General features: G+C 47.9%; 11 protein-coding genes across 28 annotated transcripts; 4 read left to right on the forward strand and 7 right to left on the reverse strand.

Annotated features, from left to right (window-relative positions):
* Positions 1–11764: 11764 nt before the first annotated feature.
* slc29a3 (solute carrier family 29 member 3) lies at positions 11765–39062 on the forward strand. Of its 2 annotated transcripts, none has more exons than XM_072491425.1 (6): positions 11765–11878; positions 24480–24820; positions 26506–26588; positions 27588–27814; positions 28703–28865; positions 37462–39062. In XM_072491425.1, exons 2-6 carry the CDS (start codon positions 24515–24517, stop codon positions 38120–38122), a joined length of 1440 nt encoding a protein of 479 aa, XP_072347526.1. In that variant the 5' UTR covers positions 11765–11878; positions 24480–24514; the 3' UTR covers positions 38123–39062. The 2 variants fall into 2 exon arrangements, with proteins under 2 accessions (XP_072347526.1, XP_072347525.1); XM_072491424.1 differs by lacking the exon at positions 11765–11878 and adding an exon at positions 23445–23763.
* Positions 39063–105611: 66549 nt separating this feature from the next.
* On the forward strand, positions 105612–921220 carry cdh23 (cadherin-related 23). Of its 8 annotated transcripts, XM_072491433.1 has the most exons (68): positions 105612–105783; positions 123581–123667; positions 129872–129952; positions 280844–280986; positions 292362–292409; positions 300354–300446; positions 327204–327398; positions 332088–332216; positions 353523–353601; positions 411899–412011; positions 434427–434615; positions 439592–439741; positions 461649–461807; positions 538313–538377; positions 551547–551784; positions 568174–568279; positions 572528–572655; positions 583762–583834; positions 587427–587543; positions 587792–587904; positions 594451–594558; positions 599819–600008; positions 603972–604117; positions 607051–607270; positions 609390–609542; positions 613183–613296; positions 628300–628448; positions 678271–678331; positions 681979–682124; positions 683945–684080; positions 687130–687518; positions 688706–688807; positions 700551–700700; positions 701189–701317; positions 702296–702424; positions 717611–717838; positions 810964–811185; positions 811771–811890; positions 823716–823896; positions 825904–826037; positions 831906–832115; positions 834432–834539; positions 836246–836348; positions 838912–839037; positions 841194–841397; positions 847740–848201; positions 848864–848980; positions 856118–856342; positions 856835–857004; positions 862197–862334; positions 863542–863661; positions 870263–870440; positions 871759–871970; positions 873258–873449; positions 876221–876334; positions 881489–881615; positions 883475–883726; positions 885697–885858; positions 887303–887559; positions 888774–888871; positions 891135–891255; positions 893372–893451; positions 899542–899582; positions 901793–901853; positions 912651–912780; positions 913635–913757; positions 914143–914253; positions 919020–921220. In XM_072491433.1, exons 2-68 carry the CDS (start codon positions 123604–123606, stop codon positions 919341–919343), a joined length of 10056 nt encoding a protein of 3351 aa, XP_072347534.1. In that variant the 5' UTR covers positions 105612–105783; positions 123581–123603; the 3' UTR covers positions 919344–921220. The 8 variants fall into 8 exon arrangements, with proteins under 8 accessions (XP_072347534.1, XP_072347527.1, XP_072347528.1 ...); XM_072491426.1 differs by lacking the exon at positions 914143–914253 and having other exon boundaries at positions 823716–823911; positions 919017–921220; XM_072491427.1 differs by lacking the exon at positions 914143–914253 and having other exon boundaries at positions 823716–823911.
* LOC140403503 (uncharacterized protein C10orf105-like) lies at positions 638969–661996 on the reverse strand. Its single transcript, XM_072491436.1, has 2 exons — positions 661362–661996; positions 638969–643416 (listed from the first exon to the last, which is right to left on the reverse strand). The coding sequence occupies exon 2, from the start codon at positions 643412–643414 to the stop codon at positions 642992–642994; it is 423 nt and encodes a 140-aa protein (XP_072347537.1). The 5' UTR covers positions 643415–643416; positions 661362–661996; the 3' UTR covers positions 638969–642991.
* vsir (V-set immunoregulatory receptor) lies at positions 754105–789477 on the reverse strand. The gene is made up of 7 exons (XM_072491435.1): positions 789224–789477; positions 768451–768858; positions 765622–765690; positions 763156–763263; positions 760218–760245; positions 759022–759191; positions 754105–755375 (listed from the first exon to the last, which is right to left on the reverse strand). Exons 1-7 carry the CDS (start codon positions 789321–789323, stop codon positions 755350–755352), a joined length of 909 nt encoding a protein of 302 aa, XP_072347536.1. The 5' UTR covers positions 789324–789477; the 3' UTR covers positions 754105–755349.
* A 4764-nt stretch (positions 921221–925984) lies between the features above and the next one.
* Positions 925985–947652, reverse strand: LOC140403504 (mitochondrial adenyl nucleotide antiporter SLC25A24-A-like). Of its 2 annotated transcripts, XM_072491437.1 has the most exons (11): positions 947565–947652; positions 946147–946316; positions 943586–943712; positions 939763–939850; positions 937038–937149; positions 935543–935698; positions 934066–934218; positions 932969–933076; positions 930341–930508; positions 928426–928576; positions 925985–926275 (listed from the first exon to the last, which is right to left on the reverse strand). In XM_072491437.1, exons 1-11 carry the CDS (start codon positions 947611–947613, stop codon positions 926091–926093), a joined length of 1467 nt encoding a protein of 488 aa, XP_072347538.1. In that variant the 5' UTR covers positions 947614–947652; the 3' UTR covers positions 925985–926090. The 2 variants fall into 2 exon arrangements, with proteins under 2 accessions (XP_072347538.1, XP_072347539.1); XM_072491438.1 differs by lacking the exon at positions 930341–930508.
* Positions 947653–956428: 8776 nt separating this feature from the next.
* On the reverse strand, positions 956429–966756 carry bloc1s2 (biogenesis of lysosomal organelles complex-1, subunit 2). Of its 2 annotated transcripts, none has more exons than XM_072491439.1 (5): positions 966642–966756; positions 965816–965935; positions 964464–964583; positions 961062–961166; positions 956429–959638 (listed from the first exon to the last, which is right to left on the reverse strand). In XM_072491439.1, the coding sequence occupies exons 1-5, from the start codon at positions 966739–966741 to the stop codon at positions 959607–959609; spliced, it is 477 nt and encodes a 158-aa protein (XP_072347540.1). In that variant the 5' UTR covers positions 966742–966756; the 3' UTR covers positions 956429–959606. The 2 variants fall into 2 exon arrangements, with proteins under 2 accessions (XP_072347540.1, XP_072347542.1); XM_072491441.1 differs by having other exon boundaries at positions 965816–965932; positions 966642–966753.
* Positions 966757–971179: 4423 nt separating this feature from the next.
* LOC140403506 (heterogeneous nuclear ribonucleoprotein D-like) lies at positions 971180–1006381 on the reverse strand. 3 transcript variants are annotated; one of them, XR_011938342.1, is made up of 9 exons: positions 1006078–1006381; positions 989994–990162; positions 979722–979880; positions 978761–978892; positions 978470–978563; positions 976384–976551; positions 973737–973849; positions 972196–972281; positions 971180–971560 (listed from the first exon to the last, which is right to left on the reverse strand). XR_011938342.1 is itself a non-coding variant. In XM_072491443.1 (8 exons), the coding sequence occupies exons 1-7, from the start codon at positions 1006356–1006358 to the stop codon at positions 973773–973775; spliced, it is 1071 nt and encodes a 356-aa protein (XP_072347544.1). In that variant the 5' UTR covers positions 1006359–1006380; the 3' UTR covers positions 971180–971560; positions 973737–973772. The 3 variants fall into 3 exon arrangements, 2 of the variants coding, with proteins under 2 accessions (XP_072347544.1, XP_072347543.1); XM_072491443.1 differs by lacking the exon at positions 972196–972281 and having other exon boundaries at positions 978479–978563; positions 1006078–1006380; XM_072491442.1 differs by lacking the exon at positions 972196–972281 and having other exon boundaries at positions 1006078–1006380.
* Positions 1006382–1009497: 3116 nt separating this feature from the next.
* Positions 1009498–1072148, reverse strand: LOC140403507 (protein transport protein Sec24B-like). Of its 4 annotated transcripts, XM_072491444.1 has the most exons (21): positions 1071996–1072145; positions 1069584–1069705; positions 1059075–1059187; positions 1058312–1058484; positions 1051069–1051171; positions 1047826–1047952; positions 1045324–1045433; positions 1044019–1044131; positions 1043122–1043240; positions 1035755–1035810; positions 1029990–1030190; positions 1028816–1028939; positions 1026914–1027072; positions 1024127–1024300; positions 1020932–1021042; positions 1018432–1018607; positions 1016518–1016670; positions 1016258–1016362; positions 1014108–1014200; positions 1011544–1011647; positions 1009498–1009765 (listed from the first exon to the last, which is right to left on the reverse strand). In XM_072491444.1, exons 2-21 carry the CDS (start codon positions 1069642–1069644, stop codon positions 1009651–1009653), a joined length of 2490 nt encoding a protein of 829 aa, XP_072347545.1. In that variant the 5' UTR covers positions 1069645–1069705; positions 1071996–1072145; the 3' UTR covers positions 1009498–1009650. The 4 variants fall into 4 exon arrangements, with proteins under 4 accessions (XP_072347545.1, XP_072347547.1, XP_072347548.1 ...); XM_072491446.1 differs by lacking the exon at positions 1014108–1014200 and having other exon boundaries at positions 1071996–1072148; XM_072491447.1 differs by lacking the exon at positions 1020932–1021042 and having other exon boundaries at positions 1071996–1072146.
* An 8307-nt stretch (positions 1072149–1080455) lies between these two features.
* Positions 1080456–1106954, forward strand: LOC140403508 (small COPII coat GTPase SAR1A). 2 transcript variants are annotated; one of them, XM_072491450.1, is made up of 7 exons: positions 1080456–1080539; positions 1087807–1087880; positions 1089490–1089609; positions 1097744–1097809; positions 1099281–1099384; positions 1100228–1100359; positions 1104430–1106954. In XM_072491450.1, exons 2-7 carry the CDS (start codon positions 1087823–1087825, stop codon positions 1104544–1104546), a joined length of 597 nt encoding a protein of 198 aa, XP_072347551.1. In that variant the 5' UTR covers positions 1080456–1080539; positions 1087807–1087822; the 3' UTR covers positions 1104547–1106954. The 2 variants fall into 2 exon arrangements, with proteins under 2 accessions (XP_072347551.1, XP_072347549.1); XM_072491448.1 differs by lacking the exon at positions 1080456–1080539 and adding an exon at positions 1080719–1080741.
* A 7118-nt stretch (positions 1106955–1114072) lies between these two features.
* tysnd1 (trypsin like peroxisomal matrix peptidase 1) lies at positions 1114073–1129070 on the forward strand. Of its 2 annotated transcripts, XM_072491451.1 has the most exons (4): positions 1114078–1115249; positions 1117195–1117325; positions 1126437–1126622; positions 1128347–1129070. In XM_072491451.1, the coding sequence occupies exons 1-4, from the start codon at positions 1114084–1114086 to the stop codon at positions 1128562–1128564; spliced, it is 1701 nt and encodes a 566-aa protein (XP_072347552.1). In that variant the 5' UTR covers positions 1114078–1114083; the 3' UTR covers positions 1128565–1129070. The 2 variants fall into 2 exon arrangements, with proteins under 2 accessions (XP_072347553.1, XP_072347552.1); XM_072491452.1 differs by lacking the exon at positions 1126437–1126622 and having other exon boundaries at positions 1114073–1115249.
* A 2351-nt stretch (positions 1129071–1131421) lies between these two features.
* LOC140403510 (DNA damage-inducible transcript 4 protein-like) lies at positions 1131422–1133648 on the reverse strand. Its single transcript, XM_072491453.1, has 2 exons — positions 1133372–1133648; positions 1131422–1132306 (listed from the first exon to the last, which is right to left on the reverse strand). The coding sequence occupies exons 1-2, from the start codon at positions 1133541–1133543 to the stop codon at positions 1131825–1131827; spliced, it is 654 nt and encodes a 217-aa protein (XP_072347554.1). The 5' UTR covers positions 1133544–1133648; the 3' UTR covers positions 1131422–1131824.
* Positions 1133649–1153433: the final 19785 nt, after the last annotated feature.

Here is a 1153433-nt window from a genome sequence, read left to right on the forward strand (position 1 = left end):
GCTCCCAAAATGCTTTACAGCCAATGAATCACTTCTGAAGTGCAGTCACTCAACCCTCAGTAACCAATTTGCGCACAGCAAGTTCCCACAAACACAATGTGGTAATGGCTAGATCAACTGCTTTGCGATGTTAGCTGAGGGATAAGTTTGCCCAGATCACCCTTACTCTTCTTTGAAATAGTGACACGGGGGGGCGGGATTCTCCGTTTCTGAGGCTAAGTGTTGATGGCAACTCCGAATCCGTGCGCTTTCACGACAGAAAAACTGGTGCCACACCTACCGCTGAGGGGCTAGCACCGGTGCGGTATCAATTCCAATGGAAAACGGTGCCGATTCGCCGGGTCCGAGATTGACACTCGGGAGGCTGACAATTTGTAGCCGCACATACACATTACACTCCCCACAGACACTCAACCCAGCCAACAAGGTGGCACTGGTTGTGCTGGAGCCCATCCTGCTGATGGGTCGGCTCGGGCCAGAGGGCACCCAGAGGGGTGCCCTGGGGGACACCACACGAACCGTTGCACTAAGTTCAAAGTGGGCTGTTGGAGGTGTGCGCAGCTGCATGGCTGCCTTGTCGGCTGCAGCAATGGTGTTCTGTGCCCGTCCACCCCGACCCCACAGCCCACCTCCTGGCCGCCGCCCATTACTCCCCCCCCCGGCCTTGGCAGAAGCCCCCCCCCCCCCCGGCCAGCGGCACAACTGTCAGCACATTATGGCGATGTTGGACACTTTCCGTGCCCCCTCTCTGCCCCTCAGCAGCCAACATGCCGCTTTCATGATTTTTGAAAGCGCACGTGAACTCCGGCATCGCCGGGAACTCGGCCCATCAGAGGCGGAAAATCGCAGAGACCCCGGAGAATAGGGGGCGGGATTCTCCCAACGGGCGGCTAATTGCCGACGCCAGAGTAAAAAGGGGAGTGTTTTACTCCGGCATCGACGCCCGTTCCGGGACCCCATTCTGCGACCCACATGGGGCTAGGAAGGATCAGCCTGAATTGTGCATTCAAATTTCTAGAGTGAGGATTGAACCCACGATCCTCGGATTCTGAGGTGATTGTGCGACCCATGTGTCACAGTTGACAGCGCTGTCTTGTCTAAGTAGGGCAGTGGTATCATATAAAGCAAAGATTGTAAAAAAAAAAAAAAGGTATTGGTGATGTTCGAACAGATATCTGGTGGTGAAGATCTCCTAGTGCTTATATGTGGAAGTGTTGTGGGGTGAGTAGACTTTGAGTTTCTGTCAAGGTTTGAGTTTCTGTCTGTGGTGAAATTTTTCTCATCACCATTTCCTGTGGGTTTTTTTTTGCTGTGTTGTCTCAGCATCTGTCACGAGGATTTTCTGATTTGTTGCTAAAATCTTTTACAAATGTTATCAATATTACGCATCAGACAAAGAACCTATTTCCACATCACAAGTGGGCTGGAGGTTTTTGGCTTCTTGCATTTTCGCATTGGTTTGGTTTATTGCAAGGCTGCTATTTACAATTTAATTGAGCGGTTTGCATTTCTATCGTTAAGAGGAAGAGAGAGTTTGTTGAGTTTCACAAGCCTGCAATTGCCTCGAGAACAGGGGCAATGGCTATTTGTGATGCTTGTTAACAGGACTCCTGATTGGCCGGTATTTACAATCACTGCAAAACCGATTTGCTTTTCTGGAGCACCTTTCACAATCCCAGGACACCCTCACGTACTTTACAAACAATGAAGCAGTCCATGTCCAGATGCAGCAAGACCTGGACATTATCTAGGCTTGGGCTAGTAACAAGTGGGAAGTTACATTCGCGCCACACAAGCACTAGGCAATGACCATGTCCTACTAGAGAAGATCAACCATCGCCCCTTGGCATTCAATGCAATTATCATCTCTGAGTCATAGAATCATAGAATTTACAATGCAGAAGGAGGCCATTCGGCCCATCGATTTTGCACCGGCCCTTGGAAAGAGCATCCTACTTAAGCCCACACCTCCACCCTATTCCCGTCACCTAACCTTTTTTTGGACACTTAGGGCAATTTAGAATGGCCAATCCACCTAACCTTTGGACTGTGGGAGGAAACCGGAGCACCCGGAGGAAACCCACGCAGACACGGGGAGAATGTGCAGACTCCACACAGACAGTGACCCAAGCCGGGATTTGAACCTGGGACCCTGGAGCTGTGAAGAAACTGTGCTAACCATTATGCTACCGGGCTGCCCTCCCAGTATCAACATCCTGGGGGTTACCATTGATCAGAAACTGAATTGGACGAGCCAAATGAATACTGTGGCTACAAGAGCAAGTCAGAGGCTAGGAATCCTGTGGTGTTTAACTCACCACCTGACCCTCCCAAAGCCTGTCCACCATCTACAAGGCACAAGTCAGGAGTGTAATCGAATACTCTCCACTTGCCTGGATGAGTGAGGCTCCAACAACTTAAGAGGTTCAACACCATCCAGGACAAAGCAGCCCCGCTTGATTGCTCCCCCTTCCACAAACATTCAAACCCTCCACCACCGACCAACAGTGGCGCCGTGTGTACCATCTACAAGATGCACTGCAGTAACTCACCAAGGTTCCTTAGGCAGCACCTTCCAAACCCATGGCCACTACCATCTAGAAGGACAAAAACAGCAGATACCTGGGAGCCCCACCACCTGGAGGTTCCCCTCCATGTCACTCACCACCCTGACTTGAGAATATTTCACCGCACCTTCACTGTCGCTGGGTCAAAATCCTGGAACTCCCTCCCTAACAGCACAGTGGGCGTATCTACACCTCAGGGACTGCAGCGGGCTCAAGAAGGCAGCTCACCACCACCTTCTGAAGGGCAACTAGAAATGGGCAATAAATGCTGGTGTAACCAGTGACACCCACATCCCGTAAATGAATTTTTAAAATGACTTTTGATGAACAGTATCTGTTACAAAGTAGGAAAGACAGCAACCAATTTGTGCACAGCAAACTCCCTCAAACAACAAGGTGATTAAATGACCAGATAGTCTCTTTTCATGTGAAGTTGACTGAAGCGATTATTGCCAAGAGGTCAAGGAAATATCCCTGATTATTTTCAACTTCTTTTAACGTCCACCCAAGGGAGCTGATGTCACCTGTGTCGAGCATCTCACTTAAAATTCGGCACTACTGACAGTGCCGCACTCCCCCAGTATTGGACTGAGGGTAGTATCAGCCTGGATTCCGTGCTCTGGAGTGGGGATTCGACCCCTTCCCCGACCCCCTCACCGCAGAGACGGGAAATACTCCAATTGAGCTTGTCAAAGTATTAAACCGAGACCGTGCATCGTGTGGTTGGAGTCGGGCAGAGACAGGAAAGGACTGGTGGGATCCCTTTCCTGAGACACATTAGGGAACCAGCTGGGATTTTCATACATAACAATGAGAGCAATTCCTGGGAAGATTTCCTCCGTGTGTCAGTGACATTGTAAACATAGTGGGCAGCACGGTAGTACAGTGGTTAGCACTGTTGCTCCACAGCTCAAGGGTCCCAGGTTCGATTCCCGGCTTGGTTCAATGTCTGTGTGGAGTCTGTACGTTCTCCACGTGTCTGCGTGGGTTTCCTCCGGGTGCTCCGGTTTCCTCCCACAAGTCCTGAAAGATGTGCTGTTGGATGAATTGGACATTCTGAATTCTCCCTCCGTGTACCCGAACAGGGGCCGGAATCTGGTGACTGGGGGCTTTTCACAGTAGTGTCCTTGCAGTGTTAATGTGAGCCTACTTGTGACAATAAAGATTACTTGACTTTACTTTTAAATCTTTGCTGTTGACTATTCCCAATGATAATTCAAATAAATTTAAAGATTTATTCCCCCTGCCTCCATTAAATTCTGTTGACATAGGTCTGCCTTAATATAATTGTCAACAAGATTATATACCGTTAGAGTGTAAAATGTTGAGGATGAGGAGTCAATCTGTTTTGACAATATTCTGTTTGATGCCTGAATATTGTTGATATTGGATTATTGACCTATACACTAGCGGGTACAGATTCATGTACTACCTCAAGTTTATACTGAAGGAGACAAGGATAGTCTTGTCCTCATGTATTATTGAAGATATATTGAATGTTGTTGCATTATGGAAGTCCTGGCAGATTTGTTGACTAGAAAGCAATGCTTCCAGTTGAATAATTCTCTGCCCTTAACAGCAGCAGTTATTAAATGTATAGGCATGAAGACTTTCCTGACAGTTCAATAGCGAGAAAGACCTCAATTTTACGGGTGGAAGAGTTGCTGTTAGCACCAAACTCCTTAATATCCTGTGTACTCACATAAAAGGTAGCCTCTGTTTCCCTCAGTTAGGTAAATGTCTTTATTATATCATGTTAAAATGGGAAAAGGCTTGTGTGGAGCATGCTGACATACAGTAATTGGGCTGAATGGCTTGTTTTCTGCACTGTAAATTCGATGCAATTTAGATGTGAATTTAAATTGACTTCAGTTCACTGTAGCGAAGAGTTATTTTACCTTGAGGCTCGTCATTGGGCGGGATATTTCATCCTTGCTAGCTGTGGGCAGCATCGTGGGAATGAAGGGTAAATTTATAAGAAGATGGCTATGTTTTAAACTGTCTCTTTTAATTCAAGGTAAGAAAGGAACATGTGACGTCCTACTAGTTCTGTCCAGCTTAAGCCAATGTGAACTGGTTACCATAGGGTCTGGAGCCAAAAGGTAAAGTGCTGTTGAAATGTGGGTATCAATGTTCACACCTTAACTGGCCTAGTTTGGAGAAAACTTTAGACAGAGAAAGAGAAAGACAGCGAGAGAAGGATCCTGAGAGAGGGTCGACAGAGGGGAAATTATGTGGTCAGCAAAGGGGAAAGGACTGTTTCTTGGTTCGGTACTAAACACAATCAGAATGGAAAAGTCATTCTTTGGACAGAATCTGGGGAAATTTAAGGAATGCTGGAAGGTCTTTTGTTGCCAATCAGCACTGGAGACTGCAATAATGTTGCTCTTTTAACTGGATACTGATATGACAGTTATTAATGATGATATTGCTTTCCAGGTATCAAATGATACCACCACAAGGTTTTACCGGATATCGATCAAAGACCGAACAACCAGTTAGTTAGTCCAAGTTCAATGATAGTTTATTTACTTCAACATGCAACATAAAACACTACAAGCTAAATTACACCTCACACTACAACAACCTGTACTTAACTTCAGGCACCCGGCTATATGCAGAGGAACAAGGCCTTTGTTCGGATCGTACGTGGCTGGGTCTGGAGAAGTGACTTTGTTTCTGCTGGGCTCATCCGTCTGGTAGCGATCGTTGGTCTTGAACTTGCCTTTTGGTCGTGATGCTACATTTGGTTTTAGGTGTAGGTCGGGGCCAAGAGAGACCGAGCGCCGGGGCTAAGAGAGACTGAACAATTGGCCGTGTCTCTCTTCATCCTTCTGGGGTTTCGCGCTCTTTTGGGCGGTCCTTAGCTTTGGACCCAATAATTCGGCAGGCTTCGATCACTGCCTTCGATTTTGCCCAATAAAGGGGCGGGTGCCATAATGGCAGGGTGTGGTCTGAGCAGTCATTGACCTTGGCTTTTTGGGCTCCCTGAGCAAAGGGAGTGGCGCCGATGAGTCTCTTTCTGTATCTGATACCTGACTACAGGTCTTTTGTTCTGGGGAAATGGGCAATTAGAATGCAAAATAGCTGGGAGTTTCGATAGCGTCGAGCTATCTGAGTTGCAAATATACAGCTCTGAGCGCCTGAGTCCTGTGTTGACTATATTTCCCATGATCCTTTGCAGGTGGTCATATTTCCCAGGATCCTTTGTAAGTGGCAATCCCAGCTGGCTACGCTTTCTTGGTGTGGCCAGGGTAAGGAACCACCAGAGAGGGCAGTGCTGCTGGAGGTCAGTTTGGGATTTCTCAGACGACTGAAGGAAAGGCCCTTCGCCAGTCCCTGGCAATTACGATTCAGTAAAGCAAGGGGAAATTAGCTTGTTGAAAGACAGGAGTAACTTTGGACAGGTTCTTTTCGAGATTGCAATCCTGCAAAGAGTGTCTCGTAATGTATAAATCAGCGTGGGGTTTTCTATTTGGTTAAAATGCTAATAAGCATTGTCTTTTCTGTAGGTTAGTGCTCTCTAATGTTTAGCCGATGATGATCTCAGTTTGCTACAGCAAAGATGTTAAAATGTGAAATCCTGTCATGTGATCCTTTGAGCCGGTCGTCACAGAATTGTTACAGTGCAGTAGGAGGTCATCGGACTGATTGAACCTGCACTGGTTTTCCAAGTGAACAATTCGCCTAGTGTCACTCCCCCACCTTTTCCCCATAACAGACACATTCTTCCTTTGCAGATAACAGTCTCCTTCCCTTTTTAAAAATAAATTTAGAGTATCCAATTCATTTTTTCCAATTAAGGGGCAATTTTTAGCGTGGCCAATCCACCTACCTGGCACATCTTTTGGGTTCTGGGGGCGAAACCCCCGCAAACACGGGGAGAATGGACAGTGATCCAGAGCCGGGATCGAACCTTTGACCTCGGCACCGTGAGGCAACCACGCTAATACTTGCGCCACCGTGCCGCCCCTCCTTCCCTTGTGAATATTTTGATTGAAGCTACCTCCACTACATTCTCAGGCAGTGCATTCCAAAACTGGACACAATACTCCAGATGTGGTCTCGCCAACACCCTATACAATTGCGACAACATCTCTCTACTTTTATACTCCAGTCATTTTGCAATAAACGCAAACATTCCATTTGCCTTTGTTATTACATTTTGTGCCTCCATACCAACTTTCTGCGATTCATGAACAAAGCCACCCAGATCCCACTGCCCAGGCGCATTTTGAATCTGATTCCCATTTGGATAACAATTTGCCTTTCTATTTGTTCGGCCAAAATGGGTGACCTCGCACTTATCCACATTAAACTCCATCTGCCAAATTTTGGCCCATTCTCCTAGCCTATCCATATATAAATGAACTCTGTATCCCTTCACTACTTGCTTTCCCACCTATTTTAGTATCCACAAATTTTGCTATTTCCCTGTTTGCAGAGCATTTAAAAAAATAAATTTAGAATACCCAATTATTTTTTCCAATTAAGGGGCAATTTAGCCTGGCCAATCCACCTACCCTGCACATCTTTGGGATGTGGGGGTGAAACCCACGCAGACACGGGGAGAATGAGCAAACTCCACACGGACAGTGATCCGGGGCTGGGATTCGAACCCGGGTCCTCAGCGCCGTAATCCAGTGCTAACTACTGCGTCACCGTGCTGCCCTGCAGATCATTTATATAGATTGTAAACAGGTGAGGTTCCAGAGGTCCGTGCGGCACCCCGCTAGGTACAGTTCGCCATTCGGAGATGGACCATTTATCCTGATGCTCTGCCTTCTGTCAGTCAGTCAATGCTCAATCCAATCTACTACTCAAGCCCCAATCCCCTGCGATCTCACCTTCTGGATCAGTTTTTATGCGTGAACTTGCCTACAGGACAGGAGTACTTCATAGTATCATGGAATCCCTCGAGTACAGAAGGAGGCCTTTTGGCCCATCGAGTCTGCACCGACGCTCTGCAAGAGCACCCTACCTAGGCCCACGCCCCCAACCCATTCCCATTATCCTACCTAATCCTTTGGACACTAAGGGGCAATTTTAGAATGGTCAACTCACCTAACTTGCACATCTTTGGACCGTGGGAGGAAACTGGAGCACCCGGAGGAAACGCAGACAGAGGGAGAATGTGCAGACTCCGCACAGTCACCCGAGGCTGAGAATTGAACCAGGGACCCTGGCGCTGTGAGACAGCAGTGCTAACCACTGTGCCATCGTGCCACCTTAGAGAGCAAAGGTGATAATAGCGCTACAACAACAATAGCTTGCATTTTCATAGCACCTTAACAGAATAAATTACCACAAGGCGCATCACAGGAATGCTAATCAAACAGAAATTTGACACCCAGCGGGATATTAAGACAGATACATCAAACATTTGGTTAAATAGGTGGGTTTTAACGCTTGGCCTTAAAGGAGAAAAGCGAGGCAGGGAGGTTTCAGGTGGAATTCCAGAGGTTAGGGCCCAGGCAGCTGAAGGCACAGTTGCCAACGGCGGAGGAAAGAAAATTGCGGAGACACACAAGGCCAAATCGGAGGAGCTCAGAGGGCTTGGCCACGATCAAAAGACAAAAAACTGGGTCCAGAGGAACTGTAAAGCTTAGAGCGGAATAGCAGAGGGGGGGTGAAGCAGGGAATATCTGGTACAGTGGAGAACGCTCAAAACAGAGCCACACTGTATTTTGTCAATGAGCAGTGAGGGTGTACCAACTCCCACCTGCACCAATAATTTGTTGAATCAATCCATCAAATAAATTATCTAATTATCTTACTGCAGCTGCCAAGTGGTAGCAGGCACATTTGTTCAGTGAGAACATGCAAATTGTGCTGCAGCAATGCAAAGCAGAACAAATGTGCATTAATTATTCTGTCAGTGCTCCCCATCCCCATGAGCTTGCTGACTGTGGTTTGTGCTTTATACTCTGAATTCTGAATTCATGGTCTGGAGCTTGTGCAGTGCGGTGAGTTACGTCTGATAGTTTGTTTTAATTTAAAGTGCCCAATTCGTTTTCCCCCAATTAAGGGACAACTTTAACGTGGCCAATTCACCTAACCTGCACATCGTTTTGGGCTGTGGGGGTGAGACCCGTGCAGACACGGGGAGAATGTGCAAACTCCAGACGGGCAGTGACCCGGGGCCGGGATCGAACCCGGGTCCTTCGCACTGAGGTAGCAATGCAAACCACTGCGCCACCCTTCGATTAGTGTGATAGTGCCCAAACAGAATGCCTTAAGTGTGGTAGGCACCCCAAGGCACATTCCAGGAATTTAATGAATAATAATTAAAACCAATTGCTTTGAGGAAATTAGAAACTGCCGACGCATTTCACTGTTGAAGGTGGGTTATAAAATTCTGTCCAAGGTCATCGCCAATCGGGTCAGGTGTGCCCTGGAGTCGGTGCGTGGGTTTCCTCCGGGTGCTCCGGTTTCTTCCCACAGTCCAAAGATGTGCGGTTAGGTGGATTGGCCATGATAAATTGCCCTCAGTGTCCAAAAAGATTGGTTGGGGTTCCTGGGTTACCGGGATAGAATGGTGGTGTGGGCTTAAGTGGGGTGCTCTTTCCAAGGGCTGGTGCAGACTTGATGGGCCGAATGGCCTCCTTCTGCACTGTAAATTCTATGATCTATGAGGTTACAGATTGCGGTTGAGTACAATTCTGCTGCTGATGATGTCACACTGGATGGCCAGTTGTGAGTTGCTAGATCATTTCTGAATCTATCACAATCAGTGTGATTGTAGTGCCATAACACGATGGAGGATATCTTTTGTCTCCGCAAGCACTGTGCGGTGATCACTTCTACCGATACTGTCATGGACAGATGCATCTGTAGCAGACTGGTTGGTGAGGATGAGGCCAAGTATGTTTTTGCCTCTTGTTGATTCCCTCACCATCTGTCGCAGACCCAGTCCAGCAACAATGGGCGGGATTCTCTCCTACCCGGCGGGGCGGGGGGTCCCGGCGGGATGGAGTGGCGTGAACCACTCCGGCGTCGGGCCGCCCCAAAGGTATGAATTTCTCCGCACCTTCAGGGGCTAAGCCCTCACCTTTAGGGGCTAGGCCCGCGCTGGAATGGTTGCCGGAGCTGGCATGGAAGGCCTTTGGCGCCATGCCAGCCGGGGCCGAAGAGACTCCGCCAGCAGGCGAAAGTCCGTGCATGAGCGGGAGCGTCAGCTGACGTCATCCCCGCGCGCGGGGGGGGGTTACCTCCACGTCGGCCATCGCGGAGACCTACACTGCTGACACGTAGTAAAAGAGTGCCCCCACGGCACATGCCACCCCGTGGATCGGTGGTCCCCGATTGCGGGCCAGGCCACCGTGGGGGCACACCCCGGGTCCAGATCGCCCTGCACCCCCCCCCCAGGACCCCGGAGCCCGCTCGCGCCGCCTGGTCCCGCCGGTAAAGGAGGTGGTTTAATTAACGCTGGCGGGACTTCGGCACATCGCGGGCCGGAGAATCGCCGGGGGGGTTGGCCCGCCGACCGCCGCAATTCCTGCCCCTGCCGAATCTCCGGTGCCGGAGAATTCGGCGGCCGGCGGGGGCGGGATTCACGCCACCCCCCGGCGATTCTCCAACCCTGCGGGGTGGTGGAGAATCCCGCCCTATGTCTAATAGGACTGAAAAATCTTTTGCTGGAGTTTTCTTTGCACTTCAGCCCCACACTCCTGTTCCTCAGGCACCTGGTGCAGAGAGGGACAGAGAAGGCGGAGGAGCTCCTTGTGAACCTGCTCCTGGCAAAGCTTGCCATTTATAGTTCCAGGCAGGGATCGACCAAGGAAGTCATCCAACCAGACTGTCTTCCCCTCTTCCACGAATATATTCGCGGCCGGGTGTCCCTAGAAAAGGTGCATACGGTGTCCATGGGCACCATTGAGGCCTTCCATGCCCCGTGGGCACCCGTGGGGTTGGAGTGCTTTATTGACCCCTTAGTTGCACTCTGTTTATAAGTTTCCATCGATCTTTGTGACGCTCGGGCAGTGCCCCTATCAGGAGCGGCCCTCATTGCTTTATCCCTAAGTTTATTTCCTTCCTGATATTTGGTCGACGTAAAAAGAGTTCGCCAATCCCCGAACCTTATCTTAATCTCCGCAAGGGAAATCTTAAATAACAGAGAAACGGGGTTAAAGTTTCGGGTCTGCCGACCTTTCATTCTAATTTCTGAAGTATTGGCAGCATCTTTTTGTTGTGATTTCACGAACAGAGACAGCAGTGCAATACTGACTGTGTAATAGGGAAGTGTGGGGATACGGGGGGGGAACCCCCCCCCCCCCGGGACCCACAGCCAGGGGGATCCCCCAGGCACCCCCAGCCAGGGGGAAGACCCCCAGCCAGGGGGAAGGCCCCCAGTCCCCAGCCAGCGGGACCAGGGACCCCCAGCCAGGGGGAAGACCCCAGCCAGGGGGAACCTCCCAGGGACCTTGGGGCAGCACGGTAGCATTGTGGATAGCACAATTGCTTCACAGCTCCAGGGTCCCAGGTTCGATTCCGGCTTGGGTCACTGTCTGTGGCGGAGTCTGCACATCCTCCTCGTGTGTGCGTGGGTTTCCTCCGGGTGCTCCGGTTTCCTCCCACAGTCCAAAGATGTGCAGGTTAGGTGGATTGGCCATGCTAAATTTCCCTTAGTGTCCAAAATTGCCCTTAGTGTTGCGTGGGGTTGCTGGGTTATGGGGATAGGGTGGAGGTGTTGACCTTGGGTAGGGTGCTCTTTCCAAGAGCTGGTGCAGACTCGATGGGCCGAATGGCCTCCTTCTGCACTGTAAATTCTATGACCTCCAGCCAGGGGGAACCTCCACAGAGACCCTCACCCCACAGAGACCCCCCACCCCACAGAGACCCCCCCACCCCACAGAGACCCCCCCACCCCACAGAGACCCCCCACCCCACAGAGACCCCCCACCCCACAGAGACCCCCCACCCCACAGAGACCCCCCACCCCACAGAGACCCCCCACCCCACAGAGACCCCCACCCCACAAAGACCCCCACCCCACAAAGACCCCCACCCCACAGAGACCCCCACCCCACAGAGACCCCCCACCCCACAGAGACCCCCCACCCCACAGAGACCCCCCACCCCACAGAGACCCTCACCCCCAGCTCAGCTCTGAGACAAGTTTCAAATTGTGCTGGGAGGGGACCGCCCAGGTCCGGGGTGAAGGCCGCTGATTGGCTGTTTGCTGCTGGGGGCGGGGCGAAGGGCGTGGACGGGCCGAGTGGTACCGGAGACCGGTAGCTGGAGCTCGGTACCGGCCCCGGAGGCAGCGCTCGGCCAGGAGCCCCAGGGCGGAGCTCCGTCACGGCACCGGGGTAAGTGACGGAGCTCCGCCTCAGGGCGGCTCCCAGAGTCTGAGCCGGTCCCTCAGCCCTGAGCTCCCTGTCCCTCAGCCTTCTCGCCCTCAGCCCCCTATCCCTCAGCTCCCTATCCCTCAGCCCCCTGCCCGTGTCTGGGAAGCTTCAAACTGGAAACGGGGGGAGGGGGGTCTGTCTCACTGGGGTGGGGTGTGGGTCTGTGTATCACTGGGGTGGGGTGTGGGTCTGTGTATCACGGGGTGGGGTGTGGTGTGGGTCTGTGTATCACGGGGGTGGGGTGTGGGTCTGTGTATCACGGGGGTGGGGTGTGGGTCTGTGTATCACTGGGGTGGGGCGTGGGTCTGTGTATCACTGGGGTGGGGCGTGGGTCTGTGTATCACTGGGGTGGGGCGTGGTGTGGGTCTGTGTATCACGGGTGGTGTGGGTCTGTGTATCACTGGGGTAGGATGTGGGTCTGTGTATCACTGGGGTGGGGTGTGGGTCTGTGTATCACTGGGGTGGGGCATGGGTCTGTGTATCACTGGGGTGGGGTGTGGGTCTGTGTATCACGGGGTGGGGTGTGGTGTGGGTCTGTGTATCACGGGTGGTGTGGGTCTGTGTATCACTGGGGTAGGATGTGGGCAGTGGGTCTGTGTATCACTGGGGTGGGGTGTGGGTCTGTGTATCACTGGGAGATGTATATTACTACAATATATAATTGTTACATATATTATGTAACTTAACTGGATACATGGACTTGTTACTGTATTAATCAGACACTGTTCCTCATTGAGTTATTGAGTGTGTGGCATTGACTGCACCCACACTCTGACCTGAGGTACTGGTGACACATTTTCTGTCTTTTTCTTCTCCATGTTCTAAACTCGCCTTGTACAGTCTGACTACAGTTTTCATTGGGGCTACTAAATCAGAATGAGTTTTGTTTTAATCAAAATGTAAGTGTAACAGATTTTTGGATATTTTTAATTAGCATTTGTTATACGTCAAAAAAAATTGTTCTTGAAGAGGGCAAATGAGTGGGACAGGATGTAGGGGAAAGGATTTGAGGATGGGCACAGGTTTGATGGGCTGAATGGCCTACTTCTGCACTGTAAAATTCTGAGAATGTAACCATTATCTGGGCACTTGTTTTTGTGTTGCACCCCAGCAGCATTGTGGTTCATATCAGTACAGTGTGTTTGTGTGCCGAGGATCCGGGTTCAATCCCGGCCCTGGGTCACTGTCCGTGTGGAGTTTGCACATTCTCCCCTTGTCTGTGTAGGTTTCGCTCCCACAACCCAAAGATTGGCAGGGTAGGTGGATTGGCCACGCTAAATTGCCCCTTAATTGGAAAAAAATGAATTGGATACTTTTGTAAGGGCCCCGAAGAATCCAGCACGAGTTTTAAGGATACAAAATAATAAAGTTTATTTACTATAACAACATATACATAACAGTAGCAGTAACCTCCCTTGCTACCTTCTCCTTCCTCCTGGTTCCTGGACTGGCCAGCTTATTTATAGTAGGAGTTTCTCCGCCCCTCTCATTGGGGAAGTTCATACTCCCATAGGATTGTGGGATAATCATTAGTCCCCAGCCAATCGTCAGTAGGCAGGTTATAACATCCCTCCCCCCCAAAGTCCAAGGAATCCACCGTAGGCCCTGGCGAAGGGAGGCGTCGAACCCGTTTGGCCGCAGGCCGGACGCCATTTGCACGCGGCGCTGGATCAGGCGGCGTATAACGAGACGGAGACCGGCGCTTCCGTGATGAACGGCGCGGTTGTACATCCACGGCCTGTGGACCCGAGGATTCCCCCTCTGATTCATCCTGTGTCTCCATCTCGGAGTCAGAGTCTGCTGCCTCCGTCATGTCAGCGTCTCTGTCCCCATTCGGTCCCGTCATGACCTGCGCAGGTTTTGAGTGAGGCACCAGTGGAAGATTTGGAGGACTACCTTCCCTTGTTTCTGGTCTTTGCCGCTGTTGAACTGAGCTCCGGGGGCGGGGAATCTTTTGCGGGGATGATCTTCTGGACCGGACGTGGTCTACATGTTTTCGCTGGAGACGACCCTGGGCTTGCACTTGGTACGATATAGGGCCCGTTTGGCGAAAGATTACCCCAGGAACCCATTGGGCACCACCAGCAAAATTCCGCACGAATACTGGATCACCGGGCGCAAACTGCCGAATCGGACGATGCCGAGACAATCCCGGTCCCTGCCGTTCTTGTGTGCGGCGTACTTTTGCGCCAATGTCCGGGAAGACCATACTAAGGCGGGTGCGAAGTCTCCGGCCCATTAGGAGTTCTGCGGGAGCTACCCCAGTCACTGTATGGGGGGTGGTCCTGTACGTAAACAAAAACCGAGCCAGTCTCGTGTCCATTGATCCAGAAGACTGCTTCTTTAGGCCTCTTTTGAATGTTTGCACTGCACGCTCTGCCAACCCATTTGAAGCCGGGTGGTAAGGGGCAGTGCGGATATGGCGGATGCCGTTCATCTTTGTAAACCTAGCAAACTCCTCACTCGTGAATGGAGTGCCATTATCCGTGACCAGCACCTCGGGGAGGCCATGCGTGCTAAATGATAAACGCATTTTTTCCAATTGTTGCGCAGGACGTTGTCCCCTGCATCTTATGCACCTCCAGCCATTTGGACTGGGCGTCAATTAGTAGAAGGAACATGGATCCCTGAAAAGGGCCTGCAAAATCTGCATGTAAGCGTGCCCAAGGCCGCCCAGGCCATTCCTAGTGATGTAGGGGCGCGGCCGGCGGAAGCTTCTGATGCTCCTGGCAAATGGAGCAGTTTTGGGCCACCTTCTCAATGTCGGTGTCGAGGCCTGGCCACCAGACATAACTCCGGGCCAACATTTTCATCTTGGTCACGCCCGGATGCCCATTGTGCAAGTCTGATAATATCAGCTCCTGGCCTTTTTCCGGGACAACCACACGCGTCCCCCACAAGAGGATGCAGTCTTCCACGCTGAACTCTGGGACAGCTTGGAGGAAAATGCCCGTAACTCGCCTGGGAGCGGTCTATGCTGCCCACCATACAGGACTATGTGCCAAACCTTTGACAGGACTGGCTCCGTCTGGGTCCACTCACGGATCTGTGATGCCGTGACAGGCAAGGTGTCCATAAAATTTAGGGTTGCGACCACCTCACCGGTCGTGGGGGTCGACATGGGGCTGGTCGATAAAGGCAATCGGCTCAGTGCGTCGGCATTTGCTATCTGCGTACCTGGTTTGTGCTCCAGAGAATACTCATATGCAGCAAGCAACAAAGCCCAGCGCTGGATCCGTGCAGAAGCAATGGGCGGTATCGGCTTATCCTCTCTGAAGAGTCCCAGCAGGGGCTTATGATCGGTCATGATAGTGAAATGGCGGCCGTACACATACTGGTGGAAGCGTTTCACCGCGAAAACCACTGCCAGGCCCTCCTTCTCGATCTGCGCGTACTTCTTCTCCGCTGCAGTCAATGTGCGGGAGGCGAAAGCTATCGGTCGCTCGGCCCCGTTCTCCATCTTGTGGGACAGGACAGCCCCAATACCATACGGGGATGCATCACATGTGACGAGCAAAGGCTTTCCCGGATCATAGTGGGTTAGTAACCCAGACGACGACAATTGTTGCTTTACCCGCCGGAAAGCGGTTTCTTGCGGCTGACCCCAAACCCAGGTGTGATTTTTCTTTAGCAGCAGGTGTAAGGGGGCCAGCGTAGTTGCCAGATTGGGGAGGAACTTCCCGTAATAGTTTACGAGACCGAGAAAAGAACGAAGATGCGAAGTGTCAGTCGGGGTGGGGGCATGTTGAATCGCACGCACCTTCTCTGCGACGGGGTGCAGACCCTCGCGGTCCACCCGATAACCTAGGTAGACTACTTCTTTTGCCTGAAATACGCACTTTGTGTGACGTAAACGGACTCCAGCCTCCGAAAGGCGTTTAAGGACAGCCTCCAGATTTTCCAAATGCTCTTGCTCCGACGTCCCTGTAATCAACACGTCATCTAGGTAGACAGCCACACGTGGTAAACCTCTCAAAATGCCCTCCATAACACGTTGAAAAATTGCGCAGGCAGAGGATACTCCAAAGGGCAACCGTGTATATTCATACAGGCCCCGGTGTGTTTTAATTGTTACATATGGTCGGGAGGCAGGGTCCAGCTCCAACTGCAGGTAGGCGTGACTCATATCTAATTTTGTGAATGAGAGTCCGCCTGTAAGTTTCGCGTAGAGATCCTCTATGCGAGGCATTGGGTATCGGTCGAGTCGGGAAACTGTATTCACTGTAAGTTTATAGTCGCCACACAAGCGAACTGTGGCATCTGGCTTCATTACTGGCACAATTGGTGCTGCCCAGTCAGCAAAACGGACAGGCCTGATAATACCCAAACTCTCCAAACGAGTGAGCTCCCCTTCTACCTTCGAGCAAAGCGTAAGGCACTGGGCGCGCCCGGAAATAGCGCGGTGTGGCTCCTGGTTCAACTTGGATACGGGCTACGGCCCCTTTTATTTTCCCCAGACCAGGCTGGAATACCTCTGGGTATCGTCCTAGCACCTCAGTCAACCCTCCAGAAACTGTTTGGAGGATGTGCTGCCATTGCAACCGCAAATGGCGCAACCAGTCCCGACCCAACAGGCTGGGCCCATGGCCACGCACTACGATAAGTGGGAAACGCCCCTCCTGGCGTCCATAGACAACAGGGGTCATTGTAGTTCCTGCAATGTCCAGTGGTTCCCCCGTGTAGGTGGCCAACCTGGCCTGTGAGTCAGTTAGTGTAAGGGTCTGTATACCCTGCTTGATGCGGTCGAATGTCCTCTGGGCGATCACGGAGACCGCTGCGCCAGTATCCAACTCCATCTCCAGCGGGTGGCCATTGACCCGTACTGTCACCTTAATGGGGGCCACACGGGGAGCTGCCACACAATGCAGCTGCAGGCAGTCGTCCTCCGTCTCCACGTCCTCAGGAGTGGTCGCCGCAGGTTCATCCACATGGAAGGTACGGCCTCTGGGCTGGTCCCAGTTACGGCCCCTGGGCTGGTCCCAGTTTCGGTCGGAACGACGGCGCCTCTGGCGTCCCCAGGACCGCCGTTCGCGACGGGGTCGGCGCCTACAAGTCTGACACGGACATGGCTCCTCATCCATTGGCTCTGGAGAAGGCTCCCTTCGGGGAGGAATGTCCGATGGCCACTGGCGTCGGTCTGGTCGTTGCCTCGCCCAAGGTACCGCAGGAGTGCGGGGGGACGTTTTTGGGCGGAAAGGGTTTCGCCCCAAGGCATGCACTTCCATTCCCTGTAGCTCCTGTACTCCTCGCTCTGCGCTCTCTCGGGACAAGACTATTTGTATTGCCTGTTGAAAAGTCAATGTTGGCTCCGCTAACAACTTTCTCTGGGTGGCCGCATTGTTAATACCGCAAACCAAACGGTCGCGTAACATTTCTGACAAGGTCTCACCATAGTCACAGTATTCCGCAATCCCGCGTAGCCTGGATAAAAAAAAAAATCGGCAAGGGATTCTCCAGGGGTCCTCTCAGCGGTATTAAACCGGTAACGCTGGACTATCGTGGACGGGGTTGGGTTAAAGTGTTGCCCCACTATATTCACAAGTTCGTCAAACGTTTTGGTGTCCGGCGCAGCTGGGTACGTAAGGCTCCTAATCACCCCAAACGTATGCGGTCTGCAGGCGGTGAGCAATATGACCACCTGGCGCTCGTTTTCAGTGATATTGTTTGCCCGGAAATAGTAAAGCATCCGTTGCGTGTACTGGTTCCAGCTTTCCAGCGCAGCATCAAAAACATCCAAACGTCCGTACAGAGGCATGGTATAATAGAAAACAACTTCCAACCTGTATCCAACAAAATCCAGGGAGGTGGCTTCAGCAGTGTAGACAGCTATTCTCTTTTACCTTCGTCGCCAGTTTTGTAAGGGCCCCAAAGAATCCAGCACGAGTTTTAAGGATACAAAATAATAAAGTTTATTTACTATAACAACATATACATAACAGTAGCAGTAACTTCCCTTGCTACCTTCTCCTTCCTCCTGGTTCCTGGACTGGCCAGCTTATTTATAGTAGGAGTTTCTCCGCCCCCCTCATTGGGGAAGTTCATACTCCCATAGGATTGTGGGATAATCATTAGTCCCCAGCCAATCGTCAGTAGGCAGGTTATAACAGATACTTTAAATTAAACAAAAAGATTTTTTAAAATCAGGATTGAGATCTAGCAAAGAACTCTGTATTTGCAAAGCAATTTTGAAAACATGCCAGAAACAGACAATTATATTTTAATATCTGGAATTGGAGCAGGAGAGAGAGAAGAAATTCTTCTCTCGCATACTTACAAGATAATGAATGGCTTAGATAGGGTGGACGTAGGGAAGTTGTTTCCATTAGCAGGGGAGACTAGGACCCGGGGGCACAGCCTTAGAATAAAAGGGAGTCACTTTAGAACAGAGATGAGGAGACATTTCTTCAGCCAGAGAGTGGTGGGTCTGTGGAATTCATTGCCACAGAGGGCGGTGGAGGCCGGGACGTTGAGTGTCTTTAAGACAGAAGTTGATAGATTCTTGATTTCTTGAGGAATTAAGGGCTATGGAGAGAGAGCGGGTAAATGGAGTTGAAATCAGCCATGATTGAATGGTGGAGTGGACTCGATGGGCCGAATGGCCTTACTTCCGCTCCCACGTCTTATGGTCTTATACTGGGGCTGAAATGTTTTAAAAATTGCAGTTCAAGGTGGTCCTGCAGAGAGGGCAGCAGGCGAGGGGAGGGAGGAGGAGGAGGAGGAGGGGGGGGGGGGGCTAGGCCTCCTGAATTTACTGTACTATTATTGGGCAACAAATGCAGCAAAGGTGAGGAGTTGGGTCGTGGAGAGGGAGTTCCGGTGGGTTAGGATGGAGGAGGGTTTGTGAAGGGGGTCGGGGCTGAGGGCGCTGGTAACGACGCCTCTTCCGATGGCCCCAGAGGAAGGGTTTAGGCACCTGCAGCTCTGAGACTTTGCAAGGAAGGAGGTTCCGAGCTTCCTGATGGCGCCGGCCCCCTTGTTGTTGGACGAGGTATTGAGGGCAGGGGCATTGGTGGCTGTGAGAGGTTTGGAGGGAGTTTGGTGTACTGTGCTCAGCGTGGCGGGGGAACCTACTTGAATTTCTGACTCTGGAGAAGGTGAAATTTGAGCTGAGGGGGATGAAGGGATGGAGGGGTTCTACAATTCACAGGGACTGTTTATTCTGCGCCTTCGGGAACTGGTTGCCATTAAACATTGGGTGGGGGAAGGTGGTTGTGATTATTCTTTTACTGTTTTTGTTGTTAAACTCTTACTTGGAACGCACAATGGATGTATTGGAATGTATATTGAGGGGGATGTTGTTTCTTGGGGATTGTTATTGTGTTTGTTTTCTGTTTGTTTTTCTTTTGTTGTAGCAATTGTTGTAGCAAAGGGTATCAATTCGAAATGTGTTCAGTAAAGTCAAGTGTTACTCGAGAGATTCTCAATTAGGTTATCTTGTTCCCCAATATGTCCCTGACTTTATTTGTGTTATGTTTAGATTTATTGTGAGAAACCACTTTGCACAAATACGAGTAGCAGGTACTGCCTGGCACTTTCTTTGCTCTTTCTTACCTTCTGTAAGTTTTCAAGTTTGCTGAGACATGGCTGAATAAACATTGTCCATACCCCAGATTATCCACGTAATCTGACCACGTTTTCCACCATTCTGTGCACTTTCCAATCTGTTCTACTCGAAACTTGAGTGAGACAGCTGTCATACCGTGCATTCTAGAATCCTCTTCCTGAACTTTCTACCTACCTTGTAAAACTTTCCTGAAAACCTCGCTCTTCACCTTGACGTCTGTTTTCAATTCTTTCATGGAATACGAGTGTGACAAGGCCAACATTTGTTGCCCATCGCTAATTAAGCAGTTAAAAGTTGGCTACATTGCTGTGGGTCTGGAGTCACATGTAGACCAGACTGGGTAAGGACAGCAGATAGAGTGTCATGGTCACCACTGATGAGACCAGGGTTTATTAACTGAACCGGCTTCTTCCCCCCCCCCCCCCCCCCCCCCCCTCCCCAAAGATAATACTGGGCCTCTGGATAACTAGTTCCATGGCATTACCACTATGGGACAGTCTCCCCATCAGTTTTCATTGTATACTCTCTCAAACAAGAGTGTTTCTGTCCTCTGATCCCTCCTGAAATATTTTGGGGTATTGGATGGCTCATCTTCTTGTTACATTTACCTTGGCAATGCAGATCTTTCACTTCACCCTTGTTACTACACAAGTGTGATCATTTCACTGAATTGTGCCTTCAAAAGTGATATGAAAATGTTACTTGTTTCGGTGTTGAGATTAAAGCAAGAACTTGCCTTTTCTTTAGCGCCTTTCTTGACTTCAGGAAGTTTTCAAAGAGTTTCAGATCGGGGAAGGGCTTTTATGGTGATGGTGGAACTGTAAATAAGCGAGCAGGACATCAGGAGAACTTCTCGATGAGCCCAGGAATACTGCCATGGGATGATTGACATCCACCCGAGAGGGCAGTCGGGACTATTAACACATTGCACAAAAGGTGACACCCCCGACAGTGCAGCACTCCCTCAGTAACACCCTGGGCGTGTCTGTGACAAAATCTCTGGAGTGGCTGTTGAGCCCAGAACCTTCTGAATCCGAGGCAGGAGTGCCAGGACAGAGCTCAACAGAGGCATGACTGCCTCATTATTGCTATTTTACAGGAAGAAACTACTGCATTCAAATTAGAGATCAGTTTTATTCCTGTATTGCTTTAGCTCTCACCTGTGTCACCAATAAGTTTGGCAAAGAAAATGATCGCAGTGAGCATTGTGACTCTGACTGTTGTGTACATGTTCCAACCTGACCGTCCACAGCAAGGAGACATTTTGACAGGTTACTCATCTTCATGTAGAGCATAAACATCAGAGCAGTTGGGGCATTGAGTACGAGAGTTGGCAGGTCATGTTACAGTTGTATAAAACTTTAGTTGGGCCACATTTGGAATATCGGGTGCAGTTCTGGTCGCCACACTATCAGAAGGAAGTGGAAGCTTTGGAGAGAGCGCAAAGAAGGTTTACCAAGGCGTTGTTGCCTGGTCTGGAGGGTGTTAGCTATGAGGAGAGGTTGAATAAACTCATTGTTTTCATTGGAAAGACGGAGGCTGAGGGGAGACCTGTTTGAGGTCCACAAAATTACAAGCGTTATAGACAGGGTAAATCGTCAGAAGCTGTTTCCCAGGGTGGAAGACTCCATTTACAAGGGGACACATGTTCAAGGTGAGAGGGGGAAAGTTTACGAGGGATCACAGAATCACAAGAATTTACAGTGCAGAAGGAGGCCATTCGGCCCATCGAGTCTGCACCAGCCCTTACAAAGAGCACCCTTCTGAAGCCGAGTATCTACCCTATCCCCGTAACCCAGTAACTCCACTTAACATTTTTTCGATTCTAAGGGCAATTTAGCACGGCCAATCCACCTGATGTGTGGGGAAAGTTTTTCAAGCAGAGGGTGGTGGGTTTCTGGAGCGCGTTGCCAGTGCTGGTGGTGGAGGCAGGCACGATAGCAACGGTTAAGGTGTATATTGATAGAGTAAGAAGTCTTACAACACCAGGTTAAAGTCCAACAGGTTTGTTTCAAACACTAGTTTTCGGAGCACTTCCACAGGTGAGGAAGGAGCAGCGCTCCGAAAGCTAGTGATTTGAAACAGACCTGTTGGACTTTAACCTGATGTTGTAAGACGTCTTACTGTGCTCACCCCAGTCCAACGCCGGAATTTCCACATCATATCTTGATAGATACATGGATGGGTGGGGAATGGAGGGATTCAAATCATTTGGGCAATAAGTAGTAGGTCTAAGTAAGGAATCTGGATTGGCGCAGGCTTGGTGGGCCGAAGGGCCTGTTCCTGTGCTGTAATATTCTTTGTTCTATTAGCCTGATATTGCTGTAAATTCTATGCAATGATTTATGGTTCTATTTTACGAATTAAGCCTGAGCCATTTCTGTCTTTCAATGTATGGTGAGTTTGTGAAATTAATTCTGCTTTAGCAGTGTGATTTCCTTATGAAATGACTGCACCAGCAGAAACTTAGACACTACCTCCCAACAGTTAGTGCACTGGATTTTAAAGTTCTGGAGTGGGGCGTGTTACGATCCCGGATGAGAACCCAACTATTTGCAATTTGAGAACTGAAATGAACTTATTGTCACAATTAGGCTTCAAATGAAGTTACTGTGAAAAGCCCCCAGTCGCCACATTCCGGCACCTGTTCGGGGAGGCTGGTACGGGAATTGAACCGTGCTGCTGGCCTGCCTTGGTCTGCTTTAAAAGCCAGCTCTTTCGCCCTGTGCTAAAGCAGCCCCTATACTGTAAAACTGAGGGAATGTTACTGCACCACAGTAGAGATTTAGGGGTGGAATTCCAGAGCTTAGGGCTCCGGAATCTGAATTTTCTGCTGCCAGTGAGGAGGTGAAGCAAGTAGAGGATGCACAAGAGGCTAGGTTTGGAGGAGCACAGACCGGGGAAGGTTGTGGGTTAGAGGAGGTTCCAGAGACGGGCAAGGGTTGGGGCTACTAAGATAATTGTAAACGAGGATGTAAATTTTAAAACTGAAACATAGCAGGACCAGGGAACCGATGAAGGTTCATGATCACAGGAATGACTGGTAAATGGAAATTGGTGCAATATATGACCTGGGCAGTAGAGCTTTGGATGGGCTTTAGTTTAAGCAGGATGGGAGGCTGGTGAATAGTCTAGGCTGTTGGGTTTCAGTGAGCTGAGACAGGTGATGTTAGTAAGGTGGAAGTGAACAGTAGGAAAGAATGAAAACCGTTTCACGTGCTTCGTAACGAGCGACTAGTTGCATAGCAGCAAGTTTCAAGACCCTTTGAAGAGGCTCTGCTACTCTCTCGGGACAGGTTCGGAGCATGAAACAGGTGAATAAGCATTGGTCAAACAGAAGACTATTGTAGCAACTGTAAATAAGAAATGGGAGGCCATTTAGCCCCTCTAACCTGCTAGTGTTGGAAGTTTCAGAATGCAGTTTTCATTAACTAATGTTCTTCATAAATTCAATCAGACCTTTCGCATTATCTTTGAAAGCATCTGTGGAGAGAGACGGGAGCTAACATTTCGAGTCTGGATGACTCTTTTTATCAAAGCTAGAGAGAACTGGAAATAGGATCAGATTTATTCTGTTGTGTGTGTGGGTGGGGGAGGTCGTAGAGTAGTGGGACACCTAGTCTGCGTTTAGTCTCTCCAGTGTAGAGTATACCACATTGGGAGCAGCGAATGCAACAGATCAGTTTGAAGGAGGTCCACGTGAAGCGCTGCCTCACCTGAAAAGAGTGGTTTTTATTTTTAAATTTAGAGTAACCAATTATGTTTTTCCAATTAAGGGGCAATTTAGCGTGGCCAATCCACCTACCTTGCACATCTTTTTGGGTTGTAGGGGTGAGACCCACGCTGACGGGGGGAGAATGTGCAAACTCCACATGGACAGTGACCTGGAGCCGGGATCGAACCCGGGTCCTCGGCGCCGTGAGACAGCAGTGCTAACCCCTGTGCTGCCCTCCTGAAAGGAGTGTTTAGCCCCTTGGATGGTGAGCAGGGAGCAGGCAGTGCTTCACATGTACCTCTGTCTACTCTACATTGGAGAGACTAAACGCAGACTGGGTGACCGCTTTGCAGGACACTTTCGATCCGTCCACAAACAGGACCCACACCTTCCTGTCGCTGCCATTTCAACTCCCCGTCCTGCTCTCACGTCCACATGTCCGTCCTTGGCCTGCTGCAACGTTCCAGTGAAGCCCAACGCAAGCTGGAGGAACAGCACCTCAACTTCCGATTAGGCACGCGACAGCCTTCCGGACTTAACATTGGGTTGAACAATTTCCCATGAACCGTAAGCTCTCTCTTCCACCTTCACCCCATTTTTATTTCTAGCATTTTCTGTTTTCGTTTCAGATTCCAGCACCCGCAGTAATTTGCTTTCACTTTCTCGTTATTGACTTTGCCGCGACTTCTCAGTGCTTCACAACTCTTCCATTTTAAATCTTATTTTTAACCAAACCTTTTTTTTTTTTTACCTCTGCAATGATGGATTTGCTTCTTTCCAAAGTTGATTAATTTCCTTGGAGAAGTGTAAATTCCCAGACAGCCACGGCACAATTGAAAAATGAAATGAAAATCACTTATTGTCACAAGTAGGCTTCAAATGAAGTTACTGTGAAAAGCCCCTAGTCGCCACATTCCGGCGCCTGTTCGGGGAGGCTGGTACGGGAATTGAACCGTGCTGCTGGCCTGCCTTGGTCTGCTTTCAAAGCCAGCGATTTAGCCCTGTGCTAAACCAGCCATCTTAAAACTACCCATCAGACACCTGGTGCCAAGAAAATGGCTATGGGGGGGGAAAGGGTGTTAGAAATATGGTTTGATTCACTCAGGGTCCTCAAACTAGTGATGGAGTTGTGGGAGGTGAATCTCAAAGAGCCAGTACAGGTAATGAAGTTTGGTGTTTAAAAGGCGGCATTTGATGCAGAGCCATTGTCTCCTGGTAGATAACTAACTGTTGTATTCACATTGTCTTCTGAACAGTTTATTGACACCCCCCCCTTTCTTTAGTTTCTCCTGTTGCACTCCAGCCTTGGGAGATCCGAATGGAAGTTGTCGCGGTGAGTTCCCCTGGCGAATCCCAGAGCCAAGAGGAGATGGAAACCCCAGACTCTTTGCACAGGGCCCCGAGCTCCCAGACAGAAGAGGAAGAACCTCTGATCTTCCAGACGTTAGTTAAAAGCCGCTTCCGCCAGGCGCCTCCCGACAGGTTCAACGCTGTGTATATGATTTTCTTCTTCCTTGGGATTGGCTCCCTGTTGCCATGGAACTTCTTCTGCACGGCAAAACAGTATTGGCTGTACAAACTGAGCAACGGGACAGATCGGTCTCCCCAGCAGAATGACCTTGGCGTGAGTATCAGTGTATTGCATCATGGCATATGCAGTGATTTCCTTCTGGACAATAATAAGTAGTGTGGAAGCTAAAGTACTGGATTGGCTCCCTACCTTGCCTGAGTTCAAATCGCATATCTTGGTTGTTGACCCAGGGAGAAATCTCCCCCCCCCCCCCCCCCCCCCCCCCAATTGCCTCAGGTCACACACCATCCCGGACTTGCAAATATATCGCCTGTTCCACAATACTCGGTCGGAATCCTGGACCTCCCTTCCTAATGGCATTGTGAGTGTATCTAGGCTACACGCGTTACAACAGCTCAAGAAGATGACTCACACCATCTTCTAAAGGGCAATTACAGTTTGTCGGTAAATCCTGGCCAGCGACGCCCATATCTCGTGAATGTTTAAAGAGAAAAGTCCCACTACGGCATATTAAGGAACTGAATCTGACACATCTGCTTTGGCAGATACTAGATTGCTCTAAACCTTTTCATTGATTTCAAGAGAAGTTGCCATACCCTGTCTGCGTAGGTCAGGTGGTTGCGTCTGACAATGGCCACAAACATGCACCAATTTCTCAGTTACCGTCCGTGGGTAATCCGTACCGTCCCCCGGTAAAAACAAAACCTCACATTGAAGGAAATCCCACCAAATTCAACTCAAAATCTTACCAAATAACTGGCGAGGTGAGGATCATCGTCAGCAAGCTACTGTGCAACAATATCCTCTCTTCCTCCTGGTCTCGATGAATATTTCCACCAGTTTGGTCTTACCAGTAGTTTCATAGAATTTTACCGCGCAGAAATCAGCCATCGAGGAACGATATGACCGCCTTAACTCCATCTGAGCTTCCTCTTCGCCTCCCACTTCATCTTAGCATAATCATCTATTCGTATGAGGAGCAGTTGAGGACTCTGGGTCTGTACTCATTGCCATTTAGAAGGATGAGGGGGGGAGCTTATTGAAACTTACAGGATACTGAGAGGACTGGAGAGAGTAGACGTGGAGAGGATGTTTCCACTTGGAGGAAAATCTAAAACCCAAGGCTACAGCCTCAGACTGAAGGGACGATCCTTCAAAACTGAGGTGAGGAGGAATTTCTTCAGCCAGAGGGTGGTGAATCTGTGGAACTGTTTGCCGCAGAAGGCTGTGGAGGCCAAATCACTGAGTGTCTTAAGACAGAGAAAGATAGGTTCTTGATTAATAAGGGAATCAGGGGTTATGGGGAGAAGGCAGGAGAATGGGGATGAGAAAAATATCAGCCAGGATTGAATGGCGGAGCAGACTCGATGGGGCGAGTGGCCTAATTCTGCTTCTATGTCTTATGGTCTTTTCTCGTTCATGTACTTATCTAGTTTTTCTTTAAATGTACGTATATATTCACCTCAGCCACTTGTGGCAGCGTGTTCCACTTTCTGAACTTTCTCCTTATTAGATTTACTGGTCACGATCTTCTATTTATGGAAGTCTTACCGTGCAGTGGGTATTGTCCCTACCTCTGAGCTAGAAGCTCCAGATTTAAGTCTCTCTCCAGGACTTGCATTTGTTATGCATTCATAACGCAACCAAACAGGTTGACCTGCAAGTTCTTCCAACACACACCAATATCCTTTTTGTAATATAGAGACCAGTATGCTCCAGCACACAGCGCACTAAAGCAAACCGGATGAAAGTTACGATTGTTTTGATTCATTTTCTAGAATTATTTCGAGAGTTACCTTTCGCTGGCATCAACTGTGCCCTCTGTCCTGTGCCTGGTGGTTAACTATCTCCTGGTGAACAAGTAAGTATTGGTGTCAGGATTTGACCTCTCCTGGTTCCACTTTAACTGGTTTTGACAAAATGTTGTAGAGCAGGGCGGCACGGTGGCGCAGTGGTTAGCGCTGCTGCCTCATGGTGCCGAGGACCCGGGTTCGATCCCGGCCCCGGGTCACTGTCTGTGTGGAGTTTGCACATTCTCCCGGTGACTGCGTGGATCTCACCCCCCACAACCCAAAGATGTGCAGGGTAGGGGGATTTGCCACGCTAAATTGCCCCTTAATTGAAAAAAATTAAAATAAATAAAATGTTACAGAGTAGGAAAGATTGAAATTCACCACTGCTGTCGCTTTCGTGATCCTGTTTCGGGTGACGTTTTGGGAGAGTCACGGGCAGCCATTGACATTTCAATTTCATCCCCTCTCCCAGCCCTGGCTCAAAAGAGCTCCCTCATTCTGTATTTCACAGGTTTTCAGATGTTTTTCTCATTCCCATAAATATCTGATTGGCATCAATCCCCATTTGTGTTGATGCATTCCACCTTCCAATAAACCTTTGCAGTGAAAGAAAATTCTTTCATTTCCTTTTTCGCTGTAGAAATATTTCATGATTGTTCCCTCAACAACTCATTGTTGTCGCCACAATTATTATCCTCCCCGTAACAAGGGGCGCAACCTCTGCAGTTTCAATCCCTCCACATTATTGGGGCCCCGCATCCCTTGTACTTTTCCTGTAAATCTCCTCCGTCCCCCCCCCCTCTCTCAGGCTACCTCCTCCTTCAAGTGTGGTGCCCAGGATGTAACAGTGCGGCTGAGGATAACTAGCTTTGGTATAGCCTCCCTGCTTTTGTACCCCGTTCATTTCCGAATAGAAATTAGGATTCTCTTTGACAGTCTCCTCAGCGTCTGGCCGTCTTCAGAGACTTGAGTAACGAGACCCCCTTTAAGATCCTCCTGCGAACGTTCATTTACCTACATTGGAATGTTTCAGTATTGTCTCTGCACATTTCCTCTTTCTCTTTTAGGATCTCGGCGAAAGTCCGCGTGCTCTCTTCCTTGTCTGTCATGCTCATTATATTTTGCGCGACCACCATTCTGGTGAAAGTGGACACAGCTTCATGGACGTATGGATTCTTTGGTCTGACCATGGTCTGTGTGGTCATCGTTAGCGGAGCATCCAATATGCTTTTGGGCAGTGTTTTTGGAGAGGTCGGACGGTTTCCCATGCGGAATTCACAAGCTTTAATTTCAGGTAAGCTGCAGCACCAGGAACAGGACATTCAGCCCAACTCCCATTCCTCTTCATTAAACTCCATCAAGACCTCTTTCTGTTCTTGGTCATGCCTTTGTCCAGCGCCTCCTTTAAATGTGACATTGTTATTGGCCTCACTGCCCCGTGCGGTAGCAAGTTCCACATTCTCTGATTGAAGAAATTTCTCCAGAATTCTTCATTGGGTTTATTAGTGGCTGCCTTCTTTGTAAGGACCCTAGATTGCCCTGGAATTGTGGACCAGTGCAACAGGCCATTCAGCACATTGAGTCAGTGCCGGCTCTTTCAAAGAGCAATCCAGTTGGTCCCACACACTCACTCTTTCCCCATATCTCTGCAATTTCTTTTTCCCCTTCAGATACTTATTCAAATCCCTTTTGAAGGCTAACATTGAATCTGTACCCACCACTTTCAGATGGTGCATTCCAAATCTCAACCACTCTTTGCATATAAAGTTTCCCTCGAGTCGCTGCTGGTCGCCTTTGCCCATTGCCTGAAATCTTTGTCCTGTGGCTATCGACTCGTCAACCACTGGAAGCTGCTTCTCTCTATTTGTTCCATCTGAATGCTCACTACTTTGAACACTTCCTTCAAATCTCATCTTGCCGTTCTCTACCCTTTAAGGAGAGCAAGACCAGCTTCTCCAATCTAGTCAAGTAATTATAATCCTCCCTCCTGGAATTGCACTTCATGCTTCTCTGCCTCGATGTAGTGTTTGAACTTTGATAAACCCCACGGTTTGCGAACTCGCCGTATCTCAGCGGAGGAGCAAAGTTGCAGATTTGCATCTACATTTGGAAAGATATAAAACGCCCCGTTCTCCATGACTGATCACACTGCGGATGAGTCTTCACTTTTCTTCTTTTACAGGACAAGCCATGGGAGGAACATTTAGTGCTGTGGCTTCAGTGGTGGACCTTGCTACTGCGTGTTCCATTTCAGACAGTGCACTGGCCTATTTTCTCACTGCTGATATTTTCCTCGTGGTCTGTGTTGTTCTCTACTTGATTTTGCCCTCGATCCCGTATTCCAGGTAAGCATGTATCTTCATCCTCTCTCATCTGGGGTGGCACGGTAGCACAGTGATTAGCACTCTTGCGTCACAACCTCAGGATCCCAGCTTCGATTCTCGGCTTGGGTCTGTGCGGGCAAATCATTTTTCACACATTTGTCAGCCTGCCATGTTATTCAGCCCAGAATGGCTTAATGTGACTCTTGGGATTGAATCTGACCAGGTCTGTCCCTTTGTGGGGACAGGAGAATTCCTAACAGGAATGAATTAGGGTGTGGAAATTGGAGGGGGGGGGGGGGGGGGTGGTGAGGGGAGTTGGTAAGATGGTGCAATGGTAACTCAGTTTCAAGTGGGTCACTATCTGTGCGGAGTCTGCACGTTCTCCCCGTGTGTGCGTGGGTTTCCTCCGGGTGCTCCGGTTTTCTCCCACAGCCCAAAGATGTGCAGGTTAGGTGGATTTGCCGTGCTAAATTGCCCCTTAGTGTCCAAAAAGGTTAAGTGGGGTTACTGGGTTATGAGGGTGGAGGTGTGGGCTTAAGTCGGGTGCTCTTTCCAAGGGCCGGTGCAGACTCGATGGGCCGGATGGCCTTCCTCTGTACTGTAAATTCTATGATCTGGCAATTGGAATCTCTCCGTCATTTCTTTGGCGTTTGATATTGCAATAATTCCAATGTGAATTCATGGAAACACCACCACTTTCAAGGTCCCCTCCAAGTCACACACCATCCTGACTTGGAAATATAACGCCGTCCCTTCACGGTCGCTGGGTCAAAATCCTGGAACTCCCTCCCTAACAGCACTGTGGGTGTATCCACACCTCGGGGACTGCAGCGGTTCAAGAAGGCAGCTCCCCACCACCTTCTGAAGGGGCAACTAGGGGCGGGTAGTAAATGCTGGCTTAACTAGCGACGCCCGCATCCCAGGGAAGAATAAAGAAGCGAATTACTAATATCACTTGAATACAAATCATTTAAAAAAATATATATATACTTTATTCAAGCTTTTTGGCCAAACATAACAATACGTAGTGTTTATTTTACACAACAATAAAGCAATATAAATAACCGTGGCCAGTTTTAAACAAATAAATAAATAATATATAAACAAAAACAAAAACAAAACTACATGGCAACTGCTTTGTCCAAAATAAATACTCTCCAAAGATACAATCCAGCAATCCAATATACAATTACATATACCAAATACCTACACATATACAATAACATCCCTGAGAGTCCATCCGATTCCTCCCCCCCCCCCCCCCCCCCCCCCCCCGGGTTGCTGCTGTTGTCTATTTCTTTTCCATTCCCTCTATCTTTCTGTGAGGTAGTCGACGAACGGTTGCCACCGCCTGGTGAACCCATGAGCCGAACCCCTTAACACGAACTTAATCCGTTCCAACCTTATGAACCCTGCCATATTGTTTATCCAGGTCTCCACCCCCGGGGGTTTGGCTTCCTTCCACATTAACAATATCCTGCGCCGGGCTACGAGGGACGCAAAGGCCAACACGTCAGCCTCTCTCGCTTCCTGCACTCCCGACTCTTCTGCAACCCCAAATATAGCCAACCCCCAGCTTGGTTCGACCCGGACCCCCACCACCTTCGAAAGCACCTTTGTCACCCCCACCCAGAACCCCTGTAGTACCGGGCATGACCAGAACATGTGGGTGTGATTCGCTGGGCCACTCGAGCATCTCGCACACCTATCCTCTACCCCCAAAAATTTACTAAGCCGTGCTCCAGTCATATGCGCCCTGTGTAACACCTTAAATTGTATCAGGCTTAGCCTGGCACATGAGGACGATGAGTTTACCCTACGTAGGGCATCAGCCCACAACCCCTCCTCAATCTCCTCCCCCAGTTCTTCTTCCCATTTCCCTTTCAGCTCATCTACCATGATCTCCCCCTCACCCCTCATCTCCCTGTATATGTCCGCCACCTTACCGTCCCCCACCCATGTCTCTTGATATCCCTCTATTCTGCACTTCCTGCGTCGGGAGCTGCGGGAATTCCCTCACCTGTTGCCTTGCAAAAGCCCTCAATTGCATATACCGAAATGCATTCCCTTGGGGCAGCCCATATTTCTCCGTCAGCGCTCCCAGACTCGCAAATGTCCCATCTACAAACGGATCTCTCAATTGTGCTACCCCAGCTCTTTGCCATGCTCCAAATCCCCCATCCATTCTCCCCGGAACTAACCTATGATTGTTTCTTATCGGGGACCACGCCGAAGCTCCCATCCCTCCCCTATGCCGCCTCCACTGCCCCAAATTTTCAATGTAGCCACCACCACCGGGCTTGTGGTGTATTTCTTTGGTGAGAACGGCAACGGCGCCGTCACCATTGCTTGCAGGCTAGTCCCCCTGCAGGACGCCCTCTCCAATCTCTTCCACGCCGCTCCCTCCCCTTCTCCCATCCACTTACACACCATTGAAACATTGGCGGCCCAGTAGTACTCGCTGAGGCTCGGTAGTGCCAGCCCCCCCCTGTCCCTACTACGCTGCAAGAATCCCCGCCTCACTCTCGGGGTCTTCCCAGCCCCCACAAAACTCATAATGCTCTTCTCAATTCTTTTGAAAAAAGCCTTCGTGATCACCACCGGGAGGCACTGGAACACAAAAAGGAATCTCGGGAGAACCACCATTTTAACCGCCTGCACCCTACCTGCCAATGACAGGGACACCATGTCCCATCTCTTGAAATCCTCCTCCATCTGTTCCACCAACCGTGTTAAATTAAGCCTATGTAATGTACCCCAATTCTTGGCTATCTGGATCCCCAGGTACCGGAAGTCCCTTGTTACCTTCCTCAACGGTAAATCCTCTATCTCTCTGCTCTGCTCCCCCGGATGCACCACAAATAGCTCACTTTTCCCCATGTTCAGTTTATACCCTGAAAAATCCCCAAACTCCCCAAGTATCCGCATTATCTCTGGCATCCCCTCCGCCGGGTCCGCCACATATAGCAACAAATCATCCGCATACAGAGATACCCGGTGTTCTTCTCCCCCCCTAAGTACTCCCCTCCACTTCCTGGAACCCCTCAGTGCTATGGCCAGGGGTTCAATCGCCAATGCAAACAATAACGGGGACAGAGGACATCCCTGCCTCGTCCCTCTATGGAGCCGAAAATAGTCAGACCCATCCATTCGTGACCACGCCCGCCATCGGGGCCCTATACAGCAACTGTACCCACCTGATATACCCGTCCCCAAAGCCAAATCTCCTCAGCACCTCCCACAAATAATCCCACTCCACTCTATCAAATGCTTTCTCGGCATCCATCGCCACCACTATCTCCGCTTCCCCCTCTGGTGGGGGCATCATCATTACCCCTAGCAGTCTCCGTATATTTGCATTCAGCTGTCTCCCCTTCACAAACCCAGTTTGGTCCTCATGAACCACCCCCGGGACACAATCCTCTATCCTCTTTGCCATTACCTTGGCCAAAATCTTAGCGTCTACATTCAGGAGGGAAATAGGCCTATCGGACCCGCATTGCAGCGGGTCTTTTTCCTTCTTTAGGAGGAGCGATATCGTTGCCTCTGACATAGTCGGGGGCAGCTGCCCCCTTTCCCTCGCCTCATTAAAGGTTCTCATCAGTAGCGGGGCCAGCAAGTCCATATATTTCCTATAGAATTCAACTGGGAATCCGTCTGGTCCCAGGGCCTTCCCCGCCTGCATGCTCCCAATCCCTTTCACTACTTCCTCCGTCTCAATCTGTGCTCCCAGTCCCGCCCTCTCCTGCTCCCCCACCTCAGGAAATTCCAACTGATCCAGAAAGCACATCATTCTCTCCTTCCCATCCGGGGGCTGAGCTTCATATAATCTTTCATAAAATGCCTTGAACACTCCATTCACTGTCTCCGCTCCCCGCTCCATCTCTCCCTCCTCATCTCTCACCCCCGCTATCTCCCTCGCTGCTCCCCTCTTCCTCAGTTGGTGGGCCAGCAACCTGCTCGCCTTCTCCCCATATTCGTACTGTACACCCTGTGCCTTCCTCCATTGTGCCTCTGCGCTACCCGTAGTCAACAAGTCAAATTCTACATGTAGCCTTTGCCTTTCCCTGTACAGTCCCTCCTCCGGAGCCTCCGCATATTGTCTGTCCACCCTCAGAAGTTCTTACAACAACCGCTCCCTTTCCCTACCTTCCTGCTTTCCTTTATGTGCCCTAATAGATATCAGCTCCCCTCTAACCACTGCCTTCAGCGCCTCCCAGACCACTCCCACCTGAACCTCCCCATTATCATTGAGTTCCAAGTACCTTTCAATACACCCCCTCACCCTTAAACACCCCCCCTCATCTGCCAATAATCCCATGTCCATTCTCCAGGGTGGACGCTGTTCTTTTTCCTCCCCTATCTCCAGGTCCACCCAATGTGGAGCGTGATCCGAAATAGCTATAGTCGTGTACTCCGTCCCCGTCACCTTCGGGATCAGTGCCCTTCCCAAAACAAAAAAGTCTATCCGTGAATAAACTTTGTGGACATAGGAGAAAAACGAAAACTCCTTACTCCTAGGTCTACTAAATCTCCAGGGGTCTACTCCTCCCATCTGCTCCATAAAGTCCTTAAGCACCCTAGCTGCAGCCGGCCTCCTTCCGGTCCTGGACCTCGATCTGTCCAGCCCTGGGTCCAGCACCGTATTAAAATCTCCACCCATTACCAACTTCCCCACCTCTAGGTCCGGGATACGTCCTAACATACGCCTCATAAAGTTGGCATCATCCCAGTTCGGGGCATATACGTTCACTAAGATCACCGCCTCCCCTTGCAATTTGCCACTCACCATCACGTATCTGCCCCCACTATCCGCCACTATGGTCTTTGCCTCAAACATTACCCGCTTCCCCACTCGTATAGCCACCCCCCTGTTTTTTGCGTCTAGCCCCGAATGAAACACCTGCCCCACCCATCCTTTGCGTAGTCTGACCTGGTCTATCAGTTTCAGATGCGTCTCCTGCAGCATAACCACATCTGCCTTAAGTTTTTCTTTAGGTCTGTGAGTACCCGTGCCCTCTTTATCGGCCCGTTCAGCCCTCTCACATTCCACGTGATCAGCCGAGTTGGGGGGCTCTTCTCCCCCCCCCCCTCCCCCCCCTCCCTTGTCGACTAGCCATCTCCTTTTTCAATCCAGCTCCTCACCCGGTACCCACGTAGCCGCATCTCCCCCCAACGCCGCCCTCCCGCCCCGACCACCCCACCCCATACCAGCTCCCCCTTCTCCCCAGCAGCAGCAACCCAGTTAACCCCCCCCCGCTAGATCCCTCACTAGCGTAATTGCACCCCCCATGTTGCTCCCAGAAGTCAGCAAACTCTGGCCGACCTCGGCTTCCCCCCGTGACCTCGGCTCCCACTGTGCGAGGCCCCCTCCTTCCTGCTTCCCTGTTCCCGCCATGATTACCATAGCGCGGGAACAAAGCCCGCGCTTCCCATTTGGCCCCGCCCCCAATGGCCGGCACCCCCAGCTCCTCATCCTCCCTCTCCCCCCCCCCTCCCCCACGACATGGGGAAGAGAGAAAAGTTACAGGGTCGCAGGATTGACAACTTGGGAAATCATCTCTTCCCCCTCTTCACCCCACATATTCGCCCCACCACTTTGTCCCAAACGTTCTTTTTCTAGCCCGCTTATTCCAGTTTCTCCTCGACAATAAATGTCCACGCCTCTTCTGCCGTTTCAAAGTAGTGGTGTTTCCCTTGATGTGTGACCCACAGTCTTGCCGGCTGCAGCATTCCAAATTTAACCTTCCTTTTGTGCAGCACCGCCTTGGCCCGATTAAAGCTTGCCCTCCTTCTCGCCACCTCCGCACTCCAATCTTGATATACGCGGATCACCGTGTTCTCCCACCTACTGCTCCGAGTTTTCTTTGCCCATCTGAGGACCATCTCTCTGTCCTTATATCGGTGAAATCTCACCACTATGGCTCGAGGAATTTCTCCAGCCTTCGGTCTTCGCGCCATAACTCGATAGGCTCCCTCCACCTCCAACGGGCCCGTCGGAGCCTCCGATCCCATTAACGAGTGCAGCATCGTGCTCACATATGCCCCGACGTCCGCCCCTTCTGCACCTTCAGTAAGACCAAGAATCCTTAAATTCTTCCTCCTCGCATTATTCTCCAGCACCTCCAGCCTTTCCACACACCTTTTGTGTTGTGCCTCATGCATCTCTGTCTTCTCCACCAGGCCCTGTATGTCGTCCTCATTCTCAGCAGCCTTTGCCTTCACGACCCGAAGCTCCAGCTCCTGGGTCTTTTGCTCCTCCTTTAGCCCTTCAATCGCCTGTAATATCGGGGCCAACAGCTCCTTCTTCATCTCCTTTTTAAGTTCTTCCACGCAACGCCGCAGGAACTCTTGTTGGTCAGGGCCCCATATTAAACTGCCTCCTTCCGACACCATCTTGCTTTGTGCCTGCCTTCCTGGCCGCTGCTCTAGAGGATCCACCGCAATCCGGCCACTTTCCTCTCCTTTTTCCATCCGTGTCCAGGGGGGGAATTCCCTTCTGGTTTATCGCACAGTGTTTTTAGCCGTTAAAATTGCCGTTGGGGCTCCTATTAGGAGCCCAAAAGTCCTTTCCACCGGGAGCTGCCGAAACGTGCGACTTAGCTGGTCATCGCCGCACCCGTAAGTCAATACAGATCATTTTAACGTATTGTCAGCCTGCCATGTTATTAGATGGTAACCCAATTTGAAGTGTGTCCAGATCTGTGGCACAAAGGTGACCAGAATATATTGGCAAGGGAAGCTCTCTTGAAGTGATTGGGAAATATCACATTGGCGCAGTGAGAGTGAAGAGGAGAGACATTCCAATTATCTGCAGCAACATTCCTCACACGGATTGCCTATTGCTCCTAGGGCATAATTAAAATTTTGGCAGTGCCTGTAAATGGCTAATCAGCGTTCGTTAGAATCCTATCAGCTGTTGGATTGTTTCATAAGAGATGAATGAGACTAATAGGAAAGAAAACATTGCAAGTCTGGTGTTTCTTACTTGTTGATCGATTTGGACACTTCCTATTCATGTGAGTGACTGGGCTAATTGTAAATGTTACTTGGCCGGATGATTTTGTTCTGGCTCAAGTGAGGGTAATGGCAAATGTGTCAAATGGAAATACTTTCCTACTTCTGTGCCACGCAAGTTTGTTATCGTGAGGCGCAGAGTAGATCTTCCACAGCTCAATAACAAACCTTCGTCAGAATCCGAGTTAAATACCCCTGACTGCACATTCCCGTTTCCCACAAGTCCAAGGTGGGTTTCCGTAATGGATCAATGCAAATTGGGGCTTTCCAAAGTCGGCCCGTGGAGGCATGCAGTCCGTCGGAATAGGTTGTGATCCACTGTGTAGCCCACCCTCCCTATTGTACTCTTGCCAACTGGTGAAAACATACGGACAGGCCCTTCGAGCCTGCTCCACCATTCAATACGATCCTGGCTGACCATTCCCTTGCTTCCCCCCCCCCCCATTCTATCCCCTTATCCCTTTATGCCGCTGGTGTTTAGACATCTCTCAATTTCTGTCTGGAACATACTCAATGACTGAGGGCAGCACGGTGGCGCAGTGGGTTAGCCCTGCAACCTCACGGCGCTGAGGTCCCAGGTTCGATCCCGGCTCTGGGTCACTGTCCGTGTGGAGTTTTCACATTCTCCCCATGTTTGCGTGGGTTTCGCCCCCACCACCCAAAGATGTGCCGTGTAGGTGGATTGGCCATGCTAAATTGCCCCTTAATTGGAAAAAATGAATTGGGTACTCTTAATTTAAGGAAAAAAAAGAACATACTCAATGACTGAGCTTGAACTGCGGCTCTGGTGTAGAGAATTCCAAAGATGCACAACTCTGATTTAAAATATTCTCATCTGGGTCCCAAGTGCAAATTCCCTTGTTTTGAAATTGTGCCCCCTGGTTCTAGACACCCCAACCAGGGGCAGCAACTTATCCTGACTATGACCCTTTCACTATTTTGTAGGTATCAATGAGACCACATCTCATTCTTCGAAACTCTAGACTAGAGAATACAGTCCCCATTTCCCCAATCTCTCTTCATAGAACAGATGATCCCCGGAACGAGATGTTATATTGTCCGATCTGATACGGAATAAAACATTCCAGAAGGCCGGTTTAGCTCGGTGGGCTGGACAGCTGGGTGGTGATGCAGAGCAAGGCCAGCAGCGCGGGTTCAATTCCCGCACCGGCTGTGGTTATTCTCAACCTCGCCTGAGGTGTGGTGACCCTCGGGTTAAACCACCACCAGTCAGCTCCCCCCCTCGAAGGGGAAAGCAGCCTATGGTCATCTGGGACTATGGTGATGTTAGTTACAGTTACACTGACTTTAGCAACTTGGATTGCTGAAGACCTGGGGCGGGGGTGGTGGTAATCTGAACCCACAAATCTCAGTGGCAACACACCCCTCAAACCGACACCCCACTGGCTGCCAGGTTGGAAGTTGTGCGACATCAAGTCGAGGGCACTTTGCAGAGAGAGAGAGAGTGAGTTCCCAGATTGGTCCATGTTGGTATTGACTGTTTTCAGTCATTTTAATGAAACGGGATAAGAATCTATGTATTTGGCAATTGTGTCCCACCTTAATTTTGACTATAAACACTTCTGTTCTTTATCTTTAGCTACTACCTGAAGAGTATGAGTGAGAGAATACAATATTCTGGTTCGCTCAACAATGACACTGGCTCCGTGAATGGCTCAGTCGAGAATGCTTCCTTGTCCAGCAACACAGGCACTATTCCTCCACTGAAACCCATCCTGAGCAAGACCAAGTGGGTGGGCTTCAGTGTCTTTTACACCTTCTTCATCTCCATCGTCATCTTCCCTTCCATCTCCTCCAGCATCAAGTCTGTCTCAAAGGACACAGCCAGTGATTGGACCAGTAAGTACTTTGTACCTCTCTCCTGCTTCCTCCTGTACAACTTTGCCGATTGGACTGGCAGACAGATAACTGTCTGGATCCAAATTCCTGGGCCGAGGAGTAAAGCCCTTCCCGTCTTGGTGCTTCTGCGGACCTTGTTCTTGCCTTTGTTCATATTCTGCAATTACCAACCGCGAGAACATTTACGCATAGTTGTCTTCAACCAGGATTTTTACCCTGCCATCTTCACCTCCGCTCTGGGCCTTACCAATGGATACCTGGGGACTCTGCCTATGATCTACGGCCCTAAGATCGTGCCAAAAGAATTATCCGAGCCGGCTGGGGTTGTGATGTCGTTCTACCTCACTCTCGGTCTCGCTGTTGGCTCTGCTGCATCTGTCCTCCTTGTCCACCTGATATAGAAAAGAGTATTTGTGAAATGTTAAATTAATTGAGAATTGCAGTGGACCAGGATTAGACTTTCAGCTGCCTTGTGGGGAATATCGTTGAGCTACTAGCCAGCCATACCATAAAATGGACCATTAGGTGAGGACACACACTGACTATTCGAGTAGTGTGATGACAAAGTGGTGTCTACGTTCAGCAATCCCACATCAACTCTGATGAAGGTTTCCTTCTCTACAGCAGGAAGATTACCTTGATGTTCTATGTGTAACTGTTGGATTATTGCTCCCGAAGGAATGGTTTACGGTTTTCTTAAATTGAAGTGCATTTTCCCTGTGTCTTCCTGAGCCCTCATCGCAGGTCATCGGCCCTCTGTTGAGTGGGATTTCTCAATGCCAGATGGAAGAAGGAGGAGAACAATAGTCAAAAGTGCATACAGGCCACCTTTGTAATAACAGCGAAGAGACACGATCTCCAGCCCAACCAGGATTGTAAGGACTTCAAGCAGAGTGTTTTTAAACCTTTAGTCATTCCGGCGCTCACCAGTTTTCACCAGCAATGTATTCCTACGGGTAATTCAAAGGAACAATAGTATAGGATTAGGTTTATGGGCTTTTATACCTTTCTATGCTCTCAAAAGCGATTTTTAGAGTCAAGTGGCTTCCATTTTTAAAAGGTCAGTTTGCAATTGGACAATGTTTGGTGTTTTTGAGGAGTTTGGGAAAATGACTTTACTTTCATTAGTGCTGAAGCTGGGACCAAGTTCATTTCTCTCCAGCACATAGTGGGATGAAGATTGAGCTAGCTGACCAGTTTATAGAAGCTGGTCAGGAGCAATCATGAACTTTATTTGTTTACCATCTGCCAAATGTGTGTCCACATGAGCATTATGGAAATTTCACATGGGAGACCACTGTGTAGAAAGCTACCAAGTAAAATAAATATTTTTTAAATGGACCTATTTTTAATATTTTAACTGAAGTTGGAGAACGGTTTATTTTCCTTTGCCACACCAACAGGGCTGCCATTCTGAATGTGGTTGAGTACTTCAAGTTAAACCAAAATGGTTGGGTAAGGGGGCATGGATTCCAACTGATGACAGGAATATTACCACCAGGAAAACAATGAAATATGTTCCTAATAGATGTTCAGGGTGCGTAATGGTGAAAACCCTACATCAGTATCAGTCAAGGGTTTATCTCATAGTATTGGGACACTACTTTCTCAATGGATGGGATCAGATGGGCGTGAATGCCTTCCTTTATCTATGTATCTCTTATGATGAGAGATCACTGCTGTGTTTTATGCTCACTTTAACCGTGCACAGATGCCAGCATCTATGGTGAAGTAAGTTGGCGAGGATGGTTAGAATGGATGCATCAACCAAACTATGATATTTGTGTTTTATTTTGGAGGGTGGGAAGGAAGGCTGAATGTTTGCTGGTCCTCCCTCCTCTTGTTAATTGAAGATGCGGGTCAGAACGTTTTCAGACCTTTTCTCCATGGCCAAGCTTAGGAACTCAACAAATGGTGAAGAGCAGATACCAGCATGGCGCTGTACATTGACACTAGTGCATGGTTCAAATCTTCTCAATTACAACCTCTGGTTTTCATGGGAAAATTTATATTTAAAATCCCTTCATGTGGGTGTCACTGACAAAGGCCAGCATCTGTTGCCCATTCCAAACTCCATGTAAGCTCAGTGGCTTGCTAGGCCATTTCAAAGGACAGTTCAGAGTCAACCACATTAGGGTCTGGCATCATATATGGGCCGAACCAGGCAAGGATGACAGATTAGATTTAGTTTATTGTCACATGTACCGAAGTATGGTGAGAAGTATTGTTCTGCGTGCAGTCCAGGCAGATCACTCCATACATGAAAAACACAAGACATACGATATACACACACAATGTAAATACATAGACATCGGGTGAAGCACACGGAGTGTAGTGCTACAACTGTAGAGAAAATGCGTAGAAATCAGTTCAGTCCATAAGAGCGTACTTCAGGAGTCTGGTAACAGCGGGGAAGAAGCTGTTTTTAAATCTATTAGTGCATGAGGGACCTTGTCAAAGGCCTTACTGAAGTCCATGTAGACAACATCCACTGCCCTACCTGCATCAATCATCTTAGTGACCTCCTCGAAAAACTCTATCAAGTTAGTGAGACACGACCTCCCCTTCACAAAACCGTGCTGCCTCTCACTAATACGTCCATTTGCTTCCAAATGGGAGTAGATCCTGTCTCGAAGAATTCTCTCCAGTAATTTCCCTACCACTGAAGTAAGGCTCACCGGCCTGTAGTTCCCGGGATTATCCTTGCTACCCTTCTTAAACAGAGGAACAAGGTGGATTCAGAACTGGCTAGGCCATAGAAGGCAGAGGGTAGCAATGGAGGGATGCTTTTCTAATTGGAGGGCTGTGACCAGTGGTGTTCCACAGGGATCAGTGCTGGGACCTTTGCTGTTTGTAGTATATATAAATGATTTGGAGGAAAATGTAACTGGTCTGATTAGTAAGTTTGCAGACGACACAAAGGTTGGTGGAATTGCGGATAGCGATGAGGACTGTCTGAGGATACAGCAGGATTTAGATTGTCTGGAGACTTGGGCGGAGAGATGGCAGATGGAGTTTAATCCGGACAAATGTGAGGTAATGCATTTTGGAAGGGCTAATGCAGGTAGGGAATATACAGTAAATGGTAGAACCCTCAAGAGTATTGAAAGTCAAAGAGATCTAGGAGTACAGGTCCACAGGTCATTGAAAGGGGCAACACAGGTGGAGAAGGTAGTCAAGAAGGCATACGGCTTGCTTGCCTTCATTGGACGGGGCATTGAGTATAAGAATTGGCAAGTCATGTTGCAGCTGTATAGGACCTTAGTTAGGCCACACTTGGAGTATAGTGTTCAATTCTGGTCGCCACACTACCAGAAGGATGTGGAGGCTTTAGAGAGGGTGCAGAAGAGATTTACCAGAATGTTGCCTGGTATGGAGGGCATAAGCTATGAGGAGCGATTGAATAAACTCGGTTTGTTCTCTCTGGAACGAAGGAGGTTGAGGGGCGACCTGATAGAGGTCTACAAAATTATGAGGGGCATAGACAGAGTGGATAGTCAGAGGCTTTTCCCCAGGGTAGAGGGGTCAATTACTAGGGGGCATAGGTTTAAGGTGAGAGGGGCAAGGTTTAGAGTAGATGTACGAGGCACGTTTTTTACGCAGAGGGTAGTGGGTGCCTGGAACTCGCTACCGGAGGAGGTAGTGGAAGCAGGGACGATAGGGACATTTAAGGGGCATCTTGACAAATATATGAATAGGATGGGAATAGAAGGATACGGACCCAGGAAGTGTAGAAGATTGTAGTTTAGTCGGGCAGTATGGTCGGCGCGGGCTTGGAGGGCCGAAGGGCCTGTTCCTGTGCTGTACATTTCTTTGTTCTTTGTTCTTTGTTCTTTGCATGTTCTCAGACTTTTGTATCTTCTGTCCGATGGAAGAGGTTGGAAGAGTGAATACCCCGGGTGAGAGGGGCCTTCGATTACGCTGCCCGCTTTCCCGAGGCAGTGGGAGGTGTAGACCGAGTCAATGGATGGGAGGCAGGTTCGTGAGATGGACTGGGCGGTGTTCACGACTCTCTGTAGTTTCTTACGGTTTTGGGCCGAGCAGTTGTCATACCAGGGGCAGCACGGTAGCACAAGTGGATAGCACTGTGGCTTCACAGCGCCAGGTTCGATTCCCCGCCGGGTCACTGTCTGTGCGGAGTCTGCACGTTCTCCTGTGTGCGTGGGTTTCCTCCGGGTGCTCCGGTTTCCTCCCACAGTCCAAAGATGTGCAGGTTATGGTGGATTGCCCATGATAAATTGCCCTTCGTGACCAAAAAAGTTAGGATGGGTTATTGGGTTTCGGGGATAGGGTGGAAGTGAGGGCTTAAGTGGGTCGGTGCAGACTTGATGGGCCAAATGGCCTCCTTCTGCACTGTATGTTCTATGTACTATGTATGTACCAGGCTGTGATTGTTTTCTATCTTTCTCTAATGGGCCTCAGCAAACCAGGTGGGTTTTTAAATAACAATCTATGATTGTTGTCACGGTCACCATTACCGAGACTAACTTTCAATTCCAGATTTATTAATTGAATTTGGATTCCACCAGTTGCTACAGTGAGATTTGAACTCCTGTCCCCAGGATACCAGTCCAGTCACATTAGGAATTTAAGCCTTACGTTAGCACTGATTATTTGTTTACCTTGAAAGGTAGGTGAGATGATGATTCCCTCGGTGTGGGAGAATCTGTTCCACATCCCTTTCCTCCATTCGACTTGTGCTCGATTGTCTCTCTCAATTGTCAAATCGCAAAAGCCCATGGTTCACCATCCCTAAATCTCTTGGAAGTAAAATGACGTAAAGGGCGGGCCAGTACTCGGGTGGTGATGGCACTGGATGAGTGATCCCGAGACTCGGGGCAGTGTTCCGGTTCCGATCCCACCACAGCCGACGGTGAAATTTAAATTCAATAAAAATCTGGAATTCAAAACTGACCGTGGAACCATCGCCGATTTGTCGTCAAAACCCATCTGGTTCACTAATGTCCTTCAGGGAAGGAAATCTGCCGTCCTTGCCTGATCTGGCCTACATGGGAGAGCAATGTCGTTGAATCTTAAAAAAATAGCCTCTGAAGTGACCTAGCAAGCGGTTCAAAGCCAATTAGCGATGGGCAATTTTTTTGCTGGCCCACATCTCATGAATGAATAGAAAAAAAAAACCATCTGTTAGCTTCACAAATATCCGTTTGAAATACTCCCTGTGGGAGCTGAAAATCCCCTTTAATTAATTTGAGCAGTTCAGCTTGCGTGAATAAATGTCACCTCCTTTCGTAAATTTTCCCTGATATTCTAAGGAGACATCCAAATTTATTTATACATTTCACACGTTTCGATTGGTAATTGAACTGTAAGAAAGTCAGCATTTTTCGAGGGCTTGTCCTAACAGGATTTAGTGTTTTTTGTATCTTTCCCTGTGCCTCCGGCCGGTTGCTTCGCATTGTCCTGTAGATTTTTAGTATTTAAAATTGCTGGAGTGCTTTTTATGTCTCCATGTAACAGGTGCTCGAGCAGAACATTTGGAATCCTGGTGTAAGTTATCTGAAGAGCTGTTTCAATAACGAGAATCTTGAGTGCTGAATAAGAAAGGGAGAGAGATTGCCTTTCTGAAACTTATGTCCCAGACTGAAATCTATTTGGACTTTGGTTGCGAAACTTGAAATCTTTGTTGGATGTTCTGAATCCTGTAACTGCACAAGAAGCAGCCCCTCTCTGGCGGGACACATACATAGCAAATAATATTCTTTATTGTCACAAGTAGGCTTACATTAACACTGCAATGAAGTTACTGCAAAAAGCCCCGCGTCGCCACAATGCGGCGCCTGTTCGGGTACACAGAGGGAGAATTCAGAATGTCCAATTCACCTAACAGCACGTCTTTCGGGACTTGTGGGGGGAAACCAGAGCACCCGGAGGAAGCCCACGCAGACACGGGGACAACGTGCAGACTCCGCACAGACAGTGACCCAAGCCAGAAATCGAACTTGGGACCCTGGAGCTATGAAGCAATAGTGATAACCACTGTGCTACCGTGCTGCCTTATACGATGCGGAAAATGTTGACACTTACCACACCGAGGGAGCACAGATTCCAGCATGAATCGGGTAATAACAACTGAGGCCAGGCTTCCCGGTCTCGTTATTCTCTCTCTAATCTCCTCTGTCTTTGGGGCAGCACGGTAGCATTGTGGATAGCACAATTGCTTCATAGCTCCAGGGTCCCAGGTTCAATTCCGGCTTGGGTCACTGTCTGTGCGGAGTCTGCACATCCTCCCCGTGTGTGCATGGGTTTCCTCCGGGTGCTCCGGTTTCCTCCCACAGTCCAAAGATATGCAGGTTAGGTGGATTGGCCATGATAAATTGCCCTTAGTGTCCAAAATTGCCCTTGGTGTTGGATTGGGTTATGGGGATAGGGTGGAGGTGTTGACCTTGGGTAGGGTGCTCTTTTCAAGAGCCGGTGCAGACTCGATGGGCCAAATGGCCTCCTGCACTGTAAATTCTATGATAATCTATGACAAGCTGAGGAGGTACTGTATTGTATTTATTTATCCAAATATATCTGACTCCAATGCCACCACATCCTTCTGCATTTGTTCAGCAACAATACTTAGGGAATATGACCACTATTCACGGTGGATGTTCTGGAATTCTGAGGAAACCTGGCATGATTCAAAACACGATCTTGACCAGGTTGCCCAACCTCGATCTGCTCTCTGATATTTGGGTCATTTATCGAAACAATTTCATGGAGATTCCCAGTAAATGACGGGGGTGCACCAGTTGAAGATGTAGAATCATCCACTGGAATTTCTACAGTTTTTGAAAAATGTTTAATAAAAGGTAAAATTTACCAATGAGAAAAAAGGAATTTCTACAGCCTTTTCCAAGAAATCAATTTTGTCATCCTGGATGCTACTGCCTTGAAATATTTCTTCAATTCTGAACTTGCATGGGACTCCTGATGGCAACCGGGGGTTGGATTCTCCGTTTGGGAGACTTAAGTCCCCACGTCGGCATGAAAACGGTGGTGTTTTCCACCAGGAAAATTGGTGCAAAACGGCCACCGATTCCCTGCTACTGGGGGGGTGGGGGGGGCTGCTCGCAGCAAGGCAGAGTAGAGCTCCCAGCTCTACCTGCCGATACAACCTGGAGCATCGCCGGGACCATGGCTGTGCATGTGCTACAGCAGCGGCCGCTCCGTGCTTCATGGCAGACGCAGCCCGCGGACCCGGACCGCAAAAAAATTAGTGTCCCCCTTCGGCTGCCCGGGCCCTCCAGACCGTGCCCCCAATGCCGAATAGAGCCCCCCTGCCCGCGGGCGGCCCTCCCCCGACTGTGGTGGCGCCCGACTGAGTCTGCAGCTGCCACATTGAGCTTACGACGGGTGAGACCATGAGACCCACACCGTCGTGAACTTGACTGGTCGGGGACGGAGCACAAGGGATCTATTGAGTGTTTAGTACAAACTATAGTGCAAGCTAGGAATTAACAGTTTGGTGCCACTACCCAGAGAACATGGGCTGGATTCTGCATTTCGGAGTCTTGAGAGCTGACGCCAGTGGAGGATCCGTGGAGTTCCACATCAGAACAATCAGCACCGTGCTCGCACTAGTTCCGCTACCGGTGAGGGGCTAGCACCGGCTGTTATTGAAAAATGGAAAGATGTATCATTTGAAACATGGAAGCCTGGCAATATCTGGTCTGAGCGAAACATGAGAGGATGCAGGGCAAGATCCCACAAAGGGTTAACAGCAGCTGCCAGGGAAGGATTGTAAAATGTAGATATCCTTGGTCAAGCAGGCTTAGCAAACAAGATTTTGAATGAAGCCAAAAACAATGGCTCACACCTTCGTTGAAAGTAACTATCTTAGTAAACATCTGGAAAGGAAAGGATGAGGTTCAGTTGAATTTGGTGATAATTCTAGGTGTGAAAATTTGCTAATGAGCTGAGGACACAATTGGAAAATAAAACTATAGAAATGACAGGAATTAAAAGGAACACCTCTTGAAGTCAAAGCATTTTTGAATATCACAAAGGAAACAATGTAATCAGATCTATGTTGTATTAGAATGTTTAGATCAAAGATACTTTTTACAATCAAAGAAAATAAGAGTTACTTTACAATAAACTCATAAAAACTAGATAACTGTTAGAAAAATATATAAACCCGAAGAAAGGGAACAGCAGCCAGAACCAGAACTCCGAGAGAGAGAGGGGAGAAGCAGAGAAGGAACAAGCAGCTCAGAGTCAGATTACAGTCAGCTCGTCCATGGGAAAGAGACAGGGCAAAGCAACCGAGCTAGAACAGCTAATACATCTAAGGAAGACTAGAATTTAAAGAGTAGGCAGAGTCAGCTCAGAGATAGCCAGCAGAGTCAGCTCTCACAGCTCGGTACATGGGAAAGATAGGACACAGCAGCCAAGCTCACCAACAAATACATCTAAAGAAGACCAGATTTTAAAAAGAAGATTGGTTGTCAAGTTGGGCCTGAAGGTCCCTTCAACCAATCAGAAGCAAGATCTTTTTACCTTTCTGTAAAGACAGTAATTGCAGCTTTTAAAAGAAAAAATATAATAAAATAACTTAATTTAACCTGAAATAGTGGTTATTCCAAAGTCTACTTTACTTACTTAGCAATGCGGGACCCAGGATCGATGCTACTAAGTGGTAAGCAGATGAAATCTTCTGTGAAGGTATGGGTTATACCGGGGGATAACTTGAAAACATAGTTTGCCCTGAATAGCACCCACTGAAGCTTGCATCGGAGTCAGGGAGTGAGAATCCCTGTTCACCATTTAGAATGTCGGCCCTTTTTGCTACAGGGGGACTTCTAGGAATAGTGGTGAGTTTTCAACAACAGGCGGCGCGTGGAACACCCGCGGAGCACCCAAAAAACGGATCGGGAATTGCCGGGTCCGTGATGGACACTTGCAGGGCTGACGAGCTGCAGCATAGATGACCCCCCCGCCTTCTCACACACACACACACTGGTCACCCCCGAAAAAATGGTGCCGGTTGTGCTGGACCGCGTACCCGTCCACCCCCACAGCCCACCTCCTGGCCACCCCAACTACTACCTCCAGCCCTGTCAGAAGCCCCCCCCCCCCCCGGCCAGCGGCACGACTATCGGCAAAGTATGGCGGAGCTGAACACTGTCCGTACGCCCTCTCAGCAGCCACCACGCCAGGTTCATGACTGTTGAGATCACACGTGGGTCGCGCTGTCGGGAACTCGTCCCATCGGAGGCGGAGCATCGCGGGTGGGCCCGATAACGATATGCAAACAGGGTTGCAACTGCGTGCGGTGCAATGATGCCGTTCTGGAGGGGACGGAGCATCGCGACTTGGCGTCAAACCGACGCCTGCTGTGATTTCGGCATCGGGAGCTATACTCCGCCTGATTGCCGATTTCACCCCGTATGTGCAGGTTTGGGGGTGCCTGTTTGCTTTAGGCCCATAAGACCATAAGACATAGGAGCAGAATTAGGCCACTCAGCCCATCGAGTCTGCTCCGCCATTCAATCATGGCTGATATTTTCTCATCCCCATTCTCCAGCCTTCTTCCCATAACCCCTGATCCCGTTATTAATCAAGGCTCCTTGTGGTCGGGTACCCAACCTCTCTGTTCTACTATATATGTGTGGCTGCCTGGTATTGAAACATACCACGGGGCATGCTTGTGTTCCCTGAGGTGTGCCCTGCCTGTTGCTGTACTGGGCACTCTTTCCTGATCCTCTCGCGCTCTTTCCGACTTCTCTGCTTCTCTTGCGCTCCCTTTGCAAACATAAGCCCATTAGGAGTTCAGGCACGATCCTGGCCCTGGCTGTTTGGTCAGTTAGCCCGTGATTCATGGGAACAAGACCTGTATATCAGTTGTGCTTTCGTTCAATAAACCACCTTACTGTTTCAACACTGCCTTTGCTTTGTTTTGTGAGGGCCACGAAGAATCCAGCACGAGTTTTAAGGATACAAAGTAATAACATTTATTTACAATAACATATATATATATATATATATATATATATATATAACAGCAGCAGCAACTTCCCTTGCTGCACACTCCTCCCTGCTGTTTCCAAACTGGCCAGCTTTATTTATACTTGGAGTTTACTCGTGGTTTCTGCGCCCCCGTCATTGGGGAAGCTCATACTCCCACAGGATTGTGGGATTGTCATTAGTCCCCAGCCAATGGTAAGCAGGCAGGTTATAACATCACTCCCCCCCCAAAGTCCAAGGAATCCACCGAAGACCCTGGCGAAGGAGGGCGTGGGACTCATTTTGCCGCAGGCCGGACACCATTTGCACGCGGCGCTGGATCAGGTGGCGTGTAACGAGACGGAGACCGATGCTTCCGTGATGAACGGCGCGGTTGTACATCCACGGCCCTTGGACCCGAGGATTCCCCCTCTGATACATCCTGTGTCTCCATCTCGGAGTCAGAGTCTGCTGCCTCCGTCACGTCAGCGTCTCTATCTCCATTTGGTTCTGTAACGACCTACGCAGGCTTCGAGTGAGGCACCAGTGGAAGATTGTGAGGACTACCTTCCCTTGTCTCGGGTCTCTGCGGCTGTAGAAATGAGCTCCGGGGGCGGGGAATCTTTTGAGGGGATAGTCTTCTGGACCGAACGTGGTCTACATGTTTGCGCTGGAGACAACCCTGGGCTTGCACCTGGTAAGATATAGGGCCCGTTTGGCGAAAGGTTACACCAGGAACCCACTGGGCACCACCAGCAAAATTCCGAACGAACACTGGGTTACCGGGCGCAAACTGCCGAATCGGCCGATGCAGAGAAAATCCCTGTTCCTGTCCTTCTTGTGTGCGGCGTACTTTTGCGCCAATGTCCGGGAAAACCATACTAAGGCGGGTGCGAAGTCTCCGGCCCATTAGGAGTTCTGCGGGAGCTACCCCAGTGACCGCATGGGGGGTGGTCCTATACGTAAACAAAAAGCGAGCCAGTCTCGTGTCCAGTCTCCGGAAGAATAATGCAAGGGAGAATCCAAAGAAATTCTACAGATACATAAAGGGGAAAAGAGTAACTAGGAACAGAGTAGGGCCTCTTAAGGATCAACAAGGACATCTATGTGCAGAGCCACAAGAGTTGGGTGAGATCCTGAATGAATATTTCTCATCGGTATTCACGGTGGAGAAAGGCATGGATGTTAGGAAACTAAGGGAAATAAATAGTGATGTCTTGAGAAGTGTGCATATTACAGAGGAGGAGGTGCTGGAAGTCTTAAAGCGAATCAAGGTAGATAAATCCCCGGGACCTGATGAAATGTATCCCAGGATGTTGTGGGAGGCTAGGGAGGAAATTGCGGGTCCCTTAACCGAGATATTTGATTCATCGGCAGCCACAGGTGAGGTGCCTGAAGATTGGAGAGTGGCGAATGTTGTGCCCTTGTTTAAGAAGGGCAGCAGGGAAAAGCCTGGGAACTACAGACCAGTGAGCCTAACGTCTGTAGTAGGTAAGTTGCTAGAAGGTATTCTGAGAGACAGGATCTACAAGCATTTAGAGAGGCAAGGACTGATTCGGAGCAGTCAGCATGGCTTTGTGCGTGGAAAATCATGTGTCACAAATTTGATTGAGTTTGTTGAGGGGGTGACCAAGAAGGTAGATGAGGGCAGTGCAGTAGACGTTGTCTACATGGACTTTAGCAAAGCCTTTGACAAGGTACCGCATGGTAGGTTGTTGCAGAAGGTTAAAGCTCACGGGATCCAGGGTGAGGTTGCCAATTGGATTCAAAATTGGCTGGACGACAGAAGGCAGAGGGTGGTTGTAGAGGGTTGTTTTTCAAACTGGAGGCCTGTGACCAGTGGTGTGCCTCCGGGATCGGTGCCGGGTCCACTGTTATTTGTGATTTATATTAATGATTTGGATGAGAATTTAGGAGGCATGCTTAGTAAGTTTGCAGATGACACCAAGATTGGTGGCACAGTGGATAGTGAAGAAGGTTACCTAGGATTGCAACGGGATCTTGATCAATTAGGCCAGTGGGCCGACGAATGGCAGATGGAGTTTAATTTAGATAAATGTGAGGTGATGCATTTTGGCAGATCGAATCAGGCCAGGACCTACTCAGTTAATGGTATGGCGTTGGGGAGAGTTATAGAACAAAGAGATCTAGGAGTACAGGTTCATAGCTCCTTGAAGGTGGAGTCGCAGGTGGACAGGGTGGTGAAGAAGGCATTCGGCATGCTTGGTTTCATTGGTCAGAACATTGAATACAGGAGTTGGGACGTCTTGTTGAAGTTGTACAAGACATTCGTACGGCCACACTTGGAATACTGTGTGCAGTTCTGGTCACCCTATTATAGAAAGGATATTATTAAACTAGAAAGAGTGCAGAAAAGATTTACTAGGATGTTGCCGGGACTTGATGGTTTGAGTTATAAGGAGAGGCTGGATAGGCTGGGACTTTTTTCCCTGGAGCGTAGGAGGCTTAGGGGTGATCTTATAGAGGTCTATAAAATAATGAGGGGCATAGATAAGGTAGATAGTCAACATCTTTTCCCAAAGGTAGGGGAGTCTAAAACTAGAGGGCATAGGTTTAAGGTGAGAGGGGAGAGATTCAGAAGGGCCCAGAGGGGCAATTTCTTCACTCAGAGGGTAGTGAGTGTCTGGAATGTGCTGCCAGAGGTAGTAGTAGAGGCGGGTACAATTGTGTCTTTTAAAATGCATTTAGATAGTTACATGGGTAAGATGGGTATAGAGGGTTATGGGCCAAGTGCGGGCAACTGGGACTAGCTTAATGGTAAAAACTGGGCGGCATGGACTGGTTGGGCTGAAGGGCCTGTTTCCATGCTGTAAACTTCTATGATTCTAAGACTGCTTCTTTAGGCCTCTTTTGAATGTCTGCACTGCGCGCGCTGCCAACCCATTTGAAGCTGGGTGGTAAGGGGCAGTGCGGATATGGCGTATGCCGTTCATCTTCGTGAACCTCGCAAACTCCTCACTCGTGAATGGAGTGCCGTTATCCGTGACCAGCACCTCGGGGAGGCCATGCGTACTAAAAGACAAACGCATCTTTTCAATTGTTGCGCAGGACGTTGTCCCCTGCATCTTATGCATCTCTAGCCATTTAGACTGGATGTCAATTAATAGAAGGAACATGGATCCTTGAAAAGGGCCTGCGAAATCTGCATGCAAGTGTGCCCAAGGCCGCCCTGGCCATTCCCAGTGATGTAGGGGCGCGGCCGGCGGAAGCTTCTGATGCTCCTGGCAAATGGAGCAGTTTTGGGCCACCTTCTCAATGTCGGTGTCGAGGCCTGGCCACCAGACATAACTCCGGGCCAATATTTTCATTTTGGTCCCGCCTGGATACCCATTGTGCAAGTCTGTTAGTATCAGCTCCTGGCCTTTTTCCGGGACAATCACACGCGTCCCCCACAAGAGGATGCCGTCTTCCACGCTGAATTCTGACAGCTTGGAGGAAAATGCCCGCAACTCGCCTGGGAGCTGTCTGTGCTGCCCACCATACAGGACTATGTGCTGAACCTTTGACAGGACTGGCTCCATCTGGGTCCACTGACGGATCTGTGATGCCGTGACAGGCAAGGGTTGCAACCACCTCACCGATCGTCGGGGCCGGTCGATAAAGGCAATCGGCTCAGTGCGTCGGCATTTGCTATCTGCGTTCCTGGTTTGACTTGGATACGGGCTACAGCCCCTTTTATTTTCCCCAAACCAGGCTGGAATACATCTGGGTATCGTCCTAGCACCTCAGTCAACCCTTCAGAAACTGTTTGGAGGATGTGCTGCCATTGCAACCGCAAATGGCGCAACCAGTCCCGACCCAACAGGCTGGGCCCATGGCCGCGGACCACAATAAGTGGGAAACGCCCCTCCTGGCGTCCATAAACAACAGGGGTCATTGTAGTTCCTGCAATGTCCAGTGGTTCCCCTGTGTAGGTGGCCAACCTGGCCTGTGAGTCGGTTAATGTAAGGGTCTGTATACCCTGCTTGATGCGGTCGAATGTCCTCTGGGCGATCACGGAGACCGCTGCACCAGTATCCAACTCCATCTCTATCGGGTGGCCATTGACCCGTACTGTCATCTTAATGGGGGCCACACGGGGAGCTGCCACACAATGCAGCTGCAGGCAGTCGTCCTCCGTCTCCACATCCTCAGGACTAGTCGCCGCAGGTTCATCCACATGGAAGGTACGGCCCCTTGGCTGGTCCCAGTTATGGCCCCTGGGCTGGTCCCAGTTTCGGTCGGAACGACGGCGCCTCTGGCGCCCCCCAGGACCACCGTCCGAGACGGGGTCGGCCCCTACAAGTCTGACACGGACATGGCTCCTCATCCATTGATTCTGGAGAAGGCTCCCTTCAGGGAGGAATGTCCGACGGCCACTGGCGTCGGTCCGGACGGTGCCTCGCCCAAGGTACCGCAGGAGTGCGGGGGGACGTTTTCGGACAGAAGGGGTTGCGCCCCAAGGCATACACTTCCATCCCTGTAGCTCCTGCACTCCTCGTTCTGCGCTCTCTCGGGACAATACTATTTGAATGGCCTGTTCAAAAGTCTTGTCCGCTCAGCTAACAACTTTCTCTGGGTGGCCACATTGTTAATACCGCAAACCAAACGGTCGCGTAACATTTCTGACAAGGTCTCACCATAGTCACAGTACTCCGCAATCCTGCGTAGCCTGGATAGAAAATTGGCAAGGGATTCTCCAGCGGTCCTCTCAGCAGTATTAAACCGGTAACGCTGGACTATCGTGGACGGGGTTGGGTTAAAATGTTGCCCCACTATATTCACAAGTTCATCAAACGTTTTGGTGTCCAGCGCAGCTGGGTACGTAAGGCTCCTAATCACCCCAAACGTATGCGGGCCGCAGGCGGTGAGCAATATGACCACCTGGCGCTCATTTTCGGTGATATTGTTTGCCCAGAAATAGTAACGCATCCGTTGTGTGTACTGGTTCCAGCTTTCCAGCGCAGCATCAAAAACATCCAAACGTCCGTACAGAGGCATGGTATAATAGAAAACAACTTCCAACCTGTATCCAACAAAAATCCAGGGAGGTGGCTTCAGCAGTGTAGACAGCTATTCACTTTTACCCTCGTCACCAGTTTTGTGAGGGCCACAAAGAATCCAGCACGAGTTTTAAGGATACAAAGTAATAACATTTATTTACAATAACATATATATATAACAGCAGCAACAACTTCCCTTGCTGCACACTCCTTCCTGCTGGTTCCTGAACTGGCCAGCTTTATTTATACTTGGAGTTTACTAATGGTTTCTCCGCCCCCCTCATTGGGGAAGCTCATACTCCCACAGGATTGTGGGATTGTCATTAGTCCCCAGCCAATGGTAAGCAGGCAGGTTATAACACTTTGCAATACAACAACCGCCCAACCATCTCCAGCTGCTTCATCAATGGCCCTCATTCCATCATAAGGTGAGAATTGGGGATGTTCACTGATGATGACAGCTCATGATGAAACAGTCCGTGTCCATGTGCAGCAAGACCTGGACAAATTTCAGACTTAGGCCAGTAAGTGGCAAATAACATTCACGCCGTAGCAAGTGCCAGGAAATGACCATCTCCAACAAGGGAGAACCTAACCATTGCTCCTTGACATTCAATGGCATTGACATCGCTGAAGATAGTTGGGCCTAGGACAGATGCCCGAAGGAGCTCATGTAGCGATATCATGGGTCTGGCATTGGCCTCCAACTATTACAACAGTCTTCCTTTTGCCCTAGGTACGAGTTCAACCAATGTCGAGTTATTTGCTTTGACCACAAATTTGCTGGCACTCCCTGATGGCACACTCAGCCACTTGCTGCCTTGAAGTCCACCCTCACCTGAACCAGTACTAGTGCAAAGTAATAGCATAAAGAACTGCTCCAAATATATTTATAAAGCAGCAAATTGCACTTCTCAATAAACAAACAGTTAAAACAAGGAAAAGACATTGGGATCATTCCATCCATGTGTGATTATTATTTCATGACCTTTACCCCCGTCACACTCCTTTGTTATCCTGTTGATTTCCTATTTTAAGGAACGCCAAGTCTGAACGTGACTGTTGACAGTTGTAGAAAGCAAACATTGTGGTGATATGCAGCACTGTAAATACACAAGGGGGTTAATGTAAATACACTACAACTAAGCAAACACTAGAGGGAGCACCAGAGATGTCCTTCGAGAGGACAGGGGCAGATCAGAAGCATCACACCCACCGCATGGCTTAGAGCAGACTGGTTAGTTAGACTGGGTTACATAGCAAGATTAGCAGGAGAGTCGAACTCAAGTAGGAGAATTGTTAACTGTTCAATAAATGTGTTAAATCTATCTCCAAGTCTGAACCTTCCTTTGTCAGAGTGTACATCAAGGAAGCAGCTTATGCTACATGAAGAAACATAACACAACAGACATAACATGACTTAATATCCTAGGTCTGATATTCCAACTGAGGAGTTACTCTGTTTGAAATCCTTCAGTCCTGAAAAATTCAGATCATCGGCAGAAAAAGGATGAGGTTGACTAAACAAGCAATTAACTTAATAAAGCTTTCCACAGAATTTCTTTCCTGTCATTTATTTTTACTCCCGACAAATGCATTGCAATCGTAAACATGAACTAATATAGCCTGCCCCCTCGTCTCATAGGTGAAACATCTTGCATTTATATAGCACCCTTCACAACATCAGGGTGCCCCCCCAAAGCGCTTTATTGCCAATTAAAAACATTTTGAAGTGGAGTCACTGCGGTGATGTGGAAAGTGCGGCCAAGTTGCACACAGCAAGATCACACAAACGGCACAGGCCGGATCATCTGATGCTGGTTAAGGGAGCGGATTTGGCCAGGGTCCCGGAGAGAAATCCCCTCTTTTCAATTCGTGCCATGGGATCTTTCACGTCCACCTACGAGGGCAGGTGCGGCCTCGGTTTGGTGTGAAAGGCGGCACCTCCAGCCATGCGGCAACCCCTCGATACTGCGCCTGGTCCTAGAGAGCATCAACCTGGGTATTGTGCTCAATTCTCTGCAGCGGGATTTGGTTCCACGAGCTCCTGACTTGAGGGCAAAGGTGCCACCCCTGACCTGCAGCTCAAACATTCGTTTATCAAATAATTGGTATTCAATCACATTATTTTCACATTCAGGCCAGTGTCATTGGGTGGCATTCTCCAGTGCCCCTGCTCGGTGTAGGGCAGGAGGGAGAATTCAACAAGAAGCCCAAAAATTGGTTTGAGGCCAGTGTGAATTCCCCACGGGTTTCCTCTGGGAGTCCCGTCAGAGGCTGGCGTGAAACTAATTTGCATGCTGCTAGTGGGGTACGGATGAAGACCTGGCCGAACCTCGGCCCCACAAGCCCCCCCCCCACCCCACCCCCATGCCCGATTCTCCACGAAGCCAGCGGGTTAACACGCCAGTTCAGACCGCTTCGGGACCAACGCGGTGTGCAGAAGTCAGGATTCCCTGAGGAAGGCCCGGCGTTGCCCCTGGAGTTCGGGATGGAGGACAACAGCAACCCTGGACCCCCCCACACCACAGCAGGCGGATCCTCCAGCTTCTGTGTTATTGAGGAGGTCAATCATCTTCCTTCCAACGATGGGTCAATGATGTTGGGCACCTTTTAGATTTGGCACCTAGTTATGATGGCTGGATGCGCACCGTCATGCCCACCCTGCCACGAATACAGCGCAACCCCCCCCCCCCCTACCCTGGTGCATAATATATGAGTTCGGGGCAAGAAGGTATGGCATGGTTTCCCATCGAGCTCTGCAGCAGGAACACTCCCTGTTCTGTCCCGTCCCTGCCACAGGCCTTAGTCTCAGGCAGGAGAGTGTAAAAAACTGCTCTGCTTGAGAAAAAGGAAAAATATTCCCTAACATAAGGTTTCTCTTGTATTCCTGAGCTTGTGTTCGTCATGATGATTTCATAGAATTTCATAGAATTTACAGTGCAGAAGGAGGCCATTCGGCCCATCGGGTCTGCACCGGCTGTTTGAAAGAGCACCCTACCCAAGGTCAACACTTCCACCCTATCCCCATAACCCAGCAACCCCACCCAACACTAAGGGCAATACTGGACACTAAGGGCAATTTATCATGGCCAATCCACCTAACCCGCACATCTTTGGGAGGAAACCGGAGCACCCGGAGGAAACCCACGCAGACACAGGGAGAACATGCAGACTCCGCACAGACAGTGACCCAGCGGGGAATCGAACCTGGGACCCTGGAGCTGTAAAGCAATTGTGCGAATCACTATGCTACAGTGCTGCCATTGAATTAAATACATTATGTATTAATATAATGGAGACAATGGCCCAGCACTCAAGTGGTAGCTGGCAGACAGAGGAATTGTACTTGAAGAAGTTTGCTGCCAATATTGTGTCGGGGTTTTCCGGAGAAATTCCCTGTTGTTCCCATCTCCTGCCTCTTGGTGGTGCCGTTAAACCATTGGACGGAACAAAGGCAACAACGTTCCATTTGCCTGCATTTTTTCAGTGGTCGTCCCATTAAAAGGTGTTTACGATCCCTTCGTATTTCGATGTCAAAGCTTAATGCGAAGTGACAATACTGCCGCTTTATCCTGCCTTCTGCCGTGCAGCTCATGCCACAAGGAGGCAAGGTGTTCTGCAAAGCACTTAGCCAAATCTCTCGCACAGGTGTCAGCTTGACACTGTCGCCTTGGCAACTTTTCCTGACGTTTTATCATTTTAAGTTAAAAATTCACACCCAAAATGTGATGGCGCTGCGAATATCCACGTCAGATACGTCAACTGTCACTTGATATCCAACAGTGCTGGTCAGAGTGGAATGCACCAGGATCAAGCCCGCCTGAAAACTCCCCAGAAAAGCATTGATAGAATCATAGAATCCCTACAGGGCAGAAGGAGGCCATTCGGCCCATCGAGTCTGCACCGACCCTCTGAAAGAGCACCCCACCTAGGCCCACTCCCCTGCCCAATCCCCATAACCCCAACTAACCTGCACATTTTTGGACACTAAGGGGCAATTTAGCACAGCCAATGCACCTAACCTGCACATCTTTGGACTGCGGGAGGAAACCGGAGCACCCGGAGGAAACCCACGCAGACACACACACGGGGAGAAAGTGCAAACTCCACACAGTCACCCAATGCCGGAATTGAACCCGGGTCCCTGGTGCTGTCGGGTAGCAGTGCTAACCACTGTGCCACCATGCTTTGGCTGCTGTTGAAATTACCCCTTACTAGACAGAATAATATGCCATTTAATTGGACTGGGATGGCGTTCCTGTCTCCCTCTCTTTGATTGGGATCCTTACGAATTTGTACTTTCGAACAGAACTTCGCCAAACTCTTTGTGGATCTCCTGTGGTGCTGGTCACTGTGTGTCACAGGGAACAGACTGTAGCTGAGCCTCGTGGGCAAAATGACACAATTACCACAACCGGGGCAAGCTTACTTGCGGAATGTGCAATTTAATTGGTCGATTGCATGGCCATTCTCCATGCAATCTGTTGCTGCGAAGAATTGACTCAAATGTACAGCACAGAAACGGGCCATTCAGCCTATCGTTCCATGCTGGCCCTTATGCTCCACATAAACTTTCTACCCCACGACATCGCACTCTGTCGACATGCATCCTTTGATTCATTTCTTCCATGTGTGCATGACAACTGAATGAAGTTTGGCATCGCAAAGTGTGCGCGAGGGTAAGACTTACCATCGGCAGATGAACAAATTGCCTTTCTGCGGGCCCAAGAATTACTGTGGTAACTATACCTGGCCAGCAGCGGAAATGCTCCCCGTCCCATCCCGTCCCTGTCACAGGGCTCGGCTAAAGAGTGTAAGACAACTGCTCTGTTTGAGAACAGACCACAGCGTTCTCCAATATAAGCTTTCTCTGGGGCTGGTTTAGGACACTGGGCTAAATCGCTGGCTTTTAAAGCAGACCAAGGCAGGCCAGCAGCATGGTTCAATTCCCGTACCAGCCTCCCCGAACAGGCGCCGGAATGTGGTGACTAGGGGCTTTTCACAGTAACTTCATTTGAAGCCTACTTGTGACAATAGTGATTTTCATTCATTCTTGTATTCCTGGACCTGTGTTGGTCACCGTTATACTGGTGCCTTTGAACTAAATATATTATGCATTATTATAATGGAGACTTGTTATTTTGAATGTGTCCATGACAACGCGACACTTAGCGATCAGAGCAATCGCCACTCCGATTTTGTGATCTTGTAGGGGCTGCAGACATATTAGATTAATGCGAGAGAATGAAAGACATTTTGCAAATAGACTGATCTGAGGGCATAAATCTCATACAAATGAATGGATTTATGCAAATTAAATGGGTTCATATTCAAACAAAATACTTCATGTCGTATAACTTAATGAATTATGTAAAAAAAATGTGGAAAATGGAGAAGACTGTATTGCGTGCATTTAAGTAACCCATAAATAACAGCAATTGCAATCAAGAGTTATGATGTTGGCGAGCGTACAAAGGATGTTGGGAATAGGTTGAATTTACTGTGCGATTTTCGGGCAGGTGCGGAGTAAACGAGGGTTATTTATGCTCTAGTAAAAAAAAAATTACAATTTCCGAAGATCCTTTTGTTAAGTGACTGTGCAGGAGAATTTTGCGCACTCTTAAGCTGTTCTTTGGCTGATAGGTAAAGTGCACACTGAGACACTGACAGCTAACCTGACAACTCAAGCTGTTAAGACACTCCATGTCCAACCTGTGGCAGAAGGTCACCAGCACAAGTAACCGGGATGCTTGTCAATTCTACCTCGTTAGGTTCACTCCCCGGATGAAGCGCTGGACAGCTACCTGCGCACAAGGCAAGGTAATCCATCACACAAGATTTAAGAAGGAAAATAAGGGTAGTGCGTTATACAGTTCCTTCATAATCAGATCTTCTTTTTCCCTAAGTTTCAAAAGTAGTAAGTTTTTAAAACTTGCCGCATGATCCCCATAAATCTTCAGCTTTAAGCTTCATTGGAATAACTTTTTTTTTAAAGGTAAATAATGATCGATGTGAAGGTTTCAGCCTCATTTTGCTCGGGTAGCATTCTCGCCTTTGAGTCGGAGGTTTGTGCATTCATCTCCCACTCCGGAGACGCGAGCACGTTATTTAGGCTGACACTCCCAGTTGCAGTACAGAGGGAGTGCTGCGCTGTCAAAGGTGCCATCTCCCAGCCGAGACATTACAGCGAGGCCCTGTCTTCCCTCTCGTGTGGGTGCAAAAGATCCCGCAGCAATATTCCAGAGGGAAAAAAAACAGCGCCGTTATCCCCAGACGCTGTTTATCCGCCCGGCAAACTATCGCTGGAACGGATAATCCAGTCACTATCTTAATGCTGTTCGTTGGAGCTTGCTGTGTGCAAATCAGCTGCCACGTTTCCCCCATGACATTAACAGAATGCACTTCTTTGGCTATAAAGTGCTTTGGGATGTTCAGAGGTCATGAAAGGCGCTATATAAATGAATTTGTAAAAAACCCTGCTGCTGACAGATACCCGTGTCTTTCAGAGCGGTATCTGTTTTCTCTCGGCTGTGAGGGAGACCGTGTCAGTGATTCACATATAACCGATGCGGAGAGTCAGGCATGATACACCACTCTCAAAGCCACAAGGTGGTTATCTGCACTGTAGCATTACATACATAGATACATAGAAGATAGGAGCAGGAGGAGGCCTTTTGGCCCTTCGAACCTTCTCCGCGTTTCATCACGATCATGGCTGATCATCCAACTCAATAGCCTAATCCTGCTTTCTCCCCATAGCCTTTGATCCCATTCTCCCCAAGTGCCCTATCCAGCCGCCTCTTGAATATAGTCAAAGTTTTAGCATCAACTACTTCCTGTGGGAATGAATTCCACAGGCTCACCACTCTGTGTGAAGAAGTGTCTCCTTATCTCTCTCCGAAATGGTTTACCCTGAATCCTTAGGCTGTGACCCCTGGTTCTGGACAAACCTATCATTGGTAACATCTTCCCTGCATCTACCCTGTCTAGTCCTGTTAGAATTTTATAGTCTCTATGCGATCCCCCCTCATTCTTCTGAACTCCAGCGAGAACAATCCCAACCTACTCAATCTCTCCTCATATGACAGTCCTGCCATCCCTGGAATCAGTCTGGTAAACCTTCGCTGCACTCCCTCGAGAGCAAGAACATCCTTCCTCAGAGAAGGAGACCAAAACTGCACACAATACTCCAGGTGTGTCCTCACCAAGGCCCTGTACAATTGCAGCAACACATCCCTGCTTCTATACTCGAAACCTCTTGCAATGAAGGCCAACATACCATTAGCCTTCTTTACCGCCTGCTGCACCTGCATGCTTACCTTCAGCGAATGGTGCGCAAGGCCACCCAGGTCCCGCTGCACACTCCCCGCTCCCAATTTACAACCATTCAGGTAGTAATCTGCCTTCCTGTTTTTGCTTCCAAAATGAATAACTTCACACTTATCCAAATTAACACTGCCTTTGAAAGCAGACCAAGGCAGGCCAGCTGCACGGTTCAATTCCCGTACCAGCCTCCCCGAACAGGCGCCGGAATGTGGCGACTAGGGGCTTTTCACAGTAACTTCATTTGAAGCCTACTTGTGACAATAAGTGATTTTCATTTCATTTCATTGTACTGCATCTGCCATTGGTTTGCCCACTCGCCCAACCTGTCCAGATCTTGCTGCAGGATTCCTGCATCCTCGTCACAGTTCACCATCCCACCTAATTTGGTATCATCTGCAAACTTTCAGATGTTACATTTTGTTCCCTCATCCAAATCATTAATATATATATATTGTGAATAGCTGGTCCCAGCACCGATCCCTGTGGTACCCCATTGGTTACTGCCTGCCAATTTGAAAAGGACCCATTAATCCCTACTCTTTGTTTCCTCTCTGCCCACCAGTTTTTTATCCACCTCAATACATTTCCCCCAATCCCATGCACTTTAATTTTGCACAACAATCTCTTATGCGGGACTTTGTCAAACGCCTTCTGAAAGTCCAAATATACCACATCGACTGGCTCCCCCTTGTCAACTGTACTGGTTACATCTTCAAAGAATTCCAACAGATTTGTCAAGCATGATTTTCCCTTCATAAATCCATGCTGACTCTGACTGATCCTGCCACTGCTTTCTAAATGTTCCGCGATAAAGTCCTTGATAATGGATTCAAGCATTTTTCCCACTACCGATGTTAGGCTTACTGGTCTATAATTCCCTGCTTTTCTCTAACTCCCTTTTTGAATATCGGAGTGACGTGAGCTACCCTCCAATCTGCAGGGACAGTTCCAGAGTCTATAGAATCCCAGAAGATGACCACCAATGCATCCACTATTTCCAGAGCCACCTCCTTAAACACTCTGGGATGCAGATTCTCAGGCCCAGACTATCCGCCTTCAATCCTATCAGTTTTCCCAGCACCATTTCTCTACTAATGTTGATCTCCCTCAGTTCTTCCCTCTCACTAAACCTTTCATTCTCCAACATTTCTGGGATCTGATTTGTGTCCTCATTTGTGAAGACAGAACCAAAGTATGTATTTAATTGCTCAGCCATTTATTTGTCCCTTATTGTGCATGCCCCAGTTTCCATCTGCAGTGGGCCTGCATTTCTCTTTACCAATCTCTTATTCTTCACATATCTGTAGAAATTCTTAGTGTCAGTCTTTATGCTCCCGGCAAGCTTCCTTTTGTACTGTACTTTCCCCTTCTTAATCAATCCCTTTGTCCTTCTTTGCTGAATTCTAAACTGCTCCCAATCCTCAGATCTATTATTTTTCTTGGCCAATCTGTATGCTTCTTCCTTGGATCAGATACTATTTCTAATTTCCTTTGTAAGCCATGGATTGACCCTCTTACCCCCTTTGCTTTCGTGCCAGACAGGAATGAACAGTTGCTGTAGCTCCTCCATGCATTCCTTGAATGTTTGCCATTGCCTATCCACTGTCTTCCCTTTAGGTAACTCTCCCCAATCTATCAAGGCCAAATCCGGCCTCATATCCTCATAGTTCCCTTTATTAAGATTCAGCACCCTAGTCTCCGAATCAACTACTTCACTCTCCATCTTGATAAAAAAACTCTATCATGTTATGGTCGCTCATCCCCAAGGGGTCTCGTACAGCCAGATTGGCAATGATTCCCTTCTCATTACACAGTACCCAGTCTAAGATGGCCTGCTCTCTAGTTGGTTCCTACACATATTGGTCAAGAAAACCATCCCATCTACACACCAGGAATTCCTCCTCTACGGCATTGTGGTTAATTTGATTTGCCCAATCTATGTGAAGATTAAAATCACCCATGATCACCGATATTCCCTTATTACATGCATCACTAATTTCTTGTTTAATGCCATTCCCAACCTCACCAGTGCAGTTTGGGGGTCTATATATGACACCCACTAATGTTTTTTTGCCCCTTGGTATTTCTCAACTCCACCCATACAGATTCCACATTGTCAGAGCTAATATCCTTTCCCACTATTGTGTTAATTTCCTCTTTAACCAGCAGGGCCACGCCACCACCTTTTCTTTTATGCCTGTCCTTCCTAAATACTGAGAACCCTGGGACATTCAGTTCCCATCCCCGTTCACCCTGCAGCCATGCCTCCGTCATCCCAATTATATTGTACCCATTTATATCCATCAACAGAGTCACTGGGGCAGCTCTCAACCTATCAACAGAACCTAGTCATAAGAGAAACAAGGAATAGCAGAAAACAGGATAATGTGCAATTCTCCACAAACCATTCTGAATAACATTCACCTTTTTTTCTCCTTTTCCAAAATACTGATTGCACAACTCAGTTTCACATCGGCCAGTTCTTGTGATTCAAACATTGGAATAATTTCTCCAAAGATACGCTACGCGTTTCTGTCTTAATGGGTGGGGTTTTCTTGCGCAAACATTTTTTGGGGGGTTTTCTCCAATCATCCCTCTCCAGCTCATGATACGCTGCCCTGGTCACTGGCTATGAGGACAAGTTGCAGTGTCGGACCTGTAACGCTGTGTCCCCACTGGGTGTGAGATTAGACGGTGAGGGAAGAAAGTCAGCAAGGAATTGTTGACAAGGAGGCGGGGTGGTTTCTGTCTGAGATTGCAGCCCGCATCCTGGATTCCTCGCTGTATCTCGATACTCAATGCAGTACTGAGGGGGTGCTGCACTGTTGGTCCTTTCAGATGATGCTTTAAGCCGAGCCCCCATCTGCCTGCTCAGCTGCATGTGAGAGACTCCACGGCACTTGATGAAGAGTGGGAGAGTCGTCCTCGGTGTCCTGCCCAATATTCATCCCCCCAATCGTCATCTCTGAACCAGATTACTTCATCATTGCTGCTTCTGGGAGCTTTCTGTGCGCAAATTGGCTGCCATGTTTCCGACATTAGTCCTGTGACGACATTTCAAAGGGTATCTCATTGGCTGTAAAGCAGTTTGGGACTTTCCGTGGTCATGAACACGTGGGCAGCACGATAGCACAGTGGTTAGCACAGTTGCTTCACAGCGCCAGGGTCCCAGGTTCAATTCCCGGCTTGGGTCACTGTCTGTGCGGAGTCTGCACGTTCTCCGTGGGTTTCCTCCAGGTGCTCCGGTTTCCTCCCACAGTCCAAAGACGTGCAGGTTAGGTGGATTGGCCATGCTAAATTGCCCTTAGTGTCCAAAAACGGTTAAATGGGGTTATTGGGTTACGGGGATAGGGTGGAAGTGAGGGCTTAAGTGGGTCGGTGCAGATTCGATAGGCCGAATGGCCTCCTTCTGCACTGTATGTTCTATGTTCTATGAAAGGTGCTACATAAATGCAAGTCTTTCTTTTTGCTCATTGGTTCGTGTGAGCCAATCGCTGATCATTGTCAGAGTAACAATGACCAATTTCGGTTTTGACTTGTGGAGAAGGAACTCCAAGTTCAGAAATTAATTCACAGCAAGCAAAAAATCATGCCAAACTGTGGCTTGATGGAGCGTGATGGAGGCAACGTTTACTTCAGTGAAGGTCATTTTGAAGTCTTGAGACAGACCTATATGTGTGCCATAAGTGCTTATGTTTCGCAAACAAGAAACAGTGCCAAATTTTTATTTACACTTTGAGTGGCACTGCTCACAGATAAATTGTTTCCAAAGATGGAATGTTACACAGTGTAACACATTATTATTCCACTGTGAAGATGTTATAACCTGCCTACTTACCATTGGCTGGGGACTAATGACTATCCCACAATCCTGTGGGAGTATGAGCTTCCCCAATGAGGGGGGCAGAGAAACCACTAGTAAACTCCCAGTATAAATAAGCTGGCCAGTTCAGGAACCAGCAGGAAGGAGTATGTAGCAAGGGAAGTTACTGCTACTGTTATGTATATATGTTATAGTAAATAAATGTTATTACTTTGTATCCTTAAAACTCGTGCTGGATTCTTCGTGGCCCTTACAAAAGAAGATGTAGCAGTTTGTTACTGATATGCTCCCTTTAAAATGATAAAATGGAGTTGCTGTGCCTTTCTGGGTCAGTCAGTGGCTAATTGCTCTAGGGCAAATCTTCCAATTGGAGTTTGGACTGGCTTTGGTTAATGCTTCTTTATTGAAACCTAAAGTGACACAGATGAGGCTCAAAATTTTCATATTTTCTAATTGATGGCAGTATGCAAACAGATTTTCTTTTTGCCAGATTTCAATGTAATGATGGCTTGTGAGGGGATCTTGGAAATTAAGGTTATTTAGATATGTCTGGTGCAGGAAAAGTATTAAAAAATGTAAGGCCCGTTATGGTGAATGCAGCGGGATAGTGGTTGTGGTTAACAGCATGATGAAAACGCGAAACAGTTTTTCACTGATCGTCTATTTGAAAAAGGTTTTCTAATGTGGGGACTCAAACTAGGGTGGGGCGTGGAGCAATGATCCGAATTCAAGAGACCATAATCGCTGGCAGCAATGAAATCAACCTCTGTTATCGCTCGTGATTTGGAATGAGATCAAGTTTCTATTCTGAGCAATGGAAACATATGAAAGGTCCATCTACAGAAGAGTCTGAATTTCCATCTTCCTCTGATTCTAAGGTAGGAAAGCCAACCCACCATAGCTGAGCTGCCTGAAGGCTCTGACCACCAATGGTGTCTATGCTCCGGAGGAGCCTGTTTCCATCTTACTTCAGCTCATCCTAATATATTCACCGGAATTTTGGGGAAGGAACCTAATTGAAACGTATAACATTCTGGCAGAGCTGGACCAAATGGATGCAGAGATGTTGTTGTTACCTCTGGCTGGGGTGGGGGGGTCCAGAATAAGGGGTCACTGTCTCAGGGTATGGAGGTGGCCAATTGGGACTGAGCTGAGGAAAAATGTCTTCACTCAGAGGGTGCTGAACCTGTGGAATTCTCCAACACGGAAGACTGCGGAGGCCAAATTACCAAATATATTGAAGAAGGAAAGAAATACATTCCTAGACTCTGGACTCTAAATGTGTCAAAGGGTGCAGGAAGTGCGCGGGAGTATGGTTTCGAGATAAAGGATTGGCCATCATCATATTGAATGATGGAGCAGGTTCAAAAGGCCGAATGACCTCCTTCTGTTCCTATTTTCTATGTTTTATGTTACGTTTCTATATCTATGAATGTCTGTGTGAATTAAAGAATAGAAAGAGGCCTAAGCTAGTCTTGGTGAAAAAGTGAAAATCGCTTATTGTCACAAGTAGGCTTCAAATGAAGTTACTGTGTAAAGCCCCTAGTCACCACATTCCGGCGCCTGTTCAGGGAGGCTGGTACGGGAATGATAACTAGACAGTTCACCCCTGACAATTTAATCAAGTTGGAAAGCATATAACGTTATCGGAAAGAACACCATGATACGACGAGAAGCTAGTGAGTGTTTTCCGATTCCTCGGAAAAGAATGATGAGCTTGTAAATTTGACATCTACCAGTTAGAATCTATTGTTAATGATGTCATTCTAGACCACCTATTGACAATAAATCCAAGCTAACTGGGCTTTATGAAAGGTATCCTGCCCCTAATGAGCTCTTTGGGAATCTAACTGAGTTAGTGGCTGAGATATTGCGGTTGATATTGTAAATTGATTTATAGAGGGAAATTCAGAAGCTCATTCACAAGAGGTTTGTGTCTGCGATGAGGACTGTTGGTATTCGACGGGGAGTCTCTAACACAGTACGAAATAGAAATAGCAAGAGCAAGTGAACAGAATTGTGGCGGAAATATCTGCTGCTCAAGATAAAGAGTTGCCCCCCCCCCCCCCCCCCCCCCACGGCCCTCCAACCCCATGACCTCGCTAACAGGAAGTTGCAGTCAAGTACAGGGCGAGGTGAAGAGGGCTAAAGGGGTAATTTGCCCAGGGTACACAGACGCAATTCAATCGCCATTCTTACATTTTATCTCTTTGCTATATGAACAATACATAAGATGTGGGAGTTGAAAAGACCATTTGGCCTTTGAAGCCTCATGTGTGCCACTCAACAAGACCATGGCCAGTTTTTGATATTGACTTCCCCTTCTTATACTGCCCCGTCCGGTCGCCGGAGAATCGCGTCCCGGTGTTGGACCCGATCGCGGCCCCATTGCGGCCCCATTCTCCGTCCCTGCGCGGAGGCTCGGAGAATGACGGCCCCGGTCTTTTGTGTGGCTGCTCCGTCCTACCACCGGGGAACCTGTCTGGGTGGATCAGAAGATACAGCCAATGGGAACAGACGGAAAATCCCACCCTTGAAGCCAACACCATTCTGCCACTGGAAATGGATTGTCGCAGGATTCGCTGAAGTGGCAGCCAGTGGCTGCCCCGTTCGTGAGACTTTCTCCCCCCCCCCTCCCCCTCCCCCCCCCCCCCCTCACTCTTCAGCGAACAGATATTTTGCCCTGTGAGTTGCTGGAAGTGTCGGCGCTCCAGGGTGAGGTGCCCGATAACCTCTCATTCAACCAATGAGATTTACGGATTGAGAAAGAAACGGGGCGGGATCTTTCCGGCCCCACCAAAGCTCATTGCCCCGGCAAGTTACCTGGGGGTGGGCGGGCAAAAGTTCCCGAGACTTTGGCAGTACTGGAAAATCCCGCCGGGGGCCGTGGCTCACCACGGAGCAGCTGGAAAATCCTATCCATAGGGTGAATTAGAGTCAAATCCGGTACAGTTTGAGAAATAAAAAGAGGGAAAAGGAAAATTGGATTAAGCAATAGGGAGAAAAAAGGAGGCCGAAAGAACAGGTAAGAATAGCTTAAAAAAAATTATAATTTAAATATACATCTTTAAGCACAATTTACTACCTGCACAAATTAAATTCTCGGGCTGGATTCTCAGGTCCCCCAGCCGTGTGTTTCTTGGCGGTGTGCTGTTCGCTGACAGTGGGATTCTCAGCTCCTGCCGCTCGTCAGTGGGATTTCATATTGAAACCACCCTACTCCACCGGGAATCCCACAGGCGGAAACCGGAAATCCCAAAGGCGGAGAATCCAGGCCCTGGTTTAATTTGTTCATTTTCTGGGCTGGGGAGATTGACTGGCGTTGCAGGAACATGCAGGAACATGCACCTTCCCATTAAAAAGGTGCTTTCCTCCCCATGTTTGCGAACCCAAAGACGCTAAATTGCCCCATAATTGGTAAAACTGAATTGGGTACTCCAAATTTATATATTTTTTAAAAGGTGCTTACGCTGTTGAGTGCTTGCCCTAACCTTCTAGCACAAGTTTGATTGGTGATTTAATTGTTTTGAAACTTACAGGGAGGTTGAGGGCTAACTGCGACCTAAAGACGTTTACAGCAATGAGGGAGACAAACTATCCAAGAGGTCGGACCATAATTTTCTCACTCAGGCCCTTCGCTGCAGGGAGTTTGCACAGTTTTGAGACGTCTGTACACACATTCATCGAACTTGTGAACATCAATCATTATTAATTCAGTTTCAAGCTCTTTCATGAAATGGTCCAGTCGACTTGAGAACTGCATCTTCTATTGTATTGATTTAACTCTCAGCTCCCTCCCAGCTACATTTACATTTCGACCAGAATATATTCCTTTTTTTCCAGAGGGTGTCATGAATATTTATAGCTGATTTATTTTCCCCATCTGTTTCAGCCCCTTGAAAGCATTCCCTCTTTGCAGCAGGTAGCTTACTCAATAAGTGAGGCTGTGTTACCTCCTGTAATAATCTCCCCAAGGAACTCTCCTTAACCTGACCCCAACTCTTAGGCAGTAGATGTTAGATTCTCAGGGTTTTGTTCACGACAGCGAACCTAAGACACCTGCTCAGAGTGGAAGAATTGAAAAGATCATCCTTCAGATGATTGCAAAGATCGCTCACTGCTTCCCTTCAACTGCAATTTATTTTCATTTTTAGTTGTCCCAGATTGGAACCGTCAATGATTTAATAAGACATTTGGGGGAGATTTAAAAACCTTCCTGTCTTGTTATGAATAAGTATGTTTGATGTTTTAAAGGGGGACAGCTAATCAGAAATGATAACGTTCTAAAAGATGTGGAAAACAATATATTTATAATGCTTAGCATTCTGACATTACATCAAATTAAATTATTAGATAGGGCGCCAAGTGGCAACAAGACACACACACATAAGCGATTTCTGTATTCTTTTTTAAAAATTTGTTTTTATTCAAAATTTTAACCACTACAAAAAGAAAAACAACAAAAAGAAAACATAGCAATAAAACAGAAAACAACTTAACCATTTAACAATTTAAGAAAACAATGTGGGGTATCTGCCCTTTACAAATGAAAACCATCCACCGCCCAACCTCCCCCCCCCCCCCCCCCCCCCCCCCCGGTTTGCTGCTGCTGCCGACGTCCACCTGACGTTCCGCGAGAAAGTCAAGGAACGGTTGCCACCGCCTGGAGAACCCCTGCAAGGACCCTCGCAGGGCAGACTTTATCCTCTCCAGCCTGAGAAACCCCGCCATGCCATTGGCCCAAGCCTCTACGCTTGGGGGCTTCGCGTCCCTCCACATTAACAAGAGCCTTCTCCGGGCTACCAAGGAGGCAAAGGCCAGAACTCCGGCCTCTTTCGACTCCTGCACTCCCGGATCGTCTGATACCCCAAATATTGCTATCCCCCAGCTCGGTTTTACCCGAGTATCCAAGACCTTGGTCATAGCCTTTGCAAAGCCTTTCCAAAATCCTGTAAGTGCCGGATATGCCCAGAACATGTGGGGGTGGTTTGCTGGGCCCCCTGAACACCTCACACACCTGTCCTCTACCCCAAAAAACGTACTCATTCTCCCCACTGTCATATGCGTCCGGTGCACCACCTTAAACTGAATCAGGCTAAGCCTGGCGCAAGATGAGGAGGAATTGACCCTGCTCAGGGCATCAGCCCACAGGCCCTCATCCAGCTCCTCACCCAGCTCCTCCTCCCATTTGCCCTTCAGCTCCTCCACCGAGGCCTCCTCCGCCTCCTGCAGCTCCTGATATATTTCCAAAATGTTGACATCCCCTACCCACACGCCCGAGACCACCCTGTCCTGTATCCTCCGGGAAGGCAGCAGCAGGAATCCCCCACCTGCTTTTACACGAACGCCCGAACCTTCATGTACCTAAAGGTATTCCCCGGGGGTAGGACACATTTCTCCTCCAGTACCCTCAGACTAGCAAAAGTCCCATCAATGAACAAGTCCCCCATCCTTTTGATACCCGCCCTGTGCCAACTTAGAAACTCCCCGTCTATTCTACCCAGAACAAACCTGTGATTGTTCCATATCGGGGCCCAGACTGAAGCCCTTGCCTCCCCGCTGTGCCGTCTCCACTGCCCCCAGATCCTCAATGTCGCCGCCACCATCGGGCTCATGGTATACCGCATCGGCGTAAGCGGCAAGGGTGCCATTATCAGTGCCCCCAAGCTAGTATCTTTACAAGACGCCACCTCCAACCGCCTCCACGCTGCCCCCTCTCGCTCCATTACCCATTTACGAATCATGGATATTTTTGCTGCCCAGTAATAGCTGCAAAGGTTCGGCAGCGCCAAACCACCCCCCCCCCCCCCCCCCCCCCCCTCCCCCCGACTTCGCTCCAAAAACAGTCTCTTAACACGCGGGGTCCTGTTTGCCCACACAAATCCCGTAATAATCCTATTTACCCGCTTGAAGAAGGACTTGGGGATGAGAATGGGAAGGCACTGGAAGACGAACCTGGGGAGGACCGTCATCTTCACGGACTGCACCCTGCCCACCAGGGAAAGCGGCAGCATGTCCCACCTCTTAAAGTCCTCCTCCATCTGATCCACCAGCCGCGCTAAATTGAGCTTGTGCAGGACCCCCCAGCTCTTAGCCACCTGGATGCCCAAGTAGCGAAAGCTCCTCTCCACCATCTTAAGCGGTAGCTCTCCCAGTCTCTTTTCCTGGCCCCTTGCATGTATCACAAAAAGCTCGCTTTTTCCAACATTCAGCTTATACCCTGAAAAGTCTCCAAAATCCCTAAGAATCTGCATGACCTCCCCCATCCCCTCCACTGGATCCGCAATGTACAGGAGCAGGTCATCTGCATACAGTGAGACACGATGCCCCCCCCCCGAACCAACCTCCTCCAGTTTCTGGACTCCCTCAACGCCATGGCCAGCGGCTCGAATGCCAGGGGAAACAGCAGGGTGGACAGGGGGCACCCCTGCCTCGTCCCTCGATGTAATCTAAAGTACCCCGACCGCAGCCGGTTCATAGACTAGTCTCATAGAATTTACAGTGCAGAAGGAGGCCATTTGGCCCATCGAGTCTGCACCGGCCCTTGGAAGGAACACCCTACCCAAGCCCACACCTCCACCCCATGCCCACAACCCAGTAATCCCACCCAACATTAAGGGCAATTTTGGACACTAAGAGCAATTTAGCATGGCCAATCCACCTAGCCTGCACATCTTTGGACTGTGGGAGGAAACCGGAGCATCCGGAGGAAACCCACGCACACACGGGGAGAACATGCAGACTCCGCACAGACAGTGACCCAAGCCGGGAATCGAACCTGGGACCCTGGAGCTGTGAAGCAATTATGCTAACCACTATGCTACCGTGCTGCCCAAACCGACACACCCGCTACCGGGGCCTGATACAACAATTTGACCCACCCTATAAATTCCTCTCCAAACCCAAATCTGCCTTACACTTCCCACAGGTACTCCTACTCCACCCAACCAAAGGCTTTCTCCGCGTCCATTGCCGCTGTCACTTCTGCATCTCCCCCTTCCGAGGGCATCATGATCACATTCAGGGGCCTCCGCACATTCGTATTCAACTGCCTGCCCTTCACAAGCCCCGTCTGATCCTCATTGATCACTCCAGGGACACAGTCCTCAATCCTAGTGGCCAAAATCCTGGCCAACAGCTTGGCATCCACATTAAGGATCGAAATCAGCCTATAGGGGCTGTAGCACCATCGATCACACACGAGGCGAGACGTAAAGAACTTCAATCGAGGCTTCATTGAGCAGACTTGTTCAGACACGTTCCCCAGCAGCTCACTCACAGAATGCAGCTGCGGGGATTACCCAGGTTCTTATATCCCTCCTATCTGGGTGGAGCCCAGTAGGTGGAGCATCCAATCGGGATCCAGCATCTGTCCTCCAATAGCTGCTCGGCATTCCTGGTGTACCGTATTACCCCTAATGCATACCACCACAGGGGCCACATTGCTACAGGTCCTTATCTCGCTTGAGGATAAGCGAGACCAGAGCCTGCGACATCGTTGGGAGAAGGGTTCCCTTTTCCTTAGCCTCATTGAAAGTCCTCAACAACCCAGCAGCTCCGAGAATTTCCTATAAAACTCTACGGGATATCCATCCGGTCCCGGGGCCTTGCCCGCCTGCCTACCCCCTACCCCTTAACCAGTTCCTCCATCTCAATCGGGGCCTCCAATCCCTCTACTCGCCCCTCCTCCAGCTGTGGAAACCTCAGTTGGTCCAGGAACTGCCTCAGCCCCTCTCTTCCCCCCTCCGGGGGTCCTGACTCGTACAATTTGCCATAAAAGTCCTTGAAGACCTCGTTAATCCTAGCCGAGCTCAGCACCGTGTTACCCCCCCATCTCTAATCCCCCCAATCTCCCTGGCTGCCTCTCTCTTCCGCAGCTGATGAGCCAGCATCCTACTTGCCTTCTCCCCATTCTTGCACACTGCTCCCTGACCCTTCCTCAACTGAGCCTCTGCCTTCCCCGTGGTAAGCAAGTCAAATTCCGCCTGCAGGCTCCGGCGCTCCTTCAACAACCCCTCCTCGGGGGATTCTGCATACCCCCTGTCCACCCATAGTATCTCCCCCACCAATCTCTCCCTCTCCATCCTCTCCCTCTTCTCTCTGTAGGCCCTGACTGAAAATAGCTCCCCTCTGGCAACTGCCTTCAGCGCCTCCCAGACCACACTCACCGAAACCTCCCCATTATCATTGGTCTCCACATAGCTTTGGATACACGTCTGAACCCGTCACAGACCTCCTCGTCCGCCAGTAGTCCCACGTCCATTCTTCACAGAGGGTGTTGGCCTCTCTCCTCCCCCAGCCCCAACTCCACCCAGTGCGGGGCATGGTCCGAGATCGCAATGGCCGAATACTCCACCCCCTCCACTCTCGGGATTAGCGCCCTGCTTACCACGAAAAAATCAATCCGCGAGTACGCCTTGTGCACATGGGAGAAGAAGGAAAACTCCTTCGCCATTGGCCTGGCAAATCTCCACGGATCCACTCCCCCCATCTGGTCCATGAACCCCCTCAGGACCTTGGCCGCTGCCGGCCGCTTACCCGACCTCGACCTAGACCGGTCCAGTGCCGGGTCCAGGACCGTATTGAAGTCCCCCCCCATTACCAAACTGCATGACTCCAAATCCGGAATCCTACTCAACATCCGCTTCATGAACCCTGTATCGTCCCAGTTCGGAGCGTACACATTCACCAGCACCACCCAGGCCCCCTGCAACTTGCCACTCACCATAACATATCAACCCCCTTTATCTGCCACAATACCCACCGCCTCAAATGCCACCCGCTTGCTCATCAAAATTCCGACCCCCTTGTTCTTCGCATCCAGCCCTGAGTGGGAAAACCTGCCCCACCCATCCTTTCCTCAGCCTGGTTTGATCCGCGATCTTCAGGTGCGTTTCTTGTAGCATGGCTACGTCAGCCTTTAGCCCTTTTAACTGCGAAAAAAAAACGGGCCCTCTTGACCGGCCCATTCAGGCCTCTCACGTTCCACGTGATCAGCCGGATCGGGGGGCTACCCACCCCCTGCCGACTAGCCATCTCCTTTTCCAGACCAGCCACGTGCCGCGCCTCCCCCACGCTCCAGCCCCCCAAGCGGAGGCTCCCCGCCCCGACTCTCCCCTTTAACATTGATTCCCCCTCAGTCAGCACAGCAGCATCCCAGCCCCCCCCCCCTAACCCCCCCAGCCAAGCATCCGCTTAACCCCCCCATTGCACTTCCATAAGTCAGCTGACTCATGCTGACCCCGGCGATTTCTGTATTCTCGCACATCCGCATATCCCACAGTCCCCTCTGTCAACAAGTGTACATATGTGTCAGCCAGGGTTCACTGGGTAACCCTCTCACTTCAGAGTCAGAAAGCTCTGGCTTGAAGTCCCAGTCCAGGGACAATGGTACAACATCAGGCGCGTCAGCCCACTGCAGTGGCGAGGAAGCGCTGCATTGTCAGAGGTGCCACTGTTTGGACGTATGTTAAATCAAGGCCCCTATTCCTGCCCCCTCAGGTGGATGTCAAAGATCCCCCGACACCATTTCTACTGGCATTTTTCAATTTTACAGAAAGATGCTTTTAACGGATGGGGTATCTGGTATTTACATGTTACACCGTTTCTTATTTACATACATTTTTCTTAACGTACATTCTCCCCGTTTCCCCCCCCCTTACCCCCTCCCTGCCCCCTCCCTATCCCCTTGTTGGTAGCCCCCTCTGCTCCCCTGGGTGTCCTACTGCTGAGCTCCTCTCCTCTTTTCTGCGGTTTTTGTTGTTGATCTTGTGGGTTCTGGGGGTGGGGGGTGGATTCCTGCCCCCTCCCTGCCCCCCTTTTCCCCCCATGTTTCTCTCTGTGGCTCCCTTGGGTTCCCTCCTCATCTCCTCCCCCCCTTCCCCCTTTGTACCTCCTCGTTGTATGCGCTCTTGCCTGATCTCCCCCTTCGCCCCCTCTTATCCCTAGTCGCTGTTGGCCTCGAACAGGTCTTGGGACAGACGGACGAATGGCCCCACGCTTCGTGGAAGCATTCCTCTGACGCGCGGATGGTGCATTTGATCTTCTCCAGGTGGAGAAATTCCAACAGGTCTGCCAGCCAGTCTGCAGCGGTGGGTGGTGTGGCCGATCGCCAACTATTTCTACTTTTACAGGCGTCAAGGGGTACGGGGGAGAGTGGGAGTCTGGCGTTGAGATTTCGGATCACCATCGATCATTTTGAACGGCGGACCAGGCCGCGAGTGGGCCGATTGCATTGCTCCTGCTCCACTCTCCCATTGTTCTATTTGAAGCGAACAAGAATGTTCCCTTGCCTTCATCTTAACTGAATAAACATTTTCAGTCTGTGTCATCTGAAGCTGACTGTGGTTTCATAGCTGGGCCTCCCTTGTCTACATCTTGGTCTGAACATTCCAGCCTACACACAGCTCCCTGGTGAACAGCATTGAATATTTACTGTTTAAATTAAAGCTCAGACAGTGAACCCCTCCTCTTATTCTTATCGTAAGACACTAGATAGAGACCTGCTGCTACTTTAAGACTTTCTTTTTACCGTAAATGTGGAAGAGAGCACTTTGGGACTAATTACACAGAAATAGCTACAAAAACAGTACGTTCGAATAACCAGTCCGCCTTGTTTATTCTACAAATGAACATTCATGTTAAGCCCTCGCACCCATTCAGTTCCCATATCATTTTCCCCCTTTCTCCTTCAATCACTTATATATTCTGTTCGTGGCAGTTCACATAATCCCTGCTTCAATCACAATCTCTGGATGTGAATGTCACAGTCTCCTAACCCTCTGTGCATTTCTCCAACTCTCGCCTATCATCTTAGGTCAAAGTAGCTTCACTCTGAACCTCGCAAATGTTGGAAACAGTCTGCTACTTTCTACTTTGTCCCCACCCCTTCATAATTGTAAATCCCATTAATAATAATAGTCTTTATTATTGTCACAAGCAGGCTTACATTAACACTGAAATGAGGTTACTGTGAAAAACCCCGAGTCGCCACATTCCGGCGCCTGTTTGGGAACACAGAGGGAGAATTCAGAATGTCCAATTCACCTAACAAGCACGTCAAAGAACAAAGAACAAAGAAAAGTTCAGCACAGGAACAGGCCCTTCGGCCCTCCAAGCCCGTGCCAACCATTCTGCCCGACTAAACTACAATATTCTACACTTCCTGGGTCCGTATCCCTCTATTCCCATCCTATTCATATATTTGTCAAGATGTCCCTTAAATGTCACTATCGTCCCTGCTTCCACCACCTCCTCCGGTAACGGGTTCCAGGCACCCACTATCCTCTGTGTAAAAAACTTGCCTCGTACAACTACTCTAAACCTTGCCCCTCGCACCTTAAACCTATGCCCCCTAGTAATTGACCCCTCTACCCTGGGGAAAAGCCTCTGACTATCCACTCTATCTATGCCCCTCATAATTTTGTAGACCTCTATCAGGTCGCCCCTCAACCTCTGTCGTTCCAGTGAGAACAAAACAAGTTTATTCAACCGCTCCTCATAGCTAATGCCCTCCATACCAGGCAACATTCTGGTAAATCACTTCTGCACCCTCTCTAAAGCCTCCACATCTTTCTGGTAGTGTGGCGACCAGAATTGAACACTATACTCCAAGTGTGGCCTAACTAAGGTTCTATACAGCTGCAACATGACTTGCCAATTCTTATACTCAATGCCCCGGCCAATGAAGGCGTATGCCTTCTTGACTACCTTCTCCACCTGTGTTGCCCCTTTCAGTGACCTGTGGACCTGTACACCTAGATCTCTCTGACTTTCAATACTCTTGAGGGTTCTACCATTCACTGTATATTCCCTACCTGCATTGGACCTTCCAAAATGCATTACCTCACATTTGTCCGGATTAAACTCCATCTGCCATCTCTCCGCCCAAGTCTCCAAACAATCTAAGTCCTGCTGTATCCTCTGACAGTCCTCATCGCTATCCGCAATTCCACCAACCTTTGTGTCGTCCGCAAACTTATGAATCAGACCAGTTACATTTTCCTCCAAATCATTTATATATACTACAAATAGCAAAGGTCCCAGCACTGATCCCTGTGGAACACCACTGGTCACAGCCCTCCAATTAGTAAAGCATCCTTCCATTGCTACTCTTTGCCTTTTACGACCTAGCCAGTTCTGTATCCACCTTGCCAGCTCACTCCTGATCCCGTGTGACTTCACCTTTTGTACTAGTCTACCATGAGGGACCTTGTCAAAGGCCTTACTGAAGTCCATATAGACAACATCCACTGCCCTACCTGCATCAATCATCTTTGTGACCTCTTCGAAAAACTCTATCAAATTAGTGAGACATGACCTCCCCTTCACAAAACCATGCTGCCTCTCACTAATACGTCCATTTGCTTCCAAATGGGAGTAGATCCTGTCTTGACGAATTCTCTCCAGTAAATTCCCTACCACTGACGTAAGGCTCACCGGCCTGTAGTTCCCTGGATTATCCTTGCTACCCTTCTTAAACAGAGGAACAGCATTGGCTATTCTCCAGACCTCCGGGACATCACCTGAAGACAGTGAGGATCCAAAGATTTCTGTCAAGGCCTCAGCAATTTCCTCTCTCGCCTCCTTCAGTATTCTGGGGTAGATCCCATCAGGCCCTGGGGACTTATCTACCTTAATACTTTTCAAGACGCCCAACACCTCGTGTTTTTGGATCTCAATGTGACCCAGGCTATCTACACACCCTTCTCCAGACTCAACATCTACCAATTCCTTCTCTTTGGTGAATACTGATGCAAAGTATTCATTTAGTACCTCGCCGATTTCCTCTGGCTCCACACATAGGTTCCCTTGCCTATCCTTCAGTGGGCCAACCCTTTCCCTGGCTACCCTCTTGCTTTTTATGTATGTCTTTCGGGACTTGTGGGAGGAAACCGGAGCACCCGGAGGAAACCCACGCAGACACGGGGGGAACATGCAGACTCCGCACAGACAGTGACCCAAGTTGGGAATCGAACCCGGGACCCTGGCGCTGTGAAACAACAGTGCTAACCACTGTGTTACCGTGCCACCGTACTGTACCGTGCCATTAATAACTCACCCTGCAAAAAAGCTATTGTGTCTGCATATCCGCACAGCAGGTAGCGTGTTAGGGATTCTGCACTTTACCCTCTGCATTGCCACAACACCTTCATAATAGCACAGATCTCAAAACTGCACACAGTCCATCAACTGGGACCTTGCTACGTTTTACAGAAATTCACTGCCTCGTCTTTGGCAGTCTGTGCCTCTTGGCATAACATCTGGTTTCCCATTGGTTTTGTGGCTGTGCCCATTTTGATCGCAGTGGGTAGCACCCTGCCTCTGAGCCGGAAGCTCCGGGTTCGAATCCCACCCTAGGACTTGACGGCCTCGTTCATAACGAGGTCAAACAGGTTGAGTGTGACAACCTGCAAATCCTTCCAAACACACCAATGGCTGGAGGTAAGAGCCGGAGAGACACCTGGTCAGTCATCCTTGATGTGGAGTGGCACCCCTCGGGCGAGAAGCCTCTGGAGACAGCTCAGCGACCTGTTCCGGGAATTACTACCTGTGGAAACGGATGAAAGTCTGTCTTACTGCAACGACTAGGAAATGGAAGAATGGAAAGAATATAAAACAAAGAGCTTATGTTAATATAGTGCCGATCAGAGCATTTCAACATACTTTGCAGCCAGTAGTGCATTTTTGAACGTGAATGAATTCTGTAGCTTGTATCTTTAACACAAGCAGAGGCAGGGAAGAAGAAAGCTTATAAGATGTCAGGAGAGAGCAGAACCAGACTTGCGTAAAGCACCCCCATGGCTGAACCATCTTCCAATGACTTGATTTGGAACGTGTATGACCCTGGAAAGACTGCAGTTGTTGTCCATCCCTAACTGAGATCGTGCCAGTGATGTGCAGCTGGTCACTTCAAAAGCCAAATAGTAGAGGTCAGCTGGAGTTGAATCGAGGGCAGACATCGAGCGATCAATGAGTGCCAGGCACTGGCTCACCAAATTGGATTTTTACCTCAATTCAGCCGCTTTCATCATCGTACCTCTGGTGCCAACCCAACAATGTACCAAGCACATTTATTGTGATTTTGCCAACTTTCCACCTCAAACTTGGTCATCCAGTACAGAATCACGACAGCACTGTAGCCATTTCAATCTTAATCTTTATTATTGTCACAAGTAGGCTTACATTAACACTGCAATGAAGTTACTGTGAAAGGCCCCTAGTCACCACATTCCGGCGTCTGTTCGGGTACACAGAGGGAGAATCCAGAATGTCCAATTCACCTAACAAGCACGTCTTTCGGGACTTGCGGGAGGAAACCAGAGCACCCGGAGGAAACCCACACAGACATGGGGAGAATGCGCAGACTCCGCACGGACAGTGACCCAAGCTGGGAATCGAACCCGGGACCCTGCCGCTGTGTAGCAACAGTGCTAACCACTGTGCACTGTCGCCACAGAATGAAAAATGAGGATGAAACAAAATGCGATGTGATGTATGTCATTGAACGTATACATTCCCACGAAAAGGGTCGTTACAATAACAGGTCTGCCTTTAGTGAGTTGAATGTTTATTTAGCTGCGTTGATAAGTAAGCGGTGGGGATGGGGGCCACCTCTCTGCTCCATTTGTTCAAATTGACTCAGCCTGCACCTCTCTTTTACCCGCCTGCGAGTGGGAGATTGTAGCGGGAATACAGAATGTGGCTGACATTGCTCAGCTGAAGGTGAACAACAGGCTGCTGCACATATAGAAGCATAGGTGGTGTCAGAGGGGATTCCTTGGTTTATGTGACAGAGCAGCTCATTACTGGATCGAGTGGGCGAGCTGTGAAATAAAATATCCTTTGGGTCCCTGACAGCACAATGCATGGTGAAGGGTAATGATGATCCTTTGTCCTGAGTTTGGAGAGATTTTGTACCAACAGTGTTGATCAAAATCTCTAGCACAACGTTATGTGATTGTTGTGACGCTCTCTCTACATGTTGTCTCAGTGTATCTTGTCAAGTCTGTACAGTTCTACCAGACTGAGGGATTGACAGAGGCAATGGAACACTCTCTGCTGTACAAAAATAGTGCAGCGGTACAGTTGAGAAACTAATCATTTAATTCACCTGATCTGTACTGACATTTATGCTACTCACTGGCTATCTCCCACCTCCCTACTTCTCAAGAAAATAAGAAAAAGGAACAGGAGTAGACAATTCAGATTTTGAACCTCCTCGACATTCAGCTGAATAACTTTTGAAGTGTAGTCACCATTATATATGTTATGTGATTGATTTGCCTCAGAGCAATGCAGAGATGAAACCAGTTTCTATGTGTGAAACAGGTTTGTTTACAGGCGTTTCAAAATATCTCTGCAATCATAAAACATCTGCACCCATGCTTTCAGCTTAGCTCCAGGTGGTGCCTGTTTACTTTGCTCTGAGTCCACACCCAGGCTTAAGCGATCAACCACAGTGAGCATAGTTCAGTTACCGGACTCACATAATCAAATGCAGAACAATTGAACCACTGAACACTACAGTCACTGCTGTTCAGTAGGATATGCAGCAGCCAAGTTGCCAATGGAAAGATCCCACAAACAACAATGAAATAAAAACAAATTATTTTTGCCATGTTGACTGAGGAATAAATATTGGCGAGCACATCGGGACACTTCCCCTGTTCTTCTTTGAAACAGGATTGTTGGATTTCTACAGCCGCTGAGAGGGCAAGCGAGGCTTCGGTTTAATGTGTCATCTGAAAGATTGCACCTCTGACAATGCAGCACCCGTTCACTGCCCTGGGAGCGACAACCTGGTTTACCTGCTTGGGACTGTGGAGGGAGGTTTGAACGCACAATCGTCGGACCCGGAGAAGAGCAAACAACCCACTGAAGAGGGAGGATTTGTACTAAGTTCTCAATGCGAGGGCGACACCCTGAGTCTTATAGAGGCGACTGCCATTCTGGGTGAGGACAATGGAAATTTTAAATGGGCCAAGTTGACACCAAAGAATGACAAAAATGTGATGTTATTTAAGTAAAGAGAAGTAGATGGGAAGTGCTTGTAGTGTTGGGTGTTCCGCTATACAGATGAACCAACATGGTTGTAGATGGTACAACTCAGTTTTATTACTCTTAATAACAGCATCTGTAAACTTATGACTGTGGTTCGTAATTTACCCATTAACCTGTGGACCTAGCCCTAACACTATCTTAGTGAGGCACTCAGCACATGGTGTATGTCTGAGTGGCATGCTGTGAGCTCTGTGCCCTGAGCTGTCTCCTGCTTGAATGAGCGGGAAATGTGGTGTTCCCTGTTTTATAGTGTGTGTGCTCTCACTGGTGATTGGCTGTGATAAGAACATAAGAACTAGGAGCAGGAGTAGGCCATCTGGCCCCTCGAGCCTGCTCCACCATTCAATGAGATCATGGCTGATCTTTTTTGGACTCAGCTCCACTTTCCGGCCCGAACACCATAACCCTTAATCCCTTTATTTTTCAAAAAACTATCTATCTTTATCTTAAAAACATTTAATGAAGGAGCCTCTACTGCTTCACTGGGCAAGGAATTCCATAGATTCACAACCCTTTGGGTGAAGAAGTTCCTCCTAAACTCAGTCCTAAATCTACTTCCCCTTATTTTGAGGCTATGCCCCCTCGTTCTGCTTTCACCCGCCAGTGGAACAACCTGCCCGCATCTATCCTATCTATTCCCTTCATAATCTTATATGTTTCTATAAGATTCCCCCTCATCCTTCTAAATTCCAATGAGTACAGTCCCAGTCTACTCAACCTCTCCTCGTAATCCAACCTCTTCAGCTCTGGGATTAACCTAGTGAATCCCCTCTGCACACCCTCCAGTGCCAGTACGTCCTTTCTCAAGTAAGGAGACCAAAACTGAACACAATACTCCAGGTGTGGCCTCACTAACACCTTATACAATTGCAGCATAACCTCCCTAGTCTTAAACTCCATCCCTCTAGCAATGAAGGACAAAATTCCATTTGCCTCCTTAATCACCTGTTGCACATGTAAACCAACTTTTTGCGACTCATGCACTAGCACACCCAGGTCTCTCTGCACAGCAGCATGTTTTAATATTTTATCATTTAAATAACAATCCCTTTTGCTGTTATTCCTACCAAAATGGATAACCTCACATCTGTCAACATTGTATGCCATCTGCCAGACCCTAGCCCATTCACTTAGCCTATCCAAATCCCTCTGCAGACTTCCAGTATCCTCTGCACTTTTTGCTTTACCACTTATCTTAGTGTCGTCTGCAAACTTGGACACATTGCCTTGGTCCCCAACTCCAAATAATCTATGTAAATTGTGAACAGTTGTGGGCCCAACACTGATCCCTGAGCGACACCACTAGCTACTGATTGCCAACCAGAGAAACACCCATTAATCCCCACTCTTTGCTTTCTATTAATTAACCAATCCTCTATCCATGCTACTACTTTCCCCTTAATGCCATGCATCTTTATCTTATGCAGCAACCTTTTGTGTGGCACCTTGTCAAAGGCTTTCTGGAAATCCAGATATACCACATCCATTGGCTCCCCGTTACCTACCGCACTGTTAATGTCCTCAAAAAATTCTAAATCAGTTAGGCACGACCTGCCCTTTATGAACCCATGCTGCGTCTGCCCAATGGGACAATTTCCATCCAGATGCCTCGCTATTTCTTCCTTGATGATAGATTCCAGCATCTTCCCTATTACCGAAGTTAAGCTCACTGGCCTATATTTACCCGCTTTCTGCCTACCTCCTTTTTTAAACAGTGGTGTCACGTTTGCTAATTTCCAATCTGCCGGGACCACCCCAGAGTCTAGTGAATTTTGGTAAATTATCACTAGTGCATTTGCAATTTTCCTAGCCATCTCTTTTAGCTCTCTGGGATGCATTCCATCAGGTCCAGGAAACTTGTCTACCTTTAGCCCCATTAGCTTGCCCATCACTACCTCCTTGGTGATAACAATCCTCTCAAGGTCCTCACCTGTCATAGCCTCATTTCCATCAGTCACTGGCATGTTATTTGTGTCTTCCACTGTGAAGACCGACCCAAAAAACCTGTTCAGTTCCTCAGCCATTTCCTCATCTCCCATTATTAAATCTCCCTTCTCATCCTCTAAAGGACCAATATTTACCTTAGCCACTCTTTTTTGTTTTATATATTTGTAGAAACATTTACTGTCTGTTTTTATATTCTGAGCAAGTTTACTCTCATAATGTACCTTACTCTTCTTTATAGCTTTTTTAGTAGCTTTCTGTTGCCCCCTAAAGATTTCCCAGTCCTCTAGTCTCCCACTGATCTTTGCTACTTTGTATGTTTTTTCCTTCAATTTGATACTCTCCCTTATTTCCTTAGATATCCATGGTCGATTTTCCCTCTTTTTACCGTCCTTCCTTTTTGTTGGTATAAACTTTTGCTGAGCACTGTGAAAAATCACTTGGAAGGTTCTCTCCACTGTTCCTCAACTGTTTCACCATAAAGTCTTTGCTCCCAGTCTACCTTAGCTAGTTCCTCTCTCATCCCATTGTAATCTCCTTTGTTTAAGCACAAAACACTAGTGCTTGATTTTACCTTCTCACCCTCCATCTGTATTTTAAATTCCACCATATTGTGATCGCTCCTTCTGAGAGGATCCCTAACTATGAGATCCTGAATCAATCCTGTCTCATTACTCAGGACCAGATCTAGGACCACTTGTTCCCTCGTAGGTTCCATTGCATACTGTTCTGGGAAACTATCACGGATACATTCTATAAACTCCTCCTCAAGGCCGCCTTGACCGACCTGGTTAAACCAATCGACATGTAGATTTAAATCCCCCATGATAACTGCTGTACCATTTCTACATGCATCAGTTATTTCTTTGTTTATTGCCTGCCCCACCATAATGTTACTATTTGGTGGCCGATAGACTACTCCTATCAGTGACCTTTTCGCCTTACTATTCCTGATTTCTATCCAAATGGATTCAACCTTATCCTCCATAGCACCGATGTCATCCCTTACTGTTGCCCGGATGTCATCCTTAAATAACAGAGCTACACCACCTCCCTTACCTTCCACTCTGTCCTTCCGAATAGTTTGATACCCTCGGATATTTAACTCCCAGCCGTGACCATCCTTTAACCATGTTTCAGTAATGGCCACTAAATCAAAGTCATTCACGATGATTTGCGCCATCAACTCATTTACCTTATTCCGAATACTACAAGCATTCAGGTAAAGTACACTTATGTTTGCTTTTTTAATCTCTGTTCTGAATCTTAACACCTCGATCAGTAACCTCTCCTAAGTTATATTTCCTCTTAGCCTTTCTCCTAATTTTCCTTGTTGTTGAACCCATATCTTCATGTAACAACCTGCCGTGTCGCTTACCATTGATGTTTTCACTTCCCGTTTTATTCCTTTTAGTATTCCTGGTCCTATTCACTGAGCTCCCCTCAGTCACTGTACCTTGTACTGTCGCCCTTTTTGATTTTTGACTATGGCTTCTCTGCCTTACACTTTCCCTCTTACTGTTTTTTGTTTCTGTCCCTGTTTTACTACCTTCCAACTTCCTGCATCGGGTCCCATCCCCCTGCCACATTAGTTTAAACTCTCCCCAACAGCTCTAGCAAACAGCTCTAGGACATCGGTTCCAGTCCTGCCCAGGTGCAGACCGTCCGGTTTGTACTGGTCCCGCCTCCCCCAGAACCGGTTCCAATGTCCCAGGAATTTGAATCCCTCCCTCTTGCACCATCTCTCGAGCCACACATTCATCCTATCTATCCTGACATTCCTACTCTGACGAGCTCGTGGCACTGGTAGCAATCCTGAGATTACTAACTTTGAGGTCCTACTTTTTAGTTTAACTCCTAACTCCCTAAATTCAGCTTGTAGGACCTCATCCCGTTTTTTACCTATATCGTTGGTGCCTATGTGCACCATGACAGCTGGCTGTTCACCCTCCCCCACCAGAATGTCCTGCATCCGCTCCGAGACATCCTTGACCCTTGCACCAGGGAGGCAACATACCATCCTGGAGTCTCGATTGCGTCCGCAGAACTGCCTGTCTATACCCCTTACAATTGAGTCCCCTATCACTATAGCCCTGCCATTCTTCTTCCTGCCCAGCTGTGCAGCAGAGCCAGCCACGGTGCCATGAACCTGGCTGCTGCTGCCTTCCCCTGGTGAGCCATCTCCCTCAACAGTATCCAAAGCGGTATATCTGTTTTGCAGGGAGATGACCGCAGGGGACACCTGCACTGCCTTCCTACTCTTTTGGTCACCCATTTTCTATCTCCCTCAGTACCTTTCACCTGCGGTGTGACCAACTCGCTAATCGTGCTATCCACGACGTCCTCAGCATCGCGGGTGCTCCAAAGTGAGTCCATCCGCAGCTCCAGAGCCGTCAGGCGGTCTAACAGGAGCTGCAACTGGACACACTTCTTGTTCGTGAAGGACCAGGGACAGTGGACGTGTCCCTGAGCTCCCACATCGCACACGAGGAGCATGACATGGGTCTGAGATCTCCTGCCATGTCTTAAACCTTCGGTTAACTTTAACAATTACAATTTCCCCCCAAAAATTTAATAAATAAATAAATAAACAACAAAGAAAAAAATAAATAAATATACCAATGAAAAGAAACAGAAAAACAGAAACACTACTTACCAGTCACTTACCAGGGATAAAAAGCACTTCCTCCCCACCCAGCTTTGAATTCCCACCTAGATTCAAATTCCCAAACTCACTCTTGGTTCTGTCTCACTCTGGCTGTGTCTTCTCTGGCTCACTGGGAGAGCTCACTGGGAGTGAGTTTACAAGTTGCTCTTTTTAAACTGTCCTGAATTGACTCCCCTCCCCCACCTGCTTTTAGATCAAGGTAGATTTAAGTGACTGACACTTAAATGCCAACCAGTTATGTGAGTGGGTGGGGCAGCCCTTGTTAACCTACACTGCACAATTCTAGCTTAATTTAAATTAATTTAAACTCCTGAAATTTAAAAGGAGCTGCCTTACTGATTTGATTCAATTCCCACCTAGATTCAAATTCCCAAACTCACTCTTGGTTCTGTCTCACACTGGCTGTGTCTTCTCTGGCTCACTGGGAGAACTTATATTGTGTGTGTGTGTGTGTTGATTGGTCCGTTGATCTGTCCATCAGTGTGTATGTGTGTTTGCACCATGATATGTTTATCTGAATATCACGACAGTGCTGACGGATGGAAGATTTTGTTAGGATATTAAAGATTCTGGAACCACGTTTCGTAAATTAATTCAAGACACAAATCAACCATGATGTAATTGAATAGCAGATCAGGCTCGAGGAGCTGGATGGCATGCTCCTGTTCCTATAGCTTGGGGCACTGTGAACTCAAACAAATTGCTCAGGGATCTGACAAGTGGGTTTTGGCGACAGATTGCATGTTCAAGTTCTTTTTAAAATGCTCTTTTTATAACTGGCATAAAATGGAGAGGGTGAGAGAGAGAGAGAGAGAGAGAGTGGATTGATTGAAATAACCAAGACATGCTGCAATGTGAATTCACTTGGAAAATGGTGGGATTACTCTCCTGGGAGCACTTCACACGGGTTGCGAAAGAAACCGAGAATCCAGGGAGCAAATGTTGCTTTCACAATTTATTTCCGATCAAAAGATGATTTTAATCAGAAAATAGAACATTGTTCGGTCTGCAAAACTGTGCTTGATACATTTTGGGTGGTTTCAAAAGAAACAACTTCATACAATGGTTTCAAAATACTGCAGTAAATGTACCCACAACTGAGACTTTCTGTGTCAAGATAGGCCCCAAATACTGAAGGACACTTCCCAATGCTAACGAATTCCTATAGATCCTCACATACTGATGCACTCCTGAGATCCTCTGTGTAAACGGATGCGCCTCTAGGAACTCTTTCTGACACATCCTGGGACCCTCTGCAAGCATTGAGATTCTCCTGGGTTCCTCTGTAAACATTGACATACGCCTAAGACACTCTGTAAATACTGAGGCACTCAAAGAACAAGAAAAAAGAACAGTACAGCACAGGAACAGGCCCTTCGGCCCTCCAAGTCTGCGCCGACCATGGTACCTGCCAAGACTAAAATCATCTGCACTTAGGGAGTCCGTATCCTTCCATTCCCACCCTATTCATATATTTGTCTAGATGCTCCTTAAATGCTGCTATCATACCTGCTCCCACCACCTCCCCAGGCAGCGCGGTCCATATAGTTACCACCCTCTGTGTCAAAACCTTGCATTGCACATCTGTTCTCCACACTTTTCTTCGATGTCCCCTCGTACTTGACTCTCCTACCTCAGGCAAGAGCATCTGACTATCCACTCTGTCCATGCCACTCATAATCTTGTAGACGTCTATCAGGTCACCTCTCAACCTGCTGGACCCCTTGTAAAAATTAACAAACCCTGGGTAACATTTCTAAACACTGCTGTACTGGTCACTGGCATTTGTTATGGCATTTCCACTGTCAAACAATCAGGTAAACTGGCAAGATGGGGACAATAAAATTATTGTCGTATATACTATGTAATATAATTGGATACATTATAAAATATAATTGGTAAATGGTTTTGGCTTAAAGCAGTTACTCTCAGGATTCAGGTTGTATAAACAGCGAGTATATAGCTCTGAGGTTTTAATGTCACTTTAACTTATCCTGACATTACAGTGAGTATTACAGTTTCTTACTCCCAGTAATTTAAATTGATCCAACAGTCCAAAGTGCACATAAACAGTCAGAATGCAGAGGTGAGTATGGACCCCCCCCCCCCCCCCCCCCCACCCCCAGGTGGTGAGGGACATGGCACGGCAGTGCCCTGGCACTCTTCCCTGGCACCCTGTAGCAGCCGCCTGTCACCTTGGCAGCGTCAACCTGGCACTGCTAGGTTTGAACTGCCAGGTTAGCGTCAGGAACGGGCTCTCTGTGTAGCCCCATTGAGGGGGGTGGGGCAGAGAGGGGCTCCCTATGTGTGGGGGAGGCCAGATGGATGATAGTTGTGGGGGGGGGTAGCTTGTCTCATTGGGGAGGGGGTGGGGACGGAGAAGACCGTGAGTAGGAATGCCCTGATGCCAACGGATGGGGGTTGGGAGTGGGGGTTGGGGGTGGGAGTGGGGGGCGGGGGCAGCCCCAACCACGATCTTCCAGAGGTCCCATGTCCGTCAGAGGTCCCGGTGTTCATGATAGGGGTTCCTGATGCTCTTGGGTAGGGGAAGGGGGTCTTTAACTTTACTTTGAGGTCTGAGAGCACTTTTATGTGATCCCACCCCCCCCCCCCCACCTCCCCCACCCCTCCCCCACAACAAGCTGGCTGTGTGATCTTTTCCAGTACTTTAAAATTGCACAGCGTGGTATTCATAGACATGTGCCAGTCATAGAATCCCTACAGTTCAGAAGGAGGCCATTCGGCCCATTGAGACTGCACCCTAATCCTCCCAAGGCCCATGCCACCGCCCTATCCCTGTAATCCCCACCCAAGAACAATTTAGCGTGGCCAATCCACCTAACCTGCACATCTTTGGACTGTGGGAGGAAACCCACACAGACACGGGGAGAAAGTGCTAACTCCACACGGACAGTCACCTGAGGTCAGAATGGAACCCGGTTCCCTGGCACTGTGAGGCAGCAGTGCTAATCACTGTGCCGTACCAGTGGTGTGAGAGTGCTGTCAAATGTGAATTTTAGCTTAGTGAAACCCTGGAAGTGCACCGCTGGGATAGTAGAGGGCGTCATTATACAAGAATTTCCCAACATCGTCCACTGTAGAGAGCCATAACGCATGTGGATATCCTGGCACGAGTCACTCCGCATGCACATGGACTGAGGAACGGGTCACAACACAAGGCAGTGACAATGGAAACGGGGCATGGCAGTTGGCGACGTTGTGTCCTCGGGGTTGCCAACCTTCGACCGTTGTCCTGGAGTCGTCACGGCTGAGAGTGATCCAGGAAAAGAATTACAGGGATATTCACTTAAAACAGGATTGAGGAGAAATTTGAAACTCTGAGCTCTATCCGTTTGGTACTCCTAGAACTGTTTGGTGCTGCAATGTTTGAGACAACATGGCTACTTTAGAGTTCTCATACCATTATGCCAATGGCTCTGCAGGTCAAAGAACTGCTCCATCCGGAGCATTTAGATGCAGGATTAGGAATAGATTGGCATGTTGGGTGTCCCTTCTGTTCCCATAGGGGAGTGAACCTCTACACTATCCAGTCCTATATTCTCTGGAGTTTAGAAAAATGAGAGGCGATCTCATTGAAACATCCAAGATTCCGAAAGGGTTTGACAGGGCAGACACTGAGAGATTGTTTCCCCCAGCTGGGAAACCTAGACACAAGGCCACAGTCACAGGATACATCGGCCGATCATTTAGGACTGAGTTGCGGAGAAATGGCTTGGCTGAAAGGGTTGTGAATCTTTGGAATTCTCTACCCCAGAAGCTTGCGGCTGTTCCATCGTTGAATACATTTAAGACGGAGACAGTCAGAATTTTGGTCTCTCGGAGAAATCAAGGGATATGGGGAGCGAGCGGGAAAATGGAGTTGAAACCCAAGATCAGCCATGATTGTATTGAACGGCAGAGTAGGCCGGACAGGCCAAATGGTCTATTCCTGCTCCTATTTCCTGTGTTCTTGAAGCTGGTGTGATGGGTTTGCCATCAAGAGGGAGGTTTGTGACCATGGCAAAAAACTGCATCATGTGGAAGGTAAGCGTCTTTATAGAGACCATTTGATCAGTATCATCTTTTGGGGTGAGTATGAGAGCCTAATGGGATTAAAGAGCAATCTGTCACTGTACTGAGTTCCCTTATTTTCTCCCTATTTGTGTTGTGGCTTTTCCCCTTCCCACGAAATAATCGGAGGAGCCTCAGGTACAATCTCGGGATACGGCACAAGGAAGTGCTGAGGGTTTTGGCCAAGGTTGGTATTGGGTTTGGAGGGCCAAAGGGTCTGTTCCTGTGCTGTACTGTTCTTCGATCTTTGTACAGAACGGTCGTTTCTTGACCTTCGCCTTGGGAGAGCCCGACTTCAGAGATAGCCCTCCAGAGCTGACTCTGCCCAACGTAAAAAAGTCAGGTGACATTTATACAGAGCGTGGCTACGTAGGTAGCAAAATATTAGGACGTTTGCAAAAAGATATTTGAGAACCATTTATGAAATGTAATTGAAGTGGAAATGTGAAATGTAGGGTTTTAATTTTTAATGTGAGGAAATATGCAGTTGGAAATTGTGGTGTGCCCAGCTTAATATTTAATTTTTTTATTTTGTTTTAATAGTTCTGGCAGCACAGGGAACCATTTAAGGCTCCATCTTCTGTAAAATGAGCTGCCTCCTGCCTCTCTCCAGAGGGAATTCTTATTTGACGAAATAAAGTATTAAATAATTTGACTGTTGCAGTCCTCAATGTGTCTGCTTAAATGTGACGAGTCATTCAGTCAGAGAAACAGCGGCCATAACTTAGCCTGCTGCTTTTTGAACATATTTGTGTGTGTGTGTGTGGTGGGGGGGGGGGGGGGGGGGGGTGTAGATTGCTGCCGATCTTGTCACTGCCTGGCAATCCCTGGGGGATGATGACATATTTCTGGGCAACTCTCAGCGCACCTGTTACTATCGTGTTCAGGCATGTTCCCAAAGAACTCTTGCAAATGCAAAGGAGAATGCCCACTTCAACCACTGACATAGGTCTGGGGATTTTCTGCCCACATTATGGGGGAGCCCTGGCAACATTGTCACACTCTCAGGGACGTTGATGCCATCATCATCGATCCCCACCATAGGGCAGCATGGTGGCGCAGTGGGTTAGCAATGCTGCCTCAAGGTGCCGAGGTCCCAGGTTCGATCCTGGCTCTGGGCCACTGTCCGTGTGGAGTTTGCACATTCTGCCCGTGTTTGCGTGGGTTTCGTCCCCATCTACTACTGCAACCCTCATCCACAGGTTAAATCCCATCATGGTCGTGACCCTCCTTATCTCTGAATCCTCCTCCAGCCTGAAAGCACAACCAGGCCTCCCCATTCCGATTTTTGTGCATTTTCCACCCCCTCCCATAACCTCCAGACCCCCTTTTCAAATCTCCCCCAAAATGGTACCTCCGACAATGCAGCACTCCCAGCACTGCACTGGGAATGTCAGATCCAATGAGGTTTTTTCCAATTAAGGGGCAATTTAGCGTGACCAATCTACCTACCCTGCATATCTTTGGGTTGTGGGGTGAGACCCACGCAGACACGGGGAGAGCGTGCAAGCTCCAGACGGACAGTGACCCCCCGCCAGAATCAAACTCGGGTTCTTAGCGCAGTGAGGCAGCAGTGCTAACTACTGTGCCACCACACTGCCCATGTCAGATCCAGTGTTCATAGTATCATACAAATGTTACAGCACAGAAGGTGGCCATTCAGCCCATCTTGTCCATGCTAGCACCAGGACATTCAGGTGCCCTTTCTAATCCCACCTTCTTGCACCCGGCCCTCAGCCCTGTAACTTACAGCACTTACAAGGTGCAGATCCAGGTCCCTTTTAAAAGAGTTTAGGGTCTCTGCCTCCGCTACCAACTCGGGCAGCGAATTCCAGACTCCCTTTACCCCCTGTGTAAAAACGTTCTTCCTCACGTCCCCTCTACACCTTCTGCCTCTTATCTTGAATCTATGTCCCCTGGTTCTAGAATTCTCCACCAGGGAAAACCATTCTATCCTGTCCATCCCATCTCTTCCCTTCCCCTCGCAATTTTGTACACCTCAATTAAGTCGCCCCTGAGCTTTCTTTGTTCCTAGGAAAATAACCCCAACCTATCCAATCGCTCCTCGTAGCCACACCTATCTAGCCCTAGCAACATTCTTGTAAACCTCCTCTGCACTCTCTCCAGAGCAATAACGTCCTTCCTGTAATGTGACGCCCAGAACTACACACAATACTCCAGTTGTGGCCTGACCAGTGTTTTATACAATTCTAACATTATTACTTTTATATTCTATCCCTCTGCCAATGAAGAAGAGCATTCCATATTCTTTCTTCGTAACCGTGACTACTTTTTGTGAGACTTCCACCCACAATCTCCTGATGGAGTGACAGGAATGCTACCCATTAAGCCACATTTGACACTCACAAGACCCACGTGGACACTCAGAGTCCATACATTCTCAGACAGAAAATTATATGGCTCACACAGGCGCAATGCAATAAATAAATCCAGGCAAGAAAGAAGTCATAAATTCAGTGTCACCCACTGTATACATTGAAAAACTACAATGGCCAATATTAAGCACAGTTTTTCCTCATACAGCACTCAAATGCTACAGATTCAATTTTAACATTACAATGTGATTTTATATATATATAATTCTCGAAGCAACCAGTTCCTTTAAAATTATTATATTTCCCAGCTGACGGCCTGAAACAGGAAAAGTCTTTTTCAATCTCGATCCCTTTGCAACTTTCCTCTGTCAAACATCTCTGTTTTATTACAGTTGAATTTCTAGCTCAACTCCCAGGTGTAAACTTTGCAGAGAAAACAAGTGTAGGATTGACATGGAGCGAAAAAAACCACCTTTGCTTCTGAGGTAAGTGCCCGCTGAGTTCAATTTTTACAAGTGAGTTGCTCATTGGTGCTCAGACATCAAGACACACGTCGCCCTCCCCCAAGTCTCCAAACCCTTCCATTGCAGCCCATCCTCGGAATATCCCGAGATAGATTGTCCTGAAATGAACTGCATTTCTACGGCAATAGTTTGTATTTAATGATTGGTTCCATGCTGCCCATTGGCAACTTCATCAGAAACATGAGAGTCAGGATTTCCTCCACTTCTCCACCATCTTGCCCGACCCTCTCTTTGCCTCTGTGTCACATCCAGCCTTAAATAAACTGCGGTCTCCTCCAGTTAAACATTGAAAATACTGAAGCCATCGCCTTCAAACCCAGCCACCAATTCCACTCTGATTTCTCCTCCTTCTCTAGCCATTATCTTTGCTTGACTGCTGGCAGTCAAGGCAATGGCATGGTGGATTACTAGTCCAGTGACCCAGAGCCATGCTCTGGGGTCCTGAGTTCGAATCCCACCATGGCAGATGATGAAATTTGAATTCAATAAAAAATAATCTGGAACTAAAAGTCTAAAAAAAAAAGATGACCATGAAACCATTGTCGATTGTCCTAAAAACCCATCTAGTTCCCCTTTAGGGAAGGAAATCTGCTGTCCTTACCTGGTCTGGCTACATGTGACTCCAGACCCACAGCAATGTGGTTGACTCAGGGATGGGCAATAAATGCGGGTCCAGCCAGCTATGCCCACATCCCATGAATGAATAAACAAAAAGTCCAGGTGTCTTATTTATCTCAAAGCTGAACTTTAGACGCTCGTCCTTGCATCTGTCACCATGGGATTGAACCATCTCACTGCTACCCTCGATGACCTCACATTCCCCCCTCTCCCATAAATTTCAGCTCATACAAAGCTCTGCCGACGATATCTGAACCTGCACCAAGTCACACTCACCCTCCCCTTGCTCACCTGCGTTGGCTCCAGCTCATCCAATGCCTCAAATTGAAAGGTTTCAATTCTTGCGTTTCAATGGCTCCATGGTGCTACCCTTTCCCAACCTCGTCCCGTTCTGCAGCACCCCCAGAACTCTCCATTCCTCCATCCCTTGTATACCTGATACTCTGTGCACCTCTCATCGTTGGCAGATGTGCCTTTCAACCTTCAGAATCCAAGCTCTGGAAATGCCTACTTAAGACCCTCTGCCTCGCCACCATCCTCTACCTCAAAACCTACTCCTTCGATCGAGCTGCTGGTTATGACCTGTCACATCTCTCCCTTTGTCTCGGCATACATGTTTACCTGGTCATACCTCTATAAGGCGCCTTGGGGTATTTTTCTACATGAAAGAATTGTTGTTGATTAATGCACTTCCTCATACAAACTGTAAATCTGTCGCTAGTAAACTGGTAATCTGTTGATAGTAATCTGGTAATCTGTTGCTCACTTGCCACAACCATGTGACGATAATCTTGTTCTAGATACAAATCAATTCCTCTGAATAGCCACTGAAATCGTTTACGAGTTTGGTCAACATTAGTGATGGAAACCATATCCTGTGTTTCAAAACTGGATACTGGGAAGCAATTAGTAGGTGGTTGATAAATAATTTGAAATAATATGATGCTGCAGGTCTTCATAAACATCATCTGTGCCCAAGATTAGATTATCAGATTGAGATCATTGTGGAGTGTCTGTCATTGTTTATCTTTAAATTGCTCGCTAGATTTTATTCCATTTGTGGGCCAGAGGTAACTGTAGATCTATGACAGCGGCTGTCACTCACTGTATTTCCTCAGCGCGTGATGACGCTCGCATGAGACGGTTAGAGATATTTACATTGGCATTGCAGGTTTGTTAAGGAATGTTTAGCTCCACTTTACTGGGAGATTTGCATCCCACGCAGATTATACACATTGGATTGCTAACTCTCTGTGATCACTATAATGTTTGCAACCTGTGAACAAAGATTTTGAAAACAGAAGTGAGTAATGTTTGGGATTGTGTGCCTTATTAGTATATTCAGGCAATATACAGTGGATGTGATGGTTTGACTGCAAATAAACGGGTGACAGTTCTCTATAATCCATCGAATCCCATTGTGCATTGCATTTATAACAGAGTTGACTGGCTTTATCAGTTTATGTAGGTGGGTTTGTTTTGTTGAGATTGGAGAACAATATTCTGCAGGCACAGCTGCAGCAGAGTGGATGCCAGTGGATACATTCGACGTGGAGATGGACAGGCTGATCAAACCATTAAGAACCAGATCATTGCAACGAAAATTTGTTTCATTATTAACACTGGAAACGTTGAGGCAGTCTTGGTCTTGTACCAACTCAGCTCAGGAAAATGGTTAGTTAACTAGTTGTGGTGGTGTTACTTATTGACCAGGCTTCCAATCTTCTGTCAACACTTGAAACTCTGGAAGAAATCTCAGTTGAATGTTGCATCTGGAAGCCAGCAAGCACCACCAACAGTACCACACTGGGCGGCACGGTAGCACAGTGGGTAGCACTGTTGCTTCACAGCGCCAGGGTCCCAGGTTTGATTCTCGCTCGGGTCACTGTCCGTGCGGAGTCTGCACGTCCTCCCCGTGTCTGCGTCCGAGTGCTCCAGTTTCGTCCCACAGTCCAAAGACGTGCAGGTTAGGTGGATTGACCATGCTAAATTGTCCCTTAGTGTCCAAAAAAGGTTAGGTGAGGTTACTGAGTTACGGGGATAGGGTAGATGTGTGGGCTTAGGTAGGGTGCCCTTTCCAGGGGCTGGTGCAGACTCGATGGGCCGAATGGCCCCCTTCTGCACTGTAAATTCTATGATTCACACTCCCTCAGTACTGCACTCAAGTGTAAACTTAGATTGTGTGGCCCAACCTTGGACTAAGCTTTGAATCCACAATCTTTATTTTGTAATCAAAGCGAAGAATATTAGCAATTGAGTCAAGTTAGCAACGTAGAAAACAATTGTGTTCATAAATGTTAATCCTTTCCACTGCTAACAGTTTAATTGCTGGATCTAGTGTACCGTCATCGAATAGTGGTGCTATCATGATTTATTGCTCCTGTTGGTGGGGATTACTCATGTTATACTTAAGATTTAACCTGTTTCAGAATTTCAATTTTCAGCCATGGTTCAGTGAGCAACAGACTAGCCTCTGTTCAGTTTTGGTCTCCTTGCTTGAGAAAGGACGTACTGGCACTGGAGGGTGTGCAGAGGAGATTCACTATGTTAATCCCAGAGCTGAAGGGGTTGGATTACGAGGGGAGGTTGAGTAGACTGGGATTGTACTCGTTGGAATTTAGAAGGATGAGGGGGGATCTTATAGAAACATATAAAATTATGAAGGGAATAGATAGGATAGATGCAGGCAGGTTGTTTCCACTGGCGGGTGAAAGCAGAACTAGGGGGCATAGCCTCAAAATAAAGGGAAGTAGATTTAGGACTGAGTTTAGGAGGAACTTCTTCACCCAAAGCATTGTGAATCTATGGAATTACTTGCCCAGTGAAGCAGTAGAGGCTCCTTCATTCAATGTTTTTAAGATAAAGATAGATAGTTTTTTGAAGAATAAAGGGATTAAGGGTTATGGTGTTCGGGGCCGAAAAGTGGAGCAGAGTCCACAAAAGATCAGCCATGATCTCATTGAATGGTGGAGCAGGCCCGAGGGGCCAGATGGCCGACTCCTGCTCCTAGTTCTTATGGTCTTACGTTCTCTGAGCCAGAAGAGAGTGTTGAGCCCAAAATCTAGGCGGATACTCCCAGCGCAGTGTTGAGGGAGCACTGCATTGTCAGAAACACCATTCTTTCACATGAGGTGTGAAAGCGAGCCCTTCTCATCAGCTCTCCCAGCTGGCTGCGAAAGATCGAATTACGCTACACGAGGAGGGGCCATCCAGTGCCCTGGATAAAATTTAACCGTCAACCAACATCTCAAAAATTAGATCAAATGGTCGTTATCACATTGCTGTTAGTGCGAGTATGCTGTGCGCAAATTGGCTGTCATTTCTCCGACATTACATCATTCACTACACTTTGAGAAAATTCTTCATTGGTTGTAAAGTCAGTTGAGACACCTTGAGGTCAGGAAAGATATTATATGGGCAGCACGGTGGCGCAGTGGGTTAGCCCTGTTGCCTCATGGCGCCGAGATCCCAGGTTCGATCCCGGCTCTGGGTCACTGTCCGTGTGGAGTTTGCACATTCTCCCCGTGTCTGCGTGGGTTTCGCCCCCACAGCCCAAAGATGGGCAGGGTAGGTGGATTGGCCACGCTAAATTGCCCCTTAATTGGAAAAATGAATTGGGTACTCTAAATTTTTTTAAAAAGTAAAGACATTATATAAATATAAGTACTTCCCTCTATATTAAATATATCCAGACAAACATGATCAGTTGTGGCATTTAGTCTTTCCCTGTAACCAGCCAGAACTGTTTTTTCCCACTATCTTCCCTTACTGAAAAATATATTTACAATGCAAATGAGCCATTGGGAAAGAAATATTTGTTATCCCTGTGTCACATTATTAATGAGACTATTCTCAAAGCATTGATTGAGAAAAGAACGAATTGCAATCATATCACATCTCAAGTGCTTCACTTGCAATTAATTACTTGGAAGTTCAGTGACTATGTTCTTGCAGATAAATGTGGCAGCTATTTTGGCACACAGTAAGATCAGAAAAATGATGTCTAACCCATTAATCTTCATTTCTGGTGCGACTGGGGAACAAGGTTACCAGGACACGGGTAAACTCTGTGGTCTTGTTTGAAAAGGGCAGTGGGATCTTTAACGTTCACCCAAACCACTGGAGAAATGGGCGCGAGGGTCTCAGTTTCATGTTCCGTTGAAAGGCCGGCACCTCTGACCACGCTGCTCTCTGGCAGCGGTGCGTTGCCGTGTTGGCCTCGATTATATGCACAGGTTTCTGGCACAAGCCTCAGAATGGTGAGATTGTTGCTTGGTACCTTCTTCGGGGGGCCAGTTTTGCTCAGTTGGCTGGACAGCTGGTTTGTGATGCAGAGCGAGGCTGACAGCACCCAACGCTGTTACAATCAAATCAGCCATGATCTTGTTGAACAGCGGAGCAGGTTCAAGGGGCCAAGTGGCCTTCTCCTGTTCCTAATTCGTACATTTGTAAGATGAAATGAATTAACAAACATGCAAAATTTATGGGTCGGAAAGGTCCATAAGAGTTGTCCAATACTCATGGCACAATATCGCCTTATAAGACCCATGTCACAGTGTAATTTACCATCATTTTAACATAATGATGCACAAAGGGGGTGGTTTGACATCACATTTTTGAACCAACAGAAGTAAAGTCGCTGTCATGGTTTCTGATAGTTGGTCCACTTAATTACTTTTGGTTGGCCCTCTTGTTCTTTTGGTGTTAACATGGTTGCTAAGGGAACAAGTTTATTGCTTGGCACAAAACTTTCTGGGTACACAGAGGGAGTGTGTGAGCAGCGACCTGGGATCTACCTGCTGTGTCCATATGAAGAACTGAAATGTTTCTGTTAAAAGTCATCATTAATATTTCAGAGGTAGGATATGACATTCCAAGTGCAGGACGGAGGGGCCATTTTGCTGAAGGTGCTATTTTCCAGGTGGGATGTCAACCAGGAAACACTGTCAGACCATTCTGATGCTTGGGGTAGCCTTGAGAGATTCCCTGATACTATCTGAAAGAGTTCCTCTTGGTTTCTCACTCAACCAACACCATCAAAAACTGATCGAGAGATGATTGATCTCAATGGTGGGATCTTGCTGTGTACCAATGGGTTCCCACTTTCACCGATGTAATAGCCGTCACAATCGCAAGTAATTTGATGAGATGTAGTCATGTGCTGTGCAAACAGTGGTCTCCTTTATCTGACAGATGTTAGTGTGGATTGAACAAACGCACACAAAATGAGGTTAGTAATAATTTGCCTTGTGGAGTGAAAGTTATTCAGTCGAATCTTGCCAAAATAAGGGAAGGAGAAATGCCATTAAGTGAACATAACTGGGTAAAACCTAAAAGAAATTAGGGGTAATTCAATGCAATGACAAGTGACGCATTGTCCAAGTGATCGGAATAAAAGGGAGTTTCACTGGTACTGTTCTTAAAGTATTTTAATATCTTTCATTTAAAATTATTTTAGATATCAATGCATTTTACATTCCATTTGATGGCTTTAGCTTCTACATCAACATCTCATTAAGAGTTGGCTAGGCATTTCAATATGTAGAATATATATTGTTTGCATTATGCACACTAGATTTATGGATGTTTATTAATTTTTAATATTGTGAACAGTATGCATTACATCTTTTATAATGTACGTCCTGCGAGTAAATTTATGTTTGTTCATATTGTGAGCAAAAACAATGATAGGCTGGAGAAGTCATTTGCTGACCCGCAATGCTGCTGCACATTGAGTTACTGGCATTGCTTAAAATTACTTTCTGTATATTGTGTGTTCACCAAAGTGAGGGCTGTTAATCTTGTCAAATGGACTATTTTCTATTTTAACTACGCAGTTGCCTCATCAAACACTGCCAATTAATGTGCAGCGCTGCCGAGTAAAACCTCCTAACCTTTGGCCCAACAGGTTTTTGTCGCATTCCACAACTTTCCCGTTCACTTGGACCTGAACGTGCTTCACATCAACCTGGAGCGCAGCAATCAAACCAGGCGTGGACTGACTCCAAAGAGGAGGGGAGCGAGACTCCCCACTCTGGAGAGTTTTACTCCCATTTGTTTTGATATTGGGGTAGGCAGTAGCTGACCTAGATGAATGGCTTATTGTTTTTATGATGTTGTGAGCAATCTCTCAGCGGTGCAGCGAAACATCAATCTGGAGTGCGTTCCGAAGACTCTGGTGGGGCTTGAACCTGTGACCTCCTGTTTCTGATACAAGCATGCTACAGGTCCCACCTTTGAGAGCTATGCATCTGTATAAGGGGATGTGGTTCTTGGAAAGGGACAGTGCATATCTTATCAATAACATGTAACAATTGAGCAGGTTCAAAATGGCATGGAGTTACAACACATTACATTGATAGTGTGACATTATGTGAAGTCAAACGTAAATGCAACCATGGCACAGTGGTTAACACTGCAGCCTACGGCACTGAGGACCTGGGTTCAAATCCTGACCCTGGGTCACTGTCCTTGTGGAGTTTGCACAATCTCCCCGTGTCTATGTGGGTTTCACCCCCACAACCCAAAGATGTGTAGGTTAGGGATGATTGGCCACGCTAAATTGCCCTTAATTGGAAAAAAAAATTGGGGATTCTGAATTAATCAAAAAAATCCATAAATGCAGCCGCAGATTGGGTCCCAGCTCTATCTTCAATCCAATTTCTCTGCTTTTCTTTTAAAGCAGACCAAGGCAGACCAGCAGCACGGTTCGATTCCCGTACCAGCCTCCCCGAACAGGCGCCGGAATGAGGCGACTAGGGGCTTTTCACAGTGACTTCATTGAAGCCTGCTTGTGACAATAAGCGTTTTTTATTTCATTTCATCCTTTAATGGTCTTTTCCAATACTTCACCCAGGTCCCTTTTAGTTATAGCTATTGTGTCATTGGTCGGTTGAGGTAAAGTTCTCAATCTTCTGTATGAAACAGAGCAGCATGGCAGCACAGTGGTTAGCACAGTTGCTTCGCAGCTCCAGGGTCCCAGGTTCGATTTCCTGCTTGGGTCACTGTCAACGGGATTTCCTGTTGACTGCACCTCCCCTGTCACCGGGAAACCTGTGCGCTGGCGTGGGACTGGAATATCCTCCCGGTGTTAACAGCTGCTAAATCCTGCCTTTAGTGTCTCGAGTGCCTAGTGGTTGACATGCTCTACTACAGTTCCTTACCCGGATTTTCCAGTAGGTTTTCCACATTTTTGCGATTCTCTGCTCCCGCGCCATTTCAGAGAATCGCCTGGGGCGCCAAATATTCCCGCGACGCCGGTCCAACGCCCTCCCACGATTCACGGAAGCGGCACAATTGCGTTTTGCGCGGCACGGTCCAGTGGATCGCCCGAGACAGACAAAATGGTGATTCACCGGTACCCCCGCGATTCTCAGTGCCGGATGGGCCGAGTGGCCTGCCAAAAACGGCGGGTTCCCCCCGGCACCGTTCACACCTGGTGGCTGGGGGGGGGGGGGGGGCGGCCTCCGGGGGGTGGGGGGGGGGGTTGGCGATCCTGCGCCGGAGGGGTCCTCAAATGGGGTCTGGCCCGCGATCGGTGCCCACCGATCGTCGGGCCGACCTCTCTGAAGGAGGACCTCCTTTCTTCCGCAGCCCCGCAAGATCCGTCTGACATCTTCTTGCAGGGCGGACTCGGGGAGGACGGCAACCACGCATGCGCGGGTTACACCAGTTATGCGGCGCCGGCCGCGTCATGTATGCGGCGCCGCCTGGCACGCGAAAATGACGCGGCGCCGCTCCTAGCCCATTTTCGGGCCCTGAATCGGTGAACCTCGACGGCGTTCACGATGGCGCGAACACTCTGTCTCCATTTCAGAGAATCGCGCCCCACATTCCTGTTTGGGATTTATATCAGTATATTCTTGGTTGCGGGGGGGTGGATTCTGTGGTTTTCCACTTTTCTTTAACTCATTCACAGGATGCGAGCATCGCCGGCTGGGCAGCATTTATTGCCCATCTCTAACTTCCCTCAAACCGAGTGGCTTGCTAGACCACTTTAGAGGGCATTTCTAGTCAACCACATTGCTGTGGATCTGCAGTCACATGTAGGCCGGAGCAGGTAAGGAAGTTAATGAACCTGATGAATTTTTACTACAATATGCTTCCAAAATGTGAACCAGCTTGTTGCAACTAAGGAGGTGGAAAATCTAGAAAAAGATAACTTTTGAAAAGAGGTGTGAAATAATTTTTTTTTCTGATAAATTGCTGTATGAACAAGTGGTTAGCATTGTTGCTTCACAGCGCGAGGGTCCCGGGTTCGAATCCCAACTGGGTCACTGTCTGTGCGGAGTCTGCATGTTCTCTCCGTGTCTGCGTGGGTTTCCTCCGGGGGCTCCGGTTTCCTCCCACAAGTCCCGAAAGACGTGCTTGTTGGGTGAATTGGACATTCTGAATTCTCCCTCAGCGTACCCGAACAGGCGCCGGAGTGTGGCGACTAGGGGATTTTCACAGTAACTTCATTGCAGCGTTAATATTTGTGACACTAATAAAGATTGTAGTTATTATTATTAAAAAAACTTCTTTAAGTAGACAGCTACTAATCATTCCGACAGGTAGGGTTTTGCCGAAAAGAAAGGTGGATCGCTCCAGAATTGTAACTAATCTCTTTCATTCGGATGTTAAAAGACTCCCTGCATTATTTATTTAATTTATGTGTTAATATTGTTGCTGCTATGATTAAACCTTTCACATCATAAATATTTTCTCCCTGAATTTTCTAACACTTGTGGCTGAGCCCTGTGGGTATATTTAATGAGTAGATTTGCATGTCGTTATCATCCCAATTGACGTTATAACTGGACAGGAAAACACTCCAGTCGTGGAATCAACTGTGACAACATTTCGACCTAGCACAAATGTCCAACGAAGCCCCCATCTGCAACAACCACAGGTTTGTGCCGGCGCTCATAGACACCTCCTTCAAAAGGTGGAGACGGGACGGGGGGGACGCTGACAGTTAGGGACCTGTACACAGACGGCAGGGTAACAATGCTCGAAGAGCTGACAGAAAGATTCCAACTAACAGGGGGCATCAAATTCAGGTCCCTACAGCTCAAAATCTTTCTGTAAAAGAAACAAGGACATACCCACGACCACCACGACAGTAACTGATAGAGGAATTGCTGGACGCTGACATCTTAGGGAAAGGGACCTGTAGTGACACGTACAGACGAGTGCTAAGGGGGCCGGCACCCAACTGGGCGAGACAATGGAGAAGTGGGAGGAAGACCTGGGGGTTCGATATAGAGCAGGGATTCTGGAGCGAAGCACTGCACAGGGTTAACTCCACCTTCACATGCGCAAGGTTTAACCTAACACAGCTAAAAGGGGCACATCGAGCCCACTTGACCAGAACCCGAATGAGCAGGTTCTTCCTGGAGTTGGAGGACAGATGTGGAGAGTGTCATGGAGGCCCGGCCAACCACACCCACATGTTCTGGCCTTGTGCCAGTCTTGTTGGGTACTGGACAACCTTCTTCGAGGCAATGTCCAAGGTGGTGGGGATGAGGGTGGAGCCATGCCCAAGAGTGGCAGTCTACGGGGTAGCAAAACAGGCAGATCTCTTCATGGGGAGGAGGGCGGACACCCTTGCCTTTGCCTCCCTGATCGCACACCGCAGAATCCTGCTCGGTTCGCGATCAGCAGCACCACCTAAAGCTGCAGACTGGCTGTCCGACCTGTCGGAATCTCTCCAAATGGAGAAAATCAAATTCGCCATCCGTGGGTCGGAGGGCTTCCACAAAATGTGAGAGCCATTCACCTGGTTGTCCCAAGACCTGTTTGTAGCCAAAGAGCAAGAAAGAGTTGCCATGACACAGAAGGGAAGAAGTGGGGGAGGGGGGCGGGGGAGGGCCGGGGAACAAGAAATTCAACGAAACCCAGCAGGAGACTGTAACTTTTCCTTTTTTTTGTAAAATGTGGAGGAGCAGAGTTACAGGACTGCTAATTATTTCAACAACAAGAAAAACATATATTAAACATTAAAAAATTGGATGATGCTACAATACTCCTTTACTCCCCCCTTAGTTTAACAAATAGACATAGATATAAAGGTTAACATGGATTACAAAGTACATCTTAAGCTGCAATGGCCTCATTAACACAAAGTCCCTTTTAAGCACACAAGATGACTGCGATCAAAAACAAGTTAGTCTCTGCGGATTTCGCCTCAGAATCCCCCCCAGATGGTGATCACAGGAGAGTTTCCAAACTCCACTCCACAAAACATGCTTTAAAATCTTCTCTCATAAAAATGCTTTCCCTTAACGGTTTGCATTCCGAAATCCAGTTCAGTACAATGACAAATGACTCTTTTAACCCCAGCTTCCACTCCACTTTTAACAGCAAATCCAGTTCAGGATTGTACATCAACCACTTTAGGATTTTCTTTGTCTTGACTGCTAACTGCTTACGAATGCTTTAACTTCCGATTCCCAAACTATTAAAATGGCATCAGACGATTAATTTACCACTGAAGTCTGCTGTCCCACTTTAAGTCTAGGTAATTTAATTCAGAACATTTTGTTTATTCTTTCTTTAATTCTTCTGGACAGTACCTCGGTCCTTGTTCAGATATCCCAATTCTCTGGTTACCTGGATTGTATCTTATTCCTGAGGAAGCTTGCAACTTTGCAACTCCCTTGTCCTGTCCAGCTTCTCCTGGCAGAGTTGAGAGCTATTGACCTGCCTCCAACAGCCCGGGCTTCCAGCTAAAACTAAGATCAAAGGAAAGTATGTCCCACTGGAAAGTGGCCTCCTGTTGCTAATCAATGACTTACTTGTTCCATTTATTCTTCACACCACAGCCCTCTCTAAGCACAATAGACACACAATTGGAACTGAACCAACCCCAACACATACAAACACCTTTGTCCAGCATGAATCTAACCATAGGTTTTTACCTGTCCAGGCACAGAAACATTAAATTAAACACACGTAAAACTGTCTCTTATTTCTAATGGATACCAATACATATATAAATCTCTTAAATCTACCTTTGTTTTCCTAAAATTGTTTATTGATTAAACCATTTCGATATTGTTGTTTTCACAATTGCCTGTCCCCTCTGTCACAGACCCTCACCTGGTAAGGAGAAGTTAGACAAACCGGCCTTAGTCCTACTAGAGTTTAGAAGAGTGAGGGATTATTTAATGGAAAGTTTAGCACAGGGCTAAATAGCAGGCTTTTAAAGCAGACCAATGCAGGCCAGCAGCGCGGGTTCAATTCCCGTACCAGCCTCCCTGAACAGGCGCCGGAATGTGGTGACTAGGGGCTTTTCACAGTAACTTCATTTGAAGCCTACTTGTGACAATAAGCGATTTTCATTTAATTTAAGTAATAAGATCCTGAATGGGCGTGACGCGGTGAATGTGGAAAGGGTTTTCCTCTTGTGGGTTGTGGGTGGGTCCAGATCGAGGGGGCACTTTTTGAAAGTGGGGTGGGGGTGGGGGGGGGGAGCGGAGGGAAGGCGGGGGGGGGGGGGAAGATGGAAGGAAGGTGGGGAAACCACAAAAGAAGAGAAGAGGTAACTACCCTTTTTTCCCCTCTGAAAATGAAAGCAAAACATAGCTGAAACCAAAGGGGTGGGGAGGAAGGGAAGGGGGGCGGAGGTGGGAGGGGCCATAGACTGATTCAGAGGGTGGCGAATGTATATAGGGTCAATTAAATGAAAGACAAAATAAACCTCTCTGTACAATAAAGTAAATTAATGCGGGTAAGAAAAATGTGATGTATATATACAATTTCTGTAAATATGAGAAATGCCAATAAAAAGATATTTTTTTAAAGAAAGCAGTGAACCATAGAATTTCTGCAGTGCAGAAGTGGACCATTCGGCCCATCGGGTCTGCACTGACCCCCTGAAAGAGCAAGATCATTGAATATTTTTCTCGGTGTAGCTGGATAGATCCTTGTTAGGCAAGGGTGTCAAAGGTTATTGGAGTAGGTGGAAATGAGGGCATTGACACACAAACAGGTTAGTTAGGATTATATGAAATGGTGGGGCAGGCTTGAGGGCCGAATGGCCTACTTTTGCTCCTATTTCGTAATTAACTACCTGCCCCCCCCTCTGTTACAGAACAGTCTCAACAGCTCTCTCTGCCCCCTCTGTTCCAGAACAGTTTCGCAACTCTCTCTGCCCCCTCTGTTCCAGAACACGTTTCACAACTCTCTCTGCCCCCTCTGTTCCAGAACAGTTCTGCAACTCTCTCTGCCCCCTCTGTTCCAGAACAGTTTCGCAACTCTCTCTGCCCCCTCTGTTCCAGAGCAAGTTTCACAACTCTCTCTGCCCCCTCTGTTCCAGACACGTTTCACAACTCTCTCTGTCCCCTCTGTCCAAGAACAGTTTCACAACTCTCTGCTCCCTCTGTTCCAGAACATTCTCAACTCTCTGCCCTTCTATTCCAGAAGAGTCTCACAAATCTCTTTGCCCTCTCTGTCCCCTCTGTTTCAGAACAGTTTTACAACTCTCTCCGCCTCCTTTGTTCCAGAACAGTTTCATAACTCTCTCTGCCCCCTCTGTTCCAGAACAGTTTCATAATTCTCTCTGCCCCTCTGTTCCAGAACAATTTCACAACTCTCTCTCTCTCTCTACCCCCTCTGTTCCAGAACAGTTTCGCAACTCTCTCTCTGCCCCCTCTGTTTCCAGAAGTTTCACAACTCTCTCTGCCCCTCTGTTCCAGAAGTTTCATAGCTCTCTCTGCCCCCTCTGTTCCAGAACATTCTGAACTCTCTGCACCTCTGTTCCAGAACAGTCTCACCACTCTCCGCACCTCTTCTGTTCCAGAACAGTTTCACAACTCTCTCTCTCTGCCCCTCTGTTCCAGAACAGGTTTCACAACTCTCTCTGCTCCCTCTGTTTCGAGAACAGTTTCACAACTCCCCCTGCCCCCTCTGTTCCAGAACATATTTACCTTTTTACGTTTCCCCATTTAGGTATCACTGTTATTGGAAATGTGCACCATGGATCAGGTTGTGTTTGGGGGGGGGGGGGGGGAGGCTGTACAGAATCCACATTCAGCACTAATTGCAATATGATTTATCCCTAATTTGTGTTTGTCCTGGTTGAGCGATTGCGAGTTTAATCAGGTCTTGTTGGGCTGGTGGGTAACGTTGCACAGGGAGCTTTTTGGGATTGACAGGATGGCTGGAAGTGAACCATTTATGCGGAGGAATGATTGCGAGTATGAAGCTCTGGGAACATTTCACTTCTGCAAAAAAACCATCAGCCCACTTTGTTTTTTTGGGGAGGGGGGGATGCAAAGCAGGAATGATGGTTATAACACAGGGAATCTGCATTTTGCAAGGGTTTTATTCCACCCCCCAAAAAAACATTGCAAATTTACATCACTGCATCTGCTAATCCCAGGTTTTGGAAGGGGGGGGGGGGGGGTGATGGAGAGTGAGTGTAACCCCGCCTATTGTTCTGGGGCATCGCCCACAATGATTGATTGACGTGCCCAGCCTCCAATGGGAGCAGAGGAAGCCCCCCCCCCCCCGACTGACAGGTGGAGCTTTAGCTGTCAGGTAGCCGGGGATGCTGCAGACTGTGGTCCCGCTCATCTCCTCTCGGAGCAACGGCGGCCAAATGCCGGGGAAGATGCAGCGAGCAGTCCCTCAGTGAGTGGGAGGACAGGACAGGACCCCCTCTCCCTCCGGTCCCCCAGCAGCGGCTCCGTCCAGCACAGCCCGGGGAGAGTGAGTGTCCTCAGCCAGTGCGAGGGAGCGGCTACCAGGTAAGGGAATGTATCCATTGCCAATGTATCCCCTTCATGTCTCCCTCTTACTCAGGTAGTTTTGTTGCAATCTGAGCGGCCTTTTGTTACTTTGTGTCAATTTGTTCCGATGTCTCCTTCTTAAAAATGATTACACCCTTTAAAAAATTATGCCACTTTAAAATTACTTCCTTTTTAGAAGTTGCACCGTGTGACAATTATACCCCCTTTAAAAAAAAATACACCTCCCATAATGCGCGCTTTACAAAAACTATATTCCCTCATTACAAATTGTACCTTTTTTTAGAAGTTGCCCCTTAAATGTGCCCCCTTTTAAAAAGAAACTCTGCCCCCATTTTAGAAATTACACGTTTTTAGTAAGTCCCCTTTTTTTCAAAAACAAAATATTGCATCTCCAGTCTGTCCTGCAAATGGGGAGGTTTTGTAAATGTTGCTGCATCGCTCGTAAATGCTTAACCAAAGTCATAATATGCGGATCCCTCTGAAAACTAAATCTTAAAACTAATGACTTCTTTTTAAACATCATTTCTTCTCTCGTGTTATTCTCTCTCTCTCTCCTGCACGTGAATTATTCTGAAGCTGAAATCATTCATCCTGTGGCTGCGTTCCTCACTATTCCGATGATGGATATATCCCCCCCCCCCCCGTCATCCCAGCACCTGTATCAGCAAACCAGTTCAAATTGGCGGGGGGTGATTATTTTAGGAAGTAACTCCCAGCTGGGGATTTCATTGGGGGGTTGTTTTTTTTGCCTGGGGATTTCATTGGGCGGTTGTTTTTTTTGCCTGGGGATTTCATTGGGGGGTTGTTTTTTTCTGCCTGCTCCAGGGGGGACCTTTGCCCGGTTTATTTAGAGATTGAGCATTCTAACGAGAGGGAATGTGTCCCGAAAGGAGGGCAGTGTTTCCCCGTGTTAGTCCGAGGAAAGAGTCCAAACGCTGCCTTCAAAGCCAAGAGACATGTCCACAGAACGTGCACAGCCCCCCAGCTCACAAGCTTGCCAACCCTCCAGCATGCCTCCAGTCACATCCCCATCCCCACTCTCCTGCCCTGGCTCAAAGATACAGGAACATTAAATTTGCATATGCCAGTAAGAAAGCTAGCGTGTAGAATTTCCCTCTGAATGAATTATAGATCTTCGTGAGGCGGCTGACTAATAGATGTGTTGGATTTGGAAGAATTGCATGCTTTCCAGCCAAGGTATTTAGTGGAGTTATTGTCTGTTGACTGGTCTTAGCATTAACACCCTCTTGATATTTCTTAACTTGTCAAACTAATGCGGCCTGCACGGGCTCCCTTCATTGTTAGTCGGTGTGTGTGGAGGTGTTCTGCCAACTCATTGTTGTGGTAATCGAGCTTAATAGAGATTCGCAGGACTGGAGACTCAAAAACATCAAAGGCAAGCTTCAGTAAAGGGTCTTAGCTGTTGGCTGGCGTTCAGAGGATTAGACAGCACACGATATTCTCGTGGCTTAAAATGAGGGGATGGGATGGTGGAAATGTCTTGGATTTTAACAACTGCTTATTGACACTAATTGAGGTATTCATTTGCTGATGAGCCTCTCAGGCTGTGGTATGTTAAACAACATTGATTTGGGGTCTGTCCACTGGCACATTCTGTATGTGAGGCTCATGCCGGTTGGTGCCAGCTGTGGTCAGTGGTGATACTGGGGGAGAGTGGTTTGCACTGCTGCTTTACAACAACCGGGACCTGGGTTCAATTCTGGCCTTGGGTGACTGTGTGGAGTTTGTATGTTCCCTGCGTGGGTTTCCTCCCGCAGACCAAAGATGTGCAGGTTAGGTGGGGTTGCGGGGGAAGGGTAGAACATAGAACATTACAGTGCAGTACAGGCCCTTCAGCCCTCAATGTTGCGCCGACCTGTGAAACCACTCGAAAGCCCATTTACACTATTCCCTTATCGTCCATATGTCTATCCAATGACCATTTAAATGCCCTTAATATTGGCGAGTCCACTACTGTTGCAGGCAGGGCATTCCACACCCTTACTACTCTCTGAGTAAAGAACCTACCTCTGACATCTGTCCTATATCTATCTCCCCTCAATTTAAAGCTATGTCCCCTCATGCTAGACATCACCATCCGAGGAAAAAGGCTCTCACTGTCCACCCTATCCAATCCTCTGATCATCTTGTATGCCTCAATTAAGTCACCTCTTAACCTTCTCTCTGACGAAAACAACCTCAAGTCCCTCAGCCTTTCCTCATAAGATCTTCCCTCCATACCAGGCAACATCCTGGTAAATCTCCTCTGCACCCTTTCCAATGCTTCCACATCCTTCCTATAATGCGGCGACCAGAATTGCACGCAATACTCCAAATGCGGCCGCACCAGTTTTGTACAGCTGCAACATGACCTCATGGCTCCGAAACTCAATCCCTCTACCAATAAAAGCTAACACACCATACGCCTTCTTAACAACCCCCTCAACCTGAGTGGCAACTTTCAGGGATCTATGTACATGGACACCGAGATCTCTCTGCTCATCCACACTGCCAAGAATCTTACCATTAGCCCAGTTCTCTGTCTTCCTGTTATTCCTTCCAAAATGAATCACCTCACACTTTTCTGCATTAAACTCCATTTGCCACCTCAGCCCAGCTCTGCAGTTTATCTACGTCTCTCTGTAACTTGTAACATCCTTCCGCACTGTCCACAACTCCACCGACTTTAGTGTCACCGATCCTTCTGCACCCTTCTCCAGGTCATTTATAAAAATCACAAACAGCAGTGGCCCCAAAACAGATCCTTGTGGTACACCACTAGTAACTGGACTCCAGTCTGAACATTTCCCATCAACCACCACCCTTTGTCTTCTTCCAGCTAGCCAATTTCTGATCCAAACTGCTAAATCACCCTGAATCCCATGCTTTTGTATTTTCTGCAATAGCCTACCGTGGGGAACCTTATCAAATGCTTTACTGAAATCCATATACACATCATCAACTGCTTTACCCTCTTCCACTGTTTGGTCACCTTCTCAAAGAACTCAATAAGGTTTGTGAGGCACGACCGACCCTTCACAAAACCGTGTTGACTATCTCTAATCAAATTATTCCTTTCCAGATGATTATACATCCTATCTCTTATAAACCTTTCCAAGACTTTGCCCACAACAGAAGTAAGGCTCACTGGTCTATAGTTACCGGGGTTGTCTCTACTCCGCTTCTTGAAAGGGGACAACATTTGCTATCCCCCAGTCTTCTGGCACTATTCCTGTAGACAATGATGACATAAAGATCAAAGCCAAAGGCTCAGCAATCTCCTCCCTAGCTTCCCAGAGAATCCTAGGATAAATCCCATCTGGCCCAGGGGACTTATCTATCGTCACACTTTCCAGAATTGCTAACACCTCCTCCTTATGTACCTCAAGCCCTCACTCAAGTAGGGTGCTCTTTCAGAGGATCGGTGCAGATTTGATGGGCAGAATGGCCTCCTGCACTGCAAGAACTCTGTGGGATTTGCCCCCCATGTTACAGGGTTGTTTATGGTTCCAGTCCCACTCCATTCTGTATTGAGGGAGTGCCACATTGTTGGGGCGCTGACTCTCAGATTACGTTAATCCAAGGCCCCAGCTGCCCTTCAGACCCCGTGGTCACTTTTTTTTTTCTTTTAAAAAATAAATTTAGAGTACCCAATTCATTTTTTCCAATTAAGGGGCAATTTAGTGTGGCCAATCCACCTACCCTGCACATCTTTTTGGTTTGTGGGGGCGAAACCCATGCAAACACGGGGAGAATGTGCATACTCCACACAGACAGTGACCGGAGCTGGGATCGGACCTGGGACCTGGGCACCGTGAGGCAGCAGTGCCAACCACTGCGCCACCATGCTGCCCTCATGGTCACTATTTTGAGGAAGAACAGGGGGGTTCTCCCTGGTGTCCTCATCGATACTTATGCCTCACTAAACATATGATCCTGGCCATTATTTGTAAAAACGTACTGTCCACAAACTGGCTGCTGTCTTTCGTAAAGCACAATGGTGATTGCATTTGGCTGTGAATCTTGTGTTTACTCTGGTTAGGAGCAATAGAGAAATGCACAATCTTTCTTAATTCATAGAATCGGTGCGTGCGTTTGGTAAGATTGGTTCATTCTTCTTCTAGTCCCAGCAATGATGTTTTTAAAATGTGCAGAAAGCTCGAGTGCGACTGACCGTATGTTACAAACATTTTAACTGGCTCCAGTTTGTTAAGTTAGTACAAGGTCACGCTGTCCCTCCTGTCTCTTAAGTACAGTTTAAGTTGTATACTCTTGTGAAGTAATGTGAGGCGACACTGTATAGGAGCATCTTCCCATGGTCCCCAGAGTGCAGTCAACACCAGCCTACAATTATTTAATAGCTTGTGCAATGCTGCATTGAGGTTTTGCTGTCTTTTTTTTTACAAAGGGTGGCAAGGTGGTTAGCATCGCTGCCTCACAGCGGCAGGGACCTGGGTTCAATTCTGCCCGTGGGTGACCGTCTGTGCGGAGTCTGCACGCTCTCCCCGTGTCTGCGTGGGTTTCCTCCGGGTGCTCTGGTTTCCTCCCACGGTCCAAAGATTGCAGATTAGGTAGATTGGCTATGTTAAAAATGTTGCCACTTGGTCCAAGGATGTGCAGGTTAGGTGGGGTCACTGGGATAGGGAGAGGTGTGGGCCTAGATGGGGTACTCTTTCAGAGGGTTGGCACAGGCCCGATGGGCCAAATAGCCTTCTGCACTGTAGGGATTCTATGATCCTGCTGGCTGGGGTAGTGTAATTGCACCCATAATTTTAATTGGGGTTTTGGAGCAAGTCCAATTGAACATACTTTGCAGCAACCATGCACATATTTGCGCATACGGAGTTTAATTAAGCATTTGCCATGATCTCTAAGATTAGGAATGAACACTAAACATAACTTTCAACTGCGCTAATTGGAGATTTGCACTCCAATTTAACTCCTCGCTGGCACAGTCCAGAGATTAATTGAGATTTGCTCAGTTAATATGTTTAGTGCCAAGGCGCTAACATTCCTTGCATGATACTGTGCTGAACGAGGCCATTCAACCCATCACGTCTGCACTTGCTTTCTGCAAGCACCATCCATTAATGAATGCCATTCATAGATTTAAGTGATATCCAGGGACAGTTTCAAACCACTGCGCAACTAATCCGATTCTGAATGTAATTGATTGATAGATTGAATGGCAAAAAGCAACTGGTATCACCTCGTTTTCTGTAACTATCTGTACTTAAAACTGAATGCAAGCTCCGTTCTGTTCCAAGGCCTGTGCTTGCATGAAAACTGGATTTGCCGCACAATGAACTTCTATCACGCTTGCTAGTTGAAATAAAATGACTTGAGAAGTAAAATAACATCCCCTGCTCTGATCAGATGCAATAATGCGTCCAATAAATTCTTAATGAGAATGCTTGCCCTCTCAGGTGGTTGTGAAGGATCTCATTGCCAGGGCGATCACCAGGTGTTAGGTATCCCTCAACAAACATCAGTAACGCAGTTTCTCTGGTCATTTATTGTGTTGATGTTTGTGGGAGTTTGCTGTTTATACATCAGCTGCCATGTCTACCTCGATTACAGCAGTAACTGTGCTGCAATTCTGTGCCAACTAAAGTGTTTCTGTTGATATCCCGATGTGATGAAAAGTGCTTGTATACATGTAAGTTATTTTTCCCTACCTTCTGAATCTCTGTTTGGAAGCATTGTTTAATTCCCTTCCCCACTGCAGTTACCAATTATTGTAAATAATTTTCTTTGAAACTTAGTTATCCCTGTCACTTCTCCAGTTTGGTTTAAATAGTCATGCGGTATGCCAGCCTGATAAAGCAGTAATGCCATTTTTTGTCCGTTACGGGCTGTCGTACTGACTGTGAAGGAGAAAAACATGACTTGCTCAGAAATTGGCTGTTTATCTTTCCTCCTGTTGAATCGATGTGAGGTATCGCATCTATTGATGTTTGACCATGCACAGACTGAGCAATGTACAGGGGCGAGTTTGCTATTGAGCCAACCTCAGCCTAAAAGAAAAGGAACACCCTTTTGAACGACCGGGCTAAATCACTTGGTGTGCTCCAAGAACACTGACGGGGAAAATTAAACCCCTTGATTGTCACCTGTAAATCTCCCAGGTGGTCTGTACTCTCTTGCATTTTAAGTTGTCTAAATGTAACAGGTTGTGCATGGTGTACACAGACTGCGACACGGAGTGAGGTTTACTGAGTCGTTGCAGATGACCCTGGAGATATGGAGTGATGATGCTGGGTGGTCACTGTCCTTTAAGGGCTTTGGGTTGGCTCTGGAGTGAGTGGAGAAAAAACTGCTTTGAATATGAGACAAACCATTCTTTTCTCAGCATTTGCAAATGAGGACAATTGAAGACCCAGCAGTTGGTATACTCTGCCACTCTTGAACATGCTGCTAGGAGACCAACGTAGGCAGTTTAGGTTCCCTCCTGATTTAACCCCCCTCTCTGACCGACACACCTGTCCTCGGTCAATTGCTGGCCCCCAATGGACTGAGTGGAAACTGGATAACTTTCCATCGCCAGTCCTAAAATGCAGCCTCTGTACACATGATAATCAGGAATCAGCATTAATTACATTTTTAGATTTATTTATTGAGATTTTAACACAACATGATGGTACAACACCGCAAGAAAAGGTAAAGGCTCCACATACATGAATGCAGCGGGGAACAAGCAAAAAGCCATACAACTGGTTCAATACAGTAACTTGATACCTCAAAGCACCACCAGAGAGCAGGGAGAATCAGGATAAAACCATGCCAATGTGGTAAAATGCTGCATTCCTTCCCATGTGGCGAACATCACCAGAGTTCAGGATAACATTTTCACCCCACGATTGGGCATGCATCAATGTACATCTCCCTCAAACCTGCTAGCATCGAAGGCTCCCAATGACACACTGCCACCCCCTCTCCTTGGATACCAGACCCGTCTGTACAGGATTAATCGCAGATTCTTTAAACCCACCCCTTTCTAGGAGAACCCCAGTTCTAAAGGGATGTTAATATACCACACAACGCAACATAGCCCCAATCTCAGGCCCAGTATATAACCAACATCATTCTATCCAATTACACAGAGGACCAGCAGCTATATATTTGAATTATTTTTTAAATTGGTACCCAATTCATTTTTTCCAATTAAGGGGCACTTTAGTGTGGCCAAATCACCTATTTGGGTTGTGGGACCGAAACCCAGGCAGACACGGGGAGAATGTGCAAAGTCCACACGGACAGTGACCCAGAGCCGGGATCGAACCTGAGACCTCGGCGCCGTGAGGCAGCAGTGCTAACCCACCGCCACCGTGCTGCCCTCTACATTTGAATTATGACCACTGCCGTCAATGCCTCCTAATAAAAGGGACAGAGAACTATCAGGAGTGGATCACAGGATAACAAAGGGTTAGGACTCAAGCGTATTCCCCCAGCACCCGCTTACCATCATTAATGAGAAAGAACAAAAATGCTTCACCAAATGGGGAGCGTCCCGACTACAGGTGTTGGGGGGGGGGGGGGGGGGTGGGGGATGGAGGGGCAACGGGGTATCAGCCAAAGTACAGGACTCTGCTCAATCCCAGGTCTCCGTGCACAGAAGAGTTCACCCAGGTTGCCCCGAATAAGTGCCTTTGAGAAGGTACAGCCCAAGCTACTGGGCAGCAGGGTGCAAACCACAGCACCAGAGCTGGCCCAGCCCAGCACCCTCTGACACACACACAATGCAGCACCCCCGGGACCACTGGCGCACCCTAAAACCTGTACCCGAGCCAGTCCTGCATCTCCTCGACCACACCCAGGGCAGTGCACCTCCCCCACTGAATAGGAAACTGTTCACCCAGGTGGAGAAAAGAAGGGGGGGGGGGAAAAAACCCTGAAGGGAAAAATGCCCAGGGAAATCAACAAATTAACAAAGCCTGCCTCAGCGAGTGCCACTACCCATTTCGTAAGAACACCAACCTCGAAGAAATGTCCGAAGAAGCCACATCCTCCCCCAGGTGTATAATCTGCCCAGGCCATGAGCTGAGATAGGCACAGGTTCATAAGTTGAATTGATGGATATGTGACAAGCCGTGCAACAGGATCTCAACGAACCAAAGGTGGTCTTTAACCAAGGAAAGCGTTCCCTCAAATGCACGGATTTGCTCCTGCCCCTCTGCCATTCTCCCAAGGATACCTCCTGGTTCTTCCAGATGTGCACCAAAGACAGGCACCATGGTGTCGCGATCATCACCCAGAGCTGTCTCTCCGAGATGGTCATCATCTCAATGCCAGTGCAGGCTGGGCCTCGACCCAATCATCTCCAACTGCCCTCATCACACGAGGATTCTTTATGATTTAATTCCGCTCCTCATTGCAAAACTCCCAATCAAGATCGAAAGAGAAAATGCTGGAAAATCTCAGCTGGTCTGGCAGCATCTTTTGGGAGAAAAAAAGAGCTAACGTTTCGAATCCAATGACTTTGTCAAAGCCAATCAAGATAGCAGGGACATATTACCAAGCACATGTCCCCCCCCAAAAAAGACAATTATGAAATTATGCACAAGGAAAAATAAAGGATTGAAAGACGAGCAGAGTGAGAGCTCGCGGAATCACAGCCGCTTCTGCCCTCGCATCGCTTGACCCCTCCATTCTCTAGATCTTGATGGAGTGGTGTATTTTATAATCATTGGAACTTTAATATTCAGATTTCACCAAATCACCCCTTGTCTCAGTCGGTCTAATTAAATTATTTAAAAAAAATTTTAAAGTGCCCAATTCTATTTTTTCCGATTTAAGGGGCAATTTAGCATGGCCAATCCACTTACTCTAGACACTTGAGAGAATGTGCAAACTCCACACAGACAGTGACCCAGGGCCGGGGCAAAAGGCTGGCCGAGTCGATGTTTCGGTATGTCCGCGTTTTGCTTCTCTTGTCACCGGGGTTTGTGCCGAATGTGTGGACCTACAGCGAGGTGATTGGTTGAATTGAATGTCGACGAAAAAACGGAAGTGCTGGATACACTCAGTTGGTCCGGCAGCAACTGTGTAGAGAGAAGCCAAGCTAACGTAGCGAGTCCAACAGGACTCGTTGCATTCATCATGTATGTGTTTTTGGGATTAAATTTCACTGTTCTGAGATGGGTGCCTGTGCTGAAGGATTGAGCGGGGCACACTTGCCAACCTGATATCCGGATCAGTCATTTTCGGGTTAGTTATTAATATGACCTGAGTTTCCCGGAAGGCAATTTGTGGTGGGCGTTCGATTCTCTTCATCAGGAGTTGGGTTCCTGCGACTTGGGGAGCATGTTCATTCGGGTAAAGGGAACCAGTTCTTGTGATGTTAGAACATAGAACATACAGTGCAGAAGGAGGCCATTCAGTCCATCGAGTCTGCACCGGCCCACTTAAGCCCTCACTTCAACCCTATCCCCCTAACCCAATAACCCCTCCTAACCTTTTTCTTTTGAACACCAAGGGCAATTTAGCCTGGCCAATCCACCTAACCTGCACATCTTTGGACTGTGGGAGGAGCCTCCGCACAGACAGTGACCCAAGCCGGGAATTGAACCTGGGACCCTGGCGCCCACGCAGACACGGGGAGAACGTGCACACTCCGCATCGACAAGTGACCCAGCAGAGAATCGAACCTGGGACCCTGGCGCTGTGAAGCCACAGTGCTAACCACTATGCTACCGCGCTGCCCACTGAGGGCCCTGGGAGTGTGTTAGTGGTGACGGAGGGATATGAGGAGGATGAGTGTTTACTGTGGGGGGGGGGGAGGAGGAGGAGACTGGGAGCATGTCACTTCTTTTGGACTTGAGTGATAAAAGGGACCCATGCAACACTGAAATGACTCTGACTATTCTTATTCTGTTAACCTGCACTGCAGAAGGCAACATTTGCTGAATTGTAAATTGGCAGGGAGCTACTGGTTGAGAAACAGGATATGAGCTTGGAGAAGCTGACAGACGTGCCATGAGATCGGGACAGTACAATCCCAGTGACACTTAATTCGAAGGCTAAACAATGCTCGCGCAACTTCTGTCTCGGTCTTGTCAGAATGCTTGTTTCACGGAGTACTGTTAGGGACATCACAAGCTGTACTGTACCAGACTGCTGTCTCTGCACAATGTAATGACTCACTTTTTAAGTTCAAACAAATGTCGGCGGAATTGTCATCCGGGGGAACGGCTTGAGGAAGGATAAAAGAGGAAAAATGTTTTATTTTGAAGAATGTTATTTTTGTCTTGTGTGCCTTTTGCGCCAGTTGAAGCAGGTGAACAGATGGATGCACAGCAAAGGATAAGCTCTTTATGCTGCGGCTGGTGAGATTGTGGAACTCATGACGACATGAAGTCTTTGAGGTGAATATCAATGTTGCATTTTAAGGGGGAGCTCGATACAAACAGGAGGAAGAGCAGAATGGATGGTTTGCTGATACGATGAGATGATTGGAAGGAGGCTTTTGTGGAGTGCAAACACCAATGTGAACTAGTTTAGCCGCGTGGCCTCTGTGCTGTACGATCTGCATAACCCTAATTACCCTGGACATCTTCCGTCCTGCTCCGAACAGTTTGACAGGATGTCGTGGAATCTATGGTTGCCAGGCTTGTGTTTTTTTTGAGGCAGACCCTTGCTGAAAACAGAAACTGAAGAAAGAGACAAAAAGGGAACACAAGGAAATTGTCATCTCTTCCCCCCCCCCCCCCCCCCCCCCCCCCTCAACGCCACCTCCCAGTTTGTAAAGAAACACACTGCAACTGAGATTTAGAAACAAAAACCTCTGGGTAGACTGAAGCTGGCAGAGGTGACACAGCCATCTAAGCTCAGTAGTGGGAGCAGTTGAATCCAGTGGTGCAGTACAGGCAGGCTGAGAAAGACAAGGCTGCGAATGGATTGCTGTGGCTCTTTTGGTTACTTGAAGATCAGATTGGTGTACCTATACCACCCAGACGAGTGAGGGGAGGAGCCTCTGCAGGTGTGTCATTTTTGGTGAAGACTTGCCCAGGGAACCCAGGATGGTTGTTCGCTCCTTTCATCTGCGGATCATACGACACGATGTCCAAGAAGAAGAGAGGCTGGTTTAGCACAGTGGGCTAAGACAGCTGGCTTGTAATGCAGAACAAGCCCAATAGTGCAGGTTCAATTCCCGTACCAGCCTCCCTGGACAGGCGCCGGTATAAAGAACAAAGAACAAAGAAATGTACAGCACAGGAACAGGCACTTCGGCCCTCCAAACCCGTGCCGACCTTGCTGCCCGACTAAACTACAATCTTCTACACTTCCTGGGTCCGTATCCCTCTATTCCCATCCTATTCATGTATTTGTCAAGATGCCCCTTAAATGTCACTATCGTCCCTGCTTCCACCACCTCCTCCGGTAGCGAGTTCCAGGCACCCACTACCCTCTGTGTAAAAAAACTTGCCTCGTACATCTACTCTAAACCTTGCCCCTCTCACCTTAAACCTATGCCCCCTAGTAATTGACCCCTCTACCCTGGGGAAAAGCCTCTGACTATCCACTCTGTCTATGCCCCTGATAATTTTGTATACCTCCTATCAGGTCTCCCCTCAACCTCCTTCGTTCCAGTGAGAACAAACCGTGTTTATTCAACCGCTCCTCATAGCTAATGCCCTCCATACCAGGCAACATTCTGGTAAATCTCTTCTGCACCCTCTCTAAAGCCTCCACATCCTTCTGGTAGTGTGGCGACCAGAATTGAACACTATACTCCAAGTGTGGCCTAACTAAGGTTCTATACAGCTGCAACATGACTTGCCAATTCTTATACTCAATGCCCCGGCCAATGAAGGCAAGCATGCCGTATGCCTTCTTGACTACCTTCTCCACCTGTGTTGCCCCTTTCAGTGACATGTGGACCTGTACTCCTAGATCTCTCTGACTTTCAATACTCTTGAGGGTTCTACCATTCACTGTATATTCCCTACCTGCATTAGACCTTCCAAAATGCATTACCTCACATTTGTCCGGATTAAACTCCATCTGCCATCTCTCCGCCCAAGTCTCCAGACAATCTAAATCCTGCTGTATCCTCCGACAGTCCTCATCGCTATCCGCAATTCCACCAACCTTTGTGTCGTCTGCAAACTTACTAATCAGACCAGTTACATTTTCCTCCAAATCATTTATATATACTACAAACAGCAAAGGTCCCAGCACTGATCCCTGTGGAACACCACTGGTCACAGCCCTCCAATTAGAAAAGCATCCCTCCATTGCTACTCTCTGCTTTCTATGGCCTAGCCAGTTCTGTATCCACCTTGCCAGCTCACCCTTGATCCCGTGTGACTTCACCTTTTGTACTAGTCTACCATGAGGGACCTTGTCAAAGGCCTTACTGAAGTCCATACAGACAACATCCACTGCCCTACCTGCATCAATCATCTTAGTGACCTCCTCGAAAAACTCTATCAAGTTAGTGAGACACGACCTCCCCTTCACAAAACCGTGCTGCCTCTCACTAATACGTCCATTTGCTTCCAAATGGGAGTAGATCCTGTCTCGAAGAATTCTCTCCAGTAATTTCCCTACCACTGAAGTAAGGTTCACCGGCCTGTAGTTCCCGGGATTATCCTTGCTACCCTTCTTAAACAGAGGAACAACATTGGCTATTCTCCAGTCCTCCGGGACATCCCCTGAAGACAGCGAGGATCCAAAGATTTCTGTCAAGGCCTCAGCAATTTCCTCTCCAGCCTCCTTCAGTATTCTGGGGTAGATCCCATCAGGCCCTGGGGACTTATCTACCTTAATATCTTTTAAGACACCCAACACCTCGTCTTTTTGGATCACAATGTGACCCAGGCTATCTACACCCCCTTCTCCAGACTCAACATCTACCAATTCCTTCCCTTTGGTGAATACTGATGCAAAGTATTCATTTAGTACCTCGCCCATTTCCTCTGGCTCCACACATAGATTCCCTTGCCTATCCTTCAGTGGGCCAACCCTTTCCCTGGCTACCCTCTTGCTTTTTATGTACGTGTAAAAAGCCTTGGGATTTTCCTTAACCCTATTTGCCAATGACTTTTCATGACCCCTTCTAGCCCTCCTGACTCCTTGCTTAAGTTCCTTCCTACTTTCCTTATATTCCACGCAGGCTTCGTCTGTTCCCAGCCTTTTAGCCCTGACAAATGCCTCCTTTTTCTTTTTGACGAGGCCTACAATATCACTCGTCATCCAAGGTTCCCGAAAATTGCCGTATTTATCCTTCTTCCTCACAGGAACATGCCGGTCCTGTATTCCTTTCAACTGCCACTTGAAAGCCTCCCACATGTCAGATGTTGATTTGCCCTCGAACATCCGCCCCCAATCTATGTTCTTCAGTTCCCGCCTAATATTGTTATAATTAGCCTTCCCCCAATTTAGCACATTCATCCTCGGACCACTCTTATCCTTGTCCACCAGTACTTTAAAACTTACTGAATTGTGGTCACTGTTACCGAAATGCTCCCCTGCTGAAACATCTACCACCTGGCCGGGTATGTGGCGACTAGGGGCTTTTCACAGTCACTTCATTGAAGCCTACTTGTGACAATAAGTTATTATTATTGGCAGCACGGTAGCATTGTGGGTAGCATAATTGCTTCACAGCTCCAGGGTCCCAGGTTCGATTCCGGCTTGGGTCACTGTCTGTGCGGAGTCTGCACATCCTCCCCGTGTGTGCGTGGGTTTCCTCCGGGTGCTCCGGTTTCCTCCCACAGTCCAAAGATGTGCAGGTTAGGTGGATTGGCGATAATAAATTGCCCTTAGTGTCCAAAATTGCCCTTAGTGTTGGGTGGGGTTACTGGGTTATGGGGATAGGATGGAGGTGTTGACATTGGACAGGGTGCTCTTTCCAAGAGCCGGTGCAGACTCGATGGGCCGAATGGCCTCCTTCTGCACTGTAAATTCTATGATTCTATGAGGGGCTGGTTTTTCAGAGAGAGGTCGTTTTCCAATGCTTTGCATCTGAGTTCTTGGTCAGCCAGCAGCTGTGAATGCTGAACCAATTCACAGGATATGTCTTTATAAATTACACACAAAATGGCAGATATAATAATGTATATTTGATTGGAATTTGCCTGTTAATTCATGTTTAACTTCTGTTGATTCTGAATGTTGTAATATAGGATACTAGCGAATAATATTTAATGTTTGTTTTTGTTTGACTGTTATAAAAATTGTTTGATTTTTAAACTATGGCTTTACTCTTTTTATAAATAACTGGGATTTTTAATTTCAGTTTTAAATTTAAAAAAGTTACTGGTATCGACCAAGAACAGAATGTTGTTGCTTGCTTATATTTTGTTGGCTGGAAGATGATGATGGATTGAGCTAGATTTGATCTACGTTGTAAATGGCTGGTCCTTGTTTTGTTGTTGACCTGGATTTTACATAGAGAATAAGGCTGAGCACTCATTATTAAGGGGTGAATCAGACCAAGGTCTCGGCTATCCTGCACTGTTAAATGTGGAAATCTGCCCGTTGCGATCTGATTTGCCTCGTCTCCACAGGTTGCATCTTAATGGTACCACATGCAAGGTGGTTAAGTTCTGGCTGAACAGAAAGTTGTAGCTCAGTTCCTTGTGTAACAGTGTGATAAGGTGTAATTGCTGGCTGACAAATCTCTGGCATTGGAAATGTAATTTTACAAGTGTGGAGTCTCATTTCTTCCTTCCGATATTAATTATTATTGGAGAGCACACGCAAGAGCTCTCCCCTTTATTTCCCTGTCTCTAGATGATCTAATTTATACCGCCTGTCCCAGTAAGGAGTGTTGCTTGCTCTCAACTGACGTGCCACTTCTAGAAAACATTGCATTGGATTAACGACTGTGATAGACGTTCAACGGGAAATCCCGCAGCAATTCTCTGGATATCATTGCGAACAGAAAATGCCGTTCTTTTGCCACTGACTTCAAAATCCAGGCTGTAGTATTTGTCAAAAGCGACATTTCTGCTTCACATTTTAACATTGAAACAAATTACTGTAATTTAAAAAAACATTTGATTTAGTTCAATGTGCACAGTTCATTGAGCATTAGAGGCTATTAAATACAGATTAAAAGAAATAATAAGCACTTGCTTCAATAAACCTGTGGTTTGTTGCCAAAAATGTTCTTTTGCTCCCCACTTGGGTGGGATTGTTTCATGAAGCAACTTCCGGAATGAGGAGAAAGGCCTACGAATGTAAGCAAAATTTATCCTGCTGGGTCGTAAAGGAGCAGTGTGCATCGAGAGTTCCAGATAGTGGCCGATAACATATTAAAAAATGCATTTTCTCGTAACTTCAAATTGAATCATATTTTTGAGACATAGAACTTGGAACATTACAGCGCAGTACAGGCCCTTCGGCCCTCTGTTGCGCCGACCTGTGAAACCAATCTAAAGCCCATCTACACTATTCCCTTATCGTCCATATGTCTATCCAATGACCATTTGAATGCCCTTAGTGTTGGCGAGTCCACTACTGTTGCAGGCAGGACATTCCACGTCCTTACTACTCTCTGAGTAAAGAACCTACCTCTGACATCTGTCCTATATCTATTTCCCCTCAATTTAAAGCTATGTCCCCTAGTGCTAGACATCACCATCTGAGGAAAAAGGCTCTCACTGTCCACCCTATCCAATCCTCTGATCATCTTGTATGCCTCAATTAAGTCACCTCTTAACCCTCTCTCTAACAAAAACATGTAGGGCTGGATTCTCCGATCCTGCGGCTATGTCCCCTGTTTTTGAGGGGGCGGTGCATTGCAGAAACGCCCCCGATTCCGGCGTAAACGGGGATTCTCTGGCCATTCGCCGAATGCAATTTCTGCGTCGGCAAGCGGAGAATCCCGCCCATAATCTTTGCCACCAGGCTGTAGGCTCGCATATTGCTGCAAGGTTCAACTGTCTAGTCTCAGCTGGTATCTCATTGGAGTACGAAGGGAGTGCTGTCTTGTCCAAGGTGCCATCTATAGGATGGGATGACAAACGAGAGCCCACCTCTCCCTCTGGCACTTTTAGAGGAAAAGGAACATTTACCCCTCAGAATAACGCCAAGGCAGATTTGTCGAGCAATTCACTTTGTTGCTGGTTGTGGGACTTGCTGCATTTTGATTTCAAAACGTATGTTCTATAAAATCACCAACACTTAAAATCATTTATTTATAGTTGTGTAGCAAAGTAACACCACAAACAACGCATGTAACACGAAACAATATAGCAAAAACAACCAACCATGTCATCCAAAGGAAAAAGAAAAAACATTACCCCGCCCCCACGCAACAATTGGTGGCGACTAACTCCTTCAAGAAGGAAGTGAATGGCTTCCATCTCGGGTAGAATCCTTCAAACCACACCCAACGATGGACTTGACCTTCTCCAGACACAAATTCCATTAGAATAGAATCCCGAGAGTGCAGAAGGAGGCCATTCGGCCCATCGAGTCTGCACCGGCCTTTGGAAAAAGCACCTTACTTCAGCAATTAATTAGATTACCCAACCAGACCAAAGCGCTGGGTGGAGTAGGAGATCTCCACCCCAGCAGGACTCCAGTCCGGGCGATCAACACGGCAAAGGCGAGGACATCTGCCTTCACCCCCGTCTGCAGCTTTGGGTCTGACACCCTGAAAATGGGCACCTAATGTCAAGGCTCCAGATTGATGCTGAGAGTCACTGATGCAAACGTTTTCCTGCTTAGTTCATGGCCAGGACGTATGAATGTGGTTAGCCGGGAACACACTCACACGTGTCATCTAGCCCCGGAAAGAAACTCGCCCTCGCCTTTAGTCAGGTGAGCCCTAATTATCACCTTAAGCTGGATCAGCCTGTGCCATGGGCAGGAAGACACAGGTTTACCTGTGAAGGACCTCACTCCACGCTTCCTCATCCAAAATAGGCTCTAAACAATAACCCATGAAAGAAACGTCCCAGACCAAACCTCCCAACCCTATCAAATGCTTCCTCAGCATCCATTGGTACAACCACCTCCGGCTCCGGCGCTGAATTGGGGAAAGAACAACATTTAACAACCGCCATATATTCGCCGAAAATTGCCAAACCTTAACGAAGTCTGTCTGGACTTCTGCCCGTGTTTGCAAAAAAAAAAAGGCCTCGAGTGCTGCAGTTGGCTTACCGACATGCGATCAAACTCCTTCCTGCGCTCCACCTCCAGGATAGGATCCACAAATCTCTTGCCATCACCGACACTTTTGTGACATAATGGTATCATGAATGTGTTCATTTTAACATTTTTATCAATATTTAATCTGCAAATGTGTTCCTTTTATTCTTTGGGATGCCCGTGGGTGTCACTGACAGGCCGCCATGTGTTGCCCCACCCTAATTGCCCTTTCGTGGCTTGCTAGACCATTTCAGAGCGTAGTGAAGAGTTAACCACATTGCTGTGGGTCTAGAGTCATGTGTAGGCCAGACCAGGTAAGGAAGGCAGATTAACTTCCCTAAAGGGCATCAGTGAACCTGATGGTTTGTTTTTACAATAATTGGTGATAGTTGATAATGGTCACTATTACCGAGATGAGCTTTATATTCCAGATTCTATTAATTGAATTTAAATTCCACTAGCTGCCGTGGTGGGATTTGAACCCATGTCCCCAGAGCAGTAGTCTGGATCTCTGGATTCCTAGTTGAGTGATGTTACTACGATGCCATCATCCTCCCTTGACAGCCTCGAGTGGCAGCTCTTGTAGTTTTTATTTTTAAAAACGCGAATGTGTTTAGTTTTTTGCTTGGCTATCCTTTTTATAATTCGGTGACCAAATATTCATTGTTTTCTTTCCCTTCTCCTCCAGGACACCAGCACGTGCACGCTGACATGAAGGTCAATACACACAGTCGTGCCTTTGAGCTGTTACTTTTTCTGCAGTCTCTATCTCTGGGTAAGTAGCATTAGAAAGTACAATGGCGTTTGCAAAATGCTTTTTAAGATGCATGTGGCTGAAGATGTAACCATAAGTCAGTTCTTCAACATTTTTGCAATTTCTTTTCCACTCAGTTACTTTCTTTGTGTTGGGGAAGTCGATGAGCAATAACAGACAAATGGAAAGCAGTGGTTCTGTGCTACATAGTCATCAGAGTCTTTAGTCATCAGGGTCTTTAGTCATACTCCAGATACTTTTAGGCTGGCATGCCAGTGTTATTTTTCTGTGTTTTATGGTATGTGGACGTCGCTGGTTCGGCCAGCATTTATTGCCCGTCCCTAGTTGCCCTTCAGAAGGTGGTGATGAATTGCCTTCTTGAGCCGCTGCAGTCCCTGAGGTGTAGGTGCATCCACTGTGCTGTTAGGGAGGGAGTTCCAGGATATTGCCACAGTGAAGGAACAGCTGATATATTTCCAGGTCAGGGTGGTGAGTGACTTGGAGGGGGACCTCCAGGTGGTGGGGTTCCCAGGTATCTGCTGCTCTTGTCCTTCTAGATGGTAGCTGTCGTGGGTTTGGAAGGTGTTGCCTAAGGAACCTTGGTGAGTTACTGCAGTGCATCTTGTAGATGGTACACACGGCTGCCACTGTTGGTCGGTGGTGGAGGGGTTGAATGTTTCCGGAAGGGGTAGCAATCAAGTGGGCTGCTTTGTCCGGGATGGTGTTGAGCTTCTTGAGTGTTGTTGGAGTTTCAGTCATCCAGGCAAGTGGAGAGTATTCCAGCACCCCCGTGGCTTGTGCCTTGGAGATGGTGGACAGGCTGTGGGGGTGAGGGGGGGGGGGGGGGGGTCAGAAGATGAGTTACTGGCTGTAGGATTCCTAATCTTTGACATGCCCTGGTAACCACTGTATTAATATGGCGAGTGCAATTCAGTTTCTGATCAATGGTTGTTGATTGTGTAGTGCAGAGCAAGTGCTGCACTGTCAGAGATGCTGTCTCTCTGATTAAAATTTGAACCAAGACCCCTCCTGTCTTTATAATATCCCAGTGCATTTTAGTCAAATGCAGCTTGAGCAGGAGAATTCTCTTGATTTTCTTTACGAATGCTTATCATTCACTCAGCATCACTACAACCGATTGTCACATTGCGGGTGTTATCTTGCTGACCATTGTCCTGCACTACAACTTCCGAGATCTGAATCATTGACCTTGGAACACTCAGAAAAGTACAGATTATTTTTCATTGTGTGTTACATTACCTTTTTTGACTCTGAAGTCATGTAACCGTCTACTGAGGTGTGGCGGTCTTCAATTCAGTTTCTCTCGTAGAAGCATTGTAAGGGTTCAGCAGGGTTGCACAGTATGTTGTAGTGCAGTAGTTGTACGGTAGGACTGCGAGATTTGATGTAAGAATTGTGTTCGTCTAGAGGTGTATGTATTTGTGGGGGTTGGTTCAGTTCCAACTGTGTGTCTATTGTGCTTAAGAGAGGGCTACTGCGTGAAGCATAAATAGAAATCATTGCTTAGCGACAGGAGGTCGCTTTCCAGACGGAAGGGCTTTCCTTTTGTTAATCTTTTACCTGGAAGCTAGATCAGATGCTGGCTGGTTACTGGAGAGTGAACAGCTTTCCATTCTACCAGGAGAAGCTGGCCAGGACAAGGAAGTTGCAAAGATGCCAGCTTCTTGAGGAACAAGATGCAATCCAGATAACCAGGGAATTGGGACAGAAAGATCATTTAAGCCGCCTAAAATTAAGAGAACAGAGACTAGGATATTGCTCAGAAGAATTCAAAGGAGAGTAAGCAAAGTGTTCTGAGTCAAAGCGCCAATTGCAGTAGCTAGATTTAAAGTGGGACAGCAGACATCAGACATAGATGAAACGTTTGATGCCGTTTTTTGAGAATAAAGAGTTAAAGCAACTGTGAGCAGTTTGCACAACAGTCAAGACACAGAAATCCTATAGTGGTTGGCGTAAAATCCAGGACTGGGGTTGCTATTAATAGTGGAGTGGAAGCTTTGTTTAAAAGAATCATTTGGGAAACCTGGTCTGGATTTCAGAATGCAAACTGCTAAAGGAAAGAGAATTATGGAGAAGAGTTTAAAGCCTGTTTTTGGGAGTGGAGTTTGGAAACTCTCACGTGACAAGATTCTGAGGAGACATTCACTTGGGGTTCAGAGTGGAGAGTGTATTTGCCCACAGTCATCTTGTGTGCTTACAAGGGACTTTGTGAGACCATTGTAGATTAATATACACTTTGTAATCCGTGTTAATCCTAAAAACTGTTTGTAATTTTTAAGATAAAGGGGGAGTAAAGACGTAACTTCCAATTCTTTCATGTGTGTTACCTCGTTAAAACTACTTATCGGTCCAGTGACTCTGCTTATCCATGTTTTACAAAAGAAAATTCAAGTTGCGTTGTTTTGAGCCAGGTTTCATTCTGGGATCTTCTGGTCCAGTTATAACACCAAGTGGGATCGTAAAAGATTGTCTTTGAGGACCAGCTCTATTTGGGTTCTGATTGGTCAAAGTTTTGGCAGGTGATCAGTTGATCTCTGGTACTGCAGTTTAGCTGAAAGATCTCTCACTCGGGGGAAGGTATAGTGGTAATATCACTAGACTAGTAATCCAGAGGCCCAGGTTAATGCTGGGGGCAACATGGGTTCAAATCCCACTGCAGCAGCTGGTAGAATTTAATTCAATTAATATATCTAGAATGGAAAGCTAATCTCAGTAATGGTGACTGTGAAACTACCATTAATTGCTATTTAAAAAAAAAAAAAAACCATCTGGTTCACTAATGTCCTTTTAGGGAAGGAAATCTGCCATCCTTACCCGGTCTGGCCTACATGGGACTCCAGACCCACAGCAATGTGGTTTGACTCTTAACTGTCCTCTGAAATGGCCGAGCGACACATTGGGTTCAGGGGAAATTGTGAATAGGACCATAAGACACGAGAGTAGAAGTAGGTCATTCGGCCCATCCAGTCTGCTCCGCCATTCATTAAGATCATGACAAATCTGATATAATCCTTGTGTTCCACGTTCCCGTTTTATCCCCATAACCCTTGTTGGTTAAACATCAATATTCCAGATCACAAAAGCTTGCTGCGGTTATTTTATTAAAGTTCTGTCCGTGTCATCCTGGCTATTTTGCCAATTCCCCTCTGTGTCCTCTTCCCCCTCACCCTTCTGCACTTGCAAAGTTTCCCCTTACTTGCTCAGTCAGCAAACTTCATGGCGTTTGCACACCTCTCTCAAATCTCCTCTTAATCATCTTTGCTCTAAGGCAAACATCTAATCCAGGAGAAGAGTAGTGCTGGTGAATCAACATCCTGGGGGTTACCATTGATCAGAAACTGAACTGAACTAGCCACATTAATACTGTGGCTACCAGGGCAGGTCAAAGGCTAGGAATCCTACGGCGAGTAACTTGCCTGCTGGTTCCCCAAAGCCTGTCCACCATCTATAAGGCACAAGTCAGGAGTGTAATGGAATACTCTCCACTTGCCTGGATGAGCTCCAACAGCACTCAAGAAGCTCGACACCATCCAGGACAAAGTAGCCTGCTTGATTGCTACCTCTTCCACAAACATTCAATCCTTCCACCACCAACACACCGTGGCAGCCCTGTGTACTATCTACAAGATGCAAGGTTTCTTAGACAGCACCTTCCAAACCCACGACCACTACCATCTAGAAGGACAAGAGCAGCAGATACCTGGGAACCCCACCACCTGGAGGTTTCCCTCGAAGTCACTCATCATCCTGACTTGGAAACATATCGCCGTTCCTTCTGGGGCAACATTTTGGAACTCCCCTAATTAATAGCACTGTGGGTGTGAAGGGCAACTAGGGATGGGCAATAAATGCTGGCCTAACCAACGATGCCCACGTCCCGTAAATTAATTATTTTTTAAATTGAGCATTGGTATTTGAATGGTCCTATTATCCACAAAATGCTACTGGAGACAAAACTCCAAGGATACAGTTTGCTAATGTGTCTTCTGGCACAATTCCTATCTCGAGAGGAGGAGGGACTGAGAATTTGTTGTCCTCCGTTTTCTACGATTTTGTCCAGGGAGGGACGAGAATTGATTGGATCTCCGTACTTGGAGCCTCGGAGGGGAAAGTTCAGGAAAATGAAAGAACATCCCTGGTCAATGGTGCTCTTTCTCTACTCCCTACATTCCAACTTCACAAAATCGTGCTTCAAAACTCATCTGAACCGTTTTTCCGTTCTCTTTTACTGTTTAAAATAGATTGAGGGCTGATGCATGATTGCTTGTTGCACCATCAGTATTCAATCAAGTGAAAATAGCTTTAATTACCGAGTCGGATAGTTCCGTCAACTGAGTTGTGTTGAGTGACGGGGGTCAAAAGTTATTTTATGGGCGAGTGAGTCAGGAGTAGTTTGTTTATCAGGGAAACTGTCGGCTGTAATACCAGAATATGGGCATAAATATTTCAGTGGCTATGTGTTAACTTTTTATTACTGTCTGTATCTCGACTTAAGCTTCAGTTTTTAACCGTGGAACTGTTTTATCCTGTCGTCTTAGATTGATTTAGATTCCTCTTGCTCATAGATTGTTCCCTTTTGTTAAAAGAACAATTCTGCCAGATGTTGGAGTTTCTGTTGATCCGAGTTGTTAAGATTTCATTCAGGTTGTTGTGGGTTCCTTGAAGGTGTGATTTTATTATCCTACTTCTGGTGCTTGCTTTGTCTTTCCAGTGAGGAATCAAAAGACAAAATTGCATTTGTAGTACACCTTATCATGACCTTGGAAAGCACTTTACAGCCAACTAAATATCTTTCCAATATTGCCACGGGTAGGAAAAATGGCAGCCACTTTGCACTCCGCAAGATCCCACCAAATGCACTGTGATGTTCTGTTTGTCTGTTTTTCTGATGGTGGCTGAGTGATCGGCATTGGCCAGGAAACTGGGTGTGACATTATGGGAAAGTTCAGAATACAAAGGCTTAATGTCATACTATATAAAGCACTGACTCTTAGGCTTCTGGGAGAAGGCTGGGAAGAGCTGGAGGAGAGCTAGAGAGAGCAGTTATAGAGAGGAGCAGTACAGTTCTAGGTACAGTGTAGAGACTAATGTTAGTCTGAGTGTACATAACTAGAATATTAAGTGGTCGAGCTTAATTAAGTAGTGTAAATAAATGTTAGCTTTGTTAATGAACTTGGCTTGTGTTGTCTTTGTGAACACTACAACATCCACCCTGAGAAGAAGAATCACAAAGAACACCACACCGGGGGAAACAATCCAGTCCTTCTTCAAAGTAATGCTGTGGATACCGGTGTGTTTGAGGGGGCGGACGGGGCCTCGGTTTAACATTGCAGCACGAGTGAGTGCTGCACTGTCACAGCTGCAGGCTTTTGATGAGATGTTTTACCGAGGGCCCTGTCTTCCCCATCGGTTGGATATAGATGATCACGTGGGACAACTTTGAAGAAGGCCAGGGGCATTGCCACCCCACTATCATGGGAAATGTTGGATATTTATCACTCCAGCGTTATCCAGTCCTCATTGCGTTTTGCTGTTTGTGGGACCTTGCTGTTTGCAAATTCCGCTTCCTACATCCCAACAGCAACTGCACTTCAACAAGTACATCATTTATCTGCAAAGCGCTTTTGAGGTCAACACCTGCTCCACAAGTGGGTCTTTCTCTTTGATCCGTTTGTTTGGCATACCCACTTTAGCTTCCCCTTTTGACATGTCTGAAGGGTTAGACTGAAGTGAGAGTGAGTTCCAGAAGGATAGTCAACATAGTTGATTCAAAACATGTAATTAATAAAACCAATGATGGATTAGAACTGGCTGATGCAAGCTGTACTCACACTATGGGCAGCACGGTAGCACAAGTGGATAGCACTGTGGCTTCACAGGGTCTCGGGTTCGATTCCCCACTGGGTGACTGTGCGGAGTCTGCACGTTCTCCCCCGTGTCTGCGTGGGTTTCCTCCGGGTGCTCCGGTTTCCTTCCACAAGTCCCGAAAGACGTGCAGGTTCGGTGGATTGGCCATGATAACTTGCCCTTAGTGACCAAAAAAGGTTAGGAGAGGTTATTGGGTTACGGGGATAGGGTGGAAGCAAGGGCTGAAGTGGGTCGGTGCAGACTCGATGGGCCGAATGGTGTCCTTCTGCACTGTATGTTCTAAACAACCTCCCAGAAAATCGCTCCTGATGTTGTCATTTATTTTCATTTTTGCAGGCCTATCCTATAATCGACTGCCTTATTTCTTGAATTACTACTTTGATCAATATATTTTAATATATGAAAATGCTTCTGTTGGTGAGTACTTATTATTTTTTTAAAGCAGTCTTGCTTCCGTTTGTTTGTTGGTTGGGGTGTTTGTTCGAATGTCGTTGCTTACAGAAATATCATGATGCAGAGCGTGCGTTTGACATTCTTCCCGTTCCAGTGGTTAAGGTGATGGTTGGAGCTTCTGTTGCGTACCCTCCCCAAGTGTCCCAGCCTCCTTCAACCCGACGTCGCCAAGGATACATTGACTGGTAAACTCGCTCTTTGTGCCAGGACACCAAGGCCGGCTGCATTCTCCTGTCTCGCTCCAGTTGTTTAGAACCGCTGGTGACACTGGACCTGGAGTATTGTGCAAAGACCCTATTGGTTGAGATATGCACCAGTGCTTAATGCATGGAGATAAAAAGAGAGGAAGATATAAAATGGCAGAAGTTTAGTAAATTAAAAGCGTTTGGGAAATGTACACCATGTAATATTCGTCCAGATTGTTCTGGTTTTGCAATACAGTATTTAAAGATTCCATTTACTGAAAGTAATGCTACTGGTGATCTGCAGATTCATGCAAATATCAAACATTTGAGGAATCTCCAAACTACACTTGTTCTGAATTATCTTGGGAGTGACTGCTGAGATTGAGTTGATCGTATGTTTAGAAACAAGGCTGATGAGGGAGGCAGTGACCTCGTGGTGTTATCGCTGGACTATAATCCAGAGACTCCCAAGTCGTACTCTGGAGACCGGGTTTAAATCCCACCTTGCTTATATTTGAGTTCAATATAAATCTGGAATTAAAAGTCTAAAAGGTGACCATGAAACCAGGTGACCATAAAACCATTGTTCCATCTAGTTCACTAATATCCTTTAGGGAAGGAAATCTGCCGTCCTTCCCCGGTCTGGCCTACATGTGACTCCAGACCCACAGTAATGTGATTGACTCTTAAATGCCCTCTGGGATGGGCAATAAATGCTGGCCCGGCCCGGCGACACCCACATCCCGTGAATGAATGAAAAGAAAATTCCACCTCCATGCCAAGAGACTGAGGGTAATTAGATTTGGTCAATAAATGCCAGCCCTCACCCATATCACGAGAGAATAACCAAAAGAAACATCGCTTTGGGGATGACAAGATCTGCAGCTTGTTTCCTGATCAGGTACCTGGCTGCAAGGGATGAAAACGTGCTGATTTTGAGATTTCTTACGAACTGTCCCTCGGGGCGGAAATGCTATTCTGCATATGTTTACCCTGAATAGCTCTTAAATGTAATTCTCGGGGCAGGGGTGTTGGGTGGGGGTTGCTTTTTCAGTCAGTGGGATTTTAATGAACTTGCTTTTTCAGTGGTGCTAGGCCCGTTTATCGGTCTTGAGAATATATCAACACTAGAAACCGGAAATGAGGAGGCCCAATGAGCCCCTCGAGCCAGCCCCACCATTCAGTAAGGGTTTGGCTCCGGGGGGGGGGGGGGGGGGGGGGGGAGTCCTTGATGTTGACCCCTGGGGCAGGCCACTCGGGAGTATCGCCCCAGTATTTTTCCCTCTGCCTTTGGTAACCCCTGGAATGGTGTCCGTGCTTCTCGGTGCTTGGCTGGTCCATTATCCCGAGTTTCAGATGCGACAAGTAGTTATTAAGAGCCTTTCATGCGCAACTTTTTTATGGCAGGGCTTCCGTATGTTTGGGTATCGCTATGCTTCAAATATTTGTTTTGATCGGGTAATAATCTGTCTTGTCTGCAACTGTTGTTGGCTTCTACTTGCTTTGGTCCTAATGAGTGATGCTTGTCTTTGACTGGTGGCCTGGTTTTGTTTGCATTGCCTCTCAAAATGAGGTAGAATGTTGGCTTGTTTTTACTTCTGAACTGATTGACTTCATCATCACCAAGGATTGTCGGCAACACTTTGGATTCTGCCCACTTCTGGTTTTGAAGCGTTTGAGCTGTGGTGATTTCCTCGGCTTTGAGCTTTTTGATCTGTGTATTAGCAATTGTCGTGTGTAGATGCTGAACCTCCCGTGGTGGGTGGCATGTTACTCATGTCTTCACGATTTAAGTGCTTCCAGGGATTAATCTTAGTTTCTATGTGGACTATTTTTAATTCACCCGCCACTTCAAAGCTGTTGGCACCCGTGTGGGTTGTTATTCGTCCTTTGATAACCCACTTGCTGCTATAATGCTGAATGAATTTCTCGCTGCTGCTTTTCGCCCCCCAGCTCTCTTTCATTCTTTGACTGCAGTGGTTGTATTTTCTTTATGGATGTTGCTGTTGCAGGCATGTTGGTTATTCTCCCAAGCTCCTGTAGGCCTTTTCCAAGTTTTGTTTATTGCATTTAGGGCTGTGTTTTGGTCACTTGTAACTCGTTCCTTGACTGGGATTTTCCTGTGGCGGAGCCAGATCATTGGCTGTCAGGAATATTCCAGTCCCATCGAACTCGATGGCAATTTGGACGGCTTACCAACCCCGCCCCTAGAGAACCCATGGCGGGACTGGAATTTCTTGTCTGTGTCTCTGTGTGCGCGTGTCTCTGTGTGCGCGTGTCTCTGTGTGCGCGTGTCTCTGTGTGCGCGTGTCTCTGTGTGCGCGTGTCTCTGTGTGCGCGTGTCTCTGTGTGCGCGTGTCTCTGTGTGCGCGTGTCTCTGTGTGCGCGTGTCTCTGTGTGCGCGTGTCTCTGTGTGCGCGTGTCTCTGTGTGCGCGTGTCTCTGTGTGCGCGTGTCTCTGTGTGCGCGTGTCTCTGTGTGCGCGTGTCTCTGTGTGCGCGTGTCTCTGTGTGCGCGTGTCTCTGTGTGCGCGTGTCTCTGTGTGCGCGTGTCTCTGTGTGCGCGTGTCTCTGTGTGCGCGTGTCTCTGTGTGCGCGTGTCTCTGTGTGCGCGTGTCTCTGTGTGCGCGTGTCTCTGTGTGCGCGTGTCTCTGTGTGCGCGTGTCTCTGTGTGCGCGTGTCTCTGTGTGCGCGTGTCTCTGTGTGCGCGTGTCTCTGTGTGCGCGTGTCTCTGTGTGCGCGTGTCTCTGTGTGCGCGTGTCTCTGTGTGCGCGTGTCTCTGTGTGCGCGTGTCTCTGTGTGCGCGTGTCTCTGTGTGCGCGTGTCTCTGTGTGCGCGTGTCTCTGTGTGCGCGTGTCTCTGTGTGCGCGTGTCTCTGTGTGCGCGTGTCTCTGTGTGCGCGTGTCTCTGTGTGCGCGTGTCTCTGTGTGCGCGTGTCTCTGTGTGCGCGTGTCTCTGTGTGCGCGTGTCTCTGTGTGCGCGTGTCTCTGTGTGCGCGTGTCTCTGTGTGCGCGTGTCTCTGTGTGCGCGTGTCTCTGTGTGCGCGTGTCTCTGTGTGCGCGTGTCTCTGTGTGCGCGTGTCTCTGTGTGCGCGTGTCTCTGTGTGCGCGTGTCTCTGTGTGCGCGTGTCTCTGTGTGCGCGTGTCTCTGTGTGCGCGTGTCTCTGTGTGCGCGTGTCTCTGTGTGCGCGTGTCTCTGTGTGCGCGTGTCTCTGTGTGCGCGTGTCTCTGTGTGCGCGTGTCTCTGTGTGCGCGTGTCTCTGTGTGCGCGTGTCTCTGTGTGCGCGTGTCTCTGTGTGCGCGTGTCTCTGTGTGCGCGTGTCTCTGTGTGCGCGTGTCTCTGTGTGCGCGTGTCTCTGTGTGCGCGTGTCTCTGTGTGCGCGTGTCTCTGTGTGCGCGTGTCTCTGTGTGCGCGTGTCTCTGTGTGCGCGTGTCTCTGTGTGCGCGTGTCTCTGTGTGCGCGTGTCTCTGTGCGCGCGTGTCTCTGTGCGCGCGCGTCTCTGTGCGCGCGCGCCTCTGTGCGCGCGCGCCTCTGTGCGCGCGCGCCTCTGTGTGCGCGCGCGCCTCTGTGTGCGCGCGCGCCTCTGTGTGCGCGCGCGCCTCTGTGTGCGCGCGCGCCTCTGTGTGCGCGCGCCTCTGTGTGCGCGCGCCTCTGTGTGCGCGCGCCTCTGTGTGCGCGCGCCTGCCTGCCTGTGTGCGCGCGCCTGCCTGCCTGTGTGCGCGCGCCTCTGTGTGCGCGCCTGCCTGCCTGTGCGCGCCTGCCTGCCTGTGCGCGCGCCTGCCTGCCTGTGCGCGCGCCTGCCTGCCTGCGCGCGCGCCTCTGTGTGCGCGCGCCTCTGTCTGTCTGTCTGTCTGCCTGCGCGCGCGCCTCTGTCTGTCTGTCTGTCTGCCTGCCTGCGCGCGCGCCTCTGTGTGCGCGCCTGCCTGCCTGTGCGCGCGCCTCTGTGTGCGCGCGCCTCTGTCTGTCTGTCTGTCTGCCTGCGCGCGCCTCTGTCTGTCTGTCTGTCTGTCTGCCTGCCTGCGCGCGCGCCTCTGTCTGTCTGTCTGTCTGCCTGCCTGCCTGCGCGCGCGCCTCTGTCTGTCTGTCTGTCTGCCTGCCTGCCTGCGCGCGCGCCTCTGTCTGTCTGTCTGCCTGCCTGCCTGCGCGCGCGCCTCTGTCTGTCTGTCTGTCTGCCTGCCTGCCTGCGCGCGCGCCTCTGTCTGTCTGTCTGTCTGCCTGCCTGCGCGCGCGCCTCTGTCTGTCTGTCTGTCTGTCTGCCTGCCTGCGCGCGCGCCTCTGTCTGTCTGTCTGTCTGTCTGCCTGCCTGCGCGCGCGCCTCTGTCTGTCTGTCTGTCTGTCTGCCTGCCTGCGCGCGCGCCTCTGTCTGTCTGTCTGTCTGCCTGCCTGCGCGCGCGCCTCTGTCTGTCTGTCTGTCTGTCTGCCTGCCTGCGCGCGCGCCTCTGTCTGTCTGTCTGTCTGTCTGCCTGCCTGCGCGCGCGCCTCTGTCTGTCTGCCTGTGCGTGTGCCTGCCTGCGCGCGCGCCTCTGTCTGTCTGCCTGTGCGTGTGCGTGTGTGTGTGTGTGTGTGTGTGTGTGTGTGTGTCGTTACCCCATTGGTGTTTTCCGTTCCGTCCGCTCTAACCTCTTCAAGACCCTCTAAGACCCACGTGTTTCACTAAGCTTTGATCGCTAATATATCATCATGTAGCTCCCAGTCAAATTCATTTAATGTTCCAGTGAAGTGCCTTTCGGATGCTTTTACTATGCTAAAGGTGCTATCTAAATGCACGTAGATGTAAAATTGAATATTGATCAGTGGGTCTCGAACACTGCTCTGAATTTGAAAGGACAGGTGCAGGTCTCCACTTTATTTCTATTTGAAGCGGATGATTTCATGCAACTCTGCATTTTGTTGTATGAAATTTTACCATCCTCTAAAACATAAAATCCAAAACACGCACCGTTTCCACTTCACTTTGTAAATAATTTCCATTTATTTCTTGTCTCAGTTGGACTCCCCATATCTTTGTACTTGCATATTAGTGTGCGTGTTCCTCGATGGTTATAATATTCCTTTTCAAATCTCGCCAGGGATGAAGAGATCTGTGATTAACCTCCTGAATAGCTCCAATTAGTATCAGGAAAGCCTCCAGTAATGTCAATATGGATCCTTCTCTCGTCCCTGTTCAGCATTTTGTTCTCGTCGTCTTTTTCAATTACTTGTGATGTGTCGTGGGCTTCTGTGCAATGGCACTCTGATCTAGAAATAAAGGCTTGCATTTAAAGAATAACCTTCGCAGCCCCGGGTTATCTGTGTTTCTCGGTCCACTTTCTTGGCGGCGTCATTGTTGGAATGGACAAAGTCCAGCAGATCACAAAACCAATAATCTGGTGATGACCCCACATCCCGTCTATCAATTGAGATCGATTTAAAATATTGGCCAGCGATCTGGGCAAGAACTCTTGTGAGAATTGAGATCAAAGCTATTGAATTGCAGTAAGCATGCAAGAGTGGACGCAATTGTGGGATTTCCAGTTTAGCAGTGGTAACTTGTTGCTTCGGTGATGGGTTTTGACTTGTTCAGTCGCCAGAACAAAGTGGCTCTAATTAGTAGCGACAGAATTGTAAAATGTTATCCCCAAAATAACGATCCAGTCCTGGCTTCACCTGTAATGAAAAATGGAATTTGACTCTATCTGTCAACTTTAATTAGTGGCTTTGACTTCAGAAACAATATGCTTCATTTTACACAAACTGGGAGAAGCCACTATGAAGCAAGGAAAGCAATTATCAGACAGCAGCCTGATAATTGGTTCCCACTGGTGTAAGCTGGGTGTAAGTAACAATGCTTGTACTGGAACGGATAGGCCTGAGGCACCCCTGGTAATGGACCTCATTAATGTGAGGCCAACAAGGTACCGACCGACACTCTAATTTCCCTGGGTAGCTACTGGAAAAAGGATTTTTTTGAGGGACGGAGGTCAGATGGGTGGCCCTCCAAGCCTGCCTTGCCATTCATTATGATGGCTGATCATCCAATGCAATATCATAGTCCACACCCCCTTCCACCGTCCATATCCTTGGATCATCTTCACCCCAAGTGTGATATTTAACTGTTTCTTAAAAACATGCAATGTTTTGGTCTCCACTACCTCCTGTGATAACAAATTTCACAGGCTCACGCTCTCCGGGTGAAGACATTTCTCCTCCCCTCTGTCCTAAATGGTCTACCCCGTATCCTCCGACTGTGACCCCTGTGTCTGGACACCCCCACTATCAGGAACATCCTTCCTGATATCAGTCCAAAATTTTCTTTTCATTAATTTTAGACGTACATTTTTGTTCCATTCATTATTCCATTCGTCCTGTCCATCTCTTGTAGATCATCCCATATGAAGCCTTTTTTTGCTAAGGCTTAAAACACTCCAATTGTCCCCAATCTTTCTTCATAATTCAGGATCATACTTGTGGTTTATCTTTGGACTGTCCCCAATGTTTGAGTAACAGACAGCAGACAGAGTAGGAAAACGGTTTGGGTGGGCAGGTTTTTTTGTAAATATTTTTATTAAAGTTTGCATTTTAACGTTGTACAAGAAATGGATGGCACGGTTTTACACATTTTTTTAGCTGCCTGTTTTCTCCCCCCACCCCCTTTACTGCTGTCTCTGGGTCCTTTTTTAAAAATAAATTTAAAGTACCCAATTATTTTGCTTTTCCAATTAAGGGGCAATTTAGCGTGGCCAATCCACCTACCTTGCGCATTTTTGGGTTGTGGGGGTGAGACCCACGCAGACACGGGGAGAATGTGCAGACTCCACACGGACAGTGACCCGGGGCCGGGATCGAACCCGGGTCCTCAGTGCCCTGAGGCCGCAGTGCTAACCTCTGCGCCACCGTGCCGCCTAAGTGTCTCTGGACTCTACCCTAGGTCCTTCCCTTCACTATGAATGTTTTTTGGCGTCTGTTTTACTCTTATAGCTTTGAGAGGGTCGCTCTGATCTCCATGTCGGCCTCTCCCTAGGTTCCCCTTTGGCATTTCCTTGGGTCTCTTTCCCCCCCCCCCCCCATGCCTCCCCCATGCCTCCCCCCCCCCCCCCCCCCCCATGCCTCTTTCCCCCCCCCCCCCCCATGCCTCCCCCATCTGTTATCTGAAGCACTGGTGGTATTGGACGCATCAGCGATTGTAAATAGTTGAGGTTCAATCTATATCAGTGACTTAACGAGTGTAATGTGTCCGAGTTGCTGATGATACAAAGCCAGGTGAGAATACAAGTTGTGAGGAGGACGCAAAGTGGCTGCGAATGTATTTAGCCGGGCTACAATATGCATAATAAATGTGGGCACTATGGTGATGGAAGGGATGGTCGCAGTTGACGTCGCCTTTCTGCTTTGATTTCACAAGAACATCTTGGCGCTAATCAGCGACCCCCGTTGTGACAGGTGAGTCGCGTGGGAGCCCTGAATCGGGCTCCGCGCTGGGCCGACCGCAAGTCAACCGACTCTGCCTGCCTGGCACACTCTCTGGATCTCCCCAATACCCGGATGGCGGATTCGCCCGGGTCTCGACGGCCGCGCCTGGGAGACCTCTGTTTGCAGGAAATGACCAAGTGCGGCCTTGGCAGAGACAAACTTCCCACGGCCACAAAAAACGTGTTGTTGGCCAACCGGATGCTTCTCGGCATTGCAGCTGCCAAGAAACATCCAACTAAACGCACCCTGGACGTTAACCTCCCGGAACATCGCAGCAATGTGTGGGGGAAGCATTTGCAGATGAATCTTCTCTATTCCGTGTCATCGAAGAGGTCCATCTTCCAGCCTTTGTGTTCTGGAGACCCATCTTCTTTTCAGGAGGTCCAACGTCTTTTTTCAGCGGTGGCGCAGTGATGCTGGCCGTCTCGTCCGGCTGTAACTCTCATTTTCTTGCATATTACATAGTGTGAAACTGATCGTAAGGCATACGCAATGTTTCCAATGTGTAATATATCTAGAGTGCTCTGCACACTCCAGCCAGTTGGCAAGTCGCCATTCCCTTTTTCCCAAAAGTGTACTGAGTCTTGGATTTACTTTCCAAAGTATTTTATTTTAAATCAACACCGGTGCTCCTTTCTGACTCTGTTGCCCCTTTCGACACACCTTGAAACAAGATCTGGGCAGTGTTACTTTCGGCTCATTCGCAAAAATGGAGGTGAATGTGGGCAAGGAAACGGAATCCACTCAAACCAAATGGTGTCTTGTCGGTGTCAAATTGAAAACCTGATAGAATACAGCCTAACATAATAATAATCGCTTATTGTCACAAGTAGGCTTCAATGAAGTTGCTGTGAAAAGCCCCTAGTCGCCACATTCCGGCGCCTGTTCGGGGGAGGCCGGTATGGGAATTGAACCCGCGCTGCTGGCATTGTTCTGCATTGCAAGCCAGCTGTTTAGTCCACTGCGCTAAACCAGCCCAGTTCAGGAAATCAGTCCAGCAATCCATTCAGGAAAATATCCAAGAGTTCCACAGTTCCCAGAATCTGAGTTATTCTGCCATTGTGAAGTACGGAATTACTGTTTACAAACTCCTCCCCATGTACCTTGACTTCATTAGTCGATTGAGCCTGAAATGAAAATGCATGCTTAGGGGTGTATTTACTTTAACAATGATAATAAATTGTTTGCTTGCTGCCCCTTCTTGTTGTCGGCTACGGCTAAGTCACTCCAGGTTTTTATGAGATTGTGGATAGCTGGAAGTCATTTTAAGGTAATTTCAGCTGAGGAGTTCAGAGGATATCAAACAGCAAGTGTGTGAACCTCAAGTGGCTTATGGGTGTAGTCTGTACACAAGACTTCAAATTGAAGATCTTATCACTCCAGCCGTAATCCATTGCAATTTCTTTGTATCTTTTATACTCCTGGTTCCAGGAAATGTCCGTGTCGGCTCAGTGGATTGTACTCTTCGCTATTCGGTTTGCGTTCAGGCCTCGGCGTGCGTCACTCAAAGTTGACGATTTGGTCACTAAAACATTGCCGTTTGTGAGGACTTTCTGGCTGGAAATGGCCTTTTTTTTGTGTTTCTTACAGCATTGCAACTCCCAAGAGCTCGATTGTCGTCAAGCGCGGTGCGATGCCTTGTGGCCGTAAAAGGCACTATATCAATGCAAGCCTCTTTATTGCTTTGTTAAGGCAATAAAAAGTAGCATTGAAATTACTTTGATTGAAGGTTCTCCCTCATCGTTGCTGGATTCACAAAGGGGTGTTAATGAAATTTATTTGCACCTGCAAGCAACAATTGGGCATAATGATCATTTGCTCAATGCAAAAGAAAATTGAAATCCACTAGCTCTAAACAAAAACATGGTTTGTACAATTTTTAATAGTTTCCTCTGGTGTTGGGTCAATAACTTTGACATATTTTATTCTAAACTACGATTAAGATAGGAGCAGCTGCTGTGATAGTCTTCAATGTTGAAGACATTGTGTTAAATAGATTCACTCCAATGCGGAATTTCTTTTGGGAAATCATTCGCAGGTTCAGCCCGTGAGGTGTGCAGGCGAGGTGGATTGGCCATGCTAAATCGCCCCCTAGTGTCCAAAAGGTGAGGCGGGGTTACTGAGATAGGGTGGAGGCATGGTCTTCGGTAGGGTTCTCTTTCCAAGGGCCGGTGCTGACCCAGGCCGAATGACCGCCTTCTGCACTGTAGGAATTCTATTGTAGGGATTCTATTGTATGATTCGATGTCACAGTATCTGTAAAGTGAACTGCATCCTTTAAAGTAAATTTGCTGGTGAAATGTACATTATCAACATAAATGCCTGACATACTGAGAATTTAGTGGTCAGACGATCCCATCTTAACTCGGCACATGCACTGACTCTATAATAAAAGAGTATTAGTGAGAATTTAAGTGTCATCTGTAGGACTAGTTTCAGTGCTTTGCATATGTGGGTGTTTTGGTCTAGCTTTTAATCTGCAAATTTATACTTGTTCAATATAAAGTCATCTGTTGAATTATGTTCAAACGTGAAGTAAGTCAACATCCTATTCACAAGTTTATGAATAAAATTGAGTTAGAAGACAATGGTTTAAGCCTCACAGTTGGATCTGAGCTCATAATCCAGGCTGATGTTCCAGCCAGTGGATGCAGTAGTGCCTAATCCTCAAACGTGATGAAGCTGAAACCGGGGCTGCTTTAGTGTTTGATATGTTGAGGTCAATGCTCCTCCCTCAGCTGCCACCATTAAAAAGAGATTTACTTGGGTTTTGTTTTCCCCCACACGTTCCATTTCTGGTATTTCTGTGCAAAGGTTGTGTCTGTCCACACACCAACCTGTTAAAATCTTCAATGGGTCTTTAGAATTTACGGATGGGTTTGACAGGGTAGATGAGAAATATTTCCAATTGTGATGAAGGGCAAAAGTAGAGGGTGCCGATGAAAGGTTATCACCAATAAAAGGATAGGGAATTGAGGACTCTGGGCTGCACTCGCAACTTACAGAATACTGAGAGGCCGAGAGAGAGCGGATGTGGAGAAGGTGTTTCCACTAGTAGGAGAAACTAGAACCTGAGGGCACAGCCTCAGACCGAACGGATGACCCTTTAAAACTGTGATGGGGAGGAATTTCTTCAGCCAGAGAGTGGTGAATCTATGGAACGCTTTGCCGTAGAAGGCGGTGGAGGCCAAGTCACGAAGTGTCTTTAAGATAAAGATAGATAGGTTCTTGATTAATGAGGGGAGAAGGCAGGAGAATGGGGATGAGAGAAGTATCAGCCATGATTGAATGGCGGAGCAGACTCGATGGGCCGAGTGGCCTAACTCTGCTCCTACATCTCATAGTCTAATTTAAAAAAAAAACCTTAACCTGGAGAATGCCTATGGCAGTGAATCCACTTTCTGGCCAATGGTTGAAGCAAATAGAATCAATATTCATGAGTGCACGAGGCAGAAAGGAACAGAAGGATATGTTGATGGAGTTGGATGAGGAATGGCGGGAGAAGGCTTGAGTGGAGCATTAACACCAGCGAGAACTGGTTGGGTTGAAAGTCCTCCTTCTGTACTATATATCCAACGTGAAATTGCCTGTGCTTGATAGCAATGTACAGCATGTGAAGTGCATCGTAGAATCTTTACAGTGCAGAAGGAGGCCTTTTGGCCCATCGAGTCTGCAGAGACCCGCGGAAGGAGCATTCTGCCTAGTCCCACTCCCCTGCCTTATCCCCGTAACCATTCACATTTTCTTTGCAAATAACGATCCAATTCCCTTTTTCATGGCCTCAATCGAACCTGGCTCCACCACCCTCTCGTGAAGATCGTTCCAGGATCCAACCTTCTGGATGAAAACATTCTCCTACATCACCTTTTATTTTGAGTGCTTTTGAACAATGTGATACGTTTTATAAACCTTCCAGACCGTGCAGTTTTGTGGGTCCATTCACTAAATTGCATTAAATTTGGCTACTGAATTTTTTCTTCATGGATAATAAAAAAAATATGAATGTGATAAATATTATTGGCCTCGTACCAAATCCTGTCACGGCTGACCGACATAGCCTGAGCTCGATAATCCAATAAATCACAGGCAGCTAGTTGTCGGGAATGTTTGAAAACTACTAACGGCCATCGCAAAACTTTAGTGGCAGTGTAGAGGGGAAGAGAGTTACTCGTGTCTGCCAGGTTACTGGCGAAGGCTTACTGTGGCCCGAAACAACATGGGGGTTTGAACAGTTGAATTTATTGCATGATGTGTATTGTGCAGCAAAACACATTCTTCTGTCCTTTTGACGAAGACCAAGATTTCAGTAGAGTTTAAAATAAATACATCCTGGGCGCGATTCTCCAAAATGGAGACTTAAGTGTTCGCGCCGTCGTGAATGCTGTCTCGTTTCACGACGGCGCGAACTGGGCGCGGGGACTACTGATTCTGGCCCCCACAGGGGGCCAGCACGGCGCTGGAGCAGTTCACGCCGCTCCAGCCTCCCTTCCTGGTGCCATGTGGGTGCCGTGCCAACCTGCGCATGCGCGGGGAACTTCTGATGTGTTTGTGCAGGGCAGCAATCTGCTTCAATTGGAGGAAAATATAACCGTCCCCATAACGTGATCAGTTGTAAAGTGAGTGTTGACTATGAAGCTGAAAATTAACTCCATTCCTTTACCACCAAAGACATTGAGTGATTGGTTGAAATAGTTGCTCTGACTTCTTGCCCATGGCCAATGCTCTGCTTCAATACGACCTAATGAACCGATTGGTTGGGGTGGCACCTTTGTTGAGCATGAACTGAAGTATCTCCAAGTTCTAATAACACGTAGATAAGGAAAAGCATTAAATCCAAAACAAAGTCATTGTAAAACTTTCCAAACTATTATCAGCCAAATCAACGGTTCCACACTGCACTGGTGTTAAAAGTTGCAAATTGTACCCGGTCGCCATTTAGTCTTGGTGCATACATTCCCTCCATAGAATCCCTACAGTGCAGAAGGAGGCCATTCAGCCGATTGAGTCTGCACTGACCCCCTGCAAGAGCACCCTACTGAGGCCCAATCCCCCACCGGGTTCCCACAACCTCACCTAACCAGCAAATCTTTGGGCTGTGGGAGGAAACCGGAGGAATCCCACGCAGACGTGGGGAGAAAGTTGAAACCCCACACGGACAGTCACCCGAGGCCGGAATTGAACCTGGGACCCTGGCTCTGTGAGGCAGCAGTGCTAACCACTGTTACGGGAATAGGACGGGGAGTGGCCCTCGGTAGGGTGCTCTTTCGCAGGGTCGGTGCAGACTTGATGGGCTGAATGGCCTCCTTATGCACTGTCAATATTCTATGCATAAAGATGTTTTGGGGAACCACATGAAACCAAAGATTCCCCGAGGGAATTATGAAATTGAATTATTTCCTATTGGAGATTATTGAATTGGATATTGATGGTGCAGGAGGAGATTCCGGAAGATTCCAGTTTCCATGTTCTGTACTTCTTAGGTGGTGGGATGTGTTTTATTCCCATTGGGGCTCCCCAATGTGCTTTGCCAGGCTGAGGGGGATGATGCTGTGCAGCGGACTGGAAGGGTGATAAGAGAATCAGCAGTTTTTATTGCTGAAAAAGAGGTAGATTTCTGTTGTCCAAGTTTTAATCTTGCATTTACCAGGACATTTGCAAGAATGCAATATGAGGGAAATCAACAAAGTTCTGTTGCATGATATTTGCTGATTGGTTGACAAAGTGACTTGGGTAGCACCATTGCCCTGGAGAATGCACCAGTTGGTGGCGACTGCCCAACATGCTTTGAAATTTAAACTAACTTGACCCTGAATGGGGAATACACCATTGGCTGTCCCTTAATTAGTTTAGCTGAAACAGACGCAATGTGAATACGTGTTCTATCTGGAAAGAACTGGGCCCCTTTCTATTAATATCTCAGTGCCAGGTATGTAGGTTGTACGCCCCAAAGACTGGTGGATCGTATCAAATATCGTGTCCCTTCCGCTGTTTGCAACAGGCAAGGTACAAACCGTACCCAACCAGTCTGTGCCTGCAAAACAGTGTGTCCAACATTGGATGTGAATCCATGATGGACAATATTTGCTAAATAATCCTCGGTGTGCTAAGAATTACACAACCAATTTAAGATGGCCAATTTGGCTTGCAGTGTGATGCCTTTTGTGTATTAATACACAGGGCTCTGCTCTTTACTGACAGAAAGAACATGAATGCACATTGCACTATTGAAGGCGGGCCTTGAACTAATGGCTATACACCCGCTGCACGGTTGAGAAGGCGGGCCTTGAGCTAAAGGCATACACCCGCAGTATCTCATGACGTTACCACTTATTCCCAACTACCCATGTCTCCTGAATTCAAACACCACCTTTTTTTCTCCCAAACAATATCCAATATTATTATAGCTCTGGGATAAATCCAGCATATAGTTACCACCCACAGGTTATTTTGCAAGTTGGGGAAAGATGTCTTAAGTTATGCAGCAGAGAGATTCTTCCCTGTCCGAGTTTTGATTTTAAAAAGCAGCCTTTTCGCAACAGCTTGGTTTTGGGAGAGCCTGCTTTCTGCAGCTGGGTATGGCTACATCAGCAGCTGCTCGTCTCGCTCAGTTATCCTGTCATGGATATGTCATTTTATTTCCCCTTTTGATGTTACCTACCCTGTGGACCAGGCTTTTAGCATACACGTGTCAATTCCCCCAGCTCCACTGTGAAGTCACCTTTTCTGTACACCATTTATTTTCCCCGAGGCAAACACTAATTTGCAACTCAAAAACACCCCTTCGTACAGCTGCACTTATCAGTTCCCCTTTTTGTTCCATTTCTTTATTTTACTTTTATCCCAATTTAATTTTTAGGTCTTGATTTCCCTCCAATCTTAACAAGTGTAACATCAGCTAAGATAATTCTCGAAGATGACCATGAAACCATTGGGTTCACTGATGTCCTTTAGGGAAGGAAATCTGTCGTCCTTACCTCGTCCGGCTGACATAATGATATCTTTCTTACTGTCACAAGTAGGCTGACATTAACACTGCAATGAAGTTACTGTGACAATCCCCGAGTCGCCACACTCCGGCGCCTGTTCGGGTACACGGAGAATTCAATCACCTAACGAGCACTAATTTCGGGACTTCTGGGAGGAACCCGGAGCTCCCGGAGGAAACCCACGGAGAACGTGCAGAATCCACGCAGACAGTGACCCAAGCCGGGAATCAAACCCGTGTCCCTGGCTCTGTGAAACAACAGTGCTAACCACTGTGCTACCCTGCCACCCATGTGACTCCAGATCCACAGCAATGTGGTTGACTCTTCAATGCCGCGGTCCGGGATGGGCAATAAATGCTGGCCCAGCCGGCGACGCCCACATCCCCAAGAACTTTTAATTCCGATCACTTGTCAATATCAGCCACTTGATGGAGTGACCAATCAGCATTTTGCAGCCTCATCCTTCCGTGATTGGAAGGAGAATCTTTGAGAATTCCCAACGAAGCTCCTTTGAATTCAGCCAGTCACATTTATATTCAATATACTGATTATCCACTGGAACGTTAGTGATTCTATCTGTGTTAACAGTGGCTGAGTGGGCAGCTCCGAGCTGGAACTCTGTAGATACGTCCAGTTCAACTGAAGCACATAATGCAGGCTGACGCTGAGAGCGCGAAGGGAATGCTGCACTGTCCGAGGCGCAATGTCTCGGATGAAAGGTTAAACTGAGGCCCTGTCTGCTCTCTTGGGTAAACTTAATGCAGTTTATCATAGATTTTACAGTGCAGAAGGAGGCCCATCTGGTCTGCACCGGTCCTTGGGAACAGCACCCTACCTAAGCCCACACCTCCATCCTTAACCCATAGCCCCACCTAACCTTTTTTTGGACGCAGGGGCAAGTTTAGCATGGCCAATCCACCTAACCTGCACATCTTTGGACTGTGGGTGGAAACCCACGCACACACGGGGAGAACGTGTAGACTCCACACAGACAGTGAACTAAGCCCGTAATTGAACCTGGGACCCTGGAGCTGTGAAGCAACTGTGCTAACCATTGTGTGACCGTGCCGCCCACCTCATTGTTCTCGTAAAAGTCACTTGTTACGTGAGTGTTAGGTTAGCCATTGTGTTAAATAGCGGGGCAGGCTTGAAGGACTGAATAGCCTGTTCCTGTTTCTTATGGTCATCTGACCGTTGGCCTCGCAGTAACATAAACCTCGGGCAGGACTCTCCGCCCCACCACGCCACCTTTCTGCCCCGACCCGCTGGCGGGATTCTCCATTACGCGGGCCGGTCAATGGGGTCTCCCATTGTGGGGCAGCCCCACGCCGTCGGGAAATCCCCGGAAGCCGGCAAAACGGAGAATCCCGCCGGCGGAGAATCCAGCCCCTCGTCCTGGACATGTTAAGGATTTGATTGCATTTCATTGTAAATATAGAACTGCTGATAGAAATGGCAACCATTAAATAGATACTTAAATACTTGTGCATTTAACTTTCTCATTTATTCAAATCATTGAAGTAACCCGATCATGAATGACAATTAAGTGTAAGTTATTTAATGTTGGTTTTTAACCCTTATTCCATTGTCCTTTTTGGATTTCACTTGCATGCATGCATGTCAATGGGTTGAGGTTTACCTGTGTAAAAGGTTGACCCTGTGACGTTTGGCGACTCAAAAACTGCGACTTTTGCGTGAGTTTATACCGTGGACCCTGTGACACAGTTTTTCAGAAGAGCAGGGAAGATCTCCCTGATGGCCAATACTTATCCCAGGGCCAACATCATTTAAACTGATCACCTGGTCCTTATCCAGCATTGTTTGTGGGTAGTTGCTGTGTTCAAATTGGTTGTTGTCACGTTACATCAAAGCAGTGACTCCACTTTCAAAAAATACTTCAGTGGAGATGTAGCACTTTAGGCTATTCTGAGGATGGGAATGGTGCTATATAAATTCAACTCTTTATTTTTGTTTTCCCCATTAAAAGTAGAGGAATATGAAGAGTGGTTGGTTAGGATTTGGCCTGGAAATATACTGGGCGGGATTTGTTTGCTCCTGGCACTGTCGTTGGGCGGGACAAGAAAATCTGGAGCGCTGTTGACTTTTAACGTCTTCCCATCCTGCACACAACGATGCATGCCAGTGTCGGGAGCAGGAAAATCCTCTCCGCTGACTCTGAGTTTGGGAAGCTCGCAAAAATTCAAATTTCTATATAAATAAGATTTGTTATTCTATTTCAGAATGTCATGCGTATCAATTCATCGTGGTTGTTCCCAGTCAAAGTGCTGCTCTTTGCAAGTGGCTTTATTGGTGTGACCATTTCAGACTGTGTTTTAATAGATTTTTTGATGTTAGCCTGGAGATTAAAGTCAGACATGCCCCTGTTGAGATGAAAATGGAAAATGCTGCAAGTCCTCAGCAGGCCTCGAGGCGTCCGCGTGGAACAAAATGAGAGTTAGTGTTTCGGGTCGACGGCCTTTCATGTTTTCCCCGTCTCCGCAGACACTCCCTGCAACTGTGGAGTGTTTTCAGTGTGTCCTGTTGCAGTTGCTCACCTTGGCCAGCAGGTGACACTGATTTTGCCCAGAACTAGCTGCTCTGACCCATCTCCATCCACCTGGGTTACTCCTGACATGTATAAGCCAGGTAAGACATTCAGCAAAAATTAAATTCCCCGTTGGTGCCCTGGGATACATTTTTACCATCAGCAAAGCCTCAAAACCTGCGCTTTGGATATGTTTTATCAGCAAACAATTGAGCAATTAAGATTGTGCAACTGCACAAGGGCCAGGTAATCTGTTTAAATGATTGATGTACCGTCCATTACCACAAGACGAGAATGGTGGAACAATCGAGACTTTATTGAACAAGATGTTGTGCCTCCTGTAGCTGGAACCAGAATGGCTGCAGCATCGGAGAGCACACACTTTTATACTCCGCCTGCTGGGCGGAGCCAGCAGGCAGGGATTTACCATCGTACCTGTAATATACGGGCAGTGCCGTAATACATACAATATATCACTAGTGGTGTTTACCACAATGATGTTGACCTAGGGTTAAGTATTGGCCATCAGAACATCTGGGAGATCTTCCCTGCTCTTCTGCATTTCCAGAATTAACTGTGTCAACAGCTGTTTTCACACCTAGTAACCGTTTGTGTTTGAAATTCTTTGTTACTTTCCATTCACAAATGCTCGTGAGGCAACACTGACAGAAATAAGAGCGGTCTTTAGTTCTGTGGTGTTTATAAAACTTTCTTTAAAGGCAGCAGGTTTCTTTCTGTCAACCGTCGCTCTTCATTGCTTATCCTCCTATTTTGAGATGCGTTCAATATCTCGAATATAATTCCTTCAAGAATTTTTTGAGGTTCGAAGTGGCCAATTCATTTATTGGTGTCCAGGAGGGTCCCCCCCTCCCCCCCACACACACACAGCGAGTGGTTCTTGGGGAGGAGCGGAGGGTGTGTGTGGTATCCTAGGGCTTGTATAACTGAAGACATGGCCGGCAATTGGGGACCAATGGAACCTGGGCACGTTTGAGATCTCTGTGTTGTAATGCTGGAGGTGGTTCCGATTGGGAGGATTGAGGCCTTTGACTAGAGGAACCATTTACCGCAGAGGTTCCCTGGCAGCACTTGCAGGAGGGAGGACCCACGCGGAGAAGTTTGATCAGCGCTGTGGCAAAGCTTCAGTGGGGAAGGATTTTGCTTTTAAAAATGCAAGCACCTGGGTCACTCTGAAGCATTGATCCACAATAAATGTGGATAGATTTGGCGAGGTGGTGGCGTATTGGTATTGTTACTGGACTTGTAATCTGGGGATCCAGGTTTGATGCCCACCAAGGTGGATGGTGATATTTGAATTCAATAAAAATCTAGAATTCAAAACCAAATGATGACCATGAAACCATTGCCGACTGTATAGATTCCCTAACGTCCTTTAGTGAAAGAAATCTGCTGTCCTTACCTGGTCTGGCCTACACGCGAGTCCAGACCCACAGCAATGTGGCTGACTCTAGAAGAATGGAAAATAGGAGCTGGAGGTGGCCATTCGGCCCTTCGAGCCTGCTCCGCCATTCATTATGATCATGGCTGATCATCCAACTCAGTAGCCTCATCCCGCTTTCCCCCCCCCCCCCACCCACATATCGTTGGATCCCCTTTGCCGCAAGTGCTATATCTAACTGCTTCATGAAAACACACAATGTTTTAGCCTCCACTACCTCCTGTGGTAACGGATTCCATGGCCTCCCCACTCTGGGTGAAGACATTTTTTCCTCATCTCTGTCCTAAATGGTTTACCCCGAGTTCTCAGACTGTGACCTCTGGTTCTGGACACACCCACCATCGGGAACAGTGCAGTTACAGTGCAGAAGGAGACCATTCAGCCCATCGAGTCTGCACCAGCCGTTGGAAAGAGCACCCTACTTAAGCCCACACCTCCACCCATCCCTGTAACCCCATCTAACCTTTTTGGACACTAAGGCCAATTTAGCATGGCCAATCCACCTAACCCGCACATCTTTGGACTGTGGGAGGAAATCGGAGCACCCGGAGGAAACCCGCGCATCTACGCTGTCTAGCTAGTCCTGTGAGAAGTTTATAGGCTTCTATGAAATTCCTGCGCTATCTCCCTAGTCATTTACCTGCCAATTTGAAAAAGGCTCGATAATTCCTACGCTTTGTTTCCTGTCTGCCAACCAGTTTTCTACCCATCTCCATACATTATCCCTAATCCCATGCGCTTTAATTTTACACTCTAATCTCTTATGCGGGACTCTGTCAAAAGCCTTGTGAAAGTCCAAATATACCACATCCACTGGCTCCCCCTCGTGAACTCTACTAGTTACATCCTCTTAAATGGCCTGGCAAGCTACTCTGTTCCAATGCCATTAGGGATGGCCAACAAATGCTGGCCCAGGCAGCGATGCTCCCGTTCAGGGAAAGAATAGATTAAAAGTGGCCTCTATCCTAACCCTTGTTGAGCGAGAAAGGTGCCGCAACTTCCACTGGCCTCTGCACGCACAGAATATTCTTCAGTGGAGCCGTTCTCAAAATCGAAAAGCAAGTACTATTCCACCTTCAACAGCTGCTCTCAGATCTAATTGAGGAAGTTCAATGTCACAAAATTCAGAAACCAACTTAAGTGGTTGACCCAGAAATTAGATTCCGGTTTTGTAATTTTCTTGCCTGTTTTACAACTAGTCTTATTTCAATTTTATGTGATTTACGTGCCGGTTTTGGCCTTTCCTTTTTGCTCTAGGGAGTGAGTGCTTCTCTGTGCACTGCGCGCTGAGGTTTTGGCCTCTGCTCAATGTTAATGAGTCCGCTACAGATTTACGAAGGAAGCATAATGTCAATGTTCTGTGGACTGTGTGAGAAAGGCTGTGTTCACAAAGGAGGGGTTGAGGGGGGTGGCGGGGGGTGACGCCGCAGTGTCTCCTGGTAGATAATTACTCCTCAACAAACATTACGAAGACCGATTATTTGGTCATTATCTGATTTGTCGGAGCTTCCTGTGGGGAAATTTGCTGTTGCGATAGCAACATTACAACATCTCAAACGTACAATATTGATTCTCGGATATTCTGAAAGGCATTAAAATATGAAAGTCTTAATTTCCTTTTACTGTATCACCTCTTTCTTGTTGACTTTTATATGCATCAGGTAAACCTGTCTATCATAACAGACACAATACTGGAGATGCTGGAATCTGAAATAAGAACCAAGAATGCTGGAAAAACTCAACAGGCCTGGCAGCATCTGTAAGGAGAGAGAAACAGAGTTAACCTTTTGAGTCAGTGTGACTCTTCATCAGAACTAAAGAGGGGGAGAAGTGCGTTGGATATTGAAAGTAGCCGGGAGAGATTACGACAAGATGTAGCAAGAGACAGATGGTCTGGTGTGGGACGGTGGTGTGACATTATACAAATGTACAGCATGTGAAGAGTTGTTGATATGTTAATCCTAGCCACTAGAGGGAGCTAAGGCACAGTACTATAAATTGCACCCGCTCTTAAGCTGAAGGCGGGGGGGGGGGGGGGGGAGAATCGACTGGAGCTGACGAAGATAAGATTCAAGGGGCTAGATTCTACACTCCCCGACGCCAAAATAGTATTTGGCGAGGGGGCAGAGAATCCCCAATGATGCCAAAATTGGGGGCAGTGCTGTGTTTGCGATGTTTCACCACCCCCCCCCCCCGAAAATTGGCATACTCTAGGAGTACGCTGCGCCACATATCCTCTGCCTCAGGCCATTGCCTGAGGTCCGCTCCGCGATACTCTTGTCACCCGACCAGCCGAGTTCCTGATGGCGTGGAACACGCATGGTCTCACCCGTCGTGAACTTAGCGTGGCAGCTGCGGACTCAGTCCGGCGCTGCCACAGTTGGGGGGGGGGGGGGGAGGGCCGATCTGTGGGCGGGGGGGAGGGGGGGGGGCATCATTCTGGGCTGGGGTACTTGTGGGCGGGCAGTCCGGGGTGCATGAGCGGCCGAAGAGGGGGGACTATTTTTGCGGTCTGGGTCTGTGGGCCGAGTTCGCCATGAAGGACGGCGCAGTCACGGACCCAGCGATGCTCCGGGCCATATTGGTAACTAGAGCTGGGAGCTCGACGCTGCCTCCCTGCTAGCCCCCAGCAAAACGGTGAATCGGTGGCCGTTGTGCACCAGTTTTCCTGCCGTAAAACACCACCATTTTCACGCTGGCATGGGGCTTAGTCTCCCAAACAGAGAATCCAGCCCATAATGTGTTGCAGAGTTAGTTGAAATATAGTTATAGTTAGAAGATGGAGATAGTGTTAGTGAGTGTAGTTCAATTCTTACATGTATGTTTGCTATTCCGAATAAGTGTCGAACTCAAATTTAGCAGCGTTAATAAAATTAGTTTAGTTCTTTGAAAGAGCTTTGTGATCACTATGCCTTCTATCCTGGAAACCCCCCTCAAAGATCACCACAGGTGGGGGGAGGGGTAGGGTTTTTGCATTGAGACCATAAATGCATGTGATATTAAACAAACTGGTTTCAGATGGAGGAGAAAGGTCACCGTCTGGAACTCGATGTTGAGCTCCGAGGGCTGAAATGTGCCTGATCGGAAGAGGAGGTGCTGCTCGTCCAGTTGATGTTGGGCTTCACTGGAGCATTGCAGCAGGCCAAGGGCAGACATGTGGGCATGAGAGCAAGGTGCTGACTTTCAATGGCACGCAACAGTTGGGGCCTTGCTTGCAGACTGAGCGAAGGTGTTCCGCAAAGCAGTTGCCCAGTCTGCGTTTAGTCTCCCCAGTGTAGAGGAGACCCCATTGGGAGCAGTGAACGCAGTAGACCAAATTGAGGGAGGTGCCTGTGATTGTCTCTGTCTGGCATTCTTCTGCATTATTAATATAATTAGGGGGTCTCCATTTTCTATTCGTAACATTAAGACTTTTTTTTCCTCCATCCTTCCATTAAATCGCAAACCTGGAGTGATTTGTGTTCCTGTAGCTACGACAAAAAAGAGAGTTTGAAAGCACACACGGAGCGCAATAGCATTGATAGAAATATTCTGCCGCCGATACCCATTGGATACCGAACTGCACATCAACTTATCATTGCCGCACATCTGGTTATCACCTCTGCTTAAAACTGATGGTCTGCCTCCGAGACCTGGGCAACAAATGGAGATCCTGTTGATTAGCTGAATACATTCAAGATGTGACTGTGTAGGAGGACTCCATGCGGGAGTGGAGAGGGGATTGGTGGGTAAAAATGAAGAGGGGAAGATGCAATACTTCGGTCACATCATTAGAGCAGACGGCAGAGATAGACTATCATTGGAGGGGACAATTGATTGAAAAAAAATGCAGGGGAGCAGAAGAGAAAATAGATGACTTAATATGACCAACATAAATATAATACAACAAACTGTCCAATGTGTAAGGACAGCATAGAATAGTCAGATGGCAATCAACAGCAGACAAATTTTCTGGGAGGAAGGTGATGCCAACGAATAAACAAAACCCAGTTACATCTGTAACATTCTCCAGTTCTGACGCGAATTGGCCAACCTGAAACATTTGTGTTCGGGGGACCCCAGAACCGGAGATTCCCACCCGAGGTCAACAGATCTTTTATTTGTCCGTCGAATTCTCCGTCCCACCCGTGACAATTCCTGTGGGGCCCCAACTGGACTGGAAGACTTAGCCCTGTGATTTCCCCGGATTTTTCTGTTCATTCCCCAGGCTCCATTCTCTGATTCTGGCTTTTGAGTTTGGATTGCGATGATGCGGTTTACCATCCGAACATACTGGGTGTTGGGACTTCAAGTTCAGGAAGTAGCTTTGCCCAGATACTCCAACATTGCCAACTGATTTTCTTGTAACCTGAATTCAATGTCGCAGAATATAAATTGGGTGGAATTCTCTTTGAAGTTAAAACTCTTATGAAAGTATTTGAACCGCTATAGTGGGGCTGTCCTTGAGCAGAGAATTGTCGTGTTGCACCCTGACCAACTGCAGGAAACTGGCATCGAAAACGTTATGTACGCAAGGCAAACCGTTTTAAACAGTCGCGAGGCTAAATCACTTGTATGCACAGGATGAGGAGCAGGGATCCTGCTAATCCTTTAGCACGCATGGACACTGCAACAGTGATTCAGATAAGTGTTCTGCTTCTGCGTTTTGCTACTGGTTCCATGTGACCTGGGGAACCACTAGTATCATAGAATCATGGAATCCGTACAGCGCAGAAGGAGGCCATTCGGCCAGTCAAGTCTGCACCGACCTCTGATAGAGCACTCCACCTAAGCCGACTTCCCCAGCCTATCCCAGCAACCCATTAACTTAATTTACACATCCCTGGACACTTAAGGGGCAATTTATCACGGCCAGTCCACCTAACCTGCACGTCTGTGGTTAGTGGGAGGAAACCGGAGCACCCGGAGGAAACCCACGCAGACATGGGGAGAACGTGCAGACTCTGCACAGGCAGTCGCCCAAGGTCGAAATTGAACCCAAGTCCCTGGCGTTGTGAGGCAGCAGTGCTAAGCACTGCGCCACCCTGCGGCCCTGAGTGAAGAGCTAATTGAGAGAGAACTTAAATGTTGAATTATTGTCATCTTTTTTGTCTCCTGTGGATTTTTGCAGAAGTGCCAAGTTGTTCCTCCTTATTCTTTGCAAATGATTCCATTCTAATACAGTAAGAAATCTTACAACATCTGATGAAGGAGCTGCGCTCCGAAAGCTAGTGGCTCCAAATAAACCTATTGAACTCTAACCTGGTGTTGTAAGACTTCTTACTGTACTCACCCAGTCCAACGCCGGCATCTCTACATCATGGCCACCATTCTAATACAGATCCTCCTTGTCAAACAATCCTGTTGTGGACCTGTTTTGCAACTGTTGGTGCAGATACTGGCGCATCTCCTGCGGAAACCTGGCGCGTGCACTGATAGGAATTTCTTCCGGAGATTAAGCACACTGGGGATCTCTGTGCCGATTAGTGGTGTGTGTGCGTGCATATCACTGACTAAAAACAGGCTATCTGATCAATCCTCTCATTGCGGTCTGTGCGATATTTCTGCATGTAGATTGCCTGCCATGTTTCCCTTTCCCTTCAATAATGATTCCCCTTCTGATGTACTCAATTGACTGAGAAGCATTTTGATGGAGTGAAAGTGCGATATAAATGCAGAGTGAATTTGTTCCGGCATTCCTTTATCACCCATGGAGATGTGTGACCGTCTCTCCTCGCCTTCACATCAGTGAGAATTGTCAACGCGTGGGCAGTTTTGGGGTTTTAATCTGGGGTGGGGGTGGGGAGGGGGAGGAGAAGACGGGAAGGCGAAATGGAACGTAATACAACGTAATGCTGAGATTGTATTGGAACTACAGAAATATTCCCTGAATAAGCTGCAGATGCCTGAATAGTCGGGCTCTGGGCTCGTATCACTTCAAAGAAATACAAAGTCAGGTAATCAAATAGCGGATGAAAAAGTGAGTAAAAATTTCTCGTGTCTGATTGAAATTAATATGTTAACATTGAGGCTAAATATTGCAATAGTGTCCCGTTTTTATCTTTGCAATCTCCAAACTTCGCATGAGATTTATGAGATTAAAATATGTGAGCTACTTACTTCATACCATCAGAAATTATTGTTCTATTTATATGATTTCCAGCACCTTTGCTGCCAAATAGATTTTTGTTCTCTGTTTTAACCGAGTCCCAGGAGACCTATAAATACTGATAGACATTTCTACTCTCTGTGAATTTAGTTTATTTCATGGAAAAGCTGCTGTACTGTGCTGAACATTTATTGATCTTTCAGTAAAGAGTGATGTTCTGGTAAATGTGGAAATAATAACCCCATATATCAGGCCCATGCAGTGTGGAGACTTGGCTAGATGCAGTTACAGAAGGAAATGCCTTGTTATCTCGCTGAAGTTTGCAATTGTATTGCGCTCTGGAACTGTGCCAACACTTTCTGCATTGTTGAGGTTGAACCTCAATCCTGTGCGTGATGTAGTTTTCCAGTGGCACTCTGAGAGGAGTGAACATTGCAGGAGACTCTCCATGAAGGACGTTATGATAATCTGAAGCTCTTTTGGTCTACCCCGTCCCAATACTCTGGTTTCCCACTAATCTTTGCCACTTTGTATGCATCCTCTTTCAATTTGATGCCCTCCGTTATTTCCTTCGATATCCATGGCTGTTTATCCCTTTTCCTGTCCTTCCTTTTCACTGATATATACTTTTGCTGAGCACTGTGAAAAATTGCTTTGAAAGTCCTCCACCGACTTTGATTTGATTTATTATTGTCACATGTATTAATGCACAGTGAAAAGTATTGTTCTTGCATGCTGTACAAACAATGCACACCGTACATAGGGAAGGAAGGAGAGGCTGCAGAATATAATGTTACAGTTATAGCAAGGTGTAGAGAAAAGATCAACTTAATACGAGGTAGGTCCATTCAAAAGTCTGATGGCAGTAGGGAAGAAGCTGTTCTTGAGTCGGTTGGGACGTGACCTCAAACTTTGGTATCTTTTTCCTGACGGAAGAAGGTGGAAGAGAGTATGTCCGGGGTGCGTGGGGTCCTTAATTATGCTGGCTGCCTTTCTGAGGCAGCGGGGATTGTAGACAGAATCGATGGATGGGAGGCTGGTTTGCGTGATGGACTGGGCTACATTCACGACCTGTTGTAGTTTCCTGCGGTCTTGGGCCGAGCAGGATCATACCAGGCTGTGATACAACCAGAAAGAATGTTTTCTATGGTGAATCTGTAGAGGTTGGTGAGAGTCGTAGCTGACATGCCAAATATCCTTAGTCTTCTGAGAAAGTAGAGTCGTTGGTGGGCTTTCTGAACTATAGTGTCGGCATGGGGGGACCAGGACAGGCTGTTGGTGATCTGGACACCTAAAAACGTGAAGCTCTCGACCCTTTCTACTTCGTTCCCATTGACATAAACAGGGGATGTTCTCCACTACGCTTCCTGAAGTCGATGACAATCTCCTTCATTTTGTTGACATTGAGGGAGAGATTATTGTCGTCGCACCAGTTCACCAGATTCTCTATCTCATTCCTGTATTCTGTCTCATCATTGTTTGAAATCTGACCCACTATGGTGGTGTCATCAGCAAATTTGAAAATCGAGTTGGAGGGGAATTTGTCCACACAGTCATGGGTATATAAGGTGAACAGTAGGGGGCTGAGGACACAGATCCTGGAGGAGGTATTGTTGCCTATCCTTACTGATTGTGGTCTGTGGGTTAGAAAGTTCAGGGTCCAGTCGCAGAGGGAGGAGCCGAGGCCAAGGCCACGGAGTTTGGAGATGAGTTTCGTAGGAATGATGGTGTTGAAGGCTGAGCTATAGTCGATAAATAGGAGTCTGACATAGGTGTCTTTGTTATCTCGGTGTTCCAGGGTAGAGTGCAGGGCCATGGAGATGGCGTCTGCTGTGGACTTGTTGCAGCGGTAGGCGAACTGTAATGGATCAAGGCAATCCGGGAGGCTGGAGTTGATTCGTCCCGTGACTAACCTTTCGAAGCACTTCATGATGATGGATGTCAGAGCCACTGGACGATAGTCAATAAGGCACGCTGCTTGACCTTTTTTTGGAACAGGGATGATGGTCGTGTTTTTTTTAAATTTTGGAGTATCCAATTCATTTTTTTCCAACTAAAGGGCAATTTAGCGTGGCCAATCCACCTACCCTGCACATTTTTGGGTTGCGGGGGCGAAACCCAAACAAACTGGGAGAATGTGCAAACTCCACACGGACAGTGGCCCAGAGCCGGGATCGAACCTGGGACCTCAGCGCCGTGAGGTCGCAGTGCTAACCCACTGCGCCACTGTGCTGCCTGATGGTCGTCTTCTTGAAGCAGATCGGGACCTCCGATTGTTGTGAAGAGAGGTTGAAGATGTCTGCGAATACCCCCGCCAGCTGACCGCGCAAGACCTGAGTGCTCGTCCGTGTACCCCATCCGGGCCAGTGGCTTTCCGTGGGTTGACCGGCTGCTCTGATGTCTGCAGTGGTGATCTCAGATACAAGTTCTTCCGAGGCTTCTTGCTTAAAGCGGGCATCGAATGCGTTGAGCTCATCAGGAAAGGTTGCGTTGGAGCCGACGATTTTACATGCTTTCATCTTGTAGCCCGTTATCTCTTGCAGATCTTGCCATAGACGGCGGGGGTCCGTGTAGCTAGCCTGGGACTCGAGCTTGGTGTCTTTTGGCATCTTTGATGGATTTCTTGAGATCATATCTGGCTTTCTTGTCGCGGTCAGGGTCGCCTGACTTGAATGCCTCAGACCTAGACTTCAGCGAGCAGTGGATATCCCTGTTCATCCAGGGTTTCCGGTTGGGAAACACGGATTTGCTTCTTTGGCACACAGTCTTCTACACAATTACTAATGAAGTCAGTTACTGGAGTGACGTACTCGTTCAGGCTGGTCGCAGAGTTTTTAAATACTGACCAGTCCACTGACTCTAAGCAGTCCCCTAGGAGATCATCCGATTCCTCAGACCAACAATGCACGACTTTCTTTGACGGATTCTCCCACTTCAATTTTTGCTTCTAAGCCGGGAGCAGGAGAACGGCCTTGTGGTCAGATTTGCCAAAGTGTGGGCGGGTGATAGAGCGGTCGGCATGTTTGATATTTGTGTAGCAGTGCCCAGGATGTTTGGGCCTCTGGTGGAACAGGTGAGGTGCTGGTGGTAACTTGGTAGTAAGCTCTTGAGCTTGGCCTGATTGAAGTCCCCAGCTACAATGAACAAGGCCTCGGGATGTTTCGTTTCAAGGCTATTTGTGATGGTGAATATTTCGTCCAGCACGATTTTCACGTTCGCATGGGGTGGGATGTAAATTGCCGTCAGGATAAAGGCGCTGAACTCTCGCGGAAGGTAGTAGGGGCGGCATTTTAACGTCACGTATTCTAGGTCCGGGGAGCAGAAACTCACCAGTGTTGCTACATCTAGGCACCAGGAGGTGTTGATTAGGAGGCAGACCCCACCTCCCCTAGCCTTGCCTGAGGCCGCCGTACGGTCCATTCGGTGGATTGAGAAGCCCTCTGGTTGTAGGGCACAGTCCGGTGAAGCAGGAATGAGCCATGTCTCCATGAAACAGAGCACACAGCAGTCCCTTAGTTCTCTTTGAAAAGTGAGTCCGGCTTGTTTTCTAGAGATTGGACATTAGCTGGGAGTAAGCTGGGCAGAGGGGCTTTGGGGCTGCGTTGTTTCACTCTCACCTGCAGACCTGCACGCTGTCCACGCTTCCTGGAGTGACGGCTTCTTTTCGAGCCTGGGAGACGGTGAGATTATGCAGTGTTAAGGGAATAGTTGTGTCCACTGAGGTTATTCGCTCTGGTCGGTGTGTGGATGGAGGATTTGTTGCCTTGCTTGCGGTTCCTGCGTCGGTAGCTGGGTCTGCGCGGTCGAGCGTCCGGGCTGTGGTTTGTCTTCACAGGTTGGTGGATATCCGGACCATACCGGCATGGATGGGGTGAATGCCGGTAAGTGGATGACGTCTCTGGGATCGCGGTTGCGGATGAGACGATGGCCGGGTCCGTGTTGGGGTCCGCAGGGTCCTTTCCAGATCGCGATCTTCCTTCAGTGGTCGGAGGATCTCTAGACCTGCAAGTAAATTTAAAAGAGCAGTATTAGCGATTGTTAGGCTGTGGGAGTTGATTTTTAGGAGTGTGGATGACTGTAGAGGGGGGCGGGGGGGGAGTGGGAGGAGTGCTTGGGGCCTGCGGTAGGTCGCAGCTCTCCGGGTCAGTGGGGTTGGAAGACGGGGGGGGGGGGGGGGGGGGGGGAGGGGAGCTGCAGCTGCTGCGATGCTGGTCTGGTCGTTGGAGAGCAGCAGAGTGAAGGTCCTGGCTTCTGATGTTTTCCAGGTCTCTGGGAGCTTGTAGAGTGAAGGCCCTGGCTTAAAGGGTGTTTTCCTGGTCTCTGGCAGCCGCTGTAGGGGAATCCCCAGGCCGGGGACTGCAGTTCCGGCAGCTGCTCATACGTGGTCAGCTGGTCCGGGTCAATTTCAAGTCATCGGTTTCAGGTGTCCCCAGGGTCCTAAAGATCGCTAAATCTGTAAGTAATTGAGTTAGCACATTGTTAGAGAGTTTAAAAGAGTTAGAATGAAGTTTTAGAAGCGTAGAATGAGAGTAAAAGATAGAATTAGAGGGTATGCTGGGCACAGCTTGCAAGAAGTCGCCTCGCTCCGGCGCCATCTTAATTCTCTTCAATTGTTCCTCAATTGTCCAACTGTGAAATCTTTGCTCCCAGTCTACCTTAGTCAACTCCTCCCTCATCCCATTGTCGTGTCCTTTGTTTAAGCACAAGGCACTGGTATTGCATTTTACCTTCTCACCCTCCATCTGCATTCTAAATTCAACCATGCTGTGATCGCTCCTTCCGAGAGGATCAAAGAACAAAGAAATGTACAGCACAGGAACAGGCCCTTCGGCCCTCCAAGCCCGTGCCGACCATGCTGCCCGACTAAACTACAATCTTCTACACTTCCTGGGTCCGTATCCTTCTATTCCCATCCTATTCATATATTTGTCAAGATGCCCCTTAAATGTCCCTATCGTCCCTGCTTCCACCACCTCCTCCGATAGCGAGTTCCAGGCACCCACTACCCTCTGCGTAAAAAAACTTGCCTCGTACATCTACTCTAAACCTTGCCCCTCTCACCTTAAACCTATGCCCCCTAGTAATTGACCCCTCTACCCTGGGGAAAAGCCTCTGACTATCCACTCTGTCTATGCCCCTGATAATTTTGTATACCTCTATCAGGTCTCCCCTCAACCTCCTTCGTTCCAGTGAGAACAAACAGAGTTTATTCAATCGCTCCTCATAGCTAATGCCCTCCATACCAGGCAACATTCTGGTAAATCTCTTCTGCACCCTCTCTAAAGCCTCCACATCCTTCTGGTAGTGTGGCGACCAGAATTGAACACTATACTCCAAGTGTGGCCTAACTAAGGATCCATGGATCCATAACCATGAGATCATTAACCATTCCTGTCTCATTACACAGGACCAGATCTAGGATAGCTTGCTCCCTTGTAGGTTCCATTTCATACCGTTCGAGGAAACTATTGGTGATGCATTCTATGAACTCCTTCTCAAGGCTGCCTTGATGACCTGGTATGACCAATCGGCATGTAGATTAAAATCTCCCATGATAATTGCCGTACTATACTTACATGCTCAAGTTATTTATTTGTTTATTGCCCGCCCCGCCATGATGTTTCAAGTGGCTCAGTGTTGGGACGTTTACTGTTCGTATTATATATTAACGATTTGGACGTGAACGTAGGGAGCGTGATTGGGAAATTTACACATGACGCAAAGATTGGCCAAGTGGTGAACAGTGTAGAGGATAGCTACAACCTTCAAAACGATATAAACGGATGGTGGAGTTGGCGATAAAGTGGAAGATGGAATTTAACTCTGAGAAGTGTGAGGTCACGCATTTAGGGAGCTTGAACAGTTGTAGGGAGTTCACAATAAATAGGAATATACTAAATGGGGTAGATGAAGTGAGGGATCTTGCCGTACAGGTACACGGGTCCCTAAAAGCAGCAATTCAAGTAGACCAGGAGACCAGGTTGTTAAGAAAGCGTATGGCATGTTCTCCTTCATTGGCAAAGGTATAGACTATAAAAGTAAGGACGTTATATCGGAATTTTATAAAACACTGGCGAGGCCACAACTGGAATATTGCTCTGGAGCGAGTGCAGAGGAGGTTTACAAGAATGTTACCAGGACTCAAAGGTGTGGCTACAAGGATAGGTTGGGGTTATTTTCCTCGGAACAAAGATGGCTCAGGGGTGACACAATTGAGGTGAACATAGTTATGTGGGAAGAGAAAGGATGGACAGGATAACATGGTTTCCCCTTGTGGAGAATTCTAGAACCAGGGGACATGAATTCCAGATGAGTGGCAGAAAGTGTAGAGGGGACGTGAGGAAAAAGGATTTTACGCTGAGGGTAGTGAGTACCTGGGACGCTGTTCGAGTTGGTGGTGGAGGCAAGGACCCTAAGCTCTTTTATAAGGTAGCTGGATCTGCACCTTAAGTGCTGTAAGCTACTGGGTGCGGGAGGGTGGGATTAGAAAGGGCACCTGGGTGACCTCGGGCTGGCATGGACAAGATGGGCCGAATGGCTTCCTGTGTTGTAACATTTCTACGATTGTGTGGTCCGTGGCGTGAATAATGTGACTAAAGATAAGAAATTGCTAACAGAACCGTCCTTTTTAAAAAAAATATATATATTTTATTCAAGACTTTTTTGGCCAAACATAACAGTACATAGTTTTTCTTTTAAACAACAATAAAGCAATATAAATAACAGTGGCCAGTTTTAAACAAATAAATAATATATAAACAAAACTAAATGGCAACTGCCTTGTCAAAAATAGTTACTCTCCAAAGATACAATCCAACAATCCAATATACATTACCTATAACAAGTGTCTATACATATACAATGACATCCCTGAGAGCCCGCCCGGATCCTCCTCCCCCCTGGGTTGCTGCTGTTGTCTTCTTTCTTTTTCATTCCCTCTATCGTTCTGTAAGGTAGTTGACGAACGGTTGCCACCGCCTGGTGAACCCTTGAGCCGAACCCCTTAGTACGAACTTGATCCGTTCTAACTTTATAAACCCTGCCATGTCGTTTATCCAGGTCTCCACGCCTGGGGGTTTGGCTTCCTTCCACATAAGCAATATCCTGCGCCGGGCTACAAGGGACGCAAAGGCCAAAACATCAGCCTCTCTCGCCTCTTGCACTCCCGGCTCTTCTGCAACCCCGAATATAGCCAACCCCCAGCTTGGCTCGACCCGGACCCCCACCACCTTCGAAAGCACCTTCGCCACCCCCACCCAGAACCCCTGTAGTGCCGGACATGACCAGAACATGTGGGTGTGATTCGCTGGGCCTCTCGAGCATCTCCCACACCTATCCTCTACCCAAAAAAATTTACTAAGCCGTGCTCCAGTCATATGCGCCCTGTGTAGAACCTTGAATTGTATCAGGCTTAGCCTGGCACACGAGGACGACGAGTTTACCCTACGTAGGGCATCAGCCCACAGCCCCTCCTCAATCTCCTCCCCCAGCTCTTCCAGAACCGTTCTTAACTCTACAGCAGGCCATACAAATTTCACTTTCCCGCGAAAACGCTGAGCGAGGGGTGTAGGAGATGTCGGTGCATGCCCTCGGGCGGCACCCTCCCGACAAGCGGAGGTCCCGGTGCTCAAACCAGATAAGGTGGACAGATTGTGTGTGGACTATAAGTTAACAGGGCTTCCCATTTGGATCCTTATCTGAGGCCCTGCATAGAGGACCTATGCACCAAATTGGCCGGTGGACCCCCATTTACCAAGCTCGCTATGAGCCTTGCTTATTTGCAGTGGAATTGGATCCTGCCTCCCAAAAACATGTCACTGTCATCGGTCGCACCCCTTCACCCCTGGGAATGGCCGGGGCGACCGCAGCTATGTGCCGACTTTGCCGTCCATTTCAAGGCTCGATGTTCCTACTCTGCCCGCTCCAAGTGGTTGGAAGTCCATAAAATGTCGGCAACCACCTCCCAGGGCCACCATTGAAAAGCTGCGATTGCGAAGAATCTTTGGACTTTGGGTGGGGGGGTGGGATGTTATAACCCGCATGAGACCTACGGAGTTGGAGCAATCCGTGAGTCATGAACATATAATCTACACGTCTACTAATCTCTACACTATCACATTAACTGTGATCTGCTCTCACTCACACTACCTTTCCTTCAGTCTGTACTCTAGCATCTCCTTCACTTCTCTCCCCACAAGTCTTAGCATCAATGTCTTATATGCCTGTACATCTAGCTCCCTCTAGTGATTGATTTAGATATTTCATCAACCCTTGCAGTTCTTATATTTATCAGAATGTCACAGATGTTGAGTAATCAGAGCAGCTGGGCGTGCTGGCAAAGAAAATCATCAGTCTTCAACGTCGCACTTCCAAACGAGAATTCCTGGTGTTCCTATTCTGCGAGAGGCCAGGGACGAGCAACAGTGTTGAATCACTGCTTTAAAATACAAGAGCCCTGGCCATCTGCTCTCTATTAGATATGTATGTCCAAAAATGATACTTAATTTAAAACATTTGGGTGAACACTTTTATTGCTGGCCATTTAGAAAGTGCATCTTTTATGGCCCAGGTGTCCACATTTGGTAATCAAGCAAACAGCATCATAAAGAGATGATTGGGAAGTAATCAGGTGGTTTAGATGGAGTGTTAGGTCACTTGCTTTCACTTCTGAGACCAGGTTTAAACTCAGCACAGATGGGGATGATTAAAATAGAACCCTTCTATCTGATGAGGGTCATTAAGTGAAATTAGTTTGGGCATCTCCGCCTACTTTTCAGTGGAATCGAATGCCCAGCACAAAACTGCCTCCAATCTGGCACATTTTGTTTGAATCTGGCAGGGTTATGATTTAAACTGGATGGACATATTATTTGCTTGAACAGAGATCAGACTTGCTGCATACCAGAGGAAGCAAAGTTCCCCCCCCACTTGCATAATGTTTATTTCACATTATAACAAAAAGATTTTAATTGTCCAAACATGTTCATTTACAACATTTTGCTTTATTTAGCAGTCTTAAAAGTTGGTGCCTTTTCAGAAAGGGAGGTTTTGGTGCTAGTTTTTAATGATTTTGGAAATGTATCAGATGTTCAGAGTTGGCTGAAGCAATTTCACTCGCCTGTGTATACAAGTGATGGTGAAGAGAGACCGACTTGTCGGCTAAGCCTGCCCTCTGCTAATGGTTGGAGCAATGTGACTGGACTCTTCCTGCCAATCGCCTACAACCCCTCACCCACTCCTCATGGGCACAGAATCCCCTCAAAATATTTTCACCTTTCAGAGTTTGCACTCCCGTCATAGGTTCCTCACCAAGGACATCTTGATTTCAGCCATTATTCGATAAAGATCAAGCAAATTGATGGATTAATCAAGAGGTGTGTTCCCTGGGTGTGCTCAAACCGATGCATGCTCAAACGTGTGCCTCAATAGTGGTCATTCGAACAGCCCGTCCTTTTGTAACTCTGCATTCATCGTTCACCCTTCCAGCTCTTAGAATCTAAAGTCGCAAGGAAGATGACTTGGGAACTACTGACTTGTATCATCCACCCTGTCTACATGCCAAAGCAGCTGGGTTGGTGTAGTTGTACGCCTGAAGACCTGGCTTCCTCTTGGGCCCAAACTGCCTGTCACTCAGGACCAAGCTTGGCTCCAGTTTCTGGTGACACTACTTTTTTTTTTAAATCCCTGTGGTATTTTCATCTGTGGCGGGGGGAACCATTCCTCAAGTGTGCTCCTCGAATGCTTACACAACACATTTGAATGTTGGGCAACACTCAATTCTGAAGATTGCTGGTGAGCAAACCCAATCTAAATCACCCGATTACTTCCCAATCACCTCTTTATGATGCTGTTTGCTCGATTACCAAATGTGGCCACCTGGGCCATAAAAGATGCACTTTTTAAATGGCCAGCAATGAAAGTGTTCACCCAAATGTTTCAAATTAATCACGAGTATATGGCATTCATATCCTTCCAATAATATTTATTGTAGGATTGGTAAACATTAACACATGCTTTTAATGCTCCAAAGGTGAGATCTTTGTTGAGATGGGAAAACTCCATGACTTCTGGTTAATAGATTGAAATAAGGAGTAGCTTCATTGAGCGTTGTATGGGAACAGGTGATTATCAGGGGCGTTTATGGTTAATGATCACCTTGAAGGCCCTGTTTGAAAGTTTGTTGAAGCAGATTAAGCATTAAATTTCAAAACGGAGTCGCATAAATATTTGAAGGGGAACAGCAGGAATAGGAGAGTGAAATGAAAATGAAAATCGCTTATTGTCACAAGTAGGCTTCAAATTAAGTTACTGTGAAAAGCCCCTAGTCGCCCCATTCCGGCGCCTGTTCGGGGAGGCTGGTACGGGAATTGAACCGCGCTGCTGGCCTGCCTTGGTCTGCTTTCAAAGGCAGCGATTTAGCCCTGTGCTAAACCAACCCAGAGTGTGGGTAATTCTTTCAGAAAACCGGGACAGGCATGATGGACCAAATGACGGCCTCCTGAGCTGGTTCACTCGATTCTGTATATAAAACAATTGCCTTGATTCTGTAACGAATGACACATATTTTGATTTGATTTATTGTCACATGTACCGAAGTACAGTGAAAAGTATTTTTCTGAGGCCGAGGGAACGTACACAGTACGTACATAGCAGGCAAAATGAATAATCAACAGAGAACATTGACAAACGGTACATCGACAACAGTGATTGGTTACAGTGCGGAGCAAGGGGCCAAACAAAGCAAATGCAAGAGCAGCATAGGGTGTCATGAATAGTGTTCCTACAGGGTACAGATCAATCCGAGGGGGAGTCGTTGAGGAGTCTTGTAGCTGTGGGGAAGAAGCTGTTCCTATGTCTGGATGTGCAGGTCTTCAGACTTCTGTATCTTCTGCCTGATGGAAGGGTCTGGAAGAAGGCAATGCCTGGGTGGGAGGGGTCTCTGATAATGCTGTCTGCCTTCCTGAGGCAGCGGGAGGTGTAGACAGAATCAATGTGCGGGTGGCAAGCTTGTGTGATGCATTGGGCTGAGTTCACCACACTCTGCAGTTTCTTGCAATCTTGGGCCGAGCAGTTCCCACACCAGGCTGTGATGCAGCCGGATAGGATGCTCTCTATCGCACATCTGTAGAAGTTTGTGAGAGTCGATGCAGACATGCCAAATTTCTTTATTGTTGGGCTTTCTTGACTGTTGCATTAATGTGAGTGGAACAGAATGACGAATGTGATATAAAATAGTTACTTTAGAGATATTAGTTAATGTAATGTAGAGATAGGCCAGCTTAATTAGCTATCGACCATCTCCACTTCGGAGCCATTGATGTAGATAGGAGTGTGTGTTGTGCTGTGCTTCCTGAAGTCGATGATCGGTTCCTTGGTCTTTCCAACTGTTTTCAGTACACCATGCAACCAAGTGATTTATCTCCCTCCGGTAGTCTGATCCGTCGTTGTTTGACATACTGGCCACCACAGTTGTATCATCAGCAAACCTCTAGATTGAGTTAAATCTTGCCACACAGTCATGTGTGTATAGGGAGTGCAGTAGAGGACTGAGCACACATCCCTGCAATAAGTGCTCGTTGTCCAATCCATTGATTGTTGTATGGTCTCCTTTGTTGGTTGGTCAAAGATCACTTGGCACTGCAAGTATTCGGTTTCAGAAATGTTAACTTGTGCAAGCTTACAGGTGGGGTGGGGGAATCGGCAAATTTATCCGGAGCGCCCGAGACGAAAGGCCAATTTTATCTGGAACGTCGGCATGAGCCGTTAATTTTCGATGTTGACATCAGGTTACGGGCATAGGGTGGAGGCGTGGGCTTAAGTTAGGGTGCTCTTTCTAAGGGCCGGTGTAGACTCAATGGGCTGAATGGCCTCCTTCTGCACTCTAGGGATTCTATGATTACCAAGCCCGGCTTACATGTGACTCCAGACCCACCGCAAAACTACCTTCTTAAGTGGCCTGACAAACCACTCATTTTGAGGGCATATAAGGAATGGGCGACAAATGCTTACCTGCCCAACCCCATGAACGAATAAGGGTGGAGTGGGGGGGGGGGATATGGCATTGTTTATTATTGTTCTTGGGATTCCATTATTTTTCTTATTTGCAAGTGATGTAAAGAGTGAGACATGGGAAACAATTGATGCTCGAGTATATGGGGATGACGGCAGAAGTTGCAAGACTTTGCTGGTATGGAATCTGGCTAGGTAAGGCATGGGTCAGTGATACTGTCACAAAACTGCCACATTAATTCTCATCTGGCACAATTGCAGATTCTTGCGATACCCTCCCGAGAGGCAGCTGACTCGCGGTATGAGGTTTTAAATATGAACCTGGGCTATTTTTTTTTTTTTTTTGCAAACAAGTGTGCGAGTCATTTCCGCATGGTAGATGATAAATTTTTATTTTCCCGAGCATCTCATTAACTCTGCTGACTGTTAATGTGAAAACAAGATGTCTTAGTTGTGAGCCGAACGCTGCAATCATTCTTCCGTTTGAGCGATGAATGATGCATAAAACTCTGATTACTTCACCCCCACCCCGGCCCGAAAATGCGCACATTCCTGGAAAACCAATTTTCCTGCATCCATTTCGGTCCAGTCCTTTGAAATTTCACTTCAAAATACCCTTCGAAAATGACCGGACTGATGATTGTGAAAGGGGTGCATGCTGTGAAGTCAGGTGTCCAGCTGATGCGGCAGGTGTGGGCTTGTTTGTAAGTGTAAGAACCATTGATTTACCTTGTCCTTGCAGCTGCTTCTGCAACAGGAAGATTTGCGACTATCAAAATTGCTGCCACGTTGACCAGTTTCAGTCCTGCCCGATGTTTTGAGATTGGCGCCAGATTCGAGTGTTCATGGTACAACCCACGTTCAAACCAGTGGGAGGGGGTGGAGATACCAACCGAGAAGTACCACCGGCGGTGCCTTCGCAAGATCCTCCAAATCCGGTGGCAAGCAAGGCGGTCCAATTGCAGTGCCCTTCCCAAGTCAAATTGCCCAGCATCGCGGCTCAAGAACAGCTTCTTCCCCGCTGTTACCAGACTCCTGAATGACCCTCTTATGGACTGAACTGATCTCTCCACACACCTTCACTGTGTCCCGTATGCTTCACCCAATGTCTATGGATTTACGTTGTGTATCTATCGGATGTCCTGTGTTTTTCATGTACGGAACGATCTGCCTGGGCTGTACGCAGAATGATACTTTTCACTATCTCGGTACACGCTTAATCTAGATCATCCACGATCCTGAGGAACTTCCTAAGAGAAGAAGAGACGTCTAAGGGTGCTGGAGAGAATCAACATGTGGCTTAGTGGGTAGCACTTGTTTCCCAGTCAGAAGGTGGTGGGTTCACATTGCAGCCCAGAGACTGGAGGACACAAATCAAGTCTGGCACTCCAGTGCAGGACTGAGGGAAGCGAACCTTTTGGATGAATCGTTACACAGAGGTTCCCATCTTCCCTCCCAGGTGGATGTAAAAATCCCATGGCTCTAATCTGACTATGAGCAAGGGGGGCGGGGCGGGGGGTTCTTCCCTGGTATCCTGGCCCATCAACGTTGCAAAAACCGGTTATCGGGTTGTTAGCACATTGCTGTCAGTAGGAGGGAGGGAGCTGTGTGCAGGTTTGGCTGCCATGTTTCCTACATTAGTGATGGCACTTCAAGAGCAGTTCATTTTCTGTGAATGTTCCTGCAGTTGTGAAAGGCAAGACTTTGTTTTCTGTCCCACTCGGTGTCAGTTGCTGAAATTTTTAGATTGGGTTGGGGATTTGAAGGGTGAAAATAAACTGGCATTGCATGATCGATGAGTTTACATCTGCTCAGGATATTTACTCTACTAATGAGATTAGTAGCATCTGTCTAATCCTGAACATGGGTTGCGTACGGACCGTTTATCAGTAGCCTGACTCTCTGCTTGCGAGAGGGCCACAGAATATTAATGTATATAAACTTGCTGGATATTCTAGCAAGTGGGAAGTTTCTCTCTGATGTAACATGTTGGATGCAATAACGAAATAAGTTTGCAAAGCATTTTACGCTTGACAAAATCATGATTTTGCGCAGCAGGCTTAATGAAATGTCAGCATTAGTGTGTTTCAGCGTGAGAAGCAATGACAGAGAGTGGGAGTTTACACCCCTCCCCCGAACACCGTATGCTTTCCAGCGGCCGAGCTGACTCGCTGTCGGGATCTTCGGCCCCACTGATGTCTACAGTGCGGTGTGTGGCTCGGCCACCTCGCTGCTGGGAGGGTCGCCTTTGCCTGGACTGGAAGATTCCATTGGCAGGGCGGGCGGGAGAATTCTGTCCCCGTGTTAAAGCTTGTCCGACTGCTTGGAGCGCTGTGCAATGTTCTGGTCCATGTTAAGCACATGGCGACATTGGAGGAGGTGCCTAAATTTATGGGATTGAATGCAGAATTGAGAAGTTATGGCCACCAGTCTGGGCTCTCTTTCTCTGGGAAAGAGGAAACTGAAGGATGACTTTTGATGCCTTTACAATCATGAAGTTTTAATAAGATCGATGTAAAGGAAACGTTTCCAATTAAGGGGGAGACCAAAACTAGGAGCAAATAGAATAAGATGGTAGGAATTCGGCAAAGAATAAGATGGTAGGAATTTTGGGGGGGGGGGGGGGGGGTTGGGGGGAAGAGAAACTCCTTTTCCGAGAATGTGGAACTCACTACCACAGGGAGTGGTTTGAGTGAATAGCAGAGACACATTGAAGTGGAGATTCGATAGAAGTATGTGCATGAGGGAGAATGGAACAGATTGAAGAGATTAAATGAGGGAGGCTTGGCAAAAGGCCAACATGGAACCAAACAGCGTGGACCATTAAGGCCCAATGACCTGTTTCTGTGCTGTAAATACTTTTGTGAAATTTTGTATGAATTAGAGGCATTTGAAATAAAGAACATAGACATTCAAACAAATCGCTCCCATGTGGGATTAGGGAACTGGTCCGCGAGGAGAATTTTTCTTCTTCTGTCACTGATTTTTCCGAACTGTCCCAAGTCTGAAAGCTACATTGAGCAGTTTGTGTTCACTGTGGTTCAGTGATGAAGCTCAAAAGTCATTTGTTCAGACCCCTCGGCAGGAATTTGAGGATGTAATTGGACTGACACTTCTCCAGTGCAACGGTGAGGGTGTACGTGCTGCCTAGAGGCGCGCCATTCCTTAGATGTTGAGGCGCCGTCTCGACTGGCATTGAAAAGACCCGTGGAACTAGTTGAAGGACAAGGTGGGTTCGCCCGTCCATGTTTCGATCTTGTTGCGAACCTTTCATGTGTTGGGTAAACGTGATGACCACTACGCTACAGACACAGCGAAACTAATTGATTAATTGAATTCCTATTCCACCAGCTGCTATGGTTTGATTCCATGCACTAGCCTCTGGACGATGAGTCTAGTCACTTTGCCACGACACCACCATGACCGCATCCTGGCCAGCAATTAGCCCTCCACAAAAGAGCGAGGCAATTTGGACCTTGTTCTTTGTGGGACCTTGCTACATTATGACAGAAACGTACTTCTAGATGTCCTGAGAGTGTGAAAGAAGCTTTATAAATGCACTTCCTCTCCTTGTAGAAAACAACTTGCCCATCACCAGTGAGCCTCAGCACTGTGTTTATTATTTTGTGATGCAGGAATTGGGTGGATATCTGGCAGGTGAGCCAAACCGTTGTCAAGCGCCTCGGATCCGGGGGTCAGCATCAAGCACTTTTGCGACGGATGCAGTTGTGCCGGAGGCAGAATAGAGCATTCCTTCTTCTGCTCCAATGATTTACCAACCTCTCCAAAGCCCTCTTCTGCCTCTCTGCCTGACATATCTGCTTGCCGTTTGAGACTTTCACGTGGCACTTTTCAGTAAGACTGCAGTGGTTTCTGCTGTGGGGCGGGGGTTCACTCTTTCAAATCTGGGTGCTGATGTTTGGGAGCTCACTTTGCTGATGTTTGTTGCATTCTGTGAAATGACTCTAGCTTTCCTCAGACGGTGCTTTTGAATCTGCGTTTCCGAGACTGGATGACTGCATTCCAATTCCGGAAAGGAATTGCTTCCTGCTTTATTTCCACATTAGCCAATGTTTCTAGCTTACCGGTGTACTTAATTAAACATTTTTTCCCTACACTATCTTATTGCATTCAAACCTGGGTTCAGATGCGCACAAACAGCATGACTGTTAGAGCTGTGATTTGCATGTAAAGCGATCTGATGATAGATATTGAGCACCATTTACTTATTTGTAGTTAGTTAGCAAATGGAATATTGTTTAGATTTGAAGGACCCCTGGGGGGTAGATGATTAATGAGGGATATTGTGTTTGGTCCTGGTTAAACAAGTCAAGGGACACCTCGTAATAAGAGACAAAAGAAATACCTCAATAAAATTGTTTGTTTGAAAAATAAATAGTAAGAGACAAAAGAATGCCTTATGCTTTGGGTACAGATGTTGTAGTTAATGGGAGGAGCCAGGTCTGTTTGAAGAATCAATTGGTCCTCCAACTCTTATCTGAACAGAGGAGTTTGAGTTTGATCCTGTAAGATGTTCTCCAAAGATTCTGCACCGAGAAAAGCAAGTAGAAACCTGGCTGTTAACTTTTTATTCATGAGTGATATTTGAAATATATTGGTTTGCTCAATTGGAATATAGTGGCAGGTTTAGGAAGCAAGTTAAGGTTTTCTTTTTTACTTGAGAACTGCTGTAACTGTCAACTGTAAAGCTCTGTCTTTGTTGTTAATGTGGTTAATGCTGTGTATAAATTAAAGTTTGTTTTAACATAAAAATATACCTATGGGTCACTGTTATCACTCCTGTGGCGGTAACGTTTTCTCACAGTTTTCCAAATTGTCAAGAGTTGGGTTCTCCTCTGGGATCCTCACACACTTGTCCGAACAGAGACTGCTGGGATATGGGGGTAATAAAGAGAAATGTTGTATTTTGCAAGTCAACCTGGCATCAGGAAAGATACACATCTTTTTGTGTGTCGGGCTCTTGGCTGTCTCTTTTTACAGTCTAGGTCCTGAAAACTTGGATGAATATAATTTTTAAAATTATAAATCTTGCAGAGATGAATTTTATTCTTCATGGGCAGCGCGGTAGCACAGTGGTTAGCACAGTTGCTTCACAGCTCCAGGGTCCCCTGTTCGATTCCTGGCTTAGGTCACTGTCTGTGTGGAGTCTGCACGTTCTCCCCGTGTCTGCGTGGGTTTCCTCCGGGTGCTCCGGTTTCCTCCCACAGTCCAAAGATGTGCAGGTTAGGTGGATTGGCCATCATAAATTGCCCGTAGTGTCCATAAAGGTTAAGTGGGGTTACTGGGTTACGGGGATGGGGTGGAGGTGTGGGCTTAAGTGGGGTGCACTTTCCAAGGGCCAGTGCAGACTCGATGGGCCGAATGGCCTCCTTCTGCACTGTAAATTCTATGATTCCTTCGGAAGCCTGAAACTAACTTTTGTGTAATTTGATACGTTGCTTTGAAAACAAACTATATTTATACTTTTATCCAATATATCAACATGTCTTAAATATACTGGCCTGCTCCAACTTTAACCCTTGCCTTCTGGAAATGAGCAAATAAATGTTTTTAAAATCTGTCGCAGATGAAATAATGAACTGTAATATGTGCTGAGCAAGCACCTGTCTGATAGTCATAATTTTCAAAAAGGAATTTTTAATCCTGTATTTAATAACCCCTTCAGTTGAAATGACTTCCTCCCTTCTATGAATTTTCCCTTGATGGAAATGTACCTTCGCAATGACCTTAGCTTCAAGCAATTTTGATTTGAACGATAATTGACAAATGTATTCCAAATGTCAAATCGGAGTATAGAACAGTTGTTTAAACCACTATTGAATATTTTGAAACTTTGTATTCTATGCGTTTAGCAATGGCCAGACACTCGAGGTAAAATGGCAGTCAAGAACATCAATTACTTGCACAACTAACCCCATTACCTTAATGTTCGGATGGAGGATATTCTGTGATAAATGTTGATGCTTACCCCTGAAAAGTTAGCTTGCGTTTGCAAAGCCTAGCTGAAGAAGATGACACAAAGATTGGCCGAGTGGGAGACAGTGAAGAGGATAGCTATAATCTCCAAAACTAGATCGATATATTGGTGGAGTGAGCAATAAAGTGGCAGAGGGAATTTAACATCGAGAAGTGTGAGGCCAATCATTTAGGGAGGTCAAACAATAAAAGAGTACGAAGTCTTACAACACCAGGTTAAAGTCCAACAGGTTTGTTTCGATGTCACTAGCTTTCGGAGCGCTGCTCCTTCCTCAGGTGAATGAAGAGGTCTGATCCAGAAACACATATATAGACAAATTCAAAGATGCCAAACAATGCTAGGAATGCGAGCATTAGCAGGTGATTAAATCTTTACAGATCCAGAGATGGGGTAACCCCAGGTTAAAGAGGTGTGAATTGTATCAAGCCACACAATTCACTTTGAATTTGTCTATATATGTGTTTCTGGATCAGACCTCTTCATTCACCTGAGGAAGGAGCTGCGCTCCGAAAGCTAGTGACATCGAAACAAACCTGTTGGACTTTAACCTGGTGTTGTCAGACTTCGTACTGTGCTCACCCCAGTCCAACGCCGGCATCTCCACATCAAAACAATAAAAGATACTAAGAGAGGTAGATAGAGTGAGAGATCTTGGCGTTCAAATACATGGGTAAAGGCAGCAGTTCAAGTAGACAAGGTTGTTAAGAAAGCACTGCTCTCCTTCATTGGCAGAGGTATAGAATATAAAATAAAGTACAAAATGTTGGAATTGTATAAAACACTGGTGAGGCCACAACTGGAATAATTATGTGCAGTTCTGGCCGCCACATTACAGGAAGGATGTTATTGCTCCAGAGAGAGCGCAGAGGAGGTTTACAAGCATGTTGCCAGGGCTAGAAAAGTGTAGCTACCACGGCACCGAGGACCCGGGTTCGATCCCAGCCCCCGGTCACTGTCTGTGTGGATTTGGCACATTCTCACCTTGTTTACGTGGGTCTTCCCCACAACCCAAAGATGTGCAGGGTAGATGGATTGGCCACGCTAAATTGCCCCTTAATTGGAAAAAGAAAAAAAAAGAGAGAAGGAAAGCATATCCAAGAGGAAATATTGGATAGTTTGGGGTTATTTTCCTTCGAACAACGAAGGCTCAGGGGTGACTTAATTGAGATGTACAAAATTGGGGAAGAGATAGGGTGATCGGGTACAATTGTTTCCCCGGTGGAGAATTCTAGTACCGTAGATGCAAGACCAGTGGCAGAAGGTGTAGAGGGGTCATGAGGAAGAAGGTGTAGAGGGGTCATGAGGAAGAAGGTGTAGAGGGGTCATGAGGAAGAAGGTGTAGAGGGGACGTGAGGCAGAAGGTGTAGAGGGGACATGAGGCAGAAGGTGTAGAGGGGACGTGAGGAAGAACGTTTTTACACGGTAATGGGAGTCTGGAATTCGCTGCCCGAGTTGGTGGTGGAGGCAGAGACCCTAAACTCTTTTAAAAGGGACCTGGATCCGCACCTTAAGTGCTGTAAGTTACAGGGCTGAGGGCCGGGTGCAGGAAGGTGGCATTAGAAAGGGCACCTGGGTGTCCTCGGGCTGGCATGGACAAGATGGGCCAAATGGCTTCCTTTTGTGCTGTAAATTCTATGATTCTATTCTGTAAAGTGGAGATCTTCAGACAAGTTTGGAGTGAAAGGAATTGGAAGTAGCTCATGATCATTCTGGGTTTACTTGTAGGCTGCAATTTTCTGGCTATTTCCGCTGGCAGGATGATCCGCTCCCGCTGTGGGCTCCCCGCCGGCAGAGGGGTGCGTACATCTGTTGACAATGGCAGGAATGGAAGATCCCACCCGTGTTATTTGTTCACCGGACAGCACTTGCTTGTTGAAAGGCACCCCACAACTATTGGGTTCATGCCACATAAACTAGTTAGAAATGTCAGGGGCTGGAATTTCGAAAAAGAAGCTTGTCGTGCATAGAATTGTGATTTCCTTCAGCTTTAAGATCAAATGGTAACTTTTGAATTTACTTTGGACTGGATAAATGTTGAACTCCTTGAGCACATCACTAAATACTAGTATTGCTGTCCTCCATTAGACTGAACCTATAGTCCGAGGATCTTCTCTGCCCATCACAGTTGCTGATCCTTCAGGATTTTCCACCTGATACTGAAACATGAATGTGACCTTAGCGGAGCCCATCCACGCCAGAAAGGACCTATTCTATTCAGAATTGGTTAACTCCTGCATGTCTACTCTGCATCAGACCCGGGTTCGGTTCCTGCCTTGGGTGACTGTCTAATAATCTTTATTAGTTTTTCAAGTAGGCTTACATGAACACTGCAATGATGTTACTGTGAAAATCACTGTGCGGAGTCTGCACCTTCTCCCAGTGTGTGCGTGGGTTTCCTCCGGGTGCTCCGGTTTCCTCCCACAGTCCAAAGATGTGCAGGTTGGGTGGATTGGCCATGCTAACTTGGACCTTAGTGTCCAAAAGGTTAGGTGGGGTTACGGGGATAGGGTGGAGGCGTGGGTTTAAGTGGGGTGCTCTTTCCAAGGGCTGGTGCAGACTCGATGGGCCAAATGGCCTCCTTCTGCACTGTAAATTCTATGAGTGTTCTGAGGCATTTATCTAATGATGTAGGGTAGAAATCTGACTGGACAATTGATCCATGTTCAGGGCTGACCATCTGCCTCCTTGGATGGGAACAATGTGAGGACAAAAAATAGGAAGAAGTAATTGAAACGGCCGAAATCTCCATGTTTATGTGAAGGTAAAAAAGCCAGGCAGTTGCTGTTCAGTTTTACAGGTAATTCATTAAGTCTGGTTGAAAACTTGTGTACACCAAATAAATATTTACAGATCAAAATATTGAGGTGGTGTGAATTCTATCGTAATGTCCCAGTTCTATTCTAATGGCTGAGCGAATTTTTCTGTATCATAATTATGTTTATAACCAGGGCAATTAACCCATTGTTACTGCTTCATATATAGGCATTTTTATGTTCTAGTCTTGCTGGATATGTATAATTTGTCCATAAATATATTAGTTGCAGCCTGTCTAAATGTAGTTTCCATTCTTTGTGGTTATACAACATTAAATGCATGTTTAAACTAGCGTACCTACAAGTGGGTTATTTGTAAACTGTTCGTTGGAGATGGGGTAAACACATCAGATAGGATGGCGAAACTGTAGACGTGCGGGAGAGTGAAGTATTCTAGAATAACAAATAATTGTTGGATTCACCATTTTAATAAAAATGTTTACAAGCGCGTAGACTCTAAGCTGACCTAGAACGCTCTCCATACAAATGGAGGATTGACACCGCGACACAGACGTCACATACCTATTCAAGACCAATGTAGGGTTATAATTGGGAATAAAAGATGCTGGAAATACTCGGCAGGTCGGGAGGCTTCTGTGGCGGTTGGATCAAATTTCAGGTGGGATTTTGCAGTCCCCCTGCGGCGTGTCCTCTGGCGCCAGAGGGAGCTCACTATTGGCCGCCACCAGCACCTTCCGATCCTGCCGATTTCCACAGCGTTGGGCGCGGCACTCCCGTGCCGTTGCCAGGAAACCTGCCGTGGAGGATTGCCTTGGGTCGGACCAGGAGATCCCACCTGCGAGAAAGGTTGGCAAATCCCTCCTGAAGTTAACATTATGGGTCGATGACCTTCACTTAGAACCGGGAAAAAGAATGGACGGCGCGCAGGATTTTAAGCAAAAGCAGGTCCGGTGGTGGGGGGGGGGAGAAAGAAGAGACGGTCTGTGATCTGGTGGAAGGGGGGAGAGAGAACGCGACAAAAAGGGACGATGGTGCAAGGTAACAGGAGACGGTAATGTGGGAAATAAAACCAAAATGGGCCTGGAGAAGTGTGACTGGCAATTGCAGAATCCTTGCTAACACCTGCTGTCTGAATAAAGTGGGAGCAGGTGTTCATCTGAAATTGTTGAACTTGGTGCTGAGTCTGGAACTTTGTAAAGTGTCTAACTGAAAGATGAAATGCTGTTTTTTTTTTTTTTTTAAAGCTTAAATTGAGCAGCAATGGAGTCGGGTCGAGATTGCACAATGCTCAGTGTGCGAGTAGAATGGAGAATTAAAATAGCAAGCAACTGCAACTGGGGGTGGGGGGGGGGGCAGAGAATCACACTTGTGGACTGAACACAGATGTTCTGGAAAGCAATCAAACAATCTGCATTAGTTCAAGTGTGAAGTTATCCCCTCTGTCCTTATTGGGTAGGGTTCAGATGGTAAAAAGAGATATCCTCCCGAGGTCCCTATTTTCTGTTTCCCTCTCCCCCCGATTTTCTTCCCAATCTTTCTTTGTGAAGGTTAGTAAAATGATATATTCCTTCATTTGGCCGGGCAAGGCTTCACTGATTTGTAGGAAGTTTCTGCAGGGGGGGGCGCTATCGATGCCTAATCTGTTGTTTTACTATTGGGCTGTGCGGGGGTGGCTTGAAGATCCTGATTCCATATGAGTGGGTTCTTCTTGGGGGTGGAGGACGGGTGTGAGCCATGTTCTAGAAGCCGGCAAAGCAGACGCACATGTTCTGGCCATGTCTTAAACGTGTTGGCTTTCGGGTCTCCTTCAGCACCATGTCGGGGGTTCTTGAGATTGAGCTGGAGCCTTGTCCGCTGGTGACTATTTCCGGGGCACAGACTCCTGGTGCTGCAGGCGGGGGGTGAGGGTAGACATCCTTGTCTTCACCTCGTTGATAGCCCGGAGAGGAGTTCTCCCTTGCTCGAGGTCTCCTGTCTCTCTCTCTTCTCCCCCCCCCCCCCCCCCCCCCCCCCCCCCCCCCCTGGCCTGGTTGAGTAACCTGATGGGAGTTTTTCTACTTGGAGAAGGTCAAGTACAACACAGGGGTGCCGGTAGAAGGGTTCTGCTTGAGATGGCGGCCATTAATTTCCTATTTCAAGGAGCTAAGCTAATCACCATTGATGGATGTTGGGGGAGGTGTTGGTTGTTTTATTTTGGGGGGGGGGGGGAAAGAATGTTTGGAGGATGGTTTTGTTTGTTGTGGTTTTACTTTGTTACAATGAAAAATGTTTTTAATAAAAATATTTTTTTAAAGTCTGTAATTGTCTTGCCTATGGCAGTTAATATCTAATTTTGGACTGTAAAACAATCCCCATTTCTTATTTTGGGGCTAGTGTACCAATGACCATTCCTTGAAAAGATGCAATTAATTCAACATCCTTCCTTCCTGCATTAAATACAGTATTTGCATTTCCTTGGACTCGTAATATAGCATTCCCCTCCGCAAGCCTCTCTGACCTCGGATTAAATTCCCCTTCGTTCTCCCTCCATTTTCATGGTTAATCTGTCGCAAGTCTTTGGCTGATGCAAACATCAAAGTTGCCTGTGTATTATATGAAGGAACAGCGGTTAGGTTTACTGATGAAGCTCATTCATTACCACATGTCAAACGAGTACATACAGTGGAAATTTTTAATTAAGTTCACACATGCTGAGCAAATTTGAATTTGGAACAACTAATTTTACTTGTCTGTATTTTAATAACTCAACGTGGAACATGTTTAACCATCCTATTTCAACTTCAGTTCATAAGTGTGTGACCTGACATTAGCATTCGCCAAGGAACTTGGATCCGTAATATAATTCCCTGTTGAAAGTTCAATTGTTTTCTGCTCCAGTAATTCCACAGAAAAGAACATTGCTGGGGTATATTGACCGTCTCTTCAGGAAGTTATTTTGAGAGAGTGTGTGCCTATGAGTTGAACCCTTTGCCTGAATTCTCGCTTCTTCGATCGCCCTTTCCATCCCTGTGATCTCGTACCACCTGGAATGACGAGGACAGCAGATACTTGGGAACATCGCCACCTGGAGGTTCCCCTGACTTGGAAATATATCGGCCATTCCTTCACTGTCGCTGGGTCAAACTCCTGGAACTCCCTCCCCAACTGCACTGTGGTTGAACTTGCATCCCACAATCTGCAGCGGTTCAGGAAGACCGCTCACCACCACCTTCTCGAGGAATTAGGGAAGGGCAATAAATGCTGACCTGGTCAGCGATGCCCGCAGCCCTTGAATGATTAAAACATTTTTTGAAAGTTGCATGTCTAAAATGTTAGCTCTGTTTCTCTCTCCACGGATGCTGACTGTCTCCAGCATTTTCTGTTTTGATTTCCGGTTTCCTGAGCCTGCAGCGTTTTGTTTTTGTGATGTTTTCCTTGGAGCAGAGAAACTTGATTCAATAGAGGTGTATTAAAGTCATTGCAAAAAATAAATGAAGAGCAACTGTTTCCAATGGCTACAGGGTCAATCACACAAGGGCAAAAATGTAGCAAAAGTGCCAGAAGCGACAAGAGGAAGAAGCCGTCTTAGGCCAAGTATGGTTAGGATTTGGAACGACTTGCTTGATGGAAACCGGTTCAATAGTAGCTTTCAAAAGGACAAATAAATGAATATTTGAAGGAGATTCAGCACAGACTCAACGAGCTGCATAGCCTCGTTCTGTCCTTCTGTCTTCCATGATTCTATGATCTCATGAGGAGTGTGGGCCCACAGGCTTCTGAAGACCATTGGTGTGATCATTCAGTGAAGATACTCCTCAGTGGCGTTGAAATTTCGAATTTTGTCAAATGGTTCATTACAGTGCAGGGAAAATGCTGCTTGCTTGGTACATATTGAGTCTAGGGTAGCACGGTAGAGCAGTGGTTAGCACTGTTGCTTCACAGCGCCAGGGTCCCAGGTTTAATTCATGGCTTGGGTTACTGTCTCTGCATGGGTTTGTCTGCATTGAGTCTGCATGTTCTCCCTGTCTCTGCGTGGGTTTCCTCCGGGTGCTCCGGTTTCCTCCCACAAGTCCCGGAAGACATGCGTGTTAAGTGAATTGGACATTCTGAATTCTCCCACAATGTACCCGAACAGGCGTTGAAATGTGGCGACTAGGGGCTTTTCACAGTAACTTCATTACAGTGTTAATGTAAGCCTACTTGTGACAGTAAAGATTATTATTTTTAATTGCTCAATCGCAGACTCCCCTCGTTCAGCCGCACCATCTTCCAGGGTTTGATGCGCAGATTTTTGCATCTTCTATCCTATTGAAAGTTGGCCTGGTCAAATTGGGTTCAGGGTCAAATGGGAGCCTCGCATTCTCTGGACACTAATTGTGCCTTCGGTCCATTCCTGCTCCAGGTCTCGGGTTTTTTGATCCTTTACAAAATCACTTGGACCTCCAGGTGCTAAGGAAGAGCAGGAGGTAATTTGGCCCAGAAGAGACAACAGCTATTTTTCCTGAATGATGGCTCTTGGTGATAGTTCTTCGAATGAACAGAGAGTCCAAGGCTACCGTTGCCCCTCGAAGTGGACATGGCAGAGTCCTGCGCAGCGCCTAGAGCAGCGAGGATGTTAGCCCATTACTTTGCCCCCATCAGCGCACACTATGGAATTGGTCAGTCATCGCAGTACTGCCTGTGGGATCTTCCCGTGCGCCCGATGGCTGCCACCTTCGCCAAGCGTGGCTGCATTTCAAAGCCAGGTTTTCAATGGGCTTATTCAACTGCTCGGCCAATGTAAAGCATGGCTTTTGATCGTTGGCACTGGGGCCGGTTCTTGGGAATGTTGCTCTCAGCCCTGCGTTGGCACCTGTGCCGACATTCCCGCTAACCCTCCCGGTTTGCCTTTACCTTGCACCTTCCCCGACAGCATCTCCCGTGCGCCTGATGCAACTCTGTGACTGTTTTCTGTTATCTTCCAGCCCGTCACCTACCCTCTATTATCACCGTTTGTCTCTGTCAAGGTTATCTCGCTTCACTTTGCACTCTAAACACATTTTGAGTCAAAAAGTGAATTCCAACCCCTTAATCTTCTTCAAGGCTGCTGCAGTAAAATGACATCATACGGCGAATCCCTCTGAAGCAAATAACCCATTCCTTCTTGAGAGTAAAATTTGTAATTTTTTTTTTCCCGCAGTGTAATTTTCTTGCAAACCTTTTCAGAAATTAAGTACAAGCTGAAATATTCTATCACATTGGACTTGCATCATTTTCTTGATTTGAATCAGTGCAAACCCACTGTTTGAGAGGCAGGCATGGTAAATATCACAATTCGGGGACGTGCGGTGAATTGGGAAGGAATAGATCCATGTGGAGGAAATAATGGCACGGATAGATAACAGCGGTTTGTTTTTATTAGTAGGCTGGAAGTATTCACATCCTGGGTGCAGGGAGGTGCTATTGATTTCTTTGATTCCGTATCAGTAGCAAAACCTCCACAGGTGTTTTGAGAAATACATATTTAAATAGCTGTAAATGGAGAGCGAAATAAATGTGCCCCACTGCTTGTTAATGCCCATTGCATCCCTCCGTTAATAGGAAATGAGGAAGATCTCTCAATAGTGATCACCCCTGATTCAATGGAAAACAGTTTTTTACAGAAAGTAAAAGCTTATTTTCAAATAGCTGCCAGAACCCTGATTTGTGGAGAGGATGGCATGTGTTAACATTGGGACACCACAGTACAAATTGTTAAAGCAGGAGGTACGGACATGAAATGTGTATGTAACCAGTCAGCACTAAACTGCCAATTTTCAATGCATGAAGCCAATTGCAGCCTGTTCCACCTGGTGCATTTACTACATCAAATAATATATTTGCTGTCTTGATACACTTGCATTCCTGTGGGGCATGTACTTAATCTGCAGGCGATGTCTCATCAGGATCTGTGAACACAAACCGTCTGTACAAAGATGCTTCAGCAAACATTGAGAAGCTGATTTTTAGCTTCCTCGAGTCAAGACTGCAGAGTGAACTGGGGCAGAACCATTGCAGAAGAATTTGGGGATTAAGAAAATAAAACTAAGGCAGAGTGCAGCACCTCTTGTCAACATCTGAGATAATATAGAATGAGATTCAAACATTGGGCCATGTGGTATTATCATAAATGTAAGAACTGCAAGGGGTAATGGAATGTCTGGAATAGCCACTAGAGGGAGATATAGTTAGAAGTATATAAGGCATTGATGCTAAGCCTTGTGGGGGAGAGTAATGCAGGACTTAGCTAGAGACAGACTGAAGTAAAGATAGTGTGAGTAAGAGCAGATCATAGTTTATAACCGTATAGAGATCAACTGTAGACGAATGTAGTTTATGTTAATAATCAACTATTATTTAGCAGTACGAGTCTAATCCAAATTAGTAGTGTTAATAAATTTATAGCTTCGTTGAAGTTCAAGCTATTTGGTGGTCTTTGTGAACAATACGCCATCCATCCTGAATTTAGCCACATAAAGAACACCACAAGCCATTGGGGTTTTCAAATACAGGCTCTTGAACATAATTCAGACCCAGGTGCCAGATGTAGAGGCCCTTTTGTGAAATGATTTACCAGCCTCTCTGGTGAAATGTATATGCATAGTAATGTATGTAGTTAGATATACGACCTCTGACAAGCAGGTGGCGACAGGGATCCGCCATGTGACTCCAGAGATCGGCAGTTGGTAGTAAGTCATATGAGAGGACAGTCGCATTAGAAATAACTCCAGCAGAATTCACTAATCATTACCGTTTGTGTTATAGTTCTTTAGTTATCTTTGCACGTGTTCATTTTGTTAATGAACTATCTTACCAGTAAACAACTAGATGGTCTATGTGCATCTTTACCACAGCCACAACACAGAACATAACAGCCTCCACTACTGCCAGGAAGTGAGTATATATGGTAGCACAGTGGTTAGCACTGTTGTTTCACAGCGCCAGGGTCCCAGGTTCAATGGGAATTGGGCTTGGATCACTGTCTGTGCTAAGTCTGCATGTTCTCCCCATGTCTGTGTGGACTTCCTCCAGGTGCTCCAGTTTCCTCCCACAAGTCCTGAAGGGCATTCTTGTTAGGTGAATTGGGCATTCTGAATTCTCCCCAGTGTACCCAACAGGCGCCGTAGTGTGGAGACGAGGGGATTTTCACTAACTTCATTGCGGTGTTAATATAAGCCTACTTGTGACCAAGATTATTATTGTAACAAAACTACTCTGCAGTACTTGTCCTGAATTTCACCACTATTTGAAGTGGCACTTATGTTTGATCTGGGAAAATGGCAAAATGCCGTTAATAAAACCGGGAGCACTGTGTGACATTGGGAGGGCCAACAGCCCATCGTGTCTGACCTGGATTCGATCCACTTGGCTCAAATGGTTGCAGCACAGAAGGATGTTGTTTTACACTTTGAGCCTGTGCGGCCTCACTACAAAGACTGAGCCTTTTACTAGTCCTATCCGGCTGCCGTTTTCCTCTAATCCTGCAAATATCGGCTCTTTTGAAAGCTCCCATTGGATCTGCCGCCACCACACACTCTGGCAATGCATTCCACCTCTAACCACTTGCTGTTTAAAAACACTTTTCCGCATGTTGCCTTTGCTTCTTTTGCTAATCCTCTTCACTCTGCACCCTCTGATTCTTGACCCACCTGCCATCTCCCTGAATCTACTCTCTGTGGTCCCTTCATGGTTTCCAGCAAATCGTTCTCCAAGGGAAAAAATCCAGCTTTAATCTATCTGCGCAACTGAAGTCCCACACCCCGGAGCTACTCTCTTAAATCTTCTCTACGCCCTCTCTCATCCTTCCTGAGTGTGTTGTCACTATATGGACGCAATAGTCCCGTCAGGGCCGAAACTTCTCTCTGCGTTGGCTGATGGCTCGGTCGCCTCTGGGCCAGGAGGTTGTGGGATCAAGTCCCGCTCCAGGAATTGAGCACAATAACCTTAGTGCTGCACTGAGCGAGTGTTTGTTGCAGTGTTGAAGAAGATCCTTTTCAGAGGAAACATGAACCAAAGTCTGCGCTCTCGGGTGTAAATACAAGACGCCACAGTACTTTCTTCAAGGAAGAGCAGGAAGGTTCTCCCTGATGCTGTGGCCAATATGTCTCCCTTATCCAAGGTTATTTGGTCATTATCCCATCGCTATTTATGGGACTTTGCATGTGAACTAATTAGCTGTCAGGATTGCTACTTTATAGCAGTACCTTCACTTCATTCACAACTGCTTCACAGCTCCAGGGTCCCAGGTTCGATTCCCGGCTTGAGTCACTGTCTGTGCGGAGTCTGCACGTTCTCCCCGTGTGTGTGTGTGGGTTTCCTCCGGGTGCTCCGGTTTCCTCCCAAAGATGTGCAGGTTAGGTGGATTGGCCATGCTAAATTGCCCTTAGTGTCCAAAATTGGTGGGGTTTCCTGGGTTATGGGGATAGGGTGGAGGTGTGGGCTCGGGTAGGGTGCCCTTTCAAAGAGCCGGTGCAGACTCGATGGGCCAAATGGCCTCCTTCTGCACTGTAGATTCTATGATTCATTGTCGTAAACTGCACGAGTTCTGGTGGTCGTGAAAGATGTTCTTTATAAATGCACATTTTTAATCTGATCGCCACTCCAGCCTTCTTAGAAACATACCTGGAAAATAGAAGCAGAAGGAGGCCATTCGGCCCTTCAAGCCTGCTCCACCATTCATTATGATCATGCCTGATCAAGTTCAATACCCTGATCTCTTTTCCACCCCCCCCCCCCCCCCCCGCATATCCCTTGATCTTTTTAGCCCCAAGAGCTATATCTAATTCCTTCTTGAAATTATACAATGTTTTGGCCTCAACTACTTTCTGTGGTAGTGGATTCCACAGATTCACCGCTCTCTGGGTGAAGAAATTTCTCCTCACCTCAGCCCTAAAAGGTTTACCCCTTATCCTCAAACTATGACCCCTATTTCTGGACTCCTTCATTTGGAACATTCTCTCTGAATCGATCCTGGTCTAACCCTGTTAGGATTTTATACACTTCTGAGATCCCCTCTCGCGCTTTTAAACTCCAGTCAGTATAATCCTAACCAATTTAGACCTCCCTCAAATGACAGTCCCGCCATCCCTCCATAGCAAGAACGTCCTTCTTCAGATAAGGACACTCAAACTTTGCACAATACTCCAGGTGTGGCCTCACCAACGGCCTATACAACTGCAGTAAAACCTCTCTATTCCAGTACTCAAATCCTCTTGCTATGATGGCCAACATACCATTTGCCTCCTTTACTGCCTGTCATTCGTCAATGGAGACGGTGCTGGATGCAAATGTTTTAATTCCCTTCCACTTGGCAGTACGAATGGTCTGCAGTCACTTTGATTTCCTTCAACGCTCGTGTTCGAGAATTTGAGCAGGATAAATTGTTGGTCCCTTTGAAATCTCACACTCTTGTATCTATTCTGATGAGTGCAAGTTGAAAAACTTTGACAGCATGTCTTTTTTTCGGGAAACCTTGCCGTTTATTTGTGAACCACCTTATTTGGGATTTTACAGAAAGTAGTTGAATAAAGGAGGGAAGGCCAAGGACGTTGGCTTGTTCGACTTCTGCATGACTGCTGTTGGAAAGCTGTGTGTATGTACCACAGCACAGCTGAACAGTGTGTTAATGAAGATGCCCACAGGATAGAGATCTGCTTCTTATGCAGATGTTGTTTAATTTTCATGCCAGCCAGTTGTTCTGCGAGTGTGGATGTCAATATTGACTTTATTGCGTCTATGTAAATTTCCGCTCTTATCCAAACTGATATTATTTTTTAATCTAATTAAGCCCTCCAGCTAATGGGCCCTATACCTAATTAAGTTATTTATAATCCAGAAAATGAGGCTGACTGGTTATAAAATTCAGCTGCCTTTGTTGTATCCACAATTGCAACTGCTTTTTTCAACATGTTAACATGCCTTTATCTCTCCGTATTAAAAGCAAAGTCTCTTTGCTTTGACTGTAAAGTCTCCTGATGTCAATTTGTTTCAATGTGAATATAATTAGCTATATCAGTGAGAGGCAGTGGGAAGAATCAACAGGCGCATATGGCCAGATTATAGGAACAGCTGGCAGTCCACGATTCGCACTGCCTGATGAAGCAGACTAATAATACTGAAAGTATGGTCATGGTAACAGCTGCACGTTGATAGGAGAAGCCCAACTTTCTTTTAGAGTTGTAAGGCCGGGGTATGAACTTCTCATTTTACTTTATTGCATTCGATCAGGTTCCAATTTCCTTCAGGATCCTTAGGAAAGCACTTGATAATGCCTTCCAAACGCTAGGAGAGGATGAGTGTGGAAATAAGTTTACACGTGGGTAGCTATCTTGCGGACGTGGCACCAGTAGATCTAAAAGACTTCACTGTTCATCGATTTCTGCGCTTTCTTGCTGGGGACTGTCATGTTGATCTATGCAACAGCATTTCTGGAGCAATTACTGAGACACCAAGGGTTGTTTTGAGAAGGTGAAAGACTTGTTTAGAGAATGATTTTTAGTTACGATTTTCGGTATGCCATGCGCAACTCAAATTAGGGGCGGGATCCTCCCGCAACTGGCCGGATGGCCCGGCGCCAAAAGCGGCGCGAACCACTGCCGCGTCGGGCCGACCGGAAGGTGAGGAATCCTCCGCACTTCCGGGGGCTAGGCCGGCGGCAGAAGGGCCGGAGCAAGTTGGCGCATGCGCAGAACCGCCGCCGTGGTTCCGCGCATGCGCAGACTGGCCGGCGTATTCCTGCGCATGCACCGGGGGTACTTCTCCGCGCTGGCCATGGCGGAGTCCTACAGAGGCTGGCGCGGCAGGAAAGAGTGTCCCCGCGGCACAGGCCCATCCGCAGATCGGTGGGCCCTGATCTCGGGCCAGGCCACCGTGGCATTTGATAAGTTTCCCCATGGTAGGCTTCTGCAGAAAGTAAGGAGGCATGGGATAGTGGGAAATTTGGCCAGTTGGATAACGAACTGGCTAAACGATAGAAGTCAGAGAGTGGTGGTGGATGGCAAATATTCAGCCTGGTTCCCAGTTACCAGTGGCGTACCGCAGGGATCCGTTCTGGGTCCTCTGCTATTTGTGATTTTCATTAATGACTTGGATGAGGGAGTTGAAGGGTGGGTCAGTAAATCTGCAGACGATACGAAGATTGGTGGAGTTGTGGATAGTGAGGAGGGCTGTTGTCGGCTGCAAAGAGACATAGATAGGATGCAGAGCTGGGCTGAGAAGTGGCAGATGGAGTTTAACCCTGAAAAGTGTGAGGTTGTCCATTTTGGAAGGACAAATATGAATGCGGAATACAGGGTTAACGGTAGAGTTCTTGGCAATGTGGAGGAGCAGAGAGATCTTGGGGTCTATGTTCATACATCTTTGAAAGTTGTCACTCAAGTCGATAGAGCTGTGAAGAAGGCCTATGGTGTGCTCGCGTTCATTAACAGAGGGATTGAATTTAAGAGCCGTGAGGTGATGATGCAGCTGTACAAAACTTTGGTAAGGCCACATTTGGAGTACTGTGTACAGTTCTGGTCGCCTCATTTTAGGAAGGATGTGGAAGCTTTGGAAAAGGTGCAAAGAAGATTTACCAGGATGTTGCCTGGAATGGAGAGTAGGTCTTACGAGGAAAGGTTGAGGGTGCTAGGCCTTTTCTCATTAGAACGGAGAAGGACGAGGGGCGACTTGATAGAGGTTTATAAGATGATCAGGGGAATAGATAGAGTAGACAGTCAGAGACTTTTTCCCTGGGTGGAACAAACCATTACAAGGGGACATAAATTTAAGGTTAAAGGTGGAAGATATAGGGGGGGATGTCAGAGGTAGGTTCTTTACCCAGAGAGTAGTGGGGGCATGGAATGCACTGCCTGTGGAAGTAGTTGAGTCAGAAACATTAGGAACCTTCAAGCAGCTATTGGATAGGTACGTGGATTACGGTAAAATGATATAGTGTAGATTTATTTGTTAAGGGCAGCACGGTAGCATTGTGGATAGCACAATTGCTTCACAGCTCCAGGGTCCCAGGTTCGATTCCGGCTTGGGTCACTGTCTGTGTGGAGTCTGCACATCCTCCCTGTGTGTGCGCGGGTTTCTTCCGGGTGCTCCGGTTTCCTCCCATAGTCCAAAGATGTGCAGGTTAGGTGGATTGGCCATGATAAATTGCCCTTAGTGTCCAAAATTGCCCTTGGTGTTGGGTGGAGGTGTTGAGTTTGGGTAGGGTGCTCTTTCCAAGAGCTGGTGCTGACTCAAAGGGCCGAATGGCCTCCTTCTCTGTAAATTCAATGATAATCTATGATTAATCTAGGACAAAGGTTCGGCACAACATCGTGGGCCGAAGGGCCTGTTCTGTGCTGTATTTTTCTATGTTCTATTTTGTCGAAACAGTGCTTTGTGCCCAGTACAGGTATGTCATTATGGGTTTGTGGTCAGTCCGGTGAAAAGATGGACACGAACAAACTGCAAAGGTACCTGCTGCAAAGTTTGTGATTGGCATTTGGTCTACAGACTGTATCCCATCTCTGGCACTACCTAATTAGGCATGGGTGAGGATACCTCAGAACCATCTGTGGAATTACAAAATCTCATTGTTTAATGATGGATCAACAACTAAAGATTGGGGACAGGGGTTTCCGGCCATCGGGTCGGGCAGGGTCGCTGATGGGTGCGGAAATATGGCAAGAAGGCCAAAGTCACGTTTCCTGATGACGTCAAAGCAGTATGATTGTGTACCTCCCCCAAACACCACCAGAGGGCTGCATTTCCTGACATTTAATGTTAGGAACCTCATTATAATGATCATGCTCTTTCACTGGAATTGTCCCCCTTCTCCTCTCTCTCTCTCTCTACCCCCCCCCCCCCCCCGATGTCAGTGATATGTTGCTTATTGACCTGAATAGGTCTCCAGTATTAACCCAGTGGGCAAGTGACTGAAACTGGCTTTAGGGAGTACATTTTTTATCACCCCAGGCTAAGCAGAACTCCCCAACCATCTGAAAATCTGACTCTGAAACTAGCTGCAAATCATCAAGCAGCAAACATCCTCTTACTGTTAGGAAACCAAAGGTAGTTTTGAGGGATTGACATTTGTGTTCTTAAACATTAGAAATCAGGTATAGTTTTAAATGGGTTCAATTTAATGTTTCTGTGCCTGGAAAGATAAAACCTACAGTTAGATTCATGCTGGACAAAGATATTTATATGGGAGGGTTGGTTAAAATCCAGCTATTTCTGTTGTGCTTAGAGAGGGCTACAGCATGTAGAATTAATAAAAAGTATATGCATGTGGCTATTGCTTCGCAACTGGAGCTTGCAAAGAGAACCGTTACATTTTAGTTTGAGCTTAATTTGTGGACAGTTGGTGACAGGACAATTGGTGCCATGCCAGTGAGGAGTGAACCCCTCTCAATTTTGCCAGGAGACGCTGGACAGGACAAGGCTTCTTAAGGAACAAGATATAATTCAGATAACCAGGAAATTGGAGCAGAAAGAATGTTTAACACCTCTGAAGTTAAGAGAACAATGGCCAATGTATTGTTCAGAAGAATCCAAGGAAGAGTAAAGAGTTAACAAAGTGAGAGCCAATTGCAGTGACTAGATTTAAAGTGGGACAGCAGATTTCAGAGGTAGATGAAACATACAATGTCTTTCCATACAGTCCAAAACGTGCTTTAAAGCAATTGTGAGCAGTTTGCACAGCACGCAAGACTAAAGGAATCCTAAAGGGGTTGGCAATCCTGGACGAGGTTCGCTGTTAAAAGTGACGCAAAACTTTCTTTGAATTTGGAAGCCTGGTCTGTGTTTCTCAGTGCAAGCCATTAAGGAAAAGCATTATTATGAAATGGAGATGCCAGCTCTGGACTGGGTGGGCACAGTAAGAACTCTTACAGCATCAGGTTAAAGTCCCAACAGGCTTGTTTGGAATCACTAGCTTTCGGAGCGCTGCTCCTTCCTCAGGTGAGTGAACGGACATCGCGTGACAATCACCAGACTGGAATGTTCCTTTCCAGTCGGGGAACACTTCAGCAGTCAAGGGCATTCAGCCTCTGTTCTTTGAGTAAGCGTTCTCCAAGGCGGCCTTCAGGACATGATGCAGGATCGTTGAGCAGAAACTGATAGCCAAGTTCCGCACGCATGAGTACGGCCTCAACCAGGACCTTGGATTCATGTCGCATTACATTCACCCCACCCCCCCACCATCTGACCTGGGCGTGCAAAACCTACCAACTGTCCTGGCTTGAGACAATTCACACCTCTTTAACCTGTGATGATCCATCTCTCCAGTCGCACTGTCTGGACCTGTAAAGACTTAATTACCTGCAAACACTCTCGTTCGCAGTATCATCTTGCATCTTTGGCATTGTCTATATATGCTGTGTTGGTGTAACCCACCTCTAGTGATTCCAAGTAAACCTGTTGGACTTTAACTTGGTATTGTAAGACTTCTTACTGTGCCCACCCCAGTCCAACGCCAGCATCTACACATCAGTTATAACATCAACTGGGATTGTAACACTGTTCCAGTTTCAGAAGTTCACCTGAGAATCAAGATATTCAACTGTTAGAGTTAAACAAAAACTTCTTCACTTTAAAGTCAAAGGTTGCTGCTGAATCCACGAATTTGAATGCACACTCTACTCCTTTGAAAGCATACTTATTACTGAGGGTAAGAGAGCACATACATTCTGTCCATTTAACATACACGTAGCTGGTAGTACTCCATACTGATGCAGAAGCATACAGCCCTGAGATCAATTTTGAGGTTGACCTTTAGTGACTGGTAAATATTCCGGACCTTTGGTGAATCCTAGATATCTATATGAATTCACGTTTTGTCCATTACTTTGACCTCAATGTAGAAATCCATACGGTTGTGCCACACAATGAGACAAAGTTAGAATACAACTCCATTTAAATCAAGTTTAATTGAACTTGTTACTTATATAAATAACATGAGTTAATTAACTAATTTCCTTAGTTGACAGCTCTTATTTTCTATTGAGCCGAGCACAACTCCCTGCATTTGTTACCTTACCAATAGTTTGCTTTTGTTATATTTAATTGCTGTTCTACAAAGTGAAACCTTTAACTCTAAAGACTCTCATTGAGTGGGCCTGAATCAATCTCTGATTCTGCAGCAAATCCAATTAAAGAGGGTGGCACGTCTTCGGATAGTGCCGGGAAAACTGCTTTCCCTGTGTGTTTCTGGAATTTGGGGACGTGCACAGAATGTCAAATCATTAACTAAACCCCTCAATACTCAGCTGGTATAGGATCAGACTTGATTCAGCAGTTCAGTGGCCACGACTATAAATTCACCTACCCACTGCTCATTAAACACGCTTAAAGGTTAATGCTACAATTCAAACTTTTGATTGTTTGTTTATGAAGAGTGGCAAGGATATGGAGCTATAGTACATAAATGGGCTGTTGTTGACTATGAATGGTGGAACAGGCTTGAGGGGCTGAATGCCCCCCCCCCCCCCAATTTCTAAAGCAAAATCACCTCATTGTATCAGATTAATTGGCTTCAGTGTTATTAATCCTGTCCTTGGATGATATAAACATTCATTCTTTTTTGACATGGGCGAGCTTTATATATTTGTGCCAATAGAAAATATTGGGCGGGATTCTCCAACCCCCCACCGGGTCGGAGAACTGCCGGGGGTCGGCGTGAACCCCGCCCCCGCCGTCCTCCGAATTCTCCGCCCCCCAATAAATCGCCCCGGCGTGAATCGTGTCGCCCGCCTCGGAGAATGGCGGGGACCGCGCGATTCAATGTGCCCCGGGGCCGCCCAAATTCTCCGGGGCGCGATGGGCCAAAGTCCCGCCCGTTTAACGAGGGTCCCGCCGGCGTAAATCAAGGTTGGTCCCTACCGGCGGGACCCAGCTCCGTGGGCTGCCTTCGGGGTCCTCGGGGGTGGGGGGGGGGGGGGGGAAGGGAGGTGTCCCCACGGTGGCCTGGCCCACGATCGGGGGCAGAAAAAAGCTCCAGAACAGACCAATGCGAGAGATCTAGCACCCCATGTCATAGCTGGCGCCTCCAGCAACCCAGTACCTAGTGGTACAGCGCTGAAATCTCAACTGGAATTCTGTTGCAAACCCGAAATGACCTCACACTATTGTTTAAACGTTTTTCACATATTCCTTTTACGGCGCTCACAGCTAGACTCTCATTTATCCACCTATATAAGCCACTCGTTGGACTCAGCCGGAGTATTGTGCACAGTTCTGGACGGCGCACTAAAGGCCGGATGTGAACACATTGGAGAGAGTGCAGAAGAGGTTTACAGGAATGGTTCCAGGGATGGGAAGCTTCAGTTACGAGGACAGATTGGAGCGGTTGGGACTGTTGTCCTCGGAGAGAAGAAAGCCAAGAGGAGATTTGATTGAAGATGTTCAAGATCAGGAGGGGGCCAGGACAAGAGTATATCGGGAGAAACTGTCCACCCTCCTAAAGGGATCGAAAACGAGAGGGCACAGATTTGAAAGTGATTTGCAAAAGAAGCAAATGTGATGTGAGAAAAAACATTTTCACACAACGAGTGGGGGATCTGGAATGCACGGCCTGCCTGGAAGTGTGGTGGAGGGCATTAGATAATGTGTGGGAGTACGGGGGGTAAAGGCATGGGAATGGTAAGTCACGATGCCCGTTTGCAGAGCCGGTGCAGATACGATGGACCGAATGGCCTCTTTCTAGGCCGTAACTATTCTGTGGTCAGCCTCCAGATAGGATCTTCAATTGTACTAAAAGAACAATAACACTAATTTCAGCCACGGCTACTGTGATAGAGGGATAATAAACCCCGTTGGAAACATGCGCCGGGGAATAATTCTGAATTTGTAACAAACGTGATATAACTCCTCCTTTGATGATCAAACTCAATCCACTGCTGTCTTAACAAAGGGTAAAAGACTCGTGTTTGGTGATATCCAAACGGTGCCTAAGATTGAGCCACGATCTCTTAAGAATTCTGAATTTAACACCTGTGGTATTATCAGGTATTGCGGTACCTAAGAGGCTGATGACCATTGGTTAAACGTCGGAGTTTACCATTGGCTGTTGATACGTAGCTCCGCCCTGACAGGCGGAGTATAAGAACCGGTGCCGTCCCAGCAGCCTTCACTTTCTGTACCGAAGCTGCTGGGGAACAAGTTCTAGTCGATTAAAGCCTTCAGTTATGAAATCAGTTCGTCTTGTGTAATTGATCGTGCATTAACACCTTTATATATTCGCTGGCTAAAACCTGGGTTCCAAAATGTAACTTAGCAGTGGGGGAAGTTACAAGGTTCACAGAGAATGCATCCTGACATTATAGGGCAATATGTGGACCCCTCTGGAACTGATTTTCACTTTTTTTTGTGGTGGCGCAGCCCCTTTAAAGGGGTGGGGTTCCGCAGACCATGTGATTGGTGCAAGGCCAGTCGTGTGTGTGCGCGCAAAATCTAGCCAAGGACCGTGAGCACTGTGGACCCCTGCGCCGCGGTGTAAAGACCTGTTGGATAGTGTTCCATGCCTGTTATCGAACTGCCTTTGCATTTCATCAATAAACCACATTGTTACCGACTGGAAGCTTCCAGTGAATGTCTTGAGCTACCACATTGGTGAAGTTTTCAGTTGCAGCCAACAGACCCATTATTTGGGGGGAGGGGGGCGGGGGGAAGGAAAGAGAAAGGGAGAGAAACAGTTCATAGATCATAGAATTTACAGTGAAGAAGGAGGCCATTCAGCCCATCGAGTCTGCACCGGCCCTTGGAACGAGCACCCAACTTCAGCCCATGATTCCACACTATCCCCGTAACCCACCTAACCTTTACGGACACTTGAGAGAAATTTAGCGTGGCCAATCCACCTAACCTGCACATCTTTGGACTTGTGGGAGGAAACCGGAGCACCCGGAGGAAACCCACGCTTACCACTGTGCTACTGTGCTGTCTACCAGTTGAGGAAGTAGAGAAAGCTCCAGCAAGAGACAGGAATCATTTTAAACCGTGTGAGTGAAGAAAATGCCTATCACTGGTAAACTAGACCCATTGATCAAAGTGGTTGGGATTGCTGTCAGTTTTCTTTCACCGTGAATGAGATCACAGCTGTGGACTAACCGAAGGTGAAACTTTTCTGACAGTTTGCGGTAGCCAAATGGATAATTTGATTCGGAACCTCGCGTCCCGACTTGACGACCTTTAAACAGACGAAGAACATTTCAACCCAAGACCCTCGGTTATCCTCCATTATTGGTCAACGAGACATCTCTGCACCCCAAAAATGTTACTGAGCTCAAATCCTTCCTCTGTCTGGTAAATTATTGCTGAAGATTCATTTTGAATTTAGCCAGAACATTGGCAACATCGCCAAAGAGCAGCACGATAACACAGTTTATAGCATTGTGGCTTCACAGCTCCAGGGTCCCAGGTTCGATTCCCCGCTGGGTCACTGTCTGTGCGGAGTCTGCACGTTCTCCCCGTGTCTGTGTGTGGGTTTGCTCTGGGTGCTCCGGTTTCCTCCCACAGTCCAAAGATGTGTAGGTTAGGTGGACTGGCCGTGCTAAATTGCCCTTAGTGTCCAAAAAAAAAAGGTTAGGAGGGTTTATTGCGTTAGGGGGATAGGGTGCAAGTGAGGGCTTAAGTGGGTCAGTGCAGACTCGATAGGCCGAATGGCCTCCTTCTGCCCTGTAAGTATGTATTACGTCAGCTGCTAAAGATTCAGCGGCAAAGATGGAGGGAGTCCCGATAGGAAACCTTCCGTGACGTGAAGTGAGCATTACAGTCTTCAAGCTTCTAGGTGCATTTTGACCTGGGAGATCCAATTGTTCTTGCATCTGATGCGTTCCCTTTCAATATGGGGCAGTTTTATCCCACAATGTAGGAGAGGGGTTTGAGTGCCCTATCGCCTTTGCCTCGAGGACTGTGTCAGAAATGGAACAAAATTATGTCCATATTGAGAAGGAGGACGTAGCAGGTGTGAAGAAATTCCACCAGTATGTGTGTGGTCGATGGTTTGACATAGCAACAAACCACAAGCCATTACTGGGCCTGGTTAAAGAGAAGTCCAGCCCTTATTGCCCACAGCCTCCGCGAGGGAGGACGCTAATTCAGGCCAATTGGGAGTTTGCATGGGGCCCAGGGAGCAGGATCCGCAACAGTGTGGACCCTGGAGAAGTGTAACGATCGATTATATTCTGTACTTGTTCCTTAACCTCTTTTGCCTTTCAACAATAAACCCCTTTGATAGTTACTGGAAGCCTCGGTATGTGTTTCGAGCCACCGCATTTATTCCTCAGAATCAGTAAGAAGCAATATTTTGATGATTATGCAACAATTTATCATAGAATCATAGAATTTACAGTGCAGAAGGAGGCCATTTGGCCCATCGAGTCTGCACCAGCCCTTGGAAAGAGCATCCTACCCAAGCTCACATCTATACCCTATCCCTGTAACCCAGTAACCACACCCCACCTGTTTGGACACTAAGGGCAATTTAGCACGGCCAATCCACCTAACCCACACATCTTTGGACTGTGGGAGGAAACCGGAGCACCCGGAGGAAACCCACGCAGACACGGGAAGAACGTGCAGACTCCGCACAGACAGTGACCCAAGCTGGGAATCGAACCTGGGACCCTGGCGCTGTGAAGCACTGTGCTACCCACTGTGCTACCGTGCTGCCCATTTACACTGCTCATTAAACGAAAAACAAAATCATCCGCAGCACCCAAGGTATATAATCGGACAGAATTATTGTGAAATAGGAGTTGATTTTAATTATCTTTATCTGTTTTTTTAAAAAAACAATCATTAAACCAATTGATTTGGAAGAAAGATTTTGGAACCTAATTCCAGTGTCACTTGCTGACGAGAGTTTGCAACCGCACCGTGACAGGCAGCTGTTTACATACATTTTCAGCAGCTCCCTTGTTAAATGAACCAATGTGTGTCGGAAGTGAGGGTTCATGCAAGATGTCTAATTATGTATTGATTCAGTAAAACATTTTTTTAAAAACTCTGATTTATAAAAGCTACAAGGAGAAATGCACTCTAAACAACTCCCACACTAACCACAGGGACAACTCTTTGGGTAAAATTGGCTCCCATCTGCAACAACTCAAAATTTTCCTTGGCTTTCACCTTTGACAATAGGATAGGTTTATGGATGTCAATATGAGCCCACTCCACTGAACTCTGCCATCCTGAATTGTATCCTCTGCTCTGCTTCTGACCACCTACGCACACTCTCACCGACCTGTGTTGCAGCAGTGATAATACAACTGCTAGCCTTGTGGGCTATACACTCGCTCCTGTCCTCTCTGATCTACTTTCCCTCTAGATCTGCCGACCCCGCATTTAACAACCTGGCTCTTTTGTTTAAATCCTCTTGTGCCCATCTGCCCATCTCTGCAATCTCCTCCCCTCCAGCTCTGAGCACTCTGTATCTCCGAAGCTGGAGCATCACACCCGCTTTTCTTTTTAACCCCATTGTTGTAGTAACAGTTTGCCACTGTGAATGAGCGCATGGGAATGAACAGAATTTCTGATTGCAGTGTGGGGGCTGAATTACATCCACGTGTCCTGATCCAGCTATTCCACTGGTCACAAACCCAAATTCCTTGTCTCTCCGTCTTTGCTTTAAACGTGTACAAGACAAATAGATTTAAAATGTCGATATCTCATTCACTATTCACCAGCAATGGCTAAATGGAGGGGACAAAAAAACCCAAATTTTGACCATTTTAATAGCCACCATTTTGTAAAGTTTTAAAAAATAATAAATTTAGAATACCCAATTATTTCTTTCCCAATTAAGGGGCAATTTAGCGTGGCCAATCCACCTAACCTGCACATCTTTGGGTTGTGGGCGTGAAACCCACGCAGACACGGGGAGAATGTGCAAACTCCACACGGACAGTGACCCCGGGCCGGTATTCGAACCCTTAGCGCCGCAGTCCCAGTGCTAACCACTGCGCCACGGGCCGCCCCTACAATTTCTAAAGTTTATTTTTATAAATTTAGAGGACCCAATTAATTTTTTCCAATTAAGGGGCAATTTAGCGTGGCCAATCCATTTACCCTACACATCTTTTGGGTTGTGGGGGCGAAACCGACGCAGACACTGGGAGAATGTGCAAACTACACACGGACAGTGACCCAAAGCCGGGATCGAACCTGGGACCTCAGCGCCGTGAGGCAGCAGCGTAACCCACTGTGCCGCCCGTACATTTTGTAAAGTTGAAGGATTTTCAGATCTCTCAAATTTATATGTGGGAGACACGTTGGTCACTTTGAAGCTCAGAGACTATTAAGTCTGAAGTGGAGTGTTGCCTTTGGCATTGCTATTTATTTCTCGTGTTTCATGTGGAACGCCTGCTCGGGGTGCTGCAGGTGCTGAGGATACAAGTGGAGGCGTGATGTCTGACTGTAACTGCAGTTAGACACCTAATTGCAATGCCGGTTCACTGAAGATTGATAAAGTGAAGCTTTAGTTAATGTTCATCGCAACTTGCCGAGGATGTGACCTTCAAGCACACGTCTTGGAGAACAAGGAACTCCCCAGCCATGACTGAATTGGCTATAAATCTACAAAATGAATACACTCGACCTCCAGGTTCACCGTCCTGTTTGTGTATGTGTGGTTAAACTGCAAGGCTCGTTTGGAAACTATTTATCAAGTAATCTGTCATCTTTGTAACGCAAGAATCCTGCAACTGAGGACTGGTTCTTCACTGTACTGAAAACCTTGTATTCCAGAAGAACTGGGTAGTCACATCTCCTCCGATACGCTCTCATTATGAAGCAGTGATGTCCAAAATGAAGCTTGCCAGCTGTTTTGATCTACCCCGTGCAGATCCTGCTAATTCCCCCCTGTTGCACCAGTATGTTTTCAGCATTGGCAAGCTGCTTCATGTTCATCGGATATCATTGCACGGAAAGTGGCAATTCAACCCATCAAGACCTGCCTCTGCTATTTTGAGGAACTATCCAGGTAGTTTCCTGCTCTTTTCTCCATCGCCCTGCATACCTGAAGAATTAATTCAACTCCCTTTTGAAAGCTACACTTGGTCCTGTTTCCGCGGCTGTATGTTGGACAGTCCGAACCCAAACCACTCTGGTAAATTGATGGACTGCCTCACATTGCCTCTGATTCCTGGGCCTGGTGAATTGTGACTGACATTTACTCCAAGGTGATTCATGTTCTCCTACTGCTCTCGTTGCTGAGGAGGAACTGGGGGGGAGGGGGGGAGAGAATGAAAGAAGTCCGCTTTGGGCGAAGATTGGATCGTGGAGGAAATGAGGATTGGTGAATGGAGTTGGGGCGAGCTGACTACCTTTGCTTCATGTCTGCGCCTTTCATTTTCGTGCAGGGTAGCTCACGTCCATAGAATCGTAGAGTTCCTACAGCACAGAAGGAGACCATTCAGCCCATCGAGTCTGCACCAACCCTCTGAAAGAGCATGCTGCCTGGGCCCACTGCCCCCACTCTATCTCTGTAACCCCATAACCCCACCTCACCTGCACGTTTTTGGACTGCGAGAGGAATCCGGAGCACCCGGAGGAAACCCACGCAGACACTGGGAGAACGTGCAGACTCGCACAGACAGTGACCCAAGGTTGGAATTGAACACGGGTTCCTGGCGCTGTGAGGCGGCAGTGCTAACCACTGTGCCACCCATTGCTGCAAAATCATTCACAGCCCATGCTATCCCGTTTCAACTTTGGATGCCCCTGTTTTAAGATAAATTCAATACTCTTTTCCCCCCCCCCCCCGATAGGTGACCCCCCTCTCAGCAATGATTGAGATGGTTTGTGTACAGCAACTTCCCAATTATGATGCACTTTGCCAAGTTGGCTAATCAACCATTGGATAAGTTCCAAACCAAGTTTGGGTGGGCAAGACTTGGTGTGTAAAGAGGGCATTTTTGAATGTTCCTTTCATTCATAGAAGCAGCAACAACGCACTTGTGTGCTGACAGTATATTATTTAACATCAATACAATCTGATGTAACTTTCTCTCTCCTCACCTGGACATTGGATGTCTAGGCGTTGGATTTTTGTTCTCTTTTTCCAATCAGTAACTTAGAATTCCGGGATCAAACTGCAGACAAGATTTATTGTCCTGTCCTTTCTTCTCCAGTTGAGAAGTGGCTGATTTTCTATTTAATATTGTATTATATTCCTTTAGTACAAACAGTGGTGGCATTATCAGATCAGGGAGCGCACCACATCTCTCACATCCATAATACATTAAATGGAATAATATTGCTTGGGAATTATTTGCAAGCTCTGGTAGAGGTTCCAAACTGAAAATGAAATTAGTTTTTATTGTCCTCAATTCCGATATTACTGCGTCAATTTTTCTGGCTTGCTGCTCCCAGCATTTGCTTCACGCAATGAAACAAATATCAAGAATTTAGAGATCAGTGAAGCCAATTTTCAGATCTGATGATTATCTGATTCATTCCGACTTGCACTCAACTTCCCAGCGATGTACCCTTGACTCGTGAATCTGTCTCACGAGTGTCAAATTTTGAAATGCCTCCCTACATCCTCATTCAGCTATTGTGTCTTCCAGCTTTTACTGTAGGTTTCCTGGTCCTCGATGAGCCTTCTGAGCTGCAAACTGTTTAAACACAAGTACTTTTTTATTACCAGTCACCATGTTCATTCTGTGCTAAATGTCCCTGTTGCCCAATCGCATTGACTTAAAATTAAAAGAGAGACTCTCTAGATCACCAGCGGACTCATTATTTGTGATTGTTAAAATATGCCAGTGAAACCCATAGAATCCCTACAGTACAGAAGGAGGCCATTCGGCCCATCGGGTCTGCACCAACCCTCTGAAAGAGAACTCAACTCACTGTTTAACAAACCTGGTGTAACTGCAGTCATTTTGATAAACACTTAAATAACCATGCTTTATTCTGATTTCTGGGCTGTTCATTTAAAAAAAAAAACTTTGTTCATGGGATAGGGATTTTGCTAATTGCCCTTGAGACGATGGTGGTGAGCTGTCGCCTTAAACCACCGCGGTCTGCGTGGCATAGTCGCAACGGGAGAGCTGTCGGGAAGAGAGGTCCAGGATTTTAACTCGGTGGTGGTGTTGTGTGGCTTCAAAGGGAACTTGCAGGGGACGGTGAATCCATGTGGATGCTGCCCTCCATCTTCTAGGTGGTAAAGGTTGTGGGTTTGGAAGGTGCTAATGAAAATGTTCTGTGCTTTATAAATGCACGCTGCTGTATAGATTTGCACAAGCTACAGGTTAAGTCCGTAATCCAAACCACAAAAGAACATGGAAGGTCTTTGAACCTGCCTTTCTTTTCCTTTTGAGCTCATCATTCAATTCCTTAATTCCGTAATGTTACAAATAAAAGCATTATGCAGCTGTGCAGGACATTGTACATCTATGTATTCTATGGTCTCCACACTGAGATGAGCTCGGGGAAATTGTAGAGGAATTGCAAGGAAAATGTGCGCTCCTATAGAAGGAGAGCTTGTGATTTGGGAACACTGAAACAACTGTTGTTCCAACTGTTGTACAGGTGTGGCTTCAGGTACACTCCTCCCCTAAGGTCTAGCATCACTGGGAAGTTGAGTGGAAGTCAGTTCAGGCATTACTGTGCCAGGTACCTGAAAATTAGCCCCATGCTGGAGCAACCACAGCCCATCCCATCTGGTTGCATCACAGCCTGGTATGGCAACTACTCGGCCCAAGACCGCAAGAAACTTCAGAGAGTCGTGAACACAGCCCAGTCCATCACACAAACCTGCCTCCCATCCATTGAGTCTATCTACACCTCCCACTGCCTGGGGAAAGTGGGCAGCATAATCAAAGACCCCTCCCACCCGGCTTACTCACTCTTCCAACTTCTTCCATCGGGCAGGAGATACAAAAGTCTGAGAACACGCACGAACAGACTCAAAAAACAGCTTCCCCACTGTTCCCAGATTCCTAAACTACTCTCTTATGGACTAATGGACCTATGGACTTATCTGATCTCTTCACTACTGAGTAGTACAACACTGTTGTATGCTTCACCGAATGCCTGTGTCTATGTATTTACATTGCGTATTTTATGTTTGCCCTATTATGTATTTTCTTTTCATGTACGAAATGATCTGTTTGAGCTGCACGCTGAACAATAATTTTCACTATCTCATACATGTGACAATAAACCCATCCAAACCAGGTGTCTGTCGTGATTCTGAGGCAACACTCTTCAACTCTGAGGAAGGAGGTTGCGAGATTACGGGAATTGAACATTTTGACTAGATTCTCACGAGAAAGTGAGGGACCTGTGGTATTATCATAACTATCAAGGGCAGCACAGTAGCACAAGTGGCTAGCACTGTGGCTTCACAGCGCCAGGGTCCCAGGTTCGATTCCCCGCTGGGCCACTGTCTGTGGGGAGTCTGCACGTTCTCCCCGTGTCTGCGTGGGTTTCCTCCAGGTGCTCCGATTTCCTCCCACCGTCCAAAGACGTGCAGGTTAGGTGGATTGGCCATGATAAATTGTCCTCAGTGGCCAAAAAGGTTAGGAGGGGTTATTGGGTTACGGGGATAGGGTGGAAGTGAGAGCTTAAGTGGGTCATTGCAGACTCGATGGGCCGAATGGCCTCCTTCTGCACTGTTCTATGTTTATCAGCATCACAAGGGTTAATGTAGTACTATGAATAGCCACTCGAGGGAGCTGCATATACCACTATATAAGCAGTGATGCTAGACCTTGGGGGAGGAGTGTACGCAGGAGACAACTCGTGAAGGTCATCAGAGCAGTTAGTGTGAGAAGGTTAGATTATAGTTTATACCAGTGAGTGAGAGTAACAGTAGGTAAGTGTAGTTAGATGCTATTGATCAATTCTGTATTCTAAAAGGACTAAGTGTCGAAACCCAGTTTAGTAGTGTAAATAAAATCATAGCTTTGTTTAAGTAAAAGCTATACTGTGGTCTTTGTGAAACACTACACAATCCATCCTAAATAAGGAACACCAAGAACACCACGGGACCAATGCACTGTCAGAAGTGCTGGCTTACAGATGGGATGGTAAAACCCTGTTGTCTTGGGTGCACATAAAAGGGCCCGTGGCTCTAACCGTTCGAGAAGCCTTGATGAACACCGTCAATAGCTGCATGATAATAAACTTGAGCATTCGGGGGTGACCCGCTGTCCAATGCAGGTTACGTTTATGGCTAACTCCGAAAGGAAGAGATTGGAATTGTTGAGACGGAGGGACCTTGAACCATTTCCCCGTATTTTCCTGACAGCAGAGGGACGGAAGATTTTGAAGTTTCCAATTCCTTTCTTTTCCATACATGCTTCCTCTTTTTCAAATGTTGCATCCGGCAAGATCTGCGTCTTTGCAGAATTTGCCACTCTGGTGATTCTTTGTACTTCTCTGTAAAATTGGGGTTAAAAGTTTCTTGTTGCAAATTGAAACATCTTGTCTCGCCAGAATAGATGTGGTGGAGATTGAGCTGTCCAGGATGGAATGTAACAGGTTATACTTAGTGTGAAACCGGGCTTGAAGATTCCAGTTAAATTGAAACCAAGTGTTGGTTTAAAAACCATTATCCTTGATCCGTATACAAAAATATTGCAGAATGGTTACTGCACCATTAGTCAGAACTCTTCAGAGAACAGAACCTGACAAAATGAAATTTGTTGCTGCATTTACTGAGATCTCGGCAATAGTCCCCTTCCAGAATATTCTGCAATTTAATGGACTGGTTATGACGAATTCTGGTTGACAAAACATTTGGCTCATTCCTGGAAGTATCTCGGGTAGGTGTCAGCAACCTTCGAGGCCCATGGATGTTTAAGAGTCAGGCCATTCAACCCATCATATCTATGCAGGTCCTTCAGCTCACCTGTGGATCAAGCTGATGGCCATTGTCTGTACCCCATGGCCTTCAATCACTTTTTATCCACCTTTTTAATTTCCTTTTAAAAGATTCGCTGCTCTCTTGCATCAGATGCTTCTAGTTACACAAACACTGCAGTTTTCAAATCAGCAGTCTGTGCAATTTGCCACTGGTGACGTTGCCTGTTCGGGGGATATTGACTGTGACTAAAAGTAGGAACGTACGTCTTCTGTTCCGCATAACTTCAAAATTCTAGACTTCCAATGGAAAACACAGGGCAGTGAGCGAAAACACATGCCCTGTGATTGATGAAAAGCGGCATTAATCTCCGTGGAATTGATTGGAGTTCTGTGCCTGTGTTTTTTCTTTTGCAGTTTTCTAGTCATTAAGTTTGCGATCATTCCTTGATCGCGGTTGATTGACAATACTGTGCGCCAACGTGGCACAGTTCACAAGCACATTTGTCTCCATGTCTGCACCTTATCCTGAAAGAATACAAACCATGAAATGAAATGAAAATCGCTTATTGTCACAAGTAGGCTTCAAAATGAAGTTACTGTGAAAAGCCCCTAGTCGCCACATTCCGGCGCCAGTTCGGGGAGGCTAGTACGGGAATTGAACCGTGCTGCTGGCCTGCCTTGGTTTGCTTTCAAAGCCAGCGATTTAGCCCTGTGCTAAACCAGTCCCAAACACCAATCTGGGCAAAGCCTCAGCTAATTAATTTAGGAAGTGCTGCATTTTAAGCAATTACTTTGTGACAGGTTTATGAAGCTTTTGCAGATTGATTCCAATTCTGCACCGTTAGAATTTTGCCTTGTGTTTCTGCTCTTGTGCACCATATTTTACTTGCATGCAAATCTGTGACAGTAATTAAGTTTAAGTATTTAACGGTGAGACATTTTTCTGTCCTTGCCACACTTGACGTTACGACGACTGCATTGACATCTTGTCAGTAAATCATGGCCAGGGGGATGGTGGTGTGGCAATACGTTGCTCATTTAGTGAAACCTTCCCTTCCCTTATCCTCCAGCCCTACAATCCTGGTCCCATCCTCCATCCAGAGAGGTAGCAGTTCCTCCAACCCCACCTTTTGTTTAAATCCCCCAACCCCATCATTGCCATTTGCTGCTGGGATCCAAATTCCCTTTCCAATGCTCTCCACCTCCCTCTGCATTAAGATCTTATTTAAAAACCTTCCCATTCATTTCCAACTCTTCATTTGAGTTTTGGTAAACCCTCCTGAAAATATTCATTTTCTGGCTCAATCGCTTTTTTTTTTGAAAGTTGATGACATTATGATCCCTTTTACGTGGAATTAAAATTGCCTTTAGCCTGTGAATCATAGAATTTACAGTGTAGGAGGCCATTCGGCCCATCGAGTCTACACTGTCCCTTGAAAGGGCACCCTACCTAAGCCCACACCTCCACCCCTTCCCAGTAGCCTCACCTAACCTTTTGGACTATATAGAACATTTCAGCGCAGAAGGATTCCATTTGGCCCATCGAGTCCACACCGGCCCACTTAAGCCTATCCACCCTATCCCCGTGACCCAATAACCCCTCCTAACCTTTTTTGGACACTTAAAGGCAATTTATCATGGCCAATCCACCTAACCACATCTTTGGACTGTGGGAGGAAACCGGAGCCCCCGGAGGAAACACACACACAGAGAATATGCAGACTCCACACAGACAGTCACCCGAGGCCGGGTATGATGGGAGAGGTGGCGGGCGCCGCACATCATCAGGGTCTGAGTTAAACCTTTGCACTTCCTAAATTCCATTCCCTCTGTAGCTCTGTCAGAACGCGGTTCCGTGGCCCATTGTCTGCCGATTCTGAACCATTTCCTTGGCAGTATTTTGTCACTGCCTAGGCCACAAGCCTACCTCTGCTGTAGTGGGAATTGAACCCTTGCTGTTGGCATTAATCTGCACCACAGATTCTCCATCCAGCAACTGAGTCTCCAATTACTAAATATAGGATAAAATAACTTTCTGTTCCGGAGAAGTTCGATCTCCTTACTGGGTGCCGGGAATAGCTTGAACATTGTCTGCCGAGGGGAGAAACCGATGTGTCTTCATAATGAGCCTATAGTTGGCCAATTAATAATTGCCTGCTTTAGCAGGTAACACTTGAAGATACCGAATGTCAAATGTTAATGCTGTTAATCAGCCAGGATCTCGCAAGTCATTTTGCGTGTGCTTTCAGGAGAATACTTATAAATTTCAAGAGGCCAGAAAAACATCTCAAGTACATTTCCTGAATTATTTTACAGTCTTGCTGATCTAATTGCTTGTTAGTTTGCATTCAAAGGCCTAACAGAGAGAATCACGGAATCATTATAGCACAGAAGGAGGCCATTCGGCCCATGTCGAACCTGATGGCTCAATACTACCTTCACCTACAAAATGACGCTGTATTTGGCTATCAACCCTAGCTGTCAATTGAGTGACTGGGGAGGGGGGGGGGGGGGGTGCACTGTGGCGCCGTGGTTAGCCTGTATGCCTCACGGCGCCGAGGTCCCAGGTTCGATCCCGGCTCTGGGTCACTGTCCGTGTGGAGTTTGCATATTCTCCCCGTGTTTGCGTGGGTCTCCCCCACAACCCAAAAGATGTGCAGGCGAGGTGGATTAGCCACGCTAAATTGCAGCTTAATTGGAAAGAATTAACTGGGCACTCTAAATTTTTTTTTAAAAATTGAGTAATTTGGGTGTTATTTTGAATGTTAAATATTGTTCAATTAAGGATTTTCAAAGTAGCGATTTAACGTGACTACCATATCCTCTCTCCAGGATTTTAATACGGCATTCAAGTTGATTACGTGGCAGAAATAGCATTATGTTGCTGAATGTCATTGGGGCGTACAAAGTCTGTTAATGATGAGATCTAGCACAGTCGTGCACTAATCAATCACTTGTGACTCTGGCATCTTGCTGGACTGTCTTCAGGACCCTTGACCTTTTTTTGTTTGACTGCTCAATGGCCGTTTTCTCTCTGGTGATATCAGGACTGTTGGGTGGAATTTGGACAAAACTATACATCATAATCTAAAGTGGTTGCCAATGAGAGGATTCGGCAACACTTCACCCAGAGAATGATTAGAATGTGGAACTTGTCACCACAATGGGGTACTTGAGGTGAATAAGAAAATGCATTTATTTGGGTGGGGGAGTGCGGGGGGAGCTAGATAAATACATAAGGGAGGGAGGTAGGAAGGAGTAAAAGGACTCCTATTGGATAAAGGAGGGTTGGAGGAGAGCTGTGTGGAGCATAAACAACGACATGACCCAGTTGAATGGCCTGCTTATGGGTTGCAAATATTAGGTAAGCACTGACTGGGAATAATGGGCAGCCAGCAAATAGCCTCGACCCTGGTACAGGCCTGTAGTGACTTCCTCTCGGGCTGTTTTATTCACGCTACTGAGCCAAGCACCAGTCTAATTATGCTCGTATCTGGAATGCGTAGAGGACCTTTGACAGGCAGATTCCATAATGTTGGAGAGAACGTCATTTCCAGCTGTCCATTTAAACAGTCAATTTAAGTTCCAATTTAAAGAGATGATGAAAACTGAAATGATTTTTAAAAAAAAATTCAGCTAATGGTTTCTGCATTAATGCATAAATGTAATTTCTTTCAACCAGTGTGAAATTTCTTGGTGTTTCTTTGTTGGATCAGATCCTGTGCAGAATATTCGGGTAATGCGAGGTATTGTTGCTAGTGGCACAGTCCAGCTCGTTGTACAGAAACTTGTCGTGGGTTCTATCGGGGCAGGGAGGTTCTTAAAGGTGGTGCATTGGGTCAGATGTTTATCTCACTATCGTTGTGTTAGTGTCACCTCAGGATGCAAGATGCAGTTTAATTGAAAACAACACCAGGTGACAATGTTCAGTGAGTTCGCTCATTTACTCCGAATCCTGACCAACTCGCCTTGCTTTATGCTTTTAAGTGGTGCAGGATGTTGGGGAGATGAATGGTTGCTCGGGGCGGGATTCTGCACCCTCCTAGCCGCATGTTTCTCAGCAGCGTGCCGTTCGCTGGCGGTGAGATCTCTACTCCTGCTGTTGTCGATGGGGATTGCCTTTGAAACCACCTCACGGCACCAGGGAACCTGCAGCCGGGTGTTAACAGCTGGAGAATTCCGGCCTAGATCGATGATGTACCGTCAATTACCACGAGACGAGAATGGTGGAACAGTCTAGGCTTTTATTGAACAAGATGTTGTGCCTCCTGTAGCTGGAACCAGAATGGCTGCCGCAGGAGAGCACACACTTTTATACCCCGCCTGCTGGGCGGAGCCAGCAGGCAGGCATTTACTGTCGTACCTGTAATATATGGGCAGTGCCGTAATACATACAGTATACCACTAGTGGTGTTTGCCACAATCGAATGCATGACATTTTTGATTCATTTACACGATGTGAACTTCGCTGGCTAGTCCAATGTTTATTACTCATTCCTAGCTGCTCTGGAGTTGGTGAGCTGCCTTCTTGAACCGTTGCGGTCACTGAGGTGTAGGTACACCCACAGTGCTGTAGGGGAGGGATTTTGACACGGTGACAGCGAAGGAACGCCGATATATTTCCTATGTTACCTCTGCCACAGAGCAAACTGCTATCATTGTAGAAAGTGTTTTACCTTAAAAAGAGTACAGCACTGGAATTAATCTTATCGTAAATTGAATACCGAAATGTGATGGCAGGTGGCAAGAGAGATTCTTTCAACCTGTCGGCTCCGAAACTCGAGTTTGAAAGTTACGCTATGCTGGAGGGGCAGGTAAACACATCAGAATATCACCTGGCTCCTACCTCATTGAATGGCAATGATCATGCTTTTCAAAGAGAGAGAGTTTAATTTCATTCCCCATTATCATAGATTATCATAGAATTTACAGTGCAGAAGGAGGCCATTCGGCCCATCGAGCCTGCACCGGCTCTTGGAAAGAGCACCCTACTCAAGGTCAACACCTCCGTTGTTTGAGGTCTTCAAATAAATAACCTTTCCACAGCAATTTGGTTTCCGTACCAATGCAATATAATTCCCGGTGTCCTGACCAACATCTACCCCTAAATCAGCACTTAAACAGATGATCTGCTCGTTACCACATGGCTGTCTGTGGGGTACGGGCTGTGCGCAAATTACAACAGTGACTACACATCAAAGGGACTTGATTGGCTGTGAAGCACTTTGGGACATCCTGAGGTGCTTTATAAATTCTGAAAAGGATTTCCGGCAGCACTTTACATTATTGTGCTGCCCTTTGACTCTAACATCTGAATCCTTTTTATTATTGCCCACCCTGTGCCAGTGATTCACAGGCAGTGGAGATCTGCTGCAGTTTCATGTTGCAGCTTTCTGTCTGCCCCTGCATTCCAGGTTAGCCTGCGCGCAGGTTTCAAACATAAGAACATAAGAAATAGGAGCAGGAGTAGGCCACCTGGCCCCTCGAGCCTGCTCCACCATTCAATGACATCATGGCTGATCTTTTGTGGACTCAGCTCCACATTCCAGCCCGAACACCATAACCCTTAATCCCTTTATTCTTCAAAAAACTATCTATCTTTATCTTAAAAACATTTAATGAAGGAGCCTCTACTGCTTCACTGGGCAAGGAATTCCATAGATTCACAACCCTTTGGGTGAAGAAGTTCCTCCTAAACTCAGTCCCAAATCTACTTCCCCTTATTTTGAGGCTATGCCCCCTAGTTCTGCTTTCACCCGCCAGTGGAAACAACCTGCCCGCATCTATCCTATCTATTCCCTTCATAATCTTATATGTTTCTATAAGATCCCCCCTCATCCTTCTAAATTCCAACGAGTACAGTCCCAGTCTACTCAACCTCTCCTTGTAATCCAACCCCTTCAGCTCTGGGATTAACCTAGTGAATCTCCTCTGCACACCCTCCAGTGCCAGTACGTCCTTTCTCAAGTAAGGAGACCAAAACTGAATACTATACATACAGGTGTGGCCTCACTAACTCCTTATACAATTGCAGCATAACCTCCCTAGTCTTAAATTCCATCCCTCTAGCAATGAAGGACAAAATTCCATTCACCTTCTTAATCACCTGTTGCACCTGAAAACCAACTTTTTGCGACTCTTGCACTAGCACACCCAGGTCTCTCTACACAGCAGCATGTTTTAATATTTTATCATTTAAATAATAATCCCTTTTGCTGTTATTCCTACCAAAATGGATAACCTCACATTTTTCAACATTGTATTCCATCTGCCAGACCCTAGCCCATTCACTTAGCCTATCCAAATCCCTCTGCAGACTTCCAGTATCCTCTGCACTTTTTGCTTTACCACTTATCTTAGTGTCGTCTGCAAACTTGGACACATTGCCCTTGGTCCCCAACTCCAAATCATCTATGTAAATTGTGAACAGTTGTGGGCCCAACACTGATCCCTGAGGGACACCACTAGCTACTGATTGCTAACCAGAGAAACACCCATTAATCCCCACTCTTTGCTTTCTATTAATTAACCAATCCTCTATCCATGCTACTACTTTCCCCTTAATGCCATGCATCTTTATCTTATGCAGCAACCTTTTGTGTGGCACCTTGTCAAAGGTTTCTGGAATTCCAGATATACCACATCCATTGGCACCCCGTTATCTACCGCACTGTTAATGTCCTCAAAAAATTCCACTAAATTAGTTAGGCACGACCTGCCCGTTATGAACCCATGCTGCGTCTGCCCAATGGGACAATTTCCATCCAGATGCCTCGCTATTTCTTCCTTGATGATAGATTCCAGCATCTTCCCTACTACCGAAGTTAAGCTCACTGGCTGATAATTACCTGCTTTCTGCCTACCTCCTTTTTTAAACAGTGGTGTCACGTGTGCTAATTTCCAATCCGCCAGGACCACCTCAGAATCTAGTGAATTTTGGTAAATTATCACTAGTGCATTTGCAATTTCCCTAGCCATCTCTTTTAGCGCTCTGGGATGCAGTCCATCAGGTCCAGGAGTCTTGTCTGCATTTAGCCCCTTTAGCTTGCCCATCACTACCTCCTTAGTGATGATAATCCTCTCAAGGTCCTCACCTGTCATAGCCTCATTTCCACCAGTCACTGGCATGTTATTTGTGTCTTCCACTGTGAAAACCGACCCAAAAAACCTGTTCAGTTCCTCAGCCATTTCCTCATCTCCCATTATTAAATCTCCCTTCTCATCCACTAATGGACCAATATTTGCCTTAGCCACTCTTTTTTGTTTTATATATTTGCAGAAACTTTTACTATCTGTTTTTATATTCTGAGCAAGTTTACTCTCAATCTATCTTACTCTTGTTTATAGCTTTTTTAGTAGCTTTCTGTTGCCCCCTAAAGTTTTCCCAGTCCTCTAGTCTCCCACTAATCTTTGCTACTTTGTATGCTTTTTCCTTCAATTTGATACTCTCCCTTATTTCCTTAGATATCCACGGTCGATTTTCCCTCTTTCTACCGTCCTTCCTTTTTGTTGGTATAAACCTTTGCTGAGCACTGTGAAAAATCGCTTGGAAGGTTCTCCACTGTTCCTCAACTGTTTCACCATAAAGTCTTTGTTCCCAGTCTACCTTAGCTAGTTCTTCTCTCATCCCATTGTAATCTCCTTTGTTTAAGCACAAAACACTAGTGTTTGATTTTACCGTCTCACCCTCCATCTGTATTTTAAATTCCACCATATTGTGATCTCTTCTCCCGAGAGGATCCCTAACTATGAGATCCTGAATCAATCCTGTCTCATTACACAGGACCAGATCTAGGACCGCTTGTTCCCTCGTAGGTTCCATTACATACTGTTCTAGGAAACTATCGCGGATACATTCTATAAGCTCCTCCTCAAGGCTGCCTTGACCGACCTGGTTAAACCAATCGACATGTAGATTAAAATCCACCATGATAACTGCTGTACCATTTCTATGTGCATCCGTTATTTCTTTGTTTATTGCCTGTCCCACCATAATGTTACTATTTGGTGGCCTATAGACTACTCCTATCAGTGACTTTTTCGCCTTACTATTCCTGATTTCCACCCAAATGGATTCAACCTTATCCTCCATAGCACCAATGTCATCCCTTACTATTGCCCCGATGTCATCCTTAAATAACAGAGCTATACTACCTCCCTTACCATCCACTCTGTCCTTCCGAATAGTTTGATACCCTCGGATATTTAACTCCCAGTCGTGACCATCCTTTAACCATGTTTCAGTAATGGCCACTAAATCATAGTCATTCACGATGATTTGCACCATCAACTCATTTACCTTATTCCGAATACTACGAGTATTCAGGTAAAGTACACTTATGTTGGCTTTTTTACCTCTGTTCTGAATCTTAACACCTCGATCAGTAACCTCTCCTAAGTTATATGTCCTCTTACCCTTTCTCCTCATTTTCCTTGTCGTTGAACCCACATCTTCATGTAACAACCTGTCGCGTTGTTTACCATTAATGTTTTTACATCCCGTTTTATTCCTTTTAGTATTACTGGTCCTATTCACTGAGCTCCCCTCAGTTACTGTACCTTGTACTGTCGCCCTTTTTGATTTTTGACACTCGCTTCTTTGCCTTACACTTTCCCCCTTACTGCCTTTTGTTTCTGTCCCTGTTTTACTACCTTCCAACTTCCTGCATCGGTTCCCATCCTCCTGCCACATTAGTTTAAACTCTCCCCAACAGCTCTAGCAAACACCCCCCCTAGGACATCATCGGTTCCAGTCCTGCCCAAGTGCAGACCGTCCGGTTTGTACTGGCCCCACCTCCCCCAGAACTGGTTCCAATGCCCCAGGAATTTGAATCCCTCCCTTTTGCACCATCTCTTGAGCCATGCATTCATCCTATCTATCCTGACATTCCTACTCTGACTAGCTCATGGCACTGGTAGCAATCCTGAGATTACTACCTTTTGAGGTCCTACTTTTTAGTTTAACTCCTAACTCCCTAAATTCAGCTTGTAGGAAGCCGTCCCGTTTTATTTACCTATATCGTTGGTGCCTATGTGCACCACGACAGCTGGCTGTTCTCTTTCTCCCCCCCCCCCCCCCCCCCCCCCCCCCCCCCCCCCCCCCCAGAATGTCCTGCAGCCGCTCCGAGACATCCTTGACTCTTGCACCAGGGAGGCAGCATATCATCCTGGAGTCTCGATTGCGTCCGCAGAACCGCCTGTCTATTCCCCTTACGATTGAGTCCCCTATCACTATAGCCCTGCCATTCTTGTTCCTGCCCAGCTGCACAGCAGAGCCAGCCACGGTGCCATGAACCTGGCTGCTGCTGCTTTCCCCTGGTGAGCCATCTCCCTCAACAGTATCCAAAGTGGTATATCTGTTTTGCAGGGAGATGACCGCAGAGGACACCTGCACTGCCTTCCTACTCTTGCTCTGTCTTTTGGTCACCCATTTTCTATCTCCCTCAGTACCTTTCACCTGCGGTGTGACAAACTCGTTAAACGTGCTATCCACGACGTCCTCAGCATCGCGGACGCTCCAGAGTGAGTCCATCTGCAGCTCCAGAGCAGTCATGCAGTCTAACAGGAGCTGCAACTGGACACACTTCTTGCACGTGAAGGAGTCCGGGACAGTGGACGTGTCCCTGAGCTCCCACATCGCACACGAGGAGCATGACACGGGTCTGAGATCTCCTGCCATGTCTTAAACCTTAGGTAAACTTATATATTTTTTAAAAATATATATTTATTGAAGTTTTTTAACACCATTTTTCTCCCTTAGAAACAATAACCCCCCCTCCTCGTAACAAAAAAAACCAAGAAATCGCGCAGAGCAAGATATATACATGGCAAAATGATATATTTACACAGCTTTGTACACTGGCCCTCACCCGTACGTGCCAGTTTCCCCAACCCTTCATGTTATCTCTTGCTCATCCACCCTCCCAGGCAGTCCCCCCTTCCTCCCCCCCCCCCCCCCCCAGGACGTCCCCTCCACCCCCACCCCCCACCCCCCCCCCAAGGTTGCTGCTGCTGCTGATCGACCTTCCTCTAACGCTCCGCGAGATAGTCTAGGAACGGTTGCCACCGCCTGTAGAACCAATGCGCAGACCCTTGCAAGGCGAACTTAATCCTCTCCAACTTTATGAACCCAGCCATATTATTTATCCAGGCCTCCAGGCTGTGGGGCTTCTCCTCCTTCCACATTAGCAAGATCCTTTGCCGGGCTACTAGGGACACAAAGGCCAGAATACCGGCCTCTTTCGCCTCCTGCACTCCCGGTTCATCCACTACTCCAAATATTGCTAGCCCCCAGCTTGGCTTGACCCGGACTTTCACCACCTGAGATGTTGCTCCCGCCACTACTCTCCAGAACCTCTCCAGTGCCGGGCATGACCAAAACATATGGACATGGTTCGCCGGGATCCCTGAGCACCTTCCACATCTGTCCTCTACCCCAAAGAACCTACTCAAACTCGCCCACGTCAAGTGCGCTCTGTGGACCACCTTAAATTGTATCAGGCTGAGCCTGGCACATGAGGAGGAGAAATTAACCCTACCTAGGGCATCAGCCCACAGACCTTCCTCTATCTCCTTCCCCAGCTCCTCCTCCCATTCACCCTTCAACTCTTCTACCAGCGCTTCCCCCTCTTCTTTCAACTCCTGGTGTATTTCCGACACCTTGCCCTCCCCGACCCATACACCCGAGATCACCCTATCTTGAACTTCTTGTGCCGGGAGCAACGGGAATTCCCTCACCTGTCGCCTCACAAAAGCCCTCACCTGCATATATCTAAAGGCATTTCCCGGGGGTAACTCTAATTTCTCCTCCAGTGCCCCTAGGCTCGCAAACATCCCGTCGATGAATAGGTCCCCCATTCTTCCAATCCCCGCCCGATGCCAGCTCTGGAACCCCCCGTCCATCCTCCCCGGGACAAACCGGTGGTTACCCCTGATTGGGGACCACACCGATGCTCCCATTGCACCCCGGTGCCATCTCCACTGGCCCCAGATCCTTAGCGTTGCCGCCACCACCGGGCTCGTGGTATACTTAGGTAAACTTATACAACTACAATTCCAAAAAACGAAAGAAAAAATAAATAAATTAGACTATGAAAAGAAAAACTACTTACCAGTCACTTACCAGGGATAAAAAGCACCTCCTCCACACCCAGCTTCGAATTCCCACCTAGATTCAAATTCCCAAACTCACTCTTTGCTGTCTCACTCTGGCTGTGTCTTCTCTGGCTCACTGCGAGAACTCACTGGGAGTGAGTTACAAGTTGTTCTTTTCAAATTGGTCTGAATTGACTCCCCTCCCCCACCTGTTTTTAGATTAAGGTAGATTAAAAGTGACTGACACTTAACTGCCAACCAGTTATGTGAGTGGGTGGGGCAGCCCTGGTTAACCAAGATAGGAGAGTGACACAGGGTGGTTATTATGGGCCCAATCGAATGGCCATGCTGCCCTCGGAAAGCAGCGCAGTGCCACGCAACGTGGCCAATAGAAGCTGGGAGACCCCCACTTCCGGGATCTACCCAGCTAGCAACGCCTCGTGAGATCTATCGTGATTTAAATCCCGCCTGTTGTGGGCGGGATCACTTCCTGGAAAATCTGCATATTAAAGCGAGACCGCCTTGTCTCATTCCAATATGCAGTTTCCCGAGGCGTTGGGATTTATCCCCTTCACCTCGGGGACCTCTCGGTAGGGCAGTTCAGTGCTGGTCTCCACAAACAGGACCAGACAGAACGGCACTCGTGGGCTTCTCCCAAAGGATCGGAGCTCCCCAGATGCATGTCCTTTGGTGGTGCACTGTCACTGCTAGTGCCATCCAGGCACCCTGGCAGGGCCAGCCTGGCACCCTAGTAGTTCCACCCGTTAACCAGCCTGGCACTGCCAAGGTGCTCAGGTGGTACTACAAGGTACCAGGTTGGCACTGCCAAGGTGTCACGCTGGCATTTTCCATGCGGCTGTGATTGGGCCGAGGGTTCCCTGTGCGGGGGTGTTAAGGGGGATGCTGCGGGGGTGTTAAGGGGGATGCTGGGGCCCCCATCACTGCACCCACATTATCTCCCCGGAGGCAGGTAAACAATGGGCTGAAAGGGATGATTACAGCAGGAAAACCCCGCCCTGGTAATCGAGAGCAGTTCGGGTTTACAAGGTAACAGCACCATTTAAAGACTGTATACTAGGGCAGCACGGTGGCGCAGTGGGTTAGTGCTGCTGCCTCACGGCGCCGAGGTCCCAGGTTCAATCCCGGCTCTGGGTCACTGTCCGTGTGGCGTTTGCACATTCTCCCCGTGTTTGCGTGGATTTTGCCCCCACAACTCAAGATGTGCAGGGTAGGTGGATTGACCAAGCTAAATCACCCCTTAATTGGAAAAAATGAAATGGATACTCTAAATTTATATTTAAAAAACAAAACAGTGTGTACTTACTGTGCAAAGTGTTTATCTGCTCATGCCAGCCTGAGGGTTCAGAATTGCACTTTGGGAGAATAAACCCATCGTCTTTCCGAATCCCCCGGGGAAGAGAGTATGGGTAATTTACTCCCAGGCATCTTGACTGAGAATGATAAATCAGTCGCTTGCCTTCCAATTTCTCTCTCTCCCTGTAACGATGTGACAGCGTTCCTCTCCTTCCATCATATAATGGCGGTGAAACAATATGTATTTTCAAAGTAATTCTTGCAACATTTTTTGCTGGTGAGATTGGGCGACTAAATGGGGATTCCACTTTACGATAAGGATTATTTGGGCGACACGGTGGCGCAATGGTTAGCACTGTTGCCTCACGGCGCCGAAGAACCAGGTTCGATCCCGGCCCCGCATCACTGTCCGTGTGGAGTTTGCACATTCTCCCCGTGTCTGCGTGGGTTTCACCTCCACAACCCAAAGATGTGCAGAGTAGGTGGGTTGGCCACGCTAAATTGCCCCTTAATTGGGGGGGAAAAAAAAGAATTGGGTACTGTAACTTTATAAAAACAAACAATATAGGCTTTATTGAAATGCCTGAAACATTGTCACTGCCTTAAATCTCTTTCATTCAAAGCAAAGGTCTTGCCCTATTCTCTATTCATGCCTTGTGTGCTTTGCAAACTTCAGTGTCCATTGTGAGTGGCTTGTGCCAACCTGATTCTGTATTGAAGATTGCATCTGGAATCTCTCCCTAACCCAGTAGATGAATGTCATTACATTACCATTGCAGAGGAATTGTTTCATCTCCTTCATTTTATTGCATTAGCTCAAGGTTACTTAAAAAATATATATATTATTGTTCTTTTAGAGCGAAGGGTATGTAACTACCAAATTCTAATTCTTAAAATTATGACCGAATACTCAACTTGCCCGGATGAGTGCAGCTCCAATGACACTCTAAGCTCGACCCCACCTATCACCTAAACATCCATTCCTTCCTCCAACGCACAATGGCAGCCGTGTATACCATCTACAAGGTGCCCCTCAGCAACTCGCCAAGGCTCCTTCAACTGCCTTCCCAACGCGTGATCTCTACCGCCTAGAAGGACAAGGGCAACAGACATATGGGGTCACCACCACCTGCAGGTTTCCTTTGAAGCCACTCACTATCCTGACTTTGAGCTATTTTGCCGTTCTTTGACTGCCGTGGGGTCAGAATCCTGGAACTCCCTCCCCAACAGCCACCTACACCACACGAACTGCAGCGGTTCAAGAAGGCAGCTCACCACCACCTTCTCGAGGGCAATTAGGGATGGGCAACAAATGCTGGCCTGGCCAACGAACCTCGCACCCCATTAACGAATAAGGAAATAAACCTTAAATCGCACTCAATATTTGATCTATCCTCCCGTCTTCCCATCATTTCAATGGTGGGTTATCTCTTCTGGGATTTCCCTTTCCTCGCAATGTGTAGAGAAATGTTACTTTTGAGCAATATGCAGTTGAGCGCCTGGTGCCAACCGATGGGATGTCCTGAACTTGAGCTTGAACTCCAGGGCATGGGCAGCATTTAAGGGCAAGATAATGGGAGTCTTCAGCCACTGGAAACATTTGAGATTTGTCATCTCTTACTGCAGTCAGAGCTCCCAACATCAGTTGGAAGCTGATAAGTCTTGAGCGATTACCGAAATGTTCATCACCAAAACCATTCAGGGTCTGTGTGTTACAGTAAATCATGGAGCAATCCCTTATGTTGATTAAATCAACCAACACAAAGTGCTGTTCTTCTGCCATAAAGATCGTCCTATCGTGTCGCTGGAGAACCACAAACACTGCGTTTCATTGCTTTTCAAAAGGATTCATAACCATCCAAAATCCCGGCTCAGAACTTTACTCCAATTTGGATTGCGTCTCTCTCGGATTGATCTTTTATTTTGTGCTGCGATGATCGGTATGGACTCCACGCTTCTGGTTATAATTTTTGAACCAGAGTTTTATGAAATGAGTATGACGGCCTTTCCTCAATTTTAAGAAATAACCATGAGTGCTGGTGGAGTTGTTTGCAAACTTCTTTAAGCTTTTGTTTTGAATTAGTGAACGTGATTTTAATCCTGATGTTTTTATTCTCCTTTTGAGTTAAATGACTGGCGGTTCATTAACTTCCTTACTGACTATGAATTTGTACAAAGCACAATGATTGTGTGGCACATTAACCGTGTATAAAAACACTGGTGCCTGGGCTACTGTATGTATGTATTGCGCCTGGCACATCATTCATAATCTTGATAGCAGCATCACTTGTTTCGAAAAGCTACATTAATCACTAGGCAGATTGCCGAGTGAAGTGTCTGCTAGCGCAAACTCACTCGGGTCACTGTGATCCTGTGTTGAGGCTTGAAGATCACTTTCAGATAGATGTGTTCTTGGATAACGTTGACTAAAAGTATTTTGAACTGAATGGCGTAAGTGGAAGGAGCTTCAGCAAAGCGTTGGTGCATCCAACTCCTCGTTGTCAGCTGATAGTTTCGTCGTTTCTCTCACTAGTGTTTCCTGTCACGTTGAAGGGCGAGCTCTACTGCGGCACGGTGGCACAGTGGTTAGCACTGCTTCCTCACAGAGCCAGGGACCCAGATTCAATTCCAGCCTTGGGGTGACTGTGTGGAGTTTGCACATTCTCCCCGTGTCTGCATGGGTTTCCTCCCACAGTCCAAAGATGCGCAGGTTAGGTGGGTTCGACATGCTAACTCGCTGTGGGGCCGGATTGCTAACCACTGTGCCACCGTGTTGCTCCAAGTGCTGTGTTCTTGTATTTATAGCCTTGTACCTCAATGGCTTGGAGGGGAAAGCGTGCTCTCAACACTGCAATTTAAAAATCTGTTTGGTGAATTATTTTAGTTTGTTTGATTTATTGTCACATGCACCGAAGCACAGTGAAAAGTATTCTTCTGAGGCCGAGGGAACGTACACAGTACGTACATAGCAGACAAAATGAATAATCAACAGAGAACATTGATAAATGGTACATCGACAAACAGTGATTGGTTACAGTGCGGAGCAAGGGGCCAAACAAAGCAAATGCAAGAGCAGCATAGGGCGCCGCGAATAGTGTTCCTACAGGGAACAGATCAGTCCGAGGGGGAGTCGTTGAGGAGTCTCGTAGCTGTGGGGAAGAAGCTGTTCCCATGTCTGGATGTGCAGGTCTTCAGACCTTTGTAATGTAATGTATTTTTGATTCTCTCGAGACCAGAATGCTGCATCCTTTACCTTGCGACTGGATAGATCCACACCCTCCTGGATTGTATCTAACAGTAGTGCAGTCCAATTAACAGCTGTCAGAAGTGAGGGGGTGACCTGTGCAAGCTGTGTTGTTGCAGGTTTTTCCTGAATTGTTTCTGAGGAATATATTTGAGCTGTTCAGGGCTACAGTGTGCCCTGAATTCTTATTCATTGTAAGCACCATCCAAGAGCCTGTCAGCACTTGGTTAGGAAAACAAAGGTAGTTTTAAGTGATTTATATTTGTGTTGGTAAACATTAGAAATAAGGTGGTTTTAAGTGGGTTTAATTTAATGTTTCTGTGCCTGGAAGGGTAAAACCTATACATGCTGGACAAAGGTGTTATTATGTATGGGGTTGGTTAAGTTCCAACTGTGTTTCCATTGCACTCAAGAGAGGACTACAGTGTGAATAATAAATGAAAGGCCTAAGTATGGGGCCGTTGCTTAGCAACTGGACATTCTTGGAAGGTAAAAAGCTTTTAGCTTTAGTTTGGGCAAATTGAGAGCAGTTGGAGACGGGGAGGCGGGATTCTCCAAAAACTGGTGGGATGTCTGGGACCCGGCGCCAAAAACGGCGCGGATCACTCCGACGTCGGCCCCCCCCCCCCCCCAAACAGCGCAAATTCTCCGGCCCCGAATGGGCTAGCAGCGGCGTGACGCCATTCACGATGGCGTCACCCGACGTGGGCGGTGCCGCCATGCGCCGTGATTGACGTCGCACCGCGTGACGGCTCAAAAGACGCGCCCCCCAACCCCGGAAGACCCGACAAGATGGCCGCCTACCGCGCAGCCCCGGGGTCCCAGGACCGCGACATCGAGACGCTCCTGGGCGCAGTGGAGGAGAGGAGGGAGTCCCTGTACCCCGGACACGGCTGCAGGGTCGCCCCACGCCACAGCCGGCGTCTGTGGAGGGAGGTGGCAGAGGCCGTCAGCGCTGTGGCTCCGACACCACGGACAGGCACCCAGTGCCACAAGAAGGTGAACGACCTCGTCAGGGCAGCCAGGGTGAGTCGTTCCCCCCCCCCCCGCCCAATGTGCGGCACACCCCCAGGTGAAACCAACCCTAACCCTACCTCTGCACTATACGCGCAGCCGATGGCGTGCATTCATATTCCTGTCTAACACTTTACCCCTGCCACCCACCCGCCCCCCACAGGAGAAGCGCGCACACAACAATAGGGAGCATGAGAGGCCTAGAAGGGGGCCCAGCTGATAAGGGGCCACTCACCGTACATGAGGAAAAGGCCCTGGAACTGGCTGGCGGACCTGAGGACCGGGAGGTTGCCGATGCAGAGGTCGGGGGCCCAACAGCAAGTGAGCCACCGACAGCCCGTCCCCATATCTCCCCCCTCCCCCATATCTCCCCCCCCCCTCCCCCATATCTCCCTCCCCAGCCCCCCCCCCCCCCCCCCCCATATCACCTGATCACCGCCTGCGTGTCTAACCATGCATGCTTCATTGTGTATTGCAGGAGCAAACGTCGCGGCATCCATCCCCGCAGATGCCAACCGCCCACAGGATGCCCCAGGGCGACCACGGGAGACGGAGAGACCCGGACCCTCTGGCACGCGTCGCCCGCAGGATGCCCCACGGCGACCACGGGAGACGGAGAGACCTGGAGCAATAGGGAGACGACGCCCTCGTCTCGTGCGGATGCGGCGACGCAGGCGTGTGCCACCCAGCGACGAGGGGCACAGCCACAGGCCCCCGTCGCAGCCGAGCCATGAAACCCCTACCCAGGAAACTGAATTACAGGACAGTGACACAGATTGGATGGGTGGAGACGAACTGCCACCCCAAAGTGCCATGGACTCAGAGTCGGACGAAGAGCACGACACAACGCCACTGCTGTCACCAACACCCTCCACCATCGCAGAAACACTCACCTCGGTTGGGCACTTTAGTGATGAGGCGTCTGGTACACTCACTGGTGCGCACAACACAGCCGTCCCGGTACAGCAGGTGGAGGTAGGAGCAGCAGAGGGGCCGGGAGGTCGGAGGACATCCTGGCGCAAGTGAACATCTGCCGCCCAGATGAATCCCGGGTTCCTGGAGTTACCACACCCACCCATAGCCCCGATGCAACCACCGAACCTGGGAGGAGCGAAGAGGGTGACGGCCGGCTTGCAGCGGCTGCAGTCGCAGGTGGAGGAGTCCACCCGTGTCCAGGAGCTGGGAGTGGTGCCGGTCATGCGTGCCACCCAGGCCGACACCGCACGGGTGGCGTCCACGGTGGAGGCAATGGGTGCGACGGTGTCAGACATGGGGAGCAGTATGCGAGGCCTGGGGCTTTCCGTGCAGGCGGCGTCTGTGGCCCAGGACATGGCTGCCCTCTCACAGGAGGCCATGAGCCAGCGGCAGATGGCAGAGGCGCTCAACGCCGTCACCCTGTCTCTGCAGGCCGTGGCCCTGTCTCAGCAGGCAATGGCCCAATCCCTGCAGGCCATGGCCCAGTCTCAGCAGGCCACCGCTGAGGGCATCGGCGCCATTGCCCATGTGCGAGCTGGCGTCGCACAGTCACAGACTGGGATGGCCAACTCCCTGAGCTCCATGGCTGCAAACCTTCAGACCCTTGTCGATACCAGCACGGGCCTCCAGGACTGGCAGCGCCAGGTGTCGGGGGGGCGTCGGATGGCCGGTCCGTTCGCACCCCCGACGCATGTAGAGGCCTGGAGGCCATTGGGCACCCCGAGGGAGGAGGAGTTGCTGGCTTCCGTCCCTGGTCCCCTGTCGGGGAGGCCCAGGAACACTGCAGCACCTATGACTCTTTCCCCCCCCCCCCCCCCCCCCCCCTTCCGTCCCAGGTGCACCGGGTGGGCAACGGGCAGGACAGGCTGGCAGCTCGCCATCCCCGTCGCCCGGGCCGCAGCCTGGCCCATCTAGGCCAGGACGCCCCAGGAAACGGCCGCCAAAGGGATCCAAGAGGGCAGGAATCGCAAGAGTCCACCTCCAGTTCTGCTGTACCGTCTGGGGAACCACCTAGGTGTAGTCAAAGGGCCCGTAAGGCCAAACAATTAGACACTGAGTAAGTTGGCACAGGTGCAGGGCACAGACGAGTTTTAGGGGCTAGGGCACGTGTATGCACTGTATTATTAAAATACAGAAGCTGCCTTTGTGCTCTGTCCGAAGCGTGTGGGGTGTCATGTACGTTGAGCACCAGTGTGTGTGAGGGGTGGTCTTATGTCGGCCTCGGGTGAGTCTGCCCCCTTCCCCCTGGGCCGAGGACGGGACCGTGCGCTGCAGTGTCACAGCCACATGCAGGGATGGTCCGGGTGATGGTGGTACTTTGGCCATGGGTCAGACATTGTCCAACGATGTGGAGCCAGGAGCTCACCGCAGGGCGGGTTGTCATCATCCTCCATGGCCTGCAATAGACACGCTTCCACCCGCAACTGTGTGAGCCCGGCCGTCGTGCCGCAGGTGGATCTGCAATGGAGGGGTGGTGTGCATGCGGGTGGGGTTGGGGGGGTGAGGGTGCTGGGTGGGTGGCGGGGTGTGAGGGTGTTGCCATGGTGTGCGGTCTGTGGCCATACTACCCGATTCCCACGCCCCCTAGTCAGTGAAGTGGGCGGCTATCAGCCTGTCCCGTGCCCGCTGGCCCAACCGGTAACAGTGGACAGCCATGTCTAGCCCGTCTATCCTGACCATTGCCCATCCCCCTCATCTGGGGAGTGCGTGTATTTGACCACCACTATCTCATGTACTTATAAAGGACTTTTCATTTAATGAGACCATTGTAGTTTAAGATATACTTTGCAATCCATGTTAATCTTTAAATCTGTTAAGTTAAGGGGGGGGGGGGGGAGTAATGGAGTATTGTATTGTAATCCAATTTTTCATGTTTAGTAAATGGGTTTTTTCTTGTTAAAACTAATTAGCGGCCCTGTGACTGTTCCTCCATGTTTTATATTTAAAAAAATATAAGTTTATGGTCTTTTGAGCCCTAGTTTCATTCTAGGACTTACAACATTATAACATCAGCCGGGATCGTAACACCTTCTTGAGAGTTGTGTTTCTTGTCAGTCGGACATTCTGGTTACTCAGAAAATAGAATTCGTGACCTAATTTTTGAACCACCTGCCTTTAAGCAGCTTAATGAAATGAAAATGAAAATCGCTTATTGTCACAAGTAGGCTTCAAAGGAAGTTACTGTGAAGTGCCCCTAGTCGCCACATTCCGGCGCCTGTTCGGGGAGGTTGGTACGGGAATTGAACCGTGTTACTGGCCTGCTTTGGTCTGCTTTCAAAGCCGCTATTTAGCTCAGTGTGCTAAACCAGTCCCTAATTGTCTGTTTTGGTTGTGTAAGTAAATGTAACTTGAAGCATGACCTCTGTGACAAAGTAATGCATCCAAGTAGCAAAGGCCATTTTACGTTGGAAGTTAGAACAAGACATTTTAAGGGTTGTGGGGTGCATGCGAGCGAGTGTTTCCAGGATAATGTCAATTGTTGGGTTTTAATTGTTTTAAAGAAATGTTTTTATTGATTTTCGTCTTTTTATGGTGCAGAGTCTTTCACATTTACAGAGTTCCCTTAGAGAGGTGAGCAGAGATACAAACCGAAAGAGGTTGGGTTTTAACATAACTGATCGACTATATTCGTTTAATGCGGGACAGCACGGTAGCGCACTGTTGCTTCACAGCGCCAGAGTCTCAGGTTCGATTCCTGCTTGGGTCACTGTCTGTGCGAAGTCTGCACGTTCTCCCCGTGTCTGCGTGGGTTTCCTCCGGGTGCTCCGGTTTCCTCCCACAAGTCCCAAAAGACGTGCTGTTAGGTGAATTGGACATTCTGAATTCTCCCTCGGTGTACCCAAACAGGCGCCGGAATGTGGCAACTATGGGATTTTCACAGTAACCCTTCATTGCAGTAAGCCGACTTGTGACAATAAAGATTATTTTAAAAAATATATATATATCTACTCTCTCTTCCCTGCCAAATTTTTTAAATAATTATTTCACTGTTGTGGGTGTTGCTGGCTGGGCCAGCATTTGCTACCCATCCCTAATTGCCCTTGAACTGAGGGGCTTGCCAGGCTCTTTCAGAGGACAGTTTAAGAGTCAGCCACATTGCTGTGAGTCAGGAGTCACATGTAGGCCAGATCAGGTAAGGAAGGCAGATTTCCTTCCCTAAAGGACATTAGTGAATGAGTCGGGATTTTACGACAATCGACAATGGTTTCATGGATCACTGTTGCGCAAGGTTTCAATTCCAGAAACGTTTTTGATTGAATTAAATTCCGCCAGCTGCAATGGTGGGAATTGAACCTGTGCCTGGGGCTTCTGGATTACTAGTCCAGCACAGTGGCTGGTTTAACACAGGGCTAAATCGCTGGCTTTGAAAGCAGACCAAGGCCGACCAGCAGCACAGTTCAATTCCCGTACCAGCCTCCCCGAACAGGTGCCGGAATGTGGCGACTAGGGGCTTTTCACAGTAACTTCGTTTGAAGCCTACTTGTGACGAGCAGTGTTCATTTCATTTTTTTCATTTCAGTAATGTTACTGCTACACCACCACCTCCCCCACAAGCGACAGTTCAAAAATAAATTGCATGGGGAATTTCTTTTCATTGGCTATCTTTAGCAAAAGGGTCATATCAAGATATCTTTTTCTTTGGATAGCCTTAGTCTGATTTATTTCATCAGGTTGGTTTTTGCTCTACTATCGAGTCTTGAGAACATGGCCCATGTTATCTCATCAGCGCACAAGGAGGTACTTAAGCCTATCAAGCCTGTGCCCGTATTATTGTGATGAATGTCCCACCATGTTTACAGCCTTAGCCCTTGACCAAAGTCTGTCCCATGTTTAAAAAGGTGGCTGGGATCTGATGAAGTTCTCACGCCCTCAATCACACTGGCCAACGGATGCTCCTTTCGAAAGGCTGCCATTGTGCCTTCAGGGTTTGGTGAACTACTTAGTGTTGTTTATTTTCTGTTGAGCTCTTCTGCGGGAGCAGATCTGCTTGGCTGTCGCGCAGCGCGTGCTTGACTCTGGCCAGAGCTGCTTGAGCGCTGCATTCCGAAGATATAGATTTAATTTCCATCATTGAGAAAGTCTTGGTATTGCAGCATTGTTTAGCAGCTTGGCTTCAGAGGTAATCTTTTCAGGCCATCTAACAGCAGGTCAAAGACCCACCTTAAAAAAACCAATTGTTGGGCTATATCAGTCTGATATGCACGCGGAGATGAGTGAAAGGCAGGAATGTCAACTCCCATCATTCTTGAGCCCGCCTCCAGCAGTTTCAAGGATATAGATGATTTCTCTTTGAGCCTCAGCTTTTATTATCCTGCTCCTCCGCAACAATCCGCCTTGCTGTTACTTCTGTACTACAGGAGTAAAACCTCAAAAATAATTTCCCCTCTCCTGTGACAAACACCCAAGTCGCGGTGAAGTGAAAAAATGGAAGGGGCGATGATCACACGATTTTGAGTTAGTTTGTGGAAGTGAGGAGGGGGGAGGGGGGGGGGCAGTTCCAGAGTAAATTTAAATTTTTCTCATTCGGAACTTGTGCTTTGCATCAGTGTGGAGTTGTTCACAGTTGTTCACCAGGTGTGGCGACTGCTAATTCTAGCGGAACCCAAATATTTTGTAGCATATACAATCTATAAGTTTGCAGATGATTTGACTGTGGTGGGTCGTATCTCAAACAACACTGAATGAGACTACAGGAGGGAGATAAATCACTTGGTTGCATGGTGTAACGGAAATGACCTCTCCCTAAATGTCGGAAAGACTAAGGGACTGAGCATCGAATTCAGGAAGCGTAGCACAACGCGCGCGCGCCCCCCCCCCCCCCCACATCAATGGCTCCGAAGTGGAGATGGTCAATAGATTTAAGTTCCTGGGGGTCACAAACTCCAACAGTCTGTCCTGGGACACTCGCGTTGCGGCAACAGTCAAGAAAGCCCAACAACGCCTCTACTTCTAAAGGAATTCGGCGTGTCTGCATCGTCTCTCACAAACTTCTACAGATGTGCGATAGAGAGCATCCTATCCGGCTGCATCACAGCCTGGTGTGGCAACTGCTCGGCCCAAGATCGCAAGAAACTGCAGAGTGTGGTGAACTCAGCCCAACACATCACACAAGCCCGCCACCCCCACATTGATTCTGTCTACACCTCCCGCTGCCTCAGGAAGGCAGACAGCATTATCAGAGACCTCTCCCACCCAGGCATTGCCTTCTTCCAGACCCTTCCATCAGGCAGAAGGTACAGAAGTCTGAAGACCTGCGCATCCAGACATAGGAACAGCTTCTTCCCCACAGCTATTGGACTCCTCAATGACTCCCCCTTGGACTGATCTGTCCCCTGTAAGAACACTATTCACGATGCTCCATGCTGCTGTGCTCATGTATTTGCTTTGTTTGGCCCCTTGTTCCGCATTGTAACCAATCACTGTTTGTCGCTGTACCATTTGTCAATGTTCTCTGTCGATTCTTCTTTTTTTTTGTCTACTATGTACGTACTGTGTACGTTCCCTTGGCCGCAGAAAAATACTTTTCACTGTACTTCGCTACATGGCCTCCTTCTGCACTGTAGGAATTCTATGATGCAGTAGAGGTCGTTGATGTAGCATCTGAAAGTAACTAGGGCAAGGATACAGCTTTGAATTCCTGCATCAATGTCCTCGGGCTATTGCCATCAAACTATTTTGATGTGTGCAAAATATGATTCCAGTTGTTGAAAAGGTTCTGCTTGGCTCCCAGCTGCTCTCAGTTGTTGCCTTCCACCAGCACCTCGTGTTCCTATTCTTCAGTGAATTTTGAAGTTGCGCGGTTATATTTGTACTGACCAAAAAAGGCATGCTGTTGAAGATTTTTATCTTGCACTTGGGACAGGATTTGCAAGAATACAAATTGTAAAGGGAACAAGAAGCCTTTGTTTAGTTGCAAAAGGGACAACATGTAGACGTGTTCCTTCTGTCTGCAAAGTACAGGGTCCTCATAGAATTTACAGTGCAGAAGGAGGCCATTCAGCCCGTCGAGTCTGCACCGGCTCTTGGAAAGAGCACCCTACCCAAGTTCAACACCCCCACCCTGTCCCCATAACCCAGCAACCCCACCCAACACTAAGGGCAACCTTGGACACTAAGGGCAATTTATCACGGCCAATCCACCTACCCTGCACATCTTTGGACTGTGGGAGGAAACCGGAGCACCCGGAGGAAACCCACGCACACACTGGGAGAACGTGCAGACTCCACACAGACAGTGACCCAAGCCGGAATTGAACCTGGGACCCTGGAGCTGTGAAGCAATTGTGCTATCCACAATGCTACCCTGCTGCCCAATGTCCTGTGTATGAATAGAAGATGAGCCACACTGCTGGTGGGACAGCCATTCCCTGGTTTCTTTCCCATGGCCTGGCTTGAATTTAAACCAAAGCTTTGCAATTAACTGTTCCCTGGTGCATTCTTCATGGAAATGCACCTGCCCTTCAGAGTCCACTTTCTGACCAATCAGCATGCTGTTCTCCTGCAGTATAAATTGCCATTCCCTTTACCATTGTTAATTCTTGTGACTTCTGACCCAATGAGTGCAAGATTAAAAAGCTTCGATAGCATGTCTCTTTTCTTCAGTAATACTTGAGGCCTGTACTACCAAACAACTAAGTTTTATATTTGTGTTGGGCAGTTGCTAGCGACAAACTGCAGTAGAATATGAACACTTGCAAGCCACTCACTTTCCCAGTGGTAAATGCTAGTTTTGACAGAGTAAGTTGATATTTAATTCCTTATCTGGTTTCACCAGGAGGATTATCATCCAGTATCACCGAAATGGTTGACGTACCACAAGCTTTTAGAAATTACCAACTCATGTTCTCTGCTTGGATTTACTGCATGGTTCCATGAATGTGTGCCACAACTGTTGTCTTATCTCGCAAGCAAGCACAGAAGTAGCGTCATGTACTCTTGACGAGGTCAAAAAATTGTTCTTCGGGTCCAACTCAACTGTTTTTGATTAATTTTTCTCTCTAATGCGTTCAGTTATTAAGCTTGTGCAGTGTTTAATCAGGTTCATGAGATTGGATTTTTAAAAATATATATATATCGTTCATGGCATGCGTGGCGAGGCCAGCGTTCATTGCCCATCCCGAATCTCTCTTGAGAAGGTGGTGGTGAGCTGTACCCTGCACGTCCCTGAGGTGTAGGCACGCCCCACTGTTCGGGAGGGAGTTCCAGGATGTTGACACAGCGACAGTGAAGGAACAGAGATATATTTCCAAGGCAGGATTATGAGTAACTTGGAGGGGAACTTGCGAGTGGCAAAAGCACTGGTTGCTTTTATTTCCTTCATATTAATTGATGAAAAATGGTGAATATTTTCTAATAAAGGAGAACCCAGTTGGTATTTTCATAGATTATCATAGAATTTACAGTGCAGAAGGAGGCCGTTCGGCCCATCGTGTCTGCACCGGCTCTTGGAAAGAGCACCCTACCCAAGGTCAACACCTCCACCCTATCCCCATAACCCAGTAACCACACCCAACACCAAGGGCAATTTTGGACACTAAGGGCAATTTATCACGGCCAATCCACCTAACCTGCACATCTTTGGAGGAAACCGGAGCACCCGGAGGAAACCCACGCACACACTGGGAGGATGTGCAGACTCCGCACAGACAGTGGCCCAAGTCAGAATCGAACCTGGGACCCTGGAGCTGTGAAGCAATTGTGCTATCCACAAGGCTACCGTGCTGCCCTTTCATAAGCCACGTGCAATTTTGCTAATATTGTAACATTTCTGGCCCTAGTTACAAACTCAACTCTTTGTTTTCCTTATGGGGAAAGAAAAACTATTGTGTACTTGTGGGTGGAGCCAAAATAAACCCCTTGTTAAAGAAGTGAAGAGCGCACTCCGTAGAGTCCATACAACATCAACCACACTCTTAACTCCGTGTTATTACAATTATTTATGTTCCTTTTCCCTGCCTAGTTGATGCTCAGTAGCAACAAAACCTATTTCAGACCTCCAACTCGCCAAGGGCAATCCACATCCAACAACCTGCTCTGAAAACTCCACCACAGCAGCTGAGACACTCAACAACAGTCTAAAACAGCCAACAACATTCAAAATAAAATAACTCCAGCATTTGTTTTTTGATTTTTTTTTTTAAAAAGTATATTTGTTCCATTTCCCAATGCTAAAGGGTCAAATAAAAAAATTCCTGGCTCCAGATCTGTTTCTTAATTGAGATTTTTCTTGGGACTATATCCCATCTCTGTGCCGAATCCTAGGCGGGATTCCCCAAAATGGAGACAGAGTGTTCGCGCCGTCGTGAACGCCGTCAAGGTTCACTACTGCGTGAAACGGCCCCTATCCCGACCGATTCAGGGCCCGATAATGGGCTAGGAGTGGCGCCGCATCATTTCCGCGCGCCAGTCCGTGGCGCGCGTAAAGGCGGCGCCGCATACATGACGCGGCCGGCGCCGCATAACTGGCATCACTCGCGCAGGCGTGGTTGCCGTCCTCTCCGAGTCCCGCCCCGCAAGAAGATGTCTGACGGATTTTGCGGTGCTGCGGAAGAAAGGAGGTCCTCCTTCAGAGAGGCCAGCCCGATGATTGGTGGGCACCGATCGCAGGCCAGACCCCATTTGAGGCGCCCCCCCCCCCCCCCCCAGCGTTCCCACGCTGTTCCTGCCGGCAGCCAGCAGGTGTAGACGGCGCCGGGGGAACCCGCCGTTTTGGGCAGGCCGCACTGCCCATCCGGGTCGGAGAATCGCGGGGGTACCGGTGAATCGCCATTTTGGCTGTCTCGGGCGATTCACTGTACCGTACCGTGCCGTGCAAAACGTGATTGTGCCGATCTGGCCGCTTCCGTGAATCGCGGGAGGGCGTCGGACCGGCGTTGCGGGAAAATTTGGTGACCCTGCCGATTCTCCCAACCGGCGCGGAAGCGGAGAATCGCGCCCCCTATACTGAAATCCATCCATTACTTTTGGAGATGTACTGTTAGCAAGAAGACCAATGAACAGGAGCAAAAACACCCCTCTCCACCTTAAATCATAAAAGCAAATTGGAAAATCCGTTACGGAAAGAATGTTGATATTCATTGTAAATGAATGGTAATTAGGCAGCAGATCTTGTCCAATATGCACTCGAGAGCAAGAGTCATGGCAGGATTGTCAAAGTTATTTGTTCAATCAGTAACTGCTCAACAGCACATTGGTTTAATCAGTTCTTCTGACCCCCAAAATGTTGCCATTTGAAGAGGTGTTGCTAATTACTTTTGAGCCTTGTCCCATCTTTGGAAATTTGTGTACACTTGGTGCTGCAAAAGAGCTGACTCTAAATTGTTGCCCCTATGTTAAACTGCGTCGTGGGGTGATGTTTTTTGCCTGGCAGATTCAGTGCATGTCTAATTGACAGTGCAGTTCTTTACTCGGCTATAGGCCAAGGCATTTGGAAAAAAGTTTTGTTAAATATTTTATTTAAATTTTAAAAAAATTAAATAAATTTAAGGTGCCCAATTCATTTCCCCCCCGCAATTAAGTGGCAATTTGGCGTGGCCAATCCACCTACCCTGCACATCTTTGGATTGTGGGGGTGAGGCCCATGCAGACACTGGGAGAATGTGCAAACTCCACATGGACAGGGGCTCGGGATCGAACCCGGGTCCTCGGCACCATGAGGCAGCAGTGCTAACCACCGCGCCACCGTGCCGCCATTGCCGAAGGGTAATGTGTGCATGTGCTGGAGTTGATCTTCAACGCAACCTTTGATGTCCTGTGGGCAAAATTCCATCATTGGTGTGTTCGCCTAACGCAAGTGATGTTGAACTTTTTTGTTTCAATAAGCTGCTGCAGAAATGTTTAGATCTTAAATTCTTGAACTGTTGAGCGATTCCTTGGCCTCTACCACTGCTGCTCCACAGAAGACAAATGAGCTCTCGTTAAACCTCATTAAGCTGGCTGTGCAAAACTGAAACATAGTGAAACAATCATAGGACAAAAATAGGAAAATAAGCTAAGCTAAAGTATATGGGCATAACGTTAAAATTTCTTCTGATCCAGTTTGTGGGTTAAAAAAAAAATTGCTTAATCTGAATGTGTGAATTCCCAACTATTAGTACTTTAACAATGTCATTACGTGGTTTCCTTTGGCGAGCAGTTTATACATTGCGGCTGAGGAAGGGAAGTTGACCTGCTCTGGTTCAGAAAGTGCCATGGGATCCGTTGGAAATGAAGGGCAGAAGATTATTTTGTTCAGATGTTGTCTCGGGCACAGAGGTGGATAAATTTAGGGTACCCAATTTTTTTGTTCCAATTAAGGGGCAATTTAGTGTGGCAAATTCACCCACCTTGCGCATCTTTGGGTTGTGGGGGTGAGACCCATGCAGTCACTGGGCGAATGTGCAAACTCCACATAGACAGGGGGCCGGGATCAAACCCGGGTCCTCAATGCCGTGAGGCAGAAGTGCAAACCACTGTGCCACCTTGACGCGCTTCCCTGCTGTATTTTTAAACACTTTGTAGAAACAAAATGGAAGAGGCGAGTCATAAGTTCATAAGATATAGGAGCAGAATTAGGCCACTTGGCCCATCGAGTCTGCTCCAACATTCGATCTTGGCTGATCTCTTCCTGGCCTTAAATTCACCGTCCTGCCCATTCTCCATAGCCCTTCAACCTGTTACCAATTAAAATAGAGTCCCGCAATGTCTTGCTCTGAATGAGCTGCCCTGCCAGCAACTTAGATCTTTGAAAGATCAGGATGCCCGATTTTAAAACAACAAAATAAACAAACACTTCATAATCTTGAATACCTTCATTAGGTCTCCCCTTAAACTTCTCCATAAGAACATAAGAACTAGGAGCAGGAGTAGGCCACCTGGCCCCTCGAGCCTGCTCCACCATTCAATGAGATCATGGCTGATCTTTTGTGGACTCAGCTCCACTTTCCCGCCCGAACACCATAACCCTTAATCCCTTTATTCTTCAAAAAACGATCTATCTTTATCTTAAAAACATTTAATGAAGGAGCCTCTACTGCTTCACTGGGCAAGGAATTCCATAGATTCACAACCCTTTGGGTGAAGAAGTTCCTCCTAAACTCAGTCCTAAATCTACTTCCCCTTATTTTGAGGCTATGCCCCCTAGTTCTGCTTTCACCCGCCAGTGGAAACAACCTGCCCGCATCTATCCTATCTATTCCCTTCATAATCTTATGTTTCTATAAGATCCCCCCTCATCCTTCTAAATTCCAACGAGTACAGTCCCAGTCTACTCAACCTCTCCTCGTAATCCAACCCCTTCAGCTCTGGGATTAACCTAGTGAATCTCCTCTGCACACCCTCCAGTGCCAGTACGTCCTTTCTCAAGTAAGGATACCAAAACTGAACACACTACTCCAGGTGTGGCCTCACTAACACCGTATACAATTGCAGCAGAACCTCCCTAGTCTTAAACTCTATCCCTCTAGCAATGAAGGACAAAATTCCATTTGCCTTCTTAATCACCTGTTGCACCTGAAAACCAACTTTTTGCGACTCATACACTAGCACACCCAGGTCTCTCTGCACAGCAGCATGTTTTAATATTTTATCATTTAAATAATAATCCCTTTTGCTGTTATTCCTACCAAAATGGATAACTTCACATTTGTCAACGTTGTATTTCAGGAAAAAGATAATGTTGTGGAGGAGAATGCTGAGCCCCAGGCTAATAGAATAGATGGCATTGAGGTACGTAGGGAAGAGGTGTTGGCAATTCTGGACAGGCTGAAAATAGATAAGTCCCCGGGACCTGATGGGATTTATCCTAGGATTCTATGGGAGGCCAGGGAAGAGATTGCTGGACCTTTGGCTTTGATTTTTATGTCATCATTGGCTACAGGAATAGTGCCAGAGGACTGGAGGACAGCAAATGTGGTCCCTTTGTTCAAAAAGGGGAGCAGAGACAACCCCGGCAACTATAGACCGGTGAGCCTCGCGTCTGTAGTGGGTAAAGTCTTGGAGGGGATTATAAGGGACAAGATTTATAATCATCTAGATAGGAATAATATGATCAGGGATAGTCAGCATGGCTTTGTGAAGGGTAGGTCATGCCTCACATACCTTATTGAGTTCTTTGAGAAGGTGACTGAACAGGTAGACGAGGGTAGAGCAGTTGATGTGGTGTATATGGATTTCAGCAAAGCGTTTGATAAGGTTCCCCACGGTAGGCTATTGCAGAAATACGGAGGCTGGGGATTGAGGGTGATTTAGAGATGTGGATCAGAAATTGGCTAGCTGAAAGAAGACAGAGGGTGGTGGTTGATGGGAAATGTTCAGAATGGAGTACAGTCACAAGTGGAGTACCACAAGGATCTGTTCTGGGGCCGTTGCTGTTTGTCATTTTTATCAATGACCTAGAGGAAGGCGCAGAAGGGTGGGTGAGTAAATTTGCAGACGATACTAAAGTCGGTGGTGTTGTCGATAGTGTGGAAGGATGTAGCAGGTTACAGAGGGATATAGATAAGCTGCAGAGCTGGGCTGAGAGGTGGCAAATGGAGTTTAATGTAGAGAAGTGTGAGGTGATTCACTTTGGAAGGAATAACAGGAATGCGGAATATTTGGCTAATGGTAAAGTTCTTGAAAGTGTGGCTGAGCAGAGGGATCTAGGTGTCCATGTACATAGATCCCTGAAAGTTGCCACCCAGGTTGATAGGGTTGTGAAGAAGGCCTATGGAGTGTTGGCCTTTATTGGTAGAGGGATTGAGTTCCGGAGTCGGGAGGTCATGTTGCAGCTGTACAGAACTCTGGTCCGGCCGCATTTGGAGTATTGCGTACAGTTCTGGTCACCGCATTATAGGAAGGACGTGGAGGCTTTGGAGCGGGTGCAGAGGAGATTTACCAGGATGTTGCCTGGTATGGAGGGAAAATCTTATGAGGAAAGGCTGATGGACTTGAGGTTGTTTTCGTTGGAGAGAAGAAGGTTAAGAGGAGACTTAATAGAGGCATACAAAATGATCAGGGGGTTGGATAGGGTGGACAGTGAGAGCCTTCTCCCGCGGATCGATATGGCTGGCACGAGGGGACATAACTTTAAACTGAGGGGTAATAGATATAGGACAGAGGTCAGAGGTAGGTTCTTTACGCAAAGAGTAGTGAGGCCGTGGAATGCCCTACCTGCTACAGTAGTGAACTCGCCAACATTGAGGGCATTTAAAAGTTTATTGGATAAACATATGGATGATAATGGCATAGTGTAGGTTAGATGGCTTTTGTTTCGGTGCAACATCGTGGGCCGAAGGGCCTGTACTGCGCTGTATTGTTCTATGTTCTATGTTCTATATGTATTCCATCTGCCAGACCCTAGCCCATTCACTTAGCCTATCCAAATCTCTCTGCAGACTTCCAGTATCCTCTGCACTTTTTGCTTTACCACTTATCTTAGTGTCGTCTGCAAACTTGGACACATTGCCCTTGGTCCCCAACTCCAAATCATCAATGTAAATTGTGAACAGTTGTGGGCCCAACACTGATCCCTGAGGGACACCACTAGCTACTGATTGCCAACCAGAGAAACACCCATTAATCCCCACTCTTTGCTTTCTATTAATTAACCAATCCTCTATCCATGCTACTACTTTCCCCTTAATGCCATGCATCTTTATCTTATGCAACAACCTTTTGTGTGGCACCTTGTCAAAGGCTTTCTGGAAATCCAGATATACCACATCCATTGGCTCCCCGTTATCTACCGCACTGTTAATGTCCTCAAAAAATTCCACTAAATTAGTTAGGCACGACCTGCCCTTCATGAACCCATGCTGCGTCTGCCCAATGGGACAATTTCCATCCAGATGCCTCGCTATTTCTTCCTTGATGATAGATTCCAGCATCTTCCCTACTACCGAAGTTAAGCTCACTGGCCTATAATTACCCGCTTTCTGCCTACCTCCTTTTTTAAACAGTGGTGTCACGTTTGCTAATTTCCAATCCGCCGGGACCACCCCAGAGTCTAGTGAAATTTGGTAAATTATCACTAGTGCATTTGCAATTTCCCTAGCCATCTCTTTTAGCACTCTGGGATGCATTCCATCAGGTCCAGGTGACTTGTCTGCCTTTAGCCCCGTTAGCTTGCCCATCACTACCTCCTTGGTGATAACAATCCTCTCAAGGTCCTCACCTGTCATAGCCTCATTTCCATCAGTCACTGGCATGTTATTTGTGTCTTCCACTGTGAAGACCAACCCAAAAAACCTGTTCAGTTCCTCAGCCATTTCCTCATCTCCCATTATTAAATCTCCCTTCTCATCCTCTAAAGGACCAATATTTACCTTAGCCACTCTTTTTTGTTTTATATATTTGTAGAAACTTTTACTATCTTTTTATATTCTGAGCAAGTTTAGTCTCATAATCTATCTTACTTTTCTTTATAGCTTTTTTAGTAGCTTTCTGTTGCCCCCTAAAAATTTTCCAGTCCTCTAGTCTCCCACTGATCTTTGCTACTTTGTATGTTATTTCCTTCAATTTGATACTCTCCCTTATTTCCTTAGATATCCACGGTCGATTTTCCCTCTTTTTACCGTCCTTCCTTTTTGTTGGTATAAACTCTCAGTCCAGTTTCGTCAGCCTCTCCATTTAGCTGAATTCCCTCATTGCTGTAAACATCTGGGTAAACCACCTTCTCCAGCGCCGCGCCATCCTTTCTAAAGTCTGTTGGCAAGATAGAATCCTCTCCCGAGCTTCACTGGCCAGGCCAGCATTGTTATGACACATCCCTAATTGCCCTTGAGCAGGTGGTAGTGAGCTGCCTTCTTGATGGCTGCAGCCCATTGGGTGTAGGAACACCCAAAGTGCTGTTAGGAGGGGTGTCCTGGATTTTGACCCAATGACGGTGATATATTTCCAAGTCAGGATGGTATGTGGCTTGGAGGGGAACTTGCAAGCGGTGGTGTTCCCATGCATCTGCTGCCGTTGTCCTTCAAGATGGTAGAGCTTGTGGGTTAGCAAGGTGCTGACGAAGGAGTCTTGGCGAGTTGCTGCAGTAAATCTTGTCGATGGTACATACGGCTGCCATTGAGTATCAGTGAAGGAGGAAGTGAATGTTGGAGGTGGTGGACGGGGTGCCAATCAAGCGGGGCTACTTTGTCCTGGATGGTGTTGAGCTTCTTGATTGTTGATGGGAGTTGCAATCAGACGAGTAGAGTATTCCATCTGACCCCTGACTTGTGCCTTTAGATGGTGGAAAGCCTTTGGGGAGTCAGGAGGTGGGTTATTCTCGATAAAATTCCCCAGACTCTAACTTGATCTTGTAACCAGAGCATTTATATGATTAGTCCAGTTCCATTCCTGGTCAATAGTCTGCCCCAGGAGATGTTGATGGGACGGGGGGGGGTAGAGAAATTCAACAATGGTAATGCCATTGAATATCAAGGTGAGATCATTGGATTCTCTTGTTGGAGATGGTCATTATCTGGAACTTGTGTGGCGTGAATGTTACTTGCCACGTATCAGCCCAAGCCTGTCGATTGCCCAGGTCCTCCTGTATATGAACATGGACTGCTTCAGTATCTGAGAGTCCTGAACGGTGCTGAACATTGATGATTTCACAGCGAACATCCCCATTTCTGACGGGATGGAAAGAAGGTCATTGATGAAGCAGCTGAAGATGGTTTGGCCTGGGATGCTACCCTGAAGAACTCCTGCAGTGATGCCATGGGACTGAGATAATTGACCGCCAACAACCACAACCATCTTCCTTTTGTACCAGGTATGACTCCAACCAGTGGAGAGTTTCCCCCCGATTCTCACTGGCCCCAGTGTTGATCGGGCTTCTTGATGCCGCACCCTGTCAAACGCAGCCTGGATGCCAAGGACAGTCGCTTTCACTTCACCTCTTGAGCTCAGCTCTTTTGTCCATGTTTCAACCAAGGCTGTAATGAGGTCAGGAGCTGAGGGACCCTGGCAGAACCCAAACTTGTGTCAGTGAGCAGGTTATTGCTGAGTAAATGTTGCTTGATAGCACTGTCAACATCACCATCCATCACTTTGCTGATGAGAGTAGACTAATGGAGTGGTAATTGGCTGGGTTGGATTTGTCCTGCTTTTTGTGTACAGGACATAACCTGGGCAATTTTCCACATCACCGGGTAGGTGCTAATGTAGCTGTACCGAACAGCTTGGCTACGGGTACAGCTGTTTCAGGAGCACAAGTCGTCAGTACTATTGCCAGAATGTTGTCGGGGCCCAGAGCCTTTGCAGCATCCGGTCTTCAGCAAATTCTCGACATCGCGCGAAGTGAGTCAAATTAGCGATGCTGAGGAACTCTGCAGGATGTCGAGGGGGATCATCCACTCGGCACTTCTGTCTGCTGATTGTTGCAAATGTTTTCAGCTTTGACTTTGTGCTGATGTGCTGGGCTCACCATCATTGAGGATGGGGATATTTGTGGCGCCTCCTCCTCCGGTGAGTTGTTTAATTGTCCCCCACCATTCACGGCTGGATGTGGCAGGACTGCAGAGCCTAGATCTGATCTGTTGGTTGAGAGATTGCTTCGCTCTGTCTATCACTTGCTGCTTCTGATGTTTGGCACACAAGTAGTCCTGTGTTGTAGCTTCACCAGGTTGACACCTCATTTTCCAGTGTGCCTGGTGTTGCTCCTGGCACGCTCTCCTGCACTCTGTATTGAACCAGGGTTGATCCCCTGGCTTTGTGGTAATGGTATATGGGGGACATGCTGGGCCAGGAGGTCACAGATTGTGGCTCAGTACAATTCTGCCACTGATCGCCCACATCACCTCATGGATGCCCAGTCTCGTGTTTCTAGATCTGTTTGAAATTGAGAGTTGTGTACAGACTAACTAAGGCTTGTTGTACGCAATGCCCTTATTTACAAAGCCAATACGACCCTACCCCCCCCCCCCCCCCCGGCAACGCTCACACACATTCTCTACTCCTTTAAAAAATCGGCTCATCCTCGCCCTCGTGAGGTGCGCTCTATATACCACCTTCAGCTGTATCAGCCCCAACCTCGCACATGAGGTGGAGGCATTCACTCTCCGGAGCACCTCACACCAGACCCCCTCCTCTATAACCTCTCCCAGCTCTTCCTCCCACTTTGCTTTGATCCCTTCCAGTGGTGCCTTCTCCTCTTCCAGAATAGCTCCGTACACCGCTGACAACGCCCCCTTCTCCAGTCCCCTTGTCGTCAACACCTCCTCCACAATGTGGAGGCCGGTTCCTCTGGGAAGCTCTGTATCTCCTTCCTGGCAAAATCCCGAACCTGCATGTACCTAAACCCTTCTCCCTGCTCTAGCCCATACTTCGCTTCCAGCTCCCTCAATCCTGCAAACTGACCCCGAAGAAACAAATCTTTTTGCGTCTTAATCCCCTTCTCTTCCCATTTCCAAAAACTTCCATCCCACCTCCCTGGCTCAAATCTGTGGTTCCCCCGAATCGGCATTTCCCTTGACCCTAAACCCAACCTGAAGTGTTGGCGAAACTGCCAAATTTTCATCTCTCTTAATGGAAGTGTTGAAAATTTAATTTTGATGTGAGTGCTATTGCGAATAGGTCATGAAGCCCTGTACTTGGCCAGTGAAATAAAAACAGACCAGTGTTTTGAAGCAAGTGCTGCAAATCCGTGTTGGCTGTTTCAGGTGAATAGCAACCGACTTCTCTCTGGCCGGGGCGCTGGTGGGAGTCAGTGGGATCACGAGAGAGGGTGCATCACTTCTAGCACGAGGAGCGTGACTGTTGACGCAGGGGAGCAATGCAGGCAGACAACATTGGATACTTTACAAGAGGAGCTGTTAAACATTTGAAGCGGAGAGAGGCGCAGGCCAATGGGGGAGAGAGCAGGGCAGTGGAATAGTGTTGGATTGCTCGAACAAAGAGAACACACATGCACACACCTGCGCTGTAAACGGTTAATGGTCCTACATGCCTGAAAACTGGATTTATCACAAAGTTGAATGGCATTGTGATGAATTCTGGCGGTCAGTTTTGCTTTGAACTCTGAAATAGCAGAGTTGTTGCTGTGTTTCTGAGTGTTCTTGGGGCAGAGGTGAGTGCATAGATCTTTAAGGACTTTTAAGCCTTTGTGGGAATGTCATTCTGATTCACTCCATACATGGGATAAACTCCATATTTGTACACAGTCTCTTGGCGTCGTCTCCTGTCTAATCTGGCATTCCCCAAAAGGTAATCCAGCCATGCGACTGGAGGTCAGCATTACAAGTCTCCTTTTATAGGAGAGCTAAATTACCCTGGTATGCACCTTTTCAAAATAAAAGCAAATTACTGCGGATGCTGGAATCTGAAACGAAAGAGAAAATGCTCGAAAATCTCAGCAGGTCTGGCAGCATCTGTTGGACTGGAAGAGAACTGGCAGTGAGTGTGGTAGTATGTATTGGGGGTCATGTGGGACTGGAAGCCCTAATGTCATTGGCTGACAGATCCCGGGTCCTGGTTGGCCGTTGACCTCTAGCTCCGCCCTGAAGGCGGAGTATAAGAAGCCGGAGTCCTCTCCCGCAGGCCATTCTACTATCGAGCTGCGGGGGAACAGACACGCTTAATAAAGCCTCATCGACTTCACTCTATTCGTCTCACGGAGTCTTTGTGCGCTACAATTTATTAAGCGTGCCTAAAAAGGACTATGGAGCTCAGGATCATTCCGGAATGCCTGAGGATCAGCCCCCATGCAGTGAACGCGGCAGCAGCCTTCAAGCACTGGCAGACTTGCTTCGAGGTATTGGGGGTCATGTGGGACTGGAAGCCCTAATGTCATTGGCTGACAGATCCCGGGTCCTGGTTGGCCATTGACCTCTAGCTCCGCCCTGAAGGCAGAGTATAAGAAGCCGGAGTCCTCCCCCGCAGGCCATTCTACTATCGAGCTGCGGGGGAACAGACATGCTTAATAAAGCCTCATCGACTTCACTCTATTCGTCTCACGGAGTCTTTGTGCGCTACAATTTATTAAGCGTGTCTGTTCCCCCGCAGCTCGATAGTACTGGCAGACTTGCTTCGAGGCCTACCTCAGAACGGCCACCGGCCGGGTCACAGAAGACCAAAAACTACAGGTCCTGCACTCGAGGGTGAGCACGGAGATCTTCTCCCTCATCGAAGACTCGGAGGATTTCCAGACGGCGTTCGCAGCACTGAAAAGTCTCTATGTCCGCCCAGTTAACCAAATCTACGCTCGCTACCAGCTCGAGATGAGACGGCAAGGTCCCGGAGAATCGATGGACGAATTCTACGCCGCGCTGCTGATTTTGGGACGAGCCTGCAGCTGCCCTTCGGTGAACGCAAATGAACACACGGACATGTTAATGCGCGATGCTTTTGTGGCAGGTATGAATTCCTCCCAAATCCGCCAAAGACTTCTAGAAAGAGAGTCGCTAGGACTCTCAGAGGCCCGGGCCCTAGCAGCCTCCCTAGACGTGGCCGCGCGTAATACCCGCGCCTACGGCCCTGACCGCGCGGCAGCCCATTGGGCTCCGTACGTATCCGTCGCGACAAACCCACCCCCCCCCCCGGATACCCCACAGGCTTGCGCGGTCCAAACGCCAAGTCGCACCGGGGGCGCCCGCTGTTATTTCTGCGGCCAGGCAAAACACCCCCGACAGCGCTGCCCGGCCCGCGCAGCTATCTGCAAGAGCTGCGGGAAAAAGGGCCATTACGCGGTTGTGTGCCGGTCCCGCGAGGTCACCGCTGTCCCGGGAGAACATGGAGCCCTGCAAGCTGTTTACGTTCCCCAACCCCCCCAGCACGCCATGTACGACCCGCAGGCGCAGCCGCTCTGGGTCCCGACCACCGCGGTCCCAGGACAACAGGGAGCCCTGCACGCCGCTTACGCTCCCCAACCCCCCCCCCCCCCCCCCGCACCCCATATATGACCCGCCGGCGCTACCGCTTTGGGTCCCGACCACCACTCTCCACGGAGAAGAGGGAGTTCTGCGCGTCCCGAACGCCCCCCTAACCCCCCCCCCGCGCCCCACGTCTGACCCGCCGGCGCTACCAACTTGGGTCCCGACCACCGCTGTCCCCGGTGAGGGAGCACCGCGCGGTCCGAGCGCTCCCCAGCGCCCCATGTGCGACCCGCAGACGTCGCCATTTTGGGTCCCGGCTACCACGAGGGGAGGAAGGGCGCCGCCATCTTGGACCACCCCAGACCTGTACGACGCGTGGGGGCGGCCATTTTGTCCACCCCCGCCGCCATCTTGTGACCCCCCAGCCACGTGCGATGTATGGGGGCGGCCATTTTGTCCATCCCTGACGCCATCTTGGACGGCAACAACGGACCCCACTCCACTACTACAACCACTTTTCGCTTCAATTACGCTCGATTAAGCTCTGCCCCGGACACTCCAGACGACGACGACAACGGTGCTAATAAACTGACACTAGACACCATGCCTAGTCGACTCCGGGAGCACGGAGAGCTTTATCCACCCCGACACGGTAAGACGCTGTTCATTGACCACCTATCCCAGCGCACAAAAGATTTCCCTAGCTGCAGGATCCCACTCCGTACAGATCCAAGGATTCTGCATAGTTACCCTAACGGTGCAGGGGAGGGAGTTCAAAAACTACAAACTAAACGTCCTTCCCCAACTCTGCGCCCCCAACTTACTGGGATTAGATTTCCAATGCAACCTACAGAGCCTTACGTTCAAATTCGGCGGCCCAATACCCCCACTCACTATCTGCGGCCTCGCAACCCTCAAGGTGCAACCCCCGTCCTTGTTTGCGAACCTCACCCCGGATTGCAAACCCGTCGCCACTAGGAGCAGACGGTACAGCGCCCAGGACCGGACCTTCATTCGGTCCGAAGTCCAGCGGCTACTAAAGGAGGGCATAATCCAGGCCAGCAATAGTCCCTGGAGAGCGCAGGTGGTAGTAGTGAAGATAGGGGAGAAACAAAGGATGGTCATAGACTACAGCCAGACCATCAACAGGTACACACAACTAGACGCGTACCCTCTCCCCCGCATATCTGACATGGTCAATCGGATTGCCCAATATAAAGTCTTCTCCACCGTGGACCTCAAGTCCGCCTACCATCAGCTTCCCATCCGCCCAAGTGACCGCAAGTACGCAGCCTTCGAGGCAGACGGGCGATTATACCATTTCCTAAGGGTCCCATTTGGCGTCACAAACGGGGTCTCGGTCTTCCAACGGGAGATGGACCGAATGGTTGATCAACATGGGTTGCGGGCCACGTTCCCGTATCTCGACAATGTAACCATCTGCGGCCACGAACAGCACGACCGGCCAACCTCCAAAAATTCCTCCAGACCGCCAAAGCCTTGAACCTCACGTACAACGAGGACAAGTGCGTTTTTAGCACCAATCGGCTAGCCATTCTGGGCTACGTAGTGCGCAATGGGATAATAGGCCCCGACCCCGAACGTATGCGCGCCTTCATGGAATTCCCCCTCCCGCACTGCCCAAAAGTCCTGAAACGCTGCCTGGGGTTCTTTTCATACTACGCCCAGTGGGTCCCCCCAGTACGCAGACAAGGCCCGCCCCCTAATACAGACCACGACCTTCCCTCTGTCGACAGAGGCTTGCCAGGCCTTCAGCCGCATCAAAGCGGATATCGCAAAGGCCACGATGCGTGCCATCGACGAGTCCCTCCCCTTCCAGGTCGAGAGCGACGCCTCCGACGTAGCTCTCGCGGCCACCCTTAACCAAGCGGGCAGACCCGTGGCTTTTTTCTCCCGAACCCTCCACGCCTCAGAAATCCGCCACTCCTCAGTGGAAAAGGAAGCCCAAGCCATAGTGGAAGCTGTGCGACATTGGAGGCATTACCTGGCCGGCAGGAGATTCACTCTCCTCACTGACCAACGGTCGGTAGCCTTCATGTTCGATAATGCACTGCGGGGCAAAATCAAAAACGACAAGATCTTAAGGTGGAGGATCGAGCTCTCCACCTTCAACTACGAGATTTTGTATCGTCCCGGAAAGCTGAACGAGCCGTCCGATGCCCTATCCTGCGGCACGTGCCAACGCACAAATTAACCGCCTCCAAACCCTCCACGAGGACCTCTGCCACCCGGGGGTCACTCGGTTTTACCACTTCATCAAGTCCCGCAACCTCCCATACTCTTTAGAGGAGGTCCGTACAGTCACAAGGGACTGCCACATCTGCGCGGAATGCAAACCGCATTTTTTCAGGCCGGATGGTGCGCACCTGATTAAGGCTTCCCGCCCCTTTGAACGCCTCAGTCTCGATTTCAAAGGGCCCCTCCCCTCCACCGACCGCAACGCATATTTTCTTAATGTGGTGGACGAATACTCCCGCTTCCCATTTGCCATTCCCTGCTCTGACATGACCGCGGCCACAGTCATTAAAGCCCTGAACAGCATCTTCACACTGTTCGGTTACCCCGCCTATGTCCACAGCGACAGGGGGTCCTCTTTCATGAGTGACGAGCTGCGCCAGTTCCTGCTCAGTCAGGGCATAGCCTCAAGCAGGACGACCAGCTACAACCCCCGGGGGAACGGGCAAGTAGAGAGGGAGAACGGCACGGTCTGGAAGGCCGTCCTACTGGCCCTATGGTCCAGGGACCTCCCAGTTTCACGGTGGCAGGAGGTCCTCCTGGACGCTCTCCACTCCATCCGGTCGTTATTATGTACGAGCACTAATCAAACGCCTCATGAGCGTCTCCTTGTCTTCCCGAGGAGGTCCTCCTCTGGAACGTCGCTGCCGACCTGGCTGGCGGCCCCAGGATCCATCTTGCTCCGAAAGCATGTGCGGGCACATAAGGCGGACCCGTTGGTCGAAAGGGTTCACCTCCTCCACGCGAACCCACAGTACGCTTACGTGGAGTACCCCGACGGCCGACAGGACACGGTCTCCCTGCGGGATCTGGTGCCCGCCGGCAACACACACACCCCCCCCGACACCATTCACCCAACCCCCCCCTTCCTGCCACCGCCGCACCCCGCGACCGCCCCCTTCCCAGGAGGATCGGTTCCCCTCCCCTCGGCCCGACCAAGAATAAAGCCCAAGCTGAAACCTTAAGGCTCCCGGAGACGACAACACCGGTACAAGCACCACCACCACCACCGGGGCCGAGGCGATCGACACGGACGACCAGACCGCCCGACCGACTCGTGGCGTCGATCTAAATCAAAATATGGACTTTTCACAAGAACGTTTTGCTTTTCTCCCTATACCTTCTGTAAATAGTCGAAACAGGACAAAATTGTACAATACTGTATTGCCATGTGAATGTTTTTTTACCTCCCAGGACCAGCCCTGTAAACCCTTACCACCATACGAAGCATCACCCCGCCGGGTTCATTTTTGACAAGGGGTGAATGTGGTAGTATGTGTTGGGGGTCATGTGGGACTGGAAGCCCTAATGTCATTGGCTGACAGATCTCGGGTCCTGGTTGGCCGTTGACCTCTAGCTCCGCCCTGAAGGTGGAGTATAAGAAGCCGGAGTCCTTCCCCGCAGGCCATTCTACTATCGAGCTGCGGGGGAACAGACACGCTTAATAAAGCCTCATCGACTTCACTCTATTCGTCTCACGGAGTCTTTGTGCGCTACAGTGAGTTAAACACTGAATGCATCTTTTCAATTTTATTTCATTTACAGACGTAACCAATGCGTTTGTTGCTTTTCAAAAGCTGGGGGAGGATCTGTTCCAGTTCCTTTTTTGTTTTGTGAAGGACTCTGAATGAAAACCTGCCATTAATTTCCTTCAATTTTTGAAAATAAATCACTGTTTGTTCTGCCCCCAGAAAGCCAGAGGGGGAAAGGATTGAACTGGGCCCAGCCTCTTGTGTCATTTTCTAAACCAGTCATTTACAGAGATACACTTTGCAAATGGGCATCTCTTAACCCAATGCCACAGCTTCAGTGTATTCCATTAATAGGGCCATAAGCATACATAGGGCAGCACGGTAGCACAGTGGTTCGCACTATGGCTTCCGAGCTCCAGGGTCCCAGGGTCGATTCACTGTCTGTGCGGAGTCTGCAAGTTCTCCCCGTGACTGCGTGGGTTTGCTCCGGGTGCTCCGGTTTCCTCCCACAAGTCCCGAAAGACGTACTTGTTAGGTGATTTGGACACGCTGAATTCTCCCTCCGTGTACCCGAACAGGCGCCGGAGTGTGGCGACCCGGGGATTTTCGCAGTAACTTCATTGTAGTGTTAATGTGGGCCTACTTGTGACAATAAATATTATTGCTATTATTATACTCCCAGTTAATGTCCACCCCCAGTGCCCAATTATCACAACTGACCCATTCCTGACTATTTTCTCAGACTCTGGGAAGAATTCTCCCATCCTGTCCGCAGCTGGCATGCGGGCAGAGGGAATCTAGAGGGAGCCAAAATGTCAGAAACCTGCCTTTGTATAATGCAGTTGCAATTCTGCCAATGGTGGGTTAATGGTGGGCCCTCTTCCTGCTGGCATGTGGCACAAATGCTATTTGCATTCATTTGCATCTCATGCATACTCATTACAACAGCAGCCTGCTGATATCCCCCGTCCGGCCTTCCAATCGTGCTGGAAATCCGCCTAATACCCGACGTGGAGGATGTGGCCATCAGCTTCGGGGTGAGTGCAGCAAAGTCTACGATGCTGCACTGCCCCTGAGGGAGAGAACGCCACCCTGCCGGGGCAGACCGCTTCCTGCCCATCTCCGTACCGAGCTGGCCTTCATGGACCCCACCGTGCTGCCTGACCCATGGACCCTCCCCTGTCACCATCTTGGATCTGTACTGTGCCTGGGGTTAGTGAGTATGGGGGTCTCCTTCCAACTCGGTGCCACACACCAGAGGCTATCTGGACAGCACTGTGCTGCTGAACTCTTGCAGCCATTGCCACAAAGGAAGCTTGACCGGGGCGAGAGTGCGAAGTGAGGCCTGGGGTGGGGTGGCTGGTGGTGAGGGGAAAGGAGGGCAGTGCAGGATTGGGAGTTGGGGGGAAAGGCGATGGCTCTTGTTAGCAGGACGAAGGACAGGGAGCCGACAAGGCTGCCTGAAATTCAGACAAACGAGGGTCTGAGGGATGCGTGTGTACTCAAGGAAGAGGATGAGTGCAGGCTGCAGAGTATGGGGTGGGGGCCTTTTAGTGTGTCACATTAGGGAGGGTTCACGCAATCACTGACGGGTCGGGGCTGCAGTAGTTTGTGAAGGTCATTGTTGTCCATTATCCTCTTTGGAAATGGGGACTATGTTAAGGCTCCCGAGGAGCCGGCAGACAGGATTCAGAGTGCAGACATTTCTGCTGTGTAATGGAAAGGAGTCACAGATGATGGGCAGCCTAGGGACTATGTGAACCTCACAGTCAGGAATGTAGGAGGACCAGGAAGCTGGGCTCTGGGGCTCCTTGAGACACATACTGTTGGTGCCGCTACAGTGGACAGGGTGCAGATCAATTACACAAGATATGCACTCTGTTTCCTGGGAAACAACACCTTTTAAAGGGGTACGCACATCGAAATTGGACAAGCTACATCATTGGACAGGAATGCGGCCTTGGAGAGCGAAGACTACAGTGAAGATGGTGTAGCTGCATCAATTGTGCCATCCCATCAGTGAAGGGGAGTCATGGGTTAGCAATTAATGCCATTCATCAATGGCCATGCGGATTCCATTCATTCGGCATGAAAATCGAATGCTCCGAGTTATGCCAGGTCAACGAATGGAGTTCAGAGCCACGTTGGTTCAATGATGTCATTCACACGTTCCCAGCCCCCACTGGGTTCCAGGTGTAACACCAATGGAATCTGCTAACCTCTGAGCTCGAGCTCCGTGTGTGTGTGTTCGAGTCCTGGGGTACTGTAGCACGAGGAACAATGTCACCCAGGTTGTCAAAGCTCAGCTGCCCAACTTTTCCAAAGGTCTGTCTTTCATACCTGTTCCCATCCTGGTCTTCAACATCTCTCTTCAAAGAGATATTGAATCTGGCCCAGGATTCTGGTCAGTGGGGCAGGCACCTCTGGAGCAACCCGGAACCGCACTTAGTCTCAAAATGGGAGAATTCCACCCATTGGTTTTTTTAATGGATTGTGGTGTAAAATGGAGATGGTAGATGTGCAGGCACGCCTATCTCAATAGCATATGAACCATTGCCATTGTGCCATTGTCAATGACTTCATGAGGAACAGGAGGAAGCCAGACAGCCCCTCGAGTCTGCACTACTACTCCGTAAGATCATGGCTGACTTGTTTGTGGCCGTACGTCCACTTTTCCTGCCTGCAACCCCCCCCCTCAGTCAGGGCCCCCATTAACCCTTGACTCCCTTGCAGGCCAAAAATCTATCTCCCTCAGCGTTGAACATAATCAATGGCCCAGTCTGCACTGCTAGTTGTGGAAGAGCTGTCCAAAGACTTAATCACCTTCCTTCCCATCTCTGCCTTAAATGGGAGACCTCTTACTCTGAAACTCCCTCACTCTAGGCTCCTTTTTCACTTTCCTTTTTTAGCTCGGGAGCCAGAAGGTCAGCAGGTTGGCCTATATTTTTTTTAATAAACGTTTTATTGGGGTATTGTTTTACAACAACAACAAAAAAAGAAATGTGCATGAATTTATAAACCTAGTGCAAAAACCATCTTCCTCCCTTTATTAACCCCCTACTCTAAGCTAAACTAACCCCCCCCCCCCCACTTCTGCTGACGATTAATTTTCCGCAAAGAAGTCGATGAACGGCTGCCACCTCCGAGAGAACCCCAGCATAGACCCTCTTCAGGCAAACTTTATTTTCTCGAAGCGGAGAAACCCAGCCATGTCGTTAACCCAGGTCTCTACACTCGGGGGGCGGGGGGGGGGCTTTGAGTCCCTCCACATTAGTAAAATCCGTCTCCGGGCTACTGGGGAGGCAAAGGCCAAGATGTCGGCCTCTTTTCGCTCCTTGAACCCCCGGGTCATCTGACACTCCAAAGATCGCTATCTCTGGACTCGGCACCACCCGTGTGTTAAGCACCTTGGACATTGCCCTCGCGAACCCCTGCCAGAACTCTCTAAGCTCCGGGTATGCCCAAAACATGTGGACATGGTTTGCTGGGCTGCCCTTGCACCTCTTACACCTGTCTGAGGGGCTGTTTAGCACAGGGCTAAATCGCTGGCTTTGAAAGCAGACCAAGGCAGGCCAACAGCACGGTTCAATTCCCATACCAGCCTCCTCGAACAGGCGCCGGAATGTGGCGACTAGGGGCTTTTCACAATAACTTCATTTGAAGCCTACTTGTGACAATAAACAGTTTTCATTTTCATTTCTTCTACCCCAAAAAACTTGCTCATTCTCGCTGCCGTCATGTGTGCCTGGTGGACCACCTTAAATTGAATTAGACACTGTTTTCTCTTTTATGTCCCTTTTAACAGTGATAGTGTTGTGCAGGTAGCTCCTGGAGGCAAGGATGGATGTGTCTAAAACTTTATATATGATCGATCGTTCCACAAAGTAGCACTTCTGCCTTTTACGAAGCAGATCACAGGTGCGACAGAGATTTTTCTGTTGGATACGCAGGCTGGTTGTGTAGCGGCAGCACAGATGGTCTGGGGGACAGATGGCAGGTTCTTTCATGGGGCCCACAGGGTTACACTGACGGTGAAGGAGGACCTGATTCAGTCGCAGTGGGAGGACCAGGAAGTGGGATGTGCGGCAGATGACGCTCGGCAGTGAGACAATACTGAGCTAGAGTTAGATTTTGAATGTCGCCTTTACATAAGCCCTGGTCGGTGAGAGTGCTGGCTGGTAATTGTTAGCAGTGCTCATTAAGAACATTTGTGTTCCAGAGACAGTGGAGAAATGCATAACAGATTTCACACCACCACACAGCAATGACACTGGAACTATGTGCTGACGACCAAGAAAGATTGAACAAGCCAAGGCTGCTTTACTCACAAAAAGAGAGGCTGATGTCCGGATTTAAGATTATGAAAGGTTTGAGAGAGTAGATTTGGAGAAGATTCTCCCATTAGTGAAGAAGGTCAAAATGAAGGGCTGTAAATACAACATTATCTCTAGAAGAGTATTCTGGAGAAATCTGTTTACCCAGTAGGAGCTAGAATGTACAGGTCTCTACTGAAAGGAGTTGCCGAGGTGATTTAAATGTGTTATATTCTTTGCTGTAGCCACAAAGAGGGAATCGGAGGTGGAACGCGTCAAGCTTTATTCAAACAGGGCACAATGGTGAACTCCACGGAAACCCGTGAAACGCTCTGATGTCAGAGAGTAACACGTGACATTACAGCAGCCAATAGCATTACTCTGATACATCACAAAAGGGAAGCGAGATATTCATTTGAGGAAGAAAGCAATAAAAATAACATGGATATGCTGTTGGGTGAGGTGAAGCAAGATGAGAGGAAGCTCGCATGGAGCATAATCATTTTATAAAATGTTTTAAAGTGCCCAATTATTTTTTTCCAATTAAGGGGCAATTTAGCGTGTCCAATCCATCTACCCTGCACGTCTTTGGGTTGTGGGAGTAAGATCCACGCAGCCACGAGGAGAATGTGTAAACTCCACACGGACAGTGACCCGGGGCCGGGATCGAACCTGGCACCTCGGCGCCGTGTGGCACCGTTCTGCCCGGCATGGAGCATAATCACCAGCATAGGCCAGTTGGGCTGAATGGCCAGTTTCTGGGCTGTATTATCAATGCACGCCTCTATGTCTTTGTGATTTGACTCGGTAAGAAGCCTCCACGAGCAATGTTTTCCCCGATTGGTAAACACTGAAATTACTTCCCAGTCCATTCTTTGGAATTGTGATTGCTGCTCAGATTCCGGTGGTCGGAGTGGGGACAAACCAAATTATGGTGTTAGAAAACCGCTATCAGAGTTCTTCTGTCTGCAAATTATCATCGAACAAACTACACCCTGACTCCAATATGCTCAGGAATGCATTTTACTGTATAAACAACATCTGTCTCAGAGCCCATACCATCAGTTCCTGTAAACCTTCCCACCATTAGCCATGACATAGTGGTATTGTCACTTCACTAGTAAGCCAGAGACCCAGGTTAATCCTCTAGGGGTCTGGATTTGAATCCCACCATGGCAGGTGACAGAATTTGAATTCAAAAGCGTAACAGTTTTTACTTAGCTGCCCATGTTCTGGACTTGCGCTTATTTAGCACTTGGAGAAGGATCTGACTTAAATGGCTGCGAATCCTCTTTGCCCAAAAGATCTAGCAACACGGACCAATTAACCTATGGCTTTTGGGGTCTGATTTGGCATCGAGGCGGTTAACGTTTCCTCAAGAAGGGTTTGAATTGCGTTTTTGCCAATGGACTCAACGCCATTCCGGGATTTCTTGAGCAGGATCCAAGTATCAACAGCTTAAAGCGTCATCGGGCTTTTCAATTCCTTGAGTCAACCCCGAGGGGTCGACCCGCCATTGAATCCGCCGGGAGTGAAGTAAATGAAATAATTTGCGTCTTTGCTCTGTCGCGCTGGAACCCATTTGATCTGTTTGCAGAAATCAGGAGGTGGTGTGCAGCGAGCTCTGTGCATTAGTCTGGTTAATTACTCACCCCTGTTCCACAAGGACTGGCTGGAAATTGGCTTCTCGGCTTTCATAAATATGCAAGCATATTCCGACAATTTGCGCAGCTGTCTAGATATTTCCACGTACAGCAGGAAGAAATAATGTGAGGAAAAAAATGTCTGGAATAAACGGCGGAGGGAGTCCTTGCCTTGCGTTACACCTTGAGTATGGAATGTCTTGACATCGCCTTCGGGATAACAATTGTTGCTGAAAGCCCCAAAGCGCCAATGGCGGTCCCTGATTCACCCCTCCATTGGTTACGGTTTTATGCAGGCTGCCATTTTGGAGAGTCGGCTGCTCATTCTGCTCGAGTTGCGAGGCAGTCTGGGGACTTTTGAGATTTTTATAAAAAATGTATTTGTTTGACTGGATGTGGGTGTGACTGGCAAGGCCATCATTTATTGCCCATCCCTAAACTGAGGCGGGTAAATGGAGTTGAGGCAAGTCAGCAATGATCTAGTTGAATGGCTTGAGGAGCAAATGACGGCCTCCTGCTCCTATGCCGTGACACGAACATGATTTAAACAACGACCGCATGCATTTATATAGCACCTTTTAACATAGTAAAATGTCCCAAACCTTTGACAGGAGTGTCGGAAAGCAAAATTTGACATCAGACCACATTAAGCAGACAGAAGATGGCCCAAGCCTTCAACATCCGATTGTTGGCAAAAGCAAATCCAGAACGAGCTCATTACTCTGGAACAGCAACGGGAAACACAGATGGACAATAGCTGAAAACAGTTTTTTATCCATTTCTATTGAGATTTGCCAATTGAATATTGACCGCACAGGTTTCCCGAGTAATAAAAATCAAATAACATCCACATTAACGTTAGTAAACCAGACCAATAATTTTGCCGAGCAGTTAAGAGTAGCGTTAGTTTTCTGGAACCTTGTGTTTGATGTGACCGACCACCAATGGTGTGTTGTGAGCTGGCGCGGAACCTGCCACCGCACATGGTTTGGGTCCCGTCGGTGTGCATTGGCCCGCTGGCTGAAATCTTGTCACGGGAAATGGATCCCTGGGCTTGAATAATCCCCGATTATTTGGAAAGCCAAACTGTTTGGGCAAACTGTTTTGTTTTGTGGGTCAGCGGGGGAGCATACGTCAAAGGGAGAGGGGATGATAAAGGTGCCGGATTCTTACCTCTTGGTCTTTGCAACCTCCTAAGAGACTCTAGTTTGCCTCATGCTGAGGTTACTATTACGATTGTCACACAAACAGAGGGTCGTTATTTACGTTGGAGGAATATAGAGAGCAGCGTTGCACATGGAACACTGTTCATGATTCATATTAATGATTTAACTCCATTAACTGGGTGGGACAGCTGACACTGCGGAATAATGGAACACTATAGGGCAGCACGGTAGCATGGTGATTAACACTGGCTTCACTGCACCAGGGTCCCAGGTTCGATTCCCCGCTGGGTCACTGTCTGTACGGAGTCGGCACGTTCTCCCCGTGGCTGCGTGGGTTTCCTCCGGGTGCTCCGGTTTTCCTCTACCAGCCCAAAGACGTGCAGGTTAGGTGGATTGGCCACGATAAATTGCCCTTAGTGTCCTAAAAGGTTAGGAGGAGGGGTTATTGGGTTACGGGGATAGGGTGGAATTAAGACTTAAGTGGGTCGGTGCAGACTCGATGGGCCGAATGGCCTCTTTCGGCACTATGTTCTAAAACATTGGAAAACCTGCCGACTGGACAGTTAAGGGGTAAATGAACTTTTACCAAATTGAGGTGATGCATTTCGGTCAGAAAAACAGAAGCATCACTAACACCTGAAAAAATAAGCGACAGAATGGGGTGGAAAGCATTGGGATCAAAGGGCATGGGTGAAGAAATTGTTACATGCAACCTCACAAATTAGCAAATGCAGGTTTAAAATGCAAAGCAAGCACTGGGATTTATTTCAAGGGGTTTAGAATTCACAGTATTTAGGCCCAGGAAGCAGAGAGGTAAGATGAACAATTTATTACGGCCACAAAAAGTCTGCCTACGGCAGAACGTGCAGTCCCATTGGGACAGCCAACCTAACGGTCCCTGTCCAAGCCAGCCTTTATTCTGAGTCCTTATGAGCTCCAGCTGGATGGGCCACTAACTGGGAAGCTCATACTCCCCGAATCGCGCGGGGCGATCGATCAGAGTATCCTCGTGGGGGTTATTACACACGGGTGATGAAGTTGTGTTAAACTTACACAGATAGGATCTTGGCCGGGTCTCGCGTTGAGGCCCAGAAATGTGCACCGTACTCTGTGACGAAAAGGACATTGAAGCATTGGGCAGGGCAAAGTGAGGGAAAAAAGGTTTGCAAGCATTTTAACCAGAGCTGAGAGATGACAGCTGTCAGGAAAGATCGAACTGGGTCGAAGATTTATTCTTTAGGAATGCAGAGACTTGAAGATGGCCTGATGGAGGTCTTTAAAATATTGAATGGGTTGGGCAGGGCAAACGTGAAGAGACAGTTTTCTTTCTTTGGTGGTAGAGCCCAAACCTCGGGGGACCATAAATACACATTACTGATAACTTCAATAGGGAAATGAGAAATGTCTTTACTTTATTAGTGATTGTAATGTGGACTCATAACCACAGGAAGTACCTGACAAACTTAGATGCAGGAAAAGGAGCCGAGTACATGAAAGAAAAGGGAATAAAAAGATATTTTGACAAGGTATCGGATAGTTACCAGGAGCTTTCGGAGGCTGAGGAAACCCCGGTGGAGGAGCTTAAGGGCAAGTGGGAAGACGAGTTAGGAGGGGAGATAGAGGTGGGTCTATGGGCAGATGACCTAAGCAAGGTTCATAGCTCCTCATCATGTGCCAGGCTTAGCCTGATACAATTTAAGGTAGTCCACCGGGCACACATGACGGTGGCTAGGATGAGCAAGTTTTTCGGGGTAGAGGTTAGGTGCGCTCGGGGAGCCCAGCAAATGATGCCCACATGCTTTGGGCATGCCCGAAGCTCAGAGGGTTTTAGCAGGATTTTGCTAAGGCAATGTCCACTGTTCTAAAAACACGGGTGGTGCCAAGTCCAGAGGTGGCGATCTTTGGAGTGTCAGAAGATCCGGGAGTTCAGGGGGCGAAAGAGGCCGACGTCTTGGCCTTTGCCTCCCTGGTAGCCCGGAGACGGATCTTATCAATGTGGAGGGACTCGAAGCCCCCCAAGTGTAGACACCTGGGTTAGTGACATGGCTGGGTTTCTCAGTCTCGAGAAGATAAAGTGACCCTCTTAAGGCAAAATGTTCGGGTTCACCCGGTGGTGGCAGCCGTTCGTCGACTTTCTTGGGGAAAATTAAAATGTCGGCAGATGCAGTATTCCGGGGGCGGGGGGATTGGATTGTTGTTGTATGGTTGAGGTGCGTGAAGATTTGGATGGGGGGGGGGGGGATGTTTATTTTACTGTGTTGATGTCATTGTTTATGTTGCTGTTATAAAAATTTACAAATACCTCAAAATATTTAAAAAATATATATTTTGACAAGCTGCGATGAGGTGGATGGAATGGGAGGAGATTGAAATATAAACGCCAACTCCCAGCATTTGGACTGAATGGATTACTCTTGGATATCTTTTATCTCCTTTATGTGGCTGGGTGTCAAATGTTGGTTAACTCTCCCGTGGAGCACAGAGTTGTTTTTGTTTTACTATGCTAAAAGCGCTGTAATTTTCCCTTGTAATCCTTGACTGGTGACGTCACCCAGGCTTGTGCACCAACCAGTTGGCTGTCTTTGGGTGGACATTTTGCACGGTAGCTCAGCGGTTAGCACTGTTGCTTCACAGCGCCAGGGTCCCAGGTTCAATTCCCGGCTTGGCTCACTGTCTGTGCGGAGTCTGCACGTTCTCCCCATGTCTGCATGGGTTTCCTCCGGGTGCTCCGGTTTCCTCCCACAAGTCCCGGAAGACGTGCTTGTTAGGTGAATTGGACATTGTGAATTCTCTCTCTGGAGTGTGGCGACTAGGGGCTTTTCACAGTAACTTCATTGCAGTGTTAATGTAAACCTACTTGTGACAAAGATTATTATCTTGTCTTCTCACGGCGTTGCCCCAGTGGAGTTGGGTTGGTCAGTCAGCAGTGCAGTGACCATTCCTGTTAACTCTCGTCACCTGGAAATGCACTGACTGAAAGGGTGGGGGACAGGTAAACGCCTGAAAAGAAAACGTTTGCAGATAGGACTGTAAGGATAGAGCCAGAGAGTGAAACTAATTAGTAGCGCTCGCAGAGAAAGATTGGACTGAATGGCCTCTGTTTTGAGTTTCTGATTTTAAATGGCTGCTTTTTTTGTTTCTCTCGCTGTTTAATGTTTTTGAAAGCAGGAAGATGGCTGATGCTGCCGTTTGCACCTGGCATTTTGCCACCTGCAAAATTTCAGGACATCTTGCAGCCTTTGAAGTATTATGATAAGCAGTTTGTTCTTTGAAAAGCAAGATGCCCTGCTGTTGAGACTACATGAGATCTATGTGATTAGCATTTCTTTATAAAACATTATTTGTATTCCATCTTGTTCTCCATCCACCCAGCCAATCCAAAACATACAAACGCAGAAGGAGGTCATTCTGTTCCCCGGGTGTGTGCCAACTCTCAGAAAGAGCGGTCCAATTAGTCCCAGACCCCTCCCCATTGTCCTGTGAATTTTCCTTTTCACGTATTTATCAAATTCCCATTTAAATTGAGCATTCAAATGGCTTGAACTGCCTTTTCAGGCAGTGTATTCCAGATTGTAATAATCTTTCCCAAAACAAAAATTATCTTCATCTCCTTCCTGGTTGCTTTGCTAATCTTCTCCAGCCTGTCTCTGCTGGTTCTGGACTCTGATGTCGTGGAAGAAATCCTTCATAATGAGCAGTAATTTTAGACTATTCATCATTCAAGCCTAGCGTGCATTGTGACGTGCGTCAGGGTGAGGCCTTTCCGTTATATTTGCATTTGGAGGTGAAGGAGGGACAGAATATAAATCGAGCCATGCACAATCAATTTCGAGTCTGCAACCCATGTTCTTGACTGACCTGTTCTCGCGCTCTCCCCATTGCTCATTCCAACTCTGCATTCGGCAGGCATCCCTGACTCTCCATCTCCCAGGTGGAGGCAGGGACACGGCGGTATTGTCACTGGACTAGTAATCCAGGGACCCAGAGGAATGCTCTGTGGGGGTGTGGGGGGGGGGAGTTCAAATCCCACCACACCAGATGGTGAAATTTTAATTCCACTAAAACCTGGGATTAAAAGACCAATGATGACCATTGTATAAAGACCCACCTGGTTCACTTTGTGTCCTTTAGGGAAGGAAATCTGCCGTCCTTACCCGCGTCTGGCCTACATGTGACTCCAGACCCACAGTAATGTGGCTGAGTCTTAACTGCCCCCTCAGTCCGAGGGCAGCTAGTGGTGGGCTTTAAAGGCTGGTCTTGCCAGTGATACCCACATCCTCTGAAAGAATAAAGGAAAAAGAAAATCATGGTGCCCCCACTGCCCAATACGTCAAACCCCCAAACTCTCCCGGGGCGGCGCAGTGGTTAGCACTGCAGCCTCACGGTGCCGAAGACCCGGGTTCGATCCTGGCCCCAGGTCGCCATCAGTGTGGAGTTTACATATTCTCCCCGTGTCTGTGTGCGTCTCACTCCCACAACCCAAAGATGAGCAGGATAGGTGGATTGGACACGCTAAATTGCCCCTTAATTGGATACTCTAAATTTTAAAGAAAACACCAAAACCTTCTGCTAAAGGCCTCCCTCGATTCGATACTTGCTACCAAATGGCTGAGATGGGTTTCTGATGTGTTACATTCCTTCAGTCTGCACTCGTTTTAATATTGAACACAGACCCAATTTGATTTAAGCATTTGATTTGGCATTGTCGCCTCAAAAAAGTGGACAATGCTCTTGCAGAGGTAGATCAATGGGAGAGACCTGATCTTGCACGGCCTGTTAAGCTCCTCTGCCTCCCAAAGCCTCCTTGATTGTGGAAGAGAAGCCAGGGATGTCCCCTTCCCAACCAATGAGCTACAATTTACCTGGACTTGTGGATGGTTATCTTGGTCAGGCCCAGGGGCAGACTCGTTCTACTCATTGTTTGTTAAACTTGCTCTGTTACAAGCCAGCAAAATTAATTATTTGCCGATGGTTGGTTCTCCGTGATGTGTTGGGTATGCTGGGTTTGCGAGGACTGTGTTTACTGAAGCAGTGAGAGAGACAGGCTTCCAACACTTGAAGAAATGCAACTCGATTTTATTGAACTCTTAACTATCATACATACTTTAACTGTGGGTTGACACTATGCTGACTTGACTGGAGACCTGAGGCTAACCTGACCAGACTATCTTACTACCATATGGTGGATGTTCTAGTTGCTGCTCACAGGCTCTGACTGTCTCAGAGGCTGGATCCCGAGAGAGCGGGAAAACTAGTGCCCTCTGGCTTTATAGTGGTCGTGTCCTGTCTGGTGATTGGCTGCTGTGTTCTGTGTGTTCACTGGTCATCCTGTGTGTCAATCACTGCCTGTCTGTGCACCATCATATACCTGTGTGTATATTATGACACTCCGGATTGTAGCGACCTTCCAACAGCCACATTAGGGCATCAATGACAGAAATTAATCTGTGTCGTTATCCCAAGAATTCTGATTGTTAAGGTCACTTGAAGTACCTGAGAAATGTCAATTAAGCACTGAGCTAAGAATGCATTGTTTACTCTGCTCTCTGTTCTCGCTTGTAAATCTAATCTATGACTCCCAGCTTCCTTGAGCTATCACCATTGTGGACTGAGTTAGTCGAGTCATTTACAAATCAGCAGGTTGAGAGACAAATGGAGGTCAATTCAGTGCTAATTAACACGAGCAGGCTGACACAAAATTGTCAACCAAAATTAAGCTCTTAAAAACGCGGGTTTCGGAGTCCAAAGATTGCGACCCACACCGGAAATCCCATTCCAGGCCTTGCTCACAGAACCTGATAACCACACAATATTCCTAAGGGGCTTGACAGGGTAAATCCTGAGAGGGTTCTCCTCCTGGGAGAGTCCAGGACCAAAGGACATAGTCTCAGAATAAAGGGATGGCAATTTAAGGTTGAGATGAGGAGGTATTTCTTCTGTCGGAGGGTTAAGTCTTTGCTCCAACAGCTTCCTGACATTGTGGATATTTAAGGCTGAGACCATTAGTTTCTTGATCAGCCAGGAGAACTAAACGGGAAAGGACAGGAAAGTGAACTTGAGGAATGTCACATCAGCCATGAATCCTATTGAATAGTGGGGCAGGCTCAAAGGGCCGAAAGGCCTCCTATTTCATATGGCTTTATGGGTTAACCGACTTCTGGGCTATCCCTTTGATTCCATAGGTTTTGATTTTGTTGGCAAGCTTTTAATAATAATCTTAATCTTGTCACAAGTAGGCTTACATTAACACTGTAATGAAGTTACTGTGAAAAGCCCCTAGTCGCCTAGTACCCTGTTCGGGTACACTGAAGGAGAATTCAGAATGTCCAATTCACTCAACAAGCACGTCTCTCGGGACTTGTGGGAGGAAACCGGAGCACCCGGAGGAAACCCACGCAGACACTGGGAGAACGTGCAGACTCCGCACAGACAGTGACCCAGCGGGGAATCGAACCCGGGACCCTGGCGCTGTGAATCAGCAGTGCTACAACTATGCTACCGTGCCGCCCTTTTATCTGGCACTTGATCAAACATTTATTGCAAGTCCAGGTCGACCGTGTTCTCTCGTGAATCCAGCAGCGCAGTGTCCGCCGACACTGTTGGGACATGAGAATTACTGGCTTATTACCCACCCCCAATTGTCCTCTAGGGTGGTGCTGATCTGCCTTATTGAAGATCTGCTCGTGTAGGCATACCCCTGTTGATGTTAGGGAAGGAATTCCAGGATTTTGACCCAGCGGCAGTGATATATTTCCACTTCAGGGTGGTGAGTGGCTTTGAAATGAAATTATAATGAAATGAAAATCGCTTATTGTCACAAGTAGGCTTCAATGAAGTTACTGTGAAAAGTCCCTAGTCGCCACATTCCAGCACCTGTTCGGGGAGGCTGGTACGGGAACTGAGGGGGGAACTTGGGAGGTGGCAGTGTTTCCACTGGTAAATAAATCCGACTAATGGTGTTTCACATTTCTCCACTCCACCCATCTTTATTTGAAAGCTGTGAATTGTGTCTTGGGCCTCTGGTTAATTCCAATTCTCCTGCTGGCATTGTTCTTTGGTACGGGGGTGGGGAAGTGTTAGTAATGAAACAATACCGATCACCTGTTGTTGTACGTTGCGGATCCAGTGGAGGGGATGGTGGAGATCATGCAGATCCTTACGGAGTTTGGGGACTTTTCGGGGTATAAACTCAACGTAGGGAAGAGTGAGCTCTTTGTGGTGCATTCAGGGGACCAGGGAAGGGGGATAGACGAGCTACCGCTGAAGAGGACGGAAAGGAGCTTTCTGTACCTGGGGATCCAAGTAGCTAGGAGTTGGGGGGCCCTGCACAAGCTCAATTTGACGCGGTTGGTGGAGCAGATGGAGGAGGATTTTAAAAGATGGGAAATGCTGCCACTCTCGCTAGCGGGTAGGGTGCAGTCGGTCAAAATGACGGTCCTCCCGAGGTTTCTCTTTGTGCTCCAGTGCCTTCCCATTATGATCCCCAAGGCCTTTTTCAAACGGGTAAGTAGGAGCATCATGGGTTTTGTGTGGGCGAATAAGACCCCGAGGGTGAAGAGAGTGTTTCTGGAGTGTAGGGGGTGGGGGTGGGGCGGGGGGGGGGGGGGGGGGGGGGGGGTGCTGGCGCTGCCAAATTTGTGTGGCTATTATTGGGCAGCCAATGTGGTGATGATCTGTAAGTGGGTAATGGAGGGAGAGGGGGCGGTGTGGAAGAGGCTAGAGATGGCGTCCTGTGTGGGCACGGGCCTGAGGGCGCTGGCGACGGCACAGCTGCCGCTCTCGCCGACAAGGTACACCACGAGTCCGTTGGTGGCGGCGACGCTGAAGATCTGGGGGCAGTGGACGCGACACAGGCGAGGTGGGAGCCTCGGTTTGGTCCCCGATTTGGGAGAACCATCGGTTCGTCCCGGGAGGGATGGATGGGGGTTTCGGGGCTGGCATCGGGCAGGGATTAGAAGAATGGGGGACCTGTTCATCGATGGGACGTTTGCGAGCCTAGGGGCGCTCGAGGGGTAGTTTGGGCTAACCCGGGAAACACTTTCAGGTACATGCAAGTGAGGGCGTTTGTGAGGTGGCAGGTGAGGGAATTCCCGCTGCTTCCGGCACGTGGGATTCAGGACAGGGTGATTTCGGGTGTTCGGGTTGGAGAAGGCAAGGTTTTGGCGATTTACCAGGAGCTGAAGGAAGAGGACGAGGCCTCGGTGGAGGAGTTAAAGGGTAAGTGGGAGGAGGAGCTTGGGCAGGAGATAGATGAGGGTCTGTGGGCTGATGCCCTGAGTCGGGTTAATTCTTCCTCCTCTTGTGCCAGGCTCAGCCTAATACAGTTCAAAGTTACTCACAGAGCGCATATGACAGGGGCGAGGTTGAGTAGGTTCTTTGGGGTGGAGGATAGATGTGGGAGCTGCTCGGGGAGCCCGGCAAATCACGTCCATATGTTCTGGTCGTGCCCGGCACTGGATGGGTTTTGGAGAGGTTTTGCGAGGACTATGTCCACGGTGGTGAACGCCCGGGTCAAGCCGAGCTGGGGATTGGCATTATTTGGGGTATCGGACGAGCCGGGAGTGCAGGAGGCGAAAGAGGCCGGTATTCTGGCCTTTGCGTCCCTGGTAGCCCGGCGGAGGATATTGCTATTATAGAAAGATGCAAAGCCCCCTAGTGTGGAAGCTTGGATCAATGACATTGCAGGGTTCATCAAGCTGGAGAGGATAAAGTTTGCCTTGCGAGGGTCTGTGCAGGGGTTCCTCGGGCGGTGGCAACCGTTCCGAGACTATCTCGCGGAGCGTTAGGAGGAGGTCAGCAGCAGCCCAAGGGCGGGGGCGGGAGTGAGGGGGGGGTTCTTTTGGGGTGGCGTTTGGGTGAAGGTGGGGGGGGGGGGGTTTCCCTATTTGTGTTTTTAAATGTTATATGGGGGGTTATTGTACATGGGGGAAATCCAATGTATAATTTCTGATTGTTGTGTTCTTGTTTCTTTCTTTTTGTTGGGGGGGGGGGGGGGGGGGTGTTGAAAATTTGTTGAAAAATTTGAATAAATATATATTTTTAAAAAAGTAATGAAACAATACAAGTCACTTATTGCAAAATTACTTAAAACCAGAAACTCCTTCCAAGCAGCATGGTTCCATGTAAAAATTCATTTTGCCAGAAGATAGCCCTGGACTTTAAACATGTTGCGGCAAGATATTGCTCAACAATCTTTCCACGCCTTCCACCAAGGGGGATCCAGGACAGGGTAGTTTCCAGGGAAGAGTCTCGGATATTTATAAGGATCTTATGGGAGCGGAGGACACGGGGACCGAGGAACTGAAACTCAAGTGGGAGGAGGAGCTTGGTGGGGAGTTGGAGGGAGGCGTATGGGCAAACGCTCTTGAGGAGGGTAAATGCAACTGCAACATGTGCCAGGCTCGGCCTGATTCAGTTCAAGGTAGTTCACCGGGCCCACATGACGGTGGCCCGGATGAGTAAATTCTTTGGGCTGGAGGACAAGTGTGCGAGATGTGCGGGAGGACCAGCAAACCATGTCCACGTGTTCTGGGCGTGCCCAAAACTCAGGGGGTACTGGCAGGGATTTGCGGACGTCATGTCCCGGGTACTGAAAACAAGGGTGGCAATGGGTCCAGAGGTGGTGATTTTTGGGGTGTCGGAGGACCCGGGAGTCCAGGAGGGGATAGAGGCCGACGTTATGGCCTTTGCTTCCCTGGTAGCCCGGCGACGAATACTGTTGGCCTGGAGGGACTCAAAGCCCCCAAAGACTGAAGTATGGCTGTCGGACATGGCAAGTTTTCTCGGCTTGGAAAAAATCGCCTTACAAGGATGACTATCGGGGTTTGCTCGGAGGTGGCAACCATTCATCAACTTCTTCGCGGGGAAATAATTGTCGGCGGGGGGGGGGGCGGGGGGTGGTGGTGGTGGTGGGGGGGGGGGGGGGAGTAGAATAGTGTCGAGTAGGGGGGAACAATAGGCGGGTCTATTTGCGAGAGAGGAACTGTTATTTGCACTATGTTTTTGTAATTGATATTTGCACATTAATGTATATTGTTACTGTTTACAATGCCAAAAATACCTCAAAATTGTTTGTTTTATAAAAAATGATATTGCTCAACAATGATCAGTTTTTATAGCCCGAGGGCCCTGAGCAGTGTGTTGAAGGTGGACTGGTGATATTAAGTGTCATAATATACACCAGTATATCATAGTGCAGACACACACACACACTGATGGACACACAGTGGGACCAATCAGCATACACAACACCGCAGCCAATCACCAGTGAGAGCACACGCACTATAAAGACAGGGGACAGGAGAGTTTCTGCTCATTCTAGTAGCAGCCAGCTCGGGGCACAGAGCTCACAGCCTGCAACACAGACATTCACCATGTGCTGAGTGCATCACCTGGTTAGGACTAGGCAAGGGTCAACAGTTAAAGCTGGTATTGCATTTACCCACAGTTCAAGTATGTTAATATAGTTAACCTTATAATAAAATAGAGTTGCACCACGTCCAGTGTTGGTGACCTGTGTGTGATCCAGAACACCCAACACATCATTAAGTACATTGTAAGTTCTAGAGGCTGCTTAACACCCATCGGCTGGCCCTCGTACCCCAGCTGACTGCTCCTTTTCATTGGGGCTCAGCTGGACTTCGAACGCGTGGGTCCGATCTGGTGTTTGGGTTGGCGGGCAGCGTTGCAGGGTTTGTTGATCGATCGGGTAGCACTGGCAGTGGTTGGTTGATCGATCGGGTAGCACTGCCAAACAGCAAGGATTTTAAAAAATAATTTGCCATAAAATGCTTTACTTTTTCTGAAAATAAATCTTGCCGGTAGAGGCATCATTTCAAACGGTGTGTATCAGGTTTAGTATTTCAGGTAAGAGAACAATGTAAGTTCATAAATATTGGAATGAGACATTAAGGGATAAAACCCCAAAAGAATGCGATGCTGCCGAGACGATTAATCTGTCATAACCTGTCTTCAACTAATACGCTTCAATAAAGAATGATGGGGACTGCTGGCATTCTCATGGGATTTACTCCTTCAGACGCTCCTATTAGATTCATTTTCAATCAGAAGCGGCAGATATGTCATTTGGGTTTGTTCATTTGTTTTGCTGTGGAAGAGGCAATTTGAGAGCTCTGCCAATTGGGCGAGAGCCCTCTTGCAGTCGTCCATTACCCCATTACCGTCGCCATCACTCCTAAGGCTGTAATCTTCACTTTCAGATGATCCCTGACCTTACTTATCTGGGGCTGAGCTTTCTTCTTCAGTGATGTGTAGGTGGCTCCCATCCAGTAGCTGCTTTACTGCCTGCCTCTTGCTGGCTGCAGTTAATCATCGGACACAGATCTGTCACATCCTCTGCTGTGCTCCTTGAAAATCACTGCCAAAGCCCTTGTCAACCCTCTCTCCTTAGTACAAGAAAGCTACATCAGCGATTGGGCCTTTAGTCCTTCATCTTGAACCTTTTTCCTGCCTTTCTCCCAAGAAATTTCCGAGCACAACTTCCACGTGAGCCGCACTTTAACGCTTAACCATGATGTTCTATTTTATTGACCTCTTGTGGCCATCTTTGTCTCTTTTTGTTGATTTTTAGAGCATTTTATTCCAATTAAGGGGCAATTTAGCGTTGACAATCCATCTACCCTCAATCTTTGGGTTGTGGAGGTGAAACCCACGCAGACACGGGGAGAATGTGCAAACTTCACACAGCCAGTGACCCGAGGTCGGATTTAATACTGAGTCCGCAGCAACCTAGGCAGCAGTGCTAACCACTGTGCCACCATGTGCCGCCCCTGTTTCAAACCATGTGATATGTTGGGTGCTCGGACGCTGTCCATTTTGCAGGATGACTGTATGCTGGTGGAAGGCTGATCACTTGCAGGTAGGTCTAAGAAGTTCTAATATCCCTCAACTCCTGGTATCATGATGTGTTGGGTGCTCTGGATCCGTGGAACACATACAGGCCACCAACGCTTAAAATAGTGCAACACTATTTTATTAAGTTAGAAACTGTTGAACATACTTTCACTGTGGGTTAACACAATGTTAGATTAAACTAAAGACCTATGCCTGTCCGAACCAGTCTATGCACTCAGCACATGGTGAGGATCTGTGCTGTAAGCTGTAAGCTCTGTCCTTGTAGGAGGCTGCATCCCGAATCAGCGGGAACTCTGATGCCCCCTGTCTTTATAATGTGTGCTCTAACTGGTGATTGGCTGCGGTGTTGTGTGTGTTGATTGGTCTTGCTGTTTGTCGGTCTTGCTGTTTGTCCATCAGTGTGTGTGTATCTGCACCATGATATACTGGTGTATATTATGACACCATGTTAACGCTGATCATGGTTGGTTTCACCGGGGGAGAAACAAAACGTCAAAGCAGAGGTGCGCAGGACTGTGTGGTGTTTCTGTGTAGCGTCTTTGAGGTTTGGAGCTGTCTCTCACGGGGCACTATTTCACCTTGTGCAGGATGCTGACAAAAGTGTGAGGAATGCTACCTGCCAAACACGCGCAAAGCCGGCAACTAAAACTAATACAGAATAAATACAATTCAAGGAGGTTGACCGTGCAGGCGGAGGCTAATCATCCCCTGAATTGGCCCCTCACCAGAGCAATAAACATGAATCCTACTGCCCTGCTCCCACCCTGGCGCCTTCCATCTCTCTCTGCTTCAAATATCCATCCGTTTTCACCGTAAAAGTTCAAGGATCTTCTCAACAATTCTCAGTGGCAAAATATTCAGTGCTCAAAGTATTCTGCAAAAATAAATTTCTCCTAATCCCACTTTTCACCCCCTCGCTGGCAATGATGGGACGGTTTGAAAACATTCTTTGGACTTTTCACCAAATGAATCAGCATTCTGTCGGATGCTGAGTTTCTATTTACACTGGGCATGCTGAAGTTGGATATGTACGCACCATGATTCCAAACCGGCAGCTGCCATTATAGAAAGCCAAGAGCTAGCATTCTGCATTGTGCCAAGAGTCCAGTTGAGCATTGGGCCAAGTTTCTCAGAGTTGAATTGAGTCTCTATTCTTCTCCCTATTCCAACAACCAACTTTCAATTTCGATTTTTATTTTGTAACCGAATAGGATTGGTGGATAAAGTGGCTGAGGGATGTGTGGAAGACCAATATCGGCGTAGACATGTTGGCCAAATGGCCTAACATTGGCTGAGATGCTCTTCAGTGCCGATATTAAATTGATCTCTTCTTACCGCCGATTTGGCAAACAGGACAAGTAATGCTTTTCTCACATTCAGGCTATTAGAATTTAAAAATGTTTTCAACAAATCTCCTCTTGGCTTTTTAGGTTCAATGAATATGATCCCGGTATCTCGACTCTGTTATCATTTTCGCACATTTTTCAGAACTGACTCTTAAGCAGTGGATATTGCGAGTAATTTTAATGCCGTGGTCTCTCTCTCTCTCTCTCTCTCTCTCTCTCTCTCTCTCTCTCTCTCTCTCTCTCTCTCTCTGCTCAGTGGTTCCATTCTAGCCTGCGAGTCAAAATATTGTGATCTAAAGAGACTTGAGCACATCAAGCCTGACACTTGTTTGCGCTACTTGAAGGAGTGCTGCATTGTTGGTGATGCCATCTGCCGGACGGTTTGTTAAACCCGGGTCCAGTCAAGTGGATGTAAAATATCCCACAACTGTACTAACGTGGGCGTGTGTGGGTGTGGCCGTGCGCGTGTGGCCGTGCGCGTGTGGCCGTGCGCGTGTGGCTGTGCATGCGTGCACTGGCTTCAAGTTAAATTAAGAAAGGAAGGTGACCTTGTGTTGCTAGGTAACACCCCCTGCTACATTCATTCTTTACGCCATAGCCCTCTCTCAGCACAATAGAATCACAGTTGGAACTTAAGCAACCCCCGCGCACATGCAAACACCTTTATCCGGCATGAATTCCACTATAGGTTTTAACCTTCCAGTCACAGACACGTTACATTAGACCCACTTAAAACCAAACCTTACTCTCTCTCTCTCTCTCTCTCGTGCTGTTGCCCCCACTTGCCGTGACTTCTTGTTTTCCCTGTGATGATGAGGCCATGCTACAGCTTTGATTGCTGAGGGAAATAGATAAATAGATTTATCCAGTCATGATCTACAAAATATGCGAAAGCCTGTAAGATGTGAAATAGATATTGGAAGAAGAGGAGAAAACGATGAAACATATGTCACGCTCCATGGTGAGATTGTGGGGGAGATATTGGAGAAGATGATTTGGGCCTGTGTGTCTGGGTTAGGTACATGCTGGAGCTGGTACCACTTCCCTGATCCTTGAATATTTTTATGAAAGTGTTTATCTAATGCTCCCAAATGCTGTGATTCATTTGGCTTCGATTGGCATTTGTAATAAATTCCGTTGTCTAAAATACTCCTGGCATGAAATACTTCCCTTTTCGTCTAATCCTAACTTGAAGCCCCCTCTTCTTAAAATAACTCCCAAGCCTGGCACTGTCTCGGATGCTTTATTTTTTAAGCTCCCCACCCACTGCCTGACATGTACTGTTCTATGTTCTATAATGACAGGGAGTGGGATAGCTTGATCTTGGTTTCGGACAACGCTCGGCACAACATCGAGGGCTGAAGGGCCTGTTCTGTGCTGTACTGTTCTATATTCTATGTTCTATATATGACTAAGATGTTCCTGTGAAATGCCTTGGAACATTTAACTACGGTTTAAGGCACCATTTAAAGGCAAGTTATTGTATGTGCTGACCAATCCCCATGTCCTCGTGTCAGTGTGTTTCGTTGATTCATGGATTACCTTCTCGCGTGGGCAGTTCGAATGTGGCATGCCTCCAACAGAAGGGTGGTGGTGGTGATTATCAGAGGTGTGTTGGAAGGGGAAGAGAAGTAAGTCCATGGGAATGGAAGATTATGTTGATGCCGTTGGATGGGGAGGAGGCTCATGTGGGGAGGATTGGGCTGAATGTCCTGTTTCTGTGCCTTGTATTCATTGAAACCCCATCGTAACCCCAATGTAATTAGACAGGAACATGCTGACTAGAGGGTGCAGGTTGAAAGAGACAATGTGCCACCTTTCCGACCTATACACATTGAAGAATTGTAACTTTAAATCGGTGAAATATAAGGTGTTTTTTGTGATACTCTGAACAGCGGGAGATTGAAGTTGCTGCAATGCTCAGTGAATGATAACATGCTGGTGTTGTGCCAGATTTCAAGTTCAAACGCACCTATTTGGCTCTGCCCCAGAAGAGCATTGACAGCTTTCCCATTATTTAAATATGAAAAGAAAATTACAGGTTTTGGGAAAAAAAGCTACTAACATAAATCGGAGCTGCTCGTTATCAACCCATATATAGGAACCGAGTCAAACATTCATCAATTCAGGTCAAATATTTCAACTTATTTTACGTTGGAAACGTTCCTGAGTTGTGCACAACATTATTGGGAAAATACAGTGCGAGCATTGGGATCTTATTCATGCTGCTGGTTTGTATATTTATATATATCCTGCTCACAGCCCCACTGTTCAAAGCTCTGCTCAGTGTTCGAGTAAACCAGAGTTGGAGTTAACTGTCAGCGCTGATCTTTCTCTGAGCCTGAGCGATACTCCGGTGGGATAGGAACTTTTGCAATAATGCACTGAGTTACATGAACAGGGTCCGACTGTCAAGAGTTTTTAATCTTTGAAGAGATTTTTTAAAATGTGTTTGAGGTCAGAATGCCTGCGGGAGGGATCGCCTGACCACAGGTCTACATCTTCCCGCATTGTTTCTGGGTTGGGCCATTTAGCTTTCCGTGCTGAGGACAGATGGCGATGCCGTTTCATCTTCAAGCTGGCATCTTCTTCGGTCTGGGGGGAGTGTTGCCAGACCCAGGGGGCTCTCCATCAAAGTACAGGTTGATGAAGTTTCTGCAGCCCCTCTGATCTCTGCCGGCGGGGGGGGGGGGGGGGGGGGGGGAGGGGTGGATTTGTTTGATGGGAGGTTTGAGGAGCTCGACCGGGGCTTCCATGACTCTGTGGCCCCATTGCCAGCGAACGTTTGGGAGCCGTAGTTGTGCTTGGAACCTGGAGAGCCTCTGCAATCTCCCCTTGGCTGTTATTGTGCAAGTGTCAAGGTCACTGAACTGGCCATGACTCTCTCCAGCCAGGAGGAATCTAACCATCTCCTTCAGGAGCAATCGATGAGAAAAACCTAACTGGGCCAAGCTGATGAATGCTGTGGCTACAAGAGCGGGACTGAAATTGAGAATTCTATAGAGAATAACTCACTTCCTGACTCCTCAAAAACTGTCCGCCATCTACAAGGCACAAGTCAGGAGTGTGATGGGATACTCTCCACTTGCCTGGATGAGCGCGGCTCCCAACAACACTCAAAAAGCTCAACACCATTCAGGACAATGCAACCTGCTAAAATGGCACCCTATCCACCACCTTTCCAGCATTCACTCCCTCCATCACCAACTCAATGTGCACCATCTACTGATTGCAGCAAGGCTTCTGAGACGACCCCTTCGAATGCACAAGTTCTACCAGCAAGAAGGACAAAGGCAGCAGATACATGCGAGCGCCACCAACCGCAGGTTCCCCTCCGAGCCACACGCCATCCTGACCTGGGAGTATGTCACCGTTCCTTCACTGTCGTCGGGTCAAATTCCTGGAATTCCCTCCCTAGCAGCACTGTGGGTGTACCTACACAGACTACAGCGAATCAAGACAGCGGCAGCAAGCAACAATTTGTAACCCATCAATTGAAACAATGAGAAAAGAAAGCAAACTTTTGATCCAAGGTGAGATGGCCCCATCTATTGTTAAAAGTCAGATCATCCAGACTAGAGTGTACCCCTTTTCTATGAGTGAGTAGAAATATGGGAAGCGAGGTCTCGTCCAAATAGTAAGAACCAGCACAAGAACAATTAGCATGCAATTAGCAAGCTCCAAAACCTAGGACTGGGCTCCCCACTCGGCAACTGGATCCTCGATTTTCTGACCAACAGACCACAATCAGTAAGAATGTACAACAACACCTCCTCCACAATAGTCCTCAATACCGTGTCCCCGCAAGGCTGCGTACTTAGCCCCCTACTCTACTCCCTGTACACACACGACTGCGTGGCAAAATTTGGTTCCAACTCCTTCTGCAAGTTTGTTGACGATACGACCATAGTGGGCCAGATCTCGAATAACGATGAGTCCGAATACAGGAGGGAGATTGAGAACCTAGTGGAATAGTGCAGTGACAACAAGACTCCATGCGGGAGGGATGGGGAGGGATGGGCGCCGCCATTTTGTGCTCCTCCTGCAACGTGCGATCAATGGGCGGCGCCATCATGTCCATCCCCGACCGTGTGCGACCCGTGGACGCTGTCATCTTGGCTGACGGCTAAGGACCCCGGGATGGAAGGCTCCACGGTGCCTGAAGAAAACTCCCCGATGCAGCAACTACGACTGGCTTCTGTGACCCTGGACCAGTCGCAGCCCCGAATGCTCCAAACGGCAACAACGACGGTATTCATAAACGGGTATGAGACGCCCTGCCTGATCGACTCTGGGAGCAAGGAGAGTTTTATACCTCCCGATACGGTAAGATGCTGTTCCCTCCCGATCCACCCAAGTAATCAAAAAAAAATTCTGTCAGCATGGTCCCATTCTGTAGAGATCAAAGGGTTCTGCATCGCAAACCTCACCGTGCAGGGGAGGGAGTTCAAGAACTTCCGGTTTTACGTCCTCCCCCACCTCTGTGCTGCCACATTCTTGGGGATGGATTTTCAGTGCAACCTCCAGAGTTTAAAGTTTAAATTCAGCGGCCCTATACCCCCACTCACTATCTGCAGTCGCGACCCTCAAGGTCGACCCGCCTTCCCTGTTTGCGAACCTCACCCCGGATTGCAAACCACACCCCGGATTGCAAACCAGCCGCCACTAGGAGCAGACGGTACAGTACCCAGGACCGAACCTTTATCCGGTCAGAAGTCCAGCGGCTGCTGAGGGAAGGCATAATCCAGGCCAGCAATAGTCCCTGGAGAGCTCTGGTGGTAGTTGTAAAGACCGGGGAGAAGTAGAGAACGGTCATAGACTATAGTCAAACCATCAATAGGTACACACAGCTGGATGCGTACCCTCTCCCCCGCATTTCCGACATGGTCAATCGGATTGCACAGTTCAAGGTCTTTTCCACGGTGGACCTTAAGTCCGCCTATCACCAGCTCCCCATCTGCCCGAGCGACCGCAAATACACTGCTTTTGGAGCAGATGGGCGGCTCTATCACTTTTTAAGGGTTCCATTCGGCGTCACTAACGGGGTCTCGGTCATCCAATGGGAGATGGACCGAATGGTTGACCGGTACGGTTTGTGGGCCACGTTTCCGTACCTCGATAGCGTCACCATCTGCGGCCACGACCAGCAGGACCACGACGCCAACCTCCGCAAATTCCTCCAGACCGCAAACGCCCTGAATCTCACATACAACAGGGAGAAATGCGTGTTTAGCACCTACCGTCTAGCCATCCTTGGCTACATAGTGCGAAATGGAGTGATAGGCTTCAAAGGCCCCCTCCCCTCCACTGATCACAACACGTACTTCCTGAACGTGATTGACGAATACTCCCGTTTCCCTTTCGCTATCCCCTGCCCCGACATGACCGCGGCCACAGTCATTAGAGCCCTCGGCACCATCTTTACACTGTTCGGTTTCCCCGCCTACATACATAGCGATCGGGGGTCCTCCTTCATGAGCGATGAACTGCGTCAGTTCCTGCTCAGCAACGGCATTGCCTCGAGCAGGACGACCAGTTACAACCCCCGGGGGAACGGTCAGGTAGAGAGGGAGAACGGTACGGTCTGGAAGACCGTCCTGCTGGCCCTACGGTCCAGAAGTCTCCCAGTTTCCCGCTGGCAGGAAGTCCTCCCAGACGCTCTCCACTCCATCCGGTCGCTGCTGTGTACAACAATGAATCAAACACCCACGAACGCCTCCTTGTCTTCCCTAGGAAGTCCTCCTCCGGAACGTCACTTCCGACCTGGCTGGCAGCCCCGGGACCCATCCTGCTCCGAAAGCATGTGCGGACACACAAATCGGACCCGTTGGTCGAGACGGTTCATCTCCTCCACGCGAACCCTCAATACGCCTACGTGGCGTACCCCGACAGCCGACAGGACACGGTCTCCCTGGGGGACCTGGCGCCCGCCGGAGCTCCATACCCCCCCCCCCCCAACACCAATCACCTCCTCCCTCCCACCGGCGCACCCCACAGCTGCCCCCTCTGGAGCTCCACACCCCTCCCCCCTCCGGAGCTCCTCCACCCCCCCCCCCAACACAAATCACCCCCTCCCTCCCACCGGCGCACCCCACAGCTGCCCCCTTCCCGGGTGGATCGGTCCTTCCCCCAGCCCCGCCTAAGGGTAGTGGAGCAGGAAGAGGCATTGCGATGCTCCCAGGGACGACGGTGTCCGAACCAGCACCTGCATCACCACCGGGGCTGAGACGATCGGCGAGGATGACCAGGGCACCCATTCGACTCATCGAATCCGTATAGCAAAGCAAGAAATGCCTCTGTAAATAATTCAGTTGCCCAGTAAAAGTGGCATTGTAAATAGTACTGGTAGTGGATAGTACTGGTAGTGGATACCGGAGCATAGCCGCCGTGTTAGCGGCATCCTAGGTACTGACCCTGTAAACCCCTACCATCATACGGCCCACTACCCCCGCCGGGTTCTTTTTTAACATGGGGTGAATGTGGTGGTATGTATTAGGGGTATTATGGTACCCTGTGATGCCGAGAGGCTATTGGTGAATAGACGCTAGGACCCGATTGGATCAGCCGCCTACTGGCTCCACCCAGTAAGGCGGAGTATAAGAGCCCGGGTTCTCCCAGCAGCCGCATTCTGTAACTGTGCTGCTGGGGAACAAGTCTGCGTAATAAAGCCATCGATTGACTCCTCCTCATCTCGTCTTGTGAGTCATTGATTGTGCTACATTGCCTTATTATGTATTTTCTTTTATTCCCTTTTCTTCCCATGTGCTGAATGATCTGTTGAGCTGCTCGCAGAAAAATACTTTCCACTGTACCTCGGTACACGTGACAATAAACAAATCCAATCCAATTGTAGGGTATTAAGGTCAGTTCGGCTGCTATAGTGGATGAGCATATTGCTATGTCAGATTCCGAGATCTAAACTGCGAGGCTCTGGAATGTAGCTTAAGTCCTTGATCCTATTTTGAGAGTTGAGTGTGTAATAACTTTGCAAATACCTCTGAAATGTTTTCTTTCACCAAGAATGTGGAGTGGGCCATTATCAATGGTCACCACTGAACGAGAAAAAAAATATTGTTCGTTCTGAAAATCCGTGGTAACTTTTTAAAAAGAAATTTAGAGTACACAATTTTATTTTTTTTCAATTAAGGGGCAATTTAGCGTGGCCAATCCACCTGCCCTGCACATCTTTTGGGTTGTGGGGGTGAGACCCACGCAGACACGGGGAGAATGTGCAAACTCCACACGGACAGTGACCCAGAGACGGGATCGAACACGGGTCTTCAGTGCTGTGATGCAGCAGTGCTAACCACTGCGCCACCGTGCCGCCCTTGTGATATTTTTGAAAGGAATTTTAGACATCCGGTATTGAAGGCAATTAAAGATTAGTACAGAAAAACACAAGGTGCTGCATGTCGGAAGTGGGAGCTACTAAATCAACGGTTGGAGTAGAGCGTGTCAGCTGAGACCTGGGTCAATGAGCTGAACCGTGGGTCAATGAGCCCAAAGCAGTGCGAGCAAGCAAGCAACGGCAGAAATAGGATGTCGGGTTGGTCGCACTGCTAACTCAGTTGGAATTATTCAATAGAGGCGTTCAAGTGCAGGGGGATGGCACTAAACCAGGCTACCTGTTTGGAGAGCTGGGGAAGCCAATGGGCCAAATGCTGCCTCCTGTGCCGTAACAATTCTCTGATTAAAATCTGTGACGGTTGTGCCAAAATTGCACAGTTCTTGGGCTGTTACATCAATGGGAGGGAGGAACACCAATGAGGGAACTGACCCACCTGCAGGAACAGTGCAGAGCATGTCGGTGGTGAAAGTTGCTTCAGTTGTAACCTTCAGAAAGAGAGTTGGATTAAAAATTGAGGGGAACAGGCCTCTTCTGCACTGTACGATTCTGAGTCTAAGATGTTTGCAGGACATAGAACATAGAACATAGAAAAATACAGCGCAGAACAGGCCCTTCGGCCCACGATGTTGTGCCGAACCTTTGTCCTAGATTAATCATAGATTATCATAGAATTTACAGTGCAGAAGGAGGCCACTCGGCACATCGAGTCTGCACCGGCTCTTGGAAAGAGCACCCTACCCAAGGTCAACACCCCCACCCTATCCCCATAACCCAGTAACCCCACCAACACTAAGGGCAATTTTGGACACCAAGGGAATTTATCATGGCAAATCCACCTAACCTGCACATCTTTGGACTGTGGGAGGAAACCGGAGCACCCGGAGGAAACCCACGCACACACTGGGAGGATGTGCAGACTCCGCACAGCCAGTGACCCAAGCCGGAATCGAACCTGGGACCCTGGAGCTGTGAAGCAATTGTGCTATCCACAATGCTACCGTGCTGCCCTTAAGAACAAATTAATCTACACTATATCATTCTACCGTAATCCATGTACCTATCCAATAGCTGCTTGAAGGTCCCTAATGTTTCCGACTCAACTACTTCCACAGGCAGTGCATTCCATGCCCCCACTACTCTCTGGATAAAGAACCTACCTCTGACATCCCCCCTCTATCTTCCACCATTCACCTTAAATTTATGTCCCCTTGTAATGGTTTGTTCCACCCGGGGAAAAAGTCTCTGACTGTCTACTCTATCTATTCCCCTGATCATCTTATAAACCTCTATCAAGTCACCCCTCATCCTTCTCCGTTCTAATGAGAAAAGGCCTAGCACCCTCAACCTTTCCTCGTAAGACCTACTCTCCATTCCAGGACAGTGGGATTAAGTGGATTGCATCACCACAGAGCTAACAAAAGGTACAACTTGTGAAGATTGATTCTATGAATCCAAGTCACTTAACTTTGCCATGTAGGAAATTCATGGACGTGTAACGCAGACTAAGCATGTAACAAATCTTGAATTTCAGTTGGTGATGAGGCCTGCAAAACACCAGTCCAGACGCTCCTTCCAAATTCCTCCTTTTGCAGCATCAGTTTTCAGTGTCGGAGTGGTGTGCCCATGGAGATCTCTGCTGGAGTTTATAAATGATCTACCTCCAATGTAATTAATTTAATTTGTATTTATCCTCGTTCTGAATTAACGAGGTGTTTTCAGACACAGATGCCCTGCAAGACTTCCGTGTAGAGTTGCTGTGAAACCTCCTGCTGTGGGAGACCCTGGGAGTGTTGAAGGGCTCCATACTGATCTGATTAAGCAGATAAATGTATAAAAATTCAACACTGGAAACAAACTTCCACTCGGTGTGTTTATTTCTCCTTCATCATCGCTCTTCCTCGCTTCCCTGTCAACAGCCTTGATCCATCAGCAAATAAATTGAGTGGAGCCGGTTGGGGAGAATCATCTTAGTGTGACGTCGCTATTGGCCAGGTATCACTCTTGGGGGTGTGGGTGACCTTTCAAAGAGCGTTTCAGCACTCGCAGGCATAAAATAATGCTTCCCTATTATTCTAATGGACGCTGGCTTCCTCTGGAAACACTAGCAGTGCATTTAACACAGGAGTGTTTTTTATTCTTGCATGGGATGTGGGTGTCACTGACACAGCCAGCATATTTTGTCCGTCCCAATTTGCCCTTGAATTCAGTGGCTTGCTGGGTCATTTTGGAGGGCAGTTAACAACCGAGCACCACCTGGGTCTGGAGTCGCCTGCTGGTCAGGTTTCCTTCCCTAAAGGGCATTAGTGAACCACTTGGATAGTTAAGACAATGGATCATCGCATGGTCACCATTACTGAAACCAACTTTCAATTTCAAGTGCTTTTGTTGATTATTTGAATTCCGATTTCACAGCTGCCCAAGGTGGGATTTGAACCATTGTTCCCACAGCATTAGCCTGAGGTACTGGTGTAGCAGCATTGCCAAAGTGGGAGCAATCGCTTCCACTGGCATTTTGTCAACAGCTGGACGGCAGGTGTCTGGATGGGGGCCATCATTAATTTTCGGTATCTATCTGCTAAGGGACATCCATCCGCTCTTAGTTAATTATTGCCGGTGAGAGCGGCGCAGTGGTCAGCTCGGCTGCCTCACGGCGCCAAGGACCCGGGTTCGATCCCGGCCCCCGGGTCACTGCCCGTGTGGAGTTTGCACATTCTCCCCGTGCCTGCGTGGGTCTCACCCCCACAGCCCAAAGATGTGCTGGTCAGGTGGATTGGCCACGCTAAATTGCCCCTTAATTGGGGGGTGGAAAAGTTGAGTACTCTAAATTTATAAACACAAAATTATTGCCAGGGAGAGTAAGGTGGAAAAATAGTTTTTTAAAAAGTCTTGACTGCTTTAAAATGGTTAGAGCTGCTCCTGTGAACCATGTTCATTGTTTTCCTCAACACTTAAATGTCTTGGTGTCACATTTTATTTGACACTTCTGTGAAGCACCTTGTGACATTTTGCTATGGTAACAGCATTTTGTAAATACAAGTTGTTAATACTGAAGCTCGGACTGGGCCTTCTGGTGGGTGAAGTTTTTGTGAAGTATTTCTCCGATTTAGACCCTCGAGGTTGAAGAGTAAAATCACAAGTCGCAGATTTCGTCCGGCCGCACTTGACATTGCTGTCGGGGCTTCTTCGAGGAGCAGGAATTCTTGTCAGGATATCATTACGGCAAATTTAACAACAGATTGCAATGGACTGGATGCAGCACCCTGGGAAGCGAGTACAATAGATGAATTGTCCACACTGACACTCACTGGGACTTTAATACTTGCGATTACTGCTAACGAGAGAAGGGCAAAAGGATTTTCCAAAATAGAAAATTTCTTTGAAGCTTCTATAATATCTCGATGCCAGCTCATCTAACATCAGAGTACAGGGTTAAATAGAAACACGGCTAATTGAAATCCACGATTTCAAAGGCAATAAGCTTTCTGCTATTGTCCTCGCTTGGTGCTGATTGCAATCCAGTCTGTTGATTGCTATTTTCTTTCAGCAGCATAATGTTATGGAATTACCAGCGAGTACAGTTTATCATACAGTGAAACTTCTGAGATCGGTCAGTAATTCTGATTTGAGACACCCCTGGATGGCTCTTGCTGACTGACAGAGCAATGAGTGCAGTCCAATGCATAGCGGACCAGTCAAGTGTCAGCTTGGATCAGCATCATTGGTCATTTTGGCTTCAGGTGCACCTCTTGTAGCCTGAGAACCAGTGCTGTGTGGTCTGTGGAATGGTCCGCTCCTTGAATTGACTGCATTTGCTCCTGCTGATATATATTCCATCTGCGTTCGCCTCTATCTGCTGCCCCCCCCCCCCCCACCTGCCAGCATGCCATTATGGGTCCCCCCACTCCCATTGGTTTTATTCGTCAAAGTGCTGGAAAATCTGATGGGAAAAGGCAGCTGGTGGACAACCTTCCCTTTCTCCCTCCCACCCGAGACTTCACTTGCGGGGGAGGGAGAATCCTATTCCATCCCGTATCTTTGGTCAGGTCACACTCCCTCAGTGCTGCACTGGAAACTCAGCTTGAATAATGTGAGAACCCCAAGCCATATTTTCTATTTTTAAGACTGTGAGGAAAGGAACCTTCTGCCAAGAGGTATCTATTATGTTGAGGCAAACTTTAATTTAAACACTGAATTGACCATATTAACATCAAAGAAATAGCTTTACAATCGGTAGTTAAACAGGTCTTCAGAAAAAGGAAAAGGTTGAACTTACACCTGCCACTAATTCCAATTGAACAACCCATTGCAGTTCAAATGCCACTTGTAAATAAAGTTCACAAAACAGGTTACTTATCTGCGTTGGGACTTTTAGAGAGAGTTTCTTTCGAGGGCAGTTCTGCTTAACCTTGCATTTGGGAAAACTGCTGTTCAACTTAAAATCCTGTAACTGACTGCAAACTATATGCAGACCTGGCTTCTCCCATTAATTGCATCATCTGTATCCCACTAGGTTCCATAACCTGCTTAACTAGGACTAAATACAATCCCTAATAAATTATCAACACCCCAGGAACCATCCAAAAAATAAGCAATGTTCCATTAGCCCTTTATCTGTAACCAAGTAAGGAGTTGGACTGAACAAGTACCTCACCTTTTATGACTCTTTAATTACAGCTTCGGCGGGCACGCTGCCTGTATGTATTTAAAACCAGGGTTTTTAATAACATTGCCACAAATACGAAATATATATGAATTTATTACATTCATCACAGCGTCCCTGGTGGGTTTATTTGCCAGTCAGCTGTTTGTCAAAACCTGTTGTCAACACGGCTGACGTGATGTGCGCCGGTCGTTTGGGGCGGGGGGGGGTGGCGTGGAATTCACTATGGGGGAAGATACAGCAAGGAGTCCCACTAAGTGTATGTGAATGTTGGAAATTTCTACATATATATTGGCTGCAGTAATGTTATTAAGAACCTAGATTAAGGTATCCAGACGTGTGTCTGCTAAAGCTGCAAATAAGATGTTGTGAAAGGTGAGGTCATGTCTAATTTTAACCATTTGCTTGTTTACAGAGAGATAGAACCATCGAATTCCTGCAATGCAGAAGGAGGCAATTCGGCCCATCGAGTTAGCATCGACCCTCTGAAAGAGCACCCTGCCTAGGCCCACTCCCCCACCCTAACCCCTCAACCCCACCTAAGCACATCTTTGGACACTGTGGGAAAATTTAGCATGGCCAATCAGCCTAACCTGCACCTCATTTGGACTGGGAGGAAACCAGAGCACCTGGAGGAAACCCACGCACACACGGGGAGAAAGTGCAAACTCCAGATAGACAGTCACTCAAAGCCTGAATAGAACCTGGGTCCCTGGCGTTGTGAAGCAGCATTGCTAACCAAATGAAAACATTGTTATGATTGTTGGAGATTCCCCGGAGTGTAGATAATTTATGGGGGCGTGGTATTTAGTCCTAATTAAGCAGGTCATGGCACATAGTGGGATACAGATAATGAGAAATCATGTCTGTAGTAAGCAGTTTTGCCTGTAGGATTGTTTTAGCCTGATAGAACGGTTTTCAGGTTGTGCCTGAAACGGTGTCTCGCCGCACAATGGTACAGTATGTCTCCCTGTGTTTGCTAACTTTATTTACAAGTGACTTTTGACCTGTAATGGGCAGTTTTACAAATGGAAAGATTTTGGGGTTTAGTCCTGTATCCTAACATAAATTGGGGTCTAGTCTGGTACAATAACCGTAGTTAAATGGGGTTGCTGTCATTGCATGGCGAGAGCCCGAATGTCATTGGGGGATGGAGGCAATCGAGCAGGGAAATCCTGCCAACGTGAAAGCCATTCTGAGACTCGCCCTCGATTCTTCACCCCCGCAATCATTGGTGCCTGCCGAACGCGAGGGTGGAAAATTGCGGATATGGAAGGATTTTCGTTGAGTAGATTGGGCCTGGACTCATTGGGGTTTAGAAGAATGAGAGGTGACATTGTTGAATCTTGGGGGGCTTGACAGGGTAGATGCTGAGTGGTTGTTTCCCCTTGTGAGAGAGTCGAGGACGAGAGGGATAATATCAGATTGCTCATTTAAAACAGCTGAGGAGGAATTGCTTCTCTGAGGGCAGCGAATCTGTGGAATTCTTTGCCTCAGAGAGCTGTCGAGACTGGGTTGTTAAGTATGTTCAAGGCTGAGATAGCCTGATGTTTAATCAGTAAGGGAATCGAATGTTATGAGGATCAGTAAGGGAATAGAGTGTTATGTGGATAAGACTGGAAAGTGGAGTTGAGGATTATCATGATCTCATTGAATTGTAGAACAAACGCAATGGGCCGAAAGGCCTACTTCTCTTTTGTCTTAAGACCTTGACTCATGATTTCTCTGATTGGGGTTTGAGAAAATGCTTACATAGTCTGCTTGAGCTCGCTCTCCCTCCCTCGCGCTCTCTCTCCCTCGCGCTCTCTCTCCCTCGCGCTCTCTCTCCCTCGCGCTCTCTCTCCCTCGCGCTCTCTCTCCCTCGCGCTCTCTCTCCCTCGCGCTCTCTCTCCCTCGCGCTCGCTCTCCCTCGCGCTCGCTCTCCCTCGCGCTCGCTCTCCCTCGCGCTCGCTCTCCCTCGCGCTCGCTCTCCCTCGCGCTCGCTCTCCCTCGCGCTCGCTCTCCCTCGCGCTCGCTCTCCCTCGCGCTCGCTCTCCCTCGCGCGCGCTCTCCCTCGCGCGCGCTCTCCCTCGCGCGCGCTCTCCCTCGCGCGCGCTCTCCCTCTTTCGCGCGCTCTCCCTCTTTCGCGCGCTCTCCCTCTTTCGCGCGCTCTCCCTCTTTCGCGCGCTCTCCCTCTTTCGCGCGCTCTCCCTCTTTCGCGCGCTCTCCCTCTTTCGCGCGCTCTCCCTCTTTCGCGCGCTCTCCCTCTTTCGCGCGCTCTCCCTCTTTCGCGCGCTCTCCCTCTTTCGCGCGCTCTCCCTCTTTCGCGCGCTCTCCCTCTTTCGCGCGCTCTCCCTCTTTCGCGCGCTCTCCCTCTTTCGCGCGCTCTCCCTCTTTCGCGCGCTCTCCCTCTTTCGCGCGCTCTCCCTCTTTCGCGCGCTCTCCCTCTTTCGCGCGCTCTCCCTCTTTCGCGCGCTCTCCCTCTTTCGCGCGCTCTCCCTCTTTCGCGCGCTCTCCCTCTTTCGCGCGCTCTCCCTCTTTCGCGCGCTCTCCCTCTTTCGCGCGCTCTCCCTCTTTCGCGCGCTCTCCCTCTTTCGCGCGCTCTCCCTCTTTCGCGCGCTCTCCCTCTTTCGCGCGCTCTCCCTCTTTCGCGCGCTCTCCCTCTTTCGCGCGCTCTCCCTCTTTCGCGCGCTCTCCCTCTTTCGCGCGCTCTCTCTCTTTCGCGCGCTCTCTCTCTTTCGCGCGCTCTCTCTCTTTCGCGCGCTCTCTCTCTTTCGCGCGCTCTCTCTCTTTCGCGCGCTCTCTCTCTTTCGCGCGCTCTCTCTCTTTCGCGCGCTCTCTCTCTTTCGCGCGCTCTCTCTCTTTCGCGCGCTCTCTCTCTTTCGCGCGCGCTCTCTCTTTCGCGCGCGCTCTCTCTTTCGCGCGCTCTCCCTCTTTCGCGCGCTCTCTCTCTTTCGCGCGCTCTCTCTCTTTCGCGCGCTCTCTCTCTTTCGCGCGCTCTCTCTCTTTCGCGCGCTCTCGCTCTTTCGCGCGCTCTCGCTCTTTCGCGCGCTCTCGCTCTTTCGCGCGCTCTCGCTCTTTCGCGCGCTCTCGCTCTTTCGCGCGCTCTCGCTCTTTCGCGCGCTCTCGCTCGTTCGCGCGCTCTCGCTCGTTCGCGCGCTCTCGCTCGTTCGCGCGCTCTCGCTCGTTCGCGCGCTCTCGCTCTTTCGCGCGCTCTCGCTCTTTCGCGCGCTCTCTCTCTTTCGCGCGCTCTCTCTCTTTCGCGCGCTCTCATGCTCTCTCACGCGCTCTCATGCTCTCTCACGCGCTCTCTCACGCACTTTCTCTTGCTCCCCCGCTCCCTCTCTCTTGCTCCCCCGCTCCCTCTCTCTTGCTCCCCCGCTCCCTCTCTCTTGCTCCCCCGCTCCCTCTCTCTTGCTCCCTCTCTCTCGCTCCCGCCCTCGCTCTCTCTCGCTCCCGCCCTCGCTCTCTCTCGCTCCCGCCCTCGCTCTCTCTCGCTCCCGCCCTCGCTCTCTCTCGCTCCCGCCCTCGCTCTCTCTCGCTCCCGCCCTCGCTCTCTCTCGCTCCCGCCCTCGCTCTCTCTCGCTCCCGCCCTCGCTCTCTCTCGCTCCCGCCCTCGCTCTCTCTCGCTCCCGCCCTCGCTCTCTCTCGCTCCCGCCCTCGCCCTCTCTCGCTCCCGCCCTCGCCCTCTCTCGCTCCCGCCCTCGCCCTCTCTCGCTCCCGCCCTCGCCCTCTCTCGCTCCCGCCCTCGCTCTCTCTCGCTCCCGCCCTCGCTCTCTCTCGCTCCCGCCCTCGCTCTCTCTCGCTCCCGCCCTCGCTCTCTCTCGCTCCCGCCCTCGCTCTCTCTCGCTCCCGCCCTCGCTCTCTCTCGCTCCCGCCCTCGCTCTCTCTCGCTCCCGCCCTCGCTCTCTCTCGCTCCCGCCCTCGCTCTCTCTCGCTCCCGCCCTCGCTCCCGCGCTCGCTCCCGCCCTCGCTCCCGCCCTCGCTCGCTCTCTCATACACTCACTCTTGTGCACTCTCTCTCTTGCGAGCTCTCTCTCGCTCTCTCTTGTGCGCTTGCTCTCTCTTGTGCGCTTGCTCTCTCTTGTGCGCTTGCTCTCTCTTGTGCGCTTGCTCTCTCTTGCGCGCTCGCTCTCTTGCGCGCTCGCTCTCTTGCGCGCTCGCTCGCCTTTGATCTCTCTCGCCCTTGCTCTCTCTCTCGCCCTTGCTCTCTCTCTCACCCTTGCTCTCGCTCTCTCTCGCACGCTCTCGCTCTCGCACGCTCACACTCTCTCGCACGCTTGCGCTCTCTCTCGCACGCTCGTGCTCTCTCTCGCACCTCGCGCCCTTGCTCTCGCACCCTCGCGCGCTCTCTCGCGCTGGCTCTCTCATGCTGGCTCTCTCTCGCACTAGCTCTTGCTTGCTCTTGTGCTCGCTCTTGTTCTCTCGCTCACGTTCGCTCTTGCACGCTCTTGTTCTCTCGCTCGCGCTCTCGCACACTCGCACTCGCTCTTGTTGTCTCGCTCTGGCTCGCTCTTGCACGGTCTGGCTCGTTCATGCATGGTCTGGCTCGCTCTTGCACGCTCTTTCACGCTCAGGCTCGCTCTTGCACACTCTGGTTCACTCTTGCTCGCTCTTGCACGCTCTTGTTCTTTTGCTTCCGCTCGCTCTTGCACGCCTTCGCTAGTTCCTGTTCTCTCGCTCGTGCTTGCTCTTGCACGCTCGCACTCACTCTTGCATGCTCGCTCTTGCACGCTCGTGCTCGCTCTTGCTCGTGCTCACTCATGTTGTCTCATGCTCGCTCTCTCTCGCTCTTGCACGCTCTCGCTCGCTCTTGCACACTCTTGTTCGCTCTTACACGCTCTTGCTTGCTCTCTCACACTCGGTTGCTCTCGCGCTTGCTCTTTCTCGCGCTCACTCCTGCTCTTGCTCTCGGTTGTTCTTGCTCTCAGTCTCTTCTCCCCCCCCCCCCCCTCCGCTTTCACTTGTTCTTGCTAACGCTCCTCCCCCGCTCCCCTTCACTTTCACTTGCTCACGCAAGTCTCACGCTCACTCTCCCAAGGCAGAACACCAACCACCCTCTTATCGTGTTTAAGATGTTATGCAATTGGTGGCTAATTATTTTCTTTTGATGCCCCTGTAGGTTCCTCCATTACTAAACTGTGGGCGAGGGATCCGGACAACGATACGCTTGTGTTTGGTGTTGTTGGGGAAGAAGCCAGCAAGCATTTTGCGGTGGAAAGTGAGACGGGAGTTGTGTGGCTTCGCCAGCCTCTGGATAGAGAGGTAATTTAATTGCTCTTGGCAAGTCTGGAGGTGCTGTATTGGAACACAAGTCCTTGCATCTTAATGGAGGTTTCATTGCAGGGTGCAGTGATTTATCTTGGGAATCTATTAATTAAGCAATATTCAGCCCTCGGGAATAAATTACTGCCAATTTAGAAACTGATGATTTGCAGTGAATAATAGTCATCAATTTGATAGAAAAACAAATGTCCACTAATTGGCAGTAATGAACTCCCACAAGTGCCTTGTAGTAATTCAGTTGTATTTTACACTGGATTAGCTCGGCGTGTGATTTCCATCATTCATTTAGCCTGCATTTCCTCATGGCCAATAATGTCCATGTACGTTTGGCTCAATAATGGCCTTGCATGGCTAAACTTTACCATATTAGCTTTAAGTTTTCAATAGCTGTTGTGGGATGCCACTGTTGTGCAGTCTGTGCAAAACCCCCACAAGGATGTTCATCGGTTCCTTTTTCTCTCCTGTCCCCTTTATCCTCTGCGTACATTCCTAATATTCAAATGTACCCCCCCCCCCCCCGCCATACAAAAGGGATATTGGTGACCAATTGTCCTGTTGCCTGTAGCCAGAGGGGGGAATGCATTAAGAAATATGCAACCGTGTTGGACAGGTTGAAATGAGGCAGCATGTGGGAGGATTGGGAAGAAATCTATCTAGCCTGATTCTAGGATTTCATCACCACTTGTATTTACTTGGTGGCTCTGGTATCGCGACCTGCCCCAAGACGCTTCGCTGAGGGGATTCCAGGCTTGGCTGATCAGGGTGATTAAAATTGAAGATCCTGAAGAGGCCGGAATTGGAGGAGTAGAGTGATCTCCGAGTTATGGGCTTTGAGGAGATTGGGAATTGGCGAGGGGTTGAAGACGAGGATGAAAGTTTTTTGAAATGGAGTTGGTTTAAGAACAGGAACCAGTGTGCCGGGGGTGGGCGGATGCGATGCGTGAAGAGGTTAATGTATTTCAAAGTTGAAGCCATGGACTCCATGGTTCGCTGTAGCTTCACGTCATCAATATTTAATAACTCACAAGCCTTTTAAAGAAAATGTATAAAGAGCTGGTTTTAAACGAAACGCATTCAGAAGGTGATTTGATGGAATGACCAAAGGGTGAAGCAGGTATAAACCTGCTGGCATGTCAGTAAATCTGTTGGGTTTTTCATTCAGCTCGCATCTTTGATAATTATTTATTACAATGCCAGACTGCAATTTCCTCCGGCGCAGTGTCTCAAAACAGGACATGTCTGAAAACCCGATGTATTCGCAATGTGCCAAGCATCAGTTTTAATTGGGAGGGGGGAAAAAATTTAGCTGGACGATTTGATGGGCACTGCACTGATGCAGTGTGGGTCTGATTAGTTAACTTTCGCCCTTTCGCGCACCAGTCTATTCCCGCTCTGCGAGTGACCATTGACCCCACTTGGCTCCGGCCGCCCCAGTTCAAAATCCGGCAAGATCCGAAATCCGGCAGGGCCTCTGCGCTTCGTTTGCCAGCTTTGAGGCAGTGTACCTACATAAGAACATAAGAACTAGGAGCAGGAGTCGGCCATCTGGACCCTCGAGCCTGCTCCGCCATTCAATGAGATCATGGCTGATCTTTGTGGACTCAGCTCCACTTTACGCCCGAACACCATTACCCTTAATCCCTTTATTCTTCAAAAACTATCTATCTTTATCTTAAAAACATTTAATGAAGGAGCCTCTACTGCTTCACTGGGCAAGGAATTCCATAGATTCACAACCCTTTGGGTGAAGAAGTTCCTCCTAAACTCAGTCCTAAATCTACTTCCCCTTATTTTGAGGCTATGCTTTCACCCGCCAGTGGAAACAACCTGCCCGCGTCTATCCTATCTATTCCCTTCATAATTTTATATGTTTCTATAAGATCCTCCCTCATCCTTCTAAATTCTAACGAGTACAGTCCCAGTCTACACAACCTCTCCTCGTAATCCAACCCCCTCAAGTCTGGGATTAACCTAGTGAATCTCCTCTGCACACCCTCCAGTGCCAGTACGTCCTTTCTCAAGTAAGGAGACCAAAACTGAACACAATACTCCAGGTGTGGTCTCACTAACATCGTATACAATTGCAGCATAACCTCCCTAGTCTTAAACTCCATCCCTCTAGCAATGAAGGACAATATTCCATTTGCCTTCTTAATCACCTGTTGCATCTGTAAACCAACATTTTGCGATTCATGCACTAGCACAGCAGATCTTTTATCTTTTAAATAATAATCCCTTTTGCTGTTATTCCTACCAAAATGGATAAACTCACATTTGTCAACATTGTATTCCATCTGCCAGACCCTAGCCCATTCACTTAACCTATCCAAATCCCTCTGCAGACTTCCAGTATCCTCTGCACTTTTTGCTTTACCACTCATCTTAGTGTCGTCTGCAAACCTGGACACATTGCCCTTGGTCCCCAACTCCAAATCGTCTATGTAAACTGTGAACAATTGTGGGCCCAACACTGATCCCTGAGGGACACCACTAGCTACTGATTGCCAACCAGAGAAACACCCATTAATCCCCACTCTTTGCTTTCTATTAATTAATCAATCCTCTATCCATGCTACTACTTTCCCCTTAATGCCATGCATCTTTATCTTATGCAGCAACCTTTTGTGTGGCACCTTGTCAAGGGCTTTCTGGAAATCCAGATATACCACATTCATTGGCTCCCCGTTATCTACCGCACTGGTAATGTCCTCAAAAAATTCCACTAAATTAGTTAGGCACGACGTGCCCTGTATGAACCCATGGTGTGTCTGCCCAATGGGACAATTACCATCCAGATGCCTCGCTATTTCTTCCTTGATGATAGATTCCAGCATCTTCCCTACTACCGAAGTTAAGCTCACTGGCCTATCATTACCCGCTTTCTGCCTACCTCCTTTTTTAAACAGTGGTGTCACGTTTCCTAATTTCCAATCTGCCGGGACCACCCCAGAGTCTAATGAATTTTGGTAAATTATCACTAGTGTATTTGCAATTTCCCTAGCCATCTCTTTTAGCACTCTGGGATGCATTCCATCAGGGCCAGGAGAGTTGTCTACCTTTAGCCCCATTAGCTTGCCCATCACTACCTCCTTAGTGATAACAATCCTCTCAAGGCCCTCATCTGTCATAGCCTCATTTCCATCAGTCACTGGCATGTTATTTGTGTCTTCCACTGTGAAGGCCAACCCAAAAAACCTGTTCAGTTCCTCAGCCATATCCTCAAGGGAGGCAGGTAGGGGGATCCTGAGTTTAGGAGTTGAGGAGCCTCCGCCCTTGACCTTGTCCAACAGGTATGAGGTACTTGCTCCCTGTGTGGATGAGGGAGGATTCATTGACTGACCACTGCACCGTGATACAGGAAGCCATTCAAGAGGGGGGAGCAAAAAGACAAGTGGTAGTTGTAGGGGATTCTATAATTAGGGGGATTGATGGCATCCTTTGTCAGCCAGATCGAGAGTCCCGCATGGTATGTTGTCTGCCCGGTGCCAGGGTGAGGGACATCTCTGATCGGCTTGAAAGGATTTTGGAGAGGGAGGGGGAGGATCCAGTTGTTGTGGTCCACGTTGGGACTAACAACATAGGTAAGACCACGAAAGAGGACCTGTTTGGGGATTATCAAACACTGGGGACTAAATTAAAGAACAGGTCCTCCAGGGTTATAATCTCTGGATTACTACCCGAGCCACGTGCCAATTGGCATAGGGTTGAGAAAATTAGGGAAGTTAACACGTGGCTAAAGGAGTGGTGCGGGAAAGAGGGATTCCATTTCATGGGGCATTGGCATCAGTACTGGGGCAGGAGGGACCTGTACCGTTGGGACGGTCTTCACCTGAACCATTCTGGGACCAGTGTTCTAGCGAATAGGATAAATAGGTTGGTCACCAGGACTTTAAACTAGCAAGTTGGGGGGAAGGGAAGGGTAAAGCTATGGACAGTATAATGGTTAATGGAGAGCAAGGCAGCAGGTTACGTGACAGGTTATTATGTAGAGATATGGGTTCAAAGACAAGGAAAATTAGGAGAAAGGGCAAGAGGAAAAATAAATTGCGAAAAGTTACTGATCAAGGTGTTAGGATTCATAACAAAGACATAAAAAACAGCATAAGTGTACTTTACCTGAATGCTCGTAGTATACGGAATAAGGTAAATGAGTTGATGGCGCAAATCATGTGAATGACTATGATTTAGTGGCCATTACTGAAACATGGTTAAAAGATGGTCACGACTGGGAGTTAAATATCCAAGGGTATCAGACTATACGAAAGGATAGAATGGACGGTAAAGGCGGTGGTGTAGCTTTGTTGTTTGAGGATGCCATCCGGGCAATAGTAAGGGATGATATTGGTGCTATGGAGGACAAGGTTGAATCAATTTGGGTGGAAATCAGGAATAGTAAGGTGAAAAGGTCACTGATAGGAGTAGTCTATAGGCCACCAAATAGTAACAGGATGGTAGGGCAGGCAATAAGCAAAGAAATAACGGATGCATGTAGAAATGGTACAGCGGTTATCATGGGAGATTTTAATCTGCATGTCGATTGGTTTAACCAGGTTGGTAAAGGCAGCCTTGAGGAGGAGTTTATAGAATGTGTCCGGGATAATTTCCTGGAACAGTATGTAATGGAACCTAGAAGGGAACAAGCAGTCCTAGATCTGGTCCTGTGTAATGAGGCAGGTTTGATTAATGATCTCACAGTTCGGGATCCTCTTGGAAGGAGCGACCACAATATGGTGGAATTGAAAATACAGTTGGAGGATGACAAGGTAAAATCAAACACTAGTGTTTTGTGCTTAAACAAAGGCGATTACAATGGGATGAGAGAAGAACTAGCTAAGGTAGACTGGGAGCAAAGACTTCATGGTGAAGCAGTTGAGGAACAGTGGAGAACCTTCCGAGCGATCTTTCAGTGTTCAGGAAAGGTTCATACCGACAAAAAAGAAAGACGGTAGAAAGGGGAAAGATCGACCCTGGATATTTAAGGAGGTGAGGGAGAGTATCAAATTGAAGGAAAAAACATACAAAGTGGCAAAAATTAGTGGGAGACTAGAGGACTGGGAAGTCTTTACGGGACAACAGAAAGCTACTAAAAAAGCTATAAAGAAGAGTAAGGTAGACTATGAAAGTAAACTTGCTCAGAACATAAAAGCAGATAGTAAAAGCTTCTGCAAATATATAAGATAAGAAAGAGTGGCTAAGGTAAATATTGGTCCTTTGGAAGATGAGAAGGGAGATTTAATAATAGGAGATGGGGAAATGGCTGAGGAGCTGAACAGGTATTTTGGGTCGGTCTTCACAGTGGAAGACACACATAACATGCCAGTGTCTGATGGAAATAAATATATGATAGGTGAGGACCTTGAGATGATTGTAATCACTAAGGAGGCAGTATTGGGCAAGCTAATGGGGCTAAAGGTAGACAAGTCTCCTGGCCCTGATGGGATGCATCCCAGAGTGTTAAAAGAGATGGCTAGGGAAATTGTAAACGCACTAGTGATAATTTATCAAAATTCACTAGACTGGGGTGGTCCCAGAGGATTGGAAAGTAGCAAACGTGACACCACTGTTTAAAAAAGGAGGTCGGCAGAAAGCGGGTAATTATAGGCCGGTAAGCTTAACTTCGGTTGTAGGGAAAATGCTGGAATCTATCATTAAGGAGGAAATAGCGGGGCATCTGGAGGGAAATTGTCCCATTGGGCAGACACAGCATGGGTTCATAAAGGGTAGGTCGTGTCTGACTAATTTGGTAGAATTTTTTGAGGACTTACCAGTGCAGTAGATAACGGGGAGCCAATGGATGTGGTATATCTGAATTTCCAGAAAGCTTTTGACAAGGTGCCACACAAAAGGTTGCTGCATAAACTAAAGTTGCATGGCATTGAGGGTAAACTGGTAGCATGGGTAGAGGATTGGTTAACTAACAGAAAGCAGAGAGTGGGGTAAATGGGTGTTTCTCTGGTTGGCAACCTGTAACTAGTGGAGTCCCTCAAGGATCAGTGTTGGGCCCGCAGTTGTTCACAATTTACATAGATGACTTGGAGTTGGGGACCAAGTGCAATGTGTCCAAGTTTGCAGACGACACTAAGATGAGTGGTAAAGCAAAGATTGCAGAGGATACCGGAAGTCTTCAGAAGGATTTGGATAGGTTAGGTGAATGGGCTAGGGTCTGGCAGATGGAATTCAATGTTGCCAAGTGTGAGGCTATCCATTTTGGGAGGAATAACAGTAGAATGGATTATTATTTAAATGGTAAGATGTTAAAATATGCTGCTGTGCAGAGGGACCTGGGTGTGCTGGTGCACGAGTCGCAAAAAGTTGGTGTGCAGGTGCAACAGGTGATTAAGAAGGCTAATCGAGTTTTGCTAGAGGGATGGAGTTCAAGACTAGGGAGGTTATGCTGCAATTGTATAAGGTGTTGGTGAGGCCACATCTGGAGTATTGTGTTCAGTTTTGGTCTCCTTACCTGAGAAAGGACATATTGGCACTGGAGGGTGTGCAGAGGAGATTCACTAGGTTGATCCCAGAGTTGAGGGGATTAGGTTATGACGAGAGGTTGAGTAGACTGGGACTGTACTCATTGGAGTTTAGAAGGATGCGGGGGGATATTATTGAAACATGTAAAATTATGAAGGGAATAGATAGGATAGATGCGGGCAGGTTGTTTCCACTGGTCGGGGAAAGCAGAACTAGGGGGCATAGCCTCAAAATAAGGGGAAGTAGATTTAGGACTGAGTTCAGGAGGAACTTCTTCACCCAAAGGACTGTGAATCTCTGGAATTCCTTGCCCAGTGAAGCAGTTGAGGCTCCTTCTTTAAACGTTTTTAAGGAAAAGTTAGATACCTTTCTAAAGAATAAAGGGATTCGGGGATATGGTGTACGGGCCGGAGAGTGGAGCTGAGTCCACAAAGATCAGCCATGATCTCATTGAATGGTGGAGCAGGCTCGAGGGGCCAGATGGCCGACTCCTGTTCCTAGTTCTTATGTTCTTATGTTATGTTCTCATCTCCCATTATTAAATCTCCCTTCTCATCCTCTAAAGGACCAATATTTACCTTAGCCACTCTTTTTTGTTTTATATTTTTTGTAGAAACTTTTACTATCTTTTAATATTCTGAGCAAGTTTACTCTCATAATCTATCTTACTCTTCTTTATAGCTTTTTTAGTAGCTTTCTGTTGCCCCCTAAAGATTTCCCAGTCCTTTAGTCTCCCACTAATCTTCGCCACTTTGTATTCTTTTTCCCTCAATTTGATACTCTCCCTTATTTCCTTAGATATCCATGGTCGATTTTCCCTCTTTCTACCGTCCTTCCTTTTTGTTGGTATAAACCTTGCTGAGCACTTGTGAAAAATCGCTTGGCAGATTCTCCACTGTTCCTCAACTGTTTCACCATAAAGTCTTTGCTCCCAGTCTACCTGAGCTAGTTCTTCTCTCATCCCATTGTAATCTCCTTTGTTTAAGCACAAAACACTGGTGCTTGATTTTACCTTCTCACCCTCCATCTGTATTTTAAATTCCACCATATTGTGATCGCTCCTTCCGAGAGGATCCCTAACTATAAGATCATGAATCAATCCTGTCTCATTACACAGGACCAGATCTAGGACCGCTTGTTCCCTCGTAGGTTCCATTACGTACTGTTCTAGGAAACTATCGCGGATACATTCTATAAACTCCTCCTCAAGGCTGCCTTGACTGACCTGGTTAAACCAATCGGCATGTAGATTAAAACCCCCCATGATAACTGCTGTACAATTTCTACATGCATCCGTTATTTCTTTGTTAATTGCCTGCCCTACCATAATGTAACTATTTGGTGGCCTATAGACGACTACTATCAGTGACTTTTTTGCCTTATTATTCCTGATTTCCACCCAAATGGATTCAACCTTATCCTCCATAGCACCGATGTCATCCCTTACTATTGCCCGGATGTCATCCTTAAATAACAGAGCTATACTACCTCCCTTACCATCCACTCTGTCCTTCCGAATAGTTTGATACCCTCGGATATTTAACTCCCAGTCGTGACCATCCTTTAACCATGTTTCAGTAATGGCCACTAAATCATAGTCATTCATGATGATTTGCGCCATCAACTCATTTACCTCATTCCGAATACTACGAGCATTCAGGTAAAGTACACTTATGTTGGCTTTTTTTACCTCTGTTTTGAATCTTAACACCTCGATCAGTAACCTCTCCTAAGTTATATTTTCTATTAACTTTTCTCCTAATTTTCCTTGTCGTTGAACCCATATCTTCATGTAACAACCTGCCGCATCGCTTACCATTAATGTTTTTACTTCCCGTTTTATTCCTTTTAGTATTACTGGGCCTATTCACTGAGCTGCCCTCAGTCACTGTACCTTGTACTGTCTCCCTTTTTGATTTTTGACAATGGCTTCTCTGCCTTACACTTTCCCCCTTACTGCCTTTTGTTTCTGTCCCTGTTTTACTACCTTCCAACTTCCTGCATCGGTTCCCATCCTGTACCATGTACCATGTTTCTCAATCTGCCAATGTAGGATCTGATTTGGTGATCTGTGGGTTACTCCAAGTACTATAACCACTGCCCTGAGATACTCCCCTGTCTATAATGTACATTTCACTTCAAACTTCTGGCCACCCTGGGTTGCTTGTTTAACACGAGACAACTCGCCACGTGTTTCTTGTCTAGTTGCCGCTAATTCAATGAATGTGAGCTTGCGACATTTCTAATTCTCCACTGATACTCAAAAGCAAGAAAAACGTCATGTGTCTTATTGCATCCTCTCTGTCTTTCATGTTTCATTATTCCGAGTGTGAAGCTTATGGGCCGAAGATGCTACTTCAGTGTTCCATATTTGTAAATTGAATTGATTGTTGCCATTTGTCAATGTCTTCGTTCAGTTCCAAACTGCGAGAATAGCAGTCCAGCTACTTGTGGAGATAAATTTCACCCGCCTTATCTGAAAATGTGGAGTGTAAGGCAATACAGATTGTAAACTCTCGGAGTCAGTTAATTAGAAGTCAAAAGACCATAAGACATAGGAGCAGAATGAGGCCACTCGGCCCATCGAGTCTGCTCCGCCATTCAATCATGGCTGATATTTTCTCATCCCCATTCTCCTGCTTTCCCTTCTCCCCATAACCCCTAATCCCCTTAAGCAACATAATTTTATCAAGCACATTGCTTTGCATTATCGTCCAGGCTTCTGTCATAGATTTTATCATTAAATTGGATACATGAGGGGGAAAATGTTCCTGCATCTGCTCCCTTTCTTGGATTTAACAGCAGCCCGCCCCGATTTGGGTGATAAGGTGGGAAGTGCTCGTGAAATTCAAAGCCGAGATCTGTCTCGGAAACCAGACTGGAGACTAACTGCAAGTGCTCTGGGGAATCTAAAAGTACCTTTCCTCGGGTGGTTCATGTGTGGAGTTTGCAGTTTCCCCCAGTGTCTGCATGGGTTTGCTCCGGTTTCTTCCCACATCCAAATATCTGCAGGTTAGGTGTATCGCCATTCTTTTTTAAAATAAATTTAGAGTAGCCAATACGTTTTTTCCAATTATGGGGCAATTTAGCGTGGCCAATCCACCTACCCTGCACATCTTTGGGTTGTGGGGGTGAGACCCACACAAACACGGGGAGAATGCGCAAACTCCACATGGATGGTGACCCAGGGCCGGGATCGAACCTGGGACCTCAACGCCATGAGGCAGCAGTGCTAACCACTGCACCACCGTGCTACCCCGCGGATTGCCATTATAAATAGTCCCTTCGTGTCCAAAGGCTAGGTGGGGTTATGGGTTTACAGGGATAAGGTGGGGGTGCTCTTTCAGAGGGTCAACACCGACTCGATGGGCCGAATATCGGCCTCCTGCATTGTAGGGATTCCTTGATATCTACGTCTCTGTCAGGTGGCCAACTTCACTCTTGACTTCTGGATCTTGCTGCACTAGGATTTAACTCACTTGCTGCAGGAGATTCTCAATTGTCCCAGTTATCTAAGGGAATATCTGTATTGTATATTCTATCCAAATCTAACCTCTGTGTAAGATTTCTGTGTGATCTTTTATTAAACCAGATGGTCTATGATTCTGATCGTAGGCTGATAGGCAACTTTATGATGCTGCTCCCTTTTTATTAACTATAATTTATTAAAACATACAAAATCCTGGGAGGGATTTTCCACACAACCGGTCGTGGCAGTGGAGGTGGCCTGTCGTTGGCTGGTGGTGGGATCGACTACTCCAGCCATTGTCAACGGGGTTTCCCGTCAAACGCACCCCTCACCACCGGCAAACCCGCAGTGGGGGTGCACCGTAGCAGGAACGGAAGACCCTTCCTTGGAAAACAGAGTAAGGGGGGGTGGGGGCGAGTTGTATTATGTGCCGGCATGTCTATGTAACGGAAAGGAGCTTGGCAGAACAAGGGTTAACGTGGGCCTGGAGAATCACGCCGCACAGTCTCTGATCTATGGAGTCTCCTGGTAATAGACGCAGAGGGAGAACTCTCTGGGAAAGACAGCACCCTACATGCCACTATCACAAATCTGTAAATAGTCAAAGAGCAACAAAAAATGGTTCTTGTTTATACATAACAAGCCTCAAGATCTCATCATTGAGACATCTAAAGAACTCAGGAAAGTGAGGTTAAGGCCATGATGAGATCAGCCATGATTATGGAGCGAGATTGATAGTCTCAATAGCCGACTCCTCCCTTTTCCAATGATCTAAACAATAAAATGGCGAACATAAAATGTTAAAAATGTCTAGTGCATGAGGGAAGCTTACTGACACACATTTAGCAATTTCTGTCAGAATATTGGGAGCATGAGAATTGGACTGTTGCAAAACAATCAATGCTTTGCACTACTAGGTGCTGTGTTGTGCTTGCTGGAGTTTTATTGATATATTGCACCCTTGTGGTACGAGGTCTATGAAGATGCAAATTCCTCCAGCATGTTTTGATTTCAATATTGGGGCAAAGAATTATTGCATCTGCCCCCCCCCCCTTGTTTCTTGTAGACCATGGATCGATGAGCTTTTAAAAAAATTAATCAATGGGACATGAACACTATTGGCTAGGCTGGCATTTACTGCCTGTCATCAATTGCCCTTGAAAAGGTGATGATGAGCCCCTGCAGTCTGTGTGGTGAAAGTGCTTCCACAGGGAGCAAGTTCCAGGACTTCGATCCAACTGCACCTCATCCCAGAAATGCACGGCGGCCACCAACCTGAAATGCGATGGGTGTTTGAAGATTGTGTTCTGTAATTCTGTTTATCTTCTGTGAAAACCAGTGGCCTTGTGCCACTGTTGTTGTTGTTGTTGTTAATGTTTCATGCGTCATGACTTCTGAATGCGATCTTTTTCAGGAAATTTCAGAACTTCAAGTAGAATTCTCTGTGAGCGACAAGCAGAGTGTAAGTAGCAGCTTGTTTTCCTTTTGATTGGAGATTTGATTAATATAACTTCCCGTGACTTGTCCCTCACTTAAAAAGAGACGCGAACGTTATTTGCGTTCCAGTTTGATAAGTGTGCTTGCGGTACACTTGGCCCTCGAAGAAGGACTTGACGCTCCCTGTGGTGACGGAGGAACATTGGCTAGCTACCTTGCCTTACAATGCAACAGGGATAGACATTGGATGGGGTTTTCCAGTCCCTGCCTGTCAGCGGGACAGACGAAACATGCCAAAACACCGTAGATACTGGCGGGAACTTCCACTTCCACCAGCGACCAATTCTGAGCCGTCTCCACTGCAGGAAAGCACACCATGTGGGGGTGGGGCCCACGTTTGGTCTTCAAAACCTTACTTGGTTAAAAAAGTTGGGGATTGTAGCTTTGAATGGTTTCCCCTGAATTTGACCCCTGTATTTTGTTTTTGCCCTCTTTTTTTTTTTTTTCTTGACGTGTTAGCTTGACTGAGGGTGGGTGGGGGGCATGTTGGACAAAGTTGTCCCATCATCTGGATAAGTTGTTTATTGACATGCTCGAACGTCCTGTGTTGCATTCCTCTATTCTGCAGCCCTTTACCCAGCAGTGCCACAGCACAGCAACCCGTTGTGTTAAGTTGGCCTCCATGGAATAAGATCGGAACTTTTGGGACTATCAGGACTGATAAATTGATCCCATGATCAAGGGTAGGAAGGCTGTCCTGCCCTGAAAGAGTCAATAGTTTCTCCCCACTTTCTGGCATCTAGCTATTTCTTGGCTCTTTCACGGGGATTTTTTGTTGTACCTAACGATCTCCAAAGTCGGAAATGAAAACGTGCACAGTCCTATGAAGGGGCAGTTACAAACTGTGCTGGACAAAATGCATTTGGTCAAAAGTGTAGTGCAAAACAAAATGGTTGGCATTTTGTGCATAGAGGGCTGTTTCTGGTAGATGTAGACCCACAAATGTTCTCCTTGTTCTGGAGTGCATAGTGTGTTTCCCAACTGGGTCAAAAATGGCAGTCCTACAAATATGCTTAAAAGCTGTGGCTGTAACTTCCATTTTCTGGCTGCCGACTTCCTGAATACAGTGTGGCCAGCATTCATTTTGCTGGTGTCCATAATGTTATGCACGGTCAGTCGGCATTTCTGGGTGATCAGTAAAATCCAGTGACCTCCTTGTGTGCTGTATCATTCTGTACGTCCATCATGAGCATAGTGTCCATTGTGCAAGCTATCCGTCACTTAGTTTAATTATCCTGACCACCATGTCGGGACAGAAAGTTTTCTGTGTGATGTGAACCCTCGTCTCTGAGATGTTTGATCATAGATCATAGTGGGACTTCCTGTGACGGCGGGCGGGTGGCGGCCGCACAATGGAGAGCCCCCGCTCGGGAATGGCAATTTTGGGGCTTTAAGCCCGGTCCGCAGAGGCGGCAGAAGAAGGGAGAAGGCACGGAGGAGGCACTGAGAAGACACAGGAGGGAAAAAACCCCAAAGAAAATTGTCGAGGGTGAGCAAACAAACGGCCGGAAAAAAACCAGTTGCAGGTCCGTCGGGGAGTGGAAAGGTCACGGCGGGGTCACCAGGAAAAATGGAGGCTGGAGCACCAGGGAAGGCCGCACTGCTTACGGCTGAAGGTCATAGATCATAGAATTTACAGTGCAGAAGGAGGCCATTCAGCCCATCGAGTCTGCACCGGCCCTTGGAAAGAGCACCCCACCCAAGCCCACACCTCCACCCTATCCCAGTAACCCCACCTAACACTAAGGGCAATTTTGGACACTAAGGGAAAATTAGCAGAGCCAATCCACTTAACCTGCACATCTTTGGACTGTGGGAGGAAACCGGAGCACCCGGAGGAAACCCACGCAGACACGTGGAGAGCGTGCAGACTCCGCACAGACAGTGACCCAAGCCGGGAATCGAACCTGGAACCCTGGAGCTGTGAAGCAATTGTGCTAACCACTATGCTACCGTGCTGCCCCACCCTTTGGATTGGGAGATTATCGGATCGGGCGATAATCTTGGATTGGGAGATTATCGTAGAATTTCTACAGTATAGAAGGAGGCCATTCGGCCCATAGAGTCTTCACCGACCCTCTGAAAGAGCACCCTGCCTAAGCCCACTCCCCCGCCCCACCCCCGTAACCCCACCAAAACTGCACATCCCTGGACACGAAGGGGGAATTTTATCGCGGCCAATGCACCTAACCTGCCAAACCACCTAATCGTTGGACTGTGGGAGGAAACCGGAGCACCCGGAGGAAACCCACGCAGACACTGGGAGAACGTGCAAACTCCACACAGACAGTCACCTGAGGTCGGAATCGAACCCGGGACCCTGGAGCTGTGAGGCAGCAGTGCTAACCACTGTGACACTGCAAGGGGACAATTCAGAGCTGCCCCCGGGAGACTGTGATATTCGAGCAGTTTGGACACATTTATTTACTGCTGTCACATCTTGTGTAAGTCAGCGATTCTATATCGGTTCTCTGCCGATTGCAGTAAACATTTGGATAAAAAATGACAGATACCGTGATTCAAATAGACATTTTAAGGATTTTGTAAATTCGTAATAAAATTGTTGTGCTGGAAATATAAGGGAAAATTGATTCTTCCACTTAGCCAAGTAGTGTTGTACGTTCCATTCCTATTTTCAGAAAATCTATTGACTTGCTGAACTGAATTGGAACTGTATTTTTCCAACTATTATCCAGCTGTGAGGCATGTTTAGAAAATAAGAGAGCAAATTTTTAAAATTCTTTCATGGGGTGTGGGGGTCGTTGGCTGGGCCAGCATTTGTTGACCATCCCCAATGCCCTTGAACTGTGTTGTTTTCTGGGCCATTTCAGTGGGCAGTTAAGAGTCAACCCCTGAAATAACTGAGATACCCTCAATTACAACTCTAGAGAGATGATTGGTAATACAAAGGCTTTAATTAGCAGAGAACCAGACAGCTGCCGAGAAGTGTGCTCCCTGCACGCTGCCCACTGAACATTACCTTATATACGGCTCCCTGGGGGGGGGGGGTGGAGCCGGAGGCGGAGTCCCCCAGGGTTCCAAACCCAGTCTTAAAGGGATCATTACATTAAGGGTACAGTTATCATTCATCACAATAAACTAACTATTCTTTGTTCATCCAGTGTTGGACTTTCGAGTTTTCAAGGACGACCCAAGGACAGTCTCTGCTCTTGTGTTGCCGTGCAAGGATAAGAGGGAAGTGATTAAACGCAGGGCTAGTGACGGGGAGCTTTGATAATGGCCCCCCAGTTTTCGACAAGTGAAAGCATTTTGATCCTATCCCAGCCCCTTCAGAATTGTGCAACCCTCTTTCCTGGAGTAAAGGATGTCAGCCTCTCGTGCCTTCTGTCCTCTACTCTACAGCCCTCACTGTCATTATCTGGATATAGATGTTTTCCAACAAGAAATCTCTTTAGCTGCTAAACCTCTTTCAAGTGGAGATAATGTCAAAACATTTTGTTTTCAAACTGTCACCTATTTCCCCATACTTCACATTTTACTGTGCTACACAAGTTTTATTGATCAATTCTACATCGCACTTCCTCGCAGAATACATATCATACTGGCAGTTCCCTGATGTGGACAGATATGAATTCCATTAACACTCGGGTCTTTGTAAAATCCTTTTCTACATTTAGCACTTTTCTTTAGATCTTGTATCGCCTGACCGGATCTGAAAGGTATTTCAGACAGGGATCATTTATTGACAAGTTTCCTACCGTGTGCCTTTTATCTTCTTTGTTCCTCCTACACTGCAAAATTGGACTGTTTCTCTCCACAGGACAGTGTCCAAACCGTGATATTTATGTTAAAGCTACACTGCACTCATCTTGGCTTACCTTTTAACGCATTCACTTTTTAAACTTTCATTTCTTTCGCGCAGTGTGCGGCGCGAATAATAATAATTCAACTGCTTATCTCTCCCGAACTTTGTAACCTCCTCCAAACCTCCCAAGGTCTCTGCACTCCTCCGACCCGGCCTCTTGGGATTCCTGTCGTCCCATCACTAGCGACCCTGTGTCCAGCTGTCCAGGCCTTGGGCTCTGGAGTTCCCCCTTTAAAATATTCCTTAAAGCCAACCACTTTGACCGGACCTTTGGTCATCTGTTGCACCAGCTTCTTGTGCGTCTTGCTGCCAGATTCAATGCTCCTTCGAAAAGCCTTGGGGATGCTATGTAAATATAGGTTCTTGCTGTCTGATTGGCTGTTTGCAAATCCTCCATTTAAGTCCGCAGTGCAAGAGGAGTCTATCACCACTATTTTATATCAAAGCCTCAAAATTTCCTCATTTTCAGCAATCTGAGGACATCTTCACTACATCAGTTTCACCTGTCTGCTGTTCAAAAGTTCCATGATTTTGACCCAGTGACAATGAAGGAACGGCGCTATAGTTCCACACCAGGATTGTGTATCATGTTTCATTAATTTGCTGGAATTCTTTGAGGACATGATGAGCACGGTGGACAACTGGGAACCGGTGGATGTGGTGCACCTGGATTTCCAGAAGGCATTTGACAAGGTGCTGCACAAAAGGCTGCTGCATAAGAGAAAGGTGCACGGTGTTACTGGTGATGTATTAGCCTGGATAGAGGATTGGTTAACTGACAGAAAGCAAAGAGTGGGGATAAATGGGTGCCTTCTGGTTGACGATCAGCTAGTGGTGTCCCTCGGGGATCAGTGTTGGGGCCGCAATTGTTTACAATTTACATAGATGATTTGGAGTTGGAATTTGCCAAGGTTTGCAGATGACAGTAATATGAGTGGTAGAGTAAAGTATGCAGAGGACACACGGTCTGGGATATAGATAGTTTAAGTAAGTGGGCAAGGAACTGGCAGATGGAGTACCATACTGGTAAATGTGAGGTCATCCATTTTGGTATGAATAGCCGCAAAATGGACTATTATTTAAATGGTAACAAAATTGCAGCATACTGCTGTACAGAGGGACCTGGGAGTCCTTGTGCAAGAATCTCAAAAAGTTGGTTTGCACGTGCAGCAGGTAATTAAAGGAATTTTGTCCTTCATTGCTGGAGGGATGAAATTTAAAAACAGGGAGGTTATGTTGCAGCTGTATAGGGTGCTGGTGAGGCCACAGCTGGATTACTGTGTACAGTTTTGGTCTCTTTACTTTATAAAGGATGTACTGGCACTGGAGGGGGTGCAGAGGAGATTCACTAGGTTGATTCAGGAGTTGAGAGGATTGGCTTATGAGGAGAGACTAAATAGACTGGGACTATACTCATTGGAATTTATAAGAATGAGAAGGGATCTTTTAGAAACATATAAAATTATGAAGGGAATAGATAGGATAGAAGCAGGGAGGTTGTTTCCATTGGCGGGTGAAACTAGAACGAGGGGGCATAGCCTCAAAATAAGGGGGAACGGATTTAGGACTGAGTTGAAGAGGAAATTCTTCATCCAAAGGGTTGTGAATCTATGGAATTCCCTGCCCAGTGAAGCAGTTGAGGCGACCTCGTTGACTTTTTTAAAGGCAAAGATAGATAGATTTTTGAAGAGTAAAGGAATTAAGGGTTATGGTGAGCGGGAGGGTAAGTGGAGCTGAGTCCACAAAAAGATCAGCCATGATCTCATTGAATGGCGGAGCGAGCTCGAGAGGCCAGATGGCCGACTCCTGCTCCTAGTTCTTATGTTTTTATGACTTGCGAGGGCAACTAGAGGAGGTGATGTACCCATGCATCTGCTGCCCTTGGTCCTTGTAGGTGGCAGAGGTCAAAGTTTTGTCAAAGGAGAGTTTCTGGAGTGAATCTAGATGGAACACACCCCTGCAACAGTCGTGGAAGTGGTGAGTGTTTAAGGAGGTGGATGGGCTGTATTCAAGTAGTCTATTTTGTCCTGGATCTTGTTGAACTTCTAGAGTGTTGTTGGAGCTGCACTCCACTAGGAAATTGGAGAGTATTCCACCACACTCCTGACTGGTGTCTTGTGGATGGTGGACAGGCTTTGAGGAGTAGGGAGGTGAGTTATTCGTCTCTGAATTCTAAGCTTCTGACCTCAATAGTTCTTTGCTGGGGATGCCACCATTGCGTTGGCTTGTTTGTGCTAATTGTTGAACACGCCAAGTCCAACAATTATAAACTTCTGATGCAGACCTGTGCCGAATGATGCAACATTCCATTGGAAGATGGGATTGTGAATCCGAGACGACAAGCAGAGCGAATGTTAAAAAAACCTAGCAGAGAGATGCGTCTAGATTCATAGACCCTTCTTTGGAACACAGTGCTGCTCCTCTCAATTAAAATAAAAATTACACGCCGGTCTTGATCTGCTCTTGGGATCAGTATGTGAACAGGGGCGAAATTCTCCCGAAACGGTGCGATGACCGCCGACTGGCACCCAAAACGGCGCCAATCAGATGGGCATCGCGCCGCCCCAAAGGTGCGGAATGCTCCGCATCTTTGGGGGCCGAGCCCCAACATTGAGGGGCTAGGCCGACGCCGGAGGAATTTCCGCCCCGCCAGCTGGCGGGAAAGGCCTTTGTTGCCCCGCCAGCTGGCGCGGAAATGACATCCCCGGGCGGCGCATGCGCGGGAGCGTCAGCGGCCGCTGACCGTTTCCCACGCATGCGCAGTGGAGTGAGTCTCTTCCGCCTCCGCCATGGTGGAGACCGTGGCGGAAGGGAAAGAGTGCCCCCACGGCACAGGCCCGCCCGCGGATCGGTGGGCCCCGATCGCGGGCCAGGCCACCGTGGGGGCACCCCCCAGGGCCAGATCGCCCCGTGCCCCACCCACCCCCCCCCCCCCCCCCCCCAGGACCCCGGAGCCCGCCCACGCCGCCTTGTCCCGCCGGTAAGGTAGGTGGTTTAATGCACGCCGGCGGGACAGGCAATTTATCGGCGGGACTTTGGCCCATCCGGGCCGGAGAATCGAGCAGGGGGGCCCGCCAACCGGCCCGATTCCCGCCCCCGCTGAATATCCGGTGCCGGAGACTTCGGCAACCGGCGGGGACGGGATTCACGGCAGCCCCAGGCGATTCTCCAACCCGGTGGGGGGTCGGAGAATGACGCCCCAGGTCTGAGAGGGAACCTTCTTTGTGATTTCTCCTTGTTGTCACTCTGAATCATACAGTGACGTAACACAGGAGGAGGCTGCCATCCATCCATGCCTGGATTATTAACGTACACTCGATGCAAGACTTGCACGATGGTTGTCTATTATCAGCTTAACAATAATCCTCCTCGCCCAGTGTTCAAATAGAGCCACTTCCAGCAGAATCTAACTGCTTGAGCAAACGTGGTTGCTTTTGTTTTGTGGAATTGTGGTCAATAGGTATGCTTGTGCTACTGTTAATCTGTTAATAGGTAATGGTATTTGGAATTGCGGGTTTAAAGTGAAGCAAACTGGCCACGGTGGTGAATATAGCTGGCACGGAGTTTTAGAATATTGATGTGGTCTAAATATTGCAGCAGGTTATTTTCCTTCTGGAATATTTTGAACAAAAAGCAAATTGAAGCCACCTTGGGCACGGTTCTGCTTAGTGTAAGTTTAAATATTTCAGTGAAATGCGAAATGAAACTTGCATTTCATCAGTGTTCCCGAAATATATGATGTATCTGATTGTGGTAACTTGGTACTGATTAGATATACAAGATCATAGTTAGCTTCACAGTGAGTGATCTACATGAATTAATCAAGCGGCTTCACACTTCGCATAATGCATATTGATAAGTTCACTGCACAATGCTCTTCTATTTTTGGTGGGCATTGGGTAACGTACAAATCTCAAATGACAACTTAATGAATGCAAGAGCTATTAGGCTCTTGCCAAAATGCAACACTACTTTTCAGTAAGCTAGAGGAATCCATCAATGTCCAGCGCTCATTTGATTCATTCATAATTCAATGGCATGTTGCACAATTTCTCAACATTTTTTTTGACTCTTCGTTTACAGGTGATTAAAGGCATTGTCAATATTCAAGTTGGTGATGTAAATGACAACCCACCCGTGTTCCACAATCAGCCTTACAGTGTCCGAATTCCTGAGGTAGGTGACGAGATTGAAAAGGAACCTGGTGTTATAACCAATCATTGTCCTGTCTTGGGTGATTTGCCGGGAGTCGGTGCAGTCATTGGATCATTGCCTCTATCAGAGGCAGGATGCACAGTGTTGCTGCTTTGATTCATTTTAATTCCGTATTAACTCACCCACTGGTCACTTGACGCAGTGCTGGTCGGAACCTACGCAGGTGGTCTAGGGCAGCGCTGAGGGGGTGCTGCAGTGCTGGAGATGCTGTACCTTAGAGAGATGTTCTAAAGACCTGATGATATTTGTCGTGGTCATCACGGAACGGACTGAGGTAAGGCACCTTAAATTAGTAGTCTCCTAGTATCATGTTGTGTTAGGTACACTGGTATAACACTGGCTACAATTGGATGCAGCTTATATCAGAAAGATACTCCAGACCTTGAAGTTAGTTCAATCAGGTTTAGCACAGTTAGCGCAGTTCTCTGTAAGTTCGACTCTCTGCTAACTTAAGTGTGGTTACTCTGTCTGACTGAACCAGACTAGCTCTTAGCCATGTGGTAGAGGTGTGAGATTGTAACAACACCCTGGACTGACTCTCTAGATGTTCATCAGTGGAAAGAGGCGGAAGTCATATCTGTTTACAGCATGAAAAAAGGCCCTTCGGCCCAACTTGTCCATGCCGCCCAGTTTTTACCACAAAGCTAGTCCCACTTGCCACACTTGGAGTATAGTGTTCAATTCTGGTCGCCACACTACCAGAAGGATGTGGAGGCTTTAGAGAGGGTGCAGAAGAGATTTACCAGAATGTTGCCTGGTATGGAGGGCATTAGCTATGAGGAGCGATTGAATAAACTCGGTTTGTTCTCACTGGAACGAAGGAGGTTGAGGGGCGACCTGATAGAGGTATACAAAATTATGAGGGGCATAGACAGAGTGGATAGTCAGAGGCTTTTCCCCAGGGTAGAGGGGTCAATTACTAGGGGGCATAGGTTTAAGGTGAGAGGGGCAAGGTTTAGAGTAGATGTACAAGGCAAGTTTTTTACGCAGAGGGTAGTGGGTGCCTGGAACTCACTACCGGAGGAGGTAGTGGAAGCAGGGACGATAGGGACATTTAAGGGGCATCTTGACAAATATATGAATAGGATGGGAATAGAAGGATACGGACACAGGAAGTGTAGAAGATTGTAGTTTAGTCGGGCAGTATGGTCGGCACGGGCTTGGAGGGCCGAAGGGCCTGTTCCTGTGCTGTACATTTCTTTGTTCTTTGTTTGTTCTTTGACCCATATCCCTCGATACCCAACTTCCCCATATAATGTCCAAATGCTTTTTAAAAGACAAAATTGTACCCGCCTCTATTACTGCCTCTGGCAGCTCGTTCCAGACACTCACCACCCTCCGTGTTAAAAATTGCCCCTCTGGACTATTTTGTATCTCTCCCCTCTCACCTGAAACCTATACCCTCTAGTTTTAGACCCATCTACCTTTGGGAAAAGATGTTGACTATCTACCTTATCTATGCTCTTCAATATTTTACAGACCTCTATAAGATCACCCCTAAGCCTCCTACGCTCCAGGGAAAAAAGTCCCAGCCTCTCCTTATAACTCAAACCATCAAGACCCAATAGCATCCTCGTAAATCTTTTCTGCACTCTTTCTAGTTTAATAATATCCTTTCTATAATCGGGTGACCAGAACTGTACACAGTATTCCAAGTGTGGCCTTACTAATGTCTTTTCATTGAAAAAAAAAGGATGTAATTTTTAATCTGAGATTAGACGAATGCACAGTGACACCATCTAGATTTTCACCTATTTTCCACTTTTGATTTTCCCATACCACATTGCTGCTGGGGTCAGGAGCGTGAGTGCCTCGTGCCTTTTATAGTCAGATCCCACCGCTGAGTGTCCTGCCTGCTTATTGGTCATGCCCTGTTCTCTGTGTCCATTAGCTGCTTGTCTGTGCCTGCCTGTATATCATGTGTGTCTACATATCATGACACTATTTACAGGAGTTCCACTAATATCATCAAAAACAGATTAATGACTGTTCATGTTGAGGCAGCTTTTGGAGTTTACAGAGTGGAAAAATAGAAGCCACATTTAGCCAAATAATATCTGTGACTACTTGAATTTTGCCACAACTGTTGGGGGCGTTTGAGAGATGTGACAATATGCTCGCTCTTGCAGTGTATAAGTTTTGTTGCACAACCTTTTGGGGGATTCAGATTGAAGGTCACTGGAATTCTGACAGTTTTTTGCAGGATCCCAGAAGAGTTATCCGTGTTTTCACAGGGTCCTGAGAGTGTCAAATAAAGATCTCCGGTTCATTTTACACACAAAAGCTTGCTGCTACTTGCCCGGATATTTTTGATTTTAGAATGCTCGTCTTTGTGCTGAAATCCTCTCCCTGGCTTTGCTTCTCCCTATGTCGGAGAGCCCCCGAGATCGCTGCGATTTATTTATTAAAATAAATTGTTCCACCGTTGTCGGCTGTTCCTTCAGCCTGCAGGGTTCCAAACTCTGGAATTCCCTCCCTGAAGGAATTGGTTTTTGTAGGTGGGGCAGCACGGTAGCCTTGTGGATAGCACAATTGCTTCACAGTTCCAGGGTCCCAGGTTCGATTCTGGCTTGGGTCACTGTCTGTGCGGAGTCTGCACATCCTCCCCGTGTGTGCGTGGGTTTCCTCCGGGTGCTCCGGTTTCCTCCCACAGTCCAAAGATGTGCGGGTTAGGTGGATTGGCCATGATAAATTGCCCTTAGTGTCCAAAATTGCCCTTAGTGTTGGGTGGGGTTAATGAGTTATGGGGATAGGGTGGCGGTGTTGACCTTGGGTGGGGTGCTCTTTCCAAGAGCCGGTGCAGACTCGATGGGCTGAATGGCCTCCTTCTGCACTGTAAATTCTATGATAATGAAATCTGACTATGATAATGAAGGTCTCTGACACTACAGCGCTCTCTCCTTCTTTAGGGGGCTTCTTAAAATGCACCTTTTTTTTCATTGGATGTTTGGCCATCTCTCCAAATACACCTCTGCATCAGTGTTAAGCTATGTGAGAACTCTGCCGGGAATACATTATGTCGCTGAAGGTGCTTTATAAATGTACGTTGTTGTAGACTAACGCTCAGATCATGTCAAAGCAAATGGTTGTGAATGTTTACTTCTAGAGTTTGAAATGTTTTAATCTAGACTTAAAATAATAAACTTTCATTTATTTTGACTAAGCTTTAAAGAAAATGATGCTTTTTGTGGGCATTTTTACATTGGTTTTTGTAGGTGCGGAGCTATATCTGATACAGGTTGCTGATAAAGTTTCCCTGCCCCCACAATGCTGTACTCCCTCACGACCTGGGCAGAAGCAGGTGGAGGCAATTTCTGAAGTCCCTTTTGGATATATTTTTTAAAATGTTCTTTGCTGTTGCCAAGGTTGGGAATGCTGTCAAGCCTGCATTCCTATCAGCAATTCTTTAGGCTTTATTCTGTCATGGATATGAGTGCAATTGACTATTGCCTATCCCTAATTGCCCTTGAGAAGGTGGTGGTGAGCTGCTGCCTTGAATCGCTGCAGTCCACGTGCGATAGGTCGGTAGGTTAGGGAGAGAGTTGACTCGGCTACAGTGAAGAAGCAGTGATATATTTCAACGTCAAGATGGATGCGTGGTCTGGAGGGGAAACTGTTCCCATGTGTCTGCTACCCTTGTCCTTCTAGATGGTAGATGTTGTAGGTTTCAAAGGTGCTGTGTGCGCAGGCTTGACCAGTTGCTGTAGTGTAGTGCATGTCGTAAATGGTGCACACTGCTGAGACTATGCATCGCTGATGGAGGGAGTGAATGTTTAAGGTAATGGATGAGGGGTGCCAATCAAGCGGGCTGCATTGCCTTGAATGGTACCGAGCTTCTTGAGTGTTGTTGGAGCTGCAATTATCCAGGCAAGTGGGGGGAATGAGTGTTTATTGAGCGATTGTTGCTAACTGTTGTTTTTAAGTGCCCCAAAATCAATTTCCTGAATTGTGTCCAGAAGGCACAGGTTTTCAGCAAGGGTGTATTGATGAGATTAGATTTGAGTTTGGAAATTACGGTGGCAATGTTAGTAAAATCCCATGGGATTGTAAATTATTAAGTGCAAAGTAACAACTTATCTGCTGAAAACAAACACTGAAACCGTAAAATCGTTCACTACAAATGTGCTCAAATTTAGCAGGTATATAAAAAGTTAATTTGAATGAATAGTTTACTATTCTGTAAGAATATACTTGCGCAGAGAATTGAATGCATTGCATACAAGCCAGTGAAGACTCGGCGGCTGTTCGCTCTTGGGGTTATGGAGTCAATGACAGATGCCCTGAAATGATTAAAGGTGGCAATCCAATCACTCGCGTGGGATGACATCCTAAACAGCTGGAACAAAACCTCGAGCAGCTTACCTGACATCTGAACCCTGTGATTAGATTGCTGGTTTCAAACAATCGTGTTATATCTAAGCGTAGAGAATGGTAACGTTGTGCTCTCATCCTGTTTAGTGGAGTTTATAATTTGTTGGCAGGTTTGCTGATCACGAATCAGAAGAACTAAGACAGGCAGAGAGTTTAGATTTAACCAATCCCTGCTGAGGATGACGTATATGTGATATGTACTATTTGGGGAGCCACGCGAGGGATGGTGGTAATAGCACAGGAATAATAATCATGAAGCCCAGGCTAATGCTCTAGGATAATGGGCCAGGGTTTAGAGAACCCCAAAGTATATCATGGAGTTGACCTGACCCACAACTTTTAATAGATTTTGGTATGGGGAGCACAAGGGCCCACTTTACAGGTGTGGTGCAACAGAGAGCTAAGAGTATTTTTAAACAAAAACAATGTTTATTCTATGAATCCAGTTAACATTTTATCAACCCACAGTAAACAGTTTATCAACTACCAACCCCACAGATACAATACTCTATAGATAACCCTTAATAACTTCCCTAACAACATCCATAAGTTAAACCCTTTTTAAATAAAGACAGCAGGTTTAAATTCTGTACAGAAACAGGTATTACTTTGAAATCATCAATGAGCTGAAGACATTCTTTAGCTTGTAGAGAGAGAGATCATTACACAGCTGCTTGCTTTGAATGAAACTCTCCAACTCTGAAAACGAAACCATAAACACACTGCAGCTGCCAGCTCAAAACAAAAGTGAAAGACAGACAGCCCAGCTCCACCCACACACTGACATCACTGCAGCTATTTGATAAACACCCATTGCTTAAAGGTACATCCACCTGACACTAGGGACAAGGGTTCAAATCCCACCACCGATTTGGTGGAATTTAAATTCAATTAATAAAATCTGGGCTATAATGCTAATATTGATGACCATAGCAACTATTGTAGATTGTTGTAAAACCCCATCTGGTTCACTCATGTCCTTTTTTAGGGAAGGAAATCTGCCGCCATTGCCTGGTCTGGCCTTCATGTGACTCCAGACTCTCAGCAATGTGGTTGAATCTTGACTAACCCCAGCAATGGCCCAGCGAGCCACTCTGTTCAAGGGCAATTAGGGAGAGGCAAAAAAATACTTCGCCAGCCAATGACACCCGAATCCCATGGGATAGTTTTGTTTTGAAAAGAGGGAGAATTGGATATAGTGGAGAGAGTGGCTGACTGAGGGGATAGTGTTTTTTGATCCGATGCTTCCTGGCTTCCCCTAGTGGGATTTATGATTTACTGTTACAAGTTTGGTGAGCAGTTTGGAATTGATTAATATAGACAGTTGTATGTTCCCAATATGGCTCAGAAAGAGTATAGAATAACCAAATTACAATACAAGCCAGAGTTTATCTTCCCAGGAAACACCGATAGATTTTCTAAGCTACTAGAGTTTCATCAAGATTATTATTAGAAACCAGGCTTTTTAACAAAGGAGTCCTGTTGAGAAATTTGGAATACAATTTAAGCAGGAGAAAAATTCCATTATTTAGCTTCAAACATTTCCCCTGTAATACAATCAAGAATGTTTGCCTTTTGCAATCATTTGGCTCAGTTAGTGATTGCATGATATTCACCATTCGCAATTCCTCACACTGAAGCAGCCTATGTACAAATGCAGTAAAATCCAGGCTTGGGCTGACAAGTGGCAAGTAATATTCGTGCCACACAAGAGCCAGGCAATGGCCATCTCTAATAAGAGAGAAACTAACCATCGTCCGTTTGACATTGAATGGCACTACCATCACTGACTCCTCCACCAAGAACATCCTGGAGATTACCATTGACCAGGAACTGGACTGGACTAGCCAGTGGCGATGAGCGCAGGTCTGATGCTTGGAGTCCTGTGCTGAGTAACTCACCTCCTGACAGGTAGCACGGTAGCACAGTGGTTATCACAGTAGCTTCACAGATCCAGGGTCCCAGGTTCGATTCCCGAGTAAGTCATGGTATTTGAACACACACATGTGGAAGATGTGAATGTTGGCACAGAGTCCCGGCAGTGCAGAAGGAGGCCATTCGGCCCATCGTGTCATCACCGACCATCTGAAAGAGCACCGCACCCAGGCCTACACCCCTCCGTCCAGTAAGCCCGTCCAAACATCTTGGACACCCAAGGGGCAATTTATCATGGCCAACCCACCTCACCTGTACATCTTTGGACCGTGGGAGGAAACTGGAGCACCCGGAAGAAACCCATGCAGACGCGGGGAGAAAGTGCAAACTCTGCACACAGCCAGTGACCCAAGGCCGGAATTGAACCCAGGTCCCTGGAGTATTGAAGCAGCAGTGCTAACCACTGTGTGCCACCTTGCTGCCCATAATCGCCCATGACCTGTTTTTTTTTACAATGTGACAAACTGGCACTGATGAATTTGGGATCGAAGCAATTAAGCAAAAATAATTCTGCATCAGCTTGGATGGTACATGGAGGTAAATTATTGATGATCCACAAATTATTTTATAGTTTGATTTATAAAACAAAATAAGGGCGCATATTCATAAATTTATTATGAAAATGACTACTAATTCCATCAAATTTTCTTGCGAAAACATAATGATTCTTTTGTCATTTTAAAGGACCATTGAGTGTTGACACAGCTGAAACTAATTCATGAAGTTAGATGTGACAAACCTCATTAAATTTGCATGTATTCATCTTATGCTAATCACTATCCTCTGACTGATATTTGATTCTTGGTAATAGAGTTTTATGACTTTCCAATTTGCTGAATGTGTTCTGTCTGACACGGTGCCCTGCAGTCATTGTAGCACATTTAGTTAAGGACTGAAATATATATCCAGCTGACCTTCAGCCTTCATTCTTTGCAATAAAGCAGCAATGTCATCGCGAGAGAGGATTTTGACAGAGGAGGGGGGAGATGTATAGAATTCCCATGCCCTAGCAGGTTTGTGCAGCAAAACTCAGTTTGATGATTGGAGTAAGGTGAACACGTTGGGGAAAGGTCGAGGAGCTATCTACCAACCCGCCTCATCATTGGGTCAGGAATTTGGGAGCACTTTGCACCGGGAGAACATTTGTCATAACGGGCTGCAGGGTTTCAAAGAAGCAGGACATCCTCACCACCTGGGCAGCTAGGTGGGCAAGCGATGCCCACACCCTGCAAAATAATAATTTTGCGAGTCTAAAGAAAAAGTGCACCGCCCACATCAAAATGGATCAACTGGGACGAGGGAATGTGTGTATAAATGAATGGTGATGTGTAGGGAGCGATGGACACCTCGGACAATTAGGCTGTGACATTTTGGGCTACCCCATTCTATTCTGCCGTTTGTTGCTGCACTCTCTACCCTGGCCACAAGGGGAGATGGGTAACATTCTTCTAGGCTTCTGACAATGCCGATCTACAAGCATTTGCTATTGGAAAAATAGTGTGACTGAGAAAATCCTTTTTGTTTTTTCTTTGATTGCGGTCTCCAACATTGGTGGCTTCAGTTACCAGGCTCCATTTGCTCTGAAACCCTGTCCCGAGACCTCGCCTGCTGTCTATCGCAGTCCCTTCATTTAACTTTGACCTCCTTCTTTGATCAAGTTTTTAGTCATAATATTTCCCTATGTGGTGCAGTGTTAAATTTTGTTTATTAAGAAATTTCCTTCGGGTAGTTTACTTCACTATAGGTGCTATATAAATACTATGAATTGCTGTTCCTGTGTTAATACCAGTCAAAAACATTGGGTAGCAAGGTGAGCATATTTTCTCTGATAAAATAAATCGTGCTCATTTGTGTAACAAGTCAGTTGCTGATGCAAACATCAAAGTTGCCTCTATTATATGAAGGAACAGCGGTTAGGTTTACTGATGAAGCTCATTCATTACCACATGTCAAACGAGTACATACAGTGGAAATTTTTAATTAAGTTCACACATGCTGAGCAAATTTGAATTTGGAACAACTAATTTTACTTGTCTGTATTTTAATAACTCAACGTGGAACATGTTTAACCGTCATATTTCAACTTCAGTTCATAAGTGTGTGACTTGATATTAGCATTCGCCAAGGAACTTGGATCCGTAATATAATTCCCTGTTGAAAGTTCAATTGTTTTCTGCTCCAGTAATTCCACAGAAAAGGACATTGCTGGGGTATATTGACCGTCTCTTCAGGAAGTTATTTTGAGAGAGTGTGTGCCTACGAGTTGAACCCTTTGCCTGAATTCTCGCTTCTTCGACTGCCCTTTCCATCCCTGTGATCTCGTACCACCTGGAATGACGAGGACAGCAGATACATGGGAACATCACCACCTGGAGGTTCCCCTCTCAGTCACACACCATCCTGACTTGGAAACATATCACTGGTCCTTCACTGGTGTTGGGTCAAAATCCTGGAACTCCCTCTCTAACAGCACTGTGGGTGTACCTACACCTCATGGACTGCAGGGGTTCGAGAAAGCAGCTCACCGCCACCTTTTCGAGGGCAATTAGGGATGGGCAATAAATGGTGGCCTAATCAGTGACACCCACATCCCGTCGATGAATAAATTTGGAAAAAAAACGGTATTTTCAAATGAGTTCTTCGAGGAGTAATTAAAGAGTAATTGGCCATTTGACCCAGCAAGTCTATTGCCATTTTCCCCACCGTAGCATCTTCCTTTTTTCATCCAATTCCTTTTAATACCCTTCTGTCTCACTATTGGTCAGATTTCAGCTGTCTTTCACCCCAAACTCTGGAATTCCCAACCTAACCCTCTCCTCCACTTGACCTCCCACTTCCCCTCTTAACATGTAGCTCAGAAGAAGCCTTGGGTCACCTGCCTTATATATCTTTTTATGGATCCGTGTCAAGCTTTGCCTTGATGCTAATTTAGAGATCCTTGGGGTGTTTAACAATGTTAAAGGCAATGTATAAATGCAAATTGTCGCTGTTTCCCTTGTCAAAATCTCTTTTTTGAACAGCTTAATTGATTTTGCATCCATTATCTTCTGTTCTGCAGTCCGTGTGATTAAACCTTTTTTTCTAACTGAATGCAAAATCTGGATTTGACCAAATTGGGTCAGTTGCCTATTATGTCCTGTGTTGTGGCAGGGGTAAAGATACACCCACAACATCTAGTTGTTCGACTAGTAAGATAATTTACGAACAGAATGAACACTTGGAAAGCTAACTGCTTGGAAATGGACTATGATACAATTAGCAATGACTAAATTAATTCAGTGAATTCACCTGGGGCTACTTCTAGTGCGGCTGTCCTCTAGTACGACTTACTACCAACTACCGGATCTCTGCAGTCACATGATGGATCTCTATCGCCACTTTCTAGTCCTACAACCAGCTATGCACATGCACATCACCACATTGCCAAATATCCCTATGTGAATATTTTGGTTTGCATGTTCCTGGCCTTTAAATCTCTTTAAAATCTGGTCCAGGTAAAATGAAGATAATATCTAGCCTCTACTGCTGGATAGATGATAACAAAGGGAACAGTGTAAGATGTGTGAAATTCTAAACTCAGGTTGGTGATCAATTTTAAATACCATTTAGTTTTTATCTCCTGGTGATCTGCGTCAGATTGCTTTGCAGTGTACAGGTAGCTGAAGAGGTTTTCTGTTGTAGCCTGATAGACAGCAGGACTCTTTCAGCTTGACAAACTTCCCTTATTCTCGAGCAGAAATTGAGCCAGAATCTGTAAGTACAAACCTCGAATTTCAATAACTACATCCAGGGGCTTTACGCGGGTTAAAAAGTTATCTTGGATCATGGGAAGCATTTGTGCATTAAAACTCGCACAGAATCATTTCAAAGATTCAACGTTAATAGGATCCTTGTGTAATTAAATTTTGCTAATCATAATGAGAACATTTCAAGTGTAGTCAAATTGTTCAGGAAATCTGTAATCCATATTACAAGACATGTTTTAAAGTCAGTGTCTACAAGTGATCTATATATGGTGCGATACACTCCAAAGACTCCTTAAGGAATTGTAAGGACGTCTATAAGATGAGAATATTTTTGGTTATATAAACGCAGAGGTTGAACTGGATGAGAATTAATTGGATCGCAATGTCTCAGAATGGAGAAACTCTGAGGCAGGGAATTACGGACCTGGGTCTTGGAATGTGAATGGGGAGAGTACTAGCGAACTTCACAATCTCTTAGATAAGCATTGAGGGTGATAATTAGAGTTTTAGAAGAAGTAAGGACTGTGATGTGGTAGCGTACTCTCCCCGTTATCATTTATCCTAGGGTCAATGTTTACTTGATGTCTGGGGGGCGCAGGACTGACTTCCCGAACAGGCCAAAGCTCTTAGCAATAAAGGTCCATGCGTCAAGATGGAGGTGGTTTTGTAATTGAACAGGCTTCCAGCAATGATGGGGAATGTTTGAGGAAATTGATAAGAATATCGTGGGTTGTATTCGACTTAGTTTGTGAAAATCGATGTGTTTGTTGGTGAAATTGACATCATGAGGTTCCAGAACTCCTCGACTCAAAATACTTCTGCGATTGGCCAGTTCCCCAATGTGTGGTACATTGGGGGTCAATCGCAGCTATAGCTTTCAAATAAAGTGAGGTCGGAGGCGGAGGGATAATTGGAGCAGGACATGCAAAGACAATTGGTTGTGTCTTTATTGTTAGATTTCCATCATAAATACCTTTATTCCCAAGTTACAATAGTAACGTCCAGGGCAGCACGGTGGTGCAGTGGTTAGCACTGCTGCCTCATGGCGGTGAGGTCCCAGGTTCGACCCCGGCTCTGGGTCACTCTCCGTGCGGAGTTTGCACGTTCTCCCAGTGTCTGCGTGGGTTTCGCCCCCACAACCCAAAGATGTGCAGGCTAGGTGGATTGGCCACGCTAAATTTCCCCTTAAGTGGAAAAAATGAATTGGGGACTCTAAATTTATTTAGTAACTCCCTATGTAAACCTGTCACGTTGTAGTTACATCCTCCTGCCAGTAGTGGTGCCGCAGAATTTCCATTGTGAAGGGGAGTAAGTAAGATTAGCAGAACAACAGTTCCATTTTCCATGATGTATAATGGAAATTTATTATTGAGAAATTTGACAAAATCATGCCTTGAAATTCAATTAATTAAACAGCATTAAAGACGGTCAAAGCTGTGAACAACTAGTCTATTCTATTCTAAAACTCAGCATTTTAGCAGTTAATTAAAATAAGCATTGCTCAAGACTATAATGGGATTTCATTTTTATAGCCGTCTGTATCGGTTTTGCTGCCTTTGATGAATGTTTCGCCTCATACACTTGAGTTCCATAGAAGATCACCCCTGCTGAGTACAAGTCCCACTCCACAGCAAGTGATCTGTGTGCACGGGTTTCTTCCCTCCTTCAAGCATCCCGCCCTTCACCTTGATGTCTCCGGAGTCCCGTCAATACTTCTCCAAAAATCTCATTGCAGTGCCCGCATTGTCTGACAATTCAGTTTTATTCTATCGATGGTGAAAAGAATCTCCACAACAAAGGTGAGCTGGGGCGAAATGCCACTGTTTTCTTCTCATTGACTAAACTGCAGTTTTATCTTTCTGGATACTTTCCGTTTTGGTTTTGTATCAATCTTATTATGCAACACCTCTGGCGCTAATCACACTCCATCATTTTTTTAAAAAAAAACTTTTCCATCCAAAGGGTCTTGCGAAATGTATCTTCCTCACCCACATCATTACCCCAAGCGAAAAATATTTATCCTCAAAAGTAGCAGACAGATTTGGCGCAGCACTATTGAAATTCACTGAAACTTCAGTTTGGGTATATCTCACTCCTTGCCCTCCGCTTAGCTGGTCGCACTTTCACCTGGTGCGTTAACCAAGTCATGGGTATGGAGCTCCGCTCAAGGAATCCTAGCAGTTGATCTGCCGCTCAGAGGAAGTGCTGCACTGCCAGAGGTGACAGTTTTTTGTCGATGTTCAAACTGCAACCCCGTGTGTCCCTTTCGTGCATGTAAACTATTCCATGGCACTGTTTAGAAGAAGAGGAGAAGGTGGTTGGGGTGGGGGGGGGGGGGGGGGGGGGGGGGATTTCTCCCTGGCAAAGATTTATCCATCCATCAGCATTGCAAAAACACATAGCTGGTCATTAAGATCTGTGCGTGGAAGCTTGCTGTGCACTAATTGCCCACCTATATCACAATAGTGATGACACTTGATTGGCTCTAAAAGTGCATTGCGATGTCCTTTGGTCATGGAAAACACTTTAGAAATCTATTTATTTGAAAGAAACACCACAGCTGGTGGAGCTCCATGGCTGAACAGGCTACGTCTTGTTTATTCTGGCCTCTATTTCCTTTTAAATAAACACGCCTATCGGTGATGATTGAACAGGGATGATGGGGTTATTTACCCCAGAATAGTGAAGATTGATCAATATCTTCAAGATTATGAAAGGTTCAACTGGTTGAATGAAAGGAGAAATGTTTCCAGTTGTGGAAGAGATGAGAATGGGCGACTTAAGTTATCACTGATAAATCCAACAAGGAGTTCAGGAGAAACTGCTTACCCAGAGAGGTTTCAGAACACGGAGCTCGCTGTAAACAGCTGGGGTGAGGTGCAGAGGTGCAATTAAGGCGGAAGCCAGATAAACAGATGAACAGACTAGAAATAGTCCCGTTGCTTGCCATTTTAACACCAGATCCTGCTCCGATGCCCACATGTCTGCCCTTGGCCTCCTGCAATGTTCCAGTGAAGCTTAATGCAAACTGGAGGAACAACATCTCATCTTCTGGTTGGGCACGCCTCCCGGCCTCAACATCGAATTTAACAACTTCAGATGATTAGCTCTACCCCACCTCGACTCTTTCATTCCATTTCATTTTAACTGTCTTTTACCATTTATTTCTATTTTGTCTTACGTCCCCCTTTATATGTCCCCCTATCTTATCCCCCTCTCCTTACCTTTTCTCCCCTTTGCTTCCCCCTCTCTCCTACCCATGTCCCCTCTGCCCCCACATCTACATCTGTCACAGTTTACCCTCTGATCCTAGTTTCTCTGCTGTCTGGCCTTTTACACCTTTTGTTCTCTCTGGGGACTGTGATTAGAACTCTTTCCCTTAGTTTCTGTGGCTATTAGCACTATTTTCCCATGGTTTCTGTGGCTACTAGCACTCTTTTCCCTTGGTTTCTGTGTCTACGACTCATCGTTCATTCCCCCACCCTATAGTATAAATATCTCCCACTTTCTATGTCTTTTAGCTTTTGACAAAGAGTCATCCGGACTCGAAACATTGGCTCTTTTCTCTCCCTACAGATGCTGCCAGACCTGCTGAGATTTTCCAGCATTTTCTCTTTTGGTTTCATTTTCCCGCATCCGCAGTAATTTGCTTTTATAGAAATAAAAGGTTATGGATGACGAAGTTGGAAGGTGATTGTATGGAGTATAAACACTGATATGGAAATGATGGGTGGAATGGCCTTTTCTTGTTCTGTGGATATGCTGAAATCCTTTGTGATTGGAGGAAAGGTATTTTTGAAATTGCCCAATAAGGTCCTAAAGGCAAGGTTGTTGAGTTCCGAACTGGAAAGCAGATCTTGACTTCTTCGAATTCACGTTTGTTGGGTCAGCAATCACTTCTCCGATCACACCTCAGTGCCACCTGCATCCCCCTTTTATAGTTGGTGCGGTCTATTCTACAATTAAAACCCCAATTCCAACTTGAGTGCTAGCGAACATTAACTCTTTCCTAACAAGGTTATCTAGGAACCGACTGGTTTTGTATTGCAGATGAGCCATGTATCGTAGGGTGTGAGAAGGTTACTGTGATATACTCTGTAGATTCATACAATGGACATGTACAGTTGGGGAGCAGTTTTACCCCGGCCATCAAATTCAGGGCCAGCTCTTTACGTTGGGGATTTTGTAACGATTGATTCTCCGGTTTCTAGTGCGTCACAAGAGCTGAATCAGTGGCATGTTACTATCTCTCTTTCCTGTGTTCAGGTTAGTAAGTATAATGTGTATTCAACGTGAAGCAGTCAGGTTGAGAGAGCCCTTGTGGGGAAATTGATCCATAAATTAAAACCTTTCAATTAAGCAGCTACAACACAGCCATGGAAACAATTACGAGGCAAAATGCTTAATTGGAATTTTGCTTTTACACGAGCCAGTATTAAATCACAGTGAGGCGTTTAATTCGCTCCTCACCGCCTCCTTAATACACTTTTGGGCAAATAGCCCATTTATATTAACTGGCACTGTTGTACAGAGTTGCACCGTTTACCCAACTGTGATGTTGACACTCTTATTAAAGCCCTCCAATCTCTTTGTAGTAACGAGTAAAGCTTCTGCTTTACATCAGGCCTCGCATCTGCAGTGAAGAACTTGAATTTCATGGGCGAGATTGCTTCTCCGCCCGAGCTTCACGTGCAAGTCAAAGTTGAGAATCAACAACAAACCTGCATTTGTATAGCCCCCAAACCACCAGGAAGGAAGAATCAGGGCAGCTGACCAACAGGTAGTTTTTAACGGCGTGCCTCGAATGGAAAGAAGGTTTAGGGAGAGTATTCCAGAGCTTTACAACCTGGGAAACCCAAGGCTCAGCTACCAGTGATGGAACGACTTAAAATCGGGAATGTCCGAGACCGGATTTGGAGGGGAGTGCAGGGTATTTGAGAGGGTTGTGCGGCTGGAGGAGGTGTTGGGACTGGCCGACTGAGGGATTTGGAAATGAGGGTATTTGACAATCGAGATGTTGTTTCACAGGGTGCCGGTGGGCGAATACTGGGGCAATGAGTGAAAGGCATTTAATGCAGGTTAGGACAAGGCAGCAAGGTTTTGAGACTGAGTTTGCAGAGGTGAGAATAGAGTCGGAGATGTTTACAGGATGGAAACAGGCCCTTCAGCCCAGCTGGTCCATGCCGCCCAGTTTCTATCACTAAGCTAGTCTCACCTGCCCACATTTGGCCCATATCCCTCTATACCCACCCTGCCCATGTAACTGTCTAACTGTTTTTTAAAGGAAACAATTGTACCCGCCTCTACCACTGCCTTTGACAGCTCGTTCCAGATGCTCACCACCCTCTGTGTGAAGACATTTCCCCTCTGGTTTCTTTTGTATCTCTCCCCTCTCACCTTAAACCTATACCCTCTAGTTCTAGACTCCTCTACCTTTGGGAAAAAATGTTGACTATCTACCTTATCTATGCCCCTCATTATTTTATAGACCTCTATAAGGTCACCCCTAAGCCTCCCACGCTCCAAGGAAAAAAGTCCCAGCCTCTCCTTATAACTCAGACCATCAAGTCCTGGTAGCGTCCTCGTAAACTCTTCTGCACTCTTTCTAGTTTAACAATATCCTTCCTATAATAGGGTGACCAGAACTGAACACAGTATTCCACGTGTGGTCTCACCAATGTCTTGTACAACTTCAACAAGACGTCCCAAATCCTGTTTTCAATATTCTGACCAATAAAACCGAGCATGCTGAATGCCTTCTTCACCACCCTGTCCACCTGCGACTCCACCTTCAAAGAGCTATGAACCTGTACCCCTAGAATGTGGGAAGGCAGCCAGGTGTGTGCTAGAATAGTCAAGTAACAGTTCAAATTCCTGGTTTGCCATGTATGATTTTATACAATTTGTTTAAAAGATAGTTACATATGTCATGTGAGAGTACCCTTTAAGAAATGGGTGTTTAAGAAATGTACCTTTAAGAAATGGAGCTGCTGGGGAAGGGGGTTTTCCTTGGAGCACTTGAAAAAAGAAAAACATAAACATATGGGAGAGTCAATATGTGCGGGAGAAACCCATTGTACAAGTTCTGTATTATGTTGGATTGATATGTTTATGTTTTGTTCCGTCCTTTCTCTTTTTCTTTTCTGTTACGGGGGGGGTTTAATTGGTTGAACATTTTTGTTGGAAAAACTTTGAATAAACATATTTTTTTAAAAAAAGGAAATGGAGCTGCTCATGTTTACTGCAGTGATGTCAGAGTGTGGGTGGAGCTGAGCTCCACTTCTGCTTTTTAGTTTCAGTTTGAGAAGAGCTTGGGTGTGTCTGTGTTCTTGCAGTGAACTGCACTGCTGTTGATCTCTGCCATCCAAAGACTATCTATGGGTCATTTGGCGAACTCAGAATTGTAAAAAGGTCTCCGTATTAAATGTAACCCTAATGTGTTCCTGTTGTTAAGTTTTTGGATGTTAAAAAGGACAGCATACAGGTTATTTAGTGTTGTATTCTTTGGGGGTGTATTTGATTTATTGGTTGCGATGATATTCACTGTTTTAAAAAGGATAACTTGATTTCATAGAATAAACATTGTTTTGCTTTAAAAATACTTTTCCATTTCTGCTGTACCACACCTGTAGAGTGGGCCGTGTGCTCCCCATACCACAATCTATTAAAAGTTGTGGGTCAGGTGAACTCCATGATACACTTTGGGGTTCTCTAAACCCTGGCCCACAACACATACTCCATACAAACAATGGATGGGCCATGAATTTGCCAGTGGCATTTATTTGTGGGTAACGTGATTGTGTATCCATTGACTTCTCTGTTTTTAAATTATCCGATTAACCTGCTCACTTCCAGGTTCTTGTTTCGCCAATTTTCTAACCCACTCAGTACGCTGGAATATTTGATCGGGGCGCAGCTGGTAGATCCCGGGAGTGGCCACCCCTTGATTCCTGACGGCTTTTACGCCTCGCGAGACCTGGGTGCAAGAGCACAATGCCAGCTTGCGACCTTGGCAAACCCAGCCTGTCGCACTGGCCGCGACACCTGGGTGCCACCCTGCCCGGAGGCAGACCAGCCGGAGGTCTCTGATCGCTTAGGAAAAAAACACCAGGTAACATTCCACCTGGTCCCGGTTTGCAGGGACCAACACCGAATGGCGGCCGGCTGGGGTCTCCTTGGTGAGGCTGATCGATGCCGGGTGGCCGATCAACTCGGTGTCAGAGCGGTTAAGTTGGTTCTTAAACTCACGTGGCTAAGTTCACCATGCGTCAGTTTTTTAAAGTAGCAACAAGATTCCATCACCTAATTTTGGCCAACGGTAAAAATGCAACAATTCAAAGTGCCGGCTCAGCGAGGGAGAACGAGTTGTTCAAGGAGGTGGCTCACCACCACCTTCTCCAGGGCAACTATGGATGGGCAACAAATGCTATCAAGAAATCCTACGAAGGAAGCGAGCGAGGGAGCCTTTGGCATCTTGTCATCAGCTTTTTTTGGTGGAGTAATTGGGAGCAAGGTTATGAGAGTTGAGCGGTAGGGGAGGAGTGCGGTGATTAAGCAGTTTGTCCAAAGAGAAAGGGATAGAGTTAGTGATGGGAGTCGGGGCTGAGGGGGACAGGAAGGTGCCGCCGATGCAGCAGGATTGAGCAAGAAGCACAACAGGGGTGATGGACGATTGACAGCCGAGGCCTGAGGCAGACTGTTTTGCCTTCACTGTCTGACCAGCCAACAGTCCCTGGGGTGCTTCTTTTCCTCTACATCACACACCAAAAAAAGATATAGACCCACAAGACAACAAAGTGCAAAGCAAAACATGGAGCCCAGGAGGAAGGCAGAAAGAGAAGAGAAATGGAAAGAGAAGCAGCAAATTGAAGTTGATGGTAAGAAAGAGAGACCATATTCTCCGACACAGACACTGCAATGTCAGAGGAGGTACAGTGGTATAAAAAACATTGCTAGCTGGAAGTCGATCGGCACTGTTTAAGACATCACCTACACTGGTTCGAATCATGGCCAAGAAATCAAACTGGAACTCAAGTGTTTGAGGAATTACTTCCTCCTCATACTTGTTATTTGTGGTAGTATCAGGTATTACGGTACCCAAGAGGCTGAAGTACCATTGGTTAAACCTAAGGGCTCCGTCCTGATAGGCGGGGTATAAGATCCCATGCCATCCCAGCAGCCCTCATTCTGTACCTGAGCTGCTGGGGAACAGTTCTAGCTTATTAAAGCCTTCAGTTGTACTACAACCTCGTTTTAATAGTTATTGATCGTGCATCATTATTTACAGCTGTTTCTTTAGCGTTATGTTTCTTTAGAAGTAGGAATTGTGAAACATGTTGGAAGCTATTGCATTCAATCCCCTGACCCCGAACCCAGCACCGATTCTGAATTGCTTACCCTCATGCTGCCTGTCTCTGTGTCTCTCTCTGTCTGGATCTCTCTCTCGCTCTTTCTCTTTCTCACCTTTGTTTTCAAATCCCTCCATGATCTCTCTCTCTCTCTCTCTCTCTCACCTTTTGTTTTCAAATCCCTCCATGATCTCTCCCTATCTCTGTCATCTTCTCCAGCCCTTATAATGCTCCCTATCTCCGCAACCTCTTCCATCCCTCCTGCTCACGGAGGTCTCTGCTCTCCTATTCTGGTCTCCTGCGCACCGCCTAATTTCCCTTGCTGTACTATTGCCAGTCGAGCCTCCAACTGCCTGTGCCCCAAGCTCTCGAATCCCCTCCCCAAGTCTATTCATCTCTCGATGCAGACCTCAAGGAATGCATCTGTTTTCTGAGCAAGATATTGAGAATGCCAAGGGTTTGGCTTGAACACAATGACGTGAAGTTTATTACCAGCAACAACCGTACACCGTTGTGTACAGGCTTTGATCTAGCCCAGGTCCTAACAGTTGCATCTGTTGATTACATGACTGTGTCTGGCTCGTAGGGTATACATGAAGTCTTCCTGATGCAGAGTCACAGACACTGGTGAACTGCAGGAGGGATCACCGGCAATAGTGAATATCTAACATGGAGGCTTCACCTTATAATGCTACACACTGTGACGTCAATATGCAGCTTCTACGTGACATTGTCTGCATTGGTGTTCATACAACATCACAGCACTGATCCAGCCACATCCCTGTATCTACTTACATGGCACTGTGTCCAATTTGGTTTTACTATGAAGGTGTTCTATCAAGGGCTGTGCGTGGAAATATTTTATTTGTGCTTGCTTTAGGCTAATTCAGGATTTAATGAAAAGGGAACCAAATTTTTAAATTTGTGTGTGGTACATGAATGCAGCAATCTGAAGCTAATTGATTGCTTAAACAATAAGCTGTCAGGTCCGGATTGTTGAAGAAATATTTGAAAATGACACAGAACAGTGACTGAGGTAACCGAACAGCTGAATATACTCGCGCTGTAAGATCACAATGGTTCTCCAGATTGAATTTAATTGCTCCGTTATTTTTTATTTCTTGGATTATTTCTACGCTTGCGTTCATTAAAGACCGGGAGAGTACAAGCATATCTTTCATACCCTCATGATGCCCTGCACGCCTCCGATAGATAATTAATTTAGAAGCACGGTCACTGTAGGTGATGTGGCTGCCAATGGAGGCACAGTAAAGTCCCCAAAACAGCAAATGAGATGAATACCCAGTTAGTGGGAGGTGTTGCGGGAAGAATGTTGGCCAGGATACCAGGAGAACTCTTTGAAACTCGGGGGGAAAAGTAAAGTATAAATTGCATTTTATATAGAAGATTTCTCAAGCTCAAGACATTCCGAAGCACTTTGCCAAGAGTGAAGTAGTTTTGAAGTGTGGTCACTGTTGTAGAAATTGTAATTTCTGACAAGCTATTACCTTCTGACACAGCAGACTCCTAGTTAGGTAATACCTCAATCATTTGAGTTTTTTGTGACATTGGTGAGGGATGAATATTTTTTTTAAAAAGAGTACCCAATTCATTTTTTTCAAATTAAGGGGCAATTTAGTGTGGCCTAATTCACCTAGCCTGCACATCTTTTGGGTTGTGGAGGCGAAACCCACGCAAACACGGGGAGGGATGAATATTGACCAGAACATGGGGTAGAATGTTTTTTTTTTTTTAAAAAATTTAGCGTACCCAATTAATTTTTTCCAATTAAGGGGCAATGTAGCGTGGCCAATCCACCTACCCTGCACATCTTTGGATTGTGGGGGCGAAACCAACGCAAACACGGGGAGAATGTGCAAACTCCATACGGACAGTGACTCAGAGCCGAGATCGAACCTGGGATCTCGGCACGGTGAAGCATCAGTGCTAACCACTGCAACACCATGCTGCCCTATGGGAGAGAATGTTGATGGTGCTTTTCTTCCTATGGGGCCTTTTACCCAAGGGGAGGTAGACAGAAACTTTGGTTCAGCCTTTGAATTGAAAGGCAGCACGTCTGACAATGTATCGCTCCTCTTTCGGTACTGCACTGAAGTGTCAGCTTTGATTATCTGCTCAGGTCCCGGGCTCAAATCATACCCTCATCTTGTGGTGACCTGAGCCCACCAATCCTGCAGCTGTGGGCCAAACGGCGTTGCCAAGGAGCGATTCGGAGGATAAGAAATGTTGTTCCGACGTGTCGGGTAATCGCGCGCGCCGATTCCTCGGACACCCGAGATTCGACGTTGGCTCTGTGTTTGGGTTGCGTCCGCGCGCCTGGCCTGACTGATGTAAATTGAAACAGAGAGGCGAACGCAGCTGAAGGCAGTTTAGTCCCTTGCCGCACTCTTGTCGGTCTTTATTAAATCTGACTTTGTATGTCTTACAGCTGGATATCGTAACTGAATCATTCCACAGTGGGAAAAGGTTAACTACAGTTTCTGTTTTATTGTGTCTTTTAAAAGCCTGGAAATTGCCTGGTGTATGATTAACATTTGAACGCTGTGCAGCTGTGTCGAATTCTGTGTCGAGCAGTTGAGCAAAGGCATTTAATACAAGTGGGTTATCGCCTCCGTTAAAATAAGAGGAATTTGATACCAACATGTTCCTGCATGCTTCCCAGACCAATAGTTTCCATGTCCAGCATATTTGTTTTCTTAATTCCTCAAGCCCTGTTAACCAACAATTAAATATTCGTTTGGAAACTAGTTGTCTTGGAGAACGGACATATTTTGCAAAGCGGTTTCTCGTATCCAGCTGTTGCCTGGCATATGATCTCTACATTTTTCTTATCCCCCTCAATTGATTTAAGGATTAAAGATTACATACAGCTCCCTGAACCAATACCTGGGATGTAGGTAGCCTTTTGTTTGGACAAAACATTTCAATCGGGGTCCTTAATGGTAAATGTTACCGTGGGGACTTGAAATCTGTCGATCCCTTTCTATTTGGTGCATTTGTTTTACATCAGTTAGGTTAAATGATGTGTGTCCTATCACCATCTCTTTTATGTAGCATGGCAGACGTGCAACATACTCTGCATCCCCAGGGAGAGAGAGAGTAAATTCTGGCTGTTTTTCTTTTCCTTTCTTAGCCTTCAGCGTTGTGTAGTGAAAGCCCCTGAGATTCTAGTGTAGCCACGCTGACGGAGAAGCAGCAGAATTGATGTGACGGTGTTTCTGAAATGGACAGTTTTGAGGCAATTGCCTTTATTGAATGAGTGGACATTCCCAAGCTACATTGCTGCTTAATACCCGAGTCCACGACCGTATTGATTGTAAGATTTCTGAGGCCACTGTTGAGAAGGTGGGTTTTGCCCTCTGCCGTAATGTCGCACTTCGATTGTGACAAAACTCTACCAAATTTACTCCAAAAGAAAAGTGTGAGGGAATGATGATTTTGTTTAAATTTGGGTTTCCTATCTCTGCTTTGGGTATAAATAAAGGTCGCTTCAGAAAGAAATAACTTTCTGTAGCACCTCTCCTGACCTCGGGATGTCCAAAGCACTTTACAGCTAACCGTGTGCATCTTGACCTTAGTCGCTGATATTATAAGATGGGGAAGAGGGCAGTCAATTCATGCACAGAAAGCTCCCTCTCTGCTTCTGGTGATGTTGGTTGAAGGATGCCCATTGGTCAGGACCACCAAAGAACACTTCCTGGTTCCTCTCCTCCCTTGTACCGTAAATTCCTCTCTTCCAGGGAATGCCATTTTTTTCCCCCCCATAAACAGTGAGTTGCAAACAAAATAACAGGATTTCTGGAGCTTGCTGTATAATTTGGACATGTTGGAGAGTTGATCAAAGAGGAAAGTTCACTTTCTCCCTTGATCAGTAATGGAAACATTGCATTGATTTAATGTGTTTTTATGTTTAAAGAATGGATCAATGATGACCATTTTGTTTTCAGTTTATGAATTTTTCCTAAATTTAAGTTGCATGGGTCTTGGACGTCGAATGTAGCACCGCGGACATGAAAGCATAATACAAATATTGGGCGCCCCCCCCCCCCCCCGGTCTTATTCGCCGGCCTGTGCCGCTGGGGTACCCAGCCGCGAGGGGTCACCGCTTGCAGGACTGATGGCGGCATCTTCCTGTCCCGCCAATGTCTACGGCCCTGTGTTGTTCGCCAGCCGTGCCGCCGGGAAATCCACCACGAGGGGTCGCCATCGGCGGGACTGACAGATCTCACGGCGGGAAGAGCTGGAAAATCCAACCCACCGGTGTTCTTTATAGGCTGAAGAGGCCAACGTCCATTTGCTTTCCATTTTCTGTTTTTCTTCCCTAAATGCCTCTTTTTTTTTTTTTTTTTTGCTTTGCTTTCCCCTCACCTTTCTGTGTTAACGCAGCTGTCCGTCTCCTGTGAACCTCTCCTCGGCTCGGTTTATTTTGACTTGACTCTCCAGACTCTCATTTTGAGGCCTGTCTCGCTTCTCCACTCTGCATTCAGCAGCCTCTTTCCCTTTCTCCTTACATCTGACCTTTCAAATTGATTGCCCGATCTGAGAAATTGGATTTTTTTTTTTTAATAAGCTTCTGTTCTATTAAACTCTTAAATTTCATCTCCTAATCTCCAGCTCATCCCCACCAGCTCAGTTTTATCTCCCAGCCCCGTGCACATGCGGCTGCACACTGCAGCCCTCATTTGGAACACAAGATGGCATCTGATGGGGTTTCTGTATTCATCAGTGCTCACTCACTCGTGGGCCAGAGACAGCACAGCAATGAGAAAATCCAAACTGGCTTTGTTAAAAGGCTGGCACCGAAAATAAAAGTTGAGCCCAGAACGCGGATACTCGAGATTTGATGGGGAGCTGGATTTTAGATCGTCGCGATAAAGAAAACTAAACCTAGCAGAGGACTGTAAAAACGGGTGCAGGGAAGATTGAAAACTAGTGCGTTCTGTGTGCTCTGCCACTCTACATCCCAAAATTGTGCATGTTGCGTCGTAGTAGCAAGTATAAATTGTACACGTGTTGACATGATGTACATGTTTCGAAGAATGGGGCAGCGCACTGGCACAGTGGTTAGCACTGCTGCCTCACAGCGGCAGGGGCCCAGGTTCGATTCCCGGCTTGGGTGACTGCCTGTGTGGAGTCTGCACGTTCTCCCCGTGTCTGCGTGGGTTTCCTCCGGGTGCTCCGGTTTCCTCCCACAGCCCAAAGATGCGCAGATTAGGTGGATTGGCCATGATAAATTGCCCCTCAGTATCCAAAAGGTTAAGTGGGGGTTACTGGGTTATGGGGATGGGGTGGGGGAGTGGGCCTGAGGAGGGGGCTCTTTCGGACGGTTGGTGCGGACTCGGTGGGCCGAATGGCCGCCTCTTGTACTGAAGGCATTCTGTAATTCTATGAATGAGAGGTGATCTCATTGCGTTGAGGGGGGGAGGAGGGTGTTGACGGGGGGGGGGGTTGAGTGGGAGGGAGGGGGGGAACGTGAGGTGGGGGGGGGGGGGGGGGGAGGTTGGGGGGGGGGGTGTGAAAGCCATTGAAATGGATGGATCAGCCATGTCCATATTAAATGGTGCATCAGGCTGAATTCCCCCCCCCAAGTTATGTGCCCCTTTGTGCTTCAAATTCATAATGAATCGTTGTATTGCGTTCCATCTTCCTGACACAATTCCGTGCCTTGACTGATTTTTATTTTATCGAGTTGTGCCAAACTCTTCCACTCAAAAGAGTGGTTAAAAAAAAAAAAAAATCACAGTGTAAGCTTCGAATAAATAATGAAGCAAAAATAAAAATTCCTGATTGAATCTTGGATGATTTATGTGGTTATATAGAGTTACTGATCAGATCTGTAACTAGGATGAAATCGTTGATTTATTTTAAATAAGATCAACGTTCAGCTCTTCAGCTAGAAAGATCTAAAGATCTGTCTTCTGAAATTTTAGCACCTCTCGGTGCCTGTGACACTTGCTAACTGCTAGTTCAAACCTTGCCACTGTCCTGTGGAAGCTGGTCCAACCTTGACCCAAGATTTCTGCACGATCAGAATTCTCATTTACATTTCCAAACCCCTGCCGATCTTCCCTGTTGCAGACTCAACCCGACAGCTTTCAGGGATGCTCTTTCCAAGGGCTGGTGCAGACTCGATGGGCCGAATGGCCTCCTTTTGCACTGTTGATTCTATGAACTTTACCTGAGTGGAGAAGGCATCATTTAAGATGAGGAGCCGGTGTCGAAGGGGATCACGTTGCTCATCGGACTGGGTGCTGCCTCCTGAAAGAGCTTATCCAATCAGACCAAGTCCCCAGCTCGTTCCCCATAGTCCAGCAAATTTTTACCTTTTCTAGTATTCAAGCACCTCCCCTTGGAGAGTTTCTGTTGAATTTGTTTCCACCACCCCTTCAGGTAGCGGGTTCCGGATCAGAGCCCACTGCTTCTAAAAGATTCCCACCTCTGGTTCATTTTCAATCACCTTAAATTGATGTCCTCTTGGTTCGCAATCATTTCCCCAATGGAGAACAGTTTCTCCCTAGCAACTCTGTCCAGGCCCCTCGTGATTTTGAACATCTCTGTCACATCTCCTCTCTGGCCTCTCCTCTCAGTCCCAACATCTCCAAGCTGTCTGTGTACCTGAAGTTCCTCATCCCTAGAACCGGTTCCAGGGAATCTTTTCTGCACCCTCTCTCATGTCTTCACAACCTTAGATATTCACACCTTTAGGGCGGCACGGTGGCACAGTGATTAGCACCGCTGCCTCACGGCACCGAGGACCCGGCTCTGAGTAACTGTCCGTGTGGAGTTTGCGCGTTCTCCTCGTGTTTGCATTGGTTGTGCCCCCACAACCCAAAGACGTGCTGGGTAGGATTGGTCATGTTAAATTGCCCCACTTTTATATCGGGTTGTGGGAAGGTTCACTCGATTGGAGTGCTCATCCAGGGTTATGAATATTTGGAACCCTCTACCCTCGAGAGCTGTGATGCCCACCTATTGCGGCTGAGACGGGTCGACTTTTGATGGGTAGATTGCTAGATATTAAAGATATTGAGGGATAAGGGGATTGTGTGGGGAAAATTATGTTGAGGTGGAAGAATCAGTCATGATCTAATTGAATGGTAGAACAGACCCGAGGAGCTGAATGACCGTCTCCTGCTTTTTTCAGAGCTGGCTTAGCTCAGTGGGCTAGACAGCTGGTTTGTGATGCAGAACAAGGCCAGCAGCGCGAGTTCAATTCCCGTACCAGCTGAGAATTCTGAATTATTTTTCTGTGCACCTGAAGAGGGACCGGAATGTGGCGACTAGGGGATTTTCATTGCAGTGTTAATGTAAGCCTGCTTGGGACAATAAAAGGTTATTTATTTTGTAATCTCCTGTGGTACAAGGATGGGGATAATGTAGGAAAGTGGAGTTGGGATAAAAGATTAGCTGTGATCTTATGGAATGACGGAGCCGACCCAAATTACCTTCTTTTTCTTGTGTTCTTATGTTCTTTGACAGGAATTTAGAAGCACCATGGGCGCGGTTCTCCGAGCCCCGCGCCGGAGAATCGCCGCAACCACGCCACGCCGCCCTGACGCTGGTGCAAGATTCTCCGAGGTGCGGAGAATCGCCGGCATTTGCGCCGGCGCGTTTGGTGCGCCGCCGGTCGCGGGCCGCTGTACGAGTCCGGGCCGCCGATTCTCCGGCCCGGATGGGCCGAGCGGCCGCGCGGAAACGGCAGAGTCCCGCCGGCGCCGGCCACCCCTGGTCGCTGCCGGCGGGAACTCTGCGCGCAGGGTCGGGGGGCGGCCTGTGGGGCGGGGGAAAGTGATCCTTCACCGGGGGTAGGCCACCGATGGGGTCAGGCCCGTGATCGGGGCTCACCGATGGGCGGGCCGGCCTCCCCCCCCCCCCCCCCCAACCCCCCCAGGCCTACTTTGTTCCACTTCCGGCCCAAGAACACCCGCGCCATGTTGCGTCGGGGCCGGAGCGTTGAAGAAGTCCCCCACGGCCCAACTGCGCATGCGCGGGTTGGCTTGGCGCTGGGAAGGGAGGCTGGAGCGTTGTGAACCGCTCCAGCGCCGTGCTGGCCCCCTGTGGAGTCACCGCGCCCATTTTGCGCCGTCCTGAAACATGACCGCGTTCACGACGGCGCGAACACTTAGTCTCCATGTTGGAGAATCGCGCCCCATCGTTTGCTTTGCGATTCTGCTTTATCTTAATTGAATGTAGTCAAAATAGGGAATTTAAAATGCACAGAATACGTGTGATCCTTTCCTTGAATGTGTTTCTTTTTGTCACTTTTCCCCATTTATTTTTGGCACGTTTCTTTTCAGAACACACCTACAGGGACGCCGATTTTCATTGTGAATGCAACAGATCGAGACCAGGGCACTGGGGGCAGCGTGCTGTATTCCTTCCAACCTCCATCGCGTTTCTTTTCCATCGATGGTGCCAGGGGAGTTGTAACTGTTCAAAGGCCACTGGATTACGAGACCACCCGAGCCTATCAACTTCAAGTCAATGGAACGGTAGGAATGTGGCGTTCTTCAGAGTTGTGTGTGAGAGCTGTTTGAGCATCGTGTACACTGCCTGTGGCTTGATTCCATTCCCCCGCCCGCGTGCTGAATCCCTGATCAAGTTCCTGCGAGGACAAGTGACGAACAAGCTTGAGGCCCAACAACCCCGACAGTGCAGCGCTCCCTCCGCGTTCTCCAGAGTGGGACTTGAACCCTCCGTGATGTGACTCGGAGTCTGGAGTGCTACCCCACTGAGCCACAGCTGACTCTGAGAGAAAGGAGCATTGAACAACGGATTTCGGACCCACTAGAGACACATCTGAAGGTTTATAAGAGGCTTTGGAGATGTGAGAGATGTGGCAAATTGTAGAGATTAAAAGAGAGGCTTGCATTGAGCGAGATTGATGGCTGATGGCTATTGTATTGATTCAGTGTAAGGAACGATAGGCAGGGAGCATCTGGTGTATAGAGTATGGTAAATCACTAAGAGCGTCCAGGGGAAATCAATAGGAAAAGTTTTGCATAAACTAATCAGAATCTTTTAAGTTTAATGTGAGTGCATTTGCCCTCTTTGCAACAGAAAGGCTTGGCAGCTGATTTGCTTGCACTCTTTACCAATGTGAACGTATTAATCAGAGGTAATGACAAATAACCCCACAGGTAGTGGCATCTATTATTCATTTACTTAAAATTTAATTAGCAGTCACTAATGACTTCTGTCACCGGAGACAAAAGATTCTGTTTGACTCGATGCATTTGAGACATTCATTTATAATGGCTGTATTTGTCCTCTAGCTTCCTGACCGAAAGATAAATTTGCATTTATTCAGTATCTTACACGACCTCAGGATGTCCCAGACAACTTTGCAACCAACAAAATGTCACCATTGTAATACAGGAAACCAGGAGCTCCCAGCAGCTCCCAGCAATGTGATAACACCCAAATAACCTGTTTTTAGGTGTTGATGGAGAGGCGAGTATTGCCCCAGACACCACTGGCGCAATTCAAGGCCCCGTCGTGCCCGACTTGGTGACACAGCAAGGCCATTGGATCTTGCCATTCCGCTCATTTAAATGCGCCAGATTCTCCTGGGGCCCAGGAACTAACGGCATCACCAAAGAGGCCTGGACCCAGGTGCCATTTAGCACTGGTCCACACAAACGTGGCACCTGGGGGGGTCGCCCTGGCCTTTGGAGATCCCTGGGTGTCCCAATTCCCTAGTTGTCTGGACTTTATCTGGTTCTTTTGCAGACTCCTTGTCCAACTTCTGGCAGAGCTTAGAGATGTTCACTGCTTCCTATCTTCAAGTGCAACATATCCAGCTTAAAGCTCAGTAAGCCTTCCTACCTCAAAGGTGCCCCTGGTTCCTAAGCAATGACTTTAAGCTTCTGCAAATGTGTTTACTTTTCACGCTGTAGCCCTCTCTAAGCACAAGAGAAACACTGGTGGAACTGATCAAACCCCCCCCACACACACACAAACACCTTCTTCCAGCATGTACCTAACTAGAGGTTTTAACCTTCCAGGCACAGAAACATTAAATTAAACCCACTTAAAACTAAATCTCATTTCCAATGTTCATCAAGACAAATATTAAAACTACGTTTTGTTTTTCTAACATTTGTTTAATGGCACATCCGAAAGTCGGTTCCTCTGGCAGTGCAGTGCTTCCTCTGTCTTCTCAGCACAACGCTCATTGTCAGTCCAATTTATCTTTCTTGAGTGAGTCCTAGATCCACAGATCTTCTGATGGAAGTGAGATTGATAACAGAGCTGCTGGTGATTCCTGGGCCACTTTGCTGCAGTGTTGTTATTTCGCTGTGATGACTGATCCCATATAATCCCAGCCATTTTACTTTTTGTCATGTATGACTCCAGCTACTGGGAGATTTTAATTTGTCCTCTGACTTCTGATTCCAATGACTTAAGTTAAACTGGAACCCTTCTTGTAGACAATTGACTCGGCTTAACAGTCACTTGAAATGCATTTCCAGTCCCATCCTAGTGAACTTTAACATCCAACCAAACTGCTATGCAAGGAAGCTGGGAAATGGCATAAAATCTCAACTAAAGAATGGTATCCATGCAAAAGTGCAATTTCATTACTTTACCCAGAGTAAAAGTTTTTTTTAAAAAAATATATATTTATTAAAGTTTTTTGACAGTTTATTAAGTTTTCTCCCTTACAAACAATAACCCCCCCCCCCCCCTCGAAACAAATAAAACCCGAGAAATCACGCAGAGCAAGATATATACACGGCAAAAATGATATATTTACACAGCTTTGTACACTGGCCCTCACCCGTACGTGCCAGTTTCCCCAACCCTTCATGTTATCTCTTGCTCATCCACCCTCCCAGGCAGCCCCCCCTTCTCCCCCCCCCCCCCCCCCCCCCCCCCCCCCCCCGGGTTGCTGCTGCTGACGACCGACCTTCCTCTAACGCTCCGCGAGATAGTCTAGGAACGGTTGCCACCACCTGTAGAACCCCTGCACAGACCCTCTCAAGGCAAACTTAATCCTCGCCAACTTTATGAACCCAGCCATATCATTTATCCAGGCCTCCAGGCTGGGGGGCTTCCACATTAGCAAGATCCTTCGCCGGGCTACTAGGGACACAAAGGCCAGAATGCCGGCCTCTTTCGCCTCCTGCACTCCCGGTTCGTCCACTACTCCGAATACTGCTAGCCCCCAGCTTGGCTTGACCCGGGCTTTCACCACCTGAGATACTGTTCCTGCCACTCCTCTCCAGAACCCCTCCAGTGCCGGGCATGACCAAAACATATGGACATGGTTCGCTGGGCTCCCTGAACACCTTCCACATCTGTCCTCTACCCCAAAGAACCTACTCAACCTCGCCCCCGTCAAGTGCGCTCTGTGGACCACCTTAAATTGTATCAGGCTGAGCCTGGCACACGAGGAGGAGGAATTAACCCTACCTAGGGCATCAGCCCACAGACCTTCCTCGATCTCCTCCCCCAGCTCCTCCTCCCATTTACCCTTCAACTCTTCTACCAGCGCTTCCCCCTCTTCATTCAACTCCTGGTGTGTTTCCGACACCTTGCCTTCCCCGACCCATACATCCGAGATCACCCTATCTTGAACTTCTTGTGCCGGGGGCAACGGGAATTCCCTCACCTGTCGCCTCACAAAAGCCCTCATCTGCATATATCTAAAGGCATTTCCCGGGGGTAACTCGAACTTCTCCTTCAGTGCCCCTAGGCTCGCAAACGTCCCGTCGATGAACAGGTCCCCCATTCTTCCAATCCCCGCCCGATGCCAGCTCTGGAACCTCCGTCCATCTTCCCCGGGACAAACCGGTGGTTACCCCTGATCGGGGACCACACCGATGCTCCCATTGCACCCCGGTGCCGTCTCCACTGGCCCCAGATCCTTAGCGTTGCCGCCACCACCGGGCTCGTGATATACTTTGTCGGCGAGAGCGGCAGCAGTGCCGTCACCAACGCCCCCAGGCTCGTTCCTTTACAGGACGCCATCTCCATCCTCTTCCATGCCGCCCCCTCTCCCTCCATCACCCACTTGCGGATCATCGCCACATTTGCTGCCCAGTAGTAGCTCCCCAGGTTTGGCAGTGCCAACCCTCCTCGGTCCCTACTGCGTTCCAGGAACCCTCTCCTTACCCTCGGGGTTTTATTCGCCCACATAAACCCCATAATACTCCTGCCTACTCTCTTAAGAAAGGCCTTAGTGATCACGATGGGAAGGCACTGAAACACAAACCGAAACCTCGGAAGGACCACCATTTTGACCGACTGCACTTTACCCGCCAGCGAGAGCGGTAACATGTCCCATCTTTTGAAACCCTCCTCCATTTGCTCCACCAACCTCGTCAGATTCAGTTTATGTAGGGTCCCCCAACTCCTGGCTATCTGGATCCCCAGATACCGAAAGATCCCCTCCGACCTCCTCAGCGGTAGATCCCCTATCCCTCTTTCTTGGTCCCTCGCCTGTAATACAAAGAGCTCACTCTTCCCTACATTGAGCTTATAGCCCGAAAACTCCCCAAACTCCCTCAGAGTCTGCATGACCTCCACCATCCCCTCCATTGGATCCGCCACGAACAGCAACAGGTCATCCGCATATAGCGACACCCGATGCTCTTCTCCCCCTCGGACCACCCCCCTCCATTTATTAGACTCCCTCAATGACATGGCCAGTGGTTCGATCGCCATTGCGAACAACGGGGGGGCAGGGGGCACCCCTGCCTCGTCCCTCGGTACAGTTGAAAGTACTCCGACCTCCGCCGGTTCGTCACTACACTCGCCATCGGGGCTCTGTAAAGGAGCTTAACCCAATTGATAAACCCTACCCCGTCCCAGAGTAAAAGCTGATGGTCATTTCCGTAATATCTCTCTGCATTTAAAAAGACAATGATCAACGTACCAGGTAGTTTTAAAAGCCAAGTTCCTGCTGCTATATATCACCACCAAAAGGATGAATTTGTCATTTATCTAGTTTCTGTTTTGGGATCTTACTGTGCTGCTGTATCCCAAACCTGACAGTCCACTGCACCTGGAAGGTAATTTATTACAGACATTTGAGAGACAATTGTGTGTTGTATAAATGCAAGTAATTTTCAGTCGGTATTTGCAAAATAAATTGGACAATTGGAGCATTAAGAAACAACATTATATGGAAATTATTTTGGTTACTTGCAAATTGATGCTTTTTAAAATTTCAGGACCAGGACAAAGACCATCCTCTCTCCACACTTGCGAACCTCGCAGTCACTATAACTGATATCCAGGACATGGACCCGATATTTGTAAATCTGCCCTACAGCACAAACATATATGAAAACTCCCCTCCGGTGAGTAGGAGTTTGTTTTTTGTATGTCTCCACGATTGCGTTTGACTGTGTAGAAATGCATGTTGAATGTGGATTATTCCTGGCATGGCCACCTTCCAATGTAAACTGCCTATGTAAACGTGTCACGCTGCAATTCTGATTGATGCAAGACCCTTGTTTTTAGAAAATCCCCAATTGAACGTGAGGTGCAGCAAGGGAGAATTTCAGTTTTAATTTTTTTGGACGTTGACAATTCTGATACCTTTAGCAGCAATAGAGACGGAGCAGCTAATTGGTGATTTATTCATTGTTGTTCAAGGTGCTGCAATTACTTTTCTTGTTTCGGTCGTGTAGCGCACAAACTGCGGGGGAACAGTCACGCTTAATAAATTGTAGCGCACAAAGACTCCGAGAGAGGAATAGAGTGAAGTCGATGAGGCTTTATTAAGCGTGACTGTTCCCCCGCAGTTCGGTAGCAGACTGGCCTGCGGGGGAGGACTCCTGGTTCTTATACTCCGCCTTCAGGGCGGAGCTAGAGGTCAACGGCCAACCAGGACCCGGGATCTGTCAGCCAATGACATCACAGCTTCACAGTCCCACATGACCCCTAATGCATACTACCACAGGTCGCTCGAACCCCAATTGACTTGATTGATAGATTCCCACCTCCACGCTAAGGGATCAGGTCCGACTGCCGCAATTGAACACCTAATCCAGGCTAATCCTTGAAGCACCAATCTTAAACCGTTACATGGTTGGAGACGTTATGCATGATGCAAGAAGCTTGACACCATCCAGGGCAAAGCAGTGTACTTGTTCGGTATTCCGTCCACTGCCTTAAGCATTCACTCCCTCCACCACACTGCCTGCAGAGTGTACTGTCTGCAAGATGCACGGTAGCAACTGGTGCAGAAGCATTTTGGACGGTGTCTCTCCCCCCCCCCCCCCCCCCCCCCGCCAATCCAATGCCCACAGCCTTCACCACTGAGAAGATTCAGGGCAACAGGTATGAGAAAGCACCACCACCTCCAGAACTCCCTCCCAGGTGGCACACCACCTTGATTTAGAAATAATATCGGTGTACCTTCATTTCCCAATCCTTCCCAACAGCAGTGTGGGTGTACCTGCACCACATGGACTGCAGAGGTTCAGCAAGGCCGCTCACGACCACCATCCCGAGGGTAATTGGGGGATGGGCAATAAATGCTGGCGCAGCCAGTGATACATCCCTGAACATGGGTTTTTCAAAAAAAACATGTCTGTTACTGTCACAGTGAGAGTAGGTGTTAACCTCAAATAGTGTCCAAGGGATAACCGAGAGTGGACAAAGGTTGCTCCTACTGACGATGCCACTATAAGGAGATGAGCCAACCATGTATTTTTGTTACTGTTGCTCCGATCCCCTGGGTTACTACAGGCCGGTGAGCCTTACGTCAGTGGTAGGGAAATTACTGGAGGGAATTCTTTGAGACCGGATCTACTCCCATTCGTATTAGTGAGAGGCAGCACGGTTTTGTGAAGGGGAGGTCGCGTCTCACTAACTTGATAGAGTTTTTCAAAGAGGTCACAAAGATGATTGATGCAGGTAGAGCAGCAAGTAAGACTTCAGTAAGGTCTTTGACAAGGTCCCTCATGACAGACTGGTACAAAAGATGAAGTCACACGGGATCAGGTGTGAGCTGGCAAGATGGATTCAGAACTGGCTAGGTCATAGAAGGCAGAGAGTAGCAATGAAAGACTGCTTTTCTGATTGGAGGGCTGTGACTAGTAGTGTTCGGCCGGGATCAGTGCTGGGACCTTTGCTGTTCGTTGTGTGTATAAATAATTTGGAGGAAAATGTAACTGGTCTGATTAGTAAGTTTGCAGATGACACAAAGGTTGGTGGAATTTATAGTGTTCAATTCTGGTCGCCACACTTCCAGAAGGATGTGGAGGCTTTAGAGAGGGTGCAGAAGAGATTTACCAGGATGTTGCCTGGTATGGAGGGCATTAGCTATGAGGAGCGGTTGAATAAACTCGGTTTGTTCTCACTGGAATGACGGAGGTTGAGGGGCGACCTGATAGAGGTCTACAAAACTATGAGGGGCATAGGCAGAGTGGATAGTCAGAGGCTTTTTCCCAGGGTAGAGGGGTCAATTACTAGGGGGCATAGGTTTAAGGTGCGAGGGGAAAGGTTTAGAGGAGATGTACGAGGCAAGAATGTTTACACAGAGGGTAGTAGGTGCCTGGAACTCGCTGCCGGAGGAGGTGGTGGAAGCAGGGACGATAGTGACATTTAAGGGGCATCTTGACAAATACATGAATAGGATGGGAATAGAGGGATACGGACCCAGGAAGTGCAGAAGATTTTAGTTTAGATGGGCAGCACGGTCGGCACGGGCTTGGAGGGCCGAAGGGCCTGTTCCATGCTGTACTTTTCTTTGTTCTTTATTCTTAGTACGCAGTCAATTCCAGCCCTACTTGACCCGGAGTCGCAACACAATTGTAATTAATAAATATTTCTGAGAAAAACACCTGGAGTCTTTGGCCCCCCTGCCCAATAATTACAGTCACCAGGTTTGTAAATTTAAACCCAATTAAACTTAGTAATAATAATAAGAAACAATAATTAAATATGCAGCAGATACAACAGGTTAACTATTAAAAAGGGAATTGGCAGGGAGGACCCTTGGGTTGTTGGAATCTTACTGGTGTGTAGAGTGACTGCTCTGTTTTCTTACAAAGCAGCAGTCATTGTGTTTTGAAGTGATGAAGAGCGGGATTTTCCTGCCCCGGCAGCTTGTATTCCCGCGTCGGAGGAAGCCCGCCATCGGCCAGTGGAGGGATTTTCCGGTCCCTGCTGTCAAGAGGGTTTCCCGTTGAACGCACCCCTTGCCGCTGGGGAACCCACGGCCGGGGCTCACTGTCAGCAGGAGATCCTGCCGGCAGAAACAGCCGGAACATTCCGGCCGATGCGGGAAATAATTAGTCACTTCTGGGAAACGTGATTGGTTTCCATAAAAATCTCATCTTGTTGATCAAGGTGAATGCATTTTACCAAATAGGGGGAAGATTAAGAGATGGGGATGTTGTTAATAGTGCTTCTAATGATTGTGTTTGGGTGCTTGTTTGAATATTTCTGTAATGGGCGGCACGGTTGCACAGTGGTTAGCACTGCTGCCTCACAGCGCCGAGGACCCGGGTTCGATCCCGGCCCCGGGTCACTGTCCGTGTGGAGTTTGCACATTCTCCCCGTGTCTGCGTGGGGCTGAAACCCCCCCCCCCACAACCCAAAGATGTGCAGGGTGGCTGGATTGGCCACGCTAAATTGCCCCTTAATTGGGTACTCTAAATTTTGTTTGAAAAAGCCTTATTTTCAGACAATTTAAGCTAAGAATTGCCTATTGGGTTAAAGTGGCTTGATTGCAATGTACGTCAAAATGATGGATTTCAGCCCATACATTCAGCCTCCGTCCCACACGCTGTGGAATTCCGAGGGGAGGTGCAAGTGCCAGCTTTAATCCCACGGTAGGAAGAGAAATTCTCCTTCGTTACAGATTTCAATATGTTCACCCAATCTTCAATGACACTTGGCTCCGAGAACATCTTCCCAAGGTGTTTCAGCTAATAACCCTCATCACAATCTTGATTTTTGTACACCACCTAGCGCAACCGCGCCTTAATCCCTGTACTTAAATATTTAAAGATAATTAGAATGAATGGGAAAGATAAAGTGCTCGTGTATCGCTGAAGCCCAATCAACCATATTCTTCAAATGTCATGTTAATGGAACAGAAGGTCTGTTGTATGAGTCTTTGCAAGATTTAAAATCCAACCCATGCACATTCAGGCAGAATAAGTAATTACTAACTCTGGGGATACACCATTCTGTTTAAATACTGAATAATAGAATATCTGGGTGCATTCTTTTTCAAGGTACCTCCAGCAGCTTCTTCCCTTTTGTATGCTCTGCAGTGTGTATTATTAGTTATAGTTAGGTTCATGTTAAGCCCCGATAACTTATCATAAGAACTAGGAATCAAGTATCGAATTCTTCCACTCCAAGTTTATTGTGTTCAGTAATCACTTCTCCAACGACTAACCAGTGCCACCTGCATCCCCTATATATATATATCGGTGCATTCTTTTAAACAATGCGTTCAATCTATTAAACAATTAAAACCCCATTCTAACTTAAGCATGAGGGAACATTAACTCTTTCCTAATGGATTCCCCCTTAAATAAATATATTCTTTAATTTTGATGTAAATTACAGTATAACACAACTGTATGTATTTGTTTTCTTGCAATAAATGCATCCTATTCCCCTCTTTTCCCTCCTATCTCTTCCTTGATCTTGTGAATCTCCCTGTTCACTAGAATTTGTTCTAGGCTCGCTATGGCAATCCATATTCTCTTTTCATTATGCATTTTGTAGAGTGGATATTGTCCCATTGAGGGAACATTAACTCTTTCCTAATGGATTCCCCCTTAAATAAATATATTCTTTAATTTTGATGTAAATTACAGTATAACACCTGTATGTATTTGTTTTCTTGCAATAAATGCATCCTATTCCCCTCTTTTTTTCCCTCCTATCTCTTCCTTGATCTTGTGAATCTCCCTGTTCACTAGAATTTGTTCTAGGCTCGCTATGGCAATCCATATTCTCTTTTCATTATGCATTTTGTAGAGTGGATATTGTCCCATAGAGACTTATGGTCTATGTGACACTCTTATAGGTACTGTTCCCGAATATCCTGTTCCATTTCAAATTTCAGTCTGTGTACTGGATATAAAACATGCCATATCTATTGCCTCTACTAGGGCAAGTGTCTCTGCTGCCAATGTACCTTTTACCAGTCATTTATCTTTTTAGGTTCCCCTGCCAAGCGAGCAACATTTATCTTTCTCTCCCAGGAGAAAAATTATAAATCTTCTTGCACTTGAAAAGCCATCGCAGAAATTAGCATAAGATGCATCACTGTAAATAAGCTGTTTCAGTTGTCGAACATCGCCTAAAGATGGGAATTTCAAAACACAATTCTCCTGTTTCAATTTTGCTAATGTTTTGTTTCCTGTAACAATTTCTTCAACTTGGGCTCATTCACTTTCGTGCTTGACTCTAAAACGTCAAAACTGGCGTCTAGTTTTGTTTGTCTAGCTAACCAATTCGGCTGCCCAATTAACCTTCGGAGTTCCTCATTTTTTCCATTTTGGATGCTGTCGTGTCCTTTTGTGAGGCCCCACCACAAGTAATTGCTACGGGGTTAATAGTCTCCACGTAAGGCTGTAGGGCTGCGGATGTAGAATGACATGCAAACCACTCTGCCTGATTTCTAACCCAATCTATCTGAATGCTCCAGAGGCTTGTCTTCCAATTTTGTTCTAAGCCCGTTCATAACATTTTTTTCAAAATCGCCACCACTACAAAAAATCCTCTACATGCATCTTGAAGGTGCCCAGGGTGCCAATAAAACATCACAGGGTCTGCGTTTCGCTGAAAACAGCCCAAATTTAACAAGAAAGAAGTCTTACAACACCAGGTAAAGTCCAACAGGTTTATTTGGAATCACTAGCTTTCGGAGTGCAATTCCTTCATCGGGTGAGTGGAGAGGTGGGTTACACAAACCCAGCATATATAGTCAATGTCACTGATGCAAGATGACACTTTGAATGCGAGTCTTTGAGATAATTAAGTCTTTACAGGTCCAGACGGTGCGACTGGAGAGAGGGATAATCACAGGTTAAAGAGGTGTGAATTGTCTCAAGCCAGGACAGTTGGCAGGATTTTGCAAACCCAGGCCAGATAGTTGCGGTTGGGGTGTGTGTGTGTGTTGAATGTCGTTAAATGTAGTGAGACATGAATCTAAGGTCCCGGTTGAGGCCGTACTCATGCGTGCGGATCTTGGCTATCAGTTTCTGCTTGGCGATTCTGCGTTGCAGCGCATCCTGAAGGCCGCCTTGGAGAAAGCTTACCCGAAGATCAGAGGCTGAATGCCCTTGACTGCTGAAGTGTTCCCCGACTGGAAGGGAACATTCCTGCCTGGTGATTGTCACACGATGTCCGTTCGTCCGTTGTCGCAGCGTCTGCATGGTCTCACCAATGTACCACGCCTCGGGACATCCTTTCCTACAGCATATGAGGTAGTCAATGTTGGCCGTGTTGCACGCGTATGTACCGTGTACATGGTGAGTGGTATTCTCACGTGTCATGGTGGTATCCATGTCGATGATCTGGCACGCCTTGCAGAGGTTGCAATGGCAGGGTTATGCGGTGTCGTGGTGGCTGTTCTCCTGAAGGCTCGGTAATTTGCTACAAACAATGGTCTGTTTGAGGTTGCACGGTAGTGGGGGTGTGGGGATGGCCTTGGCAAGATGTTCGATGGAGGATTGAGCCTAGGTAGGTTTTTCATTCAGAGGATTGGTTCAGACTCAATGGGCCAAATAGCCTGCACTGTAGGGATTCTATGAAAGCTCTCTGAATTCTTTGTGATTTTTGCTTTGAAGTGTATTCTAATGCTTAGGAAAGGTAGAGCTAATCATACTCACCTCCAAAGCTGGAGGATGATCATTCATGACTGAAGGAATTTGGGGATTTCTCCCAAAAACTAACATATGAACTGTATTCCCCAACCATCAATAGCAAAATCTTTTGCATGCAAGGTCCATGCTAAGGCCAAAGTTAATTCACAATCCGGCCTTCCATTTACAAAACATTTCATCTACCAGAGCATGATTTCTCTCGCACACCCCATTGCTTAAAGGATTTTGCAGCTGTATCCATATTATGTTAATGTTCCCGCACACATCCCGAAATTCATTTCCCTCCCAAATTTCACTGGAGTATGCACTCCTGTCTCTGGAGAGGATTTAAACACCAATGCACCCAATTCTCATGGGGCAGAATTTTCTGACTATCCTGAATTGGCCATTTTCAATATGAGTCCAAAATTCATGTGCGTTTTACCTCCCAACAAGGGCACAGATCAATTCTCACGTCTGCATTTTGAAGTTCACTGCACAGGCGCCAACCAATGACCATAGAATGAATTTACACAAAGCATTTTATAACAAATGGTTAGATCCCAGCATGCAATATTGTGGCTAATTCTGGGCACCACTGTTTCGAAAGGATGTCAAGCTTTTTGAGAGGGTACAGAGGAGATTTATTAGCATAGTACCAAAGGTGATAGTTCATGGACTCATAGAACCCCTACAGTGCAGAAGGAGGCCATTTTGCCCATTGAGCCTACATCACCAACCCAATTTGGGTTGAAAGAACACCTTATCTAGGCCCAAATCCCCCTCATAGCCCCATTACCCCATTTAACGTTTGGACACTAAAGGGTAATTTAGCACAGCCAATCCACCTAACCTGCACATCTTTGGACTGTGGGAGGGAGCGCAGACACTGGGAGAATGTGCGTACTCCGCACAGTCACAGTTTGAATCGAACCCGGGTCCCCGGCACTGTGAGGCAGCAATGCTAACCACTGTGCCACCGTGCCGTATTTGGAGAGACTGGAGAAGTTGGGATTGTCGTCCTTGGAGTAGAGGCAGTTAAGGGGGGTTAAACATAGGTGGACAAAACTGAGGGGCTTTGATGGAGCCAATGAGGAGAAACTTTTTCCATTGACCGGAGCACTGGAGGGGACAGATTCTGAAATTGTCAAAGACCCAGACGGAAGATGACATTTTCTTTTACGCTGGGCGCACTGATCTGGAACGCCCAGAAGAGTGGGGGCAGCATTTTCGACAGCAGCTTTTAAAAAGAAATTGGATAGATGCTCAAAACAAATTCGCTGGGCTATGGAGAAAGGACAAGGGGCATGTTGTGTTAGGTGCTCTGCTGCATAGACGAACCAACACGGTTGCGGATAGTACAAGTCAGTTTTTTTACTAACAATATTAACATCTGCAAACTGGTTACTGTGGTTCATTCATTACCCTCTAACCTGTGGACCTAGCCCGAACACTATCTTGGAGAAGCACTCAGCACATGGTGAATGTCTGAGTGGCTTGCTGTGAGCTCTGTGCCCTGAGCTGTCTCCTGCTGGAATGAGCAGGAAGTGTCGTGTTCCCTGTTTTATAGTGTGTATGTTCTTGCCTGTGATTGGCTGTGATGTTGTGTGTGTATTGATTGGTCCGTTGATCTGTCCATCAGTGTGTATGCATGTTTGCACCATGATGTTTCTCTGAATATCATGACATCCCCCTTTTTTACAAGAATATGTGCCTATGTGGTAATAAATATAGATGTGTACTGAGTGCAGCTGAATGTGTGTGTGCAATATCTACAACATGTACATGAGGCTAAACTATATGCATAGGAAGGTGTCAGGTGCAACATAGCAACGAGGTTGTACCATAAACAAAACCAGTGTAAACATCAAGCATCAAAACGAACTCCTGTAACGACAAAAAGAGAAACATATTAACATTGTGGCATAATACGTTAGTGAGTCCAATGTTCAAACAGGCTCATAAGCCCAGTCTAGTAAGTGGGCGACGAATTCGGGTTGACCGTTAGGATGGCAAACCATTCATCACCCGGATTGACACTGTTCACTGGCATCAGCTGGTGGGTCCTGCCTGGAGACATCCAGTTCCTATCAATGACCGCAAAACGGAAGGCTTCCCGGTCGTCTGTATCACCGGTCTGTATATCGTCCGGGTGTGACTCGGAGTACGGAGGTTGAATTGTCCTCGCGTCCTTGCGAGGCTGTCTGAATTGGGGAGCGTTGGCAGGTTGAGCTGCTCGACCGCAGGCAGCGTAGTGGCCCATCTTGCCACAGCGGAGGCATTGTCGGTTCTTTGACGGACATTGCCGTTTTAAATGTGCGGATCTGCAGTTGCCACACATCATGACGTCATGGAGTTCATTGCGCCATCGCGCATGCGCAGTTCGGTCCTGCATAGAGCGCGCCTGCGCGTCACGTCCCTCTGCGTCAACGTCTCTTTTGGCGCGTACAAGCGCGGGAGGCCGCGGAAAGTGCGCGAAATGGCCGCCCTCATCCGGGCCGCGAGCCGGGAGGAACTCGATCGCCTGGACCCGGTCGGCCTCGGCGGACCCCTGCCGTGCCGATTCAGCCACCTGGAATTGGGAGTACCGGCTGGTCGCGTTTTCATGGAGGACGCAGGCTTCGATGGTGGTGGCTAGGGTGAGGCTTTTAATTTTGAGGAGCTGCTGGCATAGGGTGCCCGAGGTGACCCCAAAATCTATCTGGTCCCGAATCATGGAATCGGAGGTGGCCTCATAACCGCAGAACTGCGCGAGGATACGGAGGTGTGTCAGGAAAGATTGAAAAGGCTCATCCTTACTCTGCAGGCGCTGCTGGAAGAGGTACCTCTCAAACTCTCATTTACCTCGACGCTGAAGTGCTGCTCTAGTTTGAGAAGGACCGTCTTGTACTTCGTCTTGTCCTCGCCTTCCGCGAACACCAGGGAGTTGTAGATGTGGATGGCGTGTTGCCCTGCCGTGGAGAAGAGGAGGGCGATTTTCCTGGTGTCTGAAGCATTCTCCCTTTCTGTGGCTTGTAGGAAGAACTGGAAGCGCTGTTTAAACAGCTTCTAGTTGACGCCTAGGTTACCAGCGATTTGGAGGCGGCTGCGGCGGGCTGATGGTGTCCATGGTGCAGGATGGTGGATTCCTTAAGATGCGTAGGTAGGTCTCACAGTTACTGGGTCCACTCCTGGTACTATGTCGTGTTGGGTGTTCTGCTGCATAGACGAACCAGCTCGGTTGCGGATGGTACGACTCCGTTTTATAACTAACAATATTAACATCTGTAAACTGGTTATTGTGGTTCGTTCATTACCCTCTAACCTGTGGACCTAGCCCTAACACTATCTTGGAGAAGCACTCAGCACATGGTGAATGCCTGAGTGGCTTGCTGTGAGCTCTGTGCCCTGAGCTGTCTCCTGCTGGAATGAGCGGGAAGTGTCGTGTTCCCCGTTTTATAGTGTGTATGTTCTTGCCTGTGATTGGCTGTGATGTTGTGGTGTATTGATTGGTCCGTTGATCTGTTCATCAGTGTGTGTATGTTTGCACCATGATGTTTCTCTGAATATCATGACAGGGCATGGGGCCAATTTATACAGCTCTTTCAAAGTAAGCACACATAGACGATGGGCCGATAGGCTGTCTCCTGTATTGCATCCCTCTCTGAATGTGCAGTCTATAATGTTGCCAAGTTTAACTTGAGCATGTGAGGGAAATGGGAATCAAGCGTTACGGTAGTAGAATTCAATGAGAAAAGATTGGGGGAGACGAGAGTGGTGCTTCTGCAGTGTGGGTCCTGTTGCCAGTAACCAAACTAGGTTAACCTCCAGATTGCTCGATGACAAACTAGGAAATCAGCAAAAACTGGAGATGGCAGCACAAACAAGGTCCCCTCTTGTGTGGCAGATTTGTAACTGAGTAGAAAGGTCATGTGTTCAAATCTCTGGAGTAAGATTGAACTTATCAGCCACGCCGACACTTGACTGCCGGGCTAGACTAGCCGAGGTTACATCGTTTTGGTTGAAATGTGAGCTGATCGCTTCTCTGGCCCATCGGGTAGATGTTAATCCCGCTGCACGATTCGAAGGTTACAGGAGCTCTCCCCAGTGCCCTGGCTAATATTTATTCCTCAACCAATGTCACTAAATCTTGTCATGTGTCTTTGCTAATCAGGGCGCCAAATTGGACCAAATGTTGTTTGTTACCATTACAGCAGTGACCAAATTTCAGACGTACTTAACTGGCTGTAAGGCGATGAGATTGAGAAAAGGTGATGTGTAGGGGGAAAAATAGTAATTAATTCCCAACCGGAATCTTTGTTCACGAACAGAGTTTTATATCGATGGGTAGTTGAACTGCCTTTACCAAGTTTATAATGCCCCTTAATTGCACGAAACAATTTAATTCCACTCAACACGGAGTACATAATGATGAGTCCTTGTATGAGAAAGCCACTGTGATCATATCAATAATGCACAGCCCGGGAGAATAAAAAATACACATCCCTACACGGCCTGAATTATCAATCAGATTCAGAACAGCTTTTAACATTTCTGGCAGCTTTAGGAGCGGGCATTTATTTTTTAATTTGCATTTTTAAATTTGCAAATCAAAGTGAATATTTATAACTTACTGATGGATTATGATTTTATTGGAAAGCTATTCCAACATTATTACAGAGCAGCAATCCTATTAGAGTTCGCATTACAAAGCGGGCTTTAATCAACGGCCAATGAAGACACCATGTTTCTTTGTGTCTCTTCAAATTTCTGGAGTTCCAGTCTGGAGTTCCAGTCATAAGAAGTAGTTCTGCTGATATGTTCGAATAACAAGACTTTCCTTTCATGTGATAATAGAATTTACAGTGCAGAAGGAGGCCATTCAACCCATCGGATCTGCATCAGCCCTTGGGCAGAGCACCCTACTTAAGCCCACTCCTCCATCCCGTAACCCCTCCTAACCTTATGGGCACTAGGGGGCAATTTCGCACGGCCACTCCACCTAACCTGCGCCTCTTTGGACTCTGGAACCAAGGGCACCCAGAGGAAACCCACGTAGACACTGGGAAAAAGTGCAAACTCCACACAGTCACCCGAGGCCAGAATTAAACCCGAGACACTGGCGCTGTGAGGCAGCAGTGCTAATCACTGTGCCACCGTGCCCCAGGAGGATGGCGATGTTGGCAGGAATTCCCCGGGATGGTGTGGGTGTTGGCAGGGGTTCCCCGGGAGGGTAGCGGTGTTGGCAGGGGTTCCCCGAGAGGGTGTGGGTGTTGGCAGGGGTTCACCAGAGGGTGTGAGTTTTGGCAGGGGTCCCCCGGGAGGGTGTGGGTTTTGGCAGGGGTTCCCCGGAGGGTGTGGGTGTTGGCAGGGGTTCCCCGGAGGGTGTGGGTGTTGGCAGGAGTTCCCCGGAGGGTGTGGGTGTTGGCAGGAGTTCCCCGGAGGGTGTGGGTGTTGGCAGGGGTTCCCCGGAGGGTGTGGGTGTTGGCAGGGGTTCCCCGGGAGGGTGTGGGTGTTGGCAGGGGTTCCCCGGGAGGGTGTGGGTGTTGGCAGGGGTTCCCCGGAGGGTGTGGGTGCTGGCAGGGGTCCCCCGGGAGGGTGTGGGTTTTGGCAGGGGTTCCCCGGGAGGGTGTGGGTATTGGCAGGGGTTCCCCGGAGGGTGTGGGTGTTGGCAGGGGTTCCCCGAGAGGGTGTGGGTGTTGGCAAGGGTTCCCCGAGAGGGTGTGGGTTTTGGCAGGGGTTCCCCGGAGGATGTGGGTGCTGGCAAGGGTTCCCCGAGAGGGTGTGGGTTTTGGCAGGGGTTCCCCGGGAGGGTGTGGGTGTCGGCAGTGGTTCCCCGGGAGGGTGTGGGTGTTGGCAGTGGTTCCCCGGGAGGGTGTGGGTTTTGGCAGGGGTTCCCCGAGAGGGTGTGGGTGTTGGCAGGGGTTCCCCGGGAGGGTGTGGGTGTTGGCAGGGGTTCCCCGGGAGGGTGTGGGTGTTGGCAGTGGTTCCCCGGGAGGGTGTGGGTTTTGGCAGGGGTTCCCCGAGAGGGTGTGGGTGTTGGCAGGGGTTCCCCGGGAGGGTGTGGGTGTCGGCAGGGGTTCCCCGGGAGGGTATCTGTATTGCCAGGTGTTCCTCGGGACGGTGTCGGTGTTTAGAGAGAGGATGAATTCTCCCACAATAAAAACCTTTTGGAATCTCAAACATCTGAGAAAAAGGCAACGTAACACTGACCTGATGTACAGAAACATCCGAATGAAATCAGGACATCATTAAAAAGGAACCAAATCAGGTCGATAAACGTGGAGGTTTGTAGGAAGTAGCAATTGAGGGATAAGAGAGACACTGGGTGAAATATTATTGTCTTGAAATGGGAGTGGCTAAGTTGGGTAGACAAGTTAAAATAATACTCGACAAAGACATGCGAAACAGTGTCACGGTACGAAGTGAATATGGTTCACTTGTCCTACGTGAGCCTGAAAGCAGAGTTTAAGAATCATAGTAACTACAGCTCTATGCACATACGCAGCAATAGTCTTTTAGGATTCACAGAAAGGGCTTCTGAAACATGTCTCAGATACGCGCGATTGCCCTCCAGTTTACACCAGTTAACCAGACTGTGACGCGGTAGTCACTGTTTACCCACTTTAAGAAAATAGAGTGTCAATTCGTCTGTGACCGAGGAGATGTTGAGGCAAATCTCCCGAGGCAGCCAATTAGGTGCTATAAATTCTGGCAATGGAATGATGAATGTTGGACATTACCTCTATTTCCTGTAATACGCTCTTTAACACAGTTGCTGATTTGGAAAACACAATTACCAAAATGACTGACTGCCCCTGGAGACTAGTTTTTTTTCTCTCCCCCCCTTCCCCTGCATGGCCCCATCACCCTCCAACAAAGGTCAGAGGCCTTAGATTTATGAATGTCGCTGTTTAAATCTAAATGCACTTTTGATTTTGATAGCTGGCTCAATGCTCAGTAAATTGGCGGCGAATTTCCACCACACTGACTCTGCAGTGTCCCATTCTTCCCCCGCGGTCACTGAATGCTTGTGCTGGTCGGAACATTGGTTTCAGCGGTAAAGAGACGAATTGCACTATTTTGAAGAAATGACTGGAGGAATGGTGAATTATATTTTGCTTGAGGGTTGAAAATGTTGCCAGCACCTTCTATTCCCGATTTCCACTCACTCTAATTTTATTTCAGCAGCACCGTCCTGGGTATCATAGCAATCATAGAATCCCTGCAGCGAACAAGGAGGTCATTGGACCCATAGAATCTGCAGCGACCCTCTGAAACCACCCCCCCCCCCCCCACCCACCACCCTATTCCCGTGACCCAACCTATTCTTCTGGAAACTTAAGGGGCAATTTTAGCACGTAACCGGCACATCTTTGGACTGTGGGAGGAAACCGGAGGAAACCCACGCAGGGAATCAAACCCGGGTCCTTGGCGCTGTGAGGCAGCAGTGCTAACCACCGTGTCGCGCGCCGCCCATGCTGGGTAGGTCACAGTTAAAAGTTTGACCCATGTTCCCTTGAACAAATGTGGAAAGGTAAATGAGATTCACATTTGTCCTGCACTGTGTCCCCCAGTTACCTCGAGCATTCATTCGAAGTGCCGTTACTGCAGGTGGACCTGCCGTCCAACTATAACCATTAAAGGCTCCACACACAATAACCAAATGAGATAAATAACCAGTTCCCCTGTTTTCAATGAGGTTGGTTGAATTAGGAATTTTAGCAGTGAGCCAGTTCTTTCCTTTGAGTAGTGCCTTTTGGTTTCTAGCATCCACCTGAATTCCGGGAACAAGTGGAGGACCTAACTGTGCTTCATCCGAGGAATAATATTTCCAGCAATGCAGCCCTCCATAATCACACACATAATCAGTTGCACCAAACAGTTAAGGATCAGATCTACTGATAATTAAAAAGGAGGACCAGGCAGAAATGAATATAACAGAGGGGAGGGGGGCCATTCGGCCCATTAAACCCACTTGAGCTCTCTTCAGTGCCATACTTCGGCACTGAGCCCTGCATTTTCTTTTTGCCCTCGAGTATTTATCCAATTCTCATTTGCATTTGCTAGCGCCACTCCTTTAAGCATCTATTTCAAATCCTCCGAACTCGCTCTGTAAAATCATTCCTTCTCATCTCCCTTCCGATTCTTACGCCTGTGACGCTGAATCTGTCTCCTCTGGTAACTGTCCGACCCGTCAACGGAAACAGGGTCGGCTTATTTAAGAAAAGCAGGATTCTGGGAATGCTGGGGAATCTGAAATAAAATCAGAAAACGCTGGAAACACTCAGCGTGCCTGGCAGCGTCTGGGGAGAGAGAAACGAGGTTGGCGTTTCAAGTTCATAGGATGTCTTCAGAGCCGAAGTTAAGGAGAAATGCGATGGATTTTATTCTGCTGAAGATGGAGTGAATGAAAGTCGAGGAATGGAAAGCAATGAAGATGAATATAGTAAAAGAGAGGAACCAAAATCCCGTCAGAGTGAAGAACGGCAATTCTTCAAGGTGAACGCTCCGAAGTGGCAGTAAATGAAACACTCCAACAAAAATAAAATATTGTGGTTTCTGGAAATCCAAATCATAAACATAAAATGCCGGGAAAACTAAGCAGGTCTGGCAGCATCTGCGCCGAGGGAAATGGAGTAACGCTTCTTCAGATCTAAAGAGCGGGAGAAATCTGCTTATTTCCACTATTAAGTCACCTCATCATTTTGAACACATCAATCAAATCTCCATGAATCTTCTCTGCTTTAAAGAGAACAACCCTGGGTCTGCAATCTTTCCACGACCCACAAATCCCCCATCCCCAGTGCCATTCTTGTAAACCTCCTCCACATCCTCTCCAGGGCCATGGCATCCTCCTCAAAGGTATGGTGGCCAGAATTGGCCACAATACTCCAGTTGAGGTGTAACTAGTCATTTGCAAAGATTCACGATTCAACAAAAGGTGTCAAGAATAGCTCCCTACAGTGGTCTGTTGGTCAAGCGCTGGGAAAATACGGTCCAATATTTGATTTGGTAATGATTAATCTTTCGAAAAGCTAAAGAATAATATCAGCACTTTGAGGTGGAGCCGACTGGTCCTTTTGCAAGGCTGGTTGTCGTGAACCTGCGCTTGACCATTTCACCTTGACTTCAGTCGCCAATTCCAAATACTTTTAGCGAGTGACCATCAACACCTCTTTCAGTCGCAACAAAAGAAATCAACCAAGTGGACTTGAGATCAAGCTCCATGGGGCGTTGCCCCAGAGATACCAGTCATAAATCAGCACGTTTTTAATGAGAGAAAATTCCGTACAATTGTTTTTTGCATGAGTATTTAAGAATGGTTTTGTTTTTTTGTTTACTGTTGAGAAAATGTGGTGACGGTCCCAACCCCCAAATGGTGCAAAATGCAAACAAGATTAGGAAATCGAAGTCTTAAGGAGATCGCGGTACTTCAATCACGCTTGAGCTCTAGATTGAAGACAAAAAGGAAGGCAGGAAGAGGTTAAAAGCTTCACAGCTTTGAGACCCTGTAAAAGAAAGTCTGTTACAGTTTGATTCTTCCACAAGCCTGCATCTTATATACAGGATTGGGCAGTTAATGTGCTGGAGCTTAGAATGACAGAGGAGCAAACTTGTGTGGATCAGTGCCTGGAGTATGGATAAAATAGATAAGAAGATTTGCAGTGGAGGTAGAGAGATTAGAGGGATTAGAAGATTTGGTTATCAGATGGCGAACAGTTTTTTCTATTCTACCCAAGAGTGTGAGAGGAGGATGAAAATGGCAACTTGTATTGATATTGCATCTTGAACAGAGATAAGAATTCATTCCATGACGTCTTGGAGACATGAACAGATACAGAGTCAAAGAAATGAGAGATGGTCAGGGGTTGGATTTCGAGGAGGGCATCCAGGGATGTAATGGAGATAAATGGATGTAATGGATGGCACGGTATCGCAGTGATTAGCACTGTTCGTTCACAGCGCTCGGGAACCGGATTCGATTCCCGGCTTGGCTCACTGTCTGTGCGGAGTCTGCACGTTCTCCCCGTGTCTGCGTGGGTTTCCTCCGGGTGCTCCGGTTTACTCCCACAAGTCCTTAAAGATGTGCTTGTCAGGTGAATTGGACATTCTGAATTCTCCCTCTGTGTACCCGAACAGGTGCCGGAATGTGGCGACTCGGGGATTTTCACAGTAACTTCATTGCAGCATTAATGTAAGCCTTCTTGTGACACTAATAAAGATTATTATTATTATTGACAGCAGAGTGGATAGTGATGGATGTAACTGAGGCCAGAGGTGCTTGGGGTCTGATCATTCAGGCACCGGGATCTGTCCATGCTCCCCACTCCCCTCTTGAAGTGGGTGTCCCAAGTCACTCGGCCATCATTTTTGTGCCAACTTACATTTGTGTTTCTCTTTCTTCCCTGCCCCCACTGGAGTAAAGATGAACGGAAGGTTTGAATTTGTGCGTTGCCAGTGCCCGATGCAAGAGTTGAACTTGTTTCTGAAAAAACAGATTGGCATATTTTGCCTTTTCTGAGAAGGTGCAGATTCCCCACTTTCCCCCAAATGTCCCACTTTGATCAAGAATTTGAGCTCACCCTGTGTGTTGAGACTGAAAACGCTGTTCAGTTGTTGCTATCTAAGGACTCGCTGATTTTGTTACCTTGGTAAAGAGGGGTTTGTCTAGAAAGAACCAACAGAATTTTGTTTTAATTCTGTTTGGATTATCCCTGCCTCCAAGTGTTTTCTCGCTTTGAACCATTGAATCAGCATTTTTTTTAAAAAATCCGAGTTGAGCTTCAATTAAAAGTTGAGCAGAACAGTAAAAAGCCCACTATGCCCTTTGACATTTCGAAACAAACTGCCTGCCTGTTTGGATTACTTATGCTGAAATATTTATGGTTCAGTAATTAAAATATGATTGTGCTATTTGACATTTTCTACTTGAGTGAATACAGGTTGAGTTTTATTTTGCCTTTCCCATAGAAACCGGGGAGGTTAGCCCGTAATCGAGACTTTCTATAAAAATAATTAACGCCTTTCGTAATCATTTTAAAATTAGTTCATATTTCTTGCGCTGTTTTCTCGAACACTGTCTATTAAGAGGAATGTGATAGTGTGGCGCAGAATTTCTGTCTGCAAGGAAACAAACGGGTTTTCTCTCCAGTGTTTCCAGAGAATCTCTATGGTGAAGACGGAGGACATTCGGCCCAACGAGTCTGTACCGACCCTCTGAAAGAGCACTGCACCCAGGCGCACTCACCCGCCCTATCCCAATAACCCCTTGACCGAAACCGACACATCTTTGGACACTGAGGAGCAATTTAGCACGGCCAATCCACCTGCACATCTTTGGACTGTGGGAGGAAACGGGAGCACCCGGAGGAAACCCACGCAGACACGGGGAGAAAGTGCACACCTCGCACAGTCACCCAAGGCCGGAATTGAACCCAGGTCCCCGGTGTTGTGAGGCAGCAGTGCTAACCACTGTGCCGCCCCAGCGTTTCCTCTGAAACCCGTTGGGCATCTCCGAGGGAAGTTACCCACTGTCTGTGTGCACTGCGCTGAGCTCCAATGGTAAATATCGCGTGTGTGTGGATCCAAATAATTTGTGCAACAGCTTTTTTCACCTTTTATGAGCAGCCTGAAAATTTGAAAGGAGTCAGGACACTTCCCGGTGTCACCGACTAACGAGGGTATCCTTCACATCCCGCCGTTTCCTTTCCCCTGCCAAGATAACAGGAATTAAATGTGTTTTTCTTCCCACTGCACTACACAAAATAAGCCATGTTTTGATATAACTGGTTCATTCCTTGTTTCATGACTTGTAATTATTCCTCTTTTCCCCACTTGTTAGGATGGTGATTAGTTTTTAATGTTCACTTCACTAATTGTAGAACCTACAGCTGGTGTTGCAGTTTGGTGATGGTTGATGGTGATGGTGATGGTTGTTGGTGATGGTTGATGTTGATGGTGGTGGTGATGGTTGATGGTGATGGTTGATGGTTGATGGTGGTGGTGATGGTTGATGGTGGTGGTTGATGTTGATGGTGGTGGTTGATGTTGATGGTGGTGGTGATGGTTGATGGTGGTGGTTGATGTTAATGGTGGTGGTGATGGTTGATGGTGATGGTTGATGGTGGTGGTTGATGTTGATGGTGGTGGTTGATGTTGATGGTGGTGGTGATGGTTGATGGTGGTGGTGATGGTTGATGGTGGTGGTGATGGTTGATGGTGGTGGTTGATGTTGATGGTGGTGGTTGATGTTGATGGTGGTGGTGATGGTTGATGGTGGTGGTGATGGTTGATGGTGATGGTTTATGGTGGTGGTGATGGTTGTTGGGGCTGGTGATGGTTGATGGTGGTGGTGATGGTTGTTGGGGCTGGTGATGGTTAATGGTGGTGATGGTTGATGGTAGTGGTGATGGTTGATGGTGGTGGTTACTAGCAGTTACTTGTGACGGTCCCTAACTGGATCATAACAATCAGCAGCGAAATGAGGGCCGATCACCCTCGAGCTCAGTTGAGGAGTTGGACAGCTAATTCATTCTGACCCTTCAAAGCCCATTCTCACTGCTGCTGTCAGAAGCTCATGTCCGGATGGTCTAACATTTCCCAAGGTCAGAAAGACAAGTTTAGTGTGGTCAGGAAGGTGCTCTTTGGATATGAAAACTGCCTGTCGATTGGAGGACAGTCTTGGGGTTGGGTCTTTACCTCTCTGATTCCAAATGCAATGCGGAGTCCGATTGCTAAACTGGATGTTTACAATCCAACTCCAGCACAGCAGTGAATGGAACTTGGTTCACAATGTCACTGACGTCCGTGTGCTACTGGACTCCCATTTTACTTCAAAGCGTTTGTCTCGGCATCTTTTTATTCGGCCTCAGCACCCCGAACATTACCTGCAGGTGGAGGCATGGGGCTCTGTATGTACCGGGCCATAAATTGGACCTCTGTGTGATCACCATGGGGGTCAATGCAACGGCGCCATATTTCCATTGGGCCTGCTATGCTCATAGGGAACATCGTCAAAGATGAGGAATTAGGACCGGTGCCGGTTCCCCGATTCTGCGGGCCCCGGAAAGCGGCGTACTCTGGGAGTATGCCGCGCCGCTGGCGACCTATCTGGGGCCATTGCCAGAGGCCCACTCCGCCCCTGACCAGCCGAAGTTGGGGGGTTTCTTTTTTGGGTCCAGCTCTGCGGTCTGGGTCCGCCGTGCGCATGCGCGGCCTCTGACCCGTAAGTGCGGGGGCCCATATCTGCAGCAAAAGCTGGTAGATCTACGCCGCATCCCTGCCAGCCCCCTGCAGGGCTGGGAATATGTGACCCTTCCATGCCAGTTTTTCTGGCGTAAAACTCTGCCGATTTAATGCCAGCGTGGAGACACAGTCCCAATAATGGCAAATCCAAGCCAAGGTTTTAACACAACAACGCTGATGCTTTGAGCCAGAGATGCCACTTCAGGCATCTCTTGAATGTGCATTTTTCGGCCTGGTCACACCAAGGTAACCTGCGGGGACAGCCACTGTATGCAAACTGCAGGCCACGGCTGCTGGAGACCTGTCTTTGATGTATCATTGCAGCCGAAACACATCAAAAACCCCTTACCATTCCGATTATAGGCCATTCTCTAGTTCTCTCTGTGAAATCAAACCTTGGCATGTCTGTAAACTGAACAGATTGTCCTGTTCGCTTGGCTTTTGCCTGTAAAGAAACACCAGGCAGTGGAAATCTGTTGTCACTGTGTTGCCTCAGATGCCTTCTTTCCTAGTTCATTGTTAGCATCAGGGTTTTGTACAGTGGGGCACTGACGCAGGAGGAGGCTGTTTAACCCCTCGCGCTTGTTTCAGCATCCACTGAGATCATCTCTGACCGCACTCCATGTGCCCACCTTTTCCCCCACGCTCCTTAATAGCTTTGGATAATAAAAATCTAGCAACCTCACATGTAAAACTAACAATTGATTGAGCGTCAATTGCCGTTTGTGGCAATGTTCCAAATCTCTCCCATCCTTTTGTGTAAAGAAATACTTCCCAATTTCACTCTAGGATGGTTCACTAGACTGTATCGCCCAACGCCCTGCCCTAAACTCGCAACCAGTGGAAATAGCTTCTCTCTTATTGGCCCCGTCTCCTTGGATATGTTAAACTTCAGTCAAATCAGCCCATTATCTTCTAAATTCCAGGGAATAGACAGACCCGGGTTTGAGTGAACTATCCGTTTTATGTGACGTTTGAAAATCCAGGTGAACCTCTGGTAAATCTGCACGGAATTCCCTCACGGGGTTAAAAATCCTCGGTGGGATGTCGTACTAACAGTACTCCAGTTACAATCTGACCAGGGCTTTGTTGTAACCTGGCTTCTGCACCTTTGGATGGAAAGGTTGGCTTTCCATTAGCCTTTTTTATCACTTTACGTACCGGCTCGTGACATTTTAGTGTTCTATCTGGGTGGAAGCCCCCCCCCCCCACACCATTGAGTGCAGTCACTGAGGGAGTGCGGCACTGTCAGAGGTGCTGTCGTCCTACAGCTAAAATGGGATCCTAGCTACCGTCGGGGTCCATGCTTAAGCTCCCTTGGCCACATTTTGAAAAGAGATGGGGAAATTTTAGGGTCCAGGTGACCTGGACAATATTTATTTCTCGAGCAACCGAAATAGAACAGACCTGTTATTGCACTGTTGCGTATGGGAGCTTCCTCTGCTTAAATTGGTTGCCACATCCAAACAGTCACTGCACTTTTTTTATTAAAAGGGCTTCGATGGCGTTGCACTGCTTTGCTATGTCTGGTGGGGGTGAAAAATTAACTGCAAGTTTGTTCTTTTTTGATATTCCGCATTTGCAATTATTTTTCAGGGCAAGACGGTCCGCATTATAACAGCACTAGACCAGGATAGAGGGAGGCCACGAGGCATCGGCTACACTATTGTCTCGGGTAAGAGGGTGAACCTTACATTTTCCCATTTCAACTCATACAATATGTTCCCTGTTTAAAAAGGTCTAGAAAATTCCATTTATAAATATACAATGAAGCCAATTTTAAATCATGTGTAAAAAACATAAAAAGTAGACCCTGCTCCACACTATTATCAGGAGAGATGTTCACAACTTATTAACGGTGCGTGCCGCTATTTCTAAGTGGAAGCAACGCATAAAACATGAATAAAGCCTGATAACTGGGACAGGAATCCAGTGAGTTTTGTTTTAATTGTCCACTTCTGCAAGGTGTTGAAATTGTGCAGCGTGATTTGAGCATGCAGAGATATACTTTTGGTTATTCTGGGCACAATCTACCCGAATGGGTACAGATTCCCATAGTGCACAATTAGCTGGGTGTTTCCCAACGCTCGGCGCACCGAGAAAGGGCACGCTATCCAACGGCCGTTCGGGTAGTTTGGGGACCGGAGCTGAGGCCACACCAAGTCCAATTTTCTGCAATGAGGAGCTCCACTCACCAGAACGCCCTCAGCACAGGGAGATGGCGTCTCGCTCCCCTGAACCTACCCCCAGCTAACCTATAAGTGAGTCCTGGGGTGGGTGGGGGGCACACCCTCCGCACCCGTGCAGGGCACCCCTGGCCCCAGTACCCACCATGTGGCCAGTGATATCTGGGCACCTTGGCTGTGCCGCCTGGGCACCTTGGCCGTGCCGCCTGGGCACCTTGGCCGTGCCACCTGGGCACCTTGGCCGTGCCGCCTGGGCACCTTGGCAAATGTGCCTGGGCACCTTGGCAAATGTGCCACCTTGGCAGTGCTGCCTGGGCACCTTGGCAGTGCTGCCTGGGCACCTTGGCAGTGCCGCCTGGGCACCTTGGCCGTGCCGCCTGGGCACCTTGGCCGTGCCGCCTGGGCACCTTGGCCGTGCCGCCTGGGCACCTTGGCCGTGCCGCCTGGGCACCTTGGCAATTGCACCTGGGCACCTTGGCAGTGCCAGGCTTTTTTTATTCCTTTACGTGATGTGGGCGGCACTGGTTAGGCCAGAACTTATTGCCCATCTCTAGCTGCCCTTCAGAAGGAAGCTGTGCCCGGGTGACACCAGCCATGCTAAGGTATCGCCCTGCCCAGAGGGCAAGTACCTGGGTGACCCCGATCCCCAGGGAGACTCCCACGAGTGCTGTTCTGTCCGGTCCACGTTTGTGGAGACCAGCACTGAACGGCGCTCGCCCGAGCTCTCAAAGGCGAGGAGGTTAGACACCCAAGCCTTGGGTCGATCTCGGGAATGCATATTAGAGTGAGACTAGCTGTCTCGCTCTAATCAGCCATAAAGTGTTCCTGCCCACAATGGGTGTTAGATCTCGCGAGGCATTACGAGCCGGGAAGACCCCAGAAGAGCGATGTCCTGGCATCCACGGGCTGTGCCGCGCCACCTTTTGGGCACAGTGTGGCAGGTAGATCAGGAATGCCACGCCTCTGGAATGTGGGGGATAAAGGGATTTCACACACAATTGTACAGCATTTGGGAACTGATAACACAAAAGTGTAATTTCCAAGCATTTACTTGATACCAGGGCTGTGGATTTTCTGAAGGTAACTCTTTTCAGTGACGTCTATCAGGCCAGCTTCTATGAGTGGCAGGTTTCATTACCATGGACAATTGAATGTTCAGGCTCGTTCTGACGGGCATGAAGAGAGATTGAGCTGTTGGTTTTCATCAGCAGAAATTGTAGCTCAGGCAAACAGTTTGTTATTAGAATGCCGCTGTGACCAAAGTAAAATGCTTTGTCTGCGTTTGGTTAGTTTCCTGCCTGTGTTGTATTTCAAGATGAGAAGACTGAAACGCACCCAGGGTATCTTCAACTGCTGGTCACTAAATAGTTTCTTGAATCTTTTGAACGAGAATTGACAGCACCCTCAGTGAATTGGAAACGGGGAGGAATCTTTTTGGCAGGGCTTGCAAAAGAGTCTCTACAAACTGCAGCAAATAGAACTCATGGTCTAATCTTCAACAAAGTCTGCTGATATAGGCAGGATTGATACCCCAGGGAAATGTAGTCAATGGATACTACTGTAGTATGTGGTAGGGGACAGTAGCACAGTGATGATGGATTAGTAATAGACTGGCTTTCACTAATGGCCCAGCTTCTGGGGAATCTCCATTCACATAGGAACATAGGAACAGGAGTAGGCTATTCTGCCCCTCGAGCCTGTCCCACCATTCAATGACATCATGGCTAATCTGTAGCCTAACTCCATATACCTGCCTTTGGCCCACATCCCTTGATATCTTTGCTCAACAGAAGTTTATTTATCTCAGGTTTAAAATAAAAAACTGTTCTTGCTTCAACTGCTGTTCCAAATCTCTACCGCCCTATGAGTGAAGAAGAGCTTCCCAACATCTCTTCTGAATGATTTAGCCCTAATTTTTAGATTATGCCCAATAGTTTTAGAGTCTCCAACCAATGGAAATTGTTCGCAGCCACCCTGGCCGTGCCGCCTGGTCACCTTAGCAGTGTAAGGGCACACCCAAAGGGCATACAGCTGGGAACCTTCGATCCCCTTGGAGACCCCCACGAGTGCCGTTCCATCTGGTGCCTGTTTGTGGGGACCAGTATTGAACGGCGCTCACCCAAGGTCCCCGAGACGATGGGATTGAATCCCAAAATCTCAGGCACCTTGGGAATCTGCACACTAGAGTAAGGCTTACTGCCTCGTTCTCATACGCGGATTTACCAAAAACTGATCCTGCCCATTGTGGATGGGATTCCCTTTGCAGCGTTCCACGAGAATGCGTCGAATCTCGCGAGGCGTTGCGAGCCGGGTTAATCCCGTTGCGGGGTCTTCCGGCTTTCACCGCGTGGCTGGAAGATCGTTTGTCTTTATCTACTGTCTTTCACAGTTAATATCTTGAATACTTCGATCAGATCACCCTTTACCTGTGTAATCTCTCCTCGTAACTTAACCCCTGTAATCCAGCTATCACTTTTGTAAACTTGCGTTGCACTCTCTCCAAAATATCCTTCCTAAGGTGTGGTGCCCAGATCCCCTCTCAGTGACTCTAAGTGGGGTCTAACCAGTGTTTTGTAAAGCTGCAGCATAACCCCTGTGTCTTTATACTCCAATCCTCTAGATATTCCATTCCATTAGCTTTTTAGACTGTTTTCTGCACTTGTTCCTGACATTTTCAGGTTCTGTCCACCTGAACCCTGAAATCTCTTTGGATATCCACTGTACCTAACCTTTTTCCATTTAGAAAGTACTAAGTTATATCCTTTTTTTGTCCAAAATGAATAACCTCACACGTACTTCCATTGAATTCCATCTGCCACAGTTTTGCCCATTCACCTAGTCTGTCAATATCTCCTTGCCATTTTATGCTATCATCTCGGCTGTCTACAATGCCACCCAACTTCGTATCATCCGCAAATTTGGATATGTGACTTTCTAAGCCTTCATCCAAGTCATTAGTGAAAAATTGAGGGCCCAACACAGATCCATGTTGTATACCACTAAACACCTCCAGCCAATTAGAGCAATTACCCATTATCCCCACTCTCTGTTGCCTGCCACTCAACCAATTTCCTAACCATGTCAATAATTTGCCCTCCACTCCATGGGCTTTCATTTTAGTTAACAGTCTCTTATGTGGCACTCTATCAAATGTCTTCTGGAAGTCCATATAAATAACATCCATAGACATTCCCCTGTCCGCTACCTTAAGCAACCAGATTAGTCAGGCATGACCTTCCCTTCATGAATCCATGCTGGCTCTCCCTGATCACCCAAAATTTTTCGAGGTACTCATTTTGGAAAATAGCTATGGTACTAAAAGCTAGTACCAATAATGGTGATCATGAAACTAGCAGATTGTCAATTAAAAAAAACCTGCCTGGTTCACTATTGTCCTTTCAGAAGCCACATGCGCTTTCAATCTGGCATGTTGTTACTCCAAACCCACAGCAATGTGGAATGTGGTTGACTCTTGATTGCCCACTGAATTGACCCGGCAAGCCACTACGTTGTCTTGGGGGGGGGGCAATAAGTGCTAACCTTGTCCAGGATGCTCATATCCTGAATAAATTAAAGCAAAGATTAGTTCCATAGTCCAAATTATGTGCCTAAAACCAATTCTGCTTGCTTACGGCAGCAGTGAGGTCTCCTAGTACGATTGACGGAGAAATTACCCAATCATCTCCATAATTAGATGGAATTCTATAATTGGTCGGGATTCGATGGCCGAGTCTCCTCCGTTTGAATGACTAGATGATGTCAGTTCAAGGGAATTCAACCAAATGGTTTGTCAGTTTAACCTCTTGATGGTGAGTTCAGAAGCCGCTGTTAGTTTAATTGGCTGGGGAACTGATTGTTCCTGCTCGTCACTGTGGTTGACAAGTTTGTCAAGAAACCTATTTAGTAGGTTGATCCCTGTGGGAAATGATTGATATTAATCATCATCTGAGGAGACTGGGGCACGTAGTGGAAATCCTACACGCAAAACGCAAGAGATGAAGTTTATTGCTTGCCCAGGGCACAGTAACCCAGATTACTTTAATCACAGGGCCTCGCTTCAGTTCAAAGGAAGTGTGGACATGCCCACGGGGCTGAATTTTATGTCAGACACAAATTATCACCGTTGTGTTACAAGAAACCGCTTGTTTTCCATGTGGTCGCCGAGACGAAGGATAATATCCAATCTTCAATCTAAACTATTATTGTCTTTTATCTTGTTTTTGTTTTGGTGGGGAGTGGGCTTTGTTTATTCTGAAAGACGGGTTGAGCAAGTAATTGGGACATGGTGGAGGTTAGTGACTTATTATTAATTTCATCTTCCACTTTAAAAAGCCCATGTAGACCTTAGCTTGGAGCCCCTTAATGGATTAGGGCAGCACGGTAGCACAGTGGCTCGCACTGTGGCTTCACAGCGCCAGGGTCCCAGGTTTGATTCCCCGCTGGGTCACTGTCTGTGCGGAGTCTGCACGTTCTCCCCGTGAGTGCGTGGGTTTCCTCCGGGTGCTCCGGTTTCCTCCCACAGTCCAAAGACGTTCAGGTTAGGTGGATTGACCATGATAAATTGCCCTTTATATGAAGATGTGCTATACATTCCTCAAAATGGATAACAGACGATCGGTTCGGGGTTATTAGATGAGGGGAAACAGATTTGCATTTATACAGCACCATTCATGACCACAGGACATCCCAAAGAGGTTTACAATCAATGAAGTGCTCTTGAGGTGTCGGGAACGTGACTCTCGTTCACCAGAAGCCCCCACGGACCGCACTGTGATAATGGCCTGTTAATCTGCTAAACCAATGTTGATTGAAGGATAAATATGAAATGCCTGAATATTCAACGTGCCTTATGTTATTCAAAAGCGACTCTGGACAATGCAGAGCTAAATGTACTCCCTAATTAACTTGTGCATCTCATCCCATGGACGAGGGATTTAATCAAAGCGTAATGGTCAATCCATTCGCAATTCAGATTGACATTCAAAACACTTGAAGCCAATGATTGGTATCTATTCTCAAAAGTGGCAAAGGATTTGGGTTTGATAATAAACCATTCACTGAAAGTGTTCAATCAATCGTAAGCAGCTTTCCCCACTGCTAATCAAGTACTTGGATGAATCTCGAATACTTCTGAATATAAATTGAAACTGCTTATTTTAACCAGTGTATCTTATTAGTGAGGTCACATGTGAAATATTGTTTGCAATTCTTTGTATGAAGAATGAGTGTAATGGGGAATATTGAGATGAATGAGGCCTTGGTTTAAAGTTATAAAGTGTGACCTGGTTAACTGAACCGGTCGCATTGGAGAAAGTGGGAAAGATGACTTGAGTTCCTTCAATGTGAATCGGAATGGATAATTTAGATGTATAGACCTATTAGCCCAAGTTGTGACTAGAGAGATGGGAGGGCAAGAAAACAATGTTTATCAAAAGCTGTAAGGCAGCTGAAATGCCGAAGGAGATGGCTGGATTCTTTCTTTCCACAGATCTGTTCGTGTGTGAAAAACCACATCACAGAAAGCAGCTGTACAAAAACAGCAGGGGCACCGTTTTGCCCAGTTGGCTGGCTGACTAGAGTGTGCGGTTCCGAACAACACCAACACCATGGATTTGATTCAAGATCCAGTTCGGCTGGACTTGGAATCGGTCTTCCCGCTCTTGCCATGAAAAGCCACCACTGGCAAAAAACTTGCTGGAAAAACTGCCCCGAATGAGTGTCAGTGGGCAATGAGCCTTTGGACCGGGCCACATACGGATGAATGAGTGACAAGATAAATATGTGACTAAGAACTGCGGCTGAACACCTCACTGAAATAGTTATAGATGATTGAACACCCAAAGGGGCAGTGTGTTTCCTTTTTGCCATTTCTGCGAAATGAGAGCTGAATTATGCAGGTTGGTGGGATGACCTTTGAGGGACAAGGACAAATGTTGGAAGGTTTATTTCTGTGGAAGTTTTTCCTTGTGGTTCGTGACCTTTCTTGGTTGACTAAAGAGATTGGGCAAAGGCCCTGATTGGTCAAATAGTCTCCGGCAGAGTGGGAGTGTGTGGGGAAAATGGCCTTTCCTCAGTTGACGTCATCTTTTAGAGCAGTTAAGGAACACAGGCTTTGATCCCGGGATTTACCCAGTCCGCATGTTTGATGTTGCAGCTTTGCTCACTGTTTTTTCACACTTTTTTTGGGGGGGGGGGGGGGGGGTCTTGGTGGGAAATCCAGTTCAGATTAATGAGTTTGTGATTCAATGACGACTAGTGTGGCTTATTGGTTGTATCTAGCATTTTCTTAGCAAGAGCACGCTGAACAATTTGCATTGTGCACTCAGCTCCATTTCAAGCACAATGATATGGTGGAACGCCAGTGCCCATTCATTCTCATAAACTTCACTCTTCTGAACAAAACTTGCGGTCCATTCCTCTGGGAACTGCCGAGCAGCAAACAAAAGCTGCAAAATATCTGGAGTTGCAGTTCAACCCATCGGAAACCCTTTAACCCACTTCAAATGGCTATTGAGCGCAATGAATAGCTGCTGCCCTTCAAATTCTGCACACACCTACGTGCAGCTTCTGCCGCTCTTTAGCTGGCCAGTTCCATTGTTGCAAAGGTATCAGTGGCTTCTTTTCTGCTGCTTAACATCCTCGACCCCATTTCACTGTGTCTCCAATGTCCTTATCTAACCCCGTCTACCAAAGATAGCTTCACACTAGACTGTTAAGCTCATCTCCCAAGTGTTGATCATGGAGGTCACATTGTAACTAAGATATGAACCTTTCAGGAATTACAACCCTCGCTCCCCACTTTATCGACTGATAACTTAGAAAATCGCAGAATCCCTACAGTGCAGAAGGAGGCCATTCAGCCCATTGAGTCTGCACTGATTATCTAAAAGAGCATTCTACATCATCCCGCTCCCCGCCTAAGCCGTGTAACTTTACACCTTTCTTTTCAGATAACAATCCAATTCCCTTTTGACTGCCTCAATCGAATCTACCCTCACTAATCTCTAGGGAATCCAGACTCTAGCCACCCTCTGGATGAAAACCTTTTCCTCACATCACTTTCTGCCCCTTTTGCCAGTTATTTTGAATGTGTGCCCTCTGGTTCTTGATGCTGTCTTGAGTAGCAACAGTTTCTCACTATTCGCCCTGTCCATATCCCTCAGGATCTTGGATACTTCTGTCAAGTTTCCTCTCCGCTGCCTTTTCGCCAAGAAAAACAGCCCCAATCTCTCCAACCTATCCACATAGCTGCAGTGCTATCTCTGGAATCATTCTTGTGAATCTCCTCTGTACTCTCTCTCAGTGCCTTCACGTCCTTCCTCAAGTATGGTGCTCAAGAGCTGGAGGCAATACTCCAGATGAGGTCTGACTAGTGTCTTATACAAGTTCAACATGACCTCCTTACTCATGTGCACAATGCTCCAATTCATAAAACCGGAGGTACAATCAGGGGTTAAGGCAGGAGGACGGGAAACATGATTGAATGGCGAAGCAGACTCGATGGGGCAGCACGGTCGCATAGTGTTTCGCAAAGTTGCTTCACAGCTCCTGGGTCCCAGGCTCGATTCCCCGCTGGGTCACTGTCTGTGCGGAGTCTGCACGTTCTCCCCGTGCCTGCGTGGGTTTCCTCCGGTTTCCTCCCACAGTCCAAAACGTGCAGGTTAGGTGGATTGGCCATGATCAATTGCCTTTAGTTTCCAAAAAGGTTAAGTGGGGGTTACGGGGATAGGGTAGAGACGTGGGCTTGAGTAGGGTGCTCTTTGTAAGGGCTGCTGCAGCACGGTAGCCTTGTGGATAGCACAATTGCTTCACAGCTCCAGGGCCCCAGGTTCGATTACGGCTTGGGTCACTGTCTGTGCGGAGTCTGCACATCCTCCCAGTGTGTGCGTGGGTTTCCTCTGGGTGCTCCGGATTCCTCCCACAGTCCAAAGATGTGCGGGTTAGGTGGATTGGCCATGATAAATTGCCCTTCGTGTCCAAAATTGCGCTTGGTGTTGGGTGGGGTTACTGGGTTATGGGGATGGGGTGGTGGTGTTGACCTTGGGTGGGGTGCTCTTTCCAAGAGACGGTGCAGACTTGATGGGCCGAATGGCCTTCTGCACTGTAAATTCTATGATGGGCCGAATGGCCTAATTCTCCCATGTCTTATGGTCTTACATGCTTTATTAACTCTTCTCTCAACACCCCCTGCCATCTTTAAAAAACACGGCCCAGTTACCAGATCCAGTATCCGCGTTGGCCACTGACATGCGATATGGTCATACACCCTTTGCCAACACGGGGTCCCTGTGAGTCGTTCTGCCGATGTTATTTGCTGCGACTGGCAACTCCTCCTCGTGTAAAAACAAGAATGCATCCTTCCTGTTTGGGGGGATGGTAATCCAGACATTGCACCGGCATTGCAATGATCTTCCAGTTGTCTGTATGTAACGTCATGCCCATCCCTGCAGTCAAAGTGGAACAATTAAATTTATCATTAGCTGTGTGGAAATGTGTTTTGGGTACGTTACTCATTCGTTAAAATAAATAAACAAATAACAAAATAAATAAAATCACCCTATCACAGAGCTCTAACTTGAAGTAAAATATGTATTAAAAACTATTTAAAATGATCAGTCAGTCAGTTCCCTGAGTGCATATCCTCATCCTGTTAAAAGTTCTTACAGAGAAAGATACAAACGAGTTCAGGAACTGATTTGTCCTGTATCTGAGGAGTTGTAGCCAAAGACCTCACAGAATTTTTGAAATGTTTCACATCCATGTGCCTTACTTTTCCAAACATTGGATCACCTTTTTCAGCCTCTCATCATGGGACTGCCTGATTAGAGCTGAAAAAAGTACGCCATCCAAATAGTCCACCGCTCCCTGAATTCCTGGCACAATTTGGTTCGTCACCCTTTGGAAAATTCCAGGAGTTTTTTTAAAAAATAATCAAATGACAGTCTGTGTAACTGAGAAAGACCCATGTGTGTCAATATTAATGCATTAATAGTCAAATATGACTTGAACTCATCATTAACTCAAGTTGCAGGTAGATATTTGACAGATATTCTGGCCTCCTGACAGCATTGTGCATGTTTGGCAAAGTATTGAGTGAATTAAATTCTAGCACCTGGTTTACGGTTAATTCATAATCCCCACACATTCTTGCACTCCCATCTGACTATGGGGCTCCTACAGGGCTAACCCAATTACCCTGCACTCCTTTGGAGATTATGTCTTGGATCTTCGCAATTTTTGCTCTACTTTCTCCCTTAGAGCATAGGATACTGAACAAGACCCGCAATAAACTAGTCTTGTTTTCCCATGGGCCTGTACGTTGACTTTATATCCTTGAATTGGTTTGTCAGTTTCATTAAATGCCTGTAGTGGCGGAGACATCGTCTGGTGTTGTGAATTTTCTTTCTACGCAAAAAACCTTGTTCCAATCGAACTTAACAGTTTTGTTCCAAACAAGGGCTGGTCACAGCGACAAGACTAATAACCAAACTCTGCAATCTCTGATCCTCCCTGTGCAGCTGGATCCTTGACTTCCTCACCAACAGACCGCAATCTGTCAGGGTAGGCAACAGCACCTCCACCACAATAGTCCCCAACACCGGGGCCCCGCAAGGATGTGTGCTCAGTCCTCTACTGTACTCCTTATACACACGTGACTGTGTGGCAAGATTTAACTCCAACTCAATCTATATGATTGTGGATGATATGACTGTGGTGGGGCGTATCTCAAACAACAACAAATCAGACTACAGGAGGGAGATAGATCACTTGGTTGCATGGTGCACCGAAAACAACCTCTCTCTAAATGTCGGAAAGACCAAGGAACTGATCATCGACTTCAGGAAGCGCAGCACGACACACACTCCCGTCTGCATCAATGGCTCCGAAGTGGAGAAGGTCGATAGCTTTAAGACCCTGGGGGTCACCATCGCCAACAGTCTGTCCTGGGCCACTCACATTGATGCAACAGTCAAGAAAGCCCAACAACGTACAAAGCTAAAGAAATTCGGCATGTCTGCATCGACTCTCTCAAACTTCTACAGATGTGCGATAGACAGCATCCTATCCGGCTGCATCACAGCCTGGTGTGGCAACTGCTCAGTCCAAGATCACAAGAAACTGCAGCGTGTGGTGAACTCAGCCCAACACATCACACAAGCTTGCCACCCCCACATTGATTCTGTCTACACCTCCCGCTGCCTCAGGAAGGCAGACAGCATTATCAGAGACCTCTCCCACCCAGGCATTGCCTTCTTCTAGACCTTTCCATCAGGCAGAAGGTACAGATGTCAGAAGACCTGCACATCCAGACATAGGAACAACTTCTTCCCCACAGCTACAAGACTCCTCAACGACTCCCCCTCGGACTGATCTGTTCCCCGTAGGAACACTATTCACGACGCCCTATGCTGCTCGTGCTCATGTATTTGCTTTGTTTGGCCCCTTGTTCCACACTGTAACCAATCACTGTTTGTCGATGTACCATTTGTCAATGTTCTCTGTCGATTATTCTTTTTGTCTACTGTGTACGTTCCCCTGGCCGCAGAAAAATACTTTTCATTATACTTCAGTACATGTGACAGTAAATCAAATCAATTTTGCATGTTCTTCCTTGTGTGTGACTGGAACGGACACACACTCCATCCTGTGGATGCTCTTAACTTCATAATGCTCCACATGATTTCTCCAGTTGATGATGTGATTCGGGATTCCCGTCCATTGATGCGTTCAAGTCAATCTCCAGGTTCACCAGAGCTCCAGCCAACGGCTGCGATGCCCTGCCAGTTTCTGCTGGACATCCCTGTGCTTCGGATCATACAAGGTCTCAGCCGACCCCTCATCGACAGCGTGTGTAGTGACCGGTGTTTCCTCCAGCCAGCCTTGTCTCTTTACACTCTCTCGCTCTCTCTCGAGATGCCTGGGCAAGGGGACCGGTCTCGCGGCTGTAGCACTCTGCCATCACAAATAGTCAGTTCAATGCCCAACATTGGTCTGAGCGCGGATGAAACTTTGGCGTACCTCTGCTATCACTAACTGTTGTCATTGGGGCCTTCAGCTTCCTCATTTGCATCTTCAGATGGTTGCTAACTCTGACTTCTCGAATCGCGTTCCGCCATGGGCAATGCTGTTTGGCAAGTCATGGCGAAAGTTACCTTTGACAACATCAGTAACCTGGTGCGAAGCACTCCCTTTCTTTAAACCGCACACACATCTGTCCTTTTTAAATTCTCTCTTTAAATTCTCCACAATTGCAATAGATGAGCAGCTTTTCAAAGCCACGATAAACTCTCCAGTGTCCTTCCTCGACAACTGATTTGTTCCAAACCAATAGCTTTCAGCAGTCTCCAGTGGCCTGGGGCTACCGTGCTCCATTTTCCATCTCTATGCCGTTGAGAGACAGAAATTAAGATTTTTCGATCAGATTAGCCGCTGTATTTGTAACCAATATGTAGCCATGTCTCCCACCAGTACTTGGCACAGAGGCTTGAGAATTACCCAATCCATACCATTGTTCCCAAACCTGGAAAATATTTTATTGTGTGTTTTTATAGGGGAAGGAAAGTAAAAAATGCTCACCCATAAAGAGAATCTCAAATTAAATCCTTGACAACAATAATGAGGAAACTCACTACATTTAAGGAAACTGTCTACGGAAGAAGTTCTTACTCCTCAGCAGCAGAAATGTAGAATTTAATTCCAGAGTGACAAAAGTCTCTGGAATGTTCCTTGTGAAACTTAGTTTACAGTTATTTTTGTTTATGTTATGGTTGATCGGTGCTCCACATTTATGATCTGTGGTGTAGCTCCATGGTGTCCAGACATTGCAGGTTCATAACCAGGTCTCAAGAAGGAGAGGCACAGTTGAGAGGGGGAGGGGCAATGTTTTGGAAAAAGCACAAAAAGCTGATTTTAAACAAAAATGTTCTTGTTGCCATGTCAGAATGTGGCTTTTAGACAGCACTGCATGGATGGAAGCCAGGCAATGGCAGAAGCGCACTAATACTGAAAGGGAAACTCGCATATGTGACATTATCATAAATGTAAAGAACTGTAAGGGTTAATGTAATGTCTAAATCAATCACTAGAGGGAGATAGATGTGCAATTATATAAGACATTGATGGCCTTGTGGGTGATGTTGAGGAGAAAGCTAGAGAACAGACTGAAGGAAAGATAGTGAGAGCAGTTCATAGTTAATGTAATATTGTGGCGATTAGTAGCAGATGAGAACAAAGAAAAGTACAGCACAGGAACAGGCCCTTCGGCCCTCCAAGCCTGCGCCGACCATGCTGCCCGTCTAAACTAAAATCTTCTACACTTCCGGGGTCCATATCCCTCTATTCCCATCCTATTCATGTATTTGTCAAGATGCCCCAGATGAGTGCAGATTATATATTTATTATCAACTGTGTATTAGATAGGAGTAAGTGTCGAATCCAATTAAGTAGTGTTAATAAATTTATAGCTCTGTTTAAGTTAAAGCTATTTCCTGGTCTTTGTGAACACTGCGCCAACCATCCTGAAATTAGCAACACAAAGAAGAACAGCCTATAGGTGCCTAAATTTGTGCCCATTTTCCACCTCCCTTGAGCTCTTTGGCTTACATCTCCACGTCTGCCTGCAAGCCCCAGGTATAACAGGATTAGAAAGGTAGTGTTGTGTCCCCCTTGAGGTTCGATGCTCTCCCCATACTGCTGCTCCGTTTCAGGAAGACCCATCACGTGAGCCACTTGGGCTGGGATTTGATTTTCATTCTGTGCAAATTCCTTTAGTGCAATCTCTAATCCAGGTTTGGTCCCAGGTTATAACTGTGTCAATACTGGTGGGTGTGAATGGTATTAACTGTTGTTCTGAAGTTTAAAAAAGCCCCAATAACTCTTCCGCGATGATCGTAGCTGCTGGAGTCTGACAGCATCGATACAGCTGAGACCAGTCCAGTTACCGTAATGTGGTTGCACTTTAATGCGAGTTACTTACGCAACAGCTGTGGCATTTTCAAATGTTTTCCTTTCAAGCAAGTGAAATAGCGATAATGTCACTGGATTTGTCACCCAGAGACACAGGCAATGCTTGGGGGGCCTGGTTCAAAACCCACCATTGGCAGTTTGTGCAGTTTAAATTTAATTAACTTAAGATTTAAAAGGGCGGCACGGTGGCACAGTGGTTAGCACTGCTGCCTCACTGCGCTGAGGACCCGGGTTCGATCCCGGCCCCGGGTCACTGTCCGTGTGGAGTTTGCACATAATAAGTCACAAGCAGGCTTCAATGAAGTTACTGTGAAAAGCCCCTAGTCGCCACATTCCGGCGCCTGTTCGGGGAGGCTGGTACGGGAACATTCTGGTACATTCTCCCCGTGTCTACGTGGGTCTCACCCCCAGAACCCAAAAAGATGTTCAGGTTAGGTGGATTGACCACGCTAAATTGCCCTTTAATTGGGGAAAAGAATTGTGTGCACTAATTTTTTTTTTAAGAACAAGATTTTAAAAAGCTGGAATTGAAAGTTTGTCTCCGTGATGTTGTACAAACACTGATATACCTTACGACGTCCCTACTTTCGGGAAGGAAATCTGCCGTCCTTACCTGGTCTGACCTACATGTGGCTCCAGACTCTCAGCAATGTGATTGACACTGATCAGCTCCCGGGAGGTAATTGGGGAGGAGCAACAATTGGCTGGCCTTGCCAGTGACACCATCATTCCTTGAAAGATTAAAACAAAAAGCAGCCGGAGAGAATCATTTCTGCTGTTAATTAAGATGGTCATTAGCCTGTGTCAAATAAATTTGCTGCCGGGTTGAAGATCAGTAGACGAGGCTTTCTGTTGCGATTTTCTGCCACTCATTCAAGAAGAGAGGAGTTGTATGGAGACACTGGCTGATCAATAGCTAAAAGACAATATGAGCCATAGACTCTGGCGGTACAATCTGGCTGCATACTGAGCACCAAGTCATGTGGTCTGTCATTGTTTCCATTTCCATATGTACACCAATGAACATAACCTACTTTCTAGGTTAGGCCAGTGGTGGGAAACCTGAGGCCTGTGGACTACAGGGGGCCCATGCAGGGTCGCCACATTCCGCTGATTTCCATCCGTGTAGTTTTTTTTCCTACCGGTATGTCTGAAGGGATTTGCACGTAAAACGAGAGCAAGTGAGGTGCGTGCTGATTGCTCACAGCATTGACCGAGAGCCCTGTGTTCAAAATGTAAATCTTTGTTTTGTTTTTACTGTTTGGATATGTATTAATATATAAATGAGTCAGCATTTTCTACATTTGGTCATGAAATATTCGCCGTGTGTTAAATGTATTTAACCTTATTGATGGGGTGACGGTTAGTGAGCAAGCCCCGATTTCAGTCTTCCGGCCCGCTCACCGGCCTAGGCTGCCCATCACTGGTTTAGGCTGACACTGCAATCCGTTATTGTGGGAGTGCTGCATTGTCAGTGTCCTTGTCCTGTGCATGAGATTTTAAACGCAAGGTTACCTACTGTTCAACTGTGGCTTGAGTGGGTAGCGCTCTTGCCTCTGAGTTGGAAGGTTGTGGGTTCAAGTCCCACTCCAGGGACTTTAAAAACTGATGGGCGGACTCTCCCTGGAGTTGGACCTGAGCACGAAAATCTAGGCTGACACTCCAGTGCCGTACCTGGGCGACTGTCAACACTGCCGACAGTAGATTACTCATCAAGGCCTGCCCTTAAAAGATCTGATGGCTCTACTTCGAAATAGAGCAGGGGAGTTCTCTCTGATATACTGGCCAATATTTATCCCTCAATCAGCATGACTGAAACTGATGGATCTTTTTAATTATCATCAGCACATTGCTGTTTGTGAGAGCTTGTGTGCATTTGAGCTGTCGCATCTAGCAACAATCACAAACATCAAAAGTGCGGCACTGGGTGTAAAATGTTAAATGGTGCGATATAAATGTACATCTTGCTGTTTGCTAGTCCAGTAGTTCAGCTTGAAGTTGGAAACCCCATGGTACTGTTCACTAAAGAGCACACAGTGTCATGGGCGGCAGGCATCCCTCAACTAACACCAATGGAGATGATTAAGGTGATGGGTAAGCTGATTATTTATCCTGCTGTTCTTTCTTGGCCAGAGCTGATATGATTATTGACCATTTTAAAGCAATCAATTGTATAACTAGCACTCCGGGATGTTTGAGAAAGATGATCATACACCCTGAGCTGGCCAATAGCAACTCTGTTTAGAAAAATAAACCTCTGCTTTCGATATGAATGCTTCTCATGACTGACTTGAGTAATTCAGAACGTGGAGGCTTGAGCCCGCTTACCGTTAGTCAACAATGTTTTGCGGACAGCCGTCACGTTTAGCAAACAGTGACACAAAATTGATGGGGCAAAATTTTTTGTTCATTTTATTGACTGACTTGGGTGCGTTCCAAAACCTTGAGTTATAGTCATTATGTGTTAAATAGAAGAGCCAGGGAGCTAGCTCTGACAACCCCCCCCCCCCCCCCCCCCCCCCCCCCCGCCCCAAACCTTCCTCCCCATGGTAACTATAATAAGATATTCATATCCTTCACGGAAAAATAATGTGCATTGTCTTTTCATAGTTGGGGTCAGTGGACACGTAGAATGTTCCAGTGAGGCAGTGTGTGCTGATGTGCCAACTAACGATGATTTGTTGGATGAGGTCCAGCCTGTACAAAGCGAACGTGAGGGGTAATGCAGCCTTTAGCATGTCACTCTGGCTGTACTCACTTCTGTTCTTATGAAGAAAATTCAAGAAATGATTTTTTTCCTACAATGATGCAGCAGTGAGATTTCCCTTGGTTAACCATTACTCCTATTATCTAATACTTTGAGTTTACTCCTTTACCTGTTCCTATCAATTTGTTGCTTTAACCTATATGGCATTCTCTGACGCTTGTGTCTCATTGACGTTACTTCAATAGGATTCCTCAACTTGCTTGAAGCTAACTCGTCCAGCACACAGTGATGATTCCCAAACTCTAATGTATTGTGACATTCGAATTGTCGGTTTTAAATGTGATTCGGATGATTTAACAGGACTACTTGTACAGTATATACGGCCTTGACTGTAGGTGAGCAGCAATCGATAGAAAATCTTGGACACGTCAAAAGATGGGGGGGAGGAGGGGGGCTGCGATAGCCCGATGTGTTACTGCAGTTCTGTTCTGGGCATTTGGGAGTGATGTGGGATAGCATCCAGTTCCCTCACTGAGAATTCCTGCCTTCAGGCTCTTGGGCAACTTCATAGGATCATGGAATTTACAGTGCTGAAGGAGACCATTGGGCCCATCGAGTCTGCACCGGCCCTTGGAAAGAGCACCCGACCTAAGCCCACATCTCCAACCTATCCCCATAACCCAGTAACCCCACCCTTTTTGGACACTTAAGGGCAATTTAGCACGGCCAATCCACCGAACACGCACATCTTTGGACTGTGGGAGGAAACCGGAGCACCCGGTGGAAACCCCACGCACACACGGGGAGGATGTGCAGAGTCCGCACAGACAGTGACCCAAGCCGGGAATCGAACCTGGGACCCTGGCTCTGTGAAGCAACTGTGCTAACCACCGTGCTGCCCACTGTGAGGTGGGGGACCGGCCGGAGGGGACCGGCTGGAGAGGTGGTGAAACCGGGGTGACTCATTTTCCATTGTGCGCAAGCGGACCGCAGCAAAGCTGGCAGTGGCCATTGAATCCATTTTACAATTTAGCACCGAGCTCTGGAAAGTGGCAGCATAGTCAGCGCCTTGTGATCTGTGGGGTGCAGCCTGAAAGGGCAAGGGAGACAGATTCAACAGGAACCTGCAGAGGGGAATGCCATCAATAGCTGGAGTGGAGAAAATCGGGCCATGTTTTTTTAATATAAATTTAGAGTACCCAATTAATTTTTTCCAGTTAAGGGGCAATTTAGCGTGGCCAATCCACCTACCCTGCACATCTTTGGGTTGTGGGGGCGAAACCCACGCAAACACTGGGAGAATGTGCAAACTCCACATAGACAGTGACCCAGAGCCGGGATCGAACCTGGGACCTCGGCGGCGTGAGGCAGCAGTGCTAACCACTGCGTCACCGTGCTGCCCCAAAATCGGCCCATGTTGAACATTGTTTATGTAATCTTGGTTGCCCTCCGCACTATCATGGACGCCGTCATTTGTGTGTCTCCCCCCCCCCCCCCCCTCTCTCCCCACTCGCTCGAAGCCTATTACATTTAACCTTTTTCCGATGGGAGGTCGCCGAGCGGAAACTTGGGTGGGATTCTTCCGCTCCGCCCCGCCCGCCGCAAGGTCGCTATGGGCGGGACCCAGGCCACCAAGGTCCATTGACATCGAGCGGGAATTTCCGGTCGCTGGGCGGGCGAGGCCGGAGAATACCACCCGTTAGCTCCGTTTCTCTATCCAGAGAAGATGCTGAGTGTTTCCTGCATTTTCTGTTTCTATTTTTGCCGATCAACAGAGCTGTTTAAGTGTAGAGTAGGTTTCTTGGTACTTTTAACAGGTGTTCTGGCCAGTTCACATTGCAAAATCTGTCCAGACTGTGTGTGTGGGCGGGGGGGGGGCGGGGGGGCGGGGGGGGCATGGGCGGGGGCGCGTGGGCGTGTGTGGGGGCAATGGGATACTCACTGCCCTGTGTGCTATTTATATGTGTTTCAATTGCTGTCAGTAATTATCCGCTTTGACACCATTCATTTACGATTGACCCTGCATTTTGCTTTCCTCGTCTTTATTTTATTTCTAATTCAATAGCAGCACTGCCAGAGATGGTTCTGATATCCTGTTGCTTTGTTAACGGCGTGAGGAATGTACTTCCATTAAATGTGAGTGTGTGACGTTTCCGTGGTTTACCGAGGGAGCGCTGTGTTGATTGGTGTCTTTCAGACGAGCGGTCTGCCCTCTTGGCTGGGTGGAAACGCTCCCATGTCCACTTGGAAGCCGAGCAGGGGAATTCTCTGATTATTCCTTGAGCAGCAATTATTATCTGGTCATTTTTCAGTTGTCCTTCGTGACGTCCTTCCTGAGGCACCAGGCCGTGTATTCAGGTTGCACTTTAGGGACTTGAACATTAAGGCAGACCCTCCCGTGCCGTGCTGAGGAAGTGCTGCACTGTCAGAAGATGGGTCTTTTGGGAAGAGACATCAAAGCAAGGCACCCTCTGGCCATCTCAGATGGCTGTAAAAGAATCCATTATACTGAAGAAGAGCAGGGGAGTTGTCCACCATATCCTGACCAATATTTATCCCTCAGTCAAATCACTGGAACATTGGGCGGGATTTTCCTGTCTCCCCGCCACGTGTTTCTTGGCAGAACACCATTCGCAGGTGGTGGGATTCTCTCTTCCCGCCACTTGTCAATGGGATTTCCCATTTGAGCCGCTCCATGCTGCCGGGAAACCCATGAGAGAAGGTGCACTGCCAGCGGAAAAAGTGAATCCCGACGAGCAGGGAATTCCGACCTTATTCTGTTCGATAACTCGGTGCAGCTAATTGGATCTTGCTATGTGGAAATTGTCAATGGCGCCACCCGCAGTATCTGTGACAGCCCTTCACTGGTTGTGAAACACATTGGGTGGTCCAATCTGGTGGCCCTGAAATGCAGACATTTGAACAATAAATCACTCCACTTGCATCGTGCTTTATTCGCCGTGACACAACTGGTTTCACAATCACGTCCGATTGGCCAGCCAAGTTGATCACATGTGCATGAGTACTATTAGTTTACAGCTTTTCAACTGTGCTAACCACTATGCTACTGTGCTTAAGGGCAGCACGGTAGCATAATGGTTAGCACAGTCGCTTCACAGCTACAGGGTCCCAGGTTCGATTCCGGCTTGGGTCACTGTCTGTGCGGAGTCTGCACGTCCTCCCAGTGTCTGCGTGGGTTTCCTCCGGGTGCTCCGGTTTCCTCCCACAGTCCAAAGATGTGCAGGTTAGGTGGATTGGCCGTGATAAATTGCCCGGTGTGTCCAAAACTGCCCTTAGTGTTGGGTGGGGTTGCTGGGTTGTGGGGATAGGGTGGATGTGTTGACCTTGGGTAGGGTGCTCTTTCCAGGAGCCGGTGCAGACTCGATGGGCCGGGTGGCCTCCTTCTGCGCTGTGAATTCTATGATTCCCGGCTGGGTGACTGTCTGTGCAGAGTCTGCACGTTCGCCACGTGTCTGTGTGGGTTTCCTCCGTGCGCTCCGGTTTTCTCCCACAGTCCTAAGATGTGCTGGTTAGGTGGATTGGCCATGATAAATTGCCCTTGGTATCCAAAAAGGTTAAGTGGGGGTTACTGGGCTACGGGGATAGAGTAGATACGTGGGCTTGAGTTGGGTGCTCTTTGTAAGGGCTGGTGCAGACTCAATGGGCCGAATGGCCTCCTTCTGCACTGTAAAATCTATGGTCTAGGATCTAATATGTTCCTATCTGCCTAATGGCTGGAACTGGAATGGCAAAATCTTGGCAATCTTGTAAATTACAAACTTTAGTGCAGCATGCTCACAGCAAATTGCTTTGTTCTCTGCTCGCGATGACACGGGTTAATAGGGACAAAGGGATTCTGAGTAAACCTAAAGGGTTAATAAGAAATTCCTCAGCTGCTGGCTTAAAGTCATTCTTCTATTTTGGATAAGGATTGGGAAGTGTGATCCTGCTTTTGTTACTCCCGCACATAAGTTGGAAGTCACTCAAATTGTAGCTATTCGGTGTTGAGCAGAAGGAACACTTCAGACGTAAAGTCAGCCCTGTGGTTATGTACACCCATGTTGAGGGGACAGCTTCGAGCAGGTACAGGAACAGATACGCACTGCGATCCTTACCAATGGCAGAGAGTCTTAATTTGACAGCACATTATGCTCTCGTTAACTCCAGCCCAGTACTGCTAGTGACTTGAATAGATAATAAGGATCTCTGCCTTGCCAGTTGGATTGTGCAGGCTGCAGACAATTAGATGCACTAGCTTGCTTTGAATTTAGTGGCATAATTGTTTAGAGGATAGGCTACAATTAGATGGAGTGCTGAAAGTAATGAAGAGGCTGTGTTGCCGAGTGGCACAGTGCAAATTGGCTCTGGGCCACAGAGACACAGTCTGATTGCGTTCGGGTGAAACAGAAATATATGTTTAAAAAAACCTGCAGAACCTCTAAACAAAAGGGAACATCACTGGGTGTCAGAAGCAGTGAGGCTGAAGATAACTGATTGTAACTGAGCATAAAAACAAAATGCTGCAAGATAGCTGTTCATGGAATCCATCCAATCAAATGCAACAGCGAACCAAGAAGGAAGTTACCGTTGAACCATAGGAAACGCATCAGCCAATTTGCGGACAGCAAGCTCTCACGAGCAGCAATGAAATCTATGACTGGATCACTTTTTGGGGGTTGATGGAGGGATAGACTTTGGGGAAACTCCCCTGCTCATAGGATCTTTTACACGGCAGCCGTGTGTACCATCTACAAGCTGCACTGCAGGAACACCCCATGGTTCCAGAAACAGCACCTTTCAAACCCACAACCACTACCATCTAGAAGGACAAGAGCAGCAGATACCTGGGAACCCCACCACCTGGAGGTTCCCCCTCCAAGTCACTCACCACCCTGACTTGGAAATATATCGCCGTTCCGTCACTTTAGTTGGGTCATAATCATGGAAACTCCCTCCCTAACAGCACAGTGGGTGTACCTACACCTCGGATTTCAGTGGTTCGAGAAGGCAGCTCACCATTGCTTTCTCCAGGGAAATTAGAGTTGGGCAACAAAAGCTGCCCTCGCCAGCGATGCCCACGTCTCATAGATAATTGTTTAAGGTGACTTCCGGTGACGGCGGGTGGGAGGCGGCCGCACAATGGAGGGCTCCCGTTCGGCAACGTCATTTTCGGGGCTTTAAGCCCGGTCCCAGGGTCCACGGAGGCGGCAGAAGCAGGGAGAAGGCACGGAGGAGGCACAGTGAAGACACGGGAGGAAAAAAAGAACAAAGAAAAATGTCGAGGGTGAGCAAGAAAACGGCTGAAATAAAAAACAGCTGAAGGTCCGCCGGGGAGTGGACAGGTCACCGTGGGGTCACCAAGGAAAATGGAGGCTGGAGCACCAGGGAAGGCCGCACTGCTTACGGCTGAAGAAATAACTAAGGTGATGGCTGCGGAATTTGAAAAGCAGTTGGCGCAGATTGCGAAATGCATGGAGACGGTGAGGAAGGAGATGAGGGAGGTTTTGAGTGTGCTGGTGGAGGAGGCGGTTTCCCCGGTGAGGACGGAGGTGGCGAGCGCAGTGGCGGAGGTGCGAGAGCAAGGGGAGGCGCTGAAGGAAGTGAAGGGGATGTTATTGCAGCACGGTGATCAACTTGCCTCGATGGGGAAAGAGATGCGGAAGGTGATGGATACTAACAAGGATCTGCGAGGAATAATGGAAGACCTAGAAAACAGATCCAGGCGACAGAATTTGAGGCTGCCCGAAGGAGTTGAAGGACCAAAGCCGACTGAGTATTTTGCCGCGATGTTGGCAAAACTATTGGGGGAGGGGGAGGATCCCTCCCGATATGAACTGGATCGGGCTCATCGGTCGTGGAGGCCTGTACCAAAGGCGAGTGAGCCGCCAAGGGCAGTGACTCTGTGCTTCCGTAGGTACAGGGTGAAGGAGAAGGTCCTGAGCTGGGCCAAGCAGAAGCGGGTGGTGCAGTGGGCTGGAGCTGGTATACGTGTATACCAGGACTTTACGGTGGAGCTGGCAAGGAGGCGGGCTGCCTTCAACCGAGTGAAGAGGGCACTGTACATTGGCAAGATGCGGTGCCGCATTGTACATCCAGCGAAGCTGAGGGTGACTTTCAAGCTCAGGGACTTTTATTTTGGAACGGCGGAAGCAGCGGAGGAGTTTGCGAAAGCAGAAGGACTGTGGCAGAACTGACAAGCTGAGGAATGGCCATGTGCCGATGTAACCTCATGACTGTATTTTCTTCTTTTTTGTTTCACTGCGTGCAGGTGTAGAGACTAAAGGAGCCAATGTGGTATATATTTGGACAAGGGAAGGGACGGGACTTTCACTCGAAATGAGGGTTCTTCGGGGTGTAGATGGATATGCGGGGTTTGTGTGCTAAAAGGGGATCTTTGGGCTTTCCTAGGGCCGGGCAAGTGGGAAAGGGACCCGGGCGGGGGCCTCCACGCTGGCCGGTGTGTGCCGGCCAGTGAACGGGAGTGAGGTGGGGGAGGGGCTGCGGCCATCGGAGCCTGGCAGAACAGGGTCCGAGTGGTCTAGCCGGGGTGGAAAGTTGGGGGGAAAGAACCGAGGGAGGAGGAGTTTTACAAGAGGCAGTGGACGGGAGGAGCTGGAGACCTGGGGGGTGGGGGGGGCTGTGTAGATTAAGGGTGACTATGGGTAATCCCTGATTCCTTTTTGTCATTTGTTTATGTAAACATGCGGGTTGAGGTTTGGGGGTCGGTGGGTAGATGGGATCGTTGTTGTTATTATGGGGATTGACATATCTTGCTGATTATTGTTTATTGTTGATGGATGTAAATGTGGGAGAAAATGTGAAAAAGGAGGAGAATAAAACATTTTAAAAAAAAAAGATAATTGTTTAAGAATCCACCTGAGGGGGCAGATGGGGGTTCCATTTAATCTTTCATCTAAAAGACGGCACTGTTAATGCGGCACTCCCTCGCCCCAGTGAATACAGCATTAGTTTTCCAGGTCTGTGAGCACCCATGTGTAAATCAGAATTCCACTTTCTGAGGCCTTTCCTCCTGAAAATCTGCTTTTTATGGATCTGATTATTGTGCTCTGGAGTGAGACTTGAACCTGCAACTTTCTAACTCGGGTGTGGGCTCTCCCCGGGTGAGGTCTCTTCCCGGGTGCGAGTACTCCTCACTGAGCCATGGCTGAAACTATCGAATTTTATATACTGCATATATAAAGAAGCAAGGAACTTTGCTCGTAGGATATCCCTCCTTGGGCAACTCCCCTTCGTCAGTGATAAAGGGCCCAGTTCACCCCTGAACGTTGCAGCTAATTTCTCCGGCTCGAACAAATGGTTAGCGCAGATTGAAGACAGCTTCGACACTCACCCCCTAAATATTTGAAACCTAGAATAGATCAGGACAAAATCAGACATGCTATTGTGGCTCATTTATGCCAGCTTGCAGCCACAAACATTCCTAAATAGAGTCCCATTCTCTGCAAACAAAAGGGATATGTTCAAGACTTCCACCTTTTTAAATGACCTGGGAGCTTGCAGAGCCTATAGTTCCCCGCAGCTCTCCCCTTGGTGTTAACGTGCTAGTGCCAGCCTATCAGCACCCTTTTCTCCCACAGTATAGGTTGTGATTGTTTGAAGTTTAACATTCTTACATTTGTCCCGTTGAGTGCCAAATGAAAAGCTTTGGCAGCATCGCCTCTTTTCAGCAATCGACATGCCATGCAACACTGCGGGTAAACTTTTTTTTATTTTGCCCCCCCCATGGTGAACCTCGTGATAAGATGTAAATAAGAGGCAAACCAATGACATGCACAAGGAAGTCTATTTGATTATGAAGTGATTACTCTGCTTCATAATATATAGTTCGGTGGAGTGCGCTTTTTAAAAATGTATGGCTGCATTTGTTGATCTGCTTGTTCATTCATCTAAGTATTCCCACTTGTTTAGTTGCAAGAGATTTTGTAGGATTGTAGACCTGGAGGAACAGAAGGTATTTATTCTAATCCCATCTCCCTGCACTTCTGTATCCTTCAATATTTTTGTTTCTATCCAGGTACTTAAGTCCCTCTTGAACATAGCTTCTGAAGCTGCGTCAAACTATCTCTGTTGATGTGCTTACTATTACGGTTGGCCTATCGAGTGAAAAACCATCCTCCAACTTCTCGTTTACACTTCGAGTGCTGATTCCAAGCTTCTCCCTTGTTACCAATTCATTTGTTTAAATAATCTCATTGCGGACCCTCTCAAACATCTTCATTCATTTTAAACACGCCTGTGGATATTTTGCTCTCAACTCCAGCGAAAGCTTGATTGCATCCGTGTAAGACACGCACAATACCACCTTGAAGGTCTGTCTTTAACGGGACATGGTGAATATAATTCCGTGCCCACTAGATCTTCGAAAGGAAAGGGGATAAGCATTATAAAGTTTGAAAAATCTGAACAGATGTGACGCAAGGCGGTGGAATAGGAATAAGTGAATAATTTCTCCAGAGAGCCATTCTACAGCCGTCTCTCATTCACCTCAAATCTTTGGAAGCCCTCACAGATGTTATCCCTTCTTATCCAGTCTCTCCACGGCTAACTGGCAGTTTGGAACGAGGGACGGGAAGAGCGTTTGCCAGATGGGAACGCTTTGCAATGATCGTTATTATAGAGCCAGGAACAGAAAACTGGAGTTTGGTCAGCAGCTGAATGGGGACCAGGAGCAGGTCATGGAACTCCTGGATGAGCTGAATCTGGAGAAGACATTGGGGGAGGAAGGGGGGGGGTTGCGTAGAAGAGGGCAGGGAGGAGGGATTTAATGAGACTCACTTGACCGAATCAAGCAGTGGATTATTTTGGCTGCAAACAATGATCTGGGATCAGCAAGCAACTTTTCCTTGCTGATAGGAGGAATGACGAAGATGAGAGAGAGTAAAGAGTTGAGGGAGACACTGAATTTATCGGCAAATACAGAGATATCTTGGTGCACAGAGGGGGTTGAAGTCTAGGCGGTTGGAAGCTTAGTTTGTATCTGACCCTGAAGTTTTATTCCAGGGCATAAGTAGTAGGACATGGGGTAGGGAATGTGGATGGTGTGGGATATCAGAAAATGCTCAAGGTTGGCCGAGGGCAGCACAATGGCGCAGTGGTTAGCACTGCTGTCTCACGGCGCGAAGGTCCCAGGTTCGATCCCGGCTCTGGGTCACTGTCCGTGTGGAGTTTGCACATTCTCCCCGTGTTTGCGTGGATTTCGCCCCCACAACCCAAAGATGTGCAAGGTAGGCGGATTGGCCGCACTAAATTGCCCCTTAATTGGAAAAAATGAGTTGGGTACTCTTTTTTTAATTTAAAAATAAAAAATATATTTTTTTTTTAAAGAAAAAAAAATCAAGGATGGCCTTGAAGATTTTCTGGTTTTGTGCTGTCAGCCTGTCTGGCCCTTCCATCTTGTTTAGACTCCAACTTTATCTGAGCAGCGCTTGCGAAGCAAGTATCGCACCCGACGCACATCACCCTCCTGCTCCGAATGATTGTTCAGCCCTCGAATCCCGTTGCCTTCTTCCTCTGGCAGTAGTTGTTCAGTACCTGAGCTCCTCTGCCACTTCCAATGTCCCCCACAACTGGTTTGCTTTTCTACTGCCCTGTTTTCCTTCCAAAGGCTGTCACAATAACCACCTTGCTGACTGCTCTTCCCACTCTCTTCCTTAAACTTTCCTCAAGAGTGCTCCCATCTCCTTTGCAAGGAACTCCTTGGGCAACATGAGGGCCTGCTATTTAAATGCCGGTTGATGTTAGAGTTGTGGTGTTTATAGCTGATCCGTCGCTGGAAGATAAGGTTCTCCTTTGGATCATTTTCAAGTGTCAAAACTGTTTCTATTTACAGGTAGTGCACTTTAAGGGTAAAATCACATTTCAAGACAGTTTAATTCCAGTCATTTAAACTCCATTCCCTGCTTTCATTTCAAAGTGAAGTGATAATAGCTGCAAATTATATTTTTGGTGCCCATTTTTAGGAATTAAAAACAGCAAGACATTCAAGTGTATTTCCTAACAAAAGAATAATGGATTAACCTTTAGGGTTATACCAAGGGAGACCTAAATCTAAGATTCGATTTACCACGACACAAGGGACCAGAACTTGGATTTATAGTGTCTTTCATGCTCTCTGGGTGCGTTATTGAATTTTGCTTGAATTAAGTTTTGAGTGCAGTCCATGTGATGTTGGCTGTAGTGCAACAGCCAGTTTGCACAGAGCAAGATCCCAGTAAATGGCCGGTGAATCTGTTTTCACAGGACCTGTTCTTGTTTGGCGCAAGAGTTCCTAACGTCAACGTAGCAGGCAGACGGGATGTTATTTAACCTTTCGTGAAAGTCAGCCCCTCCAGTGTTGCAGTTCTGTCGCAATACTGCAAGTGTAGCTTGAATGCTTAAAACATACATGCTTAAAACTGCATCAACCTCTGCAGGTTGGGGTCCTGTTACATCAGCAAGATCCAAATGCAATTTTGCTCACTGAACAAGCTCAAAATGAAAGTAAACACGTTCTGCTTTTTATTTTATTCTATTTTTTTTACATTTAAGTGCCCAATTATTTTTATCCTATTCAGGGGCAACAGAGGAAGTAGTTGAGTATAACCTTCACCCCTTTTGGGTTTTTGAAGTATTTCCCTATCTGTGGAAAATGTGCAGCTGAAAAGTGAGAGGCATCGAAATGAAGCAAAGTGTTTGTGTTACATTGATTTAAGGAGCAATTTTGGTGGCGCTGTTCTTGGCCCTTGAGAACTATTGATTGCAGCAACAATAGGTTCAGACTCCAGCACAATGACTGAATGAATAGGAGGCGAAATGATTGAAAAATGCCGCACGAGTATCATATGGATTTTAAATTGAGAATGTTTTTAAAAGGTGGGTCGCTGAGAGAGTGCATCTCTGTGCAGTCTTTAAATTGGAAACCTTTGATTCAAGCTTTCTTGGGGCAGTGTGGCATGGAACTTGTAAACTAATTAAACTAGCAAGACTGAATTAAGGTTAACTTGCTTTTTCTGTTTCAGAAAAATCAATTGATCAGAATCTGTATCATGACGGTTCGCCAGGTGAAATTTTTGCTGTCCAGTAGGGGTACAGTTACTGGAACAATTCTCAAGGGTGGGGAGATGCAGCAAGACTTGTGTTTAGAAACAGTGTCTAAAGTTATCAGTAAGAAGTTTTAAAACACCAGGTTAAAGTCCAACACGTTTATTGAGAATCACCAGCTTTCAGAGCGCAGCTCCATCAGGTGACTCACACAGTAAGACTTATTGTGCCCACCCTGTGGTATTATCATACATGAAGGCAATGCAAGGGTTAAAGAAATGAATACAGAGAGCCACTAGAGGGAGCTAGTCCTATAAGTATATAAGGAATGATGCTAAGCCTGGTGGGTCAGATGATCGAGAAGGTGGTAGCAGAAGGAGTGAAGAGTTAGCTAGACAGACTGAAGGAGAGAGAGCAGATAGATAGTTTAAACTGGTAGTGAGTTCGATGTAGATAAGAGTAATTTGTGTTATTAATCAACTGCTTCTTGAGGATAAGTGTGAAACCCAGTTAAGTAGTGTTAAATAAAGTAGTTTTGTTTGTTTACAAAGCTTGTTCGTTGATCAACACTATGCATCAAAACCATCCGGGTAAAGTAAAGCAGAGAACAACAGACACCCCAGTCCATCGCCGGCATCGCCACATCAAAATTATCAGACATGTGGACCAGATTATTATTCAAACATTTTACCCAGGTGCCCTTGTATGAGAGATGACTAAAGGACAGACACAGGTCCACAATTCAGCCGAAATTAATTTTCAAACACAATAAAACAGTTATTCTCCCAAATTATCCAAACTATAATATAGACCCCAGATAGTCGGCGGGAAACTGAGGAGCAAATACGTGCGCATTTTGCAGAAGTGTGTAAAAATAACAATAGGGTAATTACAGTGTGTGATTTCAACTCGCCCAACATTAATAGGGTTTGTCATTGTTTAAGGGCTTAGATGGGGTAGAGTTCGTAAAATAATAACATATTATTTTTACCGTGGGGCATCACGGTAGCATAGTGGTTAGCACAATTGCTTCACAGCTCCAGGGTCCCAGGTTCGATTCCGGCTTGGGTCACTGTCTGTGCGGAGTCTGCACATCCTCCCCGTGTGTGCGTGGGTTTCCTCCGGGTGCTCCGGTTTCCTCCCACAGTCCAAAGATGTGCAGGTTAGGTGGATTGGCCATGATAAATTGCCCTTAGTGTCCAAAATTGCCCTTTGTGTTGGGTGGGATTACTGGGTTATGGGGATGGGGTAGAGGTGTTGACCTTGGGTGGGGTGCTCTTTCCAAGAGCCGGTGCAGACTCGATGGGCCGAATGGCCTCCTTCTGCACTGTAAATTCTATGGTAAATTCTATGATAAGAACTAGGAGCAGGAGTAGGCCATCTGGCCCCTCGAGCCTGCTCCGCCATTCAATGAGATCATGGCTGATCTTTTGTGGACTCAGCTCCACTCGGCTCCGGCCCGAACACCATAACCCTTAATCCCTTTATTCTTCAAAAAACAATCTATCTTTATCTTAAAAACATTTAATGAAGGAGCCTCTACTGCTTCACTGGACAAGGAATTCCATAGATCCACAACCCTTTGGGTGAAGAAGTTCCTCCTAAACTCAGTCCTAAATCTACTTCCCCTTATTTTGAGGCTATGCCCCCTCGTTCTGCTTTCACCCGCCAGTGGAAACGACCTCCCTGCATCTATCCTATCTATTCCCTTCATAATTTTACATGTTTCTATAAGATCCCCCCCTCATCCTTCTAAATTCCAACGAGTACAGTCCCAGTCTACACAACCTCTCCTCGTAATCCAACACCTTCAGCTCTGGGATTAACCTAGTGAATCTCCTCTGCACACCCTCCAGTGCCAGTACGTCCTTTCTCAAGTAAGGAGACCAAAACTGAACACAATACTCCAGGTGTGGCCTCACTAACACCTTATACAATTGCAGCATAACATCCCTAGCCTTAAACTCCATCCCTCTAGCAATGAAGGGCAAAATTCCATTTGCCTTCTTAATCACCTGTTGCACCTGTAAACCAACTTTTTGCGACTCATGCACTAGCACACCCAGGTCTCTCTGCATAGCAGCATGTTTTAATATTTTATCTTTTAAATAATCCCTTTTGCTGTTATTCCTACCAAAATGGATAACCTTACGTTTGGCAACATTATATTCCATCTGCCAGACCCTAGCCCATTCACTTAGCCTATCCAAATCCCTCTGCAGACTTCCAGTATCCTCTGCACTTTTTGCTTTACCACTCATCTTAGTGTCGTCTGCAAACTTGGACACATTGCCCTTGGTCCCCAACTCCAAATCATCTATGTAAATTGTGAACAATTGTGGGCCCAACACTGATCCCTGAGGGACACCACTAGCTACTGATTGCCAACCAGAGAAACACCCATTAATCCCCACTCTTTGCTTTCTATTAATTAATCAATCCTCTATCCATGCTACTACTTTCCCCTTAATGCCATGCATCTTTATCTTATGCAGCAACCTTTTGTAGAAGGGCTGTAGAGATAAGCCAGGGAACTACAGGCCAGTGAGTCTCACGTCATTGGCGGGGGAAACTAATGGAGAAAATTCTGAAGGAGAGAATCTATCTCCAGTTGAAGAGGCAAGGTTTGATCAGGAATAGTCAGCATGGCTTTATCAGAGGGAGGTCATGCCGAACAAATCTGATTGAATTTTTTGAGCATGTGACTAGCTGTGCAGATGAGGGTACTCCAGTTGATGTCGTTTACTTGGATTTCCGCAAAGCATTTGACAAGGTCCCACATGGGAGACTTATAAAGAAGGCAACCACGCATGGGATCAAGGTGGATTCAAAGCTGGCTGAGCTGTAGGAGACAGAGGGTGATGACATGGCTGCTTTAGTGACAGGAAGCCAGTGTCTAGTGGAGTACGTGCTGGGTCCCTATTATTGTCATTTATATAAATGATGATTATGTGGGGGGGGTAGGATCAGTAAGTTTGCGGATGACACAAAGATAGGCCTGCTGGTTAATAGTGAGGCTGGGGCAACACGGTGGCGCAGTGGTTAGCACTGCTGCCTCACGGCACCAAGGTCCCAGTTTCGATCCCGGCCCTGGGTCACTGTCCGTGTGGAGTTTGCACCTTCTCCCTGTGTTCACGTGGGTTTTGCCCCCACAACCCAAAGGTGTGCAGGGTGGGTGGATTGGCCACGCTAAATTTCCCCATTCATTGGGAAAAAATAAATTTATAAAACAAAAACAGTGCGGCTGAGTCTTGGGTTACAGGACGATATAGACGGGATGGTGAAATGGGCAGAAAAGTGGCAGATGGAATTTAATCCAGAAAAGTGTGAGGTGAAACACTTTGGAAGGAGCAATTTGACAAGGAAATATTCAATGCATGACACACTGTGGAACAAAGAGACTTTGGTGTGTTTGTAAATAGATCTCTGAAGGCAGAAGGGCAGGTTAATAGGGTGGTGAAATAGGCATAAGGGACACTTGCCTTTATCAATCGAGGCATAGATTACAAAAGCAGGGAGGTCATGTTGGAGTTGTATAGAATGTTATAGGAAGGATGTGATTGCACGGGAGGGGGTGCAGAGGAGATTCACCAGGATGTTGCCTGGGATGGAACATTTCAGTTATGAAGACAGGTTGGATAGGCTGGGGCTGTTTCCGTTGGAGCAGAGAAGACTGAGGGGCGACCTGATCGAGTTGGACAAGATTATGAGTGGCATGGACAAGGCGGATAGCAAGCAGCTGTTGTCCTTAGTTGAAGGGTCAGTCACGAGGGGGACACAAGTTCAAGGTGAGGGGCCGGAGTTTCAGGGGGGATTTGAGGAAAAACCTTTTTGCCCAGAGGGTGGTGACGGTCTGGAACGCTCTGCCTGGGAGGGTCGACCTTTAAAAAGTACCTGGATAAGCACTTGGCACGTTTTAACATTTGCGGCTGTGGGACAAGTGCTGCCAAATGGGATTAGGATTGGCAGAGCAGGTGCCTTTCATGCAGCGGTGCAGACTCGATGGGCCGAAGGGCCTTTTCAGCACTGTATTTTTCTGAGATTCTGTGATAATATGCCCAAGACTCTAATACTATCTGTGCCGATGAACTTGATCGAACTGCGGGTCCAGTCCTCGCGTCTCCATCATCTCAGGGCACTCGCATGCGAATGTGGGTCTTGCTCGCCTCGTCTCTTCCATCCGTTCTCTGGTCAGTGGTGGAGTCTTCTCTGCTGCCCCTGCATCGAGTCTCTGCTGGGGAGTGCCCCTGGGTGTCTGCTCTTACCCCCCTCCTCGTGCCCTTCCAGAAGTTTCTGCGGCCCTCAGCCAATGAGGCTGCTGGTCAGGGGTCACAGCACCCTCTGGAGTTGCAGGAAATGCAGGTGAGTGGCTTCGGTGGGGCGTTCCTCACTGAGACCCGGAAAAAACCCAGTGTGCCGTTAGATAGCGGGGCCGTTCCCGGCACTACAAGCGCTAATCCCGCCCAGAACGGACTCTTTGTTTGTCCCCCTTTATATCTTTATTGAAAACAAAAGTACAGCAGTGTGCACTGTAGGACCACACAGATACCTTGTTTAATGAGGTAAGACTGCAAAGATTAGACATTTAATGAGATCGGATTCAACCAATTCGGTGTTTAATGAGGTAGCACTGTAGAGGGTCGCACTTAATGGAAGAGAGAGGGCTACACTGCCTTTGACATTCAAAGAATATTATCTGATTATATTAGATAGTGAATCTTGCAGCGCGAGTTTTCAGTTGGTCTTTATGGAGAATCGTGGATATCTGGCGGTAAATAAGAGGTCATATTTCACCGAATGAATCAGTTGTCAATGGCGGCAGAAGCGCAAACAGGCGACGCTTGATATCTGGAAGCTGCTTAATGTTTGCTGCTGTTCTCTCCACATCACTTTGTGACTGTCGGAAGCCGCATAAACATTGTTGCCTGGAATTTCTGCGGAGCCTTCCGCTGTGATTTAAGTCGAGGGTCAGTTGAATTGTCAGAGAAGTGGCGGAGAGAGCCTTGTGCATCTTTTCAGCTGGAACGTAGTTTTGAAAGTTGCTCAGAATCCCTGCCCAGTATCTGACTGACTGTGTTCGCTTCCCCTTTTCAGATTGTCATGTGCAATCTCGGTTTCTCCGCTTTGTAATCAATTTGCTTTTACCTTACTGAACAATTTGACAAAACCTTCTCGCTTGAGCAGGGCAGCAAATAAAATGCAGTCCATCATAAAGTCAATAAGGAAGTATCTCACAAGTGCTGCTCTTATGTCTAAAAATGGAATACTTATGGTAAAGGTTACTTATCCATTCTGTCTTTCAGTTGTGCTAACGTTTCTTTGATGTATGCTTGATGCATACTGTGAGCGGAATCTTATCAGGAGTTTTGCAAAGTTTCTGCTCGGACTGGAAACTGGCGTGTAACTCTCCAGTTGCACAGATTAGTTTATCTTGAGTCTCTTGGGCAAAGGAAATGAGTGTGTGTGGTTTACGCTGTCGCTCATGAAGGGCGGGGCCACAGAGCGAGAAACGGCTCCATTTTGGTTCGGGCCCCTGTCCCGAACAGCGCTGCTTTCTAATGGTACCCACCCCGAGATAATGGGCCCCCCTCCCCCCAGCAATCCTCGCTGTCAATCCCCCACCACCCCCAACCCTACCATTGATCCCGGCGGAGGTTGGAGACATTCACTGGAGGCTTCCAGTAGTTAACATGGGTTCATTGATGCAAGGCACTACCGCAGGCCTTTACACTTCAGCTCCCTGGTCTATACTGCCCAGGGTCCAGCTCACAGGGCCCCCTGAAAACTTTCCATTGGCCGGGGTTCACGCGCTCACACGTGATTGGCCTTGAACCAGTCATGTGGTCTGTGCAGCCACAACCCCCTCCAACTCCCACCCCCCCCCCCCCAAAAACCACCACCACTGACCGCAGAAGTTTAGTTGGTAATTCCCCCCCCATCCACACACCCCTCCCCCGCTACACCATGCACCCCCCCCCCCCAAACCAGGTTGGTACTGTAGCGTGACGTCGCCGGGGGGGGTGGGTGGGTGAGGGAGGTGGGGAAGGAGGAGGAGGAGGAGGGGAACGTGATCTCTCTGCTGTTTCCCGATTCTCATGGGTTTTTACGCCCACACTGCCAAACCTGTGGACAAATGTGAGCTGAGATCATGCCCTCTATCTTGATGTATACTATACCTGGATGAATACTTTTAAAAATTCATTCAATGTGGGCGTCGCTAATTGTCCATCCCTAATTGTCCGTGAACTGAGTACCTTGCTCAGAGGGCTTTTGCAAGTCAACCACATTGCTATGGGTCTGGTATCACATGTAGGCCAGACTAGGTAAGGACGGCAGATTTCCTTCCCTAAATAACATTAGTGGACCAGATGAGTTTTTACGAGAAATGTTTTGTGGGTTGGTACCTGGGACTTCGATGTTGTGGCCATTTCGGAGACATGGATAGAGCAGGGACAGGAATGGTTGTTGCAGGTGCCGGGGTTTAGATATTTCAGTAAGCTCAGGGAAGGTGGTAAAAGAGGGGGAGGGGTGGCATTGTTAGTCAAGGATAGTATTACGGTGGCAGAAAGGACGTTTGATGAGGACTCGTCAATTGAGGTAGTATGGGCTGAGGTTAGAAACAGGAAAGGAGAGGTCACCCTGTTAGGGGTTTTCTATAGGCCTCTGAAAAGTTCCAGAAATGTAGAGGAAAGGATTGCAAAGATGATTCTGGATAGGAGCGAAAGCAACAGGGTAGTTGTAATGGAGGATTTTAATTTTCCAAATATTGACTGGAAACGCTATAGTTCAAGTACTTTAGATGGGTCCGTTTTTGTCCAATGTGTGCAGGAGGGTTTCCTGACGCAGTATATGTAGATAGGCCAACGAGAGGCGAGGCCGTATTGGATTTAGTACTGGGTAATGAACCAGGACAGGTGTTCGATTTGGAGGTAGGTGAGCACTTTGGTGATAGTGACCACATTCGATTACGTTTACTTTAGTGATGGAAAGGGATAGGTATATACCGCAGGGCAAGAATTATATCTGGGGGAAAGGCAATTATGATGCGATAAGGCAAGACTTAGGATGCATCGGATGGAGAGGAAAACTGCAGGGGATGGGCACAATGGAAATGTGGAGCTTGTTCAAGGAACAGCTACTGCGTGTCCTCGATAAGTATGTGCCTGTCAGGCAGGGAGGAAGTGGTCGAGCAAGGGAACCGTGGTTTACTAAGGCAGTCGAAACACTTGTCAAGAGGAAGAAGGAGGCTTATGTAAAGATGAGACATGAAGGTTCAGTAAGGATGCTCGAGAGTTACAAGTTAGCTAGGAAGGACCTAAAGAGAGAGCTAAGAAGAGCCAGGAGGGACATGAGAAGTCTTTGGCAGGTATGATCAAGGATAACCCTAAAGCTTTCTATAGATATGTCAGGAATATAAGAATGACTAGGGTAAGCGTAGGGCCAGTCAAGGACAGTAGTGGGAAGTTGTGCTTGGAGTCCGAGGAGAAAGGAGAGGTGCTAAATGAATATTTTTCATCAGTATTCACACAGGAAAAAGACAATGTTGTCGAGGAGAATACTGAGATTCAGGCTACTAGACTAGAAGGGCTTGAGGTTCATAAGGAGGAGGTGTTAACAATTCTGGAAATTTGATTAGACATAGTCAACACGGTTTTGTGAAGGGTAGGTCGTGCCTCACAAACCTTATTGAGTTCTTTGAGAAGGTGACCAAGCAGGTGGATGAGGGTAAAGCAGTTGATGTGGTGTATATGGATTTCAGTAAAGCGTTTGATAAGGTTCCCCATGGTAGGCTACTGCAGAAAATATGGAGGTAATGGGATTCAGGGAGATTTAGCAGTTTGGATCAGAAATTGGCTAGCTGGAAGAAGACAAAGGGTGGTGGTTGATGGAAAATGTTCAGACTGGAGTCCAGTTACTAGTGGTGTACCACAAGGATCTGTTTTGGGACCACTGCTGTTTGTAATTTTTATAAATGACCTGGAGGAGGGCGTAGAAGGATAGGTGAGTAAATTTTCAGATGACACTAAAGTCGGTGGAGTTGTGGACAGTGCGGACGGATGTTACAAGTTACAGAGGGACATAGATAAGCTGCAGCGCTGGGCTGAGAGGTGGCAAATGGAGTTTAATGCATAAAAGTGTGAGGTGATTCATTTTGGAAGGAATAACAGGAAACAGAGTACTGGGCTAATGGTAAGATTCTTGGCAGTGTGGATGAGCAGAGAGATCTCGGTGTCCATGTACATAGATCCCTGAAAGTTGCCACTCCGGTTGAGAGGGTTGTTAAGAAGGTGTACGGTGTGTTAGCTTTTATTGGTAGAGGGATTGAGTTTCGGAGCCATGAGGTCATGTTGCAGCTGTACAAAACTCTGGTGCGGCCGCATTTGGAGTATTGCGTGCAATTCTGGTCACCGCATTATAGGAAGGATGTGGAAGCATTGGAAAGGGTGCAGAGGAGACTTACCAGAATGTTGCCTGGTATGGAGGGAAGATCTTATGAGGAAAGGCTGAGGGACTTGAGGCTGTTTTCGTTCGAGAGAAGAAGGTTAAGAGGTGACTTAATTGAGGCATACAAGATGATCAGAGGATTGGATTGGGTGGACAGTGAGAGCCTTTTTCCTCGGATGGTGATGTCTAGCACGAGGGGACATAGCTTTAAATTGAGGGGAGATAGATATAGGACAGATGTCAGAGGTAGGTTCTTTACTCAGAGAGTAGTAAGGGTGTGGAATGCCCTGCCTGCAACAGTAGTGGACTCGCCAACACTAAGGGTATTCAAATGGTCATTGGATAGACATATGGACGATAAGGGAATAGTGTAAATGGGCTTTAGGGTGGTTTCACAGGTCGGCGCAACATCGAGGGCTGAAGGGCCTGTACTGCGTTGTAATGTTCTATGTCATCATTAGAAATTTAATCCCAGATTTGTATTAAATTTTCACCATTTTTCCAGGATGGGATTCAACCTGGGTCCCCAGAGCGTTACCCTGGATCTCTGGATTACTCGTCCAGTGACAATAACACTACACCCTCACCTCCTTACACCTTGATGCATCACAACAGATCTTGAAGAACATCCCTTGTCTTGGGTACGATGGGCAGCTTAATTGAACAAATATTTTGCTTCTGTCTTCACTGTAGAAGATACAAAAAACATTCCAGTGACAACTTGTAAATCAGGAGGTGGAACAGAGAGAGGAACTTGGTGAAATTACAATCACGAGGGGAGCAGCACTGAGCAGATGGAACTGCGGGCTGACAAGTCGCCAGTCCTGATAGACTTCATCCTAGGGTCTTTGAAGAGGTGGAAATAAGGTCGTAGATGCATTGATAATTTTCCAAAATTCATTAGATTCCATCGACCAATCTGTTCAAGAGGGGAGTGAGGCACAAATCAGGAAGCCATCAGCCAGTTAGCTTGACAGCTGTCATTAGGAAGGTGTTTGAATCGATCATTACAGAGGCTATAAACTGGGCATTTGGAAAAACTCACGGTAATCAGGAAGAGTCAGCATACGTTTGTGAAAAGGAAAAAGTGTTTGACTAAATTCTTTGAAGGCATGTCTTGTATAAAAAGGAGAATCTGTAGATGTACTGGATTTGGATTTCCAGAAGACTTTTGAAAAGGTGCCACATCGAAGGTTCTTGTAGAAAATAAAATCTTTGGTGGAGAGCATAACTTATCAGCATGGGTAGAGGATTGGCTGGCTGGTAGAAAACAGTGTATGCATAAAAGAGCTTTTTGGCTGATTGGCAGGATGTAATGATTACCACAGCGGTCTCTGCTGGGGCCTCCACCTTATATAATTTCATATCAATGACTGAGATGAGGGGAGCGAAGACATGGTGGTTAAATTTGCAGGTGACGCAAAGATTAGATAAATAAGTAGGAAAGTATGTTGTGAAGAGGACGTGAGGACATTGAGTGAATGGGCAAAAATCTGGCAGATGCAGTATAATGTTGGCAAATGAGAAGTTCAGGAAGAATAAAATAATTAATGGAGAATGACTGTAAATGCCAAGGTGCAGAGGAATCTGGGTGTTCTAGTGCATGAGTCACAAAAAGGTATTATGCAGGTACAGCAAGTCATTAAGACGGCTAATGGAATACCAACTATCCTTTATTCTGAGAGAAATTGAAGATTGTTATGCTTTGATCGTACAGGATATTGGTGACACCGCACCTCGAATACAGTGTGCAGTTTTGGTCTCCTTATTTAAGGAAGGATGCAAATGCATTGGGGGCGGTTCAGAGGAGGGTTACTGGATTGGTACTTGGAATGAGCCGGTTCTCTTATGAGGGAATGTTGGACTGACTGGTGCTCTTTCCAAGGGCCAGTGCAGACTCAATGGGCCGAATGGAAATGCACTGCACTGTAAATTCTATGACTGAGCTTGGTTCCTCTTGGGAAAAGTCCAAAATCAGGGGGCACTGTTTTAAAATTAGAAGTCGCGCTTTTTAGAACAGAGATGAGGAGAACTTTATTCTCAGAAATAAAGTTGTTAAAGTTGTGCGACTTTGGAACTCTCTGCCTCCGAAGGCAGTGGAGGTGGGGGGTCACTGATTATTTTTAAGGTGGAAGTAGATAGCTTCTTGTTGGGAAAGGGAATGCCAGGTTATCCGGGGTAGATGGGAATGTGGAACTCGACACCAATAAATCAGCTATGAACTTACTGAATGACGGGGCAGGTTTGAGGGACCATTTTGTTTGTTCCTGTTTTGTTTATTTGTATGTTCACATGCTTTCTCCCAATTTAAATCATGATTACAAGATAGTATGCATGCGCAGACTGCACTTAGTTTTTTGTTCTATTCATTCTTGTGTTGTGGACGGAAATTGGAAGGCCAGCATTTACTGCTACTCCACAGAGAATGGCTGAGAGTCATCCATGTGGGTGTGAGACTGTAGCCACATATGGATTAGATCAAATGATAACAGCACATTTCCTTCCCTAAAGATCATTGAAAGACCAATTTGGTTTGTAAGAATATTCTGATAGCTTTTTTTATTACTTCAGGTGAACTCAAATTCCCCATCCTGAGTTTGAACTCTCGGCTAGTGAATTGTAACTCGACTAACCTTTATAGGACCATAGCTGTCCTGTATGCTCTTTGGGCCCAAGTAAAATTGGCATGTGTCCTGGCCAATATTTGTCCCTCAATTGCTGTGTCTAAATTGGGCGTTTCCGACATTACTACTTCAAAAGTACCTTACTGGCTTCAAAACACTTGGGGCATCCTGAGGTCATGGAGGGCATTCTATTAATACAAAAGGTCTTTTGCTCTTTCTAACTCGGAGAGATCAGCGAAGATTACCAGCTTGACTAGTTTGAGGGAAGCAGAGTTTTTGTCAGAATTGGGATGGAGCCAAATTTGACTTGCTCCAGTACGATCTTGTGAAGTGAGGGCTTGAGGTGGGTGAATGACCTGTTGAAGTAGCCTTGGAGGAAGTGACGTTGAAAATTCTAATGCCCCTGTTTGCCTGCTGAGCTGGCATGTTCTATAAATAATTGGTATGATTAGCAAGCATCCCAGAAAAAAATAGTTGAGCATTAAGCTTCTAGCCACAGTGTGTAAAGATACATTTGGAAAATGTATAATGTGTATATGATGTGATGGAGATGAATTGCATGTCTGGGTAGATATAAGACCAATAGAAGTTAAATAATATATTTTATGCTGTTGGTGTTTCTGTTAAAATGGAGTCAAAGTCATAGTGATTGTCTGAGGCAATTCAAGGTTATCAGCAGTGTATTAGATGACTGGTCGAGACAGCATGGAAAGGTAATTTATATAATGATAACTGTGGCTGTTGAAAGCTCTGTGAACCACATCAAAAAACATTTATTTCAGGTGAAGACTTTGACAGAACAAATTTTGAATAATAAATTCTCTGACACGAGCAGGGCTGATGGACTTTTCCTTCACGTTCCTTGAAAGTCACGAGCAGTACGTTGGGGGAGCTGAGGAGGGAAGAACCTTGAATGTGTTTCTAATGTGGACTGGCTGGACAATGTGGTGTAGGTACAGGAGTCCAGAGCCCTGCCATCAATAGCAGCTTCAATAAGTAAGGCACAACGGGTGGCACGGTAGCGCAGCGGTTAGCACAGCTGCTTCACAGCGCCAGGAACCCAAGTTCGATTCCTGGCTTGGTTCACTGCCTGTGTGGAGTCTGCACATTCTCCCTGTGTCTGTGTGGATTTTCTCCGGCTGCTCTGGTTTCCTCTCTCAACTCCCGGAAGTTAGGTGAATTGGACATTCTGAATTTGTGTACCCGAACAGGTGCCGGAATGTGGCGACTAGGGGCTTTTCACAGTAACTTCATTGCGGTGTTAATGTAAGCCTACTTGTGACGATAAAGATTTTTATTATTGCTTTCTGAAAGGAGAACATTGTGCAAATAAAGTTGACTATCGAAACTGCAGGAAGCTTTTTAATATTGTTACTCTTAACTCGGTGCCAACATTTTTATCCTTTTTTTTCCCAGCAACATTAATTCTCCCGCAGTGATTGTAAAACAAATTGGTTTTTCCCAGATTGCACTGGGACAAAGGGCAGAATTCCCAGCTACGTTTGTGGAAAGTCACTCCCAGTGTGGGATCACGCTGACAGGGACCGCGCAGATTCCCGTACCAGCCTCCCCGAACAGGCGCCGGAATGTGGCGACTAGGGGCTTTTCACACTAACTTCATTTGAAGCCTACTTGTGACAATAAGCGATTTTCATTTCATTTTCATTAAAGACAGGATTGGGATTACACCTGGAGCTGCCTATTTCTTGCTCCTGTTGACTGTTCCATGCAGGGTGTCGGGCAGTTTGCCAATCATATTTCTTAACTGTTGGCATCTTCACTATTGGTAAAAATATTTTCATCTCAAAATTTGTTGAAATTAAGATGCAGTTATGCTGTCATTTTGTTACCTCCCTCTCTGCTGAGAGGTTTTGCATTGCATGTGACAGTATAGCTCCCTGGCTGTGTTCCAGTCTGACTTTAGAATGCATGGTGAACACGCCCTGCAGATGGATAATGCCTTGAGCACAGAATATGTCGCTTCACACATCACAGGAGCTAAGCAGCTTCACCTTTGGAAGGGTTACAGGGAATGATCAAAGACTTAAAGGCAGGTGGGTAGAGAAAAATAAAGCAGGCGAGGATATGGGTCGGGAGCTCATAAGGACATAAGAACGAGGAGCTGGAGTAGGCCATTCAGCCCCTCGAGCCTGCTCCACCATTCAGTACGATCATGGCTGATCTCATCTTGGCCTCAACTCCACTTTCCTGCCCGTTCTCCATAACCCTTTACTAATTAAAAATCTGTTGATTTATTCAATGTCTCGGCATCCACCGCACTCGGGCGGGGGGGGGGGCGTGAATTCCACAGATTCGCGACCCTTCGAGAGATGTAATTTCTCCTCATCTTTGTTTTAAATCCGCCACCCCTTATCCTAAAACTACGATTACTAATCCACCGACAATACCAAAATGCCACCGCCTCCCCTGGGGTCTGGAGATAAGGCAGGCTATGACTAAACCTGGTAGAAAAATAAAATTGAAGCAAGATTAAAATTGGTATGGCAGAGGTGTTAACTGTATCTAACACGATCAAGTGCAAATGCGTGGATGGTTACTTAGACACTTGTAAAGAGTCATTTACCAGCGCAAGGTGTAGAATCCTGCATCCGGCTTGAGTTTCGCTTCTTGGGCTAAGGCCTAACTTTTAAGAATTTCTGTACTTAAGACATTTTTGCGCATAGCAAAACTATTATAAAAGATGGTGGGGTAATAAGTTGCATTTGATTTGCTCTGTGGGTTTTGTACAGGTGAGTGACTATTGTTACTGACGTGAACAATTCTCGACTAATTCCGCTCAGGTCACTGATGCGAGCAAACCAATTTGGAGCCATCATTTTCTGTTAGATTGTACACCATCATTCTCACAACAGTCAGTGTATTCAAGGTTGTCAGTTTAGGCTAGTGTGGTGGAAAATTCAAACACACATCTCATCATTCTCGCAAACTAAATTGCAAACAAATCAAACTCCCGTTTTCCGTTCATATTGAAAGCAGCCGTAATTATAAAAAAAGACATCTGAATGTCTCTCAGCTGCTTGGCACCATGTTGCAGGGAGTTATTGCTGAACTGATTGGTATTCATTCAGTCTAAACGGCTTCCCGTGCCACCTCCAATTGTTCCAGTAAGGTTGCGGGACGTGCAACCCTCGCAACTAGGGTTGCAAGATTCTGGTTTTGAGCACCATGCCATCGAGGCAAGCTTGTCATCGAAGTAGGCATTCCACTCGAACAGCAGACCTTGGCCAGGCCAAGTGGCTGGATATGCAGGATCCCATGGCACCATTTTCAGAGCAGGTGGGGATAAAAGTGGGGCCTAAGAAAAGGTTTATCCTTGGTGCTTTTTTCCACCATTTATCCCTTGATGGGCTGTGAGCGTCACTCGCTAGGCCAGCATTTTGCTGCCCAAACCAAATTGTCCTTCAGGTGGTATTGAGCCCCCTTCTTGGAACCCCTACAGTGCAGGAGGAGGCCAATGCAGAGGCGGCACAATGGTTAGCACTGCTGCCTCACCGTGCCAGGGATCCGGGTTCAATTCCAGATTTGGGGGACTGTTTGTGTGGAGTTTGCACTTTCTCCCCGTGTCTGCGTGGGTTTCCTCCGGGTGCCCCGGTTTCCTCCCACAGTCCAAAGATGTGCAGGTTAGGTGGATTGGCCATGATAAATTGCCCTTCGTGTCCAAAAGTTGGCTAGGGTTACGGTGATAGGGTGGGGAGTGGGCCTGGGCAGGGTACTCTTTCAGAGGGTCAGTACAGACTCGATGGGCCAACTGGCCTCCTTCTGCACTTCAGGAATTCTATGAATTCAGCCCATCGAATCTGCACCGACCCTACCAAGGCCCACTTCCCTGCCCTATCCTCATAACCCCACCTAACCTGCACATTTTTGGAAACTAAGTAAGGGCAATTTATCATGGCCAAACCACCCAGCTTGACTGTGGGGGGAAAGCAGAGCACCCGGATGAAATCCACGCAGCCCCTGGGAGAATGTGTAAACTCCCCACAGTCAACCAGGGTCAGAATTGATCCCGTGTGCCTGATGCTGTGAGGAAGCAGTGCTAACCACTGTGCCAATGTGTCACCACAGAACGGTTCTCGAACTGTTGTCATCTACATGATGTTGGGGAGGAGGTGGTGTTGTGGTATTGTCACTGGACTAGTCATCCAGATAATGCTCTGGGGACCCAGGTTCGAATCCCACAACAGCTGATGGTGAAATTTGATTTGAATTAAATGTTTAAAGATGCGCATTGTTGCAAAAACCCATCTGGTTCACTCATGTCCTTTTAGAGAAGAAGATCAGCCTACTTGTGACTCCACATCCACAACAATGTGGTTGATCCTTAAATACCCTCTTGAAATGGACAATGTTCTATAATGACGGGGAGTGGGATAGCTTGATCTTGGTTTCGGACAATGCTCGGCACAACATTGAGGGCTGAAGGGCCTGTTCTGTGCTGTACTGTTCTATATTCTATATGTTCTGGCCCTCCCGTGATGCTTACCTCCCATGAATGAATAAAGAAAGGAACATCCACAGTGCAGTTGGGGAGTTCCAAGATTTCGATCCGGTGAGTGATGGGAAGGCGTTCCAAGTCGGAATGTTGTGAGGCTTGGAGGGGAACTTGCAGTTGGTGGTGCTCCCATGTCTCTGCTTCTGGTCATGGGTTTGGAAGGTGCCGTCTTGGGTGAATTTCTGCATCGCGTCTTGTCGATGGTGCACACTGCTGGCTGCGTGTTTCACTGGTGGATTGGGGGGGGAAACAATCAACCAAGCTACTTTGTCCTGGATGGCGTTGAGCTCCTTGAGTGTTGTCGGAGCTGCACTCATCCAGGCAAGTGGAGAGTATTCCATCATACTCCTGACTTTTGCCTTGGACACGTTTTGGGTAGTCAGGACGTGAATTACTTCCCACGGAATTTCCTACTGACCTACTCTTGTGGAGTGGTCTGGTTATGTGTCTAGTGCAGTTGCAGTTCAGTTTGTCGATGGTAACTCCCAAGATATAGGTGGTGGGGGAGTCAGCGATGGTAACACCATTGGATGTCAAAGGCAGATGGTTAAATGCTCTCTTGACAATGATTTCTCCTTGTGTGTTAATTGTTAAAGTTGGCAACCTATTCTCTCTAAATGCCTTTCCAACTTTTGGGACACATGCTCTCATCCACGCTTCTTTGAAGCAATGTCATAGGATTTTTGTTGCTTCCATCTGAGAGGATAGAGACTTGGTTTCATGGGCATAGTGGTGTTGTCCCTGGACTAGTAATCCAGAGACCCTGCTCGGGGGTCCCAGGTTCAAATCCCGCAGAGGATGAAATTTGTATTCAATAAAAATCTGGAATTAAAAGTCTAATGATGACCATGAAACCATTGCCAATTGTCATCATAAACAAACATCTGGTTCACTAATGTCCTTTTAGGGAAAGAAATCTGCCATCTTACCTGATCTGGCCTATATGTGACTCCAGACCCACAGCAATGTGGTTGACTCTTGCAGATGGGCAATAAATGTACCCATTTCCCGTGAATGAATAAGAAAAAAAATGTCTCATTGAAAGGTGGCACTGTGACAGTGCAGCACTCCATTAGCACTGCACTCAAGTATTGGCTTCGATATTATGCTATGGTATCTGAGAAGGTAGTAGAAGAAAAAAAGTGAACGATATAAGTGCGGAACCCAAATTACCCCAGCCTTGTGCTGTTTATTAAGCTGTTGTGCATTTACCCTTTGTGTTTTCAGTCTGAATCACTAGTGGGGCAATATTTTAAAATCGGTAGGATTTTATCATTCTGCCTGGCGCTCCTCTTGGTATGAGTGTGGAGAGCATTGGCTTTCTAACGCACGAGAAAAATGACATTGCAAACTTTTAGGGTGCTATAACGCAGCCGGAAACCTTTGGCCCGTGATGTCAGCCCGCCTGCTGAACCTTTTTAAAGCTTTAATTCTGAAAATGCTACAATGCAATGTGACATTCCAAATGTTTAATGCGTTCCTTTGAAATCGCAACATGTTATTAACTTGGATTTATGCTTCTGAAAAAATATTGTACAAAAGAAGATGATGGCAGTATCGCTGGGTGTGTGATTTTGTGCTGTGTGCCTGAGAGCAGTGATAACTAGTATCAGTCTGACACACTGAACAGGGCTACTCATTTCTGTGATAAAAATCATGCTCTATCAGGAGAAAGTGTTTGAAGATATAATGGAGCTTCGAGCGGAGTAACAAACAAATGGTTCTTTAACTGATTACCTTATCCAGCTTTGGATATCTGAAAGTTGGCAAGTTTGATTGAGACCTGGTGTTGTACTATTTAAGTAACTTTTTTGGAGTTAGTGATAGGGGCGAGGGGTGTGTGTGTGGGGAGGGGGCGGGGAGGGGGGTGGGGGGGATGCGAATTGAAGCTCCCACATCGGGATATGAGCATAGAGCAGTACTGAGAAGCTGTTGCATTGTTGGAGGTTTCGTTTTTCGAATCTGGCTGAGTCTCTCTCTCGTCTCTCTCTCTTTGAGTCTCTCTTTGAGCCTCTCTCTGGTTGACTCTGGCGCTCTCTCTGGCGCTCTCTCTCTCTCTCTCTCTCTCCTGCTCTCTGTCTATCTTCTGTATCTCTCTGTCTCTCCTTCTCTCTCTACGTTCTCACTTGTGCAAATAAATTAACCACACAAATGATGTGGTTTTAATAAATATGTTGAAATTAATATGGCCATAATTGTAAATGGACAAAAAGGGGGAAAAAAACTAGTGTGTGTGCTGATGTCATTCGGACAACTTCACAAGTGTCCCACAAATAGAATTTGGATTAGAAGCCTGGTTAAGGCTAGCGGTCGGCCTGGTTTACCCCCCCACCCCCCCTCCTCTCAGAGGTGGGACCGGCAACCACTGAGATCGCTGTTCCCGTCCCGCTGGTGTGAAGGGCTGGAATATTCCGACCAGTTGACCAAAGCACCTCTTTACATTTAGAAGAATGGTCCAGTGGGATCTCCGAAATCCGGTCAAATCATCAGAATACGTTTTGAGTTTACAAAGCGTCTACTTCACCCTTCAGCCTGGGCTGTTTGCTGAGGCGCTATATAAATGCAAGTTGTTGCTACCCGTCACTGAGCCAACATAATCAGTTGTCGAATATGTTCCACAGAGTCAAAAGACTTGAGATAATATCAGATGTAGCACGAGCTATAACGCGCTCACAACAATTCAATAATTAATCTCTGGGTGGAGATTGTATCTGACAGATATTTGCAGTGTTTACTCCACGACCTCAGAGTATTACTGGAGCTACATGGAACTGAGTTAAAGCTCTGACTGAAACTTTCACATTTCAATATTCTGTCCAAACCCCCTCCCACTCATCACTCCTGCCTGCCTTCATATACATTAAAGCTAAAATGCCTGTCCACCCACAGACCCCTTAGTGGCTTCACTCACCCACCCTCCAGGATTCTCCATGCAGTCCCCATCACTTCTGTATTTATCTCAAACTCCGTCCTGTAACATTTACAAAATGTTTTCAAAGTAAATTCCTTTGAGCACTTTTGTTAATTGCTTGATGTGAAGGGCACCATGAATAAGGACATGTTGGGTGGCTGAAGGCCCTATTGCTAACACCTCCAGGAAGTTGTCCAGCCAGTGTTGGCAATCTGCACGACCGATTGAAGCTTTCTTTACCCTCGGGACCACTGACTCTGTAGCCTGCTATGCATCCCTATCTCACTTTGCTCCTCCAGCAATAGGCAGGCTTCCTTGGGAGCTCAGTGTTGAGTTCCTTCTCTGCCTCTCACTGTCTGCCTCTCTCTGTCTCTCTCTCTCCCCCTCTCTGCCTTTTGAGAAGCGTGTCAACCTTTGTCCCGGAGTCAGAAAGTTGGGGGTTGAGGTTTCCCTTTGGAGACCTGGGCGCACGTTTGGAGCCAACAGTCCAATGCAACCCTCGCTAAGTGGAGGAGGTGCCATCTGCCAGATGTGATGCTTAACATGTACAATATGTATTCCTCAACCAACATGGCTGAAGAGGATTATCTCCACATCATAACCTTGCAGTTTTGGAACCTTCCGGAACACACATGCTACTGCCTTTCCTACATTACTTTAGCAGCCACGCTTCAAAAGTATTTAATCAGCTGTAAAGTGCTTTGAGACATCCAGAGATTGTGAATAGCGGTATCATAAATGCAAGCCTTTCTTTGAAACCTACTTAAAATCCATTTTCCACCAAACCCCCAACAAAGACATCTAATCCTCTGTCACAAGCCTTTGGAATATTTTTAACATCAGTGGTGCTCTGGTGGATGTTCAATGTGCTGCTACCTTCACCAGGGTACCGTGCAACAGTTTTGAAACATCTTTTCTGAGTCACTGAGATTCACGAGTGACTGGACCAGGGCGCGTACCTGTCATAAGTTTTAAGGGACAGTCCTTTATTTTGAATATTTGTCACGGGTGCCCTGAGGGAAATCTTCCGTCCTGTATTTCTGGAGCAGCGTGCGAGAGACTGTTCCTGGAAGAGCCGATGAGTAATTTGAGCAGGACTGTGCGAGTGTGTTGGCTGGCAGATAGTGGTGACTCATGGAAACATAGAAAATAGAAGCAGGAGGAGGCCATTCGGCCCCTCAAGCCTGCTCCACCATTCATTGTGATCATCAAGTTCAATACCCTGATCCCGCCTCTTGACCCCCATCCCCTCTTTAGCCCCAAGAGACTCAACACGATAAATTGTAATTGATTTCAACCCCTTGCCTCTCCCCCTCACTTGCTATTTTGGTCTGAAATCCCCTCCTTCCCCACACCCTCACTTACCAACACCCACACAACCCCACCCCACACTCGCCTATCCCCCCCACCCGCACCGCAACAGCCGTTCGCACATCGCTCCCTTCACGATCACTAGCAGCCCCCCTTGGTCCCATAGTGAACGTGTCCCTTATTTGATAAGAGTTGGCCACGCTGGACTAAATATTTATTTTTGGCACACTTTTCACAGAGCTTCACCTACTAGGGGTTAACCTGAATTATTATGGGGGGGGGGCACGCTCTCAGTATTTTTGAGAGACCTCCTCTGCGTACCTGCACCTCCCAGTTGAATGCTGAGCTGTCTCAGAGACAGAGAGAGAACTAACCCTGATTTATACTCACTTCTGTTCAAACCTTCCAACTCTGAGAGTTTGCGACAGGATTTAGTCCATGGTACCAAATGTTGTGTGGGGCCGAGACATGTTGATTGCTCCCCCCAATTTGCTGTATCCTAGATAAGTGCCAACTAACTGGAGGATATTCAACCTGTTGAGTGTTTGAAGTCATGCCAAGTGGTTTACTAATTCAACAGTTCTGTATTATTTAGGAGGGACATCAGTGTCTAGTGAATTCTATTTTACACTTTTGCCATCTCTTTTTAAAAACTTGTGTTCCCCAATGGTTCAGCCTCTGCTGGAGCGTTGCTTTGAGTTCCGGGCACCACACTTTAGGAAGGATGTAAGACCTTCGGGGGGGGGGGGGGGGGGCAGAAAACTTTCCAGGGATGAGGAGCTTCACTTCCGTCGATGGGTTTGGAAAAGTTGGGACTGTTCTCCCTGGAGAAGGGAAGTTTGATAGGTGATTTTGGTCGGGGTGTTCAAAACCATGAAGGGTCTTTGCAGAGTAGATGGGGAGAGACTGTACGACATGACTTGGAGGCGAAAATGGAAAAGAAGCTCTGACAGGACGAGGAAAAGTACTTTTACCCAGCGAGTGGTTAGGATTTGGAATCGGCCGAGAGGGTGGTGGAGACGGATTGAATCTTGGCTTTCAAAAGAGAATTGGACTGTTGTCTGAAGAGAGAAGAATTGACAGAACAATGGGGAAGAGATATCGAGTGCTGCCAAGCAGGGAGCTAGCATGGACATAATGGGCCGAATGGCTTCAGTTTCGTGATAAAACCATTCGATGATTCTATGGCAGCTGTCTCCCCGGATTGCTCCTAAGTTTGGATGTTGGGTGAGGGAGTCTGCAGCGATGTCCCATCATTTGAGAGTTTATTTTTGAATCTGAGAAGCATGTGCATGCCCAATCATGGGGTATATTCAAAATTAAGATCAATAGACCCTTGGGATGTAACTGAATCTTATGGATATCAGGCCGGAGCGGGAAAGTGGAATCGAGGTCAAAGATTAGCAGTGATTTATTGAATGGGATAGCAGCATTGAAGGGCTGGGTGGACTACTTCTTTCCTTCCCTGACCTTCTAATGGCTTCCTGGAACTATATTGAGCTTTTTTGTTGCAAGGACCCATTTTCTCCCCCTCGTTCACGAGCATTTGATTTACTTTGTTTTCTCCCGGGTGGCGCGGTGGTTAGCACTGCTGCCTCACGTCGCCGAGGACCCAGGTTCGATCCCGGCCCCGGGTCACTGTCCGTGTGGAGTTTGCACATTCTCCCCGTGTCTGCGTGGGCCCCATCCCCAAAACCCAAAAAGATGTGCAGTGTAGGTGGATTGGCCACACTAAATTGTCCCTTAATTAGAAAAAGAAAAGAATTGGGCACTCTAAATTTATGAAAAGAATACTTTGTTTTCTCCCCGCGGATGTTTCCGATCTTGATTGCACTCTGCCTTCGCCCTCGCTTAAGCCTGTTGTCTCTAAAGCAAATGTTTTCTCCTTCAAGTGACTTCACCGTTCTTACGAAATGTTTAACTGGCACTTCTCCGGCACCTCAAATACTAACATTACCCAGGGTGGATTCCAGGCGTGTTATCAAACCAGGTTTGTGGCTGAGCCCTGTCAGACAAAACTGCCCATCCCAGAGAGAGAGGGGGAAGCAGAGAGAGGGAGGAAGCACAGAGGGGGGGGGGAAACAGAGAGAGAGGGGAAGTAGAGAGAGGGGGGAGAAGCAGAGAGGGGGGGGGAGGAGCAGAGAGAGGGGGGGAAAGCAGAGAGGAGGGGGGGGGAAGCAGAGAGAGGGGGTGAAGCAGAGAGAGAGGGGGGGAAACCGAGACAAAACTGCCATTTGCCTAATGGGCCAGGAGCTGATGTTGTCCATCATCTGGTTGCTGTGGTAACATCTGGAGGGATGAAAATGTAATGCCTGCCTACGGGAAAGTGCAATCACCATCCTCAGACCTTATCTCCAAGCCATCCCACTGAGAGGTGACACAACTGTTTGACAGCCCCTTGGCGAGCTGGAGAGGTTAAAGACGCCTTTTATCTGACATGCCCAGGAAAGATTGTTTGAGTCGGCAAGCGCACGTCTTTGGGGGCAAAGCCTGAGACGCAGAAGCCATCTGCCGAGCTTGCCGTCTGCGAGCTTCTCCGCCTACTTCAGGTCGAGCAGTGCCACTGGCACTCTCCGAGGAGATTCCAGTCTGCCCACACGAGCTGCAGCAGGCACAATGGCAGCTGAAAGCTGGCTGGTTGGGAGGAGTATCGGGGGGAATAGCAGATGAAGGAAGCTAATTAAAACAACAAGTCTAAACACAAACAAGAAACGCTCACACCTGGAAACTTCAGCTAAAATGGTCTAAGTTTTAAAAAACCTTCCTGCAACAACTATTTTGCATTTATCTAGCATCTTTAATTGATCAAACAAAATTTGACATCAAGTCATGTGATAGATTGGGACATATGCAAAGAAATCTGGTGGAGGGGGCACCACGGTGGCACAGTGGTTAGCACTGCGGCCTCACGGCGAGGAGGTCCCGGGTTCGATCCCGGCTCTGAGTCACTGTCCGTGTGGAGTTTGCATATTCTCCCCATGTCTGCGTGGGTTTCGCCCCCACAACCTAAAATATGCTTGTCAATACTCTTAAGGGTTCTGCCATTTCCCACCTGTATTAGACCTTCCAAATTGCATTACCCCCACTCTCGCTCTCTTCCCCCCCCACCCTCTTCTTCCACCCTCTCTCTGCTTCCTCCCTCTCTCTGCTTCCTCCCTCTCTCTGCTTCCTCCCCTCTCTCTGCTTCCTCCCCTCTCTCTGCTTCCACCCCTCTCTCTGCTTCCCCCCTCTCTCTTCTTGCCCCCCCTCTCTCTTCTTCCCCCCCTCTCTCTTCTTCCCCCCCTCTCTCTTCTTCCCCCCCTCTCTCTTCTTCCCCCCCTCTCTCTTCTTCCCCCCCTCTCTCCTCTTCCACCCCTCTCTCTTCTTCCCCCCCTCTCTTCTTCCCCCCCCTCTCTCTTCTTCCCCCCCTCTCTCTTCTTCCTCCCCTCTCTCTTCTTCCTCCCTCTCTGTGCTTCCTCACTCTCTGTGCTTCCTCCCTCTCTGTGCTTCCTCCCTCTCTGTGCTTCCTCCCTCTCTGTGCTTCCTCCCTCTCTGTGCTTCCTCCCTCTCTGTGCTTCCTCCCTCTCTGTGCTTCCTCCCTCTCTGTGCTTCCTCCCTCTCTGTGCTTCCTCCCTCTCTGTGCTTCCTCCCTCTCTGTGCTTCCTCCCTCTCTGTGCTTCCTCCCTCTCTGTGCTTCCTCCCTCTCTGTGCTTCCCCCCTCTCTGTGCTTCCTCCCTCTCTGTGCTTCCCCCTCTCTGTGCTTCCCCCCTCTCTCTGTTCCCCCACCTCTCTCTCTTCCCCCACCTCTCTCTCTTGCCCCACCTCTCTCTCTTGCCCCACCTCTCTCTCTTCCCCCACCTCTCTCTCTTCCCCCACCTCTCTCTGTTCCCCCACCTCTCTCTGTTCCCCCACCTCTCTCTGTTTCACCCCCTCTCTCTGTTTCCCCCCCTCTCTGTTTCCCTCCCCTCTCTGTTTCCCTCCCCTCTCTGTTTCCCTCCCCTCTCTCTGTTTCCCCCTCTCTCTGTTTCCCCCCTCTCTCTGTTTCCCCCCTCTCTCTGTTTCCCCCCTCTCTCTGTTTCCCCCCCTCTCTCTGTTTCCCCCCCTCTCTCTGTTTCCCCCCCTCTCTCTGTTTCCCCCCCTCTCTCTGTTTCCCCCCTCTCTCTGTTTCCCCCCTCTCTCTGTTTCCCCCCTCTCTCTGTTTCCCCCCTCTCTCTGTTTCCCCCCTCTCTCTGTTTCCCCCCTCTCTCTGTTTCCCCCCTCTCTCTGTTTCCCCCCCTCTCTCTGTTTCCCCCCTCTCTCTGTTTCCCCCCTCTCTCTGTTTCCCCCCCTCTCTCTGTTTCCCCCCCTCTCTCTGTTTCCCCCCCTCTCTCTGTTTCCCCCCCTCTCTCTGTTTCCCCCCCTCTCTCTGTTTCCCCCCCTCTCTCTGTTTCCCCCCCCCTCTCTCTGTTTCCCCCCCCTCTCTGTTTCCCCCCCCTCTCTGTTTCCCCCCTCTCTCTGTTTCCCCCCCTCTCTCTGTTTCCCCCCCTCTCTCTGTTTCCCCCCCTCTCTCTGTTTCCCCCCCTCTCTCTGTTTCCCCCCCTCTCTCTGTTTCCCCCCCTCTCTCTGTTTCCCCCCTCTCTCTGTTTCCCCCCCTCTCTCTGTTTCCCCCCCTCTCTCTGTTTCCCCCCCTCTCTCTGTTTCCCCCCTCTCTCTGTTTCCCCCCCTCTCTCTGTTTCCCCCCCTCTCTCTGTTTCTCCCCCTCTCTCTGTTTCCCCCCCTCTCTCTGTTTCCCCCCCCCTCTCTCTGTTTCCCCCCTCTCTCTGTTTCCCCCCCTCTCTCTGTTTCCCCCCTCTCTCTGTTTTCCCCCCCCCTCTCTCTCTGTTTCCCATCCCTCTCTCTGTTTCCGCCCCCTCTCTCTGTTTCCACCCCCTCTCTCTGTTCCCCCCTCTCTGTGTTTCCCCCCCTCTCTCTGTGTTTCCCCCCCTCTCTCTGTTCCCCCCCTCTCTCTGTTCCCCCCCTCTCTCTGTTCCCCCCCTCTCTCTGTTCCCCCCCTCCCCTCTTCCCCTCCCCTCTCCTCTTCCCCTCCCCTCTCTCCGGTTTCCCTCCCTCTCCGCACTAACAATTGTTGCTCTTTAATAATGAGGCTCTATTTATGATATGATGTGATGTCCCAACAGCGTTGCCAATACTGTGGGTATTTCTATTTATCTCGGTGAACCACAAGTTTTTCCCTTATATCGGTCAAATGACCACACAACCAGTTAGTTAATTCAAAATATGGTTTATTTACACCATACACAAGAGTTATCTCTTGCAAACACAATATCTGCTATGAGTTAAACTACACCTATCAGCTACAATAACCTATACTTAACTTCAGGGCGACCGGCACTGTGCAAATGGATAAGGCCTTTATCTTGATTTCGCGTGGCTGGTTCGAAGAAGAGACTCTGTCTCTGGTGATCCGTCAGGTCGCGATCGTTGGTCTTGAACTGGTCGTTATGCTGCAATTGTTGTGGGCACAGGCCGATCACAAAAGAGGCTGGCACAGGCCGGGTCCAAAAGAGGCTGTGTCCCCTTTTATCCCTCTGGGATTTCGCGCTCTTTGGTGCGGTCCTTGATCTTGGTCCCAATAGTTCGACAGGGCTCTGATCACTGCCTTCGATTTTGGCCAATAAAGGGGCGGGTGCCTTGACGGCTGGTTGGGTCCTTAGCAGTCATTGACCTTGGCAGTTGGGCTCTCTGAGTAAGGGGAGTTGTGCCAATCAGCCTGTGACTGTCCCGGTTTCTTTATTGGAGTCCTATTGTTCTGGGGAATGGGCCATTAAAATGCAAATGAGTGGGGGTTTCGATCAGGTCTAGCTACCTGCGTTTCAAATACACAGTAGCTCTGTATCTGTCTGAGTCCGGGGTTGGCCATAATTCCCATGGTCCTTTGCAGGTGGCCATCTCAGATGGCTACACAATGAATTCTCGGCTGACTGAGGAGTCCAGTGCACAACCTCCAATTTCTGTGACAGGTGGGCCAGGCGGAGGTTGGAGGAGTGGGTGGGTGGGGTGCCCGCGTTGCCAAGCGCTCCTTTCACTGTCAACGTTTGTCTTCAGCTCGCTCTTTGTGATGAAACCCAAGCTGGTCAGCTCCTTCGGGATGCTTTTCCTCTACTTCGACGGTCTTGGACCAGCGATCCCCAGGTATCGGTAGGGATGTTGCACGTTTTCAAAGAGGCTTTGGGAATATCCTTAAAATGTTGCGGAAGCTCCGAGTTAAAATGCTTGTCTCGATATTTTGTGTCAGGCATTCAGACAATCTGATCGAGCGTGGTCAATGCTTCGATGCTGGGGAAGTTGGCCTGAGCTGGAACGTTTAAAAAAAAAAAAAAAAAAAAATTATTAAAAAATTTTGAGTGTCCAATTCATTTTTATCTAATTAAGGGGCAATTTAGCGTGGCCAATCCACCTACCCTGCACATCTTTGAGTTGTGGGGGCGAGACACACGCAAGCATGGCCTGAATGTGCAAACTCCACATGGACAGTGACCCAAAGCCGGGATCGAACCTGGGACCTCAGCGCCGTGAGGCAGCAGGGCTAACCACTGCACCACCGTGCTGCCCTCTGAGCGGGAATGTTGACGTTGGTCCACCTGTCCTGCCAATTGATTTGCAGAACCTTGCAGAGGCAACGCTGTTGATATTGCTCCGGGGTTTTGGGGTCCACATCTCTGAGCCATGTAGGAGGGTGGGGATGACAACTGCTCTGTCGACCATGATATTGGTGACTAGTCAAAGGTCCTTGTCTTTCAACACACTCTTCCGCGGGTGACTGAACGCAGCGCTTGCGTACGGACGGTGTTTGACCTCATTGTTGATGTCTGCCCTTGTTGACAGTGGGCTAGGTATGAAGTTTGGTTTTCGTTGCTCAAGACTTCGTGATGGATTGCAGTGCCGTGTGGCGGCGGTTGGTTGGTCGAGGATCTTTCTCTTACGAATGTTTAGTGTAAGGCCCCTGTTCGTGCACACCTCGGTGAAGGTGTTGACAATGGGTTGGACTTCCGCTTCTGAATGTGTGCAGAAGCAAGCATCATCTATATACTGTCTATATACTGTCGTTCAATAGCAGAGGATGGGCTGACCTTGGATGTGGCGTTCAGGCAGCGGAAGTTGAACAGATTCCCATTTGTTCTGTTTAGCTCCACTTCTGCGGGTAGCTTGCTGAGGGGGGATGGAGAATTGTAGCAAGGAAGATCGGGAGGAGTGAGTCAGTGCGATGACAGCCTTGCTTCACCCCAGTATGAATGAGAAGTGGGTCTGTGGTGGATCGGTTGATTAGGTAAACGGCTTGTACGATGTGGTGGAGTCGGCGGACGATGGTGACAAACCTTTGGGGGTGCAGCCAAAATGGAGGAGGACGCTCCATGATCCCTCGCGGTTCATTAAGGAGGTAGTGACAGGTCATTTAGAAAATCGCAACACCTCATAAGGGCAGGGCACCCCTGGGTTCGATGCTTGGCATGGACAACCCGGCACCTTGGCACAGCCAGCCTGGCCTTCCCTTGCCAACTTGGCACTGTCAGGTGGCAGTGCCAAGGTTCCGGGTTGTGTTGGGTATTCTAGGGTCCCACCCTGCCCAGAGCCCTGCCCACCTGGGAGCCCCCGATCACCATGGGCACCACCCCCTCCCCGACATTTGTGGAAACCAGTGCTAAATGGCACCATGGCGGGATCTCTGAGGTGAGGCCATTCGATCCCACGCCTTGGGTAACTCTGGCGTAGACATGTTCAAGTGAGACTAACTACTCACTTGAATATGCAAATCTGGATCCTGCTCATTGACCCACATTGCAACGCCTCGCGAGGCATAATAAGCGTCTCACATCTCGCGAGAGGCCTCTTGTGAGATTTACCGGCCCCGTCACGTCACCAAGTCGGGCGCGTTGGAGACCACATTTGATGGTGCCCAAAAGGTTTACAAAGGAGCTTAAATGATGAGTGAGCACGAATTTGGCGGATGGAGCATAAATGACAGTTTGTCCATTTTGACGGGACGAATAGAAAAGCAGAATCATAATTAAATTGCGAGATGTTCTAGAATGGAATGCTGTGGCACAGAGGGGTTTGGGATGTTGACTATTATAGCAAGGTTAATGAAGTGTAAAAATAGGGGTGTCTTGCTAAAACTGTACAGGACATTGGCGAGACCACCCCTGAAATACTGTGCACAGATTAGTCGCTCTATATATACTTGCATTGGAAGCAGTTCAGAGAAAGTTCACTTGGCTGATTACTGGGATGATTACTGGGATGATTACTGGGATGATTACTGGGATGATTACTGGGATGAAGGGGTTGTTTTGTGAGGAAGGTTTGAGCAAGCTCAGCCTATACTCATTGGAGTTTAGCAGAATGAGAGCTGATCTCACTGAAACGTACAAGAGGGCTTGACAGGGTTGATTGCTGCCCTTGTCCATTGGTGTCTGTAGAGGGAGCAAATGTTTGAGCTGGTGGTTGGAGGTGCCAATCAATTGGGTTTATTAATTGTCCTGGATAGTGTCGAGCTTCTTGTGGAGTGCCGTTGGAGCGGCACTCAGCCAGGCAAGTGGAGAGTATTTCATCACACTCCTGACTTGTGCCTTGTAGATGGTGGACAGGCTTTGGGGAGTCGGGATATGAGACACCTGTCCCAGAATTCCCAGCCTTTGACCCACTCAGTGTGGCTAGTCTAGTTAATTATTTGGTCAGTGGTGACCTCCAGGATGTTGATGGATGTGTCATCATTTTGGTTTGATGTTCATCCGGGGCCTCGGCTTGCCATCTTGTTAATGTAACAGCACTTGGGGCTAATTTTAGCTGAAAAGAGATTCTCGTGCTCGGAAGCAGAGTGTTTTGAAGTGATGAGCCTGCCTCCTATGCCACTTTAGCATTCAGCCAGCGTTCAATGTGTCTAGATTTTGATGTTGGCAGCAAGGGACTCTGCTCAAACTCTGCTCAAGTCGAATAGAACTGCTTCCAAAATGTGAACATTTGTACTAATAAAACTTTCATATCTTTGCTGCTGTTGGAGTATTTGCTGTATATCTTCTCTCGCCAATTCAATTCTGTATGAAAACATAAATAATAAGGGCAATATTTGAAAGGAGCAATAGTGTATCGTTAAGAATCATCCAAGACATTTGGAAACTTTGCAACTCGCAGAGCACCAATGGAGTTGGCAGCGTGATCACTTTTATTAGTTTAACTTCTTCCATTTTGTGGTAGATAAAAACGGAATGCTGGTGCGGTCAGGCGGCATCTGTGGAGAGAGAACAGGGTTAGCACTTTGGGTTGCCGGCCTTTCTTCAGAGCTGAAAGAAGCTAGAGATTTAGCATTTTATGAGGAGGTAGAGAGGAAAGGAGAAGTGGGGGAGGGGGAGAGAGCGAGAGAAGATAGTGGGGAGGGGTTGCAAAACCTATGAATGGGGTACAGGATAGGTGTTGTTAAATGATTCAAAAGGGCGATGATTATGACCTGCCTGACCTGCTGGCTGTTTTGCAGTTTTCACTTTAGCTTCCATTATTTCCAAACCGTGGTAAGAAATTGCGACAGAACATTGTAGAATTGTGAGCCCCAGATGTAAACCCTTTCTTTGCCGAGCGCATTGCACTAAATTGTCCAAGCAGAGACTGCAGGATGGAAAAAAATCGGAGAGAGGTGTGGGTCTCCTGTACCTTCCTACCGGCTGGACGTCGCGGACAGGCGTGGGGCAGATTGGATAGACATGGCAAGTTCACAACAAAATCCAACAAAATGTCCAGAAAAATCAAAAGAAAACTGCTGACTGTGGGGAAAAGAAATTGAGTAAAGCGTCTGCACGATGGCTTCCCTGAAAACTCTGAACTGTTTCTAATTGCGGAAGGGTCAGTGATCGAGGGGCAATGTTATTTTTTCAATGCAGCAATTTGTTCATCAACACTTTGATCCCTGACGAGGTAGCGGAAGGAAATTCAATTAACTTTGAAAAGAAAATTGGACAAGTACTGGGGGGGGTGCGGAATGCAGATCTATGCGGAAAAGGGATGGGTGGATAGCTCATTCAAAGAGCGAGAAGAGGTGCGACGGGTGAATGACGTCCATCTGTTCTGTATCATTCTGTAACTTCAGGTGATTATCAGGGGTTATTACCCATAATCATGACATCTGGGTTTGAGGGCCAGCTTTCCTTTACCTGAGCTCCCTGCTGGGGAAGTGTTGACACGGAGTGAGGATAGGGGTTGGTCTTTGATGTGACGCCTCCTGTGATAGGATCTCTCCGCATTGCCCACCATTGTGGCTCACGGTTAAAATAAACAACATTCCCCTGAATGCGATTTTGGACAAGATTTGATGTCCATGATACCCAACAAGAGGAGGAAATTGGTGGAGGGATTAATGAGGAAGTATTGGATTCATATTCAAAGAAGGGTGTATTGGAAAGGGCAGGGAAATGCAAGTATGAGCATATCCCACTGAGCGCCAAGACTGATGGGGTGGAACTAATGGAGTAATATGGCTGGGGAGGAAGGAATAGCTTTTTGGCACAATGCCTGCCTGCACTGTAAAGTCATCTGATTCGAAACATATACAAGTTACATTATGAACTGCGGTTATTCAGCCCCTCATCTGCTGTTCCTTTTCTGCTTCCAATTGAATGTAGAGAATTTGTCAGCAGTCCTCTGCAGCACCAACTTAACCCTTAAACTGCATCTTGAGCATCGGTTCCCAAATCTGACCATAATGTCTGTTTCGGGATGTTTTGTCCCTGGGGATTTCTCAGTGTGGCAACTTCACCCCTTGTAATCTCCATCATTGGTGTGGTGTTTCCAGGTCAGCGCGTGTACAAATTGATGCGGTCGTTAAAACAGGAAAATGGTACTTTAAACAAAGTATTTTTCATTAGTGTTCTAGAGCATGGGGTGACCTGCCCTCCATCCGGAGCTGTCTTTGATGCAAATGAAATGAGATTCAGATATTTCTTTTGTTTGCTCTGGGTTTGTACCCAATAGTGATGGTTTCTCCAATTAGTTTTCACTGACTTGTTGGGATTGAACTCGACTTGACTTATTAAACATTTAGACAGGATTTGCGCTCCAGCTTTTGTTGCTGTGTGCTATTGTTTAGTCTGTCACAAGATAACTGCAGTTGCTGCCACAGTAGATGTGGTCTGTCTCCAAAAAGCCAGCCAGGTGAATGATGAAAGCCTGTTCAAATTCCCTTTTTAAAAATTTTTCCTATTGCTTACTTGCGGTGTGTCCATCTGCTCTGGGTGACTAACACGCTGGGCCGGTTTTATTTTCCCAGGTAATACCAACAGCATCTTTGCCTTGGATTACATCAGTGGAGCTCTGACGCTCAACGGGCCGTTGGATCGGGAAAACCCCCTGTACAGCTCAGGGTTTATATTGACCGTGAGGGTGAGTGATTCCAACTTGAGACCCTTCCTTCAGCAAGGGGATTTGGTGCAAATGAATGTTGAAAATTGTCTATGTTCAGCCCTTTGAGGGAAATGGTACTGCGTGTGGAATGTTTTTGCTGGGACTTGCAAAAGCTTGTGGGTGGCCTGAGCAAAAACATTTTAAGGGACATGAAAAGAAACCAGCCCCCGATTCGGAAAGGAAGTGAGCGGGTGGGCGTCTTTCCTGTTCCTCATCAAATCCCACCCTTCCACTTCACACCACCAAGACCAGCTTCTCTCCTTAGCCCCATCTCCACAAGGGAGCTGCACGTCAGGAGGTGTCTGCATGTGAACGCGTTCAAAAACCAGGGTCTTCTAATATTGTACCGATGCAAAATTAATTTGTCTTTGAAATTAACCTTTCCATGATTTTAATAAGTGCATCAAATCGTTCATTTAACACCTCTTCCAATAGCAGGGAACGATATTTCATGCCTCACATAAACTGTCACAATCAATTGGGACTTATCTAACAAAGATCTCTTCTAATATTAAAATATCTTGAGGGTTTTTTAGCGCGCCATTTGCGTTTAAGATGCTTGTAAATCAGAGTCCAGTGAATCATTACTGGTGGAAAATTATCAGTTCACTTGCTAATCCGTTTACTCTGAAATTGTCAATGCCAGTGTTGCTAGTGGAATTTGTTTCCACGGTTGGACTTGCAGCATTGTTTGCAATGTTGGGGCGGCACAGTGGTACAGTGGGTAGCACGGCTGCGTCACAGCGCCAGGGGCCCGGGTTCAATTCCCCCCTCGGGTGACTATCTGTGTGGAGTTTGTACTTTCTCCCCGTTTCTGCGTGGGATTCCTCCGGGTGGTGCTCTGGTTTCCCCCATTGTCCAAAGATGTGCAGATTGGGTGGACTGGCCGTGCTAAGTTTCCCCCTTAGTTGGGTTGCAGGTTTGGGGAGGGGGGGTGGGGTTGGGGGGGAAGAGTTTATGGGCCTGGATAAGGTGTTCTTTCAGAGGGTCGGTGCAGACTTGATGGGCCAAATGACCTCCTTCTGCTTTGTAAGAGTCACAGTATAACCCTGGAGCCAGCTCCCAGTCCGACTCTGAGGAGGGGGGGGGGGGGGGGGGGGGGGGGGGGGGGATGAAGTTTTGGGAAGGAAGCAGTATCGTGCTACTTTGGCTGAATGTAGTGTTGGGTCAGAAAGTGTGCACGCGAGGCTTTTTTTGTTCCTTCTCGATATCGTGTAAACTCATGCGGGAGGTCATTTAAATGTTGTGTCAGCGGATGTTCCCGATGATCTGGAATGTATTGGGTGGTGCTGACAGAATAAATTGGACTTCTGAAAGGGATCAGCTCAAGCATGTGAGGATAAAAGATTTTGCAGGGTCACAGGGAAAAGGCAGGGGTGTGAGGCGAGCTGAATTAGTCTGTCGGAGAGCAGTGTCGACATGTCAACAAGCTCCTCCTGAGTTTGAGCCATTCTCGGATATTCATGATGTACTGGCCAGGAGCAGACCATTGTCGATGTCAGCACCCTCCCAAGAGCTACCCTCTTCATCCCATTCCCCTGCTTTTGCCCCATTTCCACCTCTTGTTTTCCATTTTTAAAAATGTTTTACTGGTCTCGTACTTCAGGCAACTTGTCCTGGACAATGTGGAAGAGCTCAAACCTCTTTCGAATGTATCCCCTAAAACAAACGTGGAACCAAATTTTACTGTATCCAGTGTGTGTGTGTGTGTGTGTGTGTGTGTGTGTGTGTGTGTGTGTGTGTGTGTGTGTGTGTGTGTTGTGTGTGTTGTGGTGTGTGTTGTGGTGTGTGTTGTGGTGTGTGTTGTGGTGTGTGTTGTGGTGTGTGTTGTGGTGTGTGTGTTGTGTGTGTTGTGGTGTGTGTTGTGGTGTGTGTTGTGTGTGTTGTGGTGTGTGTTGTGGTGTGTGGTGTGTTGTGGTGTGTGTTGTGGTGTGTGTTGTGTGTTGTGGTGTGTTGTGGTGTGTGTGTTGTGGTGTGTGTGTTGTGGTGTGTGTGTTGTGGTGTGTGTGTGTGTGTGTGTGTGTGTGTGTGTGTGTGTGTGTGTGTGTGTGTGTGTGTGTGTTTGTGTGTAGGTACAGGATGGTCCATTTTGCACTTTTTAGCGAGATGTAAGGCAGGTTCGTCATACCACATCATTACGTGTGCTCGCACATCTGACCAAATCCCGCCTGTGTTATTAGGATCACAGAGCAAAGCTGGAGAGTCGACCCCAGCACGGTAGAAGCAGCTTCAGAGCAAGTGAGCAGAACCCCAGCCTGGAAATGTGGCCAAGCTTTTCCTCACGTTAGATTGCTTCTTTTTGGCATTAAGGGCGTCCTTCTGGATCACTGCAAGTGTTTAATGTACTGCTGAGGGATGCGTGAATCTATAACGAGTTTATTGGGAGCAGTAATTACTAAAGTCCAAAAGCCCAACGTGTTTATATCTTGAGAAACAATGGTAAAGTGCATCAGCGCACCTCGAGGTGGAAAAAGGGGACACATCTTGTTCAAATAAAAAAGAAGAAAAGATCCAAGGAATTCAGAAATAACGGCAGCACTTTGGGAGCGAAAGAATGGGTCCTATTTCTTAGAATCATCGAATCCCTACAGTGCAGAAGGAGGCCATTTGACCCATCGAGTCTGCACTGACCCTCTAAAAGAGCCCCTAACTAGGCCCACTCCCCTGCCCTATCCCCGTAACCCCACCTAACCTGAACATCCCTGGACACCTAAGGGGCAATTTACCATGGCCAATCCACCTAACCTGCCCATCGTTGGGCTGTGGGAGGAAACCGGAGCAAACCCACGCAGACACGGGGCGAAAGTGCAAACTCCACACAGACGGTCAGAACTGAGCCCGGGTCCCTGGTGCTGTGAGACAGCAGTGCTAACCACTGTGCAACCCTTTCAGGGCCCCACACACGCTGTCTTCAGAGTCTTGTTTAAAGTTACCAGCACATTAATGTGGCAAGAATAATGTGAACCATGAACATGTCTATCTGTTTAAAGATTCTTTAACCTGTCAGTGACTTTGAAAGGGTTTTGTGTGGCTTTTCTACTCGTGAAAACATTTGCATCTATTTTTCTGTACGTATAATTTTTCTGTATATATGTGTATTTATACATGTACCTGTGTATTCTCCTGTTGTGGCTTGTTTGCATTTATCAGTGGTTCTGCCTTGTGGAGATTTGTATCTGAGCATCACTCTACCTCAATATACTTATGCATCTCCATCTAGCTGTACTGTGTGTGTGTGTGTATGGAGCTGTCTAGCTGTGTTTTGATATATTTGCCAATGTTTCTGTACCAGTATTTCTGTGACTAGCTCTCTTGTGTTTATTTAAGCCAATCTAAGTTTCCAGCTTGCTGTGTTTGTGTGTGAGGTATGTAAATATATAATTATAAATTATAGCCCCAGAGGGAAAAAGGTTAATTAGCGCCAACTTTCCAGGGACCAGTTCAAAGAATGCACTTCCCTCCCAGTTACTGCTGAGATTTGGGTGATGGGGATCAGTCCTGTGATAGAATTTGCCCCTAATATGTCCTCCAATTCGGGAGTGATGCCACAACAGCTCCTCACACATAATACACATCCATCAGCGATTGTGGGTAGTTTTGCAATCTTTGCAATGGTCTTGGAAGAATATGAAAATTGGCGATGCAGTCCAAAGTTCAGTGGAACTCCTGTTGTGCCAGTTCCGCGTGTGGCCAATCAGCTGTTGTTTGGACTAGCTCCTGAAGAGCCCGATTCAGAGTCGACATCTCTCCTCAACCCCAAGATATCGTTGCCTTCACTGCTGGAGTGAGATTGTCAGATGCTGCACAGTCCCTCGCTGTATCCTCAGTTAGGAACACCTGACCCCGAGCGAGCAGCAGAAATGATTGAGCAGCAGAGTGCAAACTCCGACTGCTTAAAGCCCCACAGCCTGTCACCAGGCTCGCTGAATTCCTTTTGTCCGAAACCTACTTGTGAAAATCCACTGGACACCAAACCTATTCAGAAATAAATGATCCTTTTCATCAGTGTGCACAGAACAGGAGAAATAGTACAGGCTGCTGCATTTCCCTGGATTCACCACCTGTGACAAGCAGGAGTCCAGCGATGAAGACTGAAAATTAGTTCTCTTGGAATTGGATTTGGATTTTGTTTATTGTCACGTGTACTGAGGTGCAGCGAAAAGTAATTTTCTGCGAGCAGCTCAAACAGATCATTACGTACATGAAAAGAAATACATAATAGGGCAACACAAGGTACACAATGTAACTACATAAACACCGGCATTGGGTGAAGCACACAGGGTGTAGTGTTAATCAGGTCAGTCCGTAAGAGGGTCATTTAGGAGTCTGGTAACAGCGGGGAAGAAGCTGTTTTTGAGTCTGTTCGTGCGTGTTCTCAGACTTCTGTATCTCCTGACCGATGGAAGAAGTTGGAAGAGTGAGTAAGCCGGGTGGGAGGGGTCTTTGATTATGCTGCCCGCTTTCCCCAGGCAGCGGGAGGTGTGGATGGAACTCTTGAGATTAGGTCCTTCTATCTTGAACTCAAGCGTGCAACACCTAAACAGGTTACAGAGTAGCTGCACCTAAACAGGTTATAGAGTAACTACGTCTAAACAGGTTACAGAGCAGCTACGTCTAAACGGGTTGCAGAGTAGCTACGTCTAAACGGGTTACAGAGTAGCTACGTCTAAACGGGTTACAGAGCAGCTACGTCTAAACAGGTTACAGAGCAGCTACGTCTAAACAGGTTACAGAGCAGCTACGTCTAAACAGGTTGCAGAGTAGCTACGTCTGAACAGGTTACAGAGCAGCTACGTCTAAACGGGTTACAGAGTAGCTACGTCTAAACGGGTTACAGAGCAGCTACGTCTAAACAGGTTACAGAGCAGCTACGTCTAAACAGGTTACAGAGCAGCTACGTCTAAACGGGTTACAGAGCAGCTACGTCTAAACGGGTTACAGAGTAGCTACGTCTAAACAGGTTACAGAGCAGCTACGTCTAAACGGGTTACAGAGTAGCTACGTCTAAACGGGTTACAGAGTAGCTACGTCTAAACAGGTTACAGAGCAGCTACGTCGAAACAGGTTACAGAGCAGCTACGTCTAAACAGGTTACAGAGCAGCTATGTCTAAACAGGTTACAGAGTAACTACGTCTAAACAGGTTACAGAGCAGCTACGTCTAAACGGGTTACAGAGTAGCTACGTCTAAACAGGTTACAGAGCAGCTACGTCTAAACAGGTTACAGAGTAGCTACGTCTGAACGGGTTACAGAGCAGCTACGTCTAAACAGGTTACAGAGTAGCTACGTCTGAACGGGTTACAGAGTAGCTACGTCTAAACGGGTTACAGAGTAGCTACGTCTAAACGGGTTACAGTGTAGCTACGTCTAAACAGGTTACAGAGTAGCTACGTCTAAACAGGTTACAGAGCAGCTACGTCTAAACAGGTTACAGAGCAGCTACGTCTAAACAGGTTACAGAGCAGCTACGTCTGAACGGGTTACAGAGCAGCTACGTCTAAACAGGTTACAGAGTAGCTACGTCTAAACGGGTTACAGAGTAGCTACGTCTAAACAGGTTACAGAGTAGCTACGTCTGAACGGGTTACAGAGCAGCTACGTCTAAACAGGTTACAGAGCAGCTACGTCTGAACGGGTTACAGAGTAGCTACGTCTAAACAGGTTACAGAGCAGCTACGTCTAAACGGGTTACAGAGTAGCTACGTCTAAACGGGTTACAGAGTAGCTACGTCTAAACAGGTTACAGAGCAGCTACGTCTAAACAGGTTACAGAGTAGCTACGTCTAAACAGGTTACAGAGCAGCTACGTCTGAACAGGTTACAGAGCAGCTACGTCTGAACGGGTTACAGAGTAGCTACGTCTGAACGGGTTACAGAGTAGCTACGTCTAAACGGGTTACAGAGTAGCTACGTCTAAACGGGTTACAGAGTAGCTACGTCTAAACGGGTTACAGAGCAGCTACGTCTAAACGGGTTACAGAGCAGCTACGTCTGAACAGGTTACAGAGCAGCTACGTCTGAACAGGTTACAGAGTAGCTACGTCTAAACAGGTTACAGAGCAGCTACGTCTGAACAGGTTACAGAGCAGCTACGTCTAAACAGGTTGCAGAGTAGCTACGTCTAAACGGGTTACAGAGCAGCTACGTCTAAACGGGTTACAGAGTAGCTACGTCTAAACAGGTTACAGAGCAGCTACGTCTGAACAGGTTACAGAGCAGCTACGTCTAAACAGGTTGCAGAGTAGCTACGTCTAAACGGGTTACAGAGTAGCTACGTCTAAACAGGTTACAGAGCAGCTACGTCTGAACAGGTTACAGAGCAGCTACGTCTAAACAGGTTGCAGAGTAGCTACGTCTAAACGGGTTACAGAGCAGCTACGTCTAAACGGGTTACAGAGTAGCTACGTCTAAACAGGTTACAGAGTAGCTACGTCTGAACAGGTTACAGAGCAGCTACGTCTGAACAGGTTACAGAGCAGCTACGTCTAAACAGGTTACAGAGTAGCTACGTCTGAACAGGTTACAGAGTAGCTACGTCTGAACAGGTTACAGAGCAGCTACGTCTGAACAGGTTACAGAGCAGCTACGTCTGAACAGGTTACAGAGCAGCTACGTCTGAACAGGTTACAGAGCAGCTACGTCTGAACAGGTTACAGAGTAGCTACGTCTGAACAGGTTACAGAGTAGCTACGTCTAAACAGGTTACAGAGCAGCTACGTCTGAACAGGTTACAGAGCAGCTACGTCTGAACAGGTTACAGAGTAGCTACGTCTGAACAGGTTACAGAGTAGCTACGTCTGAACAGGTTACAAAGCAAATACGTCTAAACGGGTTGCAGAGTAGCTACGTCTAAACGGGTTGCAGAGTAGCTACGTCTAAACGGGTTGCAGAGTAGCTACGTCTAAACGGGTTGCAGAGTAGCTACGTCTAAACGGGTTACAGAGTAGCTACGTTTAAACGGGTTGCAGAGCAGCTACGTCTAAATCGGTTACAGAGCAGCTACGTCTGAACAGGTTACAGAGCAGCTACGTCTGAACAGTTTTCAGAGTAGCTAAGTCTAAAAAGGTTACAGAGCAGCTACGTCTGAACAGGTTACAGAGCAGCTACGTCTGAACAGGTTACAGAGTAGCTACGTCTGAACAGGTTACAGAGTAGCTACGTCTGAACAGGTTACAAAGCAAATACGTCTAAACGGGTTGCAGAGTAGCTACGTCTAAACGGGTTGCAGAGTAGCTACGTCTAAACGGGTTGCAGAGTAGCTACGTCTAAACGGGTTACAGAGTAGCTACGTTTAAACGGGTTGCAGAGCAGCTACGTCTAAATCGGTTACAGAGCAGCTACGTCTGAACAGGTTACAGAGCAGCTACGTCTGAACAGTTTTCAGAGTAGCTAAGTCTAAAAAGGTTGCAGAGTAGCTACGTCTAAACAGTGTGTGTGTGGGGGGGGGGGTGGGAGAATCTACGGCTGGATCTTCCAGATTCAGTGTCATTGAGGAGATCCATCTTCCTGTCTCCAGAGTGTTCCTGTAGATCCATGTTTTTCAGCAGGTTCAACATGTTTCCTCAGGGGCAGGTCAGTGATGTTGGGCGCCTTTTGAATATTGCACACAGATATGATGGTGGGACGTACACCATCAAGCCCCTGGCCACGGACTATGGCGCTAACCGCCCGGGTGCATAATGGTTGTGAATGGAAGATATGGCATGATTTCCCATCAGCCTCCACAATAGAAACCGCCCGTTCCCGCCCCCGCCGTTGGACCGAGTCCTCGATGGGAGAATTCTGCCCTATATCTTTAACTATTTACATTCTACTGAATTCTAATTCCTAATCTCCCTCTCCATCCTCCATTCCCCCGCCCCCCCTTCCATGTCGCATTGCTGAGGGATTCAAACCCAGTCCTTTGGGAAAACATCTTGGAAACCTGCAACCTTTCTTCTGGTGTGAGAGCATCATTGACAGAAGAGGGCAATTCTTTATCAGCAAGAGCTGAGTGTGGGCTGGCACGATGACTGAACCACGAGTCAACAAAATCTTTCCAACGTAAGACCGATCCAAAGAAGACTGAGGAGATCTGACCTTTGGACTCTCTCTGGGACTGTCTGAGAAGAACAGAACTTGGGAGGCACTTGAGGAACTTGATGCTCCCTTGAAGGGCTTTGGGAAGAAGCTTCAGAAGAAGAATGATCTCCGCCTCTTGGGTAGACTGTGGGAATTGTACGGTCAGTGCTGAATCATCGATTGAAAAGGCATTGAAGATCTGAGATTTCAATGAACATCAACGAGGAAGGAAAAAATAACCAACCTCCTGTAAGACATCTGGAACAGAGGGAAAGTTGATTTCCTAATAATTCTTCAGGGGGACCATCTACTTTGTGTCGGTAGTGTTAAGAGAACCACACTTCTACCTGTGCAAGGTTACTCCACCTTGGGCAATGAAAAGAATTGCTAAAAACAAGTGACAAGTTATCCTCATTTTAGGTCATGGGAGAAATTTTGTCTGGACTTGAAGCTCTGGGACAGGACTCTATAGCTTCAGAAGTGCTGGAAATTCTCGCACAGCTTCTGTGCAGCTCTCCAGCTCTGAGAGGAAACTTTCAGCAGGGACTGATGGGTCCCAATTAACGTCCACCTGGGAAGGTAACAGTGTGACCCTCTATGGGCGCTAACTTCCTGACGTCACTCTAAATGGGAATGACACGTTGGCATGCCGGATCACCCAAGTTTGGCTGTGGCGCAGTGGTGTATTGCTTTGTCCGGATACCTCTTGTTTTTAGTGACAGTTTATGGAACACATTTTCACGTGTATCTTCTGAGGTGTTCTCCCAAAGGTCGGAAGCAATGAGGAGATGGCGGTTGACTTTTGTTATTCTGCTCGAGGGAATGGATGACCTCCTTGAACCAAATCAGGAAGAATGGCATCGGGGTAAAGATACCATGGATGTTGGTGTGGCCTTCCTGGACCCACACACACACACACACTCTGATATGTCTGCTTTGGTGAACCAATCGCCATGTTCGACAGCAATACTCTTATTGCCGGAGGAACACAGAGGAAAAAGCACTGACCTTTAATGCCACTTCCTCCCAACACTGTCTTGAATGGCACTTCCAGAGTTGCAGCTTGAAACGTGGCCTTTCTGCCCCTTGGCTTTGACGCAGCCCGTCCCCCCCCCCCCCCCCCTTGGTTGCAGTGACAGTTTTGTGATGATCAGCGGTTTTTAATAGCTGACGGCAATAGATGACCCACTTTTCAATTCCTCGTGCTTCACCTCCCGACAACATTCTCTGCCATCAAAAAGACCTGACCTTGAATTTAGGGTGACATTCAGTGTCATTGCTGGGGGTGCTGAGGGAAGTAATCCTGCTTCCATGACGATAGGCCCATGCCTGTCCGCCACTGATTCTGCCATGACAGAGTACCCATATTTAGTCACTCAAAGCAAAGATCAGGGTGATTGGTGTGTAAAATTGTAATGGCACCAAGATGCACTTAGACCCTTACAGAATTGCAACCATTTCATTCTTCTCAATGCTAAGAACTTAAGTGGGGAAAACTATCCTGCAGTGCAGAGCAAGGATGAGTTTGTTCAAACATAAATATAGCTTTCACCAGTGCAGGAGGCAATTTAGAACAGCGACTCACCGAGAATTCACAGCTCTGCCTTCAAAGACTAACATTAAAGCAAATTGCAGTGCAGGAGAAGTGGAAACCTGGTGCATTATGACCGTGTTATGTATGAGCGGTGAGTGCTTGATATTAAAATTAGAAGCCAAATGGAAAAAGAATGGCACCTCTCAGCCTTCACCTCAATGAAGACGAAACAAAATGGAAACGGGTAAAAAAGAAGCTGCACAAAAAACACCTGGATTCCCTGAAGTATTGACGGGATCATTTAAAAAAAATATATATATAAACCCACCGTTCTAACCTTTAAACCCCCCTCTGTTATTTTGCAGTGGCAGTTCCATCTCTTCAAAACCCAATTCCCCGTCTCCTTGCCATGATCCCTCGCCTCCAGTGGGGAGCTGTGCTGATGAGCGGCATTCTCCGAGCCAAGCTATACGCGAGTCAGGTGAACACTGCGCACCACGCAATCCCTTTGATTCGCATCCCTCGTCAAAACACTTGCCTTGACTTTGCATCCAAGGCATGTGAGAGGACATTCTTACACCCTTTAGTATGAAGACTGGAAAGGAATAATTTGATTAGGGATAGTCAACACGGTTTTGTGAAGGGTAGGTCGTGCCTCACAAACCTTATTGAGTTCTTTGAGAAGGTGACCAAACAGGTGGATGAGGGTAAAGCAGTTGATGTGGTGTATATGGATTTCAGTAAAGCGTTTGATAAGGTTCCCCACGGTAGGCTACTGCAGAAAATACGGAGGCATGGGATTCAGGGTAATTTAGCAGTTTGGATCAGAAATTGGCTAGCTGGAAGAAGACAAAGGGTGGTGGTTGAATGGAAATGTTCAGACTGGAGTCCAGTTACTAGTGGTGTACCACAAGGATCTGTTTTGGGGCCACTGCTGTTTGTCATTTTTATAGATGACCTGGAGGAGGGCGTAGAAGGATGGGTGAGTAAATTTGCAGATGACACTAAAGTCGGTGGAGTTGTGGACAGTGCGGACGGATGTTACAAGTTACAGAGGGACATAGATAAGCTGCAGCGCTGGGCTGAGAGGTGGCAAATGGAGTTTAATGCAGAAAAGTGTGAGGTGATTTATTTTGGAAGGAATAACAGGAAGACAGAGTACTGGGCTAATGGTAAGATTCTTGGCAGTGTGGATGAGCAGAGAGATCTCGGTGTCCATGTACGTAGATCCCTGAAAGTTGCCATCCAGGTTGAGAGGGTTGTTAAGAAGGCGTACGGTGTGTTAGCTTTTATTGGTAGAGGGATTGAGTTTCGGAGCCATGAGGTCATGTTGCAGCTGTACAAAACTCTGGTGCGGCCGGATTTGGAGTATTGCGTGCAATTCTGGTCGCCGCATTACAGGATGTGGAAGCATTGGAAAGGGTGCAAAGGAGATTTACCAGAATGTCGCCTGGTATGGAGGGAAGATCTTATGAGGAAAGGCTGAGGGACTTGAGGCTGTTTTCGTTAGAGAGAAGAAGGTTAAGAGGTGACTTAATTGAGGCATACAAGATGATCAGAGGATTGGATAGGGTGGACAGTGAGAGCCTTTTCCCTCGGGTGGTGATGTCTAGCATGAGGGGACATAGCTTTAAATTGAGGGGAGATAGATATAGGACAGATGTCAGAGGTAGGTTCTTTAGCGTCGAATGCCCTGCCTGCTACAGTGGTGGACTCGCCAACACTAAGGGCATTCAAATGGTCATTGGATAGACATATGGACGATAAGGGAATAGTGTAGATGGGCTTGAGAGTGGTTTCACAGGTCGGCGCAACATCGAGGGCCGAAGGGCCTGTACTGCGCTGTAATGTTCTATGTTCGAAGATGTTTTGGCTGATTCAGTTTGTTTAAACTCCCAAGATTATGTCCCTTTTGTTCTCGACTCCTCGCTCTTTACGAGACCCCTAACTCGCTCACTGAAAAGAGCGGTGCACGGGGCCATCCCTAGTTTTTGCACAGAATTTGTAAGACTTTAAAATTTGAAGAACTATTTAGCAATAAAATGAGAGAACCTGAAAATAACTGGAACCCGGCAGTACGCGAAAAGCGAGACCAGAATTGGATGAGAGATGCTTGGACCGAACTAAGCCTTCCTTGGGGAAATGTTTTGAACGTATTGTGATTTTTCATCCATTATGATATTAACACTGTTGTGATGTGCCTGTGAATAGTTTTGTACATAGTTAGTAATGCGACCTCCCACCAGCAGGTAGCGTCAGACGTGACGTGAGATACCCGCCAGTTGGTAGTAAGACGGACAGTCGCACATAGCGTCGCTCCAGAAGAGTTCACCAAACTCATTTAGTAACTTTGTCTGTATGGTAACCTGTTTGTTCTCTTTCCACCTGCTCATCAATAAATCGTCTTTCTAGTTAAGCAACTCAATGTTCTGTGTACATCATTGCAATGGTGGGATCACAGAACACAATAAGCACTATATTCCTTCCATGTGGGAAACTTTCATTTATATTGAGTCCTATCACACCCCTCGGAAACATCTCACAGACCTCGTGCAATGATATAGTTCTGTGCATTGTAACTGTGGGGTTTATGGATTTCATCCCCCCCCCCCCCCGCACCCACACAGACACACACATGCGCGCACACACTCAGACGAGCACAGGCACACAGACAGGCAGAGACACACACACGCGCGCGCACACGCAATTAGACAGACTTCTTATTAAATGTATGCCTGACCGGACTTCAGTCGGTGTGTAATGACATAACAAAATTCCAAGTGAAAGCTTGTCAAGCCTAATAAAGTTTGAGCTGTTTATGGAACCCTCCAGTCAATCATTTAGAACCTTTCAGTAGCACTGGGTCCACTATGTTAGAGCTGCCATAAGACAAGAAACACATCCTCAATTAGTCAGTCTGAGAGGCTCAATGCTCGTATTTTGAAGGAATTGAGCGGGGTAGGAATACTGCTCCCGGTATTGGAGCTTAATCTTAAAATTAGAGGTTGTCTATTTTGGAGAGGGCAGTGGAAATCTGGAACTATTCCCACAGAAAGCTGTGAAGATTGATAGGTTTTCATTCAGGTTGGAGAATGGACAAAGGCGGGTAAATGCCGATGGGGTACGAATGGGTAATTATCGATTACATAGTGAAACAAGCCCGGGATGCTGCCGGCAGAATATCTACCCTCTCTGGTAGTGAGATTGGAGGTGGAAAGAGCATTTAATGTGGTGGGCTCATGGCCTAAGCGAACACCGTCATCCTCCTCCGCTAGAATTAAGTTGTGGGCAGGGAAGGTTGACCTTTCAGTCACACTGCCGATTCAGGCCTTTCAGTGGCCAATTAGTGACCACTTTTTGGGCCTCATCCTGCTCCTGGTGGTATTAACCCTGCTGCAGAAGGACCCGTTGTTATGCGACATCCACGGCGGCTGAAGCTGTGGTGTCTGCTGTCAGCTCCCTTAGTGCCTAATGAAGGGATTTGACAGCCGGAAGTGGGAGGGGGGACCAGCTGAGAGCCATCCACTCACTGCCCTTGGTGCCAACCTTCCTGCACCCCTCGCCCTGCGAACTCCACCCTGCACAACCTCTCCCAACGTGACTTGCCTCTGGCCTGGATTGCCTTGGACTCTGGAGATGGTTGTTCCGGCTGCAGCCACCACCACCACTGTGGCGCTGGTGAGCGCGAGAGCTGCCAGCCTCTGATTGGCCAGCAGCTCTCGGTAGGCGGGACCTCTGCCCGGGGGGGGCCTTGATTCCAGGGAGTGACCCGGCGCTGGCCTTGCCACTGCCTGAGTGTCTCCTAGATCAGCAGGGCTTTCCTGAATAGAGACCGCCCGGATCTCTTGCCAGCCCAACAGCCACGGGCCTAACCCACAGAGTCCACAAGAAGACTCCATCCTGTGTGTCGTCCTCCTGTTTCTATCACCCCAGCAAAGTAACCCCAGCAAAGTACTACACAGCCCACCCAGGCTAATAAGAAAAGACATCAGCAAACTTAACATTCTGTGCACATGGACATCTCATTTACTATACAATCATCTCCGCTGCGAGTTTTCACAGCTGCACATCTTTCCATTAGCTTCACTTTTGTTTCAGCGCCGCATTTAGGCAATTGAATTGAGCTGGAGAACACCTCCTGTCGCCAATTACACCGGCAGATTATTTTCCCTGAAACGGTGATCTCGTTCAGCGTGGCAATCCTGCACTGCGCCCTGCCGCGGATTGTGGGCGGGAGTGCCCCGTACCCGCGGTGTATTTTCCGGCGGCATTGGCCTGCCTGATGCCGAGGGGAAGGACCGGCATATCCTGCCCTGTGGTCTTTCCCACACTGCGGGTTAAATGTTCGCTTTGCCCACCTTGCTGGCAGAATTTTGCTCCTTCTCACCGGGCAGGGAGGTGAAGGGAACTTCCATCCACTTTATCATGGCTTGGGGGTCAGAATAACCCCGGCACAAGCGTGGAAGCGGGTTGTTGCCCGGTTTTTAAACCTGCCAAATGGGGAAGAGAGGCGAGGAGGCGGGAATAGGAATTAAGAAAAAAAAAAAGCACGGGCCAAATAAAATGGTTTGAGAATTGTAACTGGGGGCATTGCTTTTTCTGTACAAACATTTCATAGAAATTGACAACATCCACATTGATAGCAGAATAATTAATCTTTTTTATTGTCACAAGTAGGCTTACATTAACACTGCAATGAAGTTACTGTGAAAAGCCCCTAGTCGCCACATTCCGGCGCCTGTTCGGCTATGCGGAGGGAGAATTCAGAATGCCCAAATTACCTAACAGCACATCTTTCAGGACTTGTGGGAGGAAACCGGAGCGCCCGGAGGAAACCCACGCAGTCACGGAGAAGTACTCCCTCAGGATCTCAAACCAAAAGGTCACGTTCTCAGATCGAAAGTAACTTGTGTTGCAGAGCAGAGGAGATCGCCTCAATGAAGGAACCAACTAATAAAATCACTTCACAGTTAAAATATTAATTCATTTAGCATTTTGCTAATTGGAATAACGGCCTGTTCAGGAGAATAAAGATTTAGAACTTTTATCGCCCCAGGTGACTTCCTTTAAAGTGCTGATTCTTTCACAGAGCCTGGGTAGGATCAGGAACACACTGCCTGAGAGTGTGCTGGACGCAGATCCCATTGAAACTTTCATAAGGGAGCAAGACGGTTATCTGAAAAGAAAAATGATGCAGGGTCAGATGGAGAAGGCAGGAGAATGGCATGAGTTGCTCAGTTGGAGAGCCTATTGTTATGAAGTGATGTGGTGGAACCGCTGTTTTTGTTGGCCAAGGACGTTTGTTTTTATGCGCAGCTCTGGAAAAAAGATATTTTTCTAAAAATTGTCAGTGAAAAATCTTACACTGGATATCAAAATATTGATGCTGGGGCTCTGGACATTAGGTTTTAGGTTGTCGACCTGATGGCATGAGATTTCTTTCTTAATTATCTCCCGAGGTCCCCTTTATTTTTTAAAATAAATTTAGAGTACTCAATTCATTTTTCCAATTAAGGGGCAATTTAGCGCGGCCAATCCATCTATCCTGCACATCTTTGGGTTGTGGGGGCGAAGCCCATGCAAACACGGGGAGAATGTGGTCAGCACAATTGCTTCACAGCTCCAGGGTCCCAGTTCGATTCCCGGCTGGGTCACTGTCTGTGCAGAGTCTGCACATCCTCCCCGTGTGTGCGTGGGTTTCCTCCGGGTGCTCCGGTTTCCTCCCACAGTCCAAAGATGTGCGGGTTAGGTGGATTGGCCATGATAAATTGCCCTTAGTGTCCAAGGTTGCCCTTAGTGTTGGTTGAGTGGGGTTACTGGGTTATGGGAATGGGGTGGTGTGGGCTTGGGTGTAGGGTCGATGGGCCGAATGGCCTCCTGCACTGTAAATTCTATTTTTTTTTTTTAATGTGCAAACTCCACACGGACAGTGACCCAGAGCTGGGATCGAACTTGGGACCTCGGTGCCATGAGGCAGCAATGCTAACCACTGAGCCACCATGCTGCCCTTCACCCTTTATTTTAACCTATTCATTTTAAACTGGTGAATATCTCTGTTAAATGAGTGTGCAATAGTGCTTCAGAGTAACATGTCAAGCATTAGTGTGCAAGTAATTGAAGAATCTAGTTTTGACGCATTTAATTCTATACTCTGTTGTGATGGTATATTTTCACTTTTTGACTGGTCACTCGTTCAAGTTGTGAACGAAACATCCATCTTCAACAATATTCTTCTTATATCTGTGCAGTATCCCTTTCTGCCCTTTTTTTAACGTGTAGATCGTAGAATAGAATCATAGAATCCCTAGACTGCAGGAGGAGACCATTTGGCCCATCGGGTCTGCACCGGCCCTTCCAAAAGTGCGCTTTATCTAGCCCCCCCCCCCCCCCCTCCCGGTCCCTATCCCTGCGCAACCTAATCTGCACGTTTTTGGACTGTGGGAGGAAACCGGAGCACCCGGAGGAAACCCACGCAGACACGGGGAGAACGGGCAGACTCCGCACAGACAGTGACCTGAGGCCAGAATTGAACCTGGGACCCTGGCGCTGTGAGGCAGCAATGCTAACGAACGTGCCCCTGTGCTGCCCTGCATGGAGTTCCCCCTGCTTCCCTCACCCCCTGCCCTGTTTACATTTCCGCCCCCGGCTTCCCTCGCCCCCGACTTCCCTCGCCCCCAGCACCTTTAATCCTGCTTACCGCTCTCAATCCCACTTCCACCAGTTGCTCATTGTGCATCTTGCCAAGACAGTGATCGGGACAATTGAGAAGATTGTATTCCCAAAACTGGTCTGATTAATTTCGCTACCACTGTTTCAACTTGTCTTCCAGGGGATTTCAATGAGAATTGGAATTCACTCTACTTCCTCATCCAAAACTTGACATCTTAACCTACTCACCAGACTGCAATGTTTGAACAGTTTTTAATAATTAAGGTTCTGGTTTTAAAACTTAAGCAGCAGGATTGTAGGGATCCCTCTCTCTCACGAACTGTGAATCGTGTTCGGCTGATCTGATTGGTCATTTTGGATTTAAGTTGATACATTTGAGACAGCACAGTCCTGGACTTGTAATGGTGTGTTCTGACTGCACATCCAGTCACTCTCTCCCTAAATCCTTTTTTTACATGCCAATCTCATGCTATCGTAACAACCTGAAACTGCTCACCTGTGCTGTTTCCATCTTTGAATAATACCAGGCTTGAGGAATTTCGGTGATGTGGACAAATGGGAGATGTTCCCCTTTGAGTAGAGAGGGAGATTTGAGAGACATGCTGTTATGATCCCAGCTGATGTTACTTCTGGGCAAGTCCGATCCCATGTGGAACCCAGATTGATGGATACTCACTTTTAATTTTTGTTTAGAATCATGGAGGAAAGCTACTGAACAGAGTCTCAGGAGTCTGCTCATCAATTTCTCACAACAGAATAAAACATTTATAAAACCAGGAAATAACTATGTTCTACTGCTCCTTCGCCCACAACTTTTACCTTCACAGGTTATATACAAATCTGAAAGGATAACACAAGTTACAAAATCTATCTTATACTGTAATGTTTACAGTAAGCGCACAGTCCATGTAAGCCAACAGGCAACCTGTGGTCAGACACACAATACTTCGAAGCCAGGTGACCGATGCCACCCAAACAGATGCTTATCAACTCCTCCAGGCACACCGTGAGCCACTGGGCTCACCGGCATTCCCTCTTTTATCTTGGGTTTCAAGTCTCCACTTGCGAGGAACTCACCTTGGACGTTCCTCCCAAACTACACTTTCACTTGGACATCCTTAACAATGATCCACCTCCAGGGTTTCAGCTTCTCCTTCTGGCGTTCCTCTCCCCAGGATTGCGCCTCACACATTCTCAGTAATGGGCCGTGCCAACAGAACACCACTGCTGCACTGGCCCACAGTAAGGAGTCAACCACCTTTGGCTGACTGCTTGGATGTTCTGACTTCTTGCAAGCCCATTTTGCTTCCAGCAGCTTACCCCCTTTAAACTTTAGTGCCTTTCTCTGCTCCTCATGCTTGTTTTCACCAAATAGGATCTTTTCCAGATTCCTGTTCTTTTCCTTTGACTTGAAGTAAAGGTCTTCTTGGGACCGTTCTCCTTTTCCTTTAGATCCCGCTCCCTGCAGTCTCCACTCCCAGTAAATCACTTGGTATCTCCCTTGAGATCAAGAACTCACTTGAACTCCACTGTTACTTTTAACTTTAGAGCAACTCGCCTAAGATTCTTAGACTGATTTTCCTGAGCAATCTGTTAGTATGTCCAGCTGGAGTGAGTTAAACTGTGCCCTTCGCCTTGACAGCAATGGTGGACAAGCAGCGGCCAGGGAACCACACACGATCCATCTGGGTTTCTGAGTGCAGCCTATGAGAAGTTTTGTTGACTGTTTCCCACACGCAGGGTTGCCATATTCCACTGGTTTCCATCCATGTAGTTATTTTCCTACCAGTATTACTGAAGTGATGCACATAAAGCGAGAGTGAGTGAAGTGAGGTGCGCGCTGATGGCTCATAACATTGACTGAGAGAGCCGTGTGTTCCCTCTGCTTCCCATCAAGCGTAAATATTTTGTTTTGGGCACTTGGAAGTTGATGACAGTTCCATTAATATATAAATGATTAAGCATCTATCACATGTTAGGAAATTCATTGCTATGAAATATTTGCCATGTATTAAATATATTCTACCTTATTCAAGAGTCATAGTTGGTGAACATGCCCAATTTCAATCTTGCGACTCAGTGACTAGCCTCAATTGCCCATCACTGCCTTCGGAGTATAATCACCAACTGAACCTCAAAACTGCTTTCGGTTCTCCTGCTAGGCAACAGCCCACTTTTTTTCTATTGCATTTGCTTTAACTTCCCACGGGAGTCGTAAAACCTCATTAAAAATGCAGGTATACAAACCGCTGCAGACCTGCTGCCCCCACTCTAATTAGACCCAGGTTTAATCTTTTCTAGCCCACAAATAAGTAATATAAATTCAGCATAAAATTAAAGCTGAAACTCTCCCACAAACACAACTTGCGTAAAATGTATCACTGTTTCCTAACGGTACTCAAAAGCATAAGCAGTTTTGAGAGGGGAAATGGGTTGAAACTGTTTCCATTCAGCGGAGTGGCAGCAAGTGGAAGATGCAGGTTTCAGATAATTTGCAACAAATGAATTGACGAGGAGGTGAAAATGACGAAGTGGAATCCCGCAGGGGCCTCAACTTGACTTGTACGAAGGGAGCAAAGGCATGGTGGCTGAATTTGCATGTGCCACAACAATATCTAGGAAAGTATGTTGTGAAGCGGACATAAGGTGGTTGCAGATGGATAAAGGTAGATTGAGTGAATGGGCAGATGGACTGTAATGCCGCCAAATGTGAAATTGTTCGCTTTGGCTTGAAGAAGAAAGAGGCAGCATCACGAGGTGCAGAGGGATCTGGGTGTTCTAGTGCACAACTCACAAATGAATATGCTGGCACAGAATGTAACCAGGAAGGCGAATGGAATGCTATCCTTTATTGCGAGAGGAATTGAACATAAAAGTAAGGTTGTTATACATCAGTTACACAGGACATTGGTGGAACCACATCTCCAATATTGTGTGCAGTTTTGATCTCCTTATTTAAGGAAGGGTGTAAATGACTTGGAGTTCAGAGGAGGTTTACTCGATTGATACCTGGAATGAGCTGGTTGCGAGGCTGGAGATTAGAAGAGTGAGGAGTGACTTGATTGAAGTATATAAGATCCTGAATGGTCATGACAAGATCAGGTTAAAGTCCAACAGGTTTGTTTCGAATCACTAGCTTTCGGAGCACTGCTCCTTCCTCGTCACCTGAGGAAGGAGCAGTGCTCCGAAAACTAGTGTTTGAAACAAACCTGTTGGACTTTAATCTGGTGTTGTAAGACTTCTTACTGTGCTCACCCCAGTCCAACGCCGGCATCTCCACATCATGGCATGACAAAACGGACAGGGGAAGGATGCTTCCTCTTGTGGGTGGGTCCAGATCTATGGGGCTTCTCTCATTTTGCATGTATGTAGTTCTATTTATGAAGCAAGTTATGATCTGGAAAACACCTGAAAGGCTGTCTGAATTTAGTTGGATAATTTAGAGAGTTATAGGGAGAGCAAGGAAGTTCTTGGATAGTTCTTTCAAGGAGCTGGCACAGATGATGGGCTGAATGCTATGATATTATAACTTCCTAACTACAGCAAATTGAACAAAGAAAAAGAGAGAGAAAAAATGACTTGCATTTATATGGCGCCTTTCATAACCACAGGACATCCCAAAGTACTTTAAACCAATGATGTATATTTCAAGTTCAGTCACTGTTGCAATGTAGAATTTGCACACTGCAAGATCCCACAAACAGCATAGAATCATAGAATTTACAGTGCAGACGGAGGCCATTTGGCCCATTGAGTCTGCACCGGTTCTTGGAACGAACACCCACCAAGCCCACACCTCCACCCCATCCCCGTAACCCAGTAACCCCACCTAACCTAAGGGCAATTTAGCATGACCAATCCACCTAACCCGCACATCTTTGGACTGTGGGAGGAAACCGTAGCACCCGGAGGAAACCCACGCAGACACGGGGAGAACGTGCAGACTCCGCACAGTCAGTGACCCAAGGCCGGGATCTAACCGAGGACCCTGGAGCTGTTCCCCGCTTTTCTTAGAAATAGTGGTCATAGATATTATCCATCGACCTGAGGGAGCAAATGGTTTAGCGTCTCATCCTCCGACACTGCAGCACCCTCTCAGTGCCGTTACTGGGCGTGTCAGATTTTGGTTTTGGGGTTCTAGTCTCCGGAGCAGAGGACATGAACTCACAACTTTCTGGTCCGTGTGTGAGAGTGCTATTGAGCATCAGCTGATGCCCAAGTGATTGAAAAAAATCCTAAAAACGTTAATTTCCTGAGTGCTAAAAATGGTGCTGCAGTTCAGTGTTGACGGGAGAAAACGAGCAGATGTAGGTTCCCGCAAAGCGCCAGTAAACATAAACAGGAACTTGACTCATTCGCTGGCTGTGAGGGAGAACAGAGTCCTTGTTATATGACGGGCAAGGCGATCGATTTATTTAAAAAAATAAAAAAAAAGTTTTACAGAAAACTGGATTGGACCATGAATCGCACTCCCCCAAGATACCAGTAAAATTCCTGAAGAGCGCCGCGAGGCAGCACGGTGGCACAGTGGTTAGCACCGCTGCCTCAAGGACCCGGGTCACTGTCCATGTGGAGTTTGCACATTCTCCCCCGTGTCTGCGTGGGTCTCACCCCCACAATCCAAAAAGATGCGCAGTGTAGGTGGATTGGCCACGCTAAATTGTCCCTTAATTGGGAATAAATGAATTGGGTAGTCTAAATTTATATTTAAAAAATAATTCCCAGAAAGCTACACAATAAAAATATCAGTTGACTCATTCCATCGCCACAACCCCAATAGTTGCTGTCTCTCCATTTACCCACATCTATGCTTGCTTGTTACTATTTTTGTGTCTACACTCCAGTCGCTAAATTAAACCTGAACTTGCAATAAAGTGTGCAATGAAGCATATGCTCCCCATAAAAAGTGCTGACTTTCTTTTTTGGATTTATGTTCAACTCCCAGGAATTCTTCTTTTTAATTAAAATCAATATGAGAACGGGTAGCCTGCTGCATACATATTTGTGAAATATGGATTTATGACTTGGACTGCATTTCTCATTGATTAGCGCCGCCTAACTGTTGGATAAGTATTAAAAAAGAATGCTTTGCACTTCAGCAAATGTTACTTGCCCATACCAAGAAAATGGAGTGTAATTGCTGCAAGCTGGCTTTTCGGATTTGCTACTGCTCTGTATTATGGATATATTTTGACAATAATTTGATTTGTCACAAATATGTTCTATTGTAATCCAGGTTGGCAGTGTGCCACTGTGTTGGTGGGGTATTGCAGATTGAGGCGCAGCCCTGTGAACGTGACTTTAGCCCAGTCTGTCCCTCCCATTGGGCTTTGAAGAGTCTTGATTATTAATCATAGAACCCCTACAGTGCCGAAGGGGGCCATTCGGCCCATCGAGTGTACACCGACCCTCTGAAAGAGCACCCCACCTGGGCCCGAACCCCACACTATCCCCGTAACTCCATCTAGGGCCAGTTTAGCATGGCCAATCCACCTGACCTGCGCATCTTTGGACTGTGGGAGGGAACCAGAGCACCCGGAGGAATCCCACACGGGGAGAAAGTTTTTTTTTTACAAGTTTGAAAAGCAAGGGTATTATCATCACGGAGAATCCACCTTGCATCCTGGCAAACGTTCCTCAATTCAGGCCATTCAGCCCCTCGAGCCTCTCCTGCCATGCTGTGCGAACAAGGTTGATTTGTCAACTAACGTCATGAACCTGCCGTTGTCCCATATCCTTAATACCTTCAAGCAGCAACATTTTATTAATCCCAAAGGTAAAGTTAGCCATTCATTTGACATCAATTGCCATTTGTGAAAGAGAGTTCTAGACTTCTACCTTTAGTCTGATTGTTTTCTTAATTTTGCCCCTGAAACAGTTGGGCTACAGTTTTTACACTGCGCCCCCCCCCCCCCCCCCACCCCCAACCAGCGAACATTGTCTTCTCACTCCACCTATCTGTTCCTCTTAATATCTTGCCCTTTGTTGCTGTCTGTGGGATCTTGCTGTGTATCAGTTGGTTGCCATGGTTGCCTTGGTAACAACAGCCGTGGCACTTTTATGTAAAAACCTTCCATGGCACGTGAATGCATTTTTAAACACATACATTATCTCGCCCACTCTGTACAGGGAACTGAACTGAATGAAGATCGGACCCCATCAAACGCTACAGTTTCCACAACCTTTAATGTACTAGTGATTGATGTCAACGACAATCCGCCTGAATTCAACCGTTCGGAGTACAGTGTCAGCATTACTGAACTGGCGCAGGTTGGCTTTGCACTGCCTCTTTTCATCCAAGTACAAGATAAAGATGACGTAAGTACCAATATCGGACTTTGCAAGAGCAACCTGATTTTTAAAACTGTCAGCTAGCTCCAGCCACGTAGCTGTGTTCCTCACTCAAAGTCTGGCCTTGTACATTGTAAGCTCAAGTCAGCTCTGCATCCATCACAATGGAGGAGTCAATATATGTGGACAATCTGCGCCAGTAATTGGAAGAACAGATGGACAGTTCATGAGATAGATATTGCACTTGTGTTTAAGGATCTGTGTCAATGGCAGTGTTGCGATGTGGGCGTAATATATCAAAATGTGTTGTGCACTGCTGGCTAATTTTCCACTCAGCGCAGCGATTGCCTCATTAAATGTCTCCGTTTCTCTCTGCCTCGTCATTCGCTCTCCTGTAAAACGCTCCTTAAAACCCGAGACCAAGCATTTCTCCACCAACCCTTGGGAAGAGCACCCTACCGAGGTACATGCCCCGACCCTGCCTCCGTAACCTAGTAACCGAGCCTAACCTTTTGGACACTAAGGGGCAACTTAGCGTGGCCAATCTACCCAACCTGCACACCTTTGGACTGTGGGAGGAAACCGGAGCACCCGGAAGAAACCCACGAAGACACGGGGAGAACGTGCAAACTCCACACAGACACCCGAGGCCTGAATTGAAACTTTGTCCCTGGCGCTGTGATACAGCAGTGCTAACCACTGTGCCACCGTGCTGCCCTAATATTTACTTATTGACATTACTTGTGACCGTCAATGTGCATTACTTTGTATCTAACGGAATTTGAGGAACCATTTGCACAAGTGCTGCTGGCATCTTTCCCAATGCCGTTGTGTCATGGTCATCTTCATCAGGAGGCAGGGATGCACATGATCAGGAAAGACTATTCTGCTCTACCTGCTTGCCCCGAGCTCCAGTGAAACCTGTCTCACTTATCCCTCTTGTCATTTTCATCAGGTACTGATTCAACTCCGATACAGTCAGCCTCTGCTGCCTTCCTTTCCACACACAGAAAACCCTCTGCAGAAAATCATTGTCTACCTTGACTCTTCACCCTCCCTCTTCCAAATCTGAAGCCATGGTTTTGTTTCTACACGATTGTGAAATTGTGCACAGTGGAACGATTTCACAATTTGAAGATTACGGTTGCAGTATGATTGTTGGGCTCCAATTATTTAAGATGACCTGCAGTTCAGAGATTGCAAATGTCAATGACAAAACTTTTATATGCGGTGAGGGATATAACTGGAGCGGGGTGGGGGGGGGGGGGGGGGCGGGGGGGGGGGGGGGGTGGTAAGTGGGATGCTGGGGTAAGAAATTATAAGACTTGAAGAGTTTGATAATAGAGTTCGAAAGTGTAGGAATTATGCAGCCGAATGACCTGGAGAAGATTACAGAGTGGAGCAAGTTTAGAGTGTGTACAGTAACCTCGAGGCAGGATACACTGCCCAACGGGAGTTTCATATCGGTCAAACTGTAAGGATAGCAGATTTTCTTCCCAGAAGGCATTGAGTGGATCAGCTGTCTTTTTACAACAATCCGGGTAGCTGCTTGTTCACCATGCTGACCCTAGCTTTTATTACAGATTTATGAATTAATTGAATTTAAATTCCACACACCTGGATCTCTTCGAGTCAGATTCAATTTGGTGTGGGGTACCCTGGCATGTAGATCGAAGAAGGGCGAAGACCAACGGCTCGACCCATCAAGCAGAGATGAGTTGAAAGCTTGTTGCGACTGATGATCTCGCGAGTATCGTCCTGGGTGGAGTTTGGGTGGCAGTTCAAAGCCAAACACCAGCAACAGAAAAATAGCAAAACTGTGATGGTTTTTTGTGTGTTGAAGCTTTACTTCAATCGATAACGTGAAGGATAAAGCACTTGCTGTGGTTATTGGATATTTAATTAGTTTTTAAAAGTGTCACTCGCAACAGAAAGGGAATGTTTGGTATTTTTCAGAATTCTCAGAAGTAAGATTTCATGACTAACTATTTCCCTCCATCTTCTCCTTTAGAGTTTCCCCCTATATTTTACACTGTCTCCATATTCTTCCTGCCAAAATGAATCACCTCACACTTCTCTGCGTTCAACGTCATCTGCCACTTGCCACTCTTTGATAGTTTACCGCGAAAGGTTGTCCAACCGCCAGACCCCCTTTCACCCACTTATTCTGCAGAGAAAGATCAAAATTTCTTCCGGGTTTTGAATCCGTTTAAATTTATCGATACGTTCATTGCAACCGCGAGCAGTTAGGCAGGTGTGCGATTTTTATTGGCGGGGATTTATTTCGATGGCTATGGTCTTATTGTGACAGGAGGAGCTAAACTAAGGCTGAACCTTTGAGACTTGCTTCAGCTCTGTCCCCCTGATCCTGTGGCCTCTCACCGTAACTGCTGTGGGATGTGTAGCTCCTGGGGACAGCCCGACCGCATGAAGCCCGAGACTCGATTTCTCCTCACCCTCGAGATGGCTTAGCATTTGGAAGGAATATTAGGTTAATGGGGCTAAAGAAATGAATTGCAGAATCAAAATTCCAGGATGGGGAACAGGGGAGAGTGGAGCTTGGCATGGGACCGCGTTATCGTGTAGATCAGAGAGATGATTCTGTGAGCAGAGGAGAATTATATCCCGATTCCCTGACCATACTTCCTCAGCTGTGGGCTGCTCCATTAAGAACAGACTTTGAGAAACCGGAGCAGGAATAGCCCATACGACCCCGACCAGGCATAATAATCTTTATTGTCACAAGTAGGCTAACATTAACACGGCAATGAAGTTACTGTGGAAAAAACCCTCGTCGCCACATTTCGGCACCTGTTTTGGTACGCGGAGGGAGAATTCAGAATGTCCAATTCACCTGACAGCACGTCTTTCGGGACTTGTGGGAGGAAACCGGAGCACCCAGAGCAAACCCACGCAGACACGGGAGAACATGCAGACTCCACACAGACTGTGACCCAAGCCGGGAATCGAACCCGGGTCCCTGGCGCTGTGGAGCAACAGTGCTAACCACTGTGCTGCCGTGCCGGCCGTACTGATCATCTACCTCCACGTTCCCACCCTGCCCCCATATCTGTTGATTCCCTTCAGTGACCAAAATCTTACTGATTTTGAAGGTGATTGAGAAACAGCCCTCTCGAGAATGCCAGAGATTCGCAACCCTTAGAGCGAAGACTTTTCTCGTTACCTTGGTCTGCAATGGCCGACCGCTTATCCTGAGACTATGGCCGGGATTTTCCGGATCTTCCCACCGGCTGAATCTTCCAACCCCGCCGATGGCGGGTTCCCTAGCGGGGCCACCAGTGAGCAACGCAAATGGTCATTGGCTTGAGGTGGGACCGGGAAATCCTGCCAGTGGCTCCCGGGGTGGGGGGAGCGGTGGGTGAGTGAAATCCCAGCCTTTGGTTCTTGTGTTCTAGATTCTCCGTCAGCACAACCAGTGCCTCCTCGTTAACCCTGTCCGGCTTTCCAAGATTGGTCTGTTGCTGGCTGATGCCCCACAGAGACGACCTGCGGTGCCTGCATTCATTGATGGCAGAAAGGTGTGGGGTATTGGGATATGCAATTGGAGAGCAGAATGAATAACTAAGCATTTGTAAAATGGAGGTTGGGGGGGGGATCGAGTGATGGAAAGGGCAGTAAATCAGTTGCAAGAGTCACCTAAGAGGATTACATTTTGCAGTCATGCAGAAGAATAATTCATTTCCACCCCCCTGCTCGCGCAACAACCCAGGAGATCCTACAGCTTGTGTGTTATTTAAACAAGCAGTGGTTTGAAATCTGTTGGAGGCTGGCTGGCGGTACTGAAATCATTCATGTGTTTTATTGATTTTTGTTTCACTTCCCTCTTTCATTTGGAAAGGATTGTTTCCCGCTCCTCTGATTCCACTTTCCGTTTCTTACAGTCTGCGAAATTCAGACAGACTTCTGTTGCTGCTCTTTTCATGGGATATGTGTGTGTGTGTTGTCAGGTGAGAGTACCTTGCCGAAATGGGTGTTTAAGAAATGTTTTAAGAAATGGGTGTTTATCAGTGATGTCAGAGTGCGAGTGGAGCTGGGCTGTCTGTCAGCTTTTTACTTTTGTTTTTGAGCAGGCTGTTCAAGAGTGAGTTTTTGGTTTTGTTTTCCGTGTTGGAGCTGAAGCCAGACAAAGCAGGTGTACTGTTGATCTCTCTGCCATGAAAAGACTATCTCTTGATCATTTGGTGAATTGAGAATTATAAATGTTCTCCGTAGTGAATGTAAACCTAATGTGCTTCTGTTAAAAGGAGTTTCTTTTGTCTTCTGGATGTTGTTTGGGAAGTTATTAAGGATTACTTAGTGTTGTAGTCTTTGGGGGTTGTATTTGAATTGATGGTTGCCAAGATGTTCACTGGATGTTTTAAAAGGTTAACTTGAGTTCATAGAATAAACATTGTTTTGCTTTAAAAAATACTTTTCCATTCCTGCTGTCCCACACCTGTAGAGTGGGCCATGTGCTCCCCATACCACAATCTAGTAAAAGTTGTGGGTCAGGTGAACTCCATGATACACTTTGGGGTTCTCTAAACCCTGGCCCATAACAGTGTGTACGTATGTGCGTGCATGTGTGTGTGATTTACAAACCCTACCCTGACGGCTAGCTTTCTCCCTGCTGTTGATGAAGTGGAAAGTCTCATTGATGATGAGCTACTCTGTAAGCTGGTCTGCCCAGGGCAAAGGGCCCCACTCACTACACACAGTCACACACAGACAGTTTAGCCATTAGCAGCACTCCATGCGTGAAATTGTACACCTTTACTTGATGGTTTTTACTAGATTCTGAAGAATTCTGATTATACGCTGTCAAGTTGTGCCATTATATTGCATACCTCTGACATCATTTCTGTCCCCCCCCCCCCCCCACTCTCCTTTTCTCACTGGCTGCCAGGCAGACGTTTGATTTGTGTTCGAGGTGCTAACTGTCCACCGTCCCTAACTGTTGCAACAAACATCCAGTTTATTTTCTCTTCTCTTTTCCTTTCCAGGCATCCAACAGCATGTTTGACATCCAGCTGGTGGGGAACAACTCGGACCATTTTACCATTTCGCCAACATCAGGCCAGGGAAAGATCGATATCCGAGTCCGAGTGGCTCTAACCTTGGATTATGAACACATTTCCCGCTATGAGTTTTCCGTAAGTTTTTTGATCAGCCCTCGTTTCAGGGGTGGCTTTTTCTTTTAAGAAACAAAATACACCCAGTTCTTGCAACAGATGAACGTGGGAACGCCATTTAATAATAATCTTTTATTGATGCAAGTATGAAATTACTGTGAAAAGCCCCTAGTCGCCACATTCCGGCGCCTGTTCGGATAAGCTGGTACGGGAATTGAACCCGCACTGCTGGCCTTATTGTTCTGCATTACAAACCAGCTGTCTAGCCCACTGAGCTAAACCAGCTATATATTTAGCCCCTCGGGTCCGTTCTGCCATTGAATGGTTTACCTGTGGTCGTAAACTCTAGCTGGAGGTCATTTTCTCCTCTATCATAGGGTTGCCAACTCTCCCGGATTGTCCTGGAGTTAATGGGAATGAAGATTAATCTCCAAAACATCACCACAAGCAACACGTGAAAAAGATTAATGAGCATTCAAAGAAATCGTGGGTTTTCTCTTGTCATTGTGTTTCAGTGCTTTTTATTTATTAGTCGGTGAAAATATTACTTCATTGAAGTAAATGCTGGAAATATTCAGCATGTCAGGTGGAGCTGTGGAGAGAGTTAGCGTTTCAGCTCAATGGCCTTGCATTAGAACTGAAAAAGGTTAAGAGGTGGAATAGATAATGGGGAAAGTCTCTGATTGGGTGAAAAACAGGGGAGACTGAATAAGAGAAGAATTAATTGAACAAGGGAATGGTGATGGGGTATTGATGAGAAATCCTTTGGTCCTTGGCCCACCCATCCCCTGCTCAAAACCCATGGTGTTTCTGACTTTTCATAGTTCTAATGATATGTCATTGACCTGAAACGTCAACTCGAGAAGCAAAGAGAGAGTATTCAAGAAGCTGTAGACCATTAGGGCTATGTTGGTGTCACTGGGCAAGAGTGCAGTGAGCCCATGCTGAAGCTGAGGTGCCTAAAATTGTCAGGTACTTAAAGAAAATTGATAATTCCCGAACCTTGGGAAAAGGAGGAGCACTGAGGAGAATCAAGTGAATTCCTGAGAGCTGTACCACACCTTGGTTTGCTCCTTGAAGGAGTGAAGGAACTCTTTTGATCCAGGAAAATATAGGGACGTGTACTATTGAGATGTGTGGCTTAAGAAAAAAGTGTTTATGAACTTGTATTAATAATACTTGTTTTAAATCATGTACAGGGAATGATTTTGTTTAAAACATGAATTTTCATAGAATTTACAGTGCAGAAGGAGACCATTCAGCCCATCGGGTCTGCACCGGCTCTTGGAAAGACCCACGTACACACCCCCATCCAATCCCCGTAACCCCACCCAACCCAGACCAACCTTTTTGGACACTAAGGACAATTTAGCATGGCCAATCCACCTAACCTGCACATCTTTGGACTATGGGAGGAAACCGGAGCACCCGGAGGAAACCCATGCAGACACTGGGAGAAAGTGCAAACTGCACACAGACAGTGACCCAAGCCGGGAATCGATCCTGGGACCCTGGAGCTGTGAAGCAACTGTGTTAACCACTGTGCTACCGTACCCCCCCCCTAACTTTGTGGCATGATTCTTTTAGTTAATAACTGGGAGTTAGAATTCCGTATTTTAAAAAGTTACTTATTTCACTCAATGTTATTTCAATGTTTAAACTGGTTGGATATTCTCTCAACTGATCTTAACACTCCTATATACTTGAGAAATTTGGAAATCCTACATCAGGCATCTCAAAGCACTGGAGAAAGCATCTGTGGTGCCTTTACAACATCCTCCAAATCCAGTGGTCAGAAAGGTGGACCAACATCAGCATCCTCTCCCAAGATGACATGTCCAGCATCGAGGTGCTAATCACTCAAAATGAGTTCCACTGAGTGAGACATGTTGCCCGTATGCCTGACAGCAGACTCTCAGGGCAACTGCTTTACTCTGAACCCAGTTGTAGCAGGAGACATCCAGGAGGACAGCGGAAAAGATTTAGGGATGTCCTCAAATCATCGCTGAAGAGGTCCAACATCCCATTGACTCGCGGGAGGCCCTGGCATGTGACCAACCAATATGAAGAAGGTTCATTCAGGCAGGTACCGAACATTGGGTGGCACGGTGGTGCAATGGTTAGCACTGTTGCATCACGCCGCCGAGGACCCGGGTTCGATCCCAGTGCCAAGGTCCCAGGTTCGATCGCGACTCCGGGTCCCTGTCCGTGTGGAGTTTGCACATTCTCCCCGTGTATGTGTGGGTTTCACCCCCACAACCCAAAGATGAGCAGGGTAGGTGGATTGGCCACGCTAAATTGCCCCTTAACTGGAAAAAAAAATAAGAATGAGGTACTCTAAATTAATTTTTTCTTAAAAAGGAAGGTACCTAACACATCGAAGACTTGGTGCAGAGGCAAATGTGAGTCATCAGAGAGACTGCACCTATTCCAGACAACACTACCCATCCCTTCAAGCACTGTCTGCAGATCACACACACCCATCGGAATAGAAGCAAATTGTCCCCTATCCCAAGGGGATGCCCGAGAGGAAGAATTTATTCAAGAAACACATTTGTGGCCCAAAGGCTGAATTGCAGTGAAACTTGCATCAAGTATTTCCTTTTTAGGCTAATTAATCAGGTTTAAAAACCTGCAAATGTGTACCAATCATATAGAACTGAACTGGACAAATTTAGCAGATCATGGGGAAGTGCAGAAGGGGGCAAAGTTGGGTTAGAATTATACTAAAATTAAAAGCCAATACATCATTGCTGCGTTACAGGTGCTGAAGTACATGTAAATTGCATTATTTAAATACTTAATTGGGAATATGAAACATGTAACGAATTGGGTTATATCTGTACCTTTCCATCCAATATCTTAACGGGGTTGAGTTTAGTTGAACTCCTGAGTTGTCTTGATTGCTTTATCACATCTTCAGGAAATGCCCTCAGGGAATACTTACTCTGAATGCACTGATTGGATTTCTCTTAATCTCCGTATCGTCAGTTGGATCTTCAGCCAGTTGGTATTCCCCCACCCCCACCCCATCTGCTTTGTCCTTCCCGTTGCTCTCCTCCTTTAAGACTCTTCCTAGAACTTAACTCTTTGACCGAGATTTTTATCTCCCTTTCTCGGCGCTCCTTGTCCACACATTCCCTCTCGCCTCTCTTTGGCTCTTTGAGGTATTTTTCCCATTTTAAGGGTGTACTAGAAATGCAAGTTCTTAATTATGTTGGCTATTTTTTTTTTTTTAAAGAGTCCTTAAATTGAAAGCATTACTGGGATAATTGCAGTAAGCAGTTCACAGCAATAGGATCCGTAGCCGAGCAGGTGAATACAGTGGTTAAGAAGGAATGTGGTATACTTGCCTTTTTAAGCCATTTAAGAGCAGGGAGGTTATGCTGGAACTGTATAAAATGTTGGTTAGGCCACAGCTAGAGTATTGTGTTCAGTTCTGGAATCCACATTATAGGAGGGATGTGAAAGCACTGGAAAGGGTGCAGAGGAGATTTACCAGGATGTTGCCTGGGCTGCAGAGTTTTAGCTAGGAAGAGAGATTGGACAGACTGGGATTGTTTTCCTTGGAGCAGATCAGACTCCTGATTGAGACTTTTCCCCTTGGCGGAGGGGATCAATGACCGGGGGCAAGGTAAGGGGCAGGAGGTTTAGCGGGGATGTGAGGAAAAACCTTTACCTCCAGCGGGTGGTGGGAATCTGGAACTCGCTACCTGAAAGGATGGTGGAAGCAGAGACCTTCATAACATTTAAGAAGTATTTAGATGTGCACTTACGATCCCAGGGCACTACCAGGCTATGGGCCGAGTGCTGGAAAATGGGATTAGAATAGTTCGCTGGTTGTTTTTGACTGGCGCAGATGCGATGGGCCAAAGTGCCTTTTTTGTGCTGTATATCTCTGTGACTCTATCTCAAAGGACAAACCCAAGGGCAGATTGAAGTTTACATTATCGTGTAAGGCTGTGCATACAGAAAGAAGAGAAGGAACAAGTTTTAAGTGCCTCATGAAATACATTGGTTTGGCAAACAATCAACTTGAATCTGCCAGAACAAATAAACCCATCAATGTCAACAGATCCAATCTCTCCCAATAAAGGTAAAACAAAAGTCAATGGAAAGCAAATGGAATCCTTGGCTTTATTAATGGAGTTATGGAACACAAAAACAAGGAACTTGTACTTTTATAAATCATTGGTTAGACTTCTGACGGTGTATTGTGTCCAGTTCTGGGTACCACACAATGGGTAGAATGTCCAATTCTTGGTGAGGATGAATGGGATCAAAAGATAAATAGTTACAGGGATATGGAGGGGGAAGAGCTGGGACTAATCTGAAAGCTCTCTCTTACAACTGACACTAGTATGATGAGCTGCTCTATTATGTCATTCTGCGATGTGTAAACACAGCAGAACGCAAGCCAAAGGTGGTCATGCTGATGGTGTGTTGGGCTCTGCTCAGACCAGGTGGCGAGCTGCGTTGTGGACACTGAGGAACATTGACAATTGAATCCATGGAGTTGGTTAAGCAACAAACTTTGAGGCACAGCCCTCCTCGAATCCACTGACTGGTGATGTGAAGAAAGCCTGAAGACATTTGATCGGAGTTGCAACATGGACTGCAACAGTTCAAGAGGACGACTCACCGCCACCTTCTCGATGCCAAATGCTGGCCTTGCCAGCGGAGCCCACATCCCTTGACTGAATAAAAGAAATACCTGGAAGCGTTTTGGAAAGAGTTGAATGTGGAAATGGTCAGTTCCAATACGATTGGTGTTATGAATTTCTACATCTTTACATTATGGATAAATATTCTTGATGAAAGTATAGTTTGGTTGGGCCTGCGTGCTGACGTTAAAGGGGGTTCAGCTAGACTGAGGGCTGTGAATGGGAACTGCTTTTAAAGCCATTCAATTTTTTAAAAAAAATATTTTTATTAAGGTTTTTTAACAACACAATTTTTTTCCCCTTACAAACAATAACCCCCCACCCCGTAACAAAATAACGCAAATTCTCCCTGAGCAAGATATATACAAGGCAAGATAGTATATTTACATAGCTTTATACACTGGCTCTTGGCCTAGCGTACCGTTTCCCCCCACCCTCCATGCTATCTCCCGCTCGACCATCCCCTCAGACAGTCTCTCGTTTCCCCCCCCCCCCCTCCCCCCAGGGTTGCTGCTGCTGCTGATCGACCTTCTTCTAACGCTCTGCGAGATAATCTAGAAACGGTTGCCACCGCCTGTAAAACCCCTGTGCAGACCCTCTCAAAACAAACTTAATTCTCTCCAATTTTATGAACCCCGCCATGTCATTAATCCAGGCCTCCAGGCTAGGGGGCTTCGCCTCCTTCCACAGTAGCAAGACCCTTCGCCGGGCTACTAGGGACGCAAAGGCCAGAATTCCGGCCTCTTTCGCCTCCTGCACTCCCGGCTCATCCACTACTCCAAATATTGCTAGCCCCCAGCTTGGCTTGACCCGGACTTTCACCACCTGGGATATTACTCCCGCCACTCCTCTCCAGAACCCCTCCAATGCCGGGCATGACCAAAACATATGGACATGGTTCGCCGGGCTCCTTGAACATCTTTCACATCTATCCTCTACCCCAAAGAACCTACTCAGCCTCGCCCTTGTCAAATGCGCTCTGTGAACCACCTTAAATTGTATCAGACTGAGCCTGGCACACGAGGAAGAGGTATTAACCCTACCCAGGGCTTCGGCCCATAGCCCTTCCTCCATCTCCTCCCCCAGCTCCTCCTCCCATTTACCTTTCCGTTCTTCTACTAGCGCTTCCCCCTCTTCTTTCATCTCTTGGTATATTTCCGATACCTTGCCCTCCCCGACCCATACCCCCGAGATCACCCTATCTTGAACTTCTTGTGCCGGGAGCAACGGAAATTCCCTCACCTGTCGCCTCACAAAAGCCCTCACCTGCATATATCTAAATGTATTTCCCGGGGGTAACTCAAATTTCTCCTCCAGTGCCCCTAGACTCGCAAATGTCCCGTCAATGAACAGGTCCCCCATTCTTCTTATCCCCGCCCGATGCCAGCCTTGGAACCCCCCCGTCCATCTTCCCCGGGACAAACCGGTGGTTACCACACCAATGCTCCCATTGCACCCCTGTGTCTTCTCCACTGGCCCCAGATCTTTAATGTTGCCGCCACCACCGGGCTTGTGGTGTATTTTGTCGGCGAGAGCGGCAGCGGTGCCGTTACCAACGCCCCCAGGCTCGTTCCTTTGCAGGACGCCATCTCCATCCTCTTCCATGCCGCCCCCTCTCCCTCCATGACCCACTTACGGATCATCGCCACATTTGCTGCCCAGTAGTAACTCTCTAGGTTTGGCAAAGCCAACCCTCCTCGGTCCCTGCTGCGTTCCAAGAACCCTCTCCTAACCCTCGGGGTCTTATTTGCCCACACATACCCCATAATACTCCTACCTACTCTCTTGAAAAAGCCCTTGGTGATCACGATGGGGAGGCACTGAAACACGAACAAAAACCTTGGAAGGACCACCATTTTGACCGACTGCACCCTACCTGCCAACGAGAGCGGGAGCATGTCCCATCTTTTAAAATCCTCCTCCATTTGCTCCACCACCCTCGTCAAATTCAATTTATGTAGTGCCCCCCAACTTCTGGCTAGCTGGATCCCCAGATACCGAAAACTCCTCTCCGCCCTCCTCAGCGGCAGGTCCCCTATCCCTCTTTCTTGGTCCCCTGCTTGTAGTACAAAAAGCTCACTCTTCTCTACATTAAGCTTATAGCCTGAAAACTCTCCAAACTCCTTCAGAGTCTGCATGACCTCCACCATCACCTCCATTGGGTCCGCCACGTATGTGGTAACGAACTGCGGGGGAAACAGTCACGCTTAATAAAGCCTCATCGACTTCACTCTATTCGTCTCTCGGAGTCTTTGTGCGCTACAACGTATAGCAGCAGGTCATCCGCATATAGCGATACCCGATGCTCCTCTCCCCCGCGGACTATCCCCCTCCATTTCTGAGACTCCCTAAGTGATATGGCCAAGGGTTCGATCGCCAATGCAAACAACAGGGGGGACAGGGGGCACCCATGTCTCGTCCCTCGGTACAGCCAAAAGTACTCTGACCTCCGCCAGTTTGTCACTACGCGCGCCACCGGGGCGCTGTAAAGGAGCTTAACCCATCTAATAAACCCTCCCCCGAAAGCAAACCTGTGCAATACCTCCCAGAGGTACTCCCACTCTACTCGGTCAAAGGCTTTTTCCGCGTCCATAGCTGCCACTATCTCCGCCTCTCCCTCCTCCGATGTCATCGTTATCACGTTTAAGAGCCGCCGCACATTGGTATTTAACTGCCTGCCTTTTACAAATCCCGTTTGGTCCTCGTGTATCACCCCCGGGACACAGTCCTCAATCCTAGTGGCCAGTACCTTCGCCAATAGCTTAGCATCCACATTGAGGAGCGAAATCGGCCTGTACGATCCACATTGCAGTGGATCCTTGTCTTGCTTTAGGATCAGGGAGATTGCCGCCTCCGACATTGTCTGGGGCAGGGTTCCCTCCTCTCGTGCCTCGTTGAAGGTCCTCACTAGTAGCGGGGCCAGCAGGTCCACATATTTTCTGTAGAATTCCACCGGGAACCCGTCCGGCCCCGGGGCCTTCCCCGCCTGCATGCTCCCTAAACCCTTACTCAACTCCTCCAGCCCAATTGGTGCCCCCAAACCAACCGCCTCCTGCTCCTCCACCCTCGGGAACCCCAGCTGGTCCAGGAATCGCCTCATCCCCCCCTTCCCCCCCCTGGGGGCTGGGACCTGTACAGCTCTTCATAAAAGTCCTTAAATACCTTATTTATTTTCGTTGCACTTCGTACCATGGCTCCCCTTCCATCTTTGACTCCCCCTATTTCCCTCGCTGCCGCCCTCTTACGGAGCTGGTGCGCCAGCATCTGACTAGCCTTTTCCCCGTACTCGTAAGTCGCCCCTTGCGCCTTCCGCCACTGTGCCTCCGCCTTGCCCGTGGTCAACAGGTCAAACTCCGTCTGCAGCCGTCGCCTTTCCCCAAGTAATCTTTCCTCCGGGGCCTCTGCGTATCTCCTGTCCACCCGCAAGATCTTCCCCACTAACCTCTCCCTTTCCATTCCCTCTATCTTCTCCCTATGAGCCCTGATGGAGATCAGCTCTCCCCTGATCTCCGCCTTCATTGCCTCCCATACCACCCCCACTCGCACCTCCCCGTTGTCGTTGGCCTCCAAGTACCTTTCAATACACCCCCTTACCTTCCCACACACCACCTCATCGGCCAGCAGTCCCACATCCAGCCGCCACAGCGGGCGTTGGTCCCTCTCCTTTCCCAGCTCCAGTTCCACCCAGTGCGGGGCATGGTCCGAAACGGCTATGGCCGAATACTCCATCCCCCCCACTCTCGGGATGAGCGCCCTGCCCAGAACAAAGAAATCTATCCGGGAGTAAGCCTTATGCACGTGGGAGAAAAAAGAAAATTCCCTGGCCTGCGGTCTTGCAAACCTCCATGGGTCCACTCCCCCCATCTGATCCATAAATCCCCTAAGTACCTTGGCCGCCGCCGGCCTCCTTCCCGTCCTTAATCTGGAGCGGTCCAGTGCTGGGTCCAGCACCGTATTGAAGTCCCCTCCCATTATTAGTCCTCCTATCTCCAGGTCCGGAATGCGCCCCAACATGCGCTTCATGAATCCAGCATTATCCCAGTTCGGGGCGTATACATTTACCAACACCACCCACGTCCCTTGCAACCTACCGCTCACCATCACATATCTCCCTCCATTATCTGCTACGATAGTCTTGGCCTCAAATGACACATGCTTTCCCACCAGAATTGCCACCCCTCTATTTTTTGCATCCAATCCCGAGTGAAATACCTGACCTACCCATCCCTTTCTTAACCTGACCTGGTCCGCCGCCTTCAGGTGTGTCTCTTGGAGCATTGCCACATCTGCCTTCATTCCCTTCAAGTGCGCGAACACTCGAGCCCGCCTCACCGGCCCATTCAGGCCCCTCACGTTCCACGTTATCAGCCGGATTGGAGGGACTCTCACCCCCCCCCCGCCGACTATCCATCTCCTTTTCTGGGCCAGTCCCTTGTCCGCGTCTCCCTCACTCTCCAGTCCCCCAGCTGGGGGACCCCCGTCCCAGCCACCTCTTCTGTGTCCCGTTCTCTTTTGACCAGTGCAGCAGCAACCCTTCCCCCCCCCCTCTTCCCCACCTCCCTCCTCTCCCCCCCCCCCTTCCCCGCCCCTCCCCCCCCACTCCCGCTAGATCCCCGTCTAGCTTTTTTGCTCCCCCCATATCCCTCCCGTAAGTCAGCTGACACCTGCTGACCCCGGCTTCCTCCGCCATCCCTTTAACCCCCTCGTGTGGGTCTCTCCCAATCAATGTACATTCCTTTGTCCCCCTTCCCGCCCTTTTTATTTATTTTTTTTGCCGCGCGCGGGAAAAACCCCACGCTTCCCAAAGCCTGCCCCGCTCCCCATGGCGCTGCTCCTGTCATGGCCTGGTCCCTCTCCCCCAGCCCATATATCCATTCCTGCGCGTGGTTGACCCCCTATGTACAACAAACATCATACTTCACCCCTCAAACACCCCTCTCCCACACAAACCCTCAGTTAGAGTCCAACTTTTCAGTTAGTATAAAGGTCCACGCCTCTTTGGGCGTTTCGAAGTAGTGGTGTTGGCCATTATGTGTAACCCACAGTCGCGCTGGCTGCAGCATTCCAAATTTCACCCCTTTCCGGTGCAGCACCGCTTTGGCCCGGTTGAAACCCGCTCTCCGCTTAGTGACCTCCGCGCTCCAGTCCGGGTATATTCTGATCTCCACATTGTCCCACTTGCTGCTCCGTTCCTTCTTGGCCCATTTCAGGACCCTCTCTCTGTCCGTAAACCGGTGAAATCTCACCACCATCGCCCTTGGCGGCTCTTTTGCATTGGGCTTCCTCGCTAGCACTCGGTGCGCCCCATCCAGCTCCAGCAATCTCGGGGGGGCCTCCACACCCATCAGCGTCCCGATCATTGTGCCCGCATATGCCGCGGCATCGGCCCCCTCCATTCCTTCTGGGAGACCCAGGATCCTCAAGTTGTTTCTCCTTGATCTGTTCTCCAGGTCTTCGAGTCTTCCCGCCCACGTCTTGTCCAGTGCCTTGTGCCGCTCCACTCTCTCCGCCAGGCCCACAAGCTGTCGCCGTTCTCATTTACTTTTTCCTGGATCTCCTGAATCTTCACCTCTTGGGCTTTCTGGGTTGCTCCAAGTTTTTCCACCATTGCCAGTATAGGCGCCACCATCTCCTTACGCAGCTCCTCGAAGCAGCACTTGATGAACTCTTTCATCTCCTCTCTGTCCATGGGTGCCGCCATTTTGTTTTTTTCTTCTTTCTTCTCCCGCTGCTCCAGGGCCGCTTTCCTTGCCGTTTCACTGCGGGTCCGGTCCATGCAGGTCTGTAGGGGACTTCCTCCGTTCTTCCCCACGGGTTGGTTTTTTTTTTTTAAAGGTCCGTTGGGGCTCCATTAGCGGGCCCAAAAGTCCGTTTCTGCGGGAGCTGCCGACTCGCGCGGCTTAGCTCCGCATCGCCGCGACCCGGAAGTCCTAAAGTCATTCAATTAAGAAGCAGGGAGCCTGCTGACTGCCCCAGTTGAGGGACGGAGATGTAAAAGGACTAAACATCCTTGGTGGAAGGAAGACTGTTCGGGCCTGGAAAGCAGCAACGGTTGTAGTGGCAGAGGACATCGGAAGAGAGTGGACGAGTGGAGAGAAAATAGTCTGGATGTATACTGTGATGAATGTAGGAAATGGTTATATATTATATTTTACATTTTATTGTAGTGATGTTATTTAAAACCCTGGGTTCAAATATATGCAGTGAGGTTATCATTGATTTTCACCATTTATTTGTTTACAGATAGAAGGCTAATGGAATAGAGTTTATATTTAGGCGGTTCGCTGGGGCGTAGATAATTTGAGGGATTGTGCTTAGTCCCAGCTAAGCAGGTCATGGGACATCTTAGTGGGAAGAGACTGGCGAATATGATATGCTTGGGATGCAGATAATGAGCCAAACCTGTCTGTAATTTTGCAGTTTGCCACAGGATTTTAGTCCTACAAGACTGAGGGTTTTCAGGTTGTTCCTGAGAAGGACTCTTTCCAAAGGTCTGCACTGAGACACAGATAGCCCTGATTGTTAACTTTATTTATCAGTGGCATTTGAACTGTATTGGGTTGCTTAATTGGAATATATAGCGACAGGTGTCGATGGGGAGTTAAATTTTTTATTTTACTTAAGAACTGTTTTAACTGTTAATTCGAAAGCTATTACTGTGTTGCTGAAGTGATTAATTCTGCACTTAAACTAAAGTTTGTTGGGGACTTCCGGGTGCGGCGATGACCAGCTGAGTCGCACGTTTCGGCAGCTCCCTGTGAAACGGACTTTTGGGCTCTTGATAGGAGCCCCAACGGCAATTTTAACGGCTGAAAACACCGTGCGGTAAACCAGAAGGGTGTTCCCCCTGGACACGGATGGAAAAAGGAGAGGAAAGTGGCCGGATTGCAGCGGATTCTTTGGAACAACGGCAAGGAAGGCAAGCAGAAACCAAGATGGCGTCGGAAGGTGGCAGTTTCATATGGGGCCCTGAACAACAAGAGTTTTTGAAACGCTGCGTGGAGGAGATAAAAAAGGAAATGAAGAAAGAGTTGTTGGCCCCGATATTACAGGCGATTGAAGGGCTGAAAGAGGAACAAAAGACCCAGGAGCAGGAGCTTCGGGTCGTGAAGGCGAAAGCAGCAGAGAATGAAAACGATATACAGGGCCTGGTGGTGAAGTCGGAGATACAGGAGGCACACCAGAAACGATCTGTGGAGAGGTTGGAGGCATTGGAAAATAACGCAAGGAGGAACAACTTGAGGATTCTTGGCCTTCCTGAAGGTGTGGAGGGGGCGGACGTCGGGGCATATGTGAGCACGATGCTGCACTCGTTAATGGGAGTGGAGGCCCCGACGGGTCCGTTGGAGGTGGAGGGAGCATACCGAGTTATGGTGCGAGGATCGAGAGCAGGAGAAGCTCCCAGAGCCATAGTGGTGAGATTTCTCCGTTTTAAGGATAGAGAAATGGTCCTTTGATGGGCGAAGAAAACTCGGTGTAGTAAATGGGAGAACGCGGTGATCCGCGTCTATCAAGATTGGAGTGCGGAGGTGGCGAGAAGGAGGGCGAGCTTTAATCGGGCCAAAGCGGTACTTCACAAAAAAAAAGATAAAGTTTGGAATGCTGCAACCGGCAAGACTGTGGGTCACATATCAAGGGAGGCACCACTACTTTGAGACGGCGGATGAAGCGTGGACTTTTATTGTAGAAGAAAAATTGGAATGATTGGACTACGAAAATGAACGTTTGGACAAAGTGGTGGGACGAGTGGGGGGGGGGGGCGAAGAGGGATTGTATGATTAATCCTGCGGTATGGTAACTTTTCTTTCTCCCACAGGTGGTGATGGGGGGAGGTGGGGAGGGAGAGGAGATGGGGCGTTGGCCATGGGAGGCGGGGCCGAGGGAGAGGCGCGGGCTTGGTTCCCGCGCTATGATAATCATGGCGGGAATAGAGAAGCAGGAAGGAGGGGGCGCCGCACGGGGCGAGCCGTGATCACGGGGGGAAGCCGAGGTCAGCCAGAGTTTGCTGACTTCTGGGAGCAATATGGGGGGAGTAATTACACTAGCGGGGGGTCTAGCGGGGGGGGGGGGGGGAGGGGGGAATTACTGGGTTGCTGCTGCTGGGGAAAGGGGGGAGTGGGTACGGGAAAGGATGGGCGGGGGGGCACCGTCTGGGAGAAATACAGCTGCGTGGGAACTGGGCGAGAAGCTGGAAAAAGATGATGGCTAACCGGCAAGGGGGGGGGTGGGAAGCCCCCCAACTCGGCTGATCACGTGGAACGTGAGGGGGCTTAACGGGCCGATAAAGAGGGCACGAGTACTCGCACACCTTAAGAAACTTAAAGCAGATGTGGCCATGTTACAGGAAACGCACCTGAAACTGATAGATCAGGTTAGGTTGCGCAAAGGATGGGTAGGGCAGGTGTTCCATTCGGGGCTGGATGCGAAAAACAGGGGGGTGGCTATATTAGTGGGGAAGCGGGTAATGTTCGAGGCAAAGACTATAGTGGCGGATAACGGGGGCAGATACGTGATGGTGAGTGGCAAATTACAGGGAGAGATGGTGGTGTTGGTAAATGTGTATGCCCCGAATTGGGACGATGCCAATTTTATGAGGCGAATGCTAGGACGCATCCCAGACCTAGAGACCGGAAAGCTGATAATGGGGGGAGACTTTAACACGGTGTTGGAACCAAGGCTGGATAGGTCGAAGTCCAGGACTGGTAGGAGGCCGGCAGCAGCCAAGGTGCTTAAGGATTTTATGGAGCAGATGGGAGGGGTGGACCCGTGGAGATTCAGTAGACCTAGGAGTAAGGAGTTCTCGTTTTTCTCCTATGTCCATAAAGTCTATTCACGCATAGACTTTTTTGTGTTGGGTAGGGCATTGATCCCGAGGGTGAGGGGAACGGAATATACGGCTATAGCCATTTCGGATCATGCCCCACACTGGGTAGACTTGGAGATAGGGGAGGAAACAAGAGGGCGTCCACCCTGGAGAATGGACATGGGACTAATGGCGGATGAGGGGGTGTGCTTAAGGGTGAGGGGATGCATTGAAAAGTACTTGGAACTCAATGACAATGGGGAGGTTCAGGTGGGAGTGGTCTGGGAGGCGTTGAAGGCGGTGGTTAGGGGGGAGCTGATATCAATAAGGACACATAAAGGGAAGCAGGAGAGTAAGGAACGGGAGCGGTTGTTGCAAGAACTTTTGAGGGTGGACAGACAGTATGCGGAAGCACCGGAGGAGGGACTGTATAGGGAAAGGCAAAGGCTGCATGTGGAATTTGACTTGCTGACCACAGGCACTGCAGAGGCACAATGGAGGAAGGCGCAGGGTGTACAGTATGAATATGGAGAGAAGGCGAGCAGATTGCTGGCACACCAATTGAGGAAAAGGGGAGCAGCGAGGGAAATAGGGGGGGTGAGAGACGAAGATGGAGAGACGGAGCGGGGAGCGGAGAGAGTGAATGAAGTGTTTAAGACATTTTATAAAAAATTGTATGAAGCTCAACCCCCGGATGGGAGGGAGAGAATGATGGAGTTTTTGGATCGGCTGGAAATTCCCAAGGTGGAAGAGCAGGAAAGGATGGGATTGGGAGCACAGATCACGGTAGAAGAAGTGGTGAAAGGAATTAGGAACATGCAGACGGGAAAGGCCCCGGGACCGGACGGATTCCCAGTTGAATTTTACAGAAAATATTTGGACTTGCTCGCCCCGCTACTGACGAGGACCTTTAACGAGGCAAAGGAAAGGGGACAACTGCCCCCGACTATGTCAGAAGCAATGATATCGCTTCTTTTAAAGAAGGAAAAGGATCCGCTACAATGCGGGTCCTACAGACCAATCTCCCTCCTCAATGTAGATGCCAAGGTCTTGGCCAAGGTAACGGCAATGAGAATAGAGGAATGTGTCCCGGGGGTGGTTCATGAGGACCAAACTGGGTTTGTGAAGGGGAGACAGCTGAACACGAACATACGGAGGTTGTTAGGGGTAATGATGATGGCCCCACCAGAGGGTGAAACGGAGATAGTAGTGGCGATGGATGCCGAGAAAGCATTTGATAGAGTGGAGTGGGATTATCTGTGGGAGGTGTTGAGGAGATTTGGGTTCGGAGAGGGGTATGTTAGATGGGTGCAGCTGTTGTATAGGGCCCCAGTGGCGAGTGTGGTCACGAATGGACGGGGATCGGCATATTTTCGGCTCCATAGAGGGACGAGGCAGGGATGTCCTCTGTCCCCATTACTGTTTGCACTGGCGATTGAGCCCCTGGCGATAGCGCTGAGAGGTTCCAAGGGATGGAGGGGAATACTTAGGGGAGGAGAAGAACACCGGGTATCTTTATATGCGGATGATCTGCTACTATATGTGGCGGATCCAGCGGAGGGGATGCCAGAAATAATGCGGATACTTGGGGAGTTTGGGGATTTTTCAGGGTATAAATTGAACATGGGGAAGAGTGAGCTGTTTGTGGTGCATCCAGGGGAGCAGAGTAGAGAAATAGAAGACCTACCGTTGAGGAAGGTAACAAGAGACTTTCGTTACCTGGGGATCCAGATAGCTAAGAATTGGGGCACATTGCACAGGCTAAATTTGACGCGGTTGGTGGAACAGATGGAGGAAGATTTCAAGAGATGGGATATGGTAGCATTGTCAATGGCAGGGAGGGTGCAGGCGGTTAAGATGGTGGTCCTCCCGAGATTCCTCTTTGTGTTTCAGTGTCTCCCGGTGGTGATCACGAAGGCTTTTTTCAAAAGGATAGAAAAGAGTATCATGGGTTTTGTTTGGGCCGGGAAGACTCCGAGAGTGAGGAAGGGATTCTTACAGCGTAGTAGGGATAGGGGGGGGCTGGCACTACCGAGCCTAAGTGAGTATTATTGGGCCGCTAATATTTCAATGGTGAGTAAGTGGATGGGAGAGGAGGAAGGAGCGGCGTGGAAGAGATTAGAGAGGGCGTCCTGTAGGGGGACCAGCCTGCAGGCTATGGTGACAGCCCCATTGCCGTTCTCACCAAGGAACTATACCACGAGTCCGGTGGTGGTAGCTACACTGAAGATTTGGGGACAGTGGAGACGACATAGGGGAAAGACCGGAGCACTGGGGGGGTCCCCGATAAGAAACAACCATAGGTTTGCCCCGGGGGGAATGGATGGGGGATATGGAATGTGGCAAAGAGCAGGTATAACGCAATTGAAAGATCTATTTGTGGATGGGAAGTTTGCGAGTCTGCGAGCGCCGACCGAGAAATATGGGTTGCCCCAAGGGAATGCATTCAGGTACATGCAATTGTGGGCTTTTGCGAGGCAACAGGTGAGGGAATTCCCGCAGCTCCCGACACAAGAGGTGCAGGACAGAGTCATCTCAAAGAAATGGGTGGGGGACGGTAAGGTGTCGGATATATATAGGGAAATGAGAGACGAAGGGGAGACTATGATGGACGAACTAAAAGGGAAATGGGAAGAAGAGCTAGGGGAGGAGATTGAGGAGGGGATGTGGGCAGATGCCCTAAACAGGGTAAACTCGTCGTCCTCGTGCGCCAGGCTAAGCCTGATTCAGTTTAAGGTATTACACAGGGCACATATGACTGGAACACGGCTCAGTAAATTTTTTGGGGTGGAGGATAGGTGTGCGAGGTGCTCGAGAAGCCCAGCGAATCATACCCATATGTTTTGGTCATGCCCGGCACTACAGGGGTTTTGGATGGGGGTGACAAAGGTGCTTTCGAAAGTAGTAGGAGTCCGGGTCGAACCAAGCTGGGGGTTGGCTATATTTGGGGTTGCACAAGAGCCGGGAGTGCAGGAGGCGAAAGAGGCCGATGTTTTGGCCTTTGCGTCCCTAGTAGCCCGGCGCAGAATATTGCTAATGTGGAAAGAAGCCAAGCCCCCGGGGGTGGAGACCTGGATAAATGATATGGCGGGGTTCATAAAGTTAGAACGGATTAAGTTCGTCCTAAGGGGGTCGGCTCAAGAGTTTACTAGGCGGTGGCAACCGTTCGTCGAATATCTTGCGGAAAGATAGATAGGGGAGAACAAAGAAGGCAGCAGCAGCGGCCCAGGACTTTGGGGGGGGGGGGGGGGGGGGGGGGGGATGGGGGGGATGGGGGGGGGGTGTGGCCTGAGACAAGGCAGTTGCTAATTAGGGCTAGTTTTTATTTTTTGTTATTTAATATTTATTTATTTGTTGTTGTTTTTGTTTAAATTTAAAAAGGTCATTATTATCTGTATTGTTACAATGTTGTGTAAAGGATGCACAATGTACTGTGTTGGTTGACCAAAAATTTTCAATAAAATATTATTTTAAAAAAAAACTAAAGTTTGTTAGAATATAAAAGATACTTTTTGGTCAGTATTATAATTTTCTGCAGTTTAGCAATCTTCCCTCAGTTTTACAAATTGCAAGTTGTTGGGATTCTCGAAGGGAGTCCGAACAATACTGGAACTAATTGGAGATCCGATCCTGGCCCTTTTATATTTTAACCTGTAGCATTTGCAAACCTCTCCTGCAGCTCTTCCAAGCTCTGCTGCAGTAGACTTCTACAGACGCTCAGCACTGCCCTGGAATCAAGTCGAAATGACCTTACACATTTCCCGAGATTCACTCTTGGCCAGCGTGCCACCCTTCCCAACTGCACAAATCCACCCTATCCCCATAACCCAGTTACCGCACCCAACACTAAGGGCAATTTTGGACACTAAGGACAATTTAGCATGGCCAATCCACCTAACCTGCACACCTTAGGACTGTGGGAGGAAACCGGAGCACCCGGAGGAAACCCATGCACACATGGGGAGAACGTGCAGACTCCGCACAGACAGTGACTCAAGTCGGGAATCGAACCTGGGACCCTGGAGCTGTGAAGCAATTGTGCTAATCACTATGCTACCGTGCTGTCCGTAATCCAACGTCAATCCAAGATCAAAGCATTAGCATATTCTGCTGAGGATGCACAATCGATTCCCTGTGATTCCACACGACAGTGTCTTCGCAGGAGGCATCTTTCTGCTGCCTGAAAATGGAAGCGCGTTTAACTGGATTTGCGGAGCGCAATCTTTAAAAAAATTGCCACACCCAGCAGGACGAAGAAGGAGGAATTCGCACAGTGCAGAGCCCACCCCCAAACTTCAGGCAAAGGCATCCGGAAGGTGCAAAGCAGCAGTGAAAAGAAGTGTGGCTCTTAAAGCCCCACTTAATTCAGGCACCTGGAGACGATCCAGCAGTACGTGCTCCCGACGCCAGTCAGAATGACTCCTTGTGCTGTAAAATGCTGCGAGCAAACAGATCCCCACGGTATAAAATATGTACACACACTGTCCGCTTTACACCAGGACAGCTGCTGTACTAAATGCCAGCTGTATGAAGTGTGTGCACAGCACAAAATCTCATTAGAAAGCAATTTGCGTTCTGTTGGATCGTGTGCTGCTTCTGACCTGTTTGCTTGTCTGCTTGCAGCGGTACCTGTGCCGGAGTGAAAAGTCAGGTCAAAACTTTGGGGTCTGGAGTGCTGAGTTTTCAACATCAGTCCCAATGCTTTTGAAACCTTATTTGTGACTTGCGTATTCGAAGGAAAAGAGTTTCCTGGGTATCCTGGACCAATGTTTCTTTCAGAATCAGCACTGCCAGTAGCAACATCTCTTGGTCATTATCCCGTTGCTTTATGTGTGATTTTGCTGTGGTCAGGATGTCTGAGATATTTGCCACACACACACACATAACCTGGGTTGGTACTTTCATCGGCTTATTTTCCTTGGAGCTGCTTAATTATTCCTTCAGCTTTTTAATAGCGTAACAATCCAAAGTGTCTTTACTGTGCATAGCTGTTGAAACACAGAACAGCTTAATTGTTCTTATTTATAAAACAGACAAATCTAAGGCAGACAATGTCTCGGAATGCTAATAGAGCAGGAATCCTTCATTAACCAATATTATGAGCCCATATGTGCACAGTATGCTTGTTTGCATGTGTTTATAATTGCCTCGTCAACCAGTGTAATGATGTGAATAGAGGTAGATATTTTTTTCTGAAAAAAGAGTTGGAAAATGAGTTGACTTGGGGTGTTGATAACATAAATATCTTTTGCTGGGACTGTAATTGTGGCACAGCTACTGGATCTGCACACTGCAAGTATCCCAGAGACAGCAGCCTGACTATTCGCATCGAATGTACAGCATCGAAACAGGTCATTCGGCCCAGGCCCATGTCAGTCCTCCTGCTCCACATAAGCTGTCTTGCTACTCTCTTTATCGAACTCCATCAGCTCTGAAGGAGAGTCTTGCGGACTGGAAGCATTAACTCTGTTGCTCTCTCCACAGCTGCTGCCAGATCGGAATGTTTCCAGCATTCTCTGTTTTATGTAATCAACGTATTTGATTTGTTTCTCCCATGATGCAGTTATCCAGCTTCCCTCAAAATGCTGGTCAACTCCAGCATTCCATGTACAACACAGTTCCACGCTCTCACCAAACTTTGAGTAAATAGGTTTCTCCTGAATCCCTAACTGAGTTTGTTAGCGGCGTTCCTACATTTACAGACCCTAGTTCTGGTCGCCCAAGTGCAAACAGGTTCTGCACATTTGCCCTGCTTCATAATTTAAGACTTCTTTCCGATCACCCCTGCTTCTTCCCTCTGCTCGAAGGAAGAGCCCCGGACCCTGTCTGGCTCCGTTCTTCTCTCCACAGACGCTGCCAATGTTTCCAGCATTTCCAGTTTGTATTTCCCCTCCCCGTGTTCTCAGTGGCTCTTGCGACTCTTGTGAGTTGTGAGGGGTAGCATTGTGGATAGCACAATTGCTTCACAGCTCCAGGGTCCCAGGTTCGATTCCAGCTTGGGTCACTGTCTGTGCGGAGGAGTCTGCACGTCCTCCCCGTGTGTGCGTGGGTTTCCTCCGGGTGCTCCGGTTTCCTCCCACAGTCCAAAGATGTGCGGGTTAGGTAGATTGGCCATGATAAATTGCCCTTAGTGTCCAAAATTGCCCTTAGTGTTGGGTGGGGTTACTGGGTTATGGGGATAGGGTGGAAGTGTTGACCTTGGCTATGGTGCTCTTCCCACGAGCCAGTGCAGACTCGATGGGCCGAATGACCTCCTCCTGCACTGTAAATTCTATGATAATTCTATGATTTTCCAAAGTTTCCCTACCTCGAGCCAAATTAGATTTCTGCACGTTTTGATATTTGGTACTGAGATTGTTGATGTTTGTTTTTCACACGCTCATGCATAAACATTCGTGCCTTTGGGTCTTAATTAAGAAAAAAAATACCGTGTCGTTATATCCAGTTACCAAGGTAATGGAAATTTGCTGAACATTTAAATGGTTTAGATTCTTATATCAAGATAAGTAATTGGAAACTAAGATGTAACCAGTCATATATTCAGAAAGCAAACGCAGACCTTTCTGCTGACAATTCTCATTGTTGCGAGGTGTAGCAGTGGAACAAATTCATCTGTAAACCTATAAATGTTTGTTTTATTGATTCCTCCACTCTGGTCCCTGTCTGAAAAGCGAGGGGAGTATGGCTCTCCTGTCCTGGATTTTTGCGGCAATTTATGGGGCAGCGGTTCAGTGTTGCTTCTCACTTATAACAATAATAATTTTTATTGTCACAAGTAGGCTTACATTGACACTGCAATGAAGTTACTGTGAAAATCCCCTTGTTGCCACACTCCGGCGCCTGTTTGGAGTTTTCGGATGGGACGGGTTTTTCCACCATGTTTCTCTGTCTCCCTTTCTTGGGACGAGAGCACAAGTTGACACAACTTGACCTGAAAATCTGGCGAGGCCAAGGGTGGGATTTTCCCGCCCTGCCACCACCAGGATCGTCTGGTCCTGCGGAAAGTCGATGGTCTTGGGACTTGGCCGTCGAATCTCCCGCGGCGGGTCCCACTGCCACAGACCCGGAAAATCCAGCCTAAATCATCAAGCTTTCCTTAATGGTCATAGCACGCGCTCATCAATACATTGCTTAAACTGCAGAGATTGGAAAGACCCGGGTACGGTTCTTCAGTTTGTGTATTTTGATTTGATTTATTATTGTCACATGTATTATACAGTGAAAAGTGTTGTTTCTTGAATGCTGTACAGCCAATGCATACCGGACATAGGGAAGGAAGGAGAGACTTCAGAATATAATGTTACAGTCAAAGCTAGGGTGTAGAGAAAAGATCAACTTAATACGAGGTAGGTCCATTCAAAAGTCTGATGGCAGTAGGGAAGAAGCTGTTCTTGAGTCGGTTGGGACGTGACCTCAAACTTTGGTATCTTTTTCCTGACGGAAGAAGGTGGAAGAGAGTATGTCCGGGGTGTGTGGGGTCCTTAATTATGCTGGTTGCCTTTCCGAGGCAGCGGGAATTATAGATAGAGTCAATGGATGGGAGGCTGGTTTGCGTGATGGACTGGGCTACATTCACGACCTTTTGTAGTTTCCTGCGGCCTTGGGCAGAGCAGGATCCATCTAGCCTCAGGCATAAAGGTTGTGGCCAGGACAAGAGTGGAACCTTCAACCAACCAACTGGGCCAGTTTCACCCTTCAGCAAGAGTTGTTTCAGGAAATAGAGAGCAGTCTCCAGAGTGTTGGAATTCAATGGGAAATGAGCCGTTGAGTAAATCGTTGGGGCGAAATTTGAGTTCTGTTGTCTTGAGAAAGTCCCACCGAACAACTGGTGAATTTAACACGGTCTCTTAGTAAGATTGAGGGAGCCTGTTTTAAATACTGCAATGAAATGTCCCACCTCGCTCGAGCAGGACACGTCACAAAATCCTCCACAAATGGCAGTGTGTGGGCGCGACCCCGCCCCCATGCTGATGCTTCGCCACCCATTGAGGGGAGGGGTTTAATATCGAACCCATGTTGTGTCTCTTCTCTTCCCCCCCCCCCCCACCCCCAAAACAAAGTCTTTGATAATGTGAAAGGCAGCAAAATTGTTAAGTGGCGTGACATGCTGACAAACAAAATGGTAAGTGTACGGAAAAGGAAGCTAGAAGGATATAGTGAGGAGGAACTGGGTGTGTTAGGCAGACAAGAGTGAAACACAGACAGAAGGGAATGAAAAGGACAGTCACAGGTGGAGATGGACTATTTTAGTTTCGTTGTCTGAGCTACATTGTGGGAAATCAGCCAATGCATGCTATAGTTAAATGCAAACTTCTTGAACATGCAAAAAAAAAAGTCTTGATCTTGAAAATACTGCACACAATTCATGTTGAAGCTCTGTTACAGTGTCATCAGTAATTACTTAAATGCCTCTGCTCTCCAAACCCACCCACGCTCTCTTTTATCTCCATTTTGAAAACAGCTTTTCGCCAACGAAACCTCCTCGGACCACGTTGGTTTCGCTCGAGTCAAGATCGCCCTAATGAATGAAAACGACAACCGGCCAAAATTCAGCCGGTCTCTCTACAACGTGAGCTTGTTCGAGAATGCATCAGTGGGGCTCTCAGTTGCTGGTGTTGTCGTAAGTACCTTCACTGATTGGCCGTTTCATCCTGATCTTTTTCATCGGCAGCCGAGAAATAATTTTATGTCAGTACGTGAAATGTGAATCTGCCGTTGGCCGCATGTTTGTCCTCCTCCAAATAATCAATGGCTATTTGACAGGGAGATGGAGTATTGTTATATACAGCTTGCTATGAATGTAAACTTGTTGGTTACATGGTTTCGTTTGGTCCATGTGAATGTGTCAATTTGCCAAGAAGTGCAAAAGACATCAGTGATTTTGGTGACATGCACCAAATAGTGGATACTGTGAGGAAAGTTAAATAAAACAAAAGCTTCTTTGGATCGTTCCGATCTATTTAATCAGTCAACGGCATCAGCCAAGGTGGTTGGGAATTGGCTGTTAATAGATGTCCTGGACTCTTTTGAGTGTCTGCGCATGGTGTACACCACAGCTGTGTCCAGAAGGTTTTTTGTTCCTGAATACCTCTGAGAGATGTTCTCAAATGTTGTAGTTATCAATAGTTGCAATCTATAAGAGGGCGTAATTCATTGTGCCGAATTTCATTGGTGAAAATGCATCCCAAAGAATTTGCAGAGTGAAAGTGAGGAGGTTCTTCCAAAGGTATGTTCTATTTAGGTCTACAGGTGGCCTTTATAAAGAGCAATTTGCAGTAATTGTTCCTCATCCTGTGGAATTAATCATGTTGCAACTGAATCTAATTTAGGTCACATTATTGTGCTAATTGTAGTCCATCTCCAGAGGCTTCTGGTGTTCAAGAGATGCTTGGATGTGTTGGCATTCTGATGACAAAATAGCTTGTGACTAAATTAGAAATTCTCTGCAATAACTATGGGCAGGATTCCCCGCTGCCTGCTTTCATGGTGGTGGAGGCACCTTGCTGTTGGCCATCAGCGGAATCTTATGGCCCCCCAACGCCTACAGCATTGTGTGGCCCACCTGCCACCATGGAACCCGCTGCGGGGAGTCACGCCTGGCGTGTCTGGAAGATCTCGCTTGGCAGGAGGGGCTGAAGGTTTCTGGTGCGGTCGCTATTCGTTGGTTGTTGAGTTTCAGATCAGGATTGGAGTGCCTCGTCTAGGCTCACTGAGCAGCATAATGCTGAGGGAGCGATGCTCTGTTAAAGGTGGTGTTTTACAAATGAAGCTCCTGTCCCGTTGCACTGCTTTGGTGAGTTGGGTGGGCATCGCGGAGTTTATGGCACTGTGTTAAAGCAACCAATGGATTCTCCCAGTATTGCAACACCACAAAGAAACACTAACTGAATGTTGTGGGTTTTCTGGAACTGGCTGTGTTTGCCTGAATCGTGAAGTTATTGTTTTACAAAGTGACCCAATGTTTAAGTCACTTCAAAGAGATGTGATAAGCTGCTGTATCATTGCAAGTCCTTGGCAGCTTGTCCACAGTGCACCATATTTTATTTATTTATTTTTAATAAATTTAGAGTACCCAATTCATTTTTTCCAATTAAGGGGCACTTTAGCGTGGCCAATCCACCTACCCTGCACATCTTTGGGTTGTGGGGGCGAAACCCACGTAGACACGGGGAGAATGTGCAAATTCCACAGGGACAGTGACCCAGGGCCGGGATCGAACCTGGGACCTCAGCGCCGTGAGGCAGCAGTGCTAACCACTGCACCACCGTGCTGCCCACTGCAGGGTGCCATATTAACCAGGATTAGTGGCCCAGATTTTATGGTCGGAATAACTGTGTTTCTATCAGAGCTAACCATAATTAAGGAGTAAATTGGACAGTGACCTCCAGCGTTTGTATATAAATGTGGAAATCGATTAGTGGCTTTACTGTTCCCATTACCAGAAGTGGTTCAGTTTCAAAAGGAGCCTGCCTCATTGAAGCATTGGCCCCTTTTAATATGGAAATCAGTGTCCGATGGCGTGAACACATCAACGGGCTCATTTGCAGAAGGTCATGAAGGACTGTGGTCCCGTTGGACAGGAACTGATCAGATTCTGCGCAGCGCAGATTTCACCCAGCCCCAAGGATATTGGAATTGAGGCAGACTCTGAAAATGAATCCTCTACAGCCCCCCGGAATAGCGTGAGTGTCCCCAGGTAGCCCAGAATAATCATTTGAGCTGCTGTGGCCCTTGTAATCGCTCTGTGATTGTCACGCCACCCACTCCTGTGATTTACCATCGGCCTCTGCTGAATCTGCCGCGCGTTATCGAGGCGCCTGTTGGATAGCCTGCGGCTCACCTGGCCAATGCAAATGACACGGTGAAGCTCTAGATTGGCAGGGAACTCCAGTCAAAAGTCAAACCGACCCCGATGCTATAAACCCCAGATAAGTGGCTGGACTCGTTCATCTCGGGCGATTAGTGCAGAACAGTGTTGTTGTTTAAATGGCGCCTGTTCTCTGCAACAACACTAATTTCACCCCCAGCATTTAGCAGCATTGGCTAAAACTCGGTCCAACATTTGCCATGGTAATTATTTTCAGCAACTAGTCGATTGATCTTCAAATATCAGCCACCTGAATCTCTGTTTCTGGAATAATCTTGGTCTCGTTTCTCTAAAGTTCTGTTCAAGGCATTCAATGATTTTGGTTGTTTGCCCAAAACCTGCAAGCAAATCTGGTGCTATAATTGCGTTCCATTACAACATTAGTATGTTTATTACATTCCAAAAGTGTCTGCACTTCGAAACGACTTGATTGGCTGTTTGGGGCATTCTGAGCTGGTGCTGTAAACGTGCAAGATTTTTCCACATTTTAGGGCAGGTTAAAGTGAAGCTGTTTCTTTTTTCCTTTATCCGCTGCCCTCGAGATGCATCCCAGTGTTTGACCAGCTTGTTAGTAACAGCGGGTATCGATGACATTGTGTGCACCAGTAGTTGGGACTAACCACTTCCGGCAATATGCAACTGAACAAGTCAATTGGAAACGGTGCAGATTATTGTTATTTAGAATGGATGAGAGAATGGATTGGATTAGATTGGATTGGTTTATTGTCACGTGTACCGGGTACAGTTAAAAGTATTGTTCTGCGCACAGTTCAGACAGACCATTCCATACGTGAAAATAAAATAAATAAATAATCAAATAATAAATAAATAAAATAAATAACCTTTATTGTCACAAGTAGGCTTACATTAACACGGCAATGAAGTTACTGTGAAAAGCCCCTAGTCGCCATATTCCGGCGCCTGTTACATAATAGACATAAAACGCACAACTCTGATGTCATTTTCAGCTTTAAATGATAAATCTAGAGGGCGGCACAGTTGTGCAGTGTTTAGCACTGCTGCCTCACAGCGCCGAGGACCCAGGTTCGATCCCGGCCCTGGGTCGCTGTCCGTGTGGAGTTTGCACATTCTCCCCGTGTCTGCGTGAGTTTCGCCCCCACAACCCAAAGATGTGCAGGGTAGGTGGATTGGCTGCGCTAAATTGCCCCTTCATTGGTAAATAAAATGCATTGAATAGTCTAAATTTTTTTTTTAAATGATAAATCTAAACTCTTTCAACTTCGCTCTCGAGTTGAGGTCACATATGGACCTCTTGTTAGAACACTCGTTGCACCCTAATCACTCCCAGGTATCCATTATTCTTCCTCTATTGTGACAAAAGTGGTATTTAGATTTTACGTTTAAAAATTGGTCTCGCCCAGCCTTCCTAATTGGATGGATTTGCTTGCTTTGCTTTTGCGGATAAGACCGATATGCAGAATTATTTTCAGTTGTGATTATTTTGTGAGCAGATGGTTTTGAATTAGAAATTGCACACAAGATGGCTACATTTGGCAGGTATAATTACGTGAAACAGATGCTCGAAAATCTAATTGCACAGCCATTAACAGCAATAATGTTGTTTCTTCAGATTTTAAACACAGGCAGGCCAGCAGAAATACGCACCGTAAACTACCTCCGAGCAGTTATTTAATACTTGAAGCATTGGCTGAAGCTGTACAGAGATGAATATTCCTTCCTATTTCATGCACGTGCGTAGAATTACCACAGAAATTACAAAAAAATTAATCTTGGTCCAACCCGCCAATGTTGCTGTTTGTCCTCCGCTCGAACAGAAGTCCTAATCCTGTGTACTCCTGCACAGTTTTATTGCCCATTTCCTTCGGTCACATAGCTCACCTTTTCTTCGTTTTAAATTCAGAATGTCACAGCGGGCAGGACAAGTGTCACCGAAGCCGTCGGCTTTCTGTACCATATCGCGAGAAGCCCCTGAGTTCCTCTGGTGGGTTCTGCCCAAATTGCCAATTCTCACTGTGGGAGAAGACTGGTAATTTGGGCACCAATGTGAATGGATAATATAAAAATGGTGGGAAGAGATTATCCAGAGTAAGAGGCCAGATAATTAGATTTAAATTTATTCTAGCGTAACGTTGGGAATCCCGTTACGTCACAGGTGGTGGCGAGTGTGAGGACAATTCCGATGAGTTTCCAGCCGACGGAAAGCACGTTTTGGAGATTTTGCGTTCCCCCCCGTCATTCACACCCGCTGCGAACGGGAGCGTAAAAAACACCGTCTCGGCCTCAATCACTAAATCTGATCGTCCGTTCCACAGTTCCCCAACTCTGTGTAAAAAGGTTCCTCCTGCTCCCTGTCCTGAATCTCCCACATTTAAGACTGGGCACTTTTATCTCTCTATTTTCAACTTCTGAACCAATCACTGGAAACGTTCTGTTTCACCTACTTTGTCCAATCACCTCGTAATTTCACATCTTCCATCAAATCCCCCTTTTACACCCTCTGCATTGAAAATTACATTGCGTTTCCGAGCTTTTCCCTGTATTTGTCTTTCCCCTTTCCAGGAAGAATTCTGGTGGTTCGATACTGTGCCTCCTCTAATCGCTAAGCATCCTTCTTGTCGTCTGCAACCCAGAACTTAACCCAATACTCCAATTGTGCCTTTCTGTAGATTAAACATTGTACTTCAGCTTCCATATTCCATACACCCTGTCAGACTCGTGAGCTTTTTCATCCTCTTATCTTCTTGTGTAGAAGTCAATATTTTCCTGCTTCTGGACTGTAGTAGAAAGATTCAACAATGCTAGTTATGGCAAAATAACACGGCTTTATTTACGAAAAAACTGCATGCAGTAATGGCTGAAACTTGAGGTCAGAGAGCAGTTACTTACACTGCTGATTCCTTCCCAAGTCCGCGCTTTCACAGAGAATCAGCTCGGTATTTATACATTATCATTATCAAGATTGCGTGACTACAGCTTAGTCAGGAATTCGATCGAAAGTAGAAACAGAAGCAATGTCATAAACTTGCTGACCTGTTGATCTTCTCGGACACTTTGTCTCATCCCTCATACCATTATCTTGTCCTTTGATAGAACATTAAAAGGTCGGAGGAGACCCATCCATTCCTTATCTTGTCTTATTCATACCGCCCTGGGTTATGACGAGTTAGCCTTATCAGAAATTTCAGAGGTCAGGCATTTTGGAATAGCTAGATTAGCATTCCTTACAAAATGTTCTGGTACATTGAAGTGGCTAGGTCAGCGTTTCTTGCATTGTACCAACTAGTTGACCAGTTTTCCCATCATGCCATTACTTAATTCGTACAACATCACACTTGAGGTGCTGCTTGTCCTCCTGAACACCCAAATCCCCACATCCTTGCACACCTCTCAGATTTCCTCGCATTCCAAGAATGATTATTATTCGTCGGAATAGGAAGAAGCCGTTTAACAACTTTTGCCTTCAACAATGCATTCAGTGAGATTAACGGCGGCACAGTGGTTAGCACTGCTTGCCCTCACAGCGCCAGGGACCCGGGTTCAATTCTGGCCTTGGGTCTGTGTGGAGTTTGCGCGTTCTCCTCGTGTGTGCGTGGGATGTGCAGGTTAGGTGGGGTTATGGGGTTGAGAGGACAGGGTGGGGGAGAGGTGCCAGATAGGGTGCTCTTTCAGAGGATTGATGTAGCCTCGATGGGCTGTTGGGATTCTGTGATTCTATGCCTTATATCTGACATACACCTATCTTTTGCCCCCCCCCAAAACAAATCGCTTAATACCTTTGGAGACTAATAATCCCCCTCAGTCTTAAAGTTGCCAATTGATCCGGCATCCATACTATCATTTGCAGAAGAGATTTCCAAACCAATCCCTCTTTTTGTGTGGAGAAGTGTTTTCTACCCTCACACTCGAAAGCTCTTGCCCTCACATTTGAACTATTGTTCCTTTGCTTTCGATTCACCAACCAATAGACACCACGTCTTATATTTACCTCACTAAAATGTTGCCACTTCAGTTACTGACATTGAATTCCATTTCCCACGATACCCCTTGCAACATCTCCTGGCCTTCAGAATTCTAGGCTTTACACTTAATTTTTTATGTGAATTTGGACATCACACCTTTCGAGGCTTCTACCCCCTCGACCTATTGTACGTACACGCTGACTGCAGCCGATTTCTGTCTGCAGCATCTTTTCCCTTAGTTTCTCTGTCTCAGTATCCATAACATCTTTCAGCACTGAAGGGGCACCTTTTAGATGATCTAGGTTGAAATTCAATGCTTTCATTCTCTCTCTGTCTTAATGCGATATCGCAGTCTAATCCCTGGGACCAAAGCTCCTTTAAGCGTGTATTGGCGAAGAATAGTCATCAAATGAATATTTTAAATTTATATCTTGGAAGAATAGAATCGTGAGGCTGGGATTTGTTAAACAAAAGACAGATTCTGTTCAAGTGCTTCTTGATATTTTCCCACTTTCAGTTATTTTCAGATTCCTGCAGTGTAAAGAACTGTAATCGCCTGAGACTCTTGCACAGTGTGTGGTGTTTGACTGGTTGAGAATTATGCGGCTGAAGTAGACAGTTAGAAACTGTGCGAGACAAGTTTTTAATACAAGTTGTGGATTGACCCATTTCCTTCAGATACCTTGTCCATTTGAAACGCAGAAACTCACAACGCAGGAGGAGGCCATTCAGCCGGTCTCGGCTATGCTAGCTTGCTGAGGGGAGCAATCATGCTTTGTCCCACATCCCTGCTTTTTCTCTGTAATTGTGCAAGTTCCTCGCCCGCAATCTCCCACTGCCTCGTCAAGCTGAGTCTCCCTGATTCCCACCCACTTTCAGTAATAGCATTTTGCCTCGACTCCCGTTCCGGGGGTAGAGATTTGTTGGCCAGCGTCAGAATGGGCAGCTTGTTGACGCGCAGCGCCAACTGAGCCGCAAGCAATACCAAATGGAGATGAGGCCAAAAAAAACACTTCAGTGCAGTGCGGCGATAGACGAAAGGATTGAGATTTGGGGGATACCGTCTGAAGCTGAGACCGTAAACTGCAGAGATGAATGTCCACCACTGGAGCTGTCCTCCTACGTCATTGCAATGCACACTGAAGGCATTACAGATACAAAAGATTAGTGAGGAATAATTTATTAGATGGCTCTTTCAAATGTGCTTTTGATGACACCGTACGCTGTAACCATCTGTTGCTCGTTATACCAAAGGATGATGAAAACTGATACAGGTAGCAGGTGTTTAAATGGACAGAATATGGTCAGTGTAATCTGAGGCGGACACTTCTCAGTTTTACCTGAAGTGACAGATTGCATGCTCCATTCTGTATTGTGTTCATGCATCTGGAAAATGGAGATCATTATCAGAAAAGTTAGGTGCCAATTGGCTGTTGCGTCCCGGCTGTGTTGACTGAGGCTAGGTTCGACAGTCGGAAGGTAAGACTAAGATGTCACCTTGCAACAAACTTCCTCGTTGCTCACCAGTAATTTGTTTGCCATTATCTTTGCGACCCATATATTTCACTTCCGAGGTCACTGGACTGACCGCAGCCTTCTGCGTCACTCTTTCAAAGAATAAGTCCAACCGACCTCTCGCTTTTATGGAAATCTGCGCAGTAGCAGTCGGCCTCCCATTCACCTGGCTAGGCACGGCAGTCGAACATACTGGCCTTAATGAAACACGTGCAGTTACATACAGCTATTCTACAGCAGCAGCGACAACCTGGATGCATGTATCACCTCTTCATGTCAGGAAATGACCCAAGCAACGTCACAGAACAGTAATCTCGCAACGCAATGATACCGAGCCGCGGGGACATATTAGGAGAGATGCCCAGAAACCGAATCTGAGGAGCATCCGAAAGAAGAAGAGAGTGGAAGGGGGGTAGGATTTTAGGCAGGGAATTCCAGAGCTTGGGACCCATGCAGCTGGAGGCAGCGCTGTCAACAGTGGAACGAGGAAACATACAAATTGCAAGAGTCCAAAAGTGATAGCGCCCGGGGGGGGGGTTATGGGACTTCAATAGATGACAGAGATCGGGAGGGGTGAGGCCATGGAAGGGATTCGCCAGCGAGCGTGATTCTAATTGCTGTACTTGGGTCTAATGCAGGCCGACAAGCACAGGGGGTGATGGGTGAGTGCGCAAATCCTGGTGCTTGTTGTGGATTAGGGGAGCAGAATTTTGGATGCACTGATCTTTATATGGTGCAATATTCCTACCTTTTTTAAATGCTAGGCTGTCGGCATTTGTGCTTAATTCCCTTTTAAAATTTCTTGGTTAGGTTCTGACAAAAGTAACAAACAAATTAAAATGTTATGGGCACCCACTCCGTTTGTGACTGGGGAAGAGAAATGTAGCTCGGTGCTCATGGGCATAATTGGGTTCAAAGTATATTTGGGAGATAATTAAAATGTGGATTTAGCCACTGCTATTTGAGCTGAATAGCCCAAGACTGTGCTCACCTCTGAGCTCTTCACATGGATAACGCGAAACAGCATAGACAGTGATATCTCACCCTGCTGTATTTAACCCCTATTGGGAAAGCCATGTATACTGCTCAGTGTGTTTGTTCATTTCTCAAAGTCCTTGGGAGTTAAAAGTTCTCGATGTGAAAACGCAAGATTCCACATCTGGTCCTATTAAGGTGCGTTTGATTCCAACTCTATTCACAGTTTGGGTACACTTCAACGCAAGCTTGTAGCTAGCCATCAAACAGCATGTTCTCGATAATCGTATTTACTGCTCGCACCTCACAGACGCAGGAATGAACGACGTAATGCTGTGCGCTGAATTAAACTCTTGTCGCAAATCGAGTTAATTTTACTTGCCGTAATTGCAAGATGAGAGGGTGTAAACCAATTGTACAACAAGGAGCAAAATAGTGACGTTGACAAAAATGGTTTAACCGGTCAATCTCTCCACACACGTCGGGAGCAGCGCTGCTCTTCAGAAGGGGGCTGAACGTGAGGAAAGTCCAAAAGAGCGTAATTTCTCAGGAACTGAGATAGCAATGCTGTAATAATATGTCTGGTGTTCTGTGTTGCTTATTTCAGGATGGATGGCATAGTGTACACAAAGATCACAAAATAGCTTGAACTTAAAGCTATAAATTTATTAACACTAATTTGGATTTGACACGCACTCCTAAAGAATACACAGTTGATTGTTAGCATATAAACTACACATCTACAACTAATCTTTGTACTGTTATAAACTATGATCTGCTCTTACTCACACTATCTATACTTCTGTCTGTCTCTAGCTAACTCCTGCACTACTCGCTCCCACAAAGCTTAGCATCAATGCCTTGTATACTTGGAGCTGCAGCTCCCTCTAGTGGCTACTCTCGACATTTCATTAACACTTGCAGTTCTTGCAGTTATGGTAATACCACAAGATGGTGGTTTCAAGTCCCTCTACAGGACTTAAACACATACTTCAGGCTGATAGACCGGTGCAGCACTGATGGACTGTTGAGTTTTCGGAAATGTCCTTTGGTTAAAATGTTAAGCTGACATTGGGTTCAGGTTAGTATTCAAAGACTTATTTTGCTATTTATTTGAGCGGGTGCCCCTCCCTGACGAGCATTTATCTCTCAACTTGGCTCTCTTTCATTTCTGCACCTTTGTTGAATCTGCATGCCTTTTAAGACGAGGGTATTTTATCATTTGTGCTTATGGTCTCAAGAGGCGAACAAAATTATTACGACTCTGAAAGTAACATGCAATAAAATATTTATGCATCTCCATGGGCACATTAAATTTTAAGTAATTTAAACAGTTTTCTTTACACACAGTCTCCAGTAATGACCTCCTATTGTATCGCCAGCACTATTAAATCTAATTTCTAATGAACTGGTTGCTGGTGACACTTCCCTCCCTCTAACCTCTTAGATTGAATTTTATTGGGAGTTAAACCGATGACTTTTCCCAAATTTTGAGAGTTCTACTTTGAAGTGAATTCCAATTTGATAATGAAATGAATTAAAAAGCTTTAAATCTCAGTATCTCACCTTGACTGCTGTGCCAACTTAAAACAGGTCAGATACTCAAGTGGTTACAGCTTCATAGAAATTGTAGCCTTCACGGGCCTTCCAACTACTCTTTGTGTCATGTTTCACCTCCTTCTGAAGTTTAGCGCTGCTCCTGATGTAAGTGAATGACCGGTTAAGCCTTATTCACAAAATCACTAATTGGCTTCATGTCGCACAGTGGTTTTTACACATTCTGGTCAAGTGCTCGGTAATATTTTGAAGGGAATTAGCCTTTCTTGGGATAATACTTCTGTGAAGAGAGAGAGGAATTTGATTTGAACATATTCAGCATAAGCTGACTAATTTCTGTTCTCCTGTCTCTCTGGGCGAAGGCTATTCTTTGGCCTTTTCTTTCTGACGCTATTGTCTGTTGCTTGTTGGAAGGGGACTGGTACTTTTGGACTGTAGCAGCCAAGAATTGGAGACAGAATCGTACCGAGAGAGGCAATTCAGCCCACTGAGATTGTGCTAACTCAATTGAGTGATCTGTCCAATTAGACCCACTTCTAGAATCATACAATCCAGACAGTGCAAAAGGAGGCCATTCGGCCCATCGAGTCTACACCGACCCTTCAAAAAAGCACCCTACCCAGGCCCACTTCCCCCGTCCGATCCCGGAACCCTATCTAACCCTTGGACACTAAGGAGCAATTTATCATGGCCAATCCACCTAACCTGCACATCTTTGGACTGTGGGAGGAAACCGGAGCACCTGGAGGAAATCCACGCACACACTGGGCGAACGTGCAGACTTCGCACAGTCACCCAAGGCCGGGATCGAACCCGGGTCCCTGGCGCAGTGAGGCAGCAGTGCTAACCACTGTGCCACCATGCCGTCCACATCGGCTCTTCCTCCATAGCCCTGCAATATCTTCCTTTTCAAGTATATAACCATTTCCGTCATGAAAGTTATTTAATCAGTTTCCACTCCCGATCAGGCAGTGCGCCCCAGATCGTAACAACTCTGAGTAAAAACGTTTCTCCTCATCTCCCCTCCAGCTTTGTAAACCATCTTAAATGTGTGTCCTATAGTTACTGGCCCATCTGTCACTGGAAACATTTTCTCTTCATTCGCTCAATTGAATTTGGTTTGGAACATGCTGTTAAATTTCTCCTTAACCTTCTCTGCACCAAGAAGAGCAATCCCAGCTTCTCTCGCCTCGCCACAGAAATGAAGATCCTTGTTTCTGGCACCATTCTGTACTCTTTCCAAAGCCTTTTCATGCATTGTTAAAAAATGTCTACACGTTATCAATCACGGTAATGAACTTGGATACATTATTATTTCAACCCTGGAGGTATAGCCTTGCAGATTATTCTGATGTGGGTTTTTTTCCCCTTTACGAACAGTCACGAGTCACTTGCTCTTAAAACAACTTGTTACCTTCAGATGGTGCTATGTGCAGCTCAAAACATAAACCCCAAGCACAGGAGTTCCTCTCATGGGACAGCGATGGGGATTTAAGTGCAAATGGAAAAATGCAAAAGAGAGATATAGAAAATGCTGGAAATCCTCAGCAAGCCTCCAAGCATTTGTGGAAAGAGGAACAGAGTTCATCTTTCAGGTTGTTGGCCTTTTAGGAGTTGGAAGCAGGGCAGAGTTCTGCTTGCATTGTGCTCGCTATATATTTTCTTTGCCAAAAATCATAGAATTTACAGTGCAGAAGGAGGCCATTCGGCCCATCGGGTCTGCACCGGCCCTTTCAAAGAGCACCCTACTTAAGTCCACACCTCCACCCTATCCCCATAACCCAACCTAACCTTTTTGGACACTAAGGGAAATTTATCACGGCCAATCCACCTAACCTGTTTATCTTTGGACTGTGGGAGGAAACAGGAGCACCCGGAGGAAACCCACGCAGACACAGGAAGAATGGGCAGACTCTGCACAGACAGTGACCCAAGTCGAAAATCAAGCCTGGAACCCTGGAGATGTGAAGCAACAGTGCTAACCACTGTGCTACTGTGCCGCCCATACGGCACACTCTTTGTCACAGGTTCAATGAGCAATGAGGTAGAGGAAAGCACACAAGCAGATAAAGTTCCGACTAAACCCCATAAATTTGAACTCATCCAAAACTCTTCTGTGCATATCCTAACTTGCACCAAGTTCCATACTCTGTGCTCACTGACATGGTCTTCTGGTCTGGCAAGGCCCCAGTTGTCAATGCTTGATGGGCCCTAGAGATCTCCAATTATGGCCGTTTGTTCATCCCCAATCTTCATTGACTGGCGATTGCCAGCTGTACCTCCAGTGGCCTCGATCCTATGATTTGCAGTTTCTTCCCTAAACCACTCTGCTGCCTTTAAGACACTCCAATAAACCCCAACTTTGTGGCCAAACCTCTAGCCTCATGCTTTAACATTACCTGCTTTGCTTCACTGTCAATGTTTGACAGTCACACTTCTGTGAAGCCACATGCAACAGACAAATGCTTAAGGTGCTAAGTAAATTCAAGTTGTTGACAAACATTCCTGTAACTTCTCCTCAACTAATATTTATTGTTCCTGTCCTTGTGAATATGAAATGGGTTAATTTTGCAGCCAGCATATGTAATGATGCATTACTCAATTATGTTTTGTAAGCCTTTGGGCATTTGTTCAGTGGCACATTACATTTTTTAAATGTCACTCGCATTTCCAGGCTCCCTTCAGAAGTTACTCAATGACACAAAAAATCTAGTTGGTGGGGGTGGGTACAAGATTGAGGAGGGGCTATGTATCAGTTAAGGATGTGTTTAACTTGAGCCTTGAGCTTGGAATAACATTGGTTTGTTTCCAAGTGACAGTATCTGGCTGACACCTTTTGGCTAAAGGCTGGTTCTCGCAAACAAGTTAAAGCGATGTACTCTACACCAGCACGAGTCATAGCTGCTAGATTCATAATTTACCAAGGCCTGGCCATGGAACATTTAAATGAACTCTGCCTCCCATGAACAAGTTTCCAATTTTTGAACTCACCTTGATACTGCTCTGGAGTAAACTCATGACGAGTCAGATTAATGAGGTTTAAAGTTCTCTCTCTGCTCAGACGCAATGCAGTTTACCTCCAGAATCACATTGGGGCCAGGTTCTGTGGTGATGGCTTTTTGAACGGGGGGTTGGGTGGGTGGGGTTGGGTGGGTGGGGTTGGGGGGGGTGGGGTTGGGGTTGGGGGGGGGGGGGGAGTGGAGGTGCGGCTATGTTATCCTGAGATGACGGTTCCTTTAAGAAACCAGGTTTCTCTAAAAGGCAAACAGCTGGCTTCCTGTAACTGATCGTCTACATGGTCTGATCAATGAACAATAAGTGGGGGGGGGGGGGGGTAATTGAGGGATTGAACGAGGAGAGATCCGACCTGAGGTGGCTACGCTTAAGACGCTTAAGACGCTGTTGAACACGGAATTTGGACAAGGATGGTTGGACAAGAATTGAGAGGATAATCTTGTCGGAAGTGGAAGACCCAAGAAATCTCAATGCGTATGAATCTTTGAAACAATGCTCGGACTCCAAGCAACTAATCTTCAAATAAGTGTCCAACTTGAAACTTTAGTTAGGGGTGTTGCACCAAATGGGTGTCGAAGGAAAGTGGAGTGAAGAAGATCAGTTTAAAGCAACTGAGCTCATTGTGCTTCTAGAACCATAGAATCTACGGCACGGGGGCAGGTCCTTCAGCCCAAACTGGTCCATGCCAACCAAAAATCCCATCTAAGCTAACTTGTTGAACATAACCGCTGTTGAATAATCAGCAATGTTGTGGGTCTGGTTGTTTCAATTCTGTTGTGTCAGAAGAACTGAAAATGCTGTATTCCAACTGATGTAGTGAAATTCTGAACATTTTCAAAGTTCTAATTCAACATGAATTTTACTTTGGTGGGAACACACCTGGGATGCTGCATACTGCGGAAAACAAAAGGTAGTTTTAAGCAATTTATATTTGTTTTGGTAAACATTAGAAATAAATATGGTTTTAAGTGGGTTTAATTTAATTTTTTGTGCCTGGAAGTCCAAAGATGTGCAGGTGAGGTTGATTGGCCATGCTAACTTGTCCGATGTCAAAAGGTTAGGTGGGGTTATAGAGTTACAGGAAAAGGATGGGAGAGTGGGCCTAGGTAGGATGCTCTTTTGAAAGGTCAGTGTAGGCTGACTGGGCCAAATAACTTCCTTGTGCACTGGAGGGATTTCTATGATTCGATTCTAAGGATAAAACCTATAGTTGGTTTCATGCTGGACAAAGGTGTTTGTATGTGAGGGGGCTGGTTTCCAACTGTGATTCTATTGTGCTTAAAGAGGGCTACGCCATGAAGAGTAAATACACCAGCAGTGGTTGCTTAGCACCTGGTGCCTTGTAAAGTAGTGAAGTTTTAAAGTTTTAGTTTAGCTAATTTGATGAGCGAGGGGGCAGTGTCACAGATCTGTTAGAAGCAGTTGGTGTTAGAAGGCTGAAGAGGGAACAACTCTCGGCCTTGCTAGAAGAAAAGCCATACTATGGAGTAATGGTTAAGAGAATGGATGCCAGAAACTTGAAGACCAGCTAGTTAAGGAAACTAGAGAAGATAAGTTTCCAAGGAGCCTGAAACAGAACAGGGAAACTGGGAACAACAACATAGTATTGTTCAGTGAAGTCACAAAGATGAAAAGGCATTGGATCGTGAAAGACCAGAAAGATATCTGCAGTTGTGCTAAGGTTTGTGAGAAATTGCTACAGTTTTGGAGAGATTATTTGAAATGATTGTGGAAATCGGTGTTTGGACCTCGGGAGTTTGTGTAAAAGCCTTTAAGACAAAGGAAACCTGAAGGGAGAGGTGTAAAATCTGAAAGTGAAACCTTGATGGAAGCAGTGGAGGGAAAGCATAATTTAAAAGATTTGAAAGTGTGACATTTGAAGCGCAATTTGCCACCACTCGTGTGGAAGTCAGAGTTCAGTGAGACAAGGTGGCTCACTGTATAAGAATCATCCGGGGGGATTTTAAGGAGAAATCCACAGACATTTCCTTGGTTTCAGAGAGGAGTGTGTCTCACCACAGTCATCTTGTGTGCTTAAAAGGGACTTTGTGTTAACGAGACTATTGTAGTTTAAGGTGTACTTTATAATCCATGTTAATCTTAGCTTAAAAATTACACATTGATTTTAAGAGGGGAATAAAGAAGTATTGTACTATAATCCTGTTTTTCATGTTTAATAAATGTTTTTTCGTATTGTTAAAACTAATTAGCGGTCCGGTGACTCTGTGTTCCTTCATGTTTTATCAAAAAAATAAAAGTTACGATCTTTTGAGCCAGGATTCTATCCTGGGATCTTCCCATCCAGTCCTAACGTCAATTGGGATTGCAACAGTACAGTTTTGGTCTCTTGCCCGTGGAAGGATCCATTGTCTTGAAGGGGGTGCAACCTAAACTCACTAGATTGATTTCTGGGATGAGAGGGGTTCTTGGGAGGAGGGATTTAGCGGAATAAGCAAATGTTCTGTGGAATTTAGAAGAATGAGAGCTGATCTCGTTGAGACGTATATAACATTTTTAATAAGTAGATACTGAAAAGCTGGTTGCCCCTGGCTGGAGAGTCTAGCTCTGGTGGATCACAGTGTCAGAATAGGCCGGCCATTTAGGATTGAAATGAGACATTTCTTCTCCTGGAGGGATTCTCTACCCGAGGTGGATGAGCATGTTCAAGACTTGAGAGCTATTCGGAGACTTGAGGGGGAGCCATGATTGTATTTAATGGCAGAACGGATGTGATGACCATGTGAGCGAAGACTCCTGTTTGTTATGTTCTTGTGGATGTAATCGCTTCTGATTTGTCATTTTTCAGAGGATAGCAATATGGCCTCAATAAGATCTTTCAGATTGTCCCTCATTGTTCGATTTTCCTGGGGTGGGGGGGGCGTGGGGAAGGTTTGAGTGCACCGCGTCATAGAGTGATTGTGAGATGTCCTCTAAACAGCCATCGAAGAACGTGTAGAAAGTTCACGGGTATGCACCGAAGTGTCTGTAATGCATTTCCCTGATAAATGGTTAGGAATTGAGTTGTAACATTGATTGCCCTAGATGTCACTCTGCTACTGTTTAATTGCGAAATTGATTGTTCCGTCTTGATGGTCAGAATATCTGTCACTGACTTAGGAGTGGGGTAAAGACCTGAACACTTCAATGTTCCTTTACGTCCTATATTATAAGTACTTTATAATGTGATTTCTGTCTTGCTTGCTTCCTCCTGTTTAGCAAAGGTCTGGTCTGCATGTTTGCCATGTACCTCCCAGTAAAATGTTCCACTTTGACTATTTTCACCAAAAATGACATTGGGGTCCGGATGACCAAATTGAATCCTGATTTCAGTGCGAAACTGAGGTCCTCACCTGCTCCTGGCAATCAGCTTGAGATCAGGATGGTCAAATTTGTGTTCTGAGCTTCCTTTGTTCCTCCACCCTACCTAGATTTAAGCTTTCCAAACAATTGATCACCTCATGTTGCTCCCTATCAACATGTAACATCTCACATTTGGGCATTGACCATCATCTGTCAAACATTTGCCATTCTGCAAGTTTATTAATGTCCTCTTGAGGAATTTGTTACAATCCTCCTCATGTATAGACTTATCCCCCCCCCCCCATCCCCTAATTTGATGCCATCTGCAAATTTGGAAATGTTTCATTCCAAAACCCAAATCTTTATTGCGAATTGCAGCGGGTGTGGTTCCCACACTATTCCCTTTTGAGCGCCACTTCTCACCTTCTGGCAGCCTGGGTAACAACCCCAAGAATTGTAAGCTCATCAAATTACAAGTGGGTATTACAAAAGAACTTGAATTTATATAGCACCTTCCACGACCGCCGGACGTCCCAAGGCATTTTTCAGCCAACGTGGAAGACCAGAGAATCATTTGAAGTACAGCAGCCAATTGGCATGCAGCTAGGTCCCACAAACAGGAGTGTGACCCTTCAGTACACCGTCGGACCTGCTGTTGGGCTGGAGCAGTTGGAATAATAGAAGGAAGCGATCGAGTGAGCCAATTAGCCTTTGCTTGTATTAACTTTGACTTCTGATAATGCAGCTGTTGCAGTTCTGTGTAACGGGTTCCGGTGATCCTTTGCATCGCAGGATGAGCAGGAAGAAAATTTGACTTGCCGTTTCCACACTTCGTGGCCCGTTCTGCTTTTGTGTGCTGTGTGGAAAGGCAGGTGTTGGAGGTGAAATTGTGGAGCAGTGTGCAGTATCAAGTTGGTTCAGGGCCAATGCAAAGCGAGGCATCGCGCTCTGCAATTTCTCACTGCCCATCTGTTTGTTTTGTGTGATAAATGGCAGGCACTCTTGTTTTTACTCTTCGCTTCCAAGTGTGAAAACTGGGCATTGGCGGGCCTTGGAGAGGTGACCGTGCAGGTGAGAGGAGTGACGTGAATAAAGGGCAGTGGGGTGGGTACAAGGAAGCAATGGCCAACAAGTTGTGATCAAAGCACCAAAACCAACCTCAATGAAAGCAAAATACTGCGGATTCTGGAAATCTGAAATAGAATCCAAAAATGCTGGATGAACTCAGCAGGTCTGGCAGGATCTGTAGAGAGAGAGAGAAACAGAGTTAACGTTTCAAGTCCATGTGTGTTTTTCCGAGCTTCATCTCCAATTTATTAGTCCAGGCATCTAGATTACAAGCCCAGTATCATAACCGCGATGTTACCATTTGCAATAACCTTTCCAATGCTCCACATGAATCTTCTCCCATCCATCTTCAGGTCACCTTTTAACAACAAAGCCTATTCCTTCCTCGTAGTGATACAGCTTCCCCTTAAATGCAGCAATGCTAATTGCCTCAACTACACCATCAGTAGCGAGCTCCACATTCCAAGCACTATTTAGATAACATTTCCCCTTGACTGCCATATTCATGACTGCCTGACATCCATGGGAACCAAGAATGGGAAACAGGAGTGCAGTTGAAATTATGCTGGAATATTCTTACCAGATATATGCATGTTGGGTTGCACATCTATCTCTGTTTATTTGGTAATGGCTTATATCCACTTAGTCTACAATAGGAACAGAGAGAGGACTTTGGAGCTGGAGTATGCCATTCAGCCCTTCAAACCTGCTCCATCATTCAATGAGACCATGGTTGATCTGACACTGGCCTTACCTCCACTTTCCTGTCTGTCCCATGTAATCCTAGACTCCCTTGTCAATCAAAACATGTCTAATCCAGTTTTGGGTACATTCCATGGACCAGCCTGCACTGCTCTCCGGCATTCCACAGATGTTTTATTCATTTATGGGATGTGGGCATCGTTGCCTCGGCCAGCATTTGTTATCCATCCCCAATTGCCCTTGAGAAGGTGATGGTGAGCTGTCTTCCTGAACTGCTGTAGGTACCCCCACAGTGCTGTTAGAGAGGGATTCCAGAATTTTAACCCAGTAACAGTAAAGGAACAGCAATATATTTCCCGGTCAGGGTGGTGAGTGACTTGGAGGGACTTCCATATGGTGATGTTTCCATATATCTGCTGCCCTTGCCCTTCTAAGATGGTGGAGGTTGTGGGTTTGGAAGGTGCTGCCTAATGAGCCTTGGTGACTTCCTGCAGTTCATCTTGTGGATGGTACAACTGTGCATTGGCGGTGGAGGGTTTGAATGATTGTGGAAGGGGTGCCCATCAAGTGGGCTGTTTAGTTCTGGAAGGTGTCGAGCTTCTTGAGGTGTTGTTGGAGCTGCACCCATCCAGGCAAGTGGAGAGTATTTCATTACACTTTTGACTTGTGCCTTGTAGGTGGTGGGCAGGCTCTGGGTAGCCAGGAGGTGAATTACTCACTGCAGGATCCCCAGCCTCTGACCTACTCTTGTAGCTATGTATATATAGAACATAGAAAATACAGCACAGAACAGGCCCTTCGGCCCACGATGTTGTGCCGAACCTTTGTCCTAGATTAATCATAGATTATCATTGAATTTACAGTGCAGAAGGAGGCCATTCGGCCCCTGAGTCTGAACCGGCTCTTGGAAAGAGCACCCTACCCAAACTCAACACCTCCACCCAACACCAAGGGCAATTTTGGACACCAAGGGCAATTTATCATGGCCAATCCACCTACCCTGCACATCTTTGGACTGTGGGAGGAAACCGGAGCACCCGGAGGAAACCCACGCAGACACGGGGAGGACGTGCAGACTCCGCACAGACAGTGACCCAAGCCGGAATCGAACCTGGACCCTGGAGCTGTGAAGCAATTGTGCTATCCACAATGCTAAGTTACTTGTCACTTTTCAACACCAGCCTGGATAGTGTCCAGGTCTTGCTCCATTTGGACATGGACTGTTTCAGTATCTATGGGGTTGTAAATGGTGCCTGAAGTCATCAGTAAACATCCCCATTTCTGACCTTATGATGAAAGCAAGGTTGTTAATGAAGCAGCTGAAGATGGTTAGGCCGAGGACCCTATTCTGCCGGAGTTCTCAGTGATGTGCTGGAGCTGAGATGACTGATCATCAATGACCACAACTATCTTCCTTTGTCCGGGAATGACTCCAGCCAGTGGAGGGTTTTCCACCCTGATTCCCATTGATTCCAGTTTAGCGAGGGCTCCTTGACGCTTTACTCTGTCAAATGCTGCCTTGATGCCAAGGGAAGTCACTCTCATTTCACTTCTGGAGTTCAGCTCTTTTGTCCATGTTTGAACCAAAACTGTAATGAGGTCAGGAGCTGAGTGACCCTGGCGGAACCCAAATTGAGGGTCCGTGAGCAGGTTATTGCTGAGTAAGTGCTGCTTGTTACTGCTATTGATGACTCTTTACATCACATTTTTATTGATCAAGAGGTAGACTGATGGGGCAGTAATTGGGCGGATTGAATTTGTCCCGTTTGTGTACAGGATGTACCTGCGCAGTTTTCCACATTGCTGGGTAGATGCCAGTGTTGCAGCTGTACTGGAACAGCTTGGCGAGCAATCCAAGAGAAAACAATTTCTTCTCACCTCCATCTTAAAAGGTGAAGGGTCCTCTTATTCTTAAGCTATGCTTCTTAGTGGAAACATCCTTCTGTTAGCGACCCTATCAAGTCCCCTCTTAAATGTTTTGTTATGGCCCCGTGGGTTAGTGCGCCATCAATTCCAGGCCCACTTGATCTGGAGTCGCAACATAATTGCAATTAATAAATAACAAGTAGAAAAACGCCCAAAGTCTTTGGCCTTAATTTTCCTTGGGTCTCTGGAAATCCTCTCACTCGGCAGGACCCAGTTCACGGCAGCACGGTGGTTAGCACTGCTGCTTCATAGCGCCAGGGACCCCGGTTCGATTCCCGGCCTCAAGTGACTGTGCTAACCACTGTGATGCTGTAATTATATCCTTCCCCTAATGGAGGTGTGACTCGAAGGATAAGACGTGGACTGTAATTTTGGCATTGGATGAGAGCATATGATGGATGTTATGTGATCAGCTGCCTGTGACTAAAAATGGATATTGATAATGGAGTGCTGACACCCATTTCCCAATACCACTCTCAAAGTTAGAATTACCCTTAATGCATGCTGACAAATACATCCAAGTACCCCAGACGGAGTAGCTTTCAGCCTCTAACCCCACTTCATTTGCTCCCCCACATGGCACACAAGTGATACAAGATGAGACTAATGAGCCAGCCTGTGGACTGATAGCTAGCTGTTTATACTCTCATCATTAATCTTTGATTGCATGAGAGAGACCTAATCAAATACTCTAAATCGGAGTTCTCCGGGGATTCGTAGTTTTGAGTTCCTGCCATTTGGTCCAATAACGGTATGAAATTTAAAGTCCACAGCATGTGTTGCTTCAAGTAACAAGCAACTGTTCCATTGAAACGGATGTCCCTGTCTCCCTTTCCTTCGAATGAGGGTGTGGGTGAGCTGACCACCACTTCAGGCAAACTTGGTTTCAGCTTTGACCTTAAATAAAGTGTAACCACAGCAATGTGGTGTTTTCATAGAATCATCGAATTTGCAGTGCAGAAGGAGGCCATTCAGCCCATCGAGTCTGCACCGTCACTCAAAGCACACCCTACCTAAGCCCCACGCCTCCATCTTATCCCCGTAGCACACTGGGCTAAATCGCTGGTTTTTAAAGCAGACCAAGGCAGGCCAGCAGCACGGTTCAATTCCCATACCTGCCTCCCCGAACAGGCGCCGGAATGTGGCGACTAGGGGCTTTTCACATTAACTTCATTTGAAGCCTACTTGTGACAATAAGCGATTTTCATTTCATTTTCAATTGCCAGGGGGCATAGATTTCAGGTAATTGGCATTTTCACCCAGAGCGTGATGAGGGCCTGGAATTCACGGCCTAAGTTGGTGGCTGAGGCTGAAACACTCAACTCATTTCAGAGGTACCTGGATCTGCATTGGACGTGCTGGAACCTGCAAAGCTACGGACTAGGTGTAGGAAAATAGGATGAAAAAGTGCAACTAGTTTCTTTTTTCTCCTCTTCGGCTGGGGCAGATATGGGCTGAATGGTCACTTTGTGCACCATAACTTCTCTGTAGTTAGAATTTAATCAGAATGGTCATCAGGAATTATTGTTGTGAAGGTTTATGAAAGAATAATTTCTTCTTCAAAAAATATTTTTATTAAGGCATTTATATTAAAGACAAACCAACACGAGTAAGAACAAACCGAAACCACATCATAAATAAATAGCTACCCACAACCTTCCTGCCGTTCCCGTCCTGCTTTCCCCATTTTAACCCTTCAAGAGTCCCTTTAGTTTTGGACATGGAAAGCACGGTAGCACAGTGGTTAGCATTGTTGCTTCAGAGCTCCAGGGACCCGGGTTCGATTCCCGGCTTGGGTCACTGTCTGTGCGTGGGGAGTCGGCACGTTCTCCCCATGTGTGCGTGGGCTTCCTCCGGGTGCTCCGGTTTCCTCCCACAGTCCAAAGATGTGCAGGTTAGGTGGATTGGCCATACTAAATTTCCCTTTGTGTCCGAAATTGCCCTTAGTGTTGGGTGGGGTTACTGGGTTATGGGGATAGGGTGACGGTGTGGGCTTGGATAGGGCACTCTTTCAAAGAGCCGGTGCAGACTCAATGGGCTGAATGGTCTCCTTCTGCACTGTAAATTCTATGATTCTATGAGCCCTGCGCATGCTGTGTCCTTCGGCAGCAGGCTGGATTCCCAGCTCAATTCCGTCGCAGGCAATAAAATCTTCGTGTTTCCTAAAGTCATTTCGGTTTGGGTGTGAGCGAATGGAAATGCGCCAAGGGGAAAACCATGTTGAATAGGGGCACAAATATTTGTAAAGTTAAATGAAATGACGAACATGGCTAGATAAAATATCTACAGCCATTAAAAATCTATTTGATGTCCAAATGTGCTCCAGCTGGTGCAAAATGACTAGATTATCTGTTCAGGTAGCAGAGTACAGATCCTTCTTGTATATTAGGACGTGGCGCTTGCAAAACCAATGTGCCAAGGCACTGCACTACTTATTGCTGGTGTTCAAATGCTGAGTGAGGTGACACTGCAACGCTCAGCGGGATATTCTTTTTCTTGTCAAATTAGCCTTTTATCTTTCATTTAGGTGAGCCTTCTGAAGCAGTGAACTGCAAGGGGAGAAATCAGTTCATTTCAAAGATGCCTCACTCCATCTGTCAAGTGTCGGTGTGTAAACAAGCAATTACAACAAAAATGAGAAACGATCTGTTAACGTCAGATTTCTTTCAAAATGTATTCATTGACAGGATATGGGCACCACTGGGAAAGCCAGCATCAATTGCCCATCACTAATTAGGGCAGTTAAGTGCTGTGGGTTTGCTATTAGACATGGGGTAGACCAAGTAAGAGCGGCAGATTTCCTTCCCTAAAGGACAGCGGTGAACCCGTTGGTTTTTTTTCCTGACCATCTTCATGGCTCCGTCACCATTACTGAGGCTTTTTGATTCAACTGATTGAATTAGGGGGAGGGAGTGGTGCAGTGGTATTGTCACTGGACTAGTAACCCAGAGACCCCGGGTAACGTGCGAGGAGGTGGCTGACGTAGTGGTATTGTTACTGGACTAGTAACCCAGAGACGTGGTCTGGGGACCTGGGTTCGAACATTGAATTCAATAAAACAAATCTGGAAATAAAATCGAACAAAGTCAATGGTCACGAAACCATTATTGATTGTCGTAAAAACCCACCTGGTTCACTAATATCCTTTCGGGAAGGAAATCTGCCGTCCTTACCCGGTCTGGCCTACATGTGACTCCAGACCCACAGCAATGTGGATGACTCTTGACTGCCCCCTCAAGGGCAATTAGGGATGGGCAATAAATGCTGGCACAGCCGGCGACACCCACATCCCATGAACGAATAAAAAAAACATAAAGTTCCCGAACTCTCATGGAAGATTTGAACTCGTGTCACTGGATTATTAGCCCAGGTCTCCAGATTACTGAGCTAAAAGCATTTTACTGCGAATGTTGGAATCTGAAACAAAAACAGAAAAAACTGGACAGTCTCAGCAGGTTTGACAGCAGCTGTGGAGAGAGAAGAGAGCTAACGTTTCGAGTCTGGATAACTCTTCGTCAGTGTTAGAACTGGAAATATGATGGGACATGTACTGTGGTGGGGTGGGAGGGGGGTGGTGGAGCTTTGGGCTGGATAGCAGGTCAGCGACAGGTGGAGACCAGAGAGAGATTGACAGTAACATGGTTGCTACGCTACCGTCACTTATTGAACCTTGTTACCCAGTAACAATTAATGCTTTCCACAACTTGGAAACCATTTGAAGAGGGTGTTCCGTCTCTATGTCAAGAATGAGCTGTCCCAAGGTTTTTTTTTTTTTCTCAGTGATCTGAAGTATTACAAACTAGTGCAGGTTCAATTTAAGTAATTGTGGAAAATTGGCTTGTTGGTCAACTGGGGAAACTTGCGTGTACAAAACTATCATTGTGATTGAGAATCTGTGACACAAGCTACTGAAAATTTCACTGGCACATTTCATTTTGGTTAAGGGAGAGAATTTGCATTTATAATCACATCACAAGATATCGCTTCATTTAGCACGCATTGAGGGGCACATCCAGCCCATCCATTTTATGAATACAGGGGGACATGTTGGCAAGAGGCAAGGATCAGGGACCTCCTTCCTTGTGCGTACGTGTGCGCGTGCGTAGGACTATTTGCGGAATGTAACTAGCCAGACTGAGTAGCAAGCTGGAATAGGACACCGATGGTGCATCTCCAATTGCACAGTTGGACTTGGCTTTAAGGCTGTCTGACATCAAGTGGGAAGAAATTCCAGTCGCCTGCCCCACCTTGCTGACTAACTGGACCATGGTTAATATCCTCGCCAATGTTGTAGACCTGCATGGTCCATGGAACTGCCTATTTATCATCCTTGTTTTCAAACCCCACTGTAGTCCCTCTCCTCCCAATCTCTCTGATCTACTCCAACCATCCAACCCTTGATGCCCCTCCAGTTCTGACATCTTGCATACCCGCGATTTTAATTGCTCCACCATTGATGGCTTTGCATTCAGCTGCCTGGACTCGAAGCTGCAGAGTTCCCTCTCTCAACCTCTTTGCTCTCTACCTCTATCACCCTCTCAGATGCTCCATGAACCAGCTTTTGATGACCTGTCCTATTATCTCCGGAAGTGGCTCAGTTCCAAGTTACCTCTGACAACACTGCAATGCAGCAGGCCTGGGTGCTGAATGATGGCAAAGGTGCTTTAAAATGGAAAGTTGTTGTTGCATCTGCCGCAATAGATTGTTCCAGTTGTACATTCCGAGTATGGCGCATTGGAGCGGACCTGACCCAGACAACGCACTGCTAACCCTCGACCCCCGTACTAGCTGGGGTGGGGGGGCTCCGAAACACCTCTGAAGGTTGTGTTGCCTACCCGGTGCTCTGGATATCTCATCTGGACTGCAGAAGAACTTGGAGTGGGAGGCTAAAGATCCAGTTTTCGTCATTCACATGTATACCAGCGACATAGGTAGAACAAGAATAGAGGTTCTGCTGAAGGAATATGAGCAGTTAGGGGCTAAATTAAAAAGCAGAACCAAATAGATGGTAATCTCCAGATTAGGACCTAAATCATAGGTTAATTGGCACAGGGTCAATAACATTAGAGAGGTAAATGGTGGCTCAAAGGTTGGTGTGAGAGAAATGGGTTTGAATTTATGGGACAATGGCACCAGTACCGGGGAAGGAGGGAGCTGTTCCGATGGGACGGTCTTCACCTGAATCATGCTGGGGCCAGAGTCCTGGGAATCACATAACTAGGGCTGTAGATAGGGCTTTAAACTGAATTGGGGTGTGGGGGCGGGGTGGAGTTGTATAGAAAATCCAAGTTAAATAAGGCAGGTGTGCAGATTAGGTTAGTGATGAGATGGGTTGTTACCAGAAATTAAAAGGAAGGGTAGAACGTGTGAAAGTAATATCGCACCAAGGAATCTGACAAGTGTAGGGAAATCTGACAATAGAAGAAACTTAAAGGCTTTGTGTCGGAATGCATGAATCGTTCAGAACAAAATTTATGAGTTAGCAGTGCAAATAGATTCAAGCGGGTCTGATTTTGTGGCGATTACTGAGACATGGTTACAAGGAGACCAGGTCTGGGAGTTGAATATCCAAGGGTACTCAGTATTTCAGAATGATAGACAGATAGGAAAAGGAAGTGATGTAGCTTTGCTGGTAAAGGAAGGGGTCAGTGCTGTCGTGGGAAATGATGCAGGCACTGGACATCAATACATGGAATCATTCTGGGTAGAAACAAGAAATAGCAAAGAAAAAACGTCCATGGTGGGAGTAATTTATAGATCCCCAAACATAGTTGTACAGTAGACGGCAGGAAATATTGGAGGCTTGTAAAAAAAACTACGACAATAATCATGGTGATTTTCATATGTGTATGGACTGGATTAATCAAATTGGCATCGAGAAAGGGTTCATTGAATGTGTTGGAGATTATTTCTTTGAGCAATATGCTGTGGAACCAACTAGGGAGCAGACTATTCTGGATTTGGTGTTGTGTAATGAGGAGGAATCAATGAATGGCCTCATAACCAAGGATCCTCTGGGGAAGAGTGATCATAGCATGGTAGAATTTTAAATTCAGTTTTGAGGGCGAGATCCTGGTGTCCCACACTTGTGTCTTCGTGTTAAATGTAATTACATTGGCATGAGGACAGATTTGGCTCTGGTGGACTGGGAAGGAAGACTGAAAGGTAGGGCAGTTGATGAGCAGTGGCAGTTGTTTAAGGAGACAATCAATTTATCCCAACAAAAATATATAAGGTAAAGACAAAAGCGAAGACATACTATATTGAAAAGGCCAGTGGCAGGCTGGAACATTGGGAAACTTTTAACGATCAATGAAGGGTTACTAAAAAAAAGTAATAAAAAGAGCAAAAATAAATTAGGAAAGAAAACGAGTGTAAAATATAAAAAAACAATAGCAAAAACATCTGTAAGTATATATAAGGGAAGAGAGTAGCTAAAGTGAATGTTGGTCCCTTGGTGGATGAGACCAGGGAGTAAATAGTGGGGAACACAGAAATGGCAGAGATGCTAACTCAATATTTTGCCTCTGTTTTCGCAGTGGAGGACAATGCATCCATTGGTTATAAGATTCCAAAATTTTATGGATGTGGGAAAGGTTCCACTGGATTGGAAAAATGTTAATGTAATGCCCTTATACACAAAGGAAAGGAGACCGAAAGTAGGAAACTATAGACCAATTAGTTTAACATTTGTCATAGGGAAATCATTCAAATCCATTATTAAGGAACTAATTACAGGACATTTAGAGAGTCAAAAAGCAATCCATCAGAGTCAGCATGGTTTAATGACGGGTAAATAGTGTTTGACTAATTTGCTCGAGTTCTTCAAAGATGTAACAAGCCATGTGGACAATGGACATAGACATAGTATATGTGGACTTCCAGAAGGCATTTGATAAGGTGCCATACAATATATTAATATACAAGGTAAAATCACATGGGATTAGGGGTCATTTATTAGCTTGGATAGAAGACTGAGTAACCGGCAGAGAGTGGGAATAAATGGGTCTCTTTCTGAGTGGTAAGATGTAACTAGTGGGGTGCCACAACTGTTTACAATATATATTAATGACTTGGATGCAGGCATAGAAGGTACTACAGCCAAATTTGCAGATGACACTAAAATAGGTGGGATAGTAAGTTGCATTGAGGAAGTAAGAAAGTTACAAATAGATATAAATAGGTTAGGGCCAACATGTGGCAGATGGAATTTAACGTGGGTAAGCGAGATTATCCATTTTGGGCAGAATGATGGAAATGCAACTTAGTATTGAAATGGAGAGAAGCTTCAGAGTGCTCCGATGCAGAGTGATCTGGGTGTCCTTGTGCATGAATCACAGCAAACTAGTATGCAGGTGCAGCGGGGAATAGGGAAGGCAATGGAATTTTGGCCTTTATAGCTCAAGGGATAGAGCATAAAGGGAGGAAAGTGTTGCTGAAACTGTACAAGGCGTTGATGAGAGGAGCGATGTAGTTGTATTCGAGGAAGTTCAGAGGAGGTTCACTAGATTGATTGCAGAGATGAGGGGTTTGTCGTATGAAGAGAGATTGAACAGTTTAGGCTGACACTCCCGAGAGTTTAGAAGAATGAGAGGAGATCTAATTGAGGTATATAAGATGATAAAAGGTATTGACAAAGTAGACGTAGAGGAAATGTTTCCTCTTGTTGGGCAATCGAGACGGAGAGGTCATTGTTTTGGGATAAGGGGTAGCAGATTTAAAACCGAGATAGGGAGAAATCACTTCTCTCAGAGGGCCGTGAACCTGTGGAATTCACTACCCCCGAGTGCGGTGGCTGCGGGACATTGAGTAAATTTGAGGAGAGAGACAGATTTTTAATTAGTAATGGGTTGAAGGGTTAAGGAGAACGGGCAGGAAAATGGAGTTGAGGCTGAGATGAGATCAGCCATGATCGTATTGAATGGCAGAGCGGGCTCGAGGGGCTGAATGGCCCACTCCAGCTCCTATTTGTTATGATCTGCTTTCATCTATATTCGCACCAAGTATTTAACGGATGCATGGGGTTAATCAAAATCAGTTGATTATGAATAATATGATTGGTATATCTCAGCAGTTGGAGATCATCAAAACACCGATTTAGTTGATTATAATGCACTGTGACATTATTATCTGTGGTCCGTACAGAAACAATTTTCTGTGATTAAATTGTCTGTTTAACTCTGCCTTTTGAAGGACCAATGGTGCTAAATGCAGATTTATCACATCTAGGGGCAAGTAGATTAACTCTCACACAAAGCTGAACCATCTAAGTAGCTCCATCACTACTTTGTTCCCTTTGTGTCTTCTGATTGTTCAATGCTCTCCTGTTCATATACATATTTTGGTTGTATTATGATTTGTGAGCTCTGTATTCTGTGGACACCATTAATAAGAATGATCCAGAGAGGATTTTCGTGTCTGTCAAGTTCTTTTTAAAATGTTCATTAAATGAGCGCGATGCAATTGAAGGAAAATCTTGCTCTAATGTCTGAAGTGAGATTGGGCATTTTATGCATCAGCCTTTCCCCACAGGGTGCAAACTACCAGCTCAGCTCAGAGCAAACTCGCCACTGATTCAGAAGCTTGTCTATTCGAGAGCTGCACTCCAGGATTTGACTGCCTGCTCTGGATTGATACTCCATTATAATAGGGCAGCACAGTGGCACAATGGGTTAACACTGCTGCCCCCTGGCACCAGGGACCCGGGTGCGATTTCGACCTTCGGTGACTGAGTGGGGTTTGCACATTCTCCCCGTGTCTGCATGGGGTTTCCTCCGGGTGCTCCGGTTTCCTCCCACAGTCCAAAGACGTGCAGGTTAGGTGGGTTGACCATGATAAAATGCCCGTTAGAGTCCAAAAACATGCAGGTTAGGTGCATTTAAAAAATAATTATTCAACATTTCCAATTTTATACATAACAATAAAACATCAACAGACAACCCCAAAACAATCACCCATTCCACCCCCCCCCCCCCCCCCCCCCCAGCAACTAACGGTGACCAGCTCAATAAAGTTCAGAATAGACGGCTGCTATCTCTGGTCGAATCCTCGCAATTGTCGCCCTCACCGTGTACTTGACTTTCTCGAGGTATAAAAACTCCATAAGATCCCCCAGCCACACTGAGGCACTGGGTGGAGAAGCTGACCCCCACCCCATCAATACCCACCGAGCAATCAGTGGGGCGAAGGCCAGGACATTCGCCCCCGACCCGTCTGCAGCTCCAGCAGTTCTGACACCCCAAATATGGCCCCCAAGGGACAGAGCTTCAGTTCAAATTGCAGAATCGACGACATGGTGCTAACGAAGGAAACCCAGAACCTCGTGTGCTTAGGACACGACCAGAACATGTGCACATGGTTAGCCGGACCCCCCTCACAACACTCTCACTTGGGATCCCAGGTTCGATTCCCGGCTTGGGTCACTGTCTGTCCAGAGCCTGCACGTTCTCCCCGTGTCTGCGTGAGTTTCCTCCGAGAGCTCGGGGTTCCTCTCAAGTCGCAAAAGACCTGCTTGTTAGGTAATTTGGACGTTCTGAATTCTCCCTCTGTGTACCCGAACAGGCGCCGGAATGTGGCGACTTGGGGCTTTTCACAGTAACTTCATTGCAGTTAATTGCTTCAATGTAAGCCTACTTGTGATAATAATAAAGATTATTATTATTATATCCTCCACTCCCGCAAACATCATACTTCTCCTAGACCTGGTTAAATGAGCCCTGTGTACTATCTTCAACTGTATTGACCCTAATCTCACACACAAAGATGTAGCATTCACCCTCCGCAGAGCCTTGTACCATATCCCAACCTCCACATCCAACCCCAACCCCTCCACAACCTCCTCCCACTTGACTTTGACCCCTCTGTCATAATCCATAAATCCCCGAGGTACTCGCCTCCTCCAACCCTGCAAGCAACAAAACCCCCTCCAGCAACGAGGACAGCAGCACCACCACCGGGAATGACGAGAAATCCTTTCTTGCGAAATTGGGAACCTTTAGATACCCAATTGTGTCCAACAACGAAAGCACAAATTTCTCCGACAACATTCTCCAAGCTCGCAAATCGGCCCTCCAAACACAAACCCTTCATCCCTTCCACCCCCTTCTCCCATCCCCTAAATCTGACGTCAACCTTGCCAGCTCAAACATATTGTTCAGACAAATTGGCAGCAACTTCAATACTGCCCCCAGTTTAAAATGCAGCCAAAATTTTACCCATATCTTCAATGTGTAGACCACCGCTGGGGTCCGTCGAATATTTCCCTGGAGAAAACGGCATTGAAGCCATCACTAATGCCCTCAACCTCTGCACCCAGACAGCCTCCAGATCCCTGCAACACCCCAGTGCCTTCTCTGCATTCGCCACCCAGTAATAATACATCAAACTTGGCAACGCCAAGCCCCTCTGACTGGCGGTCCCTCTGAAGGGGCATCTACCAAATCCTAACTACTTTGCCTGCCCAAATAAAGGCCGAAAGCTCCGCCAAAGAATGATTTCAGCGGGGAAAAACGACGAACACTGAAACAGAAACCGAAACCGTGGTAAAAATTCATCTTCACCGACTGAATCCTGCCCGTCAAGGACAGAGGGAGACTATCCCACCGTCTGCATGTCGGCCTTGACCCCGCTCACCAAGCAAAGCCGGGCCCCAACCCCGAGCTACCTGCACCCCCAAAACTTAAACCGAGAACCCGTTAAACGGAATGGGAACACCCCCAGATTAACTCACCTCCCCAGAGTAGTGACTGGAAAACCTATCTCCCAATTCAGCTTGTACCCAGAAAAAGCCCTAAAACCCTTCAACGGCACCATGCTATCACCCATTGTGGCTGTTCCGTCACTGGATCATACAGTTCTATACGTTTCATTCCTCTAAACGCCAATGCGTATGGGTCGAACCTGCTCAAACTTTCATCATAAGACAATCTCCGAACATTCCAGCTGCGCTTTTTTTTTTGTTGTAAACTTACTGATAACACATTGTTTTAAACCAACTCCAAAACAACATCTGGCCTTTCAGCGGCAAGCTGACAAATAAAACCGCTCTGAGTACCCCAAGGGCCATTTATTCTCCAGTCGTTTGTATTGTCAATTATTAAACAAGTCATTACAGGCAAAGGAATCATTTAATTCATGATATATTTGGCAAGGCTATAATTTAGCACCGTTGCATAAATGAAAGAGAACTGATATCTGCGGCAACTAAAATGCAAACGTTATTTATTTGTGAACCTGTTGCAGTACTTGACATTTATTTTGTACTCCGGACATGTCAGTGCTGTTGGATGGAAGGGGTATTATATTTGAACATGATATGAAATTGATTGTGTGATGTGACTGGGAAAGATCGCCCACACTTCAAAAGCTGCAGCAAATCTGCCCCTTTCAGGCACTTGGTGACACAAGTCCTCCAGCCTGCTGTACAGGACTAAATGATCTCTTTGTACAGCAGCTGATGTATTTAGGAGCATTCTGCCATTTTATCGTGACTAGCGGCTCATCTGTAGGGATTTTGTAGGGATAGGACCATGGGTCGCATGGATGCGATGTGGTGACAGTGCGTTGCAAATCCTTTTGAGTTTAAGTTGAAATAGCAACACACATGTTGTAATATGGAGCTATGAATAGTGATGGCAGAAACTCCAACACACTCCCCATTACATGACTGACAAGCAATCTCTCCCACTCTTACTGCCTGCTATTGCTGGAAGGCTGATGCTCGACCTGTTTGGCTGTGTTACGAAGGCACGTTCCTTAACCATCAAGTCCTGAGGTGGGACTCTAACCCGCAACCTCAGGATCAGAGGCAGGGTCACTACCAACTGCACCGCATGATCTCAGACACCTTGGGCTCGATCTTTCAAAGGGGAACAAATTCCCGAGTGAGAATGTTAAGCAGCACGTTTCCTGGCACTTGCAGTCTCTCGGCGTTTGCCGGCCATGCGCGGCGAGCTGCTTTTCCAGCATAGCGTGACCAGAAGATTGCGCCCTATGTATTGCTGCTTTGCAGCAATGTTTAGACCATAAGACATAGGAGCAGAAGTAAGGCCATTCGGCCCATCGAGTCCACTCCACCATTCAATCATGGCTGATTTCAACTCCATTTACCCGCTCTCTCTCCATAGCCCTTAATTCCTCGAGAAATCAAGAATTTATCAACTTCTGTCTTAAAGACACTCAACGTCCCGGCCTCCACCGCCCTCTGTGGCAATGAATTCCACAGACCCACCACTCTCTGGCTGAAGAAATTTCTCCTCATCTCTATTCTAAAGTGACTCCCTTTTATTCTAAGGCTGTGCCCCCAGGTCCTAGCCTCCCCTGCTAATGGAAACAACTTCCCTACATCCACCCTATCTAAGCCATTCATTATCTTGTAAGTTTCTATTAGATCTCCCCTCAACCTCCTAAACTCCAATGAATATAATCCCAGGATCCTCAGACGTTCATCGTATGTTAGGCCTACCATTCCTGGGATCATCCGTGTGAATCTCCGCTGGACCCGCTCCAGTGCCAGTATGTCCTTCCTGAGGTAGTGGGGCCCAAAATTGCTCTCAGTATTCTAAATGGGGCCTAACTAATGTTTTATAAAGCTTCAGAAGTACATCCCTGCTTTTATATTCCAAGCCTCTTGAGATGAATGACAACATTGCATTTGCTTTCTTATCAGAGCTCAGAGTTTCTTTTCAGAGCTCTCTTTAATTCTTAACTAAACAGAGTCTTGTGTTAATTGGTGTTTAATTATTGTTTGGTGGGTAAATTGTGCAGTTTGGCAAGAGCTTACAAATTCCAGGATGATGAGCCATTCATGAGTGCCGACTATCAAGCGACTGTCTTCCCTCCCTTTTTAAAAACAAATGTTTAACTTCTGCAGCAAAGTATGATGTCTCGAATGTCCGGGCAGTGTTTTCCATCTCTTCATACTGAGCGGGGTCTTGTCGACTGGCTGATGGTAACCCTCCCATCAATGGGTTCCCGGATGGCAGGTGAGCCACTCAGAACGCCATAGCCACCGGCGGTTCTGGAGGATCCGAGCTGTCTCCGCTGCCGGAAAACGCTCCTCAAGGGCAGGGTGGATGGAAAATCCTACCCGAAACCTGCACAATGTCTACTGTGCTTTTACACAAAGCTCTGGCATGGATGGTTTGTACTGGACCCATTGCTCATGAGCAAAACAATGTTTGGGATTAATCACCCCTATCAATTTATAATAGCACTATTTTCTGCAGGGTTTTTACATTACAGGGAGTAGTCAATTATCTCTGGAGTGTGGTTAGGGGCATCATACTATGGGTTAAAATAAAGCACTGTTTTAAATCATCTCATTCAGATTCAACAATTTTATTTTACTTTGGGTCAGCAGCGAGAAACAGATCATTTAGTTAACCTGATCTCTGCCGCTGTAAATGCTCTTTTAATTAATATTACCCGACCCACGTGTCCATCTCTTTGTTTCTCCCTCATCTAGGCATCAATGCTCTCCACCTCAACCTTCCCCCCCCCCCCGCCCCTGCTGGGACTGGGTGTTCCACACACTCGTCACTTGTTGGGTAAAGGGTTTTCAGCAATTGAGGGGTAGGGATGTGTGGGTTTCCTGTGTTGGGGTTTGCGACTTCCTCAACCTGAAAGGGACCCCGTGAGGAGTTTGGAGGCCCGTACATGAGTGACATGCAGCAGGCACCCTGAAGGACACAAGTGGGACTGACTAGAGACAGAAGGGTGCCCTGACCAGGAAACTGTGCAGGACTATCAAAGTCGAGATGAGTTCAGAACCACACGAGCAGCACAAAAATCAAGTTTTCGGATGGCTAGAAAACCTGGACTGAGTTCCTGCAGTCCATCTTGTAGATGGTACGCACGGCTACCACTGTTTGACAGTGCTGGAGGGAATGATTGTTTGTGGAAGGCGTGCCAATCAAGCAGGCTGCTTTGTCCTGGGTGGTGTTGAGTCTCTTGTTCTTGGAGCTGCACTCATCCAGGCAAGTGGGGAATATTCCATCACACTCCTGACTTGTGCCTTGTAGATGGGGGTCAGGCTTTGGGGAGTCAGGTGGTGAATTACTCACTGCAGGATTCCGAGCCTCTGACCTGCTCTTGTAGCCACAGTATCTATATGGCTAGTCCAGTTCAGTTCCTGGTCAGTGGCAACCCCCAGGATGTGATAGAGGGGATTCAGCGATGGTAATGGCGTTGAATATCGAGGGGGTGATGGTTAGTTTCTCACTTGTTGGAGATGGTCATTGCCTGGTACTTGTGTGACATGAATCTTAACTTGCCTAAGCCTGGATATTGTCCAGGTCTTGCTACATTTATTTATTATAACACTGCCTATATTCACTGACGAAACAAGTTCATGTGACATGCTATGTAAATGGAAGTGGTGTGATATACGAAGGGGGGGTGGGGGTGGATATCGACAACGAAAACTCATCAATACAAGACAGTCACTAGTAAATCCAATCAGGAATTCAGGAGAAAGCTCTTCACCAAAATGATCAGTTCTCTCCCACGTGGAGGAACTGAGACAAACGGCGCTGATGCAAAGGGAAGCTGGATAAAACACGTGAGGGGGAAAGGAATAGAAAGATATGCTGGTAAGGGAGGAGGTGAAGGAAAGGTTCATGCGAAACAGGGGGGCACAGTAGCACAGTGGGTAGCACTGCTGCTTCACAGCACCAGGGTTCCGGGTTCGATTCCTGGCTTGGGTCACTGTCTGTGGGGAGTCCGCACGTTTCCTCCGGGTGCTCCGGTTTCCTCCCACAAGTCGCGAAAGACGTGCTTGTTAGGTGAATTGGACATTCTGAATTCTCCCTCTGTGTACCCGAACTGGCGCCGGAATGTGGCGACTAGGGGCTTTTCACAGTAACTTCATTGTAGTGTTAGTGTCACCTTACTTGTGACAATAATAAAGATTATTAATATTAACATAAAAACTAGTATGGACTAGTTGGACAGAATGGCCAGATTCTGTACAGTGCAGTCAATGGAAGTGCGAGTGGCACATTAAAGGTTAATTTTTTTATAAGCTGCTTGTTTTTCTTTATTATAAACTGCCATTTAAATTATATTTTCATTCCTAATTTAAATTATTTTCTGTGTTTATCGCCTTGCCCTCCTTAGCTCCATGTGCGTTCTTTACTAGCCTGTGAAAGTCTGCCCAAAGCAGGCAAAATGCCAAGCAAAAAAAATAATTCCGGCAGTGTGCTGAGAAGTGTAGAAGTGTTCTTCATCTCTAAGCGGCTGTGCGAACGGAACAAACATCAAGGACCAGTGGCTAAGAGGAAATAAGCCACTCCGATCGTCAGCTCAACAGTGCTACAATCTGTTGCTTGCAGATTTGCTGTCTGCCGGGTGCTGAATCCTAACCTGCCTTGTCCATTGATTCGAATTTCTCTGATATTCTTGACTGAAGACGGTAATAAGGCAGCTCCGAGTTTCACACGCAGCCGGTATGGGATATAGGGGATCTTTATAATCCCCCGGAGTCAACCTGTGCACCTTTTCAGGATAATGCATTGGAACCAATCGGCGTGAAAAGCCAGGCCACTCACTAACCTGTCAGATCATTGTCAGCAATGGGAGCAGGAGCCTGGCCCTTTGGCCCATGGAGACTGCTCAGCACCGCCAAATAAGATCATAAGCTGTAAACACAGTGCTAATGCTTGCTTCCTTTCAAGTGTCTCAGGAATATCGCGGCGACTGTCCGCCCCCTTCACCGGCAATGCAAATGTGTCGGGAATTATTTAGACAACGTAAATTGCTTTTCCCATGACGACCACCTCTTACAAAGGACATTACTTTCCAGTTCTGTAGCTTTATACAAATGGATTGCTCTATGAAGCTGCAGCATTTCCCTGCCAGGAAAGATAAGCTCTCACTGCGGTTTAATATTATGGCAAATTCCCACGTTTCCAGGGCAAAGTCAACCTGCTTCAAAGAGGGTCTGTGCTGACATGACTGGGGCAACGCTGAGCTTATCTGTAACCTGGTTGCGATTCTGCTGCCGAGCGGGGCAGGTCCATGTGGAGTGACCCTCCAGAAGCAGCAGCGTCGCAGGAAGAATATGAAACCCGATGGAGACTATAATTCTCAATGTTGGTTTTGAAATAAAAAGGGAGAAAAGTCTGCTTTTCTTTATCGCTGAAGCTGCTGTTTGTGAAGCAAATGATTCCAGAGGACATTCTGTCCCCAGTGAGGGCAGGAGAAATATTCAGTCAGACTTGGTCCTCCCTGTGGATAATGAATCTTTGACACTTTGCAAGCAGCTAACGAGCCCCTTAATGAGCATCAATGTTCGAAAGCTTGTTAATCCAGCAATAAACTGGGTTGGTTTTGTGAAAAATTGATGGAAGGAAAATTCTGATTTAGCTGCAGCCGCAGAATATTTCCTGGTGCCGTTCACCGTTTTCCTGGGAACATCAGATGCAAGTCATCGTTTCCAAGGCGCAATGCTCTGCTTTTGCTCACCACAAACCCATTTGGGATGGGGGTCAATTCACCCCTCGCAGCTACCCTGTTCATCGGTATGAATGGGGTGGGCAGTAACTCAAAGATGAGCAGATTGTTTGGGGTCCCAAGGTCTGTTGGTGCCTCTATTCTAGGTGCTGCCACCATCGGAAGCCGTGGTGGGGGGGGGGGGGATTTTAACCCATTTCCTGCCGAGTGAAAATGGGGCTCAGTCCATTTTGGGTTTCTACCATGTGTGACACCAGGAGGGAAGGAGATCCCTGTGTTCCCCGACCTCGGACGCGCTACTGAACGAGCTGGGTGGCACAGGAGGCGTCCAGGTGTCCAGCAGCCCAGTGAGGTCCATGGAGACCCACTTGGCATGGAGAAGGCGGGTAGGAATTGGTCAGTCCTGGCAGAGTGTTGGAGAGCGGACCAGGAGCAGCGCAGTATTATGGTAGAAATCTTTGCTGTGCTCACCTCAAAGTCTCTTGCCAACTGAGGGCATCTTGTGTTTGCCCCTCTCGAGCAATCGGGTGATTTCACACTGGTGTGGCGCATGGCGCAAGGTTGAAAGGGCTGATGGGACAGCGGCGGGCAGTAGACATTTCAATTAATTCACCTTTAGGAAAGCTTTATTATTATTACTATTGTGTGCAGTTTATGTGGATTGGCCATGCTAAATTGCCCCTTCGGGTCCAAATAAAATATGTACTTAAGTTAAGGGGTTATTTGGATAGGGCGGGTGACTAAGCTTGGGTGGAGATCTCTTTCAGAGAGTCGGAGCAGACTTGATGGGCCGAATGACCTCATCCTGCACTGTAGTGATTCGATGATCTGATCCGGTCTAGTCCACACGTGACTCCAGTCCCACATCATTGTGTTCAGATCCCAATGACTCACTGGAATGTCCAAGGAAACCGCACTCTGTTTTATTTGATGTAGGTTCACTACACTGGTTGCAGCCTGCTCAAGAAGGCAGCTCACCACCAACCTCGCAGGTAGGCCTGCTTGGTAAATGTTGTTATCACTAGCAATGCCCCCAAAAATCTAGAAAATTAATTTTTAAAGCTCTTTCTGGAGCATAATTTCCAACCACGAGAATAGAATGGGCCTGTTTCCAGCGTAGACCGGTTCCTATAAAGTGCCAGGTGACTGATTGTACACAGAGTTCAGTGACATGCGCATCGCAGCTGGGATTACAAGGCAGGGTTCGTGCTGAGAGCGCCAGAGTGCTGGTCCAATTAAGCAGATGATGCAAAGAAGCAGATCCTCGTCCATGGATTCTCTGTGGGCTTTGGCTGGCCAACGCACAAGATAAAAAGAGATTCTGAAAGGCAAACCCCAGACTACAGAGTGACCTGCGCAGGTGAGGTTACTGAAGAGGCCTGGGTCTGACTACTGCATCTCCTGTCTTGGTACAGCACAACTGTCTTGAGTGTATGTAGCCTCATGTCGGCAGCTCTGGTTATTCTGATTGGTCTGTATGTAGAATGAATATAACCTAGAAATCACCCTGTATTATAAACATGCAATCAAAGTGTCTGTATTGGAAATTATTCGTTCATTTGTATTAATGGAGGAATTAACGTTCATTACTTTTAAGCAGATCGCATGCTCTGGAAAAAGAATGCCGTACCTGTACAGCGTTGCAGTCTCTAGGCTTCTAACTATCCAGAATGGTGCACTAATGGTGACTTTACACTTGTTGTTTAGCATCAGTGTGAAGCTCTTTAGGCTATCCTCGTGCGTTGTACCTCAGATGTTGAGGTCTGAGCTGGTTCTGAATCAGGATGGTCTCCCCAGAGATTCTCTCTCCACTTCACCTTGGTGTCAGATCAGGGCCGAACTCCCGATTCAGACTGTGTTTACAGCATACACTCTGAGTCTGCTGCCCCAGTCCTGATTTGCATCTAGTCTTATTCACTCATTCCCTTTGCTGGCTCACCTACCTTGGGCTCCTGCTCAAGCAACACCTTGATTTTCAAATTCTCATCTTTGTTTTTAAATCCCTCCATGGCCTCGCCCCTCCCTGTCTCTGTCACCACCTCCAGTGCCACAAAGCTTCAAAATGTTCACTTCTGACTTCAAAGAGAAAACTGGGGCGCGATTCTCCGACCCCCCACCGGGTCGGAGAATCGCCGGGGGCCGGCATGAATCCCGCCCCCGCCGTGTCCCAAATTCTGCACGACTCCACACAGTGATGAAAGACTCCACAGAGAGAGCGACGCAAGCCTCCACAGAGAGCTCGTTGACTCCAGAATGGAAGCAGTTAAAGACTCCAGAGTGACAACCATACACGAAGAAGACTATGAAGGTCTAACCATCTTATCTGAGCAACCAGCAGCAGACTATGAAAGTCTACCAAGCTCACGTGAACAACAAAAAGACTATGAAAGTCTACCCAGCTTATTTGAGCCACCAGAAGAAGGCTATGAAAGTTTACCCAGCTCATTTAACCAACAAGAAGAAACTGAATGTCTACCCACTGTATGTGAGAATAGTGACAATGCGATCACGATCGACATACAAGATGTGCAAGATCACAGCGAGACTGACAGATCTCAGCTCGTATGTACAGAAGCACTCAACAATCAAAGTGAAATCACTCGAGTCCAGTGAGACCACGTCAATTAAAACCTCATCTACTCTAACCTATACACAAGAAAATGAAATCTTGAAGATTTTGACTCCAGAAGAGGAGCATCAAAAAACCAAAGATGATTCAAGTGAACCTGAAATGACTCCAGAGGAGCACCAAGGAATCAAAGAGGAATCACATCAACCACAAAGGAGTGATGTCACCAAGATCAATGCAACATCAGATCCTTCTCACAATCCTCAAGAAGAAACGCTCAATGAAATATCAGATACCACAAATGCCACTGACACAAATAACTTTGAGAATGACTCTAATTATCCACACTGAACAGTCATTTGAGCACAACAAGAACACCAAAAACCACAAGAAGCACATAATTGTGCATTGTGGATAGCATAATTGCTTCACAGCTCCAGGGTCCCAGGTTCGATTCCGACTTTGGTCACTGTCTGTGCGGAGTCTGCACATACTCCCCGTGTGTGCGTGGGTTTCCTCCGGGTGCTCCGGTTTCCTCCCACAATCCAAAGATGTGCAGGTTAGGTGGATTGGCCATGATAAATTGCCCTTAGTGTCCAAAATTGCCCTTTGTGTTGGGTGGGGGTGCTGGGTTATGGGGATAGGGTGGAGGTGTTGACCTTGGGTGGGGTGCAGGCTCAATGGGCCGAATGGCCTACTTCTGCACTGTAAAGTCTAAGTGAAACAAGAACAACAACAGCAACAACAAAAACAACAAGAAGCACAACAAGAACAACAACAAAAACAACAACAAGGAGCATAACAAAGGCAACAACAGCAAGAACAAGCACGACAAAAAGAACAACAATGGAAACAACAAAGATAGAAACGACTGAAACAACAACTTGTACGACATGATAAAACTCTGCACATGAAGGACAATGTAACAGCACAGCTCAAAACAATGGCAAGAGTACAAACACCATGGCATGACAACAAATCTCACAAATTCACATTTGCTCCACTACAAACAAGCAAACCAGCTTTCAAGGCAAATGACATACAGAATCAATACCGCAAGCACAGGAAAAAGTCCACATCAGACAAAACCTAAAAGACTAAATGTATTAACATTTGACTGATTAACTCATTGATTTTATGTAATGCAGTTGCAAACTGCATCCATTATGTTTGTTCAATTTTCTTTACAATATATAGAAAATAAGTAACACAAGAAAAAAAGGGGGATGTCGTGGTCTCTGTATGTGCATGTACCTAAGGGGTTAATGTGTAATCAGCAGCACCACATGATCACTAGAGGACCAGACCAATACGAGTATAAAGGCAACCACATTGGGTCTCTCTCCCTCACTTTTGGATGGACTGTGACAAGGGCAGCAGTATCAGATTAGCTCAGATGGTTAGTGTAGTGACTGTAGTTAGATCTTGTCAACCTTATCACTAGTATCAATGTTAAAGTAAAGAACTCATGCAATTATTGTTATAGTTACTCAATAAACCTTTTGTTACCACTGGACGTGTTCGAGTCTTCATCGAGATTCAGAAGACCTCATCAGTAGCCAAGGTTTGAGTAACACATATTACACACCGTAGTATATCAAGACACACAGAGAAGTGTAATAAAAAATAATACAGGAGCGTAATAAGAACATAAGAACTAGGAGCAGGAGTAGGCCATCTGGCCCCTCGAGCCTGCTCCACCATTCAAGGAGATCATGGCTGATCTTTTGTGGACTCAGCTCCACTTTCCGGCCTGAACACCATAACCCTTAATCCCTTTATTCTTCAAAAAACTACCTATCTTTATCTTAAAAAGATTTAATGAAGGAGCCTCTACTGCTTCACTGGGCAAGGAATTCCACAGATTCACAACCCTTTGGGTGAAGAAGTTCCTCCTAAACTCAGTCCTAAATCTACTTCCCCTTATTTTGAGGCTGTGCCCCCTAGTTCTGCTTTCACGTGCCAGTGGAAACAACCTGCCCACATCTATCCTATCTATTCCCTTCATAATCTTGTATGTTTCTGTAAGATCCCCCCTCATCCTTCTAAATTCCAACGAGTACAGTCCCAGTCTACTCAACCTCTCCTCGTAATCCAACCCCTTCAGCTCTGGGATTAACCTAGTGAATCTCCTCTGCACACCCTCCAGTGCCAGTACGTCCTTTCTCAAGTAAGGAGACCAAAACTGAACACAATACTCCAGGTGTGGCCTCACTAACGCCTTATACAATTGCAGCATAACATCCCTAGCCTTAAACTCCATCCCTCTAGCAATGAAGGACAAAATTCCATTTGCCTTCTTAATTACCTGTTGCACCTGTAAACCAACTTTCTGCGACTCATGCACTAGCACACCCAGGTCTCTCAGCACAGCAGCATGTTTTAATATTTTATCATTTAAATAATAATCCCTTTTGCTGTTATTCCTACCAAAATGGATAACCTCACATTTGTCAAAATTGTATTCCATCGGCCAGACCCGAGCCCATTCACTTAGCCTATCCAAATCCCTCTGCAGACTTCCAGTATCCTCTGCACTTTTTGCTTTGCCACTTATCTTCGTGTCGTCTGCAAACTTGGACACATTGCCCTTGGTCCCCAACTCCAAATCTTCTATGTAAATTGTGAACAGTTGTGGGCCCAACACTGATCCCTGAGGGACACCACTAGTTACTGATTGCCAACCAGAGAAACACCCATTAATCCCCACTCTTTGCTTTCTATTAATTAACCAATCCTCTATCCATGCTACTATTTTCCCCTTAATGCCATGCATCTTTATTTTATGCAGCAACCTTTTGTGTGGCACCTTGTCAAAGGCTTTCTGGTAATCCAGATTTACTACATCCATTGGCTCCCCGTCATCTACCGCACCGTTAATGTCCTCAAAAAATTCCACTAAATTAGTTAGGCACGAACTGCCCTTTATGAACCCATGCTGCATCTGCCCAATGGGACAATTTCCATCCAGATGCCTCGCTATTTCTTCCTTGATGATAGATTCCAGCATCTTCCCTACTACCGAAGTTAAGCTCACTGGCCTACAATTACCCGCTTTCTGCCTACCTCCTTTTTTAAACAGTGGTGTCACGTTTGCTCATTTCCAATCCGCCGGGACCACCCCAGAGTCTAGTGAATTTTGGTAAATTATCACTCGTGCATTTCCAATTTCCCTAGCCATCTCTTTTAGCACTCTGTTGCATCCCATCAGGCCCAGGAGACTTGTCTACAGCCCCATTAGCTTGCCCATCACTACCTCCTTGGTGATAACAATCCTCTCAAGGTCCTCGCCTGTCATAACCTCATTTCCATCAGTCACTGGCATGTTATTTGTGTCTTCCACTGTGAAGACCCAAAAAACCTGTTCAGTTCCTCAGCCATTTCCTCCTCTCCCATTATTAAATCTCCCTTCTCATCCTCTAAAGGACCAATATTTACCTTAGCCACTCTTTTTTATATATTTGTAGAAACTTTTACTATCTGTTTTTATATTCTGAGCAAGTTTACTCTCATAATCTATCTTACTCTTCTTTATAGCTTTTTTAGTAGCTTTCTGTTGCCCCCTAAAAAATTTCCAGTCCTCTAGTCTCCCACTGATCTTTGCTACTTTGTATGTTATTTCCTTCAATTTGATACTCTCCCTTATTTCCTTAGATATCCACGGTCGATTTTCTCTCTTTTTACCGTCCTTCCTTTTTGTTGGTATAAACCTTTGCTGAGCACTGTGAAAAATCGTTTGGAAGATTCTCCACTGTTCCTCAACTGTTTCACCATAAAGTCTTTGCTCCCAGTCTACCTTAACTAGTTCTTCTCTCATCCCATTGTAATCTCCTTTGTTTAAGCACAAAACACTAGTGTTTGATTTTACCGTCTCACCCTCCATCTGTATTTTAAATTCCACCATATTGTGATCGCTCCTCCCGAGAGGATCCCTAACTATGAGATCCTGAATCAATCCTGTCTCATTACACAGGACCAGATCTAGGACCGCTTGTTCCCTCGTAGGTTCCATTACATACTGTTCTAGGAAACTATCGCGGATACATTCTATAAACTCCTCCTCAAGGCTGCCTTGACCGACCTGGTTGAACCAATCGACATGTAGATTAAAATCCCCCATGATAACTGCTGTACCATTTCTACATGCATCAGTTATTTCTTTGTTTATTGCCTGCCCCACCATAATGTTACTATTTGGTGGCCTATAGACTACACCTATCAGTGACTTTTTCGCCTTACTATTCCTGATTTCCACCCAAATGGATTCATATCCTCCATAGCACCGATGTCATCCCTTACTGTTGCCCGGATGTCATCCTTAAATAACAGAGCTGCACCACCTCCCTTACCTTCCACTCTGTCCTTCCGAATAGTTTGATACCCTCGGATATTTAACTCCCAGTCGTGACCATCCTTTAACCATGTTTCAGTAATGGCCACTAAATCATAGTCATTCACGATGATTTGCGCCATCAACTCATTTACCTTATTCCGAATACTACGAGCATTCAGGTAAAGTACACTTATGTTGGCTTTTTTACCTCTGTTCTGAATCTTAACACCTCGATCAGTAACCTCTCCTAAGTTAGATTTCCTCTTACCCTTTCTCCTAATTTTCCTTGTCGTTGAACCCATATCTTCATGTAACAACCTGCCGCGTCGCTTACCATTAATGTTTTCACTTCCCGTTTTATTCCTTTTAGTATTCCTGGTCCTATTCACTGAGCTCCCCTCAGTCACTGTACCTTGTACTGTCGCCCTTTTTGATTTTTGACTATGGCTTCCCTGCCTTACACTTTCCCCCTTACTGCCTTTTGTTTCTGTCCCTGCTTTACTACCTTCCAACTTCCTGCATCGGTTCCCATCCCCCTGCCACATTAATTTAAACTCTCCCCAACAGCTCCAGCAAACCCCCCCCCCCCCCCACCCAGGACATCGACTCCAGTCCTGCCCAGGTGCAGACCGTCCGGTTTGTACTGGTCCCACCTCCCCCAGAACCGGTTCCAATGTCCCAGGAATTTGAATCCCTCCCTCTTGCACCATCTCTCAAGCCACGCATTCATCCTCTCTATCCTGTCATTCCTACTCTGACTAGCTCTTGGCACTGGTAGCAATCCTGAGATTACTACCTTTTGAGGTCCTACTTTTTAGTTTAACTCCTAACTCCCTAAATGCAGCTTGTAGGACCCCGTCCCGTTTTTTTACCTATATTGTTGGTGCCTATGTGCACCACGACAGCTGGCTGTTCACCACCCCTCCCCTCCCCCCCCGGCAGAATGTCCTGCAGCTGCTCCGAGACATCCTTGACCCTTGCACCAGGGAGGCAACATACCATCCTGGAGTCTCGATTGCGTCCGCGGAACCGCCTGTCTATTCCCCTTACAATTGAGTCCCCTATCACTATAGCCCTGCCATTCTTCTTCCTGCGCAGCAGAGCCAGCCACGGTGCCATGAACCTGGCTGCTGCTGCTTTCCCCTGGTGAGCCATCTCCCTCAACAGTATCCAAAGCGGTATATGTGTTTTGCAGGGAGATGACCGCAGAGGACAGCAGCACTGCCTTCCTACTCTTGCTCTGTCTTTTGGTCACCCATTTTCTATCTCCCTCAGTACCTTTCGCCTGCGGTGTGACCAACTCGCTAAATGTGCTATCCACGACAACCTCAGCATCGCGGATGCTCCAAAGTGAGTCCATCCACAGTTCCAGAGCCGTCAAGCGGTCTAACAGGAGCTGCAACTGGACACACATCTTGCATGTGAAGGTGCCAGGGACAGTGGACATGTCCCTGAGCTCCCACATCGCACACGAGGAGCATGACACGGGTCTGAGATCTCCTGCCATGTCTTAAACCTTCGGTTAACTTCAACAATTACAATTTCACCTCCCAAAATTAAATAAATAAATAATCAACGAAGAAAAAAAATATATATATATACCAATGAAAAGAAAAAGAAAACAGAAACACTACTTACCAGTCACTTATCAGGGATAAAAAGCACTTCCTCCCCACCTAGATTCAAATTCCCAAACTCACTCTTGGTTCTGTCTCACTCTGGCTGTGTCTTCTCTGGCTCACTGGGAGAACTCAACTGGGAGTGAGTTTACAAGTTGCTCTTTTTAAACTGTCCTGAATTGACTCGCCTCCACCACCTGCTTTTAGATCAAGGTAGATTTAAGTGACTGACACTTAACTGCCAACCAGTTATGTGAGTGGGTGGGGCAGCCCTTGTTAACCTACACTGCACAATTCTAGCTTAATTTAAATTAATTTAAACTCCTGAAATTAAAAGGAACTGCCTTACTGATTTGATTCAATTCCCACCTAGATTCAAATTCCCAAACTCACTCTTGGTTCTGTCTCACTCTGGCTGTGTCTTCTCTGGCTCAGAGTGCTAACCACTGTCTCATTATGCAACGGACTCAATGTCATATTATGGTTGATTGTACTTTTGTGAAGCACTGCAGGATGCTTTATTGCATTAAAGTACAATTTTATCGTATATATGTCTGCAGCATCAGCCTAAGAAGACTACAAACTGAAGTAGGAACAAGAGTTGGTCATTTAATCCCAAAGGGACTGTTTTGCCAGTCAGTGAGCTCATGAATGATCTACATCTGAACTCCATCTGCCGAGATGAGCAAATACCTAACAATGTCAGATTTAAGGTGGATTAATTAGGCTAGCGTCAACTGCTTTGTTTGGGAGAGTTTCCCAACTTCTACCACCCTTTTAGTGGACAAAGGTTTGATGCGCAATTTCCTGGTCCGGATTTTAAAATTATATGCCCACCAAAACGTGTCCCTCCACCGACCCTATCAACTCCTTTCCAAATTTCTGAAAACCTCATCTCCTAGCACCACGTAGCCTTCTGTAGTCCAGGAAATACAGACCTCTTTAATGTACTACCTCCTCATAAAGTAACCCTTTGAGTTCCGGTGACATTCTCTTCTAGGGCCAGTGTATCCTTTTCTGAAATGCGCTGCTCAGAACTGTCCACAATATTCCAAATGTAGTCCCGCCGGAGTTCGTCAGCTGGAGCAAACCTTTGCCTTCTGGTCTTCTGAAGCTAGCATTCCACCAGGCTTTTGTTTTGTTGTTGCACCCAACTACTGAATTTTTGTGATTGGTTTAATGGGCTCAGTAATCTCTCTGGAGCTTTTCACTATTTGAATAGCACTCGTATCCTTTTTATGTTTGGTCCTCAATGTGTAATCTCACCCGTCCCCCACAGTCTTACCCATTAATCTATTGGTGCCCCTTTGTAACTTTTTGCTTCCGTCTCCATCACTTGTATCCAAGTTTGGATGCACGGTTAAATTTAATAGAAGTTTTATGGGAGCGCCATAGGACTTTAAGCGTGTTCCACCATTCAGTTAGATAACTTTGGATCTATTTACCTGTTTTTTTGCTTCCATGACCTTTGATACCGTGAATTGGTGAGAAAGAATTACAAGTCAGCAAGTTCATGCGATTTATTGCAGTGAATGCAGATGTAATTGACATTAGAATCTCAATTCCTCTAATTCTGATCTAACTTTGCAGGGTAATTGCTTCATTACAGCCTCTTGAGAATCAGGTGGAAGTATTATTCCTTGGTGATGACTTCACAATGATATCTCCAGTCGTCAATTGATATAATTTCAGCACTGTGTTTAGCTATGATTAGAATTTCCATATTATGAAGACTGTTTAAAAAAAAAAATTGCTGAACGAAATGCTTTTTTAAACAAAAAAAATCAGTGCAATAAGATAGTAATTTAATCTGCCAGTTCAGATGAAATTTGTAATTCACTTGCGATTTGATCTTGTGGTTTATTTCCTCCCTGTGAGCCAGGACTGTGAATTCAAGCCTTATTGTTCATGGAGTGCCATTTTGTTGCTGCGAATGTAGTATGTTGCCTGCATTGAAAGCCAGTGAGCGTATTTGCGCCCACTCTTTTGTTTTGGTGACACGGTAGCACAGTGGTTACCACTGTTGCTTCACAGCGCCAGGGACCCGGGTTCAATTCCCGGCTTGGGTCTGTGCGGTGTCGGCACGTTCTCCCCGTGTCTGTGTGGGTTTCCTCCGGGGGCTCCGGTTTCCTCCCACAAGTCCCGAAAGACGTGCTTGTTAGGTGAATTGGACATTCTGAATTCTCCCTCTGTGTACCCGAACAGGCGCCGGAATGTGGCGACTAGGGGCTTTTCCCAGTAACTTCATTGCAGTGATAATGTAAGCCTACTTGTGACAATAATAAAGATTATTATTATTCTCCAATAAATCTTTAGAGATTCGGAGTGTTTAAATATTTGATTATTATGTTCTGGACCAATAGCTGTGTTGGAATATCTTCTCAGTAAGTTCAGAAGCAGTTAGCATTGCGGATCTGCAGAGGACCTCATGCTGGGTCACAGTTTTTGCCGCTCACACAGTGTACACTATTCATAGCCATGAATCGATTCAGGTTTAAACTGGGGTTACACTGGTTTATAGGCAAAACTCCATTTTCTCCCAATAGGCAATATATACTTGGTCAAAGAGCAAGAAGCTTGAGTTTTGCGCAAGGCAGTCGGTGTTTAGGTGGTTCCTGGAAGGTGACTTGTGCTGGAAGATGCTCGAGGAAGGAATGTGAATAAAAACGGAAAATGCTGGGGAAGAAACCCGGGCAACATCTGTGGTGAGGGAAACCGAGATAACATTTCAGGTCAATGGCTCTTCATCAGAATGAGAGCATTAACGTGGCCACTGGCGCCAGGCATGTTGCTGCAGACAAAATGTTTGTGGCATTTCATATGACATTTGCAGCTTCGTCTGCACAAATAACTCTCACACAAATGGCTTGATTTCAGGAGGCAAATCTCTGGTGGGGAGCTTTTACACGGAGAAAGTGAGGTTAGTGTCAGGCTGCAACCTTGCTGCCCTGTCTTCAGCTGTTTCTTTCCACCGGAGACGTGGGATTTTAGAAGTTAACTGTAACAATTCAGGCATTTCATAGGTGTCCAGGTCCTGTTAGAAAGTGCAGTGTTTTACAAGGCAAGGTGCCTGATACCGTGTAATACATAATACGGCCGGGATTTGGGGGTTAACCAGCGACGGGCACCATCCAACTTTTCCTGTCATCCTGCCACCCCCATGACCATGCCCACTGTTGGCAGAACTGGAAAATTCCAGCTTTTGATTCTGATTCAGAAGTTGATGTGTAATCCAGACAATTTGTTAAAGTCACACTCCTGTAAGAAGAGTTACAGATCAAATACCTTAAGCACTGTTGCTGTTTGTAAATTGGTTTTCAATATCAGGTGCAGCCGGGATCTTGGATTCATGTCTCACTAGATTTAACCCCTCCACCATCTGGCCTGGGCTTGCAAAATCCTACCAACTGTCCTGGCTTGAGACAATCCACACCTCTTTAACTTGTGATTACCCCTCTCTCCAGTCGCACCTGGAAAGATTTAATTACCTGCAAAATATCGACCTGCACCATTGGCTTTGTCTTCATGTGCTGTGTTTGTGTAACCTGCCTCTTCACTCACCTGCTGAAGGAGTTGCGCTCCGAAAGCTAGTGATTCCAAATAAACCTGTTGGACATTTTAAAAAAATATTTTTATTCTCCTTTTTCACATTTGCTCCCAAATTTACACCCACCAACAGTAAATAATAATCAGCAACAAATATGTCAATCCCCATAACAATAACAATGATCCCATCCTCCCACCAACCCCCAAACATTAGCCTGCATGTTTACATAAACAAATGACAAAAAGGAATCAGGGATTACCCATAGTCACCCTAAATACACACAGCCCCCCTCCCCCAACCCTCCCACTCATCCCCCCCCCCCAACTAATGTTCAATGTTATCCAGTTCTTGAAAGTGCATAATAAATAATGCCCATGAATTGTAGAACCCCTCCATCCTTCCTCTCAGTTCAAACTTAACCTTCTCAAGAGACAAGAACTCCAACAGGTCCCCCCGCCACATCAGGGCAAAGGGTGGAGAGGATGCTCTCCATTCCAACAGGATCCGCCTTCGGGCGATCAACGAGGCGAAGGCTACAATATCTGCTGCCGCACCCGTTTCCAACCTTGGCTGGTTCGATACCCGAATGTGGCCTCCCGGGGACCCGGGTCCAGTTTCACATGCACCACCTTGGAGATTACCCTGAACACCTCCTTCCAGTACTCCCCTAGCTTTGGACAGGACCAAAACATATGAACGTGATTAGCGGGAGGCCCCCCTGCAACGCTCTCACACATCTCCTACTCCTTCAAAGAATCGGCTCATCCTCGCCCTCGTGAGGTGCGCTCTATTTACCACCTTCAGCTGTATCAGCCCCAACCTCGCACATGAGGTGGAGGCATTCACTCTCCTGAGCACCTCACACCAGACCCCCTCCTCTATAACCTCTCCCAATTCTTGCTCCCACTTTGCTTTGATCCCTTCCAGTGGTGCCTTATCCTCTTCCAAAATAAACTTGTTGGACTTTAACCTGGTATTGTAAGACTTCTTACTGTGCCCACCGCAGTCCCAACACCGGCATCTCCCCATTCTCCCTCAATCGACATCACAAAATCACAAGAGCTGAATACCCAGCTATCGGCACATACCTGTCTGTGGGATCTTGCTATGCACAAATCGGACAGGTTTCCTACATTGGACCTCAGAAATTCTTCATTGGCTGTAAGGCGTCCTGAAATGTCGTAAAGGATGCTCTCTGATCTCTTCCACCCACCACAGAGGTTGTCACAGGCGGGACAGACAATTTGACGATTTCTGACAGGAATTTCTGGGTAGATGGGTGGGACCGTGAAATCCCACCCCATATCCTCAAGGACCACATTTTTCCATTTGGAAGGACCTTGCATTATTTGGACACTTGAGAGTTGACTTGTCTTAATTTGATTTTTTTTTTTTTAAATTTCCAATTAAGGGGCAATTCAGCGTGGCCAATCCACCTACCCTGCACATCTTTATGGGTTGTGGGGGCGGGACCCACGCAGACATGGGGAGGGGGGGGGAGGAGAATGTGCAAACTCCACACGGACAGTGACCAGGATCGAACCCGGATCCTCATTGCCGTGAGGCAGCCATGCTAACCACTGTGCCATCTTGCCGCCCTGGACTTGTCTTTTTTTTTTTAAATGTCATGAGTTCACCCAGGACTGCGAGAAAGCAATGCCTGTTCCAGGAAATCACATGACCAGCATGGCCCTTGAGAAGGAGAGCTATTTGCTTATTCGACCTGCGATTACTAACATGGCTGGGGAGGAATAAACTGTCTTAAAGGCAAAGGTCCTGGTGATATAATAGAAATCACCTGACAAAAATGAGCTTTATGTTTGAACATTATTTGTAATCAACTGGGAAGGGAATAGCCATCCCAATTCGTGGTCTCCTGGCTTTGTCTTGCCTGAAATAGTGTGTGATTCTCAGTATCCAGCTACGAATCCTCATCTTGAAGGAACTTGTCTGTATTTGGAAACGCAAGAAGCGAAGATGAAAAGGGGGGGGGGGGGTTTCCTGAGGATTGATCTGGCTAAATTCTCTGCCAGGCTCTGTTGATGAGAAACCCCAGGCATCTACTGAAACCCATGTTCTACCTTCGCAAGAAGGGGCACCAGATCGACAGTGTCAAAACTTTTCAAACTTTGTCATTTGCAGAACATTTTCCTTTACCTGCCACTTTCTGAAGAGACCCTATTTGGCTTGCGAGCGTGGGGGGAGGGGGTGGGGACGGGGAGGGGGGGGGGGGTCGTCTATCTTAAATGATACAATGATGCCATTCAGCTCATTGCGCTTCTGTTGCCTCTTTGAAAAAGCTACCCAACTAAATCATTCACCCTCCTATACATTATCCAGTCTGTTTTCTCTGATGGGAAAGTTGAGAAAAACATAAAGGACAAAATGTTCTTTCCTTCAAGGCTATCTGAGGCCAGATAAAAGTTTCCTTGTTTCTCCAAGGGGGCTAAAATTTCCTTTTATTTCTCAGATGTGCAGTTTCTGTTTGTCAGATTTATTCTGCCCATTTTTCTACCTCACTTTGCTACTTGTCACCTTGGCGCAGCATTCTAATCTGTGATGCAGAATTGTATCGAGCCTCACTCAAGGATTGGAACACATCGTTCAAGAGAAAGCAGAATTGCCCGATCGAACTCCCCATCCACCACTTTAAACATTCACTCGATCTCGCACCCGTGCACAGGGGCAGCAGCGCGTGCTGTTCACACGGCTTCTTCAACGCGACCATGACTCTGTGCAACGGGTGCATGGGAACACCAGCAGCTCCCAGGTTCCCCTTGTTATGGGCCAGGGTTCAGAGAACCCCAAAGTGTAGCATGGAGTTCACCTGACCCACAACTTTTAATAGAGTGTGGTATGGGGAGCACACGGCCCATTCTACAGGTGTGGGACAGCAGGAATGGAAAAGTATTATTTAAAGCAAAACAATGTTTATTCTATGAACTCAAGTTAACCTTTTTAAAACAAACCATGAACATCTTAGCAACCATTAATTCAAATACAACCCCCAAAGAGTACAACACTAAGTAATGCTTACGCTGTCCTTTTAACATCCAGAAGACTTACAAAAAAAGATAACCTTTAACAGGAAGGTTAAAGTCACTGCTGAAAACATTTATAATTCTGAATTCACCAAATGATCAAGAGATAGTCTTTTGATAGCAGAAAGAACAGCAGTACACCTCTGTGTGGCTTCAGCTCCAACATTGAAAACGAAATTCTGAATTCACCAAATGATCAAGAGATAGTCTTTTGATGGCAGAGAGAACAGCAGTACACCTGCTCTGTCTGGCTTCAGCTCCAACACTGAAAACAAAACTAAAACTCACCCTGCAGCAAACAGCCTAAACCGAAAGTAAAAAGCTGACAGACAGCTCAGCTCCACCCACACTCTGACATCACTGCAGTAATATGAGCAGCCAAAGATTTCTTAAAGCGACATTCTCATGACACCCTCCAAATCCTGCGTCAGCCTGACTTGCAAATATATCGCTGACCCGAGACCCTGGGACCCCTAACTCTCAGAGCAGGTGGGTCTGCAGGGTTTCAAAAAGAAGCCCTGACCCCCCCCCCCCCCCACCATCTTCAGGGCAACTAGGGTTAGACAATAAATTCCAGCATGGCTACTGCTACCCACATCATGAGTACAAAGAAAGAAAAGTGATCCAATGTCATACTCCAGCTCTTCGCGAAATGTTTTTCAGATGAGAAATTAAGCTGAGATCTAGTCTGCCTAATAGTCTTAGAATAGAGATAACAATCCTGATGTCATTGTCAGGATTCCTCTATCTACCGGCACGGCCAAGACCCCTTACCGGCCGACTGTTCTCCTCATTCATTCAATCGCAATGTGCTGATATAGCTGCTGCAAAACAACACTGATTGCAATGCCAAATAGTTCTAAATGTCTTGATATTTCTGGGAGATGTGGGAAGGAAATATATAAACGTTAGCCTTTTGACCTCCGTTTCAAATATATAAACAGCAACTCTGTTGTCGACGGAGAATTGTTTGTCGACGGAGAATTGTATCATAGATAGAATTTACAGTGCAGAAGGAGGCCATTCGGCCCATCGAGTCTGCACCGGCTCTTGGAAAGAGCACCCTACCCAAGGTCCACACCTCCACCCTATCCCCACAACCCAGTAACCCCACCCTATACCAAGGGCAATTTTGGACACTATGGGCAATTTAGCATGGCCAATCCACCTAACCCGCACATCTTTGGACTGTGGAAGGAAACCGGAGCACCCGGAGGAAACCCACGCACACACGGGGAGGATGTGCAGACTCCGCACAGACAGTGACCCAAGCCGGAATCGAACCTGGGACCCTGGAGCTGTGAAGCATTTGTGCTATCCACAATGCTACCGTGCTGCCCATTTCTTGGTTTTATTTCTAAGGTTGTTTGAAAAGTTCCTCCCTGCTCCCCAGCTGGTGGGAAATAAAGTTCTGCCCATCTTGCTTTGAATTCACTCTTGGGTTACAGAGTTTGGCTGATATTTGCTGCCCCCACCCCACCCCTCGTTGCTACAGATGAGCATCTTCTGGAGTTCGGAAGATGGGTAAGCGCCCGTTCCATTGGGGCGGGGCCGGAGTGATATATAGGACCAGGTCGGGGAAGGATGGCAGGCTTCCTTGTCTGGAAGGGTGGGAATACGGGTGTCGGGGGATGGCCCTGCCAAACCCCCTTCGTGAGCCCGTGCTTCAGGTTGGTCGCCGTGCAGCAATATCGTTTGCACGAAGACTTCTTCTCGAAAATGATTACCTTTCCGGTGCCAAATTGGCAATTTTAGCTATTTAACTGCAGTCAAACCTGCTGATACAGCCGACAGTGTATTCAATCTCATCTGGTCTAAATAGGAAGCCAAGCTGTGGAGGGGAATGGATTAGTCATTTGAATATTGGCAGCCACACTGCAATAAAGCGAGACATTTTCCAAGGTGCCACGGGGACATAAAGGTTGCCGTGTATATTGCTGCTGCTAAAGATTGTGACCAGCTTCAAACATTAAGTAATGGAAGATTTCGCCAGAAAGCGAATTAAATGGGGGGGAATAAAACATTGACGCATTTGTGGAATATAACACAATAGAATGAGATTGAAACAATTTATTACCATCTTCTCGTGCACCAATGATGGGCAGCGTTTGCTAATTAATGAACGGTAAGAAAATGTTTGAGTGTCTGCTGAGTGCTTTCAGGAGATTGACAGCTCCAAATGCTCACCATTTTGCATTTTAAATGGCTATTTATTGATGCCTGACGTGCCAGCCCTGTGAGGGACAGCTACATTATATTTTTGTGTCGTGGTAGCAGCCGGAACTCCGAGGAAATCGGTCGTGGATTGATTTTTTTTCTTTTGCAGGCCTGATGTGAATTCTGCCCGAGTTACTAGATAATGAATGCTTTTTTTAAAAAAGAAAATCGAGGACTGGCTTGCCCCGAGGACGGGGCAGACCTGCCAGGCTGAATCGGATGTTCGGACCACAAATTGTCACCGCGTACGACTTTCTGAATGAGCGTTTCGCCAATCCCTATTGGGAACGTTATCTGAACTTTATCCTTGCTCAAGTGCTTGGGGAGGCTAATGGGACGCCATTCAAGAATTACATTAGGTGCGTGGGTGTGAAGCTGGTGAAACTATAAAAGGAGTGTGTGGTATGTGTGAAATGGCTTTTAAAAGTTAATTTTGTGAATTGAAGGATAAAGAGGCAGTTTAGAAAACCCTGCAGCTGTGTGCATTTCCTGTCTGAACAATGTTGTAATAATCTTTACCACAAGTAGGTTCACGTTAACACTGCAATGAAGTTACTGTGAAAAGCCCCTAGTCGCCACACTCCGGCGCCTGTTCGGGTACACAGAGGGAGAATTCAGAATGTCCAATTCACCCAACACACACATCTGTCGGGACTTGTGGAAGGAAAGTGGAGCACCCGGAGGAAACCCACGCAGACACGGGGAGAACGTGCAGACTCCGCACAGACAGTGACCCAAGTAGGAATCGAACCCGGGACCCTGGAGCTGTGAAGCAGCAGTGCTAACCACTGTGCTACCGTGCCACCCCTATTGACTTTCTTATTGTGTTTCTGTCGCACTTTGTGCATCAACCTGACACCTATGTTTCCATTTCTGGTGGGTTTTGCTCATGTAAATGTGCCAGGGTGAGTGCATAATAGGGCCACCAGGTACAGAATTCCTACAGTGCAGAAGGAGGCCATTCGGCCCATCGTGTCTGCACCTGCCCTCCGAAACAGCACCCCACCTAGGCCCAATCCCCTACCCTATCCCCATAACCCCACCTAGTGTGGCCAATCCACCTCACCTGCACCTCGTTGGACTGTGGGAGGAAACCCACGGAGAACGTGCAAACTTCGCACAGACAGTGACTTAGGGCAGGAATCGATCCCAGGTCCCTGGCGCTGTGAGGCAGCTGTGCTAGCCACGGTGCTGGACTAAATCGCTCAACGATTTCTAGTTTTATCTGCAGTTTGCCTCATTAACTGACTGAGAATTTCAATGAGCAAGCAGAGGCTTTAAACAAAAGGAGAAAAAAAATCAGAATAACAAGACTACATCTATCAGATTGTCTTTCGTGCCTTTTGACTTTCTCAGTAAAGTCTTTAAACTCGAGCCTCGGCCCAACATTGTGTCCTTCTGCCAAAAGCTTGGGTTACAATTGATATTTCTACCAAATCAATGACTCGAGGCCTGCAACCATCTGTACGGTCATGTGCATGTCCTGGTTCCCCAGGATGCATCAGTCGGCTGCACTGAAGGAATATTTGGATTTTCTTCGAATCTGTAAAATGGAAGAAGGAGGTCGATTGAGTTTTAAATTATTTTGTGGGTAAATGGAGACTACAAAGGGGAAATGTTTCTTGCGGCGGTGGCCTACTGTTCCCTCTGTGTAGATGTGTAAAAGCTGCATAGCCTTGCCTCTGAAGCCCGTTCTTACCCCCTTGAAGATGACGTTCTCCACACACTGCTTTCCGGTCGCCATGATCTCTGATGATGGACCACAATTCGCCACTCAGGACTTTCGGTCCTTCGCAGAGGCGTGGGGGGTTGTGCAAGCCACAAACTCCCCTCATTAACCGCAGTCTCGCAGTGAAGCTGAGCGTGGAGTACACGGTCTGTTTCTCTTGGCAAAGGGAAGGCTGAAAGGGGATTTGACAGAGATGTCCAAAATCGTGAGGGGTCAGGGCAGAGTAGACGGGGGCAAAATTGGTCCTATTGGTGGAAGGATCGAGAAGAGGATTTATAGTAATTGGCGAAACAAACGAGCGACATGAGGATGACCTTTTTCATGTAGTCGGTGATTAAGGTCTGGAATGCACTGCCTGAGAAGATGGTGGAGTCAGGGTCAATCGAGGCATTCAAAAGGGAATAGGCTGTTATCTGAAAAAGAGGAATATGCAGGGTTACGTAGAGAAGGTGGGGGAGCGAGACTAGGTTAGTGCTCAATAAGAGAGTCAGCGCAGACTCAATAGGCCGAACGACGCCCTGCGCAGTGAGCAGTCCAACATGTGGGCTACATTTAATGCTCTTGAGGTTTGGAAGCATTTTAAGCTGAGGGAGGGAGGGGGGCGAGAGTGAGGAGTGTGTGTTTTTCTTCATTTAATGCGAAGATAGTTTAAAAGAAAACAGCAGTTGACTTTCAACCGGCTAATTACCTCCCAGCATTGTGTTGACAGTTAAAGGTCAATACTAATTACTTTCACCTGCAAAATGTTCTAACGTGGAGAGAAAAAGTGAGAAAGACAGTTTCTTTTTACTCGTTTTATCTTTTGTTAAAACAAAGTTGAGTTTTGAAAGCAAACAGAGCATTTAATAATAATAATAATCGCTTATTGTCACTAGTAGGTTTCAATGAAGTTACTGTGAAAAGCCCCTAGCCGCTACATTCCGGCCCCTGTTCGGGGAGGCCAGTCCGGGAATTGAACCCGCGCTACTGGCCTTGTTCTGCATTACAAGCCAGCTGTTTAGCCCACTGTGCTAAACCAGCCCCCGTTTCAAGGAAGTTGGGAAAGATGAGAGGAAGGGAAAGTGGTTGAGGAACCCCCCTGTCTTGAAAGGAACCCAGTAGGAATGGGTGCGTGACAACAGAGCAAAGGAAGGGCAGATTGAGTGCCTGGAATCAAGCGGGTAGTTCAAGGGAGAAGAGACGGAATGGTGAGATAATGGGGCAAAGGATGAAATTGGAGCAAAAGGATTGAGAGAATATGAGGGGGGGAGGGGCTGGGGGAGGGGGAGGGAGGAGCTGGGAGAGGGGGAGGGAGGGGCTGAGAGGGGGGGAGGGAGGGAGGGGCTGAGAGGGGGGAGGGAGGGAGGGGCTGAGAGGGGGGAGGGAGGGAGGGGCTGAGAGGGGGAGGGAGGGAGGGGCTGAGAGGGGGGAGGGAGGGAGGGGCTGAGAGGGGGAGGGAGGGAGGGGCTGAGAGGGGGGAGGGAGGGAGGGGGAGGGAGGGGCTGAGAGAGTGGGGGAGGGGCTGAGAGGGGGGGAGGGAGGGGGGAGGGAGGGGCTGAGAGAGTGGGGGAGGGGCTGAGGGGGAGGGAGGGGCTGAGAGGGGGAGGGAGGGAGGGGCTGAGAGAGTGGGGGGGGAGGGAGGGGCTGAGGGGGAGGGAGGGGCTGAGGGGGAGGGAGGGGCTGAGAGAGGGGGAGGGAGGGGCTGAGAGAGTGGGGGAGGGAGGAGGGAGGGAGGAGGGAGGGAGGGGCTGAGAGGGGGAGGGAGGGGCTGAGAGTGGGAGGGAGGGGCTGAGAGAGTGGGGGAGGGAGGGGGGGAGGGAGGGGCTGAGAGAGTGGGGGGGGGAGGGAGGGGCTGAGAGGGGGAGGGAGGGAGGGAGGGGCTGAGAGAGTGGGGGGGGGGAGGGGCTGAGAGGGGGAGGGAGGGGCTGAGAGAGTGGGGGGGAGGGAGGGGCTGAGAAGGGGAAGGAGGGAGGGGCTGAGAGAGTGGGGGGGGGGCTGAGAGGGGGAGGGAGGGGCTGAGAGGGGGAGGGAGGGGCTGAGAGAGTGGGGGGGGAGGGGCTGAGAGGGGGAGGGAGGGGCTGAGAGAGTGGGGGGGAGGGGCTGAGAGGGGGAGGGAGGGGCTGAGAGAGTGGGGGGAGGGAGGGGCTGAGAGAGTGGGGGGGAGGGAGGGGCTGAGAGGGGGAGGGAGGGTCTGAGAGAGTGGGGGGGGAGGGAGGGGCTGAGAGAGTGGGGGGGGGAGGGAGGGGCTGAGAGAGTGGGGGGGGGGAGGGAGGGGCTGAGAGAGTGGGGGGGGGGGAGGGAGGGTCTGAGAGAGTGGGGGGGGAGGGAGGGGCTGAGAGAGTGGGGGGGGGAGGGAGGGTCTGAGAGAGTGGGGGGGGAGGGAGGGGCTGAGAGAGTGGGGGGGAGGGAGGGGCTGAGAGAGTGGGGGGGAGGGAGGGGCTGAGAGAGTGGGGGGAGGAGGGAGGGGCTGAGAGGGGGAGGGCGGGGCTGAGGGAGTGGGAGAGAGGGGCTGGGGGAGAGGAGAGGAGAGGAGAGGAGAGGGGAGGGGCCTGAGGGAGGGGAGGGGGAGGGGGAGGGGGGAGGAAGGGGCTGAGGGAAGAGGAGGGAGGGGCTGAGGAAGGGGAGAAGGGAGGAAGGGGCTGAGGGAAGAGGATGGAAGAGGAGGGAGGGGCTGAGGAAGGGGGGGAGGAAGGGGCTGAGGGAAGAGGAGGGAAGAGGAGGGAAGAGGAGGGAAGAGGAGGGAGGGGCTGAGGAAGGGGGGGAGGGAGGGGGAGGGGGAGGGGCCTGGGGGAGGGGGAGGGGCCTGGGGGAGGGGGAGGGGCCTGGGGGAGGGGAGGGGGAGGGGCCTGGGGGAGGGGGAGGGGCCTGGGGGAGGGGAAGGGGAGGGGGAGGGGGAGGGGCCTGGGGGAGGGGGAGGGGCCTGGGGGAGGGGAGGGGAGGGGAGGGGGAGGGGGAGGGGCCTGGGGGAGGGGCTGAGGAAGGGAGATGGGGCTGAGGGCCGCCGCATTTTCTTTACCACTCCCATCCCTAATGCAGTCTGGCCATTGGTGACTCCACCACCTCTCGTCTGGAAGTAAAGAGGAAAAAGGCAGAGCGGGGAGTGCAGAAGAGGAGGGAAGCATAAAGAGAATAAAAATATACATCTCTGAGAGACCTGTGCGTTGCTGACTAAACTCTCTTGCCCAGTGTGTGAGGCCACGCTGTCAACTAGCAGATGTGACGCACCTCCACACCCCAAGCACCGCACCTTGTCTGTAACATCAGCAACCCTCAAGATAACCAATTCTTTCCGAAGGAGAGATACCAATCTAGAAAAAACAGCGATAACAGCAAGTATCCTGTAATCCACCTGTGTATTTGCCTTACTCTATGGCTTCATCATAAGAGATATCTTAACAATTAACCCGAAAGGACAAGTGAGGTTTGTTACCTTTAATGTTGCAACATTGCTTCAGACACCAGTCAATTTCACTGGTGATCAGCAAACCTATACTGTGCAGCAGAAACTTTGTATATGGCTTTTTAAGTTAAATAAAGAAGGATGGAAATAAGCCATTTGGGGATGTGATATGTAGCAGTTGTAATACTAGATTAGTAATGGGGAGGTGGAGGCATTGTGGTATTTGAGGAGAAATTTCTTCAGCCAGAGGGTGGTGAATCTGTGGAACTCTTTGCCGCAGAAGGCTGTGGAGGCCAAATCACTGAGTGACTTTAAGACCGAGATAGATAGGTGCTTAATTAATAAGGGGATCAGGGGTTATGGGGAGAAGGCAGGAGAATGGGGATGAGAAAATATCAGCCATGATTGAATGGCGGAGCAGACTCGATGGGCCGAGTGGCCTAATTCTGCTCCTATGTCTTATGGTCTTATGGTATTGTCACTGGACTATTAAACCAGAGACCCAGAGGACTGCTTTGGGGTCCCAGGTTCAAATCCCCCCACTGCAGATGGTGAAATTTGAATTCAATAAAAATCTGGAATGAAAAATCTTAACGATGACCATTAAACTATTGTCGATTGTCGTAAAAACGCATCTGGTTCACTAATGTCCTTTCGGAAAGGAAATCTGCCGACCTTACCTGGTCTGGCCGACATGTGACTCCAGACCCACACCAATGTGGGTGACTCTTAACTGCCCTCTGAAATAGTCAAGCGAGACGCTCCGTTGTATTGACGAAGGCAGCTCGCCACCACTTTCTCAGCGAGTACGGATGAGCAATAATAGTTGGCCTTTCCGGTGACGGAATTGATTAAAACAAAAAGTAAACTCCTTTTCGCCTTGAGGAGCTCATTGAATAGCAACTTCCAGAGGGAAATCTCCAGCAAAGCCAGTTGTTGGTTTGAGGATATGCCTAGTTGCAGCAAATGGAACCTATGGTTTTTCAGAAGGCGACATGCAAGCTGCACATTCCTCCTCCTGAAAAGCAGAAGATTATACCTTATTCTCCTGAGCATCAGCAGAATACCTTGTTCCCTGCCGATTAGGGGGAATCACGGGTTCGACCCGGGGAGGATGGACGCAAGGTTCAGGGGATGGGAAGAGGGGGGGGGGGCATTAAGGGAGGCGATTTACGAGTTTGGAGGAGCTGGGTGAGAAGTTTGGGTTGGCGCGGGTGAAAGTTTCAGGTATATGCAAGTGTGGGACTTTGCGAGGGAGATCTTCCCGACATTCCTGATAGCGTCTACCTCCTTGTTGCTGGAAAGCTGAAAAGAGTATATGCCTTGTTTTGAATATATGTGCATTAAATGGTGTTTAATTCATTCCACCTTACAGAACTAATTTCCTCCTCCGCCATTCAGAATTTCTGTATCTTCAGTTCTATCCATTACTTTCTGTTTTCCTCCCCCATTTTTTTTTATCGCTGATAAGGTGCTCGCTTAGCTTTTTCCAGCGCTTGAAGATCTTCACCTAAAATGCTGAACTGCCTTCCAGCTTTTCATGCCTTTGACTGGTTAGTCTGGCATTGTCTGGTTTTATTTCAGTAATGTGATGTTTTGCCATACTGTAGAAATGTTGCCGTTTTCTTGTTTCTAAGCAAAGCTCGCCGGGGGTAGGCGGAATGTGGGGGTGAGGCCCCCCGATCACCCATGAACCTATTGAACGGTGGAGCAGGTTCCGCCCTCTACTCCATGGCCCACTCCTGCTCCTCAGTTGTATGTTTGTAGCTTTCTGTACCTGTCCCCCCCCCCCCCCCCCCAATTGTGACCATGACTCGGTACAATATGATCTGGAATTAATCCCCTAACTTCAATAGAAAATTCCACCGACGTGACAAAAGCTCGTGCCATGTGGAGAATGCCAGCGATACTTGTGGGATTCTAACCAAGTATTTTGCGCATCTCTGAAAGTATCATGAATTATGCGATAAGTGCCAGGAATATTGACAGCAAACAGCGATGCCATGTGTGGGATAAGAGAGGAAATGTACTGAAGCCCTATTGGAGGGACTGATCCTGTTAGTTGTAGGAATTTAAATGCTTGCAAAAGCTTCCTTTGCTCCAGTCTGTTCCTAAGAACAATAGACGCAAACTGCTCAAAATTATCAAGACGTTTTAGCAGACCAGAACAAGCTTGATTAATAAGCATATGGGCATACGGAGCAATTAATAACTGCTCTGATTTCTGGGTATATAGTAAACACTTGCGGTTGCGTTCCTGAAAATCACAACTTTGAGCGAAACAGCTTTAAGTGAATCGTCGGTTCCCGTCGGAATCGATGGATTTTCCGGGCAAGAAATGTCTGAAGGGACCCAATTCCGGTTTCAACAAAGAACAAGTTGAAACATTGTGCTGTGCATGTGCAGCACGATGAATTCCCAGCCAGGAATAACTTGCAAAATAAAATAAATAACTGAATGCAATAGAAATAATGTTTCTGAATCACACTCCAACAAACCCTGGGTAGCACAGACTCCATGTCTCAGCTTTTGCTTCCTGCCAAACCCAAGTGAGAGTGAGAGAACATCCACGTCTGCCACCATGATTAGGTGTTTGTGTTGCGATGCAAAAACCCAGCATAGATGCCAGGATTGCCCAACAGGAGGCACGGAATGCTGGACGTTTCAAACGTTTCTGCAAATCGAACAATTTTAATCAAGGTAGAAGAAAAAGTATTTACGGACTGCCCTCCACCAAGAGATGGAAAGTAAAGGGAAAGAGATTGCACTGGAACTTGATGGCCTTGGTCCAGACTGTTGGTGAATTACGGTCCACGTTTAAGGCTTTGATATCACCTTCAAACTTGACACTGGAGCTGCTGTTAACATATTCGTACATCTCAACTGGCTTCAGCTGATGAGCCTACAAGGTCAAGGTAGCAATCAGTGGCCGGATTATTGCTTCACTGCGCTACAAAGATCGACGGATAGTTGATTCACTCCATGTTCTTCACAATCAACGCGCATCTCTATCACACAGCGACGTTGGCGTACTTACAGGAATCGTAGAAAAATCTTTCATGCAACCTTTTCCTTAGAACAGTGGAAATTTAGAAGCCGAGGAAGTTTATATATTCATCAGTAAGTTATATTCTGTTACAGAGGCACCATCCACAGGTTCCGGGGCAGAGATTGAAGTTACAAATCTCTTGGTTATTCATGAAGGATGGCCAGAGGTGCTGGGTGCGGGAGGCCCTGCAGCAGATGGTGGCCCCACCCACCTGAAGACCTGTTGGACTTGAATGGGCTCTTCCTAGGCAGTGATGAGGAAAATGTACTTGCAGCACTAAGTGATCTGTTGGAGGTCGAGGTCTCGGAGGATGATTCACCTTTTGAGTTGATATGAAGTCTGTTGTCTTTTTCGAGCAGTCCGCAGAGTTTTTAATGGATAAGCAATATTCAGACTATTGTTCCACAATGTACCACTGTATTGCCCAGCCTGCTCGTCATGAAGAATTTTCCACAGACTATTTCTATGTCATTGTCCATAGACAGTGCCCGGGACTGGTACCTTTGCCAGCCGTACCTCAGTCCCTGCTAAAAGCCGTCTTCCCTCCAGCGCTGGAGGTTAGCACAGAAACTCCATTCGGGTCTTTAACCCTTCTGAAGTTGCAGAATCCTTTCCACAAATCTCGTCCCCGAGTTAATTTGTCTCGTAACTGAAGATGAGACTGTCTTATCTCATGTCCCCATCAATTCCTCCCATTTCCAAGTGGAGCACGCTCACTACTTCTACTGAAGATCTTTTCCCTGGTGTGCTTCGTGGAAACAACAAGTTCCTCAGAGTGTCCTCAGTTCTTTCCTTCTCATCCCAGAGAGTCCAAAGTGTGATGCTCTTCAGTCTTTTAAAATCACCAGTCAGCATCATTAGTCAGTCATGTATTCGACGAGAGAGAGAGAGACTTTGGAGTATCATACCTGCTGTGTAGTAGTACTCGCCAAGGCTCCTTAGGCAGCACCTTCCAGACCCACAACCTCTACCGTCTAGAAGGACAAGGGCAGATACAAGGGAACACCACCACCTGGAAGTCACACACCATCCTGACTTTGAAATACATCGCTGTTCCTTCCCTGTCACTCGGCCAAAATTTTGTAACTCCCTCCCTGTGGGGTTACCTACACCATACAAACTGCAGCAGTTAAAGAGGGCAGCTCACCACCACCTTCTCAAGGGCAAGTAGGGATGGGCAACAAATGCTGGCCTAGCCAGCGAAGCCCACATCCCGTAAAAATTTTTTTAAAGTGTTAAGCCCGTATCAGAATATGTCTACAATCTGTCTATTAACCAAGTACCATGTCTCGAGTCCAAAGAGGATTCCTCTACGGCCAGAAATAGGAAGTCTCGAATCCTTTGCGAACTGGGAGTGTGACGAATTTAGAAATTTCAGATATATTGTTATGTATTTGGTGCAGTAAGGGTTAAAAGCCTGGGTCAGTGTGTGTATGACTGCTGCAGTCACGTTTTTAACAATCCTGGTTTGCAAGACAGCTAGGCTTTTTGGGAGCCAGAGGTGCGATTAAAGCATCGTAAAAGGTTGGGCTAATGGACTTTTGTTTGATTTAAGAGAGTTCCCTGTGAAGTATTTAATTAGAGAGATTTAGTTAGTAAGATGATGTAGTTAATGGGAGAAACCATGGGTTGAAGCAGTCAGGTGTTAAGGGTCAGAGTTTTAGTTGGGAGCTGACAGCCAAACTATGAAGGCAGTTTCTGAAGGCTTCAGCTAGAGATCCTATATTGTTCTGACAAAGTCAGGTCTTTTTCTTTCAAGAAGTCTCAAAAGATCTCCCTTTCTCAAAGTGGAATATCCAGATATCGCTGTACAGCATGTATTCCTGAGTGCTAATTGCATTTAACAGTGGATTGAGACCTGAGATGGTTTAGTTGTTTGAGTGGGAATAAAGATAGCAGTTGAGAGTTATTGTGTCACTGTATTGATTAGCATTGTTTGAGGGGTAATTGTAAGTAATTTTCTTCTGTGATGTTAAGAATAATTTAATACTGTGTTAGTAATAAGGTTTGTTTTAATATACCATTTCCCTATTTTGAATGAAATCACTCCTGGAGCGAGGCATCCTTTCCTCGCAATCTTGCAAAATTAAAATAAAATATTGGGGTTTCTGCCCAGTATCCTGGCCACTGTGGGGGTCTGGTCCGGGATCGGAATGGATGCGACTGTGGGTGTTTGCTATAGGGATGGTAATGCTGTGGAAAGTGTTATGTGCAACAAGTATAAAATGGGAAGGTTCTATAGAACCCAAACGGGAGGGACAACTTTAAGGGAAAACCTTGGCCCCAATTACTGTGGGAGTTCATACTTCGCTGTGTCAGGGGGAAATTGAATGGAGCACAGTCTTTGGCCCCAAGGGTTCCTTTCTGTAGCATGAAGTCGGGGCTGCCTACAAAAATGGTGTTTCGTGAATCTTGTTACAGCAAAAAACGTCATGTGCAATTTTGTGTCACACGTTTCAGTTTTTAATCCAGATTTATTTAAAAACTTTATCACTCTCTTTGGGGATGTACAAAAGACAACCCCTTTATCATATCAATCAACCTAGTGAACCTTCTCTGAACTGCCTCAAATGCAAGTGCATCTCCTAAAATAGAGACCAAAACTGTACACTGTGCAGTGTACTGTGTGGTCTCACCAATGTCCTGCACAGTTGTAGCAAGACTTCCCTACTTTTTTTTATACTCCAACCCCCTTTCCATTTGCCTTCCTAATTGCTTCTGCCTTGCGAACTTGAGCCGAACAGGCGCCGGAATGTGGCGGCTAGGGGCTTTTCACAGTAACTTCATTTGAAGCCTACTTGTGACAATAAGCGATTTTCATTTCATTTCATTTCAACTTCTGTGATTCATGTACCGGGACACCTAGATCCCTCTGCACGGCAGCATTCTGCAGTCCCTCTCTCTCCATCGAAATAATGTTCTTTTGTTATATTGTCCCCTTTTCAACACTTATTCAAAACCCATTGAAACATTTGGGAGCCTGAAGCTGTAACGCAAACTGATGTAGGCTGCGAAATGCAGTCAGCAGTATTTTTCCTTGATGGTGTTAATCAATTTACCTAATTATTTGTTTGTGATGGGAAAATACAATTTGGCAACAACATTAATATCTGGTCTGTTTTATTCGCAGTTGTGACAGCATTTTAAGATTCACCGCATTGCATGAAGTATAGTGCACAAATCCCACTTCATGAACAAGTGATCAGTGCTCTTAATTCCAGGGACTTATTCATTGAACGTTCTTAGATTTTTCTAATCCAGTGTCGAGCACAGTATTTGTGGGATTTTCGATATCACTTTGACTTATTCATTTAAGATCCTTATTTATCTGGGAGGCTGAAGCCTACAACTGCGATCACATTATCACATCGCTGCAATGCATGTGGGCTCTGTGATAAGATTTCAGCATTTCGAGAGCCAACCTTTACATTTTGCCTTATGCCTCGAGAATTTGTGCTTTTCAAAGATTTCTTTATGGGGTGGGGTGAGAGGGGAGGGAGAGAGAGGGAGAAAATATCGACCCAATCGCCCAGTCACCTCCCCCTTGCAAATACTGACCCACTCGCACTGACCCCCCGTTCTGCAAATATCGACCCACCCACACACACCCCACTGCAATTATCAACTCAAGTCGCACAGACTCTCCCGTTGTAAATATCGACCCGCTCACACAGACCTATCTCCCCCCCCCCCCCCCCCCCCCCCCCACCCCCACTCCCCGCTACAAATGACAGCCCACTTGCACAGACCCCGTGTCTGCATGGGTTTCCTCCGGGTGCTCCGGTTTCTTCCCACAGTCCAAAGATGTAAAGATGTGCAAGTTTGGCGGATTGGCCATGCTAAGTTGCACTTAGTGTCCAACAGTGTGCAGGTTAGGTTACGGAGATAGGATGGGGGAGTGGACCTAGATAGGGTGCTCTTTCAGAGGCTTGGTGCTGGATGTCCCCCTTCTGCACTGCAGAGATTCTTTTTTTTTAATTTAGAGTACCCAATTCATTTATTCCAATTAAGGGGCAATTTAGCGTGGCCAATCCACCTACCCTGCACATCTTTGGGTTGTGGGGGGTGAAACCCACGCAGACACGGGGAGAATGTGAAAGCTCCACATGGACAGTGACCCAGAGCTGGGATCTAACCCGGGTCCACACTGCTGTGAGGCAGCAGTGCTAACCACTGTGCCACCGTGCCGTCCTCAATTTTGTGCATTAAAGGTGCTATGTAAATGCAAGTTGTCATTGTAGGTTGAGTCAGGCAGAACAAAATGAGTCCCTGAATCTGAGATCCAGGGGGAAACACACTGCCAGCAGCAGATATCTTACTGATTCACATAATGGGTTGGAGATGCCCACCTCAAGTCTCGGAGCACACAAAATGCCGCTGCTCAGCTTTTGTCACAAGGTAATGCTCCGTTACCTTTCAAAAATATGACTTTCACTTGATTGGAAATTTCACAATTCGAGATGAGACATAGCAAATTACATAAAAGTCGCCATCCAGGGTGAAGATAAAAAACAAACCAGTCGCCCTCAGGGGTGTGTGAGGAGAGAGACTTGTCCTCTAATTCGGAGACCCATCGAAACTCGTCACCGTCTAAGGAAAAGATATTAAAATGCAAAGTGTTGGATACCGAATGGATGGCTGCCACAGGTGGACCCACCCAAAACCCATTGGAAATACACAATGGATGACGTATAACAGGCAAGGCTGCAGCCACTGCAGAGAGATTGCAATAAAGGTTTCAGCAGCAGAAACAGGCTGAAAGCTGGGGTCCCTCCCTCTGGCCCTCCCTCTTGGCCCGCCCTCTTGTCCGCCCTCTGGCCCACTCCCTCATGGAACAAGTGCATTCCCCTGTTCAGAAGCCCCCTCTACTAGAAATGTACCAGCGAATTGAGATCTTGTAATAACTGCAACATATACATCTGATCACATCCATGAAACCAGCTAATCCAGATCAGCCACACCGTTTAAAAATCTGTGCCTCAAAGCCAGTCTGCGCCTCAGAGGACGTTTCACTGTATCTATTTTTTAAACCTTTTTCATTGAATTCTATCTTCCCCTATTTCTAATACCTGTGTGAGTGACATTGTTTTTATTATCTTGTCATTTAGTGGTTAATAAATTTGTTCTTTCTTTGACTCAAGCAAATGTCGTTTCATTATCACTCCCGGCTTAAAAGTTGAGTGCATTTGGATTTGGAAAAGGCGCATCCTCATGAAAAGGAAACTTCAATCTTTGTTGTGACCAATCAAAGGAGTTGAATAGAGGGGGAGCCAGCTCTCTTTCCCCCCCCCCCCCCCCCCCCTCTCACCTCATAACGTTCTCGGCCTCCCTGCAAACTTAAAACAATTTTTGTTCTTCACATTGTTGACTACAATCTGCAAGACATGGCCAGTGAGCCTGAGGTGCTTCCTAATGCTCCAGTGTCTGTATCACTCTCCAAACTTGGGAGTTAATCTCTTCTTTCTCTTCACTCCGATTTTTTTGTCAGGCTCTTGGTCTCCAACTCCTCTTTGTGGAGTCAGCTTGGATAGGAAAAGCACATCCTGATTCTCCGAGGACTGGCATCCCAGGTTGGGGGTGGTGCAGAGGCGTGTTTCCAATGTTGGCATCGCAAATGTCTCAAGGTTTTTTCGGTTGAAATATAGGAGGTGTCGTTGGTAGAGGGGTAGATAAACATCGACTTTGGTTTAACTCGCTCTTGTGTTTGGTGATAGTAAATCAGATCCCCAGAAAGTCATTTTTCAAAAGGCATTTTAGGTTTATTTTCAAACCGGCGAACTTAAGGGCGCTTAGCCGGAACCTTTTCTGTCCTCTGTTACCTAGGCCTGAACCATCGTGCAGGAGATACTGAACCATCGTGCAGGAGAACATGCACGAACAGACTCAAAAACAGCTTCTTCCCCATTGTTACCAGAGTCCTAAACGACCTTCTTATGGATTGACCTCATTAACACTACACTCCTGTATGCTTCACCCGATGCCAGTGTTTATGTAGTGATGCACGATCAATTGCACAAAGACTAAAGTTGGGTGCAACTGTGACTTTATTACAGTCAGATGCGAGGCCTCCTGCTGCAGCTGGCGAAATGGCAGGGCACTGGAGGTCATGCATATTTATACAGTTCTCCCTGGGCGGAGCCAGCCGGCAGGAGCTACCGGCGAACCTGTAGTGCAGGTCCTACCTTACATCTCCGATTACAGTGGTTCACCACATGTAGTTACATTGTGTACCTTGTGTTGCCCTATTATGTATTTTCTTTTATTTGCTTTTCTTTTCATGTATTTAATGATCTGTTGAGCTGCTCGCAGAAAAATACTTTTAACTGTATCTCGGTACACGTGACAATAAACAAAATCCAAACCTATTTTTACACCCAAATATGGGGAATCGGATGATGTTACAAAGGGATTGGAATATGAGAGTAAATGTTTAGCAATTCTAAAGGACATTGGTGCGATCTCACCTGGAGTACTGTGTACAGCTTTGGCCCCCTCACTCGAGTGAGTGGAATAAAAGTTCACTGGGCTGAACCTTGCGATGAAGAGGTTGCCCCATAAGTACACTAGACACATATTCCTTGGAGTTTGAGAGTGAGGGGGGTTTGTAGAGTAATTGGTCACTGGGATAGTTGTGGTGATGAATGATGCAGATTTTGATGTAACCATGACATCAGCAGTTAGCTGCTAGAGGCTCTGTACAGCAGACATCGATCAGGGGATATGGTTCAACTCAGTAGCTCATCGTGTATATAATGTAGATAAATAGTTTGACACAACTATCTGAGTCAGGCTACAATTATTGACACAAGATGCTCAACAATACCAGCAAATGAAACGGGGGTTTCCACTGAAATATATAAAATTCTTCAGGGGCTTGTCAGGGTAGATGTTGAAAGGATGTTACCCCTGGTGGGGTGTCTAGAGCTAGGAGTCACAGTCTTGGGATAAGGAGCTGAGCATTTAGGACTGAGATGAATTCACTCCGTGTTGTGAATCTTTGGAATTCCCTTCCGCAGAGGGTTGTGGGTGCGCCGTTGTTGAGTTCATTCAATTCTGAGATCAACAGATTTTTCGGGGGGACTAAGGGAATTTCAGGGATCTGGAGATAGCGGCGGCGTCATTGAGATTGGAGATCTTGTTGAATAACAGAGCAGGCTCAAGGGGTTAAATATTTCATACACTTTTATGTTCAAAAGCAAAATACTACCGCATACCACCGAATAGGTCGACACGATAGCACAGTGGTTAGCATTGTTGCTTTACAGCTCCAGGGTCCCGGGTTCGATTCCCGGCTTGGGTCACTGTCTGTGCGGAGTCTGCATATTCTCCCCGTGTGTGCGTGGCGTTTCCTCCGGGTGCTCCGGTTTCCTCCCACAGTCCCGAAAGATGTGCTTGTTAGGTGAATTGGACATTCTGAATTCTCCCTCCGTGTACCCGAACAGGCGCCGGAATGTGGCGACTAGGGGCTTTTCACAGTAATTTTATTGCAGTGTTAATGTAAGCCTACTTGTGACAATAATAAAGATTATTATTATTGAAAGCGGAAAATATTCCAGTCTGGCAGCATCTCTGAAGAGACCTGTTGATAGGCGAAAACCCGGCACGTTAAACTCTGGGGTTTTTCTCTCTCCACAGATGCTGCCTGACCTGCTGAGTGCTTTTCAGTATTTTCTGTTTTTATATTAAAACGATCAATGTTTACCGATACTTAACGCAAGCATTGATAGAAAACACGCACCTTTATGATGTCAGCTGTCATCTTCCCGCACAACCCGTCGTCCTCTTTGCTCTAGTTGCTGCTTACAGTTCTGACTCTTTCTACGATAAAGAATGACCCTGTCAGTCTGTCCAATTTGAGATGTATCCTTGTTATATATTTTTTTTAAGTTGGGTTGAGGTCTGCGATATTGCCTGGATTTGCTTCTCTGCTCACTATTGAACTGCCTAAGAACAGCTGAGCACCGAATCAGTGAACACCGCCGGGAAGCTGGAGTCACTGCGGGTCACTGCTTGCCCTGATAGCAGTCTGCATTGCACTTGTGTCGAGCTATCTGTTTCTAACACCAGCTGCGGTATAATGAGGTTACCATGTTTAATAAATGGCGAGGCACAAATTGACGGTTTGGAATAACGATAGATTCTTGATCTGGCACGTTGAGAGTTCATTGTTTTGTTAGTGCTGGCCATGTCTGATCTGTCACTGGCTTCCAGGCAGTATACCTGGAGAGACTGCAAGTTGGTTCCGTCTAACCCAAAATATTACAAAATAAATGCAATCAGGATAAAAGCATGCAATAATACCATAGCTGATCATCTATATCAATCCCCCCCCATCTCCACCCCTCATTTCTATTTCCCTTGATTCCCTTTGAGTCCAATAATCTATTGATCCCCCTCATGAATATCCTCAATGACTGAGCATTCACAAGTTTCTGAGGTGGAACATTCTAAAGAATGAGGAGGAAGCAATTCCATGGGAAACGGATCAAAGCATACCCGGAGGCGTAGATCCCCAAATTTTAATCATCATCCATTAACTGTCATCAAGTTGCTAATTAGTTGATGTGAATATGGAATATTTCCCTACATACCGGATGGACTCTTCTGGATGGTTTACAATGTTCCTCGAAGGGGCAGCATGGTGGCGCAGTGGTTACCACTGCAGCCTCAGGGCACTGAGGTCCCGGGTTCGATCCCGGCCCCGGGTCACTGTCCATGTGGAGTTTGCACATTCTCCCCGTGTCTGCGTGGGTCTCACCCCCACAACCCAAAGATGTGCAGGGTTGGTGGATTGGCCACGCTAAATTGCCCCTTAATTGGAAAAAAATGAATCGGGTACTCTAAATTTATAAAAAAATAAATAAAATGTTCCCCTCGATGCTGCTGTATATTGCAGTGGTGAGTGATTCAGTAATATAATCATAGAATCCCTCCTGTGCAGAAGGAGGCCTTTCGGCCTATCAAGTCTGTGCCGACCCTCCAAAAGAGCAGCCTACCTAGGCCCACTCACCGTAACCCCGTGCATTGATCATGGCCAATCCACCTAACCTGCACATCTTTCGACTGTGGGAGGAAACCGGAGCACCCGGAGGAAACCCACGCAGACACGGGGACACAGTGGTTAACACTGCTGCCTCACAGCGCCAGAGCCCCGAAATCTATTCCGACTTTGGGTGACTGTCTGTGCGGAGTCTGCACGTTCTCCCCGTGTCTGCGTGGGTTTCCTCCGAATACTCCGGTTTCCTCCCACAGTCCAAAGGCGTGCAGGTTGGGTGGATTGGCCATGCCTAGTCTCCCTTAGTGTCCAAAGGTTGGGTGCGGTTACTGGAATAGGTAGGGTGCTCCTTCAGAGGGTCGGTGCAGATTTGATGGGTCGAATGGTCTCCTTCCGCACTGTCGGGATTCTATGAACGTGCAAACTCCACACAGACAGAGACCCGAGGCTGGAATTGAACCTGGGTTCCTGGCGCTGTGAGGCGCATTTGAAGATGAACTACATTGAACGGTCAGTGTTGCTGATGAATCCTATGAGAATCAAATGAGAAGGATTAGATCCACATACCTTTCCCTGCCTTCATTTTTTCTCCAATTGCAGGTAGTTGTGGAAAACCCAGATGGAAAAACTAACCCAACGGATTCTGAATAGGCTTTCTGGGCAATACCTTGCTATGTGTCAAGGCTAGTGTGTCTAGTTGCATTGTAATCACCTTTTGTCTAGCTCACATTTAAATAATTATTTTCAACTTAATGGAATCTGTTGCCTTGTATTCTTCCTGAGGTAATGGGCGGATGAAAAATGCAATATTCACTTCTATCATGTGTCAGGAACTACATAACTTGGAGTGAGCAACACTGAGAAGAGATTTATTTCCAGTGTCATTGATCCATTGCTTACTGTGATATGAACCTGTTGAGTGTTGTTTTGGGACAACCTTCAGGGATTGTGGTTACACCAAACCATGGACTAGCTCGTGCTCCACAGTTTTCAATGCAGCCTTTGACTCAGTGAACAGCCGCCTCGTATCCGTCCCACTGGAGATATCTCTGATCTTCGCCGGCTCCCAGGCTGGCAATGCCTTGAGTTTTAAGTTCTCTTCTTCGATTTCAAAATCCTCCATGGCCATGGCACTTCCTGTCTCGATAAACCGCTTCCAGGAGTGCGACCTTCTGGCATCAAACCCCTCCTCCAATTCTGACCTCTTGCATGCCCTGATTTTTATCAGTGCTCCATTGGCAGCTCTGCCTTCAGCTATCTTGGCTCTCAGTCCCGATTACCTCCCTATGCCTCTCCTCTCGCCCTCTTGCAATCCGTCCCTCTCTCTCGCGCTCCATCTCTCTCACACCGCTTATTCTTCTGCACACGCTCCGTCTCCCTCTCACGTATGCGCGCTGTAGTGTCTGTGTTCGTCGCTCTTGCATGCACCCGTTCTCTCCCCGCACCACACGCCTACCCTGCTTTAAGACACTCTTTGGCCGAGCATTTGTTCTCGCTTCCTAACACCCTCAAACATTGTTTGGTAGCACTGCTGTAAAGTACTTTGGAGCATTTTATATAAATGCAAGCTTGCTGTTGCAATTTGCGAAAAAGATTGCAAGAATCATGGACACTTCTTCTTGTTTCAAGTATTCAATCCTGTTTATGTCTCCAGCATGTGTTTTTTATTGTTTTACAATGTGCTGCATCTCTTTGCTTCTCTGTGTGCACAACATATGCTGATGGGGGAGTGGAGGGGGAACTCCTACGCATAACAAGCACAGAGTTTGTTGATGATTCCATCTAGTTATGGAAAGGGCAGGCTTTGCTGGAATGATGTCCGAAGAGTTTCTTTGGGGGGTTTTGTGGGGTCAGGGCAGGTGGGGAAGAAAGTCTAAACTCTGATGGGCACCCTGTTCCACTTCTGTGGTGCCATCCAAAGAAGAGTAGGACATTTTCCAGGAAATTTGACCGCATCTATCCTTTAACCTGGATCGCCCAAAACACGGACCAGGCACCGATTTCATTACTGGTTTGTAGTTTCGTAACCTGGTGAAACAGCCGCTGCGGTGGATCTTAAACAATCACTGCCCTTCAGAATAACTAATTGCATCTGAACCGCTTGAGATTGTTTTCGGGACACAAATTAATTGCATGTCGCTAGTGAAAACCAGTGGCGGACCTGTGAAGTGTAATCTATCTAACGACCAGGAAGTGAAGCCAACCTTTAGTCTAATTCACTTGGACAAGGCGACCACGGGTGTCTACCTTTCGCCTCTGTTCTGTAAATCTTCAGTTTGAAGTGGTACAGGCAGTAATAGAATTCAGTTGTGTATGATGGCTGCAGGTCATCACAGCTTCTGACAACTTTCTGACATTTAATAATTGGATTCTTTTATGACTCTTTTAAAAAAGAGCTTCTGGCAAAAGCAATTTGCTTTCCATCAATTTTATTCATAGTTTAAATAAAAGCAGAAGCTCTTTATCTAAAAGCATTCTGTCAGCTTTTATTATATTGGTTATGCCACCGTGGCCTTACACGAATGTGCGATAATGAATAGCTTTCTCCGTTTTCAATGATCCAGAAGTAGTGCGCTAGCCTGTTTGGGTGAAAGAGGAAGAAGACGCTCGCGTCAGCTGGGAGCCTGCCCCTTGAACAAGGTGTAATTTTATCTGAGACTTGTCCATGGTGACAGGTTCAGCACAAAGCCTTCAGTTGATGAGAGAGGCTGGAGGTAATTGCGGACAAATTGGAAGGAATGACGCAGTCAGAGCTGTTTTTTCCGAAGCACGAGTGCGCAGAGGTGGTGGGGTGGCGAGTGACACGCAAACGGCACGTTTTGTCGGTTCGTTCCCACAGGCACTTGCTTCAGATTGAACAATGGAACTCTGGGAAAAGCCGCCAATGTCCCCCCCGTATTGAAGCCTGTGACCATTAAACACAAAGACACCGCGAGATAGAAACCATTTTTGAACGGTGTCCTGTCACGTGCTAGTTCCTCCTCAGTCGGACTGACCAGCCAGTGCGATGTGTGACAGTCATTCAAAGTGATGCCATCTTGCATTTTGACCGAGGAGAATTTCCAGCTCATTGAGACCATTCCCAGCCAGGGTTAAGTTTTTGGCATCGACTGCACAGAAACATGAAACTCAATGTGAGTGAGCTATTTTTCCACAGATGGGAATGATCCGTTGATTCACCCGGGTTCGATCCCGGGTCACTGTCCATGTGGAGTTTGTACATTCTCCCTGTGTCTGTGTGGGTCTCACCCCCACAACCCATAGATGTGCAGGGCAGGTGGATTGGCCACACCAATTTACCCCTAAGTTGGGGAAAAATATTTAAAAAAGAAAACGTAGTTGGCGTAGAAAAAGCATTGAGATGTCTGTGTTGGGTTTCATCGACAATGAGAGCACAATCTTTTTGATGCTTTTTAAACATGAATGTTTAAGGAATGTATGAATATAAATACAAGGAAAACGGACAATTTGACAGTGTCTGTGTACATTTCACATCAACTGATTTAAGCGGCCTTGATTTTTAGCCACAAGAGCCTCACTGTGAGTGGATTATGTGGAGAATAACAACAGCGAGGGAGAGAATTTCCTATTATTCAGGAGCTCAGAAATTGCAAGATCAGCCTTGGGTTAGAATCCAACCTTTTCTGACTGGGATGAAAGGTTTATATCTCTCTGTAGCTTTACGAGTCTCCAGTGAAATGAATTTGAACAGTCATCGCCGGTCTGGAGGAATAATGTCAACGGCTCAAACCTCCCATAATTCGTCAATAATTGGAATTAAATTGATAGCCTCGATCAGAAAATCCTGCGATAAAGAACTGGAGGTGTCACATTGGCCTAATGTTAAAAGCTCCACTAAGATTTGGGGTCAGGATCCCACCTTACAATAAAACGTGGGAGCTTTGTGTCCAAAGGCTTAGTCTGAGTTTTGCATCCAATTGATCGAGCTTTACCTGACCTTGGGATGTTTCACTAGCAACAGGGAGTGCAAAGAGGGAATCTGGAGAATTCAGCTCCCCGGGAACAGTGGCCGGTGGATTGTATCTCCGATTTGACAACGTAAAGGCTGTTGACTTGTCAAAGAGTACAGCAGCTTGAGGTCTTGGAGTCGTTGAAGCACGTAAGAACGTCATTCAGCCCGTTGAGACCCATGCCAGTGCTTTACGATGTTAAGCAACTGGTGGTGTGGAGGGAAACTGGGGATTCATAGGTGGACTTCATGATAATAGACCGGAAAAGGAAAAAATATGAATGATTGTTCCTATTCAGACAATGTGGCAGGAGTACGGGGAAAAGGCAGGCGAATGGCACTAAGCCACGATGTTCGTTCGAAGAACTGGTGCAGAGACGATGGGCCAAATGGCCTCTTTCAGCACCGTAGCAATTCTGTGTGAAGTGGAAAGAGAGCAATAACTGTGATTGATTATGCGCATGTGTATAATTAAATTAGATGACCCCCCTCCCCCAGATAGTCTCAAAGTGAATACCAATCCTACATAAGTTAGGTAATTTTTTGGGTGCAAAACTCATGGACAAGTGTTTTTTACTTTGAGAATAAACTGTTACCTCCCAACAGAAATCCAAACGAGCACTTTTGGATGCGCATGATGCAGGATCCCACATGTCGGCCGTTGTAGTGAGGGTTGAGAAGCTGTTCTTTGTGCTTTACTGGGATAACTTTGAAGAGCAACATTCAGTCGCTGTTCAATCGTAAGAAAGCAACACGACCAAACTCCCAGCCTAGATTCCAAATCATCAGGAACCTGGAAATGTTGCTCAGCTTCCCCTCCCTAGCTCGGCCAGAGGCAATCACTTGTACCACACCTACCATCCGACTCTGTAAAATGCAGCAATTGAAACTGCAACACTACTAACCTCATTGTTGTATTAGGCACTGGGCCCGCTCACCAAGTCTGTGTTTTAAGCAGCAGACCTGATGTACAAGCCCAGTGCCTAATACAACACCGAGGTTTAGTAGTGTTTCGGTTTCAGGTCATTTCACTTTATGTTTGGTCAGCTAATGGGGTCAGGTGTTTGCATTTAGCACTGGAAGTTTAGTTTTGCTGTCAGGTCGGCCATAGGACCATGTGACCAAATCTGTACCATCTCAGAGCAGCCACTCCCGTTCATCTGATTGTCAAGTTAACTAGTTTGCTTAATTCAAACTTACTAAAGCTGTGTTCTGTGTTTCGCTGCATCATCTCCACTGGATATATCTGGTTCATGAGCAAATTGTTAGATATGTTGATGTTGTATGGCCAGTGCAGTGGTGCCTATTGTACTTCTGTGTTCTACCAATATTAATGTTGTATTTCATTCTTTTCTTCAGGCAACAGATAATGACATTGGAAGCTACGGGAATGTCAATTACTTTTTCAGTGATGAATCTGACAGGTAGGAACTTGCTCCGGATAATAGGGCTTCGAAATCTGTAGCCGTGTGGTCTGTTCGCGTCAGTTTTATGAACTCTACAATTAATAATGTCACATAATCAATTGTGGAATAAGTGTCGAGTGATGTGACAAGTTACCTCACCAGTCCTCGTCCCTTTTACGACATCAAACCATTGCTAAATTAAGAAGAGTATGGATTTATGCTTCTGTTGGTATCTTTACTCTCTCCCAGCCTGGCCATCTCCAGTTAGCTATGACACCTGATTTACAACTTAACCTGTGTTGACTTTGCCCTTCCTGCTGTTCCCTCCCCTGTCTGTTAAATGCACATCTGAATACTTATCACCGTTTTTACCCCCTCCTCAATATTATCTCCTGGCCTTAGAGTAAGTGAGTTTCATTATTGACATTCTCGAAGAAGATTATGCTTCCAAATCGTGCCCCAGGACTTTATAATCTAGGCTGCCACCTGAGTCCACTCCATAATAATCATAATAACCTTTCAGTCATTTTCAACAACCCCATTACATTCAATTAAGTGGCTGAAATCAACATCTGATGGCGCGACACGGTGGTGCAGTAGATAGCACTGCGGCCTCACTGCGCCGAGGACCCGGGTCCAATCCCGGCTCCAGGTCACTTTAATCGAATAATAATAATCTTTATTGTCACAAGTAGGCTTACATTAACACTGCAATGAAGTTACGGTGAAAAACCCCTCGTTGCCACATTCCGTCGCCTGTTCGGGTACACTGAGGGAGAATTCGGAATGTCCAAATTACCGAACAGTCTTTCGGGCCTTGTAGGAGGAAACCGGAGCACCCGGAGGAAACCCACGCAGACACGGGGAGAATGTGCAGATTCCGCACAGACAGTGACCCAAGCCAGGAATTGATGCTGGGACCCTGGCGCTGTGAAGCAACAGTGCTAACCACTGTTACCGTCCAGAGGCTGACTTGCATTGTTTGGAGTTTTGTCTTTTGGTTGCAGGGTCCAACGATTGAATTGACCCTCCAGGTGGAGGTGAAATATCCCACGGTACTCTTAATTATGAAGAGCAGGGAATTCTGTGTCCTCTCCAACAATGATCTCTCAAACAGCACTGCCAGAATAGATTAGCTGTCGCGGAGTTCTTGCTCCACGCAAATTGGCTGTCAGGTCTGCCTGAGAAAACAACAGTGACTACGCTTCAAAAGTAATTCATTCTCTGTGTGAAGTGTTTTAAAATGTCTTGAGAGTGCGAAAGGCACAATATAAATGCATGTCTTTCTTCTAATGAATGAAGAGCACAGATTATTTAATCTCTTCAGGGTGTTTTCTCTGAATCATTCTGGTGTCCCTTTCCCCGCTTCACATAGGCTCTGTACTTGTGTTTTTTTTGTGTGTGAGAGGCACTGTCTACTTAACTCGGATGCAAACCTGAAGAGATTTTACAGCAGGCAATATCAAAATGTGCCACCTGTTAAAATTGAGAAGGTGTCCATGTGATGCCAGTTGTAAATACGTGGCCTGGGAGGGAAGAGAAGGGAACCAGTGGTTGAATCAAACTTGTGTAGTGAAATGTACTCTTGAGAAGGGGAGTGCCTGGGGGAGGGGATGGCACAGCGGTATAGTCACTGAGCCAGTAATCCAGAGGTCCTGGGTACTGCTCTGGGGTCCCAGGTTCAAACCCCACCACAGCAGATGGGGAAGTTTAAATTAAATTTTTTTAAAACTGGAATTAACAATCCTCGCGATGACCATGAAACGATTAGCGTAAAAACCCATCTGGTTCACCTTTTAGGGAAGGAGAACTGCTGTCCTCGCCCTGTCTGGCCTACAAGTGACCCACAGCAATGTTGTTGACTCTTAAATGGCCTAGCATGTTGTTCAGTTCAAGAGGTGAGGGTGGGGGTGAGATCAGCCAGTGATGTCCACGTTTGTGAAAGAATAAAAAGGAACTGCGGCAGCCATTTGCTGGTCAAAAAGATTCCGCAAACCATGATGCCGAGTGTGAAAACAGAAAGTGCTAGAGATACTCAGCAGGTCTGGCAGCATCTGTAGAAAGAGAATCAGAGTCAAATTGGACTCCTAATCGAAGAAGGGTAGAAATGTGTTGTGTTTTAAGGCGTTGAAAGGGAGGGAATGCAAAAGGGAAGATCTGGAATAGCGCAGCACGTGGGAGAGAATAGATAACAAAGCGGTCACTGTTCTCACTATGGCCCAAGTGTGTCAGCCTTGATTTTTGACTGAAGGGCTCGCTGTGGACCCACAACCTTCTGACTGAGGCAAATATGCTACCCACAGAACTGGCACCCTACAAGAGTGACAAATCACAGATTAATCAAGCAACTTTGTAAAATCAATAAATAGAGAAAACTAACGTGGTTACTGTGTCAAGGGGAACTTTATCCAAAGCTTGTTCAGATGGGGCAATAAAGTCAACAAGTGAGCAGTTAAAACTTTTCAGAAAACATAAGTACTTTTTGTTGCAAATGTAGGAAACGCAGCAAACTCCCGAACACAGGAATGTGCTCATGACCAGGTCATCGTTGGCCAGGACATTGGGGCTGCTCTTCAACATAATGTGTTTGGTTCTTCAGCGTCCACCTGGATGGAGCTTCAAATTTAAATCTCGTCTGAAAGGTGCCAGCTCCAACAGCATAGATTTTTGTGCTCAAGTGGAATTTGAGCCCTAAATCTTGCGATTCAAAGGCAAGAGTGCCACCCACTGAGTCACAGCTGGTTCTCAGAATCTGGTCCTTATAGATTTGATCTTCAGTCTGCATTGGATCAATGAATTTCATAGAATTTACAGTGTAGAAGGAGGCCATTCGGCCCATCGAGTCTGCACGGCTCTTGGAAAGAGCACCCTACCAAAGGTCAACACCTCCACCCTATCCCCATAACCCAGTAACCCCACCCAACACTAAGGGCAATTTTGGACACTAAGGGCAATTTATCATGGCCAATCCACCTAACCTGCACATCTTTGGACTGTGGGAGGAAACTGGAGCACCCGGAGGAAACCCACGCACACACGGGGAGGATGTGCAGACTCTGCACAGACAGTGACCCAAGCCGGAATCGAACCTGGGACCCTGGAGCTGTGAAGCAATTGTGCTATGCACAAGGCTACCGTGCTGCCCTAGTTGAATTGAAGTTGCTTTGTATACATCAGGCATCCATCACGTTTTGAGGAGAGCTGATGAACCTGCAGCGCAACAAGAGAGAGTCACAGGATCCAAACCTGAAGCTTCTCTGGACGTACAGCTATATTTCGTCTATTTTATGAAGAGATATTTTCACGTAAAAGGCAATAAGTTTGCAAAAATGCAAAAGCAGAGCAAAAGTGGAATCCAGGCTGACAATCCCCTTTTAAATATTTCCAATTGTAGTTCTGCAGTGTGTAATCATTTATACATCTTTACATTGTGCAGAAGTGCTTCCAAATTTCTGCAGTGTTTCATATTAAATAGGTGCCAGTAATGTGATAAAACTCGTCAATTACTGTATAATGTGCAAGTAATGAAAAAAACAATTCTATTCAAATCCACACTCGCCGGACTACATTGCGAAACGCAAAGCTAATTTATTTTGCTCCGAGGATATTGCACATGCATCACACTTCATTACGATGTTGCCCAAACATTTAAATATCGTTCACAGTAAAATGATGTCATTGATCTTGTTCCTCCACGGTTTTGAAAATGAAAAAAAATGAAATGAAAATCGCTTATTGTCACAAGTAGGCTTCAAATGAAGTTACTGTGAAAAGCCCCTAGTCGCCACATTCCAGCGCCTGTTCGGGGAGGCTGGTACGGGAATTAAACCGTGCTGCTGACCTGCCTTGGTCTGCTTTAAAAGCCAGCACTTTAGCCCTGTGCTAAACCTTGTGTTTTATACACCATGTTCGATGCGGCCTTTGATGAAGCCATCAATTATTGATTGTCAACCTGGACGCCAGAATGTTCATTGCCGCTGAAGGTTTTATGTGCAAATGCAGATGTCGCCACCATTCAGGGCCTCACGGTGGCGCAGTGGTTAGCACTGCTGCCTCACGGCGCCGAGGTCCCAGGTTCCATCCCGGCTCTGGGTCACTGTCCGTGCGGAGTTTGCACATTCTCCCCGTGTTTGCGTGAGTTTCGCCCCCACAACCCAAAGATGTGCAGGGCAGGTGAATTGGCCACGCTAAATTGCCCCTTAATTGGAAAAAATGAATTGGGTACACTAAATTTATATTTTTTTAAAAGATGTCTCCACTATTCAGTAGGTACCACTTTCACATCTGCCAGAATATTTTGAGACCTTGAATCCCATTCTGGAGGCTGAGGCTCCAGCGGAGAACTTAAGGGGTGCTGCATTCGCTGCAGTAGCCCCTCTTTGATGGGTCCACTGACTTGGGCAAAAAATCCCGTGGCACGATCCAAGGAAGAGTGGAGCCGTCCGGGACAATTAGTTATCCTTCCTACAACACTTGAAACAAATGATCTGTCGCTCTATTTCATTGTGGGCAGCCTGTAATGATACTTTCCAAAAATACTTAATTGGGTGGAAATTGCTGTTTGGCTGTGCTGAGGTTGTCAAAGGTGCGATAAAAAGGAAACCCTCCCATTCTTCCAATGCAGTATCGTGCCAATTTGATGTGGGATCTCGCTGTGCCAATCGTGTTCATGAAAATTTGCACCTAGTTAATTGATTTGGCGTTAGCAGAGCTCCTGTTATCACGTAAACTGCTGACCTTACTATGTTTCAGAATTTCAGTTCATTAATTAATATGTCAATGCGCATTTATATAAAAAAAGACAAATTAATTATGTCTTTCTGGCAGACCCGTTCCCGTGTTTTATTGATAAAACATTGACGGTGAAATGTTAGCTGGTTGTGCTAATCTTCGAGGTGTTGTTGTGATGTGTCAAAAATCTTTTTAATCCTTTGCTTGGTAATTGAGAGCTTGTTTTCCCTTCATCGCTCCCTTTATCAGCCTGTCACCTACAGGGCTTCCATTACATTCCGCAGCCTTCCGTCTACCAGTCGAGGTTTAGAAAAGAGTTTTAAACTGGGAAACTGGCAGCGAGTTTAAGGAAATAATTCAAACCTGGGCTCTGATGGTTATAAACTCAAGCTGAGCTTTTATGACTGCTTTTGAGCCACTCAACACCGTTATTGCCTTGTAACTGTCACTGGCTACCTATTTTTCTCTTTGTTTGTTGCACTGTTTAGAGCATTCTACAATAACTACAATTCAAATCTCTGTTTTTTTTTAAATGGTTCATATCTGAGGGAGATCGGTTCTGGCAAGATTTCATGGTCTATTCAATAGGATTATCATTCTCAGTCTCATCACAAATTTATGTTATTCTTGCACCCTTTTCACTTCGATATCGGTTGTGTTCCAGTTAATGTTTTTTTTTAAAAAACAGCCTTTCCATTTCCCACTTGACAGTCTTGAGAATGTCCCACATGTCGTCACAATTTCCAATGTGTTGCAATTTGCATAATGTAAATATGTATGTTGCATTTTATTACCATTAATATGGTGCGATCGCATGAAAGATTAATCAGCTGTTAATGATTGGCTGCCTTTCGGCAACCACAGAAATTCAGTTTGTAAGTTCACTTTATTGGGGGGGAAAAAAATCACTCTCGTCCCCGTTATTAATTAGCTCGAGGATTTTACTTTTAAGGAATGGGAGCCGCAAGAAAATAATTGTTTTTTTTCGCCTTGATTTCATAGTCCAGAAGTTTACAAAGCATGTTCCCAGAACCAAAGGGAGTTAGTGAAATGAAGAAATCAATTAAACCCTTGGCATCTGATGCAGTTGCAGCTAAAGGTTCTTTTGATATTCAACCATGGAGAATGTAGCAATCATACATTGCATGTCAGCTTGATAGGCACTGACTAACAGGCATGCTTTCCTTGTCTTCATTCGGTTGAGGCTTAATTTTGAAAGTTATAAGATGCGGTAGTTTTGGAATGTTTCTTCCCGATTTTACAGCAAAATGTAGCTTGGCATGTTGACGTGAATACTATTCCTGGAATCGTAGAATTCTTACGGTGCAGAAAGAATCCCTTTGGCCCACCGACGCTCCAAAAGAGTACTCTACCCAGATCCCTCCACCGGGTCCTCCCCCCATCCTCCCCTCCCTATTCCTGTAATCTAACCTGCACACCCCTGGACACGAAGGGGCCATTTAGCATGGCCAACCCACCGAACCTGCACATCTTTGGACTGTGGGAGGAAACCAGGGCACTCGGGGGAAACTTGCGCAGACACGGGGAGGAATACAAACTCCACACGGACAGGAGAATAAATTCCTCCTCATCGCTGTCTAAGTGAGCGTCACGGTGGCACAGTGGTTAGCACTGCTGCCTCACAGCTTCAGGGTCCCGGGTTCAATTCCGGCCACGGGTCACTGGCTGTGCGGAGTCTGCACTTTCTCCCCGTGTCTGCGTGGGATTCCTCCGGGTGGTCCGGTTTCCTCCCGCAGTCCAAAGGTGCGCAGGTTGGGTGGGTTGGCCCTGCTAAATTGCCCCTTAGTGTCCAACGGTTAGGTGGGGTTATGGGGATAGGGTTTGGGGGACGGGGGGGGGGGTTGGGCCTAGGTAGGGTGCTCTTTCAGAGGATTGGTCCAGATTGATGGGCCGAATGGTCTTCTGTATTGCAGTGATGGTATGATTCTACGAGGGAGAAAGGAATTGGTGTTTATGCTGACACAGTTGTATGAAAGGAATAGGCAGAGTCTCGTGTGAAACAAAAACTCCGAGAGTGGCTCAGTTGTGTAAAGTATCCTGTCTCTATTCTGTACATTCTACATAATTCGACTAGAAGGAAATCCCAACTTTCATGTCCTTAAGTGTGGAGATTTTCATGCTTTAGATTGTCTGGAGAGAGCCTGGGTTTTTCAGCTGGATCCTTGTCATAAAGTGACCAAGTTGGCATCTCTACAACATCACGAATGTAAGTCCTTTTTAGATGTTGCCCTGGCCCACAGCTGATCAATCACTCAACCCAGGCAGTTCCTCATTCTTTTTGCCTGGTCACCAGGCTAGCCTCCTGTGAGCCTTGGTGTCTGATGTATTCATTCCTTGTGAGCAGCTGACTTAAAATGGTCAAGTTTTGATTTGATTTATTATTGTGACATGTATTAATATGCAATGAAAAGTATTGTTTCTTGCCTGCTATGCAGACAACGCATATCGTACACAGGGAAGGAAGAAGAGACTACAGAATGTGATGTTACAGTCTTAGCTAGGGTGTAGAGAAAAGATAATCTTAATACGAGGTAGGTCCATTCAAAAGTCTGATGGCAGCAGGGAAGAAGCTGTTCTTGAGTCGGTTGGTACGTGACCTCAAACTTTGGTATCTGTTTCCTGACGGAAGAAGATGGAAGAGAGTGTGTCCGGGGTACGTGGGGTCCTTAATTATGCTGGCTGCCTTTCTGAGGCAGCGGGAATTGTAGACAGCGTCAATGGATGGGAGGCTGGTTTGCGTGATGGACTGGGCTACATTCACAACCTTGGGCAGAGCACAAACCATACCAGGCTGTGATACAACCAGAAAGAATGCTTTCTATGGTGCATCTGTAAATGTTGGTGAGAGTCGTAGCTGACATGCCAAATTTCTTCAGTCTTCTGAGAAAGTAGAGTCGTTGGTGGGCTTTCTTAACTATAGTGTCGGCATGGGGGGACCGGGACAGCTTGTTGGTAACCTGGACACCGACAAACCTGAAGCTCTAGACCCTTTCTACTTCGTTCCCATTGATGTAGACAGGGGCATGTTCTCCTCTACGCTTCCTGAAGTCGATGACAATCTCCTTTGTTTTGTTGACATTGAGGGAGAGATTATTGCACCAGTTCACCAGATTCCCTATCTCATTCCTGTACTCTGTCTCTTCGTTGTTTAAAATCTGACCCACTACTGTGGTGTCATCAGCAAATTTGAAAATTGAGTTGGAGGGGAATTTAGCCACACAGTCATAGGTGTATAAGGAGTATAGTAGCAGTGGGGTGGGACAACAGACACATATTTCCAGTTATTTATGGTATTCTGTTTCTCTTTGCATTCTGAGGTGCAAAGCAAGATCCACAAACTATCTTGGAAAACTCCATGCAATATATCTTCTACTCTTATTAATGGGCACGGTATTTGGTTATGCATGAAAATTAGCCATTATTTCTTCAGGATAGATCTCTCTATTGAAACATAACGGGGTATCTCGGAACACATTGCCAAGAGGATCATTGGAACTTGGGATGATGCACACCTGAACCATGCTGGGGCTGGTGTTCTAGCTTGTGGCATCATTAGGAAAGTAGAGCGGGTTTTAAACTGAATAGTGGGGTCAAGGGATCAAATTTGAGAAAATGTGGTTAACCAAAGAGTAGCGTCAAGACAAGAGAGATGGGTACTAATAAGGGCAATGATAAACAGACTGTGACTGGAAGAGACAGAGAGTACAAATCTAAGAGTAAATCAGCAGATAAGGCTGCGTGCTACAAAAATAATAAAAGAACAAAACTATAGGTTCTGTATCTGATTGCATGTAGCATTCAAAACCAAACGGATGAACTGACAGAGCAGATAGAAATAAATAAATACCATTTGATCATTACAGAGACATGGCTTCAGAATGACATAGATTGGGACCTGAATATTGAAGGGTACATGACATTCGGGAAGGACAGGAAGTCAGGAAAAGGTGGTGGGGCGGCTCTGTTTAATGATAGTAGTGTATTAGAGAAGGATGACTGATCTATGTTCAGGAAACCAGGAAATTATAACGGCAGAAGTCATTTGTGGGAGTGGTGCACAGGCCCCCTAATTATAACATGCACGGTAGGACAGAGTATATAAGAAAAGATACTGGGAGCTGTTCAGAAAGGTACTGCAATAATCATGGCAAATTTTAATTTACATATCGAGTGGAAAAAAAATCAGATGGGCAACATTGACATAGAATGTACTGGAATGTTCTGGAACTAACGAGCGAGCAGGCTACACTAGACCTGGTATTATGCAGCAAGATAGGATTAATTAATGACTCATAGTGAAGTCATCCCTCAGTCACAGCGACCATTATATGATTGAATTTTACATTTAGTTTGAGGGGGAGAAGAGTGGGTCCTCGACCAATATTTTAAAATTAAAAGAAGGACAATTACGAGGGCACAAATGCAAAATTGGCTAAAATTAACTGACAAATGAGGTTAAAGGATAGGTCAACAGAGATACAGTGGCAGACATTTGAAAGAATATTTCAGAACACAGCGAATAGACACATTCAGGGGCTGGTTTAGCACAGGGCTAAATCGCTGGCTTTGAAAGCAGACCAAGGCAGGCCAGCAGCACGGTTCAATTCCCGTACCAGCCTCCCCGAACAGGCGCCGGAATGTGGAGACTAGGGGCTTTTCACAGTAACTTCATTTAAAGCTTACTTGTGACAATAAGCGATTTTCATTTTTTTCATTCATTTTCATTTCATTTCATTTCATTCATTTCATTTCATTCCGATGAGAAAGAAAAATTCCAAGGGGAGGGTTCACCATCTGTGGTTAATTCCCAAAAGTTAAAGACAGTATCATAAAGCATACAAGGCAAGTGGCAGGCGAGAGAATTGGACAGAATATAAACAACAGCAAAGAATGACTAAAAGATTGATAAGGAGGGAAAATTAGAGTACAAAAGAAAACTAACTAGAAATATGAAGGCCATTAGTAAGAGTTCTATAGATATTTAAATAAGAAAAGATTTAAGAAAGAGAGTGTTAGTCCTGTAGAAAGTGAGTCCGGGGAATTGATAATGGAAAATAAGAAGATGAATTGAACGGTATTTTGAATCTTCACTATAGAGGATGCAAGTAACATCCCAGAAAAAACTGTAAATCGGGAAATGGAAGGGAGGGAGAAACTCGGGAAAATTACAATCACCAGGGAAGTGATACTGAGCAAATTATTGGGTTTGTGGGCTGACAAATCCTCTGATTCCTCGTGGACTTCATCCTAAGGTCTTTAAAAAACAAGTGGCTGGTGAGATAGTTAATGCGTTTATTTTAATTTTCCAAAATTCCCTGGGTTCGGGGAAAGTTCCACTAGATTGGAAAACCGAGAATGCAACTCCTTATTCAAAACAGAAGGAGACCGGAAGCAGGAAACTAGAGGCCAGTTAGCTTCATATACGTCAAAGGAAAATGTTAGAAGCTATTATTACTCATGTTATAGCAAAGCACGTGGATAAATTCAAGATAATCAGGCAGAGTCAACATGATTGTGCAGGAGGGAAATCATGGTTAACCTATTTATTGGCGTTCTTTGAAGGATTCACGTGTGCTGTGGATAAAGGGGAACCGGTGGATGTACTGTACTTAGATTCCCAGAAAGCATTTGATAAGATGACACATTAAAGATTATTGCAGAAAATAAAAGCTCACGGTGTAGAGGGTAATATATTGGCACGGATAGAAGATTGACTAGCTATCAGGTAACCTAAGAGAGTAGGTATAAATGGGTATTTTTTCTGGATGACCAGACATAACAAGGGTGTGTCACAGTTGGACATCAATTCTCTGATAATTTATAGAAATTATATAAATGAAGGGACAGAGGGTATGGTTGTTAGATTTTCTGATGACACAAAGGAACGTGGGAGAGTAAATTGTGAAGAGGCTACCAAGGGACAAAGATCGAATAAGTGAATGAGCAAAGATCTGGCAAATGGTGTATAATGTGGGTAAATGTGAAATTGTCCATTTTGGCAAAAAGAATATAAATTTTGTGGTAGATGCGACCAACTTTTAAACATAATTTCGATTCATATTTTTGCAAACAAGGAACAAAAACAAAACACAGTGAAAGGAAGGAATGTCACCTATGTAAACCCCATCCTGTGCTTAAACCAATGCTTGTGCAGCTCGCCACGTCGTGCCCATTGACCTGGGCTGCCACCTCGACCCAGGCTTCCTTAATTTGGTAGGATGGCCTCCTCCTGCATCAGGATGTCCCGCCTGGCACTCTGCCTCCGCGAGGGAGTGCACAGGTACTCGTCCAAGAAGCAGGGGGCAGAGTGCCCAGCTGTACTGTTCTCCCACCTGGCCGGGTGCAGCTGCCATCACTCTGTTCTTATTGGTCAGCTCCCTGTACCTGCTCTGTACCTCTTAGCTGTCTCCTGACAATCACGTGTGCCTGACTAGTGTGAAATTCTGGCCTGTGTTGTATCGTAAAAACACTATTTTGGGAGGGTGGCACAGTGGTTAGCACTGCTGTCTCACAAGCCAGGGACCTGGGTTCAATTCCGTCCTTGGGTCACTGTCTGTGCGGAGTCTGCGCGTTCCCCCCATGTCTGCGTGGGTTTTCTCCGGGTGCTCCGGTTTCCTCCCACAGTCCAAAGATGTGCAGGTTAGGTGGATTGGCCATGGTCGATGCATGGGGGTTACGGGGATGGGGCAGGGGAGTGGACCTGGGTAGAGTGCTCTTTCGGAGAGTCGGTGCAGACTCGATGGGCCGAATGGCTTCCTTCTGCAGTTTAGGGATTCTGAGTTATCTAAATAGTGAGAGATTTTAGAGCTCTGAGATTCAGAGAGTTCCTCATGCATGAATTACAAAAGGCTTGTTTGCTGGTAAAATAGGTAATTAGGGAAGCAAATAGTGTTATTGTTCATGGAGATGGGATTTGATTACTAAATTAGGGAGTTGTACAGGACATTGGTGAGACCACATCTGGAGTATTGTGTACAGTATTGGTCTCTTTATCAAAGGAAGGATGTAAATGTGTCAGAAGCAATTCAGACAAGTTTATTAGACTAATACCTGGATTGGGAGGGTTGTTTGCTGGGGAAATGTTGGACAGGTTAGGTTTGTATCAGGAGAAGAGTAAGAAGCGACTTGATTGAAACCATTAAGATCCTGAGGGGTATTGACAGGGTGGATGTGGAGAGGGTGTTTCCTCTTGTGGGGGAGCCGACGTCACTGCTTAGCAATAAGGGGTCGCCCATTTTAGACAGAGGGGAGTAGAGAGGTTTTCCCTGAGGTTAGTGGGTGTGGGTAGTGGGTGCCTGGAACTCGCTACCGGAGGAGGTGGTGGAAGCAGGGATGATAGTGACATTTAAGGGGGAATCTTGACAAATACATGAATAGGATGGAAATAGAGGGATACGGACCCAGGAAGTGTAGAAGATTGTAGTTTAGTCGGGCAGCATGGTCGGCACGGGCTTGGAGGGCCGAAGGGCCTGTTCCTGTGCTGTATATTTCTTTGTTCTTTGTTCTTGAGTTTCTGGAACTTTCTTCCTCCAAAGGTGGTGGAAGCAGAATCTTTGGGCAGAGGTGGATAGATTTTTGAAAAGCGGTGGGTGGGGGGGAAGGGGGAGGAAGGGGGTTGACAAGGCTATCGGGTGGGGGGGGGGTGGGGAAGCAGGAGGGAAAGCGGTGTTGAGGTTACACTCCAATCAGCCATGGTCTTGTTGAATGGTGGAGCATGTTCGAGGGGCCGAGTGGCCTTCTCCAGCTCCTAATTTGTTTGTTCATATCGTTACTCACTACAAGCTTTTTCTGCCTGCAAATAAATGGGATTAGGCCCCAGAATACGATCTTATTCCTGGAGTACAATATTGTGAATATTACCATAAAATGCTACTTGTGTTTGTATGAAATAACTCTTGATTTGAAGGCAGATATTTTAAATAACTTGTTAAATTTTTAATCCTGCAATTTTCAGCATTTGTATGCTAAATATCATTTTAAGGGTATGGTATTTAAAATGGGGCGAGCTAAACCTGTTTATCCATCCATAGTTTACATATGAAATGAAAATCGCTTCTTGTCACAAGTAGGCTTCAAAATGAAGTTACTGTGAAAAGCCCCTCGTCGCCACATTCCGGCCCCTGTTCGGGGAGGCTGGTACGGGAATTGAACCGTGCTGCTGGCCTGCCTTGGTCTGCTTTCAGAGCCAGCGAGTTAGCCCTGTGCTAAACGAGCCCCAGTGTGAAATACTATTGTGTGGGGGTGGGAGGAGAGGATAATTCCCTGCCTTATTACTCGGTTTATTGAACACGTGGCCCTTATTTATGTTGCACCTGAGCAGAAGCAATGAATAAAATTATTAACTAAAACTGTATTCCAATGCGGTGCGGTCTAATGGTTATTTTCCATGTATTTTGCGCTTTGTTGCGTTGACGCTTTCTTTTGTCCGCTGGTAGGTTTGCCATCGATAAGGATACTGGCGTGGTGACTCTGATCCGGAGACTGGACTTTGAGGCAACTCGTCGATACACTTTCACCATTATAGCTAAGGATGGCGGCGGTGAGGAAACCACAGGACGTTTCCGTGTTAACGTGTTGGACATTAATGACAACGTGCCCACCTTTCAGAAAGAAACCTACCTGGGAACGGTTCGAGAGAATGAGGCTGCCCCGGTACAGGTGGTTCGTGTCCGGGTAAGTGGGACAGTTTTGTACGGAATAGTAGGGATAGGACAGGGACGACACAGTGATAATCAAATTGTCCCAATAACGCATGCGCGCACACACACACGCGTACATATGAGATACATGTGTCAAAGTTCCCAATACCAGGCTGCCATAGAATGAGCAAGGGAAATCAGATCTCTGCTCATCCCAGTCTGCTGCTGTTGGCGAGGATTTTAACGGAGAGGTTTTTGGGGAACTTCTTACTTTCTCACTCTTCTGGTTCAGGAAAGTGGTAGAAAGAGGTGTGCGGATCTCTCTTCCCCCTTCCCCACCCCAATGAAAAAATCCCAGAGACACAAAGAAAGGACAACAAGTCATAAAAAGCTAAAGCAGACTGTTCGCAGGGATCGACCTCGCCATGTTACTCATTATAGGCACATCATACATCTTAACACCTTAATTTGGGACCCAGATTTCTCTCCTTGTTTACTTGCATTGCGGGCGATCCGAGCAGTGATGATTGCTCAGCTCGCTGACAGTGACTAGCCCCGGAGTCCCCCCACCCACTCTTGGCTAAAGCCCATTGCATCGTGACATTTATTACTCGCTTCCACTAACGGCCACTAGCTCATCATTTCACAGATAATGTTAGGAGAAAGTGAAAGCTCAACATCAGGTCTTTGGACCTAACACAAGCTGACTGGGCTCCTTGTGTGTACAGAGAAGGTAAACACACAGTCATCAAGCAGGGGCTGTACCTATCGGAAGGTTAGAACAACACAAATAACTTAAATCGTTTTCTTTGCAATTAACCGTGAAGGCCTCGAATGCCTGATCTGATATTTTTGGGCACTTTGCAGAATGTTATTGTCAGGAGATTCTGTAACGTAACTCTGTTTGTTACGAAATGAAGTTTGTAGCAAAAAATCGATTATTTAATGTATCCTGTACTGCCAGCATTCCTGGCACAAGTAATTGATTGTGAAGTTCCTCCCCCCCCCCCCCCCCCCCCCCCCGCCTGATTTTCTCTCACCCCCTCGCTCTCTCAGTTTTCCCTCCAGTTTTGTGTTTCTCCGTCCCCTGGAGGGAGTAACTGTTTTTTGGGCCAAACAGCTGTGCTTGTTGCATGATCTTGAGGCAATGGTGGTCAACGCAGGCAACAGAGGTCAGCCCAGCCCTGTCCTCAACCAATGAAGTCATGTTGCAGCTGTACAAAACTCTGGTGCGGCCGCATTTGGAGTATTGCGTGCAGTTCTGGTCTCCGCATTATAGGAAGGATGTGGAAGCATTGGAAAGGGTGCAGAAGAGATTTACCAGAATGTTGCCTGGTATGGAGGGAAGATCTTATGAGGAAAGGCTGAGGGACTTAAGGCTGTTTTCGTTGGAGAGAAGAAGGTTAAGAGGTGACTTAATTGAGGCATACAAGATGATCAGAGGATTGGATAGGGTGGACAGTGAGAGCCTTTTTCCTCGGATGGTGATGTCTAGCACGAGGGGACATAGCTTTAAATTGAGGGGAGATAGATATAGGACAGATGTCAGAGGTAGGTTCTTTACTCAGAGAGTAGTAAGGGCGTGGAATGCCCTGCCTGCAACAGTAGTGGACTCGCCAACACTAAGGGCATTCAAATGGTCATTGGATAGACATATGGACGATAAGAGAATAGTGTAGATGGGCTTTAGAGTGGTTTCACAGGTCGGCGCAACATCGAGGGCTGAAGGGCCTGTACTGCGCTGTTATGTTCTATGTTTAATGGTCAAGCATTCATACTTTCAGTAGTATCGCCTAGTCACCACCAGCATAGAGAAACCCGGCCGATCATATTCCCATCTTAGAACACTGAAGCAAACAGCAGCGGGATACCTGATATCTCACATGGATAATTTAGACCACATCAAGGATTGAACAAAAAGCCTTCCTGATCTGGATTGCACTGTGTAATTCACGCAAACACTGGGCCGTCTCAGAGAGGCAGACCTCATATTACTGTACCGTTTACCCGTTTCATGCTTTTCATGATATGATCTTTCGTTCCAAGCACTAATCGTTTTCCCTGCACAGATAGCAGCTTACAGCTGACCATTGCTGATGTTGATGATCGAAGACGGTCATCTGTTCATCCCTTTAACTGGTGTTGCAATGTTGGTGTTGCACTAAATTGGCTGATGCCTCTGTTAAAATAGAGGTCAGAGAAATCTTCACATCTCCAAATGGGTGTCCGTTAATGTGAGTTGGCATCTTTTCTAGGGCTTTGCTTTGAAGGAGTGTTCGAAAGGTTGTAAGTTCCAATGCTAATTCATATTTAATTAAAGAAAAACTCTGCAGTTTTTTTGAAGATGTTAAGTCAACCAAGGGCCTGTAGTGTTCTGTAAAGCTGTGTCTTTTAATGCTTACAATAGCTGATATAATTATGACTTTTGTGCCTTGCTCGTGTCTAATTGTATCGCACTTGTCCCTTAAGAAATATGTATCTCATTCACTTTGAGCAATTACATTCATCACCTTTTTCACACAGTAGTTCCATTTGATAGGAGAAATTTCCTTGACTTCACTTCCTGATTCTGTTCTCCCACAGAAATTTAAATTGTGGTAATGCTTAACGATGGCGTTACACTCTGTGTGCAATTTATTATTTCCGTCAACAACTTGTGGAGGCTTGATTGGAATTGATTCGAAAAAATGTATTCAGAAAAAAACATATAAATTCAGAGTATCCAATTCTTTCTTTCTTTCTTTCCAATTAAGGGGCAATTTAGCGTGTCCAATCCACCTACCCTGCAAATCTTTTGAGTTGTGGGGGTGAGACCCATGCAGACACGGGGAGAATGTGCAAACGCCACACGGACAGGGGGCAGGGATCGAACTAGGGTTCGATACCGGAGGCTGCAGTGCCTAACCACTGCGCCAACGTGCTGCCCGAAGACTTTCATTTATACAGCATTTTTCATGACATCCCCAAACACTTTACCACCAACCAGTTTTTTTTGAAGTGCCGTCACTTTTGAAATGTTGGAAATGCGGCAGGCAATTTTTGCACAGCAAGCTCCCACAAACAGCCGAGTGACCTATTTTCTGTGATGTTGGTTGAGGAGTAAACAATGGCTAAACCACCGGGTATAACACCCCTCCCTGCTCTCTCTTCAAAATAGCACCAGGGGGTTTTGTAGCATCTATCTGACCGAGACCTCGGTTTGATATCTCATCTGAAAGATAGCACCTCCAGCAGTGCGGCGCTCTGGGCAGGAGTACAGTAGTATAAATTGCTGTGGTTATTTGAAATTTGACATTCTTGTGTTTGTCCTGATGAATGCAAAATGAAAAACTTCGGCAACATGTGTCTCTTTTCAAATACCAGGCAACTGTTCACATAGAAATGCTTCCACTGCATTATCTATCTGGTCTAGTCAATTTTATTTTTAATATGGGATAAAAACAGGAAATGCGGGGAATACTCAGTAGTCCTTTTCATATAAATAAATAATCTTTTATTGAGGGGAGGACGATATTTGGTGTGATAGGTGTAAACGTTTTTTTTTTTTAACCCAATCCGCAGATAAGGTTTTCTGTCATTGGTCCAGGGCTTTCGGCCAAACCTGGAACAATTGACGGGGCCCTGTGCTCAGTGGCTAACGCTTGGATTGCTTGGAAATGGCACAGGAATTTGACTATTAGGAACAGTTAGAAGCAGTTCAGAGAATGTTCACGAGACTGATACCAGGAATGGGCAGGTTTTCTCAGGAGCGACGGCTCGACAGGCTAGGCTTGTATCCGCTGGAGTTTAAAAGCGTGAGAGGCGAACTGATTGGAACCTTTAAGAACCTGAGCGGTATTGCCAGGGCGGATGTGAAGAGGGTGCCTCATCGTGTGGGAGAATCTAGAACTAGGGGGGGGTCACTGTTTAAAAACAAGTGCAACCGAGATGAGACAAATTTGTTTGTCTGCGGGTTGAGAGTCTCTGGTACTCCCTTCCTCAAAAGCCAGCGGAAGCAGAATCTTTGAATATTTTTAAGGCAGAGTGAGATAGATTCTCCATTAACAAGGGGGTGAAAGGTTATCGGGGGTCAGCAGGAATGCGGGGTTGAGGTTACAATCAGACCAGCCATGATCTTGTTGAATGGTGGAGCAGGCTCGAGGGGACGAATGGTCTCCTCAAGCTCCTGGTTCATAGGTTTGTGTGAACCTGGTAACGGTAGGCTATTCAGCCGCTTGGACCCGTTCCAACTTTCCACTGGATAGTGGCTGGTCTGGACTTTGTGGTAGTCTGTGTAGAGGTATTACGGTACCTGGTAATGCTGGAACACCATTGGTAGATATTGTATGTTTCCTATTGGTCAAGCTGTATGGTAGCTCCGCCCTGCAAGGCGGGGTCTAAGAGCCCGTGCCGCCCCAGCAGCCTTCATTCTGTACCTGAGCTGCTGGGGGAAACACTAGCTTATTAAAGCCTTCAGTTGGACTACAACCTCGCTTTAGTGGTCATTGATCATGCATCAATTTAATAAGCTAGATTTAAAAGGATGGAGCTCCGAATCAAGCCGGAGTGTCTGCAACTCAGCCCCCACGCGGCGAACTCAGCGGCAATCTTCAACCACTGGCTGGCGTGTTTCAAAGGATATCTCGGAACGGCCAAAAACACACCCACAGGAGAACAGAAAATGCAAGTCCTGCACTCGAGAGTGAGCCCGAAAATTTGCACCCTCATCGAGGACACGGAAGACTTCGATGCAGCAATAGAGCTGCTAAAAGGACATTATATTCGCCCGGTAAACCAGGTCCACCTCCGACATCTGCTAGCAATGAGGCGACAAATCCCTGGGGAATCGCTGGAAGAATTCTACCGTGCGCTCCTGGTGTTGGGGAGAAACTGCAGCCGCCCGCAAGTTTCGGCGAGCGAGCACACAGAACTCTTGATCCGGGACGCTTTCGTGGCAGGTATGCTGTCCTCCCAAATCCGCCAACGATTGCTGGAAAAAGACACCTTAGGCCTCAAGGAGGCACGGGCCCTTGCAGGCTCCCTGAATGTCGCCTCCAGAAATGCCCGCGCTTACGTTCTTGACTGCACGGCATCCCCCTGGGCAGCGTGGAAACCCTCCGCAGCCGACCCCGACACATACCCCATCCCCCCACAAGCTTGTGCTGCAAGGCGGCCTGGCAACCTCGGGGGGGGCCCCGGTGCTACTTTTGCGGGCAGGCCAAGCACCCCTGGCAGCGCTGTCCGGCCCGCGCATCCACCTGCAAGGGATGCGGTAAAAAGGGCCACTTCGTGGTGGTATGTCAGGCCCGGGCGGTCACCGCGGTCTCCAGCGGCAAATGCAGACCGCCACCACAAACCTCTCCACGGTCCCCGTGTGGCCAGCGGTCGCTGCCTTCCTACTCCAGTGCCACGTGCGGTCCCCGGGCGCCGCCATCTTGTCCTGCGGACGCCATGTTCGATGGATGGGCGCCACCATTTTGTGCACCCCCAGCCATGTGCGATGAATGGGAGCCACCATCTTGGATGGACTCCCAGGACCCCAACTCGGCTGACCGCACACCGCCCGAAGAGAACACTCAACTGATGAGATTAGCCTCAGTGACCCTGGATCAGTCCCGACCTCGAACACTCTCAACTGCTGCAACAACAGTACTAATCAACGGGCACGAGACGTCCTGCTTAATCGACTGTGGGAGCACAGAGAGCTTCATACACCCCGACACGGTAAGGCGCTGTTCTCTCCTCGTCCACCCCATTAATCAAAAAATCTCCCTGGCCTCTGGTTCCCACTCAGTAGAGATAAAGGGGTTTTGTACTGCAAACCTCACAGTCCAGGGAAGGGAGTTTAAAAATTACCGGCTCTACGTCCTTCCCCACCTCTGCGTGGCCACACTCCTAGGGTTAGACTTCCACTGTAATCTCCAAAGTCTAACTTTCAAATTTGGCGGCCCTGTAGCCCCCCCCCTCACTGTCTGTGGCCTCGCGACCCTCAAGGTCGATCCACCTTCCCTGTTTGCGAACCTCACCCCGGATTGCAAACCCGTCGCCACCAGGAGCAGACGGTAAAGTGCCCAGGACCGGATCTTTATTAGGTCAGAGGTCCAAAGGCTACTAAGGGAAGGGGTCATTTGTCATGATATTCAGGTAAACATCATGGTGCAAACATACATACATACTGATGGACAGATCAACGGACCAATCAATACACACACAACACCACAGCCAATCACAGGCAAGAGCATACACACTATAAAACAGGGAACACAACACTTCCCCTGCATTCCAGCAGGAGACAGCTCAGGGCACAGAGCTCACAACAAGCCACTCAGACATCCACCATGTGCTGAGTGCCACTCCAAGATAGTGTTAGGAATAGGTCCACAGATTCAAGGGTTATGATCGAACCTCAGTAACCAGTTTACCACTGTAAATATATGTTAGTAATAAAACTGAGTTGTACCATCCGCAACCGTGTTGGTTCGTCTGTGTAGCGGAGCACCCAACACGACATTCATTGAAGCTAGCAACAGTCCCTGGAGAGCTCAAGTAGTGGTGGTAAAGACCGGGAAGAAGCATAGGCTGGTCATCGGCTACAGTCAGACCATCAACAGGTTTACGCAGCTGGACGCGTACCCTCTCCCCCGCATATCCAACCTGGTAAACAGGATCGCGCATCTACACGGTGGATCTTAAGTCCGCCTACCACCAGCTCCCCATCCGCACTAGTGACTGCATATACACTGCCTTCGAGGCAGCTAGGCGGCTCTATCACTTCGTAAGGGTTCCCTTCGGTGTCACTAACGTGGTCTCGGTCTTCCAGCGCGAGATGAACCGAATGGTTGACCAGTACAGTTTATGGGCAACATTCCCGTATCTCGATAATGTCACAATCTGCGGCCACGACCAGCAGGACAACGACACCAACCTCCGAAAATTCCTCCAGACCGCAAAGATCCTTACATATAACAAGGATAAATGCGTGTTTAGCACCGACCGCACAGCCATCCTCGGCTACGTAGTGCGAAATGGAGTTAGAGGCCCCGACCCTGAATGCATGCGCCCCCTTATGGAGTTCCCCCTCCCTCACTGCTCCAAGGCCCTGAAGCTCTGCCTAGGGTTTTTCTCTTACTATGCCCAGTGGGTCCCCAACTATGCGGACAAGGCCCGTCCCCTGATCCAATCCACAGCTTTTCCCCTGTCGATAGAGGCCCACCAGGCCTTCAGCCGCATCAAAGCAGACATTGCAAAGGCCACGATGGACGCCATCGACGAGTCCCTCCCCTTCCAGGTCGAGAGCGACGAGTCTGACGTAGCTCTGGCGGCCACCCTCAACCAAGCGGGCAGACCCGTGGTCTTCTTCTCCCGTACCCTCCATACTTCCGAAATCCGCCACTCCTCAGTAGAAAAGGAGGCCCAGGCCATAGTAGAAGCTGTGCGACATTGGAGGCATTACCTGGCCGGCAGGAGATTCACTCTCCTCACTGACCAACGGTCGGTTGCTTTCATGTTCGATAATGCACAGCGGGGCAAGATAAAAAAACAACAAGATCTTGCGGTGGAGGGTCAAACTCTCCACTTACACTACGAGATCTTGTATCGTCCCGGGAAGCTAAACGAGCCTCCTGATGCCCTGTCCCACGGCACATGTGCCAACGCACAAGTAGACCGCCTCCGAGCCCTCCACAAGGACCTCTGCCACACGGGGGTCACTCGCTTTTTCCACTTTATCAAGACCCGCAACCTGCCCTACTCCATCGAGAAGGTCAGGACCGCCACCAGGAATTGCCAAATCTGCGCGGAGTGCAAACCGCACTTCTACCGGCCAGAGAAAGCGCACCTGATAAAGGCTTCCCGTCCCTTTGAACGCCTCAGCATGGACTTCAAAGGCCCCCTCCCCTCCACCGACCGCAACACGTACTTCCTAAACGTGATTGACGAGTACTCCCGGTTCCCATTCACCATCCCCTGCCCCAACATGACCGCAACCACCGTCATCAAGGCCCTCCATAGCATCTTTGCACTGTTCGGGTTCCCCGCTTACATACACAGTGATAGGGGGTCCTCCTTTATGAGCGACGAACTGCGTCAATTCCTGCTCAGCAAGGGCATCGCCTCGAGCAGGACGGCCAGTTACAACTCCCGGTGTAATGGACAGGTAGAGAGGGAGAACGGAATGGTCTGGAAGACCGTCCTACTGGCCCTATGGCTCAGGAATCTCCCAGTCTCCTGCTGGCAGGAAGTCCTCCCGGATGCCCTCCACTCCATCCGGTCACTGCTTTGTACCACAACCAACCAAACACCTCACGAACGTCTCCTTGTCTTCCCCAGGAAGTCCTCCTCTGGGACCTCACTCCCGACCTGGCTGGCAGCTCCCGGACCCATCCTGCTCCGAAAACACGTGCGGTCGCACAAGTCGGACCTGTTGGTCGAGAGGGTCCATCTTCTCCACGCTAACCCCCAGTACGCCTACGTGGCGTACCCCAACGGCCGACAAGATACGGTCTCCCTACGAGACCTGGCGCCCGCCGGAACCCCACGCACACCCCAGCCACCAGTCCCACCCTCCCTCCCACCAGTGCACCTTACAGGAGGATCGGTCCTTCCACCGGCCCCGTCTAGGCCCCCCCACCCACCAACGCACCCCGCAGAAGCTCCCTTCCCAGGTCAGCCGTTTTCCCACCAGCGCCGTCTAGGGGTGCCGAAGCTGCCATGGAGATCGAAGCCACGCTCCCGGAGTCATAGACGCCCGCGCCTCCACTGGAGTCACCGCCGAAGCTTCGACGATCACAGAGGACGACCAGGGCCCCCGATCGACTGATTGCTTCATTTTAAAGTGTATAGTTAATTATGAATCATAAATTGTAAATAGTAAATAGAATTGTAAATAGTTATAAAATGCTGTACGGAGGTATTACGGTACCTCCATAACTATAATTTCTACCACGTTACCATGTTGTAATATCAGGCCACCCCCCCCCCACCCCCGCCGGACTGTTTTTTTTTAACAGTGGGTGAATGTGGTAGTCTGTGTAGAGGTATTACAGCACCTGGTAATGCTGGAACACCATTGGTAGATATTGTATGTTTCCTATTGGTCAAGCTGTATGGTAGCTCCGCCTTACAAGGCGGGGTATAAGAGCCTGTGCCGCCCCAGCAGCCTTCATTCTGTACCTGAGCTGCTGGGGGAAACATCTAGCTTATTAAAGCCTTCAGTTGGACTACAACCTCGCTTTAGTGGTCATTGATCGTGCATCAGACTTCAAATCCATTTACCCACATTTGTTCCCTATCTCGTGATATCGCCGGCTCACTAAATCTCCAGCATCCGCCGCACTTCTGGGTGGGCGGTTCCACAGTTTCTATTCCGCTTTATGGGGATTCCTGCTCCCTGAATCCCCCCCTGAATGAGCCTGGCCCCATTCTGAGGGTCGTGCCCGCCTCTGTCCTGAGTTTGCAGGTTGCACCGAAAACATCCAACTTGTCGCTTCCCACTGCAGCTGCCATGCCCGACCAGTTGAGCAACTTCTGTACTTTGTTCCCGTCAATGCGTTTCGCAGCTATCGCCGCCACATGGAAGAACGAGCAGCATTGTGTGTGACTGGCTGCACGTCCGTGGGCATCGACACCGAGCCTGGGAGTTCTTTAATTACAAGCCTCCACCTTTATCTGTGATTCCTCGCGGATAAAGCGAGGCTGACTGATACTTAATTACTTGTTTTTTTTTTTTAAAAAGCTATTTACTGCACTGTCAGCTTCTCCAAATCGACTGTCATTTTGGTCATTGTATCTGATTAAGACGTGATTGTGATGTTAATGCAATTGACAATGTGTTGGATTGTGTGGCAGTTTAATTTATTAGAGACAAAAAGGGAGCAGGTGGAACTATTATGTGCTACTTCAAAAGCACTTTTTAAATATATGATGTGGCCTGTGAAACGGATGGGTTCTTTAAGAGAGGAAATTTTCGCTGAAAGGGGCATTGTCTCTTTGGAAACATCATTTGGCAAATGCTTGTCTTTACCATACACATCCTGGCGAGGAAAGAGGAAAGGGCTTGTTGCAACAGCATCGAAAAATATCAATAATATTTTCCACCATATGAATGGGACATTTCAGCCTCTCAAACTTGTTCTACCGCTTCAATTGGATCATAGCTGATCATTTTTATTCATCGAATCATAGAATTTACAGTGCAGAAGGAGGGGATTGGGAACCTGAATTGTAGCTCCAGTATACAGCAGGTTGATAGTAGTGAGGTCATGAGTAAGGTTTCAAAGTTGCAGGAGTGTATCGACAGGCAGGAAGGTGGTTTGAAGTGTCTTCTTCAATGCCAGGAGCATCCGGATATAAGGTGGGTGAACGTGCGGCATAGGTTGGTACCTGGGACTTCGATGTTGTGGCCACTTCGGAGACATGGATAGAGCAGGGACAGGAATGGTTGTTGCATGTGCCGGGGTTTAGATATTTCAGTAAGCTCCGGGAAGGTGGTAAAAGAGGGGGAGGGGTGGCATTGTTAGTCAAGGACAGTATTACGGTGGCAGAAAGGACGTTTGATGAGGACTCGTCCACTGAGGTAGTATGGGCTGAGGTTAGAAACAGGAAAGGAGAGGTCACCCTGTTAGGGGTTTTCTATAGGTCTCTGAAAAATTCCAGAGATGTAGAGGAAAGGATCGCAAAGATGATTCTGGATAGGAGCAAAAGCAACAGGGTAGTTGTTATGGGGGACTTTAACTTTCCAAATATTGACTGGAAACGCTATAGTTTGAGTACTTTAGATGGGTCCGTTTTTGTCCAATGTGTGCAGGAGGTTTCTTGACACAGTATGCAGGTAGGCCAACGAGAGGCAAGACCATATTGGATTTGGTACTGGGTAATGAACCAGGACAGGTGTTAGATTTGGAGGTAGGTGAGCACTTTGGTGATAGTGACCACAATTCGATTACGTTTACTTTAGTGATGGAAGGGGATAGGTATATACCGCAGGGCAAGAGTTATGTCTGGGGGAAAGGCAATTATGATGCGATGAGGCAAGACTTAGGATGCATCGGATGGAGAGGAAAACTGCAGGGGATGGGCACAATGGAAATGTGGAGCTTGTTCAAGGAACAGCTACTGCGTGATCTTGATAAGTATGTACCTGTCAGGCAGGGAGGAAGTGGTCGAGTGAGGGAACCGTGGTTTACGAAAGCAGTCAGAACACTTGTCAAGAGAAAGAAGGAGGCTTATGTAAAGATGAGACATGAAGGTTCAGTTAGGGCGCTCAAGCGTTACAAGTTAGCTAGGAAGGACTTAAAGAGAGAGCTAAGAATAGCCAGGTGGGGACATGAAAAGTCTTTGGCAGTTAGGATCAAGGATAACCCTAAAGCTTTCTATAGATATGTCAGGAATAAAAGAATGACTAGGGTAAGAGTAGGGCCAGTCAAGGACAGTAGTGGGAAGCTGTGCGTGGAGTCCGAGGAGATAGGAGAGGTGCTAAATGAATATTTTTCGTCAGTATTCACACAGGAAAAAGACAGTGTTGTCGAGGAGAATACTGAGATTCAGGCTACTAGACTAGAAGGGCTTGAGATTCATAAGGAGGAGGTGTTAGCAATTCTGGAAAGTGTGAAAATAGATAAGTCCCCTGGGCCGGATGGGATTTATCCTAGGATTCTCTGGCAAGCTAGGGAGGAGATTGCTGAGCCTTTGGCTTTGATTTTTAAGTCATCTTTGTCTACAGGAGTGCCAGAAGACTGGAGGATAGCAAATGTTGTCCCCTTGTTTAAGAAGGGGAGTAGAGACAACCCCGGTAACTATAGACCAGTGAGCTTTACTTCTGTTGTGGGCAAAGTCTTGGAAAGGTTTATAAGAGATAGGATGTATAATCATCTGGAAAGGAATAATTTGATTAGAGATAGTCAACACGGGTTTGTGAAGGGTAGGTCAACCCTCACAAACATTATTGAGTTCTTTGAGAAGGTGACCAAACAGGTGGATGAGGGTAAAGCAGTTAATGTGGTGTATATGGATTTCCGTAAAGCGTTTGATAAAGTTCCCCACGGTAGGCTACTGCAGAAAATACGGAGGCATGGGATTCAGGGTGATTTAGCAGTTTGGATCAGAAATTGGCTAGCTGGAAGAAGACAAAGGGTGGTGGTTGACGGGAAACATTCAGACTGGAGTCCAGTTACTAGTGGTGAACCACAAGCATCTGTTTTGGGGCCACTGCTGTTTGTCATTTTTATAAATGACCTGGAGGAGGGCGTTGAAGGATGGGTGAGTAAATTTTCAGATGATACTAAAGTCGGTGGAGTTGCGGACAGTGCGGAAGGATGTTACAAGTTACAGAGGGACATAGATAAACTGCAGAGCTGGGCTGAGAGGTGGCAAATGGAGTTTAATGCAGAAAAGTGTGAGGTAATTCATTTAGAAAGGAATAACAGGAAGACAGAGTACTGGGCTAATGGTAAGATTCTTGGCAGTGTGGATGAGCAGAGAGATCTCGGTGTCCATGTACATAGATCCCTGAAAGTTGCCACTCAGGTTGAGAGGGTTGTTAAGAAGGCGTACGGTGTGTTAGCTTTTATTGGTAGAGGGATTGAGTTTCGGAGCCATGAGGTCATGTTGCAGCTGTACAAAACTCTGGTGCGGCTGCATTTGGAGTATTGCGTGCAATTCTGGACCCCGCATTAGAGGAAGGATGTGGAAGCATTGGAAAGGGTGCAGAGGAGATTTACCGGAATGTTGCCTGGTATGGAGGAAAGATTTTATGAGGAAAGGCTGAGGGACTTGAGGCTGTTTTTGTTAGAGAGAAGAAGGTTAAGAGGTGACTTAATTGAGGCATACAAGATGATCAGAGGATTGGATAGGGTGGACAGTGAGAGCCTTTTTCCTCGGATGGTGATGTCTAGCACAAGGGGACATAGCTTTAAATTGAGGGGAGATAGATATAGGACAGATGTCAGAGGTAGGTTCTTTACTCAGAGAGTAGTAAGGGCGTGGACTGCCCTGCCTGCAACAGTAGTGGACTCGCCAACACTAAGGGCATTCAAATGGTCATTGGATAGACATATGGACGATAAGGGAATAGTGTAGATGGGCTTTAGAGTGGTTTCACAGGTCGGCGCAACATCGAGGGCCGAAGGGCCTGTACTGCGCTGTAATGTTCTATGTTAATTCGGTCCAACGATCTGCACCGGCCCTTGGAAAGAACACACTACTTAAACCCATCCCTCCACCCCCCGTAACCTTCCCCTAATCTTTTGGACGCTAAGGGGCAATTTAGCACGGCCAATCCACCTAACCTGCCCATCTCTGGACTGTGGGAGGACATCAGAGAGAGAAGCGGAGTTAACGCTTCGAGTCCCTTTGACCCTTCTGCAGAACTGGAGAGGGATAGTAATTGATGAATTATGTAGCTGGAGAGAGGAGGGATTGACAAGAGATGGAATGGATGTTGTATTGGGGTAAATCAGTGGCACCATTCACACAGTGGGCTGAATGGAGTCATTTCTCTGCTGCATCATTCTGTGAAGAATATTAATCACAGCTCACCTGATCCGCCAGAAATTGAATTTTCCTGAAGCATCTTTCTTGTGTTTGAAGGTCAGGCATGTAATCATCAACATCACACATGGCAAAGTGAATGGGAATTAATTAATTAATTCCTAAAATATCAGTTAACATCGCAGCACCCCATGTGGTAAAATATATCCCATATAACATATCCCAAATCCCCCATCACCCCGTGTAATGGCAGAATTTAACTTCTCCAGCTGCCTCAGTGACTGGTGATTGGATATGTATGACATATTACTGAATTATTTTAAGTCTTTCATGAAGCATAGAGCAGTTATTTCTTCCTGGAACAGACATACTGCCTTTTTTGAATATCCTTTGACTCATGGTGATCATTGCCGCAGGTGATTGACTTTGGAAGGGAATAAACAGATGGCTGAGTTGGAAAGGGGAGGCTCGTGTCCCCCTAGCGTAGGGTCCCGTTGCAATTTGGTACCTAACGCCATTCCCGTGGCATTGTTCCTCGGACATGTGTGCAAAACTCTACTCTGTACACTATGTAATTCTACTGAGAGTTGGAACTGTGTTTAAGAGAGTCTGATCCTTTAAGGTCACAAAAGGCTTAATTGCTGGAAATACCCTGGAGTCAACAGCAGATTAATTTCTGTAAATGAGGAGAAGTTGCAAGATGTCAGCTACTTAGAAATTTCAGGCTCAAGGTCAGAACTTTCTCGGCAAAAATCAATTAACTTGTAATTGACTGTAGTTTGAAATCACTCTGTTCTGTCTCCTGTAATTTTGGCACTTCGAAATGTGAATGTTGCTGCAAGAACAGTCCACGTCTAAAATGCACAGGGAAAGCAACTCATTCTGATTTTGATGCTGAAAGACTTGTAACTGAAAGACAAATCTAACTCCTGTTACCTGCCCTTAGGATCATAACAGCACTGGAACTGATCTCCACCATCGCGTTCAGTAGGTACTACATTCTTCACACACACGCGCACACACACACGCACACACATAGGCTGCAATGACATTTTCAGGGTTGAAATTGCGTGGTCTCTTCCACTAGCTGTGTCAGTACGTGGCTGAGGATTACAGCTCCGAACTGTTAGTACTCTGTCACCTCAGAATCGCATTTGGTAAGTGCCATGACTGGGGAAGGGATGAGATGTTTGATGAGAGGAAGGGATTATTTTTAGTTCAGGGGACAAGTGATGTTTGATGTGGGGCAGAGGCGATATTTGATCCAGGAAAGATGATTTTTGCTGCCCTATTCTGTACAGTCCTGCAACTCAACTGCTTGAGTTGATGAAAACGTTCCATGGAAGAAGATTTCCACTCTTGTGATTTATTACTAAATCATTAATGCCTTAATAACACACCCATTGCCTTTGCCTTGTTAATAGCCCCAAGGCGGGTTCTACTTAGCTGGAGTTCCGCCCAGTGCCCCATGGTTAGGTGACCCGCAGGTCTTTCTTACATTTGGAGAAGGTTAATTTCACCATAGGAGGGTCGGTAGAAGGGTCCTATCGAAGATGGCACCATCCGTTTTCTTTTTTTATGGAGCTGGTCACCATCAGCTGTTAGAGGGTTTAGTTTAGTGTTTTGGGGTTAAGTTAATATGTGCTTTCGCTTGTTAGCCTTGTTGTTTGATTTTGTAACTTGGGTTAATTGTTTTATATTATTTTGTTTGTTATGAAAAAAACACTAATAAGCCTATTTTATAAAAAAAAGTAATACACATCAACAACACAACCTAGGGGCAGGGGTAATCCAGGTGATGAGCATTGGGCAGGTGGAAGCACATCTGGCAGGATTGTGCCTTCTGTGGGACAACACAGGGTTTGCAGTGACCTTACTAGTTATTTCAGACCGAGGGAACTTTGAAGTACAATCTGGAAATATCTTGATCATCCCCTGAGTTTGAAGTTTGATTAATCCATTCCTCCATCTATTTGGGTGAGTTGATATGTCTGTGTAAAGAAAATTGGCCTTTGGAGAAAGCGCTGATCGTTGGCAAACTATATACAAGCTTCTTGCCTTCAAAGTAACAGTAGGGCCTGAACAACTGGGAATCAATTAGAAAGAAGATACAAGGAGGAGGCAGCGAAGGAAAGGGGCCCAGGATGAGGTACGGCTGAAGTAAAGTCTAATTGAAGTTCGCAAAAAGCAAGGACACAAGCTGAAGGCTATGAAACTATGGGATGGTTAACTATGGTTAAGTCTAGTCTTTCTGAAGCATTATAAAACACATCAAATCTTATTGCGATAGCTTTACAAATTGTAATTTATTTTATTCTCTGAAGAAATGGCCAAGAAACAAAAGCAGGTGGTATTAATCGGGAGTTCAGGTTTGGGTGACGGTACATGTATGGTACTGGTTACTCGTAAAACTTGTGGAGTTTAAAATGTACTTTTAATTTGCAAGAGTCACTGATTTGAAGCATCCTTCACAGCAGGAACCTCTGCTCTGTCTGAAGATCATATTCCCTCTACCTTGAGATGAAACCTGAAGAGTGACCATTTTTTCCCACAAGGTTGTATGTAGCTCTTTTCCAAATCCTGTTGACTCTTTCAGTTAATATACTTCCAACTCCGCGGTCATTAACTATCCTCAAAAGACCGCTCTTCAATTTTGCTCAACCCTGTCCACCCAGCCTTTCACCTGCTTACTATCTGTATTCCTTCAGTGGGAAAGGCTCCGCGATGTCTTTCTGTAGCTGAGGAGGAGTACAGACATTTTGGGAAGACCAGAGAATGCAGGCAAATCTCAACAGGAGAGAGATTAGCGTTTCGGGGTCAATGACCGTTTAACAGAATTTTAAATGCTTAGAAATGTGGGTTCTTGTATGTTTCTGTGGCAAAAAGGCAGCAGCCATTTGTTTTCTCTTGTGTTCCTTCCCAGCTTGATGACGGCCATTTTGTTTTGTTTTTATTGCAGGCGATTGACGACGACTCTTCTCCAAACAACCAGATCAGTTACAGCATTTATAATGCGTCAACTCTCAGCAACTACTTCGATATTGGGGTATCAGAGGGTTATGGGGGTAAGACCCGCACTTTTACCTTGGGGTCAAACCCTACTAGCAGTAGGGATGCAGGAGGTTGTAAGGAGGTTTTTAGGTGTGTTTGAGAGTTGGTGTTGGCCTTGCGATTCCTTGTCGATCACCCTCGCACTTTCAGACTGCAAGTTGGAAACAAGTGCCAACAGTCCGGCCGTCTAATACAACAATATTCAAGAGCACAAACGAGGTGACATTTCATAGATGGCAGCTTCCTTAGAAGAATCTTTTCTGTAGCGCCTTTCATAAGCTCAAGATGTCGCCAAGCGCTTTACTGCTAATGAAGCGTAGTCACTGTTGCGACGCAGTGTTGAAACCCAGGGCAGCACAGTGGGTTAGCACTGCAGCCTCACGGCCCCGAGGTCCCAGGTTCGATCCCGGCTCTGGGTCACTGTCCGTGTGGAGTTTGCACATTCTCCCCGTGTCTGCGTGGGTTTCACCCTCGCAACCCAAAGATGTTCAGGGTCGGTGGATTGGCCACACTAAATTGCCCCTTAATTGGAAAAAAATTAATTGTGTACACTAAATTTATTTTAAAAAAAAGAAATACAAAAACCCAGCAGCCAGTCTGTGGGCTCCAAGTTCTCAAAAACGGGATTGTGGTGACATGCATCACTGTATATACACAAGGGGTTAATGTAAATACACTACAACTAAGTAAATACTAGAGGGAGCACCGGAGATGTCATGATATGCAAACATGCAGCTAATGAACACTTAGAATAGGACACAACCAATGAACAGTCAAGACACCCAGAGATGGCATTACCACAAGGGGGCATTACACAACCCATATAAAAGGACAGGGCACACATGCTCTGTCTCTTTCCACAGGCGACACTTAGAGAGGAGGACAGGGGCAGATCAGAAGCATCACACCCACCGCATGGCTTAGAGCAGACTGGTTAGTTAGACTGAGTTACTATAGCAAGATTAGCAGGAGAGTCGAACTCATAGAGAACTGTGCTAATGGTTCAATAAATCACATTGAACTTACTTCAAAGTGTGGAGTATCTTTTGGTCAAAGCTGCATCGAGTTGCAGCCTGTGTTATCCCAAAGTACATAACACAACAGGGATTATGACCGGACAATCTGCTTTATATGATGTTATTTGAGGGTTAAACATTGGCGAGGATATGGCCTGGGCCCTCTTTTTTAAAAAAAGCTGGGTGTAATCTTTTACGGAGGGGAAACAGGGCTGTGGTACGATCTCCTGAGAAACAGGTCCCTTCAGACAGTGCGGCACTGCCCCAGTACTGAACTGGCACTGTTAACCCAGGTACCCGGAGCAAGAGTCAAACCAAACCTTGTGCTGAGTAACAACAAAATTCTACTGACCGTGCCGCACCCAACACCCCTAATCTTAAGCAACTGCCGCTTTGGTAAATCCACATTTTCTGAGTCCCTGACTGTCAGTTCACAGAACCTGGATCTGTCTCGCTGCTGACTTCAGCTGGTGTAGTAAGGGCCAGATGTCTGCTCCCAGCTGTGCACTTATCATATAAAATGGCCCAAAGAAAAGAAAATGTTCGCTTTGAACGGTTTGCTCAAGTAGCTTCATAAATACAGTCACAGTGCAACTGAAGGGTCATTATTTTTTAAGTTTCAATGCGGTGCTTGCACACAGTGATTTAAAGTAGATCCCGGTTGTGTTGTTCGAAACACAAAGTGCACGTTAACAGTGTAATCACAAAACCTTGGCTCCAATTGAGTGTCCTCGACCTGTGAAAAGTTTTCACCATGAAACTCGGTGGACAGGGTTTAGTCTAACCCTAAACGGCAGTTTGTGAAGTTAATGGCTGTCGGTATTTTCTGTGCTTCGCACCTCGCTCATTCTTCTTCAGTCAAGTGCAGTTGCTGATTGAGAGCGGGTGAACAAGACATTGCTCAGTGAACTGCTCCCAATTTGCTTCTAAACTGCTCTGAAACCAATCACACGCTGTTGCGTGATGAGGACCCAGCGGGGGAAACGCAGCATTATTTACACCGTTCTTCAGGGGCCTGACAGAGTTGGAGGTTGAGATGCTGTTTTCCCTGATGGGGGAATTTGAAGACGGGGTTCACAGTCTCCGAATAAGGGGTCGGCCATTACTAAATTGGGATGAGGAGGGTTTTCTTTACTCGGTGGGTTGTGAATGTTTAGAATTCTCTATCCCAGAGGGCCAAGGATGTTCACTATGTGAGACAATGGATTTTTGGATGCCACGAGAATTAAGAGACATGGGAGTAGTGTGGGAAAGTGAAGTGGAGTCAGAGGGTCAGCCGTGACCTTATTGCAGTGCAGACGTGGAGCCAAATGGCCGACTTTCACAGAATCACAGAATTGTTACGGTGAAGAAGGAGGCCATTCAGTTCATCTTGTCTGCACCAGCTCTCTAGACTCATGCTCTTATTTCTTATTGACTTATTGTCACATGTACCGAATTACAGTGAAAAGCATTTTTCCGCGACCAAGGGAACATACACACTACGTACACAGTAGACAAAAAGAATAATCGGCAAACAGTGATTGGTTACAGTGTGGAACAAGGGCCCAAACAAAGCAAATACATGAGCACGAGCAGCATAGGGCGTCGTGAATAGTGTTCCTACGGGGAACATATCAGTCCGAGGGGGAGTCGTTGAGGAGTCTTGTAGCTGTGGGGAAGAAGTTGTTCCTATGTCTGGATGTGCGGGCCTTCGGACATCTGTACCTTCTGCCTGATGGAAGGGTCTGGAAGAAGGCACTGCCTGGGTGGGAGGGGTCTCTGACAATGCTGTCTGCCTTCCTGAGGTAGTGGGAGGTGCAGATAGAATCAATGGGAGGCTGCGAAGCTTGTGTGATGAGGGCGGAGTTCATCACACTCTGGGGTTTCTTGCGATCTTGGGCCGAGCAGTTGCCACACCAAGCTGTGATGCAGCCTTAACACCTTTATTTTTTTATAAATTTAGAGTGCCCAATTCATTTTTTCCAATTAAGGGGCAATTTAGCGTGGCCAATCCACCTACCCGGCACATCTTTGGGTGTGGGGGGCAACCAATGCAAACACAGGAGAACGTGAAAACTCCACACGGACAGTGACCCAGAGCCGGGATCGAACTTGGCGCCTTGGTGCAGTGAGGCAGCAGTGCTAACCACTGCACCGCCGTGCTGCCCTAACTTTACCTTCGCTGACTCATACACTGCATTTCACTCACTGTAATCTCATACATGTAAATGTTTTTTCAAGTCTTGTAAGTCCTTCTTGTCTAAACTTTAAACTCTCAAGATTGAACCTGGCAATCTGCTGGCCACTGCCTCTATCCACTTGGCACCTGCTCTGGCCTATAGGCGACTCCAGCAATGCGGTTGACCCTTAAATGCTCTCCGGAATGGGCAATAAATGCTGGTCCAGCCAGTAAGGCCCACATCCCGTGAAAGAATAAAAATAAACTAACTGTATTGGAGAGGGATCTGGATACGGCTAAGATGGTCAATCCTTTGTACATCTGGGGTACTCTCCCTGGCTGTTACGATTCCTGCCTCACATCAACTGGCATGCAAATTTCAGCGGTTGAAAATTTAATGTTCGCAAATCAGCTACAAATCACAGAAGATTGTCTTTTTAAAATAGCGCCAGAGACCCGGGTTCGATTCCGGCCTTGGGTGTCTGCCTGTGCGGAGTCTGCACGTCCTCCCCGTGTCTGCGTGGGTTTCCTCCGGGTGCTCCGGTTTCCTCCCGCAGTCCAAAGATGTGCAGGTGAGGTGGGTTGGCCGCACTAAATTGCCCCTTAAGTGTCCAAAGGTGCGCAGGTTAGGTGGGGTTACGGGGACAGGGCGGCGGGGTGGGTGGGGTGCTCTTTGGGAGGGTCGGAGCAGACCCAATGGGCCGAATGGCCTCCTTCTGTACTGTAGGATTCCAAGATTCTATGACTTGATGCTCTTGCTGATGATCTAGAAATTCTTGGTTGGCGATAGTGTGGACAGATTTTTAATATGCTCTTATGATGGTCTGCTATTGATTTTTAACCTAAATTTTAAATTAAGTAAAAACATCCCCTAGTATAAGTTAATGTCACTGCTGATATATTTAGTAATGAAGGTAGTTATCGATTTTTACAGTAGGGTAAATGAATTAAATTGCTATCTGTTGCTGAGAATACTAAATTCGGGCTTGAAAAGATAACATACAGATGTGTGAGATTCCATGGCTGGTGATTTTTATGAAGTATTGACCGGCAATAATCTTCCTCAATGCCTTTCTTTGTCCTAGTTATTATCGTCACAAGACCCATTGACTTTGAGCAGGTACCAGGAGGATTTATCTATCTGACCATCATGGCAAAAGATGCTGGGACTCCTCCTCTGCACAGCACAGTCCCTGTGACTGTTGAAGTTTATGTAAGTTCATATTAATCTATGTTGTCTGCTTTTCCTTTATCTGCAGTAACCCAGGTTCGATTGGGGCCATTGGTCGCCATAAGTCATGGCCGCATTATCTCTCATGAAGCAGCTGTGGGATCTTGGTCAATACACAGCTAAACGTTATGCTATTTAAAAAGAAAAGAAAGGCTTGCATCTACATAGGGCCTGTCACAACCTCAAGGTGTCCCAGAGTGCTTTGCAGTCAATTAAATGTTTTAGAAGTGCAGTCACTGTTGTCGCGTTGGCAGCCAATTTGCACAAAGCAAGACTCCGCAAACAGCAGTGTGGTAATGACAAGATTAGTCTGTTTTTTCTGGTGATGTTAGTTGAGAGATGAGTATTGGCCAGGCCACCAGGGAGAACTCCCCTGCTGTTCCTCAAAATAATGGCCATGGGATCTTCGATGTCCACATGAGGAGTGGCAGATGTGACCCAGTTCAATGTCACATCTGGAAGAGTTCATTCATTATACAAGGCAGCCATTATGAAAGGAGGTGATGGTTGTTAGCTTCCAAAGGAGCCATCTCTTTTTCACCCGTCGAGTGATGATGTTAGTTGAAGTTGGAATGCATGCCAACAGGGGAGGAAAACACACTTCTTCAGATAGTGCCATTGGCTTTTTAACAGTTGTTTGGAATCATGGACTAGCTTTAAACGTCAAGTGTGACAGTGCAGCACCCACCACATCCAACACTGGAATCTGAAACAAAAACGGAAAATACTGGCCAATCTCAGCATCTGTGTGTGAGAGAAGGGAGCTGACGTTTCGAGACTGGATGGCCCTTCGTCAACGCTGGAACGTTAACTGTGGGTCCAAATTTGTTGATTTCGATTTTGAACTCTTAAACCTCTAACTCTGAAGCAAAACTGTTGGCAGCTAAGCAAGCCTTCGCTTTACCACAGTGATGGGCTGCTCGCTCAAAAGCCAGAGGGACATAAACGTCAGGCAAGCCCGGGATTGAGCTGAATGATTGAGGTGGCATCTTTGGCCTTGATATTATACGAAGCAACACCTCAACCCCGAGTGACTGGTTTGGAGAGACATATTTTTGTAACAAAAGCACGAACATAAGAACAAGGAGCAGGAGTAGGCCATCTGGCCCCTCGAGCCTGCTCCGCCATTTAATGAGATCATGGCTGATCTTTGTGGACTCAGCTCCACTCTCCGGCCTGTACATCATATCCCCGAATTCCTTTATTCTTTAGAAAGGTATCTATCTTTTTCTTAAAAACGTTTAAAGAAGGAGCCTCAACTGCTTCACTGGGCAAGGAATTCCAGAGATTCACAACCCTTTGGGTGAAGAAATTCCTCCTAAACTCGGTCCTAAATCTACTTCCCTTTATTTTGAGGCTATGCCCCCTGTAGATTTGTAGATTTCTCTTGCGGGTTTAATAAAGGGTTGTTGCTTCATTAATAGACTTTACAGTGCAGAAGGAGGCCATTCAGCCCATCGAGTCTGGCCCGGCCCTGGAAAGAGCACCCTACTTAAGCCCATACCTCCACCCTATCCCCGTAACCTAGTAACCCCACCTGACCTTTTTTGGACACTCAAAGGCAATTTTAGCATGACCAATCCACCAAACCTGCACATCTTGTGGGAGGAAACCCACGCAGACAGGTGCAGACTCCGCACAGACAGTGACCCAAGCCGGGAGCCGAACCAGGGACCCTGGAGCCGAGGAGTAGCAGTGCTAACCACTGTGCTACCGTGCCGCCCCTAAAGAGTTGAGCTTGTGGCTTTTATTATTCCAGACTCAAATATAACTTCAAACCAGGTAACTGGAATCCAATTAGTTAGTTCAGAGACTGCCTGCCCTTCTAGACCGAAACATTGGCTGTTCGCCAAAGTGGAACTTACCAACTCATTCTTCCAATTTATAAATTATTCTTCATTCTGTCTCTCTATCTTCGTTCCCACGCCACCTTTGTTGTGTTACAATATTAGGTGGCTGATGCTGAAGTATCTGGTTTTAGTTGTGGATGACACAGCTGGGTTGTCATGACTGCTTTGCATAATTACTCGTCAAAGCGACTTAACGCCTTATTGATTCTTAATTTGAAAATCAGTTTCGAGAAAAGAAGACTGCCTGGGCTGCGATGAGTGTCTGCGATTAGGTGGGATAGCGGGAGTTGTGAAAATGAACTGTCTGTCTGCTCTTCGTTTTGTACAGTGTGTACTGAATGAATCTCTCATTTATTGGGGAATCATTTTTTTTTTAAATGTAATTGGTTGTGCTTTTACTGAGTAAGTGAATTCTTTCATTTTACCTTTGGTCAATTTTGGCATTTACCTCTTATTTGGATCATAAAATCCATAGAATTTGCAGTGCATTGAGTCTGCACTGGCCCTTGGAAAGAGCACCCTACTTAATCCCACACCTCCACCCTATCCCCGTAACCCCACCTAACCTTTTTGGACACTAGGCGGCAATTTAGCATGGCCAATCCACCTAACCTGCACATCTTTGTGCACTGTGGGAGGAAACCGGAGCACCCGGAGAAAACCCACGGAGACACGGGGGAGAACGTGCAGACTCCGCACAGGCAGTCACCCAAGCCGGGAATCGAACCTGGGACCCGAGAGCTATGAAGCTACAGTGCTAATCACTGTGCCACCGTGCCGCCCTAATGTGTTCTCAAGTTTCTGCAGTATACCAGCTTTTTACAAATACTCAGCAAATCCCCCTGGTACATTTCTTAAAATCATTTTACGGGACATGGGCATTGCTGGCAAGGTCAGGAGTCGCTGCCCATCCCTAATTGCGCTTGAACTGAGTGGCTTGCTCGGACCAATCCAGAGGGCAGTTAAGGGTCAACCACATTGCCGTGGCTATGGAGTCTGTCGACCAGACCAGGTAAGGATGGCAGATTTCCCTCCCTGAAGGACATTCGTGAACCAGGTGTGCTTTTTGCAATGGTCTGTTTATTAAGACTAGCTTTAAATCCAGATTTTTTTTGCTCTTTTACTAATTAAATTTTACATTCCACTAGCTGTTGTCGAGGAATTTGGACCACAGGGCATTGACTAGGGCCTCTGGTTAATTAGTACAGTCACAGTACCACATCACCACCATCTCCCCAGCCATTTGTCCAGCCTGATCTTGATGATATGTGCCAGCAACCACACAGTATCTGTTACATGGGAGTTGGGAGAAGGGTGTGGTGGTGAGTTGAGAGTGAAGTGCATCCGAAGAATCATAGCATTTACAGTGCAGAAGGAGGCCACTCGGCCCATCGAGTCTGCACCGACCCTTGGAAAGCGCACCCTACTTAAGCCGACACCTCCACCATATCCCCGTAACCCAGTATCCCCACCTAACCTTTTTTGGACGCTAATAAACCACCCCTGCACATCTTTGGACTGTGGGCGGAAACCGGAGCACCCGGAGGAAACCCACGCAGACACAGGGAGAACGTGCAGACTCCGCACAGTCAGTGACCCAAGCCGGGAATCGAACCCAGGTCCCTGGCGCTGTGAAGCCACAGTGCTAACCACTGTGCTACCGTGCCACCCATGATTTTTGTAATTTAATTTATAAATTTAGAGGATACAATTCTTTTTTTTCCAACGAAGGGGCAATTTAGCGTGGCCAATCCACCTACACTGCACATCTTTGGGTTGTGGGGGTGAGACTCGTGCAGACGGGGGGGGGGGGATGCGCAAACTCCACACGGAAAGTGCCCCGGGGCCAGGATCGAACCCAGGTCCTCAGCGCCGTGAGGCAACAGTGCTAACCACTGCGCCACCGTGCCGCCCTCTCACTATCCTCCCATTATCATTCAACCCTTCAGCTATCTGAAATTTCCTTTTGTCTTTTCCCCTCCCTCTCCCTCGTCCCTTTTAAGATGTGCCTCAAAATGCACCCTTTTGACCAACACTCGTGGCTGTGCCCCCAGCCCTCCCCGATTCTAAGAACACTTTTGTTAACTTGCCAGCCAATTTTGTCATACCGAGCTTCTATCGAGCACCTTGGGCCATTTTTCTGTGTTAACGGTACCAGATAAATGGAAGTTGTATTTTTGTTGATTTTAGGTGTGAGTTTTATTTCAAGCAAATAAAATCACGTTTGGGGCGTAGAATAGGTCACAGCTGGCTCGAATGTATTGGATGAACGAACTGTCCCAGCTGCATACCCTGTAGCACGCAAGCACACAAGAATCAAACCCCCGACAGAGTTTTAAAACTCCTGTGTCTGAAGATTTGGGCCCTATCTTGTCAAAAATAGTGTTTTTGTTGTTTCTGCTTCTGCAGGCCATCAATCAGTTCATGGTTCCTCAGTTGAGCTATCAGCAAAAGAAAGTCATGGATTAGCCTTTCCAAGTTCCTTTTGCGACTATTTTCTGGCTGGGGGAAAAAAAAAAAGGCCTTAGAAAATAAGTCATGGAGAAGCTCTGTGTTTTGGAATACTAATTGGAAGCTCTTTTGCCCGTAATGCTGAGAAGGTGTCGTGTTCAGAGCTGGTCGCCAGAGCTCTTGCACTCTTTTGTGGACTGAAAGACTTCTACATGCAGCGTGGTCAAGGTTCTAAACTCCCCTCTGCAAATGGTGATTGGTGCTAGATCAGTTTTAAAGATTTTCTTTTCGATTTTATTTGTTAACCAAAGACATCAAAGGATATGGGGGAAGGACTGGTACGCTGAACAAGGTCATGGATCAGCCTATCACATTGAATGTCAAACAGGATCAAGGGGGTGAATTGCCTCTTCCTGACACTGACACAGCATAGGGGCCCCAGTTCGATTCTGGCCTTCGATGACTGTGTAGAGTTTGCACGTTCTCCCCGTGTCCACGGGGGTATCCTCCAAGTTCTCTTGATTCCTCCCACAGTCCAAAGATGTGCAAGTTAAGTGGAGTGACCATGCTAAATTGCCCTTAGTGTCCAGAGTTCATAGAATCATAGAATTTATAGTGCAGAAGAAGGCCATTCAGCCCATTGAGTCTGCACCGTCCCTTGGAAAGAGCTCCCTATTTAAGCCTATACCTCCACCCTATCCCCACACCTCCACCCTATCCCTGTAACCCCACCTAACCTTTTGTGGACACTAAGGGACAATTTAGCATAGCCAATTCACCTAACCTGCACATCTTTGGACTGTGGGAGGAAACCGGAGCACCCGGAGGAAGCCCACGCAGACACGGGGAGAACGTGCAGACTCCGCACACACCGTGACCCAAGCCAGGAATCGAACCTGAGACCCTGGAGCTGTGAAACAACTGTGCTAACCACTATGCTATCGTGCTGTCCATTGTGTGGGTTAGGTGGGGAGTCTGGTTAGGATGCTCTTTCAGAGAATCAGTAGACTCGATGGGCCAAATGGCCGCCTTCTGCACTGTAAGGATAACCTTTCGATGTTATGTTGAAGAGAGCCTAGGAATGGATATCCCAAGATGGGCTGAATAGCCTCCCTCAGTCAATGTCTATCTTCAGCTTGGGGGCATTGCTGAACTTTCTCTGATACTTGAAGCAACTTGAATGAGCTGCCAAACTCTCAAATTATTGCCAGGCTGTGTTTACTCAGACCATCTACTGACCTGTCGTAATGATTAGCAGATCTGGGTAGCTACATTTAAACTAAAGGGAATTGGCAGAGTAGCTTTAGAAACAAAATTTACTGGATGTTGTTGGATGTAAAAATGTACAGACGGCAAATGAGCACTGTACTGGAAATGTAAATGTACCAAGCTCAGCAGAATATTCCTTAAATTAACCCATTTGGACAAGTTGTTCCATGGGGCAGCTGGCGATATGTTGTTTGCATTCTTTTTGATCTACGCTGATGTCCCTTGGCCTTGCACATTGAATGATCTGCATTATCTAGCACCTTTCGTAATCTCAGGCGATCCCAGGGTTCTTCACAGCCAAGCTTTTTATTTTTGATGATTTTTCTTTGCTAGCGCCTATTGCGAAGCACCTTGAGTTGATAGTTCAATGCAGTGTTGGCGTGGGTGTGATCGGATCGCCGTGCTGTGCCCGAAAGCAACTCTCCTTGAGGCAACATGGCAGATAAAAACGGGGAGACCCCGCTCCCAGGATCGCCCCGGCTCGCAACGCCTCGCAAGATCTAACGCAATCTCGCAAGGCGTTGCGATGTGAATCCTGCGCATTGTGGCGGGACCACTTTTTGGAAAAACTGCATATTAGTACGAGACAGCTAGTCTCACTTTAGTGTGCAGTTTCCTGGGGCACCGAGGCATTGGAATCCATCCCCTTCGCCTCGGAGACCTCGGGCAAGCACCATTCAGTGCTGGTCTCCACAAAAGGGACCAGATAGAGCGGCACTCATGGGGGTATCCCAGGAGTTCGGAGGTCACCAGTTGTATGCCCTCTTGGCAGGGTGGCACCCTGGCACTGCTTGTGCTATCCTGGTGCCCAGGTGGCACTGCCAGCTGGCATGGGCACTGCCAAGGTGTCACACTGTCATTTTCCACGCAGCGGCAATTGGGCTGGTGGTGCCCTCCGCAGTTGCTGGGGGGGTTCGAGGACCCCCTCACCGTGAGTTGGGGCTTGTGGCGGGATCAGTGGTCGCGCCAGAGGCTCCAGAGATCAGGACACCATTTGCGTTCCGATCTCTCGCTACACTGAGGAGTTCCGGTGAGCAGAGCTCCTAAATGCAGAAAACGTGGCGGTGCTGCCTCTGCCGCACTTTCCCCGCTAAGGCCCCTTGTCTAGTGCGAGTTACGTTTAATAGCTTTGTATTCCTTGGCGCTGCGAGCACTGGGAAATACGCGGCTAAACGCACTTGCTATGGGGTTTAGTTGAATCGCACCCCGCCCCTCTGACAGCGCCGCACTCCCTCAGTACTGCACTGGAGTGAACCTTCTGCTCATGTCTGTGGAGTGGGCCTTGAACCCACAACCTGACTCTCCAAGGCAACCGAGATCTCAACTGAGGATCGGTTGGACAGGCTGAGCTTGCTTCTACTAGAGTTTCGAAGAGTGAGGGGCGACTTAATTCAAGTACATGAGAACTGAGCGGGTCTTGACAAGATGGACATGGAAAGGATGTTTCCACTTGTGGGCGAGTCCAGAACTAGGGGGGGGGGGGGGGGGCACTGTTCTTAAAATTAGTGCTTGCGCTTTTAAGACATGAGGAGAATTTATTTCGGATCGCCGTGCTGTGGGGCTTTAGAACTCTCTGCCTCGGAAGATGGTGGAGGCGGGGTCATTGGATATTGTTAAGGTGGAGGTAGACCGATTCTTGTTGGGAAAAGGAATCAAAGGATATTGGGGGTAGATAGGGATGTCGAACCTGGGACACATACAGCTCGCCCATGATCTCATTGAATGGCGGACCAGGCCCGAGGGGCTGAATGGTCTACTCCTGCTCTTATTTCCTATGTTCGTATGAGCTTATGGGCAATTAAAGTCAAGTGTAGAATTCGGGTCAAGCGAGGTGGGTGTGGAGGGATAATTGGTTCGGGAAACGCCAGTCTAATTTAGTGTTTCTTTTAAAATCGTGTGTTCCCCCGCTGGCTGCTTATACTCCTGTAAGAACCTCCTGTGTCTGAATCTATAACGGGACGAGTTTTTGTAAAGTTGTCTCACAGAAATCGCACCCTCTAGTGGCCTTTCCGAAAGTGGGCTCGGGTGCGAAGCTTCTAAATATGCTGTAGCGGCAGTTTCCGGAAAAGAATCCGTCTGTGGGTTACGTTTCACAAAATAATAAACGTGTTTGCAAAGAAAGGGTTAATGTCTTTGCGATTATAGATGAGAACTCCCTCCGCTGTGAATGCATTTCAGCATTAGAATGCCTCCAGACGGTTTCTGCCAAAAACAGCCCCCCTCAGTACCTGATTGGTTATTTGGCACGGCAGGGATTACTGCTGGCGTTATGGTGAGGTGCAGACACATCAATTTCACTCTCTAACAGTCCATGAAATAGCAAATTGTACTGTTAATGTGCAGCTTTAATTGTAACCGGCATCTTATCCAGGTGATTAAGATCTCGAGCTGTTTGATTGGGGAAAGTGTATTTACAGCTGCGGTGTCTCTAACCGATGCAGAAATAGTGGGTTCTCATGACAATAAGCGCAGGTTAAGAATCCCTCCAACTAATTCTTTGCCTCCGTTAAGTGAGGGGCTCTTCCCCCCCCCCCCCCTCACCTCTGAAGCTGGAGGCTGTGGGATTGATTTTATAAATGAGGGTGTTCGATGCAGGTCTTTGCGAACCAGTAGCACCTTTCTCGGCCCGGCCACCTTTGCCGCACTGGTTTGTGCAACCTCGGAGCGGACCAGCTTTTAAACAGCCTCTTCCGTCACCCCTAAGGTGCACCAAAGTGTCTTCCATTTGAAGTGTACCCCCCTCTGCAATGTGGCAGCAGTGTTGAAAACGGAGAGCTCTCACGCACAACAGTGAGATAATTGACCAGACAATCCGATATGTTTTCATGTTGATTGCGGGATGAAATATTCACCAAGACCTGGGCCTGGATTTTCCGCCCTTCGCGCGCAGACGTTCAGTAAGCCCGAACTACACCCATGGCCCCGGAACACGATTTCACTCTTGCTGTCACGTGAATTGTCTAGTGTGAAATGAGCTCTGAGAATGGCCCAGCGCTGCTGGGAGAGCAGGAAGAGGGCAGGAGGGGAGAAAAATGAAGGTGCCGGCTGGCACTTCTAGGGTGGTCCCTCCGGGGGACACCTGCTGTGTGTGGTATTATCAAAACGATCAGCACTGCAAGGATTAATGTAGTGTCGAGAGTAGCCACTAGAGGGAGCTACAGTTACACCTATATAAGGCAGTGTTGGGGGAGAATCTGGGAGAGTGTGCAGGAGTTAACTAGTGATGATCAGAAGAGCAGATAGTGTAAGTGAGAGCAGATCATAGTATACACCAGGAGTGAGATTAGCTGCAGATGAGTGTAGTTTAGATGTTATGAATCAACTGTGTATTCCCAAGGAGTATGTGTCGAATCCAAGTTAGTAGTGTTAATAAATTTGTAGCTTTGATTAAGTTAAAGCTATTTTGTGGTCTTTGTGAACACTACACTAAAGAACACCACACTGTGGACCTGTTTTCAAAAATATATCTATAAATTCTGACAGTAAAACAAGCAGCCCCTTCAAACACAAACCTCTGACCCTGATTTAATTTGATTCTAGCCTTGACAGTTCACCCGCCCTGGACCAATGTTGCAGCTAAAATGTGAAGGCCACCTGGTCAATCAGCCCCGCTCACCAGTAAAAGCAGTTTGCACCAACAACACAAAATTGCGTTCAGTTAGCCCCTTAACGGAGGTGTGCCTGCTCGATTGTCGGCTGGCACACGTCCGACTCTTGTGCGTGATTGCTGAACGAAACATCGAGCGTGTGCGCGAGGACGTTGGTATTCGCGCTTGACCTCTCCTCGCCCGATTTCACGCACTCCTGGGATGGGAGCCTAAGCAACGTAAATTTCTGACCTTAAAAGAAGAAACTCCCGGCTGTCAGTCTTTTAATGCCAATTGTTAACATCCACTTCTGAAATGTGGTCCTCTGACAGTGGAGCACTCCCTCAGTACCCCGCTGAAGTCTCACGTTCTACCTGTAATTATTTACTGAACTATCTATTATGTTAAATGTGCTTCAGGGCCTCGGGTAGATCTGAAAGCCAGAATGGCAAATTTATCTTTCGCGCCTGAACACGTCTCGCAGAGTATTTCACTTACATCTCATTATGTAGAAATAACACCTCTGACATTACGTCGGCAAAACATCAGAGCGATTTTCATAAAGCCCCACAAATGACAGTGAGAAGTGTGGTCAATTAAACTATTATTGTTCAGGGAGGAATGTTGGCCAAGGCACTGGTAAAGCTTCGAATAGTACACGGAGATGTTTAAACAAGTACCTGAACAGACAAATAATACCTAGTCAGAGCGCTGTCATTAAAGCAGTGTTGTATGGCACTCTGGGAGGACTCTGCACCATTATTTAAGTTAGGAGAATGGTTCGGAATAAAAATCAGGAGTTTGATGATGCTTATTTAGGGAGAGCCATTTATTATTGCTAATTTCTGTTCGATATTCATCAGATGTAACTTATTTTAATATTTACTTCAGTTTAATTTATTTCTTGGCCTTTGCTATAAAAACCCTTATGTTAAACAGATGGACCATAAAGATGAAAACAGCCTGGCCCCCTGAGAGATGTGAATATTTATTTATTTATTTACATAACTCTGCTTTGTCAGGGAAAAAGATTAAGAATCACCCATGTGCAGTACAAGGGAAGGAAAGTGGGTTATTACGTAGGACCCAATCAGTACCATATTGTCCACTGATTCAGATTTTGCCCCTCTCCGTTTGAACCCATGTCCTTTTAGTAGAGAAATAAGCTCCTCACCCACTTCACCCCTGCACACACACTGTATCTCGCCGTGAGCATTTTACATGAGATTTGCTAATTCTCTGACAAACAATAAAACGAGCACTGCTTTCCGCAGGTTCGCAGGTATCTTCCAGCTTTCTCGACCTGGAGCATTATTGGGTAGCACAGTGGTTAGCACAGTTGCTTCACAGCGCCAGGGTCCCAGGTTCAATTCCCGGCTTGGGTCACTGTCTGTGTGGAGTTTGCACGTCCTCCCCGTGTCTGCGTGGGTTTCCTCCGGGTGCTCCGGTTTCCTCCCACAGACGCGCAGGTTAGGTGGACTGGCCATGCTAAATGGCCCTTAGTGTCCAAAAAAGGTTAGGTAGGTGGGGTTGCTGGGTTCCGGGCATAGGGTGGAAGTGTGGGCTTAAATGGGAAGTTCTGTCCAAGGGCCGGTGCAGACTCGATGGGCCGAATGGCCTACTTCTGCACTGTAAATTCTATGAACAGGGTAGCGTGTTGTCCAGGTCTCATGGTGACCTCCTGGCTGAATAACCTCACCTGATGCTGAGTCTGATTGTAAGGAAGTTCCCCTGTTATAAATACATGGGAGAATTGAGAGCTAGTGGATAGTTGGAGAAGTGAAGTTTTGAGTGGAATGTTTTGAATGGCAGTACAGACTGGATGGGTCGAAAGACCCACTCCGATTGTAAACATTCTCATGTTTATTGGGGCTGCGGTTTCTGATGCTGATTTTAATTGTATAATTCATTCATATCTGTCTATCTTGCAGGATGAAAATGACAATTCTCCCACTTTCAGCCAGTCTTCCTATATCATAGCCGTCTCAGAAAGTATCATCGCAGGTAAGGCTCATGTAGCACTGATATTGTGGTTCTCTGGGAACTGCTGGAAACATCACAGAGGAATAGCATCACCAGGGGGAGTCTGAGAGAGGGATTCAGACACTTAGTGTGAATTCCCAATTAGGAAGGTATTGAATCGCGACTGAATTACAAAGTATTTACAACATCGGGGCAGACCATTCTGATAAATGGACTCTGCCATTTATGTTCCTAACAAGCCTCCTACCAACCACCTTCATCTGACCTTATCAACATTCTCCCTCTCTTCCTCACATCCTCATCCAGCTTTCCCTTCATTACATCTATAATACTCATTTCAGCTAAGGTCATAAGAAATGCTCCATGTGGAAGCAAGTTAGGAAAGCAGTTATGTTGAAATGGGTAAGTTAGTTTGAAACTTCTGCCTCTCTTTCACGCTCTCTCCCTCTCCTGTTCTCTCACTGTCGCTCGCGCTGCCCCTCGCTCGCACTGCCCTTGCTCGGTACCTGTCTCTCCCTTCTTTCAATCTGTATGTCATAAGTTTACAGAGTTTTACAGCTCAGAAAGAGGCCCTTCATGTCTGCCCTGGCCATCAAACACCTATCTGTCCTAATCCCATTTTCCACCACCTGTATCCTCGAATGCTATGATGTTTCACGTACTCCTCTAAATGCTTCTTAAATGTTGAGGGTTCCTGCCTCTACCACTCTTTCAGGCAGCGAGCTCCAGATTCCCACTACCCTCGGGGTGAAAACGTTTTTCCTCAAATCCCCTCTCAATCTCCCGCCCATTACCGTAAATCTATGCCCCTTGGTTATTATCCCCTTCACCAAGGGGAAAGGTTTCTTCCGAACCACCATATCCAAGTCCCTCATACTTTTGTACATCTCAATCAGGTCCCCCCTCAGCCTACTCTGCTCCAAGGAAAACAACCCCAGCGTATCCAACCTCTCTTCATTAGTGAAACCAGCCCAGGCAACGTCCTGGTGAATCTCCTCTGCACCCTCTCCAGTGCAATCACTTCCTTCCAATGGTGTGGTGACCAGAACTGCACACAGTACTCTAGTTTTGTCTTAACACGCGTTTTATACAGTTCCATCATAACCTCCCTGCTCTTATATTCTATGCCTTGGCTAATGAAGACAAGTATCCCATAGTCCTTCGTAACCACCTTATCTACTTGTCCTGCTGCCTTCAGGGATCTGTGGACATTCACCCCAAGGTCCCTCTGGCCCTCTGTACTTCCCAGCACCTCCCCATTCCTCTTTGTCCTCCAAAACTGCACCACCTCACACTTTTCAGGTTTAAATTCCATTTGCCACTATTCTGCCCATCTGACCAGCCGGCTACATCACCCTGTAATCTCAGGCTTTCCTCCTCGCTATTCACCACACTATTAATTTTTGTGACACCTGTGAATGTACTGATCATACTCCCCCACATTCCCATCTAGATCATTAATGCACACTACAAACAGCAAAGGGACCCAGCACCGATCCGAGCAGTACACCACTGGACACAGTCTTCCAGTCACAACAACAACCTTCGACCAACACCCTCTGCCTCCCACCACGAAGACAATTTTGGATCCAATTTGCTAAATTACCCGAGTTTCCATGGGCTCTTACCTTCTTGACCAGTGTCCTATGTGGGACCTTGTCAAAAGCCTTACTGAAGTCCATGTAGACAACATCAACTGCACTTCCCTCATCTACACACCTGGTCACCTCACAAAAATGCCATCAAATTTGTTCGACATGATGTCCCTTTGACAAAGCCATGCTGACTATCCTTCATTAATCCTGGCCTCTCCAAGTGGAGATTAATTCTGTCCCTCAGAACGTTTTCTAATTATTTTCCGATCACTCATGTTAGACTCACTGGCTTGTAATTATTTGGTTCTTCCTTGCTTCTCTTCTTGAATAACGGGTACCCCATTATCTATCTTCCATCCCTCTGGCACCTCACAGTAGCATAGTGGGTAGCACAGTTGCTTCACAGCTCCAGGGTCCCAGGTTCGATTCCCGGCTCGGGCCTCTGTCTGTGGCGGAGTCTGCATGCCCCCCCCCGGTCCCCCGTGTCTGCGTGGGTTTCCTCCGGATGCTCTGGTTTACCCCCACAAGTCCCGAAAGACGTGCTGTTAGGTGAATTGGACATTCTGAATTCTGCCTCTGTGTCACCAAACAGGCGCCGGAATGTGGCGACTGGGGGCTTTTCACGGTAACTTCATTGCAGTGTTAATGTAAGCCTACGTGTGACAATAAAGATTATTATTATGTGCCCAGAGAGGATTTGAAAATTAACGTCAGAACCCCTGCAATCTCCTCCCTCTTACCTCACAGCAGCCGAGGATATATCTCATCTGGGCCTGGAGATTTATCCACTTTTAACCCTGCTAAAACTATTAATACCTTCTCCCTCACAATGCTAATCTGTTCAATCACATTGCAGTCCCCCTCCTGGATCTCTCTTCCTACATTGTCCTTCTCCATAGTGAACACAGATGCAAAATACTAATTTAATACCTCGCCTATGTCTTTCAGTCCCACAAACAGATTGCCACTTTAGTTCCTAATGGGCCCTACACTTTCCCAAGTTACCCTGTTGCACTTAATATGCTTATAAAACACTTGGGGTATTTCCTTTATTTTCCCCACCAGTGTTTTTTCATGTCCGCTCTTCACTTTCCTGATTTATTTTTTAAGTAACTCCCTGCACATTCTATCCCATAATAATAATCTTTATTGTCACAAGTAGGTTTACATTAACACTGCAATGAAGTTACTGTGAAAATCCCCTAGTCGCCACATTCCGGCACCTGTTCGGGTACACGGAGGGAGAATTCAGAATGTCCAATTCACCTAACAAGTACGTCTTTCGGGACTTGTGGGAGGAAACCGGAGCACCCAGAGGAAACCCACGCAGACACGGGGGGATTGTGCAGACTCCGCACAGTCAGTGACCCAAGCCGGGAATGGAACCTGGGACCCTGGCGCTGTGAAGCAACAGTACTAACCACTGTGCTACCGTGCCGCTACTCCTCTAAGGCCTGCACTGTTTTCAGCCCTTCGTATGTCTCACAAGCCTCCCATTTTTTTCTGAACCAATGCTGTATTTCCTGTGTCAGCCTGGGATCTCTGGGCTTTTTGGTCCCACGCTGCTGGCATTTGGTCCCGTTACCCTTTACAGGAGCATTTTAGTTCTGTACTTTCTTTACCTCCCTTTTGAATGACTCTCACTGCTCTGATGTGTCTTGTGCTCTCTCTCTGTGCCCCCCTCCCCCTCTCTGCCCCGACCCTCTCAATTTCTCCCCCAGCCCTTTCCCTCCCAATCTGGTCCCTCTGGGAGGGGGAAGTCTATCTCCTTTATTACAATATCTAGTCCCCATGGATTGAGACAGGGTGAGGACTGGGTACAAAGTGGCAAACACCAATCCCCTCACTGCCACGTAAGCAGCTGAGAAACTGCATATGTGAGATGGGGGAGGTAACAAATTTTTAGTGATACTAATCGAGGCATCATGTCGTGGGACAGACTCAATCTGACTCTTCCCTGTCCATCATTTCCATGTATTCATGTGATCCCAGTCTGCGTCTCTCTCTCTCTCTCTCAGGAGCCACAGTATTGTTCGTAACAGCGTCAGATTTGGACCAATCTCGGGAGTACGGTCAGGAGTCGATAATCTACTCTCTGGAGGGGTCGTCACAATTCCGCATCAACACCCGCTCAGGTAGAACATCACCTACCTCTGTGGAAATGAGTAACTTACCAAAACATAAACCATAAAGTGGCCTAAAGTTTTGTTGAGCAAGTTTGCAATTTAAAACAATTTCCATGTGGTCAGCAGAAGTGAGAATCAGCGAACATCATTGTAACAAGCTCCTCGTGTCTCTCCTTTTCCTAATTCACAAAGCGTCTGTTCTGCCAATAGTTTTGCTCTTGGTGCAATGTCGTAATATTCTGTACGTTTTCTTGTAGGGGAAATAACGACTACTTCCTTTCTGGATAGAGAAATGAAATTTGAATATATCCTAATTGTCCGAGCTGTAGATGGTGGAGTCGCAAACAATCAGAAAACTGGAATAGCCACTGTGAGTGACACAATAATAATAATTGCTTATTGTCACAAGTAGGCTTCAATGAAGTTACTGTGAAAAGCCCCGAGTCGCCACATTCCGGCACCTTTTCGGGGAGGCCGGTACAGGAATTGAACCGCGCTGCTGGCATTGTTCTGCCTTACAAGCCAGCTTTTTAGCCCACTGTGCTAAACCAGCCCCATTGATATCTTCCCAGCTGCTGTAACACATCAGGAAGGGCGTGGCACTCCTCCAGTACAAACCTGCATTTTTAAGATCGCAGTCTAATATCGGTCCTGCTGCATGAGTTTTAAAAATAAATGTATTTGCCGAATGTGGGTTTCTTGAACCGCTGCAGTCCCTGAGGTGTAGGTACACCCACTGTGCTGTTAGGGAGAGAGTTCCAGGATTTTTCCCCAGTGACAGTGAAGGAACAGCCGATATATTTCCAAGTCAGGGTGGTGAGTGACTTGAAGGGGAACCTCCAGGTGGTGGGGTTCCCAGGTATCTGCTGCTCTTGTCCTTCTAGATGGTTGTGGGTTTGGAACGTGCTGTCTAAGGAACCTTGGTGAGTTCCTACAATGCATCTTATAGATGGTACACACAGTTGCCACTGTTCGTCGGTGGTGGAGGGTTTGAATGTTTGTGGAAGGAGGAGCAATCAAGCGGGGCTGCTTTGTCCGGGATGGTGTCGAGCTTCTTGAGTGTTGTTGGAGCTGCACTCATCCAGGCAACTGGAGAGTATTCCAATACACTCCTGACTTGTGCTTTGTAGATGGTAGCCATGATGTAGAGATGCCAGCGTTGGACTGGGGTGGGCACAGTAAGAAGTCTCACAACACTAGGTTAAAGTCCAACAGGTTTGTTTCGAATCACTAGCTTTCGGAGCACAGCTCCTTCCTCAGGTGAATGAAGAGGTTGGTTCCAGAAACATATATATGGACAAAGTCAGTCATCTTGCATCATTGGCTTTGTCTATGTATATGTTTCTGGAACCCACCTCTTCATTCACCTGAGGAAGGAGCAGTGCTCCGAAAGCTAGTGATTTGAAACAAACCTGTTAGACATTCAGCCTGGTGTTGTGAGACTTCTTACTTTGTAGATGGTGTCCAGGCTTTTTTTTTTTGGGGGGGGGGGGTCAGGAGGTGCAGGAGGCAACAATCTGCAAGTCAGCTAAAGTTAGTGGTCAGGAAGAGGCGTCTTCCTGCCTTAACAAAACTGACAAACGTCCGTCTGCCGACTTGCACGTTGGGAGATGCCAGCCTGGCAACAATTGCAAGAAATGAGAAGCAGCTGGCATCTGCGGGCAGTCCATGAGTGAGCTGGACAGTGCTTCACACTGCTGGCGAAGGCGTACCTCATTCACTCGCAGTGTTCATCATGGGTTTGGCCTCGCGTTGCTGTCATTTTGAGTGAATGAAGACAAACCTGGGTTTTATGTGAGGACCTCCTCGTCGCGCGTACCACAATCTATGGATTGCTTTTGATATGAAGTGCAGTAACTGTCATTATGTAGCCAAATATGAACCCAAAAACTGTGAATGGTTAGACCGTGAGTTAACCTACTGATTGTGTTGGTTACGGGCAGGGTGCCGGCCAGGTTACTAGGAACATTTTGCGCTCTTCTTCAACTGGTCCTAACCTGAGCAGGCAGGCAGGTTGATCTGACATTTCCGTAGAAAAGCTGCACCGTTAACCGTGCGGCACTCCCTCAGTGCTGCACTCTAAAACTTCCGAATCAGAGGTTCTGCCGAGTGAATTTAGTCAGCATTCATTTGGAATTGACTCTAAGAAGGTTCTTTGATCTGGTATACCCGTCAGACCCCAGCCGGCTCACTGTAAGAGCTGTAGCTCCTGCCACTTCCCTAGATTTTACTCGGAGCCCTGTAAATAATTCCTGTTCAGGTCATTATCCAATTCCTCATTGAAAGCCACAGTTTAACTTGTCTCCACCACACACTTGGACAGTGCATTCCAGAGTCTAACCACTCGCTGCATTAACGAGCTTTTCCCTCATGTTGCCACTGGTTCTTTTGCCATTCATTTTAAATTGATGTGCTCTGGTTGTTATGGGCCAGGGTTTAGAGAACCCCAAAGTGTATCGCGGAGTGCACCTGACCCACAACTTTTAATAGATTGTGGTATGTGGAGCACACGTCCCACTCTACAGGTGTGGTACAGCAGAAATGGATAAGTATTTTAAAAAACAAAACAATGTTTATTCTATGAACTCAAGTTAACCTTTTTAAAACATACAGTGAATATCTTAGCAACCATCAATTCAAATACAACCCCCAAAGACTACAACACTAAGTGAACCTTTAAGCTTTCCTTTTTAACATCCATACGACTTAAAAACAAAACCTTTATCAGAAGCACATCAGGTTAAAGTCACTATTGAAAACATTTATATTTCTGAATTCACCAGATGATCAAGAGATAGTCTTTTGATGGCAGAGAGAACAGCAGTATATCTGCTTGGTCTGGCTTCAGCTCCAACGCTAAAACACACCCTGCAACCTGCTCAAAAACGAAAGTAAAAAGCTGACAGACAGCCCAGCTCCACCCACTCTCTGACATCACTGCAATAGTAAACACCCATTTCTTAAAGGTACTCGTACTACAGATATTTATATACATACCCATTTATAGACACCCTTTCTTAAAGGTACTCTCACATGACATGGTTCTCAACCCCAGCTCCACCGAGAATAATTACTTCCTATCCACTCCATCCGGACCCTTCATGATTTTGAACACCTCTATAAAGTCTCCTCATGTTCTTCTCCAGGAAGACTTGCCCCTTCTCCTCTGTTTTATCCATGTAACTGACCCCCTCATCCCTGGAATCATTCCTTTGTGCACCCTTTCTAAAGCCTTCCCATCCCTCCAAAGGATATGGGGCATGGTTCAGCGACCCCGTTGCGAATCTGGGCACACGGGCGAGATCCAGATCTGAATATTTAAATGAGCCTACACTCATTTAAATATCCGGGCAGCGGATTCCCACTGCGCCCGGGACTCACTGGCCGCACCTGCGGGACCTCACCAGGGCGTCGTTTAGTAGTGGTCTCATTACCGTGGACCAGATGTAGCAGCACCTGGGGGGGGGGGGGGGGGGGGGCTGGTCACCGGCCGCTGGTGACCCCTGGGTGGTCGGAGACAAGGCAGGGTGTTAGTCTGGCACTCCCCTCTGGCACCTTGGCACATCACGGCCATGGTGCCCAAGTGCCAGGTTGGCACTGCCAATGGTTGGGCCCAGAGAGAATCTCCCAGAGGCCACAAAAAACGGCAAAGTGGTGTTGGGTAACGGGATGTTTCCCAGCAGTGCACCACCAAGAAGCACCCCATTAAACCACTCTTGTCAGCGCACTTTGACTTCAGTCCGCTGAATCGTGTCCATGGCACCCAGACTTGGACAGAAGATGCCAGTGAAGGCTGAAGCAGAGTTTTACAACTGTTCAGCATAACCTCCTTATTTTTGTACTTTATGCCTCTGTATTGCTAAAGCTCGGAGTTAACTACTGTCTTGACCTGCTCACCCACCTTCAACAATTGTGCACATAAAACCTGCCAGGTCCTTCTGCCCTTGCACCCTTTATTAGAATAGCACCCTTTATTTTTTTATATTGCTTATTTTACATCAGCTGTTGATTGAACATTTATTTTAAATTGGAAAAGTGTGGACCCTGGAATCCATCACCACTCACGCATGACCTTCAGAGAAATGCCACTTCCAACCTCCAATCTTGCTCGAAGCTTATTCATTTTACCCTCCTGTCTATAACTCTGCACACTCGGGCCATATTAAGTGTTCAGCTTGGAGCATCCATCTCGGCATTTTTGAAAAAAACTGCTGGCATATAATCCTTTCCATCACTTTCTCAAAGTTCAGCTCTGTTTTCTTAAAAATAAATCTCTTGCCAACTTTTTTTGCTCCCACCTCGTTCGTTGATACAGGGAATTATCAGCACGGAGCTGCGTTCCTCTGCTGTGGAACAAAAGCCGTAGAATAACTTTCCACCCTAATTAATATGTGCACTTATCCAAAGCATGTAAATAGTTTTCTTTTAACTGATGTGCGAAGTGCTTCGTTCTTCCTCACTTGAATAGCTGGAGAGAGACCAGAAGTGAAATTGACCAAAGTTGTTGTCACAGGAGCCATTGTGAGATTGGCGATAAAGCACTGGAATTCTAACCCCCGTCTGTCATTATATTGTAGAACCTCGCCTGCAGTTTCTCTCTCCTGTCACGGGCTGCTGTGCTCGAGAGATTTTCAGGGTTGATACGATCAGTCAGAGCTTGGGCATTATTTTGCTGCAAGGGCTACAGAAGGATTTGGGCTTTTTTCTTTCTGACAGAGATAGTAATCACAAGGTCCTTTTGAGGGCGTTTTGTCTATTGGACAGGTGTAGACAGATAGGTGAATGTTCCCATAGACCCCGAGGCTATAGACAAGAAGCAAAGCAGAAAGAGCAAACATGTCAGCGATGGGGCGTTGCTAATTTTCACGCAGCTGAAGAGAGGCGTGGATTTTGTCGCTCCTCATTACATCTCCCAGTTACACCTTGGAGCACTTCACCCACAGTTCATACCGTTCCCACTCGGCCACGACGGAAGGAGCCGGGATTTTGTGCTTGTGATGACTTCTTACTCCGAGGCAAATAAGGCAGAGAGACAGAGAGAGACCCACAGAACTAAGCCACAGAACAACTCTATCTTTCTTTTTTGAAGGTGTCAGCCTAGGTTCATTGGGAAACCCTCTTGCTTCTGAGCCATGTGGTCGTGAGTTTGGTCGTGAGTTTCGATCTCACTCTTTAGTCTGGGCTGGATCTCCCCGTGCAGTACTGAGGAGTTGCAGCGCTGTCAGTGGTGCCATCGTTCAGACGAGATCCCATCTGCTCCCTCTGGCAGATATACAAGGTCCCCCAGCACTATTTCAAAGAAGAGCAAGCGGCCTCTCCCTGGTGTCTACTCCAAGAGTAAATCTGTTGCCACTTTTCTACATTAGAGCAGTGTCTGTAATTCAGAGTTACTTCCTTGGCTGTAAAGATTTTGGGGGCAACGTGAAAGGTTCTCCATAAAGTTGAGTTCTTTCCTTTCATCTTCTGTTACCCGCCACAATAGGCAGAGCTTCTTTTATACACAAGAGGCTCTATGAACTGCAGTGAGATTCATGATCAGTTATTCTGTAGTGCTGCTTAAGGAACGAATGTTGGCCAAGGCACCAAGAATCGTCTTTGCTCTTAATTGAATAGTTTGCACCTTCACCGTGAACCATCAAAAGCAAACAGCAGGGATATTGTTTTAACCCTAATTGCCTGAGGAACAGTGTATCACTACATCAGTACTGTATCAGAATCTCTGGTTAAACTTGGTTTCTGGAGCCTTGTAATTGGGCCTGAATCCACAATCTTCGACAGTCTGAATATACATCAGAAACTATCCTTAAGTTCAAAAGGATTCCCTTGAGTTTCTGGCTCATGATGTGAATTTGTTTCCTTAAAGCTGCATGATTGGAATTTATCTTTTCTAAAATAAAGACTGGTGACTGATTTTGGACCTTTGGCATTGCAGTTTCCTCAAGTTCGCCAGACCATAATCCATTTGAACATGAACTTTAGCGAGACTGAAATGAGCCCCGAGAGCATCGCTGATTTGGTATGGGTTAAAGAGCTGCGTTTACACACCCACAGAGCATTAGTGCATTGGTGTGCAGCACTGTAGAGAGACTGGATGTCAATTCTGTCCCATAAACATCTCTGGGTGGGTTTGAGGGATTGGTGACAAGTTGGACCTTGGCAGAATGAATTTCACCCTATCCCAGCTTTCATCGCACTGAAACCAGTGGCCCTGACATCAACCGTCTCCCATAATCATTGGATTTGCCAGATTGCTGGTGAAGAATGAAGTATATCCTGTGGGGGTAATCCTGGGCAGAGCTCTGTCCGCCAATGTGCCCCATTTGAGGTAAGGGGAAGCCAGGGAGCAAGTTGGCCTCTGTTGGACTCTGGGGACTTGCTTTGAGGCTAACTTTGGTCGAGGTCTGGAGACGGGGTACTTGTTGGATTGGATTTGTTTATTGTCATGTGTACCGAGGTACAGTGAAAAGTATTTTTCTGCGAGCAGCTCAACAGATCATTAAGTACATGGGAAGAAAAGGGAATAAAAGGAAATACATAATAGGGCAACACAAGGTACGCAATGTAACTACATAAGCACCGGCATCGGGTGAAGCATACAGGGTGTAGTGTTAATGAGGTCAGTCCATAAGAGGGTCATTTAGGAGTCTGGTAACAGCGGGGAAGAAGCTCTTTTTGAGTCTGTTCATGCACATTTGTATCCCCCTCATGGTTCAGCAACAGTGTCCTGGGAAAGGAAACCCAGGCAGGCAGGGTTAAAGCTCAAAATTGGGAGGAGAGATCAGGAAAGATCTCACCAAGAGATCAGGAAAGAATGTTTTAAGTATAACTTTCAGTAACTTTTTTAAAAAACTGAGCGATTGAGTCTTTCACATTACTGATACTTAACTAACTCGAGACATTTTGTGAACTGTTTCAGGTGAATATAACTCTGCTTGACATAAATGATAATCGCCCTGTTTGGAAGGATGAGCCATACTTAGCCAATGTGGTTGAAATGTCACCAATTGACACAGATGTGATCATTGTAAGTATTTCCCAATATCACAAGAAGCATGCGAATGTCTGAATCTGCTCTAGGAAGTACACAGATACGTCTCAGCTTGTGTCCCCCCCAAAAACACCAACGTAGATGCCTGGCTGAAGGCAGCATTAGGGGAGGTGGTGGCGTAGTGGTATTGCCACTGGACTAGTAATCCAGGGACCCAGGGTAACGCTCTGGGAACCAGGTTCAAATCCCACTACGGCAGACAGTGAAATTTGAGTTCAATTAAAAATCTGGAATTAAAAGTCTTAACGATGACCGTCGATTGTTGTTAAAAACCCATCTGGTTCACTAATGTCCTTCAGGGAAGGAAATCTGCCGTCCTTACCAGGTCTGGCCTACACGTGACTCCATACCCACAGTAATGTGGTTGACTCTTAACTGCCCACTGAAATGGCCGAGCGAGACACTCGGTCCAAGAGCCGTTAGGGATGGGCAATAAATGCTGGCCCAACTGGCGAAGCCCAAATCCCCACAGCGAATTTAAAATAAAAAACTTTGACTTGGTCTGTGTTTGGCTGAGTCAAATAGCTCAGTGGTCGGGCTGGCTGGCTGAAAGTGTAACTCAGAACGTTGAAAGGTGGCTAACCCTGACCGACAGAATTTTGCAGGATGCACAATCTTCGTTACCCAGCCTCAAAGCAAACTTTGCCCACCTGTGACGTAAAGAACATGCAATGACAAAACGTCTGGGGTGAAGATTCCCCCCCCCCCCCCCCCCCCCCCCAGCCTCTTTGTGTTAGCAACTTCGTAAGTGGATCTTTTTCGATATTTTCCTAATTCAGATCCAAGTACAAACCCAAAAACTCACCTTGTCCAACTTAGAATGCTAGAAACACAAGTCAATGCAGGGAAGGTTGTGGATGGGGCTACCAAGTGTTCAGCAATCCCCCGCGTTATGGTAAGTTACAGGTTACGCTGGGCCGATTGCAGATCCACTTCCTTCGGTTGATATTTACTTCGGGTCAAGGGACAGAGAAACCCTTCAGACACAATCCAGTGACTTTTCGAAAAGCTTGCAGGTTTCCCAACCCTTACTGCCCATACATTGAGGAAAGGGTGAATCTGGAGTCTGTCCATTCCCTAATCCAGATGTATTTACCAGGCCGCACAGTGCAGGCACAGAATTCCCTGATCCTTACGTCCAGTGTAAACTTTTTTATCCACCTTGAATAATTCCCTAATCTTTTTCCAATAGGGGGTGGGGGTGGGGTGCCCCCCCCCCCCCCCCCCGCCCCCCGATAAAGCCCCAATTCTTGCGCTAAATCTGATGCAAGAGTCGAGGAGCTGCTGTATGGAATCTATATTTCTCAAGGCTGTGTTGACTAGTGCAATTAAGCAGAATCCTTCTCATTAGTAAACTGATAATTATTGTAACTATCCTGAAAGGCTTTCTGGATCTGTTGAACTCATGGTCACTCTCAACAGCCGTTTGTATTTGTCTAACGCCTAAGTTGCTCATACACGATCACGGGAGCCTTATCAAATAAAATCACATAAGAGATTTGGGCAGGTGAGATGAAGCTGAGCGGAAGATGTAGGTTTTGAGGAGTGTTTTTAGAAGAATGGAGAGGAAGAGGAGTTTAGGGAGGGAATTCCCAATCTTGGGACCCAGACATCTAAAGGCACGATCGCTAATGGTGAATGGATTGAAATCCAGGATGTGTAAGGAACCAGGGTTGGAGGAGATCTCCGATCTAAAGGGTTGCACGGCTGGAGGAGGTTACAGACACGAGCAACAGGCCATGCACAGATTTGAATAAAATCAGATTTCTCCACTTAAACAGAAACACAAAAGATAGGAGACCATGCGGCCCTTTGAGCCGGCTCCGCCATTCTTCATGATCATGGCTGGTCATCCAAGTCAATAGCCTGTTCCGCACCCCCCGCCCCCATCCCCAGTCCCCCAATATCCATTGATCCCCTTCGCCCCAAGTGCTATATCAACAAAATTGTCTCCCTATCACAAAATATATTGAGGGAGTTGAGGGGATATCTGAAATGAAAAGAGGGATTAATTGCCTTCATCCGAAAGCCAGGTTCACGTTAAAATCTTGGCAGGCATCAATCAGGAGGGTGTGTGGGTTCAAACCCTATCCCCAAGCTGTCGGCACTCGTTCTAAGCTCACACACCAGTGAGAATATAACTTTGGTGCGTTGCCTTAGGTCTCAGATGAGCTGCCAAACCACAAGTCTCTTGTTCAGTTAGACGTTGACGGCTTGTGAGCTCTGTTAGAAGAGGAGCTGAGAAAGCTGCCCCCCCCCCCCCCCAAACAACATTAGTTTGCCAATCCAAAACCACCTAAAACAGAGCAACTGGCCACCCACCCAACTATAGGCGAGGTCTTCCTGTGCGCTTTCTGGGTCGCCATACATCTCCATGAAGCAGGGTTCGGCCTACTTTATTGATGGCTTGCGAGGCAGAATGAAGTTGTTACTGAGAAATGTGACAAGGTGCTTTAACTGATGAAGGCGTTACATCCTTATGTGTAAACATACTTCCTGATGGATTGTTAATTTTCCCCTTTCCCTTGTGCAGAAGCATTGGCAAGATTTATTGCACAGTGGTTTATTAGGATTCAATGTACTCAGTGCATGTTACACGATGAGTGCTTTGTAAATGCTATCAGTGTGTTCATGTGAATGTGAGGTAGGTTTGATTTAAATGCGTTGCTTGACATGCAGTGAGAAATCCCCGCTTCTGAATTATTGATTACGTGTCACTGTGGTGTGATATACACACAGCCCCACAGCCCCTGTTGTCTAGACAAGAGATAATTGAACAATTAAATATCGTAACATATCTCTGATTATGCTCACATCAGTGTTAGTGAGAGGCTGGACGGTGAATCTCCATATTTAGAACAATTAAATTGAAGGTTGGCGTATTCCTGTGAAATAAACTCTTACAAAGCAAGTTGGTTATTACGGCGGAGTGGAAACATTGATGTGACGACTAATTTCCTTGAAGGTGCTTCTGCAGAAGTAGAATCTCACAGCTACAGAATGTGACAGTGTGTCAACCTTTAAAACATTTTGTTTCTATCAATATGGCCTTGTCGATATGGCCATTTATACAGCAGCTGATTGGTGGTGGTGAAGTTATCAGTGTCATGGTGAGTTATATCCCCTTAACCCCCCCACTCCTTCCCATAGGCATCTTCAATTAATTACTTGCAGTCATTAGATAAACAAATACAGCAACCATTCTGCGCACAGCAAGATCCAAATAACACTACAATGAGTGGTCAGTTAATTTTCTTTGTGGGTATTGGTTATGTGAAGGGAAGTTGCCTTAGAGGTCTGCAATCAGGAGAGTGGAGGACAGGACTATCGTTTCTGGCAATCAACAGGACTTTCACCCTCATGGCAATGGTCACTCCTGCACAGTCGGTGTGTCTAACACTTTCAGGCCGGGAACCGACCCTGCCCTCGAGCTCCGAGAAGAATGAAGAAGTGGCGGTGAAACGGGGGGTCACGTGACCTGATTAGGGCTGCCATTGCAGTGAAGGCATCTCAGGGAGCAGGACCTTGGGAGAAGGACAGGGAGAAGGTCTCAACCATAGAAGTTGTGGCAGAAACAAGCCTCAGGTAAAGGACGAGGACAGAGATCGATCAGAAACCGATTGAGAGAAAGGAGCAGAGCAATAGGCTGTGAATTCGGAGAGCTGCGAGGCACAGGCTTGAAGTGAAGTGTGCTCAGGTGAAGCCCTGATAATCCAAGAGGGCAGTAAATGGTTGGTGACTCCATGCTGTGGGTCATGAAGTAGCCTTTAGAACAGTGCAGTGCTTTGCTTGGCATAGCCAAAGATATGAAAGTGTGCTTGAGAGGTGAAGCTGGAGTGTACACAGAGATCCAGGAGAAAGGAATCTCAGGAGTGAAACCCTGGAGATGGATCCTGGTTGAGGCAATCCAAGTGGGATCAAAGTTTGAAGATAATTCTAAGGAAATGTGGAGAGTGGAAACCCACACAAGGAAGACAAAGTTTTAGTACGACCGATTGGCTCTTTGGTGTGAAAAGAGCCTGGGTGGGTGGTTGAGAAATCCATGGAACCTGCTTTGGTCGCACCTGTTATTTACTTAGGAATATATTGTGTGTGTCCACTGTTCACCAGTTCATTCACATGTACTGCATATTTACCCTGAATATCAGAGTATAAGATAGATATGGTAAATTGCTTTATCTTTCCAAATGTATGTGTGTCTGAAATAATAATCTTTATTTGTGTCACAAGTAGGCTTACATTAACACCGCAATGAAGTTACTGTGAAAAGCCCCTAGTCACCACAATCCAGCGCCTGTTCGGGTACACTGAGGGAGAATTCAGAATGTCCAATTCACCCAACAAGCACGTCTTTCGGGACTTGTGGGAGGAAACTGGAGCAGCCGGAGGAAACCCACGCAGACACGGGGAGAACGTGCAGACTCCGCACAGACAGTGACCCAAGCCGGGAATCGAACCCGGGTCCCTGGTGCTGTGAAGCATCAGTGCCAACCACTGTGCTACCATGCCATCCATAAAGATGTAGCTGGCATGGAGGAATAGTGAAAATTTCAATCATTGTTTGTTTTGAGATCTTTCCAATCTTTTGGGCTGGTGCAATGAAGTTCATTTTACTTGTTTAATGAACGTTTTTAATCTGTGTGTTAAAAGTTCATCGACAGACTCCTGTGAATTTGTACAGTAACTTTCCTCAACAGTTTCTTTAAAAATACATAAAAGTTAGGATCTACCCAAGCAGGTCTCACTCTGGGATCGGCATTGCAAATGGGATTGTAACAGTTATGACAACAAAATTACTCCCTTTGAACATCCAGAAAAAAGTAGCCACCAATGCGGGAGTTTGACATCTCACCTCAAGGTCTCCATCACTGATCACTTTGCTCTTTAAATGAGCTTAGAGAAGCCAATCAACTTGCCTTGCTTGATGGCCGTTTGGTGATCTTTACCTCTTAACCTCCCCTATTTTATTTTTCACTCGCTTTTTGTACTTTGTATAACTCTCCTGATTTTCTTTATGTTATGCTGTCTAAATTTATCAAAGGTCTTAATTTTCTTTGCTGGTCTTGCTCTCTCGCTGTCACTCCCCAGCAGCAACCCACATCAACCCCTTTGTCATTGTTGCAACCCTTTCGTCCTAGTAAGAATGTGTTTATCCTTAACCCATGCACCTCGTATGTAAATATCTTCCCTTGTTGAGTAAGACCGGATAATAGTATCGATTACCGCTTGTCCACAGGTGTCAGCCTTTGACCCGGATCTGGCTGAGAATGGCTCTGTTGTCTACACCATCAATCCTCCAAATCCATTCTATCGAATCAACAGACATACGGGGAAAATCCGCACATCTGGTGTCGTGTTGGACCGAGAGAATATGGATGCCAGCGATGCTGAATTGATGAGGAAGATCATTGTTTCAGTCACAGACAGTGAGTAACTGGCGCTCTCATTAAGACAGGATATCCTGCAACCGCCTTCCATATTCACTCGAAAGATTCCATGCCCATTTTGTCTACAAATAGAAAATTTGTGCGTAACGCAGGAATGGACTCCCTGAAGGCCATTCACGTGACATAGAAGCTGAGTGTGAGGTTTGTTACGGTTGATTGAACCCTTGGATGAGGTTCCAGCCTCTAATTATTAATGATGTACATCGACCTATGGCCTCTCACTAAACGGAGGAGTATTTTGCGGGAAGTTGCCCAGGCTGGGGGGTGGTGGGGGGGGGGGAGTCAAGAAAAGATGGCCATAGCTATAGTCAAGGGGATGACATTTCAAGGTGGGAGAAGCTTGGCAAAGTAACTAGAGAGAGAATTTGAGAGTACCGTGGATACTGAAGGTGGGCCTCAGACAAACTTGTGGGTTTGCAGAACGCACTGTCCTCAAAAAAGAAATATCGCCAATGTGGGATCACTTGAAGCATGTAAAAGGGCTTAGCAATCATGTTTGTTTACATAATGGTGGCGACACTGCAAACTTACCTCATTGACTGTAAAGCCCTTTGAGATGTCCTGACCACATGAAAAACATGATAGAAATTTATTCCTTTATTATTCACACGGTTTGATTCTGGATATCCCTTTTACCCTTGTTTAATTATTAGTAACTTCGCTTCATATAATTGCCCTTTTGACGATCCATTCTCACCCAACACACGGATTCATGCCCCATCAGGTGGGAAAGAGGAATTCCGGCCGCCGTGTCAACGCGTTCAAAAATAACGTGTTTGCAATTCCTCTGCGCCCCCAGGACTGATCGGTTCTCCCTTCCTTCCCTTGCTTAAGTTGAGTGCCGGAGTTGGGCCGAGAGTGCGCTTTAGTGGCTCCGTGCTGCATTAAGGAAACTCTGTCCCTCTCTTCTTTTCTCGCACTGGGGATTTTGCTCGTCAGTCATTCCATTGGAAAAGCTTCCAAGCTTATCTTGTGTTCAGTGTGTGATTGGCAACCCGCTAATGGACCAGCATCTTATCTGGCTAACTTGATGTGCTGTAATTTAGAATCCCTTCCCTGCTTTGCTCTGCACAGCCGTTGGATAAGTAATTGGGGAAAATGTGCACCATAGGCCTGACTCTCGCAGTGTGGAGCATTAGTTATGATTAAAATCCCGCAGAAATTTCTGCAGGTCCTTGAAGCAACGCTCACAATCCTTAACGTGCAGCATGCCAGATATTTTGTACTAGGGATCCACTGATGATGGCTGGATCAAGACTTTAGTCTATTTTTCTTTATAAGTAAATTCTACTAAGGGTGCGATTCTCCCCGAGCCCCTGCCGACTAGTTCGATTGTGTGCGGGGGGCGGGCGAAATCGAGGTTTCTCCGGCCTGAGGTTACAGCAGGATCTTCCACTGGATGATCACTAGAGGGCAGCACTCACAGGGGGTATAAATACAAGCTCAATCTGTTTTCCCGCTCTCTTCGGGTGTGTTGTGACTAGAAAACAGACGTGTAGAGTTAGCTCAGTGCAAGTATAATATTCATAGTTAATCTAATTCTATCTTGTTTAATTTAACTGCTAGTAAAAGTATTGAAGAATCGAACACTCAAGTTAATTGATTAGTTACTCAATAAATGATTTGTTATCACTGGACATCTTTGAGTATTCATCATCATCAAAGTTAAGAACTTCTCGGCATAAACAAATGAGTAACACATATTACTTCAAGTAATATAACATCCGCCATTGGGTTGGGGGGGCGGGGGGGGGGGGTTGACCGACCAAAGGGTTGGTGTTCATATCATTTCCATCTGGCTAATGGGATACAGATAAAGGTCTCTCTCCCCACAAGCCAGATTCTTCATGAATGCTAGTGGGAAAACTCGGCAGCACGAAACACGTTTGGAACAGGTTGGAACTCACCTGACCAATGCCCTGATGTTTTGATTCGCTGCCTCGTTGTGCTCTGTTGTCAATTTTTTAATTTAAACTTTTCTGGAAAGGTAAACAAATGTTTTCCACCGTGTGTGATCACAACAGTCAGGTGTAATTCCTTTGCAGTCGACCCCACTAGGAAGTTCTTTGCGAACGGGACTTACTCCATCACTGCGGTGTGCTATTGGTCTTCAGTGTGCCGATCCCATCGCCGCCACTACCTAAGTTGCTCACTGAATACTGTCACAGTTACAGCTGCCAATGAATAGCGATAGTGGATTAATCGTGTATTGACCTTCAAGCTCCTTGTCAGGGCCAGTGCAACGTGCAGCCAAGAAGTTATCTGTTCCTCCAGCCAAGCTCCCACTCCAACTCCAACTGTCTGGGTCAGGAAAGAGTTGGTGGGAAGCTCGACTCCTTGCTGCTGTACTTCAAAGTTTTCCGGACAGGACCATTGGATCAGCGCACTGGATAAATTTATATGAGTTCTGGGTAAGCTGATTTGAAAGTTGTTGGGAGGTTTGAGCCTTTCTTTAACCCAGTCACAGTTCATGCTGACTTACACTCTGCTGTCAATGAAACTGCCTTCCAGTGCCACACATCTTCCTTTCAATGCGCGATCAGGACCCATATTCAGCTCTGGCAGTGTGAAATATATCTCAGCCGTGTCTCAGTGGGCAGCATTCCTGCCTCGGACAATGACAGGATGCAAAGGCCTCAGCACAACATCCAGGCAGGCACTGCTGTGCAGCATCGTTGGGGTGCTGCACAGTTGGAGATACCATCTTTCAGCTAAGACAATAAACCAAGGTCCCAGCTCCCCGGTCCAGTAACATGACACTAATTGTGGAAGAGCATGGGAGGTCTCTCTTCAGGTTGTTAAAGCTGCTCGATAAATTTAAACTTGTCTTTTATTATCACTCCAAAATATTGGAAAGAACTTGCCTGGAATGGGCAACAACGAAGCAATCTATTGAATACAAATTTCATCAGCCACAGGAACTCCCTGAGGGGAGTGGGGAAATAATGCAAATTCTTCTTGATTCGTAGCCCAGTGGCTGAATATCAGCAGTCCCGATTCTGAGTCCGAAGGGTCTCGCGTTCACGTTCCACACGGGGACTTGAGCACAGAGCCAGCATTTCAGTGTCGCGCTGGGGGAGTGCTACATTGTTCAAGAGGACTTCCTTCAGGTGAGATCTTAAAGCAAGGGGCCCTGCGCCTGTGCTGCTAAACTGGGTGGACATCAAACTTACTGGGAAGGTGGAATTAGGACCGTATGGCATGGGGGAGGAGATGAAAATGGCCTGAATGGCTGAGCCCCCAGTTCCCATTCCTTGTGTTCTAATCCAGTGGTCCTGAATGAAAAGTGTTAAGTTCTTCAGTTATCCGGATTAACATTCCTCCCTCAGCCACTGCCATGGCAAAAAACAGATTTCACTAGTTATTCGTCCCTTCCCAGTGTGTGCGATCTTTCTGAGCACAAAATGCCTGCCAGGCCAGGCTGCAGCAGCAATCCGTGATTTCGAAAAAACGTTTATTGTTGGCGAACTGCTTTGTGATGACTCTGAGGTATGGGATATGGCACTAATCTGTTTAAGCAAGTTTTTCCCTAACCTGTTTTGAAGTAGAATTGCAAAACGGGCAGAACCAGAAAAGCCTCCTCTCCCCCACCCCCCTTCCACAAACACACACACACACACACACACACCAATTCCTTTAATTACAGAGAACCTTAAGGATTTGGGTCATTTAAGCTGACACAAAGGGACATTTATTCACTCGGAGGCTTGAGAACCTTTGGAATTCTCTACCTCGAGCTGCAGATGCTCGGCTGCTAAATATATTCAAGGTCGAAATTGATGGTTTTTTTGTGCACTACGGGAATTTAGGAATGTGGGGATGATGCAGGAAAGTGGAGTTTAGGGCGCAGGCCAGTCCTGATGTTGCTGAATTGCGGAGCGATCTCGAGGGGTCAAAGTTCCCATGTTCCTTGTTGCCTTATGCTTTTTTGCCCTGTTACAGAGGGAAGGCCGCCGCTACTAGCCAGCAGTAGCACCATTGTCACTGTGAACTTGCTGGATCTGAATGACAATGACCCCGTTTTCCAAAATTTGCCATTCACCGCTGAAGTGCCGGAGGATCTGAGAGTTGCCTCGTCCATTTTCCAGGTAACCATTTCAGATGTTTAAGGTGCTTGCAAAACACTTTCAGCATGGTGTTTGTATGTGTGGAGGTTGGTTTCAATTCCAACTGCTATGCTATTGTGCTTCGAGAGGGCTACAGCATGAAGAATAAATAAAAGGCATAAACATGTGGGTGTTGCTTAGCAACTGGGGCCTTGTAAGGTAGAGAAACTTTTTTGTTTTGGCTGAATTTGTGGCCAGTTCGAGATAGGTTGTGAGAGAGAAGACGCTCCCTTAGCTCTGCTCACAGTGGTTGGTTTAGAAGACTGGAGAGTGAACATCTCTCTCGGCTTTCCTAGAAGAAAAGCCATACTGTGGTGCATTGGTTGAGAAAACCAGTGCAGCGATCCGAAGAGCAGCGAGTTAAGGAAACTTGCAGAATGAAGAGAAGTTTTCAAGATGTCTGAAGGTAAAGGTCCAGTACAGTGTACTATTCAGTAAAGACTGAGAAGAAGGCTAAGGTGCCAGGAAGATACTTGAAGTGATTTTCATCTTTGTGAGATTTTACTACAGCCTGTGGACTGTGATTTGAAGTAACTATGGAAATCGGTGGCTGGATATCAGAGTTTCTGTAAAAAGAAAGGAAATCCCAAAAGGGTTGGTGCAAAATCCTGGATTGGATTTGCTGTTAAATGTAGAGTGGAATCTTTGTTCAAAATTGTTTTGTATTACAGTTGGTGTATGGTATGCTGAAGCAGTGTCCGAGGTGAGTCACGTGAGCACTGGTGACCTCATTAGTTAGATGCACAGGTTTTAGTCCCAGTCTGGTATTTAAGCCTGTGAGAGTGCACAGCCTAAAATAACAAAAACCTATCTGTTGAGTTCCAGCAATCCCGAGTTGTATGTTCCGACTGTGGTCTCGTAAAGGGCTCAGTGCAGATCTCGGAATGCAGACCGCTAAGGGAAAGCATACTTATGAGGGAAGATTTTAAAGGGTGTTCTCCAGGGGATGTGGAGTTTGGAAACCTTCACGTGACAATCATCCGGAGGGATTCTGAGGAGAAAACCCCAGACACTAACTTGGGTTCAGAGTAGAGTGTGTGTGTTTGACCACAGTCATCCTGCGTGCTTTAAAAGGGACTTTGTGTTAATGAGACATTGTAGATTGAGATGTACTTTGTAATCCGTGTTGATCCTAAAATCTGTATGTAATTGTTAAGGGGGGGGGGTCAAAGGAGCATTATATCGTATTCCAATTTGTTCATCAGTAATAAATGTTTTTTTTCGTGTTAAAACACATTAGCTGCCCTGGTACTGTGTTCCTTCAGGTTTTATTAAAAAACTAAAAGTTGCGGCCTTTTGATCCAGGGTTACATTCTGTGATCTTCCCATCCAGTTACATCATTAACGGGGCTAATTCCCTGTTCTCATGAGAAGCAGAGCTCAAGGTTTATGGGCTAGGAAACGTTGCCCCTCCCGTAGTCCTGTGCTCCCCATTGGAAGAGTTCAGCCAGCAGTGGAGGGAGCTTTGTGGCTGTGATGGTGCAAAAACCCGAATCTGCCAGGATTTATATGGGGCAATACACTAAGGCCTGTAGCAGAAAATTAACTTTGATCATTCCTGAAACCAGTTTCCGTTCTTTCTGAAATCTGGAACATTCTTCCGTCAAAGGCTGTCGATATTGGGGATCAGTTAGAAATTTCAAAACTGAGATTAAATTATTATTGTTAGACTAGATTATTAATGGTTAAAAACCAAGTGGATAGTTGGTATTAAGATTCAGGTCAACCGTGATCTAATTGAGTGGCGCAATGCCCTCGAGGAGCTGATGGCCTATCCCTGCCCTTATGTTCCTTACCCTTGTCCTCACCTTCTCTCAGGGCGTCAACCTATCCTGTTTCTGCAATTTCCTCTAGTCTTGCCTCTCCTCTCCCATTGGGGTGTACAAAATTATTACAGGACTGGACAGTGTAGTTGCAGGGAGGATGCTTCCCTTGGTTGGGGTGGGAGTTTGAGGGGGGCTGGGGGTCTAGAACCAGGGGACGCACTCTCTGAATAGGAGGTAGGACTGAGAAGAGGAGGAATTTCTTCAGACACATCTTTAGAATTCCCGACCTCAGAGAGCTGTGGGGGCTCAGTCATTGAGTAAGTTCGAAGCAAAGATCGGTAGGTTTCTAGATAACAGTGGTATGAAGGCATAAAGGGATAGTCTGGGTAGCTAGCATTGAGGTAGTTAGATGGCAGAGCAGACTGAATGGCTTGCTTCTTTGTTCTATATTCATCTCCAGGCCTGTGGTATTTTGTGTGCTTCCCTTCTTCCTACGAGAACAAGCTTGAGGGGCTGAATGGCCTTCTTGTTGTTCCTATGTTCTGCAGGGTGACCATCAGATGTCCGAGCAGAAATAGGCCTATTCGCGTAGGCTCCACCATTCAATGAGATCATATCTGATCTGATAATCCTCAACTCTACTTCCCCACCTTATCCCCATAACCCTTGATTCCCTCACTGATTAAAATTCTGTCTATCTCGGCCTTGAACATACTTAATGACCCAGCCTCTACAGCTCTCTGCGCTAAATAATTCCACAGATTCACTACCCTCAGAGTTCTTTTCCTCATCTCTGTCTTAAATTTGTGACCCCTTACTCTGAGATTATGCCCTTTGGTCCGAGACTCTCCCACAAGTAGAAACAACCTCTCCCCATCTACCCTGTCAAACCCTTGAGAATTGTATATGCCTCAATAAAGTTGCCTCTCATTCTTCGAAACTCCAATGAGTACAGGCCCAACCTACTCGCTCTCTCCTCATAAGAAAATCCCTCCCTACACGGGATCAACCCAGTGAACCTTCTCTCGACTGCCTCCAATGCCAGTGGGTCTTTCCTTCGATGAGGGAACCAAAACTGTTCACCCCTCCCCTCGCAGTTTGCCTGTCCCCTTCTTCCTTTTCAGATGCTTCCCTCTTTTCTGTCACTAGGTGGTGGTGCTGGACCCTGACGAAAGTTCCAACGGGATGGTCACATACTCTATGGAAGTTGGCATGCCCAGGTTGGACTTTGTGCTGAACTCCAGCACGGGCTTAATCACGTCAACTGCGGTGTTGGACCGCGAGAGGATATCGGAATATTATTTGAGATTGATAGCCAGTGATGGGGGAATGGTACCACGGATCTCCACCAGCACTCTGACTGTAAGGGGTAAGCAACGATGCCTTTGACAAATATGTAGATCGGGACAAAGTGACTGGAGAACATTATTTTACACAGTGGAACAGATTCCCAAATTTGACTAGGGCACCTTTAAGAATTAAATCAGTTTATCAGCCTGTTATTCAGTTAACGTGCTAACATGAAATGGTTTTTTGGTTAGACTAGCATATTCACAACTTGGAGAAACCGGAAGTATTGATTTTATTTTTGTTTCTAATCGGATGTTTCATTCTAAACAAAAACACCAGGGGCGTCATTCCCCGACCCCCCGCCGGGTTGGAGAATTGCCGGGGGCTGCCGTGAATCCCGCCCCCCGCCGGTTGCCGAAGTCTCCGGCACCGGAGATTCGGCGGGGGCGGGAATCGCGCCGCGCCGGTTGGCGGGCCCCCCCGCTCGATTCTCCGGCCCGGATGGGCCGAAGTCCCGCCGATAAATTGCCTGTCCCGCCGGCGTAAATTAATGTACCTTTCTTACCGGCGGGACAAGGCGGCGTGGGCAGGCTCCGGGGTCCTAGGGGGGGCGCGGGGCGATCTGGCCCGCGATCGGGGCCCACCGATCCGCGGGCGGGCCTGTGCCGTGGGGGCACTCTTTCCCTTCCGCCACCGCAACGGTCTCCACCATGGCGGAGGCGGAAGAGCCTCCCTCCACTGCACATGCGTGGGAAACGGTCAGCGGCCGCTGACGCTCCTGCGCATGCGCCGCCCGGGGATGTCATTTCCGCGCCAGCTGGCGGGGCAACAAAGGCCGTTCACGCCAGCTGGCGGGGCGGAAATCCCTCCGGCGCCGGCCTAGCCCCTCAATGTTGGGGCTCGGCCCCCAAAGATGCGGAGCATTCCGCACCTTTGGGGCGGCGCGATGCCCGTCTGATTGGCGCCGTTTTGGGCGCCAGTCGGCGGACATCGCGCCGTTTCGGGAGAATTTCGCCCCATGAATTGGTTATATACTAAACCAACAGAAATACTCTGACCAGCAGTATCTAAAAAGCAATATGATGTGTTGAAGTTCCTCACAAATTTACAGCAAAACAACCATGCTCAAAATGTTAGCACATTTTTCTATTTTCAAGCCTGGTACTACCAGCAGTTTGCATTTTCACCTGAAACACAGCATTTGTTTTGTTAATGTGTTTAATTGACGAATTGTGCGAGCTGATGATCATCTTGAGGGATATTTGGTTTCCAACAACTTTCCTCTCAAACGCTCGTTACGTACAATTGCCCCGGCAGAGTGCGCAGTGGACAACATCATTCAGGACCTCTCTCTGTCCACCATCAGGCTTGACCACCAGGCCACCCAGGTGATGCACAAGGATTGCCAGCTCAGGCCATTCGAGTTCCCCACCCTAAAAGGAATTAATTCTGGCTCATTGGAAAGGGACAGGGCCAACACCAGTCGCCAGGGAACTGAAGGCCACGGTGGCATGAATCAACCTGCCTTGATTGTTTTGCGGGTTTCAAAGAGACTGCAGAGATCCTGCATGGTGTAGTGAGGGAAATCCCTGGTTGAGGGTAATCGTGCAAGAGTGTGGAGGGGGAGGGAGCTGAAATGCTTTTTCCTGATGCAGGAAAGACCACCTGGTTCATCAATTTTGTCTCACACTTGGAATAGTCAGATCATCACGGCCAAACACGACCTCCACCTTTCCCCACGCTATGGGACCTATTGGGAGAGGCAAAAGGCTGAAGAGAGGCATTTTGCCGAAGGTTTCCACCTCATACTCATCTCAGGCTGTTTAGCACAGGGCTAGATCGCTGGCTTTGAAAGCAGACCAAGGCAGGCCAGCAGCACGGTTCAATTCCCGTAACAGCCTCCCCGAACAGGCGCCGGAATGTGGCGACTAGGGGCTTTTCACAGTAACTTCATTTGACGCCTACTTGTGACAATAAGCGATTTTCATTTTTTTTTCATCAGGACTAATGCAAAATTTAGTATTCTTCCCGATGCGAGCAAGACAAAAGGTGTTGGCAACATGTCTCTCCTTTCACCAAGATTCAAGGGCTAATTTCTTCCGACTCCCATGAAGCCCATCTTTCTTTCTGTAACGTAGTTCAAAACCTCGAGCTTGATTTTTTTTGTTGTTGTTTGTTTGTTTACTTGTTTATTTCAGTGCTGGACATAAATGATGAGGTTCCAACGTTTCACCCCACTATTTACGATATCTCCCTGTCGGAGGACGTGCCCAGGGACCATGAGGTCGTCCGCCTCAACTGCACCGATGCTGACACGGGCCTTAACGCAGAGTTGAGCTACTTCATCACAGGTAGGCACCACATGGGGATGAGGGTCGCCTCGGGCATCGCCGGGCAGCAAGATCCCATAAACCCTCGTCGCACTGGGGCTGTAGTGCACTGTGCAGCTTCCTTCCGTCCTGGACCTCGCCAAATTTAACCAATAGCTAAAGTCCTGCTGCCCTAACTCTGTTCACCTGGCAGCGATGCTTAACAACCATTTGCCCTTGAAATCAGCACCATGTGCACTATGCTCACTCGCAGTGGCTGCAGAATTAAAATGCTGGCGAGCTGAGCTTGCGCGACCCGTCAAGAGTCGACGTTCGCCTACTCTAGAGTCAGTGAGAGTGGTCCAAGTGAGTAGTGGAGATGCATTTAAGGGTAAACTAGACTCGCAAAATGAGGGAGGATTCAGGTGTGAAAAGATGGAGGAGGTTTGAGTGGGGCATAATCATCAGCATGGACTGGTTGGGGCAAATGGCCTGTTTCTGTGCTGTAAATCACATGGAACAAAAACCTTATTAGTCGAAGTATGACAGGAACTTCAGTTGTGAGCTTAGATCGGAAAGGTTAGGACTGTTCTTACAGAAAAGAAGAATGTGAAGAAATATGTCAATGGTATTGAAGATCAAGGGATTGTAAACCTGCCACAGGGGCTGCCGAAGGCAGGACTCGAAGACCTTGTAGGACAGATCGCAAATTCCCGGCCAAAGCTAATACAATAATTCTGATCCTTCTCTCCGCCCATGCTGCCTGACTTGCTAAGTTTTGCACAGCATTTTCTGTTTTTTATTAACTCCATAAACAGATTATCCAGTCAATCGTGCCTTGATTGTTTGTGGAACCCTCCTGTGCATACATGATTCTGGCTGCTTAACCAATCGTCTTCATAGCTCAAAATCCCATGTCTCACGGGGAACCGTGAGCGGTCATGTTTTTCGATATCGACTATTTAATTTATTCATTCCCTCGCTAAAACCCAGCAGTCGTTAATGCAGACTGATATTTAAGTTGTCGGTTCGAGGGAGCTCTAAATCCAACTGCACCAGGTATGTCGCTGGACGCGGCTCCATTTAGGTGATGTTTAATGGATCTTTAAATGTTGAAGCTTAGCTTAAATGACATGAGGGATTTAATATTCCCCTGAAATGTGAAGGAAGGATTTTCATCGATCCTATCACCGCCTGTTAAAGCCTTGTGCACTGCAGTGATCCTTTTTAAATGCAAAATCTGTTTATAAGGAAATTTCAGGTTAAAATGCGGGTTGGTGGCTGAGCGACATTGACTTTCAAATTTTGTAAACTGAGATCCTATCGATACTGATGACGTTGGGTTGTTTTTTTTTTTGCAAGAGAGAACTGTAAGCGGCGGGTTGTCGTGATCTGCATTTTACTGTCCAAAAGGGCAGTGGAAACAGATTTGTTAATAACCTTCAAAAGAGAATGGGATAAATATTTGATGAAAAGAAATGTTGTCGGGCTGTGAGGAATGAGTGGGGCTGTAGTGCTTTGAAAGAGGTGATACAGGCATCAAATTGCCTCCTCCTGTGCTGTAAGATTAAGCGATTGGGTTTTCAACAATTTGTGGAGAAACAAATGGACTTTTGCATGCTTCAACCCGGAGTTTGAGGATATTATTCATTCAGACCTCGGAGGAGTAAATTGTGATTGAGGAATCTCTCAGTCTGATAACCACCTTGTGTCTTTAGCATTTTTTTGACATCAGACAGTGACCTTTGAAGGCTGAAGAAGGCCCCGAGACGTGACAGTAATAAGGTGGAAAGGATACTGTCCTCGCACAATCACAGATGTGGCCATACAAGGTTCCTCGCTGGTATTTTCATACGCAGAGGGAATTTTCATACGCAGAGGGAGTTTTCATGCGCGCGTCGGACAGGAACAGCATTTTGGAAAGCTACTCAAATGAGGGCGGCACGGTGGTTATCACTGCTGCCTCACAGCACCAGAGGCCCGGGATCAATTCTGACCTTGGGTGACCGTGTGGAGTTTGCACGTTCTCCCCGTGTGTGCGTGGGTTTCCTCCGGGTGCTCCGGTTTCCTCCCACAGTCCAAAGATGTGCAGGTTATGTGGATTGGCCGTGCTAAATTGTCCCTTAGTGTCCAGGGATGTGCAGGTTAGGTTATGGGGTTTCAGGGATAGGGTAGGATGGATGGGGGAGTAGACATGGATAGAGTGCTCATTGGAAGGGTGTGTGCAGACCCGATGGGCAGAATGGCCTCCTTTTGCACTATAAGGATTCTATGATGAGCCAAAGTGCCTCTTTCTATGCTGGAAAACTCTGTCTCTAATACATGCAGAATATTTCATAATGAGTTCTAGAAAATGTTTAAATCACTTGTCTATTAGTATAACTGTCATCAACTACAAATGATTAAAAAAAGAGAGAGATTTACACTTTGGACAGAGAGGGAGCACACGGCTTTCACAATCAGTGTTATGAGCGGTCAGCACGCACCTCACCTCACTCGTCCTGGCTTTACGTGCGTATCATTCAGTCAGACCAGTCGGGGAAAAAAACTACACAGGTGGAAATCAGCGGAACGTGACGACCCTGCGCGTGGGCAATGGTCAACAAAATGTCTCATAGGCTGCACTCAGAAACCAGATGGGCCGCAGGGTGCCCCAGGCTGCAGGGTGCCCACCACTGACTGAAAGGGCGAACTGTCGCGGGCGGCCCTTTGATAGGTGACTGATGAATGTTGCATTTTGTCAGGGAGCGTGGGGCTCACTGGAAATAGAGGAGAGGTTTTTCCATTCAATCAATGTGACCATTTAAATAAAATCTGAAGAAGTTTTTACACGCAGGTTAAAAGGAAAGGATTAGCAAAGACCGCTGTGAGCCCATTGCAGAGACAGGAGAACTTATAACCGGTAAGAAGAAAATGGCAGAGAAACAGAACAACTATTTTGTCTCTGGCTTTGTGGAGGAAAATACAAAATGAACTCCCAGAAATATTGGAGAACCAAGAGAGTAGCGAGAATCGGTACTGAAAGGAATTAGGATTAGGGGTGGCACAGTGGTTAGCACTGCTGTCTCACAGCACCAAGGACCTGGGTTCAATTTAAATCTTGGGGGGCTGTAGCCAGTTTGCACAGTTTGTCTGCGTCGGTTTCCTCCGGGTGCTCCGGTTTCCTCCCACCGACTGGTGGTGATTTAACCCGAGGGTCACCACACCTCAGGCGAGGGGCAAGGTTGAGAAGTGGGGGGGTCTTCATGAATGACCTCTGCACTGTCAGGATTCGATATCTGAATGCCCAAACGTGAGCAACTGATAGTGGGAAATAAATGAGTATATACATTACTGGTGGAAAAGGGTCTTTCAGCCCAAATGCTCAAGTTGTTCTGTGGCTTCAAGAATAGCATTTTAATCACCTTGAACTGCAGGTTTTGCAGTGGGAGCTGTATGGAACTCAGGACGGGATCCCCAGGATATCCTCCATCAAATTACACTTTCTGCCAATAGAAACAAAAGTCTGTCCGCCAGTATACTAGGAAGACATGTTACATGTGTAGCGAGTGACATTAACTGTCTGTCTGGTTCCTGTTACCTCGCAGGAAGACAGACCTGTTTTGCTGAATCTCTCATATTTATGTTTAGCCTAAAGCCAGCACTTCAGTCTCAAAAATAGTAACGCAGCTTAATCTTTCAGGTGGAAATGATGATGGGAAATTCAGCGTTGGCTTCAGGGATGCAATGGTCAGGACTGTGGTGACGCTGGACAGAGAAACCCAAGTTTCTTACACACTCATTTTGGAAGCAATTGGTGAGTAGTTTGTTAATATATTTCAAATACCACAAATATAGGATGCAACGCTGTCATTTAAAAGACCATGATGTGGAGATGCCGGCGTTGGACTGGGGTGAGCACAGTAAGAAGTCTTACAACACCAGGCTAAAGTCCAACAGGTTTGATTCAAACCACTAGCTTTCGGAGCACTGCTGATTCACCTGAGGAAGGAGCAGTGCTCCGAAAGCTGGTGATTTGAAACAAACCTGTTGGACTTTAACCTGGTGGTGTAAGATTTAAAAGACCAGAATACGGAATCTCTTTAATCTGCACGCCTCCACCCTGGCCTCTCGCCTGTCTCTGAATTTAATCACTCCAGAATTGGCGGTCGTGCCTTTATTCCATCTCTCTGGAATGCTCTCCCTAAAGATAACTCTTCTGCTTTCCGATGACCCTTAAAGCCAACACATCAATCACCTGCCCTGATGCCTCCTTATTTAGCGCAATGTTAATATTTGTCTGAATAATGCAGTGGGGGGGGCTCAGTTGCATGGAAAGTTAGAAAATCACAAAGGAGAAGGTAGGAGCCAGAGAAGACAAGGAAGGGACAGAACGTGTCAACATCATATTGCACTAAGGAGTCAGACAAGAGGAGGGAAATTTGATAGTAGAATAAATTTAAAGCCTTTGTGTCTGATTTCATGAAGCATTCAGAACAAAATTGATGAGTTAACAAGGCAAATAGAGACAAAGGTGCGATTACTGAGACATGGTTACAAGGAGACCAGGTCTGGGAGTTGAATATCCAAGGGTACTCAGTATTTCAGAATGATAGACAGATAAGAAAAGGAAGTGATTTAGCTTTGCTGGTAAAGGAAGGGATCAGTGCTGTCGTGGGAAATGATGCAGGACTGGAGATCACTGGGTAGAAATAAGAAAAAGTAAAGGAAGGAAGGTCCCCCAAACAGTATTTCAGCAGTCAAGCACAGTATAAACCAGGAAACACGGGGGCTTGTAAGAAAGACACAACAATAATCATGGATGATTTTAACCTGGGCAACCTCGAGGGAGAGTTCATGTATTAGAGAATGAATTAAAGATTTGTTTCTTGGAACAATATGTTTTGGAACCAACCAGGGAGCAAGCTCTTCTGGATTAGGTATTGTGTGATGAGGAGGGATTAATTGATGACCTAGTTAAGGATCCTCTAGGAAAGAGTGATCATAGCAGAATAGAATTTCAAATGCAGTTTGAGGGCAAGAAGTGAGTCCCACACTAGCGTTCTGGAGTTGAAGGTAATTATGTAGGCATGAAGGCAGATTTGGCCCTCGTGGACTGGGCAGGAAGACTGAAAGGGTGGACAGTTGATGAGCAGGGACAATTGTTTAAGGAGATATTCACTTCCTCCCAACTAAAATATACTCCAGAGAGGACAAAAGATTGTAGGAGGGGAAAACCATCCATGGCTAAGCAATGCAGTTGAAGATAACAATAGTAATGTCTTTATTAGTGTCACAAGTAGGCTTACATTAACACTGCAATGAAGTTACTGTGAAAAGCCCCGAGTCGTCACATTCCGGCGCCTGTTCGGGTACACAGAGGGAGAATTCAGAATGTCCAATTCACCTAACAAGCATGTCTTTCGGGACTTGTGGGAGGAAACCGGAGCACCCGGAGGAAACCCACACAGACACGGGGAGAACGTGCAGACTTGGGTCCAGTGACCCAAGCCGGAATGGAACCCGGCTCCCCGGCGCTGTGAAGAAACAGTGCTAACCACTGTGCTACTGTTCTCCCGTATAAAGACAAAAATAAAAGCATACCATGTTGCAAAGGCCAGCGGCAGGCTGGAAGATTAGGAAACATTAAAAGATCAACAAAGGGTTATTTAAAAAAGTAATAAAAAGAGCAAAGGTAAATTAGGAAAGAAATGTGGAATAAAATATAAAAAAGGGTATCAAAAGTTTCTATAAGTATATGAAAGGGAAGGGAGTAGTGTTGCTAACTTTGCATTGGTTCAATTGCTCTGTTTTATTACCTTTGCTCTCGAGTCGCCAGGTATCTTTATGATACCGCCACGAGGTTCAAGTGCGAGTAATGATCAATAATCCAATACACCGATTAAATCAAAGCACATTTGTTATACACCGTAATCGCTACTCATGCACAAATTCTACGTCTAAGCTGCTTCGACAACTAACAGGCCTGTACTTAACTTTGGACTGGCCCACCAGGTCAGGGGAACAAATCGCCTTTCGTTCGGGTTCTCAGTCTGCGGGATTCGAAGTTGGTACGGATTGGTAGCTAGGAGCGCCTGTCTCGTTGAATTAAGACTTGCTTTAATCGACAATCGCTGCACCGGTCACGGTCAATGCTGGTTCGTGTGGCTGCATGACACGGGCAGGAAGAAGAGAGTGAAGAGAGCTGCTGAAGAGTGAAGAGAGCGATTTGAACTTGGGGCTTAACTCTTGTAGTCCCCAGGGGCTTCCTGCCTTTCGGGGCGGACCCTGTACCTGGTCCCAAGTGATTGGACTTTGTCCCAATTGCTTGGTTTGATTTTCTCCAGTACTGGAGCGGTTCCCTAATCGATGGGCGGTCTTGAGGTGCTCGTTCACCTCCTTTGTGTTGGCTCCTGCTGGCGCCGAAGAATCTGGCTTTGCTTTGTGTGTCCAAAATGTTGCTTATTGTTCCCGGGGTTTGCTCATCAGAATGCAGATGGCTGTTACTTTGTTATGCTGATGGTCGCTGGTATCGATATTGTCTGGCCTTTCCAGAGGTAAATACACAGCCAACCTGCAGCTGCTGGTTTTTGTCTTGTTGGCTGACTTTCCCATCAGCCTTTGCCAATCGCCATTTTGAATCGGGAGTTGGCCAATTTAAGTGGCTACAGTAGCTAAAGTGAATGTGGTCCCTTTGAGGATGAGACCGGGGAGTTAATAGTTGGGAATACCACAATGGCGGAGATGTTAAATCAATATTTTGCCTCAGTTTTCCCGGTGGAGGACACAAGTACCATCTCAATATTGATAGGGACAATAGAAAGGGAGGAACTGAGAACAATTATCATTAATAGGGAAAGAGTACTGAACAAACTATTGGGATTTAAGACTGACAAGTCCCCAGAGCCCAAGGGCCTATATCCTAGGGTCTTAAAGGAAATGGCAGCGGAGATAGTGGATCCATTGGTTCCAAATTCCAAAATTCCCCGATTGCTGGAACAGTTCCAGTGGATTGGAAAAATGCTAATGAGACGCCCTTATTCAAAAAGGGAGGGAGGCTAGGAAACTCTAGACCAGTTAGTCTAACGTCTGTCGTTAGAAAATTGTTAGAATCCATTATTAAGAGAGTAATAACATGGCATTTGGAAAGTCAAAATGCAATCTATCAATCAACATAGTTTTATGAAGGGTAAATCATGTTTAACTAATTTGCTAGAAAGTTAATTCACAATGTAAAATCTCATGGGATTCAGTAATTTATTAATTTGGATGGAAGACTGGCTAATCGACAGAAGGCAGAGAATGGGAATAAATGCATCTTTTCTGGTTGGCAAGATATAACTAGTGAGGTGCCACAGGGTTCGGTCCTTGGGCCCCAACTATTTACAATATATATTAATGACTTGGATACAGGGATAGAAGATACAGCAGCAAAATTTGCAGATGACACTAAAATAGGTGGGATAGTAAGTTGCAATGAGGAAATAAATTTACAAATGGATATAAATAGGTTAGGTGAGTCAGCCAAAATTTGGCAGATGAAGTTTACCATGGATAAGTGCGAGGTTATCCATTTTGGTCAGAAAAATGGAAAGGCAACTGATCATCTAAATGGAGAGAAACTTCAGAGTGCTTTGATGCAGAGTGATCTGGGGGTCCTTGTGCATGAATCACAGAAAGCTAGTCTGCAGGTCCATCGGGTAATAGGGAAGGCAATGGAATTTTGGCCTTTAGGGCTGAAGGAATAGAGCATAAAAGTAGAGAACTGTTTCTGAAACTGTACAAGACATTGGTAAAACCGCACCTGGAGTATTGCGCACAGTTGTAGTCCCTTTAGTTAAGGAGGGACGTAGTTGCATTGGAGGCAGTTCCGAGGAGGTTCACTTGATTGATTGCAGAGATGAGGGGTTTGTCGTATGAGGCAAGATTGACCAGTTTAGTCCTAAACTCTCTGGAGTTTAGAAGAATGAGAGAAGATCTAATTGAGGTATACAAGATGATAAAAGGTATGGACAAAGTAGACGCAGATCGGATGCTTCCTCTTGTGGGGCAATCTAGAACGAGAGGTCATAGTTTTAGGATAAGGGGTAGAAGATTTAAAACCGAGATGAGGAGAAATTAATTCTCTCAAAGGTTCGTGAATCTGTGGAATTCACTACCCCCGAGTGAGGTGGATGTCGGGATATTGAGCAACTTTGAGGAGGAGATAGACAGATTTTAAATTAGTAATGGGTTGAAGTGTTATGGAGAACGGGCAGGAAAGTGGTGTTGAGGCCGAGAGGTGATCAGCCATGATCGTATTGAATGGTGGAGCAGGCTCGAGGGGCTGAATGGCCTCCTCCTGCTCCTAGTCCTTATGTTCAAAGTGGCTTGGATGGTTTGCTACGTCTAAAGTGCCTCATGAATGCAAGCTTTTGTTTTAATTAGGCAGTGTGGTTAACAGTGCACTGTTTTGGACTTACGGGTGCGGCGATGACCAGCTAAGTCGCACGTTTCGGCAGCTCCCGGTGGAAAGGACTTTTGGGCTCTTAATAGGAGCCCCAACGGCAATTTTAACGGCTAAAAATACTGTGCGGTAAACCAGAAGGAATCCCCCCTGGACACGGATGGAAAAAGGAGAGGAAAGTGGCCGGATTGCGGTGGATCCTCTAGAGCAGTGGCCAGGAAGGCAGGCACAAAGCAAGATGGCGTCGGAAGGAGGCAGTTTAATATGGGGCCCTGACCAACAAGAGTTCCTGCGGCGTTGCGTGGAAGAACTTAAAAAGGAGATGAAGAAGGAGCTGTTGGCCCCGATATTACAGGCGATTGAAGGGCTAAAGGAGGAGCAAAAGACCCAGGAGCAGGAGCTTCGGGTCGTGAAGGCAAAGGCTGCTGAGAATGAGGACGACATACAAGGCCTGGTGGTGAAGACAGAGATGCACGAGGCACAACACAAAAGGTGTGTGGAAAGGCTGGAGGTGCTGGAGAATAATGCGAGGAGGAAGAATTTAAGGATTCTTGGTCTTCCCGAAGGTGCAGAAGGGGCAGACGTCGGGGCATATGTGAGCACGATGCTGCACTCGTTAATGGGATCGGAGGCCCCGACTGGCCCGTTGGAGGTGGAGGGAGCCTATCGAGTTATGGCGCGAAGACCGAGGGCTGGAGAAATTCCTCGAGCCATAGTGGTGAGATTTCTCCGATATAAGGACAGAGAGATGGTCCTCAGATGGGCAAAGAAAACTCAGAGCAGTAGGTGGGAGAACGCGGTGATCTGCGTATATCAAGATTGGAGTGCGGAGGTGGCGAGAAGGTGGGCAAGCTTTAATCGGGCCAAGGCGGTGCTGCACAAAAGGAAGGTTGAATTTGCAATGCTGCAGCCGGCAAGACTGTGGGTCACACATCAAGGGAAACACCACTACTTTGAAACGGCAGAAGAGGCGTGGACATTTATTGTCGAGGAGAAACTGGAATAAACGGGCTAGAAAAAGAACGTTTGGGACAAAGTGGTGGGGCGAATATGTGGGGTGAAGAGGGGGAAAAGGGGGAAGAGATGATTTCCCAAGTTGTTAATCCTGCGACCCTGTAACTTTTCTCTCTTCCCCATGTCGTGGGGGAGGGGGTGAGGGAGGATGAGGAGCTGGGGGCGCCAGCCATTGGGGGCGGGGCCAAATGGGAAGCGCAGGCTTTGTTCCCGCGCTATGGTAATCATGGCGGGAACAGGGAAGCATAAAGGAGGGGGCCTCGCACAGTGGGAGCCGAGGTCACGGGGGGAAGCCGAGGTCGGCCAGAGTTTGCTGACTTCTGGGAGCAACATGGGGGGTGCAATTACGCTAGTGAGGGATCTAGCGGGGGGGGTTAACTGGGTTGCTGCTGCTGGGGAGAAGGGGGAGCTGGCATGGGGTGGGGTGGTCGGGGCGGGAGGGCGCCGTTGGGGGGAGATACGGCTACGTGGGAACCGGGTGAGGAGCTGGATTGAAAAAGGAGATGGCTAGTCGACAAGGGGGGGGTGGGGGGGAAGAGCCCCCCAACCCGGCTGATCACGTGGAATGTGAGAGGGCTGAACGGGCCGATAAAGCGGGCACGGGTACTCGCACACCTAAAGAAACTTAAGGCAGATGTGGTTATGCTGCAGGAGACGCATCTGAAACTGATAGACCAGGTCAGACTGCGCAAAGGATGGGTGGGGCAGGTGTTTCATTCGGGGCTAGACGCAAAAAACAGGGGGGTGGCTATACTAGTGGGGAAGCGGGTAATGTTTGAGGCAAAGACCATAGTGGCGGATAGTGGGGGCAGATACGTGATGGTGAGTGGCAAATTGCAAGGGGAGGCGGTGGTCTTAGTGAACGTATATGCCCCAAACTGGGATGATGCCAACTTTATGAGGCGTATGTTAGGACGTATCCCGGACCTAGAGGTGGGGAAGTTGGTAATGGGTGGAGATTTTAGTACGGTGCTGGACCCAGGGCTGGACAGATCGAGGTCCAGGACCGGAAGGAGGCCGGCTGCAGCTAGGGTGCATAAGGACTTTATGGAGCAGATGGGAGGAGTAGACCCCTGAAGATTTAGTAGACCTAGGAGTAAGGAGTTTTTGTTTTTCTCCAAGTCCACAAAGTTTATTCACGGATAGACTTTTTTGTTTTGGGAAGGGCACTGATCCCGAAGGTGACGGGGACCGAGTACACGGCTATAGCTATTTCGGATCACGCTCCACATTGGGTGGACCTGGAGATAGGGGAGGAAAAAGAACAGCGTCCACCCTGGAGAATGGACATGGGATTATTGGCAGATGAGGGGGGTTGTTTAAGGGTGAGGGGGTGTATTGAAAGGTACTTGGAACTCAATGATAATGGGGAGGTTCAGGTGGGAGTGGTCTGGGAAGCGCTGAAGGCAGTGGTTAGAGGGGAGCTGATATCTATTAGGGCACATAAAGGAAAGCAGGAGGGTAGGGAAAGGGAGCGGTTGTTGAAAGAACTTCTGAGGGTGGACAGACAATATGCGGAGGCACCGGAGGAGGGACTGTACAGAGAAAGGCAAAGGCTACATGTAGAATTTGACTTGTTGACTATGGGTAATGCAGAGGCACAATGGAGGAAGGCACAGGGTGTACAGTACGAATATGGGGAGAAGGCGAGCAGGTTGCTGGCCCACCAACTGAGGAAAAGGGGAGCAGCGAGGGAGATAGGGGGGTGAGAGATGAGGAGGGAGAGATGGAGCGGGGAGCGGAGAGAGTGAATGGAGTGTTGAAGGCATTTTATGAAAGATTATATGAAGCTCAGCCCCCGGATGGGAAGGAGAGAATGATGTGCTTTCTGGATCAGCTGGAATTTCCTAAGGTGGAGGAGCAGGAGAGGGCGGGACTGGGAGCACAGATTGAGACGGAGGAAGTAGTGAAAGGGATTGGGAGCATGCAGGCAGGGAAGGCCCCGGGACCAGACGGATTCCCAGTTGAATTCTATAGGAAATATATGGACTTGCTGGCCCCGCTACTGATGAGAACCTTTAATGAGGTGAGGGAAAGGGGGCAGCTGCCCCCAACTATGTCAGAGGCAACGATATCGCTCCTCCTAAAGAAGGAAAAAGACCCACTGCAATGCGGGTCCTATAGGCCTATTTCCCTCCTGAATGTGGACGCTAAGATTCTGGCCAAGGTAATGGCAACGAGGATAGAGGATTGTGTCCTGGGGGTGGTCCATGAGGACCAAACTGGGTTTGTGAAGGGGAGACAGCTGAATACAAATATACGGAGGCTGCTAGGGGTAATGATGATGCCCCCACCAGAGGGGGAAGCGGAGATAGTGGTGGCGATGGATGCCGAGAAAGCATTTGATAGAGTGGAGTGGGATTATTTGTGTGAGGTGCTGAGGAGATTTGGCTTTGGAGATGGGTATATCAGATGGGTACAGTTGCTGTATAGGGCCCCGATGGCGAGCGTGGTCACGAATGGATGGGGGTCTGATTATTTTCGGCTCCATAGAGGGACGAGGCAGGGATGTCCTCTGTCCCCTTTATTATTTGCACTGGCGATTGAGCCCCTGGCCATAGCATTGAGGGGTTCCAGGAAGTGGAGGGGAGTAGTCAGGGGAGGAGAAGAACACCGGGTATCTCTGTATGCGGATGATTTGTTGCTATATGTGGCGGACCCGGCAGAGGGGATGCCAGAGATAATGCGGATACTTGGGGAGTTTGGGGATTTTTCAGGGTATAAATTGAACATGGGGAAAAGTGAGTTGTTTGTGGTGCATCCAGGGGAGCAGAGCAGAGAAATAGAGGACTTACCGTTGAGGAAGGTAACGAGGGACTTCCGGTACCTGGGGATCCAGATAGCCAAGAATTGGGGTACATTACATAGTCTTAATTTAACGCGGTTGGTGGAACAGATGGAGGAGGACTTTAAGAGATGGGACATGGTGTCCCTGTCACTGGCAGGTAGGGTGCAGGCGGTTAAAATGGTGGTCCTCCCGAGATTCCTTTTTGTGTTTCAGTGCCTCCCGGTGGTGGTCACGTTGGCTTTTTTCAAAAGAATCGAGAAGAGTATTATGAGTTTTGTGTGGGCCGGGAAGACCCCGAGAGTGAGGAGGGGATTTTTGCAGCGTAGTAGGGACAGTGGGGGGCTGGTACTACCGAGCCTAAGTGAATACTACTGGGCCGCCAATATTTCAATGGTGTGTAAGTGGATGGCAGAAGAGGAGGGAGCGGCGTGGAAGAGATTGGAGAGGGCGTCCTGCAGGGGGACTAGCCTACAAGCTATGGTGACGGCGCCGTTGCCGTTCTCACCGAAGAAATACACCACAAGCCTGGTGGTGGTGGCTACATTGAAAATTTGGGGGCAGTGGAGACTGCATAGGGGAAAGACGGGAGCCTCGTTGCGGTCCCCGATAAGAAATAACCATAGGTTTGTTCCGGGGAGAATGGATGGGGGATTTGGAGCATGGCAAAGAGCAGGGGTAGCACAATTGAGAGATCTGTTTGTAGATGGGACGTTTGCGAGTCTGGGAGCGCTGACGGAAAAATATGGGTTGCCCCAAGGGAATGCATTTCGGTATATGCAACTGAGGGCTTTTGCGAGGCAACAGCTGAGGGAATTCCCGCAGCTCCCGACGCAGGAGGTGCAGGATAGAGTGATCTCAGAGACATGGGTGGGGGATGGTAAGGTGTCGGACATATATAGGGAAATGAGGGACGAGGGGGAGATCATGGTAGATGAGCTGAATGGGAAATGGGAAGAAGAGCTGGGGGAGGAGATTGAGGAGGGGCTGTGGGCTGATGCCCTACGTAGGGTAAACTCATCGTCCTCGTGTGCCAGGCTAAGCCTGATACAATTTAAGGTATTACACAGGGCGCATATGACTGGAGCACGGCTCAGTAAATTTTTTGGGGTAGTGGATAGGTGTGCGAGATGCTCGAGAAGCCCAGCGAATCACACCCACATGTTCTGGTCATGCCCGGCACTACAGGGGTTTTGGGTGGGGGTGGCAAAGGTGCTTTCGAAGGTGGTGGGAGTCCAGGTCGAACCAAGCTGGGGGTTGGCTATATTTGGGGTTGCAGAAGAGCCGGGAGTGCAGGAGGCGAGAGAGGCTGATGTTTTGGCCTTTGCGTCCCTAGTAGCCCGGCGCAGGATATTGTTAATGTGGAAGGAAGCCAAACCCCCGGGTGTGGAAACCTGGATAAACGACATGGCAGGGTTTATAAAGTTAGAACGGATTAAGTTCGTACTAAGGGGTTCGGCTCAAGGGTTCACCAGGCGGTGGCAACCGTTCGTCGACTACCTCACAGAAAGATAGAGGGAATGGAAAAGAAGAAGACAACAGCAGCAACCCGGGGGGGGGGGGGGGGGTGGGAGGAATCGGACGGACTCTCAGGGATGTTATTGTACATGTATAGGCACTTGTTTTAGGTAATGTATATTGGACTGTTGGATTGTATCTTTGGAGAGTATTTATTTTTGACAAGGCAGTTGCCATTCAGTTTGGTTTTTGTTTCTGTTCATATATTATTTATTTATTTGTTTAAAACTGGCCACTGTTATTTATATTGCTTTATTGTTGTTTAAAAGAAACACTACGTACTGTTATGTTTGGCCAAAGAATATTGAATAAAATATTTTTTATTTTTTTTTTAAAACAGTGCACTGTTTTGACGGGTGTCCTGTGCTGAAGTGACAGCTTATAAATTTGTGTTCAAGTTCCTGGACTTGAACACACGACATTCTGACTCGGTGATGAGAGTGCTAGCCACTGACAGCTCTGTAAGAAGTTCATGGTGGGTTGGTTGTTTGGTCAGAGTTTGGTGCATGGACCAAAGAGTTCTAAATGCAGGAAGAAAGTAACATTGATTTTGTTCTTTATAAATGCAATAAATCTGCTTGTGGACATTGCCAACAGCAGAAGAAGCCCAAGCGAGAGAGATTATTTGAGTTGAAGACAGCCTCAGATAATCACACAAATGGCTGATTTGATGTGACATAAATTGGCTTCTCCCGAGCGGTTTGATCATTTCAAATTATGTCAGATTACTTTTTGCTATTATTATTTTTGACATTCATTATTAATAAGAATTATTGTTGTCACAGCTGTCCGATCGGCTCCCAAAATCTTTTTTGAAAGGAAATGTTGTGAAATGCTTGCATCCCCCATAAAGCAAATTGGATCTTACATAAGTTTCTGAGCAACTTGTGCGCAACAAAATAGCCTTGTCAGTAATCAGACGAATGCTAGAGCAGGCTAATGACACAGCGTTAGGGTTAAACTATCCCTTAAGTGCTACGTTTATTCCTGGTCATTGAGGCATTCCAATCTTGCAGGCTGTACAGAGGAGAGGCGTGAGCGTGATTCAGCTGGGTTCTGGACCAGCAGAATCTAGACCCTTCAGCCTCACTGGCAGGTGCTCTCTCTCTCCCCTCCCCCCCCCCCCCCCCCCACCCCGGGTGTTCACAAAGAAGAAACGGTTAATCACAGTGGTTAGCACAGTTGCTTCACAGCGCCAGGGTCCCAGGTTCGATTCCCGGCTTGGGTCACTGTCTGTGCGGAGTCTGCACGTTCTCCCCGTGTCTGCGGGGGTTTCCTCCGGGTGCTCCAGTTTCCTCCCATAGTCCAAAGATGTGCAGGTTAGGTGGATTGGCCATGCTAAATTCTCCCTTGGTGTCCAAAAAGGGTAGGTGGGGTTATGGGGATAGGGTGGAGGTGTGGGCTTAAGTAGGGTGCTCTTTACAAGGGCCGGTGCAGACCCGATCAGCCAAATGGCCTCCTGCACTGTAAATTCTATGATATGCTATGATTCTATGATGACCGATAACTTCAGATCTGATATCAGGCAAGTTCTTCGTATAGGGGAACAAATGGAATCATTTTTAGAGGAAGTTGAAGGCTGAGATGGAGTTTATATGGAAGAAACAGATCAGGTAAGCTCCGCACCCTGTGCTTGGCACTGAGAGCTTTAAAATAACCCACACAGGCAATAAAGGTTTTATGTCTCCATCACTTTTTGTTGCCTGCAATAAAATTTTCTTTTCAATTCTTCTGTTGCTACTTGTTTTCTTCAAAATCTATCTTCCTTCATGAACTTTCAGTGCCTGCATTTCTGAAATCCATCAACGGCTGCGAAGTTCTTTGGAGTGTTCTAAAAATGTGAACCTAGGATCGTACAACATTCCAACAAAGTGCCAGTGTTCACCTCCATCTATCATGTGTCTCCTGCTCGCCCCCATTCTCTTCACTGCCCCTTTCTCACGCAACTGCCTCACAGAGAAAGTCTCTGCCACAACATGGTTTAGGCTGATAATTCCACTCACAATAAATGCTTTTTCACCTCCCTCACGACTGTGCGTGCTCGACTGAAAACACTTGGATTAAAGCTGCTTGCTCTTCCTGGCACTATTAGTCCTGGTGGCGATTGGGTAGAGAGGTTCTTCACAAATCGGCTCTCTCTCCTAAGCTAGGTACTAACAGAAGGTACTGAATTAAGAGGCCACAGAGCCATTTACCTGTTTACTGCATCCTGGTCCTGATTCGAGGACAGTTGGACAGTCATCTCTTGCCCACCAAACCTGCTCCACCATTCGCTTTGGCCAAGGCGATCATCCACCTCAATGCCACTTTCCCGCACTATCCATCTTCCTTGATGACTTTGGTCATTTCTGTCTTCAACAAACTCGATGATTGAGCTCCCACCACCCTCTGGGGTACACAATTCCAAAGACTCACCACTCTCGGAGTGAAGAAACTCCTAAACACCCAAAACCTAGGACTTGGCTCCTCACTCTGCAAATGGATCCTCGACTTTCTAACCCACAGACCACAATCAGTAAGAATAAACAACAAAACCTCCTCCACAATAGTCCTCAACACCGGGGCCCCGCAAGGCTGCGTACTTAGCCCCCTACTCTTCTCCCTGTACACACACGACTGCGTGGCAAAACTTGGTTCCAACTCCATCTACAAGTTTGCTGACGATACGACCATCGTGGGTCGTCTCGAATAACGACGAGTCCGAATACAGGCGGGAGATAGAGAACCTAGTGGAGTGGTGTAGCGACAGCAATCTATCCCTCAATGCCAGCAAAACTAAAGAGCTGGTCATTGACTTCAGAAAGCAAAGTACTGTACACGCCCCTGTCAGCATCAATGGGACCAAGGTGGAGATAGCAGTTTCAAATTCCTAGGGGTACACATCTACAAAAATCTGTCCTGGTCCACCCACGTCGACGATACCACCAAGAAAGCACAACAGCGCCTATACTTCCTCAGGAAACTAAGGAAAATTGGCATGTCCACATAAACTCTTACCAACTTTTACAGATGCACCATAGAAAGCATCCTATCAGGCTGCATCACAGCCTGGTATGGCAACTGCTCGGCCCAGGACCGCAAGAAACTTCAGAGAGTCGTGAACACAGCCCAGTCCATCACACGAACCTGCCTCCCATCCATTGACTCCATCGACACCTCCCGCTGCCTGGGGAAAGCGGGCAGCATAATCCCAGCTTACTCACTCTTCCAACTTCTTCCATCGGGCAGGAGATACAAAAGTCTGAGAACACACATGAAGAGACTCAAAAACAGCTACTTCCCCACTGTTACCAGACTCCTAAACGACCCTCTTATGGACTGACCTCATTAAAACTACACCCTGTATGCTTCACCCGATGCTGGTGTTTATGTAGTTACATGTGTACCTGTGTTGCCCGATTATGTATTTTCCTTTGTTTTCATGTGCTTAATGATCTGTTGAGCTGCTCGCAGAAAAATACTTTTCACTGTACCTCGGTACACGTGACAATGAACAAATCCAGATCCTCGTCCCAGTCTTACTTGGCCTGCTCCTTGTCCTAAGATTATTCCCCCTGGTTTTAGCCTCACCGGCCAGGTGATCTTCTCGACACCCACCCTGTCTCGCCAAGTAAGGATTTTGTACATTTGAAGTGGCCACCCCTCATTCTTCGAAACTCCTGAGAATTCAGGACCAGTCTTCTCAATCACTCCTCATAAGACAATCCCGCCATCCCAAGCAATAATAAGTATATCTTTTCTTTAGCTAAGGGGAACAAAACTGTGCACAGTACTCCAGGTGAAATCTCATCAAGGCTCTATACAACTGCAGACAGACTTAGTGCTGTACTCAAAATCAGGCCGACATACCATTTGCCTTTCTAATTGTTTACTGCACCTGAATGCTAGCTTTTAGTGACTTGTGAATGAGGGCACCCAGGTCCCTTGAACACCCACACTCCCAACCTCTCCCATTTCTGAAACTCTTTGCCATCTTGTTTTTTTCCACCGAAGTGGATGACCTCACACTTGCTCCATCTGCCTTTTTCTAGCCCATTCACTCCGCCGCTCCAAGTCCTCTTGAAGTCTCCTTGCTTCCTCCTCACAACTTGGCTTCCCACCATCATTCCCACCATGGCTGCATCACAGCCTGGCATGGCAACTGCTCGGCCCAAGACCACAAGAATCTTCAGAGAGTCGTGAACACCGCCCAGTCCATCACACTAACCCGCCTCCCATCCATTGACTCCATCTACACCTCCCGCTGCCTGGGGAAAGCGGGCAACATAATCAAAGACCCCCTCCCACCCGGCTTACTCACTGTTCCAACTTCTTCCATCGGGCAGGAGATACAAAAGTCTGAGAACACGCACGAACAGACTCAAAAACAGCTACTTCCCCACTGTCACCAGACTCCTAAAAGACCTTCTTATGGACTGACCTCATTAACACTACACCCCTGTATGCTTCACCCGATGCCGACGTCTATGTGTTTACATTGTGGACCTTGTGTTGCCCGATTAGCTATTTTCTTTCTGTGTACTAAATGATCTGTTTGAGCTGCTCGCACAAAAATACTTTTCACTGTACCTCGGTACATGTGACAATAAATAAATCCAATCTAATGTGAAATTGTTGAAGTCACTGTTGATGTCGGAAGGTCCCTAATTGAACGGTGAGGTGGAGTTTGTGAGATTCCAGTGAGCTTTGTGAGGACATTGTAAGAGACTTCAAACGGAGATCAGAGTGAGAGTAGGGCAGAGAATTAAAATGATCGGTAACTTGAGAGCACAAGGTCAAAACTTGTGGGCTGAACAGAAAAATATCCAGAAAAATTATCTCACTATCTGAACTTGACCTCTCCAGTCCAGAGGAGATAGCAGCAAGGGCAGCTAATATGCTTGTAATCGAGCATTGTTGGTCCTGAGAAGGACAGATGTTATATATTCGAGCAAAGTTTTACACATGCTTATTCAGAACAGATTTACCATTTCGCAGGAGTTGGCTTTGGGGAAGTTAATTAAACTGCGGTTTAGTTGAGTTGAGGGTGTTGATAATCTTCTGTTGTCTTTGTGCAGATAATGGACCAGCAGGAAGCAGAAAGACTGGCACAGCGACCGTGTACGTCACAGTGTTGGACGTGAATGATAACCGTCCGATCTTCCTGCGGAATACCTTTGAGGCTAGTGTCCTCGAGAACATCACGACCTCGGGCAGTGTGGTGCAGGTGAGTTACATCGGACTCTGGTGAATAGACAATTTGAGGAAAAATCCCGAATCGTCCATAAGATTGAAACCTGACTGTGCTTTGATTAACTATCGATCTCAGTTACTTCCTTCAGCCGCACAATCCCCCCCCCCCAAAGGCTGCTCCAAATCTAGTCTTATCCACCTACACCCCCTCCCCCATCCCTCCACCCTCCCCTTCCTTCATCCCAATGTTGGCAGGCCTGCCTCCAGCCATTTTGGCCCCAGGCTCTATTATTCCTATCCTAAACCTTGTCACCAATCTCTCCTCCTTTAAGACACTCTTTAAAACCTACCTCTTTGGCCAAATATTTGATCACCCTGTCCCTACTACTTCTTTGTGTAGATCATTGTGTCGGGCAGCACGGTAGCATAATGGTTAGCACAGTTGCTTCACAGCTCCAGGGTCCCAGGTTCGATTCCCGGCTTGGGTCACTGTCTGTGCGGAGTCTGCACATCCTCCCCGTGTGTGCGTGGGTTTCCTCCGACTGCTCCGGTTTCCTCCCACAGTCCAAAGATGTGCAGGTTAGGTGGATTGGCCATGATAAATTGCCCTTAGTGTCCAAAATTGCCCTTAGTGTTGGGTGGGGTTACTGGGTTATGGGGTAGGGTTGAGGTATTGACCTTGGGTAGGGTGCTTTTTCCAAGAGCCGGTGCAGGCTCGATGGGTCGAATGGCCTCCTTCTGCACTGTAAATTCTATGATAATCTATGATTTTTTTAAAAAATAATTTTTATTAAAGGTTTTCATAAAATATCAATAACAAAATGAGAAAGAAAAAAGAACCCAACAGGGTTAAGTACAAAACACAATCTAAAAAAGCAACCCCCCAAACCACTCCCCCGTACCTAAATAATAAATTAACATTAACACCCCAACTTAAGACAACAGGTGTATACACCCCCTCAGACCCTCCAGTGTAAATAACATAAACAGAAATAAAGTAACCCCCCCCCCCCCCGCCCACCCCCCGAGCTGCTGCTGCCATTGACCAATGTCTATCGTTCTGCCAGAAAGTCTAAGAACGGTTGCCACCGCCTAAAGAACCCTTGTACCGACCCTCTCAAGGCGAATTTCACCCTCTCCAATTTAATGAACCCTGCCATATCGCTGATCCAGGATTCCACGCTTGGGGGCCTCGCATCTTTCCACTGAAGGAGAATCCTTCGCCGGGCTACCAGGGACGCAAAGGCCAGAATTCCGGTCTCTTTCGCCTCCTGCACTCCCGGCTCCTCTGCCACCCCAAATATTGCGAGCCCCCAGCCCGGTCTGACCCTGGATCCTACCACCCTCGACACCGTCCTCGCTACGCCCTTCCAAAATTCCTCCAGCGCTGGGCATGCCCAGAACACATGGGTGTGATTTGCTGGGCTCCCTGAGCACCTAACACACCTGTCCTCACCCCCAAAGAACCTTGTCCCAGTCATGTGTGCCCTGTGCAGCACCTTAAACTGTATGAGGCTGAGCCTCGCGCATGATAATCTATGATGATCATTGCCAAATTCTGCCTGGTTTAACTCCTATGAAGCACTTTTGGAATATTTTAGTACTTTAAAGATGCTACACTAATGCAAGCTGTTGTTGATCATTATCTTTTTTTCATCTGAACCTTGATCGCATTGCGGAGAGTTAGAAGAATTTTCATTTATATAACGCCACATCATCCCTCTCAGGATGACCAACAATATTTTCACAAGTATTGAAATGTATTTGAAGTAGTGACTGTTGAGGTACGGTTACAACTCCTTTTCGTACGGAAAGATGTCACAAACAGCCATGAGTTGCATGGCCAGTTAGGCTGTTTCTAGTGGTGGTGTTTGTGGAAGGAATGTTGTTCATGACATCAGAATGAGCTCTTTGCCCTTTTCCCAGTACTGTAATGTGATCTTCAGTGTCCGCCAAAACAGCCAAATGGAGCCTTGGTGTAACACCCTGACCAGGCACAGCCGCAGTCCAATAAATCACCAAACCCCTGAAAACTGCTCGAGGATTTACACTCTCCCACGGACTAAACGCACCCACCACTCCCCATCCAACTGAAACCTACCTCTGGGCAGAATTCCCACCCACTCAACAAGACAAATTTGAACTCTGCGACACAAAGTGTATTCATTCTGCATCATCTTGCTGAAGCAAAATTCATAGTTAACCACCCTCTTTCCACCCCCACCCCCGTCCCTTCAACGAGGGTAAAAACTCTTCCCAGTTTCACAAAAAAGCCTCCAGCTGATTGCATTCTATCCATTGAGGCAGTCCTAAAGCGCCAGAGTCCCCCTCCCATCCATCATTCTGCTTTGCCTTTTCACCTTCTCCCCCTTTGCTTCCCACTACTTTCCCTTTCTCCTTCCTCTCTACTCCTCTTTATTTCTCCCGTTCCACTCTTCCGCTTTGATCTTCTCTCCTCAACTTCTCTTCCCCCATCTCCTACTCCTTTCCAATCCTCCTCTTTCACTCCGTCCCTCCTTCTCCTATCCCTCATTTTCCCACCCTTTCTCCTCCATTTCTTACACCACACCCCCCCCCTCCACACCGTCAGCCCACCCCCATTCTTCCTCGCCTCACTCATCTCCCGTGTCGGTTGTAGAGAGGAGGGAAGGACCTCGTCCTCCTCTCTCGCTTCTCTCACCCCATTCCCGATGTTCACTATCCCTCCGACTGCCTCTTACTCTCCTACCCACCTTGGCTGAAGTATCTCCCTTGTCCTCTAACCCAGTTTGACCTGAAAGCTGCTTTTGGTCTCCCCTGGGCAGCGTCATTAATCAGTTAACAAATCCGCAATCATTCCGAGGCGAGTAATCCATCCTTCCAGTCAGACCTGCTGGTCATGTCTTTCTGCTGCGGTCAAACTCGGTGTGTCAATCTGGGCTCTTTTGGCAGCTTGATGTGTTGGGTTCAAGCGTATAATTAGGACTGTTAGGGATTGGTCGGATCGCTTCCTCCCTCGACCTGTCACTCCAGTGAAAAGTAAAGTTGTGTAGTTTTCCTACGCCAAGACCCATCTCGTCGCCTAATTTGCAGCAACTATCTTAACAGCTTGCTTGTCTCCCATTTATAAAGGTATCTAAAACTATAACTTGTAAAGGGGCACTATCTTTTTTAAAATAAATTTAGAGGACCCAATTCTTTTTTCCAAATTAAGGGGCAATTTAGTTCCGAGGAGAGATTAGTTTGGCCTGTGGTGAGTTTAGCCTCCCAATGCACTCTCTGGAATAAGAACAGTCAGATTTTAGCCTGCCTATGTTCTCGAACTCGAGGTGCTTTTCCATCTCAACACTGGGGAGTGAGCGTGGAAATGGCACCCTGATATTTCAGGGTATTATTCCCGAATATTAGATCTGGCTATTACTCTGGGGTTGGCTGTTCATATGTTTAGGTAAACAGAATGAAATGCACGTCATTGGCCAAGAACACTGAAGAAAGAATGCTTGTAAATGCAGAAAAGATTGGATCCAGGAAAGAAATACACGGACCCCTCAGTAGAACGTGGTTGGTGTCAGGGACTGCTCTCTTACTGTCTATATTCAGGGTATTTTATATGAAAGAGGTGTGTCTTTTCTTACCCTTGGAGTGTGTATTCTAATTAAATAATTCAGCAGCATGTTTTCGTGCATTTAAAATAAAGTTTTTTTTTATTCTCTGACATTTTACCCTCCAAATTAATGTAATGTCACACACTCAGCCTTGCAGGCACACGCACGCACGCACGCACACACGCGCGCACGCACACACACACATGCGCACGCACACACACACACACACGCGCGCACACACTTAAAATAAAGGTTTTTTTTATCCTCTGACATTTTACCCTCCAAATTAATGTAATGTCACACACTCAGCCTTGCAGGCACAGACACACACGCACAAACACACGCACACATGCCTGAAGGCACATGCATGCACATAAATGCAGATACGTGTATGCACATACGCGCAAAGATTGGATACAGATAAAGATAGTGCACCTTCTCCCCTTGTCTGCGTGGGTCTCACCCCCACAACCCACAAAAGATGCGCAGGGTAGGTGGATTGGCCACGCTAATTTGTCCCTTAATTGGGGAAAAAAAAGAATTGGAAAGTCAATTTATTTTTGTACAAGTTACAGTTAATTAAGTCCTCTGATTTACGATTTACGGTCTCCCGCGTACTAGCTCTGTGATTTCTTGAATGGATTTGATAACTTAAAGTTGAACTGAAGGCTTTGTGAAGCAAAAGGGTCAAAGCAGGTTGGGTTTTCTTGTGGTTGAATATCTAGGAGGTTGGTTCTCGGGGGAACTTTGAAACTGAAACAGGTGAAGTACTTTGACTGCTTGATAGCTTGCAGCTAGTTTCAGAGTCTGGTTCTCAGAGTGGCTGGTACCGGATGCTTCTGAGGGGCCTGCTGGAACCTGGGGTAATAAGGATGCAGTCCCTCTAGCTCCGATACACATGATCGCTGTGTTAATGCTTCTGAGGCCAGGAGGCACCATGATGGCATCCCTACAGCTGAACCAAAAGCTCTGGGTTTATGATCTACGCCAGGACTTGTTGGTCATGGAAGGAGCGTTCAACGGGCTGATAATCAACTCCAAAATCCTTCCACCACTTCCCCCACAATCCCCCAAAGGGTAAGAAAACTAACAACTTCTAAGATCCACCCAGCCTAATTTGGACAGGGGAAGCCATCCTGTTACATTGGGAAGTTAATAGCAGCCATTGAACTTTGGTTGTCCCTTCTGTCCTGCATGGAACATGGAAACAGGCAGTCTGAAAACTCCATAGTATTTTAGATAGAAGTTTGCAGCATGAAAACAGGCCCTTCGGCCCAACTTGTTCATGTCACTCAGGTTTTACCACTAAGCTAGCCCCAATTACCTGCATTTGGCCCATAGAACATACAGTGCAGAAGGAGGCCATTCGGCCCATCGAGTCTGCACCGACCCACTTAAGCCCTCACTTCCCCTTATCCCCGTAAGCCAATAACCCCTCCTAACCTTCTTTTGGTCACTGAGGGCAATTTATCATGGCCAATCCACCTAACCTGCACGTCTTTGGACTGTGGAAGGAAACCGGAGCACCCGGAGGAAACCCACACAGACACGGGGAGAACGTTCAGACTCTGCACAGACAGTGACCCAGCGGGGAATCGAACCTGGGACCCTGGTGCTGTGAAGTCACAGTGCTATTCACTTGTGCTGCCGTGCTGCCCTTACTATATCCCTCTATATGTTGGCCCTCTAGATGTTGGCCCATCCTTAAACAATGAGATGTGGGAATTCCACAAATGGCTCTGAGATATGTCCATATTTAATTAGCTATTCAACAGGGTCTAGATACCATCTGTTGTCCAAATGCCAAAAGTCACGTGATTTTCAGTACTATCTTGACAGCTTGTTTGTGTCCCATTTATAAAAGTATCTAAAACTACAACTTGTAAAGGGGCACTATCTTTTTTTTAAATAAATTTAGAGAACCCAATTTTTTTTTTCCAATTAGGGGCCAATTTGGCGTGGCCAATACACCCACCCTGCACATCCTTTTGGGTTGTGGGGGTGAGACCCACACAGACACGGGGAGAAGGTGAAGGTGCACTATCTTTATCTGCATCCAATCTTTGCGTGTATGTTAATACACTTCTGGAATGCCACATCCTACCCACTCTCTCGCCTCTTCCCCCCCACCCCCGCCACCCCCCACCCCCACACACCCCCCACCCCCACACACACACCCCACCCCACACACACACACACACACACACACACTCCGAGCAGATGCATCGCAGTGGCACCAGTCTCCCACAGCAATACTTAAATGAGATGAGCAATGCTTACCCTATTGGGATCAAGGACAGAATGCATCCAGGGTGTGTAAGCCTGAGATGTTCGCTTTGGAGGTTTCACTCTTACTCACCCCCAATCTCTGCACACTTGTTTCTCACTGCTTGATCAGAAAGTTGTTGTTTGGGGCGGCACGCTGGCACAGTGGTTAGCACTGCTGCCTAAGGTGCTGAGGACCGGGTTCGATCCTGGCCCCGGGTCACTGTCCGTGTGGAGTTTGCACATTCTCCCCGTGTTTGCGTGGGTTGCGCCCCCACAACCCAAAGATGTGCAGGCTAGGTGGGTTGGCCACGCTAAATTGCCCCCTAATTGGAAAAAAAATAATTAGGTACTCCAAATTAAAGGGGAAAAAAGAAAGTTGTTGTTCGAAGCCCCCACATTGGGACTTGGCATGACAAGGGCCAACGTTGCATCGCCAGAGCCTGCCCTCCTTTGGAGGAGATGTCAAACGGAGGCCCTGTCTATTTTCTCGGGTGTATATGTTCAAGATCTCATGGCACTCGTTAGAGAAGGCTAGAGAGCTCTTGGTCTTCTGCCCAGTATTCTTTGCTGAACAAACACCACCAGAACACACTAATTGGTCATTCATCTTTTGTGGGAGCTTTGTTGTGTAGAAAATGGCTGTTCGGTTTAATTACACTGATTTACTTGACGATGGTCACTGCACTCCAAAGCAATTAACATCTTTTTGTGAAGCCCGTTGAGACACATGAGAGAGCTTACAACAGATGAGTTGTAAGATCAGCAGAAAAACATTTTGTTCTTTTCACAGAGGAAGAATTAAAATAGAGGAACATTAATTTGATCGTGACGTCGTGTGCGAGTTGTGTATAAATATATATATTTCCTTGTGAAATCATTCCTATTCCGAACTATATGGCATTGTTGGAACCTTGATTAGGGATGAGTCCTGTGATGTAGACTGAGGTCAGCATAGCGACAGATGTTGTTGGAATGCAGAATGGTACTTATTGGCTGCAAAGTGGAGAACAGAAGACCCTTTGTTATAGGACAGCCTATTGTCCGATTGAGACAATGCACAGCTGGAGCAACCTCTCACTGGCATGTAAGCACGATTATTGTCACGCCGCCAACGTGCTTCTCTCATCGTCCATCAACGGCGAGTAAACAGCCAGCGGAGAATTGTCAATGCTGGTCAGCTGAAATATGCTAACAGCATCAGACAATGTCCTGTGGAGGGGACAGAGAGGAGTGTGGAGTCTCACTCAAAACATTCCCTACATTAGATGTAAATTTGTAAATTTAAACCTTGCAAGGCGGACGCTAGATCAGCTGTTGCATTAAATATCCCAGGGATTATGACAAGCGGGCCATCTGTCGGCACCCATTTTGTGGGCCAGCAACATTCCACTTCGTCCCACGATGAACCCCTTTGTTCTCTCCTCTGATGCTGCCTGACCTGCCGAGTGTTTCCACCAACTTTCGATTCGTGTTTCTGGTTACCAACAGCTTTCGTGTCCACTATTTAACCACGGTTTTCTGTTTTAGTTTTCCCAGAGCATGATGTCGGGGTAAGATTGTGTTTTGAAGGGGGAATTGGGGTTCATTTTAACATTTGGAGATGGCATGGGTTGTGTGCTATTGGATTGACCTCCCATAGAATCAGACAGCGCAGGCGAGGCCCTTCGGCCCATCAAGCCTGCACTGACAAAAAGAGAACTACTCTAAATCTACACTGATCCCACTTCCCAGCACCTGGCCTGTGGCCTTGAATGTTGTGACATTTTCAGTTGCCTCATTGCACCTCAGTAACAACTTTCTCCTTTTTGCCTTCTCTCAATAATCAGGAGAGATGTATAACGAACATAATTAAGTGATAAACTCAGCAGTGCAATACATTGGAGGGCTGTTTCCTTAAGTCAATGATGTAACTTCAGCTAATAAGTTGACATTCTCTGCCTTCAGTAAATTTTTCTACTTAATGTAACGATTACAGTAATGGGTGGATTTTTGCAACCAGACCATTGTAAACATTGTCAAATCACTGTCCTTGGCTACCCGTGACCTGTAGGGAGATGCAATTTAAAAACTGATGGAGCCTCCGCCTTAAAAGTAGCTTCAGCAATCCTTGTGCATTTCTCCTGTATGTTATTTACCCAATACACTGCAGCAGGCAGGTTTACTCACTCCTGGTTTTGTCACCCGTGGGCATTTGGTCAGACAGCTAAAAGCACAGGCCAGGCTAATTGAGGTTTGTCAATAATGCAAAACACTTTCGAAGCATCTGTAAAGATGCTTGTCTCAAAGGTACGTGGAGCAGAACGCTAGTACCCATGCACCACATTGTCTCCTTATTCTGACTTTTACCAGACTGGTATACCCTATGGCAGAATTGATCTAAATATAGAAAATATAAAGCTAGAAGTAACTTCAGTGCAGGTTTACTGCTATCAATTTACAAGCGAGCAAAGAATATCCTGGAAACTCATTAAATAATAGTCAAACTGCGGCCCCAAGGTCATGAAGGTAGTAGAGCTTGGCTAAACTGTATTTGTTTAACTCTGACTTTGAGAAAATCTAGGCAGGAAATGGCTGAAAAGCAATCAGGGTGTTACATGGTCTCCTGGTTCCAAATTCAGAACTGACCAGTAGATTTTAAAGATATATGGGGATAATATCGGAACAGGCAATTGAAGGCATCAGCAAGTATCTGACTGAATAGTCAAACAGGTTTAAAGAGCTGAATAACTGCTCCTATTCGTAAAGGACAGCAGATGTGTGGAATGTCTATTGAGCATTTATTCTTGACCAAGGAACTGGACAAAGGTTTGGTGTGTTAGACATGAGCCCAGTTGTATTAGGAATGGAAGAGATTGTGACATCAAGGTCACGCATGTTGGATTATGGAAGCATCAGTCAGCATTCACGGGGCAGGCAACTCTGTGTTCCGAGCATTCTTGGGTTCTTTCCTAGAATTTCAAATTTCCTGGGGAGTCGTTATTCTTAAAGCCATCCCTCTAGCTTTCAAACCCCCAGGCACAGCAGCAAATCACCAACAGCTTTACCAGCTCCATTCCATTTGAGTTAACCTCAGGGTTGATTTACAGCTCGGGCGCAGTTGTCCTCCCATTTGCCATGTCAACAACTTGGTATGAAACTCTGTCCAGTTACAATGCTGAATTGCATTCTACAATCTTTATTATTTTGCTTACTCTTCCCCTCCCCCTTCCCCTATTTACCCCTGTAGTATTTAAATCAGTCACCACTATTGAATAAATAACTCCATTAGAAAATATTTGCTTTTTCAACGATTTTGAATCTCAATAACCCCTTTTTGTAAATGTGGGATAATCACCCAAAGAGGCACGTGGGAAAAGATACCACCAAAAAAGGATGGTCACCAAAAACATGGCCAGAGATGGAATTTAAGGGTGGCATGGTGGCACAGTGGTTAGCACTGCTGCCTCACAGTGCCAGGGACCTGGGTTCAATTCCAGCCTCTGGTGACTGTCTGTGTGGTGTTTGCACTTTCTCTCCCCGTGTCTGTGTGGGTTTCCTCCGGGTGCTCTGGTTTCGTCCCACAATCCAAAGATGCACAGGTTAGGAGGATTGGCTGTGCTAAATTGCCCCTTAGTGTCCAGGAGTGCACGGGTTAGGTCATGGGGATAGGGCGGGGGATTGGGCTAAGTGGGGTGCTCTCTGAGGGTTGGTGCAGACTTGATGGGCCGAATGGCCTCCTTCTGCACTGTAGTGGTTCTGTGGTTCAGTGACCATTCTGGCCATCACTTGTTTCACGCTATTGCCAAAATTACAATTGCCCCCAATCCTCGCAAAGCACTGCTTTCAATATAATTATGCTAATCCTTCCCCTGCTGTTGGTCATTCCTCTAGTTGAACGCCCTGTGCTCACTGACCAGTAACTTTGGGCCTCTGTGATATTGTACCTGCTGTTAAATGTCACCCTCGGTTCAATGGTAGCGCGCCCTCCTCCGAGTCAGAGGATCGGGAGGTTGACGTACCACTCGAGAGATTTCTGAGCCACATATTCCAGGCTGACACTTCAGTGCAGTACTGAGGGAGTGCTGCACAGTTGGAGGTGCTGGCCCTCAAATAAGATGCCAAACCAAGGCCCCATTTACCCCCTCAAGTGAACATAAAAGAACCCAGATTCGAAACAAAAAGAGCAGGGAAGGTTTCATCTTGTTACTGCCCGCAGGCTGTGTGCCTACTGGTTGCTGCATTCCCCACATTACAACAGTGACTGCAATTCAAAAGTACGTGATTGGCTGCAGATTGCTCTGGATTGTGGGTGCTATATAAATGTACACTGCTAATCTTGTTGCTGAAGTGACAGAATTGCTTTAATGTTCTAAAACCAGTGAGTGCCTGGCACATCTTTGCTGCAAACTTGAATTGAGCCTGAATCTACAAAGGTTGTCAGAGAAAACCATCTCAAGCCTCGAAGGAACATGTACCTAAACAAGAGCTTGAACTCCAGAAAGACATTAACTGGGAGTCAGCCCCATGCATGAAAGACCCTTTGTTCGATTTTATTCATATTTTGTTTACCTTTCAATCACCCTTTCCCATGTGTATGTGTCTGTGTGCAGAGAATAGGGGTAGCTAGAAAGGAGGTGTTGGGAAAGGGGTAATCGATAATCAGTTATATTTTCTCTCTGTTTAATCATAATACTGTACGTAATAAAGGTTACTTGTGTTAAAGTTTATTTAAAAAAATGTAAGCTGCTTCTTTTATTTATGGATTATAAGTAATTAAAACACCAAGTACTCGACATAGTTACAGTAAAACCTGCCCAACTTTAAAACGACAATTTGTCAAGTGTTAAATTATCCTTTAAGACATGGCGGGGGAGCTCTTCCAGCTAATTAAATCTAGCGTGCACATATTTACAGTTGAAGTCTTTCATTCACTTCATTCTTTGTGCAGTGAGTGCTATTAATTTGCACATCCTCGACGTTTGACAGCCTGTGAATGAATTCATGTTCAATTGGACACAGTTAAATCATTTCTGCTGCCTGTCACTTCACCGGTTACCCTTTCTAGCTTTTAATTTTACCATCGATTTCTGTGTCACTTTTTGGCTCCCGCAATTGTGCCTCTTTTTATGCTCGAGTTATGACAGGAGTTTGGACTTTTTTTTTCTGTAAATGTTTTTAAGATATTACCCAGCTGTTTTGACCAGAAATGTTCGAAACTTGGATCAAAGCAAAACTAGCATCTGTTTATTCTGACTCACGGCTGGCTTTGTTGTGCTGTAGTTATTTTTCCAGTGTAAGTATTTCGGTTTGACACTGGCTCAGGTTGCGTGCTTTCACTGATGTGAACAGCAGTGCTTTGTGGATTTTTTTTAAAAAATTACTGAACACTGGAATTCTTAAAAACAAAGTCACGTGCTGGAGAAATGCACAATGTCTGCGGAGAGAAGAGACAGGGATAACCCTTCAACAAACACACCCCACCTTGCCAGGTGCGAGTGGACCTCTGACCTATCAGCACCTTGTGTCTCTAACAGTAGGTTTCACTTGTGACTGTAACTTGCCAAAACCTTTGAACAGGCTGGAGCTTGTCTTTTTAGCGAAGGGGGTGCCGTTGAATTTAGGAAGTGTTTGATAGGGTCGGGATTGGCAGAGGTTTCTACTTCTAATAATAATCTTTATTGTCACAAGTAGGCTTACATTAACACTGCAGTGAAGTTGCTCTGAAAAGCCCCTAGTCGCCACATTCCGGCGCCTGTTCGGGTACTCAGAGGGAGAATTCAGAATGTTCAAATTACCTAACAGCACGTCTTTCGGGACTAGTGGGAGGAAACTCACGCAGACACGGGGAGAACGTGCAGACTCCGCACAGACAGTGACCCAAGCCGGGAATCAAACCTGTCTTTGAATAATCATTGACAAACAAATCACCAGATACACGAGCTACATTCTAATTCTGAGAGCAAACTGCTCAAAAGCATCTTGGGGATTTTCTATTTTTTAAATATATATATATATACATAGCTATCGTGGCCTTAACGTCGCTCAGTGTTTTTTGGAAACTCCCTATGATTAACCAGAGTGATTCGTTCACTCCTCGTAATATCCAACACTGAGCCCAGTCTTGGGGGAAGACGCTTCGTGGTTACTTATTGTTCTGTTCAAATTTTCACCAGGAAAATGCTGATCTGACATCGTACCAGTGTTTAGGTGTCATGGGAGTGTGACATGTAAATGTCTAATGAATGATCTGAAAGTACCACATTCGGTAGACAAGCCTGTATGCAGAGACTGTACCTGGGAGTGGGTAGCTGCTTATTGCTGAGGTGGATCAATTTGTTTGAGCCAAGCTGGGTTGTGGCTGCGTTCCTTTAAACTAATCCATAACGCACCAGAGGATGCTGCGAAAAACAAGCCGGGATAGTGGCAGGTAATATTTGCTGCATGGTTGTATTGTTCTGGTATGTTAAATTAAAAGCAGAGAAGTAGATCTTGACTCTGTGTGATAGTATATCATGCGCAATAACAAATCACCAACTCATTATACATCCCTCCCTATTGACTTCAATGGAAATAAAATTGACAGATATATAACCGGGTTAGCCCAAGCACACATTCACTAATCCAGCGCTCCCGGAGAGAATTTTGCTGGAAGGGATTTCAAGCTTGGAAATACAGCCCCTGAGCATTCTGCAGCCTTCTTTCCCTTGAGTTTAGCTTCTCACTGAGAGTGTGACGCTATTCAAATTGATTCTTGGTGCTCTTAACAGCTCCACCCCACCCCAGTAATGAAATTTGGGATTTCTGTGCTGATTTTTTGGGAGAAATCGAGACTTGCCACAGCAGATGCCCAAGAAAGAAAATTGTGCCTTGGGCGTTTCATAAATCTCTGCTTGGTAAGCACCATGAACATGACAAAGGAGTCCTGCTGCTCACCCATATCAACTGCCTGAATATCCTGCCCGAGTCAATTCATAGAAAGTGCTTAAAAGCATTAGTAGCCTTTCCAAATATCTATAATTGGAGCCTTCTACCTCATCATTCTGCAGATATTCATCCAGCGTCTCTTGGAAGGACAAGGATTAACCATTTTTGATGGGAGTCCATTTCGCAGAACTCTTATCAATGATCAAATTCACTCGCCGTTTCAACTTTGTTAAGAGAACAATTTCCACTGTCATTTAAAATTGCTGAAGGAGCCTTTTGTTGTGTTGTCGGCTGAGATTACACGTTTTCATTTATATTTCCCCACGCGTTGGACTTTCAGGATATGGAATTATTTCAATTCAAGGTGCAAGGCAGAGTGCGCCTCAAAAATAGCCACAAAATAACTTTCCCCATTGCCGTTTGTCTTGGAGATCGTACCCTTCAGTTCTCAATCCCCCTCCTACCAGCACGCTGCAACTCTCTCGCTAATGCACTCCGCTTTCCATATCTCGCCAGCTTCAATATCCTGCGCAAAGCCGACCTCTTCAACTGCGCCTTCAGTAATCTCCCAGAACCAGCCCCCCCCCCGGGATCTCTCTGCTCACCGTCTCTGCAATGTGCTGCTGCACCCAGGGTGCTGGGTGAATGGAAATGGTCCATCGAATTATTATTGCAGGATCTATACCATTGTAATAATAATAATCTTTCTTGTCACAAGTAGGCTTACATTAACACTGCAATTAAGTTACTGTGGAAAGTCCCTAGTCGCCACATTCTGGCGCCTGTTCGGGTACACTGAGGGAGAATTCAGAATGTCCAATTCACCAAACAGCACGTCTTTCGGGGCTTGTGGGAGGAAACCGGAGCACCCGGAGGAAACCCACGCAGACACGGGGAGAACGTGCAGACTCCGCACAGATAGTGACCCAAACCGGGATATGGAATCTCCCCATATTCTTTGACCCCTGTAGCCCTAAGAATTATATTTAATTCCTCTTGAAAACATGTAATGTTTTGAGCTCAACTACTTTTTGTAGTGGAGAATTGCGCAGGTAACTCCACTCTCGGTGGTGAAGATATTTCTCCTCATCGCAGTCCTGAATGGTTTACCCTATATTCTTCAACTGTGACCCCTGGTTCTAGACTCCCCCACCATCAGGAACATACCCGCTGGATCTACCCTGTCCAGTCCTGTTAGAATTTTATAGGCTTCTCTGATATGCCCCCTCATTCTTCTGAACTCCAGTAAATACAATCCTAATCAACTCAATCTCTCCTTCTATGTCAGTCCCGCCATCCCAGGAATCAGTCTGGGAAACCTTCACTGCACTCCCTCTTTAGCAAGAACATCCTTCCTCCGATAAGGAGAGCAACACTGCACACGATATTCCAGGTTGTGATATTGGGCAACGTGTGCTGTCAGTCTGAATGGCTAATGAGGAGAGCAGGGTGGTGGAGGAGGGGATAGACATGGATGATACAATGCAATGTACTTGGGAGTTTTGTAATGAGGTTATGATTCAATATTGAGGTGAGACGGAATACTCTCCAAGCAGTGTCCTTGTGTCCTTTATCTTATTGTCGTCTAGCTTGAAGGATAGTCGAGAACTCAGTCTTTGGAGTTCAGTGTGTTTTCCTTGTTTGGCCATTGCACAAATTTCAGTCTGTTCAGTGTTATGAAGTATGATCTTTGACTCCTCGTTACAACTGGGAACTTGCCTTTGTTGGTTCCTGGAGTGTTGATTGCAGCAGTAGTTACCTCTCCTCACTGGCTTCCGTGTACCATGCAAGTCTAGGTGCAAACTTTACACTCACTGGATCTTTACATTTTTGTTGACTCGGTGAGGTCTGAATCATTCTGTTCCACCTGATGGCGGCGACTTGTGAAGGTTTGAGGAGGCAGAGGGAGGGGTCGATTCCGCCTGAAGCTGCTTAGCGACCGCCTCAGGGAGCCCAAACGCTTCCACAGTTTCAACCGGGGCTCGCTGGAGTCCTCCATGTGATACGGCATACACTCATAGGGACCATAGCGGGAGGCATCCAGACCTGCAGGATTACACAAGGCTACAAAACTCACGCATGTCGCCAAGAGAAGGAAGATGCATATCAAGGCTATGATGGTTGGCATAGGGTCTCCCTTTTCAGCAGATGGATCAGTTCTCTGGAATGTTTCTGTGGTTGTCAGGAGCAGCTCAGTAATATTCGGTATTGCGGTGGTCCCATTCTTGTTCTCTGAATTCATCATTCCTGTTTTTTGAGTTTAAAGAAAGATAAGTTAATACCGTTATTTTTTACTGTTGTTAATTGAGAACAGACGAGGTTTGGAAAAGGTGATTCAACCCATTTAAGCTCAAACTTCATATTTTTGTCAAGAAGAGCACATTACCGAACCATGAGGTATGGGGTGATAGGGAGAGAGAGGGTAAGGAAGTGTCAAGCCATGATGCTCCAGCCCTTTTAGTGGACCAGATTGATGAACCTGATCTCTCTGTCTACCCATCAGTTTTGATATTCGCATGGCTGAGGAAAACTCTTCAACCTCTTGATCTCAACCCCACTAAATTCTGTCGTCTTTTCAATCGTTCCGCTAGATGGGATCTTGTTTTTTTAAAAATAATTTTAGAGTAAGTACCCAATTCATTTTTTCCAATTAAGGGGCAATTTAGCCTTGCCAATTCACCTAGCTTGCACATCTTTGGGTTGTGGGGGCGAAACCCACGCAAACACGGGGAGAATGTGCAAACTCCACACGGACAGTGACCCAGGGCCGGGATCGAACCTGAGACCTCAGCGCCGTGAGACAGCAGTGCTAACCATTGCGCCACCGTGCTGCCCTGATGGGGTCTTGGTTAAACATCTCCTCCTGAAGGATCCCTGATAATGCAGCTATCTGCCAGTGCTACATTGGAGTGTTGGCCTGTACACTTGAATCTTGGGGTGGGGCCCGAACCCACCACCTTGTAACCCAAAATGCAACCAGCTGAGCCAGCCTGAGACAGCTGCTACGCATGACACGAAAGCGGTTTAGAAATTTGAATCAATGCATCATTTCAGAACACTGACTGTGTAATATTGTGTGCGTCAAACAGAATGGAGAACAACATTTGAATGTACTGTCCAGGTGAGACTGAAAATTAAGACCTCTCTTTGCCAATCTGAGGCATTGCAAAACTGTCAAGGATCAATAACAGAGTTAATATCCTATAAGGTTCAAACTGCATTGGCCAAGGGGTTGTCATATATGTGGGCTATTGTCTTCAAGAACCGAGTCACGTGGCACACGTGACGTTATTGGCTACTTAGAGGGCTTCTTCCCGAAATCTAGTACCAACCCTTGTCCACAGCGCACCTATCCAATGACCCTCTGATGATCTTACATTTCAACCCACATGCATCTGCAATCTATTTCTTTTGTACTGTTAGTCCAAAGATGCAACAGGTTTTTTTTTTTTAAAAAGCAAACTGGCGACGAGGAACGGATCAGAAAGGAAAAAAAACATTTTTCAGAAGAAAAAGAGAAGCTGTCGACCTTCGAGGTCGATGTAAACCAGGGAAGCACAAACAACCAATCAATCGACCAGCAGCTTACCAGAAGATCAGAAATCACACCTGGTAATCGGAACCGGTAAGGTTTTTGGGGCAAAAAATTCAAAGGAAGAGCCCATACCGATTTGAAACCGGCACTCGAGGAGTCCGGCTGCAGTGCTCGCCGCGTGCAGTACAGTAAGACAAGGAGGTAGAGGGGGACAGTGAACAAAAGATTCTCACACTTACAATGCGAGTTAAAGATGTTAGAAATTGGTGACTCAAGTAGACCATTAATTTAAGGGAAGTTGTTAGACCATTCCGATACCAGAAAAACGTCGGGGAATTTTGGCATGATGTGCGCATTTGATGAAGACTCCGAGAACTGGAAATCATGTTCAGAAAGATATTAAATACAATTGGAAGCAAAACTTTCAATTTGTTAACGAGCTTAGTTCAGCCTGAGAAACCCGGGGGTAAGACGTAAGAAGACAATGTTCAAATATTAGAAGACCATTATACACCAAAAATGTTAATTATTGTGGGGAGGTTTCGATTTCATCAAAGGAATCCTTTATAAGGGGAAAATGTTGCGCAGTTCATCACTTTTTGCGAGTTTGGCAACTTGTTAGATGACACAATTGGAGATCATTTGGTGTGTGGTTTGAAAAATGAGGCATTCGGAGAAGATTATTAATGCCCCAAATTAGATGTTATTCTCCAATTGGAAACCATCTGCTAAACAATCCTGATTGTGGTAAGAGTTATACTGAATGCCAATTTAAGATTCTAAGCTGGACTGGCCGTACACTTACATATTCCATAAATCACATATGTTCACACACAGTGGCCTGCACTTTTCTGACTGAGGCACCCTCAATAATGACGCTTAGAGATTAAACTGTAAAGAAGGCTTTATTAGACTAATAACTATACTACAGCTAGAGACGAGAGCTGACTGTTACACAGACCATGAGGCAGGCCTTTATGTATGGCTCCCAGATGGGCGGAGCCAGAGGCGGAGTCCCCAGGGTTCCAAGCCCGGTCTTAAAGGGGACATCACCTTACATGATGATAAGGCAGTAACCGTTCATCACACTGACAGTGTGAACATGCCCACCCATTTTGCCCTTTTCAACTAAACCAAAGCTTGGGGAACATTCATTCCCTGGTTCATTCTCTCGGGTAATGCCTTGACCAATCAGTGTCGACCGACCCAGTTTGAATTTGAACAACGTTGGCAGTTAACTGTTCCGTGCTGCATGTCCCATGTTAACACCTCCACCAATCAGAGTCCACATGCTAACCAGTCAGCGCACTCTTCTCATGCAGTACAAATTAAATTGTTGTTAGAATTGGAAAATTGTTTCGAGCTGTCCCGATGGGTGCAAGCACGATGGCCCAGTGGTTAGCTCTGTAGCCTTACTGCACTGGGGACCTGGGATCAATTCCGACCTTGGGTGACTGTGTAGACTTTGCACGTTCTCCCTGCGTCTGGTTGGGTGCTCCGGTTTCCTCCCACAGTCCAAAGTTATGCAGGTTTAGTGGTTCTCGCAAAGCGTGCGGGGTTATGGGGTATAGGGCGGGAGAGTTGGCCTAGGTAGAGTGCTCTTTCGGAGGGTCGGTGCAGATTCGATGGGCCAAATGGCCTCCTTTAGCTCATTGGGGATTCGTATGGAAGACGCACAACTTTGACAGCATGTTTTTTTCAACAATACTCCAGTTTCGGACTACCAAACGACATGTTTGATTTTTCTTTAAAATATTTTTTGGATACATTTTTATCCCGATTTGGGGTAGGGATATCAACTATGACAAACAGAACACTTTACTTTCCCCTCGCTTTAGCATCTATTGCCAGTTTCAAGCTGTCTAAAGAAGCGGCAGCAGTGGTTTGAATGGGCAACGTGTTTTAGCTGAAATAAGCAAAATACCGTGGATGCTGGAATCTGAAACAGATTATACTGGGAAGCCCCAGCAGGCGTGGCTGCACCTTAGAAGAGAGTTCACCCTGATTTCTCTTCAGAATCCGGTTTCCAGGATTCCGAAGAGGAGTCACATTGGACTCAAGCCGTTAACTGTTTACCCCCTCTCTCCGCAGATGTTGCCAAACATGGTTGTGTTATTCCTCAGCGTTTTTAATTTTGGCCGGAATTCTCCGGCCTTTGGGATTCGCTTTTCCCGCTGGCGGTGGACCCCCGCCCACAGGTTTCCCGTCAGCGTGGCTTCAAGGATTGTTTAGCAGATGGTTTCCATTTGGAGAACATCTAATGTTGGGCATTAATAATCTTCTCTGAATGCCTCATTTTTCAAACCACACACCAAACGATCTCTAATTGTGTCATCTAATAAGTTGCCAAATTCGCAAAACTCTTGAGTCCCATTGACAGGCGGCGGGAAGAGACAATGCCAGCGCCAGTGAATTGAGTGCCGCCAAGACCCACGTGGCAGGGGTGCCAGAGAATCCGCCCTTTATCTCCAATCTCCAACATCCACAGTATTTGCTTTTATCCCGGCTTCTCCGGTCCCTCCTCATAATTGGAAAAAAGACGTCTGTGCGTTTCAGCTTTAATCACCAGATCAATTGAAGTTTTTGTTACCTTTTTGCCCAGGAGTGTTTGTTATTTTTGACATTCGGGGATTTGTTATTTGATATCCCATTGAACAATACCCAGGCTGCCTATGTAGCTTGGCATAAGATTTTTGAAACCCTGTACCAAACATTGTTTATGACCAGCTCAGCAAGCCTGTCACTACATGTGGCTGGCAAAAGCTTTCAGAGCAGTCAGTTCAAACTTGTCGTGATAAAATGTCAAAGGATTTATTTTTTTAATGTCAGATGAGATTTTATTTTCACGGTGCAGTAATCAGCAGCTCAGCGGTGGAATTTAATGTTGCATTAATGTGTAGCTCAACATGTGCATGGATGCTTGCTGATCAATGTTGGTCACCTCCGGAACCCGCTCAGGAGATTATTCCCTGAAGTTATTTGGAGAGTTTGTTGACCAGTTTTTGTGGCTGCTTGAGAAGCAAGCAGATGAATCTGGAGGAACCGGGGCTGTGAGGAAGCTATTTATGTAATTTTCCTAATTTGTACGTGAGCCGTTCTCATCGCTTCCTCAACACCAACTTATCGGAGTGTTGGCCTTTGCTTAGTGTTGGCTCTCTCGCTCCTGAGTCACATATACGCTCTAGGCTGACAATCCAGCACTGCACCGTCGGATGTGCTGTGTTTCGGAAGATAAATTAAATTGAGGCACAGTCTGCCCCCTGGGGTAAATGTGAAGGATCGCAAGGCTACTATTTGGAAGAAGAGTAGGGGTACTCTCAAAGGTGCCCTGGCCAACATTTCTCTTTCAGCCATCGTCATTGTATCGTTATCACATTGCTGCTTGTGCAACCTTGCTGTGCGCAAATGAGCCGCCGCTTTGCCCTACAACCGTGATGGCACGTCCTTTGCCACACGTCCCAATCCGCTTCAGGATTTCCACGAGTCCTGAGAGGCGAGATGTAAATACATCTTTCATTTAGTGGGCGGTGCTCTTTCTTGACTCGGGATGTCGATTCGAGCCCCGTACCAGCCTTGAAAGCACCGAATCTAGGTTGGCACTTCAGAATTGTATTGTGGGAGCGCCACACCTGGTGTCGGCTTTTGGGTGGGACATGGAAGCCAATCAGACCCAGATGCATTAACACACCCGACGCTCTCTTTGAAGGAAGAATAAAGTTCTCCTTAGTGTCTTAGTATTTCTTCTTCGGGCTCCGCGATCAGTAATTGTACAGTGTGTTGTGCTGCTGGCTATGAATCAACCTCCTTAACAGCCAGGGGCGAGCATGGCATCTGAAGCTTGAGGGAATCTAAATCACGGCTTTCAAGTGGGTGAGTAGGTTCTCAAGGAATCTGGGCAGAAAATCATAGTAGGTTCAGTCCCCGAGCGATCTGCTAGAGGTACTGGTGACAATTTGGAGTATCACAGACACAGGGACTTGGAATGGATTTGTTATCGGTCCTTTAAAGTTTGGCCACACTGGAGCCCAGGGGCCTGTGGTGGTCATATGTATAGATTCGATAAGCCAAGGAAAGAGTTACCAATGTGCAATGTAAACAGAATACATGACCAAGAGCAAAGAAGTTGATTTATAACTCTCCTGGAATTAGCCATAACTCACATGAATTATCGGGTCAGCTTACTGGTGTGATAATCAAATCTCTCAGCTTTTCATCACCCATTTTCTGTCACTTAACCAACACCACAGCTTTGTGAGGTATGTCACTCGGTGATTAATGGTCAACCCATCAGATCCTCCCGATAGCTAAATGCGATGAAATACAGGCCCGAGTCTCAAGGTCAGACTGAATCCCCTTCCTTGTTCCTCTGTTATCTTTAATACTCGGGGTTCTGCTGGATTTATTTGTTGTTTTTTTTTGGTCCTCAATATCAGACTATCCAGGGGAAACGTTTTCATCTCTTTGGGAAATGTTCAGATTATCAGAAAACAGCTTGCACCCTTCCAAAACTCCCAGTCATCACTCCCCTTGCCATAATAAATGCAGGCACATTTCTCCAATTTATCCTGTTGTCTCCTGTTGATTAATTCTTGTCACTGACGGTGGGTGGACATGATATTTTTTGCCACTTTGTTTGTCTGTTTGTTTGTGAACGCTTAGGCTGGATTCTCCGCTTGGGAGACAAAGTATTCCCACCCCGGAACTGAATCGCGTGCAATTTGCAATAACGCTTGGGAGGGGCGCTATTTGATCCAAATTTCAGGACATGCAAATGAGCCAGCACTCTACCGAGTGAACTGGAAGCAATCCCCATCCCTGTTGGCGTCGGATTCGTTGGGACGCGGAATTTTGGTTGACCTGCCAAGCTAGAGTTGCTTATAAGAACCAGCCTGAAGTGGATCTGCTGCTCGTGCCCTTGAGGAGAGGTGGCACACCCTCTTCCCCAGGGTAGGCCGCAGACTCCAGCCCGCCCACCTGAACAGCGCCTGGGAGGTGGTGGATGAGGCAGTCCATGTTGCCAGCCTCACCAGGAGGACCGGCAATGCCGAAGAAGGTGAGTGACCTCCTCAGTGTACCCGAACAGGTGCCGTAATATGGCGACTAGGGGCTTCTCACAGGAACTTCACCGCAGTGTTAATGTAAGCCCGCTTGTGACAATAAAGATTATAATTATTATTACATCCACTCCCTCCACCACCGACGAGCAGTGGCAGCCGTGTGTACCGTCTACAAAATGCACTGCAGCAACTCACCAAGGCTCCTGAGACAGCACCTTCCAAAGCCATGACCACTACCATCTAGAAAGACCAAAGCAGCCGGTGGATGGGAACACTGGCACCTGGAGGTTCCCCTCCAAGTCACTCACCATCCCGACATGGAAATAGATCAGCTGTTCCTTCATTGTCGCTGGGTCCAAATCCTAGAACTCCCTCCTTAACGGCACAGTGGGTGTACCTACACGTCGGGGACTGCTGCAGTTGAAGAAGATAGCCCACCATCACCTTCTCAAGGCTGAGCCAGTGAAACCCACATCACTTAAACAAATTAAGTTTTGGTGTTGCGAAAAATTGGGAAGATTCTGGGCGGGAGTGTTCACGGTCTTAGCCAGGATAGTGTAGGAGGAGGTGGACCCGGACCTTTGGTGGCGATATTTGGGGTTTCAGAGAAGCCGGCGCTCATGGAGAGGAGGAAGGCCGATGTCTTGGCCTTCGCCTCTCTGATTGCACGGCGGCAAATTTTGCTGGAGTGGCGGTCGGCATCGCCACCGGGGGTAGCGGCATGGTTGGGTGACCTGTACGACTTCCTGCGGTTAGTGAAGATAAAGTATGAACTAAGGGGCTCTTCAGGGGGGTTTGAGGATAGGTGGGGGTGTTTGTGACCGTGTTTGTACAGACTGTATGGTTGATTGTTGGGAAGTATGTTTCCCGGGGTGTTTATTCGCTATAACCTGTTTTGATACATGTTTGTAATAAAATGCATTTTAAAAAAAAAAAACATGCTGTACAGGAGCGTCGGCCTGAATTTTGACTGAAGTCTATAGAATGGAGGTTGAACCTGCGACCTATTGTCTCTGAGGCGAGAGTGTTGCCCAGTGAATCGTGAAGCATATAGAATTCACACCTCCCATCCCTGGCTGCGAGAGCGTGGAGTGCGAATAGCCAAGAAGTGAGAGATTCCAGGGGTAATCTTTTATTTGTTCCGACTTGATATTTCTTGCTTCATTGGATACATCTAATTTTCCTCTCTCTGTTTAACAAATAACTCTACCACATCCCACAGAAACTTCTCAAAACGCATGTAATTAATTACTTGGAATCACAATGACTAATTTACATAAATGGCTGTATCTGCCTGCCCCGGTTTCTGTCGTTTCACTCAGCATCGTGAACTGTAAGTGTACAGTCTGGGCATTGAGTTAGTGTTTGAACACCCCCCCCCCCCCCCCTACCCTACCCCCTGTCGTGTGAAGCACAGTAAGATAACACTGGCTGCAACTGGATGCAGCTTTACCTGAGAGATACTCCACACCTTGAAGTTAGTTCAATATGATTTATTGAACCTGTCACACAGTTGGCTCAATCCTCTGTGAGTTTGACTCTCTGCTAACCTGGTGTGATTAATCTGTCTGACTGAACCAGACTAGCTCTTAGCCACGTGCTGTAGGAGTTATATGATATGTACACCCTGACTCACACTGTAGATGTCCCCCGTGGAAAGAGGTGGAGTGTGAGTGCCTCGTGCCTTTTATAGTGGGAAACCACCCCCAAGTATTCTGCCTGCTGATTGGTTATGTCCTGTCCTCTGTATTAATTAGCTGCCTATTTGTATCTCATTATGTGCATGTCTGCATATCATGACACCCCCCCACCCCCACTTACAAGCGGACTTTGCTGATTCACTACCCTGTTCTCGCCGCCCCCATAGACCGAGACTTGTGCGCTTAACAAGGAAGAAATAAATGTAAACCTTGATTCTTTTTACAGAGCAGTAACATTCCCAGAAAGAGTTCTGAGTTTTCCAGGGACCTGGAGCTTGACCCCACCCTAAGCCACCACCAAAACTAAACCTGAAGAGCTTTTAGGAAGTGTTAAGCTTGGTTAGGCCACAGCTAGAGTATTGTGTGCAGTTCTGGAATCCACATTACAAGGGGGATATGATAGCACTGGAAAGGGTGCAGAGGAGATTTACCAGGATGTTGGCCTGGGCTGGAGAGTTTTAACTATGAACAGAGAGTGAATAGACTGGGGTTGTTTTCCTTGAAGCAGAGGAGACTGAGGGGGGACATGATTGAGATGTATAAAATTATGAGTATAGTTAGAGTAGACAAGAAGAAACTTTTCCCCTCGGTGGAGTGACCAGGGAGCATAGATTTAAGGTAAGGGGCAGGAGGTTTAGAGGGGATGTGAGGAAAAACCTTTTCACCCAGGGGGTGCTGGGAGCCTGGAACTCGCTGACTGAAAGGGTGGCAGAGGCAGAGACCCTCAGAACATTGAAGAAGCATTTTGATGTGCACGGGCGATGCCAAAACATACAAGGCTATGAGGTAAGTGCTGGAAAATGGGATTAGAATAGTTGGGTGGTTGTTTTTGACCTGCCCAGACTAGTGACCAAAGGGCCATTTCTGTGCTATATGACTCTCTATACAGAACAAAGCTGTCCACACACAGTTTGACTCTCATCTCTGGCCAGTGCTTTTCTTTTGAAAAGTTGCTTTCTCCCATTTGTTTGTTCTGCTACGGGATATTAATTATTTAGAATATTTGCCCTTTGATAAACTTACATCACTCCGGACTCGAGTCATGATCTCACCACCGTCTTTCTTTAACCCGTTTAATATTTGCATCTCCTTCAGGCTCTCTCGTGCTTTTCCTTTTGTTTTTAAAAATATATATATTTTGTTGAAGACAGTTTCCAATACATGCATAACAAAAGTCATCAGCGGAAACAGGAAAGATCGCCCCCCCCCCCCCCCCCTCCTCCGAGTTTTTCACCCAAACCCTCCAGCCCAAACAGGAAAGAAATGATCCCTCTGCACCTCGAATGATGAACTTAATCTTCTGCAAAAGCCCTGCCAAACCTCTCACCTGTACTCCTGCCCACGGCAGGTCTGAGCCCTGCCAACACAGCGGAATCCATCTCCGGGCTGTCAGGGAGGCAAAGGCCAACACGTCGGCCTCTCTCCCCACCTGCACTCGCGGATCCTCCGGAACTCTCGCCACCCCGGGACACAGAGCTACCTCTACCCCCAAAACCTTTTGACATTATGTCCACAAATCCCATCCAAAGCCCCTTCAACCTCGGACACGCCCAAGATGTATGGATATGATTCGCACCCCACCGCCCTCTTTAACCATCTCCCCCAGGTCCATGCCTCGCTCACCCCCCGGGCCCTCCCCAAGATGTCTGCCACCGTCGCTCCTTAACCAACTATGCCACACCAACTCCACCCAAGCCAATATCCCCCACTCCTCTCCCTCCAACTTCTCGAACATATTCGCCACATACTTTGTGGCCTACGTTCCCTCAATCCCCTCAGGCAGCCCCATAATCCAGACATTCTGCCTCTTGGAGGGTTCTCCAGGTCCTACACCTTCTCCCTCAGCTGCTTCTGGCCCTCCGCCACAAGCACCATCTCTGCCTCCAACGAGGCCAACCGGTCCTCATGTTCCACCCCCGACTCCTCCACCTTCTGGAGTGCCGAACTCTGCACCTCTAACCTCTGCTCCACTCCCTCAATAGCCGCCCTGAGCGGCTCCACCACCTCAGTCAGGTCCTCTGAGGCCTCCTGCCTCTGCTACTGGAACTTAGCATTCAAGAAGTCCACCAGTTGCCAGGACGGCACGGTGGCGCAGTGGTTAGCACTGCTGCCTCACGGGGCCGAGAGCTCGGGTTCAATCCCGGCCCTGGGTCACTGTCCATGTGGCGTTTGTACATTCTCCCCGTGTCTGCGTGGGTGTCACCCCCACAACCCAAAGATGTGCAGGGTAGGTGGATTGCTAAATTCTAAATTGCTCCTTGGGGGGGGGGGGAGAGAAAAATTGGGTACTCTAAATTTCTTTTAAAAAAGCTAGTTCACCAGTTGTTCAGTGGACCACCCCAGAGCCCTCCATCATCTTTCCCGCTGTAGCACTTTGAAAAACCTCCTGGTCAGACTGCTGCTCTTGATTGTTACACCCCTCGTCTGATGCGGGCCCCACCGGAGGAGCACTTCTACCTCTCCGTGCTCATGCACCTCACACCAGGAAACAACACCCTAAACTGGGTGAAAAAGGACCAACCAATTCCGCCTCAAGGGGGAGCCACCAAATGTTCGACCACCCACTCCATGGCCGCGACTGGAAGTCCTGTGCTTTTCGTTTGTTGATCGTCTATTCATAGAATAGAACCATAGAATCCCTACAGGGCAGAAGGAGGCCACTTGGCCCATCGAGTCTGCACCGACCCTCTGAAAAGAGCACCCTACCTAGGCCCACACCCCCTTGATGTGTTAGGTGTTCTGGCTCACAAACAGGTCACCAACACTGGAAGTGGTGCAACTCTATTTTATTATAAGGTTAACTATATTAACATACTTGAACTGTGGGTAAATGCAATACCAGCTTTTACTGTTGACCCTTGCCTAGTCCTAATCAGGTGATGCACTCAGCACATGGTGAATGTCTGTGTTGCAGGCTGTGAGCTCTGTGCTCCGAGCTGGCTGCTACTAGAATGAGCAGGAACTCTCCTGTCCCCTGTCTTTATAGTGCGTGTGCTCTCACTGGTGATTGGCTGCGGTGTTGTGTATGCTGATTGGTCCCACTGTGTGTCCATCAGTGTGTGTGTGTGTCTGCACCATGATATACTGGTGTATATTATGACACCCCTAGGATTATCCTCGTAACTCCGTAATCTGGACATTAAGTGGAAATTAAGCATGGCCAATCCACCTAACCTGCACATCTCCGGATTGTGGGAGGAAACCGGAGCACCCGGAGGAAACCCACGCAGACACGGGGAGAACGTGCAGACTCCGCACAGTCATCCAAAGCCGGAATTGAACCCGGGTCCCTGGTGCTGTGAGGCAGCAGTGCTAACCACTGTGCCACTCTCTCTGACTTCCATACATATCCATATCTTTGCCTCTATCTTTAGTTTCTCGTTCTCATTTTCCCTCACTCATTCTTTCTCTTTTCTCAATCTCTCCCCCTCTCTGTCTCACTCTTTCTCACTTCCTCTCTCTCTCTCGTGTTACTGAATCATGTTCTTATTGCACCATTGAGCAACGGAACAAGGGGAGATTCGCAGCTTGCGGATCTAGCAGCCATTCCCTTGAGAGCTCGTCTCACAGCGAGTGTGAAGAGTGATGCCTGAGTCCAGTCGTACATGGGCGACTAACAAGTTACTCATCCAAGCAGCAGTTAAACATGAGAGGAAGTCATAATATTGTTACGCTGCGGGAAACACTGCTGCTCTTGTCAAAGTTTGTCAGGCACCTTTCACCACAGCTTTGGCTGTGCACTGAGCTCTGGAATTCCCTCCGTAAATATCTCCACCTCGCTGCCTCGTCCTTCTCCTTCAGACATCCCCCGATGGTCACATCTCTAATATGTCCATCTATGGCTCAGCGCCTGATAGTCTGTCCTCTGAAGAGCTCAGGAACGTTTTAACATTGTTAAAAGTGCTATAAAAATGCAGGGTGTTTGCTTCCATCTTCAACCGTGCGTTGAGGTGGCACGATTCGCACATTTAAACAACGCGGTGACATTGCTTGCCTGCAGCAGAACTGTTTGAACTGCTGTGGAAACGAAGATCAGAAGATGAGTGCTTACGGGCTGGAGCCTGTGCCAATCTCTCTCTCGTCCACAAAGGCGCTTTATTAGCACACACAGGCTTTCCTGTTGCACACATTTTTCCAGCCGGCAAGTTTTTCCACTGTCCGGCTGGTATCGCCCCCAAAAGGATGCAACGCTGAAAGCCTTTTTATTCAGCCCTCTTTATTCCTGACCAGCTTCCTATGAAAGGCTCTATTTATTTTTTGGGTTTCCTGTGTGGGAGCAACTTCTCGTCAATCTAAGCTCTTGTTCGTGTTTCCTGTAGGCGCTGAGTGTTGGAGATGGCTTCTGACCGTTTTATCTTGAATCCTGCCTGTCCGTGGCTTGGCCAGGATTGGAATGCGCCACCCACTGACCCTCTGACAGGAGGGAGAATTTCACCACCCGTTGGGTCAATCTTGCCTGATTGGCAAAATGTTGAGTGAATGCGTGTGGAAATAAAGTGGGTAACGTGATAGTGAAACAGGTGTTTAGAAGCTGTGTAAGGAACATTCGTACATATCCCAGGGTGGATACACATTCGGATCAGCATACCCTTGTGACAAAATCTGAAGGGAAGCTGTAAATACCAACGAAAGGAAAAAGATGTATAACCATTTGCACATTGACACGCTTGAAGGGTGAGATATCAGAGGGGCGTTCAGTCAAAACGAATGTCTCAACATTGAGGAAATGGGACCAACGGAGGTCTCAAAACAAGACATAGAAGCAAATGGGGGGGATGTGGAAGTGAGCGGACAGCAGGCTGCAAAGGAAATGACAGCGGAGCAGAAAAGAAAAGGAGATGAGGAGTGGACAATAGTTGAGATCCTCGCAGTGAACATCCTTAAACATGTGAAATAGGAACAGGAGGAGGCCACTCGGCCCCTCGAGCCTGCCCCACCATTCAACAGGAACATGGCTGATCTGATTGTAACTTCGACCCTCTCAGTCCCGCCTAACCCGATGACCTTTCAGCCCCTGTGTTAATGACGAATCTGACGGTGGAAACAGGAAAGAAAAGAAACACGCGGGAGTATGATGAAATTGAATAAAGAATGCACTTGGGCAGGTGGAAGAGAAATGGTATAATGAGATGGGTGATGTTCCCATGAAAGATATAGTTCGAGTACAATAGATGGGTCGTTTTTTGTACAGTGTGTGCAGGAGGGTTTCCTGAAACAATATGTTGACAGGCCAACAAGAGGCGAGGCCACGTTGGATTTGGTTTTGGGTAATGAACCAGGCCAGGTGTTGGATTTGGAGGTAGGAGAGCACTTTGGGGACAGTGACCACAATTCGGTGACGTTTACGTTAATGATGGAAAGGGATAAGTATACACCGCAGGGCAAGAGTTATAGCTGGGGGAAGGGCAATTATGATGCCATTAGACGTGACTTGGGGGGGATAAGGTGGAGAAGTAGGCTGCAAGTGTTGGGCACACTGGATAAGTGGGGCTTGTTCAAGGATCAGCTACTGCGTGTTCTTGATAAGTATGTACCGGTCAGACAGGGAGGAAGGCGTCGAGCGAGGGAACCGTGGTTTACCAAGGAAGTGGAATCTCTTGTTAAGAGGAAGAAGGAGGCCTATGTGAAGATGAAGTGTGAAGTTTCGGTTGGGGCGATGGATAGTTACAAGGTAGCGAGGAAGGATCTAAAGAGAGAGCTAAGACGAGCAGGGAGGGGACATGAGAAGTATTTGGCAGGAAGGATCAAGGAAAACTCAACAGCTTTCTATAGGTATGTCAGGAATAAGCGAATGACTAGGGAAAGAGTAGGACCAGTCAAGGACAGGGATGGGAAATTGTGTGTGGAGTCTGAAGAGGTAGGCGAGATACTAAATGAATATTTTTCGTCAGTATTCACTCAGGAAAAAGATAATGTTGTGGAGGAGAATGCTGAGCCCCAGGCTAATAGAATAGATGGCATTGAGGTACGTAGGGAAGAGGTGTTGGCAATTCTGGACAGGCTGAAAATAGATAAGTCCCCGGGACCTGATGGGATTTATCCTAGGATTCTCTGGGAGGCCAGGGAAGAGATTGCTGGACCTTTGGCTTTGGTTTTTATGTCATCATTGGCTACAGGAATAGTGCCAGAGGACTGGAGGACAGCAAATGTGGTCCCTTTGTTCAAAAAGGGGAGCAGAGACAACCCCGGCAACTATAGACCGGTGAGCCTCACGTCTGTAGTGGGTAAAGTCTTGGAGGGGATTATAAGAGACAAGATTTATAATCATCTAGATAGGAATAATATGATCAGGGATAGTCAGCATGGCTTTGTGAAGGGTAGGTCATGCCTCACAAACCTTATTGAGTTCTTTGAGAAGGTGACTGAACAGGTAGACGAGGGTAGAGCAGTTGATGTGGTGTATATGGATTTCAGCAAAGCGTTTGATAAGGTTCCCCACGGTAGGCTATTGCGAAAAATACGGAGGCTGGGGATTGAGGGTGATTTAGAGATGTGGATCAGAAATTGGCTAGCTGAAAGAAGACAGAGGGTGGTGGTTGATGGGAAATGTTCAGAATGGAGTACAGTCACAAGTGGAGTACCACAAGGATCTGTTCTGGGGCCGTTGCGGTTTGTCATTTTTATCAATGACCTAGAGGAAGGCGCAGAAGGGTGGGTGAGTAAATTTGCAGACGATACTAAAGTCGGTGGTGTTGTCGATAGTGTGGAAGGATGTAGCAGGTTACAGAGGGATATAGATAATCTGCAGAGCTGGGCTGAGAGGTGGCAACTGGAGTTTAATGTAGAGAAGTGTGAGGTGATTCACTTTGGAAGGAATAACAGGAATGCGGAATATTTGGCTAATGGTAAAGTTCTTGAAAGTGTGGATGAGCAGAGGGATCTAGGTGTCCATGTACATAGATCCCTGAAAGTTGCCACCCAGGTTGATAGGGTTGTGAAGAAGGCCTATGGAGTGTTGGCCTTTATTGGTAGAGGGATTGAGTTCCGGAGTCGGGAGGTCATGTTGCAGCTGTACAGAACTCTGGTACGGCCGCATTTGGAGTATTGCGTACAGTTCTGGTCACCGCATTATAGGAAGGACGTGGAGGCTTTGGAGCAGGTGCAGAGGAGATTTACCAGGATGTTGCCTGGTATGGAGGGAAAATCTTATGAGGAAAGGCTGATGGACTTGAGGTTGTTTTCGTTGGAGAGAAGAAGGTTAAGAGGAGACTTAATAGAGGCATACAAAATGATCAGGGGGTTGGATAGGGTGGACAGTGAGAGCCTTCTCCCGCAGATGGATATGGCTGGCACGAGGGGACATAACTTTAAACTGAGGGGTAATAGATATAGGACAGAGGTCAGAGGTAGGTTCTTTACGCAAAGAGTAGTGAGGCCGTGGAATGCCCTACCTGCTACAGTAGTGAACTCGCCAACATTGAGGGCATTTAAAAGTTTATTGGATAAACATATGGATGATAATGGCATAGTGTAGGTTAGATGGCTTTTGTTTCAGTGCAACATCGTGTGCCGAAGGGCCTGTACTGCGCTGTATTCTATGTTCTATGTTCTAAGTATTGGAGCTGGAACTAAATTGCCGAATGAGAGCTCTGCAGCAGGCGGTGAAATACTTGACCCATAGGGGAAGACGACAACAGATAGTGGGCGTGTAAAAGACAAAGATGGTCAAATATTGTTTGAGGAGAATGCAGAAGAAAAGAAGATGAACATGATCTTTATTATTGTCACAAGTAGGCTTACATTAACCCTGCAATGAAGTTACTGTGAAAAGCCCCTAGTCGCCACATGCCGGCGCCTGTTCGGGTCCACGGAGGGAGAATTCAGAATGTCCAATTCACCTAACAAGCACATCTTTCCGGACTTGCGGGAGGAAACCGGGACACCCGGAGGAAACCCACACAGACACGGGAACAAGGTGCAGACTCCGCACAGACAGTGACCCAAGCTGGGAATCGAACCTGGGTCCCTGGCGCTGTGAAGCAACAGGATGATATATGGTGGCACAGTGGTTAGCGCTACTGCCTCACGCAGGAACCCGGGTTCAATTCTGACCTTGGCTGACTGTCTGTGCCCTCAACCCCAGGTTGTCTCCCTCATCTCCTTCATTTCCTCCCCCATCTCTGGTTTACGTTGCGAGAGACTGTTCCTATGGGCCCCCATTGGTGGCTTGACGCCATTTATTCTCAAAAGGGTCAACGCGACTGCTGCACTAATAAAGTAATTTCAGATGAACACATTGCAGGATAATTTCAAGCCCTAACATCCTGGTAACGTAAGAAGGCACTCTAGGAATTACCAGCCACATGAATAATGTTGCATACTTCCACACTCAGTTCCATGTTCAAGGGCTGATATGTAACTACTGAATACAAGATGGTTAACCACTGTTTGATAGCTGACACAGACTGTCTCTCTTTGTAAAAGTCTTGCAAACTGTTTGCAACCTCTGTCGTATACTCATTTGCCATTCCACAGCCAATGAGGGTTATTTATCAATGTTTCTAGAGTTAAAACATCAAAATGATGATCAAAATCATGTCCAGCCCAGGTTGATCGACACAGTTAATTTGTCAATTTTCTCCCATCCCTGCATCTGTCCATGACTAAACCCAAACTCCACCTTACTGCTTTCAACCAGGTCAGCAGACCAGGATCAGGTCCCCTGATTTGCACCAGGAGGTCACCAGATCAATGTACCTGGATCATTAGATCGCTTGTAAAGGGCTTGCAGGTCTGGCACGAACATGATGGGCCAAATGCCATCCTCCTATGCTGTCAATCTTTCTACACTTCAATCAGCAGATGAGCATTTGAGGTTGGCACCAGATCCCAAATGAGAACCAATAGGTCACCAGTTGGGCAGTCCTAGATCACCAGACCTCGCACACATTTCAGCAGTTTGAATACTATCAGGAATATTTGGGCAAGAAAAGTCTGCAACTGTTGTCGAGGAACTGTTGGATAAAGAAAACCATAGCTGGCCATGTCCACAGGGGGTTTCCCCACCTCTGGCTGTGTTATGCGTCACAGTGGAGGCGCTGGCACACATCAATACCAAAAATGATCCAAGTTTGTGTTTTTTAATGGGACAAATCACTTTGGATTCCCAATTTAGTTCAACTCTGATCTTTGCCCTCATCACCCTGTTGCCCTGGTGACCTCCCAGACAAACGACCCTGACGTTTTTCAGGCCTTTTCCCGTCTTTACTGTTGTCACACCTATGGGAGACTTGGAAAATCATCCAACAGCTCGCAAGCCTCTCCCCGGGTCCATCTGTCTTGTGTTATGCTTCAGCTGTGACCCAGTTCACACCGTGAGCCAGAAGGTCAGAGGGTGGAAGTCCCACTTTAGAGACTTGGGCACAAGATTGAGTTGATGCTCAATAACACTGAGGGGAGGTGGCAGCGTCCGGATGAGGTGTTAGACCGAGACCCTGCCTGCCCCCTCATAGATGTAAAGGGTCTCAGGCAGGACATGCTGAAGTTTGTGACGGTTACTACATGGATGCGACTGTTTCATTTTACACTTTTTTTACAAAGCTCGAAAGTACCCCTTAAAAACTCCGTCTGCAGTTTGTCACATGTGGTTAAACTGAAGCCCTTTCCCGCACTGCTGAGGTGCCCACTGTGAGGAGCCGCTGCAGCATTTTCCTCTGCCGGTGACTCGATAGAATAAGGGGTTGAAAGTTATCGGAAAGCAATTTGCCAGGGCGACAAATTGTCAGCACACGTTTTGCGAGGTTAATCACTTTTACGCAGCGAGATTAAAAGTGTGTCTACCCTGCCGGAATAGTCCATACAAGTCCAATAATGAAACCTAAAATCAGAAAAAGTTGCTCGCTCTTGTGCAGGCAGACGCCGGCAAACGTATCGGATAAAAGATCGCAATCGTTTCTTTACCTGAATTTCATTACCAGTTGCTGAAAACTCTCTCAGTTGTCAACAGACTCGTTTCTCTCTGAGGCAGGCACAGCTCTCTCACTTCTGTTCAAATGCACTCTGTAAGTCACAGGGCCGAGAGGGAGGTTGGGGAATCGAACCCCTGCCAGCCCCTTTGTAGTTTGCAGCCACGTCCACACAGCCCGAGTGAAAACCACTCGCTTCGCTCTGAACCCGTCCTCATTTGTTTACTCCCGCGCCAAGAAATTAAAGTTCTGTCGGTCTCGCTTGAGTGTAATGAGTTGGGTTTCCTCCCCTGGTGCCTGTGGAATGGAATGTTCCGGAGCTGTTGAGCTCTGCAGCCCCTGCTCGGGGTGCCTGTAGCTGTTGCTGCTGCTGATCAGCTGGGTGTCCGGGTTGCCATGGCTCTCGGACTGCCAAGGATTGTCCAGGAATTGGGAATTAATCATCAAGAAACTGGTGCCAGCAAAACCCAGGGGAAGAAAAAATCAGAGCGACATTTAAAAAAGAAGAATGTCTTTATTATTTATTTTCCTTGGCGTTATAGACACAAAAGGAGGCCATCTATCCCGTCGAGTACATGCTAGCTGTGTGGGGATGTCCAGTCAGTCCCATTGCCTCCTGCTCTGTCCCCGAGCCCTGCAAGTTTATTTCCCTCGAGCACCCATCCAATTTCCTTTTGACGTCATTGATCACCCCTGCTTGCACGCCCTGCTTAGCTAATGAATGACAAAGATGTTGGAAGTAGATGGTGGAGAAGACTGAGGGCTGATGAAGAACCTGGCGACTCCAGCTGGGTGCGAAGGTCGATCAGTCTTTGACGGTGTGAGGTTACACACACCCTGCGATGGGCCCAGAGAACTCACTCGTCACAGAAACAACCCCCTCCCACTTCTAAACACTGGGCGGACACTTTCCTGTACAACGATTCAGCTTTTTATCCTGAAATGTCACAGTCAGGCGGAGATGGAGCAAAAGCTGATCAGGACCCACCCCCGTTTGCAATTGTTATGGAATTGCCGAAGAGCGACCCCCGAAACATCAGTTGAATGATTAGGGGCTGGTTTAGCATAGTGAGCTAAACAGCTGGCTTGTAATGCAGAACAAGGCCTGCAGCGTGGGTTCAATTCCCGTACCGGCCTCCCCAAACAGGCGCCGGAATGTGGCGACTAGGGGCTTTTCACAGTAACTTCATTGAAGCCTATTTGTGACAATAAGTGATTATTATTATTATTATTATTACTAAAAAAATCCCTGAATGTGGAGTTACTCCATCGGTGTCTGCTGAAACTGCGAGGTTTACATTTGTGCCCACAAACGAACCGGGATCGCAGAGAGCAAATCCCCAAAGGCTGCTAAATACCATGCAACAAAAACATCATTCAACTCCATCACAGTAAATCTTGGCAAAATAATCTTCCCCTAGTAAGGCAGGGTTGCCAACTGCGATTAACTGTATTCCTGGAGGTCTCAGCGCATGACCCCCCGCCCAAGCCATTCGTTGGCCGACACATCCATCCTTGTGACGTACTCCCTCCCTACGCCAATCGGACTCATTACTCAATTGGGCGACATCGACCGAACGGACGTTTGCCCCACTTTCAACATCTTCGCAGTTGGTAAAGGGAAATGTTCGAAGAAAATGGCAGAAGGTGCAATTTTATTTTAACGTCTCGATGATATTTCTCCACCCAACAATGTCCTGGAGACTGATCTTCAATCCCTGGAGACTCCAGGCCAGACCTGGAGGGTTGGCAACCCTGGAATAAAAGCAGCAGGGTTTAAGCAGCATCTTGACAGGTGAAGAGGAAAAGTCTGTGAGAGGTTTGGGACATGAAACCTCAGGGTTTAATTCATAGGATAGTGATCAAATGTCTCCAGTTTGAGAACGATTGGCTGACTCCTCTACTACAGCAATGATGGTTATCGAAAAGTGCTTCAGAAAGAAAGAGAAACTTGCATTTATATTAACGCCTCTCTCTGCGGCAGCGTGGCCCAAATCGCTTCGCAGCCAATGAAATACTCTTTGCAGTGTAGTCACCAATAGAAATAGCGGCAGTCAGAGTACGCACAGCAAGATCTCACAAATGGGGGTGATCTGCTTTGGTGATGTCGGTTGAGGGATGAATGGTGGCCACGGCCCCAGGCAGATCTCCCTTGCTCTTCTTTGAAACAGGATCACGGAGCCTTGTACGCCCAGCCAAGAGGGCAGGCAGCGCCTCAGTCCGGCCTCTCGCCTGAAAGACAGCCCAGCACTCCCTTCACTGGAGCACCAGCCAAGACTGTGTGCTCTCCAATCTCTGGAGTGAAATTGAACCTTGTGAACCCGAGGCCAGGGGGTTGCCAACTGATCCACGGCTGACACGAGGTGCAAGTCTTTCTCTTTCATTAACGGATAGATGTTGAAATCACAATGCGCCTTCTTCCCAAGGATTTGTTATCCTTTCAACGACTTAATGGGATAGGGAATGCCCCCCTCGTTTGTGCGCGGAAATGCAGGCAGAAAACGTGGGCACCACCGCTTTAAGGAGCCGTACAAGAGAGCTGGCAAGACTTCAATCGTGTTGCCAATGTCTTGTCAGCTGGGCTCACACAGAGAGAGGTAATATGCTTCCAGCTGTGAGGATTACAGAGGGCTGGAATGAAATGTTGCACTGAGTTTGGAACACAGCTTTTGGCTCCGCACGCCCAAAGCTTTGATCGTCAGGATGTGTGGGAATACCGTTGGAGTTGGGTTTTTTTTTTTTTGACCCCTTCCCCCACTCTATTTCTCACTACCCCCCGGCATCATGTTGCGGTACAGTTGCATGGGCACCGACAGTGCCAAGGAACCACTGTTCATGTGAGAACATACAGCCCTCACGGCAACCATTAGCATTCGCAGATGTGCTAAGGCCAGCCAAATATAATCTCATCCGGAAAAAAAACCATTGTCCGTTTTGGTATCAAAATTGTGATTTTTAAATTGGCTGTCGCTCCATGTTTAAATTGGCCCGTATCCCGGAACGCTGATGTTGATCATGACAATGATCGTTTCTCTCCCCCCCCCCCCCCCCCCCCCCCGATACAAATCGGCCCTTTTCCAGGTAATTTCAAATCGAGCATCCAGAAGAAGAGAGTACACTGAGAGTAAGCAAATTCCTACCAACAAAACTAGTCCGATTTCATATATTTATCGGTACAAGTATGATATAACTGAGTAAGGGACTGACAAAATAAGCTGCTTGTGTGTGAAATTATTTTAAGCAGCTTCAATTTAGCTCCTGGTCGGTGAGATTCCACAATATGAAGCCACACATGTAATTCATCACAAGCTAACAGATCACCAAAGTGGTTAATGACCCCTGTGTCGAGCTGAGTCGAAGGCAGGGTTGAACTTAGAATAGGACATAGCAAACTGATTCTATTTACTCCACAAACAGTCTATTTAAACAGCACACTGTAGTGATCTTTATATGTGCATGTACACAAGGGGTTAATGTGTAATCAGCAGCACCACATGATCCCTAGAGGGCCGGACCACAGGGGTATAAAAAGCAACCACATTGTGTCTCCCTCAGTCTCTCTCTCTCTCGGGTGCACTGTGACCAGGGCAATATCAGAATAGTTCAGATGGCTAGTGGAGTTACGTGTAGTTATTGTAGTTCGATCTTGTTAACCTTAAAGACCTCACCATCAACCAAGGATTGAGTAGCACGAGTTACCTACCACACAGGTAACAAGACACACACTAAAGCAAGCAGTCTACAAAGTCACAGTGCATGAGAGCAATCAGTCTACAGAGTCTACTTAAACAATGCACAAGAGCAAACAGTCTACAGAGTCTACTGCTAATAATAATAATAATCACTTGTCACAAGTAGGCTTCAATGAAGTTACTGTGAAAAGCCCCTAGTCGCCACATTCCGGTGCCTGTTCGGAGAGGCTGGTACAGGAGTTGAACCCGCGCTGCTGGCCTTGTTCTGCATTACAAGCCAATTGTTTAGCCCACTGTGCTAAACAAGCCCCTACTTAAACAGTGCACAAGAGCACAGAGTCTACTTAAACAGTGCACGAGAGCAAACAGTCAACAGAGTCTATTTAAATAACGCACTATAGCAAAACGTTTTACAGTCTATTTTAACGCGGTGCACTGCAATAGACTGCCTACAGCGTATCCTTTTATGGTTTATAAAGTGTGTTACGGTGTTTACAGTTGTAATGTAGGATGATTGAAACTTGGAGCAATGGTTAAAAGCAGTTTGATTTTGAGTCGTAGAGTCATAGAATCATGCAGTACAAAAAAGGTCTGCACCAGTCAAAAACAACCACCAAACCATTCTAATCCCATTTTCCAGCCCTGCAGCCTTGTCTGCCCTGGGATCGCAAGTGCACATCTAAATTCTTCAGTGCGGAAGGATGTTACAAGTTACGGAGGGACATAGATAAGCTGCAGAGCTGGGCTGAGAGGTGGCAAATGGAGTTTAATGCAGAAAAGTATGTGGTGATTCATTTTGGAAGGAATAACAGGATAACAGAGTATTGGGCTAATGGTAAGATTCTTGGTAGTGTGGATGAGCAGAGAGATCTCGGTGTCCATGTACATAGATCCTTGAAAGTGTACACCCAGGTTGAGAGTGTTGTTAAGGCGTACGGTGAGTTAGCTGTTAGCCATGATGTGGAGATGCCGGCGTTGAACTGGGATGAGCACAGTAAGAAGTCTTACAGCGCCAAGTTAAAGTCCAACAGGTTTGTTTCGATATCACTAGCTTTCGGAGCGCTGCTCATTCACCTGAGGAAGGAGCACGCTCCGAAAGCTAGTGATATTGAAACAAACCTGTTGGACTTTAACCTGGTGTTGTAAGACTTCTTACTTAGCTTTTATTGGCAGAGGGATTGAGTTTCGGAGCCATGAGGTCATGTTGCAGCTGTACAAAACTCTGGTGCGGCCGCATTTGGAGTATTGCGTGCAATTCTGGTCGCCGCATTATAGGAAGGATGTGGAAGCATTGGAAAGGGTGCAGAGGAGATTTACCAGAATGTTGCCTGGTATGGAGGGAAAATCTTATGAGGGAAGGCTGAGGGACTTGAGGCTGTTTTCGTTTAGAGTGAAGCAGGTTAAGAGGTGACTTAATTGAGGAGTAGAAGATGATCAGAGGATTAGAAAGGGTGGACAGTGAGAGCCTTTTTCCTCGGATGGTGATGTCTAGCACGAGGGGACATAGCTTTAAATTGAGGGGAGATAGATATAGGACAGATGTCAGAGGTAGGTTCTTTACTCTGAGAGTAGTAAGGGTGTGGAATGCCCTGCCTGCAACAGTACTGGACTCGCCAACACTAAGGGCATTCAAATGGTCATTGGATAGACATATGGACGATAAGGGAACAGTGTAGATGGGCTTTAGATTGGTTTCACAGGTCGGCACAACATCGAGGGCCGAAGGGCCTGTACTGCGCTGTAATGTTCTATGTTCTATGTTAGAAATGTTACGAGGGTCTCTGCCACATCACCCATTCAGGTAGCGACTTCCAGACTCCCACCACCCTCTGGGTAAAAACGTTTTTCCTCAAATCCCCTCCAAACCTCCTGCCTCTCACCTTAAATCGATGCCCCCTGGCCATTGACCCCTCCAACAAGGGAAAAAGTTTGTTCTATTCTTTAACAAAATGCAATGAGTGAAGGAGTGTTACGAAGATGTTACAGGCATGAAATCAATCCAAGTCATTGATAGCAGCACAGTCTCCAGGCGGGATTGGCAGGAGCACGACCCAATTATCTCTGTCTTTGTGGGAGTTTTGGTGGCGCGGAGGGCATCCACAGGTCTTAGCCAGAGAGTCTGTGGGGAAAAGTGTGCTGGGGTGGAATGTCAAACAGTATCCGGAAATGGGATAGAGTAGGGAGGGGCCACTTGAGCAACTTGGGGAGTGGATAACGGGATAAAACTGAAACCGTTTGGCGTAGAATCATTGAGTACAGGTGGAGGCCATTTGGCCCATCATCGGAACAAGACGTCATCACAATTATAAAAAAATGTAACAGACCCTGGTGATGGTAATCTGACTTGTCGGCTGTTTAAGGTATCTGGGAATTCTCTTCTTGGTGATGTTGGCTGCCATTTCTGGAAATTAACGTCTTTGTTCATTTTTGTCAACAAGACAATGGTTAAAATCTTGGAAATCCGCCACCTCCTCAAGCTTTGATCTGTACGTCAATTTATTATAATGAGCGCTGGCAGACGTCGATAATTGTGACTTCGGATCTTGGAGGCAAACGAACAGAAATCGAGACGGAAAGAGAATGATTTACTCGAGCTCCTGCGGATAGATGTTCCGTTGCATTTCTGGAATAACTGTGACATTAAACACAGAAGAGGAACAGAAAGAAGCCTCGCGACACCAGCTGAAAGGTTGAGAGAGAGACTCCTTACTGAGCCCACCCCAGTCCAGGGCCGGCATCTCCACGTCGCAGAAAGGGAAGAGCCACGCGAGCTGTGAACCCTCTGGAATTATCGGGGGGGGGGGGGGGGGGGGGGGGGGAAATCAGTGACGTAAAAGTTTCCAAAGTGTCCAGTTCTTCATTCCCTGTTTTACAAAATGGGGTGGGATTTTCCGGCCCTTCCATTCCTGCAGTCAGGTGTCTTCCGGTCCTGCTGGTGGACCCCCTTCGCGGCCGGAAAACAGGCCGGGAGTTGAGGGGGGGGGATTCAGCCCGCCGTTTCCGTGGTTTGTCCTTTCTATTCCAAAGAAGTCACAACTTAATTCTGTTTGTGCTTTGATTCCCTCGCCTGCAAGTTTGTAAAGGCTCTGGCGATGTGGAAATGACGGTGTTTTGTGCAGTTACTTGAGCAGCAAAATCACCCCGGTGTCCACAGCCCGAGATAGGTACGGGTTTGTAAAGAATAAAAAGCGTTTTTAATTTTCTCTTTCTGAACTGGCCTGCAAAGCCGCCTGGTATCTAACCGTGCCGCCCATGAAGGCAAAGACCTTTGAAAGCCCCTGCCCCAACATCCCTGGACATGAACCTGCCTGCAGAGTTTCCATGGTAACTGTGTGGTGATCTCAAATGCCCATTAAGAAACTATCAAGAGGTAGGAAAGTGCCAAACGTCCCTGGAGGTAAAATTGCGATTTAGCTAACTCCCAGTCATGTGGAATAGACTCCTAAAACTCCCCACATTGTAAATGAAACATCGCATCATTAAGATCTGCCCATGTTGTTCCACCCATGCGCTCTAAGGCGTCATTAGTCCCTCATGCTCGCAGTGTTAGTATTTTCCGTTTTTTAATAATCCTGCTCATTTTGGCTCGAACAATATCAGTGTAGGCTGGCATATTGGATTGGAAACTTCATAATACAGCTTGACTTTGTGTGTGTCGTGTTGTTCACCTGGGGTAACACCGATTGCATACAATGCAATTAACTGATCAAGTATGCACCAAACGTAGGCGTTGGTTCAATATGAGATTTATTGAACTCTAGTAACGAAACACACAGCTGCCTGTCGGTTGACTCTCTACTATCCGAAGTTAACTATCTAGACCAGGCTAGCTCTGATCCACGTGTAGGAGGTGTTGAATGATCTGTACACCCTGACTGTCACTACAGCTATCACCAGTGGAAAGAGGCGGAGTGCTGATGCCGCGTGTGTTTTATAGGTGGAAGCCCCCCTCTGGTGTCCTGTCTTGTGATTGGTCGTGTTCTGTTCTGTATATTGATTGGCTCAACTGAGTGTCTGTCACTGCCTGCTTTTACTTCATGATGTGCATGGGTGCATATTATGACAGTGTGGTGGCGTAAAACTGCCAGTGGTTATTTGAAAAGAAAGATGGACGTAGATTTATATACAGCAGTTTTCACAACCTCCGTAAACCTCAAAGCAATTTACAGATGAACGTCGCTGTTGCACCGCGTGAAATGTGGGAGCCAATTTGTGCACAGCAAGCTCCCGCAAACCGTATTGTGATGATGGTCAGATGTTTTTGAATGATGTTGGCTGAGGGATGAACTCCCTTGCTGTTCTTCAAAAGGGTGCCAGGGAATCCTTTATTCCCGTCCGAGAGGGCAGACAAGACCATCAATGCCTCGTGCGCTTTAGATGTTGACCCTGGCTCGGCTTGCAGTTTTCTCACTCTTTTGAGTCAGAGGATTGTGGATTAAAGTTCATCCCCAGCAGTAAAGGGGCACAGATGTTGGCTGGCACCCCTGTGAGGTACGGAGTGCTGCACTAGCTGAGGTGCTGCTGCCTCTCGGAGGAGATGTTAACTTGACTCTCCAGGGAAAGTCTGTGCAGAGTCTGCATGTTCTCCCTGTGTCTGCGTGGGTTTACTCCGGGTGTTGCGGTTTCCTCCCACAGTCCAAAGACGTGCAGGTTAGGTGGATTGGCCATGATAAATTGCCCTTAGTGTCCGAAAAGGTTAGGAGGGGTTATTGGGTTAGGGGGATAGAGTGGAAGTGAGGGCTTAAGTGGGTCAGTGCATTTGATGGGTTGAATGGCCTCCTTCTGCACTGTTGATGTGGCAATGCCAAGAAAAAAGAAATAGCATACAAAATGATCAGGGGGTTGGATAGGGTGGACAGTGAGAGCCTTCTCCCGCGGATGGATATGGCTGGCACGAGGGGACATAACTTTAAACTGAGGGGTAATAGATATAGGACAGAGGTCAGAGGTAGGTTCTTTACGCAAAGAGTAGTGAGGCCGTGGAATGCCCTACCTGCTACAGTAGTGAACTCGCCAACATTGAGGGCATTTAAAAGTTTATTGGATAAACATATGGATGATAATGGCATAGTGTAGGTTAGATGGCTTTTGTTTCGGTGCAACATCGTGGGCCGAAGGGCCTGTACTGCGCTGTATTGTTCTATGTTCTATGTTCTATGAAAGTGAAAGATCGCATTGCAGCAGCTCAGTGAAGAACTGGGGAGCTCACAGTCACAACTGTTACAGCCCTCGGCCTGGTGTCCCAGTCAGCAATTATTCCTCGACCAACTTTGCTGAAGCCAGTAATGTTTTGTTGTTCTGGAACCCTGATGTGCACACACTGGCTGCCACAATTCTTCCAGTGTCAACACTTCACAACTCATGCTCAACCTGGGGGTTTTACTGACTCACCATTTGAAGATGGGCAGCAAAGAGGTTTCTTGACCTCGTGTGACCTGAAGCCAGGAATCTTTAAGGGACTGGAGTTGAAGGACTCTCAGTTGACTCTGTATCACTGTGCATTCACCGGTGCGATGCCGGAGTCTAGGATAATGACTGATTAAATATGATTCTGTAAACAGGCTATTGCTTGACTGGTCTGTAGACTGATCTCTCCGAACTTGGGCACGGCTCCATAATTGTTGATTAGAAATCCGCAGGCTGCGCTTGGTTACATCTTGTCCTGCATGGTTGGCTACATCCAATTTGCTACTTCTCATTGAACAGTTATTTGTAACTGGGGTGGAATGGTAGACCTCTTGGGAGGGCAACAAGAGACTGTCAGGTTCCCTTCGCTGAAGAACATTCATTACCCAGGTGGGCCTTTAGAACGATTCGGAAGCTTCTGTGTTGATTCTTCTGGTGCCAAAGTACAAAACGTCACTCCAGAAAGAATTGGCAAAGTCGCAGGAGCCGCTTTCTGCGTTGAAGCCCCGGAGGAGCAGGATGCAGTATTGGCATTGACTTGGTAGCGGCTAGTATTGTGTTGGAAAGTCGGCGGTTCAGGCCTCGCTGAAGAGACCTGAGCACCTAATCCGAAGCCTAAAGTGCGAAGAGTGTGCTGCACTGTCAGAGGTACCGTCTTCTAGATAAGACATTAACCTGCGGCCCTATCTACCTGGTGTCCTGACTAATAGGTACCCTTCAACTACCACCGCTAAAGCAAATTATTTGGTTATTAATCACTGTTTGTGGATCTGGTTGTGTAAAAACAATGGCTGCATCTGCCGACATTATTGAATTGAAGAGAATTTAATTGTAGCATCAAGGGAACACTGGAATCCCAACGATGCATTCTTTCAGATAAAAAATGAAACCGAAGACCCATTTACCCCCTGTGTTGGGTGGGAAAGAGCCTGTGGTATTATTAGGAAAAAGATCCGGAGAATTTTCCCCAGTATTGTGGCCAATATTTATCCCTCAACCAATGTATGTACAAACTCCTATTTAATTAGCGGTGAAGTGCTTTGCAATGCTCTGGGCACGATATGTTCTTTATTTCAAACTTGGGAAACATACCTTTTGTAGAATAACTGATTGAATTGATCAGAAATAGAGGTGTGGTGTACATTCGCATTTGCTTGTGGATAGTTGCGCCCAGACATGTATCAACTTGACAACGAAGCAATATGCAGCTGAAGTTGATGCGCATACCTGCTAGAATTGAACAGTAGCGCACCCGAGGTTGTCTCCACATGTTGCTTTCTTCCAGGGTTGATATATAGTTATCTTTTGTTTGTTAGGAAAAAAAGTAATAATCAGTTGGAGTTAATGACTTGAAGAGTTGACACAATCCGAATCAGATAAAGAAAAGTGAGACTTCCTTGAAGTGCATCCAGGTACCTGGATGGTTTCCAAAAGTGACTCATTGATTTTGGTTTTGCTCAACTTCTCAAATAGCAGTTGGACTTTGAGGTAGATTTGCTTCAAAGAATCAATTGAGTGGAAAGGGTTTGAATAAGTGAGCTTTAAATAAGAAGTGTTGAAGCGAGGGAGAAATCGACAATTGATGCGTGGGTTGTGGAACATTTGACGATCTGGTCCCAACAGTCAAGTCAGGGGACCTTAAACCTCATTAATTCTACTCCAGAATAGTAGAAGCTTGAAGACTATCAACATCCTTCGCTCGTACGTTACCTCTTCTCCAAAATAGTCCCTTTTCTAAAGCAAGTTCCCCTTCTTTCTCCTTGGGCTCCCCCTCTCCTTTTGCGAGATTTGGTTTCTTGGGTGCAGGTCACCCCTATCCTGCCTGATCAGAGAGGTTGGGCGGGATTTTCCAGCCCCGTCACGGCACGTCTTTCCTGCCGGTCCCACTGCTGGGGAACCTTCTGCAGGGGGTCTCCTTCGGCGGGACGGGAAGTGCCCGCTGGCGGAGAGGGCCTGAAAATCCCGTCCAGTGTGCTTTGCGTTTGGGTTCAGAAGCAACTTTGCCAGGTTGTTTAGCCATGGGGCAATTTAGCCAAACTTGGGCCGGTCTTTACCTGATGTCCACACCGACTTCTGCTAAAGCACGAATGGGAACGTTGGCTAATTGACCATTAACCTAGATTGCTGAGGCCACTTGGTGCACACCTAGTGCCGCATCAGGTGAGATCCACTAAAGTGTTTGCCGCTAGGGTCATAGTGGTAACGTGACTCGACTAGTAATCCAGAGGTCCCAGGCTAATGCTTTGAGGGCGTGGGTTCCAATCCCTCCACAGGAGCTGGAGGAGTTTAAATTTGGCTGAAAAACTGGAATACGAAGTGCCAGTGGTGACGGTGGCGACGATCAGCAATTGTGTTAAGAGGCCTCGTATTGGCCCTCCAGCTTCAAGAGCCTGTGCAGCATCCCTTAATGGGATGGCTGTCCCATCTCCTGGCCGCTTACTTACCAATTTGGGGAACAAGATGAGATGAGTGACTGCTCTCCACATTGTGCGGGTCCCTGATTCCCCCACCACTGGGCCCGGAGATCCACAGGGAAAAATCTTGCATTGATTTTGGAAATTTAGGGCAGGAGAAAGACACGAGAGAAAAAGGGTGGGTGGGCCAGGTCTGACCAGAGAGCATGTGGCAAAACTTTGACAACTGACGATGGCTCGTCAGTCATTTTAGTCCCAGCCTCCCAGTACTCCCTGTATCTGCTGTTAGCTAAATGGTGAACCCATCGGGGCCTGAATCCTAGTGGACCACCGTTCGTAAACATGAAAGAGATTTAATGGGATCCCAATCGATCCAATGTGATTTGAATTGGAGTAGGAGATCTGATCGTAAATGACGCCAGCTATAAGCTCCCAAGACCTGCGTCAGATCTGTAAGAGTCGGGGACGTCTTACCTTCGCGATGTGAAAGCGGCCATCTTGAAAATAACTTATTATTCGCAAAGTGAATGAAGTGCTTTGTGCTTGGAGTACAAAAGCTATCTGAGTGCTCCCTGTAAGTTGAAAGCACAGAGCAATTTGGAGATGAAAATAAATGAGGGGGAGTGAGAAATGTTGGTTTGAGCTGCTTGAAAGGCAACGCATTTGTCATGGGTCTGGGCAGGAACAGTAGATTAAAGCAGGTGCTGGGACATAACAGATAATGTGCGTGGGAAGGGGAGAGAGGACCACTCAAAAGCCCAACTTCAATTTGCTGGCTTTTAGCGGAACACTGAATTTCGAGTATTCTTCAGATTCAGTTGCAGCGCTTTTAGGTAAGGATATTTCAGCAGCTTCTTTGTGCTCTGATGACGGTACTTTCACTCCACGTCCAACAATGATCTTCTCTTAAGTGGATAGAGGTGGTGATAAAACTCCATTTGAGCAGCGGAAGTGCTCACTGCTTGTTTTTAAAAAAACTTTTAACTTCAGTTTTTATCTGCGCCCAGTTTGTGTTAACTTATGAATGTAACATTGCAGCACCATCTAGAGGTTCATCAGTGCTCATCGACAAACCAAAGATGATCAACTGCTCTCCATAGAATCGTTCGATTAATAAAAGTGAAAATGAGCATTTGAAACTATTGTTTCAAAAAAATGTAAAGGTTTGCGTACTTAGCCCCTGAATCCTCCTTGGCACAATCCCTGGAACAACGCACGGTCCATTCCAATCCCACTTGATCCGGAATCGCAAAGCAAGTGAAATGAAATGTTTTTAAATACCTGCGGACTTTGGCTGAGCCCAAAACACTGCAGTCCCCAGGTTTGTAAATTTAGCACAAATAACCTTTTATTATTTAACAGTAATGTAATTAAACAGTTAGACAAAAATGTAAGTGACTACCTAATACCCCTAACCCAACCGCCACTTTGCAACTTGCCTCACTATATAATAATCTTTATTGCCACAAGTAGGCTTACATTAACACTGCATTGAAGTTACTTTGAAAATTCCCTAGTCGCCACATTCCGGCGCCTGTTCGGGTACACAGCGGGAGAATTCCAATTCACCTAACAAGCACGTCTTTTAGGATTTGTGGGAGGAAACCGGAGCACCCGGAGTAAACCCACGCAGACACGGGGAGAACTTGCAGACTCCACACAGACTGTGACCCAAGCCGGGAATCGAACCTGCGACCCTGTCGCTGTGAAGCAACAGTGCTAACCACTATGCTACCGTGCCGCCATGTATATATTACATAGACACATGCACAGACAACACAGAGGGCAAGGGTGGTTGAGAGGGAATAAAAAATGATGACGTGAAAAGGATAAATGATCTCTCATGGTTTTTAGCTGAAGTCTTGCAGAAGTTCAAGCTTTCATTTTGATGCTTCTTCCGCTAAGCTTGATGGGTTTTCTCTGGCAAGGCTGTCTACACTCTTTGTAGATTCCGGATCATTTCAACTCTATAGTAAAGATGAGCCAGGCACTCACTTGTTTTAGAACATTGAAGCAGCCCTTTACTTCAGCAGGGAGAGAGCTCCTACTCCCTTCAAGGTCTAATCACTTCTGACCAGCTCTCTCAGAAGCATCCCGCAGGACTCAATCACTGACTGCTCTCAGCCAGAACACTGTCCCTGGACAGCCCACAGGATGCCAGCCAGCCAGCCACTGGAGCCAACTTCCTCCAAAGCTGGTTCTTAAGATTCCCTCGGCACCTCGCCCCTCCAAACGCAAATTCTGGGCCACACTGTCCTGACCAGCAGGCTACCTCGGCTTAAGTCCACTGCTTAACATTCATGAGTCCACGGGTCGAAGGTAATAAATTACAACAAAAGCAATGGGAACAAAGGGAAATCAAAAGGAAGGACTCTAACATCCTCGTAAACTGGTGGTGGTCGCCCTCCGACCCGGGGGGCCGCATGCATCCGGGTCCTGAGGGCAGCCCACCAGACATTTTGTTGACCGTTGCCCACACGCGGGGTTGCCACGTTGCACTGACATCCGGCCGTGTGGATTTTTCCGACCGGTGCGACTGAAGTGATTCACTCGTAAAGCGAGGGCAGGTGAAGTGAGGAGTGTGCCGATCGCTACACAACATTCACTGTGAGAGTCGTGCGCTCCCTCTGTGTCCAAAGTGTAAATATTTATTATGTTTTTACCATTTGAATATGATGTGAGTTCTTTATTATATAAATGGTTGTAGCGCACAAAGACTCACGAGAGACGGATAGAGATGAAGTCGATGAGGCTTTATTAAGCGTGACTTGTTCCCCACAGTTCAGTAACAGACTGGCCTGCGGGGGAGAACTCCTGGTTCTTATACTCCGCCTTCAGGGCGGAGCTAGAGGTCAACAGCCAACCAGGACCCGGGATCTGTCAGCCAATGACATCACGGCTTCACAGTCCCACATGACCCCTAATGCATACTACCACAATGGTTAAATATTTTCTATGACTCATTATGAAATATTCGCTGGGTATTGAAGGCATTTAATCTTATTCATGGGGTCACGGATAGTGAATAAACCCCACTTTCAACCTTGCAGGCCACTGAGATGAAGTAGGGCCACACACTGGCGTAGGTGGCCCATCGCTGTCTTCAATGATTAGATTCTGCTCAGCACATTGTTAATGTGACAATAGAGAGAGTTCGGCACAGTTTTATTAGGATGTTGACTGCTATAAGAAAATACAAATAGAAAGTAGGACTCAAAGAATGGGGCTGATTTATTAAAACGGAGGCAATTATGAGGTTGTGTGGTAGAGGTGTGTTTAAAAATGGGCAGCACGGTGGCCTAGTGGTTAGCACTGCTGCCTCACCCCGCTGAGACCCCAGGTTCGTTCCTGGCTCTGGGTCACTGTCCGTCTGGAGTTTGCACATTCTCCCCGTGTTTGCATGGGTTTCGCCCCCACAACCCAAAGATGTGCAGGCTGGGTGGATTGGCCACGCTAAATTGCCACTTGATTGGAAAAAATGAATTGGGTACTCTAGAGGTGTGTTTAAAAGTACAAGGGTCAGGATGTAATTGACATGAGACTGAATCCAGTATTTGAGGGATCGCGAGGGAGGTGGAAGGTTAAGTGAAGGAGATTTAGGACTGTGTGGAGAAGGATCTTTTTATCACATAGGGTTGCTGGATCAAATGCACTGCGAGAATTAACGAGTCACGCCAAGATCATATCAACCAAAAAGAAAATGCTGGAAAATCTCAGCAGGTCTGGCAGCATCTGTAGGGAGAGAAAAGAGCTAATGTTTCAAGTCCAATGACTCTTTTTCAAAGCTTTTGTGCGTGCAATAGAAATGTTAGGTGCTTCGTTACTTACACCCCAAAACCAGGAAGCACCACTGGCCAGTGCTCAGTTACCTCGAGCCAGTAGAGAGTGCTCCTGTTTGTCTTTAGTGCCTTTTGAGGAGAATTCACTCAACTATTACGTGGAAACTCAGAAGAGGGAAACAAAATAATCATCAGAGTGTCTGTCTAGCTTTCCCCAGGAAATTCAAACACCGAAGTTCCTCGAGGAAGAGATCAGTGGACAATGCATTTTGATGTGGAGCTTCAACTGCCTTGATCAAATGTGGTTTTTTTTCAAATCATTAATAATGTGTCAAACATGCACTGCTCAAGGTGATTATCTTAACCTTTGGCTTGCTTTGTTTTGCAAGTGTTCTATTATCCTTGGCTTTTCCTGTCATTAGGGCAGGCTCACGTCTCACGTTATTATTTCTCACTGGTTCAAAGCCTCAGACCCAAAAATTCTTCCCTGAAGAAAGATGATAGTATTGCACGATTCAAAAATGTGAGATGAGCAAACCCTTCTGCAGTCGCACAGCCCAATGTATCTCCCTCAGTTAATGCGACTCCCCGGCCTCCCAGCCACGTGGCTCCTGGCAACGGGAGGCGGCCCGCTGTTCGCTGGCGTGAGATCCTCTGCTCCCATCACTATCAGTGGGAGTTCCTGTTGAAGTCACCCCGCGGCGCTGAGCGACCCACAGGAGGGGGTGGTGGGACGAGAGGATCCCACCGCGAGCGAATGGCTGGAGAACTCCGCCTCCAATTCACTGGCCAGTCATTTAATTGGTTGTTGGATCTTGCTGTGTGGGAAATAAGTGTGCCACATTTTCCTACGTAACTATCACTTCACTTCATTGTAACACATTGCGTTCGAGTGCCCCCCACCTTCAAAAACCACACAGTGGCAGAAGTGCGTACCATCTATAAGATGCATTGCGGGAACTCTTAAGGTACCTTCCAAACCTGCAAACTCTACCACCTAGAAGGACAAAGGGAGCCAACGGATCAGAATGCGATTCTCCCTCCCGAGTGTCATGCCCCATCCTGGCCCAGAAATATGTCGGTCATTCCCTCATCGTCACTCGGTCAGAAGCTTGGAATTCTCTCCCTAACAACAATGTGGGCAAACCCACAACAATGGGAGTTACAGCTTCAAGATGTCCAAAAATGTGCAGATTAGGTGGAGTTACGGGGATAGGGCAGGGGAGTGGGCCTAGGTAAGACGCTCTTTCAGAGAGTTGGTGCGGACTCGACGGGCCAAATGGCCTCCTGCACTGGAGGAATTCTATTTTATTGTAGAAAGGCAGCACACCATGATCTTCCCCAGGGCAATTAGGGATGGGCAATAAATGCTGGCCTGGCCAGCGATATCGCAATACCAAGAATGAATGAATAAAAAAATTTTGAGGTATTTCTGAGACCAGGTAAGTCTACAAATATGTCTATATTTTTCTTTCTGATAGGAAAAAATGGAGTTCAGTTGTGCAATAACCCACAAGTGCCTTCAGCCTGCAGAGCGTGACTCAAAAGCCAACACACCATTATATCCATTGTGGTTTGTTATTGCTGAATCTGGCTTTCCTTTGTTTTAATAGGTGAAAGCGACTGATGCGGATGAAGGAGTTAATGGGAAGGTTTTGTACAGAATCCTCTCAGGTATCATCGACATTCCTCTGCTGCATTTGACTTGCTTAGCAAAAAGCATCAGAACTTAATTAAAGGAGCGGCTTAAATAAGAAGCAGATGTTTTCTGTTGACGGGGTTTGGCTACTCCGATTCACTCCAACCCATTCGGAAAGTCACATCCGTGGAGAGAGCTTTCAATTAAAGGATTCCATACGGTGACTCAAGCCCACTTGGAAGTTTGGGGGTTCAAGTTCCACTCTAGACACTTGAACCACCTAATCCACGTTGACACTCCATCGCAATACTGAGGGAGCACCACACTCCCAGAGGTGCTATCCTTTGGACATCCGTGGGCAGCACGGTAGCACAATGGTTGCTTCACAGCTCCAGGTTCCCGGGTTCGATTCCCGGCTTGGGTCACTGTCTGTGCGGAGTCTGCACGTTCTCCCCGTGTCTGCGTGGGTTTCCTCCCACAGTCCAAAGATGTGCAGGTTAGGTGGATTGGCCATGCTAAATTACCCTAAGTATCCAAAAAGGTTAGGTGGAGTTACTGGGTTATGGGAATAGGGTGGAGGTGTGGCTGAGGTAGGGTACTCTTTCCAAGGGCTGGTGCAGACTCGATGGGCTGAATGGCCTTCTGCTCTGTAAATTCTATGATTCTACGATCTTGAGCTTTTGAAAGATTCAGTACAAATTCAATTATTTTCATTGCAGCAAAAAAGCATTGCAACGGTGTGGTTAATACAAGAAAGTTGGAGTGTGAACTTCACGAAAAGCCAACAAATAACCTTTGGTGCCATGTTTCTTTGTCTTGTTTTCGAAAACTGATCATTAAAAATTGATGGGTTCGGCTACAAATTGCAGTTGGTAATAATAGGCCGTTGAAGGCTCAGCACATTCCTATAGCATTCCGTAGTTTCACAGAACCATTAAAATAAATGGGTGGACCGCCTCTCCTTTTCAAATATGGAGTGGGTTAAACAATTATCTGCTCTTTATTGTTGCCAGTAGTTTTGAGGTTGTTGCGTCAAAGAACCGGTGTATGTTTTAACTGTTGAAAGCATCTTTGTGCCGTGAGAGTTGGAAAGGATTTAATTCTCCAATGCTCCATAGCAGGTCTCCCCTCCACCCAACAGATTCATCAGTCGCTGTCTTCCCAGAGTTTGATTCTCTCACTTTATTTCCTGAGAGTCCGCCTTTGATGTGGTTAATGACCCTCCTTCACCGGGACACAAATAAAGACCGAGTGATGGAAGGAAAGTTACATACGTACACGCACACGTACCCCACGCACACAGATACGTACTGCAGGGTGCAATCTGTAGACCAAAGGATGAGGATGATTGAATTGAATGCAAGTGGCGACAGGGAGTCAAGTAGAGGTCATCAAAAATAGGGGTGATTGTGAGTGGGACCCCCACATGTAATGGAATGAACGAGAAAGAGTTTTGACCATTTGTTCCCCACCCACGCCCCTCCTCTATCATGCATTTCCAGATTCCCAGTCTTTGCATGTCTCTCTCCTCCTCTGAGAATCGCCTTACTGCCTACTTCTTTCTCCAAACTTTTGTATGCCTGTCCTAATATTTCCTAATATGGTTTGCCATCAGGTTTTGCCTGATGGCACGCCTGTGAAGCAGCTCGAGACATTTTTACTATGTTGAAGGCTCCATATAAATGCAGGTTGTTTCAGGATTTGGAAAATTCCTTTGGAAGGTACGATCGTGAATATTTATCTGTAAGGTGACACATTAAGATGGAGTTCGCTGTGGTGTACAAAGATGTATTTGAAAATTGGCTCTCCTGATTTCATAGAAGAATCATAGAATCCCTGCTGTGCAGAAGGAGGCCATTTGGCCCATCGAGTCAGTGTTGGCCCTCTGAAAGAGCACCCTACTTAGGCCCACTCCGCTATCCTACCCCTGTAATCCAGTAATCCCACCTAACCTTTTGGACACTAAAGGGTAATTTAGCATGGCCAATCCACCCAACCTACACATCTTTGGACTGTGGGAGGAAACCGGAGCACCCGGAGGAAAACCACGCACACACGGGGAGAACGTGCAGACTCCGCACAGACGGTCACCTGAGGCTGGAATCGAACCCTGGTCCCTGGGCATTGTGAGGCAGCAGTGCTAACCACTGTGCCATCCTGCTGCATTGTGAGATGTATTTCAACCCCATCAGTGGTTCCTGTACTCTGACCCTCCAGCCACAAGAACAGAGATCCCTTTGCACTTCCTATGACTTGCGTCTCTGCTTTGTAATCCGTCTGGCCACATTCCAGGATTCTCTCTGTCCCTTCACTTCACTCTTACTTCCCTTGGTCTTCTTCTTTCTAAAATGCACACCTCCATCATCTCCGCCTATCTTCTTCCTGTCTTTCCCAGTCACCCTCGGCATGGAGTTCCTCACATTGGAGTGAGTGGAACATTGGAATCTGCCACAGAGAGCACTTGAGGAAGAGACCATTGTTTGTTTTAAGAGCAGTTTGGATAATTACTTGAAACGGAGGAAGATAACAAGAATGCGGGGAGAGAGCCAGGGAGCGTGATTAGTCTAGAGTTGCTCCAGCGGTGATTGGAAATGGCATCCTTCTGTAAACTCCTTCAGCTCTATAAGAGTGCTTCAACAATGCTCACTGTGAAGTGACTATAGCAGAAAATTGTAATTAATGCTTGAATAAGGAGAGAGTAACAAAGAATGTTTACTTATTTATTTAGCTTTATTGCCGTACAGTGCAAAGCACATAGGCGCAATATTAAAAGCAAGAACATCAGCAACATCAGACAACGCACACATAGTAATCGCACTGTTTCTAAAAGTCACTACATTTTCGGCATTCACAACAGAATTAGGCAAAGCATTCCAAATATCAACAACTCTACATGAAATTGTTTTTTTTTTACAAATATCAAATTCGTAGTTTATACAGGTGACTACGCAAAAAACAGTATTTGTGAGTGAAGAACTTTTCAGGCTTCGAGGTAGTAAGACCATGTATCAACCTATAAAGCTCAACTAAATCAAAAATCAATCTTCTCCTCTCTGAAGATTGTAATCCAAGATTTCTTAAATGCTCCTCCTAAGGTAGTCCCTGTATGCCTTCCATTTTCCTGACATGTCTTTACACTCTCTCTACAAGCTGTATATCTCTCTGAAATGCATACTGTGGGTGTGTTCTCCAGATGTGGGTGTACCAGCTGCTTATAGAGTTTAGGATAAACAGTAAGCCCCCAGACTCAAAAAGGACGCGTTCAGCGCTCGTGAAATATTTTCTGCCCACTGTACTGCCTGAACCACATGATTCAGAAACTTCAAATTACTTGTAACAAGTCGCACCCAGTCAATGGTGGTCTGTGCTAAAGGCTGGTATTTATGAGGCCCATTTCTCCTGTATTAGCAAGAGTTAAGATTCCATTTTCCTGAGCGATGACTGAGGTGAAGGCTCTGCTTATCTGCAAAGTCCTCTTCCGAGAATTTCAGTGATTTTGAGTAACTGCCAAACTGGTACGGGCTGCATACTGTGACAAATTACACCCCATCTAATGAATCGACTTCAGAGGAAGTCAACAAGAAAAGAAGCTATCACTCTTACGGGTTGAAGGAAGGTTGGTCAAGGAGACTTATTTTTAACTTCGGTATCAACCACTCAATTCTCCGTTTTCATTTTTAAGGAAATCCCAATGGCAACTTTCAAATGGATCAAAGTACTGGACTTATCTCGAGGGGTCCCCAGCCCTTGGACAGAGAGAGCAGCTCTACTCATGTGTTGGAGGTGGAGGCCTACAATGACTTTGGGAGGATGTGGAGTTCTGTGAGAGTAAGGAAAAAACTTTGGTCTGTCCGCGTACTCCGGCCGCCATCGAATGTTGCCCATGTAATACCCATGGGTCTGGGTCTTCTCTCCATCCATTTCCATCCATGTAACCCCGGAACAGGGCTAAGATTATTTCTGTTCTTTGTTTAGAAACATTGGAATAGGAGGAGGTCATTTAACCCCCCCCCCAGAATCTATTCCGCCATTCACTGGGATCATGGCTGATACCTGATCGAACTCCATGTACCCACCTTTGTCCCGTAGCCCTCAATACCTTAGATTAATAAAAATCTATCAATTTAAAATTAACTGTTTGCCGGGCATCAATTGCTGTTTACCAAAGTAAGTTCCAAACTTCTACCGCCCTTTGTGTTGATAAGTGTTCCCTAGTTTCACTCCTGAAAGAGCCATCTCTAATTTTACAATATCTCCCGTTATCTGCAGAAGGCTGCTTGAGCTCTTGTATCCTGACCCCTCGATAGCATTCGAGCCAGCGTTCCTCCAGTCTGTCTGATTATAGAACATAGAACATAGAACGATACAGCGCAGTACAGGCCCTTCGGCCCACGATGTTGCACCGAAACAAAAGCCATCTAACCTACACTATGCCATTATCATCCATATGCTTATCCAATAAACTTTTAAATGCCCTCAATGTTGGCGAGTTCACTACTGTTGCAGGTAGGGCATTCCACGGCCTCACTACTCTTTGCGTAAAGAACCTACCTCTGACCTCTGTCCTATATCTATTACCCCTCAGTTTAAAGCTATGTCCCCTCGTGCCAGCCATTTCCATCCGCGGGAGAAGGCTCTCACTGTCCACCCTATCTAACCCCCTGATCATTTTGTATGCCTCTATTAAGTCTCCTCTTAACCTTCTTCTCTCTGACGAAAACAACCTCAAGTCCATCAGCCTTTCCTCATAAGATTTTCCCTCCATACCAGGCAACATCCTGGTAAATCTCCTCTGCACCCGCTCCAAAGCCTCCACGTCCTTCCTATAATGCGGTGACCAGAACTGTACGCAATACTCCAAATGCGGCCGTACCAGAGTTTTGTACAGCTGCAACATCCTGACTCCGGAACTCAATCCCTCTACCAATAAAGGCCAACACTCCATAGGCCTTCTTCACAACCCTATCAACCTGGGTGGCAACTTTCAGGGATCTATGTACATGGACACCTAGATCCCTCTGCTCATCCACACTTCCAAGAACTTTACCATTAGCCAAATATTCCGCATTCCTGTTATTCCTTCCAAAGTGAATCACCTCACACTTCTCTACATTAAACTCCATTTGCCACCTCTCAGCCCAGCTCTGCAGCTTATCTATATCCCTCTGTAACCTGCTACATCCTTCCACACTGTCGACAACACCACCGACTTTAGTATCGTCTGCAAATTTACTCACCCACCCTTCTGCGCCTTCCTCTAGGTCATTGATAAAAATGACAAACAGCAACGGCCCCAGAACAGATCCTTGTGGTACTCCACTTATTTTGCCCTTGTCCGCCCCATTTCCACAATGCATTGCAGATGGAGCCCTAAGTATCTTGGGGCGCCCACTCACGATCGTGTCGATCAGTAGTTTATAACGGAGCTGTTCTCACCCAGATGCTGTGTGAGCCAATGTTTATGCTGTTGAATCTGGCTCACTGAAACCCTGATGCGAAGCCACTTATTTCAGGTTGGTCTATGTTCGGTGTAAGGGGAAACCTGATGGTAGACGGTTTTGATTCAATCACTAACGGATTCTTGGTAATTCGGCCGTTCACTCTTCTTGCCCTCAGATGGCCGTGGTTTGACCTTTTTCTTTATCTAGGTGATCATCTATGTGGAGGATGTGAATGACGAAACACCGGTTTTCACCCAGCAGCAGTATAACCGACTTGGGCTCAGGGAAACCGCAGGAATTGGCACATCAGTCACTGTAGTCCGAGCAAGTGACAGCGACACTGGTAATTCTATTCTTCCAGCTTATCCTGGTGTTTGCTTAATGCAAAGGTGAACAGTGTGCTCACCGGGGTTCAGGATAGGCAGGCCGGAGAGATACCAGGTGGATCCCTTTCTGGTTACATCAGTCTTGCCAAAATCCCAGATGTGAAGGGGGGTAATAGGCAGCAATGACAACAGTTTGCATTCATGTAGCCTTTAACATCCCCAAGTGCTTTGCAATTATCAAACACCAATTGACATGAGGAGCTATTCGGACATGTGACCAAAGATGTGGATTTTAAGGAGGAGAGAGGGGTGCAGGGTGGAAGACAGCTCGCCTCTGTTTAGACCTCTAGTGCATCGTGAACTCTGAACTCTCCATGTCCATTGTCGCAGCTTTCTGTGACCGATGATTCCAGAGCTGACGGGACTGTCATTTGAGGAGAGATTGACTAGGTTGGCATTGACCTCACTGGAGTTCAGAAGAATGAGGGGGGATCTCATAGAGACTTATAAAATTCTAACAGGACTAGACAGGGTAGATGCAGGGAAGATGTTCCCAATGATGGGTGTGTCCAGAACCAGGGGTCACAGCCTGAGGATTCAGGGTAAACCATTTCAGACAGAGATAAGGAGACACTTCTTCACACAAAGAGTGGTGAGCCTGTGGAATTCATTACCACAGGAAGTAGTTGATGCTAAAACTTTGAATATATTCAAGAGGCGGCTGGATATAGCACTTGGGGAGAATGGGATCAAAGGCTATGAGGAGAAAGCAAGATTAGGCTATTGAGTTGGATGATCAGCCATGATCGTGATGAATGGCGGAGCAGGCTCGAAGGGCCAAAAGGTCTCCTCCTGCTCCTATCTTCTATGTATCTATGAGGATCTGAACCAAACTTGACAAGTGTCTTATTTAGAATGCAGAGCACTTGTGGGTAAAGAACAAGTGGATTTGTGGTTGAAAAGCACCTTTCAAATCTCCCCAAATCATATTTCCAGCCAATTAAGTACTTTTTGCAGTGCTGTCACTGCTGTGGTCTGATCTTCTGACCTCATAGGTAACCTCTGACCTTGACGGTCTGGCTCAAGTCCCACTTCAGGACTCGATGGCCATGGAAGGTCGGTCCATATCATGGCCAAACAGACTGGTTATCTGCCTGCAAATCCTTCCAATGTGCCTGATGGCGGGCGATAAGAGCAAGGGGAGTTTCCTGGTCAGCTAGATCGCATGAGGCAACAGCAAACCACTGTGGTACTTTGCCATTCATAACCATAGACCATTCATAACCATAGACCAATCCGGTGGAGGTCCATGGTTGGCAATTACCTCTTGGGGCCTGGTACCCGAAGTGGAGGAGGACTCACTGTTATACGATAGGAAAGCAGAACAGCCAATATATGCACCTCAAGCTCTTGTTTCAGTGGAAACAATCTTCCATTGCTGATCCTCTTAAAACCTTCTGGAATCTGGAAAATCCCTTGATTTAGCATTCCCCTTACCAGAAGGATCTAGGAGTAGGCCATTTCACCCCTTAAGCCTGCTCTGCCATCACTAAGATCATAGCTGATGTGATTGTGGCCTTTCCCACACTATCACTGTATTCCTTGGTTCCCCAAGTGTCCAAAAATGTAGCAAATATCTGACTTGAGCATCCATTTTTTTGGGGGCTGAACAATCCACCCTGCGAACAAATTTCTCCGAATTGCAGTCCTAAATGATCGACCCCCTATTTTGAGATTGTGACCCCAGATTGAATCTGCTTTCATCGCTATTTCAATCAGTGGACCACCACAACTCGCTTTGTAAATATGTTTTAATGTCGTCTCTCTGGTTCATTTAAGACTGTCTCCTCTGGTTACCAACCCTGCATGTAGCCTATTAAGCCATTTAAGGTGAATATTATGTGTTTCAATGGAATGCATCAAGACCTGGACAATATCCAGGCTTGGGCTGACAAGTAGCAAGTTACATTCGCGCCACACAAGTGCCAAGCAATGACCATCTCCTACAAGAGATGATCTAACCACCACTTGACATTCAATGGCGTTATCATCGCTGAATCTCCCACAATCAACATCTTGGGGTTACCATTGATCGGAAACTGAGCTGGACTAGTGACATTAATACTGTGGCTACCAGGGCAGGTCAAAGGTTAGGAATCCTAGGGCGAGTAACTCGCCTTTTGACTCCCCACAAAACCTGTCCTCCACCTACAGGGCACAAGTCGGGTGTGTGATGGAATACTCTCCACTTGCCTGGATGAGTGCAGCTCCAACAATACTCAAGAAGCTCGACACCATCCCGGACAAAGCAGCCCACTTGATTGCTCCCCCTTCCAGAAACATCCAAACCCTCCATCACCGACGAACAATGACAGCCGTGTGCACCATCTACAAGATGCACTGCAGGAACTCACCAAGGTTCCTCAGACAGCACCTTCCAAACCCACGACAGCTACCATCTAGAAGGACAAGAGCAGCAGATACCTGGGAACCCCACCGCCTGGAGGTTCCCCTCCAAGTCACTCATCACCCTGACTTGGAAATATATCGCCGTTCCTTCACTGTCGCTGGGGCAAAATCTTAGTACTCTCTCCCTAATAGCACAGTGGGTGTACCTACACCTCAAGGACTGCAGCGGTTCTGGAAGGCAGCTCACCACCACCTTCTGAAGGGCAACTAGGGTTGGGCAATAAATGCTGGCCTAACCAGCGACGCCCAGATCCCATAAATTTTTTTTTTTTTTTTAATCATCTCACAGATTCTAAACTGCAGTAAATACAGACCTAGTCTACTCAGCAGCCCATTCTAGAACATCCCCTCACCCAGGAGCCAACCTGTTGAATCTTCGATGCATTGAAAAGAGCCCCAGTATTTTTCAAACCTTCAGAATCGCAATGATATTCTTTGATTTTTCTTTAGAAAGGTAGTAAGGTGTGATTTAGCACTCTTCAAAAATGTGGATGGAGCCCTTGATAGGATGACTATTCATGGTATTTGAATGGAGCAGGATAGGAGTATTCAGAAGCTACCTTGCGGAGTGTTTGAATGTTTCTTTTTCTTTCCCAGGGGATGGAGGCATGGTCGCCTACATGATCCTGTCTGGATCAGAGAGGAAGTTCGCCATTGACGAGAGTACAGGCCTCATCACGACAGTGAACTACCTCGATTATGAAAGCAGGACCAGCTATCTCATGAATATCTCTGGCACAGATCAGGCCCCACCTTACAACAGGGGTTACTGCACTGTCTACATCACCCTGTTAAACGAGTTGGACGAGCCTGTGCAGTTCACAAATGCATCGTATGAAGCCAAACTTCGAGAAAATATCGCAACTGGGACTGAAGTGGTCCAGATCCAAGCCCGCTCTGCTGATAACATGAATCGGATCACCTATAGGTTTGACCCTGACACCTCTGCCCAGACCCTGTCCTTGTTCCAAATGAATAGAATCACTGTGAGTATATCGGAATTCAGTTTGAATCTTTCCTAGTGTCTTAAATTCAACTTTTCGCTCACTCTGTGGCTTCTCCCTCGTGGGTATACAACACCAGGGGCTAGGAATTCACGTCCAGGTTCTGCACGCTGTGCATTGCTTGAGTTAAGCGCAGAGAGGGAGGAAAGGAGGTCACAAACCCCTTCCAGAAGTTGCTGACCATGATGGGTTCAAGGGTCAGATGGGTTCTGCCGAACTCACACCATCCGCCCGGGCTTCAAGTTCATTTCTACTCTGTTCAAATTATATTGCCGTTCCTTCACTGTCGCTGGGTCAAATTCCTGCAGCACCCTCCCGAACAGCGCTGTGAATGTACATACACGATGCGGACTGCACTGATCGAAGAAGGCAGCTCACCACCACCTAGGGGTGGGCAATAAATGCTGGCCTTGCTAGCAATGCCCACGTCCCATAAAAGAAGGAAAAACTCCTCGCTCTGTCCAGATGAAAGTCTCCTCACAGAAACGGCGTTGAAACGTACCCTTCAGCCCATTGTCCTGTGGCAGCTCTTTGCAATCCATTCAGCCCAAATCCACACAGACTTGTCTTTTTCAAGTACTTCCCTTTAGAAAGCTACTACTGAATCTGGCTGGTTTAGCACGGTGTGCTAAACAGCTGGCTTGCAATGCAGAACAATGCCACCAGCGCAGGTTCAATTCCCGTACCGGACTCCCCGGAATGTGGCGACCAGGGGCGTTTCACAGTAACTTCATTGAAGCCTACTTGTGACAATAAGCAATTATTATTATTATTATTATTATTACCTGCCTCCATCACTTTATCAATCAGTGAATCCCAAACCACAGCAACTCGCTACTTAAATATTTTAATGTCCTCTTTCTGGTTCATTTACAACTGTCTCCTCCGGTTACTAACCCGTCTGCCAGTGGAAATAATTTCACCTTATTTACTCTATCAAAAGACTTCGCCATTTTGAACAGTCCCATCAAATACCTTCGAAGGAGAACAGTCACAACTATGTTTAAAATGAATATTAATTTTCGAGTACATATCCGGTTCATTTTCAAGATCTACCCTTGTGTGCGTCAGAAATCTGAATCTCAGTTCTCCGTCAGGGTGTTAGAGTTTGGATCTGTATTCCGGGTAGGATGTGGGTCACTGATGCTTCTGCCCCTTGCCTGTGACAGGGTGTGATAACTGTCCGAGGACAGGTTGATCGGGAGAAGGGAGACTTTTACCTGATCACGGTCATAGCAGATGATGGAGGACCCAGGAAAGACTCCACTGTGGTGAGAATTGATATTTTATTCAAATCAGAATGTCACTGTGTATGATTAACAATGTGACTAAAAGCAAATTCAGATTTTATTCACGAACTCAGAAAGCTGTTGTTAATATTCTGACTGCAGTCACTTGGGACCCACTGTACAGGAGGAGAACAGGTGCAGCACGGTAGCATTGTGGATAGCACAATTTCTTCACAGCTCCAGGGTCCCAGGTTCGATTCCCGGCTTGGGTCACTGCCTGTGCAGAGTCTGCACATCCTCCCCGTGTGTGCGTGGGTTTCCTCCAGGTGCTCCGGTTTCCTCCCACAGTCCAAAGATGTGCAGGTTAGGTGGATTGGCCATGTTAAATTGCCCATAGTGTCCAAAATTGCCCTTAGTGTTGGGTGGGGTTGCTGGGTTATGGGGATAGGGTGGAGGTGTGGACCTTGGGTAGGGTGCTCTTTCCAAGGGCCGGTGCAGACTCGATGGGCCGAATGGCCTCCTTCTGCACTGTAAATTCTATGAGAACAGCCTTTAGTGAGGTTTATGGGTCTGGAAATTGGACCGTGTTGCGCCCACCTTCCAGGGGCTATATGACCTATCGAATCCCCAAAATGGGGGGGCTAGAAAGCGTATCTGATCAGAATACCCCCACCCACTAAATATTTACCTCCTCCCAAAATCACCACCCCATCCTGATCCTCCCCACCCCAGTCTTACAACTCGCTCACCCTCCCCACACCTCTTCCAACCCTTCCCACTGCCCTTTCCAACCCCCGCCCCCTCCCCAGTCAATCACAACCTCCCCAACCCTAGCCTTCCAACCCCCTAGCCACCTTCCTCTTCCAAACCCCCCCCCCCCCCCCCACCCCGATCACCTTCCCCACCCGATTATTCTAACCCTTCCTCAATGTCCCTGATCCTACCCCACTTCCCCATCACCCAACCCTGGGCCCATTCAGCCTGAGGGCGGTCATGTTAATGGAAGCACCCCAAACTCTCTCCGATCTTCAGGATGTCTGGGGTGACTAAATGGCGCCAATGTAATGAGACGTGAGCCCAATATCTTAGCAGCCTTGGGCTTCAACATCCTGGCAAAGGGCAAGAACCCTTTCCCACAAAGTTCCTTAGCCGCTGTGTTTTTTTTTGTAACATGGCTGATGTAAAGTTTGCCTCTGTCCACAGAACTTTTCAAAAGCGACAATGCAGGTAGCAAAATTTGTGGGGAAAATTTGAGTCACGTCATTACCAAAGCCATGATTTATATTTTGAAGTGATTGATGTGACCTGTTTAGCTAATAAATTATTTCTTTTGTTTCTCTCTTATCGTGGATGAGCAGAAGGTAAATAAAGTACATCACTTGTTGTTTTGTGTGGAGTAATGTGTTCTGTGCCAGTTGGACCATGTATGTTGCATGTTCTCGGGTCACGTTTGCTCTCAAGGGGTACAAAAGATCCCAAGGCTTCTTTGACGGCACCGTAGAAACTGCAACATGTACCATCTTGAGGGACACGGATAACAGGCATATCGGAAAACCAACGCCTCCAAGTGCTTGTCCCGAGTTACTCGTCATCATGACTTGTCACCATGCCAGAATCCTGAATATCCCTGTCTCACCGCATTGTGAGTGCAACTTTGGCACAGGAAATGCAGCAGCTCAAGAAGACAGCTCATCACCACCTTCTCTCGGGCAATTGGGGGTGGGCAATTAATGTTGGCCGATTAATGTTCCCATGAATTAAGAAAAGAGACAATTATAAATCTCTCGGGATCCTCTTTCGAAGAAGAACAGGGAATTTCTTCTGGATCTGTCGGTCAATATTTACCCCTTGCCCAAAAAGAATGATCATCTGGTCATTATGGTGTTTATGGGATCTTGCTGTGTGTAAATTGTTTCTTACATTTCACCTGTGACTACAATTCAAAAAGTGCTTCATTGGCTGCAAGAGGATCTGGAACGTCCCGAGATTGTGAAAAGGTGCTGCATAAATATAAGTCTTTCTTTTTGCCACAGGAATAAAGTTGTCAACATTTTGCTCTAAAATGTACCAGCTGTGCCATCGGTATTGCATGCAGAATGCACAGATTTGAGACGGCGTAGATTCACAAAGCAACATGCTGCCATCACTGATCGGTTTCTGAAATCGGGAAAAATAAAACTACTGCAAAGTGTCAACAAACTTCTGTTAATAAATTGTGCCTCTTTGGGCGGCACAGCGGTTAGCACTGCTGCCTCACAGCGCCAGGGGCTGGGGTTCAATTCCAGTCTCAGGTGACTGTTTGCACGGAGTCTGCAAGTTCTCCCCGTGTCTGCGTGGGTTTCCTCCGGGTGCTCCGGTTTCCTCCCGCAGGTTAGGTGGGTTGGTCATGCTAAATTGCCCCTTAGTGTCCAAAGATGTGCACTTTAGGTGGGGTTACAGGTTAGGGTGGAGGAATGGGCCGAGATTGGGTGCTCTTTCGAAGGATCGGTGCTGACCCGATGGGCCGAAAGGCCTCCTTCTGCCCTGTAGGGATTCTGTGAATGGTCAGTCGGAAAGAGACATTCCACTCTCTGACATTTAAACAAATCCAGATTTGATGGGACGGTTAAGTTTAGCAAACATCGCAACCAAATGCAGATTTTAGAGATGAGATTAAGAAAACCTCTCTTTTGTTTACAATCTCCCAAGACACCAATTTAAATATTGTAATGTCAAAGTGCCGAAGGAGATGTGGGCAGACAGCTCCCCTAATAATCTTGTACCAGCACAGAGAGTGATCTGTGGCTCTGAGAAACTCCAGGGGGGGGAAGAAAAAATATTCTCGGGACTCCAGGGTAACGGAGCTGGCGACTGCATTAAAATGGTCGACAAAAGAATACCAGAAGAACACGCTAAAGATTTTGCCACTATCGACCGGCAAAGCACATTTCTGGGTTGATTGTATTTGTGCATCATGGGAAACTTGAGCAATGAAAGTTGGTACTTTGCTGTAAGAAAGTGGGGGATTTTCTTTTATTGTTGAGACTACCATCGCGTAGTGCAGTGCACACCTGAAACTTTCCGTCCTTAATCAGGAGCATGACATCAGTCCGACCAAATTGAGGACCATCAGCAACGTTGTATGTACAACCGGCAGTGTTTAACTGATCTAGCACCAGGGGAAAGAAAAACGGTGAAAGGCTACAATTTAAATGTTACTCTGCATTTTCCATCACTGGGGGAGTTGAATCAGTGATTACAGAATCCATACAGTGCAGAAGGAGGCCCTTCGGCCCATTGAATCCGCACCGGCCCTTCGAAAGATGTTTCTACCTAGGCCCATTCCCCTGCCCTATCTCAGTAACCCCGTAACCCCAGCTAATCTTTTTGCCACGAACGGGAAATTTAAAAGTAAAGTAAATAATCTTTATTGTCATAATAATAGTAATCGCTTATTGTCAGAAGAAGGCTTCAATGAAGTTACTGTGAAAAGCCCCTAGTCGCCACATTCCGGCGCCTGTTCAGGGAGGCCAGTACAGGGATTGAACCCGCGCTACTGGCATTGTTCTGCATTGAAAGCCAGCTGTTTAGCCCACTGTGCTAAACCAGCTCCAAAGTAGGCTTACATTAACACTGTAATGAAGTTACTGTGAAAAGTCCCTAGTCGCCACATTCCGGCGCCTGTTCGGGTACACTAGGGAGAATTCAGAATGTCCAATTCACCTAACAAGCATGTCTTTCAAGTATGAAGTTACAAGTATGAAGTTACTGTGAAAAGCCCCCAGTCGCCACATTCCGACGCCTGTTCGGGTAAGCTGGTGTGAGAATTGAACGCGCGTTGCTGGCCTTATTCTGCATCTCAAACCAGCTGTCTAGCCCACTGAGCTAAACCAGCCCGTACTGGTATGGGAGTGATTCTGAGGGACTCTGCCAGGTAGGAGATGGTGACACCTTTCCCAGCTACTCTCTGATTATGTCATTGTTGTTGATTCATTTGTTTGCCTTTGAATTCGCAAGGTCCGATTTGTGCCCCTCTCCTGATGACGGGAGGAAATTCCTGTGAAGACTTGGGATAATTCCACTAGCTACAGGAATAAAAGGGCAGGGTTTTCTGTGCGTTACTGTGTACATCTTCGAGAAACAAAGAACTTGTATTTACATAATACTTTGCCACTACCTATGCTGCCTTTAACAACATCCTGGCATCTCCAGGTTCTGTGCGGCCAATGAAGCACTTTTGAAAAGCAGTTACTGTAGCAATACAGAATGTGTGTTTGTCAATTTAGACACATCAGGCTCCCTCAGCAGCAATGGAATCATGACCCGATAATCATCTTTTTCGTGATGTTGGGATTGAGGGATAAATATTGGTCATGACCCCGGTGATGACCTACCTGCTCTGTATCGAATAACACCTTGGAATATTTTGTGTTCACCTGAGCGATCGGACAGGGCCTTGTTTAAACTTCTCAGCTGGCAGACTATGCTTCAACAGTGAGGCACTCCCTCAGTACTGACCCTCTGACAGTGCGGCACTCCCTCAGTACTGACCCTCTGACAGTGCGGCACACCCTCAGTACTGACCCTCTGACAGTTCAGCACTCCCTCAGTACTGACCCACTGACAGTTCAGCACTCCCTCAGTACTGACCCACTGACAGTGCGGCACTCCCTCAGTACTGACCCTCTGACAGTGCGGCACTCCCTCAGTACTGACCCTCTGACAGTGCGGCACTCCCTCAGTACTGACCCACTGACAGTGTGGCACTCCCTCAGTACTGACCCTCTGACAGTGCGGCACTCCCTCAGTACTGACCCTCTGACAGTGCGGCACTCCCTCAGTACTGACCCTCTGACAGTGCGGCACTCCCTCAGTACTGACCCTCTGACAGTCCGGCACTCCCTCAGTACTGACCCACTGACAGTGCGGCACTCCCTCAGTACTGACCCTCTGACAGTTCAGCACTCCCTCAGCACTGACCCTCTGACAGTGCGGCACTCCCTCAGTGCTGACCCTCTGACAGTGCAGCACTCCCTCAGTGCTGACCCTCTGACAGTGCAGCACTCCCTCAGTACTGACCCTCTGACAGTGCGGTACTCCCTCAGTACTGACCCTCTGACAGTGCGGCACTCCCTCAGTGCTGACCCTCTGACAGTGCAGCACTCCCTCAGTACTGACCCTCTGACAGTGCGGCACTCCCTCAGTACTGACCCTCTGACAGTGCAGCACTCCCTCAGTACTGACCCTCTGACAGTGCAGCAAGGCCTCAGTACTGACCCTCTGACAGTGCGGCACTCCCTCCGTACTGACCCACTGACAGTGCAGCACTCCCTCAGTACTGACCCTCTGACAGTGCAGCATTCCCTCAGTACTGACCCTCTGACAGTGCGGCACTCCCTCAGTACTGACCCTCTGACAGTGCAGCACTCCCTCAGTGCTGACCCTCTGACAGTGTGGCACTCCCTCAGTACTGACCCTCTGACAGTGTGGCACTCCCTCAGTACTGACCCTCTGACAGTGCAGCACTCCCTCAGTACTGACCCTCTGACAGTGCAGCACTCCCTCAGTACTGACCCTCTGACAGTGCAGCACTCCCTCAGTACTGACCCTCTGACAGTGTGGCACTTCCTCAGTACTGACCCTCTGACAGTGCAGCACTCCCTCAGTACTGACCCTCTGACAGTGCAGCACTCCCTCAGTACTGACCCTCTGACAGTGCAGCACTCCCTCAGTACTGACCCTCTGACAGTGCGGCACTCCCTCAGTACTGACCCTCTGACAGTGCAGCGCTCCCTCAGTACTGACCCTCTGGCAGTGCAGCGCTCCCTCAGTACTGACCCTCTGACAGTGCAGCAAGGCCTCAGTACTGACCCTCTGACAGTGCGGCACTCCCTCCGTACTGACCCTCTGACAGTGCAGCACTCCCTCAGTACTGACCCTCTGACAGTGCAGCACTCCCTCAGTACTGACCCTTTGACAGTGCAGCACTCCCTCAGTACTGACCCTCTGACAGTGCGGCACTCCCTCAGCACTCGCCCTCTGACAGTGCAGCACTCCCTCAGTGCTGACCCTCTGACAGTGCAGCACTCCGTCAGTACTGACCCTCTGACAGTGCAACACTCCCTCAGCTGACCCTCTGACAGTGCGGCACTCCCTCAGTACTGACCCTCTGGCAGTGCAGCACTCCCTCAGTACTGACCCTCTGACAGTGCAGCACTCCCTCAGTACTGACCCTCTGACAGTGCAGCACTCCCTCAGTACTGACCCTCTGACAGTGCAGCACTCCCTCAGCTGACCCTCTGACAGTGCAGCACTCCCTCAGTACTGACCCTCTGACAGTGCGGCACTCGCTCAGTACTGACCCTCTGACAGTGTGGCACTCCCTCAGTACTGACCCTCTGACAGTGCAGCACTCCCTCAGTACTGACCCTCTGACAGTGCAGCACTCCCTCAGTACTGACCCTCTGACAGTGCAGCACTCCCTCAGTACTGACCCTCTGACAGTGTGGCACTTCCTCAGTACTGACCCTCTGACATTGCAGCACTCCGTCAGTACTGACCCTCTGACAGTGCAACACTCCCTCAGTACTGACCCTCTGACAGTGCGGCACTCCCTCAGTATTGACCCTCTGACAGTGCAGCACTCCCTCAGTACTGACCCTCTGACAGTGCAGCACTCCCTCAGTACTGACCCTCTGACAGTGCAGCACTCCCTCAGTACTGACCCTCTGACAATGCAGCACTCCCTCAGTACTGACCCTCTGGCAGTGCCGCACTCCCTCAGTACTGACCCTCTGACAGTGCAGCACTCCCTCAGTACTGACCCTCTGACAGTGCAGCACTCCCTCAGTACTGACCCTCTGACAGTGCAGCACTCCCTCAGTACTGACCCTCTGACAGTGCAGCACTCCCTCAGTACCGCACTGATGTGCCGGCTTCCATTCTTGGGCTCAAGCGGACTTTCTGTAATCCAGCCGTAACCTGCAGGGACTTGGAACAGCCGTTGGAAAGTGGGACGAAGCTGGGTGGCCTGTAGTTTTTCAGCTGTCACAAACGCAATGGGCCGATTGGCTCTTTCTGTGCCACGAAGCTTCATTGATTTAAAATCTCTCAAGGTGAGGGGTGAGCCAGGCCAAGAAAGAAACGGGGAACAGGATTTTCCAGTCCTTCCCACCAATGGCATCTTCCAGTGCCACCAAAGGTGACCCCCCCCCCCCCACTTCGGCGGGTTCTCTGGCAGCGGTGCCGCCAAGCGGCGTAAATGGCCATCGACTTCAGTGGGACTGGGAGGTCCACCAGCGGCTAATGGTGGGCCATCGCTAGAAAACAGGTTGCCGGGGGGAGGTAGGGAGGGAGTTCAAGTGTTACTTCTTCCTGTCTGTGACCTTCCACTGGGAATGAAAAATTGCGGAGATACAGCAGGTACAAAGTATAGGAGGTGGAGTTGTCATAGAGTATCAGAGCACAGAAGGAGGCCATTCAGCCCATCAATGCAATTCAGCCATCAAAAGCACGATTTGATAGTTTTTCTGGTTCATCTACGAAATCGCAGAACTTGGATTGAGTGTTGCTGGAAAGCGAGACGTGGAAGCTTTTCACCTTGCACTCATCAGGACACTTCGAGTACACCAGCATGCGGCGCAATTTATACTGTGTGAGAAGAGATTGGTTGGCAAGCGGTCTCTGATTGGTCGAGGCGTTGCCATGAAGAATGCACCAGTTGATGGTGCCAAGCATTGTTTGAAATGTGCAAACCATACAAACCCATGAGCAACACTTTCGGACCTGTAAAGTATCCCAGTCTACGTCAGATTACCCTGGAAGGGAAAAAGTACCTCAAACATTTGAACGACAAGTGAAGCTAGCTGTTTCACGTTGCCACTATGCAGTAACAACACAAGTGGTATTCGCCACTCACAAAATGCTGCCACCAAACCAAAAAGGCGATCACACAAATTAGTAATGTGGTGCATGAATTTCAGTGCCAGTGTGATGCTCGGTATGCAGGCCGTCCATCCAGAGACTCGTAGATCAAACAACATGCCCCTGACGAATGTGATATAAAATAATTGTTTTAGAGATATTAGTTACTGTAATGTAGAGATAGGCCAGTCTCATTTTGGTGAGTTCACAGACAAAGGATTTCAGAACGCATGGCAAAGCAAGGAGGAGGTGTGTCCACCAAAGGAGGGGAAAAGGATGCTGGGTAATAGGGGGCCAGAGGAAGGGATTGGAAGTGAGCCAATTAGGATGTATGGCCAGGTCAGGAGGGGTACAGGATGACCTATGGGAATCGTGTATGTGAAACTTGATGCCATTTGAATGTATCAGTAGAGACTTCTTTATTCTATAGACTCACTCGATTCCGGGAGTGCAGAAGACAGGATGTGTTCTGTACTACTGTGAATTGAGACAGACTTGCAAGTCAAATAAAATAACTAATGCTGTACCTGCAAATCCATCTCGACGTTTATTGAGGCCAGACTGACAGGTAAAGAAATTTATGTTTTGTCACCCCAACCGTTGAAATTGCAAACAATGCTTGGTAGTTATCGGTCAGTCACCGTCAACTGGTGCATTCCCCATGGCAATGCCTCTACCAATCAGAGTCCACTTGCCAGCCAGCCAATCCGCATTCTCCTCTCGTACAGTACAAATCGTTGTTTCCCCTTTTGCTGATATCCTTGTGAAGTGGCCTGATTCATGTCAGGCTAAAAAGCTTCAACGTGTCTTTCTCTCCCAGCAATACTCCAGTGTTGTACGACCCAACGACTGAATTCTGATTGATTTGAGTTTGGAATGCACTCGCTGAGAGAGTGTGGCTTTCGAAAGGCAATTGGATTATTATCTGGAGGGGAGGAATTTTCACGGCCATGGGGAGGGAGAGCGGCTGAGTTGCTTTCAGAGCTAGTACAGATGGGACGGCTGAATGGCCTCATTCTGTGCTGCCCACACTCTGTGATTCTGTGATTAAACATTTTCCACTTTGAAAGTTCATTTCCACCGTAACAGTGAATGAACCTCTGGGTCAGTCTTTGCATTTTGTGCAATTTGAAGTGCTTCTGCAAGACGAGATAAGCTGCCCGATCTTTCTTTCAGCCTCTCTGCATGTGCGTGATATCACTTATCTATTCTCAGCAATCAGGTACAAAGGGGTATTTTCTGCTTTCACACTGGCTTGTGCTACCACAAGCTTCCTGTCATGACAGATGTCTGACCTTCCAGTTGACCTCGGTTTGTTTTTCTTCAATGGCACTTTTTAATGTGCAATTTTAAAATCTGTTTTTGTTTTGAGGGGGGGGGGAGTTGAAAATCGAGTGAAGCAACTCGCACCTCACCTCGAGGAGAGAAAGCGCCGCCTTTATTTCCTTGGCTGTCCAAAGCTTTTAACCTCACTCCCAAAGTCTAATTAACTCCAATCTATTTGCCCCATGTTTATTTTGGCCTCTTGTTTTTTTTGGCCTGAGTTATTCATTCCCAGTTAACAAGGGCGGCATGGTAGTGTGGTGAACGTATTATAGTAACCATTCACCACTGTACTACATTGTATCACGCTGTTGCCCATGTGGGCTCCACCTATGGACCATTGTACTGTATTACACCGATTGTATCATGTTGGTGCCCTTGTGGGCTCCGCCCCCGTGAGGGGAGGTATATAGAGCTGCTGCCCTGTAGGCGGCTCTTTAGCACAGGGCTAAATCGCTGGCTTTGAAAGCAGACAAGGCAGGCCAGCAGCACGGTTCAATTCCCGTAACAGCCTCCCCGAATGTGGCGACTAGGGGCTTTTCACAGTAACTTCATTTGAAGCCTACTTGTGACAATAAGCGATTTTCATTTCATTTCATTTTCAGAGCAGTCGCAGGCAGGCACTGTTCTAGTTGATTAAAGCCACTGTTCACTTCAACACTCTGTCTCGTGTGAACTGATGGTCGCATCAGATAGCACAGTTGCTTCACAGCTCTAGGGTCCCAGGTTCGATTCCCGGCTTGGGTCACTGTCTGTGCGGAGTCTGCACGTTCTCCCCGTGTCTGCGTGGGTTTCCTCCGGGTGCTCCATAGTCCAAAGATGCGCGGTTTAGATGGATTGGTCAAGCTAAATTGCCCCGTGGTGTCCAAAAGTTAGGCGGGGTTGCTGGGTTACGGGGATTGGGAGGAGGTGTGGGCTTTGATAGGGTGCTCTTTTAGGGGCCGGTGGAGACTCGGTGGGCCGAATGACCTCCTTCTGCACTGCAAATGCTATGATTCTATGAGTTTGGTTGGACAAGAGATTTGGAAAGAGGCTGTTCTTCTGGTGGATGAATCTCGAGTCCAAAAAACCCTTGAGGCTTTTTAGCATCTGCAGCTTGAGATATGTGAAAGCAATGGTCAAAATGTAGAATGGCCACAGGTGCACCCTGGCGCACACCAAAGTGGACAAAATGACAAGCTGGGACACCCTATGTCAATTTCCACCCTTTGTTTGATGAAGGACAGCATTGGAATTCTGAAGTTCTCCACCCCTTCCTCCTTTACGATGCTCCTACGTTTTTGACCAAACCTTTGCCCGCTGGCGAGAAACCAGCGGTGGGGTTTGGCCGTCGGCAGGACCAGACTGCCCAGCCAGCGGAGCCAGCCAGTAAACCCCGACCGGTGTGTCAGAGAAACATCTAAAAGCAATAATTAGAGAACCGCAGGTTTGAAAACACTTTGTGTAAGACAGAAGAAGCACGATGGTGTAGCCATCTAAGATGGCCACCTGCAAAGGACCATGGGAATTATGGCCAACCCAGGACTCAGACAGATACACTGCCTATGTGTATCTAAAACACAGAGAACCAGACCTGACTGAAATCCCCGCTCGTTTACATTCCAATGGCCCATTTTCCCAGGACAATAGGACTCCAATCAAGCAACCAGTACAGCCACAGACTGATCGGCCCTTACTCCGAAAGCACAACTGCCAAGTTCAGTGACCGCTAAGGACCCGCCCAGCTACCAAGGCACCTGCCCCTTTATTGGCCGAAATGGAAGAGTGATCAGAGCGCTGTCGAACTATTGGGTCCAAGGTTAAGGACCGCCCCAAAGAGCGCGAAATCCCAGAGGGATAATAGAGGACACAGCCATGTGTTCTGTCTCTTTTAGATTCGGCCTGTGCCAACCCAATTGTAGCAGGAACAGCCAGCTAAGTTCAAGACCAACGATCGCTACCTGACAGATGAGCCCAGCAGAGACAGAGCCACTTTCTTCGAACCAGCCAAGTGAAATCCAGATAAAGGCCTTATCCATTTGCACAGTGCCGGTCGCCCTGAAGTTAAGTATAGGTTATTGTAGCTGATAGGTGTAGTTTAACTCGTAGCAGATATTGTGTTTGCATGTTGAGATAACTCTTGTGTATGGTGTAAATAAACCATCTTTTGAACTAACTAACTGGTTGTGTAGTCATTTGATCGATATAAGGGAAGGCTTGTGGTTCACGAAGATAAATAGAAATACCCCACAGTATTGGCGATGCTGTTGGGACTGAAACCGAGCAACAGTGGGGTGAAATGATTGAGTAACATTTCACCCTTTGAAGAAGCTGCATCAAAGTCTGGTAAGAAGGGGACCTGGGATTTATCAAGATATTAGCCACGTTGATCGCGAATTTCCCCAAGTTCGGAAAATCACTTGTTCCTCCATCAAAGTAGGGAATGAACAGGTATGCAATGAGGGCAACCTGTAACAGAACAGCCATCCACGCACCTTCGGTGGAATAGGCTGAATGGTTAAGTGGCCTTTTCTCATAATAGACTTTCTATTCATTTGCTATCTGACTTTTTATCCAACAGGTAATCATTACTATTGAAGATGAGAATGACAACAGCCCGGTGTTTGATGCTGCTTCAGATTTCTCAGTGGAGGTTGTGGAGGACGCTCCTGTTGGGACGAGGGTGGCTGTGGTCTTTGCCCACGATCTGGATGCACAGAAGAACGGAATGGTACGAGCCGTATCATTCTCGAGGTGTCTCGCTTCGTAGCGGAGTTTCTCCATCTCCTTTTCTTTTTTTTTTTTTTTAAAAGATGGTTTTAGGTTGAGAAGCAGCCTCCAATCTAGAGAGACTTCTACAATAAGTAAGCTCTCCTTAACCTGAGGATCCACTCGAATTGTGGCTACGTAGGGGAGCACCTGGGCATTGGTCTTAAAACTTAGGTCAAGTTAGCAGGTGAGCATTACAACCATGCTGCAGACTCAAACTACTCGTGAGCAATGCCACAGAAGATCAGTTTGTTACGCGTCCACAGTAAGCAAACCTTTAGGTTTTGCTACGTTGGCCAAGTGGTTCCAATCATCCATTTGAATCAAACCAAGGCAGGAAATCCACAAAGAACATTCTCTCAGGACAGTCTTCTTAAGACCAGCAGCATCAATGATCTATTTCTATCTCTTATCGGGGGAAAATAACTTTTGTATTTTTATATACTGTAGGTTGACTTCACCATTCTGTCTGGAAATACTAATGAAGCCTTCAGGATTAGCACAGCCAACAGTAGCCGGGGAGAGATCTACCTTGCTCGGCGTATGGACAGAGAGCAGGTTGATCGATACGTATTGACTGTAAGTCCAGCGAATATAACCGTGCGCCCATTTATCTAAGATGGAGTTGGTACTTTTGTTGAGCCGACCCACACGGGTTTCTGCAATCATTGTCATTTAAACATTCCCGCTGCCCATGGTTCAATAACACTCATCACCATCATTTTCAAGTTACGTTCATTGCTCCATTACTATCTGTTCAGTGTTTGGGAGGAATGTGAAATGTACTCATTCCATAGTCCCTACCAAGGGCAGAGGAGAAGAAGCCATCCATTCAGGAATTGCTTTAGTTTATGAACAAAACGGCCCTCCGCCTCCTTCTAAAAATGGCATTTGAGAAACCCGCTAAAGGGACGGGCTTTATTTTTGTTTCTTGCATAAGTCCATGACTATCTCGATCTGACATTTCTATAATCCCCCGCTGTCAGTTTGCAGATGATCTGTAGTTGGTTTGGAGCCATTATTGGAAAGGGGGGCATTACCCACTTAGTAGACCTTGTGTTGTGAAAGCTGACTCGCACACTGCGGAAACTGGCAGCTCAAATGCAGCTGTTGGTTTTTTATTACAACTGCCTGCTCAGGCTCATAAATTAAAGGAGCTTTCACCTTTCCATAGCCCGCCAGGAAGCAGCTTGGTTCCTGATTCCCAATCCGTGTCAGCCACCCACTGCTAATTCAGCAAGACTGCGCACACTTGAAGATACTTGAGTGCTCCTTGACCATGATCAAGCATTTCCTGTGTTCTGTGCCATTCTAACCCTTTGTTTTTATTGGTGCAAACATGAGCTGGGTTTGCGATGACCAAGTCAAATTTCATCTCTGTTACAAGGGATTGTTGCATTTTCTTTCTCGCCTGTCTCTCCGCCAAAGTGATAGAACAGTGACCCTGCTCACATGACAATGGTATTTCCCTAAATGGAACACCATGTGAGATATGGGGGTTACTACAGTGAACAATACCTATTGGGCGACAAGATCTGATGTTGTCTTCTCTTCCAGATTCAGGCCTTTGACAATGGTTTGCAGCCCCGTAGGACAAACCGCATTCTAACCATCACGGCGGTGGACGTCAATGATAATGCCCCAGTTATCGCAAATCCCGACAGCTATAACATCAGCATTTACGAGGTAAAGTTTGCTGCTTGTTCTACTGGATTTTGTGGAAGCAGCAATTGTTAACATAATCTAACCAGCATCTCAGAATTTATGTCTTTGTGGATAAATTGGATGAGTTTAGATTGTATTATTAACCACCTCTGGTAGCCTTCATAATCAAACAAACCTTGATGGAGCCATCTGTCCATGGTGGAATATTTTAAATGAGTTCATGTAGCAGAGCCCAGGTCATTTCAGTCAAACACCCCCACTTAACATTGCATATCCCGAAGTGGATATTATCAAGGCATTTGCCTTAAAAATAAACTTGAGATGATCGGTTAGAAAATGAAGAGAAGATAAGGAGTCACAGAGGGACACAGCACAGAAAAGGCCCTTTTACCCATCGGGGAGATGGTGGTGGCAGACTGGAGGTGAGAAAGGGAAGCCATGAAAGGCAAAACAGATCATTTAAAGGCTGCTTCAGTGAGGTAAGCGATGTGGTTGTTCCATTTGAGGTCAGTGGCGCAGACCGTGAGCAATGGAAAAGGACTCAGTGTGGGATCATTGAAGTTTGGGATCATTGAAGTTTGGGATCATTGAAGTTTGGGATCATTGAAGTTAAGAGGTGGGAAAAACTTTAGGAAAATATATCTGAAATATCAAAGAAAGGTGGATAGAAACTTGCATTTAAATGGTACCTTATTGTGTCCTCAGGATATCCAGCAAATGCTTCGGAACTAATGAAATATCTTTCATACTGTAAGGGCCCTTCTTGGTGATTTATTTCTTTAAGCTGAGCAGGGGAAATGAGGAACTCCAAAGTTACAACGTGGCACTAGTTTTCGGACAGCAGAACTCAGACTTTGTGGCGCCCGAGAGATCGGTGGGACTCTGTTCGGTTGGTTGGCTGGTGGCCAATGAATTGGCCAAAAGGCCGTGTTCTGCCCGGTAACAGGCGCTGATTGGATCCTTCCCAACATTAGCCAGCACAGAAAGAGGACTGGGGTTGTGAGCACTAAGGCTGTGCAATCTTGAGTGTAGTGTGGCCCAAAACGAAAGTGAGGTTAGACGATTGTCAAACTGATTTTTGTTAACCAGAGACTCTCAGCTGAATACATTCAAAAATTCAACTCTAATTTGCCCACCTGATTCCAGACAGGTTGATGTTTGACTGCGATGGAAAGTGAACGTGTTGGGAAGGAATACTCAATGGGGCTGCTCTGAGATTGGACATTTAAAAAATTTTTTTTTTAATTTTGAGGGTGTGGGTGCTACTGGCCAAGGCAGTGTTTATTGATCATCCCTAATTGCCCTCAAGGAGGTGGTGGTGAGCCACTTTATTGAACCACTGTGTCGCAGGTACAGCCACAGTGCTGTTAGGAAGGGAGATCCAAGGACTTCCGGTTGCGGCTGTGCCTAGGTAGGTCGCACGTTCGGCAGCTCCCGCCGGGAAGAACTTATGGGCTCTTCAGAGGGGCTCCAATGGCAATTGTTCGACGGTTCCCAGTGTGGGAAGGTGACAGCAAGGTTCCCCCGACACTATATGGATTGGACCAGGAGTGGAGCGGTGAAAAAAGTGATCCTGGTGCAGTGGAAAGTGCGAGGGAGGAAAAGCAAGATGGCGGCGGGTGGAGACCAAGCAGCGTGGGCGCAGTGGTCGCAGGAGCAGCAGGAGTTTCTCAAACGCTGCTTTGCGGAGCTGAGGACAGAAATGCTGGCGCCAATGAACACGGCGATTGAGAAGTTTGTGGAGACCCAGAAGGCCCAAGGGGCGGTGATCCGGGAGGTGCGGCAAAAAGCCTCGGAGAACGAGGACGAGATCTTGGGCCTGGCGGTGAAGGTGGAGGCGCATGAGGACCTGGAGAATAGGTAGAGGAGGAAGAATCTTTGGATTCTGGGTCTCCCTGAAGGAGTGGAGGGGCCTGATGCCGGGGCACACATGAGCAGATGCTCAACTCGCTGATGGGCGCGGGAGCTTTCCCGAGGCCCCTGGAGCTGGATGGGGCTCATCGGGTCCTGGCAAGGAGACCCAAGGCCAACAAGCCGCCAAGGGCTGTAGTGGTGAGGTTCCACCGCTTTATGGACAGAGTGTGTGTCCTGAGATGGGCCAAAAAAGAGCGGAGCAGCAGGTGGGAGAACACGGAGATCCGAATTTACCAGGACTGGAGTGCGGAGGTGGCTAAGAAGAGAGCTGGTTTTAACCGGGCGAAGGCGGTGCTCCATCGGAAGGGGGTGAAGTTCGGGATGCTGCAGCCAGCGCGATTGTGGGTCACGTTCCAAGATCGGCACCACTATTTTGAAACGCCTGATGAGGCATGGAACTTTATCCAGGCTGAAAAGTTGGACTAAAACTGAGGGTTTGTCGTGGGGGGATGTTTACTGTGTTTACTGAGTTTTGGGAATATTCTTTTTGTTTTGGTGCTGGGTGGGGATGGGCGAATGGATTTGATGTGGGGGCTGTGGGAGAGTGTGGGCATCGGTGTTGGAGGGGCAGGGCCCCGCGGAGGAAGAGGTGGGGTGGAGGCCCGGGGATGGGGAGCTTGGGTAAGGACGCAACAAGGAGCTGCGCCAGAAGGGGCGGGGCAAGCTCAGGAAAGCGCGCGCCTTTTCCCGCATTAGGGAAGGATGGGGGCGGGGCCGGGGGGGGAAGGGCGGTGCTGGAGAGGAGCGCACACTGACTGCCAAGGGGAGGGGGGATTCTCACACTGGGGGATTGATGGAATGGCGGGAGAGGCCGGGGTCAGCAGGAGTCAGCTGACTTACGGGATTGTCATGGGGGAAGCAAAATGGCTAGATGAGGATCTAGCGGTTGGGGGGGGGGGGGTGGGGGGGGGGGGAGACTGGGTTGCTGCTGCATTGGCCAAAGGGGAGCTGGAAGTAGGAGAGGTAGTCGGGGTGGGAGTCCACCGCCTGGGGGACTGGAGAGTGCGGGAGGCGCGGGCACGTGGCTGGCCTAGAAATGGAGATGGCTAGTTGGAGTGGGGGGGGGGGGTCACTTGGAATGTGAGAGGCCTGAACGGGCTGGTCAAGAGGGCCCGGGTGTTCACGCACTTAAAGGGACTGAAGGCAGACGTGGTTATGCTCCAGGAGACACATCTAAAGGTGGCAGATCAGGTTAGGCTGAGAAAGGGATGGGTAGGGCAGGTCTTTCATTCAGGGCTGGATGCAAAGAACAGAGTGGTTGCAATACTGGTGGGGAAGCGGGTGTCGTTTGAGGCACTGAATATTGTAGTGGATAATGGAGGTCGATATGTGATGGTGAGCGGTAGATTTCAGGCGGTGCGGGTGGTACTGGTGAACGTATATGCCCTGAATTAGGATGATGCCGGATTTATGAAACGCATGCTGGGTCAGATTCCGGATCTGCAGGTAGGGAGCTTGATAATGGGGGGGGGGGGGGCTTCAACACGGTGCTGGACCCAGCACTGGACCATTCTAGGTCCAGGACGGGTAAGGGGCCGGCTGCGGCCAAGGTGCTCAGGGAGTTTATGGACCAGATGGGGGGAGTGGATCCATGGAGGTTTGCCAGGCCGCTGGCCAGGGAATTTTCATTCTTTTCCCACGTCCATAGAGCCTACTCCCGGATAGATTTTTTCATTTTGAGGAGGGCGCTAATCCCGAAAGTGGAGGGAACGGAATTTTCGGCCATAGCCATCTCAGACCATGTCCCGCATTGGGTGGAGCTGGAAGTGGGAGAGGAGAGGGACCAGCGCCCGCTGTGGCGCCTCGATGTGGGACTGTTGGCGGATGAGGGGGTGTGCGTGTGGGTGCGGGGGTGTATTGAAAGATACTTGGAGGCCAACGACAACGGGGAGGTGCAGGTGGGGGTAGTCTGGGAGGCGTTGAAGGCGGTGATCAGGGGAGAGCTAATCTCCATTAGGGCCCACAGGGAGAAGAGAGAGAGGAGGGAGAGGTTGGTGGGGGAGATTTTAAGGGTGGACAGGAGTTATGCAGAGGCCCCCGAGGAGGGGCTACTTAGGGAGCGACGGAACCTCCAGACGGAATTCGACCTGATGACCACGGGGAAAGCAGAGGCACAGTGGAGGAAAGCGCAGGGGGCAGCGCATGAGTATGGGGAGAAGGCGAGTCGGATGCTGGCACATCAGCTTCGTAAGAGGGAGGCAGCGAGGGAGATTGGTGGAGTTAAGGATAGAGGGGGGAATACGGTGCGGAGTGTGGTGAGAATAAACAAGGTATTCAGGGACTTCTATGGGGATCTGTACAGGTCTGAGCCCCCAGCGGGGGAGGAGGGGTTACGACGATTCCTAGATCAGCTGAGGTTCCCGAGGGTGGAGGAGGAGGAGGAGGCTGGTTTGGGGGCACCGATTGGGCTGGAGTAGCTGGTTAAAGGATTGGGGAGCATGCAGGCAGGGAAGGCCCTGGGGCCGGATGCGTTCCCGGTTGAATTCTATAGGAAATACGTGGACCTGCTGGGCCCGTTGCTAGTGAGGACTTTTAATAAGGCGAGGGAGGGGGGGGGACCTTGCCCCCGACAATGTCCAGGGTGCTGATTTCTCTGATCTTGAAGTGGACAAGGATCCACTGCAATGTGGGTCGTATAGACCGATCTCACTCCTCAATGTTTTTTGAAAAATTATTTTATTGAAAATTTTTGGTCAACCAACATAGTACATTGTGCATCCTTTACACAATATTATAACAACACAAATAACAATGACCTATTTTATAAACAGAAAATTAATAAATAATAATTAACAAGAATGAAAACTAACCCTAATTGGCAACTGCCTTATCACAAGTAACACTCTCCAAAAATATAATTTAACAGTCCAATATATAATTATCTGTAGCAACGACCTATACATATTATACAGTATATATTAACAACCCTGAGAGTCCTTATGGTCCCCCCCCCCCCCCCCCCCCCACCCCAGCCACCCCCGATCCTGGGCTGCTGCTGCTGCCTTTTTTCCCATTCCATCTATCTTTCTGCGAGGTATTCGACGAACGGTTGCCACCGCCTGGTGAACCCTTGAGCCGACCCCCTTAGGACGAACTTAATCCGCTCGAGCTTTATAAACCCTGCCATGTCATTTATCAAGGTCTCCACCCCCGGGGGCTTGGCTTCTTTCCACATTAGCAATATCCTACGCCGGGCTACTAGGGACGCAAAGGCCAAAACATCGGCCTCTCTCGCCTCCTGAACTCCCGGCTCTTGTGCAACCCCAAATATAGCCAACCCCCAGCTTGGTTCGACCCGGACCCCTACTACTTTTGAAAGCACCTTTGTCACCCCCATCCAAAACCCCTGTAGTGCGGGGCATGACCAAAACATATGGGTATGATTCGCTGGGCTTCTCGAGCACCTCGCACACCTATCCTCCACCCCAAAAAATTTACTGAGCCGTGCTCCAGTCATATGCGCCCTGTGTAATACCTTAAACTGAATCAGGCTTAGCCTGGCACATGAGGACGACGAGTTTACCCTGCTTAGGGCATCTGCCCACAGCCCCTCCTCGATCTCCTCACCCAGCTCTTCTTCCCATTTCCCTTTTAGTTCATCTACCATAATCTCCCCTTCGTCCCTCATTTCCCTATATATATCTGACACCTTACCATCCCCCACCCATGTCTTTGAGATCACTCTGTCCTGCACCTCTTGTGTCGGGAGCTGCGGGAATTCCCTCACCTGTTGCCTCGCAAAAGCCCATCAGTTGCATATACCTGAATGCATTCCCTTGGGGCAACCCATATTTCTCGGTCAGCGCTCCCAGACTCGCGAACTTCCCATCCACAAACAGATCTTTCAGTTGCGTTATTCCTGCTCTTTGCCACATTCCATATCCCCCATCCATTCCCCCCGGGGCAAACCTATGGTTGTTTCTTATCGGGGACCCCCCCAAGGCTCCAGTCTTTCCCCTATGCCGTCTCCACTGTCCCCAAATCTTCAGCGTAGCCACCACCACCGGGCTTGTGGTGTAGTTCCTCGGTGAGAACGGCAATGGGGCTGTCACCATAGCCTGTAGGCTAGTCCCCCTACAGGACGACCTCTCTAATCTCTTCCACGCCGCTCCCTCCTCCTCTCCCATCCACTTACTCACCATTGAAATATTAGCGGCCCAATAATACTCACTTAGGCTCGGTAGTGCCAGCCCCCCCCCTATCCCTGATACGCTGTAAGAATCCCTTCCTCACTCTCGGGGTCTTCCCGGCCCACACAAAACCCATGATGCTCTTTTCGATCCTTTTAAAAAAAGCCTTCGTGATCACCACCGGGAGGCACTGAAACACAAAGAGGAATCTCGGGAGGACCACCATCTTAACCGCCTGCACCCTCCCTGCCAGTGACAGGGATACCATATCCCATCTCTTGAAATCCTCCTCCATTTGTTCCACCAACCGCGTTAAATTTAACCTATGCAATGTGCCCCAATTCTTGGCTATCTGGATCCCCAGGTAACGAAAGTCCCTTGTTACCTTCCTCAACGGTAGGTCCTCTATTTCTCTACTCTGCTCCCCTGGATGCACCACAAACAACTCACTTTTCCCCATGTTCAATTTGTACCCTGAAAAATCCCCAAACTCCCCAAGTATCCGCATTATTTCTGGCATCCCCTCCGCCGGGTCTGCCACATATAGTAACAAATCGTCCGCATACAAAGATACCCGGTGTTCTTCTCCTCCTCTAAGTACTCCCCTCCACTTCTTGGAACCCCTCAACGCTATCGCCAGGGGCTCAATCGCCAGTGCAAACAATAATGGGGACAGAGGGCATCCCTGCCTTGTCCCTCTATGGAGCCGAAAATATGCAGATCCCCGTCGATTCGTGACCACGCTCGCCATCGGGGCCCTATACAACAGCTGTACCCATCTAACATACCCCTCTCCAAAACCAAATCTCCTCAACACCTCCCACAAATAATCCCACTCCACTCTATCAAATGCTTTCTCGGCATCCATCGCCACTACTATCTCCGTTTCCCCCTCTGGTGGGGGCATCATCATTACCCCTAACAGCCTCCGTATATTCGTGTTCAGCTGTCTCCCCTTCACAAACCCAGTTTGGTCCTCGTGGACCACCCCCGGGACACATTCCTCTATTCTCATTGCCATTACCTTGGCCAGGATCTTGGCATCTACATTTAGGAGGGAAATAGGTCTATAGGACCCGCATTGTAGCGGGTCCTTTTCCTTCTTTAAGAGAAGCGATATCGTTGCTTCAGACATAGTTGGGGGCAGTTGTCCCCTTTCCTTTGCCTCATTAAAGGTCCTCGTCAATACCGGGGCGAGCAAGTCCACATATTTTCTATAGAATTCGACTGGGAATCCATCCGGTCCCGGGGCCTTTCCTGCCTGCATGCTCCTAATTCCTTTCACCACTTCTTCTACCTCGATCTGTGCTCCCAGTCCCACCCTTTCCTGCTCTTCCACCTTGGGAAATTCCAGCCGATCCAAAAAGCCCATCATTCTCTCCCTCCCATCCGGGGGTTGAGCTTCATATAATTTTTTATAAAATGTCTTGAACACTCCATTCACTCTCTCCGCTTCCCGCTCCATCTCTCCTTCCTCATCCCTCACTCCCCCTATTTCCCTCGCTGCTCCCCTTTTCCTCAATTGGTGTGCCAGCAACCTGCTCGCCTTCTCCCCATATTCGTACTGTACACCCTGTGCCTTCCTCCATTGTGCCTCTGCAGTGCCCGTAGTCAGCAAGTCAAATTCTACATGTAGCCTTTGCCTTTCCCTGTACAGTCCCTCCTCTGGTGCTTCCGCATATTGTCTGTCCACCCTCAAAAGTTCTTGCAACAACCGCTCCCGTTCCTTACTCTCCTGCTTCCCTTTATGTGCCCTTATTGATATCAGCTCCCCTCTAACCACCGCCTTCAACGCCTCCCAGACCACTCCCACCTGGACCTCCCCATTATCATTGAGTTCCAAGTACTTTTCAATGCACCCCCTCATCCTTAGACACACCCCCTCATCTGCCATTAGTCCCATGTCCATTCTCCAGGGTGGGCGCCCTCCTGTTTGCTCCCCTATCTCCAAGTCCACCCAGTGTGGAGCGTGATCCGAAATGGCTATAGCCGTATACTCCGTTCCCCTCACCTTCGGAATCAACGCCCTTCCCAGCACAAAAAAGTCTATTCGCGAGTAGACTTTATGGACATAGGAGAAAAACGAAAACTCCTTACTCCTAGGTCTGCTAAATCTCCACGGGTCTACACCTCCCATCTGCTCCATAAAATCTTTAAGTACCTTGGCTGCTGCCGGCCTCCTTCCAGTCCTGGACTTCGACCTATCCAGCCCTGGTTCCAACACTGTATTAAAATCTCCCCCTATTATCAGCTTTCCCATCTCTAGGTCCGGAATGCGTCCTAGCATCCGCCTCATAAAATTGGCATCATCCCAGTTCGGGGCATATACGTTTACCAAAACCACCGTCTCCCCCTGTAGTTTGCCACTCACCATCACCTATCTGCCCCCGTTATCCGCCACTATAGTCTTTGCCTCGAACATTACCCGCTTCCCCACTAATATAGCCACCCCCCTGTTTTTCGCATCTAGCCCCGAATGGAACACCTGCCCCACCCATCCTTTGCGTAGCCTAACCTGGTCTATCAGTTTCAGGTGCGTTTCCTGTAACATAACCACATCTGCCCTAAGTTTCTTAAGGTGTGCGAGTACCCGTGCCCTCTTTATCGGCCCGTTCAGCCCTCTCACGTTCCACGTGATCAGCCGGGTTGGGGGGCTTCCTACCCCCCCCCCCCCTTGTCGATTAGCCATCCCCTTTTTCCAGCTCCTCACCCGGTTCCCACGCAGCTGTATCTCCCCCAGGCAGTGCCCCCCCGCCCATCCCCTCCCATACCAGCTCCCCCCTCTCCCCAGCAGCAGCAACCCAGCAATTCCCCCTTCCCACCCACCCCGCAAGATCCCCCGCTAGCGTAATTACTCCCCCCATGTTGCTCCCAGAAGTCAGCAAACTCTGGCCGACCTCGGCTTCCCCCCGTGACCTCGGCTCGCACCGTGCGACGCCCCCTCCTTCCTGCTTCTCTATTCCCGCCATGATTATCATAGCGCGGGAACCAAGCCCGCGCTTCTCCCTTGGCCCCGCCCCCAATGGCCAACGCCCCATCTCCTCCACCTCCCCTCCTCCCCCCATCACCACCTGTGGAAGAGACAAAAGTTACCACATCGCAGGATTAGTACATAAAACTCCTCTTTCCCCCCCTTTTTAACCCCCCTCTTCGCCCCCCACATTCGCCCCACCACTTTGTTCAAACTTTCTTTTTAATAACCCGCTCATTCCAGTTTTTCTTCCACAATAAAAGTCCATGCCTCATCCGCCGTCTCAAAGTAGTGGTGCCTCCCTCGATATGTGACCCACAGTCTTGCCGGTTGCAGCATTCCAAATTTTATCTTCTTTTTATGAAGTACCGCCTTGGCCCGATTAAAGCTCGCCCTCCTTCTCGCCACCTCCGCACTCCAATCTTGATAAACGCGGATCACCGCGTTCTCCCAGTTTTCTTTGCCCATCTAAGGACCATTTCTTTATCCTTAAAACGGAGGAATCTCACCACTATGGCTCTGGGAATTTCTCCTGCTCTCAGTCCTCGCGCCATCGCTCGGTATGCTCCCTCCACCTCCAACGGACCCGCCGGGACCTCCGCTCCCATTAACGAGTGCAGCATCGTGCTCACATATGCCCCGACGTCCGCTCCCTCCACACCTTCAGGAAGACCAAGAATCCTCAGGTTGTTCCTCCTTACATTGTTCTCCAGTGCCTCCAACCTTTCCACACATCGTTTCTGATGTGCCTCATGCATCTCCGTCTTCACCACCAGGCCCTGTATGTCGTCCTCATTCTCGGCTGCCTTTGCCTTCACGACCCGAAGCTCCCGCTCCTGGGTCTTTTGTTCCTCCTTTAGCCCTTCGATCGCCTGTAGTATTGGGGCCAACAGCTCTTTCTTCATTTCCTTTTTGAGCTCTTCCACACAGCATTTCAAGAACTCTTGTTGTTCAGGGCCCCATGTTAAACTGCCACCTTCCGACGCCATCTTGGTTTTTGCTTGCCTTCCTTGCCGCTGTTCTAAAGGATCCACTGCAATCCGGCCACTTTCTCCTCCTTTTTTCATCCGTATCCAGGGGGGATTCCCTTCTGGTTTACCGCACAGTGTTTTTAGCCGTCAAAATTGCCGTTGGGGCTCCTATCAAGAGCCCAAAAGTCCATTTCACCGGGAGCTGCCGAAACGTGCGACTCAGCTGGTCATCGCCGCACCCGGAAGTCTCACTCCTCAATGTTGACGCTAAGTTGCTGGCGAAGGTGCTGGCTATGAGAATTGAGGACTGTGTCCAGGGGGTGGTTCATGAGGACCAGACGGGATTTGTGAAGGGTAGGCAGCTAAATACAAATGTGCGGAGGCTCCTCAAAGTGATTATGATGCCCTCGGTGGAGGGGGAAGCGGAGGTAGTGGCAGCTATGGACGCAGAGAAGGCCTTTGATCGGGTGGAGTGGGAGTATCTTTGGGAAGTGTTGCGGAGGTTTGGGTTCGGGAGAGGTTCATCAGTTGGGTCAGGCTGCTATATAGAGCCCCGCTGGCGAGTGTGGCTACGAACCGGCGGAGGTCGGATTACTTTCGGCTGTACCGGGGGACGAGGCAGGGGTGCCCCTTATCCCCCTTGTTGTTTGCACTGGCAATTGAGCCGTTGGCCATGGCACTGAGGGAGTCCAGGAAATGGAGGGGACTGGTCCGGGAGGGGAGAGGAACACTGGGTGTCGTTGTATGCCGATGACCTGTTGTTCTATGTTACGGATCCAGTGGAGGGGATGGTGGAGGTCATGCGGATCCTTAGGGAGTTTGGGGACTTTTCGGGGTATAAACTCAACGTAGGGAAGAGTGAGCTCTTTGTGGTGCACTCAGGGGACCAGGGAAGGGGGATAGACGAGCTACCGCTGAAGAGGGCGGAAAGGAGCTTTTGGTACCTGGGGATCCAAGTAGCTAGGAGTTGGGGGGCCCTGCACAAGCTCAATTTGATGTGGTTGGTGGAGCAGATGGAGGATGATTTTAAAAGATGGGATATGCTGGCACTCTCACTAGCAGGTAGGGTGCAGTCGGTCAAAATGACCGCGCTCGCAAGGTTTCTCTTTGTGTTCCAGTGCCTTCCCATTTTGATCCCCAAGGCCTTTTTCAAACGGGTAAGCAGGAGCATCATTGGATTTGTGTGGGCGAATAAGACCTCGAAGGTGAAGAGAGTGTTTCCGGAGCGTAGCAGGGACAGGGGACCCCCGCCCTTGGGCTGCTGCTGCTGTTGACCGCCTCCTAACGCTCCGCGGGATAGTCTAGGAACGGTTGCCACCGCCCAAGGAACCCTTGCACGGACCCTCGCAAGGCAAAGTTTATCCTCTCCAGCTTGATGAACCCTGCCATGTCATTGATCCAAGCTTCCACACTCGGGGGCTTCGCATCTTTCCATAGTACCAAAGGTTATATGGGATTGATGCTCGATCAATAGCTCCTGAGACGAAATTGGAGACAATTGAAGGCTTTATTGCACTAGATGTTTCCCCCAGCAGCGCAGGTACAGAATGCGGCTGCTGGGGAGACACAGGCTCTTATACTCCGCCTTACTGGGCGGAACCAGCAGGCAGGCTTCACCAATGAAATAGCAGTCTCAGGTACCTCCCACACCAATGGTCTTACAGCATTACTCAGGGTACCGTAATACCCCTAATACCGACTACCACAGGGATTATGGGGATAGGGTGAGGTGAGTGGGGCCGAATGGCCTCCTTCGGCATTGCAGGGATTCTATGATAACATCTGAGCCAGGCTGATGGATCATGGGGAAGGGTCTCTCTGCAGTGGCAAACAAGTAACACTTCCAAAGCATAACGGCCAAACACCACGACACTGAGAAATATTTACCACCTCAAACTCCAGCTTTGCTGCTTCTCAGGTTATTTCTCCGCAGCACAGCAGCTGTTTCCTTTTAATTTTAACATAAACGCAAACAGCATCTGCCTTCTCCAATTTCACACCTGATGAAAGAATTTCACACCCTTCTGCTCCAGACCAAAGATTCACACCTGATTGCCTTGTACCTACTTTGCAAATCTGTTTGCAACTTAGAATTATGCATGCATAAGAGGGCCGATTTTTTTTTTTTTTCCATTGATTATTTTTGATGAACAAATATCAAACTCTGTCCTTTATTTCAAGGTTGTTAACAATCCGTGCTGAATTTTGATGCAATCTACTGTGGAACCGACATAATTGGAATACAAATCAGAATGGGGAGCGTTGTTATTTGCATTCCCTTCTCCCGAAGCCAAGGAACGAAACAGAAAGACTGAGGGCTGGTGTATTAATTCCAGGAGACGCAGGATTATTCTCCAGCACCGATAAGGCCACAGTCACGACGTACACAACAAATGCCCCAGCCCCGGGACTATCAGGAACTGCCAATTCTGGGGGTCGATATTTAAGTGCCCGCTGGTGAGCCCTGTTTGATAGGCCTCATCTCGCTCAATACGGGAAGTCATATTCTCCCAAACCCAACAGGGATATCAATCAATGGTTTTCCCCCTTGGTCCTCGTGAGGATTATAGCAACTAGAATAGTTTCCTAGCTTTTTATTCACTTCTCTCGTGGGAGGAGGAGAGGTTTTCTTCACCCAAAGGGTTGTTAGTCTTTGGAACGGTCTATGGAACTGGCTCCATTGGTTAGCTAGGAAGTCGCTGGAGTGAGCTATGGCAATTCTAGCCCATCACGTCCCGCTCCATTCTCAACCCTTCTTTAAAAATTACCTTCACCAGGAATGACCCCACTCCTCCGATCGTCATCACACCCCACCCCCCACCACTCACTCCTTCAAAGCACTGACGATGCTCAAGGTATGGTACCTGGCTGCCCTCCTGCGATCAGGCCCCAGAAAACCTGGCCCCTGGTTAAAGAGGGAGGTCAAGGACGGCTTGAAGGAGGAGAGAGTGCAGCAGCAAAGGATGTAGTCACAAAGTCATTATTGGAGAGAGTGCAGAACAGATCAGGAGAATGGTTCCTGGGACGAGGGACTCCTGTTTTGAAGATAAATTGGAGAAATTAGGACAGTCTTTTTTCTTGGAGAAAAGAAGGCCGAGGTAAAGGTACACAGGTGCTCGAAATCATGAGGGGTCTGGACAGAGTAGACAGGTCAAAACTGTTCCCACTGGTGAACGGAACAAGAACGCGAGGGCACAGTTTTGAAGTAATTAGTGAAAGAAGCAATAATGGTATGAGGAACATTTTTGCACAATGAGTGGTTGGGGTCTGGAAGGCACTGTCAGAGAGTGTGGTGGAGTCAGGTTCAATCGAAAGAGGGCATTGGACTGTTATCTAAAGAGGAAGGATGTGCAGGGTTATGGGAAGAAGGCGGGAGAATGGAACTCGGAGTTGCTCATTTGCTGAGTGGGTGCGGACACGATGGGCCAAAATGGCCTCCTCCTCCGCCGTAATGATTCTGAGGTTATGGAGGCCATTGAGCTCCGTGAGTCCATTCCGGTAGATAGGAAAGACCTGTTTCCATTAGCGGAGAGGTCAAGTATCAGGGGGCATAGAGTTAAGGTGATTGGTGGAAGGATGAGAGGGGGCATGAAGAAAAGGGGGCCAGTTTCTTTTATTCCCTGGCTGGCACAGACGCGATGGGCGGAATGGCCTCTTTCTGTGCAGTAACTGTTCTGTGGCTTCTATGGATCATCCAAAAGGTTTTGCCAATTAGGCTTCTGACTCAAAGTTAAGGAAGGTCTGAGAAGATGAGGTATTAAAGAGTTTTTTTGTGTAAATTGGGAGGCCGGAGACTTCAGAGTGAGGTATCTGAATCCTTTGCCGCTGACGGAGAGAAGAGAGAGAAGGACAGACGGTTGACCAGCGCCAGAAAAGTTGAGGGGCATTTCGAGTGGGCGAATTTTCAGAGTTAAGAAGGGGCAAGGCACAGAGTATGTGAAGTCAAAGGAAAGGATTTTAAAATCAACGCCCTTGAGGATACATTGAGGTAGACAACTATGAAGATTGATGGAATCGATGGATGGTGTTTGGTTTGGGGATAAGTGTTCGAATTCTTCTCTTGGAAGTGGGCATTGCTGGCCAGGACAACATTTACTGCCCTTCCCTAATTGAACTGAATGGCTTGCTGGTCCCTTTCAGAGGTAAGTTAAAAGCCAACCCCATTGCTGTGGGTCTGGACCAGGTAGGGACGGCAGATTTCTTTCTCGAAAGGACATCAGGTATGTTTTTTACAACGCTTGTAATTACTGAGGTTTATTTCCAGATTTTATGAATTGCATTTAAATTGCACCAGCTGCTGTGGTGGGATTTGAACCCCTGTTCAAATGTGGAGCCTCTGGTTTACTAGTCCAGTGATGTTACCATAGGAACCAGGAGAAGGCCATGCAGCCTTTCCAGCCGGCCTATTGATCATGGTTGATCTATACCTCCGTTCCATTTAGCCTGCCTCTTATCCGTGTACCAGCTACCCTTACCCAACAGAAGTAAGTCCATCTCAACAGTAAAGTATTCAATTGATCGCTCATCAACTAACAACCTCTGGGGGAGAGAGTTTGCCCTTTCCCCTGAATGGCTGAGCTCTAATTTGAACATTGTGAAGCTTTCCGCATCTGAAAATAGTTTAGAATCCACAGAATCCCTACAAGTGCAGAAAGAGGCTATTCGGCCCATGGAGTCTACACTTACCCACCCGAAAGATCACTCCGCCTAAGCCCATTTCTCCCGCCCTCTCCCCATAACCTGACCTGCACATCCCTCGACACTACGGGGCAATTGATCATGGCCAACCCGCCCAACCTGCACACCGTTTGGACTGTGGGAGGAAACCGGAGCACCCGGAGGAAACCCACGCACACACGGGGAGAAGGTGCATACTGCGCACAGACAGTCACCCGAGGGTGGAATCGAACCCGGGTCCCTGGCGTTGTGAGGCAGCAGTGCTAACCACTGTGCCGCCGCTTCTGTGTGTCAACCCGAGCGAATCTTTGACCATTTTTCAAAACCCAATGAGATCTAAACCGAAGGGTCAAAAAAAACCAAAGCTAACACAACGTGTACTAATTTAACCCTTTTAACTCTGCTATTATTGATTGAAACTGTGTCCCCTCCACCCCAGCCCCATTATATCCTTCGCCTGATGCAATGATCCAAACTGAGCAGAGTCCTCCAGACCCCTGGCTTAACTCTCAGCTTCCTTTAACAGGGTTTGTGTATTTTTCAGAATGTCGGAGGAGGTACTGCGGTCACCAGAGTTCAAGCCACAGACATAGACACTGGCATTAATGCCGTGCTGTACTACTACATCACCCATGGCAATGAAGACCTCACCTTCAGAATCGACAGGCTGACAGGGGAGATTGTCACTCGTCCATCTCCTCCGGATAGAGAGAGGCAGGCTTCCTACCAGCTGCAAGTAACAGTGGAAGACGATGGGACCCCTTCGCTCTCGGTAAGCGTGCTTCTTCAATGATTCACTTCAATGTCTGTCCAGCAACAACGGCACAGAAGGAGGCCATTAAGCCCTGCATGCCTGTGCCGGCTCTTTGCTCACAAGCTACCCAATTAGAACGACTGGTTCAGCCTTTTAACAGCATCCTTATGAGAAGCAAAGCAACACTATGTCTGTGGTGTCGACTGCTCCTTGGCTCTCTCCCCACAACCCTGCAATCCTTTCCCATTTAGACAAATACCCAATTTTCTTTTGAATGTTATCATTCTACCATCCCCTCAACCGAACATCCCAGATCACAACAACTTGATGTGTTTTACAAAAAATGCCCGACAGCAGGTGGCAGTGGGTTAGTTAAAATAAGAGAGAGTTTAAATATCCCTGTGACTATCAGCCAGCAGCAAAGTTACATTTTGGTAGAAAGGAACTCAATCCTTGGCTTATACGAGAGCCATGGGTCAGGATTTTCCGACCCTGCGTCCAATGCCACCACGGGGAACAATTTCTCCCTATCTACTCCAATCAAAACCCCGAGCCCCATTTATGAAATTTCTTGCTGCCTTGTGCTCAGAGAGAGAGTAAACCCCGTCTTCTCCAGCCTGGCACAGGACGTGAAATCGGTGGCCGTGTCTGAGGCTGAAATGCAAACACAGCAACAGGAGGCTTGCGTAGTTCCTCTGATTCCCCCCTAGGTGGAGCAGCATCTTGAAAAGGGACCCAATTACCACCAAAAATTGCTCTGCTCCTCCCATGTCACGACCCGTGAAGCGAAACCATCTCTCCCTCCCTCAAACGCGGCTCCTGCTGCCTGATCTCAAAGTCGGGCGGGCGCACGGGCGATTGTTAATCAGTGGCGGGAGTTGGAACTTAAGTCAGGAGGGAAAGTTTTGGTTCATGATATATGGTTGGCAGTGCGGTGGCACAGTGGTTAGCACTGTGGCTTCACAGCGCCAGAGCCCCAGGTTCGAATCCCGGCTTGGGTCACTGTCTGAACAGAGTCTGAACGTTCTCCCCATGTCTGCGTGGGTTTCCTCCGGGTGCTCCGGTTTCCTCTCACAGTCCAAAGACGTGCAGGTTAGGTGGATTGGACATGCTAAATTGCCCTTAGTGTCCAAAAAGGTTTGGAGGAGTTATTGGGTTACGAGGATAGGATAGAAGTGAGGGCTTAAGTGGGTTGGTGCAGACTCGATGGGCCGAATGGCCTCCTTATGCACTGTATGTTTTATGTTCGAAAGCAACAGGTGAATAGCAGAGCGACAGTAGATGGGGGTGGGCTGGTAGAAATTAGACAAAACAAAAACAGAGTTGAAATATTCTTGGGAATATCAGCCAGTGGAAAACCTACGTTTTTGTAGAAAGGAACATAGCCCTTGGCTTATACGAGAGTTATGGGGCAGGATTTTCCCTGCCACCTGCAGCAGGGGTTCGCAGTTGGTGGGAATAGATGGTCCGCTGGCTGGAACAGCCGGAAAAGTCTGGCCATGGTGTTTAGGATTTGGAGAAAACCTCGCGTTGCTCATGATATCTGGCCTGTAATCAACTACACATTGGAAATCCCTTATCCGAAATGCTTGGAGCCAAGTGTGTAAGGGAATTGTACATGCGAGATGCACCTTGCGAACTGCATGTGTGCAGTGCGCGTTGGGAACTGCGCATGTGTGGCACACGTTGGGAACTACGCATGTGTAGAATGTTAGGAAATACGCATGTGAGGAATGTTGGGAACTGTGCCTGTGAGGAACGTTGGAACTGCGCATGCGTGTCGCGTATTGAGAACTGCCCATGTGAGTCGCGTGTTAGGAACTGTTCATGTGCGGAATGTTGGGAATTGCGTATCGTCCGGGAGCCTTGTGGGATTCCCACTCGTAGCATCAAAAAAGTGCGGTTTTCGGACTTTTCCGGTTTTCGGCATTTCGGATAAGGGATGCTCAACCTGTCCTACCGTTTTTATTTTCAATCATATATGCTTCAAAGTTTCCAATCAAAAGCTCTACAAACATTATCTTGTGACTTCTGGTACTTCTACCAATCCCATTAAACCTGTGTCTTCATGTTAGTGTCTCTACTGCCACAAGAAACCTCACACTTCATGATCTTCAACCCCGTTAACGAAATTTAATCTTAAATCTCCTGTGCTCCAAGGAATTCTCAGGAAATGTGGTTTTAATTTTCACGAACACGTACAGCAAAGTTTCCAATGAAGGAACCTTTTTAAAAATGTTGCTATTTTACCGATCGCTTCCCACAAGTCCGATGGTTGGGATTTGGGGAGTGTACGGCTGCCGGTAGAATTCCCCAACTCCTTGGTTTAATCAATTCTTGATATCACTTTAATATAAAAAAAAGTTTAAAGCACAGAACATTTTGTTCACCTCCTACTGTTTGTATTATTGTCTAATTTAGAGGATTAATAAATAGTAATTCATTTACGATGGATTTATTACTCATCATGTGACCGCCTCCCCCCTCCCAAACCCGTTCAGCCTTTTCTTCCCGGTCTCCAATATTCTTAAGTTTATAAATAGTTATTAATTATAAATATATAAATAGACTTTTAAAAAACAAAGTCCTTTTTAACTGCTCCTATGATTTTACTGGGTGTATGCCAGCAGTGTATAGGAGATTAATCTGTAATTGCTCGTGACCCCTGAAGGGTTGGCAACCTGTATAATTGGATGCTGCATCTCGAACTGGCATCATTGTGAGTCCGTGTCTATCACTCGGGGTGACTCTGAGAGACAAGGTGCCCATGAAACACGGGTCATACTTTCTTCCAGTCACACATCGGGGGGAAAAAAGTGAACAAACCTAATTTTGTACTGGCTACAGTTTTTACACTAGTGATAAGAACATAAGAACATAAGAACTAGGAGCAGGAGTAGGCCATCTGGCCCCTCGAGCCTGCTCCACCATTCAATGAGACCATGGCTGATCTTTTGTGGACTCAGCTCCACTTTCCGGCCCGAACACCATAACCCTTAATCCCTTTATTCTTTAGAAAGGCATCTATCTTTTTCTTAAAAACGTTTAAAGAAGGAGCCTCAACTGCTTCACTGGGCAAGGAATTCCAGAGATTCACAACCCTTTGGGTGAAGAAGTTCCTCCTACACTCCGTCCTAAATCTACCTCCCCTTATTTTGAGGCTATGCCCCCTAGTTCTGCTTTCCCCGACCAGTGGAAACAATCTGCCCGCATCTATCCTATCTATTCCCTTCATAATTTTATATGTCTCAATAAGATCCCCCCGCATCCTTCTAAACTCCAATGAGTACAGTCCCAGTCTACTCAACCTCTCGTCATAATCTAATCCCCTCAACTCTGGGATCAACCTAGTGAATCTCCTCTGCACTTCCTCCAGTGCCAATATGTCCTTTCTCAGGTGGTGTATATGGATTTCATGTGGTGTATATGGATTTCAGTAAAGTGTTTGATAAGGTTCCCCACGGTAGGCTATTGCAGAAAGTACGGAGGCTGGGGATTGAGGGTGATTTAGAGATGTAGATCAGAAATTGGCTAGCTGAAAGAAGACAGAGGGTGGTGATTGATGGGAAATGTTCAGAAAGGAGTTCAGTTAAAAGTGGCGTACCACAAGGATCTGTTCTGGGGCCGTTGCTGTTTGTCATTTTTATAAATGACCTAGAGGAGGGCGCAGAAGGGTGGGTGAGTAAATTTGCAGACGACACTAAAGTCGGTGGTGTTGTCGACAGTGCGGAAAGATGTTGCAGGTTACAGAGGGACATAGATAAGCTGCAGAGCTGGGCTGAGAGGTGGCAAATGGAGTTTAATGTAGAGAAGTATGAGGTGATTCACTTTGGAAGGAATAGCAGGAATGCGGAATATTTGGCTAATGGTAAAATTCTTGGAAGTGTGGATGAGCAGAGGGATCTCGGTGTCCATGTACATAGATCCCTGAAAGTTGCCACCCAGGTTGATAGGGTTGTGAAGAAGGCCTGTGGTGTGTTGGCCTTTATTGGTAGAGGGATTGAGTTCCGGAGTCATGAGGTCATGTTGCAGCTTTACAAAACTCTGGTACGGCTGCATTTGGAGTATTGCGTACAGTTCTGGTCACCTCATTATAGGAAGGATGTGGAAGCTTTGGAACGGGTGCAGAGGAGATTTACCAGGATGTTGCCTGGTATGGAGGGAAAATCTTATGAGGAAAGGCTGATGGACTTGAGGTTGTTTTCGTTAGAGAGAAGAAGGTTCAGAGGAGAATTAATAGAGGCATACAAAATGATCAGAGGGTTAGATAGGGTGGACAGTGAGAGCCTTCTCCCGCGGATGGAAATGGCAAGCACGAGGGGACATAGCCTTAAACTGAGATATAGGACAGAGGTCAGAGGTAGGTTCTTTACGCAAAGAGTGGTGAGGCCGTGGAATGCCCTACCTGCAACAGTAGTGAACTCGCCAACATTGAGGGCATTTAAAAGTTTATTGGATAAGCATACGGATGATAATGGCATGGTGTAGGTTAGATGGCTTTTGTTTTTTGACTTCCCATGTCGGTGCAACATCGTGGGCCGAAGGGCCTGTACTGCGCTGTATCGTTCTATGTTCTATGTTCTAGGTAAGGAGACCAAAACTGAACACAATACTCCAGATGCAGCCTCACCAACACCCTATACAATTGCACCATAACCTCAGTAGTCTTGAACTCCATCCCTCTAGCAATGAAAGACAAAACTCAATTAGCCTTCTTAATCACCTGTTGCACCTGCACACCAACTTTTTGCGACTCGTGCACCAGCACACCCAGGTCCCTCTGCACAGCAGCATGTTTTAACATCTTACCGTTTAAATAATAATCCATTCTGCTGTTATTCCTCCCAAAATGGATAGCCTCACACTTGGCAACATGGAATTCCATCTGCCAGACCCTAGCCCATTCACCTAACCTATCCAAATCCTTCTGCAGACTTCCGGTATCCTCTGCACTTTTTGCTTTACCACTCATCTTAGTGTCATCTGCAAAACTTTGACACATTGCACTTGGTCCCCAACTCCAATTCGTCTATGTAAATTGTGAACAACTGCGGGCCCAACACTGATCCTTGCGGGACCCCACTAGTTACAGGTTGCCAACCAGAGAAACACCCATTTATCCCCACTCTCTGCTTTCTGTTAGTTAACCAATCCTCTACCCATGCTACCACTTTAACCTCAATGCCATGCATCTTTAGTTTATGCAGCAACCTTTTGTGTGGCACCTTGTCAAAAGCTTTCTGGAAATCCAGATATACCACATCCATTGGCTCCCCGTTATCTACTGCACTGGTAACGTCCTCAAAAAATTCTACCAAATTAGTCAGACACGACCTGCCCTTTGCAAACCCATGCTGTGTCTGCCCAATGGGACAATTTCCCTCCAGGTGCCCCGCTATTTCCTCCTTAATGATAGATTCCAGCATTTTCCCTACAACCGAAGTTAAGCTTACCGGCCTATAATTACCCGCTTTCTGCCGACCTTTTTTAAACCGTGGTGTCACGTTTGCTACTTTCCAATCCTCTGGGACCACCCCAGAGTCTAGTGAATTTTGATAAATTATCACTAGTGCGTTTACAATTTCCCTAGCCATCTCTTTTAACACTCTGGTATGCATCCCATCAGGGCCAGGAGACTTGTCTACCTTTAGCCCCATTAGCTTGCCCAATACTGCCTCTTTAGTGATTACAATCATCTCAAGGTTCTCACCTATCATACCTTTATTTCCATCAGTAGCTGGCATGTTATTTGTGTCCTCCACTGTGAAGACTGACCCAAAAAACCTGTTCAGCTCCTCAGCCATTTCCCCATCTCCTATTATTAAATCTCCCTTCTCATCTTCCAAAGGACCAATATTCACCTTAGCCACTCTTTTTTGTCTTATATATTTGTAGAAGCTTTTACTATCTGCTTTTATGTTCTGAGCCAGTTTACTTTCATAGTCTACCTTACTCTTCTTTATGGCTTTTTTAGTAGCTTTCTGTTGTCCCCTAAAGACTTCCCAGTCCTCTAGTCTCCCACTAATTTTTGCCACTTTGTATGTTTTTTCCTTCAATTTGATACTCTCCCTCACCTCCTTAGATATCCACGGTCGATTTTTCCCCTTTCTACCATCTTTCTTTTTTGTCGGTATGAACCTTTCCTGAACACTGAAAGATCGCTCGGAAGGTTCTCCACTGTTCCTCAACTGCTTCACCATGAAGTCTTTGCTCCCAGTCAACCTTAGCTAGTTCTTCTCTCATCCCATTGTAATCGCCTTTGTTTAAGCACAAAACACTAGTGTTTGATTTTACCTTGTCATCCTCCAACTGTATTTTAAATTCCACCATATTGTGGTCGCTCCTTCCAAGAGGATCCCGAACTATGAGATCATTAATCAATCCTGCCTCATTACACAGGGCCAGATCTAGGACCGCTTGTTCCCTTGTAGGTTCCATTAGATACTGTTCCAGGAAATTATCCCGGGCACATTCTATAAACTCCTCCTCAAGGCTGCCTTTACCAACCTGGTTAAACCAATCGATATGCAGATTAAAATCTCCCATGATAACCGCTGTACCATTTCTACATGCATCCGTTATTTCTTTGCTTATTGCCTGCCCTACCATCCTGTTACTATTTGGTGGCCTATAGACTACTCCTATCAGTGACTTTTTCGCCTTACTATTCCTGATTTCCACCCAAATTGATTCAACCTTGTACTCCATAGCACCAATATCATCCCTTACTATTGCCCGGATGCCATCCTTAAACAACAAAGCTACACCACCGCCCTTACCGTCCATTCTATCCTTTCGTATAGTCTGATACCCTTGGATATTTAACTCCCAGTCGTGACCATCTTTTAACCATGTTTCAGTAATGGCCACTAAATCATAGTCATTCACGATGATTTGCGCCATCAACTCATTCACCTTATTCCGTATACTACGAGCATTCAGGTAAAGTACACTTATGCTGTTTTTTATGTCTTTGTTATGAATCCTAACACCTTGATCAGTAACTTTTCGCAAATTATTTTTCCTCTTACCCTTTCTCCTAATTTTCCTTGTCTTTGAACCCATATCTCTACATAATAACCTGTCATGTAACCTGCTACCTTGATCTCCATTAACCATTATATTGTCCATAGCTTTACACTTCCCTTCCCCCCCCCCCCAACTTGCTAGTTTAAAGTCCTTGTGACCAACCTATTTATCCTATTCGCTAGAACACTGGTCCCAGAATGGTTCAGGTGAAGACCGTCCCAACGGTACAGGTCCCTCCTGCCCCAGTACTGATGCCAATGCCCCATGAAATGGAATCCCTCTTTCCCGCACCACTTCTTTAGCCACGTGTTAACTTCTCTAATTTTCTCAACCCTATGCCAATTGGCACGTGGCTCGGGTAGTAATCCAGAGATTATAACCCTGGAGGACCTGTTCTTTAATTTAGTCCCCAGTGTTTGATAATCCCCAAACAGGTCCTCTTTCCTAGTCTTACCTATGTTGTTAGTCCCAACGTGGACCACAACACCTGGATCCTCCCCCTCCCTCTCCAAAATCCTTTCAAGCCGATCAGAGATGTCCCTCACCCTGGCACCGGGCAGACAACATACCATGCGGGACTCTCGATCTGGCTTACAAAGGATGCCATCAATCCCCCTAATTATAGAATCCCCTACAACTACCACTTGTCTTTTTGCTCCCCCCTCTTGAATGGCTTCCTGTATCATGGTGCAGTGGTCAGTCAACGCATCCTCCCTACAGCCCTCTTCCTCATCCACACAGGGAGCAAGTACCTCATACCTGTTGGACAAGGTCAAGGTCTGAGGCTCCTCAACTCCTAAACTCAGGATCCCCCTACCTGCCTCCCTTGCAGTCACACCACTCTGTCGCTGACCACTGTCCGAATTAACAGTACTTATTCTATGTGATGGATATCTATTTCGTAGTTCGTGTTAATATTTTAGAGATGATTTTTTAGTTCTGGGTAGATTGTTGTGAAGGTAAGGTAACCAAAATGCTGGACTTCAGAGCTTGCAAGAACACCTGAAAGAAAATGGCAGTTCAGAAGGTTAACATATTTTTGTTAAATGATCAAAATAGAAGAGATTAAGCCATAAAACAGCAGGTGTGCTAACTTAGCTGGAGAACTGGAGACACGACATCTACACTGTGTGCCATGAAGTGCAGTCCAGAGATGTTTTCTTTTGGGAATTAGAGCTAAATTAATTTAAAGGTATTCAGTGAACTTTGAAAGGCTGACTTGGAGATGCATGAAATTTAAGAAGGGCCTCTGGGTTCAATTTATTGGTATGTTTGTTGGGAGAGGGGTTTCGTTGCAGTTTAGACCTCAAATGGTTTGCAGCTCACAGAGAAGTCCTGGAAGCTGTAAGGCTGTGGGTGGTTAGGGCTTGGCCAGATCCTGGGGAACTGAGAAAGTAGCAAATGTGATTGGTTCCATGCCAAGGAGTTGGGACACAGAAGCCCTGGGAGCCATTTATTGCATCATTGCAGCCGGTACACTGTAGTTCAAAGAAACCCAGACGCAGTGAGAGTTAGTGAGGCTAGCGGTCCATGAAAGAGTTGGAAGTGTTCCAGTAATTAGTTCAGCTTTGTGAATCCAGCAGTATGCAGTCTCAGGAGCGGGATGTGAACCATGGGGGAGGTGTGCAGTCACCTGAAGCAGTCCAAACCGGAGCGGCTGTTGAGTGCCTTGGTGTGGTGTGTCAGATCACAGATTACCTATTAATTCATATTTACCTCATGTTATTTCCGAATGTTAGTGTACAAGATAGATATTGGTCGATTGTTTCGCCGTCGGTAGCAGAGTTTCCGGTGCAGAGGAGAATCTCGCATCAGGCAAAAAACGGGATTGGCACCAGCGTTGCCCTGCTCCAGTCCCCTACGGGCGATGATATCGCGGAGGCCCCCATATCAGAGACCCCCCCCATATCTGAGACCCCCCCCATATCTGAGACCCCCCCATATCTGAGACCCCCCCATATCTGAGACCCCCCCCCATATCTGAGACCCCCCCATATCTGAGACCCCCCCATATCTGAGACCCCCCCCCATATCTGAGACCCCCCCATATCTGAGACCCCCCCCATATCTGAGACCTCCCCATATCTGAAACCCCCCCCCCCCCACATCGGAGACCTCCCCACATCGGAGACCTCCCCACATCGGAGACCTCCCCACATCGGAGGCCCCCCCACATCGGAGGCCCCCCCACATCGGAGGCCCCCCCACATCGGAGGCCCCCCCACATCGGAGGCCCCCCCCACATCGGAGGCCCCCCCACATCGGAGGCCCCCCCACATCGGAGGCCCCCCCACATCGGAGGCCCCCCACATCGGAGGCCCCCCCCACATCGGAGGCCCCCCCACATCGGAGGCCCCCCCCACATCGGAGGCCCCCCCCACATCGGAGGCCCCCCCATATCGGAGGCCCCCCCATATCGGAGGCCCCCCATATCGGAGGCCCCCCATATCGGAGGCCCCCCATATCGGAGGCCCCCCATATCGGAGGCCCCCCATATCGGAGGCCCCCCCCACATCGGAGGCCCCCCCCACATCGGAGGCCCCCCCACATCGGAGGCCCCCCACATCGGAGGCCCCCCCCACATCGGAGGCCCCCCCCACATCGGAGGCCCCCCCCACATCGGAGGCCCCCCCCACATCGGAGGCCCCCACACATCGGAGGCCCCCACACATCGGAGGCCCCCCCCATATCGGAGGCCCCCCCATATCGGAGGCCCCCCCATATCGGAGGCCCCCCCCATATCGGAGGCCCCCCATATCGGAGGCCCCCCCATATCGGAGGCCCCCCCATATCGGAGGCCCCCCCATATCGGAGGCCCCCCATATCGGAGGCCCCCCATATCGGAGGCCCCCCATATCGGAGGCCCCCCCATATCGGAGGCCCCCCCATATCGGAGGCCCCCCCATATCGGAGGCCCCCCCTTATCGGAGGCCCCCCCTTATCGGAGGCCCCCCCATATCGGAGGCCTCCCCCATATCGGAGACCGCCCCCCATATCGGAGACCGCCCCCCATATCGGAGACCGCCCCCCCATATCGGAGACCGCCCCCCATATCGGAGACCGCCCCCCATATCGGAGACCGCCCCCCATATCAGAGACCGCCCCCCCATATCAGAGACCGCCCCCCATATCAGAGACCGCCCCCCATATCAGAGACCGCCCCCCCATATCAGAGACCCCCCCCATATCAGAGACCCCCCCCATATCAGAGACCGCCCCCCATATCAGAGACCGCCCCCCATATCAGAGACCGCCCCCCCATATCAGAGACCGCCCCCCCATATCAGAGACCGCCCCCCATATCAGAGATCCCCCCTATCAGTGACCCCTCCCATATCAGATCAGAGACCCCCCCCCCATATCAGATCAGAGACCCCTCTCTTATCAGATCAGAGACCCCCCCCCATATCAGATCAGAGACCCCCCCAACGTCAAGAGAGGTTCAACCTGCAAATCGCTGAATTTAACTCAAATCCACATTGGCAGGATTTCTTGAAGCACATGCAATGGATCAAGTCATGGACTAGACACTAGACATATCTCGGTGTTTCCTAATCGAACAGTTGTATGGGGAATAAATTGATATGGAGACGAGACCGATTCAGGTGAAACATCACAGACCTGAAACCTTCTCTTCCTCTTTCCACCGAGGGTGCCTGACCTGCTGGCTACAGGGTAGGTGGTGCACAGAGGTATTGCCACTGGACTAGTAATGCAGAGACCCCGGGCAAGGCTCTGGGGGCCTGGGTTCACATTCCGCCATCTGCAGATGGTGAAATTTGAGTTCAATATAAATCTGGAATTAAAATTCTAACGATGACCGTGAAACACTTGTGGATGGTGTGACCCATCCGATTCACTCATGTCCTTTCGGCAAGGAATTTCTGCCTTCCTTGCTTACTTGCGACTCCAGACCCAATGTCCCTCTCAAGGGAAATTAGGGATGGGCTAATTCTTTTTAAAACCTGCTTGAACATTTCCGGCATTTTCAGCTTCAGATTTCTAGCATCTTGCGTATTTTGCGTTTCGATTGGGTTATATGGGATTTGCTTACAAATGGGTGAGTTTGCATCAGAGTATCTGGGAAGCTCAGTAGATTTAGAACCTTTCTCGTTGCTGGCTATTCATTGTGCTATATCAGTACATTTGACACATACTGTTAGCTGTGTCATAGCAGGTGCAATGTTGGACGAGGCAAAACAAAGATAGTTCCGTTACTTGGTGACTTGGTGAATGCTTTGGATCTTGCACAATCTGATGGCGTTTCGAAACATCCTGAAATCTATTTAAATGCCTGTTACCCGCAGGAGTCATGTGTAGGAGACCGCTGGGTGAATTTAGAATTGCTCATGACACCGAAAGAGGCCATTCGGCCTATTGAGTCCATGCTGGTTCTCCATTGAACAATCCAGTCTGTCCCAACACCCCCGCTTGATCCCTATAACCCTGCCGGTTCAGCCCATTGTGCATCACATTGTTTGTTGGCAATAATGACATCGGCCAGAGATTGACTGCAGTGGTGGGTTTGCTCGCAAACAACGTTCATTGGAGTTTCTTCTTCATTACCTTTGACACTGCAGTATATTCGCAGTACACGATTTGCTGACTTGGTGATCCAATCAGGGTGCAGTGATGGCAATCTTGTATCTGGGACCTTCTGAACATAGCGGCCGTTGATTTACCCCCAACCCCCCGAACCCATGGACGAATGAGATTGGGAAAAGACCAAAGCCAAAAAGGAAGCTGGGTGAATGAGAGTCCAGAGGAGGATAAAGACCGAGCCAAACACAAGAGAGCAAGAAAGAAAACCGATTAAAAAGAGACCAAAGACCGTCAGAAAGGAAGAGTGAGTTTTTTTGGCAGAAGAAGTGTATTTGTAACCCAGGTGTTGCGAGGAATCTCTGCATCGGTCTTTTAGATGTTGATGAGTGCACGGCATATTTGATGAATATTTGTGGGTGGCACAGTGGTTAGCACTGCTGCCTCACAGCGCCATGGTCCCAGGTTCAATTCCAGCCTCGCGTGATTTTCTGTGTGGAGTCTGCACGTTCTCCCCGTGTCTGTGTGGGATTCGGCCGGGTGCTCCTGTTTCCTCCCACAGTCCAAAGATGTGCAGGTTAGATGGATTGGCCATGCTAAATTGCCCCTAGGTGGGGTTGTGGGGATAGGGTGGGTAATTGGGCTAGATAGGGTGCACTTTCAGAGGGTCGGTGCAGACTTGATGGGCCGAATGGCCTCCTTCTGCACTGTATTCTATAATTCTGGCGAACCAGCGGGCTAATTTATTGTCGTCACGAGCAATGGAATTCACCATTGGTGGCCCAGGACAATAGGAATCGCTGAAAGAACGATGGACCATAGTTCATCCTCTACAAATCTGGCGACATGACTTAGCAATTGGAATTAATGACAATCATAGCAATCAGTCTTTGGTCTACAACAGACCCAGTGGTGGGGACGTTAAGGACCCATTGCTCCAATGTCACCTAATCCTCTCCGGCATGCTGCACTTGCCCCACGTCAAGTCCCAAACTACTCAAATACCGCATTTCCTTCCTGGTAGAAATCTTATTGAATTTGCATTTTGAATGAGTGACGCCTTCCCCACTCTACGTCTGAGTGGTGAAACGGCTTTTCATCCTGAAAATGATGGTCTTCTAACACCAAGAGGCGTGTGGATGGCAGGACAACACACAGATACTTCCAAGGCAGGCGAAAGGAATAAAGAAAATCTCCAGGAACAATTCATTACCTGTTGGAGTGAGAGTCCACAGCTTTGTTGGTCTCTTTGGGAGCCTCCAATGTTGAATGACATGTCAGGACCATGAGCAGGTCATTACTAAGGCCCTCTGTGACATGAATCACCAGCCTTGAATGACTGCAGTGGAAAGGAATCCTCATCAACACTAAATCTAACAATTCCAAGCTTATAATTCTGAACATTGGGAAACCTCCAGGAGAGAATGAAGATTTATTGGCTTTTGTGAGGCTAACGGAATGGTGATATAAGCCAATCCAGTTGGAGAACCTGTGGGTAGCACAGTGGTTAGCACAGTTGCTTCACAGCTCCAGGGTCCCAGGTTCGATTCCCGGCTTGGGTCACTGTCTGTGCAGAGTCTGCACGTCCTCCCCGTGTCTGCATCGGTTTCCTCCGGGTGCTCCGGTTTCCTCCCACAATCCAAAGATGTGCCGGTTAGGTGGATTGGCCATACTAAATTGCCCTCAGTGTCCAAAAAGGTTGGGTGGGGTCACTGGGTTACGTGGATAGGGTGGATGTGTGGGCTTGGGTCGGGTGCTCTTTCCTAGGGCTGGTGCAGACTTGATGGGCCGAATGGTCTTCTTCTGCACTGTAAATTCTATGACCTGACAAACGGCGACCTTGCTTACTCCACAAATTCCTAGATTTCTTTGTCAAGGATGAATAATGACAAGTGCCATCGATGCACTGACCTAATGAAGCAATGTCCCACTAATTCTAGCCTAACATCTATTTTGTACACTAACAGACCCTTTTTATGCCATTCTAATTCTTTCTGTCTTCCTCTCGTTGTTTGTCTTTCACTCCTCAGTGCGACTTTCACAATTCAATATTGCTGAAAAGAGAGATGTGTTGCTGAAACTTTTCATTTTGCATTCAACAGGACAAATGCAAGAATGCCAAATTTCAAACAATCGTAACGGGGGGGAAAAGGGGTGTTCGCCAATCAGAATTGACTTGTCAATCAATCATCGCCTTTATACAATTGCCCATTTCCCTTTCTATATGCTTCCCATTATTATGCCTCCCACACACTCTTTGTTTGTTTTCCTATCCGTGACTTTTTTACCCTGACTCTGGCTGTTAGTAAAAGTGCTTCTTTCCTTGATGTAACTAAAAACAGGAAGGTTCTTTGTAATACTGACAAGTACAGGGAATTGAACTACCTGTAATAGCAGGAGCGTGTAATACATTTTAATCGCCACCTTTACAATAACCAATAGCTTGCTCCATTCCCCCAATTATACACAGGTACCCGTGGTAAGTGTGGACGGTGTTAGGGGTGGAGGCCGGATTATAGCTCAGTCAATTTAAAATCACCATGGAGTGGCACAATGGTTAGCACTGCTGCCTTAATAGTGCCAGCGGCCCGGGTTCGATTCTGACCTCCGGTGCCTGTCTATGTGGAGTGTGCACGTTCTCCCCGTGCCTGCGTGGGTTTCCTCCGGGTGCTCCGGTTTCCTCCACAATACAAAGTTGTGCAGGTTAGGTGGACTGGGCGTGCTAAATTGCCCCTTAGTGTCCAAAAGGTTGGGTGGGGTTACAGAAATAGGACGGGTAGGGTGATCTTTCGAAGGATTGGTGAAGACTCGATCGGCCGAATGGCCTCCTTCTGCACTGTGGGCATTCTATGATCATGAAAAAGTGAAAAACGCTCGCCCAGTCCATCATTCCTCTCCCTCTGACATTTGTCCCTTTTTTTACAGAACGTTTTGTACACAACAGTAAATCACTCCACAGTTGACATTACATCAGTAGGTTCATCGCCCATTCACATAGAGAGGTCACCAGCATTATGGTTCCTTATTATTTGTATTCTCTCATCATGCTGATGATTCATATTGAGATGTCACCGAGTGTTGAATCATCAACGCCCAGATCCAGCGAATATGATGGCATCTCCTTGAGTGAGCCTCTGATCTCAGAATCACATTTTACATTTAATCTTTCATGGGGCATGGGTATCGCTGGCGAGGCCAACATTTGTTGCCCACCCCTCATTACCCTTGATCTGAGTGACTGGCTGGATCATTTCAACCTCATTGCTGGGGGTCTGGAGTCACATGTAGGCCAGACCAGGTCAGGACGGCAGATTTCCCTCCTGGGCCGCTAGTGAGCTGGAATGGGTTCTTGGTTTTGTAAATCCCTCTAACATCTCACCTTTCCCTGTCTTTATGCCCTCCTTCAGCTCTGCAACTCTGAGATCTCTGCACTCCTCCAATTCTGTTCCGTTATGTACTCCAGATTTTCTTTGCCTCAATATTGGTAGCTGTGCCTTCAGTGCTGAGACCCGGAATGATGCAATTCCCTCCCTAAAACTTTCCATCTCTCCTTTAAGATGCTTCTAGAAACCTACCACGTTGTCCTGATATCTCCCATGTGGCTCAGTATCAAATGTCTAATGTTGCTGTAAAGGGAGGTTTTGTTACATTACAGAAAATATATAGGGCACGATCTACATGAATGGGAACACAGTCCCATAGCATGATTATCCAGGTGTTTCCCAGCGCTCGGAACGCCGAGACACACACGCTTTTGAACGGCTATTCGGGTCGATCGGGGGCCTCAGCGGTGAACGCACGGCCGAGACCACACTTAGTCCCGTTTTCCGCAATGAGACGCTCCGACGCCGGAACTCCTCAGTACAGGGAGAGATTGGGACGTCTCTTAAAAATTACGTCCTGTCCTCCCCCAGCACCCCTCCCAAAGCCCCAACGCACCTACAATGGAGTCCTCAACAACCCCCCCCCCCGGTTGTGTGACACCCAGGTGACAGTGCCCGAGTGCCACCAGCAGTGTCAGGGTGCTACCCAGCCCAGAGTGCAAGAACAGCGCTCACCCAAGATCTCCAATATGAGGGGGTTAGATCCCACACCTTGGTTAGATCTCGGGAATACACATTTGAGTGAGACTAGCTGTCCCACTCTAATATGCAGATTTGGCGGAAAGTGATCCCGCCCATTGTGGCCGGGATACACAGAGCGAAGACTTGCAAGATCGTGTTAGATCTTGCGAGGTGTGGCGCACCGAGTAGGTCCTGGAAGGACGATCTCCCGGCACCTATCAGCCGCGCCGCGCTGCTTTTCGGGGGCAACACGGACCGGTAGATCGCAGCCATAATCCCACCCAGGAACGTATGAGTTGTTATGTTGCTTGACATTTCCCTGAGCGCAAATGACAGATTCTGTCCTTGAGGGAACATATCTTATTGCACCATTGCCAATACGTTGCATCAGTTCAGATCTGTTGTGTCTTCTCAAATGAGTCACGGTAATTACAAGTGTGAAGCTACTGTCGGGACACAACATTGAGACGCTCTCAAAATAATCAGTAGCTCCGCTTCCGTAAACTCTGAGTCAAAAAGCGGGGAGAAGAGGGTCACGCAGATGCTTGTAAAACAGCCAAAAGCACAGCGAGAAAAGGAATCTGCTGTCTCCTTCCTGAGGACCATGGCTGCCCGAGGAACCTTTTCATTCTTGTCTCCAGGGATTGTGAAAATGAAGAGTGAGCAGAGGTATTTCGACACCGACAGGACCTTTGACGTAATCAGCATTTGCATCCAGTTTCCAGAGGTTTATCAAAGTTTCCGAGGGGTCTCCAGGAATTCTTTGCTATCTCTTCCTCTCTGCCCTAACACAAGTGTGATTAAACAGCCAGGAGACCGGTTGAGACGAGGGCACTGGACTCATTTGGAAAAGGGGCTACACAAAGGCAGTAGGCCATTCAGCCCCTCGAGTCGCTCTGCCATCCAGTCCGGTTATGGCTGACCAAGGAAGATCGTTCAGGGGAAAGATGAAACCGCACTATGGGCTTTGTTCATCCAAATCTATTACAATCACAAGAGTCCCGAAAAGGTTTAAAACAGATTGGTTTATTCCAAAGCAGCAAGAGAATACACCTATTCCCAGCCACGACCAGCCACAGATTCCCGTTCCTTCCTGGCCGATCACGTGGATTTTAATGAGCTCCACTGTCCGGACTCCTCTGTGGGGGAGCTCGTATTCCATAGGCCCCAGGAGGGAGATCAATTGGTGTCGTCCCAGTGGGGTCACGTGGGGGTTCTGACAAAATCTATCTTGTGGTGAAAAAGTGATTGGCAGGTTGGTGCAGTGTGGACACTCCACCCTGTGTGGTCAATTGATTCAAACCAGCTCACTTGTCCCCCTGTACCAGTTGCACCTTTTTAGTAACCGTGTGGTTCATGGCCCAGTACCAAGTGGTTAGTGTAACAGAGACTAATCTAAACAGGAAATAAATTGCTGCTAAGTATAAAGTCAAGCGGCTCAAGAATACGCTTGTTCAGAAGCCGGAACACACCGACTTTTTTTGAAATCGCTGAAAATTGATCTGATTTAATCCAACTCACAATAATATCATCCTGTTTCTAACGTGATCCAGTTCCTGGTGTGCGTAAAGCAGCCTCTGCTCATTTGGGATTATGGCAACTTTACTTACTTTAAACTAGATACAATCAGAGTTTAGGAAAAACTAGGATTGCATTGATTTGATTAGAGAAGAATAATGAACATCTGATAGAAGTGCTCAAATTACCTAAACCATGAAGAGTGAAAGGTTAAATCCAGTGCTCAGTGAATTAGAAACTGATCAGGCCATAAATCCAGGATTAGCATTGTCCTTAATTTGCAGCGTTAAACTTTAATCTTTTTCCATCTATATTGGTTGGGCATGGGAACAAATAGAGTTGATGTGGAGTGCAGCACAGCCATGATCTGATTGACTATTGGAGCAGGCTATGGCTCAATGGACTACAAAGGATTTGTATATACAGCTGGCCATTCAGCCCAACCAGACCATGCTGAAGTTAATGCTGCACTTCTACCTCATCGTATCTTTTCTCATGTAAATCTGCTGTCGTAATCTTCTAGCCTAGCTTCCCACTAAATACATCGATACATACTGTTCACCTCAACCTCTCGCTGTGGTAGCGAGTTCCGCGTTCTTATCACCTCAGTAAAGAAGTTTGTTCTGAATTCCCGATTGGATTGCCTGCGAAGTGTGCTGACGGCCTCCAGTTCTGAGCGTGCCCACAAGAGGAAACCTCGCTGTATCCGCTCCATCGAAACCTTTCGGCATTTTGAAGCCCTCCCTTTTCTTTCAAGAGGAGAGACCCGGCCTGTCCGTCCTTCCCCCGTATTTCTGGTGCCACCCCTGTAAATCTTCTCAGAACCGTCAAAAGAGGCCAAAATGGGTCCTTGGCCGAAAGGGCCCATTGCAATTGACTCACATTGCAACAGTTAAGAGAGAGTTACGTAAACACCTTAACCCAAATGTTAGAGACTAGACTAGAGATAAAGGGCAGGGGCATGGGATTTGAGTGAGAACCTTGATATGAATGTGACAGCAATCCGAGTTCAGCAAGATGAATCGCCAACACTGGGCTGAAGATGAATCGCCAACACTGGGCTGAAGTCTCCATTGTAAACACTCAAAACACAAGGTAACATATTTATTCCTCTAAAACGACTTTCCCCATATTGAAAATGAAAGACGGCAGCTAAAGCAGCAAAATATTCAATATGCTCGTGCACAGGGGAGAATTGAGGTGAGGCCTGTTCTTTTTGAGTTGGCGATCATAGGTGACGTGGATGGTGTGACTGCCAGTCTTCAGTTAGTGACCGCACAGTCAATGACAGCCAAGGTTAGAAAGGGGTTTTTCTCACGCAAGTTCACGCGTGTTAGCACAGTTTCATTTCAGGCTGGGAAACTTTCAAAGGTTCAAGAACCGGGTCCACACATACTCAAAAGTTTTGTTTTTTTTAAAAGCACACAACTAACGTTGACCTCCGCTTGGGCATGAGGGTGACGGTCAACTGCAAAGAAGACTGCCCTCCATCGCGAGATCTCCTGTGGCAAGGGCCTCAAAGGCTTCCGGGTGCTCTGTTTGCCGATCGCCCCACTGGCACAGACCTCTGCCTGGGTGTGCTGGGAGGGGAGGGGGTTTAGCCTTGAAAATAAAGACAAGCCCAGCCCTCCTGACTCCTGACAGAAGTTTACCCGTCCTGTTGAATCATAGGCCAGAATTTTACACTCCCCACCACCCCACATCGGCAGGTTCTGAGGTAGCGGGGGGAGCATGAAATTCAATGGGATTCCCTCCAGATTCCTGCCAATCCTGACCTGGTAGTGATTTACACTAGGGCACACCGGGCCTCGGATGGGAAACCCACCCCTCTTCCCAATTGCACTTAAGTGGCCACTTGAGGGCCGTTTCCCACCCACCCGTGAATGACCGGGGGGGACGGGGGGACGCGTAAATAAAGATAGTTGAATCTTGGGTGGGAATTGGGGACTCCCAAAACTCCCTTCTGCCTGGGGACCCCCTCCTCTCCTTGAAGCCCGAAGAGCATTCCAAGCCACTCTGTTCCCACCGCCCCCTCCCCCTCCCCCTCAGCCTACCCCCCCCCCATGACCGCGATCATCCCCCCCCCCCCCCCCCCCCCCCCCCCCCCAAAATGTTCCCTATCCTGGACGCCCTGCCACCTATCTGTCCTCTTCCAGTCACTGAAGCACTGTGCCTGCAGGAATTGGAGAGCCTGACTCTCCGAGGCAGGACTACCTCCCGACTGAGGGGGCAAAGGTCCAGCCTTATGCCAATCAACGCTCATTGGAGGCTAACGCTCCATCGGGGCAGCTGGAGGTGATGGGCTGAGTCCCTTCCATCCTGCAAATTCAGGCCATCCAAACTTACAGCCCGGGAGAGGATTATTCGGCCTATGCTATCTGCACTGGCTCTTTTGAAAGAGCTGTCCAATTTAGTCTCCCCCATAACCTCTGGAAATTCCTGTCTGTTTACCCTGTGAAGGTTCCTGTGAAATTTAATTCCGCCACTCTTTCAGGCAGTGCCGTCCAAATCTGAAAAATAATTTTCACTGTACCTCAGTACACGTCACAATAAACAAATCCAATCCAATCCATGGGGAAGATATGTCACATTTCACCCCTCAAACTAATTCTTGCCAGTGATTTTAAATATATTATCTCTGGGTGCCGAGTTATTTGTTCTACACGAACCTCTCCATCCTGGTCCACCCACGTCAACGCTACCACCAAGAAAGCAAACAGCGCCTATACTTCCTCAGGAAACTAAGGAAATGGGCATGTCCACACTGGCTCGTACCAACTTTTACAGATGCACCATAGAAGGCATCCTATCGGGTTGCATCACAGCCTGGTATGGCAACTGCTCGGCCCAAGATCGCAAGAAACTTTAGAATCGTGAACATAGCCCAGTCCATCACACGTACCTGCCTCCCATCCATTGACTCTATCTACACCTCCCCTGCCTGGGGAAAGCAGGCAGCATAATCAAAGACCCCCTCCCACCCGGCTTACTCACTCTTCCAACTTCTTCCATCGGGCAGGAGATACAAAAGTCTGAGAACACGCACGAACAGACTCAAAAACAGCTTCTTCCCCACTGTCACCAGACTCCTAAATGACCCTCTTATGGACTGACCTGATTAATACTACACCCCTGTATGCTTCATCCGATGCCGGTTTCTATGTATTTACATTGTGTACCTTGTGTTGCCCTATTACATATTTTCATTTCATGTACTTAATGATCTGTTTGAGCTGCTCGCAGAAACAATACTTTTCGATGTACCTCGGCACACATGACAACAAACAAAATCCAAATCCAATCCAAAAATCTCTCCTTGTCCTTTTCTTCTCCATGGACAGCAATCCAAGTTTCCCCAATAACTGGACTCCCTCATCCCTGGTATCATCCTGCTAAACCTCTTCCTTCTGCACCCTGGTCAGAGACAGAACGTCCTCCCCAAAGTCAGGTGCCCAGGCCCCCCCCCCCCCCACACACACACACACACACACACACACACACACACGCACTTCTCCAGCTGAGGCCCAACCAGACGTAGGCCGCACAACCTCAACATCGCCAACACTGCAAAAGTCCTAACTCCCTTTTCCTGTTTCCCGGCTCTGCTGATCTGTGCAAATGCTCACATTGTTGTTTCCTCTAATTGGGCTGATGTGACGCAATGCGGTAAAGTTTGCAAACGTTTCCCAAGAAGGTTCCGAGCAAGAACCTGCAAGTTATCGCCCATCTGGCGAACATGGCTGGGCTTCACCTGCCTGACTGTCAATGCACTTCCGCGGGGTAAAAAGATAAATACTCAGAGTCGGAAGAGTTTTGCAGCACAGAACGAGGCCCTTCTGCCCATCGTGTCCGCACTGACCATCAAGCACTAACTATTCTAATCCCACTTACCAGCACTTGGCTTTGTAAGCAATGGCTTTTCAAGCGCTCATCTCAATACTTCCTAAAAGTGGTGAGGGGTTCCTGCCTCTACCACCCTTTCCGGCAGCGAGTTCCAGATTCCCACCACCGTCTGGGTGGAAAGGGGTTTCCTCACATATCCTCTGAACCCCCTGCCCCTTATCTTAAATCCATGCCCCCTGGTTATAGACCCCCTCCACCAAGGAGAAAGTACCTTCCTATCCATCCTATCTGTGCACCTCATCATTTTATACACCTCAATCGGATTCCCCCCCCCCGCCTTCTCTGCTGCCAACCCACACCGATCCCGTCTCCCTTGATAGCTGAAACGTTCAAGCCCAGGCAGCATCCTGGTGAATCTCCTCTGCGCCCGCTGATGAAATGTTAAACTGTGCACTCGAATTGTGACATGATGAGAGTTCTGCCAGTTTGGAATTTCAAGCAGCACCCCCATCGCAGTCTGTTCAGGTATTATGGTCACAGTAGCTGCTTTCAAATTGAGCTTGGCTCTCAGGGTTTGCCAAGGCCATAGAAACACCTTCTTATCAGTGGGGGAAAGGCTTTATCCATATTTCAGAATGAATCAAAGAATTAATCACAGAATGACAGTCGGGGGAGGGTGGGAAACTAGCGAACAATTGTACGAGAGAGGTGCTGGGTATTTGTGGCCTTGCCCTCTCTATCTCTCTAACCCCTCTAGCCCTACGTCTCTCTGAGATCTCCGCATCCCTTCTAGCCTCGTCCAGATCTTCCCAGCATTGAAATCAGCCCTTGCCTCGGGCTTCCTGGGCCGCAAGCTCTGGATCTCCCTCCCTTCCGTGGCTTTCTGCCTCTTTTGCAAGGGCGACGAGGAGAGTGCAGAGCAGTGGCAATAATTTCATAGCTCCTGCAAAAAAATCTCTTTGCCCATAGCCCTCCCAAGTCTGTCTTCCCTTCTGGTATTTCCCCATCTCCCTGCTGAAAGTTGCAATTCCATTGGCGACTGCCACCCTTTCAGGCGGAAGATTCCAGATCCCCTGCTAGGTTTTAAGAAAGGTTTCCTCATTTGCCCCCCCCCCCCCCGTTCTTTTGCCAATCACCTTAAATCTGTGTCATCGACCACCCACCCCCATCCCGCAAAAAATTGGCCATTGATTTAGCCCATCAAAACATTTCTTGATTTTCAACACCTCTATCAAATCCCCTCATACCAGCTCTGCTATAGGGAGAACAACCATAGCTTAATAATAATAATCTTTATTATTGTCACAAGTAGGCTCACATTAACACTGCAATGAAGTTACTGTAACAATCCCTGAGCCTTCCCGCTCCGGCACCTGTTCGGGTACACAGAGGGAGAATTCAGAATGTCCAATTCACCAAACAAGCACGTCTTTCGGGACTTGTGGGAGGAAACCGGAGCGCCCGGAGGAAACCCACGCAGACACGGGGAGAACGTGCAGACTCGGCACAGACAGTGACCCAAGCCGGGAATCGAACCCGGGTCCTTGGCACTGTGAAGCAACAGTGCTAACCCCTGTGCTACTGTGCCGCGCACACACAGGTAAAGTCGCCGTAGTCTCAGATGACCAACGGCTGCTTTCCCCTTGAGGGCGAGAGCTGATTGGTGGTATTTAATCTGAGGGTCACCACGCCTTAGGCAAGGGGTAAGGTTGAGATGAATAACCTCACCCGGTACGGGATTGGACCCTGCGCTTCTGGCCTTGTTCTGCATCACAAACCAGCTGTCTAGACCACTGAGCTATACTGGCTTCTGTCCACACAAATGAAGTGCTACTATTTTAGTAAATCTCTCTGCGCCTCTCGTAGGCCTCAACACCTTTCCTGCAAGATGATGCCCAGAATGGGGCCCAAACTACAGCAGGGTCCCAACCAGTGTTCCATAAAGGTTCACCATAACTCCCTTGCTTTTGTGCTATTCCTAAAGCCAGGGAATAGGGAGTAAAATGGTGAAAGCTGTTGGAGGTTATTGAATGTGTTGTTGAAATGTTGCCGTTCTTTTTATACATGTTTGTAATAAAAGACATTTTTTTTAAAAAGATGAAGCCAGGGAAGTCAGTGTTTTATTTTCAGCAGCCTTCTCAACTTGTTAATGAGCTTCTTCCTATCTCTCTCAAATATCTCAAAATTGGGGCAGCACGGTGGCACAGGGGTTAGCACTGCGGCCTCACGGTGCCGAGGTCCCAGGTTCGATCCCGGCTCTGGGTCACTGTCCGTGTGGAGTTTGCACATTCTCCCCGTGTCTGCGTGGGTTTCGCCCCCACAGCCCAAAAGATGTGCTGGTTAGGTAGATTGGCCACGCTAAATTGCCCCTTAATTGGAAAAAATGAATTGGGTACACTAAATTTATTATGTAAAAAAATATATATCTCAAAATTGGTTCATATCCTGTGCATTAATTTTCAAACACAGTGACTTCGTATCAGTACCCATTTTTACACAGAGACAGTCCAACAAACAGCGATGTAAATAACTCTGATCTGCTCACATATTCATCTCCTTTCTTGCGGCCATTTTATTTTTGTGACGGTCCAGTTGGTCTTGGCAAGTGTTGTTTCTTGTTTTGTACAAGTCAGCAGTTTTTGTTCTCGTGTGTGGCTGACATGCCCTGGACTATGGGGGGGTGGGGAATATTCAAAACAATAATACCTGCCTCACGAACAGAAGTACAGGAAACCTCAAAAGTAGAGCGTTCGACAGGTTTGTGCACAAGTGTAATCGCTTGCTTTTTGCAGAACCATTATGAGTAACAAATTCGGTGCAAATTTCCTGTGTCTCAACATTTCCATTTCCTTTCAGATCGTTCCATATGGTTTTTCAAATCAACATGATGACAGCTAACAGTCATAATATGGGCTGCTGAATATCACAATAGTATTCCCCACCGTAATCACTTAGAACCTTTCAAATCAAATTTCATGATTAAATGGGACAGGTTTTCCTGTTGCTCCCTCCTGGCGTACTGATGTAAAAAGAACAATGTGCATAGAACAGTTTGAGAGAAATTATTTCTTCTGGCAAGTGGACCAGGGACAAGAGATCGTAGAGAGGGTGTAAGATTTAGCTTGTGTTTGGGAGTCGCAGATTACCCCCAAAAAGATGGTTGAAGTGGTTTAAAAATAAGTCTATCAAGTAGTTTATTAAGAAGGAACAGGTTAATTATACTGCTGAATCCAAAGAGACACGCAAAGTATACGATCTGTGATCGTCTCTCTGAAAGAGCACCATACCACCTAGGCGCAATCCCCTGCCCTATCCCTGTAACCCCATCTAGGGGCAATTTAACATGGCCAACCCACTTAAACCTGCGCATCTTTGGACTGTGGGAGGAAACCGGAGCACCCGGAGGAAACCCACGTAGACATGGGGGTTCGGGGGGGGGGGACCTACGAACTCCACACAGACAGTCACCCGAGGTCGGAATCGAACCCGGGCTGGCGGCGCTGTGAGGCAGCAGTGCTAACCACTGTGCCACCCTCTCTCTCCCCCCCCCCCTATCACTTTGGCTCAGGTTATCTCTCAGCTTAGTGCATGCCGGATGCGATTTATTAACTCTTACTGCCAATCATACAAGTAAGAGGACACACAAGGCGGCACAAAACTCCTTAAGAGCACCTTCTTTGTGGCGTTATCTTTGCTTTGCCTCGGTTAGGAGTTTGTTTGTGTTTGTGAGAGAGAAAAGAAACATCTTTTCAGCCAAATGGCCTCCTACTGTGCAACTAACTCCATGAGAATTCTTCAATATTCTGCAAAGTGCCATTCCTCGCAAGGGGAAGTGAGGAGAAAATGTCTTTGCACAAAGGTTTGTTATGAAGTAGACCGCGCTACCTGAAAGGGCGATGGAATCAGATTCAGCAGGAATATCTAAAAGGGAGTTGGACGTGTACTGGAAGAGGACTCCTTCTCACCTTCTCAGAGTATGAGGAAAAAGCTGGCTGCGGCCCTGGATTGGACAGCTCTCGTAAGGGGGCAGCACCGATGTGATGGGGCCGAATGGCCTCCTTCCATCCCTTGCGAGTCCATGATTTTATGAAAAAGCAGGCACAGAGTTCTGTCCTGCCCCAGTAAACTTGAAACTCTTGCTTTGGCCCAGTACCTGCTGTAGGTGGTCAGGGTTTGCCAAATTTGTTTCAAAGTTTGCCTTCTGCCACCAATTCGGCAAAAGGTTTGAGCAAAAGAATCCAAGGTCCTGGAGAACAATGTGTACGAAATCGGAGTCGGGCAGATGAGTCGAATCCTGTACAGCTAAGCAAACATCGATTGGTCAAGGGGGCACACAGTCAAACTAGCAGGAAGCAAGCTGAGGGTGAATGTGGCAAAGCCAGTCTTCACAAACCAAATGACACATGGGGCGGGATATTCCCTGCAGTCGGCAGGGAATGTGATGGCGGGCGGGATTGGCGGCAGGCAGTTTCTCACTTCCTCTTTAGGGATTTGGGGGGGAGAGGCGAGGGTAGGGAACTTTCTCCATGGGATTCACCCTGTTTCCGTGGCGGCGGCCTCTGATTTACCATCACCTGAGCACGTTAATTATCAGGGCGCTCCATTTGAAGGCAGCCCCAGCACTCAGCAGCCATTTCTCCTGATCCATGGATATTCCTGGCTGCAAAGAAGGCTGTTCCCAGATTCTCCGAAGACCACCGTGGCATGGGCAGCGGTGATCCACAGAAAAGCTGGGTGCTCAGTCCGGAGCTTCCTCGCAGTGCTCTCTGCAAGGTTGCCAGCGCATTGGAGGTGCCCCTCACTGAGTATGTCAGCGATGCCTTGTTCTCGTAGGGAACGAGGATGTCTCCCACAATGTGCAGGGCTACAGTCCCTCGTCCCAGGCATTGTCCATGCGTGCTCTCTGCACATGCTGGCCTGCTGCTTGCCCCCAGAAAACGTTGACCTCTGCCTCCCATGACGCTGACCCTCGTGGGCACAGATGATTAAGGAGGACCGTAGATTAGGAGAGGTGAAGATCTCCATGCGACAGAACCACCCGACTCGTGTATGGTGATGACGCGAACCACTTGACCGTTAGCTTTTGCCTTCATCGATTCACCGTTAGTCCATTCCCCCTCGTTCACTGCGTCTCGATGGCCAGTGAGCCGGGTGCTGACCAACACGTTGATGACCAGTCCTTCATTTGCTCTCTGAATGGACAAGACCCCACAACAACCTTGCCCTACACAACTTGACTGAGTAGGCCATTGTACTGCATACTGCGCTCTCGTGTAGGGCGCAGGCATTGTACCAAGCTTCAGTCCAAGGCTTTGCGCACAACCTAATGGGGGTGGGGGTGGGGTGGGGGGGGGGGCGAGGGCACCTGTCAGTGCAGAACTCCCCACACGTCTGGTGGGTTGCAGTGTGCCCTTGCTCAGTGTCAAAGGGGATGCATGTGTTGCCGATTTGGCCAATGGTGCGGGGAGACCACAGCAGTCACTGAATGCTGAGCACCAAGTTGTAACTGCGGAACGGCAATCAGTGGCACTCTCTCGTATCAGTGGTGAGTTAGTGGGTATATCTTTGTGAGCAGCCAGACTGAAGACATGTTAATTGAGTTGTACCTGATCGGTTCTAGCTGCTACGGAATGTTAAACACCGACATGCCTCACGATTACTCCCGCCCTTGTTAGAAATGAACTCGCAGCTCTCCCCCCCCCCCCCCCCCCCCCCCCCCCACACACACCCCGCATGATGAGTGGCCACCCACCCACTGCACGAGACCAGGCTTCCATTTCCAATATCGGGGCCCTCCAAGACGGCTGAGGCCCAACAGCCAAAGAATGCAGCCTCAGGAAAGGTCATTTTAAGATTTGGCTGTCTTCCCTTTTGGCATTGAGTTCTCCCCAACCCTTCTGTCCTAACTGCTTCCCCACTTGCCCCGAGGCCTTTGCCCTGTCCCATTGCCCTTGGAGCCTCATTGCCTTCAGCCCTCATGCTCGGTGCATTGGTCGCTTCTGCTGCCTCGGGCACTGACCCCTTTGACCGTGGAGGCCCGATAATGAGATGCTAATGTATTGAAATGAGACTCCCTTACATCATTAGTGGTGGGAGGGGATGATTGCGACGAGAGTTTGCGCTGAGGTAAAACGGGATTTCGGCCTCTCGTTAGATTTTCCACTCTCCAAACCCGCCCAAGAAGAACAGGAGTGGAAAATCCTGCCTGTGGAATAGACCACATTCAAGGATCAGTTCGCTGTTGCAATAATGAAATAATGGCTTCCTCCTTGATTGAACTGCTTCGCTTGTATTGCCCGTGTGAATAAATATTGCTGTAATCTACGTTCTTTCTACTTGGATCCACAGTTGTGGAATTAGTCAATAGTTGACCGCTTGCGCTCTATCGTAATGGATGAAGAAACGGCTTTCTTGTGAAATTGGGCAGCCCTGTAGATGCATCGCTTACTTGGAGCCACTGCAGTGCCTGGCAACAACTTGCTTGTGAAATCAGTGGCGCTGCTTTCATAGAACCCCTACAGTACAGAAAGGGGGCATTCGGCCCATCCAGTCTGCACCGACCCTTTGAAAGACTACCCGACCCAGGCCCTATTCCCCCAGCCTGTAACCTCACCCTAAGGGGCAATTCAGCATGTCCAATCCACCTAACCTGCACATCTTTGGACTGTGGGAGGAAACCGGAGCACCCGGAGGAAACCCACGCAGACACGGGGAGAACGTGCAAACTCCACACATAGACAGGTGGGAATCTAACCCGGGTCCCTGGAGCTGTGAGGCAGCCGTGCTAACCATTGCACCACCATGCTGCATTGATCCTGGCTGTCAGTTGCTGTGAAATTGAAAGGTTGATCATCATCAATTCACAAAAAGCCCTGCAAACTCTAACGTGGCTGTTATGTTGCTTATCTTGATGACCACAAATGTTAAAATCATTTTGAGAAGTTATGTTCAACTTGTATTGAAGCTTGATTCGACCACACATGCGTGTGCAGTATTCGGGTCTCCCAGATTACAATGACGGATGTAGACGTGTTAGAGAAGTTGCAGCAAAGATTCGCAAGGATGGTCCCAGGAAAGGCGGAACAGGTAGTAATTCTTCACCGTGGAGGAGAGGAGCCTGAGGGGGTGACCTGGTGAAGGGTCTTCAAGATTATGAAAAGATTTGATCGGGAAGACAAAGAGATGTTTACGTTTCCCGGTGAGAGCAGACGAGGGGGCCATGAATGTGAGATTAATTACTGACCTCTCTGAATGGGGAAGAGAGGGGGAACCTCCTTACCCAGGGAATTTTGAGAATGTGGAACTGACTGCCACATGGAGTAGTTGAGGCAAATGGTGCTGATGTATTTAAGGGGAAGCGAGAGAAACCTCAGAGGGACAAAGGATTGGGAGGATATGGGTTTAATGAGGTGGGGTGGGAGGAGACTCGCGCGGAGCAGGAAGATTGGTACCGACCAGTTGTTCCTAGTTCAAATGTTCGTGTGTCCCAGCGGTCACCAGATGCTTCAGGAAATGATGCTGGTCAGAAAATGTATAGTTTTTGATAAGAGGGGTGGTGGGGGGGGTTGGGTTGGGTTTCAAGATACTTTTTTGTTTTATTTTATTTTCCAATTAAGGGACCAATTTAGCGCGGCCAATCCACCCACCCTGCACATCTTTGGGGTGTGGGGGCGAGACCCACGCAGGCACGGGGAGAATGCGCAAACTCCACACGGACAATGACCCGGGGCCGGGATCGAGCCCGGGTCCTCGGCGCCGTGAGGCAGCTGTGCTAACCACTGCGCCACCGTGCCGGCCTTTCGAGGTGCGTTTTTGAATGGACAATTTTAGCAGTTTGAAAATCGCGACAAAACAGCAAATCTACCTTGCAAGAGATGAGTGCTTGATGTCATGAGGCACTGCACAGATCCACCATTGACAGCGTCTGGTGAAGAATAAAGATGAATGCCCTTTAACCTCTATTACCAATGAATCGGTCATCTTTCTTTCCTGGGTGATGGGTTTCCACATTTGCTGCTTCAAGTAGCATTTGACTTTTTTTTTATTTCAGTAGGACAGCGAATATACTGAGATGAGGGACAGAAAGGTGAACGCGGTGCTCCCGGTGAGATGTTGCCAGATGAAGCAGCATTCGTTGGGAAGCCCGGAGAGGTGCTGCTGTATTTTCATTCCCCACGGGAATGTTTGACATTTAAATTGGAAGGGCCTCTATGGTCCGGCAGTGGCGTGAGACTGTGATAGTTTCCTCACCGAGGAGTTACAAAGAGACCTCGTGATGTTCTGGGATCCCGATTTGCATTACATCACTGAGCCGCCAACCCCATTTTTGGCAGGAACCTCATTTGCCTGCGGATCAAAATGGTGTAGGTCAGGGCCTGAGTGGGTGAGTATCGGAGCCCATTCATCATTAACTGCCCATCGTCCCGAGTATCTACTGGGTGGATAGGTTTAAAATTGATCCCTTTGCCTGCCTTAAATTCTAAAATCGTTCTTCCGTCCTGAGGTTTGGACTGTTGTGAAACTGACTGTTTCTCCTTTTGTTGTGTTAACAATGGTTCAATTCTCGGCGTAATGGTATATTTCTGCTTTCTGATTATTGAGACAAGAAAGCGAAGTTGCAACTCTCACTTTCGACAAATCCCCCCCTCCCCCCCACCCCGCCCCGTCCCTAACCCCCCACCCCCCCCCCCCACCCCACCTCCACCCACACGTGGCCACACAGCTTCACCATCAACTTTCAACTTCGCAGCAGTTTCAAATGGAAGGTAGAGAGGCGATGAGCATTGTTATCCAGCCCCTCTTATCAGCATTTACACATACATCATCACACTTGAGCATAGACCGAGCACGTGTCAAGTTCATACATAAAGTGCTTTTAACATCAAGTGTCTCGATATTTAATAAGACCATTATCAGACAAAATGTGATATTGAGCCATATAAGATAGAATCATAGAATTTAGAGTGAAGAAGGAGGCCATTCAGCCCCTTGACTCTGCACCAGCCTTTGGAATGTGCACCCTATTTAAGCCCACACCTTTACCCTAACCCAGTAACCCCTCCTAACCTTTTTTTTGGACACGAAGGGCAATTTAGCATGGCCAATCCACCTAACCTACACATCGTTGAACTGTGGGAGGAAATCGGAGCACCCGGAGGAAACCCACGCAGACACGGGGGAATGTGCAAACTCCAGACAGACACCCGAGGTCAGAATTGAACCTGGGTCCCTGGCGCTGTGAGGCAGCAGTGCTAACCACCGTGCTGCCTGTGTTAGGGGAGATGACCAAACACTTGATTAAAGAGTTAGATTTTAAAGAGAATCTTCCAAAATGAGAGAGTGAGATAAGGACGGCGTTTAGGAAGGGAGTGCCGGAGCTTAGGAACTTGGCATTTGAAGGCCAGGCCGCCCATGATGGAGCAGCTGAAACTGGGGGAGTGCAACTATTTCGGATTGTTCTCTGCCTGGAGTAGATTGGAGAGACGGAGAAGCATGGGGCCCTGGAGAGATTTGTAAGCAAGGGTGAGCAGTTTCAAATTCCCAGGGGTGCACATCTCCAAAAATCTGTCCTGGTCCACCCACGTCGACGCTACCACCAAGAAAGCACAACAGCGCCTATACTTCCTCAGGAAACTAAGGAAATTCGGCATGTCCACATTAACCCTTACCAACTTTTACAGATGCACCATAGAAAGCATCCTATCGGGCTGCATCACAGCCTGGTATGGCAACTGCTCGGCCCAGGACCGCAAGAAACTTCAGAGAGTCGGGAACACCGCCCAGTCCGTCACACGAACCTGCCTCCCATCCATTGACTCCATCTACACCTCCCGCTGCCTGGGGAAAGCGGGCAGCATAATCAAAGATCCCTCCCACCCGGCTTACTCACTCTTCCAACTTCTTCCATCGGGCAGGAGATACAGAAGTCTGAGAACACGCACGAACAGACTCAAAAACAGCTTCTTCCCCACTGTTACCAGACTCCTAAATGACCCTCTTATGGACTGACCTCATTAACACTAAACCCTGTATGCTTCATCCGATGCCAGTGCTTATGTAGTTATATTGTATATGTTGTGTTGCCCTATTATGTATTTTCTTTTATTCCCTTTTCTTCTCATGTACTTAATGATCTGTTGAGCTGCTCGCAGAAAAATACTTTTCACTGTACCTTGGTACACGTGACAATAAACAAATCCAATCCGAATTGTAAAATGAAGGTATGGCTTATCCAAGAGTCGGCGTAGCTCACATGAGCGCGGTGGGGGGGGGGGGGGGGGGTGGGGGGGGGGGGTTGTGGCGTGAAGGGGTGTGAGTTTCGACAAAGGCAGCAGAGTCGCCTTGGCCGCAGAGTGCACAAAGAGGATCTACTTTCTGAAGTGGTAAAAATGCCCCTTGCAAGTGGTCTGTTTACAAATGTTCCTCTTACTTTCTTGCGGTTGATTAATATACTGATTAATATACTGTTGGCACTCCAGATTGAGAGTCTACCGTTGAAAAGCTGCATATTGGGAATCCAGGCCTGGAGCACTATAGTGCAGTGGTTCACACAATTGCTTCACAGCACCAGGGTCACAGGTTCGATTCCCGCTTGGGTCACTGTCTGTGCGGTGTCTGCACGTTCTCCCCGTGTCTGCGTGGGTTTCCTCCGGGTGCTCCGGTTTCCTCCCACAAGTCCCGAAAGACGTGCTGTTAGGTAATTTGGACTTTCTGAATTCTCCCCCTGTGTACCCGAACAGGCGGCGGCATGTGGCAACTAGGGGACTTTCACAGTAACTTCATTGCAGTGTTAATATAAGCCTACTTGTGACAATAATAAAATACTATTATTTTGTTCATGCTTCACATATGGGATGTCTCAGCACAGAACCAAGCCAGCTGGGCAATGCTGGTGTTTATGCTATACACCAGCCTCCTCCTAACCAACTTTATCAAACCCTATGAGGTATAATCTTTTCTCCCTCATGTACTTATCTAGCTTCCCCTCAAACATCTTGTACTTCTACACTAGTTTCTTCAACTATTCTTTGTGACAACAAGTTCCAAATTCTCACCACCCACTGGGTCAAGAAATTTCTCTGGAACAATTGGGTTTATCAGAGAATATCTTGCATTTTAAGATTAGATAGCTTCACTCCAGCAGTAAGAGAGTTATTGGAATCTTCATTCAAAGATGTAATAGATAAATGTTTGGAAACAATGACAACAGATTTGACCCATTCACTCTGATGTCTTGAGATCGCTAGTTTGTAGGATCCACACTGGTACCTTGTGCAACGTGACCAGAATCAATTTAATTATTGGGTTAATGCTCCCTTAAAATAGTATGTTGATAGAACCCAACTTCAAGGCATTTTTCCCAATCGGCAACCAGTGAGGAGAGCAAGAACAGAACTTACAATGGGTGACGCTGTGTATAAAAGTAGAACAAAAGTTTTATTCCTGGAATTCTTTAAACTCCTATAAACTTAATTTTGATACAAAAAGTCTTACAGCTTTGAATTTGATTTTTTTTTTTAAGTAGTATAAAATGACTTCATGTTCAATGTAATTTACATATATTTTTGAGTAAGTAACAAACGTGGTTAACAGATACTGATTGTGCATTTTTTTGTGACATAAAAAGTATAATGCGCACATTGTGTCCGAAGCTATTTATAATTGGGCAGTAACAAATGAGAATATTATACATCAGTCATATGGGGTGAGGGTTAGAGTAGAACAGATTAATTCAGAAGGGGCAGCAAAAACGTTCGGAAAATTGACGAAAATAAAAATCTGATCATTTACAACCTTTATAAGCCGTCAATTCTCAGCCAAGTCTGAGTTGTCTTCTATTGTTGGAACCGTTAGCCATAGATTGTCCCACGGTAGTAACCGTACTGTAATAAGAAGAACTGTTAGGATTGCACGATCCATAGAAAAACTTTGATTTGTAATTTCTCTGAAACATGGACGTGTTTAAACAAAATGGTCATTTCTATTGATTTGTCCCAGCGGAACGATATTGTTTACAAGGAGTGGGGAAGATCAGGGTGTGTTTTGCCCAATCAAACCTCCTCTACTGCAAGGACCAAATACATTTAATGCCTTTAAGAGGATTCTTGTTACTAATAATGATGAATCACCAATAATGGGATCCGGCGGTTTCCGTTATTGCATGTCCCAAGACAAGAAATGTGCAATTCCCTAACTTGGACATCACAAAGCAGTTGGAACTGGACCCGTAAATCAGACTGAGAGAACTGCTTGCATTTATGCAGCACGTACACCTCGCAGCCTCACACAGAAGCATCTGGAAGCGCTTCACACAACAGCCATTTTACTCCTGTTTCCTATCCCTCACTGAGTATACCCATGAGTAGGAGGGCCAGTTCGTGAAGCTTTTGGTGATCGTGGTTTCAGAAAGGAAGCTGAACAAGGCACTGGGAGAACTAGGTCATTACGTCTTCCACAGAGGAACAGGGGAAAAAATCTTTTATTTATGCAGTGACTTTCACAATCCCAGATTGTCCCCCAAAGCTCCAATGAAGCGCGTATATAATGTAGCTACTGTTTTAATGAAGGAAACACAGCAGTTAATAGGAGCACAGCAAACTCTCTCAAACAGTAATGTGCTAATGATAAGATAGTGTGTTTCTGTGCTGTTTGATGGACAAATGTTGGCCAGGGTAACGGATAACACCCCTGCTGCTCTTCAAAAGAGTGCCGTGGAATATTTTTGGCTACCTGAGAGCGTGGATGAGGCCTTGGTTTGACATGTCATCCAACAGGCAGCACCGCTTGCAATGCGGCCTTCCAACAGTGTGGAGTGTACCACTGCTGACACCACCATCCAACAGACAATCCAACATTTGATACTGCGTTGAAAAGACTGAAGTTTAGATGTTGGAGACAGTCCTTCTGCACTGCTCTGGTTGCGCGATGAGTCTGCCTGCTTACATAGGTAAGACTGGAATGCTGCCTCACAGTGCCAGGGACCTGAGTTCGATTTTGGCCTCCCCAAGATGCGGAGCATTCCGCACCTTTGGGGCGGCGCGATGCCCGACTGATTTGCGCCGTTTTGGGCGCCAGTCGGCGGACATCGCGCCGATACCGGAGAATTTCGCCCCTGATGCGTGGCACATGCGGGTTTTGCCTTTGATTCTTGCTGGTCAGCCTGTGGGGTAAGCAGCTCTAAGAAGGAAATGGCTGACAAGGGCGAGCTGTGAGGTGACTGATCTTAACAGCTCTGCCAACACGGTAGCCAGCTCAAATCACACTCTGTGAACCAACATCCTCGTTGTTTATTGTTGAGCATTGATGTGCCTCTTGATGGTAATCTTGCACAAAGCTAATAATGTTGCTCTCTCTTTGAAATCAGTGTTAACCTCATCTGCAAGAACAGCGAGTAAAAACTGATCTTTGCAGCTCAAAGCTGGTGCACCTCTCCTGATGACCTATAACCGATGTTTCATTGACCAACCTTATGGTGCAAGGTGTTTTAATGATCTTTTTACTTTCTAAGGCTTAAAGGCATAACAGAACCCTGCTATGTATGTTTAATATTTCGGTTTCTGAATTTAGTTTAAATAACAAAGCAGTATAAACATTAGTTTAATGCCCCAAAAATGAAACTGAAGCAAACTCTCTGAACTGCTTCGGTGTTTGTTTGTTTTTTTAAAAAAAAACATCCTCCTGAATATTGCCTGGCCCCTGAGTGTAATTAAGTTCGAGACTGGGTTTGATCTCGGTGATGATGGTCTAGCAGCCTTGGCACTTTTCACGTGCGTTCAATCTCATTGTCAGGGTTACAGTTTGGGGCTGGGTAGATCTGCAGGTAGAATTGTCACGCAGAATCCGTGCTGGATTATAAGGAGGTGTACACACTCTCTCTCCCTCCCCCCCCCCCCCCCCCCCCCCCCTCCTCACACCGGGCCCTTTTCTCGAAGAATGGCAACAAACAAATCAGTAATAAGTTTTCAAATGTTGAATTGGGTTCAATTGAAAACGTCTAGAATTTTTCTAGAATGGGCTAAGATGTTAACGGGAGGAATTGTGTCACTTGACAGCGATGATAGAATCAAAGAATGATTCAGCACCAAAGGAGGCCATTTGGCCCATAATATTTGTGGCAGCTCTTTGGAAGAGCCATTTGATTAGTCCCATTCCCCCTGTTCTTGTAGCCCTGCATATCTTTCCACTTGGAGTATTTATTTAATTCACTTCTTGAAAGTTACTATTGGACTTTCTTCCACCACCCTTTCAGAGAGCGCATTCCAGGCATCAATAGTTGGTCTAAAAGATTCCGCTTCGATCCAAGATATTCTCAGCTTTTACATTCTTGATGGTAGCTCTACACTGCAGATCCAGACTACCAATTATGTGTTTCCACAGGTGAGGCTCCTCGCCAGGAGGACATCATTGCGATGCCGCCTCTAGTGGAATAACACAACAACAAAATAAACCTTTCTTTCCCTGCTTTCAGATCTAAATGATGTGTTTACTTGCCCATCTTGTAAAATCAATAAAAGGTTGATCAGCCCTCTTGCTGAAGCGATCTGCAATGCAGACTGCTGCTGTTATGAAACTGAACATGTTGCTCCAAGGGAAGAATCCCTTATCTTTGCACATACAACCCCAGCTTTCTATAAAAATAGTTACTAGCCACACCTGTCCAACAACGATCAACAATTATTCTACGCACCTTAGCGTATTGCAGAGCATACGCTACACACCTCCATTTTTAATTGTTACCAAATTCCTTCCATCATTCTCATGCCCCACCCCCCTCCCCCCCCTCCCCCCTCACCCCCTCCCCAGCTGTGTCTCCTCGAACTCTGGCCACTCGCGCACCCCGATTTCCATTACTGCGGCCGTGCTACCTGCTCTCTCGGCCCTTAAGCTCTGAAATTCTCTCCTTCAATCTCTCCCCCCCCCCCCCCCCCCCCTACTTCCCTCCCTCCTTCGTGACGCTACTTTGAAGCTACGTCCAATGCAGGTACATGTCCAAACTTTGATTGATAGCAATGTGAAGTGCCCTGGGATGCTTCGTAGAGGTGCTATTTCAATGCAAGTTGGCGTCGATTGAAGTTTTGCTGCACTCCAAACGATGTGTATTTGGAAGGAAAGGACTCCATTGTGACAGGTTGGCCTTGATGGTTCCAACAAAAGCTGGATTGGAACCATTAAATGTATCTGCAACTCTCTGCATCTCACTCCAGGTGACGGGATTCTAATTCTAAAACTAGGCAGTGATTGTCTCAATCGTTCTGGAATTTTGTTCACTCTGGACACCCCCAAACGCTGCAATCAATTAAAATGTGTTCTTTAGTCATAATATATATATATAAAAGAAAAATTAATGTTACAATCAATGTCAACCATAATACTGACCAACAACAGTTCATATTTACAGCTCGCAGTGGTACAACCCGCTGGAGACTGTTCTAGAAAGTGATATTTCGCTAAATAGGGAATACTATCCGCTCTGACTCGACAATGCCACATTGGAAATGCCTGGCTTTGAAACCACAGTGCTGCTATCATGTAATTTTGCAAGCTACCTCTGCGCGGAATTTTGTTTGCTTAATGAAGACCAGTTATTTAGAAGCTGGCATTTTCACACTTGTGCCAGATTTGGGAGTGAATCGTTCAACGTATGTTGCAAGTACAGAAATTCACGGGAGCTCGGTTGTTGGACCAAGTTATTCAGCTCTTCTTCCCACCCCAAACCATTTGAGTGCGTTTGGGTGGAAAATGCTCATGTCGGCATTGACAACACAAAAGCCAAGCGACGGGAATTTCCTGGAGCGGTCGATCTGACAAAATACTGTCACAGCACAGAAGCGTGCTTGTTTCATCTCCGTGAAAACGGGGCACTTCCGAGCGAGATTTTCATCTTGGGCGTGAGGCCGGCAATCAGCCCTCATTATATTGAATGTCAGAGCGGCCTTTCAAAGGATCACACGGTGTACTCCTGCTCCTGTTTTTACTGCCCTGATGTGAGGCAGCCCTCTCTGGCAAGGCCTGGCTCTGAATCTGGGCTTTGAGGGTCCACATGGGTCAAATGTTAGGCAGTGGTTGTTCACATCTGGCTGTCACGGCTCAGGAAGGGGAGGAGAGGGAACACAGTTGGGGAGGCCTGCACACACATTCCATGCACGGGCAGACATGCATCACACTAGCTAATTAGCTTTGTAAGCAATTTAGCCAACATGCACCAATGTACTCAAGTACATTGGTGTATTGCCAATTAATAATTGTGTTCACTTACCCCACACAATAAAAGATATTAATTTCCCATTAAAGCAAAGATCTTGCAGAATGTGTTCCTACATTTTCCTTAATTCACATCTTGGTTTGAACTCGCAGTCGATCTTCAAACAGAGTTTTGCAATTTCCCACATGGCCTGATTATTACATAAAACTGCTGGAAGTTACATGAGTGGAATGTTTGTCCGTTCATTGTTGTTTTCTGTCAGATGGTTCCACCTTCTGTTCATCTGTCACAACAGCCGTGATCCCAAACGTGGCACGTGCCAGCTTTTGCCTGCCTCACTTCGGGGAGTCGGGCACGAGTTCTGGCAAAGGAAAAAAGAGGAAACGCAGAATCAGCCTCGCTGTTTAATGCCCAAGTAATTTAAAAAATATATATATATTTGTACATTAAGCAGTATTGGACCAAAGCCATTCAAAGTAGCATTATATCTCAGCTGGTGTAAGGATTTGTTGTTCAATCATAGTTGTTCAGATGTGTGCAGTTTCAGCCTATTCTTGTCAATGTCATTGATATTTTGGGTGTGGATTCTTTCTCTGTAGATCAGCAGCGATGCATGGACCCTCCCATGAAGCTACGGTTTTGCTGGCCCACAATGTTAAAATAACACTTCCTCAAGTTGTTATGAACATAGGGCCAGGAGTAGGCCATTCAGCCCATCGAGCCTACTCCACCATTCAATAAGATCTCAGCTGATCATGTACCTTGCTGCCACTTTATTGCGCTGTCCCCATATCCCTTGATGTCATTGCTCTCCATAAACCTATCGATTTCAGTCTTGAACATGCTAAATGATTGACCTTCCTCAGTCCTCTAAGGTGGAGAATTCCAAAGATTCACCACCCTCTGAGGGACGAAATTCCTCCTCACTTCCAGCCTTCAATGGCCAAACCCATCATCCTGAGATTATGTCCCCTGGTTTTAGACTCACCAAGCAGGGGAAACATCTTGGCTACATCCACCCTGTCACGTCCTGAAGCGTTGTAAACTCTGTGGGATTTTCACTTTGGGAAACAGAATGCCATCAACCAACCCCTGAGGGGGCAAACTGACGCTAACCTGGGATTTTGACTTGGGCACTCCCTTAATAGGCATGGAGATTCATTCCATGTCCAGTTACAGACAGCAAACGAGTTCGCAAGAGCCAACCAAAGGCAGACCAACCTGAGAGAAGCATTTGGCTGCAGTAGAGGGTATGTAATTGAGAAGATGCTTCAACGTGAACATGCTGCCTCAGCGACTTATTAAAGATGTAATTAAAAACGGGGAAAACAGCCAGGCTGTCATATATGCAGGATTCCTGCAGCGAACCATTCTCTTGCACATTTATTCTTAATTATCCAGTGCTTTTTCCATTGGCCTTAGCCAATTAGAGCCAACTTGTCAACCAATCAGCATCCATTTCCCCTGCAGTGTAACTTGTTGCCAGTGTTTGAAATTTGGCACTCTTGCATTTGTCCTGATGAGTGCAAGATGAAAAACTTCAGCAATGTTCAATAATGAGCATAACATATTTGCAGCAAATGTCGCCACAGTCCCAGAGGACCACAGGCTGGTCATGCCTTTTGTTTCTTTTTTTTAAATAAATTTAGAATACCCAATAATTTTTTTCCAATTAAGGGGCAATTTAGCGTGGCCAATTCACCTACCCTGCGCATCGTTTTGGGTTGTTTGGAGAGTGTGCAAACTCCACATGGACAGTGACCCCAGGGCCGGGATCGAACCTGGGTCCTCAGCGCCGTGAGGCAGCAGTGCTAACCCACTGCACCACCGTGCCGCCCGCGCCTTTTGTGTCTGAGGGCTGACTGGTGGTGGTTTAACCTGAGGGTCACCACCCCTCAGGCGAGGGGCAAGGTGGAGAAGGCGGGACGGGACCTTCATGGATGACTTTAGCCGGTACAGGAATTGAACCAACGCTGTTGGTGTCGTCTCCGCGTCGCAAACCAGCCATCCAGCCAACTGAGCTAAACCGGCCCCACATTGGCGGTGGCCGCCCGTTTAGTCATCTTCTCAATTCGAGAAAAATTATAAAAGAGCTGCTTTCAGTCTTACTAAAGGTTAGGGATTTTGCCGATGTTGTGATACGTTTATATCGTAAGAACCTTTTCTGCTGTAGGGGTAAAAGCAAAAATGTTGAACAATATTACAAATTTCAGTGCTAAGGTCAGTTTGTACTTGATGTTTTCTTAACAGGAAGTGGTGTTCCGTGACATCCTGGGGCTGTGACATAGTTTCTAACCTAAGAAGCGATTTTAATCATAGCGTAGAATACCTGTGCTTCCTGCTATTTTAGTATTTAAAATGTTTCTCTCTTTTTCGCTCCGCAAAATTTTTCAAACTCCTTAGCAATGTCCTATGTTCCAGAATTGAAGTTGTAAGTGTGCCAATTATTTTGCACCTAGTGGCACTGCTACTTAATCGTGTGTGTATGTGCGTGTGTCAAGGTGCGAGTGGTTGGCTGGTTTATATCTGTGTGCTAAGAGTCACCAGGTTTTCAACAGAATGAAACCGTTGCACAGAATGTAAAACCTGCTATCGCTGTCGTCCATTGTACGCAGTGACTGCGCTAATACTCCCCAGCAAGGCTCAAATTTGGTTTTATAACGCTCCTGCAATAAGTTTTAACTATCTTGTGGGCGCAATGTAATTACAAGTTTTTGTTCCCCTCTCAGTTCAGCCGGCCCAGAAATGCAGCTAACAATTATGCAGTGCTTGACGTGCCATTTCTTGCCCTGATGCACTAGTTGGTTTGCAAAGCCCCACCATCCTGCTAAAGCTTCTGGTTGTTAACCACAATGCCACGGCCAGCCCAGGTACATGCTCAGTTGGTATTGCCGGCTGAGTCCAGTATTTTCACCCTTTCATTGAACTCTGGTTTCATGCAGGTGTTGGCATGTCCAGGTCTCGGCAAGTTCAAATGTAAATTTAATAACTGGTGTAATCCAGTTCCTTAATCAAATGGTACCTCTTTCATAGAATCCCTACAGTGCAGAAGGAGGCCACTCGGCCCATCGACTCTGCACCGACCTTTCGAAAGAGGACCCTGGTTAAAAATGTTCGAGCAAGTTTGAAAAATGTTGCATGTAGCACAGTAGCACAGTGGGTAGCACTGTTGCTTCACAGCTCCAGAGTCCCGGGTTCGATCTCTGGCTTGGGTTACTGTCTGTGTGGAGTCTGCACCTTCTCCCCGTGTCTGCGTGGGTTTCCTCCCACAGTCCAAAGATGTGCAGGCTAGGTGGATTGGCCATGCTAAATTGCCCTTAGTGTCCAAAAAGGTTAGGTGAGGTTACTGGGATAGGTTGGGAGCCTCAGGTTAAATGGGATGCTCTTTCCAAGGGCCCATGCAGACACGATGGGCCGAATGGCCTCCTCCTGGACTGTAAATTCTATGATTTTCTATGAGGTCTTTCCTCCTCCCTGCCTCTCTCTCCGTCTCATTCTCTAATTTACAGCCACCTGACCAGGCAGATGGCCTCAGATTAACACCTCATCTGAGAGACAGAACCGTAAGAGAGAGAGAGAACAGTAAGGTAAAGTCGCCATGGTCTCAGATAAGCCCTTTGAGGGGGAGACCTGACTGGTGGTGATTTAACCTGAGGATCACCACACCTCGGGCAAGGCGGGGCCTTCATGAACAACCTCAGCCGGTGAGGGAATTGAACCCGTGCTGCTGGCCTCACTCTGCATCACACAGCAGCCGTCCAGCCGAGTGAGCTAAACCGGCCCCCGGCATTGGCTCCTTCCGAACTGGCACTGGGACTGTCAGAGTAGATTTATGTGCTAGTGTTTCCTGGAGTGGGGCTTGAACCCTCCCCTCTGCCCACTCTCCCAGAATCAGTCCCTCTGAGCTTTAGAATTCCGAGGCTGCCCAAGTGGGACAGTTACAGGTAGCTGCCCTCGTCACACACAACGGTTTCTGTAACATGGCAGAGGGAAGAATGTAAACTGACCGAGTGTTGGAAAGAATCGTGGCGCAGTATCTGGAGAAAGTGGCGTGTTGGGTTCAGAGAGGAGATGGCGATCGGATTCTGACAGAAGCCGTCTGCCGGCCGGTGCTCGTGGTTTCGCTTCCGGGCTTGGAATTTCCTCGAATACCGGATTCTCCACGCCGATAGCCTCGCTGTAATCCAGGAAAAACAAAGGTCACTGAGTCCCCTCCCTCACTCGTTTTGGATCTGAGCTTATTTTAATCTCCCAATTAGTGCGAGGCAGGTTTGATCATTTCAAGGTCATGTTCCCAATTTCCTGCATCATTTCTCTCTTGTTTCAAAGGAGATTGTTACTGGCTAATTTTATTTTATTTTACTGGGCATCCAGGAGCATCCAGTGCTGTTGGTAAACTCGAACCACAAAGAGCAGGACAGCTAACACCAAGCTCAAATTCCTACTCTTCCTGCGATTGAGGAGCTTCCCAACAATTGGTCAACTGTGTTGATTTAACCTCCAGGCCAATGCTATTCAAAACCAGACACCCCAATGGTGGAGCGGCAAAGAGCAATGACAATAATGGCAGCAGCAAGTTGTGGTCTGGTCCTGGGGGCACTCTGCATTAACCAGAGGGCGTAGAGCTATTCTGCAGAAAGAACTCCACCACTCTTATTCCTAAAAGTTAGGAGAGTAGCCTCTCTTTCTCCCCCCCCCCCCCGCTCTTCCCCACCCCACCTGAGAGGCAGCACATCGCCACCTAAATTTACCCTGTGTAGAGTGGAGGAATGGAGTTCCTTTGAGTGTTCGAGCAACATTATAGCAGCGGGACACAGTGCAGGTCCACTCCACCAAAAAAAACTACGGTTGCTGAGGATGTGTGGTGACTGGAAGTGAAAAGCGCTTATTGTCACAGGTAGGCTTCAAATGAAGTTACTGGGAAAAGCCCCTGGTCGCCACATTCCGGCGCCTGCTCGGGGAGGCTGGTACGGGAATTGAACTGTGCTGCTGGCCTGCGATTTAAAAGCCAGCGATTTAGCCCCGTGTGCTAAACCAGCCCCCACTGTAACAACCTCCACTGTAAGTACTTCCTGGCGGACACTCTGCCTTGCATTAACTTAGGTGCTGGGACCTTGACCGTATCCTGTACAACAGGGCAAAAAGCAAAGGAGAGAGTTCCCTAAAGTTCAGAGGAAAGAAACTTGAGGATAAAAGAACATACCTATCCATTCGGACAAGCTCATGGGCTCCTGAAATGAGAGAAAAGTGAGGTAAGACTGTGAAGAATCGAAACGTGTGCTGTAGGGCAGGCACAAACAGTTAAAAATCTTATAACTTGGCATGAGTTACATTGAGTCTAGTGACCTGAAACAGGACATTTAGCCCAGCTGGCCTGTGTCGACATTGATGTTCCACTTGAGGCTTCTTCCTTCAGCCTATCATCAAAGACTTCTATTCATTGCTGCCTTATGCGTATCTTCCCCTTTTCAGGTTAAATGTCTGTTTCCGCCCGTAACTTTTTTGCCGATTATTGCCGACAGCAGCTTGCCCTGTACCACTCTGGTTGTGTCATCAGACGGTGAGGAGGAGGAGCAGCAGGAACGTTTTGTAGGATGTCAGATTACAATCGTCAGCTGCTGAAACCTCTGCTATTTCTATAGTGCTGGTGGGGACATTACCTATTAAATTACGCTGACTAGGTTCAACTTTCTCCCACAGTCGAACCACAAATGTGAGCTTTCTTAATTAGGCTGACGTTGACTGCAGTGCAGCTTTAAGAAGCTAGCAATCCAGCTTCAAGCCTGTCTCTTGCGATTATTCAGGTGGATATCAGACACAATGAACAAGAACATCCTTCCCTCAGCCAACACCAGCAGAGACAGATTAGCCACTCATTCCTGATCTAACTTGCTGCTAAATGTGGCATCTTGCTGTGTATAAAATGGACGCCCCTTTTACCGAAGTTACAGAGATGCAGCATTCCCAGCCTCGTTTATTACGTGTAAAGTGCGAGATCTGAAACACCAGGAGTCCAGGCTCCGGATGTACAATGGGACCGCTTTTTTTTTTAAGAACATAGAACATACAGTGCAGAAGGAGGCCATTCGGCCCATCGAGTCTGCACCGACCCAGTTAAGCCCTCACTTCCACCCTATCCCCATAACCCAATGACCCCCTCCTAACCTTTTTGGTCACTAAGGGCAATTTATCATGTCCAATCCATCTAACCTGCCCGTCTTTGGACTGTGGGAGGAAACCGGAGCACCCGGAGGAAACCCACACAGACACGGGGAGAACGTGCAGACTCCGCACAGACAGTGACCCAGCGGAGAATTGAACCTGGCGCTGTGAAGCCACAGTGCTATCCACTTCTGCTACCGTGCTGCCTCTCCTAGATCTCGACACACTGACACCATGGAAATTGCCCAGGAAGTTTGAACTTCCGATCGGCAATAACCCTGCTCCCTAAGGCCCTCCAAAAGAGTTTCCAACTTTAGAGTTAGTCGCAAACTTCAGCTGGTTCCCATTTATCTGGATAGTTACCCAGGGAATGTTGGACTGTTTTAAAAAAAACCTAGTCTAACTCCTGATTTATCCCCACCCCTCCCAACTTGATCTGACTAGCCCCCCCCACACCCTGACTACCCCCGACCCTCTGCACCGCCACCGACCTGCGATGATCCAACCCCACCACCTGACACCCCCGACTACCCGATTTCCCCCCCGAACCCGACCACCACTCCAGCCCGCTCTACCCCCTTACCCACTTAACCTTCCACACCCTTCACCCTTATCCACTCTACCCCCTCACCCGCTCTACCCCCTTACCCACTTAACCTTCCACACCCTTCACCCTTACCCACTCTACCCACTTACCCACCCTACGCCCTTAACCTTCCACATTCTACCCTGTAACCCACTTAACCTTCCACACTCTTTACCCTTACCCACCCTAGCCCCTTGCCCACTTAACCTTCCACACCCTTCACCCTTACCCACTCTACCCACTTAACCTTCCACACCCTTCACCCTTACCCACTCTACCCACTTAACCTTCCACACCCTTCACCCTTATCCCCCTTACCCACTCTACCCCCCTCACCCACTCTACCCCCTCACCCACTCTACCCCCTCACCCACTCTACCCCCTCACCCACTCTACCCCCTCACCCACTCTACCCCCTCACCCACTCTACCCCCTCACCCACTCTACCCCCTCACCCACTCTACCCCCTCACCCACCCTTCCCCTTTTTCAAGGAAACTTTAAATGTCCCGAGATTTCCTCATGACACTGGATCATTGGGAGAAGACGAGCCACTCCCCCCATGAACAGTGCTGACTGCCGTAGAGAGTTTAAATGTCTCAAACACTTACAAGAATACGGCGGTTGGGGCTGTAAAAAGGGGCGGTGGCTCGTCCTCCCCCGATGATCCAGCACCTACGAAGAAGCAGCAAGCCAGTTCAGTTCCGCTCTGCATTTCTGGAAAAGCCGGGAATCAGGGGTTCTAGCGGGAAATGTGATGCACTCGCGTGTCGCAGAAAAGCAGAGTGCCAACCCAACGGTGCTCGCCACTCCCTGGAAGATTTTGGTTTGAGATGAATGCACATCTCTTGGTTTGATTAAATTTGGAGACGTCCATTACTGTAAACAGGAGAGCCCTTCGAGTTTGATGTCACTCAACCTCATTTTCAGAAGTATCTGGTGTTAAAGTCGACTTTCCTGTCACTCGGGCACCAGAAATAGAAGCAGATAACCTGTTGCTACACAGTGGCATCAGTGCAGAAAAATGGTCACTAATTTCTGCTCAACTTCAGGGGATGCAATGGCATAGTGGTATTATCACTGTACTCGCAATCCAGAGACCCAGGGTAATCCACTGGTGACTTGCGTTCGAATCCTACGAGAGCAGTGTGATGATTTGCACAAAGCAATTCTGTACAGTTATACACAACCTCCGACCAGCAGGTGACAGTGTAAGTCTACCATGCGGCTCTGTGCCTCGAGGTAGTTGGGAGTGAAGTATTCACCTCGCCCTAAGTATCAACATCTGCCCAGAGTGGTGCACTTTTCTAAAAGGTTGCTATTAACTTCTATTCTCAGTGTTAACCCTGTGATTTGCGGAGCCGCTGAACCCACGTGGCGGTTAATTCACTCACTTCTCCGGGTGGCTGCACCTTCTCTCTGTTTGTAAATCAGCAGCATAATCAAGGGCAGGGACAAGATGCCGATCACACATCCCATAGTGGCCAGAGCAACAGCTGTGACTGGGGAAACAATCCAAAAAGGAAGGGTTAATCAATGTATCAATGTGGATTACACCATAGTCACACATACAGCCATTGAAGTGAGGAGTAAAAACATCTGAAGCATGATCAATAGATACCACAGCACCGAGGGGGACCATTCGGCCCATTGTGTCTGTAGTAGAGCTATCCAGTTGGCCAGTTTTGGGGGCTTGACAGTGTAGATGCTGAGAGACGGTTTCCCCTCGTGGGGGTATCTGAAACACAGTTTAAAAATAAGGGGTCTCCCAATTAAGATTGAGATGAGGAGAAGTATCTTCTTAAGTGTCATCAGTCTGTGGAGTTCTCTTCCAGAGAGAGAAGTCAAGGCTGGGTAACTGAATATATGTATTCAAGGCTGAGTTAGACAGATACTTGATCTATTAGGTATGCAGCATTAATGATGTGGAATAGATAATTGTGGTTTACAGGTACGGCATTGAGTAATATCTTGTTTCATCGAGGCTACCTGTCATGAATTTTTGTTTCCAGTGCCGACTTTTTTAGTTTTGTTGAGTCATTCTGAAGAGTTCCAATATGCATGGTGGCAAAGTGCCCAGGTTCAGTTTCAACCTCTGGTCACTGTCTGTGCGGAGTCTGCACATTCTCCCCGTGTCTGCGTGGGTTTCCTCCGGGTGCTCCGGTTTCCTCCCACAGTCCAAAGATGGTGGATTGGCCACAAAAAATTGCTCCCTAGTGTCCCAAAGGTTAGGTGGGGTTACTGGGTTAGGGGGATAGGGTGGAGTCGTTGGGTGCTCTTTCCAAGGGTCGGTGCAGACTCGATGGGCCGAATGGCCTCCTTCTGCACTGTAAATTCTCTGTTTCTATGATATGATTCTAATTGCTTAACTGTTAATTGAAAAGCTATTTGCTGTGATCATGTTTTGTCTTAGAATAAAGTTTGTCTTAATATAAAAGATACCAATTGGTCAGTGGTATCACCCTGAGTGAAGTGTCCTTTCCCAACGGTTTTACAAATTAAAACAAAAATGCCTGGGGTTCTTGTCCGATGTCCTAACAATTGGGGGTCTGATCCGGGATCTTAACAAGTTACAAAGTAAGGTCTGAAAATGCACGCGTATAGAAATCTTCCTCGTAATTGTGGCATTTTGTGGAGAATACTTAAATCAGAGAATATGCCCTCATGTGCGCAATGAAGCAGAGGTTTCCCACTTGATGTGACGCTGTTGTAATCTCGGCCCCGTGCGCTGGGTTCGGGAGATCAGCTGACAGTCCCTCGGCTGCCAACAGGTCGCTTTGTCAGATGACGGAGTCTGTGTCTGTGCTAAAGATGATGGTAGCTTTGGCGCTCCTGGTGTACGCCTGGAGCGAAATTGTGGCTCACTGTTCTCCTCAGAACAGAGAAGGTTAAGAGGAAATTGTATAGAGGGGTTTAAAACCGTTCAGCGGCAGTCAATAAAGAGAAACTGCTTTCACTATCCGCAGGGTCCACAACCAGAGGGAACGGATTTCAAAACCAAGTGTGACAGGTTAAAACACTTCCTTATGCAGCAAGTGGTTAGGATTTGGAATACATTACCGGATTAGATGTTCAGCACCGTTCAATATTAGCTTTCAAGGGGATTTGGATGGAAACGTGAAAGAGAAAGAAATCCCAGGAATATAGTGGGGGGGGATGAGGGATTAGAACGAACTAGATTGCTCTTCAAAAGAGCTGGCACAGACTGGATGAAGGACCACCTATGATCCAATTGTGGGCGCATGCAACCAACCCAGCATGGTCTTAGTGGACGGTTCGATGGAGTTGATGGAGAGGGAGAGCTGGTTGCCGCCAATGTCTGTGTAGCTGCTTGCCCGATGTCAGCAGCTGCCATTACTCAGGGGCAGCACAGGCGTGAGGAAGAGGAGGGATCAATCAAGGATCCTGGAGAGTGTAGCACCGTCAATATGGCGCGAGGCAGGTTGAGGTAATGTCAATTGAAGGCTTTATTAAGCAGAACTTTATCCCCAGCAGCGTGGTTACAGAATGCAGCTGCTGAGGGAAATGGAGGGAAAAGCTGGGTTCTTATACCGGCATTTCTGGGTGGAGTCCAGTAGGTGGCAGATCCTATCAGGACCTGGCATCCCTCCACCAATAGCCTGTCGACACGCGGTGTACCGTATTACCCCTAATACATACCACCACAGAGAGCAACGGTGCAGGGACAGGAAGAGGAGCCGCTGCAGGAGATGCTCGGACGGGGACAAGCGGAACGAGCTAAGTAAGGGCAATTCGCAGCAGAAGAGGAACAGTCAGGTGGTCAACCCCATTCGAAGACTACAGAGAGGTTCAGAAGGAATAGTGCATCACAAAATAAATTAGGAGAGTAAATATCTTACCTTCTGTGTCTGATTCTGGACTTGCATCGTGAAAAGTACACTTTTGATTGGAGGCGCGAGTTCCATTACCTGTGTTTTTTTTTTTAAAAAGAACATTGCAGCAATTCAGCGTCTGAAATAGGCATTGATCCCTTAAAAATACACACGAGGTAATTCCAAACGAGGTAGGCCATTTAACACATCCAGCTTCTGTCTTCTAACCTTCTACCTGACTGACTCTCAAATAATTCCAGATATTTTGCCTCCACTCCCCTTATTGGCAAAACATCCAGGTACTGATGATGCTTTGTGCAAAAAACTTACTTCCCAATAACGAAGTTTTCCCCTTTTGCCAGTTCAAAGGAGGCAAAGAATGTGCATTTATATGGCGCCTTTCATGGCCCCAATCTCCCAAACACAATTTATTTTTCAAGAGTTGGCACTGACACTTTTGAAATCAAATTTTGCACAGCCAGATCCCAAAACAGCAATGTAGTAAATAACCAGGTAATCGATTCCAGTGTTGCTGGTTGAGGGATAAATGTGGGCTAAGAAATGGGGGGGGATGGGGTGAGTAACATTTACACCTGTGTACTCTTCACACCTGTGTACCTTTCACACCTGTGTACTCTTTTTGTCTTGCGATTGAGTAACTTAAAATAGCTTTCTGTTTCCTTCGGTCTCCCTTGCACCTTCATGAAACCCTGAAGGCTGAAGTGTCTTGAGTGCCTCTAGTCTTTTGCCCCATCTCCGAGCACCAACAGAGATCAGCCTGCAAGTGTGCACTCCGTCAGGGTGGAAAGAATGCCGCAGAAACTGGGATTGTCCCCTTGGGAGCGGAGAGAGCTCGGCGGTCATGGAGGAGATGGTTGGGACTCTGAGCAAACATAGTCTTTCGCTTTCTGGTAGAAGAGGATTCCTCCTCTTCGCCAACACAGAAGCTAGTTTGACCTGTCGTGTCCCCAAGACCAATGGCTTTTATTCCAGGTACACTGTTTGGGGAGCACGGTGATTGTGTCAGAAGTATGAGGTCTCGCCCTGAATCGTACTGACAGCTATATTGTGCTAAATCCACCTTCAGGTGCTGAATTGTATTGAGGAATGAAAGGTGATAACTCTAGAGCCACATCTAGATTTGTTGATGTATAAATGGGACATTTACAGCAGGGTACCTCCGATACCATTAGCCCTATTTAGCTTAACACCTTCAATCATTGACAGATTTTTGATTCAGTTCAGGGGAACGCTTGGCCGTGTGAAATGTGCCACTTTGCAAAGTGACAAGGGAGGTTACCCAGTCCAACCACAGTAGTTGCTGTTGACTCACCAACCCCTTTAACTAAGCACTTGGTCACCTGCCCTGATAAATCTCCTCAAGTGGCTTGGTGTCAAATTTTCATAGATTATTATAGATTATCATAGAATTTACAGTGCAGAAGGAGGCCATTCGGCCCATCGAGTCTGCGCCGGCTCTTGGAAAGAGCACCCTACCCAAGGTCAACACCTCCACCCTATCCCCATAACCCAGTAACCCCACCCAACACTAAGGGCAATTTTGGACACTAAAGGCAATTTATCACGGCCAATCCACCTAACCTGCACATCTTTGGACTGTGGGAGGAAACCGGAGCACCCGGAGGAAACCCACGCACACACTGGGAGGATGTGCAGACTCCGCACAGACAGTGACCCAAGCTGGAATTGAACCTGGGACCCTGGAACTGTGAAGCAATTGTGCTATCCACAATGCTACCGTGCTGCCCTAATGTTGAAGAAGCACTTTGGGACATTTCACTAGGGTGAACGGGCTATAGAAGGGGAAATAGTAGCCTCGTGATAATGTCACTGGACTAGTGATTCAGAGGCCCGAGGCTAATGCTCTGGGGGACACGGGTTCCAATCCCACCACGGAAGCTAGTGGAATTTAAATTCAATTAAAGAACCTGGACTAAAAAATTAGGCTCCGCAATGGTGACCAGGAATTTATCATCGATTGTCGCAAAATCCCATCTGGTTCACCAATGTCCTTTTAAGGAAGGAACTCTCCTCCTTACCTGGTCTGGTCTAACTGGAGGAGGCAGGGTGGCACAGCGGTTAGCACTGCTGCCTCACATCGCCAGGGATCCGGGTTCAATTCCACCCTCGAGTGACTGACTGTGTGGAGTTTGCACGTTCTCCCCGTGTGTGCGTGGGTTTCCTCCGGGTGCTCCGGTTTCCTCCCACAGTCCAAAGATGTGCAGATTAGGTGGATTGGCCATGTTAAATTGCCCCTTGGTGTCGAAAAGGTTAGGTGGGGTTACTGGGATGGAGCGGAGGTGTGGGCCTCGGTGTAGGGGGCTCTTTCGGAGGGTTGGTGCAAACCCGATGGGCCGAATGGTCTCCTTCTGAACTGCAGGGATCCTATGGTTACATGAGACCCACAGAAATGTGGTTGACTCCGAACTGCCCCTAGCACACCACTGAGTTTAAGGGAAATTAGGGATGGGCAATAAATGCTGGCCTTGCCAACAACCCTCACATTTCGTAAGAAAATAAATTACATTTTTTTTCTGTTCTTGCACAGAGAGCATCGGGCCTCGTCCCCATTGCTGTCCAAGGTGAGGCACCCAAAGTGCTTTAAACTAATGACGTACTTTTGAAGTGTAATCACTGCTGAGACATAACAAACACTGCATGCACAGAAAGATCCCACAAGCAGCTTATGACACGAATGGCCAGGCCCACCTGTTTTTCGTTGTTGATCTTGGTTGAGGGACAAATATTGGGCAGGGCCCCAGTGAGAACTCTGATCAATGGGTCGGTCTACAGAACAACCCGAGGGGAACAAAATAGTTGTCTACAGAAACCTACCAGCGATGACCTTGAGCTCCATGGTTCCGTGCACCGTCAGCTCGACTTTTGGGTGGTGTTTGTTCTCCTGCGATCTGTGCAGCTCGTGTACAACACAGCAGTAAACCCCCTGGTCGCCTGGCACCAGGTTTGTCACTGTGACCCAGAACACGCCCTTGTGATCCGAGCTCATGTAGACCCCTTGGCCTTTGTACTGATTGTGGGTCTCCCATTTGACTGAGGTGTTACGGATATGCATCTTCTCTGCGCACGTGGCGTTCTTGCCGTGGCTGAAGTACCATAACTTGGCCAATCGGTCGTGCCCGTCCTTTAGGTGTCCGGAGAGACTGCACTTAAGGGTGACATTTAGTCCTTCTGGGCATGTGTAGACCACATGATCGCTCGATACCTTCAGCACAGTAGCCTGATCTGCAGAGGGAGAGAACATGCTTAAAATTCAGGACAAAGAAAGACGATTGTGATTTGAGCGTCGGTGCGGCACGCTGGTGCTCCAAACGCAATACGTCATGGACTTACTTCGTGACACAATTTGTGGGGAACTGCCAATCTCACCTGTGCCTTGCCGGCGAGAGAAGAAAGACTTGCATTTACATAGCGACTTTCACAACCCCAGGATGTCCCAAAACAGTGCAGCCACTGAAGTACTGTTGAAGTGTCGTCACTGATGTAGGAAAGTTGGCGGCCAATTTGCACACCCCTAGCGCCCACTAACAGCAATGTCCTAATCACCAAATCATCGCTGCTAGCGATGTTGATTGAAGGACAAATGTTGACCCCAAAAAATAATGGCTAATTGCCCTATTCCTCTTCGGTATGGCGCCTTGGGATCTTTCTGTCACTTCAGGCGACAGACAGGGCCTTACTTGACTCATTCGAAAGGCAGCCCTTCCAACAATGCGACACGGCCTCGGTACTGCACCAGAAATGTCAGCTGCGATTATTGTCATCAAGTCTCTAGGGAGCGGCACTTGAACCCATGACCTTCTGACTCAGAGGTGAGAAACAATGAGCAGAGAGCGGTGGAATGAAAGATCAGTGCAGGCTGGCTGGATAATAGGGCATCTATGAGTGAGGTCTGAGATCTAGCCCTTTCATCCATGGCCAATCTCTGTTCCTTGTGACAATGCACCACTCCCTCAGGATTAGACAAATAGATTTTGTGTAACATTCATTGAAATGCGGTCCCCTTTAATTTTTTCATCCCGTTCCGACTGCACTCCTGGCTGGCAAATCCCACACTCGAAGCTTCATCCTGCTTTATTTAAACGCTTCCATTTATACGCCATCCACAATTTCAAGACGTGCCAAAATGTTTTGCCACCAATTACATACTTTGGATGTGTAACGGTAAAGTCGCCACAGTCCCAGATGACCGTAGGCTGCTTTTCCCTTTGAGGGGGGGAGCTGGCCGGTGGTGATTTAACCTGAGGGTCACCACACCTCAGGCGAGGGGCAGGGTTGAGAAGGCGGGACCTTCGTAAATAACCTCAGCCGGCACGGGAATTGAACCTTCTGGCCTTGTTCTACATCACAAACCAGCTTTCTAGTCCACTGACCTATACCGGCCCCAGCTTTGGATGTATTGTTACCATTTAAAGGAAGGTAAGATTCCACAAACAGCAGTGATTGTGACGTTGGGACAAGATCTCGCGAATAGCTTCCCCACTCTTTTTCCAAAGTAGTCCCAATGACGAGAGGGTTCCACCAATAAAGACAAGTTTACTCCTCAATTTCTTTGTCTTCAAAACCTTTTTTGCAACTTATGTGCCCCACCCTGGGGCGACGGGTGCATTGAGCTTTCTGAAAAGCACCTTGAAAGCATTTAAACAAGAACAGAAAATGCTGGACCATCTCAGCAGGTCTGACAGCGTCTGTGGCGAAAGGACAGAGCTAACGTTTCGAGTCTGGATGACTCTATATCAGAGCTGGAGAGAAGTGGATTTAGGGTGATATTTATACTGCTGTGGGGAGGGGGGGGGGGGGAGGGCCAGTGATAGCTGGAGGCTGGAGAGAGATTGACAAAGATGTCGTCGACCAAAAGACAAAGGGAATGTAAATGGTGGGTGCTTGATCCCGGGAGAATCCTGCACAGACCTATTTTAAGTTATTGGGCAGCACGGTAGCATTGTGGATAGCACAATTGCTTCACAGTTCCAGGGTCCCAGGTTCGATTCCCGGCTGGATCACTGTCTGTGCAGAGTCTGCACATCCTCCCCGTGTGTGCGTGGGTTTCCTCCGGGTGCTCCGGTTTCCTCCCACAGTCCAAAGATGTGTAGGTCAGGTGGATTGGCCATGATAAATTGCCCTTAGTGTTGGGTGGGGTTACTGGGGATAGGATGGAGGTGTTGACCTTGGGTAGGGTGCTCTTTCCAAGAGCCGGTGCAGACCCGATGGGCCGAATGGCCTCCTTCTGCACTGTAAATTCTATGATAAGTGAGGCTAACTGCTCGCTTAAATATGCAACTCAGTGAGGATGAGATCCATATTGCGACGTCCCGCGTAATCGTGTTAGATCTCGCGAAAGGTTTAACGGTCTCAGCGCGTCCCGAGTTGGGTGCAACCAGGGCGTGGTTTCAGGCAAGAAACAGATCATCATTGAGCTGTGTCCCCCATCTCAATCCTCCGAAATGGCGATTCTGCCATCTGTTACTAATTGCCTCCCTTAAATCGACCTTTGATTTTTTTTTCTTTCCCTCTAACGTAACACGCACAGACCTAGATTGCACAAAGCACTGTGCTACCGTGCCACCCTAATAAACAGGAATGAAACATATTACCCAGCTCATCTTTTCCTGGCAGTCTTGACTGGACGAGGAATGTTGGCAACTTAAGTTGGTTTTAAATCTGCCAAGTGTTTGGAGATCTCTCCTCTGGGAAGATAAGCTGCAGGAGGCCATTCGGCCTCGGGAGCTGGTCTGTCCCTCGCCCCCTTTTACCTGACGGTCCATACCCCTCGATACTCTAGCTGAACAGAAATCTACTGATCTCCGACCTGAGACCTCCAGTCAGCCCTCAGCATTTCGAAGGAGAATGTCCTGGATTTCCGCCACTCTGAAATGGCATTCGCAATTTCCCTCCTAGAGAGCCAACTCTAATTTAGCAATAAAGCCCTTTTGTCCTTGATCTTCCCCACCAGAGGAAATTATTTCCATAGCAACTCTGTCAAATCCTTTTCAATATCCGGTCAGATTATGTGATGCAATTGTTTGTGCGTCTTTGGTGCTTATTTGAAAGATCAACGTGGGCTGCGCATGTGAATGAAAAAAAATGAATATGAAATGAAAATCACATTGTCACAAGTAGTTGTCAAATGAAGTTACTGTGAAAAGCCCCTAGTCGCCACATTCCGGCGCCTGTTCGGGGAGGCTGGTGCAGGAATTGAACCGTGCTGCTGGCCTGCCTTGGTCTGCTTTCAAAACCAGCTGTTTAGCCCTGTGTTAAACCAGCCGCTTGCTAAATTTTGATGAAATTAGGGAAAATAACAAGGATTGCACATGCCTCAGGAGAGATGGAGGGCGAAGTTCTCTGGAAACGGAGCGATGTCCGCCGACTGGCGCCCAAAACGGCGCAAATCAGACGGGCATCGCGCCGCCCCCAGAGGTGCGGAATGCTCCGCATCTTTGGGGGCCGAGCCCCAACCTTAAGGGGCTAGGTCGGCGCTGGACGAATTTACGCCCCGCCAGCTGGCGGAATAGGCCTTTGGTGCCCCGCCAGCTGGAGCGGAAATGACATCTCCGGGCGGCGCATGCGCAGGAGCGTCAGCGGCCGCTGACAGCTTCCCACGCATGCGCAGTGGAGGGAGTCTCTTCTGCTTCCGTCATGGTGGAGACCGTGGCGGAGGCGGAAGGGAAAGAGTGCCCCCACGGCACAGGCCCGCCCGCGGATCGGTGAGCCCCGATCGCGGGCCAGGCCACCGTGGGGGCACCCCCGGGCCAGATCGCCCCGCGCCCCTCCCGGAGCCCGCCCGCGCCGCCTTGTCCCGCCGGTAAGGTAGGTGGTTTAATTTACGCCGGCGGGATAGGCATTTTAGCGGCGGGACATTGGCCCATCCAGGCCGGAGAATCGTGCGGGGGACCCGCCAACCGGCGCGGCGCAATTCCCGCTCCCACCGAATATCCGGTGCCGTAGACTTCGGCAACAGGCGGGGGTGGGATTCACGCCAGCCCCCGGCGATTCTCCGACCCGGCGGGGGGTCGGAGAATTTCGCCCGGAGGCTAAGGGAGTAAACCCTGACCGAACATTTGGAGTGGATCCCAAAGGCAGGATCGTGCCTAACTCGCCCATCTCTCCAGGCACTCCTACATCCAGGCCAGTGCCAAGCGTAGTGCTGTCCATTCCTTTGTAACGCACTGGGGAGGTCAAGAGGGTGGGGGGGGGGGGAGATGGGGCCTAATGTTTGGACAGCTCGGGTTCTCCATAAACCGCACCCGAGCGACAACACTCCAGTTTCACTAAGCGCTACGGCACACGCCATTGGGTCATGAGCCAGATGGTGGCCAGAGAAACCGCTGAGACAGTTCACGACTTAACAAGCAGCGACTGTTAGCTCACGCAACAATCGGATGAATGATCTGTTTTCATGATGTTGGCTCAGGAAGGAATGTGGAGCTGCACATGTTCTTTGAACCTAATGTCTTGAATCCACAAGAACAGACAGATAGGGGCCAGGATACAACTGGTCGTCCCTCGCACCTGCACTGCGGTGCCAAGTTAGATTATGTCCCAGGGTTGAACTCTAGTGCGGCTGCAGTGGCGCAATCGGTTAGTGCGCGGTACTTATACAGGATTGAACTCTAACCCACAACATTTTAATTAAGATGACAACGGAATCCCATACATAGAGGGATAAGATTACATTTTACGTGATGACATTAAATTGTTCTGCAAGGTGATGTCACAAAGGGAGATGGCGAGTCATCATCCTTCGAGAGAGGGGCGTGATTCACTGGTCTCCCAGCTTCACGGCAGCGGGAGGTGGCGCACCATTCACTGGCAGGATTCTCTGCCCCCATCGCTGTCAATGGGATTTCCCATTGAAGCCGCCCCAAGCCGTGGCAAACCGATGGATGGGGAGCACTGCTGGCTGGCTGGGTCAAACGGCCAGAGAATCCCGGCCAAGATGTCCAAACTCATACACGTAAGTCAGATGAATGTCTGAACATTAATATGACTATTGAACAACCATAAGCAGCAGTTTGTTTTAAGTAGTTTGGGATTGTAGAAACCCTGGTCTAAAATTGTGACCCAGAGAGATAGAGAGACCAACGCACAGTGTGTGTGTGTAGATGCAAAAGCATTGACCAGATAGATTTAGGCTGGGAATATCTGGCTGTTCGTTGGCAGGGGGATTGCCTGGTCCTACCGGCAGTGCACCCCCAACGCCGGGCTTCCCAGCGGCATGGGGGGGCTTCAATGGGTATTCCCATTTACAGAGACGGGAGCAGAGAATCGTGCTGCTGAGAAGCAGGCGATTGGGGGAATGGGAGAATCCCGCCCTTACTGAAAGATGCATCCTGGGCTGAGATCAGAAGAGTAGAAAAGGGCAGACAACAGGGCCACAGTTATACTGCACACTGTGAGTCACACACTGCCCACCGAGAGAGAGAAGTTGGCACATTATGCGTCAACCCCACTTCACCGTTGGCCAACTGTATGTGATCGAATGGTGCAGATGACTGTAATATTGTTCAACAATGCTCCAGCGAAGCTTTGCTAGGACATTTCATTATTTTGGAGGCGCGACGTAAATGCAAGTTGTTGAAACTGTCCTTAACATTTGCACAGCGTACTTTCAATATCAATGATGCTTTCAGAAAAGGAAGGCTTCACTATTAACATTACGATGTTGGTTCCTGCTCCTTGAATTCATTTTCCTGGTCAGCAATGCGGTCATTCCAAAGGGCGAAGCTACCAGTCTGAGCTCTGCATCAACAGATTTTTGAACATATTCTTTCTCCACAATGGTTACAATGCCTGCAGTTATATGGTCAGTGCAATAATTCATATCAGTCAGTTGTATAAAAGGAGCACGTTTCCGAAATCTCGATCTGGAAACCGCAATTTGCCTCTGCTCAATATCGGTCTTTGTGTCTGAATCTCCGAGCCAAACACATGGCCAAAGCCTGACCTTAATCAGCTCCTCTCGAATGCTTGGCCATTCATAACCAGCTCAATATTCAGGGTTCATTGAGAGCTGGAGCACTTGTGTCCTGTTTCCACTTGTTATAATTTGTACCATAGAACAGGATAAAATCCAGTACCAAAATCTCTGCCTCTGCCCTCGGCTCATTTGCCACTGTCACCCTCATCCATCCCTTTCGCAACCTCTGGCAACTTCAGCACACTCCGGGACCAGACCCCCATATTCCAAGATCCGTGAATTTGAGCTCATCCAAAACTCTGCCAGCTTCAGGCACGCACGGTAGCACAAGTGGATGGCACTGCGGCTTCACAGCGCCAGGGTCCCAGGTTTGATTCCCCGCTGGGTCACTGTCTGTGCGGAGTCGGCACGTTCTCCCTGTGACTGCGTGGGTTTCCTCCGGGTGCTCCGGTTTCCTCCCACAGTCCAAAGACGTGCAGGTTAGGTGGATTGGCCGTGCTAAATTGCCCTTAGTGTCGAAAAAGGTTAGGAGGCGTAATTGGGTTACGGGGATAGGGTGGAAGTGAAGGCTTAAGTGGGTCGGTGCAGACTCGATGAGCCAAAAGGCCTCCTTCTGCACTGTATGTTGTATGTTCCTATGTACAACCTGTAGTGATATGCATCACTGTACATACACAAGGGGTTAAGGTAAATACACTACAACTAAGTAACCACTAGAGGGAGCATCAGAGATGTACATATACAGAGGCAAACAGGAAGTCGGACTCTTCACCGGAACGGCAGCTGGTGAGCAGGACACAGGCAGGCAGCTCAGATGTAACATAGTATAAACGCTGGAGAGAGAACGAACTCATAGAAATAAAGCATCTACTTCAACTGTAAGACTACGAGCTTTATTCAGACACAAGGAATAATACATGGTACCAGGTGACTTCAGAACGCTTACTAGAAAGGTTACACAAGATGCAGAAAAAGCAAGATCGAAAGCAGAAGAAAACCCGTACGTGGGGAGACGTCGCTGAGTCGATGAAACTCGTTGGAACTCCACCGCAGCTAAAAACAACTGGTAATTTTTTATTCAGACACAAGGAATAATACACAAACTAGCTGGCAACAAGTCACATTCACCCATCACTGCTTTGCCCACATATCCCAAACGACTCCCAGTCCAGAAATGCCTCCATTTTAAAGTTTTCAAGCTGGGTGGCCTTGCCCTGTCTATTGCCCGTAATCCACTCCAGCCCTACAACCCTCCGAGATCTCTGCACTATTCCAATGCTGACCTCCTGCACGGCCCCCCTCCCATTGTAACAGCGCCACCATTGGCGACCATGCCTTCATCATGGGCTGGCCCCCGAGATCTGCAATTCCCCCTCTAAATCTTGCACTCTTCCTTTACGAACTCCTTAAAACCTAACTCTCTTCTCCAAATATTTGGTCGCCTTGCTGTAGGAAAGATGTTATTAAAGTGGAGCGAGGGCAGAAGAGATTTATAAGGATGTTGCCAGGACTCAAGGGACTGAGTTATGGGGAGAGATAGACAGATTGGGACTTTTGTTTTTTCTTTGGAGCGCAGGAGGCGGAGGGGTGATGATCTGAGAGAGGTGTCTCAGATCATGAGAAGTATGGATAGGGTGAATGCGCTCAGTCTTTTTTCCCAGTGTTGGGGAATCGAGAACTAGAGGGCAGAGGTTTAAGTAAAGAGAGGAAAGAATTCATGGGAAACTGAGGAGCAACTTCCTTACACAGAGGGTGGTGCGTATGTGGAATGAGCTGCCGGAGGAAGTGGTTGAGGCAGGGGGATTGACAACATTTAAGAGGCGTTAGGACAAATACATGGATCGGAAATGTTTTGCGGGACATGGGCCAAATGCAGGCAAATGGGGTTAGCTTAGATGGGCTTTTTGGTTGGCATTAACCAGCTTGGGCCGAAGGGCCCATTTCCATGCCGTAGATTCTATGAAATATCTGCTTATGTAAGACCATAAGCTATAGAAGCAGAAGTAGCCATTCTTCCCATCGAGTCTGCTCCGCCATTCACTGACATCATATCTGATCTGATAATCCTCAATCCACTTTCCCGCCTTAACCCCATAACCCTCGATTCCCTCAGATTAAAATTCTGTCTCGGCCTTGAACATACTGAACGGCCCAGCCTCTACAGCTCTCTGCGGGAAAGAATTCCACAGATTCGCTATCCTCTGAGAGAAGAAATTCACCCTCATCTCTGTCTGAAATGGGCGATCCCCTCACTCTGAGATTGTGCCCTCTGGTCCCAGACTCTCCCACAAGGGGAAACAACCTCTCAGCATCGACCCTGTCAAACCCCCTGAGAATCCGATATGTCTCAATAAGGTCGCCTCTCATTCTTCTAAACTCCAATAAGTACTGGCCCAACCTACTCAAACCTCTCCTCATAAGAAGATCCCTCCATACTCGGGATCAACCTAGTGAACCTTCTCGGGACTGCCTCCACTGCCAGTATATCTTGCCTTAGACAAGGGGACCAAAACTGTTCACAGTATTCCAGGTGTGGTCTAACTAGCGCCTTGTAAAGTTTTAGCAAGACCTCCCTATTTGTATACTCCATTCCTTTCAAATAAAGGCCATCATTCCATTTGCCTCCCCTATTACCTGCTGACTTTGCATGCTTGCTTTTTGTGATTTATGCACGAGGACCCCCAGATCCCTCTGTGCTGCAGCTTTCTGCAATCTCTCTCCATTTAAACAATATTCAGCTCCTTTATTCTTCCTACTACAGTGTGGCTTGAAGTTAAACTTTGTTGATAATAGTAGTGTGAAGCATCTTGGGAAGCTTTACGACACTGAAAGTGCTATGAAAATGCAAGTTGTTGCATTTCGAGGATCAAAATAATTGATAAAGCCTAGCGAATGATTCAGTGTCAAGCAATAATAGTGAAGTGTTTTTAATGAGTGCCGAGAGATTTGTATCGATTGTAAAAGATAATAAATCATTTATGCCATAGACACAATTAAAGCTCAGTATATTATATGTAAATCTTTAACACGTATATATTTATAGATACATTATTGCTGATATTTAGTGCTGTCTGAGAATACTTAGGACAGTGTATTTTCAAAACTTGAAAGCCACAAGTAAATTTTAAAAGTTAATGTGGCATTCCAAAGAGGAATGGTCGAAGTTGTACAGGGAAAGCATTTGAAGGCTTCAACTGGGTCAGAGACGCAACCAGCAAGAGCTTAGGCTGGGAGCATTTAAAGGAATCCCTTTTTCAGGCCCCTCAATCCAGCAGGTTCAGGGTATGTTTTCAAAACAAGGAACCTGGCTTCGCGCAGAGGTTACTGAGCAGCTGTTTTGGAAGGATCTCTGCTTTGCGCGAAATCGCTGCAAGAAGAGAGATTATTGTGAAATGCAGGGCGAGGACGGAGGGACAGGGAGGAGAAGTTATTTTAACTTCCAAAAAGCTGACAAATGATTTACATGAAATCCCTTTTGGGGAAGTAGTTGCATAAAGAGATTTATGAGAATATACTTGTCCTTCGCAATTAAAGGAAGATTCTGTATTTAGCATCTTTCACCGATTGAATGCTCAAAACTTTCACCCTGGTCAGAGGAAGAGGTATTCCATGCCCATACACTATTAACAATCGGGCTTTTCATCTCTGCTGTTTATGAGGTCTTCCTTTGCACTGCATACTTACTTAACTACTTACTTGACTCGGTCCATTGTATCAGGAACATTGAGACAGTTCAGAATCAAGTCACCAGGTGCTTCGTAAACACAAGTCTGTCTCAACCTCACCGGAGGTTGGTTGGGGAGTGTTCTGACGTGCCTGGTTCTTTCGAGGTTGATCTCCAAGCTGCACTAGAATGGATACGCTGCAATGCCACGAGTCAGAAACACTGGCTAATCCTCGAGGTGGAGTGTCTGCAAAGATTTCTGCAGGCATGGGAAAATATGATGGTTGTCTACGGTTAAAACCTGTTGGAGGTTTCCCTGATTTGGGTGGAGGAGTGAGCACTCTGCTCGCTGCTTTGGGGTGGGGGTGGGGGGAGGTTCCTGAGATTGGCAAATACTCGTAAATCCCAGAGTTGCAACATCAGTGTTGGTGTGCATAACGCCAATCTCGAATAATCTGTGAACAATCGCTTCTCAAACGAACATACAAACATTAAAATCTGCTCCCAGTCAGGCTTAGAGGACATTCCTGCCCCCCACCCAGGTGCCTCAGCAGTCACAGGCTGCCCACAGAAGGGTGCAAAATATCAAAACAAGATATGGCGTTTTCCCTGGTGTCCTGGCCAGAATACTCCCTCAACCAACATCAGAAAACAAATTACCCGGCCGTCCTCACATCGCTGTCTGTGGGAGCTTGCTGTGTGCAAATTGACTGCTGGATTTTGCATCATTGACAACACATCAAAATTCCTTCGTTGGTCACATCTTTTGGAGTGAATCGCCTCCGTGTAAAAGGGAATTGTTTATCAGACCTTGTTTACTACTCTTTTCTCTTTGTGTTAAAGTGTTCTGGGTCTTGTACCTGGTTTCATCTCGATGTGGTGGTGGGGGAGAACCTCCTTGCACCAAAACGGATCGAGCTCCTGAAATGCCAAGTCTGAAGTAAATGGAAGTTGGCTACTTAAATGTCGCCATGTATTTTGTCAGCGTGGTGTCATGATCAGTTGGTCCGTGAACAGGCGTGACACAGAGCGGTGGGATGTGGCTTTTTGGCTGTGATTCCTCTGCACCACCGACCTCTCTGTCTGCGCCATGCAAATATGGAGATGCGCGAAAGCAGAGGGCAGGTGCTTCCCCTATGGGGACACGCGTGATTGTTTCAGTTTTAGTGCTTCCCCCAACGAGAGGAGGAAAATCAGGAGGAGAGTCGATCCTGAGTTGGCGTTTCACACGTGACGGGAGGAGATCAGTGACGGGGACCGGCTCGGTGAGGGACTCTGAGCCATCTCCGTACGACCCTCCTCAAGATTACCTCAGAAAGTAGATTGTGCGCGGATTGGTTTCAACGTGATTTTTGTTAGAATTGCATTTGAATCAGTGACGAATCAGAAGGTTTTTTTTTTCTTTAAGCTGTTACCCGTGCCTTAAAACGAAACCATCAAATGTGTAGAGCTCCCAAAATCCGAAAAAAGACAAAACACCAATCGCAAAAAAAAAGCTAATGTTTATACAGCTCCTTTCAGAATCTCAACGTCTCCCAAAACACTTCACAGACGATGATGAAGTTTGTTTTTCAAGCCTAGGCCATGACGTGAGGTGGGAGTCAGTTTGCACAAAGCAAATTCTCAGTTATCCAAGAGGATTTCAGTACGTTCTGCAAGTGCGCAGGTTGCATCGCATTCCAATGATCGATCTTTCCCAGAGTTGCTCACAGCAAGGAACTCGTCTTTCGTTCTTATCGACTCCAGGACCATCCAGGAGGCTTGGCAGCTCTGCTCAAGCACTCCACACGATTAGGTTGTTACGACTTGGACAGGCTCCTTCTGTACAGTCCCAGCAAATTCTCCATGAGCCTGACCCCTCTTTCTCTGCCATTGATCCATTCTGGATCTTGGCTTGCTCCAATTATCTGCCCCACTGAGCAGCTATATGAGAGTTTGGTGATTCCAATATAGTTAAGCCCAATGTCCAGCAGGAGATATTGACTGCTTCTTGCTTGGGAGTGTTTACACTGAGCTTCACAACCTGTAGTAAATTCTCTGTCGAGACAGAGCGAGCTGTTCTAGAAAGATGGACGGCAGCCAATTTGACAACACAAGCATATTTAAAACTCCGATTTTTGATATCTGGGGAATATCCTTCCTGTACAAGAATCCGCTCCATAACTACATGTAATAAACTCTGTTTTGCAGGTGCATCAATGACTGTATCGATGTCACTTCACCCAGAACTGGAAAACTTCACCTTTGCTTCCAATTTCCACCCTTCCCTCACCTTCGCTTAGTCCCTCTCCAACACTTCTCTTCCTTTCCCTGACTTCAGGTCTCCATTTCTGGGGATAGACTGTCCACTAGTGTCCATTACAAGCCCACTGACTTCCATAGCTGCCTTGGCCAAATCTCCTCACACCCCGTTTCCTGTAAGGACCCCAATCCATTCTCCTTTCTCCGTCTCTGCCTCATCTGTTCTCTTAACTCTACTTTCCATAATAGGACTTCCGATAATTACCCCCGCCCCCTTGCGATCGCAGGAGATGTAACAGCTGCCTCTTTACCTCTTCCCTTCTCACTGTCCAAGGCCTCAAACACCCCTTTCAGATGACGCAGTGATTTGCTTGTACTGCTGTCTTATTGTGCTTGTTGCTCACAATGTGGCCTCCTCTACACTGGGGAGACAAAACATAGATTGGATGACTGCTTTGCGTATGCATGACCCTGCGCTTGTTGTAAGACAAGAAAGTCTAGCTTTTTGAAGAGCTGCTAATTGAGATTGGAAGCTTTGCTCGCAAATGAATATTATTTTTTTAAATAAAATATATTTATTAAAGTTTAACAAAACAGTTTTTTCCTCTTACAAACAATAAACCCCCCCCCCCCCCCCCCCGCCCCCCCGTAACAAAATAACACAAAATCGCCCTGAGCAAGATATATACATGGTAAGATGATATATTTACATAGCTTTATACACTGGCTCTCGCCCATTCGTGCCAGTTTCCCCCACCCTCCATGTTATCCCCCGCTCATCCGTCCCCTCAAGCAATCTCTCGTTTTCCCCCTCCTCCCCCCCCCCCTTCCCCCCACCCCGCAGGGTTGCTGCTGCTGCTGACCGACCTTCCTCTAACGCTCCGCGAGGTAGTCTAGGAACGGTTGCCACCGCCTGTAGAACCCCTGCCTCCAGGGTGGGGGGCTTCGCCTCCTTCCACATTAGCAAAATCCTTCGCCGGGCTACCAGGGATGCAAAGGCCAGAATGCCGGCCTCTTTCGCCTCCTGCGCTCCCGGCTCGTCCACTACTACAAATATTGCTAGCCCCCAGCTTGGCTTGACCCGGACTTTCACCACCTGAGATATTGCTCCTGCCACTCCTCTCCAGAACCACTCCAGTGCCGGACATGTCCAGAACATGTGGACATGGTTCGCCGGGCTCCCTGAACATCTTCCGCATCTGTCCTCTACCCCAAAGAACCTACTCAACCTCGCCCCCATCAGGTGCGCTCTGTGGACCACCTTAAATTGTATCAGGCTGAGCCTGGCACATGAGGAGGAGGAATTAACCCTACCCAGGGCGTCAGCCCACAAACCTTCCTCGATCTCCTCCCCCAGCTCCTCCTCCCATTTACCCTTCAACTCTTCTGCTGGCGCTTCCCCCTCTTCTTTCATCTCTTGGTGTATTGCCGAAACCTTGCCCTCCCCGACCCATACACCCGAGATCACCCTGTCTTGAATTTCCTGTGTGGGAGCAGCGGGAATTCCCTGACCTGTCGCCTCACAAAAGCCCTCACCTGCATATATCTGAATGCATTTCCCGGGGATAGCTCAAACTTCTCCTCCTGTGCCCCTAGGCTCGCAAATGTCCCGTCGATGAACAGGTCCCCCATTCTTCTAATCCCCACCCGGTGCCAGCCCTGGAACCCCCCGTCCATCTTCCCCGGGACAAACCGGTGGTTACCCCTGATCGGGGACCACACAGACGCTCCCACTGCACCCCTATGCAGTCTCCACTGGCCCCAGATCCTTAACATTGCCGCCACCACCGGGTTTGTGGTGTACTTTGATGGCGAGAGCGGCAGCGGTGCTGTCACCAGCGCCCCCAAGCTCGTTCCTTTGCAGGACGCCATCTCCATCCTCTTCCATGCCGCCCCCTCTCCCTCCATAACCCACTTACGGATCATCGCCACGTTTGCTGCCCAGTAGTAGCTCCCTAGGTTTGGCAGCGCCAGCCCTCCTCGGTTCCTACTGAGTTCCAGGAACCCTCTCCTTACCCTCGGGGTTTTGTTCGCCCACGCAAACCCCATAATACTCCTACCTACTCTCTTGAAAAAGCCCTTGGTAATCACGATGGGGAGGCACTGGAACACAAACAAAAACCTCGGAAGAACCACCATTTTTACCGACTGCACTCTACCCGCCAACGAGAGCAGCAACATGTCCCATCTTTTGAAGTCCACCTCCATTTGGTCCACCAACCTCGTCAGATTCAATTTGTGTAGGGCCCCCAGCTCCTGGCTATCTGGATCCCTAAATATCGAAAACTCCCCTCCGCAAATGAATATTATTGAGCTGAATAATAATTGCTGCCCCACAACTAACACTGTTCTAAAGATTTCCGATTGAAATGAAACGTCCTTTCAGGAAATGAAATACTTTTCGAGTTCAACTAAGTAAGAACATTTGGCATGTTGCAATGTTTAATCCTTTCCACTGATGGAGAGAGAGAATACGGAACCGTCCTGGGATGGTCAGCGTGATCTTTAACCAGCTTGAGCAACACGCACCTAGTCCAGTCACTCCAATGGTTCCATTGTTCTTGAGGCATCTTTAACTGCTGTTTTGTGATGCACTGAAGTCTCTGCTTTGGAAAAGATGGGATCAGCTGCTTATCGCACAGGAACATAGAACATACAGTGCAGAAGGAGGCCATTCGGCCCAACGAGTCTGCACCGACCCACTTAAGCCCTCATTCCACCCTATCCCCGTAACCCAATAACCCCTCCTAACATTTTTTGGACACTAAGTGTAACTTAGCATGACCAATCCACCTAACCTGCACGTCTTTGGACTGTGGGAGGAAACCGGAGCACCCGGAGGAAACCCACGCAGACACGGGGAGAACGTGCAGACTCCGCACAGACAGTGACCCAGCAGGGAATCGAACCTGGGACCCTGGCGCTGTGAAGCCACAGTGCTAGCCACTTGTGCTACAGTGCTGCCCTTGCAGAACGGAATGAGAGCACGGCCGTGAATGATTTTATAACCAGCACCAATATTTGGACGATCTGTGTGACTGGAGGTGTACACTAAAGCCCAAATCATTCCCATGCTATAGAGTCATAGAACACTACTGTAGCTGAAGACGGCCATTCAGCCATTTGCCCCTGTGCTCCCTTCAAAGAACAATCCAGTTAGTCCCACAAGTCTTTGCCCAAAACCTTTCCAATCTTTCTCCTTTAAGCATTAATCCAATTCTCGTTTGAAGGTTACTACTGAATCTGCTTCACCACCATCCCACCAGCCAATGCATTCCAGATCGTAGCCACTCTCCCATTGCGCAAAATACTTTCTCCTCAAGCCACCTTTTGCACAGGAAATCGGAGGATGAGGAGGCCATTCAGATCCTCGAGCCTGCTCCACCATTCCGTGAGAACATGGCTGATCTGCCAATCAATCGCCTTAAATCTGTGTCCCCTGTTTATTGACCCGTCAATCACTAGAAAAGGTTTCTCCTCAAAATCATGAAGGGTTTAGATCGAGTAACCAAACGCCCCTACCAGATTTCACCGCGCCTCCTCTGCTGCAAGGAAAGCAACCTCAGCATTTCCAATCTGTCCACATGACTGTAATCCCTTACCCCTGGAACCATTCTGCTAAATGGCTTTTGTACCCGCCCAAGACTTTCACGTCCTTCAAAAATTGTTAGCTTCTAAGTGAGTAGAGAGAGGCGTCCAACATCTTTGTTTTCTGAGTCTGTGGGATGAGATATTGCAATTCCTTTGATTCTCTCGCTCAATGGGTAAAGAGTCCATTCTGGGCGGGATTACAGGGGCCGTTCCCGTCACTTGTGCCGGAATTGACACCATTATCTAACGGCATTGTAACGTCTCTCCGATGCTGCTCTTAGTTGCATTTCCTGCACTGAGGAGCTCCGCTTGGGAAGAGATGGCGACCCGATCTCTCCACCCCCCTGAAGTGAACCCTGGACCCCTCCCCCCCCCCCCCCCCCCCCCCCAATGCCCCAACTCGCCTGTTGTGGCATCCTCGAGCCCCCCCCCGCATCCCACCTCACATGGGCAGCAGGGCACCCCAAGGTCTGATCCCTGGTGTGGGCAAAATGCCACCTGGCACCTTGGCACTGCCAGCCTGGCACCCTGGCAGTACCCCTGCCAACCTGGAACCCTGGCAGTACCCCTGCCAACCTGGCACCCTGGCAGTACCCTTGGCACCCTGGCAGTACCCCTGCCAACCTGGCACCCTGGCAGTGCCACCTCGGCATCCTGGCAGTGTGTACAATCTATAAAATGTATTGCAGAGTGTGCCAAAGATTCCTTACAGTCTTCCCAAACTGGCGATTCCTACTATCCAGCAGGCCAAAGGGAGAGGACAGGAACAGCAAATGGGGAAATGAAACAGTAAGGGGCAGCAACGTTTCTGCACATCATTTGTTTTGTTAGCCCTAATGTTTGAGAAGAGTCAACAATGTGACAGCAGTGTGGAAAATATCTCCTCTTGTTTCCAGAAGGCAGGGCATGATTTATGAGCAGAGAAATGTACCCAGTACGATTGACTGCCAGAAGTCTGAAATGTTTGGTGTGCTTAAAACCATAAATTTCCACACAGTTTCCTAATGTGCGCAGACAGAATTCTGAAGGAGGGTGGGGAAAGTTGGAAGGATAAAGGGACATTTTCCACTTGAAGGATAATTGCCAAAGGTTTCTTGGTCATTGAGTTTAACGTTTGTGGATGTTTCAGTCAGACTAACCCCCGGAAGGTGCTCGGTGTAAGTCACTTCTTTCATCAGAGAAGGAGCCAGGCATTAAACAAAATATGATGGGCCAAACTCTATGACAGTGCGTGTGTGTGTGTGTGTGTGAAGCCAGGTTAATGACTCATGCCTTGGTTACAGAAGAATGTTTCGAGATGAGTTGGGGTGAGGCAGGGGGCGAGGATGATATTGTATTGTAAATTGAGATTGAAGTTCAATGAAGGCTAATGTTGAAAGTTCCTGTGCAGTGGTCTTTGGAGGATGTGTGTGTGGGCCGTGTATGGGGGCAGCTTGTTTCATATCATAGAATTTACAGTGCAGAAGGAGGCCATTCGGCCCATCGAGTCTGCACCGGCTCTTTGAAAGAGCACCCTACCTAAGTCCACACCTCCACCCTATCCCCATAACCCAGTAACCCCACCCAACACTAAGGGCAATTTTGGACACTAAGGGCAATTTAGCCTGGCCAATCCACCTAGCCTGCACATCTTTGGACTGTGGGAGGAAACCGGAGCCCCCGGAGGAAACCCACGCACACACGGGGAGAACGTGCAGACTCCACACAGACAGTGACCCAAGCCGGGAATCGAACCTGGGACCCTGGAGCTGTGAAGCAATTGTGCTAACCACCATGCTACCGTGCTGCCCTTTTCTGCCTACACGGAGCCTAGGTTAAGCTTTTGCTTTAATATGGCAGGCTTATTTCATTTATCACTGAATGAAAACACAAACGTTTCAGTGAAGAACTGAGGAAGGGAACACTCTTTTGCGAAAAGACTGGCCCCGATCTTCCTTTCTCAGCTTCACACAAGCGTTTGGATTCTGTATTTACTGAACTAAGTTTTCGCTATTTCTGACTCACTTTCAAAGGCCAATCTCTCCGTGCAAAGTCATTACTTAATCTGCTGAATGGCATTTAAGGACAAAAACATCAGATGGCCTTGAAATTATGTTGGGTAATGTTGACATCTGTTTTGTCAATTGGACGAATACTAATAAAACAACATGTCAGGGAATCTCGCACAGAAGCAACTTGCATTCATATAGCACCTTTAGAATCATAGAATTTACAGTGCAGGAGGAGGCCATTCGGCCCATCGAGCCTGCACCGGCCCTTGGAAAGAGCACCCTACTTAAGCCCAGCCTTCATCCTACCCCCGTAACCCCAGTAACCCCACCCTTTGGGACACTAAGGGGCAATTTAGCGTGGCCAATCCACCTAACCTGCACACCTTTGGATTTTAACATAGTCAAACTTCCCAAAACACTTCACTGGCAGACGAGATTTGATACTGGACCGAATAAGGAGGATTTTAAGGAGTGCTTTATCTGAGAGGCACTGAGTGATTTAGGGAGGGAATTCCAGAGCCCAGACAACTGAAGGTCCGGTTCTCCATTTGTGGATTCAAGTCAGCGATGAACAAAAGGCCAGAATTAAAGAACATGTGGCACACTTTTACCACAGGATTGCACAATACAACTTCAAAACCTGCTGAGTTTTATTTTTGTGTCTGCCTTTGATGTGCCTTCATCAACGCGCCTTATGTAGAGGACAACACGCAAATGCAACATTAATCCAGCTCCTCAGCACCACAGGTAATAGAGGAAGACGGGCAAGGATTTAAAAACCCCACTTGTCATTCGACTGTCACTTGGCCCAGGTCCAAAACTTCTTGCAACAGATTCCTCAAAGCGAAAAGTAGAAACAAGTGCCAGTCGGGGAATGAGACACAGGTTGAAGGTGTTCCAGGAGGTTTTTTCACATGCTTTCTTAAGGTTCATTATTCTTGGCGGGGAGGCAGGTTGAATAACCTTTTTGTTTTTAGCTATTCTGTTGCAGGTCACTGCTGTCAGCTGCCATCTTAACTCCCCAGGCTCGCACAAATGAGGGTGTTTTTCCAGATAGTTGACGAGAAGGGGAAAGAGCTTTCGTAAAATAGTTGGTGCATTGTGAGCAGGATGTTCGCTGCCCTGTGTGGGTGGGTGCGAGTGTGTGTGTGTGCGGGAGGGGGGGTCTGTCGGCCAACGGACATCCTTCACACGTTCTTGAGTGTCACTTTGTTCATAGATGCGAGCGCAAAGGGGAACAGTCAATAATTCAGAGCTCAGCATTAACAATCCATTGGAGCTGTTCCGCATTTAATCTCTGCCATTTCGGTCAGCATCTGCAGTTAGCTGCATTTGCTCATCCGGAGCTTATTTAAGGCCATTGCTTTAAAAGGGACCGGGCAATTAAGTAGCAACCACATCACTACTGTTCCCCAGAACCCACACCAGCCATCAGCAACATGAGAGAGAGGAGAAAGAAATAACTTGTATAACAGTCAACAGGTAAGTCACTGTTATATAATGTAGTAAACGCAGCAGGCACTTTTCGCACAGCAAGCTCCCACGGACCAGCGGCGTAATAATAACCGGATAATTCACTTTTAGTGAGGGATAAATACAGGCCCGAACATCAGGTAGAACTCACAAGCTATTTTTCAATATAGTGCTTGGGATTTTTCATGTCCACCTTAAGGTTCGATCTCATCTGGCAGGTGGCACCTCCAACAGTGCAGAAGACCATAGGAACAGAATTAGGCCATTCGGCCCCTCGAGTCTGCTCCGCCATTCAATCATGGCTGATATTTTCTCATCCCCATTCTCCTGCCTTCTCCCCATAACCCCCGATCCCCTTATTCATCAAGAACCTATCTATCTCTGTCTTAAAGACACTCCGTGATTTGGCCTCCACAGCCTTCTGCGGCAAAGAGTTCCACAGATTCACCACCCTCTGGCTGAAAAAATTCCTCCTCATCTCAGTTTTAAAGGATCGTCCCTTCAGTCTGAGGGCTCTGCTCCCTGGTTCCTCTCCACATCCGCTCTATCTAGGCCTCTCACTATCCTGTAAGTTTCATTAAGATTTCCCCCCCCCCTTATCCACTCCTCCCAGTACTGCAGAGGGGAATGTGTGCCTATATTTATGTTCCCAAGTTAGCACTACTGCCTCAGTGCCAGGGACCCGGGTTCAGTTCCATCCTTGGGTGACTTTGTGGAGTTTGCATTCTCCCCGTGTCTGCGTGGGTTTCCTCCGGGTGTTCCGGCCCCCTCCCACAGTCCAAAGATGTGCAGGTTAGGTGGGGTTACGGGGATGGGGTGGGGGAGAGGGCCTAGGTAGAGTGCTCTTTCAGGGGGTCGGTGCAGACCCAATGGGCCGAATGGCACTGTAGGAGTTCTATCATGACTTGAGCAGGTAACGGAACTGCACCCTCTCTGCAGTGGAACTGAAATGATTTCAGTCGGATATCGATCTCGTTCTGCCCAGCGACGATGTTGCTATTCGGCGCCATCGCTGGCAAAATGGGTGTGTGAGGTATTGTGAGCTGTGGGTGGGGTGGGTGTGGAAGGTAGAAAAGAGCATCACTGTGATCAGTGCTATTTCCAAAGCGATGAGGTGGCGATGTTATTGAACAGGGCTGCTTTCAAACGTTTGGGACCACTGGCACCCAGCAGCCGATATTTAGTTGTCTGCCTTGATTTGCAATGTGTTGTAAGACCCACGCGTGTGTGTGTGTGTGGGGGGGGGGGGGGGGGGGCGGGGGGAGACACGGACTACGGGAGAACGAGCATTTGGGGAATAGAAAGTTTCACTTGTATCCAATCAGGTTTGAGAAAACCTCATGTTCCCTTTAAATTTATATTAAGTTTAACCTTGCGTGAAGCACCCCCTTTCTTCCCAATCAACATGGGGGGGTGGGGGGGGGGGGGGGGGCCTGTGGTCAGGTGTACAGTTATTTTGATACAGATTTTGCCTGGCAACCGCAGTGATAAACACGGTGTGTTTTGTTTGGCAGCCCATTGTGAGAAAAATAAGAACACCGCAAGTTGCACAAAAAGGAAACAATTGCCGTTTGAGAACATCAGCGAGATTAAGTCGAATCTGAAATCTCCCTTCTCCGAATCGTTCAAAAAAGTCAATCAAAAGCTTCCCCCCGGTGTGTTAGTCAGTCGCGCAAGCCGCCTTCTCCACATTCCATTTCTCCCCCCTCTTACCTTGTGTAACAGTGTTGAGGATCAGGGTGACTGTCCAAGCGAGGACCCGGTAGGTTATCTTGTGCTGAATTCCCATGACCAGCTGCCACTCCCCCTGCATTCTTTCATCTGTTAACTTCCTCGCGTGTGTTTTGTGTGCAAGAGTCAGAAAGAGAAATCCTCAAGCCCTTGGCACAGCCTCAGGCCCGGTTGGGAGCAAGCCCTTGCGTTACTGACTGAACTGAAGCACTGTGCGAGGGACTGGAAACCAGCATTTGCATGAGGCGGAATTGAAATGCAGGCTTTTAATTGGCCCTTGCTCCAGTGATTGGCACAGCCACGAACAGGCAGCAGCAGAGGATTTGTTTTCTTTTTGAAGTTGGAAGATTTCAATTGCCGCCTGTACCCAGTCGATTGCTTAATCAACAACATTCACCAAGATTATGCAAATATGCATTCCAGGAGAGTAAAATGAGTTAACAGCTTCAGAAACACTGGGCAGGCTAGAAATACCCCTGAGTGCTGCTTAATGTGGTGAGGACAAGGGCCACCTACTCCGTGCAGCAAGACTGGGGTTGCCAACTTTCATTGCATATGTCCCTGGAGGTTTAATCACAGCACCTCCCGTCTCTTAAGTGCCCCTCCCAATCAAACAACCTCTTTATTTCCGTCTCTGATAATTATTAACTCGTGTTCAAAGGCAATTTTTTTTTTCAAAGCCACACAGTATGTTTCCATGCTCAGGCACTGCTTTCAACGGTTGCCAAGAGATTAATTGTCCATCGCTGGAGACTCCTGGGAAATCCTGGAGAGTTGGCAACACAGGGTGGGGCACGGGATAGCCATAGCTTCAGGCCATTTAGGCCATTTAATGTTTAATGACTTTTGTGCATTGCCCCAGCAGCAGTGAATCTCTAAAGCGGGGAAGCAACGTTTGGGGCGAATGGTCATTTGCAAGGGGTTCTTGGGGTGGGGCAGGGTGAGTGGTGTACCAACTCCTGCCCCCTTTCCTGCAGGAACATTCTTTTTTGTCAGTCATGTTTCAAAGCATTTCTGCTCCTTAAACCAAAATAATCGGTTTTCTCTGGAGGGATTGTATTAACTGTAAACCAAGGCAGTTCCTGCACATTCAGACGGAGGGTCCGGTTCCCTTCCTTGCGGAGCTGCCTCTACTTCACGGTTTCTAATTTGTCAGGTGGGAGATCGCCAGCATCGAGGATGGGCTGTTTAGCACAGGGCTAAATCGCTGGCTTTGAAAGCAGACCAAGGCAGGCCAGCAGCACGGTTCAATTCCCGTAACAGCCTCCCTGAACAGGCGCCGGAATGTGGCGACTAGGGGCTTTTCACAGTAACTTCATTTGAAGCCTACTTGTGACAATAAGCGATTTTCATTTCATTTCATGTTGCGCGGTTACCACCTTTGTTCGGACATTTTGGATTGGGATTTGATTTATTGTTACCTGTACTGAGGTACAGTGAAAAGTATTGTTCTGCGCACAGTCCAGATGGATCGTTCCATACATGAAAAAAAACATAGGGCATACATGACTACACAATGTAACTACATAGGCACAGGCAAACAGAGTGCATTACTACACAGTATAGAAGAATAGAAGATGTGTGGAGAGATCAGTTCAGTCCATAAGAGGGTCATTGATGAGGGGAGGGCGACGGATGTTGTTTACATGGACTTCCTTTTTGCGACATTTGATTGGAACATTACCCCTCCTCAGACGCGACATGGTTCGTGTTTTAGATAAATGCAAGCCAATCCGGGAAGTTCGACGCAAACATTTAGCATATGATACACTCCAGTGTGTCACCTGAAGTGTGACATGGAACAGTATATTGCTGGGCAGTATATTGAATGCACACTGTGCACTGCTCACCAATGTACACAAGGGGATCGTAACCATGTGAAACAGAATAGCCCCAAATTCTGACCATACATCACTGGGCTCCTGTCGTAATATTGAAAGACATCCTCCTCGAGTTAAAGTCATTGAAGGACAATCTGATCTCCAGTAATACTCCCACAGAAAGGTTGTTCAAGTGGGAATGTGGAACGGGAAACAGAAATGGATCATCCATGGCCTTCTCGAATGACAGCACAGGTTCAAGGGGCTGAATGGCCTATTTCTTTGCCCATTTTGTACGTTCATACATTCGTTGAAAGGGTGCAGGATAAAAATATCAATGCGTTCTGTTCAAGGTGGCAGGGTAATCTGGGACTCAGCTGATCTCTGTACCGTGCTCAGCTTTTTATTTTCGTCCTGCGTGTTGTCCCCTGAACCTGCGATGTGAACGCAAGGATGTGACTAGCTCCTGTCAGGAGGAAGTGGAAGTGAAATAGTTTCGTAATGAGATTTGCGAAATCTTGTTTGTTGTGTGGGCGAAACCCGCGCAGACACGGGGAGAATGTGCAAACTCCACACGGCAGTGACCCGGGGCCGGGATCGAACCTGGGACCTCGGCGACATGAGGCAGCAGTGCTAACCACTGCACCACTCCTGAATTATAACGAACTGCATTGAAAAAAGGCAAATCCAGAAACTCGTCTTGAATCGAAACTCACAGTAGGACAGGTGTTCAAGTTAGAAAAAAATAATCGAGCTACGAACTTTAATTTAGACTGATGAGTGTAGTCGTGGTGAGTGGAACAGACTTCCTGACGAGACACTGCATGGATGGTCCCTGGATCATCTTTCAAGCAACAGTTTTGTCATATATTTTACACTCTGCTGTGAGTTGGGTCTTCAGGGTCTTGCTAAAAGAATGACTGACATTTCTACAGCACCTTTCACAAACTCAGGGTGTCCCAGAGCAGATTACAACCAGTGGTGTAATGTTTGAATCACGATGCTCCAGTTGGGTACATCAAACCTCCGCACCTCTGCCAGCGCAGTATTGGATGGAGGAGCTGAAATGGGCCATAGATCCATTCCCATCTGCTGACAGCAATTTCCTGCACCCACCTAGATGGAGTATCCAAGATTGAAAATACCTGAGGTGGTGCAGTGGTTAGCACTGCTGCCTCACAGCGCTGAGGACCCGGGTTCGATCCCGGCCCCGGGTCTCTGTCCGTGTGGAGTTTGCACATTCTCCCCATGTCTGCCTGGGTCTCACCACCACAACTAATAGCTATGTAGGGTAGCTGGTGTTGCTAACTTTTGGTTGGTTCAATTGGCTCTGTTTTATAACCTTTGCTCTAGAGTCGCCAGGTATCTTTATGATACCGTCACGAGGTTCAAGTTTGAGTAATGATCAATAACTCAACACACCAATTAGTAAGATTCAAATCAAAACACATGTATTATACACAGTAAATCACTACTCATGCATAAACTCTACTTTCTAGGCTATTTCTATAACTAACAGGCCTATACTTAGCTTGGGACTGGCCCACCAGATCAGGGGAACAAATGGCCTTTTGTTCGGGTTCTGAGTCTGCAGGATTCAAAAGCTGGTATGGACTGGTAGCTAGGAGCGCCTATCTCGTAGCGAGCGTTAAATTAAGACTCACTTTTTTGGAGGCCGCCGGACAGTTCACTCTCAGGGGTTGCTTCACGTTGCTGAGTGACCCTGTCAAGAAGGACTATTTGAACTTGGGGGCTTTGCTTTATAGCCCCCATGGGGCTTCCCGCCTTTCGGGGCAGACCCCGCACCTGGTTTCAAGTGATTGGACTTTGTTCCAATCACTTGGTTCGATTTCTCCAATGCTGGAGCGGTTCCCTGATCGTTGGGCGGTCTTTAAGTGTCCGTTACCCTCTTTTGTGTTGGCTCCTGCTGGCGCCAAGGAGTCTGGCTTGGCCTTGTTTACCTTAAAATGTTTCGATTGTTCCCGGGGATCGTTCATTGCTATGTAGATGGCTGCTACATTACTATGCAGATGGCTGCTTCTATCGATGCTGTCTGGGTTTCTGCAGAGTCTAATACACAGTAAACTTGCACCTGCTAGTTTTTGCCTGTGTTGGCTGAATTTCCCTTCAGCCTTTGCTGTTCTCCATTTTAAGTCGGGAAGTGGCCAACTCGGGTGGCTACACTGGATTGGCCATGCTAAATTGCCCCTTAATTGGAAAATCTGAAAAAAAGATTGAAAATACCTAGAGTACGTGTCCAGTGATTGCTGATAACTTTATACTGTCTTAGATTCCAAAAGTGGAAACACACTCTGATTGTTTTCATTTGTAAGTAAGCGTGGCAAAGCTTTGAATTTTTCCTCATAATCTGGACCTATGACATTGGGGAGGCAGGAGGGGTCAGTTTCATGCCTCCCTGATACATGCCCCCAGGATCCAAGATGTCCCCCACTTTTAAGTTTGGTACCACCTACAAACTGCAGGCCATTTCCCATTCAACTTCTGGTATCGAAGTGTCCTGTTTCAGAATGTGTGTTTTGTTTATGACTGTTCCGGGAACTGCCCACATGCAGCAGCGGAGAGGGTGGGACAAATTACAACAGTGCTTAGACAGCGAGTTCCATTTTACAATATGAGCTGAACCTTCATTTCAAGGTCAAAAGCTTCAGAATATAAGTTCAGCTCAACAGGAAATGTCCTACACTTGTCAGCACGGCTGAATACAAACCTAAAAAAAATCAGAGACAGAGAGTTGAATAGAAATTCAAACACAGGCCATTTGATCCAACTACATGACCCCGTAGTCTTCAGTCCATGTGCCATATCCTCTTATTCCCCTATCCTTCAACCACACATCCAACTTTTCAGTTACAATCCCAGTTGATGGTATAACTGGATGAGAAGATCCCTGAATAGAACCCTGGCTCAAGAAACTATACCTCTTACTTTTTAATTATAAAACATGGAGGAGCAAAGTCACAGGACCGTTAATTTTAACAAGAACAAAAATCATATGTTAGTCGGGAAAAAGTTGGATTATGATACAGTGCGTCCTTACTCCCCCCCCTTTGCTTAACAATTACACAAATTTTAGGATTAACACGGATTGCAAAGTACATCTAAATCTACAATGGTCTCATTGACACATAAAGTGCCTTTTAATCACACAAGGTGACTGAGCAAATACACTCCCCACACTGAACCCCAAGTGAGTGTTTCTGAATGTCTCCTCGGGATCCCCCACCCCCGCCCCCGATTATTGTCACGTGAGAGTTTCCAAACACCACTCCCAAAAGCGCACTTTAAAATCTTCTCCCAAATGTATCCTTTCCCCTAGCGGTTTGCATTCTAAAATCCAGACCAGATTTTCCAAACGACACTTTTAAACCAAGCTTCTGCTCCACTTTTAGCGGCGAGTCCAGTCCAGAATTTTACACCAACTCCTTAGGATTTCTTTCTCTTGACTAATGTGTAAACTGTTCACAATTACTTGAAATCTCGATTCCCAGACTGTATTAAAATGGCATCACCATGATGTCTTTTCTTCTAGCAAGGCTGAGAATGATGTTCCCCCTCCAGCCTTCTGAACCAGTTGCTTCTAGCAGAGCTGTGAGAGCTGCCTTCTCTCACTACCTGTCTTCAACTACAATCACATTTGCTAAAACTTAAAAGCTTCTCTAATTTACAAGGCCCCAGTTGCAAAGCAACCACTGCTGGTTATTTATTCTTCACACGATCCCTCTCTAAGCACAATAGAATCACAATTGGAACTTAACCAACCCCCACATATACAGACACCTTCGTCCAGCATGAATTTAACTGTAGGTTAACCCTTCCAGACAAGACTTCCAGGTGCGGCGATGACCAGCTAAGTCACACGTTTCGGCAGCTCACGTTGGATTGGACTTTTGGGCTCTTAATAGGAGCCCCAACGGCAATTTAAACGGCCAAAAACACTGTGCGGTAAACCCTTCCAGACACAGAAATATTACATTAAACACACTTAAAACTGTACCTTATATCTAATGTTTGCCAAAGTAATATAAATCCCTTTGTTTTCCTAACACTTCTGAAAGATTATCTGAAATAGTATAATCTAAACTCGGGGCATTTCAGAGCTGTTATAACCCATTGCGTAAAGAGCATTGGCTTACTCTTTTCTAAAGTTCCTGCATTTAATATTTTGTCCCTCAGGGTAGACCCTGTTTCCCCAAACTGTGCGCCCCCGCTCTCCTCCCCCACCCCCCCCCCACCCCCCCCCCACCCTCCACATCCACCTCAGCCATTGGCAGCAGCCTGATTCGATCTATTCTGTCCCATCTCCTCATCTCATTAAACATCTCCACAGCGACAGCCATGATAACTGGCGGGGATGTTGAGCCAATTTGACACCGAGCCATATTAGGTCAGGTGACCAAAAGCTTGATCAAAGAAGCGGGTTTTCAGGAGCATCTTGAAAGCGGAGAGCGAGGTGGAGAGAGGCTCGGGGGAGAGGAAGCCCAGCGTTTGAGGCTGAGGTAACTGATCTAGTTTCACAGGGATGACACCGCAGCCTGGGTTATCACACTAAAGCTGTCCACCGTACCCACAAGCCTTCTAACACTTGGGCTGATATTAGAAACTCGGTCATGTTGTTTCTTTGTTCCAATACCTCATGATGTGACTCAAGTGTCAAATGTTGTTGTGATACCACAGCAGTGAGAACCTTGTGAGATTTTGCTACGTCACAGGGTGCTATACAAATTGCTTTTGCTGCAAATGGAGTATCCTGGAGTATAAAACACTTCTGCCTTCCCTGTGCTTATCCCCCTGCAGGTGCAGGCCTTCAATGTTAGGCATCCAGCACGTTACGCTGCTTTCGCACTTGCTGCAGACTCGGTTTCCTTTCTGCACTGTCCTGGCAGCCACGGAGTATGTGACTGCCAGGGGTTATTGATTTCCTTAGCCTCCACACACGCAGCCCTTTAGCAGTAATCAGTCGCATCATTTCAGAGCAGTTAGCCAAAAGTTTCTGACGCACGTTTCCCCAGCCCCACCCTTCGGGACCTCTGATAGTCAAACCTGTAGTGGGCCAGGGAGTGCACAGAATGTGTCGTCAGCTGTGAAATGAAAATGAAAGTCGCTTATTGTCACAAGCAGGCTTCAAATGAAGTTACTGTGAAAAGCCCCTAGTCGCCACATTCCGGCGCCTGTTCGGGGAGGCTGGTACGGGTGCACTGTGAAGATTTGGTGCTTTGTAAAGTTTCTCCCCGTAGATCTTTCGCGAATCCACACAGGAGGTGCCCAATGAGTGCAGTCGATGGTCACATTATTTTTTTTGTTTAAAAGTCCCTACAGACTTTTCTTGATTGTGGGAGATTGCTCCAGGACTTAATTATCCTTTGGGGGAAAAGGGTAAGGAATGCATAAAGGAAGCACGTAGGGGTGAGTACAGTTTGGGCTGTTGGTTGTAAAATATTCGAGCTCAGTCACTTTTCGCCTTGATGTATGCTTAGAAATGTTTAATTGTCCCTTCAAAATGTTATAGAGGCATACAAACCTACAAGACTGTCTTCCGTTCTGGAGGCCCACTGCTTAGCGACGTGACTAGGGTGGTGTGGCGGCACAGTGGCTAGCACTGCTGCCTCACAGTGCCAGGGATCCGGGTTCAATTCCAGCCTTGGGTGACAATCTGTGTGGAGTTTGCACCTTCTCCCCGTGTGTGCGTGGGTTTCAACCGGGTGCCTCCGGTTTCCTCCCACAGTTCAAAGATGTGCAGGGTAGCTGGATTGACCTTGCTAAATTGCAGCCTTAGTGTCCAAAAAGGTTAGGTGGGGTTACGGGGAAAGGGCGGTAATTGGGCTTAGCTTGGGTGATCTTTTGCAGGATCGGTGCAGACGCGATGGGCCAAATGGCCTCCTATACTGTACGGATTCTATGACCAATTGGGGGAGACGCTGGTATCTTGCGAGTAGTTTCTAAGCAGTAAAGCATGCTGGCTGGCAGTGACATGCCTCAAGGAGGGGTCATGTTTTTAGCATGGGTCCCAAATGGCTATGGCGCACTCTAGGTGTGGTCTGTCTGGTGCCTGGTTCAGCATTTCGTTCATTGTCGCTGTAGAGTGAAAGAAATTGTGTTTCGCAAACCCAAGCACTTGAGTGGCTGCGGAAGCTGTTCGCTGACTTTGTACACAATCGGGTTCAAGTGTGCATTACCTGGGTGTGCACAAATCTCCCTGCTGCTCCTCTCTCTCTTCTCCCCCCCCCCCCCCCCCCCCACACACATTTTCTCCCAAATTTACACCCACCAACAACAAACAATAATCAGTACCAAATATGTCAATCCCCATATCAATAACAACGATCCCATCCTCCCACCAAACCCCAAACATTAGCCCGCATGTTCACACAAATAAATAACAAAAAGGAATTGGGGATCACCCATAGTCGCCATTAACACACACAGACCCCCTCCCCCCAACCCTCTCACCCACCCGCCCCAACTAATGTTCGATGTTATCCAGTTCTTGAAAGTGCACGATGAATAATGCCCATGAATTGTAGAACCCCTCCATCCTTCCCCTCAGTTCAAACTTAACCTTCTCAAGAGTCAAGAATTCCAACAGGTCCCCCCCGCCATGCCAGGGCACAGGGTGGAGAGGCTGCCCTCCATCCGCAATTTGGAGAGTTGAAAAGCAAATTAAACTCTAAACAAATACACTTTCAGATTGGAGTACCGGAAAAGACAGACTTGGAGGTTTATCCACAAAACTCTTCAAACCTGGCAGGGCCAGTTCAGAATGCTGGCTTTTATTTATTTTTAAACTGCCTATAGAATCCTTGACTTTATAAATATGTGCACAGAGTATACAAAACAATGAAACTTCAATCCTGACATTGACGGTCACAGAATCAAAATAGATGGACAGAGTTACAGAACAGATCAGTCGTCATCTCATTTTGCTACGGGCATGGCTGGTGGGGGCCAGACTTGCTGCCATCCTTTACTGACCTTGAGTTAAGAGTCAACCACATTGCTGTGGGTCTGGAGTCACATGTAGGCCAGACCAGGTAAGGAGGCAGATTTCTTTCGTTGAAGGACATCAATGAAAGTTTTTTTTTGACATAACAATTGATGATAAGTTTCCGAGTCACCATCGCTAATTCCAGAGTTTTTAATAAACTGAATTTAAAGTCAGCCAATTGCCTTGGTGCGATTTGAACTCCCTCTCCCCAGAGCATTAGCTTGGCGTTATCATCAATGCATAATTTTGCCTGGAAATCTGGACAGACTTGTCACGAAAAGAGTTTCTTTTAGGTTTGTCTGCATATATATATAATATTTCTTGTGAGGTCGGACAACCGCTGAAATTAAAGACATAGGTTAAAAGGGGTTTGAATGATGATACAAAGACATGTAGAGGAACAGGTAGTGTTGGGGAAGCTGCAGAAGGACCTCTACAAGCTGGGAGAGTGGACCTAGAACATGCACTTTGATAGGAAGAATAGAGGCATAGACTATTTTTCAAATGGAGAAAGGCTTCGGAAATCAAAAGCGCAAAGAGACTTGGGAGTCCTAGATCAGGATTCTCTCGAGGTTAACATGCAGGTTCAGTTGGCAATTAGGATGGCAAATGCAATGTTAGCATTCATGTTGAGAGGGCTAGAATACAAGAGCATGGATGTACTGTTGAGGCTGTATAAGGCTTTGGTCAGAGCCCATTTGCAGCAGTGTGAGGAGTTTTGGGCTCCGTATCTAAGGAAGGATGTGCTGTCCTTGGAGAGGGTCCGGAGATTCACAAGAATGATCCCTGAAATGAAGGACTTGTCACATGAGAAGCGGTTGAGGACTCTGGGTCTGTACTCGTTGGAATTTAGAAGGATGAGGGGGGATCTCATTGAAACATGAGAGGCAGCACTGAGAGGCCTGGATAGAGCGAATGTGGAGATGTTTCCACCAGTAGAAGAAAATATAACCTGAGGGCACAGCCTCATACTGACGGGACGATCCTTTAAAACAGAAATGAGGAGGAATTTCTTCAGCCAGAGGGTGGTGAATCTGTGGAACTCTTTGCCGCAGAAGGCTGTGGAGTCCAAGTCACTGAGTGTCTTTAAGACCGAGATAGATAGGTTCTTGATTAATAAGGGGATCGGGAGTTATGGGGAGAAGGCAGGAGAATGGGGATGAGAAAATATCAGCCATGATTGAATGGCGGAGCAGACTGGATGGGCCGAGTGGCCTAATTCTGCTCCTATGTCTTATGGTCTTAAGTTCAGTGACTCGGGGGACGATAACACAAAGTAGAACTTTGCTGTTGCCTAGCGACAGTGATCCAGGGACACAGACATAGAAAAGACGGGAGTTAAGAGAAGAAGCTTCTGTGTGCGTGTGTGTGTGTGTGTGTGTGTCAGATGGAGGAGACAGACTGTAAGGATCAAGCTAAGGAATTCACCGGGAGACGACAGTTTGCAACTGTGCCAGTGCCAAGCAAGAGCCTTTTGTGTCAAGGTGGTGGTAACTCTTCACTGGTTTATATGTCTGTAAAGATATTGCGAGGGTAAAGGAACGGTGGGAATTTGAATCATCTTCTTGTGGAAACTGAGATCTTTCCAACCTTTCTGTCTGGCATAATATAGTTCACTTTTCTTGGTTTAATAAATACTTTATTCATTGTATTAAATGTTCATTAGCAGACCAATTATGCACTTTACAGCTTACCTTAGGCCCAGTCTGTATCTCATTCGCATGCTTTTCTTTCAGACGACACTGACCTTTATTCTGCTATTAATACCTACTCTGGACCGATGCTTTGTTTCTTTACGACTCCCCTTCCCACTCTCTTTTCCTTTGTTCCATGATGTGTTTGTAATTTAATCTTCCCCGCCCTTTAACCTGTCCATGACATTCCCTATTTGCCTCTCTTTCCCCCCCCCACCCCTCTTTTTCAACAGCATGAAAACCCATCACATTTCTGCCTCTGGTCATTTCCGAAGAAGAATCCTATTGGACTTGATGTTAACTCTGGTTGGATTTCTCTGTCCGTCCGCGCCAGCGGGATTCTCCAGTTTGTCTGAGCGCCCATATTCTCCGTCCTCACTGGCAGCGGTGGTGGGGCAGACTCCGACTGGAGAATCACGGCCTCTGCTTTTCTCTCTCTCGGGTGCTGTCGGAACTGCTCAGTTTTTCAGTACTTTCTGCCTTTAATCGGACCTTGTGTGTCCAACTGAGAGGGTGGCTGAGGAGTAGAGTATGACATTCCGAAGAGGAGGAATGGTACTTAGATGTGCACTTGCACAAGCCAAGTGCTGGAAAATGGGATTAGAATATTTATTGATTGTGGTGGTATGTATTAGGGGTATTAAGGTACCCTGTGATGCCGAGAGGCTATTGGTGGATAGACGCTGGGTCCCGATTGGATCAGCCGCCTACTGGCTCCACCCAGTAAGGCGGAGTATAAGACCCCGGGTTCTCCCAGCAGCCGCATTCTGTAACTGTGCTGCTGGGGAACAAGTCTGCGTAATAAAGCCATCGTTCGACTCCTTCTCATCTCGTCTCGTGAGTGATTGATTGTGCTACAATTTATTAAGCAAACTTTAAAGGACATGGAGCTCCGAATCATTCCGGAATGTCTGCGAATCAACCCCCATGCGGCAAACTCAGCGGCCACTTTTAAACATTGGTTAGCGTATTTTCATGGATACCTCCGAACGGCCCCCGGCGTAACTACAGAAGACCAGAAAATGCAGGTCCTGCATGCCAGGGTGAGCCCTGAAATCTACACTCTCATAGAGGATGCGGACGATTTCCAGGCGGCGCTCGCCATGCTGATAGGAATCTACGTTCGACCAGTCAACCAGGTCTACGCACGCCACCAGCTCGCAACGAGAAGGCAAATCCCCGGGGAATCGCTGGACGAATCCTACAGTGCGCTGTTAATACTGGGGAGGAACTGCAACTGCCCATCGGTTTCGGCTGACGAACACACAGAGCTACAGGTCCGAGATGCGTTCGTGGCAGGTATGCTTTCATCCCAAAATCGCCAGTGATTGCTGGAAAGAGACGCACTAGGCCTCAAAGAGGCACAGGCCCTCGCTGCCTCGTTCAATGTGGCATCGCAGAACGCCCGTGCCTATGCCCCCGACCGCGCGACAGCCCCTTGGGCACCGTGGACCCCCGCCGCGACCGAACCCCCGGGACCCCCCCGCAGGCCTGCGCTGCCAGAGCGGCAGATCACCCGGGGGGGGCCCCGCTGCTACTTCTGTGGGCAAGGGAAACACCCCTGAATGCACTGTCCGTCCCGCCCGGCCCTCTGTAAAGGGTACGGCAAAAAGGGACACTTTTTAGCAGTGTGCCAGGCCCGGGGGGTAGCCGCAATCTCCAGGGGAGAACCCCAAACTCGACCCCCCCCAGCGATCCATGTGCGGCCAGCAGGCGCCGCCATCTTGGGTCCCGGACTCCATGCGGGAGGGATGGGCGCCGCCATTTTGTGCTCCTCCGGCAACGTGCGATCCATGGGCGGCGCCATCTTGTCCACCGCTGACCGTGTACGACCCGTGGATGCCACCATCTTGGCTGACGGCTTAGGACCCCGGGATGGACGGCCCCACGGGGCCTGAAGAAAACTCCCCGATGCAGCAACTGCGACTGGCTTCTGTGACCCTGGACCAGTCGCGGCCCCGAACGCTCCAAACAGCAACTACGACAGTATTTATAAACGGGTACGAGATGCCCTGCCTGATCGACTCTGGGAGCACGGAGAGTGTTATACACCCCGATACGGTAAGACGCTGTTCCCTTCCGATCCACCCAAGTAATCAAAAAATTTCTCTGGCGGCAGGGTCCCATTCGGTAGAGATCAAAGGGTTCTGCATCGCGAACCTCACCGTGCAGGGGAGGGAGTTCAAGAACTACCAGCTTTACGTCTTTCCCCACCTCTGCGCTGCCACACTCCTGGGATTGGATTTTCAGTGTAACCTCCAAAGTTTAAAGTTTAAATTCGGCGGCCCTATACCCCCACTCACTATCTGCAGCCTCGCGACCCTCAAGGTCGACCCGCCTTCCCTGTTCGCGAACCTCACCCCGGATTGCAAGCCAGTCACCACTAGGAGCAGACGGTACAGCGCCCAGGACAGATCTTTTATCTGGTCAAAAGTCCAGCGGCTGCTGAGGGAAGGCATAATCCAGGCCAGCAATAGTCCCTGGAGAGCTCAGGTAGTAGTTGTAAAGACCGGGGAGAAGCAGAGGATGGTCGTAGACTATAGTCAAACCATCAATAGGTACACGCAGCTGGATGCGTACCCTCTCCCCAGCAAGGCCCATCCGCTAATCCAGTCCACGGTTTTTCCCCTGTCGACAGAGGCCCGCCAGGCCTTCAGCCGCATCAAAGCGGATATCGCAAAGGCCACGATGCGTGCCATCGACGAGTCCCTCCCCATCCAGGTCGAGAGCGATGCATCCGATGTAGCTCTAGCGGCCACCCTTAACCAAGCGGGCAGACCCGTGGCCTTTTTTCACACACCCTCCACGCTTCAGAAATCCGCCACTCCTCAGTGGAAAAGGAGGCCCAGGCCATAGTGGAAGCTATGCAGCATTGGAGGCATTACCTGGCCAGTAGGAGATTCACTCTCCTCACTGACCAACGATCCGTTGCCTTCATGTTCGATAATGCACAGCGGGGCAAGATCAAGAACGACAAGATCTTGCGGTGGAGGATCGAACTCTCCACCTATAACTATGAGATCTTGTATCGTCCCGGAAAGCTGAACGAGCCTTCCGATGCCCTATCCCGCGGCACATGTGCCAACGCACAAATGGACCGCCTCCGAGCCCTCCACAAGGACCTCTGCCACCTGGGGGTCACTCGGTTCTATCACTTCGTAAAGACCCGCAACCTGCCCTACTCCATCGAGGACGTCAGGATCGCCATAAGGAACTGCCAAATCTGCGCAGAGTGCAAGCCGCATTTCGACTGGCCAGATAAAGCGCGCCTGATAAAGGCTTCCCGCCCCTTTGAACGCCTCAGTCTGGACTTCAAAGGCCCCCTCCCCTCCACCGATCGCAACACGTACTTCCTGAATGTGATTGATGAATACTCCCGTTTCCCTTTCGCTATCCCCTGCCCCGACATGACCGCGGCCACGGTCATTAGAGCCCTCGGCACCATCTTTACACTGTTCGGTTTCCCCGCCTACATACATAGCGACAGGGGGTCCTCCTTCATGAGCGACGAACTGCGTCAATTCCTGCTCAGCAAGGACATCTCCTCGAGCAGGACGACCAGTTACAACCCCCGGGGGAACGGTCAGGTAGAGAGTGAGAACGTAGCGGTCTGGAAGACCGTCCTGCTGGCCCTACGGTCCAGAAGTTTCCCGCTGGCAGGAGGTCCTCCCGGACACCCTCCACTCCATCCGGTCGCTGCTGTGTATAACAACGAATCAAACACCTCACGAACGCCTCCTTGTCTTCCCTAGGAAGTCCTCCTCCGGAACGTCACTTCCGACCTGGCTGGCAGCCCCGGGACCCAGCTTGCTCCGAAAGACACACAAATCGGACCCGTTGGTCGAGAGGGTTCATCTACTCCACGCGAACCCTCGATACGCCACGTAGGCATATCGAGAGTTCGCGTGGAGGAGATGAACCCTCTCGACCAACGGGTCCGATTTGTGTGTCTTTCGGAGCAAGATGGGTCCCGGGGCTGCCAGCCAGGCCAGCCCGACGGCCAACAGGACACGATCTCCCTGCGGGACCTGGCACCCGCTGGAGCTCCTCACACCCCCCCAACACCAGTCACCCCCTCTGGAGCTCCACACACGCCCCCAACACCAATCACCCCCTCCCTCCCACCGGCGCACCCAACAGCCGCCCCCTTCCACTTCCCGGGTGGATCGGTCCTTCCCCCGGTAGGGGTATTGGAGCAGGAAGAGGCATCGCGACGCTCCCAGGGACGACGGGGCCCGAACCTGCGCCTGCATCACCACCCGGGCTAAGACGATCGGCGAGGACGACCAGGGCACCCATTCGACTCATCGAATCAGTATAGTAAAGCAAGAAATGCCTCTGTAAATAATTTTTTGGGGTTGCCCAGTAAAAGCGGTATTGTAAGTAGTACTAGTAGTTGATATCGGAGCATAGTCGCCGTGTTAGAACAAAGAACAAAGAACAAAGAAATGTACTGCACAGGAACAGGCCCTCCAAGCCCGTGCCGACCATGCTGCCCGACTAAACTACAATCTTCTACACTTCCTGGGTCCGTATCCCTCTATTCCCATCCTATTCATGTATTTGTCAAGATGCCCCTTAAATGTCACTATCGTCCCTGCTTCCACCACCTCCTCCGGTAGCGAGTTCCAGGCACCCACTACCCTCTGCGTAAAAAATTTGCCTCGTACATCTACTCTAAACTTTGCCCCTCTCACCTTAAACCTATGCCCCCTAGTAATTGACCCCTCTACCCTGAGGAAAAGCCTATGACTATCCACTCTGTCTATGCCCCTCATAATTTTGTAGACCTCTATCAGGTCGCCCCTCAACCTCCTCCGTTCCAGTGAGAACAAACCGAGTTTATTCAACCGCTCCTCATAGCTAATGCCCTCCATACCAGGCAACATTCTGGTAAATCTCTTCTGCACCCTCTCTAAAGCCTCCACATCCTTCTGGTAGTGTGGCGACCAGAATTGAACACTATACTCCAAGTGTGGCCTAACTAAGGTTCTATACAGCTGCAACGTGACTTGCCAATTCTTATACTCAATGCCTCGGCCAATGAAGGCAAGCATGCCGTATGCCTTCTTGACTACCTTCTCCACCAGTGTTGCCCCTTTCAGTGACCTGTGGACCTGTACTCCTAGATCTCTCTGACTTTCAATACTCTTGAGGGTTCTACCATTCACTGTATATTCACTACCTGCATTAGACCTTCCAAAATGCATTACCTCACATTTGTCCGGATGAAACTCCATCTGCTATCTCTCCGCCCAAGTCTCCAAACAATCTAAATCCTTCTGTACCCTCTGACAATCCTCATCGCTATCCGCAATTTCACCAACCTTTGTGTCGTCTGCAAACTTACTAATCAGACGAGTTACATTTTCCTCCAAATCATTTATATATACTACAAACAGCAAAGGTCCCAGCACTGATCCCTGTGGAACACCACTGGTCACAGCCCTCCAATTAGAAAAGCATCCTTCCATTGCTACTCTCTGCCTTCTATGACCTAGCCAGTTCTGTATCCACCTTGCCAGTTCACCCCTGATCCCGTGTGACTTCACCTTTTGTACTAGTCTACCATGAGGGACCTTGTCAAAGGCCTTACTGAAGTCCATATAGACAACATCCACTGCCCTACCTGCATCAATCATCTTTGTGACCTCCTCGAAAAACTTTATCAAGTTAGTGAGACACGACCTCCCCTTCACAAAACCATGCTGCCTCTCACTAATACGTCCATTTGCTTCCAAATGGGAGTAGATCCTGTCTTGAAGAATTCTCTCCAGTAATTTCCCTACCACTGACGTAAGGCTCACCGGCCTGTAGTTCCCTGGATTATCCTTGCTACCCTTCTTAAACAGAGGAACAACATTGGCTATTCTCCAGTCCTCCGGGACATCCGGAGGATGCAAGGTGCAAAGAAGATTTACCAGGATGTTGCCTGGAATGGAGAGTAGGTCTTACGAGGAAAGGTTGAGGGTGCTAGGCCTTTTCTTATTAGAGCGGAGAAGGATGAGGGGCGACTTGATAGAGGTTTATAAGATGATCAGGGGAATAGATAGAGTAGACAGTCAGAGACTTTTTCCCCAGGTGGAACACACCATTACAAGGGGACATAAATTTATGGTGAAAGGTGGAAGATATAGGAGGGATATCAGAGGTAGGTTCTTTACCCAGAGAGTAGTGGGGGCATGGAATGCACTGCCTGTGGAAGTAGTTGAGTCGGAAACATTAGGGACCTTCAAGCAGCTGTTGGATAGGTACATGGATTACGGGAAAATGATATAGTGTAGATTTATTTGTTCTTAAGGGCAGCACGGTAGCATTGTGGATAGCACAATTGCTTCACAGATCCATGGTCCCAGGTTCGATTCCGGCTTGGGTCATTGTCTGTGCGGAGTCTGCATGTCCTCCCCGTGTCTGCGTGGGTTTCCTCCGGGTGCTCCGGTTTCCTCCCACAGTCCAAAGATGTGCGGGTTAGGTGAATTGGCTAATGATAAATTGCCCTTAATGTCCAAATTGCCCTTGGTGTTGGGTGGAGGTGTTGAGTTTGGGTAGGGTGCTCTTTCCAAGAGCTGGTGCAGACTCAAAGGGCCGAATGGCCTCCTTCTGCACTGTAAATTCAATGATAATCTATGATTAATCTAGGACAAAGGTTCGGCACAACATCGTGGACCGAAGGGCCTGTTCTGTGCTGTATTTTCTATGTTCTATGTTCTATGTTTATCCCCTGAAGACAGTGAGGATCCAAAGATTTCTGTCAAGGCCTCAGCAATTTCCTCTCCAGCCTCCTTCAGTATTCTGGGGTAGATCCCATCAGGCCCTGGGGATTTATCTACCTTAATATTTTTTAAGACACCCAACACCTCGTCTTTTTGGATCTCAATGTGACCCAGGCTATCTACACACCCTTCTCCAGACTCAACATCTACCAATTCCTTCTCTTTGGTGAATACTGATGCAAAGTATTCATTTAGTACCTCGCCCATTTCCTCTGGCTCCACACATAGATTCCCTTGCCTATCCTTCAGTGGGCCAACCCTTTCCCTGGCTACCCTCTTGCTTTTTATGTACGTGTAAAAAGCCTTGGGATTTTCCTTAACCCTATTTGCCAATGACTTTTCGTGACCCCGTCTAGCCCTCCTGACTCCTTGCTTAAGTTCCTTCCTACTTTCCTTATATTCCACACATGCTTCGTCTGTTCCCAGCCTTTTAGCCCTGACAAATGTCTCCTTTTTCTTTTTGACGAGGCCTACAATATCTCTCGTTATCCAAGGTTTCCGAAAATTACCGTATTTATCCTTCTTCCTCACAGGAACATGCCGGTCCTGAATTCCTTTGAACTGACACTTGAAAGCCTCCCACATGTCAGATGTTGATTTGCTCTCAAACATCCGCCCCCAATCTATGTTCTTCAGTTCCCGCCTAATATTGTTATAATTAGCCTTCCCCCAATTTAGCACATTGATCCTAGGACCACTCTTATCCTTGTCCACCCGCACTTTAAAACTTACTGAATTGTGGTCACTGTTCCCGAAATGCTCCCCTACTGAAACTTCTACCACCTAGCCAGGCTCATTCCCCAATACCAGGTCCAGTACCGCCCCTTCCCTAGTTGGTCTGTCTACATATTGTTTTAAGAAGCCCTCCTGGATGCTCCTTACAAACTCTGCCCCGTCTAAGCCCCTGGCACTAAGTGAGTCCCAGTCAATATTGGGGAAGTTGAAGTCTCCCATCTCTACAACCCTGTTGTTTTTACTCTTTTCCAAAATCTGTCTACCTATCTGCTCCTCTATCTCCCGCTGGCTGTTGGGTGGCCTGTAGTAAACCCCCAACATTGTGACTGCACCCTTCCTATTCCTGATCTCTACCCATATAGCCTCACTGCCCCTGATCTCTACCCATATAGCCTCACTGCCCTCTGCGGTGTCCTCCCGTAGTACAGCTGTGATATCCTCCCTAACCAGTAGCGCAACTCCGCCACCTCTTTTACATACCCCTCTATCCCGCCTGAAACATCTAAATCCTGCAATGTTTAGCTGCCAATCCTGCGCTTCCCTCAACCAGGTCTCTGTAATGGCAACAACATCATAGTTCCAAGTACTAATCCAAGCTCTAAGTTCATCTGCCTTACCCGTAATACTTCTTGCATTAAAACATATGCACTTCAGGCCACCAGAACCGCTGTGTTCAGCAACTTCTCCCTGTCTGCTCTGCCTCAGAGCCACATTGTCCCTATTCCCTACTTCTCCCTCAATGTTCTCACCTTCTGACCTATTGCTCCCGTGCCCACCCCCCTGCCATACTAGTTTAAACCCTCCCGTGTGACACTAGCAAACCTCGTGGCCAGGATATTCATGCCTCTCCAGTTTAGATGCAACCCATCCTTATATAGGTCACACCTGCCCCGGAAGAGCTCCCAGTGGTCCAGATAACGGAAACCATTCCTCCTACACCAACTGTTTAGCCACGTGTTTAGCTGCTCTATCTTCCTATTTCTAGCCTCACTTGCACGTGGCACAGGGAGTATTCCCGAGATTACAACCCACGTGTTAGCGGCATCCTAGGTACTGACTCTGTAAACCCCTACCACCATACGGCCTACTACCCCGCCGGGTTCTTTTTTAACAAGGGGTGAATGTGGTGGTATGTATTAGAGATATTAAGGTACCCTGTGATGCCGAGAGGCTATTGGTGGATCGACGTTGGGTCACGATTGGATCAGCCGCCTACTGGCTCCACCCAGTAAGGCGGAGTATAAGAGCCCGGGTACTCCCAGCAGCCGCATTCTGTAACTGTGCTGCTGGGGAACAAGTCTGCGTAATAAAGCCATCGTTCGACTCCTTCTCATCTCGTCTCGTGAGTGATTGATTGTGCTACATTGATATTGATATTTATTGTTGCATGTACCGAAGTACAGTGAAAAGTATTTTTCTGCGGCCAAGGGAACGTACACAGTACGTACATAGTAGACAAAAGAATAATCAACAGAGGACATTGACAAATGGTACATCAACAAACCGTGATTGATTACAGTGCGGAACAAGGGCCACACAAGAGCAGCATAGGACGCCGTGAATAGTGTTCTTGCAGGGAACAGATCAGTCTGAGGGGGAGTCGTTGAGGAGTCCAGTAGCTGTGGCGAAGAAGCTGTTCCTATGTCTGGATGTGCGGGTCTTCTGACTTCTGTATATTCTGCCTGATGGAAGGGTCTGGAAGAAGGCAATGCCTGAGTGGGAGGGGTCTCTGATAATGCTGTCTGCCTTCCTGAGGCAGCAGGAGGTATATACAGAATCAATGTGGGGGTGGCAGCTTGTGTGATGCGTTGGGCTGAGTTCACCACACGCTGCAGTTTCTTGTGCTCTTGGACCGAGCAGTTCCCACACCAGGCTGTGATGCAGCCGGATAGGATGCCCTCTATCGCACATTTGTTTTTGTTTTTGTGGTTGTTTCTGACTGGCACGGGCGCGATTGGCCGAAGGAAGGGCCTTTTCCGAGCTGTAGACCTCTATGAGCTTTATCGTTCACCACTGGTGCATCAAGGGCTGCCCTCGTGTTTTCCTTCCGGATTCTGGCTGTGATTCCTGGAGTTTCTCCTGATAAATGGTCTGGTGGATAAGTCGGGCCTCGATGAGTGTGAACTCTTCTTACCCTGGCAGTGTGTCAGCGTTTGCAAAGCGGCCTGTGGGAGCTTGTTATTATCTGGAGGGAGTCCTCATCTGGACTGGAAAACAGTGAGGGCAAGTGCGTGGGTTATGTTTGTGTTTCTTTTGCCATGTTAGTCATGAGGCTAACATGCAATTGTTTGGGAACATAAAGCAATTTTCAATTTTGGTTCCTTAGAGAAATTTCCTGAGTGTTATTTTTCATTTAAGCTTTAACCCCCCCTTGCAAAGTTGTATTTCTGCCTTGTCGAAAGTGCATTCCCCGACGGGAATAATTTGCACCTTCATAAATGTAGGAGAAGATTTTTTCTGTGTCTAAACATTTTATTTTGTTCATTCATGGGATGTGGGCTTCGCTGACTCAACCAGCATTTATTGACATCCCTTAGCATCCTTGAGGAGGTGGTAGTGGTGGTGAGCTGCCTTCTTGAACCGCAGCAGTCCATGTGGTGTAGGTACACCCGCAGTGCTGTTGGGGAGGGAGTTCCGGGATATTGACCCAGTGACAGTGAAGGAACGGCGATATATTTCCAAGTCGGGATGGTGAGTGGCTTGGGGGGCAACTTGTAGGGTGGTGGAGTTCCCATGTGTCTGCTGCCCTTGTCCTTCGAGCTGGTAGAGGTTGTGAAAGGTGATGTCAAAGGAGCCTTGGAATCACCCCTGAGTTGTCATGAGTTTGCTGGAAAAGGTGGCAGAAGCAAATTCAACAGCAACTTACAAAAGGAAATGGTGCAGTGCGTTAGCTCTGCAGCCTCACGGCGCTGAGGTCCCAGGTTCGATCCCGGCTCTGGGTCACTGTCCGTGTGGAGTTTGCACATTCTCCCCGTGTTTGCGTGGGTTTCGCCCCCACAACCCAAAGATGTGCGGGTTAGGTGGATTGGCCACGCTAAATTGCCCCTTAATTGGAAAAAATGAATTGGGTAGTCTAAATTTAAAAAAAAAAAAGAAAACATTTGCAGGGCTATGGGGAGAGAGTGGGGAAGTGGGACAAAATGGGACAGCTCTTTTAAAGAATCTGCTCACATCATAGAGCCATACAGCACAGAAACAGGCCCTTCGGCCCACCATGTATATTCTGACCCTCCAATACCAATCTGTACTCAGCCCATTTATCAGCACTTGGCCTCTAGCCTACAATGCCATGGCGATTTAAGTTATCATCCAGGTGCTTCTTTCATGTAGGGAGAGTACCTGCCTCTGCCACCCTCTGTGAAGCCAGACAGCGAAGGATAGAACTGGAGCCAATATTTACACAGTTGTATAAGGCATTGCTAATCAAACGTTGTGCGAGTACCTGCCTCCACCACCCTCTGTAGCGCCAGAGAGTGAAGAATAGAGCCAATTGTTACCCAGTTGTGTGAGTTATTTAGATACACATTACCAACAGGCACCTTCTAACCCCACAACATTGTTGGCTGTTCCTATTAATGTGAATCCTCAGAACACCACCTGCATCCAATTACAATGCAGACTGCAATGAGCATGTTGTGCCAAATAGGTTTTTGTGTTGTACCATTGTATGACTAGCCCTGTATTGTGTTCACCGCAGGCGACGGCCACAGTCTGTGTACATATTTTGGACGAGAATGACAATCATCCGGCTTTTCGGCAACAACAGTATGAAACCACCTTGAATGAGGGGCCATTCACCTTGAATTCTTTCAACATCACCGTGAGTGCAGCAGATCAGGATGAAGGCCCCAACGGAACCGTTACGTACGCCATTGTGGATGGGAATATCTACGACACGTTCGCTGTCCACGATATCACGGTGAGTTTTCAAGGGCACAAGGCAAACTCCCTTTGCAACTGGGGGGGGGGGGGAGGTTCGTGATGTGTTGGGGTTTGTCAGGTGTTGGGGACAGAGAGCTGGGCGGCGGTGAGGTGGAAGGAAACTCCCGCCAGTCACCAGGCAAGGTGAAGTTGTGAATGTAGTCCTAAAGGTTTCCTTTGTTTGGCGACGCCGGCCTGTGCATTGGAAGCAAACCCGGCTCTGTGAGCTACTCGTTCTTAACGAGAGTGAGTACACCTACTCTGATCATGTTATGAAGACACCAAACAAAGTTTTAAAAGGTTCCTAAGCTGCCTAAGGACAACGTAGATGTGGGGTAAATGCAATCATATCAATCCCTTGTTCTTTGTATCAAACTGTGAAGCAGTAGAGGCTCCTTCATTAAATGTTTTTAAGATAAAGATAGTTTTTTGAAGAATAAAGGGATTAAGGGTTATGGTGTTCGGGCCGGGAAGTGGAGCTGAGTCCATAAAAGACCAGCCATGATCTCATTGAATGGCGGAGCAGGCTCGAGGGGCCAGATGGCCGACTCCTGCTCCTAGTTCTTATGTTCTTATGTTCTAGGGCCAGATCAAAGCAGTGAAGGAATTGGACTATGAGATAAGCCACGGCCGCTACACACTCATCGTTACAGCCACTGACCAGTGTCCGAATCCACTCCGCCGCCTGACCTCCACCGTTACAGTAAGTACTTCCGGGAAATGCATCGACCCGATAGCCAAATATCCACTGAGGTTGTGCTCGCCAATTATTGTTTAACTTAACGAATTGACTGACCGATGTAACCAGAGTTTGTGGGAGGTGCGAATGCTGTGGAACCTGTGAATCGTGACAGACAGTTGGTGGGCGATACAAAATACAAAAGTACCAAAGATAGTTGTAGGGACAGGTATTAGATAGACAGGCATTGGGTGGATATGGTACTGGAGAAGGGGTTAGCGCAGAGACCGGGGTGGAAATTAGATCTGGGACTTTTGGGGAACCAAGGATTCTGTGACAAAATTGAAAAGTTAATTGAGGAATATGTAGGTTTAAACTGTACAGGTGAGGTGTCGAAGGCAGTCGTCTGGGAGGTGCGAAAGGCGGTGGTGAGGGGTGAGGTGATCTCGTTTAAGGCCAAGGTGGACAAAGAGGAGAGGTTGGAGCGGCAGAGGGTAATAGATGAGATGTTGGAGGTAGATAGGAGGTATGCAGAAGATGGGGACCCTCCGAAGTTGGAAAAGAGGAAGGAACTACAGGCGAGCTTCGACTGACTGTCCACCAGGAAGGCGGTGCGCCAACTGAAGCGAGCAAGGGGTGCAGTTTACGAGCATGGAGATAAGGCAGGTCAGCTCCAGAGGGAGGCAGCGGTAAGGGAAATTGTTCAGGTGAGAGACAGGGCACGGAGTGGTGGCTCCGGATCTGATTAACAAGGTCTTTGAGGAATTTTAGAGGTTGTACAGGTCAGAGCCACCTGGGGGAGATGCAGGAATTTCTAGATGGGTTAGAGTGCCCGAGGTTAGGGGAGGGGGACAGGGCTACATTAGAAGGAGCGATAGTGGAGCAGTAGACAAAGGATGCGATTGGGAGGATGCAGTCGGGGAAGGTGACCGGGCCAGATGGGTTTCCGGTGGAATATTATAAGAATTTCAAGGATAAGCTGGCACCCCTGATGGTGGGGATGTTTGAAGAGGCAATAGGGAAGGAGGTGTTGCCACAAACATTGGGGCAAGCATCGATTTTCCTGTTGCTGAAAAAAGATAAGGATCCAACAGAGTGTGGGTCGTATCGGCCCATATCGCTTTTGAACGTGGACGCAAAAGTATTGGCGAAGGTACTGGCGGGTAGGCTGGAGGAGTGCCTCCCGAAGGTGATAGGGGAGGATCAGATGGGGTTCGTGAAAGGGAGGCAGCTGTTTTCGAACATTAGAAGGGTTTTGAACGTTGTTATGGCACCGGCGGAAGGGAAGGAAACAGAGGTAGTTGTGGCATTGGACGCCGAGAAGGCGTTTGATCGGGTAGAATGGGGGTACTTGATGGCAGTTCTGGGGCGGTTTGGGATTAGACCAAGATTTGTGAATTGGGTAAAGCTATTATATAAGGAGCCGAGGGCGAGTGTCCGCACAAACAACATCAGCTCGAGATACTTTTCCCTCCACGGTTGGACTAGGCAGGGATGTCCTATGTCCCCCCCCTGCTGTTGGCACTCGCGATTGAGCCGTTGGCCATCGCATTAAGAAGTTTGGGGGTATGGAAAGGAATAGTGCGGGGGGGGGGATAGAACATAGGCTGTCCTTATATGCCGATAACTTGCTGTTATACGTGTCGGAACCGAGTGTGTCGATAGGGGGAATATTGGAGCTGCTTCGGGTGTTTGGGTCTTTCTCGGGGTACAAACTAAATCTAGACAATCGTGAGTATTTTGTGGTGTCTCGGCAGGGGGTGGGGGCGGGGGTGGGGGGGCTGCCATTCCGTAGGGCAGGGACTCACTTTAGGTACCTGGGGGTGAAGGTTGCCCGAGAATGGGGGAGGCTCCGCAGGTACAACATCGCTAGTTTGGTGGGGAGAGGGAAAGCTGATCTGGCAAGGTGGGACGGCCTTCCTGTCACTGGCAGGTCGGGTACAGGCGGTTAAAATGAATGTGTTGGCTTCCGGGTGCGGCGATGACCAGCTGAGTCGCACGTTTCGGCAGCTCCCTGTGAAACGGACTTTTGGGCTCTTGATAGGAGCCCCAACGGCAATTTTGACGGCTAAAAACACTGTGCGGTAAACCAGAAGGGAATCCCCCCTGGATACGGATGAAAAAAGGAGGAGAAAGTGGCCGGATTGCGGTGGATCCTCTAGAGCAGCGGCCAGGAAGGCAGGCACAAAGCAAGATGGTGTCGGAAGGTGGCAGTTTAACATGGGGCCCTGAACAACAAGAGTTCTTGAAATGCTGTGTGGAAGAGATCAAAAAGGAAATGAAGAAAGAGCTGTTGGCCCCGATACTACAGGCGATCGAAGGGCTAAAGGAGGAACAAAAGACCCAGGAGCGGGAGCTTCGGGTCGTGAAGGCAAAGGCAGCCGAGAATGAGGACGATATACAGGGCCTGGTGGTGAAGACGGAGACGCAGGAGGCACATCAGAAACGATGTGTGGAAAGGTTGGAGGCACTGGAAAACAACGCAAGGAGGAACAACCTGAGGATTCTTGGTCTTCCTGAAGGTGTGGAGGGAGCGGACGTCGGGGCATATGTGAGCACGATGCTGCACTCGTTAATGGGAGCGGAGGCCCCGGCGGGTCCGTTGGAGGTGGAGGGAGCATACCGAGTGATGGCACGAGGACCGAGAGCAGGAGAAATTCCCAGAGCCATAGTGGTGAGATTCCTCCGTTTTAAGGATAGAGAAATGGTCCTTAGATGGGCGAAGAAAACTCGGAGAAGTAATTGGGAGAACGCGGTGATCCGCGTTTATCAAGACTGGAGTGCGGAGGTGGCGAGAAGGAGGGTGAGCTTTAATCGGGCCAAGGCGGTGCTTCATAAAAAGAAGATAAAATTTGGAATGCTGCAACCGGCAAGACTGTGGGTCACATTTCGAGGGAGGCACCACTACTTTGAGACGGCGGATGAAGCGTGGACTTTTATTGTGGAAGAAAAACTGGAATGAGCGGGTTATTAAAAAGAACGTTCGAACAAAGTGGTGGGGCGAATGTGGGGGGCAAAGAGGGGTTTTATGTACTAATCCTGCGATGTGTTAACTTTTCTCTCTCCCACAGGTGGTGATGGGGGGAGGAGGGGAGGTGGAGGAGATGGGGCGTTGGCCATTGGGGGCGGGGCCAAGGGAGAAGCGCGGGCTTGGTTCCCGCGCTATGATAATCATGGCGGGAATAGAGAAGCAGGAAGGAGGGGGCGTCACACGGTGCGAGCCGAGGTCACGGGGGGAAGCCGAGGTCAGCCAGAGTTTGCTGACTTCTGGGAGCAACATGGGGGGAGTAATTACGCTAGCGGGGGATCTAGCGGGGGGGGGTGGGAGGGGGGAATTACTGGGTTGCTGCTGCTGGGGAGAGGGGGGAGCTGGTATGGGAGAGGATGGGCGGGGGGGCACCGCCTGGGGGAGATACAGCTGCGTGGGAACCGGGTGAGGAGCTGGAAAAAGGTGATGGCTAATCGACAAGGGGGGGGGGGTAGGAAGCCCCCCAACTCGGCTGATCACGTGGAACGTGAGAGGGCTGAACGGGCCGATAAAGAGGGCACGGGTACTCGCACACCTTAAGAAACTTAAGGCAGATGTGGTTATGTTACAGGAAACGCACCTGAAACTGATAGACCAGGTTAGGCTACGCAAAGGATGGGTGGGGCAGGTGTTCCATTCGGGGCTAGATGCGAAAAACAGGGGGGTGGCTATATTAGTGGGGAAGCGGGTAATGTTCGAGGCAAAGACTATAGTGGCGGATAACGGGGGCAGATACGTGATGGTGAGTGGCAAACTACAGGGGGAGACGGTGGTTTTGGTAAACGTATATGCCCCGAACTGGGATGATGCCAATTTTATGAGGCGGATGCTAGGACGCATTCCGGACCTAGAGATGGGAAAGCTGATAATGGGGGGAGATTTTAATACGGTGTTGGAACCAGGGCTGGATAGGTCGAAGTCCAGGACTGGAAGGAGGCCGGCAGCAGCCAAGGTACTTAAAGATTTTATGGAGCAGATGGGAGGTGTAGACCCGTGGAGATTTAGCAGACCTAGGAGTAAGGAGTTCTCGTTTTTCTCCTATGTCTATAAAGTCTACTCGCGAATAGACTTTTTTGTGCTGGGTAGGGCATTGATCCCGAAGGTGAGGGGAACGGAGTATACGGCTATAGCCATTTCGGATCACGCTCCACACTGGGTGGACTTGGAGATAGGGGAGGAAACAGGAGGGCGCCCACCCTGGAGAATGGACATGGGAGTAATGGCAGATGAGGGGGTGTGTCTAAGGGTGAGGGGGTGCATTGAAAAGTACTTGGAACTCAATGATAATGGGGAGGTCCAGGTGGGAGTGGTCTGGGAGGCGTTGAAGGCGGTGGTTAGAGGGGAGCTGATATCAATAAGGGCACATAAAGGGAAGCAGGAGAGTAAGGAACGGGAGCGGTTGTTGCAAGAACTTTTGAGGGTGGACAGACAATATGCGGAAGCACCGGAGGAGGGACTGTACAGGGAAAGGCAAAGGCTACATGTAGAATTTGACTTGCTGACTACAGGCACTGCAGAGGCACAATGGAGGAAGGCACAGGGTGTACAGTACGAATATGGGGAGAAGGCGAGCAGGTTGCTGGCACACCAATTGAGGAAAAGGGGAGCAGCGAGGGAAATAGGGGGAGTGAGGGATGAGGAAGGAGAGATGGAGCGGGGAGCGGAGAGAGTGAATGGAGTGTTCAAGACATTTTATAAAAAATTATATGAAGCTCAACCCCCGGATGGGAGGGAGAGAATGATGGGCTTCTTGGATCGGCTGGAATTTCCCAAGGTGGAAGAGCAGGAAAGGGTGGGACTGGGAGCACAGATCGAGGTAGAAGAAGTGGTGAAAGGAATTAGGAGCATGCAGGCGGGAAAGGCCCCGGGACCAGATGGATTCCCAGTCGAATTCGATAGAAAATATGTGGACTTGCTCGCCCCGGTACTGACGAGGACCTTTAATGAGGCAAAGGAAAGGGGACAACTGCCCCCGACTATGTCTGAAGCAACGATATCGCTTCTCTTAAAGAAGGAAAAGGACCCGCTACAATGCCGGTCCTATAGACCTATTTCCCTCCTAAATGTAGATGCCAAGGTCCTGGCCAAGGTAATGGCAATGAGAATAGAGGAATGTGTCCCGGGGGTGGTCCACGAGGACCAAACTGGGTTTGTGAAGGGGAGACAGCTGAACACGAATATACGGAGGTTGTTAGGGGTAATGATGATGGCCCCACCAGAGGGAGAAACGGAGATAGTAGTGGCGATGGATGCCGAGAAAGCATTTGATAGAGTGGAGTGGGATTATTTGTGGGAGGTGTTGAGGAGATTTGGTTTTGGAGAGGGGTATGTTAGATGGGTGCAGCTGTTGTATAGGACCCCAGTGGCGAGCGTGGTCACGAATGGACGGGGATCTGCATATTTTCGGCTCCATAGAGGGACAAGGCCCTCTGTCCCCATTATTGTTTGCACTGGCGATTGAGCCCCTGGCGATAGCGTTGAGGGGTTCCAAGAAGTGGAGGGGAGTACTTAGGGGAGGAGAAGAGCACCGGGTATCTTTGTATGCGGACGATTTGCTACTATACGTGGCGGACCCGGCGGAGGGGATGCCAGAAATAATGCGGATACTTGGGGAGTTTGGGGATTTTTTCAGGGTATAAATTGAACATGGGGAAAAGTGAGTTGTTTGTGGTGCATCCAGGGGAGCAGAGTAGAGAAATAGAGGACCTACCGTTGAGGAAGGTAACAAGGGACTTTTGTTACCTGGGGATCCAGATAGCTAAGAATTGGGGCACATTGCATAGGTTAAATTTAACGCGGTTGGTGGAACAGATGGAGGAGGATTTCAAGAGATGGGATATGGTATCCCTGTCAATGGCAGGGAGGGTGCAGGCGGTTAAGATGGTGGTCCTCCCGAGATTCCTCTTTGTGTTTCAGTGCCTCCCGGTGGTGATCACGAAGACTTTTTTAAAAAGGATTGAAAAGAGCATCATGGGTTTTGTGTGGGCCGGGAAGACCCCGAGAGTGAGGAAGGGATTCTTACAGCGTAGCAGTGATGGGGGGGGCTGGCACTACCGAGCCTAAGTGAGTATTATTGGGCCGCTAATATTTCAATGGTGAGTAAGTGGATGGGAGAGGAGGAGGGAGCGGCGTGGAAGAGATTAGAGAGGGCGTCCTGTAGGGGGACTAGCCTACAGGCTATGGTGACAGCCCCATTGCCGTTCTCACCGAGGAACTACACCACAAGCCCGGTGGTGGTGGCTACACTGAAGATTTGGGGACAGTGGAGACGGCATAGGGGAAAGACTGGAGCCTTGGGGGGGGTCCCCGATAAGAAACAACCATAGGTTTGCCCCGGGGGGAATGGATGGGGGATATGGAATGTGGCAAAGAGCAGGAATAACGCAACTGAAAGATCTGTTTGTGGATGGGAAGTTCGCGAGTCTGGGAGCGCTGACCGAGAAATATGGGTTGCCCCAAGGGAATGCATTCAGGTATATGCAACTGAGGGCTTTTGCGAGGCAACAGGTGAGGGAATTCCCGCAGCTCCCGACACAAGAGGTGCAGGACAGAGTGATCTCAAAGACATGGGTGGGGGATGGTAAGGTGTCAGATATATATAGGGAAATGAGGGACGAAGGGGAGACTATGGTAGATGAACTAAAAGGGAAATGGGAAGAAGAGCTGGGGGAGGAGATTGAGGAGGGGCTGTGGGCAGATGCCCTAAGCAGGGTAAACTCGTCGTCCTCGTGTGCCAGGCTAAGCCTGATTCAGTTTAAGGTATTACACAGGGCACATATGACTGGAGCACGGCTCAGTAAATTTTTTGGGGTGGAGGATAGGTGTGCGAGGTGCTCGAGAAGCCCAGCGAATCATACCCATATGTTTTGGTCATGCCCGGCACTACAGGGGTTTTGGATGGGGGTGACAAAGGTGCTTTCAAAAGTAGTAGGAGTCCGGGTCGAACCAAGCTGGGGGTTGGCTATATTTGGGGTTGCACAAGAGCCGGGAGTGCAGGAGGCGAGAGAGGCCGATGTTTTGGCCTTTGCGTCCCTAGTAGCCCGGCGCAGGATATTGCTCATGTGGAAAGAAGCCAAGCCCCCGGGGGTGGAGACCTGGATAAATGACATGGCGGGGTTTATAAAGCTAGAGCGGATTAAGTTCGTCCTAAGGGGGTCGGCTCAAGGGTTCACCAGGCGGTGGCAACCGTTCGTCGAATACCTCGCAGAAAGATAGACGGAATGGGAAAAAGAAGGCAGCAGCAGCAGCCCAGGATCGGGGGAGGGGTGGGGGTGGGGTGGGGGGGGGGCGGTGGGGGGGGGGGGGTGGGTGGGGGTGGGTGGGGGTGGGGGGGGGGTGGGGTGGGGGGGTGGGGGTGGGGGGGGGGGGAGGGGTGGGGGGGAGGGGTGGGGGGGGGAGAGGAGGAACCAGAAGGACTCTCAGGGTTGTTAATATATACTGTATAGTATGTATAGGTCGTTGCTACAGATAATTATATATTGGATGCTAAATTATATTTTTGGAGAGTGTTACTTGTGACAAGGCAGTTGCCAATTAGGGTTAGTTTTCATTTTTGTTATTTATTATTTATTCATTTTTTGTTTATAAAATAGGTCATTGTTATTTGTGTTGTTATAATATTGTGTAAAGGATGCACAATGTACTGTGTTGGTTGACCAAAAATTTTCAATAAAATATTTAATTAAAAAATAAAAAAATAAATGTGTTGCCGCGATTCCTGTTTATTTTCCAATGCCTACCGATTTTCCTGCCAACGGTTTTTTTCAGAGAGATTGAGGGAATAATTACTTCGTTCATATGGGGAGGGAAGGTGGCCAGAGTTGGAAAGGTGTTGCTACACGGGAAGGCAGGCAGGGGGTTTGTGTCTTCCGAACCTGATGTATTACTACTCGGCGGCGAATGTGGAGAAGGTGCGGAGCTGGGTCAGAGGGGTTGATTCCCAGTGGGTCAGAATGGAGGAGAGTTTGTGCAGGGGGTCGGGGTCGAAGGCACTTGCAACAGCGCCGCTCCCGATAGCTCCGGGGAAATATTCAGGGAGTCCGGTAATAATAGCTTCATTGAAAATCTGGAGGCAGTTTCGCCAACACTTCGAGTTGGGGGCAGGGTCAAGGGAAATGCCGATTCGGGGGAACCACAGATTTGAGCCAGGGAAGTGGGATGGAAATTTTCGGAAATGGGAGGAGAAGGGGATTAAGACACTAAAAGATTTGTTTCTTAGGGGTCGGTTTGCAGGATTGAAGGAGCTGGAAGACTGGAGCAGGGGGAAATGTTTGGATACATGCAGGTTCGAGATTTTGCCAGAAAGGAGGTAGCTTCCCGGAGGAGCCAGCCTCCACATTGCTGGAGGAGGTGCTGACGACAGGGGGACTGGAGAAGGGGATTGTGTCAGTGGTTTACGGAGCTATTTTGGAAGAGGAGAAGGCACCACTGGAAGGGATCAAAGCAAAGTGGGAGGAAGAGTTGGGAGAGGATATGGAGGAGAGGTTCTGGTGTGAGGTGCTCCAGAGAGTGAACGCCTCCACCTCGTGCGCGAGGTTGGGGCTGATACAGCTGAAGGTGGTATACAGAGCACATGTCACAAGGGCGAGGATGAGCCGATTCTTTGAAGGAGTAGAAGATGCGAGTGAACGTTGCGGGGGGCCCCCACAAATCACGTTCATATGTTTTGGTCCTCTCCAAAGCTGGAGGATTACTGGAAGGAGGTTTTTAGGGTAATTTCTTAAGTGCTGCACGTGAAACTGGACCCGGGCCCCCGGGAGGCCATATTCAGGGTGATGGACCAGCTAGGGTTGGAAATGGGTGCGGAGGCAGATGTTGTAGCCTTTGCCTTGTTGATCGCCCGAAGGCGGATCCTGATGGGATGGAGAGCAGCCTCTCCACCCTGTGCCCTGGCGTGGCGGGGGGACCTGTTGGAATTCTTGACTCTTGAGAAGGTTAAGTCTGTGCCAGATGGCAGGTGGTGGAATTCCCGCGGCTACTGCCACACACAGTACAGGACAGGGTGCTCTCGGGGGGTTGGGTGGGAGTGGGGAAGATCTCGGAAACTTACCAGGTGATGCAGGAGGAGGAGGAGGCCTCGGTGGTGGAGTTGAAAGATAAGTGGGAGGAGGAGTTGGGAGAGGAGATCGAAGAGGGGACGTGGGCAGATGCCCTAGGAATGGTGAACTCTTCCTCTTCGTGCGCGAGGCTCAGCCTCATACAGTTTAAGGTGCTGCACAGGGCACACATGACCGGGACAAGGATGAGCCGGTTCTTTGGGGGTGGGACAGATGTGTTAGGTGCTCAGGGAGCCCAGCAAATCACACCCATATGTTCTGGGCATGCCCAGCGCTGGAGGAATTTTGGAAGGGCGTAACGAGGACGGTGTTGAGGGTGGTAGGATCCAGGGTCAGACCAGGCTGGGGGCTCGCAATATTTGGGGTGGCAGAGGAGCCGGGAGTGCAGGAGGCAAAAGAGGCCGGAATTCTGGCCTTTGCGTCCCTGGTAGCCCGGCGAAGGATTCTTCTTCTGTGGAAAGATACAAGGCCCCAAGCATGGAATCCTGGATCAGCGATGTGGCAGGGTTCATTAAATTGGAGAGGGTGAAATTCGCCTTGAGAGGGTCGGTACAAGGGTTCTTTAGGCGGTGGCAACCGTTCTTCGACTTTCTGGCAGAACAATAGACATTGGTCAATGGCAGCAGCAGCTCGGGTGGGGGGGGGTTTACTTTATTTTTGTTTATGTTATTTACACTGGAGGGTCTGAGGGGGGGTGTACACCTGTTGTGTTAAGTTAGATTAAGTTTGAACTGAGGGGAAGGATGGAAAGGTTCTACAATTCATGGGTATTATTCATTATGCACTTTCAAGAACTGGATAACATCGAACACTAGTTGGGGGGGGGGGGTGGGAGGGTTGGGGGGAAGGGGGGCTGTGTGTTAATGGTAACTATGGGTGATTCCTGATTCCTTTTTGTTATTTGTTCATGTGAACATGCGGGCTAATGTTTGGGGTTTGGTGGGAGGATGGGATCGTTGTTATTGATTTGGGGATTGACATATTTGTTACTGATTATTGGTGGGTGTAAATTTGGAAGAAAACGTGAAAAAGGAGGAGAATGAAAAAAAAATGGTTTTTTTAAGTTGACGCGTCGCTGCACCAGGGCAGAACTATCCAAGCGTTTTCCGTTCTTGGGGGCCCCTCGCTGACCATGGAGACATTTGGACCACACGGTTGAAATCCCCGCACTGGTTAATTTGTGCACACCTTGAGCGGTGGTGACTAACCAATCTGAAAATTGTTTTTTTTTGGGCCTCACTGCAACATCTGGAAGAGCCACACGAGCTGGAGTAGACCATTCAGTCCCTTTACCCTGCTTTCACCACTGGAAAAGATCATGGCTGAAATGCCAGTGGCCTTGACTCCACTTTCCTGACTTCCCTGCATGACCTTTGAACCCACCCACCCCTGTCAATCGGAACGTCTGTCCAACTGGACCTTCCACAGATGCAATGACCCAGCCTCCACTGTTCTCTGGGTAAGAGAGTTCCACAGGCTAACGGCCTTCGGAGGGAAACCAAACGTCTCCTCACCTCAGTCTTAAATGGGAAACCTCTCGTTTTTAAACTGGGTACCCAACTTCTATATTACCCCACAAAGGGAAATTGCGCCTCAGCGTCTCCCCTGTCAAGTCCCCTCAGGACCTTGGGTGTTTGAATAAGATCTTGGCCAATGACTGAAGGGTGTCCCCATGCATCTTTTCTCCTCCTGCCGATGACAGAGTGAAATCAGGACTTTGTTTCAGGTTACTCATTGACCACTGGGTTTGGTGAATGATTGCGTTTGTCTCATCGCACAAATTGCTGCTTTTGGTCGAATTGAATCCTCAAACCCACAACTTGTTTTGTTTTATTTGTTATTTGTTCTCTTGATGTGGGCATTGCTGGCTGCACCAGCATTTATTGCCGATTCTTAATTGACATTGAGAAGGTCGCGATGAGCCACTGCCTTGAGCTACTGTAGCCCATGTAGACCAAGAAAGCACAACAGCGCATATACTTCCACAGGAAACTAAGGAAATTCGGCATGGTCACACTGACTCTGACCAATTTTCACAGATGCACCATAGAAAGCATCCTATCTAGCTGCATCACAGCCTGGTATGGCAACTGCTGGGCCCAAAACCATAAGAAACTACAGTCAGGAACACCACCCAGTCCATCAGAGGAACCCACCTCCCAACCATTGACCCTGTCTACTCTTCCCACTGCCTTGGGAAAGCGGGCAGCATAATCAAAGACCCCTCCCACCTGGCTTATCACCCTTCCAACCTCTTCCATCGGGCAGGAGATACAAACGTCTGAGAACACGCACGAACAGATTCAAAAACAGCTTCTTCCCCGCTGTTACCAGACCCCTGAATGTCCTTTTTATGGACTGAACTGATCTCTTCACACATCCTCTCTACTGAGTAGTAACTCACACCTGTATGCTTCACCCGATGCCTGTGTCTATGTATTCACATTGTGTATTTATGCATGTCCTATGTTTTTCATGTATGGAACAATTTGCCTGGACCGTACACAGGACAATACTTTTCATTGTATCTCGTTTCGCGTGACTATAAATCTAAATGCGGTGTCAGAAAACCCACACTGCTGGAAGAAAGAGAGTTCCAGGATTTTGATTAGCAACAGTGAGGGAACGGTGATATAATCCTAAGTCAGGATGGTGATGACTTGGATGTCGAAACTAGGTTCGCTCTTGAAACATAAATGTTGACACAAAACATTTAAATTGTTGGAATTTGAACGATAAATCTGTTTCTGTTTCTCCTGTTTTAGGTAAGTGTCAATGTGAATGATGTTAATGATGTAACCCCAAGGTTTCTTCACACTTACGAGGGTCCGTTTGACATCACTGAGGGTCAACCAGGTCCAAGAGTGTGGACGTTCCTTGCGGAAGATGAAGATTCCGGCCCCAATGGGCAAGTAGAATATAGCATCATAGCAGGAGATCCCCTTAGTAAGTTTGAGCAAAGTAAGTTATGCAAAATGTAAGACAAGGGGGCTTGATCTACACACTCTGAGAAATATTAACAGGTCCAATGTCAAATAATTAAAGTTGCTGTTTTAAGTTTGAGGTAAAGTTGAGGCCAATAGTGTGAATGCCCTTCAGGGGAACTAGTATTCAAGGGAATAAGTGCTGATCAAGTGAAATGATGTGAATGAATGGACCTCCGCAGCATTCTGCATGTCTCGCCCATTCTGCGACGGGAAACCCTCCGCGGGACCTTGGCCTTTGGCGGGGCCAGAAGATCCCGCAGGCAGGAAGGGTCAGAAAATTCCGCCCATAGAGTCCGCGGACGTCACAAGTGTGGAGTAACACATCAGAAAAAGAGCTGCTCCTTCAGGAACCCAGCACAGAGACAATGGGCCGAATGGCCCCCTTGTGTGCTGTAACCGTTCTATGATTTGTGTAATACCTTTCACGATCAAGGGTGGTTCCAAAGCACTTAGCCCCAGCCAGTGGAGTGCAGTCAGTGCTCCAATGTAGGCAAGTTGGCAATTGCACAGCAAGCTCCCATAAACAGAATGTGATAATGGCCAGATCAGGGGATTTTGTTTAGTTACGTTGACTGCCGGAATCTATTGGCCAGGACACCAGGAGAATTCCTCTTTCAAATTCAAAATGGTACCATGGGATCTTTTACATAGAAACATAGAAAATAGGAGCAAGGGGAAACCATTCGGCCCTTCAAGCCTGCTCCGCTATTCATTATGATCACGGCTGATCATCCAACTCAATAGCCTGATCCCGCTTTCCCCGCATAGCCTTTGATCCCCTTCGCCCTAAGTGTTACATCTAACTGCTTCTTGAAAACATACAAGGTTTTGGCTTCAACTACTTTCTGTGGTAGTGAATTCCACAGGCCGACCACTCTCTGGGTGAAGAGATTTCTCCTCATCTCTGCCCTAAATACCCCGTATCCTCAGACTGTGACCCCTAGTTCTGGACTCCCCCACCATCGGGAACATCCTTCCTGCATCAACCCTGTCCAGTCCTATTAAAATTTAATAGGTTTCTCTGAGATGACCCCCCCCCCGCCATGCTCATTTTTCTGAATTCCAGCGAATACAATCCTAACCGATTCAATCTCTCTTCATATGTCACTCCCGCCATCCCAGGAATCAGTCTGGTAAACCTTTGCTGCACTCCCTCCAGAGCGAGAACATCCTTCCTCAGATAAGGAGACTAAACCTGCACACAATACTCCAGATGTGACCTCACCAACACCCTGTATAATTGCAGCAAGACATCCCTGCTCCTGTACTCTTGCAATGAAGGCCAGCACACCATTTGCCTTCTTTACTGCCTGCTGTACCCACATGCTTACCTTCACTGACTGGCATAGAGGACACTCTGCTCTCGTTGCACATTTCTCTTTCCTAATTTACGGCCATTCAGTTAATAGTCTGTCTTCTCGTTTTTGCACATGTCTTAGTCTTCAGGAGCTAATCAAGGTTGCTGACCAAAGTTAATGATAGCTGAGAATGTTAAAGCAAGGAGACGTTATCCACGATAACGACAGAATCATTCCCAGGGTAATGACCAAAAAAACCAAGTGGCGATTTAGATAAGAACAAGTCCCCCTTTAAGAAGAATTGAGAACATTTTTGTAATATTAAAAGGTGTTCACAATCCTTCAAGGGACATTTGCTTCCTCATTTTTAGCGTTTCTTGACAGACTGTGCATGTCCTGACTACAGTGTGATTGCGAAAGATCTTGGGTAGGAAGGTTGGCAACCGATGCATTACGCAAGAGTTGTATCATTTTACAAAGTGGTAGGAAAGAGAGAAAAGAAAAACGGAGAGATCAACAAAGAAGAATAAATTCTGACGAGTGCAGCTCCTTGTATCGCTGCCACTCGTGACCCGTCCCAGTGACATTTTGTACACCGGGGCCTCTATATGTGGAACAGGGGCAGGCTTTCTGACCAACATTCCTTTTTTCTTTTGTTTGATTTACAGATGAATTCATTATTTCGCCAGTGGAAGGGGAGCTTCGTGTGAGAAGAGAAGCTGAGTTAGATCGGGAAGGTGTTGCATTTTACAACCTAACCATTATGGGCAAAGACAGAGGGACACCAGCACTGAGCAGTATGGTTAGTCCTTGTCCATGTTCACAATGCCTTGTTCTGATATTAGCACACAACACATTCCTCTCACCAACTTTCACTTGTGGATCGCACAAATATTTAGACTGTCGCTTCTATCAGGCAATAGCCTGCAGTGTCAGCAGATACAGATTATTCTGCATGCACCTTGTCAATGTTAGAAATGCAGGTCCCTTTAAGAGTACAGTAAGAAGTCTTGCAACACCAGGTTAAAGTCCAACGGGTTTGTTTCGAATCACTAGCTTTCGGAGCGCAGCTCCTTCATCAGGTGAATGAAGAGGTGGGTTCCACAAACACATGTATAGACAAAGTCAATGATGCATGATGATACTTTGAATGAGTGTCTTTGCAGGTAATTAAGTCTTTACAGGTCCAGACGGTGCGACTGGAGAGAGGGATAATCACAGGTTAAAGAGGTGTGAATTGTCTCAAGCCAGGACAGTTGGTAGGATTTTGCACCCCCAGGCCAGATGGTGGGGGGGTGAATGTAATGAGACATGAATCAAAGGTCCCGGTTGAGGCCGTAGTCATGCGTGCGGAACTTAACTATCAGTTTCTGACGCTGAAAGATGCCCTCGTACGAACGGGATATGCCGTTCGACTCATCGATCGACAGTTCCAATGCGCCACAGCAAAAAAAACGCACCGACCTCCTCCGAAGACAAACACGTGACACAACCGACAGAGTACCCTTCGTCGTCCAGTACTTCCCCGGAGTGGAGAAACTACGACATCTCCTTCAACACGTCATCGATGAAGACGAACATCTTGCCAAGGTCATCCCCACACCCCACTACTTGCCTTCAAACAACCACGCAACCTCAAACAGACCATTGTTTGCAGCAAACTACCCAGCCTTCAGGAGAACAGTGACCACGACACCACATAACCCTGCCGTGGCAATCTCTGCAAGACGTGCCAGATCATCGACATGGGTACCACCATTACACGTGAGAACACCACCCACCAGTACGCGGTACATACTCGTGCAACTCGGCCAACGTTGTCTACCTCATACGCTGTAGGAAAGGATGTCCCAAGGCGTAGTACATTGGCAAGACCATGCAGACGCTGTGACAATGGATGAACGGACATCGCGCGACAATCACCAGGCAGGAATATTCCCTTCTGGTTGGGGAACACTTCAGCAGTCAAAGGCATTCAGCCTCTGATCTTCAGGTAAGCGTTCTTCAAGGCGGCCTTCAGGACGTGCGACAACGCAGAATCGCCGAGCAGAAACTGATAGCCAAGTTCCGCACGCATGAGTACGGCCTCAACCGGGACCTTGGATTCATAAGACCATAAGACATAGGAGCAGAATTAGGCCACTCGGCCCATCGAGTCTGCGCCACCATTCAATCAAGGCTGATATTTTTCTAATCCCCATTGTCCTGCCTTCTCCCCATAACCCCTGATCCCCTTATTAATCAAGGACCTATCTATCTCTGCCTTAAAGACACTCAGTGATTTGGCCTCCACAGCCTTCTGCAGCAAATAGTTCCACAGACAAATCACTCTACAACTTCACCATCATTGGTCACATATCTTAAAATTTATGTTAATTGTTCCACATGACTCACACTTGGTGTTGAGTCAACTATTATGGAATAGTATTTGGCATTTTTGACTTCACCCGTGAATTGGTTTCTGAGCCTCTCTGTCATTATCGTGATGAAGTCATCGTAGGTTCCATGTGTTAAAAAGTTGGCTTCCCTGAGCCACAATATTGATAACGTTCCAAATGCTCTTTGAGAAGCTCGTCAAATTCACTGAGATATTCAAGGCAGGCTAAAAAAATGACCTCTTCAATTTGGCATTGATGATTCATCACATCCTCTTAGAGGTAGCCCCAAGGAAGACAGCAGTTCGCCCATGGTACTTTCCTCCAATAAGAACGCTCCTCTTCAAACTGAGCCGAAAACGCAGAATCAATTCTTCCAAATAATTTACATCTTTGAATGAACGCACGCATACCTTTAATTTTAACTTTGAAAGTTTCATAATCACCAATGTCCCTTCCAACAATTGTCCATGATGTGATGTGGAGACTTAATGACCTGCAAATGCTTGTATTCAAAGTATCGTCTTGCATCTTTGAATCTGTCTATATAAATGTTTCTGGAACCCACCTCTTCATTCACTTGAGGAAGGAGCAGTGCTCCGAAAGCTAGTGATTTGAAACAAACCTGTTGGACTTTAACCGGGTGTTATAAGACTTCTTACTGTACAACAATATCGTTAACGAATGATTGTTTCCCTTTACTGGGTCAGGGAATAATTTGCAAACACAACAGTAGACTGCAATAGAGGTTTCCCCCCCCCAAAAAAAATCAGCCAATTTCTAATTTCCGACATTCTTACCAAGTTGAACATATTTTTGCCAAAAGGCAACGTATTCAGGGTAGGCAGCACGGTAGCACAGTGGTTAGCACTGTTGCTTCACAGCGCCAGGGTCCCAGGTTTGATTCCCGGCTTGGGTCACTGTCTGTGCGGAGTCTGCACGTTCTCCCCGTGTCTGCGTGGGTTTCCTCCGGGTGCTCCGGTTTCCTCCCACAGTCCAAAGATGTGCAGGTTAGGTGAATTGGACATTCTGAATTCTCCCTCCATGTACCTGAACAGGTGCCGTAGTGCGGCGACCAGGTGATTTTCACAGTAACTTCATTGCAGTGTTAATGTAACCTATTTGTGACACTAATAAAGATTATTACTATTATTAGGTTTCTTCTCTCACATCCCTCACTTCAACAGAATCAGCGATAACTTGCAGTTCTGTTGACATTTCAGATTTCACTTCTTGCTCAGCTATTTCAGGCGATGTGGTATCTTTGGAAACTGCGAGTCTAAGTCACCAGATAATTTACCCAAACTTTTGGATGAGGATGAATGTGCGGTTTGTGCACTGTTCAATGCTTCGAACTTTTGACAAACTGTTTATTTGCCTGGCTTTGGCCTCGTGCATCACCTCCAATGTTCTGCTTTTTTGACTGCCAGATTGATATTGTCGCTTCATATTGCGAAAGAAATGGATCTTGATTTTAGGCAGCTGAAAAGGAGTCGGAAAGAGCAGGCGCTTGCACAGTCAATCCTACATTTTTATCAGGTTCAAGTTCTGCACAAATGGGATTCACCTTTTTTTTTAAAAATCTTTTTATTGGCTTTTCTCATATTTATAAACAGTTGTCACTTATATACATGACATTTTTCTTGCCAGCAGGATTCTCTGGCGCGCAATTAGGGAAGCGAAAGCAAGGGCGTGGCCCCCTTCCCCATGTGTAGCTCTGGCTGCTCGGATACCCCGAAGATTGCCACTATTGGGCATGGCTTCACCCTCACCCCCACAACCTTGGACATTGCCTCGGAGAAGGCTGTCCAGAACCCAGCAAGCTTGGGGCAAGCCCAAAACATGTGGGTGTGGTTGGCCGGGTCCCTCTGGCACCGCTCACATTTCTCCCCCACCTCCGGGAAGAACCTGCTCATTCGGGTTCTGGTCAGGTGCGCTCTGTGCACCACTTTGAGCTGCATTAGGCTTAGCCTTGCGCAGGAGGTGGTGGAGCTCACCCTGCTCAGTGCTTCGCTCCCGAGTCCCCATCCTACCTCTGTCCCCAGTTCGTCCTCCCATTTTTGTCTGGTCCCATCCAGTGGTGTTCGGGCTCTGTCCAGTAGCTGTCCGTATATTTTCCCACATAGCCCCCCCTTCTCGCTGCTTGTGCCCATTAGGTCCTATTAGTGAGCTTTCTGGGGCCCCGGGGTACCCTACTGTCTCTTTGCGGACAAAGTGCTTTATTTGGAGGTGTCTCAATTCCTGTCCTCTTGATAGTTCCACTTCCTCGTCAGTTCGTCCAGTGTCGCCAGTCTGTGCCCTACGTAGAAGTCCCCGACCGTCAAGTGTGCCCCACCCCGCCTCCATCTTTTGAAGGTGGTATCTATCATGGCTGGGGGGAATCTGTGATTGCTGCAGATGGGGGCCATAGGGGAGATTTTGGTTATTCCGAAGTGCTGTCTCAACTGGGTCCACGTTCTCAGCGTGGCCACTACCACTGGGCTCGTTGGGATTCAACTTTTAACACTGAAGCTACGATTCTGATCATGGATTTCAAACAACACTCACTCTGCTCTTCACCTGCCCGTTTCTCCTCTTTCCCCCCCCCCCCCCCCCCCTCGCAATCTCTCCCTCCCAGCTGACCCTGCAACCCCATCACAAACCCTCCCTCCATGAAACCCGGACCTCATACACACTCCCTCCCTGCAAGTCTGCAACCCAACCCCCTCACGCACACTTCCTCCCCCCCCCCTCCACTTGTCAAATCCTCCCCTTTTCACTCATTTGACTTGCCTGTGATCTTCAAGTCTTCACGGCAGCCTGCCTCACCCACGTTGTGTCTTCATCGTGACCACTGCACCCCTCCCTTGCTTCAGAGCATCGTCATGCACCTGTTGCTGGAGCTCTGCTGTGGCACGAAGGTTGTGCTCGGCTCCTCATTTTTCAGGGTACCATTGCGTGCCTTTTGTTGGCGGGCGGGGGGGCAGCTTTGCTCTGCCGTCAGCGGAAACCTACGGGGCGCGATTCGCCGCACCCGCGCCGGTTGGGAGAATCGCCTGGGTCGCCAAATTTTCCCGCGACGCCGGTCCGACGCCCTCCCGCGATTCTCCCAAGCGGCGAGAACGGCCTCGTCGAGTTCCGCGCGGCGCAGGCCGGAGAATCGCCCGAGACACCCAAAATGGCGATTCTCCGGCACCCCTGCTATTCTCAGGCCCGGATGGGCCGAGCGGCCAGTCCAAAATGGCGGGTTCCCCCCCCGGCGCCGTCCACACCTGGTCGCTGCCGGCGGGAATAGCGCAGGAACGCTGGGGGGGGGGGGGCGGCCTGCGGGGGGGTGGGAGGGATCCTGCACCGGGAGGGGCCTCAAATGGGGTGTCGCCCGTGAACGGTGCCCACCGATCGTCGGGCCGTCCTCTCTGAAGGAGGACCTCCTTCCGCAGCCCCGCAAGATCCGTCTGACATCTTCTTGCGGGGTGGACCCGGAGAGGACGGCAACCACGCATGTGCGGGTGACGCCAGTTATGCGGCGCCGGCTGCGTCATGTATGCGGCGCCGCCTTTACGTGGCGACAAGGCCTGGCGTGTGTAAATGACACGGCCCCGCTCCTAGCCCATTATCGGGCCCTGAATCGGTTGGGATAGGGGTCGTTTCACGCCGTCGTGAACCTCAACGGCGTTCACGATGGCGTGGGCACTTCGGCGCGGGAGCGGAGAATCCCGCCCAGGGTCTCTCGCTCCCACCTGCAACCAATCAGTCAGATTTCTGCTTTAGCTGCTGATGGGCTGGTTGGTTTGAGCCTATCAGCAGCAAATGCAGAGCGATCAGCCTCTGATTGGATGCCCTGCTAACTGTCTACTCTGGTCACGTCGAGCTGACGCTTACCGGGTCCGACGGGGGGCCCCTCCCCGTTGGCTGGGGCCCCATATCCAGGCAGAGTGTATCTCATTGTAAACCCGCCTCTGGTTCGGGGAGATTCAAAATCAGGAAAGTCCTGGATGAGTAAATGAGGAGAAATTGTTTCCACTGACTGAATGGTGAGTGAGCAGAGGACACGGATTTCAGGTCATTGAAGAGAGGAGAAAGTGTTTTGCAGCGAGTTAGTCGTTAGGATCTGGGATGTGCTGCCTGGAAGGAGCATGTTCAATCGGAACTTTCTAAAGTTAGATACTTGAAGTGGAGAAACTTGCGGGACTGTGGACGAAAGAGCAGGGGGTGAGTGAGACAACTTGAATCACCCTTTCAGAGAGCTGGTAGAGACACGAAGGCTGAATGGGCTCTCCCTGTGCTGTAAGATTCTGTGATTCTATTCCATGCAGGTACTGGTCGGAGTGCGTGTCCTGGATATAAACGACAATGATCCTGTTCTCCAGAACATGCCCCGAAACTGCACCATCAGTGAAAACACGGCCGTGTCCACAAGCATTGCCAGGGTTCTGGCCACCGATATAGACAGTGGCCGCAACGCTCTCCTCACCTTTAGTATCACCACAGGAAACACAAAAAATGCCTTTTTCATCAACAAAACAGTTAAGTAATTTATTGGCCTAACTGCATGGGTGTGACATGATTGCTATTCAGAATAAAACGTACATGAAGAACCAACTTTCATTGACCCATCAGCCTCTGTGCTCAATGTCCTACGTATCTTAGTATTGCAGATCAAATTCTTACCCAAATGTTCAAATCCTTCCATAACTCACCCCTCTCCATTTCCGTGACCTCCTCCAGCCCTACAACCCTCCTGGACATCTGCATTCCTTTAACACCTTCACACATCGAGGCCCTAAGTTGTGGAATTGCACTTCCTACACCTCTCCCTGTCTAATGACTCCACATCTGCCATTGGGAAAATTCCTGATTCCATTATTAAGGAGGTTGTAGGTGGATATTTAGGAAATCACTATACAATCAGGTCGAGTCAGCATAGTTTTCTGAAAGGGAAATGGTGTTTGACTAATTTATTTGAGTTCTTTTGGGATGTAACGAGCATATGTGGATAAAGGGGAAACCAGTTGAGGTTAGTGTTTTTGGATTTCCAAACGTCATTCGATAAGGTGCCACAAATACGCTTACTGCACAGGATTAGCGCCCATGGTGTTGGGGGTGACACCTTGGCACGGAAGGAGAAGCTAACAGGAAATAGGGGGTCGGGATAAATGGGTCATTTTCAGATTGGCAAACCATAACATTGTGGAATATCACAGGAATCAATGCTGGGGCCTCCAGTTTTGCGGTCTACATTAGTGACTTGGATGAAGTGACGGACTGTATTGCAATCAGGTTTGCTGACAATACGGAGATAGGTTACGAGGGAGATACTAAGAATCTGCAAAGGGATATAGAGACGTTCAGTGAGAGAGCAAACATTTGGCAGATGGAGGATAATGTGGGAGAACGCGAGGTCGTTGGAAGAGGAGAAGAGCAGAATATACTTTAATGGAGAGATTCTGTTGAATGGTGAGCGATCTTGATGTCCTTGTACATTAATCCCAAGAAGGTTAACACATGGGTACAGGAAACGATTAGGAAGGCAAATGGAATGTTGGCCTTTATTGGAAGGGGAATTGAGTATAAAAATGGGCAACACTTACTGTAGTTGTACAGAGCATTGGTGAGATCATACCTGGAGTACTATCCATCCCTAATTGCCCTCGAGAGGCTGGTGGTGAGCCGCCTTCTGGAACCACTGATTCGGTCTCCTGACTTGCGAAGGGATATAATTGCATGGGAAGCAATTCAGAGAAGGTTCACTGGGCTGACGGGAAGTGCGGGCAAGAAGGTGAAGTTGAGACCACACCCAGATCGACTATAATGGATACAGCTGTACAGGGCCTTGCTGAGATCACACCTGGAATACAAATAGCCGTTATGGCAAGAACGGATATGCTTGCCGCAGAGGGAGTGCAGCAAAAGTTCACCAGACTGATTCCTGGGGTGGCAGGATTGTCGTATGAGGAGAGATTGAGTCGACTGGGACTGTATTCACTGGGATTCAGAATAATGAGGGGGAGGGAGAGAATCTAATTGAAACATATCACATTCTTACAGGGCTGAGCAGGCAGGTGCAGGGATGTTGTTTCCCCTGGTTGGGGGTGGGGGCAGGGGGGGGGGGGGTCTCGAACAAAGGGTCACAGTCTCAGGATATGGGGTAGGTCATTTAGGACTGAGATGGGGAGGAATTTCTTCACTCAAAGGGTGATGACCCTGTGGAATACTCTACCACAGAAAGCTGTGGAGGCCAAGTCATCAAATATATTTAAGAACATAGAACATTACAGCGCAGTACAGGCCCTTCGGCCCTCAATGTTGATTTCTAGATCTAAAGGTGTCGAGGGGTATGGGGAGAATGCAGGAGTATGGCCTTGAGATAGAGGATCAGCCATGATCATATTGAATTGTGGGGCTGGTTTCGAAGGGCCGAATGGCCTACTCCTGTTTTCAATGTTTCTATAATCTTATTGAATGATGAGCAGGATCGGTGGGCCGAATGGCCTACTCCTGTTTCTATTTCTTCTGAACCTATGATCTGAAGGCGTTCGTTGAAACATAGTCTTTTGACTTGTCACAATGTCTCCCCTTTTGGGTCAGGGTCAGCTTTTTCTTTGTTATGCATCTGTGAAGCATTGTGGGACATTTTGGGTGCTATATAAATGCAAGTTGTTGCTGAAGTATCGCTGGTGTTGACTCTGTTACAGTAAAAGACGCCCTGGCAAGCCTCAGCCTATAGCATCTGCCATTTGTACACATCGTTTTTACTGAAGTGTGGTTAGACTTGTGTGGGTATCTGACGACTATTTGCGATTCCTTGCTCATATTAATGTCTCCTGTGCTTTTTGTTACAGACTGGTGTCGTCTATGTCAACAGACCGTTGGATAGGGAGGAGAGCGCTGAGTATCGACTCACCATCACCGTCAAAGACAACCCAGAAAACCCTCACCATGCTCGAAGAGTAATTATTTTTTAAACTCTATCGGACACAGTGGCCGGGAATCCGTGATCCTGAGGCTAAATGTTGACACCATCGGAAACACCGTTGCATTTCTCGACGGCATCAACGCGGCCTCAGGATCAACAATTGTGGTCCCTGCAGGGGGCCAGCATGGCACTGGAGCGATCCACGCCACTCCAGCTGCTGATCCTGGCGTGAACTGGGCGCCGTGTGGTCTGTGCATGCGCAGTGGCACCGGCTCCAACCCGCGCATGCGCAGTGGCTCCCTCCTCCGTGCCGGCCCCGATGCAACATGGCGTGGGGCTATAAGGGCCGGCGCGGACGAAAGGAGGCCCCCAGCCAGGGAGGCCGGCCCGCCGATCGGTGGGCCTCGAACACGGGCCAGGCCACATCGGAAGCCACCCCCGGGGTCGGACCCCCACCCCCCCCACAGGCCGCCTTCGACGCCGAGGTCCCGCCGGCTGAGAGCAGGTTAGAACGGCACCGGCGAGACTTGGGTTACCTCCCCCGTCCCCCACTGACGGTTAATTTCCCCCCAAGAAGTCGACGAACGGCTGCCACTTCCGGGTGAACCCGAACAGTGACCCTCTCAAGGCGAACTTGACTTTCTCCAAACAGAGAAAGCTAGCCATGTCCGATAGCCAGGTCTCCATCATCCCTCCAAGCTAATAGTATCCGTCTCCGGGCTACCAGGGAAGCAAAGGCCCGAACGTCTGCCTCTTTCTCCTCCTGGATTCCCGGATCTTCCAACACCCCGAAAATCCCCACCTCCGGACTCGGTGCCACCCTTGTTTTCAACACCGTGGACATGATGTCCGCAAACCCCTGCCAGAATCCCCTAAGCTTCGGGCATGTCCAAAACGTGTGGACATGGTTCACTGGTCCTCTCGCACATTTTGCACACCTGTCTTCTACCCCAAAGAACCTGCTCATCCGGGCCACTGTCATGTGAGTCCGGTGAACGACCTTAAAATGTATCAGGCTGAGCCTGGCACATGTTGAGGACGCGTTGACTCTACTCAACGCGTCCGCCCATAGACCATCCTCTATCTCTCCTCCTAACTCCTCTTCCCATTTGCGTTTCAACTCCTTGGTCTGCGTCTCCTCTGACCCCATGAGTTCCTTGTAAATATCAGAAGTCCTCCCTTCTCCCACCCACATTCAGGCATCGGCTGTTTTGCCCAAGAAACGGAATGGAGTCCAAATTCTTCGCCCCCTCGGAATCATAGCTTCCAATCTGTTTACCGACACGTTTCTATTCTCAATTGTTTTGTTTGCACAACTGGCAGAAGATTGGGGAGGGGTGTGACCAGGAAGGGGACTTCCAGAGCACTGGGAACCACAGGAGCCAAAGGAAAAGAAATGATGTGGATGGAATCAATCACAAAAGAATAGTGATGGCGTTTTTGTTTTGTATCTTCATGCACTGTTCCTTCTTTGGAGAATGCTGGGAGAGTAAGCCGGCTGATTAGCAACCTGTTCGAACCACATCATGAATGCTCCTTCCGTAGTCAGCAGACCCTGAAGTGGGACTTGTACCACGGGCCTCTACCTGAATAAGCATGGCTGCTACCCACTGTGCCACAAGACCTCTCTCAGTTAGGGAGTGGACAGGACATAAGACTTTCTCTTCAGTGAGTTCTGAGGCGCTTGACCTCTTCATGTTCATGTGTTATGGTTTGAGAATATTGTCTCTGTCTTACCAGGATTCAGACTTACTGACTGTCTCAATCTCCGATGAAAATGACAACAGGCCCATGTTTACCCAGAGGTCGTATCGAGCTGAAATTCCCGAGAATCCAGAACCAGGTAGGTCTGTCATTAGAAGCAAAGTGTGGGACTGGACAGAATCTTCATTTGAAAATTCCTCCGGTTTTGCTCAGACTAGAGGGCCTTCCCTACAGTGTTAGTAAAAACCCACTTCGCCTTTTCATCCCCTGCATTCCCTCGTTGGCAATTGAGTGCACATCGTGCATTCTGCTCCGTTAGGCTCATTCAATTTCTGAATTTTGCAATATGGATGATTGGGAATGTTGACACGTTAACCTCCTCCTGTTCCATTTTGTCGGCAGATTTCCAACCATCCTGTTAACAGCCAGGAATTCCCCTGACTTTGTGCGGATAAACATTCCCCCCCCTGGGGAGAGAGTACATGAATTAGACATGCATCCCAAGGAATACCCACCGCCAGGAAGTTCCCCTCCGGGCCACTCACCATCCTGATTTGGAACTGTATCGACGGTCCGTCACTTTCGCTGGGTCAAAATCCTGGAACTCTCTCCCAAATAACCCTGTGGGTGTACCTACACCTGCAGGTCAAGAAGGCAGCCCCCCTATTAGGGATGGGCAATAAATGCGGGCATAGCCAGCGAGGCCCACATCCCGTGAATGATTTTTTTTTTAAATTCCCGGAAATACGGTAGGTTAAAAGGTAATTCCATTGATAAAAAGAGCAGTGTGCATTTCTGTAGCACCTGTCACAGCCTTCGTATCCCAAACTGCTTTGCAGCTAATGAGGTACTTTTTAAATGTAGACATTGTTAGGATCTGGGATTGTGGGGCGACATTCTCCGGAAACGGCGCGATGTCCGCCGACAGGCGCCCAAAACGGCACAAATCAGACGGGCATCGCGCCGCCCCAAAGGTGCGGAATGCTCCGCATCTTTGGGGGCCGAGCCCCAACATTGAGGGGCTAGGTCGGCGCCGGATGAATTTCCGCCCCGCCAGCTGGCGGAAAAGGCCTTTGGTGCCCCGCCAGCTGGCGCGGAAATGACATCTCCGGGCGGCGCATGCGCGGGAGCGTCAGCGGTCGCTGACGGCATTCCTGCGCATGCGCAGTGGAGGGAGTCTCTTCCGCCTCCACCATGGTGGAGACCGTGGCGAAGGCGGAAGGGAAAGAGTGCCCCCACGGCACAGGCCCACCCGCGGATCGCGATTCCCGCCCCCGCCGAATCTCTGGTGCCGGAGACTTCGGCAACCGGCGGGGGCGGGATTCACGCCAGCCCCCGGCGATTCTCCGACCCAGCGGGGGGTCGGAGAATCTCGCCCGTGGTTTTTAGGATTTTAAAAAGGAATTTGCTGGATAGTTAGAGAGACGCCTTTTCCACTTTTGGAGAGAGTATAGCCTTAAAATCAGAGGCGCACCATTCGGGGCAGAAGTTAGAAACATATCTTCAGTCAACGGCAGACATTTCTCAAGCCTTCTCAACCTTGCCCCTCACCACCAGTTGAAGGGGAGACAGCCTTTGGTCCTCTGGGACCTCGGTGGGAGAAGTTTGGAACTCTTCCCCCCCCATTAATGATACCAGTTCAAATCTTCATTTTAAATCTGAGTTCCATAAATTTTAGCAAGTCAAGGAATATGGAGCCAATAAGGTGAGTTAGTATACAGATCAACCAGATTTCACTGAATGGGCTGAATCATAGAATCGCTACAGTGCATAAATAGGCCATGCGGCCCATCGAGTCTACACTGACCCTCCGAAAGATCAGCCTGCCTAGGCCCACTCACCTATTCTATCGCTGTAACCCCGTAACCCCACCTAACCTTTGGACACTAAGGGGAAATTTAGCTTGGCCAATCCACCTAACCTCATCTTTTCACTGTGGGAGGAAACCGGAGCAGACACGGGGAGAACATGCAAACTCCACACAGACAGTGACCCAAGCCGGGAATCGAACCTGGGACCCTGGAGCTGTGAGGCAGCAGCGAATGGTCTCCTCCTCTTGCTATTGCCCTAACTCCCAAGCAGAAACCAGCAAAGTTTCATTTTTACCAGAGAATTACTTGAAGAATTGTATTTATTTGGCAGCTTGCATGTCCTCGGGAGGTCCCAAACCATTTTACAGACAATGGCGCTTTTTAATCACTGTTGTAATGTGGGGAATGCTGTAGCTAACCTGTACACAGTAAGCTCCCACAAACATCGATATGATATCAAAAGAAATAGGAGCAAGACTAGACCAAATGGTCCATCAAGCCTTATCCACCATTCAGCACGATCATGGCAGATCTTGGATTCAACTCCGCTTTCCCGCACGATCCCCATTTCCCTTGATTCTCTGAAAAACAAAAACAGTGTTTACTCCAGCCTTAAATTTATTCAACATAGGAGCACCCACATCCCTCTGGGTAGAAAATTCCAAAGACTCACAACCCTTTGAGCGAATGAATTCCTCCTCATCTCGGCCCGAAATGATTGGCTCCTTATCCTGAGACTGAGCCCCTTGTGCTTTAGGTTCCCCGACCAGTGGAATCATTCTCTGTACTGTGATTTAAAAGACATCGCTGACCATCGATCCAGTAACTGTTTAAAGATTGATGTTTCCCTGACCAAAACCGAAGCCTCTCACCTCATTGTTTAATTTCTAGGCACACCGATAACCGTGAAAAATGGGCCCATTTTAGCATTCGATAATGACGTAGGAGCAAATGCGGTGGTCCATTACCGACTGCAGGGCAACAGGACTGAACTTTTCACTGTAGACAGGAACACTGGTGAGTTATTTCCCTTCTGTCATACAGAGAGAGAAAGAAAGATTTTTATTCCATTGCCTTGGCATATCCTGGAGGAACGTCCTCGAGAGTTTCACAGACACCAAATTATTCTGATGCCCGTTGAGCGGACAGTCAGTTTGCTTACAGACAGCAATGAGATGAATGGCCAGGCAACTGCTCAGTTGGTCTGCCTTCTCATTTTCTTTTAAATTTAGAGTTCCCCATTAATTCTTTCCAATTAAGGGGCAATTTAGCGTGGCCAATCCACCTACCCTGCACATCTTTAGGCTGTGGGGGCGACACCCACGCAAACATGGGGAGAATGTGCAAACTCCACACGGACAGCGACCCAGAGCCGGGATTGAACCTGGGACCTCGGCGCCGTGAGGCAGCAGGGGTAACCCACTGCGCAGCCCCGCCTTCTCAACCTTGCCCCTTGCCTAAGGTGTGGTGACCCTCGGGTTAAATCACCACCGGTCAGCTCTCCCCCTCAAAGAGGAAAGCGGCCTATGGTCGTCTGGGACTGTGGTTACTTTGCTATACCATGTGTATCAAACACATCCCTGTCTGCATCAGTGGTTATGAGGTGAAGATATCTGACAGCTTTCTAGGTGTAAACATCATCAGCAATCTGTCCTGGTCCACCCACATCGACGCTACGACCAAGAAAGCACAACAGCGCCTATACTTTCTCAAGAAATTAAGGAAAGTTGCCATGTGCACAATGACTCTTACCAATTTTTATAAATGTATCAAAGAAAGCAGTCTATAGCCTGGTATGGCAACTGCTTGGCCCAAGACTGCAAGAAACTACAGAGAGTTGTGAACACAGCCCAGTCCATCACACAAACCTGCCTCCCATCCATTGACTCCGTCTACACCTCCCGTTGCCTTGGGAAAGCGGGCAGCGTAATCAAGGACTCCTCCCACCTGGGTTATTCTCTCTTCCAACTTCTTCCATCGGCAGGAGATACAAAAGTCTGAGAACACGCACCAATAGATTCAAAAACAGCTTCTTCCCCGCTGTTACCAGGCTCCAGAATGGATCTCATATGGACTGAACTAATCTCTCTATGCATCTTCTCTACTGAGTCGCACCACACTCCGTATGCTTCACCCGATATCTATGTTTATTTATTTACGATTGTATTTATCATTTGTCCTGTGTTTTTCATGTATGGAACGATTTGTCTGGACTGTACGCAGAACAATACTTTTAACTGTACCTCGGTACACGTGACAAATCTAAATCTAAGGAGCCACAAATATTGCATCAAAAAAGGAAATAGTTAAATTTGATTGGTCTGCAAATAGGAAAAGTCTAAGACGGCCCACTGAAGAGAAATCGTCAGGTCGGGAAGAGTTGGAGAGGTTTAAAAAGAAACTATATCCTTGAAAAGAAACTAATGCAAGGTTCAACAATTCCAGGGTACTAAGCAAGTCCAAAGCTGTCTATTGTATGTAGCGACAACCTGTTAAAAGGCAAGTTGAGGATGAGCACAGTAAGCACTTTTCTTCCCCACACAGACTGAAAAATACTTTGAATGGGAAGGATGCCAAAATACTCTTAGTTCAAAAGGTAGGATTTTAGAGAAGCATGAAGTAGACGGATGAATCAGCTAGTGCATCTATACTAGTCTTGGTGAGGAAATAGCTAAGTTGGCATAAAATCTTTCTAATTAAAGAAGTTTGTTCATTGCACATTTGGAAGTAAAATTTATTGGATTTTTGTTTATTGTAACGTGGACCGAGGTACAGTGAAAAGTATTTTTCTGCGAGCCGCTCAACAGATCATTAAGTACATGAAAAGAAAAGGAAATAAAAGAAAATACATAATAGGGCAACACAAGGTACACATGTAACTACATTACACCGACTTCGGGTGAAGCACACAGGGGTGTAGTGTTAATCAGGTCAGTCCATAAGAGGGTCGTTTAGGAGTCTGGTGACAGTGGGGAAAGAAGCTGTTTTTGAATCTGTTTGTGCGTGTTCTCAAACTTTTGTATCTCCTGCCCGATGGAAGAAGTTGGAAGAGTGAGTAAGCCGGGTAAGTGAGTATTTGCTCAGATATTCTGTGACTATCTTAGTTCTCAGCAATGATGTGATCGTTTTAATTAATGCAGTTGTTGACTTTTGTCCTTCTAAACATTTTCCAGGGATTGTTTCTGTGGCACCAGGAGAAAGCATTGATAGGGAGTCGTTACCCAATGCAAGCCTGGAGTTTAACTTGATAGCAGAAGATATTGGCCAACTGAAGAGTGTGGCTGGGCTTGTAGTAACAGTCTTGGATCAAAATGACAACATGCCAGTCTTCAGCCCTCCGTCAATGACAGTCCACATTTGGGAAAACAGTGCGTCAGGTGAAATACGTTATTATAGGGTTGTAAATGTCAATGGTCTGTTAACTCCTGTTCTGAAGCTGGCTGGTTGATAAATGTCCGATAACTGAGAAGCAACAATTTGGGGAGCCTGAAATTGCCCACATTCAGTGTGTACTCCCCTGGGGCAAGGTAAAAAACCTCAGAAATTTCCTTGTGGGGTGGCACGTTGGTGCAGTGGTTAGCACTGCCGCCTCACGACGCTGAGGACCCGGGTTCGATCCCGGCCTCGGATCACTGTCCGTGTGGAGTTTGCACATTCTCCCCGTGTCTGCGTAGGTCTCACCCCCACAACCCAAAATGTGCAGGGTAGGTGGATTGGCCGCGCTAAATTGCCCTTGGAAAAAAATAATTGGGTACTCTTAATTTATTGTTATTAAATAGAAATTTCCCAGGGGGCGATTCTCCGATATGGAGGCCAAGTGTTCGCACTGTCGTGGACGCCGTCGCGTTTCACGATGGCGCGAACAGGGCACGGGGCCAGCACGGCGCTGGAGCGGTTCACGCCGCTCCAGCGTCTTTACGCGGCGCCAATTGGGCGCCACGCCAACCCGCGCATGCGCAGTTGGGGAAGCCCAATTCCGCGCATGCGCTGTTGGGCCGCGCTATCCTGCGCATGCGCGGGGAACGTCTTACGCACGCCGGCTCCTCGCCAACATGGCGCCGGTGTTCTGGGGCCGCGCGCGGAAGATGGTTGGCCCGGGGGGGGGGGGGGGGGGAGTGGCCGGCCCGCCGACCGGTGGGCCCCGATCGCGGGCCAGACCCCATCGGACGCCACCCCGGTGAAGGAGCCCCCCTCCCTCCCCCACAGGCCGCCCCCCCCAGCGTTCCCGCAGAGTTCCCGCCGGCAGCGACTAGGGGTGGCCGGCGTTGGCGGGAACCTGTCGTGTCGGGGCGGCCGCCCGGCCTATCCGGGCCGGAGAATCGCTGCTCGCCGGTTCTGCGAGCGGCCCGGTGCGAATCGCGCGACGCTGGTTTCCGGGGGGTGGGAGAATCGCGTGCGGGGGTCGGGCGGCGTGGCGCGATTCACGCGGCGTGGGGGTGGGGGGGAGAGAGAATAGCGCCCCTTGTGTACTGGCACTTTTCGTTGGTGCTACTGGAAAACTGGAAGGTTACAGATCTTTCCCAACATGGGTTCCACCCTCCATCCCGTTCCCCATTCTTCCATCTATCATTTATCTATTATCTGTTCCAATGTGATGTATCTAATCTTTCTCGCTGATTTAAACGGTGCCACCTGTAATCATGGATTAAACTACAGAACACTCACCTCTGACGGATTGCAAAGTTCATGGTATCAGTTCACAAATGCTGCATTCCGCCTCCTTGGGGCATTAGATAGCATCATTCTTTTAAAATCTCCTCGCTGAAGATTTTGGTGACGAAGGGGTCTGCGACATAAGGGAGCTGGAATTTCCCACAAATAGATAAAAGATATCTCCACGGCAAAGGGAGCCTGGGTGAGTTCATGAGGTGTTTTGGGGACAGTTTGTTAGAGCAGCCCGTTCCAGCAGCAAGCAGAGGGCAGGCTTTCCCAGGTGTAGGAGCGATGAGGAGAAGCCTTTCCACCCAGAGGGTCATGGGGGTCTGGAACTCACAGCTTGAAAGAGGCAGAAACACTCAACTAGTTTACGAGGTGCAGGGCTCCGGATCAAATGCTGGAAAGTGGGATTAGGCTGGCTGGCTGGTTTTTTGCAGCCGGCGCGAATACGATGGGCTGAGTGGCCTCTTTGTATGCCATAAACATTCTATGATCCTGTTGAGTGGGAGGTCAGAAGATTGTACAGAATAAAAAGAACAGCAAAGAATGGCTAAAACATGAATAAGGAGGGAGCAATTCGAGTGTGAGAGAAAGTGAGCTAGAAATATAAAAACAGATTGTATGACTTTCTCCAGGGATTTAAAAAGGATAAGCGTAAGTAAAGTGAGTTTTGGCCCGCTAGAGCAGGGTTTTTCATAGTGTGGGTCGCAATTCGCGGGTGGGTCCCAGGGGGTGGTGTGGGGGGGGGGGGGGGGGGGGGAGGGTGGCGAGTGGGTCGTGGAGCGGTCGGCCACGACGTTCCCGCATTGGCCCGATCGTGGGAGAAATGCCCAACAGCCGCGACCAGCATTTAAATTGAGAATGGCGGCCACTCACACCTTTAAAACGAGAAGAAACTGAGACTGTGCAGTCTCCCGATCATAAGCGACAGCAGTGAGCAGGTCAGCGCACGTACACTTGACATCGAACGCCCTCTATGTACGTGCTTTTGACACCGAATCTCAGAGGAGAGCTTCTTCCATTTTCTAGCTGCTGGCAAGCGGGGCAAGAGGACTATGAAAATGAATCATTTTCTTGCAAGTAAGAGACGGCCAGAGACACAAATAGGTAATGTACCGACTGGCCAGGATCTCACATCTGAATGTGATGGAGAGAGTTGCTCAGGTGAATCCATAGCAGGACAGCAGTGCTAATGGTAGCTCTGTACAGAGCTCCAGGACCTATGCTTAGCAGCCTACAAAGAACAAACTTAACTCAGGAACAAAACAGTACAAAGATGATTTCTAGAGGTATGGTTTTGTCAATTGCGCCAGTGCAAATGAGGATGCAAACACCCATGTGTGTTATTGGCAGGGAAATACTGGCAAATGAGAGAGAAGTTTCAGATTTTGAAAGCAAAGTGGTGGGTGAAAAATTCCTTTTGAGGTTGAGGTTATTAGCTTACAGTTGACTCCAAATGAAAAGACTAAGCTGCTGTACCTGTGACAGCACATTAAAAACATGCCAAAAGCCCACTAGGCTGTCAGCATTCTTGAGTGGCATCTCCCAGGAGTATCCAGTGCTGAGTAAAACAAGTGTTTGGTTGCTATTGCCCTTCGCGATGGCCTACATGTGCAAGGTTGGATTTTCAATTATCACAAATATGAAGATGGCACAAAGGAACTGGCTGAAATCTGCACCTGATATGTGCATTGCCCTCTCCTCCTGTGAATAGCTGAGTCCCCTTTTCTATTGTCCAATCTGATGAGACCTTTCCAGAATTTGGGAAATTTGGAAAATTAAAACCTACTATCTCAGCAACCACTTCTTTTAAGATCCTAGGATGTAGTCCATCAGGACCTGGGGACTTGTCAGCTTTTCATTTCCAATAATTTTCTCAGTATCCTTTCCCTGGTGCTTGCAATTGTTTAAAGTTCCTCCCTCCCTTTCACCTCCTGATTCACAAATATTTCATGGGGGCGGGGCGGAGGGAGGGGCGGGGGATTGTCAGCAGGCCCAGAGGAGCCTGCTGGTGAGAGCCAGCAGAGGATCCTGCCCAAGGAGTCTGCAAAAAGATACAGATTGGTTAAGTGAATGGCCAGGAATTTGGCAGATGGAATATAATGTGGGAAATTGTGAACTTGCCCACTTTGGCAGGAAGAATGGAAAGGCGGCACATTGAAATGGAGAGAGAGATTGGCAGAACTCTGAGGTACAGAGGGATCTGGGTGTCCTGGTACATGAATCACAAAATATTAGTCGGCAAATGAAGGGAGTCAAATACAAGCACAGGGACGTTTTGCTCCAGTTGTGCAGGGCATTGGTGAGACCACATCTGGGGGACGGTATATAGTTTTGATCTCCTTATTTAAGAAAGGATACAAAAACAATAGAAGCAGTACAGAGAAAATTCGCTCACCTGATGCCTGGGATGGAGGAAAGGTTTGTCAGGCTGGGCTTGTACCCACTGGCATTTAGAAGGTGGAGAATCATATAAGATCCTGAGGGGACTTGACAGGGTGGATGCTAAACAAATGTCTCCCCTTGTGGGAGAGACTAGAACAAGGGGACACAAATGAGGGGTCTCCCATTTAAGACGGAGATGGGAAGAAATGTTTTCTCTGAGGGCCAGGCATCTTTGGAACACTCTTCCTCGGAGAGCAGTAGAGGCAGGGTCAGTGAATCCTTTTTAAGGCAGAGGGAGACAGATTCTTGATCGACAAGGGAGACGAAGGTTATTGGGAGTAAGCGGAATGTAGAATCCAGGCCGCAATCCGATCAGCCATGATCTTATAGAATAGTGGAGCTCCTGCCCCTGTTCACATGAAGTTAACTTGGAAATTCTCAACCTGGTTCCCAGTGATAATCATTCTGCTACGGCCTATAATTCAGAACAAAATCGGAAGTCTGAAACAGAGGTCACAACAATTGAGGACATTTCAGATTCAGACAATAATACGCTGCTGGGAGTTGTTGAGTTACTATCTGTCAATGTTAAATGTGACCAGGAAGTACTTTTGCCGCCAAAAGTGGAGGCATCGATTCCAGGGATGGAAAGGTTGACGTATGAGGAGAGATTAAACAGTTTGGGTTTATACTCGCTGGAGTTTAGAAGGATGAGTGGGGATCTGATCGAGGTGTATAAAATGCTAAAAGGGTTTGATAAAGTAAACGCAGACCAAATGTTGCCCCTTGTGGGGCAATCTAGATAGAGAGGTCACAGATAGAGGTTGAGCGGCGGTAGATTTAGAACTGAGATGAGGAGGAACTACTTCTCGCAGAGGATGGTGAATTTGTGGAACTCATTGCCCCATAGTGCGGTGGAATGTGAATCATTAAATGGGTTCAAGAAGGAGATATATTTCTGATTTTTGAAAAAAGGTTAAAGGGATATGAGGAACAGGTGGGGAGGTGCATTTGAGACCAGGAAGAGATCAGCCAGGATCTGATTGAATAGCGGAGCAGGCTCGAGGGGCAGAATTGCCGACTTCTGCTCCTAATTCTTATGTTGTATTTTCTTTTTGAGCATTGCTCATGTGGAGGGAAGCAAAGTAGCAGAACCCATGTTCGTTGACACCAGGCTCAGGGTATTAGTACTGTAGAATTCTCATCTCCTGTGTTAAGTTCCGTGTTGTTACCTCTGAAGCTTTAAAAAGAAAACGTGCAACTGTGATCGGTCAATGTCTCAAAAGTGGAAGTGTCATCCAGTTTAGTGTTGCAAGGCAATCTTAGCTTATGCAAACCACACACCGCACCAAAAACATATGTGTATATTATTTTCAACACTGTTGACGTTTGAGTGGCCGAGCGATAGCAGAGGTTGCGACACACTGGGAAGCTTTGTCACTCTGCTGATGTGGTCTGGAGTGTTATGAGCAAAGTTACAGTCAACTTCCAATATCCCTCGGCTAATGGGAATATATGACCAGGGTTTCCTTTTCTGATTGGAAACAGTATCAATGCCCCCCTCTTATCCTGCTTACATTCACTGCCCAGGCAAATCCCTCCGAATGGTGACTCTCGGCTCCTGAAGGTCCAAAATTGGATAGAATTCCTCTGCACTACCCTTCCCCCCGCACCTCCCCTTCAAACACTCTTTCCTCAATCTCCCTGTGCTCAGCAGTGTCACTGGCTGAAACATTATGAGGACTCCCAGCCTTTTCCTTTTGAAACAAGCCAATGGGAAATAGAGGAGCGAGGCTCCATTGACGCTGTTTAAATGTTCTCCTTTGCCGCTTCACAGGTGGATATGTGCCCCGTGGCTCCTGCTCCGCCGTTCAGTTCAATCATGGCTAATCTTGAGTTTCACCTCCACTCTTCCACTGGCCCCCCCCCGTATCCCTCGATTCGCCGAGAGACCAAAATTCTGACTAGCCCAGCCCTAAATGTATGAATTCGTGCAGGTCGATAATTGGCCTGTTCAGTCACACGTGGCAGAAATTCACGCTCTGCATCGACCCCATCGTCAGCCAGTGAGGAAATGTGTTCAATGATGCAACTGTCCCATCGCTTTCTGGGGTAGGGAATTCCAAAGATTCACAACCCTTTGAAATAAATTCTCCTTGTTTCAGTCCCAGATGATCGTCCCCCCTTATCCTGAGACGGTGATCCCGTGTTTTTGACTCCCCGACCAGCGGGGGCAGTCTCTCTGTGTCCAGCCTGTCGAGCCCCTTCAGAGTCGCCTCTCATTCTTCTGAACCCCAGAGAATCTAAACCCAATTTACTCAGCCTCTCATCCCGGGAGAGCCTTCTCGTTTCAGCGGAGGTGGGTGGGGGGGATCTTTGCTCACAACCTCCTTGTTGTGGGACAACTTTAAGCATGTGAGCGGCTAACTGTCCAATCCATATTCCATGTCCCCAAGGCATTTGGCTCCATGTGCAGAACACGTCACTGAACAGTTATTCGTACATGAACCAGAAATAGGGGCTTCCATTGGATTGGTTCTGTCGATTTGAAAGGCAATAAAAGATTTGCATTCTCTGGTAGAAATCCAAACGCAAAGCACCCACTTGTTCTGAGAGAATATTAATATTTTCCTTAATCTGAATGAGATTGATGGTTGCTGTGTTTTCTTGTGCTGAAGGTTTCAGTGTTGGCCAGGTAACAGCCTCCGATCCAGATATTGGTGTGAACCAGCAACTGAGGTACCGGATAGAGGGAGGCGCCCAGGACAAGTTTATCATTGATCCTCGCAGGGGAGTTATTAAAGTGGCCAATGGTGTAACAGTAGACCGAGAGGAAAGGGGCTCCTACACACTCGTTGTCGTAGCGATGGACCGCGGTACCCCTTCGTTGTCGGCGAGCGCCACGGTGAATATTGTAATCGATGACATCAACGATTGCCGACCCGAGTTCATTAACCCTGTCCAGACTTTAAGCATCAGTGAATCAGTGACAATTGGTACGATCATAGCAAACATTACAGCCACAGATCGTGATCTGCGCCCCCAGCTGGAATATTATATCATCGAGCTTGTCGCTAAGGATGACACTGATGAAGAGGTTCAGGAACAGCAAAGGGCTTTTGACATCAATTTTCAAACAGGTAAGCTTGGCAAGGAACAACCATGTAAAATGCTGGAAATACTCCGCAGGTCTGGTGGTGCTGAAGAAAGGTCCTTGCCCTTAAACATCTCCGGGGGATAAGGCGGGGGCGTGGAGGCCCGGGTAGGGTGCAGTCTTGATGGGCTGAATGGCCTCCTTCCGCACTGTAGGGATTCTATGGAACTCCCCAGTCCTTCCTGCCGACGGGGAATGTTGGGGATGTGGGTGGGAGGGGAAACCTCTGCGTTCCCACACTGTGTCCTCGTCGTGGGCGGACACCGAACCTCCCCTTGCCTCGTAGTTTTGCGTGCCCCCTACCGACCGTTACTTACCCTCCCGCTTTCTCCTCCAATCAAAGTCTGATTTTGCTCTGCGTTTGCTGCTGATAGGCTCTAACTGCAGGGAGTCATCCGCCTCTGATTGGATGCCCGCCTGGCCATGTTGCTACGCACCCCAGGGTACAACAGGGCAGGCGGCAGCGGAGGGGCAGCTGTTGATTGGGGCCCTGTGCCTAGGCGCATGTGTTTCATTGTAAATTGGCCCATGCACCCTTCCCAAGGAAGGAAAGAATAAGGACCGTCACTGTGCAGCTTTCAGGCATCCAAGACTTCACTCGATGCACGGAGAACATTTATTCCACTAACACTGTTTTTTTTTGTCTAGGTGCCGTGTTTATAAGAACCCCTTTGAATAGGGAGCTGGTAGCGACTTACGAACTTACCATATCCGTACACGACAATGCCAGTGATGTAATCAGTCATTCTGTCAGCATTCCCAATGGTAAGATTTTCCGACTTGATGTATACGTAGTAAGTCCGGAACAGCGCAGTTCATGTCGGAAGACTTCATGTAGGAAGTCCTTTATTTCTGTTCAGTCCGGTGTCCAATTTTCCCCAGGATGTGAAATGAAAGCTGCTGTAGTGGAAGAAATCTTTTGAGTTTAAAGAATACAGGCGAGGAGGCCGCAAGGGTTCACTCGATTGGAGTCTGGCATGAGAGGGGTGTCCGATGATGAGAGGCTATGAGTAAATTAACGTCTGCCTCCTCTGAAGGTTAGAAGAATGAGGGGTGATCTCAATGAGGGGGTGGGGGAATATGTCTGTGCCACCATTGGAGATATTTAAGGCCGAGATAGGCAGGTTTTTGATCTCTTAGGGAATCGAGGGATACGAGTGGGTAGGAAAGTAGAATAGAAGCGCAGATCAGGCATAATGATGTTAATTGACTCACCTGAGGAAGGAGCAGTGCTCCGAAAGCTAGTGATTCCAAACAAACCTGTTGGACTTTACCCTGGTGTTGTGAGACTTCTTACTGTGCCCAACCCCCCAGTGGTGGCATCTCCACATCAATAATATTAATGGCAGAGCATTATGGGCAACACAGTAGCACAGTGCTTAACACTGTTGCTTCACAGTCCAGGGACCCGGTTCGATTCCCGGCTTGAGTCACTGTCTGTGCGGAGTCTGCACCTTCTCACCGTGTCTGTGTGGGTTTCCTCCGGGTACTCCGGTTTCCTCCCGCAAGTCCCGATAGACGCGCTTGTTGGGTGAATTGGACGTTCTGAATTCTCCCTCTGTGTACCCGAACAGGCGCCAGAATGTGGCGACTAGGGGATTTTCACAGTAACTTCATTGCAGTCTTAATGTAAGCCTACTTGTGACAATAAAGATTATTATTATCCTCCTGCTCGTCATTGAGGAGGAAGCTAAGCATTCTTGTTATCTTGTTCTTTATAAGTAGTTTTATTTAGGTGTGTTATCACGGAGAGAGGATTAGAACTACCAGCTGCTAGCTGTTAGACGAGAGACAATATTGATCGCAAATCCTTTTCAAAGTCTGTGAGCCAGAATGAGGGGAACTGTTCCTGGAGCAAATCAGGAGCTGCTGAGGTAAGCTCCAATAAGATTGATCACCTCGGAACATGTGGTGTTAGTCTCTCTGTATGCCAACAGTTGTTTCGTTATTTAATTCCATTCGAATTTAACCTGGGTATGCTCGAATCTTTGATACTGAAACATGCGAACAAGGTTCCCTCTAGTTTCTTGAATAGCACAGAACCAAATCTAGTACGTTGAAGATGTGAGAGAGGAGTTTTCCGGGTGCGGCGATGACCAGCTAAGTCGCACGTTTCGGCAGCTCCCGGTGGAACGGACTTTTGGGCTCTTGATAGGAGCCCCAACGGCAATTTTAACGGCTAAAAACACCGTGCGGTAAACCAGAAGGGTATTCCCCCTGGACACGGATGGAAAAAGGAGAGGAAAGTGGCCGGATTGCAGCGGATCCTTTGGAACAGCGGCAAGGAAGGCAAGCAAAAACCAAGATGGCGTCGGAAGGTGGCGGTTTCATATGGGGCCCTGAACAACAAGAGTTCTTGAAATGCTGCGTGGAGGAGATAAAAAAGGAAATGAAGAAAGAGTTGTTGGCCCCGATACTACAGGCGATCGAAGGGCTAAAGGAGGAACAAAAGACCCAGGAGCAGGAGCTTCGGGTCGTGAAGGCGAAAGCAGCCGAGAATGAGAACGATATACAGGGCCTGGTGGTGAAGACGGAGATACAGGAGGCACATCAGAAACGATGTGTGGAGAGGTTGGAGGCACTGGAAAACAACGCAAGGAGGAACAACCTGAGGATTCTTGGCCTTCCTGAAGGTGTGGAGGGGGCGGACGTCGGGGCATATGTGAGCACGATGCTGCACTCGTTAATGGGAGCGGAGGCCCCGACGGGTCCGTTGGAGGTGGAGGGAGCGTACCGAGTTATGGTGCGATGATCGAGAGCAGGAGAAACTCCCAGAGCCATAGTGGTGAGATTCCTCCGTTTTAAGGACAGAGAAATGGTCCTTAGATGGGCGAAGAAAACTCGGTGCAGTAAATGGGAGAACGCGGTGATCCGCATTTATCAAGACTGGAGTGCGGAGGTGGCGAGAAGGAGGGCGAGCTTTAATCGGGCCAAGGCGGTGCTTCATAAAAGGAAGATAAAATTTGGAATGCTGCAACCGGCAAGACTGTGGGTCACATATCAAGGGAGGCACCACTACTTTGAGACGGTGGATGAAGCGTGGACTTTTATTGTAGAAGAAAAACTGGAATGAGTGGATTATTAAAAAGAACGTTTGGACAAAGTGGTGGGGCGAATGTGGGGGGCGAAGAGGGGTTTTATGCTCTAATCCTGCGGTATGGTAACTTTTCTTTCTCCCACAGGTGGTGATGGGGGGAGGTGGGGAGGGAGAGGAGATGGGGCGTTGGCCATGGGAGGCGGGGCCGAGGGAGAAGCGCGGGCTTGGTTCCCGCGCTATGATAATTATGGCGGGAATAGAGAAGCAGGAAGGAGGGGGCGTCATGGGGGGAGTAATTACGCTAGCGGGGGGTCTAGCGGGGGGGGTGGGAGGGGGGAATTACTGGGTTGCTGCTGCTGGGGAAAGGGGGGAGTGGGTACGGGAGAGGATGGGCGGGGGGGCACCGCCTGGGGGAGATACAGCTGCGTGGGAACTGGGTGAGAAGCTGGAAAAAGATGATGGCTAACCGGCAAGGGGGGGGGGGGTGGGAAGCCCCCCAACTCGGCTGATCACGTGGAACGTGAGAGGGCTCAACGGGCCGATAAAGAGGGCACGAGTACTCGCACACCTTAAGAAACTTAAAGCAGATGTGGTTATGTTACAGGAAACGCACCTGAAACTGATAGACCAGGTTAGGCTGCGCAAAGGATGGGTGGGGCAGGTGTTCCATTCGGGGCTGGATGCGAAAAACAGGGGGGTGGCTATATTAGTGGGGAGGTCTGGGAGGCGTTGAAGGCGGTGGTTAGGGGGGAGCTGATATCAATAAGGGCACATAAAGGGAAGCAGGAGAGTAAGGAACGGGAGCGGTTGCTGCAAGAACTTTTGAGGGTGGACAGACAATATGCGGAAGCACCGGAGGAGGGATTGTACAGGGAAAGGCAAAGGCTGCATGTGGAATTTGACTTGCTGACTACAGGCACTGCAGAGGCACAATGGAGGAAGGCGCAGGGTGTACAGTATGAATATGGGGAGAAGGCGAGCAGATTGCTGGCACACCAATTGAGGAAAAGGGGAGCAGCGAGGGAAATAGGGGGAGTGAGGGACGAGGAAGGAGAGATGGAGCGGGGAGCGGAGAGAGTGAATGAAGTGTTCAAGACATTTTATAAAAAATTATATGAAGCTCAACCCCCGGATGGGAGGGAGAGAATGATGGACTTTTTGGATCGGCTGGAAATTCCCAAGGTGAAAGAGCAGGAAAGGGTGGGACTGGGAGCACAGATCAAGGTAGAAGAAGTGGTGAAAGGAATTAGGAACATGCAGACGGGAAAGGCCCCGGGACCGGACGGATTCCCAGTTGAATTTTACAGAAAATATTTGGACTTGCTCGCCCCGGTACTGACAAGGACGTTTAACGAGGCAAAGGAAAGGGGACAACTGCCCCCGACTATGTCTGAAGCAACGATATCGCTTCTCTTAAAGAAAGAAAAGGACCCGCTACAATGCGGGTCCTACAGACCAATTTCCCTCCTAAATGTGGATGCCAAGGTCCTGGCCAAGGTAATGGCAATGAGAATAGAGGAATGTGTCCCGGGGGTGGTTCACGAGGACCAAACTGGGTTTGTGAAGGGGAGACAGCTGAACACGAATATACGGAGGCTGTTAGGGGTAATGATGATGGCCCCACCAGAGGGAGAAACGGAGATAGTAGTGGCGATGGATGCCGAGAAAGCATTTGATAGAGTGGAATGGGATTATTTGTGGGAGGTGTTGAGGAGATTTGGTTTTGGAGAGGGGTATGTTAGATGGGTGCAGCTATTGTATAGGGCCCCAGTGGCGAGTGTGGTCACGAATGGACGGGGATCGGCATATTTTCGGCTCCATAGAGGGACAAGGCAGGGATGTCCTCTGTCCCCATTACTGTTTGCACTGGCGATTGAGCCCCTGGCGATAGCGCTGAGGGGTTCCAAGAGATGGAGGGGAGTACTTAGGGGAGGAGAAGAACACCGGGTATCTTTGTATGCGGATGATTTGCTACTATATGTGGCGGATCCGGCGGAGGGGATGCCAGAAATAATGCGGATACTTGGGGAGTTTGGGGATTTTTCAGGGTATAAATTGAACATGGGGAAGAGTGAGCTGTTTGTGGTGCATCCAGGGGAGCAGAGTAGAGAAATAGAGGACCTACCATTGAGGAAGGTAACAAGAGACCTTCGTTACCTGGGGATCCAGATAGCTAAGAATTGGGGCACATTGCACAGGCTAAATTTAACGCGGTTGGTGGAACAGATGGAGGAAGATTTCAAGAGATGGGATATGGTAGCACTGTCAATGGCAGGGAGGGTGCAGGCGGTTAAGATGGTGGTCCTCCCGAGATTCCTCTTTGTGTTTCAGTGCCTCCCGGTGGTGATCACGAAGGCTTTTTTTAAAAGGATAGAAAAGAGCATCATGGGTTTTGTTTGGGCCGGGAAGACTCCGAGAGTGAGGAAGGGATTCTTACAGCGTAGTAGGGATAGGGGGGGGCTGGCACTACCGAGCCTGAGTGAGTACTATTGGGCCGCTAATATTTCAATGGTGAGTAAGTGGATGGGAGAGGAGGAGGGAGCGGCGTGGAAGAGATTAGAGAGGGCGTCCTGTAGGGGGACTAGCCTGCAGGCTATGGTGACAGCCCCATTGCCGTTCTCACCGAGGAACTACACCACAAGCCCGGTGGTGGTAGCTACACTGAAGATTTGGGGACAGTGGAGACGACATAGGGGAAAGACCGGAGCATTGGGGGGGTCCCCGATAAGAAACAACCATAGGTTTGCCCCGGGGGGAATGGATGGGGGATATGGAATGTGGCAAAGAGCAGGAATAACGCAACTGAAAGATCTATTTGTGGATGGGAAGTTCGCAAGTCTGGGAGCGCTGACCGAGAAATATGGGTTGCCCCAAGGGAATGCATTCAGGTACATGCAATTGAGGGCTTTTGCGAGGCAACAGGTGAGGGAATTCCCGCAGCTCCCGACACAAGAGGTGCAGGACAGAGTGATCTCAAAGAAATGGGTGGGGGATGGTAAGGTCTCGGATATATATAGGGAAATGAGGGACGAAGGGGAGACTATGGTGGATGAACTAAAAGGGAAATGGGAAGAAGAGCTAGGGGAGGAGATCGAGGAGGGGCTGTGGGCAGATGCCCTAAGCAGGGTAAACTCGTCGTCCTCGTGTGCCAGGCTAAGCCTGATTCAGTTTAAGGTATTACACAGGGCACATATGACTGGAACACGGCTCAGTAAATTTTTTGGGGTGGAGGATAGGTGTGCGAGGTGCTCGAGAAGCCCAGCGAATCATACCCATATGTTTTGGTCATGCCCGGCACTACAGGGGTTTTGGGTGGGGGTGACAAAGGCGCTTTCAAAAGTAGTAGGAGTCCGGGTCGAACCAAGCTGGGGGTTGGCTATATTTGGGGTTGCACAAGAGCCGGGAGTGCAGGAGGCGAGAGAGGCCGATGTTTTGGCCTTTGCGTCCCTAGTAGCCCGGCGCAGGATATTGTTAATGTGGAAAGAAGCCAAACCCCCGGGGGTGGAGACCTGGATAAATGACATGGCGGGGTTCATAAAGCTAGAGCGGATTAAGTTCGTCCTAAGGGGGTCGGCTCAAGGGTTCACCAGGCGGTGGCAACCGTTCGTCGAATATCTTGCGGAAAGATAGATGGGGGAAAAAAGAAGGCAGCAGCAGCAGCCCAGGATTTGAGGGGGGGGGGGGGGGGGGAGGGGGGGGGGGCGGGGGGGGGGGGGGGTGTAGCCTGTGACAAGGCAGTTGCCAATTAGGGCTAGTTTTCATTTTTGTTATTTGATATTTATTTATTTTTTGTTTTTTGTTTATATAAAATAGGTCATTGTTATCTGTGTTGTTACAATGTTGTGTAAAGGATGCACAATGTACTGTGTTGGTTGACCAAAAATTTTCAATAAAATATTTATTAAAAAAAAAAAGATGTGAGAGAGGGAATCAAATGCCAGAGCAAGCCCGGGACTGGAACCTAGAAACTAAGTTGCTGAATTAGCAGGAAGAATTAGAAAACGAAGCCTTACATCTTAGGTGACCCTTACCGAAGTAGATACACTGGTGGAGGCTATCGGAAAGATAGATTGGAGATTTATCATCAAAAGGTGACAAAGGGGCACAAACGCCAACTGGTACAAGGCAAAATTAGGATTGACGTCAGGACGTTAATCACGGTTTTTAAAAAATTCTATCATAGTATGTGGGCGTCGCTAGTGAGACCAGCATTTGTTGCCCAGTCCTCATTGCCCTTGAACTGAGTGGCTTGGTCAGGCCATTTTAGTGGGCAGTTCAGAGTTAACAACATGTCTAGGATCAGATGTAGGCCAGACCAGGTAAGGAGGGCAGATTTCCTTCCCTAAAGGACATTAGTGAACCAGATGGGTTTTTGCATCAGTTGACGATAATCCATTAAGTCCGGCACCATTACTGAGACGAGCTTTACAATTCCAGATTTATTCATTGAATTTAAATAACGCCAGCCGCCATGGTGGGGTTTGAACCTGTGTTGCCAGAGGATTATCCTGGGTCTCTGGATTACTAGTCCAGCGGTGTTACCATTATGCCATCGTAATGCAATCAATAATTAAAATGGATGTTCGGGAAGGATTGAGAAGAGGATAACCCTGTGATAATTTAAGAACTATATGTTAGTTCTGTACAGTTGCAAGACAAATTTACAACTGATGTCAAGAAGGTCATCACATTAAGCTTAACTATGAGGGGTGGGTGGTGGTATGGTCAGAACAGGAGAACGAGTACATCAGACATGAGAGCAGGAGTAGGCCATTGGCAGCCCATCCGATCACTCCGCAAGATCATGGCTGCTCCCTCTCAACTCCACTCTTATTAAATCCATCTATTTATTTGGCCTATTTCAGCAAAGCTAACGGTAAATGTCCTGGATGTGAATGACAATCCTCCCCGGTTCAGACCGTTTGGGGTGAATATTTTCATGGAGAGAATTTTGGAAGGAGCAACAGCTGGTACAACACTGCTCTCGGTATCGGCCGTGGATCCTGACAAAGGCCCCAATGGACTGATCAACTACGAACTCCTGAATCTTCCTCTTGGGGAATACATCAGACTGGAGGATCCTGCAGCAGGTGAACATTGGGGGGAGAACTTTGAAAATATCTTGGGTCCAGAGTAGATCACAACACACTTCCCATCATTGAACACCATCTGCACAGTTTTTCCAACTCACTTAATCTATCAATGTTCCCATGTAATTTCTTGCTCCCATCTACACTATTCACTGCCACCTGACTTGCTCCCTTTGAAATTTGGTACTCTTGCATCTGTTCTGATAAGTGCAAAATGAAAAGCTTCGACAGCATGTCTCTTTTTCAGAAATGCTGAACTTGGTGTCCTCAATGATTTGGATATATGAAGTGCATCGGCATTTTCAGTGACTGTCAATGTTTACGGTGATTCGGATCAGAAATAGTCTGCAAACTTCTGGCTAAAGTCCCAGATGGGGGTTGATACATTGCAGAGTGGATGTGATCTGAGCAATTATCTTTAATACTCTCCACACACCCCCTCCCCCCCCCCGCCAACCCCAAAAAACCTTTCTTTCCCACTTCTCCCGGCAGGGAAAATAGTTGCGAGCAGGACGGTGGATTACGAAGAGGTCCAGTGGCTGAATTTCACAGTGCGGGCAGTGGATCATGGATCTCCACCTCGATCTGTGGAGGTTCCGGTCTATTTACAGATTGTGGACGTCAATGACAACAATCCTGTTTTCGGGGAGACTTCCTATCAGGTAACTGTGTGATCGCTGTAAGCAGCATTAACTCATGTCTCATTGCCATGTGTCAGGGAGAGGCCGTGGCGTAATGTTATTCTTATTTGACTGGTAATCAGAAGACCTGGATAATGCTCTGGGAGCTGGAGTTCGAATCTCCCTGCAGCATAGGGCGAAAGTTGAATTCATTAAAAATCTGGAATTAAAAGTCTAATAATGGCCATTGCCGATTATCTTAAAAACCCATCTGGTTCACTGCTGTCCTTTAGGGAAAGAAATCTGCCATCCTTACCCGGTCTGGCCTACATGTAACTCACAGCGATCCAGTTGCTGCCCTCTGAAATGATATTTCAATATAGGCCCAGCCAGTACTGCCCGTGAAAGAACAAAAAAAAAGGATTGGGCGTGATTTAAAGATCAGTCTGTTCTGGGCGGGATTTGCAGGGTCATCCCCGACACTAACGGCATTTAGTTGCTATTTTGGCATCCAGCGGAGACCTACTACCCCCCCCCCCCCCTCGAGCCACCCGCACCCACCTCACACGGGCATCTCTGTGCCCGATCCCCGGCATGGGCAAAATGCCAGTCTGGCACCTTGGCACTGCCAACCTGGCACACTGGCTGTGCCCCTGCCAGCCTATCAATGCCACCTGGGCATCCTAGTCCCTGTTTGTGGGGACCAGTGCTAAATGGGACACGGCTGGGATCTGATCGGCGAGGCTGGTAGATGCCGGGTGGCCGTTTGATCCGGAGTAGACACAGTTAAGTGGACTTTTAAACTCCCTTAACTATGTGAGTCTGGGTCCTGCCCATTGTGGGTGGGACCCAGATTGCGACGTCTGGTTACATCTCATGAGGCGTAACAGCCATCGTTACGATTCCATCCCGATTCCGGCGGGACGCAGCTGGTAAATCGCGCCCAATGGGAGCAGGGGTGGGTCACGTGGCCCCACAAACCTGTTCAATAAAATCATGATGGTACTTCGACCTCAGCTCACAATCCCACCCTATCCCTATCTCAGCCTTGAATATATCCATGACTAAACATCCACGGTCTGTCTAGGATAAGGGTGAGAGTGAAAAATTCTCCTCATCTCTGTCCTAAGTAGTTTTCCCCTTATTCTGATACTTGTGACCCCTAATTGTAGACCCTTCAACCAGGCCAAACTATATCTCAATACCCGCCTGTCAAACCCTCGTTTATTCTCCCGCACTCCGCACCGTATTCCCCCCTCTATCCTTAACTCCACCAATCTCCCTCGCTGCCTCCCTCTTACGAAGCTGATGTGCCAGCATCCCACTCGCCTTCTCCCCATACTCATACGACGCCCCCTGCACTTTCCTCCACTGTGCCTCTGCTTTCCCCGTGGTCAACAGGTCGAATTCTGTCTGGAGGTTCCGTCGCTCCCTAAGTAGCCCCTCCTCGGGGGGCCTCTGCATAACTCCTGTCCACCCTTAAAATCTCCCCCACCAACCTCTCCCTCCTCTCTCTCTCTTCTCCCTGTGGGCCCTAATGGAAATGAGCTCTCCCCTGACCACCACCTTCAACGCCTCCCAGACTACCCCTACCTGCACCTCCCCGTTGTCGTTGGCCTCCAAATATCTTTCAATACACCCCCGCACCCACCCGCACACACCCTCATCCGCCAACAGTCCCACATCGAGGCGCCACAGCGGGCGCTGGTCCCTCTCCTCCCCCAACTCCAGCTCCACACAATGCGGGGGGTGTGGTCCGAGATGGCTGTGGCCGAATATTCCGTTCCCTCCACTTTCGGGATTAGTGCCCTACTCAAATTGAAAAAATCTATCCTGGAGTAGGCACTATGGACGTGGGAAAAGAAGGAAAATTGCCTGGCCAGCGGCCTGGCAAACCTCCATGGATCCACCCCCCCCCCATCTGGTCCATAAACCCCCTGAGCACCTTGGCCGCAGCCGGCCTCTTACCCGTCCTGGACCTGGAGCGGTCCAGTGCTGGGTCCAGCACCGTGTTGAAGTCCCCCCCCCCCCCCCCCCCACCCCATTATCAAGCTTCCTACCTCCAGATCCGGAATCCGACCTAGCATGCGTTTCGTAAATCCGGCATCATCCCAATTCGGGGCATATACGTTCGCCAGTACCACCCGCACCCCTTGCAACCTACCACTAACCATCACACATCAACCTCCATTATCCGCTACAATGTTCAGTGCCTCGAACGACACCCACTTCCCCACCAGTATTGCAACCCCTCTGTTCTTCGCATCCTGTCCTGAATGAAAGACCTGCCCTACCCATCCCTTTCTCAGCCTAACCTGATCTGCCACCTTCAGATGTGTCTCCTGGAGCATAACCACATCTGCCTTCAGTCCCTTTAAGTGCGCGAACACCCGTGCCCTCTTGACCGGCCCGTTCAGGCCTCTCACATTCCAAGTTATCAGCCGGATGGGGGACCTACTGCCCCCCCCCCCCCCCCCCCCCCCCCTTGCCGGCTAGCCATCTCCTTTTCTAGGCCAGCCACCTGCCCGCGCCTCCAGCCCCCCAGGCGGCGGACCCCCGCCCCGAATACCTCTCCTACTTCCAGCTCCCCTTTGGCCAATGCAGCAGCAACCCAGTTCTCCCCCCCCCCCCCTCCCCCCGCTAGATCCTCATCTAGCCATTTTGCTCCCCCCATGACACTCCTGTAAGTCAGCTGACTCCTGCTGACCCTGGCCAATCCCGCCATTTCATCGACCCCCAGTGTGAGAATCCCCACCCTTTGGTAGTCAGTGTGCGCTCCTCTCCCCCCTCCCCCCCCCCCCCCCCCCCCCCCCCCCCGCCCCCATCCTTCCCTAACGTGGGAAAAGGCCCGCGCTTCCCTGAGCCGGCCCCGCCCCCCTCTGGCGCAGCTCCTTTTTGCGGCCTTACCCCAACTCCCCATCCCCGGGCCTCCATCCCCCCTCTTTCTCCGCGGGGCCCTGCCCCTCCAACACTCTCCCACAGCCCCCACATCAAAACCATTCACCCATCCCCACCCAGCACCAAAACAAAAAGAACATTCCCCAAACACAGTAAACATTCTCTCCCCCCACCCCCCCGACAAACCCTCCGGTTGAGTCCAACTTTTCAGTCCATGCCTCATCAGTCGTTTCAAAATAGTGGTGCCGATCTTGGAACGTGACCCACAATCGCGCTGGCATCCCGAACTTCACCCCCTTCCGATGGAGCACCGCCTTAGCCCGGTTGAAACCAGCCCTCTTCTTAGCCACCTCCGCACTCCAGTCCTGATAAATTCGGATCTCCGTGTTCTCCCACCTGCTGCTCCGCTCTTTTTTGGCCCATCTCAGGACACACTCTCTGTCCGTAAAGCGGTGGAACCTCACCACTACAGCCCTTGGCGGCTCGTTGGCTTTGGGTCTCCTTGCCAGGACCCCATGAGCCCCATCCAGCTCCAGGGGCCTCGGGAAAGCTCCCGCGCCCATCAGCGAATTGAGCATCATGCCCATATATGCCCCGGCATCGGGGCCCTCCACTCCTTCAGGGAGACCCAGAATCCGAAGATTCTTTCTCCTCGACCTATTCTCCAGGTCCTCAAATCTTTCCGCCCACCTCTTGGTGGAGGCGCACGAGGCGCTGCACTTCACCGCCAGGCCCAAGATCTCGGCCTCGTTCTCCAAGGCTTTTTGCCGCACCTCCCGGATCGCCGCCCCTTGGGCCTTCTGGCTCTCCACAAGCTTCTCAATCGCCGCCTTCATTGGCGCCAGCATTTCCGTCCTCAGCTCCTCAAAGCAGCGTTTGAGAAACTCCTGCTGCTCCTGCGACCACTGCGCCCACGCTGCTTGGTCTCCACCCGCCGCCATCTTGCTTTTTCTCCCTCGCACTTTCCACTGCACCAGGATCACTTTTTTCACCGCTCCACTCCTGGTCCAATCCATATAAAGTCGGGGGACCTTGCTGTCACCTTCCCACACTGGAAGCTGTCGAACAATTGCCGTTGGGGCCCCTCTGAAGAGTCCAAAAGTCCGTTCCCGGCGGGAGCTGCCGAACGTGTGACCTACCTAGGCACAGCCGCAACCGGAAGTCCGCTCCGGAGCCTTCTTGGGGGGTGGGGGGGGGGGGAATCCAGCTGCAGCCTGTTGTTTATTTTGCGCCAGATGTTCAGTCAGGAAGAGGAGAAGCTGGTCCGATTCCATTGTAGTTGGCCACCTTGGCTCGGTACTGGTGTTTGGAGAAATGCTAGATCAGCTCTCCGATCTCTTCACTGCTGCCCTAGTCAGGCTGGTGTGCTGCCACATGGCACAGGTCTGACTCCACTCCCTGATCATAGAATCCCTACAATGCAGAAGGTGGCCATTCAGCCCATCGAATCTGCACTAAACCTCTGAAAGACCACCCTACCTCGGCCCATTCCACTTCCCTATCCCAGTATCCCCATCCATCCTTGGACTCTCAGGGGCAATTTTAGCACGGCCAATCCACCTAACCTGTACATCTTTGGACTGTGGGAGGAAACCGGAGCGCCCGGAGGAAAACCATGCAAATTCCACACAGACAGTCACCCGAGATCAGAATCGAACCCGGGTCCCTGGCGCTGTGAGGCAGCAGTGCTAACCACTGTGCTACCGTGCAGATCCGCACAGTCTCCACCAGCCTCTCCCTGTAACGTACCGCTGGGTGTGTGGTCCATGGCCTCGCCACTGCTGCTGCACTGGTTCCCGACCTTCCCAGCAGCCCTCACCACCCAGGAAGCCAGCCGCTCCCCGGAGAGCGGTCCATGGAGGAGTTGTGGTGGTGGGAATTCTATGAACAAAGCCCTCCTGCTCGTTCCACCAAAATCCGGGAAAATCTCAAATCCGACACGCTCTCTATCCCAAGGATGACGCAGTGTGAGCTGCCAACTTCAGAATTGGCCATCGGCAACATAAAGGTACCTGCTATCCACAATGCCCTCATGAGGGGGCAGAGCTTGACTTTGTGCAGAGGTGGAAAATAAAGTCAATTGGCAGCCATCTCTCCCGATGTTGATTTCCACTGAGGTCAGAGTGGATCTATCACTCTGTGGCTGCACAATGTACACTCTTGCTACGCCCTATACCACATGCAAGATCAGTAATTACTACCACCCGCGTCACAAAGCGATGTTGGCCTTTGCAGGTCTTCTTAGTTTCTGACTGTTCCCTCGCAATCAGGTGTTGTTGTCGCGTGGGGTGTTGACGCTAATTAATTTATCTTTCTCCAATCGGGTGGCGATGCAGAAGACAGTGCCCGAAGATACCTCCCTGGGCACCGTGATTCTCCAAGTTAGTGCCAAGGACGCAGATAATGACAGGTTCTCACAGATCGAATACAGCCTTGTGGACGGAGAGGGCAGGTTCGGAATCAACCCCACGACGGTAAGATCCATTTCATCAAGCAGTTTCAAATATCCTTTTGAGAAAAAACATTCATCCTGGGGATATGGGTTCCACTGGTCTTTACTGCCCGAAACTAATTGCCCTTCAGAAGGTGGTGGCGAGCTGCCTTCTCGAACCAATACGATCCTTATGATGGGAGTATGTCCACAGAGCCGTCCCAGGATTTAGAGTTAGGTAGAATATACAGCACGGAAACATTCAGCCTGACCAATCCATGCCAGCATTTATGCTCCATTCCAGTTGTCAGCTTCCGGAACAGAATAAAGAACCCACGGAAAATGCCAGGTTGTAATACCGCACCAACTGGTTGGTTAATGTCGTTCAGGAAACAGAAATTGCCACCCATACCTAGTCTGGCCTACACACACCATTTACCACCCACTGTACAGGGTTGACTCATTATTCCCCTTTTAAGCGGTCCAGTCTGCTGGTACCACTCTCTATAAACCGGAAGACCCCCACCACCTTCTCAGAGCAACTAGGGGTGAACAGTAAATGTGGATTTGCCCAGGCCAGACCCATCCCAAATACACATTTCCAAAAGGTTGCTCATGATTCCTTTAACTAAGCTTTATTTTTTTCTAACTTTAACCTGAAACTGCACGTCTGTTGTATCTGTACCTATGGAATTAAACAGCACTGAAAGAGGCCATTCCGCCCATCGTGTCCATGTCAACTGTTGGAAAGAGCTACCCAATTTGTTCCATTCCGCTGCTCTTGCCCCGCCCCATAACGCTGCAAAATTTCTCCCCCCTCAAGTATTTGTGCAATTAACCTTTGAAAGTTATTGTTAAATCGGCTCCCGTTACACCTCCGGGCAACACATTTCAGACGCCAAGCAAAAACCTTTCAAATCGTCTTGCCTCTGGTTCTTTTACCACTCACCTTAAACTGAGTCCCTCCTGCCAGCGAGAGACGTTTCTCTATGTTCACCCGATCAAAGTGTGTTTAAACGCCACATATTTAAAGATCAGAGCAGCTACACTTGTGTTTAAATAAGCTGAATAATTTCGAAAATGTAATTAATTTAGTGAAGTACTTTTCAATTAGCCAATTGCTGAGCTGCCAACGTTGACGATGATGCGTCAAGGCGTTACATTCTATTGTGCTGATGGGACTGGGAGATATGGTTACAAGATTGTTGAATATGCAACGGTAATTATTTGTGCTCCTTTTCTACATAAAGGGGGATATTTACATTCTGGCTGCGCTTGATCGGGAGAGAAAAGATCATTACACACTGACGGCTGTTGCCAAGGACAACCCAGGTGATAATCCAAGTAATCGCAGGGAGAATGCAGTCCAGGTAACTCCTCCACACCTCCTGTCAGGTGATTCCAATTGTTTTCAGCTCTTGGTGTATCTACAAGTGGGGGTTTATTACACAAACAATATTGACCCTCTAACTCTGAATCCTCTGCCATCACTACCACTTGGGCACCGCAATGTAGGAAGGATATATTGCCCTTGGAGGGTTCGCAACGCAGAACTCTTTCCGCACACACACGCCTCCCCCACCCTGCCCCATCCCCAAAGCTGTTGAGGTTGAGTTATAATTGGAAAATCCAAAACTGAAATTCAAAAAATCTTCATTAGGCGAGTCTATCGTGGGTCACAGAACAATTAAGATACAGATCATCCTTGATGTAATTGAATAGCGGAACAGGCTCAACAAGATGAGCATCCTCCTCCTGTTGTGGTATTCATTGTAATAGGAAAGCCTAGCAGGTCAGGTGGCATCTATTAGGAAAGAAACGGAGTTAACGTTTTGAGTCCTTTGGCTCTTCGTCAGAACTGAAGGGAGGGAGAATATGTTGGAGCTGTCAGAGATTGTAACAAAAAGTAACAACTTTAAGATCAATGGCGATGTTCATTGCACATGTTCCCAACACCATCAGGGCTTCAGTCCAAGACTTCAACCTACCCCTTTGTTGCAATCGCCTCGAGCCTCTTATCTCCTCTCTCATCCTCCTCTCGCTCCAGCATTCCAACACGAGCCACTCTCTGGAAATCCCTCCCGAATCCTCTTCACCGCACCATTTCTCTCAGCGCGCCCATCTCAACATCCCAACTTCTGCAAGCTTCCATTCTCCCTACCTAATCTCTCCCTCCATAGATCAACGAGCTTTCTCCCTTAACCTTCCGGTTGATGTTAAAGGCACTGTACAGACTGTTACTCAAAGGCATCAAATGTTTTCCAAGATAATTTAACATGATAAATATTTAAAAATGAGAGTAATGCTCAAACAATTGAAACATTTTGTTTATTGAACATGTTGCCACAGAGTCAAGATGCTGGTTTGGCTATCAATGTACCAAGTATTTCAAAATACAATAAGCACATATAAGGGAACGCTATGTGTTTCAATATCCTCCCAGCTCCTCTCTAAGGTTACAGACCTTCTGTCTACATAAGTCATCCATTTATCCCCAGAGAATCCCTACAGTGCAGAAGGAGGCCATTCTGTCCATTGAGACTGCACCGACCCTCTGAAAGAGCAGCCTACCAAGGTCCATGCCTCCTCCCCGTCCCCAGATCCCCATCTAACCTGCACATCTCTGGACACTGAGGGCCAATTTAGCGTGGCCTAATCTGCACATTTTTTGGACTGTGGGAGGAAACCCACGCAGACACGGGGAGAACGTGCAAAATCCACACCACAAGACCATAAGACATAAGAGCAGAATTAGGCCAATCGGCCCATCGCGTCTGCTCCGCCATTCAACCATGGCTGATATTTTCTCATCCCCATTCTCCTGCCTTCGCCCCATAACCCCTGATCCCCTTATTAATCGAGAACCTATCTATCTCTGTCTTAAAGACACTCAGTGATTTGGCCTCCACAGCCTTCTGCGGCCAAGAGTTCCACAGATTCACCACCCTCTGGCTGAAGAAATTCCTCCTCATCTCTGTTTTAAAGGATCGTCCCTTTAGTCTGAGAAGATTGGAATTAAACATGTCCCTGGCGCTGTGAGACAGCGGTGCTAACCACTGTGCCTCCCATGAACAAAGACTACTGACGTTCACCACAAGAAGGAACAAACTGTTCAAATGTCGCTGTGAGATAAAAGTACCATAAATGGTCACTTAACAAGTTGTTTTAAGTTTATGTATTGTTGACTTGGCTCTCGGTATAAATACTCAATACCATTCAGTGAATTTGGCATCAGAATTGCTCTTGGAGTTTACATAAAGATGTAGTCATTCAGTCGAATGACAGGGTCCACCTGAACTGCGGGGATAGGCACATTGACAATTTATGTGATAGTGCGCCACTCCCCCCCCCCCCCCCCAGTACTGCATTGACGTGGCTGAGATTGTGATCTCGCCACTGAGCGGAGGCTCAAACCTACATCCTTTTGACACAGAGGCAGGAATGCAGCCAGCTGAGTCAAGCAGGTACGTCACACGTGTACCCTACGTTCAACCTCGGCCTCCAGGCCGCAGGCATAAGAGTCTTGCGTTCATCGTATTGCTAATTATCGCAAAGGAAAATGGGCCTAAAATTAAAAACCCTAAGGAGAAGGTGTGGACACCGTGGGGAGCTGACCGGACCGGCACAGTGCTGCTGAACTTTGACCTTGAACCTCTGACCTGGATTGGAGCTAGCCAATGAAAATCTGCTCCAACGTGAAGCAGTCCTGACCTTCGGCGAAATGAAAGCGGCAGTCGCAAGAAAGATGTCAGAGGGGTTGGGAACATAACACCCATTCCCAACTTGCAACACCAACGTATCATTATGTAGTATCCATGGCCTATGACGAGAGATACCTTAACAAACTTGGCTCCAAGCCACATCAGAATGTCATTAGAACTATCAAACAGAGACAGTCTTGAAGGAGGAGGTGGAAAGGTTTAGGGAGGGATTTCCAGAGCTTGGGGACCAAGCATCTCAAGTCATGGGTGCCAAGGGTGATCCTCAAAGAGGCCAGAGTTGGAGGAGAGCAGAGATATCTGAGTTAGGAGGATATTTCAGAATCACAGCACAGAAGGAGGCATTTGGCCCATCCTGTCTGGGCCAGCTCTCTGCAAGAGAATTCACCTGGTTCCACTACTCTGCTTTCCCCCCAGCACTCCCTCTTCAAAATATTAATTACATTTTGATACTAACAGAAAACCTTGCCTCCGTTCCATTGCTTGGCACTGATGGTAAGCTAAGTACGTTTGGTCTATAATTTTAATGTTTCAAAATAAATTTTAAGAGGAACAGGATGCAGCAGGACACGCTTTCATCATAGTCCTATCCCTGTCCAAAGATTATTTCCTGTTCTAGAACATTCTTCCCACGCCAATCTGCTGTCTACAGATTGAAACTTCACGTAGGAAAGGACACAATGTCCTAATGACATTGGTGAGAGAATAAAATTTCAGCAAAGATTGCCAAGCGATTCAGATGTTTCAGAATGGTTCAGGATTCCCTACAGGGCAGAAGGAGACCATTTGGCCCATCGAGTCTGCACCGACCCTCTGAAAGAACACCCTCCCCCCGCCCTATCCCTGTAACCCTACCAAACCTGCACATCTGTGGAAACTAAGGGCAATTTTAGCATGGCCAATCCGCCTAATCTGCACATCTTTGGATATTAAGGGGCAATTTAGCATGTCCAATCCACCTAACCTGCACATCTTTGGATACTAAGGGGCAATTTAGCACGGCCAATCCACCTAACCTGCATATCTTTGGATACTAAGGGCAATTTAGCATGGCCAATCCACCTAACCTGCACATCTTTGGATACTAAGGGCAATTTAGCATGGCCAATCCACCTAACCTGCAAATCTTTGGATACTAAGGGGCAATTTAGCATGTCCAATCCACTTAACCTGCACATCTTTGGATATTAAGGGGCAATTTAGCATGGCGAATCCACCTAATCTGCAAATCTTTGGATACTAAGGGGCAATTTAGCATGTCCAATCCACCTAACCTGCACATCTTTGGATACTAAGGGGCAATTTAGCATGTCCAATCCACTTAACCTGCACATCTTTGGATACTAAGGGCAATTTAGCATGGCCAATCCACCTAACCTGCACATCATTGGACTGTGGGAGGAAACCGGAGCACCCGGAGGAAACCCACGCAGACACGGGGAGAACGTGCAAACTCCACACAGACCCAAAGGCACCTGGTGCTGTGAGGCAGCAGTGCTAACCACTGGGGCTCTCAAGGCGAAGGTTGAATTGCAGAAAAGATCGAGGGGTAACGGTATTGAGTGATTTGGATGAACAGATCGGCCGTAATTTAATTGAGGGGCGGTGCAGGCTCCAGGGGCTGAATTGCCTGCTGCTCGTCCCAAAGTTACTAACTCAGGCACAGAAGATGTTGATAGTTCTCAGCTGCAATCTTCCTACTTTCCCTTTGGAACCTACCACCAACAGCCAAGAGATTGAGCCCAGCTGAACGTGACAAATAGAAACAGAAGTCTAATCTGAGCAACCCTTAGATCTGCTCTATCGCCCAATGCGCTCATGGCTACCTTGACTCCACTTGTACCCATATCTCTTGATCCTTTTGTCTCCAGAACTCTCTCAATCTCAAGCTTCCAATTACTCAATGACTATCACCGCCAGCTGAGCTGAAGAATTCAAACATTCAAAAGCCTCTGAATGAAGATATTTCTGGCCATCTCAATTGAACGAGGCTGACCCCTTATCTGAATTCTTGACCTCCTGGTCTGGAGTCTCTACCTCCCTAACAAGCTCCAAGAGCAGAGGCATGCGGCTAACTGCTTCGCTCTCATAACATAAGTCTTGTGTGTGTATATACCTTTCACACCGTCAGGAATTCCTAAAGTTCTTTAAAGCCAGTGAAGCACTTCTTGAGCTGTAGTTACTCTTGTAAAGTGGGAGTTGTGACTGTCAATATGCGCACGGAAAGCTCCCACATACAGCAATAAGATAGTGATCGGATTTTTCCAGGATACCATTAATGGTATTAAAGGTATTAATGCTGACGGCCACGGGACATCTGTAAGAATTCGCAGATAGTGACCTTGGAACCCTTAATGTCGGCCTGAGAGGATAGACGCCTTGGCAGTTTAACCTCCCATCCAAATCACCAGCTACTTGATTGGGCAAAGCTCAAGGGTGATGAATTCTTAACTCTCCCTGACTATTGACATTCCAATGAACACGCAGCCAAAGATCGTTCAGCCTCTCTCACCCCTTTCTTTTAAATATCTTAACCAATTTTGTTTAGGATTGCATCACTCGTTTCTGAGAAGTGAAAAAGGAAGTGGTTACTTTTATAATGTGTCAGACTTTACGCAGGCGGATAACAAAGGGCTTTGTACACTTTTCCAAGTTATTGGCAGAGCCAAAATAAGAGAAATCACCAATATGTTTTGTCAGTAAGTTGCAGTTCTGTGTTGCCACTTATTTAAAGTTAGAGAGTAGGGGGTGGTTCCCGACATTTCCCAATCCCATTGTTCCCTGAGGTTTACTTCTGACAATCTCTGCCTACCCTCTCTTGGGGAGGAAGATGAATGAGCGGCATCTATATAGCATGTTTCACAACTTCAGGGTGGTGCAGGGCGTGCTGTTGAAGTGGTGTAATGTAGGATTAATGGAAGTCAATCTGCAAACAGCAAGATCCCACAAACAGCAGTGTGATAATGAACGGACAATCTGTTTTACTGATGATATTGGTCGAGGGGAAAATATTGGCCAGGACACCAGGACTCCCTTGCCTATCTTCAAAATAGTGTCGTGGGATAATTAACATCCATGAGAGCAGATGAATGCGCGGACCTGATGTTTCAGGAGGGTAATCGATGAGCAAAGATGTGCAGGTTAGGTGGGGTTATGGGGATAGGGTGGGGGATTGGGTGCTCTTTCACAGAGTTGGTGCAGACTTGATGGGCCAAATGGCCTCCTGCACTATGGTATTCTATTCTCTGGGTGGCACGATGACACAGTCGTTTGCAGTGGGTTCACTTCCGGCCTTGGGGTGACTGTCTGTGTGGAGTTTGCACTTTCTCCCCGTGTCGGCGTGGGTTTCCTCCGAGTGCTCCGGTTTCCTCCCGCAGTCCAACGATGTGCAGGTTAGGTGGATTGGCCATGATCAATTGCCCCTTAGTGTTCGAGGATGTGTGTAGGTTAGGTTAAGGGGTTATTGGGATTAGGGCGGGGAGTGCGCTTGGTGGATTGCTCTTTTAGAGGGTTGGTGCAGACTCTAGGGGCCTCTTTCTGCGCTGTAGGGGTTCTATGATCCAATGATTACTGGGTTCTCTGTATTTTGCTTTGCAGACTCGAGTGATTGGATTGTGTGTCAGACAAAACAGATCTACAGAACTTTTCTCCAATCTCTAGTCATCAGGAATAATTACTGTGCATCTTGCCATTTATATCAGAGTTACACAGTGACTCTTCATCAAGTATGCATTGATACATTGGCAGCTCAAACCATCTTGAATTAATGAGAGTGAACCATCACAAATCCCACCAGGCAGATTCACTCTCTCCCAGCCTGTGGAGGGGTTCACCAGGAAGTGGACTTGTCTGGAAGAGCCAATTTCCCCATTTAAGACTGGCTTGCAGCAAATGGGAAACAAATCTGTTTTGAAACTTGACCACATGGATTGGGGCTGTTTCTTTCGCTCTGGGTGTCTGACGTGCCCATGTGACTGGTAGCTCCATGTATTTGTGCTGTGACCGTTTGCATGTTCTCGTGGGTTTCCTCCTGCAGTCCCTCCTTCCCTGACTCCCCTTTCCCTTCAAACGCCAAACTAAAAGGGGCTGCAGAGGATCCTACGTCACTTGGCTTAGGTCACACTGGGTCATGAACTCTGAACCATGCTGTCACTATCACATCCAGGTGCAGTGTGCAGCTAGAACCATTCTTGCGCTGACTCAAGCTGCAGTTAATCTTGTGGGCCAATGCAATTGTTATTTGTCTCTACAGGTGCTGGTTACTGTCTTGGATGTCAACGACTATCGTCCCCAGTTCTCCAAGAATGTATTTAGCACCAGTGTTTATGAGAATGAGCCAGGAGGGGCTTCTGTGGCAACCATGACTGCGACCGATCTGGATGAGGGCACAAATGCGGTGTTGAAGTATAGTGTCCAGGGGTCTGGTGTAGGTAAGATAATTAGTTACCGAATCCCTTTCAAGCTGTTGATTTGTCTGTCACCCCAACAAATGGTGCAAATCTCTTCCCACAGCATCTCGAGGCTTTACCCTTCCACTCAGAGACTTACGATAAGGATGAGCTTTCCTGTGGGGTTGTGGAGAGGAGGGGGGGGGGGGGGGGCAGTTCTCACCTCCACTCCGTATCTCCACTGGCGGAATCGATGAGTTAGGGAAGCTTAGATACGAGAGGGTACAGAGAGCAGTGGAAGGAGAGATGATCCGGACCCGGAACAATTGAGGGGAGTTGGGGATCCTCGACCTCTATTCCCCAATGACCCCCACCGTCCCAGTTGTTGCACATATCGAACATCGCACAGTGGTACTCAACTGCCCAGCCACTGTTCTAAGCGGCTTGCAATAAGTGAATCGAATCGACAATTGAGATTACCATTACTGGGTCAATAAACTAGCTCCCTGTACAAGTATATCAATTGGAGCAAAGCGAAAATCCAATATGTTCATTAAAACACTTCACTTCAATGTTACGTATAACAATTATGCACCAAAGCAATCTACTCAAAATATTGACTCAAAAGGTTAGAAATTACTGTTGTCAACAATTGTGGATACGTTTCCTCTTTCTGCTTTTGCGGATCCTCAACCTGCTCTGTTTAGTGTCTCGTGCTCAGTATGCATTGCACACTGTACTTTACTCTCCGGGTGTAGTTCTCTCTTCCCACTTCACTTCTCTGCCCCCCCACCTTTTAAAAAATATTTATTCATTCGTGGGGATGTGGATGTCATTGGCAAGGTCAGCATTTATTGCCCCTCCCTAATTGCCCTCGAGGAGATGCCTCCTTGAACATAACTGAGTGGCTTGCTATGTCAATTCAGACGGCAGCTAAGAATCAGCCACATTGCTGTGGGTCTGGAGTTACATGTAGACCAGACCAAGTGAAGACGGCAGACTTCCAAAGGTGTCTGTGACACAGATGTGTTTTGGCAACCGTCTGTTAGCTTTCTGGTCACATTTACTTTTTATTCCAGGGTTATTTAATTGACTGAACGCTGCCACGATGAAATAGGAGCTCGTATCTCCAGATTCTCAGGCGAGGCTTTTGGAATACTAGTCCAGGAACGTGACCGCTATTGTACCGTAACCACATACATGTGCCCCGTTCTCTCTTTCTCATACTCTAACACCGAGTCCCAGAAATTCATCTGGCCCCCTTTTTGCTGCACAAGAAGATGCTTGTGCCAGAAAAGACAGGTTCAACAATCTCCGGAACTGTTCTAAGTGGATCATCCTACTCTCTTATTCCTTTCAGATGCATTTAGGATCGATGAGGACACAGCTGTAATCACCACCACACGGCTTCTGGAATCCTACGAGAGGTTCAATTTGACGGTCGTTGCCACTGACCAAGGCGAGCTGCCGCTTTGGGGCTCAGCTTTGCTGAAGATTGAAGTGATTGACGTGAATGACAACCGGCCGATGTTTGTCAGACCCCCCAATGGGACAATACTGCACATTGTGGAGGTAAGAGCCTTGGTGACACCCTCAGACGGACCGGTAAGAGGAGAGTTTTCTCAGGATCTCAGAACTGTTCCAGCAGAGACGGAGGCTATTCAGCCCGTCCTAGTTGCCCCAGCTGTCTGGACGAACAACTCGCCGGGAGACATCCCCCATCCCCGCCTTCTCCCCGCAACCCTGCTTGTTCTTCCTTGTCAGATTATAATCCAGTTCCCTCTTGAAACCCTCGATTGAATCTGTCTCCCCAACACTCTCAGGCAGATTCTTTACTTGAAAAATATTTTTTATTGGATTTTTAACATTTTATATCAAACGTTACAGAGTGAGACAAAACCCCAACACATGATTCAACACAGATTACAACAACAGCTGTGATTTTGATTATTATACATAGAGAACTAACCTTACAGCTCGCGTTTATTATGGCCCAAAGCTCATTTCAGATCCTAACCACTCGCAGCATGAAAAGGTTTTTCCTCATGATACTTTTGTGCCTTTTAGTCCAAATCTGCGATGTCACGCTCTCGAGCCTTTCACGAGTAGGAGCAGGTTTTATCGATCTGCTCTGCCCAGACCCCTCGTGATCTTGAATATCTCCGTCAAATCTCGTCTCGACCTTCTCTTCTCCCAAAAGACTGGGCTGGATTCTCCGCCCCGCCACATTTCTGCTTTACCCCGCCGGCGCGATGCTCCGTTACGCCGACTAGTCAACGGGTTTCCCATTGTGGGGCTGCCCCACGCCATCGGGGAAACCCCCAGGCTGCCAGCAAAACGGAGCATCCCGCCGGCGAATCCAGCTCAACTCTCTCTCAAACAACAAAAACATTGCTTGAGAGTAAAGAATTCTAAACTATTTTAAGGACAGCGTTCGAAATGGGACAGTAATTATACATTTTTTTTAGCTACGCACATCTCATGTTGCAGGAAATGTATTGGTTTATAGGCTTATCAGAAAGAGGCAGGAGGCCCAAACAGAAGTCTGGAGCCAATAAAAGGGCCATTCAGTCCATCCATTCCATTCTATCCAGTTTCATTGGCACTGTGCACATTGGCACCATCGCAAATATCTTATCTATATTGGTAGAAATATAAACAACTGGAGAACGCGATTGGAATTCACCAAACTCATCCTGAAATGTAAATGTCTCTTCGACCGCTCAATCGCTTTTATGACCCCCCAAAAAAACATGTTTTAATTTTTCCGGCACGATCTGTACCAGCACGGAATCTTGCAGGTCGGGATTGGACCCATGACATGAGACTGTGATACCTCCATCCTTTATTGTTTCCTAGGAGAGAGACGCAGGGTTCAATGTGTATGAGGTGCTGGCCACTGACAACGATGAAGGTTTGAATGGAGCGGTCAGGTACGGGTTTCTGAAGACAGCAGTCAACAGAGATTGGGAGTACTTCAGCATCGACCCTATCAGTGGAATCATCAATACTACAATCAGGTTGGACCGCGAGAGGCAGGCGGTCTATAATGTGAGTGATTGGTTTTGGAGTGCTCGACATTCCCTCCCCTTCTCCACACCTCTGATTTATAGTGGGAAGGAACATTTGGATGTATTCCGAGATTCCTGTGCTTTGGCCGAAGCTGCCCGGAGATATATTGATGTTGTTTCTTGAGGTTGTGCTGACAGGGTTATGTGAAGATGATGGGGAAGGGGCTCACCTGGAGGCACGGTGGCACAGTGGTTAGCACTGTTGCTTCGCAGTGCCAGGGTCCCAGGTTCGATTCCCGGCTTGGGTCACTGTCTGTGCGGAGTCTGCACGTTCTCCCCATGTCTCCGTGGGTTTCCTCCGGGCGCTCCGGTTTCCTCCCACAAGTCCTGAAAGACGTGCTCGTTAGGTGAATTGGACATTCTGAATTCTCCCTCAGTGTACCCGAACAGGCGCCGGAGTGTGGCAACTAGGGGATTTTCACAGTAACTTTATTGCAGTGTTAATGTAAGCCTGCATGTGACAATAAATATTAATATTATTAAGCACAGCATGGACCCATTGGATGAATGAAGTTTTCCTGTGCTGTAAATTCTGTGTAAAACTCGAGAAAAGTAACTAATCTGATATTCTTTGCCAGGTTCACTGCCTGGCCCTCAAAGTACGACCTGGAGTTAAACGGCCGTGAAATTCAATGAAATGTTTGGTTGACCTAAAAGTCGGAACCCTGACCCACGGGATAGCTGATATCAAGTTATATTGTCACCTGTTGGAACAATGCCAGGCCGGTTTTGGTCCTACCTTGGTGCAAACAAACAGTAATATAACTGGAGTGAAACCAGAAAAAGATGGAAATACTCAACAGATGAGGCAGCATCTGTGGAGAGAGAAAAAGAGATAGCATTTCAGGTCGAAAACCTTGCATCAGAACTCATTATAACTCCTGGTCTGGTATATAAAAGGTTAATGTAGGACTGAGTACAAACTGCCCATACAGGAGGCATGTGACCAAAGCCTGTGATCAGGGTGTTGGTCAGCGACGTGGAGATAGCTCCGTGCCGGTTGCTTTTACTGTATATTTGTACATAGAACATAGAACATAGAACATAGAAAATACAGCACAGAACAGGCCCTTCGGCCCACGATGTTGTGCCGAACCTTTGTCCTAGATTAATCATAGATTATCATTGAATTTACAGGGCAGAAGGAGGCCATTCGGCCCCTTGAGTCTGCACCGGGTCTTGGAAAGAGCACCCTACCCAAACTCAACACCTCCACCCAACACCAAGGGCAATTTGGACATTAAGGGCAATTTATCATTGGCCAATTCACCTAACCCGCACATCTTTGGACTGTGGGAGGAAACCGGAGCACCCGGAGGAAACCCACGCAGACACGGGGAGGACGTGCAGACTCCGCACAGACAATGACCCAATCCGGAATCGAACCTGGGACCATGGAGCTGTGAAGCAATTGTGCTATGCACAATGCTACCATGCTGCCCTTAAGAACAAATAAATCTACACTATATCATTTTACCGTAATCCATGTACCTATCCATGTACATAGTTACAAGTAGCTAATAATGACTTGCTGTTAACAATCAGAAGACTACAAAGATAGGGCAGCACGGTGGCATGGTTAGCCCTGCTGCCTCACGGCGCCGAGGTCCCAGGTTCGGTCCCGTGTTTGCGTGGGTTTCGCCCCCACAACACAAAATGTGCAGGTTAGGTGGATTGGCCACGCTAAATTGCCCCTTAATTGGAAAAAATGAATTGGGTACTCTAAATTTATAAAACAAAAAGACTACAAAGACTTCTTTGACACGTTCTGCAACCAACTCCATCCACCTAACCTGCACGTCTTTGGACTGTGAGAGGAAACCGGAGCACCCGGAGGAAACCCACGCAGACACGGGGGGAACATGCAAACTCATCCAAGGTCAGAATCGAACCCGGGTCCCTGGCGCTGTGCGGCAGTTGTGCTAACCACTGTGCCATCGTGCTGCCCTTAGGAGGTGGTAGTGAGCTGCCTTCTTGAACCACTCTAGTCCATGTGGCGTAGGTGCACCCACCATGCTTCTAGGGAGGGAGGCTCCAGGATTTTGACCCAGCGACAGTGAAGGGACGGTGACACATTTACAAGTCAGGATGACTGGTGCTGTCGAAGCAGCCTTGGTGAGTTGCTACAGTGCATCTGAATGTAAGTATAACTGCAGTCTTAAGAGTCGCACCGTAAACGGGGATAGAAGGGCTTTTGGCCGTTGTTCATGCTGAATACTAGGGACGAGTGAGTTTTGCTTGAAACTTGGCTTCATTGCCACCACTGACTAAGTGATTTCCACGTGTGAGTGTGTGATTATTTCGATCCCGTATCGTTGTTGACCGTGAAAGGCCATTAGAAGCAATTCAGTAGTTTGGAGGAGGACACCTCGTGTATCTCTAGTTTTGTTATCCGAGTGTGTATTGACACCACTGTGTGAACAAACTGTAGGCCGACCGGGAATAATGGCAGGAGTCACAATAAACAGAGTCTATTTAAAAAGATTCTCTACGAACTACAGCAAACACAGCGCTTGACTGAAACTACAGCAAGGCTATTCCTACTGCAAAACGCAGTGAGTGCAGGATAGTCCCATCACGGCGCGTCTTAAAACAATCTCGGTCACTCCGGGCACGATTGGATAGGGAAATTAACCAATCATCTCCATTTCTGACCAGGATACCATTGCTGTTGTATAGCGTGTGAAAATGGAAAGGCAGAATGATTTCAGTGAGTCTTTTCTTCATGGATTCTTCGTGTTTGCTTTTTAGCTGATTCTCCTGGCGTATGACCTTGGGCAACCTGTCCCCTATGAAACTACGCAGCTTCTGCAGGTAGCTCTAGACGACATCGACGACAATGAACCACTCTTTCTCAAACCACCGGTAAGAACACTTCAATAAATAAGAGTGAATGCGGTCAGATATTGGCTGGCAGTTAGGTTCCAAAACTATAAAGAATTGTATACTTTGCAGAGGAAGCAGAAGGAGGCCATTTGGCCCATCCAGCCCATTCCAGCTCTCTGCAGGGGTAACTTGGCAAGTTCCACACTCCCTCCTGTAAGGTCTGAAAGTTTCCTTCCATCAGGTGCTTATCCAATTCCCTTTTGAAATCCACCATGGAACCTGCCTCCACCACACTCTCAGACAGTGCGTTCCACATCCTAACCACTCGCTGCTTAAAAGCAAATGAGATCTGATTGGTTTTCCTGCCTATTGTCTCAGGTTCCACTGGTTCCTGACTCACCCACCAGTAGAAACAGTTTCTCCCTAACTACTCTGATTAAAACCCCGCGTCCTTTTGAACATTTCTATTGATCTCCCATTAACCCTGGGCATGATTCTCCCAGCCCGTGCCGGGCCGGAGCATCGCCGCAATCACGCCACACCGCCCCAATGCCAGCGTGCGATTCTCTGAGGTGTGGGGGCGGGGGGGGCTCCGAGGTGGGTCTGGCCCGCGATCGGGGCCCACCGATCGGCGGGCCGGACTCTCTTTCCCCCTCCCCGGGCCTACTTCGTTGCGTGTCCGGCCCCAGAATCCCCGCGCCATGTTGCGTCGGGGCCGGAGCGCATGCGTGGGTTGGCGCCACTCCCCCGTGCGCGGCAGGAAGTGAGGCTGGAGCGGCCTGAACCGCTCCAGCGCCCTGCTGGCCCCCTGTGGGGGACAGAATCGCTAGTGCCCCTTTCGCGCCATCGTGAAACACGACGGCGATCACGACGGCGCGGACACTCGGTCCCGTGATCGGAGAATCACGCCCCGAATACCCAAAATACCCAGTGTCTCTGAATCATATAAAAATGCAACTTCCAAGATGCAGGGGGACCTATAAATCTGTGCGAAAATGGGATGGGATTTTCCAGTGTTACTTTGAAATGCTCTGAATTAAGTCCAAGGTGCAGTCGGAACCAAACTCTAAAGTCTCCAGCACAGTTGGTGATCACTGTAGAGTGGGCTTTACTGAGCTGGAACCAGGGTAGGAGAGCCAAACTGCGGTCAGGGAAGTAAACGTTCCTGGTTCTTCCGAGACAAGTAGCAAGGCGGAGAGTTTCAGAATGCAGGGAATTGGCACAGGTGATGGAGCAGCGAAGGACTACGAACGCAATCCTCACTGGCTTCATCGCCAAATGGCACACGTCGCTGTAATGGTATGTATATAGGTACACCAGTGAAGGGTCAATTATTATATCTCCGTGTAATTCAAACACTAGAGGGCACCACCAGTTCCCAGTATAAATATCAGACCTCGGGGAATCTTGGGTAGTGTTAGCAAAGGAGAAGTATTGATCACTGCACGAGGAGTAGTTTAGATTAGAGAGAGAGATAACACGAGGTCATCATTAGTTAATACTAGATTATAGATTACTGTTTAACAATTCAACCTTACTTTATTAGTTGTTATAGCTCTGTAGTGTGTGGGAACTCTATTTAAATTAATCGTTATTCAATTAGTTTTGCTTCAATCTAAAGATTGGTGGTCTCTTTATCATCAACTCATCAGACCATTCTGGATCACAAGGCAAAGAATAATGACATGTTACCACAAAGTGTAATATAACAGCCGCTGAATGGGAGGCAATGTGACTTCATGCAGTGAAATCTTTCTGAGAGATGTGATGAGATGTGAGGCCCGGGTTTTTGTTAGTTTGCGTTGTTTTCCTGGTGCAGTTTAGACAAAATGTGGCATAACCAGTGCAGAAGAGTTGGGAGCGCACGTTATGATGTGCAAATTGAGCCTCTGCAATCGTCTGCCCAATAAACTCAACCACAACTTTTCCCACCTCCCCGGATCGAATTAATCACAATTTCTGTGAATTGCACCTATTTGCAGCCCTTCAAGGAAACCTCGAAAATGAAGCTGGATCTCTGGGGTGTAAGGACGTTAATAGACACCGCTTTTTTAAAAAAAACACTTTTGAGTAGAACTTTATTTCGCATTGGCTATGAAACTGACCAGTGTGCGCCAATATAACTCACCAGTTGTTCTGTACAGTCTGTTGAAGTCATTTTCAATTACTTACAATCAGGCTACTGAGGGACGATGGTCTGATTATGAAAGCTTTCTTCTGACGAACCCATTTCTGGCTGAATTAGTTAAACTGCATCATGTTACCACTCGTAACTGTGTCAAGAAATAAATGTCAGTGCAGGTGTATTTTCAAAAAAATGAGTTCTAAATCCTGCCCGAGTGCACTGGCTCACGACAGATTTTGCACTTGGCAATATGTGAGTGCGCCTCGATGCCAGTGCACACTATGCCGAATTTCAGCCTTTGTCAGTGCTCTTGTTGTTCCCCCGAGTCCTACGCCCCTCTCCCACCAACCCCCCCCCCCCCCCCTCACTTTGTGCATTGTCTGCTGAATAGCCAGCTGGATCTCTCTCTAACCAGTCAGTCAGCAGTACATAGAACATAGAAAATACAGCACAGAACAGGCCCTTCGGCCCACGATGTTGTGCCGAACCTTTGTCCTAGATTGATCATAAATTATCATTGAATTTACAGTGCAGAAGGAGGCCATTCGGCCCTTTGAGTCTGCACCGGCTCTTGGAAAGAGCACCCTACCCAAACTCAACACCTCCACTCCAGGATTATCATTGGCCAATTCACCTAACCTGCACATCTTTGGACTGTGGGAGGAAACCGGAGCACCCGGAGGAAACCCACGCAGACACGGGGAGGACGTGCTGACTCCGCACAGACAGTGACCCAAGCCGGAATCGAACCTGGGACCCTGGAGCTGTGAAGCAATTGTGCTATCCACAATGCTACCGTGCTGCCCTTAAGAACAAATAAATCTACACTATATAATTTTACCGTAATCCATGTACCTATCCAACAGCTGCTTGAAGGTCCCTAATGTTTCCGACTCAACTACTTCCACAGGCAGTGCATTCCATGCCCCCACTACTCTCTGGGTAAAGAACCTACCTCTGACATCCCCCCTATATCTTCCACCATTCACCTTAAATTTATGTCCCCTTTGTAATGGTTTGTTCCACCCGGGGAAAAAGTCTCTGACTGTCTACTCTATCTATTCCCCTGATCATCTTATAAACCTCTATCAAGGTTTATAACCTGCCCTTATAAATTGCCCTTAGTACCTGGTTAACTAGCTTAAAGGAGAGGGTCCCTCCCAAGGATTTTAATATCTCGCCATTGCTGTTGACAGCTTTTGCCCTCTCCCTCCCTTTTAAGGGAAATTCTTTGTTCACAAAGTGTGGTCAGGCACAGCCAAAGCTGCACCTCGTCGGAACACAGGCTACGTCATCACTGCTGAATCAGTGTTTTCGTTCCGTTTTGAAACCACACACAATCTTGTTTGTCACCCATATTCAGCACGGAACTTGAGGAAGAAAACACCAGGCAGCACATTTGCGACCTTCATCAGCTGTGGTTCAGCCAGGAGAACCGCCGAATGCAGAGTCTGAAGGAGTTGGGTTCAAGGTTCGATTCCTGGCTTGGGACACTTGTCTGTATGGAGTTTGCACGTCCTCCCCGTGTCTGCGTGGGTTTCCTCCGGGTGCTCCGGTTTCCGCCCACAGTCCAAAGATGTGCAGGTTAAGTTGATTGGCCGTGCTAAATTGCCCTTACTGCCCAATAAGGTTAGGTGGGGTTTCTGGGTTACAGGGATGGAGGTGTGAGCTTAAGTGGGGTTGCTCTTTCCAAGGGCCGGTGCAGACTCAATGGGTCGAATGGCCTCCTTCTGCACAGTAAATTCTATGATTCTACAGTAAGGTGCACGCCCAAGGACTTCAGCACATATTCTCAGCTGACACCTCCCAGCAGTACCGAAAGAGTTCTGTACTGTCAGGAGACACTGCCTAATCCAGTGGATAAAGTGGACATGGTAGCTCCTATGTTACTATATGAAGATAACTGACCATACTGTCAGTGCATCCTGACACTCGAGTGCTGCACAGTCAGGGGCGTTGTCTGTCAGCTGTGGTGATAAACCGAATCTCCCCCCGCTGCCTGCCACAGAACTAGCCCATTATCAGGTAGAATGGTCCCTGAATTTGAAAAGAGTGAGAGGTGATTTTGTTGCAATGAGAGGCTTTGACAGGGTAAATGCTGGGAGGCTTATGGCTGGAGATTCTAGTACCACGGCTCCTAGACTCAGGATAAGGGGTGTCCTCTCTTGGGATGTAACAGTGCCCATGGGTGGGTGGGACCTACCACCTCACATAGAGATCGGGGTACCCTTTCAAAATGGCGGCCCGACCTCTGAGTTCAGCTCCCCAGTGCTAAGAAAAATATTCTAAGTGTGGGCTAAACCGGTTTGAAACTCCCCAGGGCCCCAAAAAGTGACAGCGTGTCACTGAATAGCGGTTGGGAAACTCGCCGGCTCTGACTCCCTAAAATCACGCCACAGATGAACTTAGAAATGTTTCCATTAAATTCAGCCCATTGAGTCGGTGCATCAAAACTGATCTTCTAGTTCGGAAAAGAAAGTTTGTTCATTTATTTTTAGCTCCTTATGAAATCCCAGAAACATCACTATAATGGGCAGCACGGTAGCACAAGTGGATAGCTCTGTGGCTTTGCAGCGCCAGGGTCCCAGGTTCGATTCCCCGCTGGGTCACTGTCTGTGCGGAGTCTGCACATTCCCCCCCGTGTCTGCGTGGGTTTCCTCCGGGTGCTCCGGTTTCCTCCCACAGTCCAAAGACGTGCAGGTTAGGTGAATTGGCCATGCTAAATTGCCCTTAGTGTCCAAAAAGGTTAGGAGGGGTTACGGGGATAAGGTGGAAGTGAGGGCTTAATGTGGGTTGGTGCAGACTCGATGGGCCGAATGGCCTCCTTCTGCTTTTTATGTTCTATGTATAAGTGCTTCACATAATTTAAAATTTCAGGTGGAAAAATGCATATCGAACAAATCTCCTGAATGGCAAAACATTTCTCATCGGGAAGGCAACAATTGGAAGGATGATTGTTGGTTTTTTTAAGGAGGTTGAAGAGATGCTTCGATGTTAAATTGCCGCACTCCTTTCCCCCCTCTGTGTTGTACATTGCTAACCCAGTGTTGCACTCTGTATTTTATCAGAGGAGTTTGCATTACCAGCTGCTGTTTGTGGCCGAGCACGCTAATCCAGCCACCGTTGTGGGGAAGGTAACGGGAGCCATCGATGCTGATGAAGGATCCAATGCTGTGGTCTATTACTTCATAGCAGGTTGGTTCCCAGTCAATTCACTTGTGCCTGCACTACTTGACTAAACCCTGCATCTCATCCGCTAGGCAGAGTAATCATTCCTGCCACCTCCCTGCTCTGACACTGAAATGAGTGTACCGTTGAGACTTCCAGACTCCGCTAATGCCCAGCCTCTTGTCACCCACTTCCACAAGACCTAACTTTTCCAAAACTCTGCCTTCTTGTAACCTGCCCTGAACAGCCCGGTGACCCATTCATCCGTCACCATCATTGACTTTCTCTGACTCCTGACGCCTCCTCGTAGATTTTGTTAGAATTCCATCCCCCCATCATTCCGTGGAATCTCTACAGTACAGAGCCATTCGGCCTATCGAAACCGCACCTGCCCTCTCAAAGAGCACCCCACCCAGGCCCACTTCGCCCACCCTATCCCCATAACCCCACACACTGATCATGTACTAATCCACCTAACCTGAACATCTACGGACTGTGGGAGGAAACCGGAACACCCGGAGGAAACCCACGCAGACACGGGGAGAATGTGCAAACTCCACCCAGTCCATCACGGAATCAAACTTGGTTCCCTGGGGCTGTGAGGCAGCAGTGCTAACCACTCTGCCGCCATGCTGCCCCCATGAATTCTTCCAGCCCTTTAACCACTCTTAAATGCTGCCTTCTCTTCAACCCCTTCTTCCTTTCGTAGCAGGGGCTTCAGATAGTTTGCACAGTCTCTTCGGAGCTTCAAAATCTGCTTCTTAAGCCGAGCTATCCATTGCATCTTCTGGGTTCCCTCTGCATTGCACAACATCTGGTTCCAACATCCATCATTGAAGCACCGCAATACTTCCCATCTTAAAAAATGCCATAAAAATGAATGTTGTTGTTATACTGAATCATCCACCAGTTTGCCCTACTTGTAGCTCTAACCCACAATTCTGTAATTCATTCCGAGTCCCTGGCGGCACCATGCCATGCCAATACGTGCGTCCAATTGTAGACAGTGGCCTACAACGTACGTAAGGCATCTAGAAAACACATTGAGACTTCTCAATTTAATTTAATCCTTAATCTTTATTGCCAATGAACATTGATGACTTCTATTCCTTTAATTCGACCTTAAACGTTCACTCCCTCTACCACCGATGCACAGTGGTGGCAGTGTGTGCCATCCACTGCAGCAACTCACCAAGGTGCCTTCTAAACCTGCGACCTCTGCCATCTCGAGGAACGAGGCCAGCTGATATATAGGACCATCACCACCTGCAAGTTCCCCCACAAGTCACTAGGCCCAAATATGGGAACTGCCTCCCTAACAGCACTGTGGGTGTACCTACACCGCGTGGACTGCAGCGGTTCATGAAGGTAGCTCACCACCTCCGTCTCGAGGGCATTTAAGGATGGGAAATAAATGCTAGCTCAACCAGCGATGGGCCCTGGTCACAGAACAGGATGGCCAACTTTTGCAAGCAGCCTTGACAACTGCAGGAATTATAATGACACCTATAAGGGCAGTGCTGTGAACAGTATAGGTGTAAAATCAGAGAGGGCAATGGCAAACATTCTTTTGACACTTTGCTTCATGAGAAAAAAGGCTGTTTGACATACAAATCGGTTACTGTTTCAATTGGTGTGGGAAGACAGGGCATCACATGTTGGACAACCAATGGCAGGAGCATGGGGGCGGGACTGTGGAGTCCGGTCATGTGATGAAACCTCTCGGAAGACATTTAATCTGAGTTGGCAACCGTACCCCCAGAGGTGGAATTACAAAGAGCTGAATATATATTTTAAAGCTATAACCTCACAGCAAAATCATTTAATGTAATTGCCAAATGACAGCCCAAGATCAAATAACTCATTAAACCCGTTTGTCACTGTAGCTGGAGATGAAGAAAAGAACTTCCAGTTGAACCAGGATGGGCTGCTGAAGGTGTTGAATGATCTGGACCGAGAAACCAACCCGTTCTACACCATCATTGTCAAGGCCTCCAGTAACCCGAACTGGAGGCCTCTGAGGGGGCACAGCCAGCGTTTCGACCCCAGCACTGACCTCACCCTGCAGGAGGTCCGCATCTTCCTGGAGGACATCGATGACCAGCCACCCAGGTTCATAAAGTCCGAGTACACGGCTGGTACGTTTTCAATTACAATACACGAGTCGGCACAATTCCCGTACCAGCCTCCCCGAACAGGCGCCGGAATGTGGCGACTAGGGGCTTTTCACAGTAACTTCATTTGAAGCCTACTCGTGACAATAAGCGATTTTAATTTCATTTCATTTCAATTTGGTGGGAAGAATAAGGACCCATACTGCTTGAATAATACATGCCCGAATGAGGTAGAGAAGCAAAGGAACCAAGGAGCACAGATACCACTCAAAGTAGCAACATGGGTTATAAGGCCTTGAAGAAACGATCCCAAGCACTGTGGTTCATTTTGACAAGAATACAATTCAAAAGCAAGGAAGCCACAATAAACTTGGATAGATTTTTGTTCAGAACAGACTCGGAGAACTGTCTCCATATTTTAAAATACTCGGCACCAGAGAAGGTGCTAAATAGGTTCACAAGGATGATACCAGAACTGAGGGGAAAGGCTGAAGTTTGGAGCTTTTTCCACTAGTAAAGCGAAGACGGAGGGGTGACCTGCACTTTCATTATCTCTTTGGTAAACGTGGGAAAGTTGTTTCCACGCGTTGGTAGTCTAAAACTGGAGGCCTTGAGTATAAGGTAATAAATCCAGTGTGGAATTCAGGAGAAACTGGTTTGTCCCGAGAATGGTGAGAATTTAAAACTTGGTATTGCACAGAGTGGGTTAGACAAATAACGTAGATAAATTGAAGAGGAATCTGGATTAACACATGGAAGAGAATGGATTGGAGGGATAGGGTGAGATGAAGTACAATAGGAGGAGGCTTCTGTAAAAGCTGGCATTGACCAGTTGGGTTGAAGGACCTGTTTCTGTCCTGTAGGCTGAGCATGAACATTTAGACACTCCCATGCTCCTATTGTCTGTTTTCATTAACCCCTTTATCGAGTACTTATGCTGGGGATGCGGCAGCAACCAAACGAACCACAGATTCCAGAGGTAAAGTTAGTAGCTTTCCGTTCACAGTTAAATAATAAAGTATGACTGTGGTATGTTGAGGAAGTCCGTCGAAAGAGGCGACTAAAGGTTCACTGGTACGGGCTGGCATCTTGCCTGAATGATGATTTCTGTCAGTTATGGCAAATTTGGTCGCTTGCCAGGTTTTCTTTGGTCGAAAGTAAGCAACTATTCAGAGAAAACGAAAGAATGGAGAACGGGCTTTCCCGGCATCCATTGCGGTCAGGAAAGTCCTCTATTAAATGTACGACCCCTGACGTCATCGCCATTTAGATGTCTCCATGATGCTGCAAGAAGCACTGCCATCAAACAGTAACCAGTTTGATAAAAACCTTTGCTAGTCTTGTGTCTGCCGGGAAACATAATCTTATTTGTTAGTTGACATTTTGGCCCAAACTAAATATAAAGCCTTGTTGAAATGGCTGACTCTGCACAGATTTTGGTTTTAAAACATTTACCTGCATTCATTTCAGTAAAAGAAACCTTCAGTGCACTCATGGGGGGTAAATGTGCATCATGTGTGTATTTGTACCGAACAAGCTTTTAGTTCCGATCAGCAATGGAGGAAGTCGAACACCCACACACTATGTTGTACATCTCTGCGTTTTACCCACAACTGCACAGAAAGCTTTCAGTTCACAAGCGACTGAGTAATGAGGTCGCACAACCGATGACAGCATCTAGTAATGACTCACTAATTAGAATTGCAATCAGCCACTCCTGCATTCCCAATTAGCCACATGAGCAGAGAGCCCAAGATATTGGATAACTCTCGCCTAAACTTGCTGATATTTGTATTTGCGTCCAGGTCGCTATTTGAAAAGGATAAACTCCATTGCTGTTGCTGGGATTCACCTAGAGGAAAGGATGAGCTTGTTTAGGTCTAATAGCACTTCGCTAGCCTGAGACTGTGGATATCTATAAGATGTTGCTTTCCCTGCCATTGTGGTTGTGTGCGGATTCAGCTAACACTGATGGACCTTCTTGCTGTCTGTAGGTGTTGCAACTGACGCTAAAGTAGGCTCCGAGCTGATCAGAGTGGAGGCTTATGATGCGGATATTGGAAATAACAGCCTCGTCTTCTACCAGATTGTTAACATCCGCTACATTCAGCTGCAGTTCAACGAATCTGAAGATGTTGGGAATGTCTTCATAATGGGTAGGATGTTTAAGAGATTTGTGCTTTTGCAGACCATGGTGACTCTCACTTGGCAGCCACACTTACTGATGTGGAACACTGGTTATTACTAAAATTGGGACATAACAAGTTGGTCTGAATTTCTTTTGTCTCAGGTTTTAACAAAAACAGGAACTTGGCATATAGAGGAGCAACCCAAGGCACTTCACAGAAGTAGAATGGAGCAAAACATTTTCTCTGAAATTTGACACTAGAACAGTTTGATCCTTCTTGTGGTCAATGTCAAACACCTTTCTTCACACGTGGCACGGTGGCACAATGGTTAGCACAGCTGCCTCACAGCCCCAGAGACCAGGATTCGATTCCAGTCTCGGGTGACTATGTGGAGTTTCTTCCCGTGTCTGCGTGGGTTTCCTCCGGGCGCTCTGGTTTCCTCCCACAGTCCAAAGATGCGCACGTCAGGTGGATTGGCCGTGCTAAATTGCCCCTCGTGGAGTTATGGGGATAGGGTAGGTGTTTGGGCCCAGGTGCGGTGCTCTTTCAGAGGGTCAGTGCAGACTCAATGGCCCCCTTCTGTGCTGTAAGGATTCTATGAAAACAGATGCCAGGAAGGAGATATTAAAAGGGGTCATTAGCAGATTGATCAAAGCTGTTTTTTAAGGAAGTCAATGATTACTGGTGGTCTTGCCTGCAGCCACCTGGGCCCTAGCCCTGGAATTCCTTTCTTAAACCTCTGTCCCTGCACCTCCATCTCCTCCTATAAGACACTGCTTAAAACCTACCTCTTTGACCAGGTATTTAGTCACCTGTTGTAATATTTGTTTGGTGTCAGATTTTGTCCAATTGCCCACCTGGCAGGGAAGTTATACATTGGTTCAAGGTGCTACATATTAAGCTGTTACATGTGAACAGAAACCGAGGTATGTAGAGTGCATTGTGACCCTTGTGCTTCAGTCCTCCTTGAAGCTGTAGGGAGAGATTTGCAGAAATTAAGATCAAAGTGAGGATGAAATTGGGTCTTTTCCCAATCCCACTTTCTTTCCCATGTTTCTATTGGGCCGCAGTCAACTCGTACAGTGTGGGAGTTAGAGGGAATACAGTAAGTGTGTTGTTGGCAGTGCAAAGTTTGGTGGCGAGGGACTAACTGTGAGGAATCTTGCACTTTTTCACCTGTTTCCCTCCAAAATAAATGACACATTTACCAAAGCAACTGGAAGGACCAAAAGTCTCAAATATTGTATCCTCATTAAACAAAGGTACAGAGTCAAAGTAGATTAAGGGATTTCCTAAAATCTAATTAGATGATTTAATTTTTAATTAAATCCATAGTAATTTATGAGTTTGTCGAAGCGATTAACCTTCATGCCTCTGCGTGCAATAGATATTGAATGCCGACTTACAAAAACAGGATTCTTTACATTTGCCTTCTGAAATGCTGCTAACCTCTGCTTGTTTTTTTAATCAGGTGAGCACAATGGCATTGTGAGGACCTTTGACCTCTTCACAGCCTACAACCCTGGCTATTTTCTGGTGGACATCATGGTCTCAGACCTGGGCGGGCACAACGATACGTCGGTGATCGGGATTTACATTCTGACAGATGACCAGCGTGTTAAGGTGGTCATCAATGAGATCCCGGAGAGGGTGCGGGAGTTTGAAGAGGAGTTCATCAAGTTGCTGTCCAACATCACTGGCGCCATAGTTAACACAGACGACGTGCAGGTAATAGACCCGTGGCAGCTCATTTCAGGCCACTGAATCTCACCCAGACCCAGAGTGGAGAGTGGGCCATCTTCACTGGTACTTTCCAGTGAGATAATATTTTAATGCACCAATATTATGTTGGATAGTGTATCCGTTTTCTCACTGGGTGGGTAAAGAGAGGCCTAGACTAAACATTCAGAGAGTGAAAGTTCAAATTCCACCCCAAGCCCAAGATAGCGGAAGGCAGACAGGGGGAATGCAGAGGAAGTGACAGCTAAAAGTGCAGAGTAACAAGTGTGCAGGGCTTGAGTGTGCTGAAAATGTGCAGTCTTTAATATTTCCTTTTCACCTTGTTCGCCAGTTACAAAAGTGTTGGATAATTGGAGATTGAAATTTACCCTTTGGTTGGCGGTCAAGAATCACCCAGTCGAGTAATGAGGACACTGGTGGCTTTTTAATTGTCCATGGAAAGGCAGGACGTGTCAGGTGACCAATGGCAGGGGTGGGGCAGCTGGTGGCAGGAGATCACATGATGCACCGCCAGGAACATGTCCCACTGGAGTTGGCAACTGGAGTGGCTGGAGAAGTGGCTATGAGACTGGTGTAAATCGACACATGAATATCAGAAATTGGGTGGTAGGGGAGTTCTCAGCAGGTGTAGGATCAACCGATAAGGACACAATCTCAGCCAAAGGCCATTGATGGATAAAATAACTCGACACAGTAAAATTCTTTCACTACTGTGCTACAGGCGCCTGGTCAGCTCTCAACAGGAGCTAAGAGACCAGGTCAGATGCCACAACTTTTTTAAAAGTTTTAAGACCGTGCAGAAAGATTAATTCATTCCAGGAGTGATAACAAAAGAACAGAGCTATGACATTCATAAACAACTACCCTTCCATTGACCGACAAATAGGTCATCAGGCTGTGTGATGGGCTAATGGCTGGTCAAACAAATTTGTCCCGATTGACAATGGACCTTGAGTGGATCATCCTGGCTGATCCGAGCATCCTGTGTATTCCCACTAACGAGGTTAAGTCTGAATAGGACAAGGTAACTCATGCTTGTGGGCTTAGCCCTCTGACTCTGCTGCTACCAGTCTTTTCCCTCCGTCTGTTTAACCCCTAAACCACCTGCTACATCTTGGACCCCATTTCTGGACCCAGGTTCCTAATATCTCCCTCTATCACAACAACAGACGAGAGGTGATGTTTCATGTCTTTCTTTACAGTTCCACGTTGATCAAAAGGGCCGGGTGAACTTTGCCCAAACAGATGTTCTGATCCATGTGGTGAACAGAGAAACTAACCGGATCTTGGATGTGGAGAGGTGAGTTGGCTGTTTTACCCCAAGGTGTGGGCTGTCTTACTACCGTGATTAGAACTGGGTACAGATCCCACCAAACTCCCCCAAAGCACCTGTTCTCATGGATCCTCTACCTCCCCAAGAAATTACATGGAAATGGAATGTGAAGGAATGTGGACAATTAAAGGAAAAGTGCCCTGAAAACAACTTGCGTTTATAACAGCACCCGTAACAGGGTAAAACCTTCCAAGGCAACTGCAGCAAAGGATGAAGAGCTTATTTTTAAAAATTCATTTATGGGAATGTGGGATGTCGTTGGCTAGGCCAACATTCATTGCCCATCGCTAACTGCCCTTGAGAAGGTGGTGGTGAGCATTCTTGAACCGCTGCAGTCCATGTGGCGTAGGTACACCCAAAATGCTGTTAGGGAGGGAGTTCCACGTTTTTGACCCACCGACAGTGAAGGGACGCCGATATATTTCTAATTGAGGATGGTGGGTGGCTGGGAGAGAAAAGGAAGAACTTGCATTTATATAGCACCTATCACAACCTCGGGATGTCCCAAAGTGCTTGACAGCCAATAAAGCAACCTGATAGATTAGTTTTTTTTAAATTTAAGTGGGTCCGTGAAAAGATTCCACAAGCCAGTTGTCAAAACAATAAAAGCCTGCATAGCAACCATTGTCAGCGTTTAGAGAATGGTAATGTTAGCAACAGAATTGTGGATCTTGTATCAAGGGAAGTGATACTGATGCCGCCGGGGGGGGGGGGGGGGGGGAATATCCTGTTTGATTTTGGTCACTGCCATTACCAAAAGGCAAAATGTTTTTGAGAATTGTTCAACTGGACAAGTAGGATTGTTCTGGAATAAAGACAGAAAGTTCTGGAAAATTTCAGTGGGTCTTGGCAGCATTTGTGGTGAGAGGAACCAGAGTCCAAATTTAAGACGACTCTTCGGAACTGGAAGAAGTGGATTGTTCTGAATCTTGGATCTTTGGACTGTGAAGAGGCCCCATGTGTTCTCCTGGTTTCACAAGGAAGTTCACCAAAGTTTTAGAAAACAACAGCAATTAATTTAACAAGTGTGGTTGGTGTTAGAGAGGTATTTTATTTGGGACAGGGAAAAATGGAAACAGGTTGCCCTTGAGAAGGTGGTGGTGAGTCGCTGTGATCCATGTGATGTAGGTACACCCACTGTGCTGTTAGGGAGGGAGTTCCAGGAGTTTGACCGAGAGACAGTGAAGGAATGGGTGATATATTTCCAAGTCAGGATTGTGTGTGACTTGGGGAGCTTGCAGGTGGCGGTGTTCTCATGTATCTACTGCCATTGACCTTCCAGATGTTAGAGGTCACGGATTTGGATGGTGCTGTCACAGGAACCTTGTAGATGGTACACACGGCTGCCAATGTGTGTGGAGGGGGTGGCTGTTTGTGAATGGGGTGCCAATCAAGTGGGCTGCTTTGTCCTGGATGGTGTTGAGCTTCTCGAGTGTTATTGGAGCTGCACCCATCCAGGCAAGCGGAGAGTATTCCATCACACTCCTGACTTGTGCCTTGTAGATGGTGGACAGGCTTTGGGGGGGTCAGGAGGCGAGTTACTGGTGGCAGGAATTCCAGCCATTGACCTGCTCTTGTAGCCAAAGTATTTAGTTAGATGTGTGCACTGTGATCTGCACTATCAGAGAAGAATTGTTGCATGGAGCAGAGTGAATCAGAAACATGTTCTATAAAAGAACTGTTAGAAATTACTACATTCAGATCAGTGACCTGGCTGTAACACTCTCTCCTCTGAGTCAGAGGATTGAAGGACAGTGCCATTGCAGTACTGAGCAAGTGCTGTCTTTCGTATTAGACATTAAACCAAGGCCCCATGTACCCTACCAGGAGCATTGAAAGATCCTGGGAGGCTGCTTCTGAGAGGTTCCGTCATGTCCTGGTCAAGTTCTTTTATCAACTTTGGGGAGTCGGGAGGTACGTTTCCCTGCAGAATTCACAGCCAAGGCAAGTAAGGCACTTGAGAATGTTATCCTGATCTTGCTGCACATCTGAGCGGCAAGTCAACAGATAAAACATCAGGAGCAGGGAATCTGACTTATTTCCCAGGAATGCTGAATCTAACTGAGGCAGTCTCAGCCTTGCCGTAGCTACGATCAGCTGCCCAGACTGGGAATCACGCCTGGGACCTTTGTACTGTGATGGTTGGTTGTTCCATCTCATAACTCACTTTATTGACTGCACACAGGCAAGGTCAGAATGTTGAGCATTCAACACTGTCATTCTGATTCAGGGTCATCCAGATGATTGATGAAAATAAGGAACAGCTGAGAAACCTCTTCCGGAATTACAACATCCTCGACGTGCAGCCAGCCGTTACTGTCAGGGCAGCTAACGACATGACATCCTTACAGGTAACGTTGATTCCTGTGGCCCGACGTTGGTATAAGCCACATGTTTTTCTGATGTTCCGAGTGTTGCCAGAAGACACTTTAACGTTCTTAGCACAAAGATGGGCCGATGGGCCAGCTCCATGTTGGGTGCATTCCGAAAAGCACCTCTGAGAAAAATTCACGTGTCTGCACGCAAATTCAATTGTGGCTTTCCAAAGGGGAATAAGAAAAACAATCGCAGGGCTCTTGATTTCTCGAGGGATTAAGGGCTATGGAGAGAGAGCGGGTAAATGGAGTTGAAATCAGCCATGATTGAATGGTGGAGTGGACTCGATGGGCCAAATGGCCTTACTTCCACTCCCATGTCTTATGGCTGACAGGGAAAAGGCAGGGGAGTGGAACTAGCTGAGTATTCCTTACAGAGAGCCGGGGATAATTGCCTCCTCTGTGTTATGACCATTGTATGGTTCTAGCTACCATGGTAGAAACGTGTTCATGCAGAAACCCTTTTCTGGCGGCCGCTAAACAGCCTCCAATGCAACGGGCGAGATCTGCAGACTGGTAAACAAGGCAAAACCGCAGCGCCACATCAGTAGAGGCCATAAAAGTCAGTGTGCGGTGTCCCCATCCAAAACTGGTATCAATATTTCCACCCCACCACCTTCCCAATTACCTGAGGCAAGCCATCCTTTACCAGCTGAGTGGGCTCTCCCTCTCCACTTGCACTGCGACTCGAGGTCCAATATCGGGTGCGACTCGGGCCTCCCCATTTTGGCCCAAGCACAGCACCCTGTGTGTCAAAGAAAAAAAAAGGTGAACCCAAATTACTAAACCATCATTTATTTGCTGCTCATTAAATGGAGAAGCAGCTTACACTTGCACCAATACGGAATTTGTTCTTTTTGCTGGGATGTGGTCTGGTATTTTTAATCATGTTATTTTTTGCGTTCCTCGTCAAGTTATTTCTCATGGCTCGGGGCGAGAACGTGCAAGAGATGTGATTCCAATCCCATGCCAATTCACCGTGGGTTTTTAATTTTGTATTATCCAATCCCCTACTAGTACAACCACCACCAACTATCACGGTCCGTAACGCATCAAATTAAGCCCTGTTTAAGATGATTAAAATGATTTGACAATATGTATGTAGAGAAATGGTTTCCTCTGGTGGAGTCCACAACAAGGGAGCAGAACCTAATATTAAAGCTGGGCTGTTCAATAGTAACATCAGGAAGCACATCCTCAAGGTAGTGGACCCAATATCTCCTGGTGTTGCTCAGACTGTGTTTATAATGCCTCTACGAAGCACCTTGAGACATTTCATTAGGTTAAAGACGTTATATAAACACAAGTTATGGTTATTAATTCAGTGCGTTATTCCAGGGACCTGTTTTTTGTCACAGATTTTATTAGGTGTTGCATTTTAACGGATCAGATGGGGTTTTGTCGGGTAATTAAGAAGAGTCTGTGACTATGACTGGTGACCAGCACCCCTGGGAATCGTTAATCCAGCTCCAAAAGCTGGAAACGCTCCCTGAATTAGTGTCTCGAGGTACGAATCTTACTCAGTGGAGCATTAAATACGTTGGCCGCCTTCGGTCCTGGCAGTCTGATGATGAAGTGAATTGGGGGCGAATCATAGCAATCAATCCCCATCAATTAGTCAACGGTTGGTCAATGAATTAACATTTGTAATAGTATCCACTGCATTAACGGCAGCAGAGTGGTTAGCACTGTTGCTTCACAGCTCCGGGGTCCCAGGTTCGATTCCCGGCTTGGGTCACTGTCTGTGCGGAGTTTGCACGTTCTCCCCGTGTCTGCGTGAGTTTCCTCCGGGTGCTCCGGTTTCCTCCTACAAGATATGCTGTTAGGTAATTTGGACATTCTGTATTCTCCCTCTGTGTACCCGAAGCGGCGTCAGAGTGTGGCGAGCGGGGGCTTTTCACAGTAACTTTATTACAGTGTTAATGTAAGCCTAGTTGTGACAATAAAGATTATAATAAAATGCACTTTGCATTCAACATTACAAAGTGACCACACTGCAGAATGGACCACATTGTCTGTGATACACTTTAGGGTTGTATCGAGGTGATGAAAGACACTGTATAAATTCAAGTTCTTTCTTTTCCCTTTGCAGATGGCGATAATTATTCTCGCTGTTTTACTGTTCCTGGCTACCATGCTGTTCATCTTTATGAATTGGTATTACAGAACAGTGTAAGTACCACGCTTCGCATTTACATTGCAGAGACAATTAAATGAACCATTGGATGAATTTGTGTGCGGGGGTGGGGGTTATTTCCTGTAAGCCAATTCTGCTCCGTCATCATAACTGGGGGCTTTCCAGCAAGCTCGAGTGGAAGAATGGGAACGGCTCGAAGGTCATCACGGTTAAGTTACACAGAGGTTGGCCATTGCACAGGCAGATCCCCGCTAGGGTTATATTTGCTGGTCCTTCGCAAAGATTGTGCTGTACCGGGGCAGCAGCTTCTGCTTTTCAGAAGCTCCGTGGTATCTAGACGGTGGTTGCCCGCTACCACTTTACTCCAGGTACGTGCTGGATTCAAGGAGTGAGGAGATTAAAACTCAGCAGCCCAGGACTGATGATAGCGTCACCACTTAAATAGCACATGGCAGGTGGAGCAGAGTTGCAAAGGATGAGAATGGTCTGGTAGAAATGATTGAGAACGGAGGGGAGAGTCTTTCTTGTGAGCAAGTGGGTGAATATAATCTTTGTGATGTTAAGAGGCTTGTACTTTGCGAGGGAGAGACACAAATTTCAACTTTAGTGGGGTTGTAAAATGGGCGTTAATGGGTCAACGTGTGTTTGTAGAGCCCACCCAAACATTCCCTCAAAGTCCATGCAAAGGTTTTATAACAGGCAAATGGTTCCGTTGGTGTCCTGATTTCATCCCATGTTAAAATTCAAAGTCTTGCCTGGGGCTTGCTATTTTTGGGTCACATTATATATGGAGAATATAAGGCCTGTGCAGAGCTGGAATGCGGTCCTGCCACTGCGACAGAACTAGACCCCATTCTATCAAAGGAGATCACTATCACTGCATGTCACTCTCATTACAATATTTCTGAATGGAGTTTGTGAAGGTGAAGGTTAAACTATTTTACCTGTGTCACTTTGGATAAGTCCCCTGGCTAAGGCTGAACAAATCAATATATTTTAAGCACACATCGTCCCACATAACCTGCGTCCCAGCCGATCCATGAATTTGTAGGGGATCAGCCAATGTCGAAGCAGTGTTTCCAGGGGAGCCCATTATACACAATGCGGCTGTTTTGACAGCTACTGGGCTCAGTTAAGAGTGTTGGGGTCGGACTTCAGGTGGCGTTCACGAGCAGAGCGGTCGCAGCAAAAAGGCTCCCGCAGTTCCACGAAGTCGGGACTTTTTCAGGGGGCCTCTGGATTTTTTTATTTTTTTTAATGTTTAAAAAAATTTTTTTTAAGTTTCCCGCGAAATCGGGAGCAGGGGAACTGGGCTCTCGAGAGAGAGGAGCGATCCGGCGGGGCACCCCCCCCCCCCCCTCCACGGCAGCAGAGCACAGGGCACGACAAGCGGCGGCCAGGATCCACAGAGCAGCATGGACGGAATCAGCGCGCTCCTGAAAGAGTTTGCCGCCTTCTCGGGCTACAAACTCAACATGAGCAAAAGCGAGATCTTCCCGGTACACCCACAAGTAGGGAATGCCACTTAAACAAGCCCGGGACTGCCACTTAAACAAGCCCGACACAAATTCCGCTACCTGGGGATCCAAATAGCCCATGATTGGAAAGGGATCCACAAATGGAACCTAACCAGTCTGACAGAGGAAGTAAAAAAGGACCTGCAAAGATGGAACGCACTCCCACTCTCCCTCGCGGGGAGAGTCCAGACGATCAAAATGAACGTGCTGCCCAGGTACCTCTTCCTATTCAGATCCATCCCAATCTACATCCCCAAGGCCTTTTTCAAAGCACTAGACAAACTAATCATGGCGTTCGTATGGGGGGGGCAAGAATGCTAGTATCTCAAAGAAGGTCTTACAAAAAAACAAAATCCGGAGGGGGGGGGGGGGGGGCTTGCCGTCCCAAACCTACAACTTTACCACTGGGCAGCGACGGCCGAGCGAATAAGGGGATGGATCAAGGAGCCAGAAGCCGAATGGATGCGCGCGGAAGAGGCCTCCTGCAGGGGGACCTCCCTCCGGGCCCTCGCCACGGTGGTGCTCCCATCCCCACCCAAAAAACACTCCAGCAGCCCGGTGGTAATAGCCACCCGCCAGTCCTGGAACCAACTACGGCAACAATTCGGCCTGACCAGAATGTCGGGTACAGCTCCCATCTGCAACAACCACAGGTTCCCGCCAGCACTGACTGACGCCACCTTCAAAAGGTGGGGACAGAGAAGGACACTGACAGTCAGGGACCTATACACGGACGACAGGATCGCAACACTGGGCGAACTGACAGAGAAATTCCAGCTAGCCAGGGGGAACGAGCTAAGGTACCTGCAACTAAAAAACTTCCTACGAAAGGAGACAGGGACATACCCACAACCACCATGACAGACACTACTGGAAGAGTTACAGGACGCAAGCATACTAGATAAAGGAAACTGTAGTGACATGTATTTTTTTAAAAATAATTTTTATTAAAGGTTTTCATAAAATATCAATAACAAAATGAGAAAGAAAAAAGAACCCAACAGGGTTAAGTACAAAACACAATCTAAAAAAGCAAACCCCCAAACCCCTCCTCCCCTGTACCTAAATAATAAATTTACATTAACACCCCGACTTAACACAACAGGTGTATGTATGCACCCACTCAGACCCTTCCAGTGTAAATAACATAAACAAAAATAAAGTAAACCCCACCCCCCCCCACCTGCTGCTGCCATTGACCAATGTCTATCGTTCTGCCAGAAAGTCTAAGAACGGTTGCCACCGCCTAAAGAACCCTTGTACCGACCCTCTCCAATTTAATGAACCCTGCCATATCGCTGATCCAGGATTCCACGCTTGGGGGCCTCGTATCTTTCCACTGAAGGAGAATCCTTCGCCGGGCTACCAGGGACGCAAAGGCCAGAATTCCGGCCTCTTTCGCCTCCTGCACTCCCGGCTCCTCTGCCACCCCAAATATTGCGAGCCCCCAGCCCGGTTTGACCCTGGATCCTACCACCCTCGACACCGTCCTCGCTACGCCCTTCCAAAATTCCTCCAGCGCTGGGCATGCCCAGAACATATGGGTGTGATTTGCTGGGCTCCCTGAGCACCTAACACACCTGTCCTCACCCCCAAAGAACCTGCTCATCCTTGTCCCGGTCATGTGTGCCCTGTGCAGCACCTTAAACTGTATGAGGCTGAGCCTCGCGCATGAAGAGGAAGAGTTCACCCTCCCTCGGGCATCTGCCCACGTCCCCGCTTCGATCTCCTCTCCCAACTCCTCCTCCCACTTTCCTTTCAACTCCACCACCGAGGCCTCCTCCTCCTCCTGCATCACCTTGTAAGTTTCCGAGATCTTCCCCACTCCCACCCACCCCCCCGAGAGCACCCTGTCCTGTACTGTGTGTGGCAGTAGCCGTGGGAATTCCACCACCTGCCGTCTGGCAAACGCCCTTACCTGTAAGTACCTGAAGGTGTTCCCCGGGGGGAGCCCGTACTTCTCCTCCAGCTCACCCAAGCTCGCGAACTTCCCGTCCACAAACATGTCCCCCAACTTTCGTATCTCTGCCCTGTGCCACCCCAAAAACCCTCCACCTGTTCTTCCTGGGGCGAACTGGTGGTTCCCCCGTAATGGGGTCCTGTAGTGACATGTATGACCGACTGGTAGAAGGGGCTGACACCATATCGAACAAGAATGAAGTGGAAGGAGGACCTGGGGATCGAAATGGGGTGGGGACTCTGGAGCAAAGCACTGCATAGGGTCAACTCCACCTCCACGTGTGCAAGGCTCAGCCTGACGCAACTAAAAGTGGTACATAGAGCCCACTTAACAAGAACCCATATGAGTAGGTTCTTCCCGGAGGTGGAGGACAGATGTGAGCGGTGCCAAGGAGGCCCAGCCAACCACGCCCACATGTTCTGGTCCTGCCGCAGACTTGTGGAGTACTGGACAGCCTTCTTCGAGGCAATGTCCAAGGTGGTGGGGGTGAGGGTGGAGTCATGCCCGAAAGTGGCGGTCTTTGGGGAATCGGACCAGCCAGATCTATTCCGGAGGAGGAGGGCGGACGCCCTTGCCTTTGCCTCCCTGATCGCCCGCCGTAGGATCCTGTTCGGCTGGCGGTCAGCAGCACCACCCAAAGCTGCAGACTGGCTGTCCGACCTCTCGGAATCTCTCCAAATGGAGAAAATCAAATTCGCCACCCGAGGGTCAGACGACGGCTTCCACAGAACGTGGGAGCCATTCACCCAATTGTTCCGGGACCTGTTTGTGGCCAACGAACAAGCAGAAGAGTAGCCAAGAAACAGGGGAGAGTAGCCAAAGCATGAGAGGGAGAGATAGACCGGGAGAGGGGGGGGACAGCTAAACCTAAGAGGAAGGAAAGGCGAGGCGGGGGGGGGGGGGGGGGGGGGGGGGGGGGGGTGGCAGGAGCGGGAGGGGTAGAGGGAAGAGACGGAACAATAGAGGAGAGCCGGGGAGGGGGGAGGCAGGGAAACGTTAACAAACTTAACGCCCACAGGAACAGAGAAAACGGGGAAGACGGGAGGGCCGCAGAAGCGGAACGAGACGACAACGCCAGCGAACTCCGCCTGGGAGAAGCAAGGGACGACAACACCACGAACAGATGCCTACTTAGGTGTATAAATAATTTAGCCAAGTGTACAGAGCTGCTGCTGTTGAGCGGGGGCGTAATACCGTCTGATGGCTTCTCAGGGAAAATGAAAACGTCAGCAGCAGCAGCGACCCGTAGGGGAGTGGGGGTGAGTGCTCCGTTGGGAGGGTGTGGGAAGACTGAGGCGCGTGGGGTCACGTCTAGTCAATTGCTATTGTATATTCTCTTTCTGCACTGTGTTAATGTTCACTCTATTTTGCTGTGTTAGGATTATTACTATTTATTATGAGAAACTTTGCAAAACTTTAATTTAAAAAAAGCTTTGGGGTCAGCAACTGCTGACACATGGGCCTCACAGAAACACCGTCAACCTGCCAAATCCCCGGGGCAGAACCAGTCCAAGGACAGCGATCAGGCCTTAGCAATTCAACAGCACAGCTGCGGCCCCACCCCATTTAGTTGAGCAATGAGTTTCATCTGTGGCGCAATACATTAAGATAAGGATTTTCTCTGTGGCTTTGCAGCAAATCCAACTGCAATTTGAAATCAGCTGGGCCCAGTCTTCTTCATTGGCAGACTATCACAAATGCAAGTCCCTCGAACTATATTACCATTCTTCGTAGGAGGAGGCCATTCGGTATTATGTCTCTGCCGGAATAACTCCGCTAGCACCAACTACCCCACCTTTAGCTGGAGAGGAGCATTCCCCCCCCCCCCCCCCAATCCTCCACTACACTTTCAGACAGTGCATTCCAGATCCTAACCACTCGCTGTGTGAAGGTCTCACAACATCACTGCTGCTTTGGCCAATCACATTATTATTTTTATTAATCTAAATTTAAAGTACCCACATTTTTTGGCCACTTATGGGGCAATTTAGCGTGGCCAATCCGCCTACCCTGCGCATCTTTTGGGTTGTGGGGGGGTGAGACCCACGCAGACTCGGCAAGAATGTGCAGACTCCACACGGACAGTGACCCAGGGCCGGGATCGAACCCGGCTCCTCGACGCGGTGATGTAGCAGTGCTAAGCACTGCGCCACCGTGCTGCCCTGGCTGATCACAAACTCTGTTTCCCTGCCCTTCCACCAACAGGAACCATTTGTCTTTGTCTACCCTGACGAGAGCCCTCGTGATTTTAAACACTTCAATCAAAGCTTCTCTCAATCGTCTCTTTAACAAGAGCAGTCCCAGCTTCTCCAATCTATCTACCGAGCTGATGGATATGGAGGAGTGGGTAGCAAGGAGAGATTCTAAAAGGTATTTGAGATGATTTAATAACTCTCTTCTCATTATAGAAATGGTACTTCCCCCTTAAATGAATAACCTGACTCATCTAGCTCAGTTAGTATTTATACATGGTTCAACGTGATCTCGCCGAACTAGGCTGGAATACCTCTAATCTCTCCTCAACCACTAATTTGCTCCAAATTCGGGCCCAGTACTTGCCGACCGACCTCAGTCTGTACATCAGTGTGGTGACAAGAACTTCTTTCTTTATTGTACATATTGAAACCGTCTTTGTTTATTGCCAACAGACACAAGAGGAAGTTGAAGGCTATTGTCGCAGGATCCACAGGTAAGCATCACACTCGGACATGTCAGGTGTTTTCAAGCAGACTACATGGGAAATAATAGGATTGGTCAGTAACACTCCAAAGTTTGCGATCAGCAGGTGGAGGGTGAAAGCTCTCTAAAGGAGGACCTCCTTTCCTCCGCCGCCCTGCAAGATCCATCCACCATCTTCTTGTGGGGCGGCCTCGGGGAGGACGGCAACCGCGGGTTGGCGCTGGCCAACCCACACATGACGTCATTTACACAACGCCGGCTGCGTCATTGACGCGGCGCCGCATTTTACACGGCGCCAAAGCCCAGTGCATGGAAAATACGCGATGCCGCTCCTAGCCCCCCGGGGGCGGGAGAATAGGGGGCTGGGAGCGGGCTCCGACACCGGTGTAAAACACTCCGGTTTCACTCCGTCAGGACTTTGTCTCCATTTCGGAAAATCGTGCCCCCTATTTCTTATGAACTTGAGCACTTATAAGTGGAGTTCTCCGAGTGTACTGTACAGGCAGACATACCATGTTTGATTAGGGGGATTCGATCCTGTGCTCCCATTCATTGAAGAGCAGCGGGTTTTCCCTGAGTTCTGGCCAGTTTCTTCCTCAATCAACATGACGAAGAAACGGATTATATGTGAATTATTGTTTTGTTGTCTGTGGAATTTTGCTTTGTGGTCGATTTGCTGCTGAAATTTCCTGCAGCGACTGCAGCATAATCTGTCGCCTGTAAATGACTTTGCATTTATCATATCCTCCACCATCCCAGTCCAAAGATGTGCAGGTTCGGTGGGGTGGTCATGCTAAATTGCCCCTTGTATCCAAGGGTAAGGTGGGGTTCCGGGTTGTTTGTGTGGGAGTGGGCCTAGGTAGGGGGCTCTTTCAGAGGGTCAGTGTAGATATGATGGGCCGAATGGCCTCTTTCTGCATTGTAGAGATTCTATCTTATAGTCTGCGGGCCCTTAATGGGATGCTACCATTGTCAAATAAGTGGTGTTTCCAGATTGGATGGGGAGCTAGGCATAAGCAGCAAATCCTCCAGCCAAACAAGCTTTGTCTGACCTTATCCCTGTGTGTATGTAACACTGAAGCCTCATGGAGACACTATTCAATCTGACAGCAAATACATAGAACAAAGAAGAACAAAAAAAATGACAGCACAGGAACAGGCCCTTCGGCCCTCCCAGTCTGCGCCGAACCAGATCCTTCATCTAAACCTGTCGCCTATTTTCCAAGGATCTACTTCCCTCTGTTCCCCACCCGTTCATATATCTGTCTAGATGCATCTTGAATGATGCTATCGTGCCCGCCTCTACCACCTCCGCTGGCAAAGCGTTCCAGGCACCCACCACCCTCTGCGTAAAAAACTTTCCACGCACATCTCCCTTAAACTTTCCCCCTCTCACCTTGAAATCGTGACCCCTTATAATTGACACCCCCACTCTTGGAAAAAACTTGTTGCTATCCACCCTGTCCATACCTCTCATAATTTTGTAGACCTCAATCAGGTCCCCCCTCAACCTCCATCTTTCCTAGAAAACAATCCTAATCTCTTCATAGCTAGCACCCTCCATACCAGACAACATGGTGAACCTCCTCTGCACCCTCTCTAAAGCATCCACATCCTTCTGGTAATGTGGCGACCAGAACTGCACGCAGTATTCCCGATGTGGCCTAACCAAAGTCCTATACAACTGTAACATAGGGCGGGATTATCGTTTGCCCTCACCTTCGCAGGCAGGAAAGGACAAATTTGGAGAGAAGCCAAAGGTCAACTGTGTTTGGCCGCCCTCCAAACCTCTCCAACCCGTCCTTGACAGTGCCCGCTGCTGGAGGAACTGGAAAATCCCCACCATGGTGTAGTACGTGGTTTAAGAATTACGTCCTGGTTCACCGTAAGCAACTCTGTGAGACAAGACACTATTTCTGGTTAAAAGCCCTGGCTAGTGCAATAATCATGCGAGTCACTTCATCGGTATCCACGTCAAACTTCCCTGTTCCCCCAAAAGCACCGCCTGATCATCGTGTCTTTTTTATTTAGTGAATCTATTTGGTCGGGGATGATGTTTCCCTCTTTGTACAAATTCTGTCTCGTCTGTTGTTTTCTCCTCGTTTTTCCCAAAAGCCCGAAGGGATCAGAGCTGAAAGCAGCATTATGTTGACAGCCTCAACATCATGTTAGCATTTTAAAAACAGAACGGCCCTTGAAGTTACATGTGTCTCTGTTTAGGTAACCAAGGGTTTATGGACATACTCGACATGCCAAACACAAACAAGTATTCGTTCGAAGGGTAAGTGACGCACAGGTTCAGTTTGATTGCACCCACCTCCCTCCAAGAGGAGGTAACAAAGGAATTGGGGCAGACATAAATTACAGTGGAGTTGTGGGGTTAAAATATATTTTTTTTAAAAGAATTTGTATTCAAAATCTTTCACAGAATCACAACAGAAAAATAGAACCCCCCCCCCTTACACAATAAAACAACAAGAACAAAAGTGCATAAATAAACATTAAACAGTAAACAATAGTGCATCCCCTACCATCCCCCCCCCCCCCGGGTTGCTGCTGACCATCTCCTAACGCTCTGCCAGGAAGTCTAGGAACGGCTTCCACCGCCTGAAGAACCCTTGCACTGATCCCCTAAAGGCAAATTTCACCTTCTCCAATTTAATAAACCCTGCCATGTTGTTAATCCAGGATTCCAGGCTTGGGGGCCTCACATCCTTCCACTGAAGCAGAGTCCTTCGCCGGGCTACCAGGGAGGCAAAGGCCAGAATACCGGCCTCTTTCGCCTCCTGCACTCCCGGCTCATCCGACACTCCAAATATTGCGAGCCCCTAGCTAGGCCTAACCCTGGAATTCACTACCCTTGACACCGTCCTCGCTACGCCCCTCCAGAACTCCTCCAACGCTGGACATGCGGGTGTGGTTTGCTGGGCTCCCTGAACACTTCGCACATCTGTCCTCACCCCCAAAAGACCGGCTTAGCCTGCCCCCGGTCATGTGCGCCCTGTGCGGCACCTTAAATTGTATCAGGCATAGAGGAAGAGTTTACCCTTCCCAGGGCATCCACCCACATACCCTCGTCGATCTCCTTCCCCAGCTCCTCCTCCCACTTACCTTTTAACTCCTCCGCCGAGGCTTCCTCCTCCTCCTGCATCACCTGATACGTTGCCGAGATGCTAACCTCTCCAACCCACACATCCAAATAAAAGCACCCTGTCCTGGACCATGCGTGCCGGCAGCAGTGGAAACTCCACCACCTGTCGTCTAACGAACACCCTTACCTGCATATATCTGAACGCATTTCCAGGGGGGAGCCCAAATTTTTCCTCCAGCTCCCCAAGGCTTGCAAACTTCCAGTCTATGAACAGGTCCCCCATCCTCCAAATACCTGCCCTGTGCCAACTCAAGAATCCCCCCATCCATTTTCCCCGGGACAAACCAATGGTTCTCCCGTATCAGGGACCACACCAAAGTCCCCACCTCCCCCTGTGGCGTCTCCATTGCCCCCAGATTTTGAGGGTCGCCACTACCACGGGGCTCGTGGTGTACCTCGTCGGAGGAAGTGGTGCCGTCACCAGCGCCTCCAGGCTCGTGCCCACACAGGACACCATCTCCAGCCTCTTCCACGCCACCCCCTCCCCCTCCATTACCCACTTACGTATCATCACCACGTTGGCAGCCCAATAGTACCCACATAAGTTTGGCAACGCTAACCCCCCCCTGTCCCTGCTCCTCTCCAAGAACACCCTTCTCACCCTCGGGGTCTTCTTCGCCCATACAAACCCCATAATACTCCTGTTAACCCGCTTAAAGAAGGCCTTGGGGATCCAGATGGGGAGGCACTGAAACAAAAACAAAAACCTCAGGAGCACTGTCATTTTAGCCGACTGCACCCTACCCGCCAGGGAGAGTGGCAGCATATCCCACCTTTTGAACTCCTCCTCCATTTGTTCCAGCCTCGTTAAGTTGAGCTTATGCAGGGCCCCCAGCTCCTAGCCACCTGAACCCCCAGGTATCTAAAACTTCTTTCTGCCCTTTGTAGCGGAAGCTCACCAATCCCCCTTTCCTGGTCTCCCGGGTGCACCACGAACTGCTCGCTCTTCCCCATGTTGAGCTTATACCCGGAGAAACACCCAAACTCCCTCAGGATCCGCATCACCTCCGGCATTCCCCACCGGGTCCGCCACATACAATAACAGATCGCCTGCATACGATACCGGTGTTCCTCCCTCTCCCCGCACCAGCCCCCTCCAGTTCCTAGACTCCCTCAAAGCCATGGCCAGGGGCTCAATCGCCAGCGCAAAGAGCAGGGGATATAGAGGACACCCCTGCCTCGTCCATAGGTACAGCCGGAAATAATCCGACCTCCTCCTGTTCGTGGCCACACTCACCACCAGGGCCTGTTTTTGAAAACTCATCACTATTCTTAGAATTCCCCCTATACCAAAAAGGGCCGACATTCTAAATGGTGATCAGGGATTCTCACTCCCCGACTCCGATGCAAGCTTCAGTGGGTGCTATTCAGGTCAAACTATATTTTCAAGTTATCCCCCGGTATAACCCATACCTTCACCGAAGATTTCATCTACTTACCACTTAGCAATGCGGGACCCAGGATCGATGCTACTAAGTAAGTAAAGTAGACTTTGGAATAAACACTGTTTCAGGTAAAAACTTTTAAGTTATTTTATTATATATTTTTTTCTTTCTTTTTAAAAGATGCAATCATTGTCTTTACAGAAAGGTAAAAAGATCTTGCTTCTGGATCCTTCTGGTTGGTTCAGGCCCAACTTTTTTTTTTTTTATAAATATTTTATTGAAAATTTTTGGTCAACCAACACAGTACATTGTGCATCCTTTACACAATATTATAACAACACAAATAACAATGACCTATTTTATAAACAAAAAATTAATAAATAATAAATAACAAAAATGAAAATTAACCCTAATTGGCAACTGCCTTATCACAAGTAACACTCTCCAAAAATATAATTTAACAGTCCAATATATAATTATCTGTAGCAACGACCTATACATATTATACAGTATATATTAACAACCCTGAGAGTCCTTCTGGTTCCTCCTCCCCCCCACCCCCCCCCGATCCTGGGCTGCTGCTGCTGCCTTCTTTTTTCCATTCCATCTATCTTTCTGCGAGGTATTCGACGAACGGTTGCCACCGCCTGGTGAACCCTTGAGCCAACCCCCTTAGAACGAACTTAATCCGCTCTAGCTTTATAAACCCTGCCATGTCATTTATCCAGGTCTCCACCCCCGGGGGCGTGGCTTCTTTCCACATTAACAATATCCTGCGCCGGGCTACTAGGGACGCAAAGGCCAAAACATCGGCCTCTCTCGCCTCCTGCACTCCCGGCTCTTGTGCAACCCCAAATATAGCCAACCCCCAGCTTGGTTCGACCCGGACCCCCACTACTTTTGAAAGCACCTTTGTCACCCCCATCCAAAACCCCTGTAGTGCCGGGCATGACCAAAACATATGGGTATGATTCGCTGGGCTTCTCGAGCACCTCGCACACCTATCCTCCACCCCAAAAAATTTACTGAGCTGTGCTCCAGTCATATGCGCCCTGTGTAATACCTTAAACTGAATCAGGCTTAGCCTGGCACACGAGGACGACGAGTTTACCCTGCTTAGGGCATCTGCCCACAGCCCCTCCTCGATCTCCTCCCCCAGCTCTTCTTCCCATTTCCCTTTTAGTTCATCTACCATAGTCTCCCCTTCGTCCCTCATTTCCCTATATATATCTGACACCTTACCATCCCCCACCCATGTCTTTGAGATCACTCTGTCCTGCACCTCTTGTGTCGGGAGCTGCGGGAATTCCCTCACCTGTTGCCTCGCAAAAGCCCTCAGTTGCATATACCTGAATGCATTCCCTTGGGGCAACCCATATTTCTCGGTCAGCACTCCCAGACTCGCGAACTTCCCATCCACAAACAGATCTTTCAGTTGCGTTATTCCTGCTCTTTGCCACATTCCATATCCCCCATCCATTCCCCCCGGGGCAAACCTATGGTTGTTTCTTATCGGGGACCCCCCCAAGGCTCCAGTCTTTCCCCTATGCCGTCTCCACTGTCCCCAAATCTTCAGTGTAGCCACCACCACCGGGCTTGTGGTGTAGTTCCTCGGTGAGAACGGCAATGGGGCTATCACCATAGCCTGTAGGCTAGTCCCCCTACAGGACGCCCTCTCTAATCTCTTCCACGCCGCTCCCTCCTCCTCTCCCATTCACTTACTCACCATTGAAATATTAGCGGCCCAATAATACTCACTTAGGCTCGGTAGTGCCAGCCCCCCCTATCCCTGCTACGCTGTAAGAATCTCTTCCTCACTCTCGGGGTCTTCCCGGCCCACACAAAACCCATGATGCTCTTTTCAATCCTTTTAAAAAAAGCCTTCGTGATCACCACCGGGAGGCACTGAAACACAAAGAGGAATCTCGGGAGGACCACCATCTTAACCGCCTGCACCTTCCCTGCCAGTGACAGGGATACCATATCCCATCTCTTAAAATCCTCCTCCATTTGTTCCACCAACCGCGTTAAATTTAACCTATGCAATGTGCCCCAATTCTTGGCTATCTGGATCCCCAGGTAACGAAAGTCCCCTGTTACCTTCCTCAACGGTAGGTCCTCTATTTCTCTACTCTGCTCCCCTGGATGCACCACAAACAACTCACTTTTCCCCATGTTCAATTTATACCCTGAAAAATCCCCAAACTCCCCAAGTATCCGCATTATTTCTGGCATCCCCTCTGCCGGGTCTGCCACATATAGTAGCAAATCGTCCGCATACAAAGATACCCGGTGTTCTTCTCCTCCTCTAAGTACTCCCCTCCACTTCTTGGAACCCCTCATCGCTATCACCAGGGGCTCAATCGCCAGTGCAAACAATAATGGGGACAGAGGGCATCCCTGCCTTGTCCCTCTATGGAGCCGAAAATATGCAGATCCCCGTCCATTCGTGACCACGCTCGCCATCGGGGCCCTATACAACAGCTGCACCCATCTAACATACCCCTCTCCAAAACCAAATCTCCTCAACACCTCCCACAAATAATCCCACTCCACTCTATCAAATGCTTTCTCGGCATCCATCGCCACTACTATCTCCGTTTCCCCCTCTGGTGGGGCCATCATCATTACCCCTAACAGCCTCCGTATATTCGTGTTCAGCTGTCTCCCCTTCACAAACCCAGTTTGGTCCTCGTGGACCACCCCCGGGACACATTCCTCTATTCTCATTGCCATTACCTTGGCCAGGATCTTGGCATCTACATTTAGGAGGGAAATAGGTCTATAGGACCCGCATTGTAGCGGGTCCTTTTCCTTCTTTAAGAGAAGCGATATTGTTGCTTCAGCCATAGTCGGGGGCAGTTGTCCCCTTTCCTTTGCCTCATTAAAGGTCCTCGTCAATACCGGGGCGAGCAAGTCCACATATTTTCTATAGAATTCGACTGGGAATCCATCCGGTCCCGGGGCCTTTCCCGCCTGCATGCTCCTAATTCCTTTCACCACTTCTTCTACCTCGATCTGTGCTCCCAGTCCCACCCTTTCCTGCTCTTCCACCTTGGGAAATTCCAGCCGATCCAAGAAGCCCATCATTCTCTCCCTCCCATCCGGGGGTTGAGCTTCATATAATTTTTTATAAAATGTCTTGAACACTCCAGTCACTCTCTCCGCTCCCCGCTCCATCTCTCCTTCCTCATCCCTCACTCCCCCTATTTCCCTCGCTGCTCCCCTTTTCCTCAGTTGGTGTGCCAGCAACCTGCTCGCCTTCTCCCCATATTCGTACTGTACACCCTGTGCCTTCCTCCATTGTGCCTCTGCAGTGCCCGTAGTCAGCAAGTCAAATTCTACATGTAGCCTTTGCCTTTCCCTGTACAGTCCCTCCTCCGGTGCTTCCGCATATTGTCTGTCCACCCTCAAAAGTTCTTGCAACAACCGCTCCCGTTCCTTACTCTCCTGCTTCCCTTTATGTGCCCTTATTGATATCAGCTCCCCTCTAACCACCGCCTTCAACGCCTCCCAGACCACTCCCACCTTGACCTCCCCATTATCATTGAGTTCCAAGTACTTTTCAATGCACCCCCTCACCCTTAGACACACCCCCTCATCTGCCATTAGTCCCATGTCCATTCTCCAGGGTGGGCGCCCTCCTGTTTCCTCCCCTATCTCCAAGTCTACCCAGCGTGGAGCGTGATCCAAAATGGCTATAGCTGTATACTCCGTTCCCCTCACCTTCGGGATCAACGCCCTTCCCAGCACAAAAAAGTCTATTCGCGAGTAGACTTTATGGACATAGGAGAAAAACGAGAACTCCTTACTCCTAGGTCTGTTAAATCTCCACGGGTCTACACCTCCCATCTGCTCCATAAAATCTTTAAGTACCTTGGCTGCTGCCGGCCTCCTTCCAGTCCTGGACTTCGACCTATCCAGCCCTGGTTCCAACACCGTATTAAAATCTCCCCCCATTATCAGCTTTCCCATCTCTAGGTCCGGAATGCGTCCTAGCATCCGCCTCATAAAATTGGCATCATCCCAGTTCGGGGCATATACGTTTACCAAAACCACCGTCTCCCCCTGTAGTTTGCCACTCACCATCACGTATCTGCCCCCGTTATCCGCCACTATAGTCTTTGCCTCGAACATTACCCGCTTCCCCACTAATATAGCCACCCCCCTGTTTTTCGCATCTAGCCCCGAATGGAACACCTGCCCCACCCATCCTTTGCGTAGCCTAACCTGGTCTATCAGTTTCAGGTGCGTTTCCTGTAACATAACCACATCTGCCTTAAGTTTCTTAAGGTGTGCGAGTACCCGTGCCCTCTTTATCGGCCCGTTCAGCCCTCTCACGTTCCACGTGATCAGCCGGGTTGGGGGGCTTCCTACCCCCCCCCCCCTTGTCGATTAGCCATCACCTTTTTCCAGCTCCTCACCCGGTTCCCACGCAGCTGTATCTCCCCAGGCGGTGCCCCCCCGCCCATCCCCTCCCATACCAGCTCCCCCCTCTCCCCAGCAGCAGCAACCCAGTAATTCCCCCCTCCCACCCCCCCGCTAGATCCCCCGCTAGCGTAATTACTCCCCCCATGTTGCTCCCAGAAGTCAGCAAACTCTGGCCGACCTCGGCTTCCCCCCGTGACCTCGGCTCGCACCGTGCGACGCCCCCTCCTTCCTGCTTCTCTATTCCCGCCATGATTATCATAGCGCGGGAACCAAGCCCGCGCTTCTCCCTTGGCCCCGCCCCCAATGGCCAACGCCCCATCTCCTCCACCTCCCCTCCTCCCCCCATCACCACCTGTGCAAGAGAGAAAAGTTACCACATCGCAGGATTAGTACATAAAACTCCTCTTTCCCCCCTTTTTAACCCCCCTCTTTGCCCCCCACATTCGCCCCACCGCTTTGTTCAAACGTTCTTTTTAATAACCCGCTCATTCCAGTTTTTCTTCCACAATAAAAGTCCACGCTTCATCCGCCGTCTCAAAGTAGTGGTGCCTCCCTCGATATGTGACCCACAGTCTTGCCGGTTGCAGCATTCCAAATTTTATCTTCTTTTTATGAAGCACCGCCTTGGCCCGATTAAAGCTCGCCCTCCTTCTCGCCACCTCCGCACTCCAGTCTTGATAAACGCGGATCACCGCGTTCTCCCATTTACTGCTCCGAGTTTTCTTTGCCCATCTAAGGACCATTTCTCTATCCTTAAAACGGAGGAATCTCACCACTATGGCTCTGGGAATTTCTCCTGCTCTCGGCCCTCGCGCCATCACTCGGTATGCTCCCTCCACCTCCAACGGACCCGCCGGGGCCTCCGCTCCCATTAACGAGTGCAGCATCGTGCTCACATATGCCCCGACGTCCGCTCCCTCCACACCTTCAGGAAGACCAAGAATCCTCAGGTTGTTCCTCCTTGCGTTGTTCTCCAGTGCCTCCAACCTTTCCACACATCGTTTCTGATGTGCCTCATGCGTCTCCGTCTTCACCACCAGGCCCTGTATGTCGTCCTCATTCTCGGCTGCCTTTGCCTTCACGACCCGAAGCTCCCGCTCCTGGGTCTTTTGTTCCTCCTTTAGCCCTTCGATCGCCTGTAGTATCGGGGCCAACAGCTCTTTCTTCATTTCCTTTTTGAGCTCTTCCACACAGCATTTCAAGAACTCTTGTTGTTCAGGGCCCCATGTTAAACTGCCACCTTCCGACGCCATCTTGGTTTTTGCTTGCCTTCCTTGCCGCTGTTCTAAAGGATCCACTGCAATCCGGCCACTTTCTCCTTTTTTCATCCGTATCCAGGGGGGATTCCCTTCTGGTTTACCGCACAGTTTTATTTTCCAATTGTGTCCTCAGCTCAATTTTGACTGATTTTGGCTTTGAATTATGTTTCTCGTAGACTGATAAACCTCCAGTTCTCTTTAATTTACCTGGTATTAGCAAATTTTCACACCTAGAACCTCATCCATTCTTTTCCAGATCCTTACTAAGTTAGTTACTTTCAATGAAGGTGTGAGCCATTGTTTTTGGCTTCATTCAAAATCCTGTTTGTCTTGTTTGCTAAGCCTGCTTGACCAAGGATATCTGCATTTTACAATCCTTCCCTGGCAGCTGCTGTTAACCCTTTGTGGGATCTTGCCCTGTATTCTCTCACAATTCTCTCAGACCAGATATTGCCAGACTTCCATGTTTCAAATGACACATTTTTCCATATTTCCAATAACAGGCCTCGTAAAGCAACCTCACCCAGCTGACGAACCCCTCCCCGAACCCAAACCTCCTCAACACCTCCCACAGGTACCCCCACTCCACCCTATCAAAGGCCTTCTCCGCGTCCATAGCCGCCACTATCTCTGCCTCCCCCTCCACCGCCGGCATCATAATTACATTCAACAGCCTACATACGTTGGTATTCAACTGCCTCCCTTTCACAAAACCCGTCTGATCCTCGTGTATGACCCCCGGAACACTCGTGTATGACCCCCCGGAACACAGTCTTCAATCCTCATGGCCAATACCATTGCTAGCAGTTTTGCATCCACATTAAGGAGTGAAATCGGCCTATACGATCCGCACTGTAGAGTCCTTGTCCCGCTTCAGAATTAGAGAAATCAGCACCCTAGACATAGTCGGGGGCAGACCCCTCCCTCTCCCCCCCCCCCCCCCCCCCCCTTGCCTCGTTGAAAGTCCTTACCAGCAGCAGACCCAACCGGTCCACGTACTTCCTATAGAATTCCACCGGGAAACCATCTGGCCCCGGTGCCTTCCCCGCCAGCATACTCCCCAGTCCCTTGACCAGTTCCAGCAACCCAACCAGCGTCCCCAGCCCCTCCTCTACCCTCGGGAACGTGGTCCAGAAAGCGACCCATCCCCCCCCCCCCCCCCTCCTCCGATGGGGATGAAACTGATACAGTCCCTCGTAAAAGTCCCTGAAGACCCCATTAATACCCACCGCACTTCGCACCATGCTCTCCCCTCCATCCTTAACTCCCCCGATCTCCCTCGCTGCCTCCCGCTTCCGAAGCTGGTGTGCCAGCATCCGGTTTGCCTTCTCCCCGTTCTCATACACCGCCCCTTGCGCCTTCCTCCACTGCACCTCCGCCTTTCTGGTGGTCAACAGGTCGAACTCGGCCTTGAGGCTCCATCGCTCCTTGAGTAGTCCCTTCTCGGGTGCCTCTGAATACCTCCTATCCACCCGTACCATCTCCCCCACTAGCCTCTCCCTCCTCTCCATCCCCTCTCTGTGGACCCTAATGGAGATCAACTCACCGCTAATCACCGCCTCCCACACCACCCCTACCTGTACCTCCCCATTAACATTGGCCTCCAGGTACCTTTCTATACACCCCCGTACCCGCCCGCTCACCTCTTCATCCGCCAACAACCCCATCTCCAAGCGCCACAGCAGGCACTGGTCCCTCTCCTCCCCCAGCTCGAGGTCCACCCAATTCGGGGCATAGTCAGAGATGGCTATCGCCGAATACTCCGTGTCCTCCACTCTCGGAATCAGCGCCCTGCTCATTACAAAAAAGTCAATCCGAGAGTAGGCCTTATGAACATGGGAGAAGAATGAGAATTCCCTGGCCCCCGGCCTCGCAAATCTCCACGGATCCACTCCTCCCATCTGGTCCATGAACCCCCTCAGCACCTTGGCCGCCGCCGGCCTCCTGCCCGTCCTAGACCTAGAACGATCCAATGCCGAATCCAGCACCGTGTTGAAGTCCCCCCCCCCCCCCCCCCCCCCATTATCAAGCCCCGTCTCCAAGTCTGGGATCCGGCCCAACATGCGCTGCATGAACCCCGCATCGTCCCAATTCGGGGCGTATACATTTACCAAGACCATCCGCACCCCCTGCAGCTTACCACTCACCATCACATACCTACCTCCATTGTCTGCCACGATGCTCAATGCCTCAAACGACACCCGCTTCCCCACCAAAATCACCACCCACTGATTTTTTTGCAACCAACCCTGAATGGAACACCTGCCCTACCCACCCCTGTGGGGGTTAAAATATAAAGGACAAATATAAGGAACTTGTTTTCCCAATCTGCTAATTGGCAACACGGTTTTGAATAGCGTTTCACCTCTCCCGGATTACATGGCATTAAATCGATGGGGAGTGTCATAATTGGGATGTATTTTTATCAGAGCTGCATGCAACAAAATAATCTTTTCCTGACTGACAATTATCTTTGTTCTCCTCAAGAATCATTCCGAGCAGACTGTGTTGCATGATAGTAATTCTCATGTCACCAGGGGACTCTGGGGAGTATTTCACCAAATGAATTCTACCTTAATAGACGCCACGGATGTTCTGCAAATCATTTGAGATTTGCCGCCTCAGGTTTTAAGTAGATTATGTCTGAATGAACAACCGACGTTTGCATAAACCTGGTGAAATATCAGAGCAGACTTCACGTGTTATCAAAATTGTACATTGAACCACTGGTAGTGATTTTAGGGTGGTACCCAAAAACATGACTGGAGGGTGTGTGGTCTTTTAACACTACTGCTTAATCCTGCTATTTGTGAGGCACTGGTCTCGTTCACTGTGAAAATGTCTTGTTGCAGGGCAAACCCAGTCTGGCTCGATCCTTTCTGCAGGAACCTGGAGCTCGCTGCTCAGGCTGAGCATGAAGATGACCTGCCAGAGAATCTCAGCGACATCACTGACCTCTGGAACAGTCCGGCCAGGACCCATGTACGTTCACTTGCCACAGGGGTAGTTCTTTTGTTGCTGATTGTTGAACAGTAACTTTCTCCTCGGATGTCATTGTGAGGAACAAATCACAACATCCCTACAGTGCAGAAGGAGGCCATTTGGCCCATCGAGTCAGCACCGATTCTTCGAAAGACCATCCTACCTAGGCCCAATCCCCGACCCCCCCACCCTCCCAGGAGCAATCTAGCATGGCCAATCCACCTAACCCGCACATCTTTGGACCGTGGGAAGAAACCCACGCAGAACGTGCAAACTCCACACAGTCACCCGAGGTCAGAATCGAACCTGGGTCCCTGACGCTGTGAGGCAACAGTGCTACACACTATGCCACCGTGCTTCCCCACACTGCAGCGGATTTACTTATTAAGAATTCCTGACAAAATAATCATAGTCGGATATCTTATTCCGATTGGTTATTTGCTATCTATGTTGCCGATTTGTTTTGGACTGTGGGATGGGGGGGATGTTTAAAGGCAGCATTATTTCCTCTTTCATGTTGGTCTGCCAACTTGAAACCTATTTCTGGGCCTCCCGCCCTATTCTGCCCCACGTCTGCAACTGAAACCCCCAGTGGGGGATTGGGATAATTCTGACCAATGATTCTGCGTTCAGATGGTCAGCCCCCTTTTACACCAAACCGGGATCTCTCCCGGTGGGTCTGCAGCGACCCATCGCTGAGGGATGAGTTTGTGGCAGGTGGTGGCTGTATGGATGTCTCTCCTGACACGGAGTCCTGATCTTCCATTGCAAAAGGGAAAGTGTGCACACAGCAGTCGTGCCCCGTCCCACAATACAAGTATAATGATTTAATGATTGTAACCTTTCCTGTAAAGGGTACATTTGGCCGGGAAGCACCCACGTCCAAGCTGGAGGATGATCGATATTTGCGTGCCGCCATACAGGAGTATGACAGTATTGCGAAACTCGGACAGATCATGCGAGAAGGCCCCATTAAGGTGTGTTGGACTCTGCGTTCACGGTGTTGCATAGTGAGAAAGGTGAGGCACTAAGATTGGTCAGGTTCATTGCGAGTGAATTGGAAAATGTAAACCATTCATGTGAACAGGGAGGAAATGTTTGCCAGTGGCACAATGAGCGCCACCCAGAGGTGAGTTGAGGGTAACACAGAGCTGCTATGAGGTGGTTGAAAAGATGATTCAATAATGACAGTCACAGGGGAAGTGGAGGAATAAACAAAAGAGGAAGTGGGACTCATTCGATAGTTGACAGAAGTTATGCTGCTGTGCTTCAACGGAACTACTATTTAGATGAGGCTGGGACTTCAGTTCAGCTGAGTATTGATGAAGCGGTGTGTGTTTTACCTGCGTTCCTTACCTCAAGGGCTCCCTTTTGAAAGTGGTTCTGGATGACTACCTGCGGCTGAAGAAACTGTTTGCAGCGCGGCTGGCTCACAAATCCACTGCCAGCGGGGATCGGTCATCCATGGTGGAGGTATAAGAGCTGGTGTGAAACCAGCTTGTTTGCAGTGTGAAGCGTGGGGTGTCATGGTGTGCTGGAGGAAGTGCCTGCTTGTGAGGCAGAGTGAGTGAAGGGAGAGAGGACAAGTGCATGGCTCAAAGTTGATCAAGGCCTCCTAGGATTGAATAGCAAACTAGGATCTCAATGTGAATCCATGCCCCCTGCTCAAAATAGCTCATCTGTGGTTCATTCTGCAAAACTAGTGAACTCAAGGCCTTTGTGACGACTAACCAAAATTTATTGAAAACTTGAACATTCTTGGATTCACTGTTGCGACCACAAATCAATGACTTGTAATTTTCTGTGAGCCTGGATAAGCACTTGATTTCCCTGGAGGGATTGTTCCTCCTTCCATCAGTCACTGACCTATTCGGGCACAATGGAATCAGGGTCACAGTTGTAAACTGATTCCATTGGCCTGCGACACTCTGCAAGTTAGTGAGTGACTCCAAAATGATTGTAATCTGGGTTGAAATGGATCCCTCTGAATTGCGCATCTTCGGAGTCTTCCTTTTCTTTTTAAGTACCACCCAAATCGTCAAGCTCAGTTCTAACATTGACATGATGTGGAGATGCCGGTGTTGGACTGGGGTGAGCACAGTACGAAGTCTTACAACACCAGGTTAAAGTCCAACTGGTTTGTTTCGATGTCACTAGCTTTCGGAGCGCTGCTCCTTCCTCAGGTGAATGAAGAGGTCTGTTCCAGAAACACATATATAGACAAATTCAAAGATGCCAAACAATGCTTGAAATGCGACCATTAGCAGGTGATTAAATCTTTACAGATCCAGAGATGGGAATTGTGTCAAGCCAGGACAGTTGGTAGGATTTCGCAGGCCAGATGGTGGGGGATGAATGTAATGCGACATGAATCCCAGGTCCCGGATGAGGCCGCACTCGTGTGCGGAACTTGGCTATATGTTTCTGCTCGGCGATTCTGCGTTGTCGCGCGTCCTGAAGGCCGCCTTGGAGAACTCTTACCCGGAGATCAGAGGCTGAATGCCCTTGACTGCTGAAGTGTTTCCCGACTGGAAGGGAACATTCCTGCCTGGTGGTTGTCGCAGCGTCTGCATGGTCTCGCCAATGTACCACGCTTCAGGACATCCTTTCCTGCAGCGTATGAGGTAGACAACGTTGGCCGAGTCGCACCAGTATGTACCGCGTACCTGGTGGATGTGTTCTCACGTGTAGTGGTGGTATCCATGTCGATGATCTGGCACTCTTGCAGAGATTGCCATGGCAGGGTTTCATGGTGTTGTGGTCACTGTTCTGAAGACTGGGTAGTTTGCTGCAAACAATGGTTTGTTTGAAGGCAAGTAGGGGGGGTGTGGGGATGACCGTGTTGAAGGCTGTGAAGAAGATGTCGTAGTTTCTCCGCTCCGGGAAAGTACTGGACGACGAAGGGTATTCTGTCAGTTGTGTCCCCTGTTTGTCTTCTGAGGAGGTCGGTGCGGTTTTTCACTGTGGTGCGTTGGAACTGTCGATCGATGAGTCGAGTGCCATATCCCGTTCGTACGAGGGCATCTTTCAACGTCTGTAGATGTCTGTTACGCTTCTCCTCGTCTGAGCAGATCCTGTGTATACGGAGGGCTTGTCCATAGGCGATGGCTTCTTTAATGTGTTTAGGGTGGAAGCTGGAGAAGTGGAGCATCGTGAGGTTATCCGTGGGTTTGCGGTAAAGCGAAGCGCTGAGGTGACCGTCCTTCATGGAGACGAGAGTAGTCCATGGTGAGTCTGATGGTTGGATGGAACTTATTGATGTCATCGTGTAGTCGTTTCAGTGATTCTTCGCCGTGGGTCCAAAGGAAAAAAATGTCATCGATGTATCTGGTGTATAACGTCGGTTGAAAGTCCTGTGCAGTGAGTAGGTCCTGTTCAAACTTGTGCATGAAGATGTTGGCGTATTGGGGTGTGAATTTGGTCCCCATGGCTGCTCCATGCGTCTGGATGAAGAACTTGTTGAAGGTGACGACGTTGTGATCCAGAATGATGCGGATGAGTTGCGTCTGAAGATTGGCAGTTGTCGGTGTTGAGTACTGAGGCTGTTGCAGCAATGCCGTCGTCATGGGGGATGCTGGTGTAGAGTGCCGAGACGTCCATTGTGACGAGGAATGTTCCTGGTTCAACTTGTCCATGGGTGCTGAGTTTCTATAGGAAGTCCGTCGTGTCACGACAGAAGCTGGGTGTACCTTGTACGATGGGTTTCAAGATGCCCTCGATGTAGCCAGAGAGGTTCTCTCACAGGGTCCTATTGCCTGAAACGATACGGCGGCCTGGTGTGTTGGCCTTATGTATTTTCGGGAGGCAGTAGAGATCTCCAATGCGGGGAATATACCGACAACTGAACAACCAAGAAAACTACAGACAGTTACCCGCCCGCCAACTTAACAGACTGATCAAGACCTTGGATCCAGATCTCCAGAGCACCCTACATGCTCTCATCCCACATGATCCCTGCATTGGAGATCGCTACTGCCTCCCGAAAATACATAAGGCCAACACACCAGGCCGCCCTATCGTTTCAGGCAATGGGACCCTGTGTGAGAACCTCTCTGGCTACATCGAGGGCATCTTGAAACCCATCGTACAAGGTACGCCCTGCTTCTGTCGCGACACGACGGACTTCCTACAGAAACTCAGCAACCATGGACCAGTTGAACCGGGAACATTCCTCGTCACAATGGACGTCTCGGCACTCTACACCAGCATCCCCCATGACGACGGCATTGCTGCAACAGCCTCAGTACTCAACACCGACAACTGCCAATCTCCAGACGCAATTCTGCAACTCATCCGCATCATTCTGGATCACAACGTCTTCACCTTCGACAAGTTCTTCATCCAGACGCACGGAGCAGCCATGGGGACCAAATTCACACCCCAATACGCCAACATCTTCATGCACAAGTTTGAACAGGACCTACTCACCGCACAGGACTTTCAACCGACGTTATACACCAGATATATTGATGACATTTTTTTCCTTTGGACCCACGGCGAAGAATCACTGAAACGACTACACAATGACATCAATAAGTTCCATCAGACTCACCATGGACTACTCTCCAAAATCAGTTGCATTCTTGGACACACTCGTCTCCATCAAGGACGGCCACCTCAGCACTTCACTTTACCGCAAACCCACGGATAACCTCACGATGCTCCACTTCTCCAGCTTCCACCCTAAACACATTAAATAAGCCATCCCCGATGGACAAGCTCTCCGTATACACAGGATCTGCTCAGACGAGGAGGAGCGTAACAGACATCTACAGACGTTGAAAGATGCCCTCGTACGAACGGGATATGGCACTCGACTCATCGATCGACAGTTCCAACGCGCCACAGCGAAAAACCGCACCGACCTCCTCAGAAGACAAACAGGGGACACAACTGACAGAATACTCTTCGTCGTCCAGTACTTCCCCGGAGCGGAGAAACTACGACATCTTCTTCACAGCCTTCAACACGGCATTGATGAAGATGAACATCTTGCCAAGGTCATCCCCACACCCCCACTACTTGCCTTCAAACAACCGCGCAACCTCAAACGAACCATTGTTTGCAGCAAACTACCCAGTCTTCAGAACAGTGACCACGACACCACACGACCGTGCCATGGCAATCTCTGCAAGACGTGCCTGATCATCGACATGGATACCACCATTACACGTGAGAACACCACCCACCAGGTACGCGGTACATACTGGTGCGACTCGGCCAACGTTGTCTACCTCATACGCTGCAGGAAAGGATGTCCTGAAGCGTGGTACATTGGCGAGACCATGCAGACGCTGCGACAACCACCAGGCAGGAATGTTCCCTTCCAGTCGGGGAACACCTCAGCAGTCAGGGGCATTCAGCCTCTGATCTCCGGGTAAGCGTTCTCCAAGGCGGCCTTCAGGACGCGCGACGACGCAGAATCGCTGAGCAGAAACTTATAGCCAAGTTCCGCACACATGAGTGCGGCCTCAACCGGGACCTGGGATTCATGTCGCATTACATTCATCCCCTACCAACTGTCCTGGCTTGACACAATTCACACCTCTTTAACCTGGGGTTACCCCATCTCTGGATCTGTAAAGATTTAATCATCAGCTAATGCTCGCATTCCAAGCATTGTCTAGCATCTTTGAATTTGTCTATATATATGTTTCTGGAACATACCTCTTCATTCACCTGAGGAAGGAGCAGCGCTCCGAAAGCTAGTGACATTGAAACAAACCTGTTGGACTTTAACTTGGTGTTGTAAGACTTCTTACATTGTTTGACATTGCCACAGATGGTTAAGAAACAGATGTCCTCTTAGCAAATCAATGGTCACCGATTGAGAGATTTGAACATAAAATTCTCATCTTATTAGCTGCATGACAACATGGGACCATAAAATTCCTACAGTGCAGGAGGTGGCCCATTGAGTCTGCACCGACCCTCTGAAAGAGTGTCCTATCCCCACCTGCAAATCTTTGGACTGTGGTAGGAAACCCACGCAGCCACAGGGAGAACTCCACAGACAGTCACCATGGTGTTGGGAGGCAGCAGTACTAACTAACCACTGTGCATTGACAAATAGCTGTTTAGGTCCACTGTTGACACAGGCACCCACACTATCTATTGCATCGACTGTAACCACAGTACCTTTTGACAATTTCCTGCACGTGGCCATCTGTGTGCTTGGCGTAAGCTAAGGATCTGCATCAGACTAAAAACTCTGGTTTTCATTCCACTTTCCCCAGCAGCTGATTCCCAGCGACATGGAAGATGAGGATGAGAAGCCCCCCAGTCGTGGAACTTTGAGGTTCAAGCATCGGCACCCGGTGGAGCTGAAGGGGCCCGATGGCATCCACGTGGTGCATGGCAGCACTGGCACCTTGCTGGCCTCCGATCTAAACAGTTTGCCCGAAGATGACCAGAGGGTCTTGGTCAGATCCCTGGAAACCTTGAACACAGAGAGTGGGAGCTATGGGGACAGGAATGCCAAGACAGAGTCTGCAAAATCCACCCCCTTGCACAAGGCAAAAGAGAGAGTGATGGAGATTCCACTGGAGATCACAGAACTTTGACAGCAGGATTCAGGAGTCTGAACATGCATCAATGTTGGGGGAGGGGATAACTGCTGAACAGACTGCAATCGCTTTTTGAAAGAACCATCCTGCCAGACCCCCCCCTTCCACACACTTCTGCCCATGATAAACCACATCTCCCCCCCCCCCCTTTCTATTCCCACCTCCAATGATGTCAACACCCCTTCAGCCCCACCACCAAATAATCTCCCTCTGGAGTGCACTCTTGTGACCAGGAGAAGCAATGATACAAATCCAGCCACTATTTGAAACAGGGTATAATGGGCTCTATAGTATAGTGTATAATCCATTACATGGAACAAAGTTAAGTTACTCAACACCAAAAACAATTAACCACAGCAATCAAGAATTTATTTTTTCTCTCTGAAACCAATAGAATAAATGAGACTATACTGAATGTTACAAAGATTGAGGACGCAACAACCCACTGGTGGCTCAAGCCTTTCTCCACACATTTAGCCTGCAGTTTTTTCCAAGAGGCTAGAAGTGCTGGAAAATTCTCTGCCCCCAATCTTAATAATCACAGAAAATGCTGGAAGAACTCGGCAGGCCTGGCAGCATCTGTGGAAAGTTAAGGCTGAGTCCAAGTGGAAGAGACGCTCTCTCCACAAATGCTGCCAATCCTGTTGAGTTTTTCCAGTATTCACACATTTCAGAGCCTCATGCTGAAGGGACAATCCATAAATATCTTACCTAGACCGACGGTCACCTACCCGAAGGTGCTCCCCCTTCCGACAGACCATCATGCTCGCTGGAGGCATGTAAACTTGTCCTGCCATCTTTTACACTCACTTCCCATCAGAAGTCTTCCGCATCTACGCCCTGATTGAAATTAAAGTCAGCTTGGACTTCTAGCTCTCTTCTGAAACTTTCTATCGCTCAGAAGGAGGGGAACTGTGCAATGATGCAGTGCAGATTAGATGATCTCTTCATACAACTCTTTTGGTTTTAGGCTTACAAAGCCAGGTGTTCCAGCACCTAGGGATCCTGCAGTCTCAGAACTGCTTTCAACTTTAAATCAATTGATTCTCTATTGACCCTACCTACATGCATCCTGTTTGTTTGTATGCCTCAATGTCAAACACAAAAATGTTAATATGGACGAATTTACTCATAGTCCAACACTCCTATCTGGGTGTTAACTGTAAATTCCTGGGAGTGGGTGGGTTACCACTGGGTAACTTGCCTCCTGACTTCAACTTTTTACCTGTGGGACTGATACCAGTTCTTAATCCAGCACAGCCAACATCCACCCACAATGTCCCACAGCAACGGCTTTCCAAAGGTCCTGGATTTCCCTCGTCCCGGTAACTTCAACATCTCCCCGACAGTACCTCCATTACCCGAATCTGGCAAGGTCATTGCAAACGGCAACTTCCCCCCCCCCCCCCACCCCCCCCGACAGGCAGGACTTATCCAAAAGGCACTTCAGAGAACATCTCACTAAAAGCTTGCTCAAGATGCAGGAAGCACAAGTGAAGGGGGGGGGGGGGGGGCGTTCAGGGAAGTAACTCCAGAGATAACACCAAGAAACTAAGTCAAACGTTACATATTTTAGGCTTCACAAGTTCCCTGAGTAGGCTACCAGTGCTAAAAAAACATCATGCCAACATTATTTAAAACTGTTCCATGGTGGCAATTCCTCTCGAAAGGGTAGCAGTGAATAATAATTCCCTGCTACAGTTGGGTACAAAGTTGCTGGTGATTTTTTTTAATGTGTAAATTTTTACAGACTTGTAAATAGATTTGCTATAAATTGTTAATGTGCATCATCTGGTTAGGAGTTGAATTGAGAAATTAATTGGAACCTTGAATGTTAATTTTGTTTGTCCACAAAAATACTGGTTTGAATTGTGCCTCGTGATTCTGAGTAATTTGATCTCCGTGTACGTACACAATCATTCCTCACCGCAGGCTCAGAGTTGGAGAATGTGGAGATATCAGGTCGGATGCCCAGGCGTGTGTGTGTGTGTATTTCCTTTGAAGCTGCTGTACACAAGGGATTGAAGAACCGGGAATGGGATGAGATACACCATTAATGTCTATCTGCTTTCCAAGCTTTACCAACACTCAGCACTGAAGCAAAAACTGACGTTTGTGGGTGGTAAACATCCCATAGCAGTTTGCATGCAGTGGGACAGTGTTCCCAGTGCCTTGGATACAAGTCAACACAACCAAAAAAATGACTTGGTCATTCATTTGCAAGTGGTTATCCACCCGGGTCACTGCACTATTTACTGCAAGTAATTCACCGAGCGAGGCGCAGTGGGAAGATGTGACAATACAAGGGGCACTCTGAATTACACATTGCACTGACAAGAACCTCTGGCGGGGACCTTCGTTGTATCTAAAGCACAACCTTTGCAATAGCTCCAATCGACAAATTAGACAGAGCTCCAGCCAGCTCCCTGTCCAACTTTCCCAAAGGAAATGGCTGGGGCTGATTCTCCCTGGTCAACTTAGAGAGCTCAATTGGCTCAGTCAATTAGAAAAAGAAAAGAAAGACGGTGAATTTAAAAATAAACACTGCATGGTACGTGCACCATTTTAAAAAGGGAATAAAATGTTAGAATCAATGCCACATTATGCCCCGTGATGTGTCACACAGTTGTGCAACTCTTCAATGGGCTTATGGGAAGAAAAGAGAGATTTGCTTTGATTTGTTCTAACACAAACAAGTGGACCAAATGATCACATTCAGTGGTGTGAGCTTCTGCGTTTCTGTTTCTCTCCCCTGCCCCAATTGAAATACGATGCCTTTGTGATGAAGCACAGAATCATTCTGAATTCAACACGAGAAAATAACAGAAACAGGTGAGATTACACAGGCCTTGTAGCAGGAGCCAAAGACAATGGCTTCATTATTTAGCTGGGGGAAATTTCAGCTCATCAGGATTGAACAAGTGGTCTCAGAACACCCTGGCAGCCAAGGTAGACCCACCGGCCCGTGGCACAGCGCCTCGGCGCTATTTCAAATCAAGGCCCCAGGATCATCCAAATCCACACTGGAAGGGAAGACTGAGCCTTAGCATTAACATTTAGATTAAAAAGCCACTGCATTCCTACCCATCACTGCTAGGTTACGGGGATAGGGTGGAGGTGCAGGCTTAGGTAGGGTGCTATTTCAGGGGCTGGTGTAGACTCGATGGGCCGAATGGCCTCATTTTGCACTGTAAATTCCCTCTCAACTAACCCAAGTGGGAAATGGCCTGGTGGCATTTAAATGAGCCTCAAATTTAAGCTATTCTGGGCATGGAAATTAGGCCAGAACATTCCTTTCACTCCTCCACCCACTCAAAATGTCTCTGGGTTCAAATTCAGGTAATTTTTCCCCTCCAGTCGTCCTCGAATTTCAAACATAAATTGCACATAATCTTCACTTGCACATAATCCCAAGTATTGATAAAGATGTTAGCAGAACTGGAAGCCACCCAAGGGCAACTACCCACCTTACAAATCATTTTCAGCACAAGCCCAGGTGATGCAGACCATAAGACGTAGGAGCAGAAGTGGGCCACTCGGCCCATCGAGTCTGCTCCGCCATTCAATGAGATCATGGCTGATCTGATATAATCCTCAACTCCACCTTCCCACCTTACTGATTAAATATCCGTCCATCTCAGCCTTGAACATTATTAACGACCCAGTCTCTATAGATCTTTGCGGTAATTCATTACACTCAGAAGAAATTCCTCCTCATCTCTGTCTCAAACGGATGACCCTTTACTCTGAGATTTATGCCCTCTGGTCCTAGACTCTTCCACAAGGGGAAACAACCTCTCAGCATCTACCGTGTCAAGCTCTCTGAGAATCCGAGATGTCTGAATAATGTCGCCTCTCATTCTTTAAACTCCAATGAGTACAGGCCCAAACTACTCAACCAATCCTTGTAAGAAAATCCCTCCATTCCCAGGAACAATCTAGTGAACCTTCTCTGGACTGCCTCCACTGCCAGTACGCCTTAGATAAGGGGACCAAAACTGTTCACAGTATTCCAGGTGTGGTCTAACTAGTGCCTTGTAAAGTTTTAGCAAGACCTCCCTATTTTTATACTCCATTCCCTTTGAAATAAACACCAACATTCCATTTGCCTTCCAAATTACCTGCTGACTTGGTGATTTATTCACAAGGACCCCCCCCCCAATCCCTCTGGTGCAGCTTTCTGCAGTCTCTCTCCATTTAAACAATATTCAGCTTCTTTATTCATCCTACCAAAATGCATAACTTCACATTTTCCTACATTATAATGCAACTTCACATTTTCCCATATTATAATCCATCTGCCAACTTTTTGCCCACTCACCTAATCTGTCCGTGTCCCTCAGTCGACTCATATTTTCGTCACCCACCTAATTTAGTGTCATCCGCAAACTTGGCAATCGTGCATTCACTTCCCTCTTCCAATTCTTTCATATATATATTTAAATAATTGTGGCCCCAGAACATATCCCTGAGGCACTCCACTAGTTACATGTTGCCATCCTGAAAATGTCCCTCTTATCCCAATTCTGCCTTCTATTAGTTAGCCAATCCTCCATCCATGCTAATATAGTGCCCCTAACACCATGGACTAAGTAGCTTTTTGTGTGGTACCTTCTTCAATGCTTTTTGGAAATCCAAGTACATTACATTTACTGGTTCCCCTTCATCTATCCTGCTCATTACCACCTCAAAGAATTCTAATAAATAGGTCAGGCATTTTCCCCCTCATGAAACCATGCTGACTCTGCTTGATTAAGTATTTATTTCTAAATGCTCTATTACATCCTTTATAATGGACTCGCTAACATTTTCCCAATGACAGACGTTAAGCGAACTGGGCTAGTTACTTGCTTTTTTGTCTCCCTCCTTTCTTGAATCCACTGGCCCAACAGTTCCACACTTAAAAGCAAACACCATAGAGGCTGGTAATCAGAAACAGCCATATTGGGAACAGGTAAGGCAGAGCCTGTGGAGAGAGAGAAAGATATTTTTTTTTAAACTTGACATTAGAAATAGTGGATCATTTAGGCCTTTGAGCCTGCTCCGAGATTCTGCACGATCATGCCGTATCTTCTGCCTAATTCCACTTTGCCACCTATGTCTCACTTACAAGACAACACTAACCTGTCTATTCGAGCTTTAAATTACGCTCAGCAATAGAGCAGGGGCAGACTGGCACTCTTTACAGAAGGACACCAGTTGGGTGGGCAGCAGCCCCGTGTTTACTTTAGCTGAAAGCATTCACAGACTGTTTAATTCCAACGATTTATATCCTTCCTGAGTAAACTCTTAGCTTTCCTGGTCATTGACCTTTCATGACAACAGTTCTCATGGAAGGTCATTGGCCTGAAATGTTGATGTTTGTGTGCATATCACACAAGCCTCCTTGTCCTCCTCCCCCTTCTAAAAGTATAGTGCTGTTGCAGTCTCTGGCTGATGGGGTCTCTCAACATTACTTAAGTAACTTGTATGCTCCAGGAATTATGGTCGTTTATATCAATCTATAAATGTTTTCACCTTGACAGCACAGTAGGTAGCACTGTTGCTTCACAGCGCCAGGGTCCCAGGTTCGATTCCCGCTTGGGTCACTGTCTGTGCGGAGACTGCACGTTCTTCCCGTGTCTGAGCGAGTTTGCTCCGGTTTCCTGCCACAAGTCCCGAAAGACATGCTTGTTAGATAATTTGGACATTCTGAATTCTCCCTCAGTGTACCCGAACAGGCGCCGGAGTGTGGCGACGAAGGGCTTTTCACAGTAACGTCATTGCAGTGTTGATGTAAGCCTACTTGTGACAACTAATAATAAAGATTGCAAAGTGAACGAGCTGCTGCCCACCGTCCAGTCCCACCTGGCAGCCTTCTGTAAGGAGAGCTCAATGATGGAAAGCCACACATGTCCAACAGGGACAACACAAAGCCCTTTCGTTTTAACTTTCCCATTTGTCTGTCCTGTCAACTCCAAGAACTGACAACAAGGTCACTTTTACACACCCCACATCAGGACAAACACACAGTTGCACTCACCTCACTTTCAAAGAGACTTTCCCCAATAAACGATACATTTAAATAGTGGAATTCACACCAGCGGCTGTAAGCTGCAGCCTAGAGTTTCATCGTTCGAGTTCTGTTGAAACGGGAACTGACCTAAATAGCTAAATATATCAACCAATATGGCATTGTCACCTTAACTTCATAAAACAAGCAAATCTGCTTCAGGCGAGCGTCAAACAGAACTAAATGTGGAGCCACTAAGGAGATTTTGGAACGCTTGGGCAAGGAGGTTTTAAGAAACATCATGAAAAGTAGGGAGGCAGAAAGGTTTAGGGAGTTGCAGAGCCTAGACAGCTGAAGGTGCTGCCACCAATGGTGAAGCGATAGGAATTGGGGATGTTCGAGGCCAGAATTGGAACCAAGGGAGAGTTGAAGAGCAAGATGGTGCAGAGGGGAATAAGTTGCACTCGGCTTCCACTAGCACAAGAAGCTCTCCAGCAGATTACCCATTTGGTGGAGCCTGCCTTTGCCCCCTGCACGACAAATTAAGTACATCAGCGCACGATTATTAAGCCACGTCCCTGTGCAAATAAGCTTCATCTTGAACAGTGAAAATAAATTAACAGTTTATTTAATTTTAAATGTTTTTATATACACAGTGCACGGAGCATGGGGTGCAGGATTGCGCACTGCGCTCCACCAAAAGCCAACTGAAAAGTACCAGTGTCCATTTTTGGGGTGTTGGTTGATGGTCCTTAATGGGAGGCGAGGTGCAGTTGAGTCTTCAGGTATTCATACAGTACGTAGCTGATGCAGACAGATGGAACAGCCTTGAGCAAGTTAGCGGTAAATCCACGGTAGAACCCAAGCAAGCCATCCTTGGCCAAGATACTCCAGAAGTATTCCCTCATCCTTGGCTTTCTCATTCCCTTTGCAATGACTACATGTAAATAAAAACTAACAGGTCAGTGTATGCGAACAAACTATCATTTCCAAACGAAAGCGTAAGTTAAACTTCCAGCTCTATTTCAGTAGATTGAGATTTCTTTGCTTTATTTGGGAGCATGTACCGGGGGAGGTTACCTATTTGTTCTTGTGCAAAGGCAGCCATGAAGAGCAAAACCAGGTATCCTTGTTTGTCGACCATGGCTTCGTTGGTAGCACCAACAAATTTAGGCAATTCAGCTCCTGAAGCCCTGCGCAGTCATTCAATAAGATCGTAGCTGATCATCAAACTCCACTTTCACTCTCCATCCCCCTGCACTCAATCAATGTCTTGAAGATACTCATTTATTGAGGACCCACAGCTCTCAGGGGCAGGGGGTTCCAACCCTGAAGAGTGTAGAAATTTCTGTCTCAAATGGCCGAACTCTCTTTCCAAGACAATGACAATCCCCCCCCCCCATTTCTAATTGGCATGGCGTCTACCTTATCAAGCCTTTTGTGTTGCTTTTGGATTAGCACTCATTCTTCTCAACTAGAATAGCCTACTCAATCGCTCTTTATAGAACAATCCTCATTTTCTAGGATCACTCCAGTGAACGCTCATTGTACTCTCTCTAGCAGCAAGTCGGTATCCTCCCTTGGATTGGATAAAGAAACCTAAACTGTAGATACATCTCGGCAGAGAGATTTTTGCTCTCAAGCTCCTATCCCTTTACAACAAAACCTAACATACCATTGGCATTACCAATTGTTTGCTGGGCTTGTGCTTACTGTGCGATTTGTGGACAAGGCACTCCAATCTCTCCAAATACCAACATTTCCCAGTCTTACCAGTTAAATATTCTGCAAGTCTATTTTCCCTGCTAACTTCACACTTCTCCACATTGTATCCCATCTGCCAAGTTCTTGCCAACTCATTTCATCTGCAAGTCATTTTGCATCCTCCCTACCACTCACTACCACCTGGCTTTGTATAGTCGGTAAACTTGGATACATTAAACTTCGCGTCCGCATAAGTCAATTGTAAATTGTTGATCCAATTATTCTGTTCACGGTCCTTCAACCAATCCTTAATCCATGCTAATTTTACCCCAAACCCCATGAACTTTAATTGTGTATTCCTCTTGTGTGGCACCTTAAAGACTTTTTGAAAATCTAAATACATCACATCCACTGGTTCCCTCTTTATTGACGCTGCTAGTTACAATCGCAAAAACCATTTGTCAAACACTATTTGCTTTTTATAAAATCTTTGTTGACTCTGCCTAATGAATTAAATACCATCACCGCGTCCCTAAAAACAGATTCTAACATTTCCTGGCCACTGACGACAGGCTAACTATTTAGTGTGGTTATGTTTGCTACTTTAAACTCAGGCAAATTAGGAGATTCCAAACCAACATCCACAATCTTGGTAGCTATGTCCTCAAACTTTCGGATGCATGTAAACCCAGGATGATTTCCGCACTTTTCATTTCTCCATTTCCTTTACCAATACTTTCAAATTCCTCATTCGCACTGGACCAAACTTCAGCATTCTTTCTGAAACGTGTCTAACATGAAGACAGAGCCAAAAGGGCCTGATTTTAATCACAGCAAGCGGATTGATTTTGAGTGAGTTAAAACCGACAAAATATTTGTTTAATGTTTCCGTAATTTCCTTATTCCCCCATTATAACTTTCCCTGAACCAACTTTCGTTAGTCAGTTCAGGAAATTGTACACTAAACTCCCAACCAAATGACTTAGCTCAAATAACTAGTCCAAGTGCAGTACTGAGAGAGTGCATCAGATGAAATATTAAACACAGGCCTCATCTCTCAGATGGACATAAAAGATTTCATGGCACTGTATTAATGAAAGGCAGGGGTTCGCTCAATATTTATCCCTCCATTTTGCCGCCATGTCAAAAACAATGATCTGATTGTTTATCACATTGCTGTGAATGCATATGCAGGAGAGCACGCGTGAGCTTCCTGTGCACGAGCACATAGCGGCCACCATGCTTCCTACTTCACAACGCTGATTACATTTCAAAACATATCCCATTAGGCACAAAGTGTTTGAAACATCTTGAAATCATCAAAACATGGTGCTAAATACCAAACCCATTATCCAAGGAATCTCTGCTTGCTGCCGCACTCACCTTCTGCCTGCATGCGCGTGTGTATTAGCATCAGCGGGTAACTGGCCAGCTGCCCAACCACATTCGAAGTCGTGGCACTGCCCACCACCAGCAACATGTTTGGCCTCTCGTTCCCTGTCGTGTATCTCTTTATCCACAAATTTTTCAGGGTCTGTCAGGGCAAAATTATGACTCTCAAACAAACAGCAATAGTGCACCAAGGCGACAAATTGCACAAAGACGACTAAACATACACAATGAAGTTAGTGTGCTCGGAACATGGAAATTATCAAGGGATTTAGTCTAATTGGTGATCATCTGTTCAAGTGTTCACATTTATAGCACCTTTCATAAAGTGAAGTATTCCAAGGTGCTTCACAAGAACAGGAGATAAAAACTGACACCTAGTCACATAAGGAGATATGATTGGGGACCAAATGCTTGATGAATTAGGCTTTAAAAACTGTTTTAAAAGGATAACTCAGAACGTGCAGTTTCAATATGTGAGGAGTGAACGGCCAAACAACATTACTAAAACAGACTTGGTCACGGACCTCATCGTTGTTGGTGCATTCTTGATTGAAATTCACTGTCTCCCTACCTCACTACACCTCAACATTCGCTGTCTCGCTACCTCATTACACCTCAACAAGTATTTAATTCTATCGCCTGATCCAGCAAAGCCTGCCCACCATCTACAAGGCATAAGTCAGCTGTGTGATGGAATACTCTCCATTTGCCTGGATGAGTGCAGTTCAAACAACACTCAAGAAGCTTAACACAGAGGAGGTGGTGGCATCGTGATATTATCGCTGGACTGGCAGTCCAGACACCCAGAGTCATGCTCTGGGGACTTGGATTCGAATGCCGCCATAGCAGATGGAGGAATTTGAATTCAATAAAAATCTGGAATTAAAGGTTTGATGATGACCATGTAACCATTATCGATTGTCGTAATTTCCTTTAGGGAAAGAAATCTGTCGTCTATACATGGTCTGGCCTACATGTGACTCCAGATCCACAGCATGTGGTTGGCTCTTAAACACCTTCGGGGATGGGCAATAAATGCGGGCCTAACCAGCGATGTCCACATCCCCTGAACAAATAATTTTTTTAAACCATTCTGGACAAAGCATCCTGCTTGATGCTATCCCTGTCATAAACATTCAATCCCTCCACCCCCCCCAAACAAACAGTGGCAGCCATGTGTACCATCTACAAGGTGCACTGCAGGAATCCACCAAGATTCCTCAGGTAGCATCTTCCAAATGAAAATCACTAATTGTCACAAGTATGCTTCAAATGAAGCTTCAAATGTGAAAAGTCCCTAGTCGCCACATTCCTGCACCTTTTCGGGGAGGCAGGTACGAGAATTGAACCGTGCTGCTGGCCTGCCTTGGTCTGCTTTCAAAGCCTGTGATTTAGCCCTGTGCTAAACCAGCCCCACAACCACTACCATCTAGAAGGTCAAGGGCAGCAGATACCCGGGAACCACACTAACTGGAGGTTCCCCTCCAAGCAACTCACCATCCCGACTTGGAAATATATTGCTGTTCCTTCATTGTCCGGGGGGGGGGGGGGTAAAAATCCTGGAGCTCTCTCTCTAACAGCACTGTGGGTGTACCTACACCAGATGGACTGCGGCAGTTCAAGGCAGCAGCTCACCAGCACCTTCTCAAGGCAACTAGGGATGTGTAATAAATTTTGGTCTATAGCCAGCGATGCCCACATCCCGGAAATGGATAGAACACAAATAATTGACAGCACACAACTTTAGGGTGTTGTGAAAGGTGCTGTTTAAATCCAAGTTCATTCTCTAATCCTCCCTGCCCTCTCCCCCTCCATTGCAGTTTGTGACATTTGCCATTTAAAGGCACTTTAACGCAAGCACAAGTTGTTCGCAAATGCCTTTGCACCCACCCAAACAAACACCAACCTCATACACAGCCAAGTCAATACCAGCATAGGGAATAATCCCTAGGATATTTGGGACATAGCCCCGGTAGAAGGTGGAAACTCCTTCATGCTTGAATATATTGCTGATTTGGGCGAAAAGTTCCCGAGGCTCGCCTGTTTTTCGCAACATCATTCGCGTTTTCAGCATCTAATAGAGCAAAAACAATTGCAGAGACTTTAGTTCCTATGATCCACATATAATTTCATTTTTTTGTAATAAAAAGAGTTCAGCACTAAATTTAAGAGTCCAAGAGCACTGTTACTTCAAAGTCTATTCTCCAGGTAGAGTCTTCAAAAAGGGATGCTGAATATTCGCGGTTGGATTCGACTAATTTATTAAGCAGTTGTAACCAGTCCCTTGTGGGTGCAGCCCTCTAATTGATGTCTTCACCTTGCTGGGAGTGCTGAACCAACCTACTGCATGTTAGTCGTCCACAACGTGTCAAAGTGCACAAATGACTGAAACGGTTGCTGACAGGTACAAAAGATATTTCCAACAGCTTATAGGATGTTGGCTTTTATCACAATGGAACTGAAATGCAAAAGTAACTATATTTGTTTATATAAGCAGCTCTGGTTAGACTCCATTTATAATCATCTTTGTCACAAGTAACTTACATTAACACTGCAATGAAGTTACTGTGAAAAGCCCCCAGTCGCCACACTCCAGCGCCTGTTCGGCTACACAGAGGGAGAATTCAGAATGTCCAATTTACCTAACATCACGTCTTTCGGCACTTGATTAAAGTACACTCGAGTTTATTTCTGAAGTTGCCGGGCCTTATAGTAGCCTTTGAAAGAGTGGGCAGATTCGCTAGAACAATATTGCGGCCAAAACGGCAGGTCACGCAGACTAGGCTTACATTCCTTTGATTGGTATAGGGTTGAGAGAGATCCAATTGAGGTGGTTTAAAATGATTGACGGATTTTTCGGGTCAATAGGGAGAAACGGTTTCCTCTGGGTGAAACCCAGTACGAAGGGAGTGTTTAACCTGAAAATTGTAGGTAGGGGTGATGTCAGGAAGCACTCAACAGAGGAAATTTAAAATTCTTTCTCAGAGGGCAGCACGGTGGCGCAGTGGTTAGCACAGCTGCCTCACGGCGCTGAGGTCTCAGGTTCGATCCCGGCTCTGGGTCACTGTCCATGTGGAGTTTGCACATTCTCCCCGTGTCTGCATGGGTTTCGTCCCCACAACCCAAAAATGTGCAGAGTAGGTGGATTGGCCGCGCAAAATTACCCCTTAATTGGAAAAAAGTAATTGGGTAATCTAAATTTTTTTTTTTAATTACATTTTTAAAAATTAAAAATTCTTTCTCATATAGGCTGTTACGGCTAGAGGTCAACTGAAAATATCAAGAGATTAAGGCAAGGGTATGAAGTGTTTTAGAATGAGGATGGGTAATTGGAGAGAAGATACAGATTTGTCTTGGTCTAATCAATTGACAGCACTGGCTCAAAGGGCCCTCCCCTTCCTATGCATGTGTTTATTCACACGAGATTTCTCAGAGGCATTGGTCCATTTAAAATTTTAATAATGGCTCAGCTCCTTTACTGAAGCAGAGAATGGAGCTGGAAGGGTTCTTCCTATTCTTTCATGGGAGGGAAGTGTCACAGGAAAGGCCGGCAATTCACTGCCCATCGCTGACTGCCCTCGAGAAGGTGGTTGTAAGCTGCCTTCTTGAACCGCGGTTGCACATTTGATGTGGGTGCATGCGCGCACACACACAGCAATGTTAGGAAGTGAACTCCAGAATTTTAACCCAGTGACACTGAAATATAGCTCCAATTGAGGATGGTGGGGGGCTCGGGGAGGGGTTTTCCATTAGCATCTTGGCCCAAGTGTGGATTGTAACAGCCTCCTCCATCTCAAAGCATCAACTTAAACAAAGCGCCTGTTTCACTTTCCCCTGTGGACAGTTTATACCTGACCCAAATATTAATGATAATGATATTAAATAGCCATCAGCAGCGAGCTGTGAAAATATCCGTGGTCAAGTCGAGTTGAGATTGCCTTTAGTTCCAAAGGAGATCATTAAGAAATGGTACCCAAGCCAGGGTTTAAGCATTAAAGTAATATTCCTCAAGGTAGGGATTCAAAATTAATTAGCGATCAGACATAGCAGGAGAGCAAGGTCATGACACAAATCCTTTTTATTTAACTAAGCAGAGCTGATTATATTTATGTGGATTTGCGGAAACACACGCACCTACACACACACACAAAGACAGGTACTGATAAATGACCGTCCATCCCCCACAACCCAAAGATGTGCAGGGTAGGTGGATTGGCTACACTAAATTCCCCTTTAATTGGAAAAAAAAGTAATTGGGTGCTCTAAATATATTAAATAAATAAATAACCATCCAAAGTAATGACTGTCCAAAATATATCTGCAGTAACTAAGTGGGTGGGCTTGCATGCATTTATTTGATGGCAACTATTAAATAGCAGCTCTGCTGGAAACTTTATACCAAAATGGGGAGGACTACCTCTTATGTTTTGTTTAAAGAAATATTTCATCAACCCTTTTAGATTTAATACAGAGAATTTCCCCACCCACAAAGGATGGCATTGAAAACCACTTAACATATTTTTTTCCCCCATACCTCAACTGGATAAGTGGCTGTTTGAGAGAATGCACCGGCCATCGACCCTGCAACAAATCTATCTTTAATTCCCAGGTTTTGTGGTTCAACTGCTATTACAGTCTTCAGCTGTGAACACATTTCGGAAATAAGTTAGAAATCGCAAGGAAAAGTTTGTTCTAAAACAAATTTGCCATTTGTTACTTCTCAAAGCAGCAAGAAAAAATGCACTGCGTCCCTCAAGCCTACTTAACCAGACTTGTTAATATGTACTGGACCAACACCCCCACCACCAAATTGAATAAAAAACTAAATTCATCCCCTCAAGTCTCCTAGTGACAAAACAGGCACTTGGGACTTGATGCTTTAGAATTTTTGTTTCTTTCCATTTGTTTTGTTACATTGATGGGAAGTCAGCGTGTCAATATTTCAAAAATAGGCTTTTATTAAAGCCCTTTTGCATGGCGAGATAATCTCTATGCTAACATTTCTCCCTGTGCCCAACCCGAAGGTGCACCAACCCAGGAATGTTTCTGTGAAGTGATGGCCCTTTGTAAATACTTCCCTCCTGAGAGTCAGTCATCAAGGTCAGACAGGTACCCAGGAAGTGACCAACTCCCCATCTTTAGTGCACCTTAACAATATTGTGACTTTTACAAATGATATTCAAGCCAAACGGAAATTTGGAAATGGCACTTCTAAAACAGCAATGAGGTTTTAACAGCTGCACCAGCTACAACCGTGGATCTCCCCAGCATTGCTCCTCGTCAGGTGATCTGTCACAACCAAAACATGATACTGTAGAGCATGCATTGTTCGGGTGCCAGTTAGTGGTGGCCCTTCAAAGCCACAACATTTAACCTTTGCTCACTTCCCAGATTTGCTCCCAACAGTTGCTTTTGGAATGCATGGCCGTTTATCAATCACGTGGCCTTGGAAAAAAATTTCAATGGGTCGACTTTCGAGTTTTTGCGCAGTTTGGAGGGAACATTGCCTCTCAGGTCAGGGAAACCCAGGCTCAAATGGACTTGTGCGTCCATTTAAGATGCACCCAGCATTTAATTATTTTACCTCTGCAACACCAGGCTAGCAACATTATAATTCACCATTAAACATACCTCCTCATAGGCCATGAATTTGAAGGCTAACTCGGGCCCGATTTTGAGGATGTTTGTTAGATTTCCTCTCCACATGGAACTTACACCCCCTTCCTTAATCATTGCATTGATGCCACCAGAAATCTTCATCTTATTGTGTCGCGTAGAATAAACCTGTGGAAATTGGTGCAAACAAAAACCTCTATTCTGGTTACAGGTCAATTGGTTAATGCTGAATAAGAGATGAAATAATCACCAACTACTGATTAGGGGCGCATCAATGTAGTGGTAAATCTAGGTAAAACATTGGAGGACACTAAATTTAATATAAAAATAAAATATCAGTAATGGTGCAATCTGGCAAAAGATTAAAAAATTTCACATTGGTCGGTCATTTGTACAATTTGTCTCTGTAAAATGATGCAGCACACAACATCAAATATCTGCTCATACCCTGCTCGTTTCAAATGAACACAAGCTGCCAGATGATATCATATGACAAGTTATAATATAATTATAATAACAATAATATTATAATAATCTTTATTGTCACAAGTAGGTTTACATTAACACTGCAATGAAGTTACTGTGAAAATCCCCTAGTCGCCACACTCCGCGCCTGTTCGGGTACACAGAGGGAGAATTCAGAATGTCCAATTCACCTAACAGCACGCTTTTCAGGACTTGCGGGAGGAAACCGCAGCACCCGGAGGAAACCCACCCAGGCACGGGGAGAACGTGCATATTCTGCATAGGCAGTGAGCCAAGCTGAGAATCGAACCTGGGACCCTAGAGCTGAGGAGCAACAGTGCTAACCACTGTGCTACCGTGCCGCCCGATAAGGACTGAACAGACTGTGCTCTTTTCACCGGGAAACAGATGGGCAAAACGCCTACTTCACTTGCTCTAATCATTGAAGGGACTGTAGCAAATGGGATGTCAGTGGGTGATCATAACAGGCTTGCTGGTTGACTGTATTTTGATTGAATATCGACATCCTGACCAGCATGCTCAGGAAACACCAACCAGATGGATTTGGTGACCTTTCCATGCGGAGAGTATTCACCTAGCAGAGATACAATTCCTCTTTTTTGGTCATTCTCTCAAGCTAAAGGGGCAATGTCACAGGGTAACTCGCACTCCGTTTCATTGCATGATGCAGCACACAATGGGGCCATTTGGCCCATCGTGCTTCTGCTAGCCAAGGACCTAATTGTCAAAATGACAGAAATCAGCCCCCTTAAACTCAAAAGAGCCGCATTTTGTTAAGTCGACAATACATTCCCTTATGCTAAAGCAACAAACACCTAAAAGTGGACAGCTGTAGCTCTCCCAATGCTGAACTCCTGTAATATTAGTGCATCTCGTGATAAACGGCGAGGTCGGATTTTTGGGTATACTGAAAACAGAACAGCTCAAAATTAGAAGCTGATTTAATCACTCAGAAAGCATCAATCGCAAGTTTAAATGACAGGCATAATGGCAGAAACAACCCTACCTGCATCAGCACCCTGAGCCGGTCAAATGGGGCAGTCACCGTTCGTGAAATACCTCCAGCCGTGCCTCCTGCAATCAGGTGACCCCACCACTTTTCTGGTTCCTGGTTCTCCAAGAATTCCTCACAATTGGTTATGTCATCATTGATAGAAAAGATCTGCAGGTAAGGGGGTGGAAATAGGGAAGGAAATAATTAAGGTGGAAATTTTTTTTATTTATTTTTTATAAGCCTTTTTGCACTTCCAGTTTTGCAGGCTAAAAAAAGTTCGGAAAAATTGCTACACGTTAGGTGAGATATGTTCATTTGTTACACGTTGTGTATAAAACTTCCAGAATAGCTCAACTTGTATTCTCCAGTCAGTGTCATTGAACTCGGATCACATTCCAGGGCTGAAGGAAACTAACAGCGATATCCGTCAACAACAAGGATGCCAGAGACGACAGCTTTTCAACATGCAAGGCCCATCCAACTTTTACATTCTCCTGAAACCTTTCTTTCAACAGACATTGAATGCTCCCAGAGAAAACCCCTTTTTAGAGTCACATTCAGAAGTTCCAGCACAGAAAAGGCCCTTCAGCCCATCGCTTCCACACCGGTCAAAAACAAGGGGCGGGATTCTCCGCACTCTGACGCCGAAATCGTGTTCGGCAACGGGCGGAGAATCCGTTTTCCCGCACGGAATCGGGACCGGCGGTGGTTCTGCTATTCTCCGCCCCCCCGAAAAGCGGCGTACTCAGGGTACTCAGATTAATTCTGTCTCTCAGAATTGCTTCCAATAGTTTCCCCATCATGAGGTTAGACTGACTGGCCTGCAGTTTCCTGGTTTATCCCTTCCTCCCTTCTTGAATAATGCTGCCACATTGGCTATCCTCCAGTCCTCCGGCACCCCTCCTGTGGGCAGAGAGGAATTGAAAACTATTGCCAGCACCGCTGCTATTTCCTCCCTTGCCCCGTACTTAGCCTTGGATACATTGCATCCAGCCGTGGAGATTTATCTATTTTAAAGCCCGCCAGACCGCCCAAACCTCCTCCCTGTCTATGTTAGTTTCTTTAATTTTTTCTTGATTTCTACATCCACAGCGACCCTCTCACAAGTGAACACCGACACAAAGTATTCATTTAGAATCCTACCGATGTCTTCCGGCTCCACACACAAATTACCACTGTGGTCCTTAATGAGCCTACTCTCTCCCTAGTTATCCATTTACCCTGGTTGTATTTCTAAATAATCTCAAATTATTATCGGACTCAATTCTTCTCATTAGCGCCTGATCCTTCAGCTGCTTTAAGGTCACATTTTCATACCGCATTTGAATTTTATAAATCCTATTATTGGCTAACCCTGCATAAAGCAGACATCGAACGTACTTCACTGTCTGCCTGCAAAGCACTTTTGAGATGTCACAACTGTTGTATTAATGCAGTCTTATTGGGTGCGCATTTATCCAGGATTGCAATCACTGACTGTATAATTCATTTTAGTTACTCTACATACACTATTGAATCGCCAGATGTCAATCATAGTTCGCATGTTGTCCTCCACGGTCGTTATGTAGACATTCCGCCATTCATTCCAGTCCATGTCCATGTAATCATTCTCATCCAAGCTGATTAATTGCAACAATAGAAAGAGCAGTATTGGGTTTCTTGACACCTTCTGTATTGTTTTTGTTAAATACATAACTTGACACACTGGACATTAAAACATTTTACTTTTGCTGAACATAATGGCAGTCCGTTCACGATCTGCCTCTAGAACCTAGATTCAAATCCAACTCACATCTTTGATGGTTTTAAGATCCCGTGAAATTGGGTCAGCTCATCGCAGTGCCAAAATGGGGCTGGTCAGCAACTTATAGAGTACCTTAAGTAACAGAACATGGCTAGGCACTTGAGAGAGTTATAAATAAAAATCTGACATTAAGTCACACGAGGAGGATTCAGGACCAAAAGCTTGGAGGAGACAGGTTGACAGGTAGAGGGTTTAAGGAGAGATCCAGAGCTCAGGTTCTAGGAATATGAATGCGCGGCCTCCTAATAGTGCACTGGAAGTGCCAACATTGAAGGAGAGGTTGAGTTTTCAAAGACATGGAGGACTGGGAGAGGTTCCAGAGATATAGAGAAGATCAAGGCTGTGATGGATAGCAAAACAAGGATGAGAATTTTGAAATTGTGATGCTGTCAGACAAGTCAGGAATCAGAGGGGCAATGGGTGAACAAGCCTCGGAGTGAGTTAAGTTGCAGGTGGAGAGTTTGAGGCAAGTGCAAGTTCCTCTGGGGCAGAAGATGGACAAAAGAAAACATTTCTAATTCACGTTTTAGTGGACCAGAGGGAGAAGTGCAATTACTGAACACCCATTAATGCAGATCAGTAGCAAACATTCACTGAAGTTCCGCTATCCATTAATGAATTGATTATTCGTGGAGCATTATAAAACCTGATAACTTCTGTAGGATAGACGTTTACTGTCACCATTTAGGCAATACACTAAATATTGATACAATCTTCGATCGAACAGTCACAGTATTACATTGGGATAAAACAGGCCATTCAACCCAACCAATCTATGCCAATGCATACCCTCCACTGAAGCCTCATCTCATCTCATCTCATCCTACCATCATAACCATCCGTTTCTATCACTTTCACATCATTGTCAGAACCTTCCCTCAAATATATCTAATCAATTTGCTTCAACCCAATCCGTGGTAGCGAGTTCCACATTCTCACCGCTCTTTGGGTGAGGACGTTTCTTCTGGATTCCCGATATAATTCCTTGTTGGCTATTTTATATTAACGGCTTCGAGTTATGCCACCCTGGCGTGTGTAAACATTCTTTCCGTATCCACTTGGAACGCTTCCTTTGATTTAACTATTTCCCCCAAACAATCAAGGTTTTTTTTCAAAACAAGGGATAACTTACACAATGTAGTTTCCAGTAACCTTTAAAAATAACGGATAATTTCCTTATATTTCTGAAAATAATCCAATAATATGCAGTGTGAAAGTCTAGGAAAGATTCAATGCAAATTCCTCATACTTGTCTCTAAACCACCCCAAGAAAAGGAATGGGCCGGAGCTAGTGTGTGAAACATAGCGCTGGTCATTTCTGTTCGTTACAAAGGAATAACTGGAGGGTTTTTTTGTTCTTTCATGGGATGAGGCCATCTCTGGCAAGGCCAACATTTGTTGCCTATCCCTAAATGCCCTTGAGAAGGTGGCAGTGCGCTTTCTTCTTAAACCACCAAAGCCATTTGGTGCAGGTATGCCCACAGCGCTATTAGGAAGTTGAGGATTTTGACCCAGCGACACTGAAGGAACGGCCATATTGTTTCGAGTGTGGATTTTGAAGGTGCTGACGAAGGAGCCTTGGTGAGTCGCTGCAGTGCACCTCGTAGATGGTACACACGGCTGCCACTGTGCGTCGGTGGTGGAGGAAGTCACTATTTGAGCTGGTGGATGGGGCCCCCAATCAAGCGGGCTGCTTTATCCTGGATGGTGTCGGGCAGCACGGTAGCACAAGTGGATAGCACTGTGACTTCACAGCGCCAGGATCCCAGGTTCGATTCCCTGCTGGGTCACTGTCTGTGTGGAGTCTGCACGTTCTCCCCGTGTCTGCATGGGTTTCCTCCGGGTGCTCCGGTTTCCTCCCACAGTCCAAAGACGTGGAGGTTAGGTGGATTGGCCATGCTAAATTGCCCTTAAGTGTCCAAAAAGATTAGGAGGGGTTATTGGGTTACGGGAATGGGGTGGGGGTGGAGGTGAGGGCTTAGGTGGGTCGGTGCAGATTTGATGGGCCGAGTGGCCTTCTTCTATGTTCTTGAGTGCTGCTGGAGCCACTCCCATCCAAGCAATGGGGAGTATTCCATCACATTCCTGACATGAATAATCGACAGGTTAAATTCCTGATTTTTTGAGGTCTCCTATTACAGGATAAACTTTGGAAAACGTATGCTACAAATTAAAAGCTGGATCAGTTTGAGGCAGGCAGTGGAGCCTACAGTCCCGATTTTTAAAATGCCAAGCGCCCTGATAGGATGTTAAATAAAGTAAAGTCACCATAGTCCCAGCTGAACATAGGCTGCTTCCCCTTTGAGGGGGAGAGCTCACTGGTGGTGATTTAACCTGATAAAAAGATGGCTTTGAATTTACAACTTAATTCTTGTGCAATTACGATTTATTTTAACCAATGTTTAATGCATAACTTGAATTGACTTACTGCTTAAGAATTCTGTTTGCATGATAAAGATTAAGACTGACATGCAGCCTTCCCATGAGGTGCATAATCCTCCACCTGCTTATATTGCCTACAAACATACAAATATTAACATAAAATCAGATGCTGGAAATCCAACATAAAAAGCAGAACATAGTCAAAATATTGAGGTCGGGCACTGTGGCAAGAGAAACAATTAACATTTCAGATAGATGACGTCCCGTCAGATCTTTACTTGTTTGAGCGGTTGCAGGAAGGAGGAGGAAATGTCCCACTCTGGGTAATGTTGACAGAGCAACATTTATTACACACAATGCTCATTCACCTGGAGGCCATTAAGAATCAACCACTGAACATGGAACTTGGATCCACGCCGGTGGACTAGGTTGGCTAGTCTGGTAGCTCCACAGAATTGTGGAGTTCGTCTGCACACTTGACGTGATGTCCTCCAAAATTCCTTCACGAGACCTACCTCTCCTACTACTACCCAGCTCCAGAAAAAATGACAACAGCCCTCGGTTTCCAAAGAAGATCGGCAACATTGTGGTTTTCCCGGTGCAGAGAAAATGGGCCGAATGGCTTCCCACTGCACCGTAATAATACTCTGATACTGTGAACCCTCAACCATACAAAGAAACATGAAAGAATGGGCAGCAGGGTAGCACAAGTGGATAGCACTGTGGCTTCACAGCGCCAGGATCCCAGGTTCGATTCCCAACTTGGGTCACTGTCTGTGCGGAGTCTGCATGTTCTCCCCGTGTCTGCGTGGGTTTCCTCCGGGTGCTCCAGTTTCCTCCCACAGTCCAAAGATGTGCAGGTTAGGTGGATTGGCCATGATAAGTTGCCCTTCATGAACACAAAGGTTAGGAGGGGTTATTGGGTTAGGGGATAGGGTGGAAGTGAGGGCTTAAATGGGTCGGTGCAGACTCAATGGGCCGAATGGCCTCCTTCTGCACTGTATGTTCTATGTTCCCACTCCTATTCCGGTCATCACAGAGACGTGGCTGCAAGGGAGATCAGGGCTGGGATCCAAATATCCAAGGATATGTGTCCTACCAAAAGGATGGGCAGAGGGGGCAGGGTTGCATTGTCAGTAAGGAATGAACTTTAATCGATAGCAAGAAGCGATATAGGATCAGGAGGCACAGAATCTGTGTGGAGCCCTGATGGGAGTTGTGTACAAGCCCGCTAGCGGTAGTCAGGATGTGGGGCAGAAAATAAATCAGGAGATAGAAAAGGCATGTACAGGAACGGCAATATTAGAATAATCATGGGGGACTTCAATATGCAGGTGGACTGGGAAAATCGGGTTGGTAGCAGATCTCAAGAAAAGGAATTTGTGGAATGTCTAAGAGATGGTTTTTTGGAGCAGCTTGTGGTAGCTAGGGAACAGGCAATTCTGGATTTGGTGATGCGTAATGAGGCAGACTTGATTAAGGAACTTAAGGCGAAGGAACCCTTAGGGAACAGTGACCACAATATGATAGCATTTACCCTGCAGTTTGAGAAGGAGATGCTGCAATCAGATGTAACGGTATTACAATTAAATAAGGGTAAGACAGGAGGGAGGAGCTGGCCAGAGTTGATTGGAAGGGAAGCCTAGACAGTGGAACAGCAATGGCAGGAGTTATTTGGGAGGCACAACAGAAATTCATCCCTAAGAGGAGGAAACATGCTAAGGGGAGGACCAGGCATCCATGGCTGACAAGGGAAGTCAAGGACAGCATAAAAGAAGAAAAAAAAAACAACAAAGTGGCGAGGATTAGTGGAAAACCAGAGGATTGGGAAGCCTTTAAAAGTGAACAGAGTGCAACGAAAAAAGCAATAAGGGGAGAGAAGATGAAATATGAGTGTACGATAGCTAGTAATATGATAGCAAGACTTTTTTCACTATATAAAAGGTGAGAGGGGGGCACGAATACACATTGGACCACTGGAAAATGAGGCTGGAGAAGTAGTAATCGGAAACAAAGAAATGTCAGAGGCAAAGTTACTTTGCATCAGTCTTCACAGTGGAAAACACCAATGGGATACCAGAACTTCAGGAGAATCAGGGGGCAGTGGTGAGTATAGTAGCCATCACCTCAGGAGAATCAGAGGGCAGGGGTGAGTGCAGTAGCCATCACGCAGGAGAAGGTTCTGTGGAAACTGAAAGGTCTGAAGGTGGATAAATCACCTGGACCCGATGGACTACACCGCAGGGTTCTATAAGAGATAGCTGAGGAGATTGTGGAGGCATTGGTGGTGATCTTTCAGGAATCACTGGAGGCAAGAAGGGTCCCAGAGGATTAGAAAGTGGCTACTGTAATACCGCTGTTTAAGGGAGGGAGGGAGGAAGACGACAGAAAATTATAGGCTGGTTAGCCTGGCTTCGGTCACTAGTAAGATTTTAGAGTCCATCGTTAAAGATGAGACTGTGGAGTACTTGGAAGTGCATGATAAAATACGACTGAGTCAGCACAGCTTCGTCAAGCGGAGGTCGTGTCTGACAAATCTGTTACAGTTCTTCGAGGAGGTAACAAGGAAGTTAGACAAAGGGGAACCAGTGGATGTGATTTATTTATATTTCCAGAAGGCCTTTGACAAGGTGCTGTATAGGAGGCTGTTAAATAAGTTAAGAGCTCATGGTGTTAACGGTAAGATACTGGCATGGATAGAGGTTTGGCTGACTGGCAGAAGGCAGAGAGTGGGGATAAAAGGGTCTTTTTCAGGATGGCAGCCGGTAACAAGCAGTGTGCCTCAGGGATCGCTGTTGGGACCACAACTTTTCACAATATACATTAATGATCTGGAGGAAGGAATGAAGGTACTGTTGCTAAGTTTGCAGATGATACAAAGATATGCAGAGGGACAGGTAGTATTGAGGAAGCAGGCGGGCTTCAGAAGATCTTGGACAGGCTAGGAGAGTGGGCAAAGTGGCAGATGGAACACAATGTGGAAAAGTGAGGCTATCCACTTTCTAAATGGGGAAATGCTTAGGAAATCAGAAGCACAAAGGGACTTAGGAGTACTAGTTCAAGATTCTCTTAAGGTTAATGTGCAGGTTCAGTCGGCAGTTAAGAAGGCAAATGCAATGTTAGCATTCATGTCAAGAGGGCTAGAATATAGGAGCAGGGATGAACTTCAGAGGCTGTATAAGGCTCTGGTCAGACCCCATTTGGAGTATTGTGAGCAGTTTTGGGCTCCGCTTCTAAGGAAGGATGTGCTGGCCTTGGAAAGGGTCCATAGGAGGTTCACAAGAATGATCCCTGGAATGAAGAGCTTGTCGTATGAAGAACAGTTGGGGACTCTGGGCCTGTACTCATTGGAGTTTAGAAGGATGAGGGGGGGATCTTATTGAAATGTATAGGATGCTGAGAGGCCTGGCCAGAGTGGACGTGGAGAGGATGTTTCCACTTGTAGGAAAAACTTGAACCAGAGGACACCATCTCAGACTAAAGGGACGATCCTTTAAAACAGAGATGAGGAGGAATTTCTTCAGCCAGAGGGTGGTGAATCTGTGGAACTCTAGGCCGCAGAAGGCTGTGGCGGCCAAATCACTGAGTGTCTTTAAGACAGAGATAGGTTCTTGATTAAGAAGGAGATCAGGGGTTATGAGAAGGTAGGAGAATGGGGATGAGAAACATATCAGCCATGATTGAATGTTGGAGCAGACTGGATGGGCCAAGTGGCCTAATTCTGCTCCTATGTCTTATGGTCTTATTCAACATCCATTCATTGGTAGACATTTATACAAGTTGATGCACGAACCAGCCAAACAAAGAAACAGTCAGCAATCAATCATCCCAGTAACACAAAAGCACCTTTAGGTTAACAGTGGACTCACCACTTCTGTCCTTGGAGTCCTTTCCAAAGCCGAGAAATAGTTTCATGTTGTGCTTCTCGAGGTATTTCCGGAACCCTTCAAAATCTCTACCGTTCGTACGTTTCACACTTCTATCTTTCAAACTACCCTTTAGGCATTTCATTTGCAAAAAGGAAAGAGAACAAAAATTAATTCCCTCAACTCAAATACTTCTAGCTTGAGGGTGGTGGGGAAAGTGGGGGGGGGGGGGGGGGGGGGTGGAGGTGGAGAAGAGAGAAACAGACAGACAGACAAAGGTGATATTAATTCCAGTTAGAAATGGATTCACACCCAGAAGTTCAGAAGGAAAGCGCTCACAAAGTACATCACCTTGTACTCAATTTGACTCGACATAATAATCTTTATTGTCACAAGTAGATTTACATTAGCACTGCAATGAAGTTACTATGAAAAGCCTCTAGTCACCACACTCCGGCGCCTGTTCGGGTACACAGAGGGAGAATTCAAAATGTCCAAATTACCTAACAGCACGTCTTTCGAGACTTGTGGGAGGGAACCAGAGCACCCGGAGGAAACCCATGCAGATATGGAGAGAACGTGCAGACTCGGCACAGACAGTGACCCAAGTGGGAATGGAACCTTGGATCCTGGCCCTGTGAAGCCATCGTGCTAACCACTGTGCTACCGTGCGGCCCAACAAGGTACTGTCAAATCTTTTATGTTTTCCCAATTGCAATCTTGCAATGTTGCATTGTTGCGCCCTGGCAAATCAAAACTTTTTCTCAATTGAGAAAGGTCAATTTTTTTTTCTTGGGAGTTATTCGGCTGCAGCAGAAACAGAAGTTACAGCAAATAGATTCCTGCTGGTGATGCCAACAGGCGAGTGCTTTACTCTTGCACGACATTTCCCCAGTTAACCAGCTCGACAGAAAATTCCCTTCACCAATGCAGCTTCTCAACATGAAATCCAATACCTTGTGAGCCAATCAGTATAAACTAAAGAACATGAGAGCTTGCCAGTCAGTCAACATCTGGAGCATACTGCGGTGGGTGAGCTAGTGGCCTGGAAGAAGGTCCAGAGGAGAGCTCCAAGAATGATTCCTAGTTTAAAAGGATCATAGCTCCTCACAGGCTCGTTAACCTTAAATCCATGTGCTTGGTCACGGCATATATTCAGTCATGACCCAGAGGTCCATCAAATAACTTGAGAGGCTACTGACGGATTGCCCCACAGATTGAGAAATGGGGACAGGAGTTAAAACTACACAAGGGAGATGCTTGGTCGTGGGGCTCTTTTCCCCCACGGTGTAACAGGTGTGGATTCTGTCTTCAAGGATGACCTGCACTGCTTTCTGACTGGGGCAGAGATCCCATCACAGTGGCTTGGCCCACGAGACTTTCTGGGATCGTTTTAATTACCCAAGGAATGTTTTCCGCTTCCCGGATCTAGGAATTTCCTGCCTCTGCCAGGAGTTTGTGGGGTGGGGGGGAAAAGAGTGATTGGTCATGATGTTCAAGCCACCGTGGCGTGGGGCAGCCTTGATGAACTTTTCCCACCCCTCAATTTCATTCCGTTGTGTATTATTGAAAACGGTCTGTGCACAACACAAGGCCCGCCATCAGTAAAGACGTAAAAAAGTGTATAATTTCCCAAGAATATTCACAGCAATAGAAGTCGTCATTGCTCAGTTTTTAATCACGATTGTAAACTACAGAAGTCCCAATCCCACGGCATATTTAATTTCACAATATCAACAGCCAACTCGTACAAGTCACATTTAGAGAGCAATTTATTAACTCTAGTCCCTTGGAAGCCTGGATGTCACCATACCAATATTAGCTGGAGTATTCCTGTTTTAAATCAAGCAATGATATAAAAATAATGGCCGCAGCCATATAATACACACACTAACATCACCATATACAGTGTTACGAGGTGGTTCGAGTCAGGTTTTTCAGACCTTGAAAAGAATCAAGGCTATATAGAAGCACAGAAAAGATAGAGGCCATTTGGCCGATCTTGCCCATGCCGTCCCAAAGATATCCAGGTGCCCTTTGTAATCCCATCTTCCTGCACCTTACAGTATTAAAGGTGCAGATACAAGTACTTTTCAATTAGGAACTATGCCTCCACTGCCAACTCAGGCAGTGACTTCCACACACCCACCACTCTCTGCGGAAATGTAGGAAGAAACCAGTTTCCTGGGCAGGCTGGGCAAAGGGGACAGAACCTCAAAATCATAGCCAGGCGATTCAGGGGAAAAGCTAGGAAACGTTGCAAGCAAAGAATGGTAGCAGTATGAAACAGTCTAAGAGTTGATGTTAGCTCCATTAATCGATTTACACGTGGTAGATGGATTTGGTGAGCCAAGGGAATAAAAGGATATAGAGTCAAGGCAGGTGGATGTTATATGATACAGATCATCCATGCACGCTCGATCAATGGAACAGGCTTGAAGTTTTGAATGGCCTCCTGTTCGTATCTTCAAGGCTAGAGATTGTAACCAGGTGTAACACAATTTATTCTATAGCATACTGACGTTTCAGGTAAGGTGGTATCCTCACATTTAACAGCACTGTACCTCTGAAATCGCTTCCAGTGCAAGCACTAATTCCTTAGCATCTATATGGCCATTCCCGTGGACATTTAACCTCCTGTAAAGGTCGTCCCAAAGATCGCTTATCGATGACAGCTCATCAGGGGCACTGCGTTGGAAAATCTCTTTCATAAACAGGAACATTGCAAGAGCTCCTGAAACACAAGAGAGAAATTGTCAACACTCCACAGATTCCGACGAAAGCAATAAGGAGGTTCTATTTCATTCGATCCACGCCCCGGTTAACCAACAGAAAAGGTCACAAGTGCTCGACTTTAAATACTGAACTGTATACCAATTAAATGAACAGCATACTAGTTTAGTGTACAACACTGTCCAACTTTCAACTTAATTGTGAGGTGCAGTGTGCCTCAAACTCTTTGAGGCAAGTTTTATCCTTTCTTGGAGAGCTCCCCAGGCGAATGAATGTTGTCGCTAATGGTGGTTATTTGCATTTCAAGGGAGGGGGCAAGGGAAACAGATATCATGCATCTGCTTCTGGCCAATAGCAAATCCATGGGCATACAGAGTGCAGAGGTCGCTCTGTCTGGTTTAGGGGTAGGGGCTGGTTTAGCACAGGGCTAAATTGCTGGCTTTGAGAGCAGACCAAGGCAGGCCAGCAGCACGGTTCAATTCCAGTACCAGCCTCCCCGAACAGGCATCGGAATGTGGCGACTAGGGGCTTTTCACAGTAACTTCATTTGAAGCCTACTTGTGACAATAAGCGATTTTCATTTCATTTCATTTCAGAAGTACAGCGGATATACCAATGTGGACTGCAGCAGTTTAAGGCGGTGGCTCAACACAACCTCAAGGGTAATGAAGGCTGTCCTCGCCAGTGACGCATACATCCCATGAACAAATAGAAAATTAATTACACCGGCAGACCAATGATAAGTAAAAGATCTGCCGTCTCATGATAGGGTTTCGCAAAGTCTTTTTCTGTAAAATTCCAATTGTCAGATAATCTTCTGGTGACGAAGCTATTCGGCCCTTGTTAAAATCCAAGTTTAACATTGCTGGGAGTGGCGAGCGATTCGAGGGAGTCGGTAGCTTCACATCATTCCTTAACATTTTTCAACATGTTTCAGCCATAACAGCATTGAGGATGGGTTCAAAAACAAAAAGTGGAGTCAAGAATTTGGCTGTAACGCCATATCAGATGAGAAGTGATGGGGCAGGTGGGGGGCATGGTGTGATCAACATGAATAAATACATCCAGCCAACCAGAGGCGAAAACCCCGCATTAAACACAAGCCTCTTCATAGATCAAGCAATCGATGTGCACAAGCTAAAAGGGCAATATTTACATATCCAAGCAGTGGCAACCTCAGCTTCCAGGACAGTCTACCCAGTTACCCAAAGCTCAAAAGCCATTAAATAGTCCATGCTGAAGTACGTACCAGAGAATCTGGGATCCCTTCTTGGTAAAAATAAAGTCCTTACTAACATGCTGTGATCTCGACACCATTACATTCATTCACATCACTAGCATTTCACCGGCTTGAAGGCATCTTCCATTTTATTGACTGAAATAGATTTTTCATTTCTTGATGATGTCACAATGCTGCAGTGACATCGCACTGGAATCAACCAAAGGGAGTGCTTGGAGGGGGAGGAACTATAAACAACTCTGACTTCATTAATGATGAGGAGTTCCCAGACCAAAACGTGGGCAGATCTCAACACGACGAGAAATGGGGGAACCTCCGGTAGGTGGAGGTCGCACATTGGGTGGCTCCTGCAAGAGCTTTCGTTTTTTGGTCCTTTTCACCCAATTTTATATGATTGATCTCTAGAAAGGTTACAGCAACTAAAGGGTGTAGAGATAAAGGAAGAATACAGGGACAAAAGGTGGGAGCCATAGCCCGCCGGAGAGCTCGAGTTCGGTGGGGAGTGCTGTGGGAGGAATGATGCTGGGGGAAAGCTAGTCGTGTGGGGCTGCGCCCATGACAGAGGACACACTGGCTGAAGTTGAATTTGAGCGGTAGTTCGCCAAGCATTTCGAAAGGAGGTGATGGCCTCTCGCAAGGAGTTGGTGGTTGATACACCTGCCCCGATAGAGGTGGCCTTGGGAAAACCGTTGACGGTGGTGCGGGAGCAAAGAGAGGTGTTGAAGGGGGTGGAGGAGGCATTGTCACGGCACAGCGACCAGCTCACCTCGCTGGGGGAGGAGCTGCGGTGGGGTGGAGGAAAGCAACAAAGAGCTGAGACCCAAGGTGGAGGAACTGGAGAACAGGTCACAAAGGCAGAATCTACGGATCGTGGGACCGTCTGAGGTGCTGGAGGGCGACGGAGTATTTTGCAGAGATGTTTGCCAAGCTGTGGGAGGAAGGAGGGCCCCTCTCTCTATGAGCCGGATAAGGCTTACCGGTCGCTCCAGCTGAAACCAAAGGCAGACGATCCACCCAGAGCTGTGATAGTCTGCTTTCATAACTACCAGGGAGAGGAGAAAGTGCTGAGGTGGACGAAGCTGAATTGAGGGGAGGTGAGAAAATAGTGGTATTCATATATACCAGGATCTCACGGCAGAGTTGACAAGATGGCTGGCAGCCTTCGGTAGAATGAAGGCGGCATTGTATAAGAGCAACGTACGGTTTGGGGTGGTCTACCCAGTGAAGCAGAGTGATATACACAACTCCAGAAACTATTAGTTTGAGATGGCAGAGATGTTCGTGAAGGCTGGGGCTGAATTGAGTTTGGACTTGGCGTGCTTTGATATTTTCTCTCTCTTTCAGGTTGTGTTTGGGAGGAGATGGTTTCGGAGCATTGGGGTAATGTGTTGGAATTTGTTTCTTCTTTGTTTGGGGGTCTATTGTGTTGGAGCATTTGGAAAGGCTGGGTGCGGGGGCCTTTATGGTGGTTTTCTTTTTTTTAAAGTATTGGGTATGTAGAGGCAGGGGGCTCTGGCAGGTGGCACCTCACGTGCCAACGCAAGTTGGCTACGAGTGGGGGCAAGGTGAGGGGGGAAAAGAGGGTCCACGGCGACGGGAACCTGTATGGTGGTGGGAGGGGGGGGGAGGAGAGAGAGAGGGAGACAGACAGTGCAGGGAGAAGTGGTTTCGAGAGGAAGTAGCGGGGGGGGTTTGACTGGGAAGTGGGGGGTATGGCCGATGACTAACGGTGACATGGGGTAGGGCTAGTCCCAGCTTCCTGGGGGTGCGGGGGGGCACAAGCAGTGGTTATGATTGACAGGAGAAAGCATGGTGGCGCAGTGGGTTAGCCCTGTAGCCGCATGGCACCGAGGTCCCAAGTTCGATCCCGGCTCTGGGTCACTGTCCATGTGGAGTTTGCACATTCTTCCCGTGTTTGCATGGGTTTCGCCCCCACAACCCAAAGATCTGCAGGGTAGGTGGATTGGCCACGCTAAATTGCCCCTTAATTGGAAAAAATGAATTGGGCACTCTTAACTTTTTTTTTAAAAAATGATTGACAGGAGAGGCGGGGGAGGGGTGAGACCCCCCCCCCCCACCCGGGTTCCATACGGTAATGTGGAACGTGCGAGGGATGGGGGGGGGGGAGCCAGTGAAGCGAGAGTTTGCTGCTACAAGAGACCCACCTGAAGGTGAAAGACCAGGTGAGGCTTCGGAAGGGCTGGGGAGTCAGGTGTTATTAACAAACCTAGATATGTTAAAGTGAAAAGTAAAGTCGTCACTCCCTAGTGACCAGAGGCTGCTTTCCCCTTCGAGGGACGGAGCTGACTGGTGGTGATTTAACCCGACGGTCACCACACCTCGGGCGAGGGGCAAGGTTGAGAAGGCGGGGCCTTCAGGAGCAACCTCAGCCAGAGTTGAACCCGCGCTGTTGGCCTCGTTCTGCATCATGAACCAGCTGTCTAGCCAACTGAGCTAAACCGATACATTATTCTCTTCTCAGTGATGGTGCGGTACTGAGGAATCATAGATTCTCTGCAGTGCAGAAGGCCTTTCGGCCCACCGGGTCTGCACCGACCCTCTGAAAGAGAGTCCTATTCCCCCTAACCCCACCTAGTCCATACATCGTTGGACTGAGGGAGGAAAACGGAGCACCCGGAGGAAATCCATGCAGACACGGGGGTGAGACAATCACCCAAGGCTGGAATTGAACCCGGGTCCCTCCCGCTGTGAGGCAGCAGTGCTAACCACTGTGCCACCATGCTGCACTGTTAGAAGGGCTGTTCGACAGACAAGGGATTAAGTTGTGGCTCTGCCTCATTTGATTAGACAGGGGTCAAGATTCCTGAGCTCTAAATGATAGGTGGGGCCTGTAACATGCGTACTGGCCAACATTCCTCCCTCCAACTACCAGCAACAACATGCCTACTTGGTCACACTTAAGTCATTGGTTGCCACGTCAGAGTATCTGGACTCAAATACCATCACCTACCTTCGCAGTGCAGGAGGCCACCATTTGGTCCCATCACGTTTGCACTGCTTCGCTGAAAGATCATTCTACCCACGTCCCATTCCCGTGTTAACTTCGCAACCTTGCACATTCTCTCTTTGAATACCTCAACCTTCCACCACCACCCTTCCCAAGTTCATTCCAGTCCCCAACCATCCTCGTTGAAAAAAAAACTTCACAGCAAGGTTATTGAAACAGAATCAAGGCTGATTAGGCAAGGTCTTTCTTTACTAAAGCCATGGGTAGCTGGTATTCAGTTATAAGAACCCCGAGGTTAATTAAAAACGTCGCCATTCGATTATTTTGCTCCAGTTATCTTCCAACCTTAAAGGCTGTACCCACTCCAAGAAAACGAAAAAAGCTGGAAGAAATTTGTGTCACCAATAACCGGGACAAAGCTCCAACAGAATAATGCCCGTGGACAGTCCTAGTTTTGACATTACATACAGTTTATTTTTGCACACCAGTTTTTAAATTTGTAACCAATGGAAGTGAAAGCAGTGTCACAAAGGCTCAGAGAGAGTAAAAAGCTGAGACTATGGGAAGATTACAGGAAAATTAGATAGCTTTAAATAGGTTGATTAGGAGGTAAACTAGAAATGAGTGCAGTGCAAATGGTAAACATCCTAAAGAATTTCCCCAATTCCATAATATGGAACTGGTGAAAACTTCATAGGCTGCGATAGAAAATGAAAAACCTGAGATGCCACTGTTCCCTCCTTCCCTGTCCAAGGCATCTCATATCTCAATAGATATCACTATGACACTGAAGTACAGTACTGGTGGGGATGGGTCTGCCTCTGTATAACAATCGGGTACAGATGGTTTTCCTCGGATGGTGATGTCTAGCACGAGGGGACATAGTTTTAAATTGAGGGGAGATAGATATAGGACAGATGTCAAAGGTAGGTTCTTTACTCAGAGTAGTAAGGGTGTGGAATGCCCTGCCTGCAACAGTAGTGGACTCGCCAACACTAAGGGCATTCAAATGGTCATTGGATAGATATATGGATGATAAGGGAAGTGTAGATGGGCTTTGGAGTGGTTTCACAGGTCGGCGCAACATCGAGGGCCGAAGGGCCTGTACTGCGCTGTAATGTTCTATGTTCTATATTGCCTGGTATCTTCTAACCGTGTATCCTATTCCATATCCTGTCTATTTAACATGCTGTGTTAAAAAAACAACTCAGGGTTCACTTAAAAGGCTTGGCAGGAACGCCATCTAGTGGTCCTGCCAAGAGTTTGCAAAGCACAATATGAAGTAGCTAAATTCAGTTGGATTTCTCTCCCCATAACCCTGCACGTTGCTTTTTCCGATTTTCCCATTTGAATAATTCAATAGAATCTGCCTCCACCACAACACGTTCCAGACCTTAAACACTCTTCCAAAGAACGTCACGTGGTGGGGGTTATAAAGTTCCAACGCCCCCACCCCAAATGGTTATTCCATTTAGCAAACTATTAAATAAATGTCTTCACAGATCAAAATGACTTTCGTACTCGATCCCTTCATAATTGGAGGACTTGCCTGCTGAAATGTTCGCCAGTTGGTGCACATTTTGTGGGGGGAAATCTGACAGCACTTCACACGGACTGTACAATATCGGATCAGTCCAAACCAGAGCTGGCCCAGTCTCGCAAAAAGTCAAACCAGCATGAGTCTACTCACCAGCACCAGACTGATCCCTATCAATGCACCATCATCAAACATCTGAAGAAACTTGGGCTGCTCAACCTTCAAAAGGAAATTACAAGATATTTAAATGTTTTTTTTTAAAAAGAAAAGGCAACTTTGCAGCATGTCAAACTGAAATTAATTACCAGCGAAAGGGCATTGGGCAGAGTTAATAATCGCTTATTGTCACAAGTGGGCTTCAATTAAGTTACTGTGAAAAGCCCCTAGTCGCCACATTCCGGCGCCTGTTTGAGGAGGCTGGTACGGGAATTGAACCCACACTGCTGGCCTTGCTCTGTTCGGATGGCTATTCCATTTTTCCCCACAAAGATCAGCATGTACAGTGGTCTCAGGTAGGTTTGGTAGATGCAAACAACACCCAGGTAGCAATGAAAATCAATCATCTAGCTGGTCGAATGGGGAGGTGGATCTGTAATTACATGATCTAAGCTAGATGTTTCACCTTGTGAACAAGGGGAGGTGATGGGGCAGTGGTAACATCACTGGGCTCAGTCCCGAGAACTCAACCAACTCAGTCAGTGCTGATATTACTGAGCCTATCCTGGAGATGGACACTGAAGTCCTCCACCCAGAGCTAATGGTCTGGCTGGGACAAGGGTTCAATCCCACTGCAGCATGTACTTCAATTAATAAACCTGAAATATAAAGCTAGTCACAAATCCATTGCTGCAAAACCCACCTGGCTCGCTAATGTTATTTAGCCAAAGCAATCTCCCATTCTTACCTGGTCTGGCCTACATGTGTCTCCACCCACAGCGATGTGGTCGACTCTTAAATGCCCTCAGAAATGGCCCAGCGAGCCACTTAGGTGTATGAAACTGCTGCAAAGTTTAAAAGGAATGGAACCAGACGATCACCCAGCACCAACCTAGGCACCGTACACGTCAATGGCAAACTCAGCCCTGCTGACCTTACAAAGGCTTCCATGCTAACACACAAAGGCTTGTGCCAAAATTGGGAAAGTCATCTCTTCTTGGGCAGTGCCTCAGGTGTGGAGGATGACTTGCTTCCACTCCGGGAAGGCGAGTCCTGCGGTAGCTGAATAGTCCAATCCTGGATCCACAGACTCTGCCACAGGTTTGGTAGGTGGTGTGTGATGAGGTGGGTGGATGGTGTGCTCTGGATTCTGCGCTACCCTTCCGCTGTCTACGTTTGGCCTCCTCGCGCTCCGCCGCGACGCTCGCAGTGATTGACGTCTTCGCGGATGCTTCTTCTCCAGTTTGTGTGTTCTAGAGCTAGCGATTCCCACGTGTCAGTGGATGTTGCATTTATTTAGGGAGGCTTTAGAGTTTTCTTTGCATTGCTGAGCTCGGAGTAGATCGCTTGTTTTGGTACTCTTGTGTCGGGCATGCGGACAATGTGGCCCGCCCATCGCAGCTGGTCGAGTGTGATCAGTGCCCTTGATACTGGGGATATTAGCCTGGGAGGGGACGCTCACGTTGGTACACCTATCCTGCCAGTGGATTTGCAGGATTTTGCGGACGCAGCGTTGGTGATATGCCTCCAGGAATTTGAGGCGTCTGCTGTACATTGTCCATGTTTCTGATGCATACAGGAGGACGGGGACCACGGTTGCTCTGTAGACGATTGATTTGATTTATTGACACATGTACCGAAGTACTGTGAAAAGTATTTTTCTGCGGCCGAGGGAACGTACACAGTAGGTACATAGTAGACAAAAAGAATAATCAACACAGTACATTGACAAACAGTGATTGGTTACAGTGCAGAACAAGGGCCAAACAAAACAAATACATTAGCAAGAGCAGCATAGGGCGTCATGAACAGTGTTCTTACAGTAAACAGGTCAGTCCGAGGGGGGAGTCATTGAGGAGTCTAGTAGCTGTCCCTATGTCTGGATGTGACCATGAGCTTCGATTTAAGGTCTCAAGTCTTCCAAATAGGCTGTTCCTCAAGTGGCTGAAGGCTACATTTGCGTATTGGAGTTGATGCTGAATTTCATCTTCAATGTCTGCTCACACCAAGAGGTGGCTCTTGAGATATGGGAATTGATCCACATTGCCCTCAACCACCAAGATCCCCTGGGCAATGTTTGTGACATGAGCGGGCTGGAGGAGAACCTTTGCTTTCCAGGCATTAAGTCAGAGGCCCAATCTTTCATATGCCTCCATGATCGCGATGATGGTTTGTTGCTCGGCCTCCGAGTGTGCGCGCACACTGGCATCGTCTGCACACTGCAGCTCGATGACAGAGGTTGGGATGGTCTTGGTGCGGGCCTGGAGGCAGAGGAGGTTGACCAGTTTCCCGCTTGTCCAGTTAGTTAGCTCCACTCCAGTGGGGAGCTTCAGGGTGATGGGTGGCTGCGAGGAAGATGGAGACGAGCGTATGTGCGATGACGCAGCAGTTTGCACATGTATTGGGTCTGTGGTGGATCCATTGGCGAGGACCACTGCTTGCATGTCACCGAGGAACAGGCAGACAATAGCGTTGAATTTCTGCAGGAAGCAAAATTTGAGGAGGATTTTCCACAATCCCACGCGGTTGACAGTCGAAGGCGTTTGCGGGATCGAAGACGACCATGTAAAGAGGTTGATGCAGCGCCCTGCACTTTTCCTGGATTTGTTGCGCACTGAAGATCATGTCCATTAAGCCTCTTGATGGGCGGAAGCCGCACTGAGACTGAGGGAGGAGCTCCTCAGCCACTGGGAGGAGGCGGTTTGTGAATTCCTGCAATGACCTTACATCGGAGAGTAGGGAACTTCCTCTAATTTCTGCGGTCATTTTAAACCCTTGCCACAGCCTCTGCATTTAGGGCGGCACAATAACAGTGGTTAGCACTGTTGTTTCACCCCGCCAGGGTCCCAGGTTCGATTCCTGCCTGGGTCAGTGTGTGTGTGTGGAGTCTGCACATTCTCCCCATGTCTGCGTGGGTTTCTCCGGTGCTCCAGCTTCATCCCAAATGAAGTGCTTGTTAAGTAATTTGGACATTCTGAATACTCCCTCCGCATACCCGAACAGGCGCCGGAACACAGCGACTAGGGGACTTTCACAGTAACTTCATTGCAGTGTTAATGTGAGCCTACTTGTGACAATAATAAAGATTAAATTAAGCTAGTTCCGCAGTGCAGGTCTTCAGTGCTATTGCCGGAATGTTTCCAGGGCTCATAGATTTTGCAGTATCCGGTGCCTTCTGCCGCTTCTTGATATCACATGGAGTGAATCGAATTGGCTGAAGACCAGCATCTGGATGCTGTGAATTTTGGGATGGCCACGATAGTCCACTCGCAGCAATTCTGACTGAGGGACTGTTACAGATGCTTCAGCCTCGTCTCCTGCACTCATGTGCTGGGCTCCCCTATCATTGAGCAAGAGGATATTTATGGAGCTGTCTATTCCAGATGTGGCAGGACTAGAGCTTAGACCTGACCCATTGGTTGTGGGATCACTAAGCTCCATCCATCATTTGCTGCTTCCGTTGTTTTGGCCTGCATGTCGTCTTGTATTGTAGCTTCAGCAGGTCGAAGCCTCATTTTCGGTATGCATGATGCTGCTCCTAGCATTCCCTGTCCCTGGGTCAAAATCCTGGAACTCCCTAACACTAGTCTGGATATTTCGACAACACAGACTGCCACAGTTCAAGGACGTACACCACAGCCTTCTCAAAGGCAATTGGGGATGAACAATTAATGCTGTCCGATCCAGTTATGCCCACATCCAATGAACAAATAAAATATCCTTTGACTGATCAGCCACTACACAAATTTAATTTTGCCTATCTGGGGGGCAAACAGACAGACATACGGCCTAGATGCTCTAGTAGGTACCTGTTTCCTCCAAATAAAACACACTTAGCAGGACATTGACAGTAACAAAGCCAACTAAGCAGGTTCCCCCTCAGTGTAACCCTGCCAGTACAAATAAAGTTGCATTTGACGTGGTTAATGTTTCAGCAACCTTAACCAAAACAAGAATTTTGCTGCATTGACTCTTCAACCACAGTTTAAAAAAGAAAACTGATTCCACAGATAAAGGACTTGAAATGCACAACAAAGTCTTCATGGCCTTACCAAAGTCCTGGTTATTCTTCAATGTAGCAGCACATCTTTCTACCCTGGTGTCATTGTGAGCACACGTGCTCCCGACTGATTTCCAGTGAGGACAGATTTAATCAAATACTTTTACTGATGCAGTCGGTAGTGAATATCCACATTTTACAAAAATAAAAAGGGCAGTATAACGCAAGTTTTATTTGAAATCATCAGCTGCAATACATGGGTGCCATTCACAGCAACAACAAAAAAGAAAATACTGTTGGCATGATCAGGGCCAGCATTTTATAAACATCCACAGAATGAAACAAAACATGGAATGCCATAGGATTCCTACAGTGAAGGTGGCCATTCAGCCCATCGAGTCTGTACCAACCTCTGAAAGAGCACCCTATCCCACCCCATCCCAATAACCCCTTAACCTAACCTACACATCTTTGGACTGTGGGAGGAACCCGGGGCACCCAAAGAAAACCCAAGGCTGGAATAGAACCCAGGTCCCTCGTGCGGTGAGGCAGCAGTGCTAACCACTGTGCCACGTGATCCAGTGCTAACCCTGTGCCACGTGATCCAGTGCTAACCACTATGCCACGTGATTTACAAAGCTATTCAGCCCAGCACGTCTCTGCAAATACGCATTCAAATCATGTAATATTACTCATTCAATACCACCTTCTCGCCCAACTGAGCCCCCAATACCATAAGCTGTTTAAGAGCATATTTCCATTGACGTGCCTGGAGTGTGCACATAAGTAGCATATTAACTGGGCTCACTGGACACAGCAGTGACAGGAGGCAACATCCAAGAACACAGTGAGGTGTAGAGAAATTGTACAATTATTTCTGACAGTATTGCACCGTTGCTGACCTTCACCGCTGCAGAGAAAGGTGGAAGCCACAGGAAAAACACATCCATGCCAGTGAGTCAGCCACAAACAGCTATCCTTTCTACAGCTACTGCATGGCGGAGCAAGATCGAAAATAAGGGAACAGAAGTTTTAAGCATGGACCCTCCAAAGCAGTAGCATCACAACAGTACATGCAGGCTTCCCGAAGTTCAGATCCTCAGTCGAGACCACCATTACAACACACTGATCTTAAAGCAGAACTTAAAATTTACATTTTTAAATACAAAAGTTTATCATTTAATAGTAGTCAGATTATAAATTAAGTACAATTGCAAGTATTAATCACAGTTTCACGTGGTGAGATCACATGTGCCAGCTTAAAAGGCCGTTAATATAGTTACAAACGCGATTTGCTGAAACAAGAGAAAAGTCTGTTTCTCAAATGGATTTATTGTTCTACGAGGTGGATCAAAAGGTATCAAATTCAAGATTATTCTTTTGTCTGACCACCTGAAGAGGAAGAAAATCTGTTTTACAGCCAAGACAGTGAAAGTCACATCTCTTACAACAGCACAGCATTGCGCACAAGGTGAAGCTGAGGAAACTTAACAAATGGTCAGTGACGATGATCAGAGGCAGTGCAGAAAGTACAAAAAGATTTACTAGAAAGATCCAAGAACGGAGAGGTTATAGCCAGTAGGAATGATTGCACAGGCTGGGGTTCGTTCCTGTGGTTAAGAAGGGTCATCCAAGGAGAGGCCATTAACCTTTTGGAAGTGCCTGATAGGGTAGTCTGCGAGATGATGTTTCCAATAGTGGCGGAGACCGTCACTAATAAATTTAATAGGGTTGTCGCAGTAATGTCTTTATCCATAGAATGGTCAAAGAACGGGCGGCACAGCCGTGAGCACTGCTGCCTCACAGCGCCGAGGAATTTGCGCATTTTCCCCGAGCCTGCGTGGGTCCCACACCATAACCCAAAGATATGCAGGGTAGGTGAATTGGCCACGCTAAATTGCCCCTTAATTGGAAAAGATTATGTTTTTTTTAATGCTTATGGAATCCGGAAAACATTAGCTGCAGCACGGAGGCATTTAAGGGGAAGTAAGATAAATGCAAGAGAGAAAGGAATAGAAGGATACATTAGTGAGTTAAAGGGTGGGGGAGGTTCATAGAACATTAACGCAAGCACATGTTTAAACTATTATTATCAGGGTCGGTCCACCAATGCAGCAGACACATAAATGAACTCTCTAAATATGTGGGACACCCCTAAAATGCTGGCAAATGCAGACATCCGACCTCCTTACTTTCTGGAAGAATGTCAAAATGGTTATCTACATTTCTGGCAGGATTCGGGAGGAGCTTCAAAGATCCCGCTGGAGAGAATCGTGGCACAAGATCAGAGAGCAGACAGAACACAACCTTTGTAGATTCACAGAGAAACAGGACTCAAGCAATGACAAAGACTCGCAATCAAATGCCAAGGTTCATAGAACATAAATGTTATTTCATAACCACTAACTAGAAAACGCTGCTGTGCCAGAACAAAGAGGGAGAAAAGTCGAAACCAGTTATTCGAACAGCAAGCAGGGAAGAGGTGATTAGAAACATTTCTTCGGGTATTGCGAGTTATCTAGTCAAAGGCATGAATCTGAAAATCACCAATTAGCAACTCTTACTATAAACTGATTTTCAGAATGCCATGGTAAACCCCGTTAATGCAGATAAGGCCCCTGTTAGAATAGATGCAGAGTTTACACACTTTGTAAATGTAACTAATCACTGACAGTTGTCAAAAGAATGTGCAAATTTGCACAAAAGATCCATTTCGTTTTCATAAGTGACCACATTTCGGACTTTCGCAGACGGTTTTTGAATATTTCCCTCACGATAAAGTTTCTAACTTTGTCTACACCAAGTTCATTTATTTTTTTAAAAACAAATTTGCAGCTGTCACCAGGAAACCCACCTGGATAAGAATTAATAGCAATACAATAAACACTTTTCTTAATTTGCCGATACGATCATTGTTAACTACCGCCTGCCACTGTACAAACTTCGGTGGTTCTGCTCGTGGAGGATGTGGATTGACGGCTTGTGGGCCCTTCCGCATTTCATTCCGATGCCCTTGAGGGGATCGGTAGCTTTGCTCTAGCAGCCAGAGCAGGGACAATCCACTTAAATAATTGGAACTCTATTCAACAAGCTAACATTGTAAGCGGTGCGCACAGCAAAAGTTACCCATTGTCCTGAAGCGGTAGTAATAGTGGCGTAGGTCCAAAACCTCTCAATTCAACCACTTGCCTCTATATACAGATTGGAGGGTAGGGGGTTGGAAAGGCTGCCACAACACAGCCATTGTTCAATCTTTGTAGACTGGACTCTGCGGAGCCCACCAATAATCTCATCAAATGAAAGTTTGTTAGTTCTCTAGTTCTTCTGCAAATGGCTTGTGCTTCACCTATCCATCGACCAACGTTGGTGACATCTTCAAATCTGTAGGAGTCATCGCTTCTCTAACTTCTTAAACTTGGCTTCTGTAATCAGAATGGAACAACGCAGTTATAACCTTCACGAGAGGATGGCTACATAGAACTGGCTTCAACAAGGATTAACTTTGTCAAACGGATCTGCAAATGTGTTTGCTCGCAGGAGCTTGGCAAGATTTGGCCACATGGCATATTAGTTGCACGGAACATAAATAAAGGCTGGAGGTTAGGTTTGTATCCGCTAGGGTTTGGAAGGTTAAGAGGCTTGATCAAAACTTTTAAGATCCTGGGCGGCACGGTGGCACATTGGTTAGCACTACTGCATCACACGCCAAGGACCCGGGTTCGCTCCCGGCTCTGGGCCATTGTCCGTGTGGAATTTGCACATTCTCCCATGCCTGCGTGGGTCCCATCCCCACAACCCAAAGATGTGCAGGATAGGTGAATTGGCCACGCTAAATTGCCCCTTAATTGAAATAAAAAGAATTGGGTACTCTAAATTTATTTTTTTAAACCTTTAAGAATCTAAGGGGTATCGACAGGGTGGATGTTTCCACATTGAGGAAAAACTAGAACCAGAGGGTACGATCCTTTAATACGGAGATGAGGAGGAATTTCTTCAGCCAGAGTGTGGTGAATCTGTGGAACGCTTTGCCGCAGAAGGCTGTGGAGGCCAAATCACTGAGCATCATTAAGACAGAGATAGATAGGTTCTTGATTAGTAAGGGGATCAGGGGGTATGGGGAGAAGGCAGGAGAATGGGGATGAGAAACATATCAGCTATGCTTGAATGGCGGAGCACACTCGATGGGCCGAGTGGCCTAATTCTGTTCCTATGTCTTACGGAGAAGGTGTTTCTCTTGTCGGAGAATCAAGAACTAGAGGGCCGCTGTTGAAAAATAAGGGGTCACTCATTTAAGATGGAGATGTGAAAATATTTCTTTCTCATGAGTCAAATGGCAGTGGAAGCAAAAACTTTGAATATTTTTAAGACAGAGCTAGATAGATATTCTTGATTAACAAGGGGGTGAAAGGTTATCGGGGGTGGGCAGGACTGTGGAGTTGAGATTACAATCAGATGTCATGTTCTTATTGACTAGCGGCGCAGGCTCGAGGGGCCTGCTCCTACCCCTAATTTATATGTTCGTATGTAAGCAACTTATACAGTACATGACTCCCAGTGTGTCCCACAATTAGTGTTTGAAAGCTTATAGCTCTTTTAAACACTGGGATACCCAGAATTGAGAATAGAAGCTCTGTATGGAACTCAAAAACAGTTTCAGATTTGGAAATAGGAATCCTACCAATGGGGTCCCTAAGAATTAGAGTTTTTACATATGTTGGTGCATATGTAGCTATGCAAAGCACAATCCTAATAAATGCTCAATTTTGCTTTTAATACTATCCCCAGAGGAACCCAAGAAACTTGGTGAGAGAGCACAGATTGCAAGCTCGGAGCGCAAATTCCCACCTAGCTTTTTGGAGTATGCATCCAGTCTGTAGGCTGCTTGTTCCAGGGCTGTGACTTGTTCCTCAATCTGATTAATCTGATCAAGGTATGGCTGCAGACTGGCATCTAAAAGATAAAACGCCATGTAGATTTCAAATCAACCACTCACAGCTACGCATGAAATCTAAAATACCATTAAAGAATCGAATGATCGACAGAAAACTGGTTCTACTGATGTAAAACGTTGTAGGACACAACCGCCCTTTGTAGGAGACAAAGTTACCAGCAAAAGTTGAAAACGTGATTGCTTAAAGCGATCAGGCCCAATCGCGGGAGTCCAAATAGCTTCACTTTATTGGTTTTTGCAATTGCTTTCACTGTCCTGCTGCTTTTGCCTAGTTACACATGTATTCAACAAAAATCATTATCCGCCGCATGGCCGATGTTACTCCAAATTTGAATACAACTTTCCGCTGCGACTTCCTTTCCCTCTACTGGAAGCATTTATTTGTGTTGGGCACGGTTATTAAAAACTGCCTACCCGCTACACAGTCATCTGGCACCATCATTGTAAAACAGACACCGGAGGAAGTTTGCAAGTTGCCCCACTGTGTGCCCTCAGGCTAAGTTTGGTAACTTTTAAGAAAAATAGAAACAAAGCTTCCAAACTCTGGATTAGCTTCTCGCCCAACAGCCTGCTTACAAAAATCAGAAACTATTGTGCTAACTTAGGGCTGCAGTAACCTATACCACTCAAATACAGCGTTATGCAAGCCCAGTGCACGCTGGCTTTGATCTTATGACAAGCTAAATGTCATCTAACTCCTTACAAGCCAATCATAACTCAGTGGTTTATTAGACATTGCTTGCTGCTCCACGACAAGTGTTGATACCAACATAGGAGCAAAAAGCGTCTCGCTTGAGCGTCATCTGAAAGACAGCTCCCCCCAACGCTGTACTATATCTATCAGTACCCAACTTCGGCGCCAGCCTAGATTCGGCATCCAGGTCCTAGATCAGGGCTGTCTTTGATTTTGACTCAGTTAGTTAGAATGTCTCAACTGAGACAAGTTGATGTGAAGTGAGTGACTGCCTTTGATCGGGTGCATCATCAAGAAGTCCTAACAAAATTAAAGTCAATGGGAATCGTGGATTTGGGGGTTGCAATCTTTGTACTGGTTGGAATTGTACCTAGCAAAAAAGGGAGATTGCTGTACTTGTTGGGAGCATATTTCAGCCCCTGGATGTTATTGCAGAAGTTCCCCAAGACAGTGATGTAGGTCTAACCATCTTCAGCCATTTCAATGACGTTCCCTCCAATAAAAAGGTCAGATGTGGGGATGTTCATTGATGATTTCTCACTGTTCTGATGGATTGGCAACTCCTTAGATATTAAAGCAGTCCATGCCTGCATGTCGCAAAACCCGGACAACATTCAGGCTAAGGGCGATGTGTGGTGCGAATGTTATTTGCCATGTACCTGCCAGGCAATAAACATCTCCAACAAGGGGACACTTAACCAACTTCCAAGACAATCCACAGCTTTACCATGAAACCTGACTAGAAATGTAACCACTATTATTATTACAGGAGCATGTTATGAGGTTGGGAATTCTGTGAATACCTTCCCTCCTGATTCCTAAGACTGCCCACTGTTTACAAGGCAAAGTCAGGGGTGTGATGGAATACTCTCCACTTGCCTGGATGAGTGTAGCTCCAACAACACTCAAGAACCTCAACATCATCCAGGACAAAGAAACCTGATTGACAGGCACCCCCTCCACCATCGGCACAGTGCGTACCAGCACTGCAGCAACTCACCAAGGCTCTTTCAACAGCACCTTCCAAAACTGCGACCTCTACCACCTAGAAGGACAAGGGTAGCAACACATGGGAACACCAGTATTTGAAAGATCCCCTCCAAGCCACACACCATCCTGACTTGGAACTATATCGCCATTCCTTCATTGTCACTGGATCAAAATCCCTCGCTGACAGCAGTGTCAACTACAACTACAACACAGGGACTGCAGTGATGAAGGCAGCTCACCACCTCCTTCAAGGGCAATGAGGAATGGAAATGCTGGCCTTGCCTAGCCAACGATTCCCATATCCCGTGAATGTAAAAAAAAATTAGATTACATATCACAAACAAAAACTTCATTTTATTGTATTTTTGATACCATGTCAAATATAACTATTCAATTCTACTTAAGCTCATCTCCAGGGTGATTATACTACAATAGTTTGTAAACGCAGTATGTTGTTCTGCAATTTTTCAACCTCCACTGGAGCTTTACCTAAAATTATGACTGACAATATTGAATTCTTTACCCGTCAGTCTGGCCTCAATAAAACTCGAGATGGAGTTGTAGGTATAGTATTATTTATTTTAACCAACTTGCAAGGCTGACTTGCTCCACAGAGATTCAGAACACAGAAGCTGTCTCCTGGAACCCTAGAACCGAGTGAGGTCGGAGACAAAGAGATCTCTGCAAATACATTCAAATGGCATCAAGTTTCACATACAGGATTCCCATAGGTCATCCTATACCCCTCCTGACCTGGCCATACATCCTGATTGGCTCACTTCGCATTCCTTAACCCTGGGCCTCTTGTTACCCAGCACCTTTTCCCCATCCTTGCCATGCTTTCTGAATTCCTTTGTCCTTTGTGAACTCATTACTATTAGACTGGCTCACATCTACATTACTGTAACTAATATTTGAACTAACTATTTTATATCACATTTGTTTGTTCAATTCCTCATGACCATTGGCTGAAGTGCTGGATTTCAATGCCACTCAATTCAAAATGGCAATTGCGATCCTCGCTCATCTTGAAAAAGTTACTTTGTGCAGGGAAACCCCAACATTTTAGTTCCATCTATACTGATGTCGCTTCTAGCACCCAGCGCATTTGAAAAAATCCAGCCAACTCAGTATATTATAATTGGACCGACTGTCAAAATTGGGCATCAAGCTGTTCCTAGTCTAGCAAGCTCCCAATGAGGGCGGCATGCTGGGGCAGTGGTTACCGCTGCTGCCTCACGGCGCCATGGACCCAGGTTCAATCCTGCCCCCAAGTCACTGTTCGTGTGGAGTTTGTAAAGTCTGCCCATGCCTGCGTGGGTCTCACCCCCACAACCCAAAGATGTGCAGGGTAGGTGGATTGGCCATGCTAAATTGCCCCTTAATTGGAATAAAAAATAATTGGCTACTCTAAATTTATTTTTAAAAATAGCAAGCTCCCAATAATTAGCCTCCACTGAAGTCACAAGGCTTATTCAGACAGCCCTTACGAAAGGAGGAGAGTTTTGAGCCAAATAGGATTAGCAGCAAAACTTTACAACCCAAAGCTCACCCGTGAAGCAATTCCCATTAACCACTCAACAGTTTGAAATTGAAACTCCCAAATACTCACATTTCTGATTGAGATCTTTGAGGTTGCGGTTAATATTAACAGCAATCTCCTTCATCTCAAGGTACTTAAGGCCAGTCAGTTTGTTCATGTTCTCCAGGAGTTTGTAATCTTCACAGGTAGCTAAGGCAGGTAAAGAGATGACATGCATCAGTAACTCAATGATTAATTCGGTTTGTAATGTACAGCTCGGCAGGTCTGTTAAAGACAGGATACTATTCCTTGTTCAAGAGGGACATTAGCATTGTCCAACTTTAAACCGTATGGCAGCAATCAGCAAGATAGAAGATTGATTTCCATGAGGGTGTTCCAGCCTATTTGAGCTCTTTCTTTAGATTGCCAACCATTGCATCTCTCCATTACAGCGTCTAGCAGTTTCACAAATGAGCCCAGTGTCCTAGTTTCAAACATTCCATTGCAGCTGATGAGCACTCTTTGCAGAAAAAATACTTGCGTCATATAGTCACCCGACACAACCCTCAACTTTCCGTCTCTGCATTAATAGGCATACACCAGCTCCCTGTCCTCCAATGCATTAAATGGAATGTACTCATTTTTCCTTCAACGCATTCCACACTTGCTTGTGCTCTTCAATCTCCACATTGGGTTTTGCCTCCCCCCTCCCAAAACCCAATCTCAAACATTGGTGGCCAAATTCAGTCATTTGGGCCTTTTCTATGTGACTCCAGCCAATCCTGTGCTGATCATCTCACTCTTCCTTTCAAAAAACAATCTTTTCACCCACATCCTCCCAGAACGGTTTCCTCTGACATCCCATACTTCTTGTTTCCAATCTGATATTTGAACCGCATAAATTTACCAGGGCCAACCCCAAAAGCAATCCAACATCCTGAATTAAAAATGTTCCACCTCTCTATCCGCTGCATTATAACTGCAGTTCACCACCATTGTCAACAAGACTTCAAACCCCCGCCACAATTATTTCTGGAATGCAGCAAATTATATTCTAACCGTGGGCTACAGCATTTTAAGTGCATATCTAAGTGCTTTTTAAAATGGGTGGGGGAGCTTTGTGTCTACCACCCTTTGAAGAAGCAAGTGCGAGGCGGCCATTGACCTCAGGGTGAAAAACATTACTCAACTTCTCTCATCAATTACTTTAAATGTCAGCTCTAATATGTCTCCACCACCCTCCAAAGATATTGATTGAAGTTGAAATGCCAGCCAACAATGTTTAACATCCACTGAACCAAGACAGAACCTCTGCTTAATTGTTCCCAGTAGTCTTGACAGGAAATATGGTGCCAAGGATATGAGAGAGAGGTTGCGCTGCCCCTCTAGTTACGGGGCATGGCTTTGCAGTTTGATCTCTACACAACCAATGTCACTCTCACCTGTGAGCTCTCCTTGCAGGTAGGCAGACATTTTGGTAAACATGTCCTTACAGAGCTCGTTGATGTCTGGTTCGGAAGGTTCTGTGGCTTCCTCTGCTGTTTCCACTCCCAAATCATCTACTGGCAGAGTAAAATTGTAATATTAATGGTTGACCGAGCTGTTCTCCAATAGTGCCGGAGACGAGCCACACAGGGGCTCAAGACCTACAAAGTCGATCTTTTGACCAAAGTCCAACCAAAAGGCCGTCAAAACATTCCTACAGCAATTTTGGGAATTGTTAGCGTGTAGAAATAAAGTACACGAGGCTAATGGTTGTTTTTAAGGTAAAACGTTTCAAAGAAAATTACAGTTCAGAAAATCTAATGTATTGTAATCAAATAGTCCGGTCACCGATCTACATACAATGTTATAGATGAAAAGTCAAGAACATGACTTACTTCATCGAAGGCCCATCAGAAAATTGGGCAATTCATAATCAGGGTCATTACAGATTTGATTCAGCAATCCAGTTTAAAACAAGTGCTATGAGGGGTTTGACAGCCAGTTCTCGCATCACACTGTTACGCAGATACGCTTATTAGAAGCACATTTTACAATATTGATCTCAACTGCAATGTCCCCTATGGAATCAAACAGCAGTCACCACCATGGGATAGAAAGTGACCACTAGAACAAGGTATCAAAGAGCAATCAACACCTCATTGCAAGTGGGGAAAACAACAACTTACAGGCCGAAACCATGGGGGATTTTGGGGGGTGGGGTGGGTGCGGGTCGGGGTGGGGTGGGTGCGGGTCGGAGTGGGGCTGTATCGAGTTCCCGCTCACCCGGCCTCCTCGCCGCCGGCTCCTCCTGGCTGTCCCCCGGCCCGGGACCCGCTTCCTCCCGGGGCCGCTCCGCTCGCTGCTCCGCCGCCGCCGCCGCCATCTTACCCGTCCCGCCCCCCACCACCACGTGACCCTCTAACCCCTAGCGCCCGCCCCCCCCAACAGGTCAGCCAATCAGCCGCGTCGATTGGGCTGTGCCCCCCCCCCCAACCAATCGGCAAGCGGCGGCGCGCGCGCCTGCGCACTCAAGGTAGCACGTGACAAGACCCTGGAGGCCCTTCAGCCCATCGCAGCCCTGCTATCACAGCGATTTTGCACTTTCTCCCTGTGTCAGGGTGGGTCTCCAACCCCACAACACGCGCAGGGTAGGTGGTTCAGCCACGCTAAATTTCCCCTCAATTGGGGGGAAAAAAAAGAATTGGGTACTCTAATTTTATTTAAAAAAATAAATAAATTGCAATAGCAAGAAATCTAAATAAAGTGACAGCCCGGAAAGGAAATGTCCGTGTTTCGACCATTTGATCAGGGCTGTGAAAGCTTCAGCTATCCCTTCTGGAGCGCAAAGAGAGCAGCAGAAAGAGGGGTGGATCTCACAATGCGATTGCTGCCACAATGCAGTGGATGTGTGAGGATGGACCAAGTGTGACATATCATTGCACCAGATCTCTTGCTAGGAGTAGCTACAGGTTGCAGGGGGGGGGGAAAAAATCTTCATTTATGATTAATTGAGCTGGCATCAACTTTGGCTGGGGGGGGGGGGGGGTTGGCAGCCGTGGTGGTCCACAACATTCCAGATGGTCAATTGTAAAATACTTAAAACAGACAGTTCCCCATCGACCCAATCTCATGCATACCTTCAGCGTCAAGGTTGGTATAGCAGTCACCACTTGGAAGTTGCCCTCCAAGTCACACCACCATCCTGACTGAACTGTATCGCCGTTCCTTCACTGTCACTGGGTCAGAATCCTGGAGCTCCATTCCAAACAGCACAGTGGTAGCACCTACAGTTCACCACATGTGAAGTGGTTCAAGGAGGCAGCTCACCACCACCTTCTCAAAGGCAATTAGGGATGGGCAATAACTGCTGACCCACCCAGTGACCCCCCCCCCTTCCATCCCTGCACCCCAGCTTCTCACCCGAGTGGTCTGGTTCCAATATGGTTGCATTCCTCTCATCCCTTACTCCTCCACTGGCAAAATAGATTACTGCTTCAAAACCCCCAAAAGCTTCCCCAAATCTTACAATCCTCAGTATAACAGGCTTTGCTCGTCTCTCTCCTCCTCATTCAACACTTGGAGCCCTGGTAACATTTTTCTGAAACTAGACACAGCCTCGCAAGCATCAATGTTACAGGACTGTTACCACCATAAGTCCCATTCCTGTGCGGTAAATACAAAAAAAGGACAAATCAAAATTGTAAAATGCTAGGAAAACAAAGAACCGTGCTGGCATCAGTTCCTTCGTTGTAGTGCCTGTGCTATTTCCAACAGATTCTGCTTTTACGTCATTCTATAATGTCCCAAAGTGAAGTTGCTTTTGAGCTGGAGTTTTTTTTTTGTTAAGGAACCTAAAAGCATCTGGCAAACCATGGGTTAATTTACTTAAAACAGAGACAGTTCCCCATCCACCCAATCTCATGCATACCTTCAGCGTCAAGGTTGGTACAACCGCAGTCATTGCAATACTTTTCAGGGTTGCCGTTTATTTAAGTTGTGACGGCAATCTAGTGTTGCTGCGAACATTGAAAAACCTTTTCATTACACTCTATCCTGGGTTCCTACAAATCTTTGCATTCCATCGCAATCCTTATTTGAAGTATCAGACAAAAGAATTTGAAATTTGCCAAATGCAGGAGGGGGAAAGGAATAAGATACATTGCTCGGACAAAATGAAGTGGTGGCAGGAAGCTCATTTGAAGCATAAATTATCAGTTAAATTGTTTGATTGTGCTGTAAATGGAGGTCAAGTTGCTCATTTTAAAAGCAAAATACTGCCGATGTAGGGTATTTGAAATAAAAACAGGAAGTGCTGGAAATATTCAGCAGGTCTGGCAGCGTGTGTGGGGAGAGAATCAGAGTTAACCCAGCTCTGAAGAAGTTATTCAGCTTGTAACATTAGCCGTTTCTGCCTCCACAGATGCTGCCAGACCTGCAAAGTATTTACAGTCACTAATTGGGAAAAGATGTGAATTAATCCAGAGTTTGCTTTGACTAATTCTGAACCTCTCCATGGTCTCACACTTCTTTCACTGACCCACACCAACACTACCTTCTGACACGAGCAATGTATCACTATGACAAAGGGGCAGTCAGCTTCTAGGTAGACATTGTTAAAAATACATTTTATTCCAAACATCAAAGTCTACATAGAAAGGCATCAGGCAGGAGATACAAAAGTCTGAGAACACGCGCGAAGACTCAAAAACAGCTTCTTCCTGCTGTTACCAGACTCCTAAACCCTCTTATGAACTGACCTGATTAACACTACACCCCTGTGTGCTTCACCCGATGCCGGTGTTATGTAGTTACATTGTGTACCTTGTGTTGCCCTATTACGTATTTATTTTATTTTCATGTACTTAATGATCTGTTGAGCTCCTCGCAGAAAAATACTTTTCACTATACCTCGGTACACGTGACAATAAACAAAATCCAAAATCCATAACTGGGTGGCACAGTGATTAGCACTGCTGCCTCCTGGCGCTGAGGACCTAGGTTCGATTCTGGCCCCGAGTCACTGTCCATGTGGAGTTTGCACATTCTCCCAGTGACTGCGTGGGTCTCGTACCCACAACCCAAAGGTAGGTGGACTGGCCACGCTAAATTGCCCCTTAATTGGAAAAAACAATTGGGTACTCTAAATGTATGTATTTTTAAATACAACGGCATAACTATATAATAGTTTGTCACTTTTATTTTAACAAAGTAACAATAATGACCCTAACCGCCCTCAGCCCAAGCACTCCCTCCCCCTCCACCAACTGCTGACCACAAACAGGTCCTTAAAGAAAGTGACGAACTGCCTCCATCTGGAATAGAACCTTTCCTCCCATCCTCTCAAGACATATTTAATCTTTTCCAATCTCAGGAATTCCACCAAGTCTCCCAACTGTGCTGAGGCCTTGGGCGGCACCACCGACCTCCATTCAAGCAAGACTTGTCTCCGAGCCACCAGGGGGGCAAAGGCCAAGACATCAACCTTCTCCCCCCCCCCCCCCCCCCCCTCCTCCTCCCTCAAGAAGCTCCGGTAAGTCCGACACCCCACTAGTGGCACAGCTCCAGGTTGACCCCAACGATCTTCGACATGATCTCAAAAAGTGAGACCCAGAACCCAACCAGTTTAGGGCAGGACCAGAACATGTGCAAGTGGTTTGTAGGCCCCCTTCAATACTACTCACACCTGTCCTCCACCCCAGGGAAGAACTCATGCATGCCTGTCCTGGTCAAGTGCCCCCATTAAACTGTATCAGGCTCAGCCTGGCGCAGGAGGCAAAATTCACCCTCTGCAAGACCTCACTCCATCTCCCGCCCTCTAGCCCCAGTTCCTCTTCCTGCTTCCCCTAGCGAGGATTTCCCCCACTCTACCCATATATATTGGAAATCTTCTCTTCCCCAATTTCATCCGGTGATAACATCGTAACAGTTTAGATCTCGACAATCGGGAAAGACAGCTCTTTACAATAAAGATTGTAGCTGCTACATCCTACATAAGCCCCCCCCCCTCTATCCCCGTAACCCCAGCAGCACATCTTTGGGCACACTAAGAGGACATTTTAGCATCGCCAATACACCTAACCTGCACATCTCTGGACTTATGGAAGGAAACCCATGCAGACACGGGGAGAACGTGCAAACTCCACACAGACACGGCTTTGCTTTTGAAGTCACTTCTCTATTTCCTTCACGTTTCTAACATGTCTTTTCAATGTCTTCCTCTATAAAACAAAATATAGCTCATCTCCTTGGAGGGCAGAGTAGGAGAACTATTCTCACTGAAAGGGTAGTGGGGGAGTCTGGAACTCTGCCTGAAAGAGTGGTGAGGCGAGAATCATCATCGCATTTTTTTTTCAACTTGGGATACTCATTTGAAGGAGCTGGAAAGTAGGATGCCGGTCCTTTCTTTGGTCGGCTCAGACACAATGGACCAATCAACCTCCTTCAGTGCTGCGAATCCCCAAGCAGCATGTGTATGCATGTCTGCAGGCAGCAAACTTGCAAAATCAACCAATCTTTCTGGAAAAGCCTCACCTGCATCCCGTCTCCAACAAACTCGACGTCGGACCTCACTACCACAAGTGCACATACAGGCCACCACAGTAATCAAAACCCAAAACCTCCGCTAAATTCAAACCCCAAATGAGAGCATTCAGTTAAAGACAAGTTACTGCAGTTAATTCGTCACACCCTAAATATACCACTTGGCTGTGAAGATATCCTCAATGCCATTAAATACATTAAAGCTGTGTTCCACACACACATGCTGTAATAGTGTTTAATGATGATGGGGCCAGCAGATTTAAAATGAACCAGATGCAATGAACATGTACAAACGTTTTTATTTAATCACGCAGGAGGAGTTACAAATGGAAATATTTCACAGAGCTCATACAACAACAAAAAAAATACATTTTTCCCCTTACATCTGCCACACTGATCCACGATGTGCTCACCAGCAGTAAAACTAAATGGTGGTACATTATATTAGTTTAAAAACTTCACACAAGAACTTTGTCCCCTTTACAAAAAAAATGTCACAGTCAAATATTACTTGCATTTTAAAAATTACAAAGGAAACGCATAGAAGTCCACCAGATCCAACACTGCCCATAATGCAAAACAAAATCTGTGACAGGTTTCTTCACTTCTTAAAGGGTTTCAAAAGATGTCTATTCCCTCTTGTTATAATAGCTTGATGCCGCCTGGAAAACAGAAGGGACAACACAGCAAGGTTAAGCTTTAACTTCAGCTTTTATTTAAATAAAAGAGCACACACTAATCGTGTGAAGTACTGGGCTGGCCGAGACATGGTCATTCTATTTGTCAATATTTGTTTAGCAGATTTGAGGAGCAAAAACTATGTTTTTTGTGTTTGATTGGTAGTATCTTCAAGGAATTATCCAAGTCCTCCATGCTCTTGGGCCCAGCCTTCAGTCGTTAAGCCAACTGCATTTACAAGACATCAACTATATAATCACACACGGAAGATGCTGTAATATACAAGTCCATTAACATTACAGACATGAGTCACTCATCACTACTGTGCTACAGAAAGAAAAAAGCAAGCATTATTTAGCAATTGGTAGTACATTATCAAATTACACACTATTAATAGAAAGCACAATGTGTAAGAACGGCTTTATCCATTGAAGGAACAGGTGGTCATGGCTATATTACCACTTAACTTGAGCCTGTAAAGAAAATATCACTATATAATTTTATTTTTAAAAAAAGGAAAAACAATGTCTGCGTGAATGAAAGTGTATAATTAGAGTTTTTTTTTTTTTAAACTGTCTTTAATCTTTATGGTGAGACAGAAGGTTGGAAGAGACCATACCAAAGGACATCTCGAATTCTGTCCACAATGTGCAGGCTTGTGCGAATCGTGTGGTCATGGTGACATGGCCTGCAATGAAGCTCCCACTGGCAGGTACAAACATAACGGTACAAGTCAGAATTAGACTGGTAGAATTCTTATCCGGCTGTTGCTCTGATATTCTTAAAACCCATTATGGTACATTACCTGAGATCTTTTACCCATTAAGTGTTCAAACAGGACTAGGTTATCCTTACACTATATACTGCTGTATATATTTATGTAAAACTTCAAAAGAAAGAGTTAAATGGGAGAATAAAAAATGTTATGCCCATATTTAATACTTACAATAAATTGACTATAATTGCATCATAAAAATATAATTTTATTTATGAATCTAAGATTACTAAACACAGGTTAAAGAGCTAGTTCAATCTGGAGGCAAATAGGTGATGGATACCAATTCAGTTTTGCCAAAGCTCTAGGTGCCCTTCTCATTAATGTTGCAATTATAGGGCAGCACGGTGGCAGTGGTTAGCCCTGCTGCCTCACGGCGCCGAGGTCCCAGGTTCGGTCCCGTGTTTGCGTGGGTTTCGCCCCCACAACCCAAAGATGTGCCGGTTAGGTGGATTGGCCACGCTAAATTGCCCCTTAATTGGAAAAAATGAATTGGGTACTCTAAATGTATCCAAATTTTTTTTTTAAATTTATGTTGCAATTATTACCTACTTCAGAAATCCACAATTTAGCTTCTCATTTTTTTTTTTTTTTTGCACACTACAAGATGCTCGTGATCAAGGAGCTTTATGCTCCACAGACAACGAACAATTAAAAATGATGCAGCCTATCAATTATTTTGTACATCACCAGTTCAATGGATCAGACGACGGTACCAGTCCTCTCTCTCTCTCCTCCCTCTCCCCACTAGTTTGCCTGGCTGGGATCTATTCAAAACTTCCCCACGGTCCCAATTGCGTTTAGAAATGTCACTTTTACCCATCAGAATGATCGGCGAAATTAGAATCAAATATCAGATTAACCCTATTCTAACAGAGCCATGATCCCATGATTGAACGATTCGAATAAAAAAGGTGGTGGCGGGGGGTGGGAGGAAAGAGAAGAGATTCAGGCTTTTAGCAAAACAGAGTTCAACTTTACTCTACCACTCAAACAAAAGTTGCCAAAGGCATTAAAACCAAAATAAAGATTGTTCTAGTCACTCCAACCAATCAATGAGGCCATTATTTTGCATGGCACAAGAATAGCACATGCTTTTAAGGACTCGAAAACTGATGAAAGTTAGTGAAATAATAATGTCCAATCAATCACTGAAGAGATTCCACAAGAGGACCAAATTATCTATTTTCAAGTCAGCGGAACAGTAAAGGCTTCTGATAATTTATGGTGAGTAGCCTTTTAAAAATATATATACACGTATAATTTTGGTGTCTTAAAAAGAGCACGGGCAATTTTAACCATTTTGAAACCAAGAAGCATTGAACTAGCTTTTCAATTACAACTGTGCATGTATTCCTCAAATACCTGCGAAACATAGGCTTTACCTTGTTCATGGAGAGCTTCAGAAAGGCCCACGGCATCTAGTAAGGCCTATACTGAGTTTGGCCAGTTCCTCCTCCTCCTCTCCTAGGAGCTTTACCATAGGTGCCTGGTTGACCTGAAAGTAAAATTAGTTGAAGAAAAGGATTTGTCAACTCTCAAGCTGTTGACTACCTTTTGAACTAAACTTCTGTTCACCCAACACCTTTGTTCGGTTGTCAGTTTGGCTCAGCCAGCAGCACTCATACCTCTTCAGTCAGGGGGCAGAGACCTCAGCCCCTTCTCGGACCTGAACACAAAACCTAGGCCGCAGTCAGACGTGCCATCTTCCAAATGGGATAGTAGGCAGAGGCCTCATCTGCCTACTTTGATGGTTGGAGAAGATTCCACGTCACTATTCAGAGGAGCAGGGAGCTCTGGGCAACATTCATCCCTCAAGCCAGCACCGAAAAACAGAGTGGCCATTTATCCCATTGCTGCTTTGTGGACCTGGTGTACAAACTGACTGCCACGTTTGCCTACGTAACAGGGACAAACCACACCTCAGAAGTACAGAGCTGGCTTTGGGCATGGTGAGGATCTCCAATCTTTAAACCTTCCCATCAAGATGCATGGAATAAGGCTCAATTTTATCTGGGCAGTGTGCCAATCTTTGAAAATACGGACCATTTTCATGCCATCAATTAAGAGACTAAAACAAGGAACCTCCTTCCTGTGATCACACAGATGTGGGATCAAATCCAGCTTGCCAACCCTGTTCAGATTAAACCTGCATACTTTCCATCAAGGCGTATGCAGGGAAGAAGAAAGATTCCTTTGTACTAAAATTCGAGGATGCCTACAAGTTCAATTCAAATGGAAATGATCTGTTTATGCACAGCACTGCTCTAACCAATTTGAACAGAGCTGTGCCGACAGCCGGCACTTCCGTTTCATTTGAATTTATAGATATTTTTCCAAACAAAGCTCTGTGGTCTTTGTTATTTTGTATGGTACGTTGGCAGTTTGAGCTGTAGCTGTGCAAGTCTGTGGTGTACTAATCTCCGAGGGCACCATACAAGATGCCTTCCCAAGCTGAAGATACATTGCATTCAAATAAACACCCCCAGAAGTTAAACATATATCTAAGATTTAGCTTTAACCTTTTAAATCTCTTTTCAGACGTGCTCAGTGACCAAGGTTGGGTAGGTGATCAATTCTTTAATTGGTTTCCACTGTGGTCCACATTTGATTTCAATTCTTATGACACACTATCTATCGTAAAAGATCACTCCAGGATGTATTTTGGAAGATTGAGTAGGATTATTTATTTTTTTTTTAAAATAAATTTAGAGTACCCAATTATTTTTGTTCCCCAATTAAGGGGCAATTTAGTCTGGTCAATCCACCTAACCTACACATCTTTGGGTTGTGGGGGTGAAACCCACGCAGACATGGGGAGGAATAGGATTATTAAAGAGATTCCAGAATTTCATTCTGGGACAGCAGGCAAACATCATGGGGCAAATTCACAACAGAGAGAGCGATTCCTGAAATGCTAGTTTCCAGGGCACAACAGGGAGTTAGAAGTTAGATACCAACACCAGAAGTGAGGGCACTAAAAACTAAGGGAGGGCAATTTCTTACTCCCATCTCCCAAGAGGCAGTACTCCTTGTTGCCTTATGGTCCCACAGGCACCAGTGAACCTCTGCTACCAGGGCTTAGCCCACATGGCCAAGGTAAGCTATTTGACAGCATGAGACATTGTGGCCAATCCTGATCCAGTTCACTTGCAATGTCTGATGAAGGGACTGTCAGATAGCAAACCAGAGGCGGAAATCCTGGGCAATATGCCCCTTGGACACTTTTGGGGCATCTGAAGCTAATGCCAGTATAAGCTATCAGATGTGGCTCAGAGGTAGCACTCTCACCACTTGAGTCAGGTTGTGGGGCTCCAGCGACTATTGTGCAGTACTGAGGGAGTGCTTCACTGTCAGAGGGGCCCACTGAAGGGTGAGACCGAAGCTCCATTTGCCGCCTCAGGCTGGTGAAAAAGATTGCACGGCAATCTTGAAAAAACAGGGACGTTCTTACTCAGTGTCCTGTCCAATATTTATCCCTGAACAACACTGCTGTCTGTGGGTCTCGGTTGTGCACATATTGGCCACGGGTCTTTGATGATGTCATTGGCTACACTCCAAAAATTAATTTGCTGCAGAAAATCTCTGGGACGTGTCGAGAATGGGAAAGGTTCTATCAAAATGCAAACCCTCTCTCTAATACCTACCACTGTCCAAATGGAGATGAACTAATGGCATACTATAGCTTTCCTAGTCTATACGATTCAGCTACTGACAACCAGCAGATTCAAAGTTTTGGGTGAAACTGCACACTTTTTTTAAATAAAAGGAGGTATTTCCACCATCTTCCCTTTTCAGGCTTCTCCAGGCCATGTACTTACTGTGGGTTTCTCTGTCACCCACCACGAGAGTTAGGTCTGCCAATAATCACTCGAATCACTTGCTCGAGAGACAAAGCAAGTCGCTCTCCATTTTGCCTCTCCACTGCAGATTAGTTGACACCAGCAACTCAGCGGATTGACAGACCAAGGGACTACTTACTGGATTTTGGCAATAGGTATTGAGAAGCAACTTCTGGTCCATGAAACTTACTGTTATAATCACCATATCCCTGTCCATAACCATAATAGCCATAGTTGAATGCTGGGTAGTCATAGCCACTATATCCACCATAATTCTGGTTATAGCCATAGTTATAATTTCCATAGCTTGGGTTCCAATAGTTACTGTTGTAGCTTTGACTCCAGGTCTGGCTTTGTCCTAGAAATGGCAAACACAAACAGTTAGCAATTCAAAACAACAAAATCATTCATAGTTATAGCTTCTGGCAGGCTGCATTTGCCTTATATAAAATTCTTACACGGGCCTGAGAGGGTAGATGCTTGAAAGAAGTTTCCCCATGCTGGGAACTCGTGAACGAAGTCTCAAAATAAAAGGGTCGGCCATTTAGGACCGAGGTGCCGAGAACTTCCTTTACTCAATGGGTTGTGAATCTTTGGAATTCTCAGTCCCGGCTGTTCAGCTGTTGAACATATTCAAGATCGCAACGGATAGATTTTTGAAGACTAAGGGAAACAGAATAGTGTGGGAAGTTAAAACCGAAGTAGATCAGCCATGAGTGGCGAAGTCGACTTGGAAGGACGGAATGGCCTGCTGCTACTTATATTTTCCAATGCAAAAATCGAGATTCGAGTGCGTCTCCAGGGATCTGCAGGGAGACCATTCAATATTTTCATGCAGCGCATTCCATCGTTCCTGGAGGAATCCACTTACCTCTAATTCTCAACAACGGCTGCAAATTAGATGCACGAATACCAGAGGGGAAGAAGAAAGCACTAGCTTAGACCAGGGTAGTTATTCTCTTCTCACAAGGCAGAAGGCTGACGATTTGAGCCCATCTCGAAACTCTGACAAATAGTCCCAAGTTGAAATTCCTACAGTGGTACTGCCGCATTATCAGAAGTTTCATGTTTCAGCTGAAAGAAGTGGAAGGCCCACCCACCTGTTGGAGCTCCATTATCCTGTGGCATTATTGAATAGCCAGGAGTTTTCAAATGTGGTGGCAAACATTCCTCTCGATCACCAACAAAATCAGATAAGCTTTCCATTCATCTAATTTGGGATGTAATGAAGGAAACCCTTGCCTGCATGAAGGTGACCACACTCTGCATTAATTGTAGGGGAGATAATTTGGGACTTCTTAAACATGTACTTCATGGCTGAAACTTTTGTCCAGCCAGAGACTAACGGGCAATCTAAGCAGTTATAATAGAGTGGGAATTTTTTTTAAATTATTAGTTCATGGGATGTGGGCGTCGTTTGGCCGGGCCAGCATTTATTGCCCATTCCCAAGGGCACTTCAGAGTCGACTGCATTGCTGTGGATCTGGAGTCACATATAGGCCAGGCAAGGACAGTGGATCCCCTTCCCTAAAGGACATTAGAAAATTAATTTTTACAACAATAGCTCCAGTCATCATTGGACTTTTAATTCCAGATTTTTAAAAATGTCACCATCTGCCATGTTGGGTGTTTGAACCCAGGTCCCCAGAGCTTACCCTGGATCTTTGTATTACTTGTTCAGCAACAATACCACTGCACCACTGCCTCCTAAAAATGTTGCGTTCATGCAGTTGGATCAAGGAGCTTGGATCTAAGGAACAAGGATGGAGCCAAAAACCACCAGCGTACTCGGAGTAACTTATGCTACACCAGCTAGGAGCACTCATAAATGAATAGGTGTCCTAAATTGACAAGTGGTCCATTTCTGACCAGCTACTAAGCCTCACACCCTTATGGGCACAATGTTAGAAAAAACGCACACATCTACATTGTTAAATGAACAGGTCATGAAAATTTTAGTCTTGTAAACTCAGCTGGCTTTTGTAAACCTCTCAAGTTTTGATCACAAGGCTTTATTTAGTTCTTTTGGATTTTTCACATCCAGTCATCTCCAATTTCTTTCACACTGCTGAACAGATATTCTGACAAAGTTGAACACGTGTGTGTGTGTGTGTGTGTGTGTGTGTGCATGTGTGTAGCAGTGTTCTTTTTACACAAACCCCATGTTATAACTGCTATAATTCAAGGATTGTGCCTCGACAACACAAGCTCCAGGTCATGACATCAGACCTGTAACAGGGGTAGCTTTCCACTGTGAAGATGGCAATACATTATACCTCCTCTACCTCTTCCTCTGCCGGTGAATCCACCTCGTCCTCCCCATTGCTGCTGCTGGTACACTTCCTTAGGTTGGGCCAATTTGATTTCAACCTTTTGGGAAGAAACAGAGGGAGAGCAACAATTAAATTTGACAACATATGCCAGAGATGGCAGAATTTATATGGAAACACAAGAGAATTTGGATGGAATCGTGTAAACAATCACTGGTTCGTCACTTATTCCTGACATTAGAAATCCAAGTCATACAAGCACTTTCTACATAATCACAATTGCAAAATGTGCCACACCTTGCTCGTTCCAACATCATGGAACTTCTTCTCCATTATTGTCTTCACTGGATTATCCTCTTTGAATGTGATGAAACAGAATCCTCTTCGCTTGTTGGTCTTTGTGTCCATGGGGAGTTCAATGGATTCAATCTATGAAGTAGACAAAACAAATGATTTTGTTCAAGCGTGCAGTAATGTTTAAAAATTTCACGGCAAACAACTTTGTTGTCCTTTTGTGCAATCAGATTGCGAGTGGCAGGACTTCATCAGCAAAGTAGTGCCAATACTCGCGAATCTCGCCAAATAAAGCTCTTCCCTCCCCTCTTAAAGGCTAAACTCCATAACAATCTATTATCTAACAATCAGGATACGTGACTCCAAATAACTTGCCCTCCAATTTAAATTTCCTGTAAGAAAAAAAAGTTGGTGTTTGTGATAGGGCTGAAAGTACTGCGAGGGGAAACATCAGCCAAACTGATGTTTGAAACTTGTGTTTCCATATAGGTTCTGCCATCTCTGGCATATTTTGTCAAATGTAATTGTTGTTCTCCCTCTGTTTCTTCCCAAAAGGTTGAAATCAAATTGGCCCAACCCAAGAAAGTGTACCAGCAGCAGTAATGGGGAGGACGAGGTGGATTCACCGATAGAGGATGTATTAACATTTAAACAGGAGCTTTTGTGTGCAGAAATATGGAAATTTGAAAAGGCAAATTAACCCACACAGCTCCCATTAAACAAAAACTCACTTGGAAACAACAATCAGTGGGGAAATGGTTGGAACTACGGAACTGGGATAAAATGATGCAACAAAAATTGAACATTTAAAATCTTCATGTGCTTACTGGAAGCAATCAATATCATATTGATTCAAGTTTCCAGACTACAAGACTCATTTATCAATGCTGAATATATTTACTACACAAAATAGATTTGCGCATGCATATGCATCCCTCAGTTGCTGAATGAACCACGGTCTTACCTCTCCAAAAGTTCCAAAATATTCCCTCACTTTTTCTTCTGGACAATCGGGGTCCAAGCCACCAACAAATATCTTCTTGATTTGCTCCTTGCCCTTCATAGCCTGGGCTTTCTTGGGATCAATAACTCTCCCATCAAGTTTGTGTTCCTTATTCAATACCTGAATGTTAAAACAAAAGACTGATTTATATGGTGCTGGTTGAATGGGTCCTACTTCAATCAGCAAGTTACTATTTCATTTGAGAGCAGGAATTAAAATTTACAAGTGAAATTCTTTTGTCTTTGGAAGATTTACCCTTTTTTTTTTAAATTGCTCCACATAATTGAAGACCTGTGATGTTAACTCATGTTTGAAGGTCATTGAACTATTTCAAGTAAAGTCAAAACAGCTGCCACTTAACTTTGTGTGTTAAAGTGGTACACGATTATTGAAATTCACATGTTAAAAATGGAGCTGCGATAAAGTACAATTCAGTTTCAGTGCTTCTCAAACTTTCAGCCAGTAATTCAAGTTTAACCAAGCTTGGTTATTCACAGCCAATTTTACCATAGAGGGTCCTGAATATTTAGACAACCTAAAGCTTCAAAGTAGAGGACACGGCTGTTGCAAAGTAGAATGGATGCTATATTCCGTGACCAGTTAAACAGAGTATCGTCACGTAAAAGCTGTTTTTCTTTAACCTCTTAAGGCGAGCATATTATTTGTGCATGGATAGCAAATAGACCTAATTGACCAGACTCAACCGTACATTCAATAAAAAGCATCTAATCTAAAATATTTTTAAATTCATTTCCACAACAATACTGTAATTGTTACCTGCAAATCAAGATAAAGGCTGTTACATGGTTAGGGCAGTGCATCAAAAGTTATGAGAATCACCAAAACAGAACAAGCAAATTCAATTTATTTGATGGACGAACACGTGTTTGGGGGTTAAGACGATGTTAGCCATGCATCAACACCTCCTGGTCCGGGCCCCAGTGATTTCAGAGTGACATCTGATCTTCAAGATCAGCCAGAGCATGAAAGATATCTCAGTGAATTAAATTGCCGGCCACTCCGCTCCCATTTCATTTAACCACTGGATTGATCATCTCCGTAATTCACCACAATGTCACATTCTAAAGATCTACATAACATCAACACTTCTAAAAAATGCATTTTAATCATTCGAGGATGTATCCCGTCTTTGTTTGCAGCAATTTAAATAACCCAGTCAGTCTTGCAGCTGCCACATATTATTCAACTTGTTCTTCAGTCAATCACCTTCAACTACTTGCTTCCTTTAGAAGGTAGGATTGGGCCTGGTTGCCAAGGATTCCATTCTTCAACTTCAGTTACAACTCCTCCAATGAAGCAGTCTTATGCCAGCTTGCCATAGGATACCAGACAGGTTTACGCAAACATTCACACCACTGAAGCAGTCAGTGCCCAGATGTAACAAGAGCTGGACATCATTCAGGCTGGCAAGTCACATTTACACCCCACCCCCCCGGCATTCAATGGCATTACCACCACTGAATCCCCCACTATCAACATCATGGGGTTACCATTGACAAGAAACTGGACTGGACTAGCAATGCAAATACTGAGGCTGGGAACTCTGTGGCGAGTTACTCAACTTCAGGCCCCTTAAAACCTGTCCACCATCAGGAGTGCAATGGAATACTCTGCAATTGCCTGGCTGAGTGCAGCCCAGGAAGCTCGACACCATCCAGGACAAAGTAGCCTGCTTGACTGGGAGCCCATTCACCACCTTAAGCATTCACTACCTCCACCACCAACACTTTAGTAGCAGTGTGTACAAGATGCAGTGCAGCAACTCACCAAAGCTCCTTTTGACAGCACCTCCCAAGCTTCCAAGCAGATGCATGGAAACATCACCACCATTGGCAGTCTCCCTCCAAGCCACACCAGCGTGAATTGAAACAAGATCACCATTCCTATCAAAATTCTGAAACACTTGTCCAACAGTGGGTGTACCTACACTACATGGACTGCAGCAGTTTAAGAAAGGAGCTCACCCTGCCCTTCTAAAGGGCAATTAGGGATGGGCAACAAAAATGATGGCTTAGCCAGTGACACCCACATCCCATGAAAGAATACCAAACTGATCTTCAATGGGACCATCAACATCATGAGAGTCCCAACAAAAAGACCAGCCACATCAGCTTTGACAAAGAGTCATCGGACTCGAAACGTTAGCTCTTTTCTCTTCCCACAGATGCTGCCAGACTTGCTGAGATTTTCCAGCATTTTCTCTTTCGTGCCACATCAATACCTCGGCTACGAGAGCTGAGCAGAGGCAATCTTCTCTGCAGTGAATGACTCACCACCCGCCCGCAAAGCCTCTCCCCCATCTATAAGGCCGAACCTGACATCCAGGTGGGAATAACTGCAGCAGCATTCAAGAGATTCAACACAGTCCAGGACAGGGCAGTTTGTTCAATTGACTTCCCTGCTACTGGACTCCATTACTGGTGCATTGTTGCTGGAGAGTGCTTTCGTGCACTCTCCAACATCATTATGATTGCAACTACCAGTCACAACCAAGGAGATCATCACATCAAAGTCACAATATAACCTGATAAGACATATATTGCCATATCACTCAAATTACAAAAACCTCCGGAATTCCCTACCTGACAATATTGTGGTAGCCCCATCATCATAGGGGCTCCAGCCATACGAAGCAACAGCAGACAACCCCGGTCACCTAGCAACTGGGGATGGATGACAAATGCTACCTTGTCAGCATCACCCATGCCCTCGGAACAAATTTAATCAAATGTTTTGTTATTTCCCACCATTTGAAACATCTTTGCATTTTTTTCCCTCAATCAAAGGGGCCAACGGACAAATTTTGGGAAGATAGCATTTGGCACATCAACTGAATTTTTTTTTTTAAGTTGAGATATTAAGAACATTTTTAAAATTGCAAAGCGGCAAGTAAAGCAATGTCATAGCATTAATTTGATACATTGAATAATCAAGAAAAATTACCAGGTGAGCGGGTTAAATGTGTGCATGTCTGACTCACTGACAATCTTAGGATGTTCACTCACTCACTATGAGTGGGTGCATGTGTATACGTTGATGCAGGGTGGTGAGTGAGTAAGAATTCTAAGACTGGGAGTAAGGCACATTCACTCTCTTCCACTCATACGCCCCACCTTCCCCGGCTCACCGCCATTTTGCCCTCCATGGGCCCGACACTGATTTAAAAGAAAATCCAAGTATGATTAATGGCTGGCAACGCTCGGCACTGCAGAAGATGCCATCTTTCAGATATTAAACCAGGGCACCGCCTGTACTCTCAGATGAACGTAAGAAGTTTCCACACGATATTTACCGCTCAACCAGCATCACTGTTCAGCTCAGCGGCCCAGACAGCTGGATTGTAATGCAGAACAAGGCCAGCAGCGCGGGTTCAATTCCCGTACCAGCTTACCCGAACAGGCACCGGAATGTGGCGACAGGGGCTTTTCACAGTAACTTCATACTTGTGACAATAATAGATTATTATTATTAAAGCAGACTATCTGCCAACATTCTGTTGCTGTTTGTCAGACGTTGCTGTTCACAAATTGGTTGCCACCTCTCCACCATTACAGCAGTGGCTAAACGGAAGCACTGTAGGTTGCCTGGTGGTTGTGAATAGCATTATTTAAATGTAAGAAAAAAATGGCAATTAACAGCTTTTCTCAGACACACTGGGCGGGATTCTCCACTCCCGCGCCGAAGTGGCCGCGCCGTCGTGAACGGCATCGAGGTTCACAACGGCGCGAAACGGCCCCGCCCGATTCAGGCCCTGACAATGGGCCAGGATCGGGGCCGCGTCATCTACACGCGCCAGGCCTTGTCGCCCGCGTAAAGGCGGCGCCGCATAACGGGCGTCATCCGCGCATGCGCGGGTTGGCCGGCGCCAACCCGCGCATGCGTGGTTGCCGTCCTCTCTAAGCCCGCCCCGCAAGAAGATGTCTGACGGATCTTGCGGGGTCGCGGAAGGAAGGAGGTCCTCCTTCAGAGAGGACGGCCCGACGATCGGTGGGCACCGATCACGGGCCACCCCACATTTGAGGTACCCCCCGGTGCAGGATACCCCCTCGCCCCCCGCAGGCCGCCCCCCCACAGCGTTCACGCACCGTTAAAGACGGCAGCGACCAGGTGTGGACGGCGCCGGGGGGAACCCGCCATTTTGGACTGGCCTCTCGGCCCATCCGGGCCTGAGAATAGCAGGGGTGCCGGAGAATCGCCATTTTGGGTGTCTCCGGCGATTCTCCGGCCTGCGGCCCGCAAAACTCGACCGGGCCGTTCTCGCCGCTTGGGAGAATCGCAGGACGGCGTCGGACCGATGTCCAGGGAAATTTTGCCGGCCCAGGCGATTCTCCCAACCGGCGGGGGAGTGGAGAATCTCGCCCACTATGTATGAAGGCATACATTTCAGTGCATGGGAAACGATCAATTTATGAAAACAACACTTTTGCTGCGATCACAAGGCAAGTGTTGAGATAGGCCAAAGCTGTAACAATTATTACATTCATAGAGGTATGATTATATTGCAGAATTGCTTCCACAATAAAATATTCTGAATTAACACGGCTTATACTGGGGAGGGGGTGAGATCCAGAAATTGGTAATTGGCTTCATGTAGCACAGAGAGTGATTATATCCGATGCTGACCTCTGTACATGTTTTTACAGCCCACATGGCCTTAAGAAAATGCAGCATGGCATTCCTCAACCCACAGGTGCGGAAGTTCCCCTGTTTATATGGAATTACTGCCTTCAGAGGCTATGCCATAATGTAATGAAGTATGTGATAAATGGCCAGGTAAACCTTATTTGGGATCTGCTGCCCCACAATTAATGGGTGCTGACATATTGCATGTGTTGGTAATCTGGATGATGTGTGCAACTGGTTGCTGTTTAGGGTTATACTCCACTGAAACCTGTTGAAATAGGTGACAAGAAACTGTCTCATCACAAGCAATACTTCACTTAGCTTAAGAATTGCCTTACATATAGATTCCATTAGCAGAAGGGGCACACAACTGAATATTCCAGAGGTCAGCACAGGTTAACACTATTTCAGTAGCTGTACGAGCAATGAACCATATGAAGAAATCTCAACATTGCTTATTTTTCGAGAAGCCGCTGTTGGTGATGGAGAACAAAATACCTAGATTTCCAATTCCATAGTTACCCAGTGATCTCTGATGCTAATTAAACACAGGGTCAGTATCAGCTGCGACTGAGTCTTCGAGACGTATAGTATAGGTGCCTTGTACTTTCTGTCATGTTAAACCAGCATCAAATTTCCAACATCAGGAGTGATGCAAGAACGAGCACTGAAAACCAACAACCGTTAAAAAAAACATCAAACCGGACTTCCGGTGACGGCGGGCGGGAGGCAGCCGCGCGCTGGAGGGCTCCCGTTCAGGAACGGCATTGTCGGAGATTAAAGCCTGGTCCTAGGCCTAGCGAAGGCAGTAAAAGTCAGGAGACAGCACAGAGGAGGGGAATGTCGAAGACCAGCAAACAAAAGGTGAAAAAAGCGGCTGAAAGTCCGTCGGGGAGTGGAAAGGTCACCGCGGGGTCAGTAAAGAAAATGGAGGCTGGAGCACCAGGGGAGGCCGCATTGCTTACGGCTGAAGAAATAACTACGGTGATGGCTGCGGAATTCGAAAGGCAGTTTGCAAAATGCATGGAGACGGTGAGGAAGAAGATGAGGGAGGTTTTGAGTGCGCTGGTGGAGGAGGCGATTTCCCGGTGATGGCGGCGGTGGCAAGCGCAGTGGCGGAGGTGCGAGAGCTGAAGGAAGTGGAGGAGACGTTATTGCAGCACGGTGATCAACTTGCCTCGATGGGGAAGGAGATGCGGACGGTGATGGACATTAACGAGGATCTGCGAGGAAAAATGGAAGATCTGGAAAACAGATCCAGGCGACAGAATTTGAGGATTGTGGGGCTGCCCGAAGGAGTTGAAGGACCGAAGCAGACTGAGTATTTTGCCGCGATGTTGGCAAAACTATTGGGGGAGGGGGAGGATCCCTCCCGATATGAACTGGATCGGGCTCATCGGTCGTGGAGGCCTGTACCAAAGGCGAGTGAGCCGCCAAGGGCAGTGACTCTGTGCTTCCGTAGGTACAGTGTGAAGGAGAAGGTCCTGAGCTGGGCCAAGCAGAAGCGGGTGGTGCAGTGGGCTGGAGCTTGTATACGTATATACCACGACTTTACGGTGGAGCTGGGGAGGAGGCGGGCTGCCTTCAACCGGGTGAAGAGGGCACTGTACATTAGCAAGGTGCAGTGCGGCATTGTATATCCAGCGAAGCTGAGGGTGACTTATAAGCTCAGGGACTTTTATTTTGGAATGGTGGAAGCAGCGGAGGAGTTTGTGAAGGCAGAATGACTGTGGCAGAACTGACAAATTGAGAAATGGCCATGTGCCGATGTAACCTCATGACTGTATTTTCTTCTTTTTTGTTTCACTGCGTGCGGGTGTAGAGGCTAAAGGAGCCAATGTTGTATATATTTGGACAAGGGAAGGGATGGGACTTTCACTCGAAATGAGGGCTCTTTGGGGTGTAGGTGGATATGTGGGGTGTGTGTGCTAAAAGGGGATCTCTGGGCTTTCCTAGGGCCAGGCAAAGGGGAAAGGGACCTGGGCGGGGGCCTCCACGCTGGCCGGTTTAAGCCGGCCAGTGAACGGGAGTGAGGTGGGGGGAGGGACTGCGGCCATCGGAGCCTGGCAGAACAGGGTCGGAGTGGTCTAGCCGGGGTGGAAAGTTGGGGGGAAGGAACAGAGGTTGGGAGGAGGAGTTTTACAAGAGGCAGTGGACAGGAGGAGCTGGAGATTTGGGGGGGGGGGGTTACAACTCTTGGGTATCATGTACGGTTCTCTTTCAGAGGCTGGATGGCGTTGAGTGTAGGGGGGGGGGGAGGGGGGGAGTGGACTCTATAGGTCAATGGTGACCATGGGCGGTCCCGGGCTCCTTTTTCTTTTTCTCCTTTGTTTTCTGTTTCCACCGTGGGAGGGTTTGGTTTATTGGATGCATATATTGACAGGTGGGCCGTTGTTTGGGGTGGTGGGAGGATGGGATCATTGGTATTGTTAAGGGGATTGATTTTGTATTTGTTACCATTTACTGTTTGTGAATGGGGTGTACATTTTTGAAGGAAAATGTGAAATTGTAGAATAAAAAAAATATTTATTTAAAAAAAACATCAAACCGGGACTATGGCACTTATTCAATGAGTGAAAAGGCTGACGGTAGGGATGAGGAAGAATTCCAGAATGCAGAGGTCCAAAACCCATGCCTTCCTGACTGAACAATGGTGTAAAAGGAGACAATATATGTATGAACGTGTTTACATTAATTCACACTGGGATTATGCATTTGTGGCTACTTTAAAACTTGGACAAGGGAGTAAACCAGTCTTGAAATTTATAGCTCTTGGCTCATATTTCCAGATTTCTGACATTTTAAAAATTATAAATATTTTTACGCTTCCTTCTTTGGTCTCCCACATCTTACTCTGGTTAAGCCATCCTGATACCAGGGCCTTTGCTCCCAGGCACATGTAATTCTGGCACCAAGCCAATGTAGCAGCCCCTTGTACAGCAACACGGATTACGAGGTTTGAGCATAAATCCGCACCCAACCGCAGAATATCTAGCATTCCAGCACATTATCTTAATGTCAGCTTGGTGCACTGGTAACATTCAACAACTCAAAAGTTCATGAGTAATTGATTCCCCGTTCAAACCGGAAAACACTCTCAGCCAATATATCAGTGTAGCACTGAGGGCATATGGCATTGTTGAAGGTGCCTTCTTTTAAACCAAAGCCCCAACCAGGCCACTCAGCTGAGAGTAAAATTCCACGGCACTGTTTTAACATATCTCACACTTCCACCGTCAACAGCAGATCAACTGGTGGATCAACGTACAGCACAAATTGGTTTGGCAACATTAACAGTAACTGCATTTCAAAAATAACCCACTGGCTGATAAATGCCACAGGAAAGAAATACTGGCCTTGGACAGGGTGAAGGGCAGATCATCTAGAATGATATCAGACCTGGAAGGGTTACATTACAAGGACAGATTGCATAAATTTGGTTTGCGTTTTTTGAATTTTAGTTGTTTGAGACATTCTCTAAAAAATTAAGATGTTCAAAACAATAAAGGGATTTGATGTGGTAGATATAGTGAAACTTTGTGGGAGGTCGAATGCAGAAGTAGGCATAGTCTTGAAACTACAGTTGAGCCAGTTAGGAATAAAATCAGGAAGGATTTATTTCACACGAAAGGAAATCAGAAATTTGGTGCTATTATCCCCAAGCTGTACAAGATTTTGTTTGGTAAGAGTATTCAGGGTCAGGGAACTAAAACAAGTACAGCAAATTACGTTGTGGTACAGATCAGGTTTGATCTAATGGAACAAGTTTGAGGCTGAATACGAGAAGCATGTGAAATTGTTTGTTTTTACTTTATTACTTACTGCAACTTTAGGTAGGAATAGTTGTTTGTGTGCTTTTAGCTTAAATATTGCCAGTGAGGGCAGCACGATGGCGCAGTGGTTAGCACCACTGCCTCACAGGGCCGAGGTTCCAGGTTCGACCCTGGCCCTCAGTCACTGTCCGTGTGAAGTTTGCACATTCTCCTCGTGTTTGCGTGGGTTTCACCCCCATACTCCAAAGATGTGCAGGCTAGGTGGATTGGCCACGCTAAATTGCCCCTTAATTGGAAAAAATGAATTAGGTACTCTAAATTTATTTATTTAAAATATTGCTGGTGAAAATCATGACACTATGGCAGTAAGATTTAACTTACTGTCTGTAAAATTCCCAAGTGTTGCATGATACCAGTTAAGTGTGCAGGCTACCAGTTAAGTGTATCAGCATATTGGATCAGATTGATGCTATACAAATTTCTACCAATAACTGCACAGAACTTTAATCCAAACCTCAGGATTCATGAAGGAAATTTGATCTTTAAAAAAATTAACTTGTTAAGAGATCGGTCCCCCAATGCAAATCGGTTCAGTGAGCAGTAAATGGTGGAAAACAAGTTTTACTTTGTTCTCACACGCACAGCCCTGGGGCGAATGCTCCCAAGAAAACTCTATAAATTGCATTTGCAAGCTTAACCGTACAAATTTTATTTTGCACCACTACCGCAGGGAACACTCATTCTTCAAAATGACCACCTTTACTGGAAAGGGACAAAGAGAGACAAGGAAATAGTTATCCATTTCCCAACATTGACATACCCATTGAAAATCTCAATAATGCAGGAGTTTTTAAAAGAAAATCTGAGGTAACTATGGATTTCCCTACAGTGAATGGCAGGTTCTTAAAAAATCGACAATTGAGATTTGTTCAGAACCACAATCATTCTAGGCAAATGCTAGACAAACAACTCAGAACTAACTGAGGATTGTCACATCTCATCCTGACCCATTATGAAGGCAACTTGGTTGCTCCGATTTGAGGAACCCCCACGATGGTTGACAAATGCAACGCATGGAAGTAAGCACCGTTCAGATCCCACTCAGCTGATCAGTCTTTCAGGCATTGTCGAAGCCTCATCTCAGGAGTCGAACGGTTGTGTCTTCACACTGCACTCATGGACTCGAGCAGATAACCTGGAATGACGGTCCACTGAAGCATTGAGGAACTGCAGCATTGTTGAGAGGAGCCAATATTCAGATGAGACACTCTCAACTGCCTGCTCGGGTAAGCACTGAAGATCAACCAATAGCCGAAGAGAAAGGAGTTCTACTGGCATTGTGGTCGTAATTTCTCCCTCAACCAACACAAAAACCAGACATTAATTTCACTGTTGTTTGTTGGGCCCTGCCACACAGAAAATGGCAGCTACATTTGCCTAGAAAACAATCACTACTCTTTTAAGTTAATGTAATTTGGATGCCCTGACATATAATGCATTATATCAATGCAGTTTTATTTCTTAAATGGTTTCCAGTGCAAATTCTACAGGCAGGTGGGAAATCTAACAAACAAGAATTATGTTTACAATCATACAGCTCAAATGGCTTTGGAAGAAGCCCAGGAGCAGCTTGTCTGAGTAAAGGATGGTGAAGGCATCAGTAGACCTGAAAAAAGGGAGAGAAAATAAAATGGAAACCAAAAGCCCTACTATTCAACCTTATGCAGTGTCACATTTGAGTCATTTCAAGTAGTTAGGATTCCTCATTTAACCTGGATAGTCAGGTTAAAAACTGGCAGTGAATACAGAATCCTACCTTGTCTACACTTTCAGGATCCTTGAAGAGGATAAACCCAAATCCTCGCGAACGCCCAGTCACAGGATCCATTTTGATTACGCAGTCTACAATCTCTCCATATTTAGAAAAGTAGTCCCTTAAATCTTTCTTGCTTGTTTCCCAGCTGAGTCCACCAACAAACATCTTCCTGCACAGTGATAATATAAAAAGGAAGGGTAAATCAGTTTTTTTAAATCAGCGCCAGTACAAATATAGTAACTTAGGTTTGGTTGTGGGACTTCACTGCCAATGTTGGTAGTCTCCTCCACTGCCATTTCAGTGCACCGTCAACCCTTAGTTATATGAGATGAATGTCCACATTGTGCCTCCTCTGTTCTGGGTCTCAAGCTAACGTTATCGATGTTACTTTACCTACAAATATGGGCTTTCTCCTTCAAACTCCACATGGCTATTCATTCTGTAAGGAATAAAATCAGGGGCACTGACTCTTCAAGAGCTTTGCATCAGGCACTTTCCCCATAGTTTAAGGACTTGAGAGTTGTACCTTCAAATACACGAGTACTGACCACGTCCTGCACACAAATGAAAACTGCTCCAAGCAGGTCTGAAAACAGAGAGAATTAAAGAGCTGGCATGAAGAAGCTTTGTTCATGAGAATTTAATTACATTCACAGAATGCAGGCAATACTTGGAGTAGGCAACTTAATTTAATTCCTTACTGATTCAATCCACATTACACTAAAATAGGCCCGGGGGGGGCAGTGGTTCGCACTGCTGCCTCACGCGCTGAGGACCCGGGTCACTGTCCGTGTGGAGTTTGCACATTCTGCCACTGTCTGCGTGGGTCTCACCCCCACAACTCAAAGATCTGCAGGGTAGGTGGATTGGCCACGCTAAATTGCCCCTTAATTGGGGAACAAAAAATATTGGGTACTCTAAATTTATATATTTTTTTAAATAGGCCAAAAGAGTGGACAGATGTGGAGACGAGATTCTGAGAAACTAGGTTCACAAACTAAGACAGTACTCTGCAAAGTCCTGATGTTCTGCTGTCAATTCGCGATAATGCACACGATGATATGCACTTTCCAGTTAACTATCGTGGATAACATTTTGTGAAATCTTCCCCGAATTGTCCTCAAGGTTATTATGTCCCTGGTCTTTAACTTTGTGGTAATTCCTGGACAGCCAAAGAGTAAAAGGAGCTTACTAATTGCTGCTCAGTGATGGATTCATCTCCAGGCTTAGTCCTTGCTACCAACAAAGTCCCTGGACTAGCAAGTATACATACTTTGCTTACATGATTGAAGCACAGTGGTATTTCCAAAATGGTTGGCAAACTTCACGGTACAAATTACTGAAACGACTAAAAGTTACTTCTTAAAATCAGAACCTCATTGTTTAACTGCAGTGTTAACATGTCAAGCACGGGTTACTGGGCCCACTACTAAAGCCTGATGTTTGCTACACCCAGCTTTGCAAATTAGTGCCAACAGTCTGATAATCGTCCAGATATAATATTAACCTCCTTCAGAATGAGATTCAAAGTCTTGACGTGATAGACAGCAAGATTAATTGCAAATGTAAACACCAAGTTGGCAAGCCTGCACGTAGAAAGCTATGCAGGAGAAACCATGGCTCATGAAGGGCATTATTGCCACGAAAGGGAGAATCAACCAGCAATTATCAAGAGGGTGGGGCAGTCATACAAAAGGACTGCAGTGAGTCATAAAGCTTTTCAAGGGGCTGCTTAGGTCCAGCACTGTAAATTTTCAGACTCCATGCTTCGAGTTGAAAATCAGCCATTAGAACTCGAGTCCAGTCTTCTATTTGTATTAAATACATTCCTATCTCCAAAACAAGTAAAGCGGAGCTAGAACAAAGTGATTAATTTAAGTATTGCTGAAAAAAGGAGACATTGCAAAGCTTTTTGCCTTGCACTGAACAGGGTACTTTCCAAGAATACCTGTATAAGGGGAAAACAACAATTTATACCCCACGTTGACATGGAGCATGCAACAGTTGATGGTGACTGACAGATAACTGCCAAACATTTTTCAGAATTTAAACCAGGCAGCTTGACACCAATTGGTCAAGGCATTGCCCCGGGGAATGAATCAATGAATGGCGGTTGCTTATTGTGTTTAGCCACAACAGATGAAATGTTCTTTCCTCCTGCAAAGAACAGAGTCCGCATATTAATATATGTAGCTTCCAGTGCACGCAGATGTCCAACACTGCGAGCCCAACTTACAACCTTAAATTGTCTGTCAGCGTAATTCTTAGTACACTGAAGCAAATGTTGTCCAATCTCGGAATCACGTCTAATGTTGGACACCATGGGCGGGATTCTCCGCAATCGGCGCGATGTCCGCCGACTGGCGCGAATCAGTCCGGCATCGCGCCGCCCCAAAGGTGCGGAATTCTCCGCATCTTGAGGGGCCGAGCCCTCCGCCTTGTCCCGCCGTTCGAAAGGTGGTTCAATCCACGCTGACTGGCGTGGGTTGACAGCGGCAGGACTTCGGCCCATCGCGGACCGGAGAATCGCCGGGGGTGGGCCTGCCGACCGACACGATTTCCGCCCCCGCCGAATCTCCGGTGGCGGAGAATTCGGGACACGGCGGGGGCGGGATTCACGCCGGCCCCCGGCGATTCTCCGACCCGGTGTGGGGTCGGAGAATCGCGGCCCATGTATTGAATCTTGCAAGCACGGGCTAGTTGAGTACGGTGTACACCTTGCCTATTGCGAACAGTGACTGGGACATGCTATCTGAAATGATCCACCAGTCTTTGGGACATACGGTCGACAGACCTAGCATCAAACTAGCAATAAAATTCATATACCACAAATTTCAAACAGACCCTGTACTAGAAGCTTCCTGTTTACATTTCAAACAAAACTTGACAGTTCTGTCAGTCACTATCAACTGGTGTATTCTCCGTGGCAGCAGAATAAATTGTCGTTTTCCCCTTATGCTGGTATTCATGCGGTGTCCCGATCACTGCAAGCTGAAAAGTTTCCACCGGTCTCTCTTTTCAGTAATACTGAAGTTCTGTGCTAGCAAGCAATTATTTGAATGATTTAAAGTAATTTGAATAAATGGCAATATAGTATTGGAATAAAATTAACTTTAAATTAATAGGTTTATTTAATTTGCCCATGGGATGAGAGCGACACTGGCAACGCCCGTACCACCATCCCGAATTGCCCTTGAGAAGGTGGTGCTGGGATGAACCACTACAATCCATGTGGCGCAGGTACACCCAATGTGCTGTTAGGGAGGAGAGGATAAATAAGACAGAATAGTGGCGAAAAAAGGAAAAGGAATGCAATTCTTACATTTTTCATGCCATAATAAATAATTTCAAATGAATGTATATTACAGAGCTATGCAATATCTGGGTGGATATTAAAATAGTTTACATTTCCCATTTTATAAAGCAGCTACAAGTATTCAGAGTTCATCCTATCTATACTGCCGCATGGATTCGTAGTTAGAACTTGAAGCACGGCCAAGTACTAGGGTACAAATGGAGCAAGAATGTTAGTACATGAAATGAAAACATAATCTTTTGGCTCAGGGATTAGAAAGGACTTTCATTACTGTCCTGGCAAACCCCAACCTACATACTTTTCAACTTGTCCAGAGAACCCTGTCCGAAACAAAAGCCCACGCACACTTCACCTCCATCCTGGCCAACCTTCACTGGTCCTACTGCATAGCAAACTTCAGAATCCACTTTCAAATTCCATACTCCTCACCCGAAACACTCCAGCCCTAAGGATCTGTCCACAGCATCCTCTCTTCTAACACTGGCTGGCTGTGTTTTCTCATGTCCCATCTGCCATCCATTTCCAGTCCCAGGCATCAATCACAGTGATCAAATTATCAACTCACATTTAAGGTGGTTAATGGCCTAGAACAAATTTGTACCTTATTTAAACTCTTTGTACAATGCTTTGTATCCTTCACAGAACTCAAGAGACTATTCAGTAAATACACCAGTATGTACACTACACGCGAGTCAAGTTTGCAACACCGACACTGAGCACTCTTTCCCATTCTCCCTACAACTATTTTAGCAGTACTTGCTTTCAATTCAGTTTTTTCAGTTTCCCTGTGCCAGCCATCCTGTGGTGTATCTGGATGAGATGGTCAATTAGCAGCAAGTTTGGGGCAGTTGTGTATTCTCTGCCCATGCCTACTAAGAATGAAACAAACTGCCCAAACAGATTTCAGAAAGAATTCTCAGCACGAGAGGAAAGACTTCTATCTGTTAGCTTGAACCTAGAGAGCCGAGTTGAATAGCCAATGTGTAATTCAGTGCCAGAGGAGAGGGCCAATGATAAGTAACAATCCAGGGGTAGGGACAAAACTAAATATTCTTTCTACAACTGGATCGGTATGAATGGGCCCAAATAAAAGCAGTCCGATGGAGCTGGATAATAGAAGAGAGGAGTTGGAGGAGGATGTGATCCAGAGTGTCATAAGCTGCAGATGTCAGGGAGGGATGGTGGACTATTAGTCAAAGAGGATCTCAATTGTAACTTAAGATCCTTTTGGAAATGAAACTTAATTCAAGGAATTCAAACATTTGAGTCATGAAAATCATGGTGAGGGCTCATGATGGTGGTTTTCAAAAGGGGGATGTGGGGGGAGAAGAGAGAATGTGATTTACCATGTTGGCCAGCTTGTGGGCAGGAAGGAAAGTTAGATGGCCAATAGTTTTAGTGGAGATGGGAATCAAGGCAGCAAGAGCTGGGCACCATGGATAAGCTTCTCTCAGCGCATCAGGAGAGAAATACATACGATCAGATAATGGTGGCTTATGAGGTGCATTGCCTTTGGTAGCCAAAGAGGGATAGCAGCAGAAGCAGCTAAACTGATGGTCTTAAACACAGTGAGTCGTTGCACCTGTTGAAAGTGGGGATGTTCGGGAAGTAGATTGGAATGAAATGAAACATTTGATAGTGGAGGTAGTGAGACCACGTAACACATGATGTGGTCCAGCCAGATCTGGCGATGGACAGTTAAAAATTCAGGATCTCAGCAGCACCCACTTTCTTCCATTCTATCCCATCATGGAAGACACCAATGTTGAAGGCTCCTTCCAGCAATGACCATACCAAACTCAGTTTCAGCAGTTTAATGGCCTGTGCAGGAGAACACATGATGGCTTTGTGCCCCCCTCAATGTTGCAGAAATTGAGTCCTTGTCGTAAATTCTGGGGTTCCGCACCAGGTATTGAAACCGGCATAATCCAGGTCCTCATACAGGGTTCTATCTCAAAGACATATGTTCACAGCAAGGCTGACTTCCTATATTCAGGGACTGCTGTGACAGGCTAGTGTCACTGTCTGCATAAATGCATTTCTTGGCAGAAAGTCACCTCATTGCTGAGTAAATGACGTGACCTGTGCTCAAGTTGAGACAAGGGCAGCCAAATCTAAAGCAGGACTCCAGAATTTACAATAAAAGCTGTTTGGAATTAGGATGGAAGGCACTCAACACCATGTCAGCAGTGCATCCACACCTTTTGACCAATTCCCAAAATCTGCATAAGATTTAATGGCATGCATTAGAACGAAGCAGACAAAATTATCTTTAGCCAAAGCTGTCCATTCAGAGCAAGTACTCATGAACAGAGCAAGGATCTAACTAAAGCACACATATATCATTTCATATTTTACAATAGCTGCTCTTACAGAATGTGAAGTGCTCGCAGACTGTGGGTGCAACTGACAAGGCTGCAATTATTGTGAATGCTTACGTACAACTCAATGGTTTCCTGGGCTATTTCGGAACACAGCTAACATGGGCTAAAGTCTCATGTCGACCAGATCCGGCATAGCGCCGGGTTTCTTTCCCTGGGCTCCCTTTCTAAAACCTTTTCAGCCCACAATTTACTACCTTGATTGAATTCAACCTTACAATTTGGCATGAAGAGAATGGAGTTCTGGCCTGCCAGCCCTGACCAAGCCACTGTTATGTTAATACCAATATCCCAGAATATTCCCTTGCTCAAAAGAAAGATGACTGCTCATTGAATCTTTCCCAAAGGCAAAAGATGCCTCTGCTTGTGCACGCGTCAACCTAATTCTCTGGTATCATCCATATACACTAGTCTCTTCAACGTGAATTGGGAGGCAAAGAGCAGAGATTAACAGTGAATTTTGCAAATAGTTTTTGTAACCAAAGGAGAGATCAAATCTTGAAAACAGACAGCTGTCCAGAGGAGCGCTCTTACTGAAGAAAAAAAGCCACTGCAGAACAAAGGTGAAAGCAAGACTTGACCTCTACTTACATTGGAAGAGCACAAATCAACCAGTCGAATAGCAGCCTCAACTACTCTCAGTTTAACACACAACTCTCTATACTGGTTTTGAACTTTCCCTCAGGCCACCGTCTTTGGGCATAAAATAAACGCATGTCCATATGGAGAATGTCAAGACATCGTAAGTGCCTCCAAAATCACCTGTTTCTATTCACAACAGTCAGCACAGCATTGCTCCACAATGTGTGCACAAATACAAGTCATGTTTGAGGCATAATTGCTGTGAGAAGCAGCAATATAGTTCCCAATTCCACAGGCTCTCACTAAATGGTGACAATAGCTCCCAAGTAAGCTTACCGCATGTGCCAAGGCCACTGACAAGAGTTAGTCAAAGCAAAAAAAAGCTGGTCAGAAAATGTATTTCCTTTACATTGAAATTGTACAAGTCTAGGGAGTGGGCGAAACAAAAGCAGCTGGACAACATTCAGAATAAGTAATTAGTAATTGAGCGGATGAGTTAAATGGCGGATTAGTTTTACCATAGGAGGGGTTAAATAATCCATATTGGAACAGGAAGTATTAAACACATGTATCCGATAAAAGAATACCCATGGGAGAAGATGGAAAAGGAAAGGCAATTCATCATGGTCATTTCATGTTAACTGGAAATTCAGTGGACGATCAATAAAACTGATCAAACGACAGGGCGTGGATTACTGCATTGAAATACAATGTGAATCAAGCATTGCTGACCATGTTTACAGCACGAGAAAAACTGTAATTTTGAGGAACCAGCTGTAAAACAGCATTCACTGATCCAATGGATGATTCAGAAGTAGCAGGGACCATACCAGAACCGTGGCTCTAAGCCACGGTTTCCACGCTTCTGACTGTGAGCTGCATACACTCCAGGTCACCCACCCGACTTCAGGCCAAGTTTCCAATAATTTGCGCACACCTCAAGATTCTGCAACCAACAGGTTAGGTGTTCTGATTTGGGATATCTTCACTACTGAGACAGCAGCACCGAGAACAACCCTTTTCAAAAGCACAAGCAAACCAGGTATCTGGGAACTACAAGCCAGACTGCGGAGAGGTGCATGTGGCACTAAGGATAGAGTCTAGACACCTTCCCTAAATAAAAAAAAGGGTTAAGTGAAACATTTAGCTCAGCACTGTGTCCCATTTCCTTGTGGCTTTACCAAGGTAACAATTTGTTCAGTTCCTCGTAAGTGGAGAGGTTAATATAACTGAGTCAATTTCAAAAAGAGAAAATAAGCTCCAAGCCGGGTTTTTAAAATGCTGGGAGGATGGGCAATGTGATGGAAATAACTCTGATTAACACTGACTGGAGAGCTAGGACAGAGATTCTAAACTAAACAATGTCCAATGAAGTGTAAATCCATCCATAAATTAGATGGAACAGACCCTCAGCTGAAATAGCTGATGCTACATCATTTGGACTTTCAGGGGGAAAAACCTAGACGGTTAGAATGGGATGGTAGTTTATACTGACATGCGGACGGGCTGGGACAATCAAATACTCCGCAGGATACAATGTGTTCCTGTAGGTTGGGTGAGCCAGGAAGTGTTCTCTATGCAAGACTGAACAACAATTGCACTAAATTAATAGTCTGGAGTTGGCACAATCTTTGGAGAATCAAATAGCATTTGTACAAAATCTTCCCTTAGATTAAGTAAGCAAAATAGAGTCCATTATAAGACAGTTAGTGCTGGGCTACTGAAAGGAAATTTTCATAACTGAATGGCGATGCTTTAATAAATTCTTCTGATATGGCATAAAAGAACTTTCTAACAGGAAAGATGAGCAAAATATATTAAACAATATATATATATATATATTAAACAGAAAAGGTTAGAACAGAAGTAGTAAATAAAACTAGTTAAAACAAAACTGCAAAAGGGAAAAAGTAAAAGGGTGAGCATGGCGGGGGTGGGACTAAAATATTTCCATATTTGTGCAAAATTGTTCATAGTTTAGGGTTGTTGCACCAACAAAATCTAATTAGGTTGTCTGAAGAGCACAATGACTGTAATTAGCATTTGCAAAGAGCACAAGCTGAGCAAAGAATAAAGCCAGCAGTACAAGGGTTAATTAGTCTCAATGACTCAAATTAGAAATGTGGAATGTTTCCCCCCCATTCTAACTGGCTGCGCGATGTGGGCCATGGTGGTAAAGTGGTGAGCATAGCTGCTTCCCAAGTAGTTGACCCGGGTTCAATTCCCAGTCATCGCAGTGACTTTATGCGTGAAATCACGAGCCTCAAATGGAGGACCAAAAAACAATCCCAATGTAACATTTACACAGGCGGTGCGGTGGTTAGCACTGCTGTCTCTCGCCCCAAGGTCCCAGGTTCAATACCGGCCCCTTGTCCTTGTGGAGTTTGCACATTTTCCCTGTGTCTGCGTGTGTCCCAACCCCACAACCCAAAGATGTGTAGGGTAGGTTGATTGGCCATGCTAAATTGCCCCTTAATTGGCAATTAAAAGAATTGGGCACATCAAATTTATTTTTTTTTATAAAATTTTTTTTAATTTGCAGCGAGGGGCTGGTTTAGCACAGGGCTAAATCGCTGGCTTTGAAAGCAGACCCAGGCAGGCCAGCAGCACGGTTCAATTCCCGTACCAGCCTCCCCGAACAGGCGCCAGAATGTGGCGACTAGGGGCTTTTCACAGTAACTTCATTTGAAGCCTACTCGTGACAATAAGCCATTTTCATTTCATTAAAACTGGCCCTGCAACGTCAGCATTTTTTGTAAACTTTCAATTACATAGTGCTCTTTTTAAAAAGGGCTTACATACATCACGTATACACATCATTTTGGAATAAGGATCCAATCTAATCAATATGGTTCAGGCATGAATATGAGCAGTTCAGGGAGTTTCCAAGCACAACAGAAGGTCTTTCTTTGATCAACAGCCCCGCACAAGTAAAATTGTGCACTCTGGCTCATAGAAGTTACTGTGCCCTAGACATCACACCTACACCCAACGTCTGGGGAGTGGATTAGTCAGCAAAACCAGCAAGTTCGCACAACAGAACTTCAGCAAACTGGAACAGCTGATATCGTGAACTTGCTGCAATGAGGTGAACGTCAAGTTTTTCAAAACTACTCTTATGCGCAATGAACACAATGCACTGCAGCCAGCACTGTGGTACACAAAACGTAAGCCAAACTTTGAAAAATAGGTCGCGGCAAGATGATAACGATTGTGACAAATGGCAACCACTCAAACTTTCAGGAATCACATTGGTTTTTAACGTAGCTTAAACCCAACATGTTTCTTCAGTAGATATGGAAACTATTTAAATGTTTCATTGTTTAACAGAGCTCTTGAAAAGCTTTAAGCAGTTTTGCTCAGGTCCCAGCAGCAGATTAATCATCACACTGCTTGCCTCTCAGACCAGCTCTGTCTGTACTTCCTCATACAGCATCAGATCAGCCCCTACATTCACAGTGCAACCCTGAGAAAATATGCATTAAAAAAAAACACCATCTCCCCTTAGCAGAGACGACTTAGCAAACTTCAACTGTGCAGAGATTGCACACACTGGGATTGTGCTCTTTAGAGGAGAGGGACATTTTTAGAAGTGTTTTTTGATATGGAACAATGATTTTCACAGGTGAAAGAAAGATACAGATTTACGGTGATTTGGCAAAAGAAGCTGAGGTAAGCTGAGAGTTTGTAGCAGAAAGCTCTGATGGTCTGGAATGCACTGCCAAAATGGGTAAGAGAAGCAGTTTCAATACTAATTTCCAAAAGGGGACTGGATAAATACTTAAAATGAAAAATTTGCAGAACTCTGGGGACAAGCAGCCGAACAGAATTAGTTGAGTGGCTTTTTCAGAGAGCCAGCACAGATTCTATTTAAAAAACTCACATTAATCAAATATAGAAAGCTGTGGCAGATGCACATGTACCCACCAGTATTCGAAAAGATAAATGTTTTTAGATCTGACAATATGGTCCTTTTTTTGTTTTCACTGCAGATTTCCACTATTTATCTATACTTTGCCACAAGGATACAGGACAATGTAAGAGCCAGCGGCATAAAGGAAACAGAAAATGCTGGAAAAACTCAGCAGGGCCTGTGGAGAACAACCGAATTAGCATTTAGAGTCCGGGTGACTCTTCTCCAGAACTTCATGCGCTGACTTTGCAGGACTCAAGCACAAATATCCAGGCTGACTGACACTCCAGTGCTGTTTTGAGGGAGTGCTGCACAGGTCGAGGCATCACCTTGCAGAAGAGACACTAAGTTAGATATTTGAGGTAGAGCAGAGGAGCTCTCCCTGGCACCTTGGCTGACAATTTCCCCTTGTGGGAGAGTGGAGGACCAGACAGAATCACAGAGTAAAGGGTCATCCATTTAAGACTAAGATGAGGTGGCCTTTCTTCTCTGAGGGTGGTGAATCTGTGGAATTCCTTACCCCAGAGGACTGTAGGGGCTGGGTTGTTGAATATGTTCATGGCTGAGACAGACAGCTTTTTAATGAGTTAAGTCCAAAGATATGAATGTTAAGTGGGGTTACGGGGTTGGGGGGGGGGTAGACATGGTCAATGTCAGGTGCTCTTTCAAAGGGTCAGTGCAGACTCCATGGGTCAAAAGGCCATCTTCTGCAGGGATTCTACGGAATAAAGGGTTATGGAAATCAGTCAAGATCTCACTGAAGGTGGAGCAGCCTCGATGGGCCAAACCTTCACTCCTACGTCTTATGGACGATCATCAGGGGTGGCACCGTGGCGAGCAATGCTGCCTCACAGCTCCAGGGACCCGGGTTCAATTCCGGCCTCGGGTGACTGTCTGTGTGGAGTTTGCACGTTCTCCCCGTGTACGCGTGGGTTTCCTCCGGGTGCTCCAGTTTCCTCCTACAGTCCAAAGACGTGCAGGTTAGGTGGATTGACCATGCTAAATTGCCCCTTTAAGTGTCCAACGGGTTGGGTGGGGACTCGCGGGGATAGGGCGGGGGGGCTGGCGGGGATAGGGCGGGGGGGCTGGCGGGGATAGGGCGGGGGGGCTGGCGGGGATAGGGCGGGGGGGCTGGCGGGGATAGGGCGGGGGGGCTGGCGGGGATAGGGCGGGGGGGCTGGCGGGGATAGGGCGGGGGGGCTGGCGGGGATAGGGCGGGGGGGCTGGCGGAGATAGGGCGGGGGGGCTGGCGGGGATAGGGCGGGGGGGCTGGCGGGGATAGGGCGGGGGGGCTGGCGGGGATAGGGCGGGGGGGCTGGCGGGGATAGGGCGGGGGGGCTGGCGGGGATAGGGCGGGGGGGCTGGCGGGGATAGGGCGGGGGGGCTGGCGGGGATAGGGCGGGGGGGCTGGCGGGGATAGGGCGGGGGGGCTGGCGGGGATAGGGCGGGGGGGCTGGCGGGGATAGGGCGGGGGGGCTGGCGGGGATAGGGCGGGGGGGCTGGCGGGGATAGGGCGGGGGGGCTGGCGGGGATAGGGCGGGGGGCTGGCGGGGATAGGGCGGGGATAGGGCGGGGGGGCTGGCGGGGATAGGGCGGGGGGGCTGGCGGGGATAGGGCGGGGGGGCTGGCGGGGATAGGGCGGGGGGGCTGGCGGGGATAGGGCGGGGGGGCTGGCGGGGATAGGGCCGGGGGGGCTGGCGGGGATAGGGCCGGGGGGGCTGGCGGGGATAGGGCCGGGGGGGCTGGCGGGGATAGGGCCGGGGGGGCTGGCGGGGATAGGGCCGGGGGGGCTGGCGGGGAACGGGGGGCTGGCGGGGAACGGGGGGCTGGCGGGGAACGGGGGGCTGGCGGGGAACGGGGGGCTGGCGGGGAACGGGGGGCTGGCGGGGAACGGGGGGGCTGGCGTGGGGTGGGGGGGCTGGCGTGGGGTGGGGGGGCTGGCGTGGGGTGGGGGGGCTGGCGTGGGGTGGGGGGGCTGGCGTGGGGTGGGGGGGCTGGCGTGGGGTAGGGGGGCTGGCGTGGGGTGGGGGGGCTGGCGTGGGGTGGGGGGGCTGGCGTGGGGTGGGGGGGCTGGCGTGGGGTGGGGGGGCTGGCGTGGGGTGGGGGGGCTGGCGTGGGGTGGGGGGGCTGGCGTGGGGTGGGGGGGCTGGCGTGGGGTGGGGGGGCTGGCGTGGGGTGGGGGGGCTGGCGTGGGGTGGGGGGGCTGGCGTGGGGTGGGGGCTGGCGTGGGGTGGGGGCTGGCGTGGGGGCTGGCGTGGGGTGGGGGCTGGCGTGGGGTGGGGGCTGGCGTGGGGTGGGGGCTGGCGTGGGGTGGGGGCTGGCGTGGGGTGGGGGGGCTGGCGTGGGGTGGGGGGGGCTGGCGTGGGGTGGGAGGGGCTGGCGTGGGGTGGGGGGGGCTGGCGTGGGGTGGGGGGGCTGGCGTGGGGGGGCTGGCGGGGAGATGGGGTGGGTGCTGGCGGGGGTGGGGGGTGCTGGCGGGGATGGGGTGGGGGCTGGCGGGGATGGGGTGGGGGCTGGCGGGGATGGGGTGGGGGCTGGCGGGGATGGGGTGGGGGCTGGCGGGGATGGGGTGGGGGCTGGCGGGGATGGGGTGGGGGCTGGCGGGGATGGGGTGGGGGCTGGCGGGGATGGGGTGGGGGCTGGCGGGGATGGGGTGGGGGCTGGCGGGGATGGGGTGGGGGCTGGCGGGGATGGGGTGGGGGCTGGCGGGGATGGGGTGGGGGCTGGCGGGGATGGGGTGGGGGCTGGCGGGGATGGGGTGGGGGCTGGCGGGGATGGGGTGGGGGCTGGCGGGGATGGGGTGGGGGCTGGCGGGGATGGGGTGGGGGCTGGCGGGGATGGGGTGGGGGCTGGCGGGGATGGGGTGGGGGCTGGCGGGGATGGGGTGGGGGCTGGCGGGGATGGGGTGAGGGCTGGCGGGGATGGGGTGGGGGCTGGCGGGGATGGGGTGGGGGCTGGCGGGGATGGGGTGGGGGCTGGCGGGGATGGGGTGGGGGCTGGCGGGGATGGGGTGGGGGCTGGCGGGGATGGGGTGGGGGCTGGCGTGGGGTGGGGGGGCTGGCGGGGATGGGGGGGCTGGCGTGGGGGGGGGCTGGCGTGGGGGGGGGCTGGCGTGGGGGAGGCTGGCGTGGGGGAGGCTGGCGTGGGGGAGGCTGGCGTGGGGAGGCTGGCTGGGATGGGGGGGATGGGGTGGGGGGGTGGGGAGTGGGGGTGGTGGGGACGGGGGGAGTGGGGGTGGGGTGGGTGGGGTGGCAGGGATGGGGTGGTGGCGTGGATGGGGTGGGGGGGGTGGGTGGCGGGGATGGGGGGGGTGGCGGGGATGGGGTGGGTGGCGGGGATGGGGTGGGTGGGTGGCGGGGATGGGGTGGGGGTGTGGGTGGCGGGGATGGGGTGGGTGGCGGGGATGGGGTGGGTGGCGGGGATGGGGTGGGGGGGTGGGTGGCGGGGATGGGGTGGGGGGGGTGGGTGGCGGGGATGGGGTGGGGGGGGTGGGTGGCGGGGATGGGGTGGGGGGGGTGGGTGGCGGGGATGGGGTGGGGGGGGTGGGTGGCGGGGATGGGGTGGGGGGGGTGGGTGGCGGGGAGAGGGTGGGGGGGGCTGGCGGGGAGAGGGTGGGGGGGGGCTGGCGGGCATGGGGTGGGGGGGGCTGGTGGGGATGGGGTGGGGGGGGCTGGCGGGGAGAGGGTGGGGGGGCTGGCGGGGAGAGGGTGGGGGGGCTGGCGGGGAGAGGGTGGGGGGGCTGGCGGGGAGAGGGTGGGGGGGCTGGCGGGGAGAGGGTGGGGGGGCTGGCGGGGAGAGGGTGGGGGGGCTGGCGGGGAGAGGGTGGGGGGGGCTGGCGGGGATAGGGTGGGGGGGGCTGGCGGGGGGAGGGTGGGGGGGGCTGGCGGGGGGAGGGTGGGGGGGGGCTGGCGGGGGGAGGGTGGGGGGGGCTGGTGGGGGGGGTGGTGGGGATGGGGTGGGGGGGGTGGGGTGGGTGGGGTGGGGGGGGTGGGGGGGATGGGGTGGGGGGGGGGTGGCGGGGATGGGGTGGGGGGGGGTGGCGGGGATGGGGTCGGGGGGGGTGGCGGGGATGGGGTCGGGGGGGGTGGCGGGGATGGGGTGGGGGGGGGGGGTGGCGGGGATGGGGTGGGGGGGGGGTGGCGGGGATGGGGTGGGGGGGGTGGCGGGGATGGGGTGGGGGGGGGGGTGGCGGGGATGGGGTGGGGGGGTGGCGGGGATGGGGTGGGGGGGCTGGCGGGGATGGGGTGGGGGGTGGGGGGGCTGGCGGGGATGGGGTGGGGGGGCTGGCGGGGATGGGGTGGGGGGGCTGGCGGGGATGGGGTGGGGGGGGGCTGGCGGGGATGGGGTGGGGGGGGCTGGCGGGGATGGGGTGGCGGGGATGGGGTGGGGGGGTGGCGGGGATGGGGTGGGGGGGGCTGGCGGGGATGGGGTGGGGTGGTGGCGGGGATGGGGTGGGGGGGTGGCGGGGATGGGGTGGGGGGGTGGCGGGGATGGGGTGGGGGGGTGGCGGGGATGGGGTGGGGGGGGCTGGCGGGGATGGGGTGGGGGGGGCTGGCGGGGATGGGGTGGGGGCGGGGAAGGGATGGGGTGGGGGGGGCTGGCGGGGATGGGGTGGGGGGGGCTGGCGGGGATGGGGTGGGGGGGGCTGGCGGGGATGGGGTGGGGGGGGCTGGCGGGGATGGGGTGGGGGGGGCTGGCGGGGATGGGGTGGGGGGGGGCTGGCGGGGATGGGGTGGGGGGGGGCTGGCGGGGATGGGGTGGGGGGGGGCTGGCGGGGATGGGGTGGGGGGATGGGGTGGGCTGGCGGGGATGGGGTGGGGGGGCTGGCGGGGATGGGGTGGGGGGGGCTGGCGGGGATGGGGTGGGGGGGGCTGGCGGGGATGGGGTGGGGGGGCTGGCGGGGATGGGGTGGGGGGGCTGGCGGGGATGGGGTGGGGGGGGGCTGGCGGGGATGGGGTGGGGGGGCTGGCGGGGATGGGGTGGGGGGGCTGGCGGGGATGGGGTGGGGGGGGCTGGCGGGGATGGGGTGGGGGGGGCTGGCGGGGATGGGGTGGGGGGGTGTGGCGGGGATGGGGTGGGGGGGGGTGGCGGGGATGGGGTGGGGGGGTGTGGCGGGGATGGGGTGGGGGGGTGTGGCGGGGATGGGGTGGGGGGGGTGGCGGGGATGGGGTGGGGGGGGTGGCGGGGATGGGGTGGGGGGGGTGGCGGGGATGGGGTGGGGGGGGTGGCGGGGATGGGGTGGGGGGGGTGGCGGGGATGGGGTGGGGGGGGTGGCGGGGGTGGGGTGGGGGGGGTGGCGGGGATGGGGTGGGGGGGGGTGGCGGGGATGGGGTGGGGGGGGGTGGCGGGGATGGGGTGGGGGGGGTGGCGGGGATGGGGTGGGGGGGGGGTGGCGGGGATGGGGTGGGGGGGGTGGCGGGGATGGGGTGGGGGGGGGTGGCGGGGATGGGGTGGGGGGGTGGGGGGGGTGGCGGGGATGGGGTGGGGGGGTGGGGGGGGTGGCGGGGATGGGGTGGGGGGGTGGGGGGGGTGGCGGGGATGGGGTGGGGGGTGGGGGGGCTGGGGTGGGGGGCTGGCGGGGATGGGGTGGGGGGGGTGGCGGGGATGGGGTGGGGGGGTGGGGGGGCTGGCGGGGATGGGGTGGGGGGGCTGGCGGGGATGGGGTGGGGGGCTGGCGGGGATGGGGTGGGGGGCTGGCGGGGATGGGGTGGGGGGCTGGCGGGGATGGGGGGGGGGGGCTGGCGGGGATGGGGGGGGGGGGGGGGGGGGAGGCCCTGCATCAATCCAGGCCTCAGTCTGTGCGCATGTGCTGGAGAGCACGGGGCGGCCTGGATGGGCTCAGCCCGGCCTGAGAACTCAATGTGAAGCCGCGGCCTCCCCTCCCTCACTCACCCCTCATCCTCCTCATTCTTGCTGGCGTTAATCTTCGAGCCTTCCACATCCTTGAGCGTAGCCGCCGCTCCCCCGGGCCCTGCCGCGGCCGCCGGCTGCTCCCGGCTGCCGTCACCCACCCGGCCCGGGGCCTCGCCCGCCGCCCCCGGTTTGGACTCGGGACCTCCTCCTCCCCCGCCGCCGAACGAGGACTCGCCGCCGCCGAAGCTGTAGAACGCGCCGTCGAAGCCGTCGGCGACCGCGCCACTGCCGTTTTCCGCGAATTGAGCCCCGTCCGCCATCTTGAGCAGCCCTGGGAGAACAAAACCCGCGAGCGGGGCCGGAAGGGGCGGGGGTTCGCCGGGTCCACCCACTGATTGACACGCCCGTCCCACCAATCCCGCCCCTCACCCGCTAGTTGATGGGCCCGCGTGACCAATCGCAGCCCCGCGCTCGCTGATTGACAGGGGGCACCGACTAATCCTGCCGCTCACAAGTTGATTGACAGGCCTCGTACCACCAATCCTGCCCGTCCTCCCGCTGATTGACAGACCGCTCTGACCAATCCGACCCCCCTCTCGCAGATTGACAGGGGGCACCGACCAATCCGTAACCGGGCCCCTGCTGCCTCCACCGCCAATCCGCACCGAGCAGGCAGGGGAGACGGGACCGCGCGGGCGGGCCAATCGCCGCCCACGGAGTGAGGGGGCAAGGTTAGGGAGCCGTGATTGACATCGCCTTCCACCAATCACAGGAGCTATGGGGGAGAACAATGGGACACTTGATCCAATTGGATCAGTCTGCCGCAGCTGACGTTCCAATCAGCGTGAGGCTGAGGGGGAGCCGACCAGACGTCGCCACATCTTCAGTGAATGATTCAAAGCAGCAGGAGCATGCACAGGCGGAGTCTGGGTAGCACAGTGGTGAGCACTGTGGCTTCACAACGCCAGGGTCCCAGGTTCGATTCCCCGCTGGGTCACAGTCTGTGCAGAGTCTGCATGTTCTCCCTGTGTCTGCATGGGTTTACTCCGGGTGTTCCGGTTTCCTCCCACAGTCCAAAGACGTGCAGGTTAGGTGGATTGGCCATGATAAATTGCCCTTAGTGTCCGAAAAGGTTAGGAGGTTATTGGGTTAGGGGGCTAGAGTGGAAGTGAGGGCTTAAGTGAGTCAGTGCATTTGATGGGTTGAATGGCCTCCTTCTGCACTGTTTGTTCTATGATGTGGTGATGCCGGCGTTGGCGCACAGCTCCTTCCTCAGTGATTTGAAACAAATCTGTTGGACTTTAACCTGGTGTTGTAAGACTTCTTACAATGTGACATGTTCTTAAAATGTGACATTCAGATTAGGGTTATTTCAGTATTTCAGCCACTTGATCAGAGCTGAAAAGCAAGAGATCTCCTCCAGTGGGCAAAGTGAAAGCAGGAGAAGGAGGGTCGAACTAGGGGTCGTTGGATGTGTGAGGATGGAGCAGGACAGACCAGGTCGGTCACGGGTTCGATTCTGGCCTTGCGTAACTGTCTGGAGTTTGCACATTCTCCCCCGTGTCTACATGAGTTTGCTCCAGCTTCCTCTAATAGTCCGAAAAATGCGCAGGCACTACAACAGGCCATTCTGACTTTCTGCAAACAGAATCTGCTTCACATCAAATAACAAACAAGAGTCTATTTTACCGAAAACAGCAAGGGGAATTTAAACTGATTCTCCATGTATTAAAGCAAATAGAATGTATTGTGACGAAGGGAGGATTTTAGAAATATTGGTTTCTACATGTTGGGGCAATTTAAGGGTTAAAAGGTGTGTTCACTGCAGTGGTCATGTTGTTTTAAAAAGGATTTTGCTTTGTAAAGGCCTGGGAGCAAACCACAGTCTGACCTAATGCACTGTGATTTGACTGGGGAAAGTCCCTCGGGATTTACGGTATTTTCAGTCTGCAGAGTTCATTTGTTTTGCAGCTTGGAGAGATGATGTCATTGCTGGGGGGGGGGGGGGGCAAGGAATGCAGAGAGTAAAGTTCTGGAGAGAGAAGAGGTGAAGTCTGATCTGTCTGGCATTGAGCCCACAACTGAAGAAGCTGAAACACACCGGGTGAACCAGCCTTTTGAAGATATTCAGCCAGAGTCTGAAGGGATTCTAACATGAGCCAAATCTGTTTTATAAAGCAAGTATTACTATATGCCATGATGATTTTAAAATAGATTGAGAGCTGTATGTTTCTTTTGTTTTTCAATGGGAAATTGAGTAGTAGTGTTTAAGGGGTAATTGTAAGCTATTCTTTGCAGGTGTGAAGTTAAAGAGTTTAATATTGTATTCATAATAAAGTTTGTTTTTTAAAAGATGCCAATTCTCTATTTCTTCGTGCAATCAATCCTGGAGTGAATCATTCTTTCCGCACAGTCTTAAAATATTGGGGTTTTGGTCTAGTTTCCTAGCCACTGTTAGGGTCTGATCTGGGATCATAATACTATTTAAATGGAAATTAGGACCAAAACTATAGCAGAGATTAAAGCAAGATTTTTTTTCAGGAAAATGCAGTGAGTGGAGGATAGCTACATGCTATGATACATCTACAAGAGGTGTGGTTTATGTTTTAGTTTACAGCAATGTAGAGGATGTGATGTGGCACACCATGTGACTTCCACGTGCTGGCATTCTGAAGGACTGCCAAGTAATGACCTCTCTGTACAAGGCTGCATCATCCTTGAATAAAAAATCCATGTTATTGTGTCCCTCACCCAATCTCGAGTGATCAGCAACTTTTCGTGAGTAGTATGGGCTATCACAGAGCTTTAACGGAACCAAACACGATGGATCACAATATTTGCATTAACAGCACCAGGGACCAGGTTTGTTTCCCGCTTGGGTGACTGTCTGTGCGGAGTCTGCACGCTCTCCCCGTGTCTGCGTGGGTTTCCTCTGGGTGCTCCGGTTTCCTGCCACAAGTTCCGAAAGATCTGCTTGTTAGGTGAATTGGACATTCTGAATTCTCCCTCAGTGTACCCGAACAGGCGCCGGAATGTGGCATCTTGGGGAATTTCACAGTAACTTCATTGCAGTGTTAATGTAAGCCTACTTGTGACAATAATAAAGATTTGAAAAATCAGTCCCAGTCACTTACAGCAGTGCAGTTTCGGGGATGATTGACGAGCTAATTACCCAATCATCTCCATTCTGGCCAGGATCTGCGATGTCACCATATTTAGCCACAAATGGTTTGTGTAACAGTTTTCAACAAAGTCCAATTTTCAAACAATGTGCTTGAACATCGTGAACCCCGCACGCTCTCTGTCAACTGGGGTTTGGTGGGGATGGAGGTTTCGCACTTTACCTGATTACTGTTCTCCCCACCTCTTTGCTCGATCCCATTAATTGGGTTCACTGGCTTTCAAAGAGTTAACTTGTCTTTTCTATGAACAGAAAATAAGGGTCTTCGTGAGCGTGCATTTCCAGCATTTCACATTTTATTTCAGAACTTTCCTGGTTAGAATAATATTGCATTTCCAGCACTGTTGGTGAAGGAAGAAATTATATCTTGAGAGCCCATGCTGCGTGAGGGAGCCTGTCCTTGGTGGATCATCGTCTGTGGGGAAAGCACATCACTTACACACTCGCTCCTTCAGGTGAAGCAGAAATTCATAGTACGACATTGCTGTCTCAGTGCGGTCATCCACCAGGCGCTTGATGAACACGGACCGTGAGGTACTGTCATCCCTAGCAAGAAAGAGATCAACAGACACAATTTCAGGCAGCGAATGCTCCGTAAAATGCCACAAGATATGATTGTTCTTGCAGCACAGAGGTTGTCAAGTTTCATTCAGTAACACCGCTGCACACTGCCTTGGGACGTTTCACTGTGGCGAAGCCACCATGCGTACGGTGGAAGTTGATGTTGTTATTCATTTCACCGTGCTTCTGCTTGCCCTTCGGTGCAACCATCTATTTAACTCCACACCCCTGCTCTTTCCCCCGTCTCTGCAATTTAAATCCTTCCAAGTATTTATCCCAGTCCCATTTGAAAATTACTATTGGATCTGCTTCCACTACCGTTCCACGCAGTGCACTCCAGATCAAGGCTGGCCATTGGCGTTCTCTGCTTCCGCGGCAACGCACCCCCGCCCGTGGGTTTCCCGGCCGCGACGGGTGGCTTCAGTGGGAAATCCCATTGACAAGTGGCGGGAGGAGAGAATCCCGCCCCTAGCGAACGGCGTGCTGCCGAGAAACGCATGGCCGGGGGATCGGGGAATCCAGTCCCGGGGCTCACCGCATTCACAAAATTCCTCTTCATCTCCCCTCTTTTGCCAATATCTTAAATCTGTGCCCTCTAGGTACTGACCCCCCCCCCCCCACTCCCGCTAGTTACTCTATAAAAGAAACCCTCATAATTTTGAACTATTAAGGGTGGCGCAGTGGTTAGCACTGCTGCGTCACGGCGCTGAGGACCTGGATTCGATCCCCGGCTCTGGGTCACTGGCCGTGTGAAGTTTGCACATTCTCCCCGTGTCTGCGTGGGTCTCACCCCCACAACACAAAGATGTGCAGAGTAGGTGGATTGGCCACGCTAAATTGTCCCTTAATTGGGGGGAAAAAAAGAATTGGGTACTTTAAATGAAAAAACATTTTTTTATAAAATATTAAATATTGACGTGACCCACCCTATGGAGAATCATCCCAGTTGCTCCAGTATTTCCACATACATACGCAGATTGAACAGCACAAAAATGGCTATGCAGCCCTGAAATTATCTTTTCAACACACGGCTGTGAGCAAAACCTAAGGAAACATTGGAGTTGGGGCCCAGACTCTCTGCACTGAGATTGTTCGGTGACTGGCGCTGAGTCCAAGGATGGACGAATGGGCAGTCTCATGTGAAAAGAAGTTCCAATGACAATCGGCGAAAAAAGTTCAGGTAACGTTTGGAAGCAGCTCAGGGAAGGTTTACTGGACTAGAGGTCGCTTTGACAGTTGGCTGGACAGCTGGTTCGTGATGCAGAGAGATCCAACAGCACAGGTTCAATCCTCCTACTGCCTGGCTTATTCGTGAAGGCCCCGCCTTCTCAACCTCGCCCCTCACCTGAGGTGTGGTGGCCCTCAGGTTAAATCACCACCAGTCAATACTCCCCCCTCAAAGGGGAAAGTAGCCTATGGTCACTTGGTGGTTTTACTTTATTTTACCAGACAAATACCAGGAATGGACGGGTTGTCTTATGAGGAAAGATTGGCGACGTTACGTTTGTATCCACTTCTAAGAATAAGAGACAATATGGTCAAAGCCTTTAAGATCCTGTGGGTTACTGACGGTGGATGCGGTGAGGATCGTTATGTATTCAAGTAACAGGGCAGCACGTTACAATCGGAGCAGCCGTGATCTTATTGAATGGCGAAGCAGGCTCGAGGGGCCGAGTGGCCCACTCCTGTTCCTAATTCATATAGTCATACATAACATTCTATCAAATAAGATTACATGATCTTCTGTGAACGCTTGTACTCACTTGATGATGAAGCAAGGTGCATGATAAAGTCGCTCCTTCCTTAAGGATCCCAGTAATGCTTGGATGAGCTTAGAAGCTGGGTTCTGCAGAATGGGCAGCAAAGTCTGAAACACACCAGCAGCATTAACGCTTATGTGTGCTCGGGACCTGTCCGTGTACATCATAGGAACAAAAGGCCTGGATTTCCTAGGAATTGATCCTGCTCCTCTGGAGTGTCTTCCCAACTCCAGTCCGAGCAGCTCCGATTAAAGCTACAGCAAGGGAGCACTAACAATTCCACGGAAATCCGGGGCCCAGTCACTCAGCGCACTGACAAAACACAACACAATACCCAGGGAAATTCGGCATGTCCATATTAACTCTTACCAGCTTTTACAGATGCACCATAGAAAGCATCCTATCGGGCTGCATCACAGCCTGGTATGGCAACTGCTCGGTCCAAGACCGCAAGAAACCTCAGAGAGTCGTGAACACACACGAACCTGCCTCCCCCATCCATTGACTCCGTTGCCTGGGGAAAGCGGGCAGCATAATCAAAGACCCCTCCCACCCGGCTTACTCACTCTTCCAACTTCTTCCATCGAGCAGGAGATACAAAAGTCTGAGAACATGCACAAGCAGATTCAAAAACAGCTTCTTCCTCGCTGTTACCAGACTCCTAAATGACCCTCTTATGGACTGATCTCATTAACACTACACTCCTGTATGCTTCACCCGATGCCAGTGCTTACGCAGTTACATTGTGTATCTTGCGTTGCCCTATTATGTATTTTCTTTCATTTCCTTTCATTTTCATGTACTTAATGATCTGTTTGAGCTGCTCACAGAAAAATACTTTTCACTGTACCTCGGTACACGTGACAATAAACAAATCCAGCATCCAGCTGGGAGAGAGAAACGAGCAGATTACCACGTTCCTCAAGCCCCAATTTGGGCTCCAGTTGGAATAATGAGCATCTGACCACATTGGGGCCTGTGTACGGTGGGGTTGATCCCAGGGATGAGGCGATAGAGCGATCGTGAGGGGCTTTAATAAGAAGCCAGAACTGTAGTCACAGCAGCAAAGGGGATGTAACTGGGAAGTGTTCAAATTGTGAAATGGTTTGTGACAGTAAATAGGGAAAGATTATTTCCACGTGTTGGCAGCTGGGGGCATTAATTTAGAATTGAAGCATGATAGGAGGGGGTTTGAACCTCTATTTCCTGCAAGCTGTCATTATGGGATAAATTACCACTAGTGAGTGCTGAAACCACAACATTTAACAGAGAGAAGAAAATTATTAATGGATAGAAATGGCACTTAACTGACGTCTTTACTGAATCTATACTATTCGCCTCAACCACACTATGTGGTAGTGAGTTCCACATCCTCACCAATCTCTGGGTAAAATAAAATAGCTTCATTCCCCACTGGATTTATTAGTGACCATTGGGATCACTCCTACAAGTGATATTATCTTCTGTATGTCTACCTACCAAACCCCATCATTATAAAAAAACATTTTCCCCTCACCCCTCAGCCGCATCTTTTCTTTCTTTTTTTAAATTTTTATAAATTTAGAGTACCTAATTATTTTTTTTTCCAATTAAGGGGCAGTTTAGCGTGGCCAATCCACCTATCCTGCCCATCTTTTGGGTTGTGGGGGTGAAACCCACGCAGGCACGGGGAGAATGTGAAAACTCCACACGGACAGTGACCCAGGGCCGGGATTTGAACCCGGGTCCTCAGCACTGCAGTCCCAGTGCTAACCACTGCGCCACATGCCGCCCTAGCCGCATGTTTTCTGGAGAAAACTTTATTCAGTCTTTCCCAATGGAATCATGGAATCTCTATAGTGCCAGAAGGAAGCCACTCAGCCAATCGGATCTGCACCAATCCTCCAAAAGAGGCCTCCACTCCCCCGCTCCCCTCTCCCTACTCCCGTAACCCAATAGCCTAACCTGCGCATCCCTGGACACGAAGGGGCAATTTATCATGGCCAATCCACCTAATCTTTGGGGCGTGGGAGGAAATCGAAGCACCCGGAGGAAACCCACGCAAACACGGGGAGAACGTGCAAACTCCACACAGACAGTGACCCAAGCCGGGAATCGAACCCGGGTCCTTGACACTGTGAGGCAGCAGTGCTAACCACGGCGCCACCCTAATGGTTAGAATCTATTTTTGGCAGCACGGTGGCGCAGTGGGTTAGCCCTGCAGCCTCACGGCGCTGAGGTCCCAGGTTCGATCCCGGCTCGGGGTCACTGTCCGTGTGGAGTTTGCACATTCTCCCCATGTTTGCGTGGGTTTCGCCCCCACAACCCAAAGATGTGCAGGGTAGGGGGATTGGTCACGCTATATTGCCCCTTAATTGGAAAAAAATTAATTGGGTACTCTAAATTTATTTTTTAAAAGATTCTATTTTTAACGCTAGGAAATTTTCTTTGCATTTTCTCCAAAGCTTCCATATAGTTTCTGTCATAAGGAAACAAGAACTGCGCACAATGCTTCACGTGTGGTAAAGGCTTGCTGAAAGAGCATCTTGGGAGACACCGATGGGGGTACCAGAAGAGTCGGGACTTACCAGAGTACCTGGTAGAGAGGTGTAGCTGGTCACCCCTAACACACCATCCAGGAAACTGGTGCTGCAGTGCCTACCGACCCAGATATACAGGACCTGGAGACAGTAGAACATAGAACAGCATGGATCACCCAATCACTGCATGGTCCCAGCAAAATCAGCAACTGTTATGAGTAAGGAGACAGGAGGTCGGAGCAGGGGTTGATTATTCAGCCCATTGAGCCAGCTCTGTCATTCGATGCAATCAGGTCTGATCTGGGGCTTCAAATTCCACTTTCCTGCTGCTCCCCATATCCCTCATTCCGCCAAGAAGACAAAGCCAAACGTTTGTCTATGTCAAATTTAAATAGATTCAATGGTGCAGCATCCACAACTCTGAAGAGTGGAGAATTCCCGACAGAAGAAATCTCTCCGCATCTCAGTGCAAAATGGTCACCCCTCACCCAACCCCACCCCCTATCAGAACATAAATAACTGCCCTGCTCACCCAAAATGATCCATCCAGCAATAATGTGTGCCTGAGCAACTGAATGCTGCTGGCAGGCTCCAGAATCTCATATTCCTGAAAGCAGTGGGGACAGGGAGGGAGATCTCAGACCACAGGTCCACAGGTCCCTGTGGTGATCCACTGTAATAGGAGATGTAAGGTAGGACCTGCACAACACGTTCGCCGGTAGCTCCTGCCGGCTGGCTCTGCCCAGGGAGAACTGTATAAATATGCATGACCTCCAGTGCCCTGCCATTTCGCCAGCTGCAGCAGGAGGCCACGCATCTGACTGTAATAAAGCCACAGTTGTACCCAACTTTAGTCTTTGTGAAATTGATCGTGCATCAGTCCCACTCTTGGTTCAGTGGGTAGGTGGCATCCAAAGGTTGTGGGTGCAAGTCCCCAATCCACAGGCTCGAGCACATGATTCAAGCTGGCACTCCCGTGCAGTACCGAGGGGAGTACTCTTTCGCACTAGAGCTTAAACTGAGGCCCCATCTGCCCTTTCAGGCGGGGTGTAAAAGATTCCATGTCACTAGTTCGCAGAAGATTTTTATTCAATATTTTGGTGGCGGTAAGGTCGTCGACTATTTTTAAAAACGGAGATAGATAGATTCCTGCTAGGCAACTGGAAATCAAAAAGGGGTAGATGGGAATGTGGAATTCAAAACACAAACAATTCAGCCATGATCTTATCGAATGGAGGAGCTGACTCGAGAGGCCGAATGTCCTACTTCTGATCCTATTTTATATGTTCACATAAGAGCACTGGAGTTATCCCCGGAGTCCTGACCAATATTTATTCCTTAACCAACATCAAAAAATATATCACTTGGTCATTATCATATTGCTGTTTATACTCGGGATTACACCCCATAAGGTATTCCATTGGGTGTACATTTTTCAAATTTTTATGGGCTTTAGGTTGTCCTGAGGTGGTGATATAAACAAAAACCTTTCCGTCTTTTGTTGCTGCTGTTGTATATTAATATTTTCAGTCATTGTATTCCTTTGGGTCGCTGACACTGTATTCGGGATTAAGGGATAAGATCAATGGCAGAGCATGGATATTTGCAACGGGCTCCTCTTACGCTGTTCCAAGTGCAATGGGTCGTCACCAGTGCCTCTCGGACACCCCTCAGATACACGGGAGCCAGGTCGAAGTGGAGGCAGTGAGCCTGTCGGGGAAGTGTGAGTACCAACTGCTGCCAGGACAAGATATATCAGCAGACTCTTGACCCCAACCAAAAGAGCGTGTGACTTTGGTTCCCTTTGTAGCCTCCAACTCCAATGCACCTGGGATTAGTTTTACCTCTTGGAGTCACTGTCACTCTTCTAACAGGCAATTGGGTAAACTTCCGATGGAACTGGTCCCTTCTCAAGTTGCTTGCTAATAATAATAATCTTTATTGCCACAAGTAGGCTTACATGAACATTGCAATGAAGTTACTGTGAAAAGACCCTCGTTGCCACATTCCGGCGCCAGATGGATATTTAGTTGGTTGAATGTTCCACACTTGTCTACATAACAACAGCCACTGCATATCAGAATAATCTGTTATCCTTGAAGTGTTTTAAGCTCTTCCTGGGATGTGACTGGGGGCTATAAAATCGCAGGTTCTCTTGAACTGCTTTTGATAGGTTTCCATTTTGTACAAACACTTACATTGCCACAATCGATTAAGAAGGCTCCTTGCAGAGTAAGATTCTCCGCCATCAGCTGTACCAAGGCTGGTCTCTTCACTGTCTCTTTGCCTCTCTCCAGGGAAATCTGTCAGGGGGTAAAGAAAGAGATTAGCAACACCGCGACAATTTGGTAGCCGATCTCAATACCTCCATTCCTCTCTCTCTCTCTCTCTCCCTCTGACTGAACGGAAACAGAACTCAGGGCGTCAATCGCACCAACATGACACCCAAAGCACTCACGTTGTCAGCAGACTCGCTGTTGAGGTAATCATCAATCTTGTACAGGTCAGGGTAAACCATCCGCAAAACCAGGGTCAGGGGCTGTATCATCAGCTGGGACATTGTGAAAACCCTCTCGTCCAGGCTCATAGCTGCATCGGTCTGAAAGGCAGGCTGTAGGACAGAATGTAACAGGTTCAGACATCCGTATCAGAGGAGAGAGGTCAGGATGTAGTACTTTACACAGCGGCCTGGAAGGTTGGTTGCATAGAAACTGCTTATCGAGCACTAAAAATACCCAAAGCCTCTGAAAGGGCGAGAGTTGACACCACCAAAAAACTGAGACTAATTTTCTTCATCAAGAAATAACGTTGAAGTTTCCTGGTCCAGAGAGTGCACTCAAATTAAAACTAAACTGATTCCTGCAGCTAAAAGAGTCACCAAACATTATTTTTCCAGAACCTGGGTTCACCTATCCCGCCGTGCGAAGTTCCTGTGAAAACAGGTCCAGGAAAAATAATATTTGGTGATTGTTTTAGCTGCAGGAATCAGTTTAGTTTTAATCTGTGAGCCCTCTCTGGAGAAACTATCACAGGAACTTTGCTCGGTGCGATATGTGAAACCATCCAGTCCTAATCCAATACGTTTCTTCGAAATGGGATTCTCCAACTCTCTGGCAGGATGGGAAGGAGGTCACAGATTTACAAGCACTGCCGTGACTTCTTAAAAAATAAATTTAGAGTACTCAATTATTTTGTTTTCCAATTAGGGGGCAATTTAGCATGGCCAATCCACCTAACCTGCACATCTTTGGGTTTGAGGGTGAAATCCACGCAGGCATGGGGAGAATGTGCAAACTCCACCTGGACAGTGACCCAGGGCCGGGATATGAACCCGGGTCCTCAGCGCCGTTGTCCCAGTGCTAACCACTGCGCCTCTTGCCGCCCTTAGCACCGCCTTGACTGAGGTGGTTGAATTATTCACTTGACAGGGGCAAAACAGAGGTCAGTTCAGTCAAAGTCGAATAGTGTCAGGTTGTGATTGGGGCAGAGGGATGCATACAAGGTCATTGCAGACATCTGGTCAATGCCAATCTTCCCATGATGCCTCACCGCTCTTTAGCCTTTGCATTCTTCCTTTGCTTTGTTCATCCCAAAAGCTATCCACTTCCTACAGCTTGCTGGCACTGTTTGTCTCAATCATCTCCCTGGGCAGTGTGTTAAGCAAACTCTCGGGGCGGGATTTCTGGCGCAGCGCGCCCCCGGGATTCTCTGTCCCGCCAGCCGGCCAATGGGGTTTGGGGGCAGCCCCACGCCGTCGGGAAATCCCGGGCTGCTGGCGCAACGGAGCATCCCAACAGCGGAGAATCCAGCCCACTATTTCCTCTGTGAATCAGAAAACTCTAAACCATTGTCTCCCTCTCTCTCTCTCCCTCTCCTGTGTTAGAGTTTGATTATGGGTAAACGAGCCAGTTTGAACTCTTACAACAGAAATGGATTTTGACTTTTTTTCCCTCCTAAAACCAGCAACCGTGCGTTAAGTCGTCAGGGTGGATGCCACAGTTTCAATGGTTGTCGAACGGGGGAATCAAGGTTTGTGGGGGTAAGGTGGGAAAGTGGACTTGGGAGTTGGGGATTATCATATCAGATCAGCCGTGATCTCATTGAATGGCAGAGCAGATCTGATGGGCCGAATGGCCCACTTCTGGTCCTACGGCTTATGATCTTATGGGTTGTCTTCTTGGGACAAATTATTTGATCATTCACTTTTTAACGTCAGACTTGTTTGTTTGTTGTATAAATCACTGAAGCAAGGCTTGATGCAATTCACTGATGGAACAGACTTTGGTAACTCTTGCACCTATGTACCATCATGATCTGAAGGGGCCAAATGGCCTCCCCCTGTTCCTCGGTTTCTTATTCTGCGACCTCTCACCTGTTTTAGGAGGGCGAGGACATACAGTGGAAGTTGCTGCAGGCTGTGGGGGATGGTGAATGCGGATTGCTTTGGACTGCACGTCGAGACGCGATAGGCAACAAGAGCCTCAATGAGAACTCTCATCAACTCATCTCGGGTGTAAGCGAGGCAAAGCCTCACAGAACGATCCACTGCTGCAGGTAAATACAGAAAAAAGATCACTTAAAGACAAGGAGACTCAAAACAATCTCTTTAACCCTTTGACTGCAGGCAGCAAAGGGACACCTCATTCCTCCTGAGAACCTTTTAGGAAGTTTCCAGCTCATTCAATAATAACCGTAAAATAATAAATCTCATTTTATATCAGGAATAGCTTCAAATAATATATACATTTTTTTAATTTATAAATTTAGAGTACCCTATTCATTTTTTCCAATTAAGGGGCAAATTAGTGTGGCCAATCCACCTACCCTGCAGATCTTTGGGTGGTGGGGGCAAAACCCACGCAGACAAGGGGAGAATGTGGAAACTCCACACGGACAGTGACCCAGAGCCGGGATTCGAAACTGGGACCTCGGTGCCGTGAGGCAACAGGGCGAACCCACTGCGCCACCGTGCTGCCCCAGCTTCAAATAATATTAACCATGAAATATCAAAGCATAGGCTTTTATATCTCCCATCCATGTTCACCCGGCTCTTAATCCAAATCTACCTTCTTTTCCCCCCAAAAAAAACTTTGCCCCAGTGCTTTTCCCATCTATGCTCAACTGATCTATAGCCCCATGTCCCTCCATCTATACAGCAAAATTCCTGTGCTCATTGACCGGCACCAGTGTTAGAACCCGCATGAGACGTATGGGGTCAGACCAAACAGTCTCCGCATGAGTCTCGTTGAGTACGAGCCTCCCTGCTAAGGGGCGCGGCCCCCATCAGCGAAGCCATGGACACTATGTATATGATCTGTGTACAATGTATAAATAGTTACTTCAATACTAAATACCCAGTTTCTTTACACCATGTGGACTCCTCTGGGTCACAATATTGGCGAGGAGGGTAAAGTGGAGCTGCAGATGACGATGCTAATCGTTGGAAGCAAGGTGATCTCTACGCCTACCACTGGGGAAGGTGCGAGTATGGAAGATTGGACGCGATACGCCGAATGCATGCGTTATTTTTTCAGGGCTAACGCTATAGCTGGTGACGAGCGGCAGACAGTGGTGCTGTTGACTCACTGCGGAGCGCTCACCTTCAGCATAATCAAATGCCTAATGTACCCCGCATCCCCAGACACAAAGTTGTTTGAGGAGTTGGTAATTCCAGTGGCGAACCATTCCGACCCCAAGCCTTCGGTCATCGTGCAATGGTCCCGTTTTAACACAGCTGAAAGAACCCCAGGAAGTCTGTAGCCGGGTTCTCGATGGTTTCTGAGGAAACTAGCTGAACTTTGTAACTGGGGCTGTTTAGCACAGGGCTACATCGCTGGCTTTGAAAGCAGACCAAGGCAGGCCAGCAGCACGGTTCAATTACCGTACCAGCCTTCCCGAACAGGCGCCGGAATGTGGCGACTAGGGGCTTTTCACAGTAACTTCATTGAAGCCTACTTGTGACAATCAGCGATTTTCATTTCATTTTCATTTCAAGTATAACCCTTCTTTTTCCAAAATGCTACGTGATAGATTGTTCTGTGGTGTGAATAATATGGCTCCACAACGTAAGTTACTCGTGGAGCCATTACTAAACTTAAAACAGGCAGTGGAAATCTCTCTGTCGAGAAAGAGTGCAGCGAAGGGAGTGCAGGAGTTGCAGAGTATAGAAATCAATAGTGTGGGATGCACCCCCTTCCACTGTACGGCACCCCCTAAAATGGGACCCCCAGAATCCCACCCTGGCCGATACTCCAGGACTGAATTGACCAGGCAGGACCCGTCCCCCGAACCAGTAAAGGAAGACCCTGGAGCAGCTTCAGGGAGCAGAAACCATAGAGCAGACAGTCAGCCCTCCGCTCCACTACAGGTAAGCATCAGCCCAGATCCTGCACCTTCCTCTTAGGAACAGCCAGAGGACAAAGGTATGCAGCTAAATTCCACCCGCGAGACTTCAGCCTTATAGGGGTGGAGCATCGTGGAGGGTGGAGCCTAGTGTTTCCAAGCCGCTAATGAGATTGAAATCCATGCAAATGACGGTTTTGCATGGGTTCCCCGACACGGGGTGCAAACATCAATATCACCGGCAGGGTCGGAATCGGTGCCAAGAGCAAATCTTGCTTTTTCAGTTTAACGCGATTCTTCGCTCTATCACGATTTGCATTTTCGGCGTTGCAAAACAAAAAATTCAGCCCCATATGTTTCAATTTAATTTAACTTCATTTAGTTTAACTCCTTCAGCCCACAGGCATCACTTTGGTTGGGGAGGGGAGACCATAGGCTGAGCTGCCCCTGCTGTAGGTGATGTATCCATTCAATGCCATTTTTCGCTGTTTATGTTATTCTATTTTACCATAGTTAACGTGATATCTTACCCATTTTTGAAAGAATTCCCATCATAGCGGCCATGTTGACCCCAGCATATACTTCACTCAGGGAGCTGACAACCGGCAGGCAGTACGTGTAGATTCGAACTCGCCGCTCACCTGAAAGGCAAGCATGTCCTAAACGTCACCCACAACCAGTCGTGCTCCACAAACCCCGAGTCAAAACAGGGCGGGTGTGAGTGCAGGACGGGGAGGGACTATGTTGGAGCCATACGGTGTCGCTGGAGTTGCTCTCCTCCGGGCAGAGAAGGTTAAGAGGAGATTTATTAGAGCTGTTCAAAATCATGAAGCGTTGGGGTGTGAGAAACTATTTCTGGTGGCAGAAGGTGAGTGACCAGAGGAAGTAGATTGGCATTGTTTAGGATTTGGAATGCGCTGTCTGGAAGGGAGATGGAAGCAGATTCAGGACGAGGTTCCCTGGCCTCCCGCGGAGTGTCTCTCAGCGGCAGGAGGTGGCCAGCCATTGGCTGACGGCACGATCTGATCCCGCCGCTGTCAATGAGTTTTCCCATCGAATCAACCCCACGCCTTTGGGAAACCGGAGGTGGGGGTGCGCCATCGACGGGGCCAGAGGATGTTGCCCTCAGTACTAACGCCCAAAAGGTGACTGGATATATTTTCTCCTTTTCTCTTCCCACACACCTGAGGCAGACAAAGCTGCCAAAACTAGTTTTCCTGGGACAAGTCGCTCACCGTCATAGGCTTGAGGGGCAACACTCCACATCAGGCATGGCTGACCAGGAAACCCTCCTGTTCTTACTTCCTCCCGTAAGTGAATTGTAAAGATTTAGAGGTTGATAATTGACCTTTTCGACTATGTCATTAATGCACCTACCATGGCCATCGGGTCCTGGAGAGGGCCTCGAACCTGGAGCGTCTGGCTCAGAGACAGAGACACTACCCACTGCACCATTAAATCACCCATAGCTGGATATGTACCTGAAGGAAACTGCTTACAGGGCTTAGTGAGAAGACAGTGACGTGGAACTATTGAATATCTCGTTCAAATAGCCGGAACAGGCAGGATGAGCTCAATGAGCACCTTCTATAATTTATCATTATTTGGATGACGCCAAGATGCAGGCTAAACCCTCTTCATAGATCTCATAGAAACCCATAGGTGCAGAAGGAGGCCATTCAGCCCATCATGTCTGCACCGATCCACTCCACCCTATAGCCGTAACTTAACATGTAAATCCCTGGACACTAAGGGACAATTTAGCACGGCCAATCCACCTAACCTACACACCGTTGGAGTGTGGAAGGAAACTGGAGCACCCAAAGGAAACCCACGCAGACACGGGGAGAACATACAAACTCCACACAGACAGTGACCCAAGGCTGGAATTGAACCCGGGTCTCCGGCCCGGTGAAGCAGCAGTGCTAACCACTGTGACACCATGCCATCTGGAATTAAAAGGTAGTCTCGGTAATGGTGAGCTTGAAACTATCCTCGATTGTGATAAAAACCCATCTGGTTCACTAATATCCCTTTATAAAAGGAAATCTGTCATCCTTACCTGGTCTGGCCTACATGTGGCACATCAATGTGGTTGACTCTTGACAAACTTCTGAAATGGCCCAGAAAGCCATTCAGTTCAAGGGCAATTATGGTTCCGCAACAAATGCTGGTCTTGCCGGTGACACCCACTTGCGATGAAAGAATGAAGGAAAAAATGCTTGTTGTTGGCATTGGATGCAATATGATAAACGTAGGAACTTCAGAGATATTGTAGTATAGGTATTTGGTGCAGCAAGGGTTAAAAACCTGGGTTAGTGTGTGCATGCCTGCTGCAGTACTGTTTTTTAAAATCCTGGTTTGCAAGGCAGCTCGGCTTTTGGGGAGCCAGCGGTGCAATTAAAGCATGGTAAAAGTTTGGGTAATGGACTTTTATTTAGATTAAGAGGGTTCCCTGGGGAGTGGATAATTATAGACATTGCGTTCAGCTTAGTGAGATGGGAAGAGCCGGGGGCTGAAGCAGTCAGGTGTTGGGAATTTTTCAGAGTTTTTGTTTTTGGCTGGAAGGTGAGGTGAGAAGGTTTGATCCATTATTCTGACAGGACCTCAGGTTCTTTCTTTCAAGCTGACTCTCTTTCTCAAAGTGGAGTATCCGAGACATCTCTGTACACCAAGTATTCCGGAGTGCTAACTGTGTTTAAAAGTGGATTGGGATCTGAGAGGGTTTTGTTGTCTGAGTGGGAATAAAGAAAGCTGTTCAGGGTTATTGTGTCAATGTTGATTAGCATTGTTTAATGGGTAATTGTAGACTATTTTATTGTGTGATGTTAAAGATATTTTAACACAGGGCGGCATGTGGCACAGTGTTTAGCACTGCTGCCTGACGGCGCCGAGGTCCCCGGTTCGATCCCGAGTGGAGTTTGCACATTCTCCCCGTGTCTGCGTGGGTTTCGCCTCCACAACCCAAAGATGTGCAGGGTAGGTGGAATTGCCACGCTAAATTGCCCCTTAATTGGAAAAAAAAATAATTGGGTACACTAAATTTAAAAAGAAAAAAGATATTTTAACACTGTGTTGGTAATAAAGTTTGTTTTAATATTACCATATCCCTATTTTGTGTGAAATCCCTGCTGGAGCGAGGCATCCTTTCCGCACAGTCTTACAGAATTAAAAATAATATATTGGGGTTTCTGTCCCGTATCCCAGCCTTTGTCTGGTCAGGCATCGTAATTGCAAAAAGAAGGAAAATATTGTACGCTCCCGTCAACGGAAAAGCATCTTCCCCAATAAAAAAGTACCCCTTGTTCTCCCTGCAGCCCAATAAGTATGTGAACGAAACAATGGGCTGTTCAGGAGGAGTCACAGCCTTAGCCACCCTGCTCTGATCTAGGTAGCAAGCAAAGTCTGAGTGATTCCTTATAGGGAGGCAGGTTGAGTGGGTGGATCAGTCTGGGTCACTTCCACGGCGGGCCGTTTCCCAGTTGAAGGCTGCTGTGAAAACATTTGCAGAACAGGTGGAGGAAATGAAATGAATCGAAAATCGCTTATTGTCACAAGTAGGCTTCAAATGAAGTTACTGTGAAAAGCCCCTAGTCGCCACATTCCGGGGAGGCTGGTACGGGAATTGAACCGCGCTGCTGGCCTGCCTGGGTCTGCTTTAAAAGCCAGCTACTTAGCCCTGTGCTAAACCAGCCCCAAAACGAGCGGCGCACGTTCCATCCTACCTTGGCAGGAAGTGTAGAGAAGGGAGGACTGAAAGACCACGAATGAACTATCAGTTACAGCCCCGTCTATCATCATCAGAAAGGCAAACTCTGCCTGAGGGCAGACACAGGGCAGGGACAGCATCTGCGTTGTCTGCAGGAACGAGTTTCCATAGTAGGTTTCCAGCATGAGGCCTAAAAGAAAATCAGAGAATTGAAATGATGGTTACCCCGATGAAAGTCTTCATAGGCGTTTGGTTGGCCCACACGGGTGACTTGTCGCCAATCAGAAGCAAATGTACAGATGGGCCCACTACCTTTTCTAAAGGAGCACCAATGAAAGAAGTTCAATTTGGATTGAGAAGGGAGACACAGGAAGCTAAGCTTTATCGGACAATACTGTGGTTGATTTGCTCAATGACACTTTCCTGTGCCCATTGGCCATGAACAGCCTCTTGCCTACTGGCAGGCAGTGGAGCACATTGCCGCAGAAGGCTGTGGAGACCAAATCACTTAGTGTCTTTAAGACAGATAGATAGGTTCTTGATTAATAAGGGGATCAGGGGTTATGGGGAGAAGGCAGGAGAATGGGGATGAGGAACATATCAGCCATGATTGAATGGCGGAGCAGACTCGATGGGCTGAATGGCCTAATTCTGCTCCTATGTCTTATGGTCTTATGGACACTTCATGCTCCCTCTGCAGGGAAACCCGGACATGAAGATAGACAAGAAGAGAGGCAAGGCAGCTGGGATGTCATTGGCAAATAGGGTTAAGGAAAATCCCAAGGCTTTTTACACGTACATAAAAAGCAAGAGGGTAGCCAGGGAAAGGGTTGGCCCACTGAAGGATAGGCAAGGGAATCTATGTGTGGAGCCAGAGGAAATGTGCGAGGTACTAAATGAATACTTTGCATCAGTATTCACCAAAGAGAAGGAATTGGTAGATGTTGAGTCTGGAGAAGGGGGTGTAGATAGCCTGGGTCACATTGTGATCCAAAAAGACGAGGTGTTGGGTGTCTTAAAAAATATTAAGGTAGATAAGTCCCCAGGGCCTGATGGGATCTACCCCAGAATACTGAAGGAGGCTGGAGAGGAAATTGCTGAGGCCTTGACAGAAATCTTTGGATCCTCGCTGTCTTCAGGGGATATCCCGGAGGACTGGAGAATAGCCAATGTTGTTCCTCTGTTTAAGAAGGGTAGCAAGGATAATCCCGGGAACTACAGGCCGGTGAGCCTTACTTCAGTGGTAGGGAAATTACTGGAGAGAATTCTTCGAGACAGGATCTACTCCCATTTGGAAGCAAATGGACGTATTAGTGAGAGGCAGCACGGTTTTGTGAAGGGGAGGTCGTGTCTCACTAACTTGATAGAGTTTTTCGAGGAGGTCACTAAGATGATTGATGCAGGTAGGGCAGTAGATGTTGTCTATATGGACTTCAGTAAGGCCTTTGACAAGGTCCCTCATGGTAGACTAGTACAAAAGGTGAAGTCACACGGGATCAAGGGTGAGCTGGCAAGGTGGATACAGAACTGGCTAGGCCATAGAAGGCAGAGAGTAGCAATGAAGGGATGCTTTTCTAATTGGAGGGCTGTGACCAGTGGTGTTCCACAGGGATCAGTGCTGGGACCTTTGCTGTTTGTAGTATATATAAATGATTTGGAGGAAAATGTAACTGGTCTGATTAGTAAGTTTGCAGACGACACAAAGGTTGGTGGAATTGCGGATAGCGATGTGGACTGACGGAGGATACAGCAGGATTTAGATTGTCTGGAGACTTGGGCGGAGAGATGGCAGATGGAGTTTAATCCGGACAAATGTGAGGTAATGCATTTTGGAAGGTCTAATGCAGGTAGGGAATATACAGTGAATGGTAGAACCCTCAAGAGTATTGAAAGTCAAAGAGATCTAGGAGTACAGGTCAACAGGTCATTGAAAGGGGCAACACAGGTGGAGAAGGTAGTCAAGAAGGCATACGGCATGCTTGCCTTCATTGGCCGGGGCATTGAGTATAAGAATTGGCAAGTCATGTTGCAGCTGTATAGAACCTTAGTTAGGCCACACTTGGAGTATAGTGTTCAATTCTGGTCGCCACACTACCAGAAGGATGTGGAGGCTTTAGAGAGGGTGCAGAAGAGATTTACCAGAATGTTGCCTGGTATGTAGGGCATTAGCTATGAGGAGCGGTTGAATAAACTCGGTTTGTTCTCACTGGAACAAAGGAGGTTGAGGGGAGACCTGATAGAGGTCTACAAAATTATGAGGGGCATAGACAGAGTGGATAGTCAGAGGCTTTTCCCCAGGGTAGAGGGGTCAATTACTAGGGGGCATAGGTTTAAGGTGAGGGGGCAAGGTTTAGAGTAGATGTACGAGGCAAGTTTTTTACGCAGAGGGTAGTGGGTGCCTGGAACTCGCTACCGGAGGAGGTAGTGGAAGCAGGGACGATAGGGACATTTAAGGGGCATCTTGACAAATATATGAATAGGATGGGAATAGAAGGATACGGACCCAGGAAGTGTAGAAGATTGTAGTTTAGTCGGGCAGCATGGTCGGCACGGGCTTGGAGGGCCGAAGGGCCTGTTCCTGTGCTGTACATTTCTTTGTTCTTTGTTCTTTGTTGGATATCTACTTCAGATGTGCGTTGCCTGAACCTTTTGGGAAGGAATGTTTAGTCATGGGGGCTGGCCGGATTGCCCTGCAGAGAGCCGGCTCATACTCGATGGGCTGATTGTCCGCTTTCCGTGTCGCAATGGCTATGTGTTGGCTCACTTTGGTTCTGTGCAAGTTCCGGATCAGTCGTCTGCTCACCCTGTGTGTATCGAATCCTCAGCAGTCCCTCGTATCCGATGGAACGGGTCAGGTGGTGTTGGAACTCTTGCTGGAGTTTCTCCACCAGGGCTGAACTGTGGATGTGATGGAATGCTGGGTAATAGTACACATAGCCGCACGTGTACCTGGGAAGACAAGCTGCAGAAACACATCAATGAAATATGGTCACAACATCAGCCAGAAAGTTAGCAACCGCCTGATTAACCTGATCATAATTACATAAGAACTAGGAGCAGGAGTCGGCCATCTGACCCCTTGAGCCTGCTCCGCCATTCAATGAGATCAAGGCTGATCTTTTGTGGACTCAGCTCCACTTTCCGGCCCGAACACCATAACCCTTAATCCCTTTATTCTTCAAAAAACTATCTGTCTTTATCGAAAAAACATTTAATGAAGGAGCCTCTACTGCTTCACTGGGCAAGGAATTCCATAGATTCACAACCCTTTGGGTGAAGAAGTTCCTCCTACTCAGTCCCAGTGGAAACAACCTGCCCGCATCTATCCTATCTATTCCCTTTATAATTTTATATGTTTCCATAAGATCCCTCCTCATCCTTCTAAATTCCAACGAGTACAGTCCCAGTCTACTCAACCTCTCCTCGTAATCCAACCCCTTCAACTCTGGGATTAACCTAGTGAATCTCCTCTGCACACCCTCCAGTGCCAGTACGTCCTTTCTCAAGTAAGGAGACCAAAACTGAACACACTACTCCAGGTGTGGCCTCACTAACACCTTATACAATTGCAGCATAATCTCCCTAGTCTTAAACTCCATCCCTCTAGCAATGAAGGACAAAATTCCATTTGCCTTCTGAACCCTGAAATCTAAACCAATTTTTATCCTTCTACCAATCACTTTTCTCATTGCTGTTGCTAGGACATTTACCCCCATGTTTCCGACATTTCAATAACCAATTGCACTTCAAATTATCAAATGGGCATTATGAGACATCCTGAAAAGCTCAATATAAATACTGATCCTTCTTTCTCTCTCTTCCAGTAAATGGGGACCCAGTCTCTGACACTCTGCACAACAATGTTCAGCATTTTGCAATATAATTAAGCCATTTCATCAACCATTCTCAGAACAGTAACAACCACCTGCATAGATATTACCGGTTTAACATTGGAATTGTGAGCTATAAGATTAAATAGATGTTTCTGAACTGAACTGAAAGATAAATAAGTTATTGCAATACCTTATGCTCATGCCTGTGCTAGTATGTTATACTATTACCAATTGTTGAGGTCTAGAACATGCTCTTTGTAAGGACGGTGAAAGGCGATTCAATTGTAAATCAATGCTACTTAAAGTGGAAAGATGTGCAGGGCTATGGGTGGCACGGTGGCACAGTGGTTAGCACTGCTGCCTCACAGCGCCAGGGACCCAGGTTCAATTCCAGCCTCGGGTGACCGTTTGCTTGTTCTCCCCGTGGGTTTCCTCCGGGTGCTCCGGTTTCCTCCCGCAGACCAAAGATGTGCGGGTTAGGTGGATTGGCCGTGATAAAGTTGCTCCTTAGTGTCCAAAGTTGCGGACATTAGGTGGGGTTGCGGGGATAGTGGGCCTGGGGGTGGGCCGCTCTTTCGGCGGGTCGGTGCAGACATGATGGACCGAATGGCCTCCTGCTGCACTGTAGGGATTCCGTGGGGAAAGGTTGAGGAGATTGGAACCAATTGGACAGCTCTTTCTGGGAGCCAGCATAAGGGTGATGGGCCAATTGGCCTCCTTCGTTGCTGTAACGTGCTCTGACAATAATGTCCCAAGATGCTCTCTGGAGTGACATGTAAACCACTTTGGAACATTTCATTACATTAAAGGCGTAACATGAATACAGGTGAAGTGATTGTTGTTGGTGGTGAAGTGGCCATTACCGCACTCACCTACTGAAGCCAGGTCAGTGTATCGCTGACTCAACAAGAACAAATCCACTCCTGTCTGCTGGCCACATAACTCCAGTGCAAGCACCTTATAGAAATCGATGGCTGGAGCAAGGTGCTTGGCTCCCTTATCGAGAGAGAAGTGAAAAGAAAAGGCCATTAAATTTGAGCAGGAATAGGTCATTCAACCCCCCCCCCCCGAGTCTGCACTGCCCTTTGATAATATCATGGCTGATCTGTGTGACCTTTAACATAATTTGTTCTCTCTGGGGACTGCCATTAACACTCTTTCCCCTTGGTTTCTGTGGCCATTAGCACCCGGTTTCCCTGGGTTTCTGTGGCTATGACTCATCTTTCATTCTCACTCCACAGTATAAATATTTCCCACTTACTCTGTCTGTTAGCTTTGACAAAGAGTCATCGGGTTCGAAACGTTCGCTCTTTTCTCTCCCTACAGATGCTGCCAGACTTGCTGAGATTTTCCAGCGTTTTCTCTTTCGTTTCAGATTCCAGCATCCGCGGTAATTTGCTTCTATTTTAATAGTCTGCCTTCTCGGGTTTGCGACCAAACTGGATAACTTCATATTTATCCAAATTATAACAAATGATACTAAATGATGCTGCATCTGCTCAACATAACGGTTAACGTGTTGAATAAAGTAAGTGTTGTTTTTCACTAGAACTCAATGTGGACTCTTTGTTGTCCCTTATGAAAGCATGGTTAGAATGTGGGACTCGCTACGACAAAGTGTAGTCAAAGAAAGTATAGATACATTAAGGCAAAGGTTTTTAAGCACAAGCGGGAGAAAGGAATAGAAGGATAAACCGATAGGGTTAATGAGAAGGGGTGGAAAGGGGCTCAGAAACCAGTTGAGCCAACTGGCCTATTTCTGGATGGTACATTCTATGTAATTCCATATAATTAATGCGACCATCACATTGTGAACAGTAAGATTCATCCATGGGCTTGACAGCTGGTTTATGATGCAGCACAAGGCCAGCAGCGAGGGTTCAATTCCCGTACCAGCTGAGAATTCTGAATTCTCCCTCTGTGTACCCGAACAGGCGCCGGAATGTGGCGGCGACTATGGGCTTTTCACAGTAACTTTATTGCAGTGTTAATGTAAGCCTACTTGTGACAATAAAAAAAAAGATAAAGAGAGATTACTCAACCTACCAGCGTACTATCGCCAGGGTCTTCCCGGGGTTGCAAGGACCCACAGCCTACGTTAGGTAACTGGGTCAGAAAAGCAGACACACGTCCACCGCAATACTTCAGGAGTTTCTGAGCAGCCTGCAGCGCGGGTCCAAACGCGCACTGTCTCTTCTGAGTCTCTCTGAATGCAACCGGGAATTCCTCAAGCAAAGACACAACAAGCTGTGACAACGGAATGGAGAATTAGCAGGCAAGTTATAGCGGGGACAGCCACATTCAAACAGTTGGCCATGAACTGGCTAAGTCAGATGGGCCTTTGAGCAATTTTACAATCTGATTCAGGCTTTTTACTGGTCACATATTTAAATGTATATCGGGGTAAATTAGCCAACTGCTTCTAGCTGGGTTTCAGGATATTCTCTATCTTTCCTTGATTGTATATGCATGTGGAATAAAGAGGTTCGGAAAAATCTGTTGATTAATCTTTATTGAGAAGCACACTATTCCAATCCTGTTCTTGCAGTGATCATGAAACCATAGAGTTTTGCAGCACAAAAAAGAGGCCCTTCAGCCCATTGCATCCCGTACCAGCCTCCCCGAACAGGCGCCGGAATGTGGCGACTAGGGGCTTTTCACAGTAACTTCATTTGAAGCCTACTTGTGACAATAAGCAATTTTCATTTCATTGTATTTGCGCCGGCCATCGAACACCTCAATACCAGTGTCGCTCGCAAACAGACCATGTCAAGATTTGGAGAACTTGTGAAGGAGCTGGGCAAGTCCCATCCTACCTTGGTAGGAAGTGTAGAACAGAGAAGACTGGAAGACCATGAATGGGCCTCAGTTTCAGTCCCATCTACCATCATCGAACCACACACGCGGTACCTTTACAAGGCTGGGTAAAGTTCCCAAAGTACCTAGTCGTGAAGTACTTTTCTATAGTTAATCACATAAGCCAAACATGAGGTTAGTAAGTAAGCACATTTTTCTTATATGTGGTTAGTGCATGAGTAAATGCTACCGGGACATTTATAAGTGAGATAAGAAGTTAGCGGGCATTGAGACAGACAACTGTGTAAGGCCCTTCCTGTTGACTTCCTTATTTCCCATTTTCTTTATTTTGCTTTTATTATTTTAGATCCCTGGATGTTTAATGGACAGATACCTTTAAGTCGAGCAGAGGAAGTGCGGAACTCAAAAATTGCAATATAGTACACTGTGCTAGCTTTTGAAAAGCAGAACTCAGACTTTTTGCCACCTAAGAGATCGGTGGGACTCAGTTCGATTGGTTGGCTGGTGTCCAATGAATTGGCCAAAGACCGTACTCTGCCCGGCGACAGGCGGTGGTGATTGTGTCCTACCCGAGTGGAGTGGTTTTCAGAGGACCAGGGAAAGGACAGTCGGATCCTGGACGCTCAGACAAGTGGCTGTGAATCTCTCTCTCTCTCCCTCTCTCACTCTCTCCAGAAAAGCTGCATAGCTGCTGTATTTCTGAACCTACAAGGAACCTTGATGGATCTACAGTGAAAATCATTACAGACTGAAAGCAGAAACCTCGAACTGAAAGCCTAGCTATAAGGAATATGTGCTAGAAGACAACCAACTGAAACAGAGACTTTTACTTTCATCATTATTTTTCACCCCTCTTTTCCCCTCTGTGTTTGTTTGCCTACCTTGTGTGTGTGTGTGTGTGTGTGTGGCTGTAGAGGGTGCTACAAATTAAGGGGGGGGGTTAGGAATTAGATAATAGTTAAATCAGTTTTATTTGCTGCCCATTTAATTATATGTTATTGTTATTAATAAAAATTAACTGTGTTTAAATCTACAACCCTGGTGACTGTAATTGTTGGGCGGCCAAGGGACAAAGAATTCAGGTGTTTTTCCAAGAGTTATTTGTTCATTTGAATTATGTTGCGACTCAGGGTGGCATGTGGTGTTACAGTGCACTGGGACTGCAGCACTGAGGACCCGGGTTCGAATCCCGGCCCTGGGTCACTGTCCATGTGGAGTTCTCCCCGTGTCTGCGTGGGTTTCCCCCTCCACAACCCAAAGATGTGCAGGGTAAGTGGATTGGCCACGCTAAATTGCCCCTTAATTGGGGGAAAAAAAAAATTGGGTATTCTAAATTTATTTTTTAAATGTTTTTTAAAAATGGTGTTGCCACTCCGGGTCGAGTGGAATTAACCGCGCACTAGCCCAGGGGGTGGTTACAACTGGGAGGAAGTCGCCCTGACTGCCGTGACTTCGAGAGGCTGATTGATAGATGGAACATTAGAAGAGAAAATGGAAATCTCAGCTGACCAGGAAGAGAGCCCTTGAACATTTAGACGACCATTAAGTTTACAATTGATTATTCTGTCACTCATGTCAGAAAAGCTGCCTCCAAGAAGTAGGCGAGTATCATTTAACAACAGGAATAGGCCACAGCCGATTATTATTGCCGATTATTATTGCCCAGTCAACAAATGGAACAAAGTAAAGGTTTCTTCAGCTTCCATGTTTGCGGGGGAAGGGAGTATTCCTTCTTTTCACACGTCTATAAGGTGTATTCGAGGATTGATTACTTTGTAGTGATTCGGGAGATTTTGGTTAGGGTGGAGGGGGCAGAGTATGCGGGGATAGTTATCTCGGACCATGCACCCTACTGGCTGGAGATTCGGTTCAGTACGGGACGAGAGCAGAGGCCGGGGTAGAGGTTTGACTCGAGGTTGTTGGCGGGTGGAGGTTTTTGTGATAAGGTGCGGTTGGCGATTAGGGATTATGTGGAGTTCAATCAGAATGGGGAGGTGTCGGCTGGCATTTTTTGGGAAGCACTGAAGGCAGTGGTCCGGGGAGAAATTATCTCATTTACAGTTCGTGCTAATAAGGAAAGGAGGGTGGAACACATGACCGTCTAGTGAGCGAGATAGTGGCGGTGGACAGGGAATATTCGAGGGTGCCCACCGTGGAGGGATTGGCAAGGAGGAAAAAGTTGCAGGGGCAATTTGACAGGCTGACAACGGGGAGGGTGGTAGGGCAACTGCGTAGGGCAAGAGGGATGCAAAACGAGTATGGGGAGAAGGCGAACCGCATGCTGGCGCGCCAGCTGCAGAGGCAGGCTGCATCCAGGGAAATATTGAAGATCCGGACTGGGGCTGCGGATGTGGTGTCAGAGCCAGGGAAGATAAATGAGGCATTTAGAGAGTATTACCAGGGACTTTATGAGGCAGACCCAGGAGGAGAGGAGGGGGACATGGGGCGGTTTCTGGACGAGCTGGAATTTCCCCAGGTGGAGGAAGCAAAGAGGCAGGCGTTGGAGGAGCCCCTGGGGCTGAGGGAGGTGCTGGATAGTATCAGGGGTATGAAGTTGGGGAAGGCCCCTGGGCCAGACGAGTACCCGGCAGAATTTTCTAAGGAATTTTTGGCGGACGTGGCACCACATCTGTTGGGGGCGTTTAATGAAGCGCTGGAGAAGGGGGAGTTGCCGGAGACGATGAAGCAGGCAGTAATCACACAAATCCCCCAAAAAGGGAAGGATCCGGTGGATTGTGCGTCGTATAGACCCAAATCACTATTGAACCCGGATGTGAAAGTGTTGGCTAAGTTGTTGGTGGGGAGGATGGAGGATTGAGTTCTGGGGATGGTTGCAGAAGATCAAACAGGCTTCGTGAAGGGCAGGCAGCTCGCAAGTAATATAAGGCGGCTGTTGAATGTGGTGATGAATCCGTCGAGAGCTCTGGTACCGGAGGTGGTGGTGTCCATGGATGCGGAGAAAGCATTTGATCGGGTGCAGAGGCGGTACTTGTTCGAAGTTTTGGGAAGGTTTGGGCCGAGATTTGTGGCATGGGTGCGGTTGCTGTATGTGGCGCCAAGAGCGAGGGTGAGGATGAATGATATGAGCTCACAAAGCTTTGACTTACAAAGGAGTACGAGGCAGGGGTGCCCGCTGTCGCCACTGCTGCTTGCGCTGGCCATAGAGCCATTGGCGATGGCTCTCAGGGGGTCGGCAGAGTGGCAGAGGATAATGAGGGGACAGAGGGAGCATCGGGTGTCATTTTATGCCGATGACCTCTTGCTGCATGTTTCAGATCCGTTGGAGAGTATGGGAAGGATTATGGGCCTGTTGGGGAGGTTTGGAGGGTTCTCGGGATACAAGCTGAATGTAGGGAAAAGCGAGGTATTCCCGGTGAATGAGCTGGCAGAGTGGGCTAATTTAGGGGGGATGCCATTTACGGTAGCGAGGGATAGGTTTAGGTACTTGGGGATTCAGGTAGCGAGGGAATGGACGGGGCTCCATAAGTGGAACTTAACAAAGCTGATGGAGGAGGCCAGGGAGGGTCTTAAGAGGTGGGATACACTGCACTTAATGTTGGCGGGGAGGGTCCAAGTGGTGAAAATGAATATTCTGCCGAGGTTCTTGTTTATCTTTCAGGCTCTCCCGATCTTTATACCAAAGGCCTTTTTTCGGAAAGTGGACACAATCATCTCTGACTTTGTATGGGCGGGGAAGGTGCCGAGGGTGGGGAGGACCCTGCTACAGAGGCAGAGGCAGCAGGGGGGTTGGCGTTGCCAAACTTGCTTTATTGTTATTGGGCGGCGAATGTGGACAAGGTGCAGCGGTGGTGGGAAGGAGAAGGGGTAGAGTGGGTTTGGATGGAGGAGGAATCTCGTAAGAGGTCTAGTTTGAGGGCTATGGTGACAGCAGCATTGCCAATGGCTCTGAGTAGGTATTCAGGGAGCATTTTAGGGTGGAAGGGATGTCGGTGCTAACGCCGCTGTGCGAGAATCATGGGTTTGAGCCGGGGGGGATGGATAGTGTATACAGGAGGTGGAGGGAAGTGGGGCTGGTCAAGGTGAGGGATTTGTATTTGGAGGAAGGGTTCGCCAGTCTGGAGGAGCTAAGGGAGAGGGTAGAGCTGCCGAGGGGCAGTGAGGTCAGGTATCTACAGGTTAGGGACTTTGCACAAAAGGTAAGGAAGAGGTTCCCTAGATTGCCGGGATACACCCTGCTGGAGCGACTGCTGCTTACGGATGTGGAAGGGGAGGGAAGAATTGGGGATATATATAAGTGGTTGGGGGAGCAGGGAGGCGAGCGGGTGGTGAAGATCAAAGAGAAATAGGAAGCGGAGTTGGGAATGGAGATCAATTGGGGAGTATGGAGTGAGGCACTGCGAAGGGTAAACGGGACCTCCTCTTGTGCAAGGATGAGCCTGAAAAAGGAGAAAAATCTGTACCAACTGTACAGTTGATTGTTGGGAAGACTGTTTCCCGGGGTGTTTATTTGCTGTAAATTACTTTGATACAAGTTTGAATAAAATTCGTTTTTAAAAAAACTTCCATGTTTGCATTTTAATCCATGACATGACTTGCACTTTAAAAAATCTTGTGGCTTGACTGGGAAATGAAAATGGCAGCACGGTAGCATTGTGGATAGCACAATTGCTTCACAGCTCCAGGGTCCCAGGTTCGATTCCAGCTTGGATCACTGTCTGTGCGGAGTCTGCACATCCTCCCCGTGTGTACGTGGGTTTCCTCCGGGTGCTCCGGTTTCCTCCCACAGTCCAAAGATGTGCGGGTTAGGTGGATTGGTCACACTAAATTGCCCTTAGTGTCCAAAATTGCCCTTAGTGTTGGGTGGGGTTACAGGGATAGGGTGAAGGTGTGGGCTTGGGTGGAGTGCTCTTTCAAAGAGCCGGTGCAAACTCGATGGGCTGAATGGCCTCCTTCTGCACTGTAAATTCTATGATTCTATAACTTGGTTAAAGTCCAGGAGGGTGCATTACAATGTGAAAGGAGAATCACATTACCTGCCGGCTTTGCTGCAGATTCACCAGCAACTTATCTTCACTTGGGATAAAGATATCTGAAAGAATACCAAGGTTTGGAATCATTGCAAACTGTAAACAATTGAAACATAACCAGCCCCTCTCGATCCACAATGCTAGTGTGGATGCAGCGTGTACCAGACGCCGGATGCCCCACAGCCTCTCGCCACGCCTCCTTCGACAGCACCTTCCAAACTTGTCAGATCCACAGTAGAAGCTCAAAGACAGCAGATTCCTGGGAACGCCACCACCTGCAAGACCCCTCCTACTTGGAACTATATCACCATTCCTTCACAGTCCCTGGGTCAAAATCCTGGAACTCCCTTTTTAAAAGTGTACCTGCACCACATGGACCGCGGTGATTCCAAAAGGTAGCTCACCACCACCTTCTAAAGAGCAATTAGGGGTGGATCTGAAATGCTGGCTTTGACAGAGATGTTCAGATCTCATGATCAAATAAAAAAGAAGTTGTAATATTAACGACAACACCTGACATTTACATAGCACCTTCTAACATGAGAAACTGTCCAAACACTCTTCATAGAGGAATGATTGGAAGAAAATGGATGCTGAACCAATAAAGATAACGAGCGTGATTTAACGGGACAAAAAACAGAGTCCTGTTTCTGGCGCGTTTAGCGGGGGTTTCTCAACGCTGCTTTTATGGCCCAGGGTTTACAGAACCCCAAAGTGTATCATGGAGTTCACCTGACCCACAACTTTTACTAGATTGTGGTATGGGGAGCACACGGCCCACTCTACAGGTGTGGTACAGCAGAAATGGAAAAGTATTTTTTTAAAGCAAAACAATGTTTATTCTATGAACTCAAGTTAACCTTTTTAAAACATAGAGTGAACATCTTAGCAACCATTAATTCAAATACAACCCCAAAGAATACAACACTAAGTAATCCTTAAAAGCTTCCCAAACAACATCCAGAAGACAAAAGAAACTCCTTTTAACAGAAGCACATCAGGTTTACATTCACTACTGAGAACATTTATAATTCTCAATTCACCAAATGATCAAGAGACAGTCTTTTGATGGCAGAGAGAACAACAGTACACCTGCTTTGTCTGGCTTCAGCTCCAACACTGAAAAACTAAATCAAAAAAACACAGACACACCCAAACTTTTCTCAAAGTGAAACTAAAAAGCAGAGCCAGAGCTCAGCTCCACCCACACTCTGACATCACTGGAGTAACATGAGCAGCCAAACTTTTCTTAAAGTGACATTCTCACGACAGCTGCGAAGGTCACTTGGGTTTTTTTTGGCCTCGGTGAGGAACACCCCGTAGAGGCCACACTTACATAATTTCTTGCATTGACGAGCTCAGCTCGCCAGTGCAGGAGGACAAATCGCGGATGAGGGAGACATTTTTAAATGCCACCCCGATCTTTCAACCCCCCTCAGCCAAACCATCGTTGCCTCCGTTGTGAATCTCGTGAGAGGCCTCTTGAGAGATTCAATGGCCCCGTTGCATCACCAAGTCGGACGTGTTTTCAGAATTATCTGGAGCTGAGAAGGCAGCACCCAAATATCAACAAGGGGCTGGTTCTCATTCCAGGTGCTATTGAGCCAAGCCTGGCCACCATTAACAAATGTGTATCAGACTTCCGGTTGCGGCTATGCGGAGCTAAGCCTCACGATTTGGCAGCTCCCGCGAACACGGACTTTCGGGCTCGATAGAAGAGCCCCAACGGAACTTTTTTCACAGCCAACCCGTGGGGAAGAGAGGAGAGAGGTCCCCTACTAACTTGTATGGACCGGACCCGCAGCGAAACGGCCAAAAAAGTGGCATTGGAGCAGTGGGAGAAGAGAGGGAAAACAAGCAAAATGGCGGCGGCCGGGGACAAAGAGGAGATGCAGGAATTCATCAAGCGTTGCTTCACGGAGCTGCGTAAGGAGATGGTGGCGCCTGTGTTGGCAATAATTGAAGGACTGGGGGCAACCCAGAAAGCCCACGAGGTGAAGATCCAGGAGATCCAGGACAAAGTGAGTGAGAATGAGGACGAGCTCTTGCGCCTGGCGGTGAAAGTGGAGCGGCACGAGGCGCTACACAAGACATGGGCGGGAAGACTCGAAGACCTGGAGAACAGGTCGAGGAGAAATAATCTGAGGATCCTGGGTCTCTAGGAGTGGAGGGGGCTGACGCCGCGGCATATGCGGGCACAATGTTCGGGGCGCTGATGGGCGCAGAGGCCCCCCCAAGATTGCTGGAGCTGGAAGGGGCGCACCGAGTGCTGGCGAGGAAGCCCAAGGCAACTGAGCCGCCAAAGGCGATGGTGGTAAGATTTCACCGGTTTACGGTCAGAGAGAGGGTCCTGAAATGGGCCAAGAAGGAGCGGAGCAGCAAGCGGGACAATGCAGAGATCCGAATATACCCGGACTGGAGCGCGGAGGTTGCCAAGCGGAGAGCGGGTTTCAACTGGGCCAAAGCGGTGCTGCATCGGAAAGGAGTGAAATTTGGAATGTTGCAGCCAGCGCGACTGTGGGTTACACATAATGGCCAACACCACTACTTCGAAATGCCCGAAGAGGCGTGGACCTTTATACTAACTGAAAAGTTGGACTCTAATTGAGGGTTTGTGAGGGTGGGGGGTGTTTGAGGGTTGAAGTACGATGGTTGTTGTATATAGGGGGTCAATCACGCGCAGGGAATGTTACATGGGCTGGGGGAGAGAGACAAGGCCGCGACAGGAGCTGCGCCAGAGGGGGGCGGGGCAGGCTTTGGAAAACACGGGGTTCTTTTCCCGCGCGCGGGAAGAAAGGCGGGAAGGGGAACGAAGGAACGTATATTGATGGGGAGACTCCCACACGGGGGGGTCAAAGGGACGGCGGGGGAAGCCGGTGGTCAGCAGGTGTCAGCTGACTTACGAGATTGATATGGGGGGAGCAAAAAAGCTAGACAGGGATCTAGCGGGGGGGGGGGGGGGAGGGGGAGGGGGGAGGGGGCAAGGGGGGGGGAAAAAGGGTTGCTGCTGCACTGGCCGAAAGGGAATGGAACACAGAAGAGGTGGTCGGGACGGAGGTCCCCCGGCTGGGGGACTGGAGGGTGAGGGAGACGCGGACACGGGACTGGCCCAGAAAAGGAGATGGCTAGTCGGCCGGGGGCTGGACGTGGGACTGCTGGCAGATGAGGTGGTGTGTGGGAAGGCGAGGGGGTGTATCGAAAGGTACTTGGAGGCCAACGACAACGGGGAGGTGCGAGTGGGGATGGTGTGGGAGGCATTGAAGGCGGTGATCAGGGGAGAGCTAGTCTCCATCAGGGCTCATAGGGAGAAGACAGAGGGCATGGAAAGGGAGAGGTTAGTGGGGGAGATTTTGCGAGTGGACAGGAGATACGCAGAGGCCCCGGAGGGAAGATTACTTGGGGAAAGGCGACGGCTCCAGACGGAGTTTGACCTGTTGACCACGGGGAAGGCGGAGGCACAGTGGAGGAAGGCGCAGGGGGCGACCTACGAGTACGGGGAAAAGGCCATTCGGATGCTGGCACACCAGCTCCGTAAGAGGACGGCAGCGAGGGAAAGAGGGGGAATCAAAGATGGAGGGGGAGCCACGGTTCAGAGTGCAACGAAAATAAACAAGGTATTCAAGGCCTTCTATGAAGAGCTGTACAGATCCCAGCCCCCAGGGGGGGAAGAGGGGATGAGACGATTCCTAGACCAACTGCGGTTCCCGAGGGTGGAGGAGCAAGAGGCGGCTGGTTTGGGGGCACCAATCGGGTTGGAGGAGCCGAGTAAGGGTTTGGGGAGTATGCAGGCGGGGAAGGCCCCGGGGCCGGACGGGTTCCCGGTGGAGTTCTATAGAAAGTATGTGGACCTACTGGCCCCGCTACTAGTGAGGACCTTTAACGAGGCAAGAGAGATGGGGACCCTGCCCCCGACAATGTCGGAGGCGACAATTTCCTTGATTCTGAAGCGAGACAAGGACCCACTGCAATGTGGATCGTACAGGCCGATCTCGCTCCTTAATGTGGACGCTAAGTTATTGGCAAAAGTGCTGGCCACGAGAATTGAGGACTGTGTCCCGGGGGTGATACATGAGGACCAGACGGGATTCCTAAAGGGCAGGCAATTAAACACTAACGTGCGGCGGCTCTTAAACGTGATTATGATGATGTCAGAGGAGGGAGAGGCGTAGTGGCAGCTATGGATGCGGAAAAGGCCTTTGACCGAGTAGAGTGGGAGTACCTCTGGGAGGTGTTGCGTAGGTTTGGGTTCGGGGGAGGGTTTATTAGCTGGGTTAAGCTCCTTTACAGTGCCCCGGTGGGGAGTGTGGTGACGAACCGGCGGAGGTCGGAGTACTTTTGGCTGTACCGAGGAACGTCTCTGTCCCCCCCTGTTGTTTGCATTGGCGATCGAACCCTTGGCCATAGTACTGAGGGAGTCTAATAAATGGAGGGGGGTGGTCCGCGGGGGAGAAGAGCATCGGGTGTCGCTATACGCGGATGACCTGTTGCTGTACATGGCGGACCCAATGGAGGGGATGGTGGAGGTCATGCAGACTCTGAGGGAGTTTGGGGAGTTCTTGGGCTATAAGCTCAATGTAGGGAAGAGTGAGCTTTTTGTAATACAGGCAAGGGACCAAGAAAGAGGGATAGGGGACCTACCGCTGAGGAGGGCGACGGGGAGTTTTCGGTATCTGGGGATCCAGATAGCCAGGAGTTGGGGGGCCCTACACAACTTGAATCTGACGAGGTTGGTGGACCAAATGGAGGTGGACTTCAAAAGAGGGGACATGTTGCCGCTTTCGTTGGCAGGTAGAGTGCAGTCGGTCAAAATGGTGGTCCTTCCGAGGTTTTTGTTTGTGTTTCAGTGCCTTCCCATCGTGATCACCAAGGGCTTTTTCAAGAGAGTAGGTAGGAGTATTATGGAGCTTGCGTGGGCAAATAAGACCCCAAGGGTAAGGAGAGGGTTCCTGGAACGCAGTAGGGACCGAGGAGGGCTGGCGCTGCCAAACCTAGGCAGCTACTACTGGGCAGCAAATGTTGCGATGATCCGCAAGTGGGTTATTGAGGGAGAGGGGGTGGCATGGAAGAGGATGGAGATGGTGTCCTGTAAAGGAACGAGCTTGGGGGCGTTGGTGACGGCACCGCTGCCGTTCTCGCCATCAAAGTATACCACAAGCCCGGTGGTGGCGGCAACGTTCAGGATCTGGGGCCAGTGGTGACGGCACAGGGGTGCAGTGGGAGCCTCGGTGTGGTCCCCGATCAGGGGTAACCACCGGTTTGTCCCGGGGAGGACGGGGGGTTCCAGGGCTGGCATCGGGCGGGGATTAGAAGAATGGGGGACCTGTTCATTGACGGGACATTTGCGAGCCTAGGGGCACTGGAGGAGAAGTTCGAGTTACCCCCGGGAAATGCTTTTAGATATATGCAGGTGAGGGCTTTTGTGAGGCGACAGGTGAGGGAATTTCCGTTGCTCCCAGCACAAGATGTTCAAGATAGGGTGATCTCGGGTGTATGGGTCGGGGGGGGGGAAGGTGTCGGAAATACACCAGGAGTTGAAAGAAGAGGAGGAAGCGCTGGTAGAAGAGTTGAAGGGTAAATGGGAGGAGGAGCTGGGGGAGGAGATCGAGGAAGGTCTGTTGGCTGATGCCCTAGTTAGGGTTAATTTCTCCTCCTCGTGTGCCAGGCTCAGCCTGATACAATTTAAGGTGGTCCACAGAGCACACTTGACGACGGGGGCGAGGTTGAGTAGGTTCTTTGGAATAGAGGACAGATGTGGAAGGTGTTCAGGGAGTCCGGCCAACCATGTCCACATGCTTTGGTCATGCCCGGCACTGGAGGGGTTCTGGAGAGTAGTGGCGGGAGCAACATCTCAGGTGGTGAAAGTCCGGGTCAAGCCAAGCTGGGGGCTAGCAATATTTGGAGTAGTCGATGTGCCGGGAGTGCAGGAGGCGAAAGAGGCCGGAATTCTGGCCTTTGCGTCCCTAGTTGCCCGGCGAAGGATCTTGCTAATGTGGAAGGAGGCGAAGCCCCCCAGCCTGGAGGCCTGGATAAACGACATGGCCGGGTTCATTAAGCTGGAGAGGATTAAGTTTGCCTTGAGAGGGTCTGCGCAGGGGTTCTACAGGCGGTGGCAGCCGTTCCTAGACTACCTCGCGGAGCGTTAGAGGAAGGTCGGTCAGCAGCAGCAGCAACCCTGGGGGGGGGGGGACGAGAGATTGTTTGAGGGGATGGATGAGCAGGAGATAGCATGGAGGGGGGGGGGAAACTGGCACGTGCGGGCGAGAGCCAGTGTATAAGGCTATGTAAATATACCATTTTGCCATGTATATATCTTGCTCAGTGCGATTTTGTGTTATTTTGTTACGGGGGGGGGGGTTAGTTTGTAAGGGGAAAAAATTGTGTTGTTAAAAAATCTTAATAAATATATTTTAAAAAACCAAAAAAACCCAAATGTGTATCATTATGGAACGGCAGATAATAAGTGCCAGGCAGCCAAAATCACAAAGGAATATTGAATCAGCTGCCAGAATGGTTTTGCAATTTGTCTGTTATGAGGATAAACACTCAGACCAATTGTGATAATTTTATATTAAAATCAAGTATTTATGCTTTTTAAAAAATTTGATGTAAAACACAAGGACACTTTTGCACAGTTAACAGCACTTTCCAACCATTTCCCAAAAGACTTTTACTTAAATAAACTCAGAGATAAACCCCCTTTTGACGGCATCAGTCTTTATAGATTTTCTAATCTGTAAAATCCCAATAGCTTTATCACACAATGCCCTGTTGCTCCAGGTTCTCTGAGGCTGATTTCAAACTGGTATTCACATATCTAGCTCTGCTTTGCTCAAGATCACAGCAGCCAGCACTCATACCAACACTGTCATCAACGTTTCCTTAAATATGTTTTCTTCCCTTTGATTTTCCACTCTGTTGTTTATCCTTTAGAAGTACCGTTTGCCAGAGTTGATCAACCCTTTTTTTTATTTAATCGCTCCTATAGTTTACAAATAAACTTACACTATTTTGGCTCATCTATTCACAATCTTCCAATTGTATATGTTCCCTTTTGAAGTACAATGACTCTATAACAGCCAACTTCAAACCATTTCTTTTATTTGCCTTATGTACATTTCTATTCACCTCTCCTGGCTCTCTGTTCATAGCCTTATCAAACCACTTGATCACACCTCCTTTACGTTTAGCCTTTGCAGCCCATCTATCTCCAATTCAAATTAAACCAGTCACACTCCCCACAAGCTTGTTTCCCAGTATATTACAACAGGACAGTGATGTTGCAAAAATAAAAATAAATGTTAAGATCCTGATTTTCCTGACACTATTAATGCAACGAAGCAAACTGGTCCTAGCCCGGTTAAATGCCAACTTACCATCAACATCAGCCACAACCATCATGCGGGGTCGAGACAGGCTGCTGTGCAAGTGGTAGAAGTTCACTGTGCTGTCAAATGTAATAAACCCAATGCGGGTCCGTGAATCCCCAGGTAACCTAGGTAACAGAGACAGGAGAACAGGGTTGGAAGTGCAATCGGTCCCTACTAAAGGAACTGCAGCTGCTTTCCTGCGATAACCTGTTTATTAAGTGCAGTAGGACTGCTCGAGGGGGAGAGATCCGGCATTTGAACTCACATGAGGGGGGGGACGGGACAAGCACAGAATGAGAAAAGGTCCACTCAATCCGCCATGAATTGTCCATCGATCATCCACCACCCATCAACTCGATCCAACCCATAAAATCAGGTTAGAAAGTTGTGGGTTTGAGGCCCGTCCAATATTAATCAGGGCCAGACTGGTCTCCTACACTGATTCTGAATGCCTAATTTTCCAAATATTTCTTCCACACATAGCCTGCTTACTAATCTTCCAGCTCTCCAACAGAGGTCCTGTTGCCCGGATTGAATGTGGAGTGTCTATTCTGTGATGAACAAGACATTCAGGTTGTGGGAGTCAGACTGAACGAACAAAGAAAGTCTTTTAATGTCCATCATTGTCCCCACTACCCCTCCCCATCCCAAGCACATAATCGCCTCACCTGCAAGAGCAAGAAGCCATTCTCGACACAGCAAGATCCAATATTCGACAATGTAAGGTTAATGGTCTTTGGCGCTGTTTGCTTTATGTCGAATGTTGGCCAGGAACCTACAACCTTCTGACTTAACAGACCTGATATTCACATCAAAAACATCTTGACATGCACACAGATTGATTGCCAAATGTTTATTCCATTTACAAAGTAGATTGAAAAGACAAGATACTGAATGGCCCACCTGTCGATGTTCTCCAGCAGGGTTTTGCAGACAATTCCCAGGTAACCAGTTTCCACCGCGTTGTAACTAACATCAAACACAAACAGGTATGTTACAGGCCGTGGGCGCCCAGCCTGATCAAGGACAGAGATAACAGAGAACAATCAGTAACATCGTTCTCCCGTCAGTCAGGGTGATTCGCACAAAGTGTGACACGGTGATCAGTGGTTTATGGGTGAACAGCAGGGATGTGTTAGCCAGTGTTGGAGAGTGCGACTTCTTCACCACAGCTGTCCCCTCGGGGGAGGGTGTGAAGTACAAGCGCGGCACTGCTTACGGGGGGGGGGGATTGAAATTGAAGCAAACCAGATAGTGCTCATTATCACCCACGCCCCCTTCCCACCAATGGCTGATCACATGCCTCTGCCAGTCAGGCCTAGTTATGGAGAGGGACTGGCACAGACGTTCTGCAGGTTGACAGAGGATGTATTGTTCAATGAGGGACAGGGTGTACCTGGCGCAGGTATTCTGTGCAATGGTAGAGAATGTGTCTAGTACAGTTGATTTGTACAGTTGGACAGGGTGTACCTGGTACAGGTGATTTGTACAGTTGGACAGGGTGTAGCTGGGACAGGTGATTTGTACAGTTGGACAGGGTGTAGCTGAGACAGGTAATTTGTACAATTGGACAGGGTGTAGCTGGGACAGGTGATTTGTACAGTTGGACAGGGTGTACCTGGTACAGGTGATTTGTACAGTTGGACAGGGTGTAGCTGGTATAGGTGATTTGTACAGTTGGACAGGGTGTAGCTGGTCCAGATGATTTGTGCAGTTGGACAGGGTGTAGCTGGGACAGGTGATTTGTACAATTGGACAGAGTGTAGCTGGTATAGGTGATTTGTACAGTTGGACAGGGTGTAGCTGGGACAGGTGATTTGTACAGTTGGACAGGGTGTAGCTGGGACAGGTGATTTGTACAGTTGGACAGGGTGTAGCTGGTACAGGTGATTTGTACAGTTGGCCAGGGTGTAGCTGGTCCAGATGATTTGTGCAGTTGGACAGGGTGTAGCTGGGACAGGTGATTTGTACAGTTGGACAGGGTGTAGCTGGGACAGGTGATTTGTACAATTGGACAGAGTGTAGCTGGTATAGGTGATTTGTACAGTTGGACAGGGTGTAGCTGGGACAGGTGATTTGTACAGTTGGACAGGGTGTAGCTGGGACAGGTGATTTGTACAGTTGGACAGGGTGTAGCTGGGACAGGTGATTTGTACAGTTGGACAGAGTGTAGCTGACACTTGTGTTCTGCAGTGAATCACCTTGTACCTGATATTCCAGCGGCACCATGAACTCCAATGCTGCATGCTGTAGCTCTGGCCGACTGTGTGGGTTGCAGTTACTGCCCGTCATGGGATCGTAGAGGAAATTCCCAGGAACTGGAGGAAGAAAAAAATTGGAGATGAAGTCCAAGACATCTGTGTCACATCCTACCTTTCACCATGTCCTGCTTACCTTTCTCCCCAATCCTTACCAACCTCCTGTAACCTGCAACCACCCAGTGATTTTAAAACTTTTCTTTTTCACTGCTGAGCCCTTTGCTACCTTGCACTTTATTACCATCACACCCTTGTCTGCTGCCTCTTCCAGCTTTACTACATGGTCAGTGCTCAACTCCTGCCACCCTGCTATTGGCTGCAGAGGGTTAGGCTTCACTCCTCACCACCCTTAACCCTGCCAAACCTGGAATTCTCTGTCATAACCCCTTCACCTTGCCCATCTTTCAAAAAACATCTTCTACCCTTCGGTGAACCCCACAAATCTCTTGCTGCGTTTTTAGTTTACTCACTGGCGTGAGAATCACTGAATCCCTACAGTACAGAAGGAGGCCATTCAGCCCATCGAGTCTGCACCAACCGTCCGAAAGAACACTCTCCCACACCCCTGCCCACTCCGCACTATCCCCGCAACCCAACCTGCACATCCCTGGACACTAAGGGGCAATTTATCACAGCCAATCCACCTAACCCACACATCTTTGGACTGTGGGAGGAAACCGCAGCACCCGGAGGAAACCCACGCACACACGGGGAGAACATGCAGACTCCGCACAGACAATCACCTGAGGCCGGAATTGAACCCGCGTCCCTGGCGCTGTGAGGCTGCAGTGCTGACCACTGTGCCACCGTGCTTGGCTTTGATGAATAACTTTGAACCACCTTGGGACACAAACAAGTGGTTGGGCTGCCAAGCTAAAGGCTGCTCGGCCCTGGTTGGTGTTGAACGTTCTGACTGTTGGTGGAGTTGCACACTTCCAGGTAAGTGGAGAGTATTTATCAGGCTAAAACTGGGCTGCTTCCATGCATCACCTCTTAGTGGCACCTCCCAATTGTGAAGTTAATCTTGTGGAGGGCAGAGAGACAGTTGGCTATTCAACCTCAGAGTTACCACGGGCAGAGAGAAGGTGCGGGTATACGTTTGCGCCTCGACACCAGTTACTTTCCCCAGAGACTATTCGTCACCGAGCCTATGGAAAATCGGGAGATTGTTCCACACTAAACCAGGCCTGACATCTGGAGAAATTACAGCCAGGGCAACTTAATTCCCATCAGTGGATAAACGTGTGTGATTATACCAGTTACTAATGGCACATCGCCTGTAGATCATAAGTTATAGGAGCAGAATTAGGCCATTCAGCCTATCGAGTCTGCTCCGCCATTGTATTATGGCTGATATGTGATGTGTTGGGTGTTCTGGATCACAAACAGGTCACCAACACCGGAAGTGGTGCAACTCTATTTTATTATAAGGTTAACTATATTAACATACTTGAACTGTGGGTAAATGCAATACCAGCTTTAACTGTTGACCCTTGCCTAGTCCTAACCAGGTCATGCACTCAGCACATGGTGAATGTCTGTGTTGCAGGCTGTGAGCTCTGTGCCTCGAGCTGGCTGCTACTAGAATGAGCGGGAACTCTCCTGTCCCCTGTCTTTATAGTGCGTGTGCTCTCACTGGTGATTGGCTGCGGTGTTGTGTATGCTGATTGGTCCCACTGCATGTCCATCAGTGTGTGTGTGTGTCTGCACCATAATATACCGGTGTATATTATGACAATATGTTCTTCATCTGCTATGAGGCTGGTTTAGCACACTGGGCTAAATCGCTGGCTTTTAAAGCAGACCAAGGCAGGCCAGCAGCACGGTTCAATTCCCGTACCAGCCTCCCCGAACAGGCGCCAGAATGTGGCGACTAGGGGCTTTTCACAGTAACTTCATTTGAAGCCTACTTGTGACAATAAGTGATTTTCATATAGGCACCTTCTCCCTGCCAATTTGCATATCGAAAACCTTTAAATAGGAGCAATAGGAGATAAAACTGTGAATGACTCTGCTGGGTCCTGTGTCAGATCCCACGTTCAAATTGTTGTTTCAATCCACTTGAGCTTTCTCCCAGTGCCTTGTGATGGCACCTGACCTCTTTGACCCAACCACATACTCTCAAGGTATCAATTATTTATCAAACTTGGGTTTGACCATTGCATGCTGCCAGAGCAGATTAAGTCAATCACCTACAAGTGTTCCTACCATCAGGGCAGCACGGTGGCGCAGTGGGTTAGCACTGCGGCCTCACGGCGCCGAGGTCCCAGGTTCGATCCCGGCTCTGGGTCACTGTCCGTGTGGAGTTTGCACATTCTCCCCGTGTCCGCGTGGCTTTCGCCCCCACAACCCAAAAGATGTGCAGGGTAGGTGGATTGGCCACGCTAAATTGCCCCTCAATTGGGGAAAAAAAATGAATTGGGTACTCTAAATTTCAAAAAGGTGTTCCTACCGTCATTGAGCGAGAAACAGGTGTTGCATTTCCAGTGTTGCTGGTCAATGAAGGTGATGAAGGGGTTGATGTAGGTCTGGCATGTTGTACAGCGAGGGGGCACATCAGTGATCAGCAGTGGAGGCTCCTGGAATACCAGCAGGCAACATGTTATCAATATTTTACTATTTATTCCAAATAACGTGGCGTTATCACTGCTCCTTAACCTAGCTTAAGGTCATCAGCTCTACAGGATTGAGAGACTAACCTCCCGGACATAGCTGTCAGCATAAGATCGCAAGAAATTGAGCAGAAGTAGGCCGGTTCGCCTGTCAATCAGGCTGCAGACAATCCGATTGTGGTCTCCATGCCACTTTCTTGCTTGTCCCCTATAACCCTTGACTCCCTGAATTGTAAATCAAAAATCTATCAAACCCAGTCTTGACTATATTCAATAACCCAGCCTCCACTGGTCTCTGGGGGAGGGAATTCCAAAGACTGGTGTGTATAAAAGCAAATTACTGCAGATGCTAGAATCTGAAACAAAAACAGAAAATACTGGTTAATCTCAGCAGGTCTGACAGTATCTGTGGAGAGAAAAGGGAGCAAAGGTTTTGAGTCTGGATGACGTTGACAAAGTCTTCCAGACTCGAAACATTACCTCCCTTCTCTCAGTCCAGATGCTGTCAGAACTGCTGAGATAGACATAGATATAGGGCGCTATTCTCCCCCCCCCACGCCGGGTGGGAGAATCACCGCGCGAACCGCGCCACGCCGCCCCGACCCCCGCACGCGATTCTCCCACCCCCCCCCCGGAAACCAGCGGCGCGCGATTCGCACCGGGCCGCTCGCAGAACCGGCGAGCGGCGATTCTCCGACCCGGATGGGCCGAGCGGCCGCTACGACATGACAGATTCCCTCCGGCGCCGTCCACCCCTGGTCGCTGCCGGCGGGAACTCTGCGGGAACGCTGGGGGGGGCGGCCTGTGGGGGGGGGAGGGGGGCTCCTTCACCGGGGTGGCCTCCGATGGGGTCTGGCCCGCGATCGGGGCCCACCGATCAGCGGGCCGGCCTCTCTCTCCCCCCCCCCCCCGCCCCGGGCCAACCACCTTCCGCGCGCGGCCCCAGAACACCGCCGCCATGTTGGTGAGGGGCCGGCGTGCGTAAGACGTTCCCCACGCATACGCAGTATTGGGCTGCCCCAACTGCGCATGCGCGGGTTGGCGTGGCGCCCATTTGGTCATAGGTCGTGCCCGGGCCCTGTTCGCGCCGTCGTGAAACGCGACGGCGTTCATGACGGCGCGAACACTTGGGCTCAATATCGGAGAATCGCCTCCATAGAATCCCTACAGTGCAAAAGGAGGCCATTTGACCCATTGAGTCTGCACCGACCCTCTGAAAGAGCAACCCACCTAGGCCCACTCCCCTGCCCTAACCCCGTAACCCATTCTAACCTGCATATCTTTGGACTGTGGGAGGAAACCGGAGCGCCCGGAAGAAACCCACGCAGACACGGGGAGAACGTGCAGACTCCGCACAGACAGTCACCCGAGGCCGGAATCGAACTCGGGTCCCTGTGGGGCAGCAGTGCTAACCACCGTGCCACTCGATGGTCCAGTATCTTCTCTTTTAGTCCAAAGCCTAATGACCCCCTCTGGGAGAAGAAATTCCTCCTCGTCGCCAGCATAGGTGGGAGATCCCTTATCCTTAAATTGTGCCCACCCCCCCCGTTCTAGGCTCGCCCGCAAGAGGAAACAGCCTCTCAGCATTCTCCCCGTTGCGTCCCCTCAGTAACTTACACATTGTACGAAGATCATTCTCAGGCTTCCAAACTATGATGACCAGAGATGGGAGGAACGAAAACGAAGATGGCAATAAAAAAAAAACTGCTTGGAAATAAAGAATTCTTTGAAGACTTTTGCTGATTTTTATTATAATAAAAGTATCAGACTTGGGGGGAATAAAAGGTAGTTTTACTGAGAGGCAGGAATTATTCAATCGGGTAGTGAATAGTCTTCCCGTTTTCCCATTGGCTGTAGGGGAGGCCGGACTGTGCAACAGTGAATGTGTCAACTGACCAATGGTGGGCGTGTGGGGGTGGGGCAAGGGGAGGCAGAAAGTCATGTGATGACACCGACAGAAATGCCAACACTAATGTAACTGCACCTGCGCGGTCCTTTGGAAGGTGGATTTGCAAATATGCAGGATATTCCATCAGGAACGATCGATTATTCACAGTGGGGCAATCGCGAGCTCAGGTGATTCAGGTTCTAGCGCCGCTGCCTCTGATCCAGAAGATTTGATTCCTTTTTAAAAATTTTTTAGAGTGCTCAATTATTTTTTTCCAATTAAGGGGCAACTTAGCGTGGCCAATCCACCGACCCTGCACATCTTTGGGTTTGTGGGGGTGAGACCCACGCAGACACGGGGAGAATGTGCAAACTCCACACGGACAGTGACCCGGGGCCGGGATTCGAACCCGGGTCCTCAGCGCCGTAGGCAGCAGTGCTAACCACTGTGCCACCCTGCCGCCCCCAGCTGATCTAGAAGGGAAAAGAAACAGTAAAACCTGGAAATTACTGGCACCTGAAAATGGAACTCCAGTAGTACTGACCTTTGGCAATTTTGAACTGTTTTTCCCTTCTGACCTGGTTCAAGTCCCACTCCAGGGCCACTTGGCTGTGGAAAGGAGGGCGTTCATGGCTCAACCAAAGAGGTTGCCAAGCAACCTGCAAGCCCTCCCATTATGCCAAGGGCAGGTTCTAAGAGTAGGAGACATTCTTGATACAGAGTTGTGCTTCTCAAGCTATTACTACTTTTCTCTCTCTCTAAACAGAGAGGTCCTTAAGGTCCCTTGTAAGCTATGGCTCCTTACGGACAGGCAGAGCAATAGCTCTGGGATTGCTTGGGGAATCTAAGGAAGATGAAAGTTGGTCAGTACAGTGGGAAGTTCTGGTCATCCAATCATCAGAAGGATGTTACCACTTTTGAGAAGGGACACATGGGGGAGCAACGTAGGTGAGCCCATAATATCAGAAAGATAGATGCAGGTATGGAACCTTTGAGCTTCCTCTGCCATTTTGTTAGATCCTGGCTGTTCTGCGTCACAGTCCGGTCAATTTTTGCCATACCCTCTGATCCCCTTATCGAAAAAATATCTATGACCCTGTCTTTAAAATGTCAACTAATTCAGAAAAGAAGGCACAATATAAATTAAGGATCCAAGCAGCCTGGGTAAATGCTCATCCCATTCCAGTCGACCTACCCTGGAATCCTTGAAGGGTTGGAAGATAAGACCAAGAGGAAGCTTCACCTGCTTCAGCAGTGCCAGGGTGTGTGGAATGTTCACCAGTGTACACTGAAACACACTAAGGAAGCAAACAACAAGACACAACAATTATCACACCCATTGTCGCCTTAGAACATACAGCACAGAACAGGCCCTTCAGCCCACGATGTTGTGCCGAACCTTTGTCCAAGATTAATCATAGATTATCATTGAATTTACAGTGCAGAAGGAGGCCATACCCTACCCAAGGTCAACACCTCCACCCAACACTAAGGGCAATTTTGGACACTAAGGGCAATTTATCATGGCCAATCCACCTAACCTGCACATCTTTGGACTGTGGGAGGAAACCGGAGCACCCGGAGGAAACCCACGCACACACGGGGAGGATGTGCAGACTCCGCACAGACAGTGACCCAAGCCTTGTGAGTTCTACACACAGAAAATACCTCAACCCCCACCAGTACTGTGCAAGTCCACTCTATCTGGATCACGCACGCCAGCTGTGAATTGGAAAGGCTATCTAACTAGGATCGAGGGTACAGGGAGTGCATCCAAAGTCCACCGACACACATTCTGCAGGGGATACAACGAGGCAGCGGACGCTGGCAGCAACTGTGCCCATCATTCCCCTCCCTCATTCAGAAACGATGGGACCAACTGCAGCTATGCAAACACGCTTCTATACATAGATGCGATATGTAACAGAATGATTTGCACTTGATCAGAGCTCTCAAAAATGTGCCGCAGTACTGTTTATAAATATCAGAAAAGCCAATCAAAAGATTTTTTTTAAAATCTTCCACAGTATTCATGTGACTCTATAGCAGGAATCTGCCATCCTGGAGACTAGCTTTGGGGCGGGCACAAAAGTGGGAGTGATAGCTGCTCATTTGGGAGGGTAGGATGGCTGACCAAGTGTGGTTTTGTGCTGTTCATCCTATTAAATATACATCCATGAGCTGATTATTGTCGAGGTGGGCAACAAGGTAGTCACGATCCTCGGTGTTACCTCATGAGGTTGAAGGTCTGGGTGCCATTTTTTTTTTTTTTTAATATTTTTATTCTCCTTTTTCACATTTTCTCCCAAATTTACACCCACCAACAATAAACAATAATCGGTAACAAATATGTCAATCCCCAAATCAATAACAATGATCCCATCCTCCCACCAACCCCCAAACATTAGCCCGCATGTTCCCACAAACAAATGACAAAAAGGAATCAGGGATTACCCAGAGTCACTATTGGCACACACAGACCCCCTCCTCCCCCCACCCACCCGCCCCAACTAATGGTCGATGTTATCCAGTTCTTGAAAGTGCATAATGAATAATGCCCATGAATTGTAGAACCCCTCCATCCTTCCCCTCAGTTCAAACTTAACCTTCTCAAGAGTCAAGAATTCCAACAGGTCCCCCCGCCACGCCAGGGCACAGGGTGGAGAGGATGCTCTCCATCCCATCAGGATCCGCCTTCGGGCGATCAACAAGGCAAAGGCTACGATATCTGCCTCCGCACCCGTTTCCAACCCTGGCTGGTCCGACACCCCGAATATGGCTTCCCGAGGGCCCGGGGCCAGTTTCACGTGCACCACTTTAGAAATTACCCTAAAAACCTCCTTCCAGTAATCCTCTAGCTTTGGACAGGACCAAAACATATGAACGTGATTAGCGGGGCCCCTCCCCCGCAACGTTCACACACATCTTCTACTCCTTCAAAGAATCGGCTCATCCTCGCCCTCGTGAGGTGTGCTCTATATACCACCTTCAGCTGTATCAGCCCCAACCTCGCGCACAAGGTGGAATCGTTCACTCTCCGGGGCACCTCACACCAGAACCCCTCCTCCATATCCTCTCCCAACTCTTCCTCCCATTTTGATCCTTTCCAGTGATGCCTTCTCCTCTCTGGGCGCCATATTTAAAGGGCATCCGGACTATCCCTTTCCACCTTTCCCCTGTCACTGCTCCACTCTTCCACGCTAACTGTTCCTCACTTCCTTGATCACCCTCCACATGCGCTGTCACCATCCAGCCCTGGGCCTGCATTTGCACACACTCCCCAAAGAGGACAATGCAGCGGTAAATCTGCATTAACCATGGAAGACGTCGAGCTCGCCTGCTGCACGTCACTTATGTGCGGTCGCAAAAGTGAATGCTCTAATTACTGATAGGCAGGAAACTTAAATGGAGGGGGAACATATTACCAGGGAGGTAGTCTTTTAATGAGTATCAATGCCATTCTAATGTGTGCAAAAGGGCTTCCTGATATTGCTCTACCTACCTTTAACCCGTCTTTAAAATCCTAGGAATGTAATTGCTAAAGTTCGTCCCGCTGTCGGGAAGCTGATTTCTGGCCTCAGGCTAAATTTAGTTGTCTTACCCACCAAGCTTCCCACTGTTGGCAGGATCGGAAGATTGTGCCCTATATGTAGTTAACGAACGGGCAAGATTTCTGCCCAGTACTCCCTGGTATCAACCATTGACTTGAACTGACTTTTAATTCAAGACTTCCTGCGCAAAAGGTAAGGGGATGGGCCTTTGTTTCTGATTATGTAGTTTATGCTGTAAATTGGGTGTGTCCATCAACCCCAGCAGGAATATCTATAACGGCAAGTATCGCAAACTGTTGGCAGTGCATGGCCAACTCTTTAACAGTCTAATATCTCAAGCACAATGGTCTGTGAAGGAAATGAGGTGCCATTGCTGTATGCGATGCATTCAACAGCTGGGGCGGGGTGGAGTGGGGGGTTGGAGTGCGGGGGGTGGGGGGGGGGGGGATAACTTAACTCACAAGACTGGTTCCTCAGCCCGAGGAAGGGGATTGGTCCAGGGTATCTGACAGTGAGTAATTACCGCTTGCACTGCTCACACTTACAGGTGGATACTGTCCAGAAATTTCCCAAGGAAGTTCTCTGTTTGTCCTGATAGCTGAAGCCCCTTAAACCTGGTGGAAATCAACTAGTCCACCTCAGGCAGGGACTTGAGATCAGTGCACGAGGGAAGCAAATCAGTGCAGTTCTGGGTGTCACATGACAGGAAGGACGTTATTGCTCTGGAGAGAGGGCAGAGGAGGTTTACAAGAATATTGCCAGCGTTGGAAAGGTGTGGCTACAAGGATAGGTTGGGGTCATTTTCCTTGGAGCAAGGAAGACTGGGAGGGTGACTTAAGGCCATAAGACCATAAGACATAGGAGCGGAAGTAAGGCCATTCGGCCCATCGAGTCCACTCCGCCATTCAATCATGGCTGATTTCAACTCCATTTACCCGCTCTCTCTCCATAGTCCTTAATTCCTCGAGAAATCAAGAATTTATCAACTTCTGTCTTAAAGACACTCAACGTCCCGGCCTCCACCGCCCTCTGTGGCAATGAATTCACCGGACCCACCACTTTCTGGCTGAAGAAATTTCTCCTCATCTCTGTTCTAAAGTGACTCCCTTTTATTCTAAGGCTGTGCCCCCGGGTCCTAGTCTCCCCTGCTAATGGAAACAACTTCCCTACGTCCACCCTATCTAAGCCATTCATTATCTTGTAAGTTTCTATTAGATCTCCCCTCAACCTCCTAAACTCCAATGAATATAATCCCAGGATCCTCAGACGTTCATCGTATGTTAGGCCTACCATCCCTGGGATCATCCGTGTGAATCTCCGCTGGACCCGCTCCAGTGCCAGTATGTCCTTCCTGAGGTGTGGGGCCCAAAATTGCTCACAGTATTCTAAATGGGGCCTAACTAATGCTTTATAAAGCTTCAGAAGTACATCCCTGCTTTTATATTCCAAGCCTCTTGAGATGAATGACAACATTGTATTTGCTTTCTTAATTACGGACTCAACCTGCAAGTTTACCTTTAGAGAATCCTGGACTAGGACTCCCAAGTCCCTTTGCACTTCAGCATTATGAATTTTGTCACCGTTTAGAAAATAGTCCATGCCTCTATTCTTTTTTCCAAAGTGCAAGACCTCGCACTTGCCCACGTTGAATTTCATCAGCCATTTCTTGGACCACTCTCCTAAACTGTCTAAATCTTTCTGCAGCCTCCCCACCTCCTCCATACTACCTGCCCCTCCACCTATCTTTGTATCATCGGCAAACTTAGCCAGAATGCCCCCAGTCCCGTCATCTAGATCGTTAATATATAAAGAGAACAGCTGTGGCCCCAACACTGAACCCTGCGGGACACCACTCGTCACCGGTTGCCATTCCAAAAAAGAACCTTTTATCCCAACTCTCTGCCTTCTGCCTGACAGCCAATCGTCAATCCATGTTAGTACCTTGCCTCGAATACCATGGGCCCTTATTTTACTCAGCAGCCTCCCGTGAGGCACCTTATCAAAGGCCTTTTGGAAGTCAAGATAGATAACATCCATTGGCTCTCCTTGGTCTAACCTATTTGTTATCTCTTCAAAGAACTCTAACAGGTTTGTCAGGCACGACCTCCCCTTACTAAATCCATGCTGACTTTTCCTAATCTGACCCTGCACTTCCAAGAATTTAGAAATCTCATCCTTAACAATGGATTCTAGAATCTTGCCAACAACCGAGGTTAGGCTAATTGGCCTATAATTTTCCATCTTTTTCCTTGTTCCCTTCTTGAACAGGGGGGTTACAACAGCGATTTTCCAATCCTCTGGGACTTTCCCGGACTCCAGTGACTTTTGAAAGATCATAACTAACGCCTCCACTATTTCTTCAGCTATCTCCTTTAGAACTCTAGGATGTAGTCCATCTGGGCCCGGAGATTTATCAATTTTTAGACCTCTTAGTTTCTCTAGCACTTTCTCCTTTGTGATGGCTACCATATTCAACTCTGCCCCCTGACTCTCCGGAATTGGTGGGATATTACTCATGTCTTCTACTGTGAAGACTGACGCAAAGTACTTATTTAGTTCCTCAGCTATTTCCTTGTCTCCCATCACAAAATTACCAGCGTTATTTTGGAGCGGCCCAATGTCAACTTTTGCCTCCCGTTTGTTTTTAATGTATTTAAAGAAACTTTTACTATCATTCCTGATGTTACTGGCTAGCCTACCTTCATATTTGATCCTCTCTTTCCTTATTTCTCTCTTTGTTATCCTGTTTGTTTTTGTAGCCTCCCCAATCTTCTGACTTCCCACTACTCTTTGCCACATTATAGGCTTTCTCTTTTGCTTTGATGCATTCCCTAACTTCCTTTGTCAGCCATGGCTGCCTAATCCCCCCTCTCATAACCTTTCTTTTCTTTGGGATGAACCTCTGCACTGTGTCCTCAATTACTCCCAGAAACTCCTGCCATTGCTGTTCTACTGTCTTTCCCACTAGGCTCTGCTCCCAGTCGATTTTCGTCAGTTCCTCCCTCATGCCCCTGTAGTTACCTTTATTTAACTGTGACACCTTTACATCTGATTCTACCTTCTTTCTTTCAAATTGGAGATTGAATTCTACCATATTATGATCACTGCCTCCTAAGTGCTCCCTTACTTTAGGATCTTTAATCAAGTCTGGCTCATTACATAACACTAAGTCCAGAATGGCCTGTTCCCTCGTGGGCTCCATCACAAGCTGTTCCAAAAAGCCCTCCTGTAAACATTCAATGAATTCCCTTTCCTTGGGTCCACTGGCAGCATTATTTACCCAGTCCACCTGCATATTGAAGTCACCCATGATCACTGTGACCTTGCCTTTCTGACATGCACTTTCTATTTCGTGGTGCATTTTGTGCCCCCGGTCCTGACCACTGTTAGGAGGCCTGTACATAACTCCCATTATGGTTTTTTTGCCTTTGTGGTTCCTCAACTCTACCCACACAGACTCCACATCATCTGACCCTATGTCATTTAGTGCTATTGATTTAATTTCATTCCTAATTAACAAGGCAACCCCGCCCCCTCTGCCCACCTCCCTGTCTTTTCGATAGGTTGTGAATCCCTGGATGTTTAAATGCCAGTCCTGAACCCCCTGCAACCATGTCTCTGTGATGCCTACCACATCATACCCGCCAGTCACAATCTGGGCCACAAGCTCATCTACCTTGTTCCGTACACTGCGCGCATTTAAATATAGCACCTTTAATTCTCTATTGACCGTCCCTTTTTGTTTTCTTAGTGTGGTGGACCTTGGTTTACTGAGCCTTTCCATACACTGTGTCATAGTTTGTGGGTTGGGGACTATCGTAACCTCTCCTGAGTTCTGTCTTTTCGTGCTTTTTTGTATTCCTAAGCAGCTACGCTTCCCACTGATTACTTCACCTCTTGGTTCCCTGACTTTCCCTTCCCCCCCAATCTTTAGTTTAAAGTCCTATTGACCACCCTATTTATTCTTTTCGCCAGAACACTGGTCCCAGCTCGGTTCAGGTGGAGACCATCCCAACGGTATAGGTCCCCCCTGTCCCAAAACTGATGCCAGTGTCCCATGAAAAGGAACCCCTCTTTCCCACACCACTCTTTCAGCCACGTGTTAACTTCCCTTATTCTTGCCTCCCTATGCCAATATGCACGTGGCTTAATTGAGGTGTAAAAAATTACGAGGGAAAGAGATGGGATGGACAGGATAGAATGGTTTCCCCTGGTGGAGAATTCTAGAACCAGGGGACACAGATTCAAGATAAGAGGCAGAAGGTGTAGAGGGGACCTGAGGAAGAACGTTTTTATGCAGAGGGTAATGGGAGTCTGGAATTCGCTGCCCAAATTGGTGGTGGAGGCAGAGACCCTAAACTCTTTTAAAAGGGACCTGGATCCGCACCTTAAGTGCTGTAAGTTACAGGGCTGAGGACCGGGTGCAGGAAGGTGGGATTAGAAATGTCCGGGTGCTAGCATGGACAAGATGGGCTGAATGGCCACCTTCTGAGTAGTAACTTTTCTATGGTTCTATGATTCTATCAGGACACGGTGTTGCAAATGTGGCCAGGCTAAGGTTGAGGTGTTAAACCAAGTCTCTGCTTGCCCTCAGAAGAACAAAGGAGTTCTACCATGTATCCCAGCCAATATATACCTCTTGACCACGATCAATAAAATCAGACGTTCAGGTCATTACCCCATTGCCATTTGAGAGGCCTTGATGCGTGCAACCTGATGCCTACCTTTCCTACGTTATAGAAATAACCGCACTTTAAAAATAAATACTTGGCTGTGAAGCATTCTGGGAGGTCCTGAGGTTGTGAAAGGCGCTCGATAAATGCATGTCTGTCTTTCTCTAGAACCTAGATGTTACTGTATTGTGCACACTGAACCCCCAGTTCTTACTCCGAGCAGCAGTTCAATTTGCGGAGGTGAGTGCTCAGGCCCGGCTCAGGTGCTGTAGGATCTACCCGCGGGACATCCCTTTGCTGGAGGAGGTTGATTGGGCAGACGCTGGGAACCTGCTGTAGGTCCAGGTTGGCTGTCGACTCTTGCAGCTGCTCCATCCGCAATGTCTCCTGTCGGGACAACAGATAAAATCATTGTGCAGGATACAGGGAAAAGGCAGAGAAATGGGGGCAAGATCTTTTATTCACATCCGTTCTTGGAATGTGGGTCGCTGGCAAAAACCAGCATTCTTTGCCTATTACTGCTTGCCACCTGAGAAGGTGGTGCTGTGATGGCCTCTTTCTTGTACTAGGTTGGATTCCTGCTCTTGGCCATGGCAGAGATAAGGGCTGGGAAAGATTATCAATTGGGCTCGCAATGTGGCTCACTTACTCTTGCTAGAAACTGTATATATTCAAATGCAGGGATCTATCCTCTGCAGGCAAAAGGAACATGCCCAGGCCTTGCTGCTTTTTTAAAACTAAACAACTAAGAAGGTTATAATAGTTTCTTGGTGCATTCTCCATGGCAACACCTCAACGAATCAGTGTCGATTTGCCAGAAGCTCAGTACCCTCTGTTGGAGCCACTTGATGCATTCGGCAACTCACCAAGGTTCCTCTGGCAGCAGCTCTGTAACCTTCTCACCTGGCATAACGCAGAATCTGCGCAAGGCCAAATGGCCTCTCTCTGTGCGGTAACCTTTCTGTGATTCTACCCACCTGCGCTGCCGAACTCCTCGGAGCCTCTGTCCAGGATGACTTGTTCTGCGGGCTTTGTCCTGGATAGGGGTGTGACTGTGATCCAATGGCCCCATTAGAACCTGAATGATGAACTTGAATGGACAACAAGGACAAGTTCAGCTGTTGTGCTGTGTGGCCACAGCATTGTAACATGTGTGCCGGGATCAGTTAGCTACCAGTTCAGACCTGTGCACACATTTTATAGACTTCAAATGTAAGGTTAGAAAGCCGAGCAACTTTGAGTTCAATAAAAATCTGGAATTAAAAAGCTAATGATGACCATGAAATGATTGCTGATTGGCGTAAAAACGCATCTGGTTCAGTAATGTCTGTGCAATAGACTTGCATTTGGACAACAGGCTTGAGCCTGAATCACGAGGAATTATTAGTTAACTGTGTTGAAAATATTTCCCAACGTAAACTTAGTCTGAGAGAGAGAGAGATTGAGCAGAACGTATTATACATCAACCTGCAGCAAGCTGTGCACTAGTTGGAGCTTCCCTCCCCACTCCACTCCCCGAGTAGTTTAAAGCTATCTAGTCGTACTGATTTCAGACCGTATTGGCACATGAAACAGATACATCGTCCACAAACAATGCAGGTGGCAGAATTTTAATTAGAACAGTACAGCATTAATCATTTACACCAGCAGCAGATTATGTCACTTCCCACACCGCAATAACCTACTCACTTACCTATTGTTGGCAGAGGTACAGAAATAGAACTCAGTCTGCGGTCAATGGCGGTTTGGACAAGAGAACTGCTCGGAAATGTTGTCATGTCCAAGAAAGAACTTACCCTTCACAATCAATGACGTACTTTTTACAAGATAGTCACTGCTGCAGAATTGGCACACGGTGCGCTCCCAAACAGCAATGTGATAATGACCAGATATAGTATTTGGGACTGTCAGGAATTGCTCTATCACACGGAGGGAATGATCTTTAGACAAAATGTAAAAGGGGTGAGATCAAATCAGACGCTCCTTACACAGCAGGTCATCATAGAATTTACAGTGCAGAAGGAGGCCATTCGGCCCATCGGGTCTGCACCGGCTCTTGGAAAGAGCACCCTACCCAAGGTCAACACCTCCACCCTATCCCCATAACCCAGTAACCCCACCCAACACCAAGGGCAATTTTGGACACTAAGGGCAATTTATCATGGTCAATCCAGCTAACCTGCACATCTTTGGACTGTGGGAGGAAACCGGAGCACCCGGAGGAAACCCGCGCACACACGGGGAGGATGTGCAGACTCCACACAGACAGTGACCCAAGCCGGAATCGAACCTGGGACCCTGGAGCTGTGAAGCAATTGTGCTATCCACAATGCTACCATGGTCTGAATCTCCTTGGTCATAGAGTGGCCAATTCCTGCTCCAAATGTGCATGTTTATAGTTGATATTACCATGTATTACTGGAATACATTAATTAGAGTACTGTATCACTCTACATTAAAGCTCCCCGAAAAAGATCAGCACATCGAATGCACCTCAGTGTCAAGCAGTGGGTGATTCAGAATTCTATGATAATTCAGAGTGAAACACCCTGTAAGCATCCACTTATGGGGAGGCAGTGGTGGAGTGGTACTGTCACCAGATGGGACCGGTTTAGCTCAGTTGGCTGGTTTGTGATGCAGAGCTAAGGCCAGCAGCGTGGGTTCAATTCCCGTACCGGCTGAGGTTATTCATGAAGGCCCCGCCTTCTCAACCTTGCCCCTCGCCTGAGGCAGGCTGATCCTCGGGTTAAATCACCACCAGTCACCTCTCCCCTGTGATGCACGATCAATCACTACTGAAGCGAGATTGTAGTCCAATTGAAGGCTTTAATGAACAAGTAGTTACCCCAGCAGCTCCGGTACAGAATGACTGCTGTGGGTGAAACACAGTCTCTTATGCTCCGCCTGCTGGGCGGAACCAGCAGGCAGTTTCTACCACTCATACTACAGTGTAAGGTACATCCCACCTAGGTACCGCGATACCCCTAATATAGCCTACCACACCTTGTAGCCATCTGGGATGGCCACTTCCAACTAGGTACAGAGAAACTCGCAAAGCCTGGCGGGTAAAATGGACAAGCCAAGACTCAGGCAGGCTCAGAGCCTGAAATGCATATTTGTAAGCAAGAAGTCCAGACGGTATCGAAACTCCGTCCAATTAGCATTTTAATGGGGCCGATTAGCATTTGATGGCCCATCTTCACCAAAACAAAGGACTGGTACTCGAGCAACCGGGACAGTCCCAGACATTTCGGCGCCACTCCCTGTTCAAGGGAAACGCAAACAACGGGGTCAGTGACCGCTTGGGGACACGCCCAGCCATCCAGATCCCCGCCCACTTATTGGCTAAGGAATCGAACGGAGTGATCAGGGATCACCCAATTAGTAAGACCCAAATAGAAGGACCGCCCAAAAGAGCGCGGAAAACCCCCTGAGTATAAGAAGAAGAGTTTGCCATATGTTCGCTCTCTCTTGGTCCTGGTACCCCGGTCACGGCCATCGCCAAGTGCAGCAACACCAGAAGCAAGTACAAGTTCAACGCTCGCTACCAGACGGATCAGCCCAGCTGATCAGCTGTTACTCCTTCGAACCCGATAGATCCAGAATCGAACAGTGGCCACTGTTTTCTGACCTAAGCCGGGTGCCCGAAGTTAAGTACAGGTTGTCTTAGTTGATAGGTGTAGTTAACTAGTAGTGTTTATGTTGCATGATTAATTGTGTGTAAATAAAGTACCCTTGACCTTGAACTAACTAACTGGTGTTTGGCTCTTTGACCGATAGCCGGTTGAAACATGTGGTGGTATCATTCAATACCTGGCGACTCTAAGCATTCGGACATAGACAACATAGAAAGAAGGGCAAATTCACTGATTGCCATAATTGGAACAGAGCCACAGAAAAGACAAAGTAGAAAAGAAAGGCAACATCCCCTCAAAGTGGAAAGCAGCCGATGATCATCTGGGACTATGGTGACTTTTAGCAATCCAGAGACCCAGGGTAATGTTCTGGGGATCCATGCTCAAATCCTCCAAGCCCAGATGGTGAAATTTGAATTTAACAAAAGTCTGGTCAAGAAAAATCTAACAATGCGCCTGGTTGTCAAATAAAACCCCCACATCCGGTTCACTAACGCCTTGGTCTGGCCTACGTGTGACTCCAGAACAATAGCAATGTGGTTCACTCTTAACAGCCCATCGCCCCCCAAGGGCAATTAGAGGTGGGCAATGAATTCTAATCACCGATGCCCAACATCCCATGAAAGAATTTTAAAAAATCTAACTGGCTTCTCAAAAATTCTAAACTGCTTTAGTTTAGACGGGCAGCATGGTCGGCGCAGGCTTGGAGGGCCGAAGGGCCTGTTCTCCTGTGCTCTACCTTTCTTTGTTCTTTGTTAAATTGGCAGCCAGAAAGTATTTGTGGCCCATAATGATTGAGTGAAGAAAAACACATCAAATTATTTGGCCTTTTATAACAGCCCAATCCAGAGATTATCTAACTGGGCAGGCGAGGGAAATAACGTGCAGAATATTTAGCCGATGAAGATTTGCCCACAGCTCAGAGATTACATGAACCGTTGAGCACTTAATACTTGTAGGGATCTGCTACCGACAACAATAACAACTTGCATTTATATAGCGACTTCAAGATAGTAACACATCCCAAGGCATTATCAATTTGACACCGAGACACAGCTAAGATACAAGGGCAGGTAACCAAGAGCTTCGTTGCTGCTCTGAGGAGTGCCCTCAAAGGGGAGAAAAGGGAGGAGAGGGGAACAAATGTAGGGAGGGCATGCCAGAGACTAGTGCACAGGCAATTGAAGGCGATGAAAATCGAAGCTACACCAGAGGCCAGGATTGGAGGGGTGCAGAGATCTCCGAGGGCTGTAGGAGATTACAAACCGTTATCCAAACCTGGATTCCTCATCTAGTCCAGGAGGAGAACCATTAACCATCTGGGATCACAAAGCTTTGGTCAGCTACGCTGGTGACGGCTAATACCCACTTCACAGTATCAATCTCCATGCTATCGAGCGCAGGGATCTCGGACGGATGTTAGTGCTTCCTTCTCCCGTAAGGAACTAATTTCTAGCTGCCCCCCTCATGGGAGCCTTTATATTTAGTTCTGTGAGCTAATCTGACTCAGCCACGCTTATCAGTGTAATCTTTTATCCATAAATCTTCTCAATGGATTGAGCATCTGCACAGGCCCACCATGCTCTGTTACTATGGCAACACTACTTGTCACCAGCCAATGAGCATCCTTCTCCACATTCACTGCTCCCCCGCCATCTTCCACGGTTGCTGGCTGCCATCTCTTCAGCCTCATTTTTTAGTTTTGTATGGGATCAGGGCTGACACGGTGGAGCAGTGGTTAGCACTGCTGCCTCACGGCACCGAGGGCCCGGGTCGCTGTCCGTGCGGAGTTTGCACATTCTCCCCGTGTCTGCGTGGGTCTCGCCCCCCCACAACCCAAAAAGATGTTCAGGCTAGGTGGAAAAAAATAATTGCGTTACTCTAAATTTATTTTTAAAAATAATTTAAATTCCACCAGCTGCCGTGATAGGATTTGAACCTGTGTCCCCAGAGCATTAGCCTGGGCCTCTGCGACATTACCACTATACACCTCTTCTTCTTCTCCTTGTCACTCCTTGATGGAGCAAAGGCCACAGGCAAATACTCTCCACCTAATCCCGTCTTGTGCCAAACTCTCCAGTTGTTGCCATGTATAACCCTTGGCTCCAATCTCCTTTTCTCTATCCCACCTCCATTTGTTTCTTGCTCTGCTTTCTCTTTCCTTGAGGGTTCCATTTGAGAGCTTGCCGTGTCTTGTGGTTCGCCGGTTTCCTCAAAGTATGGCCTATCCAGTACCACTCCCACCTCCCACACAACTATCTCCCCCTGAACAATTAATTATGCCAACATTTCTAGCCCTCCACGCTTTAGGAAAAGCTGCCTTGGAGAGGGTGCTGGGGAGATTTATTAGGTACCAGAGAATTTATTTGTGTGCAGAACCTGGAGAAGATGGAATTGTTCTCCTTGGAGCAGAGAAGGTTGAGGAGAGAGTTGATAGAGGTGGTGAAAACACAGATTTAAGGCGACTCGTAGGATAACAGGAGGTGACATGAGAAAACGGTTTTCACAAAGTCAATCGCTATGATCTGGGATGCACTGTCTGAAAGGGTGGTGGAGACAGATTCAATTGTAACTGTCCAAAGGGAACAGGATGAATATTTGAATGGAAATACCTACAGGGCTATGAACGACAGGCAGATTTCCATTTCTCTGCTTCCTTTCCAAACCAGCAGACATCTGAAAGTGCTTTACGGCCAATTAAGTACTTTTTGAAGTGCGGTTACTGCTCTAATGTAAACGAAAGGCAGCAGCCAATCTGCACACACCAAGCTCCCACAAAGAGCACTGTAAGAGCCACCTGTGCTGCTGGTTGAGGGGTAAATATGGGCAGGACACAGGTGAGAACTCGCCGGTTCTTTTCTTCAAAATAATGCCAAGGAATCATCTGCCTGAGAGGGCGGACGGGGTTTAATGTCCTCATGCGAAAGATGGCGCCTCCAACTATGCAGCGTGGGTTTCCTGCGAGTGCGACAGTTTTCTCCCACAACCCAAAAATGTGCAGGTTAGGTGGATTGGCCACGCTAATTTGCCCCGAAGTGTCCAAAAGGTTAGGTGGGGTTACGGGGAAAGGGCGGGGGATTGGGCTTAGGTAGGGTAGTCTTGCACAGGGTCGGTGCAGACTCAATGGGCCGAACGGCCTCCTTCTGCACTGTAGGGATTTTATGATTCCATGAATACTATCAGGCCTCTCATGGCATTGCTCACAGATTTGAAACTCGGAACACCAGCAGACCATTGGTAGCAGTGCTCACAAAGAATTGAAACACGAGCAGACCACTCGTGGCATTGCTCACAGTGAGTTGAAAATTTAGCACACTAGCAGACCTCTTGTGGCATTGCTCACAAAGAATTAAACTCAGATCACTGGCAGACCTTCTGTGGCATTGCTCACAGCAAGTTGAAACTCGGAATATTAGCAGACCTTGCGTGGCATTGCTCACAGCGAGTTGGAAAGTACCACACCAGCAGACCTCTTGTGGCATTGCTCACAAAGACTTAAACTCAGATCACTGGCAGACCTTCTGTGGCATTGCTCACAGCAAGTTGAAACTCGGAATATTAGCAGACCTTGCGTGGCATTGCTCACAGCGAGTTGGAAATTACCACACCAGCAGACCACTTGTGGCATTGCTCACAAAGACTTAAACTCAGATCACTGGCAGACCTTCTGTGGCATTGCTCACAGCAAGTTGAAACTCGGAATATTAGCAGACCTTGCGTGGCATTGCTCACAGCGAGTTGGAAATTACCACACCAGCAGACCACTTGTGGCATTGCTCACAGTCAGAGCAGGTTTGAAGAATACTCTCAGACCTCCAATGGCATTGCAAACTGAGAGTCGGAGAACGTGACGGGTGTCTGAAAGAAATATAGAATCAGAGTATTCCTACAGTACAGAAGGAGGCCATTTGGCCCATCGAGTCTTCACCAACCCTCTGAAAGAGCACCCTACCCAGGTCCACTCACCCGTCCCATCGCCATAAGCCCACCTAACCTGCACATCCCTGGACACGAAGGGGCAATTTAGCATGGCCAATCCACCTAACCTGCATTGTGGGAGGAAACCGGAGCACCCGGAGAAAACCCACGCAGACACGGAGAGAAAGTGCAAACTCCACACAGACAGTCACTCCATGCTGGAATTGAACCTGGGTCCCTGGTGCTGTGAGGCAGCAGTGCTAACCACTGTGCCACCCTACATGGAGAGAGAGAGTGAAGTATGTCAGTATTGATAAACTGTTTTTGGATTAAGTTCTGAAACCTTGAGCCAGTGAGAGTAACCAAGCTCAGCTGAAGTATGTTACTGTTACTGTTAACATTATCGACACCTATAAAGCAGAGCATGTGCTATTAGCAACATTTATTTTATTTATTTATTTTAATTTAGAGTACCCAATTCATTTTTTCCAATTAAGGGGCAATTTATCGTGGCCAATCCACCTTCCCTGCGCTACCCTTTGGGTTGTGGGGGTGAAACCCACACAAACACGGGGAGAATGTGCAAACTCCACACGGACAGTGACCCAGAGCCAGGATAGAACCTGGGACCTTGGTGCCGTGAGGCAGCAGGGCTATCCACTGTAGTCAACCCAATATGCTTTGGTAATATCATAACACCTTCAATCCTTACTTCCTCCATAGGGTGGTGCTGTAAACATCAATATTGGAAAAAGAACTGTTACGTTGACTTCATCAAGAGCTGCAGTTCCTCTGGCCTGTTACAGCACCCACAAGATATGCCACTTCCTCCAGCTAACCATCAACAAGGCTGGACATTCGCCAGTAATATATCCTGTTCTGTGTGTAGCAAACACTTCTACCAACACTTGCTCCGTCACACTTTGTTGGTCTGATATGGCAGAACTGGACTGGGAATCAGAGGCCCTGGTGAGAGTATTTTGTGAAGTACATATATTGTGGTAAAACAGTGAATTGGGGCGGCATGATAGCAACATTGGTTAGCACTGTTTCTTCACAGTTCCAGGGTCCCAGGTTCGATTCCCGGCTTGGGTGACTGTCTGTGCTGAGCCTGCGCATGTCTGCGTGGGTTTCCTCCGGGTGCTCCGGTTTCCTCCCACAGTCCAAAGACGTGCTGTGAATCGGACATTCTGAATTCTCCCTCGGTGTACCCAAACAGGCGCCGTAATGTGGCGACTAGGGGATTTTCACAGTAACTTCATTGCAGTGTTAATGTAAACCTACTTGTGACAATAATAAAGATTATTAGATTATTATTATTAAATCTCATGAGTTTTGCCATGGGAGATCTGACAATATATAAATATTGGTTCTGTTCCTAGTATATCTTTCACATGTGAAAGTTTGACAGATGCAATCTACTTGGTTTGCATGTATTCTTAAACTAGCAGCAACAAGTGCAGGTGAAGAATTCCCCCTGTCCCTTAGAGGCACATCAAGGTCAAGTGAAGCTCACTCCTCACCCTCAGGGACATTGGTGCGGGGGCTGGGGATATTCTCTATTCTCCCCACACACAGGGACACAGCAAAGACAGACGAGGCTCTCTCCCCACCCTCAGAGACACACAAGTACAGACGAGGGTCATTCCTCTTCCGTGGGAAAGCCAGGCTGCAATTTGGAAAATGAATCCCCAGGCAACATCCTGACAAACCTCCCATTAGCTGGCACGAAGGATCCATGAGATAGTCAGCTGGCCGACACATCTTTGGAGTAAAAGTGGCACCTCATTCGAACAAGCTGTTCCTAAAGAAAGAACCACTTGTAGCTTTAAACAGCCTATCACGGCCGCAGGGTGTCGCAAGGAGTTTTACAGCCGATAAAGTACTTTTGAAACAAAAGCTGGAATTCTCCGATCGTCGGGATTCACTTTTCCCCCCAAGCAGAGCCCCCCCCCCACCCCCCCATCCCGGGTTTCATGGCAGCGTGGGGTCACAATGGGAAATGCCATTGACATACAGCGGGAAGATAAAATCCCACCTCCTGGGAAACGCGCGGCTGAGGGACCGGAGACTCCAGCCCAGAAACAGAAAATTCTGGACAATCTCAGCAGGTCCAACAGCATCTGTGGAGAGAGAAGCGAGCTCACGTTTCGAGTCTGGATGACTCTTTGTCAAAGTACTTGAAAATGAAAATCGCTTATTGTTACAAGTAGGCTTCAATGAAGTTACTGTGAAAAGCCCCTAGTCGCCACATTCCGGCGCCTGTTCGGGGAGGCTGGTACGGGAATTGAACCGTGCTGCTGGCCTGCCTTGGTCTGCTTTAAAAGTCAGTGATTTAGCCCAGTGTGCTAAACCAGCCCCTGGTTTTTGAAATTTAGTGAACTTTTTGAAATTTAGTGACTCTTGCACTTCAGGAAAACAGCAGCCTGTTTGCACACAGCAAGATCCCACATACAGCAATAGAATGGCCAGGTAATATTTTTTAATGTTGTTGACTTTGGGATGAATGTTGGCCAGGACAGGAGACAAGGGGGACCTAATGAGGGCAATGGAATAAAAATCAGAACTGGGCATAAGAGGGAAAAATACAGAGACTGTTCAAGGAAGAATCAATGGTAATTATAACTCATATGCTGAAGTCATTTGGATTGGATCAAATCAAAAGAACAATTCTCTACAATGGGCTAGGAACTGGCAATAGCGAAAGGGGTAATTGGTGTTGTGATAACCCTCACGAAACCCACGGGGACACGCCAATTAATCGCCCCATGGAACTCCTGGAGGCCCATCAGCTAGGGTTCATGGAAATCGCCTCATAAAAGCGGGCCTGGACTGGGACTGGCTATAACGTTTGCCCGGCTTGGGACCTTGGAGCTGTAAGCCAGCTTGCAGCCTTTACTTTTGTTGTCGAACTACACTTCTTTGGGATTTACCTTCTCGGGCCCCCTGAGCTTTTATACATGTGTCATTTCAGACTCCCAACTCAGATATGAACAAACATTGAAATAAAAGCAAAGTACTGCAGACGCTGGGGATCTGAAATAAAAACAGAAAGTTCCGGAAAATGTCAGGCGACCTGGCGACATTTGTGGAGCGAGAAACATTTCTTTCCAAGAAGGGTCACGTTGGACTCGAAACATTAACTCTGTTTCTGTCTCCTCAGACCAGTAGAGTTTTTCCAGCACTTGCTTTTTTTTTTCTGAGCCAACATTACTCCTTCCCAGTGTTGGATTATTTTGTTAATAATCTTTATTGTCACAAGTCGGCTTACATTAAAACTGCAATGAAGTTACTGTGAAAAGCCCCCAGTCGCCACATTCCGACGCCTGTTCGGGTACACTGAGGAAGAATTCAGAATGTCCAAATTGCCTAACAGCGCGTCTTTCGGGACTTATGGGAGGAAACCGGAGGAAATCCACGCAGACACGGGGAGAACATGCAGACTCCGCACAGACAGTGACCCAAGCCGGGAATCGACCCCGGGACCCTGGCACTGTGAAGCAACAGTGCTAACCACTGTGCTACCGTGCCGCCCATAGCAAATCGGAGTGGGGCTCGGAAATTCAGTCTGGCAAGTCAAGCCGCCTCCACAATGATAGTTAATCTATTCTCGCCGCTATGCCATTGCACACTATTTCCTTGTCCTGTAATCTCCTTAGTGTCCCGAGATCTATCGATCTCAGTCTTAAATATACTCAATGGCTTTCCAGGGTAGAGAATTCCAAAGGTTCACAACCTATCGCGTGAAGAAATTTCTCCTCATCTCAGTCCTAAATGGTTGACCCTTTATTCTAAGACGGAGTCGCCTAGTTCTAAATTAGTCACAAATAATGTCACTGACGTCGCATCATGTTATTGTGTGCCATAAATTAAAAGACCCAAAACTTCTACGTTAGAGTGTAATGAGCCAAGAGCATCTCAAGAATCACTTACCCGAGGGGACCGGGTGGACCTTCCTCTTTAAATGTTTAGTGGGTCTGAAAAAGCCTGGCATTGTAACTGGGTGAATCTCAACATTCTGCAGCAACCATCCTCTTTGTCCCGGGGTCTTCTATCTGCAAAAGTTGGCAAATGTGCCTGAGTCTTTTGTAACACGGTGCAAGTAACTCCACCCACTCTCCCCTTTCACAGCATGCATGCTACGCCCCTTGGCAAGGTTCAACCTCAGTTAGTCTCCAGGAGGGCTGCGTCAAATGCTACACCTTCTCACCTTTCCCCCCACCCCACCCCCCACTGTTGCCATAGAGGTTTTATGTTACATGGAAAGGAGATGTTGATTCTCTCCTGTCAGTCTTGGCCCAGATTAAAATCGAGGGCATTCTGTGTATTGTGCAGTGGGTCGCTGACTCTACGTGGCAATCAAAACAATGTATTCCTTTCCAATACGTTTTGTTTCTAAATTAATTCGGCAGTGGTTTGAAATAACAGGATTGATCTATTGTTTGGAGACTCCATGTATTGTGCCTTGAGTGTCTTTGATTCGTCATCTCAGACATATCCATAAAATTGTATTTTATACGTGAACCCACCTTTCATTTATTTGCTCTTTCTAGGTTTACATCCAGATTTAATTTTGCACGGCACAATTTTCCTTCCATTATAAACGCCGCCCCCTCAGCCCTATTGTGTTGTCGACTAAAATGAGCAAAATACTACAGGCGCTGAATACACCTTTTCTCGGGCAAGCTGGAGCTATTTATTTCCAAATGAAGCTGCAGCTAGAAATTAAGCCAAGGAGGGGAGACCAAACCCATTTTGGGGATTAAAGTACGTCCCGTGGGTAAACTGTTGCCAAATTGCAGAATGGTTGAAATGAATGAAAATGGTGAAATTTGGTTGGACGAGCAGCACAATTTGGGCAATAGCGAATGATCAGCTGGCTGGCTTTCCAATCTGCCTGAATTTTAATTGCAGTGCTGGCAAATATTTGAGGGTTTTTTTGCACTGAAACTAAAAGCCGACAAACAATTGCGAAAAACAAACTAGGTCTAAATATCTCCCAAACATTACGTATAAATTTAGAGTACCCGATTAGTTATTTTTCCAATTAAGGGGCAATTTAGCGTGGTCAATCCACCTACCTTGCACATCCGTTGGACGTAGACATCGGGAGAAAGTGCAAATTCCGCAAGGACAGGGGGCTAGGATCGAACCCAGAGGGCAGCACGGTGGCGTGGTGGTTAGCCCTGCTGCCTCACGGCGCCGAGGTCCCAGGTTCGATCCCAGCTCTGGGTCACTGTCCGTGTGGAGTTTGCACATTCTCCCCGTGTCTGCGTGGGTTTCGCCCCCACAACCCAAAAATGTGCAGAGTAAGTGGATTGGCCGCGCTAAATTGCCCCTTAATTGGGAAAAATAATTGGGTACTCTAAATTTTTTTTAAAGGGATCGAACCCAGGACCTCGGCACCGTGAGGCATCAGTGCTAACCACTGCGCCACCGTGCCGCCCGATATACGGTAAAGTCGCCAGAGCCCCAGATGACCACGGGCTGCTTTCCCCTTTGAGGGGGAAGAGCTGACTGGTGGTGATTTAACCTGAGGATCACCACTCCTCAGGCGAGGGGCGAGATTGAGAAGACGGGGGGCCTTCATGAATAACCTCAGCCGGTAGGGGAATTGAACCCCCGCTGCTGGCCTCGCTCTACGACATCACGAACCAGCTGCCCAGCCAAGTGAGCTAAACCAACCCCAATGAGAGAAAACACACAATTAAAATGATTATTTATCCTATGACTAAAATAACCCTGGTAATTACAAAATGATTATGTGTTTCTCTGACATTTGAATATGAATGGACTCCAGCTCTGTATATATTTTCTTTTTAAATTCAAAGCAGAACATGTTCGCTCTGACTGACGATTAATTTAGCCCGATATTTTCCTCTACCATCCGAACGATATGGTCTAAAATGCATCTCATTAATTATTTGGCTTATTGTACATATGTGATAAGACTCTGGAGTAAAGAGCTGATGGGATAACAAATGCATTCTATCACACAAATCTCCAACCCCAGCGAAGAGCTCCCAATCTGACTTTGGAAATCTTTGTCATATTGTTATAAATCTGTGAGGGCCCAATTTTGAAAGAGAATCTCCATGTTGGAGTTCCACCAATAATCTACCAAGTAAACACATAAAACGTCTATGCTAATGCGTAAACAATAGTATATAAACTTGTTTCCAATTCTCATTGACCAATAAATTATTTTCGAAATGCTGATGTCGCATTCCAGGAACCTTATTGGCTGACAAAGGTCTTGCGACCTTTCAACTATTGGTGATGCAACTCTCTTGATTGTGTCGTTTACCAGCTATCTTCTTGGCTGCTACTCTGTACAGGACGCACCTGAGTATTCCTTGCTTGGTACCAATGGGAATATGGGGTTTGGATGGGCAGACAAGTGGACAATCAGCTGACTTCGGTTTATCCGGTATTGGCTCATTGGCACCTGGTAACAGCAGCCAGCTGCTGCTCATTGGCTGTGCTTGATCCCCAGAACGTGACGGGAAATCCTCATTCGTCGTTGGTCCACAGTAACTAAATGCTCATCGGTCAGTTGTAACCACGTGACAACAGTGAGGCACTGCATCACAATGCCAAAGTGACTCAACTGAGCAAATTCAACTGAGTTTCAGGCCAAAGGCCTGTAAACCTGAACCATGCTGGTGTGCGAGGACGTGTCTGTCTCCACAGCGCAGGGACTGCAGACTGACCAAAACCCATGGCCTGTGTCCATGTCTGAGCCACACAGTACTCCAATTGTAGAATAGGCAGAGCGCTCAATCTCCGCCAGTTACAATTTACAACCGATCCAGACTTGCGGCCAGGAGAACCCATGCGATAAACAGCTTTAAGGACCATAAGTCCACAGTCATTAATCATTCAGGGGTGTGGGCACCGCTGGCAAGACCAGCATTTGTTGCGCATCCTTCTTTGCCCTTGAGATGGCGCTGGTGGCCCTCCTTCTGGCATGCAAGTGAGTGGCTCACTCAGAGGGCGGTTAAGAGTCACATGTCAGGGCAGCACGGTGGCGCAGTGGTTAGCACCGCAGTCTCACGGCGCCGAGGCCCCGGGTTCGATCCCAGCTCTGGGTCACTGCCCGTGTGGAGTTTGCACGTTCTCCCCGTGTCTGCGTGGGTTTCGCCCCCACAACCCAAAGATGTGCAGGGTAGGTGGATTGGCCACGCTAAATTGCCCCTTAATTGGAAAAAATGAATTGGGTACTCTAAATTTATTTACATGTCAGACAGACCAGGGAGCGCAGACGTCCTTCCCTAAAGTTTATTAACAAGCCAGATGAGGTTTTACTCAAACCTCGACACATGCCACATTGCGATCTCAAATTACACACATATTGAATCACGTTATATTTTTCCCGAAAAATTTAGCTAATTTGCGTTTGGTTTAATACTATCTGCTCCCATCATTTAGATTTAGATTTCGATTTATTGTCCCGTGTACCGAGATACAGTGAAAAGAATTGTTCTGCGTACAGTCCAGAAAGATTGTACCATACGTGAAAAACATAGGATAGATACACAATGTGATTGCATAGACACAGGCATCGGGTGAAGCATACGGATTGTAGTACTACTCGGTAGAGAAGATGTGTGGAGATATCAGATCAGTCCATAAGAGGATCGTTCAGAAGTCTGGTAACAGCGGGGAAGAAGCTGTTTTTGAATCGTGTTCTTGTCATTATATGCAAACATGCAACCAATGACCACTCAGAATAGGACACAACCAATGGGCAGTCAGGACACTCAGAGGTGGCATCACCACAAGGGGGCATGACATAAACACTATAAAAGGCATGAGGAACTCACACCCGGCCTCTTTCCACAGACAGACATCTAGAGAGTGAGACAGGGTTGATCAGCAACATCACACCCCAGCACGTGGCTTAGAGCAAGCTGCTACAGTTAGACTGAGTTACTGCAGTTAGATTAGCAGAGAGTCGAACTCATTTGAGAACTGTGTTAATAGTTCAATAAACACGTTGAACTAATTTAAGAGTCTGGAGCATCCTTTAGTTAAGACTGCATCAAGTAGCAGCCGGTGTTATCCGAAGCAGCATCACACAACAGTTCTCAGACTATTGTATGTCCTGCCCGATGGAAGTGAGAACAACCCAAGTGGGAGGGTTTCTCTTGCCCATCCCAATCCAAAAGGCTATATAGTAACCCTGAGTCGCACCTCAGCTCCATCCTCCCCGTGCTCCCCGCAAACCCACCCCACCCATTCCCCCTGATATGTTGCCTTCCACACTTCGCCCCTGTCCCCATCAGTGAGTGGAACCAGGGAGCCTCAATCCACACAACCCATCCGTGACAACAGGGGTACTGGTGGCAGCGACTCTCTGCAACTTCTGTCCTGTCTCCCCAGTGGAGTGTACTGTGGGTGCCCTCATTGGGTGGGCCGTGGGTTTTCTTGCCAGCAGGGTGGCACCTGCTTGTGAGATGGAGAGGGTCACGGTGTGCCACCAATTGCCTCCATGTTTAGAGGCTTGTGTGTGGGCAAGTCCTATAGGTGGGGGTGAGGCAGGGAGGAGTGTGTCTGCTGGGAGTGTAGCTACAGTGTGATGTGGGTCCTGGGAGTGACACCACAGGTTGTTCACAATCTGTCCGGGGGGCAGGGTGGATGGGAGCTGGGGCACGGTGGGCAGGGCAGGGCTTGGAGACAGCTGGGGGCCCTGCGGAGTGGGCTAGCTGATTCTGTCACTCGTGAGGCCTCTGCCAAGAGGGGCAGTGTGCCAGGGAGGATGCCAAAGGCCATGGTGCATGTGTCCTTTGTTTGCGGTGAGCTCTGCGATTCCCCTGCCGAGGGGCTGAGCTTCTGATGAGTGAGCTGAGGAGTGGCAGCACCTGGTCGGCCACTGATTGAGCTTGGCCACGCCCATCCCGGGGATGGGTCAGCCGGGGTCTGAGGGTTTCCAGAGGGGCGGCCTGGGTGGGCCCCCAAATGACCAGAGGCTCTGTGAACATTTACAGGACACCGTGAGCAGTCAGCACGGCGAGCTGCCAGGGGCCTGGAACTTGTACCAAATGTGTGTATTTAAACCAAATCCTGCAGCAATGGCGGTCTGGGCCAGGTCACCCTGATCCCGGGGGGGGGGGGGCCCCGAACCCACGGAGCTGCCAGCAAGTCGCTCCCGGCTATTCCCCTGGGCCTGGCAGCCAGCCCCCAGCAAGCGCCACAAATTTTAACAGCTTTTAAAACTTTGCTTACCTTCTCTCTCCCCCTCAGCAGCCATGGCGCCCAGTCCCCGTTTGTAAATACCTGTAGTAAACCGCGCCTGGGTGACTTCCGCCTGAGAGGGGTGGAGCATCGTTGAGGACCCCGGGGCAGAGTGGGTCAAGCGCACTAATCACATTTAAGTGAACGTAAACACTGGTTTTGTATGCCATCGCCAGCGAGGGACCGGAGCATGGCATCGAGGCCCGGACCTCAAACGCCTGACTCTCCGCCCGATCGCAGTTCGCGTTTGCGGCGTTGCGAAGCAGAGAATTTCATTTTGGGGGGAAAAAAATATTTACGTCCAGTTCAGAGAGCAGATGTCCCTCAGTGCTGCCCTGAGAGTATCAGCTTCTAGGAGATCACATGCTGCTCAGGTCTCTGCAGTGAAGGTTGAATTTGATACTTTCCGACTCAGAGCTAAGTGTTGCGGAGCCATAAGTGATAACTCATCGCTTTTGTGTTCTGCTGCACAGAATCCTAACGTTAGACTTGCTCTCTGCAGGCTAAGGGCCAGGGTCGGTGGATTCAGTCCCGCAGTTTAGCAGCAATGCACAGATTCCTGGCTCTTCCCCAAGATCGGAAGAGTTAAAGGGAGGAAGTGGGGTGCTGACAGTGAGTCCAATGATTTGTGGTGGAAAATAAATGATTGGCGGGGCAGGAAGTTTCATGACAACCAGGGCTCCAATCAAAACTAGCAAATGCCCAGTTTAAGACCGTTCCCAGGAAAAAGCTCCGCACACAACGTGGAAGACACTCCAGGTATTCTACTGGTGGTACAAATCTTACATTCACCTGAGATATTGTGGGATAACTTGACTTGGATGTAACATTTCCAGAAAACACAGGTGGATTCCATTCCCGACTATAACGACGCTGAAGATTAATGTTCCTCTGATTAATTTATTTCACTTTCCCAAGAGCTTTTATTCCTTGCCTGGTTTCTAGCCGGGGTTACTACGCCAAGCCTCCCCCCCCCCCCCCCGCACGCACACACAAGTCACCTTGGTCCTGTTGCTGTTTAACCCAATGCTAAAATGTCACAATGCAATTCAATTTTGTCAGCCGTGGTTCAGAGGTTAATGCTCGCACCTCTGAGTCACAAGGTTGTGGGTTTGAGTACCACGCCAGGCCCATGCACGACAATCTAGGCTGATGATCCAGTGCAGTGCTGAGGGGGTGCAGCACTGTCAGATGATGTTTTGGATTGAGACGCTAAACCAACCCCCATCTGCTCCCTCAGGTGGATGTATAACCCTTAAACACTACTATTTGATTTCCATTAAACAACACAAAAAGAAACATACAATTCTAAATCCACCATAAAAATCAGTAGGGCATAGAGTAATACTTGTGGTACAGAACAGATTCTGGCTCTTGTTAGAATTCCTTCAGACTCTGGCTGAATGTCTTCAAATAACTGTTTCAACTAGGTTGTTTCAGCCTCTTCCTTGTCTTCAGGCAAGACTGCTCTGCTTTTAAATATTAGAACATAGAACATAGAACGATACAGCGCAGTACAGGCCCTTCGGCCCACGATGTTGCACCGAAACAAAAAATATTATTACTCTTTTTTTTAAACTGTCCTACTGGGACAGAAAACTGCCTTTACTTGTGGCCTAAAAGGACAAGGGTTGCCAAATCAAACACGTCTCTCTCAGCTCCATCCAGCACTGATGTCATCTCCCAAAGCTAAAAAACAAACTTACTTTCCAGGGATTTATGGCACATTAACTCCCCAGGGACATCCCCATTCAAACCACGATGCATTAGCCCAAACTGAAAAGCACATTCGTTTGTCAATTTCTCCTCTGGCTGCTAAAACCACCCAGGTCCTATAGAACAGAAGTATTTTTTGAACAAACATGACCATTGCAATCGAACACATTCTAACCCCAGGATTCTAACCCTTAAATTGCCGAATACACTTCAATCCAATGTTGCTAAAGTCTTCCAATCATCGCAAACGCAAAATGTTGATTTGAATCCAAACCGCAGAAAAACACCAGTGCCCAAAGCTTAGTCCCATATTGAGCCATTTGGATGCACATCATGGATTGCGATATGTTACATTTAAAGAATGAAATTCAAACACACCAAAGGCGAAGAGCATAAGCCTTCCCTGGCCCTACCATGCTCACAAACTGTATGAATTTCCTGCTCTGTAGTGACTGCAGAAGATCAAACCACCATGGCTGGAAAGATCAGCTGTGCAGGTTCTACCCTCGGGAACCCATGGGTGGGGTTATCAGGAAGCTGAATGTCATTCTTAAGTACGTAATACCACGAAAGGCCATAAATATAACATAGTCACCATTAACTCCAGTCGGGAATTCAGGAGAACCTTCATTAATTCATTTACGGAATGTGGGTGTCGCTGGGTAGGCCAGCATTTATTGCCCAACCCATAGTTGCCCATCAGAAGGTTATGATGAGCTGCCTTCTTGAACTGCTGCAGTCCTTCAGGTGTAGGTACACCCACTATGCTGCTAGGGAGGGAGTTCCAGGATTTTGCCCCAGCAACAGTGAAGGAACAGCGATATATTTCCAAGTCAGGGCGGTGTTGTGGAGGGTGGTGGAGAGTTTGAATGTTTGTGGGCGGAGCAGCAATCAAGCAGGCTGCTTTGTCCTGGATGGTGTCAAGCTTCTTGAGTTTTGTTGCAGCTGCACCCATCCAGGCAAGTGGACCCATCCATCACACTCCTGACTGGTGCCTTGTAGATGGTGGACAGGCTTTGGGGGGAGGTTAGGAGATGAGTTACTCACCATAGGATTCCTAGCCTTTGACCTGCCCTGGTAGCTACTTCAGTTGTAGGTACACCCACTATTTTTAAAATGAATTTAGTGTACCCAATTCATTTTTTTCCAATTAGCGTGGCCAAACCACCTACCCTGCACATGTGTTGTGGGGGCGAAAACCACGCAAACACGGGGAGAATGTGCAAACTCCACACAGTGACCCAGAGCCGGGATCGAACTTGGGATCTCGGCGCCGTGAGGCAGCAGTGCTAACCCACTGCGCCACCGTGCTGCCTGGTACCAACAGTATTAATGTGGCTAGTCCAGTTCAGTTTCTGATCAATGGTAACCCCAGGATGTTGACTGTGGGAGATTCAGCGATGGTAATGCCATTGAATGTCAAGGGGCGATGGATAGATCCTCTCTTGTAGGAGATGGGTCATTGCCCAGCACTTGTGAATGTAGCTTACCACTTGTCAGCCCACTTGTCTTATTCAAAAGAGTGGTGAGAATGTGGAACTCGTCATCACAGGGGGTAGTTGAGGTGAATAGTATAAAACCATTTAAGAGACCAGAGTATATGAAGGAAAAAGCAACAGGTGGTATATGAGGTGAAGGAGAATGGTTCAGAGGTGTGTGTGGAGTTAACACTGGTATGGGCTGGTACGGTCAAGGAGCCTGTTCCTGTGCTATAAATTCTGTTATGGGCAGCACGGTGGTGCAGTGGTAGCACTGCAGTCTCACGGCGCCGAGGTCCCAGGTTCGATCCCGGCTCTGGGTCACTGTCCGTGTGGAGTTTGCACATTCTCCCCGTTTGCGTGGGTTTCGCTCCCACAACCCAAAGATGTGCAGGCTAGGTGGATTGGCCACGGTAAATTGCCCCTTAATTGGAAAAACTGAATTGGGTACTCTAAATTTACTTTTAAAAATGCTATGTTGTTCTATGTAACACAGCTATCAAAGACACTGTAGCCTGTCAATGGAGTAATGGTATACAATGAGGTGCGCAGACAGTTAAACGGGACACTGCTCCTTTCTGCAGGTCAATAACTGAATGAGTCATTTTTTAAAAAAGTATTTTTATTCAAATTTTTAACATTTGAAACTGATAACATTACAAAGTAAAAGCAACACAAAACCCAACACGACCCCCCCCCCAACCAACAACATGCCCACCTTGCCCCTCCCCCCTAGCAGTTGACGGTAACCAGCTCCTTGAAATGTAGTATAAACAAACACCATCTCCTATGGAAACCCTCACTCGCCCCCCTCAGAGCAAATTTCACCTTTTCCAAGTACAGGAACTCCATTAAATCCCCCAGCCACACTGAGGCACACGGTGGAGAAGCGGACCTCTACCCCAACAGGAACCGTTTGCGAACGATCAACGAGACAAAGGCTAAAACATCTGCACCCGCTCCCATCTGCAACTCCGACATCCCGAATATGGCCCCTAGGTGACTGGGCTCTAAATCCATGTGCAAGATCGATGACAAGGTGAAGAACGACCTTTAAACTTTCTCCAACTTCAGGCGGACTAGAACATATGTCCGTGTTTGGCTGGGCCCTTCCCACACTATTCACAAGTATCCTCCACCTCCTCAAACAACCGGCTTATCTTCGACTCTGTCAGGTGCGCTGTGAACTATCTTTCGGTGTATCAGCCCCAACCTCGCGCCATGAGGTTGAGGCATTCAGCCTCTGCAGCACCTCACACCACAGCCCCTCCTCCAGCACCATCCCCAACTCCTCCTCCCACCTGGCCTTAACCCCCTACAGAAACCTTGCATCCACCCTCCCTGGCTCAAACCTGCGGTTCCCTCGAATCGGCATTAACTTCGATCCCGTCCCCACCCTAAAGTGCTGCCGGAAATGCCTCCCCAGTTTCAGCGTCGCCACCACCACCGGATTCCCCGAGGACTTCACTGCGGCAAACAGGAGCGGTGCCTCTGCCAGCGCCTGCAACCCCGACCCCTTACAAGAGCCTACCTCCATCCTCACCCACAAAGACCCCTGGCTCCCTGCTCCAACCCCGTACCTTAACTGAATGAACCCTGGCACCATTTATCATCCCCTAATATCAGGTGCAGTCTCATCATAGAGAGCCCACAAGCTGGGTCGCCTCTCCCTCACACATTGGCTCACTCTAGCCACATCACCGTAGGGACCAAATGCGGCCCAGAAAGCCTCAAGTGGAAACAGCGGCAACTACATCTTCTTTCCAGACTAAAGGTCACTCCTAAAACAACCAACCAACTCCAGCTCCCTTACTGTTTGGGGAGTCTGCATTTTGCACTCCCCGCACTTGCTCTCCATCCCCGAGTGTCTGGTGGCTTCTATGTGGCTGTATCCTGCCCCTCCCTCCCCACCTGCCGGTGCTTTCCGTCTCTCTCTGCTTCCCCACCTCTGTGCTTCCCTTTTTTCTATTCTCTCCCTCCCTTCCCATGATGTTCCCTCCTCTGTGTATCTGCCACTGCCTGTCTATTTGGTTCCCTTCCTGCCTTTTCCTCTCTACAAACATGTTCACATCTGAAATGCTCTCTCCATCGTTCCATAGGCCTTAACTCATATTTCATCCCTTCCTTCCCATTCCCCCTTTCTATCATGACCTGAAAACCACTCTCCCTTTCCTGTCTTTACCTTTTCCCTTTGCTTTCCCTCAATTCCTTTTTGTGCTTCCTCTGGACTTTGATCCACCATTTCCAATCTCCCATTTGCTATTTGTCTCTCCTTTTCCCAATTCTCTTCATCCTTCCCAAATCTAATTTCCATGTCCCTCCTCCTTTGCCATTCCCCCACTCTCTCTCTCCTTTACCCTCTCTCTTCCCACCAGCTCTCTCTCAGGATCAGCTGACTGTCGGTGACCCCGGAAGCAGTGGGTGTGTTTCCGGAGCGGACGGAGGGCAGTGGCGGCCGGTGAGTGGGGAGGCCCGGGGCGGGGCGCGGGGGAACCGGGACGCCCGGGGCGTGGGGGGAGCGGGACGCCCGGGGTGCGGGGGAAGGGGCACCGGGGAGCCGGGGGCGGGGGTGATTCTGTTGAATCTTCATCCGGAGCCGGATTCAATCAACCCCCGGAGGAATGGGCCAGGAGCGGCCGGCTGCGCCGAATGGCCTCCAGGTCCTTCATTCTGCCTTAAATGGGCCGGAAACATCACAGACCCCCCCCCCCCCCCCCATCATTCTCCCCCCCCCCCATCATTCTCCCCCCCCCCCATCATTCTCCCCCCCCCCCATCATTCTCCCCCCCCCCATCATTCTCCCCCCCCCCATCATTCTCCCCCCCCCATCATTCTCCCCCCCCTCATCATTCTCCCCCCCCCCCCCTCATTCTCCCCCCCCCCCCCATCATTCTCCCCCCCCCCCCCATCATTCTCCCCCCCCCCCCATCATTCTCCCCCCCCCCCCATCATTCTCCCCCCCCCCCCCATCATTCTCCCCCCCCCCCCCATCATTCTCCCCCCCCCCCCATCATTCTCCCCCCCCCCCCATCATTCTCCCCCCCCCCATCATTCTCCCCCCCCCCATCATTCTCCCCCCCCCCATCATTCTCCCCCCCCCCATCATTCTCCCCCCCCCCATCATTCTCCCCCCCCCCCCCATCATTCTCCCCCCCCCCCCATCATTCTCCCCCCCCCCCCATCATTCTCCCCCCCCCATCATTCTCCCCCCCCCCATCATTCTCCCCCCCCCCCCCCATCATTCTCCCCCCCCCCCCCATCATTCTCCCCCCCCCATCATTCTCCCCCCCCATCATTCTCCCCCCCCATCATTCTCCCCCCCCCATCATTCTCCCCCCCCCATCATTCTCCCCCCCCCATCATTCTCCCCCCCCCATCATTCTCCCCCCCCCATCATTCTCCCCCCCCCCATCATTCTCCCCCCCCCATCATTCTCCCCCCCCCATCATTCTCCCCCCCCCATCATTCTCCCCCCCCCATCATTCTCCCCCCCCCATCATTCTCCCCCCCCCATCATTCTCCCCCCCCATCATTCTCCCCCCCCATCATTCTCCCCCCCCATCATTCTCCCCCCCCATCATTCTCCCCCCCCCATCATTCTCCCCCCCCCCATCATTCTCCCCCCCCCCATCATTCTCCCCCCCCCCATCATTCTCCCCCCCCCCATCATTCTCCCCCCCCCCATCATTCTCCCCCCCCCCATCATTCTCCCCCCCCCCATCATTCTCCCCCCCCCCCATCATTCTCCCCCCCCCCATCATTCTCCCCCCCCCCATCATTCTCCCCCCCCCCATCATTCTCCCCCCCCCCATCATTCTCCCCCCCCCCATCATTCTCCCCCCCCCCATCATTCTCCCCCCCCCCATCATTCTCCCCCCCCCCATCATTCTCCCCCCCCCCATCATTCTCCCCCCCCCATCATTCTCCCCCCCCCCATCATTCTCCCCCCCCCATCATTCTCCCCCCCCCCATCATTCTCCCCCCCCCATCATTCTCCCCCCCCCATCATTCTCCCCCCCCCCATCATTCTCCCCCCCCCATCATTCTCCCCCCCCCCCATCATTCTCCCCCCCCCCCATCATTCTCCCCCCCCCCCATCATTCTCCCCCCCCCCCATCATTCTCCCCCCCCCCCCATCATTCTCCCCCCCCCCCATCATTCTCCCCCCCCCCCATCATTCTCCCCCCCCCCCATCATTCTCCCCCCCCCCCATCATTCTCCCCCCCCCCCATCATTCTCCCCCCCCCCCCATCATTCTCCCCCCCCCCATCATTCTCCCCCCCCCCCCATCATTCTCCCCCCCCCCCCATCATTCTCCCCCCCCCCATCATTCTCCCCCCCCCCATCATTCTCCCCCCCCCCATCATTCTCCCCCCCCCCATCATTCTCCCCCCCCCCATCATTCTCCCCCCCCCGCATCATTCTCCCCCCCCCCATCATTCTCCCCCCCCCCATCATTCTCCCCCCCCCCATCATTCTCCCCCCCCCCCATCATTCTCCCCCCCCCCATCATTCTCCCCCCCCCCATCATTCTCCCCCCCCCCCCATCATTCTCCCCCCCCCCCCCCATCATTCTTCCCCCCCCCCATCATTCTTCCCCCCCCCCATCATTCTCCCCCCCCCCATCATTCTCCCCCCCCCCCCATCATTCTCCCCCCCCCATCATTCTCCCCCCCCCATCATTCTCCCCCCCCCATCATTCTCCCCCCCCCCCATTCTTTCCCCCCCCCATTCTTTCCCCCCCCCCCATTCTTCCCCCCCCCCCCATTCTTCCCCCCCCCCCCATTCTTCCCCCCCCCCATTCTTCCCCCCCCCCCATTCTTCCCCCCCCCATTCTCCCCCCCCCCATTCTTCCCCCCCCCATTCTTCCCCCCCCCATTCTTCCCCCCCCCATTCTTCCCCCCCCCCATTCTCCCCCCCCCCATTCTCCCCCCCCCCCCCCATTCTCTCCCCCCCCCCATTCTCTCCCCCCCCCCATTCTCTCCCCCCCCCCATTCTCTCCCCCCCCCCATTCTTCCCCCCCCCATTCTTCCCCCCCCCATTCTTCCCCCCCCCATTCTTCCCCCCCCCCATTCTTTCCCCCCCCATTCTTCCCCCCCCCATTCTTCCCCCCCCCATTCTTCCCCCCCCCATTCTTCCCCCCCCCATTCTTCCCCCCCCATTCTTCCCCCCATTCTTCCCCCCATTCTTCCCCCCCCATTCTTCCCCCCCCATTCTTCCCCCCCCATTCTTCCCCCCCCATTCTTCTCCCCCCCATTCCACCCTCCCACCCCTCTCCACCCTCCCACCCCCCTCCATCCTCCCACCCCCCTCCATCCTCCCACCCCCCTCCATCCTTCCACCCCCCCACTCCCCACCCCCCCCTTCTCACGCCCTTCTCCCCCACCCCCCCTTCTCCCCCACCCCCCCTTCTCCCCCACCCCCCCTTCTCCCTCACCCCCCCTTCTCCCCCCACCCCCCCTTCTCCCCCACCCCCCTTCTCCCTCACCCCCCCTTCTCCCCCACCCCCCCTTCTCCCCCACCCCCCCTTCTCCCCCACCCCCCCTTCTCCCCCCCCCCTTCTCCCCCACCCCCCCCTTCTCCCCCACCCCCCCTTCTCCCCCACCCCCCCTTCTCCCCCACCCCCCCTTCTCCCCCCCATCATTCTCTCCCCCCCCCATCCTTTTCCCCCCCCCATCCTTTTCCCCCCCCCATCCTTTTCCCCCCCCCATCCTTTTCCCCCCCCATCCTTTTCCCCCCCCATCCTTTTCCCCCCCCATCCTTTCCCCCCCCCCATCCTTTTCTCCCCCCCCATCCTTTTCCCCCCCCCATCCTTTTCCCCCCCCATCCTTTTCCCCCCCCATCCTTTTCCCCCCCCATCCTTTTCCCCCCCATCCTTTTCCCCCCCATCCTTTTCCCCCCCCATCCTTTCCCCCCCATCCTTTCCCCCCATCCTTTCCCCCCCCATCCTTTCCCCCCCCATCCTTTCCCCCCCCCATCCTTTCCCCCCCCCATCCTTCCCCCCCATCCTTTCCCCCCCCATCCTTTCCCCCCATCCTTTCCCCCCATCCTTTCCCCCCATCCTTTCCCCCCCCATCCTTTCCCCCCCCATCCTTTCCCCCCCATCCTTTCCCCCCCATCCTTTCCCCCCCCATCCTTTCCCCCCCCATCCTTTCCCCCCCCCATCCTTTCCCCCCCCATCCTTTCCCCCCCCCATCCTTTCCCCCCCCCCATCCTTTCCCCCCCCCATCCTTTCCCCCCCCATCCTTTCCCCCCCATCCTTTCCCCCCCCATCCTTTCCCCCCCCATCCTTTTCCCCCCCATCCTTTCCCCCCCCATCCTTTTCCCCCCCCATCCTTTTCCCCCCCCATCCTTTTCCCCCCCATCCTTTTCCCCCCCCCATCCTTTTCCCCCCCCATCCTTTTCCCCCCCCATCCTTTTCCCCCCCCATCCTTTTCCCCCCCCATCCTTTCCCCCCCCCATCCTTTCCCCCCCCCATCCTTTCCCCCCCATCCTTTCCCCCCCCCCATCCTTTCCCCCCCCCCATCCTTCCCCCCCCCATCCTTTCCCCCCCCCATCCTTTCCCCCCCCCCATCCTTTCCCCCCCCCCATCCTTTCCCCCCCCCCATCCTTTCCCCCCCCCCATCCTTTCCCCCCCCCCATCCTTTCCCCCCCCCCATCCTTTCCCCCCCCCCATCCTTTCCCCCCCCCCATCCTTTTCCCCCCCATCCTTTTCCCCCCCATCCTTTTCCCCCCCATCCTTTTCCCCCCCATCCTTTTCCCCCCCATCCTTTTCCCCCCCATCCTTTTCCCCCCCATCCTTTTCCCCCCATCCTTTTCCCCCCCATCCTTTCCCCCCCCATCCTTTCCCCCCCCATCCTTTCCCCCCCCATCCTTTCCCCCCCATCCTTTTCCCCCCCATCCTTTTCCCCCCCATCCTTTTCCCCCCCATCCTTTTCCCCCCCCATCCTTTTCCCCCCCATCCTTTTCCCCCCCATCCTTTTCCCCCCCCCTCCTTTTCCCCCCCCCTCCTTTTCCCCCCCCCATCCTTTTCCCCCCCCATCCTTTTCCCCCCCCATCCTTTTCCCCCCCCCATCCTTTTCCCCCCCCACCTTTTCCCCCCCCACCTTTTCCCCCCCCATCCTTTTCCCCCCCATCCTTTTCCCCCCCCCATCCTTTTCCCCCCCCATCCTTTTCCCCCCCCCCATCCTTTCCCCCCCCATCCTTTTCCCCCCCCCCATCCTTTCCCCCCCCATCCTTCCCCCCCCATCCTTTCCCCCCCCATCCTTTCCCCCCCCCATCCTTTCCCCCCCCATCCTTTTCCCCCCCCCATCCTTTTCCCCCCCCCATCATTCTTCCCCCCCCATTCTTCCCCCCCCATTCTTCCCCCCCCATTCTTCCCCCCCCATTCTTCCCCCCATTCTTCCCCCATTCTTCCCCCCATTCTTCCCCCCCCCATTCTTCCCCCCATTCTTCCCCCCATTCTTCCCCCCCATTCTTCCCCCCCATTCTTCCCCCCCCATTCTTCCCCCCCATTCTTCCCCCCCATTCTTCCCCCCCCATTCTTCCCCCCCATTCTTCCCCCCCCATTCTTCCCACCCCCATTCTTCCCCCCCATTCTTCCCCCCCATTCTTCCCCCCCCCCATTCTTCCCCCCCCCCATTCTTCCCCCCCCCATTCTTCCCCCCCCATTCTTTCCCCCCACCCCATTCTTCCCTCCCCCCCTCCCCTCCCCCCACCCCCCCTCCCCTCCCCCCCATTCTTCCCCCCCACCCCATTCTTCCCCTCCACCCTCCCACCCCCCTTCTCCCCCAACCCCCCTTCTCCCCCCCTTCTCGCCCCCTCCACCCTCCCTCCCACCCCCCCACCCTCCTCCCACCCCCCCCACCCTCCTCCCACCACCCCCACCCTCCTCCCACCCCCCACCCTCCTCCCACCCCCCCACCCTCCTCCCACCCCCCCACCCTCCTCCCACCCCCCCACCCTCCTCCCACCCCCCCACCCTCCTCCCACCCCCCCACCCTCCCATTCCCCCCCACCCTCCCATTCCCCCCCACCCTCCCATTCCCCCCCACTCTCCCATTCCCCCCACCCTCCCATTTCCCCCCCCACCCTCCCATTCCCCCCACCCTCCCATTCCCCCCCACTCTCCCATTCCCCCCACCCTCCCATTCCCCCCCACCCTCCCCCCCCATTCCCCCCCCCACCCTCCCATTCCCCCCCCACCCTCCCATTCCCCCCCCACCCTCCATTCCCCCCCCACCCTCCCATTCCCCCCCCACCCTCCCATTCCCCCCCCCCACCCTCCCATTCCCCCCCCACCCTCCCATTCCCCCCCCCACCCTCCCATTCCCCCCCCCACCCTCCCATTCCCCCCCCCCACCCTCCCATTCCCCCCCCCCACCCTCCCATTCCCCCCCCCACCCTCCCATTCCCCCCCACCCTCCCATTCCCCCCCCCACCCTCCCATTCCCCCCCCCACCCTCCCATTCCCCCCCCCCACCCTCCCATTCCCCCCCCACACCCTCCCATTCCCCCCCCCACCCTCCCATTCCCCCCCCCCACCCTCCCATTCCCCCCCCACCCTCCCATTCCCCCCCCACCCTTCCCCCATCCCCCCCCCATTCTTCCCCCATCCCCCCCCCACCCTCCCATCCTCCCCCCCACCCTCCCATCCTCCCCCCCACCCTCCCATCTCCCCCCACCCTCCCATCTCCCCCCCACCCTCCCATTCCCCCCCACCCCCACCCTCCCATTCCCTCCTCCACCCCCACCCTCCCATTCCCTCCTCCACCCCCACCCTCCCATTCCCCCCTCCACCCCCACCCTCCCATTCACCCCCACCCTCCTATTCCCCCCCACGCCACCCTCCCATTTCCTCCCCACCCCCACCCTCCCATTCCCACCCTCCCATCCCCCCCACCCTCACCTTCACCCCCCCCACCCCCACCCTCACCTTCACACCCCTACCCCACCCATTCCCCCCTCACCCCCACCCTCCCATTCCCCCGCACCCCCACCCTCCCATCACCCTCACCCCCCACCCTCACCCTCCCTTTTCCCCCACCCCCACCCTCCCATTCCACCCTCCCATTCCACCCTCCCATTCCACCCTCCCATTCCACCCTCCCATTCCACCCTCCCATTCCACCCTCCCATTCCACCCGCCCACACACCCCCACACACCCTCATAGCTATTATAATATTTCTGTTTTTGTTTAATTTTTCTTTGGACATGGCCCACCCCCATCCCCCCCCAAAGTAAACAATTGTTACCCAAAGTAAACAATTGCTTTCTTCCTGCATAAAGGGCTTTAAACTTGCTCCACCTTATGTCAATGCCTCACTTATCCCATCAAACCTCTATTTAACCTTGTTCAACTCGCATACCATTTCTGTAAATGTTGTCGTCTTATAGAGAGAAAGAGAGAGAATCAGTTGGAAGTAATCAAAGTAGTAGGCAGGGTAATGTCTATTGATACAGTTTATATGTATTTCCAGAAGGCATTTGATGAAGTTCCCCATGAAAGACTGCTAGCTAAAATTAACGCTCATAGAATTGAAGGATGTATCTGACCTGGTTCGGAGATTGAGACAATGGTTAGAGAGAAACTATGATCTCGATGAATGACAGAACAAGTTCAAGGGCCTGAATGGCCCACTTCTATTCTCTGCTATAACCTTGGACTCGTATTGAAGTTTCAGGGATCTTCTGTGATCTGAGTTCTGTCTTTTTCCTGTTGCAGGTGTCCCGATTCAGCAATGTCGGGCCTTCTCGACTGGCTGTACAATGGCTTCACCAATATGCTACAGTTTCTGGGTAAGTGGTTCCAAGCCAGATCCTGTATTTTGTTCCCCAATGTTGTTCCCTCCCCGTTTTGGGTAACTGCAAACTGGATGGGAGCAACGCTCAAATTGACTCCACCATCCGATCTGAATCTGTGACTCCTGGACATGGGAGTCCATTGGAAAAGATGCCACACACCTCATGGGTTTGGCACCAATCGCAGTATGACTCCAATGTCACGTGAAACCAGGCTGTAGAAAGTGCTCACGTTGAGACTTTACGCTTGATAAACTCAGTGGTTTGAGACAACTGCGCATTAGACATGAATGGAGCTCTGTATATTACAAGCTCTTTCACCCATTAGTATAATTCACAACTGAAAGCGCAAGTCTAGAGCTGCCGACATTTGGGTTGCACTTTTGCAACTACCAGATTGCAATGTAACATTAGGTTCTTTGATCTTTTGTCAGTTAGCAACCGATCAAGCTTGATAAGATAACAGCTATGGACTTTGATGTAACTGTTTCAGTTACGCTAAAGAGGTGGAAAATTGTTGCACTCAATATGTCACGCACACAAACTTTTATTGTCAACTCAGTTTATAATGAGTTAAATTTGTTGATGATAGGGCAGCACGGTGGCGCAGTGGGTTAGCCCGGCTGCCTCACAGCGCCAAGGTCCCAGGTTCGATCCTGGCTCTGGGTCACTGTCTGTGTGGAGTTTGCACATTCTCCCCGTGTTTGCGTGGGTTTCGCCCCCACAACCCAAAGATGGGCAAGGTAGCTGGATTGGCCTCGCTAAATTGCCCCTTAATTGAAAAAAATGAATTGGGTACACTAAATTTTTTTTTTTTAAAGTTTGTTGATGGCTGGTCGAAGGACAGTTAAGAAGATTCAGCAAAGAAAATCTGTGCCTTTAAAGAGACACAGTCGAGAATATATTGTACGTCAAATGAGGTAGTGGACTAGGGAAGCAGCACATCTTCCTCTGTCCCACCATTAGCAGCATAACAGCACTCTGCTAGAATTTAAAGGTTTTTGTTGAGTGAGAGGTTTGTAATCAACAGAAAATAGTGATACATTTAGCTGACATCTTTCATGACCTCCGAACATCTCAAAGGGCTTTATAGTCAGTGAAGCATTTCTGCAGTGTAGTAATTGTTGTAGTGCAAAAAATGTGGCAAGCAATTTGTGCACAGCAAGATCCCAGAATTAGCAAGGTGGTAACGATCTGTTCTTGGGAATCTCAATTTTTAAAAAAATACAGTTAGAGTACCCAATTATTATTTTTTTCCAAATAAGGGGCAATTTAGCGTGGCCAATCCACCTGACCTGCACATCATTGGGTTGTGGGGGTGAAACCCACGCAGACATGGGGAGAATGTGCAAACTCCACACGGAGTGACCCAGGGCCGGGATTCGAACCCGGGTCCTCAGCGCCGCAGTCCCAGTGCTATCCACTGCGCCACATGCCGTCAAGGGAATCTCAATTAAGGGATGAATGTTGCTCACGGTATCGGGGAGAACTCCTTAGCTCTTCTTTGAAAAAGCACCATGGGATCAACATGGCAGCTGGGTAAACTGAGAATCACGTCTAACAGGAAGCAGCCTAGAATTCATATTGTGTGGTTTTACTTTGCCAGGGCTGTATAAGAAATCGGGAAAACTGGTCTTCCTGGGCTTGGATAATGCTGGAAAAACCACCTTACTGCACATGCTGAAAGATAACAGACTGGGGCAGCATGTTCCTACATTACATCCCAGTAAGTACTTACAAATTGGCTCGCTGTCAGACAGTGCCAGCATTCTCTCTTTGGCACATTTCTAAATTCTCTCTCCGTACACAAACACACTTCCTTTCTCATTGTTCCCCTGTTTTATTTCTTTAAAGAACAAAGAAATGTACAGCACAGGAACAGGCCCTTCGGCCCTCCAAGCCCGTGCCGACCATGCTGCCCGACTAAACTACAATCTTCTACACTTCCTGGGTCCGTATCCTTCTATTCCCATCCTATTCATATATTTGTCAAGATGCCCCTTAAATGTCCCTATCGTCCCTGCTTCCACTACCTCCTCCGGTAGCGAGTTCCAGGCACCCACTACCCTCTGCGTAAAAAAACTTGCCTCGTACATCTACTCTAAACCTTGCCCCTCTCACCTTAAACCTATGCCCCCTAGTAATTGACCCCTCTACCCTGGGGAAAAGCCTCTGACTATCCACTCTGTCTATGCCCCTCAATTTTGTATACCTCTATCAGGTCTCCCCTCAACCTCCTTCGTTCCAGTGAGAACAAACCGAGTTTATTCAACCGCTCCTCATAGCTAATGCCCTCCATACCAGGCAACATTCTGGTAAATCTCTTCTGCACCCTCTCTAAAGCCTCCACATCCTTCTGGTAGTGTGGCGACCAGAATTGAACACTATACTCCAAGTGTGGCCTTACTAAGGTTCTATACAGCTGCAACATGACTTGCCAATTCTTATACTCAATGCCCCGGCCAATGAAGGCAAGCATGCCGTATGCCTTCTTGACTACCTTCTCCACCTGTGTTGCCCCTTTCAATGACCTGTGGACCTGTACTCCTAGATCTCTTTGACTTTCAATACTCTTGAGGGTTCTACCATTCACTGTATATTCCCTACCTGCATTAGACATTCCAAAATGCATTACCTCACATTTGTCCGGATTAAACTCCATCTGCCATCTCTCCGCCCAAGTCTCCAGACAATCTAAATCCTGCTGTATCCTCCGACAGTCCTCATCGCTATCCGCAATTCCACCAACCTTTGTGTCGTCTGCAAACTTACTAATCAGACCAGTTACATTTTCCTCCAAATCATTTATATATACTACAAAGAGCAAAGGTCCCAGCACTGATCCCTGTGGAACACCACTGGTCACAGCCCTCCAATTAGAAAAGCATCCCTCCATTGCTACTCTCTGCCTTCTATGGCCTAGCCAGTTCTGTATCCACCTTGCCAGCTCACCCCTGATCCCGTGTGACTTCACCTTTTGTACTAGTCTACCATGAGGGACCTTGTCAAAGGCCTTACTGAAGTCCATATAGACAACATCTACTGCCCTACCTGCATCAATCATCTTAGTGACCTCCTCGAAACACTCTATCAAGTTAGTGAGACATGACCTCCCCTTCACAAAACCGTGCTGCCTCTCACTAATACGTCCATTTGCTTCCAAATGGGAGTAGATCCTGTCTCGAAGAATTCTCTCCAGTAATTTCCCTACCACTGAAGTAAGGCTCACCGGCCTGTAGTTCCCGGGATTATCCTTGCTACCCTTCTTAAACAGAGGAACAACATTGGCTATTTTCCAGTCCTCCGGGACATCCCCTGAAGACAGCGAGGATCCAAAGATTTCTGTCAAGATCCCCCCCCCCCCCCCCCCCGATCCTGGGCTGCTGCTGCTGCCTTCTTTTTCCCATTCCGTCTATCTTTCTGCGAGGTATTCGACGAACGGTTGCCACCACCTGGTGAACCCTTGAGCCGACCCCCTTAGGACGAACTTAATCCGCTCTAGCTTTATAAACCCCGCCATGTCATTTATCCAGGTCTCCACCCCCGGGGCCTTGGCTTCTTTCCACATTAGCAATATCCTGCGCCGGGCTACTAGGGACGCAAAGGCCAAAACATCGGCCTCTCTCGCCTCCTGCACTCCCGGCTCTTGTGCAACCCCAAATATAGCCAACCCCCAGCTTGGTTCGACCCGGACTCCTACTACTTTTGAAAGCACCTTTGTCACCCCCATCCAAAACCCCTGTAGTGCCGGGCATGACCAAAACATATGGGTATGATTCGCTGGGCTTCTCGAGCACCTCGCACACCTATCCTCCACCCCAAAAAATTTACTGAGCCGTGCTCCAGTCATATGTGCCCTGTGTAATACCTTAAACTGAATCAGGCTTAGCCTGGCACACGAGGACGACGAGTTTACCCTGCTTAGGGCATCTGCCCACAGCCCCTCCTCAATCTCCTCCCCCAGCTCTTCTTCCCATTTCCCTTTTAGTTCATCTACCATAGTCTCCCCTTCGTCCCTCATTTCCCTATATATATCTGACACCTTACCATCCCCCACCCATGTCTTTGAGATCACTCTGTCCTGCACCTCTTGTGTCGGGAGCTGCGGGAATTCCCTCACCTGTTGCCTCGCAAAAGCCCTCAGTTGCATATACCTGAATGCATTCCCTTGGGGCAACCCATATTTCTCGGTCAGCGCTCCCAGACTCGCGAACTTCCCATCCACAAACAGATCTTTCAGTTGCGTTATTCCTGCTCTTTGCCACATTCCATATCCCCCATCCATTCCCCCCGGGGCAAACCTATGGTTGTTTCTTATCGGGGACCCCCCCAAGGCTCCAGTCTTTCCCCTATGCCGTCTCCACTGTCCCCAAATCTTCAGTGTAGCCACCACCACCGGGCTTGTGGTGTAGTTCCTCGGTGAGAACGGCAATGGGGCTGTCACCATAGCCTGTAGGCTAGTCCCCCTACAGGACGCCCTCTCTAATCTCTTCCACGCCGCTCCCTCCTCCTCTCCCATCCACTTACTCACCATTGAAATATTAGCGGCCCAATAATACTCACTTAGGCTCGGTAGTGCCAGCCCCCCCCTATCCCTGCTACGCTGTAAGAATCCCTTCCTCACTCTCGGGGTCTTCGCGGCCCACACAAAACCCATGATGCTCTTTTCAATCCTTTTTAAAAAAGCCTTCGTGATCACCACCGGGAGGCACTGAAACACAAAGAGGAATCTCGGGAGGACCACCATCTTAACCGCCTGCACCCTCCCTGCCATTGACAGGGATACCATATCCCATCTCTTGAAATCCTCCTCCATCTGTTCCACCAACCGCGTTAAATTTAACCTATGCAATGTGCCCCAATTCTTAGCTATCTGGATCCCCAGGTAACGAAAGTCCCTTGTTACCTTCCTCAACGGTAGGTCCTCTATTTCTCTACTCTGCTCCCCTGGATGCACCACAAACAACTCACTTTTCCCCATGTTCAATTTATACCCTGAAAAATCCCCAAACTCCCCAAGTATCCGCATTATTTCTGGCATCCCCTCCGCCGGGTCCGCCACGTATAGTAGCAAATCGTCCGCATACAAAGATACCCGGTGCTCTTCTCCTCCCCTAAGTACTCCCCTCCACTTCTTGGAACCCCTCAACGCTATCGCCAGGGGCTCAATCGCCAGTGCAAACAATAATGGGGACAGAGGGCATCCCTGCCTTGTCCCTCTATGGAGCCGAAAATATGCAGATCCCCGTCCATTCGTGACCACGCTCGCCACTGGGGCCCTATACAACAGCTGCACCCATCTAACATACCCCTCTCCAAAACCAAATCTCCTCAACACCTCCCACAAATAATCCCACTCCACTCTATCAAATGCTTTCTCGGCATCCATCGCCACTACTATCTCCGTTTCTCCCTCTGGTGGGGCCATCATCATTACCCCTAACAACCTCCGTATATTCGTGTTCAGCTGTCTCCCCTTCACAAACCCAGTTTGGTCCTCGTGGACCACCCCCGGGACACATTCCTCTATTCTCATTGCCATTACCTTGGCCAGGACCTTGGCATCTACATTTAGGAGGGAAATAGGTCTATAGGACCCGCATTGTAGCGGGTCCTTTTCCTTCTTTAAGAGAAGCGATATCGTTGCTTCAGACATAGTCGGGGGCAGTTGTCCCCTTTCCTTTGCCTCATTAAAGGTCCTCGTCAGTACCGGGGCGATCAAGTCCACATATTTTCTATAGAATTCGACTGGGAATCCATCCGGTCCCGGGGCCTTTCCTGCCTGCATGCTCCTAATTCCTTTCACCACTTCTTCTACCTCGATCTGTGCTCCCAGTCCCACCCTTTCCTGCTCTTCCACCTTGGGAAATTCCAGCCGATCCAAGAAGCCCATCATTCTCTCCCTCCCATCCGGGGGTTGAGCTTCATATAATTTTTTATAAAATGTCTTGAACACTCCATTCACTCTCTCCGCTCCCCGCTCCATCTCTCCTTCCTCATCCCTCACTCCCCCTATTTCCCTCGCTGCTCCCCTTTTCCTCAATTGGTGTGCCAGCAACCTGCTCGCCTTCTCCCCATATTCGTACTGTACACCCTGTGCCTTCCTCCATTGTGCCTCTGCAGTGCCTGTAGTCAGCAAGTCAAATTCTACATGTAGCCTTTGCCTTTCCCTGTACAGTCCCTCCTCCGGTGTTTCCGCATATTGTCTGTCCACCCTCAAAAGTTCTTGCAACAACCCCTCCCGTTCCTTACTCTCGTGCTTCCCTTTATGTGCCCTTATTGATATCAGCTCCCCTCTAACCACCGCCTTCAACGCCTCCCAGACCACTCCCACCTGGACCTCCCCATTATCATTGAGTTCCAAGTACTTTTCAATGCACCCCCTCACCCTTAGACACACCCCCTCATCTGCCATTAGTCCCATGTCCATTCTCCAGGGTGGGCGCCCTCCTGTTTCCTCCCCTATCTCCAAGTCCACCCAGTGTGGAGCGTGATCCAAAATGGCTATAGCCGTATACTCCGTTCCCCTCACCTTCGGGATCAATGCCCTACCCAGCACAAAAAAGTCTATTCGCGAGTAGACTTTATGGACATAGGAGAAAAACGAGAACTCCTTACTCCTAGGTCTGCTAAATCTCCACGGGTCTACACCTCCCATCTGCTCCATAAAATCTTTAAGTACCTTGGCTGCTGCCGGCCTCCTTCCAGTCCTGGACTTCGACCTATCCAGCCCTGGTTCCAACACCGTATTAAAATCTCCCCCCATTATCAGCTTTCCCATCTCTAGGTCCGGAATGCGTCCTAGCATCCGCCTCATAAAATTGGCATCATCCCAGTTCGGGGCATATACGTTTACCAAAACCACCGTCTCCCCCTGTAGTTTGCCACTCACCATCACGTATCTGCCCCCGTTATCCGCCACTATAGTCTTTGCCTCGAACATTACCCGCTTCCCCACTAATATAGCCACCCCCCTGTTTTTCGCATCTAGCCCCGAATGGAACACCTGCCCCACCCATCCTTTGCGTAGCCTAACCTGGTCTATCAGTTTCAGGTGCGTTTCCTGTAACATAACCACATCTGCCTTAAGTTTCTTAAGGTGTGCGAGTACCCGTGCCCTCTTTATCGGCCCGTTCAGCCCTCTCACGTTCCACGTGATCAGCCGAGTTGGGGGGCTTCCTACCCCCCCCCCCCCCCCCCCCCCCCCCCCCTTGTCGATTAGCCATCACCTTTTTCCAGCTCCTCACCCGGTTCCCACGCAGCTGTATCTCCCCCAGGCGGTGCCCCCCCCGCCCATCCTCTCCCATACCAGCTCCCCCCTCTCCCCAGCAGCAGCAACCCAGTAATTCCCCCCTCCCACCCGCTAGATCCCCCGCTAGCGTAATTACTCCCCCCATGTTGCTCCCAGAAGTCAGCAAACTCTGGCTGACCTCGGCTTCCCCCCGTGACCTCGGCTCGCACCGTGCGACGCCCCCTCCTTCCTGCTTCTCTATTCCCGCCATGATTATCATAGCGCGGGAACCAAGCCCGCGCTTCTCCCTTGGCCCCGCCCCCAATGGCCAACGCCCCATCTCCTCCACCTCCCCTCCCCCCATCACCACCTGTGGGAGAGAGAAAAGTTACCACATCGCAGGATTAGTACATAAAACCCCTCTTTGCCCCCCATATTCGCCCCACCACTTTGTTCGAACGTTCTTTTTAATAACCCGCTCATTCCAGTTTTTCTTCCACAATAAAAGTCCACGCTTCATCCGCCGTCTCAAAGTAGTGGTGCCTCCCTCGATATGTGACCCACAGTCTTGCCGGTTGCAGCATTCCAAATTTTATCTTCTTTTTATGAAGCACCGCCTTGGCCCGATTAAAGCTCGCCCTCCTTCTTGCCACCTCCGCACTCCAGTCTTGATAAACACGGATCACCGCGTTCTCCCATTTACTGCTCCGAGTTTTCTTCGCCGATCTAAGGACCATTTCTCTATCCTTAAAACGGAGGAATCTCACCACTATGGCTCTGGGAATTTCTCCTGCTCTCGGTCCTCGCGCCATCACTCGGTATGCTCCCTCCACCTCCAATGGACCCGCCGGGGCCTCCGCTCCCATTAACGAGTGCAGCATCGTGCTCACATATGCCCCGACGTCCGCTCCCTCCACACCTTCAGGAAGACGAAGAATCCTCAGGTTGTTCCTCCTTGCGTTGTTTTCCAGTGCCTCCAACCTTTCCACGCATCGTTTCTGATGTGCCTCCTGCGTCTCCGTCTTCACCACCAGGCCCTGTATATCGTCCTCATTCTCGGCTGCCTTTGCCTTCACGACCCGAAGCTCCCGCTCCTGGGTCTTTTGTTCCTCCTTTAGCCCTTCGATCGCCTGTAGTATCGGGGCCAACAGCTCTTTCTTCATTTCCTTTTTGATCTCTTCCACACAGCATTTCAAGAACTCTTGTTGTTCAGGGCCCCATGTTAAACTGCCACCTTCTGACGCCATCTTGGTTTTTGCTTGCCTTCCTTGCCGCTGTTCTAAAGGATCCACTGCAATCTGGCCACTCTCTCCTCCTTTTTCCATCCGTATCCAGGGGGGATTCCCTTCTGGTTTACCGCACAGTGTTTTCAGCCGTCAAAATTGCCGTTGGGGCTCCTATCAAGAGCCCAAAAGTCCGTTTCACAGGGAGCTGCCGAAACGTGCGACTCAGCTGGTCATCGCCGCACCCGGAACACCCTCTTGCTTTTTATGTACGTGTAAAAAGCCTTGGGATTTTCCTTAACCCTATTTGCCAATGACTTTTCGTGACCCCTTCTAGCCCTCCTGACTCCTTGCTTAAGTTCCTTCCTACTTTCCTTATATTCCACGCTGGCTTCGTCTGTTCCCAGCCTTTTAGCCCTGACAAATGCCTCTTTCTTTTTGACGAGGCCTACAATATCACTCGTCATCCAACGTTCCCGAAAATTGCCGTATTTATCTTTCTTCCTCACAGGAACATGCCGGTCCTGTATTCCTTTCAACTGCCACTTGAAAGCCTCCCACATGTCAGATGTTGATTAGCCCTCAAACATCCGCCCCCAATCTATGTTCTTCAGTTCCCGCCTAATATTGTTATAATTAGCCTTCCCCCAATTTAGCACATTCATCCTCGGACCAGTATTTGTTGCCCATCATAAGCCCAAACTGCCTTGGAACCGAGGCTTACTGGACCAGTTAAGGCTGGTTAAGAATCAACAGTCACATTGGCCAGGTAAGGACGGCAGATTTCCTTCCCTAAAGGACACGAGTGAACCAGAAAGGGTTTTACGACAGTTGATGATAGTTTCATGGTCATCGTTACTGAGAGATGAGCTTTATATTCCAGAGTTATTGATTGAAGTTTTTCACCAGCTACTGTGGTGGGATTTGAACCCATGTTCAAATACTTGCCCGGTAACATTACCATCACACCACCATCTCCCTGCTAACTCTCTTCTCTCCCTCACCCCCGATTCCCACAAACATCAAGAGAAAGGGGATTTGTCCTCCAATTGCAGTGGTAATGTTTGAGGTGTAGGTATGGCGATCAGGAGCTGACGATCCTTCATAGAGTGGTTACATTTGCTGCTGCGGGTACAACTGCATCACATCATGGCATGCCGTGAGCTGCAGTTATATGGAGGTTTACAAATCGCATGGCTAAAATTTGTATCTGCTCTCAAAATCACAAGGTGAATGAACGCCACTGTGAATAAACAGTCGCAGGTCCAACTCGCCATTGGACAGACCACTGGGATTTGCCCCTTTTTGTGTATGCACGTGGATACACCTCTGTTCATTTGTTCATCATGTTTACTTGCAGTTCACTCGGATTGCTTCTCCTAACTGATGTCTTTTTATTGTCACAGCATCAGAAGAACTGACGATTGCGGGAATGACGTTCACTACATTTGACCTTGGGGGTCACGCACAAGGTATGATGGCAGGAATAAGACAAAAAGCACCTACATGTTTTTGCCACAGAATGTGTCATGATCGGGATCAGTCTATTTTGTGGAACTATGCCAGCTAGTCAAAGTGGGAAAATATGTTTATCTCGGTCAAACAATTGTGAATATTAGTGCCCTCAGATTCAGGAGGAGAAGTGACAATGAACCAAACTTCCTGAACCCAATCGACAACCTTCTTGGAAGTCTGCACATCATGCGTGGTCTTTGCTGGAGAAGAAATGGATTTCGCTTGCTTTCAAACCTGCTTCTAACTGACATTTTGGTCACCCATTCTATACACTTCCTCTGTTGACTCCGTATCCATTCTTGCCGTAACTCCACTCCCACGAAGCACTTAAAGGCTGTTGATGCCTTGCTCATGTGTTGCAAAGCGGATATTTGTATAACGTCCATGGGACTGTGTCCCAACAAAGAGCTCTTTTATTTTTTGGATAGCGGGTCGGAGTAGTGGGCCAGGAAAATGTGAAGAGGGTCAAACTTCATACAGATTTTTTTTGATTTTCAAGCATTTCTAAAAATCTTACCACATCTCTCAGAAGCAACTTGTAACACTTCGCCATGCAGTCAGTTACAGAACTCCCGTTTTCAAATTATTTCACGGATCTCATTCATCGTGAGAAGCTGGTGTTGAGCTGCCTTGAACCACTGCAGTCCACATGGTGTAGGTACACCCACAGTGCTGTTAGTGAGGGAGTTCCAGGTTGTTGACCTATATCACCTAAATCAACTACACTTTTGGTTAAAAGACTGACTGCCTGGCCTGTGAAATCCTGGTGTGTGCTGAGTGCTCCTGGAGAATCATTCCGAGGCACAAGCTGAAATTGGGAGAGCTATCGGTGGTATTTTTTTGCAAATCACATAAATTCAAGAACCTCCATTTGAAAGATGAGAAGGGGCTGAAAATGTTATCAATCTGTTGCCGTTTTTAAAAATACGGCACAAACGAGCTGCCACGCTTTCTGTCAAATGAAAAGGAAAATTGACAGTCATCCAGACTCGAAACGTTAGCTCCCTTCTCTCTCCACAGATGCTGTCAGACCTGCTGAGATTGTCCAGCATTTTCTGTTTTTGTATTAAATAATAATGTTGATTAGTTTAACTTTAAATAGAAATCACAGCCACGGACCATTTTCCCCAACTGGCCCGTGGTGGTGTTTATGGCACGCACAAGCCTCCTTCCCATCCTTTTCATCTCATTCTATCTGTAAATCTTTCTAGTCCTTTATCCCCTCCCCCCCCCCCCCCCCCCCCCCCCCCATATGTTTATCTCGGTTGCCCTGAAATCCATGTGTGCTATATGCAGCTCCTCCGTGTGGTAGCAAGTTTCACATTTTCGCCTCTCTGGGTGAAGAAGGCCCCCCTGAATTGCTCATTGGATTCATTGGTGACTGTTGTATATTTAATATTGTATTGAAATGTTGCTGGTTCTTTACAGCTCGGCGTGTCTGGAAGAACTACCTCCCTGCCATCAATGGGATTGTTTTCCTGGTTGACTGTGCAGATCATTCACGACTTGCTGAATCCAAAGTTGAGCTTGATGTAAGTTGAACAATTGTTGAGGGGTTCCTGGAAAATTGAGACCATTTTAACACCAAATGGTGAAAGGGAATCCCTCCCACCTCTCCCTCTGCTCGATGTCTTCACGACTGTTTGAGCTGTAGAATTCAGCAAAGCTAGGGTCTTGTGGTTTCTGCTTTGTGCTCCCGTTAGCTTACACCTTGGGGCTAGCGAAGCACAAGAATTGGAGCAACTTATCGCTGCTCAAGTGCGTATAAAGAATAAAGAAAAGTACAGCACAGGAACAGGCCCTTCGGCCCTCCAAGCCTGCGCCGACCAAGCTGCCCATCTAAACTAAAATCTTCTACACTTCCGGGGTCCGTATCCCTCTATTCCCATACAGAGTTCCAATACAGGTCAACCATGATCGATTGAATGGCAGTGGAACAGGCTCAGGGGCCTGAATGACTGCCTCCTGTTCGTTCCTATGTACAGCAAGTCTGCCATACCTATCCCGTACCTTTAAATCTCCTGTGACATCCTTCAGCGACAACATCACAGAGGAAGGAAATGGAACACAGAAAAAAGCTGTAAAAACTGATCCTGGGCTACAGAATGCATTTGATGTTGACAACGCAAATAGGAAATGTCTAACTGTGCCTGGTAGCGTATCGAAAATGAAGTGTTACGGGCGATCTGGTCTCTTGCAAGTTATGCTGCCTGATGTCATTCATTTTGCAATGAACCGCTGCTGACAACTGTGTTTCAGTCTCAGGCTGTTTATTAATACTTTTGTCTCCATCAATCAAATTTGTAGCATGTTTTTGAAGTAAAAACCTCTCCCCTTTCTCTCTCTCTCAATCTTTCTACCCCTCGCCCACCCAGGCACTGATGACAGATGAAACAATATCCAACGTTCCCGTTCTTATCCTGGGCAATAAAATCGACCGATCAGAGGCCATCAGTGAGGAGAAGCTTCGAGAAATCTTTGGGCTGTACGGACAAACGACGGGAAAGGTAAAGTTAAGGAAAGAAAGACCACTGTTTGTAAAGCATCATCTACCTTCACACAAGCACAGAGAAACCTGGCAGATTGACCAGTTAACCTATTATATTGTAAGGGTTGAGGGAAGAATGGCTACCAACATTCTTTGGACCATGCCGAAGGAAGTTAAACATCCACTGGAGCATACAGATGCGGCCTTGATTTAATGTCTCACCTTTTAACAATGCAGGTCTCCCTCAGTACTGCACTGAAGTAGCTGTCTATTTCCAAGGAAGTAATTTTTTTTCACTGACAGTAATTTACTATAAGTGGGGGTGTTAGCAGATGGGCCCTTCGTTGGGGTGGGGATCTCTTTTATTAAAAAAAAATGAAATGATTGTAAGTGCTGATTCTTGTTGGGGAATGGCCCACACGCTTGGTACCTTGTTCAAAGGACTGTGTGTGTTAGCAAGATGTTGTGACAGCTAGTGGGAGGGTCAGCAGTCACCACCGATCCTGACCCTGCTTTCACCTCAGACCCACAGGTGTGCACTTTGCAGGGGGCTGGACTCTCTGATCAATGAGAGAGCACTGGCTTTCTGGCTGTTTTCCTCCTCTGGCCCAATGGCGCAGACTGGCAATTTAACCTGGAAATTGTGACGTTGTCTACGTCGGTGACTGATTGAGAAGGCTAAATTTACTGCACTGTGTGCGTCATTCCTACAGCAATTTGCAGCCAGTACACAGGAGCTCCTGTTACTGCTGACTCTGCAGATCAGTCAGGAAGGTATGTGGAGGTAGGAACGCAGTAAAAGCAAAACTAGGTCAAACTGCAGTGAATAAAAGCTGAAAGTTTTCTGGTTGTTCACTGAGTCTTTTTAAATTGGAAGATACAATCTGATCGAGCTGTTTAGCAACTTGAAAGTTAAGCACTTCTGTCTTGATCTACCTACAGTCTCATCGACAGAGGTGCTTAACTTTCAAGTTTCTGTCTTTGGCGTCTGTTTGACCTTTCGACAATGATGCACTTTTAAAATCTTGCAAAGTAGGAGACTTTGCCATGATGGTAAGTGGGTGGATTTTTAGATACTCTGATTGTGGTTCAATGGCTAGCGCGCGCTCGTCCTTTGGGTCAGACAGTCAGGGTTAAATTCCACTCCAGAGATTTGAGCACAAAAGATCAAGCCAACAGTCTCTGTGCAGTGGGGGTGACGTCCTTCTCATGAGATGCGAAACTGAGGACCCGTCTACGCCCTTGCTGGGGCAAAAAAGATTCCATGGCACTGTTCGAAGAAGGAAATGGGAGAACTCCCAGGTGACCTGACCAATACCTGGGAATGTGGTACTGTCAGCAGTAGGTTGACTCCACCCCACCCCAGGCTCTCTCTCTCTCTCTCTCTCTCACACTGGGTGTCTGGTCGGTGCTAACACCCTTCTGGTAAGCTGAAGTTAATTCATGCCCTCAGGATTGCCGCACTGATGTGTGTGGGACTACACTGCCTTTTGTGCCCATTGTGAAGTCAATGTTTGAAGGTTAATGGGTTGCTCCAGTTTTTGTTCAGTGATCTCTGTGTTTCCATTATTGACCTATTTGAAAAGCAAAGCTGATCGGTCATTTATTCAGTCTCAGAAATTACCTCCATGAGACAATTGGACGTCCACAGACTGTTTTTCAGGTGGGTTATAATGTAAATCACTTTGACATTTGGTAACATGCTCTGTGTGCCAATGTGTTTTCTGCACATCACAAGCGTTCCAGATTCCTCGCCTTTGGTGGCTGTACCTTCATCTGGCTAGGTCGTCAGTTCTGGAATTCCCTCCCCAACCTCTCCACCTTTCTACCTCTCCCCTGCTCCAATTTTTTCTTTAAAACCTATTTCTTTGACCAGACCTCGATGTTGCGCCGACGTGTGAGACCAATCTAAAGCCCGTCTACACTATTCCATTATCATCCATATGTTTATCGAATGATCATTTAAATGCCCTTAATGTTGGCGAGTTCACTACTGTTGCAGGCAGGGCATTCCACGCCCTTACTACTCTCTGAGTAAAGAACCTACCTCTGACATATGTCTTATATCTATCTCCCCTCAATTTAAAGCTATGTCCCCTCGGGCTAGCCATCACCATCCGAGGAAAAAGGCTCTCACTCTCCACCCTATCTAATCCTCTGATCATCTTGTATGCCTCAATTAAGTCACCTCTTAACCTTCTTCTCTCTGACGAAAACAGCCTCAAGTCCCTCAGCCTTTCCTCATAAGATCTTCCCTCCATACCAGGCAGCATCCTAGTAAATCTCCTCTGCACCCTTTCCAATGCTTCCACATCCTTCCTATAATGCTTATAACACCAGGTTAAAGTTCAACAGGTTTGTTTCGATGTCACTGGCTTTCGGAGCGCTGCTCCTTCCTCAGTTGAATGAAGAGGTATGTTCCAGAAACATATATATAGACAGATTCAAAGATGCCAGACAATGCTTGGAATATGAGCATTAGCAGGTGATTAAATCTTTACAGATCCAGAGATGGGGTAACCCCAGGTTAAAGAGGTGTGAATTGTGTCAAGCCAGGACAGTTGGTAGGATTTCGCAGGCCAGATGGTGGGGGATGAATGTAATGCGACATGAATCCCAGGTCCCGGTTGAGGCCGCACTCGTGTGCGGAACTTGACTGTAAGTTTCTGCTCGGCAATTCTGCATTGTTGCGCGTCCTGAAGATCAGAGGCTGAATGCCCTTGACTGCTGAAGTGTTCCCCGACTGGAAGGGAACATTCCTGCCTGGTGATTGTCGCGCGATGTCCGTTCATTCGTTGTCGCAGCGTCTGCATGGTCTCACCAATGTACCACGCTTCGGGACATCCTTTCCTGCAGCGTATGAGGTAGACAACGTTGGCTGAGTCACACGAGTATGTATTGCGTACCTGGTGGGTGGTGTTCTCACATGTAATGGTGGTATCCATGTCGATGATCTGGCACGTCTTGCAGAGATTGCCATGGCAGGGTTGTGTGGTGTCGTGGTCACTGTTCTGAAGGCTGGGTAGTTTGCTGCAAACAATGGTTTGTTTGAGGTTGCGTGGTTGTTGGAAGGCAAGTAGTGGGAGTGTGGGGAGGGCATCTTTCAACGTCTGTAGATGTCTTCAAGGCGGTGGTTAGCACTGCAATCTCACGGCACCGAGGTCCCAGGTTCGATCCCGACTCTGGGTCACTGTTCGTGTGGAGTTTGCACATTCTCCCCGTGTCTGCGTGGTTTTCGTCCCCACAACCCAAAGATGTGCAGGATAGGTGGATTGGCCATGCTAAATTGCCCCTTAATTGGAAAACAAATTGAATTGGATACTCTAAATTTATAAAAACAGAAGGAAAAAAAAGACTAGAAATTTAGGATACTGCAGGTTACAAATTGGATTCGACTTGTTATTAATGTGGTTCCTTGGGTCACAGTCTGTGTGGAGTTTGCACATTCTCCACGTCTCACCCCCACAACACAAAGATGTGCAGGGTAGGTGGATTGGCCATGCTAAATTGCCCCTTAATTGGAAAACAAATTGAATTGGATACTCTAAATTTATAAAAACAGAAGGAAAAAAAAGACTAGAAATTTAGGATACTGCAGGTTACAAATTGGATTCGACTTGTTATTAATGTGGTTCCTTGGGTCACAGTCTGTGTGGAGTTTGCACATTCTCCACGTCTCACCCCCACAACACAAAGATGTGCAGGGTAGGTGGATTGGCCATGCTAAATTGCCCCTTAATTGGAAAACAAAAGAATTGGGAACTAAAAAAAAATTTTTTTTAAATTAACGTGGTTCGTACTGTAATTCACAAAAGTGCATTTGTGGCCCAGTAACTCTCACTATAATTTTATTTGTGTCAATACAATCCCAACAATACTTGACACTGCACATTAAAATCAAACCAGCTACTCCCTAGAGAGCTGTTTGGTGACTGATTTGTGGCTGAAAGTGGTCAGGTCGAGGTGAAGGGGTGGGGTGGTCATTGTTTTCGTGATTCGCCTCGTTTATAAGTAATATGATCTGTAACTGGAATCGAGCCTGTCCCGCATGTTCTGAGGGTATTAAATTTCCTTGTTGCTCTGTTCCAGGGAACTGTGCCACTGAAGGAATTAAACACCCGGCCACTCGAGGTGTTTATGTGCAGTGTGCTGAAGCGCCAGGGTTATGGAGAAGGATTTCGCTGGCTTTCGCAATATATTGACTGAACTTGAGACAAAACGATGCCACTCTGGACTGAACTAGTTTGCAGCTGTCTGCGTATTTTTCTGTTTTCTTTTTTTTTTAATAACAGGACATACAGCGTTTTGACGAGATCGCAATGCCAACCAGGAGATAATTCAGTTCTGCGTCTTTAAAATGTGATTTCCCGTTGGGTACTTGTATCTAGATCAAAATCGGAGCTACCTTTGCAAGTGAAACATTTTTACAGCTCTTGCATAAATGTTGGCTGACGATTCACACTTGAATTCGGCTGTGCAACAGCCCCAGAAATGTATGAATTGTTTTTTTTCTTTTGTGGTGCCCCTATTTTTGAGATGAGCGGTAGTCCTTGAAGCTGTCCAGGTATGTCTGTTCCCCACCCCCAAGGCCCTGATTCACAAGAATTTGTGGATGGAATATCAGCGACTGTCCGCCCCTCTTCTCTTTTCCCCGCCCCCCCCCCCCCCCCCCCCCCCCCCCCACACCAAAAATGTTTTTTTGCCAAATCTAGTGGTAGTCTAAATATCATTTCCAAGTCCAAAAAACATTTTTACCTGCCTTTGTATAAACTCTCACGGGGATTTGTCTCCAGAGCCATTTCTGTGAAAGTTTTGAACAGTTTGAGGGTGAGTTTGAACACTGCCTTGGGGAGTTTCAAATGCGGCCAGCAAAACTGCGTCGATTCTGTGTCATGTATTTGCTACGAGATGAGGATGTGAGACCTGTTGTGTGAAAGCTCTTTCAGCTTCCAGTTTACGCTAGGTGGGATGTGCTCTTCAAATGCATGACGTTAACATTTGACGATACATTAGTGTCTCTGGACTGGTTACAATCCTGTTGATGATTTATAAATGTGTAGATAATTTGCCTAATTATTTTGGGTATCAGTTCTCCTGCGGTTATTGTATCAGTGCATCGTACAGGCTGGGTACCTCTGCCAAGCTTTTAATCACACCAGGTTATTTCACCCCTCCTGACACCTGCACCCCTGGTTTTTGTTTCCTCTTAAATAATGGCAAAATCAGAAAATACTGTATATTTTTTTGTGAATTTAGAGATTTAACTTTCTGACTGAATGATGTCCCGGTCGATAAGCTTTCGTTTCTCCGTTTGGCATGGAAGAACTTTGGGAGTGGGAAAATGCACAAAGTGAGTCACGGGTGTAGTGTGGCGTCGTGGTTTACACGTGACTTGGCGAGGCATTTCAAATAATTTGACACAAGCTTGTTAACACCACGAATTTGTAGTGGGAATTGCTTCTGAGGGAGTGGCTGACATTTGGGCGAATTGCACAACTTCACGCACACTTTTTACTGCAAAGCTTTTCTAAAATACGAACTGATTTGTACAGTAGGTGCTTTTATCGTGATTGTGGCGACATAATGCAAACCGCGTAACGTGGGGGACTGTTTTACATTAGCGTTTTAATGGTTTACACATGTTAACGTTATCTAACGGTGGGTGTGGATTGAACAGGGAAACTTTGAATTTCTGTTCATTGATGTAGGATATGCTTATGATGTGAAATTGAGCAGCATTATCATTTGATGTGGACAGCGAACAAACAAGTCTTTCCCCCTGATAAATTAAGGCAGTGGCCAGTCAACACTATATATTGCTACATTTTTTTTGGAGGAGGGGGTTTGCTTCTCTATAAGCTTTTGTCTGTTGCTTGGAATGGTGATATTCTCTCAAACCTATTGAAAGAATGGAGGCATTCTGTGTAGCATTCTGTTTTATTTCACGCTTGAATTAGGAATTGCACCTTCTCCAAGCCCAGGAGTAAATGGCTTTCTTGCTAAACCAAACTAGCTGTTCTCCTCTGTGGCAAAACCAGACAAAGACGCAGTGCTTAATGGAATGGGAATACAGTAGAAGCCAATTAATGGGAATGTTATATTTTGTTTACTCGCATCCAGCCTTGTACACTTTTTTTTGTTAAAACAATTGTTGGCTCTATATGAGTGATTGGGATAAAGAAAATGTTTTGCTTGCCCCAGGACAAGGGTGGTGTTTCCCCTGAAGGGGCATTAATCCATTCTGAGGGCAATTATCGTCGGTACAGTCTGGGGACTTGCCCATGTCCTCAGCACCGAATGCAAAAGTTGACATTTTCTTTCCCCCCTCTCCCTAAAACTTTCAGGACTAACAACAGGTTGGCACTGTACACCCTGCAGTATTACTTTGTTATTGCAGTTCTACATGTTTGTAGTCATTGTTCTCCACTGTTTGAGAGGGTATTGGTGACTGCTTTAGCCCTTTGCCAATCTGATGCATTCACCAACACATTCTTGGAAACAAAACTGTTCTTACCCTCCCTTCTAATCATCGTCTATCTGGTAGAAAGATAACCTGCAACATGTATAAATGTATTATAAATCATTGCTTTATTTGAAATAAACAGAATTATATACCTTTGCGTATTTAGTTTCCATTGCCTTGACTAAAATCCTGAAAGAGTAGAATTTTAAACATTATTCCATGATGTGGGTATTGCCGACGAGGGCAGCATTCGTTGCCCATCCCCAATTATCCTAGAACCGAGTAGCTTGCTAGGCCATTCCAGAGTGCAGCTAAGTCAACCACACTGCTGCGGGTTATAGAGTTGTTACGGCAGAGAAGGCAACCATTGGGCCTATTGTATTCATGCCAGGCTCCAGCCCATTCCTTCGTTCTATCTCCGTGGCCCTACGCATCTTATTTCCCTCAAAATATCTTTTGAAATCATTCAATGCCTCCACAGGCAGGGAGTTCCAGGTCATTACCGCTGCTTGAAGGAGGTTCCTCACACCACATCCCGATGGATTTTTGGAGCAATCGATGATAGTTTCGTGGTCACCATTACTAAGACTAGCTTTATAGCCCATCTATTATGCAAAACTGCCATGGTGGGATTTGAACCCCAGCCCCCAGAGCATTAGTCTGGGGCTCAGGATAGTATCCAGTGACCACCATCTTCCCATATATTGGAACTTTTATAAAGGATTTCCATTGGGTGGCGCAGTGGTTAGCACTGCTGCCTCACGGCGCCGACGACCCGGGTTCGATCCCAGCTCCGGGTCACTGTCCGTGTGGAGTTTGCACATTTCGCCCCATGTCTGCGTGGGTCTCATCCCCACAACCCAACGAAGTACAGGGTAGGTGGATTGACCACGCTAAATTGCCCCTTAATTGGAAAGAAAATGAATTGGGCACTCTAAAAAAACAATTTTTCAAGAAGAGTATTTTGGAGGGTATTTGTTGACTGAGAAATGTTACTGAGGCATCTTCCTGCTGTGTAAAGTGGGATCTCTGGCATCCACCGGGACAGACACAACCTTCAAAGAGCAGAATCTTTTACCATACAGCACAACATTCCCTGAGCCCTGGAATTCAGGCCTTGGAGTTTCGGACTCAAGTCTGAACTACTGCAGGTAACGATAGTTACAAATGCTACTATCTTCGTAGTAAGTAAACTGTTCTGCAGTGACTGCCAGAATGGTCGTCACTGACCGGAAAATCAATAACTCTATTTTCTTGCCAACCACTGTTACCCTGGTAGCAGTACAAACGCAGACCAGTGATGATATCGTTTTGACTCAGTTAATGTGTCAGAAAGTTGTAGGTTCAAGCACCCCTCTGGTATACAACCACATAATCCACACACTCCTGTCCATTACTGAGATTTTGCGGGGGCAGCTCGGTGGCGCAGTGGGTTAGCCCTGATGCTTCACGGCGCCGAGGTCCCAGGTTCGATCCCGGCTCTGGGCCACTGTCTGTAGAGCTTGCACATTCTCCCCGTATTTGCGTGGGTTTCACCCACACAACCCAAAGATGTGCAGGCTAGGCCATGGTAAATTGCCCCTTAATTGGAAAAAGAAAATGAATTGGCTACTCTTAAATTTATAAAAAATAAATAAATTACTGAGATTTTGCAGCAAGGATTTAAAAAAATTATTTCATAGGATGTGGGCATCGCCAGCCTTTGGTGCTCATCCCTAATTACCCTTGAACTAAGTCGCTTGCTGGGGCCATTTCAGAGTTGACCACATTGCTATGGATCTGGAGTCACGTTGGCCTGACCAGGTAAAGGCAGCAGATTTCCTTCCCTCAAGGACATTAGTGAACACGATGGATTTTGTGACAATTGATAATGGTTTCATTAGACTTAATTCCAGATTTTTTGTTTTTGGATTCAGATTCTACCATCTGCCATGGTGGGATTCTAACCTGGGCCCCTAGAGCATTGCCCTGAGTGTCTGGATTACTAGTCCAGTAACAATACCACTAAAGCCACCGCCATATTGATTCAGCAGGCTAGATTTTGTTTTCCAATTAAGGGGTAATTTAGCGTAGCCCATCCACCTACCCTGCACATCTTTGCATTGTGGGGGTGAGACACACGGTGGGGTGGGGGGGGGGTGCAAACTCCACTCGGACAGTTACCCGGGGCCGGGATCGAACCCGATCCTAGGCGCCGTGAGGCAACAGTGCCAACCACTGTGCCACCGTGCTGCCCCCTGAGCAGGCTAGATTGATGCTGGTGTTCTTCTGGGCTAACTAGAATCCTGCAACGAAAGCGCTGTCCTATGCAGAGCGATTGAGTGGAAGAGGTCTATATTTGATGGGCTGAATGGCCTCCTGCATTGCAAAGATTCTGTGATTCCAAGTTTCGAAGAATGAGAATTGATCTCATTGAAATGTTCAAAAGTTTTAGAAGCTTGACGGTAGATGCTGAGAAGGTGTTTCACCCCTGGTAGGAGAGTCTAGAAATCGGGGTCATTGTCTCAGGAGGGGGGGGGCCAATAATTTAGGTCTGAAATGAGGAGAAAGATGTTCACTGAATCTTTGGCATTCTCTGCCCCAAAGGCCAGTGGGTGCTCAGTCACTGAGTATATTGAAGGCTCCGTCCTATAGAGTTTTGAATATTAGGGGAATTGAGGGATTAGGCAATAGGATGGAGGGTGGCTTTTAGGTAGAATATCAGCCATAACTTTATTGACAGTTGGAGTAAACTCGAGGGGCTTTATGGCCACTTCCTCTTTCTACTTGTGTTCTTATGTACTGGTTAGTAACTTTAAGATGCAACAGGGCCCAATCATTGAAAATTAGTGGTTTGGATGTTTCCCATGGAAACTGAGCTATTTGCAATCTACTTACAACCACGAGTGAATAGTTCTATTTATAACACACTTCTTACTCGGAGCTATCAGCTTTGCACCGAGGCAGCAAGTAATGGGTTTAAACTTCAATTTCTTTTTTTTTTTAATTTAGTGTACCCAGTTAATTTTTCCAACTAAGGGCAATTTAGTGTGGCCTATCCACCTAGCCTGCACATCCTTGGGTTGTGGGGGCGAAACCCACACAAACACGGGGAGAATGTGCAAACTCCACACGGACAGTGACGCAGAGCCGGGATCGAACCTGGGACCTCGGCACCGTGAGGCTGCAGTGCTAACCCACTGCGCCACCGTGCTGCCCTTAAACTTCAATTTAGTGACTTGAGTGCATAATGTGCTCTGATTGCTCAATGCATTTCTGAAGGACTGTTGGATTGTTTGAGATGTTCTGTGGATGACCAAAGGCCCAACTGAAGACTCGAAGAGCAAGGGTGTCCTCCCCAAATATCCTCGTCAACATTTCCCTACCAACCCAATGCCACTGAAACAGGATAACCGGTGATTTAGCTTGTTGTTGTTTGTAGGAGCTTGCTGTGCACAAATTACCTTGCCTTATTTCCTACAATATATTAGTGACTATGCTTCAAAACGTACTTCATCAGCAGCGGCAAGCTATGATGTCCCAAGACTGAGAAGCACAAGTATGCATGAGCTCTGTAGCATCTGTTTTAAGTTATTGCAAATATCAGAACCAACACTCGACCCCCCCAGATAATTCCTGGAGGTGGCAACCATGGCACCATGCTGGAGGTGCAAGGTGTGACTTAAAGTTGATTGTGATGGGAATGGGGGAGGGATTCACAGGGATTCACTCTTTCAGCTCTGGTGGGTTACCACAAGAAAAGGACTTTCACTTTATCGAGCAAGTCAAATTTCATTTTACACGTGGAATTTCATGAGTGTTCCAAACTTTTTGGGAACTCCACACTACAGTCCTGCCCATCTTTGTTTGAGAAGACATGCTAACTCTTCACCCCTCCACCCCCATTCCACTCTCATGTTGCCCAATTCTGGCTGAATATATTCTTGGAGGTTTTATCACATGACATCATGCTCCATTCCTTATTCTTTTTCCATTAGTTGTTCAGCATGTCTATCCTCAGGTTGTCCAAAGCAACTTACTTTGGATGCTGGAACCTGAAACAGGAACATAAAATGCTGGAGAAACTCAACCCATATTTTGTCAACTGGCCAGCCTTCAGGACCCATTGCCACATTTGCTTACCTTCAATGGGAAAGCAGAGCCTGCTTGGTCCTCTCAATCCTGTGGTGATATGCATCACTGTGAACACACAAGGGGTTAATGTAAATACACTACAACTCAGTAAACTCTAGAGGGAGCACCGGAGATGTCATGACATGCAGACATGCAGCTAATGAACACCTAGAATAGGACATGACCAATGGGCAGTCAAGACACCCAGAGGTGACACTACCACAAGGGGGCATTACACAACCCATATAAAAGGACAGGGCACACATGCTCTTTCTCTTTCCACAGGCGACACTTAGAAGGACAGGGGCAGATCAGAAGCATCACACCCACCGCATGGCTTAGAGCAGACTGGTTAGTTAGACTGAGTTACTGTAGCAAGATTAACAGGAGAGTTGAACTCGAGTAGGAGAATTGTTAACTGTTCAATAAATGTGTTAAACCTATCTCCAAGTCTGAACCTTCCTTTGCCAGAGAATACATCAAGGAAGCAGCTGATGCTCCATGAAGAAGCAGAACACAACAGCTTGGTCCTCACAATCTCACTTGAATCAGGTTCAAAGGAGGAGAGGACAATGCATATCGGGTGCAGACTTCAGCCAGTTCCTTTGTGCCGTCTTCCATCTTTACGAAAATGGAAAATCCAAATTCGCACATGTATGTCGTCGTGAAGGGCAATAGCGACACAATGCGTGTTTTACTCAGCACTGGATACTCCTGGGAAATGCTTCACCAGAATGCGGACAGCCCCATGGGCTTTTAGCATGTTTTAATGCCCTGTCACAGGTCAGGTACAGTAGCGTAGTCTTTTAATTTGGAGTCAGCTGTAAGGTTTTTTTAAAAAAAAATTTAGAGTACCCAACCTCAAAAGGAGTCTCAATCACAAAAGGAATTTTTCACCCACACTGCTCTTTCAAAATCAGAAACTTCTCCACTCATTTGGCAGAATGTCTCTGTATATAACACACATCCTTATTTGCATTGCCATAATTAACAAAACCATTCCTCAAGAAATCATCTTTATACTACTTTGTTCCCGAGTTAAGTTTCTTCTTTGTAGGCTGTTAATCAGTGGCCCTGGACTCTGAACAAAGCTAACATTAGCATTGCTCTGTCTGGCCATGAACTCGCCTGAGCAGCTCTCTCCAGCAGATTCTATTGGGAGATCCTGTCCGATAGGTAAACTGCCTATTTGAGTCTCTTACATTTAAGGAAACCATGCATCTTCACAGTTCATTTGCCTTGCTTGCCAGATGTAAAATGGAAGCAACTCGCTTGGTGATTTAACGCCAAAGGCACGCACCTGGTGGACATTTGATGTCAAGTGTACATGCAGGGCACATGACCTGCTCTCTGCTGCCACTTCTGGCCGGAAGACTACACACAGCCTCATTTATTTCCATTTAAAAGTGGCAGCGGCCTCCATTCTCGATGTAAGGGCCGGTAGCGACTGTTTGGCATTTCTCTCGCGATCGGGACCACTGCGGGAATGGCACTACCGATCGCCTCCCAACACCCACCTGCAGGTCATGACCCATAATTTGAAAAACCCTGATTTATACTATATGACAAGAGAGTGCTGATTGGTTGGTGAGAGGACTCTGATTAATAGACGCACTACCATGGAGGATGCACCAGTTGATGGTGACTGACTGATAACTGCCAAGCATTGTTTGAAATTTAAACCAGGCAGCTTGAGACTGATTGATCAAGGACATTGCCCTGGGGGAATGACCAATCAGGGTAAAGCTTAATGTTCATCCCCCGAAACTCGAGGCCAATCCTGGAGAGTTGTCAACTTACTTACTTACCCTCTTCGTCCCTTGAGCGACATAAGGCTGCTATGAGCTTACCCCACCTTTTTCTATCTTTCGCCACATTTTGAGCTTCGTCCCCATCTCACTCTGCCCGGCCATCGCAGTTCTATGCCAGCTTGTCTTTGGCCTGCCTGGCTTTCTCTTCACTGGTGTGTCCACCTCAGGGCCACTTAAGCAATTCTCTCCGATAGCGTTCTGAGTGTGTAGTCCTCGACCCTATCCCTAAATCCCCCGTGTTCAGCTCTCCTGATACAAAATAATATCAATAAGCTGAAGGAATGGGTCCTTGCACATTAAAGGAGATATAGGTGGATTAGAAAGAGTGATTATCCAAAATGTTTATTGATTGGATTCTTCAAGAAGTGATGATAAACATAAGACCTAGGAGCAGGAGTCGGCCACCTGGCCTCTCGAGCTCGCTCTGCCATTCAATGAGATCATGGCTGATCTTTTTGTGGACTCAACTCCACTTACCCGCCCGCTCACCATAACCCTTAATTCATTTACTATCTTTTTTTTAAATAAATTTGGAGTACCCAAATCTTTTTTTCCCAATTAAGGGGCAATTAATCATAGAATTTACAGTGCAGAACGGGGCCATTCGGCCCATCAGTCTGCACCTTAAAGAGCACCCTACTTAAGCCCACACCACCATCCTATAACCCAGTAACCCCACCTAGATTTTGGACACTAGGGGATAATTTAGCGTGGCCAATCCACCTATCCTACTCACCTTTGGACTGTGGGAGGAAACCGGAGGAAACCCACACAGCCACGGGGAGAACGTGCAGACTCCGCACGGACTACAGTGACCCAAGCCGGGAATCGAACCTGGAGCTGTGAAGCAACAGTGCTAACCACTGCGCTACCGTGTCTAATTAGCGTGTCCAATGCATCTACCCTGCACAACTTTTTGGGTTGTGTGTGTGTGTGTGTGTGTGGGGGGGGGGGAGACCCGCGCAGACACGGAGAGAATGTGCGCACTCCGCACGGAGAGTGACCTGGGGCAGGGATCGAACCCCGGGTCCTCGGTGCCGTGAGGCAGCAGCGCTAACCACTGCGCCCACCGTGCCGCCCTGAAAATCTACCTATCTTTGCCTTGAAAACAAAATGATCCAAAATGGTTATTGGTTGGATTTAAGGAGACACTTGGGGGGCGGGGGAGAGGCTGGTGTGTGGGAGCCCCAGACAGGGGGCTTTTTGTGCTAACTGGGCTCCGTGTGGGGGGACACAGCCTGTGCAGACTGAGTTTAGAGGGTTGGAAAGTGGTGGTTAAAGCAAATGCAATGCAAAAGCAATGACCCGCGGTTGCTGTCAGGTGGGGTGTGGAAAGTATCGGCTTCCGGGTTGGAAATGGGAGGTTCGCGGCGCTGTGCGATGGAGAGCCGGGGCTGCATCGTGTCTGCCGGCTGGCAGCGCCCGAGCGGCGGGGCTGAGTGCGGGGCTGCAGCGCTGCCGGCGGCGCTGCCCCTCGCCCAGCGCGGCTGCAGCGGGCTGCTTCTGGATGGCCAGCGGGGGCTGGTGCTGTGCCACGGGCAGCCTTTCCTGCCTTTCCTGCAGCGGCAGGGTGTGAGTGACCAGCCCTTCCTGCTGCCTGGGGCATTCCACAACGACCTGGCGATTCAGATCCACCTCCCCGGGCATAGCCCCGGGGGCAATGCCAAGCCCCCCCGGCTGTCCTTAGCGCCCAGCTCTGCACTGGCACCCCAGCTTGGGTCTGGTGCCCCCAGTCCGGAGTGGGCACCCGCTGCCTGCCCGGCGGAGATGCTGTTGGTCTTCCATTGCCCGGAATTCCAGGACATCTTCCAAACCTTATTCGACAAGTCAGACAAATGGTATTTCCACAGTGAGGACAGGGGGCAGGAGGAGGTCCAGACCGAGCCCCTGGACTTACTCTGGTTCGCCTTGCTGCGGTGCCCGGGCTGGGCCGGCGATGCCCATAGAGGGAGTGCCCTGCGGGCGGTGAGGAGCGAACGTTTGAGGAAAGGCCAGTCCCTCTTCAGCTGCGCTTCACCCTTCTCCTCCTTCTGCCCCGAGATCTTCATGAACACCATCAGCAAAGGAATCGTGAGCAATCTGGCAGGAGAGAGGAACGCAATGATTCTGACCGATGCCCGCTGCCTGCCCGGGACTGAAGGAGGCGGCATTTATGTCAAGTCTCAAGACGGGTATTATTTAGCCGGTTTGATCGTGGCACCGCTTTGCTGGAAAGCCAATGAGTGGGTTGGATTGACATTGGTGTGTTCAGTTAGCTGCATACTCGATGCTGTCAGAAGGATTTTGAATGGAAGTGACAGAAGTGACAAGAAGGTGCCATTTTGCCCAGTATCTGGTCACCTGCCCCTGGCTAACCCAGGGTGGCAGTGTTTAACTCGGCTGCTTGATGCAGTCGCTCTTCTGCAGTGTGGTAGAGTCTGGGGGTCTGGGGTGATTATCAGTCCCAGGCTCATTCTAACATGTCGACACGTGCTCGGCCAAGCATCGACTGTCAAAGTGAAAATCCAGTTGCACTCCGGCAGGTAGGTCCCTCTGTGCGTAGCTGGAACGTTCTGTAAAATTCAAAGGCTATCGGGGGTAGATTGGAATCCAGAGAATGCCTTTAGGGCAGAAAGAGGCCATTCCGCCCATCGGGTTTGCACCGGCCCCACGGAAATAGCATCCTACCCAAGCCCACTTCCCCGTCCTATCCCCATAACCCCGCCTAACCTGCACATCTTTGGACTGTGGGAGGAAACCGGAGCACCCGGAGGAAACCCACGCAGACAATGTGCAAACTCCACACCGACAGTCACCCAAGGCCGGAATCAAACCCGGCTCCCTGGCGCTGTGAGGCAGCCGTGCTAACCGCTGTGCCTGCCGCCATGCCGTGGAATTAGAAACTCAAACAGAGCAGCCAGAGTCTGGCAGAGTGGGCCCGAGGGGCCGAATGGCCTACTGCTCCTTTTCCGTATGTTCGTATGTGTTATCTCTGGGCATGTCGTTCCAGCAATGCCGTCATCTTCTTGGCCCGTGCGTAGCAACCTCCTTCATTGTCAGAGATTGTGGGTTCAAAAGTCTCTCCGGCACTTGAGTGCACAAGAGGACAGTTTAAGAGTCTACACTTTTGGAAAGGTCCCACAACAGTGAGGATAACGCATCAGAATCTGGGAGCTACGGCCCATAAATTCAAAACAGTGATCAGAAAATCCAGAGCAGTCTATTCCTGAAATTCCAACAATGGGCTGTTTACCTACAATCACCACATTTCAAAGTAATTAATTGTATATGATACAGTATGATTGTTATATCGGGACCTTTATCCAACAATACTCCCATTTATATAGCACTTCTAATGTAGTAAATCATTACAAACAAAATTTGAGAGCAAGCCATGTACGGAGATAGGAAGTCAGGCAGCCAATAGCTTAATCAGAGATCAAAAACATCTTGAAAGAGGAGAGAAGTGGAGAGGTTTGGGGAGGGAATTCCAGAGTTTGGGATCCAGGCAGCTGAAAGCGTGTATGATTGAAATCAGGGATGTGTAAGGGGCTACAATTGGTGGGGCTCAGAGATCTCGGCGAGTTGCAGGTGGTTCTAGGCCAGGAAAGGGATGGACCGTGGAGGAATTTGAATACAAGGATGAGAAATTAAAAATCAAGGCATTGATAGACCCGGAGCCAGACATTGTAGGTCAGCAAGCACAAGGTTTATTTTTAGTTTTTCCAATTAAGGGGCAATTTAGCGCGGCCAATCCACCTACCCTGCACACATTTGGGTTGTGGGGGCGAAACCCACGCATACACGGGGAGAATGTGCAAACTCCACACGGATAGTGACCCGGGGCCGGGATCGAACCCGGGTCCTCGCCGCCGTGAGGCAGCAGTGCTAACCGCCGTGCCACCGCGTTGCCCTATTCATTTACAGAGTTAGAGAAACAGATACTATGAAGGCAGGAGTGTTGGCTCCTTGCTGGGGTAGAGTTTCACAGGCACTCAGCTCCCCTCTGACACCTTACTCAAGTGACTATAAATAAGGCAGCTCGGTTAGTGTGGAAATGACTCAATCACATCAATAACTTGTCCAAAATGGTTATATCAAAAGTTATGACACAACTTTCTAATGTTTCAAAATGACATTTTTGAGGTTGATAGTAGGTCTTCCTCTTCCTTCCTCAGGATATTACCTCCTAATTGGCATATGACACCATGCCCAAAAGGTCGTTTATTTGTGAGCCTCCGTAGTAAGTATCATCAGAGCCCAATCCAACTGCAACTTAGAGTCTGGGGGGTGGGGAATCAGGAGCTGAAACCCTGGCCAACTCGGCCCATCCCGAATCCACCAACACAGCTGCCTGAGGTCAACCAAACCCGTTCAGAGCAGGCTACGTATCCAGACCCCTCTGCTCTCGCTGGTGATTGGACCGGTAAAGTTGATACAGGTTGAAAACGAGTTTTAATTTAACTCTTCCCTATGTTTCCCCCACAGCTGCCTTGCATTAACCGGAACAGTGTTGTTTGCTACAAAAAAGAATTCAGCCTATGACGTGGCAGTGGTGGAACTGGAAGAAGACCTGCTGGCTGTTGAAACACCTGCTATCACGTCTGGGTTTAGCACTGGTAAGGAAAAAACAAGAAATAGGTTGACATAAAATAAACAATTTAGTAGCCAGAGTTAAAAAATATATACATTTGGGCCAAGCATTCGATATTCTGTAAACTAACTTCTTAAGCATCAACAGGCAGCACCTATTCATAGGGCGGTGCGGTAGCATAGTGGTTAGCACTGTTGCTTCACAGCTCTAGGGTCCCAGGTTCGATTCTGGCTTGGGTCACTGTCTGTGCGGAGTCTGCACATCCTCCCCGTGTGTGCGTGGGTTTCCTCCGGGTGCTCCGGTTTCCTCCCACAGTCCAAAGATGTGCAGGTTGGTGGATTGGCCTTGCTAAATTGCTCCTTAATGTCCAAAATGGTTAGGTGGATTTATTGGATTACGGGGATAGGGTGGAGGTGTGGGCTCAACTATGGAGCTATTTCCAAGGGCCGGTGCAAACTCGATGGGCAGAGTGGCCTCGTACTGGACTGTAAATTCTATGATAAATTCTATGACATTAGAGTCTCATTTTATTGGCAATTTGAAATGAGCGTTTTTTTTTACAGCCATGAGTATCAGGCTGATTATTTATTTCCTTTTACTTTGCGTTATGGAGTCAGTCTTTTATTTTTTATGAGTTCTTGTTTATAGACTGAGTATTTGTGGGTCTGTGAATCTGCTGTTGAGGTAATGGAGTGGGTTTTAGTACAAGAAGTCAGGAGCCAGGCTCAGTTAGAAGCGGTACTGATATGGAAACTGCTGCATATTGACTGAAGTACATTTAACTTTCTCCCAGACAGTCTACACTGTTGACATGCTCATTACCTGATTGTGAAACAGGGAACTCCCCCGAGTGAATGCATAAAAGGAACAGAGATGAGAGTCATATTGCATTGGGCCTCATGAGGGACAAAGACATTGCGCAGAGTTTAGTTAAACCTTATCTCCCCGTCACTGTGTGAGAACCCATTTATACAAGGGAGTGTTTGCTATCCGTTAAAGTTTACATTTATTAACAGGGCAGATTGCGGTTTTTTTTCTAAAGAGTGCAAGGTTGATTGATTTGAAAGAAAGGTTTCATGTGGTGAAAACAGTATTTGTGCTAAAGTTGCAATGTGTATTTTCTTTTCAGGACGAGAGAGAGGTTAGTGTTGAGGAATGAGACACTTTGAGCATTTTGCGCCCAGCGCCAGGTAGAGAGATACGGTTCAGGGTTCAGTTCAGAAACGCCATTTGGAGCAACAAACCCCAGCTGCAGATTCAGCATGAATAGCTCGCCTCAGTATAATCTGCCAGGATAAGAGGTGGATTTAAGTATCAGGAGCCAGGTCACGGACACAGCAGAATCCAAATTAAAACACAGCTGTGTAAAATGGCCTTGAGTAAACATGCCAGTAATGCTCTCGGCTGAGAAGAACACCACTGCACAGCAGTCCCCAAAAAACAACTTCAAAATCGGGTGTGCCTCCCTCCGACAACTGTGCTCTGAGGTGCAGAATATTTGCAGAGCAACAAGAATGTAAGAAGGACTGGAATTTATATGAAACATGTTCAACAACCTCGGGACACACCAAAACACTTCACAGCTTTCTTCATAATAATAGTCTTTATTGTCACAAGTAGGCTTACATTGACACTGCAATGAAGTTACTGTGAAAAAGCCCCTAGTCGTCACATTCCAGCGCCTGTTCGGGTACACAGAGGGAGAATTCAGAATGTCCAATCCACCTAACAGCACGTCTTTCGGGACTTGTGGGAGGAAACCGGAGCACCCGGAGGAAACCCACGCAGACTCGGGGAGAACGTTCAGACTCCGCACAGACAGTGACCCAAGCCGGGAATCGAACCTGGGACCCTGGCGCTGTGAAGCAGCAGTGCTAACCACCGTGCCACTCGTAGTGGTTGAAGTGGACTGTAGGAAAAGCAGCTGCCAGTTGACACGCAGTAAGCGCCCACGGACTCCCAACGCGTTAATGACCAGACATTATGTCCGAGGTATTGATCAGGGCACCAGGGAGAACTCCCCTGTTCTCCATCGAAGAGTGCCACGGGACGTTCTACGTCCACCTGAGAGGCCTTGGTTTAGGGTGGCACCTCCCATAGTGGAACAGGCTCTCAGTACAGCGCTGGAGTGGCAGCTTTGATTTTTGTGCTCAGGTCCTGACTGACACCCACACCTTTCAAGAGATGAGAATGCAAAGCCACACCTGACGCCGAACGTAGGTTTTATTCGCTGAGTGAAAGCTGTCTGTCAGGAAAGAGGAAACATTGGGAGGTTCTCCCAGCTGAGTGGTGCTGTCAGAGCCTCTGTGACAATGGGGGAGGGCAGTGTGCATTGTGAGGCTCAGTGACGAATGTTAGCATGGGAAGAGCGACACTCGGGGTTGCCGACCCTGGAACAGAAACTGAGAAACCTGCTCAGCTCAGAAAAACGAGTTCAGATCGGGAAGCTTCAGTTCCCATGCTGTTAGGAAGGGGACTTTTCCCCCTGCTAACCCATGTGGATGTGTTGCTCCTCACTTTCTCAGCTGGTTGCCATCAGATGCCCCTGGGTTCAAATCCCACTCCGGGGCGTGAGCACACATTTTTTGTTAATTCCAAGGCAGTGCTGAGGGAATGCTGCACTGTTGCAGGTGCTGGCAGGGTAAAGCAGGGTAAAAAAAACAAAATGGCGGCGGCCAGGGACAAAGGGGAGCTGCAGGAGTTCATCAAGCGCTGCTTCGAAGAGCAGCGCGAGGAGATGCGCAAGGAGATGCTGGCGCCTATGCTTTCGGCAATTGAAGGACTCAGGATCACCCAGAAGGCCCACGAGGTTAAGATCCAGGAGGTAGAGAAAAGAGTCAGCCAGAACGAGGACGAGCTCTTGGGCCTGGCGGTGAGAGTGGAGCAGCACGAGGCGATACACAAGAGGTGGGCGGGAAGACTCGAAGACCTGGAGAACAGGTCGAGGAGAAAGAATCTGCGGATCCTGGGTCTTCCTGAAGGAGTGGAGGGGGCTGATGCCGGGCATACGCGAGCACGATGCTTGGGGCGATGATGGGCGCGGAGGCCCCTTCGAGGTCGCTGGAGTTGGACGGGGCACATCGGGTGCTGGCGAGGAGGCCCAAGGCAAACGAGCCGCCAAGGGCGATGGTGGTGAGATTTCACCGGTTTACGGACAGAGAGTGGGTCCTGAGATGGGCCAAGAAGGAGCGGAGCAGTAAGTGGGACAATGCAGAGATCCGAATATACCCGGACTGGAGCACGGAGGTGGCAAAGCGGAGAGCGGGTTTCAACCGGGCCAAAGCGGCGTTGTACCGGAAAGAAGTGAAATTCGGAATGCTGCAGCCAGCGCGACTGTGGCTCACATACAAGGGCCAACACTATTACTTCGAAACGCCTGAAGAAGCGTGGACCTTTATACAAACCGAAAAGTTGGACTCTAATTGAGGGTTTGTGAGGGTAGGGGGGATGTTTGAGGTTTGAAGTGTGATGGTTGTTGTATATAGGGGGTCAATCACGGGCAGGAAATGTTACATGGGCTGGGGGAGAGAGACAAGGCCGCGACAGGAGCTGCGCCAGAGGGGGCGGAGTGGGCTGTGGTAAGCGCGGGGTTTCTCCCGCGCGCGGGAAGAAAGGCGGGAAGGGGAACGAAGGAACGCATATGAATTGGGAGACTCCCATACGGGGAGGTCAATGGAACGGCGGGGGAAGCCGGGGTCAGCAGGTGTCAGCTGACTTACGGGAGTGACATGGGGGGAGGAAAAAAGCTAGACAGGGGTCTAGCAAGGGGGAGGGGGGGAAGGGGCAGGGGGGGGAAAGGGCTGCTGCTGCACTGGCCGAAAAGGAATGGGACACAGAGGAGGTGGTCGAGACAGGAGCCCCCCTGTCTGGGGGACTGGAGGATGAGAGAGGCGTGGACACGGGACTGGCCCAGAAAAGGAGATGGCTAGTCGGCCGGGGGGGGGGGGGGGGGGGGGGGGGGTGAAGCCCCTCCAATCCGGCTGATAACGTGGAACGTGAGGGGGCTGTATGGGCCGGTGAAGAGGGCTCGAGTGTTCGCGGACGTGGCCATGCTCCAAGAGACTCACCTGAAAGGGATGGGTAGGACAGGTATTCCACTCGGGACTGGACGCGAAGAATAGAGGGGTGGCAATATTAGTGGGAAAGCGGGTGTCATTTGAGGCCAAGACTATTGTAGCGGACAATGGAGGGCGATATGTAATGGTGAGCGGTAGGCTGCAAGGGACGTGGGTGGTGTTGGTAAACGTATACGCCCCGAACTGGGATGATGCAGGATACATGAAGCGCATGTTGGGGCGCATTCCGGACCTGGAGAAAGGAGGCCTGATAATGGGAGGGGACTTCAATAATGTTGGATCCAGCACTGGACCGCTCCACATCAAGGACTGGAAAGAGGCCGGCGGCGGCCAAGGTACTTAGGGGGTTTATGGATCAGATGGAGGGAGTGGACCCATGGCGGTTTGCAAGGCCGCAGGCCAGGGAATTTTCTTTCTTTTCCCATGTACACAAAGCCTAGTCCCAGATAGATTTTTTTGTTCTGGGCAGGGCGCTCATCCCGAGGGTGGAGGGGACGGAGTATTCGGCCATAGCCGTTTCGGACCATGCCCCGCACTGGGTGGAACTGGAGCTGGGAGAGGAGAGGGACCAACGCCCGCTGTGGCGGCTGGATGTGGGACTGCTGGCGGACGAGGTGGTGTGTGGGAAGGTGAGGGGGTGTATCGAAAGGTACTTGGAGGCCAACGACAACGGGGAGGTGCGGGTAGGGGTGGTATGGGAGGCGTTGAAGGCGGTGGTCAGGGGAGAGCTAATCTCCATTAGGGCTTATAGGGAGAAGACAGAGGGCATGGAAAGGGAGAGGTTAGTGGGTGAGATTTTGAGAGTGGACAGGAGATACGCAGAGGCCCCGGAGGAAAGATTACTTGGGGAAAGACGACAGCTCCAGACGGAGTTTGACCTGTTGACCACAGGGAAGGCGGAGACATAGTGGAGGAAAGCGCAGGGGGCGACCTACGAGTATGGGGAAAAGGTTAGTCGGATGCTGGCACACCAGCTCCGTAAAAGGATGGCAGCGAGGGAAATAGGGGGAGTCAAAGATGGAAGGGGAGCCACGGTTCGGAGTGCGACGAAAATAAACGAGGTATTTAAGGCCTTCTATGAAGAGCTGTACAGATCCCAGCCCCCAGCGGGGGAAGATGGTATGAGACGATTCCTAGACCAACTGAGATTCCCGAGGGTGGAGGAGCAAGAGGTGACTGGTTTGGGGGCACCAATTGGGTTGGAGGAGCTGAGCAAGGGTTTAGGGAGCATGCAGGTGGGGAAGGCCCCGGGACGGGACGGGTTCCCGGTGGAGTTCTACAGGAAGTACGTAGACCTGTTGGCCCCGCTACTAGTGAGGACCTTTAATGAGGCAAGAGAGGAGGGGACCCTACCTCCGACAATGTCGGAAGCGACAATTTCTTTGATCCTAAAGTGGGACAAGGACCCACTGCAATGTGGATCGTACAGGCCGATCTCGCTCCTTAATGTGGATGCAAAGTTGCTGGCAAAAGTGCTGGCCACGAGGATCGAGGACTCTGTCCCGGGGGTGATTCACGAGGACCAGATGGGATTTGTAAAGGGCAGGCAGCTAAACACCAATGTGCGGCGGCTCTTAAATGTGATAATGATGCCATCGGTGGAGGGAGAGGCGGAGATAGTGGCAGCTATGGACGCGGAGAAGACCTTTGACCGAGTAGAGTGGGAGTACCTCTGGGAGGTGCTGCGTAGTTTTGCGTTCGGGGGAGGGTTTATCAGTTGGGTTAAGCTCCTTTACAGAGCCCCGGTGGCGAGTGTAGTGACGAACCGGCGGAGGTCGGAGTACTTTCGACTGTACCGAGGGACGAGGCAGGGGTGCCCCCTGTCCCCCCTGTTGTTCGCAATGGCGATCGAACCATTGGCCATGTCATTGAGGGAGTCTAATAAATGGAGGGGGGTGGTCCGAGGGGGAGAAGAGCATCGGGTGTCGCTATATGCGGATGACCTGTTGCTGTACGTGGCGGATCCAATGGAGGGGATGGAGGAGGTCATGCAGACTCTGAGGGAGTTTGGGGAGTTTTCGGGCTATAAGCTCAATGTAGGGAAGAGTGAGCTCTTTGTATTACAGGCGGGGGACCAAGAAAGAGAGACAGGGGGCCTACCGCTGAGGAGGGCGGAGGGGAGCTTTCGGTATCTGGGGATCCAGATAGCCAGGAGTTGGGGGGCCCTACATAAACTGGATTTGACGAGGTTGGTGGAGCAAATGGAGGAGGATTTTAAAAGATGGGACATGTTACCGCTCTCGCTGGCGGGTAGAGTGCAGTCGGTCAAAATGGTGGTCCTTCCGAGGTTTTTGTTTGTGTTTCAGAGCCTTCCCATCATGATCACTAAGGCCTTTTTTAAGAGAGTAGGTAGGAGTATTATGGGGTTTGTGTGGGCGAATAAGACCCCGAGGGTAAGGAGAGGGTTCCTGGAACGCAGTAGGGACCGAGGAGGGTTGGCGCTGCCAAACCTGGGGAGCTACTACTGGGCGGCAAATGTGTTGATGATCCGCAAGTGGGTTATGGAGGGAGAGGGGGCGGCATGGAAGAGGATGGAGATGGCATCCTGTAAAGGAACGAGCCTGGGGGCATTGGTGAGGGCACCGCTGCTGCTCACGCCGACAAAGTATACCACGAGCCCGGTGGTGGCGGCAACGCTAAGGATCTGGGGCCAGTGGCGACGGCACAGGGGTGCAATGGGAGCATCGGTGTGGTCCCCGATCAGGGATAACCATCGGTTTGTCCCGGGGAAGATGGACGGGGGGTTCCAGAGCTGGCAGCGGGCGGGGATCAGAAGAATGGGGGACCTGTTCATTGACGGAACGTTTGCGAGCCTAGGGGCACTGGAGGAGGAGTTTGAATTACCCCCGGGAAATGCCTTTAGATATATGCAGGTGAGGGCTTTTGTGAGGCGACAGGTGAAGGAATTCCCGTTGCTCCCGGCACAAGAAATTCAAGACAGAGTGATCTCGGGTGTATGGGTCGGGGAGGGCAAGGTGTCGGAAATACACCAGGAGATGAAAGAAGAGGGGGAAGCGCTGGTAGAAGAGTTGAAGGGTAAATGGGAGGAGGAGCTGGGGGAGGAGATCGAGGAAGGTCTGTGGGCTGATGCCCTAAGTAGGGTTAATTCCTCCTCCTCGTGTGCCAGGCTTAGCCTGATACAATTTAAGGTGGTTCACAGAACTCACCTGACGGGGGTGAGGTTGAGCAGGTTCTTTGGGGTAGAGGACAGATGTGGAAGGTGCTCAGGGAGCCCGGCGAACCATGTCCATATGTTTTGGTCATGCCCGGCACTGGAGGGGTTCTGGAGGGGAGTGGCGGGAGCAATATCTCAGGTAGTGAAAGTCCGGGTCAAGCCAAGCTGGGGGCTAGCAATATTTGGAGTAGTGGACGAACCGGGAGTGCAGGAGGCGAAAGAGGCCGGCATTCTGGCCTTTGCGTCCCTAGTAGCCCGGCGAAGGATCTTGCTAATGTGGAAGGAGGCAAAGCCCCCCAGCATGGAGGCCTGGATAAATTATATGGCTGGGTTCATAAAGTTGGAGAGGATTAAGTTTGCCTTGAGAGGGTCTGTGCAGGCGTTCTACAGGCGGTGGCAACCGTTCCTAGACTATCTCGCGGAGCGTTAGAGGAAGATCGGTCAGCAGCAGCAACCTGGGAGGGGGGGGGGACAGACGGACGTCCTGGGAAGTGGGGGGGGGGAAGGGGGGCTGCCTGGGAGGGTGGATGAGCAAGAGATAACATGAAGGGTTGGGGAAACTGGCACGTATGGGAGAGAGCCAGTGTACAAAGACATGTAAATATATCATTTTGCCATGTATATATCTTGCTCTGCGCGATTTCTCGTTATTTTGTTACGGGGGGGGGGGGGGGGGTTATTGTTTGTAAGGGAGAAAAATTGTGTTAAAAAAACTTCAATATATATATATTTTTTTTAAAAAGAAATATTCCGACCTTAGCCGGTTTGTGGACACACTCGCTACAGGGGCCTGATACAGCAGCTTGACCCACCCTATAAATCCCTCCCCAAATCCAAACCTGCCTAGCGCCTTCCACAGATACTCCCACTCCACCCTGTCAAAGGCCTTCTCCGCGTCCGTCGCAGCCACCACCTCCCCCTCCCCCCCCCCTCCGAGGGCATCATGAAAAGTAGAATAATGATGTTAAACGTGTATCGAACCTGGGTCAGACAGCACTCAATTCTGGTCTCCACATTGCGAAAAGGACATAAGATGAACTGGAGTAGGTAGAAAAAAGATTTACAAGGATAATCCCAGAGTTTATAACCATCAGGAAAGATTGAACAAACTGAGGACTAGAAATTTGTCTTTGACAGTATTAGATTGCCTGCTATTTAATTCTTTTGACTGACCAGGTGACCACCCCGATACTGTCCCAAGGTGAATTCCTCATGTCGGGGCTCTTTCCGCTAGCAAGGTAAAGGTTGTGAGGTGACGAGGCAAAAGTCTTTAAAACTATGTAAGGGGATTGATAAGATAAATGTAGAGTATGTTTCCACTTGTGGGGAAAGCCCGAATCTAGGCATCATAAATACAGAGAGAGACTAATAAATTCAATAAGGATTTCAGGAGATATTTCTTTATGCAAGGAGTGATGAGAATGTGGAACTCATAGAATTTACAGTGCAGAAGGAGGCCATTCGGCTCATCGAGTCTGCACCAGCCCTTGGAAAGAGCTTGGAGTGATTGAGGTAAACAGAATAGATACATTTAAGGGGAAACTTGCTAAACACACAAGCGAGTACGGAATAGGATGATCTGATTGGTTTAATTGGGCTTTGGTGGATCACGATCACCATAATAATAATCGCTTATTGTCACAAGTAGGCTTCAATGAAGTTACTGTGAAAAGCCCCTAGTCATCACATTCCGGCACCTGTTCAGGGGTGCCGGTACGGGAATTGAACCCGCGTTGCTGCCCTGTTCTGCATTAGAAGCCAGCTATTTAGCCCACTGTGCTAAACCAGCCCCTAGGGTTGAACCATCATTTGGGTTGAATGGCCTCTTTCTGTGTCATACATTCTGTGCAACACCTTCAGTGAAGCTGTGTCTCTTTGCCAACAGGAGAGGATGTCTGTGTCATTGGCTACGGGGTATTTGGCCAAAGGTGTGGGCCTTCGGTGACTGCTGGAGTTCTGTCTGCTGTGATCACTGCGGACAACCAGCCTGTGATGCTCCAGACAACCTGTGCAGTCCACGCCGGGGCCAGTGGTGGGCCTGTCTTCAGAGCGAACAGCGGAGAGTTGCTGGGTAGGTTGGCTGCCATTGTTTAATGGTTAGAGTTTGTAGAGGATATATTTCAGTCAATTATTTGAAACATTGCAGGGGTGTTATTCCTGGTGTCCTGTTCAATATTGATCCTACATTGGTAGGAGTAGTTTATAGACCCCATAAACAGGAGCAACGCTGTAAGGGGATAAATCATCAAATAACAGGAAAAGAATAGGGCAATAATTTTTTTAATACATTTTATCCAATTAAGGGGCAATTTATCGTGGCCAATTCACCTACCCTGCACATCTTTTGGGTTGTGGGGGTGAAACCCATGCAGACACGGGGAGAATGTGCAAACTCCACATGGACAGTGACCCGGGTCCTCGGCGCCGTGAAGCAAGAATAGAGCAATAATGATCTCGGAGTAAAAGATCGCCTAGGAAGTAGTGAGCATAACATGATGGAATTTAATATTCAGTTTGAGAGTGAGGAACTTGGGTCGGAAACAGCTGTGTTTAACATAAATAAAAGGAATTACAAATGAAATGAGGTAAGAGTTAGCTAAAGTGGACGGGATGGAAAGATTAGCAAGAAAGACAGTAAATGAGCAGTGGATTCTGGAGAAGTACTCCCGGAGGGTTGGCAAAGTGTGACACCCCTATTCAAAAAGGGAGGGAGGCAAAAAGCGGGTTACTGTAGACCGATTAGCCTAACATCTATTGTTGGAAAAATGATGGAATCAATTACTAAGGAAGTAATAGCAGTACATTTGGAAAACAATAATCTAATCAAGCAGAGTCAGCGTGGCTTCACGAAAGAGAAATTGTGTCTGACTCATTTCTTAAGAGTTTTTTGAGGAAGTCTCAACCAGAGTGGATCGAGGGGAACCAGTAGATGTGTTGTATTTGAGACTTCCAGAAGACATTTGACAAGGCATCTCACAAAAGATTAAATCGTAAGATATGAGCCCATGGTGTTGGAGGGAGTATATTGGCATTGATTGAGAATTGGCGAATGGGCAGGAAACACCGAGTTGGATAAGGGGTTATTTTTCAGTATAAGAGTCGGGAAGTCTCACTTAACCGCATATCCTGCACTGAGGGGCTCCGACAAGTGGAAGAGATTGGGGCGCCACTTCAAAATGGCACTCTTACCTCTCAACCTGCCCAATGCACCAACTTACCTGTTGGGGGGGGGGGGGGGAAAGAGGTCCCGCACCCCAGCACATGCTGGCAGGGCACCCTGGGTGGCACTGCCAAGCTTGCAGTGCTATGGTGCCCAGATGGTATCAGTAGTGCCAGTCTGGCCAGAGGCCTTTCTTTCATAAATTTAGAGTACACAATTAATTTTTTCCAATTAAGGAGCAATTTAGCATGGCCAATCCACCTACCCTGCACATCTTTGGGTTGTGGGGGCGAAACCCACGCAAACACGGGGAGAATGTGCAAACTCCACATGGACAGTGACCCAGAGCCGGGATCGAATGGTTCCTACATTACAACAGTGTTTACACTTCAGAAAGTTTATCTTGGCTGTTAAGTGCTTTGGAATGCCCTGAGGCTGAGTAAGGCGCTATACAAATGCAAGTTTTTTTTTTGTTGTAAAGTGGTTAATGACACCTTGCCGTTTTGTTTTGATGCATCATCCTTCTCCCCCCACACCTTTGCAAGGTGTTGCATTCTTGACACCTTTCAAGTTTCATGTTGATTTGAATGTAGAAGTATCCTCCAGTATCAAACCTTTATCATCTTTCCATACAGGAATTGTATCCAGCAATGCCCGAAACAACAACGCAGGAGCCACCTATCCCCACCTAAACTTCAGCTTTCCTATCACCGTCCTGCGGCCTCTGCTCTCTGTCTACAACCAAGCGAGGGATGCTTCGGCGTTCGAAGGACTGAACAAAGTGAGTGATCGACTGCGTGCAGTTTGGAGGTTCCAGGACACCTTGTCGGCTCCTCAGAAGAGCAAACTGTGATTCTTGAGGTCCCAGAAACATTTGGGAGATTAATCGAGTAGACAGGGACTTGGTTTCCCCGTTTACACAGGTGGTGATCCGGACTACACTCGAACCCAATGTGCTATGATAACCTGACCTAAGTCTCAAATCCAAGAAACATGGAGATAATCACAAGGCAGCAACCTCACCCCCGATGCCTGGATGCTGACAATAAACTGTTTGAACTTTGCTTTCTTAGTGTTCAATGTGACTTAAATCTTTCAAAAAGGTTGTTGCTTCGGTTCTGAATATTTTGTTTAAGACATCATCACGAATCTCTGTTAAGCAGTGCGATGCCCTCTTTACCCTTGGCCAACGCCGCTGTAACTGGAGTTTGCTGATGTAAGGTTATAGAGCATTCCTCTGATCACCTGACAGAGGAGCAAAGGAAAGGAATTGATGATACAGAAGATTGCATTTTCTCCAAATGTCAGATTAAAACGAGTTAAACTGAATAAATCGTTCCAAAAGGTTTTGTGCCTGCATGTACTGGCTGCCTGGTGTTCTTGAGAGTCGGTGATAAAAATAAATTTTAGAATACCCAATTATTTGTTTTCCAATAAGGGTCAGTTTAGCATGGCCGATCCATCTAACCAGCACATCTCTGGGTTGTGTGGGGTGAGACCCACGCAGACAGGTGGAAGAGTGTGCAAACTCCACACGGACAATGTCCCAGGTCCTCAGCACCGTGAGGTAGCAGTGCTAACCACCGTGCCACCCAGGTAATAGATAATAATAATCTTTATTGTCACAAGTAACATTCGCACTGCAATGAAGTTACTGTGAAAAGCCCCTAGTCGCCACATTCCGGCACCTGCTCAGGTACACGGAGTGAGAATTCAGAATGTCCAATTCACCTAACAGCACATCTTTCAGGACTTGTGGGAGGAAACCGGAGCACTTGGAGGAAACCCACGCAGAGAAAACGTGCAGACTCCGCAGTGACCCAAGCCGGGAATCGAACCTGGTCCTGTGAAGCAACAGTGCTGACCACTGTGTGCTACCCTTACAGTTGAAGGCGGAAATATAGTGAATGTGGTGCAAGGGGTCCCTTTGGCAAGGTACCACATAATGGAGAGGATTAAGGGGTATGGAGAATAGCAAATTAAAATCAATGGTAGTCGGGAATGAAGTACAAGCCAATGGAACGTGATGGCAGTCTCTGAACTAGTATTCAGGAGACCCTGGGTAATGCTCTGAGCACCCTGGATCAAATCCCACAAAGCCTGGAGAAGGAATATTCACAGAGCGCTGCTAATGTAGTACATCAAGGTACTTCGCAAGTGACTAAAGACTTGGTCAATAATTGATTTATGGATTATTGATTTGTTGATAGCTGAGCCTAATGCTCCGACCACAGGGCAGCACGGTAGCATAGTGGTTAGCATAATTGCTTCACAGCTCCAGGGTCCCAGGTTCGATTCCTGGCTTGGGTCACTGTCTGCGGAGTCTGCACGTTCTCCCCGTGGGTTTCCTCCCACAGTCCAAAGATGTGCAGGTTAGGTGGATTGGCTATGCTAAAGTGCCTTTAGTGTCCAAAATTGCCCTTAGTATCGGGTGGGGTTACTGGGTTATGGGGATAGGGTGGAGGTGTGGGCTTGGGAAGGGTGCTCTTTCCAAGAGCCGGTGCAGACTCGATGGGCCAAATGGCCTCTTTCTGCACTGTAAATTATATATGATACACATTCCAAGACAGCCAATAGGAGTGATGTCACGAACAGATTCCATCCCCGACCCCACTGTCCTCTACAGGCATAGTCTGTACACTGGAGATACACATTTCAATCTTTGTCGGTGCTATGTAGCCTCTTTCTGGGGTTATTCTACAGTAAAAAGGCTTTTTAATGAATTTTATTATGTTAGATGTCCACCTAATACTTTGTCCTCCTAGGTTGATGAGGAAGCTGTACTCAATTATGTGTAAATGAGAAAAAAATTAGAACACGAGTCCCATAGAACAAGAGTCCCATTTGGTGAAGTTAGAGGCATTAATACTGCCCCAGTGGGGAAAGGGTATAGATTATACTGCTGATCTCACCAGCTCTTCTACAAAAGTGTTCCCAAACACAAAAATAGTCTTTGGGTGGCTATAGTTTCTGAAGCTCCTTTGAGATAATATTTATTATTGTCACAAGTAGGCTTACATTAACACTGCAATGAAGTCACTGTGAAAATCCCCTTGTCGCCACATTCCAGCAGCAACACCCAAACCACCAGGTTTAAATTCAGCCACTGAATATAGTTGCCTGGGCGAGTGGGTGCAGGTGACAGCAACATTAGCAAGTGTTGACAGGCAGAAAATGGATTTGTTTTTATAAATTTAGTGCACCCAATTGTGGGATAATTTAGGATGGCCAATCCACCTACCCTGCACATCTTTTTGGGTTGTGGGAGTGAAACCCACGCAGACACGGAGAAATGTGCAAACTCCACACATTCAGTGACCTGAGGCAGACATTGAACCCAGGTCCTCTGTGCCGTGAGGCAGCAGTGCTAACCACTGCGTCACCCTGCCACCCGAGAAGATCCAGTTGTTTATGCTAATAGGAAAATTGGCTTCTCCATTGAAGAAGAATTGAAAATCTAAAGAACTGGACAATTGAAATTAATTGGTGTGATGTAAATCACAAACGAGTATAAATTGCTGTTACAACCCTCAAGCACTTGGACACCAAGAACAGCAGTGAAATAGATCCATGACTGACCCAATTCTTAATGTAAACCAAATGTCTAGCTCCAGGAACAGGTTTTAAACAAAAAAATCAGCAGGCCAGTGAATTTTCACCTCGCATTTGATTAAAACTACATCAAGCAATAATTTTAAAAAGCAGCAATGTTCCATGAAAAGTTTTTATTGAAAGAGTACAAACGATATTGAAGAACAAAGTATCAAAAAACATTATTGTATGCAAATCAATTAGAGTCCTTCCAATAGGCTGCCCTGCAGACCTCCCTGCTTCCCCAGTTAGGGGGATTAATTCAAACTCGTGAATACATAGCACCATGTCTGTAACCGAAGCCTCCTGACTGTGAGAGATAACAAATAGCCCCTCAGACAGTACCGAACTAGCTCCATGCGGGGGTTAACACTGCACTCGTTTTGAGGAACGTAACGTGTACAAGTTCCCACTTTTACTTCTCTGAGCTGGTGTGCAAGGTTAAACCTGGCTAATGAATTGACCTTTTCTTTTTTTGGGGGGGTCCCAGTTCTGTCAAGTGTCCATATCCAACCCACCAACTCAACACTCTTCAATGAAGATCTCAGTGGAGCTGTATAGTTTTCTCTTAATGATTCGGAAGTGTGGGCTGAGTCGGAGCGCCTGGCTGTACCCTGGGGTGAACGAGGGACCCGAACTCAAGAGGTCCTGGATTTTGGACCACAAGCCAGCTTCCAGCCTCAGGACCAGGGCGAGCTCGAAGGTGGGAGGCATGCTACCGTCCACCACGATGCGGTCCACTTCCTTGCAGCCATCCTGGTCCTCCACGCTCAGGTGCAGCACCGCGCCCCGCAGCCCGCACGGCTCTCCCGCCGCCAGGCGCAGCAACTCCTCCGCCACCTGCCCAGTCAACTGGTCCGGGATCAGCAGCTTGAAACAGTGAAGGGCGCTGTGCTTGGCCTCAGTCAGGCTCTGCTCAATCAACTGGATCACATCAGCGCACAGGAATTCCTCGAAAGGATCATCAATGATCGAGTCACTGTCTGATCCCAAACTGCCATAATCTACACCAGAGAGAGAGAGAGAGACACACACAACACATTAAAAACCAGACAGGACCCCAACGTAACTGGAAATGAACAGAGATCATATCTACACCAAGGTGTTAGGGACACCAGAGTAACTGGGGAATAACTGCACTGGAGATAGACATTAGAAATCAGAAACAGTGGTGAGCACTGCAGCCTCACAGCACTGAGGACGCAGGTTCAATCCTGGTCCAGGGTCACTGTCCATGTGGGGCTTGCAAATTTTGATCGATTGGATTCTCTCCCATGTCTGCTTGGGGTCTTACCCCCCACAACCCAAAGATGCGCAGGGTAGGTAGATTGGGTACTCTAAAAACATTTTTTAAATCAGAAACAGGATTTCAAAGTGACATGGGTGGCTGGCAGAGACGTGCTGTTACAAAATCGACAAAAAAATGTGCACCAGGGACATTAAAAAGCCGACCCAAAGTAACAAGCAATTAAAGAAAAACCCAATCCAATGTGGAAACCTGCAGAGGGGAATTGTAGCCAGACAGGGACAAGATCACAGTAAAACAACATGGAATAAGGAGGGTGCTGAAATCTGAAAACAGAAAGAAAATCTCAGCAGGTCTGGCAGCATCTGTAGGGAGAGAAAAGAGCCAACGTTTCGAGTCCGATGACTCTTTGTCAAAGCTCCTTTGTCAAAGGGTCATCTGGACTCGAACGAAACATTAGCTCTTTTCTCTCCCTACAGATGCTGCCAGACCTGCTGAGATTTTCCAGCATTTTCTTTCTGGAATAAGGAGGGCACCATTCAAATGCAATTTACATATTTTAACAGGCGAATCAGGCACGATCTGAACAAAGGACACGATGAAAGTGAACAGTAGGTTAAAAAAAAAATAGGGGCCACAAAATATTCGGAGGATTTGAATGGCCAGGTTTGGAAAGTATCCAGTGTTGGTGTTAATGATACATTAAAGATTCTGCAGTAGGAGCGACACAAAGTGCTGGGGATAATCAGACCCCCTCTGCAGGGATGCCCCCCAATCCCCCTTCTGCACAGACCCCCCTCTCTCCCGGGTCCACTGCACTCACCGCTGTCCGCGTCCAGGCCGGGCTCACTCTCGGGGACTTTCCGCTGGAGCGGGGCCGCTGCCGAGGAGGGGGAACCGCTGCCTCCGGCCAGGTCGGCGATCTTCTGGAGCAGCTTCCCCCAGGAGGAGGGAGGCAGAGGGGGCGGGAGAGCGGCGGCGCGTCCGTGGCACATCGCTGCCTTGGAGAGAGAGAGAGAGAGAGAGAGGCAGCAGAAGGAGGGGGGTTTAAACCTCCCCGATTGCACCAAAATGAAACCAGGCCGCCCGGGAGCCCAGCGCCGAATGAGCCGCGGCCGCCGCCCGGCCGCTTTATATAGGAACGGCTGGCCCCGCCCATCAGCCCCGCCCACCGCTGGGGCCGGCCAATCAGCGACGGCGATAGCTCGGCCAATCAGCGCCTGGGACGGCTCGGCCAATCAGCGCGAGTGGCACGTCCGCCACGTTCCATTGCCCTGCCCCGCCCACCCCTGTCTGGCTGGCCCGCGCCTGCGCAGAGCAGCCTGCTTGCTCTGTGTCCCTGGGACACTTTGTTCTGGAACTTTGCAGAACAGAACAGAACACAGGAAACGGTCAGAGAGCAGCATCTGTGTGCAGCCTGGACAATACAACACACATACAAACCATACATACACACACATACAAACCACACACATACAAACAAACACTTTTTCACTTGCAACCCTTCCTTGGCTCTACAAGTGCTGCCTTAGCTTTTTTTTTATCTGGTCTGCCTTTTGTTTCCAGATTTTTCTCACGTTCTTTGCGGTGGAGTTTTGTTTTTGCAAGTTTGTGCAGGGGGGTGGAACAGTCTCTGTGTGGAGGAGGGAGTGAGGCTGGGGAGGGGAGGGGATGGAGGGGGCACAGAGCCTGGCGCCGGCAAGGGGAGGCAGGGCTGTGTTGGGGCATGTTGTTAATCAGTCCAGCTTAGTACAGTATGCAATCCCTGGAGGGGTTTACAGAAAGCTTCACAACATAATCTACATGGTAATGTCAAAGTGATGCGAAGCAGATGTGTAGGAGGGAGGGTGGGGGAGGCGAAGGGGAGAACATTCAATTGCATTTTTCACATTTAGCATTTTTCTCTCGCCACTTCAAAAGGCAAAATGCTGCCAGCCTCCCCGTCTGTTGCAATACGCTTTGCAGCTGAATGGCATCTTAACATCAGCTTGCATTGAGAATTCGAAAATTCAGCAAGTTATTATCAGATCTCTGAAGCATCGGCAAGCATTTGGTACAATGATTAATTTTTGAAATACAGCCACTGTGATGGAGACACAAGAAGGAATAAAATGAACGACTTGTTAGATCTGTTCTTTTTTTAATTTAGACTACCCAATTCATTTTTTCCAAATAAGGGGCAATTTAGTGTGGCCAATCCACCTAGCTTGCACATCTTTGGGTTGTGGGGGCGAAACCCGGGGACACGAGGAAAATGTGCAAACTCCACATGGACAGTGACCCAGCGCCGGGATCAAACCTGGGACCTCAGCGCCATGAGGCAGCAGGGCTAACCCACTGCGCCATCGTGCTGCCCGTTAGCTCTGTTCTTACTGGAGCTGATTGAGGAAGGAATGAATGTTGGCCAATGGAAGGAATTCCCTGCTCTTCCAACAGAGCCGGAGAGTGATTAACAGAAATCAACTTGTGTCAGGGAAAGGCAGATGGGGCCTCAGTTTGTTATCTCAACAACAGTAACATACAATTACGTAGCACTTTTAAAATATAAACGTGTCCCAAGGTACATCAGGGAGACGTAATCAAGATTTTGTGAATGCAGAGACATAGAGGCAGGGATATTAGGATGGGTGAGCAAAAAATTGATCATAGAGATGGGATTTAAGGCAGATTTTCAAATATACTGTGCTTCACTGGGTCGCACGCTTGTCTGTAAGTCTGAAGATCATAGGAACAGGACGCCTTCCAGCAACTCAAACATTAAAATATAGCTTTGTACCCCAATGCATTAGTGAGGTGATGCTGCTCTGTTGGGAGCTTTTGATCTGAAGTTAAAATTAAGGCTGCCCCTGCCCTCTCAGGAGGCAGTAAAAGCACTATTGCAAAGAGGATCTGCGTGGGTTTCCTCCCGGTGCTCCGGTTTCCTCCCACAGTCCAAAGATGTGCAGGTTAGGTGGATTGGCCATGATAAATTCCCCCTTTGTGTCCAAAAGGTTAGGTGGGGTTACAGGGACAGGATAGAGGATTGGGCCTAGGTAGGGTGTTCGATCGGAGCAGGGGCCGGTGCAGACTCAATGGGCCGAATGGCCTCCTTCTGAACTGTAGAGATTTTATGATTCGCTGGAATTAATCTAGTTGGGCTGGAATACATTGACATGTCAGCCAATCAAATTCAAAAAAACTTGAAAATAAGGTACTGTGCAAATGGAATAGTTGGAATGGAAAATTTATACATAAAGAAAGGACAGCAATTAGTGAGAAAAAGCTGTGACTCCGAGGTGACAGGAGAACGTGCAGACTCCGCACAGACAGTGACCCAGCCGGGAATCGAACCTGGGACCTGTAATAATATACACCAGTATATCATGATGCAGACACACACTGATGGACACACAGTGGGACCAATCAACACACATAACACCACAGCCAATCACTAGTGAGAGTACACACACTATAAAGACAGGGGACATCAGAGTTCCCGCTCATTCAAGTAGCAGCTAGCTAGGAGGACAGAGCTCACCAGATCGTTTTCGGTGTTCAGTCGGACCCCCTATGCCAGCAGCTCCTCAAAGTAAAGTAATTCACCCTAGCGACCACCATTGAGACCTGTGTCTTACATGAAAACGCCACAAGTTGGTAATCCCATATACAAGCGGCTGAAACGGCGCGGCAAGGTCCCCACGAGGCGGAACGGGTCCAAGTGATTGAGCACCTCCAGGGCCTGCAACACAGACATTCACCATGTGCTGAGTGCATCGACTGGTTAGGACAAGGCAAAGGTATTTAGTTAAAGCTAGTATCGTATTCACCCACAGTCTGAGTATTTTTAAACAGTTAATGATTCAATAAAATAGTCTTGCACTATTTGAAGTGTTGGTGACCTGTATGTGATCCAGAACACCCAACACATCATGATACCAGGCGTGGTGGGATATTAGCAATTCTTAGACCAATCTGCAAGCGAACTGCCTTCTGCCAGCATTCCATCATCCTGCAACATGGACAACATCAGCCCGCCGCCGCCGTTCCGCATCGCCGGCAACCTCGGGGTCAACTGGCAGATTTTCAAACAACGCTTCCAGCTCTTCCTCGAAGCCACGGACAGGGAGGGCGCCTCGGATACCAGAAAGATTGCTCTTCTCCTCTCCACGGCCGGGGACCATGCCATCCACATTTTCAACTCTCTCACCTTCGCAGATGATGAAGACAAGACGAAGTTCTAGACGGTCCTCCTCAAGTTTGACACTCACTGCAGCGTAGAGGTGAATGAAAGTTTCGAGCGCTGCGTGTTCCAGCAGCGTTTGCAGGGTAAGGATGAACCTTTCCAATCCTTTCTCACGCACCTCCGCATCCTTGCGCACTCTTGCAGCTACGGGCCCACCTCCGACTCCATGATACGCGACCAGATCGTTTTCGGTGTTCAGTCGGACCCCCTATGCCAGCAGCTCCTCAAAGTAAAGTAATTCACCCTAGCAACCACCATCGAGACCTGTGTCTTACATGAAAACGCCACGAGTTGGTAATCCCATATACAAGCGGCTGAGACGGGCGTGGCAAGGTCCCCACGAGGCGGAACGGGTCCAAGTGATTGAGCACCTCCAGGGCCTCAGCCTGGGTGAGGGCGGCCATTTCACGTGCTTTTCGCGGACTCCTGTGCTTGTACACGCCAAACGAGGGGACGGCGACGTTGAGGAACGTAATGCGCAGCCACGCACCACCGCGCATGCGCGGTGGCGCAACGAATGTGCTGACATCACGACGTGCGTCAACTGTGGCTCCGCCCACTTAAAGCGGCAATGCCCCGTGAAATCTCGACAATGCCTACGATGTGGAAGACTTGGCCACTATGCTGCCTTATGTCGAGCAGCTCAGCCTGCCAATTCATATCGCTTCAGCCAGCCTTGCAGGAATGTTCGGGCAATTCAACCCACGGTCACCGAGTCCGATGCGGGCCTCCCACACAGCAGTGACACCGAGGACCCGAAGGCGCCTTTTCGTGTCGGTGTCATAATGAAAAACAGGCTGTCCCCGAAGCAAAGACACCAGCCGCTGTCGGTATACAGCATCGATCCAGACGAAGAGTGGTGTGCCACCCTGACGGTCAACCGGTCCCAAATACGATTCCGCCTGGACACTGGTGCCTCCGCCAATCTCATGGCGTGGTCTGCTTTCCAAAGCCTTCGTGTCAAACCAGCCATCCTGCCATCGGCCTGCCAGCTATTGGACTACAATGGCAACATCATTCCTGCTACCGGCTCATGCCAACTTGAAGTGACGCACAGGTCACGCAAAGCCATCCTTCCTTTCGAGATCGTGGGCTCCTCGAAGGACTCCCTGCTTGGCGCGCAGGTGTGCAAGCTGCTGAACCTCGTTCAAAGAGTTCACTCTCTCTCTCCTGATGACACGTCTGCCTTCCGGGACGCTGACTTCAGGGCGCAACTCGACGCCATCACCGACCAGCACCGCGACGTCTTCGAAGGCATGGGCACGCTCCCATAGACGTACAAGATCCTACTCAAACAGAACGCCATGCCTGTGGTGCATGCACCTCGCAGAGTCCCAGCACCCCTCAAGGACCGCCTCAAGCAGCAGCTACAGGACCTCCAAGACCAAGGAGTGATCTCCAGCGTTACGGAACCAACTGACTGGGTCAGTTCTATGGTGTGCGTAAAAAAGCCTTCCGGCGAGCTCAGAATCTGCATTGATCCCAAGGATCTGAATCGCAATATCATGAGGGAGCATTATCCGATTCCCAAGCGCGAAGAGATCACATGCGAGATGGCTCACGCCAAGCTCTTCACCAAACTTGACGCCTCGAAGGGTTTCTGGCAAATCCAGCGTGACAAATCCAGCAGGAAACTGTGTACATATAACATCCCCTTTGGCAGATATTGTTACAACAGGATGCCGTTTGGGATCATATCTGCTTCAGAAGTGTTCCACAGGATCATGGAACAAATGATGGAAGGCATTGAAGGTGTTCGCGTCTATGTCGATGACATAATCATTTGGTCCACCACCCTGCAGGAGCATGTCAGTCACCTCCAGTGCGTGTTCAAACGCATACGTGAGCAGGGCCTACGCCTCAACAGAGCCAAATGCTCCTTTGATCAGACGGAACTCAAGTTCCTAGGGGACCACATCTCCCAGTTGGGTGTGTGGCCGGATGCGGACATGAAAACGCCAGAGGACAAGAACGCGGTCCTCCTATTTCTGGGCATGGTCAACTTCCTCGGGAAGTTCATCCCTAACTTTGCCTCTCATACCACGGCTCTCAGGAACCTGGTCAGGAAGCCGACAGACTTCCAATGGCTTCCTGCCCACGAGCGCGAATGGAGAAAACTCAAAACCAAACTCACCACGGCCCCGGTCTTAGCTTTTTTAGATCCAGTGAAAGAGACAAAAATTTTGACCGATGCCAGTCTGGCATTGGGGCAGTGCTCCTGCAACGCGATGAGGCCTCATCATGGGCCCCCGTTGCATATGCGTCACGCGCCATGACCCCCACGGAACAGCGCTACGTGCAGATAGAAAAGGAGTGCCTGGGCCTTTTGACCGGTGTCGTCAAGTTTCATGATTATGTGTACGGCCCTCCTCAATTCACCGTCAAGACCGACCATCGCCCGCTGGTCACTATAATAGAGAAAGACTTGAACGACATGACGCCTCGCCTCCAGTGTATTCTGCTCAAGCTCCGGCGATACGACTTCCAGCTGGTATATACCCCGGGCAAAGACCTCATCATTGCCGACGCTCTCTCCAGGGCAGTCAACACTCCGTGTGACCCAGCGGGATTCGTCTGTCAGGTTGACGTCGATGTGGCCTCCGATCTACCTGCCACGGATGAACGCCTCATCCAAATTCGCCGCGAGATAGCGGCTGACTCTTTGCTACAGCGTGTCATGCGCCACCTAACAGACGGGTGGCTCAAGGGCCAATGTCCGCAGTTCTTCAGCATCAGAGATGATCTGGCGGTAGTCGATAGTGTCCTCCTGAAACTGGACCACATTGTCATCCTGCACAGCATGCGCCAGCTCGTCTTGGAACAGCTACACGAGTGCCGCCGATGGGCCCGAGAGGCTGTTTACTGGCCCGGCATCAATGGCGACATCGCCAACACAGTGCTCAACTGCCCCACTTGTCAGCGCTTCCAGATGGCCCATACGGTTACACAACATCAACATCGTCTGCAGTCATCAGTGCCTACAAGGACACCTTTGCTCGACACGGCATCCCACTCACTGTGATGTCGGACAATGGCCCCTGCTTCGCAAGCCAGGAATGGTCCAACTTTGCCAGGCGGTACAACTTTTTGCATGTGACATCCAGTCCCCTGTACCCCCAATCCAATGGCAAAGCGGAGAAGGGCATCCACATAGTCAAACGGCTCCTCTGCAAGGCTGCCGATGCTGGGTCTGATTTCTACCTCACCCTGCTGGCCTATCGCTCCGCCCCACTGTCCACTGGCCTGTCGCCAGCCCAGCTGCTCATGGGTCGCACCCTGAGGACGACGGTGCCGTCCATTCACGTCCCAGACTTCGACCACGTTCCGGTCCTTCGACGGATGCAGCTGTCTCGTGCACAGCACAAGGCGGCTCATGACTCCCGTGCAGCTGATCTCCCTGCTCTGGCTCCAGATGACAACGTCCGCATCCATCTTCCGGATGGTGGCTGGTCTGCAACCGCTGTGGTCCTTCAGCAGGTGGCCCCCCGCTCGTTCCTGGTTTGTCTACCGGATGGCTCCATTCTGCGCCGCAATCGACGTGCCCTTCGTCTCGTTCCGCGCTCGCAACGTGATCCTCCACCAGTGCCAGGCCCTCCTGCTGACCCTGCCCTGGAATATGCAGAGATCCCCGTCACTCTGCATCCTCCTCACTCTGACGCAGTCCAGCCCGCTCCTCAGCCGGCGGCTCCCGACCCACCCTTGCGGCGGTCAAACAGAATTCGTCGCCCACCTCAGAGACTTAATTTGTGAACTTTATGGCCTTATGGACTTTCTGAATTGTTGTGTTCTTCCGTTTAATCGTTCAAGTGGTTTGTGTATAGAGTTCACCTCGTTATTCTTGTGACATACTGTGTTTTTGCACCAGGCACCTTCCCATGTAAATAGCTTAGTGTTTATGTACATAGTCCTGTAAATATTTCGCACACACGTAGTCAGGAACATTCACCATACACTAATTTTTGCCACGCAGGTACCTTTTTTATAAAAGGGGGATGTCATAATATACACCAGTATATCATGGTGCATACACACACTGATGGACACACAGTGGGACCAATCAACACACACAACACCGCAGCCAATCACCAGTGAGAGCACACGCACTATAAAGACAGGGGGCGTCAGAGTTCCCGCTCATTCGAGCTGCAGCTAGCTAGGAGGACAGAGCTCACAGCCTGTAACACAGACATTCATCATGTGCTGAGTGCATCGACTGGTTAGGACAAGGCAAAGGCCTTTAGTTAAAGCTAGTATCGTATTAACCCACAGTCTGAGTATGTTTAAACAGTTAATGATTCAATAAAATAGTGTTGCACTATTTCAAGTGTTGGTGGCCAGTATGTGATCCAGAACACCCAATACATCAGGACCCTGGAACTGTGAAGCAACTGTGCTAACCACTATGCTGCCGTGCTGCCATAGGCGAGTGGGATCCCAGTGGCAGAGTTTAGGATGAGCTGAAATTTACAGAGAGTTGGAGACCAGCCAGAAGATTCAGGTGTGGATGTGACCAAAAGCATGTTTGAGCTGATAGTCTGGGGTCGGGACAAAGTTATGAACGTGAAAGTAGGTGACCATTGTGGCTGTGCGGAGTCTGCACGTTCTCCCTTGTCTGCGTGGGTTTCCTCCGGGTGCTCCGGTTTCCTCCCACAGTCCAAAGATGTGCAGGTTAGGCGGATTGGCCATGATAAATATGGGAGAGTGGGTGTGGTAGGGTGCTCTTTCTGAGGTTGGTGCAGACTCGATGGACCAAATGGCCTCCTTCTGTTCTGTAGGCACACTATGATTCTCTCTCAAACCCCGTTCCTCACACGGGGAGAACGTGCAAACTGACAGACAGTGACCCAAGGCCGGAATTGAACCCGGGTCTCTGACACTGTGAGGCAGCAGTGCCAACCACTGTTCCACCCATACATAGAACTTACAGTGCAGAAGGAAGCCATTCGACCCATTGAGTCTGCACCCACTTAGGCCCTATCCCCATAACCCAATGACCCCTCCTAACCTTTTTTTTTGGTCACCAAGGGCAATTTTATCATGGCCAATCCACCCAACTCTTGGACTGTGGGAGGAAACCCACGCAGACACGGGTAGAACGTGCAGCCTCCACACAGACAGTGACCCAGCGGGGAATCGAACCTGGGACCCTGGCGCTGTGAAGCCACAATTAATCACTTGTGCTACCGTGCCGCCCAACAGTTAAAGAGATTATCATGGGTGTTTATCAGTTAATATGTAGGAACTGATTTATGTTATCAAGGAGCAGTATGTTGATGAGAGAAGAGGGGGTCAGAGTAACGGTGGGGGGAATACTCTGCGGTTGGAGTTAAGAGTGGAAACAATCAAGGTTTGTCTTGCTGAATGAAGCAACAGAAGAAAAATGAGTGGATGAGAGTGATGTGGTTAACAACAATGTTGAAAACAACAAGGTTCAAAAGGAATGTGACTCCATGGTCAAAGTCAGCCAAGCATTGGTTGAAACAATATTTTTTTCTTTTTATAAATTTAGAGTGCCCAATTCATTTTTCCAATTAAGGGGCAATTTAGCGTGGCCAATCCACCTACCCTGCCCATCTTTGGGTTGTGGGGGCGAAACCCACGCAAACACGGGGAGAATGTGCAAATTCCAAACAGACAGTGACCCAGAGCTGGGATCGAACCTGGGACCTCAGCGCCGTGATGCTGCAGTGCCAACCCACTGCGCCACCGTGCTGCCCTTGGTTGAAACCATTTTGATACTGCGGCAGGGACAGAAATGAGAGAGATTCAATTCGGCACTGAGGACCCGGGTTCGATCCCGGCCCCGGGTCACTGTCCCCGTGGAGTTTGCACATTCTCCCCGTGTCTGTGTGGGTCTCACCCCCACAACCCAAAAGGATGTGCAGGGTAGGTGGATTAGCCACCTAAGTTACCCCTTAATTGGAAACATTTAAAAACGAAGTTTAAAAAAAAGAAATCAGAGCGATTCAGACATGGAATTGCAGAAGAGAGTTTGGAAAGACATTGAATAACTTTATCCAAAAGCCATCACAGAGGATAACGCAGCACTCCTCCAGACTGAATTGTCAGGATGGGTCATTACATTGTAAATACAATGTTCCTAACCTGTTTCAGGTAACCAAACCTGTTTCAGTTGTTGTTTAACAAACTCCATACATAGTCCATCCTAATCCCTTGTGCCACACCCTTCATTCTCCTTTCCTTCTCTCTAGTGAGCCTATTTTAAAATGTTGACGTTATATCTTCAATCGCTCGCTCTGATAATGAACCCACCATGCTCAAATCCCTCTGCATAAAGAAGTTCCTCAAATTCTCAATCCTATATCTTACACCTTGCTATAACTGTAACATTAAATTCTGCAGTCTCTCCTTCCTTCCCTATGTACGCTATGCATTGTTTGTACAGCATGCAAGAAACAATACTTTTCACTGTATACTAATACATGTGACAATAATAAATCAAATCAAATCATCACCTCCTGCAGACCCTTTAAACAAATGGACATTCTCTGGAACATTAATCGAACCATCCTACATATAGTTCAACGCGTGCATGAACTCATCAGACTAGAAAGGTTGTTTCTTAAATCTATTCCAAATTCTTTGCAAACAAACTAAGCTTCTTAAAAGCAATAAAGAGATGTGATTGATAGGATTATATTTGCAACATATCTGGATGCCTATAAATGTTTCCTCTGTAGTACGTTCTTGTCCAATAAAAATAGTTTCTGATAGAAAATATAGGGCAGAGGGCATGGTTTAAAATATTTCCAGTAAATGCATTGAAAGCAAACAGATTAAGTTGCAAACTATTTGAGAATGGGGAGGCTTCACGATATATGAAGCACTAATGGGGTTTAGTATGGGGGCGCAAAATGAGAACACATCTAAATATTTGTTGTGAATTGGCCTGTGCTGCTGCAAACCCGAAAAAGGGCCAACACACTGAAATGGCACAGAAATTATTCGCCAGTCAAAGGATTTGCTGCAGGAAACAGATACCATCAGATGTTCTGTAAAAGAGCAACATTTCGTATCTAATCCATATTGGATGGGGTTGCAGTAACATTTATACAGACCGTATTGACACAATTACCCCAGGGTTATTGATACATTTTACATGAGATTGGTGTTCATATAAGGCAGGTCATCAATCTACAGGGTGTAAATTAGGATGAACAATTTTTTGAGAATTAGTTGCAGCCAGCATGATGGAACTGCAAAGGTCCGTGTAGAATGTAAATCTGGATTCACCAAGCAACCTGACTCTGCACATAAGCAGCCGACGAAGCAAAGGCATTATTGTTCCTAGATTTGTATCACATCAGATAAGAAAGCAAGGCTAGATGATAACTAATTGCTATTTAGTTTCAGACGAAGAGGAGACATGAATTCTGATTTCCATTTTACCTTATTATGGTTTTTACTTACAGTAATCTGTATTTATAGTGAAACAATTTTGTGATGGTGTGTTGGAGTTCACGCAGAGAGTCTGGGTTGCTATGGCAACTTCCATGTTTTCATGCATGTTGTAGTCTGGAGCCATGGATAGGGATGGTTGAGGCCCTAACATTCTTTCCATCATATTGGCTGAGCAGGAATCTCTCCCACCCTTACTTACTACCAACCATTGCCGTGCGCTGGAAGGATTTACAGGTTGACAATCAACCTGGGATATGAATACTGTATTGGATGGAACTTCATTTATATTAGGTTAAGTGCAGTGTTGGTGATACTTGTTCTGGTTTTGTTTAATCAGTTGCTACCATGGAACTTGAATTGTTACGGTGATGTGTAACATTTGCACCATACAGGTGCCAGGCAATGATCCTCTCCAACAGAAGATAATCTAACATTGTCCCTTGACATTCAATGCAATCTCCAAGGCTGAAACAAAACTCCTTAGGCACCTTCTGAACCCATGACTGATACCATCTAGAAGGATAAGGGCAGCTGACACACAGAAAAATCATCACCTGGAAGTTCCCCTCCAAGTCACTCACCATCCTGCCTTGGAAATCTAACGCTGTTCCTGCACCGTTGCTGGGTCACAATCCTGGATCTCTCTCTCTAACAGCACTGTGTGTTTACCAACACCCACGGACTGCAGCGGTTCAAGAAGGCAGCTCACCACCACCTTCTCAAGGGCAATTAAGGATGGGCAATAAATTCTGGCCTAGCCAGTAAGTCCCACGTCCCATAAATACATTTTAAAATTGTGGGAAGAGACATTTTTCAGCTGGTAGATGCAGTTGCGCATGTTAAATGATGAGTGAAAATCTCAAGTTACAACAAGGCAAGGCATTGATGTGGTTCTCTTCATGGTCACCAATTAGTCTCACATATTGTATCAGAAGGAAACCAAACCTTGTGGATTCACACCAATTTATTCAATGTCTTCAACTCTTAAGGGGGGAGGTGCAGGGAATAGAGCACAATCTTTAAAACTTCACAGATACAGTAGCATAAAATAGTATTCATATGCACTGTCTATGACATTCTGTGGGCAGACATTGTATATTCAAACCTCAATCTAGGAACTGACCATGTGACAACAGACGCAGTTAAAGAAAGATTTTCATTCATATAGCACCTCAGGACATCTCAATGCACTTTAAAATCTATTAAGTAATTTAAAAAAAATTTTAGCGTACCCAATTCATTTTTTTTCCAATTAAAGGGCAATTTAGCGTGGTCAATCCACCTACCCTGCACATCTTTTTAGGTTGTGGGGGCGAAACCCACGCAAACACGGGGAGAATGTGCAAACTCCACACAGACAGTGACCCAGAGCCGGGATCGAACCTGGGACCTCAGCGCAGTGAGGCAACAGGGCTAACCCACTGCGCCACCGTGCTGCCCTAAGTGATTTTGAAAGTCTATTGCAATGTATAGGGCGGCACGGTGGCGCAGTGGTTCGCGCTGCTGCCTCACAGCGCTGAGGACCCAGGTTCGATCCCGGCCCCGGGTCACTGTCCGTGTGGAGTTTGCACATTCCCCCGCTCTGTCTGCGTGGGTCACATCCCCACAACCAAAAAGGATGTGTAGGATAGGTGGACTGGCCACGCTAAATTGCCCCTTAATTGGAAAATAAGAATTGGGTACTCTAAAAAAAATTTTTTTAACTATTGCAATGCAAGAAACAAGGCAACCAATTTGCACACAGCAGGTTCTCACACATAGAAATGTGACAAATCACCATGTTCGGATATTGGTCATGGGGCCTGGACACCAGGGAGAATTCCCTTCCTCTTCATATAGCCGTTCGGAGGAGGAGGAGCAGTCTCTGTGAGTATAAAAACCTAACGGTAACTTTCTGTTTTCCAGGTTTTTTTTCCAAAAGTGACGTCCGAGGGAAGCTGTGATCTGATTGGTTGATAGCAAATCTGCCGCAAATTTTTTAAAAACCACAGCTTAACTCGTAAACTTAAATTAAACTAATTAATTAATTAGTGATGGCTGGTCAGGTGATGTGCTTGAGCTGCTTGATGTGGGAGCTGGCAGATCCCATTGCAAGCTGCAGCGACCACATCTGCAGTAAGTGTTGGCTGCTCGAAGAGCTCCGGCTCAGAGTTGATGAGCTGGAGTCTGAGCTTCAAACACTGAGGCACATCCGGGAGGGGGAGACTTACCTGGACACTGTGTTTCAGGAGGCAGTCACACCTGTCAGAGTGTGGTAGTTTAAATCCTGCCAGTGGCCAGGGACAGCAGGGTGTGACTGCAAGTCAGGCAGGTAAAGGGAACCAGCAGTCAGGAACTCAGGAGCCTCAGCCCTTGACCCTGTCCAAAGGGTACGAGGCACTTGCTTCCTGTGTGGATGGCGAATAGGGCTGCAGGAAGGATGAGTCAGCTGACCAAGGCACCATGAGTCAGCAGGCCATTCAAGGGGAGGGAGTAAATAGGCAAGTTGTAGTTGTAGGGGATCCTATTATCAGGGGGATAGATAGTATCCTTTGTGAGCAGGATAAAGAGTCCTGCATGGTATGTTGCCCTCCCGGTGCTAGGGTGCGGGACATCTCTGACCGGTTTGAAAGGATACTGGAGAGGGAGGGGGAAGATCCAGTTGTTGTGGTCCATGTCGGTACCAACAACATAGGCAAGTCTAGAAAAGAGGACCTGTTTAGAGATTATAAAGAGCTAGGATTCAAATAAAAAAACAGGTCCTCAAGGGTCATAATCTCCGGATTACTGCCCGAGCCACGTGAAAATTGGCATAGGGAGGCAAGAATAAGGGAAGTTAACACGTGGCTGAAAGAGTGGTGTGGGAAAGAGGGGTTCCTTTTCATGGGGCAGCACGTTAGCCTTGTGGATAGCACAATTGCTTCACAGCTGCAGGGTCCCAGGTTCGATTCCGCCTTGGGTCACTGTCTGTGCGGAGTCTGTACATCCTCCCCGTGTGTGCGTGGGTTTCCTCCGGGTGCTCCGGTTTCCTCCCACAGTCCAAAGATGTGCAGGTTAGGTGGATTGGCCATGATAAATTGGCCTTAGTGTCCAAAATTGCCCTTAGTGTTGGGTGGGGTTACTGGGTTATGGGGATAGGGTGGCCGTGTTGACCTTGGGTAGGTGCTCTTTCCAAGAGCCGGTGCAGACTTGATGGGCCGAATGGCCTCCTTCTGCACTGTAAATTCTATGATAATCTATGGGACACTGGCATCAGTTTTGGGACCGGGGGGACCTATACCGTTGGGATGATCTCCACCTGAACCGAGCTCGGACCAGTGTTCTGGCGAAAAGAGTAAATAGGGTGGTCAATAGGACTTTAAACTAGAGATTGGGGGGGAAGGGGAAGTCAGGGAACCAAGAGGTGAAGTAATCAGTGGGAAGCGTAGCTGCTTAGGAATACAAAAAAGCACGAAAAGACAGAACTCAGGAGAGGTTACGATAGTCCCCATCTCACAAAATATGACACGGTGTATGGAAAGGCTCAGTAAACCAAGGTCCACCACACTAAGAAAACAAAAAGGGACGGTCAATAGAGAATTAAAGGTGCTATATTTAAATGCGCGCAGTGTACGGAACAAGGTAGATGAGCTTGTGGCCCAGATTGTGACTGGCAGGTATGATGTGGTAGGCATCACAGATACGTGGTTGCAGGGAGTTCAGGACTGGCATTTAAACATCCAGGGATTCACAACCTATCGAAAAGACAGAGAGGTGGGCAGAAGGGGCGGGGTTGCCTTGTTAATTAGGAATGAAATTAAATCAATAGCACTAAACGACATAGGGTCAGATGATGTGGAGTCTGTGTGGGTAGAGTTGAGGAACCACAAAGGCAAAAAAAACATAATTGGGCAGCACGGTAGCATGGTGGCTAGCACAATTGCTTCACAGCTCCAGGGTCCCAGGTTCGATTCCTGGCTTGGGTCACTGTCTGTGCGGAGTCTGCACCTTCTCCCCGTGTGCGCGTGGGTTTCCTCCGGGTGCTCCGGTTTCCTCCCACAGTCCAAAGATGTGCAGGTTAGGTGGATTGGCCATGCTAAATTGCCCTTAGTGTCCAAAATTACCCTTAGTATTGCGTGGGGTTACTGGATTATGAGGATAGGGTGGAGGTGTGGGCTTGGGTCGGGTGCTCTTTCAAAGAGCCGGTGCAGACTCGATGGGCCGAATGGCCTCCTTCGGCACTGTAAATTCTATGATAACACTATGATAATGGGAGTTATGCATAGTTAAGACAGTGGTCAGGACCAGGGGCACAAAATGCACCACGAAATAGAAAGTGCATGTCAGAAAGGCAAGGTCACAGTGATCATGGGGGACTTCAATATGCAGGTGGACTGGGTAAATAATGCTGCCAGTGGACCCAAGGAAAGGGAATTCATTGAATGTTTACAGGAGGGCTTTTTGGAACAGCTTGTGATGGAGCCCACGAGGGGACAGGCCATTCCGGACTTAGTGTTATGTAATGAGCCAGACTTGATAAAAGATCTTAAAGTAAGGGAACACTTAGGAGGCAGTGATCATAATATGGTAGAGTTCAGTCTCCAATTTGAAAGAAAGAAGGTAGAATCAGATGTAAAGGTGTTACAGTTAAATAAAGGTAAATACAGGGGCATGAGGGAGGAACTGATGAAAATCGACTGGGAGCAGAGCCTAGTGGGAAAGACAGTCGAACAAACAATGGCAGGAGTTTCTGGGAGTAATTGAGGACACAGTACAGAGGTTCATCCCAAAGAAAAGAAAGGTTATCAGAGGGGGGATTAGGCAGCCATGGCTGACAAAGGAAGTAAGGGAATGCATCAAAGCAAAAGAGAAAGCCTATAATGTGGCAAAGAGTAGTGGGAAGTCAGAAGATTGGGAAGGCTACAAAAACAAACAGAGGATAACAAAGAGAGGAATAAGGAAAGAGAGGATCAATTATGAAGGTAGGCTAGCCAGTAACATTAGGAATGATAGTAAAAGTTTCATTAAATACATTAAAAACAAACGGGAGGCAAAAGTTGACATTGGGCCGCTCCAAAATGACGCTGGTAATCTAGTGATGGGAGACAAGGAAATAGCTGAGGAACTAAATAAGTACTTTACGTCAGTCTTCACAGTAGAAGACATGAGTAATATCCCAACAATTCAGGAGAGTCGGGGGCAGAGTTGAATATGGTAGCCATCACAAAGGAGAAAGTGCTAGAGAAACTAAGAGGTCTAAAAATTGATAAATCTCCAGGCCCAGATGGGCTACATCCTAGAGTTCTAAAGGAGATAGCTGAAGAAATATTGGAGGCGTTAGTTATGATCTTTCAAAAGTCACTGGCGTCAGGGAAAGTCCCAGATGATTGGGAAATGACTGTTGTAACCCCCCTGTTCAAGAAGGGAACAAGGAAAAAGATGGAAAATTATAGGCCAATTAGCCTAACCTCGGTTGTTGGCAAGATTCTAGAATCCATTGTTAAGGATGAGATTTCTAAATTCTTGGAAGTGCAGGGTCGGATTAGGACAAGTCAGCATGGATTTAGTAAGGGGAGGTCGTGCCTGACAAACCTGTTCAACTTCTTTGAAGAGATAACAAATAGGTTAGACCAAGGAGAGCCAATGGATGTTATCTATCTTGACTTCCAAAAGGCCTTTGATAAGGTGCCTCACGGGAGACTGCTGAGTAAAATAAGGGCCCATGGTATTCGAGGCAAGGTACAAACATGGATTGACGATTGGCTGTCAGGCAGAAGGCAGAGAGTTGGGATAAAAGGTTCTTTTTTGGAATGGCAACCAGTGACGTGTGGTGTCCCGCAGAGTTCAGTGTTGGGGCCACAGCTGTTCTCTTTATATATTAACGATCTAGATGACGGGACTGGGGGCATTCTGGCTAAGTTTGCCGATGATACAAAGATAGGTGGAGGGGCAGGTAGTATGGAGGAGGTGGGGAGGCTGCAGAAAGATTTAGACAATTTAGGAGAGTGGTCCAAGAAATGGCTGATGAAATTCAACGTGGGCAAGTGCGAGGTCTTGCACTTTGGAAAAAAGAATAGAGGCATGGACTATTTTCTAAACGGTGACAAAATTCATAATGCTGAAGTGCAAAGGGACTTGGGAGTCTTAGTCCAGGATTCTCTAAAGGTAAACTTGCAGGTTGAGTCCGTAATTAAGAAAGCAAATGCAATGTTGTCATTTATCTCAAGAGGCTTGGAATATAAAAGCAGGGATGTACTTCTGAAGCTTTATAAAGCACTGGTTAGGCCCCATTTAGAATACTGTGAGCAATTTTGGGCCCCACACCTCAGGAAGGACAGACTGGCACTGGAGCGGGTCCAGCGGAGATTCACACGGATGATCCCAGGAATGGTAGGCCTAACATACGATGAACATCTGAGGATCCTGGGATTATATTCATTGGAGTTTAGGAGGTTGAGGGGAGATCTAATAGAAACTTACAAGATAATGAATGGTTTAGATAGGGTGGACGTAGGGAAGTTGTTTCCATTAGCAGGGGAGACTAGGACCCGGGTGCACAGCCTTAGAATAAAAGGGAGTCACTTTAGAACAGAGATGAGGAGAAATTTCTTCAGCCAGAGAGTGGTGGGTCTGTGGAATTCATTGCCACAGAGGACGGTGGAGGCCGGGACATTGAGTGTCTTTAAGACAGAAGTTGATAAATTCTTGATTTCTCGAGGAATTAAGGGCTATGGAGAGAGAGCGGGTAAATGGAGTTGAAATCAGCCATGATTGAATGGTGGGGTGGACTCGATGGGCCGAATGGCCTTACTTCCGCTCCTATGTCTTATGGTCTTATGGTCTTCAAATAGTTGGGATCTTGTAAGAACAGCTGAGAGGAGAAATGATACCTCGGTTCAGCAACACGTCTAAAGGATGACACCTCTGACAGTTCAGAACTCCCTCAGGACTGCACTTAAGTGCGTGTCGTTTATGTGCTCAAATCTCTGGAGTAGAACATGAATCCATGACCTTCTGACTCAGAGAAGCTATGGCTGAGTGACAGCTGGCAAAATGCATGTACAGTGTTTCTGATAAAGTGCACACGACACGTTTAGAGTATGAAGCTGTTTAGTGAGGTGAGGTGATTACTTCGCTGGTATTTGTAGCAATATCGGGTCAGGTCCTAATTCCTATCCCCCAGCACTGGGCAATAGTACTGGAAAGATAACACCCAAATCACTGTAGCTGTAATGCGTATGCCCCTGAAGCATAATGTATTATATAAAAAGCCACAACCACAACTTGCATTTGTATACCCCAACATCGCAGGAACATTATCAAACAAAATTCAGTATCGTGCAGTCACCTAAGGAGACATTTGGACAGGTGACCAAAAGGTTGGTCAAAGATAGACAATTTAAGGAGATCTTAAAGAAGGGGAGAGGGGCAGGGAGGTTTGGCGAGGGTGGAATTCTGGAGCTGAAAGCCCTGGCTGCTGAGGACATGGCCGCCAATAGTGGGACAATTAAAATTAGGCTGTTGCAAGAGGGCTGAGTTGAACACAAGAACACAAGAACTAGGAACAGGAGTAGGCCATCTGGCCCCTCGAGCCTGCTCGCCATTTAATGAGATCATGGCGGATCTTTGTGGACTCAGCTCCACTCTCCGGCCTGTACACCATATCCCCGAATCCCTTTATTCTTTAGAAAGGCATCGATCTTTTTCTTAAAAATGTTTAATGAAGGTGCCTCAACTGCTTCACTGGGCAAGGAATTCCAGAGATTCACAACCCTTTGGGTGAAGAAGTTCCCCCTAAACTCCGTCCTTAATCTACCTCCCCTTATTTTGAGGCTATGCCCCCTAGTTCTGCTTTCCCCCACCAGTGGAAACAACCTGCCCGCATCTATCCTCTCTATTCCCTTCATAATTTTATATGTATCAATAAGATCCCCCCGCATCCTTCTCAACTCCAATGAGTACAGTCCCAGTCTACTCAACCTCTCGTCATAATCTAATCCCCTCAACTCTGGGATCAACCTAGTGAATCTCCTCTGCACTCCCTCCAGTGCCAATATGTCCTTTCTAAGGTAAGGAGACCAAAACTGAACACAATACTCCAGATGTGGCCTCACCAACACCTTATACAATTGCAGCATAACCTCACTAGTCTTGAACTCCATCCCTCTAGCAATGAAAGACAAAACTCGATTAGCCTTCTTAATCACCTGCTGTACCTGCACACCAACTTTTTGCGACTCGTGCACCAGCACACCCAGGTCCTTCTGCACAGCAGCATGTTTTAACATCTTACCGTTTAAATAATAATCCATTCTGCTGTTATTCCTCCCAAAATGGATAGCCTCACACTTGGCAACATTGAATTCCATCTGCCAGACCCTAGCCCATTCACCTAACCTATCTAAATCCTCCTGCAGACTTCCGGTATCCTCTGCACTTTTTGCTTTACCACTCATCTCAGTGTCGTCTGCAAACTTTGACACATTGCACTTGGTCCCCAACTCCAAATAGTCTATGTAAATTGTGAACAACTGCGGGCCCAATAATGATCCTTGAGGGACCCCACTAGTTACAGGTTGCCAACCAGAGAAACACCCATTTATCCCCGCTCTCTGCTTTCTGTTAGTTAACCAATCCTCTACCCATGCTACCACTTTACCCTCAATGCCATGCATCTTTAGTTTATGCAGCAACCTTTTGTGTGTCGAAATCTCAGAGGGTTGTAGGGTGGCAGCAGATTACAGAGATAGGGAGGGACCAGACGGTGAGAGATTTGAGAAAATAAATGATATTTTAAAAATTGATGTATTAGGAGATGGCAAGATGAGTTTTGGATGAGATTGAAGCTAAGTCTTTACATTGTATTCAAACAGAAATGGAGACATGCAGTGCTGTGTAACATTGCATAAATGCAGCACATTCTCTGCATTTTGACTATTATGCATTAGCTGGCAGTTTCCTCGGCAATGCCTCGATTTACTTCACGACTACATGTCATATTCACCATTGTTTCTTCAAAGAGATTCAATTGTTGGTGAGCTCCAGCAATGTTTGAATTGTTCCCTCTTTTCCCTGAGAGGTTGCATTGAATAAATTCAAAGGTGCTCTATCCAAGATAAACGGTGGTGGAAGGCTTGGGGGGGGGAGGTGTAGGTTCGTTTTGAGACTAGAACACACAAATCACACACACAACACTAAACTCTGCTTAAAGTGGGTGTGAGGTGGGGACTGCCGGGGGCGTCCCAGTGCTAGTCCCTGATAGACGCAGCCAAATACAGTCCAC

Source organism: Scyliorhinus torazame, chromosome 28 (genome assembly GCF_047496885.1).
Source record: "Scyliorhinus torazame isolate Kashiwa2021f chromosome 28, sScyTor2.1, whole genome shotgun sequence".
NCBI classification, from domain to species: Eukaryota; Metazoa; Chordata; class Chondrichthyes; order Carcharhiniformes; family Scyliorhinidae; genus Scyliorhinus; species Scyliorhinus torazame.

Bases quoted from the DNA above. Each gene is read 5' to 3' on its own strand.
- bloc1s2 (XM_072491439.1), bottom strand. From the start codon at position 966,741: ATGGCGGCGGCGGCGGCGGAGCAGCGAGCGGAGCGGCCCCGGGAGGAA. The intron at 964,584-965,815 runs GTGAGAGTGACA...TACCTGCCTTAG, and splicing joins CCTGCAAGGAGAGCTCACAG to CTACCTGTGAAGATTACAAA. The intron at 961,167-964,463 runs GTGAGTATTTGG...TTTATCTTTTAG, and splicing joins CAAAGATCTCAATCAGAAAT to ATGCCAGTCTGCAGCCATAC.
- LOC140403506 (XM_072491442.1), bottom strand. From the start codon at position 1,006,358: ATGGCGGACGGGGCTCAATTCGCGGAAAACGGCAGTGGCGCGGTCGCC. The intron at 978,893-979,721 runs GTAAGACCGTGG...TCTACTTCATAG, and splicing joins ATTTTGGAACTTTTGGAGAG to ATTGAATCCATTGAACTCCC. The intron at 976,552-978,469 runs GTATAATGTATT...TGCCATTTCTAG, and splicing joins CAGAGGAAGAGGTAGAGGAG to GACAAAGCCAGACCTGGAGT.
- LOC140403510 (XM_072491453.1), bottom strand. From the start codon at position 1,133,543: ATGTGCCACGGACGCGCCGCCGCTCTCCCGCCCCCTCTGCCTCCCTCC. The intron at 1,132,307-1,133,371 runs GTGAGTGCAGTG...TCTCTGGTGTAG, and splicing joins CGGCCTGGACGCGGACAGCG to ATTATGGCAGTTTGGGATCA.
- cdh23 (XM_072491433.1), top strand. From the start codon at position 123,604: ATGAAGGTCAATACACACAGTCGTGCCTTTGAGCTGTTACTTTTTCTG. The intron at 628,449-678,270 runs GTGAGTTACATC...TTGTTTTAATAG, and splicing joins CCTCGGGCAGTGTGGTGCAG to GTGAAAGCGACTGATGCGGA. The intron at 871,971-873,257 runs GTAAGAGCCTTG...ATTGTTTCCTAG, and splicing joins CAATACTGCACATTGTGGAG to GAGAGAGACGCAGGGTTCAA.
- slc29a3 (XM_072491424.1), top strand. The intron at 26,589-27,587 runs GTAAGTATTGGT...TTTCTCTTTTAG, and splicing joins AACTATCTCCTGGTGAACAA to GATCTCGGCGAAAGTCCGCG. The intron at 28,866-37,461 runs GTAAGCATGTAT...CTTTATCTTTAG, and splicing joins CCCTCGATCCCGTATTCCAG to CTACTACCTGAAGAGTATGA.
- LOC140403507 (XM_072491444.1), bottom strand. From the start codon at position 1,069,644: ATGCCAGGCTTTTTCAGACCCACTAAACATTTAAAGAGGAAGGTCCAC. The intron at 1,044,132-1,045,323 runs GTACAAGGTGAT...GTCCTTGATCAG, and splicing joins TGGTGCCGCTGGAATATCAG to GCTGGGCGCCCACGGCCTGT. The intron at 1,011,648-1,014,107 runs GTAAGTCCCGAC...GGTGTGTTTCAG, and splicing joins CCTCTCTACCAGGTACTCTG to ACTTTGCTGCCCATTCTGCA.
- vsir (XM_072491435.1), bottom strand. From the start codon at position 789,323: ATGCAGGGGGAGTGGCAGCTGGTCATGGGAATTCAGCACAAGATAACC. The intron at 768,859-789,223 runs GTAAGAGGGGGG...CTCCCTCTGCAG, and splicing joins CCTCAACACTGTTACACAAG to ATCAGGCTACTGTGCTGAAG. The intron at 765,691-768,450 runs GTAGGTTTCTGT...AAAAAAACACAG, and splicing joins GGAGCTCAAGGTCATCGCTG to GTAATGGAACTCGCGCCTCC.
- tysnd1 (XM_072491451.1), top strand. From the start codon at position 1,114,084: ATGGGAGGTTCGCGGCGCTGTGCGATGGAGAGCCGGGGCTGCATCGTG. The intron at 1,115,250-1,117,194 runs GTAGGTCCCTCT...TTTCCCCCACAG, and splicing joins ATCCAGTTGCACTCCGGCAG to CTGCCTTGCATTAACCGGAA. The intron at 1,117,326-1,126,436 runs GTAAGGAAAAAA...CTTTGCCAACAG, and splicing joins CACGTCTGGGTTTAGCACTG to GAGAGGATGTCTGTGTCATT.
- LOC140403503 (XM_072491436.1), bottom strand. From the start codon at position 643,414: ATGATGAATTCAGAGAACAAGAATGGGACCACCGCAATACCGAATATT.
- LOC140403508 (XM_072491448.1), top strand. The intron at 1,097,810-1,099,280 runs GTATGATGGCAG...GGTTCTTTACAG, and splicing joins CCTTGGGGGTCACGCACAAG to CTCGGCGTGTCTGGAAGAAC. The intron at 1,100,360-1,104,429 runs GTAAAGTTAAGG...GCTCTGTTCCAG, and splicing joins ACGGACAAACGACGGGAAAG to GGAACTGTGCCACTGAAGGA.
- LOC140403504 (XM_072491437.1), bottom strand. From the start codon at position 947,613: ATGTTAGTAAGGACTTTATTTTTACCAAGAAGGGATCCCAGATTCTCT. The intron at 937,150-939,762 runs GTAAGTCAATTC...GCAATTAATCAG, and splicing joins GCAAACAGAATTCTTAAGCA to CTTGGATGAGAATGATTACA. The intron at 928,577-930,340 runs GTTGGTGTTTGT...TTGCCCTGACAG, and splicing joins TTGACTTGGCTGTGTATGAG to ACCCTGAAAAATTTGTGGAT.